Source organism: Dendrobates tinctorius, unplaced genomic scaffold (assembly GCF_039654945.1).
Source record: "Dendrobates tinctorius isolate UK_male_01 unplaced genomic scaffold, ASM3965494v1 ptg000060l, whole genome shotgun sequence".
NCBI classification, from domain to species: Eukaryota; Metazoa; Chordata; class Amphibia; order Anura; family Dendrobatidae; genus Dendrobates; species Dendrobates tinctorius.
The window spans coordinates 3486373-4463898 of record NW_027361728.1 but is presented as its reverse complement, the minus strand read 5'-3'; the positions used below and the strand labels follow the sequence as shown (position 1 = coordinate 4463898).

Genomic DNA, 977526 nt, shown 5'->3' with positions numbered 1-977526 from the left:
AGAGGATCTGCAAGGAAGAAGAGCAGAGGATTCCCAAATCCAGGTGTAAAAAACTTGTGGAATCATTCCCAAGAAGACTCATGGCTGTACTAGATCAAAAGGGTGATTCTGCTCAACATTGAGCAAAGGGTCTGAATACTTATGACCATGTGATATTTCAGTTTTTATTTCTTAATACATTTTCAAAAATTTCTACATTTCTGTTTTTTTTTCAGTCAAGATGAGGTGTAGAGTGTACATTAAAGAGTAAAAAATGAACTTTTTTGAATTTATCAACTGGCTGCAATGAAACAGAGTTAAAAATTTAAAGGGGTCTGAATACTTTACGTGCCCACTGTAATAAAGATTTTATATACCAACTATGTTAACAAGTAGTATTTTTTGATGTTGCAAAGCCTGTATCTCTTCTTTAATTAAATTCTCTAGGCTATGGTTAATCAGCTTCAGTTTACTGATGTTCTTACAGTATCAAAGAAATTTTGTACTGCTGGAAAAAGAGAAAATGTGGGGGTGGCCTGAGAGGGTAGTCGGCCAGCAAATCTATGTGGCAGGCATCTGATAAAGCCATGGGAGTGAGATGTGCGTCTTCATACGCAAATCTATTTATGGGGTGATGGGAAAACACCCATGTGCGGAACTTGGTGCCCTTTCAACTAAAATGGTATCAATATATAGATGGCATATTGCTTTTTTGGCTGGGTACTTTGGATGATTGCAATCTTTTCAATGAGGATAAGATTGATAATTCTTGAAATATAAAATTAGCATCTTGTATTTCTACAACCACTGTTAACTTCCTGGACTTCAAGACTTCCATCCAAGAAAACCACCTACTTAACTGCTTATACCGGAAGGAAACGGTGACCAATAGTTTGTTGCACTACTCAAGTGCTCACCCTGCACATTTGTGTAATGGTATCCTAAAAGGACAATTTCTTCGATTGAGGAGAAATTGTAGTGCCTTGAAAGACTTTCATGTTGAGTCCCGCAAACACACAGATTTTCCGGGTTAGGGAATTTCCCAGGAAGATTGTCTCGCAGGCTTTTAAACACTCCCAATGGTCTGAGCGTACAGAAATACAGAAACCCGTTATGACAAACCCAATACGAACAATTAATCTAGTAACTACATACTATAGTCAATGGAATGATGTTTAAGGTATATTAAGAAAGAAATGGGATATTCTATTAAGTGAACCAAAACTTGAGCCCTGGCTTTCTTCAACTCTTAAGATGGTTGCCAAAAAGATCACGCAACCTCAAGGATTATTTAACTTCTAGCCATTACAGACAGGCTACTACTAAATTGAATCCTGGCAATTCCATTTACGGCTCCTATCACTGTGGTGGCTGCAAATCTGTTGCTACATGATTGCTGACCAAGGTATTTCACTTCCAAATTCTTCCCAAAGGTTAAATCTTGTTCCTATTTTAATTCTCGGACAAGGAACCTTGTCTATGCTCTTATTTGTGGTTGTCAGAAGATCTACAATGGCCAAACTACACAGAAGCTCAGATGCCAGGTGCAGCAGCAGCATCTATCAAATATAGGTACGGCAAAGAAGGACAAAGAAAAGGGCAAGAAACTCTCTTTGGTAGCCTCTCACTTTCTTCTTTATCATAATAGTTACAGTAGGGGTCTCCAAGGTTATGGGTCTTGAAGGGGTTAGGATTATTATTAGGAGTGGGAATGTTATTTTGGAGCTTCTCAGGCACGAATCGAAATGGATCTTTAATCTTAAAAGTTAAGCGCCCTTGGGTCAAAATGAGGAACTCTTATATACTGGCTTTTACAAGCAGACTTAAAATTTTTACTGTTAGGATGCATCCATTAGTGTTTTTTTTCTTGTAGTTTTTAATTTTTATTTTTCTTTCTTTTTAGATTTGCGCAATGGAGTATTATTTCAATTACAAGTTTCGCCTATGCACTCCCTTGTCACAGATGGATGGCTGCTTTCTACTGCGGAAGGATTACTTATTATTTCATCACTTTTATTATATCGTCATCTATAAGTGTAATATGTGAGTGTTGTTCATGATGGTGTGCTGTCAGCATTATAGGTTTGTTGTGTCAGCTATTGCTGCTCATCACTTTTTACAACTTTCTAGTTCATATTGCTTTGAGTCACTTTTTTTCAGGTCAATTATTCGTAATAGAAGGTGTACATGTTTATGTATGGCTGTACACAAGTCTCAGCATTATCACTTTTTTTTGGTTTTTTTGATAGCCATCTTTATGTTCCATACAAATGACATCTTATGACATCAGCCCATTGCTTTTGCATTTCCATCCTTCAATTTAAGCTCCTTCTAAACATTATTGTCCTGTTGCGAGTTCTTCTTTATGGATCTATTTTTATTTTGCGCATCCTTTGAAGGATATAGGAATGCTATTTATATCTCTGGCATACTTACCTTAAATTTGGTATCATCCTTTGCTTGTGTGCATAGTGGGTCTATTTCATCCTAAACATAGAGGGCTCTATGTACCCCCTTCCCCCTTCTTTTGGGTCTCCTTTATATGGAGTTTTAGTGTACAGGCACAGTTGAAAAATTGCTATTCTAAAGATTGAATGAATTTAACAAAATAATCTGGCTCACAGATACTCCTTTCACGATGCATGAGGATAGGCAGATGCATGCATATTGGGGCTTTATGATGCTGTCAGCATAGGTGTCCTAAAAGAACCAAGATTGTTATCCATTTATTTTGTGCACTTATCATTTCCTGAATGTATCAAAAAATACTGCTTGTTAGCATAGTTGGTATATAACAGCTTTATCATAGAGGGACCCCTATGTATTTCTGCCCTGATGTAGAGTCTGAGCGATACCGCATAATGCATTTTTTGGTATTGTAACGTTCTACCATGTGAGTGGATGGGGATTACTCACTTTGCGGGTCTTTGAGGTAAACACGAGCACGCTCAGGGTTTAAAATGAAGCCATTCAGTTTATTACTAAGACAGTTCCAGCAGCCATTTGCACTGTCTGTTAAACATTCAGCTTGAGCACATGAATACAGATACAGTCTCTCACTGAAAATACTTCTCACTGACCCCAGTCAGTATAGCACAGACACCTGTCTGTTACCTGCTGGTGTCGACCATACAGGTTCCCGGGTACCTCTTATTCACAGAGGCACCCTATAGCCACTTCTCACACAGTCTTTCACTGACCCCGGTCAGTATAACACACGGTTGCCAAGACCGTTACTTGTTGGATCGCCACACAGGTTCTCAGATTCTTCTTATCCTCAGAGGCATTCGATCAATATCCATTCACACACAGTCTTATTCTGACCCTGGTCAGTATTGTCACGGGGCAGTTGAGACAAAGCAGGAGACGTGGAACCTGGGCCCCTGAACTGCCCCTCAGGCTAAGGGGGTGCCCTGACTCCCCTTAACTTGGGGGTTCACTTGAAGGTAGTGAGGCCCAAATCCCGACCTGTCCCTATCTCCAGTTTAGCCCTGAGCTAAACCACCAACCCCTTCCTGAGGAGGTGAGACAGGGAATAAAGTGAACTGCACCCAATAACACACAAAGGAAAATAAAATAGACACCACAGGGTTAAAGCAACTGAAACCCAAAACTTAGCTTTCCTCTGCTGAAAATGCTCCAAGCAACAGAGTAAGGATCCGATCAGCATCCAGCAGCAACTCCACTGCTCCAGATAAGCTGAACCCCCTCTCCTCCAGGTAGGTCCGGTCTTCACCATGGTTGGATAACAAATGAACAATATTACCAACAGTGATTTACTGCACATGACGACCTTTTATAGGAAGGAGGGGGGAGTAGTCATCACCTATTGCTTAATTCAAACGAGTAGTAACCCCAGCGGCCACCGGGGGCAAAACCAGCACCAAAACAACCACAGTTGTAGTAAACCCCAGCGGCCACCGGGGGAAAAAGGTTTCTATAAGAATCCACATTCTGCCACGGCTCCAAAAATGGACCGTGACAGTACCCCTCCTTCAATGAGGGGCCTCTGGACCCTCAACACTGCACCTCACCCGAAAAACACTTACGGTGCGGATGCCTAGGTCCACCAGAGTTCACCTCAGTGACCACCTGACTCGCAGGTTTATGAAAAACGTGGGCAGATGGAAATGGCAATGTATGCTCCGGAGGCACCACAAATCTCCAGAGTGCCGACCTGGGGAACGAGTTGAGTATGGGCATAATAGGGGGTAACTCCAGCTGGTAAGTTTCCGGGCCGAGGATGGCCGACACCCGATACAGCCCGATCACCAGAGAACTCCAGATCCCAGTAACACACTTCCACTGGATGTTTTTGGTGGCCACCCATACATACTCGTTCACACACACACAGGTCCGGACCTGAATGTTTATTACCATTCATGCATTTGCCACAAAATGGTGAACTCTTCAAAGGACTGACAACAGAGGCGTCCTCCTGTGTCGTCATACTCACACCCCCACAATGCTCAGAAAGAGTCACCAATCTTCTCCAACCCCTCCTCCTACGAGGACGCCGACACCCAGGGTTAGCATGTGGTGAGGGTAGAGACTTGCCCCTACTCCCTGGCAGCACCTCCGCTGCCCCCACTGGAGAAGAAGGGGATGGTTGTAGAAAGACGGCAGAGACAGTAGCCCCTGGGCAGCAGCCCTCACACGACTGATCCCAGCAGACTACTTCCCTAGACCACCAATCTATGACCGGGTTGTGTTTTTCTAACCAAGGGAGGCCTAAAACGATAGGTGATGGCATTCCCCCCAAGACGTAGCATGACAGGGACTCTTCATGCTGAGTCCCTATGCGCAGATGTATATTTTCTATGACTTGGGTCAACCTCCCCTGACTCAGTGGGACAGAGTCAATGGCCTGGATGCTTAGAGGTTTGGCCAGCGTCCTACACTTCAGGCCATGTGTCTGGACAAAGTGAGCATCCACCAGATTGACTCCCGCTCCACTGTCCACAAACACCGGTATGCCCTCAGGTACCCCACGAACCACCACCTCTGCTGGCATAGTACACTGAGAGGGCAAAATGGAGGAAATATACACTCCCTGGTCGCCTCCCTCCACACGACCAGGGGGGCGCGGCTCCTTAGATGGTACAGAAGATTTGGCGCGCGCTGGGCAGACCCTGAAAACATGACCAGTCTGCCCACAGCTAAAACATGCCCCCACATCACGACAATCCACAGGCAACACTGCTGGGGAACCAACTCCTCCCACCCGCCTGGGCTCATCCACCTGCACCTCCTCCTCCTCAGCAAGGACCCTAGGGGGCATATTCGCCTAAGCCGCAAAAAACTTGTCCACCGACCGTAGAGATGGTGAATCGGCCGGCAGGGAGAAGGCCCAGGATAGGAGATCACCTTCAAGGAGGGCTATAATGAATCCCACCCGCTGTACCTCACTCCCTAATGAACGAGGACGGAGCATGAAGTGTAGCTTGCAAGCCTCCTGAAAAAACAAAAAAATTATCTCTCCCTCCAGAAAACCTGTCTGGGAGAGATAACTTGGGCTCTGGTTGAGCCTGCATCTGAGCTGAGGCCCCGTACCCCTCCCTCTTCTGCAGCTGCTGCTCCACCACACCACACAGCACCCCACGCTCCTCAGTGAGGGTCTGCAGCAATTGGAAACAGGTCTACATTAGGGCCATGGCTCACCAGGAAAAAATGGGTGGGTTGGTAATAATGTCACGGGGCAGTTGAGACAAAGCAGGAGACGTGGAACCTGGGCCCCTGAACTGCCCCTCAGGCTAAGGGGGTGCCCTGACTCTCCTTAACTTGGGGGTTCACTTGAAGGTAGTGAGGCCCAAATCCCCGACCTGTACCTATCTCCAGTTTAGCCCTGAGCTAAACCACAAACCCCCTCCCGAGGAGATGAGACAGGGAATAAAGTGAACTGCACCCAATAACACACAAAGGAAAATAAAATAGACACCACGGGGTTAAAGCAACTGAAACCCAAAACTTAGCTTTCCTCTGCTGAAAATGCTCCAAGCAACAGAGTAAGGATCCGATCAGCATCCAGCAGCAACTCCACTGCTCCAGATAAGCTGAAGCCCCTCTCCTCCAGGTAGGTACAGTCTTCACCATGGTTGGATAACAAATGAACAATATTACCAACAGTGATTTACTGCACATGACGACCTTTTATAGGAAGGTCCAGCACCAAAACAACTACAGTTGTAGTAAACCGGGGGAAAAAGGAAAAAGGTTTCTGTAAGAATCCACATTCTGCTACGGCTCCAAAAATGGACCGTGACAAGTATCACACGGTTTTCAAGACCGTTACCTGTTGGCCACGCAGGTTCCCGGATCCCGCTTACCACAGAGGCATCCTGTAGACATTTCTCTCTGACCCCGTTCAGTATCAAACGGTTTTCAAGATCGTCTGCTCCTTTTGGCTCGGACTCACCGGCACGTCTTCCCCAGGCTATGCGACGTCCGAGCTGGGAACATGGGAGCTCTGTCCACACTGAGAGACTCCTAGCACTCTCACTCACACCTGTAACACACCTTTCTTAGATAGCCTGTAACCACTCCTAGTTACCTACCACATGGCTAGTCACATGATCATGACCTCATCACAGGTCCTGCAGATTCACAACACACATATCTTCAGACAAAACGGGGTACAGTGAACCCCCTCACCACAGTGTGTGGTACATGGGTAGCCAGACCCTCCCAACTCTCAAAGCTACCCGTAGGCCCGACCCATATGTGAACAACAGCTACTTAAGAAAACACTCCAGGCTACATCACAGGGAGCTGCCATCCCAGTGCCACATACCTTCCATTAACCACACGACCACCAGTCACACCACAGTATGAATGATCACTATCCCAAGGTCTGGACGCATGCACAATATATCTCTGATTCTTTCCATGATATGTGTTAGAAAACCTGACGCATGCGTACTAGTTCTTTGTTACACCATGTAATGTTCCACACTGCCTGTGGACGGAGATTACTCATGTTGCCGGTCTTGGGAAGTAAACACTGGCACACTCATGGTTAAAACGAGTCCATTCGGTTTATTTTCTCTATAAGCCACGGAAGCTTGAACAAAAGGCAAACAGTCTTACAGCAACACAAAAACAGTCCTTAGCTGGGCTTTGTTCCCTCAGGCCCTGTGCACACACAGGCCAGGGCAATATCCAGCCCGGAGGCTCTGTCTTGAGCCGTGCACAAAGGAGAGCTACTCCTTCTTGCACAGAGACACTCTGCAATGTCCCACCTGGACTCATGGTGGTCTGTGCACACTTCCATACTCCCAAACACTCTCTCACATGTGCGAAACACCTCAACTACATAGCCCTGTAACACACCCATAGGTGAGGTATGGTTCACATGGGTTGGTCACATAGTCATGACCTCACCACAGGTCCTGAACATACACAAGCACACAGGCTTCATTAGGTATTAAGATACACACCTCTTGCGTGATATGTAGGTGACTGGACCACCTATCTCTCCAAGTCACCTGGAAGCCTCCCAATATATAGCAAAACCCTCAGCAGTATATCTGCTTAGCCAAAACACACCTATGCTTCAATCACAGGGCCACCCACCTCTGCGATACATACCGCCCATTAATCACCTGACCAGTTGCCATGCCACAGCCACCAACACATGCGCTCTGTGCCTGATTCGCTGAGCGCTTACATGGCCGTATACTAGTATGACGGGTGCATAACTTTACAGATGGGAAACCTGACGCATGCGCACCAGCTTCTTGTCGATGTCAATGGCATACGGGTGCCCCGATTGGTGTTGCACACCAGCACAAACACACACCAACGACGCCGAGTCCTAGATTCTCCATATGCAATGTGAGACATGGATTGAGATACGTCGCCTTTTTACCGAAGCTGGTCATGTTTTTCTTTTATTGTTTGGGTATATAAGGGTTAGGTATTGACCACAAACGCAACATCACCCCTGAGGAGGACACTATCCATTGTTGATATGCATGGTGTACCTGCTCTCCTGGCTGCACATAGCACCTTACCTCTGAATGGTTACATGGCTGCCTAGAATCCTTTGAGCTTTTACTGGCTAGAATCTTATTTGGTAATAGCTTTGTTATTTCTAACAGGGCATTTATTCTTAGCTGTTGACTTTATCTATCTGCATTCTGCCTTTCAATTTTTAAAGGTCTATCTATAGCTCATTCGATAGGGCTGGCAGCACACCATCTCATTATTCAATATTTACCAAATTGAGAGGTCACATGTTTACTTGCATATATGGCTGGTAGATAGCTTACAGGTTTGATTGCATAAGGGTTACCCAGGAGTGCTAAGCACAACATTATATCTAAGTCATTTCTTGCATTGTTTAAAAGCTTTGTCACTTTTGGATTTGTCTTTCTGTTACTTCATTATACCCATTGCAACCTATGACTTTTTATATTCTGCCATCTACAAACCATATTTGGCTATGCTAATCATTTATATTATTTATTGAACTGTTCACATATTGCATATTTTATCTTACCATATGCTTATTTGTATAGATGGCTGTCAGAGAGCTTATGGGTTGTATTTGCTAATATTCAATATTTTGGGCCACAGTATACATTTTTTATACATTCAGAAGCACCAAGCATTTTATTATTTGTAAGTAATTTTCTGCATTGTACAAATGCCTTGTCACTCTTGGAATTGTTTTTCTTGATTTCATTAAACCCATTGTTACTTATGACTTTATGCATTCTGCCATATATAAGCCCTACTTGACTATGGTATTTACTTAAATTCATTATTGAATGGTTTACAGATTCCATCTCATTGTGTCTACTCACTATCTTTTGCATTTCTTTTTGCATTTTATAAAATGTTTTTAACTTGTTTTCATCCTCTGGCACTTTTTCAATAATGCCTTGTCATTTATATTTCCTGTGTGTGCACTTAATTTGCGCTATCTTTTCTTTTTCTTGACCACATGTACTTTTTTAGCGCACTAGTTGCACCCGGTATGACTTGTAAAAACATAATTAGAAAAATCTCTGCACTATCCCTAGTTAGGGCAACATCTTTAGGAAATATTTAAACAATGAAATCTAATAGAGGTTTGGTATTAGTTGGGTTCTTTACAGATAGAGCAGTCAGACTATGAAACGCCCTTTCACAAAAGGTAGTAATGGCAGACACTGTAACAACATTTTAAAATGTGCTGGATGCTTTTCTCACACCAAATGGCATTGTGGGTTATAAATGATCTCGTGATAGGGAATGTGTAACTGGTGTAGAAAGGTTAAGCTCGAAGACATATCAATGTGTGGGACCAGCAATCAGCCAAACCCATGTCTTTTTTCAATATATATAACTATGCAACAAAACAAGTTTTCAAGTCTCCAATGTGCAATCAAGTTTGGTAATGTCTCAGTGAGTCATCAAAAACTTTCCAGCAGATAGACTCATTAAGAAAAGGATCTGTAAAATCAAAAATATTACATGCGGCGATGTCAAAAGCATCATATATACTGTACAGTGGGGTAAAAAGTATTTAGTCAGTCACCAATTGTGCAAGTTCTCCCACTTAAAAAGATAGTAGAGGCCTGTAATTGACGTCATAGGTAGACCACAACTATGAGAGTCAAAATAAGAAAACAAATCTAGGAAATCAACTTGTCTATTTTGACAAGATTTATTTTGCAAAATAGTATGGAAAATAAGTATTTGGGCACCTAAAAACATGCAAGATTTCTGGCTCTCACAGACCTGTAACTTCTTCTTTAAGAGGCTCCTCTGTCCTCCCCTCATTACCTGTAGTAATGGCACCTGTTTGAACTTGTTATCAGTAAAAAATACACCTGTCCACAACCTCAAACAGTCACAATCCAAACTCCACTATGGTGAAGACCAAAGCGCTGTCAAAAGACACCAGAAACAAAATTGCAGCCCTGCACCAGGCTGGGAAGACTGAATCTGCAATAGGCAAAGCAGTTTGGTGTGATTAAATCAACTGTGGGAGCAATAATAAGAAAATGGAAGGTATTTAAGTGCACTGATAATCTCCCTCGATCTGGGGCTCCACACCAGATCTCACCCCGTGGGGTCAAAATGATCACAAGAACAGCGAGCAAAAATCCCAGAACCACAGGGGGACCTAATGAATGACCTGCATAGAGCTGGGACCACCGTAACAAAGGCTACCATCAGTAACACACTACTCTGCCAGGGACTCAGATCCTGCAGTGCCAGACGTGTCCCCCTGCTTAAGTCAGTACATGTCCTGGCCCATCTGAAATTTTCTAGAGAGCACTTGGATTATCCAGAAGAGTATTGGGAGAATGTCAAATAGTCTGATGAAACCAGAGTACAACTGTTTGGTAGAAACAAAACTCGCCGTGTTTGGAGGAGACAGAATGCGGAGTTGCATCGAAAGAACACCATACCTACTGTGAAGCATGGGGGTGGCAACATCATACTTATGGGCTGTTTCTCTGCAAAGTGACCAGAATGACTGATCCATGTACATGAAAAAAACTTCCATCAGTAAGGGCATTGAAGATGAAACATGGATGGATCTTTCAACATGATAATGATCCCAAGCACACTGCCAGGGCAATGAAAGAGTGGCTTCGTAAGAAGCATTTGAAAGTCCTGGAGTGGCCTAGCCAGTCTCCAGATCTCAACCCATAGAAAACCTTTGGAGGGATTTGAAAGTCCGTGTTGCCCAGTGACAGGTCCAAAACATCACTGCTCTAGAGGAGATATTCAAGGAGTAATAAAGCAATATACCACCAACAGTGTGTGGCAACGTTGTGAAGACTTACAGAAAATATTTGACCTTTGTTATTGCCAGCAAAGGATATATAACAAAATATTAAGATAAACTTTTGTTATAGGAAACCTGTCACCCCCCCTGGGTGTTTATAACTAAAAGAGCCACCTTCAGCAGCACTAAGGTTTTCAGAGCAGGTGTGGCATAGGAGACAGAAGGAGGCAGGGCACAGATGGCAGAGCAGGGGCATGATGGATGGTTATGTGAGGTGGGGCACAGATGGCAGAGCAGGGGCATGATGGATGGCTATGGGAGGCGGGGCACAGATGGCAGAGCAGGGGCATGATGGACGGCTATGGGAGGCGGGGCACAGATGGCAGCACAGGGGCATGATGTATGGCTATGGGAGGCAGGGCCCAGGCGCTACAGAGACATTATTTACGGCGGGGAGGCTGCTGCTTCAGGGGGACACACCATACCTATGACAAGCATTACAGGTATGAGGACTTATTTATAAAAGTTAATATTTCGGCGTTACTGGGGTCAGAAACGTAAGGGCCACCTTCACAGAATGTAGCCTTAGTGTTGCTGAAGGTGGCTCTTTTAGTTAAAAACGTCCAGGGGGGGGTGACAGGTTCCCTTTAATGGCCAAACACTTATTTTCCACCATAATTTGCAAAATAAATCTTGCCAAATCAGACAAGGTGATTTTCTGGATTTGTTTTCTCATTTTGACTCTCATAGTTGTGGTCTAAATATCATGTCAATCACTGGCCTCTCTCATCTCTTTATGCCCTTTACCCCAAGGGTGGCTTGCACGTTAATGACTGGGCTAATTTTTACAATTCTGACCACTGTCGCTTTATGAGGTCTTGGCGATTCTGACAATTTTTTAAGACCTATAGTACTTCACGTTAGTGGTAAAATTTCTTCGATATAACTTTCGTTTATTTGTGTAAAAAATGGAAATTTGATGAAAATTTTGAAAATTTGCACTTTTCAAAATTTGAATTTTTATGCCCTTAACATAGAGAAACATGTCACACAAAATTTTTAGTAAATAACATTTCCCACATGTCTACTTTACATCTGCACAATTTTGGAAATAATTTTTTTTCTATTAGGAAGTTATAAGGGTTAAAAGTTGACCAGCGATTTTTCATTTTTACAACAAAATTTACAAAACCTTTTTTTAGGGACACCTCACATTTGAAGTCACTTTGAGGGGTCTATATGGCAGAAAATACCCAAAAGCTACAACATTCTAAAAACTGCACACCTCACGCTGATCAAAACCACATTCAAGAAGTTTATTAACCTTTCAGGTGTTTCACAGGAGCAGGAGCAACGTGGAAGGAAAAAGTGAACATTTAACTTTTTATTCACAAAAAATGATTCCTTAGTCCCCAATTTTTTATTTTCCCAAGGGTAACAGGAGAAATTGGAGCCCAAAAGTTGTTGTCCAATTTATTCTGAGTATGCTGATACCCCATATGTGGGGGGAACCACTGTTTGGGCACACGGTAGGGCTCGGAAGGGAATGAGCGCCGTTTTGGAATGCAGACTTTGATGGAATGGTCTGCGGGCATCATGTTCCATTTGCAGAGCCCCTGATGTGCCTAAAAAGTAGAAATCCCCAAAAAGTGACCCCATTTTGGAAACTAGACACCTTAAGGAACTTATCTAGAAGTGTGATGAGAACTCCCAAGTGTTTCACTAAAGATTATAATGCCAGGGCGTGAAAATATAAAATCCTATTTTTTCCCACAAAAATGATCTTTTAGTCCCCAATTTTTAATTTTCCCAAGGGTAACAAGAGAAATTGGACCCCAAAAGTTGTTGTCAAATTTGTCCTGAATACGCTGGTACCCCACATGTGGGAAAAAACTGTTTAGGCACACATCAGGGCTTGAAAGGGAAGTAGTGACGTTTTGGAATGCAGACTTTAATAGAATGGTCTGCGGGTGTCATGTTCCATTTGCAGAGCCCCTGATGTGCCAAAACAGTAAAAAAAAAGCACAAGTGACATCATTTTGGATACTAGACCCCCAAGTAACAAATATAGATGTGCCCCAACTAATGTACTGTTTCCGGTAAATTAAATTAGTAGTGCATGGAGGTGTGGTACAATTTGAAGTAATCCTTCATACACAGGCCAGGTTTTTCGGGGCATTGATAAATGGTGTCCTTGCATATTCCCCTTTTGTAACACACTCAGCACCTTTTTTGCGGCTTACCTTTTGTTCAGGTTGGCGGGACCACCCCCGGAAAATGCTGACCTATAACAATACGAGCACCTTCAGTTCCAGAAGTACAGGGGCTCGCTCCTTCCGGAGTGCCAAATATCAGGGCCTTAACCACTACCTCCTGGAACTAAATATAAGACGTACCGGTGTGGCGTGCACATCGTGACAGCAGGAAAGCATTGAGCATTGCCATTTGTACGATGTGCATGGACAGCTTTTTGTACCACACCTTGGCCTTTCTCAAAGCATTGTACATTTGGAGGAGTTGATTGGAGAGATCAACACTCCCCATATTTTTGTTGTAACCCAGTACACAGGTCGGTTTGCTGACCTGTGTAGAGGTACCCCGTACAGTGCTGAGGGCACTGCCATCACCGTGTATGGTGGTCAAGAGAAGGACATCCCTCTTGTCCTTGTACTTGACCACCAGCAGGTGGTCGCTACATTGGGCTCTCCTGTCAACTTTTCTGAGCATCTTCCCAAGCTGCGTTTTTGGGAGGCCTCTCTGATTTTTGCGGACAGTACTGCAGGCTGTGATACTCCGCGCAGATAGGGATTTGAAGAGTGGGATGCTGGTATAAAAATTATCAGTGTAAAGGTGATAACCTTTATCCAGCGGTGGGTGCACCAAATCTCACACAATTTTCCCACTCACTCCCAGGACAGGGGGACATTCAGGAGGTTTAATCCTGGTGTCCTTGCCTTCATAAACTCTAAACCTGTGGATGTACCCTGAAGTACTCTCACACAATTTGTAGAGTTTGATTCTGCACCTTGCCCTCTTGCTACTGACAGAATCTGAGCATTCCCTTAAAATGAACTAAGGACTCATCCAGGCAGATGTCCCTTTGGGGCACATACACTTCAGCAAACATTTTGACCGGCCGACTGTCAAAGTTGGGGTCATTTTGTACGAGACACTGTACATTATCTGTATAATGCAGGAATTTGTGGACGGCTTCAAAACTTGTCCAGGCCATGACCATTCAGAACACTGAAGTGTTATATAAAATATCAACACTTCTGTGTTGTCGAAGTTCTGGCTTTTTCAGGATCCCTATATGAAGGATCAGGCCCCAAAATTGCATCCAAAAATGCATCATTTCAACTGCGTCTACAGGAGACCAGTTAGGAAATGATGAAAGCGAGTTTTGTTACAAAAACTGACGAGCGTACAAATTAGTTTGCTCCACCATGAGGTTAACAAAATCCTCAGGGAAAAAGACTTTGAAAAAGTCTATTTCTGTGAGGCCAATGGTGTCAAACTTGATTCCTGATTCTGCCACAAAATCAGGAATCAGTGGCTCGCAATTCTCGGGGGGCGAGGTCCATACGGGGTCCACTGGTTTTAGCTGAGGGAATGGTGGGAGCTGCCTCATCTTCTGTCCTGGGGTGTGTGTGTGATGGTTCCACAGGACCCGAGGAAGAAGATGAGGAGGAGGAAGAGGATGAAGATGAAGAATCCGAAAAGTACAGCACTGTTGGTACGAACTTGACGAGCAGGACATTTTTTGTGTGTATATGGTGCTTTGTGTGTACTTTATTGATAACTGTATGTGTATGTGTGGGGGGATAGTGATTGGTGTAAACTATTCTGAAAAGAAAAAGCTAAAAGAAAAAAAAGCAAATAGGGAGAAAGAAATGCCGGTGAAAAAAAGTCTAAAACAGCAGGCCCTAGCTCTGATAAGTGAACTGCATCACTTATCAAAATTTAGCAGCTGCTGGATGTGTGCATGGTTGGTGAAAAAACACTGTCTAAAACAGCCGGCACAAGCTCTGTTTGCTCAGCAGCTGTATGTGCGCACGGGGTGGCGTAAGGGGGTTGAAAAAAAAGAAAAACGGCATGCACGAGCTCTGATAAGTGAACTGCGTCACTTATCAAAGTTTGGTGGCTGTGGGATGTGTGTACGGAGTTGACGCAAAGAGGGCTGAGAAAAAAAGCGAGCACGAGTGTTAATCGGTAAACTGCGTCACAATCAACACTTGGCGGCTGGGCAAAGGAGGGTGGAGGGGGTAAAAAGAGGGGTAAGGGGGATGGGGAGATGAAGAGAAATCAGGCAGGGATCAGGGATCAACAGTTAAGGTTGTAGTCAGGTGGCGCAAAGGGGTGGTGAAAAAAATGGAAAACGGCAGGCACAAGCTCTGATAAGTGAACTGCGTCACTTATAAAAGTTTGGTGGCTGCGGGATGTGTGTACGGAGTTGGCGCAAAGGGGGTTGAGAAAAAAAGCGAGCACGAGTGTTGATCAGTGAACTGCATCACTAATCAATGCTCGACGGCTGCGTAAAGGGGAGTGAGAGGGGTAAGAAGGAGGGAGGGGGGATGGGGGTGGATGAAGAGAGATCGGACAGGGATCAACAGTTAGGGCAGAGACACACCGGCGAATTTTTTGTCCGAGAATCGGATCGTAAAACTTGCCCTGGCCAGCACCTCTCCTGAACTTGACAGCTGCATAGTAATCCATCGGTCATGCTCAGGTCAGGAGAGGTGCCGGCCAGGGCAAGTTTTACGATCCGATTCTACGATGAAAAATTGTGCCTCTGCCCTTAGAATTGTAGTCAGGTGGCACAAAGGGGGGTGAAAAAAAAATGGAAAATGTGCGCAAGGAGAGGTGGAGGGGGTAAAAGTGGGGGAAGGAGGGATGGAGGGATTGGGGTGGATGAAGAGAGATTGGGCAGGGATCAGGTAACACTTAGAGTTGTAGTGTCTCTTGTTTTTTCTTTCTTCTTTCTTCAGCAGGGATTGTGGTGTACAGGCTGCTGTGGCGCCACAATACCCAGCGCAGGAGAAGCTCTTGCTGTGTGACCACTCTACAGGAATCCTCAGCTAGAGTAAGGACCCCTGCAGAGCAGTCAGACAGGTCACAGGCAGGTGACAGACAGGTCACAGAGTGGTCACACCCAGGGCTGCCACTAGGAATTTCGGGGACCCATACAGGCAACATTTTCAGGGCCCCCTTGAGACTCCACCCAGGCAAACCCCTTGAACTGTCCACAGCCCCGCCCTCCACCCCTTGAACTGTCCACAGCCCCGCCCTCCACCCCTTGAACTGTCCACAGCCCCGCCCTCCACCCCTTGAACTGTCCACAGCCCCATCGCTCTCTCTTGGAAAAACTCCACTTCTCACCAATCACACATTAACAGTTCCCATCTCCAGATCACACAGATAGCCAGCAGCTCTTGTTTTGGCCAAAAGATTTTTTAAATCTGCCACCACAACAAGGTAGACTCTTTTGGCCAGGCCCTACTCTACTCTTACTAAAATATCCAATACAATTTAGGTATATTTTTATTTATTTTTCAATTTTTAAAGTGACCAATAATATCACATCCAAAGGGAGAAATATCACTGCACCATGTCCAGTCCACATATTACCACCACAATGTGACCTATAATACCACATACAAGGAACAAATACAGCCACACCATGACCAGACTACATATCACCACAGTGACAGAATAATAGCACATACAAGGGACAAGTACCACCGCACTATGCCTAGACCACATATTATCAGCACTTGGTGACTGGATGCTATAATACTGATCATTAATAAAAAAGCATAATACTATCACCATAAGTGCCATTATACACAGGAGATCTGTACTTAGTATGTAGTGTCTGTGTACAGGTAATACAGTGATCACCAGTGACATTATACACAGGAGCTCTGTATATAGTGTATAATGTACAGGTAATACAGCGATCACCAGTGACATTATACACAGGAGCTCTGTATATAGTGTCAGTGTACAGGTAATACAATGATCACCAGTGACATTATACACAGGAGCTCTGTATATAGTGTCAGTGCACAGGTAATACAGTGATCACTGGTGACATTGTACAAAGGCACTCTGTATATAGTGTATAGTGTCATTGTACAGGTAACACACTGACTCACCAGTGACGTCTCTTGGTAAAGTCCTTCATCTTTGCTTTTCATCTTTCATCCAGCACAGACCGCCATCACGTCTTCCAGCCAGGGCTCGTTTCTGCAGGAAATAACACAGTTATCTAGAGCTCCACTTGAAGAACACATTACATAATTTTTTTCCCAACTTCTACACTACCCCAGATGAAAAAAGGTGACATAGTGTTGCTCTGCACAGTAACAGAACCTCCCCCCATTTAAAACAGTATCCTCAAAAAAATAAAATAAATACATCACTGCAGTAATAATATCCCTTAATTAGCCCCTATGGTAATAATATCCCCCATCATGGCCCCCGTGTGTCTCATTCCTGGCTCCAGACATATTTTCTCTCATCCTGCCCTCATGAGTATCCATTCTGCCCCCATATGATCTCCCGATCCTGCCCCATCTGTCTACATTGTATCCATCCTGCCCCATGTTCCTGCACCATGTCTCCCATCCTGCCCCCTGTGTCTCACATTCGGCCCCCTCCTGTGTCTCACTGTCACATTCTGCCCCCTCCTGTGTCTCACTGTCACATTCTGCCCCCTCCTGTGTCTTACTGTCACATTCTGCCCCCATGTCTGCATTCTGCCCCATGTCTTGCATTCTGCCCCCATGTCTTGCATTCTGCCCCACGTCCTGCATTCTGCGCCCATGTCTCACATTCTTGCATTCTGTCCCCATGTCTTGCATTCTGCCCCAATGCCTTGCATTCTGCTCCCATGTCTTATGTTCTGCACCATGTCCATTCTGCCCCATGTCTCGCATTCTGTCCCCATGTCTTGCATTCTGCCCCATGTCGCGCATTCTGCCTCATGTCGCGCATTCTGCCCCATGTCGCGCATTCTGTCCCATGTCCATTCAGCCCCCATGTCTGCATTCAGCCCCCATGTCTTGTATTCTGCCCCCTCCTGTCTCACTGTGACATTCTGCCGCATGTCTGCATTCTGCCCCCGTGTCTTGCATTCTGCCCCATGTCTTGCATTCTGCCCCCACATCCTGCATTCTGCCCCCATGTCTCACATTCTGCCCCCATGTCTCACATTCTGCCCTCATGTCTCGCATTCTGTCCCCATGTCTTGCATTCTGCCCCATGTCCTGCATTCTGCCCCATGTCCTGCATTCTGCCCCATGTCCAGCATTCTGCCCCATCCTGTCTGCATTCTGCCCCCATATCCAGCATTCTGCCCTCATGTCTTGCATTCTGCCCCGTGTCTTGCATTCTGCTCCGTGTCTCACATTCTGCCACCATGTCCATTCAGCCCCCATGTCTGCATTCAGCCCCCATGTCTTGTACTCTGCCCCCATGTCTCGCATTCTGCCCCGTGTATCGCACTCTGCCCACATGGCTTGCATTCTGCCCCCATGGCTTGCATTCTGCCCACATGTCTCGCATTCTGCCCCTGTGTCTACATATTTGCCCCTGTGTGTCTCCAATCCTGCCCCTGAGTCTCCATTCTGCCAGGGAAACATATTGCCCCTTTCAATAATAAAATAAAATAAAAACTTTCTTCTTACCTAACCGCGCTACTGCGATGAAGATGGAGCTGTTGCTGTGTGTCTGTGTGAGATGAAAGGACCTGTGGTGACATCATAGTCATGTGATCAGGGGGCGAAGCTGATCAATGCTGAAGGCCTCTGATAATGATGACGTCACCACCGGTCCTTCAGCACTTCTGTAGCTTCTGGATGTCAGCCGCTGTGGTGGCTCTGCTGATGTGTGTGCTGCAGGCCCAGCCGCAGCGCACACTTGGGCCCGACCGCAGTGCCCACTTGGGGCCTGCCTGGCGCCTGATGACGCACAGCACTTGGGGCCCAATGAATGGAAGCACAGGAGCGGGGCCCCTAATCTGCGGACCCCTTCCGTACTGCTATTCTCTGGGCCCCATACAGCAGTAAGGGCTGTCATGCCCTGATGGCGGCCCTGGTCACACCGCTGCTGTGACCTGTCATTGATGGGATTGAATGATCACATCGATCCCACCAATCACTGCTGGCCCTGGTGACCATGGCAACTGCCTAGGATCGGAGCTCACAGCTAGGCAGGTCACAGCCAGGTCACTAGCAGGGCACAGAGCAGTGACAGCGTGACCGCAGCTGTGCCCTGTGATTGGCGTGATCAGCGATGACAATGATTGTGCCAACCAGCTCCTGCAGGCCCTGCTGGACCTGTCCTAGGCTCTTGCCTAGGATCTGTGCTGTTACAGCACTGATGTGGGCCGGTACAGGCAGGGCACAGCGTGGTAATACCACTACTGTGTCCTGCGATTGGCGCGATCGGAGATTGCGCCAATCCGGGGGGGTATCGCCAGTGCCTGGCGTTACATCGGTAGTCGATCCTAGTCTGACACCTCATTGTTTCAGCCACCTGATTGGATGAAACAATGAGAAAGGCTGCGATTGGCTATTCAGAATTGAACAGCCAATCACAGCGCTTGGGAGGGAAGGGACCAGAGCCCGGGAGGCTGACACCATCTTCCCTAAGGTAAGATGGCGTCGGAATTTTAATGCGATCACCGCGACTTAAGTCACGGTATCGCATTAAAGGGCATGACGTACTATCATCTCCATGGTCATACGGGCCCGGGTCACCTGGACGGGATAGAACGTCATATGTCGGGAATGGGTTAAGTGGGAGAACTTGCACAATTGGTGGCTGACTAAATTTTTTTTTCCCCTTTTTTACCTTATCATATCCTGTGTTGCTTTGCAACTGAAAATACTTACACGATATGGTTGTATGAACACAGGAAATACTAAGGCATGTACCTTTGACCTACAGAGAGGGAGATTACACCTAATTGTTTATAATGTTAGAGGAAGTTGTGGCCTGCACTCACCAGATGGGAAGGACATTGAGGGAGAATGATGCTGTTCCACTAATTTGCAAGTATAGTAGAGCGCTGCTCCTGCTACTCTCAGTCATGATCTGTGAGGTAGCAAGTGGACGCTGGTGGGAGAAGAAAGCAGCTTCATCCAAATCCACACCACTGTACCTTGAAACATGAAATTTGCCCTTAAGTAGTTGCACTGTCACCATCCTAGGATGGGCTATTTGCAAGGCTCCTTGACCTTATCATGCAATTAGATTTTATCCAGCACGCCAGTATGTTGTATTGATTTTAGTAAGACAAAGTCAGAATTGGTGAAGATAACTTAACACTGAATCTGTTAATCAGAATAAAATATTTTTGTGTTTAAATTATTTTTATTCAGTGTAGGGAATTCCAGAATAAACATTTCACTTGAATGACCTTCATCAGTATAACTGCACCATAAGAATGAAAGCTTTAATACAGTATTGGTACAGCATTAGAAAACCAGCAAGTCAAACAAAAATAAAATTATAAATACATTATATTCATATTTAAATCCAATATACATGGAAAGCCATTCATAATAGACAGAAATGAAATAACAATGTGTGGGACCAGCAACCAGCCAAACCCGTGTCATAAAATGGAGCGTCCATAATAATATTCCTCATGAAAATGTAATGAAAAGGTATAATATATCCAGGGCTTGTGATAGTGTGTGACAAGAGAAAATTACTGATAGACCTTTGGAACCTGCAACCATATGTGCCGGTATAAAGAAAGACAGACATACCATGCACATGAGCTCATCATTCAAAGCAAGGTGAAGCTTTCCAAATTTCAAATGAAGAAACGAACGAGGTTACAAGTACCATCAGGGAAACACATGGAGTGGGCTATTTAAAAAGCTGAGTACCAGAAGTGGCACTGTCAAGTGGGTGGTATATTCAGTGCGCCCGTCGGCATCATGGTGAAAAGATGCTATGAAGGAAACTGAGTGCTGCAGTGGAGGCAGAGGAATGGCTCCGCCAGAGAGCATGTAGGAGATGGGATAAGTTGTAAATAAAGGCAGGAGGCAAAAAGGGACTTTCAAGCTCTGGAAGTTTTATATTTACTCATGAAAAACAAAAAAACATTGTAGAGAAAATCCTGCTCACCACAGCAGAATCCAATTGCCGTGCATGGGAAGAAGCTCGTGTTAGCAGCAAATGAGCAGTATGAAAGAGGAAAAGTTATCCAGCAACAGATCCATCAGTGAATAATTATTTAAAAAAAAAAATCTTTAATGTATAACATGGTTAAAATTATGGTATAAAACATTAGTTTAGAGAAAAGGCAAGTAGTCCAGAAAACTCATGGCCTTATGCATTTCAAACTGTTGCTGGATACCTTTTCCTCTTTGATATATCTTCTCATGATATTTTCGCGGAAGCATCTAATTCAACCTAGAAAGTTAGGGGCAGACGTGCAATCACTAGAAACTACTGTACAGCATTGGTGTCCAATGTATTTTACATTGTTTACTACAGTTGCATGCTGTGCACATTGCACTGGTGAATGTTGATAATCTTTCGTATATACCCTTAAGTTATATTAGTAGGAAAGCAGCCCACTCCATACTGGGGGTCCCAACAGGGGGCGGAGACCCAAAAGGGGATAGGGCGCCCATACTGTTTACCTATACAGTGAATGACGGAGCTGCCACAAGTTTTGACACACCCAATACCCCTTGGAAGAGACGAGGAGGAGGGCCTCATAAAACAATTTTACCATTATTAGGAAGTGGGTCTCCCATACTGTTTGCCTATGCAGTGAATGAAAGGGCTGCCAAAAATTTGGGCACATCCCAATACCCATTTGATGAGACATGGAGGAGGGCCTCATAAAAAATGTTCCCATTATAAAGGAATGGGTCTCCTATACTTGTAATGCCCATGCAATAAGTGTATGGGCTGACAAAAATTTACCCCTGGGGGGTATACATGAACATACTGTATAACCTTTTTTTTTTAAATGGGCATCATAAACACCCTTTAAAAAAACTATGTGGGTGTTGCATCATGGACCAAGGTCAGCCTAGTGATCAGGTCATGTAGGATAAGGATGAGGAGAAGAAGGGGAAGAGTCTTGAGGAGATCATATGCATATTCCCAGTGCCTTCTGGGATAAGTGAAGAGTCTCCGCGAGCTCAACAATCACTGGATTTTGGCCGTTGCAGCTGAAAAGAGGAAATCGGAAAACCGCGCGCTGAATTTTGGCTCATCTTTCATCGTTTTTAAGAAATCTCAATATGGAAGAGGCCAGGAGCCATTTGGTGAGCTGCATTTCTTGCTACATGTTCACAGACTTGCCAGTGGAAAAGCCAAACTTCACATGCCACAAATGCAAGCTTGTGTCCCTGTTGGAGGAAAAGTTGCAAAATCTCGAAGAGAGGTTAGCTACGTTGAAGATCATTAAGGAAGGTGAAGAGTTCTTAGACAGAGCAGAATTATCTCTTCATGTTACAGAAAGAGAGGAAATTCGAAGTGCACCTGAAGAAACAGAGGAATGGAGACATGTGACCCAGAGAAGCAGGAGGATCAGGAGGCAGTCAGCGCCCATACTTCTCAGGAACCAGTACCAGGCTCTCACGCAGGAAAACGATGAAGAAATACATCAGGATAAGACTTTGCCCACAAACAGCAACCTTGTACGCCTTCAGAGTCCTCCTGGATGGAGAAAGAAAAATGTTGTGAAGAAAAAACGGAGAGTGGTGGTCATGGGGGATTCCCTGTTGAGAGGAACAGAGGCCGCTATCTGCAGACCGGATATAACTTCAAGAGAAATGTGCTGTCTTCCAGGTGCAAAAATTAAAGATGCGTCTGACAGGATATCAGGACTCTTCAGACCTACAGATGACTACCCATTCCTGCTACTACATGTGGGGACAAATGACACAGCAAGAAACGACCTAGAAACCATCTGCAGAGACTTTGAAGACTTAGGCAAGAAAGTGAAAGAACTGGGAGCGCAGGTGGTCTTCTCTTCCATCCTCCCAGTGGATGGCCATGGAACAAGGAGGTGGAATAAGATTCTGCAGGTGAACAACTGGCTACGTCGATGGTGCCATCAGCAACGATTTGGATTTATGGATCACGGAGTGAAGTACCTTTACGATGGACTACTTGCTAGAGATGGGGTGCACCTTACGAAGACTGGAAAACATGTATTTGGAAGTCGCCTTGCTACACTTGTAAGGAGAGCTTTAAACTAGAACAACGTGGGAAGGGAAGCAAAAAAACAGAAAAAGCCATACACCTGACAAATGCTATTGAGAACTCTGCTATTAGAAGTGGAAAGGAAGAACAAAGACAAAAGAATCTAATTAACCCCTTCACGACCAATGACGCCACGTAGGCGTCATGAAAACTGGTACAAATCTGACCAGTGACGCCTATGTGGCGTCATGACTTTAAAGCCCCCCTGCGGGTCGGGTGATCTAGGTCACTGAAAGGTCACCCGACCCGCAGATGCAGTGGGCTTTGTTCTTCAGCATAGGGGGCGTGGCTTCGCCCCCACGTGACTACCATCGCTCTGATTGGCTGTTAAAAGTGAAACAGCCAATCAGAGCGATAGTAATATTTGATCAATGAAAATTGATGAAATATTACAATCCAGCCATGTCCGACGCTGCTGTAGCATTGGACATGGCTGGTGACAGCGATCCGACCCCCCCCACACCCGTTAACGGGGGCGATCTGCCCCCCACCACTGAATGACTGCGGCGATGTGCCGCCGCTGTCATCATGTCCCCCCCGCCTTCCATCAGCTCCCCCCCGGCTTCCGATTGCCCCCCCTCCCACCTCCCGGTACCCACCGAGTGCCGCTATGGCTCCCGGTGTCCCGCGGTCCTGGACCATGGACGCCGCCATATTGGAAAATGGCGGGCGCATGCGCAGTGCGCCTGCCGGCTCCAATTTCCATTCATTCATTTTGATCACTTTCACAGTGATCAAAATAGAATGAAATGTAAATAAACCCCCCGTTTATCACCCCCATAGGCAGGATCAACTGATAAAATAAAGAAATTATTTTTATTTTTCCATTAGGGTTAGGGTTAGGGTTGGAAAGAGGGTTAGGGTTAGGGTTGGAAAGAGGGTTAGGGCTGGAATTAGGGTTAGGGTTGGAATTAGGGTTAGAATTAGGGTTAGGGTTGGAATTAGGGTTAGGGATGGAATTAGGGTTAGGGTTGTGGTTAGGGTTATGGTTAGGGTTGGGATTAGGGTTAGGGGTGTGTTGGGGTTAGGGTTATGGTTAGGGTTGGGATTAGGGTTAGGGATGTGTTGGGGTTAGGGCTGTGGTTAGGGGTGTGTTGGGGTTAGGGTTAAAGCTAGAATTGTGGGGTTTCCATTGATTAGGCACATCAGGGGGTCGCCAAATGCGACATGGTGCAACCATTGATTCCAGCCAATTTTGCGTTCAAAAAGTTAAACGGTGCTCCCTCCCTTCCAAGCCCCGACGTGTGCCCAAACAGTGGTTTACCCCAACATATGGGGTATCAGCGTACTCAGGAAAAATTGCACATCAACTTTGGCTGTCTAATTTCTCCTGGTACCCTTGGGAAAATAAAAAATTGGGGGCTAAAAAAATATTTTTGTGGAAATTTTTTATTTTTTTTATTTTCACGTCTCTGCGTTATAAACTTCTGTGAAGCACTAGGGGGTTCAAAGTGCTCACCAGACATCTAGATAAGTTCCTTGGGAGGTATAGTTTCCAAAATGGGGTCACTTGTGGGGGGTTTCTATTGTTTAGGCACATCAGGGGCTCTGCAAACGTAACGACGACCGCAGACCATTCCATCAAAGTCTGCATTTCAAAACGTCACTACTTCCATTCCGAGCCCTTATATGTGCCCAAACAATGGTTCCCCCCATATACTGTATGAGGCACCAGCGTACTCAGGACAAACTGTACAACAACTATTGGGGTCCAATTTATCCTGGTACCCTTGTGAAAATAAAAAATTGCTGGCTGAAAATCTTTTTTTTGAGGAAAAAAAAATATTTTTTATATTCACGGCTCTGCGTTATAAACTTCTGTGACGTGCTTGGGGGTTCAAGGTGCTCACCACACATCTAGATAAGTTCCTTGGGGGGTCTAGTTTCCAAAATGGGGTCACTTGTGGGGGGGTTCCACAGTTTAGGTACATCAGGGGCTCTGCAAATGTTACATGGTGCCCGCAGACCATTCCATCAAAGTCAGCATTTCATAATGTCACTACTTCCCTTCTGAGCCCCGACGTGTACCCAAACAGTGGTCCCCACCCACATATGGGGTACCAGTGTACTCAGGACAAACTGGACAACAACTTTTGGGGTCCAATTTATCCTGGTACCCTTGTGAAAAAAAATTGCTGGCTAAAAATCATTTGTTTTGAGGAAAAAAAAAATATTTTTTATTTTCACGGCTCTGCGTTATAAACTTCTGTGACGCGCTTGGGGGATCAAGGTGCTCACCACACATCTAGATAAGTTCCTTGGGGGGTCTAGTCTCCAAAATGGGGTCACTTGTGGGGGGGTTCCACAGTTTAGGTACATCAGGGCTCTGCAAATGTAACATGATGCCCGCAGACCATTCCATCAAAGTCAGCATCTCAAAATGTCACTACTTCCCTTCCGAGCCCCGACATGTGCCCAAACAGTGGTTCCCCCTGACATATGGGGTACCAGCGTACTCAGGACAAACTGGACAACAACTTTGGGGGTCTAATTTATCCTGGTACCCTTGTGAAAATAAAAAACTGCGCACTAAAAAATAATTTTTTGAGGAAAAAAAAATATTTTTTATTTTCATGGCTCAGCGTTATAAACTTTTGTGAAGCACTTGGGGGTTCAAAGTGCTCACTATGCATCTAGATAAATTCCTTAGGGGGTCTAGTTTCCAAAATGGGGTCATTTGTGGGGGTGCTCCAATGTTTAGGCACACAGAGGCTCTCCAAACACGATATGGTGTCCGCTAACGATTAGAAGTAATTTGCATTTCAAAAAGTCAAATGGCGCTCCTTCCCTTCTGAGCCCTGCCGTGTGCCCAAACAGTGGTTCCCCCCCTCATATGGGGTACCAGCGTACTCAGGACAAACAGGACAAGAACTTTTGTGGTCCGATTTCTCCTGTTAGCCTTGTGAAAATTAAAAATAGTGTGCTAAAAATAATTTTTGAGGAAAAAAAAATATTTTTTATTTTCACTGCTCTGTGTTATAAACTTTTGTGAAGCACTTGGGGTTCAAAGTACTCACTACACATCCAGATAAGTTCCTTAGGGGATCTAGTTTCCAAAATGGGGTCACTTGTGGGGGAGCTCCAATGTTTAGATACACATGGGCTCTCCAAACACGACATGGTGTCTGATAATGATTGGAGCTAATTTTCCATTCAAAAAGTCAAATGGTGCTCCTTCCCTTCCGGACCCTGCTGTGCGCTCAAACAGTGGTTTATGACCACATATGAGGTATCGGTGTACTCAGGAGAAATTGCCCAACAATTTTTAGGATCCATTTTATCCTGTTGCCCATGTGAAAATGAAAAAATTGATGCTAAATGAAAATTTTAGTTCCTGTGAAACACCTGAAGGGTTAATAATCTTCTTGAATGTAGTTTTGAGTAGCTTGAGGGGTGCAGTTTTTAGAATGGTGTCACTTTTGGGTATTTTCTGCCATATAGACCCCTCAAAGTGACTTCAAATGTCCCTAAAAAAAATGGTTTTGTAAATTTTATTGTAAAAATGAGAAATCGCTGGTCAACTTTTAACCCTTATAACTTCCTAACAAAAAATATTTTGTTTCCAAAATTGTGCTGATGTAAAGTAGACATGTGGGAAATGTTATTTAGTAACTATTTTGTGTCACATAACTCTCTGGTTTAACAGAAAAAAAATTCAAAATGTGAAAATTGCGAAATTTTCTAAATTTTTGCCAAATTTCTGATTTTTTCACAAATAAACGCAAAAATTATCGACCTAAATTTACCACTAACATGAAGCCCAATATGTCAGGAAAAAACAATCTCAGAATCGCTAGGATCTGTTGAAGCGTTCCTGAGTTATTACCTCATAAAGGAACACTGGTCAGAATTGCAAAAAATGGCCTGGTCATTAAGGTCAAAATAGGCTTGGTCATGAAGGGGTTAATGAAAATATTGGAGAAAGAGAAACCAATCACAAACTAAAATGTTTCTATACTAATGCACAAAGCATGGGCAACAAACAAGGAGAATTGGAACTACTAACACAGGAAAGGAAATATGATGTCATTGGAATCACTGAAACTTGGTGGGACAATACACATGATTGGAATACAAGACTAGAAGGATACCACTTATTTGCAAGAAACAGACTTGATAAACGAGGAGGAGGTGTCACATTGTATGTTAGAAACGTGTATATCTGCACAGAGATTGAAGCTTCAGAGACTGGGAGTTCTGTGGAAACTGATTGGGTAAGAATACAAGGACATAACAATGGAAAGGACACCATTGTAGGCATTTACTACAGGCCGCCTGTGCAAGCTGAAGATATGGATGAACTCTTTATGCATCAAATGGCCAAGTTCTCCAAAAAATATGACATAGTTGTCATGGGAGATTTCAACTATCCAGACATTTGTTGGGAATCTCTCTCAGGCAAAACTAACAGGTCAAGGAAATTCTTATCCTCTCTTGCTGACAAATTTATCTTCCAAAAGGTAGGGGAGAAAACAAGGGGAACTGCTACCTTGGATCTAATCCTTATAAACAGGGAGGAAATGGTTGAGGAGGTAAAAGTGGCTGGGACCCTAGGAGGTAGCGACCATGCTATTTTAGAATTTTGGATAACTAGAGGAGGAAGACCTGTGAAGACTCAGACGTCAAGGTTAGATTTCAGAAAGGCAGATTTTAAGGGATTCAGAAAGAGAATTGGAGGGATCCAATGGCTGGATATCCTTAAAGATAAAAATGTCCAGGAAGGATGGGAAATCTTGAAAAATGAAATTCTCAAACCACAATTGTTAACAATTCCGAAAAGAGGGAAGAATTGGAAGCATTTAAGGAAGCCAGGATGGATGAACACAGAACTTAAGCACATGCTAAAAAGGAAGAAAAAAATGTTTATAAGATGGAAAGAGGGAGGCATATCTAAAGAAGAATATAATGCTGTCTGCAGAACCTGCAAGGCACAAATCAGATTATCTAAAGCTGACAATGAATTGAGGCTTGCAAGAGATGTCAAAAGCAATAATAAAGGATTTTGGGGATATGTCAAAAGTAAAAGAAAAGTCAAAGATGCTATAGGATTTTTACAAGATGAAAATGATGAAATGGTAAGACAGGATGTTGAGAAGGCCGAACTTTTAAATTCCTATTTTGCATCTGTTTTCTCTCAGAAAGGAAATGTAACATCAACTGTTCTTCACTGTCCTATTAAGGGAATAGAAGAATCCAGGATATCTATAAACAGAAATATAGTGAGGAAACACTTAGCTAACCTAAATGAATTCAAGTCTCCAGGTCTAGATGGATTACACCCCAGAGTACTGAAGGAGATAGCAGAAGAAATTTTTGAACCCCTCTCCATAATCTTTGAAAATTCTTGGAGAACAGGAAAAGTCCCAGAAGACTGGAGAAGAGCAAATGTTGTTCCTATCTTCAAAAAGGGGAAGAAGGTGGACCCAGGCAACTATAGGCCGGTGAGTCTGACTTCTATACCAGGAAAGATCTTTGAACAAATTATTAAACAACATGTATGTCAGTACCTGGATAAGAATGAAGTGATTAAACAGAGTCAGCATGGGTTTGTAACTAATAAGAAATGTCAGACTAACTTAATTTCCTTCTATGACGGAATCACTGATTGGGTGGATCAAGGAAATTCTGTAGATATAGTATATCTTGACTTCAGCAAAGCATTTGACAAAGTATCTCATACAATCCTTATTGAAAAAATGACTAAGTATGGAATGGACAAGACAACTGTTAGGTGGATTCATAACTGGCTTAGTGATCGGACCCTAAGAGTGGTCGTAAATGGCTGCACATCCAGTTGGAAGAATGTCTCAAGGGCTTTGTCCTGGGCCCTGTATTGTTCAACATCTTTATCAACGATTTAGATGAAGGAATTGAGGGTAAACTGATTAAATTTGCTGATGACACAAAGCTAGGAGGGATAGCTAATACTAGAGAAGAGGGAGAGAGGATTCAAAAAGATATAAATAAACTGGAGAAGTGGGCAGCAACTAACAGAATGGTTTTTAACAAGGAAAAATGCAAAGTACTACATCTGGGCAATAAAAATGAAAAAAGCATATACAGAATGGGAGGAATAGGGCTAAGCAACAGCACATGTGAAAAAGACTTGGCTATACTAATAGATCACAGACTGAATATGAGTCAACAGTGTGATGCAGCAGCAAAAAAGGCAAATGCAATTCTAGGATGTATTAACAGAAGCATACAGTCTAGATCACGTGAAGTCATTATTTCCCTCTACTCCTCTTTGGTCAGACCTCATCTGGAATATTGTGTCCAGTTTTGGGCACCACATTTTAAAAAAGACAGCAACAAACTGGAGCAAGTTCAGAAAAGAGCGACCAGAATGGTGACCGGTCTGCAAACCCTGTCTTATGAGGAAAGGTTGCAGGGTTTGAGATTGTTTAATTTGCAAAAGAGAAGACTGAGAGGAGACTTAATAGCTGTCTACAAATATCTAAAGGGCTGTCACATTGTAGAAGGATCAACTTTATTCTCATTTGCACAAGGAAAGACTAGAAGCAATGGGATGAAACTGAATGGGAGGAGACACAGATTAGATATTAGAAAAAACTTTTTGACAGAGTGATCAATGAGTGGAACAAGCTGCCACGAGAAGTGGTGAGTTCTCCTTCAATGGAAGTCTTCAAACAGAGGCTGGACAGACATCTGACTGGGATGATTTAGCGAATCCTGCTTTGAGCAGGGGGTTGGACCAGATAGCCCAGGAGGTCCCTTCCAACTCTACGATTATAAGAAAATATAAGGAGAATAAGGAGGATAAGAAGGAGGATAACAGCAAACAGCCAAAATCAGGAAGACTTTACCCATGTCCTGCTATCATTTGGTGGTGTTGAAAAGTCTTGCCCAATCCAGCCCTTGTTCATTTTTATAAGAGTCAGCCTGTCAGCATTTTCAGTTGACAGACTGTATACGCTTATCAGTTATAATTCCACCAGCGGCACTAAAAACCCAGTCTAAGAAAATGTTAGTGGCAGGGCAGGCCAGGACCTCCAAGGCGTAGAGAGCCAGTTCATGCCACGTGTCCAGCTTGGATACCCAATAATTATAAAGCACAGAGGAATCACGGAGGACATTGATATGGTCAGCAAAGTACTCCCTCAGCATCTTAACAAACTTTGCACTCCTTGTGAGAGTATCCCGCACCTCAGGGCCTGTGCGATGGGAGGGTCTGAGAATAGTCTCCTAGAACTTTGCCAGTGTTCCCCTGCCTTAGCTGGATTGGAGTTGTGTCTCTCTCGCCTGTATTCCTTGGTTGTCCAATGAACTGTTACCTCTGCCGCCAGCATTTTCAGATGGGAAATTTACTGTCCCATTTTAGTAGACCTGTCTTTGGAATAAGATATAGAAAGTTCTCCTTGCAGCGTGGATCTAGAAGTGTCACCAACCAGTAATGACTGTCACCCAAAATTTTGAGAACGCGAGGGTCACTGGAAAGACAGTGTAACAAACTCAGCCATGCATGGCAGACTGCTAACAGGATAAACTTCCATGTCCTCACCTAGAGGATGACTGACCATGCTCTCCTCCTCCTCCCTGTCATGAGGCCATCCACGTTGAACAGACGGTATGACAGTTGTCCTTGTAGTACCGTATATAGCGCATGAAAGTAGCTCCTGTACTTCCACCTCCTCCTCATTGTCACCCAATCCATGTTGGGATGAGATGAGGCTGGGCTATGTGTAACCGCCCTGTATGGTTCCTTATTCCACCTCATCGTGCTCCGCCTGCAATGCATCCCCTTTAATTGTGAGCAGAGAGCATTTCAGAACACAGACAAGCGGGATGGTGATGCTAATTATGGCATCATCGTCGTTCACCATCTTGGTGGAGTCCTCAAAGTTTTAGAGGATGGTACATATGTCTGACATCCATGTCCACCCAGAGGTCTTATGGGTGGAGTCTGAACTGAATACTGATGGCCTTGTTGATCCTGGTAGCCAAGAATTGCCCTCTTCTGCTCACAAATCCTTTCCAACATCTGCAGTCTAGAGTTCCAACACATGGGGACATCACACATCAATCAGTGAGCCAGAAGCAGCAAACGCTGCTGAAGTACGGCAAGGGTAACGGAAGCTGTAGCTGACTTTCTAAAATGGACACACAGGGGGTATACTTTGATAAACAGATTCGGCATTTCCTGGTAGGTTTTGAGAAGCCGATGGACTATGCGGTTAAGCACATGGGCCAGGCATAGTACGTGTGTGAGCTCGCCTCGCCTCAGAGCCACCACCTGATTCTTGGTATTGTCACACATGACCATGCCTGGCTGTAGGTTCAGCGGTGTCAGCCACAGATCTGCCTGTACTTTCAGAGCTGTCCACAACTATCAGCATTGTGCGGTTTGTCACCTAAGCATATTAGCTTTAGCACAGCTTGTTGCCGCTTGGCTTTGGCAATGCTGCAGTGCTTCCAGACTGTGACTGATGTGGTCATTTCTGAGACGGAGGCCAAAGAGGATGAGGAGGATGAGGTGCAGGAGCTGTAGACTGTGGGAACAACCCTGATTGATGTAGGGCCTGCAATCCTTGGCGTCGGGAGGACGTGCTCCATCCCAAGGTCCGACTGGGTCACAGCATCCACTATGTTAACCCAATGTGCCGTCAGCGAGATGTACCGTCCCTGTCTACGAGCAATTTTCCTCATGTCTGAGGTTATTTGGGCTTTCCCAGTTACTCATTGTTGAGGGCACAGCTAATGTTGTGCGACATGTGCTTGTGCAATGCGGGAACGGCACACCAGGAGAAATAGTGGTGACTCCACAAGCCTAAAAGGCAACATTTCAAGGGAAAGCAGTCGCAAAATTTTTGAATTTAGTAGTGTGGCCTGTGGAGTGTTGGCTGTGTATTTACACTTGCGTTTCAAGGACTGGGGTATGGACAACTGAACGCTGAGAAAAGGATGTGGACGTGCTTAACGATGGTGTTAGTGTAAGGGGTGTACAAGGACTGGTTTGTGCCCCACTCCCCTCCTTACCTGTGTATATACGTCCTTGAGAAGCTGGTACATTTAGTATGTCTTATATTGCTGCTATATGTGCATATTGTAATATTGTTATGCTGTGTAATGTTCTGCATATATAAGAAAGTGTAGTATTTGGATGAACCCACCAGAGGCGAAATTCTAGGTTAGTAATAAGAATAAGATAGGAACTAGTTAAGTTAGGAGAGGCAAACTAAGAGAGAGAGAGCTTCGTGAATTTGGTCAGTGGGGTCTTGGAGCCCGTACAGTGCAGTTGTGCCACGCAAAGTTCAAGTTACCGAACAACCAAATCCTGCCCCTCCCCTGTCACTGCGGCTGCAGAGTTGTCATCATCTAGTGGAGCATGGGCTCGGATCCCGATGTGGGACAGAGTGACACGGGACACATGTCGCTGAAATAGTGATTGACATTTAAATGAAAAGTGCTTGTTACAGCAGAGTGGAAATGGGACTATTCTACATCCTCATGGGCAGAGGAGCCTTGTGGCACAGGAGTTGGGTGAAGTGTGGCCGCTATGGGCCATGGTTGAAAGCTGAACATTGTCACTGATTGTTTTCCCTCCCTATCCCAGTTCTATTGCATTTTCCCTGTTGGGCTGAAGGATTTTGACCCTGTGGGGTATGTGTCCTGGGACTGAAAAACAGACTGTGTGTAACTGTTGAGCATGCAGCACATGTGTTTAAAGGGCCGTACTCCCTGCAAAGGAGGGAGGGAGAAGACGCCCCAACGACTGAGGACCTGATGACCAGGTCATAATGATCTGATATGAATGGTGTTGAAACTAAATATGGACTGTGTATGTGCTCGGGTCCTGTAGGCGGACGAGACCGGGGCCATTCAGACTTGTGGTGCTAGCTGTAAACCAGGCACCTGTTAGAGTTGCTGAAGGACAACAAACTCTTATGTGGAGCTAAAGGACTCTCTCCAGAGTGGCTAGTGTTCAGCACCTACCGCTGAGCCAAAAGACTTTGTCTGATTGTAAGAAGTTTCATAGGAAAATGAATGTATATTTTTATGGATGCTCACATTGAGTTAACAGACTTTCTACCTCAGTTAACTGTTTTCCTCCCTGCATGGAGTATTTGTATTGAACAAATCAAAGTTGCATTCTACCAGCACTACATGGTCAGAGACAACCATATTTAAAGGAGGGAGGAGTGTAAGGGGTGTACAAGGACTGGTTTGTGCCCCACTCCCCTCCTTGTCTGTGTAAATACATCCCTGAGAAGCTGGTATATTTAGTATGTCTTATAATGCTGCTATATGTGTGTGTTGTAATATTGTTATGCTGTGTACTGTACTGTATAGATAGGGAAAGTGTAGTATTTGAATTAACCCACTAGAGGTGGGCATTGTATGATAGTAATAAGAATAAGTAACTGGTTAAGTTAAGAGGGGCCAACTGTGTAAGATAGAGCATCCTGAATTTGGTCAGTAGGGCCTGGGAGCCCAGACACGGCAGTTGTGCCACGCAACTTTCAAGAAAAGGTGTTATGGACGGCGGAACACGCTAAAAAAAATATAAAAAAAGCGTGTTCGCCGCCCGGGGTCCACCGTGCGGCAGGTGTAGAAACCGCTGCTAGAGAGGCAGAACACTTAAACGGTAGTGTTCACAGGGTTCTGAATCACCCAAGTGCAACCAAGCAGTCTGTTTTAGGAACACAGAGCTGCACAGGAAAACAATAGAAAAGGTACGCTGAGCCTGTTAAGAGCACAGGATCACAGCGGCACACGTACGGTAGTCAGAGACCGGAGTAGTTTGGTAACGTCACTACAACTGAACAGACTTACCGTAACTGGAGGCGTGCACGGCGTCGCAACTGTGAACGCCAAAATGGACTGCGTGCGCAATATAGCAGGCGCAAAGCAGGACGCTGGCTGCTGCAACAGATGGAGCTTGAGCGTGCTGGCGCTAGCGCTGCTACTGGCTGACCCAATCACTCACACACTCGTAATAACCAAGGAGTGGGATATTTAATGAGTCAGTCACCAGTCCAAGCATCCATCATCCAACACACAGCAGCAAGTATATAAAATACTAGAGCATGGCAGAACAGCCATGCGCACTTTTTATAGCGTACGGGACCTTCCGGAAATCTCTAGAGCCCAGAGCAGAACCAATGAAATCAGGAGCAGGACCTGAGCACCTGACTCCTGAACTCCAATGAGTGCTCGTCCTGTGAACATGCTCATAAGTAGGGAAAAAGGACTTAGCCTCTGGAGACAAATGTGGGAATCTGGGTCTCAGCATAGGCATAGAAGAACCCAGATTCCTAACAAAAGGAGCCCAGCTCGTCCAGGGCCTATGAGCAATGGTCACTTGGGAGGTGAAGGAATACAGGGCAGCTTCAACATGCTTGCAGTAGACTACGTGGGAAGATGCCTAAATGTCTCGGGCAACACGGACAGGAAACACCTGAATGTAGTTAGGCTGTCCAGACAGAGTGCTGTGATACCGGAGGCGATGGTATGACCCTGCGATATTCCTGGAGGCATAAAGGACAGCACAGGAAAAGGAAAAGTTGATGTGTGAAGGATCCTTTGTTGTGTAACATCCCTGTCAACATCACTACATGACTTTCCATCTCCCATCAGGCAGATACACTATTGTACTTACCTCTCTGGGCCATGCTGTGAGTTCTGCCCTCTGCCTGCTCCATGCTGTTAGCCTCATGTCCTTAGCTTGTTGTGTGCATTTTTCCTTGCTGCATGCTTAGGGCAGCGGAGCCTGCACTTCCTGAGTCTTATAGAGAGTGTGTTCACCTTCCTAATATGTCCCCAGCCTATTGCCAAGAGGTACTGGGTACTTAAGGCATCTCCACCCATAGGGAGATGCCCGAGCAACAAACTGTCTGTCTATACTTTGCTACTGAGTTGCTAGGCCCTGTCCTGTTTCTGCCTTCCTAGGGGCTGTATACACAGGCCTGAATCCTTTGTCCTGATCTTGTTCCCGTGTCCATCCTTGTCTGTACTCAGTCCATTTCCTATACCTGTTTGTAGCCTTGTCTGTTGCATTACCTACTCAGCTGTGTGTATCCTTGTGTCTGCTCTGTTCTCCGCTCTGCATCCTGTGTCTCTGCTCTGCTCTACACTCCACACCCTGCGGCTCTGCTCTGCTCTACGCTCCACACCCTGCAGCTTTGCTCTGTTCTCCATTCCGCAACTTGTGGCTCTGCTCTCCGCTCCACACCCTGTGGCTCTGCTTTGCTCTCTTCTCCGCACCCTGTGGCTTTGCTCTGCTCTTCACACCCTGCGGCTTCTCTCTGCACCCATCCCGCACTCTGCTGTTCTTCGTCCTTCTAGTCTGAACTGGTTCCTAAGAGTTCCTATCCCTCCAGTATGAACTCGTTCCTACCTTCTCCCTTATACATCTCGTACCTGCCTGTGTTCCTGCACTACCTGTTTTGATTCCTCCCATCTAACTCGTGCGCACCTGCCCACCAGTCATGCCCACCAGCCATGCCCACCTGCCTGCCAGAATGCCAGCCGTGCCGGCCTGCCTGCCAGAGTGCCAGCCATGCCCGCCTGCCTTCAAGAGTGGCAGCCCTGCCCACCTGTCTGCCAGAGTCCCAGACATGCTCGCCAGAGTACCAGTTGTAAACGTCTGTACTTGCACGCACCTGTCATTAGGGTTCAGTCCCCAGTGGGATCAGCTGCTACTGCCAGAAACTGTACCTGGCAGCTACCTGCCGCACAAGCCTGACCTCACCACTAGAGGCTCCAGTGAACACCAATGTAAGAGCATAGTCATGCCACTCCTGCGTAGTCTGGTTTGTGGCACAGTGGGGCCACAATCTGTGCTCGCACCATCCAGTCAGGGCACGAGCATTACATGTTGTTCCTGGGACTAATCTGGATGAGCTGAGAAAAGAACCGAGTAAAGTTGTTTGCTTAAAACTGGTTCTGGACTCTGCCTTTCTTTGCATGGTATTTGGAGGAGGAAAGCCCCAGCAGACTGGAGAAGACTCTGATGTGCAAGTAAGTGAACCATCAAGTGCACAACCGAAGGAACAATGTATTTATGTGACGGAGGGCCAGGGTGCGATGGAGCAGCCCCTGTTAGCCACGACTACTGCAGCCTTGGCCACCTAGTTGAGTGTGTGCAATGAGAGGTGCAGGGCAGGAGGCATCTTCGCATGTACAAAGGACAGGAGATTGGCTTGCACACACAACAGCGGAAGAAGCACTGGTGTCACCCACAGACACTGTTCCTGGACCCTGGGGTTTGGCCCACAAAGTCGGGTGATTTGCTGCCATGTGCCTGATCGTGCTGTTGGTGGTCAGGCTGGTAGTTTTTCTACCCCTGCTGATTCTGGCCTTGCAGGTGGTGCAAATGGCCTTTTTGGGGTCTTTAAAAAATAACCAGACTCGGAAAGACCTAACGGTTGGACTGGCAACATCCGTCATGTCGGTGTTACGGGGGACGGTTGCCCGCCTTCTGTCTGCGGCCACCACACTGGGTCTTACTGCCTGTTGGGGTGCTATGCCTTCCTCCCCCTGTGTGCTGCTGTCTTCGCTCTGCATGTCCTCCTGCCAGCCTTCGGTCAGGTACTATATCATCCACCACCTCGCCCTCCACTTCTGCATCCTGGTCCTCCTCCTGACTTTCTGGCAATTGTGTCTTATCATCATCCACCTCTTGTGACACTTTCCCACTGCCGCCTTCATGTGACTGTGGCTGCTCAAATATTTGGGCATCGCTACATGCGATCTCCTCTTGCTGAGCTTCAAGTGGACCAGGCGAGAAGTCAGGATCTATAAATCGAAAAGTGAACAGCTCTTCTATCTGGGCACTTGGCATGGTGGGAGGAAGGAGGATCAGGGTGAGGAATATGCAATCCAGACTCAAGGCTACTAAGACTTGACTGCGTGGAAGACAGGGTGGTGGAATTGGAAGCAGCAAAGTGACTGGAAGCATTATCCGCTATCCAACCAACAACCTTTTGACACTGCTTAGGGTTCAATAGTGGTAGGCTGCTGCGGTCCCCTAGTAATTGGGAAAGAAAGGTCAGGCGAGAAGATGTTGGCATTTATTGTGGCACAATTTCAGCTGGCCTACGGCCTCAGCCTCTGCATGCACCATCAGCATCACATCCACGTCCCCGTCCCTTGCCACTCGCCTTGCCCATTTTAAATGGAGTGCAATATTTTCAACATTCACTATAACTGGCTGAATTTGGAGTGAACTTATATGTGATCCATGTGAGGAAAAACGCCACTGTAAAATATCTGGAACACTGCAACAAAATTTAAATTGAGGCCTGAAATATCACAAAATATCACAATTTTGATCACAATGATATGCAATCCGTGTGGCGGACAAACCCCTGTGTAAAATATCTGGCCTGTAGGTAAATTTTTTTTTTTTCAGCAACCTGATGTCAAGAACTTGCCTAAAACACTGCAATAAAACTTAAATAGTTCCAGGAGCTCTCCACTGTCCAGCATCTTAACTCAGTAGTCCTCAGCTCTACATCCTCCCTAAACCAATTTACGAATCTTGAATTCAGCCAAAACAACTTTGCCAGAGTTGCTATAAATGAGCCCAAGAACTGAGAAAAATGTCTCAGACAAGAACGGTGATTTCTCATGCAAAGAATATTCCCAAACCAGGGAATCTCCCAAAAGTAAGGACAAAAATAAGCTTACTTGAGCATACCAGACATAGGCAGAAATATAATTTACATAAGGCAAAAAGATAGAAAACTTAATTCTGTCTCATTCAAAGCAATCAAGCAATTTTAACTTGGGTTCTACAGCACCATTCGGGAGACCTGAGTCCCTTGTATTGGGAGAAAATTCATGCTGCTGTTGATAACTGATATCCACAACCTCCAGGTACTAGGCCTGTAGTTGTGCGACCAAGGCATTAACCGAAACCATGGGGGTTCCCAGCACACTAAATGGGCAGGCTGTAACTTTATGAATGTGATCGAACACTCACACGGGTATTGGTTGAAAGAAAGGACTTACAAAGTACCTGTATCCAAATGATCCCTCTACAGACTAGGGAAGTCCCTAACCATGCAAATAAAAAGCATATCCTTGAACCTGGCTCCTTTAAAGATTGTCAAGTGGTTTCTCGTATCACCTGAGGAACCAGAGAGGAGGCCGCTATACAAATCTTTCAATGGAAAAGGAGAGTGTGCAGGTAAACATGAGAACCCAGGGTAAGAAACTAAACACATTTACACAAGATAGACAGGGATAAATACAGAGACCCCAAAAATTAGCAGACTAAGTGGAAAACCTCCCGGACACCCAAACATAAAAGAAAGGGAAGGGTGCTGGGAATATGGACTCACAGTCAGATTACAGGAAAAAGGACTAGGGTTAATCAAGTGTAGTAGGGTTGGGGTAGCCATCCTAAACCCCCCTCCCTAAGAATGTCCCAGCTTAGACTATATCTAAAATCATATATAGTTGCCTCTTATTGTTTGATAAGATGTATATATAATGTTGCTCTGTATGTATATAATATATATATACATATATATATATATATTTGTCATATTTAATGTATATTTTCTAGGGAAAGTGCTGTAATAATATTGAACCGCTAGTTGGAAATAGTACATGTAATGTAGGACAAGGAAAGGGACTTAGTAATAGTGTAGATAGTTAATGTAGGAGGGGTCACTTAGATTAGAGGAAGGGATCTTCCTGGTTTTCGGTGAGAGGGGCCTGAGTGCCCATAGAGCTCAGATGGGCTTATGTGCCCACATATGAAATAGATACCCCGTAACGTTGCATTCAAGGAAAGAGCCCAGCCATCCAGAATTCAGTGATATAGCATAGTTACAGCTGCAGCAGGGGCTAGAGCTACTGCAGAGAGAAAGCTACAGAAGAAGTCATGGCAGGACAGACGGCAGGTCACTCACTATGTGGCAGATGATCGCATGGGCTGATGCGCTCAAAGCCAGTGCAAAATGGCTGCGGGAACCCCCGAAAGCAGAGAATCTGATGAGGGAAGATGCTGGAAAACCGTGTGATGCGATGTGACCCGGTCCTGAGTCGTGTGACAGGGAGAGGAGTGAAGGGAAAGCTGAAGTGATGTATGTTAAGAAACCTGTTGTTAATGCTGTAATGGATCTGAATATGCTGAGAAGATATGAGAGTAAAGTTTTGCATTTTGATTTGCACCTGGAAGGTGTCTCTGTTTATTCAGAAGTAACTGGAGGTAACAATAAGGAACAGAGTGGAGACCCTGATGTCGCAGGCAATGAGCAAGCAAGTACGTTGCCAGAAGAATGTGACTTACATGTAGGGGAAGGCCAGGGCATGCAAAGCCAGCTAAACTCAGCCATGACTACTGTCCTGGCCCACTTCTACACAAGCAAGATGATCTATAGTTGAGGATCTGAATTATTGCATAGTACATTATAAGGCCGGAGTCACTTTACCATATAATACAGCCGAGTGCCATGCAAGAATACATCGCATAGCTCTCGGACCAGTGTTTATTTATGGGGCAGCTTACATCAACATTTTGTTCTCAGGCATATTCGTCGTGCATGTAAAATTGTAGCAGGCTACGATTGCATCCATATATCGTCCAAGCCTTGCCATTGCAAGCCTATGGGTGCGATAAAAAATTGGTCGCCACACGAACCATCAGTATAGCGTGCGACAAATATGCACACATTTTCCTGAAGCCAGGAAATTGCATTAGTCAAAACAGGAAACTTGGCATGCAGATTATCCTGGCAACCAATGAAACAGCCAAACCTCCACAGATACCAGCAAAATGGCCAGACATATCAATGTGGAAATGCTGATTGTTCTGGTGTAGGAGAGGCCTGAAATCTGGAATCAATGTGACGCCAACTATGTGGACTGCAGTAGAAAGGATGCAGCTTAGAGACGCATATGCTGCCAGATGTTTCCCAATTATGAAGAAAGTCCACGTGAGGTACAGCAGGACATTAGTAAGTAAAAAACAACATTAAAAAACAATTAACTGCTCTCCGACCACCCATGGTGCATAAACGTCGGTGCTTGCTGGGCCGACGTTTATGAGCAGTCGGTGGTTTTGCAGTGCTCAGTACACCCAGGGTCCTGCAAGTGCTGCGATTCCTGTACAGAGCGGTAGCTCTGACAGGTGACATCATCGGGATCTGATTGGATCAGGTCCCATTGATGTTAACCCTTTGCTATCTTCTAGTCACTCAGAAGAAATCGCACAACAAATTTTATGGTGCATTTTCTTCTGTTGCCCTTGTGAAAATAGAAAATATGGCGCTAAAGAAATATTTTTGTGGGAAAAAATTAAATGTTAATTTTTTCCTTCCAAATTACATGAATTCTTGTGAAGCACCTGAAGGGTTAATAAACTTCTTGCATGTGGTTTTCAGCACCTTGAGGGGTGCAGTTTTTAGAATGGTGTCACATTTGGTCATTTTCTGTCATATGGGCCTTTCAAAGTCACTTCGAATGTGATGTGGTCCCTAAAAAAAAGATTTTGTAAATTTTATGGAAAATTTATCTGCGCTTTTGATGCATTTTACAAATGCATTTTTGATGCGTTTTTTCAATGCATGCTTTTTTTTGTCATTTGAAATAAAGCTAATTGAAAGCTGGCATCTGGGAAGGAAAAAAAATTGATTTCCTAGTTGCAGATATATTGGGGTAAACGCTGCTGGTTGGACGCTGCGTACATCTGAAGCGTCCAGCTGTTACAGCATAGTGGATGGGATTTCAAGAAATCCCATGCCCACTATGTGTACACCGTTGCCCGTGGCTCACCCGCAGAGACGAACATGTGATGCATCTTTCCAGACTGCAGCATGTCAATTTATGTAGCGGAGACGCTCCCTCTCCACTGCATAAATTACCCATTCACTATCATTAGATGCAGTAAAACCGCATTATCTTCCTAGTCAAATGTGCATTAAGCGTGGGAACGCAGCTTACTTCACATGTGTACTAATTTAAATAATGGTGAATCTTGTGACAGCCAGACGTGCACAATATAGGAAGTGGAGGAAAGCACAGAGAGAGGTCCCCTTCTTTTTAATAAATAAATAATAATTTTTTAAAAAATGGCGTGGAGTCACCAAATATTTGTTAACTAGCCAGAGTGAAGCAGACTACTGGGACTGGTGTTTCAGACTAGTAAAGATTCAATATCCATGAACCTTACCAGCCTGATAATACCAGGCCGCACCAAATCTGTTTACCTTGGATGTTTAGCAAAAATAGTGGTTTCCCCTCCAAAAAAAATAGCGTGAGGTTCCTCTATTTTTGTTAACCAATAAAGGAAAAAGCAGACAGCGGCTGCCTGTTTTTTCAGGCTAGTGAAGCCTATGGATTTTGGCCCTCACCAGCCTAAAAATATCAGCCCGCTGCTGCCCCACAATTGGCATATCCAGAGATGCGCCAATTGTTGCACTTTCATCAGATTTCGGAATAAATTCTTGGACTTTTTGTGCGCTACCAGATAAATTCACTAATCCAGTGTTTAGGAGAAAGATTAATCCATTTATTTCCCAACGCGTTTCGAAATGTATACCATTTCTTCTTCAGGGGATGTCATATGTCATTCCCTGAACAAGAAATGGTATACATTTCAAAACGCGTTGGGAAATAAATGGATTAATCTTTCTCCTAAACACTGGATTAGTGAATTTATCTGGTAGCGCACAAAAAGTCCAAGAATTTATTCCGAAATCTGATGTTTGAAGCGGTCGCAGAGTTGACCTTTGGACGTGCAGCAAGCAGATTACTGATCCAACATGCCTTAATCTCTCCTAAAAAGGGTGAGTAAATTCTAATCTATTTTCTCCAGCAATAATCCGGATAAGACCCTATTGCGCTTTTTTGTTCCTTTAGTTTGAATAAATTGTTGCACTTTAGCCTGCTCTTCCTACTTGCCCTGTAGTGGTTGCAAATGGTGTAATATTTGTGGGGTTGGTATCACCTTTGTATTGTCTGGTGACATCAAGCCCACGGCTTAGTAATGGGGAAGCATCTATAAGACACCTATCCATTACTAATCCTATAGTTACATGGTAAATAAAGACACAGCCAGAATAAAGTCCTTTAATTGAAATAATCCCACAGAGTCCTTTAATAATCTTAATTAAATCATACTTACTGCATTGCTAATTCCATCGAAGCCCTCGTTCTCCTGTAAGAGAAATAAAATGAAAAAACAACAGAATACCATACCTGTCCGCCGAGAAGATATACATACTTTCAGAAGTCCAGCTCTGCTACATCTGGATGCCTTTGGCTGAATGGTGACATTATGCCACCATCCAGCCTGACATCCAGACACAGCAGAGTTGATCACGGGAGATAACTCGTGACTGCCGGGGACCATGCACTGCAGTTCTCCCGGTCAGATGACCGTGAGAACTTAGCTATTGACCGGAGATAAGTCCATCCCCAGCGGTCACCTGCAAGGCAGTTCTTGTGGTCAGCTCAGCTCAGAGAACTGCAGTGTACGCCAACTTCCAGCCGAAGCAAGGTAAGACATTATTTAAATTAGTACACATACGTAGTAACCTGCGTTCCCACACTTATTACGCATGTTACTAAAAAGACATTTCAGTTTTACCGCATGTAATGATAGTCTATCGGTAATTTATGTAGCGGAGATAAATCGTCTCCACTACATAAATTGACATGCTGCAGTCTGGAAAGACAGAGCCACATGTGTGTCTCTGCAGGGAAGCCGGAGGCATCTCAGGACGCATAGTGTAGATGAGATTTCACGACATCCCATCGACTATGCTGTAAAATCTGGCCGCCGCGGGTTTGACGCTACGGATGTACGCAGCATCTAACCAGCAGCATTTACTAACTGTGGGAACATACCCTTATAACTTGGTAAAAAAAAAAAATTATGCTTCAAAAATAATGCTGATTTAAAGTAGACATGTGGGAAATGTTATTTATTAATTATTTTGTGTAACATAACTCTCTGGTTTAAGGGCATAAAGACTAAAAATTTAGTTTTGCCAAATTTCCTTTATTTTCAGAAATAAACACATGTTGAACACATTTTACCACTATCATGAAGTACAATTTGTCATGAAAAAACATCTCAGAATTAGTCAGATACATTGAAGCGTTGCAGAGTTTAAACCTCATAAAGTAGAGTGGTCAGAATTGTAAAATTTGGCCTGATCACGAAGGCGAAAACGGGCTGTGGCACAAAAGGGTTAAATACATGATTCCACATGATGTTATTTGGAATAACTGGCATGTTTGTTCATACACACTCGGCAAACTGAAAGTAAATTTACTCTGCTACCTATCATTCAAAACACAAACAAGGTGATCATACTTCGTTTTATTTATTGTGTCACTTTGTGATGGCTGATGTCACAAGACTGTGGCACCATTGCCGTGATCAGTGCTGCCGTGAGTGCCAGCAGCGGGCCAGGAGAGTTGTAGCAGTCAGTAAAAAGCAGAAATATATGTATATTATGACTGATTGAATTTGCTAGCTCCCATTCTGGATCTCCATTTGTAAGTGCATTCTTGATATACATTTTTATACTTGACCAAACTCAGGCTTCACAGCACCTGCTGGCACTCTGCAAATTGTAAGCGAGGGCCACATAATGACATGGCGGTGGAACTTGTGGTGGGAGTGGGTGAAGCCAAAAATACAAATGGGCATTTTTGAAATGGCTTTGTAAAGGGATGGGAATATGTATTCTACTCTTTTGCTAACTATTTGGTATGAGAGAGGGACCTCCCAAATGTAGAAGTGAGAGCCTTCGCAAATGTTGAAGGAAAAACTAAAGCCAAAGCGATCCGTAAGAACATATGCTAAGTAAGAGGTATATTTTTTATTTTTTAGTTTTATTTAGCATTATATACCTGTAATTTTGAAGGAAAAAAATGTTTCTTAAGATTTTTCCCTTTAAAAAAAGTTTTTGATTTGGTAGGTCTTTTTAAAAATCTGTAAAACCGATGCAATACTCTGACTAGAGATGAGCGAATTAGTTCGGAAAGCAATCACCAAACATAAATTCAGTACGAATATGGCACATTCGGATTTGTGATCAGAAACAGAAGCAAAATTTTATAAAATTGGGAAAAATCAGTAACATTCGGTAAAAAGTGCGGGAAAATATTTGCGTTGCCGCAAAAGTATTTTCAGCACTTTAGCAACGATAATGGTGGTGCATCATGAGCGTTTGGCACGTGTTTGATGAGGGGAAGGGGTTTGCAGAGCTCAGAGGCATGGCATTCTTGTAAGCAGTCATTTTTTTCCCTAACTTTATGTGTGCACATTGCTGCTAGCCAATCAGGGCGCAGGAAACACCCACAATGTCCTGACAAAACGGCTTGTGTCATTGGCTGCTCAAATCAAATTTCACTCTCCATATAATTAATTAAGCGGACATCTTATTTTAGGACCATTTTGACACTGTAACAGAGCAGAGAGGCTGATCCTGACGCTGGCACTGTTAACAGCAAGATTTTAGCTAGTTAGTTAGGCGGTTGCAAATCAGTCAGATAGTGTAGCGAGCTACTGTCCAGTGTGGCTGTTTGGCCGGGGTCACACTTTCAACTGCAATGCGAGAAACTCACACGAGTCTCTCGCATCAATACCTGGCACTGCCTCAGCACTCGGACCGGAGTGTGCGGCTGCATAGAAATACATGCAGCCGCACACCCCGGTCATGAGTGCCGGCGGCAGTGCCAGGTATTGATGAGGAAGTTTCTCGCATCACACTCACAAGTGTGACCCCGGCCTTAAATTTACCTTTCAGCATTTTTTTCTTTTTTGGACATTACTGAGGTCCACAAAGAAAGCCAGCAGGGCATGTGTTGTGCACTGCTTCTACTGTGCTTCATGCACGAGTATAGCATTCTAATTAATATTTTTTCACTAGCTTAATGTGAAACAGCCTGCTGTATCCCATCTTGTCATTTAGTGCTGTGGTGATATAAAACTGTCTGCACACCTATTGCTAAGGCACATTGAAAAAAGTTATATTTTTTTCTGTTGCTAAATGTGAAACAGCCTGCTGTATCCCACGTTTTCATTTTGTGGCGATGATATGAATCTGTCTGAAGACCTAAGGCACATTAAAAAAAAAATAATTTTTCAGTTGCAAAAAGTTAGACAACCCGCCTTATCACACTTTTTAACTTTGTTGGGTTGAAATTAAGCTGTAGCGGCCTGATCTATAGGCCACAAAAAATTATTCTGTTATTAGTGTCATACAGCAGGGGACCTGACTTTAAAATAGTTTGCAGCATCTAGTGTGTTATAGAGGCATGATCCATAGGCCACAAAAAAGTCTTTTGTTCTTAACATCATACAGTAAGAGACCTACCTAGAGATGAGCGAATAGTTCAATGACCGGTTCGGATTACATTTGCCGAATTTGCAACTTTCGCCAATTAATTTGTCGAATCTTCGACGAACATTAACGAACCCCATTCACCTCAATGGGAGGCAAAAACAAATGCATGCACAACACCTTATAACGGCCTGAAATGCTGCCAAAACACATCAAATTTGGGGCAGACACAAGGAAAGTGGTCTCAATTCACTCACAGCACTAATTGTAGCATGGCACTGAAGCAATCAGCCAGGCATGAGGTATTGAGGTCTGGGACAGCATTTACAGCTATCAATTGAACATCATAGTAAGATGAGGTGGGTGAGGTGACAGCTCAGTCTGACTTGCTAGAGTGTGGCATGTGGACATGGTCCAGGCACACTGAGAGGGCTTTTGCAGAACAGTGAGCTGTCTGGAGAATAAGTTGAAACCATGGGCAACTTGTTCTGTGTGCAGTCAAGGGCCCCAGTGGGATCCAAAACAGCTATACAGATTGTAAAACACAGAGAAGGAAAAGAAGCAGTGAATGATGTGGGACAAATATTGAAAAAGGCAAACATGAGAAGAAAATAAAGGTTGGAGAAAAGACAAGAGAAGAGATAAGCAAGTGAATAAATGATGTTGTGTGGCAGAGGAAATACAACAATACGGAAATAAAGAAACTACAGTGGGATGTAAGGTGTATTATGACTGCTTTGATGCAGAAAAATTTATGACTACGGCTGCTACCACTCTACCTCTGTATAACCAGAAACTCAGATTAGACAGATGGACTTGTAAACACTGTGGTCATCCAAATCCCGATTGGAGAGATACTTGTATGACCTGTGCTGCAACCTGACCTAAGCGAATTACACTAAATCCTGTCTGGACAAGAGCACATGTAGTGACAGAAGAAGCTGACTCAGTAGTTGACATTTGGGGAGGAAGCTGACAGTAATCCTGAGAGGGAGGAAGTTGTAGAACATCATGTCACCCCCACCGACCATCCGGTCACCACCACCAACAGACAACCATCCACATCAGGGCCAAGAAGTATGACTAGAGTAAGACAGACACAAGAGCAATATCCCTGGAGCCCCTCTGACCAGTTAGCTATGCTAAAACAGTTACCTGACCCCGAGAATAAATCTATCCCATTAAACAGGCAAATAAAGGAAATACAGTGGACGTATAAGTTTGTGCACCTGGGCAGACCTAGAGAGTTCAGTGAATGCAAAGGCAGGTGACGTACTAGGACACATAATTAGGACACATACAAATGTGACAAATGATCAATCTGCATGGTCCGGGTAGATGTACTGTTAATCACTAAAACAGTGGGCTACAGAGAACTCTTGACTGATGTGACACAGAAAAAAGGAGAGAGTATAGAAATGTACTTTGGACGGATACAGCTGAAGTGGGTAGACATGGGGTACAGTCCCATGAACCCACTTGATATAAAAATACTGGTAAATGCATTCATTGCTGGTATGAACAAAGGCTTATGGAAAGCAGTACAGACAGCCAGACCTGAATGGAGAAATGTAGGTCAGAAAGATCTCCTGAAGGTGGCAAAAGGAGTTAAACAAACAAGGACAATGGGACTTGTCATGTATGCTAGAGCACAAGGAAAACAGTGGAGACATAGTAGGGGACCTAATGACCTAGAAACAGTGAGGTGCTGGAATTGCGGAGAAAATGGACATTATTATTATTATTATTATTATTATTATTATTATTATTATTATTATTATTTATTTATATCGCACCATTGATTCCATGGTGCTGTACATGAGAAGGGGTTACATACAAATTACAGATATCACTTCCAGTAAACAAACTAACAATGACAGACTGATACAGAGGGGAGAGAGGACCCTGCCCTTTTGGGCTTACATGCTACAGGATGGTGGGGAAGGAGACAGTAGGTTTGTGGGTTGCAGCACTTCCGGTGTTGGTTGAGGTGATATCACTGGTAGTGGTGAGAGAGAAGGAGGTTGCGGGGTCATTGCAGGCTGTAGGCTTTCTTGAAGAGGTGGGTTTTCAGGTTCCGTCTGAAGGATCCAAATGTGGTTTATAGTCGGACTTGTTGGGGCAAGAAGTTGGGGAGAAGTCTTGGAGGCGGTTGGGTGAGGAGCGAATAAGTGTGGAGGAGAGAAGGAGGTCTTGGGAGGACCGGAGATTACGTGAGGGAAGGTATCGGGAGATTAGATCAGAGACATATAGGGGAGACAGGTTATAGATGGCCTTGTAGGTCAGTATTAGTAATTTGAACTGGATACGCTGAGGGAATGGGAGCCAGTGAAGAGATCTGCAGAGGGGAGAAGCAGAGGAGTAGCGAGGAGAGAGATGATTTAGTCGGGAGGCAGAGTTAAGGATGGACTGGAGAGGTGCGAGGGTGTTAGCAGGGAGACCACAGAAAAGGATGTTGCAGTAGTTGAGGCGGGAGATGATGAGGGCGTGCACAAGCATTTTAGTAGATTGAGGGTTGAGGAAACACTGCAAAAATCCTAAAAAGGAGACTAAGCAGACCAATCTTCCACCTCCTTTGCCTTCAGGCTAGTAAACTGGCAAACCAGTCACAAATGTATAGCCTGTTCTTGTCCCCTCAGGACCTGGTCCTACCTTGATCACGACCATAACAATGCCGGGGGAAAAAAGAGGCAGAATTTTTTTGACACTGGGGCAGCCGGGACGGTGATGCACAAAGAGTTGATAATGCCAGACATGATTACTAACAAGATGGTGGAATGTGTGTGGATAGAGGGACTGGTGACTGAAGCTCCTCTTACTAAAGAAATAAAACAAGCTTTTTGTTAGTGACAATACACCTATGATTTTGCTGGGAGCAGATGTGTTGAGTGCTATCCAGGCCACCATACAGTACTCTCCCGAGGGTATTACAGTCACAAGTCCCCTCTCAGATAAGCACTTGTGTAAGATTGCAGCAATGGTGTATAGGACAAAAGCAGTGAAAGTAGCACCTAACACCAGAAAGTCTGAGGACAAGGAAATGAGTCAGGTACCAGACACCATTTAGGCAAAGGGAAAAACTTATGTGGGTCGGCTGCCCATCCCCCTGGTCACGATTGATTTAAAAAGGGAAGCCACTCCTTGTTTAAAACAATACCCCTTAATCCATGCCAAATCAATGGCTCTGGCCAGTGCTATATAAGAGTATATCAAGGCAGGGGCTCTGGTGCAAAATTCCTCCCCCTGCAGCACCCCTTTGTATGCCATTGAGAAAAAAGGACCCAAAGGTTCCCCTGACACAGAATAGTCCATGATTTGAGTGCTGCTAATGCTAAGCCACCCCCCCTGGGGTGAAGCACAAAGGGTCCTGTACCTGTTGGGTGACCTGTCAGTGACCCCGGTCACCCGACCCACAGAGCAGAGCTGTCAGAGCAGCGCGCATGACGGAGGATGTAGGCTGCAGCACCATGCTCACGGAGAGTGAGAACTTCCTCTCAGAGGACAGGGACAGAAGGACGAGATATAGCAAGCACTGTTTGTGAGTACGTGGACTCAAAAGCCCCTGTGACCAGAGAAGGCTTTACCCCTGACAGTGCAGAAACAGTGACCCATGCGTGCAGTTCTGGTGCCCGCGGTGACAGGCCAGAGCCCCGGAATGTAGCAGAGAGACTTTCAGTGTGCGCAGCATCGTTCCCGAGGAGAGACAGTTAGCTGGACAAACAGAGACTTAGAGCAGGGGAGGCTGAATTTCACTACGTCTCCCTGCCTTCTGCATTATCTTCAGAGTTCCCGGTTCCCAAGAGAGGAGAGACTACAGAGACTTCAAGTGCCGCTGTTGACAGTGCCAATGTTGGAGAAAAAGACCCTTCAATCAAGACTTCACCGGACTGATAAGTTACAAGAGTTCTCGTTTAACCATTTGTATTCTGATTACTGTTTACAGCTTTGCCTAGCCTTTTGTGTACCGTTAAACCGTTTAACCTTGACAGTTTCAACCCCCACTGCTTCTCCCTGTGTGGAGACTCTATTCCTCTATAAATAAAGCCTTTAACTCTCTGTCTGTCTCTGATCCATGGTGACATCATCAGTACCTACACGTTATTACAATGCAACAAGTTTTTCAAAACTGGATTTGGGGATCCTTTGCCAGTCTTCCTTGAAGATCCTCTCCAGTTCCATCAGGTTGGATTGTGAACGTTGGTGGACAGCTATTTTCAGGTCACTCCACAGATGCTCACTTGGGGTAAGTCAGGGCTCTGGCTCGGCCAGTCAAGAATGGTCACATAACTGTTCTGAAGCCAGTCCACTCCTTTGTTATTTTATCTGTCTGCTTAGGGTCATTGTCTTGTTGGAAGGTGAACCGTTGCCCAGGTCTGAGGTTCAGAGCACTCTGGAAGAGGTTTTCATCCAGGAAATCACTGTACTTGGCTGCATGCATGTTTGCTTCAATGGCAACCAGTCATCCTGTCCCTGCAGCTGAAAAATATCCCCCATAGCATGATGCTGTCACCACCATTTTTCACTGTTGGGATTGTATTGGGCAGATGATGAGCAGTGCCTGGTTTTGTCCACACATACAGCTTAGAATTTTCACCGAAAAGGTTTACCTTCATCTCATCAAACCAGAAAATTTAATTTCTCATAGTCTGGGAGTCCTTCATGTGTTTTTTAGAAAATTTTATGCAGGTTTTTCATATATCTTGCACTGAGGGGAATAATAATAAAAATTTTTGGCACTCAACTTGTAGCAAAGAGAAGGATTTTTATTTGCAGTCACAAATATAGACGTTTCGGCTATATCAATAAGCCTTCATCAGTATACTGCAGAATTAATGGAAACACATGTAATACAAGTCAGATGCTACATGTAATACAATGAATCAAGTGAGACACCAATCAACATAAGAAAAAACTTCCATAGGTGCACAAGTGATCAGAAGGACGGGTTGAGGTATTAGGGAATATAACTCCTAAAAGAGGGAGAACCAATATAAGAAAAAGGGGAAAAAAAGGAGGAAAAAGAAAAAAAAGAATTAAGACCTTCCAAGACTGCTCATGTTCAATAGATTGTTGAATATCTAGAGTAGGATAAAGATGTGAGTATATACTGTGATCATGCTCAGAAAATATGGATGAGATTTATTAATATTAGATATGTATCTACTCACTATAATATATAGCCACTAATGGAATGAATATAAATGGAGGTCATGTCATCCATCATGAGAAGACGGGTATAAGGACCTATGTCAAAAAAGGATACACCAACAATTGTTCAATAGAATCGTGTCTAAGTAATAAATTAATATGATGTATATTGGTGTAAAACTCACCTGTGAAATTTAGAGAGGGGGGATAATGGAGTAATGTCCCAAAGAAATCCCTTGGAAGGTCTGATGAGGACGGAAAAAGACTACTGAGCTCTAGGGTCTCTAATGTAGTTATTAGATGCAACACATGGAAACTTACTCACTTTAATATGGTATTAGAATCCCTCTATGAATGGCTAAAAGGTCATATAGTGGCCTTCAAAGTGTTAAAACGGCCGTATCTGGGGAAACAGTAGTACAGAGATTAAGGCCGCTGTTATATGCATGAAAGTACTGTGTATGAGGAGAAATGGCTTATTGTTGGTGGGTGGCGGCGTATGACCTGAAAAAACGCAGTATCCACCACTGGCATCACAGGCGTCAATGGCCGATATCGCTGTACTATTAGTAAGAGGTAGGCGGGACAACCGCTGGAGTGACTGGGCCGCGTCACTGGAAGTGATGCCTAAGCGCGCGTCATCATCCTGTGGATTTGTATAAGAGATAGGGCCACCTCACCGGAGGTGACGCTGGTGCGCGCGTCATCCTCCTGTGATTCTGTATTGTGAGGTGGAGACTGTCGCTCATAGTAACCAGACCGCGTCACCGGAAGTGATGCTGGAGTGAACGCTGACACTTAGAACTCCTGTCTGGCAGGGTAAAAATTGGAAGGCGTTACTAACAGACACTTAAACCGGGGTGGCGCTAAACAGGCATCTCAAATGTACCCATTCTACATGTATATATATATAAAAAAAAAAATCCTAAAAGATGCTAATATTGCCCTGTATTAACCCCTTCACCCCCAAGGGTGGTTTGCACGTTCATGACCGGGCCAATTTTTACAATTCTGACCACTGTACCTTTATGAGGTCATAACTCTGGAACGCTTCCATGGATCCCGGTGATTCTGACATTGTTTTCTCGTGACATTTTGTACTTCATGTTATTGGTAAAATTTCATTCAAATAACTTGCGTTTATTTGTGAAAAAAATGGAAATTTGGCAAAAATTTTGAAAATTTCGCAATTTTCCAACTTTGAATTTTTATGCCCTTAAATCACAGAGATACGGCACACAAAAAACTTGATAACTAACATTTCCCACATGTTTACTTTACATCATCACAATTTTGGAACCAAAATTTTTTTTTGTTAGGAAGTTATAAGGGTTAAAAGTTGACCAGCGATTTCTCATTTTTACAACACCATTTTATTTTTAGGACATATCCCCCATAGCATGATGCTGTCACCACCATTTTTCACTGTTGGGATTGTATTGGGCAGATGATGAGCAGTGCCTGGTTTTGTCCACACATACAGCTTAGAATTTTCACCGAAAAGGTTTACCTTCATCTCATCAAACCAGAAAATTTAATTTCTCATAGTCTGGGTGTCCTTCATGTGTTTTTTAGAAAATTTTATGCAGGTTTTTCATATGTCTTGCACTGAGGGGAATAATAATAAAAATTTTTGGCACTCAACTTGTAGCAAAGAGAAGGATTTTTATTTGCAGTCACAAATATAGACGTTTCGGCTATATCAATAAGCCTTCATCAGTATACTGCAGAATTAATGGAAACACATGTAATACAAGTCAGATGCTACATGTAATACAATGAATCAAGTGAGACACCAATCAACATAAGAAAAAACTTCCATAGGTGCACAAGTGATCAGAAGGACGGGTTGAGGTATTAGGGAATATAACTCCTAAAAGAGGGAGAACCAATATAAGAAAAAGGGGAAAAAAAGGAGGAAAAAGAAAAAAAAGAATTAAGACCTTCCAAGACTGCTCATGTTCAATAGATTGTTGAATATCTAGAGTAGGATAAAGATGTGAGTATATACTGTGATCATGCTCAGAAAATATGGATGAGATTTATTAATATTAGATATGTATCTACTCACTATAATATATAGCCACTAATGGAATGAATATAAATGGAGGTCATGTCATCCATCATGAGAAGACGGGTATAAGGACCTATGTCAAAAAAGGATACACCAACAATTGTTCAATAGAATCGTGTCTAAGTAATAAATTAATATGATGTATATTGGTGTAAAACTCACCTGTGAAATTTAGAGAGGGGGGATAATGGAGTAATGTCCCAAAGAAATCCCTTGGAAGGTCTGATGAGGACGGAAAAAGACTACTGAGCTCTAGGGTCTCTAATGTAGTTATTAGATGCAACACATGGAAACTTACTCACTTTAATATGGTATTAGAATCCCTCTATGAATGGCTAAAAGGTCATATAGTGGCCTTCAAAGTGTTAAAACGGCCGTATCTGGGGAAACAGTAGTACAGAGATTAAGGCCGCTGTTATATGCATGAAAGTACTGTGTATGAGGAGAAATGGCTTATTGTTGGTGGGTGGCGGCGTATGACCTGAAAAAACGCAGTATCCACCACTGGCATCACAGGCGTCAATGGCCGATATCGCTGTACTATTAGTAAGAGGTAGGCGGGACAACCGCTGGAGTGACTGGGCCGCGTCACTGGAAGTGATGCCTAAGCGCGCGTCATCATCCTGTGGATTTGTATAAGAGATAGGGCCACCTCACCGGAGGTGACGCTGGTGCGCGCGTCATCCTCCTGTGATTCTGTATTGTGAGGTGGAGACTGTCGCTCATAGTAACCAGACCGCGTCACCGGAAGTGATGCTGGAGTGAACGCTGACACTTAGAACTCCTGTCTGGCAGGGTAAAAATTGGAAGGCGTTACTAACAGACACTTAAACCGGGGTGGCGCTAAACAGGCATCTCAAATGTACCCATTCTACATGTATATATATATAAAAAAAAAAATCCTAAAAGATGCTAATATTGCCCTGTATTAACCCCTTCACCCCCAAGGGTGGTTTGCACGTTCATGACCGGGCCAATTTTTACAATTCTGACCACTGTACCTTTATGAGGTCATAACTCTGGAACGCTTCCATGGATCCCGGTGATTCTGACATTGTTTTCTCGTGACATTTTGTACTTCATGTTATTGGTAAAATTTCATTCAAATAACTTGCGTTTATTTGTGAAAAAAATGGAAATTTGGCAAAAATTTTGAAAATTTCGCAATTTTCCAACTTTGAATTTTTATGCCCTTAAATCACAGAGATACGGCACACAAAAAACTTGATAACTAACATTTCCCACATGTTTACTTTACATCATCACAATTTTGGAACCAAAATTTTTTTTTGTTAGGAAGTTATAAGGGTTAAAAGTTGACCAGCGATTTCTCATTTTTACAACACCATTTTATTTTTAGGACCACATCACATTTGAAGCCACTTTGAGGGGTCTATAGGATAGAAAATACCCAAAAGTGACACCATTCTAAAAACTGCACCCCTTAAGGTGCTCCAAACCACATTCAAGAAGTTTATTAACCCTTTAGGTGCGTCACAGGAATTTTTTTGAATATTTAAAAAAAAAATGAACATCTAACTTTTTTTCACAAAAAAAAAACTTCAGGTTCAATTTTTTTTATTTTACCAAGGGTAACAGGAGAAATTGGACTGCAAAAGTTATTGTGCAATTTGTCCTGAGTACGCTGATACCTGATTTGTGGGGGGGAACGACTGTTTCGGCGCATGGCAGAACTCAGAATGGAAGGAGCGCCGTTTGACTTTTTCAATGCAAAATTGGCGGGAATTCAGATCGGACGCCATGTCAAATTTGGAGAGTCCCTGATGTACCTAAACAGTGGAAACCCCCTACAAGTGACCCCATTTTGGAAACTAGACCCCCCAAGGAACTTATCTAGATATGTGGTGAGAACTTTGAACCCACAAGGGCTTTACAGAAGTTTATAACATACAGCGGTACAATTAAAAAATCATATTTTTTCCACAAAAATGATCTTTTCACCCCAATTTTTATTTTCCCAAGGGTAACAGGACCCTAAAAGTTATTGTGCAATTTGTCCTGAGTATGCTGATACCCCACATGTGGGGGTAAACCACTATTTGGGCGCATGGCAGAGCTCGGAAGGGAAGCAGCACCATTTGACGTTTTTGGCTGGAATTGAGATCGGACATCATGTCGCGATTGGAAAACCCCTGATGTACCAAAACAGTGGAAACCCCCCACAAATGACACCATTTTGGAAACTAGACCCCCTAAGGAACTTATCTAGATGTGTGGTGAGAACTTTGAACCCCCAAGGGCTTCACAGAAGTTTATAACATAAAGCCGTACAATTAAAAAATCATATTTTTTCCACAAAAATGATCTTTTCACCCTCAATTCTTATTTTTCCAAGGGTAACAGCACCCTAAAAGTTATTGTGCAATTTGTCCTGAGTATGCTGATACCCCACATGTGGGGGTAAACCACTATTTGGGCGCATGGCAGAGCTCGGAAGGGAAGCAGCGCCATTTGACGTTTTTGGCTGGAATTGAGATCGGACATCATGTCGCGATTGGAAAACCCCTGATGTACCAAAACAGTGGAAACCCCCACAAATGACACCATTTTGGAAACTAGACCTCCTAAGGAACTTACCTAGATGTGAGGTGAGAACTTTGAACCCCCAAGGGCTTCACAGAAGTTTATAACATAAAGCCGTACAATTAAAAAATCATATTTTTTCTACAAAAATGATCTTTCCACCCTCAATTCTTATTTTTCCAAGGGCAACAGCACCCTAAAAGTTATTGTGCAATTTGTCGTGAGTACGCTGATACCCCACATGTGGGGGTAAACCACTATTTGAGCGCATGGCAGAGCTCGGAAGGGAGGCAGCGCCATTTGACGTTTTTGGCTGGAATTGAGATCGGACACCATGTCGCGATTGGAAAACCCCTGATGTACCAAAACAGTGGAAACCCCCCACAAATGACACCATTTTGTAAACTAGACCCCCCAAGGAACTTATCTAGATGTGTGGTGAGCACTTTGAACCCCCCAGTGCTTCACAGAAGTTTATAACGCCCGGGCGTGAAAATAAAAAATTTGTATTTTTTCCACAAACATGATCTTTTAGTCACCATTTTTTTATTTTCCCAAGGGTAACAGGAGAAATTAGACCCCAAAAGTTGTTGTCCAATTTGTCCTGAGCATGCTGATACCCCATATGTGGGAGAAAACTACTGTATGGGCACACGTCGGGGCTTGGAAGGGAAGTAGTGACGTTTTGGAATGCAGACATAGATGGAATGGTCTGCGGGTGTCATGTTGCCTTTGGAGAGCCCCTAATGTACCTAAACAGTGGAAACCCCCCACAAATGACCCCATTTTGAAAACTAGACCCCCTAAAGAACTTATCTAGATGTGAGGTGAGCACTTTGAACCCCCAAGGGCTTCAAAGAAGTTTATAATGCCAGGGCATGAAAATAAAAAAATTGTATTTTTTCCACAAACATGATCAATTAGTCCCCAATTTTTTTATTTTCCCAAGGGTAACAGGAGAAATTGGACCCCAAAAGTTGTTGTCCAATTTGTCATGAGTACGCTGACACCCCATATGTGGGAGAAAACTACTGTATGGACACACGTCGGGGCTCGGAAGGGAAGCAGTGCCATTTTGGAATGCAGACTTTGATGGAATGGTCTGCGGGTGTCATGTGCGTTTGGAGAGCCCCTGATGTACCTAAACTATTGAAACTCCCCACAAGTGACCCCATTTTGGACACTAGACCCCCCCACGGAACTTATCTAGATGTGTGGTGAGCACTTTGAACCCCAAGTGCTTCACAGAAGTTTATAACGCTCGGACGTGAAAATAAAAAATCATTTTTTTCCACAAAAATGATATTTTTGCCCCAATTTTTTATTTTCCTAAGGGTAACAGGAGAAATTGGACCCCAAAAATTGTTTTGCAATTTGTCCTGAGTAGGCTGATACCCTACATGTGGGGGTAGAACACTGTTTGGGCGCATGGCAGAGCTTGGAAGGGAAGGAGCACCATATGACTTTTTCAACTCAGAATTGGCTGGAATTGAGATCAGACGCAATGTTGCATTTGGAGAGCCCCTGATGTGCCCAAACAGTGGAAACCCCCAATTCTAACTCCAACCCGAACCCCAACACACCCCTAAACCTAATCTCAGCCCTAACCCTAGCCCTAACCCTAGCCCTAACCCTAGCCCTAACCCTAACCCTAGCCCTAACCCTAACCCTAATGGAAAAATGGAAATAAATACATTTTTTTAATTTTATTATTTTTCCCTAACTAAGGGGGTGATAACGGGGGGTTTGATTTACTATTTATGGCGGTTTTTATTTTTGGCAGCTGTTGCACGCTAAAAGACGCTTTTTATTGTAAAAATAGTTTTTGCATCACCACATATTGAGAGCTATAATTTTTCTGGATTTTGACCCACTGAGTCATGTGAGGTCTTATTTTTTGCAGGACGAGTTGACGTTTTTATTGGTACCATTTTCGGGCACGTGACATTTTTTGATCGCTTTTTATTCCGATTTTTGGGACACAGAATGAACAAAAACCAGAGTTTCATGAATTTCTTTTGGGGGAGTGCGTTTACACCGTTCCGCGTACGGTAAAATTGATAAAGCGATTTTATTCTTCAGGTCAGTACGGTTACAGCGATACCTCATTTAGGTCGTTTTTTTATGTTTTGTCGGTTTTATGCAATGAAAACTATTTTATATAAAAAATAATTATTTTTGCATTGCTTTATTCTGTGAGCTATAACTTTTTTATTTGTTCACTGATGATGCTGTATCGTGGCCCCCTCCCTGCCGATGCTTCCCTTTAACTCCCGGTACACTGCGATCGTGTTTGATCGCGGTGTGCAAGGGGTTAACGTGTCGGGGGCGGTCCGTGACCACCCCTGACACATTGTGCCGGGTGTCAGCTGTGATAATCAGCTGACACCCGGCCGCGATTAGCGGCGCTCACCACGTGGGCGCCGCTGATCGCGGTAGACGTACTATCCCGTCCATGGGCATAGGGGCCCGGGTCCCATGGACGGGATAGTACGTCTCATGTCAGGAAGGGGTTAAAGTACTTAAGACTCTGTTACTATGGACTCAGTGTCACTATTTGTACGAGGCTTCCACTGATAGGTAACATTCCGAAGCCTACAGAGGAGGCAATATAGAATAAGGAAAGTATGCAGAAAACAAAAGTATCAATGAGCTGTGGGAGGCGGGAAGGGAAAGTCCGATGGGTGAACAAGATCAGGAAGGTGACATTTGTGTGACGCTCAGTATCGGCGACTCTGTAAAGATAAGACAATATATTAGAAATCTCGTATTGACAACATGCAAGTTCAATGGCAAAAACAGTTCCACATCAAAATGTTTCTGATTCAGATAGACTAACCAGGTGTATGGTAAATGCCACAATATATAGGGAGGAGAAAACAAAAAACCAAGACACATTATCCTGTGCGTTGAATCAACCTGTTATATAAAAGACAATAGGTCATATTCCCTATTGAGGCCCTTTGGGGAGGGAGTCCTTCATGTGTTTTTTTTTAGCAAACCCTATGTGGGCTTTCATATGTCTGGCACTGAGGAGAGGCTTCCGTCGGGCCACGCTGCCATAAAGGCCCAACTGGTGGAGGGCTGCAGTGATAGTTGACTTTGTGGAACTTTCTCCCATCTCCCTATTTTGTCTATGGAGCGCAGCCAGAATGGTTTTGAGGTTCTTCTTTTCCTCTCTCACCAAGGCTTTTCTCTCACAATTGCTCAGTTTGCTGGATGGACACATCTAGGAAGATTTCTGGGGGTCCCAAACTTGTTGCATTTAACTCCTTCATGACCCAGCCTATTCTGACCTTAATGACCTGGCTAATTTTTGCAATTATGACAAGTGTCCCTTTATGACGTAATAACTCAGGAATGCTTCAACATATCATAGCGATTCCGACATTGCTTTTTCATGACATATTGGGCTTCATGTTAGTGGTAAGTTTAGGTCGACAACGTTTGCATTTATTTGTGAAAAAAAATGAAAATTTGGCGAAAATTTAGCAATTTTCAAATTTTGAATTTTTATTCCGTTAAACCAGCTATATGTGACACAAAATGCTTAATAAATAACATTTCCCAGATGTCTGCTTTACATCAGCACAATTTTGGAAAAAAAAATTTTTTTGTTAGGAAGTTATAAGGGTTAAAAGTTGACCAGCGATTTCCCATTTTTACATTAAAATTTACAAAACCATTTTTTTAGGGACCACCTCACATTTGAAGTCACTTTGAGTGGTCTATATGGCAGAAAATACCCAAAAGTGACACTATTCTAAAAACTGCACCCCTCAAGCTACTCAGAACTATATTCAAGAAGATTATTAACCCTTCAGATGCTTCACAGGAACTAAAGCAACGAGGAAGGAAAAAAGGACATTTTAATTTTTCCAGCAAAAATTTTCTTTTAGCATCAATTTTTTCATTTTCTCATGGGCAACAGGATAAAATGGATCCTTAAATTTGTTGGGCAATTTCTCCTGAGTACACCGATACCTCATATGTGGTCATAAACCACTGATTGGGCATACGGCAGGGCTCAGAAGGGAAGGAGCGCCATTTGACTTTTTGAATGGAAAATATGCTGGAATATTTAGGGTTTGCCATATCGCATTTGGAGAGCCCCTGTGTGCCTAAACATTGAATCTCCCCCACAAGTGACCCAATTTTGGAAACTAGACCTCCCAAGGAACTTATCTAGATGCATAGTGAGCACTTTGAACCTCCATGTGCTTCACAAATTGATCCGTAAAAAAATACTTTTTTTTTTCACAAAAATTTTCTTTTAGCCTCAGTTTTTTCATTTTCACATGGGCAACAGGATAAAAAGGATGCTAAAATTTGTTGGTCAAGTTCTCTTGAGTACACTGATACCTCATTTGTGGTCATATACCACTGTTTGGGTGCACAACAGGGCCTGAAAGGGAAGGAGCGCCATTTGACTTTTTGAATGGACACCATGTCGCGTTTGGAGAGTCCCTGTGTGCCTAAACAGTGAAAGAAGACCACAAGTGACAGCATTTTGGAAACTAGACCCCTTAAGGAACTTATCTAGCTGTGTTTTGAGCACTTTGAACCCCCAAGTGCTTCACAGAAGTTTACAATGCAGAGCAGTGAAAATAAAAAAATCATTTTTTTTCCTAAAAAAATAGCAGATTAAAAAAATAATTTTTATTTTCACAAGGCTAACAGGAGAAATTGGACCACTAAAGTTGTTGTACAATTTTACCTGAGTACATGGATACCCCATATGTGGGAGGCAACCACTGTTTGGGCGCATGGGAGAGATCGGAAGGAGCACCATTTTGGAATGCAGACTTTGATGGAATGTTCTGCGGGCGTCATGTTGCGTTTGCAGAGCCCATGAAGTGCCTAAACAGTAGAAACCCCCCACAAGTGACCCTATTTTGGAAACTAGATCTCCCAAGGAGCTTATCTAGATGTGTAGTGAGCACTTTTAACACCCAAGTGTTTCACAGAAATTTATAAACGCAGAGCCGTGAAAATAAAAAATCATTTCTTTCCCTCAAAAATGACTTTTTAGTCCGCTATTTTTTATTTTCCCAAGGGTAACAGGAGAAATTGGACCCCAAAAGTTGTTGTCCAGTTTGTCCTGAGTATGCTGGTACCCCAGATGTGGGTGGAACCACTGTTTGGGCACATGGCTGGGCTCAGAAGGGAAGGAGCGCAATTTGACTTTTTGAATGGAAAATTAGCTCCAATCGTTAGCGGACACCATGTCATGTTTGGAGAGCCCCTGTGTGCCTAAACTTTGGAGCTCCCCCACAAATGACCCCATTTTGGAAACTAGACACCTTAGGGAACTTATCTAGATGTGTGGTGAGCACTTTGAACCCCCAAGTGCTTCACAGAAGTTTATAACGCAGAGCCATGAATAGAAAATCATTTTTTTCCTCGAAAAATGATATTTTAGCCCGCAAGTTTTTATTTTCACATGGGTAACAGAATAAATTGGCGCCCAAAAGTTGTCCAGTTTGTCCTGAGTACGCTGGTACCCCATATGTGGGGGGGACCACTGATTCGGCACACTTCTGGGCTTGGAAGGAAAGTAGTGACCTTTTGAAATGCTGACTTAATGGAATGGTCTGCGGGCGTCATGTTATATTAGCAGAGCCCCTGATGTGCCTAAACAGTAGAAATCCCCCCAAGTGACTGCATTTTGGAAACTAGACCCCCCAAGGAACTTATCTAGATGTGTGGTGAGCACTTTGAACCCCCAAGTGCTTCACAGAAGTTTATAAGGCAGAGCCGTGAAAATAAAAAATCATTTTTTTTCCTCAAAAAATGATATTTTTGCCCACAATTTTTTATTTTCACAAGGGTAACAGAATAAATTGGACTCCAATAGTTGTTGTCCAGTTTGTCCTGAGTATGCTGGTACCCCATATGTGGGGGGACCACTGATTTGGCACACGTCTGGGCTCGGAAGGGAAGTAGTGACGTTTTGAAACCCTAACCACAATACAACACTAACCACAACACACCCCTAACCCTAATCCCAACTCTAACCCTAATCTCAACCCCAACCCACCCATAACCCTAATGATAACCATAATTCCAACCCTAACCCTAATTCCATCCCTAACCCTATTTTTAACCCTAACCCTAATTCTAACCCTAGCCCTAATGGAAAGATAAAAATATTTTCTTTATTTTATTATTTGTCCCTACTTATGGCGGTGATAAGGGAGGGTATTTACTTTTCTTTATTTTGATCACTGTGATAGAGTTTATCACAGTGATCAAAATGTACCTGCAATGAATGAATGAATGAATCTGTGGCTGGCAGATTCGGCAGGAACACTCATCATGCTCCCACCATTTTGCAAGATGGCGGCGCCCATGAAGGATCCGGGAGGGACACCAGAATGGACACAGGGACATAGGAGGTACCGGGGGGTTGAGGGGGGATCGGAAGGCAGGGGGAGTGGAGGGAAGGGGGAGCAGATTCTGATGGCGGTGGCAGATCGCTGCCGTCAGTCAATGGGGGGTCAGATTGACGTCTCCAGCCATGGCCGATGATATTGCAGCATCGGCCATGGCTGGATTGTAATATTTCACCAAATTTCAATTTCATTGGGGAAATATTATAATCGCTCTGATTAGCTGTTTCACTTTTAACAGCCAATCAGAGCCGCGGGGGGGGGGGCTAAACCACCCCCCAGGGTGAAGCACAAAGGGTCCTGTACCTGCTGGTTGGTGACCTTTCAGTGACCCCAGTAACGCGACCCGCAGGAGGGCAATCAATTCATGACGCCACATAGGCGTCATAGTTCGGATTGGCACCGACTTTCATGACGTCTACGTGGCGTCAAAGGTCAGGGAGGGGTTAAAGATTATGGAGGCCACTGTGATTTTAGAAACCTTTAGTACTGCAGAAATTCTTTTGTGACCTTGGTCAGATGTGTGCCTTGCCACAGTTCTGTCTCTGAGCTCCTTGACAGTTCCTTTGACCTCATGATTCTCAGATTCTCATTTGGTCTGACATGCACTGTGAGCTGTGAGGTCTTATATAGACAGGTGTGTGCCTTTACAAATCAAGTCCTACCAGTTAAATTAAACACAGCTGGACTCCAATGAAGGAGTAGAACATCTCAAGGAGGATCACAAGAAAATGGACATCATGTGACTTAATTATGAGTGTCTGAGCAAAGGGTCTGAATACCTATGACCATGTGATATTTTGGTATTTGCTTTTTAATAATTTTGCAAAAATTTCTACATTTCTGTTTTTTTTCAGTCAAGATGGGGTGTAGAGTGTACATTAATGAGAAAAAAATGAACTTTTTTGAATTTACCAAATGGCTGCAATGAAACAAAGTAAAAAATGTAAAGGGGTCTGAATACTTTCCGTACCCACTTTATGCTGTTTAAGATTGACTTACTAAGTTTTCTGTAGCATTTGAAAAGAAGTATTAAAATCTTCTGCACATTGCTGCTGCTGTGAATGTAACTGTTGCATACCGTATTTTCAGAGTGCAAATCTGGGCAGAAAATTTGCCCCTGCAATATAAGAACAACCACTAATAGTGTCCCATATAAGCAAGATTTTGTTTTAGTGCTATATAATTAATAAATACTGTGGTACACTTACCAAATTTTTCTGATTACAAGACGCACTTTTGTTCCCCCAAATTTTGGGGAAAAGTAGGGGGTGCGTCTTATAATGCGCATCTGTGTGCTGCTGTGCTATAGAGTGGGGGGGGCTATGGAGTGGTGTCATGGGGCTGGGGTGGGCTGGCTGCGGGCTGCAGAGACAGTGGGGGGTCCTGTGCTCCTGCTCATTAGGCTCATGTAATATTCACTGCACCCACTGTCCATCACCTCGGTGCTGAAGCAGCGCCGAGTTGGTAGACAGGGGAGCAGTGCATATTACATGTGCCTGCAATCCCCCCATCACTATAGTCACCTTCCAATGATCGCTCCTGCTCCCAGCTCCCCCCATGGCTTTCCTGTGTCTGCTGAGATCCTCCTCCTGCAGGGCGTGCGGCAGCAGCTGCTCATTCAGGCAGTTCATCGCTTCAGGAGCTTTCTATAGGGTTGAGATCTGGAGACTGGCTAGGCCACTCCAGGACCTTGAAATGCTTCTTACGAAGCCACTCCTTCATTGCCCTGGCGGTGTGCTTTGGATCATTGTCATGTTGAAAGACCCAGCCACGTTTCATCTTCAATGCCCTTGCTGATGGAAGGAGGTTTGCCCTCAAAATCTCACGATACATGGCCCCATTCATTCTTTCATGTACCCGGATCAGTCGTCCTGGCCCCATTGCAGAGAAACATCCCCAAAGCATGATGTTTCCACCACCATGCTTTACAGTAGGTATGGTGTTTGATGGATGCAACTCAGTATTCTTTTTCCTCCAAACACGACAAGTTGTGTTTCTACCACACAGTTCCAGTTTGGTTTCATCAGACCATAGGACATTCTCCCAAAACTCCTCTGGATCATCCAAATGCTCTCTAGCAAACTTCAGACGGGCCAGGACATGTACAGGCTTAAGCAGTGAGACACGTCTGGCACTGCAGGATCTGAGTCCATGGTGGCGTAGTGTGTTACTTATGGTAGCCCTTGTTACATTGGTCCCAGCTCTCTGCAGTTCATTCACTAGGTCCCCCCGCGTGGTTCTGGGATTTTTGCTCACCGTTCTTGTGATCATTCTGACCCCACGGGGTGGGATTTTGCATGGAGCACCAGATCGAGGGAGATTATCAGTGGTCTTGTATGTCTTCCATTTTCTAATTATTGCTCCCACAGTTGATTTCTTCACTCCAAGCTGGTTGGCTATTGCAGATTCAGTCTTCCCAGCCTGGTGCAGGGCTACAATTTTGTTTCTGGTGTCCTTTGACAGCTCTTTGGTCTTCACCATAGTGGAGTTTGGAGTCAGACTGTTTGAGGGTGTGCACAGGTGTCTTTTTATACTGATAACAAGTTTAAACAGGTGCCATTACTACAGGTAATGAGTGGAGGAAAGAGGAGACTCTTAAAGAAGAAGTTACAGGTCTGTGAGAGCCAGAAATCTTGATTGCTTGTTTCTGACCAAATACTTATTTTCCACCATAATATGCAAATAAAATGAAAAAAAACCAGACAATGTGATTTTCTGGATTTTTTTTTCTCAGTTTGTCTCCCATAGTTGAGGTCTACCTATGATGTAAATTACAGACGCCTCTCATCTTTTTAAGTGGTGGAACTTGCACTATTGCTGACTGACTAAATACTTTTTTGCCCCACTGTATATGGTATATGATTTGAAAGATGGACACTGGCATTATAAGACACACCTCCATTTAACATAAAAAATTTTTTTCTCTTTTTCATCACCAAATTTGGGGGTGCGTCTTATAATCAGGTGCGTTTTATAAAGCGAAAAATACTTGTGCATGCAAAATCTCATAAGATACCAGTCTCATCCAAGTGTTGCATGTTTCGATTCTGAATGATAGTGTTGTAGGTTGAAAATAAGATATTCCTCCACTAATCTTTCACTTTCCACCTTTCATTATTTCCTTCATTATTCTCATTTCTCTACTTGAATGTTTGCCCACTCCCACCCTTATATAACCCCATCACATCTTCAGGGCCAGCATTAGGGGTAAGCAGATAATGCAGCTGCCAAGGGCCCCCACTCCTCCAGGGGCCCCCAGCCAGTGACATACTGCTAATTGCAGCACACCATACGGCCGCTATGAGGCCTGTGAGTAAGAGGGGCCCAGCTCCTTTTCCCCATATCGCACATTCAACTTCATAGATGCCAGTACAGTTGAAAGTAGTGATGGAGGGAAAGCGTCAGATGATGCTCCTTCTCCCATCATTCCCCTCTGCTTGTGGCTCAGCAGGTAAGCAATGATGTCTCTTCATTGTGCTAGCAGTGGAGCTGATGAGAGCGGTAAAGAGCCTGGAGCAGCATAGGGAAGGAGGAGAGATGAGTATTGTATATGTGTATGTATTATACTGTGTGTGTTTGCATGTGTATTTGTGGGGGCCACATTATACTGTGTGTATGCATATATATGCATTATAGTGTGTGTTTATGTATGTGTATGCATTATACTATGTTTGGGGGGCTGCACTATACTGTGTGTGGGGGCTGCATGATACTGTGTGCATGCATCTGTGTGCATTATACTGTGTGTATGCATGTGTATGCATTATACTGTGTGTATGCATTATATTGTGTGGGGGCTGCACTATACTGTACTGTGGGGGGCTGCATTACACTGTGTGTGTATGGGTTTGTATATATGTGTATGCATTATACGGTGTGTTTGGGCTGCATTATACTGTGTGTGGTGGGGGACTGCATTATACAGTGCGTGGAGGAGACTGCATTATACTCTGAGGAGGCTGCATTATACTCTATGAGGGGGCTGCATTATACAGTGTGTGTTTGTGGGGCTGCATTATACTCTATGGTGAATAACAAGATCCCAAGTACAGAGTACATAATAGTAATCCTTCTTAAGTCACCCTCAGTGACTTTTTGGAGACAAATCCCCTATGGAACTCCTGATATGTAATAACACCAAGCAATTGGAGCAATATTCACCTGGCACGTTCCTGCACACCAGACAAGGACATGGGTAAGATTAACCCCTGATAACTCTGTCTCTATGCCGCATGTTTTTGTCCCATATACCTGGATCCATTTACTAGTCATGGTTACATGTGTACGGGGATCTACTACAGGGAAGGGTACTATATGGTGACTGGGGTTTATTCTCTGATGGCATTATACTACAGACTAAGGGAAATGATCCTAATTAAGGTAATAATACTTCTTGTTTCTTAGCCCATTTATGTCCTTGTCTGGACGCAGGACTGCTTTTTCATCCGTTTTTTCCCGGCTCATGTGTTAACAGCTATCTGTTTCATGTTACATGCTATACTATTCATCTATGTGAATTTTATATTTTGATACTATTACATTAAAGACTTCTTTAATATTTTTGGATATTTTGGTATTATGGTGGTTATTGGTCCGCTTGCTTGGTGTTATTATACTCTAAGGTGGCTGCATTATTCTCTGAGGGAGCTCCATTATACGCTATGATGGGGCTACATTATGCTGTGTTTGTGGGGCTGCATCATACTATGAAGGGGCTGCATACTATATGAGGGGGACTACATTATACTCTGTAAGGGGGCTACACTATACTCTAGGATGAGGCTACATTATACTGTGTGTGTTTGTGGGGCTGCATTGTACTCTAAGGGGGCTGTATTATTCTCTGAAAGGGCTGCATTATACTCTATGAGGGGGCTACATTATACTGTGTGTGGGGCTGCATTATAATCTGAGGGGGTAAGCATTATAATCTGAGAGAGGCTGCAGTATACTCTATCAAGAATCATGGGACGTGCATTATACTATATGTACTGTACTATATGGTACCTGCATTATACTGTATCGAGGACTATCGTCCCCATCATTCTTCCTCAGCAGGTGTAAAGAAACCAGCATTGAACAACTTTAATATTGTCAATCACGCTCGTTTAACGGCCTGATCTCAGTGGATGTAAATACAACCAAAATGCTTATGTGTGATGGTGCAATATGTTATCATTTTGTGCCCCACTTTAAAATTTTGCCCTGGACCCCACTTTGCCTAAAACTGGCACTGCACACCTCCTATTACTTTCACAATAGAATGCTTTTGTAAACAATTTCATCGACATCAACAGATATACAGTAAAATCCAATATCATTTTCTGTGAAACGTTGTTTCTCATTATTTCTTTTTAATTGCTTTTACAGCAGCGACTTTATTTTTCTATTCTATACCAGTGACAATGCTCATATTTCTCCTTGTCACTTAGATCAACAATCTAAATTCTTGATGTATATTGAAATGAGAAAACAGATAATTTAAACAAATACATTTTTACTGTGTTAAATAAAATCCTAATAAATCATTTGAAAGAAATGTTTGTGCCCAATATAAAAAGATCCAATAAGAGTCTGTAGGCAAATCTGGAGGCTGTACTTTCAGGAGACAAAAGTTTTGCAGTGAAAAGTTTCCAGATCAAAGGGATAAACACTTGCCACATTCCCATACTCAGTTTTGCACAGTCTTACTGGTACACAAAGGAATGGCAGAAAATCATGCAGTGCTTAATGAAGGAGAGGAGAATGAAATGGTGAGTACTGATGGGGCAAATATAAGAACAGCTTAAGGTCTGTCACCTGCAAATGAATGTAACCACTCTATAATCAGCCATTATATACTGTATATGCTGTGCGATTTGTGTAATAGTGGATGCAAAGAGTTAACAGCTTGTTTGACTATTGTTACTAAAGTAGTGATCCTAATTTAGTCTGGTTTATATTAATAGCTTGCTGCAATCTATATTGACGGATACAGTACTAATAAATATTTAGCCCATGTTTAGCATTTGTCATTCCTGCTTTACCTGATTTGCTTCACATCATCTATTTGCCCTAGTATAAAATTCATACAGAGATTATTATTTTTAAAGTTGTTCTCCTTTGGCTTACAAAAGCTAAAGTGTCAGCATTTTTAATGTAGTGGAAATTGAGTGTCATATATGCATATATACAGCTCTGGCAAAAATTAAGTGACCACTGCACAGTTTTAGAAAAATCAGCTTCTCTACATGCCTGACAGCCATTCCATTCCAGTGTCAGTTGAATTCCAACTAGAGTACACCTCATTCTACTTAATGTGCTTCTGATTAGGTGATCACCTGAACCAAATCTTATTTAACGAAGGAAAATATAAAAGACACTGCTGTGGTCTTCACAATCCTCTTGCAGTAGGACAAGCTGGATGGCAAAACAAGTGCTAGTGCCAGTAATATTCCAAAAGTAATAGGCATGAAAAAATAGCTTTTAACAATGCCAAAGGAGTTGAAAAGAAAAGTCTTGAGTGAGGAAAAGAAGGGCTCAATTCTGGCAATATTAGTAGAGGGATACTGTGAGCATCATGTTGCCTCCATCCTTAAAATTTCTAAGATGGCAGTCCATTACAACAAGGTCAAGCAGCAGACACTGGGGACTCTCCACTGATTTGGATGACCATCATCTTATTCGAATGTCATTCAGCAACTGCAGGATGACATCAAGTGACTTACAAAAGGAATGGCAAATGGCAGCTGGGGTGAAGTGCATGGCAAGAACAGTTCGTAACAAGCTCCTAGAGGAAGGGCTCAAGTCATGTGAAGCTAGAAAAAAAGCCTTTCATCAATGAAAAGCAAAGGAGAGCCAGGCTGAAGTTTGCCAAAGACCATAAGGATTGGACCATAGAGGCTTTGACCAATACCTGGTCATCTAATTGTTAAACAGAGACCTGGAGAGGCGTACAAGCCACAATGTCTTGCACCCACTGTGAAATTTGGTGAAAGATCGGTGATGATCTGGGGATGCTTCAGCAAGTCTGGTATTTGGCAGGTTAATCTTTGCGAAGGACATATGAATGAAGCCGCATACAAGATTATCCTGGAAAAAGAGTTGATTCGTTCCACTCAGGCAATGTTCACCAACTGTGAGGACTGATTTTTCCAGCAGGACAATGCACCATGCCATACAGCTAGGTCAATCATTGTGTGGATGAAGGACCACCACATCAAATTCCTGTCATGGCTAGCCCAATCTCCAGACCTGAACCCCATTGAAAACCTCTGGAATGTAATCAAGAGGAAATGGATAGTCACAAGCCATCCAACAAAGAAGAACTGCTTAAATTTTGGTACCAGAAGTGGCATAAGGTCTTCCAAAAGCAGTGTGAAAGACTGTAGGAAAGTATGCCAAGACGCCTGAAAGCTGTGATTAAAAATCATGGTTATTCCACAAAATATTGATTTCAGAACTCTTCTTGAGTTAAAGCATTAGTATTGTTGTTTCTAAGTGATTATGAGCTTGTTTTCTTTGCATTATTTGAGTTCTGCAAGCACTGTACTTTTTGTTATTTTGACCATTTCTCATTTTCAGAAGATAAAAACAAAATTTATTGCTTGGAAATTCAGAGACATGTTGTCAGCAGTTTATATATATACAGTTGTGGCCAAAAGTATTGACACCCCTGCAATTCTGTCAGATAATACTCAGTTTCTTCCTGAAAATGATTGCAAACACAAATTCTTTGGTATTATTATCGTCATTTAATTTGTCTTAAATGAAAAAACACAAAAGAGAATGAAGCAAAAAGCAAAACATTGATCATTTCACAAAAAACTCCAAAAATGGGCCAGACAAAAGTATTGGCACCCTCAGCCTAATACTTAGTTGCACAACCTTTAGCCAAAATAACTGCGACCAACCGCTTGCAGTAACCATCAATGAGTTTCTTACAATGCTCTGCTGGAATTTTAGACCATTCTTCTTTGGCAAACTGCTCCAGGTCCCTGATATTTGAAGGGTGCCTTCTCCAAACTGCCATTTTTAGATCTCTCCACGGGTGTTCTATGGGATTCAGGTCTGGACTCATTGCTGACCACCTTAGAAGTCTCCAGTGCTTTCTCTCAAACCATTTTCTAGTGCTTTTTGAAGTGTGTTTTGGGTCATTGTCCTGCTGGAAGACCCATGACCTCTGAGGGAGACCGAGCTTTCTCACACTGGGCCCTACATTATGCTGCAAAATTTATTGGTAGTCTTCAGACTTCTTAATGCCATGCACACGGTCAAGCAGTCCAGTGCCAGAGGCAGCAAAGCAACCGCAAAACATCAGGGAACCTCCACCATGTTTGACTGTAGGGACCGTGTTCTTTTCTTTGAATGCCTCTTTTTTTCTCCTGTAAACTCTATGTTGATGCCTTTGCCCAAAAAGCTCTACTTTTGTCTCATTTGACCAGAGAACATTCTTCCAAAACATTTTAGACTTTTTCAGGTAAGTTTTGGCAAACTCCAGCCTGGCTTTTTTATGTCATGGGGTAAGAAGTGGGGTCTTCCTGGGTCTCCTACCATACAGTCCCTTTTCTTTCAGACGCCGATGGATAGTACGGGTTGACACTTGTACCCTCGGACTGCAGGGCAGCTTGAACTTGTTTGGCTGTTAGTCGAGGTTCTTTATCCAACATCCGCACAATCTTGCATTGAAATCTCTTGTCAATTTTTCTTTTCCGTCCACATCTAGGGAGGTTAGCCACAGTGCCATGGGCTTTAAACTTCTTGATGACACTGTGCACGGTAGACACAGGAACATTCAGGTCTTTGGAGATGACTTGTAGCCTTGAGATTGCTCATGCTTCCTCACAATTTGGTTTCTGAAGTCCTCAGACAGTTCTTTGGTCTTCTTTCTTTTCTCCATGCTCAATGTGGTACACACAAGGACACAGGACAGAGGTTGAGTCAACTTTAATCCATGTCAACTGGCTGCAAGTGTGATTTAGTTATTGCCAACACCTGTTAGGTGCCACAGGTAAGTTACAAGTGCTGTTAATTACACAAATTAGAGAAGCATCACATGATTTTTCGAACAGTGCCAATACTTTTGTCCACCCTCTGTTTTTTGTTTGGTGTGGAATTATATCCAATTTGGCTTTAGGACAATTCTTTTTGTGTTTTTTCATTTAAGACAAATTAAATGAAGATAATACCAAAAAATTTGTGTTTGCAATCATTTTCAGGAAGAAACTGAGTATTATCTGACAGAATTGCAGGGGTGTCAATACTTTTGGCCACAACTGTATATATATCTAATATATAAAGCTCAAAGTGTGTATGTATGTATGTGTGTATGCATGTGTGTATGTCCGGGACAGGCATCCGCACCATCTCAGCTGCAGCCACAAAATTTTGCACAGTCAAATGTCTGGACCCCGAGAGCATCCTAGGCTATGTTGTGAGGCGAAATTTTAACCCCGCGCGTTACAATTCACCAATTTTGACCCTATCTACATACTGGGGGAAAAAGTGTGTGTGCGTCAAGCCCCGCCCCACATTATGATGTCATCATGCCCCTATTTGCATAATGGGGAAACAGTGTGTGCGTATCAAGCCCCGCCCCTCATTATGATGTCATAATGGTTGCCATGGCGACGCTGATGTCATCATAGATTGCAAGCCCCACCGCTCATTATGATGTCATAATGGTTGACTATGGGATGGAGGATGTGTGATGGGTATATGGGCACTGGTCTATGGGGTGGTGGATATGTATGACGGGTATATGGGCATGGGACTATGGGATGGCGAATATGTATGATGGGTATATGGACACGGGACTATGGGATGGAGGATATGTATGATGGGTATATGGGCATGGGACTATGAGGTGAAGGATGTGTGATGGGTATATGGGCACTCGACTGTGGGATGGTGAATATGTATGATGGGTATATGGGCATGGGACTATGGGATGGAGGATGAGATGGGTATAAGGGCATGGGACTATGGGATGAAGGATGTGTGATGGGTATATGGGCACTCGACTATGGGATGGAGGATATGTATGATGGGTATATGGGCACGGGCCTATGGGATCGTGGATATGTATGATGGGTATATGGGCACGGGACTATGGGATGGAGGATAATTATAATTTGCTATAACTAACCACAGCACAGTTAGTTACTATGCCTGGGCAGCACCGGGCTCTTCAGCTAGTCTAATATATAAAGCTCAAAGTGTGTATGTATGTGTGTATGTGTGTATGTCCGGGATAGGCATCTGCACCGTCGCAGCTACAGCCACAAAATTGTTCCAATTTACCAAACAATTTTGCCCCTATCTACATACTGGGGAAAAAGTGTGTGCGTGTCAAGCCCCGCCCCTCATTATGATGTCACAATGCCCCTATTTGCATAAAGGGGAATCAGTGTGTGCGTATTAAGCCCGCGCCCCTCATTATGATGTTATAATGGTTGCCATGGTGACGCTGATGTCATCATAGATTGCAAGCCCTGCCGCTCATTATGATGTCATAATGGTTGACTATGGGATGGAGGATGTGTGATGGGTATATGGGCACTGGACTATGGGATGGCGGATATGTATGATGGGTATATGGGCACGGGACTATGGGATGGAGGATATGTATGATGGGTATATGGGCATGGGACTATGAGATGAAGGATGTGTGATGGGTATATGGGCATGGGACTATGGGATGGAGGATATGTTACATGGGTATATGGGCACGGGACTATGGGATGGAGGATATGTATGATGGGTATATGGGCATGGGACTATGGGATGGAGGATATGTATGATGGGTATATGGGCACGAGCCTATGGGATGGAGGATGTGTGATGGGTATATGGGCACTGGACTATGGGATGGAGGATATGTAAGATGGGTATATGGGCACGGGACTATGGGATGGCGGATATGTATGATGGGTATATGGACACGGGACTATGGGATGGAGGATATGTATGATGGGTATATGGGCACGGGACTATGAGATGAAGGACGTGTGATGGGCATATGGGTACTCGACTATGGGATGGCGGATATGTATGATGGGTATATGGGCATGGGACTATGGGATGGAGGATATGTATGATGGGTATATGGGCATGGGACTATGAGATGAAGGATGTGTGATGGGTATATGGGCATGGGACTATGGGATGGAGGATATGTAAGATGGGTATATGGTCACGGGACTATGGGATGGAGGATATGTATGATGGGTATATGGGCATGGGACTATGGGATGGAGGATATGTATGATGGGTATATCGACACGGGACTATGGGATGGCGGATATGTATGATGGGTATATGGGCATGGGACTATGAGATGAAGGACGTGTGATGGGCATATGGGTACTCGACTATGGGATGGCGGATATGTATGATGGGTATATGGGCATGGGACTATGGGATGGAGGATATGTATGATGGGTATATGGGCATGGGACTATGAGATGAAGGATGTGTGATGGGTATATGGGCATGGGACTATGGGATGGAGGATATGTAAGATGGGTATATGGTCACGGGACTATGGGATGGAGGATATGTATGATGGGTATATGGGCATGGGACTATGGGATGGAGGATATGTATGATGGGTATATCGACACGGGACTATGGGATGGCGGATATGTATGATGGGTATATGGGCACGGGACTATGGGATGGAGGATATGTATGATGGGTATATGGCAATGGGACTATGGGATGGAGGATATGTATGATGGGCATATGGGCACAGGCCTATGGGATGGAGGATATGTGATGGGTATATGGGCACGGGACTATAGGATGGCGGATATGTTTATGGGCATGGGACTATGGGATGGAGGATGTGTGATGGGTATATGGGCACTGGACAATGGGATGGAGGATATGTATGATGGGTATATGGGCATGGGACTATGGGATGGCGGATATGTATGATGGGTGTATGGGCATGGGACTATGGGATGGAGAATATGTATGATGGGTATATGGGCATGGGACTATGGGATGGAGGATATGTATGATGGGTATATGGGCATGGGACTATGGGATGGAGAATATGTATGATGGGTATATGGGCATGGGACTATGGGATGGAGGATATGTATGATGGGTATATGGGCATGGGCCTATGGGATGGAGGATAATTATAATTATAACCACAGTTAGTTACTATGCCCGGGCAGCGCCGGGCTCTTCAGCTAGTATATGTATATATGTGTGTTTAAGAAGAGATGGAAGGTGCAGTTGTGAAGACATGAAAGCGCCTCTCGTTGCATGGAGGTCTCCAACCTAAGTCTAACAACCAAAAATTGTATACCATCAGAATGAAGGGTGATCAAGGCTTGATAAGCATCCAAGCCACTATCACAGATGAAACAAGGAGTATCCAGGAGTCTATCAGAAAAATGGCACCAAACGTTGAGATGCTGAGGATAAGACTAAGACAGCAACATCAACAGATCTGGAAGGAAGTACAGGAACATGAAGAGGCAGAGCAAGACAAGCTGATGTATGGGATGTACTATTGACAGATAATGAAGGTGGTTGACATGGAGAAATCCTACCAATGGCTGGAGAAAGCTGGATTCAGAGACAGCACAGATGCACTTATCATAGCAGTACAAGAGCAAGCACTAAGTACCAGATTCATAGAAGCAAAAATCTACCACACAAGACAAGACACAAGGTGCAGACTATGCAAAGAAACCTCAGAAACAGTTCAGCACATAGTGGCAGGATGCAAAATGCAAGCCGGAACAATGTATACCAAACATCACAACCAAGTAGCTGGAATTGTATTCAGGAATATATGCACAGTATATGGGCTAAGTCCCCCTAAGTCCAGGTGGGGGACCACAGAGAAAGTGGTGGAGAATGAAAGGGCTAAAATCCTGTGGGACTTCAAGATCCTGATGAATAAGCAGGTGTTGGCTAACCAGCCAGTCATTGTGATAGTAGACAAGGAACAGAAGACAGCAATGATAATAGATGTGGCAATGCCAAGTGACAGCAACATCAGAAAGAAGGAATATGATAAGCTGGAGAAATACCAGGGCCTCAAAGGAGAAGTGGAGAACATGTGGAAGGTGAAGGCGACAGTGATTCCAGTGGTGATAGGAGCACTTGGAGCAGTGACCCCTAAACTGGGAAAATGGCTACAACAGATCCCTGGAGCAACATCTGAACTCTCTGTCCAGAAAAGCGCAATGCTGGGAACAACTAAGATCCTGCGCAGAACCCTCAAACTCCCAGGCCTCTGGTACAGGACCTGAGAATGAGAAAGCCTCCATGCATAACGCCTTTTTGTATGACCAAACAACTCAGTATCAGCAGATTCTTGACAATAATGTGCAAGAATCAGTGACGAAGTTGAAGTTACGCAGGGGATGGATATTTCAGCAAGACAATGATCCAAATCACCGCTCCAAATCTACTCAGGCATTCATGCAGAGGAACAATTACAATGTTCTGGAATGGCAATCGCAGTTCCCAGACCTAAATATCATTGAACATCTGTGGGATGATTTGAAGCGGGCTGTCCATGCTCGGCGACCATCAAACTTAACTGAACTGGAATTGTTTTGTAAACAGGAATGGTCACAAATGCCTTCATCCAGGATCCAGGAACTCATTAATAGCTACAGGAAGTGACTAGAGGCTGTTATTTTTGCAAAAGGAGGATCTGCGAAATATTAATGTCACTTTTATGTTGAGGTGCCCATACTTTTGCACCAGTCAAATTTTGTTTAAATGCAGATTGCACATTTTCTGTTAGTACAATAAGCCTCATTTGAATCCAGAAATATAGTCCATCAGTTATTAGATATACGAAACTGAAATAGCTGTTGCAAAAACCAAAATTGTTATAAAGAAAAAAGGTTAACATTAATAGGGGTGCCCAAACTTTAACATATGACTGTACATACTACATACATACTACATACATACTACATTCATGCAACATACATACATACTACATATATACTACATTCATACTACATACATACTACATACATACTACATATATACTACATTCATACAGCATACATACATACATACTACATACATACTACATATATACTACATTCATACTACATACATACAGTACATACTACATACATACTACATATATACTACATTCATACTACATACATACTACATATATACTACATTCATACAACATACATACATACTACATATATACTACATTCATACAACATACAAACATACATATATACTACATTCATACAACATACATACATACTACATACTATATACATACAACATACATACAACATGCTACAGACATACAACATACATACAACATACATACTACATACAACATACATACATTCATACAATACATACATACTACATACATAATACATACATTACATTCATACATTCATACATTCATACAATACATACATATAGACATACAGTACATGTAACATAGAGTACATACTCACCAATACTTGTCACATTGTTCCCCGAAGCCAGTGTCATCTATGAAAAAATGCGAAAATAACAAACAAGCCATATACTCCCTGATCCGCAGAAATCCACATGTCCCACGCCGATTTCCCGTGGAGAACAGCAGCAACAGCTGATGCGACCGCTCTCTAAGGGGCCCCAGGAATCCAATGACAGGAGGTAGGTATCCTTCCGCACTGTATTCCTCCGCCACTGTAAAACAATAGTCCCTGGTCTCACTTTATGGTAAAAGCTGCGTGGGAACTTTTTCACACAGCAATGCCAAAAGTGAGACTAGGGACTATTTTTTTACAGTGGCGGAGGAATACAGTGCAGAAGGATACCTACATCCCGTCATTGGATTCCTGGAGCCCCATAGAGAGCAGTTGCATCAGCTGATGCTGCTGTTCTCCACGGGAAATCGGCGTGGGACACTCGTGGATTTCTGCGGATAAGAGAGTATATGGCTTGTTTGTTATTTTCATATTTTTTCATAGATGACATTGGCTTCGGGGAACAATGTGACAAGTATTGGTGAGTATGTACTCTATGTTATATATATTGTATGTCTATATGTATTGTATCAATGTATGAATGTATTGTATGTAGTATGTATGTAGTATGTATGCATTGTATGAATGTATGTATGTTGTATGTAGTATGTATGTAGTATGTATGTTGTATGTCTGTAGCATGTTGTATGTATGTTGTATGTATGTAGTATGTATGTATGTTGTATGAATGTAGTATATATGTATGTAGTATGTATGTATGTATGTTGTATGAATATAGTATATATGTAGTATCAATGTAGTATGTATGTTGTATGTATGTTGTATGTCTGTAGCATTTTGTATGTATGTTGTATGTATGTAGTAAGTATGTAGTATATATGTATGTATGTATGTTGTATGAATGTAGTATATATGTAGTATGTATGCATGTATTTTGTATGAATGTAGTATATATGTAGTATGTATGTAGTATGTAGTATGTATGTTGTATAAATGTAGTATATATGTATGTATGTATGTTGTATGAATGTAGTATATATGTAGTATGAATGTAGTATGTATGTTTTATGTATGTTGTATGTCTGTAGCATGTTGTATGTATGTAGTGTGTACGTAGTATGTAGTATGTATGTATGTTGTATGAATGTAGTATATATGTATGTAGTATGTATGTATGTTGTATGAATGTAGTATATATGTAGTATGAATGTAGTATGTATGTTGTATGTATGTTGTATGTCTGTAGCATGTTGTATGTATGTTGTATGTGTGTAGTAAGTATGTAGTATGTATGTATGTATGTATGTTGTATGAATGTAGTATATATGTAGTATGTATGTTGTATGAATGTAGTATATATGTAGTTTGTATGTAGTATATATGTAGTATGTATGTAGTATGTATATATATATATTTTTTTTTCATTCAACACATTAGCCGGATGATGGGACTACTACTGTCACATCATTGGCTAATGTGTCAATCACTGTCATTGTAGCAGGCATCGCCCGATGGGACTTGTAGTCCCATCGGACGATGCCTGCACACACACAAGACCCCCAGCAGGCCCACACAGCCCCCGGCAGGCCTGTACAGACCCCCGGCAGCCGGCACAAGCCCCCGGCAGGCCCGTACAGACCCCCGGCAGCCGGCACAAGCCCCCGGCAGGCCCGTACAGTCCCCCGCCAGCTGGCACAAGCCCCCGGCAGGCCCGTGCAGACCCCCCACCAGCCGGCACAAGCCCCCGGCAGGCCAGTACAGACCCCCAGCAGCCGGCACCAGCCCCCGGCAGGCCCGTACAGACCCCCGGCAGCTGGCACAAGCCCCCGGCAGGCCCGTACAGACCCCCGGCAGCCGGCACAAGCAACCGGCAGGCCAGTACAGACCCCCGGCAGCCGACACAAGCCCCCGTCAGGCCCGTACAGACCCCCGGCAGGCCCGCACAGACCCCGCCCGCGCACACAGACACGCACTGTGTCCGCCCACGCACTGCCCACACTCTTCCCCCCTCCCGAACTGGATGGGCAAGTAAAGAAAGGGTTTTTTTTCATCCCGATATTTCTGTCCCATTGACTTCCGGTATCGGAATCAGCGATACCCGATACTTTTTTTGTATCGGGCCGATCCAATCCGATCTGATATTTCTCTATATTGGATGGTATCGCTAAACACTACTCAGCACCCTTAGTCATGACTAAGGGTGCTGAGACACCAGAAACACATTGATAATGCAAGCATCTATTTTTTCTATGCTGGCATTTTAACTCCCACTTTGTATCGATTGAAGTGAATAAAGAAATCTGTTTTCACCATATCGTGGAGCTTGAGAACTCTTTCTACAGTGTAAGGATTACATATAGTGACCGCAGAATTGTATACTTGCGTCCTAGTAAGCCACTGCTAATCTTGTGCTAATTCTGACCATGGTGGAGTACTGTCACAAGCTATAGTAATTTTTTATTTTTACCGTGCCAACCTATTTTGCAGCACTGTACATTTCGGCGGGTACTTCTACAGACAATAAAGACACAACAGAGTAAACACATTATTCAGATATTAAAAGGAGTGAGGGCCCTGCTCACAAGCTTGCAATCTATGAGGAAATAGGGGAGACATGAAAGATAAATGTTAAAAAGTGCTTGTATGGTATGGTCCAGCCTTCAATATAATAACTAAGTTATTCACATAATGCTGCTTGAAACGGTCACTGTATAAGTACTGGTGCAAAGTTCTATTAAGTACATGGATGGTGTGTAAATAGATGCTACAAGGGATCACATGAGGAAGAATATTTTGAAATGGCAAAACTTGAATAGATATGTAAGTGGGGTATTGATAATTAACTTTTTACGGGTAGTACATTCCAAAGAAGTGGCCCAGCTCATGAGAAGTCTTGGAGATTGAAGTGGCAGATTCAGATTATTGAGGATGTTAGTTTTAGGTCATTAGCAGAATGGAGGGAATGGGTAGGGTGATAGACAGATGAAGGAGGAGATGCAGAGTGGTGCAGAACTGCGGAGTGATTTCTAGGTGAGAGTGATAAGCTTACAGTGGGTATAGAAAGTATTCAGACCCCTTTAAATTTTTCACACCTTGTTTCATTGCAGCCATTTGGTAAATTCAAAAAAGTTCATTTTTTTCTCATTAATGTACACTGCACCTCATCTTAATTGAAGAAAACTGAAATGTAGACATTTTTACTAATTTATTATAAAAGGAAAACTGAAACATCACATGGTCACAAGTATTCAGGCCCTTTGCTCAGTACTGAGTAGAAGCACCCTTTTGAGCTAGCACAGCCGTGAGTCTTCTTGGGAATGAAGCAACAAGTTTTTCATACCTGCATTTGGGGATCCTCTGCCATTTTTCCTTGCATATCCTTTCCAGTTCCATCAGGTTGGATGGTGAACGTTGGTGGACTGCCATTTTCAGGTTTCTCCAGAGATGCTCAATTGGGTTTAGGTCAAGTATGGTCACAGAGTTGTTCTGAAGCCACTCCTTTGTTATTTTAGCTGTGTGCTTGGGGTCATTGTCTTTTTGGAAGGTGAACCGGTCAAGTCTGAGGTCCAGAACACTCTGGAAGAGGTTTTCATCCAGAATATCTCTGTATTTGGCCGCATTCATGTTTCCTTCCATTGCAACCAGTCGTCCTGTCCGTGTAACTGAAAAACACCCCAATAACATGATGCTGCCATCACCATGTTTCACTGTTGGGATACTGGTGGAGGGCTGCAGTGATAGTTGACTTTGTGGAACTTTCTCCCATATCCCTTCTGCATCTGCGGAGCTCAGCCATAGTGATCTTGGGGTTCTTCTTTACCTCTCTCACCAAGGCTTTTCTCCCAGAATTGCTCAGTTTGGCTGGATGGCCAGGTCATTTGTCCATTTTTTATCCTACCCCCACCTGATTGGAGGTAGTAGGGATAATATGTGTATTGTTAGTAAGTCCCCACATTGGTTAATTATGTTTTACAACTCCTCCTCTTTACCTCCCCTCCCCACTCCCCTTTTTTAGGGGGATATAGCCTATGAACAATTTGAATTTAATCAAAAACCCATTTTGATTAGAGGTAAAGCTTTGAAAAACTTTGGTGATCAGAAATTAATGTACTATTATGGAGGGGCTGTATATGTTATACATGCCCTCCAGGGATGCGTTCCAGAGTCCAAGTACAAATAGGTCCCTTCTGGAAACAAGCTTGGTGACAAAGGTTCCGATGCATTATCTGAGAATTGCAAACACTGAATATGATGTATACATCCGGTCTTTGCGCTCCACAGCTGGAACGCATGAAAGGACGCTATGGAGAATTCACAAACACTGGATATGATGTGCGCTTCCAGTCTTTGCGCTCCAAGGCTGGAACGCATGTATGTTATTGAGGAGAGGCAGGCGTTGACCTGCATTTTATCCCGGAAGAAAATTAACACTTCTGGTTCATTTTGCATGCGGACCCCCTGTGACCAATGAGTGTGGATGCTGGGGACACAAGAAATTACAAGACAATAAGCAGAAGGACAGTCTATTTAAAACGCCGAGGCAGCACGGCGGTAGACTTGTCTCTTTTTGCATAGAGTATGCACTTCATTTATTATTAAGGACCCCCACTTATCTTCCTTTTCCCCTATTATTTTATTTATTTTCTCCCCTGATGAGTTGAAAACAATGAAACGCGTCGGAAGATAGTGAGGATATGGTCTTTATTTGATATCTGGATATCTTAGTGGTAGGTATTGATGTGGCAGAGGATTTGAAATGTCCTCTTCCTCTCTGTCATGACTCTGGATTGGATGGTTCCGCCTCCATCCTGGTCAAGTCAGGGTTAGTTTTAGTCCGCCTTTCTTTTGTTCTGGGGTGGCTATTTAATGTTCGCAGTTCCTTGATTTGGTGTCGGTGATGCTTCTGTATACTCGGTTTGTGGTTGCTGACCCAGGCTCTCATTTGTAAACGTTGTGCCTCTGCTTGTGTGCTTTTCTGTGTATGATTAGGTTTGTCCCGTGACTTTTGCCTCTATATCCTGCTTTGCACTGCCCTGTCTCTCTTGGTTATCTGACCCCTTGGCTTTTCTCCGTTTACTCTTTGTCTTACCCCTAGGTACTGCTCTTTCATCTGGCTTTTGACCCTCGGGTCTCCTTGACCACGTTTAGGCTATGTGCACACGCTGCGGATTCACCAGCGGATTTGTATTTGCGGATCCGCAGGTAAAACTGCAGGTAAAATGACCTGCGGTTTTACCTGTGGATTGGCCAGCGGTTTTCCCCTGCGGGTTCACACCTGGACAATGGAATAGGTGTCAAACCGCAGAGGAATCCGCAGAAAGAATTGACATGTCAATTCTTTCTGCGGATTCAAAACCGCAGCTTTTCTGCAGTTAATAATCCGCAGCATGTGCACAGCGGAATGTAAATCACATAGACTTACATGCTACTGTACACTGTCTGCAGAACTGCTGCAGATCCACAGCTTCCAAAACTGCAGCGTCTGCACATAGCCTAACTGTCTGTGCTCTGCACTCTGCACGCTCAGTTTCCTTCCCTGTACTCACGTGCGGTGACTCCGCCCCCTGGTCACGTGATTGCTTAGGGCTCTGGTCACTGCACTATTCTCAGGTCCGTGTGCACTGCATGCCTTGTTCCTGCACTCTCTGTGCTCATTCACATGCCCCCTGATAGTGCCCCCTAGGCAGTGCCAATGACACCTTAGGTGTCATCACACCCTCTCCTGGACTGCCAGGATTTTTTATTTGCATCATCGCCCAGGCATCCATGACTACAAACCGGATGAGATTGTTCATTATCTCATTTATAAACCATGAATGACTACACTTAAATTACAGTATATATTCGTGTATAAGCTGACCCCCCCTAATTTTGCCACAAAAAACTGGGAAAACTTATTGACTCTCGTATAAGCCTAGGGTGGAAAATGCAGCAGCTACTGGTAAATTTCAAAAATAAAAATAGACACCAATAAAAGTAAAATTAATTGAGACATCAGTAGGTTAAATGTTTTAGAATATCTATATGAATCAGGAGCCCCATATAATGCTTCACAACGGTTAATAATGGCCCCCTAAGATGCTCCATAGAATAATATGCTCCATATGCTGCCCCATAAAGGTTATGGCCCCATATGATGCTCCATAGATTATGTCCCCATATGCTGCCCCATAAGATGCTCCATAGATTATGCCTCCATATGTTGCTCCATAGATTATGCCTCCATATGCTGCTCTATAGATTATGCCCCCATATACTGCCCCATAGATTATGCCCCCATTCGTTGCCCCATAAAATGCTCCATAGATTATGCCCCCATATGCTGCCTCATATGCTGCTCCATAGATTATGCCCCCATGTGCTGCCCCGTAAGATGCCCCATAGTTTATGCCCTCATATGCTGGCCCATAGTTTATGGCCCCATATGCTGCCCCGTAAGATGCTCCATAGATTATGCCTCCATATGCTGCTCCATAGATTATGCCCCATATGCTGCTCCATAGATTATGCTTCCATATGCTGCTCTATAGATTATGCCCCCATATACTGCCCCATAGATTATGCCCCCATTCGTTGCCACATAAAATGCTCCATAGATTATGCCCCCATATGCTGCCTCATATGCTGCTCCATAGATTATGCCCCCATGTGCTGCCCCGTAAGATGCTCCATAGTTGATGCCCCCATATGCTGGCCCATAGTTTATGGCCCCATATGCTGCCCCATAAGATGCTCCATAGAAAACCCCCGTATGCTGCTCCATATGGTGCTCCATAGAATACCCCCATATGCTGCCCCATAAGGTGCTCCATAGAATACCCCCCATATGCTGCCCCATAAGGTGCTCCACAGAATACACCCCATATGCTTCCCCATAAGGTGCTCCATAGAATACCCCCATATGCTGCCCCATAAGGTGTTCCATAGAATACCCCCATATGCTTCCCCATAAGGTGCTCCATAGAATACCCCCATATGCTGCCCCATAAGGTGCTCCATAGAATACCCCATATGCTGCCCCATAAGGTGCCCCATAGAATACCCCCATATGCTGCCCCATAAGGTGCTCCAAAGAATATTCCCATATGCTGCCACATAAGGTGCTCCATAGAACACCCCCATATGCTGCCCATAAGATGCTCCATAGAATACCCCCCATATGCTGCCCCATAAGGTGCTCCATAGAATACCCCCATATGCTGCTGCTGCCGCTGCAAATAGAAAAAAAATGAAATATTCACCTTTCCGTCGCTGGGGGCCAGGTGCTGGGGTCACCGCTGGCTCAGGACCTCGGCACTAGTGATACTTACCGATTCCCGCTCCATCGCTGCGCGCCTCTGTGTCTGCCGGGTCCCTCTGTCAGTGACGTTCAGGCAGAGGGTGCGCACCGACTACGTCATCGCACCCTCTGCCTGAACATCTGACAGAGGACGGAAGATAGCAGAGCAGCGTGCAGCGATGGAGGGAGGACAGGTGAATATAGCATATACTTACCCCTTCCTGGCACGATCTCTGCAGCCCCTTCTCCCGGTCTCAGGCTCCTTCCTTCAGCGGTCATGTGGTACCGCTCATTAAAGTCATGAATATGCGCATATTCATGACTTTAATGAGCGGTACCACGTGACCGCTGCAGGAAGGAGCCTGAGACCTGGGAGAAGCTGGGGGGCTGCAGAGGCCGCACCAGGAGGGGTCAGTATGATCAGACACCCCCGCTCCCCCTCCCCCGCTGACCCCCTGGTATTTGACTCTCATATAAGCCGAGAGGGGGACTTTCAGCCCAAAAAAATAGGCTGAAAATCTCGGCTTATACATGAGTATATATGGTATATTGACTTTTTTGATCCATATTTTTGGCATATGGTATACAGTTTCCTGTACAAACATTTAGGGGAACTGTGGTGATGCTTTTGATATAATAAGGTGTTCAGAAATATTTTTATGTCGATCTGTTTGGGGACTCAGATATATTGTATATTGTGAGCTGGGGTAATACAGTCCCCATTATCGCGGAATTTCTCTGGCTATTGAGTTCCGCTTATGGTTTACATGTCTGTCTCTTGTTTTTTCTTGCACATTATTTGACTAATGGTCTTTTAAGGAATTATGAAAAGTTATATTTTAAAATTTTAATTTTTCTACCACTACCATGCGGCAAATTAATCTTTGGATTGATAGTCTCGCTTTTTCATATGGCCATGTCTATGAAGACTTTAAGGATTATGGAGGCCACTGTGCCCTTAGGAACCTTGAGTACTGCAGAAATTCTTTTGTAATCTTGGCCAGATATGTGCCTTGCCACAATTCTGTCTGAGCTCCTTGGCCAGTTCCTTTGACCTCATGATTCTCATTTAGTCTGACATGCACTGTGAACTGTGAGGTCTTATGTAGACAGGTTTGCACCTTTACAAATCAAGTCCTATTAGTTTACACAGCTGGATTCCAATGAAGGAGTAGAACCATCTCAAGGAGGATCACAAGGAAATGGACAGCATGTGACTTAAATATGAGTGTCTGAGCAAAGGGTACTTATGACCATATGATATTTCAGTTTTTCTTTTTTAATAAATTGGCAAAAATTTCTACATTTCTGTTTTTTTAAGTCAAGATGGGGTGCAGAGTGTACATTAATGAGAAAAATTTTTTTGAATTTACCAAATGGCTGCAATGAAACAGAGTGAAAAATTTAAAGGGGTCTGAATACTTTCCGTACACACTGTATATTGAACTCTGCCAGTCATTGCACTGGTTGTCTATTAACTACAAAGGTTAGAGGCAATGGTGTAGCGGTTGCAAAGGAATATGATCCTGGCTGCCGCATTCAGAAAGTATTGAAGAAGGGAGAGGTTAGTTAATGTGAGACCGATTAGTAGATCGTTGCAACAGTCCAGACTAGAATGAGTAAGAGCAACACTAAGAGTTTTTGTAAAGACAAATGTAAGAAAAGGTCAGGTTCTAGAGATGCTTTTGAGGATGGTTGACATGAGTGAGCGGAAGTGGGTATTGAAGGAAAGATCTGAGTCAAATGTAACCGCAAGACAGTGGATGTGCTTCAGGGTAAAACATAGTAAAACCACACGCAGAAATGGCAATATTGGATTTGGGAAGGTTAATGGAGGGAGGAAACACAAGGAGTTGAGTTTTTGACATATTCAATTTTAGATAAAGAGAGGACATGATGTAAGGCATGGAAGACAGACAATCATTTGTGTTTTGTAGTAATGCAGGGGTGATGTCAGGAGACTATGTGTATAATTGGGTGTTTGCAGCATAGAGATGGTACTGAAAACTGAATTTAATGATGGTTTGTCCAATAGGGGCAGTACAAAGGGAGAAGAGGAGGAGACCTAGAACTAAATCCTGTAGAACCCCAACAGTAAGGTGAAGAGGAGTGAAAGAAGGAGCCAGCAAAAGATACAGTGATGGAACACTCAGAGAGGTAGGATGAGAACCAAGATAGATCAGTATCATTGAGGCCAATAGAACAGAGTATAGTGACAAGGAGCTGGTGATACAGAATGTTGAATGATACAGAGATATCCAGGAGAATCATCAGGGAGTAGTGATAATTAGATTTGGCTGTTAGTATATCAATAGAGACTTTAGTAAAGGCAGTTTTAGTAGAGTGTAAAAGCAGAAAATGGATGGTAAAGAGCCAAGAAGAGCGTTATCTGAGATATAGCGGCTTAGCCGAGATTGGCCAAATGTTCCAGAAGTTTAGAAATGAAGGGGAGATTAGAGACAGGTCTGTAATTAGTTTAGTAATTAGTGCAGTTTTGTTTGAGAGATTTTTTATAAGTAATGAATGAATGCTGACATGTTTGAAAAAGGAGAGAAAGATTCCAGATGAGAGAAAAGTTAAAAATTTTAATTAGATGAGGGGTGACAGCCAGCAAAAGGGACTAAAGGAGATATGAGGCAAAGGGTCAATGGTGCAGGTAGTAGAGCTAGCAGATGCAAGGAGCTGGGTAACCTCTTCTTCTGTGACTGGTCCAACACAGAAAGTGACCTACATGGAATGTAAAATGGAAGAGAATGTATGATATTAGGAAATTAGAATTTCCTGTCAGATATGGCCAATATATTCTTTGAAATAATTGGCCATATAGTCAGCGCTGAAGTCGGACGTTGAGGTCTGAACTCTTGAACTGAGGTGCGATTGAAAAGTGGCAAAGGATAGTTTAGGATTGTTGGATTCAGAGGTGATGAGGGTGTTAACAGCTTACACCGCTTAACAGCGGCAGTTAAGGGTACTTATTCCTCAGTGGCGCTTTTTAACTGTGCTGAGAAATAAGGTTATAGCGCCCCTCACCGTTGGAAAATCTCTGGAGAACATGATTAGGATCAGTTTTTACTGTCCCCAGTATTGCGATCGCCGTTGTTCCCGGAATAACAGCAACCACAGAAAAAGGTCAGATTTCCCATTCATTTCTCTCTCCTCTGATATGATCTAGCACATCTGAAGACAGAGAAATGTGGTCCCCTAAGTCCCCCGGTACCTCTTCCAGGTAGAAATTGGCGGGCTCACACGCAGTGCACCCTCCGAGATCTGCCATCTGGCACCCGGCAACAATAGGAGTTTTTTCCTGTCGGTTCATTTTGATCACTGTGATAGGGTCTATCACAGTGATCAACATAAAAAAATAATAAATCAAAATCCTCTTTATCACCCCCTTAGTTAGGTAAATACAATAAAATAAAAAAATATATATTTCCATTTTTCCATTAGGGTTAGGGTTAGGGAGGGAGTTAAAGCTAGTGTTAGGGTTGGGGCTAGGGTTAGATTTGGGGCTAGAGTTAGGGTTAGGGTTGGGGTTAGAGCTAGGGTGAGGGTTGGGCTAGGGTTAGGGTTGGGACTAGGGTTAGAGCTAGAGTTAGTGTCGGTCTAGGGTTAGGGTTGGGGCTAGTGTTATGGTTGGGTTAGAGCTAGGGTTAGGGTTGGGCTAGGGTTAGGGTCAGGACTAGGTTTAGGGTTGGGGATAGAGATAGGGTTGGGGTTGTGTTGGGGTTAGAGTTAGGGGTGTGTTGGTGTTAGGGTTGGGGTTAGGACTGTTTTAGGGTTGGAGTTAGAATTGGGGGGTTTCCACTGTTTAGGTACATCAGGGGGTCTCCAAATACGACATGGCACCCGCCACTGATTCCAGCCAACTTTGCGTTCAAAATGTCAAATGATGCTCACTCCCTTCTGAGCCCTGCCCTGCGCCCAAACAGTGGCTTTCCCCACATACAGGGTATGAGAAATTTCAGAACAAATTTTGTGGTCCATTTTCTCCTGATATCGTTTTGAAAATAAAAAAGTTTGGTTCCAAAGTAAATTTTTTGTGAAAAAAGTAAAATGTTCATATATTCCTTCCACATTACTTTAGTTCTCGAGAAGCATCTGAAGGGTTAATTATCTTCTTGAATGTGGTTTTGCACACTTTGAGGGGTGCAGTTTTTAGAATGGTGTCACTTTTGGGTATTTCCTGTTATATTGACCCCCCGAACTCACTTCAAATGTGAGGTGGTCAATTTTGTTGGAAAAATTAGAAATCGCTGGTCAACTTTTAACCCTTATAATGTCCTTAAAAAAAATGTTTCCAAAATTGTGAAGTAAAGTAGACATGTGGGAAATGTCATTTATTATCTATTTTGTGTGATATGACTCTCTGATTGAAGGGCACAAAAATTAAAAGTTTGAAAATTATAAAATTTTCAAAATTTTTGCCAAATTTCATTTTTTTTCATAAATAAGCACAAGTTATATCAAAGAAATTTTACCACTAACATGAAGTACAATATATCACAAAAAACAAAAATCTAAATTCCCTATCAGTATGTCTTTGGAATGTGGGAGGAAACCAGAGTACCCAGAGGAAACCCACACAACACAGGGAGAACATACAAACTCCTTGCAGATGTTGTCCGTGGCGGGATTTGAATCCATCGCTGCAAGGCTGCAGTGCTAACCACTGAGCCACTGTGCTGCCCTATTCACATAATATAATTGTTCAGTTTCAGGCTCTTACTATCAACCACCCAGAATTTGCATATTTTATCAATTCCAGAGACTTCATATATCCTGCCAATTGAGTGGCAGCATAGCGGTTGATAAAGAAAGTCATTAATAAAAGGGGTGAGGAAGTTGTGACATTCTAGCATTAACGCAGGATGCAGCAATGCGCAGGAGGCAGAGCAAGGGTTTACAGGTTTCCTTACAGGGGAAATTACTCCATGCAGGGAGATAAAAGAATTAAACGGTATTAAAGGCACAGCACAATAGTAACAGCACAAATACACGACAATTTGCATAACCGCTATATTAGGAAGTCCTGACTCTGCAGATTCTGCTGCGTACTCAATAGCGCCAACAACCGCAGGTGTTGCACCTCCTCCTGGAGGTCTCTGTAAACGTTGATCCGTCTTCTGGTGACAGTGGTCGGTCTCCGGCATCTTCCACTCCTCCTTGTCCATATATTAATGTGACTAATTAAAGGCACAGGCCCAAGAACTGTGCAAGCCAAATGTGACCCTGGAAAGTCTGTCCTAACTGACGCGGTCAGGTCACAAAGGGTCAAAACAAATATTGAGGGTCCACGTCAGGGATGTGGGTGTCAGGCTTATGAGTGATGCCTCCTGGGCAGCGTGTGTGCGGTACTCACAGTCATGTCATACACGGCACTGGTACTCTCTGGCAGTCACTGGGCACACATCGTAGGCCCCGCACCCCCGGGTCCCCGCTGTTGATGGCAGGCGGCGCTGAACTGTCTGTCGTTCTTACTCCCAGCCGAAGCACTACTCAATATGTCCACTGTGACACCTGTGTTGGCTCCGTTGTGGGTATACGGCTCAGCAAGGCTCTGCTCTGCACGGTTAGGCTCCACAAGACTCTGCTCTGCACGACTTTGCTTTGTAAGACTATTTCTGCTGGCAGCCGCAGCTTCCTCTTTCTTGCCCATCGCCACACCGGAACTCTCTTGGGGAAAAGGCATTGCGCGCCACTCACCATTCTCCCGGCTGCTCTGCACTCCTGCCTGCCGGAGCCAGGCTCTGCAGCTTCGTGCACTTTTTTCCTTTACCCTCCCGACGCTGCACACTCTTTTTAGCTTCCTGCTGCCCTCCTGTCACTGCAGGAAGCTCCATCTCCCTCAAGCTTTCCCCAGACTGCAGGGGAAGCTTTGCCTCCATAATCCTTCCTCCCGGGGACAGAGGATGCAGCCTTTCAAGTTCCGAACCCAGCATGCAGGTACCTGTGTCCGGTCCACCTCCCTACAAAGTCATCAGAACATAAACAGAGGAAATCTGATGGGTAGATGCCCAGTAGCAATATGTTAATCTGTACTAAAGTAGATAAATCCAAGAATGGAATATTTTGTACCTGCAGCAGTTTAATAAATGTGCAAGTCACTAATCTTTTCTGAAATCAATACTAATGGTTCAATTGCATCACGTCCTGGAAACAACTTTTATTACTGATACCTGCTTTAGATGTATTTTGAAATTGTCTTTCACAGGAACTAAAGCTAAGCAAGCTTAAATAAAAAATCCTGACAATGTCTATCTGTAGTCGTATGGGTCAGACGGTGATGAAGCCAGCTCAGAAGCAGAACATGCACCATCAGCAGAGGATGGCATCATTATACTATAGCTGACTCTTCTCCAGCAGCTCTGTTCTGGCAATTGAGGAGCTCTGTAAATGGTGCCAGCAAGCTATTCCAGCCAAATTTACTCTTAAAAAGATTATGATTTATTCTCTTCCACGTTTCACTAAGTGCCCAGACAGTAGTTTACAACCACACATGGAGTATTAAAACATTTAGTAGAAATTGTGTAATAAAATGTATCAATTTTCTTTTTTTACCATTTATGTCAATTAAAAATTTGGGGCCAAAACAACATACAGGTGCGTCCCACAAAATTAGAATATCATCAAAAAGTTAATTTATTTCAGTTCTTCAATACAAAAAGTGAAACTCCTATATTATATAGAGTCATTACAAGCAGAGTGATGTATTTCAAGTGTTGATGATTATGGCTTACAGCCAATGAAAACCCAATAGTAATTATCTCAGTAAATTAGAATATTTTATAACACCAGCTTGCAAAAATGATTTTTAATGGCTCCCGAAACCATCATTGATGATGGATACTTCATACTAGTTGTTGGAAATCAAGGTCCCAGAGTCTGGAGGGAGAGTGGAGAGACACACAATCCAAGCTGCTTGCTGTCTAGTGTGAAGTTTCCCCAATCAGTGTTGGTTTGCTACTCCGCATTGATGCAGTAATTGATGCAAAAGGAGCCCCGGCCAAGTATTGAGTGCATTTACTGAACATACATTTCAGTACGCCAACATTTCGGATTTTATATTAATTTTTTCAAGCTGGTGTTATAAAGTATTCTAATTTACTGAGATAATGACTTTTGGGTTTTCATTGGCTGTAAGCCATAATCCTCAACATTATCATCAACATAAACAGAAATAAAAACTTGAAATACATCACTCTGTTTGTAATGACTCTATATAACATATGAGTTTCACTTTTTGTATTGAAGAATTAAAGTAAATTAACTTTTTGATGATATTCTAATTTTGTGAGATGCACCTGTGCAAGTCGATATTTAATTAAGGCAGACAGCATCAGAGGACAACCACCCAGCAGATAAACATTGGTGCAGGTGCGCCTAGGGAACCATAAAGACACAGGTACTGTACAGTAACTAATGCATGCCAGTTAGGGTGTGAGCTGCTATTCCACCAACTTAGGCTAGTTTCACATTAGCGTTTTTTAGCGCTGTGCTTCTTGCGCAATGGAAACGCATGCAAAAAACGCATCATGCATTTTGCATGCGTTTGCGTTTTTTAGGCACATTCGTTTTAACCAGTTTCAAGCCATGGTAACTCGTGCAGCTTTGCTGCACAGTGAGTGGCCCCAGCTTTGCTGCACAGTGAGTGGCCCCAGCTTTGCTGCACAGTGAGTGGCCCCAGCTTTGCTGCACAGTGAGTGGCCCCTTTTACGCTGCACAGTGAGTGGCTCCAGTTACGCTGCACAGTGAGTGGCCCCAGTTACGCTGCACAGTGAGTGGCCCCAGTTATCAGCACAGTGAGTGGCCCCAGCTTTGCTGCACAGTGAGTGGCCCCAGCTTTGCTGCACAGTGAGTGGCCCCAGTTATCAGCACAGTGAGTGGCCCCAGCTTTGCTGCACAGTGAGTGGCCCCAGGTTTGCTGCACAGTGAGTGGCCCCAGCTTTGCTGCACAGTGAGTGGCCCCAGCTTTGCTGCACAGTGAGTGGCCCCAGTTACGCTGCACAGTGAGTGGCCCCAGTTACGCTGCACAGTGAGTGGCCCCAGTTACGCTGCACAGTGAGTGGCCCCAGTTACGCTGCACAGTGAGTGGCCCCAGTTACGCTGCACAGTGAGTGGCCCCAGTTACGCTGCACAGTGAGTGGCCCCAGTTATGCTGCACAGTGAGTGGCCCCAGCTTTGCTGCACAGTGAGTGGCCCCAGCTTTGCTGCACAGTGTGTGGCCTCAGTTACGCTGCACAGTGAGTGGCCCCAGTTATCAGCACAGTGAGTGGCCCCAGCTTTGCTGCACAGTGAGTGGCCCCAGCTTTGCTGCACAGTGAGTGGCCCCAGTTATCAGCACAGTGAGTGGCCCCAGCTTTGCTGCACAGTGAGTGGCCCCAGCTTATCTGCACAGTGAGTGGCCCCAGCTTTGCTGCACAGTGAGTGGCCCCAGCTTTGCTGCACAGTGAGTGGCCCCAGATACGCTGCACAGTGAGTGGCCCCAGTTACGCTGCACAGTGAGTGGCCCCAGTTACGCTGCACAGTGAGTGGCCCCAGTTATCAGCACAGTGAGTGGCCCCAGCTTTGCTGCACAGTGAGTGGCCCCAGCTTTGCTGCACAGTGAGTGGCCCCAGCTTTGCTGCACAGTGAGTGGCCCCAGCTTTACTGCACAGTGAGTGGCCCCAGTTACACTGCACAGTGAGTGGCCCCAGTTACGCTGCACAGTGAGTGGCCCCAGTTACGCTGCACAGTGAGTGGCCCCAGTTACGCTGCACAGTGAGTGGCCCCAGTTACGCTGCACAGTGAGTGGCCCCAGTTACGCTGCACAGTGAGTGGCCCCAGCTTTGCTGCACAGTGAGTGGCCCCAGCTTTGCTGCACATTGAGTGGCCCCAGCTTTGCTGCACAGTGTGTGGCCCCAGTTACGCTGCACAGTGAGTGGCCCCAGCTTTGCTGCACAGTGAGTGGCCCCAGTTATCAGCACAGTGAGTGGCCCCAGCTTTGCTGCACAGTGAGTGGCCCCAGCTTTGCTGCACAGTGAGTGGCCCCAGTTATCAGCACAGTGAGTGGCCCCAGCTTTGCTGCACAGTGAGTGGCCCCAGCTTTGCTGCACAGTGAGTGGCCCCAGCTTTTCTGCACAGTGAGTGGCCCCAGCTTTTCTGCACAGTGAATGGCCCCAGCTTTTCTGCACAGTGAGTGGCACCAGCTTTTCTGCACAGTGAGTGGCCCCAGCTTTGCTGCACAGTGAGTGGCCCCATCAAGTTGCTGCTGCCGCTGCCTCCCTTAAAAAAAAAAAAACCTGTATACTCACCTCCGTCGCTGCCCCCTGCTCATCAGCGTTGCGCTCTGCAGTGACTGTGCAGGCAGAGAGCGATAGCGCCCTCTGACCTGATTGTCACTGCAGAGGACGCAAGACAGCAGAGCGCAGGGACAGGTGAATATGCCTCCCAACCCCCCGCGTTCATACTCACCGGGTCCTGGCGCTTGTCTCTGCAGCTCCCCAGCTTGTTCCATGTTGTCGGCGCTGCTCTCTTCCTGGTTCAGCGGTCACGTGGTACCCGCTCATTAAATATGCGCAGATTTAATGAGCGGGTACCAATTGACAGCTGAAGCAGGAAGAGAGCAGCGCCGACAACATGGAACAAGCAGGGGAGCTGCAGAGAAGGGTGAGCATGATCTGACACCCCCGCTCCCCCTCCCCCGCCGATCCCCCCCCGGTATATGACTCGTGTATAAGCCGAGAGGGGGACTTTCAGCCCAAACAAATGGGCTGAAAATCTCGGCTTATACACGAGTATATACGGTACTTCAGGTCCAATTTTTTTTATTTTACCAAGGGTAACAGGAGAAATTGGACTGCAAAAGTTATTGTGCGATTTGACAGCCGTACAATTTAAAAAATCATATTTTTTCCCCAAAAATGATCTTTTCACCCCCAATTTTTATTTTCCCAAGAGAAACAGGACCCCAAAAGTTGTTGTGCAATTGTCCTGAGTACGCTGATACCCCATATGTGGGGGCAAACCACTATTTGAGCACATGGCAGAGCTCGGAAGGGAAGCAGCGCCATTTGACTTTTTTGGCTTGAATTGAGATCAGACGCCATGCTGCATTTGGAGAACCCCTGATGTGCCTAAGAAGTGGAAATGCCCCACAAATGACACCATTTTGGAAACTAGACCCCCCAATAAGCTTATCTAGATGTGTGGTGAGAACTTTGAACCCCCATGGGCTTCACATAAATTTATAGCGCACAGCCGTAAGATTAAAGGATCATATTTTTTCAACAAAAATTATCTTTTAGCCCCCAATTTTTTTATTTTCCCAATGGTACCAGGAGAAATTGGACCCCAACAGTTGTTGTCCAATTTGTCCTGAGTACACGGATACCCCAATGGGGATAGGGTAAAATATGTGTAGGTGGCTCAGGGATAGGAAACAAAGGGTGGTTATTAATGGAGTACACTCAGACTGGGTCACGGTTAGCAGTGGGGTACCACAGGGGTCAGTATTGGGTCCGCTTCTTTTTAACATATTTATTAATGAAATTGTAGGGGGCATAGAGAGTAGAATTTCAATATTTGCAGATGACACTAAACTCTGCAGGATAATCAATACAGAGCAGGACAATTTTATATTACAGGAGGATTTATGTAAACTAGAAGCTTGGGCTGATAAATGGCAAATGAGCTTTAATGGGGATAAATGTAAGGTCATGCACTTGGGTAGAACGAACAAGATGTATAATTATGTGCATAATTGTAAAACACTGGGCAAAACTGTCACTGAAAAAGACCTGGGTGTATGGGTGGATGACAAACTCACATTTAGTGGCCAGTGTCAGGCAGCTGCTGCAAAGGCAAATAAAATAATGGGATGCATTAAAAGAGGCATAGATGCTCATGAGGAGAACATAATTTTACTTCTATATAAGTCACTAGTGCGACCACACTTAGAATACTGTGTACAGTTCTGGTCTCCGGTGTATAAGAAAGACATAGCTGAACTGGAGCGGGTGCAGAGAAGAGCGACCAAGGTTATTACGGAACTAGGGGGTCTGCAATATCAAGACAGGTTATTACACTTGGGGTTATTTAGTTTGGAGAATCGAAGGCTTAGGAGTGATCTTATTACAATGTATAAATATATGCGGGGACAGTACAAAGATCTTTCTAATGATCTTTTTACTCTTAGACCTGTGACGGGGACAAGGGGGCATCCTCTATGTCTGGAGGAAAGAAGATTTAAGCATTCTCACAGACTCGGATTCTTTACTGTAAGAGCAGTGAGACTATGGAACTCTCTGCCATATGATGTTGTAATGAGTGATTCCCTACTAAAATTTAAGAAAGGTCTGGATCCCTTTCGTGAAAGGTATAATATTACAGGGTATATACACTAGTTTCCTTAATATTGCGTTGAACCCAGGGAGCTAGTCTGATTGCCGTATGTGGAGTCAGGAAGGAATTTTTTTCCCCAATGTGAAGCTTACTGTTTGCCACATGGTTTTTTTTTTTGCCTTCCTCTGGTTCAACATGTTAGGGCAAGTTAGGATAGGATATGGGTTGAACTAGATGAACTTAAAGTCTCCCTTCAACCTTAGTAACTATGCTACTATGTAGATCTGTGATCTGACACAGGCACTGCAGTAGGCTTCCTCCATGCCTGCACTCTGTGCCTGCAGGGAAGGAGGCCCCCCAGAGCAGCGCAGCACATCACACTGCTCTGGGGGTCTCAGGAAAGCATGGAGGGAGCACCCTCCCTGCCGATGCTTCCCTAATCCCCCGGTACACTGCGATCATGTTTGATCGCAGTGTACCAGGGGTTAATGTGCCGGGGTGGTACAGGAGAGCCTCATGAAAATGTGTTCCAAATAAAAGAAGATAGGTTTCCCATAGTGTTAGCCTATGCATTAAATACAAAGCCTGCTCTGCAGCAAAGTAACACGCACCCCAATAAGTCTTTGAACCCAGGTACTGGATGGCAACAGGAAAACCACATTGGCATTAGTCTTTTGCCACTGCCATACTGTTAGTTTATGCATTGAATACAAGACCCTACCTGCATCAAATTCAAACGCACCCTAAGAAGGCTTTGAAGTGACCTAGTGGATGTACACAGGAAGACCAAGTTCACATTACTCTTTTGCCACTGTCATACTGTTAGTTCATGCCTTGAGTACAAGACCCTGCCTGTGTAAGGGGAAGGAACTAACTAGTCATGTCTCCTCCTTGAAGGGTCCGGATCCGTCAGGGCTGTCACCTATATTGCGGGGTAGAAAGCTTGAGACTCCAGCCTGTACTCTGTATTTGAGAAAAGGGGGCGTGGCTAAGTGGACAGAGCTGCAGCGCGTGAGTGACCGGACAGTTTGAGCGGGAACTTTAGGTGCACCAGATGCCTGTGAGGTAAAATCAGCTAAGAGGCGACTGGGCAGAGTAGAGCCAGGGACGGCAGAGTGCTTTGACAGGAGACTGTCGACTGTGTACTGCTCAGACACCGCTGTCCCAGCCGACATCGCTGCCCTTGCTGAGACCGCTGACACAGCTGACAATGTTACCACAGCCACCCCCGCTGACAGTACTGACCGTGAGAGACAAGGTCTGTGAACGGGACTTAGACGTGTGTCGATTCAGTACAGCGAACCGAGCTGCCCATTGTAAACTGTGTTTGGGCAGTGCTGCAAATCTCCGTAGTGTTAAGACACTCACCGCTGAGGATAAAAACATATTCCTCTTCATCACCTCATCTGCTGGACCCAAGACCAGGGATTCGCCGCCCTCGTCAGGACCCCGCGAGGACAACACCAAAGTCAAAAGATACTACATCATTTACCTCAGGATTGTGACAGACCCCCACTTCGACGCAATCTAGGCAGCACCAGTCACAGACAGAAGTTCAACTGTGACTGGCGCCTGAGTGATAACTTATATTTTATTGTATTGTCAGCTTTACTTATCCCTGTTCCTTAAGTTATCCCCATTAGCCCTTTGCTGTATTAAGGAATATTATCCCTTCCTTTTTTTTTTTCCTGCGTGGAGATTCTACTGTACAATAAACCCCTTTTATTCATGGTCTGTGCACAGTCCGTTACTGCATCCTACGTGCCTGCAGTCTCCTCACACCTGCATCAAATTCAAACACACCCCAAAAAGGCTTTGAAGCGGCCTAGTGGATGTACACAGTGAAACCACATTGACATTAGTCATTTGCCGCTTCCATACTATTGGTTTATGCATTGAATACAAGGCCCTGCCTGCATCAAATTCAAATGCGTCCCAAAAAGGCTTTGAAGCGACCTAATGGATGTACACAGGAAAACCACGTTCACATTACTCTTTTGCCACTGCCATACTGTTAGTTTATGCATTGAATACAAGGCCTGCTCTGCATCAAACTAACACATACCTCAATAAGCCTTTGAACCCACGTACTTGATGGCCACCTGAAAGCATTCTTCATATTAATCTGTTACTTCCATATTGTTTGGCTGTGCATTGAATAGTTGAGCCTGAAGACCTGGCACTGGTCAATTGCACTGTTGATGTTAAAGACCCAGCGGTGGACAATTGCAGTGTTGGCGCTAAAGACCCTGCAGTTTAAAATTGCATTGCTGACGTTGAAGAACTGGCAGTGGACAATTGCAGTGTTGATGCTAAAGACCCAGCAGTGGACAATTGCAGTTTTGACGATAAAGACCCTGCAGTGCAGCATTTCAGTGTTGAGCCTGAAGAATCATCAATTGCACTGTTGAGGCTTAAGAACCTGCATTGGTGAATTACAGTATTGAGGCTGAAGAACTGGCATTGAAGAATTGCATTGTTGAACATAAACAACCAACAAAGTTCACATAATTGGAAAGTGGGTCTCCCATACTGTTTGCCAATGCATTGAATGCAAGGCCTGCCCCAAATTTGGACAAAACAAAATACCACTAGTAAGAGATGTGTATAAAGTCGTCCTAAAAATCTGATTCCATTACAAAGGAGTGGGTCTCTTATACTTGTAATGCACATACACTAAGTGCATATGCTGAAAAACATTTTCCCCTGGCGGGGGGCACATCAACCAGCTGTGTAAATATTTGTAGTTGCAGACATCCTAAACACCCTGGCAAAACAATATAGTGGCTGTTTCCTCATGGAACACGGTCACCCTGGTGATCTAGGGGTGGTGTAGGAAGAGACGTGGAGTATGGCCTGCAAAAAAGGTCTTCCCAGTTTAAAGGAGCAGGTCTTCTATACATGGAATGCCCATACACTAAGTGCATAGGTTGAAAAACGTTTTCTCCTGGGGGGTGACACCTCATCATAGAGTGTAAACATTTCTTGAGTGGGCATCAATACACCCTTGAAAAAATGCTGTTGCATCACAGACCACTGTCACCCTTGTGTTCTAGTGGTGGTGGCTGATGAGGATGAGGAGAAGGAGGAGGATAATAACACACCAAATACACTGACTGAATCCGGAGCTGATTGCATCGAACAGGGAGGCGCCCATTCTCTTATAGACCTAATGAATCTGTGCGGCCAGCCAATCACTGTAATACTACAACAAAGATGGCTGTGGCATTACAGTGCATAGCAGACAATCCCTGCATGTTCATTGGCACTCTAAAGAGCACCAAAATTGCAGGGCGGAGACCCGAGCTCCAGCTGAATAATTCCGGAAATGCTTATTGCTCACCGAGTGCAGTGATACTCGGATGAGTAACGAGTACTGGTGAGCATGTTCGCTCATCACTAATAGTGACTTAAAGCTGATGTTCTTTCTGATGAAAGGAGGAGGATGGGAGAGTGAGCGTAACGCTCCTTCTCTCATCAACGCGGTCAGCTGTATCAGCATCTAACCTATACAGTTGAACCTGCATTGACGAACGGGTGGCCTGCTGCTGGCATCAAACCCCCCTCCTGCTCAGGGGCCCACAGTGGCCAGGTTGCAGAGCAGGGATATTGATTCTCCATGCTCTGCCGCAGAAGGTAACTGTATTTGTGTGCTGCCCCTCTGCCCCCCCAGTAGCTAAGCTACTGTCCTCAAATATACCCCTTCAATTTCATATACCAAAGTAAACTCTCTTCATATATTTACCTTCATTGTTGGTTGATCCCTTAACCCGAGACTGGTTTATATACAGTTGTGGCCAAAAGTATTGACACCCCTGCAATTCTGTCAGATAATACTCAGTTTCTTCCTGAAAATGATTGCAAACACAAATTCTTTGGTATTATTATCTTCATTTAATTTGTTTTAAATGAAAAAACACAAAAAGAATTGTCCTAAAGCCAAATTGGATATAATTCCACACCAAACATAAAAAAGAGGGTGGACAAAAGTATTGGCAATGTTCGAAAAGTAATGTGATGCTTCTCTAATTTGTGTAATTAGCAGCACCTGTAACTTACCTGTGGCACCTAACAGGTGCTGGCAATAACTAAATCACACTTGCAGCCAGTTGAAATGGATTAAAGTTGACTCAACCTCTGTCCTGTGTCCTTGTGTGCACCACATTGAGCATGGAGAAAAGAAAGAAGACCAAAGAACTGTCTGAGGACTTGAGAAACCAAATTGTGAGGAAGCATGAGCAATCTCAAGGCTACAAGTCCATCTCCTGAATATTCCTGCGTTTACCGTGTGCAGTGTCATCAAGAAGTTTAAAGCCCATGGCACTGTGGCTAACCTCCCTAGATGTGGACGGAAAAGAAAAATTGACAAGAGATTTCAACGCAAGATTGTGCAGATGTTGGATAAAGAACCTCGACTAACAGCCAAACAAATTCAAGCTGCCCTGCAGTCCGAGGGTTCAACAGTGTCAACCCGTACTATCCATCGGTGTCTGTATGAAAAGGGACTGTATCGTAGGAGACCCAGGAAGACCCCACTTCTTACCCCGAGACATAAAAAAGCCAGGCTGGAGTTTGCCAAAACTTACCTGAAAAAGCCTAAAATGTTTTGAAAGAATGTTCTCTGGTCAGATGAGACAAAAGTAGAGCTTTTTGGGCAAAGGCATCAACATAGAGTTTACAGGAGAAAAAAAGAGGCATTCAAAGAAAAGAACACGGTCCCTACAGTCAAGCATGGTGGAGGTTCCCTGATGTTTTGGGGTTCCTTTGCTGCCTCTGGCACTGGACTGCTTGACTGTGTGCATGGTATTATGAAGTCTGAAGACTACCAACAAATTTTGCAGCATAATGTAGGGCCCAGTGTGAGAAAGCTGGGTCTTTCTCAGAGGTCATGGGTCTTCCAGCAGGACAATGACCCAAAACACACTTCAAAAAGCACTAGAAAATGGTTTGAGAGAAAGCACTGGAGACTTCTAAGGTGGCCAGCAATGAGTCCAGACCTGAATCCCATAGAACACCTGTGGAGAAATCTAAAAATGGCAGTTTGGAGAAGGCACCCTTCAAATATCAGGGACCTGGAGCAGTTTGCCAAAGAAGAATGGTCTAAAATTCCAGCAGAGCATTGTAAGAAACTCATTGATGGTTACCGGAAGTGGTTGGTCACAGTTATTTTGGCTAAAGGTTGTGCAACCAAGTATTAGGCTGAGGGTGCCAATACTTTTGTCTGGCCCATTTTAGGAGTTTTGTGTGAAATGATCAATGTTTTGCTTTTTGCTTCATTCTCTTTTGTGTTTTTTTCATTTAAGACAAATTAAATGAAGATAATAATACCAAAGAATTTGTGTTTGCAATCATTTTCAGGAAGAAACTGAGTATTATTTGACAGAATTGCAGGGGTGTCAATACTTTTGGCTACAACTGTACTTAAATATTGCTATTTTTATTTGCTATGTATATGCACATGACTGTATAATGACACTATTTGTCATGTTCGATTTGAACCCTCAGGCTAATTGCTTTATCATGTGATGTATATGACTTCGTCACCTGGCGTTTGTACTGCACCTTGTTTATACAATTGAATCTAATGGGATATCTAATGCATATTGTTGATGGATGCTCTGTGACTATTATATTATTCACTTATAATGTCCATTTTTTGCAGCAACATTATGATAAAGACCCCTGAGGGGTCAAAACATCCTTACATTGTCAAACATTTAATTTTGTCTGTTCGCACAAAAGTAACTTGTATCACCAGAAACAGTGTACGGTGAATCTCTCTAGCCTTGGTTGTAGGGTCACAGGCCCCATTCCACCTGCACCTCAACATGAACGAGTGCACGTAAATCTTCCAGCAATTATTGAGTTTTCTTGGTTGTTGCACCAGTCTCCCGATGACGACCATCAAGTTTGTCCATGATACTTCTGCAAGCAATAATATCTTGTTCCGAGTGACGGATTCAAGTGATTTTCTCAAAACACCCACCCTAGACCTCTGAACAAGGGATTATGAGAAAGAAAAAACACAAGTTAATCTACTATGATGTCTATTGCATTACTCTTGCCAAGTACCACAGACAGAACAGAATCCCGAGGTGACTCAGGAGTAGTGATGAGTGAATTTGTTCGAAAAACAATCGCCAAACATAAAATCAGCACAAATATAGCACATTCGGATTCGTGAATGGAAACACAAGCAAAATTTTGTGATATCGGAAAAAAAAAAATCGGTAGCATTCGTTAAAAAGTGTTGGAAAATATTTGCGTTGCCACTAAAGTATTTTGAGCACTTTGGTTACGATACTGGTGATATATGATGAGCGTATTGCACTTTTTTTTATGATGGTAGAGGGTTGTTAGAGCTCTGAGGAGTGGCATGCTTGTAAACTTTTCTTTTTTCTTGTAACTTTATGTGTGCACATTGTAGCTATAAGGGCACAGGAAACATCAGCAATGGCCTGACACAGCGGCTTGTGTCATTGGCTGCTGAAATCACACGTCCCTCTCCATATAAAGTGCGGACATCTTGTTTAAGCATCATTTTGATAATGTAATACCGTAGAGAGGCTGCTCCTGAAGCTGGTCCTGGGTTCTGATAGATTTTAGCTAGTTAGCTAGGGGGTTGTTTCTATGTCAGATAGTTTAGCTAGGGAGTTTCCTGTGTAGCTGTGAAATCAACTTTCCAGCATTTTTTGTGCCATTACGGAGGTCCACAGACAAAGACTGCTCCCAGTTCCCTTAACCACTAGAACTACTGATGGAGTCATTTTGACTCCTTTCGTTTTTTATTTCTCTTCTGTGACTACATTTTCCAAAATTCCGGCTTGAAACTCGGTGACTTTTCCTCAAATATGATGTGAAAAAAGATTTTGTGAGAATAAATAATTTTGGTGAAAAATTTGCGCGTTTTTTTCAAAATTTACCAAGAACTACTGAAGGGAGTCATTTTGACTCCCTACTATATTTTGAGGTCCTTTTGTCACTAAATGTTGCTATAAAGTTTTGTGCATAATTTTTTCACTCTGTCTTATTTACCCTGATGTTCATATAGATGTAGTTCAATTTACATGTCAACTTTTCACATTTTCCTTGTGTTTTACCTGCTTGTATTACTGTGTAATACTGAACAAAATAGCTTGTTTACTCTAGGCTCTTATCTTATCAGATTTGATGAGAAATCTACTCGATCGGAGAGACTGCAAACGGACAAGTTTGCTCTATTTTCTACTGTGTGGGACAGGTTTATTGAAAATTGTATTGCGTGTTACAAACCTGGCCCATACATAACAGTGGATGAGCAACTTTTCCCAAGCAAAACTAGGTGTCCATTCACGCAGTACATGCCTTCCAAACCAGATAAATATGGCCACAAATATTGGCTAGCTGTTGATAAGGAGAGCAAATATCTGGCAAATGGCTTCCCTTATCTAGGCAAAAGATGACACACGCCGTGCTGAGGACCGTTTAGCTGACCTTGTGGTAATTAAGTTATTGGACCCGTTTTTGAAAAAAGGTCGCAATGTTACAACCGATAATTATTTTACTTCAGTAAAATTAGCTAAACAGCTAAAAAGCAAAGGAACAACCATCGTGGGAACACTGAACAAGATAAGGCGAGAAGTGCCTAAAGAAATAAAATCCATGAAAGAGGAATTGTACAACACTAAAGTGTTTAGAAATGAAGACAATTTTACACTTACAGTATATCAAGGAAAGCCCAACAAAAATGTTGTCATTTTGAGTTCCGTCCATCCAGATGTTGTTGTTGCGTCTGATTCCGCTAAAAAAACTCCAGAAACGGTAAAGTTTTACAATGAAACAAAATATGGAGTAGATGTAGTGGATCAGATGGCACGAAAATATACCACACGAACATGCACAAGGAGATGGCCTGTTCATGCATTTGAAAATGCCTTAGACTTTGCGGGTATAAATGCATGGATAATATTCAAGGAGATTACCCACCAAAAAATGTCACGCAAGGCATTTTTGCAAACGCTTGTGAGAGAGTTGAGTGGTCCTTATGTCACAGATAGGGAAAAGGGTTCCACGTCCCAAGTTTCTACATGCTCAGAAGTGATGGTTCAAACAAAATTTTGCCAGATCAAAGAAAAGTGCAAGAAAAATAGATCTGTCGGCAATTGTAAGACTTGTGGTAAGTCTTTGTGTGGGCAATGTACTGCCATAAATCAAAGGCAATGCCTAAAATGTGAAACACCAAATGTTTAGAAGGTGAATTCTGCGCCATATTTTCATTTTTATGCTCCTCCACCTACATTTTCTCTGCTTTTTGTTCTTCAGTTGTTGTTTATATGTGTTCACTTGAATAAAAAAAAATGTTTGAAAAACGTCTATTATAATTATTGTTATTTTCTGTAGAAAAATAAGAAAAGCAGAAAAAAAACAATCAAAAGCATTACTGTTGGATCTCACAATAATAATACATTACAAAAAATATAATTATTAATAAATAACCACAAATGAAACTCTAAAAATAAACGAAAACAAGCAAGGAGTCAAAATGACTCCTTTCAGTAGTTCTAGGCGGGGTCACGAGTCCAGTAGTACTAGTGTTAAACGTTGTACCCCTTAAAGAAAATTCATGTTTTTTTTGTAACTTTATTGCTATATTGCTTATGCCAACATTCTTAAATTAAGAATTTATAAAAGAAAAGGTGTGCTGTCCACTGCTTCTTTTGTGCTCCATGCATGAGTAGACCTTTCTAAATCTAATTTTTTCAGTTGCTAAATGTGATACAGCCAGGCATATGTTATTTAGTGGTGGTGAGTGGTGACATTGTTCTGTGATTGGAGCTGTTGGCCAGGAAAAAAATTTAAGGAGGGACAGTTGCTACAGTGAATCAGCATGCCATATCTCACCTTTTCATTTATTGGCGGTGAAATTAAGCTGTCTGCAGAGCTCATACACATTAAAAAAAGTTGCTAAATGCGATAAAGCCCACCATATCCCACGTTGTAATTTTGTGGCTGTGAAGTTGTTCTGTGTGTAGAGTTGTTGTACAGTAAGTTTTTTTTTGGCAGTTGCTAACTAGAGATGAGCAAATATGTTTGGAAAATAATCACCAAACATAAATTTCGCACATTCGGATTCCTGATCAGAAACTTGAGCATTTTTCTTAAAACAGCAAAAATTTGGTAAAATTCAGTAAAAGTGCAGGAAAATAATTGCATTGCCAATAAAGTATTTTAAAGTAGATAGATAAAAAACTGGCAATTCAGCAGTCGTGCATAGTAAAATCACAGCAGGACCCGACAGGATAGAATAGATGGATTACATAGAATATATAAAATAGCTAGTTATATAGATGTCAGGGGCACACGCATTAGTGATGAGCAAATACATTCGTCACTATTTATTACTTGCACGAATAGTACGCTATTCAGGCTATTCGTTACTGGGCAAGTAATTTACTATTCACCTCAGTATATTTGAGGGACCCACCCATTATGTTTGGCGCTTTATTTGCAGCCAATGAACATGCTGGGCTTGCTTGCCAATCACAATAATGCCGGCACAATCTTTGGTGTGGCCTTACTCTGTTTGGCTGGCCTTACAGCGCAGGTGATATTTAATTTCTACCGGCGCCATCTTGCACACATTGCATCCGGAAACAGGATAGGGAGAGTGAAAGTAGCATATAGGGAGAATTTTTAATTAAAAAACAGCTCTTTTAAGAGCTACTGAGAGTGAAGATTAGTTCTCTGCCTAAAATTCAAATGGACATATTTTAGCTGGCATAGTAAAGTGATGAGGGAGGGACCTCCAAATGTAGGAGTGAGAGCTATACCAAATGTATGATATGGGCCACCAGAGGGCCCTTCCCAAAACTCAGGTTCACGGCACCTGCTGGCCCTCTGAAAGTGTCAAGCCATGGCCGCATATTGACATGGCAATGAACGTGGTGGTGGTGGGCTTAGCCCAAAATTGGCATGTTTTAACTTGCCTTGTAAGTGATGGGGAATATGTATTCCACTATCTAGATAACAATTTTGAATCTGGGAAGGTCCTCCCAAATGTTGGAGTAAGAGCCCTCACAAATGTAAAAGGAAAAACTAAAGCCAAAATGCCTTGTGTGAACACGTGCTAAAGGGGAAGTATATTTTTTTTTACTTTCTTTTATTTTTATTTTGCGTTATATACAGTACATGTAATTATGAAGGAAAAAAAATTCTTACTTTTCCCATTAAAAAAAATTAGGTTAACTTATAAATCCGTAAAACCAGCGCAATAGTCCTACAAAATTATTCTCAGATATTATATGTGAGTCAGAAATGCATCTTCTCCATGCTGTTCAGATTTAGTTTTAGCACATTCCCATCCATTTCAGCTTTTTTTCTCAGGCCCCCAGACCTGTTTGTTGTGTGCAGCAGAAAAATATTCGGCTTTCTCAATCACTTGCATTGGATTTGTTATTCGATACAAATACACGGATATCAGAAATTATTTGTGGTGATTTTCACGAATCCGAATATTTCACTATTAGCTCACTATTAACACACATATAGATAGATAGAATAAGTACATGTACAGAAAGCTGCACACACACTGTACAAATTATATATATCACTGACATCTATATATCTACCTACCCTATGTGTATATACTGTATGTAATCCATCTATTCTATCCTCTCATGTCCAGCTGTAATTCATCTGCCGCGTATAGTAAAATCACAGCCTGTGGGATACATACTGACCCTCACGTACAATGCCCCTCACTGCCTCACATTTTCCCCCCTTTGTTCAATCTTGTGGGGTTGAACATTTGTCATCATACAGGCGGTCTTTGACATTGCATCTGCATTTCCCTGCCACTTGCAAGCCAGATGTTCCACCAAAGTACTAAAATTTTGTAGGGACAGGAACCATCTGGTGACCCGAGTATTCCTATCCATCACATTAGTCATCCAGATGAGGGGTGAATGGTCTGTTATTAAACGAAACTGACACCTGAGTAAATAGTAGCTTAGGGATTTCAAGGCCCTATTAATCGTCAAGCACTCCTTCTCCACTATGCTATATTTTTTCTCTGCTGGGGTCAGTTTCATGCTCAAGTAGGTGACTGGATGTTCTTCCCCGTTCACCTCTTGTGACAATATGGCTCCTAGGTCTACCTCTGAGGCATCTGTTTGCATGATAAAGGTTTTCATAAAGTTAGGGCTGATGAGGACCGGCTGTCCACACAACGCCGACTACAGGGACCGGAATGCTTCATCCGCTTGAGGATTTCATTCACCATAATCAACTTCTTACCCTTTAACAGATCGGTTAGGGGTCCTGATCTTCCAGCAAAATTGAGTATAAACCGTTGGTAGTACCCAATGATGCCGAGGAATGCCCTCACCTGTTTTGTACTTATAGGCTTGGGCCAGTTTTGGATGGCCTCAATCTTATTTATTTGGGGTTTGATATCCCTACAGCCAATCACGTATCCTATATACCGGGCTTCCGTGAGTATTATCGCACATTGGGTTCACTGCTAACCCTGCGATTCTGAGAGAATTCAGCACTGCTTGTACCTGGGACAAGTAGGTATTCCAGTTAGTACTAAAAATGATAATGTCATTTAAATATGCATACTTCCGATGAGGCTCCAACACTATGTCCAGCAGCCTTTGGAATGTGGCCAGAGCCCCAAGTAATCCAAAAGGCAAGACAATATGGTGGTGGAAGCCCTCTGGTGTTATAAAGGCGGTCTTTTCTTTTGCTGATTCTATCAGTGGTACCTACCAGTAACCTTTGGTGAGATCGAGCATGGTGCAGTACGGGGCCTCCCCCAGTCTCTTAATTAGCTCGTCCACCCGGGGCATGGGATAGAGGTGATACTATGATACCTCATTCAATTTCCTGAAGTCATTGCAGTACCGTAATGACCCATCTGTCTTCGGAATTAATATAATGGGGATAGCCCACTCACTCTGGGATTCCTCGATGAATCCTAACTTGAGCATTTGTTTCACTTTGGCTGTGATGGCTTGCCTCTGGGCCTCTGACATTCGGTACAGTTTCATCCATACCCTTAACTGAGGTTTGTTGACAAAGTCATGCCGGATCACCGAGGTCGGACCTGGCAGTTCTGAGAATAAGTCCATATTCTGTTGAACCAAAACCCGAGCCTCCCATCGCTGCTGTTTTGTGAGAGCGTCATTTATTTTACCGTCACTCACAACTGCTTCTTTGGCAGGTGACAGAGGGTTTTCTGAAGGTACGACGGATGTCGCCTCCATAACCAAAAACATTTCAGGTCCTTCCAGGCATTTAACAGGTTCACATCTAACAGTTGTTCCGGTTTTCTCTTTCTGGGCTGGTACACTCGATTTGAGTAATGAGTAGTGATGACCGAATTTATTTAGAAAACAATGGGCAAACATAAATTCGGCATGAATATGGCACATTTGGATTTGTGATTGAAAACACAAGCAATATTTTATAAAATCAAAAACAATCGGTAACATTCCGTAAAAAGTGCAAGAAAATATTCGTGTTGCCAAAAAAATATTTTCAGCACTTTAGCAATGATAATAGTGGTGTATCATAAGCGTGTGGTATGTGTTTGATGAGGGGAGGGGGTTTGCAGAGATCAGAGGCACAACGATTTTGTAAACAGTATTTTTTTTCCTAACTTTATGTGTGCATATTGCAGATAGCCAATCAGGGCGCAGGAAACACCCACAATGTCCTGACACAACATCTTGTGTTATTGGCTACTGAAATCACATGTCCCTCTCCATATAAAGAGTGGACTTCTTGTTTTAGCGGCATTTTAACACTGTAACAGCGCAGAGAGGCTGCTTCTGACGCTTGCATTGTTAGCAGCAAGGTTTTAGCTAATTAGCTAGGCGGCTGTATATCAGTCAGATAGTTTAGCTAGCTAGTGTCCAGTGTGGTTGTTAAATTTACCTTCTAGCACTTTTTTGGCCTTTGCTGAGGTCCACAGATAAAGCCAGCAGGGCACATGTCCTACAAGGGTGTTGTTCACTGCATTCTAAATAAAACCTTTTCACTACCTAAATGTGAAGCAGCCTGCTGTATCCAACCTTGTCATTTAGTGCTGTGGTGATATGAAACTGTCAGCAGATCTAAGGCACATTAAAAGTTTTTTTATAATTTTTCAGCTGCAAAAAGTTAGACATTCCGACATATCGCACTTTGTCATTTTGTTGGGTTGAAATTAAGCTGTAGAGGTCTGATCCAGAGGCCACCCAAAAATTCTTGTGTTCCTAACGTCAAACAGTAGGGGACCTGAATTTAAAATAGTTTGTAGCATTTAGTGTGTTATAGAGGCCTAAACCAGAGGCCACAAAAAATGTTCTGCTCCTAGTTGTTAGGAACAGCGGAACGCACTAAATAAAAATAAATATTAAAGTGCGTTCGCCGCTCGGGGTCCACCGTGCAGTAGGTGTTAAACCGCTGCTAGGTAATGACAGATGAGCAATATGGTGGTATGATGCGGACGGGTTCAACTTCACCCGGAGTGCGCAGAGCGGGCTCTGTTCACACACAGAGCTGCCGCAGCAAAACATACAAAATGCTGAACCTGTTAGTGACACAGGCCACACGCGGTATCTGGTCACAGGAGCAGGACCCAAGACAGAGGAGCTGCGTCCCTCTAGACCTACCGTGTGTGCGGCGCCACTTCTGCAAGCGCCAAGAAGGGCTGCAACTGCAGCGCAGCATAGGACAATGCCGCTCGACGACAAAGCCAGAAAGCAAGCGCAATGTCGGACGCTAGTGTAGCGGTGTGGTGTGCACAGTGGCTTAAGGCTTGCCACTGACTGGCGCTGACTGCTAAACTAATTCCCAATCCACATGCGTAATATCAGAGGGAAGGGGTTTTATAATTAGTCAGTCACCAGAAACATACATCCATCACCATTCACACATAGCAAGTATAGTCTATACTAGCGCATGGTCGAACGGCCATGCGCGCTTTTTATAGCCGTGGGGGACCTTCCAGATCTCCGAGATGGACCAGTGAGATCTGGAGCAGGACCTGGGCACATGACTCCTGATCTCCAATGGGAGATCATCTCGTGAGCATGCTCAGTAGGAGCACAGATGAACTTAGTCTCTGGAGCGGTCTGCTGCAAAGTAATCTTCTCTGCAGTAGATAGACAACCGGAGACCGCGGAATGTGAGGCTCTGGATTCCTGCAGAGCAGACGCAGAAACCTGATGCCTAACATTACCCCCCTCCTAGGGCCCCCTCCTCTCTGAGCCATCCAATCCACCACCCTGTGCCCATCAAAGGCATAGGCATCAGACTCGTCCGGAGGCAAGTCTGATGTCCCGGTAGGTGACACTGAAAACCGGGACACGTGGAAGGTATCAGAGGCGGCAAGATCGGCAGGTTTAAGAAGGGACACGTGGGAGACAACGGGCATGGCAAAACCGCCCGGAGCATAAGTTGAAATGGAACGCTGCGGTGTGACGGCGGACGTCTCCACTCTCTGCTTAAGGAGGCTAACCCAAGCACATGAGGTGCATGCCTGAATATATTTTTTAATATCCCGAGCCCTGTGCGGCCACCAATACGACCCCGCCAGGAGTTTTGTGGTCTGCATGTAGCCACATTGACCACCCGCCCTGGACGCATGTGCCCACGCGAGAAGCTTCGGTCGAAGGTGGGGAGGGACAAAGGTCTTGCCCGGTGGCACAGAGTTTGGCCATTGCAGGACATTGTTGTCCTGAGAAGCGGTGCATTGACAATGGTAACCGCAAATGGAGTTTTGCGCCGGAAGTGCCTCGAGAACGGCGCAAGACACCTCCATGGGCTCTGGGAGTGGAGTCTCTGGCTCGGGTGGTTCCAGAAGCTCAAAAAAGTTGGGAGCCGAGGTAACCTTCCATTTGGATTGAGCACGCTCCAGAGCGCGCTCCGAAAAATGGAGATCAATGCGGGTGGAAAAGGCAATCAGCTCTTCCAAACTTGCAAGAACCTCTCTGGTAGAGAGAGAATCCTTAACATGCTCCGCCAAACCTCTCCAAAACACAGGGATGAGGGCTTTATCAGGCCACTCCAGCTCGGAAGCCAGTGTCCGAAAACGAACGGCATACTGACTAACCGAGAGGGATCCTTGAGTCAAAGCGAGTTGCTGAAGAGAGGTGTTGTGCATGTCCCGTGGTCCCAGGAAGACCTGCTTAATAGCTGTTAGAAACTGAGCAGCGGTCACCACACTCCCATAGTGGCATAGTCCACTCCAACTCCTTGCCCGACAGAAGAGAAACAATAAACCCCACCTTGGCCCATTCCGTAGGGAATCGCGCAGCCAGTAACTCCAGCTGGATAGAGCACTGGCTGACGAAACCACTACAGGAGGCGCCATCGCCAGAAAATTTATCGGGATATTTACAGGGGAAATAAAGTGTTTGTAGTAAGATGTGTGACGCCACCTGTGGTATCCTGTCAGAGGCGACCAGCGCTGCAGTGCAGATCCTCTGGGACAGATGGTGTGATGCAGGAGAGTTGGAATAGCTCTCCACAGGCAGAGCTGAGTCCCAAGGCAGATGAAAGATGGTGAGAGATGGCAATGATGTAGTTTTAGGCAAGAGATGTAGCAGTGCTGAGCAGGTGACACAGGAAGAATGCAGAAGACACAGCAGAGTGAAGTTTCCTTTTACCTTTTACTGTGCTGTGTAGGTACAGTCTAGGGCTCAGGTTACAGATGGTACAGGAGTCGGTCAGCCTGAAAGCAATTTGGTAGAATATCCTTGTAAAGCAAATATATGAAGCAGTGACTCAAGGAGAAGTCATTATTATGGGGGACTTCAACTACCCTGAAATACATTGGGGAAAAGAAACCTGCAGCTTCCACAAAATAATAAGTTTTCATGTATCCTTTAGTAAGATGTGTAGCAGAGGGGTTACAAGGACACTAAACTTCAGGAAGGCAAATTTCCAACGATTGAAAGATGATCTTAGTGCAATAAACTGGGACAATATCCTGAGACATAAAAATGCACAAAGAAAATGGGAGATGTTTATTAGCATCCAGAATAGGACCTATGCACAGTATAAACCCTATGGGAATAAACATGCAAGAAATAGGAGGAAAACACTATGGCTAAATAGAGCTGTAAGGGGCAAAATAAGTGGCAAAATAAAGTTTTTAGAGAATTAAAGCAGGTAGTGATGAGGCATTAAATAAATACAGAAAATTAAATAAATTCTGTAAAAAGCAAATAAAGGCAGCAAAGATTGAGACAGAGAGACTCATTGCCAGAGAAAGTAAAAATAATCCCCAAATATTCTTTAACTAAATAAATAGCAAGAAACTAAAAATGACAGTGTTGGTCGCCTTAAAAATAGTCTGGGGGAAATGGTGGATGGGGATGAGGAAAAAAACAATATGCTAAATAACTTTTTTTCAACAGTATTTATACAAGAAAATCCCATGACAGACAACATGATCAGTGATAACAAAAATTCTCCATTAAATGTCACCTGCTTAACCCAGCAGGAAGTACTGCGGCATCTTAAAATCACTAAAGTTGACAAATCCCTGGGCCTGGAAGGGATACACCCCTGAGTACTGCAGGAATTAAGTACAGTCATAGATAGACCATAATTTTTCATCTTTAAAAATTCCGTAATAACAGGGTCTGTACCACAGGACCGATGTATAGCAAAAGTGGTGCTAATATTCAAAAAGGGGACAAAGACTGAACTTGGATATTATAGGCCAGTAAGCTTAACCTCTACTGTGGGTAAAATCCTGGAGGGTTTTCTAAGAAATGCTATGCTGGAGTATCTGAAGAAAAATAACCTCATAACCCAATATCAACAAGGGTTTACAAGGGACAGTTCCTGTCAAACTAATCTGATAAGCTTCTATGAAGAGGTAAGCTCCGGACTGGACCAAGGAAATGCAGTGGACATGGTGTACAGTATATGGACATTTCAAAAAGCTTTCGATATGGTAGCACACAAAAGGCTGATGCATAAAATGAGAACAATGGGGATAGGGGAAAATATGTGTAAGTGGGTTAAGAACTAGCTCAAGGATAGGAAACAAAGGGTGGTTATTAATGGAGCACACTCGGACTGGGTCACAGTTAACAGTGGGGTACCACAGGGGTCAATATTGGGCCTGCTACTTTTTAATATATTTATTAATGACCTTGTAGGGGGCATACAAAGTAGAATTTCAATATTTGCAGATGACACAAAACTCTGCAAGGTAATCAATACAGAGGAGGACAATTTTATATTACAGGAAGATTTAGGTAAACTAAAAGCTTGAGCTGATAAATGACAAATGAACTTTAATGGGGATAAATGTAAGGTCACTTGGGCAGAGAAAATAAGATGTATAATTATGAGGTTAATTGTAAAACACTGAGCAAAACTGTCACTAAAAAAGACCTTTGTGTATGGGTGGACGACAAACTCACATTTAGTGGCCAGTGTCAGACAGCTGCTGCAAAGGCAAATAAAATAATGGGATGCATTAAAAGAGGTATAGATGCTCATGAATAGAACTTAATTTTACCTATATACAAGTCACTAGTTCGACCACACTTAGAATACTGTGTACAGTTCTAGTCTCTGGTGTATAAGAAAGACATAGCTGAACTAGAGCGTGTACAGAGAAGAGCGAGCAAAGTTATTAAAGTACTGGGGGGGTTGCAATACTAAGACAGGTTGTTACACTTGGGGTTATTTAGTTTGGAAAAACAAAGGCTTAGGGGTTATTTTATTTTAATGTATAAATATATGAGTGAACAGTACAAAGACCTTTCTAATGATATTTTTACTCTTAGACCTGAGACGGGGTCCAAGGGGCATCCTCTACGTCTGGAGGAAAGAAGGTTTAGTCATAATCACAGATGTGGATTCTTTACTGTAAGAGCAGGGAGACTATGGAACTCTCTTCTATATGATGTTGTAATGAGTGATTCACTACTACAATTTAAGAAGGGCCTGAATGCCTTTCTTGAAAAGTATAATATTACAGGTTATATATAATAGATTCCATGATAGGGTGTTGATCCAGGGAACTAGTCTGATTGCCATATGTGGAGTCGGGAAGGAATTTTTTTCCCCAATGTGGAGCTTAGTGTTTGCCACATGACGTTTTTTGCCTTCCTCTGGGTCAACATGTTAGGCTAGATGGACTTCAAGCCTTTCTTCAACCTTAAAACTATGTTACTTTGTTACTATGCAGTGTCATACAGTAGGGGATAAAGTAGCAGGATGAAGTAGTGTCCGAACAGCATCCTGATCCTCGTCATCAGACGTTAACCCATGGGGGATGTGATGCTAATGAGACTGTACTGTGCTGTCAGGGCAGGAAGAGGAGGCGGGTAACTCCAAAGGCAAGGAATGTGATAACACCGAGGATGATGATGAAGAGGTGTTAGATCTCAGTTGGCATGAACATAGAGACACACAGCAGGGTAGGTCATCTGAGGAGGAAGACGAGGAGGTTACGTTGCGCCGTATGTCGCAGGCTTGTAGTGATGCAGCCACGACGAGCAATGCATCCTAAGCTACAACTATGCCTGTGACCAGCAGCATCCACTTGATGCCACAATGAAGGAAATTTTTGCACGGGACAGATTGTGCCTATAGACTTTCTTCTCTATGAGTATACACGGGTCTGCAGCTCGCATGGGTGGCAAGAGTTGCCTAGCCTTGGCCTTTTTTGACGCTGCAAAGGATGAGCCAACTTATGTAATCTGCCTACTAAAAAAAAAAAACTGAGTCGAGGTAAAAAGTTCAATGATTTGACAACTACCTGTATGAACCTTCACATGCTCAATCAACATGCATTACTGTGGGAACACCACTGCGCAAAAATGCAGAACAGCAGACCTCAATAACCATCAGCCGCATCTACCACTTCTTCCTCCTCCACTGTTACTGTGCCAACTATTGAGACGCAGGTCTTCGACCACAGAACCTCGGGTTCTTTACTCACTACAGTCACGCTGACTGAGAGGCCGCCTTCAGCTGTAATGGAAGTGGACATGCCGGATGTTTTTGACCGATCTCAGAGAGCACACACCACAACTTTCTCAATCCACCGTAACATCTAAACATGCACCTCTCACATGGTCTAGCAGGTTGTCCGGTTCACCGTCCTCCACCCTCTCTCAGCACTGCAGCCTGCCCTTGGTTCTGCAGTTTAAAAATAGGGTGGCACATGTTAAGGAGCTGAAACTCCTAAACCCTTCATCCAATTTTAATGTGGATACCCTCAAATGAAAGCTGAAAGTCTGAACTTCAACTGCATCTGAATTGTTTTGTTTAAAATTCATTGTGGTAATGTCTAGAACCAAAATTAGAAAAATGTTGTCGCTGTCCAAATATATATGGGCCTAACTGTATGTATGGGACAACAGCAAGAATGAGTTAGAGACGGTGTAGTACGGCGTTTTGGCCACTAGATGGAGACATAGGAATAGTGAGAAGAGGACCTAACAGCAGCTGAAGCTAGGACATGCCATGTCATGGTGGGTGGAATTACGCGGACTAAGGAGGGGAATTCCCGGGGTTAGGGAGAACCCAGGAGGAGACAGAGGAAAGAAGAGGTCAGGAAGAGACAGAGGAGAGAGACGGATAGTCGGGGAGTGACCCTGATAGGACAGCTGCAGAACAAAGGACGCAGAATAATGGATGCCTGGGGTACCGAACGGCTGGACACCTGTCATGATCTCAGTGCGGGTTTGACTCACACACGTGGGGTTAATGTTTGGAAACAGTGCTGATGACTGGCATTTCTGGGGTTAAAGGTTGTGATCCCGATGCAGGCTTACCAGCACACCTGGGGCTATGATTGTGGCCTCTCCCTGGTTCTGGGGGAGGCTTCTTATAGCCTCAGGACGCTCCCATCCCTGTCAGTTATACTCTTGCCCTTGGCATTTGTGTGGTGACCCCTGAGTGTGTTTGTGCTGTGTTCTGGTTACTTGATAATCTGTGTATGACTCGGTCTGTTCTCTGGATATCGCTTTGGATTCTGCCTGGTACCTCCTATGTCTGTTTGGTTTTGATCTCTGCTTGGCCCTGATTATCCGCTCTGTCTCATCCCTGGTACTGTACTGTGATCCTGTGTATGACCTTTGGCTTTGTCTGACCTCCCGTCTGTTTATTCCTCCTGTACCTCGTTTAGCACTGCTTCTGTACTCAGGACACGCGCACTGGCTCTATGAGCAAGTGTAGTGCGGTGTCTCTGACATTACCGAAGAGGTATTAAGTGTGTCAGCGGGCGGACTCAACCGGGGAAGCGCTGTGGCAGTGGGCCTAATGGCAGCCACGGTGAAAGGACCCAGAGGGTCGTCGCCAACAGAAGTAGGAGGAGGTGACAGGTACCCGGACCAATGTGCAGAAGCTGTCGTATTGCTGTGGATGTCAAAGAAGACAATAAAGTGGACCTGATTGAATGTATTTCTGCGTCTTTCTCCAGTCTGTTTCACAGCCGAAAGGGACCACCCCCCAGTTGGCACATGTACTACATTCACAATTCGAATAACAGCTCTAGACTTTCAACCTCTAGCATGTCAATTTGTCAATGCCAAAACATTAGCAGCAGCAGCAGTGGTGTAAGCAGAAGAAGCAATTTCTGGGAGTCCTTGACACTTTTTTAGACCAGCTCATGCACCAGCACAACAGAGTCCAAGTCTTACATGTGGTGAATGAATGAAGAGGATGGTGCAGGATTATCAAGAACTGAATATCAAAACCATCAAGAAGGGTTTGGACCCTTTCACATTTTGGTCTTCCAAATGGGAAGAGTGGCCTGAGCTCACCTCACATGTCTTAGAGGCTTTATCGTGCCCGACAGCCAGGTCTCTCTCAGAACGTGTCTTTAGAGCTGCTGGTGGTGTCCTGACAGGTAAGCACAGCCAGTTGTCCCCTGAAAGTGTAGAGTGCCTAACTTTCATCAACAAGAACAAATCAGGTGATGTTGCATCTTTTTAGTGTGATGCATTAATGTCACAAAACTGCACTATCTTTATTGTGGCTTTTGTGCCTGCTGTGGATGCTGCTGATGCTAACAGAAATTTGTGGAAATGTGAACAGTCATGGTTGGTCTACATCTCCTGGGATAGCTGTAGTGGAAGATGTGTAGGTCTCTATTATACTATTTTAACTGTGGTGAAATTAATGCCTCTTCTGTGGTATCTGCCAATAATTTTTGGAAATGTGAACACTCCTAGTTGGGTGTCCATCTGCTGGATTGGGTGTAGTGGAAGGCCTGTTGGTCCCTAATATACTATTTCTACTGTGGTAGATGGAAAGACCATCAGGCTTAAATCCTTAAATTTTTCTGAAAATCATAGCCTACATAACTGATATTTGTGCTACCTGAGTGTGGCTCAGCAAGAAAGCAGCTAAAAACACCCAAGAATGGCTAAGAGGAAATCATTGGACTATTCTGAAGTGGATTAAGAGCTCTGACCTAAATCTTATTGAGCATCTTTGGAAAGGGCTGAAACATGTCATCTGGAAAAGGCAACCTTCAAACACCAGACAACTGGAGCAGTTTGAGCTTTAGGAGTGGGCCAAAACACCTGTCTAGAGGTGCAGAAGTCTCATTGACAGTTACAGGAATCATTTGATTGCAGTGATTGCCTCAAAAGGTTGTGCAACAAAATATTAAGGGTACCTTTATTTCTGTCCAGACTTATTTCATAAGTTTTATTATTTTTTTTTAATTCTGTGGAAGCATGGTTGAAAAGCAATGTCTGACTTTCATTTGTTCATTTTCATAGATTTTTGATTTATTATTACTTTTGTAAGATTCAAGTTATTTCTGTCACCATTGTGGGTTTTTCTGTCATTAAACGAGGGGTACCAACAATTTTGACCATGTGTATAGATGTGTCGCATATGGTATCAGTGATCTCCTCAAAAGAGGCCTACACCGATCCCTCTCCCACCTCATCTTACTGTGACGTTTCCTTGAAAGCTGTAATTGCTGTCCCAGACCCCAATACCTCATGCCTGCCTGATTGCTGAGGTGCCATGCTAAAATTTGGACTGTGGGTGAAATGAGGCCACTTTCCTGGTGTCTGTCCCTCATTTGAGGTGTTTTTGCAGCATTTAGGGCAGTTATAAGGTGTTGTGCATTCGTTTGTTATTGCCTCCCATTGACATGAATGGCGTTCGGTCATGTTCGGCGAATATTTAAAAAATTTATTAGTGAATATTGCAAATTCTGCAATCGTAATCCAAACCGTCATTGAAATTTTCATTCATCTCTAGTAACGAGCACCTGAGCATTTTAGTGCTCACCCATCACTAGTCTTAGGCTCGGGTCAGACATGCAAGAAATTCACACGAGTCTCGCATTTCAATACCCGACACTGCTGCCGGCACTCGGACAGGAGCGTGCAGCTGCATGTATTTCTATGCAGCCGCACGCTCCGGTCCCGAGTGCCGGCGGCAGTGCCGGGTATTGACATGCGAGACTCGTGCGAGTTTCTCGCATGTCTGACCCTGGCCTTAGTCATACATGCGGAAGAAATATATGTCCTCAGTGAGAACTATGTGATAAAACCAACTTGAACGTAATAAAACTTAGGTCATTAGGAACTAATTACTTTGATTTCTAATATGTCCACAAAGAAAAAGCAATAATTAATATAACAACATTTTACCATACTATGGAGCCACTATTACATCAAGTGTCCAGTTCAACATAAAAAAAAATGGTGACAGTTCCTCTTTAATACCAGTCCATTTTTATTTTATTCTTCTATTATTCTTTTCTTTTCTTCTTTTTCAGGACATATTTGGATATAAATCAAAGACAAGTAGAAATATTTTGTGTGTACTTGGGTACATATTTACTTTAGGGTTCCTAAAATTGCTGTTTTATTGGAAGCCAGAGTTCGATGTTTGGAGTCACTGTGTTCCATGTAACTTAGCAAACGCTGATACAGTTTTGATGCAAACTGTAAGTACAGCATTTTGTCATTTATCAAATTAGAATAAATAGTTAAACGTTCTTATTACTCTATTCTGTCCAGTTTTACTTTTTGTGATTTCTGTAGATTTCTGCACAAGGCTACTGCAGTTTAATTCATTACCATCTTGTCTCTCTCCATATCTATATATTCTACAATATCGCTGCAGAGAGAATTTAAAGACTACATAAAGAAGTCAGTAAACAAGATTAATCTTCATAAAAAAATGAAAATTGGGTCTTTCGTTATTAGTGATGAAAATTCATACATATGCAAATCTATAAAGGAGTCAGAAGGCAAAGTAAGTGTTGTCCTGTCAAAATATTAATGGTGATTGTATTGGGAGAGAGGAGTTATTGATAACTGAAGGTGCACTTTGGCTATGTCCATAAAAAGAAAAGAATAAGGGTGGTGGTCAGTTACTGAAAAAAAGCCAAAGTCTCTAAATAGTGAGCACAGGTTTTGGACCTAACTCAAATTTATACCATTCAAAACTATTAGGCACATTTGATTTAAGTGTTGTTAACATGTAATTTTTTGTTTTTCAAATAAACTCATGGATGGTATTGTGTCTCAGGGCTCTTTGAATGACTGAAATCAATCTCAATCACCTGTGATAATTAGTTTTCCAGTTGAGCGCTTTCAAGGGAAAATTTCTTAAGAAAGATATTCCATATTATTAAGCAGGACACAGGTTTCGAGCAATAAGAGAAAAAGGATAGTGCAATGATAGTGCATTCTGTAATGCTGTAGATAAGCCCCCGATGTTACCTGAAAGAGAAGAAAAACAAGATATGTTATACTCACCCCTGGTCTGGTCCGGGTCCGGAGGGTGTCGCGGTCCAGTCTGGACCCTCCCATCTTTATGCTGTGACGTCCTCTTCTTTGCTTCCTGTCCCAGCTCCAGCACAGGTGCACTGCTCTGACCTGTTGAGGGCAGAGCAGAATACTGCAGTGTGTAGGCGCCGGACCTCTCTGACCTTTCCCGGCGCCTGCGCACTGCAGTTCTCTGCTTTCCCCTCAACAGGGTAGAGCAGTGCATCTGTGCCGGAGCCGGGATGGGAAACAAAGAAGAGAACGTCACTGCATAAAGAAGGGAGGCGCCGGACCGGACAGCAACACTCTCTGGACCCAGACCGAACCCGGACCACCCCTTGGTGAGTATAATATAACTTGTTTTTCTTATCTTTCAGGTAACATCGGGGGCTTATCTACAGCATTACAGAATGCTGTAGATAAGCCCCTGATGGTGGTGGCCGCAGCTTATATACGAAAAAAGGGGTGACAGATTCCCTTTAAGCGTCATCATCGCTCTGTGAAAAGATTTTTGTCTGATACAGAATTCAAATGGGTCTGAGAAGATAATTGCATAATAAAGAAGATGTCGGCCAGACATAAGATTAGAACTGAGCAGCTGCTAAAATAATGTAAAAAAGCAGCAAACAGGTATTTGAAGCTCCAGATGCCTTTGAAGTACAGAATAACTGAAGCTATAAGATCGTCCAGAGGTTTGCAGTTGTACATAAACCAATTATTCAGAAACCACTAAACAGTGCTCACATACAGAAATGTTTGATTCTAAAACAGTCTTGTTATATGATGTATTCTGTGCAACCCTGGATGGTCCCGATGGATGGAGTAGTTTATAGCCACCATGTTCCAACAAGCCTATGTCATCAGTAAGAAGGTGGAGAAGTCATGTTATGAGGTGAAATATTGGGAAGAGAGTTGGACGCATCCTTTAGGGTCCCTGCAGGTATTAAAACTACCTCAGCAAAGTATATAGAGTTTGTGACTGACTGCTTCCTTCCATGTTACAAAAAGAACTGTGTCATACATAGAAAATTAATCTTCATGCATGATAATGCAAAATTTCTTGTTGAAAATAATAACTCTGTGGCATTGGCTGCTATGGACAAAAAGGAGATAAACTCATTGTGTGGCCACCATCCTACCCTGACCTCAAACCTATTGAAAAACTTTTGAGTATTCTAAAGCAAAAGATCTTTAAGGTTGGGAGGTAGTTGACATCAAAACAATAGCTCTTAGAGGCCATTCTAACAACCTGCAAAGAAATTCAAACAGAAACTATCCAAAAACTCATATCTTCAGTTAATTCAATAATTGTGATGGTGATATCAAGGAAGAGTTCTTATGTTAACTTGTAAATTGGCTTCTTAAGATTTTTTTATTGAAATGGCATCTCAACAATATACACTGCTTGAGCAATTACCTCCTGTCAGTGTATCGCCGGCTGTCTTTGAGAGCAGTCACATCACTGATGTGACTACTCTCAAAGTGACCAGGATTGTCAAGGTACATTAAGGATTATCTTCTCGGTGGACGGGTGAGGAATATTGTGGTTAATTATTTTATTTCTGTTGCACAAGACTTTGGCTTTTGTGGATTAGGTGTTCGATGAATATTGTTTAATTAAGATTCATTAAAGGAGTCTGTGTCATTATTTCAAATAAAGGACTTTATTCTGAGTGTCTGTGTTTTTATACAATATCACTATTGGATTACTAATGGATAGTTGTCTTATAAACGCCTGTCCATTACCAACCTGTGGGCTTGATGTCACCCGACAATACAAATGTGACATCAACCCCACAAATATGAACCACACTTGCCACCGCTACGTATGTTTGACAAAAAGGAGAGAAAGAAATAGGCCATGTGCAGGGGATCACCCTGGATAGGACATAGCATATGTAATACAAATTTTATTAAACACAGCAAACCGCAAAAGTTCTTAAAAACATTAAAAATAGTCACAAATGTGACACATATACAAATAATACAATGCTCATAATAGAGCAACCCACCTGCTACCAACTATCACCCTCACCGAGAATGATGCCTATATCCCTAGGTCCATGTAAACAAGATTCTCAATAGGAGAATTAGTAAGCCCACACATAGGTAATATAGAGCATATGAGTCAGAAACACCAATAATATACAAGTACAATGAAAAAATGATGCATTTCCAACCCAATAATTACAAAAAACAGTACAAGGGATAATGTAAACCCAAGAAGATGCTGATCACTATGAGGTGTACAAAAAAGATAGAAATGCACACTAAATAGACTTTCTATGTGCATAGAGATACCCCAGCACAAGATCAGGCATAGGGAACATCAAGGACCAGATCAGCCAGACCATTAGGGGCTAAAGAGGGTCTAAGTGGACAGCGGAAATCTCCATTGCCACCCCAAATGATAACCAAACATGCAAATCAGCACAATACAAAACCCATGAGAAGTGAAGTGGGGCAGGTAGAGCCCCACTGCATTTTACGAGTTTCCATCCACAACACCTTAGGAATGGCATCCCTAAGGGGCAGTTTTATCATGTCAAAAGGAACTGTAGCACGCAAGAGGATTTTTTGGCCCATGCACGGGACCTAACAACGCGATTCAAGAACAGAGCCTACCCCAAAAAGTTACTATCACGGGACTTTATGGCAGCAGGGGATGCTGATAGGGATGATTTGCTTGTACCTCGGGTGAAGGGACCCCCTAAACCACTTGGGTCATTACCACATATAATAACCAGTGGCGGGATATTGGAAGAATTCTTACTAAACATTGTCTCTATTTCTAGAACTGACTTCTGTTAGAAATGTACTTGCGACTAATTTTAGTCTAGCATATCTATTATCTTAGCGCCTGCGCACCACTGATGAGGAGCTCTTTCATCCCTTTATTTGTGGTCATCGTTCCTATAACTACTGATTATAGCACTGGGATAGACAAAAAGGTCAATAGTTACCTTCTGGTCCTTCTTTTAAAAGATCTGTATAAGAGTGTGTTAGCTCCGCCCAGTTGGCTGAGTATAACCAGTGTCCCGTGTTAGCTCCGCCCAGTTAGCTTTATTTGTGGTCGCCGTTCCTATAATTACTGATTTTAGCACTGGGACTAACAAAAAGGTCAACAGTTACCTTCTGGTCTCTTTTTTACAAGATCTGTATTAGAGTGTGTTAGCCCCGCCCATTTGGCTGAGCATAAAGATCTTCATCATTTACCTACCGTAACTTTTTGTCCACATTTGCTCACAGGATATTTGTGTGTCTGGGGACTGGCCGTTTATTTTGTATCTGGTCGGTTTATCCAGCCACTGCCTAGCTAACTATTTATTTTACCAACCTAGCTATGAGTGAGACTATGTATACTGGTATTTGCGCAGTAGCGCCTTGTCTCTATTTCTAGAACTGACTACTGTTAGAAATGTGCTTGTGACTAATTTTAGTGTAGCATATCTATTATCTTAGTGCCTGCGCACCAGTGATGAGGAGCTCTTTCTTCCCTTTATTTGTGGTCGTCGTTCCTATAACTATTGATTATAGCACTGGGATAGACAAAAAGGTCATTAGTTACCTTCTGGTCCTTATTTTATAAGATCTGTATAAGAGTGTGTTAGCTCCACCCAGTTGGCTGAGTATAAACAGTGTGCCGTGTTAGCTCTGCCCAGTTGGCTAAGCATAAAGTGTCCTGTTTATTTAACTGATCATCATGGCAACTGAGCCCTGAACCAGCTCGGTCTTTGTATAAGTACAGGCGCTTTAGATCACAGGTATTGCGCCTTATCATTGTTCTCTCTAGCGATGTGCGTCTATTGGTGACTATGGCAGCTGCATGACTAGTAATACAGTGGTTATCTACGTCTCGCTCTGGCCGGGAGCGCCTATGGGGGAGTGTTTTTGGTTATCGCCTACTCAGATAATTACTACAGTGAATGTGCTGCATATCTTTAGAATGTTCCCTTAATTGTGTCTCTTCACCTATTTGTGACACTCGCTTTGTTTATTATACGCTAACGCTTGCGCAGATAATCATCACAGCAAGTGAGCTCTATATCTTTGAGGGTTAATCGGTCATATGACCGCAAGCGTCCCCTTGATTGGTCTTTCTCATTTATTCGTGACGTGCGCTTTGTCTATTATACGCCGACGCCTGCGCAGTAGGCTACTGCAGGCGCCTGCACAGTAGCAATATTGAGCTCTCTCTCACTTCCTGTATTCAGGATGTGTGCCTTGTCTTCCGGACGCCGACGCTTGCGCAGTTGGCATTCTGTGACGTCACACGCCGCTGCTGTGAGCTGTCAGCCATAGCTATGGATCAGTGACTAACCGCTGACTCTCAGGTATATTGGATGTTAACCCTGTCATGGTAAGCAGCGGCGCAGCTGCTCCCTATCTACTAATTATACAACCATATATATGACACAGCTGACTGGCAATCTGTACCCCTGACGAAGCCACCTAGAGTGGCGACACGCTTCGGGTCTCTGGCTCTACCTGCCCCACTTCACTTCTCATGGGTTTTGTATTGTGCTGATTTGCATGTTGTGTGGTTATCATTTGGGGTGGCTATGGAGATTTTCTCTGTCCACTTAGACCCTGTTTAGCCCCTAATGGTCTGGCTGATCTGGTCCTTGATGTTCCCTATGCCTGATCTTGGGCTGGGGTACCTCTATGCATATACAACATCTATTTAGTGTGCATTTCTATCTTTTTTGTACACCTCATAGTGATCAGCATCTTCATGGGTTTACATTATCCCTTGTACTGTTTTTTGCAATTATTGGGTTGGAAATGCATCATTTTTTCATTGTACTTGTATATTATTGGTGTTTCTGACTCATATGCTCTATATTACCTATGTGTGGGCTTACTAATTCTCCTATTGAGAACCTTGTTTACATGGACCTAGGGATATAGGCATCATTCTCGGTGAGGGTGATAGTTGGTAGCAGGTGGGTTGCTCTATTATGAGCATTGTATTATTTGTGTATGTGTCACATTTGTGACCATTTTTAATGTTTTTAAGAATTTTTTCTGTTTGCTGTGTTTAATAAAATTTGTATTACATATGCTATGTCCTATCCAGGGTGATCCCCTGCTCATGGCCTATTTCTTTCTCTCCTTTTTGTCAAACATATGTACTATTTAGGTCTAGGTTGGATCCCCTTAATTATCCTTTCGGTGGTGCCCCCATTTCTTTGTTTCTCACTTGCCACCGCTACAGGGCAATTGAGGAAAGTGAGGCTAAGCACCAGATTTGGCGCATCTTATACATGTTCCTTTTCTGGGGCAGCTAAGAGATGATGTTTTTAGCCCAGGAGAGGCCAATATCCATGGCCCCTTTCTAGGCTATTAATATCATCCCGCAGCTGTCTGGCTAGCCTTTGCTGGTTAGATTTAATAGGGGACCCTATGTCAATTTTTTTCTGTGGTCCCTGTTGTGAGTTCATTCTCCCCTTCACCTTTGATGGCTGATGAACTCCCTCTGCTGGTGAAGAGAGGTAGTGAAATTGATTGGGATAGGAAGAACCTGTGATCTGAACAGGCGGAGTGTGATTGGACATCTAGAATTTCTGAGTGGATATAAGGCAGCCGACGCCCTGCAGGGCTGCTGGTGATCCTTTCTGCTCTGAGCTCTTGCATCCAGTTTAGTTCCTGTCTACTAAAAGCTAAGTTTTTGCCCTGCTATTATTCCATGAGATTTTGTCTGGTTTCCTTAGTGTTTGTATTCAGCCAGTCCTGGTTGGGACTGGCTGAATTCCATTTTTGTCTCTGATCAGTTGATCTCTTTGCTCTGTTTTCAGAATATACCTGAGTGCTGATATAGTGATTTTGAAGTCTAGCGACTTCAGGGCCTTTTTCCCTATCAGACGGTTGGGACATTTTTGGTAGGGTTTTTTGCGGATTGCAGCCAGCATCTTTTCTGTCCTGTCCTATCTAGTTAGTTGGGCCCCATCGTTTCCTCAGCCTGTCTTTCTGTCTGTGTTTGTGTTTTCATCTGTATTTCACCGACAATACATGTTGGGGGCTGTCTATTGCTTTGGGGTCTGCTCTGGGGCAGTTTAGATTTCCCCTTTCCTTCTTTAGGCTTATGTAGTTCTCCGGCTGTGACGAGGGGTCTAGGGCACCGTAGGAACCCCCCACGCCTACTGTTAGTTGTGGTGTATAGGATCAGGGGTCTGCAATCCGATAGCTACCAACCTCTCCGGTTTTCTGGACTTAGCTTGTATTTTTGTTTTTTCCTCCTCCGGTGACTCATTCATAACAGGTCCCCTTGTAAACTAGCAAGTAAAGGCTAAGCAAACAGCTTTGTGCTGTTATTAATAGCCTGGGATCCTTTATGTCTATTGGCTCCTTCCCAGAATATTAACATCAGCCCTCAGCCATTGGCTTTCTCTTTGCTGGTTATCAAAATTACACGGAAGCCATTTGTTTTGTCTTTAAAATGATCAGGTTACAGCCTATGTATGTTCGTTCTGTGAACGCTCCTACATAGGCTGATGACAATGTTTGTGTAAGTGTGTTTGTGCCTATGTTTGTGTTTACTTATTGGCTTAGTAATGAGTGTGTCGGGCTGACACCTTTTCATTACTAAGCCTAGGGCTAGGTGTCAAAGACAGCTTCAGACACCAAGCCCTAATCCAATTACTCTGATGCCACACTGCATCAGCATGAAAAAGGTGGTGTAAAAACAAGAAATTATATCAAAAAACTTTATTTTAGATAACTTTATTTAGCTCAAAAAAGTGTTCATTGCTGTACAAAAATGAATGCAAAAACATATTGGGTCGCCCTCCCAGGGCTGTGGGGTACTCGGTACCGGGCCGGTAACTCAGGGGGAAGGTGTCTCAGCAGCGGTGACCCGATTCGTGGCCCTGGGCGCCCAAGTAAAAGGGGGATTGAATGGTGGAATGTAGTTGATTAGATGAATAGTTTGTGATGCCACCTGTGGTGTTCGGCAAGGAAGGTGTTAAGCCGACGCTGCTTGCAGATCCTCTGGGACTGATGGTATGGCGCTGCAGAGATGTTAAAGCTCCCCACAGGTGAAGCTGTAGTCCCAGGGCAGTGTAGATGTGCGTTGTGGGAATGGTGCAGTGATAGGCACAGGGATGTAGCGGTGCCGGAAAGGTAGCAGGAAGGAGGCAAGGACACAACAGGGTGCAGTTTCTTTTCCTTTACTTGGCAAATGCAGTCCAGGGTCCTGATTACAGATGGTTCAAGGGCAGGCTAGCCTGGAAGCAATTCAGGGATCTCTCTCAGCAGATGGGTTGTGTAGTCTCCTTCCTAGCGTTCACTTGAGGTACATCCAGTACTGAGTTACACTGACGTTCCTCCTTATTACCGTCTCTCAGAATTCCTAGTATGGCAGACGGCTGTAGCCGCTATTTCTCTCTTGGTTCACACCTTGCTGTTGTGCATCCGAGTCTTAGATGGGAGTCGAGTATTTACAACTTCCTACTCCTCTGGTGTCTGCTGCAGGACTATTAGTGTCCGTACAACCATGGAGACCAGGCTCCAGATCATGCGCTGTCACTGGAGATGAGCCTTTCCTCTCTGCTCGATCTCCCAGCTCCTTTTCCACATCTGCACACTTCACCCTCCTCACGCTAACTAATTACGCTCCTTCCTGGCCCTCAGAGCGCGCTCCTCCCCCAATCCTGGTTCAGAGCTCCCTCTCTTGGTCTGGAGTGGGAACTGTGTTGCATGTATAGATTAACTGCTGGAGAGACCCTTCCTTGCTTCCAAGCCTGACATCACCCTCCCTGGAGGAAGGCAATGCCACTGTGGCGGCCATACCCCTGGGGGCACCACATTCCCCCCTAGTGCAAGTCAGCACTCCTGGGCTGATGAAAAACATGTAAAACATACAAACATATTACAAATAAACAAATTGAACAATTATAATTGTACAAGATTTGAAAAAGGAAAAATTAACAAAAACCAAGAGCTCCAAAAATAGGCCTGTGATGATAAGTTCATGCATCAACGTCCATGGTCCATTTCTAGGCAAATGGTAAAATATTTACAAGATTGATGACCACACACAGTCCTGTGGTTCAGTATCCATGAAAACAAAACTGGAAAAGTTCAAAAAGGAAAGTTCTTACAGAATACCTGTAGGCACAAAACTTGAACAGTTACATATTTACATGTTAACAGTTACATTACTTTAACTTATTTTAGATATGGAATCTACTTGGTGGTATACCTTGGGTGGTACGGGTAGATCTGCGTAATACTGGTGTTTTTATGGACTGAACTGGTTGTCTGGGTCTAACTACTGATGTTGCGTGTAAACTGGGTAGTAAGCGTCTGCTAGCTCTTAGAGTCACTGTGGGCATAACAGATTCACCACTGGCAGGGCAAGGGTTCTCTGGCTCCACTGCTGGTGCGGTATCTGCTGCATGTACTTCCTGATTCTCAGAGTTCTCTGGACTCACTTCTGCTTGTACTACCGGTTGGGGAAATGTCAACACTGGCACCACTATGGCATCATTTACTTAGTCCAATTTGCAGGGAATTCTCCAAGTATGGTGCTGACCTTCTCTTCTTCTTCTAAGGTTTGGATGTTGTTCTGTTCTTCCATTCTTTCCTTCAGCAGGTCAGGGCACAATTTCAAATGAACCCTTGATATGGCTGCTGAGGTCTCTCCTCCATCTTTACTAATAAGGCATACTTTGATGTTGTCAAAGCTTAATGGTAAGACTGTGTAAGGCTCAGCTTCCTATTGGTCATCCAATTTATGCAATCTTCTTTTCCTCTTGAGGACTTGTTCTCCTGGTGACAAGGGAACTGCAGGTGCATTCTGATTGTAGTTCCTTTCTTGTTTTTGTCTTGCCTGAGCTAGGCTCTTCTCCACACACTCTTGAACTCTACGGTATTGTTGTTGTCTTTCTGTATCCCAGTCAGCATCTGGTGATGTTATGTCAGATGTAAGGACTCCCATATCCAAATCAATAGGCAGCTTACCAGGTCTTGCTCTCATTAGGTAGGCTGGGGTACAGTTAGTGGAATTCACCGGAGTATGGTTGTAGAGGTCTACCAGATCTGGCAACTTTTCTGGCCACAGATTTCTCTCCTCCAAAGGTATTGTCTTCAGTAGGTCAATCACTACCTAGTTCATCCTCTCACACATGCCATTGGTGTGTGGATGGTACGGTGTTGTCCGGATCTTCTTACAACCGTACAAGTTACAGAATTCCTGGGACACTTCTGCCTCAAAAGCTGGACCTTGATCAGTGAGTACTTGCTCAGGATACCCATGTGGTCTACAGAAGTGCTGTTGGAATGCTCTGGCTGCTGTCTTGGCTGTTTGATCTTTGACAGGCACAACTACCAGGAATCTTGAGTAGTGGTCCACAATGGTAAGAGCATAGATGTAGCCTGAACGGCTTGGAACCAGTTTCACGTGATCCAGGGTGACCAACTCAAGTGGCTGTTTGGTTATTATTGGCTGTAGAGGAGCTCTCTGTCTGTTTCGATCCTTTCTGAGCAGGTTACATTGTCCACACTCCCGGCACCACTTTTCAATGACTTTTCTCATACCAGCTCAGTAGAATCTCTCCCGGAGCAATGCTTTCAGCTTCTTCCATCCGAAGTGTCCAGCTCCATTGTAGTATGCTTCCAGGACCATTGATGCCTCTCTCTTTGGGACTACCACCTGCCAGACCAGCTCACAAGTGCGGGCATTGATACTCCTCCGACATAGCTTTCCTTCATAGATGAACAGCCAGCCTCTTTCCTTCCAAAACTGCTGGGTTTCTTCAGGAGCATCCGACTCTGGGCGTGAGTCAGCTTCTGACAGTAGCTCCTTCACCAGGCCGATTGTGGGGTTGCTATCCTGTGTTTCTGCCCAGTCATGATGGGGCAATGGATTCAGGGTGACCTCTTTCAAGCCAGACCGTCTGTTTCTCACTCCTTGAGCACATTGGGCTGCAATTGGCCGATGGAAGAGAGGTAGCTCTATTTCTTTCAGAGCCTCAGGGTCTTCTCCTGCATCTGGCAGATTAGGCATTCTGGACAGCGCATCAGCATTGGTATTCTTGTGCCCAGCTCGGCACTTGATGGTAAATTCATAGTTAGATAGCCGAGCCATACATCGCTGCTCCAGTGCACCTAGCTTCGCAGTCTCCAAGTGGGTCAGTGGATGGTTGTCCGTGAAGATAGTAAACTTGGCTGAAGCTAGGTAATGCTTGAATCTTTCAGTGACAGCCCAGACTATGACCAGGAACTCCAGTTTGAAGGAACTGTAGTTGTCTGGGTTCCTTTCAGTGGGACAAAGTTTCCTGCTGGCGTAAGAGATCACTCTTTCTTTGCCATTCTGTACCTGTTACAGTACTGCTCCAAGTCCCATGTTGCTGGCATCGGTGTACAACACAAATGGTTTGTCATAATCTGGGTAGGCCAGAACTTCATCCCCTGTGAGAGCCATCTTCAGTCGAGTGAAGGATCTCTCCAACTCCTCAGTCCATTCAAAGGTGGAACTTTTCTGTTTGGCTTTCTCGGACTGTCCCACCAGAAGATTTTGCATAGGGGTGGCTATTTCAGTAAAGCCTTTGATGAATCTTCGGTAGTAGCCTACAAGTCCAAGGAACTGGCGTACTTCATGGAGGTTGCTGGGCTTCGGACAGTCCCGGATGACTGTGACTTTGTCCGGATCTGGTGCCACACCTTCTGCACTCACTACATGACCGAGGTACTGTACCTTGGGCTTCAGGAGGTGGCATTTGGAAGGCTTCACCTTCAGGCCTAAATTGGACAAAGCTTCAAATACCTCAGCCAGATGTTCCAGATGATCATCATAGGTTTTGGAGAAAACAATGACATCATCAAGGTACAACAGGACTGTCTCAAAGTTCTTGTGTCCTAGGCAGCACTCCATCAGCCGTTGAAATGTTACTGGGGCAGTGCAGAGCCCGTATGGCATGTGGTTGAACTCACAGAGACCCATTAGTGTTGTAAAGACTGTTTTCTCCTTGTCTGCCTCTGCCACGGGAACCTGCCAATACCCACTAGTGAGATCCAAGGTGGAAAAGTAGTGCAGCTAAGGACTCCTCAATTCTAGGTAATGGGTAGGCATCTTTATGTGTAATGCTGTTAATTTTCCTGTAATCAACACACATTCTCATGGTACCATCCTTTTTCTTTACAAAAACTATGGGAGCTGCCCATGGGCTACAACTGTCTCTGATAACCCCAGCTTCCTTCATCTCTCTCAACATACCTTTAGCACATTGGTATTGTGTTGGGGGTATAGGCCGGTACCTTTCTTTAATGGGTGGATGATCTCCAGTGGGGATATGATGTTGAAACCCTTTTGCCTTCCCAAAATCTAGGGGGTGTTTACTGAATACCCGCTTATATTCCTGGGTCACTCTGTAAACCCCATTTTTCTGGTATGAAGGTGTGGAGTCAGTTCCCACCTGCAGTTGCTGGCACCACTCCTCCAGCTGCTTCACAGAGCCATTGTCCTCCACCTGGTCGGATGAGACCAAGGGCTCTGCTTCCTGCAATGCGTTGTTACTAACTGTAAGCAGCTTAGCAATTGTGGCATACAGAGGTATTATGGCCTCCTCCTCCCCACAATTCAAGAGGTGTACAGGTACTCTCCCTGTTCGGACATCAACTACCCCTCTGGCTGTCAGGACACTGGGCCTGCTGTCAGAGTATACTGGTTCTACCAATGCCTGGTAATCTTTTCCTCTGAGGCCTATGGCTGCCCGACACCAGATCAACATTTCACATCTGGGGGGTATTGCAGTGGGGAAAGCATCACTCACTCTGATGCTGCCAATTTCTCCTCCAGAGAGTTCTACCTGTTGTCTTTGCATCAGGGCCTTGATCTCCTTCTGCAGGACTCATTGTTCACTGGAACCAGCAGTCTCAGCCACCTGTTGCAACAAGACAATAACCTCGGAAAGACAGTTTTCAATTACATTTGTTCCAAGAGTCATCATTGGGTTACATTCACGTCGATCAATATCCACCACAATTATCAGACCTTGAGATTTTAATTCTACTCTACCCACTTTAACAGTAATTTCTTTACATCCTACTTGGGGTAAAGACTGACCACTACTGGCAACTACTGTCAGTTTATCAGTTGGGCCATGGGTAAGTTCAGAGTCAGCCCAATACCGCTTGTAAAGGACATACGGCATGGTGGTCACCTGGGAGCCAGTGTCCAGCAAAGCGTTCATGGGAATGCCATCAATCACCACTGGGAGGACTGGTCGACCTCCAACATGCTTGGCTCTCCAGTTCTTTGGGCCTGGGGATCCTATTCCTGGGGGTTGGCCCTCTGCCCCAGGGGTTGCTCGTTTAAATGGCAGAACCTGGCGATGTGGCCTGTCCTGCGGCAGTTACGACAGTTGGGACGTCCGTCCTGGTCATAGCGATCGTTGTTCCTTCCTCGGAGTGGCGGAATCCTCTTCTTCCGGAGCCACGGGACATCCTCTGGACTGGAGGCAAGCTGGATCTTCTCCTTGGAGGACACCTGCAGGGACTGCACAGTTTTAGTAAGTGCAGCCATACCTTTGGTCAACACCTGGACCTGAAGATGTAGATCTGCAGATGGGTCTTTATCCAGAGTCTGGGCATCAGCCTCCACAGGGATGGAAGGAAAAGATGTTGCTTCCTGGTGGTAGGTGATTGCTGGCGCCTCGGGGGCGCTGGATGGCTGACGGTTGGTTCCTGCAGTACACGTATTGTCCTGTCCTTGAAATCAGCAAAGTCTAGGTCAGGGTTTTGCAGAGTTATAATGAGCAGCTGTGCTCTATGGGTACTGGACAGGAGTCCTTCAATGAACTGCTCCTTTAACAGCTTGTCTTCCTCTTTCACACTGTCAGGATCAATTTGCTTGACAGCTCACAGCGCCTCCTGCAGAGTAAGTGCATAGTCCTTTATACAGTCCTGCACTTTCTGTTTACATCCAAAGAACCTCATCTTGATTTCAGCTGTAGTACGGGTGTCAAAGTTGCTTCTCAGCTTGGCCAGAATCTTTGTAACAGTCTCTTTATCAGTGTCCTGCCAGGCTTTCACTTCTCTCAGATATGTGAGGCCTGTGATGGAGATAGATGCCTTTAAAATATCTGGCCTGTATTTTTTTCTATTAACAGCAAAAAAGTGTATATAAATAGGCTAAGACACAGCAAAATCAGTTTAATGGAGCCAAAAAAATGCCACAATTTTTAGCCCACAGATAGGTGAGGCATGTGACGGAGGTCACCCACTTTTAAATATCTGGCCTGTATTTTTTTGAAAGCAGGAAACTTGTGTCAATAACTAGGTTAAGACACAACAAAAAAGTTCAATGGAGCCCAAAAAATGCCACAACGTTTAGAGCACAGATAGGTAAGGAGTGTGACGGAGGTCCCCCACTTTTAAATATCTGGCCTGTACTTTTTTTTGTTTTCACAGCAAAATAGTGTCAACAAGTATGCTAAGACACAGCACAAACAGTTCAATGGAGCCCTCAAATGCCACAATTTTTAGCCAACAGGTATGTGAGGCCTGTGACGGAGATAGCCAATTTTAAAATATCTGGCCTGTTTTTATTTTAACAGCAAAAAAGTGTAATTAACTAGGCTAAGACAAAGCAAAAACAGTTTAATGGAGCCCAAAAAAAGATAGGTGAGGCGAGTGAAGGAGATACTCCACTTTTAAATATCTGGCCTGTATTTTTTTTAAAAAATAGCAAACTTGTGTCAATAAGTAGGCTAAGACACAGCAAATACAGTTCAATGGAGCCAAAAAAAGGCCAGAATTTTTAGCTCACAGAAAGGTGAGACGTGTGACAGAGATCGCCTACTTTTAAATATCTGGCCTGTAATTTTTTTAAAAAAAAGCAAACTTGTGTCAATAAATAGGCTACGACACAGCAAAAATAAGTTCAATGGAGCCCATAAAATAACCCAATTTTTAGCCCATAGATAGGTGAAGCATGTGACGGAGATACCAGACTTTAAATTATCTGGCCAGTATTTTTTATTTTTCAGCAAAATTGTGTCAAAAAGTAGGCTAAGACTCAAAAAAAAATTAAGCGGAGGGCTGAAATGGCATTATATTGCACACAATGATATGTGATGCCTGTGACACAGATACCCCACTTTAAAATATCGGGCCTGATTTTTTTTTTGACTGCAACATGGTGTCAGTCACTAAACTAGCACACAGCAAAAAAATTCAATGGAGCCATGAAATGGCACAATTTTGAGTACAATAATAGGTGATCCGTGTGACGGACAAAACACTGCATTGGTGTGGGGTCTGACCCCAGGTCCAGGTCTCTGAGACAGTTACACAAGTCTTGTGAAGGGAATGCTTTCATGAGTTCTTGGCTGTTTGAGGCTATTTTGTGAAGCCTGAGGTTAGAGCAAGCAAGCATCTCTTGGGCTCTCCTGAGAAGACTGATGGCAGTCTCATTTGAAGGCATGGCTTTCAGACAGTCATCAACATAAAAGTCTTTTTCTATGAATCGTCTGACATTTGATCTGTATTCTGTTTCTCCTTCTTGAGCTGGCCTTTTTAAGCACATAAATGGCGACTGCAGGTGAAGTACTATTGCCAAAGATGTGTACTCTCATGCGGTATTCTGTGACTTCTTTAGTAGGATCAATGTCTCTGTACCAGTAAAATCTTAGGAAGTTCCTGTCTCTCTCTCTCACAAGGAAACAATGGAACATTTGCAGGATGTCAGCGATGAAGGCAATGGAATCCTTACACAAGCGCATAAGTACTCCCAGCAGTTTGTTATTGAGGTCTGGTCCAGGCAGTAGAACATCATTCAGCGAGATATCTAACTTAGCACTGGAGTCAAACACCACTTTAATCTGGCCCAGTTTCTTAGGGTGGTACACTCCAAACATGGGTATGACCCGGCATTCTTCAGAGTCTTTGAGTGTTGGAGCTAGTTCTGCATGGTAGTTCTCAAAAGTCTTTGACATGAAGGAGAAAAAGTGATCTTTCATCTCTGGTTTCTTTTGCAGATTATGTTTGAGAGGTAAGAAACGTTTTAATGCTTGATTTCTGTTGTTCGGTAGATGTGGTCTGTGGCCTTTGAAGGGAAGAGGTGCGATCCAGCTGTTGGTCTCATCTTTTACAAGTCCCTTGTCCATTACCTCTAAGAACAACTTGTACTCTACCGACATTGCCACTTGGTTGTCTTGCTTGGTTCTCAGGAAGGCTGTGCACCCCAACTGATCCTCATAGCTCCCTCACACCATACTGCTGTCATGAGTAAAGTCTATTAAATGATTGGGCAGTTGGATGCTGGGTGGTAGTTCCTTGACATGGAACTCGTTGTTGCAAGGTTGAAACAGAGATGGGCGTCCTTTCTCCAATGTATTAGTTAGCATACTTGTCACAGAAGATGGGGTGCGCATATGTCCCAAGCATACGTTTCCTATTATGGCCCATCCTAGGTCTAGTGTTATGAATGAGTCACCGAAGGAGGAAAAAAAAAATACAAGCTAAGTCCAGAAAACCGGAGAGGTTGGTAGCTAGCGGATTGCAGACCCCTGATCCTATTCACAACAACTAACAGTAGCCGTGGGGTATTCCTACGGTGGTCCTAGACACCTTGTTCACAGCCGGAGAACTAAATAAACCTAAAGAAAGAAAGGGGAAATCTAAACTGCCCCAGAGCAGACCCCAAACCAATAGACAGCCCCCAACATGTATTGACGGTGAAAACTGATGAAAACACAAACACAGACAGAAAGACAGGCAGAGCAAACAATGGGGCCCTCACTAACTAGGTAGAACAGGAAAGAAAAGCAACTGTCTGCAATCACCCAAAAACCCTGCCAAAAATAATGTCCAACACGTCTGATAGAAAAGGCCCTGAAGTCATTAGACTTCAAAATCACTATATCAGCACTCAGGTATATTCTGAAAACAGAGCAAAGAGATCAACTGATCAGAGACAAAAATGGAGTTCAGCCAGTCCCAACCAGGGCTGGCTGAACACAAACACTAAGTAAACAGACAAAATCTCATGGAACAATAGCAGAGCAAAAGCTTAGCTTTAGTAGACAGGACTAAACTGGAGGCCAGAGCTCAGAGCAGAGAGGATCACCAGCAACCCAGCAGGGCGTCGGCGGCCTTATATCCACTCAGAGATTCCGGATGTCCAATCACACTCCACCTGTTCAGATGACAGGTTTTTCCCATCCAAATCAATTTCACTACCTTCTTTCACCAGCAGAGGGAGTTCATTGAACATCAAAGGTGAAGGAGAAAATGAGCTCATAACAGTACCTCCCCCTTGAGGAGGGGTCACCGAACCCTCATCCACGCCACCAGGGCGATCAGGATGGGCCCGATGAAAAGCACGAACCAATCTTTCGGCATGAATATCGGATGCAGAAACCCAAGAAATATCCTCCTGGCCATAACCCTTCCACTTAACCAAATACTGGAGTCTCCGTCTAGCCAGATGAGAATCCAGTATCTTCTCAGCCTCATATTCCACATTACCTTCAACCAATACAGGGTCAGGAGGTGCCACCACAGGAACTACTGGCTCAACAAACCTCTTTAACAGAGACTTATGAAACACGTTATGGATCTTGAATGCAATAGGAAAAGCCAATCGAAAAGAGACTGGATTAAGAATCTCCAAAATCTTGTAAGGTCCAATAAATCTAGGTTTAAACTTTGGAGAAGCCACCTTCATAGAGATATTCTTTGATGACAACCAAACCATATCACGCACCTTAAACCGGGGACCAATGGTCTTATGCCGGTTGGAAAACCGCTGGACCTTTTCCTGGGAGAGAGACAACTTATCCACCACTTGGTCCCAGATCTGGTGCATTCTCTCCACACAGTGTCAACACCTGGGCAGGCAGAAGACTCCACCTGCCCTGAAATCGAGGATGAAACCCAAAGTTACAAAAAAAAGGTGACATCAAAGTGGCAAAACTAGCTCTATTATTTAAAGCAAATTCGGCCAAGGGCAAAAATGAAACCCAATCATCCTGATCAGCAGAAATAAAACATCTCAAATAAGACTCCAAAGTCTGGTTTGTTCTCTCCGTCTGCCCATTGGTCTGAGGGTGAAACGCAGAGGAGAAGGACAACTGAATTCCCAGCTTGGAACAAAAAGTCCTCCAAAATCTAGAAACAAACTGAACTCCTCTGTCAGACACAATGTTCTCAGGAATCCCATGCAAGCGAACCAGCTGTTGCAAAAACAAGGGCACCAACTCTGAGGAAGATAGCAACTTAGGGAGTGGTACAAGATGGACCATCTTAGAGAATCTATCACAGATCACCCAAATAACAGTCATTCTCTGAGAGACAGGCATATCAGAAATAAAATCCATTGAAATATGAGTCCATGGACTCCTGGGCACTGGCAAAGGCATCAACAACCCACTAGAGCGAGAACAAGGTTTAGACCGGGAGCAAGTCCCACAGGACTGCACAAAATTCCTGACATCACGAGACAAGGCGGGCCAGCAAAAAGACCGACTCACCAGATCTCTAGTACCAAAAATACCTGGATGACCAGCCAATGCGGAGCAATGAACTTCAGACATTACTCTCTTCATCCACTGGTCAGGAACATACAATTTTCCAATGGGACAACGCTCAGGTTTGTCCTCCTGAAACTCTTCCAGAGCACGTCTCAAATCGGGCGAGATGGCAGAAAGAACTACCCCCTCACCTAAGATGGTAGCAGGCTTGGTCACAATAGGAGAATCAGCAAAGAAACTCCTAGAGAGGGCGTCTGCCTTGACATTTTTAGTGCCCGGAAGAAAAGAGACCACAAAATCAAAATGTGTGAAAAACAAGGCCCACCTAGCCTGTCTAGGATTCAAGCGTTTGGCCGACTCAAGGTAAATCAAATTCTTGTGGTCAGTAAGGACCACTTGATGTTTAGCTCACTCCAACCAATGTCTCCACTCCTCAAATGCCCATTTCATGGCTAACAGTTCCCGATTCCCAACATCATAGTTGCGTTCGGATGGGGAGAACTTTCGGGAAAAGAAAACACTGGGATTCATTTTAGATGTTACTGGATCTTTTTGGGACAAAACAGCTCCTGCACCAATCTCAGAAGAGTCCACCTCTACCTGAAACGGGAGTGAGACATCAGGTTGCTGCAAAACCGGAGCAGAAGTGAACCTCCGCTTCAGCTCCTTAAAGGAAGAAGCAGCCTCTGGAGACCAATTCAGCACATCAGCACCCTTCTTAGTCAAATCAATCAATGGTTTGGCAATACCAGAAAAATTAGCTATAAATTTCCGATAAAAATTAGCAAAACCCAAAAACTTCTGGAGGGCCTTCAAAGAAGTGGGCTGAACCCAATCATAAATGGCCTGTACCTTGGCCGGGTCCATTTCAATAGTTGACGGAGACAAAATAAATCCCAAAAATGAAATCCTCTGGACACCAAAAAGGCATTTCGATCCCTTAACATACAGGGAATTCTCCCTCAAAATCCGGAACACTGTTATGATTGAGACACCGTAGGAGGCAGACACAAAAATAGAAGCTACGTCCAGAAAACCAGAGAAGTTGACAACTATCAGATTGCAGACCCCTGAACCTATCAACACAACTAGCAGTAGCCGTGGGGGGTTCCTACGGTGCCCTAGACCCCTCGATCACAGCCGGAGAGCTAAATAGCCTAAAGACAGAAAAGGAAATCTAAACTGCCCCAGAGCAGACCCCAAAGTAAAAGACAGCCCCCAACATATAATGATGGTGAAGCAAGATGAAAAAACACTCACACAGATAGAAAGATAGGCTGAGCAAACGATGGGGCGCAAGCTAACTAAACAGAACAGGAAAGGAAGGTTGCTGTCTGCAATCTGCCAAAACCCTATCAAAAACATAAGCCAACAAGCTGATATGGAAAAAGACCCTGAAGCAGCTAGGCTTCAAAAACTAAATCAGCACTCAGGTATTTTCAGAAGACAGAACTAAAGGAATTCAGCTCACCCAAGCAGGGAATGGCAGAAATCCAGAAAAACAAAGCAAAACAAAGTCAAAGCACAAATGCAAAAAGCCAAGCAGAAAACTTAGCTTTAGAAGAGCAGGAATTCAGACTGGTCTCCAAGGATCCCACAGAGAAATCACCCACAGGGCAAAAGGGCGTTGGCAGCCTTATATCCAGTCAGTAACTCCACTCAGCCAGTCATCATCATTAGGCTCAGGTGTTTGATAATCAGGCTCACTACCAGTCCGAATATGTTCCACATGAGAAACCCAATCCTTGGAGAAGATCAAAATATCATCCAGATAGATAATCAAAAATTTATCGACAAAATCTCGGAAAATATCGTTCATGAAGCACTGGAAGACAGAAGGGGCATTAGTGAGCCCAAAACGCATCACCAGATCAGAGTAATAGCCAGAAGAAACTTAGGTTGAACACCACCAACAGAAAACGTGTGTGCAAAGCGTTTCTCTCATTTATGACAGACAGAAATAATATGCGAGGCATTTCCACAGAAAAAACACAACTTATTACGCCTTCTGAACTCCTGACGCTGCTCTCTGGACAAAACTCTATCACATTGCATAGATTCAGACATTTGTTCAACAGGTGGCAACACCTCTCGTGCAGTTTTGCGTTCGTGCAAACGCCGATCAACCTGAATAGCTAATGACATAGAATCGTCAAGACCAGAGGGAACAGGAAATCCCACCATAGTATCTTTTACGGCTTCTGACAACCCCTTCCGAAAGAGAGCAGCCAAGGCATTATCATTCCAGGTAGTAAGTACTGCCCATTTTCGTAATTTTTGACAGTACAATTCTGCAGAATCTCGACCCTGGTTCAATGCCAGCAGGGTCTTTTCAGCCTGATCAATGGCATTAGGTTCGTCATACAACAACCCCAAGGCTTGAAAAAATGCGTTCACATTAGTCAGAATAGGATCATCTGGTTTCAAAGAAAATGCCCAATCCTGGGGATCGCCACGCAGCAAAGAGATGACAATTTTAACCTGCTGCGCGGAGCTCCCTGACGAGTTAGGTTTCAAGGCGAAAAATAATTTACAATTATTTTTGAAATTCAAAAATTTAGACCGATCCCCCAAAAATACATCAGGTGTAGGAATCTTTGGTTCAGCAGCATGTGGATGAGCAAGGTAGGCGGAAATTCCCCGCACTTCCGCAGCGAGCAGCTCCACACGATCAGACAATTGCTTTATCTCCATTGAGAGAAAAAAAAAATTCCCCCTACGGCCTCAAAGATATAGAGGAAAAAAAAAAAAACATTTTTTTTTTTTTTTTTTTTTACAATTCTTTCCTGCTATTGAGTACCCTAGGATCTGCGGTATGGCGGGTGATTCTGTTATGATTGAGTCACCGTAGGAGGCAGACACAAAAATTGAAGCTACGTCCAGAAAACCAGAGAAGTTGGCAACTATCAGATTGCAGACCCCTGAACCTATCAACACAACTAGCAGTAGCCGTGGGGGGTTCCTATGGTGCCCTAGACCCCTCGATCACAGCCGGAGAGCTAAATAGCCTAAAGACAGAAAAGGAAATCTAAACTGCCACAGAGCAGACCCCAAAGTAAAAGACAGCCCCCAACATATAATGACGGTAAAGCAAGATGAAAAAACACTCACACAGATAGAAAGATAGGCTGAGCAAACGATGGGGCCCAAGCTAACTAAACAGAACAGGAAAGGAAGGTTGCTGTCTGCAATCTGCCAAAACCCTATCAAAAACATAAGCCAACAAGCTGATATGGAAAAAGACCCTGAAGCAGCTAGGCTTCAAAAACTAAATCAGCACTCAGGTATTTTCAGAAGACAGAGCTAAAGGAATTCAGCTCACCCCAGCAGGGAATGGCAGAAATCCAGAAAAACAAAGCAAAACAAAGTCAAAGCACAAATGCAAAAAGCCGAGCAGAAAACTTAGCTTTAGAAGAGCAGGAATTCAGACTGGTCTCCAAGGATCCCACAGAGAAATCACCCACAGGGCAGAAGGGCGTTGGCAGCCTTATATCCATTCAGTAACTCCACTCAGCTAGTCATCATCATTAGGCTCAGGTGTTTGATAATCAGGCTCACTACCTTTCTTTACCAGAAGAGGGAGTTCCTCGGGCTTCAGTAGTGAAGGGGAAAATGAACTCACAACAGAACACAGTCCGAACATGTTCCACATGAGAGTCCCAATCCCTGGAAAAGATCAAAATATAATCCAGATAGATGATCAAAAATGTATCCACAAAGTCCCGGAAAATATCATTCATGAAGCACTGGAAGGCAGAAGGGGCATTAGTGAGCCCAAAGGCATCACCAGGAACTCAAAATGTCCCTCCAGAGTATTAAACGCTGTCTTCCATTCATCCCCATGCTTAATGCGAATAAGATTATACGCCCCCCTGAGGTCAAGCGTGGTAAACCAGCAAGCACCTTTAATTCTGGAGAATAGATCAGAAATCACGGGTAACGGATACTGATATTTAACAGTAATTTTGTTGAGGGAACGATAGTCAATACAAGGCCTTAATGAACCGTCTTTCTTGGCCACGAAAAAAAACCCAGCACCCAAGGGTGAAGAGGATGGTCTAATATGACCCTTCTCCAACGACTCCTTAATATAAGATTGTATAGCCTTGTGCTCGGGTACAGATAAATTGAAAAGTCGACCCTTGGGAAATTTACACCCAGGGCTCAACTCAATTGCACAGTCATAACTCCTATGAGGAGGCAAAGACGCAGACTTATTCTCACTAAATACATCATAAAAATCAGCCAAATAGTCAGGAACATCATGCGACTGGGGAGAGGTGGAGAAAACAGGAGCGTCACCAAGAGCACACCGACAACACCAACTCACCACAGACACAGATTTCCAATCAAAAACTGGATTATGGATTTGCAACCAGGGAAATCCCAGAACAATGGTATCATGAAAATTAGGCAACACCAAAAATCTGCAATTTTCTTGATGGTCTGTGGCGACCCGCATTACCACCTGGGTCCAAAACTGAGGTTTATTCTTTGCCAAAGGAGTAGCATCAATACCCCTCAAAGGGATAGGCGTCTGCAGAGGTGTCATAGGACACCCACAACGTTTAGCAAAATCCAAGTCCATCAGGTTCAGAGCCGCTCCTCAATCCACAAAAGCCTTAGCGGAAAATGTGGACAGGGAGCAGATCAGAGTAATTGCCAGAAGAAACTTAGGTTGAACACCACCCACAGCAAATGTGTGTGCAAAACATTTCTCTCATTTAGGGCAGACAGAAATCATATGAGAGGCATCTCCACAGAAAAAACACAGCTTATTACGCCTTCTGAACTCCTGACGTTGCGCCCTAGACAAAACTCTATCACATTGCATAGGTTCAGACATTTGTTCAACAGGTGGCAAAATTTCTCGTGTACTTTTACGTTCACGTAAACGCCGATCAACCAGAATGGCTAATGACATAGAATCGTCAAGACCAGAGGGAACAGGAAATCCCACCATAGTATCTTTTACGGTTTCTGACAAACCCTTCCGAAAGGGAGCTGCCAAGGCACCATCATTCCAGGTAGTAAGGACCGCCCACTTTCGGAATTTTTGACAGTATAACTCTGCAGAATCCTGACCCTGGCTCAATGCCAACAGGGCTTTCTCAGCTTGATCGATAGCATTAGGTTCATCATACAACAACCCCAAGGCTTGAAAAAATGTGTCCACATTAGTTAGAAAAGGATCATCAGGTGTCAAAGAAAACGCCCAATCCTGGGGATCGCTGCACAGCAAAGAGATGACAATTTTAACCTGCTGCGCAGAGCTCCCCGATGAGTTAGGCTTCAAGGCAAGAAATAATTTACAATTATTCTTAAAATTCAAAAATTTAGACCGATCCCCAAAAAACACATCAGGAGTAGGAATCTTTGGTTCAGCAGCAAGTGAATGAGCAAGATAGGCGGAAATTCATAGAATCATAGAATCATAGAATAGTACAGTTGGAAGGGACCTCCTGGGCCATCTGGTCCAACCCCCTGCTCAAAGCAGGATTCGCTAAATCATCCCAGTCAGATGTCTGTCCAGCCTCTCTTTGAAGACTTCCATTGAAGGAGAACTCACCACTTCTCGTGGCAGCTTGTTCCACTCATTGATCACTCTATCTGTCAAAAAGTTTTTTCTAATATCTAATCTGTGTCCACTCCCATTCAGTTTCATCCCATTGCTTCTAGTCTTTCCTTGTGCAAATGAGAATAAAGTTGATCCTTCTACAATGTGACAGCCCTTGAGATATTTGTAGACAGCTATTAAGTCTCCTCTCAGTCTTCTCTTTTGCAAACTAAACATTCCCAAATCCTGCAACCTTTCCTCATAAGACAGGGTTTGCAGACCGGTCACCATTCTGGTCGCTCTTTTCTGAACTTGCTCCAGTTTGTTGATGTCTTTTTTAAAATGTGGTGCCCAAAACTGGACACAATATTCCAGATGAGGTCTAACCAAAGAGGAGTAGAGGGAAATAATGACTTCACGTGATCTAGACTGTATGCTTCTGTTAATACATCCTAGAATTGCATTTGCCTTTTTTGCTGCTGCATCACACTGTTGACTCATATTCAGTCTGTGATCTATTAGTATACCCAAGTCTTTTTCACATGTGCTGTTGCTTAGCCCTATTCCTCCCATTCTGTATATGCTTTTTTCATTTTTATTGCCCAGATGTAGTACTTTGCATTTTTCCTGTTAAAAAGCATTCTGTTAGTTGCTGCTCACTTCTCCAGTTTATTTATATCTTTTTGAATCCTCTCGCTCTCTTCTCTAGTATTAGCTATCCCTCCTAGCTTTGTGTCATCAGCAAATTTAATCAGTTAACCCTCAATTCCTTCATCTAAATCGTTGATAAAGATGTTGAACAATATAGGGTCCAGGACAGAGCCCTGTGGTACCCCACTTGAGACATTCTTCCAACTGGATGTGCAGCCATTTACGACCACTCTTTGCGTCCGATCACTAAGCCAGTTATGAATCCACCTAACAGTTGCCTTGTCCATTCCATACTTAGTCATTTTTTCAATAGGTGCTGACTGCCTCCTGATCCTCCTGCTTCTCTGAGTCACATGTCTCCATTCCTCTGTTTCTTCAGGTGCACTTCGAATTTCTTCTCTTTCTGTAACATAAAGAGATAATTCTGCTCTGTCTAAGAACTCTTCACCTTCCTTAATGATCTTCAACGTAGCTAACCTCTCTTCGAGATTTTGCAACTTTTCCTCCAACAGGGACACAAGCTTGCATTTGTGGCATGTGAAGTTTGGCTTTTCCACTGGTAAGTCTGTGAACATGTAGCAAGAAATGCAGCTTACCAATTGGCTCCTGGCCTCTTCCATATTGAGATTTCTTAAAAACGATGAAAGATGAGCCAAAATTCGGTGCACGGTTTTCCGATTTCCTCTTTTCAGCTGCAACGGCCAAAACCCAGTGATCGCTGAGCTCGCGGAGACTCTTCACTTATCCCAGAAGGCACTGGGAATATGCAAATGATCTCCTCAAGACTCTTCCCCTTCTCATGGAACAATAGCAGAGCAAAAACTTAGCTTTAGTAGACAGGACTAAACTGGAAGCCAGAGCTCAGAGCAGAGAGGATCACCAGCAACCTAGCAGGGCGTCAGCGGCCTTATATCCACTCAGAGATTCCGGATGTCCAATCACACTACACTGTTGTGAGTTCATTTTTCCCTTCACCATTGAGGTCTGATGAACTCCCTCCTCTGGTGAAGGAAGGTAGTGAGGCTGATTACCAAACACATGGGCAGCTAGATGATGACTGGGTGGCTGGAATTGAGGACTGGATATAAGGCTGCCGACGCCCTTCTTCCTGGCTGGTGATTTTCCTGCTGGATTCTTGGAGACCAGTCTGATTCCTACATCTCAAAGCTAAGTTTTTCTGCTCTGCTTTGTACTCTTCAGTTTTGTTTTTGTTTTGCCTTGTTTTTTGGGAGTTCTGCCATCCCCGGCCGGGGGTGAGCTGAACTCCATTTTTGTCTCTGATCTGTTGATATTTTGCTCTGTCTTCAGAATATATCTGAGTGCTGATATAGTCTTTTGAAGCCTAGCGACTTCAGGGCCTGTTTTTCCTATCAGTCGGTTGGCTCATTTTGATAGGGTGTTTGCGGATGGCAGACCGCAGCTTTCCTATCCTGTCCTATGTAGTTAGCTTTGGCCCGATCATTTGCTCAACCTATCTTTCTATCTGTGTTAGTGTTTTCATCTTGCTTCACCGTCATTATATGTTGGGGGCTGCCTATTGCTTTGGGGTCTGCTCTGGGGCAGTTTAGTTTTTCCCCTTTCTGTCTTTAGGCTATATAGTTCTCCGGCTGTGATCGAGGGGTCTAGGGCACCGTAGGAACCCCCCACGGCTACTGCTAGTTGTTGTGGATAGGTTCAGGGGTCTGCAATCCGATAGCTGCCAACCTCTCTGGTTTTTCTGGACTTAGCTGTATTTTGTTTTTTCCTCCTTCGGTGACTCATCATAACAGAATCACCAGCCATACCACAGATCCTAGGGTACTCAATAGCAGGAGAGAATTGTAAAAAAAAAAAAAAAAAGTGTCAGAATTTTTTTTTTTTTTTTTGTGTGCATATTTTTTCCTCGTTATCTCTGAGGCCGTAGGAGGAATTTTTCTCTTAATGGAGATGAAGCAATTGTCTGATCGTGTGGAGAAGCTCGCTGCTTAAGTGCGGGGAATTTCCGCCTATCTTGCTCATTCACATGCTGCTGAACCAAAGATTCCTACTCCTGATGTATTTTTGGGGGATCGATCTAAATTCTTGAATTTCAAGAATAATTGTAAATTATTTTTTGCCTTGAAGCCTAACTCGTCGGGGAACTCCGCACAGCAGGTTAAAATTGTCATCTCTTTGCTGCGCGGCGATCCCCAGGATTGGACGTTTTCTTTGAAACCTGATGACCCTATTCTGAATAATGTGAATGCATTTTTTCAAGCCTTGGGGTTGTTGTAAGATGAACCTAATGCTATTGATCAGGCTGAAAAGACCCTGTTGGCATTAAGCCAGGGTCGGGATTCGGCAGAGTTGTACTGTCAAAAATTCAGAAAGTGGGCGGTCCTTACTACCTGGAATGATGGTGCCTTGGCAGCCCTCTTTCGGAAGGGTTTGTCAGAAACTGTAAAAGATACTATGGTGGGATTTCCTGTTCCCTCTGGTCTTGACGATTCTATGTCATTAGCCATTCAGGTGGATCGGCGTTTACATGAATGCAAAACTACACGAGAGATGTTGCCACCTGTTGAACAAATGTATGAACCTATGCAATGTGATAGAGTTTTGTCTAGGGCGCAACATCAGGAGTTCAGAAGGCGTAATAAGCTGTGTTTTTTGTGTGGAGATGCCTCGCATATTATTTCTGTCTGCCCTAAACGAGAGAAACGTTGTGCACACATGTTTTCTGTGGGTGGTGTTCAACCCAAGTTTCTTCTGGCAATTACTCTGATCTGCTCCCTGTCCACATTTTCTGCCAAGGCTTTTGTGGATTCAGGAGCAGCTCTTAACCTGATGGACTTGGATTTTGCTAAACGTTGTGGATTTCCTATGACACCTCTGCGGACGCCTATCCCTTTGAGGGGTATTGATGCTACTCCTTTGGCAAAGAATAAACCTCAGTTTTGGACCCAGGTGGTAATGCGGGTCGCCCCAGACCATCAAGAAAATTGCAGATTTTTGGTGTTGCATAATTTGCATGATACCATTGTTCTGGGGTTTCCCTGGTTGCAAATTCATAATCCAGTTCTGGATTGGAAATCTTTGTCTGTGGTGAGTTGGGGTTGTCGGTGTGCCCTTAGTGATGCTCCTGTTTTCTCCACCTCTCCCCAGTCGCATGATGTTCCTGACTATTTGGCTGACCTTTATGATGTATTTAGTGAGAATGAGTCTGCGTCTTTGCCTCCTCATAGGAGTTATGACTGTGCAATTGAGCTGAACCCGGGGTGTAAATTCCCCAAGGGTCGGCTTTTCAATTTATCTGTACCCGAGCACGAGGCTATGCGATCCTATATTAAGGAGGCATTGGAGAAGGGTCATATTAGACCATCCTCTTCACCCTTATGTGCAGGTTTTTTTTTTGTGGCTAAAAAGGATGGTTCATTAAGGCCTTGTATTGACTATCGTGCCCTCAACAAAATTACTGTTAAATATCAGTATCCGTTACCCCTGATTTCTGATCTATTCTCCAGAGTTAAAGGTGCTTGCTGGTTTACCAAGCTTGACCTCAGGGGGGCGTATAATCTTATTCGCATTAAGCATGGGGATGAATGGAAGACAGCGTTTAATACTCCGGAGGGACATTTTGAGTACCTGGTGATGCCTTTTGGGCTCACTAATGCCCCTTCTGTCTTCCAGTGCTTCATGAATGATATATTCCGAGACTTTGTGGATAAATTTTTGATTATCTATCTGGATGATATTTTGATCTTCTCCAAGAATTGGGACTCTCATGTGGAACATGTTCGGACTGTGTTCCGGATTTTGAGGCAGAATTCCCTGTATGTCAAAGGATCGAAATGCCTTTTTGGGGTACAGAGGATTTCATTTTTGGGATTTATTTTGTCTCCGTCAACTATTGAAATGGACCCGGCCAAGGTACAGGCCATTTATGATTGGGTTCAGCCCACTTCTTTGAAGGCCCTCCAGAAGTTTTTGGGTTTTGCTAATTTTTATCGGAAATTTATAGCTAATTTTTCTGGTATTGCCAAGCCATTGACGGATTTGACTAGGAAGGGTGCTGATTTGCTGAATTGGGCTCCTGAGGCTGTTTCTTCCTTTCAGGAGCTGAAGCGAAGATTCACTTCTGCTCTGGTTTTGCGGCAACCTGATGTCTCACTCCCGTTTCAGGTGGAGGTGGACGCTTCTTAGATTGGTGCAGGAGCGGTGTTGTCCCAAAAAGATCCTGTGACATCTAAAATGAATCCTTGTGCTTTCTTTTCCCGAAAGTTCTCCCGATCCGAACATAACTATGATGTGGGGAATCGGGAACTGTTGGCCATGAAATGGGCATTTGAGGAGTGGAGACATTGGTTGGAGGGAGCCAAACACCAAGTCGTGGTCCTTACTGACCACAAGAATTTGATTTACCTGGAGTCGGCCAAGCGCTTGAATCCTAGACAGGCTAGGTGGGCCTTGTTTTTCACACGTTTTGATTTTGTGGTCTCTTTTCTTCCGGGCACTAAGAATGTCAAGGCAGACGCCCTCTCTAGGAGTTTCCTTGCTGATTCTCCTGTTGTGACTAAGCCTGCTACCATCTTAGGCGAGGGGGTAGTTCTTTCTGCCATCTCGCCAGATTTGAGACGTGCTCTAGAAGAGTTTCAGGAGGACAAACCTGAGCATTGTCCCAGTGGAAAGTTGTATGTTCCTGACCAGTGGAGGAAGAGAGTGATGTCTGAAGTTCATTGCTCTGCATTGGCTGGTCATCCAGGTATTTTTGGTACTAGAGATCTGGTGAGTCGGTCTTTTTGGTGGCCCGCCTTGTCTCATGATGTCAGGAATTTTGTGCAGTCCTGTGGGACTTGCTCCCGGTCTAAACCTTGTTCTCGCTCTAGTGGATTGTTGATGCCTTTGCCGGTGCCCAGGAGGCCATGGACCCATATTTCAATGGATTTCATCTCTGATATGCCTGTCTCTCAGAGAATGACTGATATTTGGGTGATTTGTGATAGATTCTCTAACATGGTCCATCTTGTACCACTCCCTAAGTTGCCATCTTCCTTTGAGTTGGTGCCCTTGTTTTTGCAACACATGGTTCACTTGCATGGGATTCCTGAGAACATTGTATCTGACAGAGGAGTTCAATTTGTGTCTAGATTTTGGAGGACTTTCTGTTCCAAGCTGGGAATTCAGTTGTCCTTCTCCTCTGCGTTTCACCCTCAGACCAGTGGGCAGACGGAGAGAACAAACCAGACTTTGGAGTCGTATTTGAGATGTTTTATTTCTGCCGATCAGGATGATTGGGTTTCATTTTTGCCCTTGGCCGAATTTGCTTTAAATAATAGAGCTAGTTCTGCCACTTTGATGTCACCTTTTTTTTGTAACTTTGGTTTTCACCCTCGATTTTCTTCAGGGCAGGTGGAGCCTTCTGCCTGCCCAGGTGTTGACACTGTGGTGGAGAGAATGCACCAGATCTGGGACCAAGTAGTGGATAAGTTGTCTCTCTCCCAAGAAAAAGGCCCAGCGGTTTTCTAACCGGCGTAGGACCGTTGGTCCCCAGTTTAAGGTGGGTGATATGGTTTGGTTGTCATCAAAAATTATAGCTATGAAGGTGGCTTCTCCTAAGTTTAAGCCTAGATTTATTGGACCTTACAAGATTTTGGAGATTATTAATCCGGTCTCTTTTCGGTTGGCTCTTCCTGTCACATTTAAAATTCATAATGTGTTTCATAAGTCCTTGTTGAAGAGGTTTGTTGAACCAGTAGTTCCTGGGGTGGCACCTCCTGACCCTATATTGGTTGAAGGTAACATGGAATATGAGGTAGAGAAGATTCTGGATTCCCGTCTGGCTAGACGGAGACTCCAGTATTTGGTTAAGTGGAAGGCTTATGGTCAGGAGGATAATTCCTGGGTCTCTGCCTCTGATATTCATGCCGAAAGATTGGTGCGTGCCTTTCATCGGGCTCACCTGGATCGCCCTGGTGGCATAGATGAGGGTTCGGTGACCCCTCCTCAAGGGGGAGGTACTGTTGTGAGTTCATTTTTCCCTTCACCATTGAGGTCTGATGAACTCCCTCCTCTGGTGAAGGAAGGTAGTGAGACTGATTACCAAACACATGGGCAGGTAGATGATGACTGGGTGGCTGGAATTGAGGACTGGATATAAGGCTGCCGACGCCCTTCTTCCTGGCTGGTGATTTTCCTGCTGGATTCTTGGAGACCAGTCTGATTCCTGCATCTCAAAGCTAAGTTTTTCTGCTCTGCTTTGTACTCTTCAGTTTTGTTTTTGTTTTGCCTTGTTTTTTGGAAGTTCTGCCATCCCCGGCCGGGGGTGAGCTGAACTCCATTTTTGTCTCTGATCTGTTGATATTTTGCTCTGTCTTCAGAATATACCTGAGTGCTGATATAGTCTTTTGAAGCCTAGCGACTTCAGGGCCTGTTTTTCCTATCAGTCCGTTGGCTCATTTTGATAGGGTGTTTGTGGATGGCAGACAGCAGCTTTCCTATCCTGTCCTATGTAGTTAGGTTGAGCAAATGATGGGGCCAAAGCTATCTCTCTATCTGTGTTAGTGTTTTCATCTTGCTTCACCGTCATTATATGTTGGGGGCTGCCTATTGCTTTGGGGTCTGCTCTGGGGCAGTTTAGTTTTTCCCCTTTCTGTCTTTAGGCTATATAGTTCTCCGGCTGTGATCGAGGGGTCTAGGGCACCGTAGGAACCCCCCACGGCTACTGCTAGTTGTTGTGGATAGGTTCAGGGGTCTGCAATCCGATAGCTGCCAACCTCTCTGGTTTTTCTGGACTTAGCTGTATTTTGTTTTTTCCTCCTTCGGTGACTCATCATAACACTCCACCTGTTCAGATGACAGGTTTTTCCCATCCAAATCAATTTCACTACCTCCTTTCACCAGCAGAGGGAGTTCATCGAACATCAAAGGTGAAGGAGAAAATGAGCTCATAACAGTCTAGCCTTTGGGCATAGGGAGCATTGTGGAGTCCATTGATATGACATATCACTTTATGGACCTGTAGTATATCTCTTCCTAACAGCAGTATCATCTAAGCCTGATGGTCGAGTTCCAGTATAAGGTGTGCTATGCATACCTTAAATGTAACATCAACTGTTATTCACTGTCCAATTAAGGGAATAGAAGAATCCAGGATATCTATAAACAGAAAGATAGTGAGGAAACACTTAGCTAACCTAAATGAATTCAAGTCTCCAGGTCCAGATGAATTACACCCCAGAGTACTGAAGGAGATAGCAGAAGAAATTTTTGAACCCCTCTCCATAATCTTTGAAAATTCTTGGAGAACAGGAGAAGTGCCAGAAGACTGGAGAAGAGCAAATGTTGTTCCTATCTTCAAAAAGGAGAAGAAGGTGGACCCAGGCAACTATAGGCCGGTGAGTCTGACTTCTATACCAGGAAAGATCTTTGAACAAATTATTAAACAACATGTATGTCAATACCTGGATAAGAATGAAGTGACTAAACAGAGTCAGCATGGGTTTATAACTAATAAGTCATGTCAGACTAACTTAATTTCCTTCTATGACGGAATCACTGATTGGGTGGATCAAGGAAATGCTGTAGATAAAGTATATCTTGACTTCAGCAAAGCATTTGACAAAGTCTCTCATACAATCCTTATTGAAAAAATGACTAAGTATGGAATGGACAAGGCAACTGTTAGGTGGATTCATAACTGGCTTAGTGATCGGACCCAAAGAGTGGTCGTAAATGGCTGCACATCCAGTTGGAAGAATGTCTCAAGTGGGGTACCACAGGGCTCTGTCCTGGGCCCTGTATTGTTCAACATCTTTATCAACGATTTAGATGAAGGAATTGAGGGTAAACTGATTAAATTTGCTGATGACACAAAGCTAGGAGGGATAGCTAATACTAGAGAAGAGAGAGAGAGGATTCAAAAAGATTTAAATAAACTGGAGAAGTGGGCAGCAACTAACAGAATGGTTTTTAACAGGGAGAAATGCAAAGTACTACATCTGGGCAATAAAAATGAAAAAAGCATATATAGAATGGGAGGAATAGGGCTAAGTGACAGCACATGTGAAAAAGACTTGGGTATACTAATAGATCACAGACTGAATATGAGTCAACAGTGTGATGCAGCAGCAAAAAAGGCAAATGCAATTCTAGGATGTATTAACAGAAGCATACAGTCTAGATCACGTGAAGTCATTATTTCCCTCTACTCGTCTTTGGTCAGATCTCATCTGGAATATTGTGTCCAGTTTTGGGCACCACATTTTAAAAAAGACATCAACAAACTGGAGCAAGTTCAGAAAAGAGCGACCAGAATGGTGACCGGTCTGCAAACCCTGTCTTATGAGGAAAGGTTGCAGGATTTGGGAATGTTTAGTTTGCAAAAGAGAAGACTGAGAGGAGACTTAATAGCTGTCTACAAATATCTCAAGGGCTGTCACATTGTAGAAGGATCAACTTTATTCTCATTTGCACAAGGAAAGACTAGAAGCAATGTGATGAAACTGAATGGGAGGAAACACAGATTAGATATTAGAAAAAACTTTTTGACAGTTAGAGTGATCAATGAGTGGAACAGGCTGCCACGAGAACTGGTGAGTTCTCCTTCAATGGAAGTCTTCAAACAGAGGCTGGACAGACATCTGACTGGGATGATTTAGCGAATCCTGCTTTGAGCAGGGAGTTGGACCAGATGGCCCAGGAGGTCCCTTCCAACTCTACGATTCTATGATTCTATGATTCTATGATTCTATGCGTTTCAAGTGAGCGTGATGGATTGCCACATCTGGCATAGATATTTCAGATCTGTTGTCTGGGATCTGATTGCACTCGATGATTGTACAGTAGGTAATGGTAGGCAGAATTGTCCATCTAAGGCCTGTTTCACACTTACGTTTTTTCTGTCAGTTGCAATCCGTGAAAAAGGCGGAGACCAGATCCGTGTCCGTTGAGATACTAACGGGTGCCACCGGACCGTTGTTTTGACGGATCCGCCGAAGTCTGCATTTTAAAGGAACCGCAACCTGAGGAAAAAGGAGAGAGAGAGAGAGAATTTTTGCCACTCCCCGGAACGGCATTTCATAGTTAAAATGCTTCCTGGCGTGAAGCTTCCAGGCATGCGCACAGCAAAATAGCAAACCGTCAAAGAAAAAAAACGTTGCAGTGTCCATCCCATCCGCCCGGAAGACGTTGAAATCTTGGCGGATCCATCGAAAAATGGGTGGGACGGACGCCACTAATGTAAGTCTATTGGGGAAAAAAACGGATCCGCCCCTTTTTTGGCGGATCCGTTTTTTTCAAAAGTTGTCGGATTTTGACTAACGTCAAAAAGCGGAAGTGTGAAACAGGCCTAAGGGCTCAATTTGGTAGTCTGTGGCTTTTCTGCCTGCTGTTGTCACAGTACCCGCACACGTCTTTAATGAGTAGGGAGTGCTTGGCCCTTTGATGTTGAATAGGTCAAAGAATGACGATCATTTACTTTTATCATCCAAGATAGCATACAGTCTTACAGCTTTGTCTCTATTACCCTTTGGGTACACTCTGACAAGGCATGTTTTTTAACAGGACCTACTGTCTATTGTCCCTTTACAGACTTCCGTACATTGTGAAGTGATCTCTGGCATAGCTGCATCAGTGTTCCTTTCCTCCCCACCATGCTCACTGTCAGCTGGCGTGTTTTGTGCACTCCATGGAGCTGGGCCAGGGTGTAGAGCAGTGTTATGATCTGTGGTGCCACACTGTGCATTTTACACTAACCTTACAATCTTTGGCGAGATGAATTGTGGATGAGCAGCACTTGTAGCAGATACCGTTCTCTTTCAGGAAGCTTCTGCGATCTGGCATAGATTTACCTCTGAAGGGTCTGCATTTCATAAGAGGATGAGGCTTTTGATGGAGCGGGCACTGCTTGTCAGATTCTTGTACCTTTGTCTCTGATTGGGAGCAGCCAGCAGACCTGTAATTGGAACTTGGAGAAGAAACATAAGTCTTGTGCACTGCCACAGATGTTCTGGTGGATTTGCAGCTGGTGACGGTGTGGAATATGACATTGCAAAATCAAAGCTGGGATCATTTCTGACTGTCGCTTGTTTGTGCACAAAGTCTACAAAAACGGAGAAGGGAGGGAAAGAAACGCTGTGTTGGTATTTGTATGTGGAACCATGTGTGAGCCACCTCTCCTGCAGATTGAAGGGCAACTTTTGCACTATAGGGTTTACACCTTTGGCTGTGTCAAGGAATGCAAGTCCTTGTAGGTCACCTTCACATTTGTCAAAGAGAACTTTCTTTAGCAACTCACTTAGTTCTCTAAGTTTCTGGAGACCTTTGTTAGATATTTTAGGAAAGTCATCGATTCTTTTGAACAAGGCTCCCTCTATTACCTCTGCTGAGCCGTAACACTCATCTAGCCTCTTCCAGATCTCTTTTAGGCCAATCTCAGGGTGATTTATATTAATGTCTCTGATCCTTACTGTGTGTTTGACTGACTCTTCTCCTAAGGTATTTGGCTAAGACGTCTATCTCTTCCCTGTGTTGTAGCCCCAAGTCTCTAGTGACATTTTGGAAGGAAGCTTTCCAAGCTCTGTAACCTTCATCGTGGTCAGTGAATTTCATAAGCCTCTTGGCAACCAGTTCACGTTGTGTAATGAACTTAGCAAATTCTTTTGTGAACCGGTTGTCAGCAGAGTATACTGGTGATGGGTCATCCTGATAGTGATGTGTAGAGTTCAGCGAAACGGGTCGAAAAATTTCAAAAGTCACCGACTTTTGGCAAAGTCGGGTTTCATGAAACGAAACCCGACCCTAGGATGAGGTCGGCCACGAGGTCGGTGACTTAAGCGCTAAAGTCGTGTTTCAAAAGTTTGTTTTGCGCTCTTTTTCAGCCAATCAGGATCCACAGACACTGTGGGCAACGTGATGACATAGGCAGGGGTCACCACCATCTTTCAGAAGGGCATGCAAGTGATTGGCTTGCTTTGGTGGGCGTCACAGGGGGTATAAAAGGGCGTGCACGCCGACCGCCTTGTTACTTATGCTGATCTCAGAATAGGGAGAGCTGCTGCTGCTGCTGATTTTGTAGGGAGAGCGTTAGGCAGGGAAGAAGACACCAAAAACTGCTTCTGCTGCTAGCGATTTTGCCTGTACAACACACCAGTCACTGTGTGTGCAGTGCAAGTGGAGGCTATATTTTGCTGGATCAGCGATGTTGGTTGTTAGGCTGCCTTCTAAGGCTTCCTGGTGGCTGCATTGCTGTTTACCCACTGCTCTGCAAACTGCTTTTTTAAAAGCAATCCCAATTTTTTTTTTTGTCCTGATGAGGTACTGAGTGTGCATTTTTTCACACCATACAGCGGTGCACACTCCTCACACAGTACCGTGTAACGGCTGTTATCACAGCCACAGTGAAGCTATCTGTGTATCACTCTGTAAGGATAAGTCGAGGACATGTTCCGTTCTTACAGACCTGCACCTTCTAGTTTTGTCTAGCTTTCAAACAGTTAAATATATTTGCAGTTTGATCACATTCAAACTATAGAGAGACAGCGTGTCAGTCCGTATACTTAAAAAACACGGAGCTTGACAATTTTACGTACACCGGACAGCCGTGTACGTGCACGCTCCTCTCTCAGTACCGTGTAACGGCTGTTATCACGGCCACAGTGAAGCTATCTGTGTGTCGCTCTGTAAGGATAAGTCGAGGACTTGTTCCGTTCTTACAGACCTACACTCTAGGGAGATTCCTATTCTATATACACCTTGTAGTTTGTCATACACTAGCCAATTTCTGCCTGTGACATAGCGCTGTGATATTCACTGGGCCTCACACAATCCAATAGTGTCCAGTGTCCACAAGTGTGTGCTGAAATTCAAAATCTCCGTTATCCTCTAGTCACATTTTTCACACCTGTGACATTAAGCCTGTGAGATAGCGCAGTGATATTCAGTGGGCCTCACAAAATCCAAAAGTGTCCAGTGTCCACAAGTCTGTGCAGAAATTCAAAATCTCCGTTATCCTCTAGTGACATTTTTCACACCTGCGACATCGAGCCTGTGACATAGCGCTGTGATATTCAGTGGGCCTCACACAATCCAAAAGTGTCCAGTGTCCACAAGGGTGTGAAGAAATTCAAAATCTCCGTTATCCTCTAGTGACATTTTTCACACCTGCGACATGGAGCCTGTGACATAGCACTGTGATATTCAGTGGGCCTCACACAATCCAAAAGTGTCCAGTGTCCACAAGTGTGTGCAGAAATGCAAAATCTCCATTATCCTCTAGTGACATTTTTCACACCTGCGACATCGAGCCTGTGACATAGCGCTGTGATATTCAGTGGGTCTCACACAATCCAAAAGTGTCCAGTGTCCACAAGTGTGTGCAGAAATTCAAAATCTCCGTTATCCTCTAGTAACATTTTTCACACCTGCGACATCGAGCCTGTGACATAGCGCTGTGATATTCAGTGGGCCTCACACAATCCAAAAGTGTCCAGTGTCTACAAGTGTGTGCAGAAATTCAAAATCTCCGTTATCCTCTAGTGACATTTTTCACACCTGCGACATCGAGCCTGTGACATAGCACTGTGATATTCAGTGGGCCTCACACAATCCAAAAGTGTCCAGTGTCCACAAGTGTGTGCTGAAATTCTAAATCTCCATTATCCTCTAGTCACATTTTTCACACCTGCGACATTAAGCCTGTGACATAGCGCTGTGATATTCAGTGGGCCTCACAAAATCCAAGTGTCCAGTGTCCACAAGTCTGTGAAGAAATTCAAAATCTCCGTTATCCTCTAGTGACATTTTTCACACCTGCGACATCGAGCCTGTGACATAGCGCTGTGATATTCAGTGGGCCTCACACAATCCAAAAGTGTCCAGTGTCCACAAGTGTGTGCAGAAATTCAAAATCTCCATTATCCTCTAGTGACATTTTTCACACTTGCGACATCGAGCCTGTGACATAGCGCTGTGATATTCAGTGGGCCTCACACAATCCAAAAGTGTCCAGTGTCCACAAGTCTGTGCAGAAATTTAAAATCTCCGTTATACTCTAGTGACATTTTTCACACCTGCGACATCGAGCCTGTGACATAGCGCTGTGATATTCACTGGGCCTCACACAATCCAAAAGTGTCCAGTGTCCACAAGTGTGTGCCGAAATTCAAAATCTCCCCTGTCCTATAGACACCTTGTACCTTGTTTTACATTACTATATAGTTTGTTGGATTTTTTCTACATTTCTACCAAAAATGAGGAAGGCTGGTGGAAGAGGCCATGGAATTGGGCGGGGGTTGGCAGCTGGTAATGATGGTGTTGGTGGTGGATCTGATGGTAGTGGCAAAAGCAAAATAGGACCGAATGCAGGAGGTGTTGAGCCTGCGTCATCGTCTGGCTCCACAAGGCCTCGAAGGCTTAGTTTTCTAGGAGTTGGCAAACCGCTTTTAAAGCCAGAGCTTCAGGAAAAAGTTTTGTCTTACATTGCTGACTCAGCCTCCAGCTCTATCGCCTCCTTTTCTGAAGTTGTAAAAAATAAAAGCACTGAGTCGTCATTAGAGGCTCATGTTCATGAACCACACCTTTCCTTGTGTCCTTCACCCCAACCAAGATTGAAGGATGACGCAGGCCATACTACTGATTACTCCATGGAGCTGTTTTCACATACCATGCCTTGATTATCAAGTGAAATGGTGAATTACCCAGGCCAAGATGAATCTGACATGGAGTGCACTGATGCACAGCCACTGATAGATGATTCTGCTGGTAAATTCACTCTGAGCACTACATTGTCCTCGCCGTGTACAGAGCCAGATTCTGACCCTGATGAGACTCAGGTGCCCCTTCCCGCACACTATACCACCATACACGGTGACACAGAGGAAGGTGCACATGACATTGAAGAGGAGGTGATGGATGACCAGTTGTTGACCCAGATTGGCATCCATTGGGGGAAGAGGGTGCTGCTTCCAATAGCTCAGATGAGGAGGAGGAGCATCCACAGCAGACATCGACATCGCAACAGCTGTTATCTGGCAGGCCCGGAGCACTCCAAAGACAGGATCCAAAAATCAAAAGAGTTGCTGGACAGCTTGTCCAGAGGGTCAAAAGATCACAGCGTGCTAGGCCGCAAAATGTCTGCCAAAGTAGGAAGAGTGCAGTGTGGCACTTTTTTGAACAAAATCCTCATGATCAGGCAAAGGTTATCTGTAAGAAGTACGCAAAGACCTTTAGCTGTGGGAAAAATCTGAAAAATTTGAATACCAGTTGCATGCTTAGACATTTAACCAGCATGCACTTGCAAGCGTGGACACAACACCAAACTTCAAGTACCACATGTGCAACTGATCACAAAGAAGGTGGTCAGCAACGCTACATTGTTTCCCCCACTGTAAGCCCACCGGTTAGCACAGCAGCAAATGTTGAGGTGTCGTTGCAAGGCCACAGCAGTCAGGGAATCCCACTGTTATATCAACGAAAGACTGAATCTAGGCCATCAGAAAGAACACCAACTCCATCACCATCATCAACCCTCTCTCAGTCCGCCCTGTCCACCTCTACTTCCACCATATGCAGCTCTCAAGTCCAGCTCACCTTCCAGGACACTATGAGTAGGTCAAGAAAGTACTCAGTCTCTCATCCGCGTACACTGGGTTTGAACGCCCACATTGCCAAACTAATCTCGTTAGAGATGATGCCCTATCGGTTGGTGGAAAGCGCAGCTTTCCACGAACTCATGGCCTATGCAGTACCACGCTATGACCTACCCAGTCACCACTTCTTCTCTCGCAAAGCCATCCCAGCCCTCCACCATCATGTGAAAGACCGCATTGTCCATGCACTCAAGCAGTCAGTGAGTGGAAAGGTGCACCTCACAACTGATGCATGGTCCAGTCGGCATGGCCAGGGCCGTTACGTGTCCATCAATGCGCACTGGGTTAATGTGGTGGATGCAGGGTCCACAGGGGACAGCGGTGGTGGGACAGTGCTGCCTAGCCCACGGTATAGGAAACAGTTGGCTGTAGGCGTTCGACCCTCTTCCTCCTCCTCCTCCTCCTCCAGAATGAAAGCTCGTCCACAGAGCGCAGTCGTACGAGCACTCCATCTGTAGCTGCCACTGTTGCACATGAGGTGTCCCCCTATCGAGCAGCTAGTGGAAAGCGTCAGCAGGCTGTGTTGCAGATGATGTGTTTGGGCGACAGACACACCGCCGAGGTGCTGGCCGAGTACTTGAAGCGACAAACTGAGTCATGGCTGGGCAGTGTACATCTTGAGGCAGTCAAGGTAGTTAGTGATAACGGCCGTAATTTTGTGGCAGCCATAGTCCTTTCAAAACTCAGCCACATACCTTGCTTGGCTCACACCTTGAACCTGGTGGTGCAGTGCTTCCTCAATAATTATCCAGAGTTAACAGCCCTGCTCCAGAAGGTGCGAAGACTGTGCGTGCACATCCGCCGGTCGCCTGTACACTCCATTCGTATGCAGAAGCTGCAGCGATTGCTCCACCTTCCCAACCACCGCCTCATTATCGACATTGCAACAAGGTGGAACTCCACCCTGCACATGGTTGAGCGGCTGTGCGAGCAGAGGCAGGCCATAATGCATTTGTGGGAGGATACACAGGCGGCACTTTGAGAGCAGACATGGAGTTGACAGGTGTGCAGTGGTCGAAGCTGAAAGACCTCTGTAAAGTCCTTCAGTGTTTTGAGGAATGCACACGGCTGGTAAGCACAGACGACGCCATCCTAAGCATGAGCATCCCACTTATGCGTCTGCTCATGCAAACTTTGATGCACCTTAAGGAGCAGGCGTCTGCAGCCAATGTTGACGAGGAGGAAGAGGTGGAGGGAATCCTTGATGACATTCAGCCATTGTCTGCTCAGGGACCTCTCCTGGACGAGGTGGAGGAAGAAGAGGAGGAGGAGGATGATGATGGGCATGATTACTTAGGGGAGGAGGATGCATCTCGTGGGGCAAGTGAAAATGTTGGCGTGGCAAGGTCTGGTACAGGGTTTGTGCGTGACTGGAGGGATGTGGATTTGCCAGAAAGTGCTCCTCCACACAGCACTCGCAGTGCATCATTGACACCGGGAACATTGGCCCACATGTCAGATTATGCCTTGCAGATCCTAAAAAGGGACCCACGCATTGCCAAAATGATGAACGATGACGACTACTGGTTGGCCAGCATCCTGGATCCACGCTATAAAGGCAAATTACAAAACATCATGACACAGGAGAACCTTGACCTAATATTGGCTACTAAACAAGCAACTCTGGTTAACCGGTTGGTTGAGGCATTCCCAGCACACAGCAGCGGTGATGGTTCTCACACGAGCCATACGGGCCGGGGGCAGCTTGGCAGAGGTGTTCGTGGTGCACACAGCAGAAGTGGCGTTGGAGACAGGGGTTTCATGACAAAGTTGTGGACTGATTTTTCACGGACCGCTCACACAACCGGTAATACTGCATCGATGGAAAGTGACAGGAGACAGCAGTTGTCAACTATGGTTAACAACTACTTTTCCTCCCATATCGATGTTCTCCCGCACAGGTCATTCCCCTTTGACTATTGGGCCGCTAGCTGGACACCTGGCCTGAATTGGCACAATATGCCTTACAGGAGCTCGCTTGCCCAGCTGCAAGTGTGCTATCGTAAAGAGTCTTCAGTGCAGCTGGATCAATCCTGACAGAAAAAAGGACCCGTCTGTCAACCCAAAATGTGGATGAACTAACCTTCATTAAAATGAACCATGCATGGGTTTCCAAGGATTTTGTCCCACCTTCCCTTGATCACACATAGGTTGCCAGAAAAATGGCTTGCTTTGGTCCTCCTCCTATTACGCGCACTTGACCTATATCACCTTTTGCAGCAGCTGAATGACCCACATCTACATATGCCCCTTTGTAAACCTCCCTAAGTGGGCGGCCCCCCCATGGCCGGGGTCACCACCTAGCGCACAAAACCGTGCGAGTGCCGTTGCCCTGGACAGGTGGGTAGGCCGACTCTTGGGCGCGGGCACTGGCATAGGGTCCCTCATAGTGCAATCAAGTGTCTCTGACAGTGGTGGTGCACACCCGCCGTCAGACACACCGCCGTACTATGAGGGGCCCAGTGCCAGTACCGACGCCCACGAGTGTGCCCCCCTTGCTTGGGCAGGGCCCCAGCATTTGCAATGTTTACCTTTCCCTGCTCCTCCGCTGTGTAGTCTGGGCTGTCAAATCCTTCACTGGGACTGCCACTACAAATTGATTGAACTGAAAGATGATAGTTAAGATGTAGCTATGCCCTGTCCAGCTGACCGGGCTCTAGCTCCAGATGATCAGTGGCTTCCATTTATTCTGGACGTCGACTCACAATTACATGCAGTGATGGTTTATCATCAGCTTTCACAGTTTTCCTACTCACAAACGTGTGACATTCCGGCGCACATTTCAAAATGTGCCCTCTCATGCCAATCAAATAGAATCGCCTACGGCCTGTGGCTTCTGTCTTTTGCACTCCAAAGTTACGTGACAGATCATGACAGCCAGTGAGCACCATGTTTACATCGCTCCCTGTGATAAAAATTGGATTGAGATGAGTAACAGTGATGGAATCAACGGAAGTGCGATACAGCAAGACTTTATTCACAAAAAAATGTTTTCACTGTCTCAACACACAAATTAATTGAGGGTCAGCATCGCCTATGAGAATTGTGACAGAAGTTTTTCCCGTGAATAATAATTCCTAGATTTCTGCAATCAATAGCCTTTATGTCACTAATTGTATGCATCTCATTTCCTATTGCGGAGAGGCTGGACTGTATTACTGAGACAGAAATATATATGAAGATTTAAAAATAACACCAAAAGTATATAGTTGTGTACGCCTCAAATGCATTTCCTTTTTTCCACTTTTTAGATTGCTGTGTAATCCATACTGAGAACACGGAGATTTTACATGTTTAAACTATGCTATATATACCTGCTATCCAGTGATAAAGTACCCTTTCTCAACTTTGTACAATCTGGTCAAATCCATACTGGGCCTGAGAACATCTGAGTCTGCCTCCTGATCTATAGACATATATTTTTAATGTGTAAACTAGGCTACATATATACGTGTTATCCGGTGAAACTGTACCCTTTATCAACTTTCTACAATGTTGTTGAATCCATACTGGGCCTGAGAACGGCTGCCGAGCTGCCTCCGTCAGGCGCAATAGATCTGACAGGCACATAGTAATTAGTTTCACTTCTCTCTCCTTGCCCACTTATCAGAAAACCCCACCCCTCCTAGTTATCTCCTGACTCTACAGGCTCTGTGAAACCTGATATCACAGTGACTCAGCAGACCTTCTAGTGAGCAGATATCAACACTTTGGCTTCTCAGGCACATTGCGCCTGATTTCAACACAAATTGAAAGGTTAGTATTTTCTTTTTTTATTCATCACGATTGTGTATTTAGCTTGTTTTATGAAGGATTAATGCTAAGTTAGTGTACATAAGTACTGTTTTCTTAGACAAAAGGAGGGTGGCTTCTAAGGCACATTGCGCCCTAACACATACTCTTTCTCTCTTGCTTCAGATTTTCTGCTGCAATGGCCAGAAAACAGTATGATTCATCTAAACCCCTTCATTTAGAAGAAATGAAGATTTTTTTGTTAGAAGATGATGAGGAAGAACCAGCAGTAACTGAGGATTTAGAGGAATCTAGTGACATTTCATCTGAAGATGAGGTAGCAGAATGTAACACTGATTCTGGAACAGAGCAGGATGGTGATGACACTGATACAGAGGAAACAGACACAGATCTAGCTTATTATTTGGGCAAAGATAAAAATACAAAGTGGAACAAAAAGGCACCCAAGAACAAACAGCGCAGAGAATCCCACAATATTATTACACACCTTCCTGGAGTTATTGGAAGTGCTAGAAAAGCTAAAACTGCAGTGGAATGTTGGAGTAATCTAATTACAGATAGCATGTTGGAAACTATTGTTCGGTTCACTAACCAGTATATTGACACAATCAAAGAGCAATTCTCCAGAGAGAGGGACATCAAAAACACTGATGTGATTGAACTCAAGGCATTTATTGGCTTGTTATACCTATCTGGTGCTTTCAGAGCAAATAGGCAAAGTTTGGAGGAACTGTGGGGGACAGACGGTGATGGCATCGAAAAATTCAGCCTTGTGATGAATCTGAAACGATTCAAAGTCCTGATCCGTTGCCTCCATTTCGATGATCTTCTGCTGCAATTGAAACCACTGAAGATGAGTAGAAAATAATTAAGTAACATCTAAGTGCAATATCCTTTAAGTTTTTTTCCATAATTTTATATTTAAGCAATAGTTAAGTAAAGATAACTGGAGCATATTTGGCGGTACTACCGAAAAGTGGTACTTTTAGTTTTAATAAGTTTATGGTTAATAAATGTTTTTTTTTGCATCTGATTTGGTGTATTCTCTTTTAATACATTCCTATGAAGGTCACTGACTACTTCTATAGTCCTGAAATTGAAATATGTAGCTACTGTAGGTGGTTTTCTGACCTGTGCTTGTCAGGCACAGTGCGCATGAACTGAGGAGAATCTATATTGCGCCTGACGGAGGGCTAAGCAAGCTACAGCACCTGTGGTTTGGACATGTAATTTTTTCAGGAATGACGGTTAGGCCTAACTCCGGAATTGCGGTTGACCTGAACTTACTGGGAAATCATCGTTCGCGGGGAATAATCTGAATCCCAGATCCCCATCACTAACGGAGTTCAGCAGGTTATCTGCACCTGTAAGCGACAAAAGCTGGTCCTTTCAGTGTAGCGTGCATGCAGCCCCGGACATGTACTGGAATACAAGACCTGTTATTGCTCAATCTCACGTGCCACAGCCTCGCGTATCCCTCTAGGAAGCTTGACGCGTACCGCGGGGCCATGCCGGAGTCTCGGTCGTTAACGGAATAAAGCTGAGAAATCGCTAGCACAACTACAAACGGACATACCACACCACACACAGAATCGACAAAGCTTGCAATCTGTCCATCTTTTCTGTAGCTTGTATGGTAGTGGTTTCCCGGGTGCAGTCCAATTAAGCCACAGGCTCCACTCCTGGTGGTGCCCTTTTGGACATTCCTTTAAGGTTCAGCTTTGCAATCATACTGCCCCCGGAAACCAAAAACTTTGCCTTCAGGGACGCTGTTTGGAGGTTCGTGGGAATAACGCCGCCCGATCAGCAGTCGGCATATGGGTCGCCCTCCCAGGGCTGTGGGGTACTCGGTACCGGGCCAGTGTCAGTGGGATGTGTCACAGCAGCGGTGACCTGGACGGTGGCCCTGGGCGCCCATGTAAATGGCGTGGTATAATGGTAAAGAGTTTATATAGATAGTTTGACGCCACCTGTGGTGTTCGGCAACATAGATGTTAGGCCAACGCTACATGCAGATCCTCTGGGACTGATGGTGTTGTGCAGCAAAGATGGTGAAGCTCCCCACAGGTGGAGCTGGAGTCCCAGGGAAGTGTAGATGTAGTGATGGGGGAAAGGCACAGGCGGTGTAGGTGCTGCTACCCAGATGTAGCGGTGCTGGAATAACTGTAGGACACCAGAGCGTGCAGTTCCAAAGCTTTACTCACAGTCTGCAGGTTACACAGATGCCTGCCTCCGTGCTGTGTCCTCCGGGTCAGGACCTCTGCCAACCTCCGGGACCAGAATGGAAAGCTCCCTTCCAACACTCCGCCAACATGTACCTTCCTGAATGTCTCCTTTCTAGCGCTTGTGGGGGAAGCACTCACAGGACCGTGGTTCACTGTCTAACAGATGTTCCTCAGACTTTACTTGTATGGCAGACAGCTGTAGCCTTTTCCTTCTGCCTCGCACATGTCGATGCTGGGGCCTCCGAGCCTCAGATGGGTACAGAGCATTTATAGCTGCTACTTCCCCCGGTTTCTGCTGCAGGAACGTCAGTGTCCCTACAAACTCGGAGACTGGAATCTGGACCATGCGCTCCAGCTAGGAGTGAGCCTTAACTCTGCTCATCCTCCAGCTCCCCTTCTCACGTCCACACACTTCCCCTTCCCTGCACATAGTGCCCTAACTTACCTCCTCCCGACCACAGAGAGCAGCTCCTCAGCAGTCAGGTTCAGAGGTCTCCCTGCTGGCCTGGAGTGGGAAATGTGTTGTGTGTTGGTTTCACTGCTAGAGAGATCCTTCGTTGCTCCCAAGCTTGACAACACACTCCCTAGGAGGAAGGCAATGCCACAGTGGCGACCGTACTCTTGGGGATGCCACAAGTGCACTGACGCCCAGCCACTGCTGGATGATGCTGCTGGTACATTGACCCAGACCACTACATTCCCCTCGCACTATACACAGCCAGAATCTGACCCAGAGGAAACTCAGGTTCCCCTTCCCGCATACTATACCACCTTACACGGTGACAAAGAGGAAGGTGCAGATGAAAGTGCAGGTTCCTTGAGCAGGAGGGGGGGCATACTCATGGGCGATGGCACTGGCACAGGGCACCACATAGTACGCAAAAGTATCTCTGCCGGTGGGAGGGCCTAAACAGCCAAGTGCAATGAGATGGAAGATGGGGACGACAAGGAATTCAGAGTAGTGCTGGGATTCCCTAGCAAGGAGACTTATGTAATTATTTTCAATGTTAGGACAGCAATTTTTGGGGAGCACTATACTCTGGTGAATGATATATGGGGCCCACCATACACTGGAGCATTCCAAAGGTGGACATCAGACACTGGAGCAGCATTTACAGGGCCCATTATACACTAGAGCAGTAGAAATGGGGCCCATTATATATGGAGCATTATTTGGGCCCATAAGACAGTGGAGCTTCATCCATTGGGACCAACATATACTGTAGCATTATGTGGAGCTCATCATATACGGTTTGAAACATTATATGGGAATAATGATTCCGTATGGAGAAATATATGGGCCTCATTACTCTGTATAGCGCACTAAGTGCTGGCCATAATACTGTATGGAGTTATATACTGTCCGTTTTTGGAGGTATTGGAGAATTTAAAATGGATATCAGTCATGAGATGTAAGAAGTGAAGTATTTTTCATTGTACTATACTGCTATTTCTCTGCCGTATCGGAGCATCATGAGTTGTGGTATGTGTTAAAGGGGCGCTCTTTGGCCCTGGGCCCACGAAAACCTGGAGCCAGCCCTCCCCCCCCACAACTGTAGCCAAATAACCCCCATTTTTCAGTGTGTAACTAGTATTATGAAGTTAATCAAGGTTGACAAGCTTCAGTAACAAGAATTTATGCTTTTGGCATTCAAATGGGCACTGTTGGTCTGTTTCCTGTCCTCCTCTCACTGCCGACTTTAATTCTCCATTGACTTACATTGGGTTTCGTGTTTCGGGACCACCCCGACTTTTCCCTATAGTCGGCCGATTTTGCTCGACCCGACTTTTGGAAATGTCGGGTTTCATGAAACGAAACTCGACCCTAAAAAAACAAAAGTCGCTCAACACTAGTGATGTGAGGTGCGTTTGTACTGGTTAGTATCCTCAGGGTGGCGACAGCCGGTGTCATATTGTTTCAGTCTGACATGCGATGTGTCAGCAAGGTGATTCACATTGGCTACCTGGTGAGGGGCAAGGTAGTCATTAGCAAAACTGGTTTACTCCACGTTTTCCTGGAGCTGAGCCTCATGATGACTCTCACTCGCTTCACTGGATGTGTCGTGTTCTTGGTTATAGTTTGGATCAGGAAGTTCATTGACATAATGAGATGTGCGTTGTGGTGAATCTTGCAGTGGCAACTTCAGACTTGACGTACTGCTTCAGCTGTGCATCTCATGGTTGTGCGCGGCTTCTAGTGATTCTGCTTCAGCTAGTGCTGCAGCAGCTTCTCTTTTTACTGCTAGGCTCTGTAAGGCAGCATCCACACGTGCCTTTTCTAACTGCATCTTTCTCTCTTGCTCCTCTCTTTCTAAGCGTGACCTCTCTCTGTCTATGCGTGACTTTCTCTCTTGATCTTCTAGGCGTGCTTTCTCTAATTTAAGTTGTATCTCTTCTTCAGCATAGCTTGCTCGCATTTTGGCGGCTTCAGCATTTGCGCGTGCAATAGCAACCGCACTGCTGATGGATATAGTCCTTGAGGAGATAGATGTAACAGATTTTGTCCTGTGTGATCCATTGGACATGGTGCCTTGGAGGAATGCTTGGCTGTGCAGAGATTGCTGTAGCTGTATTAGTCTCTGTGTAGCCAGTGACTTGAATCTCACTAGGTGGGTGGGTGCAGTTTCACTAGTTCCTGCAAGCTGGATGGAAGATTGTCTTTTCCCTAAATTCCACTAGCTGGATGGCTGCTGTTTTCACTGGCCCCTGCAGGATGGAAGACTCTTCCTTCTCTGAGTTCCCACTAGCTGGATAGCCGCTGTTTCCCTGTTCTGTCCTCACTGAATGAGACAGACATCATTGCAGCTTATACATGCAGTTAAACCGCTATACCGGGGTCCAATAAGGATGGTATATTGGCGCAGTGAAACTACAATACAAACATATATACACTCAGTCAGTACGGGGTACATAGGAATAGATATATACATAATAATCAACATCTGCACTACTAGCTGAGCAGGGGAGAGCTAACTAAGCAGGCTAGTATGGGACAGAAATTAGATACAGGAAGCATAAGTACATACCATCGATGCTCTCACAAAGGGAGAAGAGAATTGAGATGCTTCCTGAATGCAGGCAGAAGGAAAATGGTGGACTGGAGGGAAAATGGGGGCTGAACTAACCATAATCCTTTGCAAAAGGCTACCAGGGTGCATTGCAATCTTAGCAGAATGCACTGCATATGGAGGGAAATAGCAAGGTGAAATTAAACATACAATAACACTGCGGGACTCTGATCACTAGATGGAGCCAGAAAATACTGTAAAAATTAATAAGCAGATAAACAGGATTATGAGTCAGTTGTAGGAGACAGAACACCAATTTAGGCTATGTGCCCACGTTGTGTGTTAAAACGCACACTGAAAACCAGACTCCTTCTCAGAAATCGCGCATTTTTTTCCGTGCGATTTCACAGCGATTTTACCGCGATTCTGTTCGCGATTTTGCCGCGATTTTCTCAAGCACTTTCCAAGCGATTTGAAGCATCGCTTGGAAAGTGATTGACAGGTTGGTAACACTCGCCAAACATAGTGTTTGACAAGTGTGAGCAGCTTTTTACTATTGAGGCCACCTATGCAGCATCAATAGTAAAAGATAAAATGTTAAAAATGATAAAAAATCAGGGTATATTTACCTTCCGACGTCCCGCGCTGCCATCCCGGGCCTCAGTGTTCCCAGTAATGCCTTGCGAGACCTGTAATGACGTTGGTCTCGCGTTACTATAGCGATCTCGCGAGACCGCTAGAGTCACGCGAGACTACGTCATCACAGGACCTTGCCGCAAGGCATTACTGGGAACGCTTAGGCCGGGAATGCAGCGTGGGACGTCGGAAGGTAAATATACCCTGATTTTTTATTTTTTATTCTTTTTTTTACAGGGGTATGGTACCCAGGGCCTGGAGGACAGTCTCCTCTCCTCCACACCGTGGGTACCAACCACACATGAGACGCTTAACTTCCCGCATGGTGGGCATAGCCACAATGGGGAAGTAAGCGATTCTCATGCATTCCTATGGGTGCGGAATCGCGGCAATTCTTTGCGATTCCGCACAAAAGAATGATAATGCTGCAATTTTTTCCGCGATGCAATTCCGCCGCAGAAAAAAGCGCAGCATTAGCACAGCATGTGCGGAATGCCATAGGAATGCATGGGGGGCGTTCTGTACATGATTTTTAAACGTTTTCGCAGCGTTTTCACGCCAAAAATCGTGGCAAAAAGGCTTAAAAATCGCATTGTGGGCACACAGCCTTAGAGTGAATCCTAAATTGGTACTTCAGGCTTTTTCTCTTAACGAGTATTTTGTTCACTAGTGTTAGCTGGGTGTCATTTTGTTTATTTTGCACTGCTTTACTTGCACTTCAGTTTACTGTTTTCTGACCGGTTAATTATACTTTTGATGTAAAATTTTAATACATAGGTTTGGCATGTGTTCACTTGTTTTTGGATATAATAGCACTTAGCACTTTACATTTTTTATTTATTATTAATTGCTCTCTGCTGATTTTTAATTTTTTTGATGCCATGCTCTTGTACCATGCATTAAATTGGACCCAAACAAGATAAATATATATATTGTGGTGTAGTGACCACTGTGTCCGCTAGGGGGCGCTGTGTGGGTGTCCCAAGATGAATGGATAGCCTTGTCCAGAGTGGTAACAGGAGCAGGGTGCTAAAGGATCGTTATGTATCTCAAGGTGGGTGGCATTGGGATGGAGGCTTGCTTATGTGCTGATCAGCAGAGCTGATCTTTCGTTCCAATGTGTCAGGGAGAAGTCTCCAGGTAGCTGGAGAGATGGGCAGGATCAGTTACCTACAAACCCACCCAAGGGGTGTGCTTAAGAATGCTTTTGTAAAGTGTGTATGAGTGGTTGAAGGACCTGTGATGAGGTCATAGCCATGTGACCCGGTGGGCGTGCCTAAGGACGATATAAGGTGGCCAGGGTAGGTCACATGCAGTGAATGCAGGGACCCGGTTGGTCCGTTTTGGATGGTCCCGTCTGAGAGAGATGGGGCTGTCTTCCTGACAGCAAGTGAACTGTTGTGAGCTCATCTGTTCATTCATCTTTTGTGTCCCAGGATCTCCCTCTTCTGGTTAAGGAAGGTAGTGAGGCTGATTTAGATGAAAGAAACCAAACACCTGATCAGGTGGATGGTGACTGGGTAACGGGAACTTCAGACTGGATATAAGGCAGCCGACGCCCTTCTGAGTCGCTGGTGATTTCTCTGCTGGATTCTTGGAGACCAGTCTGATTCCTGCTTCCCAAAGATAAGTTTTTGCTCTGCTATTGAACTTATTAGTTTTGGTTTTGTTTTCTTTGTTTTTTGGAGTTCAGCCATCCCCGGCCGGGGATTTGCTGGATTCTTTTTCCTTGATCAGTGTTCTCTTTTGCTCTGCTTCCAGAATATTCTGAGTGCTGATATAGGGTTTGAAGTCTAGTAACTTCACGGTCCTTTTTGCTTTTCAGTTGTGTTGGTAATATTTTTAGCAGGGTTTTCTCGGATTGCAGACAGCAGCTTTTCTGTCCTGTCCTTTTTAGTTAGCTTGGGCCCTATTGTTTGCTCAGCCTATCTTTCTATCTGTGTTAGTGTTTTCATCTTGGTTCACCATCATTATATGTTGGGGGCTGCCTATTGCTTTGGGGTCTGCTCTGGGGCAGTCAGTTTTTCCCTTTTCTCTCTTTAGGCTTATGTAGATCTCCGGCTGTGACGAGGTGTCTAGGATCACCGTAGGAACACTCCACGGCTACTGCTAGTTGTGTGATAGGATTAGGGGTCTGCAATCTGCTAGTTTCCAACCTCTCTGATTTTCTGGGCTGAGCTTGTGTTTTGTTTTTTCCTCCTCGGTGACTCAATCATAACAGTGAACGCTGTGTTTAATGGCTGCACGTGCCTGATAGTTCCCTGGAGGGAATGAATGAGTGCAGACGGTGCGGATTTTTCCGCGCGGATTTGCTGCGGTTTCTAATCCGCAGAAATAATTGACATGTCAATTCTTTCTGTGGATTCCGCTGCGGTTTGCCATCTCCTCCATTGTAGAGGTGATAAACCGCTGGGCAAAACCGCAGCCTAATCCGCAGATAAACCGCAGGTCTTTTGACCTGCGGATTTACTTGCGGAATTTGCAAAATCCACACGGATCAATCCGCAGCAGAACCTGGAGCGTGTGCACACCCCCTCATTCTGCTGGTGAATGGGAAAGAGTCAGAAGGTGGTGGGTGCTGCACCTCAGGTGGTGGAGAGGCGGCAACTCGTGTGGTGGTGTAGATGTCTCATCTACAACCATCACGCTCTCCAATTGACATCTCTGGAAATGCATCTGAAATGTCAAAATCTCTAGCTTCAGTTATAGAAAATGAATGGGCCTATTTTAAACATCAATGTCCAACCAGTTCAGTATTAGTAGGTGAGGGCTTTTCACAATCCTGCCCAGGAACACCAGGCATCAGTAGTTGCGAGTCCTGTCCCCGTGATCTTCAATATTATCTTGCCATGGCTCTTCCAGGCATGATTTCATCAAGAAGATTTAGCCTTTGTAATACAGAGACAGAGTACAATACAGTGTACAACACCGCCTAAGCATTCACCCTCTGCTACTCAGACTTTCTATCTGCACAGTTACTGCCTCTAGGCTGAAGATAATGTTGGTGGTAGTAGTTGGAGCTTTTAACACAGTCATGAAGCTGCCATAACAACTTGAAACAGAAATCTTTTTACCGACATGCCCCACTGTAAAAAAAAAATTTTTGGATAAAAAAGTGTGCTGGATATAACAAGAGTGACACACTGCTCAAAAAAGGGAATTTAGTCCTAAAATGCCTCAATTTTTGGCACGTGGATTTATGAGGCATGTCAGAGATAGATCCCACTGTAAAATGTGGCCTGGTTGTAAAATAATGCAACATAATGCTGTATATAACTTGAGTACCAGACAGGAAAACACTGGAGTACCGGCCTTAAAATCCACAAATTTTTATCACACGGACGTATGAGGAGTGTCACAGATATAGCACACTGTAAAATATGTTTTTGGGATTTTTTGTGGATGCAAAATAGAGAAAAAAAAAGAAAACCGGCCTAAACTGGCCAAACTTTGAGCCCTCACAGATATGCGCTGCTACGTAGATACCACTATGACAAATGTGTGGCCCGTATTTTTTTTTATCTTTCTGCTAAATACTGCTGTATGTAAGTACAGTGACAGCCAGGCTAAAAATAGAAAACCGCCATAAACTGACCAAACTTTGAGCACGCACAGATATGAGCTGGCATGGAGATACCACATCAAAAAATGTTTGGCCTGTATTCAAATTACACCTGGGGCTAGCTATATACGGCCAATATATCCTACAGGTAGCACCAGCACCACCAGAACACAGGAAGGGAATGGACCCTCTTGATGTATGCAATGATCTATATACACACATACAGTACCTGCAGGCCTTGCACTGATGTGTATAGAGCGACGTACACTATCCTGCCTAACTAACACTGGAACCTATATACTCTGGAATTAATCCTTAGAAGGACTGTTGGTATAGCTGGATTTGAGTAGTTTAGGATGGTAGACCCCACACAAACTGATAAATCCCCAATTCTGACCCTATATTGGCAGCCGCTCTCCCTACGCTATCTCAGCTCCAGAGCTGAATGCACCGAGCAGGGCGGCGTCTGGTCTGTTATACCCCTGATAATGCTGTATGGCCAGCCAATCACTGAACGACCACAACAAAAATGGCTGTGGTGGTTTATTGCCTGGCAGACAATCCCTGCATTGTGATTGGGTCTGTAAAGTCCACCAAAAAAGCTGGGTAGAGACCCAAGTTCCCTCTGAGTAATCCCGGAAATGCTTGGTGCTCGTCGAGTACACCGAGTCCGTGATACTCGGACGAGTAAAGAGTAGTGGCGAGCACGTTCACTCATCACTAATCGCGATCACTGCGATGCTCTGGTGAAAACCAAGCATTAACAAGCACGCTCGCTCATCACTAATCCTCAAACTTCTGTCTAAATTTAAAGTTTAGCTTTAAATGGTCCAATGCATCAGGAGGGATATTTAATGGTAGGGCTTCTGTTTTTGAAGTATTCAGTTTATGCCCCGATATTTTACCATACTTTTTTAAATCCTCCATAAGGTTAGACAGTGTAATATGGAGTTTGGATAGTGTTAAAGGACGTCATCCACAAATAAGGAGATCTTAAACATTTTGTTCCTAATCTCAACTCCGGAAATGTTAGGATTTTGTCTTAACATTGCCACCAGCAGTTTTATACACAATACACATAGTAGGGGCAATAGGGGGCATTCCTGTCAGGTGCCATTTAATATATTGAACGCCCCTATGGTTGTCAAGAAAGGACCCAAAATGCCAAAAATCTTCAACATCTCAAACTGGTAGGACCAATTTAGATGGTAAATGCTTTTTCTGCATCTAGACTCAATATGAGGGACTGTGGATTATTTCTATTGGCAACCTCTATCAAATCTATTGCCAGTCTGGTATTATTTTCCCCCTGACAAATAAGGACAAATCCCACTTGATCCTTATTAATAAGTTGAGGTAGGCAACAGTTAAGCCTATTTGCCAGTATACGAGTGAAAATTTTCAAGTCAGAGTTTAGTAACGCAATTGGCCGATAATTTGAACGATCTCCAAAAAAAAGTTAAACAGCCTAGCCATGTTGGGAGAAGTCTCCTCCACAAAGGTTTTGTAATATAAATGCGTCAGTCCATCTGGTCCACTGGATTTAACCAAAGGGAAATCCTTCAAAATATCCATAACCTCTTCCTGCGTCACTAGCTGATTAAGAGACAGTAAGACCTTAGAGGTGAGAACAGGGAGATTTAAATTTGATAAAAAAAAATTTCAATGCAATATTTCTATCAGCCCTATTTATGGGGAGAGTATCTTGTAGGTAATACAATTTACAATAGAAATTATAGAATAGGTTCGAAATTTCAGTTGGATTGTAATGGATTGTGCCATCAGCCCTTCTCAGGGCCTGGGGATGAGGGTTCAAAGTTTTATCCTTCAATAATCTAGCCAAAAGCGTATGTGCTTTATTTCCTTTTTCGGAATATTTTTATTTTGTATAAAGAAGTTTTTCTACTTTATGCATTGAAATTTCTTTTAGTTTGTTTCCAATCCCCACAACTTTATTCAAAACCTTCACAAACAGCTAACCTACAGTCTTCATTAATTAGTTGAGAGGTTAATTTATTGAGTTCGAATTTAGCATTTTTTTCAATCTGGAACCTTCTTTGATACAATGACCCCTCACGATGAGCTTCCCACAAGACTGAAGGATAGGAAACTGATCCCTCATTCAAATGGAAGAAGTCAGTGAGATGGTCCAATAAGGTCTTCCGGATATTTGGGTCCGTAATTAGAAATTCATTCAATCGCCAGTGATAAGCCCTGGTAAACAGTTGAGTGGATTTAAGGTCCAACACAACTGAGTCATGTCAGATCAGCTAATTTGACCCAACTCAGCCTTAAGAGTCAATATATTTGCAAAAAAAAAAATCAATTCTGGAATCGGGGGTGATGGGGAGGGAGAGTAAATGGAGAAGTTCCTATCTCCAGGATGATCTCTTCTCCATAAATCAAATAAGGAATTAGTCCTAATTAGTTTTCTAAAGTCTCTCACCATTCTAATTAGATTTTGTGGTGGGGATTTATTATTGACAGAGTGTCTAAGGGTGTGTGCACACGCTGCGGATTCTGCTGCGGTTCCGCAGCAGATTTGGCTGCTGCGGGTCCGCAGCAGTTTTTGCTGGGGTGTACAGTACCATTATTCCCTATGGGAATAAAAAACCGCAGTGTAGACGGTGCGGATTTTTCCGGGCGGGTTTTCTGCGGTTTTGAAACCGCAGAAAGAATTGACATGTCAATTCTTTCTGTGGAATACGCAGCGGTTTGCCATCTCATCCATTGAGGAGATGAAAAACCGCAGGGCAAAACCCCAGGCTAATCCGCAGGTAAAACCGCAGGTCTTTTGACCTGCGGATTTACCTGCGCATTTTACAAAATCCGCGTGGCCAAATCCGCACTCCATTCCGCAGCATTTGCACATACCCTAACAGATATCTTTGAAAAAAGAGTTGCCACCAACCAATAAGGCTGCCGGCATAAGTTTTCAATCAGGGAAAAAACTTTCAGCAGAAATTTGAACTGACCATTATTTGGAGTGTATAGATTGCATAAAATGACCTATCCCTCAGAAAGGCCTCTAGGATTACGAATCTACCCCTAGGGTCAATATGATCACTTGCAAGTGGGAGCCTGATAATATTAAAAATATTAAAATTGCCACTATCCCTCTCTTATTATTGTTGAAAGCAGAATAGGACAAAGGAAAGAAGTTAAAGGCAAACTTGAAAGTTCCAGAATTATCATAATGAGTCTCTTGTAGGAAAACTATGTCAGCCCTCTGAGACTTCAATTCCTGAAGGGTGAGCCTCCTTTTTCTAGAGGAGCTATGGCCCCTAACATTCAGTGATATTATGTGTGTCATGTTATATGATTAAGTTACTCACATGTACAAGGAACCCGGAAACTATCATCTCTCCTAGTGCCTCCAGCATACACTGATGGACAATCTCTTCCAGGATGTTCTGTTTCACCTGCTCTATAAGCTGCATCCAGACGAATGGATAGGGAAGAAACTCTAGGAAAGGGGAAAGACAAAGATAACAAAGAGAAGAAAGAAAAAAATAGAAATTGCTAACTTTAAAAAATAAAGAAACATAATACCCAGGAACGAATTACCTGGTCTGTGGTAATACCTATGGAACAAATTAAACCCACTAGGTAGGAAAAAAAAAATACCATAGCCACAGAGGAGATTTTCAGGGAGGCAAAGCCCAGTGTATAACCTGTACAGAAGGAGAAAGAGAAATGTCCAGAAATATGGCAAAGGAAAACTATCCTCTACTGCAGGGAAAACCAGGGCTCTCCTAGGCATATAGCACCAATATCTTGCAGAATTACTTGCCTACAGAAAAATGTGGCTTACAAATGGAGCGCCCAGGCACGCAGCGCGCGGCGCAGGGCCGTGGGATACTCGGTACCGGGCCGGTCGACTTCAATGGGGGACGGTGTCATGGCGGTGATGACCCGGTCGGTGGACCTGGGGCGTCCATTACATAATAAATAGGATAGGGGGAAAAGTTGTTTGTGATGTTGATAGGTAAAAATGAAGATAAAGTTTATAGATGATTAAATACGTGACGCCACCTGTGGTATTCTGGTCAGAGGTGACCAGCGCTGCGGTGTTGTTCCCCTGAGACTGTTAGTGTGTCGCAGCTGAGGTGAAAATAGCTCTCCACAGGTAGAGCAATAGTCCCAGGGCAAAGATATTTGATTAACAGTTAAGATGGCTGTGACCGTTGGGGTGCAGAGAAATGAGAGAAGGACACAGAGAGGTGCATTTTCTTTACCTTTTACTGGCAATTGGTTGCAATCCGGAGTACCACATACAGGTGATGGCTTGAGTCCGGCTCGCCTGGAGGCATTCAGGGGATCCACCTTGCCAGGTGAGGGTTTAGGACCTTCCTTCTGCGCTTTTTGTGTGGGTCTCTGCTGTTTGTAACTAAGCTGAGACCCTCAATTGCGTGATGATTTCACTAACCTGTACGGCTGTCAGCATGAGCCTATTCCACGGGTACCATCCTTTTCACCGTCAGCCCCATGCTCCTTCTCTGCTGCCATGCCCTCAGGTGTTCAATGTCACACAGGAATTTACAATCCCCTGTACTTTCAGATTCGACTATAAGGGCGTACAGCTCTGTCCTCTTTCTCTCTATTAGCGCTTCGCTCTGGGGTCTGCTATACACAGTTTTTAGCTTCCCCAGAGCCTCTCTGTCTGTGTTCGTGTCCTTTCCCTCTTTAGCTGCCCCTCACCAGCTCCTCACAGATCAGCTTCCTGTCTTGAACTCACTGGATCTTTCAGAAAGATCTTTTTACCTCACGTTTAACTGTCTTGTCATTTGCTCACAGCTGCTCTTGTTTCCATGACAACTCCCTCAGCTCACTTCTAGCTGACTCACCAACCCCCTCTGCTGGCCAGAATTTATTAGGCAGCTCCCTTTTCTGACCTGCAGCAGGAAATGTGATTTAATCTATGTTACCTAGCATTGGGGTCCCCTTTCTGCCTCCAAGCATGGCGTCACCTCTTAGAGGGAGGCAATGTCATTGTGACAACCGGACACTGGGGTGTCACATAAATACTTAAGAAATATTAGAAAAATGAGCCTGCACTGGCTAATACTTTTAAAGACATATAAAAAAACTTCTATAAGCTGAATCTTGCATTATAGGAAAGAGAAAAAAAGTAAATAGATTAAGTTAAGTCTAACAAGTCAGCAAAATCCATTTTGGGGTCATGTCACCCCTGCCACTCAGATATTCCTTTCTTCTTTTCTGGGCCCAAACAGAAGACGGAGTTGGACCCTCAGGGGCAGGGACATCCCATTCTGTAATCTTAGGGACCTGGAGCCCCAATGTATCACAAAAGGCTGGAAGGTCCTCCAGACACTGAGACACCCTCTCGCCGTGCTGATCGAGCAAAGGGAAAACCCCACCTATAAGGGATTCTAAAGTCTTTCAGGATGGTCAGCAAAGGCCTGAGGAGCCGTATTTTTGCAAAGTCCGAAAATAATTGAGTTGCGATATCTAAATAAAATATGACTGTGACGGCTTTCATCATAATTCTTTCCTTGATTTCAAAATCATGAAGGCAACAGATAATGTCTCGCGGATATGATGATGATCCCTTAGACTGTAGGGCCCAATGAGCTCAGTCAAATTTAATGGATGTTGCGACTGGGACTCCTAGGATAGAGTTAAAGATGTCCTGCGGAATTATTTTGATATTTTCCTGTTCATTAGATTCAGGGTCCCCGCTCACCCTAATGTTATATCTCCTGCCCCTATTATCCAAGTCTTCCAGCTTATCCCAAAGGTCTCTAACCATTTCTACCACAAAATAGTTGTCTGGTGCAGCTCAGCCATATGGAATCTGGTAAGGTCGTGATCCTCCTCCAAAGAATCCATCCTGCCTGTCAAAAGCTGCAAATCCTGGCGCACACAGGCAATTTCAGACCTGCAAGTTTCCTTAACTTCCGCTATTAGTGCTTTAAAGTCTTGCTTTGAGGGTAAGCGGGAAGAAAACCTCATCCATTGTGGGGAAGGTTCTCGTCCAGGTGGTCTCCCTCCTCATCAGAGGACCCCTCCATATAGCCACTCCTATCATCCTCATGAGTGGTTCTTGGGGTAAGCCAATGGGGACCCCTTTGGGAACTTAATACCCCTTTTTTCCAGTATTACTGCTCCCTTCCATGGGGGTCACTATACTTCTAGGAAATAACCCAGGCTCTGCAACTTGTTTCTGTTCAGGGGTGGGGGAGAGATGGCCTCCATCAGCTGTCTGCGGCAATCTGTCATTTTGTGCTGCATAATGTTCAGGGGAGATCAGTGTCTCCAGGACCTTATCAGTACAGTGCTGCCCTGGTACTTCTCCTTTATTTGCAACCTCCTTACCCCAGTGGACTCAGCGTCTGCTGGGTCTGATTGCTGCTCTTCCTCATCCAGGACACTATCAGCTGTGATCTCCTCATGTCTTCTAGCCAACTCCTCCCGGCAAGATGGCGCCCGGACCACAGTGCCGCTCTGCTCCCATAGTAGGAACACATCCAGAGCAGTCACAGAGATGGCCAACAGCACTCAGGAGAGCGCAGCAGTTCTCACCCTCCTAGGACCCATTGGTGAGCATTACAAAGCACCAATGCAGCACTCTTCAGCTGGTTAATGGAGATGTCTGGTTGGAGCTCTGCAGCCAGGCACCCTCTCAGTCCCTCATCCAGACACCCCCCACACAGGAGTCTGGTTAAAAGGACAGTCATATCCCCTATAGGGGAGCAAATCCTGACACCCGCTCTCAGAAAATACACCCTCAAAGCCAGACAAAAATGCTGGTAAAGTGGTAGATACTGCAGAAAGGGAAATGTTTAGGCAGTTATCATGACAGTAATCTCCCCACTCCATAATTTCTCTGAATTGCTGAATTGCCATTCCACTGTCAGATTAGGCTTCACCAACCAGGGTAAACCCAGAACAATAAGAGTTATGAGATCCTCCAGGACATAACAAGGAATTACCTCATAATAAAAAGACCCCACCTTCAGCCTTATGTTATGAACAATCTGTGTCATTGTTCTCTGTGCAAGTGGTGCTTAGTTGTTGGCATAAATAGGAATAGGCTTAGCTAAGATAGAGCAAGCAAGCTCATGTGTTCTAGCAAACTCAGCATCAACCATACTGACTTCAGCTCCACTGTCCAGAAACACAGAAATTTTCTCAGTCCTGCTCTCTAGCTCCACCTCTGCTGTCAGGACAAACCAAGAATTGCAAATTGAAAAGGAAAATACCCTGCCATCATCAAACTTCAGGCTCCAAAGGGTTAATTGTGTCTGTTTTTTTAGGAATCAAAGGACAGACCCCAATGAAGTGTCCCTTCTTCTCACAAAAAAACACACGCCATTTTTCTTGCAAATGTCGGGAGAGACATATGATGCATAAGCAGCTACAAACTGCGTGGGTTCCTCTAACTCCACAAGTATAGGTTCATCCCCAGACCATCCCCCTGACACAGGAGTATTGTCCCAGAAAGGGGGCTCAGGAGGTGGCCATGCCCATCTATCCCACAGGCATCTCTATCCTCCCGTAAAGCCAATTACATGGCAGTCTCCAATGACTCAGGAGTTTCATACACTGCCAAAGCATCTTTTTACCTTTCAGTAAGACCTTGACAAAATAGGCTTCTAACAGCCGGGTCATTTAATTAGGTATTGGTTGCCCACCTGCGGAATTCAGAGCTATACAGTAAGTCTCCATTGAACGATTTCCTTGCTGAAGGCGGCGAAGCCTGGATTCAGCCAAGGAAATACAGTCAGGATCATCATAGATAAGGGCTAAAGCCCTGAAAAACATTTCTACCAACTGGAGACACATAGAATCCTGTGGCAGAGAAAAAGCCCAGGATTGAGGATCCTCTTGCAACAGAGAAATCACAATCCTCACACATTGCTCTTCATCCCCAGAGGAGAAAGGATGAAGTTTTAAAATACAGTTTACAAGCTTCTTTAAATGCAAAAAAACTGTCCCTACATCCTGAAAACCTGTCCGGGAGGGCAATTTTGGGTTCAAGGTGGACCGGCCTACCCGCAGAGACTCCCACAACAGGAGTCTGCAGCCGCTGCCATTGCTGCTGAACCTCAGAATGAAGGTTGGTCACCTCCAATGACAACCTCTGTAACTGCTCTGCCAGCACAGAAATGGGATCCATGATCTCGGAAAAAAACCCACACAAAAAAACCCACACAAAAAAACAAGTGTCAGTTTTATTTTTTCTTTTGCAAAAGTATATAGCTGGTGTTAATGTCATGCTGGGTGATAGATAAGTAAGTGCACAACAAAGGGGAAAGGGAGGGGGGAGTCTAAATACTAGGGAAGTGAGGAATGGAGACATATCCAAAATCATCATGACTGCCATAACCATCCCTATAAAAGTTCTGCACCTATCGCCGAGCAGGAACCTATTCCCTGCCTGACCCTAGTGATAGGTCCTGTTAGGAAGGGGATGGGGTATGCACTAGTCAGTCCCCACTACAACTAAAGACGAAGAGTGTAGACAAACAAGGGGACACTTAGCTTGAAAAGACAAGATGTTATACCAGCAATCCTCCAAGACTGATAGTACATCCAACTAGACAGAGACATGTAAGAGCTAACACCAGCAGCATGCTGCAGACACAGAATGAATATAAACCTTCAGCACAGTTTTCAAATTAGCAACAGAAGGTGGAAGTTACCAATGGGTCCTAAAGGGAGAGGGATATTGCTCCACAGCAGAGATACAAAAATCAAGACAGTGCTTGAGCTAATCGAAAAGACCTTCTACAGCCAAATCCAGGATAACTGTCTGTCACACCTGACACACCTGAGACAGCTGCCCACCAAAACTCTCAGCCTGGGTAAGAAGGGCATTAATCAGAGAGTCCACAAAGAGACCAAAGATATCCCTGAAGGAGCTGCAGAGTTTACAAGCAAAGACTGGACTCCCTGACCATATAACTACACAAAAATTATAATGCTTATTTTGAGTTTGCCAAAAGACTTGTGACATACTCCCAAATGTATAGAGGAAGTTGCTGTGGTCAGATGAGACCAAAATAGAACTTTTTGGCCATGAAGGTAAACACTATGTCTGGCAACAATCCACCACAGCTCATCACCCCAAGAACACCATTCCTACAGTGAAACAAGGTGGTTGCAGCATCATGCTGTAGGGATGTTTTTCAGCAGGATGGACCGGGAAAATGGTGCAAGTTGAATGGAAGATGGACAGTACAAAATACAGGACTATCCTTGAGCAAAACCTGTTTAAGTTTGTCAGTGATTTGAGACTGGTACGGAGGTTCATCTTCCAGCAGGACAATGACCCAAAACATACTGCTAAAGCAATAATCAAGTAGTTTAATGGGAAATGTGTAAATGTTTTGGAATGGACTAGTCAAAGCCCAGACCTTCATTCCATTGCGAATCTGTGGTCAGACTTGAAAATTGTTGTTCACCAGAGAAAACCATCTAGCTTGAAAGAGCTGGCGCAGTTTTGTCTTGAGGAATTGGCAAAAATTCCAGTGGTAAGAAGTAGAAAGCTGATAAATAAAGATGAGAGAATTTGATTGGGTCCCTGCTTATTGGGCAAGCTATAGTGCTTACTGAATAAGCTGCAGAGGGAACCCAAACACATGGAGCGCGCCGGCTGATCAGCTGTTCGGCTCCAGAGCTGCATGTGTCGCGGCTGTGAGACAGTCACAAAACATGCATTGAGAGCACAATAAACAGGCTATCCATGCATGCGTTGTGACTGTCACACAGAGGTGACACATGCAGCAGTGGATCCGAACAGCTGATCAGCCGGCGCGCTCCATGTATCTGGGTTCCCTCTGCAGCTTATTCGGTAAGCGCAATAGCTTGCTGAATAAGCAGGGACTCAATCAAAATTGCTCAGCTCTATGTGATAAAGACTTATCCAAAGTGACTTACGGCTGTAATTTCCGCAAAACGACTCACTTTAAAGTACTGAATTTAGGGGGTGTATAGTTATGCACACTGAAGTTTTCAGTTATTTTGTTCTGATTGTTGTTGTCTTCCTAATGAAAAGAAAACCAAATGTTAACACTTGTAGGTATTTTCTTTACATGAACTGATGCAAACCCTCAAAAGATACCAGTGAAATTGCAAGTTGTGAGGTAGCAAAACAGAAAAAGCCACTGTATGGTCAGCTGGGCCCTCTCTCTCTACTGTAGAGTGTAAGCTCTTATCGTTACCGGGATCCTTTCTCCTTACTGTAGAGTGTAACCTCTTATGGTCAGCAGGGTTCCTTCTCTCTCTCTTCTCCCCAATATGTATTTTCCAAGCACTTATAATGTTTTTACTATTGAGATTATCATGAATTTATTCACTACAAATCATTTTTTTGGGGGAAAATTTAGTAAAGTTGGTGAATTCGAATTTCTAATGATCCACTCATCTCTAGCATACACTGTACCCTTTAGGCTATGTGCACACGTACCGGAACTCTCGCGGAAATTACCGCGAGAATTCCGGAATTCCATTCCGCGGGAAAATCGCATTTTAAATTCCCGTGATTTTCCCGCCGAAAAAATAGCATTTTGCAAGCGTATTTAGCTTGCAAAATGCTAGCGGTTTCCAAGCGATCTGTAGCATCGCTTGGAGAACTCATTGACAGGTTGGTCACACTCATCAAACATAGTGTTTGACAAGTGTGACCAACTTTTTACTACTGAGGCTGCCTATGCAGCCTCAGTAGTAAAAGATAAAATGTAAAAAAAAATAAAAAATGGTGTTATTCTTACCTTCCGACGTCCCGCACAGCCGTTCCCAGTAATCCTTTGCGAAAATGCCCGCGATGACGTCCGTTCTCGCGGGATCGCGATGTCTCGCGGTAATTCGCGATGACGTAGCGCGAATGACGGCGAGACTTCGCGATCCCGCGAGAACGGACGTCATCGCGGGCATTTTCGCAAAGGATTACTGGGAACGAGAGCGTGGAGAGAAGCGGGAAGGCTGTGCGGGATGCTGGAAGGTAAGAATAACAATATTTTTTAATTTAAATTCTATTTTTTACAGGGATATGGTACCCAAAGCCCGGAGGACAGTCTCCTCTCCTCCGGACCGTGGGTACCATCCACAAATGTTCTGCTTACTTTCCGCATGGTGTGCACAGCCACATGCGGGAAGTAAGCGGAACAATGCATTCCTATGGGTGCGGGATCGCACCCATTCCGCAAAATCAATGAGCATGTTGCCGGTTTTTACCGCGAAGCGATTCCGCCGCGGTAAAAACCACAGCATTAGCACAGCATTGTGGAATCCCATAGGAATGCATGGGATGCTTATTTTTCGCGGCAAAATCGCGCGGTTAAAACCGCCGCGGAAACGCGAAAAAAACGCCACTTGAGAATTCAGCCTAATTATGATTATAGTTAATGTGTTTTTGGCATAGAAGAAGACAAGTTACGCTCTATGTGTTTATATAGTATTATTATCACAAGGACTATTTGCATTACACTAATGTACTAGTGTTTAAAATTGGCCACTGTAGCAGGTGTATGTTTTCTGATTTCTGTTGGGAAGAAATTGGTGTATCCTTGGGTAGCTTAGTCCATGGCTGAGACTGACTCATGATGTCAACACTACTTGTGACCACAATGGAAGAAGATATGATGCAGCTGTGAACCGAGCGGAGTTGTGAAAAGAACAAGGAAGATATGAATAGAGAAGAGCTGTAAAAAAAACCCTGTGGTTCTGCAGTTCTATAGAAGGTGCAGTCCTGATATCTCATGAAGCAGTAAAGCACATAATAGTGTTACTGTAAAATTCCTAAAGAACTACTAGGGCCATAGTGTTGCGTTATGGTCACTTGTGGCCTAAAGTTAGCACGTCCTCAAGTTTAACCTGCTAAGCCTCCACTTTCTCTATCCCAAACGATGCAAGCCCTGTTCCTATTCTCCTTTCATGTCTGCATTTAGAATAGTTTACAGGTTGATAGGATAAACCTCATTAGTAGAGTAATGTGCAATAGCCCCATATACTGTTTTAATTGTGATACATAAAAGTAATTTTATTATACATTGCTTACTCATTTCTCTCATTTATACAATTAGGTAAAATATATACAAGTCCAAAAAATACGATATGTCTGGATTCCCTCTGAGAGCAAGTTTATAAGAATTGGGTAAGCGAACTGCAAATAAAATGGAATGTTATCAGAGACTTAATAGTTTTTCAATGGGGCTAAGCACTTACTGACAGGACGTTATTAGCTACCTGCTTGTTCTGCCATGTGATGATCTCTCCTGGCTCACAGCGGTCATGAACCTCTCTTGGCAGTGATTCTCCAACTTTCTGTGACATCACATCAACAGAACAGTTCCTTCTCTTTCGATCTTCCGATCAGGAAGCTGTCAGCAAACATGACATTGACAGTCACAGAAGAAAAAAGAACTGCTCAATCAACATGACATCACATGAAAGTAAGAGAATCATCATCAGGAGTGGTCTATGACCATTCCAAGCAGGGAGAGGTAGTCACACAGCAAAAAAGGCAAGTAGTTAGCAAGTGCCTGCTGATAAGTACTTAGCTCCATATAAATAAGTCCTGGATGACTTCTTTAATGCTATACTTTAATCAAACAATCAAATTCATAATCAAATATATTTTACTTTTAGTGTTCTGGAAAAAGACCTCTCTTGTTCAGATATACACGCAAAATATAATTTTGGTCTTATGAAAGAAGAGCAGGAAGTCAGGTATAAACACCCCGATCCCCTCTCCTTTCCTCAATCTAATTTCTGGAATAATGTTATGCTGGTTTTCCAGTTTTTATAATTAAAGCAGATTGACTGTAAAATGAAAGGTTGATGCACAAATTGATATCACTGATGAATATCTCTGATCGCTCTCAGTGGATAAAATCATTCATTGTTGGTATCCAGCAGGTGAAAACCTGGTTATATAGGTCGGAGGCTCACTAGAAAGAAAGAGCTGCATTGTAACAAAACATACAGCTGCAGGATCGATAAGGCTTTTATCACTGACAGCGAGAAGAGTTTTTTAAATCTGATCGGAAATGAAACAAATTATATTGTAAACCTACATAACTTTGCATTTTACAGTGATAAGGCTTTACTAAGATAAAACTAAAGTAGCACATAACGTTATAGATCTATGTCTTACGGCTATTGTACAGTTATTACTTGTATTATGTTTGGGCAGACAACGGATCTGTGGACTAAACACAATTGCAGTGAAGGTCACTCCTGTGTGGAAACTGCTGTCAAAAGAGGTAAGATAATAATAAATCTTTATATAATATAAAATGCAGGCTGTTTACTGCATATTTCATTAAATTTATATCCTTGTATGATATAACAGCAACAAAATTTGTAATGTTTTATTAACCACTGACTGACATCGGACATATTAGTATGCCGATGTCAGTAAGTCCCCCTTTGATGTGGGCTCCCGCGGTAAATCCACATCTCTTCCGGGACATATCAGCTGTTTTGAACAGCTGACATGGGCCTGCCATAGCCGCGGGTGGAATCGCGATTCACCTGTGGCTATTAACATGTTAAATGCCGCTGTCAAATGCTTCCAGCCATCGGTCCGGAAATACGCACACTGCGGGTCACCGGTGCGTTGGCATGGCAAACCGAGGTCTCCTGGAAATTTCTATGGTTGTCAATGCCGAATTACTATGAGCGCCATCCAGTGGTCGGCGCTCGTAGCAAGTCACTAATTCTGCTACATAGAGGCGATCTGCTCATTGCCTCTATGTAGCAGAGGTGATCGCGTTGTGCCAGCTTCTAGTCTCCTCTGAAGACTATTGAAGCATGGCAAAATTAAAATAAAAGTGTTTAAAAATATAAAAAAATATAAAGGTTTAAATCACCCCCCCTTTCATCCCATTCAAAATAAAACAATAAAAAAATCACATACACATATCTGGTATCGCCGTGTTCAGAATCGCCTGATCTATAAACAAAAAAAGGATTAACCTGATTGTTAAACAGCGTAGCGAGAAAAAAATTAAAAACTCCAGAATTACTTTTTTTGGCTGCAGCGACATTGCATTAAAATGCAATAATGGGCGATCATAAGAATGTATCTGCACCAAAATAGCATCATTAAAAATGTCAGCTCGGCGTGTGAAAAATAAGCCCTCAACCAACCTAAGATCATGAAAAATGGAGACCCTACGGGTCTCTGAAAATTGCGCCATTTTTTTTTAAGCAAAGTTTGAAATTTGTTTCCACCCCTTAGATAAAAAAGAACTTAGGCATATTTGGTGTCTATGAACTCATAATAACCTAGAGAATCATAATGGTGGTCAGTTTTGGCATTTAGTGAACCTAGCAAACAATCCAAACAAAAAAACAAGTGTGGGATTGCACTTTTTTTTTTACAATTTCACCACACTTAGAATTTTTTTCCATTTTCTAGTACACGACATGGTAAAACCATTGGTGTTATTCAAAACTCGCTCCACAAAAAACAAGCCCTCACATGACCAAATTGATGTAAAAATAATAGTTATGGCTCTGAGAATAATGGGAGCGAAAAACAAAAACGCAAAACCAAAAAAAGCTCCCGTCATATGAAAGAATTCAAGATCAATTGCTGTATATTGCTTACATATTCCAAAATTTTGTGTCATGTTAAATTGAGTTAAAGTATATCAATATAATAGTTATCCTCCTACTCTGTTACTATTTTACTACTGCAAAGTCAAAATATTTGAAACAGCAGTACACTTTTCCAAACTTAGAATTATTCTCAAATTGTCAAATGAGTAGCTCACACCTTTGCATTCTCCTAATTTCCTAATTTCTGGGGGGAGGAAGGTGGTTCATTGGCTTGCAAAAGTATTCACCTACTTTATTATTATTATTATCATCATTATTATTATTTATTTATATAGCACCTTTAAATCCATGGTGCTGTATAAGAGAAGGGGGTTACATACAAAGTTATAGACATCATTAAACAAATTTACAATGACAGACTGGTACAGAGGGGAGAGGACCCTGTCCTTGCGGACTTACATTCTACTGGATAGTGGGGAATGGACAGTAGGTCGAGGGTGCAGCAGCTCTGATGGTTTTGAGGCAGCGGCTCGGGCGGTGGTGAGGCGGCAGAATGGTTATTGCAGGCTGTAAGCTTTCTTGAAAAGATGGGTTTTCAGGTTCCGTTTGAAGGATCCGAGGGTGGTGGATAATCGGACGTGTTGAGGCATGGAATTCCAGAGGATAGGGGATATTCGGGAGAAATCTTGGATGCGGTTGTGTGAGGTACGAATAACTGTGGAGGAGTGTAGAAGGTCTTGGGAGGATCGAAGATTACGTGAGGGAAGATATTGGGAGATTAGTTCAGAGATATATGGAGGGTTGTGCATGGCTTTATAGGTCAGTGTTAGTAGTTTGAACTGGATTTGTTGATGAATTGGGAGCCAGTGGAGGGATTTGCAGAGGGCAGAGACAGGGGAGTAGCGAGGAGAGAGGTGGATTAGTCGGGCAGCAGAGTTGAGGACAGACTGGAGTGGTGCAAGAGAGTTAGCAGGGAGGCCATAGAGGAGAGTGTTGCAGTAGTCAAGGCGGGAGAAAATGAGGGCATGTACAAGAGTTTTAGTAGATTGAGGGCTGAGGAAGGGATGGATTCTGGAAATATTTTTGAGTTGCAGGTGACAGGAGGTGGCAAGAGTTTGGATGTGTGGTTTGAAGGACAGGGCAGAGTCAAAAGTTAGTCCGAGGTAGCGGATTTCAGGTGCCGGAGAGAGCATGATGCCATTTACCATAATAGATCGGGTAGGGAAGATACATGAGATAGAGGAAAGATAATAAGTTCAGTTTTGTCTACATTGAGTTTTAGGAAGCAAAAGGTGAAAAGAGGATATGGCTGATAGAGACTCCGGGATTCTGGTCAGTAGAGAGGTGACATCTGGGCCAGACAGGTAGATCTGAGTATCGTCTGCATACAGGTGGTACTTGAAGCCATGGGACTTTATGAGTTGTCCTAGGCTAAGAGTATAGAAGGAAAAAGTAGGGGCCCCAGGACAGAGCCGAGCGGGATGAGGAGGTAGTGTGGGAGTGGGAAACACTGAATGTGCCGTCAGAAAGGCATGAAGCAATCCAGGACAGGGCAAGGTCTTTGATGCCAAGGGAAGAAATAATCTGTAGCAGTAGGCAGTGGTCAACTGTGTCGAAGGCAGAGGATAAATCGAGAAGGAGGAGGATGGAGAACTTTCTGTTAGCTTTGGCTGTGAGTAAGTCATTAGTAATTTTGGTCAGGGCAGTTTCAGTGGAGTGGTGGGGACAGAAGCCAGATTGGAGGATGTCAAGGAGGGAGTTAGATGTGAGGTGGGGGGAAAATTGAGCATGGACATGCTGTTCAAGGAGTTTGGAAGCAAACAGGAGCAGTGATATGGGGCGATAGCTGGGCATAGCAGTTGGGTCAAGGTTTGATTTTTTGAGGATGGGAGTTATGGTGGCATGTTTGAAGGCAGAGGGGAAGGCACCAGAAGATATGGATAGGTTGAAAAGATGGGTTAGGGCTGGAATGATCATGTTAGTGAGGTTGGGGAGCAGGTGGAAAGGGATGGGGTCAAGTGCACAGGTGTGGAGGTGTGATTTGGAAAGGAAATGAGTAAGCTCTCCTTCAGTGATGATGGAGAGGGAGGTTGTTAGGGAAGGGCAGAGGTCTGGTATTTGGAGTGGTTGGGGTGGTGGAACAGTAAAGGTTTGCCCTGTTTCGTCGATCTTGTTTTGAAGTAGGTGGCAAAGTCATCAGCAGAGATGAGGGGAGTTGGAGGTGGCAGTGGTGGGCAGAGGAGAGAGTAAAATGTTCTGAACAGTTGTTTTGGGTTGTGGGATAATGAAGATACAATGTTTGTGAAATAGGTCTGTTTAGCAGAGGTGAGGGCTGATTGGAAGGCAAGTGTAGCTTGTTTGAAAGCAGTGAAGTCATCTGGCAGGCGTGTTTTTTCCAACGCAGCTCCGCGACCCTGGATGCTTGTCGAAGTTTTTTGGTGAGGTTGTTGTGCCAGGGTTGCTATTGATTTCTCGCACTTTGCCATGCATGAGAGGGGCGACTTGAGTCTATGGCTGATATGAGAGTGGCATTGTAGAAAGCGGTGGCACTGTCCATGTCGTGGAGTGAAGATATGGAGGACAGAGGTAGAAGAGAGTCTGAAAGTCTGTGCGTGTCTAGGTGTGCAAGGTTTCTGCGAAGGTGTGCTAGTGGCTGGACATGGGGGGGCAGGTGAGAAGGACAAGGATGAGAAGGTGAGTAGATGGTGGTCCAACAGGGGAAAGGGAGAGGTTGAAGAGGGTAGGGAACAGAGGCGGTTGAAGATTAGGTCTAATGTATGTCCATCTGTGTGGATGGCTGTGGAGGACCACTGAATAAGTCCAAAGGATGAGGTAAGTGACAGGACTTTGGAGGCTGCTGGCTGGTGGATGTCAATGGGGATGTTGAAGTCCCCCATGATGATGCTGGGGATGTCAGCAGTGAGAAAGTGGAGGAGCCAGGTGGAGACTGGGTCGATGAAGGCAGTGGCTGAGCCCGGTGGTCGGTATATGACAGCCATTTGGAGATTAGAGGGAGAGTAGATACGGACAGAGTGAATCTCGAAAGAAGGAAGGATAAGGGAGGGTGGGGAGTGGATATGGTTGAAGGAGCAGTTTTTAGAAAGGAGGAAACACACTCCTCCACCATGTCTGTTGCCAGGTCGAGGAGTGTGGGTAATGTGGAGGCCGCCATAACTCAGTGCAGCCAGGGAGGAAGTGTCAGGGGGTATCAGCCAGGTCTCAGTGAGGGACAGGAAGGAAAGGCTGCGGGAGGTATAGAGGTCATGGATCATGTGGAGCTTGTTGCAGACGGAGCGAGCATTCCAGAGTGCTCCAGAGAGAGGGTGCGGTAGGGTGGGGGTCAGTGGCACAGGTTTTAAGTGTGAGGCTTTTTACCTATTTTATTACATTGCAACCTGTGTTTAAACCTCTTCCCGACATACGCCGTACATGTACTGCTCTTCGGGAGCTGTGTTCCCGCAAGCAGAAGTACATGTATGGTGGCATGATCTCATGGTCTCACGCTGAGTGCTGCAGCAATTGGGTGATGATGTCAGCTCTGCGTGAGAGCTAACAGCACCCAACAATGCCCTTGATCAGTGCTAGCACCGATCACGGGCATTTAACCCCTCTGATGCTGCTATCAGTAGTGAGTTCCCTGGGTGCTTCTATCAGGACACCGTGATGTGATCGCTTTGTCTTGATGGTCTCCACCTTGCGGCCAGGGGTTTTTTCAGGGTCCTGCAGGGAAGATGGCTTGTGAGAGCCTGCTGAAAGCAGGTGCTGACATGCCTGTTTCACCGCCTATCAAATGCTGTGTGCAAAAGCATTGCAGAGTATCAGATCAGCGATCTGACACTTTAAGCCGGGGTCACGCATGTGAGAAACTCGCACTATTCTCGTGCGAGTCTCTTGCATGAATACCCGACACGGCCGCCTACACTACATGCATGACAATACATGCAGCCGCATGTTCTGGTCCGAGTGCCGGCGGATGGTGAAGGTTGGTGAACAGCCATTTTCAGGTCTCTCCAGAGATGCTCAATTGGGTTTAGGTCAGGGCTTTGGCAGGGCCAGTCAAGAATGGTCACAGAGTTGTTCTGAAGCCACTCTTTTGTTATTTTAGCCGTGTGCTTAGTGTCATTGACTTTTTGGAAGGTGAAACTTTGGCCAAGTCTGAGGTCCAGAGCATTCTGGAAGAGGTTTTCATACAAGATATCTTTGTACTTGGCCACATTCATGTTTACTTCAATTGTAACCAGTTGTCCTGTCCCTGCAGCTGAAAAACACCCTAATAGCATGATGCTGCCACCACCATTTTTCACTGTTGGGATTGTATTGGGCTGGTGATGAGTAGTGTCTGTTTTCTCCACACATACCGCTTAGAATTATCACCAAAAAGTTCTATGTTCATCTCATCAGACCAGAGAATCTTATTTCTCATAGTCATGGAGTCCTTCATGTGTTTTTTTTTAGCAAACCCTATGTGGGCTTTCATATGTCTGGCACTGAGGAGAGGCTTCCGTCGGGCCACTCTTCCATAAAAGTCCGACTGGTGGAGGGCTGCAGGGATAGTTGACTTTGGGAAACTTTCTCCCATCTCCCTTCTGCATCTGTGGAGCTCAGCCACAGTGATCTTGGGGTTCTTCGTTACCTCTCTCACTAAGGCTTTTCTGACATGATTGCTCAGTTTGGCTGGACCGCCAGGTCTAGGAAGACTTCTGGTGGTCCCAAACTTCTTCCATTTAAGGTTTATGAAGGCCACTGTGCTCTTAGGAACCTTGAGTACTGCAGAAATTCTTTTGCAACTTTTGTCAGATCTGTGCCTTGCCACAATTCTGTCTCTGAGCTCCTTGGCCAGTTTCTTTGACCTCATTATTCTCATTTGGTCTGACATGCACTGTGAGCTGTGAGGTCTTAAGCCCCCATTACACACTGCGATATCGCTAGCAATATCGCTGTAAAGTCACCGATTTTGTGACGTTGCAGCGATATCGCTAGCGATATCGCTGCATGTGATACTTACCTCCGACTGGCTCCCCCGCTGGTTATCGCTGATCGCGCGAGAAGCTGCTGGACCATTCCTCATCGGCCACTTCCTGCGGCGCTTCCTGCTGTGATGACGAGCGACGCGTGGAGCCAGGCGGGAGTACGCAGGATAGCCGCGTCTGACAGGTAAGTAGCGATCCCCGTCCCCAGCTATGTCGCTGGTGAGATCTGCCTGTGTGGCAGCTCACTAGCGACCACCTAGCGATGCACCAGCGATCCTGACCGCATCATATCGTTGGTTGGGATCGCTGGTGCATCGCTAGGGGTAATGGTACCCTTATACAGACAGATGTGTGCCTTTACAATTCAAGTCCTATTAGTTTAATTAAACACAGCTGGACTCCAATAAAGAAGTAGAACCATCTCAAGAAGGATCACAAGGAAATGGACAGCATGTGACTTAAATATGAGTGTCTGAGCAAAGGGTCTGAATACTTATGACCATGTGATCGTTCAGTTTTTCTTTTTTTTAACAAATTTGCAAAAATTTCTACGTTTCTGGTTTTAATCAATCAAGATAGGGTCCAGAGTGTACATTAATGAGAAAAAAATGGATTTAGCAAATGGCTGCAATAAAGCAAAGAGTTAAAAATTTAAAAGAGTCTGAATACTTTCTTAACCCACTGTATATACATGTCAGTGCTAAATACAATTAGTAGAGTGTGTGTGCAAATTACTGGACATGTACTTAATTAATAAAAGAAAATTTTACCCAAAAAATGATCTGGGGTCCCCTATAATTAATAGCCAGCAATGTCTATGCAGACAGCTGCGGCTTGATATTAATAGCCTAGGAAGGTGCATTGGATACTGCCCCCTGGCTAAAAATATCAGCTGTCAGCCGCCCCAGAAAAGGGACCTCTGTAAGATGCGCCAATTCTGACACATAACCTTGCTCTTCCCACTTGCCCTGTAGCGGTGGCAAGTGGGGTAATACTTGGGGGGGTTGATGTCACCTTTGTGACATCAAGCCCCGAGGTTAGTAATGGAGATGCGTCAATAAGACACCCATATTACTAATCCCATAGTCAAATTGTACATAAAACAGTCACCCTGAAATAATGTATTTTATTGAAATAAAGACACAGACTCCTTTATTATTCTAAATTAAACCATACTTACAACATCACCTATTTCTCTGAAGCCCTCAATCTCCTGTAATAAAAGTAAAATAATAAACCAACAATATACCATACCTGTCCGTCATTCTGTCCGACGCTGTAATCCAGATCTGTGGGATATACAATTTTTAACCAGGACGGTGCCAAGATGCGACTGCCCCGGCTGAAAACCCATTGGTGACTGAGGAGATGCTGGAGCAGAGCTTTAGTTACTAGCGGTGATGTCACTGAAACTGCGCTCCCTCACAGCCTTAACTGCCGTGACCTCTAGACCGTGGAAAAATATTTTCCCACGGTCCAGAGGTCACGGCAGTTCAGGCTGTAAGGGAGCGCAGTTTCAGTGATGTCACAGCTAGTCAATGAAGCTCCGCTCCTTCACAGCCTGAACTGCGGTAACGTCTGGACCGTGGGAAAATGCATTTTTTAATCTTATGTCTTCACTGTATGTAATCCATGTGTTCTATCCTGTCGGCTCCTGCAGTGATTTTACAGAAGCCGGCGAAAGTATCACTGTATTACCGGCTTTTCTTCTATATCTCTATACAATATAAATACATATATATATACTAGCTGAAGAGCCCGGCGCTACCCGGGCATAGTAACTAACTGTGGTTAGTTATAACAAATTATAATTATCCTCCACCTCATAGTCCCGTGCCCATATACCCATCATACTTATCCACCATCCCATAGGCCCGTGCCCATATACCCATCATACATATCCTCCATCCCATAGTCCCATGCCCAAATACCCATCATACATATTCGCCATCCCATAGTCGAGAGCCTATATACCCATCATACATATTCGCCATCCCATAGTCGAGTGCCCATATACCCATCACACATCCTTCATCTCATAGTCCCATGCCCATAAACCCATCATACATATCCTCCATCCCATAGTCCCGTGCCCATATACCCGTCATACATATCCTCCATCCCATAGTCCAGTGCCCATATACCCATCACACATCCTACATCTCATAGTCCCAAGCCCATATACCCATCATACATATCCTCCATCCCATAGTCCCGTGCCCATATACCCATCATACATATCCGCCATCCCATGGGTATATGGGCATAAAACTGATTTAAAACTGAAACACAGTTTCAGTACAAACGATTTGGAGTAGCAAATTGGGCATCGTGGCTGCACCAGTGGTCGGCGCTCATAGCAAGTGAGCAATTCTACTACATAGAGGTGATCTGATCATCGCCTTTATGTAGCAGAGCCAATTGGATTATGCCAGCTTCTAGTATCCCATGGAGACTATAGAAGCATTCCAAAAGTAAAAAAAATAAATGTTATTGAAAATATAAAAAAATAAAAGTTTACATCACCCCCCTTTCACTCCATTCAAAATAAAACAATAAAAAAACATAAACATCCCCGCATTCATAATCGCCCGATCTATCAATAAAAAAAAGTATTAACCTGAACAGTGTAGTGAGGAAAAAAAGTCAAAACTCCAGAATTACTGTTTTTGGTCGCTGCAACATTGTATTAAAATGCAATAACAGGAAACCTGACCCCCCACCAACTTTTCAGACATCCTAGACAAAATGCTATTGAATGGAAGTATGCAGTCAGTAATAATAATTTTCTCGCCTACACTAGTAAGTCGAAAGTCTGGAACAGTAAATTTAGATGAGTTTAAATTTCTTTCATGCACCTCCTTAAGTGGTTGGACTAGACCGCCCTCATGCATCTCCTCTTTAAAGGTTTAGTATTATTGTACCTCTTAGGCTGAGTTCACACGTGGCGTTTTTTCGCGTTTCCGCGGCGGTTTTAACCGCGCGATTTTGCCGCGAAAACGCGAAAAATAAGCATCCCATGCATTCCTATGGGATTCCGCAATGCTGTACTAATGCTGCGGTTTTTACCGCGGCGGAATCGCTTCGCGGTAAAAACCGCAGCATGCTCATTAATTTGCGGAATCGCGGCGATCCCGCACCCATAGGAATGCATTGTTCCGCTTACTTTCCGCATGTGGCTGTGCACACCATGCGGAAAGTAAGCAGAACATTTGCGGATGGTACCCACGGTCCAGAGGAGAGGAGACTGTCCTCCGGGCTTTGGGTACCATATCCCTGCAAAAAATAGAATTTAAAAATAAAAAATATTGTTATTCTCACCCTCCGACGTCCCGCGCAGTCTTCCTGCTTCTCTTCACGCTCCGTTCCCAGTAGTCCTTTGCGAAAATGCCCGCGATGGCGTCCGTTCTCGCGGGATCGTGAAGTCTCGCGGTCATTCTCGCGACGTCATCGCGAATGACCGCGAGACGTCGCGATCCCGCGAGAACTGACGTCATCGCGGGCATTTTCGCAAAGGATTACTGGGAACGGATGCGCGGGACGTCGGAGGGTAAGAATAACACTATTTTTTATTTTTTTTTTACATTCTATCTTTTACTATTGATGCCGCATAGGCAGCCTCAGTAGTAAAAAGTTGGTCACACTTGTCAAACACTATGTTTGACGAGTGTGACCAACCTGTCAATCAGTTCTCCAAGCGATGCTACAGATCGCTTGGAGAACGCTAGCATTTTGCAAGCTAAATACGCTTGCAAAATGCTAGTTTTTCCACGGGGAAATCACGGGAATTTAAAAAGCGATTTTCCCGCGGACTGGAATTCCGGAATTCTCGCGGTAATTTCCGCGAGAGTTCTGGTACGTATGCTTTGTTACAAGGGTTCTCTATTTTTTTTATGACCCTCACCCATCCTATGTACATACACCCTTCTCCCTCCCCTTTCCTGTTCTGTTCCCCCTCCCAGTTTTATGAAAAAAACTTCAATAAAAATATTTAAAAAGAAAATGCAATAGAAAAAAGATCATATTTGTAGCAAAATGGTATTATTAAAAACGTTAGCTCAGCACGCAAAAAATAAGCCCTCACCCAACTCGAGATCACAAAAAATTGCGACACTACGGGTATCTAAAATGGTGCATTTTTTTTAACAAAGTTTGGAAGTTTTTTCAATACTTATATAAAAAAGAAACTAGACATGTTTGGTGTCTGTGAACTCGTAATTACCTGGATAATCACAATGGCAGGTCGGTTTTAGCATTTAGTGAACCTAGTGAAAAAGCCAAACAAAAAACAAGTGTGGGATTGCACTTTTTTGCAATTCCACCGCACTTGGATTTTTTTTCCTGTTTTCTAGTACATGACATGGTAAAACCAATGGTGTCTTTCAAAAGTACAACTCACTCTGCAAAAAACAATCCCTAACGTGGCCATATTGATAGAAAAATAAAAAAGTTATGGCTCTGGGAAAAAAGGGAGCGAAAAACAAAAACGCAACAACCTCCGGGGGTTAGGGGGTTAAATACAAACTATTTGGAGTAGCTAATTGGGCCTCGTAGCTGCACCACTATAGTAGGTCTAATGATTTTTATGTGGAAATCTGGTATTCTGATTTGCCAATTAAATAGTTTTAGCACAAACTATTTGGATTAGCTAATTGGGCTTCGTGGCTGCACTACTGTAGAAGGCCTAATGATTTTTATGGAAATCTGGCCTTCTGATTTGCCACTGAAACACAGTTTTAGCACGAACTATTTGGAGTGGCTAATTGTGCCTAGTGGCTGCACCACTATAGTAAGCAGGGCTGGTTTTAGGCAAAGTGGGGCCCTAGGCAAAGTTCAAAATGGGGCCTCAAATGCTTACATATTGCACATCACACAGATGCATTTCGATTGTATTTACGTGCGCTGAGTTCAGGCCGCTAAATGAGTACGAGTACTTATGTCGTTCAACATTTGTTTCCCGGCCTCTTTCCACCGTCTGAGAAAGAATGATGGGGACAGAACGATCTCTAATGGATCAATCTGTCCTCATACAGTATCATGTTATCAGCAGCACATCTACAGTTTACACCCCATAGTCCTCCATATAATATAATGTGCCCCATAGTCCTCCATATAGAATAATACACTCCTCAGTCCTCCATATACTATAATGCACTCCCCATAGTCCTCCATATAGTATAATATACTCATAGTCCTCCATTTAGTATAATACACTCCTCATAGCCCTCCATATAGTATAATACACTCCTCATAGTCCTCCATATAGTATAATACACTCCTCATAGCCAACCATATATTAAAATACACTCAGTCCTCCATATAATATAATAAACTCCTCATAGTCCGCCATGTATTAAAATACACTGCTCAGTCCTCCATATTGTATAATACACTCCTCATAGTCCTCTATATAGTATAATACACCGTCAGTCAGCCATGTAGTACAATTTACTTGCCATAGTATAATGCACCACATAGTTCTTCACATAGTATAATGTATTCCCCATAGTTCTCGATACAGTATAATGCAGCCCACATATAGTACAATGCAGCCACCCCATAGAACATAATGCAGCCACCCCACAGAGTATAATGCAGCCCCGCCACACAATATAATGTAACCCCTCATAGAATATAATGCAGCCCCCCTCTTATAGTATAATGCAGACACCCCTTAGAGCATAATGCAGCCACCCCACAGAATATAATGTAACCCCCCATAGAATACAATGCAACCCCCCATAGAATATATGGCAGCCCCCTCATAGAGTATAATGCAGGCCCCCATAGAATATAATGCAGCCCCTATATAGTATAATGTAGCTCCTCAGTAGAACCTCCATAGAATACAATGTAGCCCTCCTCATATAGTATAATGCAGCCTTAATAGAATGTAATGTAGCCCCCTCATAAAGTATAATGAAGCCCCCATACAATATAATCTAGCACCCATAGAATTTAATGCAGCCCCCCATAGAAAATAATGTAGCCTCCTCATATAGCATAATGTAACCCCCTCATAAAGTTTGATGCACTCACCCCCATAGAATTTAACAAATATGATACAGCCCCCATAGAATATAATGTAGCCCCGAATAGAATATAATACAGCCCACCTCCCCATAGAATATAATGTAGCCCCCCTATTATATAACACAGCCTCACCCACAGAATATAATGTATATTGTACCCCCCATGGTATATAACACATCCACATAGTATATAGCACAGCCGCATAGTATATAACACAGCCCCACATGGTATATAGCACTGCCCACATGGTATATAGCACAGCCCACATGGTATACATACCAGCCCCACATGGTATACAGCAGAGCACCACATGGTATACAGCACAGCCCCACATGATATACAGCACAGCACCACTTGGTATACAGCACAGCCCCACATGGTATACAGCACAGTCCCACATGATATACAGCACAGCACCACATGATATACATCACAGCCCCACATGGTATATAGCACAGCCCCACATGGTATAAAGCACAGCACCACATGGTATACAGCACAGCACCATGGTATTCAGCACAGCCCCACATGATATACAGCACAGCCCCACATGGTATACAGCACAGTCCCACATGGTATATAGCACAGTACCATGGTAGACAGCACAACACCATGCTATACAGCACAGCACCATAGTATATAGCACAGCCCCACATGGTATACAGCACAGCACCACATGGTATATAGTACAGCCCCACATGGTATACAGCACAGCCCTACATGGTATACAGCACAGACCAACATGGTATACAGCACAGCTCCGCATGGTATACAGTACAGCACCATGGTATACAGCACAGCCCCACATGGTATACAGCACAGTCCCACATGGTATATAGCACAGCCCCACATGTTATACAGCACAGCCCCACATGGTATATAGCACAGCCCACATGTTATACAGCACAGCACCACATGGTATACAGCACAGCACCATGGTATACAGCACAGTCTCACATGGTATACAGCACAGTCCCACATTGTATACAGCACAGCACCACATGGTATACAGCACAGTCTCACATGTTATATAGCACAGCCCCACATGGTATACAGCACAGTCCCACATGGTATATAGCACAGCACCATAGTATACAGCACAACACCATGGTATACAGCACAGCGCCATGGTATATAGCACAGCTTACATGATATACAGCACAGCACCACATGGTATATAGTACAGCCCCACATGGCATGGTATACAGCACAGCACCATGGTATATAGCACAGCTCACATGATATACAGCACCACATGGTATATAGTACAGCCCCACATGGCATGGTATACAGCACAGCCCCACATAGAATCATAGAATCGTAGAGTTGGAAGGGACCTCCTGGGCCATCTGGTCCAACCCCCTGCTCAAAGTAGGATTCGCTAAATCATCCCAGTCAGATGCCTGGCACACAGTGAGTGCGAGGTGATGTCATCGCGCACCCACTGTGTTAGAGGCAGAGCAGGGAATGATGGTAGAGGGAGCGTCAGTTCATTGATTTGAACTGTACTGGCGTCTATGATGCCGGTATAGTTCAATGCGGCTGCAGGGGGAGTCGGCACTGGAGGCAGGCGGGCCCCCCTGCCTCATGGGCCCATAGCGGCTGCATGATGTGCCGCTAGCTGGGGGCCCCTGGGGGAGCAGGGGCCCTAGTCTGCTGCCTGGGGTGCCTGGCACTAACGCCAGCCCTGATAGTAGGCCTAATGTTTTTTATGGAATCTGGCCTTCTGATTTGCCACTGAAACACAGTTTTAGCACAAACTATTTGGTGTAGCTAATTGCGCCTAGTGTCTGCACCACTATATTAGGCCTAAGACTTTTTAAGTATGAATCTGAACTTCTGATTTGCCACTGAAACACAGTTTTAGCACAAGCGATTTGGAGTAGCTAATTGGGCCTCTTGGCTGCACCACTATAGTAGGACTAATGATTTTTACATGGAAATCTTGCCTTCTGATTTGAATGATAGATTTCACATAGGATAAGTTCACTTTCCGCAGCACCAGCACTAGCACAGGAGCAACCTCTCTGCACTGTGACACTGAGCAAATGGTGCCAGCACACAAAGATGTCCCCTTTTTATTTGACCATTGACATGTGACTTCAGCAAACAATCACAGAAGACCTTGTGTCATGATGTTGGGATTGATCTCTGTGCCCTGATGGGTTGCTGGAATCAACACACATAAAGTTAAAGGAAGAAAAAAAGTGTGCGCTTCTGCTGTAACCTCTCCACATGCTCCTCTGACCTAGACACACCCCCTCCGCTCATTAAACTCGCCCCCTCCCTGCTCATCATACATCAGTACTATAATAGCGATAGTAGTAACAAAAATATTAGAGGAAATGCGATGATTTAACGAACTGTGACTGACTTTTGCTGACTTTGAGTAAAAATGCTTGTGAAAGCGAACGCGAATCAGAATGTGCTACGTTCATGCCGAATTTGAGTTTGGTGAACGTTTTCCAAACACATTCGTTCATTTCCAGTAGTAACACAAAGTACAGTCCTTGAGGTAGCGAGGATCCGCACACTCAGTGTTAGCAAAACACATGGTAAAGGTTAGCATAAACAGGAACACTTCTCTGGAGTTAGCCTCTCCAGAGACACTGAACACTGAATGCCTCTGGAGGCTGATTATTTAAATCCCAGACCACACCCTGGGGGGGAGATAAGGTGGACAACCTCCCGCCCCGCTCTATGGATTTCCACAAAAACCCAACCCTTAAAATGGCCGATAAATCCCTCTCAACAAGGTGTGCTGGAACAGACTTCCGGGTTTCAAATCACTTATGCTAAGTACCTCAGTGAAACGTATCTCCCCTCCAGCACTTTGCCAGTGACTTTGTCACATATCCCCCCCACTGCTCAAAATTGGGGGTTTTGGCACCTTTACTCACTAAGCAGGGAAGTCTGGGCAGGTCATCTGCATTAACATGTAGTTTCCCTGACCTATGCTTCTTGTGGAAGCTGAAGACCTGGAGCGCCAGAAACCACCTAGTCACCCAGACATTCTTCCCTTTCCTTTCCTCATCCATATCACGGGTGCATGGTCTGACACTAACCTGAACTTCTGGCCTAACTGGTAGTACCTGATCATGTCAATTGCCCTTTTGATAGCCAAGTACTCTTTTTCCATGATGGCGTAGTTTTTCTCACAGGCAGAGAGCTTTCTGCTTAAGTATAAGATGGGATGCTCTTCACTGTTTTCTTCCTGCGTCAACACAGCCCCCAACCTGACCTCTGAGGTGTCTGTCTGGGCCATGTATTTCCTACTGAAGTCAGGTGTGATCAAGTCCAGCTGCTTACACGGGGCGAGCTTCAACTCTGGGTGTGCCATCTCTGCTTCAGATTACCATTTGGACATCAATGTTTTTGTGCCCCTAAGAAGATCAGTCAGGAGGGCTGCTATCATGGTGAAATTCAGGATAAATCGCCGATGGTAACCCACAATTCCCAGAATTGTCCAAACTTGTTTCTTGGAGACCAATTGCCTCTACCTTATTTACTTGATGCCTGATTTTACCCCTTCCAACTATATAGCCCAAGTATTTTGCTTCTTCTTTTCCCATGGCACACTTTTTTGGAATTATGGTAAACCTTTCTTTAGGTCCAGGATGGTGATATACCTGGCTGATCCTAGTCTCTCAATGAGCTCATCGGCCCAAGGCATCGGATGTTCATTGAACTTGAACACCTCTTTCAGCTTCTTGTAGTCATTACAGATATGCCACTCTCCATCCAGCTTCAGCACAATGGTAATGGGGCTGGAACAGCTGCTCTTTGACTTCTTGATGACACCCTGACTCAACATTCTCTTCAACTCCTTGGAGATCACTTCATGGCGGGCTTTGGGAATCTGATATGGATTTTGGTTCACCCTCACATGCGATTCATTCAGGATTTCATGCTCCACAACTTGCTTACAACCTGGCAGCTCTGCAAGCATGTCTCCTTTCAGATGAAGCAGCTCTCAGCACTATTGGTTATGGGCTGGTGACAGTGTCTCCGCCACTGCAACATCCTCAAACCTGGCTTCAGAATTGGCCCTTAGACACGTTGCTTTCAAAGTGTTCCCTGTCTCACCATGATTTGAGCAGGTTAATGTAGCACACCTGGTACCACTTTCTTCTCCCTGGTCGGTAGACCTTGTAATTGATGTCACTCAATTTTTCGACTACCTCGTATGTCCCTTGCCACTTGGGGGGATCAACACCAACACCCGGTCTCCAGGGCTTAACTGTCTCGGTCTTGCCAACTGATTGCAGACCCTTGCCTGGGCATCATGTGCTTGAAGGGGGCTTTCCCTCATAATATGCATCACCCTCAAGATCCCGCCCTGCATCTTGGCCACATGTTTGATGATGCTTCGGTGGGGTGTTACCTCGGCTTCCCAGGTCTCCTTTGCAATGTCCAGAGGTTCCCAAGGGTGCCATCCGTATAGCAGCTCAAATTGTGAGAACCCTGTAGAGGCCTGTGGGACTTCTCTAAAAGAGAACAGTAAGTATGGTAGCAGGCAATCCCTGTCTCGTCCATCCTTCTCCATGACGTTCTTCAGCATAGATTACAAAATCTTGTTGAACCTTTCTACAGGCCGTCCATCTGCAGATGGTACACTTATGTCCGGAGTATGGTAATCTGGAGAGCCTTACACAACTCCCTCATCACCTTGGTCATAAATAGAGTCCCTTATTCTGTTAGGATTTCCTTTGGCAGGCCCGTCTGGGAGAAAATAAGGACTAGCTTTCTCACAATACTCCTGGTGGAGGACTTTCTCAGTAGTACTGCCTCTGGTTACTGTGTTGCATAGTCCTTTACCACCAGGATGTATTGGTGATGCCTGCCAGACTTAATGAAGGGCCAGACAAAGTCCATGGCAATTCAGTCAAATGGGCCTTCTGTTATGGGCAATGGCATTAGGGGATTGAGGAAGTGGTTGCGGGAGAAGGTAGTGCAGGACAAGCAGAAATTAACAATGTCTCTGTGACACCCAGGTGTCACGTCGCCATCAGACTCAGGGCCTGCTGTCCCGGCATCGGCCACTAGGAGGCACCGGACTGTCACATCACCATCTGATTCGGGGCCTGCTGTCCCGGCCTCGGCCACTAGGAGGCGCCGGACTGTCACATCACTGTCTGACTCGGGGCCTGCTGTTCCTGCCTCGGCCACTGGGAGGCACCGTGGATCGCCCCCGAGTGATGGCGGCAACAGAGATGGGGCTCCTGCGCAGGCATCTGGTGGACGCAGGCTTCGCTCCTCTATCAGTCATGAAGGGGTTGGTGCATCACCATCCAGCCTGGTCCTGGGAGCGGTCCTGATGACATCATCAGTCCGGGAACCTGTGAGGGATGACCTGATCCCTCAAATACCTTGGGACAGGTATTGCAAGCCGCCAGATATATTCTTGGTTTCCCTGCGTGCTACTTTGTGAATTGATAAAAATTAACTCTGACCTCAGCCTGGATTTCTGACTACTCTATTGCCTGCCGTTTTTGTACCTTTGCCTTTCTTCCGATTTTTGATGCTGACCTTGGCTTGGATTCCTGACCATTCTATTGCCTGCTGTTTTTTGTAGCTTTGCCTTTCTTCCGATTTTTTTACGCTGACCTTGGCTTGGATTCCTGACCCTTCCTCTGCCTGCTGTTTTTGTACTCCTGTCTCCGGACCACTATTACGGGTTTTAGCTTTTACCCCTCGTTGACTGTTCTGCTCTGGTCCACTGCACCCCTAGACAGCTACCCCTGGGCCTTGCTATAATTCCAGATCCCTGTATAGGGGTTAAGGGTCTCGGGGTCACTCGAGGCGCTGTCCTACTGCAGCCCAGATTCGCAGATGGTCGCCACATTATATCCGACCACTATATAGAGGAAAACAAAAAAAAACTGGTCCTTGTGTATATATCCAACATATACAAAAGCAGTCTCCCTGAACTTTTTTTTTCTCCTTCCCCTTCTTCTCCTACCTGAGCTGATTTTTGGCCTAAACACCTGTACTCGCTTCAGTGCACAGCCTGGAGGAACACTCCCATCTTCCAGCACAAGCATGCTGCAGTCTGGAGACTTCAGGAAGAAAGCTGAACGCCAGAGTTCCACACTCCTGCGACATCGGCCCCTGGGCAGCTCTGGCCAGGGTTGCCCAGAGGCTCAGGTACTGCCCGCAGATGCGGCTAAAGTTTTATTGCCCATCTCTCTTTCATTTGGTCAGAAATCTCTGTGTTTAAAAGCTTATGTGGATTGTGGGTCTGAAGAAAATTTTATGGATTCTTTGGCTGCAAGGAATCTTGGTTTACCATTGCTAAGGCTTAATGCCCCTATTAAAACCACGGCTATCAATGGTACATCTCTCATTCAGGAGGGGGTTAAATTTGTTACGGCCAAAATTGCTATGTCTGTGGGAACATTGCATACCGAACTTATGTCATTTTTTGTGATGGATAACTTATCTGCTGCAGTTATTTTGGGGATGCCATGGTTACGCCAGCACAATCCTGTTAGCGACTGGCATCTGGGTGATGTTGTGCGGTGGAGTTCACAGTGTCAGGATAACTGCATATCATTAGCAGTAAACCAAGTTAAGGTTAAAACCCCCCTCATATCGTTTGCCTTCAGGGACTATGAGGATGTTTTTTCTGTTGTAGAATCTGAGAAGTTACCCCCACATAGGAAGTATGATTGCCCTATACATCTGATTCCAGATGCCTGCCTCCCAAAAGGGAGAATATTTAATCTCTCTGGTCCAGAGCGTCAGGCCATGAATGACTATATAGCGGACAGTTTAAAAAAAGGGCTTATTAGACCATCCATTTCACCAGTTGGGGCCGGGTTCTTCTTTGTGGAGAAGAAAGATGGGGGCCTCAAACCCTGCATTGATTACCGGGAATTGAACGCAATCACTATAAAAAAACAGTATCCGCTTCCACTCATCCCTGATCTTTTTAATCAGCTATTGGGGGCCCGTTGGTTTACTAAACTTGACCTCCGGGGGGGCATATAATCTGGTCCGCATAAGAGATGGGGATGAGTGGAAAACCACCTTTAATACATCCCTTGGCCACTTTGAGTACCTTGTAATGCCGTTCGGACTCAGTAACGCACCTGCCATGTTTCAGAACTTTGTTAATGATATTTTCAGAGACATTTGTGGGGTGTATGTCGTAGTGTATTTGAATGACATTCTGATTTACTCTGCTGACCCTGTGACACACGCTCAACACGTCCGTTCTGTGCTGCAGAGACTGCGTGAACACTCCTTGTTTGCTAAACTGGAGAAATGTGTTTTTTTTTGCTGAGGAGGTAAAGTTTTTAGGATACATGGTCTCAGGCAAGGGGTTCTGCATGGATCCTGCCAAGATCCAACCTATTAAAGCCTGGGTACAACCCAAATCGCTAAAAGCACTACAGAGATTTTTAGGGTTTGCTAATTACTACTGCAAGTTCATCAGGGGTTTCTCAGAAATTGCCAAACCGCTGACGGATTTGACCTGGAAAGGGGCAGATGTGGCCAATTGGAACCCTGAGGCAATTCAGGCATTTTCTACGCTAAAGGAGTGCTTCGTGGCCAACCCGGTTTTGGTTCAGCCGGATCTGGACCGCCCATTTATTGTAGAAGTGGAAGTCCTCTGAGGTCGGAGTGGGAGCAGTGCTATCACAAGGCACTACATCCCTCACTCAGCTCCATCCATGTGCTTTTTTCCCCGCAAATTCTCTCCCACTGAGAAAAACTATGATATAGGTAATCGGGAACTATTGGCAATCAAATGGGCCTTCGAGAAATGGCGCCAGTTCCTCGAGGGCGGCAGACATAAGTTCACGGTAATTACTGATCACAAGAACCTGACTTACCTCGAGTCAGCTAAAAGACTAAATCCTAGACAAGCAAGGTGGGCCTTGTTCTTCTCTAGGTTTGATTTTATAATCACCTTCCGCCTTGGTACTAAAAATGTGAGGGCCGATGCCCTCTCTCGCAGATTTTGCCCCTCACGAGTCGAGGACTGTGAACCAGTTCCGATATTGGCCAATTGGATCGTTGTGTCCGCAGTGTCTTTGGACCTTCTGGAAGAGATCCGTAGGTCCCCAGAACAAGCTCCGGACACTACGCCCCCCCAAAATTGTTCGTTCCGGCTACATTTCGCCTACAAATTCTTAAAGAATCGTATGACTCTGTTCTATCAGGCCATTCTGGTCTCAATAATACCACCTGACTGGTAACTAGGAATTTTTGGTGGCCGACGGTGGTTAAGGACTGTAAAGACTATGTTTTAGCGTGTGAAGTCTGTGCCCATGCCAAGTTCCCCCATAATCGCTCTGCCGGCTGGCTCCAGACATTGCCCACCCCTGAGAGTCCATGGACTCACATCTCCATGGACTTCATTACGGACCTGCCATCCTCAGATGGGAAAACGTGTATCTGGGTGGTGGTAGACAGGTTCAGCAAATAGTGTCATTTTGTCCCCCTGTCGGGGTTACCTAACGCCGAAGCTTTGAGTAAACTGTTCATTGTGCATGTTGTACGTCTGCACGGTGCTCCTGTCAATATTGTGTCCGACAGGGGTACCCAGTTCGTGTCAAAATTCTGGAGGGCGTTCTGCAAACGCATTGGTGTTGAGTTGTCCTTCTCCTCGGCCTACCACCCCGAAACCAATGGTCAAACCGAGCGTATCAACCAGGCTCTGGGGCAATACCTTCGCTGTTATGTGTCAGAGCATCAGTCCGATTGGGTGGAACATCTGCCATTAGCTGAGTTTACCCTAAACAATCGGTATCAGGACTCCATTAAGACTACCCCCTTTTTCCGCAACTATGGACTGCATCCACGCTTTGGTTCATTTTTGGCCTGGATGTCAGAGCTCCCTGGGGTAGAGAAAAATATACATCGCTTAATAACGATTTGGTCTGCGCTAAACTCGAACTTGAAAGGGGCCCAGGTTAGATAAGCTTTGGCTGCGAACAGACGGCGATCAAAGGGGTCGGACCTGGAAGTTGGAGACAAGGTCTGGCTCTCCACCAAAAACATCAAGCTTAAAGTGCCGTCTGCCAAACTGGGTCCCAGATTTATTGGTCCATACGAAATTATAGAGGTGATTAACCCAGTGGCCTTCCTTTTAAAACTCCCTCAGTCATTCAAATTGCCCAACGTCTTCCATAAATCTCTCCTCAAGCTGTATTGCTCTCCAATTCATCCTGTCCAGTCCCCTCCTCCTCCTGTTTCGGTCAGGGGTACCTTGGAGTATGAAGTCCAGGGGGTCCTTGACTCCCGCCTTGTAAGAGGGTCCATACAGTATCTTGTACACTGGAAGGGCTATGGCCCAGAGGAGAGGTCCTGGGTCCCCGCAGGGGACATCCATGCCAAAGCATTATTTAGGAGATTTCATCTCCTTCACCCTGACAAACTGGGTTTTGAGGGTCCAGAGGCCCCTCTTAGGGGGGTACTGTCACGTCACCGTCAGACTCAGGGCCTGCTGTCCTGGCCTCGGCCACTAGGAGGCTCTGGACTGTCACATCACCATCTGATTCGGGGTCTGCTGTCCCAGCCTCGGCCAATAGGAGGCGCCGGACTGTCACATCACCGTCTGACTCGGGGCCTGCTGTTCCTGCCTCGGCCACTGGGAGGCGCCGTGGATCGCCCCCGAGTGATGGCGGCAACAGAGATGGGGCTCCTGCGCAGGCATCTGGTGGATGCAGGCTCCGCTCCTCTATCAGTCACGAAGGGGTTGGTGCATCACCATCCAGCCTGGTCCTGGGGGCGGTCCTGATGACATCATCAGTCCGGGAACCTGTGAGGGATGACCTCATCCCTCAAATACCTTGGGACTGGTCTTGCAAGCCGCCGGATATATTCTTGGTCCCCCTGCGTGCTACTCTGTGAATTGCTAAAAGTTAACTCTGACCTCAGCCTGGATTTCTGACTACTCTATTGCCTGCCATTTTTGTACCTTTGCCTTTCTTCCAATTTTTGATGCTGACCTTGGCTTGGATTCTTGACCATTCTATTGCCTGCCGTTTTTTGTACCTTTGCCTTTCTTCCAATTTTTTTGATGCTGACCTTGGCTTGGATTCCATCCTGACCCTTCCTCTGCCTGCTGTTTTTGTACTCCTGTCTCCGGACCACTATTACGGGTTTTAGTTTTTACCCCTTGTTGACCGTTCTGCTCTGGTCCACTGCGCCCCTAGACAGCTACCCCTGGGCCTTGCTATAATTCCAGATCTCTGTATAGGGGTTAAGGGTCTCGGGTCACTCGGGGCGCTGTCCTACTGCAGCCCAGATTCGCAGACGGTTGCCACACCAGGCCAATAGAACTTCTGAAGGACCCGATTATTAGTTTTGTCTACTCCCAAATGCCCACCCAAGACATGAGAATAGGCCAAATCAAATACCCTATGCCTATAGGAACTCGGCACCAACAACTGCTCCATTACTCCCCCTCTCGGTATAGTGAACCGATAAAGCAGCTCCTCATCCTCATGGGTCACTGTTTCATCCTCATTGTCAGCAAGGACATACAGGGGTCCTCATCCACCTCCAACTGCAATGGGGAATATTCATGGGTGGATTGGCTCTTGTCTGACTTATTGGGCACCCTTGTCTTTTCCCACAAGTCCTAGAACAGTCTAAAGTCCAGCCCAATTATCACTGGGTGTAGCAAGTCTTTACTACCCTGACCTCATGAGACTCAATGACATAGTTTGCTTTTATCATCACTCTGGCTATGGGGTAATCCTTGGCATCCCCATTTATATGACGGATGCCCGTGTTTTTTCCTAGGATCAACAGGCGGGGGTTTGTGGCACTTACCAGGGTCACTAAACTCCCTGAGTCCAAGAGTCCTGACACCAGTACTTCATTTATTGTCACAGGACATGCCTGTGGCCCCCTCACCGGGCTGATAGTCCACACTGCATGTAAGATAACCATAGTGTGAACATAGCCTCCATAGCTACAGTCCATCTGTTCTGAGGACATAGGACATCAGGCAGCTATGCGTCCAGGACTGTGACATCTCCAGGAGAGCAAAACTTTACCTTTAGCCTTTGGCAACCCCTCAGCAACTACCCCCCAGTGGTGGCTCTACTACCCCTCTTTTAATATTCAGGATCCTTCTGGTTACCCCAGCATGGAGATGCAACACTACCTGGCTTCCTCGGGGACCTCTCTACCACCTGGTACCTTTCTACTGTGCCAAACAGGTTGTCTACATTTCGTGGGATGCCATCAGCAACCCAGGTCTGCACAGTCCTTGGAAGGGAGTGGATAAACCAGTTCATTATGACCCGCTCGACTATCTGGGCTGGAGTGAAAGACTCTGGCTGCCATTACTTCTGTACAAGATGCAGTAAATCAAACATATGGGAGGGAGAGGGTTTGTCGCCATAATACACCCAGTGGTGAACCCTTTGTGCTCAGACAGACATAGTCACTCCCATGCATGTCAAAATTTCAGTTTTCAATTTGGCATACTCTTGTGCATGCTGTAAAGCCAAATCATAAAAAGTCTTTTACGACTTGCCAGTTAGATAGGGGGCCAACAACTCCACTCACTGCTTTGATGGTAGTCTCTCATGCTCTACTACCTGCTCAAAAACAGTCAAAAAAGCTTCCACATCCATGCCGGGGTAACTTTTGGCATTGCTCATCTTATTGCCTTTCAGACGTATTTATCATCACCTGGGGGAGAGGCGTCCGGTCTCCCATGGACCACCTCTGCAAGTAACTCAATCTGCTGCTGCTGTTGTTGCATCTGTTGTATACGTAGCTTACTGGTCTTTTGTTGAGCCATCTGCTTCTACTGTAACTTGTGATGTTGCTGCTGTGCTTGCACCTGTTGTTTAACCCCTGTCTCACATTGGACATACTATTCCATCCATGTGACCTGAAACTTAATTCCCATGGACGGAATAGTACATCATAGGCGATCGGCCACGCTCATGGGGGGGAGCGCGGCCATTTGTGGCCAGGTGCCAGCTGATTCTCACAGCTGACACCCTGCAGTAAGTACCAGGAGTGGTCACAGACCGCTCCCGGATTTTAACCCCTGGAACACTGTGATCAAACATGATTGCAGCATTTCAGAGTCAGCACAGGGGCTGACAGCCCCTCTTCCTTTTGATAGGAGACCCCGCAGCATGCCCCGGGGTCCCGATCGCTGCCATGAAGACTCAATGTCATCATGATGACATTCGGGTCTCCAGAGCTGAGAAACTTCCTGTCATGTGCAGTGCATGTCAGGAAGCCTCTCAGGTCAGTGTGCACAGAAGCTGCAGCGCTGACAGCTTCTATAGCACGCAGATGCTGCTTCATCTGCATGCTATAGAAGCGATCAACCTGCACAAAATTATTGTCTCATAGTGGGACAAAGTGTAAAAGTAAGAATTAAATAAAAAAAATTAAATAATTGTAGAAATATTTGAAAAAATAATACAAAATAATAAAAAAATCAATTGTCACGATCCATTTTTGGATCTGTGTCAGAGTCTGGACTCACTTATATAAACCTTTTTCCTTTCTGGCCCTCGGGCGTTAATATGGAGTTTTTCCCCCGATGACCGCTGGTGATACTACAACTGTAGTTGGTCTGCTGATGGGGTTTTCCCCCTGGTGGCTGCTGGTGTTACTGCATGTTTAATTAGTCTGCTGAATACCACTCCCTATATAAGGTCACCTGGTACACCAGCTAGCTGTTGGTAATACTGGTCATTTGCTAACCAACCTTTGAGAAGAGAGGAGCTACCTGGAGCAGTGCTTTTTGCAGCAGATCTGGAGCAGTGGTGTTTCTGCTGAAAGCTGAGTTTGGGTGCCGTACTCTGCTGCCTCAGGAGCATTGGCAGCAGAGAAAGCTAAGTTGTTTGTTTTTCCCTGTCCATTATTTTTCCTTGTGTTTTACTAGTACAGCGCTGAAGACCAGTGTCTGCACTTGCCAGTTCCCTAGTTAGGGATAGGTGCAGGGCAAGTGAGGGACTGAGGTATCTTGCTCGGCGACAGGTTGAAGGAACTTGTATAGGGAACATGAGGAGAGTCAGGGCTCTTCCTTAGGAGAGTGAAGGAGGTGTCAACTTCCCCGTTCCCTATTATAGGGCCCACCGTTGTAATTGTTTCCCCAGTGTCCCCTTGTCTGTCTTGTGGTTTTGTGACCAACCGATCGTCGGGTCGCGCCATGCAGAGCAAGACATATCGTGACATCAATATTTATTCTATTACTAAATAAATATTTGAATAAAAAGAATCTAAACAATAAAAGTACATATATTTGGTATCACTATGTCCATAACAACCTGACCTATATAACTGTCCCACTAGTTAGCCCCTTTAGTGAACAACATAAAAAAATCAAGGCAAAAAACAATGCTTTATCAGCATACCGCCGAACAAAAAGAGGAATAACAGGTGATCAAAAAGACAGATATAAATAAACAATGTATCGCTAAAAACGTCATCTTCTATCTCAAAAAACGAGCCACCATTCCGTGTCTTCAGCGAAAAGAAAAAAAGTTATAGCTGTCAGAATAAAGTGATACAAAAACAGTAATTTTTTCTATAAAACAGTTTTTATTTTTTAAAAGCGCCAAAACATAAAAATTGATATAAATGAGGTATCACTGTCATCGTACTGACCTGAAGAATAAAACTGCCTTATCAATTTTACCACATGCAGAATGGTGTAAACGCCCCCCAAAAGAAATTCATGAACTGCTGGTTTTTGCTCATTCTGTCTCCCAAAAATCAGAATAGAAAGTGATAAAAAAAGTCATGTGCCCAAACATGGTTCCAATGGAGACTTCAACTTGTCCTGCAAAAAACAACACCTCACATAACTCTGTAAGCCAAAATATGGAAAAATCATAGCTCTTAAAATATGGTAATGCAAAAACTATTTTTTGCAATAAAAAGCATCTTTTAGTGTGTGACAGCTGCCAAACACAAAAACCTGCTTTAAAACCCCCTCTATAAATAGTAAATCAAAGTCCCCATTATCACCCCATTAGTTAGGGAAAAATAATAAAAAAAAAAAGTATTTATTTCCATTTTCTCATTGAGGTTAGGGTTAGGGCTAAAGTTAGGATTAGTGTTGGGGCTAAAGTTAGGGTTAGGGTTAGGGCTAAAGTTAGGGTTAAGGTGGGGCTAAAGTTAGGGTTAGGGTTGGGGCTTAACTTAGGGCTAGGGTTTCGTCTAAAGTTAGGGTTGGGGCTTAAGTTAGGGTTAGGGTTGGGGCTAAAGTTAGGGTTAGGGTTGGGGCTAAAGTTAGGGTTAAGGTGGGGCTAAAGTTAGGGTTAGGGTTGGGGCTTAACTTAGGGCTAGGGTTTCGTCTAAAGTTAGGGTTGGGGCTTAAGTTAGGGTTAGAGTTGGGGCTAAAGTTAGGGTTGGGGTTAAAGTTAGGGACAAGGTTGAGGCTACAGTTTGGGGTAGGGTTTGGATTACTGTTATGGTTGGGGTTAGAGTTGGGATTAAGGTTAGGGTTGGTATTAGGGTTAGGGGTGCGTTGGGGGAAAGGGTTGGAGTTATAATTAGGGGTTTCCACTAATTAGGCACATCAGGGGCTCTCCCAACACGACATGCATCTGATCTCAATTCCAGCCAATTCTGCGTGAAAGTCAAATGGTGCTCCTTCCCTTCCAAACTCTGCCATGCGCCCAAACAGTGGTTTACCCCCACATATGGGGTATCAGCATACTCAGGACAAATAGCACAACAACTTTTGGGGTCCAATTTCTCCTGTTACCCTTGGGAAAATAAATAATTGTGGGCAAAAATATCATTTTTGTGAAAAAAATATGACTATTTGTTTTTACGGCTCTATATAAATTTCTGTGAAGCTCAAAAGGGTGCTTCTACTCAATACTGAGCAAAGGGTCTGATTACTTATGACCATGTGATATCTCAGTTTTTCTTTTTTAATAAATTTGCTAACTTTTCTACATTTCTGTATTTTTTTAGTCAAGATGGGGTGTAGAGTGTACATTCATTAGAAAAAAATGAACCTTTTTGCATATACCAAATGGTTGCAATGTAACAAAGAGTGAAAAATGTAAAGGGGTCTAAATACTTTCCGATCCCACTGTATATACTGTATATATGTGTATGTTTGGATATATACATAGCATACATATATATATATATATATATATAAGTATGCTGTGCATATATTCACACATATATACATATTCTATATATATATATATATATATATATATACACATATATATATTAGATGGATGGCGGTAATACCCAATGGGGGCAGGCTTTGCAGCATTGAGAATCTCTTCCCCCATGTGCTCACCCACCTAACCACTCTCTCTTTCCCCATGTGCTGACTTCTCCCATCTGTGCTCTCTTCTTTGACCTGTCTACCCCATGTGCTATCCCCCTAGTCTGCCGTCTCTCTCCTTCCTGTGCTGTGTTCTCCCCTCATGTGCTGTCCTGTTTGAGCTGTCTCCCCCTGTGCTCTGTCTCTCTCATCCCTGTGTCTGACCGTGTACAGAGCATACCACAGCTCCTGGGCAGGGGAGGAAGCAAAAGGCAATACTGACATTACAGCATGAGATCACATAGGATACATTTTGTGATGTAAAGTATTGTTTAAAAACAATCAGTGAAATATTTTACCTCACAAAATGAATCCTCTGTGATCCCCTGCTGTAATATCAGTATTGTCTTTTGCTTCCTGCCTTGCCCAGGAGATGTGGTATGCTCCGCACATGGTCAGACACAGACAATTTTTAAAATGAACTTTCATTCATGGGAAAACCCCTTTAATGTGACCTGCTTCCTCTGCCTGTAGACACGTCGCGCAACTGCCGCCGGGATCAGCCGAATGATTCACTGCGCCTGCGTGGAAATCGCGCAGGCGCAGTGCGATGGTGTTCCGCTGGTGGTACTGCGTAAGAGGTTGCGTGAGTGTGAGAGAGTGTGTGTGGTGCGTATGGCTTATAGAGTGTGTGTGTGGTGCAACAGTGTTCCGCTGGTGGTACCGCCAATAGGTTGATACCAGCAGCAGTTTCCATATTGAGACACCCATCACTTGGGTGTCCCAATATGGCAGTCGGTGAACTTCCTCCGCTTGGAATTCTGGGATACGGTGATATCTGGACAGAACAGGAAATTAAAACATTACAAGGCAATTATATAAATAGATATTACAATGTCTATTTTTAAATATTGTGTAAATCATGATTTACAGTGAGATGTTAGTGATTATTTTCCAATCTTGTGGTTTTTTTTTTCAAATAATTCAACAATGTCTTAGTCATTTTTACCTAGATTTATAAGGTTAAAAAAGGCAAGGTGGCTTTTCAAAGCTAGCATCATGTTACACTTTGCAAAATAATCCTAATTCTTAACAAGAGAGCATTGTTAGAACATCTGAGCCACATTATTTGAAAGTAATAATTTAATTGGAGAAATGCCAGCCTAAACCTCTCCTTGTACTGCAAGTTATAGCTAAATAGAAAACACTGCAGCATTCAATATTGGCTTATTTTTTTTTTTTGGTTCAAGGGTATTTTTGGTTTTGCATTTTCAGTTTTTGCTCCCCTTCTTTCAAGAGCGAAATCTTTTATATTTTTTGGTCAAGATGGCTATATGAGGGCCTGGTTTGCTTGACGAGTTGTACTTTTGAACGATACCAGTGGTTTTACCATATTGTGTAACAGAAAACGGGAAAAAAATTACAAGTTCGGTGAAATTGCAAAAAAGTGCAATCCCACACTTATTTTGTGTTTGAATTTTTTACTAGGTTCACTAAATGCTAAAAGTGACCTGCCATTGTGATTCTCCGGGTCATTACGCGTTCATAGACACCAAACATGTCTAGGTTATTTTTTATATAAGTGGTGAAAAAAAATTTGAGGATTTTTTAGCACGCTGATCTAACAATTAATGATACCACTTTGGTGCATATACATTCTTTTAATCACCCGTTATTGCATTTTATATCAATGTTGCAGCGACCAAAAAAAAGTAATTCTGGCATTTTGATTCCTTTTCCTTGCTACACTGTTTAACGATTCTATTAACTTATTTTATATTTTGATAGATCGGGCGATTCTGAACGTGGCGATACCAAATATGTGTACATTTGATTTTTTTATTGCCTTTATTTTGAATGGGGCAAAAGAGGGGTGATTTGAACTTTTATATTTTTTAATTTTTGTAATATTTTTAACATTATCTTTTACTTTTTACTTGCTTCAGTAGTCCCCATGGGAGACTTGAAGCTGCACTTGCTTGATTGCCTCTGCAGCCCTGTTCTATGAATCAGAAGGGCTCACTTGATATGAGCGCCGACCTCTAGACAGCGCTCATAGCGATGCAGCAATGACCACCACAAGGGTCTTCTCCTGACCTCAGGTTGTCATGCCAACCCATTAGCGACCCACGGTCATGTGACATGAGTGCCGATGAGAACAGGAAAGGACATGCTTCCTGCGCGTCCATGTTAAATGCCACTGTCAGCATTTGACAGGGGCATTTAACATGTTAACGGCCACGGGTGAATTGCGATTTCAACCGCGGTTGTCCCGGGCACATGTCAGCTGATCAGATCAGCTGCCATGTCCCAGAAAAGGTGCGGACTCCGGCGCTGGGAAGGGGAGGTGTCCAATGACGGACTTTGTCCGTCATTGGACGTTAAAGGGTTAAACTGCTTTCAGGACATCAGTAATACTGGTGCATTCCAGTAGTAGTTTTACATATGCAGGACAAAGACCTCTAGAAGTTACTCTCGTCTAAAAGTGATCTTTATCTGCAACTGCAATTCCCAAAAAAGTATGCTGTATAAAAAGTAAATAAAACAAGAAAGCAATGACTTGGAAATCTTTTATAACCATATTTTATTCAGAACAGAACATAGAACACAGATCAGAAGGTGAAAGTTAAACATATTTAATTAAAAAGTATTATATATATAGAGAGTAGAGTAGAGATGACAGAATATTTAAATGTTCGGTTCGGATTACGTTTGCCAAACTTGCAATATTCACTGATTGATTAGTCGGAATTTTCACTGAACGTAACCGAACGCCATTCACCTCAATGGGATGCAAAAACAAATGCATACACAACACCTTATAATGGTCTGAAATGCTGCCAAAAGACATCAAATTAGGGGCAGACACCAGGAAAGTGGCCTCAATTAACCCACAGTACTAATTGTAGCATGGTACTGCAGCAATAAGCCAGTCATGAGGTATCGGGTCTGTGCCAGCATTTCCAGCTTTCAATTGAACGTCATAGTAAGACGAGGTGGGTGAGGAATCGGTGTAGGCTGCCTTTGCTGGGAGCCCTGATACCACATGCAACACCTCTACCTGCTTAGATGCTTAGCCACACTCAGGTGGCACAAATATCAGTTTTGTAGACTACCATTGTCATAAAAATTAAGGACAGTAGGTAGTTAAGTCCAAGGAAGTAGAGGCCTGTTGGTCTCGGAGGTCTGCTGCAACAGGTAACACAATGAAGGAGACCTAACCATGAGTGTTCACATTTCCAAAAATTATTGGCAGACACCACTAAAGTGGCATCAATTTCTCCACAGTAGAAATAGCATACTATGGACTGATAGGTCTTCCACTAAACCCAATCCAGCAGATGGACACCCAACAAGGAGTGTTCACATGTAAAGAAATGAGGGCCTTACACCACAGAAGTGTCATCAATTTCACCACAGAAGAAATAGTATATTAGGGACCGACATTTCTTCCACTACACCCAATCCAGCAGATGGACACCTATCAAGGAGTGTTCGCATTTAAAAAAATGAGGGCCTTACACCACAGAAGTGTCATCAATTTCACCATAGTAAAAATAGTATAATAGGGACAGACAGTTCTTCCACTACACCCAATCCTGCAGATGGACACCCTACCAGGAGTATTCACATTTTAAAAATTGGAAGAGGAATAACTGTCAAGAGAATAGAAATAGTATAATCGGGACTGACAGGTCTTCCACTATAGCTAACCCAGCAGATGTAGACCAACCATGACTGTTCACATTTCCAAAGGTTTGTGTTAACATCAGCAGCAGCAGCAGCCACAGCAGGCACAGAAGCCACACTAAAGATATCACAGAGCGCATTTAAGTCACATTAATGCATCACACTAAGAAATGCAATATCACCTAGTCTGTACAATCTGCGAATAGGGTGCAAAAGTCCTTGGAGATCCATGACTTGTTCATATTAATGAATGTTAGGCAGTCAACATTTCAGTGGACAGCCGGATATGCTTATCCATCAGGACACCATCAGTAGCACTGAAGACACGTTCTGAGAGAACGCTGGCTGCCGGGCACGATAAAACCTCAAAGGCGTGTGAGGCAAACTTAGGCCACTCATCCATTTTGGAAAGCCAAAACGTGAAAAGGTCCAAACCCTCCCTGATGGTAGAATCATAGAATCATAGAATCGTAGAGTTGGAAGGGACCTCCTGGGCCATCTGGTCCAACCCCCTGCTCAAAGCAGGATTCGCTAAATCATCCCAGTCAGATGTCTGTCCAGCCTCTGTTTGAAGACTTCCATTGAAGGAGAACTCACCACTTCTTGTGGCAGCTTGTTCCACTCATTGATCACTCTAACTGTCAAAAAGTTTTTTCTAATATCTAATCTGTGTCTCCTCCCATTCAGTTTCATCCCATTGCTTCTAGTCTTTCCTTGTGCAAATGAGAATAAAGTTGATCCTTCTACAATGTGACAGCCCTTGAGATATTTGTAGACAGCTATTAAGTCTCCTCTCAGTCTTCTCTTTTGCAAACTAAACATTCCCAAATCCTGCAGCCTTTCCTCATAAGACAGGGTTTGCAGACCGGTCACCATTCTGGTCGCTCTTTTCTGAACTTGCTCCAGTTTGTTGATGTCTTTTTTAAAATGTGGTGCCCAAAACTGGACACAATATTCCAGATGAGGTCTGACCAAAGAGGAGTAGAGGGAAATAATGACTTCACGTGATCTAGACTGTATGCTTCTGTTAATACATCCTAGAATTGCATTTGCCTTTTTGCTGCTGCATCACACTGCTGACTCATATTCAGTCTGTGATCTATTAGTATACCCAAGTCTTTTTCACATGTGCTGTTGCTTAGCCCTATTCCTCCCATTCTGTATATGCTTTATTCATTTTTATTGCCCAGATGTAGTACTTTGCATTTTTCCCTGTTAAAAACCATTCTGTTAGTTGCTGCCCACTTCTCCAGTTTATTTATATCTTTTTGAATCCTCTCTCTCTCTTCTCTAGTATTAGCTATCCCTCCTAGCTTTGTGTCATCAGCAAATTTAATCAGTTTACCCGCAATTCCTTCATCTAAATCATTGATAAAGATGTTGAACAATACAGGGCCCAGGACAGAGCCCTGTGGTACCCCACTTGAGACATTCTTCCAACTGGATATGCAGCCATTTAAGACCACTCTTTGGGTCCGATCACTAAGCCAGTTATGAATCCACCTAACAGTTGCCTTGTCCATTCCATACTTATTCATTTTTTCAATAAGGATTGTATGAGATACTTTGTCAAATGCTTTTCTGAAGTCAAGATATACTATATCTACAGCATTTCCTTGATCCACCCAATCAGTGATTCAGTCATAGAAGGAAATTAAGTTAGTCTGACATGACTTATTAGTTACAAACCCATGCTGACTCTGTTTAATCACTTCATTCTTATCCAGGTACTGACATACATGTTGTTTAATAATTTGTTCAAAGATCTTTCCTGGTGTAGAAGTCAGACTCACCGGCCTATAGTTGCCTGGGTCCACCTTCTTCCCCTTTTTGAAGATAGGAACAACATTTGCTCTTCTCCAGTCTTCTGGGACTTCTCCTGTTCTCCAAGAATTTTCAAAGATTATGGAGAGGGGTTCAAAAATTTCTTCTGCTATCTCCTTCAGTACTCTGAGGTGTAATTCATCTGGACCTGGAGACTTGAATTCATTTAGGTTAGCTAAGTGTTTCCTCACTATCCTTCTGTTTATAGATATCCTGGATTCTTCTATACCCTTAATAGGACAGTGAAGAACAGTTGATGTTACGTTTCCTTTCTGAGAGAAAACAGATGCAAAATAGGAATTTAAAAGTTCGGCCTTCTCAACATCCTGTCTTACCATTTCATCATTTTCATCCTGTAAAAATCCTATAGCATCTTTGACTTTTCTTTTACTTTTGACATATCCCCAAAAACCTTTATTATTGCTTTTGACATCTCTTGCAAGCCTCAATTCATTTTCAGCTTTAGCTAATCTGATTTGTGCCCTGCAGGTTCTGCAGACAGCATTATATTCTTCTTTAGATATGCCTCCCTCTTTCCATTTTATAAACATTTTTTCTTCCTTTTTAGCATGTGCTTAAGTTCTGTGTTCATCCATCCTGGTTTCCTTAAATGCTTCCTATTCTTCCCTCTTTTCGGAATTGTTAACAATTGTGCTTTGAGAATTTCATTTTTCAAGATTTCCCATCCTTCCTGGACATTTTTGTCTTTAAGGATATCCAGCCATTGGATCCCTCCAATTCTCTTTCTGAATCCCTTAAAATCTGCCTTTCTGAAATCTAACCTTGACGTCTGAGTCTTCACAGGTCTTCCTGATATTTAGTTCTAGATACTCATGCACCTTCCTCTCCATTCATTCACCACATGTAAGACTTGAACTCTGTTATGCTGGTGCACAAGTTGCTCTTATAAAAAGTGTGAAAGGACTCACAGAAATTGCTTCTTCCATTTCCACTGCTGCTGCTACTGCTGCTAATGTTTTGGCATTGATGAATTGACAGGCCAGAGGTTGAAAGTCTACAGCTGTGATGCGAACTGTGTGCTTCACTGCTGTCTTGGGGAAAAGCTCTTTTAAGGTTGTGTAGAAGCGTGTTTCGATACTCGCACATTTACGGGTCCCTTTCTAGGGCAGGAATCATCTGGGAAAATTTGGTTTTATAACATGGATCTAATAAAGTGGCAACCCAGTATTCAGCATTATTCCTAATAATAACTATATGGGGATAATGTTGCAGATAGTGCAGCTAGAAGGCACTTATATGTCGGGCTCTACCATGAGGTTCAAGCCCATGCTGTGTTGGTGTCTGGGTAACAATGAGGCTTGTTTCCTCCATCCCCTCCCACCAACCACGTACAACAAAGAGGGGAGGATAATCCTCTTCATCTGACAGTTGCTCACCCATCACCTATTCCTCCTCCATTTGTTCTTTGTATCTTGTACCTTCAATAACAGTTTGTCGGTTATCACTAGCCCCCCTCGATTGCATTAATCCACCCTTCTTTGGCACCTGCCTGTGTGACAACAGTTTTGAACTTAGAGACAATGTTATCCCTTTCGCATCCTCCTCTGCTTCCTCCTTTTCTTCTGGGACCACCATCTCCTCCCGCAGGTTATTCAAAGTCTGTTCCAGTATATAGATGATGGCGTCTTCAGCGCTAACCATCTTAGTAGCCATTTCAAAACTGTGCAGAAGGATGCAGAGGTCCTGAATCTGTGCCCACTCTGTAAACATGATCTGCTCCACGTCCATACTGCATTGGACCAGGCTATACAACATGACCTACTGCATCAGGGTTCATTGCTGCTGCTGCCACAGTCACTGCAACATGTGCAGAGTAGAATTCCACCATGTCAGCACATCGCATATCAACTTGTTAACTAGCATGGACAAAGACCTCTGTTTCAATACAAGTCGATGAGCAAAGGGGTGTGAATGGCATAAATGAGCACACAGATTATGTGCTTTCTGTAGCAACTCACCTAAGCCAGGATAGTGGCTGAGAAAATGTTCTACCACCATGTTGAGGACGTAAGCCATGCAAGGCACGTGTGAGCTTGTGAGAGCTCATTGTGGCTGCATCACTACGTGTCTGAGACAAATGGCACAATGTAACCTCCTCATCTTTCTCCTCTGATTACCTACTCAGCTGTTTGCCTCTATGTTCATGCCAACTGGGATCTAACACCTCATCATCATTCTTTGTGCTCTCACATTCCTCACCATTGAAGTCACCCTTCTAATCTTCTTGCCCTGACAGCACAGAACAGTCTCGTGAGCCTCCGATTTCTGAGTCTCCTCAGGCTCACCTTCCCCCCGGGGGTTAATGTTTAATGATGAGGGTCAGGATGCTGTTTGGACCATACTTCTTCCTACTCTGGATCCAAGCTAAAAAATTTTGGGCATCAGTGCAGATTTCCTCCTCTTGACTCTTAGAAGCTTTTGAGTATACTTCTGATGAGCATGGCATAAAATGTGTGAACAGCTCTTCAGACTCACCCATCTGTGGTTCCATACAGTCAGTTGAACGGCTGGATATTTGGGAGCTGGGGGAAGCAAGGGGAATTTTGGTGCCACATCTGTGGACTGTACTTGGTGTGATGTTGAGGTGGAGGAAGAAGTGGAGAGGCCACTTGAAGCTGCACTTGCCATTGACTCAAGTACATGCTCTTTTTTGGCATCATCGATAAGGCGTACCACTGTGCATCTGCAAAAGAAAGGTAGTGATGTAACCTGTACAATAACATAAGTTGTCTTTGCATAGGACGTGATGATGCTTCACCAGTGCTTTTACAAATATTACCACGTACCCCACGTACACCTTGAACACCAAGCCTATTTCCCCTTCCACCACGGCCTCGCTTTTTCCAAGTCATGTTGCTCAGATAGTGTGGTAGGAGCACATTATTAGCAACAAAAAAACAGCTCTGCAAACAGCTGAATTTCAGTGACAGTGAATTCCAAGTTGAAATATGGTGTGCTGTATCATGTTAGTCACAGAAAAAATAATTGTTTGAGTGTGGAGAAGGCCTGTATGACAAAGAAGTTATACTATGTAATGCTCGCGCCCAGACTGGATGGCATGAGCGCGTATTGTGGCCCCACTGTGCCACAAGCCAGACTAACCCTGGAGGGGCATGAATAAGTAGCTACGTTGGTGTTCACTGGAGCCTCTAGTGGTGAGGTCAGGCTTGTGCGGCTGGTACCTGCCAGGTACCAGTCCATGGCGGCATCTGGCAGAAGCAGCTTATCACACAGGGACACTGAACAGAGGTGCAGGCAAGTACTGGAGAGAACAGAGTTTTCGACTGGCAAGTACTGGCGGGCACCAATCATGTACTGGCAGGCAGGTCGGCACGACTGGCACTCTGGCAGGCGGGCGTGGCAGACACTCTGGCAGGCGGGCACAGCAGACACTCTGGCAGGTTGGCATGGCTGGTGGGCTTGGCTGGCAGGCGGGCATGGCTGGCACTCTGGCAGGCAAGCATGAATGGGATAATGGAACAGGTAGGAATCAGTTCAGACTGGAGGCACAGGAACTGATTCGGGAAGTACAGGAACATGGGCAAGTAGAAGTGGGATAAGGAAGCAATTAGGAACCAGTTCAGACTGGAGGGACAAAGATCCACAGATGTGGAGCAGGAGTAGAACAGAGCCACAGGATGCGGGACGGGAGCAGAGCAGAGCTGCAGGATACGGAACAGGAGCAGAGTAGAAATGCAGGATGCAGGAAGGGAGCAGAGCAGAACTGCAGGATGCGGAACGGGAGCAGAGCAGAACTGCAGGATGTAGAACGGGAGCAGAGCAGTGCCACAGGATGCGGAACAGGAGTGGAGCAGAGCAGAACCGCAGGATATGGAACAGGAGGAGAGCAGAGCCGCAGGATGCAGAACAGGAGCAGAACCGCAGGATACGGGTCAGGAGCAGAGCAGAATCGAAGGATGTGGAACAGGAGCAAAGCAGAGCTGCTGGATGTGGGACAGGAGCAGAGTTGCAGAATGTGGAATGGGAGCAGAGCAGAGCTGCAGGATACGGGACAGGAGCAGAGCAAAACCGCAGGATGCGGAACAGAAGCAGAGCAGAGCTGAAGTATGCTGAACAGGAGCAAAGCAGAGCTGCAGGATGCGGGATGGGAGCAGAGCAGAGCCACAGAATGTGGAACAGGAGCAGAGCAGAGCTGCATGGAAGACATGGCAGGGTAGGGAAGGCTATAGACAAGAATACAAACATGTTTTGATATAGGACTTAGTTCAGACAAGGTCAGACACGGGAACAAGTTCAGGACAAAGGATTCAGACCTGGGTATTCAGCCCCCAGGGTGAAAAAGTAAGACACATAAAATACAGGTACGGGCCTGGGTATGCAGACCCCAGGGTGGCGGAAGCAAGACACATAGAATACAGGTACAGGCTTGGATATACAGCCTTCCAGGGTGGAAGAAACTGGACAGGACCTGGCAACTCAGTAGCAGAAAGCAGACAGAGTTTGTTGCTCAGGCCTCTACTAATTAGTGGAGATGCCTTAAGTACCCGGTACTTCTTGGCAATAGGCTGGGGACACATTAGGAATGCACATACAGTCTCTATAAGACTCAGGAAGTGCAGGCACCTCCGCCCTAGAACACACAGCCAGGATGTATGCACACACCAAGCAAAGGACACATGGATCACAGCATGGAGCAGGCGGAAGGTAGAACTCACAGCATGGCTCGGAGTGATGAGTAAGTCGGTGTATCAGCCTGATGGGAGATAGGAAGCCATGCAGTGATGCCAGCAGGGATGTTACATGCTACAAACTATTTTAAAGTCAGGTCCCTTACTGTATGATGTTAATAACAGAAGAGTTTTTTGTGGACTATGGATCAGGCCTCTATAACACACTAGATGCTACAAACTATTTTTAAATTCAGGTCCCTTACTGTATGACGTTAATAACAGAAGAATTTTTTGTGACCCCTGGATGAGGCCTCTACAGCTTAATTTCAATCAAACCAAATTACAAAGTGTGATGTGGCGGGTTGTCTAACTTTTTGCACCTGAAATATTATAATTTTTTTTCAATGTGCCTTAGGTCTGCAGACAGGTTCATAACACCACCACAAAATGACAACGTGAGATACAGCAGACTGTTTCACATTTTGCAACAGAAAAAAATATAACTTTTTTTAATGTGCCTTAGGTCTGTAGACAGTTTTATATCACCACAGCACTAAATGACAAGGTGGGATACAGCAGGCTTTTTAATATATTTTCACTAGCTACATGTGAATTAGAAAGCTATACTTGTGCATGGAGCACAATGGAAGCAGTGCACAACACACTTGTAGGACATATGTGGGTCACCCTCCCAGGGCTGTGGGGTACTCGGTACCGGGCCAGTATCAGTGGGATGTGTCACAGCAGCAGTGACCCGGTCCGTGGCCCTGGGTGACCAAGTAAAAGGGAGATTGAATGGTGGAATGTAGTTAATTGAATGAATAGTTCGTGACGCCACCTGTGGCGTTCGGCAAGGGAGGTGTTAAGCCGACGCTGCATGCTGATCCTCTGGGACTGATGGTATGGTGCAGCAAAGATGTAAAAGCTCCCCACAGGTGAAGCTGTAGTCCCAGGGCAGTGTAGAGAAGGAAGCCAAGGGGAGACATAGGTGAGGCAGTGTTAAGCACCATGTTGTAGCAGTGCTGGGTGTGTTGGTGCAGGAATAAGTGGAGGACACCAGGGCATGTAGTTCCAAAGCTATACCCACAGTCTGTTGTGCAAACAGGTGCCCGCCTCCGTGCCATGTCCTCCGGGTTAGGGACTCCGTCAACCTCCAGGCCAGGTGGAATACTCCTTTCCAACACTCCGCCAACATGTGCCTTTCTGAATGTCTCCTCTTATAGCGCCTATATATGAAGTACTCCCAGTACTGAATTACACTGGAGTTCCTCCTGTCCGATGTTCTTATGAACTTTCCTTTTATGGCAGACAGCTGTAGCCTGCTTTGGGGACTCTTTGCTTCCTAGTCCCGGCTCACTATCAATGTTGCTGTCGTGCCCCCAAGTCTGATGTAGGAATAAAGTATTGTTAACTTCTATCGCTCCGGTGTCTGCTGCAGGACCATTAGTATCCATACAACCTCGGGGACCGGGCCACGGCCTTGCGCTTAGAACTCCTAGGCAGGGTTCTCCTCTAACCCACGTCCTCTGTTCTCTTTTACTCCTACGTTCCGTACTAGTCTTTCCTTCTTATGAAGAATCAGGTTTCCTTTCAATGTCTCTTTCTTTCTCTCCTTTCCCGTGCCAGCAGACCCAGGTCACTGAGATCTGCTGCAGCACTTCCTTCCTCCATCCCTCTCTCAGGGATCTTCTCTCTCCAACTCCACTCACTTCACTTGACGTGACTCGACTGAAAACCTAAACCTTCCCCACTCTTTTAATGTAAACTCAACTCCACCCACCTCCCAGCACGTTTCGTGTTCCAAGCAGGGAGCCACCAATGGGTGCTTTGCTATACTCCAAGCAGGGAGCCGCCGAACGTGCTTTGCTACACTACTTTGTGGTGTGGGGTGCAGGTGTTGGAGCATGGTCAGGAGCTTCCCACCTTACCTGGATGGTGGGGCACCACACCTCCGGAGTAGGTGCAGTACCTCTGTGGCGACCGAGCCTCAGGGGCGCCACATATGCCCTGCTGGCTTTGTCTGTAGACCTCAGTTATGGCCCCCACAATAAAATTCCAGAGGGTAAATTTTACAGCCACACTGGACACTATCTAGTAGCTACACTATCTGACTGCTATACAACCACCTAACTAACTAGCTAAAATCTAGCTGTTAACAGTGCCAGCGTCAGGAGCAGCCTCTCTGCGCTGATACAGTGTCAAAATGGCATTAAAACAAGATGTCCGCTATTTATATGGAGAGAGACATGTGATTTCAGCACCCAATGACACAAGCTGTAGTGTCATGACATTGTGGGTGTTTCCTGCAATGATAAATCTGTGCAAGTGTTTCCTGGATGATGGGCTGAGCAGTCGCATCATGCCATCACTCAGCAATGCATCCAGATGTAGCAGAGTTGGACCTCATCATGGGAAAAATAGATTATTTGTGGAAATAGTATAAGCTTGCTTTTTTTGCTAAAGTAAATGAAAAACTTTGTGGGGTCTCCTGTAATTTTCATAACTAGCTGAAGGAAAGCAGACGGCTGTGAGCTGATGTTAATACTCTGGGAAGGGGAAATTAACCCTAAAGGTTCCCAGTCTATTAATTTCAGCTCCTAGTTAGCTTAGCCTTTACTGGTTATTATAGGGCAGACCCCCTAAAAAATGACATGGGTCCCCATATATTCAAAAACCAGCAAAGGTTAAACAGACAGCCATGGGCTGATAATAGCTTAGAAAGGGAATATGGATGTTGGCCCCCTTCCAGACTAAACATAAGCCCTCTGCCACCCTAGAAATGCTCAGCCACCCCAGAACTGACACATCCATAAGATGTGCCAATTCTGGCGCTTAGCCTTTGCTCTTTCCATTTGCCCTAGTGCAATGGCATGTAGGGTAATAGGTTTGGGGTTGATGTCAGCTGTTTTATGGCCACTAACATCAAGCCCAGGGATTAGTACTGGATAAGTGTCTATAAGATGTTCCTATTACTAACCTCATAGTCAGATTGTAATAAAGACAGACATAGAAAAAAGTCCTTTATTTTAAATAAATCTCCTGACCCTCTTTTACCCATTTATTATCCAAAGATAATAATAAAAAAGCAAACTTATACTCACCTTTCTGCTGATAATCAATCTGTCCCACAACGAGGTCCAACTCTGCTACATCTTGATGCATTGCTGAGCGACCGCATGATGCGACCACTCAGCCCAATGTTTAAGGAAACATTGAGCTGAGCTTGAGAAATTGACTGTGTGTGACTGGGGGTGACATCATTTAGATTACTGCTGGTTACACGCAGCCAAAATTCCATGCTCAGCTCAGTGTGTCTTGGATGCCGGGTTGAGCAGTCGAATCATGCCATCGCTCAGCAATGCATCTAGGTGTAGCAGAGTTGAGTCTCATCGTGGGAGAAATAAACCATTAATATGGACCCAGCTGCCATAAAACAGCTGATATCAACCCCAAAATATTACTCCACTTGCCACTGCCACAGTGCAAGTGTCAAAGGCCTGGAAAAGTGCCAGATTTGGATCGTCTAATTGATGCACCTTTTTAAGGGTGGCTGTGGGTTGCTATTTTAGGCTGGGGAGGACCAATATCCATGGCCCATTCTCAGACTGAGAATACTAGCTCACAGCACTGTCTGCTTTAGCTTGGCTGATGATCAAAAATAGGGGGAATCTCATTCAGTTTCCTTTAAATATTTATTTAAATAATTTAAAAAACAGCTTGGGGAACCCTCTGTTTTAGATAACCATGCAAGATAAAGCTGACACCTGAGAGCTGCAACCCACAGCTATCAGCTTTACCTGCGCAGATTATCAAGATTGGATGAGACAGCAAGTTTGTTATTCATTTACTTATTTATTTATTTCTTACACAGTGTGCTGCCAGACAATAACAGCCATGCCATTACTTGACATGGATGTGATGGGTCCGGAAGTGCCCATATAGTCAAACTTGGTGATTGGTTGAGCTGCTGCCTTTCAACAAACTTTGTTCAGCTGTCCGAACCCAAACAATAACTCCGATTTCTGGGTAAAGTCCATGTTCGGGGTCCGTGCATGATACGGACCCCAAACTTTTTTGTTCGGGCTCGCCCATCCCTATTCTTTAACTAAGCTGCTAGCATGCTCAGCTCAATCACTCCGGCTCATCATTAAATACACAGATCGAGAGAACAATGCAGCTGCTTAGTTCAGAGATAGGAGCGCAGCACTTATGAATGTTCTACCCTAAGATTTAAGGAAGCACTCAGGGAAATCAGGTACTGCTGACTTTACTGACTATGGACGACAAGTAATAAAAGTGAATCTTTATTACTTAAATAACACAAAAAAGCAGATAAAAGGAGAATCTTGACACAGATAACTATTGCATTAGATAAGCCAAAATCATACAATGTTATGTAGACCAAACTGACTAGAATCATAAGAAGAATAAATATCCAAAGGCAGGGTAACAAAATGTTTATCAATAACAGTATATTGCTATAGAGGCCAAGTGACTGATCCTACAAGTGAGCTCAGGATTCAGACAGCATGCTAGAAAGACACCAGGTGGCACACAGCATGACACAATATGTCAGGCAAGTGCCAAATGGCTAGCCACAAAGTTCAGACTGACAAACTGAGAATGCTGGTAAAATAAGTAAAGGTATCCCATAGTAAGCTCAGATGACAAAAGTAAAAATATCAAAGGCAATAGCAAAAATAATGATAGGAGGGCAAAATCTGGGGAAAGAGCATTTAAACACGCATTTCACTTTTAGCTTCGTCCAGAGGGGTAGATTTAGGATAGAGACACTGGCTTTTTATATTTTGACTCACAAATAAGGGAGGAGAGGTTATGAGAGGCACCAGCATCAACCGCTCAGCTATCGAAATTCCTGGGGTCATTGTCCGACATCATAGCTACCTGCCCTCACCAGACATGTCAAGGTGGAGGCAGAGAGAGGCAAGATAAGTGGATTTAGAGAATTCTAGCACAAAACTGCAGACTGAAATCTTTAATTTAAAAAAAAAAATAGAAATTGATGGTAGAAAAACACCCAAAAAAAAGTTGGGACAGTGTTACCAAAAGCCTGAAAAAGTATGTGAAAGTAATGAAAAACAGCTAGAGGGTCAATTTTAACTAACCCATGATTGCATATGAAAAGAGCATGAACAACTTTGAATACACTAGAACTACCGCATGTTTCATAATACTTATAACTACCATTAGGGGTCATTTTGACCCCCATTCAAAAGTACTGACTCTGGAGTAAAAACAACTTTTTTGTTGCCAGCAAATTAAAGAACATTTATTTTAACTTAGTAGGAACAGTGTTAAGATCAAGTACAGCACGCATTTTCCTATTACAAGGTCATAGAATGCGGTGTCCAACAGTTAACACAAACAGTACTTTCTTCCACGTTCCCAGTGCATTTTCCACAAACTGGTTTGTTACAGCATGCGCAAGCTTTAGTTGTTTTGTTTTCGTTGCATCTTCCAACTCCACATTTTTGACGCTTGCGGATTTCTTGTCCTTTTGTTTGTGGTTCAGACATTGTGGATGATGGGCCACTTCTTCTGACTCATTTTCAGATAAATTCTGAAGACATTTCAAAATTTCATCACTTGTCAGACCCCTCTGCTTACTCATGCTTCAAATATACATCGCAAAAAGGGACTTTAAGATCGCAGAAGTAATAAAACGACACTGTACAAACATGCAGAGTTGTAGCTTCAACTGTAATGTTTGCTACTGAAGTGCAGACAGAAATCGCTACAAGAGACATGGATCAAACATGTTCAGACAAGTTTAGACAAAACAAAATGCTGAATCATACCTAATATGCAAAGATACAATTACACTCTACAACTAGGGAGAAGCACTGTGATTTTCTGTACTCTGTAATATTAGGTGACTTGCCTACTACTACTTTTTTTGTATGGGGTCAAATTGACCCCTTCAGTATTTATAGGTATGAATTGTAAAATCTGGGCCCCTGAAAAAGTTACAATTCATTTTTGTGTCCTAAAATGTACACTACCATGAATAAATAAAAGTCACAAAAAGTCAGAACTCATTTGTTAAAATTTTAGAAATGATAGGAAAAAGAAATAGCAAAAGGGTCAAAATGACCCCTCCGGTAGTTCTAGTGTAATCACACACAATACAATTTAATTACATTTCACAGATCATTTGACACACACCATTGTCCAAAAGTTTTCTGTGTTTTTTGAGTAGTGTAGACAACATCAGATTTTATTCAGGCTTCTTCAATGCTAGATTGGGGTTCTTGGAACACAAGAGGAAATTATTCTGTTACAATTGTTGAAACTGTGCATATGTGAAATAATTCTTTTCTTCTGCTTTACAGATTTTAAACCCATTTTATGTGTTTCAAACCTATTCATTAAGTATATGGATAGCTACAGGATACTATGAATATAGCTTCGCTATTTTAGGCATGACCATCTTGTGTATTTTGGCAACAGTGTACAATTTAAGAAAGGTATGTGTGCTTGTTTTTAAAGTTGTCATTTAAAAGGCAATTTTAAATCACAGAAACATCGCAGGGTGTGGGAATACAAATTCATTTCAATATTTGATTTTATTCACACAGGACTCAATTTGTCAGGAGGATTTATGGCCCATTACCAAATCTTAGCTATTTCCTCCAAGAACAATGGAGGCTCCTCCAGCCCTTTGATCTCACATGCATATGGGGTCCATAGAACTTTCACACCACTTATATAATCTTAACTAATTAAGGATTCTCTCTTTAAGCTCAGTGTTTGTTGAAATGTCCATGTATCACACCATGCCTGTTCTTTTTGCTGTTTATAAATAAGGTTTCTTTAAATATATTGTTATGTCAGCCTGATGGAGACGTAAGCTGTCTTGAAAGCTTGCTTTGTAACATCATTCACTATAATTTGTTAGCCATTAAAAGGTATCATACCCACAAGATTCCTATTTTGTTTCTCTCACTGAGAGCATTTTATACAGTGGCATGCAACAGTTTAGGCACCCCTAGTCAAAATTACTGTTATTGTGAACAGTTAAGCAAGTTGAAGATAAAATGATCTCTAAAAGGCCTAAAGTTAAAGATGACACATTTGTTTTGTATTTTAGTCTAAAAAGTAATACACATTGTAATTTTTTCACATTTTAAAAATTACAAAAAGAAAAATGGTCCCATGCTAAAGTTTGGGCACCTTTGGAGATTTGTGTGCTCAGATAACTTTGACCAAGGTTTCAGACCTTAATTAGCCTGTAAGGGATATGGCTTGTTCAACCTCAATGTTAGGAAAGGCCAGCTGATGCAAATTCCACAGTTTTAGAAACACATAGCCTCCTCTAACCTTGTGCGAAAAAACAGCCACCATGGGTTCTTTTAAGCAGCTGCCTAGCACTCTGAAAATGAAAATGGTGGAGGCCCACAAAGCAGGAGAAGGCTATAAGAAGATAGCAAAGCGTTTTCAAGTTGTCCTTTCCTCAGTTCAATATGTAATTCAGAAATAGTAGTTTACAGGAACAGTGGAGGTCAAGATAAGGTCTGGAAGGCCAAGCAAAATTTCGGAGAGAGCTGCTTGTAGGATTGCTAGAAAGGCATATCAGAGCCCCCACTTGACTGCAAAAGACCTTCAGAAAGATTTAGCAGATTCTGGAGTTGTGTTAATTGTTCTACTGTTCAGAGACACCTTATCAAATATGGCCTTCATGGAAGAGTCATCAGAAGAAAACCTCTCCTGCACCCTCACCATAAAATTTAGCATCAGAGGTATGCAAAAGAACATCTAAACAAGCCCAATGCATTTTAGAAACAAGTCCTGTGAATCGTTGAAGTTAAAATAAAACTCTTTGGTCGCAATAATCAAAGGTATGTGCAGAGAAAAAATTGCATAGAATTTCAGGAAAAGAACAACTCTCCAACCATTAAGCATGGGGATGGATCAATCATGCTTTGGAGTTGTGTTGCAGACAATGGCACAGGGAACATTTCACAGGTAGAGGGAAGAATGGAGTCAATGAAATTTCAACAAATTCTTGATGCAAACATAACACCATGTGTAAAAAAGCTGAATTTGAAAACAGGATGGCTTCTACAAATGGATAATGATCATACACATCAAAATCCACAATAGACTACCTCAAAAGGCGATAGCTAGAGGTCTTTCAATGGCCCTCACAGTCCCCCGATTCGATCATCATTGAAAATCTGTGGCTAGTCCTCAAAATAGCAGTGCATGCAAGACGACCCAGGAATCTCACAGAAATGGAAGAATTTTCCAAGGAAGAATGGATGAAAATCCATCAAACAAGAATTGAAAGACTCTTGGCTGGCTACTAAAAGCGTTTACAAGCTGTGATATTTTAAAAGGGAGTGCTACTAGATAATAACTATGCAGGGTGCCCAAACTTTTGCATTGGCCTATTTTCCTTATTGTAATTTTTAAAATGTAAAAAATGATAATATATAATTTTTTTGGCCTAAAATACAGAGAAAATGTGTCATCTTTAACTTTAGCTCTTTTAGAGATCATTCCATCTTCAACTTGCTTAACTGGTCACAATAACAGTAATTTTGACCAGGGGTGCCCAAACTTTTAAATGCCACTGTATATGTTTTAAAAGAAAACAGTGTTATATTCCTTTTTCCTTTACAGAAAATAAATACACATCTTTTTTCCATTTTAGCAATCAGTCAAACTGCACAGAATGTCAGCATCCTACAACAGCATTTTGGTTTCAGTGCTTCATAAAAATGGAGGTAACAGTTACAGAGAATATTTACTGATTAGTAACATGTAGCTCTGTAGTAGTGTGTATGCCAGTAGTGTTCTCTCTGTATAATTTATAGATTTACAAATGTACATTGAAACACATATGCTAAAGCATAATTATGTAAAAGTTGTACCTTCTGGTACAAAATACAGAATGATATAAGTATCTTATACACGTTAATCTAAGTAATGTATGAATTTGTCTTAATAACAGGCAATGATTTCACAAAAAAGTATACACAACTTCTTCATAAACAGAAATTGCAAAGTTCACTGTTTTTCTACCTTTATATCGCTGAATAAAAAAGCTGAATATACTGGTTATTTAATGTCTCACTTAATTGTTTAGTATTCTGGAGTTCAAATTGTCCAAATAGTGAGTGAATGACTCCATATTGCAGAGTATCTCAACACACTCAATGACAATCCTGCTGTGGGTTGCTGCTATCCATGAAAATGTAGTAGTCTGGAGTACAAATTGTTCAAAAAAATCAGTAAATAAATCTGATTTTTGTACAAGGCAAAATAATATTGTGGTATCGTGTTAGCCAGAAAAATGGATGTAAATACTTATGTCGCCAAAAAAAATTGAGAAAAGTATTCAAGGTGTGATACCTTCATTGGCTAATAAATGGCCAATAAAGGTATTACGCCTTGAATACTCTTTTCAATTTTTTGGGGGGACATACAGTCATATGTAAAAGTTTGGGCACCCCTATTAATGTTAACCTTTTTTCTTTATAACAATTTTGGTTTTTGCAACAGCTATTTCAGTTTCATATATCTAATAACTGATGGACTCAGTTATATTTCTGGATTCAAATGAGGTTTATTGTACTAACAGAAAATGTGCAATCTGCATTTAAACAAAATTTGACCGGTGCAAAAGTATGGGCACCCTTATCATTTTCTTGATTTGAACACTCCTAACTACTTTTTACTGACTTCCTGAAGCACTAAATTGGTTTTGTAACCTCATTGAGCTTTGAACTTCATAGCCAGGTGTATCAAATCATGAGAAAAGGTATTTAAGGTGGCCACTTGCAAGTAGTTCTCCTATTTGATTCTCCTATGAAGAGTGGCATCATGGGCTCCTCAAAACAACTCTCAAATGATCTGAAAACAAAGATTATTCAGCATAGCTTTTCAGGGGAAGGATAGAAAAAGTTGTCTCAGAGATTTAACCTGTCAGTTTCCACTGTGAGGAACATAGTAAAGAAATGGAAGAACACAGGTACAGTTCTTGTTAAGCCCAGAAGTGGCAGGCCAAGAAAAATATCAGAAAGGCAGAGAAGAAGAATGGTGAGAACAGTCAAGGACAATCCACAGACCACCTCCAAAGACCTGCAGCCTCATCTTGCTGCAGATGGTGTCACTGTGCATCGGTCAACAATACAGCGCACTTTGCACAAGGAGAAGCTGTATGGGAGAGTGATGCGAGAGAAGCCGTTTCTGCAAGCACGCCACAAACAGAGTCGCCTGAGGTATGCAAAAGCACATTTGGACAAGCCAGTTACATTTTGGAAGAAGGTCCTGTGGACTGATGAAACAAAGATTGAGTTGTTTGGTCATACAAAAAGGCATTATGCATGCGCTGTATTGTTGACCGATGCACAGTGACACCATCTGCAGCAAGATGATGCTGCAGGTCTTTGGAGGTGGTCTGTAGATTGTCCTTGACTGTTCTCACCATTCTTCTTCTCTGCCTTTCTGATATTTTTCTTGGCCTGCCACTTCTGGGCTTAACAAGAACTGTACCTGTGTTCTTCCATTTCCTTACTATGTTCCTCACAGTGGAAACTGACAGGTTAAATCTCTGAGACAACTTTTTGTATCCTTCCCCTGAAAAGCTATGTTGAATAATCTTTGTTTTCAGATCATTTGAGAGTTGTTTTGAGGAGCCCATGATGCCACTATTCATAGGAGAATCAAATAGGAGAACTACTTGCAAGTGGCCACTTTAAAAACCTTTTCTCATGATTTGATACACCTGGCTATGAAGTTCAAAGCTCAATGAGGTTACAAAACCAATTTAGTTCTTCAGGAAGTCAGTAAAAAGTAGTTAGGAGTGTTCAAATCAAGAAAATGATAAGGGTGCCCATACTTTTGCACCGGTCAAATTTTGTTTAAATGCAGATTGCACATTTTCTGTTAGCACAATAAACCTCATTTGAATCCAGAAATATAACTGAGTCCATCAGTTATTAGATATATGAAACTGAAATACCTGTTGCAAAAACCAAAATTGTTATAAAGAAAAAAGGTTAACATTAATAGGGGTGCCCAAACTTTTACATATGACTGTATGTATTTACATTTATTAATGTTATCCATAATGCAGAGTTTCTCAACACACATACTGACAGCCATGCTGTGGGTTGCTGGTATCTTTGCAAATGGTCCGAAATGGATATTGTGATTGGAGCAAAACATATCTGAGTGGAATTTTATAATTAGTCCCATACCTCCAAGTATCTTAGGCTAGCTTCACACCAGTGTTTGGAGGCACAGCACACACTCGGCATGAAGCTCTGCCCCCTGCCACGCCTCCTCCGGTCAGCTCCACCTATGGGCGCATGACGTGTTGCGTCTTGGTGCGCCCAGCGCAGCGTCAAAAGAACGAAAACCAGCACAGCAGAGTCCTGCATACACGGAGGCTCCTGTTCATTTGACCTCCTGACTCCTCCCCTCCTGTGAACTCATCACAGGTCCTGTGCGCACAGAGCAGTCATCACATCAGACCAATTGCAGTCTGGCAGCCAATCAAAGCACGGAGCTGCAAACAAGCGATATACTCCCTGATCCGCAGAAATCCACGAGTGTCCCACGACGATCTCCCGTGGAGAACAGCAGCATCAGCTGATGCGACCACTCTCTAGGGGCCCCAGGAATACAATGACGGGAGGTAGGTATCCTTCCGCACTGTATTCCTCCGCCACTGTAAAAAAATAGTCCCTAGTCTCACTTTTGGCATTGCTGTGTAAGAAAGTTCCCACGCAGCTTTTGCCATAAAGTGAGACCAGTGAACTATAGTAACCTCTCAGTGATGCAGTGCAGGAGATCGTCGTGGGACACTCGTGGATTTCTGCGGATCAGGGAGTATATTGCTTGTTTGTTATTTTAATATTTTTTACAGATGACACTGGCTTCAGGGATCAAAGTGACAAGTGATGGTGAGTATGTACTCTGTTATATGTACTGTATGTCTATATGTATGCATTGTATGAATGTATGAATGTATTGTATGTATGTAGTATGTATGTTGTATGTATGTAGTAAGTATGTGGTATGTAGTATATATGTAGTATGTATGTTGTATGTAGTATGTAGCATGTTGTATGTATGTAGTAAATGTGTTTTATGTAGTATGTATGCATGTTGTATGAATGTAGTATATATGTAGTATGTATGTAGTATGTTATATTTATGTAGTTTGTATGTAGTATGTATGTTGTATGTATGTAGTATGTATGTATGTTGTATGAATGTAGTATATATGTAGTATGTATGTTGTATGAATGTAGTATGTATGTAGTATGTTGTATGTAGTATGTATGTAATATGTTGCATTTATGTAGTTTGTATGTTGTATGTATATTGTATGTATGTAGTACAGTTGTGGCCAAAAGTTTTAACAACCCTGCAATTCTGTCAGATAATACTCAGTTTCTTCCTGAAAATGATTGCAAACACACATTCTTTGGTATTATTATCTTCATTTAATTTGTCTTAAATTAAAATCACAAAAGAGAATGAAGCAAAAAGCAAAACATTGATCATTTCACACAAAACTCCAAAAAATGGGCCAGACAAAAGTATTGGCACCCTCAGCCTATTACTTGGTTGCACAACCTTTAGCCAAGATAACTGCGACCAACCACTTCCAGTAACCATCAATGAGTTTCTTACAATGCTCTGCTGGAATTTTAGACCATTCTTCTTTGGCAAACTGCTCCAGGTCCCTGATATTTGAAAGGTGCCTTCTCCAAACTGCCATTTTTAGATCTCTCCACAGGTGTTTTATGGGATTCAGGTCTGGACTCATTGCTGGCCACCTTAGAAGTCTCCAGTGCTTTCTCTCAAACCATTTTCTAGTGCTTTTTGAAGTGTGCTTTGGGTCATTGTCCTGCTGGAAGACCCATGACCTCTGAGGGAGACCCAGCTTTCTCACACTGGGCCCTACATTATGCTGCAAAATTTGCTGGTAGTCTTCAGACTTCATAATGCCATGCACACGGTCAAGCAGTCCAGTGCCAGAGGCAGCAAAGCAACCCCAAAACATCAGGGAAACGCCGCCATGTTTGACTGTAGGGACCGTGTTCTTTTCTTTGAATGCCTCTTTTTTTCTCCTGTAAACTCTATGTTGATGCCTTTGCCCAAAAAGCTCTACTTTTGTCTCATCTGACCAGAGAACATTCTTCCAAAACGTTTTAGGCTTTTTCAGGTAAGTTTTGGCAAACTCCAGCCTGGCTTTTTTATGTCTCGGGGTAAGAAATGGGGTCTTCCTGGGTCTCCTACCATACAGTCTCTTTTCTTTCAGACGCCGACGGATAGTACGGGTTGACACTGTTGTACCCTCGGACTGCAGGCGAGCTTGAACTTGTTTGGATGTTAGTCGAGGTTCTTTATCCAACATCCGCACAATCTTGTGTTGAAATCTGTTGTCAATTTTTCTTTTCCGTCCACATCTAGGGAGGTTAGCCACAGTGCCATGGGCTTTAAATTTCTTGATGACACTGCACACGGTAGACACAGGAACATTCAGGTCTTTGGAGATGGACTTGTAGCCTTGAGATTGCTCATGCTTCCTCACAATTTGGTTTCTCAAGTCCTCAGACAGTTCTTTGGTCTTCTTTCTTTTCTCCATGCTCAATGTGGTACACACAAGGACACAGGACAGAGGTTGAGTCAACTTTAATCCTTGTCAACTGGCTGCAAGTGTGATTTAGTTATTGCCAACACCTGTTAGGTGCCACAGGTAAGTTACAGGTGCTGTTAATTGCACAAATTAGAGAAGCATCACAAGATTTTTTGAACAGTGCCAATACTTTTGTCCATCCTCTTTTTTATGTTTGGTGTGGAATTATATCCAATTTGGCTTTAGGACAATTCTTTTTGTGTTTTTTCATTTAAGACAAATTAAATGAAGATAATAATACCAAAGAATTTGTGTTTGCAATCACTTTCAGGAAGAAACTGAGTATTATCTGACAGAATTGCAGGAGTGTCAATACTTTTGGCCACAACTGTATGTATGTATGTTGTATGAATGTAGTATATATGTAGTATGTATGTAGTATGTATGTAGGCTGTATGAATGTAGTATATATGTATGTCGTATGTATGTAGTATGTATGTATGTTGTATGAATGTAGTATATATGAAGTATGTAGTATGTATGTTGTATGAATGTAGTATGTATGTAGTATGTATTTTTTTATTTTTTTTTTTACATTCAACACATTAGCTGGATGATGGGACTACTACTGTCCCTTCATTGGCTAATGTGTCAATCACTGTCATTTTAGCAGGCATAGCCCGATGGGACTTGTAGTCCCATCGGAAGATGCCTGCACACAGACGCACAGACCCCCGGCAGCCCGCACAGACCCCCGGCAGGCCCATACAGACTCCCGGCAGGCCCGCACAGACCTCCGGCAGGCCCGCACAGAACCCCGGCAGGCCCGCACAGAACCCCGGCAGGCCCGCACAGACCGCGCATCATGATGACATCATTTCAGCAGCCAATCACAGCCATGCCATTAGTTAACATGGCTAACACAACTGGCTCATTGCATTATGGGAACTTCCGATTCCGGTATTCGATATTGTAAAAATATCGGTACTCGGTATCGGAATTCTGATACAGCGAATATCGGCCGATACCCGATATTTGCGGTATCGGAATGCTCACCCCTAGGAAACACCACTATATCTGTGTGTCCCATCAATTTTGGATGGTCTTATGGTGTCCAGACCACGGGAAACTTAGAATCAGGGTTGTCTTTCTCAGTTGATCATCCTCTCCATCCATGTAACTCAGTGCCAAGAACTGACACTGTTGAATGATGAACATGTATTGCATAATTAAATTGTTGTAGCTAAAGAAATTGCAATAGATATCACATAACCAGAAGAATTGGGCATTACTAATATGTATTCAATTATTTTGAACCTAAAATAATTGAAGAGGTGATGTCTTCTCAAGAAAAAAATAAAAAAATATGCAAATAGCTGGATACACGTGTTTCAGCTAAGTGGTGTTTGTTTCAAAGTAAATACAGGGAGTATAAGTGGAAAAATACTACGAGATCCTGTCAACTGGCTTAAACCTAAGCAAGTTCATATTCATCTCAACTAAAAGAAAAAAACAGCTTCAAACTTTGCCTGAACTAAAAAAAAAACATTATTCCTCCTAAAGTATAGAATTTTGTTCAAGGAAATTGCATCAATGGAATACAAATAATTTTTCTTCACAACAGTTTTTCCTTTTGTTCCTTCACTGCTCAAAGGAACTAATCCAATGCAGGGTTTTACTATGAAAATTCATTACAGTTTGTGCCCATTAAAAAATTAGGTATTTCAATAAAAATAAGGAAAATGCTGAGACCAAAAGAAATTTGGGAGTCATCGAAGCCCAATAATTTTTTAAAATAAATTTTGCTCTCTGTGCCCATCCATGCTTAGGTGTCCAGTTTTGCAAAGGGTCCTAACAGTGGAAGTCATCCCAGTATAGATTGCCACCAAAAAACTCATACACACAAAATATAATGGTGAAGCACAGAGCTAGAAGCCTAAAGAAAGTTGGGAGTCATAGAAGCCCAACAATTTTTTAGAACAATGTTTGCATTTTGTGCCTATCCTTGAACAGGGGCCCAATCTTTGTAGGATCCTACCAAGAGAATTCACGTCAGATTTTGAAGCCAAAATATTAATTTCAGTAAAAATGTGAAAATGCTGAAAAATTTGAATCATGGTAGAGAATTAATTTTGTTTTGAAAATATTGATTGTCTTTTATGGTACACTGATAAGTACCAACAATTTGAATCATGGAAAACAAAGAATCTTATACCCTCTTTCAAAAACTTTAGTAAGTGCCTTGTGGCCCTCAACAATTCACAATGTCAGATTTCAAAGTAACTTATACTCAGTTTGTATGTTATAATAATAATAAATTTTATTTCTATAGTGTCTACATATTCCGCAGCACTTTACATTTCAGAGGGGACTTGTACAGACAATAGACATTACAGCATAACATTAATCACATAGATCATAACAGATCCCAAGTGGAATGAGGGCCCTGCTCGCAAGCTTACAATCTATGAGGAAAAAAAAAAGGGAGACACGAAAGGTGGGTGGTAACAGTTGCCCTGATTGTATGGACCAGCCATAATGTTAAGTGTGTAACAGTACAAACACAGAGGGCTAATGGATGTATAAAGCATGTGGGAACATGATGCGGGGAACCTGGTTATGGTAGAAACTTTTGGCTGTGCCACACAGGGATAGATTAAGTTAATGTGTTGAGGCAGTAGGCCAGTCTGAATAAATGCGTTTTCAGGGCGCGCTTAAAATTGTGGGGATTGGGGACTAATCGTATTGACCTGGGAAGTGCATTCCAAAGAATTGGTGCAGCACGTGTATAGTCTTGGAGACGGGAGTGGGAGGTTCTGATTATTGTGGATGCTAACCTCAGGTCATCAGCAGAACGGAGGGTGCGGGTAGGGTGGTATACTGAAACAAGGGAGGAGATGTAGGGTGGTGCTGAGCCATGGAGAGCTTTGTGGGTGAGGGTAATAAGTTTGTACTGGATTCTGGAGTGGATGGGTAGCCAGTGTAATGACTGGCACAAGGTAGAGGCATCGGTGTATCGATTGGAGAGGAATATGATAGTGGCAGCAGCATTCAAGACAGATTGGAGGGGGGAGAGTTTGGTAAGTGGGAGACCGATTAGAAGAGAGTTACAATAGTCGAGACGAGAATGAATAAGAGAAACAGTAAGAGTTTTTTCGGAGTCAAAAGTAAGAAAAGGTCGAATTGTAGAAATGTTTTCGAGGTGCAGATGACAAGAGCGAGCCAGTGATCGTATGTGGGTGACAAAGGAAAGCTCGGAGTCAAGTATGACCCCAAGACAACGGGCATGTTGCTGTGGAGTAATAGTGGAACCACACACGGAAATGGCAATGTCGGGTATAGGCACATTAGTAGCGGGAGGAAACACAAGGAGTTCAGTCTTTGACAGGTTCAGTTTCAGGTATAGTGAGGACATGATGTTAGACACAGCGTTTAGACAATCGCTGGTGTTTTCTAGAAAGGCAGGCGTGATGTCAGGAGAAGATGCGTATAATTGGGTGTCATCAGCATAGACATGGTACTGTGTTATGATGAGTCACCGAAGGAGGAAAAAAACAAAATACAGCTAAGTCCAGAAAAACCAGAGCGGTTGGCAGCTATCGGATTGCAGACCCCTGAACCTATCTACAACAACTAGCAGTAGCCGTGGGGGGTTCCTACGGTGCCCTAGACCCCTCGATCACAGCCGGAGAGCTATATAGCCTAAAGACAGAAAGGGGAAAAACTAAACTGCCCCAGAGCAGACCCCAAAGCAATAGGCAGCCCCCAACATATAATGACGGTGAAGCAAGATGAAAACACTAACACAGATAGAAAGATAGGTTGAGCAAATGATGGGGCCCAAGCTAACTACATAGGACAGGATAGGAAAGCTGCTGTCTGCCATCCGCAAACACCCTATCAAAATGAGCCAACCGACTGATAGGAAAAACAGGCCCTGAAGTCGCTAGGCTTCAAAAGACTATATCAGCACTCAGGTATATTCTGAAGACAGAGCAAAATATCAACAGATCAGAGACAAAAATGGAGTTCAGCTCACCCCCGGCCGGGGATGGCAGAACTCCCCAAAAAACAAGGCAAAACAAAAACAAAACTGAAGAGTACAAGGCAGAGCAGAAAAACTTAGCTTTGAGATGCAGGAATCAGACTGGTCTCCAAGAATCCAGCAGGAAAATCACCAGTCAGGAAGAAGGGCGTCGGCAGCCTTATATCCAGTCCTCAATTCCAGCCACCCAGTCATCATCTAGCTGCCCATGTGTTTGGTAATCAGCCTCACTACCTTCCTTCACCAGTTGAGGGAGTTCATCAGACCTCAATGGTGAAGGGAAAAATGAACTCACAACAGTACCTCCCCCTTGAGGAGGGGTCACCGAACCCTCATCCATGCCACCAGGGCCATCCGGGTGAGCCCGATGAAAGGCACGCACCAATTTTTCGGCATGAATATCAGAGGCAGAGACCCAGGAATTATCCTCCTAACCATAACCCTTCCACTTAACCAAATACTGGAGTCTCCGTCTAGCCAGACGGGAATCCAGTATCTTCTCTACCTCATATTCCATGTTACCTTCAACCATTATAGGGTCAGGAGGTGCCACCACAGGAACTAATGGTTCAACAAACCTCTTCAACAAGGACTTATGAAACACATTATGAATTTTAAATGTGACAGGAAGAGACCGGATTAATAATCTCCAAAATCTTGTAAGGTCCAATAAATCTAGGCTTAAACTTAGGAGAAGCCACCTTCATAGCGATATTTTTTGATGACAACCAAACCATATCACCCACCTTAAACTGGGGACCAACGGTCCTACGCCGGTTGGAAAACCGCTGGGCCTTTTCCTGGGAGAGAGACAACTTATCCACTACTTGGTCCCAGATCTGGTGCATTCTCTCCACCACAGTGTCAACACCTGGGCAGGCAGAAGGCTCCACCTGCCCTGAAGAAAATCGAGGGTGAAAACCAAAGTTACAAAAAAAAGGTGACATCAAAGTGGCAGAACTAGCTCTATTATTTAAAGCAAATTCGGCCAAGGGCAAAAATGAAACCCAATCATCCTGATCGGCAGAAATAAAACATCTCAAATACCACTCCAAAGTCTGGTTTGTTCTCTCCATCTGCCCATTGGTCTGAGGGTGAAACGCAGAGGAGAAGGACAACTGAATTCCCAGCTTGGAACAGAAAATCCTCCAAAATCTAGACACAAACTGAACTCGTCTGTCAGATACAATGTTCTCAGGAATCCCGTGCAAGCGAACCACCTGTTGCAAAAACAAGGGCACCAACTCAGAGGAAGATGGCAACTTAGGAAATGGTACAAGATGGACCATCTTAGAGAATCTATCACAAATCACCCAAATAACAGTCATTCTCTGAGAGACAGGCATATCAGAGATAAAATCCATTGAAATATGGGTCCATGGCCTCCTTGGCACCGGCAAAGGCATCAACAAGTCACTAGAGCGAGAACAAGGTTTAGACCGGGAGCAAGTCCCACAGGACTGCACAAAATTCCTGACATCATGAGACAAGGCGGGCCACCAAAAAGACCGACTCACCAGATCTCTAGTACCAAAAATACCTGGATGACCAGCCAATGCAGAGCAATGAACTTCAGACATCACTCTCTTCCTCCACTGGTCAGGAACATACAACTTTCCACTGGGACAACGCTCAGGTTTGTCCTCCTGAAACTCTTCCAGAGCACGTCTCAAATCGGGCGAGATGGCAGAAAGAACTACCCCCTCGCATAAGATGGTAGCAGGCTTAGTCACAACAGGAGAATCAGCAAGGAAACTCCTAGAGAGGGCGTCTGCCTTCACATTCTTAGTGCCCGGAAGAAAAGAGACCACAAAATCAAAACGTGTGAAAAACAAGGCCCACCTAGCCTGTCTAGGATTCAAGCGCTTGGCCGACTCCAGGTAAATCAAATTCTTGTGGTCAGTAAGGACCACGACTTGGTGTTTGGCTCCCTCCAACCAATGTCTCCACTCCTCAAATGCCCATTTCATGGCCAACAGTTCCCGATTCCCCACATCATAGTTACGTTCGGATGGGGAGAACTTTCTGGAAAAGAAAGCACAAGGATTCATTTTAGATGTCACAGGATCTTTTTGGGACAACACCGCTCCTGCACCAATCTCAGAAGCGTCCACCTCCACCTGAAACGGGAGTGAGACATCAGGTTGCCGCAAAACCGGAGCAGAAGTGAATCTTCGCTTCAGCTCCTGAAAGGAAGAAACAGCCTCCGGAGCCCAATTCAGTACATCAGCACCCTTCCTAGTCAAATCCGTCAATGGCTTGGCAATACCAGAAAAATTAGCTATAAATTTCCGATAAAAATTAGCAAAACCCAAAAACTTCTGGAGGGCCTTCAAAGAAGTGGGCTGAACCCAATCATAAATGGCCTGTACCTTGGCCGGGTCCATTTCAATAGTTGACGGGGACAAAATAAATCCCAAAAATGAAATCCTCTGTACCCCAAAAAGGCATTTCGATCCCTTGACATACAGGGAATTCTCCCTCAAAATCCTGAACACAGTCCGAACATGTTCCACATGAGAGTCCCAATTCTTGGAGAAGATCACAATATCATCCAGATAGATAATCAAAAATTTATCCACAAAGTCTCGGAATATATCGTTCATGAAGCACTGGAAGACAGAAGGGGCATTAGTGAGCCCAAAAGGCATCACCAGGTACTCAAAATGTCCCTCCGGAGTATTAAACGCCGTCTTCCATTCATCCCCATGCTTAATGCGAATAAGATTATACGCCCCCCTGAGGTCAAGCTTGGTAAACCAGCAAGCACCTTTAACTCTGGAGAATAGATCAGAAATCAGGGGTAACGGATACTGATATTTAACAGTAATTTTGTTGAGGGCACGATAGTCAATACAAGGCCTTAATGAACCATCCTTTTTAGCCACGAAAAAAAAACCAGCACCTAAGGGTGAAGAGGATGGTCTAATATGACCCTTCTCCAATGCCTCCTTAATATAGGATCGCATAGCCTCGTGCTCGGGTACAGATAAATTGAAAAGCCGACCCTTGGGGAATTTACACCCCGGGTTCAGCTCAATTGCACAGTCATAACTCCTATGAGGAGGCAAAGACGCAGACTCATTCTCACTAAATACATCATAAAAGTTAGCCAAATAGTCAGGAACATCATGCGACTGGGGAGAGGTGGAGAAAACAGGAGCATCACTAAGGGCACACCGACAACCCCAACTCACCACAGACAAAGATTTCCAATCCAGAACTGGATTATGAATTTGCAACCAGGGAAACCCCAGAACAGTGGTATCATGCAAATTATGCAACACCAAAAATCTGCAATTTTCTTGATGGTCTGGGGCGACCCGCATTACCACCTGGGTCCAAAACTGAGGTTTATTCTTTGCCAAAGGAGTAGCATCAATTCCCCTCAAAGGGATAGGCGTCCGCAGAGGTGTCATAGGAAATCCACAACGTTTAGCAAAATCCAAGTCCATCAGGTTAAGAGCTGCTCCTGAATCCACAAAAGCCTTGGTGGAAAATGTGTACAGGGAGCAGATCAGAGTAATTGCCAGAAGAAACTTGGGTTGAACACCACCCTCAGAAAACGTGTGTGCACAACGTTTCTCTCGTTTAGGGCAGACAGAAATAATATGCGAGGTATCTCCACAAAAAAAACACAGCTTATTATGCCTTCTGAACTCCTGACGTTGCGCCCTAGACAAAACTCACATTGCATAGGTTCAGACATTTGTTCAACAGGTGGCAACATCTCTCGTGTAGTTTTCCGTTCACGTAAACACCGATCCACCTGAATGGCTAATGACATAGAATCATCAAGACCAGAGGGAACAGGAAATCCCACCATAGTATCTTTTACAGTTTCTGACAAACCCTTCCGAAAGAGGGCTGCCAAGGCACCATCATTCCAGGTAGTAAGGACCGCCCACTTTCGGAATTTTTGACAGTACAACTCTGCCGAATCCCGACCCTGGCTTAATGCCAGCAGGGTCTTTTCAGCCTGATCAATAGCATTAGGTTCATCATACAACAACCCCAAGGCTTGAAAAAATGCGTTCACATTATTCAGAATAGGATCATCAGGTTTCAAAGAAAACGCCCAATCCTGGGGATAGCCATGCAGCAAAGAGATGACAATTTTAACCTGCTGCGCGGAGTTCCCCGACGAGTTAGGCTTCAAGGCAAAAAATAATTTACAATTATTCTTGAAATTCAAAAATTTAGATCGATCCCCCAAAAATACATCAGGAGTAGGAATCTTTGGTTCAGCAGCATGTGAATGAACAAGATAGGCGGAAATTACCCGCACTTCAGCAGCGAGCTGCTCCACACGATCAGACAATTGCTTCATCTCCATTGAGAGAAAAATTCCTCCTACGGCCTCAGAGATATAGAGGAAAAAATATGCACACAAAAAAAAAAAAAAATTCTGACACTTCTTTTTTTTTTTTTTTTTTTTACAATTCTCTCCTGCTATTGAGTACCCTAGGATCTGCGATATGGCTGGTGATTCTGTTTTGATGAGTCACCGAAGGAGGAAAAAAACAAAATACAGCTAAGTCCAGAAAAACCAGAGAGGTTGGCAGCTATCGGATTGCAGACCCCTGAACCTATCTACAACAACTAGCAGTAGCCGTGGGGGGTTCCTACGGTGCCCTAGACAGCTCGATCACAGCCGGAGCACTATATAGCCTAAAGACAGAAAGGGGAAAAACTAAACTGCCCCAGAGCAGACCCCAAAGCAATAGGCAGCCCCCAACATATAATGACGGTGAAGCAAGATGAAAACACTAACACAGATAGAAAGATAGGTTGAGCAAATGATGGGGCCCAAGCTAACTACATAGGACAGGATAGGAAAGCTGCTGTCTGCCATCCGCAAACACCCTATCAAAATGAGCCAACCGACTGATAGGAAAAACAGGCCCTGAAGTCGCTAGGCTTCAAAAGACTATATCAGCACTCAGGTATATTCTGAAGACAGAGCAAAATATCAACAGATCAGAGACAAAAATGGAGTTCAGCTCACCCCCGGCCGGGGATGGCAGAACTCCCAAAACAAGGCAAAACAAAAACAAAACTGAAGAGTACAAAGCAGAGCAGAAAAACTTAGCTTTGAGATGCAGGAATCAGACTGGTCTCCAAGAATCCAGCAGAAAAATCACCAGCCAGGAAGAAGGGCGTCAGCAGCCTTATATCCAGTCCTCAATTCCAGCCACCCAGTCATCATCTAGCTGCCAATGTGTTTGGTAATCAGCCTCACTACCTTCCTTCACCAGTTGAGGGAGTTCATCAGACCTCAATGGTGAAGGGAAAAATGAACTCACAACAGTACTGGAAGCCAAATCTACTGATTGTTTGACCAATAGGGGCAGTGTACAAAGAGAAGAGCAGGGGGCCTAGGACTGATCCTTGAGGAACCACAACAATAAGGGGAAGATGAGAGGAGGAGGAGCCAGCAAAAGATACAGTAAAGGAGCGGTCAGAGAGATAGGAGGAGAACCAGGAGAGAACGGTGTCCTTGAGGCCAATGGAATGGTGCATAGTGAGGAGGAGTTGATGATCCACAGTGTCGAATGCTGCAGAGAGATCCATGTATGTTGCATAATATTATCTGTCTCACCCTCCCCATCCACTGCCTGATGTTGTTTACAGAATATGCAGTGGCAATTTCGCAAATTAGCCAGTGACTAAGTCATACTGCTCTATCGCTGCTAATCCTGGCAGGCATTCTTCATCACAAAGGAACAGTTGAAGTGCCCACATTCTATTTTGGAGATAAAAAGTTTGTTTCAGGTATCATATTTAAAAAAATGTAGCAAAAATTAAATCTTGGGCCTGGGAATAATCCTGATTGACATTTGATATATTGCTGTTCCCTATTGCTTGTTGGTATAGGGGAATAGTTATTGCGATGTGGAGGCAGCATATAAGAGTCATCTAACCACCAAAAACGCTGTCATGCATCTTTACAAAACATTGAATCAAACGGAAGGGTCATAAAAAGCATGTAAGCTCCACAGCTATAACTGCTGCTGTCAATGGTGCAACATAAGAGAATGTCAATTCCAATTATTCAATAAATTATTGTTTGCAATCCAGGTGATTCAGCATCTATTCTGGAGAACTTGGACATGTTCGAGTTCGGTTTCTACCCAAACAGACAGCAGAATTCATATTTCTTAGGCCAGGTTCATATTGCGTTAACCCAGCCCGTAGAACGTATTGCATAACCTCAGACGCTGCAGCCCACGTCCGATGCTCCATCACTGAATGACGGCACATCACGAGCACATGCCGCTTTATGGCATGCGTCGCGATGTGCCCAGTAATGGGGGTCAAAGGCAGCGTTAACGGATTGCGTTACACCGCGTTATGCCGCGGTGTATCACAGTCCGTCTAATGGACTGCCATAACGCAATGTGACCCCAACTTTAGGCTCAGAAAACTGACAACGTAATGGAGAGAGAGAAGGAAGAGCATCGAGAGAAGTAAATGAGGATTGATGATGATGATGGATATGATCATGAGGTGAATATGGAGGAGAGCTTGAGCTTTGCTCATTTTTCTGGTCAGTTTGCTTTCCCCATTTAAGTAGGTAATTACATTTCATATACTGATGGAGAGATGTAATTCCTAGTCGATGTATGCCAGGATTTATGCATATTTTACAACACCACAGCCTACACCCTGAGAAAGGTTAGTCCTGCGGCAATGAAGAAAATAATTTACACACCTGAGATGCCAGTACATAGAAATTGCCATCACTATGACAACCAATAGAGCTGTCCGGCACTATTTACCCTCCTACACCAACATCAGTCGCTACCTCATTCACTCCCAAGCTGATAGCAGAAGAAACAGATTTCCTCGAAGGGGATCTGCTTGCTATACATCTGCTCTGCACTCCATTTTGCTTGCCAGTTATCAGCAGCATTTTCAATGACTGGGCAACAGTTTTTTCTAAATGGAAACTACCCAGTGCTTGTTGAGCTGTGGCCTGGCTAGGTATGTTCATGTCACTTGCAATGCCCCTACCACCATAGCTCATAAAGCCATCAACACAGCTTGATATTAGAATAGTTTTTTCCATCTCTTTAAAATCGACAGAAATAAGTTCTTCTTGTGGAATATATACCTTAATGGGATAAATGAATAGAATTCAAATCAATGCAATTTAAATTCTACTTTGGAAAAGATTAGCTGGTCTGGGATGGAGGAGGTGGACTGTTCAGAACACTGACTCAAACTGACAGAGTTGCTGTTAGAGGTAACATCATTGTAACAGAGAGGATGTTTGAATGGACCATACTGTAATCAGGCCTACATTAGCAATTCTTGTCCTGCATGTAGGGGGGGTATGATTGATTTTGTTCTTCCCTGCATGGGGCATCCTGGAATACACAAATCTGCAGACAAGTGAGGCTGGGCTTCTGGAACTTTCTTCATCCTTTGAACTATGTTTAAGGGAGTGGGTGTTAGTATCTCTGCCCAACAAGAGGGCTGATCCCAAGAGAGGTAGGACAATAGCCACCCGTTGAGCTAGTTGATGCTGTGTCTTGGGAAGGGTGAGGATTTGCTGCTGTGACCAGGTCCTGTGCCATGTATGGAGATTGAAGATCATTTGCCACATGGAATTTTGATGTCTTACCACTCTGCTGGATTTGAGAACGGAATGTAAAGGCTGTTGCTGCATATTCCTTGGCGTCGGATTACCGGGTGGTACCCAAGGATTTGTCCTTTTGTGTGGCCACCTTGTAGACTTTAAGGAATCCATGTTAGGTGTTATATTTTTCCCGTATTGATAAAAGTTGTTGGATTGTTCATTGACTTGCTGCCCCTGTCTCCTCTGTCACACACCCAGACACAAACTATCCTGTTGTGACTAAGATGTATTATGCAACATATGTATCAGTACCACTGTTGCTGCTGTTGCTAGCAGCTCTGATATTTTTAGCTGTAATATGTTTTTATTCCCTCTTACGTTGCCATGTCCATTGCCAGGACCTATTTTTCTTGCACCATTGGACACAATTATACATTTTAAAAAAAGTTAGAGAACCCTGCCAAAATATCCAATCAGTCAGAAATGGTAGGTAAGGTACCCAATCAGTCAGAAATGGTAGGTAAGGTACCCATGACTGCCAAAAAGGCTAATTCAACAACAGCACATCCATAGTAAAGGTGTGTCTGGTGTCTACTTGTCTCAAATTGGCAAGTATAAACAGCTGGCAAAACAGATTTGCACAGTGTAATGTCTAAATTTAGCGCAATAATTTGCTTTTAGAGTTTTTGATAAGCAAATGTAATCCCCATGCCAAAGAGGACAGTGTAGCAACAAAATCCAGAGACTCATATTCACAATTTCCACATATTCTAGTAGTACAGCACACTTTCATTTAGTCTTTTCTGACCTTTTACCTCTACCCTGTCAAAGCCAAAACCGGGTCACTGATTTCTCATTTTTTAGTGTTTGTGCACACACAATGGGTCTGCTACATCACAGTTGTAAAAATTAGAAGTTCAAAAGCTGTGCTTAAATATTGCGACTTTTGCCATCTTCATGCCAGCAACTTCCATCTCCATCAAAATGTGTACAGCAGAGGTGGGACAGGGGTATGGTGACCATTGCTCATCAAATTCATGATGAGCTGCAGTATTTTCTATGCCAAAAATCTTACTCAAGTAGTTATGGAGTAGGATTTCTTTCTAGTCACTCGCGGCGGTGTCCAACACTCCTAATTCATGAAGAGGCTTACGTCTGTCTTTAAGAATTTTGATTATCTGGGTGATGCTATCATCAGCAATGAGGGAAATGGCACCTGGCTTTTTTCAAGTGAATTCAAATTTGCTGTGACCTGCGAATTTCAGAAAATTCAACTGCGTTGATGCACAGAAACTTCCTTCAATCTCTCTATATATGACATAAAACAGACCGCAGTATCAGTGGTAACCATGCTGTGGCATGGGAAAAGGTTCAAATAGAAAACTGCGTTATGGATATATTATGTTGCTCTTACACAATTTATAAAACCACGGAAACCACCCTTAAATACTATTTGACCTTTTTTTTTCCCAGAAATATTTTTAAATGTAATTATTGTTATGTTTATTTTTACCAGAACTTAAAGAAGTACAATCTCAGTCCTTGGTTCCAGGAGATGTCATTGTTTTGGAAGGAAACAAGCTGTTCTTACCATGTGATGCCATTTTAATCAGTGGAGGGTGCACTGTCAATGAAGCAATGTTAACTGGTATGGATAGTTCATTAGTTTGAGATTTTATTCCTTTAAGTTATTGCAAGGGTATATTGCCAGACAGATGAGCCTAGAGTGTTTAGAGCTTAAGATGTCTTTGTGCACGTTATAGTTTACATTTCTTATGGCTTTTTATGGGGCACCGTAACATGTGATGATTCACTGCTATTACTTCAATAAAATAAATTTGAGAGGAGCAGAAAAACTCAAGACTTCATTTGTAAAGGCCACCAATCACATAACGAGATCGTTAGCAAGATCGCTGAAGCGTCACAGATTTTGTGATGCAATAGCGATCTCGCTACATGTGACACATAGCGGCGACTGCCCTCCCCCCTCTGGATATTGCTGATCGTGCTCGAATGTCCTGGGCCATTTTTTTCATCGCTGGCGTCTCGCCGGCCAGCATGAATCGCTGTGTCAGAACTCACGCCTATCGAGGTCTGTCATCAGAAAAGCTGCTGTGTGACAAGGTACCAAGGACCGCCGAGGTCGTTATATGGATCGCTGTATCTTTGCTGCGTCATTGAAGAGATCTGCCTGTTTGGCAGCTTACTAGCGACCATGTAGCAACGCACCAGCGATCCTTACCAGGTCATATCGTTGTCGGGATAGCTGATGCGTCGCTATGTGAAACAGGACCCTTAGTTACGCCACTTCATATTTTACATGCGACCCAATGATATTTGTTGAAATGAAAGGTGTAAATGTGCTTTGCATTGACTTATGTTTATTTACTTTATATTTGTCTCTAATCTGCAAGTATGTGAAACTGTTGGCTCTCCATACACAAGAGCCAGAAAATTAATTTACAGATAACTTAAAAACATACCTTTAAATTTAATTTCAAGGTGAAAGTGTCCCTGTGACCAAGACACCACTCCCAAATATTGACAATTCCATTCCTTGGATGGCACACAGTGGTGATGACTACAAAAAACATGTTCTTTTTTGTGGAACTGAGGTCATCCAGACCAAAAGAACCAATCAAGATCTTGTAAAAGCTGTCGTCCTACAGACTGGTGGGTATTTTGGTTTTCACATATGTATATAGTTTATCAGCTGCCGAGAGGTTATGTACAGTATTTTTAACAATCACTGTAATAGATTAATAGGGTGGTGTTAAACTCCCAGTAGTCATCTGTAGAGTTGAGCGACTTTTGGTTTTTTAGGGTCGCGTTTCGTTTCGTGAAACCCGACTTTTCCAAAAGTCGGGTCGAGCAAGATCGTCCGATTATAGGGAAAAGTCGGGGTCGTCCCGAAACACGAAACCCAATGTAAGTCAATGGGGAATAAAAGTCGGCAGTGAGAGGAGGACAGGAAACACACCTACAGTGCCCATTTGAATGCCAAAAGCATCAATTCTTCTTACTTAAGCTTGTCAACCTTAATTAACTTCATAATACAAGTTACGCACTGAAAAATGGGGGTTATTTGGCTAAAGTTTTGGGGGGGGAGGGCTGGCTGCAGGTTTTCATGTGGCCTGGGCGAAAGAGCGCCCCTTTAACACATACCACAACTCATCATGCTCCGATACGGCAGATAAATAGCGGTATAGTACAATGAAAAATACCTCACTTTTTACATCTCATGACGAGGCCCATCGATTTCTCCATACAGAATCATTGGTCCCATATAATGTTTGAAACAGTATATGATGAGCTCCACATAATGCTACAGTATATGTTGGTCCCCATGGATGAAGCTCCACTGTCTTATGGGCCCAAATAATGCTCCAAACATAATGGGCCCCATTTCTAATGCTCTAGTGTATAATGGGTCCTGTAAATGCTGCTCCAGTGTCTGATGTCCACCTTTGGAATGTTCCAGTGTATGGTGGGCCCCATCTATCATTCTCCAGAGTATAGTGCTCCCCAAAAATTGCTGTCCCAACATTGAAAACAATCAAATAAGTCTCCTCGCTAGGGAATCCCTGTACTTGTCTGGACAGGTGCTGTAGCTTGCTTAACAGCTCGCCAGCCGTTCTCACGCCCAGTATGGATTGCACGTGATTGCACAAAGGTTAGAAAGGGTACCGTATCCCTGGATAACATGTATGGATAGCGTACACATTCAAAATATATGTCTCAGGAGGCAGGCTCAGACGGTGTCAGGCACAGTATGGATTGCACGTGATTGCACAAAGGTTAGAAAGGGTACCGTATCCCTGGATAACATGTATGGATAGCGTACACATTCAAAATATATGTCTCAGGAGGCAGGCTCAGACGGTGTCAGGCACAGTATGGATTGCACGTGATTGCACAAAGGTTAGAAAGGGTACCGTATCCCCGGATAACATGTATGGATAGCGTACACATTCAAAATATATGTCTCAGGAGGCAGGCTCAGACGGTGTTAGGCCCAGTATGGATTGCACGTGATTGCACAAAGGTTAGAAAGGGTACCGTATCCCCGGATAACATGTATGGATAGCGTACACATTCAAAATATATGTCTCAGGAGGCAGACTCAGACGGTGTCAGGCACAGTATGGATTTGACGGCCCAGATTACACAGCGGAGGAGCAGGGAGAGGTAAAGATTGCAAATGCTGGGGCCCTGCCCAAGCAAGGGGGGCCCACTCGTGGGCGTCGGTACTGGCACTGGGCCCCTCATAGTACAGCGGTGTGTCTGACGGCGGGTGTGCACCACCACCGTCAGAGACACTTGATTGCACTATGAGGGACCCTGTGCCAGTGCCCGCGCCCAAGAGTCGGCCTACCCACCTGTCCAGGGCAACGGCACTCGCACGGTGTCGTGCGGTAGGTGGTGACCCCGGCCATGGGGGGGGAGGCAGCACAGTTAGGGAGTTTTAGAAAGTGGCATATGTTGATGTTGGACATTCAGCTGATGCAAAAGGCGAAATAGGTGAAGTACCAGGAAGAGGTGGACCAAAGCAAGCCATTTTTCTGTCACCCTATGTGTCATCAGGGGAAGGTGGGACAAAATCCTTGGAAACCCATGCGTGGTTCATTTTAATGAAGGTTAGATCATCCACATTTTGGGTTGACAGACGGGTCCTTTTTTCTGTCAGGATTGATCCAGCTGCACTGAAGACTCTTTCCGATAGCACACTTGCAGCTGGGCAAGCGAGCTCCTGTAAGGCATATTGGGCCAATTCAGGCCAGGTGTCCAGTTTAGCGGCCCAATAGTCAAAGGGGAATGACCTGTGTGGGAGAACATCGATATGGGAGGAAAAGTAGTTTGTAACCATAGTTGACAACTGCTGTCTCCTGTCACTTTCCATCGATGCAGTATTACCAGTTGTGTGAGCGGTATTTGAAAAATCAGTCCACAACATTGTCATGAAACCCCTGTCTCCAACGCCACTTCTGCTGTGTGCACCACGAACACCTCTGCCAAGCTGCCCCAGGCCCGTACGGCTCGTGTGAGAACCATCACCGCTGCTGTGTGCTGGGAATGCCTCAAGCAACCGATTTACCAGAGTTGCTTGTTTATTAGCCAATATTAGGTCAAGGTTCTCCTGTGGCATGATGTTTTGTAATTTGCCTTTATAGCGTGGATCCAGGATGCTGGCCAACCAGTAGTCGTCATCGTTCATCATTTTGGCAATGCGGGGGTCCCTTTTTAGGATCCGCAAGGCATAATCTGACATGTGGGCCAATGTTACCGGTGTCAATGATGCACTGCGAGTGCTGGGTGGAAGAGCACTTTCTGGCAAATCCACATCCCTCCAGTCACGCACAAACCCTGTACCAGACCTTGCCACGCCAACATTTTCACTTGCCCCACGAGATGCATCCTCCTCCCCTAAGTAATCATCCCCATCATCCTCCTCCTCCTCTTCTTCCTCCACCTCGTCCAGGAGAGGTCCCTGAGCAGACAATGGCTGAATGTCATCAAGGATTCCCTCCTCCTCAACATTGGCTGCAGACGCCTGCTCCTTAAGGTGCGTCAAAGTTTGCATGAGCAGACGCATAAGTGGGATGCTCATGCTTAGGATGGCGTCGTCTGCGCTTACCAGCCGTGTGCATTCCTCAAAACACTGAAGGACTTTACAAAGGTCTTTCAGCTTCGACCACTGCACGCCTGTCAACTCCATGTCTGCTCTCAAAGTGCCTGGCCGTGTATCCTCCCACAAATGCATTATGGCCTGCCTCTGCTCGCACAGCCGCTCCACCATGTGCAGGGTGGAGTTCCACCTTGTTGCAATGTCGATAATGAGGCGGTGGTTGGGAAGGTGGAGCAATCGCTGCAGCTTCTGCATACGAACGGAGTGTACAGGCGACCGGCGGATGTGCGCGCACAGTCTTCGCACCTTCTGGAGCAGGGCTGTTAACTCCGGATAATTTTTGAGGAAACACTGCACCACCAGGTTCAAGGTGTGAGCCAAGCAAGGTATGTGGCTGAGTTTTGAAAGGGCTATGGCTGCCACAAAATTACGGCCGTTATCACTAACTACCTTGCCTGCCTCAAGATGTACACTGCCCAGCCATGACTTAGTTTGTCGCTTCAAGTACTCGGCCAGCACCTCGGCGGTGTGTCTGTCGCCCAAACACATCATCTGCAACACAGCCTGCTGACGCTTTCCACTAGCTGCTCGATAGGGGGACACATCGTGTGCAACAGTGGCAGCTGCAGATGGAGTGCTCATACGACTGCGCTCTGTGGACGAGCTTTCGCTTCTGGAGGAGGAGGAGGAGGAGGGTCGAACGCCTACAGCCAACTGTTTCCTATACCGTGGGCTAGGCAGCACTGTCCCACCACCGCTGTCCCCTGTGGACCCTGCATCCACCACATTAACCCAGTGCGCAGTGATGGACACGTAACGGCCCTGGCCATGCCGACTGGACCATGCATCAGTTGTGAGGTGCACCTTTCCGCTCACTGACTGCTTGAGTGCATGGACAATGCGGTCTTTCACATGATGGTGGAGGGCTGGGATGGCTTTGCGAGAGAAGAAGTGGCGACTGGGTAGGTCATAGCGTGGTACTGCATAGGCCATGAGTTCGCGGAAAGCTGTGCTTTCCACCAACCGAAAGGGCATCATCTCAAACGAGATTAGTTTGGCAATGTGGGCGTTCAAACCCAGTGTACGCGGATGAGAGACTGAGTACTTTCTTGACCTACTCATAGTGTCTGGGAGGGTGAGCTGGACTTGAGAGCTACATATGGTGGAAGTAGCGGTGGACAGGGCGGACTGAGAGAGGGTTGATGATGGTGATGGAGTTGGTGTTCTTTCTGATGGCCTAGAATCAGTCTTTCGTTGATATAACAGTGGGATTCCCTGACTGCTGTGGTCTTGCAATGACACCTCAACATTTGCTGCTGTGCTAACCGGTGGGCTTACAGTGGGGGAAACAATGTAGCGTTGCTGACTACCTTCGTTGTGATCAGTTGCACATGTGGCACTTGAGGTTTGGTGTTGTGTCCACGCTTGCAAGTGCATGCTGGTTAAATGTCTAAGCATGCAACTGGTATTCAAATTTTTCAGATTTTTCCCTCGGCTAAAGGTCTTTGCGCACTTCTTACAGATAACCTTGGCCTGATCATGAGGATTTTGTTCAAAAAGGTGCCACACTGCACTCTTCCTACTTTGGCAGACATTTTGCGGCCTAGCACGCTGTGATCTTTTGACCCTCTGGACAAGCTGTCCAGCAACTCTTTTGATGTTTGGAACCTGTCTTTGGAGTGCTCCGGGCCTGCCAGATAACAGCTGTTGCGATGTCGATGTCTGCTGTGGATGCTCCTCATCTGAGCTATTGGAAGCAGCACCCTCTTCCCCCAATGGATGCCAATCTGGGTCAATAACTGGGTCATCCATCACCTCCTCTTCTATGTCATGTGCACCTTTCTCTGTGTCACCGTGTATGGTGGTATAGTGTGCGGGAAGGGGCACCTGAGTCTCATCAGGGTCAAAATCTGGCTCTGTACACTGCGAGGACAATGTAGTGCTCTGAGTGAATGTACCAGCAGAATCATCCATCAGCGGCTGTGCATCAGTGCACTCCATGTCAGATTCATCTTGGCCTGGGTAATTCACCATTTCACTTGATAATCCAGGCATGGTATGTGAAAACAGCTCCATGGAGTAATCAGTAGTATGGCCTGCGTCATCCTTCAATCTTGGTTGGGGTGAAGGACACAAGGAAAGGTGTGGTTCATGAACATGAGCCTCCAATGACGACTCAGTGCTTTTACTTTTTACAACTGAAGAAGAGGAGGCGATAGAGCTGGAGGCTGAGTCAGCAATGTAAGACAAAACTTTTTCCTGATGCTCTGCCTTTAAAAGCGGTTTGCCAACTCCTAGAAAACTAAGCGTTCGAGGCCTTATGTAGCCAGACGATGAATCAGGGTCAGCACCTCCTGCATTCAGTCCTACTTTGCTCTTGCCACTACCATCAGATCCACCACCAACACCATCATTACCAGCTGCCAACCCCCGCCCAATTCCACGGCCTCTTCCACCAGCCTTCCTCATTTTTGGTAGAAATGTAGACAAAATCCAACAAACTATATAGTAATGTAAAACAAGGTACAAGGTGTCTATAGGACAGGGGAGATTTAGAATTTCTGCACACACTTGTGGACAGTGGACACTTTTGGATTGTGTGAGGCCCACTGATATCTGAGCGCTATGTGACAGGCTCGATGGCACAGCTGCCTGTGACCAAAGTGACGAGAGGATAATGGAGATTTTGAAACTCTGCGCACACTTTTGGACACTGGACACTTGTGGATTGTGTGAGGCCCACTGATATCTGAGCGCTATGTGACAGGCTCGATGGCACAGCTGCCTGTGACCAAAGTGACGAGAGGATAATGGAGATTTTGAATCTCTGCGCACACTTTTGGACACTGGACACTTGTGGATTGTGTGAGGCCCACTGATATCTGAGCGCTATGTGACACGCTCGATGGCACAGCTGCCTGTGACCAAAGTGATGAGAGGATAATGGAGATTTTGAATCTCTGCGCACACTTTTGGACACTGGACACTTGTGGATTGTGTGAGGCCCACTGATATCTGAGCGCTATGTGACAGGCTCGATGGCACAGCTGTGACCAAAGTGACGAGAGGATAATGGAGATTTTGAATCTCTGCGCACACTTTTGGACACTGGACACATGTGGATTGTGTGAGGCCCACTGATATCTGAGCGCTATGTGACAGACTCGATGGCACAGCTGCCTGTGACAAAAGTGACGAGAGGATAATGGAGATTTTGAATCTCTGCGCACACTTTTGGACACTGGACACTTGTGGATTGTGTGAGGCCCACTGACATCTGAGCGCTATGTGACATGCTCGATGGCACAGCTGCCTGTGACCAAAGTGACGAGAGGATAATGGAGATTTTGAATCTCTGCGCACACTTTTGGACACTGGACACTTGTGGATTGTGTGAGGCCCACTGATATCTGAGCGCTATGTGACACGCTCGATGGCACAGCTGCCTGTGGCCAAAGTGACGAGAGGATAATGGAGATTTTGAATCTCTGCGCACACTTTTGGACACTGGACACTTGTGGATTGTGTGAGGCCCACTGATATCTGAGCGCTATGTGACACGCTCGATGGCACAGCTGCCTGTGACCAAAGTGACGAGAGGATAACGGAGATTTTGAATCTCTGCGCACACTTTTGGACACTGGACACTTGTGGATTGTGTGAGGCCCACTGATATCTGAGCGCTATGTGACACGCTCGATGGCACAGCTGCCTGTGACCAAAGTGACGAGAGGATAATGGAGATTTTGAATCTCTGCGCACACTTTTGGTCACTGGACACTTGTGGATTGTGTGAGGCCCACTGATATCTGAGCGCTATGTGACAGGCTCAATGGCACAGCTGCCTGTGACCAAAGTGACGAGAGGATAATGGAGATTTTGAATCTCTGCGCACACTTTTGGACACTGGACACTTGTGGATTTTGTGAGGCCCACTGATATCTGAGCGCTATGTTACACGCTCAATGGCACAGCTGCCTGTGACCAAAGTGACGAGAGGATAATGGAGATTTTGAATCTCTGCGCACACTTTTGGACACTGGACACTTGTGGATTGTTGTGAGGCCCACTGATATCTGAGCGCTATGTGACACGCTCGATGGCACAGCTGCCTGTGACCAAAGTGACGAGAGGATAATGGAGATTTTGAATCTCTGCGCACACTTTTGGACAATGGACACTTGTGGATTGTGTGAGGCCCACTGATATCTGAGCGCTATGTGACACGCTCGATGGCACAGCTGCCTGTGACCAAAGTGACGAGAGGATAATGGAGATTTTGAATCTCTGCGCACACTTTTGGACACTGGACACTTGTGGATTGTGTGAGGCCCACTGATATCTGATCGCTATGTGACAGGCTCGATGGCACAGCTGCCTGTGACCAAAGTGACGAGAGGATAATGGAGATTTTGAATCTCTGCGCACACTTTTGGACACTGGACACTTGTGGATTGTGTGAGGCCCACTGATATCTGAGCGCTATGTGACACGCTCGATGGCACAGCTGCCTGTGACCAAAGTGACGAGAGGATAATGGAGATTTTGAATCTCTGCGCACACTTTTGGACACTGGACACTTGTGGATTGTGTGAGGCCCACTGATATCTGAGCGCTATGTGACAGGCTCGATGGCACAGCTGTGACCAAAGTGACGAGAGGATAATGGAGATTTTAAATCTCTGTGCACACTTTTGGACACTGGACACTTGTGGATTGTGTGAGGCCCACTGATATCTGAGCGCTATGTGACACGCTCGATGGCACAGCTGCCTGTGACCAAAGTGACGAGAGGATAATGGAGATTTTGAATCTCTGCGCACACTTTTGGACACTGGACACTTGTGGATTGTGTGAGGCCCACTGATATCTGAGCGCTATGTGACACGCTCGATGGCACAGCTGCCTGTGACCAAAGTGACGAGAGGATAATGGAGATTTTGAATCTCTGCGCACACTTTTGGACACTGGACACTTGTGGATTGTGTGAGGCCCACTGATATCTGAGCGCTATGTGACACGCTCGATGGCACAGCTGCCTGTGGCCAAAGTGACGAGAGGATAATGGAGATTTTGAATCTCTGCGCACACTTTTGGACACTGGACACTTGTGGATTGTGTGAGGCCCACTGATATCTGAGCGCTATGTGACACGCTCGATGGCACAGCTGCCTGTGACCAAAGTGACGAGAGGATAACGGAGATTTTGAATCTCTGCACACACTTTTGGACACTGGACACTTGTGGATTGTGTGAGGCCCACTGATATCTGAGCGCTATGTGACACGCTCGATGGCACAGCTGCCTGTGACCAAAGTGACGAGAGGATAATGGAGATTTTGAATCTCTGCGCACACTTTTGGACACTGGACACTTGTGGATTTTGTGAGGCCCACTGATATCTGAGCGCTATGTGACACGCTCAATGGCACAGCTGCCTGTGACCAAAGTGACGAGAGGATAATGGAGATTTTGAATCTCTGTGCACACTTTTGGACACTGGACACTTGTGGATTGTTGTGAGGCCCACTGATATCTGAGCGCTATGTGACACGCTCGATGGCACAGCTGCCTGTGACCAAAGTGACGAGAGGATAATGGAGATTTTGAATCTCTGCGCACACTTTTGGACACTGGACACTTGTGGATTGTGTGAGGCCCACTGATATCTGAGCGCTATGTGACACGCTCGATGGCACAGCTGCCTGTGACCAAAGTGACGAGAGGATAATGGAGATTTTGAATCTCTGCGCACACTTTTGGACACTGGACACTTGTGGATTGTGTGAGGCCCACTGATATCTGAGCGCTATGTGACAGGCTCGATGGCACAGCTGCCTGTGACCAAAGTGACGAGAGGATAATGGAGATTTTGAATCTCTGCGCACACTTTTGGACACTGGACACTTGTGGATTGTGTGAGGCCCACTGATATCTGAGCGCTATGTGACACGCTCGATGGCACAGCTGCCTGTGACCAAAGTGACGAGAGGATAATGGAGATTTTGAATCTCTGCGCACACTTTTGGACACTGGACACTTGTGGATTGTGTGAGGCCCACTGATATCTGAGCGCTATGTGACAGGCTCGATGGCACAGCTGTGACCAAAGTGACGAGAGGATAATGGAGATTTTGAATCTCTGTGCACACTTTTGGACACTGGACACTTGTGGATTGTGTGAGGCCCACTGATATCTGAGCGCTATGTGACAGACTCGATGGCACAGCTGCCTGTGACAAAAGTTACGAGAGGATAATGGAGATTTTGAATCTCTGCGCACACTTTTGGACACTGGACACTTGTGGATTGTGTGAGGCCCACTGATATCTGAGCCCTATGTGACAGGCTCGATGGCACAGCTGCCTGTGACCAAAGTGACGAGAGGATAATGGAGATTTTGAATCTCTGCGCACACTTTTGGACACTGGACACTTGTGGATTGTGTGAGGCCCACTGATATCTGAGCGCTATGTGACACGCTCGATGGCACAGCTGCCTGTGACCAAAGTGACGAGAGGATAATGGAGATTTTGAATCTCTGCACACACTTTTGGACACTGGACACTTGTGGATTGTGTGAGGCCCACTGATATCTGAGCGCTATGTGACACGCTCGATGGCACAGCTGCCTGTGACCAAAGTGACGAGAGGATAATGGAGATTTTGAATCTCTGTGCACACTTTTGGACACTGGACACTTGTGGATTGTGTGAGGCCCACTGATATCTGAGCGCTATGTGACACGCTCGATGGCACAGCTGCCTGTGACCAAAGTGACGAGAGGATAATGGAGATTTTGAATCTCTGTGCACACTTTTGGACACTGGACACTTGTGGATTGTGTGTGGCCCACTGATATCTGAGCGCTATGTGACACGCTCGATGGCACAGCTGCCTGTGACCAAAGTGACGAGAGGATAATGGAGATTTTGAATCTCTGCACACACTTTTGGACACTGGACACTTTTGGATTGTGTGAGGCCCACTGATATCTGAGCGCTATGTGACACGCTCGATGGCACAGCTGCCTGTGACCAAAGTGACGAGAGGATAATGGAGATTTTGAATCTCTGCGCACACTTTTGGACACTGGACACCTGTGGATTGTGTGAGGCCCACTGATATCTGAGCGCTATGTGACACGCTCGATGGCACAGCTGCCTGTGACCAAAGTGACGAGAGGATAATGGAGATTTTGAATCTCTGCGCACACTTTTGGACACTGGACACTTGTGGAGTGTGTGAGGCCCACTGATATCTGAGCGCTATGTGACAGGCTCGATGGCACAGCTGTGACCAAAGTGACAAGAGGATAATGGAGATTTTGAATCTCTGCGCACACTTTTGGACACTGGACACTTGTGGATTGTGTGAGGCCCACTGATATCTGAGCGCAATGTGACAGGCTCGATGGCACAGCTGTGACCAAAGTGACGAGAGGATAATGGAGATTTTGAATCTCTGTGCACACTTTTGGACACTGGACACTTGTGGATTGTGTGAGGCCCACTGATATCTGATCACTATGTGACACGCTCGATGGCACAGCTGCCTGTGACCAAAGTGACGAGAGGATAATGGAGATTTTGAATCTCTGCGCACACTTTTGGACACTGGACACTTGTGGATTGTGTGAGGCCCACTGATATCTGAGCGCTATGTGACAGGCTCGATGGCACAGCTGCCTGTGACCAAAGTGACGAGAGGATAATGGAGATTTTGAATCTCTGCGCACACTTTTGGACACTGGACACTTGTGGATTGTGTGAGGCCCACTGATATCTGAGCGCTATGTGACACGCTCGATGGCACAGCTGCCTGTGACCAAAGTGACGAGAGGATAATGGAGATTTTGAATCTCTGCGCACACTTTTGGACACTGGACACTTGTGGAGTGTGTGAGGCCCACTGATATCTGAGCGCTATGTGACACGCTCAATGGCACAGCTGCCTGTGACCAAAGTGACGAGAGGATAATGGAGATTTTGAATCTCTGAGCACACTTTTGGACACTGGACACTTGTGAATTGTTGTGAGGCCCACTGATATCTGAGCGCTATGTGACACGCTCGATGGCACAGCTGCCTGTGACCAAAGTGACGAGAGGATAATGGAGATTTTGAATCTCTGCGCACACTTTTGGACACTGGACACTTGTGGATTGTGTGAGGCCCACTGATATCTGAGCGCTATGTGACACGCTCGATGGCACAGCTGCCTGTGACCAAAGTGACGAGAGGATAATGGAGATTTTGAATCTCTGCGCACACTTTTGGACACTGGACACTTGTGGATTGTGTGAGGCCCACTGATATCTGAGCGCTATGTGACAGGCTCGATGGCACAGCTGCCTGTGACCAAAGTGACGAGAGGATAATGGAGATTTTGAATCTCTGCGCACACTTTTGGACACTGGACACTTGTGGATTGTGTGAGGCCCACTGATATCTGAGCGCTATGTGACACGCTCGATGGCACAGCTGCCTGTGACCAAAGTGACGAGAGGATAATGGAGATTTTGAATCTCTGCGCACACTTTTGGACACTGGACACTTGTGGATTGTGTGAGGCCCACTGATATCTGAGCGCTATGTGACACGCTCGATGGCACAGCTGCCTGTGACCAAAGTGACGAGAGGATAATGGAGATTTTGAATCTCTGCGCACACTTTTGGACACTGGACACTTGTGGAGTGTGTGAGGCCCACTGATATCTGAGCGCTATGTGACAGGCTCGATGGCACAGCTGTGACCAAAGTGACGAGAGGATAATGGAGATTTTGAATCTCTGCGCACACTTTTGGACACTGGACACTTGTGGATTGTGTGAGGCCCACTGATATCTGAGCGCTATGTGACAGGCTCGATGGCACAGCTGTGACCAAAGTGACGAGAGGATAATGGAGATTTTGAATCTCTGTGCACACTTTTGGACACTGGACACTTGTGGATTGTGTGAGGCCCACTGATATCTGAGCGCTATGTGACAGACTCGATGGCACAGCTGCCTGTGACAAAAGTGACGAGAGGATAATGGAGATTTTGAATCTCTGCGCACACTTTTGGACACTGGACACTTGTGGATTGTGTGAGGCCCACTGATATCTGAGCGCTATGTGACAGGCTCGATGGCACAGCTGCCTGTGACCAAAGTGACGAGAGGATAATGGAGATTTTGATTCTCTGCGCACACTTTTGGACACTGGACACTTGTGGATTGTGTGAGGCCCACTGATATCTGAGCGCTATGTGACACGCTCAATGGCACAGCTGCCTGTGACCAAAGTGACGAGAGGATAATGGAGATTTTGAATCTCTGCGCACACTTTTGGACACTGGACACTTGTGGATTGTGTGTGGCCCACTGATATCTGAGCGCTATGTGACACGCTCGATGGCACAGCTGCCTGTGACCAAAGTGACGAGAGGATAATGGAGATTTTGAATCTCTGCACACACTTTTGGACACTGGACACTTGTGGATTGTGTGAGGCCCACTGATATCTGAGCGCTATGTGACACGCTCGATAGCACAGCTGCCTGTGACCAAAGTGACGAGAGGATAATGGAGATTTTGAATCTCTGCGCACACTTTTGGACACTGGACACCTGTGGATTGTGTGAGGCCCACTGATATCTGAGCGCTATGTGACACGCTCGATGGCACAGCTGCCTGTGACCAAAGTGACGAGAGGATAATGGAGATTTTGCATCTCTGCGCACACTTTTGGACACTGGACACTTGTGGATTGTGTGAGGCCCACTGATATCTGAGCGCTATGTGACACGCTCGATGGCACAGCTGCCTGTGACCAAAGTGACGAGAGGATAATGGAGATTTTGAATCTCTGCGCACACTTTTGGACACTGGACACTTGTGGATTGTGTGAGGCCCACTGATATCTGAGCGCTATGTGACACGCTCGATGGCACAGCTGCCTGTGACCAAAGTGACGATAGGATAATGGAGATTTTGAATCTCTGCGCACACTTTTGGACACTTGTGGATTGTGTGAGGCCCACTGATATCTGAGCGCTATGTGACACGCTCGATGGCACAGCTGCCTGTGACCAAAGTGACGAGAGGATAATGGAGATTTTGAATCTCTGCGCACACTTTTGGACACTGGACACTTGTGGATTGTGTGAGGCCCACTGATATCTGAGCGCTATGTGACACGCTCGATGGCACAGCTGCCCGTGACCAAAGTGACGAGAGGATAATGGAGATTTTGAATCTCTGCGCACACTTTTGGACACTGGACACTTGTGGAGTGTGTGAGGCCCACTGATATCTGAGCGCTATGTGACAGGCTCGATGGCACAGCTGTGACCAAAGTGACGAGAGGATAATGGAGATTTTGAATCTCTGCGCACACTTTTGGACACTGGACACTTGTGGATTGTGTGAGGCCCACTGATATCTGAGCGCTATGTGACAGGCTCGATGGCACAGCTGTGACCAAAGTGACGAGAGATAATGGAGATTTTGAATCTCTGTGCACACTTTTGGACACTGGACACTTGTGGATTGTGTGAGGCCCACTGATATCTGAGTACTATGTGACACGCTCGGTGGCACAGCTGCCTGTGACCAATGTGACGAGAGGATAATGGAGATTTTGAATCTCTGCGCACACTTTTGGACACTGGACACTTGTGGATTGTGTGAGGCCCACTGATATCTGAGCGCTATGTGACAGGCTCGATGGCACAGCTGCCTGTGACCAAAGTGACGAGAGGATAATGGAGATTTTGAATCTCTGCGCACACTTTTGGACACTGGACACTTGTGGATTTTGTGAGGCCCACTGATATCTGAGCGCTATGTGACACGCTCGATGGCACAGCTGCCTGTGACCAAAGTGACGAGAGGATAATGGAGATTTTGAATCTCTGCGCACACTTTTGAACACTGGACACTTGTGGATTGTTGTGAGGCCCACTGATATCTGAGCGCTATGTGACACGCTCGATGGCACAGCTGCCTGTGACCAAAGTGACGAGAGGATAATGGAGATTTTGAATCTCTGCGCACACTTTTGGACACTGGACACTTGTGGATTGTGTGAGGCCCACTGATATCTGAGCGCTATGTGACACGCTCGATGGCACAGCTGCCTGTGACCAAAGTGACGAGAGGATAATGGAGATTTTGAATCTCTGCGCACACTTTTGGACACTGGACACTTGTGGATTGTGTGAGGCCCACTGATATCTGAGCGCTATGTGACATGCTCGATGGCACAGCTGCCTGTGACCAAAGTGACGAAAGGATAATGGAGATTTTGAATCTCTGCGCACACTTTTGGACACTGGACACTTGTGAATTGTGTGAGGCCCACTGATATCTGAGCGCTATGTGACACGCTCGATGGCACAGCTGCCTGTGACCAAAGTGACGAGAGGATAATGGAGATTTTGACTCTCTGCGCACACTTTTGGACACTGGACACTTGTGGATTGTGTGAGGCCCACTGATATCTGAGCGCTATGTGACAGGCTCGATGGCACAGCTGCCTGTGACTAAAGTGACGAGAGGATAATGGAGATTTTGAATCTCTGCGCACACTTTTGGACACTGGACACTTGTGGATTGTGTGAGGCCCACTGATATCTGAGCGCTATGTGACACGCTCGATGGCACAGCTGCCTGTGACCAAAGTGACGAGAGGATAATGGAGATTTTTAATCTCTGCGCACACTTTTGGACACTGGACACTTGTGGATTGTGTGAGGCCCACTGATATCTGAGCGCTATGTGACAGGCTCGATGGCACAGCTGTGACAAAAGTGACTAGAGGATAAGGGAGATTGGATTGCTTTTAAAAAAGCAGTTTGCGGAGCAGTGGGTAAACAGCAATGCCAGCGTGTCAGGAAGCCTTAAAAGGCAGCCCAACAACCAACACCACTGATACACCACAATATAGCCTCCCCTTGCACTGCACACACAGTGACTTGTGTGTTGTGCAGGCCAAATCGCTAGCAGCAGAAGCAGTTTTTTTGTCTTCTTCCCTGCCTAACGCTCTCCCTACAGAATCAGCAGCAACCTCTCCCTATACTAAGATCGGCAGAAGTAAGATGGCGGTCGGCGTGCACGCCCTTTTATACCCCCTGTGACGCCCACCAAAGCAAGCCAATCACTTGCATGCCCTTCTGAAAGATGGTGGTGACCCGTGCCTAGGTCATCACGTTGCCCACAGTGTCCGTGGATCCTGATTGGCTGAAAAAGAGCGCAAAACAAACTTTTGAAACGCGACTTTGGCGCGTAAGTCGCCGACCTCGTGGCCGACCTCATCCTAGGGTCGGGTTTCGTTTCATGAAACCCGACTTTGCCAAAAGTCGGCGACTTTTGAATTTTTTCAACCCGTTTCGCTCAACTCTAGTCATCTGTAATGTTATAATTCGACAGAAGATGTTGAATTCATCTGCAACACAGGGAAAATGGAAGGAATGACATAGGGAGGAATTATACAGCTTCTTTTAAAATCATTGGCAAACAATTTAATCTATGCATAAACTGAGTTCTCTAGAGTTACAGATGTTCTTACAGTTTCTCTTTAAGGGCTCACACTAATGTGTGTAAATAAAATCACTTCGATGTTGTTCCTGAAAAGTAACATAAGAGTCATGCGAGTTTTATGCGAGTACAATGCAATTTTTCTCAAGTACAGTAGCATCTGTATGACATCCGTATGAAATGTGTATGCAAACCATGTACAATGCACTTTTAACATCAGCTTTTACATACAGTAATGCTCTGTCATTTAAAGCATGTTCTCTAAGTAATAAAGTGATCTTATATAAAGATATAGACAGATAGATAGATATGAGATAGATAGAGAGAAAGAGAGAGAGATAGATAGATAGGCAAATTAAAGGCCACTGCAAAATTGTCTCCTTCTCTGATTTTTCTCTTTATACATATATTTTTTGAGTAAAATGTACAATGCTGTTTTATTCTATAAATGACTGACAACATGTTTCTGAAATTTAAAGCTAAAATTTTTGGTTAAAAGTTATTTTTTCATTCAAATTAATTTTGGGCTATTCCTAGCACTTGTTTGGCCATCCAGCTTGTCCCATTGCAAGAGGATTGTGAACACCACAGCAGAGTTTTGGGTTTTTTTAGACTTTCCCTCAATAAATAAGATTGGGTTCAGGTGATCACCTGATCAGAAGCACATTAAGTAGAATGAGGTGTCCTCTGGTTGGAATTCAATTGACATTGGAATGGAATGGCTGTCAGACATGTAGAGAAGGTGATTTTTATAAAACTGTGCAGTGGTCTCTTAATTCTTGCCAGAGCTGTGTGTATATGTATATATATATTTATATATATATATATATATATATATACACATATATATACACACATATATATATATATATATATATATATATATATATACACACAGTATATACACACACATACACACACTTGGAACAAAATGTCACCCTCACAATGGGTCAATAAACTATTCACAATTTTTGACCTTGGAGTGCCGCCTCTAATTTGCCTATCTATCTATCTATCTATCTATCTATCTATCTATCCATCTATCTAGTTTTCCTCGATATTGTTAAGGTTTGGAGTTGCCTAAGGGGCTTTGCACCCATTATATTTATTTTTGCTATTGCTTGTGCTGCACTATTTTTTACTATTCTAGATAAATAGATAGATAAGTAGATGTCCTGTAGATATTTAATGTCACAAGTCCCCTACATATATTAAATTAGCATCCTTTAGTGCCTTTCATGTGGTACAAAAATGGTACAAAAGGGTAAGCCTTTTTAAACCTTTTAAATAATTTTTTTTTATATCTATATATATGGCAAGTGTTCCCCCTTATTTTTAATAACCAGCAGACAGCTGGAGGGGTGGTGTTATAATTATGGAAAGGGGCCACTATCCATGCATCTTCCCAGCCTACAGCTAACTGTTTGCAGCCAACTGCATAGCCTTTACTGATTTTTAAAAAGGGGAGACCCCCAAAAAATGATGTGTCCCCGCTATTTTTAATCCATTTTAAAATTGTTTCATTATTTTTATTGCTGATTATCTCTGAAACTATAATTGGAAAATAAGCCCAAGTTGCAGTGGAAACTCAGGCTTCTGCCTGCGTAGCAGAGCTGACTGAATTTCCTAGGATCCAGCAGCTGCTTCTCCCACTCCAGATCCAAAGATCAAATGATCACTAATCTGGGAGAAGGAGCAATGGCAGTGCATTCTAAACTGTTAATCTGTGTACCTAAATGCTTGTTCAATGCTGTGTATTGTGAGTGAAATAAACTCTTTTCTATTGCCTTTCAAATAGAGATGAGCTAATATTTCAATGTTTGCTTTGGATAATGATTGCTGAATTTGCAATATTTGCTGATTTATTCGTTGAATGTTCGCCAAACATAGCCGATCACCATTCAAGTTAATGGGAGGCAAAAGCAAACACAACACCTTCAAAACAGGTCCAAAAGTTAACCAAAACACATCAAATTTGGTGCAGACACCAGGAAAGTGGAATCAATTCACCCACAGTACAAATTCTAGACTAGCACGGCAGCAATCAGCCATGCATGAGGAATTAGGGTCAGGGCAAGCATTTACAGCTTTGAATTGATTGTTAAATTAAGATGAGGTCGGTGATGGATCAATGTTTGCCTGCTGTGCTGGGAGCCTACAGATGAACCTGCTTTCATCCTCAGCCACACTCAGGTGGCACAAATATCAGTTTCATAGACTACTATTGTCAGAAAAATGTAAGGATAGTAACATGGCTAATTGACTCAAAGGAAGTGGAGGCATGACGATCTCGGAGGCCTACTGCTAGAGGCAACACGCATGAAGGGGACTACACATTTACAAAAATTAGTGGCAGACACCAGTAAAGTTTCATCAATTTCACAACAGTAGAAATAGAATAATAGGAAGCAACACCTCTTACAGTACAGCAAACCCAGCAAATGGAGAGACTCAATCATGAGTGTTCATATTTCAAACAATTAGTGGGAGACACCACCAAAATGGCATCAATTTCACAATAATAGGGAGCGACATCTCTTCCACTACAGTTAACCCAGCAGATGGACACCCAACCAGGAGAGTTCACATTTCCAAAAATTATGGCCTGCCACCACCAAACTGGCTTCTATTGCGCAAAAGTAGAAATAGTATAATAGAGAGCCATATCTCTTCCTCTACAGTAGGAATGGGCGAATCCTGAAATACTCGGAATCGCTAGACTCTAACGAGTCCGACTCGGAAACTCGCTATTGGTTGCAAGTCTAGCGAGTCCAATGTTAATGAATGGGGATGCGAGTATTGCAGCGATTCCTGTGCTGCCATTTTTTTTACTCTTTACTCTCGCAAGTGGCCCCTAGCTTAGCGATTTAGAATTCATCCCTAAAGCACAGAAAATTGTTTCTACATCACGCTAGAAGCTAAACAGGAAGTTGCCTGTGCTAACCGATTTACTGCACAGGCTGATCTGATATTCTGCACACACAGGCAGATCTGATCTGCACACACAGGGCGATCTGATCTGCACACACAGGGCGATCAGATCTGCACACACAGGCCCACCAAAGATGTGTAGCAGACGTGATACAGAGAGGCTGATCGGCCTGGTTGAAGAGTGGCCCCAGCTGTGGCAGCCCACCCACCCTGGCTATGGTGATGAAAGACAGCGAAATATGGCTTGGAGGTCCATCGCCAGAAGTATGTTCCCGTCATTTGATCACGCTGGAGAAGATGGGCAGGCAAACATGGGTAAGAGTTATGTGATGTCATTTCTTCTATTTTCTTTTACTGTACCCTTTTTTGGATTAGGAGAGAGTGAGATTTCTTGTGTCACCATTGGCGTCTGTGACGCACTGAAACCGTGGTACCCAGCACCGGGCCGGGGTCTGCTTCACTGGGGGATGTGATGTGACCCGTGCTGTAGTCTCAGGGGATGCACAGTGCAAAGGGGATAACTACAGGGGACTGTAATAGGAGGACAATCAAGGCTAGTGATGCGTATTGGCACAGCAGGAAGGTAACGTGCGTGCTATTAGCTGGTAGCAGAGAAGCCCTGCACTCTCCCTGAAAAAATTGTTTAGTGCGCAAAGGCAGTCACCTAGGTGGACTGTGGTGCTGTCTGCGTCACCGCTCTGGGGTGAAGTGCGTGCTGTAACTTAGCAGAGAAGCAACGCACTCTCCCTGAAAAAATTGTTTAGTGCGCAAAGGCAGTCACCTAGGTGGACTGTGGTGCTGTCTGCGTCACCGCTCTGGGGTGAAGTGCATGCTGTAACTTAGCAGAGAAGCAACGCACTCTCCCTGAAAAAATTGTTTAGTGCACACAAGCAGGCAGCGTGCGTGCTATTAGCTGGTGGGATAGATAGCAGCAACGCACTGGTCTGCCACAGAAACAATAACGCTGCAGGGGTAAATATGACCCCAATAATATCTGGTGGGAAAAAAAAAGAAAATTTGCTCAGCTATGCTTCTGATTTCAGCTCTGATGGAAGCTGAGTGAGTAAGGTAAGCTCTGAGGATGGTGCTGTATGCACTGTAAGGCTGCTCCTGCCTTTCTCCCTGCCTACAGTCCTCTACAGTACTCCTCCGTCCTGGTAGTTCTGAAAAGAACTTTTGTGTTATATGTGAGGAATCTTGAGGTCCTACACTGACTAACAGTCCCTAGATCTGCTCTATGTCTCCAACTCGCCCTGCACTAGCTCAGATCGTCACAGGAATGTGCCCAAAATGGCAGGGGCAGGGTTTATATACAGCCTTGCCTGTGATACATGACATAGGCATCACGATGGACAGCAGCCAATCATAGTAGTGCTCTTCACAGTTTTCTCACCTAACAAACTAGGCTGTCTCTGAAAATTAACATATTCTGTTTTCTGCGAGTCCCGAATACAGTATATAGGAGTCCTAGACTCGCTAAGACTCGCTGCTGACAGCGGGACACAAAATCGCTAAGAAACAAGGATTGCTTGTATTAAACTCTGAAAAAACTAGGATTGCCATTGATTTGCATTGGACTCGTTACTGTGCGAGTAATCGCTTGGAAACTCGCAGAGTACCGACTCCTGCGAGTCCCCTACTACTCGCAGAGTAACGAGTCCTAACGAGTAGATTCGCCCATCCCTACTCTACAGCTAACCCAGCAGATGGACACCCAACCAGGAGTGTTCACATTTCCAAAAATGAGAGCTTGATGCCACCGAAGTGGCATCAATTTCATGACAGTAGGAATAGTATAAAAGGGGCTGACACTTCTTCCACTACAGCCAACCCAACATATGGACACCCAACTAGGAGTGTTCACGTTTCTAAAAATTAGTGGCAAACACCAGCAAAGTGTCACCAACTTCACCAAAGTAGAAATATATAATAGGGAGCAACATATCTTTCACTGCAGCCAAACCAGATGAAAAAATATTTAGAATTGACAGTCCTCAGTGGTTGATACCTTTTAATGGCTAACTGAAAAGATGGTAACAAATTGCAAGCTTTCAAGACTACTCAGGTCTCATCATCAGGCAAAGACTAATACAAAATCTGAAGAGTCACATATTTATACACAAAATAGCACAGAAATAACGCAATAGATAAGACAAGTAACGTGAAGCAGAATTGTCATTATTGGAGCGGGATGGACATAAATATTGGAATAGTTCATAGATAATGAGTGTGATAATTTTATTGTCCTCTGCTTGGGCTCTAGTATTGTGTTGTGATGCCCCCAGAAGGTCTGAAGAGCAAATTCCTTAATTGATGTAAAAAGACAAATCCATGCGACACAATCATTCCTGCACTGAGTGTGTCAAAGGTTGTCATGAGTTTATACTCCCATACCTTCCTGTCTCTTTGAGACTTGAAGTAATTTAATGTCCATCATGCTATGACTGGGGATACAAAAATGTTTGGCTTGTCTTATCTATTGCGTTATTTCTGTGATGTTTTGTGCATAAATATGTTGTCAGGATCCTGTCAGCGTCAGCAAACTGCCACGGCTGAGCAGGGTGACTTACCCACACTACGGGAGGGCCCGGGGTCCAAGACTGCAGTGAAAGTTCAAGCAGACAGGACCTGCGACACTGAAAGTAGTAAGGAGTACAAGGACCTACGATCATGTGACTGCAGGGGGCGGGGCTTAGCGTCCTACTGCTGCAGATGATGGAATATACTAACTGCAGGGATACTGTAGTAGAGAAGAGGGAAACGCAGGTCAGACAAGCAGAGGTCATAAACGGAGATGGAGGCGCGGTACCAGAATAACGAGCAGAGAATAGTCAAGTCACAGGCAGAGAGTCATATACAGAGAAGACAGCGCAGTACAAGAGGGACAGGCAGAACTCGTAACAGGGACGGAACCGGATCAAAACGAAGAAAGCAACAAGTTATCAGGCACAAGGCACACGTACACAAGAGGTCAACAAACTCAGCCAAGGGCAGGAGTATAACTGACACCTGACCTAGGTCGAGTGACCACTAAATAGCTGCCATCTGCCAGAGAGAGGCAGAAACAATTAACCCCTGTCTGACCACGACGGGCGGAAGACAAAACCCCATCCTGGATCATGACAGTACCCCCCTCTGAACAGGGGGTGACTGGGCCCCCGGGTCTCTCAGGATACTTGGCATGAAAGGCCCGGACCAACCGATCCGCATGAACCGATCGGGCAGGAACCCACGACCGGTCCTCAGGACCGTAGCCTTTCCAATGCACAAGATATTGAAGAGCATGACGGACCAACCTAGAGTCAACAATTCGTTCCACCTCGTACTCAGACTGCCCGTCTACCAAAACCGGTGGTGGGGAAGACAATGATCCCTCCCCACAGGACCCCACAGGTTTCAAAAGGGCCCTATGGAACACACTGGGGATCCGTAGAGACGGCGGGAGACACAACCGAATAGCCACCGGGTTAACCGCTTCAGTAATTTCATAGGGACCAATAAATTTAGGTCCAAGCTTCGCAAAGGGGACCTTGAGCCTTATATTCTTGGTAGACAACCATACCTTATCCCCAACCTGGAACACCGGCCCCATGGACCGTTTTCTGTCTGCAAAAAACTTATATTTAGCCTGAGCCTTCGTAATGTTACTCTGGACCTCCCGCCATACCTCCCCTAACCGCTGGATAGTCTCATGTGCCCCAGGACACCCAGAGTCCAAATGGGAGAACTCTCCAAAATGTGGATGAAGCCCATAGTTGCAGAAAAAGGGAGATGTACCCGTAGACTGGTTACTGCGGTTGTTAAACGCAAACTCGGCCAAAGGTAACGCAGTACACCAATCACCCTGTCGGGCTGAGGTCAGGCAACGCAGAATTTGCTCCAGAGACTGATTGGTCCGCTCAGTCTGTCCATTAGTCTCTGGATGATAAGCGGATGAAAAAGACAGACCAATACCCAACCTCTTACAAAATGCCCTCCAAAATCTGGAAACAAATTGTACCCCCATATCAGACACCACATTCAAGGGTACCCCATGCAACCATACCACATGCTCAGCAAACAATCTGGACAACGTTTCTGCATTAGGTAGAGCTGCCAAGGGTACAAAATGTGCCTGCTTACTGAACCTGTCCACCACTACCCAAATGACGGTATTACCCTTGGAAGGGGGAAGATTGGTGATGAAATCCATGGACAAATGGGTCCATGGTCTATCAGGAATTGGCAGTGACACCAATTCGCCGGCCGGTTATGGGGGGCTTTCGCACTGGCACATACAACACAAGCAGAGACAAATTCCCCAACATCAGAGGCTAAAGAAGACCACCAGAATATCCTAGCAATGGCCTTCCGGGTAGCCGAGATCCCTGGATGTCCACCCAGAACTGAGTCATTGAACTCTCAGAGGACCTTGAGACGAAACTGAGACCATCCTTGGTGAGAGGTGTAGAATCAATGACCATTATTTTTATAGGAGTCTCCAACCTATCTGTCCCTACTCTACAGCTGGCCACCAGCTTGGAGTCAATCAGGTTCAAGGATGACCCACAGTCCACAAAAGCCGAAGTAGGGAAAAACAGTTCTTAACACCAAGTTCCACCTTTAACAGTATCTTAGAAAATGAAGAAAGTGGTACCTGAGAGTCTGCGTGACCTCCAAAATGATCACCCAGACTCAGTCGCTTGTTAGTCGGTGGGCAGGAGAGGCAGTCCTTTTTCCAATGTCCAGAATCGCCGCAGTAAAAACACAGTTTTCCAAAGCTCCGTCGTCTCCTTTCTTTCTCTTTGAGGTCGATGGTTCCCATCTCCATGGTTTTCAATGTAGGACTGGCTCCCCTTCCTTGGGAGAATAATGGGGTCTCAATCTGCATCACTCCTCTCTCCCGTAGCCTGCAATCCATTCGGACAGCCTGTGTCATAGCATCCTCCAGAGAATCAGGCGGAAGGAGGAGTGCCAAGGCATCTTTCAGATGTTCAGACAGGCCTCTACGGAACAAGCCCCGGAGGGCGGCATCATCCCAGAAGACCTCAGCAGCCCCCCTTGAAAACTTTAAATTTCTTTTTATCTCCAGAAAAGGTATCTGGTAAGTTAACCGGGGACTCAGGGGAAACTAATGAAACATCTTGAGCCCCCGATGATAAAACCCCCTGCACAGTGTCAGTGATCAGCTGCTGAGACTGAGCCAGGACTCATTGTTCCCCAATGAGTTTCTGAGACATCTGAGTCAGATGCTTTACCTGCTCAGAAAGATTAAAAGGTATCAACCACTGAGGACTCTCAATTCTAAATATTTTTCTATCTTCTGGATAACACGGTACAAAGATATATCTTTCCTGTATCAAACCAGCAGACGGACACCCAACCAGGAGTGTTCATATTTCCAAAAATTATGGCCTGACACCACTGAGGTGGCATCGATTTCATGAGAGTAAGAATAGTATAATAGGGAACGACACATCTTCCAGTATAGCCAATCCCGCAGATGGACACCCAACCAGGAGTGTTCACATATTCAAAAATTAGTCACAGGCACCAACAAAGTGGCATCAATTTTATAACCAGCCTTGTTGAAGCTGACAGCTGAGGGTTGCAGCCTCCAGCTGTGAGTTTTGTCTGGCTGGTTAGCAAAAATACAGGGGAACCCACCCATTTTTTAAAATTATTTATTTACAGTGCAGGAGCGGCTGATGAATATTCTCATCCGCCACTCCTGCTCTCACTGTAATTAGAGGTAGCAGGTGTCAGATGATGGGATCAGTAGCCCCATCAGTTGATACCAGTGACCGGAGGTAAGCTTTATACCTCTGATCACAGATGAGCGCTCCCGTTGTCTTCTGACAGCATTGGAACTGCATCTCTCTGACCGGCGGGGATAATTTCCCGTCCGATCAGAAGCGGTGTTTGCCACATTGTCATGCACATTACAGAGCAGCAAAAACTGGATGTTCGGGTCCCCCATTCAAGTAAATGGGGTCCGGGTTCGAGTTCAGGGTTCGGGTCTGGGTACTGTTCTGGCACCTGAACCCAAATTTTTTGCAACTGTTCGGCCGAACCCTCCAGACCCGAACATCCAGGTGTCCACCCATTTCTACTGAACATAATTCGCCATCAAACTCAACCATACCCAAAAGGCTCATACAGCCTTTATCTACCCCCCATTTCCTCAAGATGGTTGTACCATCATTGTAAAGAAGCACCTGTAATTTGTGTCACCCCCAACCAGAGGCGTAGCTAGGGTTTTGGTTTAGGAGGGTGAAACTTCTGAGTGGGCCCCTAACCTGGTAATCCTGATTACAACTCAGTGACGCACCCTAATAGTGGATGTAGGTGAATCTCAGCAGATGACAGCGATGTTACTGAAAATAATCTCTATATAAAGACCAATATTGATATTACTGCCATATGGTCAGTGATAGATACCAGTCCCAAGGAACATATAACATTACAGTTATAGATAATGACTTACAGCTGACATTCTTTCTGATGGAATCGTTCACTTTTCCCGTCTTTTCCATCTGACCCAGACAGACATGACAACTTCCTCCAGCCAGTACTCGGCTGCAGACATTACAACAAAAACACAATCCACTTCTCACGTTTTCAGCCCCATCACCTTCTATTCCTAGCCTGTACATCCCCTCATCCTGCTGATACCCCAATACTGATCTGCTGCTGCATAGGTGTCCTTATTTACTGCACCTGCTGTGTGGTTCTGTGTTCCCTCTAAATTTTAAAACAACCCTCTAGAATATAGTAATACAGAGTGCAAGTGCCCTAGAAAACAGTGCCCATATTTTGTCCCCTAGAAAGTAATAATGCCCTGTGTGTGTCCCTTTGACAGTCACAATGACCTGAGTTTCCTTATAACAATAAGTGCCCATTTTACATTTATTAATGTCCCGAGTCTCCCCTTTAATGCTCTCCTCTACACAATATGATGCTCTCTTATATAGTCTAATGCTCCCTCACTGTATATGTACAGACCCCTTAGTATCCCTCAAACTGTCTGATAGCTCCAACACTAATCTCCACACTGTATGATTGTCCCCTAGTTAGCCTCCATATAGTATAGTGCACCAGACAATTCTCAATATAGTATAAAGCATTCCCCATAGGCCCCAAATATAGTATAATGCACTCCCCATAGGCCTCAATGCAGTATAATGCACTCCTCATAGGCCCCAAATATAGTATAATGCACCCCCATAGGCAGCCTGTATAGTATAATACACCCCCATAGGCAGCCTGTATAAAAGTGCATCCCCATAAGCAGCCTGTAGAGTATAGTGTATCCCCATAGGCAGCCCTGTGTAGCATAATGCACCACCATAGGCAGCCTGCGTAATATAGTGCACCCCCATAGGCAGCCTGTAAAATATAGCTCACCCCAAAAGGCAGCCTGTATAGCATAATGCACCCCCATAGGCCGCCATACAGTATAATGCACTCCCCATAGGCCCCAAATATAGTATAATGTACCCCCAGAGGCAGCCTGTATAGTATAATGCACCCCCATAGGCAGCCTGTATAAAAGTGCATCCCCATAGGAAGCCTGTATAGTATAGTGCATCCCCATAGGCAGCCCTGCATAGTATAATGCACCACCATAGGCAGCCTGTGTAATATAGTGCACTCCCATAGGCAGCCTGTAAAATATAGTGCACCCCATAGGCAGCCTGTATAGCATAATGCACTCCCATAGGCAGCCTGTATAATATAGTGCACCCCCATAGGCAGGCAGTACAGTATAATGCACCCCATATGCAGCCTGTATAGTATAATGCACCACCATAAGCAGCCTGTATAATATAGCGCACCCCCATTGGCAGCTTGTATAGTATAATGCATCTCCATAGGCAGCCTGTATAGTATAGTGCACCCCTATAGGCAGCCTGTATAATATAGTGCATCCCCATAGGCAGGCAGCACAGTATAATTCACCCCCATAGGCCCCAAATATAGTATAATGCACCCCCATAGGCAGCCTGTATAAAAGTGCATCCCCACAGGCAGCCTGTATAGTATAGTGTATCCCTATAGGCAGCCCTGCATAGTATAATGCACCACCATAGGCAGCCTGTGTAATATAGTGCACCCTCCTAGGCAGCCTGTAAAATATAGCACCTCCCTACAGTATAATGCACTCCCCATAGGCCCCAAATATAGTATAATGCACCCCCATAGGCAGCCTGTATAGCATAATGCACCCCCATAGGCAGCCTGTATAGTATAGTGCACCCCCATAGGCAGGCAGTACAGTATAATGCACCCCCATAGGCAGACTGTATAGTATAATGCACCCCCATAGGCAGCCTGTATAAAAGTGCATCCCCATAGGCAGCCTGTAGAGTATAGTGCATCCCCATAGACAGCCCTGTGTAGTATAATGCACCCCCATAGGCAGCCTGTAAAATATAGTGCACCCCCATAGGCAACCTGTATAGCATAATGCACCCCCATAGGCAGCCTGTATAGTATAATGCATTCCCATAGGCAGGCAGTACAGTATAATGCACCCCCATAGGCCCCAAATATAGTATAATGCACCCTCATAGGCAGCCTGTATAAAAGTGCATCCCCATAGGCAGCCAGTATAGTATAGTGCATCCCCATAGGCAGCTCTGCGTAGTATAATGCACCACCATAGGCAGCCTGTGTAATACAGTGCACCCCCATAGGCTGCCTGTAAAATATAGCTCACCCCCATAGGCAGCCTGTATAGCATAATACACCCCCATAGGCAGCCTGTATAGTATAGTGCACCCCCATAGGCAGGCAGTACAGTAAAATGCACCCCCATAGGCAGCCTGTATAGTATAATGCACCACCATAAGCAGCCTGTATAATATAGGGCACACCCATTGGCAGCTTGAGTAGTATAATGCACCCCCATAGGCAGCATGTATAGTATAGTGTACCCCTATAGGCAGCCTGTAAAATATAGTGCATCCCCATATGCATTCTGTATAGTATAGTGCACCCCCATAGGAATTCTGTATAGTATAGTGCACCCCCATAGGCAGCCTGTAAAATATAGCACACCCCCATAGGCAGCCTGTATAATATAATGCACCTCTGTAAAAAAACAAATCCAATACTGACCTTTCTTCCTCCTGGTTCCTCCTCTGCTCTGAGCGGCCATACATCTCTTGACAGCGGGCGCCGGGTAGTGACATCATCGCGCCCGCTGTCAGTGTCTGAGTCAGATGCTGAGAGGGGGTTGATGGGAGAGGGAGTGTAACGCTCCTTCTCTCATCAGTGCGGTCAGCTATATCGGCATCTAGCCGATACAGCTGACCCTATGATGATGAGCGGGGGCCCACTGCCTGCACAGACCCCCCACCGCCTGCCCCATAGCGGCCGGGGGACAGTGCAAGGGGATCGATTCTCCCTGCTCTGCCGCAATGTAACTGTATGGGCGTGCTGTGTAATGTGTTTGTGATATATAGATAAAGGTTATTATTAGAGTTGAGCGACTTTTGGTTTTTTAGGGTCGCGTTTCGTTTCGTGAAACCCGACTTTTCCAAAAGTCGGGTCGAGCAAGATCGTCCGATTATAGGGAAAAGTCGGGGTCGTCCCGAAACACAAAACCCAATGTAAGTCAATGGGGAATAAAAGTCGGCAGTGAGAGGAGGACAGGAAACACACCTACAGTGCCCATTTGAATGCCAAAAGCATCAATTCTTCTTACTTAAGCTTGTCAACCTTAATTAACTTCATAATACAAGTTACACACTGAAAAATGGGGGTTATTTGGCTAAAGTTGTGGGGGGGGGAGGGCTGGCTGCAGGTTTTCATGTGCCCTGGGCGAAAGAGCACCCCTTTAACACATACCACAACTCATCATGCTCCGATACGGCAGATAAATAGCGGTATAGTACAATGAAAAATACCTCACTTTTTACATCTCATGACGAGGCCCATCTATTTCTCCGTACAGAATCATTGGTCCCATATAATGTTTGAAACAGTATATGATGAGCTCCACATAATGCTACAGTATATGTTGGTCCCCATGGATGAAGCTCCACTGTCTTATGGGCCCAAATAATGCTCCAAACATAATGGGCCCCATTTCTAATGCTCTAGTGTATAATGGGCCCTGTAAATGCTGCTCCAGTGTCTGATGTCCACCTTTGGAATGTTCCAGTGTATGGTGGGCCCCATCTATCATTCTGCAGAGTATAGTGCTCCCCAAAAATTGCTGTCCCAACATTGAAAACAATCAAATAAGTCTCCTCGCTAGGGAATCCCTGTACTTGTCTGGACAGGTGCTATAGCTTGCTTAACAGCTCGCCAGCCGTTCTCACGCCCAGTATGGATTGCACGTGATTGCACAAAGGTTAGAAAGGGTACCGTATCCCCGGATAACATGTATGGATAGCGTACACATTCAAAATATATGTCTCAGGAGGCAGGCATAGACGGTGTTAGGCCCAGTATGGATTGCACGTGATTGCACAAAGGTTAGAAAGGGTATCGTATCCCTGGATAACATGTATGGATAGCGTACACATTCAAAATATATGTCTCAGGAGGCAGGCTCAGACGGTGTCAGGCCCAGTATGGATTGCACGTGATTGCACAAAGGTTAGAAAGGGTACCGTATCCCTGGATAACATGTATGGATAGCGTACACATTCAAAATATATGTCTCAGGAGGCAGGCTCAGACGGTGTCAGGCCCAGTATGGATTGCACGTGATTGCACAAAGGTTAGAAAGGGTACCGTATCCCCGGATAACATGTATGGATAGCGTACACATTCAAAATATATGTCTCAGGAGGCAGGCTCAGACGGTGTTAGGCCCAGTATGGATTGCACGTGATTGCACAAAGGTTAGAAAGGGTACCGTATCCCTGGATAACATGTATGGATAGCGTACACATTCAAAATATGTCTCAGGAGGCAGGCTCAGACGGTGTCAGGCCCAGTATGGATTGCACGTGATTGCACAAAGGTTAGAAAGGGTACCGTATCCCCGGATAACATGTATGGATAGCGTACACATTCAAAATATATGTCTCAGGAGGCAGGCTCAGACGGTGTTAGGCCCAGTATGGATTGCACGTGATTGCACAAAGGTTAGAAAGGGTACCGTATCCCCGGATAACATGTATGGATAGCGTACACATTCAAAATATATGTCTCAGGAGGCAGGCTCAGACGGTGTCAGGCCCAGTATGGATTGCACGTGATTGCACAAAGGTTAGAAAGGGTACCGTATCCCTGGATAACATGTATGGATAGCGTACACATTCAAAATATATGTCTCAGGAGGCAGGCTCAGACGGTGTCAGGCACAGTATGGATTGCACGTGATTGCACAAAGGTTAGAAAGGGTACCGTATCCCCGGATAACATGTATGGATAGCGTACACATTCAAAATATATGTCTCAGGAGGGAGGCTCAGACGGTGTTAGGCCCAGTATGGATTGCACGTGATTGCACAAAGGTTAGAAAGGGTACCGTATCCCCGGATAACATGTATGGATAGCGTACACATTCAAAATATATGTCTCAGGAGGCAGGCTCAGACGGTGTTAGGCCCAGTATGGATTGCACGTGATTGCACAAAGGTTAGAAAGGGTACCGTATCCCCGGATAACATGTATGGATAGCGTACACATTCAAAATATATGTCTCAGGAGGCAGGCTCAGACGGTGTCAGGCACAGTATGGATTTGACGGCCCAGATTACACAGCAGAGGAGCAGGGAGAGGTAAAGATTGCAAATGCTGGTGCCCTGCCCAAGCAAGGGGGGCCCACTCGTGGGCGTCGGTACTGGCACTGGGCCCCTCATAGTACAGCGGTGTGTCTGACGGCGGGTGTGCACCACCGCTGTCAGAGACACTTGATTGCACTATGAGGGACCCTGTGCCAGTGCCCGCGCCCAAGAGTCGGCCTACCCACCTGTCCAGGGCAACGGCATTCGCACGGTGTCGTGCGGTAGGTGGTGACCCCGGCCATGGGGGGGGAGGCAGCACAGTTAGGGAGTTTTAGAAAGTGGCATATGTTGATGTTGGACATTCAGCTGATGCAAAAGGCGAAATAGGTGAAGTACCAGGAAGAGGTGGACCAAAGCAAGCCATTTTTCTGTCACCCTATGTGTCATCAGGGGAAGGTGGGACAAAATCCTTGGAAACCCATGCGTGGTTCATTTTAATGAAGGTTAGATCATCCACATTTTGGGTTGACAGACGGGTCCTTTTTTCTGTCAGGATTGATCCAACTGCACTGAAGACTCTTTCCGATAGCACACTTGCAGCTGGGCAAGCGAGCTCCTGTAAGTCATATTGGGCCAATTCAGGCCAGGTGTCCAGTTTAGCGGCCCAATAGTCAAAGAGGAATGACCTGTGTGGGAGAACATCGATATGGGAGGAAAAGTAGTTTGTAACCATAGTTGACAACTGCTGTCTCCTGTCACTTTCCATCGATGCAGTATTACCAGTTGTGTGAGCGGTATTTGAAAAATCAGTCCACAACATTGTCATGAAACCCCTGTCTCCAACGCCACTTCTGCTGTGTGCACCACGAACACCTCTGCCAAGCTGCCCCCGGCCCGTACGGCTCGTGTGAGAACCACCACCGCTGCTGTGTGCTGGGAATGCCTCAAGCAACCGATTTACCAGAGTTGCTTGTTTATTAGCCAATATTAGGTCAAGGTTCTCCTGTGGCATGATGTTTTGTAATTTGCCTTTATAGCGTGGATCCAGGATGCTGGCCAACCAGTAGTCGTCATCGTTCATCATTTTGGCAATGCGGGGGTCCCTTTTTAGGATCCGCAAGGCATAATCTGACATGTGGGCCAATGTTCCCGGTGTCAATGATGCACTGCGAGTGCTGGGTGGAGGAGCACTTTCTGGCAAATCCACATCCCTCCAGTCACGCACAAACCCTGTACCAGACCTTGCCACGCCAACATTTTCACTTGCCCCACGAGATGCATCCTCCTCCCCTAAGTAATCATCCCCCTCATCCTCCTCCTCTTCTTCCTCCACCTCGTCCAGGAGAGGTCCCTGAGCAGACAATGGCTGAATGTCATCAAGGATTCCCTCCTCCTCTTCCTCCTCATCAACATTGGCTGCAGACACCTGATCATTAAGGTGCGTCAAAGTTTGCATGAGCAGACGCATAAGTGGGATGCTCATGCTTAGGATGGCGTCGTCTGCGCTTACCAGCTGTGTGCATTCCTCAAAACACTGAAGGACTTTACAAAGGTCTTTCAGCTTCGACCACTGCACGCCTGTCAACTCCATGTCTGCTCTCAAAGTGCCTGGCAGTGTATCCTCCCACAAATGCATTATGGCCTGCCTCTGCTCGCACAGCCGCTCCACCATGTGCAGGGTGGAGTTCCACCTTGTTGCAATGTCGATAATGAGGCAGTGGTTGGGAAGGTGGAGCAATCGCTGCAGCTTCTGCATACGAACGGAGTGTACAGGCGACCGGCGGATGTGCGAGCACAGTATTCGCACCTTCTGGAGCAGGGCTGTTAACTCCGGATAATTTTTGAGGAAGCACTGCACCACCAGGTTCAAGGTGTGAGCCAAGCAAGGTATGTGGCTGAGTTTTGAAAGGGCTATGGCTGCCACAAAATTACGGCCGTTATCACTAACTACCTTGCCTGCCTCAAGATGTACACTGCCCAGCCATGACTCAGTTTGTTGCTTCAAGTACTCGTCCAGCACCTCGGCGGTGTGTCTGTCGCCCAAACACATCATCTGCAACACAGATTTCCACTAGCTGCTCGTTAGGGGGACACATCGTGTGCAACAGTGGCAGCTGCAGATGGAGTGCTCGTACGACTGCGCTCTGTGGACGAGCTTTCGCTTCTGGAGGAGGAGGAGGAGGAGGGTCGAACGCCTACAGCCAACTGTTTCCTATACCATGGGCTAGGCAGCACTGTCCCACCACCGCTGTCCCCTGTGGACCCTGCTTCCACCACATTAACCCAGTGCGCAGTGATGGACACGTAACGGCCCTGGCCATGCCGACTGGACCATGCATCAGTTGTGAGGTGCACCTTTCCGCTCACTGACTGCTTGAGTGCATGGACAATGCGGTCTTTCACATGATGGTGGAGGGCTGGGATGGCTTTGCGAGAGAAGAAGTGGCGACTGGGTAGGTCATAGCGTGGTACTTCATAGGCCATGAGTTCGCGGAAAGCTGTGCTTTCCACCAACCGAAAGGGCATCATCTCAAACGAGATTAGTTTGGCAATGTGGGCGTTCAAACCCAGTGTACGCGGATGAGAGACTGAGTACTTTCTTGACCTACTAATAGTGTCTGGGAGGGTGAGCTGGACTTGAGAGCTGCATATGGTGGAAGTAGCGGTGGACAGGGCGGACTGAGAGAGGGTTGATGATGGTGATGGAGTTGGTGTTCTTTCTGATGGCCTAGAATCAGTCTTTCGTTGATATAACAGTGGGATTCCCTGACTGCTGTGGTCTTGCAACGACACCTCAACATTTGCTGCTGTGCTAACCGGTGGGCTTACAGTGGGGGAAACAATGTAGCGTTGCTGACTACCTTCGTTGTGATCAGTTGCACATGTGGCACTTGAGGTTTGGTGTTGTGTCCACGCTTGCAAGTGCATGCTGGTTAAATGTCTAAGCATGCAACTGGTATTCAAATTTTTCAGATTTTTCCCTCGGCTAAAGGTCTTTGCGCACTTCTTACAGATAACCTTGGCCTGATCATGAGGATTTTGTTCAAAAAAGTGCCACACTGCACTCTTCCTACTTTGGCAGACATTTTGCGGCCTAGCACGCTGTGATCTTTTGACCCTCTGGACAAGCTGTCCAGCAACTCTTTTGATGTTTGGAACCTGTCTTTGGAGTGCTCCGGGCCTGCCAGATAACAGCTGTTGCGATGTCGATGTCTGCTGTGGATGCTCCTCATCTGAGCTATTGGAAGCAGCACCCTCTTCCCCCAATGGATGCCAATCTGGGTCAACAACTGGGTCATCCATCACTTCCTCTTCTATGTCATGTGCACCTTTCTCTGTGTCACCGTGTATGGTGGTATAGTGTGCGGGAAGGGGCACCTGAGTCTCATCAGGGTCAAAATCTGGCTCTGTACACTGCGAGGACAATGTAGTGCTCTGAGTGAATGTACCAGCAGAATCATCCATCAGCGGCTGTGCATCAGTGCACTCCATGTCAGATTCATCTTGGCCTGGGTAATTCACCATTTCACTTGATAATCCAGGCATGGTATGTGAAAACAGCTCCATGGAGTAATCAGTAGTATGGCCTGCGTCATCCTTCAATCTTGGTTGGGGTGAAGGACACAAGGAAAGGTGTGGTTCATGAACATGAGCCTCCAATGACGACTCAGTGCTTTTACTTTTTACAACTGAAGAAGAGGAGGCGATAGAGCTGGAGGCTGAGTCAGCAATGTAAGACAAAACTTTTTCCTGATGCTCTGCCTTTAAAAGCGGTTTGCCAACTCCTAGAAAACTAAGCGTTCGAGGCCTTATGTAGCCAGACGATGACGCAGGGTCAGCACCTCCTGCATTCGGTCCTATTTTGCTCTTGCCACTACCATCAGATCCACCACCAACACCATCTTTACCAGCTGCCAACTCCCGCCCAATTCCACGGCCTCTTCCACCAGCCTTCCTCATTTTTGGTAGAAATGTAGACAAAATCCAACAAACTATATAGTAATGTAAAACAAGGTACAAGGTGTCTATAGGACAGGGGAGATTTAGAATTTCTGCACACACTTGTGGACAGTGGACACTTTTGGATTGTGTGAGGCCCACTGATATCTGAGCGCTATGTGACAGGCTCGATGGCACAGCTGCCTGTGACCAAAGTGACGAGAGGATAATGGAGATTTTGAATCTCTGCGCACACTTTTGGACACTAGACACTTGTGGATTGTGTGAGGCCCACTGATATCGGAGCGCTATGTGACACGCTCGATGGCACAGCTGCCTGTGACCAAAGTGACGAGAGGATAATGGAGATTTTGAATCTCTGCGCACACTTTTGGACACTGGACACTTGTGGATTGTGTGAGGCCCACTGATATCTGAGCGCTATGTGACACGCTCGATGGCACAGCTGCCTGTGACCAAAGTGACGAGAGGATAATGGAGATTTTGAATCTCTGCGCACACTTTTGGACACTGGACACTTGTGGATTGTGTGAGGCCCACTGATATCTGAGCGCTATGTGACACACTCGATGGCACAGCTGCCTGTGACCAAAGTGACGAGAGGATAATGGAGATTTTGAATCTCTGCGCACACTTTTGGACACTGGACACTTGTGGATTGTGTGAGGCCCACTGATATCTGAGCGCTATGTGACACGCTCGATGGCACAGCTGCCTGTGACCAAAGTGACGAGAGGATAATGGAGATTTTGAATCTCTGCGCACACTTTTGGACACTGGACACTTGTGGATTGTGTGAGGCCCACTGATATCTGAGCGCTATGTGACACGCTCGATGGCACAGCTGCCTGTGACCAAAGTGACGAGAGGATAATGGAGATTTTGAATCTCTGCGCACACTTTTGGACACTGGACACTTGTGGATTGTGTGAGGCCCACTGATATCTGAGCGCTATGTGACACGCTCGATGGCACAGCTGCCTGTGACCAAAGTGACGAGAGGATAATGGAGATTTTGAATCTCTGCGCACACTTTTGGACACTGGACACTTGTGGATTGTGTGAGGCCCACTGATATCTGAGCGCTATGTGACAGGCTCGATGGCACAGCTGCCTGTGACCAAAGTGACGAGAGGATAATGGAGATTTTGAATCTCTGCGCACACTTTTGGACACTGGACACTTGTGGATTGTGTGAGGCCCACTGATATCTGAGCGCTATGTGACACGCTCGATGGCACAGCTGCCTGTGACCAAAGTGACGAGAGGATAATGGAGATTTTGGAACTCTGCGCACACTTTTGGACACTGGACACTTGTGGATTGTGTGAGGCCCACTGATATCTGAGCGCTATGTGACACACTCGATGGCACAGCTGCCTGTGACCAAAGTGACGAGAGGATAATGGAGATTTTGAATCTCTGCGCACACTTTTGGACACTGGACACTTGTGGATTGTGTGAGGCCCACTGATATCTGAGCGCTATGTGACACGCTCGATGGCACAGCTGCCTGTGACCAAAGTGACGAGAGGATAATGGAGATTTTGAATCTCTGCGCACACTTTTGGACACTGGACACTTGTGGATTGTGTGAGGCCCACTGATATCGGAGCGCTATGTGACACGCTCGATGGCACAGCTGCCTGTGACCAAAGTGACGAGAGGATAATGGAGATTTTGAATCTCTGCGCACACTTTTGGACACTGGACACTTGTGGATTGTGTGAGGCCCACTGATATCTGAGCGCTATGTGACACACTCGATGGCACAGCTGCCTGTGACCAAAGTGACGAGAGGATAATGGAGATTTTGAATCTCTGCGCACACTTTTGGACACTGGACACTTGTGGATTGTGTGAGGCCCACTGATATCTGAGCGCTATGTGACACGCTCGATGGCACAGCTGCCTGTGACCAAAGTGACGAGAGGATAATGGAGATTTTGAATCTCTGCGCACACTTTTGGACACTGGACACTTGTGGATTGTGTGAGGCCCACTGATATCTGAGCGCTATGTGACACGCTCGATGGCACAGCTGCCTGTGACCAAAGTGACGAGAGGATAATGGAGATTTTGAATCTCTACGCACACTTTTGGACACTGGACACTTGTGGATTGTGTGAGGCCCACTGATATCTGAGCGCTATGTGACACGCTCGATGGCACAGCTGCCTTTGACCAAAGTGACGAGAGGATAATGGAGATTTTGAATCTCTGCGCACAATTTTGGACACTGGACACTTGTGGATTGTGTGAGGCCCACTGATATCTTAGCGCTATGTGACAGGCTCGATGGCACAGCTGTGACAAAAGTGACTAGAGGATAAGGGAGATTGGATTGCTTTTAAAAAAGCAGTTTGCGGAGCAGTGGGTAAACAGCAATGCCAGAGTGTCAGGAAGCCTTAAAAGGCAGCCCAACAACCAACACCACTGATACACCACAATATAGCCTCCCCTTGCACTGCACACACAGTGACTTGTGTGTTGTGCAGGCCAAATCGCTAGCAGCAGAAGCAGTTTTTTTGTCTTCTTCCCTGCCTAACGCTCTCCCTACAGAATCAGCAGCAACCTCTCCCTATACTAAGATCAGCAGAAGTAAGATGGCGGTCGGCGTGCACGCCCTTTTATACCCCCTGTGACGCCCACCAAAGCAAGCCAATCACTTGCATGCCCTTCTGAAAGATGGTGGTGACCCGTGCCTAGGTCATCACGTTGCCCACAGTGTCCGTGGATCCTGATTGGCTGAAAAAGAGCGCAAAACAAACTTTTGAAACGCGACTTTGGCGCTTAAGTCGCTGACCTCGTGGCCGACCTCATCCTAGGGTCGGGTTTCGTTTCATGAAACCCGACTTTGCCAAAAGTCGGCGACTTTTGAATTTTTTCGACCCGTTTCGCTCAACTCTAGTTATTATGGTTAGTAGATTCAAGATGGTGAGGTTCAAGCTGTTAGCTTTGCGATGTGTTGAAGGAAAGAATCTTTTACATGAGCTTAAATGCACAAACGAGGGTTTGCTGCTGTGCTGACACAGGGTGGAGTAGGGTGAACATGACAAGCTACTGGACTTTAAGAGAGATGCAAGCGGAGGAGTCATGGTGAGTTGAGAAAGATGGGGTGTGCTTGGTATGTACGATTAGTCAAAAACAGCAGGCATGTCCAATTCCATATCAGCTGACAGGTTCTCAATCACTCCAATTGTAGGGGGCAAACAAGTAGAGGTTCTTCAGCTGGAGGCCTGTGTGCCAACACTTGCCACAGTGAGGGAGGAGGAAGAATTAGAAGATGCGGTTGATGGGGTAGACGGTGGTTGACGATGCCCCCTAGTCTGCATTTTAGCACAGTGACATTCCTAGATTGACGCATGTTGATCACGCATTTGCGAGTTCATGCATGTAGTACTGAAATTATTTCATGTTTTTTGCTCTACTAGGTCTTTTTTTTTTTAAAAAAAGTTGACAGCTAACGTGATTTTTTAGATTTTTGCTGGGGTGAAAAAAAGACCCAAGATAGGCAACTGCAGAATCACAAACCCTGCTGTCCACTGCCAGAGTTGGGCCTTAGGATGCATTGGGTGTTGTGGTTGCATAACTCTGTGTCTATGTAACCTCCTTGTTTTTTTCCTCCGCCTCTGCTGAGCTACTCAGCTGCATGTCTCTGGGTTTACACCAAGTGTGATCTACTACCTCATCATCATCCCCTCTGTTCTCCCACTCCTCACCCTGAGAGTTACCCTCCTCCTCTATCTGCCTTTACAACACAGTAAAGTCTGCGGGTGCCTCAAATATCTGAGTCTCATCACATATGGATCACCTTCACCCAATGGGGTTAACATCTGTTGATGAGGGTTTGGTTTATGCTCAGACTAAACTTTGTCCGACCATGGAAACCAAGTGAGAACATTTTTTTACCATTGGTTTATATGATTTCCTCCTCTTGACTCTGTGAATCTTTAGAGTACACTTCCTATGCCCATGACATACAATGTGTGAAGAAATCTGCAGACTCAGCCATCTGTGGTTCCCAACAGTCAGTTGGGCGCTTGGAGAGTTGTGATGTGGGGGAAAAAAAGGATAATTGGGGTGCCACCACTGACGACTGTACTGTTTGTGATGTTAAGGTGGAAGAAAGGGAGCAGGGGCCTCTTGATGCAGTGCTTGCCATCTACTGGAGCACATACTCTTTTTGGCGCTCATCTACAAAGAGTACTGTTGTACGACTGCCAAAGAAAGGGAGCAGAGTTGCCCATCCAGTAACAGAAATTGTAAAAATGCTGCACAATTGCTCACTGCAGCAAAACAAACACAATTCTATTCCCTCATATCATACCTGTCTCATAACCCTATACAGCTATTCAGTACTTTCAATTCTTTCCTGCATCCACCAGCTCCCCCTTTCTCTCCTCTTATCTCAGCTGAATACCATCACCTGTGAACTTGACACAATAACATCCCACCTCATTCCAAACTTTATTACAGTCTTCATCACAAGCCTAACCCACCACTTCAACCTGTCACTAAGAACTGGTGTCTTCCATCCTGGTTGAAACATACCTCGATCACACCCATCCTCAAAAAGCCCACCCTTGACCTATTCTCTGTGTCTACCTATCGCCCCATATAATTTCTCCTCTATTCCTCCAAACTACTGGAACAACACATCCATTTTGAATTGTCCTCCCACCTCTCTTCTTGCTCCATCTTTGACCACTTGCAATCTGACTTCTGACCGCACCATTCCACTGAAACTGCCCAGACAAATGTCCCCAGCGACCTACTAATCGCCAAATGAAAGTAACATGAGTTTGTCCTCCTCCTTCTCCTGGACCTGGCATCTGTCCTTGGGTTCACAGATTTTGTCTGCTGCCACTTGTTCAAGTAGGGATTTGGTAGGCCACCTAGTTATGCCCTTTCCAGGCTTTCAGAGGGATAAGGAACAGTGATTCTACCACCTTGCCCATTACAGTCTCCATCTGCTGGGTTCTCTGTAGTGGAAGTGGTGTATGTCCCTGCTATACTAGTTCTACTCAATTGCAATTGATGCCACTTTGTTGGTGTCTGCCAATAATTTTTGTAAATATGTAGACTCCTGGTTTTTGTCTCCTTCATGCGTGCTGTCTGTAGCACTAGGCCTCCAAGACCATCAGGCCTCCACTTCCTTGCGGTCAATTACATGTTCTATTATCCCTAGATTTTTATGACAATAGTAGTCTACAAAAATTATATGATATTTGTGCCACCTGAGTGTGGCTGAGTATGAAAGCAGGATGAGCTGTTGCATGTGATATCAGGGTTCCCAGCAAAGGAGGCCTACACCGATCACTCACTAACCTCAGCTTACTGTGACGCTCAATTGAAAGCTATAAATGCTGTCCCAGACTCCGATACCTCATGTCTGGCAGATTATTGCAGTGCCATGCTATAATTAGTACTGTAGGTGAATTGAGGCCACTTTCCTGGTGGCTGTTCCTCATTTGATGTGTTTTGGCAGCATTTGGGGCCTTTATATGGTGTTGTGCATGCACTTGTTTTTGCCTCCCACTTAGATGAATAGCGTTCGCTTATGTTCGGTGAATATTCAACAAATTAATCCTATTAGGAACAAAAAAATTAGATTTTTAACTCTGCACCATCTTTGTAAACAGCTGAGTTTCAGGAGCAGTAAAGGACAAGGTGAAATATGGCATGCTGAATTGCATAAATCACAGAAGAAAGAATTGTTTGAGTGTGGATGAAGCCTGTATGACAAATAAGATATGCCACAAACAATTTTAAAATTAGATCTCCCCTATTGTATGACATTAGAAACTGACATTTTTTGGGGCCTGTGACCAATGCCTGTGTAACATAGACTAGATATTACAAACAATTTCAATGTGAGATTTCCCTACTGTAGAACATTAGTAACAGAAGAAATATTTGTTGTTGGATGAGAACTGTATAAAATAGAGTAGATGCAACAAACAATTTAAAATTGAGATTTCCCCTACTTCACGATGTTAGCAACATAAGAATTTTTTTAGCTTGTGGATGAGGTTCGTATAACATAGACTAGATGCTACAAACAATTTCAAAGTGAGATGTCCCCTACTGTATGACATTAGTAATCAAAGAAATATTTTGAGGCCTGCGGATGAGGCCTGTATAACATTGACTAGATGCTACAAACAATTTTAAATTGAGATGTCCCTTACTGTATGACATTAGTAACAGAAGAAATCGTTTTTGGTCTGTGCATGAGGCCTGTATAACATAGACTAGATACTACAAACAATTTCAGAGTGAGATCTCCCCTACTGTAGAAAGTTAGTAACAGAAGAAAAGTTTATTTTTGCTTGATGAGGACTGTATAAAATAGACTAGATGTAACAAACAATTTCAAAGTGAGATCTTCCTGTACTGTATGATGTTAGTAGTCAAAATACATTTTTTTGTGCCTGTGGATGAGGACTGTAGAACATTGACCAGATGCTACAAACTATTTGAAAGTGCGTTGTCCCCTACTGTATGATCCTAGTAATCCCCTAATGTATGACGCTAGTAACAGAAGACTTTCTTTTGCCTGTTAATGAGGCCAGTATAACATAGATCAGAAATTTCAAACAATTTCAAAGTGAGATCTCACCTACTGAAGAAGAAATGTTTTGTTGGATGAGGACTGCATAAAATAGACTAGATGCTACAAACAATTTCAAAGTGAGATTTCCCCTACTGTATGATGTTAGTAACCAAAGAAATTTTTGGGGCCTATGGATGAGGCCTGTATAACATACAGTAGATGCCACAAATAATTTCAAAATTAGATCTCCACTACTGTACAACGTTAGTAACTGAACAAATCTTTTTTTAGGGTGCGTGATTCTTGTATAACTGTGAAGATATGTTCCAAACAATTTCAAAATTGGATTTAGCCTGCTGTATCAAGTTTCTAACACACCCCGAATTTTTTTTATTATTTGCTACAGGTCTACACACACAAATTTTACTAATACAAAATTACAATGTGGATATAATGGGCTGTATGACATTTAGCGACAGAATTTTTTATTTTTTTAATATGCGTGAGGTCTTAAGACAGCTTAATTTCACTGCCAGAAAACTACAAAGTGGGATATGGCGGGATGTATCACGTTTAGCAACAGATATTTTTTTTATGTGCGTGAAGTCTGCAGTTTGTGGAATTTCACTGCCACTAAATTGTAAGGTGAGATATGCCATGTTGAATCAAGGTAGCAACTGCCAATTTTTTTTTTCCTGCACAGCAGCTCAAATCACAGAACAATGTCACCACACCACTAAATGATAAGGTGGCATATGCCTTGCTGTATCAAATTTAGCAAGTGAAAAAATAAGATTTAGAATTGTCTACTCCTGCATTGAGCACAATAGAATAGAAGCAGTACAAAACACACTTGTAGGGCATGTGCCCAGCTGGCTTTGTCTGTGGACCTCAGTAATGGCAAAAAAAAAATTGCCGGAAAGTCAATTTCACAGCCACACAGGACACTACCAAGCTAAACTATCTGATTAATGAACAAGCGCCTAGCTAACTACCTAAAATCTAGCTGCTAGCACTGTCAGAATCAGCCTCTCTCAAACACCACCATTATCGTAGCCAAGTGCTGAAAATACTTTGGTGGCAACTCAAATAATTTCCAGTACTTTTTACCAAGTGTTACCAATTTTTTCCGATTTTATAAAATTTTGCTCGTGTTTCCGATCACGAAGCCGAATATGACATATTCGTGCTAATTTTATTTTTTGGGATCATTTTTCGAACAAATTTGCACATCACTACCTGTCACGCCATGGAGGTTTTATCATGCTCGACAGCCAGCATTCTCTCAGAATGTGTCTTCAGCGCTGCTGGTGTTGTCCTGATGGATAAGCGCAGCCGGCTGTCCCCAAAAAGCTTAGACTGCCTATCTTTCATTAAGATGAACAAGGCATGAATCTCCAAGGACTTTTGCACCCCAATCACAGACTTTACAGACTACATGATGTTTTTAGTCTGCTGCATTAATCTCGCGTAATTGCAGTCTGTAGTATAAGAGATGTCGGTCCCTATTATACTATTTCTACTCTCGTAAAATTGATGCTACTTTGTTGGTGTCTGCCACTAATTTTTGAAAACGTGGAGACTCCAGATTGGGTTTCTCCATCTGCTGGGTTGGCTGTAGTGGAAAATGTGTTGTTCCCTATTATACTATTGCTACTCTGGTGAAACTGATGGCACTTTGCTGGTGTCAAGCCCTAATTTTTGGAAATGTGGAGACTCCTGATTGGGTCTCCATTTGCTGGGTTGGCTGTAGTGGAAGAAGTGTTGGTCCCTATTATACTATTTCTACTCTGGTAAAATTGATGCCACTTTGGTGGTGTCTGCCCTTGATTATTTTAAATTTGATGACTCCTGATTGAGTCTCCATCTACTAAGTTGGCTGTAGTGGAAGACGTGTTGGTCCCTTTTACACTATTTCTACTGTGTTGAAATTTTGAAATAGATGCCACATTGGTGGTGTCTGCCACTAATTTTTGGAAATTTGAACACTCCTGGTTGGGCCTCCATCTGCTGGGTTGGCTGTAGTGGAAGAGATGTCACTCTCCATTATACTATTTCTACTCTTTTGTAATTGATGCCACTCAGGTGGTGTCTGCTACTAATTTTTAAAATTATGTAGACTCCTGGTTTGGTCTCCTTCATGTGTGTTTCCTGTAGCAGTAGACCTCTGAGACCAGAAGGCCTCCACCACTTTTGAGTCAACTACCTGTGTTACTATCCTTACGTTTTTCTGACAATAGTAGTCTATGAAACAGTTATTTGTGAGACCTGTGTGTGGCTTAGCATAAAAGCAGGTTGAGCTGTTGCATTTAGCATCAGGGCGCCCAGCACAGTAGGTCTACACCGATCCCTCCCTCACCTCGTCTTAATTTCAAGTTCAATTAAAATCTGTAAATGCTGGCCTAGACCCTGCTACCTCATGCATGACAGATTGCTGCCATTTTAAAATTTGTACTGTGGGTCTTTTAAGGCCACTCTCTTGGTGTCTGCCCCTAATTTGATGTGTTTTGGCAGCTTTTGGGCCCATTTTAAGATGTTGTGTATGCGTTTGTTTTTGCCTCCCATTGACTCCAATGACATTCAGTTATGTTGGGAGAATATTTGATGAATAAATGGTCGAATATTGCAAAATTGGCAATCGTAATCCAAAACGAACATTGAAATATTCACTCATCTCTAATCTGGAGAGACCCCAGAGTACAATAAGCATAATGTGTAAAAATGGAAAAAAAAAATTCTTATACTCATCTCATGCTCACCTCTTTAGCCCTACTGCTTCTCATTATCACCCAGTTGGTCTTTGCCGCTTGGTTATATTGCTACTGCTTGCACTGAAATCCCCAGGTTTCTCACACTAGGCTGGAAATCTTGACTGTGATGGTGCTTTAAGGCTGTGTGCCCATGTTGCATTTTTTTAAGCGTTTCTGAAGCATTTGTGCCGGATCAGATGCTTCAGAAAAACTTAAAATAAGCATCCCGGGGGCGTGGCTTCGGCCTCAGAGCAGGTGAGACGCGCTTTCAGAGAGCTCCTGAGACAACAGCCAAAATCTAACAATTATCACCACGATTTTGATCAATCCTACCTTGGATGCCTGAGAGCTTACCCCTGTCGAACCCAAAGATCAGTCTGGGGCACAAAATTTGGAAAATTGCCGCTGTCTTGGACGCTTGAAGGCGGTTGGGGATCTGAGGCCTACAGTCTGCAGCCGGAATCTGCCCCGGGCCCCCCCTGATTAACGCTAGGAGGACTCGGTCGGCTCCGGCTCCCCCTTTACTGAGGAGGCTGAAGAAGATTGCGGTTGTGACTCCTGCGGACCCGGTGGCTGTGGAGACTGACTAGGAGGTAACGCGGCCGAGCTCTTAGACGCCGCTTCCGCTGACTCGCTTGGCGGCCTGCCGTGTGCGTTCCCCAGACGGGGACTCTAGCTACCGACAGCGAAGAGGACGAGGCGGGCTCTTCGGGCATCGGAGCTCTGGATTCTCGCCTGGAGCGCTGTGCGCTTTCACCTCGGGCATGATCCACTGTTTGATTGGGGTGCCCCCGTGGAAAGGAGGACTCGGCTGCGCTGCAGCGCCGGGACTCTGGTGGGGGGCCTCGGAGACAAGGAGGCTGCTGTGTGGAGCAGCAGAAAGGAACCGAGCATGCTGATATTTCAAGTACGCTGGACACCTGGCGACAACCGTGACCGCAGCAGAGGTCAACGAGCCCTGTTTAACCCTATCCGATCATCTGCTGCTGACTTTCAGAGAGGGACGGGAGGTGGGCAATCCCTTCTGAGGTATATCACCACCAGGCATCCACTACCTGGTGCCCACGCACTGCCCTCTGTCCCTGGGGGGTGGTGCTCCTGCGCCGGCCGGGTCCAGGCTACTGACACGGTCGATGTAGGGGCATGTTCCCCTGTGCCACATAGAAAATGCTATTAGCAACATTGGGTTGGCCCCATCCCCTGCCTGCCTCATACGACAATAGAAGACAACTAAAGAGGTCCTAGCAAAGTTACTGGAAAAACCGCAGTTTTATAAACCTGCCACTTCACTGGGCTCCCCTGTATGTGTGACGCCTGATAATAGTGGATTGAACAGATAAGCGGTTCGCGTTCTAAACACACAACCTAGCAAGCATTGTGTTTAATAAGATATCTTTAAAGCATCTACCTGAACAGCAGCCTCAGAATCTTTATACCAGCAAAGGTCTTATATATGGAAATGGTCTGGAAAGGAGTGGAGTGAGAGACTTTGCTGCCATCTAATGTCCTCTTAAGGCATAACATGGGGAATCCACATTCAATGTAAATTACCTCCTTGAGACCAATTGCCTATTAATCTATGAACACCCTCTAAAATGATCTGCTTTTGCCATATTTCCTGACTGAGTTACATCTAAACTGGATTCAAAAATGGGTAAATCTACCAAAACACAAACTGAAGAGGCTACCAAAATCACTAAAACCCCTAAAAAGGGTCAAGAGAAGAAGAAATCTAGAAAGCAATTCCCTCTGGATAACCATTTCAGTACATCAAACTCTGCGCATAAACAAAGCTCTTCTTCTCTTACGCAATGGTCTGATAGTGATGAGGAAGAGGACACTACATTCGAAGATACAAACCTCAAAGACTACATTAAAACCCTTCCTACAACAGAATGCATAAGAAACCTCTTCAAAGATTTTACCCAAACCATTAAAGATGAAATAGCGGATCTTAAAAAGGATGTCAGACAGGTATACACAAGAGTGCAGACTCTAGAAGATACTTGTGACCAGCTAACCACACACTCTGAACGGGTAGCCGAAATTCTATTTGATAACCAAAAAGAGAACTTCCTACAAAATATTCATACAGATGACCTAGAGAACAGGTCAAGAAGGAACAACTTGAGAATCAGAGGGCTTCAAGAAAATTTTTTGGATAAGGACATTACTCCAACCCTCATTAACATATTCAATGATCTATTGGGCAACGATGACTCCAATACTATATGCATTGAAAGGGCACATAGAGTGTATAGACCCAAATTATAAGCCCAGATAAACCCAGGGATGTACTCTGCTGTATGCAAAGCTTTAAAATAAAAGAAGAAATCTATCACAAATCAAGGCAAGCAGTTAAAATCGAATACGAGGATAATGAGATCCAAGTTTTTCAAGATCTTTCAAAACTCACTTTAGACCTCAGAAGACAACTTCAACCCTTAACCAGGACCCTCAGAGACAGAAATATAGTCTATAGATGGATGTTTCCATTTGGGCTCGCTATCTCTCTGGATAGCAAAACCTTGACCATAAGAACACCTGAGGATCTACCTTATGTCCTGAACAAATTGGATCTCTCTCAGCTCCAGTTACCAGATTGGACAACAGCAGAAGAATTTCTCAAATTTCCATCATTACCACTACATGAAAAATGGTCTAATGCCACACAAAACAAGCCCAAGAAAATCAGAAGGCTGAATGCGGACGTCAACAAAATGCCTTATGGAAACAACAAGGAGGGTGAAGGTCGAAACTCTCCATACCCAGAAGAAATGGTTTAGTTCCTAGAGTCACAAACTTTTCTCCAGTTTTGAATGATGTGTCTCTATGTTTGACCTTCTTTCATCTTTCAATAACCTGTTATGTTTGTTAACATAAGCTAGTTAATGGAACACGTTTAATAATTAATATATCTCGGTTTTATTTTTCATGGAATTAAGACTCAGCCGGGATTGGCAATCACATTCTCCATCTATTTTTTCTCTACTATATTTCTCCTTTGTTTTTCATCTTCCTCTCTTTCTTCCTCCCTCTTTTTCTCTTTCTCTCCAAGCGGTCTCTCCCAACAGACTTCTGATCGGCAGGTCCACGCCCCCATAGATCTGGCGATCTTTATTTGCTATGTTTTCTGGTTGGTTATCATCTGATACTTCTCCAACCAGTAGCAAACTGTGAATTTAAATCAGGTCAGCGATCCGTCCTGATCCCCCCCTTTTTTTCCTTTTTTTTGGGTTAACATGTTTTTCTTGAGCAGGCTAAGCACTGCTACCCCCAGTTGTTAGTTTTTCCCCTAAGTCCTGTTGGTAGCCTCCTAAACGAAGTTTTCAAGTATAAACTATACATATGGCCAATCTAAACATAGCAACCTTCAATGTTAAAGGCATAAATATTCCACAGAAAAGATCATAGATATTGAGGGCCCTTGAGAATAACAAAACTGTGTCATGATCCCAGTGCAGGTTTTTGAGCTGCACATGAGGGGTTAATGTCTGGAGCTCAGTGCAGGTTTTGACCTGCACACCTGGGGTTAATGATTGTGACCTCTCTGGTTCTGGGAGAGCTTTTTAAACCCCTGGGAAGCCTGAATCCCTGTCAATTATACTTTTGCCTTTGGCCGAGTGTGCTGACCTCTGTGTGCCTGTGCCTGTTCATTGTTATAGCTTGTTTATATTGTTCTGATCCGGTTCTGTTTCCCGTTGTGAGTTTGCCTGTTGATCCTGTGCTGCGCTACCCTCTGTGTATGACTCATTGCCTGTGATCTGACTACTCTCTGCCTCGCCCCTCTTGTACCTTGCAGCTATCTCTGTGTATGACTCATTGGCTGCGTCCTGACTATCCTCCCTGTCTATGCCCTTTGGTAACTTTGTCTCTCAGTTACCCTGCTAGGAGTTCTCTTGCAGCTCCTAGCTCTCTGGAGTTTAGGCCACGCCCCCAGCAGTCACGTGCTTCAGGTCCTGCGGTTTCTGAAGTATGCACCTACTCGGCTGCTGCCCGCTCCACAGGTTTCTTTGAGCACAGTTCGCTTTACTCAGGAGGTGCGCACTGGCTCAGTGAGCAAGTTCAGTGCAGTGCTCCTGACATTATAATTGACCTTGAATTTTTTTTTTCTCTCCTCACTTCTGCAGCATGGACCCAATGCATGTTTTATCTGAGCAGATGAAATGCTGCAGAAGCTTAGTTTGGAACACCAAGCTCTGGCCCAGTACCAACGGCGGGTTGAGGACACAGTTCAGGGGGGTGCTTTCCGCAGGCTTTCAGCAGGTGGGGAATATAGATGTCATTTTAGTCCCACCCGAATCCCCGGTTAAATTGCCAGATACGTTTTCCGGTAACAAAGATGAATTCAGAACATTTAAGGAAGGCTGTAAGCTCTTTTTCTCTTTGAGACCCTGCTCCTCTGGGGATGAGAAACAGAGGGTGGGGGTGGTTATGTCCGTGCTTAGGGGGTCTCCACAAGCCTGGGCATTTTCGCTTTCCTCTTCTGCCCCTGAGAGAATGTCTGTGGATGCGTTTTTTTGAAGCCTTAGGGCTTATTTATGAGCCTAATAGAGTGCGTTTGGCTGAGGACAAGGTGATGAGTGTCTGTCAGGGGGAGCACTCGGCCGAGTGGTTCTGTACTGAATTCAGACGTTGGGCAGCCGAGATTTCTTGGAGTGATGCCGCCCTTCAGGGGCTGTTCCGTAGAGGCCTGTGTGAATGTCTTAAGGATGCCTTGGCACTCCATCCTCCACCTGACTACCTGCAGGATGCCATGACCCAAGCGGACTGGAAACACCATTATTCTTCAGTGGAGATGAGACCCGGACTCTTCCTGTGGCTATGGAGGTGAGCGCTGTCACCTGTGAGGAAAAGGAAAGAAGACGCCGCCAGGAGAAGCAGTGCTTCTAATGTGGGGAATCTGGACACTGGAAGAAGGACTGCCACTCTTGTCCGTCATCCTCCAAGATGCCGGGAAATGACTAGGTCTGGGTAGTAGTCGAGGAGGCTACCCAGACCTTCAGGTACAATTTTCCTCACGTGCAAAAATGGTGCTGCAGGTGGACTGGAACTTGGTAATGGTCCAGTTCACTACTGCTTTTGTTGACTGTGGGTCTGCTGTGAACCTGATTGATACCAAAATTATGACTCTTAATAAGATAGGGACAATCAGGCTTCAGGAGCCTGTTAAACTTGTGGCAATTGACTCGTCCCCTCTTAACCAGGACGGTATCTGTTGCAGGTCTGAACTTTTTTCTCTAAAAGTGGGTTCATGTGGAAAAACTAAGTTGTCTTGTGCTAGATAACTTGCCTGCAGGACTGGTACTGGGGCTGCCTTGGCTTCAACACCATAATCCTACCATTGATTGGGTTACAGGAGAGATCACTCAATGGGGATGCAAGGATAAATGTGGTAACCTGGGACTTCTTGTTAATGCTGTTAAATCCATATCTGTGTCGTCTGTCGGTCTGGAAGGTATTCCGGAGTACCTGAAGGATTTCAGAGACGTTTTTTCTAAAAGTGAGGCTAAGACGCTGTCACCACATAGACCCTACGATTGTGCCATTGATTTAGTAACCGGAGCCAAGTTACCTAAGGCTCGATTGTTCAATTTGTCTGGGCCTGAGCGCCAAGCCATGAAGGAGTACATAGCTGAGAATCTCCGCAAAGGGCATATCAGGCCTTCTGTGTCACCTGTGGCAGCAGGATTCTTCTTTATGAAGAAGAAAGATGGTGGCTTGCGGCTGTGCCTCGACTTTCGGGAACTGAACAAGATAACGGTTAGGAACACTTACCCGCTTCCCCCATCCCAGACTTATGTAACCAGATAGCTGGGGCCCAATGGTTCTCCAAGCTAGATCGGGAAGAGGACGAGTGGAAAACTGCGTTCCTCACATCAGAAGGACTCTTTGAAAACCTGGTAATGCCGTTTGGGTTAACTAATGCACCCGCTATTTTCCAGAATTTCATCAATGTTGTGTTTTCGGACCTGATAGGCCATTTTGTTGTTATTTATTTGGATGACATTTTGGTGTATTCCCCGGACAGCCAATCTCACTTGCAACATCTACAGACAGTTCTCCAGAGACTCAGGGAGAACCAATTGTTCGCTAAATTGGAAAAATGTTCGTTTCTTGTACAGGAACTGTCTTTTTTGGGGTTGATTGTGTCCTGTGAGGGGTTTCGTATGGATCCTAAGAAGGTGCTGGCGATCGCTTACTGGGTTCAGCCTCGAGATCTCAAAGGGCTCCAGCCATTCTTAGGATTTGTGAGCTATTATTGGAGATTCATAAAAGGTTTCTCACAAGTGGTTAAACCACTCACGGATCTTACTCAGAAGGGTGCTGATGTAAAAAATTGGTCTGTACTCGCTAAGGAGTCCTTCTCAGCTATTAAGAAATGTTTCATGTCCACCCCGGTGTTGGTACAACCAGATCCGTCCAAACCATTCATTGTGGAGGTGGATGCTTCTGAAGTGGGGGTGGGGGCTGTGCTGTCCCAGGGTCCGGCCACCCTTACCAATCTCAGACCCTGTGCCTTCTTCTCCAAGAAGTTCTCTTCAACCGAGAGAAACTATGATGTAGGCAATAGAGAACTTCTTGAGGTCAAGCTGGCGTTTGAGGAATGGAGGCACTTTTTGGAAGGGGCGGCTCACCCTATCACGGTTGTCACGGATCACAAAAATATGGCATACCTTGAATCTGCTAAGAGGCTTACTCCTAGACAAGCCCGTTGGTCACTTTTTTTCATGATTTCATTACTTTTCGACCGGGGTCCAAAAATTCTCCATTACTTTTCAACCGGGGTCCAAAAATGTTAAAGCGGATGCCCTGTCCAGAAGTTTTGACCCGGTGTCTCCCCCCAAGCAGCCATCCTCCATTCTTCCCCCAGGAGTGGTAGTGGCGGGGGTCTCATCTGAGTTGGAGCAAGAAATTCTAAGGACTCAGAGCCTAGCTCCGGTAACCAGGCCAGGGGATAAATTGTTTGTTCCAGATTTATTTATTTATGCGGCCTAGACTTCTGCAGGAGTTTCATGAGTCTAGGCTGAGTGCTCATCCAGGTATCATGGCCACTAGAGAGGCAGTAGCCAGGGGTTTTTGGTGGCCTTCACAAAGGTCCGATGTCAAGAAACTTGTTTCTGCTTGTGGTGTGTCTGCCCGTTCTAAAAGCTCGCATAACCGGCCGGCTGGGGAACTCATACCTTTACCGATTCCTGATAGGCCATGGACTCATCTTTCCATGGATTTTATTACCGGCCTTCCACCTTCCAGGGGCAATATCGTGATCTGGGTGGTGGTGGATAGGTTTTCTAAGCAGGCCCATTTCATTTCCTTGGCAGCATTACCCTCAGCAGAAACATTGTCAAGGTTGTTTTTGCAGCATGTGGTCCAATTGAATGGGGTACCCCTGAATGTTGTGTCTTACAGAGGTGTGCAGTTTGTAGCCAAATTTTGGAGGGTGTTCTTTATGAAATTGGGCATCTCACTCTCCTTCTCCTCGGCATATCACCCGGAGAGTAGTGATCAGACAGAGCGCACCATCAATCCCTGGAGCAAATTCTCAGGTGTCTGACGTCCGCCAGACAGGAGGATTGGCGTGATGCGCTACCATTGGCAGAATTCGCTTTTAACAACCGGGTGAGTCAGTTCACCAACTTGTCCCCATTCCTGATTAACTATGGGTTTAATCCGCATTTTGGGGAGTTTTCACGGGTGGATTCCGGTTGTCCAGGGGTAGAGGGGTCCATTCAACGGTTAAACCTCTGGGCAGAAATCCAGCGTAATATCTCTCGGGCCCAGGGGAGGTACAAATATTTTGCTGACAAAAAGAGAGCCTCGGGAGACATGTTTCAGGTGGGAGATAAGGTTTGGCTTTCCACACGTAACATCAATTTAAAGGTACCATCAGCTAAGTTGGGACCAAAGTTCATTGGTCCGTATGAGATTATGGAGATAGTGAACCCAGTGGCATATAGGTTGCGTCTCCCCGCCTCCTTAAAAATATCCAATGTGTTCCATAAATCTCTTGAATTACTTAGGGTCTGGCAAAGATGACTCCGAGCCTGTTGTTCCTCCAGTGCTGGTGGAGGGTCAATTGGAGTATGAGGTCGGACATATTGTGGACCCTCGGCTGGGGCGCCGCTCTTTGCAGTACCTGGTCCACTGGAAGGGATATGGACCAGAGGAGCGCCCTTGGGTCCCTGCTTGCTCTGTACATGCAGATTGCCTGGTTTGGGCTTTCCATGCCAAGTACCCGGGGAAGCCTGGGGGTCCAAAGGCCCCCCGTTGAGAGGGGGGTACTGTCATGATCCCAGTGCAGGTTTTTGAGCTGCACGTCAGGGGTTAATGTCTGGAGCTCAGTGCAGGTTTTGACCTGCACACCTGGGGTTAATGATTGTGGCCTCTCTTTGGTTCTGGGAGAGCTTCTTAAACCCCTGGGAAGCTTGAATCCCTGTCAATTATACTTTTGCCTTTGGCCGAGTGTGGTGACCTCTGTGTGCCTGTTCGTTGTTATAGCTTGTTTATATTGTTCTGATCCGGTTCTGTTCCCTGTTGTGAGTTTGCCTGTTGATTCTGTACTGCGCTACTGTTGTGAGCTCATTTTCTGGTTCACCTTTGGTGTCCGATGAACTCCCTCTGCTGGTGAAAGGAGGTGGTGAAGCTGATTTGGATGGGAGAGACCTGCCACCTGAACAGGTGGATTGCGATTAGACATCAGGAATCTCTGAGTGGATATAAGGCAGCTGACGCCTGTAGGGTTGCTGGTGATTTTCTCCTGCTCTGAGGTCTTGCCTCCAGTTCAGTTCCTGTCTTCTAAAGCTAAGTTTTGCTCTGCTATTGTTCCATGGGATTTTGTCTGATTTACTTAGTTTTGTATTCAGCCAGCCCCGGCTGGGGCTGTGCTGAATTTCCATTTTTGTCCCTGATTGGTTTAATCTCTTTTGTTCTGTCCTCAGAATATATCGGAGTGCTGATATAGGGATTTTGAAGTCTAGTGACTTCAGGGCCCTTTTTCCTATCAGACGTGTTGGGACATTTTTGGTAGGGTTTTTTGCGGATTGCAGCCAGCATCTTTTCTGTCCTGTCCTATCTAGTTAGTTGGGCCCCATCGTTTGCTCTGCCTGTCTTTCTGTCTGTGTTTGTGTTTTCATCTTTGTTCACCGACAATACATGTTAGGGGCTGTCTATTGCTTTGGGGTCTGCTCTGGGGCAGTTTAGATGTCCCCTTTCTTTCTTTAGGCTTATTTAGCTCTCCGGCTGTGACGAGGTGTCTAGGATCATCGTAGGAACGCTCCACAGCTACTGTTAGTTGTTGTGAATAGGATCAGGGGTCTGCAATCTGCTAGTTACCAACCTCTCCGGTTTTCTGGACTTAGCTTGCCTTTTTGTTTTTTCCTTCTCTGGTGACTCATTCATAACAGCTACCCTCTGTGTATGACTCATTGCCTGTGATCTGACTACTCTCTGCCTCGCCCCTCTTGTACCTTGCAGCTATCTCTGTGTATGACTCATTGGCTATGTCCTGACTATCCTCCCTGTCTATGCCCTTTGGTAACTTTGTCTCGCAGTTACCCTGCTAGGAGCTCTCTTGCAGCTCCTAGCTCTCTGAAGTTTAGGCCACGCCCCCAGCAGTCATGTGCTTCAGGTCCTGCGGTTTCTGAAATATGCACCTACTTGGCTGCTGCCCGCTCCACAGGTATCTTTGAGCACAGTTTGCTTTACTCAGAAGACGCGCACTGGCTCAGTGAGCAAGTTCAGTGCGGTGTTCCTGACAAACTGATATCATTTTCTTCCAGGAAACCAATTTTAGGAAAACGTATACCCCTTTAACCAAGAATAAGACATTCACTAAATGGTATAACTCTACCTCTCCAAACAAGAAAAATAAAGGGGTTTCCATTGTTATTAACAAGAATCTTCCCTTTGTATTTAAAGATGTTTTACTTGATGGGGACGGGAGATACCTCTTCCTGAAATGCTTGATCTATAATAATACACGCTAATTAATATATATGCTCCGAATACGAACCACCTCCCCTTTTTCAAACAAATATTTAAGCTCCTGAACCAATTCGTTGAAGGTACACCAATTCTAGGAGGTGATTTTAATATTCCCCAACACCCCCCTCTTGACACCTCTAATGGGCAGTCATCCATACCACATAAAACAACCAGATATCTGAAAAAAACACTGATGGATCTCCTTCTGATAGACACATGGAGAATAATGCATCCTTCAACGAAGGTTTATTCATTCTTTTCATCAGTACATAAGAAATATTCAAGAATCGATTATCTATTCATTCCACACCATCTAATAAATACAGTTAAAAAGACATCTTATGACAATATATTGTACTCGGATCACGCTCCATTGTTTGTCAACATCACCCTAAGCAACACAAAAAAATGCGCCTTTAACCCCTTCCTGACATGAGACGTACTATCCCGTCCACGGTACCCGGGCCCGTATGACCGGGGACGGGATAGTACGTCTACCGCGATCAGCGGCGCCCACGTGGTGAGCGCCGCTGATCGCGGCCGGGTGTCAGCTGATTATCACAGCTGACACCCGGCACAATGTGTCAGGGGCGGTCACGGACCGCCCCCGACACATTAACCCCTTGCACACCGCGATCAAACGCGATCGCGGTGTACCGGGAGTTAAAGGGAAGCATCGGCAGGGAGGGGGCTCCCTCCGTGCTTCCCTGAGCCCCCCACGGCAGCGCAATGTGCAGCGCTGCTGCGGGGGACTCCTATCCCCCAGGCCCCCGAATCCAAGATGGCGACGGGGGCCTTCGGGGGCCTGGGGAAGCTGGCTTCCTCAGTGCCTGCAAAGCGCAGGCATGAGGAAGCCTTGTGCACTGCCTGTGACAGATTGCTGATCTGTCACAGTGATCTGTGATGTGACAGATCAGCGATCTGTCACAGGACAGTGATGTCCCACCTGGGACTATGTAATAAAGTAAAAAAAAATTAAAAAAAAAGTGTAAAAATAAATTAAAAAAAATCGCCAAATAAATTAGTAAAAAAAAAAAAAAATATTCCCCAATAAATTCATTTTTTTAAAATAATAAAAAAAAAAAAACAATAAATGTACACATATTAGGTATCGCCGCGTCCGTAACGACCTGCCCTATAAAACTGTCCCATTAGTTAACCCCTTTAGCGAACCCCTTAAAAAATAAAAATAAAAAACGAAGCAAAAAATAATGATTTATTATCATACCGCCAAACAAAAAGTGCAATAACGCGAGATCAAAAAGACGCATATAAATATCCATGGTACCGCTGAAAACGTCATCTTGTCCCGCAAAAAACAAGCCGCCACACAGCATCATCAGCAAAAAAATAAAAAAGTTATAACTCGCAGAATAAAGCGATGCAAAAATAATTATTTTTTATATAAAATAGTTTTCATTGCATAAAACCGACAAAAACATAAAAAAAGACCTAAATGAGGTATCGCTGTAACCGTACTGACCCGAAGAATAAAAGCGCTTTATCAATTTTACCGCACGCGGAACGGTGTAAACGCACCCCCCCCAAAAGAAATTCATGAAACGCTGGTTTTTGTTCATTCTGCGTCCCAAAAATCGGAATAAAAAGCGATCAAAAAATTTCACGTGCCCGAAAATGGTACCAATAAAAACGTCAACTCGTCCCGCAAAAAATAAGACCTCACATGACTCGGTGGGTCAAAATACGGAAAAATTATAGCTCTCAATATGTGGTGATGCAAAAACTATTTTTACAATAAAAAGCGTCTTTTAGCGTGCGACAGCCGCCAAACATAAAAACCGCCATAAATAGTAAATCAAACCCCCCGTTATCACCCCTTTAGTTAGGGAAAAATAATAAAATAAAAAAAATGTATTTATTTCCATTTTTCCATTAGGGTTAGGGCTAGGGTTAGGGCTAGGGGTGTGTTGGGGTAGGGTTAGGTTAGGGTTAGGGTTAGGGTTAGGGCTAGGGTTAGGGTTAGGGCTAGGGCTAGGGTTAGGGCTAGGGTTAGGGCTAGGGTTAGGGCTAGGGTTAGGGCTAGGGTTAGGGGCGTGTTGGGGTTCGGGTTGGAGTTAGAATTGGGGGTTTCCACTGTTTGGGCACATCAGGGGCTCTCCAAATGCAACATGGCGTCTGATCTCAATTCCAGCCAATTCTGAGTTGAAAAAGTCAAATGGTGCTCCTTCCCTTCCAAGCTCTGCTATGCGCCCAAACAGTGTTTTACCCCCTCATGTAGGGTATCAGCCTACTCAGGACAAATTGCAAAACAATTTTTGGGGTCCAATTTCTCCTGTTACCCTTAGGAAAATAAAAAATTGGGGGCAAAAATATCATTTTTGTGGAAAAAAAATGATTTTTTTATTTTCACGTCCGAGTGTTATAAACTTCTGTGAAGCACTTGGGGGTTCAAAGTGCTCACCACACATCTAGATAAGTTCCGTGGGGGGTCTACTGTCCAAAATGGGGTCACTTGTGGGGAGTTTCAATAGTTTAGGTACATCAGGGGCTCTCCAAACGCACATGACAACCGCAGACCATTCCATCAAAGTCTGCGTTCCAAAACGTCACTGCTTCCCTTCCGAGCCCCGACGTGTGTCCATACAGTAGTTTTCTCCCACATATGGGGTGTCAGCGTACTCAGGACAAATTGGACAACAACTTTTGGGGTCCAATTTCTCCTGGTACCCTTGGGAAAATAAAAAAAATGGTGACTAAAAGATCATGTTTGTGGAAAAAATACGAATTTTTTATTTTCACGCCCGGGCGTTGTAAACTTCTGTGAAGCACTGGGGGGGTCAAAGTGCTCACCACACATCTAGATAAGTTCCTTGGGGGGTCTAGTTTACAAAATGGTGTCATTTGTGGGGGGTTTCCACTGTTTAGGTACATTAGGGGCTCTCCAAAGGCAACATGACACCCGCAGACCATTCCATCAAAGTCTGCATTCCAAAACGTCACTACTTCCCTTCCGAGCCCTGACGTGTGCCCATACAGTAGTTTTCTCCCACATATGGGGTAGCAGCGTACTCAGGACAAATTGGAAAACAACTTTTGGGGTCCAATTTCTCCTGGTACCCTTGGGAAAATAAAAAAATGGTGACTAAAAGATCATGTTTGTGGAAAAAATACGAATTTTTTATTTTCACGCCCGGGCGTTGTAAACTTCTGTGAAGCACTGGGGGGGTCAAAGTGCTCACCACACATCTAGATAAGTTCCTTGGGGGGTCTAGTTTACAAAATGGTGTCATTTGTGGGGGGTTTCCACTGTTTAGGTACATTAGGGGCTCTCCAAAGGCAATATCACACCCGCAGACCATTCCATCAAAGTCTGCATTCCAAAACGTCACTACTTCCCTTCCGAGCCCCGACGTGTGCCCATACAGTAGTTTTCTCCCACATATGGGGTATCAGCATACTCAGGACAAATTGGACAACAACTTTTGGGGTCCAATTTCTCCTGGTACCCTTGGGAAAATAAAAAAATGGTGACTAAAAGATCATGTTTGTGGAAAAAATACGAATTTTTTATTTTCACGCCCGGGCGTTGTAAACTTCTGTGAAGCACTGGGGGGGTCAAAGTGCTCACCACACATCTAGATAAGTTCCTTAGGGGGTCTAGTTTCCAAAATGGTGTCATTTGTGGGGGGTTCCACTGTTTTGGTACATCAGGAGTTTTCCAAACGCGACATGGTGTCCGATCTCAATTCCAGCCAAAAACGTCAAATGGCGCTGCTTCCCTTCCGAGCTCTGCCATGCGCCCAAATAGTGGTTTACCCCCACATGTGGGGTATCAGCGTACTCAGGACAAATTGCACAATAACTTTTAGGGTCCTGTTACCCTTGGAAAAATAAGAATTGAGGGTGAAAAGATCATTTTTGTTTAAAAAATATGATTTTTTAATAGTATGGCTTTATGTTATAAACTTCTGTGAAGCCCATGGGGGTTCAAAGTTCTCACCACACATCTAGATAAGTTCCTTAGGGGGTCTAGTTTCCAAAATGGTGTCATTTGTGGGGGGTTTCCACTGTTTTGGTACATCAGGGGTTTTCCAAACGCGACATGGTGTCCGATCTCAATTCCAGCCAAAAACGTCAAATGGCGCTGCTTCCCTTCCGAGCTCTGCCATGCGCCCAAATAGTGGTTTACCCCCACATGTGGGGTATCAGCGTACTCAGGACAAATTGCACAATAACTTTTAGGGTCCTGTTACCCTTGGGAAAATAAAAATTGGGGTGAAAAGATCATTTTTGTGGAAAAAATATGATTTTTTAATTGTACCGCTGTACGTTATAAACTTCTGTAAAGCCCTTGTGGGTTCAAAGTTCTCACCACATATCTAGATAAGTTCCTTGGGGGGTCTAGTTTCCAAAATGGGGTCACTTGTAGGGGGTTTCCACTGTTTAGGTACATCAGGGACTCTCCAAACGTGACATGGCGTCCAATCTGAATTCCAGCCAATTTTGCATTGAAAAAGTCAAACGGCGCTCCTTCCATTCTGAGCTCTGCCATGCGCCGAAACAGTCGTTCCCCCCCACATATCAGGTATCTGCGTACTCAGGACAAATTGCACAATAACTTTTGCAGTTCAATTTCTCCTGTTACCCTTGGTAAAATAAAAAAAATTGAACCTGAAGTATTTTTTTTATGAAAAAAAGTTAGATGTTCATTTTTTTTTAAATATTCAAAAAAATTCCTGTGACGCACCTAAAGGGTTAATAAACTTCTTGAATGTGGTTTTGAGCACCTTAAGGGGTGCAGTTTTTAGAATGGTGTCACTTTTGTGTATTTTCTATCATATAGACCCCTCAAAGTGGCTTCAAATGTGATGTGGTCCTAAAAATAAAATGGTGTTGTAAAAATGAGAAATCGCTGGTCAACTTTTAACCCTTATAACTTCCTAACAAAAAAAAATTTTGGTTCCAAAATTGTGCTGATGTAAAGTAAACATGTGGGAAATGTTAGTTATCAAGTTTTTTGTGTGCCTTATCTCTGTGATTTAAGGGCATAAAAATTCAAAGTTGGAAAATTGCGAAATTTTCAAAATTTTTGCCAAATTTCCGTTTTTCTCACAAATAAACGCAAGTTATTTGAATGAAATTTTACCACTAACATGAAGTACAATATGTCACGAGAAAACAATGTCAGAATCACCGGGATCCATGGAAGCGTTCGAGAGTTATGACCTCATAAAGGTACAGTGGTCAGAATTGTAAAAATTGGCCCGGTCATGAACGTGCAAACCACCCTTGGGGGTGAAGGGGTTAATTGGAAACTTAATAACAATTTAATATATGATATTGAGTCCCAAGAATCCATAAGGAAAAATATTAAACAATTTTTCCTGGAGAATAATAGTAACAACATTTCTGACTATAATGTTTGGGAAGCACACAAAGCAGTACTCAGGAGTCTCCTTCTGGAGTTGGGATCCAGGAAAAAATAAGAAAAAGAGAAACTCACAACCTCATTGCTATCCCAAATTAAGGCTTTAGAGGGAAAACATACAATCTCCCAAGAAGCCTCCTTAGAAAAAGACCTTTTTAGACTTAGAGCAGAGCTTAGAGAATTGCTGAGACAAGAATCTGAAAAATACTTGCAGTATTGAAGATTTAAAATATACACCCAGGCGAATAAGTGTGGTAAAAATTTGGTGAATATGGTTAAAAACAAAATCAATTCAGCATATATACAAAAAATCAAAGATTCGCAAGACCAAATGCATTACAAAACAGAAGAAATAGCAGATATTTTTAGCTTATTTTATTCAGATCTTTATAATCTAAAAACAAAAGACTTTACAGTCCTAGAGAAGAAATCGAAACTTATTAATAACTACCTACAAACAATAAATCTACCTAAATTAACACTCCAGCAAATACAAACTCTAGACAACCCAATTACAATGGATGAACTTGAATCCGCCATTAAAACAAGCCCCAAGGGGAAAAGCCCGGGCCCAGATGGATACTGTATTGAGTATTATAAAATTTTTAGAGAAGAGCTTTCCCCATACCTATTGAAATATTTTAATAATATAAATAGAACAAACATTTAAAACCGAAGCACTCTCTGCCCATATTGCTCTTATTCCAAAAGAGGGGAAAGATCCAACCCTTTGTGGTAGTTACTGGCCGATTTCGTTGATTAACAACGATATCAAGCTGTATGCAAGGATTCTGGCTGAAAGAGTACAGAACCTTTTATCGGACTTGATCGACCTCGACCAAGTGGGCTTTGTGGGGGGCAGAGAGGCTAAAGACAATATCATTAAAACCCTGAATATAATCCATTACACAAAATATAAAAATATCCAAACCACTCTTTTATCAACGGATGCTGAAAAGGCCTTTGACCGAATTGATTGGAAATATATGGAAAAAACATTGATGAAGTTTGGTTTTCCTGAGTCCTTCATAGGGAAAATTCTTACCTTATATTCCCATCCAACAGCTCAATTAAAAATGAATAATGACCTTTCTCCTAGCTTCACAATAAGGAATGGGACAGACAGGGGTGCCCTCTTTCTCCACTTTTATTTGTATAAGTTATGGAAACCTTTCTACAAAAAATTAGACAAAACCCCAAAATCCAAGGTGTAAGTTGTGACGACAAAGAACATAAAATAGCTGCATTCGCGGACGACGTTCTCTTCTTCTTAAAAGACCCCTGGCAATCTATTAAAACACTAACTGAAGAAATACGTGAATTCGGCCTAGTATCAAACTTCAAGATTAACTTTTCTAAGTCAGAAATGCTAAACATCAATGTGGACCAAGAAAATTGGACTCAATTAATTAAAAAGTCCCCATTTAGAAATAACTGCTCATATATCACATACTTGGGAGCCAAGATAGATAACTCTATCTCTTCTCTATACAAGCTTAATTTTATACCTTTAATCTGTAACGTGGAATGGGATATTTCCTCATGGAAGGAGTTACCTATCTCCTGGTTTAGCAGAATTAATATCATAAAAATGATTATTCTTCCCGAAATACTTTATTTCCTTCAAGTATTACCTGTTGACATATCACAATCCTTTTTTCAGAAAATTAAGGCCCTAATTTCCAAATTTATTTGGCAAAGCAAAAGCAGTAGGATCAAACATTCAACACTAATAAAAAGGAAATGCAAAGGAGGGCTGGGTTTGCCTGACTTTGAGAAGTATAGACTCGCCTCACACTTGGCCAGAATAAGAGAAATAAGATTTTCTCCCCCTAGAAAGCTATGGGCTGACATTTAACTTAATCTCCTAGATATTAACCATTATCTTTGGTCAACACCATACAATAAACTTAAATACTGTGAGATTGAAAACCCTGTAACCAAATTATCAATATCTATCTGGAACAGAACTAATAAAAAATATGACCTTGTCCCTGATATTTTTTCGCTATACCCCACTATTACACTTGATCCCGAATAGCTATAGAGCCATAAAAAAGAAAGTTAACAACCTAGGGACTTTTTCTTACATACATATTGGACACTTTATTCATGAAAATGATGTTGTCTCTGCAGATGGGCTTGGGGACATATTTGGAGGTGCTAAATTGTCAGAGACAGAACTTAGAATTATTAAAGAATCAGTTAGAACTCAGATACCTAATATCTCCAATACTCTCACAGATAAACACACTCAGGAGACTGTTCTTGAATCCAAAACAAATAAAAAAATTATATCTAAAATTTATAAGATACTCTGTGATTCTGGAGAGCCTCCTAATTTCATCAGCAAATGGGGAAAAAGAATTAAACATATCACTATCACCAGAGGAAATCACTAGACTCTGGAGAGAGATTCATTCCATATCTCCTTCAACAAGATACAGAGAGTTAAATAATAAGACTATCTCTCGTTGGTATAAAATCCCAGATACTCTTTGTAGAATTGATAAATCTTATTCTTCTCTTTGTTGGAGATGTAACCTCCTGCCAGGTACGCCTACTCATATTTGGTATGAATGCATTAAAATCATGCCCTTCTGGGAAATGACATATAGCCACATAAAGAAAATCTTCCAAACATTACCCCCTCTGACACCCAAACAAATTCTTCTGAATATAAGGCCTCGACTCAGCTGTATGGGCGATTACCTGGTAAGCTCTCATTTACTGAATGCAGCTAAAATCCTCATCGCCAGACACTGGAAGGACACCGACCCTCCTTCTTTATCAGAATGGGTAAATGAAACCAAAAGTATATATTCTCTTGAAAAAATTTGTTTGGCTCACCAAAAACAGGATAGCTTACAGATAAGATGGCACCAATGGTTTACATATCAAAACAATATTAAACTCTATCGAAAAGAACCTCATTATAAGTATACTATTTATGCTTTATATGTTTATATACACTATGTTCTCAATAATTGTGATTAAAAAGATAGAGGCTATCATCTAATGGACTACCATCCCTACCCCTTCCCTTTTCCCTCCCTCTCCTGACTCCATGTTCTACCCTCCCTACTCCCCTTCCTAACCTCCCCCTTGAATCCTCTTATTAAAGAAAATTGAATGCTGATAATGTTGATTTGTACTTTGATAATATTTCTGTAACAGCATTCTTAAATAAAGAATTTATAAAAAAAAAATAAGCATCCCATTCATTTTAATGCATTTTGGCCTTTTTGCGCCAATTGATGCGTTTTTTTCCGCATAGGAAATGCTTAGCGGCTAAAAACGCACCATGTTCTTTATTTTCCGCTTAAGTCCACGTTTTTAGCTATTTCTTATGAGTCCAGAAGACGCGCGGAAAAAAACGCATCAAAAACGCGCGTTTTTTAACAAGAAATGCACAAAAAACGGGCGGAAAAAAAAAAACACGTTTTCTGGGAAGGAGTCCGGCTTTGTATCAGGTTTTAAACGCTAACGTGTGCACATAGCCTGAGGGTTCTGCACATGCAAGTTCATGGCCCAAGTGATATCATGAGCTATCTCAGCACACCCCCTTTTCCTTATGTAAGCCACAAGTCACGGTCCAGTGTGAGAGGCACAGGAATTTCAGCATGAACAGAAGTAATCTGAGGATGCGGCAAGGACTGGATATGTCAAAAAGAGGGGCCAGAGGGGTGGGTATAAGGTTTATTTATTTTTTTTACATTTTGATGGCCTTTTATAATTCTGAAATTGTAGGCATTAAGTGCATTACATAATATGCACATTTTGCTTGCATTTTGGTATAATTCAAGTAAATTATTTGCTAATGTCTGGTTATCACCGGTTACCATTCATTTACCCCTAGCAAGATAGGTTGAAATCAATCTTACATTAACATTAAGACTGCATTTTCATTAATGATCTTAACCGCTTCCCGACCGCCCACAGTAGATAAACGTTGGCGCTTGCTGGGCTTTGTGCAGCACCGACGTTTATCTACTGTCGGCGGTTTTGTGCCCCCCGGGACCCCCACATAACTTATAACATGGGGATCCCGATGCACAATGCATGTTGGGACCCCCGACGTCATCGAGACCTGATTGGTTCAGGTCCTGATGACGTCAGCATCACAGCAGCCAATGAGAGCGCTCGCTGGGAAAGCTGCTTGTTTCCCTGCGATCTCACTCATTGTAACGCGACTTCTCCTCTGATCTCACACTGACAGATGATCAGAGGTGAAGCAGCATTACTGTGTGACTAGAACGCTGCCTGGCACAGCTGATCGCTGCCTGGCACAGCTGTGCCAGGCAGCGATCTTGTCACACAGTAGCGCTGCTTCTCCTCTGATCATCTGTCAGTGTGAGATCAAAGGAGAAGTCGTGTTACTATGTGCCAGGCAGCGATCTTGTCACATAGTATTGCTGCTTCTCCTCTGATCATCTGTCAGTGTGAGATCAGAGGAGAAGTGGCGTTACTATGAGTCAGATCGCAGGGCAGTGATCTTGTCACAAAAAGAAAAAAAAAGTAAAGAAAAAAAGCAAGTACGCAGGTTAGGGCTAGGGTTAGGGATAGGGTTAGGGCTAGGGCTAGGGTTAGGGCTAGGGTTAGGGTTAGGGCTAGGGCTGGGATTAGGGTTATGGGTGTGTTGGTGTTAGGTTTGTGGTTAGGGTTATGGTTAGGGTTGGGATTAGGGTTAGGGTTAGGGGTGTGTTGGGGTTAGGGTTGGAATTAGAATTGGGGGTTTCCACTGTTTAGGTACATGAGGGGCTCTGTAAACGCAACATGACGCCCGCAGATCATTCCATCAAAGTCTGCATTTCAGAACATCACTACTTCCCTTCCAAGCCCCACTGTGCGCCCAAACAGTAGTTTTCTCCCACATATGGGGTACCAGCATACTCAGGACAAATTGGACAACAACTCATAGGGTCCAATTTCTCCTGTTACCCTTGTGAAAATAAAAATTGGGGGCTAAAAGATCAATTTTGTGGAAAAAAAAGATTTGTTTTTATCTTTCACGGCTCTACATTATAAACTTTAGTGAAACACTTGGGGGTTCAAAGTGCTCACCACACATCTAGATAAGTTCCTTGGGGGGGGTCTAGTTTCCAAAATGGGGTCACTTGTGGGGGGTTTCCACTGTTTAGGTACATCAGGGGCTCTGCAAACGCGACATGACACCCGCAGACCATTCCATCAAAGTCTGCATTCCAGAACGTCACTACTTCCCTTCCGAGCCCCACCGTGTGCCCAAACAGTAGTTTTCTTCCACATATGGGGTATCAGCCTACTCAGGACAAATTGGACAACAACGTTTGGGGTCCAATTTCTCCTGTTACCCTTGTGAAAATAAAAAATTGGGGGCTAAAAGATCATTTTGTGGAAAAAAAATATTTTTTTATTTTCATGGCTCTAGGTTATAAACTTCTGTAAAGCACTTGGGGGTTCAAAGTGTTCACGACACATCTAGATAAGTTCTTTAAGGGGTCTAGTTTCCAAAGTGGGGTCACTTGGGGGTTTCCACTGTTTAGGTACATCAGGGGCTCTCCAAATGCGACATGGCATCCAATCTCAATTCCAGCCAATTCTGCATAGAGAAAGTCAAACGGCACTCCCTCCTTTCTGAGCTCTGCCGTGTGCTCAAACAGTGTTTTAGCCCCACATACGGAGTATCGGCGTATTCAGGAGAAATTGCACAAAAAATTTTGTAGTTCATTTTCTATTTTTACACTTGTGAAAATAAAAAAAATGGTTCTGAAGTAAAATGTTTGTGAAAAAAGTTAAATGTTTATTTTTTCCTTCCACATTCCATTCATTCATGTGAAGCACCTGAAGGATTAATACATTTCTTAAATGTGGTTTTGAGTACATTGAGAGGTGCAGTTTTTAGAATGGTGTCACTTTTGGGTATTTTCTGTCATATTGACCCCCCAAACTCACTTCAAATGTGAGGTGGTCCCTAAAAAAAATGGTGTTGTAAATTTTGCTGTAAAAATGAGAAATCGCTGGTCAACTTATAACCATTATAATTTCCTAAAAAAAAAATTATGTTTCCAAAATTGTGCAGATGTAAAGTAGACATGTGGGAAATGTTATTTATTAACTATTTTGTGCGATATCACTCTCTGATTTAAGGGCATAAAAATTAAAAGTTTGAAAATTGCAAAATTTTCAAAATTTTCGCCAAATGTCGATTTTTTTTTTTAACAAATAAGCGCAGTTCATATCTAAGAAATTTTACAACTATCATGAAGTACAATATGTCACGAAAAAAACAATTTCAGAATCAGCAGGATCCGTTGAAGCGTACTAGAGTTATGATCTCATAAAGTGACACTGGTCAGAATTGAAAAAATTGGCCCGGTCACGAAGGCAAAAACAGGCTCGGGTGCGAAGGGGTTAAAAGTGGTTTAGTACAGTTCTAGGAGATCATCAAGTGTGCATGTCTTTAAAGGGCAATTAGAAGATTTGTAGGATTATGATTGACAAACAGATTCACGGCAAAGTTGATTGTTATGAAAACTATGAAGATAGTGAATTCAAATTTCAAAAGATCTGGTCATCTCTAAAAAACGCAAACATTTACTGAAAGTTGTTTTTTTCTTCATAATTTAAATTTAGAAAACATGGTAATTGAAGCAAAACAAAAAAAATCATATACTGTACTTTAATTTAAAATAGTACATTTCATTTTGTGTGTGTCAGGTACTTTCTTTTCATGATTTGATGTTTCATCTGTTATTTTAATTTCCTGTAAAAAAATCTATTTAGCTATTTAGCACAAGATTTGAACTTACTTTTGATACTTTATTAAGTACGGTGTTGTCATAAAGTTTTAAGTTAATTCTGCATTTGTGAAAATTTTCAATAAATACACATTTATAAAGAAAAGAAAAGGTTAATTGGACTTTGATATGTACATGTTTTATTATAATATTTTTGTATTGTTTAGGATTCAGTACCACAAAGGGAGATCTAGTAAGAGCCATTCTATATAACAAATCAATGAGTATTAAACTGCATAGAGAGGCCATGAGATTTCTCTTGGTGCTTGTGGCTTTTGCTTTAGTTGGACTTATCTACACTGCAATTGTGTTCAAGAAACATGGGGTAAGTTACTATGGATCATAATTACAGTATGACAGTGTTTAGTCCTTATTGGTGCTGTTTAAATTTGTTCATGTCTACATAGTTTTGTAGTTGGTTAGCCATTCTAACCCACTTGCGAGAGTGCATGAACAAAAGATGAAGACTCAGTCAGAATGTTAATGGTGTCAGGCACAGATGTGGGCTTCCCCATAATGCCCTGCAACAATCAGATCACAAGGCTCAGCTCGTCCAATCAGGGGGGTGGTCGAGAGGCTATTATAGGCAGTATTACTGTATAAAAGACAAACGCCGGAACTCCGTTATGTGATATTGCTTCTACGTTTAGCAATGTGCTAAGCTATCGATACTACCAAAACAGTGATCACCTTTGCACACAACTTGCCATGTTTTCTTCGGTGTGCACTGAGTCTCTATGAACAACACCAAGTCATGCATGTGACTCTGAAAAGAGATAATTTTTAGACCGTTTATACAATATAGGTTTCATCTTACAAAGTCTGAAACTGCTGCTCTGTGTGTTTAAATAGGCTGCTAGTTACCACTGCTTACCATCCATTTTCCCCCTAGCCAGATAGGTTGATGTCTGTTAGGTGTCAGGTTCCTGTCGCTGCACAGCAGGAATCCGAAGCCTTGCTTTCATCGGTCCCCCATTCCTCTTCAGCCGCAGAGGCGGCTATTCAGCAGACTCGGCGATACCAGCACTCTGCTCAGACTAGCACTGTGGGTTTGGTTGCTGTTGTCACCTCCAGTCCAGCTATAGCAATGCATGCTGGTCAGCAGCGAGCTACTCCAGGGACTAAGTCTTCCCTTCGGTCTTCTGAGCATGCCTGTGGGATGGTCTCTCATTGGAGATCGGCGGTCACATGCTTAGGTCCTTCTCCAGCTCCGATTGGACCATCAGGAAGGTCCCGGAAGGACGCTGCTATAAAAAGCTCTCGTGGCCGCTCGTCCATGTGATAGTATGCACAGTATTTGGTAGAGGTGTGTGTGTTTATGGATGCTTGTGAAACACTGACTGACTTATTATGAAACCCCTTCCCTTTGATGCGCATGTGGTTATGATTAGAGTTTACAGTCAGCGCCGAGTTGTGATGCTGCCTAGTGCCGCAGTGATCCCTGCTCCTCACCCATGCTAGCGCCAGTGGGCGACAAGCTGTAAGGCATCACTGTACCGCCTCAAGTAGCTGCAACTGCCAGTAGTGGCGCTGTGTGCAAGTTGTGCACTTTCCTTTCCCTAATCAGGGAAGTTAGTGGCATCCACCAGAGCGGTGCAATGCACGCCTAGCGTGCTTATATTTATAATACTCTCTCCGGCACTGCAGCTGCGGCACCGAACGCTAGTGGTCTAGAGGGTCTCTAACCCTGTGCCTCTGAGGCAGAGTCCTGTGACCATATTCTAGCGCTCATCCGACCGAGGCCTGTGAGTTTCAACAGGCTTTGGTAGTTGCACTCTGTGGCAAGGCGGTTCTGTGAAGCAGCAGAACTCGCCACTGTACACGCCATGTGACTTTAACCCGCATGTGTTTATCTATTACTTTGCCGTATAGTCTCCACCATTACCGAGCAGCAGTTTACCATCTCTGCATGTAGGACCCCAGGATGCGAATGTACCTCATTATCATTTTCTTATTTGGTGCATTCCGCCAGCCTTACAATGTCTTTGTGATATTAAAAAGATTTGTTTGCATTACAAAGCTCAAAACAATATTGGTAGACTCCAAGAAGAATTCAGAGTGTTAGGCCGGGGTCAGACTAGCATATGGCATCAGATGCGATATGCTAATGAACCTCGGCTCCTGCTCAGCTGCGAGCGGGAGTCGAGTGTCATGCGACTGTGCTCCGAGCCTCTCGCACAGAGGATTGGAGCACAGCTGCGGAGGAGGTGGAGAAAGTAATTTCTCCATCTCCTCCATTGCCGGGGTCAGTGTATAGCGCACAGCACTCGGGTGATATCCGAGTGATGTGGGCTGTGTCACTTGCACCAATAGACTTATATGGGTGCAAGTGAGCTGAGACTCGGCATCGTGTCGGAGACAATCGCAGCATGCTGCGGTTTCACTCGCACGTAGAATACAGCTGAGAGAAAAAATGGTGATGGGAGCTGCCCCATAGATGAATACTGGTCCGTGTGCTATGCGATGTTTTACCGCATATCACTCATCTGTATTCATCGCTAGTGTGACACCGGCCTTATACACATATTAGAGGCATTTAATTACGGTAAGTAAAATGAATTAAATGATTCACAACAAATCAAATTTTGGAAGAAAATTTGGTGAAGTGTAGATCTGCTCATTTAGAAACATCATCACTAAACACAGTCAGGAGGTAGATTCTGTTCATGGAGGCTTATGTTATGAGGGTATTGCTACATTCGGCAGATTATTTAATTGGCCAGCTCATGGATTTATGCAATACCAGTATAAATGAATGAGACTTTTGCTGAAATCTCTGCAACAAATCTGCCAGATATGAAAATATAATTAAAAGGATTGTCCAGCACCTATTTGTACACGGGGTGCTGAGAGCCACAGCTGATGTTCAGCCCAGTGTGCATACCTGTCATGAACTTGTCTTAATTATAATAGGAGAATAGAAACGGACAATACCTGCCAGGTGTGCACATTACCATTAAGGATGTGAAAGTTTCCAAATCAGCAGTGTTTTTTTAATACCCAATGTCACAGGTGGTGGATAATTGTTTTAAGATGCCATCTGCGCCTATTTGCTTATTAATTTTTTTCTTTGCAATGTTTGTGTCCAAATCATTTTTAAAAACATACACTGCGATTTTTTTGTGTAACAATGTATCAAAATAGATCAAATGATGTAACTAAAAATACTTGTATTGTTTTCCTAGGCCGATGATGGTTTTGTTGTGCTAATTTCATTTATGATGCTAACTACTATTGTTAATGCAGCCCTTCCTGCATCAATTACAATTAGTCTACTGTGGGGTCAAGCAAGGCTGAAAAGACAGGACATCTTCTGTATTAGTCCTCAACGGATCAATTTAGCTGGGCAGTTGAATCTTATGTGTTTTGACAAAGTAAGTTCCATTTGGTTTATCTGTTTTAGTGACTCCTTGATGCTAGCTGTAAGCATTATTCTCTACACAATACTGAGCACAATTATGATAATACAAAGAATAAAAAAATAAACAAGAATTGATGATCATGTTTGTATAAATTTAAAATATCATTGCATAGTAAGGAGCTTGCGGAATATTGTATAGCTGGGGATTGGGGAGGTGGCTGACTGACATAATTTATTATGTACCCAGTAATCATATGATCGCTAATATACCAGCTACAGTTACAGGGAAAATCAGCAATGAAAATATTATAGCAATATGTTCAAATGCAAAATATAGAACTTTGTGTCCTTATTTGTGGCACTATGTACAATCAGATCACAAATTAAGGCCGGGGTCGCACTTGCGAGAAACTCGCATGATTCTTGTGGGCAGCTGCATAGAAATACATGCTTTCATAAAAATTATTTCTTTAAAAAATGTGTAGGTACGAGTGCCGACTGGGGGGGTTGTCCTTTTTCGAACAGACTTGAGACAGAGACTGACGTGCGTTCAACAGGTCCTCTTTATTGGCTGTCCTCTCGATGACCACAGCACCACACAGCAGCTGCACGACAACTTCCGCACACAGGCCCGGGTACCCTTCACTTTCTTCTTTTTCCTAATTGACGTCCCTCGCGGCTCTTTCGCTGTGGCTGCCCTAGGTCTAACACCACAGCGCTTCACCTGTCCGAGTCTGTCCGTCTGGTACCCCCGGGCCTTCTCTGTCCCGTCTCTCTCCACAGTCCCTTCCGGAGCTTCCTCTTCTGTCCGTCTCTCCTTCTGTCTCCTCTTCTCCTGAGCTCCTCCTCCTGGACTGGCTTGCTTCTGGAACTCTCTGCAACTATTTATTCCCCTCCCTGGGAATTCCACTCTAGAGCTCCTTTTACTCCGCCTCCCATGACTCTGCGGTTTCATAGCCTTAAGCTGATGTTAAGCCCTTTCCTCACTGCTCTCTGCTTACATATTGTGGCCAAACTACAGTACTACACCGTCTTCTTTTCCTGCTGTTCTTGGTCTCCCTCTAGTGGCCATACCCAGTACTTTACCATCTTCTACTGTCTCTAGCTGTCTCCCACATACATATATAGCAGTCCACGTCAAGCACCTTTTACGGCACATTGTATATTCACCTTCTTACTGCAGACAGGTCCATAGGTCAGTCCACTTCCCTACAAATGCAATACAATTTAAAACATTTTTACCAGTTTTTTGTGGTCATCAAAAAATAAAAAAAGTCTTAAATGGACACATACAGGCATTCCTCATGCTGCAAACTAGATATTTGCATTTAAATTGGAATAGGGTCAGCAAAAAATAACAAAATATCTAATACTCAATCTCTTGACCAACCTCTCGAGTCACCCTGTCAGCCACTGTCCAATAATCTTCTTACTGCCGTAGCACACTGCATATTAGTCTAAATGATTGGAAATAGGTTTTGGGCTTGGAAAAAAACATGTATTATGAACCTGATATGAGATACATGCTGCCCAAATCCTGAATCAGACAATGCGCGCTGTATTGCAGCTATGTATGTTTTAATCTGATACACTGTGATGTTTCAGAGAAAATATACTTTCAAAAGCTATGTATCTCAGATGACTAGTCCAATGCCTTTTCCTAAGGTTTTGTCTATCCCCTGCTCCTCTACACTGACAAGTCTCTCCCCAGAGGTGTATTTAGGTGTCTCCGAATCTAGGGCAAGAACTCAGTTTACCCTCTTCCAAGCAGTTTGAGTAGTTGCTATCTGACCAATCATTCAAATGTGATTTGCACACTAAGGGTACCGTTGCACTTAGCGATGCACCAGCGATCCCGACAACGATATGGATCGCTGGTGCATTGCTAAGTGGTCGCTAGTGAGCTGCCACACAGGCAGATCTCACCAGCAACATAGCAGGGGTCGGAGGTCGCTACTTACCTGTCAGACGTGGCGATCCTGACGTCCTCCTGTCCGCGTCCACGCGTCGCTCGTCGGCGCCACAGGAAGCCCAGAAGGAAGCGCCCGACGAGAAATGGTCCAGGACGTTCTCGCGAGATCAGCGATAGCCAGCAGGGGAGCTGGTTGGAGGTAAGTATCACACATAGCGATATCGCTAGCAATATCGCTGCTACGTCACAAAACCAGTGACGTTACCACGATATTGCTAGCGATATCGCTATGTGTAACGGGCCCTTGAAAGTCATGTGTCTACTAACTGCTCTTCCTAGAGCTCAGTGGAAAACTCAGAGAAGTAGGGAAAAAGGTTAGTTGACACATGACCGTAAGTATTAAAATCGCATATGACTGAAGTAGCCACGTGACAGCTGCTGGAACTAGCAAGCAGAGCTGAATCTTGACATTAAGTATATTACATGTTGTTGGAATTGGCATGTGTTTCATTTTATTATTGAATCACAGAATCATAGAATTGTAGAGTTGGAAGGGACCTCCTGGGCCATCCGGCCCAACTGCCTGCTCAAAGCAGGATTCGCTAAATCATCCCTGACAGATATCTATCCAGCCTCTGTTTGAAGACTTCTATTAAAGGGGAACTCACCACCTCTTGTGGCAGCCTGTTCCACTCATTGATCACTCTGTCAAAAAGTTTTTTCTAATATCTAATCTGTGTCTCCTCCCATTCAGTTTCATCCCATTGCTTCTAGTCTTTCCTTGAGCAAATGAGAATAAAGTTGATCCTTCTACAATGTGACAGCCCTTGAGATATTTGTGGACAGCTAGTAAGTCTCCTCTCAGTCTTCTCTTCTGCAAGCTAAAGATTCCCAAATCCTGCAACCTTTCCTCATAAGACAGGGTTTGCAGACCAGTCAACATTCTGGTCGCTCTTTTCTGAACTTGCTCCAGTTTGTTGATGTCTTTTTTAAAATGTAGTGCCCAAAACTGGACACAGTATTCCAGATGAGGTCTGACCAAAGAGGAATAGAGGGCAATAATGACTTCACATGATCTAGACTGTATGCTTCTGTTAATACATCCTAGAATTGCATTTACCTTTTTTGCTGCTGCATCACACTGTTGACTCATATTCAGTCTATGATCTATTAGTATACCCAAGTCTTTTTCACATGTGCTGTTGCTTAGCCCTATTCCTCCCATTCTGTATATGCTTTTTTCATTTTTATTGCCCAGATGTAGTATGCTGTATTTTTCCCTGTAAAAACCATTCTGCTAGTTGCTGCCCACTGCTCCAGTTTAATTATATCTTTTTGAATCCTCTCTTTCTCTTCTCTAGTATTAGCTATCCCTCCTAGCTTTGTGTCATCAGCAAATTTAATCAGTTTACCCTCAATTCCTTCATCTAAATTGTTGATAAAGATGTTGAACAATACAGGGCCCAGGACAGAGCCCTGTGGTACCCCACTTGAGACATTCTTCCAACTGGATGTGCAGCCATTTACGACCACGCTTTGGCTCCAATCACTAAGCCAGTTATGAATCCACCTAACAGTTGCCATGTCCATTCCAAACTAAGCCATTTTTTCAATAAGGATTGTGCGAGATACTTTGTCAAATGCTTTGCTGAAGTCAAGATATACTATATCTACAGCATTTCCCTGATCCACCCAATCAGTGATTCTGTCATAGAAGGAAATTAAGTTAGTCTGACATGACTTATTAGTTACAAACCCATGCTGACTCTGTTTAATCACTTCATTCTTATCCAGGTACTTACATACATGTTGTTTAATAATTTGTTCAAAGATCTTTCCTGGTATAGAAGTCAGACTCACCGGCCTATAGTTGCCTGGGTCCACCTTCTTCCCCTTTATGAACATAGGAACAACATTTGCTCTTTTCCAGTCTTCTGGGACATCTCCTGTTCTCCAAGAATTTTCAAAGACTATGGAGAGGGGTTCAAAAATTTCTTCTGCTATCTCCTTCAGTACTCTGGTGTGTAATTCATCTTGACCTGGAGACTTGAATTCATTTAGGTTAGCTAAGTGTTTCCTCACTATCTTTTTGTTTATAGATATCCTGGATTCTTCTATTCCCTTAATAGGACAGTGAAGAAAATTTGATGTTACATTTCCTTTCTGAGAGAAAACAGATGCAAAATAGGAATTTAAAAGTTTGACCTTCTCAACATCCTGTCTTACCATTTCATCATTTTCATCCTGTAAAAATCCTATAGCATCTTTGACTTTTCTTTTACTTTTGACATATCCCCAAAATCCTTTTTTCAGGAGCCCCTCACTGCACTTGCTCACTGAGCCAGTGCGGGTGTCCTGAGTACAAAAACAGTGCTCAAAGATACCTGTGGAGCAGGGCAGCAGTGGTGACGATGCGTGCTTCAGAGTTTCAGGACCTGGAGCACATGACTGCTAGGGGTGTGGCCTAAGCTCCACCGATCTAGGAGCTGCATGGAAACTCCAAGAAAGGTAACTACAGGACAATGTTACCAAGGGGCATAGACAGAGACAGAAACCAGATGAAGCCAGGGTCAAAGCACAAGATAGCAATGCAGTACCAAAGGGTTAGACAGAATGGATAGTCAGGACGTAGCAATAGATCAGAAAACCAGAATGGGCAATAGACGATACAATAGGGACAAACTGTAACGGAGTAACGATAGCCAAGCCAGGAGGTCAGAACCGGAGAAGACAATAGTACCAAAGCGAGAGACGAAGTACAGAATGAGGGAACAGGCCAGGTCATACACGGGAAGCAAACAAGCAACGCAGAATACACACACACCAGGGGTCAGACACACCAGAACAACAGTATAGTTGACAGAGAACCCTGGTAAAGAGTGAGTATAAATACCCCTCCCAGATCCAGAAAGAGGCCACGAACACTTAACCCTGTGAGTGCAGGGCAAGAACCCTGTTCAAATCATGACAGTACCCCCCTCTTAACGGGGGGAAAGCCCGCACCAGATGATCGGCATGCACCGAACTGGCCGGAACCCATGACCGATCCTCCAGAGAGTATCCCTTCCAGTGTATCAGATACTGGAGTCTCCGGCGCACGCACCGGAAGTCAACAATGCACCCTACTTCATACTCCAGCTGCCCCTCTACCAGCACTGGCAGAGCATTTGATGAGGGATCCTCTCTCATCGTCCCCACAGGCTTTAACAGGGACCTGTGGAAGACATCAGAAATTTTAAAGGAGGTGGGCAGCTGCAGTCGGTAGGCTACTGGGTTAACAACCTCCACAACTTTGTATGGGCCAATAAACTTGGGGCCCAGCTTTATAGATGGTATCTTAAGCTTGATATTGCGGGTGGATAGCCACACCTTCTCCCCTACTGCAAATGCTGGACCAGGCCCCCTCCTCCTGTCAGCAAACCGCTTATAGTTTTCCTTGGCCTTGGAAATATTCCTCTGAACCTCCCTCCAAAGAATTCTAAGACGTTGTGTCGCACCCTCAGCTCCAGGACAACCTGAATCCATGCGGGAAAACTCTCCAAAATGTGGGTTAAACCCGTAGTTGATCTGAAAGGGAGACTTCCCAGTAGATTGACTTACACGACCATTGAATGCAAACTCTGCCATGGGCAGTACCTCACACCAGTCCTCCTGCCTGGAAGAGGCCATGCATCTCAGAATCTGCTCCAACGATTGGTTTGTGCGCTCCGTCTGTCCATTAGACTCTGGGTGGTAGGCAGAGAAGGACAACGAAATCCCCAGCTTTTTGCAAAAAGCCCTCCAGAACCTGGCTACAAACTGTACCCCTCTGTCTGACACCACATTCATAGACACTCCATGCAACCTAATTATATGCTGCATAAATAAGCGGGCCAGGGTTTCAGCAGATGGTAACACGGGGAGAGGTACAAAGTGGGCTTGTTTTGAAAACCTATCCACCACCCATATCACCGAGTTGCCCCTGGAAGGAGGAAGATTTGTGATAAAATCCATGGACAAATGTGTCCATGGTCTATCCGGAATTGGCAAATGCACTAACTCCCCGGCCGGACCTGAGAACTTTTAGAACGAGTGCACACCCCACATGCAGTCACAAACTTTTTAATATCAGTTACCATAGAGGGCCACCAGAAATCCCTCGCAATTGCCCCCCGGGTAGCTGCAATCCCAGGATGAGCACTCAACATAGAATCGTGAAATTCCTGCATAAGTCCGAGACGGAAACGTTCCGGTACAAACAATTTACCCGGGGGTTTACCACCAGGAGCCCGAGCCTAGGCCTCCAAAATCCCTCTCTGTAACTCAGATGAGATTTCGGTCACCACTATTCCTGGCTGAAGAATGGAGGAGGGAGGTTCTGGAGGGGACACCGAATCAAAGCTTCGGGATAAGGCATCAGCCTTGATGTTTTTAGATCCCGGGCGGAATGTGATGGTAAACTGAAATCGAAAAAAAAAAAAAGCGCCCACCGAGCCTGTCTGGGGGTCAATCTCTTGGCAGACTCAATATAGGCCAAATTTTTGTGATCAGTGATGACTGTAATGGGATGAACAGCCCCCTCCAGGAAATGCCTCCATTCTTCAAAAGCCAACTTTACCGCCAACAACTCTCTATTGCCGACATCGTAACTTCTCTCGGCAGAGGAAAATTTTTTAGAGAAGAAGCCGCAAGGCCTCAGATTAGTAAGGGTAGGAGGGCCCTGAGACAAAACTGCCCCCACCCATAGTTCCGAGGCGTCAACCTCCACAACAAAAGGACTTGACGGGTCGGGTTGTACCAATACAGGGGCTGAAGAAAAGCACTTTTTTAATGTCATGAAATAATTTTTTGCAGCTACAGACCAATTTTTTACATCAGCTCCCTTGAGAGTGAGGTCTGTTAGAGGCTTTACCACCTGCGAGAAGCCCTTAATACATTTCCTATAAAAGTTGGCAAAGCCCAAAATTCGCTGCAACCCTTTCAGGTCATGAGGCTGCACCCACTCCGTAACAGCCTGGACCTTCTTAGGATCCATGCGGAACCCCTCTCCTGACACAATCAACTCCAGAAAGGATACTTCATGCATGAAAAATGAGCATTTTTCCAACTTGGCATACAAATGATTCTCCCTCAGTCTCATGAGAACCATCCGCAAATGGTGCAAGTGAGATTGACTGTCCACCGAGTACACCAGAATGTCATCCAAATAGATAACCACAAAACGACCAATTAAATGAGAGAAAATTGCATTAATAAAATTCTGAAAAACAGCAGGAGCGTTGGTGAGACCAAAGGGCATAACCAAGTTTTCGAACAGCCCTTCAGTCGTCAGGAATGCTGTTTTCCATTCGTCCCCTTCCCGGACTCTTATAAGGTTATATGCTCCACGTAAATCCAGTTTAGAGAACAACTTGGCCCCGGTGAGTTGGTTGCATAGATCAGGAATTAGGGGGAGAGGGTATATATTTTTCACAGTAATTTTGTTTAATTCCCGAATGTCGAGGCACGGCCGCAAACCACCATCTTTTTTCTTAACAAAAAAGAAGCCCGCTGCCACAGGTGAAACAGAAGGCCTAATATGCCCTTTGCGGAGACTCTGGGTAATGTACTCTTTCATTGCCAGACGTTTGGGCCCGGACAAATTGAACAGGCGAGCCTTGGGTAACTTGGCTCCAGGGACTAGATTAATGGCACAATCAAAGGGTCTATGTGGTGGTAGCGCCTCACCCTCACTTTCAGAAAATACGTCTTAAAAATTTCTCCAGGTACTCCGGAATACCTTCCAGATCGACAGACGACACTGACACAGATTTTACTGGGGTGACAAGAGTTATCAAGTTACATCATAGACCGTTAGCCATACAACCCCACTGAATGATCTCCCCTGTGACCCAGTCAATAGTAGGATTGTGACGTTGAAGCCAAGGCATACCCAGTACCAGTCCAGCCGGCAGATTATTTAGAACAAAACACCTTACCTTTTCTCTGAAAGTGGGTTCCACTCACGTGGAAAAATTATCAGTCATGAAACAAATTCCCTCCTAGGTGATAGGAGAAGAATCAATTGCCACGATTTTAACAGGATCTTTTAACCTGACTGTCCCTATCTTATGAAAAGTCACAACTTTGGCATCGATCAGATTAATAGAAGAACCACAGTCAACAAAGGCGCTAGTCCCAACCGGACTGCCTGTAAGTTCCAGTTCCACCGAAAGCAGAATTTTAGTAAGTGAGGAAAAGGGTACCTGGGAGTCTGGGCAACCTCCTCGATTGTTACCCAGACTCAGTCGTTTTCCTGACGGCTTCACTGAAGAAAGGCAAGAAGGACAGTTCCTTCTCCAATGTCCAGCGGATCCACAGTAAAAGCACAATTGGTAGTTTCTACGGTGTCTCCTCTGTTTTTCCTCCAATGACGTGGCACCAACCTCCATGGGCTCAGGACTAGATGCAGAGTCTCTCAGATTGGAGAATAAAGGGGTCTCCTGCAGCATGACCCCTCTTGCCCGCAGCCTACGGTCCATGCAGACAGCCTGGATCATAGCGTCCTCCAAAGAATCCGGTGGAGGATGAAGGGCTAGGGCATCTTTCAAACGTTCGGACAGGCCTCTACAGAACAAACCCCGGAGGGCAGCATCATCCCAGGAGACCTCCGCTGCCCAGCGTCTGAACTCAGAGCAGGTTAATTAGGTGTTCATTTTATTACATGTGGCAGCCAAACAGGAATATAGCACACAGTGGATGCCACCTCTGACAGGCGAAGGGGCGCTTCCTTCTCTCAGCACACATCAGCCATTTATCTTGGTATTTCTTCTTGAGAGATTCTCCTCTCCTTCTGCACCCTATACAAACCTCCAATATTGGAATAAGCGATAATATGATAAAGGCTCGGGCTGAGCCGAAACGTCTTTTAATTATATCGCTTCCACTGTGTGCCATATTCCTGTTTGGCTCCCACATGTAATAAAATGAACACCTATTTGCATAAAGTCTGTTTGAGTGTGCGGTGAATTTAATTAACTTGTAATTAGGACCTACTGGTCCGTTGCACCTGCACCTCGTCTATATTTGACTAGAGTGCACGCTAACTACCCATTGAACTCAGAGCAGAACCATTCAGCAGAGTGCCTCCCCTGTGTCACACTCATCACCATATCCTCTGCCAGACGCACTCTATCAGGCTCATCATAAATGTGCCCCAGAGCTTCAAAGAACAAATTCACAGACATACAGTACGTTCAGGAGCAGAGGAAGAGAGAGAGAAAGCCCATGCCTGTGAAGCCCCACGAAGTAGGGAAATGACGGCCCCCACCCTCTGGAACTCATCCCCGGAGGAGCGGGGCCTCAGAGAAAAAAAAAAGCTTGCATCCTTCTCTGAAAGACCTGAACTCCTTTTTATCCCCTGAGAAAAGGTCTGACAATTTGACCGGAGATTCGGGGGATGCCAATGACATCTCTATTCCCAGCACTAGGAGCCCCTGCAGCGACAGCCCCCTGCACAGTATCCACCAACTGTTGCTGGGTCTGGGCCATCGTGCGCTGTTCCACATTAAGTTTGTGGAACATTTGGGTCAGGTGCTTGACCTGATCAGCCAAAGCTTGTATGGAATCCATGAGGATAACACTTTTTTTTTTTCCTTCAGAGGAAAAAAAAACTGAAATGGTCAGCTATAATGTCAGGAGCCCCGCACTGCACTTGCTCAATGAGTCAGTGCGGGTGTCCTGAGTACAAAAACAGTGCTCAAAGATACCTGTGGAGCAGGGCAGCAGCGGTGACGTTTCGTGCTTCAGAGTATCAGGACCTGAAGCACATGACTGCTGGAGGCGTGGACTAAGCTCCACAGATCTAGGAGCTGCAGGGAAACTCCTAGAAAGGTAGCTACAGGACAATGTTACCAAGGGACATAGACAGAGACAGAAACCAGATGAAGCCAGGGTCAAAGCACAAGATAGCAATACAGTACCAAAGGGTTAGACAGAATGGATAGTAGGATGTAGCAATAGATCAGCAAACCAGAACGGGCAATAGACGGTACAATAGGGACAAACTGTAGCGGAGTAACAATAGCCAAGCCAGGAGGTTAGAACCAAAGAAGACAATAGTACCAAAGCGAGAGACGGAATACAGAATGAGGGAACAGGCCGAGTCATACACGGGAAGCAAACAAGCAATTCAGAATACACACACACCAGGGGTCAGACACACCAGAACAACAGTATAGCTGACAGAGAACCCTGGTAAAGAGTGAGTATAAATACCCCTCCCAGATCCAGAAAGAGGCCATGAACACTTAACCCTGTGAGAGCAGGGCAAGAACCCTGTTCAAACCATGACACCTTTATTATTGCTTTTGATGTCTCTTGCATTCATTGTCAGCTTTAATAATCTGATTTGTGCCCTGCAAGTTCTGCAGACAGCATTATATTCTTCTTTAGATATGCCTCCCTCTTTCCATTTTATAAACATTTCTTTCTTCCTTTTTAGCATGTGCCTTTTTAGCATGAAGGCCTTGTCCAGGTTTGAGATAAAAGTCTGCAGTCACTGTAGGTTACTGCAGGTTTCTGAATTCTCACAGCACAGGCACTGCACACTTTTTGAATTCTCCTTTGACGGTGGCAAGAGTGGATTGTCATTGGTCATGTGCGCACAAGTATGCGATTTGTTAGCCACATTCTCACTAGAAATGTCCAGCCTAGCTCAATTAACTTTCATTGAGCAACACCATACATGTCTAGTTGGCATGTGACTGTATGTATGCATATTAAATACTTGTCGTTTCATGATTTCACCCTCTCATCACCAGCACCAGAGAATCCTGACAGCGTGGACTACATGCTGTGAGAAATTTGCAGTCACATAGAATGACTGTTGCGTCATCACAAGCTTGGACAACCCTTTAATGCTTCTCACATAAATAAAAATATACTATCCCACTCGCTACTAAAACTATACTACTTACCACCCCCTCGCAATACCCAGTCTCTATTCTATGTGAACTCACATTTTTTTCATCCCACACTGTCTCCTCATACTATTTCCCTCAATAATCTCCTATCATATCCCCCTCCCCATATTGCTTCCACACTTATCCCCTTTACTCCCCCTATTGTGTGTACCCATCCCCCTTTGCTCCCAATACTGTGACCTCAACAGTCCCACCCCCTTGCTCCCCATATTGTCCTCAAATTACCCCATATCGCTTTCCATACTTTGTCCATGCTCATCTTTCCTTGCTCTACATACTCTGTCCGCACCCATCCCCCTTGCTCCCCATGCTATGCCCCTCAAATTTCCTCCTTCATTCCCCATACTGTATACACCCATTCTGACCTCTTGTTCCCTATTCTGTGTCCACACCCGTCCCGCTCCTTTACTCCCCGTACAGGATAGGTATGGGAGAAAATCCACAGGACTTGACTTGTCATTCAAGATTAGTCATTTGAAACACATAGTCCTTTGCTGACTTTTCAAAGTATGTTCTCTTTGAAATACCACAAAGTTTCAGATAAAAAATACACAACTGCAATAATGTAGTCTGTTTGATTCATGCTGCACAAACTAGAGACAGCATGAATCCCATGTCAGGTTTATTAATGATCTAAGAGGTATATATTTTCTATGTGAAAACATGTTTGATTGCTGGTCTACCTCATAACAGTTATTTCAATTATCCTTAATAGTTATGTTAAAAGTAGTTGAGATCCAGCATCGGAGGTATTAAAATTCAGTACTTTATTGGATCAACATTAAAAAACAATAAAACATGCTAAGGGGGGACATGAAACAACTGATGCATTTTGTACAGTGATGTCCATAGTCAAAGGTATTTCTTTGCTTCTTTTAGGTGTTTCATGTCTCTCCATAGTTTGTTTTATTGTTTTGTAATGTTGATCCAATAAACTATTGAATTTTAATAATTGTGGTGCTGTATCTCAGCTATTTTTACCCTGTCTGCTTACTTGGGGATGCCCACATCTTGGACTTGTGCATTGGACAATTTATGAATCCATGGACATTTTACTAGATTTGGTGAGCTGATGGTGATTTTTTCCTTTTTAATTGCTCAATATCCATAGTGATAGTAAACCTATGGTATATCTTGGCCATTTTACCATAGGATTTTATGGTGATCTAACAATAGCTCGGTAGAATCTATAGTTTCAGATGGTGTGTCCGAAATCTGGATGCTAGATTGTTCCTGTATTACTTGTCTGAAAGTGTCCTTGGAGTCAAGATATTTACAACATTTGCATAAGATGTTTCAATTAATTTCTATATAGACTGGCACCTTGACAGAAGACATCTTGGATTTGTATGGTGTTCTTACTTGTGATAAAAGATGGTAAGTTTTAGTCAGTATAACAACTGTAAAGTGTTTGCCTGCCTGGAGTGAAAGCTCAATCAGTGGCCAATGAAAACAGTCAATCATTCAATAGTAAAGCTAATTATTCTAAATCAATTAGAATTACCTACAATTGACGTAATATTCCGTCCATGTGACCATGGACCTAATTACCATGGACGGAATATTACGTCATCGCGATCAGCGGCGCCCACGTGGTGAGCGCCGCTGATCGCGGCCGAGTGTCAGCTAATTATCATAGCTGACACCAGGCACAATGTGTCAGGGGCGGTCACGGACCGCCCCCGACACGTTAACCCCTTGCACACCGCAATCAAACGCGATCGCGGTGTACCGGGGGTTAAAGGGAAGCATCGGCAGGGAGGGGGCTCCCTCCGTGCTTCCCTGAGCCCCCCACGGCAGCGCAATGTGCAGCGCTGCTGCGGGGGGCTCCTTTCCTCCAGGCCCCCGAATCCAAGATGGCGACGGGGGCCTTCAGGGGCCTGAGGAAGCTGGCTTCCTCAGTGCCTGCAAAGCGCAGGCATGAGGAAGCCTTCAGCAGTGCCTGTGTCAGATCGCTGATCTGTCACAGTGATCTGACAGATCAGCCCTAACCTAACCCCCCTAACCCTAACCTCAACACACCCCTAACCCTAATCTGAGCCCTAGCCCTAACCCTAGCCCTAACCCTAGCCCTAACCCTAGCCCTAACCCTAACCCTAGCGGGAAAATGGAAATAAATACATTTTCTTTTAGTTTTATTATTTTTCCCTAACTAAGGGGGCTCTCCAAACACACATGACACCAGCATACCAATCCATCAAAGTCTGCATTCCAAAACGTCACTACTTCCCTTCCGAGCCCCGACGTGTGCCCATACAGTAGTTTTCTCCCACATATGAGGTATCAGCGTACTCAGGACAAATTGGACAACAACTTTTGGGGTCCAATTTCTCCTGTTACCCTTGGGAAAATAAAAAAAAATGGGGACTAAAAGATGATGTTTGTTGAAAAAATACGATATTTTTATTTTCACGCCCGGTCGTTATAAACTTCTGTGAAGCACTGGGGGGTTCAAAGTGCTCACCACACATCTAGATAAGTTCATTAGGGGGTCTAGTTTCCAAAATGGGGTCACTTGTGGGGGGTTTCCACTGTTTAGGTACATCAGGGGCTCTCCAAACGCACATGACACCCGCAGACCAATCCATCAAAGTCTGCATTCCAAAACGTCACTACTTCCCTTCTGAGCCCCGACGTGTGCCCATACAGTAGTTTTCTCCCACATATGAGGTATCAGCGTACTCAGGACAAATTGGACAACAGCTTTTGGGGTCCAATTTCTCCTGTTACCCTTGGGAAAATAAAAAAATGGGGACTAAAAGATCATGTTTGTGGAAAAAATACGATTTTTTTATTTTCACGCCCGGACGTTATAAACTTCAGTGAAGCACTGGGGGGTTCAAAGTGCTCACCACACATCTAGATAAGTTCCTTGGGGGGTCTAGTTTCCAAAACAGTGTCATTTGTGGGGGGTTTCTACTGTTTTGGTACATCAGGGGCTTTCCTAACGCGACATGGTGTCCGATCTCAATTCCAGCCAAAAACGTCAAATGGCGCTGCTTCCCTTCCGAGCTCTGCCATGCGCCCAAATAGTGGTTTACACCCACATGTGGGGTATCAGCGTACTCAGGATAAATTGCACAATATCTTTTAGGGTCCTGTTACTTTTGGAAAAATAAGAATTGAGGGTGAAAAGATCATTTTTGTGGAAAAAATATGATTTTTTAATTGTACTGCTGTACATTATAAACTTCTGTGAAGCCCTTGGGGGTTCAAAGTTCTCACCACACATCTAGATAAGTTCCTTGGGGGGTCTAGTTTCCAAAATGGGGTCACTTGGGGGGTTTCCACTGTTTAGGTATATCAGGGGCTCTCCAAACGCGACATGGCGTCCGATCTGAATTCCAGCCAATTTTGCATTGAAAAAGTCAAACAGCGCTCCTTCCCTACTGAGGTCTGCCATGCGCCGAAACAGTGGTTACCCCCCACATATCAGGTATCAGCGTACTCAGGACAAATTGCACAATAACTTTTGCAGTCCAATTTCTCCTGTTACCCTTGGTCAAATAAAGAAAATTGAACCTGAAGTATTTTTTTTGTGAAAAAAAGTTAAATGTTCATTTTTTTTTTAATATTCAAAAAATTCCTGTGACGCACCTAAAGGGTTAATAAACTTCTTGAATGTGGTTTTAAGCACCTTAAGGGGTGCAGTTTTTAGAATGGTGTCACTTTTGGGTATTTTCTATCATATAGACCCCTCAAAGTGGCTTCAAATGTGAAGTGGTCCCTAAAAATAAAATGGTGTTGCAAAAATGAGAAATCGCTGGTCAATTTTTAACCCTTATAACTTCCTAACAAAAAAAAATTTTGGTTCCAAAATTGTGCTGATGTAAAGTAAACATGTGGGAAATGTTATGTATTAAGTTTTTTGTGTGCTGTATCGCTGTGATTTAAGGGCATAAAAATTCAAAGTTGGAAAACTGCGAAATTTTCAAAATTTTCGCCAAATTTCCGTTTTTTTCACAAATAAACGCAAGTTATTTGAATGCAATTTTACCACTACCATGAAATACAATATGTCACGAGAAAACAGTGTCAGATTCACTGGGATCCATGAAAGCGTTCCAGAGTTATGACCTCATAAAGGTACAGTGGTCAGAATTGTAAAAATTGGCCCGGGAGTTAACGTGCAAACCACCCTTGGTAGTGAAGGGGTTAAGCAACCCCTAAAGGACCCCCTTTTCCATCTAACCCTTGCTCTCCCCATGGTGTCTGCTATGTTTACTCTTTATGATCCACTCACTTCTTTTTTTCTCAACAATTTTTAAACTTAAAAGGAATATTAGTTAAACAATACTATGTGCTTCAACATACATTTTTAGTTTTCAGGATATGACATTTTTCACTTCTTCTGATAATCTATGCTGGTGTCCAATACTTCAAGCAATGGCAAGCTGTCACTCTCTTATCACATTGGATGGAAAATTACTAGGAGATCCAATGGACATGAAGATGTTTGGTGGAACAGGTTGGGTAAGTTACATGTTAGATTACCATTATCCTCTATTATTATTTACGCATCTACAACTCAAATTCCCATTTGGGATGCTGTGTAAGATGTAAAGAAAACAAGAATGCAATGATTCAAAATTTCTTATTGCCATATTTTCTTTACAAAAGAAGATAAAAAAATCAGAAGTTGAAAGTTAGACATTTTTCCTTTGAAAAAAGTTAACACATTTAGAAATTAACTGCAACAATACATCCCAAAAATTTTGGCAGTGTTACCAAAAAGTTGGAAAGGTAAGTGGTACTAATGAAAAAAAGCTGGAAGGCCAATTTACTTGAAAATTACATGACTGTATAGAAAAGAATGTTGGAGAGGCAGAGGTGGTCAGAGGTTAACCAATCTTTGAAAACTGAGTCTAAAAGAAACAGACATGAATGGCTGTGATGGGAATGAACCTTCATTAATAAATCTGTATTTAATGTATTGAACAGGAACTTGAAGATTACAAAGTAAAAATCAGAGAAAATGATCCATGCAAAAGCTACACAATGGTGAAACCTGGACCTTCTGCTGCAAAGGCAAGTTAATTTTATTTTCCTAATGTTGTTTTTCAGTATGATTTTCTGAAAAAGTTTAGCATATTATGTTTTTAATCTTTAATCTCGTGAGCATTAAAGGGATGGTTCAACCTTTAAAACTAACAATAAAAGCTGGCCTGCCGGGAATATAATAAGATTAGTGATGAGCAAATGTGCTTGGTAATGCTCATTACTCGCCTAAGCATCACTGTACTCACGGTACTCAGTGAGAGCTGAGCATTTCTGGGATTATTCGGTGGGAGCATGGGTCCCTGCCCTGCATTTTTGGTGCTCTTTAGAGCGCCAATCAACATGCAGAGATTGTCTGCCATGCACTGTAATGCCACAGCCTTCTTGGTTGTGGCATTACAGTGATTGGCTGGCGGCACAGCGTCATCAGGTGTATGAGAGACCTAGCGCTGCCATGCTCATCACAGTCTGCTCCGGAATAAGCAAGTGTAGGGAGAGCTGCTGCCGAGATATGGTCAGATTGGGGGGGTTTATAAGGTAGTGTGGGTATTAGTTTATTAGTTATTAAGGGTCTACCCTTGTTCGAACCACTAGGTAGGCAGGGAGTGTATGTGCGTATATACTGTACATATCAGTGCAAGGCATTCAGGCACTGTATGTGGGTATATAGATATCAGTAGCAGGCAAGCATTGTATGTAGTATACTTCATTGCCTACATCAATAGGGTCCATTACATTACTGTCTGCTGCTGCCTATTACATACAGTATATTGACCGTATCTACACAGCCCTAGGTCTCAGTGGGAAGCAATTTTTTTGCATCTTAATCCTGATTACAGTATTTTATTATTTTATACCAAAGCAATCCAGAGCCCTCTTTTTTATCCAATTTGCTTGTTGCCACTGCAGAATACAGCCAGGTTCTTTTCATAGGACAGCATTAAAATCCAGCTATTTTAAACGGTTTTGCCCATCCGAGCCAATACATCTGAGTGCGCAAAAAATTTCTGACATTTTTGTGGTACTGTTAAATTTTTTTGGCGTGTGTTATAGAATTTCTTGATAATATTTTGCTGGCCAAAAATACTTAACTGACAACAAATTATTTAGGTATAGGGCAGATATTTTACACCGTGCTTTGTCACGGATCGCATATTATTGGGCTCAAAAATGTGCCATTTCAGGCCTACATAGAATTTTTTTTGTTGTGTCATAACCAACTTGTTGACACAATTTAGCTGCGCCAAAAAAATAAAAGTTACAGGCCAGATATTTTACAGTGGGCTATCTCCATCACCCGTATCATCTATCTGTGGGTTACAAATTTTGGCATTTCAGGACTCCATCAAACTGTTTTTGCTGTGTCTTACCCTAGTTCTATACACTATTGTGCAGAAAAAAAACAAAAATACAGGCCACATATTGAAGAGTGTGGTATCTCCGTCACACACCTCATCTACAGTTAGGTCCATATATATTTGGACAGAGACAACATTTTTCTAATTTTGGTTCTAGACATTACCACAATGAATTTTAAACAAAACAATTCAGATGCAGTTGAAGTTCAGACTTTCAGCTTTCATTTGAGGACATCCACATTAAAATTGGATGAAGGGTTTAGGAGTTTCAGCTCCTTAACATGTGCCACCCTGTTTTTAAAGGGACCAAAAGTAATTGGACAATTGACTCCAAGGCTATTTCATGGACAGGTGTGGGCAATCCCTTCGTTATGTCATTCTCAATTAAGTAGATAAAAGGCCTGGAGTTGATTTGAGGTGTGGTGCTTGCATTTGGAAGGTTTTGCTGTGAAGGAAACATGCGGTCAAAGGAGCTCTCCATGCAGGTGAAACAAGCCATCCTTAAGCTGCAAAAACAGAAAAAAACACATCCGAGAAATTGCTACAACATTAGGAGTGGCAAAATCTACAGTTTGGTACATCCTGAGAAAGAAAGCAAGCACTGGTGAACTCATCAATGTAAAAAGACCTGGGCACCCACGGAAGACAACAGTGGTGGATGATCGCAGAATAATCTCCATGGTGAAGAGAAACCCCTTCACAACAGCCAACTAAGTGAACAACACTCTCCAGGATGTAGGCGTATCAATATCCAAATCTACCATAAAGATAAGACTGCATGAAAGTAAATACAGAGGGTTCACTGCACGGTCCAAGCCACTCATAAACATTAAGAATAAAAAAGCTAGACTGGACTTTGCTTAAAACCTTTTAAAAAAGCCAGCACAGTTCTGGAAGAACATTCTTTGGACAGATGAAACCAAGATCAACCTCTACCAGAATGATGGAAAGAGAAAAGTATGGCGAAGGCGTGGTACAGCTCATGATCCAAAGCATTCCACATCATCTGTAAAACACGGCGGAGGAAGTGTGATGGCTTGGGCATGCATGGCTGCCAGTGGCACTGGGTCACTAGTGTTTATTAATGATGTGACACAGGACAGAAGCAGCCAAATGAATTCTGAGGTAATTCAGAGCCATACTGTGTGCTCAGATCCAGCCAAATGCAGCCAAACTGATTGGTCGTCATTTCACACTACAGATGGACAATGACCCAAAACATAAAGCCAAAGTAACCCAGGAGTTTATTAAAGCAAAGAAGTGGAATATTCCTTAATGGCCAAGTCAGTCACCTGATCTCAACCCAATTGAGCATGCGTTTCACTTGTTAAAGACTAAACTTCAGACAGAAAGGCCCACAACCAAACTGTCATGATCCATTTTTTGGATCTGTCAGATCTGGATCTCCTCATATCTAAACCTTTTTTCCTTTTCGGTCATCGGGGTTAATATGAGTTTTTGCCCCCCCGGTGGCCACCGGGGTTACTGCATGGAAACTGCATGTGATTAATTATTTATGCAGGTGGTGACTTCTCCCCCTCCTTCCTATAAAAGGAGTTCAGGTGCTGGAAATCACTGTTGGTTATACACTTGCTCTTGGGAGACCAACCAAGCTGGAGTTCAGGAGCTAAGTTCTGTGGTGCGTCAATTGTTTTCTGTTATCAAGTGGCTATCTCTGCCGTCCAGGAGCATTGCAGCAGAGCAAGCTAAGTTTACTTTTTTTTACCCTGTCTGCTGTATCTTTCCTTTGGGTTTTTTGTGTAGTACACTTTTTCCCTGTCTCACCTCCTGTGGAGGGGGTTGGGGGTTTAGCTCAGGGCTAAACAGGAGACAGGGACATATCAGGGACTTGAGCCTTACTACCTTTAAGTGTACCCCCAAGTTAAGGAAAGACAGGGAAACCCCTTAACCTGAGGGGAAGTTCAGGGGCCCCGGTTCCACATCATCTGTTTTCCCCTTACTGCCCCGTGACACAAACAGCAACTGAAAACCACTGCAGTGAAGGCCTGGCAGAGCATCAAAAAGGAGGAAACACAGCGTCTGGTGATGTCCATGAGTTCAAGACTTTAGGCAGTCATTGCCAACAAAGGGTTTTCAACCAAGTACCAGAAATGAAAATTTTATTTACAATTATTTAATCTGTCCAATCACTTTTGGTCCCTTTAAAAACAGGGTGGCACATGTTAAGGAGCTCCTAAACCCTTCATCCAATTTTAATGTGGATGCCCTCAAATGAAAGCTGAAAGTCTAAACTTCAACTCCATCTGAATTGTTTTGTTTAAAATTCATTGTGGTAATGTCTAGAACCAAAATTAGAAAAATTTTGTCTCTGTCCAAATATATATGGACCTAACTATCTGTGGGCTACAATTTGTAGCATTTCAGGCCTCCATTGCACTGTTTTTGCTGTTACCCTAGTTCAATACACTATTTTGGGGTAGAAATTTCTGTGGGCTCCAAATTTGGCATTTCAGGCCTACATTCATCTTTTTTTTGCTGTGTGTTACCCTAATTCTATAAAAAAATTTGCGGTTAAAAGAAAAAAAAAAAAGCAATAACACAGGCCACATATTTTACAGTGTGCTAACTCTGTCAGACACCTCATCTATCTGTGGGCTCCAAATTTGGCATTTCAGGCCTACATTTATCTTTTTTTTGCTGTGTGTTACCCTAATTCTATAAAAAATTTTGCGGTAAAAAAAAAAAAAAAAAAAAAAAAAAAGCAATAACACAGGCCACATATTTTACAGTGTGCTAACTCTGTCAGACACCTCATCTATCTGTGGGCAACAAATTTGGGCATAATCAGGCCTACATTAACCTTTTTTTGCTGTGTGTTACCCTAGTTCTAAACACTATTTTGCAGCAAAAGAAAAAACAAAAACACAGGCCACATATTTAACAGTTTGTTATATCCGTCATATGCCTCATCTATCTGTGAGCTACAAATTTGGGCATTTCAGGCCTAAATTAACCTTTTTTAGCAGTTTGTTACCCTAATTCTATACATTATTTTTCTGGAAAAGAATAAAACTACAGGTCACATACAGTATTTAACAGTGTATCAGCCCCAGGTATCAGTGGCTAGGAATAATTTTTTTGCATCTTAATCCTGATTATTTTATTCCAAAGCAATCCAGTACCCCCTTGTTTTTCTCCATTTGCTTGTTGACACTGCAGACGACAGCCAGATCCTTTCACTAGTACAGCGTGAAAATCCGGCAATTTTATACGGCTTTGCACGTCCCAGCCATGACATCGGAGTGCGAAGAAATTTCTGACATTTTTGTGGTACTGTTAAATTTTTCTGGAGTGTCTTATACTTTTTTTTTACACCATTTTGCTGCCAAAAAAATATTTCGCTGTTGAAAAAAAATGAAGCTACAGGGCAAATATTTAACACTGTTTTGTCCACCACACGGATCTCATATCATTGCGCTCAAAATTGTGCCATTTCAGGCCTCCATAGAATTTTTTTGTTGTGTCTTTGCTGGCCCCTCAAAAAAAATACAGGCCACAAATTAAATAGTGTGGTATCTTGGTGAAAATACTTCTATATCAAATTATTATGGCTGCTTCATGACTGAGTCTCAAATGCACCAATTACTATCACCATCATCTTCTGCCTAGCAGCAGTTACTGCGCAGATAGAAAGTCTGAGGAGCAGAGGGTAAACTCTTGGGCGGTAGTGTACTCTATCAGCATATTATGAAGGCGAAAGCTTCTAGATTAAATCATGAATGGAAATGCCAGAGCAAGAGCATGTTGAAGAGTATGAGGCCAGGACTCACAACTACAAAAAGCCTGGTGTTCCTGGGCTGGATTCTGACAATCAATCACCTACTAATACAGAACTTGTTAGACGAGGACGTCAAAAAGGAGCCCCTGTAGTTTCTAGAACAGAAGCTAGAAATTTTGACATTTCTGCTGGGTTTTAAGATGTGTCAATTGGAGAGCGTGGTGGTCATAGACGTGACTTCCATGATATGGGTGTTTCCACTAGACAATCCATCCAACATGTCATTGAATCAAAATCTGCTTTTCCTCGCAACTCTATTCAGCTGTGCACAAACTATGTCAATTTGATAGCAAGACCCCTGTGGGTCTTGTCACAGTACCATGTTGACTACAGTCCACAGATGTTATCTACAGTAGATCCCTAATGTCACCTCTACTTTACCAGCATGATGAATTAATAGGAAAAGCACATGGTTTTGATGGAGCTGTTCTTTTCTTACAAAAAAATTAAATAAGATCAATGAGGTGGTTAGCCGCACACACAATGGAGAATTAGTAAAGATTACAATTATTTTCACAAATGACTTACCAATAACTTCACCAACTTGCTTTTACTTTTATAACATTATATTCCAAAGGCTGAAGAAGATGATGAATATGAAGCAAATAGGTATTATTATCTCCCAAATGATGTCAGAACACACAACCTATCTGTGTGGCAATGATTTACCACCAAAATTTTGAAGTATCAGACTAGTATCCTCTTGTGGATTTATGTGAGCCACAAAGTCCTTCAAAGTGAAACTGTTCTGGATGTAGTGTGCAATTTGCACTCGAAAATTGGATCACATGCCTTCTATGATGCTTGCATGAAAGAACTGATTGGACAGATATGTAAGGAGGAAGCCCGAGCTGCGGGTACCTGTGCTGCGCCAGGTCCGGAACTGTCGAGGCTGCGTCCCCTGTTTCCTGGGGGAAGGAATAGGGGACCGGACAGGCCCCATGACCCAGGAAGAGGTGGCGTGTTTAGACAGGGAACCTTGTCGGAAATTGAGGGAAAAAGTATGCAAAGCAGGAGTGAGTCCCCCACTGCCATAGTGCGAGCCTAGGGCGCAGCGCACTACGACCCAAATTGGCGGCACTGCGACGGACTGCGGCAGACAGACCCAGTAATCTAGAGGCAGGGGTGAGGCTAAGAAAAAGCAGGCAAAACAGCAGATTTCTTGCAGGGACAAGCAGCGCGTAGGAAGCTGAGCAAAGTGCTCCATCCTTAGAGCACTGGTGCCGCGAAGGACTGTTCTTGTTGGCTCCCACCACTAACAGTGCTACTGCCAGAGAGTGAGGCACGGTGCACTCCATGACCGTGAGTACAGCACGCATGCGCAGTAGAGAGAGACAGTTCATGCCACATGTCCAGCTTTTAAAACCAATAATTATAAGGCACAGAGGGATCACGGAGGACGTTGGTATGGTCAGCAAGGTACTGCCTCAGCCTCTTCCAAAACTTTGCACTCCTTATGAGAATACCTCACGCCTCCTGTGGTCTTATGTGTGGAAGCTGAACTGAATACCGCCGGCCATGTTGATGTTGGTAGTCAACAACTGCCTTCTTATGCTCACAAATCCATTCCAACTTATGCAGTGTAGAGTTCCATTGCGTGGGGACATCACACACCAGTCAGTGATTTGGAAACTGCAAATGCTGCTGAAGCACGGCAAGAGTGACTGAAGTTGTAGCTGACTTTCTAAAATTGGCACACAGGTGGTGTACTTTCACAAGCAGATCGGGCAGCCCTGTGTAGCATTTGAGAAACCTTTGAACAAAGACGTTAAGCACATGGGCCAGGCATGCTACGTGTGTGAGCTTGCCTCGCCTCAGAACCAACAACAGGTTCCGCCCAATGTCACACACTACCATGCCTGGGTGTAGGTTCAGCAGTGTCAGCCATAGAACTGTCTGCTGTTTCAAAGCTGTTCACAACTCTTCAGCATTATGCGGTTTGCCACCTAAGCATATTAGCTTCAGCAAAGCCTATTGACGCTTGGCTGAGGCAATGCTGTAGTGCTTCCAGCTTGTGACTGATGTGGTCATTTTGGAGATGGAGGCAGAAGAGGAGGAGAAGACAGTGCAGGAGCTGTAAACTGTGGGGGCAGCACAGATTGATATAGGGCCCCAATCCTCGCCGTAATGAGAACGTGTTCCATCCAAAGTACTGTTATTCCACAGCATCTCCTCTCTGCCAGGCCCTTCACTGGCTTCCTATTGCCCAGAGGCTACAGTTCAAAACCCTAACTATGAAATACAAAGCCATCCACAACCTGTCTCCTCCACGCATCTGTGACATGGTCTCACAAGGTCCAACTGGGTCCTGGCTTCCACTATGTTAACTCATTGTGCCGTCCGTGAGATGTACTGTCTCTGCCCACAAGCACTTGTCCACGTATCCATAGTTAGGTGGATTTTCCCACTAACAGAATGCTTGAGGGCCCGGGTAATCTTGTGGGACATGTGCTTGTGTAATGCCGGGATGACACAGCATGAGAATTAGTGGCGACTGTGGACCGAGTACTTTGGGACGGCTGCCACAATAGTGTTGCGGAATACTTCCGTCTCCACTTAACACATCATCAGACACATATTGTTTCATTTATGAAGGAGGGACTCTTAAAGTCACAAAACCAATTTTTATAGGGGCATTAGCATTACTAATTTTATAGGACCAATATTAAACAGTGGGTCTCTTATACTGTCATTGCCTATGCATTGAGTGGTTGGGCTGCCAAAAATTAGGACGCACCCCAATACCCCTTTGATGAGACGTACAGGAGGACCTCATGAAAAAGTGTTCCAATTATAAGAAAATAGGTCTCCCATAGTGTTAGCCTATGCATTAAATGCAAGGCCTGCCCTGCAGCAAAACAACATGCTCCCCAGTAAGCCTTTGAACCCAGGTACTGGATAGCCACAGGAAAACCAAGTTTACATTATTCTTTTGGTACTGCCGGAGTGTTAGCCTATGCATTGATTGCAAGACCCGACCTGCTACAAAGTGACATGCACCGCAATAAGCCTTTGAACTGATGTACTGGATGGCCTCAGGAAAACCCAGTTTACATTATTCATTTTGCTCTGCCATAGTGTTAGTCTATGCAGTGAATGCAAGGCCCGACCTGCTTCAAAGTCACATGCACCACAATAAGTTTTTGAACCGACGTACTGTATGGACACAGCAAAACCAAGTTCACATTATTATTTTGCTACTGACATACTGTTAGCTTATGCATTGAATGCAAGGACTGCCCTGCACCAAATTCTAATGCACCCCTAAAAGCCTTTGAACTGATGTAGTGGATGGACACAGGAAAACCAAGTTCCCATAACTCTTTTGCCACTGCCATACTGTTACCTTATGCATTGAATGCAAAGCCCACTGTTGTGAGTTCATTTTCCCCTTCACTACTGAGGCCCGAGGAACTCCCTCTTCTGGTAAAGAAAGGTAGTGAGCCTGATTATCAAACACCTGAGTCTGATGATGATGACTGGCTGAGTGGAGTTACTGACTGGATATAAGGCTGCCGACGCCCTTCTGCCCTGCGGGTGATTTCTCTGTGGGATCCTTGGAGACCAGTCTGAATTCCTGCTCCTCTAAAGCTAAGTTTTCTGCTCGGCCTTTTGCATTTGTGCTTAGACTTTGTTTTGCTTTGTTTTTCTGGATTTCTGCCATTCCCTGCTGGGGTGTGCTGAATTCCTTTAGCTCTGTCTTCTGAAAATACCTGAGTGCTGATTTAGTTTTTGAAGCCTAGCTGCTTCAGGGTCTTTTTCATATCAGCTTGTTGGCTTATGTCTTTGATAGGGTTTTGGCAGATTGCAGACAGCAACCTTCCTTTCCTGTTCTGTTTAGCTAGCTTGGGCCCCATCGTTTGCTCAGCCTATCTTTCTATCTGTGTGAGTGTTTTTTCATCTTGCTTCACCGTCATTATATGTTGGGGGCTGCCTTTTACTTTGGGGTCTGCTCTGGGGCCTGCTCTGGGGCAGTTTAGATTTCCTTTTCTGTCTTTAGGCTATTTAGCGCTCCGGCGGTGATCGAGGGGTCTAGGGCATCGTAGGAACCCCCCACGGCTACTGCTAGTTGTGTTGATAGGTTCAGGGGTCTGCAATCTGATAGTTGACAACTTCTCTGGTTTTCTGGACGTAGCTTCTATTTTTGTGTCTGCCTCCTACGGTGACTCAATCATAACAGAATCACCCGCCATACCGCAGATCCTAGGGTACTCAATAGCAGGAAAGAATTGTAAAAAAAAAAAAAAAAAAAAAAAAAAAAGAAAAGTGTATATTTTTTCCTCTATATCTCTGAGGCCGTAGGGGGAATTTTTTTTTCTCTCAATGGAGATAAAGCAATTGTCTGATCATGTGGAGCAGCTCGCTGCGGAAGTGCGGGGAATTTCCGCCTACCTTGCTCATTCACATGCTGCTGAACCAAAGATTCCTACGCCTGATGTATTTTTTGGGGATCGGTCTAAATTTTTGAATTTCAAAAATAATTGTAAATTATTTTTTGCCTTGAAGTCTAACTCGTCAGGGTGCTCCGCGCAGCAGGTTAAAATTGTCATCTCTTTGCTGCGTGGCGATCCCCAGGATTGGGCGTTTTCTTTGAAACCAGATGATCCTATTCTGACTAACGTGAACGCATTTTTTCAGGCCTTGGGGTTGTTGTATGACGAACCTAATGCCATTGATCAGGCTGAAAAGACCCTGCTGGCATTGGGAGTTGGAAGTTTCGCCCCCAGCATTTCGCCCCCAGCAGTTCGCCCCCAGCAGTTCGCCCCCAGGTACACTTCGCCCCCGAACATTTCGCCCCCAGCATTTCGCCCCCAGGTTGTTTCGCCCCCGCACATTTCGCCCCCGCACAGTTCGCCCCTGCACAGTTCGCCCCCGGATGTTTCGCCCCCGGATGTTTCGCCCCCGGATATTTCGCCCCCAGCAGTTTGCCCCCAGCAGTTTGCCCCCGCATGTTTCGCCCCCAGCAGTTCGCCCCCAGCAGTTCGCCCCCGCATGTTTCGCCCCCAGCAGTTCGCCCCCAGCAGGTCACCCCTGGATGTTTCGCTCCCAACAGTTCACCCCCGGATGTTTCGCCCCCAGCAGTTCATCCCTGGATGTTTTGCCTCTAGCAATTTGCTCCTGGATCTTTCGCATCCGGGAAAAACCTGCCTGAACTGAACATTGGCAGGTTTGCTTATCACTAATAATACACCATATGAGTCTAAGATATACAATTCTGATCAAATTAGTTTTTTTAATTCTCAAACTTTGTTTTTTAGATGAGTAATTTTACAAACAGACAGGAAAATAGTAGGATTTCATTGGTTACTAAGGAGGTCGTGCCCCCTTGGGAGCAGAACGGATCCTGGCTCCCTATGATACATTCAGGGCTGCTTGTTCACAGCCCTCTGCCAAGCTCCCCCTTCACCCTCCGCTCATGTGCTCTGTCCTGGACAAGAGGAGGGCTCCCCCTGCCTGTGTAAAGCCGTTACAGGACGGAACACGTAGGGGGGGCTTTGCAGAGGGCTGTAAACCAGCAGCCCTTTATACATCATAGGGAATATATTGTTAGCTGCATGCTCCTGTGCAGCCACGCCCTCTAGAATCCATCCACAAGTACTGCTACTAAGGAGAAACAACCTCCTTAGCAACCACTGAAATCCTGCAGCACATGGAGCTTTAACTTGGATGAGACTTTTCACACAGAAGTGAAGCTGCTGGAAGGTCTCCTTTGGAAATGAATATCATGGGCACAGGTACTATAACATAACATGTTTTTTGCAGAGTTATGCTTTAACTGTATATATCAAAACTGTTTTAACAAGAAACATAAAAAGGTATAGAGGGGAAGGATTAGAGAAAAAGAGAAAATACAAATTACAGGTTATAATGCTTGAATTATTTTACAGCTAAAAACACTGCTCTCAAAACATACAATATGTGACCATGAACTAAAAATCAAAGCTGTAGGCAATGCCTCTCAGATAATCCATCAAGCTTCTATTATCGAAATCTTGCACGATACGTTTAACCCTTGCTGAAATTGCAGCATACTTTTTGTTTCTTGCAGCGATGGGATTTCCTGCTATTATCTGAATAATTTCAAAACTATGGAGCTCTTGCTGATGTTTCAGACAGTTAATGAACCGGTATATATTTTGGAAAAGAGTACCACATGTTTCTCGAAAGCTACGGTGCCATCCTTCGACATCATTATTTGTTCGCTGTTGATCATTCAATGTTCGTTCATACACATTCCAGAATTGAACTGGAAACAAAGGTGCTTGACGTCCTCTGCGATTCATTCGACCGATATAGCTGTCTTCAAAATAGTTGGCAATAGGTATTGCTTCTTGTGGAAAGTCAGGATCTTCCACCAATTCTTCAAATGATTGCACAACATTCTGTGGTGGTAGAAAGTCCAGGGCAGGTATCATGCGTATCCAACGGGCAAATTCATGGTCACCTTGGTATTGCATCTTGAGTCCTTCATTTTGAACTTTACGCCAAACCGACTGTGATAGGTGGAAAAAGCAACCAGTCTTCACAAGGTTGGGGAATTCACTTTCAAATGCCTGTATTGCAGCTAGTTCAAAATCCAACATCAGGTTGTCTGGCTGCAGTCCAGGCTGCAAGTTCTTCAGCTCTTGCAGCAACCTCTGGTATGTAGAACGGCTCTTGTCTGTCAGCAAGGTGTACACTACAGGAACAACAAGGCCGCTGTGGACTACATGGATTGTGTAAAGTTGCTTAAACAAGGCTGGTGTAGTGAAAAACATGCCATCAGCAAACCACTATTTACTGTGTGCCAGTAGATGGAGATTGTCTCTTGTTCCAAATATCAACATACGGCTGTGTCCATTTCCTAATTTAAAATGAAAGTATTAGTAGAGGAAATAACAGGAAAAGTGTAACAAGCAGCAGACAGAGTTTTGGGATAAATTCACAAAAAAAATATCCTAATCAGAAGACTCTGTTCATATCTCACATTAAATACTCACATTTTGCTCCAGATTTTCTGATTTCATAATAAAAAAACTGAAGCAAAATCTAGTGTGAAGGGGCCAACCAATAGTTTTTTACAACATATATTGTCCCAGTGGAAAATTATATATTTTTGTTTAAAATTAAAATTACTTCCAAACTTGAAATAGGTCACATTTTTAGGGTATCTTTAGACCCTTCAACTAGACGGCCGTTCAGCACGGCCGATCACCACTATGCTGAACGGGCCGTCTAGTTGACAGCCGCATCCAGACGCGGCGTGCGGCTGGACGTCTGAATGAACGACTGGGCGGTCCACCCGCCTGAATGGGGCATTCCATTCAGGCGGATGGGCACGCTAGTTGTCGGGTGGGCAGCGCGGATGTTCGTGACGTCCGCGCTGCCTATGCTGTCTCATTGAGAGGATTGTGCAGGACGCAAAAAACGCCAGTAAAATCACCAGTGTGCTTTTGGCCTAAGGCATAACTGAATGGTCCATTAGGCTGGGGTCATATGCAGCATTAATGTGTAAATCCCATCCACATGCTGATGAAAAAATTTTGTTTACAAAAAAAAAACATGCAGTGCAGCATGTCAATGTATGCTGCCATTATACAAACAAATTTCCAGCCATTCAGACAAGGGGCTGAAATCCTGCACTAAAACCTGCACCTAAATCCATAGAGTTAAGTGAAGATTTTGATACAGAATTAGGGTACCACAATAGTGGCCACAATTGCATGCACAAATAGATTCCTGTGGGATCTCCAATTGCTACCGCAATTACAGCCGCTGCAGAGATGCCGCTCCACAATCCCCTTCCGTCAGTGGGCACGAGGCCTCAGGCTTTATCCAGACAAGCTGGATTTACAGGCGTATTCTGTGCTGTGTTTCCTGCCTGAAACCCGCCCTTTCATGTCTATGGTGCGGGTTACGGGCGGATTCCAGAAGGAATGGGCAAGAGGGAAACCTCCCGAAAAATGCCTGCAAACCACGCCAAATACGCTCGGTTTAGGCCATAGCAGGGCATGGCCACGCCCATAGCAGAGCTTGGCCACGTCCCCTATTTGCAGAAGCGTTTTGCCAAAGCGCTTGCAAAGTGCTTAAAAAGTGCTTGGAAGCAGCAGGTAAAACGCATCTGCAAATCATGGCGTATCTCACCTGAGCTCCGGAGTTCAGCCCGACCTGTCCACGGATCTGCAGGACTGAACTACGAGAGCCGAGGAATCAGCCGGCGATGGCAGTTCAGTCCGTGCATGCCGCAGACAGGCGAGGCTGAACTCCGGGGCAGCATCCAGGACAGGTATGGCCAGTACAATGCTGCATATTTGGAATTAGTGTTGGCCGGTCCGATCACTGAAGATCGTAATTTATTACGATTTTCAGGCTGATCGTTATTTTAAATTACGATCCAATTTGTAGCCAGATCATGATGATGATCTGAATTAGAAATCGGAATCCTCCGTAATCTGAAAACACTGTCCGGGCATACACTCCCGAACAGTGTGCGCATATATATATATATATATATATATATATATATATATATATATATATATATTACACACACACACTATACAGGTGTACAGCGTGTGTGCATATTTAGCTTTAGTAAATGGCTCCAGGCTGCGCTGTTAAAAAAATAAACAAACCCAGTTACTCACCTCTTTCTCCAGTACTGGCTCCGGCTCCTAGCCCAGCAGTGCAGGGAATCCCGAAATCCAGGCGGCGCATCGCCGCCTCTGTGCCTGCCGTACTATAACTACAGTGGAGAGTGATCCCAGGACCGCTCACTAGACGGTCCTGGGAAAGCACCACATCACGTCACAGAACAGCCCGGCACATGTGCAGAGGTGGTGATGCACAACCCAGAATGCATAGCATTGGGATTTCGGAATTCCCTGCACCACCGGAGACAGCGCTGGACACCGGAGAGAGAGTTGAATAACTGGGTTTGTTTATTTTTTTAACAGCGCAGCTTGGGGCCATTATATATATATGCAAGAAAGCTGGAAGAAGAGTGGCTCAACTGAGATTGTTGCTGAGGACTCAGTGTGCTGCTAGAGCAGGGGTTGGCTTCCGCCCGTACTTAACATGCATCCATGAAGAAAGACCTCCGCGCTCCTGAAGTCCTATACAAATCCTTTATTGCATTTCAAAGTTCCAAAAGTGCCAGACCACCATCACCCACCCACATATATGCATATATATACACACACACACACACACACACACACACTGTTCGGGCGTACAGTGTGCATATATATATATATCTACATTTAGCTCTGGAGATTGGAATTAATTCAGATCCAATCTTTCGGTATGATCAGCCCGATCTGATCCTATCTTTCCAGTGATCGGCCAACACTAGTTGGAATCAGTAGGCCTCACTACATTATATTACCCTCAAAGTTTCCCTTCAAGGCAAAAATCACACAGTATTTTATATCAGCACCTTATAGTGTAGCATTTTTCACATTTGTGCAAAATAAACTTTGCAATAATTATGCATAATGGAATTGTTTTAATACAATGTTAAATGGTTAAGTAGCTTACCAGAGTCATGCAGAAGGAACTGCTGCTGGACACCATCACTACTGATCTCCTGGAACTCGAGGGGGATAACAAGTTGATCAAGGGTTTGAGGTAACCTTGGGATATTGCCAAGTTGCCTTGCTAATCGTATTGTCCTCTTCAGTGATGCTTTCCTTGGGAGAAGTGCTGCAACATTAGAATGGGCTCCTGAAACGACGTCTGTGAGAATCTGTTGTGGTGTCTCCTGTGTTGTCCTTGCCCTGGTCACAGCCTCATTAACAAGTCGGATTGCTTCAGGTCTTGCAGCTTGTGCTGCGTGATTGTGAAGATTGACTACTTTCACAACTTCGCCAGATTCTTCATTGGTCCAAACACGTCCCTTGCAAGTCGACCGTTTTTCACATACCCAGATGGAATGAACATCGTCAGCGGTTCGTTTGGAAAATAAGTAAATGTGATTCTCATGGACCAACTTGCTCCTTCCACGTTTGGACAGAACTGAATTCATAGTTGTAGAAAGTGAATTGCTGTGGAAGCTGACTGATTTTTTGTGGCAGTACACTTCTCTCTTTGTGGAGATTTCAGACACTGCTATATTCTGATATACAGATGGAATAAAAGCTAGTTTAATGTAACTTGCAGGACGTGTGACCATGCTACTTGTTACATCTGCAACAAAACTTGCAACAAAGCAGGTCAGTGCTGGGTCAGGTAAAAGTTCAAAATTGTTTAGATTTTAGGCCTCTTGCACACTGTAATTTTAGAGTGGTTTCACACTTGTGTTTGTGGCCGCCAGAGGTCGATCCGCTCTGGATCTGACATCCAGCTGACCCCAGGGCAATGCTGGCTGAATGCTGGCATTCCGCTTGCATTGCCCATAGAAGTGAACGGCTGGGTTCGGCGAACTGCAGACGCCCGTTCGCTTTCGTAATGCCGCATTCCGCTATCAGTGTCAGAACAAAAAGAAGAGCATTTTCTTCTTTTTGTTCCGCTGCAGGTTAGCGGAATGCGACATTACAGAAGCGAACGGGCGGCCTGTAGTGCATATGTAGCGGAAGTGTGAAAGCACCCTTATGCTGCCACTGTTTTAGAACTCAAAAGCACGTGCTTTACTGGCATTTTTCAGAGCGCTTTTGTGAGCGCTCTCGGTAATGACTAGAGTTGAGCGATACCAGCCGATACTTGAAAATATCGGATCGGAATGGATCGGCCGATCTTTAAAAAATGTATCGGTATCGCCGATTCCGATACCGGGAACCAATGCAAGTCAATGGGGCCAAAATATCGGAATTAAAAAAAACCCTTTCTTTCCTTGTAGGTTAATTCTACATGAAGAAAAACAACTAAGAATAATGTAGAATGTATTGTGGGAGGTGGAGGAGACATTAAAGCCATAGAGGTTTAGCCCAATCAAATGGAATAGCAGGAATTAAACTTTTTTTTTAAAGATGTTAGGAGTTACAAAGATATTGACTATGTTAGCCTCATTTATATTTTGCCAGACATGTATGTCTTCTTCTTCTACTTCCTTTATTTACATTCTTCTTCTTCTTCTACTTCCTTTTTTTACATTCTTCTTCTTCTTCTTCTTCTACTTCCTTTTTTTTACATTCTTCTTCTTCTTCTTCTACTTCCTTTTTTTACATTCTTCTTCTTATTCCTTTTTTTACATTCTTCTTCTTATTCCTTTTTTTACATTCTTCTTCTTCTTCTTCCTTTTCTTACATTCTTCATATTCTTCTTATTCAACAATTATTATTCTACATATTCAGCTTATTCATCTTCTTCCTATTCTTCTTCATCATATTCTTGTTTGTGTCAGGCATTCCTGTAGTTGTTATCTAGAAAAGTTAGAAGTTTACACCTTCCGTTCTGCCTCTCACAAAAGATTTACAACAGGATTTGTCCGCGTTCAGTTTGGCCTGCAGCAGCAGGCCTTTTCCAGGGGCACCACGAGGAGGAACGGACTCACCCCCATACACTGCTTAGTCTTCTTCTGCTTATAAATAAGATAATATCATTTGCTCAGAGTATTAGTCTTAAGCTTAATGTTCTTCTGCTTTGTTTTTTTTATGCTTCTTTGTCTTCTCTCTCTTGTTGTTCTGCATCTTGGTGGTTGTCTTCCTGTTCTTTGTCCTCTTGAACCAGCTGACGGTACTGGCACCCGGAGGGGCAGCAGAAGGAACAAGAGCCAATGGCACTACCGAGGACCAGCTGACGGTGCTGGAACCCGGTTACTAAGCAGGAGGTACCTGTGCTACAAAGCACTACCAAGGACCAGCAGACGTTGCCGGAACTCGGATACCGAGATGGAGGCACCTAGGCCAAAGGCTCTGACGAGAACCAGCTGACGGTGCTGGAACCCGGAGGGGTAGCATAAGCTGCAAGAGCAAATGGAAATAGCGAGGACCAGCTGACAGTGCTGGCACCCGGAGGGGCAGCAGAAGGAATAAGAGCCAATGGCACAACCGAGGACCAGCTGACGGTGCTGGAACCCGGTTACTAAGCAGGAGGTACCTGTGCTACAAAGCACTACCAAGGACCAGCAGACGTTGCCGGAACTCGGATACCGAGATGGAGGCACCTAGGCCAAAGGCTCTGATGAGAACCAGCTGACGGTGCTGGAACCCGGAGGGGTATCAGAAGTTACCCCTGAAAAGCAAAGTTGGCATGCCGCAAGCTGGCCGCAGTTACCGAATCACACAGTCCTACAGGGGGTGCTTGTCCTACTGGCACTATGGAACAAACCTTTCTTACCAGAACCCGCAGTCCACATAGGAAGCACCTAAACTGCTGGCACCCTAGCCTCGGCTAACCCAACCGCAACACGACATGGCAACTTGGGGAGGCAAACTGACATTGACACTTCCCGGAAACAGCAGGCAGGGCTGGAACCAAGCTGGGCAGGAGGGAGTACCCGTGCCAAAGTCAGTTATGAGCAGCAACTGGCGATGTTGGAGCCCAGGACAAGCACTTAGCAGGCTGAGGCCTGATGTGCTGTCAATTGGGAGGCAGCAGGACAGATTGCCATCAAAACAGCAGGGGAACAGCTGACGTTACTGAACCCCACAAACACAGGAGCTAGTGTTTTACTCTGTGAAGACGGCACTTCCGAGCAACAACTGGCTGTGTTGAAGCCCAGGGACAAGCACGGAGCAGGCTTAGGCTGCATGGAAGAAATTTTAAGATCGGTTGTAGACTACTAATTTGAACCAAGCTCCACTTAGGCCTGTGGCTTCACTGATTTTCGTATTTCCCCTGTCCTCCAACCCCGCCAGTTACAGCTCCGAAGTGGCGTCTGCACAATCCACACTTGTTCCTGTGTTACAGGTGTTCAGTCCGGTCAGTTAATCCCCTGATGTGTGTCCGGCAATGTCGCCTGCTCTGTCCACATTCCCATAATGGGAATTTTGAATGAGTTTACAGCAGGAGAGACTGCCATCCACACAGCAGGGGATCAGCTGACGTTACTGAACCCCACTGAGACACGGGAGCAAGTATCTCTTTCCGTGTGGACGGCACTTCCGAACTACAACTGGCTGTGTTGAAGCCCAGGAAATAGGAGGGTGTAGGCAGAGGCCTACTGTATTTTGATTGAGGTGACAGCAGGAGAGACTGCCATCCACACAGCAGGGGATCAGCTGACGTTACTGAACCCCACTGAGACACGGGAGCAAGTATCTCTTTCCGTGTGGACGGCACTTCCGAACTACAACTGGCTGTGTTGAAGCCCAGGAAATAGGAGGGTGTAGGCAGAGGCCTACTGTATTTTGATTGAGGTGACAGCAGGAGAGACTGCCATCCACACAGCAGGGGATCAGCTGACGTTACTGAACCCCACTGAGACACGGGAGCAAGTATCTCTTTCCGTGTGGACGGCACTTCCGAACTACAACTGGCTGTGTTGAAGCCCAGGAAATAGGAGGGTGTAGGCAGAGGCCTACTGTATTTTGATTGAGGTGACAGCAGGAGAGACTGCCATCCACACAGCAGGGGATCAGCTGACGTTACTGAACCCCACTGAGACACGGGAGCAAGTATCTCTTTCCGCGTGGACGGCACTTCCGAACTACAACTGGCTGTGTTGAAGCCCAGGAAATAGGAGGGTGTAGGCAGAGGCCTACTGTATTTTGATTGAGGTGACAGCAGGAGAGACTGCCATCCACACAGCAGGGGATCAGCTGACGTTACTGAACCCCACTGAGACACGGGAGCAAGTATCTCTTTCCGTGTGGACGGCACTTCCGAACTACAACTGGCTGTGTTGAAGCCCAGGAAATAGGAGGGTGTAGGCAGAGGCCTACTGTATTTTGATTGAGGTGACAGCAGGAGAGACTGCCATCCACACAGCAGGGGATCAGCTGACGTTACTGAACCCCACTGAGACACGGGAGCATGTATCTCTTTCCGTGTGGATGGCACTTCCGAACTACAACTGGCTGTGTTGAAGCCCAGGAAATAGGAGGGTGTAGGCAGAGGCCTACTGTATTTTGATTGAGGTGACAGCAGGAGAGACTGCCATCCACACAGCAGGGGATCAGCTGACGTTACTGAACCCCACTGAGACACGGGAGCAAGTATCTCTTTCCGTGTGGACGGCACTTCCGAACTACAACTGGCTGTGTTGAAGCCCAGGAAATAGGAGGGTGTAGGCAGAGGCCTACTGTCTTTTGATTGAGGTGACAGCAGGAGAGACTGCCATCCACACAGCAGGGGATCAGCTGACGTTACTGAACCCCACTGAGACACGGGAGCAAGTATCTCTTTCCGTGTGGACGGCACTTCCGAACTACAACTGGCTGTGTTGAAGCCCAGGAAATAGGAGGGTGTAGGCAGAGGCCTACTGTATTTTGAATGAGTTTACAGCAGGAGAGACTGCCATCCACACAGCAGGGGATCAGCTGACGTTACTGAACCCCACTGAGACACGGGAGCAAGTATCTCTTTCCGTGTGGACGGCACTTCCGAACTACAACTGGCTGTGTTGAAGCCCAGGAAATAGGAGGGTGTAGGCAGAGGCCTACTGTATTTTGATTGAGGTGACAGCAGGAGAGACTGCCATCCACACAGCAGGGGATCAGCTGACGTTACTGAACCCCACTGAGACACGGGAGCAAGTATCTCTTTCCGTGTGGACGGCACTTCCGAACTACAACTGGCTGTGTTGAAGCCCAGGAAATAGGAGGGTGTAGGCAGAGGCCTACTGTATTTTGATTGAGGTGACAGCAGGAGAGACTGCCATCCACACAGCAGGGGATCAGCTGACGTTACTGAACCCCACTGAGACACGGGAGCAAGTATCTCTTTCCGTGTGGACGGCACTTCCGAACTACAACTGGCTGTGTTGAAGCCCAGGAAATAGGAGGGTGTAGGCAGAGGCCTACTGTCTTTGTAATGCGGAGACAGCAGGAGAGACTGCCATCTCCACAGCAGGGGATCAGCTGGCAATGATGAACCCCACTAACACTTGAACGAATGTGTTTGGCTCTGTGGAGACGACACTTCTGAACACCAACTGACGCTGTTGGAGCCCAGGATTAGGCGAGGAGCAGGCTGTGGCCTACTGGATTTTGGCACGTGAAGGCAGCAGGAGACTTGCCATCTCCACAGCAGGGGAACAGCTGGCAGTGCTGAACCCCACTAACACTCTAACGAAGGTGTTTGGCTCTGTGGAGACGACACTTCTGAACACCAACTGACGCTGTTGGAGCCCAGGATTAGGCGAGGAGCAGGCTGTGGCCTACTGGATTTTGGCAGGTGAAGGCAGCAGGAGACTTGCCATCTCCACAGCAGGGGAACAGCTGGCAGTGCTGAACCCCACTAACACTCTAACGAAGGTGTTTGGCTCTGTGGAGACGACACTTCTGAACACCAACTGACGCTGTTGGAGCCCAGGATTACGCGAGGAGCAGGCTGGGGCCTACTGGATTTTGGCAGGTGAAGGCAGCAGGAGACTTGCCATCTCCACAGCAGGGGAACAGCTGGCAGTGCTGAACCCCACTAACACTCTAACGAAGGTGTTTGGCTCTGTGGAGACGACACTTCTGAACACCAACTGACGCTGTTGGAGCCCAGGATTAGGCGAGGAGCAGGCTGGGGCCTACTGGATTTTGGCAGGTGAAGGCAGCAGGAGACTTGCCATCTCCACAGCAGGGGAACAGCTGGCAGTGCTGAACCCCACTAACACTCTAACGAAGGTGTTTGGCTCTGTGGAGACGACACTTCTGAACACCAACTGACGCTGTTGGAGCCCAGGATTAGGCGAGGAGCAGGCTGTGGCCTACTGGATTTTGGCAGGTGAAGGCAGCAGGAGACTTGCCATCTCCACAGCAGGGGAACAGCTGGCAGTGCTGAACCCCACTAACACTCTAACGAAGGTGTTTGGCTCTGTGGAGACGACACTTCTGAACACCAACTGACGCTGTTGGAGCCCAGGATTAGGCGAGGAGCAGGCTGGGGCCTACTGGATTTTGGCAGGTGAAGGCAGCAGGAGACTTGCCATCTCCACAGCAGGGGAACAGCTGGCAGTGCTGAACCCCACTAACACTCTAACGAAGGTGTTTGGCTCTGTGGAGACGACACTTCTGAACACCAACTGACGCTGTTGGAGCCCAGGATTAGGCGAGGAGCAGGCTGGGGCCTACTGGATTTTGGCAGGTGAAGGCAGCAGGAGACTTGCCATCTCCACAGCAGGGGAACAGCTGGCAGTGCTGAACCCCACTAACACTCTAACGAAGGTGTTTGGCTCTGTGGAGACGACACTTCTGAACACCAACTGACGCTGTTGGAGCCCAGGATTAGGCGAGGAGCAGGCTGGGGCCTACTGGATTTTGGCAGGTGAAGGCAGCAGGAGACTTGCCATCTCCACAGCAGGGGAACAGCTGGCAGTGCTGAACCCCACTATCACTCTAACGAAGGTGTTTGGCTCTGTGGAGACGACACTTCTGAACACCAACTGACACTGTTGGAGCCCAGGATTACGCATGCCGCATGCAGAGGCCAATGGGCAGCGGTTTTTATGGAGGTTGTGGACTACTACTGATTCTAACCATGCTCCACTTAGGCCTCTGGCTCCACTGTCTCTACTATTTACCCTGGCCTCCAACCCCGCCAGCTACATCTCTGAAGTGGCGTCAGCACAATCTACACTTGTTCCTGTGTTACTGGTGCTCAGTCCCGTCAGTTGATCCCCTGATGTTTGTCCGGCAAGTTCGCCAGCTCTGTCCTCATTCCCACTACTGGTTATGGGAATGTGGACAGAGCAGGAGACCTTGCCGGACACACATCAGGGGATAAACTGATGGGACTGAGCCACAGGAACACAGGAACAAGTGTAGATTGTGCTGACGCCACTTCAGAGATGTAGATGGCGGGGTTGGAGGTCAGGGGAAATAGTAGAGACAGTGGAGCCAGAGACCTAAGTTGGGCACGGTTAAAAATCAGTAGTGGTTTGAATGTTGATGGAGCTGGTGACTTTGCCGTCCACACAGCAGGGGATCAGCTGGCATTACTGAACCCCACTAACACAGGAGCTAGTGTGTTTCTCTGTGCAGACGACACATCTGAGCGACAACTGGCTGTGTTGAAGCAAAGGGATTATAGTTCAGGTGGTAGAAAAATGAACACACCAGCAGACCTGGATACAGTTGCCAACCACTAATTTAGTCTGTAAGAGGAATGGCAAAGTCTTTGGAGATCCAGGCCTTGTTCATTTTCAGAAAAGTCAGCCGGTCAACATTATCGGAAGATAGTCGCGTGCGACGGTCTGTTAGTACACCACCTGCGGCACTAAAGACACGTTCCGATAATACACTGGCAGCAGGGCAAGCCAGCACCTCCAATGCATACTGGCTAAGCTCTGGCCATGTATCCAGCTTAGAGACCCAAAACTTGAAGGGGGAAGAGCCATCTGGGAGTACAGCGACAGGGCAAGACATGTAGTCTGACACCATCTGACGGAAGCGTTGCCTCCTGCTGACTCGAGGCGTCGCTGATGGTGTAGACAATTGTGGTGGACACACAAAACTTTGCCACATTTGGGCCATAGTGGTCTTGCCTTGTGCTGCGGCGCTGCCTCTGCTCCCTCTTTGTGCAGAGTTTCCTCCACTGCCTCGACGCACAGAGCTGCTTTGTAAAGCACTAGCAACAATGCTGTCGGGTGGAATGGAAAACATTATGGACTGCACCAGTGACTCTTCGTACTCCCGCATTTTACGCTCCCGGTTCAACGTTGGTATGAGCCTTTGTACGCTGTCCCGGTAGCGAGGATCTAGGAGGGTGTACACCCAATAATCAGCCGAGACGAGAATGTGGGCGATGCGGCGGTCGTTTCTCAGGCACTGCAGCATGAAATCAACCATGTGCTGCAGACTCCCAACTGCCAAAGAACCGCTGTCCCCTGTTTGAGGCGTGACCTCGGCCTGCTCTGCATCACCCCACCCTCGCTGTACATACTGAGTAGAGGTTTGTGTACCTCCCTCCTCTGGAGAGATGTCTTCCTCCTCCATCGACTCCTCCTCATCCTCCTCACAAAGTGTCCCCTGCCTAGGCCTTTGTGAGGAAACACGTAGCGCAGACTGTCCAGAAGCAGATGGCATTTGGGACTCCTCATCCTCCACCTCTTCTGAAACCTCATCCCTTAGTGCTTGCAGTGTTTGTTGAAGCAGGCAGATAAGGGGGACAGTCATGCTGACTAGTGCATCATCTGCACTCGCCATCCGCGTGGATTCATCGAAGGCACGCAAAACGAGGCAGATGTCCTTCATAGAAGCCCACTCAATGGTGCTGAAGTGTGAACGGCGCACAGTGCGACTTGTTTGCGCCTGATGCAGCTGGTACTCCATGACTGCTGCCTGCTGCTCACACAACCGCTCCAACATATGTAACGTTGAATTCCACCGGGTGGGTAGGTCACATATGATGCGATGTTCCGGAAGGCCAAATCGTCGCTGCAGAGCAGCGAGGCGCGATCTTGCCGTGCTGGAACGTCGCAAGTGAGCGCACTCTATGCGGACCTTGTGCAACAGTGCAGCAAGATCCGGATAGTCCCTCAGAAAGCTCTGCACGACCAAGTTAAGAACATGTGCCAGACATGGGATGTGTGTGAGGTTGCCTAGGCCAAGAGCTGCCACCAGATTTCGGCCATTGTCACACACTACCAAGCCCGGCTGGAGATTCGCTGGCCCAAACCACACATCGCTCTCCAGCTTGATAGCATTCCAGAGCTCCTGCGCTGTGTGGCTTCGATTCCCCAAAGAAATTAATTTGAGTACAGCCTGTTGACGTTTGGCCACGGCTGTGCTCATATCGGTCGTAACAGGCTCCTGCTCTGCTGTTTCTGAGGAACTTGAGTAGGAGGAGGAGTCTATGTGTACAGACTGGAGTCCTGCAATCCGTGGCGTTGGAAGAACACGTACAGCTCCACTCTCCAGATCCGTACCCGGCTCCACAACATTGACCCAGTGGGCAGTGAGGGAAAGGTATCGTCCCTGTCCATGGTTACTGGTCCACGCATCGGTGGTCAGGTGGACCTTGCTACTAACGGCGTTTAGTAGCGCATGTTTTATTTTGCCCTCAACATGTTTCTGCAGGGCAGGGACGGCTCGCCTGCTGAAATAAAAGCGGCTGGGCACGTTGTATTGGGGGACTGCCAATGCCATTAAGTCCCGGAAGGTGTCAGTGTCCACCAGCCTGAATGACAGCATTTCAACTGCCAGAAGTTTGGCAATGCCAGCATTCAGAGACTGTGCTCGGGGATGGTTTGCCGAGTAAGGGCGCCTTTTATCCCATGCCTGTGCTACCGATGGCTGTGATGGATGGGAACGTGCTGCTATGGGTGGAATCTGACAGGGTCTCCGGACAACAGTGGCAGAGGTTCTTCCTTGGCGATCCTGTGAGGAAGCCGAACCAGCAGTGTGTGAGCTGGAGGAAGAGGGCCCAACACGAACTGAAGAGGTGGTAGGTGGTGCTGTACGTTGGCCTACGTCTTCAGGGTGTCTCTGCAACTCCAACTCGTGCTTGGTGCGCACATGTTTCCACATATTTGTGGTATTGAGGTTGCTGACATTTCTCCCTCTTTTGACTCTCTGATGACACAGCTTGCATTTGACAAAGCAAATGTCATCTGCAACTGTGTCAAAAAAGGACCACGCACTGCAACTCTTGTGAGCGCCCGGTTTGCCTTTGGAAGGAGGAATGCTCCTAACGGGTGCCGAAGTGGAGGGTACAGGCAACCAAGTCTTCCCCCTCCCTCTGCCTCCTGTTTTGGCCGGTAGGGGAATCTCTTCCTCCGAGCTGCTCCCACCACCTTCCTGTTGCTCACGCCATGATCGGTCAAGGACCTCATCATCTTCCCTCCCCTCTTCAAACAGCTGCTTCTCCGGGGTTGTCTCGCCAGCACCGTACGCACCAGAAAGTGGCAACTGAGTCTCGTCATCATCTGATGCGTACTGAGGTGTGCTGACCATAGGCACTGGCCCACTCGCCTCTTCAGATTCAGAGGGACAAAGAAGTTGCGCATCACTGCATACTCCCTCTTCTTCACATTCAGGAATGCTGCTTGGCTGGCCCCCTCTTTCCAAGCCAACAGATTCCGAGAACAGAAGTAGAGACTGTGATGGCTCCTGTCCATGTCTCTCTGACTGCCTGGGCACTTTGGCAGGTGGTGAAGAGACAGATGGTTGCTCTTCGGTGCTCTGACCCTGAGAGGATGCGGAAGTAATTGAAGTCGATGCGTTAGCTGCCATCCATCCGACAACGGCTTCAATTTGTTCCTCCCGCAGCAGTGGGGTACGTTGAGGTCCTACAAAGCTGCGCATAAAGGACTGTTGCCTGCTAAAACTGGGGGATGCTGATCCACTGGTGCCCGCAGCAGGCCCAGAATCCCCACGTCCTCTACCTGTAGAATCCCCACGTCCTCTCCCTGCAGAATCCCCACGTCCTCTCCCTGCTGAAACTCCACGCCCACGCCCACGCCCACGCGCCTTACTCCCTGCCTTCTTCATCTTGCAAGACTGCTTAAGATAGGCAAAAAAGTACAAAGGGGGGCCTTAGTGTGCTTATTCTTGAACAGCTGGTTACAGGTACAAGAAACACTAATTTTATGAAGTGTGTGTGTGTGTGGACTAGACTTTAATAGGAGCTGATGTGGCCTACACAAGTTCAAAATGTAGTGTTTGGTGACCTTTTTTTGTGGTTTCTTTGTTGGAAACAAACTCAAAGTATGTGAACAAAGAATTGAAACTGATAGTATCACCAACTTTTTGGAGCTATTACAATGCAGGCAGGTAACCTACAATGCAAAAGATGAGGCTCCAAAAAAATTGGGTAATACTAATCTGGCTGCGCCGGCAGGGCACAAGCCAGAAAAAAAGGCTCCTCTATCTACTCCTATATAGTGTTTGCAACCAACCAATGTTGATGGATACGGATGGATGCACACTAATAGGAGAAGAAAAAATGAGCTGCACTCAAAGACAAATATGTGTGAGGCAGTGACGCACGTTGAGCGTCCTACAACCAGACGTAGCTGCAGGACACTCTACTCAGCGTGAGCTGCACTCACACACAGTCAGAGGCCTCTCAGACAGCCGTCAACAGTGCAGCTAAGTGGGCACTGGCACTGACAGGCTGCAGAAAGGCTCCGCTGTGTACTCCTTTATAGTGTTTGCAACCACCGTAGATGGAGACGGATGGATGCACACTAATAGAAGAAAAAATGAGCTGCACTCAAATAAAAATATGTGTGAGGCACTGACGCACGCTGAGCGTCCTACAGCCAGACGTAGCTGCAGGACACACTACTCAGCGTGAGCTGCACTCACACACAGTCAGAGACCTCTCAGACAGCCGTGAACAGTGCAGCAAAGTGGACACTAGCACTGAAAGGCTGCAGAAAGGCTCCGCTGTCTACTACTAGTGTTTGCAACCAACGTATATGGATACGGATGGAAGCACACTAGATTGAAATTATGTAAAAAATGCAGCTCAAAAAATAAAAGATGTATGAGGCAGCAGTGATCACACTGGGTGGCCTACAGCCTGACGTGGCTGCAGGACCCACTCCACAGCGTGAGCTGCACTCACACAGCCCTTGCAGACAGCTGTGAACACTGCTGCTAGGGCAAAGAAGGCTACAGTGGTGGTTTATGTAGCCTGGGTAAAGCACTAGATGTTTGGTGGAATCGCTATTTCTAACTGTCCCTCACAGTCTTCTACAGCAGCCTGTCCCTAACTGAATTCACAGCAGAGTGACCAGAAATGGCGGCTGCGGTGGCTTTTATAGTGCATCATGACATCATTTCGGCAGCCAATCACAGCCATGCCAATAGTTAACATGCCTACATGCCTAACAGGATGTGCCCACACTTTGGAGGATTCCTATTGGCTTAATCCAAGCAAGCAGGCTCATAGCATGATGGGAACTTCCTATTCCGATTCCGATTCCGGAATCCGATATGACAAAAGTATCGGAATTAAGTATCGGAATTCCGATACCGCTAATATCGGCCGATACCCGATACTTGCGGTATCGGAATGCTCAACACTAGTAATGACCCATAAGATACAGGCTATTGATGAACGCTAAGTGCTCAAAAATAGCTCCTGTAATAAAATAAAAAGAGCTGGCCGAAACAACACCTCGCTTTTCTAGCCATTGACTTATCTACTATATAATTGTCTAAGGGTCACTTTCGTCTTTCTGTCTGTAACGTTTTATTCGTGTATTCATAGGTCGCGGCGTCTGTCTGTCATGTAAATCCAAGTCACTGATTGGTCGTGGGCGTTTTGCCACGACCAATCAGCGACGGTCACAGTCTGCCATAAAAATGGCCGCTGCTTCACTGCCCTGCACTCACCGCTGACCGCTCACACAGGGTTAATGCCAGCGTTAACGGATCGCGGTGTACCGCACTCCGTTAATGCTGCTATTAACCCTGTGTGACCAACTTTTCGCTATTGATGGTGCCTATGCAGCATCAATAGTGAAAAGATGTAATGTTAAAAATAATAATGATAAAAAAAAAAAGTTATTCTCACCCCCTCCAACGTCGCGCTGTCCTCCGCGCCTCTCTCCAATGCACACCGTCCAGGACCTGCGATGATGTCACGGTCATGTGACCGCAACATCATCGCAGGTCCTACGCTCAGACCGGAAGCCACCGCCAGCACTGCAGAGAGGCGCGAGGACTTCAGGGCCCGTGTCTGAGGTGAGTATATCTTTATTATTTTTTTTTAAACACGAATATAGTGCCCACATTCCTAGACTACGTGGACAGTGCAATATACTACGTGACCAGTGCAATATACTACGTTGGCTGGCCAATATACTATGTGCGCTGTGTAATTTACTATGTGCGCTGTGCAATTTACTACGTGGACTGTGCAATTTACTACGTGTGCTGTCCAAAATACTACGTCGGCTGTCCTATATACTACGTGGCCTGTACAATGTACTACGTGGACTGTCCAATATACTACATAACCTGTGCAACATACCACGTGGCTGTGCCTTTTAGAATACCCGATACATTAGAATCGGGCCACCATGTAGTATATTCAAAATTGGCAATCTTCTTAGCGATTTTCCAGTGCTTAGCACTTGGGAAAGTGGCTACTGTGAAAGCGGTCTTAGGGCTAAAACACAAGGCCAAAATTCCCTGCCTAATTTGGGGCTGAAACATCTGGGGGCAAAAAGCAGGGGGCGAAACATCCGGGGGTGAAACATCCGGGGGCGAACTGCTGGGGGTGAAACATCCGGGGGCGAACTGCTGGGGGTGAAACATCCGGGGGCGAACTGCTGGGGGCGAAACATGCGGGGGCGAACTGCTGGGGGCGAAACATCCGGGGGCAAACTGTTGGGAGCGAAACATCCGGGGGCAAACTGCTGGGGGCAAACTGGCGGGGGCGAAACGTGCGGGGGCGAAACGTGCGGGGGCGAAACGTGCGGGGGCGAAACGTGCGGGGGCGAAATGTGCGGGGGCGAAATGTGCGGGGGCGAAACAACCTGGGGGTGAAATGTTCGGGGGCGAAGTGTACCTGGGGGCGAACTGCTGGGGGCGAACTGCTGGGGGTTAAATACTGGGGGCAAACTACTGGGGGCGAAACTTCCTAAAAGCTTGAACCAGGGTCGTGATTCTTCAGAATTGTACTGTCAAAAATTCCGAAAGTGGGCAGTACTTACTACCTGGAATGATAATGCCTTGGCTGCTCTCTTTCGGAAGGGGTTGTCAGAAGCCGTAAAAGATACTATGGTGGGATTTCCTGTTCCCTCTGGTCTTGACGATTCTATGTCATTAGCCATTCAGGTTGATCGGCGTTTGCGCGAACGCAAAGCTGCACGAGAGGTGTTGCCACCTGTTGAACAAATGTCTGAACCTATGCAATGTGATAGAGTTTTTTCCAGAGAGCAGCGTCAGGAGTTCAGAAGGCGTAATAAGTTGTGTTTTTTCTGTGGAGATGCCTCGCATATTATTTCTGTCTGTCCTAAACGAGAGAAACGCTTTGCACACATGTTTTCTGTTGGTGGTGTTCAACCTAAGTTTCTTCTGGCAATTACTCTGATCTGCTCCCTGTCCACATTTTCCGCCAAGGCTTTTGTGGATTCGGGAGCAGCCCTGAACCTAATGGACTTGGATTTTGCTAAACGTTGTGGATTTCCTATGACACCTCTGTGGATGCCTATCCCTTTGAGGGGGATTGATGCTACTCCTTTGGCTAAAAATAAATCTCAGTTTTGGACCCAGGTGGTAATACGGGTCGCCCCAGACCATCAAGAAAATTGCAGATTTTTGGTGTTGCATAATCTGCATGATACTATTGTTCTGGGGTTTCCCTGGTTACAAATTCATAATCCAGTTTTGGATTGGAAATCTGTGTCTGTGGTGAGTTGGGGTTGTCGGTGTGCCTTTAGTGAGGCTCCAGTGTCTTCCACCTCCCCTCAGTCGCATGATGTTCCTGATTATTTGGCGGACTTTTATGATGTATTTAGTGAGAATGAGTCTGCGTCTCTGCCTCCTCTCAGGAGTTATGACTGTGCAATTGAACTGAGCCCGGGGTGTAAATTTCCCAAGGGTCGGCTCTTCAATCTATCTGTACCCGAGCACGAGGCTATGCGATCCTATATTAAAGAGGCGTTGGAGAAGGGTCATATTAGACCATCCTCGTCACCCTTAGGTGCCGTTTTTTTTTTTTGTAGCCAAAAAGGATGGATCATTAAGACCTTGTATTGATTATCGTGCTCTCAACAAAATTACTGTTAAATATCAGTATCCGTTACCCCTGATTTCTGATCTATTCTCCAGAGTTAAAGGTGCTTGCTGGTTTACCAAGCTTGACCTCAGGGGGGCGTATAATCTTATTCGCATTAAGCATGGGGATGAATGGAAGATGGCGTTTAATACTCTGGAGGGACATTTTGAGTACCTGGTGATGCCTTTTGGGCTCACTAATGCCCCTTCTGTCTTCCAGTGCTTCATGAACGATATTTTCCGAGATTTTGTCGATAAATTTTTGATTATCTATCTGGATGATATTTTGATCTTCTCCAAGGATTGGGATTCTCATGTGGAACATATTCGGACTGTGTTCCGGATCTTGAGGGAGAATTCCCTGTATGTCAAGGGATCTAAATGCCTTTTTGGAGTACAGAGGATTTCTTTTTTGGGATTTACTTTGTCCCCGTCAACCATTGAAATGGACCCGGCCAAGGTACAGGCCATTTACGATTGGGTTCAGCCCACTTCTTTGAAGGCCCTCCAGAAGTTTTTGGGTTTTGCTAATTTTTATAGGAAATTTATAGCAAAATTTTCTAGTATTGCCAAGCCATTGACTGATTTGACTAAGACGGGTGCTGATGTGTTAAATTGGTCTCCGGAGGCTGTTTCTTCCTTTCAGGAGCTGAAGCGAAGATTCACCTCCTCCCCGATTTTGCGGCAAACTGATGTCTCACTTCCGTTCCAGGTAGAGGTGGATGCTTCTGAGATTGGTGCAGGAGCTGTTTTGTCCCAAAAGGATCCTGTAACATCTAAAATGAATCCCTGTGCTTTCTTTTCCCGAAAGTTCTCTCCATCTGAACGTAACTATGATGTGGGGAATAGGGAACTGTTGGCCATGAAATGGGCATTTGAGGAGTGCAGACATTGGTTGGAGGGAGCTAAGCATCAAGTCGTGGTCCTCACTGACCACAAGAATTTGATTTACCTAGAGTCGGCTAAGCGCTTGAACCCTAGACAGGCTAGGTGGGCCTTGTTTTTTTACACGTTTTGATTTTGTGGTTTCTTTTCTTCCTGGAACTAAGAATGTCAAGGCAGACGCCCTCTCTAGGAGCTTCTTTGCTGATTCTCCTGTGGTGACCAAGCCTGCTACCATTTTAGGCGAAGGGGTGGTTCTTTCTGCCATCTCGTCTGATTTGAGACGTGCTCTGGAAGAGTTCCAGGAGGACAAACCTGAGCGTTGTCCCAGTGGAAAGTTGTATGTTCCTGACCAGTGGAAGAAGAGAGTGATGTCTGAAGTTCATTGCTCTGCTTTGGTTGGTCATCCAGGTATTTTTGGTACTAGAGACCTGGTGAGTCAGTCTTTTTGGTGGCCCTCCTTGTCTCGTGATGTCAGGAATTTTGTGCAGTCCTGTGGGACGTGCTCCCGGTCTAAATCGTGTTCTCGCTCTAGTGGGTTGTTGATGCCTTTGCCTGTCCCCAAGAGGCCATGGACCCATATTTCAATGGATTTCATCTCTGATATGCCTGTCTCTCAAAGGATGACTGTTATTTGGGTGATTTGTGATAGGTTCTCTAAGATGGTTCATCTTGTAACACTCCCTAAGTTGCCGTCTTCCTCTGAGTTGGTGCCCCTGTTTTTACAACAGGTGGTTCGCTTGCACGGGATTCCTGAGAACATTGTATCTGACAGAGGAGTCCAGTTTGTGTCTAGATTTTGGAGAACTTTCTGTTCCAAGCTGGGAATTCAGTTTCCTTCTCCTCTGCTTTTCACCCTCAGACCAATGGGCAGACAGAGAACAAACCAGACCTTAGAGTCATATTTGAGATGTTTTATTTCTGCTGATCAGGATGATTGGGTTTCATTTTTGCCCTTGGCCGAATTTGCTTTAAATAATAGAGCTAGTTCTGCCACTTTGATGTCACCTTTTTTTTGTAACTTTGGGTTTCATCCTCGATTTTCTTCAGGGCAGGTGAAGCCCTCTGCCTGCCCAGGTGCTGACACTGTGGTGGAGAGAATGCACCAGATCTGGGACCAAGTGGTGGATAAGTTCTCTCTCTCCCAGGAAAAGGCCCAGCGGTTTTCCAACCGACATAGGACCATTGGTCCCCAGTTTAAGGTTGGTGATATGGTGTGGTTATCATCAAAAAATATTGCTATGAAGGTGGCTTCTCCTAAGTTTAAGCCTAAATTTATTGGACCTTACAAGATTGTGGAGATTATTAATCCGGTCTCTTTTCGTTTGGCTCTTCCTGTCACATTTAAAATCCATAATGTGTTCTATAAATCTTTGTTGAAGAGGTTTGTTGAACCTGTTGTTCCGGGGGTGGCACCTCCAGACCCTGTATTGGTTGAAGGTAACATGGAATATGAGGTAGAGAAAGTACTGGATTCCCGTCTGGCTAGACGGAGACTCCAGTATTTGGTTAAGTGGAAGGGTTATGGTCAGGAGGATAATTCCTGGGTCTCTGCTTCTGATATTCATGTCAAAAGATTGGTGCGTGCCTTTCATCGGGCTCACCCTGATCGCCCTGGTGGCGTGGTTGAGGGTTCGGTGACTCCTCCTCAAGGGGGAGGTACTGTTGTGAGTTCATTTTCCCCTTCATTACTGAGGCCCGAGGAACTCCCTCTTCTGGTAAAGAAAGGTAGTGAGCCTGATTATCAAACACCTGAGTCTGATGATGATGACTGGCTGAGTGGAGTTACTGACTGGATATAAGGCTGCCGATGCCCTTCTGCCCTGCGGGTGATTTCTCTGTGGGATCCTTGGAGACCAGTCTGAATTCCTGCTCCTCTAAAGCTAAGTTTTCTGCTCCCATTAGAAGAAGGTGTGTCTCCCATACTGTTAGTTTATGCACTCACTGCAAGGCCCGCCCTGCATCAAATTCAAACACACCCCAAAAAGACTTAGAACTAATGTACTGGATGGACACAGGAAAACCTAGTTCACATTATTTTTTGGGCACTGCCATAATGTTAGCCAAAGCATTGAATGCAAGGCCCGCCCTACACCAAAGTAACACACCCCAATAAGCCTTTGCACCCACGTAATTGATTGCCACCTGAAAACATTAATCCTATTACTTTGTTACTCCCATATTGTTTGGCTACGCAGTGAATAGTTGAGCCTGAAGACTCGGCAGTGGACTATTGCAGTGTTGATGCTAAAGACCCAGTAGAGGACAATTGCAGTGGTGAGGCTGAATAAACGGCAGTGGACAATTGCAGTGGTGATGCTAAAGACCCAGCGGTGGACAATTGCAGTGTTGAGGTTGAATAACCGGCAGTGGACAATTGCAGTGTTGATGCTTAAGACCCTGCAGAGGAGCATTTCAGTGTTGAGCCTGAAGAACCATCAGTGGATAATTGCACTGTTGAAGCTTAAGAACCTGCATTGGGGAATTGCTGTGGTGAGTCAGAAAATCATGCATTTTAGCATGGCAGTGTTGAGGCTGAAGAACTGGCATTGAAAAATTGCATTGTTGAAGAAGATGAACAACCAACAAAATTCACATTATTAGGAAGAGGGTCTCCCATACTAGTTGCCTATGCATTGAATGCAAAGCCTGCCCTGCACCAAATTGATACGCATCCCAATAAGCATTTGAATCCACGTACTGGATGGCCACATGAAAACCAAGTTCACATTATTCATTTTGCTTCCGCCATACTGTAAGCCTATGCATTGAATGGAAGACCTGCCCCAAACTTGGCCAAACCAAAATACCACTTTGAAGAAACGTGTATGAAGTCCTCCTAAAAATCTGTTTCCATTACAAAGGAGCGGGTCTCCTATACTTGTAATGCCCATACAGTAAGGCTGAGTTCACACGTGGCGTTTTTTTGCGCTTCCGCGGCTGTTTTAACCGCACGATTTTGCTGCGAAAATGCAAAAAATAAGCATCCCATGCATTCCTATGGGATTCCGCAATGCTGTGCTAATGCTGCGGTTTTTACCGCGGCGGAATTGCTTCGCGGTAAAAGACGCAGCATGCTCATTAATTTCGCGGAATCGCGGCTATCCCGCACCCATAGGAATGCATTGTTCTGCTTACTTTCCGCATGTGGCTGTGCACACCATGCAAAAAGTAAGCAGAACATTTGCAGATGGTACCCACAGTCCAGAGGAGAGGAGACTGTCCTCCAGGCTTTGGGTACCATATCCCTGTAAGAAATAGAATTTAAAATAAAAAATATTGTTATTCTCACCTTCTGACGTCCCGCGCAGCCTTCCCGCCTCTCTCCACGCTCCCAGTAAGCCTTTGCGGGCGATGATGTCCGTTCGCAGGGGATCGCGAAGTCTCGCGGTCATTCGCACGACGTCATCGCGAATGACCGCGAGACGTCGCTATCCCGCGAGAACGGATGTCATCGCGGTAATTACTGGGACCGGGAGCGTGAAGAGAGGCGGGAAGGCTGCGCGGGACGTCGGAAGGTGAGAATAACAATTTTTTTTTATTATTATTTACATTCTATCTTTTACTATTGATGCTGCATAGGCGGCCTCAATAGGAAAAAGTTGGTCACACTCGTCAAACACTATGTTTGACGAGTGTGACCAACCAGTCGATCAGTTCTCCAAGCTATGTTACAGATCGCTTGGAAAACGCTAGCAATTCTGCAAGCTAATTACGCTTCCAAAATGCTAGTTTTTCCGCGGGAAAGTCGCAGGAATTTAAAATGTGATTTTCCCGCGGAATGGAAATCCGGAATTCTCGCGGTAATTTCCACAAGAGTTCCGCTACGTGTGAGCCCAGCCTAACTGTATGGGCTGAGAAACATTTTCCCCTAGGGGGACACATCAACCGACTGTTTAAATATTTGTAGTTACGGACATCCTAAACACCCTGGCAAAACAATATAGTGGCTGTTTCATCACAGAACACAGTCACCCTGGTGATCTAGGGGTGGTGGAGGAAGAGACATGGAGTATGGCCTGCGAAAAAGGTCTTCTAAGTTTAAAGGAGCGGGTCTCCTATACTTGGAATGCCCAAACACTAAGTGCATAGGCTGAAAAACATTTTCCCCTGAAGGGTGACACCTCAACATAGAGTGTAAACTAGTGTTGAGCATTCCGATACTGCAAATATCGGGTATCGGCCGATATTCGCGGTATCGGAATTCCGATACTGAGTTCCGATACTTTTTGCATATCAAATACCGGAATCGGAAGTTCCCATAATGCTATGAGCCAGTTTGATTTGATTCAGCCAATGAGGAATGCTAAGAAGTGTGGGGACATCCTGTTAGGCATGTAGGCATGTTTGTTAACTATTGGCATGGCTGTGATTGGCTGCGAGCAGACCACCCAGCTGCTCCTCCCCCAGACACACGCTGAACAGTGATCTTATCTATGGAAAGTGAAACTAGTGAGAGAGGAAGAAACGAACAGTTCTCATTTCAATGCCAGAACACCCCCCCCTGGACGTTTATCTTAGATGCAAGAGATGATATCTTGGAAACCGTGCAGACTAGCCACAGAAGGTAAATTACTTATTGTCAGCATTCTGCAGCCTAGATATGCACTGAGATTATGTGAAAAGCCCGGACAATCTGTTCTGTTATGTATTTCCGCCAAGTTGGATCGCCCGCCAGGGCTGGTGGGGTACTCGGTATCGGGCCTGTTGGTTTCAATGGGAGATGTCACGGTAGCTGTGACCCGGTCCGTGGCCCTGGGCGTCCATTGTAAAAGGGAAATGTTGAACTTGTGGATGATGATTAAAGTTTGAGTGAATGATTCGTGACGCCACCTGTGGTGTTTGGCAATGAAGATGTTAAGCCGACGCTGCAGACAGATCCTCTGGGACAGATGGTGTGGTGCAACTTTGATGTTGTGGCCCTCCACAGGTAGGCCTGTAGTCCCAGGGCAGTGTAGATGGAGAGGTAGTGAAGAGACGTAGATGGTGCAGTGCCAGGCACAGAGATGTAGCAGAGCTGAGTGTGTTGGAGCAGGAATAACTGGAGGACACCAGGGCATGTAGTTCCAAAGCTTTACTCACAGTCTGTTGTGCATACAGGTGCCCGCATCCATGCCGTGTCCTCCGGGTCAGGGGCTCAGTCAACCTCCAAGCTAGATGAAGCACTCCATTCCAACACTCCGCCAACATGTGCCTTTTCTGAACGTCTCCCTCTATTGCTACACAACCCCTTTAACATAGTCAATATCTTTGTAACTCCGAACGTCTTAAAAAAAATTAATTCCTGCTATTCCATTTGATTGGGCTAAACCGCTATGCCTTTAATGTCTCCTCCACCTCCCCCAATACATTCTACATTATTTTTAGTTGTTTTCCTTCATGTAGAATTAACCTACAAGGAAAGAAAGGGTTTATTTTAATTCCGATATTTCTGTCCCATTGACGTGCGTTGGTTTCCGGTATCGGAATCTGCGATATCCGATACTTTTTGGGCATCGGTCCAATCCGATATCGGAAGGTATCGCTCAACGCTAGTGTAAACATTTTTGTAACGTGCATCAAAACACCCTAGCAAAAATTTCTACTGGCTGTTGCACCACAGACCATGGTCACCCTCATGTTCTAGTGGTGGTAGATGATGAGGATGAGGAGGAGGATAATAACACACCAAATAACCAAAATCAGGAAACACATACCCATGTGTGAGTGTGAAGAGGTGCATGGTAATACACCTCCCAAAAAATACGAGTTTGTATTGGATGTTATGGTTCACTGTTATCATTCAGTGGTGTACAGAAGTCTGTCCCTGTCCAGGCATTGTTCATTTTTATAAGAGACAGCCTGTCAGCATTTTCTGTTGACAGGCGGATGCGCTTATCAGTTATTATTCCACCATCGGCACTAAAAACCCGCTCTCACAAAACATTAGCGGCAGGGTAGTCCAGGTCCTCCAAGGCATAGAGAGCCAGTTCATGCCACGTGCCCAGCTTGGATACCCAATAACTAAAAGGCACAGAGGAAAGTTGCTATGGTCAGCAAGGTACTCCTTCAACTTCTTACTGAAAAAGATAAATTTCAGCTCACCTCTTGTAAGTTCGTAAGAACTATTGAAAAGCTCTGAGCGCGGACACGTCTCTGCCAGGACGTATAATGACTCCAAGGAAAGGAAGAAAGGTCCAGCACCAGAAATTTAAAATCCAGGATTTTTATTGTATCATGTTTAAAATACATTTATGGCTGCTTGTGATCAAGTAACGGCAACAAAGTTCACCGCATGGGGATATTCTCCAGGTCTCTGTACGCGTTTCGAGCACAAATGCTCTTAGACTCAGAGTCAACTTCAACTTCTTCCCAAACTTTCCAGGCCTTGGGAGACGGCCCCACGACTCTGGGCCAGGGCTATGGGGGGTCTGAGAAAAGAGTTCCAATACGTGGCCAGTGTTAACCCTGGCTCTGCTGGATTGTATTAGGGTCTCTCTCACCTCTAATCCTTGGTTGGCCAATGAACTGTGACCTCTGCCGCCATCATTTTCAGATGGGTATTTTTTCAGTAATTCCGCAACAATGGCCCTCTGGTACTGCATCATTTTAATACACCTATCGGACTCTGGAATAAGAGATTGAAAGTTCTACTTGTAGCATGGGTCTAGGAGTGTCAGCAACCAGTACTGCGTTTATGCCAAAATTTTGATAATGCGAGGGTCACGGGAAAGGCAGAGCAACATAAAGTCTGCCATGCGTGCCAGACTGATAACTGGCAAGCTTTCCATGTCTTCACCAACAGGATGACTGGCCATGCTGTCCTACTCCTCCTCATTGTCCTCAAGGCATCCATGCTGAACAGACGGTATGACAGTTGCGTTTATATTACCGTCTATAGCACAGGAAAGTAGCTTCTGTTGTTCCTCCTCCTCCTCTTCCTCATTGTCAGACAATCCATGTTGGGGTGACATGAGGCTGGGCTGTGTGTAATCACCCTGTATGGTTCTTTGCTCCATCTCATCGTGCTCCTTCTGCAATGCACCCTCTTTGATTGTGAGCAGAGAGCTTTTCAGAATACAGAGAAGCGGGATGGTGACACCAATTATGGCGTCATAGCCGCTCACCATCTTGGTGGACTCATCATAGTTTTGTAGAATGGTACATATGTCTGACATCCATGTCCACTCCTGAGGTCTTATGTGTGGAGTCTGAACTGAATACCAACGCCCTTGTTGATGCTGGTACTCAACAACTGCCCTCTTCTGCTCACAAATTCTTTCCAGCATATGCAGTGTAGAGTTCCAATGCTTGTTGACATCACACACCAGTCGGTGAGCTGGAAGCTGAAAATGCTGCTGAAGCACAGCAAGGGCAGCTGAAGCTGTAGCTGACTTTCTAAAATGGGCACACAGGCGGCATACTTTCACAAGCAGATCCAGCAGCTATGGGTAGGTTTTGATAAACCGCTGAAACACGAGGTCAAGCACATGGACCAGGCATGGTGCGTATGTGAGCTCACCTCGCCCCAGAGCCGCCACCAGGTTCCAGCCATTGTCACACACGACCATGCCTGGCTGTAGGTTCAGTGGTGTCAGCCACATATCTGCCTGCTCTTTCAGAGCGGTCCAAAACTCTTCAGCATTGTGAGGTTTGTCATCTAAGCATATTAGCTTCAATACAGTGTGTTGCCGCTTGGCTGGGGCAGTGCTGCAGTGCTTCCAGCTTGCGACTGATGTGGTCATTTCAAAGATGCAGGCTGAAGAGTAGGAGGAGGAGGATGACATGCATGAGCTGTAGACTGTGGGGGCAACCCTGATTGACCTAGGGCCCGCAATCCTCGGCACTGGCAGGATGTTTTCCATCCCAAGGTCAGACTGTGTCCCGGCTTACACTGTTAACCCAGTGTGCCGTCAGCTAGATGTACCATCCCTGCCCAGAAACACTTGTCCACTTGTCCGTTGTATCCATGTAACTGCACTGTTGATGGTACGCGTAATGTTGTGGTACACAAGCTTGTGTAATGCCGGGGGCACACCGGGAAAAATAATTTCGGCTGGGGACAGAGTACCTTGGAACAGCTGCCGCCATCAGATTGAGGAAAGCTTTGGTCTCCTCGAGCCTAAAAGGCAGCATTTCAAACGCAAGCAGACGAGAAATGTGTGAATTTAGTACTGTGGGGTGTTGGTTGTGTATTTCCGCTTTTGTTCCAATGACTTGGGTATGGACAACTGAAGGCTGTGCTGGGACAAGGATGTGCTTGCTGGTGGTGGCAGTTGAGTGTGTGCAATGACAGGTACAGGGCAGGAGGCATCTTCGCAGGCACCATGGACAGAGGATTGGCTTTGACGCACAACAGTGGAAGAAGCAGTGGTGTCAACCGCAGACACTGTTTGCGGACCCTGGGGTTCGGCTCACAAAGTCGGGTGCTTTGCTGCCATGTGCCTGATCATTGCGCTGGTGGTCAGACTGGTAGTTTTGCTAGTTATGCTGATGCGGGCATGGCAGGTGGTGCAAATGGCCCATTTGGGGTTATTGGCAGAGTCTTAAAAAACAACCAGACTCGGGAAGACCGAATAGTTGTAATGACAACTTCCGTCGTGACTGTGTTATGAGGAATGGTTGCCTGCAGTGGTTCTTTCTGCCTGTTGTGGTGCTAGATCTCCCACCCCCTGTGTGCTGCTGTCCTCGCTCTGCATGTCCTCCTGCCAGGTTGGGTTAGTTACTATATCATCCACTACCTCCTCTTCCACTTCCGCACCCTGGTCCTCCGCCTGACATCCTGGCAATTGTGTCTCATCATCATCCACCTCTTGAGACACATTTCCACTGTCATCTTCGTGTGACGTGGCTGCTCAAATATTTAGGCATCGCTACATGCAATTGCACTTTGCCCTGCTTCAGGGGACCGAGCGAGAGGCCAGAATCTATAAATGGACAACTGAACAGCTTTTTGGAGTGTCCAAGTGAAAGATCAGTTGTCTGCGGGCACTCGGCATGGGAGGTGGAAGGAGGATCAGGGCGACGAATATACGGACAAGACTCACGGCTACTCAGACTTGACTATGTGGAAGACAGGGTGCTGGTGGTGGTGTCAAAGTGACTGGAAGCAGTAGCCGCCATCCAACCAACTACCTTTTCTTGCTGCTCTGGTTTCAAGAGTGGTCTTCTGCTGTCCCCTATGATTTCTGACAGGAATCTGTTGCCAGAAGATGTGGGTGTTTGTTGTGCAGCTTGCCCTCTGCATCTGCATGCATCATCACCATCATGTCCAGTTTCCCATCCCTTGCCACGCACCTTTCCCATTTTAAATGGAGTACAAAATTTTCAACGTTCAATTAAAAAGTCAGAATTGGGAGAAAAATTAGATGTAATCCATGTGCGGGAAAAACGCACTTTCAAATATCTGGAATGTATGTTATTTGTATAACAAACTGGTGTCACTATCAATAACTGTGGTAAGATCAAGAAAAAAATTGTCTAATGTAGCCCTGAAATGCCACAATTTGTTGCACACAGAGAGGTAGGAGTCTGACACATATGCCACACTGGTCAATATGTGGCATGGATAAATTATTTTTACCCCAATTTACTGTATAGACCTAGGGTAGCAGACAGCAAAAATAGTGTAATGTAGGCCTGAAAATCAACTATTTGTAGAGCACAGATACACCAGGCATCTGACGGAGATAACAGACTGTTCAATACGTGGCCTGGGTTTTTTTTTTTTTTTCCCCAAAATCCTGTATAGACCTAGGGTAGCAGACAGCCAAAAAAGTGTAAGGTAGGCCTGAAAAGCAACTATTGTAGAGCGCAGATAGACCAGGCGTCTGACGGAAATATCAGACTGTTCAAAATGTGGCCTGGAGTTTTTTATTATTTTTCTACCCCAAAAAACTGTATAGACCTAGGGTAGCAGACAGCCAAAAAACAATAAGGTAGGCCTGAAAAGCAACTATTTGTAGCGCACAGATAGACCAGGCATCTGATGGAGATAACAGACTGTTCAATATGTGGCCTGGAGTTTTTTTTTTTTTACCCCAAAATAATGTATACACCTAGGGTAACAGGCAGCAAAACAGTGGACTATAGGCCAGAAATGCCACAATTTGTAGACCACAGATAGGTCTGACATCTGACGGAGAAAGAACACTGTTATATATGTGGGCTGGGGTTTTTTTGGACCACCAAAATTGTGTCAATAACTAGTCTATGACACTTAAAAAAAAAATTGTTGGAGTACTAAAATTGTAAAATAGTTATTGCAATGATATGCGATGTGTGTGGCGTAAAAAACACTGTGATAAATATAAGAATTTTAGTTAAATATTTTGTGGCCACCTAAAGATTTTTTGGTCAGGAAAATGGTGTCTAAAAATGTTGTAGTACACTCAAAAAAATACTACAGTACCAAAAAAAGGCCAGAATTTTCTACGCACTCAGATCTGATGCCAAGGACAAAAAAAATTCATTTTAAATTGCCAGATTTTCACGCTATTGTATTAAAATGACCTGGCTGCAGTCTGCAGTGTGACCAAGCAAATAAATGTAGAAAAAAAAGGAAGCTCTGGATTGCTTTGTAATAAAATTAGCAGGACTCAGGTGCAAAAAAATATTAATCATAGCTACGGATACCTGCAGCTAGGTATATATATGGCAGCACCAGACAGTAATGGACCCTTTTGAATTATGCAGTAAGATCTATATGCTCACATACAGTGCCTGCATGCCTTGTACTGATGTGGATATGCGCACAGAGACTCCCCTGCCTACCTAGAACAGCAATCTATTTAACTCCAAATTAGCCCTTAAAATGACTGTTGGTTTAGCTGGATTTGTGGACTGAACAATGGTAGACCCATACTAACTAATAAAAGCACAAATCTGACCCTATCTCAACAGCAGCTATCTCTACACTATCTGATTCAGGAGCTGAAAGCGCCGAGCAGGGCGGCGTCCAGTCTCTTATAGACCTGATGACGCTGTGTGGCCAACCAGTCACTGTAATACCACCACAAAGATGGCATTACAGTGCATGGCAGACAATCCCTGCATGTTCATTGGTGCTCTAAAGAATGCCATAAATGCAGGGCAGAAACCCGAGCTCCCGCCTAATAACACTGTAAATGCTCAGTGCTCTCTGAGTACACCGAGTACAGTGATATTCGGGTGAGTAATGAGTAGTGGCAAGCACAATCGCTCATCACTACCCTCTAGCACTCTTGCACCACTCCAATCTATCCTACACTCTGCTTGTACGACTAATCCACCTGTCTCACCATTATTCCCCAGCCTCTCCTCTCTAAACCCTAAAACTATGACATACAAAGCCATCCACAACCTGTTTCCTCCATAGGAACTTACACCATTGTTTCCATGTAAGAGTATGTGCACACTTTGCAGATTCATGTGCGGATTTTTCCGCGCAGAATCTGCAGAATCCGCAGGTAAAATGACCTGCATTTTACCTGCGGATTTAGTACGGATTTCCTGTAGATTTTCTGCAGATTTTGTGCAGATTTTGCCTGCGTTTTTACACCTGAGATTTCCTATAATGGAAAAGGTGTAAAAACTCAGCGTAATCCGCACAAAGAATTGACATGCTGTGGAAAATAAACCGCTGTGTTTCTGCACGGAATTCTCCGCAGCATGTGCACAGTGGTTTTTGTTTTCCATAGGATGACATGATACTGTACACCGCATGGAAAACTGCTGTGGATCCGCAGGGCCAAATCACTGCGGATCCGCAGCCAAATCCGCAATGTGTGCACACAACCTAAATCTGTAAAATACATAAAATACATGATTCAGATGGAACCTCTGGTGGAAGATTCGCTTTAATGAGGCAGATGGAGGCACCGTGGATGCTGTCTGACCTGTCATCCAGTGGTGTTCGTCTTTTTAGGATTGCATAAAAATGCTGTTGGCCACAGTTTTGTGCACTTCAGAAAAGAAGGACACCACTAAACAGAGGCCAGAGTCCAGAGTCCAGTCTGCTGCCTCATTATATAGAACGGGATCCCTCAGAGATTTCATCTGAATCACGTCACTCAGAGATTTAGATAGAAACTAGTGATGAGTAGAGTTGAGCGATACCGTCCGATACTTCAAAGTATCGGATCGGAATGGATCGGCCGATCTTTAAAAAAAGTATCGGTATCGCCGATTCCGATACCGGAAGTCCCATTCAAGTCTATGGGACTTCCGGTATCGGAATAAGAAAAACCCTGTTTTTGCCTTGTACAGCCTCTCTGGGGTCTGTACGGGCCTTTCGGGGGGCTGTGCCGGCCTGCCAGGGGGTCTGTGCAGGCTCCGGTGGTCTGTGCCGGCCTGCCGGGGGGCTGTGCCGGCCTGCCGGTGGTCTGTGCAGGCTCCGGTGGGCTGTGCCGGCCTGCCGGTGGTCTGTGCAGGCTCCGGGGGGCTGTGCCGGCCTGCCGGTGGTCTGTGCCGGCCTGCCGGTGGTCTGTGCAGGCTTCGGGGGTCTGTGCAGGCATCGTCCGATGGGACTACAAGTCCCATCGGGCGATGCCTGCTACCATGACAGTGATTGACACATTAGCCAATGATGGGACAGCAGTAGTCCCATCATCCGGCTAATGTGTTAAATGTTAAAAAAAAAAAAAATACTACATACATACTACATGCATGCTACATACATACTACATGCTACATACATACTACATGCATGCTACATACATACTACATGCTACATGCATACTACATATATACTACATACATGCTACATACATACTACATACATACTGCATGCTACATACATACTACATGCATGCTACATACATACTACATGCATGCATGCTACATGCTACATACATACTACATGCATGCTACATACTACATGCTACATACATACTACATACATACTACATGCTACATACATACCACATATATACTACATACATACAATACATTCATACAATACATACAACATAGAGTAACATACTTACCAATACTTGTCACATTGTTCCCCGAAGCCATTGTCTTTTCCGGAATAAATATTAACATAACAAACCACAAAAATACTCACCCACGATCCGAAGCAGTCCACGAGTGTGTCCCACGACGATCTTGGGTAGAGAACTGCAGCATCAGCTGTTGCTGCCGTTCTCTACGGGCTGCAGGAATCCAATGACGGAAGGTAGGTATCCTTCCGCACTGTATTCCTCCGCCACTTCCCACACAGCAATGGCATAAAGTGAGACTAGGGACTTTTTTTTTTTTTTAAGTGGCGGAGGAATACAGTGCGGAAGGATACCTACCTTCCGTCATTGGATTCCTGCAGCCCATAGAGAACGGCAGCAACAGCTGATGCTGCAGTTCTCTACCCAAGATCGTCGTGGGACACACTCGTGGACTGCTTCGGATCGTGGGTGAGTATTTTTGTGGTTTGTTATGTTAATATTTATTCCAGAAAAGACAATGGCTTCGGGGAACAATGTGACAAGTATTGGTAAGTATGTTACTCTATGTTATATGTACTGTATGTCTATGTATGTATTGTATGAATGTATTGTATGTAGTATATATGTGGTATGTATGTAGCATGTATGTAGCATGCATGTAGCATATATGTAGTATGTATGTAGCATGCATGTAGTATATATGTAGTATGTATGTAGCATGTATGTAGTATGTATGTGGTATGTATGTAGCATGTAGTATGTATGTAGCATGCATGTAGTAGGTATGTAGTATGTATGTAGTATGTAGTATGTATGTAGCATGCATGTAGCATGCATGTAGTATGTATGTAGCATGCATGTAGTATGTATGTATGTAGTATGTATGTAGCATGCATGTAGTATGTATGTAGTATGTATGTAGTATGTATGTAGCATGCAGTATGTATGTAGCATGTATGTAGCCATGTATGTAGTATGTATGTAGTATGTATGTAGCATGTAGTATGTATGTAGCATGTAGTATGTATGTAGCATGCATGTAGTATATATGTAGTATGTATGTAGCATGTAGTATGTATGTAGCATGCATGTAGTATATATGTAGTATGTATGTAGCATGTATGTATGTAGCATGCATGTAGTATATATGTAGCATGTATGTAGTATGTATGTAGCATGTAGTATGTATGTAGCATGCATGTAGTATGTATGTAGTATGCATGTAGTATGTATGTAGTATTTTTTTTTTTTTTTAACATTTAACACATTAGCCGGATGATGGGACTACTACTGTCCCATCATTGGCTAATGTGTCAATCACTGTCATGGTAGCAGGCATCGCCAGATGGGACTTGTAGTCCCATCGGACGATGCTTGCACAGACCCCCGGACATCAGCACAGCCCCCCGGCAGGCCGGTACAGACCCCCACAGGGTGCACAGACCACCGGCAGGCCGGCACAGCCCCCCGGCAGGCCGGTACAGACCCCCACAGGGTGCACAGACCACCGGCAGGCCGGCACAGCCCCCCGGCAGGCCGGTGCAGACCCCAGGCAGTCCACACAGCCCCCCGGCAGGCCGGCAGAGACCCCCGGAAGGCCCGAAATGACGGCGCATCATGATGCGCACACACCGCGCATCATGATGACGTCAGGCTGTCAATCAACTTTGAACTTCCGATTCCGATGCCGAATAAATATCGGAAGTCGGTATCGGAATTCCGATACAGCAAGTATTGGCCGATACCCGATACTTGCGGTATCGGAATGCTCAACACTAGTGATGAGTGAACTTGCTCGCCACTACTTACATGTAGGCTATCGGCATTCTCGGGAGAAATTGCACTACAAATAGTATGGTGATTTTATTATTTTCATGTCTCAACCTTATAAACTTTTGTGAGGCACCTAGGGGTTTAAGGTGCTTACTAGTGATGAGCGAACGTGCTCACCACTACTCATTACTCACCCGAGTATCACTGTACTCGGCGAGCACTGAGCATATCTGGGATTACTCGGCGGGAACTCGGGTCTCCACCCAGCATTCTTGGCGAACTTTAGAGACCCAGTCATGCTGCAGGGATTGTCTACCAGGCTATGAAACGCCGCAGCCATCTTTGTTGTGGTCATGCAGTGATTGGCTGGCCGCACAGCTTCATCAGGGGTATAAGAGACTGGCCGCTGCCCTGCTCGGTGCATTCAGCTCCGGATTGAGAGAGTGTAGGGAGAGCAGCTGCCTTGATAGGGTCAGAATTGGGGATTTCTTAGTTAGTATGGGGTCTACCATACTAAATACTCACATCCAGCTAAACCAACAGTCCTTCTAAGGACTTATTTTGGGGTATATAGGTACCAGTGTTCGGTAGGCAGGGTAGTGTATGTCGCTCTATACACATCAGTGCAAGGCCTGCAGGCACTGTATGTGTGTATATAGATCATTGCATACATCAAGAGGGTCCATTCCCTTCCTGTGTTCTGGTGCTGCTGCTGCTACCTGTGGGATATCTTAGTCATATATAGCTAGCCCCAGGTGTAATTGGAATACAGGCCACACAATTTTTGGTGTAGTATCTCTGTGCCAACTCATATCTGTGCGTGCTCAAAGTTTGGCCAGTTTACAGCTGTTTTCTTTTTTTGGGCTGGCTGTCATTTTTGGTTAAATACAGCAGTATTTAGCCCAAAAAAATATAGGCCACACATTTCTGGCACATCCTGGGGACAGAAGCAGCTGAAAGGTATTTACACTGTCCACAATTGTTTGGGAATTTTATCACATGTTATAAGCTCTGATTTATTTTACTATTGTGGCACATCGCACTTTAATTGTGGCATCTCATTTATTATAAATTATTTCAGCACTTCGTTTGTGCTCTCACATATATGTGAAAAAACTTTTTCTTTTGCACTCGTTATCTGTTTACATTTGTGGCACATTGCACTTTATTATGCGGAAATATATACTTAGCCAATTATTTTAGCATTTTTTCTTTCTTCATATATTTTTTTCTCTTGCTCACACCTATTATATGTTTACACATTTTTTACACTAGCACCAGCATTTTTCATATGTGTTTTTATATATGTATATATTATATATATATATTTTTTTTTTTTTTGTTTTCACTTTATATATTGTGTGATACTATTGTGGGTACTTTTAATTGAAGTGATTAATGCTGTCCCCAGGTTGTGCCTTCATTTTGGCATTGGCCTCCCCTTACCAGTAATTTTAAATACATATATATATATACACAATATTGTTGGATATTTAATAAAATAAAAACTTTATTATTAGACATTGTTCTCGGTTTCTTCGTTTGTTTTATCACACATTTCTTGTAGTGGTATCTCCGTGCCAGCTCATATCTGTGCGTGCTCAAAATTTGGCCAGTTTACGGCTGTTTTCTTTTTTTGCCTGGCTGTCATTTTTGGTTAAATACAGCAGTATTTAGCAAAAAAAATACTGGCCACACATTTATTGTGGTGGTATCTCCACCTAGCTCATATCTGTGCATGCTCAAAATTTGGCCAGTTTACCGCTGTTTCTTTTTTTTCTGGATGTCACTTTTGGTTAAATACAGCAGTAGATAGCCCAAAAATTAAAAAAAAAAAAAAAAAACAGGGCACACATTTGTCGTAGTGGTATCTCCTTGCCGGCCGGTTTTCTTTTTTGTCCAGGTTAAAACTGTACTTATATACAAAACTATTTAGCTAAAAAATAAAAAAAAATTAATACAGTCTGTTATCTCAGGCTGAGGCCTGGTGTATCTATGTTGGAAAAATCTTTGCTTCGCAGGCATACGGTGAATAGTTCTGTCTGCTAGCCTTCTACTTATAATTTTGTGTTTTCAAAAGTTAACACAAAACCTCAAAAAAATTAATACAGTCTGTTATCTCAGGCTGAGGCCTGGTGTACCTGTGATGTAAAAATCTTTGCTTCACAGGCATACTGATCACATATAATTTTTCTCCAAATAAATCCATTTGTATTGAGCTTTTCAAATATTTCAGTAGTCCATTTAAAATGGGCAAGGCAACGGACGGGGAAGTGGACGTGATACTGATGGTGCATGCAGAGGATGAGGCCGTGGCCAAGGTGATAGTGGGCCACAGCAAAGACCCACATCTTCGCGCTTGACCTTCCTGTCCCAGTTTCTAAGAGACCACACCACACCATTATTGAAGCCAGAGCAGTCGCGGTCAAGTCTGAGTAGCCGTGAGTGTGGACCAGATATTACTCACCCTGATCCTCCTTCCTCCCACCATGCCGAGTGCCCTGAGACAACTGATTCCATACTCGGACACTCCAAAGAGCTGTTCAGTTTTCCATTTGGAGATTCGTGCCTCTCGCCCGCTCCACTTGAAGCGGGGCAAGATGATATTCCATGCAGCAATGCACAAATCTTTGAGCTGCCATGTTCACAAGAGGTGGACGATGCTGGTACCCAATTGCTGGAAAGTCAGGAGGAGGAGCAGGGTGCGGATGTGGAAGACAAGATGGTGGATAACATAGTGACTGACCAAACCTGACAGGAGGACATGCAGAGCGAGGACAGCAGCACACATGGGTAAGGAGGCATATCACCCAAACAGGCAGGAAGAAGCAGTGTAGTGGCTGCAGACAGAAGGCGTGCATCTGTTCCCCGTCACACCAACAGGACGTAAGTTGCCATTCGAACTTGTTAGATCTTCCCTGTTAGAACTACCAGCCTGACCATCACCAACATGATTAGGCACATGGCAACAAAGCATCAGACTTTGTGGGCCGAACCCCAGGCTCCAGGAACACTGTCTGCAGGTGACTACACTGTTTCTTCCACTGTTTTGCATACAAGGCAATCCCCAGTTCACCGTGCCTGTGAAGATGCCTTGGGCCATGCATCTGTTGTTGCCCACAGTCAACCAGCACAATTATCAAGCCCGTCCACGTCCTTGTCCCAGCCCAGCCTTCAGTTGTCTATATCCCAGTCATTGGAACACAAGCGGAAATGCGCAGCCAATGCCCAACAGGCCACAGACAGTACTTAATTCGCACATTTCTCGTCTGCTTGCACTCAAAATGTTGCCTTTTAGGCTCATTGAGATGGAAGCTTTTCGCAACCTGATGGTGGCAGACATTCCAAGGTACTCGGTCCCCAGTCGCCAGTATTTCTCCCGTTGTTTAGTACCTGCAGTACACCAGCATTTGTCCCACAACATTACCAGTGCCCTCAACAATGCTGTTACTGGGGAAAGTCCACCTAACCACGGACATGTGGACAAATGCCTGTGGGCAGGGACGGTACATCTCACTGATGGCACACTGGGTTAATATAGTGGAAGCTGGGACCCTGTCGGACCTTGGGATGGAACACATTCTCCCCACGCCGAGGATTGCAGGCCCTACATCAATCAGGGTTGCCCCCACAGTCTACAGCTCCTGCATCTCTTCCTCCTCATCCTCTTCTTCAGCCTCCAACTATGAAATTAACATATCAGCCAGAAGCTGGAAGCACTGCAGCACTGCCTTAGCCAAGCGGCAACAGGCTGAGCTGAAGCTAATCTGAATAGGTGACAAACCGCACAATGCAGAAGAGTGGTGGACAGCGCTGAAAGAGCAGTCAGATATTTGGCTGACACCGCAGAACTTCCAGCCAGGCATGGTCATGTGTGACAATGGCGGAACCTAGTGGTGGCTCTGAGGCAAGGTAAGCTCACACATGTACCTTTCCTGGCTCATGCTTAACCTCGTGGTTCAACATTTTCTCAAAAGCTACCCGGAGCTGCTAGTGAAAGTACGCTGTCTGTCTGCCCATTTATGAAAAGTCAGCTACAGCTTCAGCCACCCTTGCCGTGCTTCAGCAGCGTTTGCTGCTTCCGTCTCACCGACTGGTGTGTGATGTTCCCACACATTGGCACTCTACACTGCATATGTTGCAAAGGATTTGTGAGCAGAAGAGGGCAGTTGTTGACTACCAGCATCAACAAGGCCATCGATATTCAGTTCAGACTCCACTGTAAGGACAGGGACTGCATATCTGTTTTGTCCACTCTTGCCCTTACTTCTGATGAATTCTGCCCTTAACCAAAATGGAGTTGCTGGCTTCACGGGGTCCATCTTGTTTCCTGTCTGAGACTGTCTTGTTTCCAGATCTACATACCACGGAAGGACTCTGCTGCTATACCTGCTCTGCACCCACCTCTGCTACGGTCTGCCCTCCATTAGGCCCGGGCTCTGGGTCCTGGATTCTGCATTGCTGGACTGGTATTCGCACCCTCGGTCTGTACCACTACTTGTGCATACTACTGAGACTGTCTTATTGCCTGCTTTGCATCTGTCAGCTGAAGTGCATATATTTCTTCAATAGATATATACATCTTGAACTGTGATATATCGTGTTTTGTCTTCATTTCTGACCCACGTCATCGGGCATCATAGAACTCTAGTATAAACTTATAACATCCACGCATAAGAACTCAGGAGTGGACATAGATGTCAGACATATGTACCATCCTTCAGAACTTTGAGGACTGCACAAAGAAGGTGAGTGCTGATGATGCCATAATTAGGGTCACCATCCCACTTCTCAGCATTCTTAAAACCTCTCTGCTAACAATTAAAGAGGATGCATTGCAGGCAGAGCACAAGGACATGGAGCAACGAACCATACAGGGTGATTACACTCAGCACAGCCTCATGTCGTCGCAACATGGATTGGTAAACAATGAGGAGTAGTAGGAGGAGGAAGAACAGGAGCTACTTTCATGCGCTATAGTTGGTACTACAAGCACAGCTGTCATACCGTCTATTCACCGGGGATGGCCTGAGGATAGAGAAGAGGAGGATAAGGAGGAGGAGGACAGCATGGTCAGTCATCCTGTTGGTGAGGACACAGAAGTCTTGCCTGTTACCAGTCTGGCACACATGGCTGACTTTATGTTGCGCTGTGTTTCCCGTGACCCTCGCATTATAAAAATTTTCGGGGATGCTCATTACTGGACACTTCAAGACCAATGCTACAAGGAGAATTTTCAATCTCTTCTTCCAGAGGCAGAGAGGTGTACAAAAATGTTGCTGTACCAGAGGGCCCTTGTGGCGGTATTACAGGAAAAAAATCCAATGTGAGAACGCTGGCAGCAAATGTCAGTTTGTTGTACAACCAAGAAGTCCAAGAGAGAGACAGAAGTATAATCCAGTTCAGGCAGGGGAACAATGGAAAAGTTCTTGGACAGTTTTATCAGATCCTCCCATCGTGACACCACAGAGGCAAGGGGTGCTGTCCGAAGAAGTGCAATGTTTGGGAAGATGGTGAGGGAGTATCTTGCATATCATACAAACATCCTCCGGGATTCCTCTGTGCCTTTTAATTATTTGGTAGCCAAGCTGGACATGTGGCATGAACTGGCTCTATATGCCTTGGAGGTCCTGACCTGCCCTGCTGCTAGCATTCTGTCAGAGCGGGGTTTTAGTGCCACTGGTGGAATTATAACAGATAAGCGCATCCGCCTGTCAACTGACAATGCTGACAGGCTGACTCTTATAAAAATGAACAAGGGCTGGATTTGGCAAGACTTCTGTACACCATCGAATGAAAACAGAGAAACATAACCTCAAATACAATGTCTTTTTTGTCGAGGTGTATTCTCATTCACCTCTTCACAACCACACATTGCTATCCACTTCATGATTTGGTCTGTTTTGTGTTATCCTCCTCCTTATCCTCAACCTCATCATCCACAATCAGTAGAACACCAGGGTGAACGTATTCTGTGATGCAAAAGTCACTCAATTTTTGGCAAGGGTGTTTTTATGATGCCCGTTACTAATTTGAAAACTAAACAAATGTTTCTCCCCCAGGGGGAACTGTCATAAAACTAAGATGTACTAATATTCTTCCCATTTATTCTTTAACATTTTTCCTATCTGTGCAATCACCTCTTATGACCTAGTGTATACCTCTCCAATAGTGTTGAGCGATACCACCCGATATTGAAAAATATAGGATCGGATGGGATCGGCTGATATCAAAAAAGTATTGGGTATCGCCGATTCCTATTCCGGAAGTCCCATTCAAGTCAATGGAACAGAAATATCGAAATAAAAAAAAAACCCTTTCTTTCCTTGTAGTTTAATTCTACATGAATAAAACAACTAAGAATAATGTAGAATGTATTGGGGGAGGCATTAAAGGCATAGAGGTTTAGCTCAATCAAATGGAATAGCAGAAATAATTTTTTTTTTTTAAAGATGTTCGGAGTTACAAAGATATTGACTATGTTAACTTTTGTTAGATATATATGTTTCACTACTTCCATGCTCTTCACCTTCTTTTTTACTTCTCCAACACTTTCTCCTTCATCATCCTCAGCAGCAGCATCTTTTTCATCAACTGCTTCTTCACCTTATTCATCTTCTTCGTCACCTTCTTCCTATTATTCTTTATTTTTACATTCTTCATCTACTTCCTATTATTCTTTTTTTGTACATTCTTCATATTCTTCTTATTCTTCTTCTTCCGATTCTTCATCATATTCTTATTTGTGACAGGCATTCCTGTAGTTGTTATCTATAAAAGTTTGAAGATTAAACCTTCCGTTCTGCCTGTCACAAAAGATTTACGACAGGATTTGTCCGCGTTCAGTTTGGCCTGCAGCAGCAGGCATTTTCCAGGGGCATCACGAGGAGGAATGGACTCACCCCCATTCACTGCTTAGTCTTCTTCTGCTTATAATTTAGATAATATCTTTTGCTCTGATTTTTAGTCTTATGCTTAATGTTCTTCTGCTTTTGGTCCTTCTACTTTTGTTCTTCTGCTTCTTGGTCTTCTGTCTCTTGTTGTTCTGCATCTTGGTGGTTGTCTTCATGTTCTTTGTCCTCTTGGTCATCTTCTTCAGGGTAATCTTTTTGGTCTTCTTCGGTGTGGTCTTCAGGGTTGTCGTCTTCAGGGTCGTCGTCAGGGAGATCCAGAGTGAGAACCAAAAACCATTTCCACAAGCGTGAACTTTGAAAAGTAGCAGAAGGTACAAGAAGGCTGAGGAACTGCCGAGAACCAGCTGACGGTGCTGGAACCTGGATGGGTAACAGAAGGAACAAGAGCAAATGGAACTAGCGAGGACCAGCTGACGGTGCTGGAACCCGGAGGGGCAGCAGAAGGAACAAGAGCCAATGGCACAACCATGGACCAGCTGACGGTGCTGGAACATGGTTACTAAGCAGGAGGTACCTGTGCTAAAAAGCACTACCAAGGACCAGCAGACATTGCTGGAACTCGGATACCGAGAAGGAGGCAGCTAGGCCAAAGGCACTGCCGAGAACCAGCTGATGGTACTGGAACCCAGATGGGTAGCAGAAGCTACCCCTGAAAAACAACGTTGCAAGGCCGCGAGCCGGCCGCAGTTACCGAGACCCACAGTCCTACAGGGGGTGCTTGTCCTATTGGCACTATGGAACCAGCCTTTATTACCAGAATCCGTAGCCCACATAGGAAAGACCTAAACTGCAGGCACCATAGACTCGGCTAACCCGACCGCAACACGACTGGACAACGTTTTGGTGGCAAAGCGACGTTGACACTACCCGGAAACAGCAGGCGTGATGGAACTAGGTTGGGCAGGAGGGAGTACCCATGAAAAAGACACTGCCGAGGACCAGCTGACGGTGCTGGAACCTGGATGGGTAGCAGAAGCTACAAGAGTCAATGGAACTACCGAGAACCAACTGACGGTGCTGGTACCCAGAGTGGCAGCAGAAGGAACAAGAGCCAATGGCACAACCGTGGACCAGTTGACGGGGCTGGAACACGGTTACTAAGCAAGCTACAAAGCACTACCAAGGACCAGCAGACGTTGCTGGAACTCGGATACCGAGAAGGAGGCACCTAGGCCAAAGGCACTGCTGAGAAACAGCTGACGGTGCTGGAACCCGGATGGGTAGCAGAGGCTACAAGAGTCAATGGAACTAGCGAGAACCAGATGATGGTGCTGGTACCCAGAGTGGCAACAGAGTGAACAAGAGCCAATGGCACAACCGTGGACCAGCTGACGGTGCTGGAACACGGTTACTAAGCAAGAGGTACCTGTGCTACAAAGCACTACCAAGGATCAGCAGACGTTGCTGGAACTCGGATACCAAGAAGGAGGCACCTAGGCCAAAGGCACTGCTGAGAACCAGCTGACGGTGCTGGAACCCGGATGGGTAGCAGAAGCTACAAGAGTCAGTCAATGGAACTACCGAGAACCAGCTGACGGTGCTGGTACCCAGAGTGGCAGCAGAAGGAACAAGAGCCAATGGCACAACCGTGGACCAGCTGACGGTGCTGGAACACTGTTACTAAGCAAGAGGTACCTGTGCTACAAAGCACTACCAAGGATCAGCAGACGTTGCTGGAACTCGGATACCAAGAAGGAGGCACCTAGGCCAAAGGCACTGCCGAGAACCAGCTGACGGTGCTGAAACCCGGATGGGTAGCAGAAGCTACAAGAGTCAATGGAACTACCGAGAACCAGCTGACGGTGCTGATACCCAGAGTGGCAGCAGAAGGAACAAGAGCCAATGGCACAACCGTGGACCAGTTGACGGTGCTGGAACACGGTTACTAAGCAAGCTACAAAGCACTACCAAGGACCAGCAGACATTGCTGGAACTCAGATACCGAGAAGGAGGCACCTAGGCCAAAGGCACTGCCGAGAAACAGCTGACGGTGCTGGAACCCGGATGGGTAGCAGAGGCTACAAGAGTCAATGGAACTACCGAGAACCAGCTGATGGTGCTGATACCCAGAGTGGCAGCAGAAGGTACAAGGGCCAATGGCACAACCGTGGACCAGCTGACGGTGCTGGAATATGGTTACTAAGCAGGAGGTACCTGTGCTACAAAGCACTACCAAGGACCAGCAGACATTGCTGGAACTCGGATACCGAGAAGGAGGCACCTAGGCCAAAGGCACTGCCGAGAACCAGCTGACTGTGCTGGTACCCAGAGTGGCAGCAGAAGGTACAAGGGCCAATGGCACAACCGTGGACCAGCTGACGTTGCTGCAACATGGTTACTAAGCAGGAGGTACCTGTGCTACAAAGCACTACCAAGGACCAGCAGACGTTGCTGGAACTCGGATACCGAGAAGGAGGCACCTAGGCCAAAGGCACTGCTGAGATCCAGATGACGGTGCTGTAACCCGGATGGGTAGCAGAATTTACAAGAGTCAATGGAATTACCGAGAACCAGCTGACGGTGCTGCTACCCAGAGTGGCAGCAGAAGGAACAAGAGCCAATGGCACAACCGTTGACCAGCTGACGGTGCTGGAACATGGTTACTAAGCAGGAGGTACCTGTGCTACAAAGGACTACCAAGGACCAGCAGACATTGCTGGAACTCGGATACCGAGAAGGAGGCACCTAGGCCAAAGGCACTGCCGAGAACCAGCTGACGGTACTGGAACCCGGATGGGTAGCAGAAGCTACCCCTCAAAAACAACATTTCAAGGCCGCGAGCTGGCCACAGTTACCGTAACCCACAGTCCTACAGGGGTTGCTTGTCCTATTGGCACTATGAAACCAGCCTTTATTACCAGAACCCGCAGCCCACATAGGAAGCACCTAAACTGCAGGCACCATAGACACGGCTAACCCAACCGCAACACGACAGGACAGCGTATTGGTGGCAAAGGGAAGTTGACACTACCAGGAAACAGCAGGCATGCTGGAACCAGGCAGGGCAGAAGGGAGTACCCGTGCCAAAGACACTTCTGAGCAGTAACTGGCGATGTTGGAGCCCAGGGTCTTGAAGCAAGTTTTATATCGATTGTACACTACTACTGATTGTAACCGTGCTCCACTTAGGCCTCTTGCTCTACTGTCTCTAGTATTTCCCCTGGCCTCCAACCCTGCCAGTTGCTGCTCTGAAATGGCGTCTGCACAATCCACACTTGTTCCTGGGTTACAGGGGCTCAGTCACGTCAGTTGATCCCCTGATGTGTATCCGGCAAGGTCTCCTGCTCTGTCCACATTCCCAATACTGGTAATGGGAATGTGGACAGAGCAGGAGACATTGCTGGACACTCATCAGGGGATCAACTGACGTGACTGAGCCCCAGTAACACAGGAACAAGTGCGGATTTTGCAGACGCCACTTCAGAGCAGCAACTGGCGGAGTTGGAGGCCAGGGGAAATACTAGAGACAGTGGAGCCAGAGGCCAAAGTTGAGCACGGTTAAAATCAGTAGTAGTGTGACTGTGTAGGCAACAGGTGACTTTGCAAACCACACAGCAGGGGAGCAGCTGGCGTTACTGAACCCCACTGACACAGGAGCTAGTGTTTTTCTCTGTGAAGATGGCACTTCTGAACAACAACTGGCATTGTTGGAGCCCAGGATCAATCATGGAGCAGGCTGAGGCCTACTTGGAGCGAGTAGAAAATAAGATGTAGTGTGATTTTGGAGGCAGCAGGAGACTTTGTCGTCCACACAGCAGGGGAACAGCTGACATTACTGAACCCCACTAACACAGGAGCTAGTGTTTTTCTCTGTGAAGACGGCACTTCTGAACAACAACTGGCATTGTTGGAGCCCAGGATCAAGCATGGAGCAGGCTGAGGCCTACTTGGAGCGAGTAGAAAATAAGATGTAATGTGATTTTGGAGGCAGCAGGAGACTTTGTCGTCCACACAGCAGGGGAACAGCTGACGATACTGAACCCCACTAACACAGGAGCTAGTGTTTTTCTCCATGCAGACGGCACTTCTGAGCGACAACTGGCTGTGTTGAAGCCCAGGGATTACAGTTCAGGTGGTAGAAACATGAACACAACAGGAGACCTGGATACTGTTGCCAACCAATTATTTATTCTGGTAGAGGACTGGCAAATTCTGGCGAGATCCAGGCCTTGTTCATTTTCAGAAAAGTAAGCCAGTCAACGTTATCGGAGGATAGTCGCGTGCGACGGTCTGTTAGTACACCACCTGTGGCACTAAAGACGCGTTCCGATAATACACTGGCAGCAGGGTAAGCCAGCACCTCCAATGCATACTGGCTAAGCTCTGGCCATGTATCCAGCTTTGAGACCCAAAACTTGAAGGGGGAAGAGCCATCTGGGAGTACACTGACAGGGCAAGACATGTAGTCTGTCACCATCTGACAGAAACGTTGCCTCCTGCTGACTGGAGCCGTCTGTGATGGTGTAGACATTTGTGGCGGACACACAAAACTTTGCCACATCTGGGCCATAGTGGTCTTGCCTTGTGCTGAGGCGCTGCCTCTGCTCCCTCTTTGTGACTAGCTTCCTCCACTGCCTCGACGCACAGGGCTGCTTTGTAAAGCACTAGCAGCACTGCTGCCGGGTGGAATGGAGAACATGATGGACTGCACCAGTGTGTCTTGGTACTCCCGCAGTTTACGCTCCCAATTCAACGGTGATATGAGGCTTTGGAAGTTGTCCTGGTAGCGAGGATCTAGGAGAGTGTACACCCAATAATCAGTCGTGTGGAGAATATGGGCGATGCGGCGGTCATTTCTCAGGCACTGCAGCATGAAGTCAACCATGTGCTGCAGACTCCTAACTGCCAAAGAAATGCTGTCCCCTGCTTGAGTCGTCATCTCTGCCTGCTCTCCATCACCCCACCCTCGCTGTACATACTGACTAGAGCGGTCACGGGGGCTTAGTTCAACTAAGGCTGAAATACCCGGGGCCCCTGTGGTGTCCCTTTACTAGGGGAAACCCTGTCTGACCCTCAACCCAGGGTTTTTGCTGAAGGTGCAAATGCCTGAGCCTCCGACCTTTCCTTATCTCCTGCTCAGCCCTGCACTTAACCCTCCACCCTCCACCCAGTGAGAAGTCACCACCAAAGCTCCCACACAAATAATGACAGACAGGGAGAACTTAAACTGCACTGCGCCGCACACACACAGGAATATACAGTAATGTGAACAGGGCACAACTAAACACAAATATGGGAAGGAGAAAGGATAACGACGGATCATACGACACCAGATATGAATCTCTCTCTCTTGAACACCTCCACTCCAGACCGGAACCACTTGGTATGAAACACAAGCTATAATCGGCGACGCCCATAGGCCAGCATGACTATTTAAAGACCGTGGGCGTGACTAACCATCCAACCTGGTCTCCAGCAGGATAAACCCCCGAGAGCCTGAAGATCAGGCCGGCGCCACTGAGGCTATAGTGGCTGGAGGTGGAACTACCTCTGCCTGCCGGATGCTGTGGTGTGAACAGCGTCCGACATGACAGTACCCCGTCTTCTACGAGGGACCCCAGGGCCCTCAAGACTCATAGGACCCGGCTTGTCCGGATGACGACGGTGAAAAGAACTGACCAGCCGATCCGCATGTATGTCTGAGGCTGGAACCCAAGACCTCTCCTCTGGACCATACCCCCGCCAGTGCACCAAATACTGAAGAGTACGGCGTACTACTCGAGAGTCCACTACCTTGGCGACCTCGAACTCTAACTCGCCATCCACCATGACTGGAGGTGGCATCGGCGTTGTGTCCACAGAGCCTACCACCTTTTTCAATAAAGCCCTGTGAAACACGTTGTGTATCTTGTACACTGCGGGAAGTTCCAACCGATAAGCCACTGGGTTAATAATGGCAGAAATCCTAAAAGGCCCAATAAACCTTGGACCCAGTTTTAAAGAAGGGATTTTGAGTTTTATGTTCTTCGTAGCTAACCACACCCATTCACCCACACACAGGTCCGGACCTGGCACGCGTCTACTGTCAGCCACCCGTTTGTACCTGGCACTCATGCTCAACAAACGCTGTTTCACCCGCCTCCAGACTGATGACAATTGGGCTCCTAGCTGATCCTCCTCCGGGACACCCCCGGAGTCACCCTGACGTAAGGTACAAAACTGAGGATGTTGACCGTACACACAAAAGAATGGAGACTCTCCTGATGACTCTTGGCGGTGATTATTTAATGCGAATTCGGCCAGAGGAAGGAAAGTAGACCACTCCTCCTGGTTGTCGGACACAAAGCATCGTAAATACTGTTCTAGATTTTGGTTCATGCGCTCAGTTTGTCCATTAGACTGTGGATGAAACGCCGATGAATGTGACAACTTGATCCCCAACCTTGAGCAAAAAGCTTTCCAAAACCTCGCCACAAATTGCGTACCCCTATCAGATACTATGTCAGATGGTACTCCGTGGAGTCTGACCACCTCCTTCACAAATACCTGAGCCAACGTCTTAGCATTGGGCAAAGAGGACAACGCCACAAAATGCGCCATCTTTGAAAAACGGTCAACCACCACCAGGATGACCGTGTTCCCTGCCGAGGCTGGCAAGTCAGTGATAAAATCCATGGAGATTTCTGTCCATGGCCTATTGGGTACCCCCAGAGGCTGTAGCGTGCCAGCAGGACGGGTTCGGGGTGACTTAGCCCTAGCGCACGTGATGCAAGCTGCCACGTACGAGACCACGTCCTGCCGGATTTTGGGCCACCAGAAACGACGCGATACCAGCTCTAAGGTGCCCTTCACCCCTGGGTGACCAGCCAGTACCGAATCGTGGTGTTCCTTCAACACCTTAGGCCGAAGATGCAGGGGTACAAATGATTTGTTGGCGGGAAGTCCTGGTGGTACCTCCTCTTGGGCCTCGGCAATCTCCGCCTCTACCTCAGTCGTGAGAGCCGAGACCACTACCCCTTTCTGGAGGATGGGTACCGGCTCTTCCCGAGGTTCTCCCCCCGGAAAACACCTAGACAAAGCATCCGCCTTGGTGTTTTTAGCCCCGGGACGGTACGTCACAAGAAAATTGAAACGAGTAAAAAACAATGCCCAGCGAGCCTGCCTAGGAGACAGACGCTTGGCCGACTCCAGGTAGAGCAGATTCTTATGGTCGGTGATAACTGTGACCTGGTGAGCCGCCCCCTCCAAGAAGTGTCGCCATTCCTCAAAAGCCAGTTTGATGGCCAACAACTCCCTGTTGCCGATATCATAATTCCGTTCGGCCGGCGACAACTTCTTGGAGAAGTAGGCGCATGGATGCATCTCGCTCAAGGACGAGCCTTGAGACAGTACTGCCCCCACTCCCACCTCCGACGCATCAACCTCTACCACAAAAGGTTTAGACACGTCTGGTTGCACCAGAATGGGGGCTGAAGCAAAACTATTCTTCAGACGCTCAAATGCACGTATAGCCACCTCAGGCCAGTTCACCAGATCGGCACCCTTTTTTGTCATGTCCGTGAGCGGTTTGGCGACAGTCGAAAAGTGTTTTATAAATTTCCTATAATAATTCGCAAACCCAAGGAACCGCTGGAGTGCTTTCAGACTCTCCGGCCTCTCCCATTGCAACACCGCTTGCACCTTAGCGGTGTCCATTTTAAAACCAGCTGCGGACACAATATATCCCAAAAAGGGCAACTCCTGGACAAAAAATAAACATTTTTCCAGCTTAGCATAGAGCTGGTTCTCCCGGAGCAACTGTAACACCTGCCTAACATGCTGCAAATGAGTGTCCCGATCGCTAGAATAAATGAGGATATCATCCAGGTATACAATCACAAATCTCCCCAGGACATGAGCAAAGACATCATTAATAAAATGTTGGAAAACGGCAGGCGCGGTGGTCAACCCAAACGGCATAACCAGACTCTCAAAATGACCCTCAGGAGTGTTAAACGCCGTCTTCCACTCATCCCCCTGACGGACCCTTATGAGGTTATACGCCCCCCTGAGGTCCAGCTTGGAAAACCATTTTGCCCCCGCTACCTGGTTGAACAAATCCGGGATCAACGGCATTGGGTAGGGATCACGGATAGTAATCTGGTTTAACTCTCGGAAATCCAGACACGGGCGTAACCCCCCATCTTTCTTCTTAATGAAGAAAAACCCCGCGGCTACAGGCGAGGACGAAGGCCGGATGTGACCTTTACTCAGACTCTCCGCGATGTAGTCTTTCAGAGCTTGTCTCTCAGGACCAGAAATATTAAACATCCTGGCCTTAGGTAATTTGGCCCCGGGTTTTAACCTAATAGCACAGTCATAGGCTCTTTGTGGAGGCAGTTCTGAGCAACCCTTCTCAGAGAAAACATCCGCGAAATCCTGCAAAGCCTCCGGCAGGCTGGGAGTCACGGCGGACACACATGTGGCCAAGCAATTGTCTTGGCAGAAACCACTCCATTGGACTATGTCCTGAGTTTTCCAATCAATTACCGGGTTGTGCCTGGACAGCCATGGAAAACCCAGGACCATTTGAGCTGGGAGATTACGGAGGACCCTACATGTAACCGACTCAGAATGTAGGACCCCAATGTGGAGTTTCACCTCTGCCACAAACTCAGTAATCTCCCCTTGAGGGAGGGGAACAGCATTAATGGTCACCACCTGTATGGGGTGAGGAAGTTTTTCAATCTTAAACCCGGCGGTGTGTGCAAACTCCTCATCTATGAGATTGGTGGCGGAACCGCTATCCACGAACACTGATATAGGTAGCTCTCTGCCGGCGACAATAACCTTGGCAGGGAGCATACATTGAGATACCATCATGGAGGATATGCATACGCTCAGTTGGGTCTCCTCCATACCCTCTGAGCTTAACAGTTTTCCGCCGGTGTGACCCTCTTAGGTAGTACCGGGCAAACGTTAACATAATGACCACCTTTACCACAGTAGAAACATGCTCCGGACTTCCGGACTCCCGGAGCGCGAGGCTGAACCTGTGCCACGCCAGCAATCTGCATAGGTTCAGGGGACTCATCTACTTCAACCACACCTGCACCTCTGTTTTCCCCCAGAGGTAGCGTCTCCTGTGCCCCCTGACGAAAACGGCGATCAATACGTATCACCAAACTCATGGCAGACTCCAATGATGCCGAAGGCTCATACATCAGGAGGGCTTGTTTCACCCTCCCTGATACCCCATGAATAAACTGGCTCCGCAGTGCTGGGTCATTCCACTGTGTGTCTACAGCCCAGCGGCGAAATTCCGAACAATAGTCTTCTGCCAAGCGCTCCCCCTGGCGGAGGGCGCGGATTTTAGATTCCGCTAGAGCCAGTCGGTCAGGGTCATCGTAAATGAGCCCGAGGGCAGAAAAAACATTATCGACCGAATGAAATGTAGCAGAGTCAGGTGGTAAGGAAAATGCCCATGCTTGGGGGTCACCACTCAGTAATGACAACACCAGCCCTACTCGCTGGGCCTCATTACCTGAGGATATTGGCCGCATGCGGAAGTATAATTTGCAGGCCTCCCGAAATACAACAAATTTGCTGCGATCGCCTGAAAATCGTTCTGGCAGCGGAAACTTCGGCTCTGCACCGATACCTGCAGATGCCGTTTGCACCTTTGCTACTACCAGGCCCTGCTGCTGAACTGCCCCATTCAACTCGGAGACCTGTATGGACAGCGCCGCCAACTGGCGGGTTATGGAATCTAATGGATCCATGGACTCCTGAAAAAATGTGGGCCGATTATAATGTCACGGGGGCTTAGTTCAACTAAGGCTGAAATACCCGGGGCCCCTGTGGTGTCCCTTTACTAGGGGAAACCCTGTCTGACCCTCAACCCAGGGTTTTTGCTGAAGGTGCAAATGCCTGAGCCTCCGACCTTTCCTTATCTCCTGCTCAGCCCTGCACTTAACCCTCCACCCTCCACCCAGTGAGAAGTCACCACCAAAGCTCCCACACAAATAATGACAGACAGGGAGAACTTAAACTGCACTGCGCCGCACACACACAGGAATATACAGTAATGTGAACAGGGCACAACTAAACACAAATATGGGAAGGAGAAAGGATAACGACGGATCATACGACACCAGATATGAATCTCTCTCTCTTGAACACCTCCACTCCAGACCGGAACCACTTGGTATGAAACACAAGCTATAATCGGCGACGCCCATAGGCCAGCATGACTATTTAAAGACCGTGGGCGTGACTAACCATCCAACCTGGTCTCCTGCAGGATAAACCCCCGAGAGCCTGAAGATCAGGCCGGCGCCACTGAGGCTATAGTGGCTGGAGGTGGAACTACCTCTGCCTGCCGGATGCTGTGGTGTGAACAGCGTCCGACATGACAAGAGCATTGTGTACCTCCCTCCTCTGGAGAGATGTCTTCCTCCTCCATTGACTCCTCCTCATCCTGCTCACAAAGTGTCCCCTGCCAAGGCCTTTGTGAGGAACCATGTAGCGCAGACTGTCCAGTAGCAGATGGCATTTGTGACTCCTCATCCTCCACCTCTTCCAAAACCTCCTCCCTTAGTGCTTGCAGTGTTTTTTGAAGCAGGCAGATAAGGGGGACAGTCATGCTGACTAGTGCATCATATGCACTCGCCATCCGCGTGAAATCATCGAAGGCACGCAAAACGAAGCAGATGTCCTTCATAGAGGCCCACTCAGTGGTGCTGAAGTGTGACCGGTGCACAGTGCGACTTGTTTGCGCCTGATGCAGCTGGTACTCCATGACTGCTGCCTGCTGCTCACACAACCGCTCCAACATATGTAATGTTGAATTCCACCTGGTGGGTAGGTCACATATGATGCGATGTTCCGGAAGGCATAATCGGCGCTGCAGAGCAGCAAGGCGCGATCTTGCCGTGCTGGAACGCTGCAAGTGAGCGCACTCTATGCGGACCTTGTGTAACAGTGCATCAAGATCCGGATAGTCCCTCAGAAAGCTCTGCACGACCAAGTTGAGCACATGTGCCAGACATGGGATGTGAGTGAGGTTGCCTAGGCCCAGAGCTGCCACCAGATTTTGGCCATTGTCACACACTACCAAGCCCGGCTGGAGATTCGCTGGCACAAACCACACGTTGCTCTCCTGCTTGTTGGCATTCCAGAGCTCCTGCGCTGTGTGGCTTCGATTCCCCAAAGAAATTAATTTGAGTACGGCCTGTTGACGTTTGGCCACGGCTGTGCTCATATCGGTCGTAACAGGCTCCTGCACCGCTGTTTCTGAGGAACTTGAGTAGGAGGAGGAGTCAATGAGTACAGACTGGATTCCTGCAATCCGTGGAGTTGGCAGAACATGTACAGCGCCACTCTCCAGATCTGTACCCGGCTCCACATCATTGACCCAATGGGCAGTGAGGGAAAGGTATCGTCCCTGTCCATGGTTACTGGTCCACGCATTGGAGGTCAGGTGGACCTTGCTACTGACGGCATTTAGTTGCGCATGTTTTATTTTTCCCTCCACATGTTTTTGCAGGGCAGGGACGGCTTGCCTGCTGAAATAAAAGCGGCTGGGCACGGTGTATTGTGGGACTGCCAATGCCATGAAGTTCTGGAAGGTGTCAGTCTCCACCAGCCTGAATGAGAGCATTTCAAGGGCCAGTAGTTTGGCAATGCCAGCATTCAGAGCCTGTGCTCGGGGATGGTTTGCCGAGTATGGCCGCCTTTTATCCCATGCCTGTGCTACCGATGGCTGTAGAGTGGCCTGGGAGTGTGAGGATGACTGGGAACGTGGTGCTGTGTGTGGAATGTCACTGGGTCTACGGACAACAGTGCCAGAGGTTCTTCCTTGGCGATCCTGTGAGGAAGCCGAACTGTTATGAATGAGTCACCGTAGGAGGCAAAAGCAGAAATACAAGCTAAGTCCAGAAAACCAGAGAAGTTGGCAACTATCAGATTGCAGACCCCTGAACCTATCAACAGAACTAGCAGTAGCCGTGGGGGGTTCCTACGATGCCCTAGACCCCTCGATCACAGCCGGAGAAATACATAGGCCTAAAGAAAGAAAGGGGAAATCTAAACTGCCCCAGAGCAGACCCCAAAGCAATAGGCAGCCCCCAACATATAATGACGGTGAAGCAAGATGAAAATACTAACACAGACAGAAAGATAGACTGAGCAAAGACGGGGCCCCAAAACTACCTAGATAGGAAAGGACAGGAAGGCTGCTGTCTGCAATCTGCCAAAACCCTATCAAAGACATAAGCCAACCAGCTGATATGAAAAAGGCCCTGAAGCAGCTAGGCTTCAAAAACTGAATCAGCACTCAGGTATTTTCAGAAGACAGAGCTAAATGAATTCAGCACACCCCAGCAGGGAATGGCAGAAATCCAGAAAAACAAAGCAAAAACAAAGTCAAAGCACAAAAGCAAAAGGCCGAGAAGCAAACTTAGCTTTGGAGGAGCAGGAATTCAGACTGGTCTCCAAGGATCCCACAGAGAAATCACCCGCAGGGCAGAAGGGCGTCGGCAGCATTATATCAAGTCCGTAACTCCACTCAGCCAGTCACAATCATCAGCCTCAGGTGTTTGACAATCAGGCTCACTACCTTTCTTTACCAGAAGAGGGAGTTCCTTGGGCCTCAGTAATGAAGGGGAAAATGAACTCACAACATCGAACCAGCTGTGTGTGAGCTGGAGGAAGAGGCCCCAACACGAGCTGAAGAGGTGGTAGGTGGTGCTGTACGTTGGCCTACGTCTTCAGTGTGTCTGTGTAACTCCACCTCGTGCTTGGTCTGCACATGTTTCCACATATTTGTGGTATTGAGGTTGCTGACATTTTTCCCTCTTTTGACTTTCTGATGACACAGCTTGCATTTGACAAAGCAAATGTCATCTGCAACTGTGTCAAAAAGGACCACGCACTGCAAGTCTTGGGAGCACCCGTTTTGGCTTTTGAAAGAGGAATACTCCTAATGGGTGCCTAAGTGGAGACTACAGGCAACCAAGTCTGCCCCCTCCCTCTCCCTCCTGTTTTGGCCGTTCGGGGAATCTCTTCCTCAGAGCTGCTCCCACCACCTTCCTGTTCCTCACGCCATGATGGGTCAAGGACCTCATCATCTACACTCCCCTCTTCAAACACCTGCTTCTCCTGGGTTGTCTTGCCAGCACCGCATGCACCAGAAAGTGGCACCTGAGTCTCGTCATCATCTGATGCGTACTGAGGTGTGCTGACCAAAGGCACTGGCCCACCCGCCTCTTCAGATTCAGAGGGACAAAGAAGTTTCGCATCACTGCATACTCCCTCTTCTTCACATTCTTGAATGCTGCTTGGCTGGCCCCCTCTTTCCAAGCCAATAGATTCAGAGACCAGAAGTAGAGACTGTGATGGCTCCTGTCCAGGGCTCTCTGACTGCCTGGGCACTTTGGCAGGTGGTGAAGAGACAGATGGTTGCTCTTCAGTGCTCTGGCCCTGAGAGGACGTGGACGTCATTGAAGTCGATGCGTTAGCTGCCATCCATCCGACAACGGCTTCAATTTGTTCCTCCCACCCCACAGCAGTGGGGTCCGGCGAGGTATTACAAAGCTTCACATAAAGGACTGTTATAGAAACAAACCACTATGTATGGACCATCAAAGATAGAAAAACAATGGGACTGGAATATATATTAAAACAAAATATTTTTATTCTTTAATTAATTCAATACAGGCAATCATAGATAGTGTAAAAGCAAGTGCCGAGGGCAAACCTAAAAAAATTATATAATTACTCTATACAAATGTATGATCATTCATACGGACTGTCTGATAGAAGGTATCATAACATGATATAGTATATCTCCATACCACACAAAGATGTCAATAAAGAATTTAATATATATAAAATGTAAACAATATATAAACTAGAGAATATATCAAATTACCACATACCACAGCAGAATAATTCTGTCCACAGTATATAAATCCATTTTAATCATATGTCATAGTAGTGAATAGACCTATAACACAGTGTGTGACCATGGAATGATGCTCACACTATGTGAGCCAATATACATGTAACATACCCGTAATATGGAGACAGCCACAAGGTATTGCCCGGCACTCCCCGACGCGTGTTTCGGAACCAGCGTCCTTCGTCAGGGGGGTGCCCTTGTGGCTGTCTCCATATTACGGGTATGTTACATGTATATTGGCTCACATAGTGTGAGCATCATTCCATGGTCACACACTGTGTTATAGGTCTATTCACTACTATGACATATGATTAAAATGGATTTATATACTGTGGACAGAATTATTCTGCTGTGGTATGTGGTAATTTGATATATTCTCTAGTTTATATATTGTTTACATTTTATATATATTAAATTCTTTATTGACATCTTTGTGTGGTATGGAGATATACTATATCATGTTATGATACCTTCTATCAGACAGTCCGTATGAATGATCATACATTTGTATAGAGTAATTATATAATTTTTTTAGGTTTGCCCTCGGCACTTGCTTTTACACTATCTATGATTGCCTGTATTGAATTAATTAAAGAATAAAAATATTTTGTTTTAATATATATTCCAGTCCCATTGTTTTTCTATCTTTGATGGTCCATACATAGTGGTTTGTTTCTATTACAGTATTGAATGGTTCCCATTCAAATTTATGACATACAAGGAATAATTTAATATGTACATTATTTTGATTTCATCATTATTATTATAGGTAGATTGATACAATATTTTATTACTTTCCTATTGTGGTGTCTATTTTGTCACTAATGCATAAAGGACTGTTGCCTGCTAAAACTGGGGGATGCTGACTCACTGGTGCCCGCAGCAGGCACAGAATCCCCACGTCCTCTCCCTGCAGAATCCCCACGTCCTCTCCCTTCAGAAGCCCCACGTCCTCTCCCTGCTGGAACTCCACGCCCATGCCCACATGCCTTACTCCCTGCCTTCTTCATCTTGGTAGACTGATAAAGATAGGCAGAAAAGTACAAAGGGGGGGCTTAGTGTGCTTATTCCTGAACAGCTGGTAACAGGTATAAGAAACACTAATTTTATGAAGTGTGTGTATGGACTACACTTTAATAGGAGCTAATGTGGCCTACACAACTGTCAAATGGAGTGTTTGGTGAACTTTATTTTGTTTTTTTTTTGTTTTTTTTAAAACTAAAAGGATGTGACCAAAGATTTGAAAGCGATAGTATCACTAGCTTTTTGGAGCTATTACAATGCAGGAAGGTAACCTACAATGCAAAAGATGAGGCTCCAAAAAATAGGGTAATACTAATCTGGCTGCAGCTGAAGGGCACAAGCCAGAAAAAAGGCTCCTCTATCTACTCCTATATAGTGTTTGCAATCAACCAATGTAGATGGATACGGATGGATGCACACTAATAGGAGAATAAAAAATGAGCTGCAATAAAAGAAAAATGTGTGAGGCAGTGACGCGCGCTGAGCGACCTACAACCAGACGTAGCTGAAGGACACACTACTCAGCGTGAGCTGCACTCACACACAGAGACCTCTCAGACAATCGTGAACAGTGCAACAAACTGGGCACTAGCACTGAAAGGCTGCAGAGAGGCTCCGCTGTCTACTCCTATAGTGTTTGCAACTAACGTATAAGGATAAGGATGGATGCATAGTGCACACTAATAGGAGAATGAAAAATGAGCAGCAAAAAAAGAAAAATATGTATGAGGCTGTGACACTCTGAGCGTCCTACAACCAGACGTGGCTGCAGGACACACTACTCAGCGTGAGCTGCACTCACACAGACCTTGCAGACAACTGTGAACGCTGCTGCAAGGCAAAAGAAAGCTACAGTGGTGGATTATGTAGCCTGGGTAAAGCACACTATGATTGTGAAAATCGCTATCTCTAACTGTCCCTCACAGTCTTGAACATCAGCCTGTCCCTAACTGAATTCACAGCAGAGTGAACCAGAAATGGCGGCTGCGGCGGCTTTTATAGTGCATCATGACATAATTTCAGCAGCCAATCACAGCCATGCCATTAGTTAACATGCCTACATACCTAACAGGATGTGCCACACTTCTGAGGATTGTCATTGGCTGAATCAAATTAAACTGGCTCATAGCATTATGGGAACTTCCGATTCCGGTATTCGATATGCTAAAAGTATCGGAACTCAGTATCGGAATTCCGATACAGTGAATATCGGCCGATACCCGATACTTGCGGTATCGGAATGCTCAACACTACTCTCCAATACAAAAATAGTGAAATCCTATTATATAATATTTTTATTTATATCCCTGTCTCTGAGCTGTTGCTAGGGACAAACATATCTCGTTGAACAAATTCTGGCTTCAAATTTATAAGCCTGTGTTCACCCCTCCCTTTTGTTATTTTCTTTCACAGGTGGATTCACATTTTTTATTTATTTGTTTGATTTCAGTATGATTTATCATTATGTATTCTCGTTCTCCACCACTAGATGACCACGGTTAAACTGTTCTGTACTGCTACAGGCAGTCCATTTTTTGGCAAGGTTGTCTATGATGCCCATAGTATATTTTGAAAAAATGTACCCGCCATGGGGAAATGTTTGTCAGCCCATGCACTGTATGTATCGGCATTACAAGTCAAGGAGACCCGCTCCTTTACATTGCTCCTAGTTTTTACTGACGCCTTCATCAATGTCTCCTCATTCTCTGCCACTAGATGATCAGGGTTAACCTATTCTGTGCTGCCAGAGGCAGTCCAATTTTTGGCAAGGGTGTCTATGATGTCCATAGTATATTTTGAAAAAAATGTACCACCCATAGGGAAATGTTTGTCAGCCCAAGCACTGCGTGTATGGGCGCTACAAGTCTAGGAGACCCGCTCCTTTACATTGGCCCTAGTTTTTACTGAGGCCTTCATCAATGTCTCCTCATTCTCCGCCACCAGGTGACCAGGGTTAACCTGTTCTGTGCTGCTACAGGCAGTCCAATTTTTGGCAAGGGTATCTATGATGCCCATAGTATTTTGGGGGGAAATGTTTGTCAGCCCATGCACTGCGTGTATGGATGTTACAAGTCTAGGAGACCCGCTCCTTTTTAATGGGACATTTTTGGTTAAGATGCCCTCCTCCCTGTTTTTTCCAAGGGGGGATTGGGGTTATTGGGGTACATATGACTTGGTAGCAGGGCAGGCCTTGCAGTCAATCCATAAGAAAACAGAATGGGAGTAAAAAATGAATAATGTGAAGTGGATTTACCTGTGTCCATCCACTATGTGGGTTCAAGGGCTTATTGGGGTGCATGTGACTTGGTAGTAGGCCAGGCCTTGCATTCAATGCAACATTTTTTATGGAAGCCATCCTGGACATCTCATGAAAAGAGAATTGGGGTGCGTCATAATTCTTGGCAGCCCATCCACTCACTGCATAGGCAATAACAGTTTAGGAGACCCACTGTTTAATAATGGCCCTTTAAGCAGATTAATGCTGCCTTATGCCCCTGTAAAAATAGGCTCCGTGACTTTGAGTCCCTCCTTCATAAATGAAACAAGATATGTCTGCTTATGTGTCACACCACATGGCCAGCTAGGGTTGTTAAATGTTACAATGATATTTCCAAGTAAATGCATTTGTATTGGTTGAAAGCAATGTTAAAGTTGAAAAACGCTTTAAAATCGCTCCGTCTGAACATAGCCCAAGTGGGGGGCAATATTTTGATCTGTGGTTAATTATTTTGCCTTATATACAAGTCATTATCCTGGAAAGGATGTACCCTAACATATTTCCCAGCAAAATCTGTTTTGGTTTCGTTTTGGTATGTTTTTTGGTGCATCGGTAAAAATGACATGAAACTCTGACAACATTTTTAACGCTGTGAACTAGGAGTCAGGAATGCTTCCAGGGGCGATCCCCATGATGTCCCCGTGTCATTTGAGCAGTGTTTCCATCATTTTCAGATGTTTTTAGACCTTAATAGGACCCTGGGGGGAGATTGTGGTAAAAATGCTCAGGTCTCCCATAGACTTACATTGGGCTTGTAGTTCTGTCCAAGAGCCCAAGTATTTCAACTTGCTCGACCCGAACAACGAGCATTTTAGTCCTCACCCATCACTAATAGAAACCCCAAAGTGCTCAGCATAGAACTCTGGATAAATGTGATCCCAAAAGTTGTGTGAAATGCTTCAAATAAAAGCTTCAAATCAGTCCACAAAAAAGCAAGTCCTCACTCAGGTAGGTCATTTTTTAACAGAAATATAGGGGGCTTCCATGTTACTTGTAGTACAAAGGCTCTGGAAAAGTGAAATGGCTCCTCATCAGTCAAAAGAAATTCAACAAATTCTGCTTCCAAATCCAAATGCCCCCCTTCCCTTCTGAGCTCCACAGTGTACCTAAACCACTTTTAGCGTTCATGTTTGGCATTTCTTAAGCGATGAGAACCCACCTAACTTAACGGTTGCACACCTCCAGAAGTATGAGCTAGGCATAAGATACTGGTGACTGCAATGTTCTGGTCACTACAGCATACTGGTCACTGTAGCAGCAGTTTGCAATTTTCACTTGGCAACTTTCATTGCTGCTTGCTTCTGGAAAATACCCATGTAGTCAAAATCAGCACTACACCTGTAGATAAATTTCCAAAGGGGTATAATTTCCAAAATGGGTCATTTGAGGAGGGATTCTGCTCTTCTAGCAATTGGGGGCTCTGTATATGGCGTCCGTAAACTTCTAGGAAAATCTGCACTCCAGCAGGTAAATAGCGGTCCCAGTGGGTTATGGTACCTGCAAGCCATAGCAGTAAAATCTGGTGCTCCTTGCCTTCTGAGCTTTGCACTGTGTCTTAAAAATATTTCCCGATTACATGTAGGGTATTGACACACTCAGGAAAAAAATGGACCTCCGTTTGTTGTAAAAATTTCCCTATTAGCCCTTAGAAAAATTAAAAACTTGGGGTAAAAAAATTTTTGTGAGGAAAATGTGATTTTAATATTTTCACAGCTCAACGTTATAAAATTCTGTGTAACACCTGGGGGTTCAAGGTACTTACCATACATCTAAATACATTCCTTGAAGGACCTATTTTCCAAAATGTGAACACTTGATCCATCTATAGATTAGTATATATATCTATAAATAGATACATTTAAGTTACATTTCGTAAGGGGTCTAGTTTCCGAAATAGGGTCACTTGTGGGAGGTTTCCACTGTTTAGGCACATCAGGGGCTCTTCAAATGGGACATGACATTTTCTAATGATTCCAGGAAATTTTACATTCAAAAAGTCACATGACGCTCCTTCTGTTCCAAGCCCTGCTATGCGCCCAAACAGTAGTTTTCTCGTCCTTACGGGGTATCGGCGTACTCAGGAGAAACTGCACTACAAATTGTATGGTACAATTTATCCTGTTACCCTTATGAAAATGTAAAATTTGGGGCTAAAATAACATTTTTGTGAGGAAAATGTGATTTTATTATTTTCACGGCTCAGCATTATAAACTTCTGTGAAACATCTAGGGGTTCAAGGTGCTCACCTCACTACACATCTAAATACAGTGTGGGCCATTTATACGGATACACCTAAAATAAAATTGGAATGGTTGGTGATATCAACTTCCTGTTTGTGGAACATTAGTATATGGGGGAAAACTTTTCAAGATGGGTGGTGACCATGGTGGCCATTTTGAAGTCGGCCATTTTGAATCCAACTTTATTTTTTTCAGTGGGAAGGTGGTCATGTGACACATAAAACTTATTGAGAATTTTGCATGAAAAACAATGGTGTGCTTGGTTTTAACATAACTTTATTCTTTCATGAGTTATTTACAATTTTATGACCACTTATAAAATGTGTTCAAAGTGCTGCCCATTGTGTTTGATTGTCAATGCAACCCTCTTGTCCCACTCTTGATGCACTGATAGCAACACCGCAGAAGAAATGCTAGCACAGGCTTCCAGCATTCATTGTTTCATCTCGTATCTTCACAGCATAGACAATTGCCTTCAGATGCCACGAAAGATAAAAGTCTAATGGGGTCAGATCGGGAGACCATGGTGGCAATTCAACTGGGCCACAACGACCAATCCACTTGCCAGGAAACTGAAGATGGCACGTTCCCTGAGTTTTTCCAGCAAGATGGTGCACCACCACATAATGGGTGTCACTTCCGAGCATTCTTACATGAACAGTTTCCTGGAAAGTGGTCATCATGGGCCAGTTGAATGGCCACCAAGGTCTCCCCCATTAGGTGAGATTTTCAGCACTTTTTTGTGCTAAAATTGCCCCCCTCGGCTTATACACAAGTCATCGACGGTAGGGAAAAGTGAGCAGCAACAGGAGTCGGCAGCTAAAGATAGGGTGTGCAGATCGCATGCAGTTGTGCGCGATACTAAGCGGAGATGACCGGAGGGGGCAGGCAGGGGGCAGGGCTTAGCGGCGGCATGCACTGCTGGCAAAAACGCTAGTCTGAAACTAGCCTAAGGTAATGATTATGCACTCCACACCTATGGGAGTGGAGAGCAGTGCATATTCACTACCTTATTGAGCAGTACCACTGGACCGCTCAGCACAGGAAGAGCTGCCGGAGCTGAGACGGAGATGCAAGGATGACACAAGGAGGGTAAGTATGATGTCTTCTGAAAGCCAGTGGCTGCAGCTGCAGCTCTCATTGTGCCACAGCATCACATAGCGCATGCGCCGGTGGCGCGGCTCTATACGTCCACCTACATCACGTGATCACGTGTGATTGCATCACAATGATATAAAAAGGTCCGGTTTACATATAGCCTTCACTCCCTTGAGAAAGTGCCCAAAGTAGGTGCGAAACGCGCGTCGGGGGTCGCCGTCTTGGACCTGGTTACCCGTACACTTTGGTAAGAAACCTGCCCTTACTATATATATATACTAAGTGCCTGGGGATTACTTTTGTAGGTTTTTGCATATCTACATCACCACTCAGCACCTTACTTTATCTAGGCAGGATATCCTGTCCTCTTAGGCCATGGATATATCTGTTTTGGCCGCAACATTTACGGGCTTGGTTAATCCTGCATGATACTTTATTGTACTATTTGAGCCTTGGTGATGATGTATTGTGAGCACGGGTTGTTACTCCTTTCTTCCCTGTCCGGGTCTGTCCTGTTTGCGTCTGATTTTATGTAAATTTGGAGTTTGACTCATTACCCTTCTGTGCATGTTTAAATCAATAAATTTTGCACTTTTGTATTTACTATTGAATCCATTACTCCTCATTTCGCCTTGTGCCTACACCCTATCTTTAGCATAGGGTGCGCAGACCGTGCGCTGACCGTGCACTAGTAGAATTTTGCTTGCGCTGCGCCCTTTTGACGATGCGCTGGTGCGCGCCGAGCACACCATGTTGCATTTTGGTGCACTCGGAGCACCGTCAAAAGGGCGCAGCGCACGCAAAATTCTACTAGCACATGTCAGCGCACGGTCTGCGCACCCTATGCTAAAGATAGGGTGTGCAGATCGCATGCAGCCGTGTGCGATACTAGGCGGAGATGACCGGAGGGGGCGGGGCTTAGCGGCAGCATGCACTGCTGGCAAAAAATGCTAGTCTGAAACTAGCCTTAATGAGCGGTACCACGTGACCGCTCAGCACAAGAGAGCTGCCGGCTCCAGGACAATGGAGATGCAGCGACGACACGAGGAGGGTGAGTAGGATGGGAAGAGGGTGAGCCATGCATACAACAATGAGACAGGGGGTGAGCCATGCATACAATGAGACAGGGGAGCCATGCACAGCAGAACAGGGACTGGGGATGCATGCACAGCAGGACAGGGACCAGGGAGCCATGCATAGCAGAACAGGGATCGGGGAGTCATGCATACAATGACAGGGATGGGGGACAATGCATACCCAGCTTATACTCGAGTCAATAAGCTTACCCAGTTTTCCATGGCAAAATTAAGTGCCTCGGCTTATATTCGGGTCGGTTTATACTCGAGTATATATGAGTAAATGTAAATTATTCTTTTCACAAAATTCCTGTGAAGCACCTCCAGTGTTAATAACTTCTTGAATGTGTTTTTGAGCACATTAAGGGTGCAGCTTTTAGGCTGGTTTCACATTTGCGTTTTTTTGCGCTGGAAAAAAACGCATACGTGCGCATGCGCTTTTTTCCCCTATATTTAACATGGTCGTGCATATGTGCGCATTGGCATGCGCACGTATGCGTTTTTCGTGCGCTGCGTTTTTTCATGGTGTGCGATTTTATTTTCCAGACCCTACATGTTGCATTTTTGGTCCGCCCAACCACTTCAAAAAAGCGCATGCGCACGTATGCGCACGTTCTGTGCTAAAAAAAGCCATTATGGCCTATGGATGCGCATACGTGCGCACTGGTATGCGCATTGTGAGGTAGCGCTGTCATTCAGGGTTGGGGGACACTCGCTTGCAGCGATCAAAAACACATCCGGCACAGGATTTTCCAACAAATCATAGTCCATGAGGTTTATTCATCCTTCATAAACCTCCAGCAGTAACATGCCACAGTCTTCTAGCAGACAGCAGGGTATCTTCACACTGGAGCCCTGCTCCCCTATAGCCCTCCTAGTCACACAGGCTGTGCTTCATCTAGCCAACAGGCTATACAGTCTCTCAGTAGCAGTCCCATCTCCGGGTTACCTTGCATGCTGCTTTACACTGCAAATGTTCCTTCCCTCTCCCTGGGAACGGTCAGGCACACATCGCCATTAGTCACAGCGTCCACACGTGCTGTTAGTGAGGAGATCCTTCTCCACACGGGACCTTCCAAACTGGACCAATCAGGTCCCAGCATTCACCCCATGTGACCAGACCTCAGGTACCATATATGGTCCATAACCACACCCACAGGTGATCACATGACTATGACCTCACACAAGGTCCTATTGCATACAGCCACACACAGGCTTCCCTGACACATTGTAACAGAACATACTACTCAGCAGTACCTCTGCTGATCATTATGATCTTTCAGTATCCTACACCTATCAGGGTAATGGAAATGCTTATACTGCTGTCCTGGGACACCCAGACAGCGCCCCCTAGCGGACACAGCGGTCACTGCACCACATACCTCCCCCCTATGTTCAAACCTGTGGGGTTGAACACACAGCATAACCCCCGGCTCTCGAGACTGGGCACTCACTACACCTTGCCCACCAGGTTGAGAGAACCGTCTCCATTTGTCATACGGCCTCATCTCTAGGTTAGGCCTCCCCCGCTCCCAGCGGTCATGATACCGGTCATTGTCTTTGACCCCCCAGTCATGGTTTGTCTGCGTCATCAGACACTCTCTAGTCTCCACCTGTCTGCAGTACGCTTCGTCACCTGATCTTTCTCTCCCTGACCGTCTCTCTCGGTTGGTGCGGTCAAAAGTCTTAGTAGCGCCTGCTGTCTGGTCTGAGTCTGACTCAGTCAGCATCTCACAGGAACTATGGTCTTTCAACGTCATCTTGCCAGTCGAACTACCCCTTGCTGACACTCTCCTGCCACTTGCCATGTCACTTCTTGGAGGAACCGTTCGGGTTCTTACATTCTGGGTTGCAGGCGGCCGCCACCTGGTATTCTGTATTTCTTTATTAATTCGCTGATGGTCCAGCCTCAACTGCTCAATTTCTTGCAGGTACTCCACTCGATACTCCACGAGCATTCGAAAGTCTCTCAGGCTTTCCACGGAGCCAACCACCATGATGGAAATCCTATCCACTTCCCTGGATACCTGGTCTTCATCATCAGGAGGGATCCTCACCCTCACCACACCGGAGATATTCACAAGGTCTTGCATTACCTTCCCGGACCTTCCAATGATTCTCCCAATAAGAGTTTTGGGTACCGGTACCACATCTTTCCTCAAACTCAACCGATCCATAGCCTCTCTTGCTATCTCTAGGCGTCGAGCAGCCTTCATATTACTCTGCCTAACCAATTGTTTGACACGTAGACACTGCAAATGCATCTCTTTCAGGACAGCTACTCGGTTTGATGTATCTTCCCTGGCTGATACTATCACCAACTGCCGAGTCTCAGGTGCCCAGTGCACCGTACAGGCTTTGACCGCCTCATGTACTCCTTCCTCCGCACAGGCTTCTTGCATGTCTTCGGGTACTTCGATCACAGATTTGAAGGTCGTGGTCTTGCTCTCTTCCTGGACAGAAGACTCTGGCTTTACCACAGACACTTCCCTCACTACAGTTGACCCGACCGGGTGACTGTCTTCTACGGCTCTTTGCTCACCAGCTTCAGGAGATTTTATCTCCTCGTGAGCCTTTGCCAAGATAGGTACTGGCAGTTCCGTCTTGTTATCACTCGGACCCAGCCGTGGCACATCTCCGTCCAAGCTCTTCTCCCGCAGAAGACGTTCTACTACTCCTCTGAGTTCCTCCATCTCTTCCTTAAGGCTCTTGTTCACACTTTGCCAGGTGGACAGGTGACCACTGAGCTCCAAGACTTCTTTCTCGAGCCCCTCCACCTTGTGCTCGGCCAATTGTCTCAAGATTCTCTCTTGTTTGACATGTTCTTCCACTGTCTCTTTTATTAGTTGTATCTCCTGATCTTGTTCTCTTTTGGCCAGCACGTGTCGCACCACTAATTCTTTAATTATATCAAAGGGTACCACTGAGTCAGTCCTATCAGTCAAGTGAACCCCCCCGGTTACCCGCTGACTGTGTTTCTATTCCCGTTATCTTCTCGATCAGGTTACCACCAGTCCTGTCACGAGTTTCAGTCAGCACAGCATTAGATTCTGTCCTAGTGGTGGCTACTGGCAATAACACGTCACAATCACACCACACCGTACGGTGAACCCCCATGACACTCTCTATCCGTGTGTCAGCTCCGCTCTTTTTGTTTACCACACCATTTTCATTCACACTGTGGTATGCTTCAGGTGACATCAGGTCAGTAAATTCGTCTGACACAATTCTTTCTCCGGCCGCCCCTACGTCTGGCCTGTCCACGTTAGGAGGCGTCAGCGTCTCAGTGTCTGCTAGCCCTACAGTAGAAACGTCTCCATCCTCCTGCCCCACATCTTTAAACATGACAAAGTCCCGGCGCCTCTCAAAGGTATGCACTAAGTTTGGTGGCATACTACCACCTTGGCACTCCCCCTTTGTCATCTCAATTAGGACTCTGTCCACTTTATAATTCACAGTGACCCCGTGGAGGCAGCGAACTCTGACGTTTTTCTCGGTCAGAGCTAAAACGAGTGGAGTTCCTGTCAGAGTCACCTGACTCTTTGAGTCCAGCCTACCTGGGACTCCTTCCCGATGCAGCATCACGGTACACACCTGTGGCCCATCGTCACTATCCGGAAAGGATATCCCACATTCTGACCAAGTCATACACACACACTGCGGTACTCCAGACATACCCACTGAGTCATCTAGTGCTGACATTTCTTCAAACTTGGCCCCTTTCTGGACCACCACCCCACTTTGGGTTGCCGCCCCCTCCCGGGACTCCACCCCTTTTTTGATCACCGTGCCCATTTGAGACTCCACCCCTTTTTGGGTTACCACCCCGATTTGGTTTACCGCCCCCTTTTGGGTTACCACCCCCTTTTGGGCTACCACACCAATTTGGGTCACCGCCCCCTTGCGGGATTTCCCCATGTCCGTTCTGCAGAACTTCTTATGCCACAGTTCTCGTCTTTTTTTTACGATACCACACAAGTCTGTTGGCACCACCACAACTCCTGCTGTCACCGATCACCGACACCACCGGCTGCTGTTCACACACCCAGCGGCTGGTGTCCCTGCAGCTCCAGCTGCGCCATCTTCGTGGACCCACCGATCCACCGGAAGCCGCTTGTCCCCTTCGTAACCCCGCCGGGTTACCGGAAGCCGCTTGTCACCCTCGAAGATAAAAGAAACCACAAAAGTGCGCCCATAGGGCCTTACCAGTGCAGGTATAATGGGGGTATAACGACATAATACAGGGTACTCACCCTCAAGAGTTGTGAAAAGCCACAACTACTGTACCCGCTTAGACATATGCAATAAAGCTGCAGCAGGATGGTGTAGACAGACAGCGTCTGCTACCAATGCTCAAAGAGGAAAACACCAGGTTCCTGTGCTGCGAGACCTTCGTGACCCCACTGAGCCACAGCAAGCACCGTCTCTGCCTGAGACCATCCAACCCACAGGGCACACTGGGTGCTATTCAGGGAGCCGACCCTCCTCCCAGGGTCTCCCAACACACCGGCCTCACCAGGTCCAAGGTCATATCACGTGTTCCAGGGATCCGATTCCTCTCCCAGAACCTCCCAACACTGACCCTCCAGGACCTTGCTCACTGATCCAGGTCAGTACAACAGTGAACACCTGTCGTTACCTGTGTCGGCCACACAGGTCCTCGGGTACCACTTATCCGCAGAGGCACCCTATAGCAATCACCAGTCTCTTTCACTGAGCTGCTGTCAGTATGCGGCTTTCACAACCGTCAGCCCTCCTAGCTCAGCGTTGCCAGCACTGCAACATGTGCTGTTGGAATCACAGACTTTAGCAACAAAGTTTTTTTTTTTTGGCAGTCCTCTTCCGTTACCCCCAGCAACAAGGCTACTATATTGCCCTTAGCAATTCTCCACCATTTGTGAGGTAGCGCTGTCATTCAGGGTTGGGGGACACTCGCTTGCAGCGATCAAAAACACATCCGGCACAGGATTTTCCAACAAATCATAGTCCATGAGGTTTATTCATCCTTCATAAACCTCCAGCAGTAACATGCCACAGTCTTCTAGCAGACAGCAGGGTATCTTCACACTGGAGCTCTGCTCCCCTATAGCCCTCCTAGTCACACAGGCTGTGCTTCATCTAGCCAGCAGGCTATACAGTCTCTCAGTAGCAGTCCCGTCTCCGGGTTACCTTGCATGCTGCTTTACACTCCAAACGTTCCTTCCCTCTCCCTGGGAACGGTCAGGCACACATCGCCATTAGTCACAGCGTCCACACGTGCTGTTAGTGAGGAGATCCTTCTCCACACGGGACCTTCCAAACTGGACCAATCAGGTCCCAGCATTCACCCCATGTGACCAGACCTCAGGTACCATATATGGTCCATAACCACACCCACAGGTGATCACATGACTATGACCTCACACAAGGTCCTATTGCATTCAGCCACACACAGGCTTCCCTGACACATTGTAACGGAACATACTACTCAGCAGTACCTCTGCTGATCATTATGATCTTTCAGTATCCTACACCTATCAGGGTAATGGAAATGCTTATACTGCTGTCCTGGGACACCCAGACAGCGCCCCCTAGCGGACACAGCGGTCACTGCACCACAGCATGTATGCGTTTTTTTAGCGCTGCGCTTTTTTTTGGTGTCCACTATTTAGACAAGTTATAAAATTCAAAAGTAAAAAAAAAAAAAAGGCTATATGAAGGAGGTGTCTGCCAACACTGTACCACAACTACAGTGACAGATTGGAGAGCAGACATTCACCAACGAACCCATCTTCTATCAGCGTCAAGAATGTGAGTATTATTACATCGTATGCCTGTCCTTTTAAATTGTGTATGTACTAATGATTTTTATTATTTTTACATGCAGTATGTCTTCGGAATCAGAATACAGACCGTGAGGTGATTATTTTCGGGCAACTGGTAAGTATATCTGCTGCGACTCCAAATCTCTTACGTTTTTTTTTTTTTTTAGACATCGTCATCTTCTGCGGACGGGACTACTGAGGGCGAAGAGCAGGAGCAGGGAAGCCAAGTCCCGGTGGTGATACGGAATGTATGTATCAAATGATTTGTAATGTTCTTTATTTTTTATCTTCTATTTTTCATCTTTGCTGTATTTTTTTTTTGTAACTTTTTATTCAATTTAAATTTGATTATTATAATGAATGTGTTTTGTCTAGGTTCCACAACGGGATGAAGACATCTACCTGGATAATGAGCAGCTCATCAGCCTGGTCCAGGAGCGTGCCCCATTGTGGGACAGCCGTGACGGGCTGTACAAGGACAATGTGGTGACCCGGCGGCTATGGAATGAGGTGGCCGCAGCGTTGATGGATGGCTGGGACAGCGCCACTGCATCCTCCAAAAAGGCGTTTAGTAAGTATTTCCCTGCTCTGTATTGTGCCGCAGTGACTGTTGTCCTTGATGTCACTGTTGGGTTTTGTGCTAGATATATTCTAGCAGGAAACCCAACAGTGTCATCGGGCTCTACAGTGACTGCTTTGAGTATTGTATTGCTGTATTGTGCCGCAGTGACTGTTGTCCTTGATGTCACTGTTGGGTTTCATGCTAGATATATTCTAGCAGGAAACCCAACAGTGTCATCGGGCTCTACAGTGACTGCTTTGAGTATTGTATTGCTGTATTGTGCCGCAGTGACTATTGTCCTTGATGGCACTGTTGGGTTTAGTGATAGCATATGTCGTGCATCAAAAACACAAGTGACATGTTGTTGTTTTTTTTTTCCAACAGTGGACAAAGTCCGAACACATTGGCGCTAGATCAAGGACCGCTTCAACAGTGATGTTCGTGCTGAGGGCCAGGTTCGCAGTGGATCTGCGTCAAGGACAAGACCTAGATACCGTCACTATCACACGTTGCAGTTCCTAAGACCGGTCCTTGCCACCAGATCGTAAGTATTATAAATTTTGGGTTTTTATTTTTATTAATCTGTGTTTTTCTAATCCACAGCTGATGCTTCTTGTAAAGGCATGGTAGTAATGATTTTCCTTTCTTCCACAGCACCTGGAGCAGCACCCTGCAACCTGGCCCTGGAGCGGTCCTTCCTTGGACGTCCTCTGACCCGTCCCAGCCATCCGACAGCCAGGAAGCACCTTGCAGGTCAGCCACACAGACAGCTGGTGACCAGGAAGCTGGGCCATCAGGTGTTCCCCTGTCCCAGGTCTCTGCCACTGGTTATGCGGGCACTACCCGCCAGCGGCAAAGGGCCTTGGACAGGAATGTCTTGCCTGAGTTTATGCACTTGAGCGAGGCCTTTAATGCCAGCCTCAAGTCGCTGTCCGACAGAGTTGAAAGCGGTTTTGCACTCATGGAACGTGGTTTTAACCACTTTGAACACTGCTTCAATTCTGTCGAACAGCGCCTTGACCGTCTGGAGGCTGACCTCAACAGAACAGCGCACCATTTTTTTAGTAAGATTGAAAAGGGCATGGCGGAACACCTTAGTCCTGAGCAACAGCTGAATGTGCTGCAGGCCTGCAACAATGCTTTCTTGCAGGCTATGCAGCATAATCGGTACGGACAGCAGTCAGTGGTGTCATTTCCACCTGTGCCACCATTGACTCGCTTCACCTCACTACTGACTTGTGCTGCATACCACTGCACGGACACCTCTATTCAAAGCCAGGACACCCACCGGTACACCACCACAAGTCTGAGTGCAGCTGGTCACTTCACCAACACCACCATGGCAAGTGCTGCTCCTGTCTGGAGCACCACCACCACCCCCATGCATGCGTGGAGCACAGCCACTACTAGGCAAACGTGGAACAGCCCTGCCGCTACAACAACATGTAGTAGCCCTGCCACCACCACTCCGCAAACCTGGACCATCACTGCCGCCACCAGTCCTCCTGCAAGGACGAGCACTGCCAACACAGAGCAACAGCCACCGCAGCAGCAGCCACAGCAGCAGCAGCAGCCACAGCAGCAGCCACAGCAGCAGCAGCCACAGCAGCAGCAGCAGCCACCGCAGCAGCAGCCACAGCAGCAGCAGCAGCCACAGCAGCAGACGGGGGACCTACACTCAATATTTGCCCCAAGTTCAAAGCGAAATCAATCAAGGCGGGCATTGGGCCCAAGTAGGTCCAGGCAGACAAGCTTACGGCGACATGCACTTAGAACAAATGTACCTGAACCTATTTCCTCTCCTCCAAGTGTTCCTAGTTTAATTCCCTTAACTGGACTACCTTCCCCCACAAGTTTTGTTGCCCCTTCCCCTGAAACACCTTCTTCAACTGCAAGTGTTGCATCTTCCCAGCACACCCCCAAATTGCAACCATCTAATCAAATACAAGGCCTAGTATAGTCATATGTGAAATACAAAGGCCTAGTATAGTCATATGTGAAATAACAAGGCCTAGTATAATAAATACCAAGGCCTAGTATAGTCATACCAAGGCCTAGTATAATATCTCGAGTTTTACCGACTAGGATCTGGTTTCCTGAAAAACAAACTGGTGAAACTTGTATTAAAAAAAAAAAAAAAAAGTTTCTTTCTAAACACTACCACAATGTTAGTTAATGTTAAATAAAAGTTGGAATTGAGCTGATTATATTCATCCACTCAATGCTGACTTTTATTCCCCATTGACTTGCATTGGGGTTGGGTTTTGAACGAATCTCATACTTTGTTTTACACTAGTTGTACAATTTTCTTTAAAAAAAATCTGTTTTCATGAAACCCGATCCTACCAACGTCGCTGAAAAGTCATAATCATAACTATTTATCAATCATGGCCTGGTTATAGTTATCAATCATGCCCTGATTAATACACATCAGATTTAACATGCAGCTTTGCTTACGTTCCAATATATTTCACGCAGACTAGCAATGCTGCATTTTAACTCATATGTGTATTTACCTGCCCAGGTGTGAGAACGTCAAAAAATTCACAGGTATACATGGGAAGTTTTTTATTTAATTGAAGTGTAAAAAATATAGTGCACTCAGTAATGGTATCAAATAAGGTTTTTTATTACCATAAACAAACGAAAACATTCTTACAACATTTCATCTTGCCAGTGCACCCGTCCTACATCAGAAATAAAGTAGGCCGCGAATTGGTCCCTCATTTGGCCAACTTCAACGGATGACCTGAGAGGGTGCTGAGTGAATTCAGGCAATGGGTTAGGAGCATCATCGTCCAGTTCAAAGGTCGGGTGCTCTTTAGCCATCACAAAATTATGTAGAACCACACATGCCTTCACCACTTCATCGACCGTTTGAAGTTTAAGATTTATGGCTGGGCCGAGAATTCGCCATCTTGAGACAAGAATACCAAAAGCACACTCGACAGTTCTTCTGGCCCTGGTCAGCCTGTAATTAAATATTTTTTTGGTGTGGTCCAAGTCCCGGCTGGAGTAGGGTTTCAGTAAGTTTGTGCACATTTGAAAAGCCTCATCCCCAACCATTACAAAGGGCAGTGGCGGAGCTTCGGTGTGAGGAAGAGGCCGTGGCATAGGGAAATTAAATTGGTTGCCATACAACCTCCGGCCCATGTCTGAGTTTTTAAAAGCCTGTGAGTCATTACCACGGCCAAATGCTCCAATGTCCACTGCTACAAACATACATCCGGCATCCACAATGGCCATGAGTACTATTGAAAAGTACTTTTTGTAATTATAGTACACAGATCCTGTTCTTTTGGGTTTGATGATCCGTATGTGTTTACCATCAACAGCTCCCAAACAGTTGGGGAAATTGCATACTGTCCAGAATTTGTCAGCAATTTCCATCCACTTTTCAGCGGTGGGCAGGGGCATAAATTCTGGACAAAGAAAATTCCAGAGAGCCCGGCAGGTGTCCGCAACAATTCCAGACAAGGTAGAGATTCCAATACGGTACTGGAAGTGTAGTGAAGATAGGGTTTCTCCAGTCGCCAGGAATCTGTGAACAGAGAAAGAAGTAAAATTAATATTTCTGTATATTATTTTGTAAAACTATAAAATAAAATATTAGTACATTCACGAAAACTAATTACCCAAAGTTTTGAATACTAAATTTAAAAAAAACCCATCAGACCGCAACCCCTTGGTTTTTAAATATTACATACCGTAATGTCACCAGTAGCCGTTCCTCAGGAGGAATCGCACGATGGAGCTGTGTGTCCTGTCTCCAGATGGATTGTTGGACACGAGCAAGCAAATCCCTGAAGCTTTCTTGGGACATCCGGATATAATCTGTAAATTTCTCCGGGTTTGCCTGTAGCTCACTGTAGAGGGTGTGGTATGCCCCACGGCTCTCCCGGAGTTCAACAATCGGATGTATCCACATACGCCGCCGCTGCCGTCTTCGCTGCCTCTCTCTCTTCCTTTGTTCATGGCAAGCTACTGCATACGCCTGAGCCATCGCGATGTCCAAATCCAAGTTGAAGTGAAAACTCTTCCAGCGAAGATCCATGTTGACACGAGAAGAATCAAGCAAATCTGAAGAATACTGTAGACAGGGTCTATATATTAACATACCACACCGACATTGACGTCCCATTGGTCTTGTGTGTTGTTGAATGGTTTTTTTTGTTTTTTTTGGGTGTTGTCCAAAAATGTGTAAAAAAACGCAAACGCACTACAAATGCATAAAAACGCTGCGTTTTTTCCTGCATGCGCATAAAAATGCTTGAAAAAAACGCAGCGTTTGTATGCATTTGTATGCGTTTTTTCTATGCGTTTTTGGCGCTAAAAACGCACTGCAAAAAAAAGCAAGTGTGAAATTAGCCTTAGAATGATATCACTTTTAGGTATCTTCTTTCATATAGACCCCATAAAGTGACTTCAAATGTAATGTGGTATCTAAAAAAAAGGTTTTGTAAGTTTTGTTGGAAAAATGAAAAATCGCTGTTCAATTTTTAACCCTTACAACTTCCTAACAAAATAGATTTTGGTTCCAAAATTGTGCTAATGTAAAGTAGACCTATGGGAAATGTTATTTATTAGCTATCTTGTTTGACACATCTTTGTGATTTAAGGGTATGACAATTCAAATTTTGAAAATTGCGAAATTTTCCAAATTTTTGAAAAATTTCATTTTTTTCACTAATAAACAAGTCATACCAAATAAGTTTTACCACTATCATGAAGTACAATATATCACAAAAAAAAACAATAGCAGAATCAATGGGGATCCATTGAAGCGCTCCAGAATTATAACCTCATAAAGTGACAGTGGTCAGAATTCCAAAAATTGGCCAGGTCATTAACGTGCAAACCACCCTCAGGGGGTAAAGGGGTTAAACAGACGGCTATGTGACCACTACAACCAATCATTTTTCACCACTGTGGCCAGTGATTGGCTGCAAAAGTCACATGCTCATCACCGACAAAAAGCAGACCTAGGCAACACTAGAAATTAAGCAGAGATTCAGTAAAATATACATATATATTTCTATTTTGTACCATGTTGGGCTGTTTGGGATTTTCTTGGCATTTTCACTTAAAGGCATATACTGAATATTGATATTAAATGTATTTTAAAACCAGGCCTATTTTGGCATTAAAGATCACCCATCATCTTGAATTATTGTATTATCTTTAACGTTGCTACTTATGCCTTGTATATGATTTGCTGAATTGTAAAGCCCTGTGGAATATGTTGGCATTATATAAATAAAGATTATTATTATTATTATTATCATCAATAAAGTAGCCCTTTGGCATAGCAGCACCAACCAGGAGATTTGATTATACCCTTTGTCTCTGATAGAAGTTACTAGGAAGTTGGGATCGCTTGTTGTGCATGCATTATTTTCGGCAAATTTATTTGGAGCAAATTGAATTTTTAAAAAAATTTAGCAAATCTTGAGAATCTGAAAAGTTTCATTCTTAATCTTGTCCTTTAGACACTAACAATGAACAATTATTGGCAAATTTTTGATAAAAGACAATTAGTAAAAACTACTAGGGTAAATGTGGCTGCCCACTGTTTTATTAACCCCTTCCTGACATCCGACGTACTATCCCGTCCACGGTACCCGGGCCCGTATGAACGTGGACGGGATAGTACGTCTACCGCGATCAGCAGCGCCCACGTGGTGAGCGCCGCTGATCGCGGCGGGTGTCAGCTGATTATCACAGCTGATACCCGGCACAATGTGTCAGGGGCGGTCACGGACCGCCCCCGACACGTTAACCCCTTGCACACCGCGATCAAACATGATCGCGGTGTACCGGGAGTTAAAGGGAAGCATCGGCAGGGAGGGGGCTCCCTCCGTGCTTCCCTGAGCCCCCCACGACAGCGCAATGTGCAGCGCTGCTGCGGGGGACTCCTTTCCTCCAGGCCCCCGGATCCAAGATGGCGACGGGGGCCTTCGGGGGCCTGGAGGAAGCTGGCTTCCTCAGTGCCTGCAAAGCGCAGGCATGAGGAAGCCTTGTGCACTGCCTGTGACAGATTGCTGATCTGTCACAGTGATCTGTGATGTGACAGATCAGTGATCTGTCACAGGACAGTGATGTCCCACCTGGGACTATGTAATAATGTAAAAAAAAAATTAAAAAAAAGTGTAAAAATAAATTTAAAAAAATCGCCAAATAAATTAGTAAAAAAAAAAAAAATATTCCCCAATAAATTCATTTTTTGAAAATAATAAAAAAAAAACCAATAAAAGTACACATATTAGGTATCGCCGTGTCCGTAACGACCTGCCCTATAAAACTGTCCCATTAGTTAACCCCTTTAGCAAACCCCTTAAAAAATAAAAATAAAAAACGAAGCAAAAAATAATGATTTATTATCATACCGCCAAACAAAAAGTGTAATAACGCGCGATCAAAAAGACGCATATAAATATCCATGGTACCGCTGAAAACGACATCTTGTCCCGCAAAAAACGAGCTGCCAGACAGCATCATCAGCGAAAAATAAAAAAGTTATAGCTCGCAGAATAAAGCAATGCAAAAATAATTATTTTTTATATAAAATAGTTTTCATTGCATAAAACCTACAAAACATAAAAAAACGACCTAAATGAGGTATCGCTGTAACCGTACTGACCCAAAGAATAAAACCGCTTTATCAATTTTACTGCATGTGGAACGGTGTAAACGCACCCCCCCAAAAGAAATTCATGAAACGCTGGTTTTTGTTCATTCTGCGTCCCAAAAATCGGAATAAAAAGCGATCAAAAAATGTCACGTGCCCGTAAATGGTACCAATAAAAACGTCAACTCGTCCCACAAAAAATAAGACCTCACATGACTCGGTGGGTCAAAATACGGAAAAATTATAGCTCTCAATATGTGGTGATGCAAAAACTATTTTTACAATAAAAAGCGTCTTTTAGCGTGCGACAGCCGCCAAACATAAAAACCGCCATTAATAGCAAATCAAACCCCCCGTTATCACCCCCTTAGTTAGGGAAAAATAATAAAATAAAAAAAAATGTATTTATTTCCATTTTTCCATTAGGGCTAGGGTTAGGGTTAGGGCTAGGGTTAGGGCTAGGGTTAGGGTTAGGGCTAGGGTTAGGGCTAGGGTTAGGGCTTGGGTTAGGGCTAGGGTTAGGGTTAGTGCTGAGATTAGGGTTAGGGGTGTGTTGGGGTTCGGGTTGGAGTTAGAATTGGGGGTTTCCACTGTTTGGGCACATCAGGGGCTCTCCAAATGCAACATTGCGTCTGATCTCAATTTCAGCCAATTCTCAGTTGAAAAAGTCATATGGTGCTCCTTCACTTCCAAGCTCTGCCATGCGCCCAAACAGTGTTTTACCCCCACATGTAGGGTATCAGCCTACTCAGGACAAATTGCAAAACAATTTTTGGGGTCCAATTTCTCCTGTTACCCTTAGGAAAATAAAAAATTGGGGGCAAAAATATCATTTTTGTGGAAAAAAATGATTTTTTTATTTTCACGTCCGAGCGTTATAAACTTCTGTGAAGCACTTGGGGGTTCAAAGTGCTCACCACACATCTAGATAAGTTCCGTGGGGGGGTCTAGTGTCCAAAATGGGGTCACTTGTGGGGAGTTTCAATAGTTTAGGTACATCAGGGGCTCTCCAAACGCACATGACACCCGCAGACCATTCCATCAAAGTCTACATTCCAAAACGTCACTGCTTCCCTTCCGAGCCCCGACGTGTGTCCATACAGTAGTTTTCTCCCACATATGGGGTGTCAGCGTACTCATGACAAATTGGACAACAACTTTTGGGGTCCAATTTCTCCTGTTACCCTTGGGAAAATGAAAAAATTGGGGACTAATTGATCATGTTTGTGGAAAAAATACGATTTTTTTATTTTCATGCCCGGGCATTATAAACTTCTGTGAAGCCCTTGGGGGTTCAAAGTGCTCACCACACATCTAGATAAGTTCCTTAGGGGTTCTCGTTTCCAAAATGGGGTCATTTGTGGGTGTTTCCACTGTTTAGGTACATTAGGGGCTCTCCAAAGGCAACATGACACCCGCAGACCATTCCATCAAAGTCTGCATTCCAAAACGTCACTACTTTCCTTCCGAGCCCTGACGTGTGTCCATACAGTAGTTTTCTCCCACATATGGGGTGTCAGCGTACTCAGGACAAATTGCACAACAACTTTTGGGGTTCAACTTCTCCTGTTACCCTTGGGAAAATAAAAAAATTTGGGACTAATTGTACATGTTTGTGGAAAAAATAAGATTTTTTTATTTTCATGCCCGGGCATTATAAACTTCTGTGAAGCCCTTGGGGGTTCAAAGTGCTCACCTCACATCTAGATAAGTTCCTTAGGGGGTCTAGTTTTCAAAATGGGGTGATTTGTAGGGGGTTTCCACTGTTTAGGTACATTAGGGGCTCTCCAAAGGCAACATGACACCCGCAGACCATTCCATCAATGTCTGCATTCCAAAACGTCACTACTTCCCTTCCGAGCCCTGACGTGTGTCCATACAGTAGTTTTCTCCCACATATGGGGTGTCAGCGTACTCATGACAAATTGGACAACAAATTTTGGGGTTCAATTTCTCCTCTTACCCTTGGGAAAATAAAAAAAATGGTGACTAAAAGATCATGTTTGTGGAAAAAATACGAATTTTTTATTTTCACGCCCAGGCGTTATAAACTTCTGTGAAGCACTGGGGGGTTCAAAGTGCTCACCACACATCTAGATAAGTTCCTTGGGGGGTCTAGTTTACAAAATGGCGTCATTTGTGGGGGGTTTCCACTGTTTAGGTACATCAGGGGTTTTCCAATCGCGACATGGTGTCCGATCTCAATTCCAGCCAAAAACGTCAAATGGCGCTGCTTCCCTTCCGAGCTCTGCCATGCGCCCAAATAGTGGTTTACCCCCACATGTGGGGTATCAGCGTACTCAGGACAAATTGCACAATAACTTTTAGGGTGCTGTTACCCTTGGAAAAATAAGAATTGAGGGTGAAAAGATCATTTTTGTGGAAAAAATATGATTTTTTAATTGTACGGCTTTATGTTATAAACTTCTGTGAAGCCCTTGGGGGTTCAAAGTTCTCACCACACATCTAGATAAGTTCCTTAGGGGGTCTAGTTTCCAAAATGGTGTCATTTGTGGGGGGTTTCCACTGTTTTGGTACATCAGGGGTTTTCCAATCGCGACATGATGTCCGATCTCAATTCCAGCCAAAAACGTCAAATGGCGCTGCTTCCCTTCCGAGCTCTGCCATGCGCCCAAATAGTGGTTTACCCCCACATGTGGGGTATCAGCATACTCAGGACAAATTGCACAATAACTTTTAGGGTCCTGTTACCCTTGGGAAAATAAAAATTGGGGTGAAAAGATCATTTTTGTGGAAAAAATATGATTTTTTAATTGTACCGCTGTACGTTATAAACTTCTGTAAAGCCCTTGTGGGTTCAAAGTTCTCACCACATATCTAGATAAGTTCCTTGGGGGGTCTAGTTTCCAAAATGGGGTGACTTGTAGGGGGTTTCCACTGTTTAGGTACATCAGGGACTCTCCAAACGTGACATGGCGTCCGATCTGAATTCCAGCCAATTTTGCATTGAAAAAGTCAAACGGCGCTCCTTCCATTCTGAGCTCTGCCATGCGCCAAAACAGTCGTTCCCCCCCACATATCAGGTATCAGCATACTCAGGACAAATTGCACAATAACTTTTGCAGTCCAATTTCTCCTGTTACCCTTGGTAAAATAAAAAAAATTGAACCTGAAGTATTTTTTTTGTGAAAAAAAGTTAGATGTTCATACTACAAGACTCGTTAAAGGGTTGAATGTGACTTGTAGGATCGCTACTACCAATAGGTGGCGCTGTAGAGTAAAAGTCCTCTTTCTTTCTGAAGAGGCAATTTGCACATTTCTTTTTAAATATTCAAAAAAATTCCTGTGACGCACCTAATGGGTTAATAAACTTCTTGAATGTGGTTTTGAGCACCTTAAGGGGTTCAGTTTTTAGAATGGTGTCACTTTTGGGTATTTTCTATCATATAGACCCCTCAAAGTGGCTTCAAATGTGATTTGGTCCTAAAAATAAAATGGTGTTGTAAAAATGAGAAATCGCTGGTCAACTTTTAACCCTTATAACTTCCTAACAAAAAAAAATTTTGGTTCCAAAATTGTGCTGATGTAAAGTAAACATGTGGGAAATGTTAGTTATCAAGTTTTTTGTGTGCCGTATCTCTGTGATTTAAGGGCATAAAAATTCAAAGTTGGAAAATTGCGAAATTTTCAAAATTTTTGCCAAATTTCCGTTTTTTTCACAAATAAACGCAAGTTATTTGAATGAAATTTTACCACTAACATGAAGTACAATACGTCACGAGAAAACAATGTCAGAATCACCGGGATCTATGGAAGCATTCCAGAGTTATGACCTCATAAAGGTACAGTGGTCAGAATTGTAAAAATTGGCCCGGTCATGAACGTGCAAACCACCCTTGGGGGTGAAGGGGTTAAAGAAAGAGGCCAGCCACAGACAGGTGATAAGTACTTTTTAACTACTTCCCACAAATGAGCATAATTCTCATATGCCCAGATTGCAAGGGAATTTCCTTCAATCAGGAATATCAGGAATTCAGTTAGATCTGATGAATAGCACAAACATAGGAGTTGTGCCCATGCTATCCAAAGTAGTAGCCGGCTGTTATACAAATGTATGTAGCCTCATGGACAAAATTGTCATTACCTTAACAGAAAGGTACCAAAACTCCACAAAGATCAATGATAAAACTTGAAACTGATGAAAAAATTAAATTCAAATTTACTGAATATCTGCTAATGAAATTTAGACATTGCTTTTGAATTGTGGTTCAACAGAAACATTTAAGAAATAAACCTTATGAAAATGGCCTGTGCAAAAATGATGGTAGTCTTAGCCTAAATATTTAGTTGCACAAACTTTTGAGGCAATCTAAGCGAACAAACAATTTCTGCAACTCTCAATGAGACTTCTGCACCTGTCCACAGTTATTTTGGCCCACTCCTCATGAGTGGGCCAAACTACTCCAGCGTTCTCAGGTTTGAAAGTAGCCTTCTTCAGACTTCAAGCTTCAGCTCCTTGCACAGATGTTCAATAGAATTTAGATTAAGGCCCATAGAAATCCATTTCATAATAATGTTTTGCTCTTAGCTAGTGTACGATATTTAACTGTGTGTTTTGGGTCATTGTCCTGTTGAAGCACCAATGACCTGTGACTCAGCCCAAGCTGATAGTCTTGAAATGTCATTGTACCCTGCACAATTGCAAGACAGAATGTAACATATGCAGCAAAGCAGTCCTGAGACATAACTGACCCTCCTCTAAGTTTCAAAGCAGGTACAATGTCTTTTATTTCTGTGCTTCCTTTTTTGCATCTGTGTACATAAAGCTGATGTGACTTGCCATAAAGCTCCAGTTTTGTCTCATCTGTCCAAAGGACATTCTCCCAGAAGATGTGACTTGTCAATATGCATTTTAGCAAATTCCAGTCTCGCTTTCTGTTTATTTGCTTTCAACAGTGGCTTCCTTCTTGGTCGTTTTCCACAATGTCCACTTTAGTCAAAACAGTGACAGATGGTGTGATCTGACACTGATGTACCTTGATTTTAGAGTTCACCTCTAATCTCTTGCAAAGTTGTTCTTGGCTCTTTAATCACCATTTGTATTATCCATCTCATCAATTTGTCATCAATTTTTCTCTTGTGGCTAGAGATGAGTGCACCTATTACGGTTCTGTTCGGCTATGTTGGCCAAATAGTTCACCGAACATAACCGAACACCTATGAATTCAATGGGAGGCCAAACCAAACGCGTACACAACACCTTCAGGAGGGCCTAAACACTGCCAAACAGCGCAAATTAGAGGCAGACACCAGGAAAAGTGGAACCAATTGATTAATTTCACTACATATAAATAATTAAATTTTTTTTACCTGGGTTCCCTTATATTTTTGATAACCAGCCAGGAAAAACTGACAGCTGCTGGCTGCAACCCTCAACTGTCAGTGTTAGCAAGGCTGGTTATCAAGTATAGAGGGGTCCCCACACTATTTTTTTATTATTTAAATAAATCATTAAAAAAAAGCCTCTCCCTATTTTGGACATCCAGCCAAGCTAAAGCTGACAGCTGAGGGCTGGCATTCTCAGGCTGGTTAGGGGCCATGGATATTGGCTCCCAACCCTAAATATAGCAGCTCACAGCTGCCCAGAAATGGAGAATCTATTAGATGCACCAATTCTAGCACTTTTCCCTGCTCTTCCCATTCACCCTGTGATGGTGGCAACTGGGGTTCATATTTGTGGTGCAGATGTCACATTTTTATTGTCAGGTGACATCAAGTTCATAGGTTAGTAATGGAGAGGTGTCTGTAAGATGCCTCTCCATTACTATTCCTATAGTTGTATTGTATAAAAAACACACCCAGAATAAAGTCCTTTATTTAAAATAACGACACAGACTCCTTTATTGGCTCTAAATTAAGCCATACTCACATCATCGCTGAGTTCACTGAAGCCAATGTCTCCTGCAAATTAATTAAAATAATAATCAACAATATTCCTCAACTGTCCGAAGTGAAGAGATAATCCATAATGTCCCAATATGAACCTGATGACTGCCAGTGTGGCAGCCGGAAACATACTGACAGGAGTGTGTAATCACTCCTGCAGTGTGTATAGCTGAGCTGTGGTGAGAAAGTTCCCCAGAATTCATCAATTGATGAGTCCTGGTGATCTCACTTACATCATCTCTATTGCATGAGAGCTCTCTTAGCTGAAGTGACTTCTCTACAAATGATCCAAATCATTGTAAGACAGTATAGATTACAGTGGATAGGTTAGGGATATGGTGGTTTATTATTTTTTCTTTTTTTCCAGGTGACATAGGCATTGGGGATTGGTGTTAAGGTGAGTATATGGTGTTTTATTTTTTCCAGAAGACAAAAGGCTTCAGGGATTAGGTATAATGTAAGTATATACTATGTTTTTAATTTTATTTCAATATGTATTTCTTTATTTTAACCTTTTTTTTACTTTACTTTGAGCATAGGCGCTGGCTGATCTCTATGCCCATCATCCGCAGCCTGCTCCCACTGTTATCATTGACAGCAGGCATAGGCTGATGTGAGTAGTAGTCAATGCCTACAACCTGCAGTATGCTTTTTACCATAGGTCACAGCTACAGGGTCATGCTTACATCTGACAGCATGACCCCACAGAGCACTGACCAATGTTAATGATCTTACCGACGGTAACATACTGCTGATCAGAGATGCCGTGTGCACACAACCTTACTGAAAACTTGATAATTTACCAAACTTTGGCCAATTTTTAGGAAAATGCTTGGGAATCTGAACACGATTCCTAATGTGCAATGTTCGTGATGACTTTAAATAACTTTAACCCCTTCCCGATATGCGCCGCACATATACTGCTCTGCGAGAGCTGATTTCCGGCAAAGGCCTCACGCTGAGCGTAGTGGTGATCACGTGCCGGTGTCAGCTCTGTGTGAGAGCTGACACCCCGCAGCAATGCCCATGATTAGTGCTAGCACCGATTGTGGGAATTTAACCCCTCTAATGCCACCATCAGTAGTGATAGCTGTATAGAGGAGCATCGCGCAGGGAATGAGTTCCCTGCACGCTTCCATCAGGACAATGCGATGCAATCGTGTTGTCCTGATGGTCTCCATGGAAACCCCTGGCCCCAAGATGGCCACAGGATCCTTCCGCCTCCTATAGGCAAGGTGGCTTGTGAGCGCCTGCTATTAGCATACGCTGACATGCATCCTTCCCTGCCTGTCAGATCCTGATGTGATACTCTGCAATGCTGAGTATCAGATCAGCGATCTGACACCATACAGTGATATCCCACGATGGAACAATGTAAAAAAGTAAATACAAAAAACATTAAAAAAAAGTGTAAAACTATTTTTACCATTCACTAAATAAAGAAAAAAAACCCAATGCTTTATCATCATATCACCAAACAAAAAGTGCAATAAAACATGATCAAAAAGACGAATGTAAATAAAAATAGTACTTTTGAAAATGTTATCTTGTCCTGCAAAAAACAAGCTGCCACACAGCTCCATCAGCAGAAAAATATAAAAGTTACAGCTTTCAGAATAAAGTGATGCAAAAACAATTATTTTTTCTCTAAAATAGTTTTTATTGTGTAAAAGCGACAAAACATAAAAAACAATATAAATTAGGTATCGCTTTAATCATACTGACCCGAAGAATAAAGTTGCCTCACCAAATTTTACACACGCAGAGCAGTATAAAAACACAAAAAGCAATTTCTGAACTGCTGGTTTTTGTTCATTCTGTGTCCCAAATATCAGAATAAAAAGTGATCAAAAAATGTCATGTGCTGAAAATGGTACCAACAAAATCCTCAGCTTGTCCCGCAAAAAACAAACCCTCTCATGAATATATATGAGCCAAAATATGGAAAAATGATAGCTCTTAAAATATGGTGATAACCATTTAGTTTTTATAATAAAAATCGTCTTTTAGTGTGTGCCAGCAGCTGAACATAAAAAACCAATATAAATCGGGTATCGCTGTAATCGCACAGACCTGAAGAATAAAGTGGCCTATTTACTTATACTGCACGAGGAACAGCATAAAAATTAAGTAAAACCAATTCTTCACATGATGTTGATTTTTTCATTCTGCCTCCAAAAAGATTGCAGTAAGGCTTTGCGCACATCTATCCTACGCACTCTGCTGAGCACTTACACTGGAATTTTTTGTGTAGATCTCTGAAATACATGATTCAGACGGAATCGCCAGTGGCAGATTCCCTATAATGAGGCAGATGGAGGCACTGTGGATGCCATAAGACCTGTGGTGTCTGTCTTTTTAGAATTGCATAAAATTGCATAAAAGTGCCATCGGCCACAGTTTTGTGCACTTCTGGAAGGACACCACTGAACAAAGGCCAAATAGGATCCAGAGTAACTCTGCTGCCTCATTTTAATGGTTGGATCACTCGGTGGTTTCATCTGAATCATGTCATTTGGAGATTTAGATGGAAACCCCAAAGTAAGTGCTCAGCGTAGAGTGCAGGATAAATGTGATCCCAAACATTATGTAAAATGTTCCCAACAAAAACGTCAAGTCAATCCACAAAAAAGCATGTTCCCACTCAGATCTGTCATCTGTTAATGGAAATATAGGGGGTTCCACATTACTGGTAGCAAAAAGGCTCTGGAAAAGCTAAAAGGGTCCTCGCTTTTCAAAATAAATTCAGCAAATTCTCCGATCCAAAATCCATAATGCCCCCCTCCGTTCTGAGCCCCAGTGTGCCGAAACCACATTTAGCGCCCACATGTTTGGCATTTCTGTAGTGGTGAGAGTCCGCCTAATTTTCAGGTGCATGTCTCCAGAAGAATGAGCTGGGCATAATGTACTGGTGACTGCAACATACTGGTCACTACAACGGCAGTTTGCAATTTTCACTCAGCAACATCCACTGCAGCTTGTTTCTGGAAAACTCCCATGGAGTCAAAATCATCACTTCATTTGAAGATACTGTATATTCCCAAAGGGTTATAATTTCCAAAATGGGGTCACTTGAGGGAGGGCTCTTTATATGGAATACTCAAACTAGTCTAGGAAAATCTGCTCTCCAGGAGGCAAATAGCGCTCTGTCCTTCCTGATTCTCTCCGTATGGCTAAGTAGAACTGTATGTCCATATATGGGGTATTTCTATATTCAGCAGAAATTGTGGGACAAATTTTGGTGCTATTTTTACCTGTTTCCCAATATGAAAATGTAAAACTTGGTGCTAAAAAACAATCTTGGTGGTAAAACTGTAAATTATTTTTTCTTCACTGCCCAATGGTATAAAAGTCTGTGACTCACCCATGATGTTATTATAATCACTGCACCCCTAGATGAATTCATTGAGAAGTCTAATTGGCAAAATAGGGTCACTTAAGGGAGGTTCTGCTTTTCTGGCACCTCAGGGGCTCTGCCAATGTATCATGGCGCCCTCAAGCAAGTGCAGCAAAATCTGCACTGTAATATGGTGCTACTTCCATTCTGAGCTTTACACTGTGCCTCAAAAGTAGTTTTTGACCACATATGGGTATCCGTGAACCCAGAAGAGAAATTGCACAGCAAAATTTAGAGCTGAAAAGATTTATCTGGGAAAAATGTGATTTTTTTTTTAATTTTCACGGCTTAACGTTATAAACTTCTGTAAAGCACCTGGGGGTCACGGTGCTCAATACATATCTACATAAGCTCCCAAAGGGGTATATTTTCCAAAATGGTGTCATTTATGGATGGTTTAAGCACGTCAAGGGCTCTCCAAACGCAACACGGCGTCCGCTAAAAATTCCATAAAATTTTGCATTCAAAAACTCAAATTTTGCTCCTTCCCTTCTAAACCCTGCCATGTGCCCAAACAATAGTATTCCCCACATGTGAGGTATCGTCGTACTCAGGAGAAATTGCACAACAAATTTTATGGAGCAATTTCTTCTGCTCCCCTTATGAAAATGCAAAATTTGGAGCTAAAAAAGATTTATCTTGGAAAAATGTGATTTTATTTTTACATTTTCATGGCTGTATTTTATAAACTTTTGAGAAGCACCTCTGGGTTCAAGGTGCTCAATACACATCTAGATAAGTTCCCTAAGGGATCTAGTTTCCAAAATGGAGTCACTTGTTGGGGGTTTCCACTGTTTAAGTACATCAGGGGCTCTCCAAACATGACATGGCGTCCGCTAATTATGCCAGCAAATTTTACATTGAAAAAGTGAAATGGCGCTCCTTCCCTTTCGAGCCCTGCCATGTGCTCAAACAGTAGATTTCCCCCACATATGGGGTGTCAGCATGCTCAGGAGAAATTGTACAGCAAATTGTATGGTCCATTTTCTCCTGTTACCCTTGCGAAAGTAAAAAAAAAAATGGTCTAAAGAAAATTTTTTGCGAAAGAAAAGTAAATGTTTATTTTTAAATGTTTTATTTGTGAAGCGCCTGAAGGGTTAATAAACTTCTTGAATGTTGTTTTGAGTATACTGAGGGGTGCAGTTTTTAGAATGGTGTCACTTTGGGGTATGTTCTGTCATATAGGCCCCTCAAAGTCACTTAAAGTGTGATGTGGTCCCTAAAAATATGGTTTTGCAAATTTTGTTGTAAAAATGAGAAATCTGATCAATTTTAACCCTTATAACTTCCTAACAAAAAATATGTTTCAAAAATTGTGCTGATGTAAAGTAGACATGTGGGAAATGTTATTTATTAAATATTTTGTGCAATATTTTATTTAAGGGCAGAAAAATTATAAGTTTGAAAATTGCAAAATTTTCTACATTTTAAACAAATTTCTGTTTTTTTCACAAATAAATACAAATGATATCAAAGAAATTTTACCAGTATCATAAAGTACAATATGTCACGAGAAAACATTCTCACAATCACCGGGATCTGTTGAAGCGTTCCAGAGCTATTACCACATAAATTGACAGTGTTCATAATTGTAAAAATTGGCCTGATCAGAAAGGTGAAAACAGACTTCGGGGTGAAGAGGTTAAGATTGGCGAACATTTTCTGAACAACTTCGCTCTTCTCCACTTGTGGCCACTTCCATGCACATTTGTCTATAATCGTCTTTCTAATCTCCTCAGGCAAATCTCTCCTTAGCTTTCTTTAGTCTATGTTAAGTGGTGTACACACCATAATAACAGCACAATGACTAGATTTCACCCTAAAAATAAGCAAATTGGTTGATTACAAATTTGTAGACTCCTGTGATTTTAATTACAGGATACATCTTAGTTCAACATCTCCCTATAGTCAAATTATTTTCAATCTTTTCTGTTTGTAACATCATTCATGGCCAGGCCATTTTCATTAGTTTGATTTAAAAAAAAAAATTCTTTCGAATCACTGTGCTATAGTAGAGATAGGTGAACACATGGATGTTCGGCCGAACAGCTACAAAAAGTTCGGGTACAGGTACCAGAACAGAACTCGGACTAGAACCCGAACCTTGACCCCATTCACTTTAATGGGAGGCTCGAACATCTAGTGTTTGCCATGTATCATATGTATGACAGCACGGTAAACACCGCTTCTGATTGGCAGGTGAAATCATCCCCGCCGGTCAGAGAGCCGCAATTCCCACTCTGTCAAAAGACAGCGTGAGCGCTCAGCTGTGATCGGAGGTACAAAATTTTCCTCCAGTCACTGTTGACAGCTGATGGGACTACTGCACCCATCATCTGACACCTGATGCCGCTAATAACCGTGAAAGCAGAAGTGGCTGTTGGGAGCATTCATCAACTGGCTCCTGAGTTTTAATTAAATAAAATTAAAACAATGTCTTGGGTTCCCCTGTATTTCTGATAACCGGCCAGGGAAAACTCACAGATGGGAGCTGCAACACTCAGCTGTCAGCTTCAGCAAGGCTGGATATCAAGAATAGAGGGGTCCCCACACAGCATTTTTAAATTATTTAGCTAAATAATTAAAAATGGTGTGGGGTTCTCCCCATTTTTGACAACCTGCCTTGCTAGAGCAGACAACTGGGGGCTGGTATTCTCAGGTTGGTAAGGGGCCATGGATATTGCCTAAAAATAGCAGCCTGCAGCTGCCCAGAAAAGGAACATCTATTAGATGCACCAATTCTGGTGCTTTGCCCGACTCTTTCCACTTGCCCTGGCAGGTGGGGTTAATATTTGCGGGGTTGATGACACCTTTGTGTTACCCAGTGACAGCAAGCCCATGGATTAGTAGTAGCAAGGCATCTATAAGACACCTATCCATTATTATTTCCATAGTTGTATGGCAAATAAACACAGCCAGAATAAACACACGTTTACATTTTGTTTAAAAAAACAAACACAGTTATACTCACCTAATGCCTAATTCCACTGAATCCCTCGAATGCCCCTTAAACAGACTGAGAATACCAGCACCCGGCCATCTGCTTTAGCAAGACTGGTTGTCAGAATGGGGGGGAGAAGCCACATTTTTTAAAAAAATTATTCATTTAAATAATTAAAAAAAACGGCATGAGGACCCCCCTATTCTTTATAACCAGCTTTGCTGAAGCTGACAGCTGAGGGTTGCAGGCCCCCGCTGTGAGCTTTACCTGGCTGGTTATCAAAAATACAGGGGAACCCACACTGTTTTTTTTTAATTATTTATTAACAGCGCAGGACCAGCTGATGAATACTCCCATCAGGTGCTCCTGCTCTTGCTGTTATTAGCAGCAGCAGGCGAAGGATGATGGGAGTGGTAGTCCCATCAGCTGACACCAGTGATAAACTTTATACCTTTGATGACAGCTGAACGCTCACACTGTCTTTTGACAGTGTGGGAACTGCAGCTCTCTGACCGTCGGGGATGATTTTACCGCCGATCAGAAGAGGTGTTGGCCGCACTGTCATGCGCGTGACAGCATGACAAACACCCGGTGTCCGGGCAGCTGAATCCAAACACTAACACAGACAACCTGGTGTCCATGCCTGAACAGTAGGTGTTCTGTATGATGCCAAACTTTATGTTCAGGTTCGCCCATCTCTGTCCAAAAGCAAAGCCTGATTATCGTTAGTTGATATAGAGTAAATTTAGATTGACAATAACTTTTTTCTGTTTCAAGCTACATCAGTGACCACTGTGGGTACCAACTATTATCTCTATGTGTGTTTAAAAATATACATTTTGTGGTGTTTAATATGCATGAAAAATGATCAAATAGCTTTATTATCCGGGTCATTATAGATGTGACAAAATCAGATATATTTTCATTTTTTAAAAATGAAAAATGTGATTTGTTTAGAAATTAGATTATACACATGGTACAGTGTTATATTGCTATACTGAGCTAGGCTGATGGGCTGAAAGATTTAGTGGTTTTCGTCTGTCAAACTCCTCAGGTGACACATTTACTCCTGACCTCTGCCTATGATCAATTATACCACTAGAATCAGAGATTCTTCAGTCCCAGCAAATGTAGTGGAAACTCATCTGCACATTACAGCTAGCTCCTGCTGTGGATAGCATGGGCACAATTTTTGTACGTTTGCCTTCTGATAACGTACATGTACATCCTGCTGCAGAAAGTTAGACCCCACCTGGGCAAATATGTGCATCATTTTAAGTTAATGTAATGTGTTAATGTACCATTATTGTTTATAAACAGCATTTTTATATTGCATTAGTTATAAGCAGTACAGGATAGTTTAATTCTTGCTCATTAATAACAGTTTATCAAATTCTTACATTTGCATCAAGCAGGCTCCAGTTGAAGGAATTCTTATCCTACACCAGTTCCCGTTCTCCTCCACTTTACAGCGCATGTCTGTCATTACCCAGATTATTGGAGAGAATAATATGACAGTGTTCATGAAAGGGGCACCTGAAATGGTTGTGTCCTTTTGCAAACCAGAAACAGGTAACTATAAAGCATGTATAGTAAAGCTAGAATAAATATGATGTGTTGTGTCATTATTGACTAGTTATTTTGCTGATATAATAGTTTACATTTGTACACTGGTTATAAAATACAAAAATCTGGATTCTTCAAAACGAGGAAGTTTGCACAATAGGTAAAACTGAATTGGTTATGAATATATAGTTATGCAAATTGTGGTAATTTAGATATTTATACTGCCCTACTTGTGATATTTCTTTGAGAACAACAAGTAGGGCAATAGAAGCTTTAACTTCAGTACATCTTTCAACATTTATCTAACTTTATACCATCTACTGGTTCAATATGCAGCATTTTTTGCACATAATTTTGGCACAATTTGGCATATGCGCAATATTAAAAACTCACTTCTAATACAAAAGAAATTATGAAGTCTGTCTGCTATGATATCCAGAAATATAAAATATGTAGATTCCTAAATTCCTAGAACTGTAATCTTGCTACAGTCTATAGGGCGTTAGATAATTTTGATTTTGAGTAGTTTTTTCTTTTCTTAATAGTTCCAGACAACTTCTCTGAGAAACTTGATGACTGCACAGTACAAGGCTTCCGAGTAATTGGGCTAGCTTGTCGGTCACTGCAAAAAGAAGATCTGCCAAAGTCTTTTGACACAGACAGGTAACAATAACTTTTATATAAGCTTCAGTATTAAGGCCCCGTTTTATTAAAACTGGAGTTTTGTATGCTAGTTTTAATAAGTGATGTGTGGGAATAAGACATACTGAATTCATTAACAGGTTGTAGGGATCTGTACTCAGCTGCTGTTGAGGTAGTGTTGCCAGTGGATTACTCATGATACTCTCCAAGCGTATGATAACAGAACTTGTTTATTCATTAACAATCAGGAACAATATATGATAAGCTTAATCAGGAGTAAATCATTTGTGTGTCTCTATCTGTGCCACATCTGCAGCAGGCTGCTTCTCTCATACACAGACACAGGTAAAAACAGGAAATACAGTCACATGTTATCCCTGTGTGAGCTTGTGGGAGTTTTTTTCTGTTCTAACTTTATAAACAGCATACAAATCTAGCAACTAAACAGTCATAGACAGGAATGGAGTTGTTGCATCAAACATATTCCAACACCTCCACTCAACAACTACTTATCCTGTTAGTCCCATTGTGGTTTTGAATCCCACAAACTTGGCTCTTGATAATGGCTTTGTCATACCATCTGCCATCATTTTGTCAGACTAGTAATAAACAAACTTGTGTACACCACGCTCCACTAAGTCACATAAGTGGTGATGTTTTACATCAATGTGCTTAATCCTTGCACAAATCTTCTCACTGTTGGCAAGTTTAATGCATCCTTGGTTGTCCTCATAGATAACTGTTGGTTGAGCTAATGGCTTGCCAAAATCTTTCAAAAGGTCTTTCAACCAAATTACTTTTTGACTTGCATAAGCAGCAGACATATATTCTGCTTCTGTACAACATAATGGAACTGACACTTGTTTTCTACTGGACCAACAAATTTAATATTGCAGTAACTTGAACAAGTAAGCACTTGCTGATTTCTGGTCACTAGAATCTCCAGCCAAATCTGTATCCACTAGTGTTGAGCGATACTACCCGATATTGAAAAATATCGGATCGGATTGGATCGGCCAATATCAAAAAAGTATCGGGTATCGCCAATTCGTCCCATTCAAGTCAATGGAACAGAATTATGGGAATTAAAAAAACCCTTTCTTTCCTTGTAGTTTAATTCTACATGAAGAAAAACAACTAAGAATAATGTAGAATGTATTGGGGGAGGTGGAGGTGACATTAAAGGCATAGAGGTTTAGCCCAATCAAATGGAATAGCAGGAATACATTTTTTTTTAAAGATGTTCGGAGTTACAAAGATATTGACTATGTTAACCTTTTGTATATTTTGTTAGATATGTATGTTTCACTACTTCCATGCTCTTCACCTTCTTTTTTACTTCTCCAACACTTTCTCCTTCATCATCCTCAGCAGCAGCATCTTTTTCATCAACTTCTTCTTCACCTTATTCATCTTCTTCTTCTTCACCTTCTTCCTATTATTCTTCTTTTTACATTCTTCATCTTCTTCCTATTATTCTTTTTTTGTACATTCTTCATATTCTTCTTATTCATCTTCTTCCTATTCTTCTTCTTCATCATATTCTTATTTGTGACAGGCATTCCTGTAGTTGTTGTCTATAAAAGTTTGAAGATTAAACCTTCCGTTCTGCCTGTCACAAAAGATTTACAACAGGATTTGTCCGCGTTCAGTTTGGCCTGCAGCAGCAGGCATTTTCCAGGGGCACCACGAGGAGGAATAGACTCACCCCCATACACTGCTTAGTCTTCTTCTGCTTATAATTTAGATAATATCATTTGCTCTGATTTTTAGTCTTATGCTTAATGTTTTTCTGCTTTTGGTTTTTCTGCTTCTTGCTCTTCTGTCTCTTGTTGTTCTGCATCTTGGTGGTTGTCTTCATGTTCTTTGTCCTCTTGGTCATCTTCTTCGGGGTCATCTTTTTGGTCTTCTTCGGTGTGGTCTTCAGGGCTGTCATCTTCAGGGTCATCGTCAGGGAGATCCAGAGTGAGAACCAAAAACCATTTCCACAAGCGTGTACTTTGAAAAGTAGCAGAAGGTACAAGAACACTGAGGAACTGCCGAGAACCAGCTGACGGTGCTGGAACCCGCATGGGTAGCAGAAGCTACAAGAGTCAATGGAACTACCGAGAACCAGCTGACGGTGTTGGTACCCAGAGTGGCAGCAGAAGGAACAAGAGCCAATGGCACAACCGTGGACCAGCTGACGGTGCTGGAACCCGGTTACTAAGCAGGAGGTACCTGTGCTACAAAGCACTACAAAGGACCAGCAGACGTTGCTGGAACTCGGATACCGAGAAGGAGGCACCTAGGCCAAAGGCACTGCTGAGAACCAGCTGACGGTGCTGGAACCTGGATTGGTAGCAGAAGCTACAAGAGTCAATGGAACTACCGAGAACCAGCTGACGGTGCTGGTACCCAGAGTGGCAGCAGAAGGAACAAGAGCCAATGGCACAACTGTGGACCAGCTGACGGTGCTGGAACCCGGTTACTAAGCAGGAGGTACCTGTGCTACAAAGCACTACCAAGGACCAGCAGACGTTGCTGGAACTCGGATACCGAGAAGGAGGCACCTAGGCCAAAGGCACTGCCGAGAACCAGCTGACGGTGCTGGAACCCGGATGGGTAGCAGAAGCTACAAGAGTCAATGGAACTACCGAGAACCAGCTGACGGTGCTGGTACCCAGAGTGGCAGCAGAAGGAACAAGAGCCAATGGCACAACCGTGGACCAGCTGACGGTGCTGGAACCCGGTTACTAAGCAGGAGGTACCTGTGTACAAAGCACTACCAAGGACCAGCAGACGTTGCTGGAACTCGGATACCGAGAAGGAGGCACCTAGGCCAAAGGCACTGCCGAGAACCAGCTGACGGTGCTGGAACCCGGATGGGTAGCAGAAGCTACAAGAGTCAATGGAACTACCGAGAACCAGCTGACGGTGCTGGTACCCAGAGTGGCAGCAGAAGGAACAAGAGCCAATGGCACAACCGTGGACCAGCTGACGGTGCTGGAACCCGGTTACTAAGCAGGAGGAACCTGTGCTACAAAGCACTACCAAGGACCAGCAGACGTTGCTGGAACTCGGATACCGAGAAGGAGGCACCTAGGCCAAAGGCACTGCCGAGAACCAGCTGACGGTGCTGGAACCCGGATGGGTAGCAGAAGCTACAAGAGTCAATGGAACTACCGAGAACCAGCTGATGGTGTTGGTACCCAGATTGGCAGCAGAAGGAACAAGAGCTAATGGCACAACCGTGGACCAGCTGACGGTGCTGGAACCCGGTTACTAAGCAGGAGGTACCTGTGCTACAAAGCACTACCAAGGACCAGCAGACGTTGCTGGAACTCGGATACCGAGAAGGAGGCACCTAGGCCAAAGGCACTGCCGAGAACCAGCTGACGGTGCTGGAACCTGGATGGGTAGCAGAAGCTACAAGAGTCAATGGAACTACCGAGAACCAGCTGACGGTGCTGGTACCCAGAGTGGCAGCAGAAGGAACAAGAGCCAATGGCACAACCGTGGACTAGCTGACGGTGCTTGAACCCGGTTACTAAGCAGGAGGAACCTGTGCTACAAAGCACTACCAAGGACCAGCAGACGTTGCTGGAACTCGGATACCGAGAAGGAGGCATCTAGGCCAAAGGCACTGCCGAGAACCAGCTGACGGAACTGGAACCCAGATGGCTAGCAGAAGCTACCCTTGAAAAACAACGTTGCAAGGCCTCAAGCCGGCTGCAGTTACCGAAACCCACAGTCCTACAGGGGGTGCTTGTCCTATTGGCACTACGGAACCAGCCTTTATTACCAGAACCCACAGCCCACATAGGAAGCACCTAAACTGCAGTCACCATAGACTCGGCTAACCCGACCGCAACACGACTGGACAACGTTTTGGTGGCAAAGTGACGTTGACACTACCCGGAAACAGCAGGCGTGCTGGAACCAGGTTGGGCAGGAGGGAGAACCCGTGCCAAAGACACTGCCGAGGACCAGCTGACGGTGTTGGAACCCGGATGGGTAGCAGAAGCTACCCCTGAAAAACAACGTTGCAAGGCCGCGAGCCGGCAGCAGTTACCGAAACCCACAGTCCTATAGGGGGTGCTTGTCCTATTGGCACTACGGAACCATCCTTTATTACCAGAACCCGCAGCCCACATAGGAAGCACCGAAGCTGCAGGCACCATAGACCCGGCTAACCCGATCGCAACACGACTGGACGTTTTGGTGGCAAAGTGACGTTGATACTACCCGGAAACAGCAGGCGTGCTGGAACCAGGTTGGGCAGGAGGGAGTACCCGTGCCAAAGACACTGCCGAGGACCAGCTGACGGTGCTGGTACCCGAATGGGTAGCAGAAGCTACCCCTGAAAAACAACGTTGCAAGGCCGCGAGCTGGCCGCAGTTACCAAAACCCTCAGTCCTACAGGGGATGCTTGTCCTATTGGCACTACGGAACTATCCTTTATTACCAGAACCCGCAGCCCACATAGGAAGCACCTAAGATGCAGGCAACATAGACTCGGCTAACCCGACCGCAACACGACTGGACGTTTTGGTGGCAAAGTGACGTTGATACTACCCGGAAACAACAGGTGTGCTGGAACCAGGTTGGGCAGGAGGGAGTACCCATGCCAAAGACACTGCCGAGGACCAGCTGACGGTGCTGGAACCCGAATGGGTAGCAGAAGCTACCCCTGAAAAACAACGTTGCAAGGCCGTGAGCTGGCCGCAGTTACCAAAACCCTCAGTCCTACAGGGGATGCTTGTCCTATTGGCACTACGGAACCATCCTTTATTACCAGAACCCGCAGCCCACATAGGGAGCACCTAAACTGCAGGCACCATAGAGTTGGCTAACCCGACCGCAACACGACTGGACAGCGTTTTGGTGGCAAAGTGACGTTGACAATCCTCGGAAACAGCAGGCATGCTGGAACCAGGCTGGGCAGGATGGAGTACCCGTGCCAAAGACACTTCTGAGCAGCAACTGGCGATGTTGGAGCCCAGGGTCAATCATGCAGCAGGCTGAGGCCTATTTGGAGCGAGTAGTAAATAAGATGTAGTGTGATTTTGGAGGCAGCAGGAGACTTTGTTGTCCACACAGCTGGGGAGCAGCTGGCGTTACTGAACCCCACACTGGAGCATGTGTTTTTCAATGTTCAGACGGCACTTCCGAGCAACAACTGGCTGTGTTGAAGCCCAGGATCAATCATGGAGCAGGCTGAGGCCTACTTGAAGCAAGTTTTATATCGGTTGTACACTACTACTGATTGTAACCGTGCTCCTCTTAAGCCTCTGGCTCTACTGTCTCTAGCTTTTCCCTTGGCCTCCAACCCCGCCAGTTGCTGCTCTGAAGTGGCGTCTGCACAATCCACACTTGTTCCTGGGTTACAGGGGCTCAGTCACGTCAGTTGATCCCCTGATGTGTATCCGGCAAGGTCTCCTGCTCTGTCCACATTCCCGCTACTAGTAATGGGAATGTGGACAGAGCAGGAGACATTGCCGGACACACATCTGGGGATCAACTGACGTGACTGAGCCCCAATAACACAGGAACAAGTGTGGATTGTGCAGACGCCACTTCAGAGCAGCAACTGGCGGGGTTGGAGGCCAGGGGAAATACTAGAGACAGTGGAGCCAGAGGCCTAAGTGGAGCACAGTTAAAAATCAGTAGTAGTGTGACTGTGTAGGCAGCAGGAGACTTTGTCATCCACACAGCAGGGGAGCAGCTGGTGTTACTGAACCCCACTGACACAGGAGCTAGTGTTTCTCTCTGTGCTGATGGCACTTGCAAGCAACAACTGGCTCTGTTGAAGCCCAGGATCAATCATGGAGCAGGCTGAGGCCTACTTGGAGCGAGAGGAGAGGGAAGATAAAAACCTTCCAAAACGACAATAAAGGTCAAAATATATAAAATTGCTTAATTGGACACAGGGCAAGGAACAATACAGATTTAAAATGATAGCTGATAGCTTGTCACAAAAAGGCACCGTAGTCTACACATGCTGCTTCAATATACCCATATAAGGGGGACAGAAAAATATCACCATCATTCCATATACAATGAAAGAACATAGCATACTCAATTGAACAGTGATAGCACATAGATACACTGAAGATAACCATGTAATACACAATGAGTACGTCCTACATACCAAGTATGTGCAAGTGCACGCAGGCAAGAGAAGAGATCCGGTGCCCTCCCCGACGCGCGTGTTCTTTCAATAAATAAATTTTATATATGTTGACCTTTATTGTCGTTTTGGAAGGTTTTTATCTTCCCTCTCCTCTCATGTCAGTTTGACAATTGGTCTGTGTACAGTCCACAGCACTGTGAATATTATGGGGTATTTTGTTGCTATATTGCCTTTATTATGATATATTCCCCATATAGCAGGTATGCTGGAGTATGCTACTTTTTTTCTTTATCTACTTGGAGCGAGTAGAAAATAAGATGTAGCGTGATTTTGGAGGCAGCAGGAGACTTTGTCGTCCACGCAGCAGGGGAACAGCTGACGTTACTGAACCCCAGTAACACAGGAGCTAGTGTGTTTTTCTCTGTGAAGACGGCACTTCTGAACACCAACTGGCATTGTTGGAGCCCAGGATCAAGCATGGAGCAGGCTGAGGCCTGATGGTTTTTGAATGTGGAGGCAGCAGGAGACTTTGTCGTCCATACAGCAGGGGAACAGCTGACGTTACTGAACCCCACTAACACAGGAGCTAGCGTGTTTTTCTCTGTGAAGACGGCACTTTTGAACACCAACTGGCGTTGTTGGAGCCCAGGATCAAGCATGGAGCAGGCAGAGGCCTGATGGTTTTTGAATGTGGAGGCAGCAGGAGACTTTGTCGTCCACAAAGCAGGGGAACAGCTGACGTTACTGAACCCCACTAACACAGGAGCTAGTGTGTTTTTCTCTGTGAAGAAGGCACTTCTGAACACCAACTGGCGGTGTTGGAGCCCAGGATCAAGAATGGAGAAGGCTGAGGCCTGATGGTTTTTGAATGTGGAGACAGCAGGAGACTTTGTCATCCACACAGCAGGGGAACAGCAGACGTTACTGAACCCCACTAACACAGGAGCTAGTGTTTTTCTCTGTGAAGAAGGCACTTCTGAACACCAACTGGCATTGTTGGAGCCCAGGATCAAGCATGGAGCAGGTTGAGGCCTGATGGTTTTTGAATGTGGAAGCAGCAGGAGACTTTGTCGTCCACACAGCAGGGGAACAGCTGATGTTACTGAACCCCACTAACACAGGAGCTAGTGTGTTTCTCTGCGAAGACGGCACTTCTGAACACCAACTGGCGTTGGAGCCCAGGATCAAGCATGGAGCAGGCTGAGGCCTGATGGTTTTTGAATGTGGAGGCAGCAGGAGACTTTGTCGTCCACACAGCAGGGGAACATCAGACGTTACTGAACCCCACTATCACAGGAGCTAGTGTTTTTCTCTGTGAAGACGATACTTCTGAACACCAACTGGCATTGTTGGAGCCCAGGATCAAGCATGGAGCAGGCAGAGGCCTGATGGTTTTTGAATGTGGAGGCAGCAGGAGACTTTGTCGTTCACACAGCAGGGGAACAGCTGACGTTACTGAACCCCACTAACACAGGAACTAGTGTGTTTTTCTCTGTGAAGACGGCATTTCTGAACACCAACTGGCGTTGTTGGAGCCCATGATCAAGCATGAAGCAGGCTGAGGCCTGATGGTTATTGAATGTGGAGGCAGCAGGAGACTTTGTCATGCACACAGCAGGGGAACAGCTGCTGTTACTGAACCTCATTAACACAGGAGCTAGTGTTTTTCTCTGTGAAGACAGCACTTCTGAACACCAACTTGCATTGTTGGAGCCCAGGATCAAGCATGGAGCAGGAAGAGGCCTGATAGTTTTTGAATGTGGAGGCAGCAGGAGACTTTGTCGTCCACACAGCAGGGGAACAGCTGACGTTACTGAACCCCACTAACACAGGAGCTAGTGTGTTTTTCTCTGTGAAGACGGCACTTCTGAACACCAACTGGCGGTGTTGGAGCCCAGGATCAAGCATGGAGCAGGCTGAGGCCTGATGGTTTTTGAATGTAGAGGCAGCAGGAGACTTTGTCATCCACACAGCAGGGGAACAGCAGACGTTACTGAACCCCACTAACACAGGAGCTAGTGTTTTTCTCTGTGAAGTTGGCACTTCTGAACACCAACTGGCATAGTTGGAGCCCAGGATCAAGCATGGAGCAGGCTGAGGCCTGATGGTTTTTGAATGTGGAGGCAGCAGGAGACTTTGTCGTCCACACAACAGGGGAACAGCTGATGTTACTGAACCCCACTAACACAGGAGCTAGTGTTTTTCTCTGTGAAGAAGGCACTTCTGAACACCAACTGGTGTTGTTGGAGCCCAGGATCAAGCATGGAGCAGGCAGAGGCCTGATGGTTTTTGAATGTGGAGGCAGCAGGAGACTTTGTCGTCCACACAGCAGGGGAACAGCAGACGTTACTGAACCCCACTATCACAGGAGCTAGTGTTTTTCTCTGTGAAGACGATACTTCTGAACACCAACTGGCATTGTTGGAGCCCAGGATCAAGCATGGAGCAGGCAGAGGCCTGATGGTTTTTGAATGTGGAGGCAGCAGGAGACTTTGTCGTTCACACAGCAAGGGAACAGCTGACGTTACTGAACCCCACTAACACAGGAGCTAGTGTGTTTTTCTCTGTGAAGACGGCACTTCTAAACACCAACTGGCGTTGTTGGAGCCCAGGATCAAGCATGGAGCAGGCTGAGGCCTGATGGTTTTTGAATGTGGAGGCAGCAGGAGACTTTGTCATCCACACAGCAGGGGAACAGCAGACGTTACTGAACCTCATTAACACAGGAGCTAGTGTTTTTCTCTGTGAAGACGGCACTTCTGAACACCAACTGGCGTTGTTGGAGCCCAGGATCAAGCATGGAGCAGGCAGAGGCCTGATGGTTTTTGAATGTGGAGGCAGCAGGAGACTTTGTCATCCACACAGCAGGGGAACAGCTGATGTTACTGAACCTCATTAACACAGGAGCTAGTGTTTTTCTCTGTGAAGACGGCACTTCTGAACACCAACTGGCATTGTGGGAGCCCATGATCAAGCATGGAGCAGGCTGAGGCCTGATGGTTATTGAATGTGGAGACAGCAGGAGACTTTGTCATCCACACAGCAGGGGAAAAGCTGATGTTACTCAACCTCATTAACACAGGAGCTAGTGTTTTTCTCTGTGAAGACGGCACTTCTGAACACCAACTGGCGTTGTTGGAGCCCAGGATCAAGCATGGAGCAGGCTGAGGCCTGATGGTTATTGAATGTGGAGGCAGCAGGAGACTTTGTCGTCCACACAGCAGGGGAACAGCTGACGTTACTGAACCCCACTAACACAGGAGCTAGTGTGTTTTTCTCTGTGAAGACGGCACTTCTGAACACCAACTGGCGGTGTTGGAGCCCAGGATCAAACATGGAGCAGGCTGAGGCCTGATGGTTTTTGAATGTAGAGGCAGCAGGAGACTTTGTCATCCACACAGCAGGGGAACAGTAGACGTTACTGAACCCCACTAACACAGGAGCTAGTGTTTTTCTCTGTGAAGTCGGCACTTCTGAACACCAACTGGCATTGTTAGAGCCCAGGATCAAGCATGGAGCAGGCTTAGGCCTGATGGTTTTTGAATGTGGAGGCAGCAGGAGACTTTGTCGTCCACACAACAGGGGAACAGCTGATGTTACTGAACCCCACTAACACAGGAGCTAGTGTTTTTCTCTGTGAAGAAGGCACTTCTGAACACCAACTGGTGTTGTTGGAGCCCAGGATCAAGCATGGAGCAGGCAGAGGCCTGATGGTTTTTGAATGTGGAAGCAGCAGGAGACTTTGTCGTCCACACAGCAGGGGAACAGCTGATGTTACTGAACCCCACTAAAACAGGAGCTAGTGTTTTTCTCTGCGAAGACGGCACTTCTGAACACAAACTGGCGTTGTTGGAGCCCAGAATCAAGCATGGAGCAGGCTGAGGCCTGATGGTTTTTGAATGTGGAGGCAGCAGGAGACTTTGTCATCCACACAGCAGGGGAACAGCAGACGTTACTGAAAACCCACTATCACAGGAGATAGTGTTTTTCTCTGTGAAGACGATACTTCTGAACACCAACTGGCATTGTTGGAGCCCAGGATCAAGCATGGAGCAGGCAGAGGCCTGATGGTTTTTGAATGTGGAGGCAGCAGGAGACTTTGTCGTTCACACAGCAAGGGAACAGCTGACGTTACTGAACCCCACTAACACAGGAGCTAGTGTTTTTCTCTGTGAAGAAGGCACTTCTGAACACCAACTGGTGTTGTTGGAGCCCAGGATCAAGCATGGAGCAGGCAGAGGCCTGATGGTTTTTGAATGTGGAAGCAGCAGGAGACTTTGTCGTCCACACAGCAGGGGAACAGCTGATGTTACTGAACCCCACTAAAACAGGAGCTAGTGTTTTTCTCTGCGAAGACGGCACTTCTGAACACAAACTGGCGTTGTTGGAGCCCAGAATCAAGCATGGAGCAGGCTGAGGCCTGATGGTTTTTGAATGTGGAGGCAGCAGGAGACTTTGTCATCCACACAGCAGGGGAACAGCAGACGTTACTGAAAACCCACTATCACAGGAGATAGTGTTTTTCTCTGTGAAGACGATACTTCTGAACACCAACTGGCATTGTTGGAGCCCAGGATCAAGCATGGAGCAGGCAGAGGCCTGATGGTTTTTGAATGTGGAGGCAGCAGGAGACTTTGTCGTTCACACAGCAAGGGAACAGCTGACGTTACTGAACCCCACTAACACAGGAGCTAGTGTGTTTTTCTCTGTGAAGACGGCACTTCTGAACACCAACTGGCGTTGTTGGAGCCCAGGATCAAGCATGGAGCAGGCTGAGGCCTGATGGTTTTTGAATGTGGAGGCAGCAGGAGACTTTGTCGTCCACACAGCAGGGGAACAGCAGACGTTACTGAACCCCACTATCACAGGAGCTAGCGTTTTTCTCTGTGAAGACGATACTTCTGAACACCAACTCGCATTGTTGGAGCCCAGGATCAAGCATGGAGCAGGCAGAGGCCTGATGGTTTTTGAATGTGGAGGCAGCAGGAGACTTTGTCGTTCACACAGCAAGGGAACAGCTGACGTTACTGAACCCCACTAACACAGGAGCTAGTGTGTTTTTCTCTGTGAAGACGGCACTTCTGAACACCAACTGGTGTTCTTGGAGCTCTGGATCAAGCATGGAGCAGGCTGAGGCCTGATGGTTTTTGAATGTGGAGGCAGCAGGAGACTTTGTCATCCACACAGCAGGGGAACAGCAGACGTTACTGAACCTCATTAACACAGGAGCTAGTGTGTTTCTCTGTGAAGACGGCACTTCTGAACACCAACTGGCGTTGTTGGAGCCCAGGATCAAGCATGGAGCAGGCAGAGGCCTGATGGTTTTTGAATGTGGAGGCAGCAGGAGACTTTGTTGTCCACACAGTAGGGGAACAGCAGACGTTACTGAACCCCACTAACACAGGAGCTAGCATGTTTTTCTCTGTGAAGACAGCACTTCTGAACACCAACTGGCGTTATTGGAGCCTAGGATCAAGCATGGAGCAGGCAGAGGCCTGATGGTTTTTGAATGTGCAGGCAGCAGGAGACTTTGTCGTCCACACAGCAGGGGAACAGCTGACGTTACTGAACCCCACTAACACAGGAGCTAGTGTGTTTTTCTCTGTGAAGACGGCACTTCTGAACACCAACTGGCGGTGTTGGAGCCCAGGATCAAGCATGGAGCAGGCTGAGGCCTGTTGGTTTTTGAATGTAGAGGCAGCAGGAGACTTTGTCGTCCACACAGCAGGGGAACAGCAGACGTTACTGAACCTCATTAACACAGGAGCTAGTGTTTTTCTCTGTGAAGACGGCACTTCTGAACACTAACTTGCGTTGTTGGAGCCCAGGATCAAGCATGGAGCAGGCAGAGGCCTGATAGTTTTTGAATGTGGAGGCAGCAGGAGACTGTTGTCTACACAGCAGGGGAACAGCTGACGTTACTGAACCCCAATAACACAGGAGCTAGCGTGTTTTTCTCTGTGAAGACGGCACTTCTGAGCACCAACTGGCTTTATTGGAGCCCAGGATCAAGCATGGAGCAGGCAGAGGCCTGATGGTTTTTGAATGTGGAGGCAGCAGGAGACTTTGTCGTCCACACAGCAGGGGAACAGCTGATGTTACTGAACCCCACTAACACAGGAGCTAGTGTTTTTCTCTGCGAAGACGGCACTTCTGAACAGAAACTGGCGTTGTTGGAGCCCAGAATCAAGCATGGAGCAGGCTGAGGCCTGATGGTTTTTGAATGTGGAGGCAGCAGGAGACTTTGTCGTCCACACAGCAGGGGAACAGCAGACGTTACTGAACCCCACTATCACAGGAGCTAGTGTTTTTCTCTGTGAAGACGATACTTCTGAACACCAACTGGCATTGTTGGAGCCCAGGATCAAGCATGGAGCAGGCAGAGGCCTGATGGTTTTTGAATGTGGAGGCAGCAGGAGACTTTGTCGTTCACACAGCAAGGGAACAGCTGACGTTACTGAACCCCACTAACACAGGAGCTAGTGTGTTTTTCTCTGTGAAGATGGCACTTCTGAACACCAACTGGCGTTGTTGGAGCCCAGGATCAAGCATGGAGCAGGCTGAGGCCTGATGGTTTTTGAATGTGGAGGCAGCAGGAGACTTTGTCGTTCACACAGCAAGGGAACAGCTGACGTTACTGAACCCCACTAACACAGGAGCTAGTGTGTTTTTCTCTGTGAAGATGGCACTTCTGAACACCAACTGGCGTTGTTGGAGCCCAGGATCAAGCATGGAGCAGGCTGAGGCCTGATGGTTTTTGAATGTGGAGGCAGCAGGAGACTTTGTCGTCCACACAGCAGGGGAACAGCAGACGTTACTGAACCCCACTATCACAGGAGCTAGTGTTTTTCTCTTTGAAGACGATACTTCTGAACACCAACTCGCATTGTTGGAGCCCAGGATCAAGCATGGAGCAGGCAGAGGCCTGATGGTTTTTGAATGTGGAGGCATCAGGAGACTTTGTCGTTCACACAGCAAGGGAACAGCTGACGTTACTGAACCCCACTAACACAGGAGCTAGTGTGTTTTTCTCTGTGAAGATGGCACTTCTGAACACCAACTGGCGTAGTTGGAGCCTAGGATCAAGCATGGAGCAGGCTGAGGCCTGATGGTTTTTGAATGTGGAGGCAGCAGGAGACTTTGTCATCCACACAGCAGGGGAACAGCAGACGTTACTGAACCTCATTAACACAGGAGCTAGTGTTTTTCTCTGTGAAGACGGCACTTCTGAACACCAACTGGCGTTGTTGGAGCCCAGGATCAAGCATGGAGCAGGCAGAGGCCTGATGGTTTTTGAATGTGGAGGCAGCAGGAGACTTTGTTGTCCACACAGTAGGGGAACAGCAGACGTTACTGAACCCCACTAACACAGGAGCTAGTGTATTTCTCTGTGAAGATGGCACTTCTGAACACTAACTGGCGTTGTTGGAGCCCAGGATCAAGCATGGAGCAGGCTGAGGCCTGATGGTTTTTTAATGTGGAGACAGCAGGAGACTTTGTCGTCCACACAGCAGGGGAACAGCAGACGTTACTGAACCCCACTAACACAGGAGCTAGTGTTTTTCTCTGTGCAGACAGCACTTCCGAGCGACAACTGGCTGTGTTGAAGCCCAGGATCAATCATGCAGCAGGCGGAGGCCAACTTGCAGCAAATTTGATATAGGTTGTAGACTACTACTGATTGTAACCGTGCTCCACTATGGCCTCTGACTCCACTGTCTCTAGTATTTCCCTTGGCCTCCATCCCTGCCAGTTGCTGCTCTGAAGTGGCATCTGCACAATCCATACTTGTTACTGTGTTACTGGGGCTCAGTCACGTCAGTTGATCCCCTGATGTGTGTCCTGCAAGGTCTCCTGCTCTGTCCACATTCCTACTACTAGTAATTGGAATGTGTACAGAGCAGGAGACTTTGCCGAACACACATCAGGGGATCAACTGATGTGACTGAGCCCCAGTAACACAGGAACAAGTGTGGATTGTGCAGGCGCCACTTCAGAGCAGCAACAGGCGAGGTTGGAGGCCAGGGGAAATACTAGAGACAGTGGCGCCAGAGGCCATAGTGGAGCACGGTGAAAAATCAGTAGTAGTTCGATTGTGGAGGGAGCAGGAGACTTTTCAGTCCACACAGCAGGGGAGCAGATGGCGTTACTGAACCCCACTAACACAGGAGCTAGTGATTTTCTCTGTGCAGACGGCACTTCTGAGCGAAAACTGGCTGTGTTGAAGCTCAGCAATTACAGTTCAGGTGGTAGAAACATGAACACAACAGGAGACCTGGATCCTGTTGCCAACCAATTATTTATTCTGGTAGAGGACTGGCAAATTCTGGCAAGAACCAGGCCTTGTTCATTTTCAGAAATTTAAGCCGGTCAATGTTATCGGAGGATAGTCGAGTCGACGGTCTGTTAGTACACCACCTGCGGCACTAAAGGCACGTTCCGATAATACACTGGCAGCAGGGCAAGCCAGCACCTCCAATGCATACTGGCTAAGCTCTGGCCATGTATCCAGCTTTGAGACCCAAAACTTGAAGGGGGAAGAGCCAACTGGGAGTACACTGACAGGGCAAGACATGTAGTCTGTCACCATCTGACGGAAACGTTGCCTCCTGCTGACTGGAGCCGTCTGTGATGGTGTAGACATTTGTGGCGGACACACAAAACTTTGCCACATTTGGGCCATAGTGGTCTTGCCTTGTGCTGAGGCGCTGCCTCTGCTCCCTCTTTGTGCCGAGCTTCCTCCACTGCCTCGAGGCACAAAGCTGCTTTGTAAAGCACTAGCAGCACTGCTGTCGGGTGGAATGGAGAACACGATGGACTGCACCAGTGTGTCATGGTACTCCTGCAGTTTACGCTCCCGGTTCAATGGTGATATGAGGCTTTGTAAGTTGTCCCGGTAGCGAGGATCTAGGAGGATGTACACCCAATAATCAGTCGTGTTGAGAATGTGGGCGATGCGGGGGTCGTTTCTCAGGCACTGCAGCATGAAATAAACCATGTGCTGCAGACTCCCAACTGCCAAAGAAACGCTGTCCCCTGCTTGAGTCGTCATCTCTGCCTGCTCTGCATCACCCCACCCTTGCTGTACATACTGACTAGAGCATTGTGTACCTCCCTCCTCTGGAGAGATGTCTTCCTCCTCCATTGAGTCCTCATCATCCTGCTCACAAAGTGTCCCCTGCCTAGGCCTTTGTGAGGAACCACCTAATGCAGACTGTCCAGAAGCAGATGGCATTTGTGACTCCTCATCCTCCACCTCTTCCAAAACCTCCTCCCTTAGTGCTTGCAGTGTTTTTTGAGCAGGCAGATAAGGGGGACAGTCATGCTGACTAGCGTATCATCTGCACTCGCCATCTGCGTGGAATCATCGAAGGCACGCAAAATGAGGCAGATGTCCTTCATAGAGGCCCACTCAGTGGTGCTGAAGTATGACCGGCGCACAGTGCGACTTGTTTGCGCCTGATGCAGCTGGTACTCCATGACTGCTGCCTGCTGCTCACACAACCGCTCCAACATACTGTATGTAATGTTGAATTCCACCTGGTGGGTAGGTCACATATGATGCGATGTTCCGGAAGGCGTAATCGGCGCTGCAGTGCAGCAAGGCGCGATCTTGCCGTGCTGGAACGCCGCAAGTGAGCGCACTCTATGCGGACCTTGTGCAGCAGTGCATCAAGATCCGGATAGTCCCTCAGAAAGCGCTGCACGACCAAGTTGAGCACATGTGCCAGACATGGGATGTGAGTGAGGTTGCCTAGGCCCAGAGCTGCCACCAGATTTTGGCCATTGTCACACACTACCAAGCCCGGCTGGAGATTCGCTGGCACAAACCACACGTCGCTCTCCTGCTTGATGGCATTCCAGAGCTCCTGCGCTGTGTGGCTTCGATTCCCCAAAGACATTAATTTGAGTACGGCCTGTTGATGTTTGGCCACGGCTGTGCTCATATCGGTCGTAACAGGCTCCTGCAGCGCTGTTTCTGAGGAACTTGAGGAGGAGTCAATGTGTAGAGACTGGATTCCTGCAATCCGTGGAGTTGGCAGAACACGTACAGCGCCACTCTCCATATCTGTACCCGGCTCCACAACATTGACCCAATAGGCAGTGAGGGAAAGGTATTGTCCCTGTCCATGGTTACTGGTCCACGCATCGGTGGTCAGGTGGACCTTGCTACTGATGGTGTTTAGTAGCGCATGTTTTATTTTTCCCCCACATGTTTTTACAGGGCAGGGACGGCTTGCCTGCTGAAATAAAAGCGGCTGGGCACGGTGTATTGTGGGACTGCCAATGCCATGAAGTTCCGGAAGGTGTCAGTCTCCACCAGCCTGAATGAGAGCATTTCAAGGGCCAGTAGTTTGGCAATGCCAGCATTCAGAGCCTGTGCTCAGGGATGGTTTGCCGAGTATGGCCGCCTTTTATCCCATGCCTGTGCTAACGATAGCTGTAGAGTGGCCTGGGAGTGTGAGGATGACTGGGAACGTGGTGCTGTGGGTGGAATGTCACTGGGTCTCCGGACAACAGTGCCAGAGGTTCTTCCTTGGCGATCCTGTGAGGAAGCCGAACCAGCTGTGTGTGAGCTGGAGGAAGAGGCCCCAACACGAGCTAAAGAGGTGGTAGGTGGTGCTGTACGTTGGCCTACGTCTTCAGTGTGTCTGTGTAACTCCAGCTCGTGCTTGGTCCGCACATGTTTCCACATATTTGTGGCATTGAGGTTGCTGACATTTTTCCCTCTTTTGACTTTCTGATGACACAGCTTGCATTTGACAAAGCAAATGTCTTCTGCAACTGTGTCAAAAAAGGACCACGCACTGCAAGTCTTGGGAGCCCCCGTTTTGGCTTTGGAAGAGGATTGCTGCTAATGGGTGCCAAAGTGGAGGCTACAGGCAACCAAGTCTGCCCCCTCTCTCTCCCTCCTGTTTTGGCCGTTCGGGGAATCTCTTCCTCAGAGCTGCTTCCACCACCTCCTTGCTCCTCACACCATGATGGGTCAAGGACCTCATCATCTACACTCCCCTCTTCAAACACCTGCTTCTCCTGGGTAGTTCCGCCAGCACCGTACACACCAGAAAGTGGCACCTGGGTCTCGTCATCATCTGATGCGTACTGAGGTGTGCTGACCATAGACACTGGCCCACCCGCCTCTTCAGATTCAGAGGGACGAAGAAGTTGCGCATCACTGCATACTCCCTCTTCTTCACATTCTTGAATGCTGCTTGGCTGTCCCCCTCCTTCCAAGCCAACAGATTCAGAGAACAGCAGTAGAGACTGTGATGGCTCCTGTCCAGGGCTCTCTGACTGCCTGGGCACTTTGGCAGGTGGTGAAGAGACAGATGGTTGCTCTTCAGTGCTCTGGCCCTGAAAGAACGTGGAAGTCATTGAAGTCGATGCGTTAGCTGCCATCCATTCGACAACGGCTTCAATTTGTTCCTCCCGCAGCAGTGGGTACGGCGAGGTCCTACAAAGCTGCGCATAAAGGACTGTTGCCTGCTAAAACTGGGGGATGCTGACTCACTGGTGCCCGCAGCAGGCACTGAATCCCCACGTCCCCTCCCTGCAGAATCCCCACGTCCTCTCCCTGCAGAATCCCCATGTCCTCTCCCTGCTGAAACTCCATGCCCACGCCCACATGCCTTACTCCATGCCTTCTTCATCTTGGTAGACTGATAAAGATAGGCAGAAAAGTATAAAGGGGGGGCCTAGTGTGCTTATTCTTGAACAGCTGGTAACAGGTATAAGAAACACTAATTTTATGAAGTGTGTGTGTGGACTACACTTTAATAGGAGCTAATGTGGCCTACACAACTGTCAAATGGAGTGTTTGGTGAACTTTATTTTGTTGGTTTTTTTTTTAAAAAACTAAAAGGATGTGACCAAAGATTTGAAAGCGATAGTATCACTAACTTTTTGGAGCTATTACAATGCAGGAAGGTAACCTACAATGCAAAAGATGAGGCTCCAAAAAATAGGGTAATACTAATCTGGCTGCAGCTGAAGAGCACAAGCCAGAAAAAAAGGCTCCTCTATCTACTCCTATATAGTGTTTGCAACCAACCAATGTAGATGGATACGGATGGATGCACACTAATAGGAGAATAAAAAATGAGCTGCAATAAAAGAAAAATATGTGTGAGGCAGTGACGCACGCTGAGCGGCCTACAACCAGACGTAGCTGCAGGACACACTACTCAGCGTGAGCTGCACTCACACACAGTCAGAGACCTCTCAGACAGCCGTGAACAGTGCAGATAAGTGGGCACTAGCACTGAAAGGCTGCAGAGAGGGTCCGCTGTCTACTCCTATAGTGTTTGCAACCACCGTATATGGATATGGATGGATGCACACCAATAGGAGAATAAAAAATGAGCTGCAATAAAAGAAAAATATGTGTGAGGCAGTGACGCACGGTGAGCGGCCTACAACCAGACGTAGCTGAAGGACACACTACTCAGCATGAGCTGCACTCACACACAGAGACCTCTCAGACAGCCGTGAACAGTGCAGCAAACTGGGCACTAGTACTGAAAGGCTGCAGAGAGGCTCCGCTGTCTACTCCTATAGTGTTTGCAACCAACGTATATGGATACGGATGGATGCACAGTGCACACTAATAGGAGAATGAAAAATGAGCAGCAAAAAAAGAAAAATATGTATGAGGCAGTGACACGCTGAGCGTCCTACAACCAGACGAGGCTGCAGGACACACTACTCAGCGTGAGCTGCACTCACACAGACCATGCAGACAGCTGTGAACACTGCTGCAAGGCAAAAGAAAGCTACAGTGGTGGATTATGTAGCCTAGGTAAAACACACTATGATTGTGACAATCGCTATCTCTAACTGTCCCTCACAGTCTTGAACAGCAGCCTGTCCCTAACTGAATTCACAGCAGAGTGAACCAGAAATGGCGGCTGCGGCGGCTTTTATAGTGCATCATGACATCATTTCAGCAGCCAATCACAGCCATGCCATTAGTTAACATGCCTACATGCCTAACAGGATGTGCCCACACTTCTGAGGATTGTCATTGGCTGAATCAAATTAAACTGGCTCATAGCATTATGGGAACTTCCGATTCCGGTATTCGATATGCTAAAAGTATCGGAACTCAGTATCGGAATTCCGATACAGTGAATATCGGCCGATACCCGATACTTGCGGTATCGGAATGCTCAACAATAGTATCCACATAACCTCTGAGAGTGAGAACGCCTGATGGAGGTAGCTTAAGATTTAGCCTTTGAGTTTCTTTAAGATATTGAAGAATTCTCTTAATTGCATTCCAGTCTCTTTGGCGTGGCTTGCTTACATGTCAGCAGAGAATTCTAACTGTGGCTGTAATATCCAGACGAGTTGTGGTTGCAATATACCGAAGCGCCCCCACTGCTTGTATGTATCTCTCATTGCTGAGTAGGAGATCTTCTTCTCCTTCCAACTTTAAGTAGGACGGGTCCATTGGTGTTGACGTACCTTTGGCTTCTGACATTCCAAACTGGTTTAGGAAGTTTTCTGACCATATAAGAAAGGCGCCTAGCTGTGATGCCTTTGTTTGGCCTTTCTGATCTTCTGACTGGGCGTTGACTTGGTTCTTCTGTGTCTTCCTTGGTGGCTTCAGAGCTTATCAACAGTTCAGGGTTTTCCTTTTTGGCGTCTGGGTTTGGTGATTGAGATTCTTGTTCTTGCTTCTTAGGTTGAATAATTGGTGTAACTTCAAGGAATTTGAGTGATACAGAGTTTTCATCAATCACTACATCTCTGCTGATTGTTACTGTGTTGGTCTCTGGGTGGAGGATTCTGTATCCCTTTTGAGTTTCACTATAGCCCACTAGGACTCCTTGCTTTGCATGTGATTCCCACTTGGAATGTTTTTCTTTGGAAACATAGACAAATGTTTTGCTTCCAAACATCCTGAGGTGCTTCAGGTTAGGCTTCTCGCAGTTCCATAGCTCATATGGAGTTTTATTTGTGGCTTCACCTGACACTCTATTTTGAAGATAGAATGACTGTGCCGGGCTGTGTGGGACTGTGCTGGCCTGTGCGAAGACTGTGCTGGGCTGTGAGGGACTGTGCTGGCCTGTGCAAAGACTGTGCCGGGCTGTGCGGGACTGTGCTGGGCTTTGCAGGTACTGTGCGGGGACTATGCCGGGCTGTGTGGGACTGTGCTGGACTGTGCTGGGCTGTGCGGGACTGTGCTGGGCTGTGCAGGTACTGTGCAGGGACTGTGCGGGGACTGTGCTGGACTGTGCAGGACTGTGCTGGGCTGTGTGGGACTGTGCTGGGCTGTGCGGGACTGTGCTGTGCTGTACAGGTACTGTGTGGGGACTGTGCTGGGCTGTGCGGTACTGTGCTGGGCTGTGCGGGACTGTGCTGGGCTGTGCAGGTACTGTGCGGGGACTGTGCGGGGACTGTGCTGGGCTTTGCGGGGACTGTGCCACGCTGTTCTGGGACTGTACGGAGACTGTGCTGAGCTGTGCGGGGACTGTGCTGCGCTGTGCGGGGACTGCGTGGGCTGTGCCAAATATTGTGAGGCGAGTAGTGAAATACTCACCAGGATTCGAGTAACACATTACTCGCCGAGTACCGAATCCTAACGAGTATACTTGCTCATCCATAATGATGGCTTCTCCCCAATACGTTGTAGGTAGATTTGCATCAAACAACATACTTCTTCCACTTTCACAAAGAGTACAGATCTTTCTCTCTGTAATGCCATTTTGTTCTGGGTTCTATGGAATGGTAGTCTGGAACATGTTTCTATTCTTTTTCAAAATGGTTTGCACCTTACCACTTGTATATTCGGTTCCATTATCTGCATGCAGGGCTTTTGGCATTCTTCCAAATTTGTTAAACATTACAGCAAGATATTCTTCAAGTTTCTGTGGAACTTCATCCTTACTATGTAGCAGGTAAGCGACTGTATATCTGGAGTAGTCATCAATAAATGTGAGAAAATATATCTTTTTGCTAGGAGATTGAACACTCATTGGACCACATACATCTGCATGTATCAGATCCAGTGGCTGTGCAGATCTAGTGGTGCTTATTTTAGGAAAGGATTTTCTGGACATTTTCCTTTTAAGACAGCTAGTGCACTTCATCATTTGACTACACTGGTTGATTTCAATACCATTTGAAAGTTGAGCTAGCTTCCTTACTGCTTCTGGGTCACTGTGCCCAAGACATCTGTGCCATACATGGTTACAGTTCTTATGTAGATTTTGTCTAGCACTGTACACTCTTTGCATTTTAGCTGACAAAGTTCATCTTGGATGATTTCCTTCTGCAAGAGTGTGACCCTTCTTTGAGATGATGCAGCTGTTACCTCTGAAAGTAACTTGCTTTCAAGTCTGGGAACATAAAGAACATCCTTTATTGGGATCTTTCTGCTTTGTGCTGAGGAAACTGAACATTGGAGGTAGCCATCTCCTACTCCTTCTGAAGTCATATAGTGACCGTTAGCTAAGATGACCTTTTCGGACTTGCTTTCATTAAGTTGAGTGAAGAAATCCTTGCTATTTGTCATATGGCTTCTTGCACCTGAATCTATACACCATATATGCTTTGCAGATGGGCTTGTACTGGCACTAAATTCAGCTTCAGCACATGCAGAATTTTCCTTTACAGCTGTTTTAACTGACTCATTCTGACTTAACTGACTTCAAGCTGACTCATTCTTGCTTTCCAAATTCTGCAGTCTGCTTTAAGGTAGCCAGGCTTTTTACAGACAAAACAATCACGAGTTTCTCTTAGATTGCTCTTATATTTAGGGAAATACTGTGTCTTTAATGCTGTTTCTGCTCTGGATTCATTACTGCTGCTTACATGTAGTGATGAGTGAACGTGGGCGCCACTACTCGTTACTCGCACGAGTATCACTGTACTCAGTGTACTCCAGTATTACTCAGCAGGAGCTCCAGTCTCTGCCCTGCAATTTTGGCGCTCTTTAGAGTGCCAATGAACATGCAGGGATTTTCTGCTATGCACTCTAATGCCGAAGCCATCTTTGTTGTGGTATTACAGTGATTGGCTATAAGAGACCAGACGCCGCCCTGCTTGACGCATTCAGCTCCAGATTCAGACAGTGTAGGGAGAGTGGCTGCTGAGATAGGGAGAGATTTGTGCTTTTATTAGTTAGTGTGGGCCTACCATTGTTCAATCCACAAATCCAGCTAAACCAACAGTCCTTTTAAGGGCTAATTAGGGGGTATATAGATTGCAGTGCTAGGTAGGCAGGGGAGTCTATGTGCTCATATCCACATCAGTTCAAGACATGCAGGCACTGTATGCAAGTGTATTGATCTGACTGCAAACTTCAAAAGGATCCATTACTGTTTGGTGCTGCCTATTGTATATATACCTAGCTGCAGGTATCCGTGACTAGGATTATTATTTTTTTTTGCACCTGAATTGTGCTAATTTTATTACAAAGCAATCCAGAGCTCCCTTTTTTTCTACATTTATTTTCTTGGTCACACTCCAGATTACAGCCAGGTCATTTTAATACAATAGCATGAAAATCTGGCAGTTTAAAACTGTTTTTTTTTTGTCCCAGGCATCAGATCTGAGCGTGCAGAAAATTCTGCTTTTATTATTTGTTACTGTAGTATTTTTTGGAGTGTCTTACAACATTTTGGCCACCATTTTGCTGACCAAAAAATCTTTAGGTGGCCAAAAAATATTTATCTACAGTTCTTATATTTATCACTCTGTTTTTACACCACACATCGCATATCATTGCGATAACTATTTTACAATTTTAGTACTCCAGCAATTTTTTTTAGTGTCATAGCCTAGTTATTGACACAATTTTGGTGGTACAAAAAAAATCCAGCCCACATATCATAACAGTGTTCTCTCTCCGTCAGATGCCAGATCTATCTGAGGTCTACAAAGTGTGGCATTTCGGCCAATATTCCACTGTTTTTGCTGTCTGTTACCCTAGGTGTATACACTATTTTGGGGGAAAAAAATTTAAAAAAACTCCAGGCACATATTGAACAGTCTGTTATCTCCATCAGACACCAGGTGTATCTGTGCTCTACAAATAGCTGCTTCTCAGGCCTACCTTGCCCTTTTTTTCTGTCTGCTACCCTAGGTCTAGTATACACTATTTTGGCCTAAAAATAAAGAACATACCAGCCTCATATTGAACAGTCTGGTATCTCAGTGGCACCTTACCTGGGACATGGGATACCACACCTCTGGGTGAGGTACAGTACCTCTGTGGAGACTGAACCCTCAGGGCACCACATTACCATAGCTCAAAACAGTTTTTGGGTATAAAAAATACAAAAAGATCAGCGACATATTGAACAGTCCGGTATCTCTGTGACACGCCACATGTATCTGAGGGCTACATAGTGTGCTTTGGAGGCTTCCATTCACCTTTATTTGCTGTGTATTACCCTAGCTGTAAACACTATTTAGGGCTAAAAATTTTAAAAATACTGCCCACATATTGAACAGTGTGGTATCACTGTCAGATGGCTGAGCTATTTGTGGCCTACAAATTGTGGCAATTCACACCTATGTTCCACTGTATTTGCTGTCTGTTACCCTAGTTCTGTGCAATATTTTGGGGTATAAACTAAAACAATACAGGCTACATAGAGTGACCAGTATTGTATCTGTTTCAGACTCCTATCTTTCGGTATGCAAAAAATTATGGCATATCAGAGAAACATTACCATTTTTTGCTGTGCCTTACCTTATTTTTAGACAGTCTTTTTGGGTAAAAAAAAAATTAAACAACTCCAGGGCACATATTGAACACTCTGTTATCTCCGAAGGATGCCAGGTGTATCTGTACTCTACAAATAGTTGCTTTTCAGGCCTACCTCGCCCTTTTTTTTGCTGTCTGCTTCCTTAGGTCTAGTATACACTATTTTGGCATACAAAATAAAAAAATACCAGCCTCATATTGAACAGTCTGGTATCTCAGTGGCACGCCTCATCTATCTGTGGGCTAGAAAGTGTGCTTTTGAGCCTTTCCTTCACCTTTTTTTGCTGTGTGTTACCGTAGCTCAAAACAGTTTTTGGGTGTAAAAAATACAAAAAGACCGGCAACATATTGAACAGTCCGGTATCTCTGTGACATGCCTCATGTATCTGAGGGCTACAAAGTGTGCTTTGGAGGCTTCCATTCACCTTTATTTGCTGTGTGTTACCCTAGCTGTAAACACTATTTAGGGCTAAAAATGTAAAAAACACTGCCCACATATTGAACAGTGTGGTATCGCTGTCAGACGGCTGAGATATTTGTGGCCTACAAATTGTGGCAATTGAGGACTACATTCCACTGTATTTGCTGTCTGTTACCCAGATATCTGAAAGTGCGTTTTGCCCACACACGGATTACATCTAATTTTGCTCCAAATTGTGACTTTTTTATTGAATGTTGAAAATATTGTACTCCATATAAAATGGGAAAGGCGCGTGGCAAGGGACGGAGAACTGGTGATGGTGCATGCAGAGGGCAAGCTGCAATTGTGCCACAACAAACTCCCACATCTTATCGCAACAGATTCCTGTCGGAATTCATAGAGGATGGCAGAAGACCATTCTTGACACCAGAGCAGGGTGAAAAGGTAGTTGGTTAGATGGCAGATAATACTTCTGGTCAGTTTGGCACCACCACCAGCACCCTGTCTTCCACACGGTCAAGTCTGAGTAGCCATGAGTCTTGTCCGCATATTCTTCACCCTGATCCTCTTTCCACCTCCCATGCCAAGTGCCCGCAGACAACTGATGCCACACTTGGACACTCCGAACAACTGTTCACTTGTCCATTTATAGATTCTGGCCTCTTGCCCGGTCCACTTGAAGTGGGGCAAACTGAAATTGCATGTAGCGATGCCCAAATATTTGAGCATGAAGGTGACGGTGGGAATGTGTCATGGGGTCACACTTGACTCCGAGCTTTCCTTTCCCCCCACATTCGATCACTGGCTCGCTCTTGTCATCTGCACCTCAAAAACATTTCTAGAATTCAACCTTTTCTTACTTTTGACTCCGCAAAAACTCTTATTGTTTCTCTTATTCATTCTCGTCTGACTATTGTAACTCTCTTCTAATCGGTCTCCCTCTTACCAAACTCTCCCCTCTCCAATCTGTCTTGAATGCTGCAGCCTGGATCATATTCCTCACCTATCGTTACACCGATGCCTCTACCTTGTGCCAGACATTACACTGGCTACCCATCCACTCCAGAATTCAGTATAAACTTATTATCCTCACCCACAAAGCCCTCCATGGCTCAGCACCACCCTACATCTCCTCCCTTGTTTCCGTATACCACCCTACCCGCGCCCTCCATTCTGCTGATGACCTGAGGTTAGCATGCTCAATAATCAGAACCTCCCACTCCCGTCTCCAAGACTTTTCACGTGCTGCGCCAATTCTTTGGAATGCACTTCCCAGGTCAATACGATTAGTCCCCAATCCCCACAATTTTAAGCGTGCCCTGAAAACGCATTTATTCAGACTGGCCTACCGCCTCAACACATTAACCTAATCTATCCCTGGGTGGCACAGTCAAAAGTTTTACCATAACCAGGTTCCCCACATCATGTTCCCACATGCTTTATGCATCCATTAGCCCTCTGTGTCTGTACTGTTACACACTTAACATTATGGCTGGTCCAAACAATCAGGGCAATTGTTACCACCCACCTTTCGTTTCTACCTCTTTCCTCATCAGAGGTGTATCTAGGCTTTCTGGCACCCAGGACAAGACCTTGGTTCGGCGCCCCCCCCCAAATACATATGCGACACTTAGCCAAGTACCCACAAGCTGCTCTCTCTAATGCTCTCAATGTTCAGTAAAAAACTGAAAGCAGGATGAGAAGCTCGTTGTCACAAGACCATAACTGTGAAAATCGCATATGAGTGAAGTGTCCATGTGATGACTGAATTCTCACAACTAATGCCCTGCACACATTTAGGATTCTCCCTTGCCGATGTACAGTCATGTCAGCACAAGCATGTGATTTATATACTTCTGGCCACATTCCGACTAGACGTGCCCAGCCTCGCTCTGTTCATTTTCATTGAGTGAGGCCACACATGTCTAGTCAGCATATGACCGTATGTATGTAAATTACCGGCACGAAAGAATCCTAACAGCGTTCAGTGGGCACTGTGAGAATTCAGAAGTCTGCAGTCACACAGAAAGACTGCAGACTCATCACCGGCCTGGACAACCCCTTTAATGTTCCTAACATAAATAAAAACAAGAGAATAAGTCAGTATCACAAATAATATATGCATCCAGGTACCTTATAGATGACATCTCTGGAGTTGTTCTCCTTCTTTACTTCTTCTTGTCCAGACCCATGATGAGTTTTCTCATCCACAGCCGTCTCTGCAGACTTCCATCTTCTCCGGTCTTCTGCAGCAAATCTCCATATGATGCCTTTAAAGATAGAAGTGTCATTATAATGCTCCGAAATAAAAATATCTGCATTATACTGTCAGTTCACACTATTCCCCTCCCTCCCCATACTGTCTCCTCTAACATCCCACTTGCTCACCATACTGTCTCATCATATATTTACCCCCTCACTCTCTATACTGTCTGCTCACACATATCCCTGACTCCCCATACTGTGTCTGCACACATCCCATCACCCTCTCTCCCCATACTGTGTCCACTTACATTTTTCCCATCACTACTCATACTGTGTCCACATACATTTACCCGTTGACACCCCGTACTGTCTGCACCCATCCCGCAAACTGTTTCCTCATACATGCCTTGGCACACAAAATTTATGAAATATAATTCTCAACTTTATAAGACTAAAGCAATTCTGATAAAGTTATTTCAATACATATATGCTGATACAAAGAAAGTACCTCAGATTACCACCACAGAGATAAACAATACTGTTTATCTCTGTGGTGGTAATCTGAGGTATTTTCTTTGTATCAGCATATATGTATTGAAATAACTTTATCAGAATTGCTTTAGTCTTATAAAGTTGAGCATTATATTTAATAAATTTTGTGTGCCAAGGTTTTTCTACTGTACAATATATGTCTTTTAACTCTGAGCACCTAAATTGGCAGTGAGCATCCCGTTCTCTACAGTATTCCTTATACATGCCCTCATACATACTCTTCATTTTGTGTCCTCAAATCTCCCCACACACATTAAATCCCATCCCCACTCCAAATCCCCCATCCCCAATCCCCCCCACACATTAAGTACCCCCATCCCCACTCCAAATCCCCCCACACACATTCAATCCCCCATCCCCACTCCAAATCCCCCCACATTAAGTATCCCCCATCCCCACTCAATAACCCCCGTCCCTACTACCAAATCCCCCCACACATTATGTACCCCCCACTCATTATGTAGCCCCCACTCATTATGTACCCCCCACTCCAAATCCCCCCACACATTAACCCCCATCCCCACTCATTAACCCCCCAGTCATTAACCCCCCCAGTCATTAACCCCCATCCCCACTTATTAACCCCCACACACATTAACCCCCATGTCCACTCATTAACCCTTCCACTCATTAACCCCCCATTCCCACATTAATCCCCATCCCCATTCATTAACCACCACACTTTAATCCCCATCCCCACATTAACCCCCATCTGCACACATTAACCCCCCATACATTAACCCCCATCTCCACTCATTAACCCCCACATATTAACCCCAATCTCCACTCATTAACCCCGACATATTAACCCCCATCTCCACTCATTAACCCCCCCATCTCCACTAATTAAACCCCCCATCTCCACTCATTAACCCCCCCATCTCCCATCTTCGATGGTTCTTCAGCTCCACAGTGGAGCACACTTACCACCAGCGTTTGCTTTGGGCGCCGGGGAGTGACATCAGCAGCGTGATCACATGACCTGATCACGCTGCTGATGTCGCTCTGACCCGGTGGTCAGAGCTTCAATTGTACTGGCGTCTGTGTAGATGCCAGTACAATTGCAGACTGGGAGCCGGCGCGGCCTCCTTCTCTGCACCTGCTGTTGACAGCCGTCAGAGAGAACAGCCGACTCGAAGGACAGGGAGCAGCAGAACGCAGCCACCGGGGGAAACACTGCAGACCACTGCATTAGACAGCCCGACTGCGCCCCCCGCTGGCTGCACCCGGGGCAACTGCCCCATTCCCCCTCCCTGGATAAGCCTCTGTTCCTCATAGACTGTAAGCTTGCGAGCAGGGCCCTCGTTCCTCTTGGTATTTGTTATAATCTATGTGAATGTTGTTATGCTGTAATGTCTATTTGTCACGACTGCAGCCGCAGATGTGGCGCAGCAGGCACCTCCACGCCATGACAAGGAGGCGGGCGTCCCCCGGGGACCCAATATGGACCCTCTATACCACAGAGGGGGAAACGGGCCTTCCCAAACTAGGGAAGGGCAGCGACCGGGATTCTGTGGCAGCTGAACAGGAGGACAAGGATACGTAGGACTTGATGACACCGCACAACTTCAGGTATAAATAAAGTAAAGTTTACTTAAAGTAAAGTCACAATACATAGACAAAACCTGGACACACCACACGAGGTCATCAGGACGTCAGGGTACACGAGGTCATCAGGACATCAGGGTCACCCAAAGGACATCAGAGTCACCGGCAGACATCAGACGGGAGTCGTTTGGTTCCGGACATCCAACACAACCTACAGGCACCACTGCATTCATCCAGCTCCAGGCTCCAGGCAGCGGTCATCAGGTTCCAAACTGCAGTCGACAGGCTCCGGGCATCGGACCTAGGAAGGAACTCAAGCGTGATGGTGCTAACACCGCAGGATTGCTGGGCCTGCATGGAGCTAGAACCGCATGGTAGTCAGAGCACAGCATAGTAGATGCTCAGCAGGAACACCAGTTACAAGAGTTTCCGAGTCACTGGGTGCGGGGCTCCAAACACAGAGGGATTCCAGGAAAACAACATAGCAGACAGTTCAGACATGATCAGGTATAGGATAGGTACAGGATCAAGGATTTAAGCCTGGATACACCGCCTCTAGGCCAGGGCGAATTTAGACAGGGTCAGGTACAGAACAGGTACAGGATCAAGGATTCAGGCCCGGATATACCGCCTCCGGGGCAGGGCGAGGGTACAGGACAAAGCAGGAATCAAGGCAGAGACTTTGGTACCATAACCGAGACAGACGAGGTCCAGAGACACAGACACGAGACACACATGGCAAAGTCCAGGAGCTTTGTGAGTTGTGAGTAGCTCTGCCCCGCCCATAGGGCAGGGTAAGTTTATAAAGGGGCTGCCCCTCAGCAATTGGCTGGGGACAGCATTTCAAGTGCACACACTAACCCTGATAAAAGCAGGGAAGGTGTGGCTGCGCATGCCCTAAGCACACACAGAAACCATTGCAGCACAATCAGTGCAGAAACTGCAGCTTAGAGAACCTGGCATTGTCTGCAAGCCTAGACACATGTGGAAAGTCATGCACCAGCTGCAAATGACCTCACAACCCGCCTACAGCTTCCACAGCGGCGACCAGGGACCCCACATGCGAAAGGTCAAGCAGCAGAGCAAAGACCTAACACCACATGTGTAGCTATGCAGCAGAGCAGGGAACTGAGCAGGCTCCGTACAGGTAAAAGCCAGCAGTATCCCAGCTCAATTAGGGGGGAAGGAGCAAAGGGATAAAGCAAAAAACATGCATTGTCATGCCGACAAGCAAATACAAACAGAACGGCATGACACTATTGTCTGTACAAATCCCCTCTGAAATGTAAAGTGCTGCGGAATATGTCGGCGCTATAGAAATAAAATTTATTATTATTATTATTATTATGCCTGGCCCATGTGCTTAACCTGGTGTTTCAGCGGTTTTTCAAAACCTACCCGGAGCTGCCGGATCTGCTTGTGAAAGAACGCCACCAGTGTGCCCATTTAAGAAAGTCAGCTACAGCTTCAGCTGCCCTTTCCGTGCTTCAGCAGCGTTTGCAGCTTCCGGATCAACGACTGGTGTGTGATGTCCCCACACTTGGAATTCTACACTGCATATGCTGGAAAGGATTTGTGAGCAGAAGAGGGCAGTTATTGAGTACCAGCATCAACAAGGGCATCGGTATTCAGTTCAGACTCCACACATAAGACCTAAGGAGTGGACATGGATGTCAGACATATGTACCATCCTACAAAACTTTGAGGAGTCCACCAAGATGGTGAGCGGCAATGAAGCCATAATTAGCATCACCATCCCGCTTCTCTGTATTCTGAAAAGCTTTCTGCTCACAATCTAAGAGGATGTATTGCAGGCGGAGCACGATGACATGGAGCAAGGAAGCATACAGGGTGATTACACACAGCCCAGCCTCATGTCATCCCAAAGTGGATTAGTTGACAATGAGGAAGAGTAGGAGGAGGAGGAAGAACAGGAACTACTTTACTGCACTATAGACGGTACTACAAGCACAACTGGCATACTGTCTGTTCAGCATCGATGGCCTGAGGACAGGGAGGAGGAGGAGGACAGCATGGTTAGTCACCCTGTTTGTGAGGACACTGAAGGCTTGCCAGTTATTAGTCTGACATGCATGGCAGACTTTATGTTGCTCTTCCTTTCCCGTGAACCTTGCATTGACAAAATTTTGGCAAACACTCAGTACTGGTTGGTGACACTTATAGACCCAAGCTACAAGGAGAACTTTCAATCTCTTTTTCCAGAGTCAGATAGGTGTATTAAAATGAAGCAGTACCAGAGGGCCATTGTCGCGGAATTACTGAAAAAATTCCCATCTGAAAACGCTGGTGGCAGAGTTCACAGTTCGGTGACCATCCAAGGAGTAGAGGTGAAAGAGACCCAACTACAATCCAGCAGAGGCAGGAGAACACTGGCAAAGTAATGGGACATGTTTCTCAACCCTCCCATCGCCCTGACCCTGATTCATGGGTTAATCTCACAAGGCCTGGAAAGTTTGGGAAGATGTTGATGGAGTACCTTGCTGACCGTACCAACATCCTCTGTGATTCCTCTCTGCCTTTTAATTATTGGGTATCCAAGCAGGACATGTGGCATGAACTGGCTCTCAATGCCTTGGAGGTCCTGGCCTGCCCTGCTGCTAGCGTTTTGTCAGAGCGGGTTTTTAGTGCTGCTGATGGAATAATAACTGATAAGCGCATCTGACTGTCACCAGAAAATGCTGGCAGACTGACTCATGAAAATGAACAAGGTATGGATTGGGGCAGACTTTTGTACAGCACCGAATGAGAACAATGAAACATAACCATCAATACAGTATAGTTTTTGGGGAGGTGTATTTCCATGCACCTCTTCACACCCACACATGAGTATACGCTTCCTGACTTTGGCTATTTGGTGTCTTATTATCCTCCTCCTTCTCCTCATCCTCATCAGCCACCACCACTAGAACACGGGGGTGACGGTGGTCTGTGATGCAACAGCCAGTATAAATTTTTTAAAGGATGTTTTGATGCCCGTTCAAAAAATGTTTACACTCTATGTTGAGGGGTCACCCCCCCAGGGGAAAAAGTTTTTCAGCCTATACACTTAGTGTTTGGGCATTAAAAGTATAGGAGACCCGCTCCATTAAACTGGGAAGACCTTTTTTGCAGGCCATACTCCACGTCTCTTCCTACACCACCACTAGAGCACCAGGGTGAACGTGTTCTGTGATGAAACAGCCACTACATTGTTTTGCAAGGGTGCTTAGGAGGTCCGTAACAACAATTATATACACTTTTGGTTGATGTGTCCCCCCAGGGGAAAATATTTTTCAGCGTTTGCACTTAGTGTATGAGCATTCCAAGTACAGTATTGGAGACCTGCTCCTTTAAACTGGGAAGACCTTTTTAGTAGGCCATACTCCACGTCTCTTGTTACACCACCCCTAGATAACCAGGATGACCGTATTTCGTGATGAAACAGCCATTATGTTGTTTTGCAAGGGTGTTTAGGATGTCCATAACTACAAATATTTACATTTTTGGTTGATGTGACCCCCCCAGGGGAAAATATTTTTCAGCATATGCACTTGGTGTATGGGCATTCCAAGTATAGGAGACCCGCTCCTTTAAGCTAAGACCTTTTTTGCAGGCCATACTCCACATCTCTTCAGACACCACCACTAGAACACCATGGTGAACATGTTCCGTGATGCAACAGCCACATAATTTTTTGGAAGGGTATTTATGATGCCCGTAGCAAAAATGTTAATACAGTATGTTGATGTGTACCCCACAAGGGGAATTGTTTTGTCAGCCCATACACTAACTATATGGGCATTATAAGTACAGGAGACCCGCTCCATTGTAACGAAAACAGATTTTTAGGAGGACTTTATACACGTCTCTTCTAAGTGGTATTTTGTTTTGTCCAAATTTGGGGCAAGCCTTGCATTCAATGCATAGGCAAACAGTATGGGAGACCCTCTTCCTAATAATGTGAACTTTGTTGGTTGCTCATCTTCAACAATGCATTTCTTCAATGTCAGTTCTTCAGCCTCAACACTGCAATGCTAAAATGCAGGGTCATCTGCCTCACCACTGCAATCCACCAATGCAGTTTCTTAAGCCTCAACAGTGCAATTCTACACTGATGATTCTTCAGGCTCAACACTGAAATGCTGCACTGCAGGGTCTTTATCATCAACACTGCAATTGTCCACTGCTGGGTATTCAGCCTCAACACTGCAATTGTCCACCACTGGGTCTTTAGCATAAACACTGCAATTGTCCTCTGCCAGTTCTTCAGCATCAGCAATGCAATTTTAAACTGAAGGATCTTTAGCATGAACACTGCAATGGTCCACCGCTGGGTCTTTAGCATAAATACTGCAATTGTCCACTGCCAGTTCTTCAGCATCTACAATGCAATTTTTAATTGCATGGTCTTTTGCGCCAACACTGCAATAGTCCACCGCTGGGACTTCAGCATCAACACTGCAATTGTCCACTGATGGTTATTCAGCCTCAATAATGCAATTGTCCACCACTGGGTTTTTAGCATAAACTGCAATTGTCCACTGCCGGGTCTTCAACATCAACAATGTAATTTTAAACTGCAGGGTCTTTAGCGCCAACACTGCAATGGTCCACTGCTGGGTCTTCAGCATCAACACTGCAATGGTCCACCACTGGGTCTTTAGTATACATACTGCAATTGTCCATTGCCAGTTCTTCAGCGTCAACACTGCAATTTTTAACTGCAGCGTCTTTAGTGCCAACACTGCAATGGTCCACCCCTGGGCCTTCAGCATCAACACTGCAATGGTCCACTGCTGGGACCTTAGCATAAACACTGCAATTGTCCACTGCCAGTTGTTCAGCGTCAACAATGCAATTTTTAACTGCAGCGTCTTTAGCGCCAACACTGCAATGGTCCACCCCTGGGTCTTCAGCTTCAACACTGCAATTGTCCACTGATGGTTATTCAGCCTCAACACTGCAATTGTCTACTGCTGAGTCTTTAGCATAAACACTGCAATTGTCCACTGCTGGGTCTTCAGCGTCAGCAATGCAATTTTAAACTGCAGGGTCTTTAGCGCCAATACTGCAATGGTCCACTGCTAGGTCTTCAGCATCAACATTGCAATTGTCCACCGCTTGGTTTTTAGCATCAACACTGCTATTGTCCACTGCCAGTTGTTCAGCGTCAACAATGCAATTTTTAACTGCAGCGTCTTTAGCGCCAACACTGCAATGGTCCACCCCTGGGTCTTCAGCTTCAACACTGCAATTGTCCACTGATGGTTATTCAGCCTCAACACTGCAATTGTCTACTGCTGAGTCTTTAGCATAAACACTGCAATTGTCCACTGCTGGGTCTTCAGCGTCAGCAATGCAATTTTAAACTGCAGGGTCTTTAGCGCCAATACTGCAATGGTCCACTGCTAGGTCTTCAGCATCAACATTGCAATTGTCCACCGCTTGGTTTTTAGCATCAACACTGCTATTGTCCACTGCCAGTTCTTCAGCATCAACAATGCAATTTTAACTGCAGCGTCTTTAGCGCCAACACTGCAATGGTCCACCCCTGGGTCTTCAGCATTAGGGATGGGCGAATCAACTCGTTAGGACTCGTTACTCTGCGAGTAGTAGGGGACTCGCAGGAGTCGGTAATCTGCGAGTTTCCAAGCGATTACTCGCACAGTAACGAGTCCAATGCAAATGCTAGCGTTTTCCAAGCGATCTGTAGCATCGCTTGGAGAACTGATTGACAGGTTGGTCACACTCGTCAAACATAGTGTTTGACAAGTGTGACCAACTTTTTACTACTGAGGCTGCCTATGCAGCCTCAGTAGTAAAAGATAAAATGTAAAAAAAATAAAAAATATTGTTATTCTTACCCTCCGACGTCCCGCGCAGCCTTCCCGCCTCTCCACGCATCCGTTCCCAGCAGTCCTTTGCGAAAATGCCCGCGATGACGTCCGTTCTCGCGGGATCGCGATGTCTCGCGGTAATTCGCGATGACGTCGTGCGAATGACTGCGAGACTTCGCGATCCCGCGAGAACGGACGCCATCGCGGGCATTTTCGCAAAGGACTACTGGGAACGGATGCATGGAGAGGCGGGAAGGCTGCGCGGGACGTCGGAGGGTAAGAATAACAATATTTTTTATTTTTAAATTCTATTTTTTACAGGGATATGGTGCCCAAAGCCCGGAGGACAGTCTCCTCTCCTCCAGACCGTGGGTACCATCCGCAATTGTTCTGCTTACTTTCCGCATGGTGTGCACAGCCACATGCGGGAAGTAAGCGGAACAAAAAAAATGGCAGCACAGGAATCGCTGCAATACTCACTCGCATCCCCATTCATTAACATTGGACTCGCTAGACTCGCAACGAGTAGCGAGTTTCCGAGTCGGACTCGTTAGAGTCTAGCGATTCCGAGTATTTCAGGATTCGCCCATCCCTATTCAGCATCAACAGTGCAATTGTCCACTGATGGTTATTCAGCCTCAACCCTGAATTGTCTACCGCTTGGTTTTTAGCATAAACACTGCAATTGTCCACTGCCAGGTCTTCAGTGTCAACAATGCAATTTTAAACTGCAGGGTCTTTAGCTCCAACACTGCAATGGTTCACTGCTGGGTCTTCAGCATCAACACTGCAATTATCCACCACTGAGTTTTTAGCATCAACACTGCTATTGTCCACTGCCAGTCTTCAGTTCAAGCTCAACTATTCACTGCGTAGCCAAACAATATGGGAGTAACAATTTAATAGGAAGAATCTTTCAGGTGGCCATCAAGTACGTGGGTTCAAAGCCTTTTTGGGGTGTGTTTGAATTTGATGCAGGCTGGGCCTTAGCTTCTTCATTGAATATAACAGTATGGCATTGGCAAAAGAGTAACGTGAACATGGTTTTCCTGTGTGCATCCACTAGGTCACTTTTAAGCCTTTTGTGGTGCATTTTAATTTGATGCAGGGCGGGCCTTGCATTCAATGAAGAAGCTAACAGAATGACAGTGGTAAAATAGTAATGTGATTGTGGTTTTCCTGTGTAGATCCACTAGCTCGCTTCAAAGCCTTTTTGGGGTGTGCTTGAATTTTATGCAGGCCATCAAGTACCTCGGTTCAAATACTTATTGGGGTGCATGTTACTTTGCTGCAAGGCAGGCCTTGCATTTAACACATAGGCTAACACTATGGGAGACCTATTTTCTTATAATTGGAACACTTTTTCATCAGGCCCTCCTGTACGTCTCATCACAGGGGCATTGGGGTGCGTCCTAATTTTTGGCAGCCCAGCCACTTATTGCTTAGGCAATAACAGTATAGGAGACCCACTGTTTAATATTGTCCCTTTAGGAAGATTAATGCTGCCTGAAGCCCATATAAAAACTGGCTTTGTGACTTTAAGAGTCCCTCCTTCATAAATGAAACAAGATGTGTCTGATGATGTGTCACACACCACATGGCCAGCTAAGGTTGTTAATTCCTACAATGACATTTCCCAGTAAATGCATTTGTATTGGTTGAAAGCAATGGTAACGTTGAAAAATGCATAAAAAATGCAACGTGTGAACATAGACAAATTGCTGGAGGAACTTTTTTACTTTGTGTTAATTATTTTGCCTTATATAAAAGTCATTATCCTGGAAAGGATGTTCCTTGACATATTTCCCAGGGAAATCCATTTTAGTTTCGGTTTTGTATGTTTTTTTGTGAGCCTGTAAACATGACGTAAGACTCTGACAACATTGCTCACAGCTGTGACCTGGGAGTCAGAAATGCTTCCAGGGTCATTCCCCATGATGTTCCCATGTCATTTCAGCTGTGTTTCTATCATTTACAGATGTTTTTAGACTTTAAAAGGACCCCCATGTGGGATCGCAGCAAAAATGCTCGGTTTTCCCTTAGACTTACATTGGGCTCGTTGCTCGGGTCGAGTACCCGAATATTCCAATTTGGTCGACCCGAATAACGAGCATCGGAGCATTTTAGTGCTTGCTCATTACTACTTACTTGCTGTGTTTTTCTCTTTAATTCATCCACAAGTTTACCTTTAACATACTCTAGTGTCAGTTCACCATCTGGCCATGCATCTTGTTAGGGTTGTGGATCGCACTAAATATAAAATATGAGAAAGTGCAATCGCAACCCAGGTTCCACCATGCAGTCGTAGTATGCTGCTGCTAGGTAATGGTGGATGCTATATGGCGGTATAAAGGAAGAACACACGTGGGTTAACGTCACCCGGTGTGTACAGGGCGAACTCTGTTACCTCACAAAGCCGCACTACCGCAGAACATAAATGCCTGAGCTTGTTTAGCTCACAGAGCTCGGCAACGGAGCGCACAGAATGTGGCCACAGAACTCTGCCCCAAGGACACGGGGTCAGAGTCCCTCTAGACCTTCTGAGTGCACGGCGTTGCACCTGTGGACGCCACTATAGATGCTGACTATGGTGGAGTGTCGAGCACGTGCACCGTGGCATGCAGAGCCACCGGTGGACACTGATGCAAGTCTCAGACTCTGCCTCTACCTACACCTAAGCCTGGGCACTTAACAGGCTAGGCTGCACAACACATGCATACCAAGGGTAGGGGTTTCTTAATGAGTCATTCACCAGAGACATTCATACATGCATACAATACTTACTCCTCATAGTCTGGTAATGCAGTCTATACTAGCACATGGCCGAGTGGCCATGCGACCCTTTTATAGCATCGTCCTTCCGGGACCTTCCTGATGGTCCAATCCAAGCTGGAGAAGGACCTGAGCACGTGACCTCCGATCTCCAATGGGAGATCGTCCCACGGGCATGCTCAGTGGACCGAATGGAGGATTTAGTCTCTGGAGTAGATCATTGCTGACCAGCATGCGTTGCTATAGCTGGACCAGAGGTGGCAGCAGCAACCAAACCCACAGAGCTAGTCTGGGCAGAGCACCGGGACCGACGAGTCTGCTGAGCAGCCTCCTCTGTGGCTGAAGAGGAATGGGAGATGGCCGGAAGCAAGGCTCAGGATTCCTGCTGTGCAGCGACAGGAACCCGACGCCTAACACATCTAGTGCAGTCATCAGTGTCTCATAACTTTCTGGAAAATAACCAAGTGAATTGTGGTCACTGGGGAGCGCTGGGATAATGGCCTCACAAGGTTCAATGTGGAAGGAGAGTCCACTGAAGCTCCAGCCGTATACCTCCAACGGAGGAAAAGTGCAATAGTGAAAGTAAAACACGGTCACAAGGAGCGCTAGGAACACCAAGACAATGAAGTTTTTCTTAAGTCCACAACATGTTTCAATGGTAACACCGTCTTCATCAGGTGGCAATGATTAAGACCTATGTCAAAACGCATTAGTAAAAGCGGCATATAACGCTATCCTTGTGCAATATGTTGTAATAGCTGGTATCTATATTTTTTGTGGCGCACCATTTTTTCATATTTTTAATTTTGGAATAATGTGGAATTTTTAAAAAATTCTTGGCTTCCCACTGGAATTCATCTTTTTCTGGGATACTGGACTGCTTGCTCAACCTTTGCTAGATTCGGGAAGGAATGAGAAGTCCCTACAACAGGTGAGCTGACTACCATTTTCTTTTCTTAGATATTGGACTGGACCAGCCACTTTAGGACTCTTCGATGACTCCCAGGCTCAGCATCCACTTTACATCCTTTAAGATTACCTCTCGACAAGCTTCAGGAATCTGATATGGTTTCACGTTGACCCGGACATGAAGCTCCGTCAGAACCTCATACTCTATAATCTAGGTACACCCCGGGAGTTCTGAGAACAGGTCTCTGTTTCGCTTCAGTAACTCCGAGCACTGCTACTTCTGCGAGCAGGAAAAGGTGTCTACCATCTTGACATCCTCTGCACTGACCTTGACCTGAGCCAGCAGACAAGGGGTTTCCTCAGTTTCTCTGTCCTGCCTCGGTTTGATTAGGTTAACGTGGTACACCTGATAAGACTTCCGCTTCCCCGGTTGGTGGATTTTGTAGTTGACCTTCCCAAATTTCTGCAGTACCTCAAAGGGACCCTGCCACTTGGCCAGGAATTTGGCTTCTGCCATGGACAGCAGCACCATTTCTTGATCCCCTGGGTTGAACTGTCTCACCCTTGACGACTGATTGTAGATCTCGTCTGCACCTCTTGTGGTTTGAGGAGGTGTTCTCTCACAAGGGGCATCATCTTAGCAATCTTCTCTTCCATCTGGACCACATGCTCGATCACACTCCGGTAGGGTGTTGACTCTGCCTCCCACATCACTTTTGCTACGTCGAGGAGTCCACATGGGTGTTGCCATACAATATTTCAAATGGGGAGAACCCTGTAGAGGCCTGCGGGACTTCTGTGATGGAGAATAGAAGTTGCGGTAGTAGACAGTCCCAGTCCCGGACATCCCTCTCCATGACCTTCTTCTACATGGCCTTCAAGGTTTTGTTGAACATTTCTACCAAGTCATCCATCTGTAGATGATAGACTGAGGTCTGGAGTTGTGTGACTTGCAGGGTTTTGCACAACTCCTTCATCACCTTTGACATAAACAGAGTCCCTTGGTCCATGAGGCTCTCTTTTGGGAACTCCATTCTAGAGAACACCTGGACCAACTCTCACGTGATACACTTGGCGGAGGAGTTACATAGTGGAATGGCCTCCAGGTATCGAGTAGCATAGTACAGTATCACCAGGATATACTGATGCCCTCTGACGGACTTGACAAGGGGTCCCACTAGATCCATGGCTATGCGATCAAATGAGACCTCAATAATGGGCAACGGCACAAAGGGGCTACAAAAATGGGCCACTGGGGAGGTTAGCTGGCAGGTGGGACAGGACCTACAGAAGTTCACAATATCACAGTGACAACTGGGCCAGTAGAACCTCTGGCAGATCCTTTCCTAGGTATTCTCTATGCCTAGGTGACCACTTAACACATGAGTATGGGCCAGATCTAACACTCTGCATAGGTTCAGCCCTGGCACCAGTAACTACTCAACTACCTCCCCTCTCAGGTTGGTGACGTGATATATCACCTCCCCATTTTTGCCTAAATGTTGGTATCCAGTCTCAGCCCTCAGCTCTTGAGCTACACCATTAAGTACCATTACATTATTAAATGCCACTTTTAGAGATAGATCCCTGAGTTGGGTGGTTCCAAAGTTTTCCCCAAACAACTCCATCTCAGGGGTGCTTGCTTTAGAGGATGCTGCCTCATTCTCATTGCCAACCAGCACACAAAAGGGAAACCTGTCATCTGCTGCCTGCGACAAGGTTTCTCCAGGAGCAACCCGTCTGTCTTCCGGGCAACCAGACAACCTCCCTTTTCCCCACAAGTCCCAAAATAATACAAAATCCTGGCCTATTATAATAGGGTGCAATAGGTCCTTGACCACGCTGACCTTATGGGACTTGGTGCCACAGTTTGTGTTTATGACCACCTGGACACAGGGTAGTCCTTCACATCACCATGGATACAGCAGATGCCCTCCCTCTTTCCAGGAATCAGCTTCCTGAGTCCAGCAGACCAGTCACTTGCACCCTGTTTACTGACATGGAGCATGTATGTGGTCCCTCAACTGGGTGAGGGATAGCACTGCAGGTGAGCTATGCAAAATATGAGCAGCGCCGGCCCAGGCTGCAGTCCATTGTCTCGGTGGTCATAGGTCAACGGGCGGCTATATGACCTGGGGTATGACACCTCCAACATATTATACTACTGGATGGGGCTTTTAACTCAGGTACCTCCTCGATTCATGGATGTCCCACCCCCTTTTTGGTGTCTGTCCCCTTGCTTCTCCAAGGACCTCTTGACCACTTGATACATCTCCACCTGGCTCACTAGGTCATCGGCATTATGGGGATCTCCCTGGGCAACCCAGGATTGCACTGGCCTTGGTAGGGAGTGTATTAACCTCTCCATGAAGACCTTCTCCACCATCTGTGCTGGGGAGGAGGATTCAGATTGCAACCATTTTTGGTCCATGTGTAGGAGATCGAACATTTGGGACCGGGGACGTTTGTCACTGCAATACGCTCACTCATGCACTCGTTGCACCATTGAACAGTCAGAGTCACTCCTAAGCGTGCCAAGATCTCAGCCTTTAACTTGGCTTATTCTTTAGCGTTCTGCAATGCCAAGCCATAATACACCTTCTGTGGTTCACCTGTCAAATATGGCACAAGAACTTCCGCCCACTGCTCTGGAGGCAATTTCTCCTACTCCGCCACCCTTTCAAGCACTGCCAGGAACGCCTCGATGTCATCACCCTGGGTCATCTTTTACAATGCTCTTCTTACCGACTTCCTCACGCGAAAGTCATCACCTGGATTTGGGGTTGCGGCAGTTACCCTGCCACAGACTGCCTCAGCTAGGAGTTCCATCTGCTGCTGGTGCTGCTGCTGCAGCATCTACTGTTGCTCTTGCCACTGCTGTTGCTGATGTTGTTGCTATCACATCTGTTGATGATGGAGATTAGCCTGCATGAATTGCTTTATCAAATCTTCCATGTTGTCAGATTTCACTCCTGCATGTGTGGCAGTCAAACTGCCCCTTGGGATTCATGCCCGTGCTTCTAGTACCAATTGTAGGGATCTGAACTCACTCAGCTGCTCTTGAGGTAGGCACAGGAGGCGATTTTCATGCAATTGTCTAGGCAAGTTTATTTAACTTCATAAACCTCTCCGGGAGGCAAAACAAAACAGAGGCTTTTCTGGCACAAAGTGAAAACAAAACTGAAAACAAATAGTCCAAGTGGTATTGTGGGACCGCCCGCTTAAGTCAATGCCTTTAACAATATACACTAAAGGTAAACACAAATTGCAGGTAAATAGTCCATATAGCCTGTGGGTCCGCTGGCTCAGGTCAGTGTCTCTAATAACACACACTGGAGGTCTCCACACCTCGACTCACAGACATCTGCCAATCCATGCCCGTGGGGTTGGAATATGTGAGAGGTCATTCCCACCTATCTCTTATGTCCGCTTGTAAAACCCAGCCATGGAATGGCCCAAATAACTCTCTCAGAATTTTAGGTGCTACAGCATACTTTCGAGCTCATATCACTGCAGCTAACAGTCACGATAACACATATCTCCCCACAAGGATTTGTCTGGTGGCCCTCTTATAAGGTACATAGCACTTAATGAATGAATTTGGCATATTTTATCAATGGCATGCATTTCCATACACCTCACCAGAAACGTTTTTCGAGTCAGGAACTTGAGAAAGATTACTGGCGCAATGTACGCTGCCATTTTTCATGAATTTGTTAGGCAAGCACAGCCATGCACAGCCTGTCCTAGCATAGCTACTCCCTATCTTGGCCCGCTTTAAAAAAAAAAACAAAAATTTTAATATTTCGCATAGCACTTTGAGGTGAGACACTTCTTTAGACTGGCGTATTGCCTCATCTAACTTAAGTAACTATTCCATTTTTGCCCTTCCCAAATTTTCTTCTAAATCTGGTCCCTAAGAATTTGTTAACACACCCTCCATGCAACACAAAAGCCCTTGAGTCTGAACATCTACAGATATTGACTGGTGACCGTTCCACTCAGCGTTATTTGAGTACCCTATTTATTATATTGACGGCTGAACCATACAATACATCACTTTTATTTTTACTTTTCGTTCCTCCCTAGTTTCTCATACATTGTAAGCTTGCAAGATGGGCCCTCACTTCTCTTGGTATCTGTTGAATTATGTCCATTGTGATATATAAAGGTAACATTTTGAAAGGCTGTGTATGTGTTAAGAGAAGAGGTATTAGACGGCCCAAAATATCACTAAAGAGTGAAACTAAACTGTAAACACTGATTAATAAATCTGCTTCTTGTAAAGAAAAACCATTTAACCCCTTAATCACCATGAGATTTTCCATTTTTGAGTTTCCGTTTTTTGTTTCCCTTCTTCACAGGGCCATAACTTTTTATTTTTCCTTCAATATGGCCATGTGAGGGCTTGTTTATTGCAGAATGAGTCGTACTTTTGAACAATACCATTGATTTTACTATAAAAAGTACTTGAAAATGGGGAAAAAAATTCAAAGTGCCGTGAAATTGCAAAAAAGTGTAATTCCACAATTGTTTTTTTTTTTTTACCATGTTAGCTAAATTTTAAAACTGACCTGCCATTATGATTCTCCAATCATTAAGAGATAGCTACCATACATAGGTATTTTCCAATGTTTGTAAAAAAAAAGTTGCCATTTCCTGAGACCCATAGCGTCTCCATTTTTCGTGATCTGGGGCTGGGTGATGGCTTATTTTATGTGTGATGAGCTGTTGTTTTTATTGATACCATTTTGGGGTAGATACGATCTTTTGATTGCTCACTATTGCATGTTATTGCAATGTTGTGGCAACCAAAAAACGTAATTCTGGCGGGTTTTTTTCTTGTTTCGCCGTGTACCGATCTGATTAATTCTTTTTATATATTTATAGATTGGGCTATTCTAAATGAGGCAATACTGAATATGTGTATTTTTTAAATAGTTTTATTTTGAATGGGGCAAATGGGGAGTGATTTAACCTTTTACACGTTTTATCTTTTTTTTTAAACTTTTCTTTTAGTTTTCACTTGCTTCAATAGTATCCATGGGAGACCAGAAGCTGCAATCATCCAATCGTCTGTGCTGCACACAGTAGAGTTTCAGCCCTTCTAAATGTAGCTAAAATTAACACCTGCTATCAGGGCCAGTAACTGGCCACAGCTCATAGCGATCTGGTAATAACAACCACAAAAGGTCTCCTGCAGACCCCAGTTTTCATGCTAACCCATTGGCAGCCCACAGTCATGTGACTCGTGTGCAGAGGGGAGGAGTTTGTGACTCTCTTCCGGAGCAAGCATGTTAAATGCCGCTGTCAGAGATGGACAGCGGCATTTAGCATGTTAACAGCCATGGGTGGATCGCGATTCCACCCACGGATGTTATGGTCACATGTCAGCTGATCAAATCAGCTGACATGTGCCGAAAAACAGCAAACATGGGGAGGCGACCTTAGACGTACCTATATTTCTAAGGTCAGAAAGGGGTTAAAGGAAACCTGACAGCTAATACACTGCAGCATTTCTGAGAGAAACATACTTCATAAGCTGCCAGGGAGACTAGCCAGACAGGGAGGTTCCTGGTGGCTTCTCCTTACCCATTCCCCTTGAGTGACAGGTCTATCTCTGCCTGTGTTTCTACGAAGAGACCTGTTTCTGCAAAGGTAGTTGGTGGGAGAAGCTGCCAAGAGTCCACCATTAATTGACTAGTCTCCTGTGCTACTTGATCTTCGGTGACTTTTTAAGTATGTTTTTCTCTGAAATGTTGCAACATTTCAGAGTCAAACATACCTGGCTGAAATCATACAGCCAGTGTCTTAATGCTCATGGACAGACCGCATGTAACAGCTGTCAGATTTCCTTTAATTATAAGAAAGTAATTGCCAGTTGAGTGCTACTGAAGAAGGGGAGAAGAAGTGACAGAGGAAGCTAAATGCCAGACAAGTACTACCCAAATATAATGACTTCTAGATGAAGGAATCAACTTTACTGTTACTTTAATGAAAATATTTTATCTTAAAAGGGAATTAGTGGAGCGTGACCTTACATTTCTTGGCCTAGTGATCTTTGAAAATCAACTTAAACCAGAGACCAGTTCAGCACTACAGGAACTCATTGAAGCCAATATTAGGACTGTCATGGTCACAGGTATCTTTTTGTTCATTTATTTATTATTATATACCTGGAAGTAGCTTTTGGATGATTTCATAGTCACGGGTGTTAAATTAACACAGATAAAAATGTATAAATAAAGAAATATGCTACATTTGTTTTTATGGTAAAAACAGATATGTTTTAATACATATTTTAAAAGTACAGTGGGGAAAAAAAGTATTTAGTCAGTCAGCAATAGTGCAAGTTCCACCACTTAAAAAGATGAGAGGCGTCTGTAATTTACATCATAGGTAGACCTCAACTATGGGTGACAAACTGAGAAAAAAAAATCCAGAAAATCACATTGTCTGTTTTTTTTTCATTTTATTTGCATATTATGGTGGAAAATAAGTATTTGGTCAGAAACAAGCAATCAAGATTTCTGGCTCTCACAGACCTGTAACTTCTTCTTTAAGAGTCTCCTCTTTCCTCCACTCATTACCTGTAGTAATGGCACCTGTTTAAACTTGTTATCAGTATAAAAAGACACCTGTGCACACCCTCAAACAGTCTGACTCCAAACTCCACTATGGTGAAGACCAAAGAGCTGTCAAAGGACACCAGAAACAAAATTGTAGCCCTGCACCAGGCTGGAAAGACTGAATCTGCAATAGCCAACCAGCTTGGAGTGAAGAAATCAACTGTGGGAGCAATAATTAGAAAATGGAAGACATACAAGACCACTGATAATCTCCCTCGATCTGGTGCTCCACGCAAAATCCCACCCCGTGGGGTCAGAATGATCACAAGAACGGTGAGCAAAAATCCCAGAACCATGCGGGGGGACCTAGTGAATGAACTGCAGAGAGCTGGGACCAATGTAACAAGGCCTACCATAAGTAACACACTACGCCACCATGGACTCAGATCCTGCAGTGCCAGACGTGTCCCACTGCTTAAGCCTGTACATGTCCGGGCCCGTCTGAAGTTTGCTAGAGAGCATTTGGATGATCCAGAGGAGTTTTGGGAGAATGTCCTATGGTCTGATGAAACCAAACTGGAACTGTTTGGTAGAAACACAACTTGTCGTGTTTGGAGGAAAAAGAATACTGAGTTGCATCCATCAAACACCATACCTACTGTAAAGCATGGTGGTGGAAACATCATGCTTTGGGGCTGTTTCTCTGCAAAGGGGCCAGGACGACTGATCCGGGTACATGAAAGAATGAATGGGGCCATGTATCGTGAGATTTTGAGTGCAAACCTCCTTCCATCAGCAAGGGCATTGAAGATGAAACGTGGCTGGGTCTTTCAGCATGACAATGATCCAAAGCACACCGCCAGGGCAACGAAGGAGTGGCTTCGTAAGAAGCATTTCAAGGTCCTGGAGTGGCCTAGCCAGTCTCCAGATCTCAACCCTATAGAAAACCTTTGGAGGGAGTTGAAAGTCCGTGTTGCCAAGCGAAAAGCCAAAAACATCACTGCTCTAGAGGAGATCTGCATGGAGGAATGGGCCAACATACCAACAACAGTGTGTGGCAACCTTGTGAAGACTTACAGAAAACGTTTGACCTCTGTCATTGCCAACAAAGCATATATCACAAAGTATTGAGATGAAATTTTGTTTCTGACCAAATACTTATTTTCCACCATAATATGCAAATAAAATGAAAAAAAAAACAGACAATGTGATTTTCTGGATTTTTTTTTCTCAGTTTGTCTCCCATAGTTGAGGTCTACCTATGATGTAAATTACAGACGCCTCTCATCTTTTTAAGTGGTGGAACTTGCACTATTGCTGACTGACTAAATACTTTTTTTCCCCACTGTATGTGGTAAAATTGCAATTTCTATTTAAATAGTAGTGAAAAAAATGTTTAAACTGGATGTTATTGGTGTTACCAAAAATAGACCTAGAGTCCTGTATAGAGTAAGGAAAGTTCCAAACTCTGTGAACTGGACAATAATTATGTTTTTTATCAGTTGTAGTTAAGATCCCATGCTGTAATATTAGATTTTTATCATTATTTTATAATTAATATTTCTTTTTACAAAAACATAATTGGACTGTTATGGGTGTTACAGGAAATGTTACAAGTGTTACACAGTCCAAATGTTTTAGGTTACTGAGGCTTCTAAAAGAAATACCTTCTATTTAAGACACTGAGTGTCCTTTAAAATTCTTTTAAAATATTTACAGTGGGGGGAAATAAGTATTTGATCCTTTGTTAATTTTGTAAGTTTGCCCACTGACAAAGACATGAACAATCTATAATTTTAAGGGTAGGTTAATTTTAGGCTAAGGTTAAGTTAATTGATTGCCAAATATTGCATTTTAATGCAATGTTGTGATGCGCAAAAAAAACATAATTTTGGCTTTTGAATTTTTTTATCGTTACGCTGTTTAGTGATTGGGTTAATTCTTTTTTTATATTGATAGATCAGGCGATTATGAACGCAGTGATACCAAATATGTGTATGGTTGATTTTTTTATTGCTTTATTTTGAATGGGGTGAAAAGGGGGGTAATTTGAACTTTCATATGTTTTTTTATTTTCTTTATATTTTTAAAACACTTTTTTTTACTTTTGGCATGCTTCAATTGTCTCCATGGGAGACAAGAAGCTGCCATAACCTGATCAGCTCTGCTACATACAGGTAATGATCAGACATTTGTATGTAGCAGAATTGCTGACTTGCTATGAGTGCTGACCACCGAGCGGTGATCATAGTAATCCGGAATTGACAAACATAGAGGTCTGCATGAGACCTCTGCTTGTCTTGCCCACCCATTGGTGACCCGCGATCACATGACAGGTGACCAGGAGGGTCATCAGGAAAGCATTAAACTAGAAGAAGAGGGGATGGGAAGAAAAACGAGAGACACGAACATGAAGTAGAAAAATATGCAGATGAAGGATATGAGGTGCGGCAAAGAAGACCCAAGACAATATACTCTGAAGGGAGGTAAGAAAATTTCTAAAACAATCCACAGGGAGGAGATTGGAACAAAACAAAATCCTCTAAACTGCAATCTAGCAAATGCCAGAAGCCTGAAAAGCAGGATGGATGAACTAGAAGCAGAAATATCTACAGGTAACTATGACATTGTGGGAATAACCGAGACATGGTTAGATGAAAGCTATGTCTGGGCCGTTAACTTACAGGGTTACAGCCTGTTTAGAAGGAATTGTAAAAATAGGAGAGGAGAAGGGGTTTGTCTTCAGGTAAAGTCTTGTCTAAAGTCCACTTTAAGGGAGGATATTCGCATAGGGAATGAGGATGTCGAGTCCATATGGGTCGAAATACATGGAGGGAAAAATAGTAATGAAATTCTCATTGGGGTCTGTTATAAACCCCTAAATATAACAGAAATCATGGACAGTCTACCAGTAAGGCAGATAGATGAAGCTGCAACCCATAATGAGGTTCTTGTTATGGAGGACTTTAACTACCCAGATATTAACTGGGAAACAGAGACCTGCAAAACCCATGAAGGCAATGGGTTTCTGCTAATAACTTAGAAAAATTATCTTTCACAAATGGTGCAGAATCCAACTAGAAGAGCAGCACTTTTAGACCTAATGCTATCTAATAGACCTAACAGAATAACAAATATACAGGTCATCGGGCATCTAGGATATAGCGACCACAATATTGTACAGTATCACTTGTCTTTCACTAGGGGGATTTGTCAGGGAGTCACAAAAACACTGAAATTTAGGAAGGCAAAGTTTGACCAGCTTAGAGATGCCCTTAGTCTGGTTGACTGGGACAATGCCCTCTGAAATATGAATACAGATAATAAATGGAAAATATTTAAGAACATCCTAAATAGGCACTGTAAGCAGTTTATACCTTGTTGGAATAAAACGACAAGAAATAGGAAAACTCAATGTGGCTAAACAAAGAAGAAGAGGGGCAATTAACAGTAAAAGAAAACATTTAAACTACGAAAGCAGGATGGCACCGTTGAAGCTCTAAAAAACTATAGGGAGAAAAATACTTTATCTAAAAAACTAATTAAAGCTGCCAAAAAGGAAACAGAGAAGCACATTGCTAAGGAGAGTAAAACTAATCCCAAGCTGTTCTTCAACTATATCAAAAGTAAAAGAATAAAAAGTGAAAGTGTAGACCCCTTAAAAAATTGTGAGGAAAGAATGGTTGTAGATGACGAGGAAAAAGCTAATATATTAACATGGTATTCACTCTGGAAAATAAAATGCTGGGTGAAATGCCAAGAGACAAAGAAAACCCTATATTAAGGGTCACCAATCTAACCAAAGAAGAGGTGCGAAACCGAGAGATAAGGTTAAATAGATAAATCTCCAGGTCTGGATGGCATACACCTATTAATACTAAGAGAACTAAGTAATGTAATAGACAAACCATTGTTTCTTAAATTTAGGGACTCTATAGCAATGGTGTCTGTTCCACAGGACTGGCACATAGAAAATGTGGTACCAATATTCAAAAAGGGCTCCAAAAGTGAACCTGGAAATTATAGGCCAGTAAGTCTAACCTGTTGTGAGTTCATTTTCCCCTTCACCATTGAGGTCTGATGAACTCCCTCTTCTGGTGAAGGAAGGTAGTGAGGCTGATTACCAAGCACCTGGGCAGGATGATGATGACTGGGTGACGGGAATTACTGACTGGATATAAGGCAGCCGACGCCCTTCTGCCTTGCTGGTGATCTCTCTGAGGGATTCTAGGAGACCAGTCTGATTCCTGCTCCTCAAAAGCTAAGTTTTCTGCTCTACTTTTTGCATTTGTGTTTTGGTTTTGTTTTGCATCGTTTTCCTTGATTTCTGCCATTCCCTGCTGGGGTGAGCTGAATTCCTTTTTGCTCTGTCTTCAGAAAATACCTGAGTACTGATATAGTCTTTTTGAAGCCTAGCGTCTTCAGGGCTTTTTTCCCTATCAGCTGTTGGCTCTTGTTTTGATAGGGTTTTGGCGGATTACAGACAGCAGCTTTTCTATCCTGTCCTATCTAGTTAGCTTGGGCCCCATCATTTGCTCAGCCTATCTTTCTATCTGTGTGAGTGTTTTTTCATCTTGCTTCACCGTCATTATATGTTGGGGGCTGCCTATTGCTTTGGGGTCTGCTCTGGGGCAGTTTAGATTTCCCTTTCTGTCTTTAGGCTATGTAGTTCTCCGGCTGTGATCGAGGGGTCTAGGGCATCGTAGGAACCCCCCACGGCTACTGCTAGTTGTTGTTGATAGGTTCAGGGGTCTGCAATCCGATAGCTGCCAACTTCTCTGGTTTTCTGGACTTAGCTAGTATTTCTGTTTTTGCCTCCTACGATGACTCACTCATAACACTAACCTCTATTGTTGGTAAAATATTTGAAGGGTTTATGAGGGATGTTATTCTGGATTAAGTCAATGAGAATAACTGTTTAACTTCATATCAGCATGGGTTTATGAGGAATCACTTCTGTCAAACCAATCTAATCAGTATTTATGAAGAGGTAAGCTATAGACTGGACCAAGGTGAGTCATTGGACGTGGTATATCTTGATTTTCCAAAGTGTTTGATGTCGGGCCACACAAGAGGTTGGTACACAAAATGAGAATGCTGGGTCTGGGGGAAAATGTGTAAATGGGTATGTAACTGGCTTAGTGATAGGAAGCAGAGGGTGGTTATAAATGGTATATTCTCTAACTGGGACGCTGTGACCAGTGGGCTACTGCAGGGGTCAGTGTTGGGACCTATTCTCTTCAACATATTTATTAACAATCTGTTAGAAAGTTTACACAGTAAAATATTGATATTTACAGATGATACAAAAACTAAGTAAAGCAGTCAATACAACAGAAGATAGAATTCTGCTACAGATGGATCTGGATAAGTAGGAAACTTGGGCCGCAAGGTTGCAGATGAGGTTTAACAATGATAAATGTAAGGTTATACACATGGGAAGAAGTAATCAATATCACCGTTACACACTGAACAGGAAACCACTGGATAAATCTGACATGGTGAAGGACTTGGGAATCCTAGTTACTGATAAACTTACCTGGAGCAGCCAGTGCCAGGCAGCGGCTGTTGAGTTAACCGGGTTCATGGGGTGAATTAATAGGAGTCTGGATACACATGATGAGAGCATTATACTGCCTCTGTACAAATTCCTGGTAAGACCGCACATGGAGTACTGTGTACAGTTTTGGGCATGGTACTCAGGAAGGATATAATGGAAATAGAGCGAGTACAAAGGAGGGCAACAAAATTAATAAAGGGGATGGGGGAACTACAATAACCAGAGAGATTAGCAAAATTAGGATTATTTGGTGTAGAGTAATGACGACTGAGGGGCAATTTAATAACCATGTAAAGTATATAAGGGAAAAATACAAATATCTCTCCAAGGATCTGTTTATACCAAGGAAGGTGACAGTCACAAGGGGGCATTCTCTGCATCTGGAGGAGAGAAGGTTTTTCCACCAACATAGAAGAGGATTCTTTACTGTAAGGGCAGTGAGAATCTGGAATTCCTTGCCTGAGGAGGTGGTGATGGCAAACTCAGTCGACGGGTTCAAGAGAGGCCTGGATTTCTTACTGGAGCACAACAATATTGTATCTTTCAGTTATTAGGTTCTTTAGAAGGACGTAGATCTGGGGATTATTCTGTTGGAATATAGGCTGAACTGGATGGACAATTTTTTTTTTTCGTCCATGCTAACTATGTTACTATGTTACTGATGGGCGGATTTCCAGTTCCATTGGCAGAAGTGCATGTTATATGCCACTGTCAGAGTTTGACAGCAGCATTTAACGGGTTAACAGTCACGCCTGGATCGCAATTCCACCTGCTGCTGTGCCGGACACATGTCAGCTGTTCAAAACAGCTGACATGTGCTGGAGAAGATGTGGGCTCAGTGCAGAGCCCACATCAAAGGGAGAGACACGTCATACACTGTACTAGTACGGCGCATGTTGTGAAGGGGTTAAAATGGGCCGTGGCTGGGTCTTCCAGCAAGACAATGACCCAAAACATACAGCCAAGGCAACAAAGGAGTGGCTCATAATGAAGCACATTAAGATCATGGAGTCACATAGCAAGTCTCCAGACCTTAATCTCATAGAAAACTTATGGATCAGATTTTGGAATAAATTCTTGGACTTTTGTGCGCTACCAGATAAATTCACCAATCCAATATTTAGGAGAAAGATTAATCCATTTATTTCCCAACGCGTTTCGAAATGTGTACCATTTCTTCTTCAGGGGATGTCATCCCCTGAAGAAGAAATGGTACACATTTCGAAACGCGTTGGAAAATAAATGGATTAATCTTTCTCCTAAATATTGGATTGGTGAATTTATCTGGTAGCGCACAAAAGTCCAAGAATTTATTCCAAAATCTGATGTGTAAGCGGTCGCAGAGCTGACCTTTGGACGTGCAGCAAGCAGATTACTGATCCTACATGCCTGAATCTCTCCTAAAAAGGGTGAGTATAATCTAATCTACTTCTCCAGCATTAACCCAGATAAGACCCTATTGCGCTTTTTTGTTCCTTTAGTTTTTACACATAGAAAACTTATGGAGTGAGATGAAGCTCTGAGTTGCCATGCGACAGCCTCAAAATCTTAATGATTTAGAGATGATCTGCAAGGAGGAGTGGTCAAAAATTCCTTCTGATATGTGCACAAACCTCATCATCAACTACAAAAAATGTCTGACTGCTGTGTTTGCCACCAAGTATTAAATCTTGTTTGCCAGAGGGATCAAATACTTATTTCTCACTGCAAAATGCAAATAAATTCATATAATTTAAACAATGTGATTTTCTGGATTTTATTTTTGATAGAAAATAATGTTAATTTTAATGTTAAAATTAACCTAACCTTAAAATTGTAGACTGTTCATGTCTTTGTCATTGGGCAAACTTACAAAATCAGCAAGGGATCAAATACTTATTTCACCCACTGTAGGAGTGGAAATTGTACATAATTGTGGAAAAAAAAAGGTTTAATACATTTGTAACAACAAGATCAGTCAGCTGGAAATAACAAAATAAACATAAGAATTGGGAGCTGTGACCTCAGCTGTTTAATATGGATTGCAATATTTAGGAGGCTGGTAGAGGGAGGAGCAATCTGCAGCCCTGAAACATCGTCACAAGGGGCCAAAAGTTATCATGACAACCCAAGGTCATCATAGCGACCTTCCTGTCTGCCACCTATGATGGCTTGTTTAGGCCATGCCTGGAGTGTGGTCTAAGAGGCTCCTGTCAGTGTAACACTGACAAAGTAAAATGCATTGCAATGCTGGTACATTCCAATTCATTATACCAGCGATCAAAGTGCTAAAAGGGACTAAGTAAAACAATACAAATTGTACTGTACAAATATTTTAAAAAATCACAAAATGATAAAAAATTAAACAAATAAGATACCCCAAAACTCGTGACTTTATGTAAAAACAAAAATACAAAAACAGTACACAAAAAATGACCTGATCTATAAAACATTCACATTGGTTAACCCCTTCAATGAACAACGCTTTTTCATCATATCACCAAAAAAAATGGAATGCAATGCAATCAAAAAGACAAATGCAAATAAAAATGCTATAGCTGAAAACATCATATTGTCATGAAAAAAACAAGCTACCATATAACTCCTTCAGTGGATAGATAAAAAAGTTATAGGTCAGAATACATAGAATACATAGATGCAAAAACAATTCATTTTTACATAAACAGTTTTTGTTGTGTAAAAGAAGCAAAAGATAAAATACATTATATGAATGAGGTATCACTTTAATTGCACTGATATGAAAAATAATGCTTCCTTATCAATTTTACCACACAGTGAACAGCATTCGCAAAATACATAAACATTCCCTGAATTGCTGCTTTTTGTTCATTTTCAGAATAAAAAGCAATCAAAAAATGTTATGTGCCTGAAAGTGGTTCCAATAACAATGTTAACTCATTCAGCAAAAAAAAATTAGTTGTATGACTCTGCCAGCAGAAATATAGAAAAATTATGGCTCTCAAAATACGGCATTGCATGAACCTATTTATGGAAAAAGAAAGTCTTTCTGTTAGGCATCAGGATTCTCCCACTGCACGGGATAGATCCCAAACCTTGTCTGGTGAAGTGGTCTCCCATTCTGACTCGGCTCTGGGTTGACTGCTCAGCACAGACTCCATTCCCAGCGCCATGCCCTGGCTCGTGCTGCATGTGTAGTTACTGCTGGATCAACAGCAAAGCCTATGGTGGCTACTGGTTTACACATAAATATATGGAGGAAAAAACAAACGACCAAAGAATGCAGCGTTCCGCTCTGCAGCCTAACTCCAGATTTCACCTTACTGAGCATGTCTGTAATGTGACGCCTTCACATTGGTGCTCGGACGTCTGCTGCTCTGGTGATGTGGCTGCTTCTGGTTGGTCCACAGGCAAGGTCCTGTCTGACTGGACATGAGCCTTGTGTATAAAAGGTCCTAAGGAGCGCATACCAGTGCGCTATTATCGTTTGTGTGTGAGTGGATATGTTACCACTCTGTGTGCATGTGTGTGACTTCCTTTTTTGTCAGGCAGTGTAGGGTAGGAACTCCTGCTTGGCTTGGTATCTGTTTCCCGTTCTGTGTGCAGTTAGCACAGAAGAGTCATGGAACGAGCTCAAGCAGCACAAACACCAGCCTAGATTTCCTAAGGGGTTAAGCGATAGGCACCCCACTAGAGTCTCACTTGCTGTACGCCTGTTAAGTAGAACAGGGTATTGCTCCTATAGCTCTGCTATATTGCTGCTCTGTGGAGTACCAGAGCTTTCTATTTAGTTTTTGTTCATATTGAGTGATCTTCAACTCAGTGCGTTTATAGTTTTGGCTCACATCCTTGCTCCGCCATTGTGCTAGCTGTAGTTTCTCCATCATCGCACGGTAGACCCCAGGTTGAGAACGCACCTTATTATTACTTTTTATTTGGTGCATTCGCCCAGTCCTAACACTTTCAATATGTGTGATAGCAGCCAAACTTAAAAAAGATAAAAATCTGGAATCTCTGAAATTGCACAGACCAGAAGAATAAAGTAGTCTAATCACTTACACAGCAAAAGGTGCGGTGTGAAAAATAAAGAAAACCAATTCTTCACCTGCTATTGATTTGTTCATTCTGCCTCCCAAAGATTGCAGTAAGGCTCGGCTCACATTTAACATGCGCTCTACTCTGAGCGCTTACATTGGAGATTCTATGTAAATCTCTGCAATACATGATTCAGATGGAACACCCAGTGAAATATTACCTATAATGAGGCAGATAGAGGCACTGTGGTCTATGCCTGGCCTGCCCATGCATAAAAATGTGGTTGGCCACAGTGTTGTGCACCTCTGAAAAGAAGGATACCGCTGAATAGAGGCCAGATGGAAACCAGAGTTACAGTTCACTCAAACTGGCGAGTCTGATGGTTTATCAGTTACCACTTGCTCCAATGTTATACTATGGAACATTACTGACTAGCGTTTATTTTCTCATGCCGAGTTGGCTTGTGAAAAAAATACTGCATGCTGCAGTTGGCAGCATATATTGGATGGCGCGCACCCATACAAGTCTATGGGTGCCTGGAAAACATCTGACTGCATTTGGATTTTGCAGTCTGACTTACTTCGATTCACAGAATTGAAAAGATATAGAAATGAGGTTTTCCATCTTTCAGCACCTCTGATCTGATTCTTGCATGAGAGAGAATCGGATCACAGTTAAAGGACACTCGACTCATGCTCTTAGCAGAGTTTAAGCAGAGGATCATTTGCATGTAGCATCCTATTCTCTCACATAAGAATATCATCGGATACTACTCGACAGTGTGAGCCAGCCCTAACTCTGCTGCTTCATTATAGTGAATTTAATGAGGTTTCATCTGAATCATGCCATTCAAAGATTTAGATGTAAACCCCAATGTAATTGCTAAGCATAGAGCACAAGATAAATGTACTCCAAAATGTTGTGTAAAATGTACCCAATAAAAACTTCAACTCTATCGACAAAAAAAGCAGTCCACACTCAGGTTCCTCATCTGTTAGTGGAAATATTGTGAGCTTCCATGTTACAGGAAGCACAAAGACGCTGGAAAAATGCAGTGACTCCTCGCTCCAAAAAGAAATCCTGTGAATCCTTTACTCCTAAATCCAAAAGCACCCCTGCCTTCTGAGGCCCACAGTGTGCCTAAACCAGATTTAGCATCCACATGTTTGACATTTCTGTAGAGATGGGAGCCCGCTTAATGTATGGTGCAGGTATCCAGAAGCACCATCTGGGCATAATGTACAGGCACTACAATGGGTGATTTGCAATTTTCACTGGCCAACATCCATTGTTGCTTGTTTCTGGAAAACACCCATGGAGTCAAAATCGTCACTACACCTGTAGATAATTTGTCAGTGGGGTGTAATTTCCAAAATGAGGTCACTCGAGGGGGATTCTGCTTTTTTAGAACGTTAAGTCTCTGTATATAGAGTCTGCAAACTATTATACAATAATTTTCCTCCAAAAGTCAAATAGTGCTCTTTCCTTCCTATGTATCCCAATGTGGCTAAGCAGTTTTGCACAGACACATATGGGGTATTGCCATTTTTATCCATTTTCACGTGTGAAAATGTAAAATTTGGGGCGTAAGCAAAATTTTTGTGTCAAAAATGTACCATAATTATTTTTTCTTTACTGCCCAAAGGTTTAAAATTCTGTGACACACTCATGGTGTCAGTATAACCACTTTATCTTTAGGTCAATTTATTGAGAAGTGTCGTATGTAAAAAAAAAGGCTCTCGCAGTAGATCATGGCACCCGCAAACCATAGCAGCAAAATCTGCACTATAATATGGTACTCCTTTCCTTCTGAGCTGTCTGCAGTACCTGAAAAGTTTTTCCGCGATTACATGTAATGTATTGGCGCAATCAAGAAAAATTGCTCAACAAACTGTATGGTTCATTTCTTCTTATTAGCCTTTATAAAAAAAAAACTTGGGGCTAAAACAGCATTTTAGTGGTAAAAGTGTAATTTATCTTTCGTCACAGCCTAATAGTATAAAAGTCTGTAAGGCACATGTAGAGTCAACATGCTTACGATGCCCCTAGGGTATAGAAAGGGAGTAGTTTGTAGTTTGTAAATTAGGGTCACTTTTGGGTATTCCTGCTGTTCTGGCATCTCAGAGGCTCTGCTAATGTGACATGGCACACTTCCCTTCTGAACTTCGCACTGTGTCTCAAAAGTAGTTTAGATCACATATGGGGTAACAGCATACTCAAGAGGAATTGCAGAAAATACAGTATGGTCCCTTTTCTCCTGTTACCCTTGTGAAAATCCAAAATTTGGCGATTCTGCAGCGGAAAAATACGCAGCATTAGCACAGCATGTGCGGAATGCCATTGAATACAATGGGTTGCTTATTTTATGCGTTTTTGCAGCAAAAAAAGTGGCAAAAACGCATAAAACCCGCGGGAATTCTGCAAGTGTGCACATAGCCTGAGGGGTGAAGTTTTTAGAATGGTGTCACTTTTTGGTATTTTCTGTCATAAAGGCCCCTCAATGTCACTTCAAATGTGATGTGTTCCTTACAAAAATTAGTTTTGTAAATTTTGTTGGTAAAAATTTAAGAAAAATGTTTATCCTTCTAACGTCCTAAAAAAATATTTTCAAAAAATTATGATGATGTAAAGTATACATGTGTTAATTGATATTTATGAACTAATTTGTGTTATAAAACTATCTGATTCAATGGCACAAAAATTTAAAATTTGCCATAATTCCAATATTTTCGCAAATAAATGCAAAAAATATCAATCTAAATTTACCGCTATCATGAAGTAGACAACGTCAAAAGAAAACATTCTCAGAATCATTGAAATCTGTTGAAGTGTTCCAGAGTTGTTTCCACATAAAGTGACACTGGTCAGAGCTGTAAAATTTGATATGGTCAGGAAGGTGAAAACATACTCGGGGGTGAAATGGTTAAATGATTATTCACCTCTTGCTGTGGTTTCAGAATTTTATGAACCAGAGGTAAATCTCCCTTTTTAAGCTCAGCCGGATGACATCTGAGTGCAATCTGATTTTCACGGAGTCACAGAATGGAAAAGACAGAGACATTTTTTTCTTCATCTTATCCTCACAGTGTGCTCCAGTTCTCTCATCCTAGAAAATTGGATCACACTATTCTGACACTCTTATCAAAATCTGTTCAGGGTTTGATCAGAGTGTCATTAGCCCAATCGACCCGATTCTCACTGATGAGAGAAGCTACGGCCGTCTGACCATACCTTAAATCACAGTTCCTTATCAGGAAGTTGCTATTGTCTGCCACGTTCCAGAGGCAGTAGAACTACATCCACAGCCGTGGTCATTGCATCCAATGGCTGATTAACTCATATTGCAATTGCATTCCCCCTCCATTTAGCATACAATCTAAATAGCATGCACCTATAAGAAAGCACTTAGATATGACTGTATATAAAGTCCAAATGCAACACATGTATCTGGTATCACAGTGCCAAGGTCATAGAGAAGAAAGTGGTGTAAATAGATGGATAGAGGGACTGCTGCCCCATATTGAAACATTATTGTCCTTTTCCTTGGACTGTCTATAATCTTATTTTTTTATAGGTGATAACCTTCAGACAGCTGTGACTGTTGGTAAAAAATCAGGAATGATTCCCTCCAACAACAACATAATTATGTTGGAGGCCTGTGAACCTGAGAAAGGCTTACCTGCTTCACTTACCTGGACATCCTTGACTGAAAGTGAAGCACATGGAATCCATTTAAAGGCTCAGGTATGTTTTATTATACAATTAAAAATTATTTTAATAATAGAAATTACTATAATAAAACAGAGCAGGGTATGTACAGTTCCATAATCTAATATGCAAAATTGCATTTATGCTCCAATATTAGGATTGGCCAAAAATGGATGCCCATATAATCTGAAACAATTAGGGAAATAAATATTGACTGACTAAAACTTTATTTAATACTATTGCCTACAACAATCTAAGTAGAAGTCAGGTGAAATTACAACCAATTACCAATTGGCATGAATTCCAGAGTTACTCCATGTTTTATTTTTTTTACATGTTTTTGAATATGCATAATTTAGGGCTTATATTAATCATTTATGAAGGTGGTTTGAAGTCAGATCATACCCATAACTTAGGCAACCAGAGCTAGATCTGATCACATCAGTTTAATTCATTTAGAAAATAAATTAAAAAGTCTCCCAAAGTAGTACAAATATAACTACACAAAGCTCATACTACAACATGTCCATATACATTTCCATCAACATAAAAAAGTTAAGACTTTTCGAATATGGTGACATAAAGCAGTTATTTAAAAGTTTTGAAAAAATGTTAGATTTTTAGGACTAAAAATTAAAAACTTTTTAGCTTTTTCATAATCTAATTTTTCTCTTTTTTGGAGTCACAAATTCATGTAAGAGACGGATGGATTAATAATCCCACAATCCTCGGAAACTTTCACTTTGCAATGAATGGAAAGTCCTATCAGGTTTTAACACAATATTTCTCCAATTTGCTGCCAAAGGTAAGTGGAGAAAATAGCTTTGCCTTCACATTTACTTATATTTTGCACAATGTGTTAATTAATGAAAAGTGCACTGTCTGGTTCAGGAGGCTCAGATCTTCAGTCAGCGGAGAGGTTCCATTCTCTTTTAAGAGGCAATCTGTCACCACATTTAACCAAATGTATCTAATCTATTAATATAGGAATACAGGTTACAGACGTCCTACTTGTATGATTCATATTGGAAGTCTTGTTGTTGAGAAATAATCTTTTATCACTTTACGTAACTACCTCTTCAAGGCTATGGGGAGGATGTTGCCTGGAAGATAACTCTGCCTCCAGAGATTATTTTACATGAAGGGGGAGGTACCAGTGTGATGTGTAATGGCTGCTCTCTGCTTTCCTGATCTCACTGCAGAGCTGTGTGTGATTATACCTGACACATCTGCAGGTTCCTCTCAGTGCTTCAGCTTCCATCTCACAGGCAGACAGGATTGCAATATTGTTGCAATACGGCAGAGCTGAAGAGCTGCAAATAATGTGTTTGCAAGAAGACAAAGTTCATTTCTCCTGTTCTGTGTTTCCTTACTTGTCTCACACTGGTGACTCCTCCTTTTAATTAAAGCAAGCTCTGGAGGCAGAGTCATCTTCCAGGTAACATCCTCCCCATAGCCTGGAAGAGGTCATTTATATATGAGAAAAATGGGGATTTCTCTGGAATAAGACATCAGATCGCAGATATCAATGTATTCAATTTCCTATGGCCTGCATACTCATATAGACTGTTTAGGAAGGTTGATCCTACTGACATATTCCTTTTAATGAGCAGTGTTTGGTTTCTATGGAATTAAACATCTTAAGTGTTTGCTTACACCACCATATTTTCCATCCAAGTGCTGTCTGACAAAATATCACTTTGCACTCAGACCAATGTTATTCTATGGAGCCAAGCACATGTCCATTTTTTCCTTGGACCAAGTCTGTACTAGGAAAAAAATAACAGCATTTTCGAATTTGATCTGATTATTGGATTACACTTGGCCATGCAAGTCAATGAGTGTGAAATCATTGAACTATACTGGAATGACATCTGAGTGCAGTCCGTGCACTGACACAATGGAGAAGATGGAGACATTTTGTTTCCATCCTTTCCTCACAGTGTGCTCCAATTCTCTCATCCCAGAATATCAGATTACACTATGCTGACATTCAGTTTAAATTCTGATCAGAGTTTCATCAGAATGTCATGTGAATGATCGACCCTTTTCTCTTGAATTAGAGACTCTGCGGTTGTGTGCACCTATGCAAAGTCTTACTAACATTGTATCAATATATGTGTAACTAGGTATTGAAACTGTTCTGCATTTTTATTGGTACATTTCTGGTGCCATTTTTTTTAAGACACTGTGTATTCAATGGCGTTGGATAGTGTGGTATGCACACACGCTGACTCCGACACCATTTTATTGAAGTATTGTATTACAAAATTAAAGGGAACCTGTCACCAGAAATAATACCGTGAACCTGCAGGACCCGTTGAAGCGCAGGAGCGCAAAACGGCCATATTCTGTAATTTTCACATGTCTCTCGTGCTGATGCCTTTTACTTTGGAATAAAGCTTTTTCATATTTGAACCGTGAGTGCCATCCGTTGTTTTTCTTCATATGGATTCATTACATGTTGCTTCTTATGGATTGAGCATCCGTTCATTCTTGGGGTTTATGGCAGTATAATTGCTACATGTGTTTTTTGCCTCTTGGAATCCAGATTGAGGAAAAGGTGGAACAGTGGTGCTTAGTGCTTTCTATTTTTCATATTGATACAGCACAAAAATGTGCCAATAACAATGCTCACCACCTGAACGTAGAACGGGTTCAATAGCTCGTCGTGGTATATGCGCCCCCAGCTTTGTATATTCTCCCCCAGCTTGGTATGTGCTCCTCCATCCTGGTACATGCTCTTCCATCCTGGTATATGCTCCTCAATCAGGTATATTGATGCTGGATGCGTCCTTCTGACAGCCACACTGCTCAGGTGCAGTCTATACCGGCATCTGCCAGGAAGCATCCAGCGCCATATTATAGATTTGTTTCTTAATACCATACCACTTTTATAGGAAATTTAAAGAAACCAGACTGATTCCCTAATATATCTGCTTTAATAAACATTGCACTATTCCTCCTACATTAGGGCTCGTGCACACAACCAATTTTCTTGTATGAGTACTATCCGTGGGTTTCATGATATTCTATGGGGTTGTACACATATCTACAATGCAAGTGTATGGCTCCGTGAAAAAAAAATAGGACCTGACATAATGAAGAAGATTTTTTTTTCTCTACGCGTCCAGAAAAACTGATATGTCTATGATCAAGCTCTAATCAATGTCTGAACAAAATAATCATACTGTTTTTCTAGGATGTGGAGAAATCGGTTGTGTGAACATACTCTTAATGCCAAACTTTGTATTGACATAACCAATTGATTATTTATTCCTAAAACTAGAAATTCAGTTTCTTCAATTGCTATTGTGCACTTTATTTTTGCATGTATAGAAGATGATATATTTTTCAGTAAAATTATTTTCAATATTGAAAAAATCCTTGAAACCATCGGAAAGACGGTGTCCCACACATTGCACAGAGAGTTGAGGAAGTTAGTCATGAGTAAATCTAGACACCTCTGCTGCTGTATATTCAGAGAAGTAGACACTTTGGAGGATTTTTTTTAACTGTGCTGCATATATATAAAGGATGGGGTTTTACAGAGCTTATGATTTAATATTTATGTTTTAAGGTGCTATTAAATGGAACCATTTTTGCAAGAATGACTCCAAGGCAAAAGTCTAGTCTGGTTGAAGAGCTTCAAAAATTAGAGTAAGTATGAAATATTTCTTTTAATAAAACTGTGCCAAATTTAAAATATACATTGAGGAAATTAAGGCTTTTGCCATCCTATGAATTAACAATGCAAGGTTAAAGGCTGAACCAGATGACTTTTTCAGACTTACAAATGGTGTTTTATTGATATATACTCCAACATTCAACATTGAAATACCAAGAAGGAAAAGTCATGGAATTATAGAAATCACAGGATCAAAAGACATGTTAATAATATGCAAATAGTGAAAAAATGGAAATACAATTTTCAAAACACCTTGAGTAATTTAATATTAAGTATGAGCAGCACTTAGATCATTGAGGTTAGTAGTGTTTATCTGAGGAACGTTCTGCTATGCTAAATGCACTCAGACACACAAATCATTAAGATTTGCTTCTAGTAATGTGGCGGCCCTGGGGGTTCTGTCCCCACAGAGGTACTGCACCTCACTCAGAAGTGTAGTATCCCACTATCAAGGTAAGAGGGAGACACCTGACCACACTCACACACCTGCATTCCACACACACTTACTGTAGAACAGCATTGCACCCTCTATGACCCCTGCTTGGTTCATGAAGGGTGTTGGGAGGTGGTGCAGCTTAGAGTTAGAGCGGGAGAACTGTAGGAAGTTATGACAGTTCTCGTTAGAGGGAAGAAGTGGAAGGACGTGTCTGCAGCAGCTCCTAGTCTGGAGGAGCTGCTGGATGGAGTGATCTCAAGAAGGAAGTTCCCTGAGAGGGAAAAGGAGTTCTCCCAGAGGCACAGGTGGAGAGTGCTCCCCGTGGGGCTCGTTCCACGCTGATGGACATCAGGTGGGGGAGAATCCAGGTCGCAGAAGGGTATCGGCCCCTAACCTAGTGGAGTGGACATCAGGACTCAGCTGGAAAGCCAACAGCTGTGGCAACTTTAGGGGCCACAGCCAACTACTACAGTTATCTTCTCCGGAAAGGCAGCCAGAAGGGACCAAGGAAACGTAGTAGGTCACGTTGTCCGACAGGATCTGTGGCAGCTGGCCTGGGACACCTACTGTGAGGTGCTGGAAGGGAGGTCAAGTTGAAAGTAGCACTGTGGAGACGGTTAGGGAAAGCACATACTGAAGGGTGTGCTTGAAAAGTGTACTTCATTGATCTAGGAGATGACTGAGCCCCTCACCTGAAGAACACAGTACTGAAGCGGGCATCTGTGTGCACCAAAAACTGTGAGTAAAGCTTTGGAACTGCACTCCACTGTGTCCTTTGAATTCTTGCTTCAACACTCAATCAGCACTGCTGCATCTAGCATCAGCAGCCATTACATCTTCAACCAAACACCACAACCCTGTGACAACAGCTCTGCCTGTGGAGAGCTATTCCAACACTGCTGCATCATACCATCAGTCCCAGAGGATCAGAACTGCAGCGCTGGTCACTAATGATCAGATACCACAGGTGGTGTCACAAACACTTAACTCAAAAAGTCTTTATTTCTCTTTCCCTTGTAAATACACCCCTTGCATTGGACGCCCGGGCCATCGCCGCTGTGACACTGCTCCTTTAAGAAGCGGCCCAGTACCATGTGTTCCCAACTTGCCCTGGCGGGGGCTCCAGCAACTCCTTTTGCTTTGCCGCTTAATGATGTCTTAGAGGTGCTTCATGTAAGACGAGTCTGAAGATGCTGCAGGCCATGGTAGCACGTATAGGCCATGCTGGCTGCTCACAGTAGCACGAGTAACATGCCTGACATTGTTATGTTGAAAAACGACTCTAGGATACTTTGGAGAAATCTTTATTTCATCTTAGTCATTTGAGTGCCTTCAGCATGGAAGAACATTCCTCAAACAACCAATAACCTCATTGATAGAGGGAGTGCATGTATTTTTGCTCAGGGATGGTCATGCTCAATAGTAAATACATTAAGATGTTTTCAAATGTTTACATTTTTTCATAATTTGCATTTCTTTAAAGGGATTATCCAGAACAATTTAATTTTCTTTACTTTGAGCCTAAAAATTAACATGCAGGTAGTTACTAACTACGAATCTGTTGTACCCAGCGGATCTCTGCCAACTCAGAGGAGAGTGGCTGTCAATCAGCATGACGTCGGCCGTCACACTCCGTTGACAGCGCAGCCCGTAAGAGGAAGAGCTGCTCTGTTGTCACGAACAGCAGAATCACTGAGTAGAATTGGCAGGGTGATGCCTCTGTTAGCAAATACTTTTTAGACCTGTAGTAAAAAGAATAATAAAGCCATGGACAACCCCTTTAATATGTTTATCTATGTGTGATTTTTATAATTTCGCAACTTTTCTTTCTCGTTATTGCAATTTCAATACTGAGGAGTATAAGTATATTATGTATATAAACATCTAACTGACCTCATTTTTTTGTTGTAGCTATTTTGTTGGGATGTGTGGAGATGGAGCCAATGATTGTGGGGTAAGGAAATGTTAGACTGATAAACCACAGGTTTATTGTTATATATCAGCATATCACATATCGACACACTGTATCAAGAGCACCTCCATCTTTTTTCTCACATGTCACAGACATAGAACGCATATGGTAATCCCAATGTGGACGCTGATGACAATGTCTGTAAAGCGCTGCAGAATATGTTGGCGCTATATAAGCAATCATAAAAAATAAATATCATTAATAAATACACATATTGCATAATTTAAAAAAAAAATGTTTCTTAGCCTACAATAAGACAATAAGGCATCATGGATAGTATATAGTATAGTATATAGTAATGTATATTGTGCTGTGATGTGAATCATTTAGATATGTACTGCATTGAATTAGAGTGAAGGTTTGCCTTAAAAACTTACTGCACGGTTAGATTTCCTTATTGATGCATGGCCATATTATGTTTATTATGCTCTTTGGTCTGGAGAGATCTTAGAGCATAATAAGGGACATTACATTTGCACAAGAACCCATGAGCAGGTGAATTTTAATTTTCCCTTACCCACTCATCTCTTATTACAAGTAGAGATGAGCGAATCTACAATTCGCTCAAATTTGGCAAGTAAACAGATATGCTCATCTCCAATTCCAGAGGCTCGGCTCAGACAAGACTACGGTATCTGCAGTCTACTCTATGTATTAATTAACAGTCTAATGAAATGAAAATTGCAAACATCCAAAATACAAGAATAATGCACACAACTCCAAAAATGAATGGAGAAAAAAGGATGACTGAAGCACAAAATAATACAAAAATATTTTTATTGTAAAAATTTTTTTCATATATCCATAAGAATCATATCAAGAAGTGGAAAGCACAAATCAAAGGACACGGATCAAGGGACATGTAGTAAATGCCACGGTTATTTTCACATCAAAAAATGGTAAAATACATACATATATATTACATTATGACCTTCAATAATAATTGGTATACTAAAATTTCTGCAAAAACATGGGATTTTTTTTTTTGCACAAGATTAACCCCATTTATGCACTTAGCACTTTATATTAATTTTCTAACAGTATTGTTTGAATATTTATTGTGGGGTTTGGTATATACATATATGACCTCTTATTTTTGCAGACATTTTGGTATCCCAATTATTATTGTAGGTCATAATGTAATATATATGTATATATTGTACCATTTTTTTGTGTGAAGATAACCGTGGCATTTACTACATGTCCCTTGATCCGTGTCCTTTGATTTGTGGTTTTCACTTCTTGATATGATCCTTATGGATATATAAAAAAAATTTCTACACTAAAAATATATTTTTGTATTATTTTTTGCGTCAGTCATCCTTTTTTTTCCATTCATTTTTGGAGTTGTGTGTATTATTCTACTCTATGTATGTAGGAAATAGATTTAACAAAAGAGCATATTATCAACTCTACCAAAAATTACCCTATCAAGCGAAATTCAAATAATAAAACATACATGATTAAAGATAGATGCAACAGATACAGTAAACAAATGAACACACAAAAAAGTTGAATTGTTTGAAAAAATAAAAACTATTAATGAAAATTCAAAACTGTCTTAATCATGCAGTCTTCATTTGTACACAAAACAGGTACAGTATATACAGTACATATTGGATTCATTCTACCTTAAACAGACCTGACAGGTTGTTATAATTATGGGAAGGCAACATATTGGTATTTTTAGATTTTATGCAATAAAAACATTTATTTTTAAAATTTAACATTTATTCCGTGTTAACTAATGCAAGTTTATAAGTTTATATTTATTTTGTTTTCATTTTTAAGAACAATAATGCATCAGACTGTTTTTGTATTGAAATGCTTTATAGTCTGTGTATATAAAATTCAGGAAGTAGTTAGCTATGTAACTAGCTGTATAAGACATTGGATAGTACATCTGTGCTTAACAATGGTAACAATGATTGTATGGGATTATATTTTAGTTTCAGTATGTTAATAGGATTTTATTAAAAAATTTTCACAAGTCTTTTAGCTTGATAAACCCTAACAGTATGTAATGTACAGATTGCTATGATTCAGCAATGCTAGCCCATTCCAGAGGATGTCACAAGACCGAAAAGTACGTGATTTCCAGAGTTGTGGTCACATATCTTTTAGAGTCTCAATAGTTTATCAATAAAAGTTTTTAAATGAAGTGCCAGAGGCTGTACTCAGTATATTTGGAAATCCCATACTTACGGCCACGTGATGACCGTTTTCACAGGAGAAGAATTCTAGAGATGTATGCATTACACAGTAGTGAGATTTGAAAAGCTGTGTGTTTTGCCAAAAGTTTCTACAGGGGTGGACAATTCCTTTAAGTCAATCTCAGAGACTTATCAGCCTTCCTTGACACATAGAAATTATTATGGTGAGTTGTTTACTTTAGACCATTTGTCTCTGATTCTACTATGATGGCTAACTAATCTAACCATAGATGTATTTCTGATTTCAATTTTGAAAATGAAATTAGGTAAATGTGTAGGATATAATAGGGATGATCGTTTATCATGAAACGTAATATTTCATATATTTTTCACTACTTCCAGGCACTTAAAATGGCTCATGCTGGAATTTCACTCTCTGAATTAGAAGCATCTGTTGCATCTCCATTTACTTCCAAAATTCCAAATATTGAATGTGTTCCATTGCTCATCAAGTAAGTTTTGCATTAATCTGGAACTTACATCTACAAATGAAAGTGCATCATACCTGATTGCTTTAAAGTTAACCTGTCAGCATTTTTGCCCAAAATAAGATGAGGCCACTGCTTTTCAGGGCTTATCTACAGCATTCTATAATCCTGTAGATAAGCCACTGATCCAAAATGCAAGATAAGAAAAATAATGGGTCCGGCACCTCCCATTTCTTACAATGCCTCTCTCCTGCTTGCTTCACAGGCTCCCCGGTATCGCGCTCCTGCACAGGCGTACATTTCTGCCCTGTTGAGGGCAGAGCAAAGTACTGTAGTGCGCAGGCGCCAGGAAAGGTCAGAGAGGCCCAGCACCTGCACACTGCAGTACTTTGCTCTGTCCTCAACAGGGCAGATAAGTACACCTGCGCAGGAGCACAATGCCGGGGAGCTATGAAGCAAGCAGGAGGTCAGCATCGCAAGAAGATGGGAGGCGCCGGACCCGGACCTGCGACACCCATCGGACTGGATCACCCCCCAGGTGAGTATAATAAAACTTATTTTTCTTATCTTGGATCGGGGGCTTAACTACATCAGTATAGAATGCTATAGATAAACTCTGAAAGGCAGTGGTCACATCTTATATTGGCCAAAAGTGCTGACAGGTTCCCTTTAAACAGGTTATTTTGTACTAAACAGTTGTGATATTTTTTATCTGGAATTTACATGAGTGCAAGCCACCACTGATTTAGGCAATGTGATATGTTTCTGAATGATATTGCAATAGATCATTATGTGATTGGTATAGACTACCATAAGTTTTGTCCATGTGATATGTTTGATATTAATATTGTGGTTCAGCCCCATATGCATGATCTCTTTCTCCAATGTTAATTTTGTATAAGTTAATAACTGTTTGCTGACTATGAAATAATTTTTTTTATTACAAATATTATTGTGTTCTAGTAACTTAGGTGAATGATTACATTTGACTAAAAACAAAAATATTGTCTTTTTCTGCAGGGAAGGTCGGAATACTCTTGTCACAACATTCTCCGTCTTCAAATTCTTGACCATATATCAGTTCATTGGAATATTTTTACTTTTTTTACTTTTTTGGGTATGACTTTCCTTTCCTTTTTACCTTTGTCCAAAACGAATGTCTTGAAAAGCTACGTTCTTTCTTGGCTCCAGAACTAAAATTTGTCCGGGCATAGTAACTAACTGTGGTTAGTTATAACAATTTATAATGATTATCCTCCATTCCATAGTTCTGTGCTCATATACCCATCACACATCCTCCATCCCATAGTCCAGTGCCCATATATCCATCACACATTCTCCATCCCATAGTCCCGTGCCCATATACCCATCATACATTTCCTCCATCCCATAGTTCCGTGCCCATATACCCATCACACATATCTTCCATCCCATAGTCCCGTGCCCATATACCCACACATTCTCCATCCCATAGTCCCTTGCCTATATACCAACCACACATATCCTCCATCCCACAATCCCGTGCCCATATATCCATCATACATATCCTCCATCCCATAGTCCTGTGCCAATATGCCCATCACACATATCTTCCATCCCATAGTCCCGTGCCCATATACCCATCATCATATCCTCCATCCCATAGTCCCGTGCCCATATACCTATAACATATGTCCTCCATCCCATAGTCCCGTGCTCATATACCCACACATTCTCCATCCCATAGTCCCATGCCTATATACCAATCACACATATCCTCGATCCCACAATCCCGTGCCCATATACCCATCATACATATCCTACATCCCATAGTCCAATGCCCATATAGCCATCATACATATCCTCCATCCCATAGTCCAGTGCCCATATACACATCACACATCCTCCATCTCATAGTCCCGTGCCCATGTACCCATCACACATATCTTCCATCCCATGGTCCCGTGCCCATATACCCACACATTCTCCATCCCAAAGTCCCATGCCTACATACCAATCACACATATCCTCCATCCCACAATCCCGTGCCCACATACCCAGTATACATATCCTCCATCCCATAGTCCCGTGCCCATATACCCATCACACATATCTTCCATCCCATAGTCCCGTGCCCATATACACATCACACATCCTCCATCCCATAGTCCAGTGCCCATATATATGTATGATAGGTAAATGGGCATGGGACTATGGGATGGAGTATATGTATGATGGGTATATGGGCACGGGACTATGGGATTTACCTCAGTGTTTTAGTATTTTACCTCAGTGTTTGATCAGTATTTTACTTCAGAATTTGGTCAGCATTTTACCTCAGAATTTGTTCAGTGGATTACCTCAGTGTTTGGTCATTATTTTACCTCTGTGTTAGGTCAGTATTTTACCTCAGTGTTTGATCAGTATTTTACTTCAGTATTTGGTTAGCATTTTACCTCAGTATTTAGTCAGTGGTTTACCTCAGTATTTGGTCAGTATTTTACCTCAGCATTTTAGTATTTAACCTCAGTGTTTGGTCTGTATTTTACCTCAGTAATTGGTCAGTATTTTACCTCAGTGTTTGATCAGTATTTTACTTCAGTATTTGGTCAGCATTTTACCTCAGTATTTAATCAGTATCTTACCTCTGTGTTTGGTCTGTGTATTACCTCCATGTTTTAGTATTTTAACTCAGTGTTTGGTCAGTATTTTATCTCAGTGTTTGATCAGTATTTTACCTCAGTATTTGGTCAGTAGTTTACCTCACTATTTGGTCAGTGGTTTACCTCAGTATTTAATAAGTATTTTATCTCAGTGTTTGATCAGTATTTTACCTTAGTATTTTATCATTATTTTTTTTCTATGCCTTTAGCAATAGAGAGCGGCAGTAATGGAAGAGGGGGTGATTCATTTCTGTCATGTGCTCTCTGCTCCTTTCTTGGGGACAGACAATGGCTGGAAGCTTATGTTCCCTGGGATGCTAGATTTCTCCCACTCTTCAGTGTCTGCTGAGGTATTGTGGAGTGGGAAAACTGTTGCTTATAGCAACCAATCGCAGCTCAGCTTCTTTTAAACAGCTCTGGTGAAATGAAAGATGTATAGTGATTGGGTGAAGCTATGTGGAGTGGGCATGGCTGATACACACATATACACTAATGTAATAATAGGCTGCAGCTACCACAACTGTTTACAAGGAAAACTGTTGCTCATAGCAGCCAATCACAGCTCAGCTTCTTTTAAACAGCTCTGCTGAAATGAAAGATGCTTAGTGATTGGGTGTTGATACACACACAGACACACACATACACTTATATATATATATATATATATATATATATATATAATTTCTTTATTTATTTATATAGCACCATTGATTCCATGGTGCTGTAAATGAGACGGGTTACATCAAAATACAAATATCACTTACAGTAAACAAACTAACAATGACAGACTGGTACAGAAGGAAGAGGACCCTGCCCTTGCGGGCTTACATTCTACAGGATGATGGGGAAGGAGACAGTAGGATGGGGGTTGCAGTAGCTCCGATGGTGGTGAGGTGGCAGAGTGGTCATTAAAGGTTGTAAACTTTTTGAAAAGATGGGTTTTCAGGTTCCGTCAGAATGATCCAAACGTGGTGCATAGAATTCCAGAAGATGGGGGATATTTGGGAGAAATCTTGGAGGCGATTGGGTGAGGAGCGAATAAGCGTGGAGGAGAGAAGGAGGTCTTTGGAGGACAAGAGATAACGTGAGGGAAGATATTGGGAGATTAGTTCAGAAATAAATGGAGGAGAAAAGTTATGGATGGCTTTGTTGGTCAGTGTTAGTATTTTAAACTGGATACGCTGGGAAATTGGGAGACAGTGAAGGGATTTGCAAAGAGGGGGAAGCAGGAGTGTAGAGAGGAGAGAGATTAATTAGTCAGGCAGTAGAGTTAAGGATGGACTGGAGAGGTGCGAAAGTGTTAAACTGTAGGCCGCAGAGGAGAATGTTGCAGTAGTCGAGGTGGGAGATGCTAATTACATGTGCAATATTCATTGCTGGAGGCAGATACTTTTTCCTAGTGCCTTGCATTACATGGATTCTTTTTTATTTTCCACTGCTGGCAAGCACTTCACATTAGTTGTCTTGGATTAAGTCCTATGTATCTTGTTGTATTTAAGCTCATATGTGATTCATGTCTTGGTACTATATCTTTGCCCCATGTTATGGGTTATGCATGGTAGATTACACCACACACAGACATACTATTCAGGAGGTTTGTCTATCCTACACACTCTATGCTGTCTACACACCATGCCATTTTCTGTGTGAGTCGTATGGTTTTCTTTGTTTAGGATCCTGAGGACCCCCAGCTATACATATATTTACACACTTATGACTCTGGCCACTATTGTGTTTGTTTTTTGGTATGGTTCATAATCCTATACAATATAACAGCATGAGTTATTTGACTGTGTTTACTTCTGTTTGAACTGACAAATCTCATATATATATTGTACTATTGCATATCTGGTGTGAATTTGATACAGTATCCAGGGTAAATTGTAAATTAGATGTAAATATAAAGAGATATTGACATGCAAAATAATCACTGCAGGGTTCAACGAGCGCCGTTTCACTATGTAGCTTCTTCCTGGAATGCCCCTGGAAGAAGCTACATAGCGAAACAGCACTCATTGGGCAGGGGGAGACTCCTGCGGCATTCCCTCAGCTGTTACCAGTGGACACTGCACCAAATCCGGCACATTCTTCTAACTCAGGTACTAACAACCAGTCCCCGGTTTATACCAGGCACTTTATTTCTATTATACTCTATGCAGCTCCCTGGCACACTTTACTCATTAACCCTTTAGCACACTCAGGATGCTAATAATCACATGGGCAATGTGCAATACTGTTTCCCGCCGAGGAGGAGGGACAGGGGCGCGCACACCGTGAGATCCAGAAGACCGGATGGACGTGGTCGCCGGGTGGAGGGATCACGGGGAAGCCCGAGACAGCCGAAACCGCGGTGAGGAGGCCGCCGGTGAGCGGGTAAGCTGCGGTCGGGGAGAAGGGACAGGCGGAGTGCGCGGCTGCAGCTGCGTGACAGTAGCCCCCCTTACGCGCCCCCCTCCGCAGACCGGAAAAAAATGTAGCCAAAATTCGAGGAGCCTGGATATTCTCCTGAGGCTCCCAGGACCTCTCCTCGGGACCAAAGCCCTTCCAATCAACTAGAAAAAAGGTTCTTCCCTTTTGCCTCCTCATGGCCAAAATATCTTTAACCTCAAACTCATCGTCTGCGGAGACAGGCGGAGGCGAGTGAGGAGCCGTGGAACGGAAGCGATTGAGGATGACTGGTTTTAGAAGGGACACATGAAAAGCATTAGGGATGCGGAGTGAGGCGGGAAGCCGTAGTTTATAGGAGACGTCGTTAATATGGGACAAGACCTCAAAAGGTCCAATATAGCGGGGACCCAGTTTATGGGAAGGGATCCTGAGGCGAATGAACTTGGAGGCCAGCCAAACTTTATCACCTGGGTGGTATGGCGGGACATCCAGGCGCCTTTTGTCTGCGTTGTTCTTTACCCTGTCACGAACCAACTCGAGAGCGGCCTTGGTCTCCTGCCAGATCCTGGAGAAATCGCCGGACAGAAGATCAGCCGACGGTACACCCGAGGCAGGAGGAACTGGTAAAGGTACACCCGGATGTTGCCCGTAGACAACAAAGAAGGGAGATTTGCCAGAAGACTCACTGACGTGGTTGTTATAGGCAAACTCAGCCCACGGGAGTAATTCAGACCAGTCGTCCTGGTGGACATTAGAAAAGTGCCGGAGGTAGTTCACCAAATTCTGATTAGTCCGTTCCGCCTGACCGTTGGACTGTGGATGGTAAGATGAGGAGAAGTCAAGAGTGACATCCATCGATCTGCATAGGGCTCTCCAGAAACGAGAGGTGAATTGGACTCCTCTGTCAGAAACAATATGTTGGGGCAGTCCATGAAGGCGGAAGACATGCTGAACGAAAATTTTCGCCAAGGCTGGTGCCGATGGCAACCCGGGAAGAGAGATGAAATGTGCCATCTTAGAGAATTTATCTACCACCACCACTAGGACGACAGTACAGTTGGCAGACTGGGGTAGATCGGTAATAAAGTCCATGGCAATGTGTTGCCAAGGGGACGAGGGTACTGGAAGCGGGTGTAGAAGACCAGAAGGCAGCTGCCTGGGCACCTTGATCTTTGCACAGGAGAGGCAGGAAGCGATGAAATCCCGGACATCCCGGAGAAGTGTCGGCCACCATTAATAGCGGGACACAAGGACAAGTGTCTTTTTATGCCCGACATGACCAGCTAGCTTGGAAGCATGTCCCCAGTGTAGAATTCGTCTTCGGTCCTTCTCTGGCACAAAAGTCTTGCCAGGTGGGGGTGAAACGAGAGAAAGAGGAGCCACCGTGATGAGCCTGGATGGATCCAAGATATGTGTGGTTTCCTCTTCTACATCTCCAGAAAGAAAGGACCTGGACAAAGCGTCAGCTTTGAGGTTTTTATTGCCTGGACGAAAATGCAGATCAAAATCGAATCGGCCGAAGAACAGCGACCACCCGGCCTGTTGTGGATTGAGTCTCTGTGCAGACCGAATGTAAGCCAGGTTTTTATGGTCTGTGAAGATTGTAAAGGGATGTACGGCACTCTCCAATAAGTACCTTCACTCCTCCAGAGCTATCTTGATGGCAAGCAGTTCTCGGTCTCCGATGGAATAATTCCGCTCTCGAGTGGAGAAGGACTTGGAAAAGAAACCGCACGTAACAAGCCTACCAGAGGGAGACTTTTGAGATAAAACTGCTCCAGCTCCGGTTGCAGACGCATCCACTTCGAGGACGAAAGGCTTGTTGGCCTCAGGACGATGGAGTACGGGTGCCGTGGCAAATGCTTGTTTCAGAGACAGGAAGGCGTCTTCTGCTTCAGGGGTCCAGACGTGCGGGTTGGCTCCTTTATGGATCAAAGAGGAGATAGAACCAGCCAACGAGGAAAAATGAGGGATGAACTGCCGGTAGTAATTTGCGAAGCCAAGAAATCGCTGAATGGCTTTCACCCCATGGGGACGTGGCCAGTTAAGCACGGCAGACACCTTCTCCGGATCCATACGCAAGCCAGCGTCGGAGATGATATAGCCTAGAAATGGAAGGGAAGACTGTTCAAAGGCGCATTTCTCCAACTTGGCGTACAGGCGATTTTCCCTCAATCGTAACAGTACTCGGCGGACATCTCTTCTGTGAGTGGACAGATCGGGAGAGAAGACGAGGATATCGTCAAGATATATGACCACACAGGAGTACAGAAGGTCTCGGAAAATGTCATTTACAAATTCCTGAAAGACTGCGGGAGCATTGCACAAACCGAAGGGCATGACGAGATACTCGTAGTGTCCATCCCTGGTGTTGAAGGCGGTCTTCCACTCATCTCCGGAGCGAATACGGATGAGATTGTAGGCTCCACGGAGATCCAGTTTAGTAAAGATTTGCGCCCCTCGTAGCCGGTCGAACAACTCGGGGATGAGAGGTAGAGGATATCTGTTCTTGATAGTAATCTCGTTAAGGCCCTGATAGTCAATACAGGGAAGGAGAGACCCATCCTTCTTCTTGACAAAAAAGAAGCCTGCTCCGGCGGGTGAAGATGACTTCCGGATGAAGCCTCTGGCCAAATTCTCCTGTACGTACTCAGTCATGGCACTGGGACTTGAGTGGACTCAACAGATAGATTCGCCCCCGGGGCGGGGTCAATCCGGGAACAAGCTCGATCGGGCAATCATATTGCCGGTACGGGGGAAGAACCTCTGCCTCCTTCTTATCAATGACGTCAGCAAAGGCCCAGTAGGCCGAAGGCAGATCCACAGGGCTCGAGGCAGGTAACGAGCCCTTGAGGGGTTGTACTGGACAGAGACATTTAGTCTGGCAGAAGCGACCCCAGCGAAGAATATCTCCGGACCGCCAATCCAGGACAGGTTCGTGCATCCTCAACCACGGAAGACCCAGGAGCAAGGTGTGGGACAGTGACGGCAGCACGAAAAAGGCTATTCTCTCACGGTGCAGGACCCCGATCTGTAACTCCAGCTCCTCAGTGACCAGCGTAACGGTCTCACGCAGGGGAACGCCGTTGACTGAAGCTAACTGCCGGGGAACCTCCAAGGACCTGACAGGTATCCGCAATCTCTTCATCGCCTCGAGTTGGATAAAATTCCCTGCAGCCCCAGAGTCGATATAGGCCACCACAGAAAAACGTTTGGAACCCTGGACAAACAAAACAGAAAGGGTCAAGGGTAGAGAGGTATCAATGACACCTAGGGAGGCCTCTCTTACCTGTCCTAGGCGGAGGCGTTTCTTGGCCTCACAGGACAGGAACGTAGAAGATGGTAGGCGCTGCCACAATAGAGACAAAGACCATGAGTGAATCTCTCCTGGCGGTGTAGCTCCACGGGTCTGAGTCAGTCCACTTGCATGGGCTCTGGGGCTGACGCCGTGGTGGAGGGTCGCGAACAGGGAGGACTGCGTGTCGAAGGAGAAAAACGAGTGGGCCTTCTCTCCCTGGCGGCCTCGCGGGAGTGCTCCTGGAAACACAGATTAATTCGCTTTGTTAGCGCGATGAGATCCTTCAAAGACGTAGGTGTATCCCTGCCTGCCAACTCGTCTTTAATTCGAGCTGACAAACCGCGCCAAAAAGCCCCCACTAGGGCTTCGTTGTTCCACCCAAGCTCAGAGGACAACGTACGGAACTGGATGGCGTACTGCCCCACAGAGAGGGTGCCCTGGCGGAGGCAAAATAAGGACTTGGTGGCGGAGACCAGACGGCCGGGCTCATCAAAGACCTTACGAAAGGTCTCCAAGAAGGTCGCAAGCTGGGAGACTATCGGGTCATCACGCTCCCACAAGGGGTTTACCCAAGCCAGCGCCTCACCCTCTAAATGGGATACCATAAAGGCCACCTTGGCCCGCTCGGTAGGGTACTGCAGGGGTGCCAACTCGAAATGCAACTGGCACTGGTTAATGAACCCCCGACAGAGTTTGGGATCACCGCTATAATGTGGGAGTGTAGCCAACTGGGGGGAGGGATGAGGAGCTGCCACCGGTACAGGGGCAGCGGCCGCAGTCTGAAGAGCTAGTAAGCGGTTATCTACCGAGGCTATATAGTTCAAAATGTGGGCCTGGGTGTCGCGCTGCTGGGCAAGTTCCTGCTGCAAGCTGGAGATCTGGGAGGCAATCCCAGGATCGGAGGTTTGCAAAGAAGAAAGATGGGACTCCACTGATTTGAGGAACGACATGATCCTCGCCTGATTCTCACGAAGGAACAAAAGTTCCTTTTGGGTCAGGGTTGGGGTTCCAGCGGGATCCATGGCTTGATTATTCTGTTAGGTACTCCTGGGCTGGACCCGCTAGACCGTGGCAACGAACCTCCCGGGGGCGAGCTGACCAGGTGAACCACCGCCTATACAGGGAGTGTTTGGGGCAGGCCCGCGGGTAACTATTACCACGGCAGCTGGTACCCAGGGAGTGTATAGAGGGGCCGGCCACAGGCCGGGGATGCTGGCGGGAACCTCCTCCGGAGCAGGAAGACGGATGGCGGTCAAGTCAGGGACACATGCGAGGCGGGGACAGCAGGCACGATCAGAACGGTCTCAGGTGCGGGAACAGGACAGGACGGAACACGACCACGGACCTCCCGAACCTAGGAGAGAGGACAGTGGAGAAGGCAGGTGAGCTACAAACAGACAGGACGCAGGAGCGTACATAGATGAACGGGCCAGAATTACTATCAAAACAAAAGTGATAATCAGGCGCCGCTAGCAGGGAGAGGCGGCCTGATATAGGAGTAGTATCAGGGGCTTCCGGGTCGAGACCTCTCCAGTGTAAGAGAGGAAGGCGCGTGACCTCAGGAGGACCAGGAGGCGCGCGTGCGCCCGAGCACAGTGTGTGCGCGCCCCCGCCGAGGAGGAGGGACAGGGGCGTGCACCCGGCGAGATCCAGAAGACCAGATGGACGTGGTCGCTGGGTGGAGGAGAGGAGCCAGGAGGGATCGCGGGGAAGCCCGAGACAGGCGAAACCGCGGTGAGGAGGCCGCCGGTGAGCGGGTAAGCTGCGGTCGGGGAGAAGGGACAGGCGGAGTGCGTGGCTGCAGCCGCGTGACACTACTGAGGCATGTTGAACCCTGCAGTGATTATTTTGCATGTCAATACCTCTTTATATTTACATCTAATTTACATCTATTTTTTCCACAGCCATACGGGCAACGTGCAATATTGCCTTTTTTGCAAAACCTAGTAGTAACAGGGAGTGTATAGAGGGGCCGGCCACAGGCCGGGGATGCTGGCGGGAACCTTCTCCGGAGCAGGAAGACGGATGGAGGTCAAGTCAGGGACACATGCGAGGCGGGGACAGCAGGCACGATCAGAACGGTCTCAGGTGCGGGAACAGGACAGGACGAAACACGACCACGGACCTCCCGAACCTAGGAGAGAGGACAGTGGAGAAGGCAGGTGAGCTACAAACAGACAGGACGCAGGAGCGTACATAGATGAACGGGCCAGAATCACTATCAAAACAAAAGTGATAATCAGGCGCCGCTAGCAGGGAGAGGCGGCCTGATATAGGAGTAGTATCAGGGGCTTCCGGGTCGTGACCTCTCCAGTGTAAGAGAGGAAGGCCGAGGAGGAGGGACAGGGGCGCGCACCCGGCGAGATCCAGAAGACCAGATGGACGTGGTCGCTGGGTGGAGGAGAGGAGCCAGGAGGGATCGCGGGGAAGCCCGAGACAGGCGAAACCACGGTGAGGAGGCCGCCGGTGAGCGGGTAAGCTGCGGTCGGGAGAAGGGACAGGCGGAGTGCGCGGCTGCAGCCGCGTGACACTACTGAGGCATGTTGAACCCTGCAGTGATTATTTTGCATGTCAATACCTCTTTATATTTACATCTAATTTACATCTATTTTTTCCACAGCCATACGGGCAACGTGCAATATTGCCTTTTTTGCAAAACCTAGTAGTAACAAGCAATGTGTTCATTGTCATCTACTGTGGTGCACTGACTCTGGCAGGAATTATTATTATTACTTTTGCATGCAAGAACCATTTTTGTATTTATATTTAAATCTACAGGGTTATTATTGTGTGTGTGTGTATATATATATATATATATATATATATATATATAGATTTTTTTTTTTTTGCAGCTGCATCACACTGTCTGTGATCTGTTTGATTACCGTATATTAGTATCTTACATCTATTAGTATCTCTCTATTAGTATCTTACATGTGGTCAGTGTGAATGCATTGGGATCACATAACATTTTGTCATGATTCAGCAGTGTGGAGACACGTAGGGTGATTGCAGACTTTTCCGTCTAGAAAACCCCTTTATGAAGTGTTTTTTGAATTGCAGGATACATATTTGTTTTTGCAAATAGTACAAAGTACAATACACCATATTGATCTACTCAATAATAAATTGAGTATCAATATCAAGAATAATTAGCATACATCCCCAAATCTGCGCTCAAGTCTGCACTCTCTGTATGTGACTGCAGACTTGTGGATCTTCACAGCATGCACAGTACACACTGACAGGATTCCTTGATTCCGCGCTGGGACCTGGCAAGTAAGTGACCACAGATATGTGATTTGCATACTCCTGCTACATTCTAACTTGATGTATTCGGCCTTACTCAATTCACTTGTTTTGAGTAAGGCCAGTGTATGTTTAAGGCCCCTTTACATTTATCGATGCACCAGCGATCCCGACAACGATCGGGATCGCTGGTGCATCGCTAAATGGTCGCTAGTGAGCTGTCACACAGGCAGACTCACCAGCGATGCAGCAGTGATCTAGCGGTCATTACTTACCTTTCAGACGCAGCAATCCTGACATACTCCGCCCACGTCCAGCGTCGCTCATCGGTGCCAGTAGGAAGCCCAGCAGGAAGCGCCCGACGAGAAATGGAGCCGCGTGATCTCGCGCGATCAGCGATGGACAGCGGGGGAGCCGGTCGGAGGTAAGTATCACACATAGCGATATCGCTAGCGATATCGCTGCTGCATCACCAAATCGGTGATGCTTTAGCGATATTGTTAGCGATATCGTTATGTGTAAAACCCCCTTAAAGGTCTGCACATGATCTCATGTATTCAAATCACATACTTGTGATCATGCGCCTGTCCAATCCCAACACTGGAAAATCCTAACACCACACACATTACACGCTCTGATGATTCACAAGTCTGCAGTAACATAGAGCAAATGCAGACTTGTACCTGAGAGCCGGACACACCCTTTTTATATTAAGAAACCACCAAAACCTATTGGATTCAGTCACTTAATCAAAATATCCAAATGATAGAGAATAATGTATGAATCTTTTTTTTCAGAAATTTACATTTCTTTCAAATTATCAGTATATCATGGTAGATATTGCTATCAACATCACAGTTGTCCTGACTAGTAAGTATATTTTTCATTTTATCTAATTGTTCCCACCGATGTTGCTGCTATTTTTGACCCACATTAGTAGTGTATTTATGTCAGTTTTTTGTGCGTTTATAAAAAATATTTTTCTCTTTTTTTTCTAGTGTGTTTAAACCTTCCAGCCACAAAGTTGGCTCCTTACAGACCCCCGGGACAGCTTCTCTCTCCTCCTTTGTTACTGTCCATTTTCATACACCTTATCTTTTCATGGACTGTCCAACTTACAGCTTTCCTTTTGGTACAGCGGCAGCCATGGTACAATGAAACTGATGTTTTCAGGTAAATTTGTTCATTGGAGCCAGAACAGACACTGAGTCAGCAATGTTCAATGATTAGTTCAGATCATATTTTTGCAAGTTTTTTTGTGTGTTATTGAGTGATATTGCATATGTAAAAGAGATGATTGTTTTATCATAGCAGTACTATAATAACTCTTTACGAACAAGGATATTCTTCAATGATTGTTTTTACTCACCATCTTCCAAGAGCCATAACTTAATTAATTTTCCATGAACATAGATGTTTGAGGTTTTCTTTTTTTTTGCACAGTGACTTAAGGTATTTAGGTGTGCCAATTTTGTTTATTGTTGGATTACAACAATGAGCATCTTCAGAAGACCATCGATGGTTATAGTAAAGGAGGGAAGGAGAAAAGAGATGGAGTTTCCTGCTGACAGGGAAGGGGCAGTGGACAGGAAGAGGGAGCAAAAGCAGAGCGCACCAGAGACAGAGCACAGCGCGCGACACATACAGCACAGCGCGCAGGAAAGAGGCCAGACTGCACCACCATGCCCCCAGACAAAGAGAACCCCCTGTTCAGGGACAGAGGTCGTAAAACGTGGTGTAGAGAGTGTTGTATGAGAGTACGTGGATCAGGTAGACTCCATGACTAGAGGAGACTTCCCCTCTGACAGTGCAATGACAGTGACCCGAGAGCGCAGTCCTGGAGACCGCAGTGACAAGCAAGGGCAAAGAGACTTCCCAGTGTGTGCAGCATCGTTCCTGTGGAGAGACTGTCAGTGCATCATACAGAGACTTAGAGCAGGGGAGACTCGGGTTCGCAGCATCTCCCTGCTTCCTGCTTTAACCCCTGAGGTCCCAACTGCATTCAGAGGAGACTCTAGAGACTGCAAGTGCCGCTCTTGTTGGTGCCAACATGGGAGAAATAGACCCCTTCAATCAAGCTTTCCCCGGACTGATAAGTTACCTGTATCTGAGTTTAACCTTTTCAACGCCTGCATAACAGTTTTATTGATCTCTACTGTTCCTTTGTGCTGTTCTACTATTAAATAGCTGTCTTTAGTATCATTGCGCAGATTTACTGTTTACTCTGTCACATTTAACCCCTGCTGCTTCTCCCTGTGTGGAGAGAAAAGTCCCTGTAAATAATTTTACGCACGGTCAGGGAAAACCAAGTGTAACATAAAGAGAAATGGGGAAGGGGGCCCAGACACTAAGGAAGGGATTTGGAGACCCCTAGGCTAGATCTATTCTCTCCCTAGAACTCCTACCAAGTCCCTATATTGGTTCCTCACGAATTGCCGAGCCGGAACCTGAGGCCCTGAATCTCCCTGGGGCCAATCCTGAATAGGGAATGGGAGAGAGATGCGCGCTAGGCAGTCTCTGCTAAACTAAAGATGGTAAGGTGAGACAAACAGGGGAAAACTTAGCTGAATCGCTAGATACAGATACCAGAAGAGGGATTCCAGACACCAAACTGGAGCACTCTAAGGCCGGTTTCACATTAGCGCTTTTTCAGCGCGCGCACGGCCGGGGGTAGCTCCGCCCCCGAGCCGGCTCTCTGCCCGGCGTGCCCGCCCCTTCCTTGTAGCGCCGCCTCCTAGCGGACAGCGGCGCCTGCGATCGGCGCACCCTATCTTTAGCATAGGGTGCGCCGATCGTGCGCAGGTCGTGCGCTAGTTGCGCTTTGACCTGCGCTGCGCACTTTTGACGGTGCGCCGTGCGCGCCAAAATCCGAAAAGTTTGATTTTGGCGCGCACGGCGCACCGTCAAAAGTGCGCAGCGCAGGTCAAAGCGCAACTAGCGCACGGCCTGCGCACGATCTGCGCACCCTATGCTAAAGATAGGGTGCGCCGATCGCAGGCGCCGCTGTCCGCTAGTAGGCGGTGCTACAAGCAAGGGGCGGGCACGCCGGGCAGAGAGCCGGATCGGGGGCGGAGCTACCCCCGGCCGTGCGCGTGCTGAAAATGCGCTAATGTGAAACCGGCCTCAGAAGGTCCAACACTCTAGCAAGCAGCTGGGTCACAGCTGAGCCACTAACTAAATAGATCCAAACTTCTCAGGGCAGGAGGAGGTCGACGCTGGGTCCTAGAGGCAGATGGTTAAGGGAGCAGTCTGTATGGACAGGCGCTCAGACATTCTGAGGCCTGATGCAGGATGATAGCCTGTCACCTCCGAAGCGCTCGTGACAAATAAACCTTTAACTCTTTGTCTGTCTCGGTTCCGTGGCGACATCCTCAGCACCTGCAGGTTATTACACATGCACTGGGGTTCTTTGATATTTCCCTATGCATGTGCACTGCAGTACTTTGCTCTGCCACCGTCATGGCAGAGAAGAACGCCTGCACAGGAGAGCGATGTCGGGGGACACTGTGTGGATGAAGTAGGATTCGTCATTCACATGAAGCAGAGACAAAGGATGGCAGCACAAGAAGAAGTAAAGCACAGGACCAAGGACAGCTATGCCCATTGGATCCATCTGCCCTATTCTGTCCCCGGGGCCTGTGGCTGCATAAATGGCTCTGTGAGATGCTGGATCTCTTCACCTTACTTACAATTGGCGACGGTCACAGATAGCTTAACTCAGCTGCCGGCACACATGTTATGAAGAATTCAGAAGAGACTTTGATTTCTTTAAGAATTCTTGTTGAATGCATACAAACAACAGCAGGTAAAGAAGAAAGCCTGTCTGAAGAAAGTCTGAAACCACATGTGCCTCTAATGAAGCCAAGATGGAGAATGAGACACAGGGGGAAGATGAAGGAAGTGACATCACACCCAGAAGAGGGAGACAGAAGGGACAAACTTGATGGACAGGGAGGATTTCAGCTATGCAAAACACAGGAACACATAGCAATAATAAAACAATATGAGAGACTGCAATGCAACATGTAAAATGTACATGACAGTCTGTAAAATGTCTCATTCATGAGACATAACACTCCCCGTCTGAAATCTTTAGATTTCATAATTCTTATAATGTCCTCTGGAGATGTCACTGTAGCCCTGAAAAGCAAAGGGAAAATAAGCATGCAAGTGATAACAACAACAACAACAGTTGTAGTCCATTTGGCATGGTCCAATCTTCAGTTGGAGGCATGAAGTCCTCAACAGCGGAATAGACCGAGTCCAAACGTAAACCCATCTTCACATTGGGGAAGCCGCAACGTGCAAACATTTCCACCAACCCAATAATCCGCTGGAGAAAGTTCAAATGTTAGAATGTTCCAACACAGCTGGAGGAATATATAGCGGTAGGCTCCCTGCCGTGAGTTGTGTCCATAAACAATGACTTTCATGTGATGTCCTTCAGCAATCCGTGATGATCGATCACTGGGTCCAATTCAAACAGACAACTGTTCTTAGACAGTTTAGTACCCTTTGTGATACTGTCAATCTCGGGACCATATTCTTCTTGTTGCACACATCGGATGATGAACTGCTCGGCATGTCTGATATCAGCAACAGTAGGGTGTCCTCTACACATATGCCAGCCACAACACTCTGATGTCTTGTTACTGACAAAGAACTGGGTGATGTGAATAAGACAAGCTATGGCCCGCACAACAGCTGACCATCTTGAGAAGCGCTCAAAGTGGAGAGATCTCAGTTTCAATTTTGGTGACACAGAAGTGTAATGTAGTGAGTAGAAATGATTGGTCTGAAACCTTTCATGTAGTAAATACGGGGAAAGACAACCAAAACCCCAGGAAAATTGAGAAGTTAGCTGAAAAAACCTGAGGCTGAATAAGTAATTTAAATATGCAAATATCAGATATGCAAATTTCTTTTATTCGTCAGTCACACTGAAATCCCAACGTTTCGGCAAAACAAGCCTTTATCAAGGGTATTTATCTAAACGGAATACAATCGTATTATAAAGTTAGATATATGTCCTGAACATAAGGCAAAGTTGGTACAGTATCACTGACATGTTCAATAGTATCCAAATATAACAAAGGAAAAAACAAGACATTTCATGTGTCACAAAGTAAATAAAATGATATGCAAGTAAATACAAGGGAATAATCCCTCTCATCGGAGTGATGACTCAATCATCAGAGTAAATCCTCATAATATGTCAAAGAGATTTACTCTGTAAGTGGGGAAAAGGTAAAGAGAACAATTAGGAAAAAACACCATATAGCATCCATCCTAATGCGGTTAAAGGTACCATGAAAAATTGTGCAACACAAAAAGATAAGACAGCTGACCATCTTGAGAAGCGCTCAAAGCGGAGAGATCTCAGTTTCAATTTTGGCAACACAGAAGTGTAGTGAGTAGAAATGATTGGTCTGATCTCGTTGTCAGACTCTGGTTCCACCAGCTCGTAAATGTTGTTGGAGTCCCTTGAACTGGAATCCTCGTAAAGGAGCCTTGGATGTGACACCCATATGTTGTCATTGAGTTTAGACGCGGCGGGGAGTCTCGTCCCTCGGTCAGCTGGATTCATGTCAGTAGGGACGTATTACCACTGGTCAGGGGTAGAAAAGCTTCTGATACTCTCTACTCTATTGCTGATGTAGACATAAAATTGTTTTGTTTGGTTATAGATGTAGCCAAGTACCATTTTACTGTCTGTGTAGAAGGTAAATGAATCAATAGCAATGTCCATTTCATCCTTTTGTAGCTCCAGCTAACTCCACTCCTAGAATGGCTGCACAAAGTTCGAGTCTTGGAACAGAGTGAGCAGCTTTTTGGATTAGTTTTGCCTTACTGAGGATGAATCCACAATGCACCTTGTTAACTTCTTCTAAAGTCTTCAGGCAGGCTACGGCAGCTATAGCCTCTGTAGAAGCATTGGAGAAAATGTGGACTTCTCTTCTGATGGTGGCTGAAAGGGTGCCTGGGAAATAACAACATGGGACTTGGAAATGCTCTAAGTCCTTCAGAGACTTCTTCCACGCCTCCCACCTTTGTTGTTTCTCGGTACCTTTGGTAGCGGAGTATCCCAATCCGTACTCTCGGCGGTCAACTGTCTCAACAGTATCTTGCCTTGAATGGTGATGGGTACAATAAACCCGAGAGGATCATAGATGCTGTTCACAACAGATAGGACTCCTCGTTTAGTGAAAGGTTTATCACAAGCTGACACCTGGAAAGTGAATGTGTCCTGCTTAATATCCCAAATTAGACCGAGGCTGCGTTGCTTGGGAGGAACGTCAGAACCAAGAACAAGATCCCTTACACCAGCAGCGTGATCTTCAGATGGAAATGCTTTCATTACCTTTTCACTGTTGGAGATGATTTTGTGGAGTCTAAAGTTTGCTGTTGACAGCATTTCCTGAGTCCTAGAGAGCAGATCGATAGTCTCTTCACTTGTGGGAAGAGACTTAAGCCCATCATCTACGTAGAAGTTTCTTTCCACAAATAGACGAGCATCAGACCCATACTCTCTCTCACCTTCTCATGCTGTCCATCTTAGTCCATAGATGGCCACTGCAGGCGAGGGCAGTTCCCGAAGATGTGCACGTTCATCCTGTAGTCTATGACCTTGTTGCTGACGTCGTTGTCTTTGTGCCATAGGAATCTGAGGTAGCTTCTGCTCTCTTCTCTCATGATAAAGCAATGAAACATTTGTTGAATGTCAGCCATTGCTGCTACAGATTCTTGACTGAAGCGAATCAGTACTCCTGTAAGGCTATTGTTTAGATTAGGCCTAGTGAGGAGCAGGCTATTTCGGGAGATGCCTTCATACTGAGCACTGGAGTCAAACACCACTCTAATTTGGTCGGGTTTTCAAGGATTGTAGACACCAAAGGATGGAAGATACCAGCATTCTTCACCTTCTTTTAGCGATGGGTGCGGGTTCCGCGTGACCTCTATCGAAGATATTCTGCATGAAGTCGACAAAATGTTTCTCCATCTCTGGCCTTCTCTTTAAGGTGCGCTTTAGGGATGAAAACCTTGCCATTGCTTGTTGCAGATTATCAGGTAGCCTTGTTCTTGGAGAACGAAAAGGTAAAGGTGCTACCCAGCTATTTGAATCGTCTTGGGCAAATTCCTTTTCCATAATCTTTATAAATTCTTTGTCCTCCCTTGCAGGTGCTAGCTGGTTGTCTTCTTTTGTAGAGTTGAACACGGTTGACCTGAGGTCATCATTATGGGACAGGAATATGTTTGTGTCGTCAGAGGTTTCTTTCATCCACTTGTTGTCGCTTATTTTCTCTTTCACCCATTAATGATGTGGGCATGGATGAAAGTAAGTGCTGCGACGATTTGGTAGGGCGTGAGTCTTAAATGAGGAAATCCTTGTGGGTCTCTTCATCTTTTCTATTCAGACATTGCCTATGATAACCCAGCCTAGGTCTAAGCGTTGAGCAAAAGGAGTGTCGTGTGGCCCGTTGATTTGCTGACGTACCTTGTGTAGTCGCAGAATGTCTCTGCCAAGCAGGATCAGGATGTTTGCGCTGTTGTTGAGAGCTGGCATCTTGCCTGCCAAAGTCCTCAAATGAGAGTGATAGAGTGCAGCCTCTGGAGTTGAGATTTCCTCTCTGTTGGATGGTATCTGGTTTCATTCTACCAGAGTGGGAAAGGGTATCTCCACATTGTTCTCAAGAGAAGACACCATGAGTCCATTGGCTCTTCTCCCAGAGACCTCCGTAATACCGCTGCAGGTGCCCAGAGTGTAGGGGTGACAGTTTCCCTTTAAGTCTAACATATCAAAGAATTCTGACCTTGCAAGTGACCAGTTGCTCTGATCGTCCAGGATAAAATACATCTTTATGGTTTTCTCTGGCTGACCCTTGGGATACACATTCACCAGGCATATCTTTGCACTCGACTTGTCCCAGAGGCCTTCTCCGCAGACTTCTGTGCATGAAGAAAATATTGTGATAGAACTCACTGGTTGAACAGCATATTCCCCGCCTTGCCTTATGGTGGGGGAAGGCGTAAGCTGTGCAGTGTTAGATTGCACTCCAAGCACTTAATAGATATTTTACAGTCCTTAGCAAAGTGTTCAGTAGAAGCGCAGCACCTGTAACATATCCCAAAGTTCTTCAGAAGCTCTTTGCGTTCCTGGAGTGGTTTCTTTCTGAAGCCGATGCACTTCTTTAAGGTGTGAGGTTTCTTGTGAATGGGACACATATGATTAGGATTTTCAACCTTCTCACATTTGTCGCTCTTATCTTGTGATACTGAAGGTGTGGGAAGAACATCAGTCTTCTTGACAAACATAGGAGCTTGGCGGTTCCTGTAGTTAAGATATGGACTGTCGAGTTTAGGGGATGAAACAGGGTCACTGTGTTCTCCATAGGAAAAACTTGGATTGGTCTTACACTCTGAAATATTTTCGATGAACTAGAAGTAGGAAAATGGAGGGAAGGAGACTTGGTTTTCCCTTTTGTATTTTGATCCAAGCATGGCCCACTTATTTTGGATATTGGACGGCAGCTTAGAAACTATTGGGGCTACTCCATGAGCAGTGTCCAGGTAGCTGAGGCCAGGAAGGTACTGGTCTGCTTTGACCAGCTGAAGCTCTAACAGGAGGTCGCTGAACTCTTGGAACCTTGTACTGTCCTTACTAGATACCTTTGGAAAATCCTCTAGTCGCTTGAACAGAGCCTTTTCTATGGCCTCAGGACAGCCATAGCCTCTTCCATGCAGCGGTGAGACCCATGATGAGATTACTGATGTAGACAGATTTAAGTCTCTTAACCCGATCCGTGGATTGTGGCCCAAGCCACCTGATTAGCGGGTCTAGCTCTTCAGCGGCGGTGATGCCGATGTCACTGATTGTGGTTTTAAAGGTACACTTCCAACCTCTGTAGTTCTCAGGTTTATCATCAAACTCTGTAAGACCGGTCTTAGTTAGATCATGCCGAATCATGTAGCTTGCAAGGCCAGTCATATCAGCATTCTCCGATTTTGCAAGGACCGTTGCTGGCTGGATAGCATTGTTCCTACAGTCTGTGCTTTTACTTGGGAATGCAGGTACATATGGGGCAGCGTAGGCATTCAGTCCATTAACTGGCTTAATGAGCTTAGATTCTGCCACACATGGGACTGGAATTATGTGACTGACCGGAGTGTGTTTACTTGCCTGCATATTGGCCTGCACGTATGTTTCTGTGTATAAGATTTGGTGAGGTGCAGGTTTCTGGTACATTTCGGTGCACAGAGGAGGATCAGGAAGCAAGGTTGGCAGCGTATTGTACTGACATTGGGTGCAGGATGCAGGTAAACACTCTGTGTCCAGTTGTCTCAGGGGAGCATCTGTGCGGTCAGGAAGGATTGCAGGAGCAGGGGTAGCACTGTATTGGCTTTGTACATAGTCTCTAGTACGCTTAAGAGGGTCTTCAGTATCAAAATCACTTAAACTGATGCTGTCTCTTTGGCTCCCACTGATGGCTTGTTCCAGGACCTTTAACCTTGCCATGGCTATGGCGTATTCGCGTTCCTTCTCTAGGGCTTCTATTTTCATCTCAGTTTCCTTTTGAGCGAAGGCAGCTTGTATTTTAGTGGCCTCGGCTTCTGCACATGCTTTTATAAGCTGTTCCCTGAGGGTTGAGGATTTTGAAGAGCGTGACTTAGATGATCGCTTTGACTGTCTGGCTGAGCCAGAAATACAAGATGACATCTCGGCTATTAGCGTGTCTTGCCTCTGTCTTGGCTTTTATATCCCACACCATTCTTTCTCTCTCAGAGTTAAGTTGTTGGAAAGCTTGCAGCTCTTTGCAGGTAACTGATGGGTTCGTAGTATTATAAAAGGTCTATTTCTTATCTTGCTGACCAGATTGAGGGCTTACATACAGCATATTAGAATGCTGTATATTAGGGCTGAAAGATACTGATCTTATCTCATATGGGACAAACCTTGTGACAGGTTCCTTTTAAATAATTTGCCTATTATGTTTACATGTTATAAAGAAATTTGAGACATTTAAAAGGGGTATGTACACTTTTGTCATTAAAATATTTTTTTAAGATAGTATATGTGTTTTTAGATGACCTTATTTCTGCATTGTTCATTTATTTTCAAGATCTATGCACCTCTTTATGGATCTCAGAGTTGAGTGGACATTCTGAGTAAAATATGCTCTCTCCAACTTTATTCTCTGATGGCCTTAATATGTGCCTGTGCCTCTTACTCCACCAGTCACGTTAACATGGCAATTAAAACCAGATCTTATTTTATTAGATCAACATATGATGTTCATGTTATTGGTCTGTTACTGGTCATGTGAGCATGGGATGTAATTTTAGCCTTAGATTACTGTTGAAAAGAATGGATCTCAATTACTTAAAAAGTAAAAAATAAAAAACGTTCTAAAAGTTTTTCTAATTTCACACATTTGTGGTATAAGGATTCACATAATAGGTCTCTTGATTCTGTGCAACCGCTTTTCCCATTGTTCTGGAGATATAGCAATTAGTAATGAGCGAGCAGGCTCTGATAATGTGTTATCTGAGCCCGCTCATGTGCTAATAGAGTATCTTCGATGTGCTTGAAAAGTATGTTCGAATCGCTGTGGCTGCATGCCTTGCAGCTGTTTGACTGCTGCAAAACATGCAGGGATTGCCTGTTTGTGTTGTTGCCGTGAGACATGCAGTTTTCAAGCACAATGAAGATACTCTATTAGCACACGAGTGTGTTTGGATAACACCTTATCCGTTCACGCTCGCTAATTACTAATGGCAACACTTCATGATGTTAAAAGCTTAAGACAGTCATGAAAATAACCTAGTGCTGCGGGATTAGCTATTTACAGTAGCTTTCAAACTTATTTACCCCTTTGGCTTTTTTTAGCTATGCTGCTACATTACAACCTGTGTTTAAATATCTTTGTAATCCAATTTTTATGTGATGCACCAGCACTATATAGTCTAAGTTGATGAATTGAAGTGAGAAAAAAATAGGCATAATTTAAATTTATGGAATCAAATAGCTAAAAATTGGCACGTGCATATGCATTCAACACTTTTGCGATGAAACCTCTAAAAATTTCTGGTGCAATCAATTATCTTCATAAGTCAAATTCCTGGTGAAAACAATTCCACCTGTGTGCAATCTGAGAGTCACATGGTCTGTCAGTTTATACACGTCTTTTTTTGAAAGGCCACAGAGGCTGCAACCTCATTAAGCAATAGGCACCACTTACACACAAAAATGTTTAGGCTCATTATGAGTTTGCCAAACAACATGTGTGAGACTTCCCAAAGGTATGGAGAATTGTGCTGTGGTGAGATGATACCAAAATTGAACTTGACAAAAAGGTAAAAGTTGGTAATAACACCATACCCACAGTAAAACATGGTGGTGGCAGCATCATGCTGTGGGGATGTTTTTTGTCAGAACGAAAAGGGAAAATGGTCCCAGTTGAGCGGAAGATGGATTCTGCAAAATATAGTGATATTCTTGAGCAAAACCTGTTTCAGTCTGTCAGTGATTTGAGATTGGGAATGGAGGTTCACCTTCCAACATGACAATGACCCAAAGCATACTGCTAAGCAGTTTAAGGGGAAATGTGTAAATGTGATGTAGTGGCTTAGTCAATGCCCAGATCTTAGTACAACTGAGTATTTGTAGTCAGACTTGAAGATTGCTGTTCACCAGAGGAAACCATCTAACGTAAAGGAGTTGTAACAGTTTTGCATTGAGGAATGGACAAAAATCCCAGTGGCGAGATGTGGAAAGCTCCAAGAGACTTATCCAAAATGACTTGCGCTGTAATTGCTGCGAAAGGAATCTCTACAAAGTACTGACTTTAGAGGGGTAACTAGTTATGTTCTATTCGTTATGTGCTTTACAATAAATAGAAAACCAAATGCTCACAGTTGTAGGCATGTTTACAAGAAATGAATTAAATCCTAAAAAAAAAAAGTGAAATTCAAAAAAAGTGAAATTCCAGGTTGTGAGGTAACAAAACATAAAAAATGCCAAGGGGGTGAAATCTTTCCCAAGCCACTGTATGTACCTAAAATAGACTATTATGATAAAGTTTGCCATTTATCTTTTTCTGTGATTAGGTGTACTGTATATTTTAAAGGCCTAAAAAATGTTGCTTTGGGCACATCTGATTTGTCAGCTGGAAATTTCTGATAAACTGCTATGTTCGATAAATACTGGAGATTTTTATGTATATTAATTCTTATACTGTGATTCAGCTGCTGCTATATATTAATAAGGTTGTCCACTACTTGGACAGCCCCTTCTCATTCCTCATGTTTGGCACCATTAAAATAATAAACACCTATACTCACTTCCTGTGCTGGTGTTGCTCCAATGATGTTGGTACTCACGTTCCTGGGACTACTGTAAGGTTGATACATCATGTGAGCCTTGTTCTCAGTCAGTGCTGGCATCACTGTCCAAGCTATCAGATGTATTTTACATTAACAGGAAGATAGGGCTGCAGCAGCTCACTGACTTCCCCTTGATGTTCAATTTCTCCGAATGCAGCGACAGTGACGCCAACATTATTCGTGTACAGGACTCGTGAGGTAACAACCTGACGAGAGCCTCAGGAATACAAGTGCCAACACCACCATAATGGTGTCGGCACCGGAAGGGAGTATGAGTGTTTTCATTTTAAATGGACCAAACATCAAGAATGAGAAGGGGTTGTCCAAGTAGGAAACAGACTTAGGCTTAGATAAAATTAATAAAGTCACGTGACAACTAGTGTTGAGCGATACCATCTGATACCCTAAAATATCAGATCGGATGGTATCGGCCCGATGTGAAAAAATTATCGGGTATCGCCGATTCCGATACCGGAAGTCCCATTCAAGTCTATGGGACTTCCGGCATCGGAATAAGAAAAACCCTTTTCTGTCCTTGTACAGCCTCTCAGGGGTGTGTACCGGCCTGCCGGGGGTCTGTGCCGACTGCCCGAGGGCCTATGCGGACTGCCGGGGGTCTGTACCGACCTGCCGGGGGGCTGTGCCGGCCTGATGGGGGGCTGTGCGGACTGTCCGGGGGGCTGTGCGGACTGCCGGGGGTCTGTACCAGCTGCGGGGGTCTGTGCCGGCCTGCCGGGGGCCTGTGCCGGCTGCCAGGGGGTCTGTACCGGCCTGCCGGGGGGCTGTGCCGGCCTGGCGGGGGTCTGTGCCGACTGTCCGGGGGTCTGTGCAGGCTGCGGGGGTCTGTGCAGGCATCGTCCGATGGGACTACAAGTCCCATCAGGCGATGCCTGCTACCATGACGGTGATTGACACATTAGCCAATGATGGGACAGTAGTAGTGCCATCATCCGGCTAATGTGTTGAATGTAAAAAAAAAAAAAAATACATACTACATGCTACATACATACTACATACATGCTACATACATGCAACATACATACTACATACATGCTACATGCTACATACATACTACATATATACTACATGCATGCAACATGCATACTACATATATACTACATGCATGCAACATACATATATACCACATGCATGCAACATGCATACTACATATATACCACATATATACTACATGCATGCAACATACACATATACTACATGCAACATGCATACTACATATATACTACATGCATGCAACATACATACATACTACATACATACCACATGCATGCAACATGCATACTACATATATACCACATATATACTACATGCATACTACATATATACCACATGCATGCAACATACATATATACAACATATATACTACATGCAACATACATACTACATATATACTACATATATACTGCATGCATGCAACATACATATATACTACACATATACTACATGCAACATGCATACTACTTATATACTACATGCATGCAATATACATACATACTAAATACATACTACATATATACTACATGCATACTACATATATACCACATGCATGCAACATACATATATGCAACATATATACTACATGCATGCAACATGCATACTACATATATACCACATATATACTACATGCATGCAACATACATATATACTACATATATACTAAATGCAACATACATACTACATATTTACTACATATATACTACATGCATGCAACATACATACTACATATATACCACATATATACTACATGCATGCAGCATGCTTACTACATATATACCACATGCATGCAACATACATATATACTACATATATACTACATGCATGCAACATACATATACACCATATATATATATATACTACATGCATGCAACGTGCATACTACATATATACCACATGCATGCAACATACATATATACTACATATATACTACATGCATGCAACATATATACCACATATATACTACATGCATGCAACATACATATATACCACATATATACTACATGCATGCAACATGCATACTACATATATACCACATATATACTACATGCATGCAGCATACATATATACTACATGCAACATACATACTACATACATACTACATATATACCACACACATGCAACATGCATACTACATATATACTACATGCATGCAACATACATACTACATATATACCACATGCATACTACATATATACTACATATATACTACATGCATGCAACATACATATATACTACATACAATACATTCATACAATACATACATATAGACATACAGTACATATAACGTAGAGTACATACTCACCATCACTTTTCACTTTGTTCCCCGAAGCCATTGTCATCTGTTGAATAAATATTAAAATAACAAACCACCAATATACTTACCCCTGATCCACAGAAGTCCACGAGTGTCCCACAACGATCTTGCATGGAGAACAGCAGAATCAGCTGATGCTACCGTTCTCTACCGGCTCCAGGAATCCAATGACAGGAGGTAGGTATCCTTCCACACTGTATTCCTCCACCACTGTAAAAAAAAGTCCCTAGTCTCACTTTATGGCATTGCTGTGTGAGACAATGGCTTTGGGGAACAAAGTGACAAGTGATGGTGAGTATGTACTCTATGTTATATGTACTGTATGTCTATACGTATGTATTGTATGAATGTATTGTATGTAGTATATATGTATGTTGCATGCATGTAGTATATATGTAGTATGCATGTTGCATGCATGTGGTATATATGTAGTATGTATGTTGCATGCATGTAGTATATATGTAGTATATATGTAGTATGCATGTTGCATGCATGTGGTATATATGTAGTATGTATGTAGTATGTATGTTGCATGTAGTATATATGTGGTATATATGTAGTATGCATGTTGCATGCATGTAGTATATATGTTGTATATATGTATGTTGTATGCATGTAGTATATATGTTGTATATATGTATGTTGCATGCATGTGGTATATATGTAGTATGCATGTAGTATATATGTGGTATATATGTAGTATGTATGTATGTTGCATGCATGTATTATATATGTAGTATATATGTAGTATATATGTAGTATGTATGTTGCATGTAGTATATATGTAGCATATATGTATGTTGCATGCATATAGTATATATGTGGTAATATATGTAGTATGCATGTTGCATGCATATAGTATATATGTTGTATATATGTATGTTGCATGCATGTAGTATATATGTTGTATATATGTATGTTGCATGCATGTGGTATATATGTAGTATGTATGTTGTATATATGTATGTTGCATGCATGTAGTATATATGTTGTATGTATGTATGTTGCATGCATGTAGTATATATGTGGTATATATGTAGTATGCATGTTGCATGCATGTGGTATATATGTAGTATGTATGTTGCATGTAGTATATATGTAGTATGCATGTTGCATATAGTATATATGTTGCATGCATGTAGTATATATGTGGTATATATGTAGTATGCATGTTGCATGCATGTAGTATATATGTTGTATGTATGTATGTTGCATGCATGTAGTATATATGTAGTATGTATGTAGCATGTATGTAGTATGTATGTAGTATGTATGCAGCATGTAGTATGTATTTTTTTTACATTCAACACATTAGCCGGATGATGGGACTACTACTGTCCCATCATTGGCTAATGTGTCAATCACCGTCATGGTAGCAGGCATCGCCCGATGGGACTTGTAGTCCCATCGGACGATGCCTGCACAGACCCCCGCAGCCTGCACAGACCCCCGGACAGTCGGCACAGACCACCGGCAGGCCGGCACAGCCCCCCGTCAGGCCGGTACAGACCCCCGGCAGGCCGGCACAGACCCCCGGGCAGTCGGCACAGACCCCCCGGAAGGCCCGAACTGATGGCGCATCATGATGCGCACAGACCGCGCATCATGATGACGTCATTTCGGCAGCCAATCAGAGCCACAACAGTGGCTCATTGCATTATGGGAACTTCCGATTCCGATATCCGATATTGAAAAAATATCGGTGCTTGGTATCGGAATTCCGATACAGCGAATATCGGCCGATACCCGATATTTGCAGTATCGGAATGCTCAACACTAGTGGCAACACAAAAGTATAATGATCACTACTTTTCTCTTCCACAGTGCATGTCTTCCAGAAAACCATAACACAGTGAATATTACAACGAGAGAACCTCAATTCTCAGAGAATTTCATAGCATCAACAATGTTCCCTGTGCTTGGTCTTAATCTAATTATTGAAGAAATTGTGTTTGCCAAAGGAAAGCCTTTCCGGCAGCCTCTATATACTAACTGTAAGTTGAAATATACCAAACACACACACATATATACATATATATATATATATACAAGTATAAAGTGGGAAAACTTTTCAAGATGAGTGGTGACCATAGCGGCCATTTTGGATCCAAATGTATTTTTTCCAGTTGAAAGAGGGTCATCATGTGACACATCAAACTTATTGAGAATTTCACAAGAAAGACAGTTGTTTGCTTGGTTTTAACATAAATTTATTCTTTCATGAGATATTTCCAAGTTTATGACCACTTATAAAATGTGTTTAAAGTGCTGTCCATTTTGTTGGATTGTCAATGCAACCCTCTTCTCCCACTCTTGACACGCTAATAGCAACACCGCAGAAGAAATGCTAGCACAGACTTCCAGTATCCATTGTTTCAGATGCTGCACATCTCATATCTTCACAGCATAGACAATTGCCTTCAGATGACCCCAAAGATAAAGGTCTAATGGGGTCAGAACAGGAGACCTTGGTGGCCATTCAACTGGCCCATGACAACCAATCCACTTTCCAGGAAACTGTGAGTAGCTAATATCTGCTGAAGGGATGTTCGACTGATGCCACTCTCCAGTGACATGCAGTGAGTGATACGCTGTGGGCTCTTGCTGAATGAAGCAAGAACAGCCACTGATGTTTCTTCATTAGTGACAGTTTTCTTGTGTCCACATTTTAGCAAATCAAACACTGAACCTGTTTCACGAAATGTGGCAAGCAGTTTGCTAACTGTAGCATGGGAGATGAGTGGTCTCGTAGGGTGTCTTGCATTGAAATCTGCTGCAATGACCCGGGTACTGCGTTGACCAGACATCAACACAATTTCTATTCGCTCCTCACGTGTTAACCTCAGTGACATTTCAATGGCTGTATACAAAGAGAATCTTGTAAATAACTCATGAAAGAATAAAGTTATGTTAAAACCAAGCACACCATTGTTTTTCTTGAGAAATTCTCAATAAGAGTATCTATAAACAGAGAGATGGTAACTGGTAAGGGAAAACTTAGCTAATTTAAATGAATTTAAATTTCCTGATCCAGTTGAATTACTCAAAGAGATAGCAGAGGTAATTTCAGAACCACTAACCAGAGTCCCAGATGATTGGAGAAGGTCAAATTTTGTCTCTATCTTCAAAAAAGGAAAAAAGATGGAGCCAGGAAATTAGAGACCAGTGAGCCTTACTTCTATAGCAAGAAATATCCTTAAGCAAATTAATAAGCTATATGTATGCAAGTATTTAGATAAGAATACATTAATTAACCAGACCCAGCATTGGTTTGTAGCAAACAACTCATGCCAGACTAATCTAATTTCCTTCTATGATTGAATCACTGACTGGGTGGATCAGGTAAATGTGGTAGTTAAAGTATATCTCGACTTAATCAAAACATTTGATAAAGTACCTCATGCAATCCTTATTGAGAAAGTGACCAGGTATGGGATTGACAAGGCTACCGTTAGGTGGATTCAAAACTGGCTGAGTGATCATACTCAAAGAGTAGTGATAAATGGTTGCACATGTGGTTGTAGTGCAGTACCACAAGGCTCTGTCCTGACCCCAGTGTTGTTCAACATTTTTATAAATGATCTTGATAAGGGAACTGAAGGTAAACGAATCAAATCTGTAGGCAATGCAAAGCTAGGAGGGATCACTAACACTGGAAAATACAGAGAAAGAATTCAGAAGGATTTTGATAAGCTGGAACAATGGGCAGCAACAAATAAAATGATATTTAACAGGGAAAAATGCAAGATTCTACATCTGAGCAAGAAAAACAAAAATTACATCTACAAAAGAGGAGGATAAAACTAAGCAACAGCATACATGAAAAAGATTTGATTATACTATTAGATTACAGACAGAACTTGAGTCAATGGTGATGCATCAGCAAAAAAGGCAGACAGAGTTCTAGGCTGTACTAAGAGAAGCATAGAGTCTAGATCACATAAAGTAATTATCACCCTCTAATCCTCCTTGGTCAGACCTCATGAGGAATATTGTGTCCAGTTCTGGGCACAAAATTAAAAAAAACATTGAAAAGCTGGAGCAAGTTCAGAGAGGAGCTACCAGGATGGTGAACCGACTGCAAAGTACAGTTGTGGCCAAAAGTATTGACACCCCTGTAATTTTGTCAGATAATACTCAGTTTCTTCCTGAAAATTATTGCAAACACAAATTCTTTGTTATTATTATCTTCATTTAATTTGTCTTAAATGAAAAAACACAAAAAGAATTGTCCTAAAGCCAAATTGGATATAATTCCACACCAAAAATAAAAAAGAGGGTGGACAAAAGTATTGGCACTGTTCGAAAAATCATGTGATGCTTCTCTAAGTTGTGTAATTAACAGCACCTGTAACTTACCTGTGGCACCTAACAGGTGTTGGCAATAACTAAATCACACTTGCAGCCAGTTGACATGGATTAAAGTTGACTCAACCTCTGTCCTGTGTCCTTGTGTGTACCACATTGAGCATGGAGATAAGAAAGAAGACCAAAGAACTGTCTGAGGACTTGAGAAACCAAATTGTGAGGAAGCATGAGCAATCTCAAGGCTACAAGTCCATCTCCAAAGACCTGACTGTTCCTGTGTCTACCGTGCGCATGTCATCAAGAAGTTTAAAGCCCATGGCACTGTGGCTAACCTCCCTAGATTTGGACGGAAAAGAAAAATTGACAAGAGATTTCAATGCAAGATTGTGCGGATGTTGGATAAAGAACCTTGAATAACATCCAAACAAGTTGAAGCTGCCCTGCAGTCTGAGGGTACAACAGTGTCAACCCGTACTATCCATCGGCGTCTGAATGAAAAGGGAATGTATGGTAGGAGACCCAGGAAGACCCCACTTCTTACCCCGAGACATAAAAAAGCCAGGCTGGAGTTTGCCAAAGCTTACTTGAAAAAGCCTAAAACGTTTTGGAAGAATGTTCTCTGGTCAGATGAGACAAAAGTAAAGCTTTTTGGGCAAAGGCATCAACATAGAGTTTACAGGAGAAAAAAAGAGGCATTCAAAGAAAAAAACACGGTCCCTACAGTCAAACATGGCGGAGGTTCCCTGATGTTTTGGGGTTGCTTTGCTGCCTCTGGCACTGGACTGCTTGACCGTGTGCATGGCATTATGAAGTTTGAAGACTACCAACAAATTTTGCAGCATAATGTAGGGCCCAGTGTGAGAAAGCTGGGTCTCCCTCAGAGGTCATGGGTCTTCCAGCAGGACAATGACCCAAAACACACTTCAAAAAGCACTAGAAAATGGTTTGAGAGAAAGCACTGGAGACTTCTAAGGTGGACAGCAATGAGTCCAGACCTGAATCCCATAGAACACCTGTGGAGATATCTAAAAATGGCAGTTTGGAGAAGGCACCCTTCTAATATCAGGGACCTGGAGCAGTTTGCCAGAGAAGAATGGTCTAAAATTCCAGCAGAGCATTGTAAGAAACTCATTGATGGTTACCGGAAGTGGTTGGTCGCAGTTATTTTGGCTAAAGGTTGTGCAACCAATTATTTGACTGAGGGTGCAAATACTTTTATCTGGCCCATTTTTGGAGTTTTGTGTGAAATGATCAATGTTTTGCTTTTTGCTTCATTGTCTTTTGTGTTTTTTCATTTAAGACAAATTGAATGAAGATAATAATACCAAAGAATTTGTGATTGCAATCATTTTCAGGAAGAAACTGAGTATTATCTGACAAAATTGCAGCTGTGTCAATACTTTTGGCCACAACTGTATGTCCTACGAGGAACAGTTAAAGAATCTGGGAATGTTTAGCTTTCAAAAAGAAGGCTAAGAGGAGACTTTATAAATGTCTACAAATATCTGAAGGGATGTCACAGTGTAAAGGGATCATCCTTATTCTCATTTGCACATGTAAGCATAAGAAGCAATGGGATGAAAGTTAATGGGAGAAGATACAGATTAGATAAAACTTTCTGACAGTGAGGATGATCAATGAGTGGGACAGGCTGCCACAAGAGTTGGTGAGTTTTACTTCAATGGAAGTCTTCAAACAGAGGCTGGACAGATATCTGTGAGTTGGGATTCCTGCATTGAGCAAGGGGTTGCACATAATGACCTTGCATGTCCCTTCCAACTCTAACATTCTATGATATTTGTAAGAAGCACCTTTCTATGTGTATAGATATATGCCCGTTTCTGTACTGCTTCTATTTATGTACAGATACTGTATGTATAGAGGGTGAAAAAAGTATTGAAACCTCACCAATTTTCTAAGTAAATATGTTTCTAAAGATGCTATTGATATGAAATTCTCACCAGATGTCAGTAGTAACCCATACAATCCACACAGACAAATAAATCAAGCAATAGATGTTCATAAATTAAGTTATGTATAATAATGAAAAATGATACAGGGAAAAAAGTATTAAAGACTTGAAGAAAGAGAGGTGAAAAAAACTATGGAAGGTCATAACACCAGCGGAAATCTATCACTAATTAGAAAGCAATCCTGCCACTAAGTGGAAAATAATATCAGGTGGTTCAATTGAAGGCCTAAAAAAAATGTGTCTCATTACCAAGGTGCCAGACAAGAAACAACTCATGATGGGGAAAACCAGTGACCTGTCTCAATACTAGTGATGAGGAAATCTGTTTGGAAAACGATTGCGAAACATAAATTCGGCACGAATAAGGCACATTCAGATTCGTGATCGGAAACACGAGCAAAATTTTATAAAATTTTAAAAATCTTAAACATTCGAAAACAAGTTTTGGAAAATATTTGCATTGCCGCAAAAGTATTTTCAGCACTTTTGCTACAATAATGGTGGTGCATCATGAGCTTGGGGCATGTGCTTGATGAGAGGAGGGGTTTTGCAGAGCTCAGAGGAGCAGTGCGCTTGTAAACAGTAATTTTTTCTCCCTGTCTTTATGTGTGCACATTTCGGCTAGCTAATCAGTGCGCAGGAAACATCCACAATGTCCTGACACAATGGCTTATGTCACTGACTGCTGAAATCACATGTCCCTCAACATATAAAGAGCGGACATCTTGTTTTAGCGCCATTTTGACACTGTAACAGTGCAGGGAGGCGGCTGCTGATGCTGGCAGTGTTAGCAGTTAGATTTTAGGTAGTTAGCTAGGCGATTGTTTCTTACTCAGATAGTTTAGCTAGGTAGAGTCCTGTGTGGCTGTGAAACCTACTACAATTTTTTTTTGCCATTACTGAGGTCCATAGACTAAGACAGTAGGGCACATGTCATAAAAGTGTATTGTAAGAAAAGGAAGAAAGGTCCAGCTCCAGAAATTTAAAATCCAGGATTTTTATTGTATCATGTTTAAAATACATTCATGGCTGCTTGTGATCAAGTAACGGCAACAAAGTTCACCGCATGGGGATATTCTCCAGGTCTCTGTACGCGTTTCGAGCACAAATGCTCTTAGACTCTGAGTCTAAGAGCATTTGTGCTCGAAACGCGTACAGAGACCTGGAGAATATGCCCATGCGGTGAACTTTGTTGCCGTTACTTGATCACAAGCAGCCATGAATGTATTTTAAACATGATACAATAAAAATCCTGGATTTTAAATTTCTGGAGCTGGACCTTTCTTCCTTTTCTTGGAGTCATTATACGTCCTGGCAGAGACGTGTCCGCTCTCAGAGCTTTTCAATAGTTCTTACGAACTTACAAGAGGTGAGCTGAAATTTATCTTTTCCATAAAAGTGTATTGTACACTGCTTCTATTGTGCTACATGCATTAGTATAGCGCTCTAAATCTTATTTTTTCACTAGCTAAATGTGAAACAACATTCCTTATCCCACTTTGTCATTTAGTGGTGTGGTGACATCGTTCTGTGATTTGAGCTGTTGTGCATGAAGAAATATTTTTTTGGTGCAGTTGCTAGAGTGATTCACCATGCAATAACTCACCTTGTAATTTAGTGGTGGTAAAATTCCACAGTGTGTAAAGCTCATGCACATTAAAAATATATATTTTTTTTCTGTTGCTAAATGTGATACAGGCTGCTGTACCCCATGTTTTAATTTTGTGACAGTGACGCACATAAGAAAGTGTCTGCAGCAATGACGCACATAAGAAAAAAAATATTATATAGAGCCTGCTGTATTCCACGTTGTAATTTTGTGGCGGTGATACGAAGCTATCAGCAAACCTAACGCACATTAAAAAATTAAGAATTTTTTTCTGTTGCAAAATGTTGCACAGCCCACCATATTCCACGTTGACATATTTCTCCGGCAAACCTGCACCTTACCAGCTACAACTGTAGGAAAGAAGGCGTTCCAACACCTCAGACAATCTTCTACATTATACAGGCCTCATCTACAATAAAAATATATTCTTATACTGTAAGTTACTAACATGATTCAGAAGGGGATATCTCAGTTTGAAATTGTTTTGCACATCTAGTCAATGTTATACAGGCCTCATTGACAGGCCAAAAAAATATGTTGCTACTGACATAAAAAAGTAATGAGCATCTCAGTTTTAAATTATTTGGAGCATGTAGTCAATGTTATACAGGCCTGATCGACATGCCCCCCAAAAATTCTTCTGTTACTAACGTGATAGTAGGGGACATCTAATAAAAAAATTATTTGGAGCATATCTCCTTTGTCATCTAGCCCGCATCCACAATTAAAATTTTTTTCTTCTGTTACCATTACCAGCGTAATACAGTAGGAGACATCTCACTTAGAAATTGTTTGCAGCAACTAGTCAATGTTATACAGGCCTCATCAACTGGCCAAAAACAATTATTCTGTTAATAAATGTCATACAGTAGGGATCATTTCACTTTGAAATTGTTTGGAGCATGTAGCCAATGTTATACACACCTCATTGACAGACCCCCAAAAATTCTTCTGTTACTAACGTAATACAGTAGGGGCCATCTCACTTATAAATTGTTTGTAGCATTTTGTAGCATCTAGTCAATGTTTTACAGGCCTCATCAACAGGCCAAAAAAATTCTTCTGTTACTAATGTCATACAGTAGGGGACATCCCAATTTGAAATAGTTTGGAGCATGTAGTCAATGTTATACAGGCCTTATTGACAGGCACCCTCAAAAATTATTCTGTTACTAACGTTATACTATAGGGGACATGTCACTTTTAAATTGTTTGGCGCATGTAGTCAATATTATACAGACCTCATGTCACGCTGCTGCAGTGCAGGTACGCGCAGGCTCCACAAGATGGCCATAGAGTAGAAGCAGGACTGCACCTAGACCAAGCAGGCCTGTCGTGCAGCAGCGAGCTTGCCACCAGGTGGCAGCAGACTAGTCAAACAAGCTGGGTCAAATCCTAGACTATAGCTCAGTACAGAGGAAAAAGGAAACTCAGAGTCAGGGACAAGCCAAAGGATCAGTAACGGCCAGGAGCGGTTATGCCAAAATACAAAAGATAGAAGCAGGCCAGGATACAAGCCAAGTCAGAATCAGGGAGTAAACACACTAAAGAGGAACACTGAGTCAGGATGGGACTAGGGGAAAAGAGAGACACGGGTTCAGATAGCAAATGCAACAGGACAAATCAGAGCAATCAGAGTCAGCTATAGCAAGCCCTAAGCAAAAACTACAACTGACATCACCTGCAGCAAGCAGCAGCGATAAATAGCCAACCTGAAGCCAGACAGAGGCTGAGAAAGGTTAACCTCTGACAGGACCAAACCAAAAAAAAAGAAGTAAAACAGGATGCAAAACCCAGTCTGGATCATGACACCTCATCTACAGGCCCCCAAAAATTATACTCTTACTAATGAAATACAGTAGGGGACATCTAATTAAAAAATTGTTTGGAGCATATTATCTTGGTCATCCAGACCTGATCTACACTTAAACAAATCTTTCTTCTGGTACTAAAGTAATACAGTAGGGGACATCTCACTTAGATATTGTTTGTAGCACCTAGTCAATATTATACAGGCCTCATCAACAGGAAAAAAAATTCTTCTGTTACTAACGTCATACAGTAGGGGACATCTCACTCCGAAATTGTTTGGAGAATTTAGTCAATGTTATACAGGCTTCATCAACAGGCCCCCCAAAAATTCTTCTGTTACTAACGTCATACAGTAGTTGACATCTCATTTTGAAATTGTAGCATCTAGTCATCCACAGGCCCCAAAATTTTTTGTCAGTTACTAACGCCATACAGTAGGGGATATCTAATTAAAAAAATGTTTTGAGCATATCTTATTTGCCTTCCAGCCATCATCCACACTGAAACAATTCTTTCTTCTGTCTGTAGCGTGATTCATCACACCATATTTCACCTTATTTTGTGCCACTGAAATTAAGCTGTGTGCAGAGTAAAAAAAATCTAATTTTTAGTTGCTTGCAATGTGCTCTCTCTTAGCACACTATCTGACCAACAAGACTGGGAAAAAGTGTGGTCGTGGTGAAGGGGGACTAGGCTTGGTGTTCATGGTGTGTGTGTGGGGTAGTTGTTAAAGTTTCTAAAATTACGACAACGTGACTTCATATCCATAGACAACTGACAACTTCTGCTACCAGATGTTGTAGTTTTTAGTGTGCTGCATTGTTCTTGCGTAATTGAAGTCTCTGAAATCTTTAGTGGGGTGTCTGTGCTTGCTGTTGCTGCTGCAGATGTTAGATAATTTGAGGAAATGTGAACAGTCCTGGTTTGGTGTCCATCTGCTGTGTTGTTTGTAGTGGAAGTCCTGTCAGTCCCTATTATAATATTTCTACTGGGGTAAAATCAATGCCACTTTGTTAGTGTTTGCCACTAATTTTTGGAAATGTGAACACTCTTGGTTGGGTGTCCATCTGCTGGGTTGGGGGTAGTGGAAGACCTGTCAGTCCCTATCACATTATTTCTACTGTGGTGAAATTGATGCCACTTTGTTGGTGTCTGCCAATAAATTTTTGTAAATGTGTAGACTCCTGGTTGGGTCTCCTTCATGTGTGTTACCTGTAGCAGTAGGCCTCTGATATCGGCAGTCCTCCACTATCTTTGAGTCAACTACTCGTGTTACTATCTTTACATTTTTCTTACAATAGTATTCTATGAAACTGATATGTGTGCCACCTTAGTTTGGCAGAGCATCAATTTAAATTATTTTTCTGTTTTATCACTTATATAGCACCAATAATTCAACATTCACTTTACAGACATTACTGGTACTTTAACCATTGGGACTCAATCTAAATTTACTATCTGTATGTCTTTGCTGTGTGGGTAGAACAATAATACTGGGAGTAAACCTTTGCAAACACGTGTAGAACATACAAACTCTTTGCAGATGCTATCCTTGGTGGGGTTGGAACACAGGACTCCAGCGCTCCAAGGCTGCTAATGTTTTTGCATTGATTACCAGTGGTGGACTGGATCTACCAGAGAAAATCATTTTTGGGGCACACTATGTAGCTACATAGAAATAAATACAAGAGCACCAATTGTGTGATAAAATGCGCTAATATGAGGATACAATATAAGGTAGTACACATCTTAATTATGTAGATCAACAACCAGACTCATAATTCACTGCACCAGGTGTACACACACCCTATAGATGCACTAGCCACTTCACTGCAAAAATGATGAAAAACCAGAGAACCACAGGAGTTTTCAATAAAAATATGCAAATCTTTATTGCTACATACAAAGGTAAAACGGCATTACAAATATAGACAATGCATTTTAATAAACACCAAAAAAACGGAATATATGACGCCAGCTGTCAAAAGGTAATAACCAAGATGCCTCTCCCCAAGTAGTGATCCCCCCTTACCCACATGGGTTAACCTAATAAATCTCCAGTAGAAAGTCACATGGCAGTAAAATAGGACCTGGCTAACCATATAGCCTCCACATTGTCCCACATGTCATGTCAATAATACCAGGGAACTAGTACCAAAACCCAACAGGGAAGGAGGGGGGGAAAAGAGGACGAGTGAATACTCACATCAATGGCTCAGCAGCGCCGTCCCTGGACACCCCGACGAGTGTTTTGCTACTCTCAGTTAGCTTTATCGAGGGGACGTGTGTGGTGAGTGAGCACATAGGACCCGATAACCACATGATAAGTGGTCATGTGACCATCAGCTGGCCCGTTTGCAGAGCGCTGTGTATAAACTGCGCATGCGCCGGTCCCCGGCATCCACAAGCCCCGAAAACCCGGCGGTGCCCTGCCGGCAAGCGAGCGGGGGCGGAAACGCCCCCAGTCACATACCGACCCGGGCCGTGCCGGATGATCCAGGCCGGAGGAAACCGGGCGAACGGCGCAGGCGCACAACAACAACGCCAGGCGCAGGCGCACTACAGCAGTACCCGGTGCCGACATAATGAAACAGCAGAAGTGCACACATTAAAAACAATGAATGGATCATGACGAGATCTAGTGGGTATGTTGTAGGGATTATTGTCAACAATCTCCAGTCGTCATCTTCATCTTCAAAGGGATCCATCATTTCAAATCCATTATAAGATTTACTTTCATTCACGGATAAAAGTGGAAACTTATTAACAAATTTAACTGAATAGAAAAAAGAAAATTAACAAAGATCAAAATCATAAAAAACAAAGAAACAAAAAAACCCACACCTCGAAAAAAAAAAATACAAAAATGGAGGAAATATGTCAATGCGAAATAACATTATAGAGAGGCGCCAAAATTCAGGGAATCATTCAGGCCAGCAGGCTTCTTGATGCCCAACAAAACGATCCATTTTGATTCTCGCTGAGCAAGCAATTTTTTCACATTGCCACCCCTTAGCCCAGTGTGTACGATCTCAATCCCTCTTACCAAAAGCCCAGATGGGTCACAGTTGTGCACTGCTCTAAAATGTCGAGGGATTGTTTTGAGATCCACATCCTTCTCAACTTTTTTCGCCGCAACAATGTCACGAACGTGCTCTCTCACACGTACTCGAGGAGGAGGAGCAAAATCCCACGAAAGAAGGTGGGTGGCCTAAAAAAATACTCCCCAAGTCAGCAAGGTTTCCCCCCCTTGTCACTGTGCCCGGCGGTAGAAATATTCACTAAGATGGTGACAGAGGATCTAAAAAAATTACCAACGTATCGCCAGTTTAATAACTTAATGTTTAAACAGAGACAGGGGCTTCAGGAATTACAATCATTCAATGATGTGGTATTCAAGGCAGCTGACAAGGGGGGAAACATTGTGATTTGGCCGGTGGTCAAATATGAATGGGAAGCATATTGCCAACTTCGGGATGGCGAGGTATACAATAAGTTGACCCATAGTCAGGTGGCCTCTTTTTCAGCAGCTCTCCAAAAAATTCTCCTTAGAGCGTTTGATCTTGGGATCATTAATAAGAAAGTGCTGGAAGGTTTAACTGTTTCCTTCCCAAAAGTACCGACATTCTACCTACTCCCTAAAATACATAAAGATTCCGGCAACCCTCCGGGACGTCCGATTGTGTCAGGAATCGATGGGTTATGTGATCCCATCTGTAAATTTATAGATCACTATCTCAAAGGATTGGTGGAGACTTTGCCCTCCTTTGCTAAAGACACAATGGACGTCCTGACAAGGGTTGACGGAGTCTGTGTTGATGCAAGGACAATAATGGTTCCCGCTGATGTAGAGGCATTGTATATCTGCATCAAACATAAAGATGGCCTGCGGGCGGTCTGCTTTTTCCTCGAGGCCTCCGACCTGGATGGCCCTCTATGTGAGCTAATCCTAGAACTGCTGCACTTTGTCCTGACACATAATTTTTCTATTTTTAAGGACCAATTTTATCAGCAGAAACGTGGCGCGGCCATGGGGGCGGCCTGTGCACCAGCGTACGCCAACCTTTTCTTGGGGGTTTGGGAGAGATTGGTGTTTGGGGACGTGGGTGTGGAGGCTGCCGACCATGTGCTGCATTGGCTACGTTACATTGATGATATTTTGTTATTTTGGATTATTATTATTATTATTATTATTGAGGATTTTATGGCTATGTTAAACACCAATTCTTTCAACATACGATTAACATACAAGTATGATGTTGCTAAAATTGACTTTTTGGATATCAGTCTGGAGGTGGACTCCTCATCTTTGGTCCAGACTGATGTTTTCCAAAAAATGACATCTGTCAATGCATTATTACATGAAAAATCTGCACATAGCCAAGCCACGGTGAGGGCCGTCCCGGTCGGACAGTTTTTGAGGATACGGCGGATCTGCTCCACGGACCAAAAATTTGAGAGACAGGCCTTGGATATGAGGGAAAGATTCAGACAACGGGGCTATAGTAGGAGAAGTATTAAGAATGGGTACAATAGGGCCAAATCTACAACACGTGATCAACTGCTGTATTCTAAAAGCAGGCCAAAGAAGGATGGCGAAATTGTACGTTTTATTTCAGAGTACAATCATGAAAGGGACAGCATGAGGGACATCCTTCAGAGATTTTGGCCCATCTTATACACTGAGCCCTCCCTGAAATCCTTTTTAGCCGACCGACCGCAGATAACCCCTCGGAGGTCCAAAAATCTAAAAGATCTACTTACTAAAAGCCACTATGTGCCACCCAAAGAAAATCTATTTGGACATACTAGGCAGTTAGGAGGATGTTTTAAGTGTGGGCACTGTTTGGTGTGCAACAATGTCCTTCAAACGGTCTCGTTCTCCTCAGCTGATGGCTCAAAAAATTATACGATCAATGAGTACATTTCTTGCAATAGTGTTAATGTCATCTACTACGCTACCTGCGGGTGTTCCCTGGTTTATATAGGTTTAGCTTCAAGGGAATTGCGAGTACGTGTGAGAGAGCACGTTCGTGACATTATTGCGGCGAAAAAAGTTGAGAAGGATGTGCATCTCAAAACAATCCCTCGACATTTTAGAGCAGTGCACAACTGTGACCCATCTGGGTTTTTGGTAAGAGGGATTGAGATCGTACACACTGGGATAATGGGTGGCAATGTGAAAAAATTGCTTGCTCAGCGAGAATCAAAATGGATCGTTTTGTTGGGCACCGTGAAGCCTGCTGGCCTGAATGATTCCCTGAATTTTGGCCCCTTTCTAAAATGTTATTTTGCATTGACATATTTCCTCCATTTTTGTTTTGTTTTATCGTGGTGTGTTTTTTTTTGCTTCTTTGTGTTTTGTGATTTTAATCTTTGTTAATTTTCTTTTTTCTATTCAGTTATTTGTTACTAAGTTTCCACTTTTATCCGTGAATGAAAGTAAATCTTATAATGGATTTGAAATGATGGATCCCTTTGAAGATGAAGATGACGACTGGAGATTGTTGGCAATAATCCCTACAACATACCCACTAGATCTCGTCATAATCCATTCATTGTTTTTAATGTGTGCACTGTTGCTGTTTCATTCTGTCGTGACCGGGTACTGCTGTAGTGCGCCTGGCGTTGTTGTGCGCCTGCGCCGTTTGGCCGGTTTCCTCCGGCCTGGATCATCCGGCACGGCCCGGGTCGGTATGTGACTGGGGGCGTTTCCACCCCCCCGCTCGCTTGCCGGCAGGGCACCGCCGGGATTTCGGGGCTTGTGGACGCCGGGGACCGGCGCATGCGCCGTTTATACACAACGCTCTGCAAACAGGCCAGCTGACGGTCACATGACCACTTATCATGTGGTTATAAGGTCCTATGTGCTCACTCACCACACACTTCCCCTTGATAAAGCTAACTGAGAGTAGCGAAACGTGCGTTGGGGTGTCCCGGGACAGCGCTGCTGAGCCACTGATTTGAGTATTCACTCGTCCTCTTTTCCCCCCTCCTTCCCTTTTGGGTTTTGGTACTAGTTCCCTGGTATTATTGACATGACATGTGGGACAATGTGGAGGCTATACGGTTAGCCAGGTCCTATTTTACTGCCATGGGACCTTCTACTGGAGATTTATTAGGTTAACCCATGTGGGTAAGGGGGGATCACTACTTGGGGAGAGGCATCTTGGTTATTACCTTTTAACAGCTTGGTGTCATATATTCCGGTTTTTTGGTGTTTATTAAAATGCATTGTCTATATTTGTAATGCCGTTTTACGTTTGTATGTTGCAATAAAGATTTTGTATATTTTTATTGAAAACTCCTGTGGTTCTCTGGTTTTTCATCTTAATTATGTAGCAGGGGTTGGGGTAGCCCCCTCATAGAATATAAAATAGCCCCCTCATAGAATATAATGTAGCCCCTTCATAGAATATAAAGTATCCTCCCTCATGGAATATAATGCAGCCCCCCTCATAGGGCATAATGCAGCCCCTTCATAGAATATAATGTAGCTTCCCTCATGGAAAAAAATGCAGCCCCTGTGCATAGAATATAATGCAGCTCCCCTCATAGGGTATAATGCAGCACCCCACAAAATATAATGAAACCCCCCATAGAATATAATGTAGCACCCTCATATGATATAATGCAGCCCCCCATATAATGTAGCCACCCATTGAGTATAATTCAACATCCTCATAAGGCAGCACACCAAAGACTATACTGTAGCCCCATGATAGGGCATAATGCAACCCCCCTCATATAGTATGATGTAGCCCCTTGAGAGAATAATGCAGCCGCCACACATAATATAATGCAGCCCCCCACAGAATATAATGTAGCCCCCTCATAAAGTATAACGCAGCCCCTCATAGGGTATAAAGCAGCCCCCCTCCACCTCCATCATTGTTCTCCCCCTCCACCACATGATTGTTCGTATCACCTCCTGTGTCATTGCCTTCTCACCCACAACCCCTATCATTGCCATTTCCACCACCTCCATCATTGCCCTTTCCACCACCTGCATCATTGCCCATTCCACCACCTCCATCATTGCCTCCTCCCCACCACCATTCTTACTCTTTCCAACACAACAATCATTGTGTTCTCCCCCACCACCCCATCATTGCCCATTCCAACACCTCCATCATTGCCTCCCCCCACCACCACCATCATTGTCCTTTCCACCACAACAATCATTGCTTCCTCCCCCCACCCCTATCATCCTTCCCACCACCATCAACACTGCGCTCTCCCATACCACCCCATCACTGCTCTCTCCATCACCCACATCATTGCCAATCTCAATACACACACACAAAGCACCGCACCACATACACACACACACATGCACACAGACAGACATACACAGCACCACTCACTTCTATCCACACGTTCCCCACAGCCACAGCTCATCCTGGCAGCTTTCTCTCTGAAACAGCCTCACTGAATGATGATGTCATTCAGCTGTGCTGTGTCAGACAGGAAGTGCCAGGGCAGGTAGGCAGGAAGCAGCACAGCATCGGTTCCATGCAGCTCTGCTCCATTGCCCAGCTGCAGGGATTGCTCCCTGCCTGGCAATTGCTCTCAGTTAGCTGCCACGAAGGTGGCCCCGATGCAGCTGCACTGGCTTTACATGTGGGCAGTGTAAGCCGCAGCCTGTGACTAACACTGCCCACTATTAAAGTGAAATGGTATTCACTCCTCTCCACGCCCACTTGGGAGTGGAGAAGCATGAACATTCATTTCTCTTTAGCAGCAGCGACAGGCCCCTTTCTCCAGCTGCTGCTACGCTGGTACAGGGAGGGCCCCCCTGACTCAGGGGACCCATATTAGCTGGGTGTGCCACTATTAGCAACACACCACTGGCTAGGGGCCCTGTTGTGAGTTCATTTTCCGGTCCACCAGTTGTGAGTTCTCCTTCCCGGCTCCCTCTGGTGGTAACTGGAGGTAGTGAGGCTGATTTAATCAGTAGAGATCTGCCATCTGATAATGAGGATGACGATTGGACCTCAGGAATCTCAAACTGGATTTAAGACAGCCGACGCCCTAGTCTGGTGCTGGTGATTCCTTCTGGCTTTTCAGGTCCTGGTTTTCAGCTCTGCTCCAGTCATTTCAAGATAAGTTTTTCTGCTAATGTTCACACTTGATTTTGTTGGTCTATTCAGTTTTTTGTGTGGTCAGCCAGCCCCGGCTGGGGCTGTGCTGAATTTCCACTCTTTTTTATCTGTATTTGCCAATTTGATTTAGTGGGAGAAGTCTAGTGACTTCAGGGTTAATTTTGCTATCAGAAGTGTTGGACATTATTTTTGTAGGGTTTTTGGCAGATTGCAGACAGTGTCTTTCCTTTCCTATCCTTTCTAGTTAGTTTGGGCCCCATCATTTGCTCAGCCTATTTTCCTGCCTGTGTTTGTGCTTTCATCTTGTTTCACCATAAATACATGTGAGGGGGCTGTCTTTCCTTCGAGGTCTGCTCTGGGGCAGTTAGTTTTCCCCTTTTCTTGCTTTAGGCTTATTTAGCCATCCGGCTGTGACGAAGTGTCTATGACCATTGTAGGTACGCTCCACGACTGCTGCTAGTTGTTGTGGTTAGGATCAGGGATCTGCAATCTGCATAGTTACCAACCTCTCTGATTTTCTGGGACTTAGCTTGTTTAGTCTTTTCCTCCTCGGTGACCAATTCATAACAGAATCACCAGCCATACCGCAGATTTTAGGGTACTCAAAAGCAGGAAAAAGTTGCTAAAAAAAAAGTGTCAGAATTTTTTTTTTCATTATTATTTATTTTTTCCTCTTTTTTTTCTGGGGCCGTAGGAGGATTTTTTTTTCCTAATGGAGATTTAGCAATTGTCTGATCGTGTGGAGCAACTTGCTGCTGAAGTGCAGGGAATTTCCACCTACCTCATTCAGTCACATGCTGCTGAACCTAAGATCCCTATTCCTGATGTGTTTTCTGGGGATCGGTCTAAATTTCTGAATTTTAAGAAGAATTGTAAATTATTTCTTGCCTTGAAGCCTAACTCATTGGGGAGCTCTGGTTAAAATTGTCATCTCCTTGCTGTGTGGCAATCCCCAGGATTGGGTTTTTTCTCTGACACCTGAAAATCCTGTTCTGACTAATGTGGATGCATTTTTTCAGGCCTTGGGGTTGTTGTATGATGAACATAATGCTGTTGATCAAGCTGAGAGAACCCTGTTGGCATTAGACCAGGGTCAGGATTCTGCAGAGTTATACTGTCAAAAATTTCAAAAGTGGGCGGTCCTTACTACATGGAATGATACTGCATTGGCAGCTCTCTTTCGGAAGAGTTTATCAGAGACCATAGAAGATGTTATGGTGGGATTTCCAGTTCCCTCTGGTCTGGATGATTCTATGTCATTAGCCATTCAAGTTGATCGGCATTTATGTGAACGTAAGACTACATGGGAGGTGCTGCCACCTTTTGAACAAACGTCTGAACCTATGCAATGTGATGGGGTTTTGTCTAGGGCGCAACATCAGGAGTTTAGAAGGCGTAATAAGCTGTGTTTTTTTCTGTGGAGACGCCTCTCATACTATTTCTGTCTGCCCTAAACGAGAGAAACATTTTGCACACACATTTGTGTGGGCAGTGTGCAACCTAAGTTCCTTTTGGCAATTACTCTAATCTGCTCCTTATCCACGCTTTCTACTAAGGCTTTCGTGGATTCAGGAGCAGCGTTGAATCTGATGGATTTGGACTTTGCTAAACATTGTGGTTTTTCCATGACGCCTCTGCAGTCTCTTATTCCTTTGAGGGGTATTGATGCTACTCCTTTGGCGGAAAATAAACCTCAGTTTTTGACCCAGGTGATAATGCGAGTTGCCCCAGACCACCAAGAAAATTGTACATTTTTGGTGCTGCATAATTTGCATGAAACTATTGTTCTGGGTTTTCCCTGGTTGCAAACTCATAATCCAGTTTTGGATTGGACGTCTGGGTCTGTGGTGAGTTGGGGTTGTCAGTGTGTTCTTAGGGACGTTCCTGTTTTCTCCACCTCTCCTCAGTCTCATGATATTCCTGATTATCTAGCCGATTTTTCTGATGTATTTAATGAGAGTAAGTCTGCGTCTTTGCCTCCTCATAGGAGTTATGACTGTGCAATTGAGTTGATGCCTGGGTGTAAATTTCCCAAGGGTCGGCTTTTCAACTTATCAGTACCCGAACATGATGCTATGCGGTCCTATATTAAGGAGTCGTTGGAGAAGGGTCATATTAGACCATCCTCGTCACCTTTAGGTGCTGGGTTTTTTTGTGTGGCCAAGAAAGATGGTTCATTAAGACCGTGTATTGATTATCGTTCCCTTAACAAGATGACGGTTAAATATCAGTACCTGTTACCTCTGATGTCTGATTTATTCTCCAGAGTTAAGAGTGCCTGCTGGTTTACTAAGCTTGACCTCAGGGGGGCGTATAATCTTATTTGCATCAAGCACGGGGATGAATGGAAGACGGCGTTTAATACTCCGGAGGGACATTTTGAGTACCTGGTGATGCCTTTTGGGCTCACTAATGCCCCTTCTGTCTTCCAGTCCTTTATGAATGATATTTTCCATGACTTTGTGGATAAGTTTTTGATCATCTATCTGGATGATATTTTGATCTTTTCTAGTGATTGGGATTCTCATGTGGAACACGTCCGGACTGTGTTCCGGATTTTGAGGGAGAATTCCCTGTTTGTTAAGGGATCAAAATGCCTCTTTGGTGTACAGAGGATTTCATTTTTGGGATTTATCTTGTCTCCATCGACTATTGAAATGGACCCGGCCAAGGTACAGGCCATTTACGATTGGGTTCAGCCTACTTCTTTGAAGGCCCTCCAGAAGTTTTTGGGTTTTGCCAATTTCTATTGTAAATTTATTGGTAATTTTTCTGGTATTGTCAAACCACTGACTGATCTGACCAAGAAGGGCGCTGATGTGCTGAATTGGTCTCCTGAGGCTGTCTCAGCATTTCAGGAGCTTAAGCGGAGATTTATTTCAGCTCCAGTTTTACAGCAACCTGATGTATCACTTCCATTTCAGGTAGAGGTAGATGCTTCTGAGATTGCTGCAGGAGCCGTTTTGTCCCAAAGAGACCATGTGACTTCTAAGATGAATCCCTGTGCCTTCTTTTCTCGAAAGTTCTCCCCTTCTGAACGCAACTATGATGTGAGGAATCGGGAATTGTTGGCCATTAAATGGGCATCTGAGGAGTGGAGTCATTGGTTGGAGGGAGCTAGACATCAAGTTGTGGTCCTCACCAATCACAAAAATTTGATTTATCTGGAGTCAGCCAAACGCTTGAATCCTAGACAGGCTAGATGGGCCTTGTTTTTAACGCATTTTAATTTTGTGGTCTCTTTTCTTCCGGGCACTAAGAATGTTAAGGCAGACGCTTTTTCTAGGAGTTTCTTTGTCGATTTTGAAATTTTTGAACCCCTCTCCATAATCTTTGAAAATTTTTGGAGAACAGGAGAAGTCCCAGAAGACTGGAGAAGAGCAAATGTTGTTCCTATCTTCAAAAAGGGGAAGAAGGTGGACCCAGGCAACTATAGGCTGGTGAGTCTGACTTCTATACCAGGAAAGATCTTTGAACAAATTATTAAACAACATGTATGTCAGTACCTGGATAAGAATGAAGTGATTAAACAGAGTCAGCATGGGTTTGTAACTAATAAGTCATGTCAGACTAACTTAATTTCCACTGATCAAGGAAATGCTGTAGATATAGTATATCTTGACTTCAGCAAAGCATTTGACAAAGTATCTCATACAATCCTTATTGAAAAAATGACTAAGTATGGAATGGACAAGGCAACTGTTAGGTGGATTCATAACTGGCTTAGTGATCGGACCCAAAGAGTGGTCGTAAATGGCTGCACATCCAGTTGGAAGAATGTCTCAAGTGGGGTACCACAGGGCTCTGTCCTGGGCCCTGTATTGTTCAACATCTTTATCAACGATTTAGATGAAGGAATTGAGGGTAAACTGATAAAATTTGCTGATGACACAAAGCTAGGAGGGATAGCTAATACTAAAGAAGAGAGAGGATTAAAAAAGATATAAATAAACTGGAGAAGTGGGCAGCAACTAACAGAATGGTTTTTAACAGGGAAAAATGCAAAGTACTACATCTGGGCAATAAAAATGAAAAAAGCATATACAGAATGGGAGGAATAGGGCTAAGCAACAGCACATGTGAAAAAGACTTGGATATACTAATAGATCACAGACTGAATATGAGTCAACAGTGTGATGCAGCAGCAAAAAAGGCAAATGCAATTCTAGGATGTATTAACAGAAGCATACAGTCTAGATCACGTGAAGTCATTATTTCCCTGTACTCCTCTTTGGTCAGACCTCATCTGGAATATTGTGTCCAGTTTTGGGCACCAAATTTTAAAAAAGACATCAACAAACTGGAGCAAGTTCAGAAAAGAGTGACCAGAATGGTGACCGGTCTGCAAACCCTGTCTTATGAGGAAAGGTTGCAGGATTTGGGAATGTTTAGTTTGCAAAAGAGAAGACTGAGAGGAGACTTAATAGCTGTCTACAAATATCTAAAGGGCTGTCACATTGTAGAAGGATCACCTTTATTCTCATTTGCACAAGGAAGACTAGAAGCAATGGGATGAAACTGAATGGGAGGAGACACAGATTAGATATTAGAAAAAACTTTTTGACAGTTAGAGTGATCAATGAGTGGAACAGGCTGCCACGAGAAGTGGTGAGTTCTCCTTCAATGGAAGTCTTCAAACAGAGGCTGGACAGACATCTGACTGGGATGATTTAGCGAATCCTGCTTTGAGCAGGGGGTTGGACCAGATGGCCCAGGATGTCCCTTCCAACTCTACGATTCTACGATTGTATGATTCTACGATTCTATGATTCTACGATTCTCTTAATGTGACCGAGCCTAATACCATTCTAGGTGAGTGGGTAGTTCTTTCTGCCATTTTGCCTGATTTGAGACGCGCCCTGGAGGAATTTCAGGAGGATAAACCTGAGCGTTGACCTATGGGAAAATTGTATGTTCCTGACCAGTGGAGAAAGAGAGTGATGTCTGAAATTCACAAGAAGAAGAAAGTTCGTTCGGCACACCGGCACAAATGAAAAAAAACTTTATTAGGCTAATATGCCATATTAAAATGCAAAAAACACCTGACGCGTTTCTGGTGCACAAAGGCACCCTTAGTCATAGGTAAATAAAAACAATATGCATAGAAAAATATATACAGGTTACAAACCAATCACAAAGCTTGCAATTAATTACAAAAAGTGGCAACACATAAAAGGAAGAGTGAGCGGTTCCTTGCAAAGATACAGATCACTCCAGGATTGAAGTTCCCAAGGAAAAAAAATAAAAAATAAATAAATCATAGAGTCAAACATATAATTAGTCGATATTAGACAGATCATACTTGAATATTAGACAGATCATACTTGAATTTTATACAACTGGAGAATTTAATTGTACATAGAGAAAAAAATAAAAATTTAAATAAAATAATTTTTTTTTTACAATAATATAAATGGATATATCTAAAAGTAATTAAATAACTCCAAAATGATCTTCCAATGGAAAATTGATTTTCTGCGCAGAAATAAATGATTCCATGCGAAAGGTGTGAATGAGTGCCTTCGGACAATATATAGAATTAGTCAGAATCAAAAGGAATTTTTTACACCTCAAAAATAAATTATAGATGCGCAGGAATGAGTGGTTCCATGCAAAACGTGTGAATAAGTACCTACAAACAATATATGAAATTAATAATAATCAGATGGAGTTTTTTGCACATGAAATAAAATATTTCATGCAAAGAGTATGAATGAGTGCTTGCTAGCTATATATAGAATTAGTCACAATAAAAAAAAAAGGTTTTTTGGGGCTTAAAAAATAATTTATAGATACGCAGGAATGAAAGGTTCCATTCAAGAGGTGTGAATGAGTTCCTACAAACAGTATATAAACTTGGTGACAATCAAATGGAATTTTTAGCACTTAAAAAATAAAAAATAAATTATAAACAAATAGCAATCAATGGTGGAACTATTGCAGAATGCTTGATAACATATGAATAAAATAGGAGCTATGAGATAAATTCTATGCTTTCCTACTATAACAAAATAAATGCGCAAAATAAACTAAATGCGGATCACTGTAAAATTATTTTTGCTAGAAAAAACTAATAAGTACATCAATTTCATTAATAAATATAGAACAAATCGTTCCTAAAATTCATACCGTTTGGAGATTTAGTGTCTAATTTTAATATCCAAAAAGCTTCACGTATATTTAATAGCTTGTGTCTATCACCACCTCGTGCGGGAGTTTTAACCTTTTCTAGACCATAGAAGGCAAATGAATCCATATTGCTATGATGAGCATGACCGAAGTGTTTTACCGCTCCTGAATAGGAGGCGTTTCTTTGTTCTATATTTCTGATATGTTCAGCTATTCTTTTTTTTAGTTTGCGTATAGTACAGCCGATATACTGAATCTTACACTCTGTGCAACAAATGCAATAAACGACAAACTGACTGTCACAATTGATAAAAGATGTAATTTGTTGAGAAAAACCTTGGTATGAAAAAATAAATTTAGATTTGTCTATTGCATATGTGCAAACATTGCACCTGGAACCAGCGCATTTGTAAAATCCAGTGGAAGTAATCCAAGTACGAATTTCTTCTGGTGATTTTAAAAGACTGGGAGAAAGATAATTCACCAAACTGGTTCCCCTTCGGGCAACATAACGGCAGCCAGATTGTATGATTTGTCTTAATTTAGTGTCTTGGTTTGTGACGGGCAGATATTTTTTCACAATTTCTTTAATTCGATTGAATTGGGGGCTGAATGGCATTGAAAAAGTCACCATATGATCAGCGCAAGCTGAGGATTTTTCCTTTAAACTGGTAAATCTTGGTTTATTCATCACTTTGTGGAATGCATTGCTGACAATTTGAATATTGTAACCTCGATCAAAAAGACTTTTTTTATGACTTTACTTTCTTGTAAAAACAAGGCATTGTCTGAACATAAACGTTTTGCCCATTTTGACCCCAGCACAAATTGATATCTTGCAGAAAGGATTGAACTTTGTTCCCAGTATAAAATGTGACCTTTTACAGAAAATCAAAGATGTGAACAAGTTTACCAGACTCCTTACAGTGAAAAGACATTTTTTCCTGAATGATTCCAGTGACAACATGATTGACAACTCTGATCCTGTTAACTTCCACGATGAATTATTTGCTTCGCTTTCCTTCAGAGAGAAATTTGCATTAACCACTCTTTCTTCCTTACAGGATCCACATGATAATCCAGATCTCATACATGACAGAGATGTTCATGTTGTGCCACACAATTCTTCATACTATCCATCGCAATCGAGAGTACCCAGCTTGGATCTTTTTCAATCCTTGGTGGAGAGAGATTTACGAGAATTAGACAAGAGCATTAAATCCACTGATTTTTTTCATAATTTGAGCATCACTCAATCTCAAGCCATCAAGGATTTGCAGAATAACCCAAATTTATTAATCAAACAATCTGATAAAGGCGGCTGCACAGTCATTTTAGACACTGATTTATATATTAATTTTGTTCTCAGTGTGTTAAATGACACCTGCACATATTCTACATTGAGCCATGATCCTTCCTCCACTTTCAAGTGTGAATTAACTAACTTGGTACAGGATGGTCCAAAAATGAACATATTTTGTTCAAAAATAGCTAAATGGTTGTTACCTGACCTTCCAGTAATTCCTATTTTCCATGGGTTACCCAAAATCCACAAAAATCAATTCCCTCCTCCACTCCGTCCTATCATTTCTAGTATTGGTTCACTAAATTAAAATTTAAGTGTTTGGGTAGATACATTTTTGCAACCATTAACCCTTCGCATTCCAGGGTATTTGAAATATTCTGCATCTGTGATTCATGCATTTGATAATTTTATTTGGCAGAAAAATTTCAGCTTTTTCACTTGTGATGTAACCAACTTATACTCCTCGATTCCTCATTCTCTTGCTTTACAGGCTTTATCGCACCATATGGATAATTATAGGAATTATTCGGGTGAGCTAAAATCTTTCATTATCAGATCGTCCGCATATCTACTGAGTCACAATTATTTTATGTTTAATAAATCATTTTTTCTTCAAATTTAGGGTGCCCCTAAGGGGTTAAATTTCTCACCTTCTTTAGCCATATTATATATGGCTTGGTGGGAAGAGCAATTTCTTTTTTATGATCTCAACCCATTCTTCAATGACATTTTTTGGTTTGGTAGATATGTGGATGATCTGATGTTCGTTTGGAAGGGTAATTCCACAGACTTGTCCCTTTTTCATTCTTATCTCAATTCTAACAATCTAAATTTAATATTCACTATTAGTGGCACAGGGAATCAAGTTTCCTTTTTGGATTTATTGCTCACAGGTGATTCTATCAATGGCAAAGTTCACACTACCATTTTTGGAAAGGAAACTGCAGGTAATTCACTTTTACTCTCTTCTTCATGTCATCCCCAACATACCATCCAGTCCATCCCCTATGGGGAATTCAATAGGGCTAAACGTTTATGTTCAGACAATGCCTTGTTTTTACAAGAAAGTAAAGTCATAAAAAAAACGTCTTTTTGATCGAGGTTACAATAATCAAATTGTCAGCAATGCATTCCACAAAGTGATGAACAAACCAAGATTTACCAGTTTAAAGGAAAAATCCTCAGCTTGTGCTGATCATATGGTGACTTTTTCAACGCCATTCAGCCCCCAATTCAATCAAATTAAAGAAATTGTGAAAAAATATCTGCCCGTCACAAACCAAGACACTAAATTAAGACAAATCATACAATCTGGCTGCCGTTATGTTGCGCGAAGGGGAACCAGTTTGGTGAATTATCTTTCTCCCACTCTTTTAAAATCACCAGAAAAAATTCGTACTTGGATTACTTCCACTGGATTTTACAAATACGCTGGTTCCAGGTGCAATGTTTGCACATATGCAATAGACAAATCCAAATTTATTTTTTCATACCAAGGTTTTTCTCAACAAATTACATCTTTTATCAATTGTGACAGCCAGTTTGTCGTTTATTGTATTTGTTGCACAGAGTGTAAGAATCAGTATATCGGCTGCACTATACGCAAACTAAAAAAAAGAATAGCTGAACATATCAGAAATATAGAACAAAAAAACGCTTCCTATTCAGGAGCGGTAAAACACTTCGTTCATGCTCATCATAGCAATATGGATTCATTTGCCTTTTATGGTCTAGAAAAGGTTAAAACTCCTGCACGAGGTGGTGATAGACACAAGCTATTAAATATACGTGAAGCTTTTTGGATATTAAAATTAGACACTAAATCTCCAAACGGTATGAATTTCAGGAACGATTTGTTCTATATTTACTAATGAAATTTATGTACTTATTAGTTTTTTCTAGCAAAAATAATTTTACAGTGATCCGCATTTAGTTTATTTTGCGCATTTATTTTGTTATAGTAGGAAAGCATAGAATTTATCTCATAGCTCCTATTTTATTCATATGTTTATCAAGCATTCTGCAAAAGTTCCACCATTGATTGCTATGTGTTTATAATTTATTTTTTATTTTTTAAGTGCTAAAAATTCCATTTGATTGTCACCAAGTTTATATACTGTTTGTAGGAACTCATTCACACCTCTTGCATGGAACCTTTTATTCCTGCGTATCTATAAATTATTTTTTAAGTCCAAGAAAAACTTTTTTTTTATTGTGTCTAATTCTATATATTGTTCGCAAGCACTCATTCACACTCTTTGCATAAAATATTTTATTTCATGTGCAAAAAACTCCATCTGATTGTTATTAATTTCATATATTGTTTGTAGGTACTTATTCACACCTTTTGCATGGAACCACTCATTCCTGCGCATCTATAATTTATTTTTGAGGTGTAAAAAATTCCTTTTGATTCTGACTAACTCTATTTATTGTCCATAGGCACTCATTCACACCTTTCGCATGGAATCATTTATTTATGCACAGAAAATCCATTTTCCATTGGAAGATCATTTTGGAGTTATTTAATTACTTTTTGATATATCCATTTATATTATTGTAAAAAAAAATTATTTTATTTAAATTTTTATTTTTTTCTCTATGTACAATTAAATTCTCCAGTTGTATAAAATTCAAGTATGATCTGTCTAATATTCAAGTATGATCTGTCTAATATCGACTAATTATGTTTGAATGTATGATTTATTTATTTATTTATTTTCCTTGGGAACTTCAATCCTGGAGTGATCTGTATCATTGCAAGGAACCGCTCTCTCTTCCTTTTATGTGTTGCCACTTTTTGTAATTAATTGCAAGCTTTGTGATTGGTTTGTAACCTGTATATATTTTTCTCTGCATATTGTTTTTATTTACCTATGACTAAGGGTGCCTTTGTGCACCAGAAATGCTTCAGGTGTTTTTTGCATTTTAATATGGCATATTAGCCTAATAAAGTTTTTGTTTCATTTATGCCGGTGTGCCGAACAAACTTTCTTCTTCTTGTGGATATCTGCTGTGCTCACCAGCGAATTCGTGCACCCACCTGTGGATTAATGAACTCAGCCCAAAGTGGTTTTCATTTGGATGCGATGCATGCTCCCAGTCCTCCCTCTCCTGATGTCTGAAATTCATTGCTCTGCATTGGCTTGTCATCCAGGTATTTTTGGTACCAGAGATTTGGTGATTCGGTCTTTTTGGTGGCCTGCCTTATCTCATGACGTCAGGAATTTTGTACAGTCCTGTGGGACTTGTTTTCGGTCTGAACCCTGTTCTCGTTCTAGTGGGTTGCTGATACCCCTGCCGGTGCCCAAGAGGCCATGGACCCATATCTCAATGGATTTTATTTCTGATCTTCCTGTTTCTCAGAGAATGACTGGGTGATTTGTGATAGATTTTCGAAGATGGTCCATCTTGTACCACTCCCAAAATTGCCATCTTCCGCTGAGTTGCTGCCCTTGTTTTTACAACAGGAGGTTCGGTTAAATGGGATTACTGAGAACATTGTGTCCGACAGAGGAGTCCAGTATGTTTCCAGATTCTGGAAAGCCTTTTGTTCCAATCTGGGAATTCAGTTATCTTTCTCCTCCGTGTTTCATCCTCAGACCAATGGACAGACTGAGAGAACAAACCAGACCTTGGAGTCTTATTTAAGATGTTTTATATCTGCTGATCAGGATGATTGGGTCTCATTTTTGCCCTTGGCCGAATTCGCACTGAACAATAGAGCTAGTTCTGCCACTTTGATGTCACCCTTTTTCTGTAATTTTGGGTTTCATCCTCGATTCTCTTCAGGGCAAGTGGAATCTTCGTCCTGCCCAGGTGTGGACACTGTGGTTGAGAGAATGCAGCAGATATGGGACCAAGTGGTGGATAAGTTGTCACTCTCTCAGGAAAAGGCCCAGCGATTTTCCAACTGGCATAGGACCATTGGTCCTCAGGTTAAAGTTTGTATTATGGTTTGGTTGTCGTCTAAGAATATTCCTATGAAGGTTGCATCTCCAAAATTTAAGCCAAGATTTATTGGACCTTATAAGATTTTGGAGATTCTTAATCCTGTTTCTTTTCGACTGACTCTTCCAGTTCCGTTCAAGATCCATAACGTATTTCACAAGTCTCTGTTAAAGAGGTTTGTTGAGCCAGTGGTTCCTATGGCAGCACCCTGTGTTGGTTGAAGGCAATGTGGAATATGAGGTAGAGAAAATATTGGATTCTCGTTTGGTTAGATGGAGACTCCAGTATTTGGTCAAATGGAAGGGTTATGGCCAGGAGGATAATTCTTGGGTCTCTGCCTCTGATAATCATGCCAATAGATTGGTTCATGCTTTTCACTGGGCCCATCCTGATCGGCCTGGTGGCATGGATGAGGGTTCGGTGGCCCATCCTCAAGGGGGGTATTGTTGTGAGTTCATTTTCCGGTCCACCAGTTGTGAGTTCTCCTTCCAGGCTCCCTCTGGTGGTAACTGGAGGTAGTGAGGCTGATTTAATCAGTAGAGATCTGCCACCTGATAATGAGGATGACGATTGGACCTCAGGAATCTCACACTGGATTTAAGACAGCCAACGCCCTAGTCTGGTGCTGGTGATTCCTTCTGGCTTTTCAGGTCCTGGTTTTCAGCTCTGTTCCAGTCATTTCAAGATAAGTTTTTCTGCTAATGTTCACACTTGATTTTGTTGGTCTATTCAGTTTTTTGTGTGGTCAGCCAGCCCCGGCTGGGGCTGTGCTGAATTTCCACTCTTATTTATCTGTATTTGCCAATTTGCTTTTTGTCCCTTATTAGATTGGCCTCTTTTTGGTCTGTCTCAGAATATTTCAGAGTGCTGATATAGTGGGAGAAGTCTAGTGACTTCAGGGTTAATTTTGCTATCAGAAGTGTTGGACATTATTTTTGTAGTCTTTTTGGCAGATTGCAGACAGTGTCTTTCATTTCCTATCCTTTCTAGTTAGTTTGGGCCCCATCATTTGCTCAGCCTATTTTCCTGCCTGTGTTTGTGCTTTCATCTTGTTTCACCGTCAATACATGTGAGGGGGCTGTCTTTCCTTTGGGGTCTGCTCTGGGGCAGTTAGTTTTCCCCTTTTATTGCTTTAGGCTTATTTAGTCCTCCGGCCGGCTGTGACGAAGCATCTAGGACCATCTTAGGTACTCTCCATGGCTGCTGCTAGTTGTTGTGGTTAGGATCAGGGATCTGCAATCGGCATAGTTACCAACATCTCTGGTTTTCTGTGACTTAGCTTGTTTAGTCTTTTTCTCCTCGGTGACCCATTCATAACACAACTCTGTATGTGGCACAGTCTCTCTGTACAGGTCACTGCCCCATTAGTGAATGCCCCTTCATCACAGGGGAGCATCTCAGCACATAACCAGGTCTCTCTGCGGGGGAGCGTCCGGTCGCGGTACATAGTCTCTCTGTGGGGCATTGTCTAATCACGGAGGGGAGTCAGCAAACTTCCTGACCGTGCAGTCCCAGGCTTCACATACTGCCCACTGTCTTTGTCCACGGTCTCTCTGACTCCAGTGGCTGTACCCGTGTACTCTCCCCTCCTGCATCAGTGTCCTCTCCTCTCAGGTCTTTGCGCTGCTCTGAGGAAAGCACGTGCAGTTTTCCCGCTCCTAGTCCTCCCCTCTTCCTGCACCTTGCTGCAGTCCAGTCTCTTAAAGTGTCCCCCAGGGAACCTAACGCCCTGCTCAATGGTTCTCGGCATGGAGCTGGGAAGACAACCCCCCCTCGGCTCCTTCGGTGCTTCACCCCCTTACAGGTGCATTGATTTCCAGGGGGGAAGCATCTGGCAAAAATTTTCATTTATATTGTGGATAGAACACACTGCTAACCCAGTAGTCATCACTATTTTGAATCATAACTATACGGGTAACAATCATGTAGCAGATATTACTGAGAGAAGGCGTTCAATGGTGGGTCTCTTTAATGAGGTCCAACTCCACAGTATGTTGTGGCAGGTTAACACTAAAGCTTCCTTCCTCCATCCCCTCCTGACAACCACTGACAACATAGAGGGAATCATTATCGTCTTCAACTCACAACGGTTGCACATCCATCACCTCTCCCTTCTCGTCCTTTTCATGGCCTTTCTCCATTATTTCTACCATTGCAACCACCTGTGAGATCACAGGCCTGAACGTATAAATATTTTTAACCCTAAAGGAATCCTCTTCTGCTTCCTCTTATTACCCCAGGACCACCACCACCACCTCCTCACCCAGACTATTTAAAGTGTGCTCCAGCATGTAGATGACAGTAAGGCTGGAGTCATGCTAAAGAGGAATACGGACTAGTGCTATGTGAGAAAAAATGCATACCACTCGGACCACTGTTAATCTATGGGGCAGCTCCCATCACCTTTTTTTTCTCGGCCATATTATACGTGTGAATGAAATCGAAGCATGCTGCGATTTGCAGCGTATATTGGCCAAGACTCACCAATGCAAGTCTATGGGTGCGAGAAAAACATTGCACACCACACGGACCATCCGTGTGACTTGCGAGAAATACACACAATGTCCTTTGAAAAGCCAGCAATTCATGTGCTGTGTACAGTAAAAACACACTGACAGGTTAGAATAGAATAGATAGAATAGATATATACACATAGACATAGAATAGATGTGTGTATATATATATATATATATATATATATGTCAGTGACACACACACATATATATATATATACATACTGTATATGTTTTTATATTTCATAGAGATACATTGATTCACACTGTAGGAATTGAGAAAGTGCAAATAGGGTCTTATCTGATAGACAGGGTACAGACAATATTATAATTCCACTCACCTGATGTAGGAGAGGTAAAGCGCATGGAATTGTCAGTCAGCTGCCGCACATCCACAGGTCAAACCAGTGACCGCAAGAATATTCAGATTAATGGAGCTTTTTGTGGATTTACTGAATTGCAGATTTATTCATAGGCCCAACGCGTTTTGAAGTTAAAAACACTTCTTCCTCAGGGGATGATATAAAGGTACAATAGTGTTGCTTGCAGGTTAAAAACATTTGAAAAAAACTGTCACCAAGAATCACATGTTCAAAACAAGCCAAAGTTCATATATTGACCTATACACACACCATCACATGATTTTAACAGATTATTTTCTTTTATATAAAGCAACTCATAAAATAACATTATTTCTTTATTTAAATTGCAGATAAAAATATATATCTATATTGGTGCCAGTTTTTTCAAATGTATTTAATCTGCAAGCAACGCTATTGTACCTTTATATCATCCCCTGAGGAAGAAGTGTTTTTAACTTCGAAACGCGTTGGGTCTATGAATAAATCTGCAATTTTTTTCATGAATGAATGAATCTGTGTCATGTCTAGCAGCACAGTAAATCCATGAAAAGCTCCATTAATCTGAATACAAAGATACATAGAATAGCCAGTAATTCATTTGTCGGCTTCTGTAAAGTCAGTGCAGGAGCCGACAGGATAGGAGACATACAGTAAATCCATGCAGAATAGTTAGATATATAGATGTCAGTGATAAATACCATTAATATAGTGTGTGTGTAAATTAGGGGACATGTATGTATTTAATAAAAGATTATTTTCTGGGAAAGAAATGGCATGGGCTCCCTCGCAGTTTTCCAAGCCAGAGAGGGAAAGCCAGTGAAGGAGGGCAGATATTAATAGCCTAGGAAGGGACCATGGTTATTGCCCCCCCGGCTACAAACTTCTGCCCCCAGCCACCCCAAAAAAAATGCATCTCTAAGATGCGTCAATTCCGGTACTTAGCCTCTCTCTTCCCTCTGCCCTGTAGCGGTGGCATATCGGATAATAGTTGGGGTGATGATATCGCCTTTGTATTGTAAGGTGACATCAAGCCTGGCTTAGTAATATAGAGGTGTAAATAAGACACCTATCCATTACTAATCCTATAATTGTTAAGGGGTTAAATAAAGACACAGCCAGAATAAAGTCTTAATGAAATCAAACACAACAGTTTCCCATCTTTATTGTACAGCTAATCCATGCAAAGCCCTTATTCTCTTGTAGTAAGTAAAAAAAATAAACCAAAAATATACCATACCTGTCCGTCGTTTTGTCCCACGCTGTAATCCATATTTGGGGAATATATAGTTTACAACCAGGAGCGATGCTAAGATGCGACCGCCCTGGCTGTAAACCACTGCTGAATTAATGAAATGATGTCAGGGCAGCATCAGTGTCTAGTGGCGATGTCACTGATGTTGCGCTCCCTCACAGGCTGAACTGCGATGACCTCTTGAGTGTGGGAAAATGCCAGTTGATTTCCCCACGCTCAAGAGTTGGGCGCGGGTCAGGCTGTGAGGGAGTGCAGCATCAGTGACATCACCTCTATTCTGAAGCTGTACTTGCAGCCAGCCTGAACTGCTGTGACCTCAGGACCGTGGAAAAATGCCAGGGAAGAGGTCACAGCACTTCACGCCAGCTGCGAGAACAGCTTCAGTGAATAGTGGTGAAGTCACTGATGCTGCACTCCCTCACAGCCTGAACCGCACTCAACTCGAGCGTGGGAAAATCAACTGGCATTTCCTCATGCTCAAGAGGACAAGGTGTCAGAGGTTGAGGGTGCAGGTGGAGGCCCTAGAGGAGGTAGAGGAGGCAGAAGCACTGGAGGAACAGTTACATACAGCTGTTTTTCTGCAAGCCCTGGAGATTCCAAGACTTGGTGTCTAGTGACACCTTGGTGTCTACTACTTTAGTTCTTCATCCCCTGGTTTTTACTAGTTTAGTTCTCCAATCCAAGATGTTTAGTAGTTTAGTTCTCCAACCCCTGATGTCTATTAGTTTAGTTCTCTATGTTTTGGTATGTAGTGATTTAGTTCTCCAATTCAAGCTGTTTAATAGTTTAGTTCTCCAACCCCTGATGTCTATTAGTTTAGTTCTCAATTTTCTGGTGTTCATTTGTTTAGTTATGCAATCATAACTGTTTGGTAGTTTAGTTCTTCAACCCCTGTTGTCTAACAGCTTAGTTATCCATCTTATGGAGTATAGTGGTTTAGATCTCCTACCCCTGTAGTCGTGTAGTTTAGTTATCCATGTTATGGTTTGTATTGGTTTATTTTATTTTTCTATCTCCAAGCTCCCTGCAAGCCTTGGGGATTGCAAGACTTGTGGAGCAGCCCCTTCCCCAATTCCCCCCACAGCCACCAGAGTCACCCAGTGCCCAGTCTTCGAGATGTAACTCCCCTGTCCATTCTTGCTCGTCCAGGTGTCATTGTTGAAATGCACCATCAGACATAGAATTTATCAGGGAATGGGTGATGTTGTCTGTAGAGATGAGAGACTTTGCCTTTTTTCTAAAAAGTCGGGTCGAACGAAATCGGCTGACTATAGGGAAAAGTCAGGGTCCGACTGAAACACGAAACCCAATGCAAGTCATTGGGGAAGCAAAGTCGGCAGGGAGTGGAGGACAGTAAACACACCTACAGTGCCCATTTCAATGCCAACTACATCAATTCTTATTACTTAAGCTTGGCAACCTTAATTTACTTTATAATAATAGTTTGCACATTGAAAACTGGGGGTTATTTGGCTAAAGTTGTGGGGGGTAGGACTGGCTCCAGGTTTTCGTGTGCCCTGGGCCAAAGAGTGTCAGTGCGCCCTATTAACACATACCACAATTCATAATGCTCCGATACGGCACAGAAATATAGGTATAGTACAATGAAAAATACTTCACTGCTTACATGACATGACTGATATTATCTATTTTAAATTCTACAATAGCTCAAAAAATGGACAGTATATTACTCCATACAGTATAATGGCCACCACCTAGTGCACCATATAGAATAATGAGCCCCATATATTTCTCCAAACAGAATAATTGGTCCCATATAATGTTCCATACAGTATATGATGAGCTCCACATAATGCTACAGTATATGTTGGTCCCCATGGATGATGCTCCATTGTCTTATGGGCCCAAATAATGCTCCATAGAGTCCATACATAATGGGCCCCATTTCTAATGCTCCAGTGTATAATGGGCCCCGTAAATGCTGCTCCAGTGTCTGATGTCCCCCATTTGGAAAGCTCCAGTATATGTTGGTCCCCATGGACGATGCTCCAGTGTGTTATGGGCCCAAATAATGCTCTATATATAATGGGCCCCATTTCTAATACTTCAGTGTATAATGTGCCCCGTAAATGCTGCTCCAGTGTCTGATGTCCCCCATTTGGAATGCTCCAGTATATGTTGGTCCCCATGGACGATGCTCCAGTGTGTTATGGGCCCAAATTATGCTCCATATATAATGGGCCCCATTTCTAATCATCCATTGTATAATGGGCCCTGTAAATGCTGCTCCAGTGTCTGATGTCCCCCATTTGGAATGCTCCAGTTTATGATGGGCCAAATGGATGATGCTCCAGTGTATGATGGGCCCCATATATCATTCTCCAGTGTATATTGCTCCCCAAAAAATGCTCCCAACATTTTAAAAAAGTTAAATACCTCTCCTTGCTGGGCACTGCTCTACTCTGGACTCCTCAGCATTGCCATTTTAAAGCTCTCTGCACTTGTACTGTTTCTGTAGAGGGCATACAGACATGATATCATCGCGCTCTGTAACCTGAATGTCACTGTCAGGAAAGGTGGAAGACGTCACGGTGGTGAAGCAGGGAGAGGTAAGTATTGCAAGTGCTGTGGCCCTGAGCAAGCATGGGGGGCCCAAACGTGGGCGACGGCACTGGCACAGGGCCCCTCATAGTATGACGGTATGTGTGACGGCGAGTGGGCCCTCCCACCGGCAGAGACAATTTTGCATACTATGAGGGGCCTGTACCACTGCCATCGCCCATGAGTAGGACCCCCCACCTGCTCAAGGAACCGGCACTTTCATCTGCACCTTCCTCTGTGTCACCGTGTAAGGTGGTATAGTATGCGGGAAGGGGCACCTGAGTTTCATCAGTGTCACATTCTGGCTCTATAGAGTGCGAGAGGAATGTAGTGCTGTGGGTGAATGTACCAGCGGAATCATCTAGCAGTGGCTGTGCATCAGTGCACTCCATCTCCGATTCATGTTGGACTGGGGAATTCAGAATTTCACTTGATAACACAGGCATGGCCTATGAAAACAGCTCCATGGAGTAATCTGAAGTGTGGGCTGCCGCATCCTTCACTTTTAGTGGGGGTGAAGGAGACAAGGAAAGGGGTGGTTGCTGACCAGAAGCCTGCACTGACGACTCTGAGCTTGCAGTTTTTGTAACTTCAGAAGAGGAGGCAATAGAGCTGGAGGCTGTTTCAGCAATGTAAGCCAAAACCTGTTCCGGATGATCCGGCTTTAAAAGCAGTTTACCTAATCCCAGAAAAGGGAGCCTTAAAGGCCTTCTTGTGCCAGCTGATGATGCAGGCTCAACACCTCCTGCCTACGCTGCTATTGTGCTTTTGGCAATACCAGCAGATGCACCACCATCAGTACCAGCTGGCCCCCCCACACCCACGTCCGCGGCCTCTTCAACCATACATAATAATTTTTGTGAAAATGGACTAAAAATACCAGCAGATATATGGTACTGATTCAGAAGCGGACAGCTCTATACAGTCTAGGGATAATTGCAAATCTCCATATATATTTAAAGAGTCAGACACAGATGGTCACAGGCTCAGTATGGATTAGACAATCATCTAAAAATTTGCAAAAGGGTACAGTATCACTAGATACAAGGTATATATAGTATAGTTTAAACATACTGACTCTCTGTATACATTTCAGGAGGCAAACACAGACGCTCTCAGGCCCAGTATGGATCCGACAACAATATCGAAAGTTGAGAAAGGGTACTATGGCGCCCCTGAGGGTACAGTCACCACAGAGGTACTGCACCTCATCCAAAGGTGTGATATCCCACCCTCAGGTAAGGAGGGATCACCACTCAGGACTCCTAACCCTGTACTCAACACACACTAGTTAGTCAGTGCTTTCTGGGTGTACACGGCGGAAGGATGGCCTCATCCCAGACTGACTAGGAAAGGGTGTTGGGGGTAAGTGTGGAAGGTAGGTACAGTGGGAGGAGCTTAGGCAGTGGAGTGATTGTGGGCATCCAATCAGAGAGAGCAAGCTGACAGTTGATGGGTGTAGCTAGTATGAGGTAAATGGATCTTTCTAGAGAGTTGTCAGTCGGTGACAGGACCGAGTAAGAGCAGGATTGCTGTGAGAGGGCTGAGGGTCAGAAAAGAGAGAAAAATCTTGTACAAGCTCAAAGACTGGAAGGAAGGGGTCCTTGGGGCACGGGAAGTGCAATAAGCCACCTGTGAAGCCTGTTTCTGGAGAAGGAAGGACCAGGCCTCGTTGGTGAAGGTGGCTCCTGAAGGTAGTGGAGAAATACAGTACTCAGTTAGAAAGATGGAGGCTGAGGTAACTTTAAGTGCCTCAGTCGCAGCAGCATTCAATACTCAAAAAGGTAGCTGTTGGAATAAAGGACCCCGGAGCCTGACCCTCATCGCCCGCTGTCATCCGTGGCTGCCGGCTTAGGACACTGTTTGCGAAGGCACACAGCAGGAAGGAAGGGAGATATCAGCGCAGAGACATGGCCTAGAAAGGATACACAAGGAGGAGTCTTGAACAGGTGTTCCTGATCTAGCTTGGAGTTTGCCGGACCCCTCCCTCGGATGACACAGTACCAATCAGCTCATCTTGTGCACAAACCTTTAGAGGAAAAACTCAGAAACTGCACCCAACTGTGTCCTTGTTGGCTTTTACAACTCGCCTGCTACACACATTACACTCACCATCACCGTCAATGGCTCACAATCACCATCTCAACTGCCCTGCGATACAGCTCTGCCCGTGGAGAGCTTAATCATCTTGGCTGCTTTAACACCGGCCCAGAGGATCTGCATTGCAGCGTCGGCTACCCTAGCTGATTACCACTTGTGGCGTCATGATCCCCCTTTTCCAAATTAATTATCATACCATCTTCCACCTCATCTGAACTGTCATCTTCTTTATTGGACACCCAGGGTCACGGACTGGGTCCAAATCACCACCGTGACATACTTCCCCCTTAAAAGAGCCTGAAAGGCCCGGCACTGAGTAACCCCTGGCCCTGCGTGGCGTTTCTGTTGTGAGTTCATTCTCTGGTCCACCAGTTGTGAGTTCTCCTTCCAGACTCCCTCTGGTGGTAACAGAAGGTAGTGAGGCTGATTTTATACCACCTGATAATGAGGATGACGATTGGACCTCAGGAATCTTAGACTGGATTTAAGACAGCCGACGCCCTAAGTCAGTGCTGGTGATTGCTTCTGGCTTCTGAGGTCTTGGTTTTCAGCTCTGTTCCAGCCTTCTCAAAGCTAAGTGTTTTTGCTAATGTTCACACTTGATTTTGTTGGTCTAATCAGTTTTTTGTGTGTTCAGCCAGTCCCGACTGGGGCAGTGTTGAATTTCCACTCTTATTTATCTGTATTTGCCAATTTGCTTATTAGTTCCTTATTAGATTGGCCTCTTTTTGCTCTGTCTCAGAATATTTCAGAGTGCTGATATAATGGGAGAAGTCTAGTGACATCAGGGTTAATTTTGTTATCAGAAGTGTTGTACATTATTTTTGTAGGGTTTTTGGCAGATTGCAGACAGTGTCATTCCTTTCCTATCCTTTATAGTTAGTTTGGGCCCCATCGTTTGCTCAGCCTATTTTCCTGCCTGTGTTTGTGTTTTCATCTTGTTTCACCGTCAATACATGTGTGGGGGCTGTCTATTCCTTTGGGGTCTGCTCTGGGGCAGTTAGTTTTCCCCTTTTCTTGCTTTAGGCTTATGTAGTCCTCCAGCGGTGACGAGGCATCTAGGTCATCGTAGGAACGCTCCACTGCTGCTGCTAGTTGTGTGGGTAGGATCAGGGATCTGCAATCTGCATAGCTACCAACCTCTCTGGTTTTCTGGGACTTGGCTTTTTGTTGTCCTCCTCGGTGACCCATTCATAACACGTTTCATTTTAACACCAGATAACAGGGATATATTGTATAGTTTCAACATTATAAATCTAAGTATATATTTGTGGAGGCAGACACAGACGCTGTCATGGCCAGTATGGATTCGACAACAATCTAAAAAGTCAAAAAAGGGTACACTTTCACCAGACCCAAGGTATATATAGTTTAGTTTCAACATTCAAAATCTCCGTATTTATTTCAGGAGGCAGACACAGATGCTCTGAGGCCCAGTATGGATTACACAACAATATAAAAAGCAGTAAAAGGGGAATGGATCCCAAGCGTACTGCTGTACACAGTGTTGGAGTGATTTGGAGATCTACATATACAGTGGGGCAAAAAAGTATTTAGTCAGTCAGCAATAGTGCAAGTTCCACCACTTAAAAAGATGAGAGGCGTCTGTAATTTACATCATAGGTAGACCTCAACTATGGGAGACAAACTGAGAAAAAAAAATCCAGAAAATCACATTGTCTGTTTTTTTTTCATTTTATTTGCATATTATGGTGGAAAATAAGTATTTGGTCAGAAACAAGCAATCAAGATTTCTGGCTCTCACAGACCTGTAACTTCTTCTTTAAGAGTCTCCTCTTTCCTCCACTCATTACCTGTAGTAATGGCACCTGTTTAAACTTGTTATCAGTATAAAAAGACACCTGTGCACACCCTCAAACAGTCTGACTCCAAACTCCGCTATGGTGAAGACCAAAGAGCTGTCAATGGACACCAGAAACAAAATTGTAGCCCTGCACCAGGCTGGGAAGACTGAATCTGCAATAGCCAACCAGCTTGGAGTGAAGAAATCAACTGTGGGAGCAATAATTAGAAAATGGAAGACATACAAGACCACTGATAATCTCCCTCGATCTGGTGCTCCACGCAAAATCCCACCCCGTGGGGTCAGAATGATCACAAGAACGGTGAGCAAAAATCCCAGAACCACGCGGGGGGACCTAGTGAATGAACTGCAGAGAGCTGGGACCAATGTAACAAGGCCTACCATAAGTAACACACTACGCCACCATGGACTCAGATCCTGCAGTGCCAGACGTGTCCCACTGCTTAAGCCTGTACATGTCCGGGCCCGTCTGAAGTTTGCTAGAGAGCATTTGGATGATCCAGAGGAGTTTTGGGAGAATGTCCTATGGTCTGATGAAACCAAACTGGAACTGTTTGGTAGAAACACAACTTGTCGTGTTTGGAGGAAAAAGAATACTGAGTTGCATCCATCAAACACCATACCTACTGTAAAGCATGGTGGTGGAAACATCATGCTTTGGGGCTGTTTCTCTGCAAAGGGGCCAGGACGACTGATCCGGGTACATGAAAGAATGAATGGGGCCATGTATCGTGAGATTTTGAGTGCAAACCTCCTTCCATCAGCAAGGGCATTAAAGATGAAACGTGGATGGGTCTTTCAACATGACAATGATCCAAAGCACACCGCCAGGGCAACGAAGGAGTGGCTTCGTAAGAAGCATTTCAAGGTCCTGGAGTGGCCTAGCCAGTCTCCAGATCTCAACCCTATAGAAAACCTTTGGAGGGAGTTGAAAGTCCGTGTTGCCAAGCGAAAAGCCAAAAACATCACTGCTCTAGAGGAGATCTGCATGGAGGAATGGGCCAACATACCAACAACAGTGTGTGGCAACCTTGTGAAGACTTACAGAAAACGTTTGACCTCTGTCATTGCCAACAAAGGATATATCACAAAGTATTGAGATGAAATTTTGTTTCTGACCAAATACTTATTTTCCACCATAATATGCAAATAAAATGAAAAAAAAACAGACAATGTGATTTTCTGGATTTTTTTTTCTCAGTTTGTCTCCCATAGTTGAGGTCTACCTATGATGTAAATTACAGACGCCTCTCATCTTTTTAAGTGGTGGAACTTGCACTATTGCTGAATGACTAAATACTTTTTTTCCCCACTGTATATTTCAATAGTAACACACAGTCTCTCACAGGCTCAGTATGGATTATACAAGAATATAAAAACTTGAAAAAGGGTAATGTTTTACAATAGCTCAGCTGCATACAGTGTTGGTGTCATTTTAAATCTCCTTATATTTTACCAGAGTAAGACACAAACACTCACAGGCTCAGTATGGATTACACCAGAATATAAAAATGAGAAAAAGGGAAATGTATTCAAAATGTACACCAGTAGACAGTGTTGGAGTACTTTGAAATCTTCGTTTATATTTCAGTGTCAGTTTGCCAGTCCAGACTCTCCGCTAGAGGAAGGTAGATGGATAAAAGTACAGATGTAAAGTCGAGTGAGTTTAGATGTTTTTGAATTATTAATCACGGGAAAATCTCCTGGGAGAATTCGCAGAGGCGATGCTGACTCTCAATAACTTTAACTGTGGATACAGCTAAAAGTGAACAAAGGGTTGCTGTATCGCAGTAGCGTTGATCCCATCACAGTAACTCGTCTCCATCAAATTGTTATCACAGGGAGAGCTGTAGACATGCTCCTCACTGCCTATCATGATCTGTCTGGACACTTTAGAGTGCAAAACACACAAGCCACAGGCCGTAGGGGATTCTATGGGATTGCCATGAGAGTAGACAGTGAAAAATGGTGGCAGGAATGTCATACGTCTGTGACTATGAAAAATGTGAAAGGTGATCATAAAGCACCACTGCATCCGATTGGGAGTTGACGTCCATTACAAATGGTAGCCATTGATAATCTGAAGGTAGTGGCCAGCAGCACAGGATATAGCTACATCTTAACCATCATCGATCAGTACACCAAATTTGTAGTGGCTGTCAATGTGACGGATTTAACTGGCCAGACTACACAGCGGGGGAGCATGGAGAAGTAAGTATTGCAAGTGCTGTGTCCCTGAGCAAGCAGAGGGGACCCACTCGTGGGTTCCGGTACTGGCACAGGGCCCCTCATAGTACGTCAGTGTGTCTGATGGTGAGTGGGCCCCCTCACTGTCAGAGACACTTTATTGTACTATGAGAGGCCCTGTGCCAGTCCTGTCGCCCAAGGGTGGGGCCACACACCCGTTCAGGGCAACAGCACTTGTTCGGGTGCGACAGGTGTTGACCTTGGGCCTGGGGTGGGGGGCAGCTCATTTCAGGTGGTTTGAAAAATGGCATATGTTGATGTGTAGGCTGGACTTTCAGCTGCTGCAAATGGAAGAATTGGGGAAGTCAGAGGAAGAGGAGGACAAAAGTGAGCCTTTTTCTGCCAACCTGTGTTTCTGCCAACCAGGGGAAGGTGGGACAAAATCTTTTGAAACCCATGCATGGTTCATTTTAATGAAGGTTAGATCATCAACATTTTGGGTCGACAAATGGTCCTTTTTTCTGTCAGGATTGATCCAGCAGCACTGAAGACTCTTTCAGATAACACACTACCAGCAGGGCAAGCGAGCTCCTGTAAGGCATATTGTGCCAATTCAGGCCATGTGTCCAGTTTTGAGGCCCAATAATCAATGGGGAATGACCTGTGAGGGAGAACCTCGATATGGGAGGTGAAGTAGTTTGTAACCATAATTGACAACTGCTGTCTCCTGTCACTTGCAATCGATTCTATATTAGCTGTCGTGTGCACGAGACTTGAGAAATCAGACCACAACATGGTCAGGAAACCCCTGTCTCCAACGTCAGTTCGGCTGTGTGCACCACAAACACCTCTTCCATTGTGCCCACTACGGCTCGTGGGAGAACCAGCTCCGCTGCTGTATGCTGGAAATGCCTCAAACAATCTGTTTACCAGAGTTGCTTGTTTGTTAGCCAATATTATCTCCAGGCTCTCCTGTGGTATGATCTTGTGTAATTTGCCTTTATAGCATGGATCGAGGATGCTGGCCAACCAGTAGTCGTCATCCCTAATCATTTTAGCAATGCGGGGGTCCCTTTTTAGGATCCGCAAGGCATAGTCACACATGTGGGCCAATGTTCCTGGTGTCAATGCTGCACTGCCAGTGGTGGGTGGAGGAGCACTTTCTGGCAAATCCACATCCCTCCAGTCACGCACAAACCCAGTACCTGACCTTGGCACGCCCACATGTTCTCTTGCCCCCTGAGAAGAATCTTCCTCCCCAAAATAATCATCCTCCTCCTCATCTTCCTCTTCTTCTTCCAACTCGTCCACGCCAGTTCCCTGACCAGACAATGGCTGTCATCAAGGCTTCCCTCCTCCTCCTCCTCCTGTTGCTCCTCAGCTGCAGATGCATGATCCTTGATGTGCGTCAAAGTTTGCATGAGCAGACGCATAAGTGGTATGCTCATGCTTATGATGGCATCGTCTGCGCTTACCAGCCGTGTGCAGTCCTCAAAACACTGAAGGACTTTACAGAGGTCTTTCAGCTTTGACCACTGCACACCCGACAATTCCATGTCTGCCCTCAAACTGCCTGCCCGTGTATCCTCCCACAAATGCATTTCAGCCTGCCTCTGTTCGCACAGCCTCTCAACCATGTGCATGGTTGAGTTCCATCTTGTAGCAACGTCTATGATTAGGTGGTGCTTGGGGAGGTTGGGTGATCACTGCAGCTTCTGCATACGACTGGAGTGGACGTTTGAGCGACGGATGTGCGAGCACAGTCTTCGCACCTTATGGAGCAGGGCTGTTAACTCTGGATAATTATTTAGGAAGCACTGCACCACCAGGTTCAAGGTGTGAGCCAGGCAAGGTATGTGTCTGAGTTTTGAAAGGGCTATGGCTGCCACAAAATTCTGCCCGTTATCACTGACTACCTTGCCTGGCTCAAGATGTAGACTGCCCTGCCATGACTCAGTTTGTTGATGCAAGTAGTCGGCCAGTACCTCCGCGGTGTGTCTACTGTCACCCAAAGACATAATTTTTAAAACAGCCTGCTGCCGCTTACCACTAGCTGTTCAATAGTGGGACACCTCGTGTGCAACACTGACAGACATGGATGGAGTGCTCGTGCGAGTGCGCTCTGTCGACGAGCTTTCGCTTCTGGAGGAGGAGGAGGGTCGAACGCCTACAGCCAACTGTTTCCTATACCGTGGGCTAGGCAGCACTGTTCCACCGCCGCTTTCCCCTGTGGAGCCTGCATCCACCACATTAACCCAGTGCGCAGTGATGGACACGTAACGGCCCTGGCCATGCCTACTGGTCCATGCATCTGTTGTGAGGTGCACCTTTCCACTCTCAGATTGTTTTAGTGCATGGACAATGCGGTCTTTCACATGCTGGTGGAGGGCAGAGATGGCTTTTCGAGAAAAGAAGTGACGACTGGGTAGGTCATAGCGTGGGACAGCATAGGCTATGAGCTCTCAGAAAGCATCGCTTTCTACCAAATGGAAGGGCATCATCTCTAATGAGATCAGTTTGGCAATGTAGGTGCTCAAAGCCAGTGTACGCGGATGAGAGGATGAGTACTTTCTTGTCCTATTCAGAGTGTCTGATAGGGTGAGCTGGGCTTGAGAGCTGCATATGGGGGGAACTAGCTTTGGACATGACGGACTGAGAAGGGGTTGGTGAGGGTGAGGGTGTTAATGGCCTCGATTCAGTGCTTCCTCGCAAAAATATTGTGATTGCCTGATTGGTTTGGCCTAGCGACGACACCTCAACATGGTGGTGTGCTTAGCGGTGGCCCTACAGTGGGGGAAGCGATGGAGCGTTGCCGGCTAACTTCAGTCGGAGCAGGTGCACATGTGCTACCTGAGCATTTGTAGTCAGTCCACGCTTGCAAGTGCATGTTGGTTAAATGTCTAAGCAAGCAACTGGTATTCAAATTGCGTAGATTTTTCCATCTGCTAAAGGTCCTTCGGCACTTCTTACAGATAACCTTTGCATCATCAGTAGGATTTTGTTCAAAAAAGTGCCACACTGCACTCTTCCTACTATGGTGCAAATTTTCAGGGCTTGCACGCTGCGCTAATTTGACCGTCTGGCCAAGCTGTCCTGCAACTCTTAGTTTTCTTGCCAAGTCTTTTGAAAGCTACGGGCCTGCCGGATAACCGCTGTGGTGATGACGAAGCCTGCTGTGGATCCATCTCCTATTCTGACCTATTATCACCAGCACCCTCTTCCCCCAATGGATGCCAATCCGGTTCAGCAACTGGGTCATCCATGACCTCGTCTTCAATATCATCTGCACCTTCCTCTGTACCTTCCTCTGTGTCACCGTGTAAGCTGGTATAGTATGCAGGAAGGTGCACCTGAGTTTCATCAGGGTTTGCTTCGGGCTCAGTAGACTGCGAGGGCAATGTAATGCTGTGGGTGAATGTACCAGCAGATTCATCTAGTAGTGGCTGTGCATCAGTGCACTCCATGTCAGATTCATCTTGGACTGGGGAATTCAAGATTTTACTTGATAACCCAGGAATGGTATGTGAAAAGAACTCCATGGAGTAATCTGAATTGTGTGCTGCTGCATCCTTCACTTTTGGTGTGGGTGAAGAACACAACGAAAGGTGTTGTTCCTTACCAAAGGCCTGCTCTGTGCTAGCAGTTTTTGTAACTTCAGAAGAGGAGGCAATAGAGCTGGAGGCTGTTTCGGCAATGTAAGCCAAAACCTGTTCCTGATGCGCCGGCTTTAAAAGCGGTTTACCTACTCCCAGAAAAGGGAACCTTAAAGGCCTTCTTGTGCCAGACGATGACACAGGCTCAACACCTCCTGCCTTAGCTGCTATTGTGCTTTTGCCAGAACCAGCCGACGCACCACCACCATCAGTACCAGCTGCGCCCCCCTGCCCACGTCCACGGCCTCTTCCACCATACTTCCTCATGTTTGGGAAAATGTACCAAAAATACCAGAAGAGAGATGGTACTGTATGAGGAGTGTACAGCTGTGTAAGGCGTATTAAAAAAATTAAATCTCCGTACATATTTTGTTAGTCACAGACCCTCTAACAGTATGTATTGGACCGCAATCCAACAAGCAGATATATGGTACTGTATCAGAAGTGTACAGCTGTATACGTTTTAGTGAAACTAGCAATCTCCGTATATGTATTTACGGAGAGTCACACACACACACGCTGACTCTGTATAGATGTGACTGTAAAGCGAACAGCAGATATACAATACTATTTGTGAATCGGACAGCTCAATACGGTGTATGGAGAAATGGAAATGTCCGTATATGTATTTACGGAGTGTCACACACACGCTGACTCTGTATAGATGTGATCGATTCGCAAACAGTATTGTATATCAGCTGTTCGCATAACAGACAGCTCAATACGGTGTATGGAGAAATGGAAATGTCCTTATATGTATTTACGGAGTGTCACACACACGCTGACTCTGTATAGATGTGACCGTAATGCGAAAGGCAGATATACAATACTGTTTGAGAATCGGACAGCTCTATACGGTGTCTGTTTGGAAAATTGTAAATCTCCGTCTATTTTTATACAGAGTGACACGCGCTGCCTCTGTATAGATTTGACCGTAATCAAACAGCAGATATATGATACTGTTTGAAAAGCAGACAGCTCTATACGGTGTAGGTCTGGAAAAATGGAAAATCTCCTCGATTTGTTTTTCCAGAGTCACACACAGATAGCGTCACTGTTTGAAAAGCGGACAGCTCTATACGGTGTAGGTCTGGAAAAATGGAAAATCTCCTCGGTTTGTTTTTCCAGAGTCACACACAAATAGCTTCACTGTTTGAAAAGCGGACAGCTCTATACGGTGTATGGAGAAATGGAAATGTCCGTATACGTATTTACGGAGTGTCACACACACACGCTGACTCTGTATAGATGTGACCGTAATGCGAACGGCAGATATACAATACTGTTTGAGAATCGGACAGCTCTATACAGTGTCTGTATGGAAAATTGTAAATCTCCGTCTATTTTTATACAGAGTGACACACGCTGCCTCTGTGTAGATTTGACCATAATCAAACAGCAGATATACGATACTGTTTGAAAAGCAGACCGCTCTGTACAGTGTAGGTCTGGAAAAATGGAAAATCTCCTCAGTTTGTTTTTCCAGAGTCACACACAGATAGCTTCAGTGTTTGAAAAGCAGACAGCTCTATGCGGTGTAGGTCAGGAAAAATGGAAAATCTCCTCGGTTTGTTTTTCCAGAGTCACACACAGATAGCTTCACTGTTTGAAAAGCAGACAGCTCTATACGGTGTAGGTCAGGAAAAATGGAAAATCTCCTCGGTTTGATTTTCCAGAGTCACACACAGATAGATTCAGTATTTGAAAAGCAGACAGCTCTATACGGTGTAGGTCTGGAAAAATGGAAAATCTCCTTGGTTTGTTTTTCCAGAGTCACACACAGATAGCTTCACTGTTTGAAGAGCAGACAGCTCTATACGGTGTAGGTCAGGAAAAATGGAAAATCTCCTCGGTTTGTTTTTCCAGAGTCACAGACAGATACAGCTTGTATTTATCCGTGATACCAGCCGGTACATGGTAGTGTGTGAGGAGCATACACCACTATACGGTGTGTGAAAAAATGAACACTCGGTAGCTGAGCAGAACAAAATAATAAAAGTTGGAGTGCATTGAAAAAAGCAGTTTGAAGAGTAGTGTGCACACACCAATGCAGCTATCAGGTAGCCTTAAAAGGCAGCCTAATCACCACCAGCGCTGCTGCACACAACAAAAATCCTCCCCTTTCACTGCACACTAACTGTACAGTGAAAAGCGCTAGCAGCAGAAGCTATTTTTTTTTCTTCTTCCCTGCCTAACGCTCTCCCTATTCAGAATCAGCAGCAGCACCTCTCCATGTTCTAAGATCGGCAGAAGTAAGATGGCGGTCGGCGGTCATGGCCTTTTATAGGCACTGTGACTCCACACAAAGCCAGCCAATCACTTGCATGCCCTTCTCTAACATGGTGGAGGTCACTGCCGACGTAATCGCGTTGCCCACACTAAGCGTCCTTGATGATTGGCAGAGAAAAGGCACTGGAAGCATTATTTGAAACGCGACTTGGGCGCTCAAGTCGGCGACTTCATGGCCGACCTCACGCTATGGTCTGGTTTCGATCAGCGAAACCCGACTTTAGCAAAAGTTGGCGGATTCTGAATTTGGCCAACCCGTTTCGCTCAACTCTGGTTGTCTGCGACTTGCTGCTGCAGCGTAGGCACATCTCTCTTAGAAAAGTAATGGGTACTGGAGGACTGCGACGGCCATCAGCTTTCAGAAACCATCTGTATCAACAAAGCAGAAATGCTGCATTTCCATGGCCATGTAATAATTACAGAGATCACAGGCCATGAATCATGCAGAAACAAGTGCTGTGATCTTTGTAGCGAATCACTTTCAGCTGGCTCCTATCGTCCAGACAATAACACGATTCTTGGAGACTTCAACATCCCCAAATCCCCAACTGTATCCCAGCTTCTATCTTTAGCCACTTCTCGTGGCCTCTCACGACTTTCAATCTCTGAGACATACAAAGACGGTAACACTCCTGATCTGAACTTTGTCCTGCTCAGTTTAATCTTCTACCTAGATAACGCATCTCTTAACTTTTGTCCCCCATGAAATTAGGAGTATAGCCAAAACTTAGACATTTTTAAGCGCTGTCTAAAAACACATCTGTTTAGGGCTGCCTATCATGTTCCCTAATCAAATTAATATATATAATATCAACATACAGTACAGACCAAAAGTTTGGACACACCTTCTCATTCAAAGAGTTTTCTTTATTTTCATGACTATGAAAATTGTAGTTTCTCTCTGAAGGCATCAAAACTATGAATTAACACATGTGGAATTATATAATTAACAAAAAAGTGTGAAACAACTGGCCTCCACAGTCACCAGACCTGAACCCAATCGAGATGGTTTGGGGTGAGCTAGACCGCAGAGTGAAGGCAAAAGGGCCAACAAGTGCTATGCATCTCTGGGAACTCCTTCAAGACTGTTGGAAGACCATTTCCGGTGACTACCTCTTGAAGCTCATCAAGAGAATGCCAAGATTGTGCAAAGCAGTAATCAAAGCAAAAGGTGGCTACTTTGAAAAACCTAGAATATAAGACATATTTTCAGTTGTTTCACACTTTTTTTGTTAATTATATAATTCCACATGTGTTAATTCATAGTTTTTATGCCTTCAGAGAGAATCTACAATTTTTATAGTCATGAAAATAAAGAAAGCTCTTTGAATGAGAAGGTGTGTCCAAACTTTTGGTCTGTATTGTATATACAGTGGGGCAAAAAAGTATTGTCAGTCAGCAATAGTGCAAGTTCCACCACTTAAAAAGATGAGAGGCGTCTGTAATTTACATCATAGGTAGACCTCAACTATGGGAGACAAACTGAGAAAAAAAAATCCAGAAAATCACATTGTCTGTTTTTTTTTCATTTTATTTGCATATTATGGTGGAAAATAAGTATTTGGTCAGAAACAAGCAATCAAGATTTCTGGCTCTCACAGACCTGTAACTTCTTCTTTAAGAGTCTCCTCTTTCCTCCACTCATTACCTGTAGTAATGGCACCTGTTTAAACTTGTTATCAGTATAAAAAGACACCTGTGCACACCCTCAAACAGTCTGACTCCAAACTCCACTATGGTGAAGACCAAAGAGCTGTCAAAGGACACCAGAAACAAAATTGTAGCCCTGCACCAGGCTGGGAAGACTGAATCTGCAATAGCCAACCAGCTTGGAGTGAATAAATCAACTGTGGGAGCAATAATTAGAAAATGGAAGACATACAAGACCACTGATAATCTCCCTCGATCTGGTGCTCCACGCAAAATCCCACCCCGTGGGGTCAGAATGATCACAAGAACGGTGAGCAAAAATCCCAGAACCACGCGGGGGGACCTAGTGAATGAACTGCAGAGAGCTGGGACCAATGTAACAAGGCCTACCATAAGTAACACACTACGCCACCATGGACTCAGATCCTGCAGTGCCAGACGTGTCCCACTGCTTAAGCCTGTATATGTGCGGGCCCGTCTGAAGTTTGCTAGAGAGCATTTGGATGATCCAGAGGAGTTTTGGGAGAATGTCCTATGGTCTGATGAAACCAAACTGGAACTGTTTGGTAGAAACACAACTTGTCGTGTTTGGAGGAAAAAGAATACTGAGTTGCATCCATCAAACACCATACCTACTGTAAAGCATGGTGGTGGAAACATCATGCTTTGGGGCTGCTTCTCTGCTAAGGGGCCAGGACGACTGATCCGGGTACATGAAAGAATGAATGGGGCCATGTATCGTGAGATTTTGAGTGCAAACCTCCTTCCATCAGCAAGGGCATTGAAGATGAAACGTGGCTGGGTCTTTCAACATGACAATGATCCAAAGCACACCACCAGGGCAACGAAGGAGTGGCTTCATAAGAAGCATTTCAAGGTCCTGGAGTGGCCTAGCCAGTCTCCAGATCTCAACCCTATAGAAAACCTTTGGAGGGAGTTGAAAGTCCGTGTTGCCAAGCAAAAAGCCAAAAACATCACTGCTCTAGAGGAGATCTGCATGGAGGAATGGGCCAACATACCAACAACAGTGTGTGGCAACCTTGTGAAGACTTACAGAAAACGTTTGACCTCTGTCATTGCCAACAAAGGATATATCACAAAGTATTGTGATGAAATTTTGTTTCTGACCAAATACTTATTTTCCACCATAATATGCAAATAAAATGAAAAAAAAACAGACAATGTGATTTTCTGGATTTTTTTTTCTCAGTTTGTCTCCCATAGTTGAGGTCTACCTATGATGTAAATTACAGACGCCTCTCATCTTTTTAAGTGGTGGAACTTGCACTATTGCTGACTGACTAAATACTTTTTTGCCCCACTGTATATAGCTTATAATGATGAGCAAGTATGCTCATTGCTCGGGTGGTCTCCGAGTATTTTGGCGTGCTTGGAGATTTAGTTTTCATAGCCTCAGCTGTATGATTTGTAACTGCCAGACAGCTTGAATACATGCGTGGAATGCCTGTTTGTTAGGGAATTTCCACATGTATTCAGCCTGTCTACAAGTCACAAATCATGCAGCTTAGACGACGAAATCTAAATTTCCGAGCACGCCAAAATACTCGAAGATCACCCGAGCATGCTCGCGGAGACCCGGGCAACAATGCTACTCGCTCATCATTAATAGCTTATTCTCTACTTCTCTGAACATAATTTGCCATTAAATTCAACCGTACCAAAAAGGCTCATGCAGCCTTTACCTTCCCCCGATTTCCTCATGATGGTTGTGCCATCATTGCAAATAAGCACCTGTAATTGATGTCACCCCCACCTCATTTTAAATTGTAAGCTCTGAAGAGCAGGGTCGTCATTATTTTTGCTTTGTTTCATTTTCTGAAACTTGGTAACTTTTGAATATTTTATATGAACTCCTGAATTGTAAAAGCTTTGCAAAATATGGTTGTGATATATAAATAAAGGTTATTATTATTAGTAGATTGAAGATGTTGAAGTTCAAGCTGTTAGCTTTGCCATGAGTAGGAGTAAAGGGCTCGCTGCTTTGCTGACACAGGGTGAAGTATGGTGAACACGACAAGCTGCTGGACTATAAGAGATGTGCAGGCGAAGATGCTACGGTGGATTGCGAAAGATGGGATGTGCTTGGTATGTAAGATCAGTCAAAAACAGCAGGCATATCCAATTCCATATCAACTGCTAAGTGACAGCACATGTGAAAAAGACTTTTGTATACTAATAGATCACAGACTGAATATGAGTCAACAGTGTGATGCAGCAGCAAAAAAGGCAAATGCAATTCTAGGATGTATTAACAGAAGCATACAGTCTAGATCACGTGAAGTCATTATTTCCCTCTACTCCTCTTTGGTCAGACCTCATCTGGAATATTGTGTCCAGTTTTGGGCACCACATTTTAAAAAAGACATCAACAAACTGGAGCAAGTTCAGAAAAGAGCGACCAGAATGGTGACCGGTCTGCAAACCCTGTCTTATGAGGAAAGGTTGCAGGATTTGGGAATGTTTAGTTTGCAAAAGAGAAGACTGAGAGGAGACTTAATAGCCGTCTACAAATATCTAAAGGGCTGTCACATTGTAGAAGGATCAACTTTATACTCATTTGCACAAGGAAAGACTAGAAGCAATGGGATGAAACTGAATGGGAGGAGACACAGATTAGATATTAGAAAAAACTTTTTGACAGTTAGAGTGATCAATGAGTGGAACAGGCTGCCACGAGAAGTGGTGAGTTCTCCTTCAATGGAAGTCTTCAAACAGAGGCTGGACAGACACCTGACTGGGATGATTTAGCGAATCCTGCTTTGAGCAGGGGGTTGGACCAGATGGCCCAGGAGGTCCCTTCCAACTCTACGATTCTATGATTCTATGACAGGGTCCCAGTCAACACAACTGTAGCGGGTAAACAAGTGGAGGTTCTGTGGCCGGAGTCCTGTGTGACAACATTTTGCCATGGTGAGGGAGGAGAATGAATCACAATATGCGGTTCATAGGGTGCATTTTAGCACAGTGATATTCCCAGACTAACGCTTGTTGATCGCACATGTGCCAGTTCATGCATGAAGTTGTGAAATTTTCATTTTTTTTTTACGCTACTATGTTGTTTTTAAAAAAGTTAACAGATAACATGATTTTTTAGAATTTTCCTGGTCTGAAAAAGACCCAAGCTAGGCAACTGCAGAACCACAAATGCTGCTGTCCATTGCCAGAGTTGGGGCTCATGATGCATTGGTTTTCGTGGTTGCATAACTCTGTGTCTTCATAATCTCCTCGTCTTCCTTCTCCTTTGCTGAGCTAAGCAACATGTGTTGTGAATTCCTTGGATCTGACTTCTGAGTTGGGGCTCCCTCTAGTGGTTACTGTGGGTAGTGGAGCTGGCCAGGTCGATAGAAGTCTGCCACCTGACGACGATGATTGGAAATCAGGGGTTACTGATTGGGAGGATATAAGTGAGCAGGCTTCCCTCAGTTGCTGCTGGTGATTAGTTTCTTCCACTTGATCTTGAGTTCTGCTGTCTCCTGCCTGATCCTGCATTTTTCAGCTAAGTTGTTCATTTGCTAATCCTTTGCATCTGATCTGGTTTTGCCTCCTTCTGCTTTGCTGTGAGGGTTCAGCTTGCTCCTTGCTGGGGCTGTGCTGGACCCCGCTCCATATGTTACAGCTTGTGTCAGTTTGTTCAGTCCTCTGTTACATTAGTCTCTTTTGCTTTGTTGCCAGTTCACACCAGAATGCTGACATAGTGGGGGAGAGGTCGTGAGACATCAGTGTTTTTTGTACATCAGATGTGTTGGATTTTTTAGGGTTTTTGCATGATTGCAGACAGTGTCTTTCCTTTCCTATCCTATCTAGACAGTTTGGGCCCCATCATTTGCTCAGTCTATTTTCTGCCTGTGTTTGTGCCTCATCTTGTCTCACCGACAATATATGTTTGGGGGCTATCTATTTCTTTGGGGTTCTACTCTGGGGTTGTTTAGATTTCACCTTTCTTGCTTTAGGTTTAATAAGTTCTCCGGCTGTACCGAGGCGTCTAGGGCATCGTAGGTATGCTCCACGGCTACTGTTAGTTGTGTTGTTAGGATTAGGGGTCTGCAATCCGCTAAGTGACCAACCTTTCTGGTTTCCTGGTGACCTAGCCTATTCCTGCCATCCTCCTCGATGACCTATTCATAACATACATGCCTCTGGGTTTACACCAAATGTGATCTACTACCTCATCATCATCCTTTCTGTTCTCTCACTCCTCACCCTGAGAGTCACCCTCCTCCTCTTCCTGCACTGACAGCACAGTAGCTTGCTGGTGCCTTAAGTATGTGAGTCTCATCACAAATGGATCACCTTCACCCAATGTGGTTAACGTCTGTTGACGAGGGTTTGGATTACGCTCAGACCAAACTTTCTCCAGCCATGGATAAAACCGAGAAAAAATTTGGGCATCTGTGCAGATGATTTCCTCCTCTTGACTCTGTGAGTCTTTGGAGTGCACTTGCCCATGGCATACAATGTGTGAAGAGATCTGCAGACTCAGCCATCTGTCATTCCCAACAGTCAGTTGGGTGGTTGGAGAGTGGAGAGTGGAGAGTGGTTGGAAAACAAGGGTAATTGGGGTGCCAACACTGAGAACTGTACTGTGTGTGATGTCATTGCTGACGAAGAAGGTCCGTGCACCTTCAAAACACGTAGGCGATTTGTCTCTCTCAGCCTCCGTTCCCCCTGCATTCAGTTCCCTGCCCTAGGTGACATCACCCAGACCACGCCCCCGACACCCCGGCACTGTCAGCGGTAGCTGCATATTCACTGGCTTCCACTCCCCTGCTCCAGCGCACAGAATCCTCTGCTGAAGCCACTTCTGTGGATTTTTTGGTGGATCAGGAATCTCCTTCATAGGATCACCTCATTTACACTAGACCATTTCCTCACCGTAAGGTAGGCAGACGACTCTCTCATCCACTTGTTATACCTCTTTGATTTTTAGTCACTACTTTTGAGAGATTGACTCACATTAATAGAACTCTAGCGTGGTGCTCTTTTGTCCTTATTTTGTAAATTCCTTTTTTTGACAGCCACCAGCACAGAGGCTGTCTCAGCGCCTGCAGCTCTAGTTTGCATTAGGTGGAGCACCAGTGTACATCTTTTGATAAGTTTCAATTCTTGCTGCAGATTCTCAATGGGATTTAAGTCTGGACTTTGACTGGGCTACTAAAAGCACATGCATATGCTTTGATCTAAACCATTACATTTTAGCAACTACAGTATGCTTTGGGTTGTTTTCCTGCTGGAATGTAAGCCTACGCCCCAGTCTCAAGTCTTCTGCAGCATTTAACAGGATTTCCTCCAGGATTTCCTTGTATTTAGCTCCAGTCATCTTCCCGTCAACTCTGATCAGCTTCTCTGGCCCTGCTGATGAAAAGCATCCCCACAGCACAATGTTGTCACCACAATGGTTTACATTAGGGATGGTGTTTTCAGGGTGATGTCCAATATTAGTTTTCTGTCACATATAGCGTTTTGTATTTAGCCTAAAAAGTTCTTCTATTATCTGCAATTGGGTTGTATTATGGCTTGCTTTCAAAAATGGCTTTCTTTTTGCTACTCATCCATAAAGGCCAGATTTGTGAAATATATGACTAATAGTTGTCCTGTGGTCAGATTCTCTCATTTGAACTGTGGATCTCTGCAGTTTCGCCGAAGTGACCAAGGCCTCCTAGCTGCTTCTCTAATTATAACTCTCCTTGCTTGAGATGTCAGTTTTTATGGACCACCATATCATGGTAGGTTTGCTGTTGAGCCATATGCCTTCCATTTTTGCATGATGGATTGAATAGTGCTGCGTGAGATGTTCAGAGCTTGGACAATTTTATATAATCTAACCCTGCTTTACTCTTTTCCACAACTTGTCTAAGCTTTTGCCCTGTCTCCCCCACATACAGACCCCCAGTTGGACATTTAGTACAAATAATTAAGTACACCACATTAGATGTAATGCAGCTGAAAGTATCTGGGATCTTGTAGTCCTGATGTGAATTGGGGATCTTTATCGTGTCCGTGGTCATTATAAATGGACAGGTTTTACATTTTTTCAGGTTGCAAGGAAAGGTTCCTCCAGCTGTAGGAGAGGAAAGGGAGCTTCTGACAATGATGCTTCTTAGATTTGGGGGCTGCCTAAAGCACAGTAGTGGCATCTTTTTGTAGTAAAGGTTGTAATTTCCGTGCAGCTCCCCTTAGCACTTCCAGATTTGGGTTGGAGGTGACTGCTAGAGGCACCCGGTTATTTTCTTCTTTAGCTTTGTAATGTAGCTGGTGATTCCTTGACATTCTGGTGGCTCTTGTAATTTGGTTTTCAATTGTTCTTGGATGGTAGCCCTGATTCAAAAAGGTCTTTTTGAGGCGACCAAGGTGTTTGTCTCTATCCATGGGGTTGGAACATATACAATTGTATCTGATGTCTTGGCTATAGATAATAGAGTTCTTTTTGTGTTTTGGATGGAAACTGTCCCATTTAAGGCATGTTGGACGGTCGATTGGCTTCTGATACAGGGATGTCTCTATTTCATTGTTTTTTAGCTTAATGATGGTGTCCAAAAAGTTAATCTCAGTGCTGGAGTAGTTGAGTGTTAAATTAATGGTTGGATAAAATTGATTAAACTGTTCGTGGAACATCTTTAGCTGTTGCTCAGACTCCGTCCAGATGATTAAAATATCATCAATGAAGCGGTAGTAGGCCAGGGGCCTGATGGGGCATGAGGACAAAAATGTCGCTTTCAAGCTTGGCCATGAAAAGATTTGCATACTGTGGAGCCATTTTACTTCCCATAGCTGTGCCAGTCTCCTGTAGATAGATCTTGTTGTCAAATTCAAAGTAATTGTGGGTGAGGATGAATTATATAAGTTTCACCACAGCATCAGCATCAGTCCCTGTGTTTTCCATGAAGAATTTGCAGGCATTTAATCCATCTTGGTGTGGGATATTAGAGTACAAAGATTCCACATCCATTGTGGCCAGGATGGTTCCTTCTGGTATAGGACCTATTGCTGCTAGTTTATTCAATAGGTCAGTTGTGTCCTGAATGTAGCTAGGTGTATCCTTCACCAGTGGTTTAAGAATACCCCCTACCCATCCAGATACCTGCTCAGTGAGGGTGCCCACACATGAAATAATTGGTCTTCCTGGATTTCCAGATTTGTGGATTTTGGGAAGCATGTAGAATGTCCCTATTCTTGGACTCACTGGGAAGTAGTTTCCTTCTGCATCATGAGGAAGATTTACTGTACCTAGATAATCCAGTTTATGAGGGCATACCTAATGTCAATGATGAAACACTACCTCAAGTGTTACACTGGAATATGTTGCGGCTTGCTCCTCTGATGAGACCACCAAGATTAGGTCTGCAACAGGATTGGTCCTAGAAGATGAGGAAGGATGACTTACAGTGTTGTCGAGATCACTGGAGTTGCCGATGCTGCCCTCGAGTGGGACACACAATGAATCATGACTCGACTTACAATCCCAGGTGACTGGGTCTCCGATTGCCCCAGAAGTGCCCCTACAGGAAGAATTCTGCAGGACTGAGTAGGCAAACACCAAGTATTCCCCCACTGGTATGCTCCAGACTAATTTTTTTGGACACAGATACAGAAGAAAACCCAAGAGTGCACTTAACTGTTGAATGCACATCGGTTATCCTTTAAGAAACTTCAAACCCACAATGATTCCACTCGCCCGAGCATTGGCAAGCTAAAAAGGGAGAGAGATGTAAGAGGAAGTGATGGTTCCCTTGAAGAGCCACTGCATGATATGACATTAGTGGGAAAAGACTGCCATCTGCTGGCTGGACTAAACAGGTGTAACCAACAGACACCAAATGAATTACAAGGGGAGCTAGTTTTTGTGCAGGACCTGGTCAGGTGGCTTGCATGATAGAGTTCCTTTATATAAATTACTTGTATACCAAACCATAGGGGGATAGACTTTATCAGAAGACTTGAAGCCTAGCCGGAAAACCTAGTGACCCCCACTAGGGCCATTTTTTCCAGAATTGCCTAATATGGTAGTTCCCAGGAATGTGTGTACCACCCTTGTATGAAGAACATTAGTATAATTCTTGAGAGACTTTTCCCGTTATTACAATTGAATTATTGCATTGTTTATTGCTGTTTGCACTCTTTCATATCATTAGCTGTCTCCTGATTATTGTAAATTCCCCCCTGTATTTGACAAAACTGTTCATTGACTGTACCTAGCTCGAGCGTCCTGTGCATTGCAATTGGTCTCCTGCTTTACATTTTTATGGTGTGAATCTCTAAAATTGATTAGTGCCATCTAAAGAAAAATTTTGGACCTCATTCACCAAAACTTTTTCTTCAGAATTCTAGTATAAAAACTTTTAATATTTTAGCGATATGTGATGCTGAACAAAAATGTTACAACTTTTGAAGTTTTCACAAAATTTTTGCCAGGTTCTAACAATGTGGGCTGAGATGAAGCTTGACGGAGTGTGGTGATCCTTGCTCGTCAAATTAATGATGAGAGGCTGTGTTCACTGCACAACAAATCTTACTTTATCTGGCAATGGAGTAAGGGTCCTGTTACACATAGCGACGCTCCAGCGATCCCGACAACGATACGACCTGGTAAGGATCGCTGGTACGTAGCTACATGGTCGCTAGTAAGCTGTCAAACAGGCAGATCTACGTAACGACGCAGCAATGATATGACGATCCGTATAACGACCTCGGCGGTCGTTGGGACCTTGTCACACAGCAGCTATTCTGACGACTCAGACCTCGATAGGCGCGCTTCAACGAAGTCGCTCGTCGTTGTTGTAGCGTCAAACACAGCGAAGCATGCTGGCCAGCGGGACCCCAATGATCAAAAAATGGTCTAGGACATTCCAGCATGATCTGTGATATCGCAGCGAGGGGCCGGTCGCCGCTATGTGTCACACGTAGCGAGATCGCTTGCAAGGTCGCTTTTGCGTCACAAAACCTGTGACGTTTCAGCGATCTCGCTAATGATCTCGCTATGTGTGACGGGGCTTTAAGATTTTCGGTGAGGCGCTTATCTTACCTGGTTTTCACAACAACTGCGGAGGGCACCATCAAATAAATAGAACTAGTTAATAGGGATCCAACCACAGTATGTCCAAAACTACATGTATATCAAGAGAAAAAAGCCAAGAAGACATACACCAAAAGCAGGGATCACCATAGAAAGATTATCAATTTTATTGCATAGGATACACAAAAACACCAAAAAATATTAAAAACGTTTAAAAAGTGCAACGGTTATTTATACATAACCTGTAAACCTGAGAGCAGTGACAAGTCCTACATAACATCACACAGTAATACATATGTAATTTAAACAGCAAGTCCACATAGTAAATATTTTGCGTGCATTAAACTCAGCCCTAAAAAACAATCTAGATGTATGCTACTACTAGGCACAATACTTTCAATATGTCCACAAACGTGTCCTGAGAGCCAAAATATATAAGTAAATATGGGAAGAGCAAAGATGTAAGAAACACAAGTTGTGTATATTAGACTCTGTCCAATACAGCTCAATCTATGATACTGCTAAATGCATCACTCGCATAAAGAGATGAAAAAAGTGCATAGTGGGATTGAAATACAACACATCAAGACAAGGTATTGTGGCATCAAATATTAACCTGACATAATAACCTGTGGTAAATACCACTAATAGAATTCAATAGAGAGGCAGGCGATATAGGCTTAAGGAAAGCTAAAGCTCTTGTCAATTGACTCATAAAAAACCTCCCGGTATACTTTACCACTCAGAGTAGCAGACTGCTGAGATAATGAGGACATGCTCACTAAATGCAGATGATCATTAAACACAGATTAGTGCAGGAGGACGGGTTATAAATTCACATTTGACACTTTTTTTTTTTTTTAATAAATCACTTTAGTAAACTTATAAACTAGAAGTCCTTGCAAAAGCATTAAGGGGACTAACCTGGCAAACCTCCGACTCACAAAGAGTCATCTTACAGCACTCAGGAGAGGAAAAACCCCCTGTGGAGGAAACCTCTAGGGAACCATGGCTGAAGGATGGCCCTTCCCTTGGGCTTAGAAGGTTAATGCTGTTAACTCTTTATAGCCATGATAAAATTGAACCTGGAACAAAATATACAATGGTAAGTTCAAAAATACAATAAAGCATTCATCATACAAGCAATAATTAAAATATTTTAGGATAATGATTATAAACAGGGGCGGGAGGGCGGGAAATGCTTCCTCCTGTTCATCCCCTGTAAGAAAGAGGGAGAGACAGATTTCCTGTTCTATATAAGCCCCACCCTCCTCACAGTTACCCACCCAGGCACATATATACTGTGCTTCTTACTCTGAAAGCAACATCACTCGTGCTAAAAATCTACACCACTATACCAAAAAAGCTGCAGGAGTAAAGGTCCACCCATCCCCAAGTCATGTCCTCCTCCGCCTATGACTCCAGTGGTTTCTTGACTTATGGATATGGGACGGACCCCCACTCTATCTTAAAACCACCATAACTACAGTAAACCTAAGCACTAGAATAAATACACAACACATTATTTTGGTTGTCAAAATGGCCATAGCTTTATTTAAATCACAGGATTAAAACAATCACAGTAGGAGTCAGGTGAAGTGCTAGTACATTGGGATTCACAAGTACTGTGATATCCCAAGCTGTCTGACAAACAGAACCAGGACAGACAGCCATAAAGGGGCGGCACGCACTGGCTTGCCATTCAAGCAGAGCCAGTAAACTTTCAGGGCACCAATGACCCTATTATCCTCACTCCTGTGCTTAACCACTGTGCCCGCCCCTGATTGACATTACCATTACAACGTCCTTGAGGCTGGCCACCAAAGCCGAGCCTGTTCACCACCATGAGGTGTTACATCCTCTATTAGGTAAAATGAGTCCACCTTAACTTGCCTGCAACTTCCACCTGACTCCTAAACCGCCACCAGAGAGGCCATTTGACACCTTAAATGGACTCGACCCCCCTCAATTATGCCTAATAAAACCATCAAGCATTTTTACATGCTATGGAAAGACTGTGCACACAAGTAATAAAAATTAAAATTCCAGAGCTCCGACAGATTAATTTTATCAATTCCATGCTACCAAGTTATGATCAATAATACGATAACTACAGCAAAATAACAGTTGCTAATCATCCTGCAATGAGGATCCCATAATGGGGAATGTGGAAAGTAAACCATAATTAAGGTCGTAGCCACAATCTGAATACCTGTATAATGACATCTGTCATGCCTCAAAAAACTATTATACCACATGTATTGTAGCCAGCTCTAATAATTCACCAATTCACAGATTTTAGTTCTAGAAGCCACCATTATTTACAGTAGCTGTGCAGTAAAATTTCTTAAACCCACTTACTATCACTACCCGAAAAATGATCAATATATCAATAGAAAGTTGGGACCTGTTGAAGTGCATTGTGCACGAAACGGCTGTCGTCTTTTTGCATTTCTCCCGTGCCATTGCCTATGCTTTATTAATATGAAATAAAGTGAATCATTTCAAGAGAACGGTAAGTGCCATCCTGCTGTCTTTTTCTACTATGATATTTCATGTTTTTTCTTCACATGGAGAGCACCCGTTCAGCAAGGGTTACAGGTGTCACACTGATAGCGGTTATAAGTGGCTTTGCGGGTATTTCATTCTCAGGGACAGTGCCGGATGTTTCTTTTTTCTTTGACTGACTATATCAATAGATCAATAGAAAGATATTATAAATAGGGAGTAATTAAAAACTATACACAATATAACATCAACATTATAACCGACCATAAAATAACGTTCAGAATATCTGGAAGTAGTAATTTAAATAAACCTAAAGCAGAAAAAGTCTGCAAAGGCATGTTTTTCATGCACTTGATAACATTTACTGTTGACCTCTCCAACTGAGTCAAAGGCATCGGGAATAGGCATATTGTCCTTCATGTTAATGCACTTGATTACTTTACCCTTAGCCGCTCCCACTGGCTCAAGGGCACTGGGAGTAGGCACAGTGCCCTTTGTGTTAATGCACTTGGTTATAACCTTAGCCACTCCCATTGGCTCAAGAGCATCAGGAATAGGCATACTGCCCTTTGTGTTAATGCACTAGATTATACCCTTAGCCGCTTCCACCAGCTCAAGGGCATCGGGAATAGGCATATTGCCCTTCATGTTAATGCACTTGATTACTTTACCCTTAGTCACTCCCACTGACTCAAGGGCACACAGATTAGGTACATTGCTCTTCAGTTTCATGCACTAGAAAACTGCATTGTCCAGACGACAACCTTGTTCTCTTCTCCCCTCCAGCCGCTGTTCCTGGCTCAGAGGAGCCAATTTATTTTGTAGGCATGCAAAATATGATTGCCATGACCCCAGGAACTTTACCCTAACAGGGTCCTATAAAGAATAAATGCTTCTGGAGACCAGGAGGCCATACCGTGATGGTCATCTCTCCATACCAGGGGGCAATAACCGAGTTGGTTACCCCCTCCACACCAGGGGCCCATACATGAGATGGTTACCCTCCACACCAGGGGGCCATACCTGAGATGATCACCCCTCAAAACCAGGGTGCCATACCTGAAATGGTTACCCTTCCAAACCCAGGGGGGGGTCAGCGGCCAGTTTATTAACAAATAACATAAACATTTACAATAAGTATTAAATACACAATCTTATATGACATGAGGGGAGGGTTCTTGGAGCCCCAAAAATTCTGGCTAAATATTTGGCAAAAAACACAAGACCTTAAATCTCCACGTTACCCTCAGCCGTAAACCACCAGCTCGAGGGCACCAAACATCTCATTCTGGGAAGTCCAACCACCAAAAGCTTCCGGGTAAAACCCCGTCCAGAGCCGTAACCAAAAGCCAGATCGACCAAAACAATTTTCAACTGTCCAGAATTTTAACTTCCAATTCCTTTTCGCTGATTCAGCGTCAACTCCAAGAACCCCACCCCAGAGGTCCATACTTAATATGGTTACCCCTACTGACCAATTTATAAATAACTTCAAGGACCCACTAAAAGGAAAACAACTGTTTTTTTTTTTAAATTTGTAATTCATGTTCTTATTAAAATAAACATAAAATAAACATCAAAGCATAAATAACATTAACACGCTGGGGGGAGTCCTTGAAGCTCCCAAATCTGGTGATTACCAAACATAAAATGTACCAACAATTACTCCCCAGCCGTTACCCCACTAGCTCGGGAGCACCATAGCCACCATGTTCACTTGAATTTCCTGGGGATCCGACAAACTCTTGCTGAAACTCCCCTCCACCTTTCACCAGGTCCAGAACCATATTCACTTCCAAAAAGAGGAATCCATATCCCAATGGATCTCCCAGACCAATTTCTAACCAACTTCAAGGACCCCCCCAACCATCAGGCTCCAGGTAATCCACTCAGGCCTGTGCTATCCACCATCTTAAGTAACATAAAATAAGCACTTGGTGGGTATACACCGATCCCTTTTTTTTTTTAATTATTATTCACGCCTTTATTAAAACAAGCATACAATAAAACATCAAAGCATAAATAATATTAACACGCTGGTAGGAGTCCTTGAAGCTCCCAAAATCTGGTGATTACCAAACATAAAGTGAACATAAAATGTAGCAACAATTACTCCCAGCCATTACCCCACTAGCTCGGGAGCACCATAACCACAAGGGTTCCAATGTTCACTTGAATTTCCTGGGGATCCGACAAACCCTTGCCGAAACTTCCCTCCACCTTTCACCAGATCCAGAACCATATTAAATTCCAAAAGGAGAAAACCATATCCCAATGGATCCCCCAGACCATATTTAACCAACTTCAAGGACCCCTCCAACTGCACAAAATATGGGATAAGTGAGGGTGAAACCATGCAGGTTTACAACCAAGTTATACAACAGGTTAATAATGGAAAATATCCCATCGTAAGGTCCAGAAATAGACAGCGATGGGCAATGCTGTGTTATATGCTGCAACAATAAATGATAAGCTGCCTGCTCCTTTACAGCAGTTACAGACTCTAATCACCAGCTGCGCATAAATGGTAAGAAATATAATATGTAGGTCTAATATAAGCTGCCTGCAGCCATAGGTGTGTGTGCAGAAAACTGCAAGTTCTGTATCCCAGCCAGTCACTCTACTACATACACTTACAATTGACGAGAGACAGGGCTGAAAACTGGGCCCATGATGTGTTTTCCAGAGCAATGTGCAGCATCACACTAGGAGTGCCCACTCACTGCCCGCCATGTGCTGAGTGATTAGTGCCCACTCACTGCCCGCCATGTGCTGAGTTATTAGTGCACACTCAAATGTGCAGAGCTACTCCCCAATTATTTATTTTACACATGATAAAACATAAACCATTCTGGCCTGTGCTATCCACCATCTTAGGTAATATAAAATAAGCTCTTGGTGGGTATACTCTGATCATGCAACATACCAGGGAGACAATATACAGAAACAGAGAGGACTAAAGGCAGCAATAGCTACAGAAATTAAGCACTAAGCTGGAAGTCATGTCCAGATCATATGTACAGCCAGGAAAATAACCTGGAGACACAGGATGTCTATACCCAGCATGATCCGTATATAGCAGAGTGAGGAGTGATATCATGTATACAGACCTGTGGTACAGGTTAAGTATACAGCACAGGAATAGAGCACCACATATATAGTGAGTAACCTGGTTACATTGGATCTGCACACCCAGCCTCACAGTATGTAACAGAGATGAGGTCACATACAGATCATCAGACTCCATAACTCGAAGGGGGGATAATCAGCACACAGCAGGGTCAGTATACAGTGCACTGACATGAAGTGCAGCCTCTCATCATCATACATATATACCATCCCCCGACTGCTCCTCTCACCGGTGTCTCTAATACATGTGACTGCCCAGCTCCACCATAGTAATGGCAGACACTGTATGCGTCCCTCCTCTGTCCTATCATACATAAACCCAGAACTCATGAAGACTCTGTATAATACAGCAGTAATGTGGTATATCAGAAATGTCTGCAGGAGGACACACAAAAGCTGCCTCTGCAATAAGTGAGGGAACATGGCAGCTACATGAATTTCTGAGGTAATCTTGATCCCAGATATGATGTAGGAGCTGATACTACCCTAGTACACACTACACCATGTCTGAGGTGAATGCCGAGTAGTATATCAAACTTGTCTGCAGGGAGGTCACACAGAAGTTGTCTCACAGGCTGTGAGGAAAATGTAGCATGCTCATGAGGGACATGGCAGCTACATGAACTGCTGAGGTAATATTGATCCCATACATAATGTAGGAGCTGATACTACACTAGTACATGATGTCTGAGGAACATCAGGCCCATATAGACTGTGTGTTAAACTTACAAACCTGGAACTATAATTATTTGTTGTACATAGAGGAAAGACAAGCACATGGCTTATGTTAACATTTATCAGCTATTACCTGCAAGACACATCTTCCACTATTTTTTCTAAACATATGTTGATTGCCTATTTTTTTTCAGATGCGATGTCAATTTTGGTCATGTTGCAACTTGCGGCTTATCTGTTTATCCTCTTTGCTGATATGGAGTCAGTATACACTTCTATGCAGGTAAACTATTTTAGATTGTATATATTATGTAGTGTAATGACTACTGTGTCCACTAGGGGGCGCTGTGTGGATGTCCCAAGTGAGAGGATGAGTGGCAGAATACTGAGTGGCCGTTGTGTATCTCAAAGTGGGTGGCTTTGAGATGAAGGCTTGGTTATGTGCTGATCAGCAGAGCTGATCTTTCGTGCCCATGTGTTAGGGAGAAGCCTTCAGGCAGCTGGAGAGATGGGCGGGTTCTAGCTGCCTACTAATCCACCCAGGGGTGTGTCTGATAACACCTATAGTAAAAGGCTATGTGAGTAGGTCAAGGACCTGTGATGAGGTCATAGCCATGTGACCAAGTGGGCGTGGCTACAGACCATATATGGTGGCCAGGGTAGGTCACATGGGTGAATGCTGGGACCTGATTGGTCCAGTTTGGAAGGTCCCGTGAGGAGAAGGATCTCCTCACTAACAGCCTGTGGAGCGGCTGTGTGTGTAATGGCGGCCAGCGTCTGAGAGTCCCTGAGGAATGAGTGGATGTCTGCAGCCTGGAGAAACAGCCATATGGGAACCCTGACGTGGGTGAGATAACCCTGGGGCTAAATAGCCTGTTTAATGGACGCTATGCTGTAATGTGAAGCTATATAATGGACGCTATGAGGTGTATATTGCTGCTGTGGTTTATGATGACAAATAAACCTCATGGACTATGTTATGGCTTATGAAAACCCGAGCTGATTGTGTGGCTGCCAAACGAGTGTCCTCCAACCTTGAATGACAGCGCTACCTCACAATGATCAAAGCTTAAATCTTATTTTTTGCTCTTGCAAGTGTCTATTTTCTGTGTACAAGACTCCACGTAATACTTTAATTTTCTAGTATCTGTTTCATCAAGCGTTACAGCTCATAATTACTGCTCTTATTATCTATGAAGATAGGCAACTACAAATTAATATCTGAGCATCGATTTTACTTTATAAAGATTACTCAACTAATTCAATATATTAGACCATTGACTTCATTATTTTTCATTAAAATATGAAAAGAGATATAAATATAGCAAATAAATATCATGCATAAAAAGTTTGGTTCATATTTTCATCATTGTTGTTAGTAGAGTTGAGCGATACCGTCCGATACTTCAAAGTATCGGATCGGAATGGATCGGCCGATCTTAAAAAAAAGTATCGGTATCGCCGATTCCGATACCGGAAGTCCCATTCAAGTCTATGGGACTTCCGGTATCGGAATAAGAAAAATCCTGTTTTTCCCTTGTACAGCCTCTCTGGGGTCTGTACGGGCCTTTCGGGGGGCTGTGCCGGCCTGCCAGGGGGTCTGTGCAGGCTCCGGTGGTCTGTGCCGGCCTGCCGGTGGTCTGTGCCGGCCTGCCAGGGGGGCTGTGCCGGCCTGCCAGGGGGGCTGTGCCGGCCTGCCGGGGGGCTGTGCAGGCTCCGGGGGGCTGTGCAGGCTTCGGGGGTCTGTGCAGGCATCGTCCGATGGGACTACAAGTCCCATCGGGCGATGCCTGCTACCATGACAGTGATTGACACATTAGCCAATGATGGGACAGTAGTAGTCCCATCATCCGGCTAATGTGTTGAATGTAAAAAAAAAAAAAAATTACATGCTACATACATACAACATGCATACTACATACATGCTACATTCATACTACATACTACATACATGCTACATTCATACTACATATATACTACATGCAACATACATACTACATACATACTACATGCATGCAACATGCATACTACATATATACTACATGCATGCAACATGCATACTACATGCTACATACATACTACATATATGCTACATACATACTACATATATACTACATGCATGCTACATACATACATACTACATATATGCTACATACATACTACATGCTACATACATACTACATATATACTACATGCATGCTACATACATACTACATGCTACATACATACTACATATATACTACATACATACCACATACATACTACATACATGCTACATGCATACTACATATATACTACATGCATGCTACATACATACTACATGCTACATACATACTACATATATACTACATACATGCTACATACATACTACATACATACTACATGCTACATACATACTACATATATACTACATGCATGCTACATACATACTACATGCTACATACATGCTACATACATACTACATACATACTACATACATACTACATGCATGCTACATACATACTACATGCTACATATATACTACATACATACTACATATATACTACATACATACTACATACATACTACATGCATGCTACATACATACTACATGCTACATACATACTACATATATACTACATGCATGCTACATACATACTACATATATACTACATGCATGCTACATACATACTGCATGCTACATGCATGCTACATACATACTACATACATACTACATGCTACATACATACCACATACATACTACATACATGCTACATGCATACTACATATATACTACATGCATGCTACATACATACTACATGCTACATACATACTACATATATACTACATGCATGCTACATACATACTACATATATACTACATGCATGCTACATACATACTGCATGCTACATGCATGCTACATACATACTACATACATACTACATGCTACATACATACCACATACATACTACATACATGCTACATGCATACTACATATATACTACATGCATGCTACATACATACTACATGCTACATACATACTACATATATACTACATACATGCTACATACATACTACATGCTACATACATACTACATATATACTACATGCATGCTACATACATACTACATGCTACATACATGCTACATACATACTACATACATACTACATACATACTACATGCATGCTACATACATACTACATGCTACATATATACTACATACATACTACATATATACTACATACATACTACATACATACTACATGCATGCTACATACATACTACATGCTACATACATACTACATATATACTACATGCATGCTACATACATACTACATATATACTACATGCATGCTACATACATACTGCATGCTACATGCATGCTACATACATACTACATACATACTACATGCTACATACATACCACATATATACTACATACATACAATACATTCATACAATACATACATAGACATACAGTACATATAACATAACATAGAGTAACATACTTACCAATACTTGTCACATTGTTCCCCGAAGCCATTGTCTTTTACGGAATAAATATTAACATAACAAACCACAAAAATACTCACCCACGATCCGAAGCAGTCCACGAGTGTGTCCCACGACGATCTTGGGTAGAGAACTGCAGCATCAGCTGTTGCTGCCGTTCTCTACGGGCTGCAGGAATCCAATGACGGAAGGTAGGTATCCTTCCGCACTGTATTCCTCCGCCACTTAAAAAAAAAAAAAAAAAGTCCCTAGTCTCACTTTATGCCATTGCTGCGTGGGAATTTCCCACACAGCAATGGCATAAAGTGAGACTAGGGACTTTTTTTTTTTTAAGTGGCGGAGGAATACAGTGCGGAAGGATACCTACCTTCCGTCATTGGATTCCTGCAGCCCGTAGAGAACGGCAGCAACAGCTGATGCTGCAGTTCTCTACCCAAGATCGTCGTGGGACACACTCGTGGACTGCTTCGGATCGTGGGTGAGTATTTTTGTGGTTTGTTATGTTAATATTTATTCCGTAAAAGATAATGGCTTCGGGGAACAATGTGACAAGTATTGGTAAGTATGTTACTCTATGTTATATGTACTGTATGTCTATGTATGTATTGTATGAATGTATTGTATGTAGTATATATGTGGTATGTATGTAGCATGTAGTATGTATGTAGCATGCATGTAGCATGCAGTATGTATGTAGCATGCATGTAGTATATATGTAGTATGTAGCATGTAGTATGTATGTAGCATGCATGTAGTATATATGTAGCATGCATGTAGTATGTATGTAGTATATATGTAGTATGTATGTAGCATGCATGTAGTATATATGTAGTATGTATGTAGCATGTAGTATGTAGTATGTATGTAGTATGTATGTAGCATGTAGTATGTATGTAGCATGTAGTATGTATGTAGTATGTATGTAGTATATATGTGGTATGTATGTAGCATGCATGTAGCATGCAGTATGTATGTAGCATGCATGTAGTATATATGTAGCATGTAGTATGTATGTAGCATGCATGTAGTATGTATGTAGTATATATGTAGTATGTATGTAGCATGTAGTATGTATGTAGCATGCATGTAGTATATATGTATGTATGATGTATGTAGTATATATGTAGTATGTATGTAGCATGTAGCATGCATGTAGTATATATGTATGTATGTAGTATGTATGTAGTATGTATGTAGTATGTATGTAGCATGCATGTAGCATGCAGTATGTATGTAGCATGCATGTAGTATGTATGTAGCATGCATGTAGTATATATGTAGTATGTATGTAGCATGTAGTATGTATGTAGCATGCATGTAGTATGTATGTAGTATATATGTGGTATGTAGCATGTAGTATGTATGTAACATGCATGTATGTATGTAGTATGTATGTAGTATGTATGTAGTATATATGTAGTATGTTTGTAGTATATATGTAGTATATATGTAGTATGTGTTATGTATGTGTTATGTATGTAGTATGTATGTAGTATGTATGTGGTATGTATGTAGTATGTATGTAGCATGTAGTATGTATGTAGCATGCATGTAGTATGTATGTAGTATTTTTTTTTTTTTTTTAACATTTAACACATTAGCCGGATGATGGGACTACTACTGTCCCATCATTGGCTAATGTGTCAATCACTGTCATGGTAGCAGGCATCGCCAGATGGGACTTGTAGTCCCATCGGACGATGCTTGCACAGACCCCCGGGCAGTCCACACAGCCCCCCGGCAGGCCGGCACAGCCCCCCGGCAGGCCGGCAGAGACCCCCGGAAGGCCCGAAATGACGGCGCATCATGATGCGCACACACCGCGCATCATGATGACGTCAGGCTGTCAATCAACTTTGAACTTCCGATTCCGATGCCGACTTCCGATATTGAAAAAATATCGGAAGTCGGTATCGGAATTCCGATACAGCAAGTATCGGCCGATACCCGATACTTGCGGTATCGGAATGCTCAACACTAGTTGTTAGCTGTAACAGAAACCATAGAGCAGTCCTGGATCAGTTATAGGAGAGATAGACCTACTGCCCAGTGATCCACTGACTACTGCTCACCATACCGCTCCTCTTTCTCGCCCTCCGCTCCTCACTATCCCCGCCACATCTTCTTATCAACCCCACAATTTATTAATCCACAGGCCTAGTAGATGGGTAATTCTGGTTCTGATGGGACCTGGGAAGTTCATGGCGCATATCATGACATCATGAACTTACATGAGCTTGTGCGAACCATCTCATGACTTGTGAATGCAGCGGCCGGAGACGTGAGTAGAGATGAGTAGTGTTGAGCGATACCATCTGATATTGTGAAATATCGGATCAGATTGGATCAGACCGATACCAAAAAAGTATCGGGTATCGCCGATTCCGATACCAGAAACCAATGCAAGTCAATGGGACAGAAATATCGGAATTAAAAAAAAACCTTTTCTTTCCATGTAGGTTAATTCTACATGAAGAAATACAACTAAGAATAATGTAGAATGTATTGGGGAGGTGGAGGAGACATTAAAGGCATAGAGGTTTAGCCCAATCAAATGGAATAGCAGGAATAAAAATTTTTTTTTAAAGACGTTCAGAGTTACAAAGATATTGACAATGTTAACCTTTTTAATATTTTGTCAGATATGTATGTTTCACTACTTCCATGCTCTTCACCTTCTTTTTTACTTCTCCCACACTTTCTCCTTCATGATCCTGCAGAGGCAGCACCTTTTCATCAATTTCTTCTTCACCTTATTCATCTTCTTTTTCTTCACCTTCTTCCTATTATTCTTTTTTTTTACATTCTTCATATTCTTCTTATTCAACTATTATTCTTCATATTCTACTTCTTCATCTTCTTCCTATTCTTCTTCTTCATCATATTCTTATTTGAGACAGGCATTCCTGTAGTTGTTATCTATAAAAGTTTGAAGATTACACCTTCTGTTTTGCCTGTCACAAAAGATTTACAACAGGATTTGTCCGCGTTCAGTTTGGCCTGCAGCAGCAGGCCTTTTCCAGGGGCACCACGAGGAGGAACGGACTCACCCCTGTTGTGAGTTGATTTTCCCCTTCACCATTGAGGTCTGATGAATTCCCTCTTCTGGTGAGGGAAGGTAGTGAGGCTGATTACCAATCACCTGGGCAGGATGATGATGACTGGGTGACGGGAATTACTGACTGGATATAAAGCAGCCGACGCCCTTCTGCCTTGCTGGTGATCTCTCTGAGGGATTCTAGGAGACCAGTCTGATTCCTGCTCCTCAAAAGCTAAGTTTTCTGCTCTACTTTTTGCATTTGTCTTTTGGTTTTGTTTTGCATTGTTTTCCTTGATTTCTGCCATTCCCTGCTGGGGTGAGCTGAATTCCTTTTTGCTCTGTCTTCAGAAAATAACTGAGTACTGATATAGTCTTTTTGAAGCCTAGCGTCTTCAGGGCTTTTTTCCCTATCAGCTGTTGGCTCTTGTTTTGATAGGGTTTTGGCGGATTACAGACAGCAGCTTTTCTATCCTGTCCTATCTAGTTAGATTGGGCCCCATCATTTGCTCAGCCTATCTTTCTATCTGTGTGAGTGTTTTTTTCATCTTGCTTCACCGTCATTATATGTTGGGGGCTGCCTATTGCTTTGGGGTCTGCTCTGGGGCAGTTTAGATTTCCCTTTCTGCCTTTAGGCTATGTAGTTCTCCGGCTGTGATCGAGCGGTCTAGGGCACCGTAGGAACCCCCCACGGCTACTGCTAGTTGTTGTTGATAGGTTCAGGGGTCTGCAATCCGATAGCTGCCAACTTCTCTGGTTTTCTGGACTTAGCTAGCATTTCTGTTTTTGCCTCCTACGGTGACTCATTCATAACACACCCCCATACACTGCTTAGTCTTCTTCTGCTTATAAATTTGATAATCTCATTTGCTCTAATTTTTAGTCTTATGCTTAATATTCTTCTGCTTTTTGTCCTGCAGCTTCTTGGTCTTCTGCTTCTTGGTCTTCTGTCTCTTGTTGTTCTGTATCTTGGTGGTTGTCTTCATGTTCTTTGTCCTCTTGGTCATCTTCTTCAGGGTCATCTTTTTGGTCTTCTTTGGGGTGATGTTTCAGGTCATCATCTTCAGGGTCATCGTTTTCGTGGTCGTCGTCTTCTTCGGGGTGGTCTTCAGGGTCATCGTCTTCAGGGTTGTCATCAGTGAGATCCAGAGTGATAATAAACAAAAACCATTTCCAAAGGCTTGAACTTGGAAATGTAGCAGAAGGTACAAGAAGGCTGAGGAACTGCCGAGAACCAGCTGACGGTGCTGGAACCCGGATGGGTAGCCAAAGCTGCAAGAGCCAATAGAACTATCGAGGACCAGCTGACTGTGCTGGAACACGGTTACTAAGCAGGAGGTACCTGTGCTAGAAAGCACTACCAAGGACCAGCAGACATTGCTGGAACTCAGATACCGAGAAGGAGGCACCTAGGCCAAAGGCTCTGCCTGGAACCAGCTGACCGTGCTGGAACCCGGAGGGGTAGCAGAAGGTACCCATGAAAAACAAAGTTGCAAGGCCGCGAGTCGGCCGCAGTTACCGAAACCCACAGTCCTACAGGGGGTGCTTGTCCTATTGGCACTATGGAAACAGCCTTTGTTGCCAGATCCCGCAGCCCACATAGGAAGCCCATAAACTGCAGGCACCATAGAGTCAGCAAACCCGACCGCAACACGACAGGACAACATATTGGTGACAAAGTGACGGTGACACTTCCCGGAAACAGCTGGCGTGCTGGAACCAGGCTGGCAAGGAGGGAGTACCCGTGCCAAAGACACTGCCGAGAACCAGCTGACGGTGCTGGAACCCGGAGGGGCAGCAGAAGGAACAAGAGCCAATGGCACTACCGAGGACCAGCTGACGGTGCTGGAACCCCGTTACTAAGCAGGAGGTACCTGTGCTAGAAAGCACTACCAAGGACCAGCAGACGTTGCTGGAACTCAGATACCGAGAAGGATGCACCTCAGCCAAAGGCACTGCCGAGAACCAGCTGATGGTGCTGGAACCTGGATGGGTTGCAGAAGCTGCAAGAGCCAATGGAACTAGCGAGGACCAGCTGATGGTGCTGGAACCCGGAGGGGCAGCAGAAGGAACAAGAGCCAATGGCACTTCCGAGGACCAGCTGATGGTGCTGGAACCCAGTTACTAAGCAGGAGGTACCTGTGCTAGAAAGCACTACCAAGGACCAGCAGACATTGCTGGAACTTGGATACCGTGAAGGAGGCACCTCAGCCAAAGGCACTGCCGAGAACCAGCTGACGTTGCTGGAACCAGGATGGGTAGCCAAAGCTACCCATGAAAAACAAAGTTGCAAGGCTGCGAGCCGGCCGCAGTTACCGAAACCCTCAGTCCTAACAGGGGGTGCTTGTCCTATTGGCACTACGGAACCAGCCTTTATTGCCAGAACCCACAGCCCACATAGGAAGCACCTAAACTGCAGGCAACATAGACTCGGCTAACCTGATCGCAACACGACAGGACAACGTATTGGTGACACTACCCGGAAACAGCAGGCGTGCTGGAACCAGGCTGGGCAGGAGGGAGTACCCGTGCTAGTACTAGTAGTGGGAATGTGGAGAGAGCAGGAGACAATGCCGGACACACATCAGGGGATCAACTGACGTTACTGAGCCCCAGTAACACAGGAACAAGTGTTGATTGTGCAGACCGCACTTCTGAGCAGCAACTGGCGGTGTTGGAGGCCAGGGGAAATACTAGAGACAGTGGAACCAGAGGCCTAATTGGAGCACAGTTAAAAATCAGTTGTAGTCTGAATGTGGAGGCAGCAGTAGACATTGCCAGACACACAGCAGGGGAGCAGCTGGCATTACTGAACCCCACTAACACAGGAGCTAGTGTTTTTTTCTGTGCAGTCGGCACTTCTGAGCAGCAACTGGCTGCATTGAAGCCCAGGATCAATCATGGTGTAGGCTGAGGTCTAATTGGATCAAGTTGAAAATCGGATGTAGTTTGAATGTGGAGGCAGCAGGAGATATTGCCGTCCACACAGCAGGGGAGCAGCTGGCGTTACTGAACCCCACTAACAAAGGAGCTAGTGTTTTTTTCTGTGCAGATGGCACTTCTGAACAGCAACTGGCAGTGTTGGAGCCCAGGGTGAATCATGGAGCAGACTGAGGCCTACTTGGATCAAGTTGAAAATCGGATGTAGTTTGAATGTGGAGGCAGCAGGAGATGTTGCCGTACACACAGCAGGGGAGCAGCTGACGTTACTGAACCCCATTAACACAGGAGCTAGTGTTTTTTTCTGTGCAGACGGCACTTCTGAGCAACAACTGGCTTTGTTGAAGCCCAGTATCAATCATTGTGTAGGCTGAGGCCTACTTGCAGCAAGTGTAAAATCTGAGATAGTTTGAATGTAGAGGCAGAAGGAGACTTTGCCGTACACACAGCAGGGGACCAGCTGGCGTTACTGAACCCCACTAACACAGGAGCTAGTGTTTTTCTCTGTGCAGACGGCACTTCTGAGCAGCAACTGGCAGCTTTGGAGCCCAGGGTGAATCATGGAGCAGGCTGAGGCCTACTTGCAGCAAGTTTTATATGTGATGTGGTTTGAATGTGGAGGCAGCAGGAGATATTGCCGTCCACACAGCAGGGGAGCAGCTGACTTTACTGAATCCAACTAACACAGGAGCTAGTGTTTTTTTCTGTGCAGATGGCCCTTCTGAGCAACAACTGGCGGTGTTGGTGCCCAGGGATTACAGTTCAGGTGGTAGAAACATGAACACAACAGGAGACCTGGATACTGTTGCCAACCAATTATTTATTCTGGAAGAGGACTGGCAAATTCTGGCGAGATCCAGGCCTTGTTCATTTTCAGAAAAGTAAGCCGGTCAACGTTATCGGAGGATAGTCACATGCGACGGTCTGTTAGTACACCACCTGCGGCACTAAAGACGCGTTCCGATAATATACTAGCAGCAGGGCAAGCCAGCACCTCCAATGCATACTGGCTAAGCTCTGGCCATGTATCCAGCTTAGAGACCCAAAACTTGAAGGGGGAAGAGCCGTCTGGGAGTACACTGACAGGGCAAGACATGTAGTCTGTCACCATCTGACGGAAACGTTGCCTCCTGCTGACTGGAGCTGCCTGTGATGGTGTAGACATTTGTGGCGGGCACACAAAACTTTGCCACATTTGGGCCATACTGGTCTTGCCTTGTGCTGAGGCGCTGCCTCTGCTCCCTCTTTGTGCAGAGCTTTCTCCACTGCCTCGACGCACAGATCTGCTTTGTAAAGCACTAGCAGCACTGCTCTCGGGTGGAATGGAGAACATGATGGAATGCACCAGTGTCTCTTGGTACTCCCGCATTTTACGCTCCCGGTTCAACGGTCTTATGAGGCTTTGTAAGTTGTCCCGGTAGCGAGGATCTAGGAGAGTGTACACCCAATAATCAGCCGTGTTGAGAATGTGGGCGATGCGGCGGTCGTTTCTCAGGCACTGCAGCATGAAATCAACCATGTGCTGCAGACTCCCAACTGCCCAAGAAATGCTGTCCCCTGCTTGAGGCGTCATCTCTGCCTGCTCTGCATCACCCCACCCTCGCTGTACATACTGACTAGAGCATTGTGTACCTCCCTCCTCTGTAGAGATGTCTTCCTCCTCCATTGACTCCTCCTCATCCTCCTCACAAAGTATCCCATGCCTAGGCCTTTGTGAGGAACCACGTAGCGCAGACTGTCAAGAAGCAGATGACATTTGTGACTCCTCATCCTCCACCTCTTTCAAAACCTCCTCCCTTAGTGCTTGCAGTGTTTTTTGAAGCAGGCAGATAAGGGGGACAGTCATGCTGACTAGTGCATCATCTGCACTCGCCATCCGCGTGGAATCATCGAAGGCACGAAAAACGTGGCAGATGTCCTTCATAGAGGCCCACTCAGTGGTGCTGAAGTGTGACTGGCGCACAGTGCGACTTGTCTTGCGCCTGATGCAGCTGGTACTCCAATACTGCTGCCTTCTGCTCACACAACCTCTCCAACATATGTAACGTTGAATTCCACCTGGTGGGTAGGTCACATATGATGCGATGTTTCGGAAGGCGTCGGAAGGCGTAATCGGCGCTGCAGAGCTGCAATGCGCGATCTTACCATGCTGGAACGCCGCAAGTGAGCGCACTCTATGCAGACCTTGTGCAGCAGTGCATTAAGATCCGGATAGTCCCTCAGAACGCTCTGCACAACCAAGTTGAGCACATGTGCCAGACATGGGATGTGAGTGAGGTTGCCTAGGCCCAGAGCTGCCACCAGATTTCGGCCATTGTCACACACTACCAAGCCTGGCTGGAGATTCGCTGGCACAAACCACACATCGCTCTCCTGCGTGATGGCATTTCAGAGCTCCTGCGCTGTGTGGCTTCAATTCCCCAAAGAAATTAATTTCAGTACGGCCTGTTGACGTTTGGCCATGACTGTGCTCATATCGGTCGTAACAGGCTCCTGCAGCGCTGATTCTGAGGAACTGGAGTATGAGGAGGAGTCAATGTGTACAAACTAGATTCCTGCAATCCTTGGAGTTGGCAGAACACGTACAGCACCACTCTCAAGATCTGTACCCGGCTCCACAACATTGACCCAATGGGCAGTGAGGAAAAGGTATCATCCCTGTCCATGGTTACTGGTCCACGCATTGGTGGTCAGGTGGACCTTGCTACTGACTGCGTTTAGTAGCGCATGTTTAATTTTTCCCTCCACCTGCTTTTGCAGGGCAGGGTCGGCTTGCCTGCTGAAATAAAAGCGGCTGGGCACGGTGTATTGTGGGACTGCCAATGCCATGAAGTTCCGGAAGGTGTCTGTCTCCACCAGCCTGAATGAGAGCATTTCAAGGGCCAGTAGTTTGGCAATGCCAGCATTCAGAGCCTGTGCTCGGGGATGGTTTGCAGAGTATGGCCACCTTTTCTCCCATGCCTGTGCTACCGATGGCTGTAGAGTGGCCTGGGAGTGTGAGGATGAACGGGAACGTGGTGCTGTGGGTGGAATGTCACTGGGTCTCTGGACAACAGTGCCAGAGGTTCTTCCATGGTGATCCTGTGAGGAAGCCGAACCAGCTGTGTGTGAGCTGGAGGAAGAGGCTACAACACGAGCTGAAGAGGTGGTAGATGGTGCTGTAGGTTGGCCTACATCTTCAGTGTGTCTTTGTAACTCCACCACGTGCTTGGTCCACACATGTTTCCACATATTTGTGGTATTGAGGTTGCTGACACTTTTCCCTCTTTTGAATTTCTGGTGACACAGCTTGCATTTGACAAAGCAGATGTCATCTGCAACTGTGTCAAAAAAGGACCACGCACTGCAAGTCTTGGGAGCGCCCGTTTTGGCTTTTGGAAGAGGATTGCTCCTAACGGGTGCCGAAGTGAAGGCTATAGGCAACCAAGTCTGCCCCCTCCCTCTCCCTCCTGTTTTGGCCATTCGTGGAATCTCTTCCTCAGAGCTACTCCCACCACCTTCCTGTTCCTCACGCCATGATGGGTCAAGGACCTCATCATCTACACTCCCCTCTTCAAACACCTGCTTCTCCTGGGTAGTCTTGCCAGCACCTTGCGCACCATAAAGTGGCACTTGAGTCTCATCATCTAATGCGTACTGAGGTGTGCTGACCATAGGCACTGGCCCACCCGCCTCTTCAGATTCAGAGGGACAAAGCAGTTGCGCATCAAGGCATACTCCCTCTTCTTCACATTCTTGAATGCTGCTTGGCTGGCCCCCTCTTTCCAAGCCAGCATATTCAGAGAACAGAAGTAGAGACTGAGATGGCTCCTGTACAGGGCTCTCTGACTGCCTGGGCAATTTGGCAGGTGGTGAAGAGACAGATAGTTGCTCTTCAGTGCTCTGGCTCTGAGAGGATGTGGAAGTCATTGAAGTCGATGCGTTAGCTGCCATCCATCCGACAACGACTTCAATTTGTTCCTCCCACAGCAGTGGGGTACGGCAAGGTCCTACAAAGCTGCGCATAAAGGACTGTTGCAAGGTAAAACTGGGGGATGCTGACTCACTGGTGACCGCAGCAGGCACAGAATCCCCATGTCCTCTCCCTGCTGAATCCCCATGTCCTCTCCCTGCTGCAACTCCACGACCACGTGCCTTACTCCCTGCCTTCTTCATCTTGGTAGACTGATATAGATAGGCAGAAAAGTACAAAGGGGGGCTTAGTGTGTTTATTCCTGAAAAGCTGCTAACAGGTATAAGAAACACTAATTTTATACACTTTAATATGAGCTAATGTGGCCTACACAACTGTCAAGTGGAGTGTTTGGTGAACTTTATTTTGTTTTTTTTTTCAAAAAAACAAAAAGGATGTGACCAAAGATGTGAAAGCGATAGTATCACAACCTTTTTGGAGCTATTACAATGCCGGAAGGTAACCTACAATGCAATAGATGAGGCTCCAAAAAATAGGGTAATACTAATCTGGCTGCGGCTGCAGGGCACAAGCCAGAAAAAAAGCTCCTCTATCTACTCCTATATAGTGTTTGCAACCAACCAATGTATATGGATACGGATGGATGCACACTAATAGGAGAATTAATGAAAAATGAGCTGCAATAAAAGAAAAATATGTGTGAGGCAGTGACGCACGCTGAGCAGCCTACAACCAGATGTGGCTGCAGGACACACTATAGCGTGAGCTGCACTCACACAGAGACCTCTCAGACAGCTGTGAACAGTGCAGATAACTGGGCACTAGCACTGAAATGTTGCAGAAAGGCTCCGCTGTCTACTCCTATAGTGTTTGCAACCAATGTATATGGATACGGATGGATGCACACTAATAGGAGAATTAATGAAAAATGAGCAGCAATAAAAGAAAAATATGTATGAGGCAGTGACGCACGCTGAGTGGCCTACAACCAGACGTGACTGCAGGACACACTACACAGCATGAGATGCACTCACACAGACCTTGCAGACAGCTGTGAACAGTGCTGCAAGGCAAAAGAAAGCTACACTGATTGATAATGTAGCCTGGGTAAAGCACAATATTATTATGAAAATCGCTATCTCTAACTGTCCCTCAGAGTCTTGAACAGCAACCTGTCCCTAACTGAATTCACAGCAGAGTGAACCCGAAATGGCGGCGGCGGCTTTTATACTGCATCATGACATCATTTCAACAGCCAATCACAGCCATGCCTTTAGTTAACATGCCTACATGCCTAACAGGATGTGCCCACACTTCTGAGGATTGTCATTGGCTGAATCAAATCAAACTGGCTCATAGCATTATGGGAACTTCCGATTCCGGTATTCGATATGCAAAAAGTATCGGAACTCAGTATCTGAATTCCGATACCGCGAATATCAGCCGATACCCAATATTTGCAGTATCGGAATGCTCAACACTAGAGATGAGTAAACCTTTCAAGGTTCGGATTCACCGAACTGACCACCATTTGATAAATGGTTCGACGAACGTACCCGAACCCCATTACATTTAATGGGAGGCAAAATCAAACCAAAACCAAATTTTTGCTCATTCTTCTTTGCAAACTAGCTGTCACATACAGTGTAGGACAAACTAAGGGAGGGGGGAGAGGAGGTTCCTAGGCAGATCTAAAGTCACCCTGTCTGCCCTAAATGTCCCCAAATAGGTTCTGCACCTGTCACCGAGCAGGAACCTAATCCCTGTTTGATCCTGGCAATAAGCCCTGCTTAGGGAAAGACGGGGTGGGCATTAGTCAATCCTTACTACCACTAAAAACAGAAGGGATAGATAAACAAGGGGAACACTTACCTTGAATAGACTCAGAGATGTAACACAGACATCATCCAGCAACACCAAAGAGTAAAAGAGCTGACTGCTATATCTCCAAGCCTCAACAGGAAAAAGTGGAAATATCTCCGGTGATTCCCAGCAGCAAGAAGGGAGTCTATAAACAACCCATTTCAGATGTGTCAATTAGAGCTGGAGAAAGGATGCCACTGGGTCAAAGAGTCAGAAGGGTTAAGAAGGTGTCTGCAAAGCAAAACAAAGAGACCTTCTGCAGCTAGATGCAGTGTGACTGTCTGCAGCTTCTGACATACTTGTGACAGTACCCCCCCCTTCTACGAGTGACCTCCAGACACTCAGCACCAGGTTTCTCAGAATAAGAGGTGTGAAATGAATGAACCAGTCTTGGGGGAGTTCACCTCTGATGCTGAGACCCACATCCTTTCCTCTGGGTCATAACCCTTCAAGTGTAGCAAGTATTGTAGGGAATGGCGTTGATGGTGAGAATCTACAATCCTCGAAATCTGAAACTCAAGAATTCCATCAACCATTACTGGGGTGGCGGAAGGGGTGAGGGCTCAAGAGGTTCCATATAATTCTTGAGCAAAGACCTATGGAAAACATTGTGGATCTTTATAGCCTGAGGTAGCTCAAGAAGAAATGCTGCTGGATTTATGATGGAGGTTTAAAATAAAATTTTTTTATTAGGACCAAAAAATCTAGGTCCCAACTTCCAGGAAGGAACCTTCAGCCTGATATTAATGGTAGACAACCACACAAAGTCATTCACATTCAGGTCCAGACCTGACAAACGTTTTCTGTCAGCGATACATTTGTAATTGCCTCCCATAATCTTAAAATTATTCAGAACCCCCTGCCACACTGAAGAGAGCGACGAAGCAAAATGTTCCTCTTTCAGAACTCCCGAAGCCCTTGCCCCAGGGGTGGGATTCAGCGGGTTCTCCCCGGTTCGGTGGAACCAGTTGTTAAAAAAGCAGCCGGTTCCCCGAACCGGGGAGATCTAGAGCCGCGATCCGGTCCTCTGATGTCCTGGCGCTGCCTGGAGGCAAGGAGCAGAGGAGGACTCTTGCTCTGCTTCCCGCCGGATACCGCGCGCATTGATATGTGACGACGCATGCTGCTGCTCTGTCTGCTGACTAGTACTGGACAGAGCACAGCAGTCAGCACACCCCGGCGGCCCCCGCTGTCCGCGCACTGATTCCTGAGGCTGCCCAGTGAGCTGAGCCTGGACAGGACACTAGTCTGTGTGTGGTGGCCCGCCGCCCGCCTGCCTCACCTCACAACTTCAGCCTGTGTATGGTACGCAGGCCAACACCAGGTCAGTTACTGTATATGTGCAGTGCTACTGCTTATTGGGCGCCTGTGCTGTGCTGCCTACTAGGGACCTGTGCCTGCCTATTGAGGACCTGTGCCTGCCTATTAGGGACCTGTGCCTGCCTATTAGGGACCTGTACCTGCCTATTAGGGACCTGTGCCTGCCTATTTGGGACCTGTTCTGCCTATTAGGGACCTGTGCCTGCCTATTGAGGACCTGTACTGCCTATTAGGGACCTGTGTCTGCCTATTAGGGACCTGTGCCTGCCTATTTGGGACCTGTGCCTGCCTATTAGGGACCTGTGCTGCCTATAGGGAACAATGCTGCCTATTGGGGACCTGTGCTGCCTATTGGGGACCTACGCTGCCTATTGGGGACCTGCACTGCCTATTGGGGACCTATGCTGCCTATTGGGGAACAATGCTGTATATTGGGGAACAATGCTGTCTATTAGGGACCTGCACTGCCTATTGGGGAACAATGCTGCCTATTGGGGACCTGTGCTGTCTGTTGGGGACCTGTGCTGTCTATTGGGGAACAATGCTGTCTATTGGGGACCTGTGCTGCCTATTGGGGAACAATGCTGCCTATTGGGGAACAATGCTGTCTATTGGGGACCTGCACTGCCTATTGGGGAACAATGCTGCCTATTGGGGACCTGTGCCTGCCTATTGGGGACCTGTGCCTGCCTATTGGGGAACAATGCTGCCTATTGGGGACCTGTGCTGCCTATTGGGGAACAATGCTGCCTAATGGGGACCTGTGCTGCATATTGGGGAACAATGCTGTCTATTGGGGACTTGTGCTGCCTATTGGGGAACAATGCTGCCTATTGGGGACCTGTGCTGCCTATTGGGGACCTGCACTGCCTATTGGGGACCTATGCTGCCTATTGGGGAACAATGCTGTCTATTGGGGAATAATGCTGTCTATTGGGGACCTGCACTGCCTATTGGGGAACAATGCTGCCTATTGGGGACCTGTGCTGTCTATTGGGGAACAATGCTGTCTATTGGGGACCTGTGCTGCCTATTGGGGAACAATGCTGCCTATTGGGGAACAATGCTGTCTATTGGTGACCTGCACTCCCTATTGGGGAACAATGCTGCCTATTGGGGACCAATGCTGCCTATTGGGGACCTGTGCCTGCCTATTGGGGACCTGTGCCTGCCTATTGGGGAACAATGCTGCCTATTGGGGACCTGTGCTGCCTATTGGGGAACAATACTGCCTATTGGGGACCTGTGCTGCATATTGGGGAACAATGCTGCCTACTGTGGACCTGTGCTGCCTACTGTGGACCTGTGCTGCCTTTTGGGGACCTGTGCTGCCTATTGGGGACCTGTGCTGCCTATAGGCAACAGCTCCTTGACTGCGCCCCTACTTGTATATGTTTGATGAAAAGGTGCATGTAAATGGGTGTGGCGTAATAATGGGTATGGCTTAATAATGGGTGTGGCTTAAAATGGGTGTGGCTTTCCTACACACAAACACAGAACCTTTTGTTAAAAATTTGAATCCCACTACTGCCTTGCCCCACTAAAAGTATAAAAGTACCAAACTGCGAATGGTAACCATATGCAAAGAAGAATTGTGACATACCAGTAGATTCTTGATGATGATTATTGATAGCAAATTCTGCCAACGGTAAGTTAGATGCCAAATCCTTCTGATTTTTGTAGACAAAACATCTGAGGTAGGTGACCAAATTTTGGTTAATGCACTTGGTCTGTCCATTCGACAGGGGATGGAAGGCAGAGGAAAAGGACAGCTTCACCTCCAGTTGAGAACAGAATGTGCTCCAGAACTTGGAAACAAACTGGTTCCCCCAATCTGACACCATATCGGAGGGAACCCTGTGTAGCTTTACAATCTCATTTATAAACACCTGAGCAAGAGTCTTGCCATTTGGAAGTGTAAGTAATGCAACAATATGAACTATTTTACTGAACCTATCTACAACCACTAAAACCACAGTCTTGACTGCAGATACCGGTAGGTAAGTAATAAAATCCATGGACAAGTGTGCTCATGGTCTACTAGGTATAGGTAGTGGAAGAAGAGTACCAGACAGACAGGTATGTGATACTACAAGCAGTTACTTGTTCAACCACATTCTGATGCAACCCCGGCCACAAAAAAAGATGAGAAAGGAGGTTCACAGTTGCTTTACCACCTGGATGACCAGCAAGCACAGAGTTGTGATGTTCCCCAATTACTTTGAGGCACAGATTTGATGGCATAAAAAACCTTCCTAGAAGGCAGGAGACCGGGGCATCCCCCTGAGTCTCCAACACCTCACCCTCCAGCTCAGGGTACAATGACGAAATGACAACCCACATCTGCAAAATTGAACAGAGTCCCTGTGAAGAAACCAGATTTTATCTTAATTTCCCAGATGTTAGGGTTGGCGGATCACACCAAATATAAATAATGATAAATTGCAATCGTAACCTGGAGTCCACCATGCAGAGATGTTAAACTACTGCTAGTGTGAGCAATGGCGGTGCACACAGTGAGCGAATGCTTGTATTCAGCGAGTTAAAGACACACAGAGAAAATAAATAGTAGAGTTCCAGGCCCTGTTACTCCACAGATAGAAACAAAACAAATGGGTACAAAGTAAGTCCTGTTAAGATTCACATGACAAAGCACGTGGACAGAACCCACTTGGCAACTGAACCGTGTCAATAGCACACGGTTCTGAAACAGGCACTGTAATAAAGCCCTGACTATGGGTTTGACATGCTCCGTGAAATCCGGATGCTACGCCAAGCACCTAATTGCCCCCGCTGACGCTAGCTGCCTGCCTATCATGTTCAGTCCCAAGACATGGACGAATAGCACACATACAAGCCAAAAGGTAGAGGCTTCATACACATACGTGCAGACAAAGTGGTAGCGTATCCACTCACACACATCAACACAAATGAGCCCCACACAGCTTCTCCCATATGGGGCATGAGCCCCAAACAGCCTCCCTATATACTGCATGAGCCCCAAACAACCTCCCTATACATACTGAGTAAGCCCCAAACAGTCTCCCCCATATGCTGCATGAACCCCATACAGCCTCCCTATATACACTGTATGAGCCCTACACAGCCTCCCTATATAAACTGCATGTTGCCCCCATAGCCTCCACATGTGCAGTATGACGCCCCCATATGCAACACCATGTGCAGCAAGTCACCCCCATATGCAGCATCATTTCACCCCCCATGTGCAGCACCATGTCAACCCCAATTTGCAGCACCATGTAACCCCCATATGCAGTACCATGTCACTCCCTTATGTGCAACACCATGTCACCCCCTCATTATTATTATTTTTATTATTATTTATTGTTATAGCACCATTTATTCCATGGCGCTTTACATGTAAGGAGGAGTATACATAAAAACAAGTACAATAATCTTAAACAATACAAGTCATAACTGGTACAGGAGGAGAGAGGACCCTGCCCGCGAGGGCTCACAATTTTCAAGGGATGGGTGATAATACAGTAGGCGAGGGTAGAGCTGGTCGTGCAGCGGTTTGGTCGATCGGTGGTTACTGCAGGTTGTAGGCTTGTCGGAAGAGGTGGGTCTTCAGGCTCTTTTTGAAGGTTTCGATGGTAGGTGAGAGTCTGATATGTTGTGGTAGAGAGTTCCAGAGTAGGGGTGATGCGCGAGAGAAATCTTGTATGCGATTGTGGGAAGAGGACATAAGAGGGGAGTAGAGAAGGAGATCTTGTGAGGATCGGAGGTTGCGTGTGGGAAAGTACTGGGAGACGAGGTCACAGATGTATGGAGGAGACAGGTTGTGGATGGCTTTGTATGTCATGGTTAGGGTTTTGTAATGGAGTCTCTGGGCAATTGGGAGCCAGTGAAGGGATTGACAGAGGGGAGAAGCTGGGGAATAGCGGGGAGACAGGTGGATTAGTCGGGCAGCAGAGTTTAGAATAGATTGGAGGGGTGCAAGAGTGTTTGAGGGGAGGCCACAGAGCATGAGGTTGCAGTAATCAAGGCGAGAGATGATGAGGGCATGGACTAGGGTTTTTGCAGATTCTTGGGTGAGGAATGAACGGATTCGTGAAATATTTTTGAGTTGAAGTCGGCAGGAAGTGGAAAGGGCTTGGATATGTGGTTTGAAGGAGAGATCAGCGTCAAGGATTACTCCGAGGCAGTGAGCTTGTGGGACTGGGGAGAGTGGGCAGTCATTTACTGTAATTGATAGGTTCGTAGGGGGTGTCACGTGAGATGGGGGAAAGATGATGAATTCTGTTTTGTCCATGTTGAGTTTCAGAAATCTAGCGGAGAAGAAGGATGAAATAGTAGACAGACATTGAGGGATTCTGTTTAGTAGGGAGGTGATATCTGGTCCAGAGATGTAGATCTGTGTGTCATCAGCGTAAAGATGATACTGAAAGCCATGAGATTCTATGAGCTGTCCCAGGCCAAAGGTGTAAATAGAGAACAGCAGGGGCCCAAGGACTGAACCTTGTGGGACTCCGACAGATAGGGGGCGAGGTGAGGAGGTGGTGTGTGAGTGGGAGATGCTGAATGTCCGGTCTGTTAGGTATGATGAGATCCAGGATAGGGCCAAGTCTGTGATGCCGAGGGATGAGAGGGTCTGTAATAATAGGGAATGGTCCACTGTGTCAAAGGCAGCCGACAGGTCCAGGAGGAGGAGGACAGAGTAGTGTCGCTTGCTCTTGGCGGTTAAGAGGTCATTGGTGACCTTAGTAAGGGCAGTTTCAGTGGAGTGGTGTGACCGGAAGCCAGATTGTAAGCGGTCGAAGAGGGAGCAAGAAGAGAGATGGGAGGACAGTTCAAGGTAGACGTGTTGTTCCAGTAGCTTGGAGGCGTAGGGGAGAAGTGATATAGGGCGATATCTAGATACAGAGGATGGGTCAAGAGAGGGCTTTTTGAGGATAGGTGTGATGGAGGCATGTTTAAAGCTTGAGGGGAAAACACCAGTTGTTAGTGATAGGTTGAAGAGATGGGTTAGGGTTGGGATGAAGACTGTGGTGAGGTTTGGTATGAAGTGGGATGGGATCGGGTCGAGTGCACAGGTGGTGAGATGTGATCTTGAGAGTAGAGTGGAGAGACGATCTTCTGTAATGGTGGCGAAGTTGGTTTTGAAGGTGGAGGGCTGGGAAGTCGGGAGGAAGGGCTCTGGGGGTTGTTGACCAAAACTGTCCCTGATGTTATCAATTTTCTGCTTGAAAAATGAGGCAAAGTCTTCAGCTGAGATGAGTGGGGAGGGAGAAGGTGCTGGGGGGCGGAGGAGAGAATTGAAGGTGTTGAATAACTGTTTAGGGTTGTGAGACAGGGAGGATATGAGAGATGAGAAGTAGGTTTGTTTAGCTGTGGCGAGTGTGGTCTTGAAAGTAGTGAGGGACTGTTTGAATGCGATGAAGTGCTCGTTGGAGTGGGATCTTTTCCATCTGCGCTCAGCAGCCCTGGAAGCTCGCATCAGCTCTTTGGTCAGGCTGGTGTGCCAGGGCTGTCTGTTGATTTTGCAAGCTTTGGTATGTGTAAGTGGGGCAGCGGATTCCAAAGCTACAGCTATTGTGGTGTTATATAGAGCAGCAGCATCATCTGCATTGTGTAAGGAACTTATATCTGTGAGAGGGAGGAGGGATTCAGAGAATGAGTGTAGGTCAAGGTGTTTAAGATTCCTGCGAGGGTGTGAAAGTTTGTGGGGTGGGGATTGTAGACATGGAGTGAAGAGGGAAGAGAATGTGAGCAAGTTGTGGTCAGAGAGAGGAAGAGGTGAGTTAGAGAGGTTAGATAGGGAGCAGAGGCGGATGAAGATGAGGTCCAGTGTGTGGCCATCTTTATGGGTGGATTTAGAAGACTATTGAGTGAGGCCGAAGGAGGAAGTGAGAGAAGTTTAGTGGCAGCTGAGAGGGAAGTGTCAATGGGGATGTTGAAGTCACCCATGATGATAGTAGGGATGTCCGCGGAAAGGAAATGAAGTAACCAGGTGGTGAAGTGGTCAAAGAAGGTGGTGGCTGGCCCTGGGGGGCGGTAGATGACAGCCAGTTGGAGGTTGGAGGGGGAGTAGATGCGCACAGAGTGCACCTCAAAGGAAGGGAGGGTAACAGAGGGTGTCAGTGGGATTGGGGTGAAGGAGCAGGTATCTGACAGGAGAAAACCAACTCCTCCACCATGTTTGCTGCTGGGGCGGGGGGTGTGAGAAAGGTGGAAGCCGCCATACGAAAGTGCAGCAGGAGAGGCTGTGTCAGAAGGGGTGAGCCAGGTTTCGGTGATGACGAGGAAGGAAAGTTTGGTAGTAACAAAAAGATCATGGATGTAGGAAAGCTTGTTGCAGACAGAGCGAGCGTTCCACAGAGCTCCTGTTAGTGGGACTGGGGAAGCGGGGGCTGGGTGAATGGGTATAAGGTTGGAGAGGTTACGGAAGGTTGTGATAGAGCGTGGATGGGAGGTAGAAATGACTGTGGGAATTTGGTGAGGAGGACCAGGATTTGGGGAAATATCACCAGCAGTGAGAAGGAGCAGAGAAAGTGTTAGCAGGTGGGAGCAGGAGAGGGAATGAGGGGGCTGTCTGTGTTTGGAGACAGATGATTGTATGGTAAGGAACAGTTTTGAGACGGAGGTGAGGTGGATGGGGAGGATTGAAGAAGAGATGAACAGTTCCTTACTAGCAGTAGGGATTAGGGGAATTAGCAGAAAGTGAAGGATTATAGGGGTGAAAGTGAAAACAAACAGAAACATTGTTTACAGTGACTGTACAGTTACCTTCAGTTCCCTTCTGGTTCAATTCTGGTTTTAATTCTTAAATTAATCTTCACACTTCTAGAACACACTTATAGCAATCACACTGCAGACTGAAGTCTTTATGCAGACTTGTGCTCTGCAATATATGTACAACTAAGTGCAGTCAGGTGTGAAGCAGAGAGGAGTGGTCTCTGCTCTTCTTGGTCAGACAATTAAGAGTGGACCAGATGCATATGATCAAGCCAGAGTAAACAAGGTCATAAATAACACTGGGGTAAGCTGGGGTTAGCTAAAAGGCATACCATGTGAATGCTAGGTGCAGAGGCAAGTCTATGTGCAAAGCTGGGTGATGCACTGTGTGCCCTTCATAGACAGACAGCAGGATGTGCAGTATCATGTCACCCCCTTATGTGCAGCACCATAGCACTCTATCATGTGCAGCACCATGTTGTCACCCCATGTGTGCAGCCCCATGTTGTCACCACATTTGTGAAGCACCATGTTGTCACCCCCATAGCCTACCCATGCCCATCCCAATAGCCCAAACACATAAGAAAAAAAAACACCACATACTCACCTCTTCCCATTCCCTGGCACTGTGCTTCTCTCCCTGCCTCCAGTGTGCGAACTCTCTGGAGTAAACAGCTGACGCAATGATGTCATTTCATCGCATCAGCTGTTTCACATGCTGATTATTGGAGGAAGAGGCCGGAGGCCCCTCCTCCACCAAAGGAGGCACCAGCGCCATGGCTGTACATGGAAATAGCAAGTGGCCAGGCGGGCATCGTGCGGCCCGTGGACCACTGATTTCCAGCCCCACGGCTGTTTCGGTCCTCAGGCCAGACTGAGACAGCCAGAGGGCTGGATGTGGCCTACGGGCTGCACTTTGCCCAGGTCTGCACTAGGCTAATGTCCAGTCAGACAGGACCTTGCCCGTGGACCAATCCAGAGCTGCTAAATCACCAAATCAGCTGACGTCCAACCACCAATGAAAAGATACCACATCTTGGACATGCTCAGTAAGGTGATCTCTGGACTTACTCTCCAGGATGTGTGGCTGCACCTGTATAACATTGGTTACCATAGACTTGGCTGGAGAGCCAGCAGTAACCAAAGGTACACCATGATCCTGAGCTAAGCACAGCAACTGATGGCTATGCTGAGCAGGAGTTGCAGCGGCCAGACCTGAATGGGAGACCGCAGGGCAGGACAGCGCCTGGAATCCATTCCAAAAAGCGGGAGAATCCTGGCGCCTAACACAACCCCCCCAGCAATGTTTGCCACGCCTGAAAGTTGCCACAAACTGGGAGGTATGGATGTGTTTTTGCACACCAGCCGAAGCTCTCCATCGCTCTGACAACACTGAGGTCCTTTTGATATTAGAGAGACCTCCATATTTACAGATATATGCCCCAGAGTGACCCCCCAGCTGAAGATCAGATGGTACCAAGAACCCACCCGAGGGCACCTGGACTTTAAGACACAGAGTATTGCAGAAACTGCCCCATTTCTGTATGCTACCTACTGCCCAATCAATCTGGGAGGAATGGAGGCACTGCCAAGGCAACCCCAGAAGTACCTCATCTATACCCTCAAGAATGAAAAGAAGAGGGATTATCTCCTGATGTTTTGGAGACATAGTGAGATTAAAAAGTATAGTTTGATGGGAAATCAGAGTGGGTAAAACGGAACCATTAGACATCCAAAAGGACATTGACTTAGTAAGCATGACAACTGGAATTGCGTACCATTGGGTGAAGGTAGCAGACATAAAATTGCACTCTGCCCCGGAATCCACGCAAGCCTCAGCATTGAGAGTAATTGACCCAAGCGTTAAAGAAGCCCCAAGGGTCAATTTGAAGGACACATCAACTGGAACCAGTAAGCCTCTCCCTAAAGCCACTGGGCTCTGAGACTCCCTCCAAGGTTTGGGACATTTATTAGCATAATTACCAATCTGCTTGCAGGCAAAACAAGTCGGATGAGGAAGTACTGAGCGGGTGTTAGATTCCGCCTAGGAGATATTCATGGGCTCTACAGGGTCATCGACCAGAGTTGGAGGATTCTTCAGGTTAGCGAAGTACGGAGCTAACAGAATCCCAGATCTACTCTGAGCTCGCCCCAGATCCCGTTCAGCATGCCAGAGATCTATGCAAGTGGACATGGATATTAACTCCTCCAGAGTGAGGGAATTTCTCTAGTGGCCAAAGCATCCCTGACATGATCTGCTAAACCCCTCCAAAAAAATTTGTATCAGAACCTTATCAGGCCTGTCCAAGTCGGTAGCCAGAGGACGAAATTGGAAGACAAATTGGCTGACCATGGGTTGAGCACTGAGTTAATTCCAGGCGTTGGAGTGCAGCATCATGAGTAACTTGCGGCCCCAAAAAGACCTCTTTCAGGGCACCCAAAAACAAAAGACGTTAAGGATCACTTGGTCACCTCGTTCCCATAATGGCGTGGCCCACTCCAACGCCCTTCCTGACAAAAGAGAAATTACGAATCCCACCTTGGTACGCTCAGTTAGGAATCATGCGGCCTGTAACGCCAGGTGAATAGAGCACTGATGAACAAAACCCCTGAAAGCCTTGCTGTCCCCAGAAAATTTGTCGGGCAGGGAAAAATGCGGTACAGATGGAACAAACACTGCGAGCAGCAACCATAGTATCAGCTTTGCTGGTAGCTTGGGCAGCCACTGCGTTAATATCCACAGCTGTAGACGTCCGCTCAAGAGTGCACCTGCTCTCTAGCTGTTGGATATACTGCTTGAGTTGCTGCTCATCCACCATTGCTAGCCCTGGCACTAGTATATTATTAGGGTTGGCAGATCGCACTAATTAAAATAAAGTAATATAGTGCGATCACAACCCGGGGTCCATTGTGCAGAGATGTTAAACTGCTGCTAGAGTGAACAGTGGTGGTGCAAACAGTGAGCAAATGCTCATACTCAACGTGTTAAAGACACACAGAGAAAATAAATAGTAGAGTTCCAGGCCCTGTTGCTCAACAGAGAGGAACGTAACAAACGGGTACAAAGTACTAAGTCCTGTTAAGCATCACAGAACAAAGCACACGGACTGAACCCGCTCTGCAACTGAACCGTGTCAATAGCACACGGTACCGAAACAGGTGCTGTAATAAAGCCCTGACTATGGGTTAGACACTCTACGTGAAATCCGGATGCCTCGCCAAGCGCCAAATTTCCCCCACTGACACTAGCTGCCTGCCTATCATGTTCAGTCCCAAGACATGGACAAATAGCACACGTACAGGCCGAGAGGTAGAGGTTTCACACACATGCATGCAGATAGAGTGGTAGCATATTCACTCACACACACCAACACAAATGATACTAGCACACAGACGTTCACCTCTAAGAGCCTTTTATACACTAGGCTTAAGTCCAGTCACACAGGACCTTGCCCGTTTACCAATCCAGAGCTGCTACATCACCAGAGCAGCTGATGTCCGACCACCAATGAGAAGACACCACATCATGAACATGCTCAGTAAGGTGATCTCTTGACTTAGATTCCAGGACATGTGGCTGCACCTGTATAACACTGGTTACCATAGACTTGGCTGGAGAGCCAGCAGTAACCAAAGGTACACCACGAGCCTGAGCTAAACACAGGAACCGGACGTGAATGGTAAACCACAGGAAAAGAAAGCACCTGGAATCCATCCCGAACAGCTGGAGAACACCAGACAACCATTTTTTTGGCAAACCAAGAGAAATTGACTTGCAAGCTGATATACCATATACCATAGTGTGCGTTTATCTTTGACTATTGATGTCTGCTGATATGCTTATTGTGCATTGTATTGTGGGATCAGTTTGTTGACTTCGAAAGTAGATAGTGAAAGGCTGTGAGGGTGGATTGAAGGACACTGGGTTAATCTAAAAATACCACATGCCTCGGGTGTAAAAGAGAATTGTTTTCTTCTGATCGGGTTCTCTATTCAGGATCTCTGCTGAGGGTACATCGGACCCGGCTGAAAGAACACAGGTCTGCTCTCAGTTATCTCCCTATGCTTGAGGTTACCTTCTCTCTGCATGTGCATCACAGGTGTAGTAGCGACCCTTGAAGCTCGGACATAACATATACCATTATCTCGGTGAGTCAGCGGAAGGGTGAAACCCTGTAAAGTGCACCATCTTGGGGTAATTGCTGGGATTGTTCTGTTTGTTATGGGGTGTTGTGGTTCAATAAAGTATTGCCACACTGTTTTACCCTAATCCTGTGTTGCCTGTGTAGTGTTTTGCCCATGGGGAGAGAGGGAAGCTCCAGGACAATGCATCAGCTTTGACATTTTTTTACTCCTGGACAGAAAGTGACCACAAAATTGAACCTAGTAAAAAACAGGGACCATCTAGCTTGCCAAGTGTTGAGACATTTAGCTGATTAAAGATGTGACAAGTTCTTATGGTCAGTGATATCAGTAATGGGATGTGCAGCCCTCTCCAAACAATGTCACCAGTCTTCAAATGCTAATTTAATTGCCAAAAGCTTCCTATTACCCACGTCATAATTTCTCTCAGCTGAAGAAAATATTTTAGAAAAGAAGGCGCATGGACACCATTTACCAGTGGATGTATCAACAATGAGACAAGACAGCCCCAATCCTCACCTCCAATGCATCTACCTCCACAACAAAGGGCTGGGAAACATTGGGTTGACTAAGTAAAGGAGCAGTGGAAAAAACAACTCGGGAGGAAAACATCCGCAAGGCATCGTCCGACCATTTGGAAAAGTCCAAGCCCTTCCTTGTCATGTCAGTAAGGGGTTTCAAAATTACTGAAAAATTCCGGGTGAATTTCCAGTAAAAATTAATAAAGCCCAAAAAACATTGTAGGACCTTCAAGTTCTCAGGATGGTTCCAATCAAGGACAGCAAAGATCTTCTCCGGATTCAATTGAAAATCTGAAGATGACAACAGGTACCCCCAAAAACTGTACCTCCTGGATGGTGAAAAGACTTTTCTAGTTTGGCATATAATTAGTTATCTCTTAATATTTGCAGCACCTGTTTAACATGCCCCTGATCTGTCTCCAAATCAGGAGAGTAAACCAAAATATCATCTATATAGACCACCACAAACCTACCCACCAAATAATGGAAAATATAATTGATGAAATACTGAAAGGCATGACCAAACTCTCGAAATGGCCCTCAGGGGTATTGAACGCCATCTTCCATTCATCCCTTTCTCTGATTCTAACCAGTGCAGTGCAGCGGGGTTGGTGCAATGTGACAGACAGGTGGTGACCCAGGAAAATTCAAAGCAAAGTCTCTTTTAATAGTCAGCATACTCACAAACAGAAAGCAAGCAGTATCCTCCGGATCACAGACAGGAAAACAAGACAGTCTGTATCCGAGACCGGTTGCAATGAGTGACTGCACCGTCCTGTATGCTGAGGCATGCCAGGCCTTTTGGCTCTGCTTGGTTCCGTGTTGCTTCACACAGTCTGAATCTGCGGAGCCTTCTGCTCTGCAGGTTTACAAAACAAGGCTGACACACCCAACCCTCTGCTGCAAGCTTTTTACAAGGAACCTGTGGTCGTAGGCCACTTGGAAGACCAGGCCGGGAGGAATCGGACCGCCCCACTACCATCCTGTGGGCCACTTCAAAAATAAAAGCCCATGGCAGGTTTTCTAAAATCTGCCTTGAGCAAATAACTTACCCAAGACCAACACTTACTTTTATTCTGCATTGCATTCACAGCTATGCCTGTGACTGCAATGCACTCCGGTAGACCCAATATGCTTCTGTGCGCATTCTGGGGGACACATAGCGACCCTCGCATATAACACCGGTCACTTCCTCACACCAGGTTGTAGGCCCCCCTTAAATCCGACTTAAAGAACACTTTTGCTCCCAAAACCTAGCTGAACAGATCAGGAATCAGAGGAAAAGGGTAGAGAACTCGGATGTTAATGTAATTTAATTTCCAGAAACCTAAACAGACCTCCATCTTTTTTCTTCATGAAGAAGATCCCTGCCACCTCAGGCAAATATGAAGTCTGATGTATATCCCTTCTCCTGACTTTCCACAATGAAATCCTTCATGGCTTGTCTCTCAGGACCAGAAAGATTTTACAGTCTGGACTTTGTTAGTTTAGCTTTGGGGGTCAGATTAATAGGACAGTCATATTCACGATCACTTATCAAAGAAAATCTAAGGAGTGCTAACTTAATAAATATGATGCAAAATGTAGATTTATTAAATATAAATTACAGACAAGGTGCAATACATAATTCAATGGGAAGTAAACAAAGAAGGATTTATATTATCATCCTAGGAATATAATATTAAATACGGAGCTTTCATATTCACGATGAGGAGGCAAATCCTGACACCCTCTTTCAGAGAAAACATCCTCAAACCTTGACAAAAATGCAGGTAAAGTTTTTCTAGAGACTGTAGAAAGGGAAATATTTAAACAGTTCTCATGGCAGTAATCACCACTCTCAATGATTTACCTGGATTGCCAATCCACCCTCAGATTATGTTTCACCAACCAGGGATGACACAATACAATTGGGACAGGAAGACCATCCAAGACATAGCAAGAAATTATTTTAAAATGAACTGATCCCACCCTCAGTCTTATATTCTGTACAATTTGAGTGAGAGCTTTCTGTGCAAGTGACGCTGAGTCAATGGCGAAGGCAGGAGTGGGCTTAGCTAAAGTACAGCAAACCAGCCCTTGAGTTCTGGCCAACTCAGCATCAAACATGTTGACTCCAGCTCCACTGTCAGGAAACAAAGAAATCTCAGATTTGCTCTCCAGCACCACTGCTGCTGTCAGGACAAACCGAGAACTGCAGGATAAGGAAAGATGTACCCCTTGCTTATTCCACTCTAGACTACCAAGGGTTGAACAAGTCTTCTTTTGTTTAGGCATCAAAGGACAGGCCTCAATAAAATGTACCTTTTTTCCCCACAATGAAAACAAATACATTCTTTTTCCAAACATCCCAGAAAATGTACAATGCAGAGGCACCCCCTAACTGCATTGGTTCCTCCACCCTCTCCCATACAGGTTCACCGCTAGACTGCTCCCCTGGCAAAGTTGCAATATCCCAAAAAAGAGGCTCTGGAGAAGGTGGTCTTATCCACCCATCCCAAAATCATCTGTCAACACGTATAGCCAATGACATAGTGGCCTCCATAGACTCAGAGGTTTCATATACAGCCAAGGCATCTTTCAACCTTTCAGTGAGACCCTGAAGAAATTGGCATCTTAGAGCTGGGTCATTCTATTTAGTATCAGTTGCCCACCTGCGAAATTTGGAGCCATACGTCTTCACTGACCAATTCCCCTGCTGAACGCGATGCAACCTGGACTCAGACAAAGAGAATCAGTCAAGGTCATCATAGATAAGGGCTAGAGCCCCCCAATAATTCCTCAACAGAGACAAACCAAATCCTGCGGCAAAAAGAAAGTAGAGGACTGCAGGTCTCACTGTAGTACAGAGATCACAATACCGACTCTTTGCTCTTCATTTCCGGAGGACTGAAGATGAAGTTTAAAACAAAGTTTGCAAGCTTCCTTAAACACAAAAAACTTGTTTCTTTCTTTGGAAAACCTGTCTGGGAGCACAACTTTGGGTTCAGGTTGGACCAGCCTACCTGCAGAGACCTTGCAAGTCAGAGGTCATTCACCTCCAAAGACAGACAGCGTAGCTATTCTCTCAGCCCTGTGACCGAATCCATACCAAGAGACAAAAATAAAAATAAAAACACACCAGAAAAAAAATACACAAATAAAACCATGTGTCAATTTCAGCTTTTTTTTTAACCCCTTTCTGACATCAGATGTATAATATTCCGTCCATGTGCCCTGGGCCAAATGGACTATGGACGGAATATTACATCTGATATCATAAAGGGTTTGGCGGGGGGAGTGCGGATGATTGCTGACGGGTGTCAGATGACTCTTACAGCTGACACCCAGCACTAAGTGCGAGGAGCAGTCACAGACCGCTCCCAGCACTCTAACCCTCGGAATACTGTGATCAAACAAGATCGCAGCATTCCAAAAGCCGGCACAGGGGCAGCCCCTCTGCCTTTGGATCGGAGACTACGCGGCGTGACACAGGGTTCTGATCGTTGCCATGATGAGCGGATGTCATCAAGATGACATCCAGCTCACCAGAGCTAAGTAAACTTGCTGATCATGCACAGTGCATGATCAGCAAGTCTCTCTCTGTCAGTGCAGCGCTGAAAGCTTTTATGGCATGCAGATGGTGCTTCATCTGCATGATATAGAAGAGGTCAGCCTGCAAAAATGATTGTCGCATTGTGGGACTAAATAAAAATGTTAGGAAAAAGTAAAAAAAAAATGTTTTAATAATTATAAAAATATTTTTAAAGAATCAAAAATAATAAAAAAATCAATATAGATTATACAGTATCACTAAATAAATATTTGAGTGAAAAATCTATATAAACAATAAAAGTACACATATTTGATATCGCTACATTGGTAACGACCCGACCTATAAAACTGTCCCGCTAGTTAACCACTTTAGTGAACACCATAAAAAAAGAAGGTAAAAAACAATGCTTTATTATCATACCGTCAAACAAAAATTGGAATAACACGCGATCAAAAAGATGGATATAAATAAACATGGTACCGCTGAAAACATCATCTTGTCCCACAAAAAATGAGCCAAGGAACAGCTCCATCAGCAGAAAAATAAAAAAGTTCTAGCTCTCAGAATAAAGTGATATAAATACAATTATTTTTTCTATAAAATAGTTTTTATTATATAATACCGTCAAAACATAAAAAAAATTGAGATTTCGCTGTAATCGTACTGACCCAAAGAATAAAACTGCCTTACTAATTTTACTACACACGGAATTGCATAAACCCCTCCTCAAAAAAAAAGAAATTAATGAATTGCTGGTTTTTTGCTCATTCTGTCTCCCAAAAATCGGAATAGAAAGCCATCAAAATCGTCATGTGCCCAAAAGTTGTACCGATAAAAACATCAGCTAGTCCCGCAAAAAAACAAGATCTCACATGACTCTGTAGGCCAAAATATGGAAAAATTATAGCTCTCAAAATGAGGTGATGCAAAAACTATTTTTTGCAATAAAAAGCATCTTTCAGTGTGTGACAGCTGCCAAATATAAAAACACGCTATAAGGCCTCTTTCACATATCCTGAAATTTCCAATACCGGAGGTGTCAGTGTCTGTGTTTTTTTAATATGAATAGCACATTTGTGGCGTGCGTGTGCCGCATCAGTACCACACGGACGGGCACCAGGGAAGAAGCATTACAGTAAGCGCTGTTATCCAGCGCTGGGTGCTGAACACAGCTCTCATCATTCTCCCCTGCTCTGCCAGCGATCGGTGCGAGCATGGAAGAATGATGAGATTTACATGCAAGTGATAAAAGAGACTGCAGGCAGCAGCTGATGGGACTATTAGTCCCATCAGCCTACCCCTCCTGCTGCTAATAACAGTGACAAAAGGCTGATGGAGGTATTCATAAGCTGCCGCCTGCACTATAAAAAAATAAATGAAAAAAACGGTGTGGGTTCCCTTATATAATCAACCAGGCAAAACTCACAGCTGGGGGCTGCAATCCTGAGCAATCAGCTTCAGCAGGGTTGGTTATCAGGAATAGAGAGGTCCCCACGCCGTTTTTTAAATTATTTAAATATATTAAAAAAACAACATGGGGTACCCTCTATTTTTGACAACTAGCCTTGCTAAAGCTTACAGCTGGGGGCTGGAATTCTCAGGCTGGTAAGGGGCCATTGATATAGGCCCCCCTAGCTAAAAATAGCAGGCCACAGCTGGCCAGAAAAGGCAGATCTATTAGATGCGCCAATTCTGGCACTTTGCCCTGCTCTTCCCACTTGCTCTGTAGCGGTGGCAAGTGGGGTAATATTTGTGGATTTGATGTCACCTTTCTATCGTCGTGTGACTGTAGGGAAGGTGACCTGACGGACGGATGGGCTAGTCAGAGTGAAGAAGGAAAGGTTTGCACAGTGTAGGTAGGTGTCAGTTATTACAGTGGGGAAACAGCTAGGAAAGTGTAGTGGACGTGCAGTACCTTGGGTTGACCATTAGATGGCAGGGAGGAGTGTGAGCAAAGGACTTGACAACAGCTTAGGGCTTTAGAAACCGTTGGTCATGGGGGGCGGAGTGACAGTTTCAAGGAACCGGGTTGGTTATAAATACTGAGGGAGGGTTCCAGAAAGTTCCAGTCCCCAGGGGGAGCTCCAGTGACAGGAGGACTGCGACAGTCTGTGCGCTGTGAGGAGAATCCACACCAGGGGGACTGAGGAGAGAGAACGTCAGGGGGGTGGTCCTGACAGGAAGAACCGCAGAAGGGACGAGGCACTGGGTGTGAGACACCGTATTTGACACGACGACTGATCAGTGCAAGCGCTGTTGGTTTACGGGCCTAAGGCGGCCACAGTGACGGACCTGTCAGGAGCGTCGACGAGTGAGGAGGGGACGGTGTGTGCAGACACGTGCCTAGTATAAAGTACGGTGTGAGAAGCGGCTCTGGAAACGGAGGGCCGACAAGGGAAGCAAAGTAAAGTGCATTGCTTTGGAGTGCGGTATTCTTTGGAGGCTGTCAAGTGGACGGCCAGAGAATAAAGCTTGGACCTGTTGCACCCAGAATCTGCCTCCATCGTGTCTCTGTTTTTATCTCTGCGCGGTAAGAAGAGGGACCACCCCCCTAGTCCGGCCCACCGACTCTACATTTGGCGTAGTCGGCAGGATCGCCGCCACTAATACATCATCTTCTGCGGCAGGCCTGCCTTAAAGGATGGAGAAGGACTTGGACTGTGCTGCTTGGATTATAAATACCTGTGGATTACAATTGGCTTACCTGTGGATTACAAATTGGGAGCGCTGTGGTGACTCAGTGGTGCTGACAGAAGATCCGGGGCGGCATCAGGTGCTGCACAAGATGGTGGCATTACTACAGCGCAGGGGAGAGGTCTGAGTGTTTGCAGTCATGTTGAATGGACTGGGGCCTCCTCCAACGTACCCCCGTGGACAGCAGTATGTGCCCGGAGGCCGACGCTCCCATGTACTGGACCCTGGCAGATGGGTGGAAAGGCCTGCTGACGCCCCACCCAGCAAGAGGAGTGGCACAGAAGAAAAACTTGGCTGTGGCTGTCTGACGCCATTCGAGTGCTGCCCAACGGACGGTATGAGACGCTGTGGGTGTCGGGGCATTGGCCGCCTAGAGTGGCAATGGCGGTGAGAGATGGAGCTGCACCAGAAGTCATCTTCAGAACCACGGGCAGGCAGCGGGATGCTGAGCCGGGGAGCGGAGCCTGAGCAGAGTCAGCGAGAACGGCCGCCACCAATACCAGCAGAGGACTTCTCAGCGGATCCCCCGAGTCCGGAGGGAAGGCCCGCAGAACAGTGGAGCAAGGAACGGAGGCTGCGGGGGAAACCGCGTGATGATGGGACGGAGGCCGCAGCGCCGGGGAAGGTGAGAGTACCCCCGGCCCTACCAGTGCCTCCGCAAGCGGCCCCCTGCGCACCGGAAGGCCTAGTTACCACGGGCCCCGTGGTGTATGCGGAGCTGAGAGAGGACCCCGCTCATGTCCCCGAACTACCCCGCCCGGAGTCACCAGTGCAGAGCTCACCCAAAGAAGACGCTGCTGCGCTTCCCCTGCTAATAGCAGCTGCATCATTGAAATCGGCCGTTACTCCGGCTCCGTTGGAAGTAGTGGATGTGGCCTGTCCTGAGGCCGTGGTTATGCCGCTGCTGGAGTCGGCTGTGGCCGACTTAGCGGGCCCTGTGATTCCAGCCCCCAAGGACCCGGTTGTCCCCATTTGCCACCTGACCCCAGCGGCTGCTGGGCCACAGAAATTTTCGGCCGTTTCTGTCTTGCGGTCTTTTTCAGCGGAGTCCCGCCCACCGGACTCCAGGGCCCGTGCTGTTCCATCCGTATGGGTAGCGGAGGTGATCAGGAAGAAGAAGGCCCGGGAGCAGGAAGTGTGGAACCTGCTCCACACTCAAGGAGAGGCCGGCATGGAAAAGAAGAGGACTTGAATGGACGCCCTCAGTATCCCCAGGGGCTCCACGGCTGTGGGGTCCCTCACTACTAGCCACTGCGTAGTGAAGTAGACTGTCGAGAGTTCGGTGCACTGTAGTGCAGGTTCTGAAGAACAGTTCAAGTTTTAAAAAAAAAATATTTGATGTGCTGAGTTTATTTTTAGTATGTTCCTCTTACAGGATGTTATTTGCTGATTTGAAACTTGACAGAATGGGGATACGGAGAAGTGGAGGAGTGTTCAGGTCCAAGGAAGGGGGGAGGAAGAAGACATGCAATGTTATGTTGTTATATGTGGGTTTTAAAATGAGCAAAAGAAAACAAAAAAAAATATAAAAATAGGAACTTGTGCTATTATAAAGTTGTTTAATGTATAATATGCCAAAGTAAAATGCAACAGGTCCGGGTAAGGGAAGGTCTGCGGGACCAAAGGAAAGTGTGAGATCCGGTAGCGATCTAAGAGTTGAGGAGGTCTGGGAGACCGGGACGCCGACCATGACATGTTATTGAAAGAAAGGAAAATGAGTTGGAAGACGTGAGAGAGACAGCCGTCCTAGGTCAGGTCCCCAACACCACGGACACCCCTGAAGGAGGAAGGCGGGCGCTGGTAATGATCTGGAAGGTAAGAGACCTCGATCATGGCGTACCGAATAGTGGAAGGTGACAGTAGGGGAGAGTAGGGGAAGGTACACGCCATAGAGAGAATATGGGTGTACCTAGCCCAATTTGAAAGACGTTGCCATGTGGTGTGCGCGCTGGTGAGTAGCAGTAGGCTGCTCAGAGCATAGTGCTCCCAGTATGGTTCGGCCCCCGCAGATAGTGGGTTTGGCTCAACAGCTGGTCCGACAACAGAATGTAGGTGTAGCTTCAGAACGACGAAGGCAGGGATGACGATTGTCGAGGACGACAATGGACAAAGGAAGGGAGAGTGTAGGGAAGGCGACCTGACGGACGGACGGGCTAGTCAGAGTGAAGAAGGAAAGGTTTGCACAGTGTAGGTAGGTGTCAGTTATTACAGTGGGGAAACAGCTAGGAAAGTGTAGTGGACGTGCAGTACCTTGGGTTGACCATTAGATGGCAGGGAGGAGTGTGAGCAAAGGACTTGACAACAGCTTAGGGCTTTAGAAACCGTTGGTCATGGGGGGCGGAGTGACAGTTTCAAGGAACCGGGTTGGTTATAAATACTGAGGGAGGGTTCCAGAAAGTTCCAGTCCCCAGGGGGAGCTCCAGTGACAGGAGGACTGCGACAGTCTGTGCGCTGTGAGGAGAATCCAGACCAGGGGGACTGAGGAGAGAGAACGTCAGGGGGGTGGTCCTGACAGGAAGAACCACAGAAGGGACGAGGCACTGGGTGTGAGACACCGTATTTGACACGACGACTGATCAGTGGAAGCGCTGTTGGTTTACGGGCCTAAGGCAGCCACAGTGACGGACTTGTCAGGAGCGTCGACGAGTGATGAGGGGACGGTGTGTGCAGACACGTCCCTAGTATAAAGTGCGGTGTGAGAAGCGGCTCTGGAAACGGAGGGCCGACAAGGGAAGCAAAGTAAAGTGTATTGCTTTGGAGTGCGGTATACTTTGGAGGCTGTCAAGTGGACGGCCAGAGAATAAAGCTTGGACCTGTTGCACCCAGAATCTGCCTCCATCGTGTCTCTGTTTTTATCTCTGCGCGGTAAGAAGAGGGACCACCCCCCTAGTCCGGCCCACCGACTCTACATGACAACAAGCCCACAGCTTAGCAATTGAGAAGCGTCTATAAGACACCTATCCATTACTAATCCTATACTTGTATTGTAAATAAATGCACAGCCAGAATAAAGTCCATTAATTGAAAAAATGACACAGACCCCTTTAATATTCTCAATAAAACCATACTTACAACCTTGCCTATTCCACCGAAGCCCTCAATCTCCTGTAATAAAAGTTAAATAAAAAAGCAACAATATACCATACCTGTTTATCGTTCTGTCCCACGTCGTAATCCGTATCTGGGGGATAATTAGTTTTCAACCTGGATGGTGCCAAGATGTGTCCGTTTGCGCTGAGAACCACTGGTGAATGAGCTGCTGGGAAATCAGAGTCAGTAACCAAGGGTGACATCATAGAGGCTACCTCCAGTTACTGGGGTCTGTTCCCAGCCACGATGAGCTGCGGTGAGATCAGGGGTCACTTATAAAATTCACATACCAGGAAACAGGAGATTAGTTCCAAAAAAGGGCACTTGTTGAGTATTGCCACTGTTAATGCACATCTAGATAATTTCCTTGGGGGGTCTAGTTTCCAAAATGGGGTCACTTGTGGGCATTTCCACTGTTTAGGCACATCAGGCGCTCTCCAAATGCAATATGACGCCCGCAGACCATTCCTTCAAAGTCTGCAATCCAAAATCCTTCAGAGCCCTGATGTCTGCCCATAAAGTAGTTTTCTCCCACATATAGGGTATTAGCACACTGAAGAAAAATTGGACTGCAACTTTTGTGGTCCAATTTCTCCTGTTACCCTTGGGAAAATTAAAAATTGGGGAATAAATGATCATTTTTGTGGGAAAAAATATGTTTTTTTTTAATTTTCAATACCGGGCGTTATAAACTTTAGTGAAGCAATTGGGGTTCAAAATGCTCACCACACACCTAGATAAGTTCCTTGGGGGTCTAGTTTCCAAAATGGCACCTCTGCCATGCACCCAAACAGTGGTTTACCCACATATGTGGGGTATCAGCGTACAATAACTTTTGGGGTCTAATTTCTCCTGTTACCCTTGGGAAAATAAAAAATGGGGCTGAAAAGATCATTTTTGTGGATAAATATATTTTTTAATTTTATAGCTCTGCGTTACTTATAAAGTTCTGTGAAGCACTTGGGGGTTCAAAGTGTTCATTACACATCTAGATAAGTTCCTCGAGTGGTTTAGTTTCCAAAACGGTATTAAATGTGGGGAGTTTCCACTGTTTATTCACATCAGGGGCTCTTCAAACACGACATGGCGTTCGATCTCAATTTCAGCCAATTTTGTGTTGAAAAGTCAAACGGCGCTCCTTCCCTTCCAAGCCCTGCCATGAGCCCAAACAGTGGGTTATCTGCACATACTGTATGTGGTATCATTGTACTGAGGACAAACTGCACAATAAGTTTTGGGGTCCAAATTATCCTGTTACCATTGGTAAAATAAAAAAATTGGATCTGAAGTAAATTTTTGGTGAAATTTTCTTTATTTTTCAAACTTTCCAAAAATTAATGTGAAGCACAAGATGGGTTAATAAACTTCTTAAATGTGGTTTTGAGCACATTGAGGTTACAGTTTTTAAAATGGTGCCAATTTTGGGTATTTTCTTTCATATAGACCCCTCAAAGTGAGAAATGTTACTTATTAAGTATTTTGTATGACCTATTTCTGTGATTTAAGGGCATGAAAATTCAAATTGTGCAATTTTCAAAATTTTGACCAAATTTCCTTTATTTTTTTTACAAATAAATGCAAGTCATATCAAAGAAATTTTACCAGTACCATGAAGGACAATAAGTCATGAGAAAACATTGTCAGACTCACCGGGATCCATGGAAGCGTTCCAGAGTTATTACCTCATAAAGGGATAGTGGTCAGGATTGTAAAAATTGGCCTGTACAGTAACATGCAAACCACCCTTAGGAGAAAAGAGGTTAAATATGCACAGCCGGTGATAATGTCAAGCACAGTGTAGGAAAGACTAATGGCAACACAAAGTGATGAGGGGAAAGTGTTGTGAATTCGCTTTCTGGTCTCCCTCTGGTTATTACTGAAGGTAGTGGAGCTGGTCAGATTGACAGAGGGGTTGCGAGTTCTCTTTCTGGGCTCCCTCTGGTGGTTACTGGAGGTAATGGAGCTGATCTGATTGACAGAGGCTTGCCAGCTGATAGTGAGGATGACGATTGGAGATCTGGGGTTTCAGATTGGGATTTAAGACAGCCGACTCCTTCTATCCCTGCTGGTGATTTTCCTGTGCCTCTTGAGGTCTGATGTCTCCAGCTCTTTCCCTGCATGTTCAGCTAAGTGGTTCATTTGCTATTCTGTTTGAATTTGATCTGGTTTTGTCCATCTTTGCTTTGTGCGGGTCAGACAGCTCCGGCTGGGGCTGTGCTGAATCACTGCCCATATGTTACTGCTTGTGCCAGTTTGCTTTGTCCCCTGTTAGATTGGTCTCTTTTTGCTCTGCTTTCAGAATATACCAGAGTGCTGATATAGTGGGGGGCAAAGTCGTGCGACTTCAGTGCTTTTGTGCATCAGACGTGTTGGACTTTTTGCAGGGTTTTTTGCGTGATTGCAGACAGTGTCTTTCCTTTCCTGTCCTGTCTAGTCAGTGTGGGCCCCATCATTTGCTCAGTCTATTTTCCTGCCTGCGTTTGTGTTTTCATCTTGTCTCACCGACAATATATGTTTGGGGGCTATCTATTTCTTTGAGGTCTGCTATGGGGCAGTTTAGATTTCCCCTTTCTTGCTTTAGGCTTAGTTAGCTCTCCGGCTGTGCCGAGGCGTTTAGGATCATCGTAGGTATGCTCCAATGCTACTGCTAGTTGTGTGGATTGGATCAGGGGTCTGCAATCTGCTTAGTTATCAACCTCTCTGGTTTTCTGTGGCCTAGCCTGGGCCTGCTCTCCTCCTCGGTGACCCATTCATAACAGGAAAGGATCCCAACATTAGGGGAGTGTAGACCGCTAGGGAGATCTGTAGTCACCCTGTCTGCCCTAAACGTCTCTAAATAAGTTCTGCACCTATCACCGAGCAGGAACCTAATCCCAGTCTCACCCTGGCAATAAACCCTGGTTAGGGATGGATGGGGTAAGCATTAGTCAATCACCACTACCACTAAAGACTGCTGGAATAGACAAACAAGGGGAACACATATCTCAAGTAAACTCAGAAATGCAACACAGACATCCTCCAGCAGCTTCAAAGAGGGAGATAGTCGACTGCTATAGCTCCAAGTCTCAACTGGAGAAAATGGAAATATCACTAGCGATTCCCAGCACCAGGTTGCCACTGGATCAAAGAGTCAGAAGGGTTAAGAAGGTGTCTGCATAGCCAAGTGCAGAGACCTTCTGCCGCTAGATGCAGTGTGACTGTCTGCAGCTTCTGACATACCCTTGACACCTCATCTTACTTTGATATTCATTTGAAAGCTGTAACTGTTGGCCCAGACCCCAATACCTCATATACCAGCACTGTGGGTGAAATGAGGCCACTTTCCCGGTGTCTACACATAATTTGATGTGTTTTGGCAGGTTTGGGGTTGTTTGAAGATGTGGTGCATACGTTTGTTTTTGCCTCTCTTTGACTTGAATGGCGTTTGGTTTTGTATGGTGATTATTCAATGAATAAATCGGCGAATATTGCAAATTCGGCGATCATAATCTGAACCGAACATTGAAATATTCGCTCATCTCTATTCACAACGAATAACTTCTCTGTAAATCAAATTTCATGAGAAAATCTGTGTGGACAAGAGAATTAAAAATGTTCCTGATCCTCTCATCGTTAGTCGAACAACGTTGTAGCAGAGTTTCCAAACGCGAACTCAGACTAAACGAGATAAATGTGATGTCATTTTAAATTTGCTATTGGAAAAAAAACAGTGGCTGTAAGGAAATCCTTCTTTCATTAAAAGACTCTGTCACTAAGTTTTTACAGCATAAAATAGAGGCAGAGATCTTTATTTCAGTGGTGTGCCAGTTGTTGGGCTTCTTACTGTAGTTTTGATAGAACATCATTTTTCTGCAGTTTCTTCATTATGAACTGCTGTTGTGTAGTCCTTGATATTCATGACCTCCTGCCATCTCTACCCCTCACCATTGATTGGCATCTTTCTTCCTATGAACAGTGTACAGAGAAATCTGTCATTTAATAGTTTAGGCAGGATAATGTAAAGCACTTCGTTGAGATAACTAGCAGATCTGCAACAGATAGAACAGTGGAAGTGGAATCAGAGTTTCTGTCACTATTTTATGTTACCTTCAGATTGGGAAACATAAATCTGATGACAGGCTCACATTATTGCCCATTGCATGCACATATATTTCATATTCGCACAAGCCATCTGTTGAATTAAGCTAAATTCAAATATGATGTATTTTCATTTTTTGTAAGAATCTGTGTCAATATGGTTAATTATAACATTTGTCAAATTTATGTAAATTTTCTGATTGGTAACTTATCCCAATCAAATCCACATGATTCCTTCTGAATTTTTTAAGCATTATTGTTTGTATAAATCATTGCTCACTCATGTCTTTTTATTCATTATTCAGATTCTGTGTACTCCATATTACTGGAGAGTGTACATCTTCGTCATGGAGCTTGTTCTCTTCATCGTGTCATACACTGCGGAGGTAAATATTCCTGGGGCATTTTATTCATCAACTATTTACTATAAAAAAAAATTTAGCAGACAAAATATTGCAGTACTTGCCATATTTTTCAAAATATAAAGAGTGGAAAACATACTTGAGAAGCTTATGTTAAAACGGTTCTCTGTTTAAAATGAAATCTGTCAGAAGGTTTTTGCTATGTAATCTGACAGCACCATGAGCTGAGACCCTGATCACACCGACATTAGTTTACTGGGTGCAGCAGTTAAGATTGATTCACAGTTTTTCTCTGTGGCAGTTCTTGCAAAGCTCAGTTGTTGAGCTATGTATAACCCCATCCACAGCAAAGCTTTCTGTGTACATTTTATAGTGACAGAGAGCTGCTAATCAGTACTGGGATGTGGTTGGACTAGGATGCATGAAGATAGTTGTCCTGTAGTTATAATCTCCAGCTGATAAAACACTGATTGTATTGAAAAAGCAAAACACAGCCCAGTAAGTGACATCATTGTAATCAGTGTCTCTACTCCTTCATTATGTTAGATCAATGGTGACCAAATAGTAGACTGCGATTAACTGAGAAACCATGAGTTGTTGAATGGTAGAGCTTGTAAGGGTATGTTTCCATGATCAGGAAACACTGCGTGTTTGACGCTGTGAACAGCCGCAGCGTCAAACACACAGTGTCCAGATGTTACAGCATAGTGGAGGGGATTTCATGAAATCCTGTCTCCATTATGCGTTAAAAGACTCAGGTGGCAGACCCGCGTAAACGGACATGAGGCGCGTCTTTTCAGAACGCAGAAACGCTCCGTCGCCGTCTCGTAAATTTCCCATAGACAATCATTAGATGCTGTAAAACTATCTATCTATCTATCTATCTATCTATCTATCTATCTATCTATCTATCTATCTATCTATCTATCTATCCCATATCTATCCAACTATCTACCCCATATCTATCCATCTATCTATCTATCTGTTTGTGTAATGGAGTGTGGGTTGGACAAATGTTAAAGAGGAGAAATGACCAGAAATGTCATTGCAAATGTTTTTTGGTTAAATAATATATCTTTATTTAGCTTACAAAAAAACGCATACAAATCTGCATGAAAAAACGCATCGAAAACACATGTAAAAAACACATAAAAAATGCAGGTGACCTGCCAGTGACCTCAGATGCAGATTTGATGCAGATTTTACCTGCGTCGAATCCTGAGCAAATACTGAGCCTATCCTGACCATGGAAACATACCCTAATCTCCTGACTCCCAACATGCCAAGCTTATTTGCCTCCTCACAGGTTTCTTTTTTCGTGTCTCTACCACCACCTAACATTCATTGAAGATATTATAGACCCTTGTGAGTCTTGATGTGAAAACAAATGTGTACTGATGTAGATGTAGATCCCTAAGACACTTTTCCACCAGCTCTGTGAAAAAGATATGGCCGATTACAGCAGGTGAAATAAGTATTTAACGAGTCACCAATATTTTAAGTACTGTATTTTTCTGATTTAAGATGCTCTGAATTATAAGATGCACCCCAAATTTTGAAGAGAAAAATCGAAAAAAAACTTTTATAATATAATGGTGGTGCGTCTTATATTCCATGCGTCTTATTGCTTTCTGGGGGTTGTGGCTGCGGAGAAGCAGGGTCGCTGCTGGAGGAGGCAAGAGTAGAGTGTTGCTGCAGGCCACAAGCTGGGATGAGGGAGTGTTCACATTTGGGGTGTGCCGCTGCGGGTGTCTGGTGCTCTGGGTGTCCGGTGCTGCTGGTGGGCTCCGGTGCTGCGGGGGCTCTGCCAACATTTTGTGAAAGGCCAAGATCTCCATCTGCGCATGTGCCCGCCCCCGGCAGCCATTTTCCCAGAGTCCACCGCATAACAAACTATGGAACTGCGGGGGCTCTGGCCATGAAGAAAGAGAGGTGCAAACAGCCATGGAAAGTCATGACAACAGCTGAAATCTATCAGTAATTATTAAGCAATCTTGCCACTTAATGAAAATAATATCAGTTGGATTAACAGATGGATACCAAGGTACAACATAAACAACATCTCATGATGTTACTCATCAACAGTGAGCTGTCTCAAGACCTTTGCAACCTTATTTTTTTTTAAAACATTGGTTACAGAAGAATTTCTAAACTATTCAAGGTCTCGGTGAGCACTCTTGGGGTCATAATCCAGAAAGATCATCATTTCACCATAAAATGACCACTAACAGGTGCTCCCTACAACGTTTCACACATAGGAGTTAAAAGAATTATCAGAAGTGTTGTCCAAAAGCCAAAGATCAGTTGTGGAGAGCTACAGAAAGACCAACAATCAGCAGGTGCAATTGTTTCTGAGAAAACTACAGGTATTGTATTCAACCCCATGGCCTGAATACACTTTCCATCATGCATGACTCCACTGCTGAAAAAAAGTATGTTCAAGGGCATATAACCCCTTTACACTGGAAAGGTGGTTTGCATGCTAATGGCCAGGCCAATTTTTGCAATTGCATCATCAGGTATTTTTGCACCTGTGCCATCTTAATGGGTCCGCTGCACCTTGTTTAGTGCATTTGTTCTGTGTTTTTGGCAGGTAAACATCTTTGCCTGCTTGTTGGTGTTTTTATTTAACCTAGTCCAAACGTGGGCGCAATATGTGGTTTAGATACACTGTGGGGCTCAGAAGGGAGGGCGAATTTGGATTTGAGAGCAAAGAATTTGCTGAATTTCTTTTGGAGGGTTTGGAGCCATTTTTCTTTTCCAGAGATTTTGTATTAACAGTAACCTGGAAGACCCCTACAGTATATTTTCTTTAAGAGATGACAGACCTGAGCGAGGGCTTACTTTTTTTGTCGACTGAGTTGAAGCTTTGAGGCTATGTGCACACGTGCGGAATTGCGGTGGAAATTTATGCGGCAATTCCGCAACTCCCTGCCGCGGGAAATACGCTAGAATTCCGCATGCGTAATTCCAGCGTAATTCCCACAAAAAACTAGCATTTTGCAAGCATAATTAGCTTGCAGAATACTATCGTTTTAAAAGCGATCTGTAGCATTGCTTGGAAAACTAATTTACAGAGTGGTCACACTCGACAAACATAGTGTTTGACACGTGTGACCAACTTTTTACTACTGAGGCTGCCTTTACAGCATCAGTAGTAAAAGATATAATGTAAAAAATAATAAAAAAAATTAAAAATCATGATATTCTCACCTTCCGGCATCTCACGCAGGATCCCCAGGCCTCAGTGACACTCCCGGCAAGTCCCCTTCCTAGCGATGACTTGCGACAATGACCTCAGCATCACGCAAGACCGTTGCGTCATCACAGGTCATTGTCGCAAAGCATCACTGGGAACGGGAGCTGCCGGGAGTGTCGCTGAGGCCTGAGAGCAATGCTTGGGATGCCGGAAGGTGAAAATATCATGATTTTTTATTTAATTCTATTTTTTACAGGGATATGGTATCCAAGGCCTGGAGGACAGTCTTCTCTTCTCCAGACCGTGGGTACCATCCGCACATTTTCCGCTTACTTTACGCATGGTAGGCATAGCCACATGCAGAAAGTAAGTGGAACAATGCATTTCCATGTGTGCGGAATTTCCGCGATTCCGCAAAAAGAATGAGCATGCTGCGTATCTTTCCGCGATGCAATTTTACTGTGGAAAAATATGCTGCATTAGCACAGCATGTGCGGAATGCCATTGAATTCAATGGGTTGCTTATTTTATGCGTTTTCGCGGTGAAAAAATGCTGCAAAAACACATAAAATCTGCTGGAATTCTGCACGTGTGCACATAGCCTGATTGGGAACATTTTCCATAACATTTGGGATCACATTTATCTGGCGCTCTATGCTGAGTACTTACTTTGGGGTTTCCAATTAAATCTCTGAGTGATGTGATTCAGATGAAATCCCAGAGGGATTCATTCACTATTATGAGGCAGCAGAGTTTTTCTGGACTCCGTCTGGCCTCTGTTCAGCAGTGTCCTCCTTTTCAGAAGTGCGCAAAACTGTGGCCTACGGCCCTTTTATGCAATCTTAAAAAGACGGACACCATCGCATTACAGGTCAGACGGCATCCGCAGTGATTCCATCTGCCTCATTATAGGGAATCTTTCACCAGAGGTTCCATCTGAATCACGCATTTCAAAGATTTACACGGAAACCCCGGTCCAAGCGTTCAGTGCTAAGCGCAGAATAAATGTCCACCGAGGCTTACTGCAAATTTTGAAAGGCAGAATGAAAAAATAAACAGCAGTTGAAGAATTGGTTTTATTTATTTTTTACACCATTCGTCGTGCGGTATAAGTGATTAGGCAACTTTATTCTTCGGGTCGGTACAATTACAGCGATACCAGATTTATATCGGGTTTTTTTTGTGTGGCTGCTGTCACACAATAAAAGACGCTTTTACTGCAAAAATTTGTTTTTACATCACCATATTTTGAGAGCTATAATTTTTCTATATTTTGGCCCACAGAAACATATGAGGCTTGTTTTTTGTTGGACATGTTGGCGTTTATATTAATACCAATGTCGGGCACATGACATTTTTTGATCGCTTTCTATTCCGATTTTTGGGAGGCAGAATGAACAAAAACCAGAAATTCAAGATTTTTTGGGGGGTTTTATGCCATTCCGTGTATGGTAAAATTGATAAGGCAGGTTTATTCTTCGGGTCAATACGATGACAGCGATACCTCATTTATATCTTTTTTTTATGCTTTGGCGCTTTTACACAATAAAAACTATTTTATAGTAAAAATAATTATTTATGCATTGCCTTATCCTGAGAGCTATAACTTTTTTATTTTTCCAGTGATGGAGCTGTATTGCGGCTTGTTTTTTTGCGCTACAAGATGACGTTTTCAGCTGTACCATGTTTATTTATATTTGTCTTTTTGATTGCATTCTATTCCACTTTTTGTTCAGCGGGATGATAATAGAGCATTGTTTTTTTGTTCGATGGGGTTATACGATCTGACATTTGCAGGAACTGGCATATTTTGGAGCGTGATAAGGATATCGTAGAGGTGGCAGCAAGGGGTCCCATTATTTCTAATAGACGGGGTACTACCTTGGGTGACATAGTAGTAAAAAAACAGATGGTGAAGCAATGAAGTAATTGGTTTAGCAAGAGTGTTCCACATGGTAACTTTAAGTGTGGACATTGTCCATTCTGTAGTTACCATATTGTAGATAGAACACTGTGCATCGGGGGGAGTGGCTCATGTTATTAAGGATTTTATCACCTGCAAAACAACTCACGTGGTTTATGTTGTTTTATGTTGCTGTAAAGCTTTTTACATCGGTAAGACAATTCGCCCCCAATATGTGAGATTCAGGGAGCATTATAATTCAATTGGATCAGGTAAAGGTGTCCCAAGCCTAATTATGCATGTCAGGGAATCTCATGGAGGAAATCCAGAGGTACTTTCTTTTGCTGGCCTGGAAAGGGTGTCTCTTCCAGTACAAGGGGGAGATTTACATAAACTTCTATTGAAAAGAGAGGCCATATGAATCATGCACACTCGGGCACAAGAATCTGCTGGTAGAAATGAGAGATTGGATATGTCTGTTTTCCTGTAATTAGCTTTCATGATTGTATCTGTGCTTTTTTACTTGTTTTTCTAAAATATTTTAGCTGTCATTGATAATTGCTGCATATGTGTTGAAGCAGTGGGGGTGGGGTTTGATTGTCTCCCTCTGTTAAGAGGTGAGACTGGGCTCACTCCCCTTTGAGACCAGTAGAAGCGCCACTGCAGCGCGAAGCAGCTGTCGTCATCTCCACTCCTGCTCCCATCCTCCCTATGCCAATGTTTTAAAGAAATAGAATAAAGAAGATTTTAACCGGTGAGTCGTGAGTGCCATCTGTATTTCTTTGTTGGTGAAGTTGTTATGCTTATTGCTTCGGAGTGGCACCCCGGTCCATGGAGAACTTCTTATACTGCACGCAATTCTAGGTGGCAGTTCACACAGGCATGTGCACAATGAATGCATTTTCTTGCTGTGCGGCTTAATTCCTTGTTGGAGAGCATTGTTTTTTGCCTTGGTTTTTATTTATTTTTTTATAGTGTTTGCTAAAGGGGTTAACTAGTTGGATAGTTATATAGGTCATGTCTTTGCAGACACTGCAATACTAAATGTGTGTTAGGCGTCGGGCTCCTGCCACTGCACAGCAGGAATCCAGAGCCTTGCACCCAGTGGTCTCCCATTCTTCTTCGGCCACAGTGGACCCTGCTCAGCAGATTTGTCGGTCCCGGCGCTCTGCCCAGGCCAACTCCGTGGATTTGCTTGCTGCTGCCACCTCTGACATAGCTATGACAATGCATGCTGCTCAGCCGCGAGATTCTCCAGGGACTAAGTCCTCATGTCGGGCCACTGAGCATGCCCATGGAGTGATCTCCCATTGGAGATCGAGGGTCACGTGCTCAGGTCCTGCTCGTGTTCGGATTGGCCCATCTGAGAAGCCAGGAAGGTCCCGGACGTCCGTTGCTATAAAAGGTTCGCATGGCCGCTCGCCCATGCGCTAGTATAGACTGAAATAGTTTGGAGTGTATGATGATGGATGCATGTATCTGGTGACTGACTCATTATGAAACCCCTTCCCTCTGATAATACAAATGTGGTTAGGGTTTAGAGTCCGAGTCAGCGCCTGTCAGTGGCTAGTCTATAGACCACAGTGCATACCATCCATCTGCACACTAGCGTCCGATGGTGTCGCCCACTGCAGGGCACTATCGAACAGCGGCAAGTGACAGCCACGCCGGTGCAACGCCTTGCGCAACCTGTGCGCTTACCTGGCCCAACCCAGGGCGATTAGAGGCGTCCACCTGAGTGGCACAGTGCACACTTGCACACGTGATTTAACCCTTGCTGGCATCGCAGTCGTGGTGCTGAGCGCTAGTGGTCTAGAGAGACTTCAGTCCTGCGGTCTAAGGGCTGAGTTCTGTGACTATACGCTAGCGCTCACACTGCCGAGCTCTGTGAGCAATAACAAGCTTTGTCATTTATTATTTGGTGGTTGTCCACCTCTGTACACATTGGGTGAGGTTAACCCCGTGTGTCCCGTTATTATACCGCCATATAGCATCCGCCATTACCGAGCAGCAGTTAACACCTCTGCACGGTGGACCCCGGGCTGCGAACCCACCTGAATGCCATCTTTATTATTTGGTGCGTTCCGCCAGCCCGTAACAATATGTGTACTATTATTATTTATAATAATATTTATTTTTATATAGCGCTAACATATTCCGCAGCGCTTTACAGTTTGCACACACTTATATTTTTTTTCATGCAAATATTTATTGATGGATACAATATCTTTTTATTTTCTTTATTTTTTATTTTTTCATATATTTTTACAATTATTTAATTTTTTTTTTTACTTTGTTCCACTATGGCGCTACCATTTTTTGCAGGCTGATCGCTTGTACGGCATGCCCTCTGCACTGACAGGGAAAGCTGCTAATCATACACTGCATGATCAGCAACTTTCCTAGCTCTGGTGACCCCGTTGTCATTACATTGGGTCATCATGGCAACAATCCAGATCCCGTCTCATGCCACGGAGTCTCCGATCCACCGAACCAAAGGCAGAGGGGCTGTCATCTCTCTATGGGCTCCCCAAATGGTGTGATCACATTCAATAGTGGTGCGTGTCTGCTCCTGGCACTTAGTGTCGGGTGTCAGCTGTCAGCATCAGCTGACACCCGGCAGCGATTGCCTGCACATAGCCTGTGTTCGCGCATGATCACCATGCTGTAATAATACATCCCTGGTCAAACAGGCCCAGGGCACAGGAAATGTTTTATTATGACAAATTTCAGAAAGGTGTTAAAGTTTTCGCAACAACATTTAGACAGGCTTGTTAAATACTTGAAAAGTATAGACTTTTTAGATGAAACCAAAATTGAACTCTTTGGATGACATAATATACACCATATTTGGAGGCCAAAAGGCATTGCATATCACCCCAAACACCATACCAATAGTGAAGTTTGGAGTTGGTAACATCATGGTGTGGGACTATTTTTCATCATACTGCACTGGGAAACTTCATATAATTAATGGAAGGATGAATGGACAAATGTAAACATACAATCTGGATAAAATTCTGCTGCCATCTACCAGGATGATGAAGATGAAATATGGGTGGACATTTCATCAAAACAATGATCCCCACAACACAGCAAAGGAAACTCTCAATTGGTTTTACAGAAAACAATTTAGCTGCTAGAATGGCGCAGCCAATCACTTGACCTGAATCCAATAGAACATATATGAAAGGAACTAAAGTGTGAAGAGTGTTTGTGTGGATGAATGGACCAAAACCACACCTGAGCAATGCATGCAACTAGTTTCACCATAGAAGAGGCGTCTTGAAGCTGTCATCACCAACAATGGCTTTTGTACAAAGTAAAAAATTAATTCCAGTAAGCGTGTTGAATTCATTTCCCTGTGTCATTCCTCATTCTCACACATATCTCAATTTATGGACATCTATGTCTTGATTTCTTTGCACGTATGGATTGAATGGTTTGTTACTGATGTCTGGTGAGATTTTTTTTTTGTCAATAGTACCTTTAGAAATATATTTACTTAGAAAATTGATGACTTATTTAATTTCACCAGTTGTATAAGCTAAAAGAGTTTCACTTTGCATAGGTCAGAAACCCACAGACCCTTACAACTCTTCATAGTTCAGTGATAAGATACCTTGAGCGTAACTTCGTCTCTATTGGATTTGGGAATGTATTCTTGCAATAACCATTTAAATTACTTGGTACTGCTTTTGCTGATAAGAATAGAGCACCACAAGAGCTAACCATTTGGAATAAATTCTATATACCAAAGAGTGCAAGCTCCTTATAATGCTATTTATGACCAACTGTTTTTTCATCTTTATTTTTCCTAGATGTTTTTTATTGATAATAGAAAACTCTGGCTCTGGATAAAGCGACTCTGTAACTACAAATCAAAGAGCAAATACAGAAAGTTGCAAAGAAAAATACAGAATGATCCAGAGTGGCCTCCACAGAACAGAACGGACTATGCCGTCCAAAATGTTGCTGCAGAGGATTGCAGCATTTTAACTTACCGTATCCCCCATTGTAACATTGCACCAAATGAATCTGATACAATTATTTTATCTGTAATGTAAATGCAGCAAACCTGATAAGAAATACTTATTTTGCTAGTGAATCTAATAAATAGGATAGGTCATACATTTGAGATCATTTAGGATCCTACATCCAGCACTCCATGATGCAATTGCAATTAGTAAGAGTTCAAGTTTAGTACTTGGCAGCAGCCGCTAAGCAATGTATTCCGCTCCTGAGGTTTGTCGCCGAAAATCGCTAATATCCAGTCACTGCAGATTTTACTCGTTATTCCCCGATCTCTTAGTGACGGCCTACACCATGATTGTGTCAGTCTGGGGCAACCCCTATAAGAATGCTTGGAGCTGAGCGAGGCAGAATATCCTTATGTAATTAGCTGTAGTTGTTTTATGCATATATTAGCAACAATCTATATACAATTTTGCTCAAATGTGAGTTAAATAAGATGCTGCATACCCATAAAAGAATGCTATACCCACTTTTAGGCCTCATTCATAAATCCGTCTTTTCGCATGTGTTATATTGGTGACTTTTACTTATAGAACACAAACCTATTACCATATTTTTCGGACTACAATAAGCACCAGACCATAAGATGCACCTAGGTTTTAGAGGAAGAAATTAGGAAAAAAAATTGATGCAATAATTGTGGTCAATTCTCTACTTAATATCCCCTATCCTGGTATATATGGTCCCCTTATCCCCATCCTGATGCACATATCCCCTTCATCCCTACCCTGGTATGCATGGCCTCTTCATCTCTTATCTTGGTATACATGGATCCCTCATCCCTATCCTGGTATGCATGGCCCCCTCATCCCTGTCCTGGTATACATGACTCCTCATCCCTGTCCTGGTATGCATGACTCCTCATCCCTATCCTGGTATGCATGTGCCCTCATCCCTATCCTGGTTTGCATGCCCCCTCATCTCTATCCTGGAAGGAATGGTCCCCCTCATCCCTATCCTGCCAGGAATGATCACCCTCATCCCTATCCTAGTATGCATGGCCCCCATCTCATCCTAGTAGAATCATTGAATGAAAGAATGGTAGAGTTGGAAGGGAGCTCCTGGGCCATCTGGTCCAACCCTCTGCTCAAAGCAGGATTCACTAAATCACCCAGACAGATGTCTGTCCAACCTTTGTTTGAAGACTTATATTGAAGGAGAACTCACCACCTCTTGTGGCAGCCTGTTCCACTATTGATAACCCTAGTATGCTTGGCCCCCATCTTTACCCTAGTATACAGGGCCCCCATCTCGTCTTAGTATGCATGGCCCCATCCATATTCTTGTATGATTGACCCCCATCCCGGTCCTGGTATGCATAGCCCCATCCTTATAATTATCCCCCACTCCCATCCTGATATACTTTGCCCCATCACAAACATTAAAAAAAAAAGAAAAAATACTACACTTGCCTTCCCTGTGCTCACTCACAGAGTTCTGCTTTGTTGCCAGCAGCTGCTTTATGCTTGTCAGCAGCGCATGGCAGTGACATCATGCACTGCTCACAAGCAGAGCACAGCTGCCGGAACTCTCACTGCTCTGCACACCAGGACTGTGCACGCAGAGAGCAATGAGTATTCATTGTTCTTCAGTAGCATGCACAGTGTCAGCCGGAGCCTTTCTGCAGCTGCTGGTGGTCACGTGTGCCTCTACTTAGGAGAAATGAATATTCATGTGAAGAGAGGTGAATATTCATATCTCTTAAGTTGCGGCACACGTGACCACAGGCAGCAGCAGGAAGCCAGCGTCTGACACTGTGCATGCTACTGAAGAGCAGTGGATACTAACTGCTCTCTGTGGACACAGTGAGTATTCCGGCAGCTGCTCTTCGGCTTGCAAGCAGCACATGACGTCTCTGCCATGCGCTGCTTACAAGCATAAAGCAGCTGCTGGCATAGGAGCAGGACTCTACGAGGGTGTGCCGGGAAGGTAAGTGTAATGTTTTTTTTAAATGCTTTCTGATGGGGACATGCATACAAGGATGAGGGTGGGGGCCAATCATAAGGATGGGACCATGCCTACCAGAACTGGAGTTAGGGGTGAATCATACCAAGATGCTATTAAAGAGAAATTAATATTCATTGCCCTCCATGCCCATGTATGTGGAATGTCGTGAATATTCAATTCTCTTTGGCAGCGGGCACTGGAGTTAGCCACAGCCACCGGCTCCAGCCTCCTGTTATCCGCTGTTCTGCCGATGCTGCTCCCCCACCTACCCACCCCAGTCAGGCTTAGTTCACACATAGCTTTTTTTGCGTTTTCGCGGCATTTTTAAATGCACGTTTTTGCCATGAAAACACAAAAAAAGCATCCCATACAATCCTATGGCATTCCGCACATGCTGTGCTAATTCTACTACTCATGCCGCATAGTGGTCACACTCGTCAAACACTATGCTGTATGTGACCAACCTGTCAATCAGTTTTCCAAGCGATGCCACAGATCGCTTGGAAAACGCTAGTATTCTGCAAGCTCATTACGCTTGCAAAATGCTAGTTTTTCCGCGGGAAATACGTGGGAATTTAAATTGCAGATTTCTCTTATTTTTCCCATGGAATGGAATTCCGGAATTCCACACGTGTGCACATAGCCTCAGAGCCGGCCAATACATCTGGACTATAAGGCATAAAAAGCTAGACATAATTGCATGAATCAATAGTAATTATAAGCACAGTACAAGCATTAGGATCAGGTAGAAAATGGCTACAGTGTCCTCATAAATCCAGACATACATATGAATAAAGTGTCAACGTGCCAATATAAGTACCTTGGAGATGCATTAGCGAAATGCACGTCGATTGGTGGCATGGCGCGTGTCCTGTCCTTATAAATTATGGGTAAGCTCTTATAAACTTTTATAGGTTATGGGGGACTGACAATTGAAGAATCCTTATGCATACTTGGGCGATTACATGGGTTTAATATTGTACCTCCCCCACTTACTCTTAGGCTGAGTGCACACGTACTTTTTTGCCCTGTGGATTTTTCCGCGCGGAATTGAAGAAATCCGCAGGTCAAATGACCTGCATTTTTCCTGCGGATTTCTTCCTGTTTTTTTGCGGCTTTCTTGCGTTTTTTTGCGGTTTTCCCCCTGCGGATTTGGAGAATGGAACAGGTGGAAAACCACACAAAAGAAGTGACATGCTGCAGATTTTGAACCACAAGAAAACCGCGCGGAAAAATCTGCAGTGTCTGCACAGCGTTTTTTCTTTTCTATTGATTAACATGCTACTGTACATCACAATGCGGATATGCAGCGTTTCTGCTCGGAAAAATCCGCTGCGGATCCGCTGGAAATCTGCATCGTGTGCACATGGCCTTACTTATATTGGCACGTTGACACTTTATTCATATGTATGTCTGGATTTATGAGGACGCTATAGCCATCTTCTACCTGATCCTAACGCTGTTACTGCACTTCTAATTACTATTGATTAATGCAATTATGTCTAGCTTTTTATGTCAAATAAATTTATACCTTTTTATTAATTAATGTGTTTTGGACATTGTACTCCATTTTTTCTGGTTATTGTTTTATCAGGAGTATCCTATTCAATTTTTGTGTCATAGACCTAACCAAAGGGTTATTGGTCTATTTGGCTGTTTGTCATCGATGGTTCCAATTTTGGTTTATATTTGTAAGATGCACCTCCCATTTTCCTTCACATTTTTGGAGGAAAAAAGTGCATCTTATAGTCTGAAAAAAACAGTATATTCTATGTGGCTGTTCATGTCTATATTTTTTTTTTGTTGACTGTGTGTCAGTATCAAAAATCAGAGACATCTTTTTTACCATCATCTCTTACGAAAATCGTTTACAGCACATGGATGCCATCAATGCTGCCTGCGCGCTGTCCATGTGCTACCTGTGATTAACAATCTAAGGTCACGTTCAGTATTTGGTCAATATTTGTAAGCAAAAACCAGGAGTGGGTGAAAAATACAGAAGTGGTGATGTGTTTCTATTATACTTTTCCTATGATTGTTTCATTCGTCATTTTTCCTTACAAATACTGATGCAAAACACTGACCCAATACTGAGCGTGTGAATGTGGCTTCAAGAATAAGAAAAGCTTTGTCATTTATGTATTTATTTTTCCATATGTGAAAGTCACTGATGAAACACTGATGGTAAAAACTGCCCAAACACTAATGAATCTTGGATCGAAAACACTGATGACACTTGTACCAATTTTTTGCATACGTGAACAAACACAAATGTCTGAATGAGGCTTTAAGGAAGTGGTCTGTGATATAACCCCTTAAGAGAATATTTCTTTACAACATGACTACATGTAAACATTGCAGTGTTGCTTATTTTTCATCTGCAGTCTTATATTTCAAAAGTAATTGGGCTCAACTATACAGCAACCTCTTTGATGTAATTTCCTATGACTGGTATGCGTCATCTTTTTGAGACTCGGACCTTAGACTACTAATGTATAACTCAGATGTAAGCCTATGCTTAAACTGTTCACCACCAGTATCCCCCTCTAAACTGTAATATGTGCACAATCCTGCAGAATGAGCAAATATTCATACAAAATTATATACCGTATTTTTCGCTTTATAAGACGCTCCGGATTATAAGACGCATCACAATTTTTGAGGAGAAAAATAAGAAAAAGATATTTTTTAATAAAATGGTGGTGCCTCTTATAATCCTTGCATCTTATTGCTTACCAGGGTTGGTGGCTGCGGTGTAGCGGGGTCCCAGGCTCGCTGCTGGAGGAGGCAGGCGTGGAGTGATGCTGCAGGCCGCATTCAGGGATGAGGGGGGGCTCCGATGTGTGCCGTTGCTGCTGCAGAGTCTTGTGCTGGTGTCAGGTTTCTCCACTTGTCCGGCGGTTGGAGGCCGGTGCTGCGGGTGCCTCCGGTGCGGCGTTGTGTGCCCATCGATGCCCGGGGCTCTGCCGACATTGTTCGACAGACCAGAGCCCCAGCATTTCCTCAGTTCCCTGTATACGTGCGCTGAAGTGCCGGTAAAAAAAAAAAATTGCCGCCGGCGCGTGCGCAGATGGGATCTCGGGACCCAGTTCTCGAGAGATGAGATCTGAAATCTCATCTCTCGAGAGCTGGGTCCCGAGATCCCATCTGCGCACGCGCGGCGGCCATTTTTTTGCAGGCACCACCGCGCGCACACAGGGAACCCAGGGAAAATGGCCGCCGGCGCGTGCGCAGATGGGATCTCGGGACCCAGCTCTCGAGAGATGAGATTTCAAATCTCATCTCTCGAGAACTGGGTCCCGAGATCTCATCTGCGCACGCGCCGGCGGCCATCTTTTTACCGGCACACAGGGAACCGAGGAAATGCCGGGGCTCTGGCCTGTCGCACAATGTTGGCAGAGCCCCGGGCATCGACGGGCACACAACGCGGCACCGGACACACCTGCAGCAGCGGCCAGCAACCGCCGGACGCCCCCGATCACAGCCTAGGTAAGGCATGTCCGCTTTGTAAGACGCACCCCTGTTTTCCCCCCAAATTTTGGGGAAAAAAAGTGCGTCTTACAAAGCGGAAAATACGGTATACATAACATAAATATGCTTTGCTTTTATTTTTATTTTTCAAATGTCCATAATGTTACATTTTTACATACAGAACATTATAATTTCAAAGACGATGACTTATATTATCATTGGAAAAAGTACAAATACATATATGTAACATGTACATACATTCATTAGGCGTAATCTTTGCAAGTGATCAGAGGCCAAAGGTGCACAGAGGTATGGTAACATAAATTCATGCATACAGAATAAAAAAAACTCGGTGTTTTAGTCTATGGTTAAATTTTGAATCAGCTCTGTCTCATACTTTTTATTGCCTTGGGTCATTTCAGTGTACTGCATCTTAAGTTCCTGCTCTGTGAACTGTCCAATAAATGACATGTTAGAACTGATTACAAATAATAAATCTGTCCAAAAGTCTCATGCATTTGTTGTACCGGAATTTTAATTTAGCCAAAATTGGACTGTGTCACATAGCATGCAAAAATATTGCAATGTAGAAACCGTATTTTTAGAGTAATTATAGTTTTTCAAAATGATCACTTGATAGTTTTAGAAGTCTTTGTGCAAAAATGGGCATGGTTAGAGGATCACCAAGATGAGTTTTCACTTAAAAGCATTAAAAGTGATCCGGCATCATGCAGATGCTGACAGCTGGACGTCTGATGCAAATCTTTGCTGATCACCTGATCCATAAATGTTGGTGCTGTCAAGGATAAGTAGGGTTCTGGCAGAGTCATAGAATATTTTTAAGAAAAGCTGTTATTTCATTCTGATTGCTTATTTGGATCTGAGGTAGAAATATGCAATAACCATAAACACTATGCAGATGACAATCACTCCAACAATGACGCCAATCACTATGTAGATAACTATTTTCTTGGAAAGAAAAGAGGCATAAACATTTACTTAACCCTGCTGTTCTGTTCTGCTCAATATGACCCGAAATTAAATTTGAGACCCTGCAGATTATTTATTATGCGGAACTGAAACTTGTGATTAATTGACTTTTCCTCATTTGAGGGGTTCTTACAATGAATATTGTTTTTTTTTGTTTACTTTTTGCTACGTGCTGATTGTTACACTTGTACTGTTCGGGTCAATATGACCCGATAACATTTTATACTGTTCAACAAGTCACTAATTATTTCTGCCTGCAAAATGTATTTGTTTTCCTGTGTACTCCATCTCATTATTCAAAAGGGTGGAGGTTTCACTGTTCTGCTGTTACATGTGACAACTTTATCACATCCTACCAACTGGGCCAGATGTTGCGAAAAAGACAAATTACCATACTGGGTGCTATAAGGAAAAACAAGCTAGAACTGCCACAAGGTATCCTTGGTAAAAGAGATGTGTATACATTAGTTCTACTTTTTACTTTACTGGAGATACAACAGTTGTGTCTTACGTTCCCCAAAAAACAAGCAAACATGTAATTCTACTTTAATGAGCACAATGCACCATGGCAATCCAATAAGTAATCGAGAATACAGAAAGACGGACATGATATTAGATTATAATGTCACAAAAGGGGCAGTAGATACAGTAGATCAAGCAATATCAACATACACATGCAAACACAAAACTAATCGTTGGCCAATGATAATATTTTTACAACATTCTGAATGTTTCGGCATACAATGCATTTGTTTTATGGAGAGAAATCGGCCCCAATTAGAACATAAATAAGCTGCATAGAAGAAAAAATTTTATTGAAGATTAAGGAAAATTCCTAGTTAGGCCATATATCAAAGCCAGAAAAGTAAACCCCAGAAGTGAAGGAGCAGTAGCCATTGTGAAGAGTGTCCAGCAGCATGCTCAAGAAAGAGACTCCACGGCCTCCACCAGCACAGCTACCAGCCAAAAAGGAAGAGATGTAGCTTCTGTCCATCTTCTTGTGACAACAGTAAAACATATCTGACATTTGCTGGGTGTGCAAAATATCTATGTAAAAGACATGTTTTATTATTGTCTTCAATGTAAAAATGCATGAACCTGTTAAACCTTTCTAGAGATAAAAAAGAAAAAGTGAAGTTTATTATTTTTCATGTTGTTTTATAAAATATGTTAACACGAAGTTATAATTAGTTAGATTTCATATTATAATATCGTATTTTCCGGCGTATAAGGCGACCTTTTAACCCCTGAAAATCTTCTTAAAAGTCAGGGGTCGTCTTATACACCGGGTGTTATACACCGGAACAATCTGCATATGGTGGGGGCGAGTGGTCCCAATGACAAAGGAAGGGGGCATCTTGCGGTGGCGGCGGCTCCTCTTTCAGCAGCGTGGGGTCTCTGTGCTGGGGGGCGGCGGCAGTGGCTCTTTGTGCAGGCCACCGCATCACAGCAATGGAGCTGCAGTGGCCTCTGAGCTTTGGAGAAATGCCGGTGCAGCCCCGATGCTGCACAAAGAGCCGTCACCGTCCCCAGCACAGAGCCCCCATGCTGCTGAAAGAGGAGCCGTTGCCCCATCACAGAGACTCCACACTGCTGAAAGAGGAGCTGCCGCCACCCTCCAGCACAGAGAACCCACACTACACAAAGAGGAGCTGCCGCCGCTGCCCCCCAGCACAGAGACCCCATGCTGCTGAAAGAGGAGCTGCCGCCACCCTCCAGCACAGAGAACTCACACTACACAAAGAGGAGCCGCCGCCGCCCCCCAGCATAGAGACCCGCAGAGAGCACCACTGCCACCAGTGAGGTAATAGGGGGGCTACTCCACTTACACCTTCCCTGTGAGACGCCCCCTCCCTTCATCATCAGGACCACTCCCCCCACCATATGCAGATTGCTCCTCACCCGCCCAATAAGATGACACCCGGAGTATAAGAAGAACCCTGACTTTTAAGAAGATTTTATATTTTTACTGGAAAAGTTGGCGGGTCATCTTATACGCCAGAAAATATGGTAATAGAAATCTAAAGTATGTTATTTGTGTGCATAATGCTATAAAGGGAACGTAATTGCAAACAGCCCATGTAACCTTTTTCTTTGAAAAATAAATAAAAATTAAGTTTTAATTTCATTTTATTGTGATCAACCATGTTCACATACAGTTTAATAATAAAATAGGTATTCAAATAAAACACAGTAGCAAAAAATCAACATTTTAATAGGACGGGTCACATAGGTCTGTTATCTGACGGATCTCTCAAGTGTTTGCTGAATGAGAAGGAGCCTATGTCATGACTCCGGATCGCGGACGCAGCCCAGCCGGCGCCCCCACGCCGACCGACTATGCCGACATGGGGTGGACGTCCCAGGTGGGGACGGAATTTGGACCCACTGGACCATAGGGGGGACCCGGGCCTTCCCGGACTAGGGAAGGGTAGCGACCGGGGTCTGTGGCAGCTGAGCATGTGGATGAGGTAGCAGAATGACATGACATCACTCAACTTCAGGTATAGACGTAAAGTTTACTTGAACAAGAACAAAATACAAACACGAAACATAATGATGCCAGGCTCCCGATTCCACACATCAGGGAAGGATACACTTCTCAGGACCACAGACGAAGGCAGGAGGACATCACGGGTTGATGCAGTCGAGGGTATACTAGAGTGGCCTCTCTCTCAGACCTCAGGCGTAGCACAGGCTCAGCAGGAGAACATGAGACACCGAACTCAGACATACTACAGAAGATGGCAGGGGTCATCATGGGTTGATGCAGTCCAGGGTCATATGGCACCGGACAAACACTTGAGAGATCCATCAGATAACAGATGAAAAGGGTCAACGTTAGCGCCAGGCAGACCAGGCAGCTGCCTAGGGCTCCTGGCATGCCCGTGAGTCAGGGGGGCCCACTTGCCACAATCGCTAACTCCCCCTGCCACCACCGCATTGAACTATACTGCTGTCATTATGACGCTGATACATTTCAAAGCAATGATGGAGGAGAGAGTGTCAGATGACGCTCCCTCTCCCATCATTACCCTCTGCCTCTTACACTGCACATCTGCAATGACATCACTTAATCATGCACCCACTGAGTGCCGGGTCCGGGCAGTGCAGCATCTGAGACCGGAGTCGAGCCTAGGACAGCGCGGGGCCCAAGGAGAGGTGAGGATTGTGGTTTTTTTAATATATACCAGTGAGTACTGGACTGGAGGGCCATTCTCGGGGGGGGGCTACATTATATTTTATGGGGAGGAGGGCTGTATTATATTCCATCTGGAAAAACAGAAAAAAACTAGACCAAAAACATCCAACAGCTCTTAACCTTTTTACCTCCAAGGGTGGTTTGCACGTTAATGCCCTGGCCAATTTTTACAATTCTGACCACTTTCCATTTATGAGATCATAACTCTGGAACGCTTCCATGGAACCAGGTGATTCTGACATTGTTTTTCTCGTGACATATTGTACTTTATGCTAGTTGTAAAATCTAATTCATATAACTTGCGCTTATTTGTGAAAAAAATGCAAACTTGGAGAAAATTTAGCAATTTTCAAATTTTGAATTTTTATGCCCTTAAATAACAGAGATATGAAACACAAAAATCTAAATAAGTAAGATTTCCCACATGTTTACTTTACATCAGCACAATTTTGGAACCAAAATTTTTTTGTTAGGATGCTATAAGGGTTAAAAGTTGATCAGCGATTTCTCATTTTTACAACACCATTTTATTTTTAGGGATCTCATCACATTTGAAGTCACTTTGAGGGGTCTATATGATAGAAAATACCCAAAAGTGACAACATTCTAAAAACTACACCCATCAAGGTGCTCAAAACCACATTCAAGAAGTTTATTAACCGTTCAGGTGCTTCACAGGAATTTTTTGAATGTTTAAAAAAAACGAACATTTAACTTTTTTTCACAAAAAATTATGTCAGGTCCATTTTTATAATTTTCCCAGGGGTAACAGGAGAAATTGGACTGCAAAAGTTAATGTGAAATTTGTCCTGAGTTCGCTGATACCTGATAAGTGGGGGGAACCACTGTATCGGCGCACGGCAGCGCAAGGAAGGGAATGAGTGCAGTTTGACTTTTTCAACGCAAAATTGGCTGGAATTGAGATCGGGCCCCATGTCGCACTTGGAGAGCCCCTCATGTGCCTAAACATTGGAAACCCCCCACAACTGACTCCATTTTAGAAACTAGACCCCCCAAGGAATTTATCTAGATATGTAGTGAGCACTTTCAACCCCCAAGGGCTTCACAGAAGTTTATAACTTACAGTCGTACAATAAAAAAAATCATATTTTTCCAAAAATGATCTTTTCACCCCCAAATTTTATTTTCCCAAATGTAAAAGGACCCCAAATGTTATTGTGCAATTTGTCCTGAGTACGCTGATACCCCATATGTGGGTGTAAGCCACTATTCGGGGCATGGCAGAGCTCGGAAGGGAAGCAGCGCCATTTGACTTTTTTGACTGGAATTGAGATTGGATGCCATGTTGCATTTGGAGAGCCCCTGATGTGCCTAAATTGTGGAAACCCCCCACAAATGACTGCATTATGGAAACTAGACCCCCCAAGGAACTTAACTAGATATTTGGTGAGCACTTTGAACCCCCAAGTGCTTCACAGAAGTTTATAACACCCTGGCATGAAAATAAAAAAATCATATTTTTTCCACAAACATGAACTTTTAGTCCCCAATTTTTTTATTTTCCCAAGGGTAACAGGAGAAATTGTACCCCAAAAGTTTTTGTACAATTTGTCTTGAGTACGCGGGTACCCCATATGTGGGAGAAAACTACTGTATGGGGCTCAGAAGGGAAGTAGTGATGTTTTGGAATGCAGACTTTGATGGAATGGTCTGCAGGTGTCATGTCGCATTTGGAGAGCCCCTGATGTGCTTAAACTGTGGAAACCCCCAACAAATGACCCCATTTTGGAAACTAGACCCCCAAGGAACTTATCTAGGTGTGTGGTGAGCCCTTTAAACCCCCAAGTGCTTCACAGAAGTTTATAACGTAAAGCCATAAAAATAAAAATAATTACATTTTTTCCACAAAAATGATATTTTTGCCCCTAGTTTTTATTTTCACAAGGGTAACAGAAGAAATTGGACCCCAAAAGTTGTGCAATTTGTCCGGAGTAGGCTGATAACCCATGCATGGGAGTAAACCACTGTTTGGGTGCATGGCAGAGCTGGGAAGGGAAAGAGCGCCATTTGACTTTTTCAACGCAGAATTAGCTGGAATTGAGATCAGACGCCATGTTGTGTTTGGAGAGCACCTGATGTGCCAAAACAGTGGAAACCCCCCAATTCTAACTCCAACTCTAACCCCAACACACCCCTAACCTTAACCCTAGCTGTAACCCTAGCCCTAACCCTAACCCTAGCCCTAACCCTAATGGGAAAATGGAAAGAAATACATTCTCTTTAATTTTATTATTTTTCTCTAACTAAGCGGGTGAAAACGGGGGGTATGATTTACTATTTATGGTGGGTTTTTATGTTTGGCAGCTGTCACACGCTAAATGATGCTTTTTAAAGTAAAAATAGTTATTGCATCACCACATTTTGACAGCTATAATTTTTCCATATTTTGGCCCACAGAGTTACGTGAGGTCTCATTTTTTGCTGGACGAGTTGACGTTTTTATTGGTACCATTTTCGGGCATGTGACATTTTTTGATCGCTTTTTACTCTGATTTTTGGGACAAAGAAGAACAAAAACCAGCATTTCATGAATTTCTTTTTTTGAGGGGGGCGTTTACACTGTTCTGCATCTGGTAAAATTGATAAAGCAGTCTTATTCTTTAGGTCAGAATAATTACAGCGATACCTCATTTATATCATTTTTTAATGTTTTGTCGCTTTTATACAGTAAAAACTATTTTATATAAAAAATAATTATTTTTGCATCGCTTTATTCTGCGAGCTATAACTTTTTAATTTTTTTGCTGATGACGCTGTGGGGTGGCTCGTTTTTTGCGGGACAAGATGACGTTTTCAGCCGAACCATGTTTATTCATATCCGTCTTTTTGATCGCGCGTTATTGCACCTTTTGTTCGGCGGTATGATGATAAAGCTTTGTTTTTTGCCTAGTTTTTTTTTCTTATAAAGGGTTCACTAAAGGGGTTAACTAGTGGGACAGTTTTATAGGGTGGGTCGTTACGGATGCGGCGATAGTAAATATGTGTATTTTTATTGTTTTTTTATTTACAGAAAAAATAATTTATTAGGGATTTTTTTTTGTATTATTTATTTAGGATTTTTTAAAAATTATTTTTCCACTTGTTTTTTTTTTCCACTTTGTTATATTGTCCCAATGTGGAACATTACAATAAAGTGGCAGATCGCTGATCTGACACTTTGCAGAGCCCTGTGTCAGATCAGGGATCTGAGAGGCGCTGCACAGACTTTTTCAGTGCCTGCTCTCTGAAGACCTCTGTGGCCATATTGGATCTGGGGGCCTGCAGGGAGGAGACCCTCTGAGGGGCTCAGGGAAGCAAGGAGGGAGCCCCCTCCCTGCACGATGCTTCCCTAATCCTTCAGTACACTGCGATCATGTTTGATTGCAGTGTGCCAGGGGTTAATGTGCCAGGGGTGGTCCATGACCGCCCCTGATACATAGTGCCCAGTGTCAGCTGTGATAATCAACTGACACCCGGCTGTGATCAGCGGCGCCCCACCGGGGGCGCCGCTGATTGCTGTGACGTACTATCCCGTCCCCAGTCATACGGGCCCTGGTACCATGGACAGGATAGTACGTTGGATGTCAGAAAGGGGTTAAAAGAAAAATGTATACTTTATTAGGAATCTTTTTACATAAAGGGAACAGGTAAGTAGGGGTGAACAAAGTGCACATGTGCGTCAAAAAAGGAACCATCCATAGAGGGCAGGGAGCTAACGGTAAATATATAGGAACAGAGTAGTACATACAGTGGGGAAAAAAAGTATTTAGTCAGTCAGCAATAGTGCACGTTCCACCACTTAAAAAGATGAGAGGCGTCTGTAATTTACATCATAGGTAGACCTCAACTATGGGAGACAAACTGAGAAAAAAAAATCCAGAAAATCACATTGTCTGTTTTTTTTTCATTTTATTTGCATATTATGGTGGAAAATAAGTATTTGGTCAAAAACAAAATTTCATCTCAATACTTTGTAATATATCCTTTGTTGGCAATGACAGAGGTCAAACGTTTTCTGTAAGTCTTCACAAGGTTGCCACACACTGTTGTTGGTATGTTGGCCCATTCCTCCATGCAGATCTCCTCTACAGCAGTGATGTTTTGGCTTTTCGCTTGGCAACACGGACTTTCAACTCCCTCCAAAGGTTTTCTATAGGGCTGAGATCTGGAGACTGGCTAGGCCACTCCAGGACCTTGAAATGCTTCTTACGAAGCCACTCCTTCGTTGCCCTGGCGGTGTGCTTTGGATCATTGTCATGTTGAAAGACCCAGCCACGTTTCATCTTCAATGCCCTTGCTGATGGAAGGAGGTTTGCACTCAAAATCTCACGATACATGGCCCCATTCATTCTTTCATGTACCCGGATCAGTCGTCCTGGCCCCTTAGCAGAGAAACAGCCCCAAAGCATGATGTTTCCACCACCATGCTTTACAGTAGGTATGGTGTTTGATGGATGCAACTCAGTATTCTTTTTCCTCCAAACACGACAAGTTGTGTTTCTACCAAACAGTTCCAGTTTGGTTTCATCAGACCATAGGACATTCTCCCAAAACTCCTCTGGATCATCCAAATGCTCTCTAGCAAACTTCAGACGGGCCCGAACATGTACAGGCTTAAGCAGTGGGACACGTCTGGCACTGCAGGATCTGAGTCCATGGTGGCGTAGTGTGTTACTTATGGTAGGCCTTGTTACATTGGTCCCAGCTCTCTGCAGTTCATTCACTAGGTCCCCCCGCGTGGTTCTGGGATTTTTGCTCACCGTTCTTGTGATCATTCTGACCCCACGGGGTGGGATTTTGCATGGAGCACCAGATCGAGGGAGATTATCAGTGGTCTTGTATGTCTTCCATTTTCTAATTATTGCTCCCACAGTTGATTTATTCACTCCAAGCTGGTTGGCTATTGCAGATTCAGTCTTCCCAGCCTGGTGCAGGGCTACAATTTTGTTTCTGGTGTCCTTTGACAGCTCTTTGGTCTTCACCATAGTGGAGTTTGGAGTCAGACTGTTTGAGGGTGTGCACAGGTGTCTTTTTATACTGATAACAAGTTTAAACAGGTGCCATTACTACAGGTAATGAGTGGAGGAAAGAGGAGACTCTTAAAGAAGAAGTTACAGGTCTGTGAGAGCCAGAAATCTTGATTGCTTGTTTCTGACCAAATACTTATTTTCCACCATAATATGCAAATAAAATGAAAAAAAAACAGACAATGTGATTTTCTGGATTTTTTTTTCTCAGTTTGTCTCCCATAGTTGAGGTCTACCTATGATGTAAATTACAGACGCCTCTCATCTTTTTAAGTGGTGGAACTTGCACTATTGCTGACTGACTAAATACTTTTTTTCCCCACTGTATGCACATCAAATATCTATATAAATAGGTAATAGCAAAAGGGGTAAGTATATAACACAAAATTCATCAAATGATAAGCTCATAAAGGGTATATGATATAAAAATATAAGAGCATATATAATTCTTACCACAAATTGCTAAATCTGGAATACTGTAGCGCCCGTAGTGGGGTGGGTCCTTTATTTTGTTTAGTTTTACACATATATAAAAAATGTTCTGTATGTTTTATATATTTACATTATTGATATAATAATGGTGCATAACTTTTTGCTGGATTTTATTTTGTATATTCTATGGGAGGCTACATTATATTCTATGGGGAGGTGGGCTGTATTATATTCTATGGGGGGCTGAAATATTCTATGAGGGAGGATTGCATCATACTCTTTGATGGGGCTGCATTATATTCTATGAGGAGGTGTGCTGTATTCTATTCTATGGGGGGCTACATTAAATTCTATGGGGGACTGAATTATATTCTATGAGGGAGGATTGTATCACACTCTTTGATGGGGCTACATTATATTCTATGGGGAGGTGGGCTGTATTATATTCTATGGGGGCTACATTATATTCTATGGTGGGCTTAATTATATTCTATTAGGGACGATTGCATCATACTCTTTGATGGGGCTACATTATATTCTATGGGGACTACATTATATTCTATGGGGGCTGTATTATATTCTATGGGATAGAATATCCGAGACCCCAGAGAAAATCCGACGCTGGGGGCGCTATTCACTTTCTCCTGTGGTTTAAGTACCGTTTAAAGGCATATCGGCAGTTGTTAAGGGGTTAAGGAGTTGTTTGATAGAATAATGACAGATGAAAAGGACTGAAAAAAATTCATCCAGAAGACCCTTTTCATTATTTTTTTTCTTTCTTATTTTAACGCTTATGGTTGTTCAGTGGCTAGCATTGTAGGCCAGAAGTGTGGCGGTGTTGGCTTCACCAAGGACATCTTCAAGGCGTTTGTATGTTCTCATGGTGTTTTCTTGGGTTTCCTCCTGGTGCTCTGATTTTCTCATACATTCTAAAAACATACTCATTGATAAGGATTTTAAATTGTGAGGCCCAATAGGGACAGTGATACTAATGTGTCTCAAGGGTAAAGGGCTGTGAATTTAGTGATGCTAAAAAAAAAATGCAAATTATACTATTAAAATTAAGAGAAATATAATTGGTCTAAAAGCATAAATGTAGCAGCAGTCTGTATACACCAATTTTTTTGATTGTTTTGTGTTCTATATGTATGAGAAATTTACACAAACAGAATATCAATTACTCATTTAGGCTGTGTGCCCACGATGCGATTTTTAAGCGTTTTTTCCACGATTTTCGGTGCAAAAGCGCTGCAAAAACGTTTAAAAATCGTGTACAGAACGCCCCCATGCATTCCTATGGCATTCTGCACATGCTGTGCTAATGCTGCGCTTTTTTCCGCGGTGGAAACGCATCGCAGAAAAAATCGCAGCATGGTCATTCTTTTGTGCGGAATCGCAAAGAATTGCCATGATTCCGCACCCATAGGAATGCATGAGAATTGCTTACTTCCCGCATGTGGCTATGCCCACCATGCGGGAAGTTAAGCGTCTCATGTGCGGTTGGTACCCACGGTGTGGAGGAGAGGAGACTGTCCTCCAGGCGCTGGGTACCATACCCCTGTAAAAAAAGAATAAAAAATAAAAAATCGGGGTATATTTACCTTCCGACGTCCTACGCTGCATTCCCGGCCTAAGCGTTCCCAGTAATGCCTTGCGGCAAGGTCCTGTGATGACATGGTCTCGCGAGATCGCTATAGTAACGCGAGACCAACGTCATCACAGGTCTCGCAAGGCATTACTGGGAACGCTGTGGCCCGGGATGGCAGCGCGGGACGTCGGAAGGTAAATATACCCCGATTTTTTATTTTTTTTTAACATTTTATCTTTTACTATTGATGCCGCATAGGCGGCCTCAATGGTAAAAGCTGGTCACACTTGTCAAACACTATGTTTGACGAGTATGACAAACCTGTCAATCACTTTCCAAGCGATGCTTCAAATCGCTTGGCAAGTGCTTGAGAAAATCGTGGCAAAATCGCGAACAGAATCGCGGTGAAATCGTGCGGGAAAAAACGTGCGATTTCTGGGAAGGCGTCCGGTTTTTAGTGTGCGTTTTAACACGCAACGTGGGCACATAGCCTTAAACTTATATTACACCTCTATAAAGCAAATAAATATATAATCTTAGTTATTATGCTAAAGTGAGAAAAATAAAAATACACACTTTACAGCTAATACAATTCATAGGTTAATTGTCATATGATTAGGACATAGAGTTCTCTAACAAACAATTTCGTTCTCATTTCAGGAACAGAAAATAAAGCAAACTAACAAAAACAAGTCCAGGAATAATAAAGCAACACAAACAAACTACATAAGCACATGGAAACTAGCTGAACATAACATTTTGTGTAAAAACATTATTGGCATTTTTAAAAAGCTTGGAAAGGTTAACTAAAAGAAAAGAAGCAAGTTTTATATTAGTGCAGGTACAACTGGAAGTAAACTTAATGTTGATAAAGAAACTGAAGATAAACAAAAGGGTGATGCAGTCAAAGTTGTTGTCAGCACTTTTATACTCTATATGAAAAAAACACCTTCTAAATCCTCCATAAAATTTCAATAAAAAAAATGTTGAAGTCAGCTCACCTTTCTCCTATGTGCAGCTTATCTCACCATCAGCCAACACCCTGCACAGATCCAAGTGAGCTTAAGGAAACATCAGTACAAAAATGGAAGGATCCAGCGATGTCAGGTGAAGGTTAAAAAACAATATTTATTATCAAAATGGATCTTGGAAAAACAGTTGATTCTTTAACTCTGAGGACTGTTTTTTCCAGCAGGACACACTATATGCAGAGTACAAAAATTATCAGAATATACAACATTTGAATAATAATATATCAGCAAAGCTTAACAGCACATTCAAAGAAAAACCGAGAGATCAATTCTGTCATTCAGACCGAGCGGACCTTGTGCATTAGCTCTTAGGATCCAGCGGGCTTCCTGTCTCAATAAAATGTTATCATAATTACCTCCTTGCGGTGGATAGTCAATCTTCTCAATACCTGCAAAACTTAAAGTTTCAGGATTACAATTATGCTTTTCATGGATATGTTTAATGAGACGTAGTGACCCTTAGGCCGGGGTCACACTAACCGACACAAAATACGGTCCGTAGTTTACAGGCGTAATACGGATGAATGACCCCCTAAATAGTGCTCCGTATGTCATCCGTAATCAAGGTGTGGTCGCGTATTTTGCGCATGTCACCATCCGTATGTAATCGTTATGGCATCCAGATGGTGAGATCTTCTCGCAGGCTTGCAAAATGGACATATAATGGAGCCCTATGACAGGGTTTCTAACAGAAACCAAAGAATAGATATAGACACATAAAATGCATAATATATATATATATATATATATATATATATATATATGTATTCTATGTGTATATATCTATTCTTTCGTTTCTTTATTAATACTGTCAGTGTGAGTTTACTGTATAGCGCACTGAATTGTCGGCTTTGCTAAAAGACACCGGGTGCGTATTTCTCGCAAGTCACATGTGTGGTCCATGTGTAATCCGCATTTTTTGTGCACCCATAGACTTGCATTGGCGTATTACGGGTGTAGTACGCTGACAATCGCAGCATGCTGCGATTGGCACGGACCGTAGAATACGGATGAGAAATATACGGCTGTTGGGAGCTGACTCAGAGAATCATTGGTCCGTGTGTAATGCGTGCTTTTAACGCCTCTCACTTGTCAGTATTCCTCGCCAGTTTGACCCCGGCCTTACCTGTACTAATGGAGCAATAATGTTCACTAAACCGCATGATCAGCGGTCGAATTGTCTTACCTATATAGAAATAGCGGCATGGGCAGAATAAAATATAAACTACCCCTTTAGTTTGATAAGAAATATAATTATGTACCATATGTTTAGCAGAGCCATATTTGTATTGGCATTTGCCATATATGTTGAATGCAAATGGCAATATTTGCAATGCCCACATTTATAATTACCTTTTGGTAGGCTAGAACGCAGCCAATTATTATCAGAAGGGAGCAAGCGATTATGCACCACCAAATCCCCTATATTATGCACCCTCTTGTATGCAAATTGTGGAGTTAGCATACCCATCTGTTGGAAGACTTTATCTGAATTAATAAGGTGCCAATTCTTCCTCATAGCCACATGAATAAACTTATCCATAGGGCTATGCTTAAAGCAAAAGGAGAATTTTTGTGTTTTTTCTCTTTGAGATGGAATATCACATTTTTTCCTTTTTGTTATTATTCAAACAAATCTGTGAAAAAAATTTTATTCGTTCATGGGCTTCATCTAACAGACTTTCAGGATAACCTCCCCCTTAAGGTTCATACTCACTGGAGAGAAAAACGGACAAGTGCAATACGATAAAAAAAATGGATTACTTACTGGTAATACTCTTTTATAGAGTACACCACAGCACCCACCAAGACAGGGAATCCGCTCCTAGGAGCAGGAAACCTACAGAGAGATAAAAGGGGTGGTCATCCTCTCTCCCTCAGTTGGATTACAGAGAATGAAATGACCGTCACACAAGCTTTAGTGAATTTGTTCCATAAGCCATTTAAAGTACATACATATTTATACTCTTTCGCAATATACAGTCACGTATCTATATACAATTCATCCCTCAGCCACCGGAGTGAACCATGTGTAATTATAACTAAGGGAGGGGAGTGAGTGGGTGCTGTCGTGGACTCTATAGAAGAGTATTACTGGTAAGTAATCCGTTTTTTTCTCTTCACCACTACAGCACCCACCGAGAGATTTCCAGAGACAATCACCTGGGAGAGACCACCGTGTCAAGGACTGATCTACCAAAGACTAAGTCGGCAGAGGAAGATAAATCTAGCCTGTAGTGACTATAAAAGGTAGAAGGTGAAGACCAGGTTGCGGCCTTACATATTAAATCAATCGGGACATCCGCTCTTTCAGCCCAGGAGGAAGATACGGCTCATGCAGAATGTGACCTCACGCCCTGCGGTGGATCTTCTCCTTTTGCCAAATATGCCAATGTAATCGCTTCTCTGATCCATCGAGACACCATGCCTCTCATGACTCTAGACCCCTTCTTGTTACCCTGGAAGGAGACAAAAAGATCTCTGCTCTGCCTCCAGGGCTTAGTCCTATCTAAATAGGCTAAGGCAGCTCTCTTCATGTCTAAGGTGTGATACCTTTCCTCCTCTGGTGTTGCCGAGCTATCACAAAATGAGGGACGGTAGATTTCATGGGATCTATGGAATTTAGTAGCCCTTTTAGGGAGATAGGACGGGTCCGTCTTTAACACTATTCTGTCCTGAAATATTGACAGGAAGGGGGGGGATCTACTGACAAGGCCAGGAGATCACTCACTCTTCTTGCTGATACCAAAGCTACCATTAAGGCGATCTTTAATGAAACACACTTTATTGAGGCTGAGTGTAAGGGCTCGATTGGGGCCTGTGTGAAAGTATCTAAGGACTAAGCTAAGGTCCCAAGGTAGTATCTGAGGAATATGCAATGGGTCTGCTCGCTGGCAAGCTGAGATAAATCGAGCTAACCATCTGTTGCCTGCAACATCATAACTATACAAGGTCCACAGAGCAGAAACTTGGACTTTTAGAGTGTTAACTGAAAGCCCTAACTCACGACCTTTCTGTAGGAACTCTAAGATAGCGGGATAGGCACCTCTCTGGAAAGGCATGCTGAATGGAAAGTTAAAAAAATTTCCACACCCTGGTGTAGATTTTGGTTGTGGCTTCTTTCCTACTATGTAAGAGGGTATCAATTAGATTATCTGAGAATCCTCTCAGTTTCAGTAGCTGCCTCTCAAATTCCATGCCATGAGGTGTAGGCACTTGACCTGAGGGTGGTAACAGGGTCCTTGCAAGAGTAGGTCCCGATCCCAAGGGAGGATTCATGGGTCGGAGACTGACATGGCCCTCAGCCATGAAAACCATGGCTTCTTGGGCCAAAACGGGGCTATTAAGATGACTCTCGCTCCTTCCTCCCTTATCTTTATGATGACAATCGGTAACAGTATCATTGGACGGAAGGCGCAGGCCTGGTGAAACATCCATGGGGTTTGAAGGGCGTTGAGTATATCCAGATTGACTGTTCTGTACAGTGAAGCGAATCTTTCGACCTTCCTGCTGTCCCTTGTAGCGAACAGGTCTATCTCCGGCATGCCCCACATGACCATTATCATCCTGAAGATACACCGGCTGATCACCCATTCCCCTTGATGCAGGGCATGGCAGCTGAGAAAGTCTGCTCTGGAGTTGTCCACTCCTCTTATGTGCAGAGCTGATAGGGACAGGAGATGTCTTTCAGCCAGATTTAGGATTTTGTCTGCAATAGACATGAGAGGCTCTGATCGTGTGCCTCCTTGGCGGTTTAGGTATGCTACTGAGGTGGTGTTGTCTGACTGAATCCTTGTATGGGTTCCTTGCAGCTGTGGGAGAAAATTACATATGGCGTGATATATAGCCTTTAACTCCCTCACATTTGACGAATCCTCAGCTTCGGCCTCAGACCACTGTCCCTGAACTATGTTCTCATCTATATGTGCACCCCACCCAAGGGGGCTAGTGTCCGTAGTAGCTATTTTTGAGGGATCAACCACCCATGGGACTCCTGCCAAGAGGTTGTTTGGATATAGCCACCTTGCCAGGGAGCTGGTTACCTCTGACTGTAGGGACATTATGCCCTCCAACTGTCCCTGCAGTCTTTCCTCTGCTTTCAAGATGGCCCACTGCAACCTTTTAGAATGGAACTGGGCCCATTGAACTGCAGGGATACATGACGATAGGGAGCCAAGTAAGGACATACCCTCCCTCAAGGACATTCTAGGACTGCTGATTGCAGTCTGCATTTTATTAATTATAGCTACTTTCTTTGTTTCCGGTAGGAGGCATTTTTGACTTACTGAGTTCAGATGAAGGCCTAGGAATGTCTGGCAGGTTACCGGGTGTAGCCTGGATTTTTTCCAGTTGATCAGCCAACCTAGAGTAAATGTAAAGGTGAGATTATATCAGCCAGCCTTTGTTTACATTGGAAGGTAGAATTTCCCATTACCAGCAGATTGTCCAGGTATGGGACTATTAGGGTGTCCTTTAATTGTAAGTGTGATATCACCTCTAGCATCAATTGGTGAAGACGCGGGGTGCCATGGACAACCCGAAGGGCATCGCCGTAAACTGAAGATGACATATTTGGCCTTCTAACATGACCGCCACTCGGAGGAACTGTTGATGCGATACATGTATTGGGAGATGGTAATAGGCATCCTTAAGATCCTGGCAAATAAAAGTTGTCCTGGCAAATAAAAGTTTTATGGCTGATCGTATAGACTCCATTTTGAAGGTTCGAGGTCTCAAAAAGGTATTTAGCTTTTTTAAATTAATTATGGTTCTAAACAAGCCAAAGAGACCAGAAACAAGGGGGAGTAAAAGCCCCTTCCCCTTTGATCTGCCGGAACCTCTACGAGAGTGTGTTTTGTCAATAGACCTCTAATTTCTAACTCTAATGCCTCCTGCTGAGCCTGGGACTTCAGAGAGGTCAATAGGAAGGAGTCTAGAGGATACCGGACAAACTGTAATCTTAAGCCAGATGTCACGATGTTAATGGCCCAGGAGTTAGTCGTTATTGCCCTCCATTGATGGCAGAAATGCAATAACCTGCCACCCACCGGTAGTTTGGAGCTACCGGGATCTGTCTCCGGATTTGAAGGGACGTTTACCAAACAGGTTTCCCTTCTGTTTGGAATCTTTATTGCCCCACTGGTCTTGGGTTCTATAATCCTTCCTTTTGCCAAAGAAGGCTTCCTGAAGGCCCTTCTATAGAAGGGAACATGTGAATTAGGGAACCCCTTCTTTCTTTCCCCTGCTTTGGTCAGGATTTCATCCAGTACTGAAGCAAACAGGCACTCACTCTGACAGGGCATAGTGCAGAGTTTGGATTTAGTCTGCGTGTCACCTTTCCACCCTTTTAACCACAAGGCCCAGTGGGCTGCATTGGTTAATCCTGCCGTTCTGGATGCCGGGCGGAGAGAGTCGGCCGAGATGTTTGATAGGAAGGCCGCTGCACCTCTGATTAGAGGGATGGAGGAACGCAGTGTGTCTCTGGATGTTCTGTTCTTTATATTCTCCTCCAACTGGTCTAACCTTATCAGCATGGATCTCCCAGTACACGTGGCCGATATTGCTGGCTTTAAAGCCCCTGTGCATGTTTCCCAGAACCTTTTGAGGAATGCATCTGCTTTGCAATTTAAAGGGTTGGAATCAAAAGGTTTCACGAATCTTCCACTGGCAGGGAAGATTGGCGGAAGTGGAGGCTATGGCTGCATCGACCTTGGGGTCTTTAGCCCATGAGGTCAGATCCTCATCATCGGATATTGCTGCTTGGAAGTTGCGGGCATGAATCCTCTCTGCCTCTGCTTCTCCCATTCCTTCTTCACCAAATCCTTTATTGCTGGGATTACTGGGAATGCTCAGACTTTCCATTGGGAGAGGCCAGCAAACATTATCTCCTGAGGGGTCTTGGGGTCTTTAGTTTCTGACAACCCCATAGTGTTATGCACTGACTTGACCAGGTTGTTAATGCTGTTGGTAGGAAAACACACGTGTTCCTCTTCCTCTGAGGACAATGATTTCGGGATACATCTGAATCAAGTTCCCCGCTGTCTGAAGGCAATCTGGACCTAGGTGAGGCAATCTCTCTGCTGGGCTTTCGCCCTCTGACACTACTAGAACCTCCCAGGGCCTGTAGCTCTTCTCTAATCATTAGATGGATGTCCTCTGCCCTTGCTGAGGACTCTTCCTGCAGGGTTTGCCCAATGCAGATTTAACACAACCTCTGGGGATAACTATCCGGAAGGTCCTTCTCTAGGCTAATAATATCTGCCCTCACTCACTGGCTTTCCCTCTCTGAGAAATTACCGCGGGAGCCCATGCATTTTTTTTTTCAATGAATTAACCCCTTAATTTAACACCTACATGTCCCAAATTTTACACACATACCCTAATCTAATTATTAGTCAGGGACATATGTAAATCTTACTGACATGCAATGGTTCACTGTATGTTGCATTTGCAATTATTTTACAAAAGCTGATAAATGAATTAATGGCTATTATGCTATCTCTCAAATATATACAGTGCCTTGCGAAAGTATTCGGCCCCCCGGAACTTTTCAACCTTTTCCCACATATCATGCTTCAAACATAAAGATACCAAATGTTAATTGCTGGTGAAGAATCAACAACAAGTGGGACACAATTGTGAAGTTTATCAAAATTTATTGGTTATTTTAAATTTTTGTGGAAATGCAAAAACTGAAAATTGGGGTGTGCAGTATTATTCGGCCCCTTTATTTTTAGTGCAGCAAACTCACTCCAGAAGTTCATTGTGGATCTCTGAATGATCCAATGTTGTCCTAAATGACTAATGATGATAAATATAATCCACCTGTGTGTAATCAAGTCTCTGTATAAATGCACCTGCTCTGTGATAGTCTCAGGGTTCTGTTTGAAGCACACAGGGCATCGTAAAGACCAAGGAACACAACAGGCAGGTCTGTGATACTGTGGTGGTGAAGTTTAAAGCTAGATTTGGATACAAAATGATTTCTAAAACTTTAAACATCCCAAGGAGCACTGTGCAAGCGATCATATTGTAATGGAAGGAGTATCATACCACTGCAAATCTACCAAGACCCGGCCGTCCCTCTAAACTTTCATCTCAAACAAGGAGAAGACTGATCAGAGATGCAGCCAAGAGGCCCATGATCACTCTGGATGAACTGCAGAGATCTACAGCTGAGGTGGGACAGTCTGTCCATAGGACAACAATCAGTTGTACACTGCACAAATCTGGTCTTTATGGAAGAGTGGCAAGAAGAAAGCCACTTCTCAAAGATATTCATAAAAAGAGTTGTTTAAAGTTTGCAACAAGCCACCTGGGAGACACACCAAACATGTGGAAGAAGGTGCACTGGCCAGATTAAACCAAAATCGAACATTTTGGCAACAATGCCAAATGATATGTTTGGCGTAAAGGCAAGACAGCTCATAATGCTGAACACACCATCCCCACTGTCAAACATGGTTTGTTCCTGCTTTTCTTCAGCAGGGTCAGGGAAAATGGTTAAAATTGATGGGAAATGGATGGAGCCAAATACAGGATCATTCTTGAAGAAAACCTGTAGGAGTCTGCAAAAGATCTGAGACTGGGACGGAGATTTGTCTTCCAACAAGACAATGATCCCAAGCATAAAGCTAAATCTACAATGGAATGGTTCACAAATAAATATATCCAGGTCTTAGAATGGCCAAGTCAAAGTAGAGACCTGAATCCAATTGAGAATCTGTGGAAAGAGCTGAAAACTGCTGTTCACAAATGATCTCCATCAACCTCACTGAGCTCAAGCTGTTTGCCAATGAAGAATGGGCAAGAATTTCAGTCTCTCGATGTACAAAACTGATAGAGACATACCCCAAGCGACTTGCAGCTGTAATCGCAGCAAAAGGTGGCGCAACAAAGTATTAAGATAAAGGGGCCAAATAATATTGCACGCCCCACTTTTCAGTTTTTGAATTTCCACACAGGAAAGATGTATATCTTTGTACCGTGTTAGCCAGTAGATAGAAAAATATTCAGAATTGAGAGTCCTCAGTGGTTGATACCTTTTAATGGCTAACTGAAAATATGGTAACACATTGCAAGCTTTCGAGACTACTCAGGTCTCTTCTTCAGGCTAGACTAATACAAAATCTGAAGAGTCACATATTTATGCACAGTACAACACAGAAAATAATTTGTGATGTAATGTGAATTTCCACAAAAATTTAAAATAACCAATAAATTTCTTTCAACTTCACAATTGTGTCACACTTGTTGATTCTTCACCAAAAATTTACATTTGGTATCTTTATGTTTGAAGCATGATATGTGGGAAAGGTTGAAAAGTTCCAGGGGGCCGATTACTTTCGCAAGGCACTATACAGTGTATATATATATATATATATATATATATATATATATATAGTAAGGTAGCGCTTACTGTTAGTGATGGGAGACACTCACTTGGCAGCGGATTAATATGGTAAGGCATGGTTTTTCATATAAACAGTCCATACGGTTTATTTTTCACACATCATAAACCATGGAAGCATGAAGAAAAAAAAGCAACAGTCTTACATCAGTCTAAACACAGAAAAAAACAATGAAACAAAAGTATAAAAATACTCTGTTGTAAAAAAGTAAAAGTAAACAGCAAGTGCTAGTAAAAAGATGACAACAAAACAGGGTATTTGTTTAATACGCTTTTTGCAAAAAATGTATACTAAGCCGCTCTACCAAACATCAAGGTATACACATTAGAGCAGTCCCTAACCGATGTATTTAAAAACCTGATCATGTGCACAGTACCTATATGAGCAGGAATCAGGCAGGTAATGTCTGATGTGGACACGCTATGGAAGATGGCATAAGGGAGGGGTGGAACCTCCCCAGTCTTGCAGAAACAAGAAACCAATTACACAGAAACACATGGGCCATGCACACAGCAAACAAGTCTGTATGACAGTGTTAACACCACCAAAAAACTTAAACACAGAAAAACACAGTAAAACAAACGTATAAAAATGTTCTGTTTTTAAAAAGTAACAGTAAACAGCAAGTGCTAGTAAAAAGATGACAACAAAGCAGAGCATTTGGTTGATACGTTTTTACAAAAATTGTATACTAAGTCGCTCTACCAAACGTCAAGGTACCCATTAGAACAGTGAGATGAAAATAGTCCAATGAACATAGTGGATAAGAAGAATAGAACAGTCCCTAACCGATGTATTTAAAAACCTGATCATGTGAACAGTACCTATATGAGCAGGATTCAGGCAGGTAATGGAACACAGAGAAACACAGTAAAACAAACGTATAAAAATACTCTGTTGTAGAAAAGTAACAGTAAACAGCAAGTGCTAGTAAAAAGATGACAACAAAACAGGGTATTTAGTGGATACGTTTTTTTGCAAAAAATGTATACTAAGCCACTCTACCAAATGCCAAAGTATACCCCATCACAGCAGTGCTATTCAATGTATTTGAAACCTGACCATGTGAACAGTACCAATATGAGCAGGATTCAGAAAGGTAATGTCTGATGTGGACACGCTATGCAAGGCGACTTTTTGTGTGCATGGCCCAAAAGGGAGGGGTGGAACCTCCCCAGTCTTGTGGAAACAAGAAACCAATTAGACACAAACACATGGGCCATGCACACAGCAAACAAGTCTGTATGACAGTGTTCACACCACCAAAAGACTGAAACACAGAAAAACACAGTAAAACAAACGTATAAAAATACTCTGTTTCTACTTTTCTAAGACCTTCACACCGGCAGAGGGAAACTATTCCATTGGGGACAGGGAGTCACTGGCAATGAAGTTAGCCTTCTCTAAGTAGAGACTTCTTCTAGAGGGAGCCCGTTATCACTTTCAAGTGTTTACCGACCACAAGAATCTGACCACAAGACGGCCCAGCGACTGAACTCTTGCGAGGCCAGATGGTCCTTATTCTTCTCCCAGTTTAACTTAACCCTTCACTTTCTCTCCGGGAAGAAGAATTTACGTGCCAATGCCCTATCCCGTTCTGTTGTCTCATCCGAGGAGGGGGACGAGCCATGGCTCATTGCCCCATCAGAGAGTCTTCGAACGGTGGCTCAGTTGTCTCTGGAGCAGGTGCATCTGGGCAAATCCTATTTACCACCTAACCTGCGCCCGGAGGTCCTATCTTGGGCTCACTCCTCCAAGATAAGAGGGCATTTCAGCATCAAGAGGACCATTAAGTTGTAGACATGAACTTAATGGTGGCCTTGGATGGTGCAGGGACTTTAGGGATAAGGTTCAGGCTTGCGTTTCATATTCAAGGAATCGATCTTCCCAGTAGAGACCCACGGGCTTGTTACATCCTTTGCCATGGGCGATAAGCCTTGGGAGATGGTCAGGATGGATTTTATTGTGGATTTGACCAAATCTTATAACAACAGGGTTATTTGGGTGGTCACCGACTCTATCTCCAAAATGGTACATTTGGTCCCTCTTCTAAGCGTGCCTTTGGCACAGGATTTGGGGGTATTGTTTGGAAAACACATCTTCCACCTTCATGGGATGCCTGACAAGATTTTCAGCAGAGTCCCCAATCCGCATCTCAGTTCTGGAGGGAGCTTTGTCGGCTGCTTAGTATAGAGCTCAGTCTCTCTTTTTTGCCATCCGGAGATGAATGGGCTGGTGGAGAGGGCCAAACAGACTCTCATCACGTACCTACGGCATTTTTGTTTCTTCCAGTCATGATGACTGGGCATCCTTGCTGCCCTGGGTGGAGTATGCATTAAATAACTCTGTCTGATTCCACTGGGCAGACGCCTTTCCTCCTCAAATATGGTCAGCATCCGCATGTACCTGTGCCCATGCTCGTCTCTTCCGCCAATCCTAGGGTGGTAGATTGAACAGTGGATGCGTGTGACATCTGGGACTGCATGCAGGATGCCATTAGGGCTTCTAAGGAGAGGATGAGGGTCTCTGTGTCTCTATGTGGTGGCTGATGTCACGGCACTTTCTTCTGTGCCTGGCGCCACCCGCCCAATGATGCGGACACTGTCTGGCATCCTGGTAGTCTGGCATCCCGGTAGCCATGACAACGGATGTGTCACCTCTGGTCCGTGGCCCTGTCCCTTCCGGTCTGGTCCGCATTTAAGCTGCCCGGTATCCACTCGTCTCTATACATCCTGACGAAGCATAAAAATCCGAAACGCGCATTGGGGCAGACACGCGAACCCAGGGAGCCCCTGTCTGCCACTCACTTGAGGTGATACTGTGATGCCATGGCACCTATTCTGTACACTCATATGCTAGTTATTTGCACATTCCTGTAGTGCCAACCATGTGTCCGTGGCTCATTTATATGTAGTCTACATTGCAGATTTTCCCACATATATCCTTTGCTTGTTTACTATGATTTGATATGCACCTTCTATTATTATGCCTACAGTGTGAGATTCATTACCTCCCTTGTCTCTGTGCGCCCTTTTTGCAGTCATACATTTGTGCATTTAGATTGTACTTCACGGTGCATGTTTTCCCCCACCTATGTTGTTCACTTTTTCAATAAAGTTTTTAATTTTTTTTTAATTTACGGACTCATTGGTCGCTTTTTGTAATGATAACAATGCAGTTTCAGCAGTAGTGAGACGATTAGGATCATCAAACATCATAGACATTGCAGCTAGAAAATCATCTAAATTTTTCAAATGGGAGTCACGAGTCTCGGTAAGTGGATTTGCTCAAGCAAAAGATAAGCAACCTGATTATACAAAGAACCTTAGACAGTACGAAATTGGGCAGCATGCACATCAAAATACAAAATACAGTACATTGATTAATAAACCCACCAAATTTTTAGCTGTCTCCATTAAATCTAAACAGTGGTAACTTGGGTTTGCTAACTGGCAGTGGCTACACCGGAGGCCTAGGCGCCTGTGTTGTTAATTGATTAATTAAGTCCTGCAGAGCCTGTCCGATACGGACCCCCAGTTAGCAACCATGTTTTGCAGAGCCTCCATTTCCTCTTGTAAAGGGTTAATCATGGAGAACTGATCCAACCTTGCCTCAGTTGTCATTATCCCAAAAGATTCCTTATTGGGCATGAGTATCCTATAACAATTAGGCCGGGATCACACATGCGAGGAATACGGCTGAGTCTCGCATGTTAATACTTGGCACTGTCGCCGGCACTCCGATCGGAGCGTGTGGCAATACATGGAGCCACATGCTCTGCTCCTGAGTGCCGGCAGCACTGCCGGGTATTAACATGCAAGATACTATGAAATCTGAGTGCATAGGGTAAGAACGAATCTGAGACCAAAATTGTGACAAAATAAACTGTATCAACAAGCAAGATGTACAACATAAGCTTATAGCTATAATCCTGAATTTACAGCGAAGTTCAAACATCACAAAGCGAAAATGTCCAGCAACTACGTTAATTGACGCTAAGTGCGACCGACACTTATAAGTATTGAAAATGTCCAGCAACTTTCATGGCAGTACAGAAATATGTATGTGATGTTCAGCAATAAGGAGGATTTCCAGTGTACTACTTTAGGGCTTAAAAAGTCCAGCAAAATCCAGCACCGCAGCCCGCACAGACACAGTTCAAAAATTAGTACACTGATAGTGATGAGGGAACATACTCGCCACTACTCGTTACTCGCCCGAGTATCACTGTACTCGGTGTAGTCGGTGAGCACCGAGTATTTCCTGGATTACTCGGCGGGAACTCGGGTCTCCACCCAGCAATTTTGGTGGACTTTAGGGACCCATTCATGGTGCAGTGATTGTCTGCCAGGCCATGAAACGCCACAGCCATCTTTCTTGTGGTTGTGCAGTGATTGGCTGGCCGCACAGTATCATCAGGGGTATAAGGGACCGGACGCCGCCCTGCTCGGCCCATTCAGCTCTGGATTCAGAGAGTGTAGGGAGAGCAGCTGCCTTTATAGGGTCAGAATATGGCATTTCTTAGTTAGTGTGGGGTCTACCATCGTAAATACGGCTTTTTTCTCTTTTTTGCCTGGCTGTTATTTTTGCTTAAATAAAGCAGTATTTAGACCCCAAAAAAACATACAGACCACCCATTTTTTTGATGCGGTATCTTTGTGCCAGCTGTTATCTGTGCGTGGCGAAAGTTTAGCCAGTTTGCAGATTTTTTCTCTTTTTTTGCCTGCCTGTTATTTTTGCTGAAATAAAGCAGTATTTAGGGCAAAAAAAGTTACCCATTTTTTGGTGCGGTTGTAGTAAGGTGGCCCAGCTTGGGGGGTGGTCCCCTAATTACCGCAAACAGACGTCACAGACACGAGACGGAGGCAGATTTCGGGTACAACAGGTCCAAGTTTATTGGCCGTCTGCCTGACGACCTCAGCAATACACCGCAGCACTTCCACAGCTCTTCGTATTCTGATCCGGGTACACACACCTTTCTTCTGTCGTTGTGACGTTTCTCACGGCTCTGTCACTGGGGCCGCCCTAGGCCTATCTACTGCCAGCACTTCACCAGTCAGAGGTCGTTGTCAATTTGGTACCCCCGGGGCCTCATCTGTTCTGCGGTTTTTCGTGTGGGGGCCACCCCCCTAACTCCTTTTCTCCTCAGTCCCCTAGTTGAGCTCTCCACACTGCTCGTACTCCCTCACTGACTCCTCTCCTTCTGAGCTCCTCCCGGGACTGGAACTTTCTGGAACCCTCCTGTCCTATTTATAACCTTCCCGGTTCCCTGAAACCCCGCCCCCCATAATTAACGGTTTCTAGAGCCATAAGCTGCTGTCAAGTCCTGTACTCACACTCCCCCTGCCTTCTTGTGGTCAAACCAAGGTATTGCACCCATTCTACACTTTTCCTAGCTGTTTCCCTTCTGTCATAACTAACATCTGTCTAAAGTGCACAAACCGTCCCTTCTTTCTTCTGACAAGTCTGTTCGTCCAGTCACCTTCCCCACATTCTTTCTTCCTTTGTCCATTGTCATCCTCGACAATCATCCCTACTTTCATCGTCCTAAAACTTATCTACATTCTGTTGCTGGACCGGTTGTTAGGCCAAACCCACCGCATGCAGGGGCCGAACCAAACCGGGAGCACCATGCTCTGAGCAGCCTACTGCTACTCACCGGCGCGCACGCCACATGACAACTTCTTTCAAGCTGGGCTAGGTACAACCGGACTACTCTACGGCGTGTACCTCCCACTACTCTCCCCTTCTGTCACCTCAACTGTCTTCTGGGGTGTCCGTGGTGTCAGGGACCTGGCTTGGGACTACTGTCTTATCCTATATCTTCCATCTCTTTGTCCTTTAATTTAAAAAGTCATGGTCGGCGTCTTCGTCACACATACCTCGTACCCGGGACCTGTTGCATATTCCTAATGCATATTATACATGAAATCAACTTTTTTTGTAACTAGATTTTACTCAAAGCATAAGTAACCCCTTTTTGTGTTTTTTTTTTTTACTCTTTCTTTAAACCAACATAAAAAAAACAAAACAGGTGTACTCCCCCTTCCTTTAACAATAGCACTTCCCGTATGCATCCCCGCTGTGTCAGGAGAAAACTATAAACTACTAAAAAAAACACATTTCTCTTAACGTGGATGTAAAACTGTCATGTAGACTACACAACGGTGCACGTCAATCCCGGTGGTCCGGGCCATCTCCTGATGGCCGATGTTCCACCAACTCAGCAGGGAACTCCACAGCCATGAAGTCCCTGGGATACTTAAGGTGTCTCTGTGAGTCCTTTTACTTTGGCTCGTAGTCTTCCGGATAGGCGTCCACTGCAACAGCGTAGTAGCTGCGGGGGCAGTACTCCTTATAGTAGGAGACCAAGTCTCCTTCCTGCAGAGCCCGGCTGTGACGGATGGAAGTCACATTCAAATACACTTTTTGGCCAGTGGCGAGGTCCCGGATGAACCCATAACCTTTTTCCACATTGGTGTATACCAGCCACCCGGTGGACCGTGGAGCCGTCATGCCAGCCTCTCCTTTCTCATGGAGTAGCCCCCAGATCTCCCACTCTCTGGCCTTATTTCCCTCAATGACCTCCGCAACCCAAGCAGATGGCCCGGTGTAGGCCTCAGAGTCCGGTGGGCGGGCCGCGGTCGTGGTCAAGAGTGGAGCAGAGGCGGCCACAGATTCCAATGAGTAGGCCGCAGAGTCCGGTGGGCGGGCCGCCGTCATGGTCGAGAGTGGAGCAGGGGCGGCCACAGATTCCCATGAGTAGGCCGCAGCCGGCTCTGGGAGTGAAGTCGGAGTGGCCGCGTGAAAGGCAGTAGATGGAACCAAGGTGGCCGCGGGCATCGGTAAGTCGACCGCAGTCAAGGCCGCAGATGGAGCAGTGACCGCAGATGCCGGTGAGTCAACCACAGCGGCTGATGGCCCGTTTACAGCAGAGACCGGGAGTGGGACCAACGTGGCGTCAGGCCCCGATGTATAGGCCGCCACCGGAAGGTGGAGTGCGGCAGGGGCGGCCGCGGGTTGGTTCCGCACGAGGTGTCGAAGGGCGGGGTGGCTCGGGATCGATGTAAGTGGCGAGGGTCGGCCTGGCGAGGACCATGTAGTCATCTGGAGCCGGAGACACCAAAGGGCAAGAAGTCGGGCATGGAGGCTGAGGACCGGTGCGGGGCCCCGAGGTCTATCTGGTACACGGAGCGTGGGAACGGGGTTTGCCTGGGGTACCGCCGGCGGGGCCGGGGACACGCTCACCTTCCCAGGCGCCGCGGCTCCCAGCAGGCTTTCCCTCCGCTCCTTCCCCAGCTGTTGATCTTCACCCAGCTGTCCGGCAGGGTCGGCCTCCAGGCTCGGTGGTTCCGTGGGGAGGCTCCCTGGGCAGGTCTCCCGATGAGGCTCGATTTCCTGGCACCACCGCCATTCCAGGCATCCGATACCACGACAGCCGCAGCGTCTCATTCCGTACGGTGTCCAGTAGCTGAATGGCGCCAAACAGCCGCAGCATGTCTCTCCACATAGGCCACTCCCGTTCTTGGGTGGTGCGACGATCGGTTTCTCCACCCATCTTCCAGGGTCCAACATGAGGGGGCGGTTATCTCCAGATGAACACCAATCTCCCCAGGGGCAGATCTGATATAACCCTGGATCATCCAGTTCAATTAGCAATGTCGGTGTCTCTTTTTGGCGCCAAATTGCCACAGCCATCTTTCCAGTTCTGGTACCGCTCTGGTTCTTTTGGTGACAGAAACCAAGTCCCAAATTTATAATCCACCAATAAAGCAGCTCAAGTCCTTTTACTTTCTTCTGTCGCAGGTCTGCCGCTGAAGTTGAAGTATTGGCGGCAGCGATCCTGCCGACTACGCCAAATGTAGTAAGGTGGCCCAGCTTGGGGGGTGGTCCCCTATTTACCGCGAATGGACGTCACAAACACGAGACGGAGGCAGATTTCGGGTACAACAGGTCCAAGTTTATTGGCCGTCCACCTGACGACCTCAGCAATACACCGCAGCACTTCCACAGTTCTTCGTATTCTGACCCGGGTACACACACCTTTCATCTGCCATTGTGACGTTTCTCACGGCTCTGTCACTGGGGCCGCCCTAGGCATATCTACTGCCAGCACTTCATCGGTCAGAGGTCGTCGTCAATTTGGTACCTCCGGGGCCTCATCTGTTCTGCGGTTTTTCATGTCGGGGCCACCCCCTGACTCCTTTTCTCTTCAGACCCCTAGCTGACCTCTCCACACTGTTCGTACTCCCTCACTGACTCCTCTCCTTTTGAGCTCCTCCTGGGACTGGAACTTTCTGGAACCCTCCTGTCCTATTTATAGCCTTCCCGATTCCCTGTAACCCCACCCCCCATAACTAACGGTTTCTAGAGCCATAAGCTGCTGTCAAGTCCTGTACTCACACTCCCCCATGCCATCTTGTGGTCAAACCAGGATACTGCACCCATTCTACACTTTTCCCAGCTGTTTCCCTTCTGTCATAACTAACATCTGTCTAAAGTGCACAAACCGTCCCTTCTTTCTTCTGACAAGTCTGTTTGTCCGGTCACCTTCCCCACAAGGTGTCTTCGTGCCAGCTGTTATCTGTGCGTGGCAAAAGTTTGGACTGTTTAATGCTTTTTTTCTCTTTTGCCTGGCTGTTATTTTTGCTGAAATAAAGCAGTATTTAGGGCCCCCTAAAAAAAAATGCCACCCATTTTTTGGTGTGGTATCTTCGTGCAAGCTGTTATCTGTCCATGGCAAAAGATTGGCCAGTTTTTGGCTTTTTTCTTTTTTTTTTTGCCTGTCTGTTATTGTAGCTGAAATAAGCCTCTTTCACACATCAGTATTTTTGATCAGTATTTCATCAGTATTTGTATGCCAAAACCAGGAGTGTCTCCAAAACAAAGAACAGACATCAGTCTTTCAATTATATTTTTTTCTTGGTAAGTTCCATTCCTGGCTTTGGCATACAACACTGATGCAAAATACTGACCAAATACCGACGTGTTAATGAGCCTTAAAGCAGTATTTAGAGCCCAAAAAAAGGCCACCCATCTTTTGATGCGTTACGTTCGTGCCAGCTGTTATCTTTGCATGGCGAAAGTTTGGCCAGTTTATGGCTTTTTTCTCTTTTTTGCCCTGCTTTTAGTTTCGTTGAAATAAAGAATTATTTAGGCCAAAAAAAAAAAACATACAGGCCACCCATTTTTTGGTGCGGTATCTGCGTGCCAGCTCTTTTCTCTGCTTGGTGAAAGTTTTGCCAGTTTATGGCTTTATTCTCTTTTTTTGCCTGCCTGTTATTTTTGCTTAAATAAAGCAGTATTTAGGTCAAGAAAAAATAGGGTTACCCATTTTTTGGTGCAATATCTTCGTACCAGCTGTTATCTGTGCGTGGTGAAAGTTTGGCCAGTTTACGGCTATTTTTTCTTTTTTATCTGGCTGTTATTTTTGCTGAAATAAAGATGTATTTAGGCCCCCCCAAAAAAAGGCCACCCATTTTTTGGTGCGTCAGATTCCTGACAGCTGTTAATTTGTGCGTGGCGAAGGTTTGGCCAGTGTACGTCTTTTTTCTTTTTTTGCCTGGCTGTTATTTTTGCTGAAATAAAGCAGTATTTAGGGCTCCCCCCCAAAAAAGGCCACCCACTTTTTGGTGCGGTATCTTCATGCCAGCTGTTATATGTGCGTGGCAAAAGTTTGGCCAGTTTACAGCTTTTTTTCTTTTTTTGCCTGTTATTTTAGATGAAATAAAGCAGTATTTATGGCCCAAAAAAAGACCACCCATTTTTTGGTGCAGTATCTTCTTTCCAGCTGTTATCTGTGCGTGGTGAAAGTTTGACCAGTTTATGGCTTTTTTCTCTTTTTTTGCCTGGCTTTTAGTTTTGCTGAAATAAAGCATTATTTAGGCCAAAAAAAACCCCATACAGGCCACCAGTTTTTTGGTGCTGTATCTTCGTGCCAGCTCTTTTCTGTGAGTAGTAAAAGTGTTGCCATTTACAGCTTTTTTCTCGTTTTTGCCTGCCTGTTATTTTTGCTGAAATAAAGCAGTAATTAGGGCAAAAAAAGGCCACCCATTTTTTGGTGCCATATCTACGTGCCTGCTGTTATCTTTGTGTCGCGAAAGTTTGGCCAGTTTACAGCTTTCACTTTTTTTGCCTGGCTGTAATTTTCCGGAAATAAAGCAATATTTAGGGCCACCCAAAAAAAAGGCCACCCATTTTTTGGTGCGGCATCTTCGTGCCAGCTGTTATCTGTGCGTGGCGAAAGTTTGGCCAGTTCACGGCTTTTTTCTCTTTTTGCTTATCTGTTATTTTAGCTGAAATAAAGCAGTATTTAGAGCCCCACCAAAAAAGGCCACCCATTTTTTGGTGCGGTATCTTCGTACCAGCTGTTATCTGTGTGAGGTGAAAGTTCGGACAGTTTACGGCTTTTTTCTTTGTTTTGCCTGGCTTTTAATTTTCCTGAAATAAAACATTATTTAGGCCCAAAAAAGCATACAGGCCACCCATTTTTTGGTGCGGTATCTTCGAGCCAGCTGTTATCTGTGCGTGATGAAAGTGATGCCAGTTTATGGCTTTTTTCTCATTTTTGCATGACTGTAACTTTTGCTGAAATAAAGCAGTATTTAGGCCACAAAACAAAAAAATGGCCACCCATTTCTTGGTGCGGTATCTTCGTGCCAGCTGCTATCTGTGCGTGGTGAAAGTTTGCCAGTTTACTTTTTTTCATTTTTGCCTGATTGTTACTTTTGCTGAATTAAAGCTGTATTTAGGCCACAAAACAAAAAAAGGCCACCCATTTCTTGGTGCGGTATCTTCGTGTCAGCTTTTATCTGTGCGTAGTTAAAGTTTGGTCAGTATACGTTGGTTTCCTTTTTTTGGCCAGGCTTTCACAATCGTTATATACAGCAATCTTTGGTATCCCAAATTTAATAAAAAATACACAGTCAGTTATCTCAGGCTGAGGCCTGTTGTATCTGTGGTGGAAAATTGTTTGCTTTGCAGGCGGACTTATCTCATCTAATTTTTCAGTAGTCCATTTAAAATGGGCAAGGCAAGGGGCAGGGACGGGGAAGTGGACGTGATGCTGATGGTGCATGTAGAGGACGAGGCCATGGTCAAGCAGAAAGTTGGCAACAGCAAAGACCCACATCTTCGCGCTCGACCTTCCTGTCCCAGTTTCTAGGGGACCGCACCACACCTCTATTGAATCCAGAGCAATGTGAAATGGTTGTTGGTTGGATAGCAGATAATGCTTCCAGTCACTTAGCCACCACCACCATGTCTTCCACACGGTCAAGTGTGAGTAGCCGTGAGTGTGGACTGGATATTACTCACCCTGATCCTCCTTCCTCCCACCATGCCGAGTGCTCTGAGACAACTGATCCCACACTCAGATACTCCGAAGAGCTCTTCAGTACTCCATTGGCAGATTTGTGCCTCTCGCCCGCTTCACTTGAAGCGGGGCAAGATGATATTCAATGTAGCAATGCACAAATCTTTGAGCAGCCACGGTCAACTCAGGTGGATGATGATGAGACAATTGCCGGAAAGTCATGAGGAGGAGCATGGTGCGAAAGTGGAAGACAAGGTGGTGGATGACATAGTGACTGACGCAACCTGGCAGGAGGACAGGCAGAGCGAGGAAAGCAGCACACATGGGGAAGGAGGCATAGCATCCCAACAGGCAGGAAGAAGCAGTGTGGTGGCCGCAAACAGAAGGCGTGCATCCATTACTCATAACACCAACAGGACGGAAGTTGCCATTCCTTCTGTTAGATCTTCCCTAGTCTGGTTATTTTTTAAGGACTCTGCTGATAAACCCAAATAGGCCATATGCAGCACTTGCCATGCCTGCATCAGCAGGGGTAGCAAAACTACAAGCCTAACCACCACCAGCATGGTTAGGCACATGGCAGCAAAGCATCCAACTTTGTGGGCCGAACCTCAGGCTCTGGGAACACCGTCTGCAGGTGACAACACTGCTTCTTCCACTGTTTCGCGTCCAAGCCAATCCCCAGTTCACCGTGCCTGTGAAGATGCCTTGGGCCCTGCACCTGTTGTTGCCCACAGTTATCCAGCAACATCATCAAGCCAATCCACATCCTTGTCCCAGCCCAGCCTTGTCTATACTCCAGTCATTGGAATGCAAGTGGAAATACGCAGCCAATGCCCCACAGGCCACAGTACTTAATTTGCACATTTCTTGTCTGCTTGCATTTGAAATCTTGCCTTTTAGGCTTGTTGAGATGGAAGCTTTTTGCAACCTTATGGCAGTGGCGGTCCCAAGGAACTCGATCTCCAGTCGCCACTATTTCTCTCATTGTGCCGTACCTGCATTACACCAGCATGTGCCCCACAACATTACCAGTGCCCTCAACAATGCTGTTTCTGGGTAAGGCCACCTAACCACAGACACGTGGACAAGTGCCTGTGGGCAGGGACTGTACATCTCACTGACGGCACCCTGGGTTAATATAGTGGAAGCTGGGACCCTGTCGGACCTTGGAATGGAACACATCCTCTTCATGCCAAGGATTGCGGACCCTACGTCAATCAGGGTTGCCCCCACAGTCTACAGCTCCTGCACCTCCTCATCCTTCTCTTCAGCCTCCATCTCTGAAATGAACACATCAGTCAGAAGCTGGAAGCATTGCAGCACTGCCTCAGCCAAGTGGCAACAGGCTATGTTGAAGCTAATCGGCATAGATGACACCGCACAATGCAGAAGAGTTATGGACAGTGCTGAAACAGCAGTCAGATATTTGGCTGACACTGCTGAACCTACAGCCAGGCATGGTCATGTGTGACAATGGCTGGAATCTGGTGGCATCTGAGGCAAGGTGAGCTCACACACGTACCCCTGACTCATGTGCTCAACCTTATGGTTCAACGTTTTCTCAAAAGCTACCCGGAGCGGTCGGATCTGCTAGTGAAAGTACTCCATCTGTTTGCCCATTTTAGAAAGTCAGCTAAAGCTTCAGCTGCACTTGCCGGGTATCAGCAGCGTTTGGATCTTCCGGCTCTCTGACTGATGAGTGATGTCCCCACACATTGGAACTCTACACTGCATATGTTGGAAAGGATTTGTGAGCAGAAGAGGGCAGTTGTTGACTACCAACATCAACAAGGCCATCAATATTCAGTTCAGACTCCACACATAAGACCTCAGGAGTGGACATGGATGTCAGACATATGTACCATCCTCCAGAACTTTGAGGACTGCACCAAGATGGTGAGCGGCAATGACGCCATCATTAGCGTCGCCATCCCGCTTGTCAGCATTCTGAAAACCTCTCTGCTCACAACTAAAGTCCGCTTCCTAATTGGGGATGTTTGGTGTGTTATCCTCTTCCTTATCCTCATCCACAACCAGTAGAACACCAGGATCAACGTATTCCATGATGCAAAATTCACTATATTTTTATTTATATCCCAGTCTCTGAGCTGTTGCTGGGGACAAACATATCTCTTTGGACACATTGTGACTTCATATCTATGAACCTGTGTTCGCCCCTCCCTTTTGATATTTTCTTTCATAGGTGGATTCAAATATATTTCTTTGTTTGATTTCAGTATGAATTCTCATTATGTCTCCTCATTATCCACCACTAGATCACCAGGGTTAACGTGGTCTGGGCTGATACAGGCATTTTAATTTTTGGCAAGGGTGTCTATGATGCCCATAGTATACTTTTAAAAAATGTAACCCTCATGGGGAAATGTTTGTCAGCCCATGCACTGCGTGTATGGGCGCTCCAAGTGTAGGAGACCCGCTCCTTTACTTTGGGCCTAGTGTTTACTGAGGCCTTAATCAATGTCTCCTCATTCTCCACCACAAGATCACCAGGGTTAACGTCTTCTGTGCTGCCAAAGCCAGTCCAATTTTTGGCAAGGGTGTCTATGATGCCCATAGTATACTTTTAAAAAATATATCCCCCATGGGGAAATGTTTGTCAGCCCATGCACTGCATGTATGGGCTTTTCAAGTCTAAGAGACCCTCTCATTTACTTTGGGCCTAGTGTTTACTGAGGCCTTCATCAATGTCTCCTCATTCTCCACCACAAGATCACCAGGGTTAACGTCTTCTGTGCAGCCAAAGGCAGTCCAATTTTTGGCAACAGTGTTTTTATCATGCCCGCTTGTAATTTTAAACCAAAATAAATGTTACTCCCCAGGGGGAAATCTCATACAAAGGAGATGTACGTATATTCTTCCAATTTATTCTTATATTTTCCATTTTTCCTATCTGTTGAACATCCTCTTATGACCTAGTGTATACCTCTCCAATATAAAAATAGTGAAATCCTATTAGATTATATTTTAATATATATCCCTATCTCTGAGCCATTGCTAGGGACAAACATATCTCATTGAACATATTCTGGCTTGATATCTATGAATGTGTGTTCATTAGAGTTGAGCGAAACGGGTCGAAAAATTTCAAAAGTCGCCGACTTTTGGCAAAGTCGGGTTTCATGAAACGAAACCCGACCCTAGGATGAGGTCGGCCACGAGGTCGGCGACTTACGCGCCAATGTCGTGTTTCAAAAGTTTGTTTTGCGCTCTTTTTCAGCCAATCAGGATCCAAGGACACTGTGGGCAACGTGATGACATATGCAGGGGTCACCACCATCTTTCAGAAGGGCATGCAAGTGATTGGCTTGCTTTGGTGGGCGTCACTGGGTTTATAAAAGGGCGTGCACGCCGACCGCCATCTTACTTCTGCCGATCTTAGCATAGGGAGAGGTTGCTGATTCTGTAGGGAGAGCGTTAGGCAGGGAAGAAGAAAAAAAAACTGCTTCTGCTGCTAGCGATTTTGCCTGTACAACACACCAGTCACTGTGTGTGCAGTGCAAGGGGAGGCTATATTGTGGTGGATCAGCGATGTTGGTTGTTAGGCTGCCTTCTAAGGCTTCCTGACAGCTGCATTGCTGATTACCCACTGCTCTGCAAACTGCTTTTTTAAAAGCAATCCCAATTTTTTTTTTGTCCTGCTGAGGTACTGAGCGTGCATTTTTTCACACCATACAGCGTCAGTGGGCCTCACACAATCCAAAAGTGTCCAGTGTCCACTAGTGTCTGCAGAAATTCAAAATCTCCCTTATCCTGTAGTCACTTTTTTCACACCTGTGCCATCGAGCCTGTGACATAGCGCTCTGATATTCAGTGGGCCTCACACAATCCAAAAGTGTCCAGTGTCCACTAGTCTCTGCAGAAATTCAAAATCTCCCTTATCCTGTAGTCACTTTTTTCACACCTGTGCCATCGAGCCTGTGACATAGCGCTCTGATATTCAGTGGGCCTCACACAATCCAAAAGTGTCCAGTGTCCACTAGTGCAGGGTTTCCCAACTCCAGTCCTCAAGGCACACCAACAGATCATGTTTTCAGGATTTCCTTTGTATTGCACAGGAGAAGCAATTATCACCTGAGCAATACTAAGGAAATCCTGAAAACATGATCTGTTGGTGTGCCTTGAGAACTGGAGTTGGGAAACCCTGCACTAGTGTGTGCAGAAATTCAAAATCTCCCTTATCCTGTAGTCACTTTTTTCACACCTGTGCCATCGAGCCTGTGACATAGCGCTCTGATATTCAGTGGGCCTCACACAATCCAAAAGTGTCCAGTGTCCACAAGTGTCTGCAGAAATTCAAAATCTCCCCTGTCCTATAGACACCTTGTACCTTGTTTTACATTACTATATAGTTTGTTGGATTTTGTCTACATTTCTACCAAAAATGAGGACGGCTGGTGGAAGAGGCCGTGGAATTGGGCGGGGGTTGCCAGCTGGTAATGATGGTGTTGGTGGTGGATCTGATGGTAGTGGCAAAAGCAAAATAGGACCGAATGCAGGAGGTGTTGAGCCTGCATCATCGTCTGGCTCCACAAGGCCTCGAAGGCTTAGTTTTCTAGGAGTTGGCAAACCGCTTTTAAAGCCAGAGCTTCAGGAAAAAGTTTTGGCTTACATTGCTGACTCAGCCTCCAGCTCTATTGCCTCCTCTTCTGAAGTTGTAAAAAATAAAAGCACTGAGTCGTCATTGGAGGCTCATGTTCATGAACCACACCTTTCCTTGTGTCCTTCACCCCAACCAAGATTGAAGGATGACGCAGGCCATACTACTGATTACTCCATGGAGCTGTTTTCACATACCATGCCTGGATTATCAAGTGAAATGGTGAATTACCCAGGCCAAGATGAATCTGACATGGAGTGCACTGATGCACAGCCGCTGATGGATGATTCTGCTGGTACATTCACTCAGAGCACTACATTGTCCTCGCAGTGTACAGAGCCAGATTCTGACCCTGATGAGACTCAGGTGCCCCTTCCCGCACACTATACCACCATACACGGTGACACAGAGGAAGGTGCACATGACATTGAAGAGGAGGTGATGGATGACCCAGTTGTTGACCCAGATTGGCATCCATTGGGGGAAGAGGGTGCTGCTTCCAATAGCTCAGTTGAGGAGGAGCATCCACAGCAGACATCGACATCGCAACAGCTGTTATCTGGCAGGCCCAGAGCACTCCAAAGACAGGTTCCAAAAATCAAAAGAGTTGCTGGACAGCTTGTCCAGAGGGTCAAAAGATCACAGCGTGCTAGGCCGCAAAATGTCTGCCAAAGTAGGAAGAGTGCAGTGTGGCACTTTTTTGAACAAAATCCTCATGATCAGGCCAAAGTTATCTGTAAGAAGTGCGCAAAGACCTTTACTTGAGGGAAAAATCTGAAAAATTTGAATACCAGTTGCATGCTTAGACATTTAACCAGCATGCACTTGCAAGCGTGGACACAACACCAAACCTCAAGTGCCACATGTGCAACTGATCACAAAGAAGGTAGTCAACAACGCTACATTGTTTCCCCCACTGTAAGCCCACCGGTTAGCACAGCAGCAAATGTTGAGGTGTCGTTGCAAGGCCACAGCAGTCAGGGAATCCCACTGTTATATCAACGAAATACTGAATCTAGGCCATGAGAAAGAACACCAACTCCATCACCATCATCAACCCTCTCTCAGTCCGCCCTGTCCACCGCTACTTCCACCATATGCAGCTCTCAAGTCCAGCTCACCCTCCCAGACACTATGAGTAGGTCAAGAAAGTACTCAGTCTCTCATCCGCGTACACTGGGTTTGAACGCCCACATTGCCAAACTAATCTTGTTTGAGATGATGCCCTATCGGTTGGTGGAAAGCGCAGCTTTCCGCGAACTCATGGCCTATGCAGTACCACTCTATGACCTACCCAGTCGCCACTTCTTCTCTCGCAAAGCCATCCCAGCCCTCCACCATCATGTAAAAGACCGCATTGTCCATACACTCCAGCAGTCAGTGAGTGGAAAGGTGCACCTCAACTGATGCATGGTCCACTCGGCATGGCCAGGGCCGTTACGTGTCCATTACTGCGCACTGGGTTAAAGTGGTGGATGAAGGGTCCAGAGGGGACAGCGGTGGTGGGACAGTGCTGCCTAGCCCACAGTATAGGAAACAGTTGGCTGTAGGCGTTGACCATCCTCCTCCTCCATCAGAAGCGAAAGCTCGTCCACAGACCGTAGTCGTACGAGCACTCAATCTGCAGCTGCCACTGTTGCACACGAGATGTCCCCCTATCGAGCAGCTAGTGGAAAGCGTCAGCAGGCTGTGTTGCAGATGATGTGTTTGGGCGACAGACACACCGCCGAGGTGCTGGCCGAGTACTTGAAGCGACAAACTGAGTCATGGCTGGGCAGTGTACATCTTGAGGCAGGCAAGGTAGTTAGTGATAACGGCCATAATTTTGTGGCAGCCATAGCCCTTTCAAAACTCAGCCACATACCTTGCTTGGCTCACAACTTGAACCTGGTGGTGCAGTGCTTCCTCAAAAATTATCCGGAGTTAACAGCCCTGCTCCAGAAGGTGCGAAGACTGTGCGCGCACATCAGCCGGTAGCCTGTACACGCCGTTCGAAAGCAGAAGCTGCAGCGATTGCTCCACCTTCCCAACCACCGCCTCATTATCGACATTGCAACAAGGTGGAACTCCACCCTGCACATGGTTGAGCGGCTGTGCGAGCAGAGGCAGGCCATAATGCATTTGTGGGAGGATACACGGCCAGGCACTTTGAGAGCAGACATGGAGTTGACAGGTGTGCAGTGGTCGAAGCTGAAAGACCTCTGTATAGTCCTTCAGTGTTTTGAGGAATGCACATGGCTGGTAAGCGCAGATGACGCCATCCTAAGCATGAGCATCCCACTTATGCGTCTGCTCATGCAAACTTTGATGCACCTTAAGGAGCAGGCGTCTGCAGCCAATATTGATGAGGAGGAAGAGGAGGAGGGAATCCTTGATGACATTCAGCCATTGTCTGCTCAGGGACCTCTCCTGGACGAGGTGGAGGAAGAAGAGGAGGAGGAGGATGATGATGAGGAGGATGCATCTCGTGGGGCAAGTGAAAATGTTGGCGTGGCAAGGTCTGGTACAGGGTTTGTGCGTGACTGGAGGGATGTGGATTTGCCAGAAAGTGCTCCTCCACCCAGCACTCGCAGTGCATCATTGACACCGGGAACATTGGCCCACATGTCAGATTATGCCTTGCAGATCCTAAAAAGGGACCCCCGCATTGCCAAAATGATGAACGATGACGACTACTGGTTGGCCAGCATCCTGGATCCACGCTATAAAGGCAAATTACTAAACATCATGCCACAGGAGAACCTTGACCTAATATTGGCTAATAAACAAGCAACTCTGGTAAATCGGTTGCTTGAGGCATTCCCAGCACACAGCAGCGGTGATGGTTCTCACACAAGCCGTACGGGCCGGGGGCAGCTTGGCAGAGGTGTTCATGGTGCACACAGCAGAAGTGGCGTTGGAGACAGGGGTTTCATGACAATGTTGTGGACTGATTTTTCAAGTACCGCTCACACAACTGGTAATACTGCATCGATGGAAAGTGACAGGAGACAGCAGTTGTCAACTATGGTTACAAACTACTTTTCCTCCCATATCGATGTTCTCCCACACAGGTCATTCCCCTTTGACTATTGGGCCGCTAAACTGGACACCTGGCCTGAATTGGCACAATATGCCTTACAGGAGCTCGCTTGCCCAGCTGCAAGTGTGCTATCGGAAAGAGTCTTCAGTGCAGCTGGATCAATTCTGACAGAAAAAAGGACCCGTCTGTCAACCCAAAATGTGGATGATCTAACCTTCATTAAAATGAACCATGCATGGGTTTCCAAGGATTTTGTCCCACCTTCCCCAGATGAAACATAGGGTGACAGAAAAATGGCTTGCTTTGGTCCACCTCTTCCTGGGACTTGACCTATTTCGCCTTTTGCATCAGCTGAATGTCCAACATCAACATATGCCACTTTCTAAAACTCCCTAACTGTGCTGCCTCCCCCCCCCATGGCAGGGGTCACCACCTAGCGCACGACACCATGCGAGTGCCGTTGCCCTGGACAGGTGGGTAGGCCGACTCTTGGGCGCGGGCACTGGCACAGGGTCCCTCATAGTGCAATCAAGTGTCTCTGACGGTGGTGGTGCACACCCGCCGTCAGACACACCGCCGTACTATGAGGGGCCCAGTGCCTGTACCGACGCCCACGAGTGGGCCCCCCTTGCTTGGGCAGGGCCCCAGCATTTGCAATCTTTACCTCTCCCTGCTCCTCCACTGTGTAGTCTGGGCCGTCAAATCCATACTGTGACTGACACCGTCTGAGCCTGCCTCCTGATGTATAGACATATATTTTGAATGTGTATGCTATCCATACATGTTATCCAGGGATACGGTACCCTTTCTCACCTTTGTGCAATCACGTGCAATCCATACTGGGCCTAACACCGTCTGAGCCTGCCTCCTGATGTATAGACATATATTTTGAATGTGTACGCTATCCATACATGTTATCCGGGGATACGGTACCCTTTCTCACCTTTGTGCAATCACGTGCAAGCCATTCTGGGCCTAACACCATCTGAGCCTGCCTCCTGATGTATAGACATATATTTTGAATGTGTACGCTATCCATACATGTTATCCGGGGATACGGTACCCTTTCTCACCTTTGTGCAATCACGTGCAATCCTTACTGGGCCTAACACCGTCTGAGCCTGCCTCCTGATGTATAGACATATATTTTGAATGTGTACGCTATCCATACATGTTATCCGGGGATACGGTACCCTTTCTCACCTTTGTGCAATCACGTGCAAGCCATACTGGGCCTAACACCGTCTGAGCCTGCCTCCTGATGTATAGACATATATTTTGAATGTGTACGCTATCCATACATGTTATCCTGGGATACGGTACCCTTTCTCACCTTTGTGCAATCACGTGCAAGCCATACTGGGCCTAACACCGTCTGAGCCTGCCTCCTGATGTATAGACATATATTTTGAATGTGTACGCTATCCATACATGTTATCCGGGGATACGGTACCCTTTCTCACCTTTGTGCAATCACGTGCAAGCCATACTGGGCCTAACACCGTCTGAGCCTGCCTCCTGATGTATAGACATATATTTTGAATGTGTACGCTATCCATACATGTTATCCGGGGATACGGTACCCTTTCTCACCTTTGTGCAATCATGTGCAAGCCATACTGGGCCTAACACCGTCTGAGCCTGCCTCCTGATGTATAGACATATATTTTGAATGTGTACGCTATCCATACATGTTATCCGGGGATACGGTACCCTTTCTCACCTTTGTGCAATCACGTGCAATCCATACTGGGCCTAACACCGTCTGAGCCTGCCTCCTGATGTATTGACATATATTTTGAATGTGTACGCTATCCATACATGTTATCCGGGGATACGGTACCCTTTCTCACCTTTGTGCAATCACGTGCAAGCCATACTGTGCCTAACACCGTCTGAGCCTGCCTCATGATGTATAGACATATATTTTGAATGTGTACGCTATCCATACATGTTTTCCGGGGATACGGTACCCTTTCTCACCTTTGTGCAATCACGTGTAATCCATACTGGGCCTGAGAACGGCTGGCGAGCTGTTAAGCAAGCTACAGCACCTGTGGTTTGCACACGTAAGTTTTTCATTTTTTCAGGAATGACGGTTAGGCCTAATTCCGGAACTGCGGTTGACCTGCACTTACTGGGAAATCATCGTTCGCGGGTAATAATTGTAATCAGTGATCCCCATCACTAACGTTGTTCAGCGGGTTATCTGCACCTGTAAGCGACAAATGCTGGCCTTTTCAGTGTAGCGCACATGCAGCCACGGACATGTAAGGGCATGACACACCAGTTATTAGCCAATCTCATGTGCCAGAGCCTCACGTGTCCCTCTAGTAAGCCGGACTCGGACCGCGGGGCATGACGGAGTCTCGTTCTTTAACGGAATTAAGCTTGCAATGTGTGCATCTGTTCTGTAGCTGGCATGGTTGAGGTTTCCCAGGTGGAGTCGAATTTAACCGTAGGCTCCACTCCTGGTGGTGCCCTTCTGGACATTCCTTTAAGGTTCAGCTTTGCAACCATACTGCCCACGTAAAACAAACACTTTGCCTTTGACTCGTGGGAATAACGCCGCCCAATCAGTTAACCTGCTAGAGAGATCCTTCGTTGCTCCCAAGCATGACATCACACTCCCTAGGAGGAAGGTAATGCCACTGTGGCGACCGTACTCCTGGGGGCGACACAAGTGCACTGATGCCCAGCCACTGCTCGATGAATCTGCTGGTACATTGACCCAGACCACTACATTCCCCTCGCACGCTACACGGCCTGAATCTGACCCTGATGAAACTCAGGTTACCCTTCCCATATACAGTTCCATCTTACACGGTGACAAAGAGGAAGCTGCAGATGAAAGTGCAGGTTCGGCCCACCCGCCATCAGACACACCACCGTACTATCAGGGGCCCTGTGCCAGTGCCGTCGCCAACGAGTGGGCCCCCCCTGCTTGCTCAGGATCACAGCACTTGCAAGGTTGAAATACTGTGCAGTGAGATGGAAGATGGGGACGACGAGGAGTCCAGACTAGTACAGGGATTCCCTAGCGAGGAGACTTATTTGATTGTTTTCAATGTTGGGACAGCAATTTTTGGGGAGCACTATACTCTGGAGAATGATAGATGGGGCCCACCATACACTGGAACATTCCAAAGGTGGACATCAGACACTGGAGCAGCATTTACAGGGCCCATTATACACTAGAGCATTAGAAATGGGGCCCATTATGTTTGGAGCATTATTTGGGCCCATAAGACAGTGGAGCTTCATCCATGGGGACCAACATATACTGTAGCATTATGTGGAGCTCATCATATACTGTTTCAAACATTATATGGGACCAATGATTCTGTATGGAGAAATAGATGGGCCTCGTCATGAGATGTAAAAAGTGAAGTATTTTTCATTGTACTATACCGCTATTTCTCTGCCGTATCGGAGCATGATGAGTTGTGGTATGTGTTAAAGGGGCGCTCTTTGGCCCAGGGCACATGAAAACCTGGAACCAGCCCTACCCCCCCACAACTTTAGCCAAATAACCCCCATTTTTCAGTGCGTAACTTGTATTATGAAGTTAATTAAGGTTGACAAGCTTAAGTAAGAAGAATTGATGCTTTTGGCATTCAAATGGGCACTGTAGGTGTGTTTCCTGTCCTCCTCTCACTGCCGACTTTTATTCCCCATTGACTTACATTGGGTTTCGTGTTTCGGGATGACCCCGACTTTTCCCTATAATCGGCCGATCTTGCTCGACCCGACTTTTGGAAAAGTCGGGTTTCACGAAACGAAACTCGACCCTAAAAAACCAAAAGTCGCTCAACTCTAGGGTTCATCCCTCCCTTTTGTTTTTTTCTTTCATAGGTGGATTCACATTTTTTAAATTATTTGTTTGATTTCAGTATGATTTATCATCAGGTCTCCTCCTTCTCCACCAGTAGATAACCAGGGTTAACGTGTTCTCTGCTGCTACAGGCATTCCAATTTTTGGCAAGGGTGTCTATGATGCCCATATTAGACTTTTAAAAAATGTACCCCCATGGAGAAAGTTTTTCTGCCCATGCACTGCGTTTTTGGGCATTATGAACCTAGGAGACCGGCCCCCATTTTTTTTTTAGGAGGCCCTCCTCCATGTTTCGTCCAAGGGAGGATTGTGGTGTATACAAATTTGGGTCAATGCTGCCCTTGCATTCAATGCATAAGGAAACTGTATGGCAGGACCCACTGAAGACTGAAGTGGGTTTTCATGTGGCTTTCCAGTATGTGGGTTCAAAAGCTTATTGGGGTGCATATGACATGGCAGCAGTGCAGGCCTTGCTGTCAATGCATAAGAAAAGAGTACGGGAGTACAAAATGAATTATTTGAATTGGATTTTCTGGGCACATCCAGTATATGGGTTCAAAGGCTTATTGGGGTGCATATGACTTGGTAGCAGGTCAGGCCTTGCATTCAATGCAACCTTTTTTATGGAGGCTCTCCTGGACATCTCGTGAAAGGAATATTGGGGTGCGTCATAATTCTTGGCAGCCCATCCACTCACTGCATATGCTACAACAGTTTAGGAGACCCACCGTTTAATAATGGCCCTTTAAGCAGATTAATGCTGACTGATGCCCCTGTAAAAGTAGGCTCTGTGACTTTAAGAGTCCCGCCTTCATAAATGAAACAAGATGTGTCGGAAAATGTTTCACACACGACATGGCCAGCTAGGGTTGTTAAATGACATTTCCCAGTGAATGCATTTGTATTGGTTGAAAGCAGTTAAAGTTGAAAATTGCTTCAAAATCGCTACATCTGAACATAGCCCAAGTGGGGGAGGAACATTTTGGTCTGGGGTTAAATATTTTCCCTTATATACAAGTCATTAACCTGGCAAGGATGCACCTTAACATATTTCCCAGCAAAATCCATTTTGGTTTCCTTTTGGTATGCTTTTTGGTGAACTGGTAAAAATTGTTTAAAGCTGTGAACTAGGAGTCTGGAATGCTTCCAGGCGTGGTCTCCATGATGTCCCCGTCTCATTTGAGCAGTGTTTCCATCATTTTCAGATGTTTTTAGAGCCTAAAAGGACCCCCGGGAAGGTCACGGTAAAAATACTCAGGTCTCCCATAGACTTACATTGGGCTCGTTGTTCTGTCCGAGTACCTGAGTATTCCAATTTGCTCGACCCAAATAACGAGCACCCAAGCATTTTAGTGTTCGTCCAGTACTATAAACTGATAATAATGTCAAAGGTTCTTATGGACACAGCCGTTCCAGAAGAGTATAACACCTCACTTAGATGTCCGAACAAAGTTAACCACAGCCAGGATCAGGAAGCAGCACAGATGACTGATGGCGGCTGGAAAGAGCGAGGCAGAGCACTGGGTAACGAGCAGCAGTAGGAACTGCAGAAGTAAGCCAGGAGGAAGCTCAGGAGCCAGCAGCACACAAAATAATCAGGCAAGGAGTGTTTCACAACCCGGACTTAAATAACAGGACAAACAGGAAGTTCAAGGGCAGGACAAAGTACCAGACTCCATCTTGGACAAGGGCAAAACAGTCTCCATTGACCATTCGGAATCATTACACAGTTGTACCACTGGAGAGTTGGGATGTGGGGGGAAGCTTCAGGAAAGCTTACAGCCTGCAGTAGCCATTCTGCTGCCTCACCACCACCCGAGCTGCCGCCTCATCACCACCAGAGCTGCTGCATCCCCGACTTTCTGTCTCTTCCCGTCTATCCCGTAGAATGTAAGTCCACAAGGAAAGGGTCCTCTCCCCTCTGCACCAGTCTGTCATTGTAAATTTGTTAACTGTTAACTAGAGATGAGCGACTTTGCCTTTTTTAGGGTCGAGTCGGGTTTCATGAAACTTTCGCAAAAGTCGGGTCGAAAGAAATCGGCCGACTATACAGAAAAGTCGGAGGCCGACTGAAACACGAAACCCAATGCAAGTCTATGGGGAAGCAAAGTCAGCAGGGAGTGGAGGACAGTAAACACACCTACAGTGCCCATTTCAATGCCAAAATCATCAATTCTTATTACTGAAGCTTGTCAACCTTAATTTACTTCATAATAGTTATGCATTGAAAACTGGGGGTTATTTGGCTAAAGTTGTGGGGGGGGGTAGGGCTGGCTTCGGGTTTTCGTGTGCCCTGGGCCAGAGAGTGTCAGTGCACCCCTTTAACACATACCACAACTCAGGATGCTCCGATACAGCACAGAAATATAGGTATAGTACAATGACAAATACTTCACTGCTTACATGACAAGACTGATCTATTTTAAATTGTACAATAGCTCAAAAAAGGACAGTATACTACTCCATACAGTATTATGGCCACCACATTGTGCGCCATACAGAATAATGAGCCCCATATAATTCTCCATACAGAATAATTGGTCGCATAATGTTCCATGCAGTATATGATGAGCTCCACATAATGCTACAGTATATTATGGTCCCTATGGACGATGCTCCAGTGTGTTGTGGGCCCAAATAATGCTCCATATATAATGGGCCCCATTCCTAATGCTCCAGTGTATAATGTGCCCTATAGATGCTGCTCCAGTGTCTGATCTGCCCCATTTAGAATGATCCAGTATATGATGGGCCCCATGGATGATGCTCCAGTGTCTTATGGGCCGAAATAATGCTCCATATATAATGGGCTCCATTTCTAATGCTCAAGTGTATAATGGGCCCTGTAAATGCTGCTCCAGTGTCTGATGTCCCCCATTTGGAATGCTCCAGTAGATGATGGGCCTCATGGATGATGCTCCAGTGTATGATGGTCCCTAATAATGCTCCATATATAATGGGCTCCATTTCTAATGCTCCAGTGTATAATGGGCCCTAATAATGCTCCATATACAATGGACTCCATTTCTAATGCTCCAGTGTATAATGGACCCCGTAAATGCTGCTCCAGTGTCTGATGTACCCCATTTAGAATGCTCCAGTATATGATGGGCCTCATGGATGATGCTACTGTGTATGATGGGCCCTAATAATGCTCCATATATAATGGGCTCTATTTCTAATGCTCCAGTGTATAATGGGCCCCGTAAATGCTGCTCCAGCATCTGATGTCCCTCATTTGGAATGCTCCAGTGTATGATGGGCCCTAATAATGCTCCATATATAATGGGCTCCATTTCTAATGCTCCAGTGTATAATGGGCCCCATAAATGCTGCTCCAGTGTCTGATGTCCCCCATTTGGAATGCTCCAGTATATGATGGGCCTCATTTTTAATGAACCCAGGCATGGTATGTGAAAAGAGCTCTATGGAGTAATCTGAAGTGTGTGCTGCCGCATCCTTCACTTTTGGTGTGGGTGAAGGACACAAGGAAAGGGGTTGCCCCTGACCAGAAGCCTGCACTGACGACTCAGTGCTTGCTTTTTTTGGAACTTCAGAAGAGAAAGTGATAGAGCTGGAGGCTGTTTCAGCAATGTAAGCCAAAAACAGTTCCTGATGCTCCGGCTTTAAAAGCAGTCTACCTACTCCCATAAAAGGGAGCCTTACAGGCATTCCGGAGCTACACCATGATGCAGGCTCAACACCTCCTACCTTAGCTGCTATTGTGTTTTTGGCACTACCAGCAGATGCACCACCACCACCACAAGTAACAGGTGGCCCCCCATGCCCACGTCTGTGTCCTCTTCCAACATACTTCCTCATGTTTTGGAAAATGGACCCAAAATACCAGCAGATATATGGTACTGTATCTGAAGCATACAGCTCTATACAGTCTAGGGATAACAGTAAATCTCCATATATATTTCATGAGTCATACACAGACGCTCACAGGCTCTGTATGGATTACACAAAATAAAAAGTTGAAAAAGGGTACAGTATTACCAGATACAAGGTATATACCGCACAGTGTAAACATTCTGAATCTCCGTATATATTTCAGGAGGCAGACACAAATGCTCTCAGGCCCAGTATGGATTACACAAGAATCTGAAAAGCTGTAAATGGGTAATGTAACACAAGTGTACAGCTGTATACAGTGTTGGGGTAATCTTAAATCTTCAAATATATTTCCGGAGTAGCAGACAGACGTTCACAGGTTCATTATGGATTACACCATAATCTAAATAGCAAAAAAGGTTACTGTATCAGAAGCATACAGTTGTATACAGTGTTGTCCAAATTTGAAATCTTGGTATATATTTCCGGAGTCACCCTCAGACGCTCACTCAGTCTGGGTTTGACCATAATAAAAAATGTTGTAAAAAAGGTACTGGATAAGATATCAAGTAAATATATTATAGGGTACAATTGAAATGTCCGTATACATAGTCCCATTGTCACTCTCAGACGCTCACTCAGTATGGGTTTGACCGTAATACTAAATGTTGAACAAAAGTACTGTATAACAAGATACAAGCTGTATCGAGTAAAGGGTAAAAAGTGGTACCTCCGACTCACCGTATATATAAAAGGCATAAACCACACATGCTCACTCACTATGGATGATACCGTAATAAAAAATTTTGAACAAAGGTACTGTATCAGCACATACCCGGTGTATCCAGTCTAGAGGTAATTGTAAATTTCTGTCTATACTTCCGGAGTCAGACACAGACACTCACAGGCTCAGTATGTATTACACCAGAATTTAAAATGTAGAAAAAGGGAAAGGTATTTGAAGCGTACACCAGCATACAGTGTTGTGGCACTTTTAAATCTTCGTATATATTTCAATATCCGTAAGCCAGTCCAGACTCTCCGCTACTGGAAACTACATGGATACAAGTACAGACGGAAAGTCGAGTGTTTGCAGATATTTGGGAATTACTCATCGCGGGAAAACCTCCCGGTCGATGTTGCAGAGGCGATGCAGGCCCTCAATTACTGTGTCTGTGGAGACAGCAAAAATGGTTCTTTGTGAAGAAAGGATTGCTTTATCGCAGTAGCGTGGATCACATCACCGTTACTCCTCTCCATCAAATTGTGATTACAGGGAGAGATTTAGACATGGTCCTCACTGCCTATCATGATGTGTCTGGTCATTTTGGAGTGCAAAAGACAGAAGCCACAGGCTGTAGGCGATTCTATTGGATTGGCATGAGAGGAGACATTGAAAAATGGTGGCAGGAATGTCACACGTCTGTGACTATCACAACTGTGAAAGGTGATCATAAAGCACCACTGCATCCGCTTGTAAGTTGACGTCCATTACAAATGGTAGCCATTGATCATCTGAAGGTAGAGGCCAGCAGGACAGGCCATAGGTATATCTTAACCATCATCGATCAATACACCAAATTTCTAGCGGCCGTCACTGTGAAGGATTTAACTGCCCAGACGACACAGCGGTAGAGCTCGGAGAGGTAAATATTGCAATTTGCAAGTGCTGTGGCCTTGACCAAGCAGGGGGGGCACATTCGTGGGCGACGGTACTGGCACAGGGCCCCTCATAGTACGCTGGTGTGTCTGACGGCGAGTGGGCCCCCCCACCGTCAGGGACACTGTATTGTACTATGAGGGGCCCTATGCCAGTGCCGTCGGTCATCAGTGGGAACATCCACCAGTTCAGAGCAACGGCACTTGCCCGGGTGTGCCAGGAGTTGACCCCAGCCCTTTGGGGGGTGGGCAGCCCAGTTAGGGAGGTTTAAAAAATGGCATATGTTGATGTGTAGGCTGGACATTCAGCAGCTGCAAATGGCGGAATTGGGCAAGTCCGAGGAAGAGGAGGACAAAAGCGAGGCAGTTTTCTGGCAACCTATGTGTTATCAGGGGAAGGTGGGACAAAATCCTTTGAAACCCATGCATGGTTCATTTTAATGAAGGTTAGATCATCTACATTTTGGGTCGACAGACGGGTCCTTTTTTCTGTCAGGATTGAGCCAGCAGCACTGAAGAGTCTTTCAGATAACACACTCGCAGCAGGGCAAGCAAGCTCCTGTAAGGCATATTGTGCCAATTCAGGCCAGGTGTCCAGTTTAGAGGCCCAATAGTCAAAGGGGAATGACTTGTGAGGGAGAACATCAATATGGGAGGAGAAGTAGTTTGTAACCATATTTGACAACTGCTGTCTTCTTTCACTTTTAATCGATGAAGTGTTAGCAGTCGTGTGAGCGGTACTTGAGAAATAAGTCCACAACATGGTCATGAAATCCCTGTCTCCAACGCCACTTCGGCTGTGCGCACCAAGAACACCTCTTCCATTGTGCCCACTACAGCTCGTGGGAGAACCAGCACCGCTGATGTGTGCTGGGAAAGCCTCAAACAAACGGTTTACCAGAGTTGCTTGTTTGTTAGCCAATATTATCTCTAGGTTCTCTTGTGGCATGATGTTGTGTAATTTGCCTTTGTAGCGTTGATCGAGGATGCTGGCCAGTCATTAGTCGTCATCCTTCATCATTTTGGCAATGCGGGAGTCCCTTTTTAGGATCCGCAAGGCATAATCGCACATGTGGGCCAATGTTCCTGGTGTCAATAATGCACTGCCACTGCTGGGTAGAGGAGCACTTTCTGGCAAATCCACATCCCTACAGTCACGCACAAACACTGTACCTGACCTTGGAACGCCAACATTATCTCTTGCCCCCTGAGAAGCATCCTCCTGCCCAAAATAATCATCCCCCTCCTCCTCTTCATCTTCTTCCTCCACCTCATCCAGGATAGCTCCCTGACCAGATAATGGCTGACTGACAGCAAGGCTTCCCTCCTCCTCCTCCTGTTCCTCCTCCTCTGCTGCAGACGCCAGATCCTTAATGTGCGTCAAACATTGCATGAGCAAACGCATAAGTGGGATGCTCATGCTTATGATGGCGTTGTCTGTGCTTACCAGCCGTGTGCATTCCTCAAAACACTGAAGGACTTTACAGAGGACTTCCAGCTTTGACCACTGCACACCTGACAATTCCATGTCTTCCCTCAAACTGCCTGCCCGTGTATCCTCCCATTACAGCCTGCCTCTGTTCGCACAGCCTCTCAACCATGTGCAGGGTGCAGTTCCACTTTGTTGCAACGTCTATGATTAGGTGGTGCTTGGGGAGGTGGAGCAATGGCTGCAGCTTCTGCATACGACTGGAGTATACGGCTGAGAGGCGGATGTGCGAGCACAGTCTTTGCACCTTATGGAGCAGGGATGTTAACTTCAGATAATTATTAAGGAAGCACTGCACCACCAGGTTCAAAGTGTGAGACAGGGAAGGTATGTGTGTGAGTTTTTCAAGGGCTATGGTTGCCACAAAATTATGGCAGTTATCACTGACTACCTTGCCTGCCTCAAGATGTAGACTTCACAACCATGACTCAGTTTGTCACTGCAAGTAGTCGGCCAGTACCTCCACGGTGTGTCTGTTGTCGCCCAAAGACATAATCTTTAACACAGCCTGCTAACGCTTACCACTAGCTGTTCCATAGTGGGACACCTCGTGTGCAACACTGCCAGCTGCGGATGGAGTGCTCGTGCAACTGCGCTCTGTGGATGAGCTTTCGCTTATGGAGGAGGAGGGTCGAAAGCCTACAGCCAACTGTTTCCTATACCATGGGCTAGGAAGCACTGTCCCACCACCGCTGTCCCCTGTGGACCCTGCATCCACCACATTAACCCAGTGCGCAGTGATGGACACGTAACGGCCCTGGCCATGCCGACTGGACCATGCATCTGTTGTGAGGTGCACCTTTCCACTCACTGACTGCTTGAGTGCATGGACAATGCGGTCTTTCACATGATAGTGGAGGGCTGGGATGGCTTTGCGAGAGAAGTGGTGACTGGGTAGGTCATAGCGTGGTACTGCATAGGCCATGAGTTCGCGGAAAGCTGCGCTTTCCACCAACCGATAGGGCATCATCTCTAACGAGATTAGTTTGGCAATGTGGGCGTTCAAACCCAGTGTACATGGATGAGAGACTGAGTACTTTCTTGACCTACTCATAGTATCTGGGAGGGTGAGCTGGACTTGAGAGCTGCATATGGTGGAACTAGCGGTGGACAGGGCGGACCGAGAGAGGGTTGATTATGGTGATGGAGTTGGTGTTCTTTCTGATGGCCTAGATTCAGTCTTTCGTTGATATAACAGTGGGACTCCCTGACTGCTTTGGCCTTGCAACGACACCTCAACATTTGCTGCTGTGCTAACCGGTGGGCTTACAGTGGGGGAAACAATGTAGCGTTGCTGACTACCTTCTTTGTGATCAGTTGCACATGTGGTACTTGAGGTTTGGTGATGTGTTCATGCTTGCAAGTGCATGCTGGTTAAATGTCTAAGCATGCAACTGGTATTCAAATTTTTCAGATTTTTCCCTCGGCTAAAGGTCTTTGCGCACTTCTTACAGATAACCTTGGCCTGATCATGAGGATTTTGCTCAAAAAAGTGCCACACTGCACTCTTCCTACTTTGGAAGACATTTTGCGGCCTAGCACGCTGTGCTATTTTGACTGTCTGGACAAGCTGTCCAGCAACTCTTTTGATTTTTGGAACCTGTCTTTGGAGTGCTCCGGGCCTGCCAGATAACAGCTGTTGCGATGTCGATGTCTGCTGTGGATGCTCCTCCTCCTCCTCATCTGAGCTATTGGAAGCAGCACCCTCTTCCCCCAATGGATGCCAATCTGGGTCAACAACTGGGTCATCCATCACCTCCTCTTCAATGTCATGTGCACCTTCCTCTGTGTCACCGTGTATGGTTTTATAGTATGCGGGAAGGGACACCTGAGTCTCATCAGGGTCAGAATCTGGCTCATTACACTGTGAGGACAATGTAGTGCTCTGAGTGAATGTTCCAGCAGAATCATCTATCAGTGGCTGTGCATCAGTGCACTCCATGTCAGATTCATCTTGGCCTGGGTAATTCACCATTTCACTTGATAACCCAGGCATGGTATGTGAAAACAGCTCCATGGAATAATCAGTTGTATGGCCTGCGTCATCCTTCAATCTTGGTTGGGGTGAAGGACACAAGGAAAGGTGTGGTTCATGAACATGAGCCTCCAATGACGACTCAGTGCTTTTATTTTTTACAACTTCAAAAGAGGAGGCGATAGAGCTGGAGGCTGAGTCAGCAATGTAAGCCAAAACTTTTTTCTGAAGCTCTGGCTTTAAAAGCGGTTTGCCAACTCCTAGAAAACTAAGCCTTCGAGGCCTTGTGGAGCCAGACGATGACGCAGGCTCAACACCTCCTGCATTCGGTCCTATTTTGCTTTTGCCACTACCATCAGATCCACCACCAACACCATCATTACCAGCTGGCATCCCCCGCCCAATTCCACGGCGTCTTCCACCAGCCTTCCTCATTTTTGGTAAAAATGTACACAAAATCCCACAAACTATATAGTAATGTAAAACAAGGTACAAGGTGTATATAGGACAGGGGAGATGTAGAATTTATGAACACACTTGTGGACACTGTTGGATTGTGTGAGGCCCAGTGAATATCACACCGCTATGTCACAGGCTCAATGTCGTAGGTGTGAAAAATGTCACTGTAGGACAGGGGAGATGAAGAATTTCTGAACACACTTGTGGACACTGTTGGATTGTGTGAGGCCCAGTGAATATCACACCGCTATGTCACAGGCTCAATGTCGCAGGTGTGAAAAATGTCACTGTAGGACAGGGGAGATGTAGGATTTCTGAACACAGTTGTGGACACTGTTGGATTGTGTGAGGCCCTGTGAAAATCACACAGCTATGTCACAGGGCCAATGTCGCAGGTGTGAAAAATGTCACTGTAGGACAGGGGAGATGTAGGATTTCTGAACACACTTGTGGACACTGTTGGATTGTGTGAGGCCCAGTGAATATCACACCGCTATGTCACAGGCTCAATGTCACAGGTGTGAAAAATGTCACTGTAGGACAGGGGAGATGTAGAATTTCTGAACACACTTGTGGACACTGTTGGATTGTGTGAGGCCCAGTGAATATCACACCGCTATGTCACAGGCAGAAATTGGCTAGTGTATGACAAACTACAAGGTGTATATAGAATTGGGCAGAATAGGAATCTCCCTAGAGTGTAGGTCTGTAAGAACGGAACATGTCCTCGACTTATCCTTACAGAGTCACACACAGATAGCTTCACTGTGGCCGTGATAACAGCCGTTACACGGTACTGTGTGAGGAGCGTACACCGCTGTATGGTGTGAAAAAATGCACGCTCAGTACCTCACCAGGACAAAAAAAAAATTTGGATTGCTTTTAAAAAAGCAGTTTGCAGAGCAGTTGAAAACAGCAATGCAGCTATCAGGAAGCCTTATAAGGCAGCCTAACAACCAACACAGCTGATCCAGCAAAATATAGCCTCCACTTGCACTGCACACACAGTGACTGGTGTGTTGTACAGGCAAAATCGCTAGCAGCAGAAGCAATTTTTGGTGTCTTCTTCCCTGCCTAATGCTCTCCCTACAGAATCAGCAACAGCTCTCCCTATTCTGAGATCAGCATGAGTAACATGGCGGTCGGCGTGCACGCCCTTTTATACCCCCTGTGACGCCCCCCAAAGCAAGCCAATCACTTGCATGCCCTTCTCAAAGCTGAAAAAGGGCGGAAAATTTTGAAACGCGACTTTGGCGCTAAAGTCGCCGAGCTTGTGGCCGACCTCACCCTAGGGTCGGGTTTCGTTTCATGAAACCCGACTTTACCAAAAGTCGGCGACTTTTGAAATTTTTCGACCCGTTTCGCTCAACTCTAGTGGGTACAGATTTCACAGGAGGACACAAAGCCAGCGATGTGAGAAGTCAGCGAGGGCCACCAGAACAGCCTAGTGATGGCTTTACGAGTGGCCGAGAATCCAGGATTCCCACTCAGAGCCGAGTTGTGGAACTCCCGAAGCACCCTTAATCGATCCTGAACAGGCACAAAGAGCTTATTTTCAGATATGGACGGAGGAGCAAGAGATTAGGCCTCACGAATCTCCTGCTCCAATCTCGGGGACACCACAGCCACCACCACCCTGTGCTGAAGAATGGAGGAGGGAGGCTCAGGAGGCGATACTGGATCTAGGCTGCGACACAAGGCATCCTCCTTCACATTCTTGGAACCTGGTCTGAAAGTGATGGAAAACTGAAATCGGGAAAAAAAAAAAAGTGACCACCTTGCCTGTCTTGGAGTCAGACGTTTGGTGGACTCAATGTAAGAAAGGTTCTTGTGATCTGTAATGACAGTGATACGATGGACAGCCCCCTCCAAAAAATGCCTCCATTCTTCAAAAGCTAAGTTAATGGCCAACAACTCTCGGTTACCCACATCATAATTCCTCTCCACAGAGGAAATTTTTTTAGAAAAGAAGGCACAGGGTCTTAAGTTAGTTAATGTGGTGGGGCCCTGGGACAACACAGCTCCCACTCCCACCTCAGAGGCATCCACTTCTATGATGAATGGTTTAGACAAATCAGGTTGAACCAGTACCGGAGCAGTCATGAAACTTTTTTTAACAAAGAAAATGCCGCCACAGCTGGAGCTGACCAGTTTTTGAGATCAGCCCCCTTTTGGGTGAGATCAGTGAGGGGTTTGACTACTTGAGAGAACCCCTTGATGAATTTTCTATAGTAATTGGCAAAACCAGATATCGCTGAAGACCCTTGAGATCTCTGGGTTGCACTCAATCCACAATGGCCTGTACCTTCCTAGGGTCCATACGAAACCCCTCAGCGGACAGGATGACCCCTAGAAAGGACAATTCTTGAGTAAAAAATGAACATTTCTCCAGTTTGGCAAAGAGTGAGTTCTCCCTGAGCCTCTGGAGAACCGCACGAAGAAGACCCATGTGACTTTGTCTATCAGAAGAATATATGAGTATATCATCAAGATAACCTACTACAAAGCGTCCAATAAAATCAGAAAAAACATGGTTAATGAAATTCTGGAATACCGCTGGTGTGTTAGTCAAACCGAACGGCATAACCAAATTTTCAAACAGACCCTCCGAGGTGAGAAACGCAGTTTTCCACTCATCCCCCTCCCACATACAGATGAGATTGTATGCTCCCCTGAGGTCTGACTTAGAGAACTGTGAAGTACAGTATTCAGATGTACGAGACATCTTGTTCTCCAGGATCCATTTTTGTGCTTGCGATGCCATTTTGTTGTTTACAAGATACATTTTGTAATTAGGTGAAAGTTCTCAGCTGTTATGAAACTAGACTGTTCCAGCTTGAACAAGGTATAAGATATGAGACTCTGAAGAATGTACTATTATTCTATTTTCTACTTCATGTAACTAGGGACATATTCCGATTTCCTTGCAATGCCATTGGCTTATAAAGTGAAATGATGCTATTGGTAGTTGAGAACTTTGCATAATTAAGCAAAATATTATAAAAGAAGTGACTAAAATAAAGGGGACTAGCAATCTGTCTTGATCCTCCCATACAGAGATCCCCGTCTCCGTGTGGTCATTCCCAGTTGCTAGCAACGCCCTGTGAATTAATTTGGAAATCACCTGGTCAACCGTGAAGGGTTAATTTAGCCCTCCCTCAACAGAACCACCTGGCACCCGACAATTGATTGTACAAATCAGGTATCAGTGGGAGAGGATAAGTGTTTCTAATGGTTATCTTATTCAGTTCTCGAAAATCGAGGCATGGGCGTAAACCACCATCCTTTTTTTTTTTTTTACAAAAAAGAACCCCGCCACCACAGGAGAGACAGATGGCCGTATACGGAGGCTCTCAGAGATATACTCCTTCATAGCAGCCCACTCAGGGCCGGAGGGATTGTACAGACGGGCTTTGGGCAATTTGGCATCGGGAACCAGATCAACAGCACAATCGAATGGGCGGTGCGGTGGTAGAACCTCAGCCTCCTTTTCAGAGAACACATCCTCAAAATCCTTCAGGTATTCCGGAATACCCTCCAGACTGACGGATGACAGACACAGTGGCAAGACAATTTTCAGATCAAGCAGGTCCCCATTTAACAATATCCCGGGACCCCCAGTCAATAACCGAGTTATGCCATTGCAACCAGGGAAACAATAACACCAGGCCAGCAGGGAGGTTATCCAAAACAAAGCATGACATGCGCTCCTGGTGTAGGGCCCCCACCATGAGGGTGAATTCTTTAGAACTGAAATGGAGACCATCCTTAGTGAGAGGTGTAGCGTCAATAGCCACAATTTTTAAGGAGTCTCCAACCTAGCTGTCCCTAATCTACAGCCGGCCACCAGCTTAGAGTCAATCAGGTACAAGGATGACCCACAGTCTACAAAAGCCGAAGTATGGAAAAAGCCATTCTCAACACCAAGTTCCACCTTTAACAGTATCTTTGAAAATGAAGAAAAAGGTACCTGAGAGTCTGGGTGACCTCCACGATGATCACCCAGACTCAGTCGCTTGTTAGTCGGTGGACAGGAGGGGCAGTCTTTTTTCCAGTGTCCGGGATCTCCGCAGTAAAAACATAACTTTCCATTACGTCGCCGTTTACTTTCTTTCTTTTTGGGGTTGGTGGCTCCCACCTCCATAGGTTCAGATTGAAGCAAAACATCAGGGTTAGCAGGGAACAATGGAATCCCTCGCTGAGTAACACCTCTCTCCCGCAGTCTCCGATCCATACGGATAGCCTGAGTCATAGCCTCCTCCAATGAGCTGGGAGGTGGATGTAGAGCCAGAGCGTCCTTCAAGCAATCCGACAGTCCCTTTCTGAACAGACATCTCAGTGCAGAGTCGTCCCAGGACACCTCAGTGGACCATCGATGGAATTTGGAGCTGTACCATTCGGCTGAGTGCTTCCCCTGCCCCAGACCCATAATAGTGTCCTCTGCCACCCTAACACGGTCTGGTTCGTCATAGATAATTCCTAGGGCCTCAAAGAACCTATCTACCGAGATCCGTTCAGGGTCAGTAGGGGGCAACGAGAAAGCCCAGGATTGGGGACCCTCCCTAAGTAAGGCGATAATAATCTCCACCCGCTGAGTCTCATCCCTAGACGATTGGGGTCTAAGAGAAAGCCATAATTTACAACTCTCCTTGAATATGTGAAGTTTATCTTTTTCACCAGAAAACGTGTCAGGAAGGTTAACTGAGAGTTCAGGAGAATGCAAAATAACATCTACAGAGTCACCTGGTGGACTAACAATATGAGAGGTGTTTCCTTGCATGGTCTTAATAGTCTCAGTCAGTTCTTTCTGTAAGTGGGTATGAGACATGACAAGGGACTGATGATTCACAGAAAAATCCTGCGCCATCTGCGTCAAACTGGACACTTGATCTGCCAAGTTATGCAGCAGATCCATGACCAGAGGAAAAAAAAGTGCAAAATCCCGTTTAAATATATGGGTTAGTGATAATGTACTGAAACCTCCACCAGGGGGAGCTGGTGAGGGAAGAGAGGTTACACACTAAGAGTAGCAAACACTGAGCAATAGCACAGGTGTGACAGGTACCGAGAGAGAATGGTCAGACAAACCGAGTCAGAAACTAGCAGGAGCAGACGTACCAGAAGGAGCAGCAATACACGTAGTCAAAATACCAAGCCGAGGGTCAGAAAGCCAAAACATGAGCACAGGCTCCAGAAGCGTGAGGCGAAATACGTGGTCGGGGTACAAGCCAGGAAGTCAAATGCCAGAGAGGAAACGTAGGAGCAGAGACGAATACCAAAAGAAGGGGTCAGAGATCAGTCCGGGTCATACACGTGGATACTAGTCAGAGGCAGGAGGATCACCTAGGTACATGGGTCAGAGGCTCTAAACTGGAAGCTTGAGCTATCACTAACACTGGTCAGCAGGCTGTGAGAGACTGAAATAGCCCAGCTAGCTTCAGAACGAGGCTTAGGAGCTTAACCCCCGCTGACCAGTCCAGAGTGAAGACATCAGAAAATAAACTCCGGACTGGACCATGACACAAACTTGATGACTGATGATTTAGAGTCTGGGGCGAAACAGGCATTGCTGGGGGTCACCTGAAAGAGGGATTGTCGTCGCCTGGGAAGACCCCAGAGGAAGCTGAATCTGGAGATGCAGGTATGCAGAAGAGAAGAGTACATTTTTCTGCAGGGGAAGGACTGGACCATGATTTAGCAGTTATCCAGGTCATGAATGCAGTCCTGTCCCTTACATATGTACGGACTATATGTGTGTACGGTATATGTATGTGTATCTGTGTGTGTGTGTATGTACGGTATATGTATGTATGGCATATGTGTTTATGCATGTATGGTATACATACGATATATGTGTGATTCATCGGATCGTGGATAACTTGCTAATCACTAGGGATTCAACCACTGGGCTCTCCAGAGATTCTGAGAACAGGGGTCTGCAGTCTCATCCTAGATGGAGTAGAAGCTTGGCCTCTTCTCTATTAATTATCTATAGAGCTACTGAGTGCTTCGCTCGGCTATTTCCGTCAGTTCCATAGACAATGAATAGAGCAGATACCAGGTAGTACAGATACCAGACATATAATGTAATATAAAATATACATGGTCGAGCTCTGCCTGTTCCAGCAGTAGTCACATAACCACCAGGAGGCACTTTGCACACTTGCTGTCATGTGCCAACTAGAGTGTCAGCCACATGTGCAGTGTTCTACTCACTGACAGCAGACACTAGTTGTCACCTGACAGCAAGTATGACTGTGCTGGAAGCAGCAGAACCGAATGCTAATGTAATATATACAGTACTGTACATATATTTATTATGAGCAGGGATCCAGTATCTCTCCTCTGGTCCATATCCCATCCAGTGGATGAGGTACTGGAGGGAATTATGGACCCTCTGAAAATCCACAACCCTCTGAACCTCATACTCCAGGCCACCATCTACTGAAAGTGGAGGAAGCGGGGATGAAGGAGATAATGCAGAAGGGACATACTCCTTTAACAGGGATTTATGGAATACGTTAGGGATGCAAAGGGATGGAGGAAGCTTTAATCTAACTGCCACAGCATTGATCACCTCTAGGTTCTCATATGGATCAATAAACTTTGGACCCAACTCCCCTGACGGCCATTTAAGTTTAATGTTCCTAGACGACAACCAAACCTTATCCCCATTCTTAAAAACAGGACCCACTTAAAGTCTATTGGTCTTTGGTTTTTGGCGAATCTGAGCAGTCCCAATATTCTTCTGAACCTCCCTCCAGACATCCCCAAATCTCTGTATGGTGAACGCCACCCCAGGGCATTCAGAACTGATCCTAGAAAATTCACCAAAATGGGGATGAAAACCATAATTACAGAAGAATGGTGATGATCATGTAGATTAATTTACTCCACAGTTAAAAGGAAACTCAGCTACAGGTAAAAACAAAGACCAGTCCTGTGTCGCTACCACAAAGCACCTTAAAATTAGTTCCAAAGATTGATTTGTCCTCTCAGTCTGACCACTGGTTTCAGGGTGATAAGCAGATGAAAATGACCAAGTCAATCCCTAGTTTACTGCAAAAAACACTCCAAAATTTAGAGATAAATTGTACTAGAAGAAGAGGGGATGGGAGGAAAAACAGCAGACAAGAACATGAAGCAGAAGGACAAACTAATCAAGGATACTAGATGTGGTAAAGAGGACAAAAGACAGGGTACTCAGAAGGAAGCTAAGAAAAAGGAAGCAAAACTTATTTCCTGCATGCTGACCAACGCAAGAAGCCTGACCAATAAGATTGAAGATCTGGAGTTGGTAATGTATGAGGAAAAATACGACATAGTAGGAATAACTGAGACATGGTTAGACGACAGCTATGACTGGGCGGCTAACTTGCAAGGATATGATTTGTTTAGGAGGGATCATAAGAAAAGGAAAGGGGGGTGGAGTCTGTCTATATATAAAGTCCACTTTAAAGCCCACACTAAGAGAAGATATACAAGAGGGAAAAGTAGAGGAGCCTAAACCAGGAAGAAGTGCAGAACCGCCTTAGTAAAATTGACAAATCACCAGGCCCTGAAGTAATGTGATAGACAGGCCTCTATTCCTTATATTTAAAGACTCTATAGAAACAGGGTCTGTTCCTTTTGATTGGCAGCAAGCAAATGTGGTACCAATATTCAAAAAGGGGTGTAAAAGGGAACCTGGAAACTATAGGCCGGTAAGCTTAACATCTGTTGTGAGTAAAATTTTTGAAGGGTTTCTAAGGGATACCATTATGGAATATCTCAATGTTAATAAATGTTTAACTCAATATCAACATGGATTTATGAAGGATCGCTCCTGTCAAACGAACCTGATCAGCTTCTATGAGGATGTAAGCTCTCGAATGGACGAAGGAGAATCATTGGATGTCATTTATCTCGACTTCTTTAAAGCATTTGACACTGTCCCACATAAATGATTGGTAAGTAAGATGAGAAAGATTGGGCTAGGGGAAAATGTGTGTAGATGGGCAGGTAGCTGGCTTAGTGATAGAAAGCAAAGAGTGGTTATTAATGGTGCATACTCAGATTGGGCCAGGGTTACTAGTGGGGTACCACAGGGTTCTGTATTGGGCCCCCTACTATTTAATATATTTATTAATGATCTAGTGGATGGCTTACACAGTAAAATATGAGTATTTGCAGATGATACAAAACTATGTAAAGTAGTTAACACAAAGGAGGACAGTTTGCAACTGCATACAGATTTGAGTAAATTGGAGAATTGGGCTGAAAAATGGCAAATGAGGTTTAACACAGATAAGTGCAAGGTTATGCACATGGGAAGGAGAAACAGATGCTACAATTACTTACTAAATGGGAAACTGCTGGGGAAATCAGACATGGAAAAAAGACTTAGGCATCTTAGTCAATAAGAAGCTAAATTGGAGTGCCCAGTGTCAGGCAGCTGCCACCAAAGCAAATAGGGTCATGGGATGCATTAGAAGAGGTCTGGGGACACGAGATGCAAACATAATTCTCCCTCTGTACAAATCACTCGTCAGACCACACTTGGAGCATTGTGTGCAATTTTGGACGCCGATGCTCAAGAAAGACATTACTGAACTTGAAGGGGTTCAAAGGCGGGCTACTAAAATGATAAATGGAGTTGGTTCACTACAATACCCAGAAAGGTTATCAAAATTAGGTCAATTTACTCTAGAAAAGAGAAGACTTAGGGGAGACTTAATATATATGTACAAGTATATCAGAGGGCAATACAGACATCTCTCCAGTGAACTGTTTGTACCAAGGACTGTGACAAGAACAAGGGGGCATTCTCTTCATTTGGAGGAAAGAATTTCTGCACCAGCATAGAAGAGGGTTCTTCATGGTAAGAGCAGTGAGGCTCTGGAATTCTCTTCCTGAGGAAGTGGTGATGGCCAACTCACTGAATGAATTTAAGAAAGGAATGGATGCTTTTCTTGTGAGTAACAGTATAGAAGGTTACGAATACCAAAATATTATAGGTAGATGGTTGACCCAGCTTAGGGGGAAGGAATTTTTTTCCCTATGGAGAAAATTGGCTTCTACTCTGTGGGTTATTTGCCTTCCCCAGGATCAACAATGCAGAACAGCTGCACTAAAAATATGCTGAACTAGATGGAAATAAGGTCTTCCTTCAGCCTTCAAAACTATGTTACTATGTTACTTCCCTATCAGACACAATGTTCAGAGGGATCCCATGTAGCCTTACAATATGAGAAATAAACAACCTGTAGAGTGTGTCTGCATTAGGTAATCCTGACAAAGGAACAAAATGAGATTGTTTGCTGAATCGATCAACTACCACCTAAATAGCAGTTTTCCCATCAGACAGGGGTAAATCTGTAATGAAATCCATGGATACGAGCCCATGGTTTCTCAGGAATAGGCAATGGAACCAATTCCCCAGTCGGCGGCTATGACTGACTTTGTCACCTGAGCAGACTTCACAAGCAGATACAAAATCTTTAATATCATTATGCATGGACAGCCACCAAAAAAGTCTAGCAATCTCTTTCCTTGTGGCAGTAACCCCAGGATGACCAGTTAAAGCGAATCATAAAATTCATGTAACACCCACAATCTTAGGTACACAGGCACAAATAATTTAGACTCTGGGGAAGTGGAAGAAGCCAATGACTGAACTTTACAAATCTCCTCTTCGAATACCGAGGTTACTATAGACACCACAATACCTTGATGAATAATGGAGGATGGGGGTTCTGGAGGAGAAATGGAATCTAGACTACGAGATAAAGCATCATCACATTCTTAGACCCTGGCCTGAATGTAATAGAAAAATTAAATCGAGAGAAAAACAAGGACCATCTGGCCTGTCTAGGAGATAACCTTTTAGTCGATTCAATGTAAGCTAAATTCTCGCGATCCGTGATCACCAAAACCGGATTAACCGCCCCCTTCAAAAAATGCCTCCATTCCTCAAAGGCCAATTTGACAGCAAGTAACTGCCGATTACCCACATCATAATTTCTCTCTTCCGGTGAAAATTTTTTTTAGAAGAAAAAAAAAACATGAATGCAGGTTAGTCAGAGTTTTGGGCCTTTGCGATAAGACTGCCCCTAACCTGATCTCTGAAGCATCCACCTCTACAATGAACAGTTCTTGAAGATCAGGCTGGATCAGAATGGGTACTGACATAAAACACTCTTTCCGTCTTTCAAAAACCCTGATAGAATACGAAGGCCAAACCTTGAGATTCGCCCCCTTATGCGTATGGTCAGTAAGTGGTTTAGCAATATGTGAAAATTCCTTAATAAATTTTCTGGAATTGTTGGCAAATCCCAGATAATGCTGCAAAGCCTTAAGATCACAAGGTTGAACCCAATCAATTATGGACTGCAGCTTCCCAGTGTCCATCCCAAGCGCTTCTGCTGACAAGATAAACCCCCAGGAAAGATTTCTGGCACAGAATAAACACATTTATCTAATTTAGCAAACAGAGTTCTCCCTTATCCTCTGTAGCACAACACAGACATGTACCTGGTGAGTGTCCATGTCTGGCAAGAAAATTAAAATGTCATCAAGGTAAATCACAACAAATTTTCCAAAGCAATAAGAGAAAATATCATTCATAAAATTTTGAAGCAGATCAGGGGCATAAGATAATCCAAAAGGTGTGACAAGGTTTTCAAAAAATCCTCAGGCGATAACGCCATTTTCCACTCATCACCCTTCCGGATGTGTATCAAAATTATAAGCCCCACTAAGATCAAGTTTAGAAAACACTCTGGCCCCCAGAAGCTGATTGCATAGGTTGGGGATGAGTGGAATTGGGTAAGTATTTTTTAACTGTGATCTTGTTAAGTTCTCGGAAATCAAGGCAAGGATGGAGACTCCCTTCTTTCTTTTAAACAAAGAAAAATCCAGCAGCTATAGGTGAGGAGGGAGGACAGATATGACCCTTCCATAAACTCTCTTTAACATATTCTTTCATGGCGGCTTGTTCAGGCCCCGACAAATTGTAAAGGCAAGCTTTTGGCATCTTGGTATAAGATCAATAGCACAATCATAGGGACGATACTACCTCCCTATCTCCGCCTCTTTTTCCGAGAACACATCTCCGATTTTTTAGACTTTTCTATATAACACTTGGGGAGCAATCTCACAATCTCCTTCTGACACCAATTAATAACTGGATTGTGAATCTGCAGCCATGGAAACTCCAGTACCAATCCAGCAGCTAAATTATCCAACACAAAACAGGATATGAATTCAGAGTGGAGAGCTCCCACTTGGAAACTGAGATACACCGTTGCTCTTTTGACCACATTGTGCGCTAATGGTGTCTTGTCAAGGGTATTTCTAGTGTGGTAATGCAATTCAATTTTCATATTTCATGTTTTCATGCTATGGCGCTGCAGAGTGCTGCCTTATTTGTTTGATTGTATTTGAATTGGTTACTCTAGGTAAGCATCTGTTCACACTTGTGTGTTTGGATGTGACGGTCAGTTTTTTTGATATTTGTTTTAGCCTTCTGACTGAGCGCTCCTCCCCTTAGCCTCAGGTGTTTTTAATTGCAATAGGACCCTATCTCTCCACAGAAATATAGACTTTAGTCTAAGAGTGGATTCACATTAGGTTCCCAGAGAGATATAGACTTACTACAAGAGGATTGGCATTAGGTCCTGGCAAACGAGAATCGCCTTAATGTGGCTGCCAAGGACACATGAATTGGCCAATTTATGCACTGAGCATTCTCATTTATTCATATTTATAGTGCGGTAATGCAGTTCAATTTTCATATTTCATGTTTGCATGCTACAGCGCTGCAGAGAGCTGCCTTGTTTGATTGTATTTGAGTTGGTTACTCTAGGTAAGCACCTGTTCACATGTGTGTTTGGATGTGACGGTTAGTTTTTTTTATATTTGTCAAGGGCGATGACTTGAATGGGTCTTTCCAATCTAACTGTGCCTAAGCCTAACTTCAGAACCAGTACCGAATCAATAAAGTTAGCAGCAGACCCACAGGCAATGAACGTCAATGTTGATAACAGACTGGTTCTTGAAGGAAATCATCTAATTTATCATTACATTATCAGAGGAAGAAAAAGGTACCTGGGAGTCTGGGTGACCTCCTCGGCCGTCACCCAGATTCAGACTTTCTCCCGATGGTTTGATAGCTTGAGGATGAGTTGGGCAATTCTTAAGAAAATGTCAAGAGAGACCACAGTATAGACAAAGTCCAAGATCTTGTCTCGTTCTCTCTGCAACTCGAAGACTGGCAACTCTAACCTCAGGTAAATGGACCTGCTCCAGGGGAGTAGTACATGCGGCCTGCTGTTCACCATATCTCTCACGGATTCTGCAGTCCATTCTGCTATCTCCTTCTGCAGTACTGAAGGAGATAGCAGAAGAAATTTTTGAACCCCTCTCCATAATCTTTGAAAATTCTTGGAGAACAGGAGAAGTCCCAGAAGACTGGAGAAGAGCAAATGTTGTTCCTATCTTCAAAAAGGGGAAGAAGGTGGACCCAGGCAACTATAGGCCGGTGAGTCTGACTTCTATACCAGGAAAGATCTTTGAACAAATTATTAAACAACATGTATGTCAGTACCTGGATAAGAACGAAGTGATTAAACAGAGTCAGCATGGGTTTGTAACTAATAAGTCATGTCAGACTAACTTAATTTCCTTCTATGATGGAATCACTGATTGGGTGGATCAAGGAAATGCTGTAGATATAGTATATTTTGACTTCAGCAAAGCATTTGACAAAGTCTCTCATACAATCCTTATTGAAAAAATGCCTAAGTATGGAAAGGACAAGGCAACTGTTAGGTGGATTCATAACTGGCTTAGTGATTGGACCCAAAGAGTGGTCGTAAATGGCTGCACATCCAGTTGGAAGAATGTCTCAAGTGGGGTACCACAGGGCTCTGTCCTGGGCCCTGTATTGTTCAACATCTTTATCAACGATTTAGATGAAGGAATTGAGGGTAAACTGATTAAATTTGCTGATGACACAAAGCTAGGAGGGATAGCTAATACTAGAGAAGAGAGAGAGAGGATGCAAAAAGATATAAATAAACTGGAGAAGTGGGCAGCAACTAACAGAATGGTTTTTAACAGGGAAAAATGCAAAGTGCTACATCTGGGCAATAAAAATGAAAAAAGCATATACAGAATGGGAGGAATAGGGCTAAGCAACAGCACATGTGAAAAAGACTTGGGTATACTAATAGATCACAGACTGAATATGAGTCAACAGTGTGATGCAGCAGCAAAAAAGGCAAATGCAATTCTAGGAAGTATTAACAGAAGCATACAGTCTAAATCACGTGAAGTCATTATTTCCCTCTACTCCTCTTTGGTCAGACCTCATCTGGAATATTGTGTCCAGTTTTAGGCACCACATTTTAAAAAAGACATAAAAAAACTGGAGCAAGTTCAGAAAAGAGCAACCAGAATGGTGACCGGTCTGCAAACCCTGTCTTATGAGGAAAGGTTGCAGGATTTGGGAATGTTTAGTTTGCAAAAGCGAAGACTGAGAGGAGACTTAATAGCTGTCTACAAATATCTAAAGGGCTGTCACATTGTAGAAGGATCAACTTTATTCTCATTTGCACAAGGAAAGACTAGAAGCAATGGGATGAAACTGAATGGGAGGAGACACAGATTAGATATTAGAAAATACTTTTTGACAGTTAGAGTGATCAATGAGTGGAACAAGCTGCCACGAGAAGTGGTGAGTTCTCCTTCAATGGAAGTCTTCAAACAGAGGCTGTACAGACATCTGACTGGGATGATTTAGCGAATCCTGCTTTGAGCAGGGGGTTGGACCAGATGGCCAGGAGGTCCCTTCCAACTCTACGATTCTATGATTCTATGAGTCATGGCCTCCATCAGAGAACAAGGGGCGTCATGGAGTACCAGAGCATCCTTGAGTGTCTCAGAAAGGCCTGTTTGAAACTGGCACCTGAGAGCAGGATCGTTCCATAGAACTTCTGTGGACCACTACCGGAACTCAGTACAATAGTCCTCAGCTGTGTGACCATGCCAGGTTCATGATCATGCATTCAAAAGGAATTTGCAGTTATATTCCGCGCTGCCGCAAGAATGGATTCCAAGAGAGAGATGTCAAAGATTCACAGTGGTTTATTCCACGCGTTTCGGGGGTCTCATGCCCCCTTCGTCAGGAAATACCACATAGTATGTGCAGGCATCACAAGTATGTGTAGTTAAGACAGGACGCTAGGATTAAAAAAAAAAAAACGAGCGCCAACAGATCAGATGACACAATGTCAAAGTTCATAGTCATCACAGGGTTAACAGTTCAAATAGATTATAACACAGAGAAATGTATAATAAAACAATTGCAATAAGCTCATGATCATAGCCTCTGTGACCTGAATTCTGTCGGGTTCGTCAATATCAGATCTAAACTGTCAAAAAAGGCATCAACGGAAAACCATTCTGGGGCTTGTGGGGATGAAGAAAATGCCCATGTCTGAGGAAACCCTTGTAGTAGGGACATCATTATTCCCACCAGCTGGAACTCCTCCCCTGACAACTGATCAGAGGGCATTGATGTCACAGCCATTGCCGGCAATGCGGGGCTATGGGAGGTCTTCATCAAATTGTTTATCTGACCCTGCAACTGTAGCAGAGTGTATCTTTTGAGAATCCACCAGTACCCAGGAGAACTTCACTGAGCAAGTTATCTTGAGTAAACAGCATTTACTTCTTATGGGCAAACATGAGATAAGAAAATTCAGAAACACAGCCCGAGCTGCTGGCATAATATAGTCAAAAGCGAAAGTAAAAGGTAACAACAACAAGAGAGCTTCCCTCCCCACAATACAAACATTTAACTTCACACTATCACCATCTGCTGTCAGGCTAGTGTAAAGTCCTCCTTTACATAAACAATAAGTCCATTTCTGTTGCATATGCCAACACCCTTTCTCAACAGTAAGGACTTATTCAATCAAGCCCAACTTTTTTATTAGTCTCTGGTGTTTATCAGAATTCAACGCCTTCGTGAAGATGTCTGCTGTCATTTCTTCAGTAGGATAATCCTTCAAGAAATGATACTTCACATTTCCCAAGTCTTTGATTTCGAAATGTCGCTTCAGGATTTTTAGAATGTTTTCTTTATCCCTTTCTTGTTCACAACAAATCAAAATGTTGTCTACATATATGAGTACATAAATCCATCTATTCATCAGCCTTTTTGTGTACAAGCATGGATCAGCTTTGCCTCTTTGAAAATTTTCATTTGTAAGCACTTCCGTGATTTTGTCATTACACGCTTTAGCTGCTTGTTTTAAACCATATATGCTTTTCTGTAGTTTGCAAACTTTCTTTGGGTTTCTTTCATCTTTGAATCCTGGAGGCTGTTCCATGTAAATGTCTTCTGTTAAATCTCCATTCAAAAATGTTGTCTTTACATCCAGATGTATCGGTTCCATCTGTTTCATTGATGCAACTGTAAGTAAATTTCTTATTGTAGTATGTTTGACAACTGGAGCAAATGTCTCATCATAGTCTTCTCAAGATTTTTGAGAATACCCTTTAGCTACGAGTCTTGCTTGGTATCTTTCAGGTGTGCTATCTGTTTGGTATTTTACTTTAAAAATCCATTTACATCCTATGGCTTTTCTTCCTTCTGGTAAATCTGTCAATGTCCATGTACTTGAGTCATGCATGGATTTCATTTCTGTTTCTGTTGCTTCTATCCATTTATTAGCTTCTTCTTTAGGGAGTTTAGATATGTCTTCCCAAGAAGTAGGTTCATAAATTTTACTTGTGCTTGTCTTGTATGAGAGACATTTTGGTGGTTTACCTTTGTTCTCTCTCATTGAACGTCTTGATTCTGTGTCTGTTTGTAGTTGTATTTCTTCATTTTCAGTTTTCTGTTCTTCATCAATTTCAACTACTTTCTCATCAGATATTCCTTCAGCTATGTCACTGCCGTTTTTCTCATTTTTTGTGTCAATTGAAATCATAGTGTCTTCATGTAGCTCCTCAATTAATGCCACACTGTTACTCACCATGACTCTGTCTGTTTTGGGATCTAGGATTCTGTATCCCTTGCAATTTTCACTATATCCAACAAATATTCCCTCCATGGATCTGTTTTGAAGTTTGGAATGTTTTTCTGTTGGAATGAATATAAAAACTTTACATCCAAAAACTTTTAAATGATTGACACTTGCTTTCATACCATGCCATAGTTCAAATGGAGTTTTCTTCAGTTTTCTGAAAAAAGTCTGTTCTGTAGAAATGTAGCTGTCATTGCTGCCTCACCCCAATATTTCTCTGGTAGTTTGGAATCTGTCAACATACATCTCATCATTTCTGTCAGAGTTCTGTTTTTCCTTTCTGCTACTCCATTTTGTTCAGGTGTGTATGGAACAGTTTTCTGGTGTTCTATTCCATTCTGTTTTAAGTAGTTTTCTATTTTGTGACCTGTAAATTCACCTCCATTATCACTTCTGATGACAATTGGCTTCCATTGAAATTTGTTACTCGACCTTGTTACATAGTCTAGAAGTTTATCAAAAACTTCACTTTTGTTCTTAATTAAGTATGTGACTGTATATCTTGAGTAGTCATCAATGAAAGTCACCATGTATCTATTTCCTCCTGATGTAGTCACTTGCATGGGTCCACATACGTCAGTATGCACCAAATCAAGTGGTCTTTTGCTTTTCATCTAACTTTCCTTTGGAATAGATATATTTGTGTCTTTAGGTTTTATACAACATTCACATCTTACGGTAATTGAGCAATCTGATATCTTTAGATCTTTTGTCAATTCTTTTCTTTGTAGTTGTTAGGGACGGCGGAACGCACTAAATATTAAATAGAAAGTGCATTTGCCGCCCGGGGTCCACCATGCAGTAGGTGTTAAAACCGCTGCTAGACAATGGCAGACGCGCTATATGGCGGTATAGTGCGCACGGGTTCAACGTCACCCGATGTGCACAGAGCGGACTCTGTTAACTCACAGAGTTAACACCAAGCCTGTTAGATTCACAGGTTTCAGCGAAATTGCACGCATGGTATCTGGTCACAGAACACAGGCCCAAGACAGGAGACAGTGTCCGTCTAGACCTACCGTGCGTGCGGCGTCTCTACTATGGATGCCGGCAAGTGCTGCTGAAAGCAGCGCGGCGGCAGACACAGCCGTGATGCGATAGTGCCGTGAGAGACGTGACACCACCGGACGCTAGTGTATTGGTGCAGTGTGCACAGTGGCCTAAGGTTTGCCACTGACTGGCGCTGACTCTTTCCATAGTTCCCTATCCACATGCGCAATATCAGAGGGAGGGGAATCTTAATAAGTCAGTCACCAGAATCATACATCCATCACCATTCACACATCTAGCAAGAAGAGTCTATACTAGCGCATGGCCGTGCACTGCTGGGACCTTCCAGATCTCTGAGATTGACCAATCAGATCAGGAGAAGGACCTGAACACGTGACTCCCGATCTCCAATGGAAGATCATCTCGTGAGCATGCCCAGTAGCGGGATGAGAGGACTTAGCCTCTGGAGTGGCTTGCTGCAGGACAGCCTGCGCTGCTATTGCTGACCCAGAGGTGGCAGCAACAACCAGTCCTACAGAACTGGTCTGAGCAGAGTGTCTGGGATGCCTAGATTGCTGTGCAGGCTCCTGAGCGGTCAGTGGAGAATGGGAGACCACCGGATGCAAGGCTCTGGATTCCTGCTGTGCAGCTGCAGGAACCCGATGCCTAACATTGCCCCCCTCTGCGCCTCACTATGCTCAAAGGCCGTGATCAGGAGCGTGGATGTTCTCCACTGGCTCCCAGGTCCGGGCCTCTGGACCATGACCCTTCCAGTCCACCAAATAAAATTTTTTGCCACGCACAATCCTGCGTCCCACAATGGCATTAACCTCAAATTCATCCGAAGACAAGTCTGATGACCCGGCAGATGACTTGCATGTGAACAGGTTTGAGAAGGGACACGTCAGAGATGGCTAAATGTGTTGTAAGAGCCAGGCAGTAGACCACGAGCTGATTCGTTCGAGAACCTGAAAAGGTCTGATCTATCGCGGCGCGAACTTGGTGGACTTGGTCCGCAGCTTGATATTTCGAGCAGAGAGCCATACCAAGTCGCCAGGGGAAAAGGTTGGAGCGGGGCACCGATGTGTGTCGGCGGACGCCCTCATTCTTTCTTTCGAGGCTCAAATAGCATCCTGGGCGCGATCCCAAATGTAGCGAGCCTCCATTGCCCAGTCTGCCATCCAGGAATCAATGGAGGACACTGGCATCGGTACAGGGACGCGCGGATGCTGGCCGTAATTAAGAAGGAACGGCGTCTGACCAGTGGAATCAGCCACTGCATTATTCAGGGCAAATTCAGTCCATGGCAGTAAAGATGCCCAGTTATCCTGTCTGGCAGAGACAAAATGTCACAGGTACGTGACCAGAGTTTGGTTGGCTCTCTCAACCAACCCGTTCGTCTCGGGATGATAAGCAGAAGACAGATATAGCTCAATACTGAGTAGACTGCAGAGCTCCCTCCAAAACCGAGACGCGAATTGGGGACCTCGGTCACTAACAATTTTGTCCGACATGCCATGCAAGCAGAATGCATGTTTTATGAACAGTGTGGCAAGACCACGAGTGGAAGGCAGCCGCGCGAGTGGCACCAGATGTACTATTTTAGAAAGATTGTCGGTGACCTCCCAGATGACCGTACTGCCACCAGACTTGGGCAGGCCAACCACAAAATCCATGCCAACCATCTCCCAATGTCTGTCTGCCACCGGCAGAGGATACAGTAACCCAGCCGGCCTCTGTCTAGAGGACCTGTTCCGTACACACGAGACACATGCCTGTATGTATTGCTTAGTGTCCTGGGCCATGTGCGGCAACCAATAAGACCTTGCCAGGAGTTCTGTAGTCCGCTTATTGCCGAAGTGACCACCCACCCTGGACGCGTGTGCCCACGCGAGAACCTCCGGCCGTAGCTGAGGAGGGACAAGGTCTTGCCTGGTGGCACTGACTCAAGAGCAACTGGAGCCACGGTCCTGAAACTCTCAGTAGGGAGAATTAGCCGAGGCTCAGCCTCCTCTTCCTCCGCTGAAACCACCGAGTGGGAGAGAGCATCTGCACGGACGTTCTTCTCTCCAGACAGATAGTGCAAGGTGAAGCGGAAGAAGAGCGACCACCTAGCTTGCTGAGAGTTCATGCGCTGGGCCGTTTGTAAATAGACCAGGATTTTATGGTCCGTATACACCTGGAAAAGAAACCGGGCTCCCTCTAGGAGATGTCTCCACTCGGAAAAGGCCAACTTCATTTCCAGCAGCTCCCTGTCCCCGATGGAGTAGTTCTTCTCTGCCGGTGAGAAGATCTTTGAGAAGAAGCAGGGATGCTTCCGACCTTGAGCATCCTTCTGAAAAAGGACTGCTCCTGCACTGACAGAAGAAGCATCCACCTCTAGGATAAAAGGTTTATCCACATCTGGAAGGTGTAAGATGGGAGCGCCGACAAAATAGGTCTTCAGAGACAAGAAGGCCTTGGAGACCTGTTCTGACCAAGCCTTGGGATTAGCTCCTTTTTTAGTGAGGGCAGCCAGAGGAGCTACCAGTGTAGAGAAGTGGGGAATGAGCTGGCGGTAATAGTTGACGAACCCCAAAAAGTGTTGCACCGCTTTGAGTGAATGGGGCTCCTGCCAGTCCATTACCGCTTGCAATTTGGCAGGATCCATAGCCAACCCTTGGGCCGAGATGATGTAGCCCAGGAACGGCAAGGACTCCTGTTCAAACTGGCACTTCTCCCGCTTGGCAAAGAGAGAGTTCGTCCGCAGATGGTTGAAGACCCTGCAGACATCTCTCTGGTGGGAGGTCAAATCTGGCGAAAAGATGAGGATGTCGTCCAGACAGACCACCACCTAGGTAGAGAGCATATCGCGGAAGACGTCGTTAACAAAATCCTGGAAGACAGCAGGCACATTACAGAGGCCGAAGGGCATGACCAGATATTCATAGTGGCCATCCCTGGTATTAAAGGCTGTCTTCCACACGTCTCCTTTGCGAATGCGGATCAGGTTGTACGCCCCCCGTAGATCTAATTTTGTAAAGATCCGGGCCCCTCGCAACCTGTTAAATAACTCAGATCAACGAAAGAGGGTACTTGTTTTTAGCTGTTATGGCATTGAGACCTCTGTAGTCAATGCAGGGACATTACTCTCCATTCTTCTTCTACACGAAGAAGAACCCTGCACCAGCCGGCGACACCGACTTTCTGATAAAACCTCTAGCCAGGTTCTCCCGGATATATTGAGACATAGCCTCCGCCTCGGGGAGTGATAACGGATACACCCAGCCTCTAGGAGGTTCCGTGCCTGGCAATAGATCCATTGGACAATCGTAAGGACGGTGCGGCGGAAGCATCTCCGCAGATTTTTTTAGAGAAGACGTCCACGTACTGGTGGTATGGTTTGGGAAGCGCAGAGAGATCTGTGGGCACTTTAGTGGAGGCTACCTGAACACTGCCCCTCAGGCACCTTCCCTCACAGTCCTTGCCTCAACCCAGTATATTCCCAAAAGCCCAATCAATATGAGGGGAATGGCAACGGAGCCAGGTAACTCCGAGAAGCACCTGGTCGATGCCATCTGGCAAAATGAACAGGGACAAAATCTCACAGTGGGATGGTGAGATTGAGAGCCCGAGTGGTGCTGTCTGGTCGGTAACCTGAGATGGTAAGGGTGCACCTTTAACCACCCTGATGGTCAAGGGTTGGGGCAGTAACACCAGACGAATAGCGTGCTTTTGGGCGAAGGACGAGGGCATAAAGTTCCCTTCTTCCCCAGAATCCACAGTGACCTTTGCCTCCCAGGTGGAAGCTCTGCTATCTAAGGTCCCACGGAATACCGGTTTGGGAGAGAAAGGTTCATATCTGATAGACCCCCACCTACGATCACTGGACGTGATCGTTTTTTCAACCGCAGTGAACACGTGTTAGCCGAGTGACCAAACTGCCCGCACTAGTAACAATGTGCGGAGCTTCACACCGGACACGGCTTGGGATCGGCGCGAGACACCTCCATAGGTTCAGAAGGTATCAGCTCTTGAGTGGGAAATTTTAGTGGCTCGGAGAAGGTGGGAGCCAACATAACCCTTTGCCTGGATTGCGCATACTCCAGCCCGCACTCTGTAAACCGGAGATCAATGTGGGTGGAAACGGCAATCAACTCCTCCAGAGTTGTGGGGACCTCTCTGGTTGCTAGAGCATCCTTGACATGCTCAGTTAACCCTCTCCAAAACACAGGGACGAGTGTCTTGTTAGGCCACTCCAGCTCGGTAGCCAATGTTCGGAATTGGACGGCGTAATGGCTGACCAAGAGGGACCCCTGTGTTACAGCTGATAGTTGGAGAGAGGTGTCGTGAGTGACCCGTGGTCCAAAAAGACCTGCTTAATGGATGTGAGAAACTGAGCAGCACTCAGAACCACGGGGTCATCACGCTCCCACAGTGGCGTAGCCCACTCTAACGACCTGCCCGACAGGAGGGAGACAATAAACCCCACCTTAGCCCGCCCTGTAGGGAACCATGCGGCCAGTAGCTCAAGCTGAATAGAGCACTGGCTCACGAATCCCCTACAGGTGGCGCGGTCATCCAAAAACTTGTCGGGCAGCGGGAGGCGGGATAATGTCAGTGACGGTGTGAGCATGGGTATGCGTGAGACAACCTCTGCGACTGCCTGATCAGCGGCCGCAGTAGCATTTGCAGCTGAGGTGGGACTCTCGAGAGCCGCCAACCTGCCCTCCAGCTGCCGAATGTACTGCCGCAGCTGCTGTTGGTCCGCCATTATTAGCCAGACCCTGGCACTAGTATAATGCTAGGGACGGTGGAGCACACTAAATATTAAATAATAGAAGGTGCGCTCGCTGCCCGGGGTCCACCGTGCAGTAGGTGTTAAAACCGCTGCTAGATAATGGCAGACGCCCTATACGGCGGTATAGTGCGCACGGGTTCAACGTCACCCGATGTGCTCAGAGCGGACTCTGTTAACTCACAGAGGCACTGTAACATAAACATAAACACTGACCCTGTTAGACTCACAGGTCTCAGCGAAATTGCACGCACAGTATCTGGTCACAGGACACGGGCCCAAGACAGGGGACGGTGTTCGCCTAGACCCACCGTGCTTGCGGCATCGCTACTGTGGATGCCGGCAAGTGCTGCTGGATGCAGCGCGGCAGCAGACACAGCCATGATGCAATAGTGCCATGAGAGACGTGACACCACCACATGCTAGTGTAGAGGTGCGGTGTGCACAGTGGCCTAAAGTTTGCCACTGACTGGCGATGACTCTTTCTATAGCTCCCAGTTCACATGCGTAATATCAGAAGGAGGGGAATCTTAATAAGTCAGTCACCAGAATCATACATCCATCACCATTCACACATCTAGCAAGAAGAGTCTATACTAGCGCATGGCCGAGCGGCCATGCGGGCCTTTTACAACTGTGCGCTCCCGGGACCTTCCAGATCTCTGAGATGGACCAATCAGATCAGGAGAAGGACCTGAGCACATAACTCCCGATCTCCAATGGGAGATTGTCTCGTGAGCATAACCAGTAGCGGGATGAGAGGACTTAGTCTCAGGAGTGGCTTGCTGCAGGACAGCCTGCACTGCTATTGCTGACCCAGAGGTGGCAGCAACAACCAGTCCTACAGAACTGGTCTGAGCAGAGCATGTGGGATGCCGAGATTGCTGTGCAGGCTCCTGTGCGGTCAGTGGAGAATGGGAGACCACCGGATGCAAGGCTCTGGATTCCCGCTGTGTAGCTGCAGGAACCCGGCACCTAAGTGTAGTTCCTTTATACTGTCACGGTGTCTGTGTCCTAGATGCCTATGCCACACGTGAATACAGTTCTTGTGATCATGTGTACATACCTTCATCGGTTCTTTTGGTGTGTCAAGATGATATAATTGTTCATCTGCCTTGACATTAATTATCACCTTGTTTCCTGCTAGAATTGCATAATCATTGTCTTTGAATTTTTCAGTGAGTCCTTTAGCTGTTAAAACACTTCACAGATAACAATCTGCCTAACAATTTTGGAACATACAACACTACCTGTACAAGTATCTTTGAATTTTGTCCGAACTTGTTTGAACAGTTTAGCATGCCTTGTCCAATACCTTCTGCTGTTATTTTGCTTCCATCTGCAAGATAAATGGCTTCTTTCTTATCTAAATCAAGATCAGTGAAGAAATTCTTGTCACTTGTCATATGACTCATTGCTCCTGAATCAATAAACCAAACAAGTGATGATTTCTTGTCTGTTACTTTAAATGTGCCATTCCAATTATTCTCACATGAATCGGAAATTGTGTTTTTCACTTTCTGTGTATGATCTTTATGTTGTAATTTTTGGTTGCTCTGATTTCCATATGGTACAGTCTTTCTTTAAATGACCTTTTTACTTACATTTGAAACATTCTCTTGTCTCTTTATTATAGGGTTTTTAAAATTCTGTAGCTTTAAGAGCGTTTCCACTGTCCTTTTCAGTAGAAGAATTATTTGTTTGTTCTTTTCTTCTCTGATATTCATCTATTAGTCTGGTTTTCACAAAATCTAATGTGTTGTCTTTTTCTGGTCCTGTCTCTAGGGCATTTATCAAGGCTGTATATGAATCTGGTAAACTGCACAATAATATTGCTGCTACATGACTTTCTTTAACGTCATCTCCAATAGACATTAGCTGTGATATTACTTCCATCATTGAGAATATGTGGTTCTGCATATCATCATTTGCACTCAATCTTATACTGTAAAACTTTCTTAATAGAAATAACTTGATTTAAACTAGATCTAGGTCATATAATTTTTTCAATGTCTGCCACATTCTTTTCACTGTTTCTTCATTTCTTATGTGTATTAATTGAGCAACATCCACTAATAAGCTATTGGTAGCTATAGCTTCTCTATTCTTTCTATCCCATGTCTGATTATCTTCATCAAGTCTATCTGTAGTAAATACTTCCCATAAATCATCTTTAGATAACATCTCTACCTTGAATTTCCATAACTGATAATTTTCACTGTTCAGCTTAGCTACTGTAAGTTTCAGCTCAGTGCTGCACATCATTTTTATATAATCTTACTTGTTTTTTGAAGATATTCTTTTTTCTTCTTGAGAGTTTCTGTATATCCTGTGAGTGGGGATTCTCTGTAATTATCTCCAGTGTGCGGTCATCCAGTTCCTGGGATATAAATTCCTTTGTCCCTCTGTATCTGGATTTTTTTCTTTTCAGCCTCCGTTCACTGGGTTTTATCTCCCTCTGTTAACAGATTATCTGCTTCTCCGGTGTCTGGATTTATTGCTTGGAGTTATCTTCTGGGTGTCTCTGTCCTGGGTGTCTGGGATTCTGTGTTCTGGGACTATCTACTGGGTGCCTGGGCTCATAACCTGTAGCAGAGTGTATCTTTTGAGAATCCACCAGTACACAGGAGAACTTCACTGAGCAAGTTATCTTCAGTAAACAGCATTTAATTCTTATGGGTAAACATGAGATAAGAAAATTCAGAAGCACACAGCCCGAGCTGCTGGCATAATACAGTCAAAAGCCAAAGTAAAAGGTAACAACAACAAGAGAGCTTCCCTCCCCATAATACAGCAAACATTTAACTTCACACTATCGCCATCTGCTGTCAGGCTAGTGTAAAGTCCTCCTTTACATAAACAATAAGTCCTTTTCTGTTGCATATGCCAACAGCAACTGATATTGTGAAGACTCCAGACTGTCAATCCTTCACCAGATCCTGAGTCATCTGCTTCAAATGCACAACCTGGTCACAAAGCATGTGAACAGGATCCATACTAGCAAAAAAGAAAAACATAGCAGCCAGACGTAATGTGATGCTAGTCACTTCTCACAGCCAACCCATGAGTCAGAGTGGTCAAAGACTCCAAGGTCAGAAGCCAGGAGGGTACATCATAAACAGAAGGAAGAGACAAAAGAGTAGTCATGTAACATTCCGAGGTCAGAGCTGAAGGGGTTAAACAGGCAGATGGTCTGAACACAGTCCAAAATCAGTCAGCAGAACAAGTAATCAGAACACAATGCTCAGGAGAGCACAGTGCACAAACCTCACAAGATGAATGTACGTCTGGCAGTGGTCTAGGAGAAGCTGCTCAGTTAAGTAGGCATTGCAATTACCCGGGATAGTTAACACTTGAGACAGTCGACTCCTCCCATTCACAGATTCGCTAGTCGAGCTGTCAATCAACACACTGACAGCTCAGTACGCCCCTGTACCAGATTGAATGGCCATGCTGTACAGATTAGATGGCTGAGCTGTCAGTAACTGCATCTCATAGTAAACTGGGTAGTTAGCGTGCACTCTAGTCAAATATAGACGAGGTGCAGGTGCAACGGACCAGTAGGTCCTAATTACAAGTTAATTAAATTCACCGCACACTGAAACAGACTTTATGCAAATAGGTGTTCATTTTATTACATGTGGGAGCCAAACAGGAATATAGCACACAGTGGAAGCGATATAAATAAAAGACGTTTCGACTCAGCCCGAGCCTTTATCATATTATCGCTTATTCCAATATTGGAGGTTTGTATAGGGTGCAGAAGGAGAGGAGAATCTCTCAAGAAGAAATACCAAGATAAATGGCTGATGTGTGCTGAGAGAAGGAAGCGCTCCCGTGCCAGAGGAGCCTCTGGCACGGGAGCGCTTCCTTCTCTCAGCACACATCAGCCATTTATCTTGGTATTTCTTCTTGAGAGATTCTCCTCTCCTTCTGCACCCTATACAAACCTCCAATATTGGAATAAGCGATAATATGATAAAGGCTCGGGCTGAGCCGAAACGTCTTTTATTTATATCGCTTCCACTGTGTGCTTTATTCCTGTGTGGCTCCCACATGTAATAAAATGAACACCTATTTGCATAAAGTCTGTTTCAGTGTGCGGTGAATTTAATTAACTAGTAACTGCATCTCAGACAACCTGAAGGGTGGAACCATGACAATAGGTCTTGATTAGATGCACCTGATTTGCATTAACTAAGAACCAGGACTTGTGTTCACTTCCTGTGTCAGCATGCTGAAAGAAGCAGAAACCAGTGTGTCACTGTTGAGTGACCAGCCAACATGTGAACTACAGTTGTGAGAGAGACATGCCAGGCTCTCTCTCTCTCTCTCTGAATGGAGACTGCATGGATCAACTAGGAAGATGAGAAGTCTGTTTGTTGAAGCTGCAGAGCAGCCTGTTCATTGGGAACAGTGCCCAAAGTTGGACACTGCTGTTTGGCGCAGGGAACTGCTGGAGCTGGGGCTGGAGCAGAAACCAAGACATGGAATGCCCGTACCTCTTATTTGTGTACAGTGTCGGACTGAGGTGCCAAGAGCCCACCAGTAAGGCTACTTTCACACTTGCATTTTTTTTGCGGTGCGCAGTGCAAACGCACATAAAAAACGCATCATGCGTTTGTGTGCTTTTTTTGCGGTTTTGCGCATGGTTTTTTAAAAACACATGCTTTTTTTTGCGCTGACGTGCGCATTACTATGCGCACGTCAGCGCACCCATAGACTAGAATGGGTGTTTGGGAGAATTTTGTGCACATTTCGTGCGCAGGCGCTTTTTTGGGACAACTTGGACGCACAAAAAATGCAACAAGATGCATTTTGTGCGCCCGAGCACACACTACAAAAAAAAAACGAATGCGCATACAAATGCATGTGTATGCGCACCCATGTAAAGTATAGGGAAAAAAGCATGCCTTTTTTTGCGCAAAAAAACGCAAGTGTGAAACCAGGCTTACAAGGACTTTTGCAGCCCACTTTTCACCTGTATACAAATATTGCACTACCCTCATTCTTAAATGTACCTGTATCTCTATATCATAATGAACTGGGTAGTTTGGGTGATGAATGATGAGATACTGCTTTTTTCTGTATTGACTAAGTCATGTGAACTATGCCAAGTACTGCCGATAAAGTGAGGTTGGGGGCCCAGATCTGCACAGGGGCCCACTGGGGGATTCCCCTGTTCCCCCATGGGCCAGTCCGAGCCTGTTTGTGTATGAAGTTTACGATAGGAGAAAGTACTGTAATCTGTTTGCATTGAAAACTTTGTGCCCAGAAGAGGTTGTATTTAGTTTTCAATTTCTTGAAGTTTTATGAAAGCTGTAAAGCTGCACCTGTTTGGATCAAACTGCATTGCCTGTGTGAATGCTACCTAATGCCAGCTGACAGAGTGAATCCCTATAGCGCACAGAGAGTGTGTTACCGATTCAATAAAAAGTGTAGGCTTTTTCTGCGCAATCCTTACCCCACTTTGTGTGTGCTAGCGCAGGAGCTGTGCATTCCTGTAACTTAAGCTGCTCTGTGCACTATATGAGTGGTCGTAACAATGGATACCTAAGCTACTGCAATGCGCTGCACATGGGGAAAGTGACATAATGAATCAGAAGAACTTTACTGCATTTCTAAGGCTAAGTTCACACTTGCGTATGGCTGGTCTGTGTATGGCTGGTCTGTGTATGGCTGCGTACATTTGCAACATGTCAGTACTGACAGGCATTGAGAACAATCACGCAGGGAGGGGGCTCCCTGAGCTCTCCTACCAGAACAACACAATGCGATCGCATTGTTCCAGTGGTCTCCATGGACACCCCCGGCTCCAAGATGGCCACGGGGTCCTTCCAGGTCCTGCAGGGAGTAACAAAAAGGCCAGCTAAGGCTGGAAGCTAAGTTTGGGCTAACCCCTAGCTTTGTTTTTCTTGGCATCAATACTGCTATTTGTGTATTTATGGGAACCATTATGGACAAATCATTGATGTTCCTTGTTTGAACCATGCTGTGATTTTTGTTACTCTCTGACTTCTTGAATACGCTTGTTTGCCTAGCTGCAGAGAAATTGTTTAAATTCTATGGCACTATTTGACTGCACAAAGCCACTTGAATTTTTGTACCTGCAGCTTTAATTTTGGGTATTTATCCCTAAAGGGACAAGACTATTAATACGTATCTGCTATACAGGAGTTTTTTTCATATATAATAACCTGTTAAGTTTATAATTAATAAGTACTATCTTTTCATCTCTTTCAATTGCTTATTGTTTTCCCACCTGTAGTGTATCAGGATTTATCAAGGCTAGTCTGGGACAGCCGTCACGGAGTGGGGGCACCAAATAACCATATCTTCTAGGGTGCCAACCTCTACTTTCAGGAAGGCATAGCAGGCTAGCACAGGGATGTGACAGGTTATTGTTGTAACTAATGTTGATTGATTGACTGCACTGGGGGGGTGTATTTTATACCCAAATAATTAATTAAAGATTCATGCTTTTATGGGAATATACTGTATGTTTACACATTGGTTTCCACTGTTTAGGCACATCAGGGGCTCTCCAAATGCGACATGGCGTCCGATCTCAATTCCAGTCAATTTTGCATTGAAAAAGGCCAAATGGCGCTCCTTTCCTTCCTAGCTCTGCCATGCACTCAAATAATAGTTTACCTGAATATATAGGGTATCAGCATACGCAGGACAAATTGTACAACAACTTTTGGGGTCCAATTTCTCCTGTTACTCTTGGTAAAATAAAACCATATAAACCCCTCAAAGTCACTTCAAATGTGATGTGATGTCTAAAAAAATGATTTTGTAAAATTTGTTGGAAAAAAAAATGAGAAATCGCTGGTCAACTTTTAACCCTTATAACTTTCCAACAAAAAAAATTTGGTTCTAAAATTGTGCTGATGTAAAGTAGACTTGTGGGAAATGTTATTTATTAACTATTTTGTGCGATATGACTCTCTGGTTTAAGGGCATAAAAATTAAAAGTTGGAAAATTTTCAAAATTTTTGCCAAATTTCTGTTTTTTGACAAAAAAATACTCAAGTCAGATCGAAGAAATTTTACTACTATCATAAAGTACAATATGTCATGAGAAAACAATCTCAGAATCAGTGGGATCCGTTGAAGTGTTCCAGAGTTATTTCCTCATAAAGGGACAGTGGTCACAATTGTAAAAATTGGCCAGGTCAGAAAGCTGAAAACAGGCTAGGATGCAAATGGGTTAAAAAGTAGAAAAAAGATAAGCAGGGAGCAGCACCTGAGCAATGGCAATAGTTGGGTGAAAGGCTTCACAGGTACATACCAAAATGAAAGAAGAAGCACACCATCATTTTAGTGCAAAAAAGAGCTATTTTAATAGTCCATTTGTGCACGACGTTTCGGCTCTGCGTGTGAACCTTTTTCAAGCAGTATACAAGTGCACATTCAGAATATTTAAAGTATGCAATGAGGTGAATATAATTTACATCAATTAGTGTCAAAAGAGTGCAATTTCATATCTGTTATTCAATGTACAATCTGGTGAGAAGGTAGAAATAAAACTAAAAGAGCTGCACCTGTCAAATCAGTTGTTCCTGACAGGGGGTTAAATGCTATATGGGACCCATTATATTATACTAGATTAAGGCCCGATGCTATCGCATCGAGAGGATAGTGACACACCTCTTGCCATGTTAACCCTCAATAAACACACACACCTCCTCAACACACACTCCTCTCACCTTTCACCATCTCCACTCACATCCACTCACTCTTTCACTCCACATACGACCCTTTCTCTCACTCCGTCTCTCATACTCACACTGTCATCGTCGCTGCTCCATGATCCCCGACATCTTCTTCCGCCGGCGCCATCCTGGATCCCGACGTTGTCCACGCCGGCGACATGTTCTTGCGGCCATGCCATCTTGAGTATTCTGAAATCCTGCGAGTGGACATTAGTGGAGATAGTGAAAGGTGAGAGGAGTGTGTGTTGAGGAGTGGTGTGTTGAGGGTTAACATGGCAAGAGGTGTGCTGTGACGTCACCAGTTACAACTGGACGGAAGTTGTTACAACCCGGAAGCTGCTTAGCGCATTTATTATAGTAGATTAAGGCCCGATGCTATCGCATCGAGAGGATAGTGACACACCTCTTGCCATGTTAACCCTCAATACACACACACCTCCTCAACACACCACACCGCCTCAACACACACTCCTCTCACCTTTCACCATCTCCACTCACGTCCATTCACTCTTTCACTCCACATACGACCCTTTCTCTCACTCCGTCTCTCATACTCACACCGTCATCGTCGCTGCTCCAAGATCCCCGACATCATCTTCCGCCGGCGCCATCCTGGATCCCGACATTGTCCATGCCGGCGACATGTTCTTGCGGCCATGCCATCTTGAGTATTCTGAAATCCTGCGAGTGGACATTAGTGGCTCACCATTGTCATTTTGAAACACGACTGCTACTTCACTGACAGTGGGATTATTGTAGCGTCGAGGGTCTTGAGTACGATCTTGTTTAATAGCCATAGTGATGTTTGGCATGACAGTTCCGTTTTGTAGAGATTTAATTTTTTTTTGTTCTTCCACATCACGTAACATTTGATAAGCTTCCACAAAAGGATTAATAGTTTGGATTTGAAGGGCAATAATGTTCATCAATGTAGGATGACATTTTTGATTTTCTTTACATCGTAAGAGTTGTTCGTTTGCGGTAGTGGTATCAAGAATGTAAAGTTGGGCAAATGCGCATTGCTGGTCATCTGAGGGATGTAGTGTTTCAGTTCTATGATAGATCTGGCAATGTATGCGGAAACAGTATGGGCCATATCCAGGAGGTGGTGAAATATTTGCACCCATGGAGGCAAAAGCAAAGGAACTGTTAATACTTCGAATATTATCCATGAAATTTTTGCTAAATTCACTTTGCCCTTTCAGCAAACGTGTAAAGACATCAGGATATTGTAGTATGGGTACATGGACTTTACCCTTCTGACAGCAGAGCGTAAAGTTGTTATCAGAAGGTATCTCTGCTACAAAATGCACAGCTTCGCAATGCTCACATACATGGGTCATGTCACCACAGCTGTGTTCGGTAATACTATTTTCATCATTAGTGAAAATGTGAGGTTGTAGTAGAAGTGCATGTCCAACCGATGGGGTTCGCCTAGTTTTGAGACCAACGTATATTTGTCTTGGTTGCACTTTCTGCGGGCTAATTGCAGCTTGTATGTGAAGAAACTGTGCGTCGGTATTGACTAATGGTGGTATTGATAGGGCAGAAACAGATTGCTGATTAGTTATGTCAGTGAACGGCATATGGGATGAAGTGTAGCAGTAAATTGTTCCACATGCTGATGTGGAAGCATCCTGTTGTGAGTCTAATAATAATGATGAGGAAGAGGCCGTCTGTTGTCGGCGGTGACGGCGTGCAGAGGCTTCTTCAGCCAATCTTATGGATTTAGAGTTAGGGGATTCGTGTGTGAGGCGACGGCGTTTATAAGCCTTAATCTTCTCAAGGCGATGGTGTTTTTCCTCAGGAGTCTCATTAGCACGGCGTTGTTTTTGTCGTAGTGCTAAAGCTGCTTTCCTTTCACTGGCATTGGCATACTTTTTGTTATGACTCATGTTGGCACAGGTAAAGGAGTCTATTTGGCAGTTATCTGGCAGTGAAGAAGGCGTCCTGGAGTATTGTAGAGTAAACAGATACTAATTGACCCTGTAATTGCCCAGCAGTAGTTATGAAGTGGTAGTGGCAAATTGGCCCTGTAGTTAGACACCGGCAGAGGAGCAAGGCAGCAGTAGTTATGGCGGTAGAGGCAAATTGACCCTGTAATTAGACACCGGCAGAGGAGCAAGGCAGCAGTAGTTATGGCGGTATTGGCAAATTGGCCCTGTAATTAGACACCAGCAGAGGAGCAATGCAGCAGTAGTTATGGCGGTAGAGGCAAGTTGGCCCTGTAATTAGACACAGGCAGTGAAGAGTCAGAGGAGCAAGGCAGCAGTACTTATGGCGGTAGAGGCAAATTGATCCTGTAATTAGACACCGGCAGAGGAGCAAGGCAGCAGTAGTTATGGCGGTAGAGGCAAATTGGCCCTGTAATTAGACACCGGCAGAGGAGAAAGGCAGCAGTAGTTATGGCGGTAGAGGCAAATTAGCCCTGTAATTAGACACCGGCAGAGGAGCAAGGCAGCAGTAGTTATGGCGGTAGAGGCAAATTGGCCCTGTAATTAGACACCGGCAGTAAACAGGCAGATGACCAAAGCAGCAGTAGTTATGGCGATAGAGACAAATTGGCCCTGTAATTAGACACCGCCAGAGGAGCAATGCAGCAGTAGTTATGGCGGTAGGGGCAAATTAGCCCTGTAATTAGACACCGGCAGAGGAGCAAGGTAGCAATAGTTATGGCAGTACAGGCAAATTGGTCCAGTAATTAGACACCGGCAGTAAACAGGCATAGGACCAAGGCAGCAGTAGTTATGGTGGTACAGGCAATGCCAAGCGTCCGCACAGCAAGTCGGCGTGAGGTAAATGACGCAATTTCACGAATGCAAGATGGCGTCGGCGAGATTTCGCCGACGTCGTTAACACCTCTTGCCATGTTAACCCCCTCAACACACACTCCTCTCACCTTTCACCTCCACTCATGTCCACTCACTCTTTCACTCCACATACGTTCCTTTCTCTCACTCCGTTTCTCATACTCACACCGTCATCGTCGCTGCCCCGACATCTTCCTCCGCCGCCGCGATCCAGGATCCAGACGTTCTCCAGGCCGCCGACATGTTCTTGCGGGACGCCATCTTGGATTTCGTGAAATCCCGAGATATTCAAGATGGCGTCGCCGCAACAACATGTCGCTGGTGTGGACGACATCGGGATCCAAAAAGATGGCGTCGGCGAAATCTCGCGAGATTACGCCGACGCCATTTTGGATCCCGATGTCGCCCACGCCAGCGACATGTTCTTGCGGGACGCCATCTTGGATTTCGTGAAGTCCCGCGATATTAAAGATGGCGTCGCCGCAACAACATGTCGCTGGAATGGGCGACATCGGGATCCAAAATGGCGTCGGCGTAATCTCGCGAGATTTCGCCGACGCCATCTTTTTGGATCCCGATGTCGTCCACGCCAGCGACATGTTGTTGCGGCGACGCCATGTCATGTCGCCGTCAGACTCGGGGCCCGCTGTTCCGCCCTCAGCCACTAGGAGGCGAAAGACTGTCACGCCGCCCTCGGGCTCGGGGCCTGCTGTCCAGGCCTCGGCCACCAGGAGACGCCGGACTGACATGTCGTCGTCGATCTCGGGGCCTGCTGTTCCGCCCTCAACCACTAGGAGGCGCCGTGGCTCGCGCCCGAGTGAGGGCGGCAACAATGAAAGGGCTTCTGCGCAGGTGTCTACTGGACACAGACTCCGCTCCTCTGTCAGTCATGAAGGGGCTGGTGCATCATCATCAGGTCTGGTCCTGGGGGCGGTCCTGATGACATCACCAGCCCGGGAGCCTGTGAGGGACGACCTGATCCCTCAAATACCTTGGGACTGGGCTTGCAAGCCGCCGGATATATTCTTGGTTCCCCTACGTGTTACTTGTGATTGCCTATCGTTATCTCCGACCTCAGCCTGAACTTCTGACTACTCTGTTGCCTGCCGTTTTTGCACCTTGCATTTCTCCTGATTACTGACGCTGACCTTGGCCTGGATTCCTGACCCCCTCTACTGCCTGACGATTTTGTACCTCCGCTACTCTCCCGGTTTTTTACCTCTGCCTGGCTCTCGACTCTGCCTCTGCCTGACGATTTTGTACCTCCGCTACTCTCCCGGTTTTTGACCTCTGCCTGGACTCTCGACTCTGCCTCTGCCTGCCGTTTCTGTACCTCCACTGCTTGCCTGGTTTCCGACTCCATTTTTGGCTCCCTTCCTGCTTTTCTATTGCGACCGTTCTGCTCTGGCACTCTGCCCCTGTTCAGACAGCGCTTTCTGGGCTCTGCAGTAAATCCAGATCCCTGTATAGGGGTAAAGGGTGTCGGTGCTACTCGGGGCGCTGTTTGTCTGCAGCCCAGACTTGCAGACGGACGCGACATTATATCCGGCCCAAATAAAACTGTCTCTTGTGTGTGTATATATATATATATATCACACCTATATAAAGACAGTTTCTCTGAATTTTTTTTTCTCCTTTCCTCTCTTGCCTGAGCTGATTGTTGGCCTAAAACACCTGTTACTAAGCCTCAGTATACAGCCTGGAGGATCAGTCTCACCTTCCTGCTCGAGCATGCTGCAGTTAGGAGACTCCAGGGACAAAGCTGAACGTCAGAGATCCGTACCCCGGGAACATCAGCCTCTGAGCAGCTCTGGCTATGGTTGCGCAGAGGCTCAGGTATTGCCCGCAGATGCGGCCAAAGTTTTACTACCTATTTCGTTGTATTTTGGTCAGGATTCTCTGTGTTTAAAAGCCTATGTCGATAGCGGGTCTGAAGGGAATTTTATGGACTCTTTTGCTGCTAAAAAACTTGGTGTCCCACTACTGAAACTTAATATTCCAATTAAAACCACGGCTATTAATGGCACATCCATTATTCAGGAGGGGGTTAAATTTGTTACTGCTAAGATAACTATGTCAGTAGGAGCACTACATACTGAGCTTATTTCCTTTATTGTGTTGGACAATCTATCTTCTGCAGTCATTTTGGGAATGCCGTGGCTACGTCAACATAACCCTGTCATTGACTGGCACCTGGGTGATGTGGTGCGCTGGAGTTCGCAATGCCAGGATAATTGCATGTCTGTAGCAGTAAATCAAACCAAGCTTAAAAAAACACCCCTTCATGCCGTTTGCTCTCAGGGATTATGGAGATGTCTTTTCCGTTATAGAGTCTGAGAAACTACCGCCCCACAGAGAGTATGATTGTCCTATAAACCTAATTCCAGATGCCCGTCTTCCAAAAGGGAGAATATTTAATCTCTCTGGTCCAGAGCGTCAGGCCATGAATGAGTACATAGCGGATAGCTTAAGAAAGGGGTTCATTAGACCATCTATTTCACCAGTTGGAGCTGGGTTCTTCTTTGTAGAGAAGAAAGATGGTGGTCTCAGACCCTGCATTGACTACCGAGAATTAAACGCAATCACTATAAAGAACCAGTACCCGCTTCCACTCATCCCTGATCTTTTTAATCAGCTAATTGGAGCCCGGTGGTTTATTAAACTTGACCTCCGGGGGGCATACAATCTAATCCACATAAGAGACGGCGATGAGTGGAAGACAGCGTTTAATACACCTCTTGGTCACTTTGAGTACCTAGTAATGCCTTTCGGACTCAGCAATGCTCCTGCAGTGTTTCAGCACTTTGTTAACGATATTTTCAGGGACATCTGTGGTGTGTATGTCGTTGTGTTCTTGGATGACATTTTGATTTACTCCACTGACCCTGTGACACATGCTCAACACGTCCGTTCAGTACTGCAGAGACTGCGGGAGAACTCCTTGTTTGCTAAGTTGGAGAAATGTGTCTTTTTCGCTGAGGAGGTACAATTTTTGGGGTACATGGTCTCAGGCAGGGGTTTCCGCATGGATCCTGCCAAGATCCAACCTATTAAGGCGTGGGTGCAACCCAAATCGCTGAAAGCACTGCAGCGATTTTTGGGATTTGCCAATTACTACCGTAAGTTTATCAGGAGTTTTTCTAAGATTGCCAAGCCACTCACGGATCTAACCCGGAAGGGGGCGGACGTGGCCAACTGGAATCCCGAGGCCATTCAAGCATTTTCTACGTTAAAGGAATGCTTTGTGGCCAACCCTGTTTTAGTACAACCTGACTTAGACCGCCCATTTATTGTGGAGGTGGATGCCTCCGAAGTCGGAGTGGGAGCAGTGCTATCGCAAGGCACTGCAGCCCTCACTCAGCTGCGCCCATGTGCTTTTTTTCCCGAAAGTTCTCTGCCACAGAGAAGAACTATGATATTGGGAATCGGGAATTACTAGCAATCAAATGGGCCTTCGAGGAATGGCGTCACTTTCTCGAAGGCGCCAAACACAAGGTCACCGTCGTTACAGACCACAAAAACCTGACCTACCTGGAGTCAGCTAAAAGACTGAATTCCAGGCAGGCCAGGTGGGCCTTGTTCTTTTCAAGGTTCGATTTTTTTAATCACCTTTCGCCCTGGCACGAAAAATGTGAGGGCCGATGCCCTCTCTCGCAGTTTTTGCCCCACACAAGCCGAAGACTGTGAACCCGTCCCGATATTAGCCAATGGGATCATCGTGTCAGCAGTTTCCTTGGACCTTCTGGAGGAGATCCGTAGGTCTCCGGAACGAGCTCCTGACACTACACCCCCAAAAAAATTGTTTGTTCCGAATTCCTTTCGCCTTCAAGTTCTTAAAGAGTCACATGACTCTGTTCTGGCAGGTCATCCTGGGCTCAATAATACCACCAGGTTGGTAACTAGGAACTTTTGGTGGCCGACGGTGGTCAAGGACTGTAAGAACTATGTTTCAGCATGTGAAGTCTGTGCCCGTGCCAAATCCACCCATAATCGCCCTGCTGGCTGGCTTCAGTCCTTGCCCACCCCTGAGAGTCCATGGACGCACATCTCCATGGACTTCATCACAGACCTGCCGACCTCAGATGGGAAAACATGTATCTGGGTGGTGGTAGACAGGTTCAGCAAACAGTGCCATTTTATTCCCCTGTCTGGCTTACCTAACTCCGAAACCTTGAGCAAATTGTTCCTTGTGCACATTGTACGTCTTCATGGTGTTCCGTCAAATATTGTGTCCGACAGAGGTACCCAGTTCGTCTCAAAATTCTGGAGGGCGTTCTGTAAACGCATCGGTGTTGAGTTATCCTTCTCCTCGGCCTACCATCCCGAAACCAATGGGCAAACCGAACGTGCTAATCAAGCTCTGGAGCAATACCTCCGTTGTTACGTGTCAGGACACCAGTCTGATTGGATAGAACATCTGCCATTGGCTGAGTTTGCCTTATATAATCGCTACCAGGACTCCATTAAAACTACCCCTTTTTTTTGTAACCTTGGATTGCATCCGCGCTTTGGGTCGTTCTCGGCTAGGATGTCGGAGCTCCCTGGGGTAGAGAAAAACATACATCGCTTGAAAACAATATGGTCTGAAGTAAATACGAATTTGAAAGGGGCTCAAGTTAGACAGGCTTCAGCTGCAAACAAACGACGGTCCAAGGGGCCACACTTGGGGGTTGGGGACAAGGTTTGGCTTTCTACTAAAAACATCAAACTGAAAGTACCGTCTGCCAAACTGGGTCCCAGATTTATCGGCCCATATGAAATTATAGAAGTGGTTAACCCGGTAGCCTTCCGTTTGAAACTTCCGCAGTCATTTAAATTACCTAACGTGTTCCACAAGTCTCTCCTCAAACTGTATCGCTCCCTAATTCACCCTGTCCAGTCCCCTCCTCCTCCTGTTTCGGTCGGAGGGTCCTTGGAGTATGAAGCCCAGGGTATCCTTGACTCCCGCCTTGTGAGAGACTCCATGCAGTATCTTGTACACTGGAAGGGCTACGGCCCGGAGGAGAGGTCCTGGGTCCCCGCAAGGAACATCCATGCCAAGGCATTAATTAGGAGATTTCATCTCCTTCACCCTGACAAACCGGGTTTTGAGGGTCCGGAGGCCCCTCCTGGAGAGGGGGGTACTGTCACGTCGCCGTCAGACTCGGGGCCCGCTGTTCCGCCCTCAGCCACTAGGAGGCGACGGACTGTCACGCCGCCCTCGGGCTCGGGGCCTGCTGTCCAGGCCTCGGCCACCAGGAGACGCCGGACTGACATGTCGTCGTCGATCTCGGGGCCTGCTGTTCCGCCCTCAACCACTAGGAGGCGCCGTGGCTCGCGCCCGAGTGAGGGTGGCAACAATGAAAGGGCTTCTGCGCAGGTGTCTACTGGACGCAGACTCCGCTCCTCTGTCAGTCATGAAGGGGCTGGTGCATCATCATCAGGTCTGGTCCTGGGGGCGGTCCTGATGACATCACCAGCCCGGGAGCCTGTGAGGGACGACCTGATCCCTCAAATACCTTGGGACTGGGCTTGCAAGCCGCCGGATATATTCTTGGTTCCCCTACGTGTTACTTGTGATTGCCTATCGTTATCTCTGACCTCAGCCTGAACTTCTGACTACTCTGTTGCCTGCCGTTTTTGTACCTTGCATTTCTCCTGATTACTGATGCTGACCTTGACCTGGATTCCTGACCCCCTCTACTGCCTGACGATTTTGTACCTCCACTACTCTCCCGGTTTTTGACCTCTGCCTGGCTCTCGACTCTGCCTCTGCCTGACGATTTTGTACCTCCGCTACTCTCCCGGTTTTTGACCTCTGCCTGGACTCTCGACTCTGCCTCTGCCTGCCGTTTCTGTACCTCCACTGCTTGCCTGGTTTCCGACTCCATTTTTGGCTCCCTTCCTGCTTTTCTATTGCGACCGTTCTGCTCTGGCACTCTGCCCCTGTTCAGACAGCGCTTCCTGGGCTCTGCAGTAAATCCAGATCCCTGTATAGGGGTAAAGGGTGTCGGTGCTACTCAGGGCGCTGTCTGTCTGCAGCCCAGACTTGCAGACGGACGCGACACGCCATCTTTAATATCTCGGGACTTCACGAAATCCAAGATGGCGTCCCGCAAGAACATGTCGGCGGCCTGGAGAACGTCTGGATCCTGGATCGCGGCGGCGGAGGAAGATGTCGGGGCAGCGACGATGACGGTGTAAGTATGAGAAACGGAGTGAGAGAAAGGAACGTATGTGGAGTGAAAGAGTGAGTGGACATGAGTGGAGGTGAAAGGTGAGAGGAGTGTGTGTTGAGGCGGTGTGGTGTGTTGAGGGTTAACATGTGCGTGTGTGTGTGGTGACGTCACCGGTTACAACTGGACGGAAGTTGTTACAACCGGAAACTGGTTAGAGCATTTATTATTATAGATGTAATGCTGTGTTGGGACCAATATGCTACATGGAAGGCTATGTGGGGGCCATTATACCATATGAAAATCTAATTGTGGCAATTTTACAATATTGAAAGTGATGTGGGGCTACTATGCTATATGGAATGCTATGTGGGGCCCCTTGTGGCACCCCAGGATTCCGGTTACCGCAGTGGCACTGCCTCCCTCACAGGGGATGATGTCATGCCTGGAAGCAAGGAGGGTATCCCTAGCCAGATAACACCAGCATACAACACCTTTCCTGACTCCAGACCAGAAAGGGGAGCTCAAAACCTGATTTCAGGAAAGCTTCCTTATAAGTTCTGGGCTGGAGGTGGAGTTAGTTAGTTGCAGTCTGTGAGAGTCTGCACAAGGGACAGGAGCTGTGAGGAGCTCTTCCCAAGAGCAGAGTAAAGAGAGAGGAAAGTGGAAGTCCACACATTTGATGGAATTTATGTGAAATAAAGACGCACAGTTTTTCAGCTATATCGGTGAGTGCTGCATATTTTTTCTTTTTTCGCTTCACATTGAAATATTCATGTTTTTTCATGCAAGCACCTTCATTTTTTGACTGAATCATATACCGCAATACTTCAGATAAAGAGCTCCGTCTGGTAATGTGGTGATTTGTGTGCCCTAGTATGCCGTTCATCTGTTTGCTCTTTGCTGGGATCATTCAACTTGTGTAATTGAACTGAGCACAGGGTTTATTTCACTCACTTTTTATCCATACAATGGACACAGACATAAATATAGAGCTTTCTGATATGAATGCGGTTGAACAGGGACTTTTAGCAGGACGAGAGGATGCAGGGCAGTTTTTTGCAGAGTGCAATCTTAAGGAAGAGCTGCATATTATCAGCACAAGATCACATGAATTTAAAATACAATCATTAGCTGAGAGAGAAATCCGATCATTCTGGACTGTAAAATTATTGAAATCATACACTAAATGCAAGAGAGTCCCAAGAGGTTTACGTATCTTCAAGGAAATTTCACAATTTCAAGATGATCCTTTTTTCCAAAAGAAATGGACTGATATCCTTCACCAATGTTCTCTCAATTTATTACAATTGGTAGCAGAGAAAAATGAGCAGGAGTATGATCATCTGACTGAACAGTTGGAGAAAGCGAAATCAGAATTAAAGTCACGCTACACAGAAAACCAAAACACAAATTTTTACAAAAAATTGGATAAAAAACTCGTATTACAACAAATCGATATTAAACAGAAGAAAAAAAAAAATTTTTGAGAGATAAAAATGATTACGAAAATAACATGATTTTTTTCCTGGAATAAAAATTGTTCCTCTTTTTCTAAAAAACAGAGATACCAACATGGCTCATAAAAAGAACTATGAAGGATGGACCACGGATTCGGACTCAAGTGTTGCAGACGATCGAGAGGACTCAAGCATGCTTACTTTTCCTTCTACCTCTAATAATACGCCCCTTTAGGAAAAAAACAAGACGAGGCCGGAAAATTACAAAATCAAGGAAAGAAATGCAAGCAAATATCATGGAGGAAATAACACCTCCAATGGACAATCTACGTATAATAAACCTTTCAAAGCGCCAATTATCCAGTGAACATACTGAAGTTCTATCTAAAGGCTTAAATTTTTGTATTGCAGAAAAATTTGATTATGTCGATTTTAGGATTGAATGGTTTAAAAGTATAAGAAAGCTACATCTTAAAAAATCTTTTTCCAGTGTTTCAGCTGCAGTTTCTGTTCCTTTACATGAAGGTGAGAAACCTCCAACTATTGGTCCTTTAGGCGTTATGCTAAATTCAGATATCTGTCCCAGACAATTTTTAAGTGATGTTGAAATGTTAATGAGTATAACTGAACCAGATTTCTCCCTGGAATCAGTTAATTCCAACGAAGAAATACCAATACCTTTTAAAGGAGGAATAAAATCAAATTTTATGCCTCGTATATCTCTTGGGAGCAGTATCGATCTTTTCCATGATATGGTCATCAAGGATGTAGAAGCTTTACTCTATCCCATGTCAGAAAAAAATTTAAAAGCATCTGAGATGAAAGCTTTGCAAGAAATGAAGGGATGGAGTGATACTGTTTTCAGGAGATCTGATAAAGGAGGAAATTTGGTTCTTTTGGATAAGACATACTATATACAAGATGCCCTAAATCACTTGAATGATAGTAATACCTACTGTATGCTAAATGACAACCCTTTGCATAAATATAAGGACAAATTAAGATCTCTTTTAAGAAAGTATGTTCAATTGGGGATATTGTCAAAAAAGAGAGCAGAAAAACTTTCCAGAATACCCAGAAATTCCCTATTGGTATAGTGTGCCAAAAGTGCACAAATCTTTAAAAGAGCCTCCGGATCACCCTATAATTTCAGGGAAAAACTCTTTGACTGAACCACTTTCACAATACTTAGACTGGCTACTAAAACCTTTACTAAAAGCTGTGCCATCCTTTGTAAAAGACTCAGGAGATTTATTGAAAAAATTGAAAGATTTTCATTGGCAACCACATTTCTCCCTTGCATCTATTGATGTTGAGAGTCTATATACCTGCATCCCCCATGATAAAGGCATAGCAGCAATAAAGGAGATTTTACATAACACAAACAAATCACAGGATTTTATTTCCTTTATTATTGAGTCACTTGACTATGTTTTGACACATAATGCCTTCAAATTTCTGGATAAGTGGTATATACAAAGGGTGGGCACAGCAATGGGCACGCCAGTCTCTTGTGTTTATGCAAATTTATTTCTAGCACAATTTGAAGAGTTTTATATAAAAACAGCCCTAAATCCACACTTAAGACATTTACAAGCATATTTTCGCTTTGTGGATGATATTTTTATTATCTGGGGGGGTTCTCAGGAAGAATTTGCAGATTTTGTAAAATACCTGAACAATGTGAACAGTGACAACATGCGCTTCACATTTTCATTTGGGGAAAACACAATAGATTTTCTTGATGTCAAATTTAAAATAAAAAATGGCTCTTTAAAAACAGAAGTGTTTAGAAAAGAAACCGCAACAAATAATTACTTACATTATAAGAGCGCTCACCCATTACACACTAAAAAGGGACTTCCATATAGTCAAATGCTAAGCGTAAGAAAACTGAATAATGATGAAACCATTTTTAATGAACAAATTTCTGAGCTGAAACAATGTTTTTTGCAAAGGGGATACCCTTTTTAAATGAAGCATATGAAAGGGTAAAAAAAAATTTCTCAGATGGATTTATTAAAGGAAAGGACTAAAAAATTAAATAGTGTAGTCAAACCTACAAAAAAAATTTAATTTTTGTTTCAAACATAGTGTAATGGATAGAGCAATACATGCAGCAGTGAGAAAACACTGGCATCTCATTGATGCAGAAAAAACCTTACACACAGATGGTAAATTAGTTCCTCAATTTGCATACAAAAGGGCACATAATATAGGGGATTTATTAGTACATCATAGACTTCGTTCTTCTCAAAAAAATTGGCTACGAGATTTATCAATAAAAGGAAATTATAAATGTGGTCACTGAAAATACTGTCATCTTCATCTGACAGGGAATTCTATACATTTTGGCTCTATTGAACATAAGGTACAAAACTACATTTCTTGTCAAACTAAATTCGTGGTTTATATTTTTTGTCCATGTGGTTATTTTTATATTGGAAAACTATAAGACGACTTACGATACGTTTTGGTGATCACTATAGATCTATTATATCAGGAAAGGGCTCACTGCGATTAATTAAGCATATTCAAGATGTGCATAAAGCTAGCCCGGAAATTTTGAGTTTTGCAGGGATTGAAAAGGTCATTTTTTTACCTCAAGGAGGTAACCATGACAAAGCTTTATTGCAACAAGCAGCAAAATGGATCCTGAAAGCGAACGCACAAGGTCCTTTGGGACTAAATGACCGGATCGATCTATCAGTATTTTTATAAAAAATGTTATATAAAAAATTGTATGTAAAGTTATTTAGATTATAATCTTCCTATGATATTGTAAAAATATAGATTATCTTGTAAATCGATATGGAAAGAGTTATTCTTTACTAGTATCTTGCACTCTGTATATTGTATAACTATATATTTTTTTGTAAATGTTTCACAACTTGTTATTAGAGTTGAGCGAAACGGGTCGAAAAATTTCAAAAGTTGCCGACTTTTGGTAAAGTCGGGTTTCATGAAACGAAACCCGACCCTAGGGTGAGGTCGGCCACGAGCTCGGCGACTTTAGCGCCAAAGTTGCGTTTCAAAAGTTTGTTTTCCGCCCTTTTTCAGCCAATCAGGATCCACGGACACTGTGGGCAACGTGATAACATACGCAGGGGTCACCACCATCTTTGAGAAGGGCATGCAAGTGATTGGCTTGCTTTGGGGGGCATCACAGGGGGTATAAAAGGGCGTGCACGCCGACCGCCATGTTACTCATGCTGATCTCAGAATAGGGAGAGCTGCTGCTGATTCTGTAGGGAGAGAGTTAGGCAGGGAAGAAGACACCAAAAACTGCTTCTGCTGCTAGCGATTTTGCCTGTACAACACACCAGTCACTGTGCGTGCAGTGCAAGTGGAGGCTATATTTTGCTGGATCAGCTGTATTGGTTGTTAGGCTGCCTTATAAGGCTTCCTGATAGCTGCATTGCTGATTACCCACTGCTCTGCAAACTGCTTTTTTAAAAGCAATCCAAATTTTTTTTTTGTCCTGGTGAGGTACTGAGCATGCATTTTTTCACACCATACAGCAGTGTACGCTCCTCACACAGTACCATGTAACGGCTGTTATCACGGCCACAGTAAAGCTGTGTGTGACTCTGTAAGAATAAGTCGAGGACATGTTCCGTTCTTACAGACCTCCACCTTCTAGTTTTGTCTGGTTTTCAAACAGTTAAGTATATTTGCTGTTTGATCACATTCAAAACTATAGAGAGACAGCGTGTGTCAGTCCGTATACTTAAAAAACACGGAGCTTGACAATTTTACGGTCACCAGACAGCGGTGTACCTGCACGCTCCTCTCTCAGTACCGTGTAACGGCTGTTATCACGGCCACAGTGAAGCTGTGTGTGACTCTGTAAGGATAAGTCGAGGACTTGTTCCGTTCTTACAGACCTACACTCTAGGGAGATTCCTATTCTGCCCAATTCTATATACACCTTGTAGTTTGTCATTTGTTTGTTTGTTTGTTTTGTCATTTGTTTGTTACACTAGCCAATTTCTGCCTGTGACATAGCGGTGTGATATTCACTGGGCCTCACACAATCCAACAGTGTCCACAAGTGTGTTTAGAAATTCTAGATCCCCCTGTCCTATAGTGACATTTTTCACACCTGCGACATTGAGACTGTGACATAGCGGTGTGATATTCACTGGGCCTCTTACAATCCAACAGTGTCCACAAGTGTGTTTGGAAATTCTACATCTCCCCTGTCCTATAGACACCTTGTACCTTGTTTTACATTACTATATAGTTTGTGGGATTTTGTGTACATTTTTACCAAAAATGAGGAAGGCTGGTGGAAGAGGCCGTGAAATTGGGCGGGGGTTGCCAGCTGGTAATGATGGTGTTGGTGGTGGATCTGATGGTAGTGGCAAAAGCAAAATAGGACTGAATGCAGGAGGTGTTGAGCCTGCGTCATTGTCTGGCTCCACAAGGCCTCGAAGGCTTAGTTTTCTAGGAGTTGGCAAACCGCTTTTAAAGCCATAGCTTCAGGAAAAAGTTTTGGCTTACATTGCTGACTCAGCCTCCAGCTCTATTGCCTCCTCCTTCTGAAGTTGTAAAAAATAAAAGCACTGAGTCGTCATTGGAGGCTCATGTTCATGAACCACACCTTTCCTTGTGTCCTTCACCCCAACCAAGATTGAAGGATGACGCAGGCCATACAACTGATTACTCCATGGAGCTGTTTTCACATACCATGCCTGGGTTATCAAGTGAAATGGTGAATTACCCAGGCCAAGATGAATCTGACATGGAGTGCACTGAGGCACAGCCACTGATAGATGATTCTGCTGGTACATTCACTTAGAGCACTACATTGTCCTCGCAGTGTAATGAGCCAGATTCTGACCCTGATGAGACTCAGGTGCCCCTTCGCGCACACTATACCACCATACACGGTGACACAGAGGAAGGTGCACATGACATTGAAGAGGAGGTGATGGATGACCCAGATTGGCATCCATTGGGGGAAGAGGCTGCTGCTTCCAATAGCTCAGATGAGGAGGAGGAGCATCCACAGCAGACATCGACATCGCAACAGCTATTGAATGGCAGGCCCGGAGCACTCCAAACAAAGGTTCCAAAAATCAAAAGAGTTGCTGGACAGCTTGTCCAGACGGTCAAAATAGCACAGCGTGCTAGGCCGCAAAATGTCTTCCAAAGTAGGAAGAATGCAGTGTGGCACTTTTTTGAACAAAATCCTCATGATCAGGCCAAGGTTATCTGTAAGAAGTGCGCAAAGACCTTTAGCCGAGGGAAAAATCTGAAAAATTTGAATACCAGTTGCATGCTTAGACATTTAACCAGCATGCACTTGCAAGCATGGACACAACACCAAACCTCAAGTACCACATCTGCAACTGATCACAAAGAAGGTAGTCAGCAACGCTACATTGTTTCCCCCACTGTAAACCCACTGGTTAGCACAGCAGCAAATGTTGAGGTGTCGTTGCAAGGCCAAAGCAGTCAGGGAATCCCACTGTTATATCAACGAAAGACTGAACCTAGGCCTTCAGAAAGAACACCAACTCCATCACCATCATCAACCCTCTCTCAGTCCGCCCTGTCCACCGCTAGTTCCACCTTATGCAGCTCTCAAGTCCAGCTCACCCTCCCAGACACTATGAGTAGGTCAAGAAAGTACTCAGTCTCTCATCCGCGTACACTGGGTTTGAACGCCCACATTGCCAAACTAACCTCGTTAAAGATGATGCCCTATCGGTTGGTGGAAAGCGCAGCTTTCCGCAAACTCATGGCCTATGCAGTACCACGCTATGACCTACCCAGTCGCCACTTCTTCTCTCGCAAAGCAATCCCAGCCCTCCACAATCATGTAAAAGACCGCATTGTCCATGCACTCAAGCAGTCAGTGAGTGGAAAGGTGCACCTCACAACAGATGCATGGTCCAGTCGGCATGGCCAGGGCCGTTACGTGTCCATCACTGTGCACTGGGTTAATGTGGTGGATTCAGGGTCCACAGGGGACAGCGGTGGTGGGACAGTGCTGCCTAGCCCACGGTATAGGAAACAGTTGGCTGTAGGTGTTCGACCCTCCTCCTCCAGAAACGAAAGCTCGTCCACAGAGCGCAGTCGTACGAGCACTCCATCTGTAGCTGCCACTGGTGCACACGAGGTGTCCCCCTATCGAGCAGCTAGTGGGAAGCATCAGCAGGCTGTGTTGCAGATGATGTGTTTGGGCGACAGACATACCGCGGAGGTGCTGGCCGAGTACTTTCAGAGACAAACTGAGTCATGGCTGGGCAGTACACATCTTGAGGCAGGCAAGGTAGTTAGTGATAACGGCCGTAATTTTGTGGCAGCCATTGCCCTTTCAAAACTCAGCCACATACCTTGCTTGGCTCACTCCTTGAACCTGGTTGTGCAGTGCTTCCACAATTATCCGGAGTTAACAGCCCTGCTCCAGAAGGTGCAAAGACTATGCGCGCACATCCGCCGGTCGCCTGTACACTCCATTCGTATGCAGAAGCTGCAGCGATTGCTCCACCTTCCCAACCACCACCTCATTATCGACATTGCAACAAGGTGGAACTCCACCCTGCACATGGTTGAGCGGCTGTGCGAATAGAGGCAGGCCATAATGCATTTGTGGGAGGATACACGGCCAGGCACTTTGAGAGCAGACATGGAGTTGACAGGTGTGCAGTGGTCGAAGCTGAAAGACCTCTGTAAAGTCCTTCAGTGTTTTGAGGAATGCACACGGCTGGTAAGCGCAGACGACGCCATCCTAAGCATGAGCATCCCACTTATGCGTCTGCTCATGCAAACTTTGACGCACCTTAAGGAGCAGGCGTCTGCAGCCAATGTTGACGAGGAGGAAGAGGAGGAGGGAATTGATGACATTCAGCCATTGTCTGCTCAGGGACCTCTCCTGGACGAGGTGGAGGAAGAAGAGGATGACGAGGATGATGATGGGGATGATTACTTAGGGGAGGAGGATGCATCTCGTGGGGCAAGTGAAAATGTTGGCGTGGCAAGGTCTGGTACAGGGTTTGTGCGTGACTGGAGGGATGTGGATTTGCCAGAAAGTGCTCCTCCAACCAGCACTCGCAGTGCATCATTGACACCGGGAACATTGGCCCACATGTCAGATTATGCCTTGCAGATCCGAAAAAGGGACCTCCGCATTGCCAAAATGTTGAACGATGATGACTACTGGTTGGCCAGCATCCTGGATCCACGCTATAAAGGCAAATTACTAAACATCATGCCACAGGAGAACCTTGACCTAATATTGGCTAATAAACAAGCAACTCTGGTAAACCGGTTGGTTGAGGCATTCCGAGCACACAGCAGCCGTGATGGTTCTCACATGAGCCGTACGGGCCGGGGGCAGCTTGGCAGAGGTGTTCGTGGTGCACACAGCAGAAGTGGCGTTGGAGACAGGGGTTTCATGACAATGTTGTGGACTGATTTTTCAAGTACCGCTCACAAAACTGGTAATACTGCATCGATGGAAAGTGACAGGAGACAGCAGTTATCAACTATGGTTACAAACTACTTTTCCTCCCATATCAATGTTCTCCCACACAGGTCATTCCCCTTTGACTATTGGGCCGCTAAACTGGACACCTGGCCTGAATTGGCACAATATGCCTTACAGGAGCTCGCTTGCCCAGCTGCAAGTGTGCTATCGGAAAGAGTCTTCAGTGCAGCTGGATCAATCCTGACAGAAAAAAGGACCCGTCTGTCAACCCAAAATGTGGATGATCTAACCTTCATTAAAATGAACCATGCATGGGTTTCCAAGGATTTTGTCCCACCTTCCCTTGATGACACATAGGTTGCCAGAAAAATGGCTTGCTTTGGTCCTCCTCCTATTACGCGCACTTGACCTATTTCGCCTTTTGCAGCAGCTGAATGACCCACATCTACATATGCCACTTTGTAAACCTCCCTAAGTGGGCGGCCCCCCATGGCCGGGGTCACCACTTAGCGCACGAAACCGTGCGAGTGCCATTGCCCTGGACAGGTGGGTAGGCCGACTCTTGGGCGCGGGCACTGGCACAGGGTCCCTCATAGTGCAATCAAGTGTCTCTGATGGTGGTGGTGCACACCCGCCGTCAGACACACCGCCGTACTATGAGGGGCCCAGTGCCAGTACCGACGCCCACGAGTGTGCCCCCTTTGCTTGGGCAGGGCCCCAGCATTTGCAATGTTTACCTCTCCCTGCGCCTCTGCTGTGTAGTCTGGGCTGTCAATTCCTTCACTGGGAGTGCCACTGCAAATTGATTAAACTGAAAGATGATGGTTAAAATGTAGCTATGCCCTGTCCTGCTGGCTGGGCTCTAGCTCCAGATGATCAATGGCTTTCATTTCTTATGGACGTCGACTCACAATGACATGCAGTGGTGGTTTATCATCAGCTTTCACAGTTTTCCTACTCACAAACGTGTGACATTCCGGCGCACATTTTAAAATGTGCCCTCTCATGCCAATCAAATAGAATCGCCTATGGCCTGTGGCTTCTGTCTTTTGCACTCCAAAGTTACGTGACAGATCATGATAGCCAGTGAGCACCATGTTTACATCGCTCCCTGTGATAAAAATTGGATTGAGATGAGTAACAGTGATGGAATCAACGGAAGTGCGATACAGCAAGACTTTATTCACAAAAAAAATGTTTTCACTGTCTCAACACACAAATTAATTGAGGGTCAGCATCGCCTATGAGAATTGTGACGGAAGTTTTTCCCATGAATAGTTATTCCTAGATTTCTGCAATCACTAGCCTTTATGTCAGTAATTGTATGCATCTCATTTCCTATTGCGGAGAGGCTGGACTGTATTACTGAGACAGAAATATATATGAAGATTTAAAAATAACACCAAAAGTATATAGTTGTGTACGCCTCAAATGCATTTCCTTTTTTCCACTTTTTAGATTGCTGTGTAATCCATACTGAGAACACGGAGATTTTACATGTTTAAACTATGCTATATATACCTGCTATCCAGTGATAAAGTACCCTTTCTCAACTTTGTACAATCTGGTCAAATCCATACTGGGCCTGAGAACATCTGAGTCTGCCTCTTGAACTATAGACATATATTTTTAATGTGTAAACTAGGCTACATATATACGTGTTATCCGGTGAAACTGTACCCTTTATCAACTTTCTACAATGTTGTTGAATCCATACTGGGCCTGAGAACGGCTGCCGAGCTGTTAAGCAAGCTACAGCACCTGTGGTTTGGACACGTAATTTTTTTCAGGAATGACGGTTAGGCCTAACTCTGGAATTGCGGTTGACCTGAACTTACTGGGATATCATCGTTCGCGGGGAATAATCTGAATCCCAGATCCCCCATCACTAGCGAAGTTCAGCAGGTTATCTGCGCCTGTAAGCGACAAAAGCTGGTCCTTACAGTGTAGCGTGCATGCAGCCCTGGACATGTACGGGAATGCTAGACCTGTTATTGCTCGATCTCACGTGCCAGAGCCTCGCTTATCCCTCTAGTAAGCTTGACGCGTACTGCGGGGGCATGCCGGAGTCTCAGTTGTTAACGGAATAAAGCTGAGAAATCGCTAGCACAACTACAAACACACATACCACACCACACACAGAATCAACAAAGCTTTCAAAGTGTGCATCTTTTCTTTAGGTGGCATGGTTGTGGTTTCCCGGGTGGAGTCCAATTAAAAAAGAAGAAATATGCATCACTCACCAATGTAGCTGAAAAACTGTGAGTCTTTTTTTCACATAATTTCCATCAAATGTGTGGACATGCAGGACGTGGAGGAATGCTAGGGGAGGGAGGTGCCGGTCCAGGTGAGGGGATTAGCTAAAGGTCATACCCTATATAGGATCACAGACCTTACTAATTAACATACATAACAAGTTGTGAAACAAACATTTACAAAAAAATATATAGTTATACAATATACAGAGTGCAAGATACTAGTAAAGAATAAATCTTTCCATGTTGATTTACAAGATAATCTATATTTTTACAATATCATAGGAAGATTATAATCTAAATAACTTTACATACAATTTTTTATATAACATTTTTTATAAAAATACTGATAGATCGATCCGGTCATTTATTCCCAAAGGACCTTGTGCGTTCGCTTTCAGGATCCATTTTGCTTCTTGTTGCAATAAAGCTTTGTCATGGTTGCCTCCTTGAGGTAAAAAATTGACCTTTTCAATCCCTGCAAAACTCAAAATTTCTGGGTTAACTTTATGCACATCTTGAATATGCTTAATTAATCGCAGTGAGCCCTTTCCTGATGTAATAGATCTATAGTGTTCACCAAAACATATCGTAAGTGGTCTTATAGTTTTTCCAATATAAAAATAACCACATGGACAAAAAATAATATAAACCACGAATTTAGTTTGGCAAGAAATGTAATTTTGTACCTTATGTTCAATAGAGCCAAAATGTATAGAATTCCCTGTCAGATGAAGATGACAGTATTTGCAGTGACCACATTTAGAATTTCCTTTTATTGATAAATCTCGTAGCCAATTTTTTTGAGGGGGGACGAATTCTATGATGTACTAATAAATCCCCTATATTATGTGCCCTTTTGTATGCAAATTGAGGAGCTAATTTACAATTGTGTCTAAGGTTTTTTCTGCATCAATGAGATGCCAGTGTTTTCTCACTGCTGCATGTATTGCTCTACCCATTGCACTATGTTTGAAACAAAAATTAAATTTTTTTGTAGGTTTGACTACAGTATTTAATTTTTTAGTCCTTTCCTTTAATAAATCTGAGAATTTTTTTTTACCCTTTCATATGCTTCATTTAATAAAGTCATAGGGTATCCCCTTTGTAAAAGTTGTTTCAGCTCAGAAATTTGTTCATTAAAAATGGTGTCATCATTATTCAGTTTTCTTACTCTTAGCATTTGACTATATGGAAGTCCCTTTTTAGTGTGTAATGGATGAGTGCTCTTATAATGTAAGTAATTATTTGTTGCGGTTTCTTTTCTAAACACTTCTGTTTTTAAAGAGCCATTTTTTATTTTAAATTTGACATCAAGAAAATCTATTGTGTTTCCCCCAAATGAAAATGTGAAGCGCATGTTGTCACTGTTCACATTGTTCAGGTATTTTACAAAATCTGCAAATTCTTCCTGAGAACCGCCCCAAATAATAAAAATATCATCCACAAAGCGAAAATATGCTTGTAAATGTCTTAAGTGTGGATTTAGGGCTGTTTTTATATAAAATTCTTCAAATCGAGCTAGAAATAAATTTGCATAAACACAAGAGACTGGCGTGCCCATTGCTGTGCCCACCCTTTGTATATACCACTTATCCAGAAATTTGAAGGCATTATGTGTCAAAACATAGTCAAGTGACTCAATAATAAAGGAAATAAAATCCTGTGATTTGTTTGTGTTATGTAAAATCTCCTTTATTGCTGCTATGCCTTTATCATGGGGGATGCGGGTATATAGACTCTCAACATCAATAGATGCAAGGGAGAAATGTGGTTGCCAATGAAAATCTTTCAATTTATCTCCTGAGTCTTTTACAAAGGATGGCACAGCTTTTAGTAAAGGTTTTAGTAGCCAGTCCAGGTATTGCGAAAGTGGTTCAGTCAAAGAGTTTTTCCCTGAAATTATAGGGCGACCCGGAGGCTCTTTTAAAGACTTGTGCACTTTTGGCACACTATACCAATAGGGAATTTCTGGGTATTCTGGAAAGAGTTTTTCTGCTCTCTTTTTGGATAATATCCCCAATTGAACATACTTTCTTAAAAGAGATCTTAATTTGTCCTTATATTTATGCAAAGGGTTGTCATTTAGCATACAGTAGGCATTACTATCATTCAAGTGATTTAGGGCATCTTGTATATAGTATGTCTTATCCAAAAGAACCAAATTTCCTCCTTTATCAGCTCTCCTGAAAAGAGTATCACTCCATCCTTTCATTTCTTGCAAAGCTTTCATCTCAGATGCTTTCAAATTTTTTTCTGACATGGGATAGAGTAAAGCTTCTACATCCTTGATGACCATATCATGGAAAAGATCGATACTGTCCCCAGGAGATATAAGAGGCATGAAATTTGATTTTATTCCTCCTTTAAAAGGTATTGGTATTTCTTCGTTGGAATTAACTGATTCCAGGGAGAAATCTGGTTCAGTTATGCTCATTAACATTTCAACATCACTTAAAAATTGTCTGGGACAGATATCTGAATTTAGCATAAAGCCTAAAGGACCAATAGTTGGAGGTTTCTCACCTTCATGTATAGGAACAGAAACTGCAGCTGAAACACTGGAAAAAGATTTTTTAAGATGTAGCTTTCTTATACTTTTAAACCATTCAATCCTAAAATCGACATAATCAAATTTTTCTGGAATACAAAAATTTAAGCCTTTAGATAGAACTTCAGTATGTTCACTGGATAATTGGCGCTTTGAAAGGTTTATTATACGTAGATTGTCCATTGGAGGTGTTATTTCCTCCATGATATTTGCTTGCGTTTCTTTCCTTGATTTTGTAATTTTCCGGCCTCGTCTTGTTTTTTTCCTAAAGGGGCGTATTATTAGAGGTTGAAGGAAAAGTAATCATGCTTGAGTCCTCTCGATCGTCTGCAACACTTGAGTCCGAATCCGTGGTCCATCCTTCATAGTTATTTTTCTTTTTATGAGCCATGTTGTATCTCCGTTTTTTAGAAAAAGAGGAACGATTTTTAGTCCAGGAAAAAATCATGTTATTTTCGTAATCATTTTTATCTCTCAAAAATTTTTCTTTTTTCTTCTGTTTAATATCGATTTGTTGTAATACGAGTTTTTTATCCAATTTTTTGTAAAAATTTGTGTTTTGGTTTTCTGTGTAGCGTGACTTTAATTCTGATTTCGCTTTCTCCAACTGTTCATTCAGATGATCATACTCCTGCTCATTTTTCTCTGCTACCAATTGTAATAAATTGAGAGAACATTGGTGAAGGATATCAGTCCATTTCTTTTGGAAAAAAGGATCATCTTGAAATTGTGAAATTTCCTTGAAGATACGTAAACCTCTTGGGACTCTCTTGCATTCAGTGTATGATTTCAATGATTTTACAGTCCAGAATGATCGGATTTCTCTCTCAGCTAATGATTGTATTTTAAATTCAAGTGATCTTGTGCTGATAATATGCAGCTCTTCCTTAAGATTGCACTCTGCAAAAAACTGCCCTGCATCCTCTCGTCCTGCTAAAAGTCCCTGTTCAACCGCATTCATATCAGAAAGCTCTATATTTATGTCTGTGTCCATTGTATGGATAAAAAGTGAGTGAAATAAACCCTGTGCTCAGTTCAATTACACAAGTTGAATGATCCCAGCAAAGAGCCAACAGATGAACGGCATACTAGGGCACACAAATCACCACATTACCAGACGGAGCTATTTATCTGAAGTATTGGTGAAGGATTTGGCGAGTAATCGCGAAACGGCCGTTGTCCGGCACCTCCCTCCCCTAGCATTCCTCCACGTCCTGCATGTCCACACATTTGATGGAAATTATGTGAAATAAAGACTCACAGTTTTTCAGCTACATTGGTGAGTGCTGCATATTTCTTCTTTTTTTGCTTCACATTGAAATACTCATGTTATTTCATGCAAGAACCTCCATTTTTTGTCTGAATTATATGCCGCAATACTTCAGATAAATAGCTCCGTCTGGTAATGAGGTGATTTGTGTGCCCTAGTATGCCGTTCTTCTGTTTTCTCTTTGCTGGGAGTCCAATTAAGCCACAGGCTCCTCTCCTGGTGGTGCCCTTTTGGACATTCCTTTAAGATTCAGCTTTGCAATCATACTGCCCCCGGAAATCAAAAACTTTGCCTTCATGGACGCTGTTTGGAGGTTCGTGGGAATAACACCGCCCAATCAGCAGTCGGCATATGGGTCGCCCTCCCAGGGCTGTGGGGTACTCGGTACCGGGCTGGTGTCAGTGGGATGTGTCACAGCAGCGGTGACCCGGATGGTGGCCCTGGGCGCCCATGTAAATGGCGTGGTATAATGGTAAAGAGTTTATATAGATAGTTTGACGCCACCTGTGGTGTTCGGCAACATAGATGTTAGGCCGACGCTGCATCCAGATTCTCTGGGACTGATGGTGTTGTGCAGCAAATATGGTGAAGCTCCCTACAGGTGGAGCTGGAGTCCCAGGGAAGTGTAGATGTAGTGATGGGGGAAAGGCACAGGCGGTGTAGGTGCTGGTACCCAGATGTAGCGGTGCTGGAATAACTATAGGACACCACAGCGTGCAGTTCCAAAGCTTTACTCACAGTCTGCAGGTTACACAGATGCCTGCCTCCGTGCTGTGTCCTCCGGGTCAGGACCTCAGCCAACCTCCGGGACCAAAATGGAAAGCTCCCTTCCAACACTCCGCCAACATGTACCTTCCTGAACATCTCCTTTCTAGCGCTTGTGGGCGAAGCACTCACAGGACCGTGGTTCACTGAAGCACCTCCTGTCTAACAGATATTCCTCAGACTTTACTTGTATGGCAGACAGCTGTAGCCTTTTCCTTCTGGCTCCCACATGTCGATGCTGGGGCCTCCGAGCCTTAGTTGGGTACAGAGCATTTATAGCTGCTACTTCCCCCGGTTTCTGCTGCAGGAACGTCAGTGTCCCTACAAACTCGGAGACCGGAATCGGGACCATGCGCTCCAGCTAGGAGTGAGCCTTAACTCTGCTCATCCTCCAGCTCCCCTTCTCATGTCCACACACTTCCCCTTCCCTGCACAGAGTGCCCTAACTTACCTCCTCCCGACCACAGAAAGCAGCTCCTCAGCAGTCAGGTTCAGAGGTCTCCCTGCTAGCCTGGAGTGGAAAATGTGTTGTGTGTTGGTTTCACTGCTAGAGAGATCCTTCGTTGCTCCCAAGCTTGACAACACACTCCTTAGGAGGAAGGCAATGCCACAGTGGCGACCGTACTCTTGGGGACGCCACAAGTGCACTGAGGCCCAGCCACTGCTGTATGATGCTGCTGGTACATTGACCCAGACCACTACATTTTCCTTCGCACTCTACACTGCCAGAATCTGACCCAGAGGAAACTCAGGTTCCCCTTCCCACATACTATACCACCTTACACGGTGACAAAGAGGAAGGTGCAGATGAAAGTGCAGGTTCCTTGAGCAGGTGGGGGTGGCATACTCATGGGCGATGGCACTGGCATAGGGCACCGCATATTACGCAAAAGCGTCTCTGCCGGTGGGAGGGCCTAAACAGCCAAGTGCAGTGAGATGGAAGATGGGGATGACAAGGAGTTCAGAGTAGTGCTGGGATTCCCTAGCAAGGATACTTATGTAATTGTTTTCAATGTTGGGACAGCAATTTTTGGGGAGCACTATACTCTGGTGAATGATATATGGGGCCCACCATACACTGGAGCATTCCAAAGGTGGACATCAGACACTGGAGCAGCATTTATAGGGCCCATTATACACTAGAGCAGTAGAAATAGGGCCCATTATATATGGAGCATTATTTGGGCCCATAAGACAGTGGAGCTTCATCCATTGGGACCAACGTATACTATAGCATTATGTGGAGCTCATCATATACGGTTTGAAACTTTATATGGGATCAATGATTCCATATGGAGAAATATATGGGCCTCATTACTCTGTATAGCGCACTAAGCGCTGGCCATAATACTGTATGGAGTTATATACTGTCCGTTTTTGGAGGTATTGGAGAATTTAAAATGGATATCAGTCATGAGATGTAACAAGTGAAGTATTTTTCATTGTACTATACTGCTATTTCTCTGCCGTATCGGAGCATCATGAGTTGTGGTATGTGTTAAAGGGGCGCTCTTTGGCCCTGGGCCCACGAAAACCTGGAGCCAGCCCTACCCCCCCACAACTGTAGCCAAATAACCCCCATTTTTCAGTGCGTAACTAGTATTATGAAGTAAATTAAGGTTGACAAGCTTAAATAACAAGAATTGATGCTTTTGGCATTCAAATGGGCACTGTAGGTGTGTTTTCTGTCCTCCTCTCACTGCCGACTTTAATTCCCCATTGACTTACATTGGGTTTCGTGTTTCGGTCGGAACCCCGACTTTTCCCTATAGTCGGCCGATTTTGCTCGACGGGACTTTTGGAAAAGTCGGGTTTCATGAAACGAAACTCGACCCTAAAAAAACAAAAGTCGCTCAACTCTACTTGTTATGTATGTTAATTAGTAAGGTCTGTGATCCTATAAAGGGAATGACCTTTAGCTAATCCCCTCACCTGGACCCGTAGAAGCGAGTAATCGTGAAACGGCCGTTGTCCGGCACCTCCCTCCCCTAGCATTCCTCCAACGTCCTGCATGTCCACACATTTGATGGAATTTATGTGAAATAAAAACGCACAGTTTTTCAGCTATATCGGTGAGTGCTGCATCTTTTTTCGCTTCGCATTGGAAGTATACGAAAGCCTGGGGATTGGAGCTGTGACCAAGCTCACCCAAGGGAAGAGCGCTTGACACCGGATGCAGGAATCCATTGTTGCATGGGTACAACATTCCTGGCAGCAAAATCTGGAGGGCTGGAGACTGCAGGCCTCCTGACCCCATCACACACCTGAAGGCACAGCAGCATACCTGACCCGGAGCCACCACGAAGGAGTGACACATGTAAAAGGCTCAAGCTGCCTGCCAAACAGGCATGGACTAAAGGACAGTAAGGAAGAGAGGACAGAGCAAAACTTCAGGCAGCAAGGACCCCAGAGAACAGCGCAGTAAGGAGGCCTCCAACACCATCTGGCTTAGGGGATCCTAAATTGCTTCCAGGTTGCCACATCTCCATTACCATCTGTAATCAGTGCCCTTGACTGCACCACAAACCGTGAATAAAAGTGTGAATATTGCACCCTGCTGTGTCCTCAGAGTTATTTACTGCACCCTCTACTCTGCACTACAACCATCACCACTATCTTTCACATCATAAGTGCCCTGAGACTTAGCTATGCCTGTGGAGAGCTGTACCAACTCTGCTGCATCACCATCAGCCCCAGTGGTCTCTTTAAGCAGCATTGGCTATCCCTTGCCGAATACCACAGGTGGAGTCACAAACTATATCTTATAAAATTTATTCCCCTTTTATCATCATTTTCATTGGACGCCCACTACCACGGACCGGGTTACTGCTGCCATGACACATCGCCTTAAGAACTAGCTCAGTACCGAGAATCCCCACGGCCCTGGCCGGTGCTCCACCCTTGTACTATATTTAAAGATATGTAGGGTCAAATATACTATATGGAAAGCTATTTGGGAGCCATTATATCATGTGGAAGGCTATGTGGAAGCCATTATGCTATATCAATCATATGGGGCCATTATATCATATTGTTATATTCTATGGAAGGCTATGTGGGTGTCATTATACAATATGGAAGGTTAGCTAGAGCCTATTATACCATATGAAATGTTACTTTGAGGCCACTATGCTATGTGGAAAGCAAGATGTGACCCATTATACTATATGGAAGGCTATGTGGGACCCCAAAATACTATATGGAAAGCTATGTAGGGCCCATTATACAATATGTAGTCTATGTGGGGGCTATTATACTGCATAGAAAGATATGAGAGGCCAAGTATGCAATGTAGAAGGCTATATGGGGCCATTGTACTATATGGAATGCCATGTTTGGCCCATTATACTTTATGGAATGATAAATGTGACCCATTATACAATATGGAAGGCTATGTGGGGCCATTATACTATTTTGAATGCCATGTTTGGCCCATTATACTGTATGGAAGGCTATATGGGACCCATTATACGATATGGGACCCATTATACAATATGGAAGGCTGTGTGGGGCCTATTTTATTAAATGGAGTGCTATGTGGGTGCCATTATAATATTTGAATTTTTAAAAGGCTATGTGTGGGCCATTATAATGTTTGGAGGGATAGTTGGTGGAGATTACACTGTTTGGAGGGCTACATAAAGGCCATGTTTTAATCCAGGAGTGGGGAATCTTTTTTCTGCCAAGGGCCATTTGGATATTTATACCATCCTTCGGGGACCGTACAAATTGCACTCTAACTCCGCCCACAAAGTACATCTTGCTGCTGGCACTGGTGCCAGGACATAATCTTTCAATCAATTCAGTAGTGAACATTGCGTGCATGTGCTCACAAAGCAAGAAGAAATTAATGGGCCAGCAAAATTCACCTGCCAGCCCAAGCACTGTGATCCCCAGGAATCTACCCAAGGGCTGGATAAAAGGTTATCGGGGGCCATGGGCCTGAGATTCCCTACCCCAGTTACAACTGATATCCGGTTTGATCAGGGCGTTTTGATAGCTCTGTGGATCGTAAAACACATTTTAGAAGCTTGCAACATTCCAGGAAATGCACTTCACTGCAAAATCATCTTAGTCATTTTCAGAGCTAGTTCCTTATTTTTTTAAACAAACGGAAAATGTTTAGTTCATGTCCTGTTAATATGACAAAAGAGGAACAGTTTTCAATTAATGTACTTATGTTTATTGCATGTGTTTGCTCTCCTATATAAGTAGTTTGTTGACATTTTCAAAGTATCTAATAAAAATGCTACCCTTCATTGGGGCAGAATATTTCCTGCGTGGGTTCATTTTATTTGGAAAAATGGCAAACACAAAATTATTATTCAGTTTAACTATTTCGAGCATTCACAGATTATAGTGGAGTTATACTCCCTCAGTAAAGCAGTTTTAGTTTAGTGAAAAGTGCAGTTTTTCCTCGCTTGCCCCAGAGATTAAGCCATTTTGTAAACATATTGGGCTAACAGTTTAACACATCTTGGAAACTGAGGTAACCAAATACACAATTAAGGGGCCGATTTATTATGAGTGGATTTTTTGTCTAGTGCAAATGTTCCTCTTTTTACACCACTCCCCCTATTGGAGTGAAAAGTATGAATTTTGGGGAAATATTGAAGATGTTGCATATTTTAAATCTGGTTTAGCCCTAGTTTGTTCACTTAATCATTGCTGCTTCACCACCCACATTTTTAAAGGGGTAAGAGTGATGTAAAATCACAGGAAGATTCATATTTTGTAGTACTTGTGCAAAAACATGCAGATTTTTATCACCATTAAAATTGTTTTAGTAAAAAGTGGCTTTAATAAATCCCCATTTACTGTTTCCAAAACATCTCGTACCTGGTGATTAATAATTACATTACCAATATTTTACAATAAGACCATAACATTTTTCTCTTGATATAGGCCACTGCCATTACAGAATATTGCTGCCACGAAGAGGTGTGCTTGGTCTACAACAATATTACAAGTGATATGTGTAACATCCACATTAGTTTAGCAAAAAGATTTGCAGGCTCTTGGTACAGTGGTCACAATGGTAGTCATTCCCGATGCCCCTTCTAGTGCCTCTTAGGGGTGGATCACACATCTGTTTTTTGACGTCCATCAAAATCCGCCGTTTTGGAAAAAAACGGATCCGCTATTTTATTTGGCGGATCTGTTTTTTTTCCCATAGACTTGCATTAGTGGCTAAAGCTTATCCGTCCAAAAAACGGATCAGGTAGCATCCGTTTGTGGCAAAACGGAAACGGATCCCTTTTTTTCACACTTTGGCGGACGCCAAAAAACTGATATGTGAAACAGGCCTTAGCAATGTCATATGCGTATTGCACTACCATGATTTGAGCTGGTCCTACTAATCAGAAGAACTGGAAAGCTCACTGTTCTCTGACATTACTGCTGGACCATAGGCATCTGAAATTTTTTGCTCAGCTCTGGTCTACATGAATGCTAGAACCCAAAGGCTAAACTGCAGATCTGGAATATGATCTAATTTTGATGCCCACATTGCCATTGTAGGCACTTTCAGTGGTGGACAAAGGATAGCATGGACATACTAAGTTGGCAGCACCTAAGCAGGACCTTTTTTCAAAGCCAGTTTTTCAGAAATATGTGCACAATATGATGCGGAGTTACTTCTTATGGAAAGCCAGTAGACAGGGTAGTCAGGTGGGCTGAGGTCAAATACCAGGAGATCTTTTAATACAGAGGGATAAGTCAAAACGTGGTAAGGAAATAGTCTGCGGTCAAATGCCAAAAGGGTATGTCAAAACCAGGGAGTACAACAAACCGATAGTCAGAGGTCAAGTCAAATACCTGAAGTCAGAGAGCATCAAAAGCACAAGCAATATCCACAAGAGCAAGCGTACACACCTAGTTAAAGCAAAGCTACAGCTGACTTGCTAAATACTTTGCACATGATTAACCCCTTTACCCCCAAGGGTAGCTTGCATGTTAATGACCAGGCCAATTTTTACAATTCTGACCACTGTCCCTTTATGAGGTAATGACTCTGGAATGCTTCCATGGATCATGGTGATTCTGACACTGTTTTCTCGTGACATATTGTACTTCATGTCACTGGTAAAATTTCATTCATATAACTTGCGTTTATTTGTGAAAAAAATGGAAATTTGGCAAAAAATTTTTAAAATTTCGCAATTTTCCAACTTTGAATTTTTATGTCCTTAAATCACAGAGATACAGTATGGCACACAAGAAACTTAATAAGTAACATTCCTCACATGTTTACTTTACATAAGCACAATTTTGGAACCAAAATTTTTTTTGTTAGGAAGTTATAAGGGTTAAAAGTTGATCAGCAATTTCTCATTTTTACAACACCATTTTTTTTTAGGGACCACATCACATTTGAAGTCACTTTGAGGGGTCTATATGATAGAAAATACCCAAAAGTGACACCATTCTAAAAACTGCACCCCTCAAGGTGCTCATAACCACATTCAAGAAGTTTATTAACCCTTCAGGTGCTTCACAGGAATTTTTTGAATGTTTAAAAAAATGAACATTTAACTTTTTTTCACAAAAAAATTACTTCAGGTCCAATTTTTTTTATTTTACCAAGGGTAACAGGAGAAAGTTATTGTGCAATTTGTCCTAAGTATGCTGATACCTGATATGTGGGGGGAACCACTGCTTCGGCGCTTGGCAGGGAAGGAGTGTTTGATTTTTTCAAAGCAAAATTGGCTGGAATTGAGATCGTACACCATGTCGTGTTTGGAGAGCCCCTGATGTGCCTAAACAGTGGAAACCCTCCACAAGTGTCCCCATTTTGGAAAGCAGACCCTCCATGGAACTTATCTAGATGTGTGGTAAGAACTTTAAACCCCCAAGGGAAGTTTATAACGTACAGCCGTACAATAAAAAATCATATTTTTTTTCCACAAAAATGAACTTTTCACCCCCAATTTGTATTTTCCCAAGGGAAACAGGACTCCAAAAGTTATTGTGCAATTTGTCCTGAGTACGCTGAGGCCATGTGCACACGATGCAGATTTCCAGTGGATCCGCAGCGGATTTTACCGCGCAGAAACGCTGCATATCCGCATTGTGATGTACAGTAGCATGTTAATTAATAGAAAAAAAAAACTGCTGTGCAGACGCTGCAGATTTTTCCGTGCGGTTTTCTTGTGGTTCAAAATATGCAGCATGTCACTTCTTTTGTGCGGTTTTCCACCTGTTCCATTCTCCAAATCCGCAGGGGGAAATCCGCAGGGGAAAACTGCACAAAAACCGCAAGAAAATCGCAAAAAAACAGGAAGAAATCCGCAGGAAAAATGCAGGTCATTTGACCTGCGGATTTCTTCAATTCTGCGCGGAAAAATCCGCAGGGCAAAAAAGTACGTGTGCACTTAGCCTGATACCCCATATGTGGGGGTAAACCACTGTTTGTGCACATGGCAGAGCTCAGAAAGGAATGAGTGCCGTTTGACTTTTTCAATGCAGAATTGGCTTGACGCCATATCGCATTTGGAGAGCCCCTGATGTGCCTAAACACTGGAAACCCCCCACAAATTGCACCATTTTGGAAGCTAGACCCCCCAAGGAACTTATCTAGTGGTCTGCAGACCTAAGGCACATTAAAACAAAATTATAATTTTTGAGTTGCAAAAAGTTAGACAACCCACCGTATCACACTTTGTGATTTGATGGATTGAAATTAAGCGGTAGAGACCTGTTCCAGAGGCCACAAAAAATATTCTGTTATTAAAGTCATACAGGAAGGGACCTGACTTGAAAAATAGTTTGTAGCATCTAGTGTGTTATAAAGGCCTGATCTTTGGTCCTCAAAAGATTTCTTCTGTTATTAGTGTCATACAGTAAGGGACCTGAGTTTAAAATGAATTTGTAGTATCTAGTGTGTTATAGAGGCCTGAAACATAGGCCACAATAAATTCTTCTGTTATTAATGTCAGACAGTAAGGGACCTAACTTTAAAAATAGTTTTTAGCATCTAGTGTGCTAGAGAGGCCTGATCCTTGGTCTAAAGAAAAAATCTTTTTTCTGTGACTAGCACAATACAGCATGCCATCTTTTAACTTTGAATTTACTGTTGCTGAAATTCAGCTGTTTGCAGAGATGGTGCAGGGTTTAAAATCTAATTTTTGGTTGATAATAGTGTGCTCATACCACACTATGTAAGCAGCATGACTGGGAAAAAGCGAGGCTGTGGTAGAAGGGGAATAAGGCTTGGTGTTCAAGGTGTACGTGAGGTAGATGGTAATGTTGGTGAAAGCACTAGTGAAGCAGTGTCACATCCTAAGCAAAGACAATTGACAACTTATGTTACTTGACAGGTTACACCACTACCTTTCTTTGGCAGCCGCACAGCGGTACTCCTTGTCAATGATGCCCAGAAAGAGCATTCGCTCGAGTGGATGGCAAGTGCAGCTTCATGTGACTTCTCCTCCTCTTCCTCCACCACCTCAACATCACACCCAGTACAGTCCACAGAGGTGGCACCCAAATTCCCCTTGCTTCCCCCCACGTCCCAACTATCCAAACGTTCAACTGACTGCACGGAACCACAGATGGGTGATTCTGAAGAGCTGTTCACACATTATATGCCATGTTCATCTGAAGTGTACTCTAAGGCTATGTGCACACGCTGCGTATTCACTTGCGGATTTGTATTTGCGGATCCGCAGGTAAAACCATAGCTAAAATGACCTGCAGTTTTACCTGCGGATTGGCCAGCGGTTTTCCCTGCGGTTTGACACCTGGACAATGGAATGGGTGGCAAACCGCAGTGGAATCCGCAGAAAGAATTGACAGTCAATTCTTTCTGCGGATTCAAAACCGTAGCTTTTCCGCAGTTGAAAAACCGCAGCATGTGCACAGCGGATTGTAAATCCCATAGACTTACATTGTACTGTACACTGTCTGCAGAACTGCTGCAGATCCGCAGAGGCCAAATCCGCAGCAGATCCACAGCAGAATCTGCAGCGTGTGCACATACCCTAAAGCTTTGCAGAGTCAAGATGAGGAAATCTGCACTGATGCCACAAATTTCTTTTAGCTTGGATCTGGGGCAGGAAGAAGTATGGTCCCAGCAGCATCCTGATGTTAACCCCTGGAGGGGGAGGTGATCCTGATGAGACTCAAATATCTGAGGCTCACATGGACTGTACTGTGCTGTCAGGGCAAGAAGAGGAGGAGAGTGACTTCAATGGCCAGGAATGTGGTAACACAGAGGATGATGATGATGAGGTGTTAGATCCCAGTTGGTATGAACATAGAGGCATAAAGCTGAGTAGGTCATCTGAGGAAGAAGATGAGGAGGTTACTTTGCGTCGTCCATCGCAGACACATAGTCATACAGCCACGACGAGCGATGCATCCTCAGCCACAACTGTGCCTCTGAACACCAGCGTCCACGGGTCTGCAGCTCGCAGGGGTGGCAAGAGTTGCCTAGCCTGGACCTTTTTTTGACACAGCAAAGGATGAGCCAACTCACGTAATCTGCCAACTTAGCAAAAAAACTGAGTCGAGGTAAAAACTGCAATAATTTGACTACTATATGTATCAACATGCTTTAGTGTGGGAATCTCACTGTGCAAAAATGTAGACCAGCGGACAGCAACAACCATCAGCCACCCAGTCAATCACATGTGCTGCATCTTCCTCCTCCTCTGTTACCATAAAAAACAAATCTGAACTGAGAAAAGTAAGTTAATGTGTATGCACAATGTAAGTGCATATTAACACATGACCATTAACCAGAGAAAACAAAAAGCAAAAAACACAAATATCCTGAACTAAAAGTAAAAAATATACTGCAAATAATGCATAAAGGTAATAATAATAATAAGGGTATTTAGTAAACATAATTTTGATCAAAATAATGAACAAGCCATCCCGCCACGTCACGGCAACCCTTGTGGGACAGTCCCTACTCTAGTATTTAAAACCTTTTCACTTGCCAAGTGGCGTGAATGTGAATAAGGGTCGAGCGGCTGAACCACTTGTAACAGCTTAGGCCAGACTGGATGGCTTTCCCAGCTCAGAAAGAGGGCGGTCACACCCATATATGCACTGAATGCACAATGAAATGAATAAAAAACAAATCTGAACTGAGAAAAGTAAGTTAATGTGTATGCACAATGTAAGTGCATATTAACACATGACCATTAACCAGAGAAAACAAAAAGCAAAAAACACAAATATCCTGAACTAAAAGTAAAAAATATACTGCAAATAATGCATAAAGGTAATAATAATAATAAGGGTATTTAGTAAACATAATTTTGATCAAAATAATGAACAAGCCATCCCGCCACGTCACGGCAACCCTTGTGGGACAGTCCCTACTCTAGTATTTAAAACCTTTTCACTTGCCAAGTGGCGTGAATGTGAATAAGGGTCGAGCGGCTGAACCACTTGTAACAGCTTAGGCCAGACTGGATGGCTTTCCCAGCTCAGAAAGAGGGCGGTCACACCCATATATGCACTGAATGCACAATGAAATGAATAAAAAACAAATCTGAACTGAGAAAAGTAAGTTAATGTGTATGCACAATGTAAGTGCATATTAACACATGACCATTAACCAGAGAAAACAAAAAGCAAAAAACACAAATATCCTGAACTAAAAGTAAAAAATATACTGCAAATAATGCATAAAGGTAATAATAATAATAAGGGTATTTAGTAAACATAATTTTGATCAAAATAATGAACAAGCCATCCCGCCACGTCACGGCAACCCTTGTGGGACAGTCCCTACTCTAGTATTTAAAACCTTTTCACTTGCCAAGTGGCGTGAATGTGAATAAGGGTCGAGCGGCTGAACCACTTGTAACAGCTTAGGCCAGACTGGATGGCTTTCCCAGCTCAGAAAGAGGGCGGTCACACCCATATATGCACTGAATGCACAATGAAATGAATAAAAAACAAATCTGAACTGAGAAAAGTAAGTTAATGTGTATGCACAATGTAAGTGCATATTAACACATGACCATTAACCAGAGAAAACAAAAAGCAAAAAACACAAATATCCTGAACTAAAAGTAAAAAATATACTGCAAATAATGCATAAAGGTAATAATAATAATAAGGGTATTTAGTAAACATAATTTTGATCAAAATAATGAACAAGCCATCCCGCCACGTCACGGCAACCCTTGTGGGACAGTCCCTACTCTAGTATTTAAAACCTTTTCACTTGCCAAGTGGCGTGAATGTGAATAAGGGTCGAGCGGCTGAACCACTTGTAACAGCTTAGGCCAGACTGGATGGCTTTCCCAGCTCAGAAAGAGGGCGGTCACACCCATATATGCACTGAATGCACAATGAAATGAATAAAAAACAAATCTGAACTGAGAAAAGTAAGTTAATGTGTATGCACAATGTAAGTGCATATTAACACATGACCATTAACCAGAGAAAACAAAAAGCAAAAAACACAAATATCCTGAACTAAAAGTAAAAAATATACTGCAAATAATGCATAAAGGTAATAATAATAATAAGGGTATTTAGTAAACATAATTTTGATCAAAATAATGAACAAGCCATCCCGCCACGTCACGGCAACCCTTGTGGGACAGTCCCTACTCTAGTATTTAAAACCTTTTCACTTGCCAAGTGGCGTGAATGTGAATAAGGGTCGAGCGGCTGAACCACTTGTAACAGCTTAGGCCAGACTGGATGGCTTTCCCAGCTCAGAAAGAGGGCGGTCACACCCATATATGCACTGAATGCACAATGAAATGAATAAAAAACAAATCTGAACTGAGAAAAGTAAGTTAATGTGTATGCACAATGTAAGTGCATATTAACACATGACCATTAACCAGAGAAAACAAAAAGCAAAGAACACAAATATCCTGAACTAAAAGTAAAAAATATACTGCAAATAATGCATAAAGGTAATAATAATAATAAGGGTATTTAGTAAACATAATTTTGATCAAAATAATGAACAAGCCATCCCGCCACGTCACGGCAACCCTTGTGGGACAGTCCCTACTCTAGTATTTAAAACCTTTTCACTTGCCAAGTGGCGTGAATGTGAATAAGGGTCGAGCGGCTGAACCACTTGTAACAGCTTAGGCCAGACTGGATGGCTTTCCCAGCTCAGAAAGAGGGCGGTCACACCCATATATGCACTGAATGCACAATGAAATGAATAAAAAACATATCTGAACTGAGAAAAGTAAGTTAATGTGTATGCACAATGTAAGTGCATATTAACACATGACCATTAACCAGAGAAAACAAAAAGCAAAAAACACAAATATCCTGAACTAAAAGTAAAAAATATACTGCAAATAATGCATAAAGGTAATAATAATAATAAGGGTATTTAGTAAACATAATTTTGATCAAAATAATGAACAAGCCATCCCGCCACGTCACGGCAACCCTTGTGGGACAGTCCCTACTCTAGTATTTAAAACCTTTTCACTTGCCAAGTGGCGTGAATGTGAATAAGGGTCGAGCGGCTGAACCACTTGTAACAGCTTAGGCCAGACTGGATGGCTTTCCCAGCTCAGAAAGAGGGCGGTCACACCCATATATGCACTGAATGCACAATGAAATGAATAAAAAACACCGCGACGCACGTTTCACCTCTTCCTCATCTGGGGGCGTGACCACAGGGAGGCTCAGAGTCCCTATAAACCCCCGATGACCAATCAAAAGGGCCATGAGAAATCACCGCTAACTAGCGGGAAATGTGTAGACAGAAAGCTGCACACCCATCGGTTGACTACATGCATGTGGGCAGTGGGCGTGGAGTACAGCGGCGCATCTGGCGCCGAGACCGCACCTCACAGAGCCACCCACTTCCGGACATTGTGCCGCTGACAAGCGGGAGTAAGTTCAGCGACTCCATTTTGGAGCCGGGAGCAGGAAGCTCAGGGCGATCAAGGCAGCGCATGCGCACAAACCACCTGCCATGGAAGGGTCTGAAAAAAGTGTCCGAGATACAAAGTGAGTATCCAAAGTTACACAAGAAAGGTGTACAGTGATAAAGACAATCCTGGCAGCACATGCGCGTATATAACTGCCAAGAAAGAAGTATGCATGTAGTCAACCGATGGGTGTGCGGCTTTCTGTCTACACATTTCCCGCTAGTTAGCGGTGATTTCTCATGGCCCTTTTGATTGGTCATCGGGGGTTTATAGGGACTCTGAGCCTCCCTGTGGTCACGCCCCCAGATGAAGAAGAGGCGAAACGCGCGTCGCGGTGGACCGCGGTGATAGTGTGGACATTACATACAGGTATTACATTTTGCTTTAGTTAGCGGTTGTTATGGTTTATCCTGAATTACCAATGAATGTGATCCGCTTTTGTTTGGTTCAGGTACTAAATGTAGGAGCAATTTGTCAGTTGGGGCACTTATTCCAATCTGATCCATAGCGGTTACACTTATGGTCATGCAGGCATTGTATACCATAGCGCAGCACCATTATTTTGTCTTATTTTAAGACTGTAGTGATTTATTTTGTCCATGTATCCAGCGGCTTTTTTGATAATTTGAGGCATCTATATGTGATTATATTGTATATGAATTCTAATATGAATAAAATTGTTTATACTGCGTATTCTACATTCTCTGTGCCAGTTGTTTATTCCTTTAGTGGCATTTAGTGTTCATTGATCTCTGCGGAATGTGCCCATGGTTGGTTTTGGGTTTTAAGGACTAATATGTATATGTTTGTATTTTCTGTTTTCAAACAGAGAGTCCGTGCTTTGAATATGGATTATAAGGCTGGTCATTGCTGGCTGGTCATTGCTTGCGTTGAGAAACATGTGATGGTGTCTCCGCGGCTTCTGTTTTGCATGTTTTGCATATTTCCCATAAGGGATGGGGGCAGTGCTCTAGCATCACAGCGTTGAGAAACACGTGATGGTGTCTCCGCAGTGTTGGATGTTGATCTCCATGAGTTCATTCATCCTCATTTTTCACAGTCTTTTACTAGGCATTGCTCCTACCAGTCAGTTTCCTACTCCACACTGATGAGGGGCAATACCCCGAAACAGCTGTCTGTGGATGGATACCATGTTTTGGCATAGGTGGTTTCCTTCATTGGAGACTGCCCTTCCCGTGGTTGTTCCTTCCCGGGGAAAGACCTGGCTGGTCACTGCTTGCATTGAGAAACATGCGATGGTGTCTCCGCGGCTTCTGTTTTGCACCTCATGGTAGAACCCGACATGAGTGCCTTCTTGCTGCACTATCTGCAACATGATCCCCATATAGTAGTGATTAGGAATAATGCTGACTATTGGTTTACCACTTTATTAGATCCAGGTTATAAAACCAAATTTTGCCAGATGATTCCCGCCCTAGAAAGGGACCCGTGAATGTTCACAGAAGAGCTTGATGGTGGAGAGTTTCTTTGCTCCTTACTTTTGGCGTGGTGCTGTGTGGCGGCCATGGTTTCTGTGATGCTGTGCTGGTGGGGCGGTGCGCTCTGGAGTCATGGGGACTCTATCTTGCAGTATGTGTGCTGTGAGACACCAGGCTGTGTGCCCTGTCGCTGCCTTGTGGCTGTGGAGGTGGCCGGCGCAGGGATCTGCTCCGTGGGTTGATGGGGACTCCTTTCATTTGGTGTTGGTGCTGTGTGATGGCCATTGTTGCTGTGGTTTTGTGCTGGTGCAGTGGTGCGGTCTAGAGATACCTGGCCGTCTGCTCTGCTGGTGCATTACTGATGTTGCAGTGGTTGTCGCATGGCTCTGCTCCGTTAGGGCTGTAGGACCTATTATGAGGTTTACCTTGACGTTGCAGTGGGCTTTATACAGTCTGATCAGAATGTTAAACTAAGATCCTCAAGTTCAGTTATATAATTTTGCCTAGCGGCATTAGATCATTGTTTGATTTTTGGGTGTAGTGAAAGACCTGTCGGTCCCTGTTCTACTATTTCTACTGTGTTGAAATTGATGCCACTTTGGTGGCATATGCCAATAATTTTTCGAAATGTGAACACTCCTTTTTGAGTGTGCATCTCCTGGATTGGGTTTAGAGAAAGACCTGTTGGTCCCTATTAGACTATTTCTACTGTGGTGAAATTGATGCCACTTCTGTGGTGTAAGGCTCTCATTCTTTTAAATGTGAACACCCCTGGTAGGGTAAGCATCTGCTGGATTGGGTGTAGTGAAAGGCCTGACAGTCCCTAATAGACTATTTCTACTGTGGTGAAATTGATGCCACTTCTGTGGTGTAAGGCTCTCATTTCTTTAAATGTGAACACCCCTGGTAGGGTAAGCATCTGCTGGATTGGGTGTAGTGAAAGGCCTGACGGTCCCTAATAGACTATTTCTACTGTGGTGAAATTGATGCCACTTCTGCGGTGTATGGTCCCCATTTCTTTAAATATGAACACTCCTGGTAGGGTGTCCATGTGCTGGATTGGGTGTAGTGAAAGACCTGTCAGTTCCTATTAGACTATTTCTACTGTGGTGAAATTGATGCCATTTTGGTGATATCTGGAAATATTATTTGGAAATATGAACACTCATGGTTGAGTGTTCACCTACTGGATTGGGTGTAGAGAAACACCTTTTGGTCCCTATTAGACTATTTCTACTGTGGTGAAATTGATGCCACTTCTTTGGTGTAAGGCCCTAATTTTGCTAAATGTGAGCACACCTTGTAGGGCGTTCATCTGCTGTATTTGATGTAGCTCTGAAAAGGGCTTTTGTGTTATCAAGAGGCCTAAAGACTCTCCCTAGTAGCTGAGCAATGTCTCCCTATGCTTGTAGATGCAATGTGCGCAAAATGACAGTGGCAGGGCTGAAATAGACCCTATAATGCTGGGCGGCCAGCCAATCACAGTAATTCCACAACCAAGATATCTGCAGCATCACTGTGATTGGTTAAAAAGCCCAGCATGTTTAGTGGCTGCAAAGGAGGTGCCAAAACTGCAGGGTGGGACACCTAAATATAGCGAGGCAAGTACACAAATGCTAGCAATATAATGAGTAACCTGAATACCTAATTATTTGTGCAAATAGTGAATAGTAACAAATCTATTCGCTCATCACTATTTGAGACTTTGTGAGGGCAGTTATTTCAATAGAGTGTAAATAACAGATACTGGATTGAATAGGGTCGAAAATAGAGTTATCTGAGAGATAGCGGATTAGTCGAGAGTGGACCAAGTGCTCCAAGAGTTTAGATATGAAGGGAAGACTATAGACAGTTCCTTAGTTAGCAGCACTGTTTTGCCGAGGGATTTTTTTTATTAAGTAATGGATGTATGATGGCATTTTTACTGTAAATAATTAGGGAAAGATACTGGAAGAGAGAGGTTGAATATTTTTGTTAGGTAGGAGGTGAGAGCAGGGGAAAAGAGCTCGCGGAGATGTGACGGAATAGGGTCACTGGTGCAAGTAGTGGGCGAGAAGATGCAAGATGCAAGTAACTAATACTCCATATCTTTTCATCTTTTTGCACTTTTTATCATTTTTGCAGGATGCATCTAGACATCTTCATGTTAGCTTGGTTTTTTCTGTGTGATGCATATACACAGTGCTGAGCAGCCCGCCTGCTAATACTATGGGTGTCATTAATAGGCTGTTCGGACACTTTGCACCACACTTATCTGTGTGACTTATGTCCTATGCAATCCCTATTTGTGTGCATTTTTTTTTCCACTAGGCAGCCAGACCATATTGGGTTACTGGCTGTTCTCATCAGTGGTTTTGCACCTGTGCTGCCCCAGCCTTTATCAATGGAGGTCTGCTGCATCCTGCTAGTGCATTAGTCAGGGTTTTGGTGAGTTAACCTTTCAAATGTGTTTTTTTTAATTTTTGGGAATTTTTTCTTTATGTGCGCTGTCGAGAAGATACAAGGAGCCTGATCACTTCATCTTCTGAGATTAGTTCAAAGTCAGAGACTGAGCTAGTGGTGGAGAGGACAGTTTATGGTATGAGGGGATTGGGAGAAAGTTTCCTGCCAGATACTGTAATTTTTTTTTAAAATAATTGGCCACATCGTCAGTGTTGAGATCCATGGTTAGGGTCTGCACTCTTGAGTTGAGTAGGGAAAGAAAAGTGTCAAAGAAACATTTAGGATTATTGAATAGTGAAGTGATGAGGGTGTTGAAATAGGTTTTGTTTGGAGAGGTGAAGGGCAAAATTGTATGTTTTAAGCATAAACTTATAATGGATGAAATCTTAGGGCAGATTGGATCTTCTCCACAGATTTTTGGCTCACCTGGAGCACCGCTGTGGGAAACATGTTTGCACTGTGTGCCAGGGTTGTCGCCATCTGTGCCGAGTTATTCTATGTATGGGATGTGCAGCTTCATCCAGGGCACTTTGCAGTGTTTCATTGTAATGTTTCAGTGTAAAGTCAGGTCATGAGAGGGAGGAGATTGGGGCCAATGATGATTGCAAATTCTTCATAAGCTTCTGGGTGTTAATGGCCCATATATTTCCATAAGTGTGTAAAGAGGGGGTGTCCTGAGCTGGATGACAGTTTTTGACAGAGAATGAAAGAAGGTTGTGGTCAGAGAGCAGAGAGAGGAGTTGGTAAAATCATACATTGACCAAAGTCAGGAGAAGACCAGGTCAAGGGAGTTTCCATCTTCATGTGTAGGAGAGTTAGAAAGCTCGGAAAGGCCGAAGGAGGAGGTTAGAGATAAAAGGTGAGAGGCAGAGGAGAAGTGGAAAGCAACGGGATTATTAAAGTCTCCCATGAAGAGGTTGGGGATGTCACAGAAGAGAAAAATGTGGTAGCCAGGTGGCAAAGTGATCAAGGAACTGACTGGAGGTGCCTGTAGGACGATACACAACCATCACTCGCATGGAGTAGGGGATGTAGAGTCTGACAGCATGGACTTCAAAAAAGGGAAGATAAGTGAGGGTACTTGGGGTATAATCTGAAAGATACATTTGGGTAATGAGAGCAGAGAAGTAAAGTTTTCTCCAATGGTTTCATTTTTTTCTGCTGCACACAATAAGGCAGAATACAACAGGCCATGCTATCCAGTCCAAAATTGCAGGCTTTGGGATCTGTTTGCCTCATTATATGAAGTATAATTGGGGTTCCACATGAATTCTGTTTTTTTGTTTTGATTTTTACTTTACTTTCGGCAGAAGCCCTCCATGAAGATCTCAAGGGAAACTCAAACATGGTGTGAAACTAATGTTTGACAAGCATGCTCTTTTCAACAGAACTGACTGATCATTTCATTTATGAGGACAACCATGCTCCTTATAGAAAATTATGCTGTTAAATAAAGTGAACTGTCAAACTGAATTTCAATACATGTATGCTGAACTAGAATGGTTTATAGTACCTTTGGATAAAAAATAATTTCACAGTACATTTACATTATTAAAGCTTTTTCTTTTATTTACGCTGATAATTTACCTTTAGGAAATGGAATCATAATGAAAGCTTCTATAAGAACTCAGTCAGATGTCATATTTTTGAAAATGAGTCTTATCTGTGGTTTTCATGGAGAGAACTGATATCCAGTTTAGTCTTTAGGGCTGTTCACATTTCCATGTATTTTCGTGGACCAAGTGGTCAGCACAAAATAAAGGAGATATATCCAATTTTGAGCCAAGTCTTGAATCAATCTCACCAATGCAAGTTTATGGGTCTGTGAAAAAAAATCAGACAGCACTTGGATGCCATCTATGAGTTGTCCATTTTTTTAACTGACTGTTTGATGTGAGAAGGTTAAGAAATCATAACTTTTTGGCATCCAAGAAAAACTGATGATGCTCCCAAACTCTGATGGCTTAAAAACAGATTGCACTGACCAAACTGTGTTGAAACTCTGATAAAAATTACAGATGAAACTTGGACCACTTTTTTGGATACAAGAAAAAAAACAAAGTCTGGATGACCCTTATCTCTGAACTACTGACTTTTGTTTAAAGGACATGTCCCCTCTGAATTGTAAAATGCTGTGGAATATGCTGGTGCTATAGACATGAAAATTAATAGAATTATTATTGTTATTCTAAAAAGTATTTGTTCACCGTCTATGCACCCCACCTGTAATGAATACTTTATATATAAATAAGCGTGTACTGCATTATGCAATCTTAAACACCTCCGCTTCCTACATGGTGTCCCTGTGTTAATGGAAAAATACATGTAGACACAGCACATACTGTTCTTTGGTAGCAGATAAATAAATGTGAAATATGAGATATACCTGCCACAACAATGTGCCTGTTGTATAACAAAGATAATTTTATTGTGCAATACCCTCAAGATTAAATTTAAATATTTGGCTTTCTGTATAATCCTATCAGTACTTTCTTTCTGTTTATTTTAATATAGGGAAACTAAAGAACTTATAGTGGATCTGTCACACCAGATTTCACAATACAGACAGTATGACCTGATGACCTGATCTACTTATTTTGAACTTCTGTTAAAATGGCTGTATAATCCTTTTTGATAGTTCTTTCGCCTGATACTAAAATGTCCTAATAGTTTCTTCAGAGAACATGACTTGAATGCTCAAGCCATCTATTCGGTGTATAAATCCTAAAAGTTAATATTGACCCTTTGTGGTGCTAGCAGGTACGCAGGATGCAGTGACGAGACGCGAGACGGTCTTCTGCTTTTGGTAACAACTTTTATAGGTTTATAGGTAACTATCCGCAGGGATAGTCTATGCAACCGAACAAGATAACAGGAATTGTCCTCGCAGGGACTCAATACAAGCAAACACGGAAATATAAGAACACGGCTACGTCCGGCCAAGCCACGGTATGGCCGACTACAGGTCTTTAACTTTATAGTGTCACTTAACCGGCTCAACGTCCCTCGGCGTCCCTGACGTTGGTTCATCATCGGCGTAGCAGCTGCTGGGCACAGCCGCTGAAGATCTGTAGCAGACTTTGAGCGTTCCGTCGCTCCGGTGAGGCGGGGGCACGACAGGCCCCGGAAGAGTCCTTGGACAGGTGGGCCGCAGCCCCCGGATCGGGACAAACAGCCGCGATGAGGGGTGGCGACTGGCAGGCCACCTGCGCAGCCAGCGACTGCAACGGAGGACCTGCGTCGAGAACCAGCCCGGCCCTTGCCATGGACTGGAGCGAGACAGTGGTGGCCACCAACGGCACTGAACTAGCCGCGGCCACGGGTAGAAGCGGGGCGGCTGCGGGCAGCAGGGGCAGGCCCCAGCCACGGGCTGACGTGAGGCGGCAACGGCTGCTGGGACCCGCGGGCAGGCCACAGCCACGGCTGGAGTGAGGCGGCAACGGCCACAAATGACCGCGGGCAGGCCACAGTCGCGGGCTGGAGGGAGGCGGCAGCGGCTGCTGGTGACCGCGGGCAGGCAGCAGCCGCATGCTGGAGGGAGGCGGCAGTGGCTGCTGGTGACCGCGGGCAGGCAGCAGCTGCGGGCTGGAGGGAGGCGGCAGCGGCTGCTGGTGACCGCGGGCAGGCCGCAGCCGTGGGCTGGAGTAAGGCGGCAGCGGCCACTGGTCGATGCAGGGCAGCGGTTCTCAGATGGTCATCTCGGCGCCGTCCCACTGATGTCCAGGGGGAGTGTCTCTCCTGTCTCTGGCCTCCTTCCTGGCTCTGGTGAGATGCTCTGGCTCTCAGTTGCTCCCACACTCTCCTGCTCCTTCTGTCCCATTCTGCTGACTCACTGTGACTCTCATTCCCCGCCCCTTTTATACCGGCTGCTACCCCAGCCCATCTGTCAGTCTTACCAGTCGGTCCCTGAACTCTGTCCCCTGGAAACAGTTCCCCCTGGAACCTAGGTGATGGTCCCCTTGGTTCTGACCCGGACACTCGGCGGGGACCCTTCCTCCCACACTCCCCCACCCTGTATGCTCGACAATCCTCGGGCGAGGGCTTTAGTAGACTCAAGTTAGTCTCTTGAGATGACAGTTCTTGTCTCCATACGAACTGGTCCTGTTCGTAGCATTCAGGGGGTTTGCCAGCTGTTGACCGCTCGGAGTGTCTAAGTTTGGTTGTGGTGGAGTTTTCTGGGGTGGTGGACGGTGGTAGGTCGGTTGATTCTGGTGGGGTGGCTGGGTCCTCCTCATCATCCAGGTGCCAGACCGCTGATGGGGACCTGAGGGGTCGGCTCTGATCGCAGGGGATCAGTGGACACACAGGGCCGTACCATGTTACGGTGTACAACACGAGTGACAGACGCGCCGTTTTCTTCAGATTGTATTTCATACACAGGCCCATCGGGGCTTATTCGGCGCAACACTCGGTGCGGGTTTTCCTCCCACCATGGCTCTAACTTGTTTTGGGGGCGCTGATCTAGCACGAGTACCCAATCCCCAGTTTAAAAGTCAATAGGTGGCGGTAGCGCTCCCCCTGGTGTTCTAGGTCCTGGAGCTTTGTATGGACGATTCGATGAAGGGTTTGTAGTCGGTGCCAGTGGCTCCAGACCCAAGAGGATACTCCAGTCCAGGGTTGAGGTTCCTCCGGGTTTAGCACCACTTCTGTGATCCCTTTGCCTTCTCGTCCAAACAGCAGTGAATAGGGCTATAACCGGTCACCCGGTGCACTCGGTTGTTGTAAACCCACACCAGTTCAGGGATATACTCAGGCCAGCGGGCCTTTCGGTCGCTTTCCAGGGTACTCAGCATTTGAATTAGTGTCCGATTAAATTGTTCGCAGGCTCCGTTCCCCTGCGGGTGATATGGTGTAGTCCGAGACTTATCGATACCATAGAGATGATGCTGTTCTTCCATGACTCTACCTAGGAAGCACGCTCCCTTATCAGAATGTATTCATTGCGGGCAGCCGTACACTTGGATGAAGTTTTTACAAATCGCATAGGCGGACGACTCTGCAGTTTGGTCTCCGGTGGGGGTGACCACGGCGAATTTGGTGAAATGATCCACCATAACGAGACAATGTTCATACCCATGGTATGCGGTACCTATGGTCAGATAGTCCACCATGAGGAGCTCAAGGGGAGCTGATGTTACGATTGTTTGTAGCGGGGTTCGTTTAGCAAGCTCACATGGGCGGCAGGTTTATCAAACTTCCTCCACAGCGGCGTGTAAGCGTCGGTGGTAAACTATCTGTTGTAACCATTGCAAAGTCTTTTGAGCACCGAAGTGAGCCCCTTTTTCGTGGGCTTCATGCTCCAGTTGCCCCAGGTGGGCTCCGGGCACGACCACCTGCTGCGTTGTAGCAGATGTCGTCCGGGACACGGCCTTCCGATATAACAGCCCCTTTCTGATGACTAGTTTTTCCCATTGGTGCAACATTAGCAACATATCCTGAGTCAACGTCTGAACTGCGATCCAGTGGGCAATTTGCCGATGGCCACTCATCAGCGCAGGAGTCCAATTTCTCCATCTTCCTGCTGCTGTTGGATCCATCTGTCACGTGGCTGTTCCAGCATTCCCCCGGGGGTCCCGGATGGGGTGCTCCCTGCACGGCAGCTGTAAGCGCGGCAGTGGTGAGGGCGAACGGCATCTCCTCTCCTTCCAATTCGTCATCTCAATTTTTCCCTGGGGTGGTGTGTCGGATCGTGGAGAGGGCGTCAGTGTGCACGTTTTCAGCCCCTCTCTTGTAGATGATCTTATAGTTGAACTTAACCATCCGAGCCACCCACCGCTGCTCCAGAGCCCCCAGTTTGGCATTCTCCAAATGGGCTAGCGGGTTGTTGTCAGTCCGCACCACTACTTCGGTGCTCGACAGATACTCTGCGAATCGCTCCGTCATTGCCCACACTACCTCGAGGAGCTTGAGCTTAAAGGAGCTGTAATTGTCAGGGTTGCGTTCGGAGTCGTGCAGCGACTGACTACCATAGGTGATCACTTTTTCTCGGCCGTCCTGAACCTGTGACATCACAGCCCTTAATCCCTGGAGACTCCCGTCGGTATGCAGTATGAACCGTTGTGAGAAATCCGCATATGCCAACACCGGGGCTTCCGAGAATGCAGCCTTAAGATCTTGGAATGTGTCCTCTTGTGGTTGCTGCAACTGGATCTTCCACCCAATCGCCCCAGTGGGAGCCCCCTTTAGCAGGTCCTGCAGGGCTCGGGCTCGGTGTGCAAAATTCTTCACAAACCGACAGTAGTAGCCGGCCAACCCCAGGAAGGCTCACACATCCTTCACTGTCTCGGGAGTAGGCCACCCCTGGATGGTGGCAACCTTTTCCAGGGATAGTCTAACACCCTCTGCCGAGACGACATGCCCCAGATATTCGATCTGGGTGCAGAACAGGTAGCATTTCTGGGGCTTTACCTTCAACCGGTACTTTTGCAGCCGGCCGAGCACCTGCCCCAACCACCGCAGGTGGTCCTCGAACGTGGCGGAATAGATGATGATATCATCCAGGTATATCAGCGTGGATTAGAAGTTGAGATCTCCTAGACACCACTCCATCAACCGTTGGAAGGTTCCTGGTGCCTTGGCCAGCCCGAACGGCATACGGTTGAACTCAAACAGCCCCATGGGAAGAATAAATGCCGTCTTGGCTCTGTCTTCTTCCGACATCAGCACCTGCCAGTACCCACTGGCCAGGTCTAGAGTTGAGAAGCATGTTGCATTTCCTAAGGTGGACAGAGACTCTTCTATGCGGGGCAGTGGTTACAAATCCTTGATGGTGCAGGCGTTCAACTTCCGATAGTCCATACAAAAACACAGGGTGCCATCTTTTTTGCATACCAACACACTGGGGGCCGTCCATGGGCTCTGGCTTTCTCGTATGACCCCCTTCCGGAGCATTTGGGCTAGTAGGGTTTTCACTTCTTGGTATAGCTGTGGAGGGATTTGCTGATATCGTTCCCGGATGGGGGCCGCACCTGCTGTGGGGATTCCATGCATGATGGCCGTGGTGCATCCAAAGTCGTCCTCGTGGCTAGCGAAGATACTGTTATACTGTCCGAGAAATGTCTCTACCTGGAGAGGTTGGGCTGGCGTTAGGCTGGAGAGCTCGGCCCGCATTCTCTCCAGGATGGTTCGACCTTTCTCCTGGGTCGAGGACTCGGCAGTCTGCAGGGTCCATATAGTTACTGCCCAAGGATCCTCGGGCTGCACCTTCAACTGGACCATGGGAGCAGGCAGCACCTCCTCCAAAGGCCTTACTAGTTTGGCCATTTCGGCTTGGGGCTTCAAGATGATATCTTGGTCTTCCAGGTTGATGCAACGCACCAGGACGGTCCCTTCCCACAATGTGGCCAGGGAGCGAGCTACCAGTATGCCAGGATGCAGGCGCTCCGAGTAGCATGGCTCCACCTGCATCTCCACGCCCTCCAATGGCATTGGGGCGCAGATTGGTAGGGCCACCACCGCCTGCCCTGGGGAAGCAGGGGAGCTGCTGGCGCAATGACTTTGCCCAGCGCCTCGCCCTCCTGGCAATCCTGGAGCACTCGTGCCTCCCGCACAGCTGGAAGACCTGCCCTTGGGCCGTGCGGGAACCCCACCTGCGTGGGGTCGTTGAGGAGTATATTGCCAAACTCCCGTAATATGTTCATACCCAAGATAACTGGATGGCGGTCGTTAGTTTCTCCTTGGGACAGGACCACTCCCCGGTGGCCGAGGGGTTTACCACACAGCGTCATTTGGAGCCATACCACTCTGGTGACAGGAACCGCCAGTTGGTTTGCGGCTACCAGCTTTATCATGAGCCCCCACTGGGGCCTCGCTGCCTCTGGGAAATGCTGCCGAAAGTAGGTTGCAGGCATGGTCGTTACTTGCGACCCCGTGTCTACTAGGCACCGTACCGCGCGGCCCTCGACTTCTGCCCATACTACTGGGCACTTGGTGACCAGATCTTCGGGACTTCCACCACCCCTTGTTGTGGCCTCTGGCTCCGAGCGGCGTTCCCCTTGCCCGGAGCCCTCTAGTTCAATGTCCGTCGGGGTGGGTATCTCCCACGCCGCGGACACTCCCATGCGAAGTGTCCCATTTCTCCGCACTCATAAACACCGGAACTGCGAGGCCCGGCCTCCCCGGGCATTGAAGCCAGGCCGCCCAGGCATGGGCTCAGTTCTCTTCTTTACTTCGGCCAGCTCGCCTTGGATACTCTTCAGCTCCTGTCTCACTTCCTCAATCCACTGGGGCTCTCCGGCAGCGTTCATGGCTGCCTCCATGCCCCAGGCCTTCCCCACGGGGACCGTCATCCCCTGCTCCTGCTCTTGTACCCGGGCCTGACTCCCCACCTCAGAGAAAGCTATACGTGGGTTCACTCGGATCTGCTCCCGCAATGCCTGTTTTATTAACGGGTCCCGGAGTCCAGTCATTAACAGGTCACGTTGGGTAATGTCGATACTCCTACTCCGTCCTTCTGCTCGATGGCTGTGTATAACTCCTGGAGGACATTCATATACTGGGTGATAGTTTCCCCCTCTCCCTGCATTCGACTGAACAACCGGGTCCTCAACTCTCCCATGTTTGTTGGATCCCCATGAGTTTCTTCCAGAGTCCTCAAGACCCTAGCAAAGGTGTCCCGGGTCTCAACATTACTGAATTCCGTGATTCCCCATCTAATGCCATGAGAGCTACTTCCGCTTCTAAATCAGGGGTCATTGGATGCATGCGGAAGAGCCCCCACATGTGCTCTGTCCAGCTCCACAACAGGGTATTGGAGCCAGAAAACCGTGGCAGGTTGCTTAGAATAGCCCCCCAAAGAAATGCTGGACCGGGGACCCCCATTATCGGCAGCGCCTGCGGCCCCACTTTGGTCAGGAGTACCGCTGTCTGCGCTCGGAGACTGCATCCTGCCGACTACGCCAAATGTGGTACTAGCAGGTACGCAGGATGCAGTGACGAGACACGAGACGGTCTTGTGCTTTAGGTAACAACTTTTATAGGTTTATAGGTAACTATCCGCAGGGATAGTCTAAGCAACCAAATAAGATAACAGGAATTGTCCTCCCCGGGACTCAATACAAGCAAACACGGAAATATAAGAGCACGGCTATGTCCGGCAAAGCCGGTCACTATAGGGCCGCAGTATTGCTGACTACGGGTCCTTAACTATATAGTGTCACTTAACCGGCTCGATGTCCCTCGGCGCCCCGGACGTTGGTTCTTCGGCGTAGCAGCCGCTGGACACAGCTGCTGAAGATCTGTTGCAGACTTCGAGCGTTCCGGCGCTAAGGTGAGGCAGAGGCACGACAGGCCCTGGAAGAGTCCTTGGATAGATGGGCCACAGCCCCCTGATCAGGGCAAACAGCGGCGATGAGGGGTGGCGGCTGACAGGCCACCTGCACAGCCAGCGACTTCAACGGAGGACCCACGGCGAGCACCGGCTCGGCCCTTGCCGTGGACTGGAGCGAGACAGTGGTGGCCGCCGACAGCACTGAACTAGCCACGGCCACGGGTAGAAGCAGGGCAGCTGTGGGCGGAGGGGGACAGGCCCCAGCCGCGGGCTGACGTGAGGCGGCAATGGCCACTGGGACCCGCGGGCAGGCCGCAGCTGCGGGCAGGAGCGAGGAGGCAACGGCTGTGAGTGACCGTGGGCAGGCCGCAGCCGTGGGCTGGAGGGAGGCGGCAGCAGCTGCTGGTGACCGCGGGCAGGCCACAGCCGCGGGCTGGAGGGAGGCGGCAGCGGCTGCTGTTGACCGCAGGCAGGCCGCAGCCGCGGGCTGAAGTAAGGCGGCAGCGGCCGCTGGTCAATGCGGGGCAGCGGTTCTCGGACGGTCATCTCGGCGCTGTCCCACTGATGTCCAGGTGGAGTGTCTCTCCTGTCTCTTGCCTTCTTCCTGGCTCCGGTGAGTCACTCTGGCTCTCAGTTGCTCCCACGGTCTCCTGCTCCTTCTGTCCCTTTCTGCTGACTCACTGTGACTCTCATTCCCCGCCCCTTTTATACCGGCTCCTCCCCCAGCTCATCTGTCAGTCTAACCAATCCCGTCCCTGAACTCTGTCCCCTGGAAACAGTTTCGCCCCGGAACAAAGGTGACGGTCCCCTTGGTTCCGACCCGTACACTCAGCGGGGACCCTCTCTCCCACACCTTTGACAAGCCTTGCCAAATGACTTAAGATAAAGTGTCGAACCAGACACTTAATTTGCAGATGTGTTTTATGGTGTTTGCCCCTTATCAGTGCAAAACAGAAGGTCTGATTTGGCTAAGTGAAAGTTTTCTGACACAGGGCCTAAGGGGAAACATTTTTCCATGTAGATAGTGTCAATCAGGTGTAAGGAGACTTATGGGCTATACAATGCCTCTCTGGGAGCATTCTCAAAGGAGCACTGTAAGGCCTATAAGTCTCTGTGCTGATTTTGCACTCCCCATAAAAATAAAAATTTCACCCTAGATACACTGATAGTAAAAAAAAAAGCATTTTTAGAAGTCCGGCTAGAATTCCAAAATGCTTGTTTTAATGTCATTTTCTTTTTGCAAATCTACATGAAAAATGAGCTTCTGTGTTCTAAGGCTATGTGCACACGGTGCGGATTCTGCTGTGGATCCGCAGCGGATTTGGCCCTGCGGATTCGGAGCAGTACTGCATGTGATGTACAGCACCATTATAGCCTATGTAAATCAAAATCCGCAGTGCACATGCTGCGTTTTTTTCTGCGCAGATTTGCTGCAGATTGAAAAATGCAGCATGTCACTTCTTTTGTGCGGTTTTGCTGCAGTTCTCCACCTGCTCCATTCTAGAAATCTGCAGGTGGAAAACCGCACAAAACGTGCAGTAAATCCGCAAAAAAAATGCAGGTCATTTTACCTGCGGATTTAGTAAAATCTGTGCGGAAAAGCCTTAGAGCTTGTAAACATAATTTTTCAGGATAGCCAATAAAGGTATCACGCCTAGAATTTTTTTATCTTTTTTGGTCATAAATGTATTTACATCAACATCAAGCAAGAAAACTTTCACAAATATGCAGCCATTCTGACATGGATCCTTTTTTAGCAACAAATGTGCATTAAAACTTTGTATCACTGTCATCATTATGTTCTTTCAACTGGAAATGTTGCATTCTTAAATGACTGAGTAGTATAAAGTGTTCAAGTGATTAATATTATTTTCTGGACTGATAAACACTGACACATTATGAAGTTTTATGTGCAACTTTTCTCAGTACCAACAATGTGACATTGTATTTGTATGCCAGAGTAATGATGTAACACATTCTGCATGTGAAATATAAAGTACTGCTGTTGTAATAAATATTTAAACACAGAGCATTTAAAAAATTAACTGGAGAGAAAGATGGCTATGGGTCATGCTGTGTGTACTACTGATTGCCAAGACAGATCAAGGTATGAATTTGCTATATACTATATGAGTCTAACATGCTGTATAAGGAAAATCTCAAAATAATCTCTTAGAAAATATATTTGTTAATTTAACAAAACTCAGAATTTGTAAGAAATGTCATCGTTCACAAAAACCTCGGTGCTAGTAACCAAAATTTAATTTAATTTTGCTTATACTGCGAAAAACATACTGGCAAGAAGGGCATTAAGCCTTAATTTTAAATAGACCAATTTTCCCATGCTGCATTTCAGGACATTGATTGGGGACAGCTACTGTCAGATAGTCACAGTGATACTGTATACAACAAAAATTAAACTGCACATGGGTTACACCTATAATAGGGCATTTAGAAACAATAAAATTCTGATGGGTCGGCTCTAGCATTTAAAAACTATAAAGAGATGTATAGAATCTGTAAAAAAAAGAAGTGTTCATATCAATTATAGTAAAAAATGAAAGGCAGGTAGCCAAGGAAAAGAAGACAAATCCCAAGTAGAGATGAGCAGATTGATCCTTGGAGGATCAAGTTCAAGTCGAATTCATTGAAATTCACGGTTTTACTTGAATAACAAACATGTTCAGTTTTGATTTGGGTTTCATAAAGAAAAGAAAAAAACTTGACTGGCACCATTTCCCACACTATTGAACATAAAAGAGCAGGATAATGTCTTTCTGTGTGGCAGCGCTATTTTCCCCATAATGTCAAATGTCATGCAGCTATGAAATCTTATGTAATATCATACCTTGTATGGTGGGATCAATTCCTGAGCCATCACAAATGGGCGGTTCCCTGAATTCTTCTGAATAGAAGGACACCGCTGAACAGAGGCCAGACAAATTCCAGAGTACTGCCGGGGTCACACTAATCGACGCAAAATACTGTCCGTAATTTACATGCGTAATACGGAGAAACGTCCCCTAAATAGTGCGCCGTATGTCATCCGTAATCAAGGTGTGGTCGCGTATTTTGCGCATGTAAACATCCGTGTGTAATCCATATGGCATACGTATGCCAAGATTTTCTCGCAGGCTTGCAAAATGGACATTTATCGGTTTTGAGGCCTGCAAACTATTTAAATCATTAACCTACACCCTATTTATTTGCTCTGTAACAGGTGGCAGCCTCCATTCTGTCCATTTTTGGTGTTGTATGGCCAACATGACAGACAGTTTGAGTTTCAACACAACTGAGCAGGTTCTTTTCCAATGGCTTTTGTCATGCCGCTTTGGTCAGCCATACCCAGTGATAGTGGATCCGCGAAGGAGGAGACACATGTGGGTCCATTCACTTTTGAGGCAACGACTCACAAGAGCTCATTTCCACCGCCTCTATTCTTCTCTGCAGGATCGTCAGGAAAAATTTTTTCAATACTGTCGCATGAGCCTTGCAACATTTTGATCTACTCTTGGAGACAGTGCGCCCTGGGATAACCTTTCAGGACACAAGGATGCGCAAAGCTATATCTGCAGAGGAGCGACTTCTACTCACATTACGGTATGTACTACACAACCACATTCTCTATGTTCATGATGTGTTGCCCGAAGTATGTGTATTTTCTTATTTGTGCTCATTTTTTGGCCTCATCTTAGTCCTTATATATTTAAGCTTACAGACTAGAATGTTATGTGTAATATGTACTGAATATCACATAGTCATTATGCTTGAAAAAATATGTGTGTTAGTAGATGAAAAAAGAAAATGTTTGGTATGTATGTAGCTGTTGTTTTTCTCATTTTTGGATTCTAAATGATACATTTCTGTTGTTCTCCAGCTTCCTGTCCACTGGCCTGTCCTATGCCGCCCTCCACCATGAGTTTTTCATTGGAAGATCTGCCATTTCTGGCATAGTCAGGTCGACATGTAGTGAAATCTGGTCAAGACTACATCATCTCGTCATAGTAACATAGTAACATAGTTTTGAAGGCTGAAGAAAGACCTTATGTCCATCTAGTTCAGCCTATTTTTAGTGCAGCTGTTCTGCATTGTTGATCCTGGGGAAGGCAAAAAACCCACAGAGTAGAAGCCAATTTTCTCCATAGGGAAAAAAAAAATTCCTTCCCCTAAGCTGGGTCAATCATCTACCTATAATATTATGTTATTCATAACCTTCTATACTGTTACTCACAAGAAAAGCATCCATTCCTTTCTTAAATTCATTCAGTGAGTTGGCCATCACCACTTCCTCAGGAAGAGAATTCCAGAGCCTAACTGCTCTTAGGCCTGTTTCACACATCCGTTTGTGTCCATCAGTCAAAACTCGCCGTTTTGCAAAAACAAAGGATCCGCTATTTTTCTTGGCGGATCCGTTTTTTTTCCCATTGAGTTGCATTACTGGCGGGTCTTGATGGATGGCCATCCGTTGGATCTGTTTTTTTGTGGATCCGCCAAAATTTTGATGTCCGTCGACATGCCCGAACGGACCATGCAACATTTTTTCGGGCGGCCAGATCTGCATTTGTCACTGCTCATGCCCGAAAGACTTCACTCAGCCGCAAATTTAACCCTAAACTCTGTTCTAGCAGCGGAAAAATTCTCTCTCTCCCCCCCAAGCAGCGGTTCCTTTAAAATTCTTCCTTTGACGGATCCGTTAAAATAACGGTCCGGTGCCAAGCATTGTGGTCAGTCCAGGAACGGATCCGTTATCCGCCATTTTAGCAGATTTTGACTGACCAAAAAAACTGATGTGTGAAACAGGCCTTACCGTGAAGAACCCTCATGCCGAGCCCAGGATGGAAAACTGTTTGAGGATCTCAAGGGACTTTGAGGAGGAATGCTAGTTTCTAAATTGTATTGGGGCCCTTGATGGGAAACATATCCGGGTGCGTAAGCTGCCGAACTCTGGCTCCCAATTCTTCAATTATAAGCATTACTTTTCTGTTGTATTGTTGGCTCTGGCTGACCCTCAATACAAGTTTATAATTGTCGACATTGGGGCCTATGGAAGGTCGGGAGACTCTAGTGTCTTCAATACTTCCATTATGGGTCGGCGGCTACTCACCAACCACCATGCCAGCTATCAGGCTCGACTCAAGAATCAGTCCCTTATGTCCTTGTGGCAGATGAGGCGGTTCAGTTAACGCGCAATGTAATGAGGTCATATCCCTGGCACAACCTGGACCACCGGGGCAGAATTTTTACCTTGCGCTTATCACGTGCTTGGCGACTGGTGGAGTGCTCCTTTGGCATTCTTTGTGCCAAATTGAGGGTCCTCCAGTCTGCCATTCAGCTGAGTGAACAAAATGTGAATGAAGTTATAAAAGCATGTGTCGTTCTTCATAACTTCACCAGGACACATGATTGTTCATCATCTGCTGGTGTTGTGCGTGGGTTGGACAATGGGCATAGTGCGAGACCACATGCCAACCCTCAACGTAGACTGCTCTCAGGTCTCAAAGTGAGTGATATTTTCACAACTTATTTTATGTCACCTGAGGGGGAAACTTCTTGGCAAGAGCATGCTGTGTCTGATATAAATTTATGCTTTTTGGCTGTGTAAAAACCCCTTATGTTTTTCTCACCATGTAATTGCTTTGGCAAGCGTAGTTAGTATGTCGTGAACTTTTTGCATAATTGAGACAGAGACGTAAAATTGTGTTGACAAATTTTTACTTTTGCCAATTTTTTTGGGTTTTCAAACCATATTATTGCCATATGGTAAATGTGGCAATGGCACAAAGTGGCCTTTTTGCAGATTAGAAAAGTTACAAACAACATATTTGCAGAACCAAAAAAATACAAAAAAATAATAGCAAAAACAATATTCCAACCTTACAAATTGTGGTAGGTCGGGGGAGGAGAAGGTGGAAGACCAGCCTGTGTTTGCTGCTGGCTATTTTGCCCAACTTGGCCATCGCCCTGTGTGGGGGCATACTGTTGCCCATGATGTTGGTTGGGTACTGCCTCCTGTGATTGTGGTGGGTACTGGGCAGACTGATACTGGAGAGGGGCCTCCTGTTGGGGCTGGTAGGCCCGTGGATCATACTCCCCAAAATTGCCATGTCGTCCCCAACCAGGTTGGGACCAGCCTCCAACACTGGGTGGGAACAAATGGCCATATTGGTGAGGTTGGATAGAGGCAGACATATGCGGCTGCTGTGGGCAAGGTTGGGTAAGGGGAGGAAGGGGGTAAGATGTAGGCCCAAGTGTTGGAGGATCCTCAGAGTCAGATTGAGCAAGCATGTGTGTGTGTGGTCTAAGGCACATCAGATTCCTTGGGGAAAGCGGCCACCTCTCCAGAAATTCAAATAACTCATATGGGGTAAAGGGGGGTGTGCTTGTGTCAAGCAGGATCTGAAAACATCCTCGAATACGTAGCCTCACCTCACGGGGAAGGGACTGAAGATAACGGGCCAGGCTGCGCGAGTACACCTCCTCCCCATCATCATTATTCACTCTTGCAAGATAGTTGAGTACCCCTGTGTCAACATTTGTACAGTTATCTTGGGCAGGGATCTGGCGCCTTCTTCTACTTCGCCAGGATGGTCCAGCAGGCTGTGTGGAGCCCTGTAGCTGGGCAGTTGGGCTGCTGCTGATGTTGCCCTGATCATCCTGTATGGTGGATGATGCTGCAGCTTGTGGATGTGGTCCTGGTGGTGGGGTTTGTGGTGCAGGTCCACATGCAAGGGCAGGCGCAGGGTGATCAGATGAAACTTGACCCATGCTTCTTGTCGGGGGAGAAGATAGGCCAGTCACCTCTTCCCCTCCAGCTACAGGATTGATGATGGGCTCTGTATCTGAGCCAGATTCCCTTTCCGTAAGGTTAGACTGAGTTCTGTTATGAAATATAAAATAGCCAAAGCAAAAAACATTAGTTTTGGCCCTGTAAGTATCTGTGTAATGCGGTGTGAGGTATCTACTTACGGTCTCAGATCCAGAATTGGAGCGAGGAAGGAGAGACAATCGTAATGCACATATTTTCTCTTTGTGTGGCCCGCAAAACCACTCCTGGCCCGCTGCTGATGTTCCCGCCAGAACTGGTCGCGGCTGCTGCACCAGTGTATCATCACATCTTCAACTGCAAAGTGACAGGAAATATTCTAAATTTCTCATATTTGCTAATTAAAATTTTCAAAAAGTAGCATAGTCATGTGGCCTTTTAGGGTGTGCTTTCTACCCAGGTTGGCATATATAATTGGGGCAACCAGGCCAGATACACAGGGTCACAATAGCTCAGGAGTCAAGTAACTACTCTTAAATTTTTTGCCTAGGAGGATGAGGAGCTTGTGGACAGTGACCAATTATGTCAGGGTAAAGCAATGGGTCAAATAAAAATCTACAGGCCTCAAGAGGCAAAAAGGCCAAGCACAGGAAGGAAGGGGGGGCCTTATTCCAAAAGCATTTTTTGATGTGAGGTAATTTTCAACCCTTTTTTTGGTTGTACTTACTCATTTGCTGCTGCTCCTCACGTGGCCAATCACCAAAATCGTGGAACATCTGGCGACATATGCGCCTCCATGACGCCTCCTTTCATGGGTATCACATTGGCCCCAGATTTCCGGGAGCTCCTGCACTAGTATAATCAGCATCTCCACATTCATGTAGCAGGGTGCCATGATTCTGTACTCCGTGGAGGCGTACTTCCTGGTTGTCTGGAGCGCTTTTTGAGCTAGTTAGCATGTCTAAGCTTCCTGATTATTGGTTGGCCCATTTCCTGTCACCTGCCAAAGTCCTGCGTATTTCTCGCAAGTCACACGTGGGTGTCCTCCGAGCATTTTGGCGTGATCGGAGATTTAGTTTTCATCGTCTTATCTGCATGATTTGCAACTTGTAGACAGGCTGAAAACATGTGGGAATTCCTTAACAAACAGGCATTCCACACATGTATTCAAGCTGTCTACAAGTTGCAAATCATGCAGATAAGACGACGAAAACTAAATCTCTGAGCACGCCAAAATACTTGGAGGACACCAGAGCATGCTCGGGAAAACCAAAGCAACAAGTATACTCGCTCATCACTAGTTCTGAATAAAAGCTTCAACTCAATCCACAAAAAAAGTGAATCCCCACTCAGGTTTGTCATTTGTCAATGGAAATGTAAGGGGCTTCCACATTACTGGTAACACAAAGGCTCTTGCAAAGCAAAACGGCTCCCGCAAAAAAGAAATTTAGCAAATTTTGTGCTCCTAAATCCAAATATTCCCCTCCTTCTAAGCCATATTTAGCATGCATTTGTTTGGCATTACTGCTGTGAGGTGAGCCAACTTTATTTACGTATTTTCAGAAGCTTGAGCTGGGCGCAATGTATGGGCCACAACAATGTACTGGGCACAGCAATGTACAAATACTGCAACATACTGGGCAATACAATAGCTCCTCACCCCACAAAAGAGATCCAACAAATTCTGCACTCCCAAATCCAGATGCCCCCTCTTTTCTAAACTCAAGTGTGCCTAAGCGAGATTTAGCGTCTACAAGTTTGGCATTTCTGTAGCGATGATAACCCACTTAATTTATTAGTGCAAGTCTCTATAAGGATCGGCTGGGCATAAAGTATGAGCTCTACAATATACTGGGCACTACAATGGCAGATCTACAATTTTTACTCAGCAACATCCACTGCAGATACCTGCAGATAAATTCCCATAGGGGTATAATTTCCAAAATGGGGTTACTTGAGGGGGGATTCTGCTTTTCTGGCAAATAGGGGCTCTGTATATGGATTTCACAGATTTGTTCTCCACAAGTGAAATGGTGTTCTTTCCCTACCGAGTCTTGTCTTGTGGTTAAGCAGTACTGTACAGCCACATTTCAGTGGTCATAGCTAGTGTTGAGCATTCCGATACCGCAAGTATCGGGTATCGGCCGATATTCGCGGTATCAGAATTCTGATACTGAGTTCCGATACTTTTAGCATATCGAATACCGGAATCGGAAGTTCCCATAATGCTATGAGCCAGTTTGATTTGATTCAGCCAATGACAATCCTCAGAAGTGTGGGCACATCCTGTTAGGCATGTAGGCATGTTAAGTAATGGCATGGCTGTGATTGGCTGCTGAAATGATGTCATGATGCACTATAAAAGCCGCCTCAGCCGCCATTTCTGGTTCACTCTGCTGTGAATTCAGTTAGGGACAGGCTGCTGTTCAAGACTCTGAGGGACAGTTCGAGATAGCGATTTTCCAAATTATATTGTGCTTTACCCAGGCTACATAATAAACCACTGTAGCTTTCTTTTGCCTTGCAGCAGTGTTCACAGCTGTCTGCAAGGTCTGTGTGAGTGCAGCTCACGCTGTGTAGTGTGTCCTGCAGCCACGTCTGGTTGTAGGCCGCTCTGTGTGTGTCACTGCCTCATACATATTTTTCTTTTATTACAGCTCATTTTTCATTCTCCTATCAGTGTGCATCCATCCGTATCCATCTACATTGGTTGGTTGCAAACACTATATACGTAGGAGTAGATAGAGGAGCCCTTTTTCTGGCTTGTGCCCTTCAGCCGCAGCCAGATTAGTATTACCCTATTTTTAGGAGCCTCATCTTTTGCATTGTAGGCTACCTTCCTGCATTGTAATAGCTCCAAAAAGTTTGTGATACTATCGCTTTCAAATCTTTGGTCACATCCTTTTTGTTTTCTTGAAAAAAAACCCCCAAAATAAAGTTCACCAAACACTCCATTTGACAGTTGTGTAGGCCACATTAGCTCATATTAAAGTGTAGTCCACACTTTATAAAATTAGTGTTTCTTATACCTGTTAGCAGCTGTTCAGGAATAAGCACACTAAGCCCCCACTTTGTACTTTTCTGCCTATCATTATCAGTCTACTAAGATGAAGAAGGCAGGGAGTAAGGCATGTGGGCGTGGGCGTGGAGTTTCAGCAGGGAGAGGACGTGGGGATTCTGCAGGGAGAGGACGTGGGGATTCTGTGCCTGCTGCGGGCACCAGTGAGTCAGCATCCCCCAGTTTTATCAGGCAACAGTCCTTTATGCACAGCTTTGTAGGACCTCGCCGTACCCCACTGCTGCGGGACGAACAAATTGAAGTCGTTGTCGGATGGATGGCAGCTAACGCATTGACTTCAATGACTTCCACGTCCTCTCAGGGCCAGAGCACTGAAGAGCAACCATCTGTCTCTTCACCACCTGCCAAATTGCCCAGGCAGTCAGAGAGCCCTGAACAGGAGCCATCACAGTCTCTACTTCTGTTCTCTGAATCTGTTGGCTTGGACAGAGGGGGCCAGCCAAGCAGCATTCAAAAATGTGAAGAAGAGGGAGTATGCAGTGATGCGCAACTGCTTTGTCCCTCTGAATCTGAAGAGGCGGGTGGGCCAGTGCCTATTGTCAGCACACCTCAGTACGCATCAGATGATGAGGAGACTCAGGTGCCACTTTCTGGTGCGTACGGTGCTGGCGAGACTACCCAGGAGAAGCAGGTGTTTGAAGAGGGGAGTGTAGATGATGAGATCCTTGACCCATCATGGCGCGAGGAACAGGAAGGTGGTGGGAGCAGCTCTGAGGAAGAGATTCCCCGAACGGCCAAAACAGGAGGGAGAGGGAGGGGGCAGACTTGGTTGCCTGTAGCCTCCACTTCGGCACCCTTTAGGAGCATTCCTCTTCCAAAAGCCAAAACGGGTGCTCCCAAGACTTGCAGTGCGTGGTCCTTTTTGGACACAGTTGCAGATGACATTTGCTTTGTCAAATGCAAGCTGTGTCACCAGAAATTCAAAAGAGGGAAAAGTGTCAGCAACCTCAATACTACAAATATGTGGAAACATGTGCGGACCAAGCACGTGGTTGAGTTACAAAGACACACTGAAGGCATAGGCCAACCTACAGCACCACCTACCACCTCTTCAGCTCATGTTGTAGCTTCTTCCTTCAGCTCACACACAGCTGGATTGGCATCCTCACAGGATTGCCATGGAAGAACCTCTGGCACTGTTGTCCAGAGACCCAGTGACATTCCACCCACAGCACCATGTTCCCGTTCATCCTCACACTCCCAGGCCATTCTACAGCCATCGGTAGCACAGGCATGGGAGATAAGGCGGCCGTACTTGGCAAGCCATCCCCGAGCATAGGCTCTGAATGCTGGCATTGCCAAATTACTGGCCCTTGAAATGCTCTCATTCAGGCTGGTGGAGACTGACACCTTCCGGAACTTCATGGCATTGGCAGTCCCATAATACACCATGCCCAGCCGTTTTAATTTCAGCAGGCAAGCCGTCCCTGCCCTGCAAAAGCATGTGGAGGGAAAAATTAAACATGCGCTACTAAACGCCGTCAGTAGCAAGGTCCACCTGACCACCGATGAGTGGACCAGTACCCATGGACAGCGACGATACCTTTCACTCACTGCCCATTGGGTCAATGTTGTGGAGCCAGGTACAGATCTGGAGAGTGGCGCTGTACGTGTTCTGCCAACTCCAAGGATTGCAGGAATTCAGTTTGTACACATTGACTCCTCCTCATACTCCAGTTCCTCAGAATCAGCGCTGCAGGAGCCTGTTACGAAAGATATGAGCACAGCCATGGCCAAACGTCAACAGGCCGTACTGAAATTAATTTCTTTGGGGAATCGAAGCTACACAGCGCAGGAGCTCTGGAATGCCATCAAGCAGGAGAGCGACGTGTGGTTTCTGCCAGCGAATCTCCAGCCAGGCTTGGTAGTGTGTGACAATGGCCGAAATCTGGTGGCAGCTTTGGGCCTAGGCAACCTCACTCACATCCCATGTCTGGCACATGTGCTCAACTTGGTCGTGCAGAGCTTTCTGAGGGACTATCCGGATCTTGATGCACTGCTGCACAAGGTCCGCATAGAGTGCGCTCACTTGTGGCATTCCAGCACGGCAAAATCACGCATTGCAGCTCTGCAGCGCCGATTCCGCCTTCCGGAATATCACATCATATGTGACCTACCCACCAGGTGGAATTCAGCGTTACATATGTTGGAGCAGTTGTGTGAGCAGCAGGCAGCAGTAATGGAGTACCAGCTGCATCAGGCGCAAACAAGTCACACTGTGCGCCGGTCACACTTCAGCACCACTGAGTGGGCATCTATGAAGGACATCTGTCTCGTTTTGCGTGTCTTCGATGATTCCACGCGGATGGCGAATGCAGATGATGCACTAGTCAGCATGACTGTCCCCCTTATCTGCCTGCTTCAAAACACACTGCAAGCACTAAGGGAGGAGGTTTTGGAAGAGGTGGAGGATGAGGAGTCACAAATGCCATCCGCTTCTGGACAGTCTGTGCTACGTGGTTCCTCACAAAGGCCTAGGCCTTTGTGAGGAAGATGAGGAGGAGGCAATGGAGGAAGGCATCTCTACAGAGGAGGGAGGTACACAATGCTCTAGTCAGTATGTACAGCGAGGGTGTGGTGATGCAGAGCAGGCAGAGATGACGCCTCAAGCAGGGGACAGCATTTCTTGGGTAGTTGGGAGTCTGCAGCACATGGTTGATTTAATGCTGCAGTGCCTGAGAAACAACCGCCGCATTGCCCACATTCTCAACAAGGCTGATTATTGGGTGTACACCCTCCTAGATCCTCGCTACCGGGACAACTTACAAAGCCTCATAACACCGTTGAACTCGGAGCGTAAAATGCGGGAGTACCAAGACACACTGGTGCAGTCCATCATGTTCTCCATTCCACCCGAGAGCAGTGCTGCTAGTGCTTTACAAAGCAGCTCTGTGCGTCGAGGGAGTGGAGGAAGCTCTGCACAAAGAGGGAGCAGAGGCAGCGCCTCAGCACTAGGCAAGACCAGTATGGCCCAAATGTGGCAAAGTTTCGTGTGCCCGCCATAAATGTCTACACCATCACAGACGGCTCCAGTCAGCAGGAGGCAACGTTTCCGTCAGATGGTGACAGACTACATGTCTTGCCCTGTCAATGTACTCTCAGACAGCTCTTCCCCCTTCAAGTTTTAGGTTTCGAAGCTGGATACATGGCCAGAGCTTAGCCAGTATGCATTGGAGGTGCTGGCTTGCCCTGCTGTCAGTGTATTATCGGAACGCGTCTTTAGTACTGCAGGTAGTGCACTAACAGACCGTCGTACGTAACTATCCTCCGATAACATTGACAGGCTTACTTTTCTGAAAATGAACAAGGCCTGGATCTTGCCAGAATTTGCCAGTCCTCTTCCAGAATAAATAATTGGTTGGCAATAGTATCCAGGTCTCCTGTTGTGTTCATGTTTCTACCACCTGAACTGTAATCCCTGGGCTTCATCACAGCCAGTTCTTGCTCAGAATAGTAGTCAGAATGCTAATAGTAGTGGGAATGTGGACAGAGCAGGAGACATTGCCGGACACACATCAGGGGATCAGCTGATGTTACTGAACCCCAGTAACACAGGAACAAGTGTTGATTGTGCAGACGCCACTTCTGAGCAGCAACTGGCGGGGTTTGAAGGCCAGGGGAAATACCAGAGACAGAGTGGAGCCAGAGGCCTAGTTGGAGCACGTTTAAAATCAGTAGTAGTCTACAACAGATATTAAACTTGATGAAATTAGGCCTCAGCCTACACACTGATTTACCCTGGGCTCCAACATCACCAGTTGTTCCTCAGAAGTGCCGTCCGCACAGAAAAAAACACTAGCTCCTGTATTAGTGGGGTTCAGTAATACCTGCTGCTGCTCTCCTGCTGTGTGGACGGCAAAGTCTCCTACTGTCTCCACATTCAAACTAGATCACATTTTCAACTAGCTCCAAGTAGGCCTCAGCCTGCTGCATGATTGATCCTGGGCTTCAACACAGCCAGTTGTCGCTCGGAAGTGCTGTCCGCACAGAGAAAAACACTAGCTCCTGTGTTAGTGGGGTTCAGTAACGTCACCTGCTCCCCTGCTGTGTGGATGGCAAAGTCTCCTGCTGCCTCCACATTCAAACTACATCCGGTTTTCTACTTGCTCCAAGTAGGCCTCAGCCTGCTGCATGATTCATCCTGGGCTTCAACACAGCCAGTTGTCGCTCGGAAGTGCTGTCCACACAGAGAAAAACATTAGCTCCTGTGTTAGAGGGGTTCAGTAATGCCAGCTGCTCCCCTGCTGTGTGGACGGCAAAGTCTCCTGCTGCCTCCACATTCAAGCTAGATCATATTTTCAACTTGCTCCAAGTAGGCCTCAGCCTGCTGCATGATTCATCCTGGGCTTCAACACAGTCAGTTGTCGCTTGGAAGTGCCATCTACACAGAGAAAAACACTAGCTCCTGAATTAGTGGGGTTCAGTAATGCCAGCTGCTCCCCTGCTGTGTGGACGGCAAAGTCTCCTGCTGCCTCCACATTCAAACTACATCCAGTTTTCTACTTGCTCCAAGTAGGCCTCAGCCTGCTGCATGATTGATCCTGGGCTTCAACACAGCCAGTTGTCACTTGGAAGTGCCATCTGCACAGAGGAAAACACTAGCTACTGTGTTAGTGGGGTTCAGTAACGTCATCTGCTCCCCTACTGTGTGGGCGGCAAAGTCTCCTGCTGCCTCCACATTCAAACTACATCCGGTTTTCTACTTGCTCCAAGTAGGCCTCAGCCTGCTGCATGATTGATCCTGGGCTTCAACACAGCCAGTTGTCACTCGGAAATGCTGTCCGCATAGAGAAAATCATTAGCTCCTGTGTTAGTCGGGTTCAGTAACGTCAGCTGCTCCCCTGCTGTGTGGATGGCAAAGTCTCCTGCTGCCTCCACATTCAAACTACATCCGGTTTTCTACTTGCTCCAAGTAGACCTCAGCCTGCTACATGATTGATCCTGGGCTTCAACACAGCCAGTTGTCGCTTGGAAGTGCCGTCTGCACAGAGAAAAACACTAGCTCCTGTGTTAGTGGGGTTCAGTAACGTCAGCTGCTCCCCTGCTGTGTGGCAGCAAAGTCTGCTGCCTCCACATTCAAACTACATCCGGTCTTCTACTTTCTCCAAGTAGGCTTCAGCTTGCTGCATGATTGATCCTGGGCTTCAACACAGCCAGTTGCCGCTCGGAAGTGCTGTCTGCACAGAGAAAAACACTAGCTCCTGTGTTAGTGGGGTTCATTAACGTCAGCTGCTCCCCTGCTGTGTGGACTGCAATATCTCCTGCTGCCTCCACATTCAAACTAGATCATATTTTCAACTTGCTCCAAGTAGGCCTCAGCCTGCTGCATGATTGTTCCTGGGCTTTAACACAGTCAGTTGTAGCTCGGAAGTGCCATCTGCACAGAGAAAAACACTAGCTCCTGTGTTAGTGGGGTTCAGTAACGCCAGCTGCTCCCCTGCTGTGTGGACTGCAAAGTCTCCTGCTGCCTCCACATTCACACTACTACTGATTTTTAACCGTGCTCCTCTAAGGCCTCTGGCTCCACTGTCTCTAGTATTTCCCCTGGCCTACAACACTGCCAGTTGCTGCTCAGAAGTGGCGTCTGCACAATCCATGCTTGTTCCTGTGTTACTGGGGCTCAGTCACGTCAGTTGATCCCCTGATGTGTGTCCGGCAATGTCTCCTGCTCTGTCCACATTCCCATTACTAGTAGTGGGAATGTGGACAGAGCAGGAGACATTGCCGGACTCACATCAGGGGATCAACTGACGTGACTGAGCCCCAGTAACACAGGAACATGTGTGGATTGTGTAGACGCCACTTCTGAGCAGCAACTGGCAGTGTTAGAGGCCAGGGGAAATGCTAGAAACAGTGGAGCCAGAGGCCTAAGTGGAGCACGGTTACAATCAGTAGTAGTCTACAACCTATATAAAACTTGCTTCAATTAGGCCTCAGCCTGCTCCATGACTGATCCTGGGCTTCAACACAGCCAATTGTTGCTCGGAAGTGCCGTCTGCACAGAGAGAAACACATGCTCCAGTGTTAGTGGGGTTCAGTAATGTCTGTTGCTTCCCTGCTGTGTGGATGGCAATATCTCCTGCTGCCTCCACATTCAAACTACATCACATATAAAACTTGCTGCAATTAGGCCTCAGCCTGCTCCATGACTGATCCTGGGCTTCAACACAGCCAGTTGTTGCTCAGAGGTGCCGTCTGCACAGAGAGAAACACATGCTCCAGTGTTAGTGGGGATCAGTAATGCCTGCTGCTCCCCTGCTGTGTGGACGGCAATATCTCCTGCTGCCTCCACATTCAAACTACATCACATATAAAACTTGCTGCAATTAGGCCTCAGCCTGCTCCATGACTCATCCTGGGCTTCAACACAGCCAGTTGTTGCTCGGAAGTGCCGTCTGCACAGAGAGAAACACATGCTCCAGTTTTAGTGGGGTTCAGTAATGTCTGCTGCTCCCCTGCTATGTGGACGGCAATATCTCCTGCTGCCTCCACATTCAAACTACATCACATATAAAACTTACTGCAATTAGGCCTCAGTCTGCTCCATGACTGATCCTGGGCTTCAACACAGCCAGTTTTTGCTCGGAAGTGCCGTCTGCACAGAGAGAAACACATGCTCCAGTGTTAGTGGGGTTCAGTAATGCCTGCTGCTCACCTGCTGTGTGGACGGCAATATTTCCTGCTGCCTCCACATTCACACTACTACTGATTTCAAACTTGGTCCAACTAGGCCCCTGGCTCCACACTGTCTCTTGTATTTCCCCTGGCCTCCAACCCTGCCAGTTGCTGCTCAGAAGCGGCGTCTGCACAATCAACACTTGTTCCTGTGTTGCTGGGGTTCAGTAACGTCAGCTGAACCCCTGATGTGTGTCCGGAAATGTCTCCTGCTCAGTCCACATTCCCACTAATAGTAGTGGGAATGTGGACAGAGAAGGAGACATTGCCGGACACACATCAGGGGAACAGCAGACGTTACTGAACCCCAGTAACACAGGAACAAGTGTTGATTGTGCAGATGCCACTTCTGAGCAGCAACTGGCGGGGTTGGAGGCCAGGGGAAATACTAGAGACAGAGTGGAGACAGAGGCCTAGTTGGAGCATGTTTCAAATCAGTAGTAGTCTACAACAGATATTAAACTTGCTGCAATTAGGCCTCAGCCTACATCCTGATTGACCCTGGACTCCAATATCACCAGTTGCTGCTCAGAAGTGTCTTTGGCACGGGTACTCCCTCCTGCCCAGCCTAGCTCCAGCACGCCTGCTGTTTCCGGATAGTGTCAACGTCACTTTGCCACCAATACGCTGTCCTGTCGTGTTGCGGTCGGGTTAGCCGAATCTATGGTGCCTGCAGTTTAGGTGCTTCCTATGTGGGCTGCGAGTTCTGGTAACAAAGGCTGGTTCCGTAGTGCCAATAGGACAAGCACCCCCTGTAGGACTGTGGGTTTCGGTAACTGCAGCCGGCTCGCGGCCTTGCAACTTTGTTTTTCATGGGTACCTTCTGCTACCCATTCAGGTTCCAGCACCGTCAGCTGGTCCTCGCTAGTTCCATTTGCTCTTGCAGCTTCTGCTACCCATGCGGGTTCCAGCACCGTCAGCTGATTCTCGGCAGTGCCTTTGGCCTAGGTGCCTCATTCTTGGTTTCTGAGTTCCAGCAACGTCTGCTGGTCCTTGGTAGTGCTGTCTAGCACAGGTACCTCCTGCTTAGTAACCGTGTTCCAGCACCGTCAGCTGGTCCACGGTTGTGCCATTGGCTCTTGTTCCTTCTGCTGCCCCTCCGGGTTCCAGCACCGTCAGCTGGTCCTCGCTAGTTCCATTTGTTCTTGTTCCTTGTGACGAGTGTCAGCTTACGCTGAGTCGTTCTTCTTAGAAAGAGTGGACTCTCTGGGCCGTGGCACCCACCCACCTAGGGTGAGCTGACCTAATGAGAACCACCCCCTATACAGGGAGTGTCAGGGGCAAGACTAAGGGGGTGAGCCACCACGGCAGCTGGACCAGACGGCCGGCTCAGGGAAACAAGACAAGGCAAGACGAGTTGTTACTTCAAAGAAACTTCATTAAGGAAGACTTCAGGTACAACAGGTGCAAAACGTGGACACACAGAACATAAGGTAAGGTGCGTGCAAGAGCACGCCGAGGTCCAAGACTTGAGGAACTCTTCAGGGTGCAACAGGAGCAAACGTGAATACACAGTTCGTGGAACAGGGTGCGTTCAATGGCACGCCGAGGTCCAAGCATGGAACGTGCAGATGGTACGCGGACATCGGACTCCGGACAACAGTCCACGATCAACCAGACCATCAGCGTTTGTACCTCAGAGGATGATCGGCAGGATCCGGACACCCAGAAGTCAGCCAGAGTTCCATGCAAGGAAACAATATAAAGTTAGTGACATGATGCGTGTCAACGGACATGCCAGGATCAGGTTCACAGAACAGAGACCTGCGCATGCCAAGGGGCATGCCAGGGACGGGTCAGGTTCACAGGACAGTGACCTGCGCATGCCAGGGAGAGACACAAGGTACGGTGGCATCGGATTCCAGATGCTGGCATCGACCGACAGGGTCCAGGTATCAGGCTACGGACATCAGCTCCGGACATCAGGCCGCAGTCATCTAAGTCCGGACCTCTGGCAGTGGTCGGCAGGTTGTGGAATCCGGCAGGCAAACTAGGGAACAGAGAAGAGCAAAAGAGACAAAGGCTTTGTGCAAGAGTAGCACGAAAAGGCGCAGTGCGAGAACCAGCGTGAGTGCAAGGGAGCACAGAGACCACGGCTGGGAGCACTGGCAGGTGGTACAGACGATGGCAGTTGCAAGCGGGCACGACTAGAGGCGGCACCGCTGAGGGGCCACGCAGCCAGACCACTATAGCACTGGACGGGGCACGGCTGAGGCACACAGGCGAGCACGGCTAGAGGCAGCACGGCTGAGGCACACCAGGTAGGCACAGGCGACCAGTCACGTGCACAGAGGCATGGAGCCACAAGGCAGGGCTAGGCAAAGACACAGGACAGAGATGCGTACAGACAGTACGGCAAAGCCTGGTGCGAAAAGTGCAAGGGCGCACGAAACATCAGGGACAATGCAAAGAACGAGGCAGAGACCTGCGCATGCAAAGAGCATGCCAGGGACAAGGACAGTCTAGCAGCGGAGCGTAGGCCGAAGCCCAGAGCCGGGCCAAGGAAGGAGCTTGGGACTAGACAGGATACAGAGCGAGGCCTGCACGTGTAGAGACACGCCAGGGAGAGGTTCAGAGTGGAGGCCTGCACGTGTAGAGGACACGCCAGGGACAGGGACAGTCTAGCAGCGGAGCGTAGGCCGAAGCCCAGAGCCGGGCCAAGGAAGGACCTTGGGACTAGACAGGGTACAGAGCGAGGCCTGCACGTGTAGAGACACGCCAGGGAGAGGTTCAGAGCGGAGGCCTCCACGTGTAGAGACACGCCAGGGACAGGGACAGAGACGAGGCCTGCACGTGTAGAGAGACACGTCAGGGACAGGGTACAGAGACTGAGGCCTGCACGTGTAAGGACACGCCAGGGAGAGGTTCAGAGCGGAGGCCTGCACGTGTAGAGACACGCCAGGGACAGAGACAGAGGCAGGGTACCTGAAGCCACAAAGCAGAGCGAGACAAGACACGAGGACAGAAACACGGAACAGAATCAGAGCAAACAAGGACTACAAGGCAAAGCAAGGCAAAGCAGAGCAGGGACAAAACATGGCACGAAGGACAAACACAAGACATGGCACAAGACAAGAGATGGAATACGAGCACGGAGCGTGTGCAGAGATCCAAGACAGAGCAGAGTGCAAGGGCACAGAATAGAGGGAGCGCCCCACAGACCAAGCAGCCATGCAGGGACACCACACAATACTCAGGCCCTGAGCATAGGAAGGGGCGGCCTGATATAGGGCATAGTACCTCCTCTTCCAGGTCAGGACCAGGTGAGCACTTCCGGGTTCAGATCCATAGGATAACAGAGCGTAGTCACATGATCAGAGTTCCAGACATGACGAGACAGCTGCAGAATCAGTGCTGAAACCTAGACAGGTCACATGATCAGAGTTCTAGACATGACAAGACGACTGCAGAATCAGACAGTGCAGGATCCAGACAGGGACACCTGATCAGAGATTCTAGATATGACGAGAAGATCACAGAAGACAGAGCAGAAACGCAGGCATCCTGCAGCTCAGACATGAGGTGAGTGTGCACACTGCTCTAGGGAACATGCAGGATAGCAGACAAGATATGTGCATGCACGTCGCTCCAGGAGTTCTTGAGACAAAACACACATAGCAGACATGGCGGACATGACATTCCTTCTGCTAACCATCCCGGTTCCAGTACCATCAGCTGGTTCTCAGCAGTTCCTCAGCCTTCTTGTACCTTCTGCTACTTTTCCAAGTTCAAGCTTGTGGAAATGGTTTTTGGTTCTCACTCTGGATCTCCCTGACGACGATCCTGAAGACGACGACCCTGAAGACCACACCGAAGAAGACCAAAAAGATGACCCTGAAGAAGATGACCAAGAGGACAAAGAACATGAAGACAACCAACAAGATGCAGAACAACAAGAGACAGAAGACCAAGAAGCAGAAGAACAAAAATCAGAAGAACCAAAATCAGAAGAACATTAAGCATAAGACTAAAAATCAGAGAAAAAGATATTATCTAAATTATAAGCAGAAGAAGACTAAGCAGTTTATGGGGGTGAGTCCGTTACTCCTCGTGGTGCCCCTGGAAAATGTCTGCTGCTGCAGGCCAAACTGAACGCGGAAAAATCCTGTTGTAAATTTTTTGTGACAGGCAGAACGGAAGGTGTAATCTTTCAACTTTTATAGATAACAACTACAGGAATGCCTGTCACAAATAAGAATTTGATGAAGAAGAAGAATAGGAAGAAGATGAAGAAGTAGAATATGAAGAAGAATAATCGTTGAATAAGAAGAATATGAATAATGTACAAAAAAAGAATAATAGGAAGAAGGTGAAGAAGATGTTGATGAAAAAGATGCTGCTGCTGAGGATCATGAAGGAGAAAGCGTGGGAGAAGTAAAAAAGAAGGTGAAGAGCATGGAAGTAGTGAAACATATATATCTGACAAAATATAAAAGAGGTTAACATAGTCAATATCTTTGTAACTACGAACGTCTTAAAAAAAAAATAATAATTCCTGCTATTCCATTTGATTGGGCTAAACCTCTATGCCTTTAATGTCTCCTCCACCTCCCCCAATACATTCTACATTATTCTTAGTTGTTTTTCTTCATGTAGAATTAACCTACAAGGAAATAAAGGTTTTTTTTAATTCCGATATTTCGGTACCATTGACTTGAATGGGACTTCCGGGATCGGAATCGGCGATACCCGATACTTTTTGGATATCGGCCGATCCAATCCGATCCGATATTTCTCAATATCGGATGGTATCGCTCAACATTAGTCATAGCACCTGCAAACCATAACAGCAAAATATGTAGTATAACATGGCATTCCTTCCCTTCTAAGCTTTCCACTGTGCCTGAAAAGTTGTTTCCGATTGTATGTAGGATATTTGCAGTCAGGAAAGATTGCATTACAAACTGTGAGGTTTATTTTTTATATTATCATTTTTAGTGTTGAGTAGAGTTGAGCGATACCGTCCGATACTTCAAAGTATCGTATCGGATGGTATCGGCCGATCTTTAAAAAAAGTATCGGTATCGCCGATTCCGATACCGGAAGTCCCATTCAAGTCTATGGGACTTCCGGTATCGGAATAAGAAAAACCCTTTCCTGCCCTTGTACAGCCTCTCTGGGGTCTGTACGGGCCTTTCGGGGGGCTGTGCCGGCCTGCCAGGGGGTCTGTGCAGGCTCCGGTGGTCTGTGCCGGCCTGCCGGTGGTCTGTGCAGGCTCCGGGGGGCTGTGCCGGCCTGCCGGGGGGCTGTGCCGGCCTGCCGGGGGGCTGTGCAGGCTCCGGGGGGCTGTGCCGGCCTGCCGGGGGGCTGTGCCGGCCTGCAGGTGGTCTGTGCAGGCTCCGGGGGTCTGTGCAGGCATCGTCCGATGGGACTACAAGTCCCATCGGGCGATGCCTGCTACCATGACAGTGATTGACACATTAGCCAATGATGGGACAGTAGTAGTCCCATCATCCGGCTAATGTGTTAAATGTAAAAAAAAAAAAAAAAAAAAAAAAATTACATGCTACATACATACAACATGCATACTACATACATGCTACATTCATACTACATACTACATACATGCTACATTCATACTACATGCAACATACATACTACATATATACTACATGCATGCTACATACATACTGCATGCTACATACATACCACATATATACTACATACATACTACATGCATGCTACATGCATGCTACATGCTACATACATAACACATATATACTACATGCATGCTACATACATACTACATGCTACATACTACATATATACTACATGCATGCTACATACTACATGCTACATACATACTACATATATACTACATGCATGCTACATACATACTGCATGCTACATGCATGCTACATACATACTACATACATACTACATGCTACATACATACTACATATATACTACATACATACTACATACATACTACATGCATGCTACATGCATGCTACATACATACCACATACATAACACATATATACTACATGCATGCTACATACATACTACATGCTACATACATACCATATACATACTACATGCATGCTACATACATACTACATGCATGCTACATATATACTACATGCATGCTACATATATACTACATGCATGCTACATACATACTACATGCTACATACATACTACATATATACTACATGCATGCTACATACATACTACATGCTACATACATACTACATATATACTACATGCATGCTACATACATACTGCATGCTACATGCATGCTACATACATACTACATACATACTACATGCTACATACATACCACATATATACTACATACATACAATACATTCATACAATACATACATAGACATACAGTACATATAACATAGAGTAACATACTTACCAATACTTGTCACATTGTTCCCCGAAGCCATTGTCTTTCCGGAATAAATATTAACATAACAAACCACAAAAATACTCACCCACGATCCGAAGCAGTCCACGAGTGTGTCCCACGACGATCTTGGGTAGAGAACGGCAGCATCAGATGATGCTGCCGTTCTCTACGGGCTGCAGGAATCCAATGACGGAAGGTAGGTATCCTTCCGCACTGTATTCCTCCGCCACTTAAAAAAAAAAAAAAGTCCCTAGTCTCACTTTATGCCATTGCTGTGTGGGAAATTCCCACGCAGCAATGGCATAAAGTGAGACTAGGGACTTTTTTTTTTTTAAGTGGCGGAGGAATACAGTGCGGAAGGATACCTACCTTCCGTCATTGGATTCCTGCAGCCCGTAGAGAACGGCAGCATCATCTGATGCTGCAGTTCTCTACCCAAGATCGTCGTGGGACACACTCGTGGACTGCTTCGGATCGTGGGTGAGTATTTTTGTGGTTTGTTATGTTAATATTTATTCCGGAAAGACAATGGCTTCGGGGAACAATGTGACAAGTATTGGTAAGTATGTTACTCTATGTTATATGTACTGTATGTCTATGTATGTATTGTATGTATGTAGTATATATGTGGTATGTATGTAGTATGTATGTAGCATGCATGTAGTATATATGTAGCATGTATGTAGTATGTATGTGGTATGTATGTAGCATGTAGTATGTATGTAGCATGCATGTAGCATGCATGTAGTATGTATGTAGTATGTATGTAGTATGTATGTAGCATGCATGTAGTATGTATGTAGTATGTATGTAGTATGTATGTAGCATGCAGTATGTATGTAGCATGTATGTGGTATGTATGTAGTATATATGTAGTATGTATGTAGCATGTAGTATGTATGTAGCATGTAGTATGTATGTAGCATGCATGTAGCATGCATGTAGTATGTATGTAGTATGTATGTAGCATGCATGTAGTATGTATGTAGTATGTATGTAGTATGTATGTAGCATGCAGTATGTATGTAGCATGTATGTAGTATGTATGTAGTATATATGTAGTATGTATGTAGCATGCATGTAGTATGTATGTAGCATGTAGTATGTATGTAGCATGCATGTAGTATGTATGTAGCATGTATGTAGTATGTATGTAGTATGTATGTAGTATGTATGTAGCATGTAGTATGTATGTAGCATGCATGTAGTATGTATGTAGTATTATTTTTTTTTTTTTAACATTTAACACATTAGCCGGATGATGGGACTACTACTGTCCCATCATTGGCTAATGTGTCAATCACTGTCATGGTAGCAGGCATCGCCCGATGGGACTTGTAGTCCCATCGGACGATGCTTGCACAGACCCCCGGACATCAGCACAGCCCCCCGGCAGGCCGGCACAGCCCCCCGGCAGGCCGGTACAGACCCCCACAGGGTGCACAGACCACCGGCAGGCCGGCACAGCCCCCCGGCAGGCCGGCAGAGACCCCGGGCAGTCCACACAGCCCCCCGGCAGGCCGGCACAGCCCCCCGGCAGGCCGGCAGAGACCCCGGGCAGTCCACACAGCCCCCCGGCAGGCCGGCACAGCCCCCCGGCAGGCCGGCAGAGACCCCCGGAAGGCCCGAAATGACGGCGCATCATGATGCGCACACACCGCGCATCATGATGACGTCAGGCCGTCAATCAACTGAACTTCCGATTCCGATGCCGAATTCCGATATTGAAAAAATATCGGAAGTCGGTATCGGAATTCCGATACAGCAAGTATCGGCCGATACCCGATACTTGCGGTATCGGAATGCTCAACACTAGTGTTGAGCGACTTTTGGTTTTTTGGGGTCGAGTTTCGTTTCATGAAACCAGACTTTTCCAAAAGTCGGGTCGAGCAAAATCGGCCAACTATAGGGGAAAGTCGGGTTCGTCCCGAAACACGAAACCCAATGTAAGTCAATGGAGAATTAAAGTTGGCAGTGAGAGGAGGACAGGAAACACACCAACAGTGCCCATTTGAATGCCAAAAGCATAAATTCTTGTTACTGAAGCTTGTCAACCTTAATTAACTTCATAATACTAGTTACGCACTGTAAAATGGGGGTTATTTGGCTACAGTTGTGGGGGGAGAGGGCTGGCTCCAGGTTTTCATGGGCCCAGGGCCAAAGAGCGCCCCTTTAACACATACCACAACTCATGATGCTCCGATACGGCAGAGAAATAGCAGTATAGTACAATGAAAAATACTTGACTTCTTACATCTCATGACTGATATCCATTTTAAATTCTCCAATACCTCCAAAAACGGACAGTATATAACTCCATACAGTATTATGGCCAGCGCTTAGTGCGCTATACAGAGTAATGAGGCCCATATATTTCTCCATACGGAATCATTTTTCCCATATAATGTTTCAAACCGTATATGATGAGCTCCACATAATACTACAGTATATGTTGGTCCCAATGGATGAAGCTCCACTGTCTTATGGGCCCAAATAATGCTCCATATATAATGGGCCCCATTTCTACTGCTCTAGTGTATAATGGGCCCTGTAAGTGTCTGATGTCCACCTTTGGAATGCTCCAGTGTATGGTGGGCCCCATATATCATTCACCAGAGTATAGTGCTCCCCAAAAAATGCTGTCCCAACATTGAAAACAATTACATAAGTCTCCTTGCTAGGGAATCCCTGCACTACTCTGAACTCCTTGTCGTCCCCATCTTCCATCTCACTGCACTTGGCTGTTTAGGCCCTCCCACCGGCAGAGACACTTTTGCGTACTATGCGGTGCCCTGTGCCAGTGCCATCGCCCATGAGTATGCCCCCCCACCTGCTCAAGCAACCTGCACTTTCATCTGCACCTTCCTCTTTGTCACCGTGTAAGGTGGTATAGTATGCGGGAAGGGGAACCTGAGTTTCCTCTGGGTCAGGTTCTGGCTGTGTAGAGTGCGAGGGGAATGTAGTGGTCTGGGTCAATGTACCAGCAGCATCATCCAGCAGTGGCTGGGCCTCAGTGCACTTGTGGCGTCCCCAAGAGTACGGTCGCCACTGTGGCATTGCCTTCCTCCTAGGGAGTGTGTTGTCAAGCTTGGGAGCAACGAAGGATCTCTCTAGCAGTGAAACCAACACACAACACATTTCCCACTCCAGGCCAGCAGGGAGACCTCTGAACCTGACTGCTGAGGAGCTGCTCTCTGTGGGCGGGAGGAGGTAAGTTAGGGCACTCTGTGCAGGGAAGGGGAAGTGTGTGGACATGAGAAGGGGAGCTGGAGGATGAGCAGAGTTAAGGCTCACTCCTAGCTGGAGCGCATGGTCCGGATTCCGGTCTCCGAGTTTGTAGGGACACTGACGTTCCTGCAGCAGAAACCGGGGGAAGTAGCAGCTATAAATGCTCTGTACCAAACTAAGGCTCGGAGGCCCCAGCATCGATGTGTGCGAGGCAGAAGGAAAAGGCTACAGCTGTCTGCCATACAAGTAAAGTCTGAGGAACATCTGTTAGACAGGAGGCATTTCAGTGAACCACGGTCCTGTGAGTGCTTCTCCCACAAGCGCTAGAAAGGAGATGTTCAGGAAGGTACATGTTGGCAGAGTGTTGGAAGGGAGCTTTCCATTCTGGTCCCGGAGGTTGGCAGAGGTCCTGACCTGGAGGACACAGCATGGAGGCAGGCATCTGTGTAACCTGCAGACTGTGAGTAAAGCTTTGGAACTGCACGCTCTGGTGTCCTACAGTTATTCCAGCACCGCTACATCTGGGTACCAGCACCTACACCACCTGTGCCTTTCCCCCATCACTACATCTACACTTCCCTGGGACTCCAGCTCCACCTGTGGGGAGCTTCACCATCTTTGCTGAACAACACCATCAGTCCCAGCGGATCTGCATGCAGCGTCGGCCTAACATCTATGTTGCCGAACACCACAGGTGGCGTCAAACTATCTATATAAACTCTTTACCATTATACCACGCCATTTAAATGGGCGCCCAGGGCCACTGTCCGGGTCACCGCTGCTGTGACACATCCCACTGACACCGGACCGGTACCGAGTACCCCTCAGCCCTGGGAGGGCGACCCATATGCCGACTGCTGATCGGGCGGTGTTATTCCCACGAACCTCCAAACAGCGTCCCTGAAGGCAAAGTTTTTGGTTTCCGGGGGCAGTATGATTGCAAAGCTGAACCTTAAAGGAATGTACAAAAGGGCACCACCAGGAGTGGAGCCTGTGGCTTAATTGGACTGCACCCGGGAAACCACTACCATACAAGCTACAGAAAAGATGGACAGATTGCAAGCTTTGTAGATTCTGTGTGTTGTGTGGTATGTCCGTTTGTAGTTGTGCTAGCGATTTCTCAGCTTTATTCCGTTAACGACCGAGACTCCGGCATGGCCCCGCGGTACGCGTCAAGCTTACTAGAGGGATACGCGAGGCTCTGGCACGTGAGATCGAGCAATAACAGGTCTAGCATTCCAGTACATGTCCGGGGCTGCATGCACGCTACACTGAAAGGACCAGCTTTTGTCGCTTACAGGTGCAGATAACCTGCTGAACTCCGTTAGTGATGAGGATCTGGGATTCAGATTATTCCCCGCGAACGATGATTTCCCAGTAAGTTCAGGTCAACCGCAATTCCAGAGTTAGGCCTAACCGTCATTCCTGAAAAAATTACGTGTCCAAACCACAGGTGCTGTAGCTTGCTTAACAGCTCGGCAGCCGTTCTCAGGCCCAGTATGGATTCAACAACATTGTAGAAAGTTGATAAAGGGTACAGTTTCACCGGATAACACATATATATGTAGCCTAGTTTACACATTAAAAATATATGTCTATAGATCAGGAGGCAGACTCAGATGTTCTCAGGCCCAGTATGGATTTGACCAGATTGTACAAAGTTGAGAAAGGGTACTTTATCACTGGATAGCAGGTATATATAGCATAGTTTAAACATGTAAAATCTCCGTGTTCTCAGTATGGATTACACAGCAATCTAAAAAGTGAAAAAAAAGGAAATGCATTTGAGGCGTACACAACTATATACTTTTGGTGTTATTTTTAAATCTTCATATATATTTCTGTCTCGGTAATACAGTCCAGCCTCTTCGCAATAGGAAATGAGATGCATACAATTAGTGACATAAAGGCTATTGATTGCAGAAATCTAGGAATTATTATTCACGGGAAAAACTTCCGTCACAATTCTCATAGGCGATGCTGACCCTCAATTAATTTGTGTGTTGAGACAGTGAAAACATTTTTTGGTGAATAAAGTCTTGCTGTATCGCACTTCCGTTGATTCCATCACTGTTACTCATCTCAATCCAATTTTTATCACAGGGAGCGATGTAAACATGGTGCTCACTGGCTATCATGATCTGTCACGTAACTTTGGAGTGCAAAAGACAGAAGCCACAGGCCGTAGGCGATTCTATTTGATTGGCATGAGACGGCACATTTTGAAATGTGCGCCGGAATGTCACACGTTTGTGAGTAGGAAAACTGTGAAAGCTGATGATAAACCACCACTGCATGTAATTGTGAGTCAACGTCCATAAGAAATGGAAGCCACTGATCATCTGGAGCTAGAGCCCGGCCAGCAGGACAGGGCATAGCTACATCTTAACCATAATCTTTCAATCAATCAATTTGTAGTGGCAGTCCCAGTGAAGGATTTGACAGCCTAGACTACACAGCGGAGGAGCAGGGAGAGGTAAACATTGCAAATGCTGGGGCCCTGCCCAAGCAAGGGGGGCACACTCGTGGGCGTCGGTACTGGCACTGGGCCCCTCATAGTACGGCGGTGTGTCTGACGGCGGGTGTGCACCACCACTGTCAGAGACACTTGATTGCACTATGAGGGACCCTATGCCAGTGCCCGCGCCCAAGAGTCGGCCTACCCACCTGTCCAGGGCAATGGCACTCACACGGTTTTGTGCGCTAGGTGGTGACCCTGGCCATGGGGGGGGCCGACCACTTAGGGAGGTTTACAAAGTGGCATATGTAGATGTGGGTCATTCAGCTGCTGCAAAAGGCGAAATAGGTCAAGTTCGCGGAATAGCAGGAGGACCAAAGCAAGCCATTTTTCTGGCAACCTATGTGTCATCAAGGGAAGGTGGGACAAAATCCTTGGAAACCCATGCATGGTTCATTTTAATGAAGGTTAGATCATCCACATTTTGGGTTGACAAACGGGTCCTTTTTTCTGTCAGGAATGATCCAGATGCACTGAAGACTCTTTCCGATAGCACACTTGCAGCTGGGCAAGCGAGCTCCTGTAAGGCATATTGTGCCAATTCAGGCCAGGTGTCCAGTTTAGCGGCCCAATAGTCAAAGGGGAATGACCTGTGCGGGAGAACATGGATATGGGAGGAAAAGTAGTTGTTAACCATAGTTGACAACTGCTGTCTCCTGTTACTTTCCATCGATGCAGTATTACCAGTTGTGTGAGCGGTCCGTGAAAAGTCAGTCCACAACATTGTCATGAAACCCCTGTCTCCAACGCCACTTCTGCTGTGTGCACCACGAACACCTCTGCCAAGCTGCCCCCGGCCCGTACGGCTCGTGTGAGAACCATCACCGCTGCTGTGTGCTGGGAATGCCTCAACCAACCGGTTAACCAGAGTTGCTTGTTTAGTAGCCAATATTAGGTCAAGGTTCTCCTGTGGCATGATGTTTTGTAATTTGCCTTTATAGCGTGGATCCAGGATGCTGGCCAACCAGTAGTCGTCATTGTTCATCATTTTGGCAATGCGTGGGTCCCTTTTTAGGATCTGCAAGGCATAATCTGACATGTGGGCCAATGTTCCCGGTGTCAATGATGCACTGCGAGTGCTGGGTGGAGGAGCACTTTCTGGCAAATCCACATCCCTCCAGTCACGCACAAACCCTGTACCAGACCTTGCCACGCCAACATTTTCACTTGCCCCACGAGATGCATCCTCCTCCCCTAAGTAATCATCCCCATCATCATCCTCCTCCTCCTCTTCTTCCTCCACCTCGTCCAGGAGAGGTCCCTGAGCAGACAATGGCTGAATGGCATCAAGGATTCCCTCCACCTCTTCCTCCTCGTGAACATTAGCTGCAGACGCCTGCTCCTTAAGGTGCGTCAAAGTTTGCATGAGCAGGCGCATAAGTGGGATGCTGATGCTTAGGATGGCGTCGTCTGCGCTTACCAGCCGTGTGCATTCCTCAAAACACTGAAGGACTTTACAGAGGTCTTTCAGCTTCGACCACTGCACACCTGTCAACTCCATGTCTGCTCTCAAAGTGCCTGGCCGTGTATCCTCCCACAAATGCATTATGGCCTGCCTCTGCTCGCACAGCCGCTCAACCATGTGCAGGGTGGAGTTCCACCTTGTTGCAATGTCGATAATGAGGCGGTGGTTGGGAAGGTGGAGCAATCGCTGCAGCTTCTGCATACGAATGGAGTGTACAGGCGACCTGCGGATGTGCGAGCACAGTCTTTGCACCTTCTGGAGCATGGTTGTTAACTCCGGATAATTATTGAGGAAGCACTGCACCACCAGGTTCAAGGTGTGAGCCAAGCAAGGTATGTGGCTGAGTTTTGAAAGGGCTATGTCTGCCACAAAATTACGGCCGTTATCACTAACTACCTTGCCTGCCTCAAGATGTAGACTGCCCAGCCATGACTCAGTTTGTCTCTGAAAGCACTCAACCAGCACCTCGGCGGTGTGTCTGTCGCCCAAACACATCATCTGCAACACAGCCTGCTGACGCTTTCCACTAGCTGCTCGATAGGGGGACACCTCATGTGCATCAGTGGCAGCTGCAGATGAAGTGCTCGTACGACTGCGCTCTGTGGACGAGCTATCGCTTCTGGAGGAGGAGGAGGAGGAGGGTCAAACGCCTACAGCCTACTGTTTCCTATACCGTGGGCTAGGCAGCACTGTCCCACCACCGCTGTCCTCTGTGGACCCTGCATTCACCACATTAACCCAGTGCGCAGTGATGGACACGTAACGGCCCTGGCCATGCCGACTGGACCATGCATCAGTTGTGAGGTGCACCTTTCCACTCACTGACTGCTTGAGTGCATGGACAATGCGGTCTTTCACATGATGGTGGAGGGCTGGGATGGCTTTGCGAGAGAAGAAGTGGCGACTGGGTAGGTCATAGCGTGGTACTGCATAGACCATGAGTTCGCGGAAAGCTGCGCTTTCCACCAACCGATAGGGCATCATCTCTAACGAGATTAGTTTGGCAATGTGGGCGTTCAAACCCAGTGTACGCGGATGAGAGACTGAGTACTTTCTTGACCTACTCATAGTGTCTGGGAGGGTGAGCTGGACTTGAGAGCTGCATATGGTGGAAGTAGCGGTGGACAGGGCGGACTGAGAGAGGGTTGATGATGGTGATGGAGTTGGTGTTCTTTCTGATGGCCTAGATTCAGTATTTCGTTGATATAACAGTGGGATTCCCTGACTGCTGTGGCTTTGCAACGACACCTCAACATTTGCTGCTGTGCTAACCGGTGGGCTTACAGTGGGGGAAACAATGTAGCGTTGCTGACTACCTTCTTTGTGATCAGTTGCACATGTGGTACTTGAGGTTTGGTGTTGTGTCCACTAGAGTTGAGCGATACCAGCCGATACTTGAAAATATCGGATCGGAATGGATCGGCCGATCTTAAAAAAAAGTATCGGTATCGCCGATTCCGATACCGGGAACCAATGCAAGTCAATGGGGCCAAAATATCGGAATTAAAAAAAACCCTTTCTTTCCTTGTAGGTTAATTCTACATGAAGAAAAACAACTAAGAATAATGTAGAATGTATTGTGGGAGGTGGAGGAGACATTAACGCCATAGAGGTTTAGCTCAATCAAATGGAATAGCAGGAATTAAACTTTTTTTTTAAAGATGTTAGGAGTTACAAAGATATTGACTATGTTAGCCTCATTTATATTTTGCCAGACATGTATGTCTTCTTCTTCTTTCTTCTTTCTTCTTCTTTCTTATTCTTCTTCCTTTTTTTACCTTCTTCTTCTTCTTCTTATTCCTTTTTTTACATTCTTCTTCTTCTTCTTCCTTTTTTTACATTCTTCTACTTCCTTTTTTTACATTCTTCTTCTTCTTCCTTTTTTTACATTCTTCTTCTTCTTCCTTTTTTTACATTCTTCTTCTTCTTCCTTTTTTAAATTCTTCTACTTCCTTTTTTTACATTCTTCTTCTTCTTCCTTTTCTTACATTCTTCATATTCTTCTTATTCAACAATTATTATTCTACATATTCAACTTCTTCATCTTCTTCCTATTCTTCTTCATCATATTCTTGTTTGTGTCAGGCATTCCTGTAGTTGTTATCTAGAAAAGTTAGAAGTTTACACCTTCCGTTCTGCCTGTCACAAAAGATTTACAACAGGATTTGTCCGCGTTCAGTTTGGCCTGCAGCAGCAGGCCTTTTCCAGGGGCACCACGAGGAGGAACGGACTCACCCCCATACACTGCTTAGTCTTCTTCTGCTTATAAATAAGATAATATCATTTGCTCAGAGTATTAGTCTTATGCTTAATGTTCTTCTGCTTTGTTTTTTTTATGCTTCTTTGTCTTCTCTCTCTTGTTGTTCTGCATCTTGGTGGTTGTCTTCCTGTTCTTTGTCCTCTTGAACCAGCTGACGGTACTGGCACCCGGAGGGGCAGCAGAAGGAACAAGAGCCAATGGCACTACCGAGGACCAGCTGACGGTGCTGGAACCTGGTTACTAAGCAGGAGGTACCTGTGCTACAAAGCACTACCAAGGACCAGCAGACGTTGCCGGAACTCGGATACCGAGATGGAGGCACCTAGGCCAAAGGCTCTGACGAGAACCAGCTGACGGTGCTGGAACCCGGAGGGGTAGCATAAGCTGCAAGAGCAAATGGAAATAGCGAGGACCAGCTGACAGTGCTGGCACCCGGAGGGGAAGCAGAAGGAATAAGAGCCAATGGCACAACCGAGGACCAGCTGACGGTGCTGGAACCCGGTTACTAAGCAGGAGGTACCTGTGCTACAAAGCACTACCAAGGACCAGCAGACGTTGCCGGAACTCGGATACCGAGATGGAGGCACCTAGGCCAAAGGCTCTGACGAGAACCAGCTGACGGTGCTGGAACCCGGAGGGGTAGCATAAGCTGCAAGAGCAAATGGAAATAGCGAGAACCAGCTGACAGTGCTGGCACCCGGAGGGGCAGCAGAAGGAATAAGAGCCAATGGCACAACCGAGGACCAGCTGACGGTGCTGGAACCCGGTTACTAAGCAGGAGGTACCTGTGCTACAAAGCACTACCAAGGACCAGCAGACGTTGCCGGAACTCGGATACCGAGATGGAGGCACCTAGGCCAAAGGCTATGACGAGAACCAGCTGACAGTGCTGGAACCCGGAGGGGTATCAGAAGTTACCCCTGAAAAGCAAAGTTGGCATGCCGCAAGCTGGCCGCAGTTACCGAATCACACAGTCCTACAGGGGGTGCTTGTCCTACTGGCACTATGGAACAAGCCTTTCTTACCAGAACCCGCAGTCCACATAGGAAGCACCTAAACTGCTGGCACCCTAGCCTCGGCTAACCCAACCGCAACACGACATGGCAACTTGGGGTGGCAAACTGACATTGACACTTCCCGGAAACAGCAGGCAGGGCTGGAACCAAGCTGGGCAGGAGGGAGTACCCGTGCCAAAGTCACTTATGAGCAACTGGCGATGTTGGAGCCCAGGACAAGCACTTAGCAGGCTGAGGCCTGATGTGCTGTCAATTGGGAGGCAGCAGGACAGATTGCCATCAAAACAGCAGGGGAACAGCTGACGTTACTGAACCCCACAAACACAGGAGCTAGTGTTTTACTCTGTGAAGACGGCACTTCCGAGCAACAACTGGCTGTGTTGAAGCCCAGGGACAAGCACGGAGCAGGCTGAGGCTGCATTGAAGAAATTTTAAGATCGGTTGTAGACTACTAATTTGAACCAAGCTCCACTTAGGCCTGTGGCTTCACTGATTTTCGTATTTCCCCTGTCCTCCAACCCCGCCAGTTACAGCTCCCATTCCATAATGGGAATGTGGACAGAGCAGGCGACATTGCCGGACACACATCAGGGGATTAACTGACTGGACTGAACACCTGTAACACAGGAACAAGTGTGGATTGTGCAGACGCCACTTCGGAGCTGTAACTGGCAGGGTTGGAGGACAGGGGAAATACGAGAGACAGTGGAGCCACAGGCCTAATTGGAGCACGGTTAAAAATCAGTAGTGGTACGACTGTGTAGGCAGCAGGAGACTTTGCCATCTACACAGCAGGGGATCAGCTGACGTTACTGAACCCCATTGAGACACGGGAGCAAGTGTCTCTTTCCGTGTGGACGGCACTTCCGAACTACAACTGGCTGTGTTGAAGCCCAGGAAATAGGAGGGTGTAGGCAGAGGCCTACTGTATTTTGAATGAGGTGACAGCAGGAGAGACTGCCATCCACACAGCAGGGGATCAGCTGACATTACTGAACCCCACTGAGACACGGGATCAAGTGTCTCTTTCCGTGTGGACGGCACTTCCGAACTACAACTGGCTGTGTTGAAGCCCAGGAAATAGGAGGGTGTAGGCAGAGGCCTACTGTATTATGAATGAGGTGACAGCAGGAGAGACTGCCATCCACACAGCAGGGGATCAGCTGACATTACTGAACCCCACTGAGACACGGGAGCAAGTATCTCTTTCCGTGTGGACGGCACTTCCGAACTACAACTGGCTGTGTTGAAGCACAGGAAATAGGAGGGTGTAGGCAGAGGCCTACTGTATTTTGAATTAGGTGACAGCAGGAGAGACTGCCATCCACACAGCAGGGGATCAGCTGACATTACTGAACCCCACTGAGACACGGGAGCAAGTATCTCTTTCCGTGAGGACGGCACTTCCGAACTACAACTGGCTGTGTTGAAGCCCAGGAAATAGGAGGGTGTAGGCAGAGGCCTACTGTATTTTGAATGAGGTTACAGCAGGAGAGACTGCCATCCACACAGCAGGGGATCAGCTGACGTTACTGAACCCCACTGAGACACGGGAGCAAGTATCTCTTTCCGTGTGGACGGCACTTCCGAACTACAACTGGCTGTGTTGAAGCCCAGGAAATAGGAGGGTGTAGGCAGAGGCCTACTGTATTTTGAATGAGGTTACAGCAGGAGAGACTGCCATCCACACAGCAGGGGATCAGCTGACGTTACTGAACCCACTGAGACACAGGAGCAAGTATCTCTTTCCGTGTGGACGGCACTTCCGAACTACAACTGGCTGTGTTGAAGCCCAGGAAATAGGAGGGTGTAGGCAGAGGCCTACTGTATTTTGAATGAGGTGACAGCAGGAGAGACTGCCATCCACACAGCAGGGGATCAGCTGACATTACTGAACCCCACTGAGACACGGGAGCAAGTATCTCTTTCCGTGTGGACGGCACTTCCGAACTACAACTGGCTGTGTTGAAGCCCAGGAAATAGGAGGGTGTAGGCAGAGGCCTACTGTCTTTGGAATGAGGTTACAGCAGGAGAGACTGCCATCCACACAGCAGGGGATCAGCTGACGTTACTGAACCCCACTGAGACACGGGAGCAAGTATCTCTTTCCGTGTGGACGGCACTTCCGAACTACAACTGGCTGTGTTGAAGCCCAGGAAATAGGAGGGTGTAGGCAGAGGCCTACTGTATTTTGAATTAGGTGACAGCAGGAGAGACTGCCATCCACACAGCAGGGGATCAGCTGACATTACTGAACCCCACTGAGACACGGGAGCAAGTATCTCTTTCCGTGAGGACGGCACTTCCGAACTACAACTGGCTGTGTTGAAGCCCAGGAAATAGGAGGGTGTAGGCAGAGGCCTACTGTATTTTGAATGAGGTTACAGCAGGAGAGACTGCCATCCACACAGCAGGGGATCAGCTGACGTTACTGAACCCCACTGAGACACGGGAGCAAGTATCTCTTTCCGTGTGGACGGCACTTCCGAACTACAACTGGCTGTGTTGAAGCCCAGGAAATAGGAGGGTGTAGGCAGAGGCCTACTGTATTTTGAATGAGGTGACAGCAGGAGAGACTGCCATCCACACAGCAGGGGATCAGCTGACGTTACTGAACCCCACTGAGACACGGGAGCAAGTATCTCTTTCCGTGTGGACGGCACTTCCGAACTACAACTGGCTGTGTTGAAGCCCAGGAAATAGGAGGGTGTAGGCAGAGGCCTACTGTATTTTGAATGAGGTTACAGCAGGAGAGACTGCCATCCACACAGCAGGGGATCAGCTGACGTTACTGAACCCCACTGAGACACGGGAGCAAGTATCTCTTTCCGTGTGGACGGCACTTCCGAACTACAACTGGCTGTGTTGAAGCCCAGGAAATAGGAGGGTGTAGGCAGAGGCCTACTGTATTTTGAATGAGGTGACAGCAGGAGAGACTGCCATCCACACAGCAGGGGATCAGCTGACGTTACTGAACCCCACTGAGACACGGGAGCAAGTATCTCTTTCCGTGTGGACGGCACTTCCGAACTACAACTGGCTGTGTTGAAGCCCAGGAAATAGGAGGGTGTAGGCAGAGGCCTACTGTATTTTGAATTAGGTGACAGCAGGAGAGACTGCCATCCACACAGCAGGGGATCAGCTGACGTTACTGAACCCCACTGAGACACGGGAGCAAGTATCTCTTTCCGTGTGGACGGCACTTCCGAACTACAACTGGCTGTGTTGAAGCCCAGGAAATAGGAGGGTGTAGGCAGAGGCCTACTGTATTTTGAATGAGGTGACAGCAGGAGAGACTGCCATCCACACAGCAGGGGATCAGCTGACATTACTGAACCCCACTGAGACACGGGAGCAAGTATCTCTTTCCGTGTGGACGGCACTTCCGAACTACAACTGGCTGTGTTGAAGCCCAGGAAATAGGAGGGTGTAGGCAGAGGCCTACTGTATTTTGAATGAGGTGACAGCAGGAGAGACTGCCATCCACACAGCAGGGGATCAGCTGACATTACTGAACCCCACTGAGACACGGGAGCAAGTATCTCTTTCCGTGTGGACGGCACTTCCGAACTACAACTGGCTGTGTTGAAGCCCAGGAAATAGGAGGGTGTAGGCAGAGGCCTACTGTATTTTGAATTAGGTGACAGCAGGAGAGACTGCCATCCACACAGCAGGGGATCAGCTGACATTACTGAACCCCACTGAGACACGGGAGCAAGTATCTCTTTCCGTGTGGACGGCACTTCCGAACTACAACTGGCTGTGTTGAAGCCCAGGAAATAGGATGGTGTAGGCAGAGGCCTACTGTATTTTGAATGAGGTTACAGCAGGAGAGACTGCCATCCACACAGCAGGGGATCAGCTGACGTTACTGAACCCCACTGAGACACGGGAGCAAGTATCTCTTTCCGTGTGGACGGCACTTCCGAACTACAACTGGCTGTGTTGAAGCCCAGGAAATAGGAGGGTGTAGGCAGAGGCCTACTGTATTTTGAATGAGGTTACAGCAGGAGAGACTGCCATCCACACAGCAGGGGATCAGCTGACGTTACTGAACCCCACTGAGACACGGGAGCAAGTATCTCTTTCCGTGTGGACGGCACTTCCGAACTACAACTGGCTGTGTTGAAGCCCAGGAAATAGGAGGGTGTAGGCAGAGGCCTACTGTATTTTGAATGAGGTTACAGCAGGAGAGACTGCCATCCACACAGCAGGGGATCAGCTGACGTTACTGAACCCCACTGAGACACGGGAGCAAGTATCTCTTTCCATGTGGACGGCACTTCCGAACTACAACTGGCTGTGTTGAAGCCCAGGAAATAGGAGGGTGTAGGCAGAGGCCTACTGTATTTTGAATGAGGTGACAGCAGGAGAGACTGCCATCCACACAGCAGGGGATCAGCTGACGTTACTGAACCCCACTGAGACACGGGAGCAAGTATCTCTTTCCATGTGGACGGCACTTCCGAACTACAACTGGCTGTGTTGAAGCCCAGGAAATAGGAGGGTGTAGGCAGAGGCCTACTGTCTTTGGAATGAGGTTACAGCAGGAGAGACTGCCATCCACACAGCAGGGGATCAGCTGACGTTACTGAACCCCACTGAGACACGGGAGCAAGTATCTCTTTCCGTGTGGACGGCACTTCCGAACTACAACTGGCTGTGTTGAAGCCCAGGAAATAGGAGGGTGTAGGCAGAGGCCTACTGTATTTTGAATGAGGTGACAGCAGGAGAGACTGCCATCCACACAGCAGGGGATCAGCTGACGTTACTGAACCCCACTGAGACACGGGAGCAAGTATCTCTTTCCATGTGGACGGCACTTCCGAACTACAACTGGCTGTGTTGAAGCCCAGGAAATAGGAGGGTGTAGGCAGAGGCCTACTGTCTTTGGAATGAGGTTACAGCAGGAGAGACTGCCATCCACACAGCAGGGGATCAGCTGACGTTACTGAACCCCACTGAGACACGGGAGCAAGTATCTCTTTCCGTGTGGACGGCACTTCCGAACTACAACTGGCTGTGTTGAAGCCCAGGAAATAGGAGGGTGTAGGCAGAGGCCTACTGTATTTTGAATGAGGTGACAGCAGGAGAGACTGCCATCCACACAGCAGGGGATCAGCTGACGTTACTGAACCCCACTGAGACACGGGAGCAAGTATCTCTTTCCATGTGGACGGCACTTCCGAACTACAACTGGCTGTGTTGAAGCCCAGGAAATAGGAGGGTGTAGGCAGAGGCCTACTGTCTTTGGAATGAGGTTACAGCAGGAGAGACTGCCATCCACACAGCAGGGGATCAGCTGACGTTACTGAACCCCACTGAGACACGGGAGCAAGTATCTCTTTCCGTGTGGACGGCACTTCCGAACTACAACTGGCTGTGTTGAAGCCCAGGAAATAGGAGGGTGTAGGCAGAGGCCTACTGTATTTTGAATTAGGTGACAGCAGGAGAGACTGCCATCCACACAGCAGGGGATCAGCTGACATTACTGAACCCCACTGAGACACGGGAGCAAGTATCTCTTTCCGTGTGGACGGCACTTCCGAACTACAACTGGCTGTGTTGAAGCCCAGGAAATAGGAGGGTGTAGGCAGAGGCCTACTGTATTTTGAATGAGGTGACAACAGGAGAGACTGCCATCCACACAGCAGGGGATCAGCTGACGTTACTGAACCCCACTGAGACACGGGAGCAAGTATCTCTTTCCGTGTGGACGGCACTTCCGAACTACAACTGGCTGTGTTGAAGCCCAGGAAATAGGAGGGTGTAGGCAGAGGCCTACTGTATTTTGAATTAGGTGACAGCAGGAGAGACTGCCATCCACAAAGCAGGGGATCAGCTGACGTTACTGAACCCCACTGAGACACGGGAGCAAGTATCTCTTTCCGTGTGGACGGCACTTCCGAGCTACAACTGGCTGAGTTGAAGCCCAGGAAATAGGAGGGTGTAGGCAGAGGCCTACTGTCTTTGGAATGCGGAGACAGCAGGAGAGACTGCCATCTCTACAGCAGGGGATCAGCTGGCAATGATGAACCCCACTAACACTTGAATAAATGTGTTTGGCTCTGTGGAGACGACACTTCTGAACACCAACTGATGCTGTTGGAGCCCAGGATTAGGCGAGGAGCAGGCTGGGGCCTACTGGATTTTGGCAGGTGAAGGCAGCAGGAGACTTGCCATCTCCACAGCAGGGGAACAGCTGGCAGTGCTGAACCCCACTAACACTCTAACGAATGTGTTTGGCTCTGTGGAGACGACACTTCTGAACACCAACTGACGCTGTTGGAGCCCAGGATTAGGCGAGGAGCAGGCTGGGGCCTACTGGATTTTGGCAGGTGAAGGCAGCAGGAGACTTGCCATCTCCACAGCAGGGGAACAGCTGGCAGTGCTGAACCCCACTAACACTCTAACGAATGTGTTTGGCTCTGTGGAGACGACACTTCTGAACACCAACTGACGCTGTTGGAGTCCAGGATTAGGCGAGGAGCAGGCTGGGGCCTACTGGATTTTGGCAGGTGAAGGCAGCAGGAGACTTGCCATCTCCACAGCAGGGGAACAGCTGGCAGTGCTGAACCCCACTAACACTCTAACAAATGTGTTTGGCTCTGTGGAGACGACACTTCTGAACACCAACTGACGCTGTTGGAGCCCAGGATTAGGCGAGGAGCAGGCTGGGGCCTACTGGATTTTGGCAGGTGAAGGCAGCAGGAGACTTGCCATCTCCACAGCAGGGGAACAGCTGGCAGTGCTGAACCCCACTAACACTCTAACGAATGTGTTTGGCTCTGTGGAGACGACACTACTGAACACCAACTGACGCTGTTGGAGCCCAGGATTAGGCGAGGAGCAGGCTGGGGCCTACTGGATTTTGGCAGGTGAAGGCAGCAGGAGACTTGCCATCTCCACAGCAGGGGAACAGCTGGCAGTGCTGAAACCCACTAACACTTGAACGAATGTGTTTGGCTCTGTGGAGACGACACTTCTGAACACCAACTGACGCTGTTGGAGCCCAGGATTAGGCGAGGAGCAGGCTGGGGCCTACTGGATTTTGGCAGGTGAAGGCAGCAGGAGACTTGCCATCTCCACAGCAGGGGAACAGTTGGCAGTGCTGAACCCCACTAACACTCTAACGAATGTGTTTGGCTCTGTGGAGACGACACTTCTGAACACCAACTGATGCTGTTGGAGCCCAGGATTAGGCGAGGAGCAGGCTGGGGCCTACTGGATTTTGGCAGGTGAAGGCAGCAGGAGACTTGCCATCTCCACAGCAGGGGAACAGCTGGCAGTGCTGAAACCCACTAACACTTGAACGAATGTGTTTGGCTCTGTGGAGACGACACTTCTGAAAACCAACTGACGCTGTTGGAGCCCAGGATTAGGCGAGGAGCAGGCTGGGGCCTACTGGATTTTGGCAGGTGAAGGCAGCAGGAGACTTGCCATCTCCACAGCAGGGGAACAGCTGGCAGTGCTGAACCCCACTAACACTCGAACGAATGTGTTTGGCTCTGTGGAGACGACACTTCTGAACACCAACTGACGCTGTTGGAGCCCAGGATTACGCATGCCGCATGCAGAGGCCAATGGGCAGCGGTTTTTATGGAGGTTGTGGACTACTACTGATTCTAACCATGCTCCACTTAGGCCTCTGGCTCCACTGTCTCTACTATTTACCCTGGCCTCCAACCCCACCAGCTACATCTCTGAAGTGGCGTCAGCACAATCTACACTTGTTCCTGTGTTACTGGTGCTCAGTCCCGTCAGTTGATCCCCTGATGTTTGTCCGGCAAGTTCGCCAGCTCTGTCCTCATTCCCACTACTGGTTATGGGAATGTGGACAGAGCAGGAGACCTTGCCGGACACACATCAGGGGATAAACTGATGGGACTGAGCCACAGGAACACAGGAACAAGTGTAGATTGTGCTGACGCCACTTCAGAGATGTAGATGGCGGGGTTGGAGGTCAGGGGAAATAGTAGAGACAGTGGAGCCAGAGACCTAAGTTGGGCACGGTTAAAAATCAGCAGTGGTTTGAATGTTGATGGAGCTGGTGACTTTGCCGTCCACACAGCAGGGGATCAGCTGGCATTACTGAACCCCACTAACACAGGAGCTAGTGTGTTTCTATGTGCAGACAACACATCTGAGCGACAACTGGCTGTGTTGAAGCAAAGGGATTATAGTTCAGGTGGTAGAAAAATGAACACACCAGCAGACCTGGATACAGTAGCCAACCACTAATTTAGTCTGTAAGAGGAATGGCAAAGTCTTTGGAGATCCAGGCCTTGTTCATTTTCAGAAAAGTCAGCCGGTCAACATTATCGGAAGATAGTCGCGTGCGACGGTCTGTTAGTACACCACCTGCGGCACTAAAGACACGTTCCGATAATACACTGGCAGCAGGGCAAGCCAGCACCTCCAATGCATACTGGCTAAGCTCTGGCCATGTATCCAGCTTAGAGACCCAAAACTTGAAGGGGGAAGAGCCATCTGGGAGTACAGCGACAGGGCAAGACATGTAGTCTGACACCATCTGACGGAAGCGTTGCCTCCTGCTGACTCGAGGCGTCGCTGATGGTGTAGACAATTGTGGTGGACACACAAAACTTTGCCACATTTGGGCCATAGTGGTCTTGCCTTGTGCTGCGGCGCTGCCTCTGCTCCCTCTTTGTGCAGAGTTTCCTCCACTGCCTCGACGCACAGAGCTGCTTTGTAAAGCACTAGCAACAATGCTGTCGGGTGGAATGGAAAACATTATGGACTGCACCAGTGACTCTTCGTACTCCCGCATTTTACGCTCCCGGTTCAACGTTGGTATGAGCCTTTGTACGCTGTCCCGGTAGCGAGGATCTAGGAGGGTGTACACCCAATAATCAGCCGAGACGAGAATGTGGGCGATGCGGCGGTCGTTTCTCAGGCACTGCAGCATGAAATCAACCATGTGCTGCAGACTCCCAACTGCCAAAGAACCGCTGTCCCCTGTTTGAGGCGTGACCTCGGCCTGCTCTGCATCACCCCACCCTCGCTGTACATACTGAGTAGAGGTTTGTGTACCTCCCTCCTCTGGAGAGATGTCTTCCTCCTCCATCGACTCCTCCTCATCCTCCTCACAAAGTGTCCCCTGCCTAGGCCTTTGTGAGGAAACACGTAGCGCAGACTGTCCAGAAGCAGATGGCATTTGGGACTCCTCATCCTCCACCTCTTCTGAAACCTCATCCCTTAGTGCTTGCAGTGTTTGTTGAAGCAGGCAGATAAGGGGGACAGTCATGCTGACTAGTGCATCATCTGCACTCGCCATCCGCGTGGATTCATCGAAGGCACGCAAAACGAGGCAGATGTCCTTCATAGAGGCCCACTCAATGGTGCTGAAGTGTGAACGGCGCACAGTGCGTCTTGTTTGCGCCTGATGCAGCTGGTACTCCATGACTGCTGCCTGCTGCTCACACAACCGCTCCAACATATGTAACGTTGAATTCCACCGGGTGGGTAGGTCACATATGATGCGATGTTCCGGAAGGCCAAATTGTCGCTGCAGAGCAGCGAGGCGCGATCTTGCCGTGCTGGAACGTCGCAAGTGAGCGCACTCTATGCGGACCTTGTGCAACAGTGCAGCAAGATCCGGATAGTCCCTCAGAAAGCTCTGCACGACCAAGTTAAGAACATGTGCCAGACATGGGATGTGTGTGAGGTTGCCTAGGCCAAGAGCTGCCACCAGATTTCGGCCATTGTCACACACTACCAAGCCCGGCTGGAGATTCGCTGGCCCAAACCACACATCGCTCTCCAGCTTGATAGCATTCCAGAGCTCCTGCGCTGTGTGGCTTTGATTCCCCAAAGAAATTAATTTGAGTACAGCCTGTTGACGTTTGGCCATGGCTGTGCTCATATCGGTCGTAACAGGCTCCTGCTCTGCTGTTTCTGAGGAACTTGAGTAGGAGGAGGAGTCTATGTGTACAGACTGGAGTCCTGCAATCCGTGGCGTTGGAAGAACACGTACAGCGCCACTCTCCAGATCCGTACCCGGCTCCACAACATTGACCCAGTGGGCAGTGAGGGAAAGGTATCGTCCCTGTCCATGGTTACTGGTCCACGCATCGGTGGTCAGGTGGACCTTGCTACTAACGGCGTTTAGTAGCGCATGTTTTATTTTGCCCTCAACATGTTTCTGCAGGGCAGGGACGGCTCGCCTGCTGAAATAAAAGCGGCTGGGCACGTTGTATTGGGGGACTGCCAATGCCATTAAGTCCCGGAAGGTGTCAGTGTCCACCAGCCTGAATGACAGCATTTCAACTGCCAGAAGTTTGGCAATGCCAGCATTCAGAGACTGTGCTCGGGGATGGTTTGCCGAGTAAGGGCGCCTTTTATCCCATGCCTGTGCTACCGATGGCTGTGATGGATGGGAACGTGCTGCTATGGGTGTAATCTGACAGGGTCTCCGGACAACAGTGGCAGAGGTTCTTCCTTGGCGATCCTGTGAGGAAGCCGAACCAGCAGTGTGTGAGCTGGAGGAAGAGGGCCCAACACGAACTGAAGAGGTGGTAGGTGGTGCTGTACGTTGGCCTACGTTTTCAGGGTGTCTCTGCAATTCCAACTCGTGCTTGGTGCGCACATGTTTCCACATATTTGTGGTATTGAGGTTGCTGACATTTCTCCCTCTTTTGACTCTCTGATGACACAGCTTGCATTTGACAAAGCAAATGTCATCTGCAACTGTGTCAAAAAAGGACCACGCACTGCAACTCTTGTGAGCGCCCGGTTTGCCTTTGGAAGGAGGAATGCTCCTAACGGGTGCCGAAGTGGAGGGTACAGGCAACCAAGTCTTCCCCCTCCCTCTGCCTCCTGTTTTGGCCGGTAGGGGAATCTCTTCCTCCGAGCTGCTCCCACCACCTTCCTGTTGCTCACGCCATGATGGGTCAAGGACCTCATCATCTTCCCTCCCCTCTTCAAACAGCTGCTTCTCCGGGGTTGTCTCGCCAGCACCGTACGCACCAGAAAGTGGCAACTGAGTCTCGTCATCATCTGATGCGTACTGAGGTGTGCTGACCATAGGCACTGGCCCACTCGCCTCTTCAGATTCAGAGGGACAAAGAAGTTGCGCATCACTGCATACTCCCTCTTCTTCACATTCAGGAATGCTGCTTGGCTGGCCCCCTCTTTCCAAGCCAACAGATTCCGAGAACAGAAGTAGAGACTGTGATGGTTCCTGTCCATGTCTCTCTGACTGCCTGGGCACTTTGGCAGGTGGTGAAGAGACAGATGGTTGCTCTTTGGTGCTCTGACCCTGAGAGGATGCGGAAGTAATTGAAGTCGATGCGTTAGCTGCCATCCATCCGACAACGGCTTCAATTTGTTCCTCCCGCAGCAGTGGGGTACGTTGAGGTCCTACAAAGCTGCGCATAAAGGACTGTTGCCTGCTAAAACTGGGGGATGCTGATCCACTGGTGCCCGCAGCAGGCCCAGAATCCCCATGTCCTCTACCTGTAGAATCCCCACGTCCTCTCCCTGCAGAATCCCCACGTCCTCTCCCTGCTGAAACTCCACGCCCACGCCCACGCCCACGCGCCTTACTCCCTGCCTTCTTCATCTTGCAAGACTGCTTAAGATAGGCAAAAAAGTACAAAGGGGGGCCTTAGTGTGCTTATTCCTGAACAGCTGGTTACAGGTACAAGAAACACTAATTTTATGAAGTGTGTGTGTGTGGACTAGACTTTAATAGGAGCTGATGTGGCCTACACAAGTTCCAAATGTAGTGTTTGGTGAACTTTTTTGTGGTTTCTTTGTTGGAAACAAACTCAAAGTATGTGAACAAAGAATTGAAACTGATAGTATCACCAACTTTTTGGAGCTATTACAATGCAGGCAGGTAACCTACAATGCAAAAGATGAGGCTCCAAAACAATTGGGTAATACTAATCTGGCTGCGCCGGCAGGGCACAAGCCAGAAAAAAAGGCTCCTCTATCTACTCCTATATAGTGTTTGCAACCAACCAATGTTGATGGATACGGATGGATGCACACTAATAGGAGAAGAAAAAATGAGCTGCACTCAAAGACAAATATGTGTGAGGCAGTGACGCACGTTGAGCGTCCTACAACCAGACGTAGCTGCAGGACACTCTACTCAGCGTGAGCTGCACTCACACACAGTCAGAGGCCTCTCAGACAGCCGTCAACAGTGCAGCTAAGTGGGCACTGGCACTGACAGGCTGCAGAAAGGCTCCGCTGTGTACTCCTATATAGTGTTTGCAACCACCGTAGATGGAGACGGATGGATGCACACTAATAGAAGAAAAAATGAGCTGCACTCAAATAAAAATATGTGTGAGGCACTGACGCACGCTGAGCGTCCTACAGCCAGACGTAGCTGCAGGACACACTACTCAGCGTGAGCTGCACTCACACACAGTCAGAGACCTCTCAGACAGCCGTGAACAGTGCAGCAAAGTGGACACTAGCACTGAAAGGCTGCAGAAAGGCTCCGCTGTCTACTACTAGTGTTTGCAACCAACGTATATGGATACGGATGGAAGCACACTAGATTGAAATTATGTAAAAAATGCAGCTCAAAAAATAAAAGATGTATGAGACAGCAGTGATCACACTGGGTGGCCTACAGCCTGACGTGGCTGCAGGACCCACTCCACAGCGTGAGCTGCACTCACACAGCCCTTGCAGACAGCTGTGAACACTGCTGCTAGGGCAAAGAAGGCTACAGTGGTGGTTTATGTAGCCTGGGTAAAGCACTAGATGTTTGGTGGAATCGCTATTTCTAACTGTCCCTCACAGTCTTCTACAGCAGCCTGTCCCTAACTGAATTCACAGTAGAGTGACCAGAAATGGCGGCTGCGGTGGCTTTTATAGTGCATCATGACATCATTTCGGCAGCCAATCACAGCCATGCCAATAGTTAACATGCCTACATGCCTAACAGGATGTGCCCACACTTCGGAGGATTCCCATTGGCTTAATCAAAGCAAGCAGGCTCATAGGATGATGGGAACTTCCGATTCCGATTCCGATTCCGGAATCCGATATGACAAAAGTATCGGAACTAAGTATCGGAATTCCGATACCGCTAATATCGGCCGATACCCGATACTTGCGGTATCGGAATGCTCAACACTAGTGTCCACGCTTGCAAGTGCATGCTGGTTAAATGTCTAAGCATGCAACTGGTATTCAAATTTTTCAGATTTTTCCCTCGGCTAAAGGTCTTTGCGCACTTCTTACAGATAACCTTGGCCTGATCATGAGGATTTTGTTCAAAAAAGTGCCACACTGCACTCTTCCTACTTTGGCAGACATTTTGCGGCCTAGCACGCTGTGATATTTTGACCCTCTGGACAAGCTGTCCAGCAACTCTTTTGATTTTTGGAACCTGTCTTTGGAGTGCTCCGGGCCTGCCAGATAACAGCTGTTGCGATGTCGATGTCTGCTGTGGATGCTCCTCCTCCTCATCTGAGCTATTGGAAGCAGCACCCTCTTCCCCCAATGGATGCCAATCTGGGTCAACAACTGGGTCATCCATCACCTCCTCTTCAATTTCATGTGCACCTTCCTCTGTGTCACCGTGTATGGTGGTATAGTGTGCGGGAAGGGGCACCTGAGTCTCATCAGGGTCAGAATCTGGCTCTGTACACTGCGAGGACAATGTAGTGCTCTGAGTGAATGTACCAGCAGAATCATCTATCAGTGGCTGTGCATCAGTGCACTCCATGTCAGATTCATCTTGGCCTGGGTAATTCACCATTTCACTTGATAATCCAGGCATGGTATGTTAAAACAGCTCCATGGAGTACTCAGTAGTATGGCCTGCGTCATCCTTCAATCTTGGTTGGGGTGAAGGACACAAGTAAAGGTGTGGTTGATGAACATGAGCCTCCAATGACGACTCAGTGCTTTTATTTTTTACAACTTCAGAGGAGGAGGCGATAGAGCTGGAGGCTGAGTCAGCAATGTAAGACAACTTTTTCCTGAAGCTCTGGCTTTAAAAGCGGTTTGCCAACTCCTAGAAAACTAAGCCTTCGAGGCCTTGTGGAGCAAGACAATGACGCAGGCTCAACACCTCCTGCATTCAGTCCTATTTTGCTTTTGCCACTACCATCAGATCCACCACCAACACCATCATTACCAGCTGCCATCCCCCGCCCAATTCCACGGCCTCTTCCACCAGCCTTCCTCATCTTTGGTAGAAATGTAGACAAAATCCAACAAACTATATATTAATGTAAAACAAGGTACACGGTGTCTATAGGACAGGGGAGATTTTGAATTTCTGCACACACTTGTGGACACTGGACACTTTTGGATTGCGTGAGGCCCACTGAATATCACAGCACTATGTCACAGGCTCGATGTCGCAGGTGTGAAAAATGTCACTAGAGGATAATGGAGATTTTGAATTTCTGCACACACTTGTGGACACTGGACACTTTTGGATTGTGTGAGGCCCACTGAATATCACAGCGCTATGTCACAGGCTCGATGTCGCAGGTGTGAAAAATGTCACTAGAGGATAACGGAGATTTTGAATTTCTGCACACACTTGTGGACACTGGACACTTTTTGGATTGTGTGAGGCCCACTGAATATCACAGCGCTATGTCACAGGCTCGATGTCGCAGGCGTGAAAAATGTAACTAGAGGATAACGGAGATTTTGAATTTCTGCACACACTTGTGGACACTGGACACTTTTGGATTGTGTGAGGCCCACTGAATATCACAGCGCTATGTCACAGGCTCGATGTCGCAGGTGTGAAAAATGTCACTAGAGGATAACGGAGATTTTGAATTTCTGCACACACTTGTGGACACTGGACACTTTTGGATTGTGTGAGGCCCACTGAATATCACAGCGCTATGTCACAGGCTTAATGTCGCAGGTGTGAAAAATGTGACTAGAGGATAACGGAAATTTTGAATTTCAGCACACACTTGAGGACACTGGACACTTTTGGATTGTGTGAGGCCCAGTGAATATCACAGCGCTATGTCACAGGCAGAAATTGGCTAGTGTATGACAAACTACAAACTGTATATAGAATTGAGCAGAATAGGAATCTCCCTAGAGTGTAGGTCTGTAAGAACAGAACAAGTCCTCGACTTATCCTTACAGAGCGACACACAGATAGCTTCACTGTGGCCGTGATAACAGCCGTTACACGGTACCGAGAGAGGAGCGTGCACGTACATGGCTGTCCGGTGTACGTAAAATTGTCAAGCTCCGTGTTTTTTAAGTATACGGACAGACACACGCTGTCTCTCTATAGTTTTGAATGTGATCAAACAGCAAATATATTTAACTGTTTGAAAACTAGACAAAACTAGAAGGTGCAGGTCTGTAAGAACGGAACATGTTCTCGACTTATCCTTACAGAGCGACACACAGATAGCTTCACTGTGGCCGTGATAACAGCCGTTACACGGTACTGAGAGAGGAGCATGCACGTACACGGCTGTCCGGTGTACGTAAAATTGTCAAGCTCTGTGTTTTTTAAGTATACGGACTGACACACGCTGTCTCTCTATAGTTTTGAATGTGATCAAACAGCAAATATATTTAACTGTTTGAAAACTAGACAAAACTAGAAGGTGCAGGTCTGTAAGAACGGAACATGTCCTCGACTTATCCTTACAGAGCGACACACAGATAGCTTCACTGTGGCCGTGATAACAGCCGTTACACGGTACTGAGAGAGGAGCGTGCACGTACACGGCTGTCCGGTGTACGTAAAATTGTCAAGCTCCGTGTTTTTTAAGTATACGGACTGACACACGCTGTCTCTCTATAGTTTTGAATGTGATCAAACAGCAAATATATTTAACTGTTTGAAAGCTAGACAAAATTAGAAGGTGCAGGTCTGTAAGAATGGAACATGTCCTCAACTTATCCTTACAGAGTGACACACAGATAGTTTCACTGTGGCTGTGATAACAGCCGTTACACGGTACTGTGTGAGGAGTGTGCACCGCTGTATGGTGTGAAAAAATGCACGCTCAGTACCTCACCAGGACAAAAAAAAAATTGGGATTGCTTTTAAAAAAGCAGTTTGCAGAGCAGTGGGTAAACAGCAATGCAGCCGTCAGGAAGCCTTAGAAGGCAGCCTAACAGCCAACACCGCTGATCCAGCAAAATATAGCCTCCACTTGCACTGCACACACAGTGACTGGTGTGTTGTACAGGCAAAATCGCTAGCAGCAGAAGCAGTTTTTGGTGTCTTCTTCCCTGCCTAACGCTCTCCCTACAAAATCATCAGCAGCAGCAGCTCTCCCTATTCTGAGATCAGCATGAGTAACATGGCTGTCGGCGTGCACGCCCTTTTATACCCCCTGTGACGCCCACCAAAGCAAGCCAATCACTTGCAAGCCCTTCTGAAAGATGGTGGTGACCCCTGCCTATGTCATCACATTGCCCACAGTGTCCATGGATCCTGATTGGTTGAAAAAGAGCGCAAAACAAACTTTTGAAACGCGACTTTGGCGCTTAAGTCGCCGACCTCGTGGCCGACCTCATCCTAGGGTCGGGTTTCGTTTCATGAAACCAGACGTTGCCAAAAGTCGGCGACTTTTGAAATTTTTCGACCCGTTTCGCTCAACTCTAATCATTTATAAAAACAATAACTTGGTGGTGAAAATTTAATTATTCTTTCTTCACCACTAAGTGATATAAAATTCTGTCAGGTACAAGTGGTGACAATGTCCTCACTGCATACCTAGATCAATTAATTGGACAGTGTACTTTTAAATTGGGGCCACTTATGTAGGGCTTCTACTGTTCTGGCATCTTAAGGGATCTGCCAAAGTGAAATAGCACCTCAAGTCAGTACAGCAAAGTCTAAGCTATGATGCCTTTTCCCTTCTGAGCTTTGTAGTGTGCCTTAAAAGAATCATAGACAATCAAAGAATGGTAAAGTTGGAAGTGACTTCCTTGGTCATCTGATCCAACCCCCTGCTCAATGCAGGATTCACTAAATCATCCCAGGCAGAGGTCTGTCCAGCCTCTGTTTGAAGACTTCCATGGAAGGAGAACACACCACCTCTAGTGGCAACCTTTTCCACTCATTGATCACCCTAACTGTGAAAAGTTTTTTGTAATATCTAATCTGTCTCCTCCCATTCAGTTTCATGCCATTGCTTCTAGTCTTTCCTTGTGCAAACGAGAATAAAGATGACATTCCTTGAGATATTTTTAGGCAGCTGTTAAGTCTCCGCTCAGTCTTCTTTTTTGCAAGCTAAACATTCCCAAATCCTGTAACTGTTCGTCATAGGACATGGTCTGCAGATCGGTCACCATTCTGGTCACTCTTCTCTGAACTTGCTCCACTTTGTTGATGTCTTTTTTAAAATGTGGTGTCCAAAATTGGAAACAGTATTCCAGATGAGAATTCCGACCTTCCTATAAATACAGGCTTTACCAAGTTATTAGCCAGAGGTAAGTGTTCACATTAGGCAGTCAGGTCAGGGACCCATTCAATGATATCACCTTGACGTTGTTGAATGGGCTCACATTTTTTGGCCAAATTTTGTGCTAAGTATCTCATGTGTTTTTCCTAAATTTCAAAAGACATTACGCTATTCACACTACTTGTATTTCACATTGATATGCCTTAATGCAATTGAGTGCAACCATTTCCTCAATTTGATATGTAAGATGTTTTTTGGTATGCACCTGTTCAGACTAGTTTCTAGATGTGCCGTCAGTTTTCTGTAATTTGTATGCTAACTTTCTGACTGAGAACTCTGCCCTTCACCATGCTGTGATTTTAATTCCATCCAGTCACATTTGGTTCTGACCTTCCTATAAATACAGGCTTTACCAAGTTATTAGCCAGAGGTAAGTATTCACATTAGGCAGTCAGGTCAGGGACACATTCAAAGAGATCACCTTGATGTTGGTCAATGGGCTCACATTTTTTGGCCAAATTTTGTGCTAAGTATCTCATGTGTTTTTACTAAATTTCAAAAGCCATTACGCTATTCACACTTCTTGTATTTCACATTGATATGCCTTAATGCAATTGAGTGCAACCATTTCCTCATTTTGATAAGTATTTCAGATGAGGTATGACCAAAGAGGAATAGAGGGCAATAATGACTTCACGTGACCTAGACTGTATACTTCTGTTAATACATCCCAGAATTTCATGTGCCTTTTTTGCTGCTGCATCACACTGTTGACTCATGTTTAGTTTATGATCTATTAGTATACCCAAGTCTATTTCACATGTGCTGTTGCCTAGCCCTAGTCCTCCCATTCTGTATTTGTTTTTTTCATTTTTATTGCCAAGATGAAGTACTTTGCATTTTTCCCTGATAAAACCCATTCTGGTAGTTCCTGTCCACTACTGCAGTTTATATCTTTTTTAATCCTCTCACTTCTATAGTATTAGCTATCCCTCCTAGCTTTGTGTCATCAGCAAATTTAATCAGTGTACCCTCAATTCCCAAATCTAAATTGTTGATAAAGATGTTGAACAATACAGGGCCCAGGACAGAACCCTATGGTACCCTACTTGAGACATTCTTCCAACTGGATGTGCAGCCATTTACGACCACTCTTTGGGTCCGATCACTAAGCTAGTAATGAATCCACCTAACAGTTGCCTTTTCAATTCCATACTTAGTCATTTTTACAATAAGGATGGCTTGAGATACTTTGTCAAATGCTTTGCTGAAGTCATGATATACTATATCTACAGCACTTGCCTGATCCACCCAGTCAGTGATTCTGTCATAGAAGGAACTTAAGTTAGTCTGACATGACTTATTAGTTACAAACCCATGCTGACTCTTGATAATCACTTAATTCTTATCCAGGTACTTACATACATGTTGTTTAATAATTTGTTCAAAGATCTTTCCTGGTATAGAAGTCAAACTCACCGGCCTATAGTTCCTTGGGTCCACTTTCTTCCCCTTTTTGAAGATAGGAACAACATTTGCTCTTCTCCAGTCTTCTGGGACTTCTTCTGTTCTCCAAGAATTTTCAAAGACTATGGAGAGTGGTTCAAACATTTCTTCTGTTATCTCCTTCAGTACTCTGGGGTGTAATTCATCTGGAGCCGGAAACTTGAATTAATTTATGTTAGCTAAGTGTTTCATCACTATCTTTCTTTCTACTCGAAGATATCCCGGATTCTTCTATTTCTTTAATAGGACGGTGAAGATCAGTTGATGTTACATTTCCTTTCTGAGAGAAAACAGATGCAAAATAGGAATTTAAAAGTTCGGCCATCTCAACATCCTTTCTTACCAGTTCATCATTTTAATCCTGTAAAAATCATATAGCATCTTTGACTTTTCTTTTACTTTTGACATATCCCCAAAATCTTTTTTTATTGCTTTTGATATCTCTTGCAAGCCTTACTTCCTTATCAGCTTTAGAGAATCTGATTCGTGCCCTGCAAGTTCTGCAGACAGCATTATATTCTTCTTTAGATATGCCTCCCTCTTTCCATTTGATAAACATTTCTTTCTTCCTTTTTAGCATGTGTGTAATTTCTGTGTTCATCCATCCTGGTTTCTTTAAATGCTTTGCATTCTTCCCTCCTTTTGGAATTGTTAACGATTGAGCTTTGAGAATCTCATTTTTCAAGATTTCCCATCCTTCCTGGACATTTTCGTCCTTAAGGATATCCAGCCATTGGATTCCTCCGATTCTCTTTCTGAGTTCCTTAAAATCTGCCTTTCTGAAATCTAACCTTGAAGTCTGAGTCTTCACGGGTCTTCCTCTTCTAGATATCCAAATTTTTAAAATAGCATGGTCGCTACATCCTAGAGTCCCAGCCACTCTTACCACCTCAACCATTTTCTTCCTGTTTATAAGGATTAGATCCAAGGTAGCAGATCCCCTTGTTTTCTCCCCTACCTTTTGGAATATAAAGTTGTCAGCAAGAGAGGATAAAAATTTTCTTGACCTGTTAGTTTTGCCTGAGAGAGATTCCCAACAACTGTCTGGATAGTTGAAATCTCCCATGACCACTATGTCATATTTTTTGGAGATCTTGGCCATTTGATGTATAAAGAGTGCATCCATATCTTCAGCTTGTTTGTAGCGGCAGCTTTTAGTAAATGCCTACAATTATGTGCTTTCTGTTATTCTCTCCTTGTATTCTTACCCAAATAGTTTCCACAAAACTCCCAGTCTCTGAAGCTTCAATCTCTGTGCAGATATATGCTTTTCTAACATACAATGCGACACCTCCTTGTTTATCAAGTCTGTTTCTTGTAAATAAGTTGTATCCTTCTAACCTTTTATTCCAATCATGTGTATCGTCCCACCAAGTTTAGTGATTCCAATGACATCATATGTCTTCTCCTGTGATAGTAGTTCCAATTATCCTTGTTTGTTGCCCATGCTTTGTGAATTTGTATAGAAACATTTTAGTTTGCGATTGGTTTCTCTTTCTCCAATATTTTTATTTAGATTTTTTGTCTTTGTTCTTACTTTCCACTTCTAGTAGCAGAGTTCTCAATAGTATTTGTCAGATGTATGGCTTATTCTGGCCTTTTACTTCTCTTCCCACAATGTTCTAGCTTAAAGCTCTCCTGATGAGTGCAGCAAACCGACTTCCAAATACATGTTTTCCAGTCTTTGTAAGGTGCACCCCATCTCTAGCAAGCAGTCCATTGTATACTGTAGGTAATTCACTCTGTGATCCAGAAATCCAAATCCTTGCTGACAGTACCATCGACCTAGCCAATTGTTCAACTGCAGAATCTTATTCCAACTCCATGTTCCATGGCCTTCCACTGGGTGGATGTAAGAGAAGACTACCTGCGCTTCCAGTTCTTTCATTTTCTTACCTAAATTTTCAAAGTCCCTGCAGATGGTTTCCAGGTCCTTTCTTGCAGTGTCATTTGTCCCCACATGTATTAGCAGGAATGGGTGGTTGTTTATGGGTCTGAAGAGTTCTGATATCCTGTCAGACACATCTTTAATTTTTGCACCTGGAAGACAGCACATTTCTCTTGAGGTTATATCTGGTCTGCAGATAGCGGCCTCTGTTCCTCTCAACAGGGAATCCCCCATGACCACAACTCTGTTTCATCTTCACATCATTTTTCTTTCTCCATCCAGGAGGACTCTGAGGGCGTACAAAGTTGTTCTTTGTGGGTAAAGTGTTATCTTGATGTATTTTTTCATCGTTCTCCTGCGTGAGAGCCTGATACTGGTTCCTGAGCAGTATGGGTGCTGACTGTCTCCTGATCCTCTTGCTTCTCAATGTCACATGCTTCCATTTCTCTCTTTATTTCAGGCCAAGAATGTGAAGTCTGATGAGTTGTCTTGCAACTTGGATCCTATATCACCCCCTGAATCTCCTTCCTCCATTCTTCAATGCAGAGTGGTGGTGGCAGAGGTGTCCTCGGCAATGGAGCAGGAGATTTGTGAGGCCCAGTTTCTTGCTCCTCCATCTGTACCTGATAATAAGTTCTTTGTGCCTGTCCAGTATCGGTTAAGGGTGCTTCGGGAGTTCCATGACTCGTCTTTAAGTGGGCATCCTGGAATCTCGGCCACATGTAAAGCCATCGCTAGGCTGTTTTGGTGGCCCTCATTGGCTTCTGATGTCACTGTATTTGTGTCCTCTTGTGAAACCTGTACCAACTGTTAGGTGTTGGATTTCTGGCTCTGCACAGCAGGAATCCAGAGCTGTGCGATCAGCGGTCTCCCATTCCGCTCCGACCCCTCAGGGCCCTGCTCAGCAATCACGGCGAGCCAGGCGTGCAGCTCAGACTTGTTCTGTGAGACTGGATGTTGCTGCCACCTCTGGTGCAGCAATGGTAGCGCAACCTGCTCCGCAGGGAATCGCTCCAGAGGCTAAGTCCTCGTGCCGTGCTACTGGGCATGCCCGCAACTCGACCTCTAACTGGAGAGAAGTGGTCACGTGCTCAGGTCCTGCGTCGGATCTGATTGGTCTCTTCCAGGGTACTGGAAGGCCCTGGAAGCGCATGGCTATAAAAAGCCCGCATGGCGGCTCGGCCATGCGCTAGTGTAGCATATTATGCTGAGTGTGAATGGTGATGGATGCATGTTCTGGTGACTGACTTATTAAGAACCCCTTCCCTCTGATATTACGAATGGTGACAGAGTGTTGGTGATAGTCAGCTCCCATTAGTGGCAAGCCAAGCGCCACTGTGCTTCCTGCACTGCACACTAGCGTCCGGCGGTGTCCGGCCTTCCGGCGCTGCCGTCTAGCGGCTATAGTTATTGCAGCGCTGTGGTAGCAGCGTCTCTTGGCGGTTGCGGTTGCAACACCACCCGCCGGTTATCCTGTGAGGCTAACAGGGCCAGCGCCTTTGTGTTATTTACTATGAAGCGACTCTGGGTCTGAACAGAGCCACTCTTAGCGTTCGGGTGACGTTAAGCCAAGCGCAGTACTTCACCTAGTGGTGTATCTCCATTGTCCAGCAGCGGTCTTATCATCTACCACACGGTGGACCCCGGGTGGCAAATGCACCTTCTATTATTTATATCTGATGCGTTCCGCCGACCCTAACACTAACGCTCAAACCTTCCATACCCGGCCGGTCAACGAATTGGTGCCATTGCCAATTCCAGATAGACCCTGGACTCATCTGTCCATGGATTTTATCACCGATGTTCCCCCTCTAATGGCAAAACCGTGGATTGGGTAGTAGTGGATAGGTTCAATAAACAGGTGCATTTTTGTACCATTGGTTGGTCTGCCTAATGCTGAGAATCTATCAAATCTATTAATTGAGCATGTTGTCCAATTGCATGGTGTTCCTAGGAGTGTAGAGTCTGATAGAGGGGTGCAGTTTGTGTCGAAATTTTGGAGGGCTTTTTGTTAAAGGCTGGGTATCAGTTTGACCTTTTTGTCGGCCTATCATTCTGAGACCAACGGTCAGATGGAAAGGACCAATCAGTCTTTGGAGCAGATATTATGGTGTCTTGTCACGTCTAGGTGGGATGATTTGTGCTCTTCGATACCCATGGTAGAATTTGCTTTCAATAATCGTGTCAATCAATCCACCGGTACTTACCCGTTCTTTTGTAACTATGGTTTTCACCCTCACTTTTGTGAGTTTTCACGGCTGGATTTGGGGTGTCCAGTGGCTGATTCAGCCTTTCAGTGGTTGGGGGAAGTCTGGAGGGAGGTTCAGAGGAACATTGGGGAGGCTCAGGGCAAATATAAATTTTTTGTGGATAAATGACATTTGGTGGGGCCAGCATTTCAGATGGGGGATAAGGTATGGTTATTCACCAAGAATATAAGGTTGAGGATTCCTTCTGCTGTTGGGTCCCAAGTTTATTGGTCCTTATGAAGTTTTAGAGGTGGTTAATCCTGTGGAATTTCGCTTGCACTTACCTTCATCATTGCGGATCCCCAATGTGTTCAATAAGGTGCTTCTGAATCCATTGGTGTCTTCCTCAGGTGAGTCTCCTTCGCACCCACCACCTGCTGTGGTGGACGGTTAGATCAAGTATAAGGTAGAATGGGTGGTGGATTCTCGAATGCTTCGCTGTGCACTTCAGTATTTGGTCCATTGGAAGGGTTACGGTCCTGAGGACTGGTCGTGGGTGTCAGCGCATTTGGTCCATGCGGATCAGTTGGTCCGGGCCGTTCATGCTCGTTATCCAGGAAAACCTGGGGTCCTGAGGCCTCCCATTGAGAGAGGAATACTGTCATGATCCAGGCCAGGATTTGTTTCTCGCTAATTTCTCCCTGGTCTGGTCATGTGAGGGTTACTTTCTCTGCCTCATTTTGGGATCCATGTTGCTATTTCATTCTGCTGCGGCCGGCAGGCAGCGTCAGTTATAGTTCCTGCCCTAGGCTTGAGCAGCTGACTCTGTTGCACCCTGGTTTGTCCTCTGCCCATTTACTCCTGCTACCCCACTTGTCTTAGTGTTTACTCCCTGTGCTTTGACTTCTTGGTATGTGACCTGGCTTGGCCTCTGACCTGTCTAACTGCCTTATGTCTCTGATATCTCTGCTCCCAACTGGTTCTGACTTCTCTGGCTTGTACTTGACCACATGTATTTTGTTTCCCTGTGGTACTGCATTTCCTGAATGTTGCTGACCTTTGCTCATTTGACCACTCTCTCGCCACCTAGTGGCTCCTATGCTGCCACACTGTGGTGATATGCTGTGAGTTCAGCCTCTCCACCCTCACCAGCTACCCCTGGTGGAGGTTGTGCTATACTGCCCTGCAGCATCATTACACCTATAGGGCTGGAAGTCCAGCACTAGTCCAGCAATGCAGCCTAAATAGACACAGACCCAAATGAGATGGCAAAAGTCAGGATTCCTCACTGGCCACAGTGATCAGCTCCACACCAGAAGTCTAGAGAGTAGTTGAGTGCAGTAGGCAGCAGAATGTAGAGAGGAAGAGCACCGAGTAGTGAGCAGGGAGTCCACTACCCCATGGGCAGGAGCAAGACAGCAACAAAATACTCAGGCACAGGAGAACACATGACCTGAACTTAAATAATCAGGGCAGACAGGAAGTTTCATGACAGGGCGAGATACAAGACTTCATCTTGGATCATAGCAAACAGGCATAAAGGAAAGTCCGCAATCCTTATAGTGAGGACCATTGACCTTGGGTTGCTAGCTCGCATATCTTGGCCAAAATGTCAAACAATACCTTACATATTTATATGTATTTTGTGCACTTTATTTTTCAGGGTGCAGCCATTACTAGCACGTTTGGTCTTTTATACAGAGGTGTGCATATGGGATGCATTTAGAGAGTGCTGGCCAGCCCACCTAATCAAATAGTATGGGCGTGACTAATAGGATGTGAACCAGACACTATGCATTACCTACATGTGAACAGTGCCCTATACAGGCCTCTATTGTGCAAATGTATACTAACCAGTCACCCCTTCCATGAATGGGTAGGTGTTGAGTGGGTGTCTGTTTAGTGTTTTGTACCTGTGTTTTGCAACATCTTTGCTATGTGAGCTGGCTGCAACCAGTTGAGCATTTGTTCAAAGACTTGGGCAGGTAAGAGGTGCTGCCCCTTTTTCTGCTGTATTTTTGAATTTTCCATTTACTGAAACCAATGTTATACAATTCTGTGAATCTCCTGAGCATTAAAATGCTCTCTCTACATCCCTAGATGAAATCCTCGAGAGTTGTAGTTTCCAAAATGGGGTCACTTGTTTTTTGTTTTGCTGTATTGGCCTGACAGGAGTTCTGGAAATCTGACATGGCATCTGCAATCTATTCTAACCAAATTGCACTCCAGAATTCAATAGGCACTCTTTCCCTTCTGAGCCCTGCCATGTGGACAAGCAGAAGTTTAACACCAAACATGTGCTGTCAGTGTACTCAGGAGAAATTAGACAACACATTTTGGGGTTCGTCTTGGCCTGTTACCCTTATGAAATTGAAAAATTTGGGGGTAAAGCAATATAATTGCTGAAATATGTATTTTTTCATTTTCACAACGCAGCGTTATAAAATTCTATGGAGCATCTGTTAGTTCAAGGTGCTCACCAAACTTCTAGAGAAGTTACTTGAGGGGTATAGTTTCCAAAAATGGGTTACTTGTGGAAGTTTTCACTGTTCAGTCGCATTAGTAGCACTGCAAATGTGACATATCGGTTCCAGCCAATTTTGAGCTCCAAATGTCAAATGATGCACCTTCTCTTCTGAGCCTTGCTGTGCACCCAAACAGTTGTTTTGCACCATATATAAGAGAATGAGTTCACTCAGGAGAAATTGCACAACAAATTGTATAGTCCATTTTCTGCTGTTACCCTTTTAAAAATGCAAATTTGAGGCTTAATCAACATTTTTTCTGGGAAAAATTACAAATTTAATATTTTCCTTCCACATAACTTTAATTCATGTGAAGTACCTAAAGTGTTTATAAACTTCTTAAATGTGGTTTTGAGCATGTTTACCGATGCAGTTTTTAAAATGTTGTTACTTTGGGGTATTTTCTGTTACATTGGTGCCTCCAAGTCACTTGAAATGGGATGTGGTCCTTAAGAAAATTGATTTTGTACATCTTGTAGGAAAAATAAAAAAAATGTTGATGTTGATTTAAATTTTAAACTTTCTAACCACATAAATTATGTTTAAAAAATTTTGCTGATGTGAAGTAGACAATGACATATGGTAAATGATATTATCTAATTTGTTCAGTATAGCTATTTTGTTTAAAAGCAAAAAAAAAACATAATTCAGAGTTTGAAAATTGCTAAATGTTAAAATTTGTGGTAAACTTTTCGTTATTTTCATAAATAAGCGCAAAAAGCATATCATCCAAAATTTACCACTAGCATGAAATACAACATGTCAGGATAAAACATTGTCACTGGGATATGTTGAAGCGTTTCAGAGTTATTACCTTGGGAATGAAGGGTTTAAGATAAGTTTACATGTGGCAGATTAGTTACAGATAATTCTACTGTTCCACTCTTTTTATGGATCAATTTGCACACTGTATATATTTGTGCCTTACACCATGAAATCAGCTTGAAGCCTAAGAATAGAAATTCAGATTTTCTTCAGTAAAATCCAACACTTTGGATGTATTAGTAATCAAGAGGAACTGAGAACTGCAACTCGTGATTACTAATATGTCTGAAGGCGAGGACAATGCCATCAGCAGTAATTGGGCATAGGACTCCTGTGTCATAACAACTGCATGTGAGCCCCAGGAACACAAGTACTGACATCGCTGGAATGGTGCCGACATGGAAGGAGAGTATAAGCGTTTTATTTTATCAGTGTCAAATATAGGTTATAAGATGGGATTATACAAGTAGTCGACAACTCCTTTAATACCTTTGTTAAGCAACAATGATGGATAAGCATTTTAGTAAGTTAAAATGAATCCTGTTATACTGTAAGAAACTCACCCTAAAAGGATGCATTAGAAATAACATTTGAGAACTGCACATATGGAGATAACTGTCAATCACTAAGTATGACTGATTACAGCTCTCCTAAACTAAGTTTTATGACAACTTGTCCTCACACTTACTGAATGACTTCATGTATAATGTGACAGATTTTCCTTAAAATCTAATCTGCTTTGATTCAGTTCTTTACAAAATAGTTGTTGCAGTAGTATTAATACCAGAAATAGTGATCAAAAAGTTTTTTATTTATTTTTTTTTTTAGCTTGGCAAGTTGAAATATAACTATGCAATGTTTTATCTGATTCCACGAGTTACAACTGAATAAAAGACTCTTATATAGAAAAAAAACATCTTGTGACCGCAAAATATTTGTTTTGTGTGCTTAGAAAGTAAAACAGTGTCAGTGATATCAAAACACAGTCAGCCATGGGCCATGCATGGGGTGTCAGGGTCTGGCCCAGCATTTACAGCCTGGAATTGAAGTTTCAATGAGGAGGTTAAGAGATCGGTGTAAGCCTTCTTAGCTGGGAGACCTCATGTGACACCTCCAATTTTTTTTATTCCAGCCACATTTAATAGTAATTCAGGTATTTGACAGATCAATTGACCCAAAGCAGAAACTGTTATAATAGCACAGAAGCAGTCAGCCATTGTTAGCAACAGGGGACGCAGGGTCTCCGGCGTGTCTCTTCACTCACCCGTGCTGCGGTCACTTTTTCCCTTCCCCATGCTCTGCATGCTTCCAGCTGGTCCTCTGGCCATGTCCTTAGGGCACAAGCACATGCACTTTCACCCTCTTAAAGGGCCAGTGCGTGCTCTTGCTATTTCCTCCCCAACCAATAGCTGCCGGACATCTAATATATAAAGCTCAAAGTGTGTATGTATGTATGTCTGTATGTGTGTATGTATGTGTGTGTGTATGTCCGGGATAGGCATCCGCACCGTCGCAGCTACAGCCACAAAATTTGGCACAGTCACACGTCTGGACCCCGAGAGCGTCCTAAGCTATGTTGTGAGGCGAAATTTTAACCCCGCGCATTCCAATTCACCAAACAATTTTGCCCCTATCTACATACTGGGGAAAAAGTGTGTGCGTGTCAAGCCCCGCCCCTCATTATGATGTCATAATGCTCCTATTTGCATAACAGGGAAACAGTGTGTGCGTATCAAGCCCCGCCCCTCAATATAATGTCATAATGGTTGCCATGGTGACGCTGATGTCATCATAGGTTGCAAGCCCCGCCGCGTCATTATGATGTCATAATGGTTGACCATGGGATGGAGGATATGTATGACGGGTATAAGGGCACGGGACTATGGGATGGCGGATATGTATGATGGGTATATGGGCACGGGACTATGGGATGGAGGATATGTATGATGGGTATATGGGCATGGGACTATGGGATGGAGGATATGTATGATGGGTATATGGGCCTGGGACTATGGGATGGCGAATATGTATGATGGGTATATGGGCACGGGACTATGGGATGGAGGATGTGTGATGGGTATATGGACATTGGACTATGGGATGGAGGATGTGTGATGGGTATATGGACATGGGACTATGGGATGGAGGATATGTATGATGGGTATATGGGCACGGGCCTATGGGATCATGGATATGCATGATGGGTATATGGGCATGGGACTATGGGACGGAGAATAATTATAATTTGTTATAACTAACCACAGTTAGTTACTATGCCCGGGCAGCGCCGGGCTCTTCAGCTAGTTATGTATATATTGCTTCCTCCCCACTGGGGAGGTGCTTGAGAAACTTTCCTGTTTTGAAAAAAACCTACAAGAAGCAAAATAAGCCAAAACCCTGCTATAACTAAATAAGTAAAAAGCAAGTGCATTTAAATAACACAGGGTTCTTAGTAATACGATTTTTGATCCAAAAAAGCATGAAAGCCATCTCACCGTCACCAAGGTGACCCTGATCGAGATGGTCCTGCACTGTCTAATGTTGAAACCTTACCATGTATCAAAGCCAACCTCATTGTGTGAATAAGGGCAGACAAAAGGACCAGATCCCGACCTAAGAACACCAGCCCTGGGAAGCTTTTAAATGTGATTTACAGCTCAAAAGGACGAGGCCACACCCTGATGTGCACAGAATGCAAAAATACAAAGACAAAACGCACAAAAATTGAGCTTAGTTAAAGTTGGTATACATGCAGCATATAAACGCATGTGGGTCGCCCTCCCAGGGCTGTGGGGTACTCGGTACCGGGCCGGTATCAGAGGGATGTGTCACAGCAGCAGTGACCCGGTCCGTGGCCCTGGGTGCCCAAATAATAGGGAGATTGAATGGTGGAATATAATTAATTGAATGAATAGTTCGTGACGCCACTTGTGGTGTTCGGCAAGGGATGTGTTAAGCCGACACTACATGCAGATCCGCTGGGACTGATGGTATGGTGCAGCAAAGGTGTAAAAGCTCCCCACAGGTGAATCTGTAGTCCCAGGGCAGTGTAGATGTGGGGGCCAAGGGGAGACATAGGTGAGGCGGTGTTGGGCACCAAGATGTAGCAGTGCCGGGTGTGTTGGCGCCGGAATAAGTGGAGGACACCAGGGCATGTAGTTCCAAAGCTTTACTCACAGTCTGTTGTGCAAACAGGTGCCTGCCTCCATGCCGTGTCCTCCGGATCAGGGACTCAGTCAACCTACAGACCAGGTGGAATACTCCTTTCCAATACTCCGCCAACATGTGCCTTTCTGAACGTCTCCACTTATAGCGCCTATACATGAAGTACTCCCAGTACTGAGTTACACTGGAGTTCCTCCTGTCCGATGTTCTTATGAACTTTCCTTGTACGGCAGACAGCTGTAGCCTGCTTTGGGGACTCCTTGCTCCTAAGGCCCGGCTCACTATCAATGTTGCTGTTGTGCCCCCAAGTCTTAGATGGGAGTAGTGCATTTACAGCCCACTACTCCTCCGGTGTCTGCTGTAGGACCATTAGTATCCAAACAACCTCGGGGACTGGGCCCCGGCCTTGCGCTTAGAACTTCTAGGCAGGGTTCTCCTCTAACCCACGTCCTCTGTTCCCTTTTCTCCTCACGTTCCGTACTAGTCTTTCCTTCTTATGAAAGATCAGGTTTTTTCCTTCAATGTCTTTCTGGTTCCTTCCTTTCCCGTGCCAGCAGACCCAGATCACTGTGGCCTGCTGCAGCACCTCCTTCCTCCACTCAGCTCACACTGAACTGAACTCACACTGAACTGAAATCCTAAACCTTCCCGCTTTTTATGTATTCTAACTCCGCCCGCCTCCCAGCACGTTTCGTGCTCCAAGCAGGCAGCCACCAAAGGTGCTCTGCTACACTCCAAGCAGGGAGCTGCAATGTGGCTTTGCTACACTACTTTGTGATGATGGGTGCAGGTGTTGGAGTGTGGTCAGGAGCCTCCACCTTACCTGGATGGTGGGGTACCACACCTCAGGAGGAGGTGGAGTACCTCTGTGGCGGCTGAATCCTCAGGGGTGCCACACATGTTCACTTTGGCCATAAAACATTGAAAAAGCCTACAAGACGCAAAATAAACAAAAACCCTGCTATAGCTAAATATCTAGTTATCTTGATAGCTAAAAACCCTGCTATAACTAAAAATCGTATTGCTAAGAACCCTGTGTTATTTAATGGCACTTGCCTTTTACTTATTTAGTTATAGCAGGGTTTTTGTTTATTTTGCTTCTTGTAGGTTTTTCAATGTTTTACGACCAAAGTGAACATGTGTTTATATGCTGCATGTATACCAACTTTAATTAATCTGATTTTTTGTCTGTTTTAACCTTCCTGTTTTGCAGTCTAAGTTGTGCAAGGTTGCATACCAGTCCCTGCTGCACTCCATTGAAAATCCTGCCTGCTGCACTCAGTTGCAAATCCTGCCTCCTGCTCTCAGGTGCAAATCCTGCCTGCTGCACTCTAGTGTAACTCCTCTCTGCTGCACTCTGATGCAAGTCCTGCCTGCTGCACTCTGATGTAGACCCTGTCTGCTGCACTCTAGCACAAACTCTGTCTGCTGCATTCTGACACAAACTCTGTCTGCTGCACTCGGATACGAACTTGGTCAGCTGCACTCTCATGCAAGCTCTGCCTGCTGCTACATCCAGTCTATCCTTCTGGGTTCAGCTGCTTCGCAACCGTTCGTCTGTCCTGGAGTAGCACCTGGTGTCCATCGGGAGCCAAGTCTAACCTTACCATCAGAGGCTCTATTGAACAGTCAGGTGATCACTTAGTCACGCCTCTCCAGGCTTTCCACGGTCCATGGCACAATGGTTAAACAAACCATGTCCGTGATAGCCATGGGCTATACATGAGGAATTAGTGTCTGGCCCAGCATTTACAGCTTGGAATTGAAGTTTAAATGAGGACAGTGTGATTAAGAGAACAATGTGAGCCTTCTTAGCTGGGAGACTTCATACCAAATGCAACAACTCCAATTTTTTTTCCAGCCACACTCAGATGGCACAAACATCAGTTTCATACTGTAATATTGGTAGAAAAATGTAGGGAACGTAACACAGGTAGTTGACTGAAAGTAAATGCAGGCCTGCCTGTCTGGGAGCCCTACTTACACAGGCAACCCAACAGATGGAGACCCAACTTGGAGTCTCCATATTTCAAAAGATAAAATAATCGTCCACAGCACCAAAGTGGCATCATTTTCCACAGAGTAGAAACAGTATAATAAACCTCTGTCACACCTTCTACTACAGGAAACCCACCAGATGGAGACCCAAATTTGAGTCTCCACATTTCAAAAAATAATTGTCACACAGCACAAAAGTGGCAACAGTTTCCACAGAGTAGAAACAGTAAAATAGGCCTCTGACACATCTTCTACTACAGGCAATACACCAGTTGGAGACCCAACTGTGAGTCTCCACATTTCAAAAAAATTTTTGTAACATTAGCATAAGTAGCAACAGCAGGCACAGAAGGCACCACAAATATGGCACAGACTGCAATAAAGCAAGATCAATACATGACACTAATAACAACATCATTACCTAGTCTGCCCAATCTGTAACTGGGGTGAAAAAGTCATCAGAATCCTGGATTTGTTAATTTTAATCAAAGTAAAGCTGTCTATATTTTGAGGGGGCCGCCAGCTGCACTTATCTATCAGGACACCACCAATAGCGCTGAAGACTCGTTCTGAGAGAAATCTGGCTGCCGGGCATGACAAAACCTCCAAGGCATGACAAGTGAAATCAGGCTACTATTCCATTTTTGAAGACCAAAGTGTAAAATGGTCCAAACCCCCTCTGATAGCATTGATATTGAGCTCCTGTTACTACTGCACCATCCTCTTCAGTCGTTCACAATGCGACATGATAGACAAGTACTCTGTTCTGCAAGTACTCAGGCTGGTCTAAAAAATGTGTTAAATTACTTACAGCAATTGCTTACAACACTAACACTGTTGCTGCTAATGTTTTGGTGATGACGCCTTGATGTCCCCAGGGTTTGACGTCTACAACTGAGATGCCCACTGTGTATCTCACTGCTGTCTTGAGGAAAACCACTAAGATTGATTGCAAACGTATTTCAATACTCCAGCATGCACGCATCCCTTTCCAGGGAGGGGAAGCATGAGGCTAAATTTACTCTTGTACCATGGATACAATAGAGTGGCAACCGAGTAGTCAGCATTATTTCTAACCCTAAAAATATGGGGATCATGTTGAAGTTAATGCAGCAAGAAGTTACTCATGTGTCTGGTGCTTTCAAGAGGTCCAAGTCCATGCTGTGTTGGTGGTGGGGTAACACTCAAGGTTCCTTCCTAATTCTCCTTCTGCCAGCCACAGACAAAAGAGAGCGCATCTTTATCCTCTTCATTTCCTGACTGTTGCATGTCCATCACCTCATCCTCCTCAATTTGTTTGTCGGGCCCTGCATCTTTACTAAAATTTTGTCTGGTACCATGATCCCTACTTGATCGCTGTAAGCCACCCTCCCATGGCACCCGCTTCTGAGACGAAGGTCCAGAAATGTGAGATATTGTTATCCCTTTCGCATTCTACTCTGCTTTCAACTCTTCCTCTGGGACCATCATCTCTTCATGCAAACTATTAAAAGTGTGATCCAGCATGTAGAAGACTGGAATAGTGATGCTGATGATGGCATTGTCAGCGATAACTATCTTAGTAACCATATCAAAACTGTGCAGAAGGATGGAGAGGTCCTTCACCTGTGCCCACTCTGCAAATGTGATTTGCACCACGTCCGGACTACGTTGGCCCAGGTTGTGCAAAAGGACACACTGCACCAAGGTTCATCACTGCTGCTACAGCTGCTGCAATATGTGCAGAGTGGAATTCCACCATGTTGGAACATTGCTAATCAAATGGTTAACCGTTAGGCCGAAAGATATCTGTAGCGATGCAAGTCGATGACCCAAGGGGTGTTATTGTCAGAACTGAGCCCACAGCGACCATGTTTTCTGAATCAGCGCATCCAGGCCAATATAGTGGAGTAGAAATTGCTGTACCACAAGGTTGAGGGCATGAGCCATGCAAGACCCTTGAGTGAGTTTGCCACGGCGTAGGCCCATCAACCAAGTTTGCACCGTTATTGATCACTGCCTTCCTTGGCTCCAGGTTCTGTGGAGCATATTAATTTAAACACTGCCTGATTGTGGTGAGCCAAGGCTGTGCAGAAGTTGGGGGAGGTGGGGTAGATTCTATCTGTGTAGTGTCAGTGGTGGGGTGCCGAGCTGGGGGGTGGTCCTACTTTTATACCGCGCAGAGATGACAACAGAGACACGATGGAGGCAGATTCTGGGTGCAACAGGTCCAAGTTTATTTCTTCACTTGCCGTCCGACTGACGGCACACCTCGCGGCCCTCCGTTTCCAGAGCCGCTTCTCACACCGTACACTGGAGACGTGTCTGCACACACCGTCCCCTCCTTTACTGTCGACGCTCCTGACAGTTCCGTCACTGTGGCCGCCTTAGGCCCATTAACCAACAGCGCTTCTACTGCTCAGTCGTCGTGTCACATACGGTGTCTTACACCCAGTACCTCGTCTCAACTGCGGTCCTTTCCTGTCAGGACCACCCCCCTGACGTCCTCTCTCCTCAGTCCCCCTGGTCTGGATTCTCCTCAGAGTGCACAGACTGTCGTAGTCCTCCTGTCACTTGAGCTCCCCCTGGGGACTGGAACCTTCTGGAACCCTCCCTCAGTATTTATAACTCTCCCGGTTCCTTGAAACTGTCACTCTAACTGTCACCACGCCCCCCATGACCAACGGTTTCTAAAGCCCTAAGCTGCTGTAAAGTCCTTTGCTCACACTCCTCCCTGCCATCTAATGTCCACCCAAGGTACTGCACGTCCACTACACTTTCCTAGCTGTTTCCCCTCTATAATAACTGACACCTACCTACACTGTGCATACCTATCTTTCTCCATTCTGACACGTCCGTCCGTCAGGTCACCTTCCCTACATCTGCACTGTAGGAATGCGTTTCTTATTAAAAGAGAGGTTGAGGACACAGGTGGAAGTCCTAGAGCAGGTGGAGGAGGCAGAAGTGGAGGAAGTGTTAGATATACAGGTTTGTATCACAAGCCTGGGGGATTAAAAAACTTTGTGGAGCAGCCCCTTGACCGCCTGCCACCAGAGTCACTCAGTGCCCAGTCAGCGAGAGGTAATGCCTTTGCCCATGTTTGCTCATCCTGGTGTCAGTGGTAAAGTGCACCCTGGCAGACATAGATTTTTTCAGGGTTGGATGATGTTGTCGGCGACATGCTGGTGTTGCGCAGGCACTTCTTTCTTAGAGAAGTAATGGCGACTGGGCAACTGAGACGGACATCAAATTTCGGAAACCGTTTGTATATACAACATTTCTTTGGCCAATAGATTGGAAATGGTGGAGTTCAAGCTTTTAGCTTTGCCATGTGTAGGAGGAAACATTCTTTTATGTGACCACCACTGCGGGACCACAAGCTGGCTGCTTTGCTGAGAGAGGGCAGAGTACGGAGAACAGGAAAAACTGCTGGACTGTGAGTGAGGTGTAGGCGGAGAAAGATGTTTTGTGCTAGGTGACACAAAAGCAAAAGTCATGTCTATTTACATAACAGATGACCGGGTCTCACTCACCCCAACTGTGGTGGGTAAAAAATTAAAGTTTCTGCAACTGGAGACCTGTGTGTGAACACTTGGAAAAGTGACAGAGAAGGAAGAAGCAGCAAATTGGGTTGATAGGACAACAGGTTGTTGGCGAGGCCTGCTAGTTGGCATTTTAGTGCAGTGAAATACCCACACTAAGGCATGTTGATAGCGCATGTGCTGATTCATGCATGCAGCTGTTAAATTATTGCAATTTTTGCCCCTACTGAGTTTTTTTTGCAAATCTGACAAATGACGTGTAATGGGTCATCCTTTGAGGTATTAAAAAACATCCAGGCTAAGGCTACGCAACCCTTGCCGTCCCTGTTAACTGTACACTTGCGTTTGGTGCTGGCCACAGGCAGAGTTAGGGTTGCAGAAGCACTGCTTGTCATAGTTTCTGTTAGGCGTCGGGTTCCTGCGGCAGCTCAGCAGGAATCCAGAGCCTCACATTCTGCAGTCTCCCATTATTTATCGGCCGCAGAGGAGATTGCTCAGCAGTCCCAGCGTCGCAGACGCTCTGCCCAGACCTGCTCTATGGGTATGGCTGTTGCTGTCACCTTTGGGTCAGCAATAGCAATGCAGGCTGCTCAGCAGCAAATCGCTCCAGAGGCTAAGTCCCTCCGCCGCTCTACTGAGCATGTTCACGAGATGATCTCCCATTGGAGATCGGGAGTGACGTGCTCAGGTCCTTCTCCTGATCTCATTGGTCCATCTCACAGATCAGGAAGGTCCCGCACAACTATAAAAGGTCCGCATGGCCGCTCGGCCATGCACTAGTATAGACTTTACTTGCTAGATGTGTGAATGTTGATGGATGTATGATTCTGGTGACTGACTTATTAAGATTACCCTCCCTCTGATATTACGCATGTGGATAGGGAACTATAGAAAGAGTCAGCGCCAGTCAGTGGCAAACCTTAGGCCACTGTGCACACCGCACCTCTACACTAGCGTCCGGTGGTGTCACGTCTCTCACAGCACTATCGCATAGCGGCTGTGTCTGCTGCTGCGCTGCATTCAGCAGCACTTACCGTCGTCCGCAGAAGCAACGCTGCACGCATGGTAGGTCTAGATGGACACCGTCCCCTGTATTGGACCCGTGCCCTGTGACCAGATACCGTGCATGCAATTTTGCTAAGACCTGTGAGTCTAACAGGCTCAGTGTTTATGTTTGTGTAACAGCGCCTCTGTGAGTTAACAGAATCCGCTCTGCGCACCTCAGGTGACGTTGAACCCGTGCGCATTATACAGCCATGTAGCGCATCTGCCATTGTCTAGCAGCGGTTTTTACACCTTCTGCACGGTGGACCCCGAGCGGCGAATGCACTTTATTATTTATTTATTCAGTGTGCTCCACCGTTACTAACAAGTTTCATCACTCTGTGTCTTTCTGGGAAGAGGCAATGTAATCTCCTCATCTTCCTCCTCCTTCACTTCCTCTCCTGAGCTACTCAGCTGCGTACCTCTGAGTTGACACCAAGTGGGATCTACAACCTCATCATCATCCTCTCTTTTCTCACACTCCTTACCCTGAGAGTCACCCTTCTCCTCTTCCTGCCCTGATGCCACAATACAGTCCGTGTGCGCCTCTGATATTTGAGTCTCATCAGGATCACCACCAACCTTGATAGTTAAAGTCTAGTGACAAGTGTCTGGATTCTACTCGGACCCTACTTTGTCCAGCCCCACATCCAACATGAAAAAAATTTGGGCATTGGTGCAGATACTTTCCTCCTCTGGATTCTGTGATTCTTCGGAGCAGACCTCTGATGTCCATGGAATACAATTTATGAACAGCTCTTTAAAATGGCCCATCTGAGGTTCCCCACAGTGAGTTGTGCAGTTAGAAATATTTGACACGGGGGGAAGCAAGGGTGATTGGGGTGCCACTTTTGAGGATTGTACTGTGTGTGATGTTGAGATGGAGGAAGAGGAGGAGAGGCCACTTGATGCCATCTACTGGAGCACATGCTCTTTCTGAGCCTCATCTACAAGGTGAACCACTGAGCAGCTACCAAAGAGAGGGAGTCGAGTAGGCCAGCCAGTAACAATTGTTGTCAGTGGTCTTGCATAGAACGAGATGGTGTTTGTTCAGTTGACCTTTCATTCACAGTAAAACCTAACCCACATACACGTCGAACACCAAGCCTATTCCCCCTTCACCAAGACCTTGCTTTTCCCATTCATGTTGTAGAGTTGAGAAAATGTTTCAAAATTTAGGTTACGATTATGATCGGTGACGAATATTGCTTTTGCAATATTTGCCGAACACAGCTGAACATCATTGAAGTCAATGGGAGTAGAAATGAATTAATCTGTTCGGAGCTGATTATCAAACACAAATTCGGCACAAATAGATTACCAATATGGCATGAATATGGCAAATTCAGATTTGGCGACCTATTCTGAACATATTCGCTGAGCTCTAATTGTAAGTAACCTTCCCTTCCTGTAACCTGCTGTTTCACAACCTTAGCCCCACAGCTGTCAGTCACCTGTAACTAAATAATCACTATTTATTTTCCTAAGTAGTGTGCTTGAACCACACTGTTATGCCTAACGATAAGATAGCCTTCTAATTTTCCACTGAAACCCATTTTCAGCACAAACAATTTGGAGTAGCTAATTGGACCTCATGGCTGCAACACTATAGTAGGCCTAACAATTTTTATTGGAAATCTGGCATTCTGATTTGACACTGAAACACAGTTTTAACACAAACGATTTGGAGTAGAAAAGGGGGCTTTCGAAGACTACAGCACAGTATTTGCACAATCTACTTTGTTTATGGAAGATCGATTTCACACAAGACAGGATCCCATCTATTTAACTGAAAAGTTCACTTTCAGCAGCACTGCGCTCTTATTTGGCCCACCCAACAAAGCATTAACAGACTGGTCTTGTGCTATAGGCACATTCATATGGACCTTTTGCAGTGACACCATTATGTGACACTGCAGGTAAGCCATCCTTGCTCAGATGCTTTTTATCAAATATCTTTGCAATTTATTATTCTGCTTCTAATAAGGAGTTTTCGGGTCACTATTATCTTCTCTATTTTCCTTTATTTTCCATTTTGTTTTCTAGTATATTGGGGGATTTTTGTATTTGGGAAGTTACCATACTTGTACTCCTTAGACAAGGGAGTAGATGCAGGCTTGCATTTGCTTGACATCTACATTATTAACCCTTATGGAGATAGATTATTTTAGTGATATGTTGAACAAAATATTCATGGGGAAGTAGGTGCAGGCAGTCTCATGTTCACTGCTAAATTTATGGTGTTCCTTCTAGAGACACTATATTAGAATATTTGTGATAAACGACTAAATTGGATATAATTACTTTGTCGATTGGGCCATTTGTGAAATGGATGTATTATCGTCATGCTATTTTTAAATGTTTTTATATTTGTGTGGTTTAGTGTGCTTTGTACACTGCAATAAAATTGTAATTATATTTTTCAAATTGTTGTATTTGGTGGTCCCTGTTTTAGATGGCTTCTACAACCTAATTGGTTGCTGGAATCAACACACATAAAGTAAAGGGAAAAAAAAGCGCTTGCTGCTCTTGTAATCTCTTTAGATGCTCCTTTAACCCTTCCACACCACCTCCCCTCATCAAACACCCCCCCACTCATCATACAGCATCACTATCTTAGCCAAAGTCATACAAAAGCATTAGTAAAAATGCGATGATTTACTGAACTGTGACCTACTTTTGCCGACTTTGAGTAAAAATGCTTGTGAAAATAATACGAATATGAATGTGCTATGTTCGTGCTGAATTTGAGGTTGGCGAACGTTTTCCGAACACGTTAGTTCATCTTTACCCTCAGCCTCTCCATTAATGAGACACACATTCCAACAATGCAGAGAATCATCCCCACCCCCATTTTGCTTAGCCAGGGCTCACCATAATTAGGCAGTGTTTAAATTAAAATTCCTTGGAGATTGCAGTCACACAGCTCAGCTCAAGAGTTCCAGACCGCTATCCTGACTGAGTTTGAGTAATGGTTGTCTCCACTGAACCTGGAGCCAGGGAAGGCCGTGTGCAATAATGGTGCAAACCTGGTGGTGGCCCTGCACCAGGGCAACCTCACACACTTGGCTTGCATGGCTCACATCCTCAACCTAGTTATACAGTAATTTCTCTGCCACTATTCTGGCCTGGATGCGCTGCTGCAAAAAGAACGGTCTCTGTATGCTCACTATAGCCATTCCCCACCCACAGGTCATCGACTTTCATTGCAACAGAGGTCTTTTGGCCTACCGGTTAACCACTTGATATGCGATATGCCGACATAGTGGAATTCCACTCTGCATATGTTGCAGCAACTAGGGCAGCAGCGACGAGCCCTGGTGCAGTATAGAGGTGGTGGTCCCAGAGGAAGAGGTGAAAGCAGAGGACAAGCAGAAGGGATAACAATATCTCTAAATTCCGGACTGTTGTCACATAGGCAGGTGACATGGAAGGGTGGTGTCAGGAACACTGCACTGTACTTGCTCACTGAGCCAGTGCGCGTGTCCTGAGTGTCAGGATCCTGTCAGTGCCGGTGTGCAGCCTCCACTGAGCAGGGACTCACCCGCACTGTAGGGGTACCGGGGTCAGGTACAGCCAGAAAGTACCGATGCACAGGACCTGTGGATGCTGAAGTTTAGCAAGCAGACACGGGACCGACGGTCATATGACTGCAAGGGGGCAGGGCTTAGCGTCCTGCTTAGTGAGATGGAAAGACACTATACAGAATTACTCAGAGTCAGGCAAAACAGGGTTCATACACAGAGATAGCCGTAACGTACCAAGGATGAGACAGAGCGGATAGTCAGGGCCAAGCAGCAGTCAAAACCAAACAGACATAAAAGGTACCAAGAAGAATCCAAAGCAATATCCAGAGAACAGACCGAGTCATACACAGATTATCAAGCAACCAGAACACAGCAAAAACACACTCAGGGGTCACCACACAATGCCAAGGGCAAGAGTATAACTGACAGGGATGGGAGCGTCCTGAGGCTATAAGAAGCCTCTCCCAGAACCAGGGAGTGGCCACAATCATAGCCCCAGGTGTGCAGGTAAGCCTGCACTGGGATCACAACCTTTAACCCCAGAAATGCCAGTCATCAGCACTGGTTCCAGACAGTAACCCCACGTGTGCAAGTCAAACCTGCACTGAGATCATGACAGGTGGATTACAGTGAGCAAGGTGGGCTCATGACACCAGACAAACTATAAGTTAAGGTGCAAGAGATGAGAAACAAATGTATGAGTATGAGGCAAAAGAGTTGATTGTCGCACAAGTCGGGAGATGATGAGGATACAGATTCCCTCTCTGTTGTCCCTGGTTAGAAGGGGGGACGGAGGAAGCAAGCTTGAATGTTACCCCGCCACCAACACACCATGGACTAGGACCTTATGGAAGCGCCCGACACATAAGCACCTTCCTGCTGTACTCTCTGCAAAATGAGCTCACCTGTCACACTTTGGAGGTTTTGTCATGCCCAGAAGCCAGTGTTCTCTCAGAACATGGCATCAGCACTGCGGGTGGTGTACTAACCAATTAGAGGATCTGACTGTCCCCTGAAAGTGTAAACTGCCTAAATTTCATCAAGATGAAGAAGTCATGTATGTCCAGTGACACATGCAGCCCAGTTGCAGACTGTGCAGACTTGGAGATAGTAGAGTTCTCAGACAAACAGAGCTGCACTTACTTTCAGTCAACTACCTGTGTTACTATCCTTAAAGTTTTCTACCAATAGTAGTCTATGAAACTGATGTTTGAGTAGAAAAGCAGTTTGATCTGTTTCATGAAGTATCATTGCTCCCAGCACAGTGGTCTACACCTGTCACTCACTAAACTGATCTTAATTTAAACTTAAGTTAAAAGCTGTAAATGCTGGCCTAGACCCTGATACCTCATGCATGGCCAATAGCTGACTGCTGCTGTGTCATTGTCAAATTTCAAATGTGGATCAAATGATGCCACTTTTCCTGGTGTTTGTCCCTAATTTTTGGAAATGTTTGGACTCTCAGTTGGGTCTCCTTAATGTGTGTAGACTGAATTTGGCAGGGCTTTCAGAACACCAGGAGAACCTAACAAAACTGAACAGAATGTTAAAAGGTTCTCTCAACTCTATTTAAGTGGTGAAAAATAAATCCAAAATTTGTAAGAAAAAAAGTTGTAATTTTCCGATAACCCTATTATCTCAATTTTTTTGGATCTGCGGCTGGGTGAGGGCTTTTTTTGCCCCCCTGAGCTGATGTTTTTAATAATACCATTTTGGGTTACATACAATGTTTTAATTGCCTGTTACTGCATTTTATTGCAATGTTGCTGTGGCCAAAATAAACATAATTCTGGCATTTCAAATTTTTTTCTCAATACTCCGTTTACCGGTTTAAATAATTTACTTTATATTTTGATAAAGTAAGCTATACCAAATGTGTATTTTTGTTTTTTTTTAACTGTTTTAATTTGAATCGGGCAAAAGGTTTGTGACTTATATTTTTGTGCTTTTCTTATTTCATTAATTTTTTTATTAAATTAAAACTAAAAACCAAAAACTGAACTGGAGTAGAATTGAATGACATGCATGTATTCAGTCCAAATAGGGTGTGGCCTCCTTTCTACTGAGCTGTGTAGTTCACTTATAGTCCCTCTGAAGCTGGGTGTCCATTTGGGACCCAGAGACTCTGCCACTATTAACACTAGGTAGGCTTTATCCGTTAGTGTAGTTACTGTCTCAAATGGGCACATCTTGCTGTGGTGGGACAGTTTTATACTTTTTTGATCAAAACAGTGTTTACCAAGTACCCTATGTTATTTAATGCACTTGCTTTTTTACTTATTTATCTTCATTAGGGTATATACACACATTGTTTTTTCCTTTGGATTTGCTTGCTTTTATGGCCAGTGTGAACATGCTTTTACATCATGCATGTCATTCAATTCTACTCCAGTTCAGTTTTTTTGGCATGGTGGTCTACTGCAGACCCCCAACTGTCATGATAACCCATTGGTGCCCCGCGACCACATGACATGGGTGCCGATGGGCATCTTGTGACTCATTATCGCCTGTTGCATGTAAGAAATGGACAGTGGCATTTAACTTGTTAACAGCCATGGATTGATCTTGGATCCACCCACAGATGTTAGAGGCAAATGACAGCTGATCAGAACACCTGTCATGTGCAGTGAAAGATGTGGGCTTAACATGGGAACTTGTATCAAATTCAGAAAGATGACCTTAGATTTAACTATACATTCAAGGTCATTAAGAGGTTAAAAAGGATCAATAAATGCTATGTGCCCCAAAATGGTACCAAAACATCTCAAACTCGTCAAGCTAAAAATATGCCAAAAAATGAAAAAAAAAGTTAGAGCTCTCAGAAAAAGCTTTTTTTTTTTTTTTTACATAAAACATTTTTACTGTGATAGCAGCAAAAAAAAAAAAGAAAAAAAATAAATAAATAAACCTGCCTTATCACTGCATGGAGAACTGTACAAAAATAGAGCAAATATATTCTTGCAGTTGTTTCCATTTGTTCATTCTGTCTTCCAAAAATCGTAACAAGGTCCAGGTCACATTTATGCTGCCTCTCCATTGAGCACTTATGTTGGGGTTTCCGAGTAGATCCCAAAAAATACGATTCAGATGGAACCACTCACTTGGACCCCTTTGGACTGCATCTGATCTTTTTTCAGCAGTGTCTCATCATTTTAGACATTTTTTTTAGCACACAAGTGTGTACAACTACTGGAACAGATGCCAAATGAACTCTAAAGTGTCTCCATCTGCCTCATTAAAGGGAGTACTTCCATTGTGAGTTTTGTCTGAATCATATTTTTGTGGGATTTACTTGGAAATCCAATGTATGGGTATTGAAATGGCATATTTGCAATTCCCCAGAAAAAAGCAACATGTGGATGTTTCAAAATGGTCACTGCAGCCATAGATAAATTTATTAAGAGGTGCAATTGTGTAAATTTTGGGGCTCCTCAAATGTCGAATGCTAGATATTCTACCAAAATCTGAGTTCCAAAACCCAAATAACACTCTTTCCTTCTCGGGCCCAATGTGTGGCCAACTGTTACGAGTTTGCCGCAACAGAGAGGATCCAGAAGACCGAGGCGTCTGATTTCTCCTACTCCTGCCTATTAAGTTGTGCAAATTTCTTTGGACAGGGAAGGGGGTAATCTGCTCTGTTGAGAGCTCTTGGAGCTAAGGCTATCAGATGTGCACTGTTAGCCATTCCCATCCCCTATGTTATTTTTTGTCCTGACTAACTCATATCATCAGAGCTAGCTTTTGCTGCATGGCTAGGAAGATAGTTGTTTGTGGTTATTTGTGTAGGTGGTTGGTGGATTTATCTTTGACTGTCTCCTTTCTTCTCCTACCTTGGTTTAACACTATCCTCCACTCCCCAGTGTATACCTCTGTTATATGTGAATGTATAGTGCACTACTACTAGAAATGAGTTAATATTTCAATATCTGGTTTGGCTCGCGATTACCAAATTTGCAATATTCACCGATTTAATAATCGACTAAATCACCGAATATAGCCAAACATACACAGCACAAAAGCCGGTGTCATACACCATGGGAAACACCGGCACAACACTTCTGACCGGCGGTGAAATAATCTCCACAGCGTGAGCGCTCAGCTGTGATCGGAGGTAAAAAGTTTACCTCCAGTCACTAGTGTCAGCTGATGGGATTACAGATCCCATCACCCGACACCTACTGCTGCTAATTACAGTGAGAGCAGGAGCGGCAGATGGGAATATTTATCAGCCACTACTGCGCTGTAAATAAATAAAAAAATGGCATGGGGTCCAGCAGAGCGGGCTCGAACCCCATTCATTCGAATGGGGGGCCTGATAATACAGTTTTTAACACGCTGTCATATGCATGACAGCGCGGCAAATACTGCTTCTGATCGGCGGAGAAATCATCCCTGCCAGTCAGAGAACCGCGGTTCCAATGCTGTCAAAAGAGTGTGATTGCTCAGCTGTGATCGGAGGTATACGTACAGTTTACCTCTGGTCATTGGTGTCAGCTGATGGGACTACAGCTCCTATCAGCTGACACTTGCTGACACTAATTACAGTGAGAGCAGGAGCGGCGGATGGAATAATTCATCAGCCGCTCATGCGCTGTAAATAAAGAGTAAAAAAAAACCTGCTTGGGTTCCCCTGTATTTTTGATATCCATCCAGGCAAAACTCGCAGCTCGGGGCTGCAACCCTCAGGTATTAGCGTTAGCAAGGCTAGTTATCAAGAATAGAGGGGTCCCCACACTGTTTTTTTAATTATTTAAATAAATAATTTAAAAAAATGGTGTGGAGCCCCCCCAATTTTGTCAACCAGCCTTGCTAAAGCAGACATCTGGTGGCTGGTATCCTCAGGCTGGTAAGAGGCCATGGATATTGGCCCCCCAGCCTAAAAATAGCAGCCCACAATTGCCCCGAAAAGGCACATCTATTAGATGCATACATTCTGGCATTTCACTCAGCTCTTCCCACTTACCCTGTAGTGGTGGCAAGTGGGGTTGATATTTGTGAAGCTGATATCACCTTTGTATTGTCAGGTGACATCAAGCCCACGGATTAGTAAAGGAGAGGCATCTATAAGACACTTATCCATTGCTAATCCTATAGTTGTATGGTAAATAAAGACACAGCCAGAATTAAGTCCTTTATAACAAAAAAGACTAAATGCAGTTTACCATTTTATTTAAAAATAACAAGTACAGTTATACTCACCAAATGCCTAATTCCACGAAAGCCCTTGTTCTCCTGTGAGAAAACTAAAAGAAAAAAACAACAATATACCATACCTGTCTGTCGTTCTGGCCCAAGCCACAATCTATAAATAAACCACAAAAAGAGAACTCAATGCAAAAAGTCAAAAAGCAAAAATATTTTGGCAAAAGTGAAAATCTTTATTAGAAAACCAGATAGGTAACATATGGGCTAAAAAGTGACACCTAATATCTGCAAAAAGAGCAGTAGGACAATGAATGGTGACTCCCTAATTAATGCCATCACAATTGTATAAAGGACCGTATTCAGGAGGCCAGTACATGGCAGAATAGTAAAGTGCATAAAGTCAGAATGGGCAAAGATTATATCAAGTATATAGAATGTTTCCAGGCTGACATGAAACAATGGCAGCCGACCAGCCACTCAGAATGTAATCAGGTGAACTAACACCACCTTGTGTTACATGAATGAAGTAGTTCCAGGCTAATGTACACCAGTGACAAATAGCACATTTTATTGCCACATGAACGGGTATTAAGTAAAGAGACACATGCCAGAATTATAAATGGAGACATCACACCATCCACCGCCGACCCCAACGCACATTTCGGAAAAATTCCTTCCTCAGGGGGCGTAATCTATGTCTGGGGGATTAATAGTTTTCAACCTGGATGGTGCCAAGATGCAACCGTCCAGGCTGAGAACCACTGCCTCAGTGACTAGCTGTGACGTCATTGAGGTTACCTCCAGTCACTGAGGCTGCGTTACCAGCCTTTAGTCTTATTACAGGAGAATGAGGGCTTCAGTGGAATTAGTCGAGGTCGTAAGTATGGTTTAATTAAGGTTATTAAAGGAGTATGTACAATTTTTTTAATTAAAGGACTTTATTCTTGGTGTGTTTTCATACAATGTGACTATGGTGTCACCTTTGTATTGTCAGATGACATAAAGCACCAAGTTAAGTAATGGAGCGGCATCAATAAGCCTCCCCAATTACTAACCCCATAGTCACATTGCACAAAAACACACACACACCAAGGATAAATTCCTTTAGTTGAAAAAAATGACACAGAGTCCTTTAATAATCTTAATTAAACAATACTTACAACCTCACCTAATTCCACCGACGCCCTCGATCTCCTGTAATAAAACTATAATTAAAGAACAACAAAATAACAAAATACCATACCTGTCTGTCGTTCTGTCCCACGCCATAATCCTTGTCTAGGGGGAGAAATGGTTTTCATCCTGGACGGTGCCAAGATGCGAACGTCCAAGCTGAGAACCACTGGTGACTAAACTGCTGTGAGCTCAGCCTCAGTGACTAGCGGTGATATCTCTGAGGCCCAATTCCCAGCTGGGCTGAACTGCAGTGACCTCGATGATATCCCCGCTAGCACAGTGAGAAAGTCGCAAGGTGCAATCCCAGTGAACTCACCTCTGCACCATGTTACTTTCTCACAATGTGCTTCATTCTATTATCCATTGTGAAAGTTAAAAATTTGGGACTAAAACAACATTTTAGATGAAAAAAACTATTTTTGTTTTCACATCCACATGTTAAAACAGTCTGTGAAGCACTTATGAGTTCAACAAGCTCAACACCCCCCTAGATGAATTCTTTTATGGGTATAGTTTTTAAAATTGGGTCACTTGTGGAGGGTTTCTGCTGTTTTGGTACCTCAGGGATTCTGCAAATGAGACATGGCGTCTGCTCTCCATTCCAGCCAAATTTACTTTAAAAAAAAGAAAAATGTTGCTTCTTCCCTTCTGAGCTCTGCTGTGTAGCCAAAAAATTCTAGTTTGGACACATGTGAAGTATTGCTACATTCAGGGAAAAGTGGGTAATAAACTTTGAGGTCCACTTTTTCATGTTTAAGGAGTGACAAGTTACATTTTGTGAAGAAAAAAATTTCAATATGACAATTAGAGTTGAGCGAATATGTTCGGAAAACGATCACCAAGCATAAATTCGGCACGAATATGGTACATTCGGATTCGTGATCGGTAACACAAGCATTTTTTTGGAAAATCGTAAAAAGTCAGTAACATTTGGTAAAAGATAGAATAAAAGCTGGCAATTCATGTGCCGGATTCAGTAAAATCACAGCATGACAGGTTAGAATAGAATAGATAGAATAGATATATACACATAGAATAAATTTACAGTTGTGCACAAAAGTTTGGCGGAATTTTTGCTTTCTTTGCCTTTTTTCAGAGAATATGAATGATAACACCAAAACTTTTTCTTCACTCATGGTTAGTGGTTGGTTGAAGCCATTTATTGTCAAACTAGTGTTTTTTTCACTTTTTAAATCATAATGACAACCCAAAACATCCAAACAACCCAGATCAAAAGTTCACATGCCCCATTTCTTAATATCGTGTATTGCTGCCTCTAATCACGTGCGCTGCTTCTGGACTGATGATTGTGAATTTGCCTCCAGTATTTGCTGCTAACGTGCTGATTTCATCTTTCCTTCAACTTTGACCAAGTTTCCTGTGCCTTTGTAGCTCCCACATCCCCAAAGCATCAGCGATCCACCTTTGTGTTTTTCAGTACAAATGGTGTTCCTTTCATCATAGGCCTTGTTGACCTCTCTCCAAATGTAATGTTTATAGTTGTGGCCAAAAAGTTCCATTTTGGTCTCATCACTCCAAATTACCTTGTTCCAGAAGTTTTCAGGCTTGTCTCTTTGCGCTTTTGCGTATTGTAGGTAAAATATTTATGGCATTTGCACAGCAATGGCTTTCTTCTGGTGACTCAACCATGCAGCCCATTTTTCTTCATGTGCCTCCTTATTGTGCATCTTGAAACAGCCACACCACTAGTTTTCAGAGTCCAGTATTTCAGCTGATGTTATTTGTAGGTATTTCTTTGCATCCTGAACAATTTTCCTGGCATTTGTGGATGAAATTTTTGTTGGTCTTCCTGACTGTGGATTTGTTTTTACAGAGACCCTTATTTTCCATTTGTTAATCACAGTTTGAATGCTATTGACTGGCATTACCAATTCCTTGGATATCTTTTTGTATCCCTTTCCTGTTTTATACAGTTCAACTACCTTTGACTGTAGATCCATTGACAATTCTTTTGCTTTCCCCATGACTCACAATCCAGAAATGTCAGTGGCTGGATGAAAGATCAAGAATCTGTCTGGATCCCAGAAACTCACTCAGCTTTTATGTACACACTGATTACAAGCAAAGAGGTCATAGGTGAGTATTCGCTATGAGTGAATTTGTATGAAAAATGATCGCCAAACATAAATTCAGCACAAATATAGCACATTCAGATTTGTGATTGAAAGCACAAAATTTTATGAAATAGGTAAAAATCAGTAACATTCGGTAAAAGTGCGGGAAAATATTTGCAATGCCAGAAAAATATTTGCAGCACTTAGCAACAATAAAGGAGCTGTATCTTGAGTGTTTGGCATGTGTTTGATGAGGGGAGGGAGTTTGCAGAGCTCAGAGGCGTGGAGTTCTTGTAGGCACAGCCCACAGTCATTTTTTTTCCTTTGTGTGTACATTGCAGCTAGCCAATCAGAGCACAGGAAACACCCACAATGTTCTGACAGTACGGCTTGTGTCATTGGCGGTCGAAATCACATGTCCCTCTAAATATAAAGAGTGGGCATCTTGTTTTAGCTTCATTTTGACACTGTAACAGCACAGAGGCTGCTCTTGATGCTCCCACTGTTAACAGCAAGATTTTAGCTAGTTAGGCGGTTGTATATCAGTCAGATAGTGTAGCTAGATAGTGTCCAGTGTGACTGTAAAATTTCCCTTCCGGAATTTATATTTGAGCTTTAAAGACAAAGCCAGGAGGGGACATGTCCTATAAGTGTGTTGTGCACTGTTTCTATAGTGCTCCATGCACCCAATGTTGTCATGTTGTGGTGGTGATATGAACCTGTCTGCAGACCTAACGCACATTAAAATATTTATTTTTTTCTGTTGATAAAAGTGATACAGCCTGTTATATCCAACCTTTTCATTTAGTGGCGCTGAAATTGTTCTGCGTGCAGAGCTGTTGCACATTAAAATTAGTTTATTTTATTTTTTTTACAAACGTGATACAGCAGCCGAGATCTGAGTTTGAAATTGTTTTGAGACAATCTTATATGTGGGGTAGGTGTTAATGTTTCTGAAAGCACTAGTGATCCACTAACGTGACGTTCTATCCAAAGACAACTGACAACTTCTGTTACTGGATGTTGTAGTTTTAGTGTGCTGCATTGTTCTTGCATAATTGAAGTCTCTGATATGTTTAGCGGACTTATGCGCCTGCTGTTGTAGCTGCTGGGGATGTTAACAATAATTAGTGGAAATGTGAACAGTCCTGCCTGCGTGACCTTCTGCTGGGTTGGGTGTAGTGTAAGGCCTGTCGGTCCCTATTACACTATTTCTACTTTGGTAAAATTAATGTCACTTTGTTAATGTCTGGCGCTAATTTTTATGAATGTTAGTCTCCTTCTTGTGTGTTGCCTGTAGTAATAGTCCTCCGACACTGGCAGTCCTCCACTGTCTTTGAGTCAACTACCTGTGTTACTATCCTTACATTTTCCTGACAATAGTATCATACAAAACTGAATGTGGCTGAGCATCACTTTCAATTCTTGGGGGAGTTATCACTTATACAAAGCCAATAATTAAACATTCGTTCCAGCTGCCTTTAATCCTCTGTGCTGCTTCCTGATCCTGGCTGAGGTTACCTATTGTCCAGACTTCTAAGTGAGGAGCTATACTTTTCTGAAACTGCTGTGGTCAGTAAGAATGTCTCACATTATTATTACTTCTTGGACTGTGTCTATGCGGGCTGCGGTGCTGAACTTGAGCAGGACTTTTCGGCCCAAAAGCTACACTTAGAGACCTTCTGCTTGTTATGCTCCACCTGTGTATTTCTGTACTTCCATAAATGGTGTCGGCTCCTCTGTCTGCATATTTCTGGACTTCCACGTATAAGTGCTGATCACACTCTTGATTCTTATTACTGCTGGACTTCCACGTATAAGTGCCGTTTGCACTCTTGCTTCATATAACTGCTGGACTTGTTTGTATTAGCTGTCATGCCCCGCTATTATGTTTGCTGAACATTCCCGTTTTGTGCTGTGTATTTTGCTGTAATTGCAGGAAGTCTCTGTTAGTTTATTTTGTACTTCTTCCTTTGATTAAAAACAGTTTATTTGTCTCAATTTTGGTCTCAGATTCATTTTATCCCACGTAACCAGTTTCTACAGTACCTACATAATTGTTACACATTACGGAACTGTCATCATTGGGACTCACAATCTAAATTTACTATCTGTATGTCTTTGTAGTGTGGGTAGAAAAACAATTACTGGGTGTAAACTCTTGCAAACACAGGTAGAACATACAAACTCTTTTCAAATGCTGTCATTGGTGGGGTTGCAACACAAGACTGCAGCGCTACAAGACTTCTAATGTTTTTGCGCTGACAACTGAATGTTTTTGTGGTTGGAAGACTATCACTGCGATTCAAACTGTGTGCCTCACTGCTGTGTTGCGGAAAACCAATATCAAGATTGTCTTCCAGCATATTTGGATATTGCAGCATGGGCACGACCCTTTCTAGGGTGAAAAACAGCAGGCAAAATTTACTTTTGTATTGTGGCTAGAACACACTACACTAGAACCCAAGTGGTAAGCATTATTTGGAATCATAACTATACTGGTAACAATCATGTTGCAGATAGTGCTGCAGGAAGGCGCTCATGGGTTGGACTCTTTCATGAGGTTAAACTCCGCAGGGTGATGGTGGTGGTATTACACTCAAGCTCTCTTTCTCCATCCCCTCCTGACAACCACGGACAACATAGAGGTAATCATTATCATCTTCATCTCCTAACTGTTGTGTATCCATCACCTCTTCCTTCTTGTCCTTTTCATGGTCCTTATCCATTTGTTCCTCCCATGGCAAACGTCTGTGAGGTGAGAGACCTAAACTTATAGATATTGTTAACCCTAAAGGTATCCTCCTCTACCATGCTATTTAAAGTATGCTCCAGCATGTAGATGACAGCAATAGGAATGCTGATGATGGCAGCATCACTGCTAAACATCTTTGTAGCCATTGAGAAAATGTACAGAAGGGTGCAGAGGTCCTTCATCCGTATTCAGGAGGCAAGTATGAATTGCATCACATCTGTACTGCATTGTGCCTGGCAATGAAAAATGTCATCCTGCACCAGGTCTCAGCGCTGCTGCCACAGTCGCTGCAACATGTGCAGAGTTTAATTCCACAGTGTGGTCATATCGCATATCAATCGGTTAACAGGTAGTCCGAAAGATATCTATACCAACTGAAGTGGAATGGTGGAAGTCAGCATGCCAGTGGTTTCTGCAGCTGTGCTTCCAGGCTGGGACAGTGGTGGAGTAATTGCTGCAGGTTGAGGATGCAAACCATGCAAGGCATGTGTGTAAGGTTGGACGCAAGAAGGGCCACCACCAGGTTTGCTCTATTATCGCACACTGCCTTCCCTGGCTCCAGGATGAGTGTAGACAGCCATTGCTCAAACTCGGCATGGATAGCTGTCCACAACTGTTGCTCTGTATGACTGTGATCTCCAAGGCATATTATTGTAAACACTGCCTGATTACAATGAGCCCTGGCTGCTCAGTACGCAGATGGGGGAGGTATTCCCTCTGCAGTGTTGGAACGTGTGTTTAATTAGTCAGGGGTTGAGGGTGCAGGTGGAGGCCCTAGAAGAAGTGGAGGAGGAAGATTCAATGACACGATTGGGTGACGAATTATCCTAGGAGACCGCAGGGTGTTCACAATAATTAGTTCTCAGAAAAGTAATAGTGAGCATACGGCTTATCCATCATCAAGATTACAACACATGGAATATGCGTATATCCTGCTGTACGACAACTTCTAATTCACACCATCAGGGTGCTCTATCCCCTCTCCCTCAGAGTAGCAGTCATATACCGGCCCCCATGCTCACCCACCCACTTCCGTGACCACTTTTATGCGTTGCGGCCACACTTCATATCCTCAGAATTGACAACCCATATCCTAGGAGACTTCAACAACTCTACGCAAACACCCCTGATCTGCACTTTGTCGGCTCAGTTCAATTTCCTACTTAGATGACTCACTAATTACCTTTTCTCCCCATGAAACTAGGAGTATAACCTCTACTTAGATATTTTCAGGTGCTGCCTAAAAACACATGTTTAGGGCAGCCTATGACTTTCCCTAACCAAAGTCATTTATATAGAGAGCTTATTCTCTACTGCTCTAAACATAATTCACCATCAAACTCAACTGTACCCAAAAGGCTCATGCAGCCCCCCATTTACTCAAGATCGTTGTACCATCATTGTAAATAAGCACCTGTAATTGTTGTCACCCCCACCTCATTGTAGATTATAAGCTCTGAAGAGCAGGGTCATCATTATTTTTGCTTTATTTGCTTGATTATATTGAACTTGATAACTTTTGACTGTTTTATATGAACTGCTGAATCGTAAAGCTTTGTGTAATGTGTTTGTGAGATATAAATGAAGTTTATTATCATTAGTGCAAAGAAGATTGTGAAATTCAAGCTTTTAACTGTGCCATGTGTAGGAGTGAAGAATCTTTTACGTGAGCACAACTGCAGAAACGAGGGTTTGCTGCTGTGCCCACACAGGGTGGAGTACGGTGAACCCGACAAGCTGCTGGGCTATGAGAGGGCTGCAGGTGGGGATGCTATGGTGGATTGAGAAAGATGGGGTGTGCTTGGTATGTAAGATCAGTCAAAAACAGCAGGTATGTCCAATTCTGTATCAGCTGACAGGCTCTAAATCACCCCAATTGTAGGGGATAAATAAGTGGAGGTTCTTCGGCCGGAGACCTGTGTGACAACACTTGCCACGTGAGGAAGGAGGAAGAATCAGAAGATGTGGTTGATGGGGTGGATGGTGGCTGGCGAGAACCACTAGTCTGCATTTTAGAACAATGACATTCCCAGATTAGCGCATGTTGATCGCACATGTGTCAGGTCATGCATGTAGTCCTGAAATCATTTCATTTTTTTACTCTGATAAGTTGTTTTTAAAAAAGTTGACAGATTACATGATTTTTTAGATTTTTGCCAGTCTGAAAAATAGATCCAAGCTAGGCACTGCTGTCCTCTGCCAGAGTTGGGCCTCAGGATGCATTGGTTGTCATGGCTGCATAACTCTGTGTCTACGTAACCTCCTCATCTTTGTCCTCCTCCTCCTCTGCAGAACTACTCAGCTGCCTGCCTCTGGGTTTACACCAAGAGTGATCTACTACTTCATCGTCATCCTCTCTGTTCTCCCATTCCTTGCCCTGAGAATCACCATCCTCCTCTTCCTGCCTTGACAGCACAGTACAGTTTGCAGGGGCCTCAAATATCTGAGTCTCGTCACAAATGGACATCACCTTCACTCAATGGGGTTAACGTTAAAGGGTAATTGGGGAGCCACCACTGAGGACTGTACTGTGTGTGGTGTTAATGTTAAGGAAGAGGAGCAGAGGCCACATTTAATGCATCGCTTGCCATTTAGTGGAGTACATGCTCTTTCTGGCCCTCATCTACATAGCGTACCATTGTACAGCTGTCAAAGAAAGGGAGCGGAGTTGCCCATCCAGTAACAGAAGTTGTAAAAATGCTGCGCAAATTCTGACTGCAGCAAAAAAAATGACTTCTCATCACTCATATCATACCTGTCTCGAAACCCTAAAAAGCTATTCAGTACTTTCAATTCTTTCCTGCATTCACCAGTTCCCCCTTCCTCTCATCTCAGCTGAATACTTTGCCTCACCACCTGTTAACGTGACACAATAACGATCTACCTCTTTGCAAACTTTACCACAGTTTTCATCACAAGCATAACCCTCCTCTTCAGCCTGTCACTAACAACTGGTGTCTTTCATCCGGTTGAAACCTCAATCACACCCATCCTCAAAAAGGCAACCCTTGACCCATCATCTGTGTCTACATATTGCCCCATATAATTTCTCCGCTATGCCTTCAAACTACTGGAACAACACGTCCATTTTGAATTGTCCTCCCACCTCTCCTCTTGCTCCCTCTTTGACTACTTACAATCTGACATCAGACCACACCATTCCACTGAAACTGCCCTGACTAAAGTCACCAACAACCTACTAACCGCCAAATGAAAGTGACGCTAGTTTGTCCTCCTCTGTAACGATTACGGATTTTCCTTTGAGCCTGTTTACCCTTGTTCAAGATGGTGCCTTGTGCCTCACCCTGTCCTGGAACTTCCTGTCTGTCCTGCTATTTAAGTCCAGCTCAGAAGATCCTCCTTGCCTCAGTATTTTGTTGCTGCTGGCTTATAAGCTTCCTCCTGGTCTGTGTCTGGAGTTCCTGCTGCTGTTCATTACTCGGTGCTCTGCCCCTCCACTTACAGCTGCATTCAGCCTTCTGTGTGGCTTCCTGATCCTGGCCGGCTCTACTTATTGTTCGGACTTCTAGTGTGGAGCTACTCATCTCTGGAACTGCTGTGGTCAGTTAGAGATTCTGACATCATTATGACTTCTTGGACTGTGTTCTGAGTGGGCTGCTGTGCTGGACTTGAACAGGACTTTTCAGCCCTAAATGTACATTAAGTAACAGTCTCCTGTTAATGCTCCACCTGCCTATTGATGGACTTCTACATTAAGTGCTGTACGCACCCTTGATCATATTATTGCTGAACTACTACGTTAAGTGCCGTACTTACTCTCGCTTTATATTACTGGTTCATATTAGCCGTCTTGCCCCACTTTTCAGCTTGCTGTTCATTTCAATATTGAGCTGTGCACTTCGTTACTTTTGCAGAAAGTTCTCTGTTAGTTTTGGTTCAATTTCTTATTTTGTTATATACACTTGTTTGCCTCAGCTATAGTCTCAGTTCTGATTTCTCCCGCACAATTAGATTCCATAGAACCCACATACCGTATTTTTCGCTCTATAAGACGCACCCCAAATTTTGAAGAGAAAAATAGGAAAAAACTTATTTTTTAATAAAATGGTGGTGCTTCTTTTAATACAGGTGTCTTATTGCTTACCAGGGGTGGTGGCTGCAGTGAAATGGGGTCCCAGGGTTGCTGCTGGAAAAGGCAGGAGTGGAACGTTGCTGCTGGGATGAGGGTGTGTTTTGATGTGTAGCGCCCGCTGCAGGTGTCCGATACTGCCACTGTGCTATGTCCCCAGTGTTGCTGTTACCGTGCTCTGTACCTGGTGCTGCCGGGTGCTGCCACCCACTCTGTCCCCCGGTGCTTGCCGCTGCCGCCGAGATTTCAGTGCCGAGATCTCCATCTTCGCATGCGCGGCGGCCATTTTCCCAGGAGGAATCCACCGCACAGGCAAGCATGGATGCAACGGCAGAGCCCCCCATGCAGCAGGGGACAGAGCTCAGCGGCGGCAAGAACCGGGGGATAGAGCGCGGCGGCAGCACCAGAGGACAGAGCGCAGCGGCAAGAACCAGACACCAGTAGCAGCAGCACAGAAAAGGCATATCTGCATTGTAAGATGCACCCCTATTTTCCCCCCAAGTTAACAAAGCGAAAAATACGGTAATTGTTACATCCTCCTTCTCCTGGACCTGGCATCTGTCTTGGACACAGTGGACCATTCCCTCTTACTACAGACTTTCTGATCTGTTGACATTACAGACTTGGCCCTTTGTTGGATTTTCTCATACCTAACAGACAGGATATTCACACACCACCTTCTCATCTCGCCCCCTATGTGTCAGTGTCCACCAAGGTTCAGTTTTAGGACCAGGAACTATGCATTGAGGGTGCATGCGTATGCTCCCTTCCTCTTAAAGTGACCGCCCGCATCAACCTAAGGTATTCCCAACCTATAGCTTGGTGACACCTTCTATTTATGGCTCCTCCTCCAATATGGATGTGGCTGAGCTTTGTTGTTAGTTTGCACTGCATGCTTGCTAGTTGTCAGGTTCCTCAGGTCCACCTGTCTGATTGTCTATCCCATACCCATCTGCTCTTACCTCTCAGTGCCTGCCTGCTTGTACCTGTCTGCACTCTTCAGTCCATCAGCTGATCCAGATTGCACTTGCCAGCACCCATCTGTCTAACACCCAGTCCAGCCGGCACCTGCCAGTGCTTTTCTGTTCCTCAGCCAGTCCTATCTGCACTCATGGTGCCAGAGTCCCTACAGTGCCTTCCAGCATTTTTCATCCCTCCTTTTGACCGTAGCAGCTTACCCTCTGTGGGGGGTCAGCTGCCACATTCTCTAGGTCAGCCATGGAGTAGCACCTGGTTCCACCTGTTTGTAACTCCTTGGGTCACAGTTTTCGCCTGCTGCCACTTGTCTGTGTAGGGATTTGGTTGGCCACCTAGTTCAGCTCCTTCCAGGCTTTCAGAGGTTTATGGAACAGTGATTCCACCACCTTGCCCATTACAGTCTCCATCCACTAAGTTAGCTGTAGTGGAAGATGTGTCTTTCCCCGCTATACTTATTCTAGTTTATTGCAAAAGTAGAATAGCCTTTGCTGGTTTTATTCATTGGGGGACCCTACAGCATTTTTTTATGGTCCCTCATTTTAATTGCCAGTAAAGGCTAAGTATACAGTTGTGAGCTGATATTAATAGCCTGGGAAGCTCCATGGGTATTACCCTCTTCCCAGGCTATAAACGTTGGTCCCCAGCCATGGGTTTTCCCACTGCTAGTTACAAAAATTATGTGGGAGCCCACACCATTTTTTTCCAAAAAGTAATCTTTTATTAATTAAATACATGTACAGTAAGCTGCACACACACTACACTAATTGTATTTGTCACAGACATCTATATATCTACGTATTCTATTTGTATTTACTGCATATAATCCATCTGTTCTATTCTGTCAGCTCCTACTGTGATTTTACAATACATGGCACATGAATTGCAAACTTTTCTTCTATCTATATACAGTATCTGTGTAATATATTTGCAAGAGACTGTTTTTGTTCCATTTATTTCTTTGAGCAGTGTATATATATATATACTAGCTGAAGTGAACATAACAAATAGTTATAACAAATTATAATTATCCTCCATCCCATAGTCCCGTGCCCATATACCCATCATACTTATCCACCATCCCATAGGCCCGTGCCCTTATACCCATCATACATATCCTCCATCCCATAGTTGAGTGCCCATATACCCATCACTCATCCTCCATCCCATAGTCCCATGCCCATATACCCATCATACATATTATCCATCCCATAGTGCCATGCCCATATACCCATCATACATATTCGCCAACCCATAGTCCAGTGCCCATATACCCATCACACATCCTTCATCTCATAGTCCCATGCCCATAAACCCATCATACATATCCTCCATCCCATAGTCCCGTGCCCATATACCCATCATACATATCCGCCATCCCATAGTCCCGTGCCCATATACCCGTCATAAATATCCTTCATCCCATAGTCCAGTGCCCATATACCCATCACACATCCTCCATCCCATAGTCCCATGCCCATATACCCATCATACATATTCTCCATCCCATAGTCCCATGCCAATATATCCATCATACATATTCGCCATCCCATAGTGCCATGCCCATATACCCATCATACATATTCGCCATCCCATAGTCGAGTGCCCATATACCCATCATACATATCCTCTATCCCATAGTCCCATGCCCATATACCCATCATGCATATCGGCCATCCCATAGTCCCGTGCCCATATACCCGTCATACATATCCTCCATCCCATAGTCCAGTGCCCATATACCCATCACACATACTCCATCCCATAGTCCCATGCCCATATACCCGTCATACATATCCTCCATCCCATAATCCAGTGCCCTTATACCCATCACACATCCTCCATCCCATAGTCAACCATTATGACATCATAATGAGCGGCGGCAGGGCTTGCAACCTATGATGACATCAGCGTCGCCATGGCAACCATTGTGACATCATAATGAGGGGCGGGGCTTGATACCCACACACTGTTTCCCCACTATGCAAATAGGGGCATTATGACATCATAATGAGGGGCGGAGCTTGACACGCACACACTTTTTCAAGAGTATGTAGATGGGGGCAAAATTGTTTGGTGAATTGGAACGCGCGGGGTTAAAATTTCGCCACACAACATAGCTTAGGACACTCTCGGGGTCCAGACGTGTGACTGTGCCAAATTTTGTGGCTGTAGCTGCGACGATGCGGATGCCAATCCCGGACATACACATACGTACACACATTGAGCTTTATATATTAGATATATCACTGGCATCTATATATCTATGTACTCCATGTGTATATATCTATTCTATCCATTCTATTCTAACTTGTCAGTGTGATTTTACTTTATGTTGCACATGAATTGCCGGCTTTTCAAAGGACACCGGTACGTAAAAAATCGGACAGCACTTCCATGGTCCGCGTGCTGTGCAAATTTTTCCTCACACCCATAGTCTTGCACTGGCAGGTCTCGGCTGAGTCTCAGTGGCAATCGCAGCATTCTGCAGTTTTACACGCACGCTGAAAATGCACTAGAAAATAAACAGTGATGTGAGCTGCCTCATAGATTATCACTGGGCCGAGTGCTATGCAATGTTTTCTCACATAGCACAAGCCTTTATTCTATGGTAGTGTGATGTCGGCCTTCATCAGCTGCTCCTACACCGTAAATTAATAATTAGGAAAAACCTGCATGGGTTCCCCTGTATTTTTGATAACCAGCCAGGCAGACTCACATCTGGGGGCTGAAACCTTCAGCTGTCAGCTTCAGCAAAGCTGGTTATCAAGAATAGAGGGGTCCCCTCGCAATATTATTAATTATTTAAATAAATAATTAAAAAAAATGGCATGACAACTAGCCTTGCTAAAGCAGACAGCTGGCGGTTGGTATTCTCAGGCTGGTAAGGGGCCATGGAAAAGACACATCTATTAGATGAGCCAATTCTGTTGCTTTGCCTGGCTCTTCCCACTTGCATTGTAGCTGTGGCAAGTGGGGTTCATATAGAATAATTTGATTAATCCCCAATAACCCCAGTTTTAAGCCTGCCTTAAAAATGCATTTCTTCAGACTGGCCTACATATTCTGGCTGATAACCAGATCATGCAGCATTGCATCAAAATCCGATTTCTTACATTATGGCTGGTCAAAACAATGAAAGCAATTGTTACCATCCATCTTTCCTGTCTCTCCTATTTCCTCATTGTAAGCTTGCAAGCAGGGCCCTCATTCCTCTTGGTATCTGTTGATTTATGTGATTATTATTGTTATTCTGTAATGTCTGTTATTGTCTGTACAAGTCCCCTCTAAAATGTAAAGTGCTGTGGAATATGTCGGCGCTATAGCCCCCGTTGGGGCTGCAGACATGAAACTTGGCGTCGAGTCTATGGGTAAGACCCTGTGTTAATGGCAGCAGCTGTATTGGTTGCCACTAAAGTAATTTACAGTAGATGATACTGTAGATATATCATATAAGCATACTGTATTAGGCACCATTTATTCCAACTTACATGTGTTTGTTTGGACAAGCTCCTCGTGTGCGTCTCTTTAAACCTCTCAGGATCTCTTCAGGGTGCTGTATTCACATAGAAAATTGTAAATAAATCACAAGAGCAAAATAATTGGAGCACTCACCCGATCCTTGATGATGTATATCTTTAATGCACAATTAGGACAAGCAAAACTATTGGAAAGTATAACAAAGGAAAATTCAGAAATAAACGAACAAAGTCCTGAGCTCCTATCTTGGATTGAGTTGGGGGAAACCTTCATTGAACACAGTGTCCGGCATTGCTGTTAAATCGGACGCCAGTGTGAAGAGCTCCAATCATATAGTTAGGAGGAGAGTTCCAATTAACTGCCAGAAGATAAGGACTTTCCACAAGAACCCTTATGAGACCGCACCCATTCCATTGCCTCCACATGATTCGTGAAAAATATAGAGGAACACTCATGGACAATTCGGAGTCGAGCTGGATATATCATTGAATAGAGAACATTCTTTTCCCTGAGCTGCTTCTTGACTTCCATGAATTGTGCCCGCTGCTTCTGTAGTTCCATAGAGAAGTCAGGGAATATCGAGATCGTGGCACCATTGAACTTGATAGGGATTTTTTGCCTTGCGATCCGTAATATAGCATATATAGGTCTTTGCAATTGAGGAGACGTGCCAGAAAAGGTCTAGGTGGACTACCTGGTGTAAGCGGCTTTATAGGGACCCTATGAGCCATTTCTAGGGAGAGAGTGTAGAGGACAATTCATCCCCTAAAGTATTTTTAAGCCAGCCTTCTAAAAATTGCTTAGTTTCTTGGTGTCATGAACACCGCACTGCACTTGCTCACTGAACCAGTGTACATGTCCTGAGTAAGACAGACTGTACTCAACAATACCTGTGGAGCGGGGCAGCAGAGGTGAAGATGCGTGCTTCAGACAAACAGGACCTGAAGTAGGTGACTGCTGGGGTGGAGCCGGCCACTGGTCTCTCAGAGGAAGCTTGAGCTGAGAGAGATTGCTTGAGGCCACATAGGACCTGAAGCACCTGACTGCTGGGGGCATGGCCTAAACTCCGAGAGGTAGGAGCAGAACGAAAACTCCTAGAAGGGTAATTATGGGACAAATTACCAAGGGACAAATACAGAGACATCAAACAGATCAGGCCGGGGTCGAAACACGAGATAGCACGACAGTACCAAAGGATTAGACAGTACAGATATTCAGGACAAAGCAAGAGATCAGTAAACCAGAACAAGCAAATACAGTACCAAGACAGTAGACAAACTCACAATGAAGAGATGTACCGGGTCAAAACAAAAGAAGCGACAAGATATCAGGCACAAGGCACGCAAGGGGGTCAACTAACTCAGCCGAGGGCAGGAGTATAACTGACACCAGACCTAGGTCAATTGGCAACTAAATAGCCGCCTTCTGCCAGAGAGAGGCAGAAACAATTAACCCCTGTCTGACCAGGATGGGACAAAGACAAAACCCCGTCCTGGATCATGACAGTACCCCCCCTCTCAACGGGGGGGCCACCAAACCCACGGATTTCCCAGGATACCTGGCATGAAAGGCCCGGACCAACCGATCTGCATGAACTGATTGGGCAGGAACCCATGACCGGTCCTCCGGACCATAGCCTTTCCAATGTACAGGATACTGAAGAGCACGACTGACAAATCTAGAGTCAACAATTTGTTCTACCTCATACTCAGACTGCCCATCTACTCAAACTGGTGGCGGGGAAGACAATGATCCCTCCCCACAGGACCCCACAGGTTCCAAAAGGGCCCTAAGGAAAACATTTTGAATTCACAGAGATGGCGGAAGGCGCAACCGAAAAGCCACCGGGTTAACTGCTTCCGTAATTTCATAAGGATCAATATATTCAGGTGCAAGTCTCACAGAGGGGACCTTGAGTCTTATATTTCTAGTAGACAACCATACCTTATCCCCAATCTGGAACACCGGCCCCACTGACCATTTTTTGTCTGTTATAAACTTATATTTAGTCTGAGCATTCGTAATGTTCCTTTTGACCTCCTGCCATAACTCCCCCAACCGCTGGTTTGTCCCATCTGCCCCAGGACACCCAGAATCCAAATGAGAGAACTCCCCAAAATGTGGATGAAACCCATAGTTGCAGAAAAAGGGGGATGTGCCTGTAGACTGGTTAGTGCGGTTGTTAAACGTGAACTCGGCCAAAGGTAACACAGTACACCAATCATCTTGTCGGACTGAGGTCAGGCAATGCTCCAGAGACTGATTGGTCTGTTCAGTCTGCCCATTAGTCTCTGGATGATAAGCGGATGAAAAAGACATACCAATACCCAACCTCTTACAAAATGCCCTCCAAAATGTGGAAACAAATTACACCCCCCTATCAGACACCACATTCAAGGGTACCCCATTCCACCGCATCACATGCTCAACAAACAACCTGGACAACGTTTCTGTATTAGGTAAAGCCACCAAGGGTACAAAATGTGCCTGTTTACTAAACCTGTCTACCACTACCCAAATGACGGTATTACCCTTGGAAGGAGGAAGGTTGGTGATAAAATCCATGGACAAATGGGTCCATTGTCTATCAGAAATTGGCAGTGGCACAAATTCCCCGGCCGGCCAGTTATGGGGGGTTTTTGCACAGGCACATACCCCACAAGCAGACACAAATTCCCCAACATCAGAGGCTAAAGAAGACCACCAGAATATTTTAGCGATGGCCCTCCGGGTAGCCGAGATCCCTGGATGTCCACCCAGAACTGAGTCGCGGAATTCCTGAAGGAACCTGAGACAAAATTGAACTGGTCCAAAAAGTTTATCCACCGGCTTAGCCGGAGGGGCAAAAGACTGAGCTTCCCGAATCTCCCGCTCCAACACCGTAGAAACACCCGCCACCACCACCCCAGGCTGAAAAATGGAGGATGGAGGTTCTGGGGGAGACACCGGATCCAGACTGCGTGACAAGGCATCAGCCCTGACATTTTTGGATCCTGGCCGAGAAGTGATGGAGAACAGGAAATGGGAAAAAAAAAGTGACCACCTCGCCTGTCTAGGAGTCAACCTTTTAGCAGACTCAATGTAGGCTAGGATCTTGTGGTCCATAACCACGGTAATAGGATGGACAGCTCCCTCCATTCTTCAAAGGCCAACTTCACGGCCAGAAGTTCTCGATTCCCAACATTATAGTTTCTCTCCGCAGGAGAGAACTTCTTAGAGAAAAAGACACAGGGTCTCAAATTAGTCAAAGTGGCGGGCCCCTGGGACAACACCGCCCCCACCACCACCCCCACCTCCGAGGCGTCCACCTCAACAATAAATAGTTCAGACGGGTCCGGTTGAATAAGAACCAGAGCAGACATGAAACATTTTTTTAAAAACTGAAATGCCGCCACTGCTGCGGTTGACCAATTCCTGACATCAGCCCCCTTTTGAGTCAGATCTGTGAGAGGTTTAACTACCTGCGAGAACCCCCTTATAAACTTACAATCATAATTTGCGAATCCTAAGAAACGCTGCAGAGCCTTCAAATCACGAGGTTGAACCCAATCAACAATGGCATGCACCTTATTAGGATCCATGAGATACCCCTCAGCAGACACGATGAACCCCAGAAATGAGAGTTCCTGAACAAAGAATGAACATTTCTCTAACTTAGCAAAGAGACAGTTCTCCCGGAGCCTTTGGAGAACTGCCCGAAGATGACCAATGTGAGCCTGTTTATCAGGAGACTAGATAAGAATGTCATCCAAATACACAACCATAAAATGCCCAATAAAGTCAGAGAACACATGATTGATGAAATTTTGGAAGACTGCTGGTGCATTGGTCAGACCGACAGGCATGACTAAGTTCTCAAACAACCCTTCAGTAGTGAGAAAAGCAGTTTTCCACTCATCCCCCTCCCGGACCCGGATATGCCCCCCGCAGATTCAATTTGGAAAACCACTTAGCCCCAGACAACTGGTTGTACAAATCAGGAATAAATGGGAGGGGGTAAGTATTTCTCACAGTTATCTTATTTAACACTCGAAAATCGAGGCATAGGCGCAAACCACCATCTTTTTTCTTTACAAAAAAGAACCCCGCCGCCATGGGAGAAACAGAAGGACAAATCTGTCCTTTACGAAGACTCTCGGAAATGTATTCTTTCATAGCATCCCGTTCGGGACCCAAGAGGTTATACAAGAGGGCTTTGGGCAATTTAGCACCTGGAACCAGGTCAATGGCACAATCAAATGGGCAGTGTGGTGGTAAAACTTCAGCCTCTTTTTCGGAGAAAACATCCATATAGTCCTTCAGGTACTCTGGAATACCTTCCAGACCAACGAACAACACAGACACAGTAACAAGACATCTTTCAGAACAATTAGATCCCCATTTAACAATATCCTGGGAACCCCAGTCAATAATCGGGTTATGCCATTGAAACCAGGGAAACCCTAACACCAGGCCAGCAGAGAGGTTATCCAAAACAAAACATGATATACGCTCCTGGTGAAGGGCCCCCACCCTGAGGGTGAATTCTTCAGAAGCAAAATGGAGACCATCCTTGGTGAGAGGTGTAGAATCAATGACCATTATTTTTATAGGAGTCTCCAACCTATCTGTCCCTACTCTACAGCTGGCCACCAGCTTAGAGTCAATCAGGCTCAAGGATGACCCACAGTTCACAAAAGCCGAAGTAGGGAAAAAGCAGTTCTTAACACCAAGTCCCATCTTTAACAGTATCTTAGAAAATGAAGAAAGGAGTACCTGAGAGTCTGAGTGCCCTCCAAGATGGTCACCCAGACTCAGCCACTTGTTAGTCGGTGGGCTGGAGGGACAGTCCTATTTCCAATGTCCAGGATCACCGCAGTAAAAACACAGCTTTCATAAGCACCACCGTCTCCTTTCTTTCTCTTTGAGGTCGATGGTCCCCATCTCCATGGACTCCAATGTAGGACTGGCTCCCCTTCCACTGGAGAATAACGGGGTCTCAATCTGCATCACACCTCTCGCCCATAGCCCGCGATCCATTCAGACGGCCTGCATCATAGCATCCTCCAGAGGGTGAAGTGCCAAGGCATCTTTCAGACATTTAGACAGGCTTCTACGGAACAAGCCCTGGAGGGCGGCATCATCCCAAAAGACCTCAACAGCCCAGCATCTGAACTCTGAGCAAAACCACTAGGCTGAGTGCTTCCCCTGACATACACTCATCACCATGTCCTCAGCCATACGCACCCAATCAGGCTCATCATAAATATGCCCCAGGGCCTCAAAAAATGCATCCACAGTCATTTACTCAGGGGCAGTGGTAGGAAGGGAAAAAGCCCAAGCCTGGAGGGCTCCCCTTAACAAAGACATAAAGACCCCCACCCTCTGACTTTCATCCCCAGAAGAGTGCGGTCTTAATGAGAAAAAAAGCTTACAGCCCTCTTTGAAAATTTTAAATTCCTTTTTATCTCCAGAAAAGGTATCCAGCAATTTAACCGGGGACTCAAGGGAGCCTAATGTAACATCTCGAGTCACTGTCCCGTGAGCCTCAGATGATAAATCCCCCTGCACAGTGTCAGCGATCAGCTGCTGAGACTGAGCAAGAACTCATTGTTCCTCATTGAGTTTCTGAGACATCTGAGCCAGGTGCTTTACCTCCTCAGAAAGAGCGTGCATAGGATCCATCACACACACAGGGTAAAAAAAATGTAGCAGTCAGTTATAATGTCATGAATACTGCACTGCACTTTCTCACTGAGCCAGTAAGCGTGTTCTGAGTAAGACAGACTGTACACAAAGATACCTGTGGAGAGGGGCAGCAGCGGTGAAGATGCGTGCTTCAGAAAAACAGGACCTGAAGCACGTGACTGCTGGGGGGGAGCCGGCCACAAGTCTCTCAGAGGAAGCAGGAGCAGAGAGAGATTGCTTCAGGACACATAGGACCTGAAGCACCTGACTGCTGGGGGCGTGGCCTAAACTCCGAGAGATAGGAGCAGAAGGAAAACTCCTAGAAGGGTAATTACAGGACAAATTATCAAGGGACACATACAGAGATGTCAACCAGATCAGGCCGAGGTCAAAACACGAGATAGCATGACAGTACCAAAGGATTAGACAGAACGGATAGCCAGGACAAAGCAAGAGATCAGTAAACCAGAATGGGCAAATACAGTACCAAGACAGTAGACAATCTCACAATGAAGAGACGGACCAGGTCAAAACCAAACAAGCAACGAGATATCAGGCACTAGGCACGCAAGGGGGTCAACTAACTCAGCCGAGGGCAGGAGTATAACTGACACCAGACCTAGGTTAATTGGCAATTAAATAGCCACCCTCTGCCAGGATGGGACAAAGACAAAACCCCGCCCTGGATCATGACACTTGGCCTTCTGAGTGTTCCGATAATCCTATGATCCAGATGTTATTCCGGCACAGTCTGTTTTTGAGGTTGTCTGCCTTTTGCTTCCAGTCATTTATGGAGCCGGCCACTTTTGTTAGTTTGGTCTCTATGGGTGTAAAGTTATCTTCCAGATGAGATACTCTTGATTCAACTTCCCACTCATAGCCTGCATTTCCTGCCAGAGATGCCCCACCTCAGAATACACATCCTCTATTTTCCCAGTCAGGGATGTTCTAGTTAAAGATATGGCCTGTTCAGATGCCTGTCTAAGAGTTAGATCCTCTTGCTCACCACCCTCTTCACTGTCAGAAGCACGGTTTTTGCGCTAATCCGCAGCTTTAGCCTGTGATGGAGAATTCCTAAGGGACCGTGCATTATCAGATGGATCGATCCTTGCAAATTTTTTTAGTTTGTCAGCCACCCCTGATCTTCTTGAGCGATTCATAATTAATAATAATGCAATATGGCACACTGAGTAGACATATGCTTATAGAGTCCCCTCTTCCCCTGAATCCAGTCGCAGCAGTTTTATGGTAAAGGGTGTATATCAGGCAGCTCTGGGCTGGGCAGATTTATAGAGTGGGGTGTTGGGTCCTGTGACAGATCTGCTAGTATTGTGCAAGTCCTGTGCAGCAGGGTGAAATGCAGCACCTCATGGGAAAGCAGTAGGAGTGCAGAAACCCCTAAGATGTTGGGAGCCCATGTGTCAGCAATTTATTACTAAGGGAGCACAGGGCTCATATCTCAGAGCACACACCGCACCTCCCTCACAGGTATCTCCAGGATACAGCCGCACCGTTCTGTTAGCCCTCTCAGGAGCAGGATCCACAGCACTGTGCCCCCTTCTGACAGAGCGCATAGCAGAAAATGGTCGCCGTCCACAGACCCTTTCATCCCGTCAGAGCCTCCATAGAGCCCGCCACACCGAGGGGCCACGCACCGCACATCCTTAGAAACCGGAGGCCTCCAGGAGCCTGGGGGGAATTCACTGCTGGCAGGTATTTACAGTTACTCGCAGTTTTGCTCAGGATGTTGGTCAGGATTGTGTGAATTTTGTCTGGCTGCGTCCTCTCAGCTCCTCTGCATCGCTCCGCTCCTCATTACTGCATTTTATTGCAATGTAGAGCGATCCAAAAATTCAAAAAAAATTTTTTTGCTCATTACGCCATTTAATGATTGGTTTAATTTTTTTTTTTAGATTGATAGGTTGGGCAATCCTGAACATGGCAGTACCAAATATGTGTTTATTTGATTTTCTTTATTGTTTTACTTTAAATGGGGCAAAAAGGGAGTGATTTGAACTTTTAAACATTTTTATTTTTTTAATATCTTTACAAACTTTTTTTACTTTTTGCATGCTACAATGGTCTCCATGGGAGACTATAAGCTGCAGTCTGTCTGATGATCAGATCGACTGTGTGTAGCAGAAATGCTCACTTGCTATGAACGCCATCCACCGGGTGTCGCTCATATCAATCTGGCTATGACAACAATAAAGGTCTGCTGGAGAACTCTGGTTGTCATTACAACCCATCAGCAACCCACGATCCCGATGGGCGGGATTTACAACGTGCTTCCGGAATGTTTAGTTAAATGCCGCTGTCAGAGATTGACAACAGCATTTATCAGCTGTTAGAGGCTGTCAAAACAGCTTATATGTGCCAGGAAAGATATGGGCTCAGCGCTGGAGCCCACATCAAAGGGAGGGTTTCCAACATGGGCGTACTATTATGCCTAATGTCGGAAAGGGGTTAAAGTTGGACTTTAGAAAGGCAGATTTTAATATTTTTGTAGACTCAGAAAGAGAGTAGGAAAGGTTCAACAGATATTCTAGAGGACAGAAATGGCCAGGAAGGATGGAAGATTTTGGTAAATTAAATTAATTCACAATCGATATCAATCCCGAAAAGAAGGAAGAATTGGAAGCATTTGAAGAGACCAGTATGAATGAAGACAGAATGTAATAACTTATTAAAAAGGAAAAAAGAAATGTATATTAAATAAAAGGAGGGGGGCATATCTAAAGAAGATTAAAATGCTATTTGCAAGGAATGCAGAGCAAGCGTTAGAAGAGCTAAAGAGCCAGTAACGAAGTGAGGCTGTTGTTTTGGTCACTTTTGCATTTTGTCACTGCTCTCATCCCTAGACATTGAGTAACATAAGGCTACAACACACAGAAGTTACTCAGGCAGTGTACTTCATCCAGGATGGCACAATACTTGCTATGGCAAGAAGTGTAGAAGAAGAAACAGGCCAATACACCAGGAGACATGGAGGGGACCATAGGAGGGCAACAACCCAGCACCAGGACCGCTACCTTCTCCTTCATGTAAGGAGGAACAAAGAGAGCAGTTCCAGAGCCCTGCAAAATGACCTCCAGCAGGCCACTAGCCACTAACATACATGCATCTATTAAAACTGTCAGAAACAGATTCCATGAGGGTGGTATGATTGCCCAACATCCACAAGTGGGTGTTGGGTTTTCAGCCCAACTCCATGAAGGGTGATTGGCACTTGCCTGAGAACACCAAGATTTGCCTATTCGACACTGGCGCCCTCTGCTCTTCACGGATGAGAGCAAGTTCACACTGAGCACATGTGACAGAAATGGCAGATTTTGCGGATGCCATGGAGAATGTTCTGCTGCCTGCAGCATCCTACAGCATGACAGGTTTGTCAGTGGGTCAGTAATGGTGTGAGGAGGCATTTCTTTGGAGTGCCGCACAACCCTCCATGTGCTTGCCAGAGGTACCCTGACTGCCATTAGGTACTGGGATGAGATCCTCAGTGCCTTTGTGAGACCATATGCAGGTACACTAGGCCCTTCAGATGCATTTCAATGTTAGATCTCATGTTACTGAATTGTGTCAGAAGTTCCTGCATCATGAAGGCATTGATGCTATGGACTGGCCTGCCCGTTCTCCACACCTGAATCCAATCAAGCACAACTAGGACATCATGTCTCGATCCAGCCACCAACGCCTCCATAGGATATTATTTTTTATTTACTATGATCATTGTTATGCTGTATTGTTCTCAACACATTCCACTATGTAATGAATAAAGATTTGAAACTGGAATATTTAATTCAGTGATATATAGGATGTTGTATTTTAGTTGTCCCTTTCACTGATCACATGCAATCCCTTTATTCATAGAACATTGTGTAAGTGCTTGCAGTACTGAAGGTTGCTTGTCTAGAAGGTTCAGCTGATCAATTCTCACATACTGCACAATATTACTGTTTTTTAAAAGACCTTATCTACTTTTTTCTGTTTATGAAGCAAATTGTATTGTTACATAATGTCATAACCTAATGTACAGTTCAAATTTTAAGAAACCACTTGTTTTCCTCAAGCCATTGAAACAGTTCCTAACTTTTTGGATCCGAAAATGGAATCTACTCTTGGAAGAAAATTAACTGCAATGCAGCTTGCTTTAGGGTTAGTTCACTAATGTGAAAAATTCCATTCATGGTTCACTTTGATATGGGGTTGACTTATTTTTAACATGTGACATTGCGTCTTATGCTTCTCATGTGATGCAAAACAAGTTCATCGTAAGAGGTTCAGTCTGTACTTCAGCCATATACAACCATTAACTACAAAATGTAAATAAAAGAATTAGTAGCATTGCTAATAGTAGAACAATACAAAGAGCGCATTTAAAGTGTCTCATGCTGTCACTGATCTTTTCCAGTCCAGTCATGTGCAGGTCCCTAAGAACTTCTAGCATTTTCCTGTCAGTGCAGCTCGAGACTGATTTGAGCAACTTTGAGTGGATACTCTCAATGTCAGGTGCTTTCTCATTTGTGAACTGTCTCAGCACCCAATCCACTTCACTTTCCAATGGATTTTGTTCTGGTTCCTCTTGGCTCCCACGTTCCTCATGAAGTTCAATGCTGGTGCTCACATATAGTTCCTCTGTGTATTCCTTCCATTTTTGCTTAATGTCCTGTGCTGGTCACTAATTTAATTGCTGTAATGGTCTGTGATTGATATCTGGCATGCTAAGAAAGGATTTTTTTACATGTTTAACTGTAGCAAATTATTCGTTGGTATGGTATAGCCCTTTTCAAAAAACTAAATCCATAGGGTATTCAGAAAGCTTTTGTTTACTGGCAACTTTTGAAAGTCAGCATTTGGCCAAAGGACTGGAAAAGATCAGTTTCCTTCCCACTACTGAAAAAAGGCGATTCCAGACACTCTCAGAACTAAATAAAAATTTCCTGGATTCCCCATGCCAACAACAATCCTTTGTAGAGAACTTTCTGACACCAAAGATGGATTCAGTAAGACAGAGGGATCTTTGATAACATCACAAATCTGAGATGGATCACAGCAAAGACAAGGGGATAGCAGAAAGACTACCTGTCCTTTACAGGTTATACCTAAGCTTTTGATTGTGTTGAGCATGGTATGCTTTGGACCCAAATTCAGCAGGGAGAGAATATATAAATATACTGTATATATAAAATATAAACTTTAATGATTGAATTAAAAGGGCCTAATGAGTGTCAAATGACATAACAAAGCAAAAAAGTGTTATTGTTCAATGAAATCATTGCTCATATAAAAAAGTTTGATCCCACCAATGTTTCATGATGATACCATTTCATTCAGCCAGAAACACAGGAACAGTAATATAGCAAGGGTTAGTGCTATATTATCCTGTCGTTCCCCATGTGTTGCTCCTGACAAGGACAGTGCCCAAGTATAATGCTGCCTTAGTAATATCCAAAAATATGTATCCTTCCTCCGCGTTTCCTCCTCCCTATGGAGGATTCATCAGGAGATGTAAGAACCATTGAGGATTTAAAGGGTAAAGAATGGGCATATAAAGAGTTCCTGCAGTGGCAGAAAATTTAGCATTGTGCTGCTGCGGTGCTGTATTCACAGCGTATAGTGCGCATGCACGGTACTGCACAACTCACACGCAGCCAGCACCGCTGTCTTGTGTAGTGTCTGGGCTGCGTATTCTTGCCTTAAACTACAGGGCAGTTTTTTTGTGCTGTTGTGCTGCTGTGTTCACAGCGAATAGTGCGCACGCACGGTACTGCACAACTGACACGCAGCCAACACGGCTGTCTTGTGTGGTGTCTGTGCTGTGTATTCTTGCCTTAAACCTCAGGGCAATTTTTTAGTGGCAGCATCGCTGTCTTGTGTGGTTACTGGGGTGCGTAATCTCACCTTAAACCTCAGGGCAATTTTTTTCTGCTGCTGCGGTGGTTTGTAAAGCTGTAGTGCTACCTTCCACAAATCACTAACTGCTCCTTGTTCCCCAATATCTGCATCTGAACATCTGCAACTATGGCAGAAAAATCCCAAATTCCTAAAAAGGCTGTTGTGTAGGGACAGGGACGTGGACGTGGGGCTGTTGGTGCCCAGCAAGGCACAAAGTCTGGAAGATCGAAGAAGGTTTATGCATCTAGGTTCCTGTCAAAATTTCCCGATTTGGAACATAAGCGGGCCTGGAAGCCAGAAGAACAAGAGCAGATACTGTCTTTAATGGCTGATAAGGCCTCAACAGAATGTTCTAGCAGCACCCAATCGTCCTTGACAAAACAGTCTACTGTCCATACAGATAACGCTGGGTCATCCTATTCTCAACCTGTTCCTAGTTCATCACCGGGTCAGGAGTCACAGGAAACATTTGACCCCAACCTTGGTCACTCCGAGGATTTGTTTGATCCATTTCCTTGCATTGCCTCTGGCCTCTCACCGCACGACATTGAAGAGGAACGTGAGGGGGTATCGTCTGTTGAAGATGGCCAAATATTTGAAACCTCATGTCCAGAAGAAAGCCACTTTCATCCATGTGATATACCGGGTGAAGAGGTGGAGGCTGATGGTGATGACATACAGTTGCCATCTGGCCAGTTGCCAATATCAACACGGAAGGAGGATGACATGGACGACGAGGTGGTCGATGATGAGACCACCGATCCGATCTGGACCGTTGGCACGCAAAGCCAGCACAGCAGCACAGAGGATGAAGGTGGATATGTAGCACCAACAAAGGCACCAAGGGCTACTGGTTTGAGCAGAGTGCGAACTGTGTCAACTGTTGCCAAGAGCAATCGCTCTGTGCCCCAAGTCAAGGCAAGGGTGCGTTCAGCTGCTGTCTGGAAATTTTTTTCCAATAGTTCTTCTGAATCAAATGTTGTCATCTGTAGCATCTGCCATAGGAAGCTGAGCAGAGGCCAGGGCAAAGGCAACCAAAGCACCACCAGTATGCGGAAACACTTGGCAGCCAAGCACCCTAGTCGGTGAGCTGAACAACAGGGTACCAAATCAGTGTCTGCGACTGCGGGTCAAACCACTGCCATGTCGCCTGTGATACTTCCTTTCCAATCTGCTGGGCAGGAAGCAGGTGATCATCATACCTCTTGCTCATAATCTGCGGTTGCACAGACACAGGCACATCAAGCTCATCCACTTGTTTGTACCAGGAAAGCGTCTAATTGTTCGTACCCCAGATGTATGAAAGGACGCGTAAATACCAAGCAATGCACCCACAAGCACAAATACTGAAAGCGCACATTGCCAAGTTGCTAGCCGTGGAGATGTTGCTGTTAAGGCTTGTGGGGACACAGTCTTTCCGTGATCTTTTGGCTGTGGCTGCCCCACGATACTTGGTTCCCAGCCGGCACTATTTTTCCCGGTGTGCCATCCCTGAGTTACACCAGCATGTCTTAAACAATCTAAAGCGTGCTCTCACCAACGCCGTAACCAGGAAGGTCCATCTTACAACAGACACGTGGACAAGTACTTGTGACCAGGGACGATACATCTCTGTCACGGCACACTGGCTCAACATGGTGGAGGGTGGGACAAAGTCTCAAACTGGACCATCAACACATATCCTACCCACGCCTCGAATAGCAGGCCCAATCTCAATCAGGGTTTCTGCCTCATCATATACGTCCAGTCTCCCCTCTTCCTCCTCCTCCGCCTCATCATCCTATACTGAAATACCCTCCACATCACTCTCAAGTTGGGAGCTGTGCAGCAGCACATCGGCAAAGCGGCAAAACGCTCTGCTGAAGCTGATCTTCTTAGGTGAAACACCACACACTGCAGCAGAGCTGTGGCAAGGAATAAAACAACAGACCGATCAGTGGCTCTCCCCACTGCAACTCCAACCTGGTCTGGTTGTCTGCGACAATGGGCGTAACCTGGTGGCGGCTTTATAGCTCAGGAAGCTGGTACACGTGCCTTGCATGGTTCACGTGCTGAACCTAGTGGTGCAGAAATTTATAAAAACATACTATGACTTGCTGTACCTATTTGAGAAGGTGCGTCGTATTTGCATCCATTTCCGCCACTCCTCAACCGCTGTTGCCGGTCTTGCAGCGCTTCAAAAGCAATTTAATTTGCCAAACCACAGACTCATTTGTGACCTGCCAACACGGTGGAACTCAACATATCATATGTTGGCAAGGGTAAGTGAGCAGCAGAGGGCACTTTCTGAATACCAGCTTAATCATGCCCGTCACACTGAGACTCAGCCAAGACACATAACAACTGTCAAGTGGGTGTGGATCGCTGATATTTCTGAGGTGCTTGATAACTTTGAGTACTGCACCAAGCTTGTGAGTGGTGATCAGGCTATTATCAGCGTAACCATCCCTATGCTATGTCTGCTGAAAAAATCACTGCAGAATAAAAAAATGGAATCTTTGCATGCCCAGCGGCTGGGTATGGAGCAAGATTTCACAATGGGTGATCCTACCCAGCCCAGCCAATATCATCAGGTAACATTGGGGGATGAAGATAATGATGAAAATGAGGAGGGAGAGGACTTCTTTTTCAGTGATACCGAGGGGACACCTCATGCTACAGAGGGGAATCCCAACCCCAGCTTCATGTCTGTCGAGCATGGGTGGGCTGAAGAAGAGGAGGTGGAGGAGGAGAGTCAGTGTAAGGACAGGATGGATATTGTTCCTCCTTCAGGGTTCACAGACCATTTGCCTCTTTGCAGCTTGGCACACATGGCACACTTCATATCTGACTGTCTGTGCCAAGACCCTCGCGTAATCCACATTTTCAATAGCAACCTATACTCGTTGGCCACCTTTCTAGACCCACGGTACAAGGACAAATTTCCTTCACTACTGTTGCAGTCACCAAGTGGTTTCACAATGGAATCCTTCAAGAAGGCCTTTGTCGATCATTTGATGGCAACAGCACCCTCAGACACCACTGCTAGCAGAGATTCCAGCTCTGTGCCACAGCATGCATTAATGGGGAGAGATACGCCAAGCAGGTCCAAAAGAGGTGGTGGTAAAATGTCCACAAACTAGGCCATCTTCAATAAACTGGCTCATCACCAAGGACTAGCTGGAACAGTAGCAATGTCAAGGAGGGAGAAGTTGAACAAGATGGTCAACGACTATGTAGGTGACCATACCTGCGTCCTTCCTGACGCTTCTGTACTATTTAACTACTGGGTATCCAAGCTGCATAGTTGGCCTGACCTCTCCTTCTATGCCTTGGAGGTGCTGGCCTGCCCTGCTGCTAGTGTGATGTCAGAGCGTGTTTTCAGTGCCGATGGGGCAATCATCACAGATACACGCACACGGTTGACTACAGAGAATGCAGAGAGGCTGATTCTGATAAAATTTAACAAGGGCTGAATTTCGCAACAGTATTTAAGCCCTCCAGATGAAAGTATCCCAACCTAAAGTCACCCAACACGTTTTTTTTTTTTAAATTGGTGATCACATCCATCCCTTCCTATACAAGCCCCTTTTCTTCTTCTTACACATGTTTTCAAAACCTGCAACCGTGTACCACATGGTCAATAAGCTAAAAACAATGTTATGTTAATTAATATTTCCCATCGGAGGCACTTGTGATGAGAGTGAGACTCTTCTTCCTTCATCAACCATGGTATCATGCCCCTTGGGGTAATTTTTGGAGACACTATGTCTTTGCCTGCACATTGGGCACTGGAACTATCTTGCTAGTAGTCTACTTTCATAATTGTTTGGCTCTTGAGGACTCCTTCCTGCATCAACCATGATACAGCCCCTAGAGCTAATGTTTTGAAGACACTATATCTATGCCTACACTTTGGGCAGTGGCACAACATGGAGAGTAGTCCAAGCTTTATAATTGTGAATCCCTTGTGATGATGATGATGGGTGGCTTCTTCCCGCGTTAACCATAACACAGCCCCAAGGCAGATTGCTCTCCTTACACCACTTACACACTTAGCTGTCAGAAAATCGCCTTCATCATCACTCGCTCTTACGGCACTTCTGATATATCACTGGCACTGCGTAAGTGGCGTACGAGTCCCGCTCTTCCGGCAAAAAACCACAGGACTTCAAATAGTGTTTGTACATTCTAGTGAAGCAGTGGTGTAAAACAATCGTGCACCCCTGACCAGGTGCCCCCATGTTATATACATTTGTTTACAGCATACATTTTTTTAACATTTACACATTTTTTAGCCTTTTCCTCAGCCCTCAGACCACTTTGTAGGGTCCAGCAGACAATTACTTGTATTTTGCATTGACTATCATTGGACTCACTATTTGTACCGAATACCCGAGTATTAAGGTATACTCGATACGAGTATAGCGAGTCCGAATACTTCTGTACTCGCTCATCCCTAATTGAGATTTTATTTATTTATCTATTTTACTCATTTATTTAGCTCCATTAGTTCCACAGTGCTTTAAATACATTATAATCACTGTCCCCATTAGGGCTCACAATCAAGAATCCCTATCAGTATGTCTTTGGAATGTGGAAGGAAATTGGAGAACCCGGAGGAAACCCACGCAAGCACAGGAAGAACATACAAACTCCTTGCAGATGTTGACCATGGTGGGATTTGAATTTAGGACCTGTGCGCTGCAAGGCTGCAGTGCTAACCACTGAGCCACCGTGCTGCCTATGATGCAGATACGCTTATACTTAGTAGTTGTTTCATCTCTGGGTACCAGGAGTCTCTCTATCTTATCCCTGTGCATGGTGGAAAACCTCTCTCAGCACCTGGTCAGGGTAACCTTTGTTTACAAATCTCTTTCCACAAATCATCAGATTTGCTCTTAATGTCTCCCATCTCAGAACATTACATACAAGTCTAAGGTATTACCCCTTTGGCATGCCCTTTTTTGAGGATAGGGGTAATGGCTAGCCCATCTCAGCAATTTATTGGTGGATGTAGGTTTGCGATACATGGAGGTATTTAGTTAGAGTGCCCCTTTCCGATTTTGTGATCATTATATCAAGGAACAATTGTTTTGTTGTATCAATCTCATAGGTAAAACAGAGTGTGATGCTATTACTATTCCATGACAAACAAAAACCATAAAGGTATCCTTCATTCCCCTTCACAGGATGAAAACATAATTGATAAATCTTACCCATACATCTATGAGTGTAGTATATTCCAGCATGGTCCCTGTAAATACCATGATCTCCTCCCTTCAGCCCAGGAACAGACTTGCATAACTGAGTGGGCACGGACTGCTCATAGCAGAGTCCCTGTGCTGATGCCATCATAGGTAAAGTAGTTATTGGTCAATACAAAATCGAGAATTAACACCAATTCACTATAGGGTAGAAATTGGCTATTGCTTGCTGCGAGAAAATATTCAACACCTTTTTACCATGATCATAGGAGATTAGTGAATATAATGGCTCAATGTTAATGCTGACCAGGATGACATCCGGTTCAATAGGAATACCCTGAAGTTTTTGAAGGAGATCCATTGTGTCTCTGATATAAGAGGGAAGCGTGACCACAAAGGGTCTTAGGATAGTATCCAGAGAGATCCCTATGTTGTGACCCACGCTATCAATACCTGACACAATGGTCTCCCTTTAAAGGGTGTAGCCTTTATGTAGTTTAGGTAGAGTATAAAATGAGGCTTTTACAGGGTGCTGAGGGAGGATGGAAGAAAAGTCTTCCTGGCTAATCAGATTGTCTGTTTGGGCCTTTCGTAGATTCCTCCTCAATTTGTCCATAGATTCTGGTATCATGTTTCCAGTAAACAAAGCATAAATGGTGCCATCATCCAGTAGGGAAAGGCACATGTCTTTGTACTGATGAGTTTCCAATATGACTACAGTACCCCCACTTATTGGAAGTTTTTATAACCACTGATGTCGCTTTCTCAAGGGTACATAAGGCTGCCATTTATTCTTTTGACAAATTATGATTCTCCCATATATAACTGACATATTTAACATCATTGGTCACCAAATTTAGGAAGATATAAATGGCTGAGAGGTCATTCGTGGGTGGGGGCATTTTGGAGCTAGAGTTTTTCATGGACGCGATCAGACTTTGTCCAAGAGATGTCGCAAGTGACCAATCCAAAACAGCCAACCTTAATTTTCTAATGAAAAGATTGATATCCTTTACACTATAAAGTATAGAGAAGTTGCTGGTGGGTATAAATGGAAGGCCCTTAGTCAATACAGAAATTTCTATGTCACTGATGGGTCTCTTGGATAGGTTCATTACTCATAGTTCTAATTCCTGTTAAAGGGGTTGTGACTCCGGGAATAGGTCTTGTCTAAAAAAAATGATTCTGGTAGAGGAGTTAGTTTGAGGTCCCCCCTCCCCCTGGAAAAACCCCTATTTCTAACCCTTTGTCACCATCATGATTACTTTTGTCAAATGTCTAAATCACTTAAAAATATTTATTTGCGCTAGTAATACCCACAATATTGTCTCTCTTCAAAAACAAACATACAATATAAAAGTATATATATTTGTGTAGATAAATTCCCTTTATGATCTCAAAAACCACATCAATAGTGCAACTAAATAACACAAAATGAACAATAAATTAAGGAGGAAGCAGATAAACTAATAAACTAAAAAACCAAACCGCTCCCCCACATAGTAGTATGTAAAATTAGGCACACATAAATGCACCTGAAATTGGCAAATAAAAAAGCTTTTTTAGTCTCAATTCAAATAGCGCACATACCTATTGTACTCCCCCCGCTTGACTTCCTTATAATCCAATAGTGAAGTGGCGTGGATAGAAAAAATAATAATAATCACGAAAGGATCTGGGTAAATGTTGCAAGAGGGTCACCGTTAATGATGTCCAAAGTGCTAACGGGGGATGCTCCGGCCGGTAGCAATCCCCCTGTTCACCGCTGATACTCCACCCGTTGACAGAAGGGCGAGAAGCGGAGGACGCTGTTTGGAGCCGGCAAGGTACAGGACCTTGCGTGACGTCACAGTCACGTGTCAGAGCACGTGATCGGCTTGAAAAAGATTGACAGAAATTTGGACCAATCCTACGCGTTTCGGAGGCTTACTGCCTCCTTCATCAGGGATGGTCCCTGCCAATAAGGTGGCACCTATATACCCAGCCGATGTGATCATATATTATTACTTATTAAAAGCAAATAACTCTATTTCACTATTTAAACCATTTGGCATAAGTGTATTCATCTTAAAAATCCACTCGCTTTCCACTTTTGACATTTGTTCAATGAAATTACCTTTTCTCCAACTTTTTTTAACTATCTTAATGCCAGTTACCGTAATACCCCTAATAGAACCCCCATGGTGAATACAAAAATGATTAGAAAGGGGGTGACCAGTGAATTTATTAATAATATTGCGAAGGTGTTCTGCAATTCGTACCTGCATGGGACGAATAGTCCTTCCAATATACATTTTACCACATGGACAAGTTAACCCATAAATGACTCCTTTGGTATTACAATTAATAAAATCAGTGATTTTATTATCAATCCCTCTATTGGTAATCATTTTTTGCTTCTTTGTATTTAATTTCTTGCACGGTCCGCATTTTTTACATGGAAAAAAACCACTTGGCAGTTTCAATTCACCTTTATCTTGTTTATTTGGGATTCTAGGTATTGAGGGCGCAATCAAATTTCCAAGGTTATTAGCTTTTCGAAATACAAATCTGGGGTGCTCAGGCAGCAATTCCCCTATAATTTTATCGTTTTGCAAAATGTTCCAATGCTTGCTGACAATATTCCTAATTATTCCAACATTGGAGTTATATTGCAAAACAATCGGAATATTTTCCTCAACCCCAAAAGCATCCTGAATATTTTCCTTAATAGGGTCCAATAATTGAACTCTTGGTATTTTTCTAACTGTCTCTGTGGTTTTTTCCAATAATTTAATATCGTATCCTTTATCCTTAAATTTATTGTTCATAGATTCTGCTTCTTTTTCAAAATCTTGTAATTTAGAACAATTTCTATGAGCTCTGATGAGCTGACTCTTTGGGACGTTCAAGAGCCATTTTGGGAGATGACAACTATCTAAAGAGATAAAATTCTTTGAATCCGTAGGTTTATGGTATACTTGGGTTTGGATAGTGTTCTCCTCAATAAAAATGTTTAAATCTAAAAAATTCACCTCCTTCTGGCTGGTAGTGGCACAAAAATTTAAAAAATAACAATTTTTATTTAGATCACTTAAAAACTTATTCAATAAAATGTCACCACCTGACCAAATGAAAAAAATGTCATCAATGAAACGGCGCCAGAGCACCAAATTCGGACACAATTCTTCATCAATAAAAATGGTCTCAAGCTCCCATTTTCCCACATATAGGTTGGCGTAGCTAGGGGCGAATCTTGTACCCATAGCTGTGCCCCATTTCTGGGAGTAGTAGTTCATCTCGAATTTAAAATAATTATGGTTTAAGATGAATTCAATGCAATCCAAAATAAATTCCCTCTGTTCTTTAAGTATCACACTATTCTTGGATAAAAAATACTCAACTGCTTCACAACCTTTTTCATTTTGTATCACCGTATATAATGAGGTGATATCAAGGGTCCCCATAATATAATGATCCTGCCATACTAAATTTTTCAAAAGTTTTAAAATGTGAGTACTATCTTTTAAATATGTAGGAAGAGTGGAAGTTATCTTTTGTAAGTGACAATCCACATATTTGGACAAGTTAGATGTTAGTCCACCTATGGCCGATATAATTGGTCTGCCCGGTGGTTTAGACAAATTCTTGTGCACCTTTGGTAAATAGTAAAAATAGGGGACCCTTGGGTACGGAGTATTAATAAAATCTCTCTCTTGCTTATTTAAAAAACCTTTTTCAAAGCCTTTTTTTATAAGTTCTCCCATTTCTTGGATATAATCATCAGAAGGATCATTTTCCATTAATTGATATGTCTGTGTGTCTGCTAAAATCCGAAAGGCTTCCTTTTGATAATCTTTTGTATTCAGGATGACAATCCCGCCACCCTTGTCAGCTGGCCTAATGATAATATTTTTATTATTCTGAAACTGACTAATAGCATCTTCCTCCTTCCTTGTTAAATTATGCTTATATCTCTTACATTTTTTATCTGAAACCTTCCTAATGTCCTGCATGACATTGTTCTGGAAGGCATCAAAAGCTTCAGAATATTCATGAATAGGATTAAAATTGGATTTCTTTCTTAATCCAGTATGTGTATACAAATCCTCCACAACTGGTTGATCAACCAAGTTAGTACCAGATAATTTCTTTTTAATATAATATTTTTTTATGGCTAGTTTCCTCATGAACATCTTAATGCCAATGAATGACTGAAATTTGTTAAAACCTACACTAGGTGCATATTTTAGACCTTTATTTAATAGGCAAATCTCATTATTCGCAAGTGTATGATCACTAAGATTAAAAATTTTTTGTTGTTGTTGAGAAATAGGGGAATTTATTTGCGTTGATAATGAGTTATTCTTTTTTTTGGCGAATTTCCCGCCCCTGCAACCCCTTTTACGTGTTTTCTTTGGGCCAACTGAAAAAACGGTAGATGACTCTGTTTGGTTTTTGTCATCATTCTTTTAGGATCTTTAGTGTGTGTAATGATGCTACTAGTTTTCTTTCTCATGGCAGATGGTTGGTAGGTCGGCTCATTGACTGAGCTTGAACCAGCGTTGTCCATATTGTCCAATGTTAGAAATCTATTTTGTGTACTAACCAAGGGTAACGGTGTAGAATTCGCAGAGGGATCTTCTACATTGTTATTATTTTCTGTAGTGGAATCCATGCCATTATTGTTCCTAATGATCACACTATCTATTGGATGCTCAATATTGGAGGTTAAATGTATAGAAAATCTATCACTAGAGGATAGAGAGGAGTCCTCAACTCCCTGTATCTCATCAATAGTGAGTAGTAAACTGGGGGACTTAGGAGGGGGAATGTTTAAGTTTCTATGAGAATTATTTTCATTGAGGCAAAAGTCCCTACCAAATTTCCTACGTTTCCTCTCTATAATTTCTTTTTCTTTTAATTTAATCCTTTTACTGATGTTATTCGACAGGTGAATAATTTCTGGATGTGACTCATGAGGTTTGATATCTTCAAAGAGATTAGAAATTTCTTGGCGAATGGTCATCAAACCTATCTTTCTCTTTTCTATTATAAATGACACAGTGCGTTTAGAAAAATCATCAAACATGGCATCCCACTCCAGTTTAGGGTCTGGATCACCTATGTCCCCTGTCAAAGGCTTATATATAACTAAACCTTTAGGAATAGAATTAAATGATAAATAACTTTCCAATGTAGCTATTTCCCATAAGTCTCTCATTTCTTTAATTAAATATTGCTCTAAAGTTTTTAATTTTTTAAAAATTGGATCAAGATCCTCCCTGGTGGAAATAATAGGTGAATTTTGTTGTGGTAAATGAAAAAACTTTTGTATATTATGGATCCTTTCCTTCCTATCTGACCATAAATTAGTCTTTATTACTCTTCAGAAAAAATAGGCTCACTAAAAAATAAATAAATATAGTTATAGGATTCAATATAATATGATAATGCAGCAGCCTACCTGAACTGATGGCAGAAATATCATAAATGAAAAATTCTTATAAAAACCAGTGGCGCTACATGAGGGTATAACAGCTGCAAATTAACAGATAATGCCACCTTTTATCTGGATGATATTAAAAAATTACTTAAAAATATTTATTTGCGCTAGTAATACCCACAATATTGTCTCTCTTCAAAAACAAACATACAATATAAAAGTATATATATTTGTGTAGATAAATTCCCTTTATGATCTCAAAAACCACATCAATAGTGCAACTAAATAACACAAAATGAACAATAAATTAAGGAGGAAGCAGATAAACTAATAAACTAAAAAACCAAACCGCTCCCCCACATAGTAGTATGTAAAATTAGGCACACATAAATGCACCTGAAATTGGCAAATAAAAAAGCTTTTTTAGTCTCAATTCAAATAGCGCACATACCTATTGTACTCCCCCGCTTGACTTCCTTATAATCCAATAGTGAAGCGGCGTGGATAGAAAAAATAATAATAATCACGAAAGGATCTGGGTAAATGTTGCAAGAGGGTCACCGTTAATGATGTCCAAAGTGCTAACGGGGGATGCTCCGGCCGGTAGCAATCCCCCTGTTCACCGCTGATACTCCACCCGTTGACAGAAGGGCGAGAAGCGGAGGACGCTGTTTGGAGCCGGCAAGGTACAGGACCTTGCGTGACGTCACAGTCACGTGTCAGAGCACGTGATCGGCTTGAAAAAGATTGACAGAAATTTGGACCAATCCTACGCGTTTCGGAGGCTTACTGCCTCCTTCATCAGGGATGGTCCCTGCCAATAAGGTGGCACCTATATACCCAGCCGATGTGATCATATATTATTACTTATTAAAAGCAAATAACTCTATTTCACTATTTAAACCATTTGGCATAAGTGTATTCATCTTAAAAATCCACTCGCTTTCCACTTTTGACATTTGTTCAATGAAATTACCTTTTCTCCAACTTTTTTTAACTATCTTAATGCCAGTTACCGTAATACCCCTAATAGAACCCCCATGGTGAATACAAAAATGATTAGAAAGGGGGTGACCAGTGAATTTATTAATAATATTGCGAAGGTGTTCTGCAATTCGTACCTGCATGGGACGAATAGTCCTTCCAATATACATTTTACCACATGGACAAGTTAACCCATAAATGACTCCTTTGGTATTACAATTAATAAAATCAGTGATTTTATTATCAATCCCTCTATTGGTAATCATTTTTTGCTTCTTTGTATTTAATTTCTTGCACGGTCCGCATTTTTTACATGGAAAAAAACCACTTGGCAGTTTCAATTCACCTTTATCTTGTTTATTTGGGATTCAAGGTATTGAGGGCGCAATCAAATTTCCAAGGTTATTAGCTTTTCGAAATACAAATCTGGGGTGCTCAGGCAGCAATTCCCCTATAATTTTATCATTTTGCAAAATGTTCCAATGCTTGCTGACAATATTCCTAATTATTCCAACATTGGAGTTATATTGCAAAACAATCGGAATATTTTCCTCAACCCCAAAAGCATCCTGAATATTTTCCTTAATAGGGTCCAATAATTGAACTCTTGGTATTTTTCTAACTGTCTCTGTGGTTTTTTCCAATAATTTAATATCGTATCCTTTATCCTTAAATTTATTGTTCATAGATTCTGCTTCTTTTTCAAAATCTTGTAATTTAGAACAATTTCTATGAGCTCTGATGAGCTGACTCTTTGGGACGTTCAAGAGCCATTTTGGGAGATGACAACTATCTAAAGAGATAAAATTCTTTGAATCCGTAGGTTTATGGTATACTTGGGTTTGGATAGTGTTCTCCTCAATAAAAATGTTTAAATCTAAAAAATTCACCTCCTTCTGGCTGGTAGTGGCACAAAAATTTAAAAAATAACAATTTTTATTTAGATCACTTAAAAACTTATTCAATAAAATGTCACCACCTGACCAAATGAAAAAAATGTCACCAATGAAACGGCGCCAGAGCACCAAATTCGGACACAATTCTTCATCAATAAAAATGGTCTCAAGCTCCCATTTTCCCACATATAGGTTGGCGTAGCTAGGGGCGAATCTTGTACCCATAGCTGTGCCCCATTTCTGGGAGTAGTAGTTCATCTCGAATTTAAAATAATTATGGTTTAAGATGAATTCAATGCAATCCAAAATAAATTCCCTCTGTTCTTTAAGTATCACACTATTCTTGGATAAAAAATACTCAACTGCTTCACAACCTTTTTCATTTTGTATCACCGTATATAATGAGGTGACATCAAGGGTCCACATAATATAATGATCCTGCCATACTAAATTTTTCAAAAGTTTTAAAATGTGAGTACTATCTTTTAAAGGAGAACACTATCCAAACCCAAGTATACCATAAACCTACGGATTCAAAGAATTTTATCTCTTTAGATAGTTGTCATCTCCCAAAATGGCTCTTGAACGTCCCAAAGAGTCAGCTCATCAGAGCTCATAGAAATTGTTCTAAATTACAAGATTTTGAAAAAGAAGCAGAATCTATGAACAATAAATTTAAGGATAAAGGATACGATATTAAATTATTGGAAAAAACCACAGAGACAGTTAGAAAAATACCAAGAGTTCAATTATTGGACCCTATTAAGGAAAATATTCAGGATGCTTTTGGGGTTGAGGAAAATATTCCGATTGTTTTGCAATATAACTCCAATGTTGGAATAATTAGGAATATTGTCAGCAAGCATTGGAACATTTTGCAAAACGATAAAATTATAGGGGAATTGCTGCCTGAGCACCCCATAAACAAGATAAAGGTGAATTGAAACTGCCAAGTGGTTTTTTTCCATGTAAAAAATGCGGACCGTGCAAGAAATTAAATACAAAGAAGCAAAAAATGATTACCAATAGAGGGATTGATAATAAAATCACTGATTTTATTAATTGTAATACCAAAGGAGTCATTTATGGGTTAACTTGTCCATGTGGTAAAATGTATATTGGAAGGACTATTCGTCCCATGCAGGTACGAATTGCAGAACACCTTCGCAATATTATTAATAAATTCACTGGTCACCCCCTTTCTAATCATTTTTGTATTCACCATGGGGGTTCTATTAGGGGTATTATGGTAACTGGCATTAAGATAGTTAAAAAAAGTTGGAGAAAAGGTAATTTCATTGAACAAATGTCAAAAGTGGAAAGCGAGTGGATTTTTAAGATGAATACACTTATGCCAAATGGTTTAAATAGTGAAATAGAGTTATTTGCTTTTAATAAGTAATAATATATGATCACATCGGCTGGGTATATAGGTGCCACCTTATTGGCAGGGACCATCCCTGATGAAGGAGGCAGTAAGCCTCCGAAACGCGTAGGATTGGTCCAAATTTCTGTCAATCTTTTTCAAGCCGATCACGTGCTCTGACACGTGACTGTGACCTCACGCAAGGTCCTGTACCTTGCCGGCTCCAAACAGCGTCCTCCGCTTCTCGCCCTTCTGTCAACGGGTGGAGTATCAGCGGTGAACAGGGGGATTGCTACCGGCCGGAGCATCCCCCGTTAGCACTTTGGACATCATTAACGGTGACCCTCTTGCGACATTTACCCAGATCCTTTCGTGATTATTATTATTTTTTCTATCCACGCCGCTTCACTATTGGATTATAGGGAAGTCAAGCGGGGGAGTACAATAGGTATGTGCGCTATTTGAATTGAGACTAAAAAAGCTTTTTTATTTGCCAATTTCAGGTGCATTTATGTGTGCCTAATTTTACATACTACTATGTGGGGGAGCGGTTTGGTTTTTTAGTTTATTAGTTTATCTGCTTCCTCCTTAATTTATTGTTCATTTTGTGTTATTTAGTTGCACTATTGATGTGGTTTTTGAGATCATAAAGGGAATTTATCTACACAAATATATATACTTTTATATTGTATGTTTGTTTTTGAAGAGAGACAATATTGTGGGTATTACTAGCGCAAATAAATATTTTTAAGTAATTTTTTAATATCATCCAGATAAAAGGTGGCATTATCTGTTAATTTGCAGCTGTTATACCCTCATGTAGCGCCACTGGTTTTTATAAGAATTTTTCATTTATGATATTTCTGCCATCATTTCAGGTAGGCTGCTGCATTATCATATTATATTGAATCCTATAACTATATTTATTTATTTTTTAGTGAGCCTATTTTTTCTGAAGAGTAATAATGACTAATTTATGGTCAGATAGGAAGGAAAGGATCCATAATATACAAAAGTTTTTTCATTTACCACAACAAAATTCACCTATTATTTCCACCAGGGAGGATCTTGATCCAATTTTTAAAAAATTAAAAACTTTAGAGCAATATTTAATTAAAGAAATGAGAGACTTATGGGAAATAGCTACATTGGAAAGTTATTTATCATTTAATTCTATTCCTAAAGGTTTAGTTATATATAAGCCTTTGACAGGGGACATAGGTGATCCAGACACTAAACTGGAGTGGGATGCCATGTTTGATGATTTTTCTAAACGCACTGTGTCATTTATAATAGAAAAGAGAAAGATAGGTTTGATGACCATTCGCCAAGAAATTTCTAATCTCTTTGAAGATATCAAACCTCATGAGTCACATCCAGAAATTATTCACCTGTCGAATAACATCAGTAAAAGGATTAAATCAAAAGAAAAAGAAATTATAGAGAGGAAACGTAGGAAATTTGGTAGGGACTTTTGCCTCAATGAAAATAATTCTCATAGAAACTTAAACATTCCCCCTCCTAAGTCCCCCAGTTTACTACTCACTATTGATGAGATACAGGGAGTTGAGGACTCCTCTCTATCCTCTAGTGATAGATTTTCTATACATTTAACCTCCAATATTGAGCATCCAATAGATAGTGTGATCATTAGGAACAATAATGGCATGGATTCCACTACAGAAAATAATAACAATGTAGAAGATCCCTCTGCGAATTCTACACCGTTACCCTTGGTTAGTACACAAAATAGATTTCTAACATTGGACAATATGGGCAACGCTGGTTCAAGCTCAGTCAATGAGCCGACCTACCAACCATCTGCCATGAGAAAGAAAACTAGTAGCATCATTACACACACTAAAGATCCTAAAAGAATGATGACAAAAACCAAACAGAGTCATCTACCGTTTTTTCAGTTGGCCCAAAGAAAACACGTAAAAGGGGTTGCAGGGGCGGGAAATTCGCCAAAAAAAAGAATAACTCATTATCAACGCAAATAAATTCCCCTATTTCTCAACAACAACAAAAATTTTTTAATCTTAGTGATCATACACTTGCGAATAATGAGATTTGCCTATTAAATAAAGGTCTAAAATATGCACCTAGTGTAGGTTTTAACAAATTTCAGTCATTCATTGGCATTAAGATGTTCATGAGGAAACTAGCCATAAAAAAATATTATATTAAAAAGAAATTATCTGGTACTAACTTGGTTGATCAACCAGTTGTGGAGGATTTGTATACACATACTGGATTAAGAAAGAAATCCAATTTTAATCCTATTCATGAATATTCTGAAGCTTTTGATGCCTTCCAGAACAATGTCATACAGGACATTAGGAAGGTTTCAGATAAAAAATGTAAGAGATATAAGCATAATTTAACAAGGAAGGAGGAAGATGCTATTAGTCAGTTTCAGAATAATAAAAATATTATCATTAGGCCAGCTGACAAGGGTGGCGGGATTGTCATCCTGAATACAAAAGATTATCAAAAGGAAGCCTTTCGGATTTTAGCAGACACACAGACATATCAATTAATGGAAAATGATCCTTCTGATGATTATATCCAAGAAATGGGAGAACTTATAAAAAAAGGCTTTGAAAAAGGTTTTTTAAATAAGCAAGAGAGAGATTTTATTAATACTCCGTACCCAAGGGTCCCCTATTTTTACTATTTACCAAAGGTGCACAAGAATTTGTCTAAACCACCGGGCAGACCAATTATATCGGCCATAGGTGGACTAACATCTAACTTGTCCAAATATGTGGATTGTCACTTACAAAAGATAACTTCCACTCTTCCTACATATTTAAAAGATAGTACTCACATTTTAAAACTTTTGAAAAATTTAGTATGGCAGGATCATTATATTATGGGGACCCTTGATATCACCTCATTATATACGGTGATACAAAATGAAAAAGGTTGTGAAGCAGTTGAGTATTTTTTATCCAAGAATAGTGTGATACTTAAAGAACAGAGGGAATTTATTTTGGATTGCATTGAATTCATCTTAAACCATAATTATTTTAAATTCGAGATGAACTACTACTCCCAGAAATGGGGCACAGCTATGGGTACAAGATTCGCCCCTAGCTACGCCAACCTATATGTGGGAAAATGGGAGCTTGAGACCATTTTTATTGATGAAGAATTGTGTCCGAATTTGGTGCTCTGGCGCCGTTTCATTGATGACATTTTTTTCATTTGGTCAGGTGGTGACATTTTATTGAATAAGTTTTTAAGTGATCTAAATAAAAATTGTTATTTTTTAAATTTTTGTGCCACTACCAGCCAGAAGGAGGTGAATTTTTTAGATTTAAACATTTTTATTGAGGAGAACACTATCCAAACCCAAGTATACCATAAACCTACGGATTCAAAGAATTTTATCTCTTTAGATAGTTGTCATCTCCCAAAATGGCTCTTGAACGTCCCAAAGAGTCAGCTCATCAGAGCTCATAGAAATTGTTCTAAATTACAAGATTTTGAAAAAGAAGCAGAATCTATGAACAATAAATTTAAGGATAAAGGATACGATATTAAATTATTGGAAAAAACCACAGAGACAGTTAGAAAAATACCAAGAGTTCAATTATTGGACCCTATTAAGGAAAATATTCAGGATGCTTTTGGGGTTGAGGAAAATATTCCGATTGTTTTGCAATATAACTCCAATGTTGGAATAATTAGGAATATTGTCAGCAAGCATTGGAACATTTTGCAAAATGATAAAATTATAGGGGAATTGCTGCCTAAGCACCCCAGATTTGTATTTCGAAAAGCTAATAACCTTGGAAATTTGATTGCGCCCTCAATACCTAGAATCCCAAATAAACAAGATAAAGGTGAATTGAAACTGCCAAGTGGTTTTTTTCCATGTAAAAAATGCGGACCGTGCAAGAAATTAAATACAAAGAAGCAAAAAATGATTACCAATAGAGGGATTGATAATAAAATCACTGATTTTATTAATTGTAATACCAAAGGAGTCATTTATGGGTTAACTTGTCCATGTGGTAAAATGTATATTGGAAGGACTATTCGTCCCATGCAGGTACGAATTGCAGAACACCTTCGCAATATTATTAATAAATTCACTGGTCACCCCCTTTCTAATCATTTTTGTATTCACCATGGGGGTTCTATTAGGGGTATTACGGTAACTGGCATTAAGATAGTTAAAAAAAGTTGGAGAAAAGGTAATTTCATTGAACAAATGTCAAAAGTGGAAAGCGAGTGGATTTTTAAGATGAATACACTTATGCCAAATGGTTTAAATAGTGAAATAGAGTTATTTGCTTTTAATAAGTAATAATATATGATCACATCGGCTGGGTATATAGGTGCCACCTTATTGGCAGGGACCATCCCTGATGAAGGAGGCAGTAAGCCTCCGAAACGCGTAGGATTGGTCCAAATTTCTGTCAATCTTTTTCAAGCCGATCACGTGCTCTGACACGTGACTGTGACGTCACGCAAGGTCCTGTACCTTGCCGGCTCCAAACAGCGTCCTCCGCTTCTCGCCCTTCTGTCAACGGGTGGAGTATCAGCGGTGAACAGGGGGATTGCTACCGGCCGGAGAATCCCCCGTTAGCACTTTGGACATCATTAACGGTGACCCTCTTGCAACATTTACCCAGATCCTTTCGTGATTATTATTATTTTTTCTATCCACGCCGCTTCACTATTGGATTATAAGGAAGTCAAGCGGGGGAGTACAATAGGTATGTGCGCTATTTGAATTGAGACTAAAAAAGCTTTTTTATTTGCCAATTTCAGGTGCATTTATGTGTGCCTAATTTTACATACTACTATGTGGGGGAGCAGTTTGGTTTTTTAGTTTATTAGTTTATCTGCTTCCTCCTTAATTTATTGTTCATTTTGTGTTATTTAGTTGCACTATTGATGTGGTTTTTGAGATCATAAAGGGAATTTATCTACACAAATATATATACTTTTATATTGTATGTTTGTTTTTGAAGCGAGACAATATTGTGGGTATTACTAGCGCAAATAAATATTTTTAAGTAATTTTTTAATATCATCCAGATAAAAGGTGGCATTATCTGTTAATTTGCAGCTGTTATACCCTCATGTAGCGCCACTGGTTTTTATAAGAATTTTTCATTTATGAAATGTCTAAATCAGATTGCTCTGTTTCTGTAAATGGCAGGTCTGTGTCCTATTACCCATGTTCTAGACGATCTCCAAATACCTGATATATTTTGTTGTCCTTAAAGTCCTGTAGGTCCCTGTGATATTGCTTATGCTTCCTTTCTTTGAGATGATATTGGAATATCTCAATAGTATTCCGCAAAAGACATTATTTGGTACTAAAGTCAATCTCCCTCTTAAATTTCTTTGTTACCTCTGTCTGGAGACAAAGCAACCTAAGCTTTGTGCTTCGCAACCTGGAAGTGATGCAATATATGTTGGGTGTGCGCTCCACAACCTAGAGATTGATGTCACACGAGCTTTCCAATTACCAGAGCTGCATCAGACGCCAGGTTAGTATAAGGTGGGCACAATACTATATAAAACAAAACCAAGAACAGTTCAGGAGCTGACCACATATCTATTATGGGATCTGGCAAGACTTGTCAAATCTAATACAGAATTTCCTGCCATTGCAGATACTCTTTTATGTGCCTATCCTTTAAGCCTTAAAATCACAGCAGTTCTTACACTCCCCTGATGCATCCTCCATATGTAGGAGGAAATGCATAGGGAGGCTACATATTTTTGGGTATTACTGAGGCAGCATTATACTTGGGTACTGCCCTTGTCAGGCTGGGAGCAACACATGGGGCACGACAGGGTATTATAGAACTAATATCTGCTATATTCCTGCTCCTGCATTCCTGACTGAATGAAATGGCATCATGATGAATAGAGATGGGCCACAAATACGGACTTCTCCAAGAAGTCCTTGTTACTGCTCGGGTTCAGCATATCAAGTGTTTCCCATGCTGTAATCTGCATGACAGCGCTAGGAACACTGGAGGCTTTGATCAGTGGTAAGATCACCTCTGGTCACAGGGTTTGACTGATGCGACTACTACACCCATCAGCCACTGTTTGCTGTCACTGATAACAGCAAGTTAATTAAATTCACCGCACACTCAAACAGACTTTATGCAAATAGGTGTTCATTTTATTACATGTGGGAGCCAAACAGGAATATAGCACACAGTGGAAGCGATATCAATAAAAGACGTTTTGGCTCAGCCCGAGCCTTTATCATATATTCCAGGACGCCACCTCTGACAGGCGTGGGAGAGCTTCCTTCTCTCAGCACACATCAGCCATTTATCTTAGTATTTCTTCTTGAGAGATTCTCATCTCCTTCTGCACCCTTTACAAACCTCCATTATTGGAATGAGCGATAATATGATAAAGGCTCGGGCTGAGCCGAAACGTCTTTTATTTATATCGCTTCCACTGTGTGCTATATTCCTGTTTGGCTCCCACATGTAATAAAATGAACACCTATTTGCATAAAGTCTGTTTGAGTGTGGGGTGAATTTAATTAACTTGTAATTAGGACCTACTGGTCCGTTGCACCTGCACCTCGTCTATATTTGACTAGAGTGCACGCTAACTACCCAGTTTACTGATAACAGCAAGAACAGGCGCTGGCTGATGGGAGTATTCATCAGTCGGAGTCTGTGCTATAAATAAATAAATTTAAAAAAATACCATGGGTTCCCCTCTACTTTTGATAACCATCATGGTAAAACTGACACCTGCAGGCTGCAACCCTCAGCTGTCAGCTTTATCGTGGCTGGTTATTAAGAATAGAGGGGTTCCCACACCATTTTTTTAATTTAAGAACTTTACATGTAAAACCTGTGTCATGATTTCGTTTCTTAAAAATGCACACAATGGGGGAGATATTTAACCCCTTCACACCTTCATGACCAGCCCATTTTTTTCAATTCTGACCATTATCACTTTATGATGTATAACTCTGGGATGCTTCAATGGATCCCACTGATTCTGAGACTGTCTTTTTGTGCAATATTGAACTTCATGATACTGGTAAAAATTATTTCACATGACTTATGTTTATATGTGGAAAAAATTGGAAATTTGGTGAAAATTTTGAAAATGTTGCAATTTTAAAACTTTTAATTTTTATGCCCTCAAACCAGATGAGTGATGTCACACATGCATGGAGAGCCCAACAAACAGGCTCTCCACGCATGTGTTGTGACAGTGAAACAGCCGTGACACATGCAGCTGTGGCGCCGGACAGCTGATCAGCAGGAGTGATCCAGGTATCTGGGTTCCCTCTACAGCTTATTTGGTAAGCACTATAGCTTTCTAAATAAGGAGGGAGCTGATTATATTTGCTCTTGTCTAGTTCTGACTGAATCATGTATTTCAGAGATTTACATGGAACTCTGGTGTAAGCACTCAGAGCAGAGCACAGGATAAATACTGCAAACTTTGGGAGGCAGAGTGAAAAAATCAACAGGAGGTGAAGAATTGGTTTCATTTATTTTTTACGCCTTTGCTTGTACTGTTTAAGTGATTAGACAACTTTTTTCTTTGGGTCAATGTGATTACAGCAATACCAGATTAATATGAGATTTTTATGTTTGGCTGCTGTAGGGTTTGGCCAGGACCATAGTCGTGGCCGAGGACTCTGGGCCAACGGTGTCTCATATCCTTTAATTTTACGGTGCGACGTAACCCCAGTTAGCCCCTCCTACTTTAAATTTAATTTACATGCTGAGCATCACACTATGTCCCCATCTAGTAGCTAGAACTGGGTACTGTGTTTTCCCTAGTTAAACACATCACATACCATTATACAGTACATAACATTACAGGAAATAAAGCAGAATATAATATTAATATGATATTATATGCAGTCTGTATCCCCTTTCTCTGCTGTCACACGCTAAAAGACGCTTTTTATTGCAAAAAATAGTTTTTACAACTCCATATTTTGAAAGCTGTAATTTTTCCATATTTTGTCCGACAGAGTCATATGATGGCTTGTCTTTGCTAATGGAGCTGTATTTCAGCTTGTTTTTTGTTCTGAGTGGGCACTAACCAGCCACCTTCCCTGAAGAACCTTACGGCCATCTTGCAGCCAGCAGTCACCATGGAGACCATCAGCACAGCGCTATCACATCATGTTGTATTGATGGAAGCACACAGAGAGCCCCCTCCCAGTGCAATCTCCTCGATGTCACTATCACTATTGGCAGAAGCATCAGAGGGGTTAAATGTCCGCAATCAGTGCTAGCAAGGATCAAGCGTGTTGCTGCAGAGTATCAGCTCTCAAACAGAGCTGACATTAACACCTAAATATACTTCTCTTTTCATTAATGCAGCTCCCGTAGAGCAGTATATGTTCGGCACATGTCGGGAAGGCATTAAAAACTGTCTAATAGCAAAACTGGCTGGTTGCCTATAGCAACCAATCAAAGCTCAGGTATCACTTGTCAATACTAATTATAACAAAACTAGATGGAGGCCTGATGCTATCGCATTGGGATGGCAGTAATGTCACGAAGAGGGCAAGCTTTGCAGCATTGAGAATTTCTCCCCCGATGTGCTCACCCACCTATCCACTCTCTCTTACCCCATGTGCTGACGTCTCCCGTCTGTGCTCTCTTCTTTGACCTGTCTACCCCATGTAACATAGTAACAGTTATTAAGGTTGAAGGGAGACTTTAAGTCAATCTAGTTCAACCCATATCCTATCCTAACTTGCCCTAACATGTTGATCCAGAGGAAGGCAAAAAAACCCATGTGGCAAACAGTAAGCTCCACATTGGGGAAAAAAATTCCTTCCCGACTCCACATACGGCAATCAGACTAGCTCCCTGGATCAACGCAATATTAAGGAAACTAGTGTATATACCCTGTAATATTATACTTTTCAAGAAGTGCTATTCCCCTTGTCTGTTGTCTCTCTCCTTACCTGTACTGTGTTTTCACCACATGTGCTGTCCCGTTTGAGCTGTCTCCCCTCTGTGCTCTGTCTCTCTCACCCCTGTGTCTGACCGTGTACAGAACATACCACAGGGCCTGTGCAGAGGGGAAGCAAAAGACAATACTGACATTACAGCAGGAGATCGCAGAGGATACATTTTGTAAGGTAAAATATTGTTTAAAAACAGTCAGTGAAATATTTCACCTCACAAAATGAATCCTCTGTGATCCCCTGCTGTAATGTCAGTATTGTCTTTTGCTTCCCAGGAGATGTGGTATGCTCCATACATGGTAAGACACAAACAATTTTTAAGGCTAGTTTCACACTAGCGTTTAAATGCCACGCCCCCTGCCGGCTCCCTTCCCGCCCCTTCCTGTTATCGCCTCCTCCGAGCGCAGAGGGCTGCATGCGTTATGCGCACCCTATCTTTAGCATAGGGTGCGCAGGCCGTGCGCAACTATGAATATAGCGTGCGCTGCGCATTTTTGAATGTGCGCCGTGCGCGCCAAAATGCAACATGCTGCGTTCGGCGCGCACGGCGCACCTCCAAAAATGCGCAGCGCATGCTATCTTCATAGTTGCGCATGGCCTGCGCACCCTATGCTAAAGATAGGGTGCGCATAACGCATGCAGCCCTCTGCGCTCGGAGGAGGCGATAACAGGAAGGGGCGGGCAGGGAGCCGGCAGGGGGCGTGACTTAGCGGCGCCGTGCGCGCGTCGTTTAAACGCTAGTGTGAAACTAGCCTTAAATGAACTTTTGTTCGTGGGAAAACCCCTTTAATGTGACCGGCTTCCTCTGCCTGTAGACACATCATGCATCTGCACCAAAATCAGCCGAATGATTCACTGTGCCTGCGCAGAGTTTGTGCAAGCGCAGTGCGACGGTGTTATGCCGCGCAAGAGGCTGCGTGAGTGTGTGAGTTTGAGGCCGGCATCACACTAGCGAGAAATATGGACGAGTGCTATGTGCAAAAAACACATGCACTCGTCCCATTGTTAATCTATGGGGCAGCTCCAATCAGCCGATGTTTTCTCGGTCGTATTATACGGGCTGAGAAAATCACAGCATGCTGCAATTATCACCGTATTACGCCCGTAAAACGCCAATTTAAGTCTATGGGGCGAGAAAAATACGGATTACACACAGGCCACACGTGAGACTTGCAAGAAATACGCAAGACTTCTCCAGGTGAAAGGAAATGGAATAATCCCTTATCGGGAAGTTTTGACACGCTAATTAGCTTAGAAAACACTCCAGACATCCCGGAAGAACTCCTCCACAGAGTCCACCATCATGTCTACCTTCATAAACATGGAAATGCTGATCATTCTGGTCCAAGAGAGGCCAGAACTGTTGGATTAGAGGGATACCCATTATGCAGACCGGGACTGAAAAGAGGCGGCATGGTGGAGGATATGTGTCCAGATGTTTCATGACTATGAGGACAGACCACATGAGAGCTAGCAACAAATTAGTAAGTTCTATCCTTTATTACGTCGTATTAATGAGCAAAATACCATGTTTTCCCATTAGACCATAAAATAATAATATGTGTTGGTTTTGGCCCATTCTGTGTAACATATCCGATGTTAAAATGATACCTTACTAGGCCACATGACACTGTAAAATATATGTTAAAGTGTTCAGAAATTTGTGCAATGTCCTAATTACTGTTGTGAGTTCATTTTCCCCTTCACCGTCGATGTCTGATGAACTCCCTCTTCTGGTGAAGGAAGGTAGTGAGGCTGATTACCAAACACCTGATCTGGTAGATGATGACTGGGTAACAGGAACTTCTGACTGGATATAAGGCAGCTGACGCCCTTCTGAGTCGCTGGTGATTTCTCTGCTGGATTCTTGGAGACCAGTCTGACTCCTGCTTCTCAAAGATAAGTTTTTGCTCTGCTATTGAACTTATTAGTTTTGTTTACCTTGTTTTTTGGAGTTCTGCCATCCCCGGTAGGGGGTGTGCTGAGTTCCATTTTTGTCTCTGATCAGTTTGTCTCTTTGCTCTGTCTTCACAATTTACCTGAGTGCTGATATAGTCATTTTGAAGTCCTAGCGACTTCAGGGCCTGTTTTTCCTATCAGACGGTTGGGACATTTATTGGTAGGGTTTTTTACGGATTGCAGACAGCAGCTTTTCTATCCTGTCCTTTTTAGTTAGCTTGGGCCCCATCATTTGCTCAACCTATCTTTCTATCTGTGTTAGTGTTTTCATCTTGCTTCACCGTCATTATATGTTGGGGGCTGCCTATTGCTTTGGGGTCTGCTCTGGGGCAGTTTAGATTTCCCCTTTCTTTCTTTAGGCCTATTGAGTTCTCTGGCTGTGATCGAGGGGTCTAGGGCATCGTAGGAACCCCCCACGGCTACTGTTAGTTGTTGTGGATAGGATCAGGGGTCTGCAATCCGATAGCTACCAACCTCTCCGGTTTTCTGGACTTAGCTTGTATTTTTGTTTTTTCCCTCTTCGGTGGCTCATTCATAACAAATTACCGTATATACTCGTGTATAAGTCGACCCATGTATAAGCTGACCCCCCTAATTTTGTCACAAAAAACTGGGAAAACTTATTGACTCGCATATAAGCCTAGGGTGCACAGTGAGTGGCCCCAGTTATGCTGCACAGTGAGTGGCCCCAGATAATGCTGCATAGTGAGTGGTGCCAGTTTTGCTGCACAGTGAGTGGCCCAAGATAATGCTGCACAGTGAGTGGCCCCAGATAAAGAGGACAGTGAGTGGCCCCAGATAATGCTGCACAGTGTGTGGCCCCAGATAATACTGCACAGTGTGTGGCCCCAGATATTGCTGCACAGTGAGTGGCCCCACATAATGCTGCACAGTGTGTGGCCCCAGTTTTGCTGCACAGTGTGTGGCCCCAGTTTTGCTGCACAGTGAGTGGCCCCAGATAATGCTGCACAGTGAGTGGCCCCAGATAATGCTGCACAGTGAGTGGCCCCAGTTTTGCTGCACAGTGAGTGGCCCCAGATAATGCTGCACAGTGAGTGGCCCCAGATAATGCTGCACAGTGTGTGGCCCCAGATAATGCTGCAAAGTGAGTGGCCCCAGATAATGTTACACAGTGAGTGGCCCCAGTTTTCCTGCACAGTGAATGGCCTCAGTTTTTCTGCACAGTGAGTGGCCCCAGTTTTCCTGCACAGTGAGTGGCCCCAGATAATGAGGACAGTGAGTGGCCCCATCATGTTGCTGCTGCTGCCGCTGCCTCCATTACAAAAAAAACTGTATACTCACCTCCGTCGCTGCCCACTGCTCATCAGCGTTGCCGACTCTGCAGTGACTGTTCAGGCAGAGGGCGCGTACTAACTACGTCATCGCGCCCTCTGACCTCAATGTCACTGCAGAGGACGCAAGACAGCAGAGCAGCGGTGAAACGGGGACAGGTGAATATGGCTTCCCCCATTCATACTCACCCCCTCCTGGTGCTCGTCTCTGCAACCCCCCTGCTTGTTCCATGTTCTCGGTGCTGCTGCTCTTCCTGCTTCAGCAGTCACGTGGTACCTCTCATTAAACTCAGTATATGCGCATATTCATGACTTTAATGAGCGGTACCACGTGACCGCTGAAGCAGGAAGAACAGCGGCACCGAGATGGAGCAAGCAGGGGGGCTGCAAAGACAAGCCAGGAAGGGGTGAATATGATCTCTGACACCCCCGCTCCCCCTCCCCGGCCACTCCCCCCCGGTATATGACTCGCGTATAAGCCAAGAGGGGGACTTTCAGCCCAAAAAAATGGGCTGAAGATCTCGGCTTATGCACAAGTATATACGGTAATTATTGTGTGACGTTGCAGTGGAAGATGCCATGAGACACTGGCGCAGCATCCGAGACCAATACCGGCGGGAATGTCAGCAGCAGGCCAGGAGTGGGGATGCCACACCGACAAAGCGGAAATATATTTATTATGACGGCCTATCTTTTCTGGCTCCCATTCTGGATTTCAGACCATAAGTACATACATCACACCACATTTCACATATGGTGGTTAGGGTCATATCTACAATTTTTTTTTACCTAAAAAAAAAACAGAACTCAGTCCAACCCTATTGAGAGGGAGACAGGCTCTGATTCAGAGGCCATTATTGACCCATTTGGGGGAGGTGAAGAGGTGACTGGACCATCTTCTGAACCTTCCAGCTGCATCCCACCACCAGCACCAGCCCCAACACCAGCAGTGGCATCATACAGCCTTGAGGAACAGCAACAGGAGGACCAGGGAAACAGCATCAGACCTACTGTGCCTCTTGAGACCTCACCCCAGCCTGCCGTCATACCCCGCCATGGCCTACGAAGGAGAGACATCCCTGCCTCTGACACAAGGAATCATGTTCATACAGGGGTGTTAAATTATTTGTCCAGGGCTTTCCACGATGATGGTGAGGAACCCTATGCCCGCAGCCTGGCCCGGTACCTCCGTCCACTACCCTAGGAGGTGAGACTGCATGCATGTGCAAGGATCGATTTAAATCCTGACTGATGCCTGCACACACCTCAATAACCCATATCAGGTATTTGAGTATTTGGAGCACTGGCAGCTGTCACCCAATAACCAGCTCAGAATAGCCCTAATACCACAAGTGTAGGCACAATCAGGATCTGAGCCACCTCCTCCATGGGTGCCTACACCACATCCCAATCCACCACCAACCCAACATTGGCCTACTCATGTCCAAATGGCAGCCTACAGACCACCTGCCCAATTTGGCCACTTGATCAGACCCAGTGTTGGAGGCTGATCCCACCCTGGGTTTGGTCTACATGGCCATATTGGGGGATATGAGCCACGTGGATACCCAAATCCACAGGAATATCCACTCCAATATCCCTCATCCCACTTCTTTTCTCAGCAACAGGATCCTGGCCACATCACCCATCCTGGGCCAGAATATGTCCCCACACAGGGTGAGGTCCAAGTTGCACCTCAAACCCAGCATCCATCTCAAGCTGGGCTCCTGCCATCCCCACCACCAACATACCAGAATTTCTAATGTTATTTTGTTGGTATTTTGCTAATACAAAACTCTATATTTGTTATTAATTTTGTTTTTCAAAAACAGGATTAATGAGAGTTTGGAATTTTTAATTTAATTCAAACAAAATACACAAATAATTTGGTACAGAAATATATACTACATTTAGAAACATCAGCAACATAGAGTATGAGGAGGAGGAATACATACCGTAAAGTAAGGAGAAGGCGCTCCTCAGCAAAAATACATTTGTGCATCCTTGTGTCCTGAAAGGTGATCCCAGGGTGAACTGTCTCCAACAAAATATGAAAGGTGGCAAGGCTCATGCGACAATATTGGAAAAAACTTGTCGGGATTGGTCCACAGAGATGCATAGAGGCGGTGGAAATGGCCTTAAGTGAGGCGTTGCCTCAAAAGCGGATGGACCCACATTCATCTCCTCCTCGGATCCACAATCACTGGGTATGGCTGGCCAAAGCAGCGTGACAAAACTCAGTTGTAAAGCACCAGCTCAGTTGGGTTGAAACAGTCTGTCTGACATTTTCACACAAGCCATAAATAAACCAACACAAGCACGGCTCCAAAATGGCCAGATTGGAGGCTGCCACCTGTTGCAGAGGCAATAAATAAGGTTGCTGATGATGATTTAAATCATTTTCAGGCCTCAAAACCGTTAAATGTCCATTTTGCAAGGTTGCGAGAAAAAAAACGCCATACGGATGCCATACAGATGTCATACGGATTCTTACATGCGCAAAAATCGCATCCTCGCATTGCCAACGGATGGGAAGATTTCTGCGCATTTCGACCGTAAAATAATGACCGTATTTTTATACATTGTTCGTGACTCCGGCCTGAGTGTGTGTGTGTGAGTGTATGAGTGTGTGAGTGTGAGAGTGAGAGTGTGTGAGTGTGGTGCATACGGCACATAGAGTGTGTGTGTGTGTGGTGCAACGATGTTCCGCTGGTGGTACCGCGCAATAGGTTGATACCAGCAGCAGTTTCCATATTGAGACACCCATCACTTGGGTGTTCCAATATGGCGGTCAGTGAACTTTCTCTGCTTGGAATTCTGGGATATAGTGACATCTGGACAGAACAGGAAATGAAAACATTACAAGGCAATTATATAAATAGATATTCACAAGAAATAAATGAATGTTAAGATTTTTTGGCTTTGTTGAACTTGTAAAGACTTTTGTTGACACTGTATACCATATAATGGCCTCAAATATTGCTACATGCAGTATAATAGCCACACATATTGCTCCATACAGTATATAATGGCTCTATATGTTGCTCCATACAGTATAATGGCCACATGTATTTCTCCATACAGTAAATAATAGCCCCATATATTGCTCCATACAGTGTATATGTTAGGAGTCAGATTTCTGCGGTTACTATGCAGGAATCCAGACCCTCACATTCTGCAGTCTCCTGCTCATTATCTACTGCAGAGGAGATTGCAGAAGAGATTGCCTTGCAGCAAATCTCTCCTGAGGCTAAGTCCTTCATTCCATCCTCTGAGCATGCTCATGGGATGATCTCCCATTGGAGTTCGGGAGTCATGTGCTCAGGTCCTGCACCAGATCTCATTGGTCCATCTCGGAGATCTGGAGGCTTCCGGAAGGTCCCGTCTGCTATAAAAAGTGCGCATGGCTGTTCCGCCATGCGCTACTATAGTCATACTTGCTGCTGTGTGAATGTTGATGGATGCATGATCTGGTGAATGACTCATTTGAAACCCCTACCCTTGGATATTACGCGTGTGTGAGGGATTGAGTTATTACTAGTACCAGCGCCAGCGCGCTATTGCTCCATAGGGCACAGCTGCTAGCGTCTGACATTGTGCTTGCGCCATAGCGGTGTTGTTGAGCGGCAGTATCCACGCCGCGCTGCAGTAGCAGCCCACTTGAGCGTTCGCGGCTGCGACGCTATACTCTCAGTCACTAACGGTAGGTCTAGAAGGACTTAGTACCGCCATCTTGGGCTACTCCTGTGACCATTTACCATTTTTGTGTATTCTACCTGGAGCCTGTGACACAAACAGGTTCAGTGTTTTGTATCTTTTGTTGCGGCTCCTCTGCGTGTGAACAGAGCCCATCCTGCACACTCCGGGTGAAGTTTAACTCGTGTGCATAATCGCCATATTGTCTCTGCCACCATCTAGCAGCGGTTATATCACCTACTGCACTGTGGACCCCGAGCGGCTTTGCACTTTATTATTATTTAGTACGTTCCGCCGTTCCTAACATTATACTAGCGCCAGGGTCTGGCTAGTGATGGCAGAACAGCAGGAACTCTTGCAGTGTATTCGGCAGCTTGAGGGCCGGTTGGCCACTCTTGAGAGGGCTCTCTCTGCTGCACAATCCACTGAAGCTGCTGTAAAGGCACTTGCTGACGAGGTTTCTCGTATGTCCACGTCCTCCCTCGCGCCGACAGTTACCCGCCTCCCATTGCCCGATAAATTCTCTGGTGATAGCGCCTCCTGTAGGGGTGTCATCAGCCAGTGCTCTATTCAGCTGGAGCTCCTGGCTGCGCAATTCCCTATGGAACAGGCCAAGGTGGCATTTATTGTTTCCCTTCTGTCAGGCAAGGCGTTGGAGTGAGCTACGCCATTATGGGAGCATGGTGACTCAGAGATTCGGACTGCTGCTCACTTGCTAACAGCCATTAAGCCATTATCTTTTGTTGCGGCTCCACTGTGTGTGAACAGAGCCCGTTCTGCACACTCCGGGTGACGTTTAACCCGTGTGCATAATTGCCATGTTGTCTCTGCCACCATCTAGCAGCGGTTATATCACCTACTGCACGGTGAACCCCGAGCGGCGAACGCACTTTATTATTATTTTTATTTAGTGCGTTCTGCCATTCCTAACAGTGTAATTGCCCCATATATTGCTCCATACAGTGTATAATTGCCACATATGTTGCTCCATACATATAAAAAGAAAATAGTAAAATATTCACTTCTCATCTTTCCCCGCTCTTCCAGTATCTTCTGTGTCTTCTGACCCTCTGTACTGCTCAGCACTGTAGTGATGTCATCACACTCTCTGAGGTGAGAGTCAGAAGATGCTGAAAAGACTGGTGCTGCAGGAAACAAGGTGAGGTGAGTATATGAGGGGGTTCCTGTCTCCTTGAAAGCCAGTGGGTCGCCAGCATTGAATGTGTGTGTCATACTGAAGCTTTTCATTCAGCCTTCTCTGTGTCTGTAATGAGATTACCTCCCTCAGCTGAGCTGTCTACACATCCAGCAAAACCTGTACTGTAGTGGGAGTGATGAGTCCCACCACTAAATCCTCATCATCACTCCAATAAGCCCTGCCCGTAACTGCCTTAAATAAAACGACAGCACCAGAGCTGCTGCACCAACCAGTACTATTGATTTTAATATCTATTCCTGCTTAACTTTCTGGAAGAAATATTCAATCCTTCCAGTATATGTGTAGTGACCCAGTCCAGAGTGTGTCTGTCCCTTTAAGTAATACTGAATTGTGAGTAGCTTCTGTACACTACTGCTCACTCTCTAACTGGCCCTCTACATTATTTGTGAGCTGTAATTCTCCATTTCTACTCACCTGCATTTTAGATGAAATGCATTTCTCATTTGCTGCGTTCTGTCACCATCTAATGGTGAAAGTGTACAATGACTGAATTATTGTTTAGCAAGGATCTGAGATGTGAATTCGGTTTCCTATTGACCAGCTCCTAGTCACATGGTCAATAGGAGGAGCTGTTTTTCCAGGCAAGTCTAGAATGTTCTGTAGTCTGAGGGATGCATTCAGGGAGAGCAGAACACACATGGAGGAGGTTTTTACTTCAAGATCTCCTGCAGGCATAAAAGCCTGAGTTCCCTCTAACCTGTTCAGAAATCATTCTATTTCTGACAGGATTCACCACATGTAAAGTATTGCTGACAGAATTCACCACATCTAAAGAATTGCTGACAGGATTCACCACATCTAAAGTCTTTATGACAGGATTCACCACAGTTTCTACATTCACCTATAAGTACTTGTGCATGTGCCGTGACACACTGTGGAGATAACCCCAAGTACAGGTCTGTAACCTCTAATTGCTGTGTCTACCTCCCTCTTTAAAATACCAAAAGACATTGTCCAGTGCTCTTAAAGCTCCAGACTCCAATCACATCTCAGCATCTAAGTGTAAACTGTAATTGCCGTGGACTACCCATAAGAGACTGTTCCTTATTTGTTCCAAGCTATAACTCCCGTTCCTGCTGAAGTAAAAGCAACTGTTATCCCCGAGATCGGTGTGTGTCATAATTCCTTCGGCTGCGGACACCATGTGGGGGTGGTTAGCAGGGAACGTTCGGCCTGGTCATTACATGTGTGTATATATATATATATATATATATATATATGTTGCTTTTTTATTAAGGTTTCTGTAGCATTTGGAAGGAAGCATTAAAATCTCCAGCACATTGCTGCCACTGTAAATGTAACTTTTGCATTCTGAGTGCAAATCTGGGCAGAAAATTCATCCCTGCAATATATGAACATCCACTAATAGTGTCCCATATATGCAAGCTTTTATTTTAGTGCTGAGTAATATATAAATGCTGCGGTACATTTATTTATGCATACCAAAACTCTTAATTAGAGTTGAGCGATACCAGCCGATACTTGAAAATATCGGATCGGAATGGATCGGCCGATCTTAAAAAAAAGTATCGGTATCGCCGATTCCGATACCGGGAACCAATGCAAGTCAATGGGGCCAAAATATCGGAATTAAAAAAAACCCTTTCTTTCCTTGTAGGTTAATTCTACATGAAGAAAAACAACTAAGAATAATGTAGAATGTATTGTGGGAGGTGGAGGAGACATTAAAGCCATAGAGGTTTAGCCCAATCAAATGGAATAGCAGGAATTAAACTTTTTTTTTAAAGACGTTAGGAGTTACAAAGATATTGACTATGTTAGCCTCATTTATATTTTGCCAGACATGCATGTCTTCTTCTTCTTTCTTCTTTCTTCTTCTTTCTTATTCTTCTTCCTTTTTTTACCTTCTTCTTCTTCTTCTTATTCCTTTTTTTACCTCCTTCTTCTTATTATTCCTTTTTTTACATTCTTCTTCTTCTTCTTCCTTTTTTTACATTCTTCTTCTTTCTTTTTTTAAATTCTTCTTCTTTCTTTTTTTAAATTCTTCTTCTTCTTCCTTTTTTTAAATTCTTCTACTTCCTTTTTTTACATTCTTCATATTCTTCTTATTCAACAATTATTATTCTACATATTCAACTTCTTCATCTTCTTCCTATTCTTCTTCATCATATTCTTGTTTGTGTCAGGCATTCCTGTAGTTGTTATCTAGAAAAGTTAGAAGTTTACACCTTCCGTTCTGCCTGTCACAAAAGATTTACAACAGGATTTGTCCGCGTTCAGTTTGGCCTGCAGCAGCAGGCCTTTTCCAGGGGCACCACGAGGAGGAACGGACTCACCCCCATACACTGCTTAGTCTTCTTCTGCTTATAAATAAGATAATATCATTTGCTCAGAGTATTAGTCTTATGCTTAATGTTCTTCTGCTTTGTTTTTTTATGCTTCTTTGTCTTCTCTCTCTTGTTGTTCTGTATCTTGGTGGTTGTCTTCCTCTTGAACCAGCTGACGGTACTGGCACCCGGAGGGGCAGCAGAAGGAACAAGAGCCAATGGCACTACCGAGGACCAGCTGACGGTGCTGGAACCCGGTTACTAAGCAGGAGGTACCTGTGCTACAAAGCACTACCAAGGACCAGCAGACGTTGCCGGAACTCGGATACCGAGATGGAGGCACCTAGGCCAAAGGCTCTGCCGAGAACCAGCTGACGGTGCTGGAACCCGGAGGGGTAGCAGAAGCTGCAAAAGCAAATGGAAATAGCGAGGACCAGCTGACAGTGCTGGCACCCGGAGGGGCAGCAGAAGGAATAAGAGCCAATGGCACAACCGAGGACCAGCTGACGGTGCTGGAACCCGGTTACTAAGCAGGAGGTACCTGTGCTACAAAGCACTACCAAGGACCAGCAGACGTTGCCGGAACTCGGATACCGAGATGGAGGCACCTAGGCCAAAGGCTCTGACGAGGACCAGCTGACGGTGCTGGAACCCGGAGGGGTAGCAGAAGTTACCCCTGAAAAGCAAAGTTGGCATGCCACAAGCTGGCCGCAGTTACCGAATCACACAGTCCTACAGGGGGTGCTTGTCCTACTGGCACTATGGAACAAGCCTTTCTTACCAGAACCCGCAGTCCACATAGGAAGCACCTAAACTGCTGGCACCCTAGCCTCGGCTAACCCAACCGCAACACGACATGGCAACTTGGGGTGGCAAACTGACATTGACACTTCCCGGAAACAGCAGGCAGGGCTGGAACCAAGCTGGGCAGGAGGGAGTACCCGTGCCAAAGTCAGTTATGAGCAGCAACTGGCGATGTTGGAGCCCAGGGACAAGCACTTAGCAGGCTGAGGCCTGATGTGCTGTCAATTGGGAGGCAGCAGGACAGATTGCCATCAAAACAGCAGGGGAACAGCTGACGTTACTGAACCCCACAAACACAGGAGCTAGTGTTTTACTCTGTGAAGACGGCACTTCCGAGCAACAACTGGCTGTGTTGAAGCCCAGGGACAAGCACGGAGCAGGCTGAGGCTGCATTGAAGAAATTTTAAGATCGGTTGTAGACTTCTACTAATTTTAACCTAGCTCCACTTAGGCCTGTGGCTTCACTGATTTTCGTATTTCCCCTGTCCTCCAACCCCGGCAGTTACAGCTCCGAAGTGGCGTCTGCACAATCCACACTTGTTCCTGTGTTACAGGTGTTCAGTCCGGTCAGTTAATCCCCTGATGTGTGTCCGGCAATGTCGCCTGCTCTGTCCACATTCCCATAACTTAGTCCACAGGCCTAATTGGAGCACGGTTAAAAATCAGTAGTGGTACGACTGTGTAGGCAGCAGGAGACTTTGCCATCCACACAGCAGGGCATCAGCTGACATTACTGAACCCCACTGAGACACGGGAGCAAGTGTCTCTTTCCGTGTGGACGGCACTTCCGAGCTACAACTGGCTGTGTTGAAGCCCAGGAAATAGGAGGGTGTAGGCAGAGGCCTACTGTCTTTGGAATGTGGAGACAGCAGGAGAGACTGCCATCCACACAGCAGGGGATCAGCTGACGTTACTGAACCCCACTGAGACACGGGAGCAAGTATCTCTTTCCGTGTGGACGGCACTTCCGAGCTACAACTGGCTGTGTTGAAGCCCAGGAAATAGGAGGGTGTAGGCAGAGGCCTACTGTCTTTGGAATGTGGTGACAGCAGGTGAGACTGCCATCCACACAGCAGGGGATCAGCTGACGTTACTGAACCCCACTGAGACACGGGAGCAAGTATCTCTTTCCGTGTGGACGGCACTTCCGAGCTACAACTGGCTGTGTTGAAGCCCAGGAAATAGGAGGGTGTAGGCAGAGGCCTACTGTCTTTGGAATGCAGAGAAGAGCAGGAGAGACTGCCATCCACACAGCAGGGGATCAGCTAGCGTTACTGAACCCCACTGAGACACGGGAGCAAGTGTCTCTTTCCGTGTGGACAGCACTTCCGAGCTACAACTGGCTGTGTTGAAGCCCAGGAAATAGGAGGGTGTAGGCAGAGGCCTACTGTCTTTGGAATGCGGAGACAGCAGGAGAGACTGCCATCCACACAGCAGGGGATCAGCTGACGTTACTGAACCCCACTGAGACACGGGAGCAAGTATCTCTTTCCGTGTGGACGGCACTTCCGAGCTACAACTGGCTGTGTTGAAGCCCAGGAAATAGGAGGGTGTAGGCAGAGGCCTACTGTATTTGGAATGTGGTGACAGCAGGAGAGACTGCCATCCACACAGCAGGGGATCAGCTGACGTTACTGAACCCCACTGAGACACGGGAGCAAGTATCTCTTTCCGTGTGGACGGCACTTCCGAGCTACAACTGGCTGTGTTGAAGCCCAGGAAATAGGAGGGTGTAGGCAGAGGCCTACTGTCTTTGGAATGTGGAGACAGCAGGAGAGACTGCCATCCACACAGCAGGGGATCAGCTGACGTTACTGAACTCCACTGAGACACGGGAGCAAGTATCTCTTTCCGTGTGGACGGCACTTCCGAGCTACAACTGGCTGTGTTGAAGCCCAGGAAATAGGAGGGTGTAGGCAGAGGCCTACTGTCTTTGGAATGTGGAGACAGCAGGAGAGACTGCCATCCACACAGCAGGGGATCAGCTGACGTTACTGAACCCCACTGAGACACGGGAGCAAGTATCTCTTTCCGTGTGGACGGCACTTCCGAGCTACAACTGGCTGTGTTGAAGCCCAGGAAATAGGAGGGTGTAGGCAGAGGCCTACTGTCTTTGGAATGCGGAGACAGCAGGAGAGACTGCCATCCACACAGCAGGGGATCAGCTGACGTTACTGAACCCCACTGAGACACGGGAGCAAGTATCTCTTTCCGTGTGGACGGCACTTCCGAGCTACAACTGGCTGTGTTGAAGCCCAGGAAATAGGAGGGTGTAGGCAGAGGCCTACTGTCTTTGGAATGTGGAGACAGCAGGAGATACTGCCATCCACACAGCAGGGGATCAGCTGACGTTACTGAACCCCACTGAGACACGGGAGCAAGTATCTCTTTCTGTGTGGACGGCACTTCCGAGCTACAACTGGCTGTGTTGAAGCCCAGGAAATAGGAGGGTGTAGGCAGAGGCCTACTGTCTTTGGAATGCAGAGACAGCAGGAGAGACTGCCATCCACACAGCAGGGGATCAGCTAGCGTTACTGAACCCCACTGAGACACGGGAGCAAGTGTCTCTTTCCGTGTGGACGGCACTTCCGAGCTACAACTGGCTGTGTTGAAGCCCAGGAAATAGGAGGGTGTAGGCTGAGGCCTACTGTCTTTGGAATGCAGAGACAGCAGGAGAGACTGCCATCCACACAGCAGGGGATCAGCTAGCGTTACTGAACCCCACTGAGACACGGGAGCAAGTGTCTCTTTCCGTGTGGACGGCACTTCTGAGCTACAACTGGCTGTGTTGAAGCCCAGGAAATAGGAGGGTGTAGGCAGAGGCCTACTGTCTTTGGAATGCAGAGACAGCAGGAGAGACTGCCATCCACACAGCAGGGGATCAGCTAGCGTTACTGAACCCCACTGAGACACGGGAGCAAGTGTCTCTTTCCGTGTGGATGGCACTTCCGAGCTACAACTGGCTGTGTTGAAGCCCAGGAAATAAGAGGGTGTAGGCTGAGGCCTACTGTCTTTGGAATGCAGAGACAGCAGGAGAGACTGCCATCCACACAGCAGGGGATCAGCTAGCGTTACTGAACCCCACTGAGACACGGGAGCAAGTGTCTCTTTCCGTGTGGACGGCACTTCCGAGCTACAACTGGCTGTGTTGAAGCCCAGGAAATAGGAGGGTGTAGGCAGAGGCCTACTGTATTTGGAATGTGGAGACAGCAGGAGAGACTGCCATCCACACAGCAGGGGATCAACTGACGTTACTGAACCCCACTGAGACACGGGAGCAAGTATCTCTTTCCGTGTGGACGGCACTTCCGAGCTACAACTGACTGTGTTGAAGCCCAGGAAATAGGAGGGTGTAGGCTGAGGCCTACTGTCTTTGGAATGCAGAGACAGCAGGAGAGACTGCCATCCACACAGCAGGGGAACAGCTGACGTTACTGAACCCCACTGAGGCACGGGAGCAAGTGTCTCTTTCCGTGTGGACAGCACTTCCGAGCTACAACTGGCTGTGTTGAAGCCCAGGGACAAGCACGGAGCAGGCTGAGGCTGCATTGAAGAAATTTTAAGATCGGTTGTAGACTTCTACTAATTTTAACCGTGCTCCACTTAGGCCTGTGGCTTCACTGATTTTCGTATTTCCCCTGTCCTCCAACCCCGCCAGTTATAGCTCCGAAGTGGCGTCTGCACAATCCACACTTGTTCCTGTGTTCCAGGTGTTCAGTCCGGTCAGTTAATCCCCTGATGTGTGTCCGGCAATGCCGCCTGCTCTGTCCACATTCCCATAACTAGTAACACAGGAACAAGTGTGGATTGTGCAGACGCCACTTCGGAGCTGTAACTGGCGGGGTTGGAGGACAGGGGAAATACGAAAATCAGTGAAGCCACAGGTCTAAGTGGAGCACGGTTAAAAATCAGTAGTAGTAGGACTGTGTAGGCAGCAGGAAACTTGCCATCTCCACAGCAGGGGAACAGCTGGCAGTGCTGAACCCCACTAACACTTGAACGAATGTGTTTGGCTCTGTGGAGACGACACTTCTGAACACCAACTGATGCTGTTGGAGCCCAGGATTAGGCGTGGAGCAGGCTGGGGCCTACTGGATTTTGGCAGGTGAAGGCAGCAGGAGACTTGCCATCTCCACAGCAGGGGAACAGCTGGCAGTGCTGAACCCCACTAACACTCGAACGAATGTGTTTGGCTCTGTGGAGACGACACTTCTGAACACCAACTGACGCTGTTGGAGCCCAGGATTAGGCGTGGAGCAGGCTGGGGCCTACTGGATTTTGGCAGGTGAAGGCAGCAGGAGACTTGCCATCTCCACAGCAGGGGAACAGCTGGCAGTGCTGAACCCCACTAACACTCGAACGAATGTGTTTGGCTCTGTGGAGACGACACTTCTGAACACCAACTGACGCTGTTGGAGCCCAGGATCAGGCGTGGAGCAGGCTGGGGCCTACTGGATTTTGGCTGGTGTAGGCAGCAGGAGACTTGCCATCTCCACAGCAGGGGAACAGCTGGCAGTGCTGAACCCCACTAACACTCGAACGAATGTGTTTGGCTCTGTGGAGACGACACTTCTGAACACCAACTGACGCTGTTGAAGCCCAGGATCAGGCGTGGAGCAGGCTGGGGCCTACTGGATTTGGCTGGTGTAGGCAGCAGGAGACTTGCCATCTCCACAGCAGGGGAACAGCTGGCAGTGCTGAACCCCACTAACACTCGAACGAATGTGTTTGGCTCTGTGGAGACGACACTTCTGAACACCAACTGACGCTGTTGGAGCCCAGGATTGGGCGTGGAGCAGGCTGGGGCCTACTGGATTTTGGCAGGTGAAGGCAGCAGGAGACTTGCCATCTCCACAGCAGGGGAACAGCTGGCAGTGCTGAACCCCACTAAAACTCGATCGAATGTGTTTGGCTCTGTGGAGACGACACTTCTGAACACCAACTGACGCTGTTGGAGCCAAGGATTAGGCGTGGAGCAGGCTGGGGCCTGTTGCTTTTGGCAGGTGAAGGCAGCAGTAGACTTGCCATCTCCACAGCAGGGGAACAGCTGGCAGTGCTGAACCCCACTAACACTTGAACGAATGTGTTTGGCTCTGTGGAGACGACACTTCTGAACACCAACTGATGCTGTTGGAGCCCAGGATTACGCATGCTGCAGGCAGAGGCCAATGGGCAGCGGTTTTTATGGAGGTTGTTGACTACTACTGATTCTAACCATGCTCCACTTAGGCCTCTGGCTTCACTGTCTCTACTATTTACCCTGGCCTCCAACCCCGCCAGCTACATCTCTGAAGTGGCGTCAGCACAATCTACACTTGTTCCTGTGTTACTGGTGCTCAGTCCCGTCAGTTGATCCCCTGATGTTTGTCCGGCAAGTTCGCCAGCTCTGTCCTCATTCCCACTACTGGTTATGGGAATGTGGACAGAGCAGGAGACCTTGCCGGACACACATCAGGGGATAAACTGATGGGACTGAGCCACAGGAACACAGGAACAAGTGTAGATTGTGCTGACGCCACTTCAGAGATGTAGATGGCGGGGTTGGAGGCCAGGGGAAATAGTAGAGACAGTGGAGCCAGAGACCTAAGTTGGGCACGGTTAAAAATCAGTAGTGGTTTGAATGTTGATGGAGCTGGTGACTTTGCCGTCCACACAGCAGGGGATCAGCTGGCGTTAATGAACCCCACTAACACAGGAGCTAGTGTGTTTCTCTGTGCAGACAACACATCTGAGCGACAACTGGCTGTGTTGAAGCACAGGGATTATAGTTCAGGTGGTAGAAAAATGAACACACCAGCAGACCTGGATACAGTTGCCAACCACTAATTTAGTCTGTAAGAGGAATGGCAAAGTCTTTGGAGATCCAGGCCTTGTTAATTTTCAGAAAAGTCAGCCGGTCAACATTATCGGAAGATAGTCGCGTGCGACGGTCTGTTAGTACAACACCTGCGGCACTAAAGACGCGTTCCGATAATACACTGGCAGCAGGGCAAGCCAGCACCTCCAATGCATACTGGCTAAGTTCTGGCCATGTATCCAGCTTAGAGACCCAAAACTTGAAGGGGGAAGAGCCATCTGGGAGTACAGCGACAGGGCAAGACATGTAGTCTGACACCATCTGACGGAAGCGTTGGCTCCTGCTGACTCGAGGCGTCGCTGATGGTGTAGACAATTGTGGTGGACACACAAAACTTTGCCACATTTGGGCCATAGTGGTCATGCCTTGTGCTGCGGCGCTGCCTCTGCTCCCTCTTTGTGCAGAGTTTCCTCCACTGCCTCGATGCACAGAGCTGCTTTGTAAAGCACTAGCAACAATGCTGTCGGGTGGAATGGAAAACATTATGGACTGCACCAGTGACTCTTCGTACTCCCGCAGTTTACGCTCCCGGTTCAACGTTGGTATGAGCCTTTGTACGCTGTCCCAGTAGCGAGGATCTAGGAGGGTGTACACCCAATAATCAGCCGAGACGAGAATGTGGGCGATGCGGCGGTCGTTTCTCAGGCACTGCAGCATGAAATCAACCATGTGCTGCAGACTCCCAACTGCCAAAGAACCGCTGTCCCCTGTTTGAGGCGTGACCTCGGCCTGCTCTGCATCACCCCACCCTCACTGTACATACTGAGTAGAGGTTTGTGTACCTCCCTCCTCTGGAGAGATGTCTTCCTCCTCCATCGACTCCTCCTCATCCTCCTCACAAAGTGTCCCCTGCCTAGGCCTTTGTGAGGAAACACGTAGCGCAGACTGTCCAGAAGCAGATGGCATTTGGGACTCCTCATCCTCCACCTCTTCCGAAACCTCATCCCTTAGTGCTTGCAGTGTTTGTTGAAGCAGGCAGATAACGGGGACAGTCATGCTGACTAGTGCATCATCTGCACTCGCCATCCGCGTGGATTCATCGAAGGCAAGCAAAACGAGGCAGATGTCCTTCATAGAGGCCCACTCAATGGTGCTGAAGTGTGAACGGCGCACAGTGCGACTTGTTTGCGCCTGATGCAGCTGGTACTCCATGACTGCTGCCTGCTGCTCACACAACCGCTCCAACATATGTAACGTTGAATTCCACCGGGTGGGTAGGTCACATATGATGCGATGTTCCGGAAGGGCAAATCATCGCTGCAGAGCAGCGAGGCGCGATCTTGCCGTGCTGGAACGCCGCAAGTGAGCGCACTCTATGCGGACCTTGTGCAACAGTGCATCAAGATCCGGATAGTCCCTCAGAAAGCTCTGCACGACCAAGTTAAGCACATGTGCCAGACATGGGATGTGTGTGAGGTTGCCTAGGCCAAGAGCTGCCACCAGATTTTGGCCATTGTCACACACTACCAAGCCCGGCTGGAGATTCGCTGGCCCAAACCAGACATCGCTCTCCAGCTTGATAGCATTCCAGAGCTCCTGCGCTGTGTGGCTTCGATTCCCCAAAGAAATTAATTTGAGTACAGCCTGTTGACGTTTGGCCACGGCTGTGCTCATATCGGTCGTAACAGGCTCCTGCTCTGCTGTTTCTGAGGAACTTGAGTAGGAGGAGTCTATGTGTACAGACTGGAGTCCTGCAATCCGTGGCGTTGGAAGAACACGTACAGCGCCACTCTCCAGATCTGTACCCGGCTCCACAACATTGACCCAGTGGGCAGTGAGGGAAAGGTATCGTCCCTGTCCATGGTTACTGGTCCACGCATAATTGAAGTCGATGCGTTAGCTGCCATCCATCCGACAACGGCTTCAATTTGTTCCTCCCGCAGCAGTGGGGTACGTTGAGGTCCTACAAAGCTGCGCATAAAGGACTGTTGCCTGCTAAAACTGGGGGATGCTGATCCACTGGTGCCCGCAGCAGGCCCAGAATCCCCACGTCCTCTACCTGCAGAATCCCCACGTCCTCTCCCTGCAGAATCCCCACGTCCTCTCCCTGCTGAAACTCCACGCCCACGCCCACGCGCCTTACTCCCTGCCTTCTTCATCTTGCCAGACTGCTTAAGATAGGCAGAAAAGTATAAAGGGGGGCCTTAGTGTGCTTATTCCTGGTTGGTTACAGCTGGTTACAGGTACAAGAAACACTAATTTTATGAAGTGTGTGTGTGGACTACACTTTAATAGGAGCTGATGTGGCCTACACAAGTTCCAAATGTAGTGTTTGGTGAACTTTTTTTGTGGTTTCTTTGTTGGAAACAAACTCAAAGTATGTGAACAAAGAATTGAAACTGATAGTATCACCAACTTTTTGGAGCTATTACAATGCAGGCAGGTAACCTACAATGCAAAAGATAAGGCTCCAAAAAAATTGGGTAATACTAATCTGGCTGCGCCGGCAGGGCACAAGCCAGAAAAAAAGGCTCCTCTATCTACTCCTATATAGTGTTTGCAACCAACCAATGTTGATGGATACGGATGGATGCACACTAATAGGAGAAGAAAAAATGAGCTGCACTCAAAGACAAATATGTGTGAGGCAGTGACGCACGTTGAGCGTCCTACAACCAGACGTAGCTGCAGGACACTCTACTCTGCGTGAGCTGCACTCACACACAGTCAGAGACCTCTCAGACAGCCGTGAACAGTGCAGCTAAGTGGGCACTGGCACTGACAGGCTGTAGAAAGGCTCCGCTGTGTACTCCTATATAGTGTTTGCAACCACCGTAGATGGAGACGGATGGATGCACACTAATAGAAGAAAAAATGAGCTGCAATAAAAGAAAAATGTGTGAGGCAGTGACACGCTGAGCGTCCTACAACCAGACGTAGCTGCAGGACACACTACTCAGCGTGAGCTGCACTCACACACAGTCAGAGACCTCTCAGACAGCCGTGAACAGTGCAGCAAAGTGGACACTAGCACTGAAAGGCTGCAGAAAGGCTCCGCTGTCTACTACTAGTGTTTGCAACCAACGTATATGGATACGGATGGAAGCACACTAGATTGAAATTATGTAAAAAATGCAGCTCAAAAATTAAAAGATGTATGAGGCAGCAGTGATCACACTGGGTGGCCTACAGCCTGACGTGGCTGCAGGACCCACTCCACAGCGTGAGCTGCACTCACACAGCCCTTGCAGACAGCTATTAAAACAGCACTGCTGGGCTAAAAAAATGCTACTGTGGTGGATTATGTAGCCTGGGTAGAGCAATAGATATAGAGGAAATCGGAAAACCAGGGGAAGAGTCTTGAGGAGATCATTTGCATATTCCCAGTGCCTTCTGGGATAAGTGAAGAGTCTCTGCGAGCTCAACAATCACTGGGTTTTGGCCGTTGCAGCTGAAAAGAGGAAATTGGCTCATCTTTCATCGTTTTTAAGAAATCTCAAGATGGAAGAGGCCAGGAGCCATTTGGTGAGCTGCATTTCTTGCTACATGTTCACAGATTTACCAGTGGAAAAGCCAAACTTCACATGCCACAAATGCAAGCTTGTGTCCCTGTTGGAGGAAAAGTTGCAAAATCTCGAAGAGAGGTTAGCTACGTTGAAGATCATTAAGGAAGGTGAAGAGTTCTTGGACAGAGCACAATTATCTCTTCATGTTACAGAAAGAGAAGAAATTCGAAGTGCACCTGAAGAAACAGAGGAATGGAGACATGTGACCCAGAGAAGCAGGAGGATCAGGAGGCAGTCAGCACCCATACTGCTCAGGAACCAGTACCAGGCTCTCACGCAGGAAAACGATGAAGAAATACATCAGGATAAGACTTTGCCAACAAACAGCAACCTTGTACGCCCTCAGAGTCCTCCTGGATGGAGAAAGAAAAATGTTGTGAAGAAGAAACAGAGAGTGGTGGTCATGGGGGATTCCCTGCTGAGAGGAACAGAGGCCGCTATCTGCAGACCGGATATAACTACAAGAGAAATGTGCTGTCTTCCAGGTGCAAAAATTAAAGATGTGTCTGACAGGATATCAGGACTCTTCAGACCTACAGATGACTACCCATTCCTGCTACTACATGTGGGGACAAATGACACCGCAAGAAACGACCTGGAAACCATCTGCAGAGACTTTGAAGACTTAGGCAAGAAAGTGAAAGAACTGGGAGCGCAGGTGGTCTTCTCTTCCATCCTCCCAGTGGATGGCCATGGAACAAGGAGGTGGAATAAGATTCTGCAGGTGAACAACTGGCTACGTCGATGGTGCCGTCAGCAACGATTTGGATTTCTGGATCACGGAGTGAACTACTTATACGATGGACTACTTGCTAGAGATGGGGTGCACCTTACGAAGACTGGAAAGCATGTATTTGGAAGTCGCCTTGCTACACTTGTAAGGAGAGCTTTAAACTAGAACAACATGGGAAGGGAAGCAAAAGACCAGAAAAAGCCATACACCTGACAAATGCTATTGAGAACTCTGCTATTAGAAGTGGAAAGGAAGAACAAAGACGAAAGAATCTAATTAATAAAAATATTGGAGAAAGAGAAACCAGTCACAAACTAAAATGTTTCTATACTAATGCACAAAGCATGGGCAACAAACAAGGAGAATTGGAACTACTAACACAGGAACAGAAATATGATGTAATTGGAATCACTGAAACTTGGTGGGACAATACACATGATTGGAATACAAGACTAGAAGGATACAACTTATTTGCAAGAAACAGACTTGATAAACGAGGAGGGGGTGTCGCATTGTATGTTCGAAACGCGTATATCTGCACAGAGATTGAAGCTTCAGAGACTGGGAGTTCTGTGGAAACTGTTTGGGTAAGAATACAAGGACAGAACAATGGAAAGGACACCATTGTAGGCATTTACTACAGGCCGCCTGTGCAAGCCGAAGATATAGATGAACTCTTTATGCATCAGATGGCCAAGTTCTCCAAAAAATATGACATAGTTGTCATGGGAGATTTCAACTATCCAGACATTTGTTGGGAATCTCTCTCAGGCAAAACTAACAGGTCAAGGAAATTCTTATCCTCTCTTGCTGACAACTTTATCTTCCAAAAGGTAAGGGAGAAAACAAGGGGAACTGCTACCTTGGATCTAATCCTTATAAACAGGGAGGAAATGGTTGAGGAGGTAAAAGTGGCTGGGACCCTAGGAGGTAGCGACCATGCTATTTTAGAATTTTGGATTACTAGAGGAGGAAGACCTGTGAAGACTCAGACGTCAAGGTTAGATTTCAGAAAGGCAGATTTTAAGGGATTCAGAAAGAGAATTGGAGGGATCCAATGGCTGGATATCCTTAAAGACAAAAATGTCCAGGAAGGATGGGAAATCTTGAAAAATGAAATTCTCAAAGCACAGTTGTTAACAATTCCGAAAAGAGGGAAGAATAGGAAGCATTTAAGGAAACCAGGATGGATGAACACAGAACTTAAGCACATGCTAAAAAGGAAGAAAAAAATGTTTATAAAATGGAAAGAGGGAGGCATATCTAAAGAAGAATATAATGCTGTCTGCAGAACCTGCAGGGCACAAATCAGATTATCTAAAGCTGAAAATGAACTGAGGCTTGCAAGAGATGTCAAAAGCAATAATAAAGGATTTTGGGGATATGTCAAAAGTAAAAGAAAAGTCAAAGATGCTATAGGATTTTTACAGGATGAAAATGATGAAATGGTAAGACAGGATGTTGAGAAGGCTGAACTTTTAAATTCCTATTTTGCATCTGTTTTCTCTCAGAAAGGAAATGCAACATCAACTGTTATTCACTGTCCTATTAAGGGAATAGAAGAATCCAGGATATCTATAAACAGAAAGATAGTGAGGAAACACTTAGCTAACCTAAATGAATTCAAGTCTCCAGGTCCAGATGAATTACACCCCAGAGTACTGAAGGAGATAGCAGAAGAAATTTTTGAACCCCTCTCCATAATCTTTGAAAATTCTTGGAGAACAGGAGAAGTGCCAGAAGACTGGAGAAGAGCAAATGTTGTTCCTATCTTCAAAAAGGGGAAGAAGGTGGACCCAGGCAACTATAGGCCGGTGAGTCTGACTTCTATACCAGGAAAGATCTTTGAACAAATTATTAAACAACATGTATGTCAATACCTGGATAAGAATGAAGTGATTAAACAGAGTCAGCATGGGTTTCTAACTAATAAGTCATGTCAGACTAACTTAATTTCCTTCTATGACGGTATCACTGATTGGGTGGATCAAGGAAATGCTGTAGATATAGTATATCTTGACTTCAGCAAAGCATTTGACAAAGTCTCTCATACAATCCTTATTGAAAAAATGACTAAGTATGGAATGGACAAGGCAACTGTTAGGTGGATTCATAACTGGCTTAGTGATCGGACCCAAAGAGTGGTCGTAAATGGCTGCACATCCAGTTGGAAGAATGTCTCAAGTGGGGTACCACAGGGCTCTGTCCTGGGCCCTGTATTGTTCAACATCTTTATCAACGATTTAGATGAAGGAATTGAGGGTAAACTGATTAAATTTGCTGATGACACAAAGCTAGGAGGGATAGCTAATACTAGAGAAGAGAGAGAGAGGATTCAAAAAGATTTAAATAAACTGGAGAAGTGGGCAGCAACTAACAGAATGGTTTTTAACAGGGAGAAATGCAAAGTACTACATCTGGGCAATAAAAATGAAAAAAGCATATATAGAATGGGAGGAATAGGGCTAAGTGACAGCACATGTGAAAAAGACTTGGGTATACTAATAGATCACAGACTGAATATGAGTCAACAGTGTGATGCAGCAGCAAAAAAGGCAAATGCAATTCTAGGATGTATTAACAGAAGCATACAGTCTAGATCACGTGAAGTCATTATTTCCCTCTACTCCTCTTTGGTCAGACCTCATCTGGAATATTGTGTCCAGTTTTGGGCACCACATTTTAAAAAAGACATCAACAAACTGGAGCAAGTTCAGAAAAGAGCGACCAGAATGGTGACCGGTCTGCAAACCCTGTCTTATGAGGAAAGGTTGCAGGATTTGGGAATGTTTAGTTTGCAAAAGAGAAGACTGAGAGGAGACTTAATAGCTGTCTACAAATATCTAAAGGGCTGTCACATTGTAGAAGGATCAACTTTATTCTCATTTGCACAAGGAAAGACTAGAAGCAATGGGATGAAACTGAATGGGAAGAGACACAGATTAGATATTAGAAAAAACTTTTTGACAGTTAGAGTGATCAATGAGTGGAACAGGCTGCCACGAGAAGTGGTGAGTTCTCCTTCAATGGAAGTCTTCAAACAGAGGCTGGACAGACATCTGACTGGGATGATTTAGCGAATCCTGCTTTGAGCAGGGGGTTGGACCAAATGGCCCAGGAGGTCCCTTCCAACTGTACGATTCTATGATTCTATGATTCTATGTTTGATGATCGCTATTTCTAACTGTCCCTCACAGTCTTCAACAGCAGCCTGTCCCTAACTGAATTCACAGCAGAGTGAACCAGAAATGGCGGCTGCGGTGGCTTTTATAGTGCATCAAGACATCATTTCGGCAGCCAATCACAGCCATGCCAATAGTTAACATGCCTACATGCCTAACAGGATGTGCCCACACTTCGGAGGATTCCCATTGGGTTAATCAAAGCAAGCAGGCTCATAGCATGATGGGAACTTCCGATTCCGATTCCGGAATCCGATATGACAAAAGTATCGGAAGTCAGTATCGGAATTCCGATACCGCTAATATCGGCCGATACCCGATACTTGCGGTATCGGAATGCTCAACACTACTCTTAATGTACCCGTCTCATGCAAGTGTTGCATGTTTCGGTTCAAAATGTTAGTGTTGTAGGCTGAAAATAAGATATTCCTCCATTGATCTTTCACTTTCCCCCTTTCTTTGTTTCTTTCATTATTCTCATTTCTCTAATTGACCCCCAGAGAAAGGCATTTTTGCTGAAACGTGCGTTGGGGCTGGCACCATCACCCACGGGAGGTAATGTGTATTTGCACTTTTCTATTTTGCTGAAATCATTTATGGATGTCTTGAGTGGTTATACCACGACCACATGGGTTTTCTTATACTAGTGTGGGTTTAGCAATGTATATAGCATGTGCATCCTACTCATGGCTGTATAGTGGATGCCTTTTTGTGGTTTCCCACTTTTTAAAGCCTTGCCTGTTTTTTAACATTTTTTATGTGTGTTTTCTAATGAAATAAAGATTATATGTCTCTTTTTGTAGTTTTGGTTTCTGTGTACATGTTTTTTTTTGGATAATCATTTCTCTAATTGCAAGTTTGCTCACTCCCACACTTCTATATCCCCACCACATCTCCTATTACTTTCCCAATAAAACGCTTATGAAAACAATTTCATCAACATCAACAGATCTATAGTAAAGTCCAGTATCATCTTCTGTGATACCTAGATGTTTTTGCTCATTAATTAATTTTCATGGTTTATACAGCACCACGTTTTTTTCTATTCTATATCTGTGATCTACAATGTAAATTCTTAATATATATTGAAATGAGAAATCAGAGAATTTAAACGTAGTTGAAATAAATTTCTGCTGTCTTATATAAAATCCTAATACATCATTTGAAAGAAATATTTGTGCCCAATATAAAACATTACCTACGTAACAACAAAATCCAATAAGAGTCTGTAGGCAAATCTGGAGGCTGTACTTTCAGGAGACAAAAGTTTTGCAGTGAAAAGTTTCCAGATCAGAAGGAATTAAGACTTGCCACATTCCCATACTCAGTTTTGCACAGTCGTCCTGGTACATGAAAGAATGGCAGAAAATCATGCAGTGCTTAATGAAGGAGAGGAGAATGAAATGGTGAGTACTGATGGGGCAAATATAAGACCTACTAAAGGTCTGTCATCTGCAAATGAATGTAACCACTATATAATCAGCCATTATATACTGTATATGTTGTGTGATATGTATAACAGTGGATGCAAAGAGTTAACAGCTTGTTTTACTATTATTCTTAAAGTAGTGATCCTAATTCATTCTGGTTTATATTAATAAGTTGCTGCAATGTATATTGATGGATACGGTACTAATAAATATTTAGCCCATGTTCAACATGTGCTATTTCTGTTTTACCTGATTTTCTTCACATCATCTATTTGCCCTACTATATAATTTATACAGAGATTATTATTTTTAAAGTTGTTCTTTGTCTTACAAAAGCTAAAGTGTGGGTCTGAATATAAAATGTCTGCATTTTTTACTGTAATGGAGGTGGAGTGTCATATATATGACACTTTATGAGGTCATAACTCTGGAACTCTTCAATGGATCACACTGATAATGTTTTCTCATTACTTTATGATAGTGGTAAAATTTATTTGATATGACTTGCGGTTATCTGTGAAAAAAAAATGTGAATTTGGTGAAAATTTAGAAAATTTCACTATTTTCAAACATTTCATTTTATGTCCTTAAATCAGAGAGTCATTCCACACAAAATAGTTAATAAATAGCATTTCCCACATGTCTTCTTTACATAAGCATAATTTTAGAAGCATAATTTTTATGTTAGGAAGATATAAGGTTTAAAAGTTGACTAGTGATTTCTCATTTTAACAATAAAATTTGCATAGCAGTTTTTTTGACCACCTCACTTTTGAAGTGACTTTGAGGGGCCGATATGACAGAAAATACCCAAAAATGCCACCATTCTAAAAACTGCACCCCTTAAGGTACACAAAACCGCATTCAAGAAGTTTAAAAATGGATCAACTCCATGGCAAGGTGTGGGGATTCACCTACTCAGTACCGGGCTGGTGTCTAGCAAAGGGACGTGTCACCATAGCGGTGATCCGGTCCGTGGCCCTGGGCGTCCATGGTAAATAGGTGGAATGGAAAAGAGTTTATATGTAGGTAGTTTGTGACGCCACCTGTGGTGCTCGGCAATGAAGGTGTTAAGCCGACGCTGCAGTGCAGATCCTCTGGGACAGATGGTATAGGCAGCAAAGATGGAATAGCTCTCCACAAGTAGAACTGTAGTCCCAGGGCAGTAGTAGTAGAGGTAGATGGCGTAGTGTTAGGCACAGAGATGTAGCAGTGCTGAGTAGGCTGCGCAGGAAGAAGGCAAAGACACAGCTGAGTGCAGTTCCAATTCTTTTACTCACGTTTCTGGCACAGACAGGTGCCCGCTTCAGTGCTGCAGCCTACAGGTCAGGGACTCAGCCAACTCCCAGGCATATGGATTAACCCTTCCAGCACTCCCTTCCAAATGTGGCTTTTCTGAACGTCTCTATTCTACCGCTAATCTGAAGTACTTGTAGTTATTAATTACACTCAAGTTCCTCCTTCTTGATGTTACTTAAACTCCACTCGTATGACAGGTGGCTGTACTCGTATGACAGGTGGCTGTAGCCTGCTTCGGGGACTCCATACAATCATGTCCCGGCTCACACTCATTGCCACTGTGTCGTCGAGTCTTTTGTGGGAATAATGCAGTCACAAATTCTATTCCTCTGGTTTCTGCTGCAGGATCATCAGTATCACACACAGCCTCGGATACCGGCACCCAGCCTTGGCGCAATGAACTTAGGGAAGGGCTCTGCACTAGCCATCGTCCCCAGTCTCTCTCCTCCTCCTCACGTTCCGTGCTTATCTATCTTCCTTCTGAACAACTGATCCTTCTCTCTCCTTGCAAACAGCTCCAGCTCACAGGAGGCTGCTGCTTCTATGTCCTTTCCCTCCTTCCCCCAGAGGGGAACTTCTGCAGAGGTCTTCTCTCTGCTTCCCCCTGCGGAGAACTGATCTAACTTCCTGTCAGATTTCCCCTCTAGTGTTTCTAAGCTCCACCCACCACCCAGCGCCCTTCATGAACCAAAGCAGCTGCCATAAAGGGTGCTCTGCTGTTCTAAGGTTTCTGTGCTACATGTAGGTGCAGAAGTCTGTCAGGTGTTACCATCTTACCTGGGGAGTGGAATACTACACCTCAGGAGGAGGCGCAGTACCTCTGTGGTGACTGAACCCTCAGGGACGCCACATTAACCTTTCACGTGCTTCACAGGAATTTTTAGAATGTGGAAGAAAAAAAAAACATTTACGTTTCTTTCACAAAAATAATTTTTTAGATCTATTTTTTTAACTTTTTCAAGGGTAACAGGAGAAAATGGACCATTTATTTTGTTGCGCAATCCTGAGCATGCCGATACCGTATATGTGGGGGAAATCTACTATTTGGGCACACGACAGGGCTCGGAAGGGAAGGAGTGCAATTTCACTTTTTGAATGTTAAATAAGCTGGAATAATTAGCTGTTGAACTGTTGCGTTTGGAGAGCCCCTGATGTGCCTTAACAGTGGAAACCCCCCACAAGTGACACCATTTTAGAAACTAGACCCCTTAATGAACTTAGCTAGATGTTAGGGTCGTGACCGATCCGTTTTAGGTTTTAAATGCATACAAATTCTACATACATTTGTTTATTGCATCAAGACTTTTTGACTTTTTCAGGAACTTATTTTTAAACAAAATACAATAAAATAAAACTATTTTACTAAATTGTAAAATACTCTTATTAAAATTATAACATTTGTGTTGTTGGGGTCAATTTCGACCCAGGTCTAATATAAGAGTTAAAAAAACAATAATAAGTCCCAAAACTGAACTCATAAACACAATATAAACCAACAGCCCACAGCCAGCTCTACCTCCAACAGCTTGAGTTAGGGACATGTCCAGGCATGTACTGCCAAATCAGCTTAGAGTTGGTACTTTGCAGAGTATACATCTCCAGTTTACACATGCAGCAATGAGGAGAAGATTTGATGTTAGCCAAATTCTGGATTATATCTTAGATGATAATGAATCAGAGGACACACAGCAGCAAACTGATACAGATGAACAGGTTTCTGAGGAGGAAGATGATGTGGAGTATCAACCGGAAGACACAGACAGTTCTGATCAGTCTGATGAGGAGGTCACTGGTGCAGAAGTTGCTCCCGCTAAAAGATTCAAATCCAAAAGTGGCAAGATCAGTTGGAGCTCAGTACCTCCAGATGTACATGGCAGGTCAGATGCTGCAAATGTCATAAAAATTACCCCTGGGATCACAAGGTTTGCTGTGACAAGAGTAAGTGACATCAAGACCTGTTTTGATCTGTTTATACCATTGTCAATAAAAAAAGTCATTATTGCTATGACAAACCTTGAAGGAAAAAAGTCCACGGCAACATGTGGAATGACCTTCATGATGATGTCCTGGATGCCTACATTAGTGTTCTTCTCCTTGCTGGAGTGTAGAAATCCTGCAATGAGGCCACTCTGGGACGCATCGACAGGCAGGAATATTTTCCGGGCAACAATGTCACTTCAAAAGTTTCAAATGGTATCAAGAGTCCTCAGTAGAGTTGAGCGAAACGGGTCGAAAAAATTCAAAAGTCGCCGACTTTTGGCAAAGTCGGGTTTCATGAAACGAAACCCGACCCTAGGATGAGGTCGGCCACGAGGTCGGCGACTTACGCGCCAAAGTCGCGTTTCAAAAGTTTGTTTTGCGCTCTTTTTCAGCCACTCAGGATCCACGGACACTGTGGGCAACATGATGACATAGGCAGGGGTCACCACCATCTTTCAGAAGGGCATGCAAGTGATTGGCTTGCTTTGGTGGGCGTCACATGGGGTATAAAAGGGCGTGCACGCTGACCGCCATCTTACTTCTGCCGATCTCAGTATAGGGAGAGGTTGCTGCTGATTCTGTAGGGAGAGCGTTAGGCAGGGAAGAAGACAAAAAAACTGCTTCTGCTGCTAGCGATTTGGCCTGCACAACACACCAGTCACTGTGTGTGCAGTGCAAGGGGAGGCTATATAGTGGTGTATCAGTGGTGTTGGTTGTTGGGCTGCCTTCTAAGGCTTCCTGACATTCCTGCATTGCTGTTTACCCACTGCTCCGCAAACTGCTTTTTTAAAAGCAATCCCAATTTTTTTTTTTTGTCCTGCTGAGAAGAAGAAAAAAAAACTGCTTCTGCTGCTAGCAATTTGGCCTGCACAACACACCAGTCACTGTGTGTGCAGTGCAAGGGGAGGCTATATTGTGGTGTATCAGTGGTGTTGGTTGTTGGGCTGCCTTTTAAGGCTTCCTGACAGGCTGGCATTGCTGTTTACCCACTGCTCTGCAAACTGCTTTTTTAAAAGCAATCCAATCTCCCTTATCCTCTAGTCACTTTGGTCACAGCTATGCCATCGAGCCTGTCACATAGCGCTAAGATATTCATTGGGCCTCACACAATCCAAAAGTGTCCAGTGTCCACAGAAATTCAAAATCTCCCTTATCCTCTAGTCACTTTGGTCACAGCTGTGCCATCGAGCCTGTCACATAGCGCTCAGATATTCATTGGGCCTCACACAATCCAAAAGTGTCCAGTGTCCAAAAGTGTGTGCAGAGATTCAAAATTTCCCTTATCCTCTAGTCACTTTGGTCACAGCTGTGCCATCGAGCCTGTCACATAGCGCTCAGATATTCATTGGGCCTCACACAATCCAAAAGTGTCCAGTGTCCAAAAGTGTGTGCAGAGATTCAAAATCTCCCTTATCCTCTAGTCACTTTGGTCACAGCTGTGCCATCGAGCCTGTCACATAGCGCTCAGATATTCATTGGGCCTCACACAATCCAAAAGTGTCCAGTGTCTAAAAGTGTGTGCAGAGATTCAAAATCTCCCTTATCCTCTAGTCACTTTGGTCACAGCTGTTCCATCGAGCCTGTGACATAGCGCTCAGATATCAGTGGGCCTCACACAATCCAAAAGTGTCCAGTGTCCAAAAGTGTGTGCAGAGATTCAAAATCTCCCTTATCCTCTAGTCACTTTGGTCACAGGTGTGCCATCGAGCCTGTCACATAGCGCTCAGATATTCATTGGGCCTCACACAATCCAAAAGTGTCCAGGGTCCAAAAGTGTGTGCAGAGATTCAAAATCTCCCTTATCCTCTAGTCACTTTGGTCACAGCTGTGCCATCGAGCCTGTGACATAGCGCTCAGATATCAGTGGGCCTCACACAATCCAAAAGTGTCCAGTGTCCAAAAGTGTGTGCAGAGATTCAAAATCTCCCTTATCCTCTAGTCACTTTGGTCACAGCTGTGCCATCGAGCCTGTCACATAGAGCTCAGATATTCATTGGGCCTCACACAATCCAAAAGTGTTCAGTGTCCAAAAGTGTGTGCAGAGATTCAAAATCTCCCTTATCCTCTAGTCACTTTGGTCACAGCTGTGCCATCGAGCCTGTCACATAGCGCTCAGATATTCATTGGGCCTCACACAATCCAAAAGTGTCCAGTGTCCAAAAGTGTGTGCAGAGATTCAAAATCTCCCTTATCCTCTAGTCACTTTGGTCACAGCTGTGCCATCGAGCCTGTGACATAGCGCTCAGATATCAGTGGGCCTCACACAATCCAAAAGTGTCCAGTGTCCAAAAGTGTGGGCAGAGATTCAAAATCTCCCTTATCCTCTAGTCACTTTGGTCACAGCTGTGCCATCGAGCCTGTCACATAGCGCTCAGATATTCATTGGGCCTCACACAATCCAAAAGTGTCCAGTGTCCAAAAGTGTGTGCAGAGATTCAAAATCTCCCTTATCCTCTAGTCACTTTGGTCACAGCTGTGCCATCGAGCCTGTCACATAGCGCTCAGATATTCATTGGGCCTCACACAATCCAAAAGTGTCCAGTGTCTAAAAGTGTGTGCAGAGATTCAAAATCTCCCTTATCCTCTAGTCACTTTGGTCACAGCTGTGCCATCGAGCCTGTGACATAGCGCTCAGATATCAGTGGGCCTCACACAATCCAAAAGTGTCCAGTGTCCGAAAGTGTGTGCAGAGATTCAAAATCTCCCTTATCCTCTAGTCACTTTTGTCACAGCTGTGCCATCGAGCCTGTGACATAGCGCTCAGATATCAGTGGGCCTCACACAATCCAAAAGTGTCCAGTGTCCAAAAGTGTGTGCAGAGATTCAAAATCTCCCTTATCCTCTAGTCACTTTGGTCACAGCTGTGCCATCGAGCCTGTCACATAGCGCTCAGATATTCATTGGGCCTCACACAATCCAAAAGTGTCCAGTGTCCAAAAGTGTGTGCAGAGATTCAAAATCTCCCTTATCCTCTAGTCACTTTGGTCACAGCTGTGCCATCGAGCCTGTGACATAGCGCTCAGATATCAGTGGGCCTCACACAATCCAAAAGTGTCCAGTGTCCAAAAGTGTGTGCAGAGATTCATGTTCATGAACCACACCTTTCCTTGTGTCCTTCACCCCAACCAAGATTGAAGGATGACGCAGGCCATACTACTGATTACTCAATGGAGCTGTTTTCACATACCATGCCTGGATTATCAAGTGAAATGGTGAATTACCCAGGCCAAGATGAATCTGACATGGAGTGCACTGATGCACAGCCGCTGATGGATGATTCTGCTGGTACATTCACTCAGAGCACTACATTGTCCTCGCAGTGTACAGAGCCAGATTCTGACCCTGATGAGACTCAGGTGCCCCTTCCCACACACTATACCACCATACACGGTGACACAGAGGAAGGTGCACATGACATAGAAGAGGAGGTGATGGATGACCCAGTTGTTGACCCAGATTGGCATCCATTGGGGGAAGAGGGTGCTACTTCCAATAGCTCAGATGAGGAGCAACCACAGCAGACATCGACTTCGCAACAGCTGTTATCTGGCAGGCCCGTAGCACTCCAAAGACAGGTTCCAAACATCAAAAGAGTTGCTGGACAGCTTGTCCAGAGGGTCAAAAGATCACAGCGTGCTAGGCCGCAAAATGTCTGCCAAAGTAGGAAGAGTGCAGTGTGGCACTTTTTTGAACAAAATCCTCATGATCAGGCCAAGGTTATCTGTAAGAAGTGGGCAAAGACCTTTAGCCGAGGGAAAAATCCGAAAAATTTGAATACCAGTTGCATGCTTAGACATTTAACCAGCATGCACTTGCAAGCGTGGACACAACACCAAACCTCAAGTGCCACATGTGCAAATGATCACAACGAAGGTAGTCAGCAACGCTACATTGTTTCCCCCACTGTAAGCCCACCGGTTAGCACAGCAGCAAATGTTAAGGTGTCGTTGCAAGGCCACAGCAGTCAGGGAATCCCACTGTTATATCAACGAAAGACTGATTCTAGGCCATCAGAAAGAACACCAACTCCATCACCCTCATCAACCCTCTCTCAGTCCGCCCTGTCCACCGCTACTTCCACCATATGCAGCTCTCAAGTCCAGCTCACCATCCCAGACACTATGAGTAGGTCAAGAAAGTACTCAGTCTCTCATCCGCGTACACTGGGTTTGAACGCCCACATTGCCAAACTAATCTCGTTTGAGATGATGCCCTTTCGGTTGGTGGAAAGCTCAGCTTTCCGCGAACTCATGGCCTATGCAGTACCAGGCTATGACCTACCCAGTCGCCACTTCTTCTCTCGCAAAGCCATCCCAGCCCTCCACCATCATGTGAAAGACCGCATTGTCCATGCACTCAAGCAGTCAGTGAGCGGAAAGGTGCACCTCACAACTGATGCATGGTCCAGTCGGCATGGCCAGGGCCGTTACGTGTCCATCACTGCGCACTGGGTTAATGTGGTGGATGCAGGGTCCACAGGGGACAGCGGTGGTGGGACAGTGCTGCCTAGCCCACGGTATAGGAAACAGTTGGCTGTAGGCATTCGACCCTCCTCCTCCTCCTCCTCCTCCAGAAGCGAAAGCTCGTCCACAGAGCGCAGTCGTAAGAGCACTCCATCTGCAGCTGCCACTGTTGCACACGATGTGTCCCCCTATCGAGCAGCTAGTGGAAAGCGTCAGCAGGCTGTGTTGCAGATGATGTGTTTGGGCAACAGACACACCGCCGAGGTGCTGGCCGAGTACTTGAAGCGACAAACTGAGTCATGGCTGGGCAGTGTACATCTTGAGGCAGGCAAGGTAGTTAGTGATAACGGCCGTAATTTTGTGGCAGCCATAGCCCTTTCAAAACTCAGCCACATACCTTGCTTGGCTCACACCTTGAACCTGGTGGTGCAGTGCTTCCTCAAAAATTATCCGGAGTTAACAGCCCTGCTCCAGAAGGTGCGAAGACTGTGCGCGCACATCCGCCGGTCGCCTGTACACTCCGTTCGTATGCAGAAGCTGCAGCGATTGCTCCACCTTCCCAACCACCGCCTCATTATCGACATTGCAACAAGGTGGAACTCCACCCTGCACATGGTGGAGCGGCTGTGCGAGCAGAGGTAGGCCATAATGCATTTGTGGGAGGATACACGGCCAGGCACTTTGAGAGCAGACATGGAGTTGACAGGTGTGCAGTGGTCGAAGCTGAAAGACCTCTGTAAAGTCCTTCAGTGTTTTGAGGAATGCACACGGCTGGTAAGCGCAGACGACGCCATCCTAAGCATGAGCATCCCACTTATGCGTCTGGTCATGCAAACTTTGACGCACCTTAAGGAGCAGGCGTCTGCAGCCAATGTTGATGAGGAGGAAGAGGAGGAGGGAATCCTTGATGACATTCAGCCATTGTCTTCTCAGGGACCTCTCCTGGACGAGGTGGAGGAAGAAGAGGAGGAGGAGGATGATGATGGGGATGATTACTTAGGGGAGGAGGATGCATCTCGTGGGGCAAGTGAAAATGTTGGCGTGGCAAGGTCTGGTACAGGGTTTGTGCGTGACTGGAGGGATGTGGATTTGCCAGAAAGTGCTCCTCCACCCAGCACTCGCAGTGCATCTTTGACACTGGGAACATTGGCCCACATGTCAGATTATGCCTTGCAGATCCTAAAAAGGGACCCCCGCATTGCCAAAATGATGAACGATGACGACTACTGGTTGGCCAGCATCCTGGATCCACGCTATAAAGGCAAATTACAAAACATCATGCCACAGGAGAACCTTGACCTAATATTGGCTAATAAACAAGCAACTCTGGTAAATCGGTTGCTTGAGGCATTCTCAGCACACAGCAGCGGTGATGGTTCTCACACGAGCCGTACGGGCCGGGGGCAGCTTGGCAGAGGTGTTCGTGGTGCACACAGCAGAAGTGGCGTTGGAGACAGGGGTTTCATGACAATGTTGTGGACTGATTTTTCAAATACCGCTCACACAACTGGTAATACTGCATCGATGGAAAGTGACAGGAGACAGCAGTTGTCAACTATGGTTACAAACTACTTTTCCTCCCATATCGATGTTCTCCCACACAGGTCATTCCCCTTGGACTATTGGGCCGCTAAACTGGACACCTGGCCTGAATTGGCCCAATATGCCTTACAGGAGCTCGCTTGCCCAGCTGCAAGTGTGCTATCGGAAAGAGTCTTCAGTGCAGCTGGATCAATCCTGACAGAAAAAAGGACCCGTCTGTCAACCCAAAATGTGGATGATCTAACCTTCATTAAAATGAACCATGCATGGGTTTCCAAGGATTTTGTCCCACCTTCCCCTGATGACACATAGGGTGACAGAAAAATGGCTTGCTTTGGTCCACCTCTTCCTGGGACTTCACCTATTTCGCCTTTTGCATCAGCTGAATGTCCAACATCAACATATGCCACTTTCTAAAACTCCCTAACTGTGCTGCCTCCCCCCCATGGCCGGGGTCACCACCTAGCGCACGACACCGTGCGAGTGCCGTTGCCCTGGACAGGTGGGTAGGCCGACTCTTGGGAGCGGGCACTGGCACAGGGTCCCTCATAGTGCAATCAAGTGTCTCTGACGGTGGTGGTGCACACCCGCCGTCAGACACACCGCTGTACTATGAGGGGCCCAGTGCCAGTACCGACGCCCACGAGTGGGCCTCCCTTGCTTGGGCAGGGCCCCAGCATTTGCAATCTTTACCTCTCACTGCTTCTCCGCTGTGTAATCTGGGCCGTCAAATCCATACTGTGCCTGACACCGTCTGAGCCTGCCTCCTGATGTATAGACATATATTTTGAATGTGTACGCTATCCATACATGTTATCCAGGGATACGGTACCCTTTCTAACCTTTGTGCAATCACGTGCAATCCATACAGTGCCTGACACCGTCTGAGCCTGCCTCCTGATGTATAGACATATATTTTGAATGTGTACGCTATCCATACATGTTATCTGGGGATACGGTACCCTTTCTAACCTTTGTGCAATCACGTTCAATCCATACTGGGCCTAACACCGTCTGAGCCTGCCTCCTGAGACATATATTTTGAATGTGTACGCTATCGATACATGTTATCCAGGGATACGGTACCCTTTCTAACCTTTGTGCAATCACGTGCAATCCATACTGGGCCTAACACCGTCTGAGCCTGCCTCCTGATGTATAGACATATATTTTGAATGTGTACGCTATCCATACATGTTATCCAGGGATACGGTACCCTTTCTAACCTTTGTGCAATCACGTGCAATCCATACTGTGTCTGACACCGTCTGAGCCTGCCTCCTGATGTATAGACATATATTTTGAATGTGTACGCTATCCATACATGTTATCTGGGGATACGGTACCCTTTCTAACCTTTGTGCAATCACGTGCAATCCATACTGGGCCTAACACCGTCTGAGCCTGCCTCCTGAGACATATATTTTGAATGTGTACGCTATCCATACATGTTATCTGGGGATACGGTACCCTTTCTAACCTTTGTGCAATCACGTGCAATCCATACTGGGCCTAACACCGTCTGAGCCTGCCTCCTGAGACATTTATTTTGAATGTGTATGCTATCCATACATGTTATCCAGGGATACGGTACCCTTTCTAACTTTTGTGCAATCACGTGCAATCCATACTGTGCCTGACACCGTCTGAGCCTGCCTCCTGAGACATATATTTTGAATGTGTATGCTATCCATACATGTTATCCAGGGATACGGTACCCTTTCTAACCTTTGTGCAATCACGTGCAATCCATACTGGGCCTAACACCGTCTGAGCCTGCCTCCTGAGACATATATTTTGAATGTGTACGCTATCCATACATGTTATCCAGGGATACGGTACCCTTTCTAACCTTTGTGCAATCACGTGCAATCCATACTGTGCCTGACACCGTCTGAGCCTGCCTCCTGAGACATATATTTTGAATGTGTACGCTATCCATACATGTTATCCAGGGATACGGTACCCTTTCTAACCTTTGTGCAATCACGTGCAATCCATACTGTGCCTGACACCGTCTGAGCCTGCCTCCTGAGACATATATTTTGAATGTGTACGCTATCCATACATGTTATCTGGGGATACGGTACCCTTTCTAACCTTTGTGCAATCACTTGCAATCCATACTGGGCCTAACACCGTCTGAGCCTGCCTCCTGATGTATAGACATATATTTTGAATGTGTACGCTATCCATACATGTTATCTGGGGATACAGTACCCTTTCTAACCTTTGTGCAATCATGTGCAATCCATACTGGGCCTAACACCGTCTGAGCCTGCCTCCTGAGACATATATTTTGAATGTGTACGCTATCCATACATGTTATCCGGGGAAACGGTACCCTTTCTAACCTTTGTGCAATCACGTGCAATCCATACTGGGCCTAACATCATCTGAGCCTGCCTCCTGATGTATAGACATATATTTTGAATGTGTACGCTATCCATACATGTTATCCGGGGATACGGTACCCTTTCTAACCTTTGTGCAATCACGTGCAATCCATACTGGGCCTAACACCGTCTGAGCCTGCCTCCTGATGTATAGACATATATTTTGAATGTGTACGCTATCCATACATGTTATCTGGGGATACGGTACCCTTTCTCACCTTTGTGCAATCACGTGTAATCCATACTGGGCGTGAGAACGGCTGGCGAGCTGTTAAGCAAGCTACAGCACCTGTGGTTTGCACACGTAAGTTTTTCATTTTTTCAGGAATGACGGTTAGGCTTAATTCCGGAACTGCGGTTGACCTGCACTTACTGGGAAATCATTGTTCACGGGTAATAATTGTAATCAGTGATCCCCATCACTAACGTTGTTCAGCGGGTTATCTGCACCTGTAAGCGACAAACGCTGGCCATTTCAGTGTAGCGCACATGCAGCCACGGACATGTAAGGGCATGACACACCAGTTATTGGCCAATCTCATGTGCCAGAGCCTCACGTGTCCCTCTAGTAAGCCGAACTCGGACCGCGGGGCATGACGGAGTCTCGTTCGTTAACGGAATTAAGCTTGCAATGTGTGCATCTGTTCTGTAGCTGGCATGGTTGAGGTTTCCCAGGTGGAGTCGAATTTAACCGTAGGCTCCACTCCTGGTGGTGCCCTTCTGGACATTCCTTTAAGGTTCAGCTTTGCAACCATACTGCCCACGTAAAACAAACACTTTGCCTTCATGAACGCTGTTTGGAGGGTCATGACTCGTGGGAATAACGCCGCCCAATCAGTTAACCTGCTAGAGAGATCCTTCGTTGCTCCCAAGCATGACATCACACTCCCTAGGAAGAAGGTAATGCGACTGTGGCGACCGTACTCCTGGGGGCGACACAAGTGTACTGATGCCCAGCCACTGCTCGATGAATCTGCTGGTACATTGACCCAGACCACTACATTCCCCTCGCACGCTACCCGGCCTGAATCTGACCCTGATGAAACTCAGGTTACCCTTCCCATATAGGGTTCCATCTTACACGGTGACAAAGAGGAAGCTGCAGATGAAAGTGCAGGTTCGGCCCACCCGCCATCAGACACACCACCGTACTATCAGGGGCCCTGTGCCAGTGCCGTCGCCAACGAGTGGGCCCCCCCTGCTTGCCCAGGATCACAGCACTTGCAAAGTTGAAATACTGTACAGTGAGATGGAAGATGGGGACGACGAGGAGTCTAGACTAGTACAGGGATTCCCTAGCGAGGAGACTTATTTGATTGTTTTCAATGTTGGGACAGCAATTTTTGGGGAGCACTATACTCTGGAGAATGATAGATGGGGCCCACCATACACTGGAACATTCCAAAGGTGGACATCAGACACTGGAGCAGCATTTACAGGGCCCATTATACACTAGAGCATTAGAAATGGGGCCCATTATGTTTGGAGCATTATTTGGGCCCATAAGACAGTGGAGCTTCATCCATGGGGACCAACATATACTGTAGCATTATGTGGAGCTCATCATATACTGTTTCAAACATTATATGGGACCAATGATTCTGTATGGAGAAATAGATGGGCCTCGTCATGAGATGTAAAAAGTGAGGTATTTTTCATTGTACTATACCGCTATTTCTCTGCCGTATCGGAGCATGATGAGTTGTGGTATGTGTTAAAGGGGCGCTCTTTCGCCCAGGGCACATGAAAACCTGCAGCCAGCCCTCCCCCCCCACAACTTTAGCCAAATAACCCCCATTTTTCAGTGCGTAACTTGTATTATGAAGTTAATTAAGGTTGACAAGCTTAAGTAAGAAGAATTGATGCTTTTGGCATTCAAATGGGCACTGTAGGTGTGTTTCCTGTCCTCCTCTCACTGCCGACTTTTATTCCCCATTGACTTACATTGGGTTTCGTGTTTCGTGACGACCCCGACTTTTCCCTATAATCGGACGATCTTGCTCGACCCGACTTTTGGAAAAGTGGGGTTTCACGAAACGAAACTCGACCCTAAAAAACCAAAAGTCGCTCAACTCTAGTCCTCAGATTTGACAACAGAGACACCAGAACAAAATCTGACAAACTTGCTCCCATCAGGGATGTTTGGGAGAAATGGGTGCAGCTCCTTCCACTGATGTTCAACCCAGGGCCAGATGTGACAGTAGACGAACGTTTTCTCCCTTTCCGCAGAAAATGCCCCTTCCGGCAATACATGCCAAGTAAGCCAGGCAAATACGGCATAAAAATCTGGGCAGCCTGTGACGCAAAAACTAGCTATGCATGGAATCTACAGATTTACACAGGCAAGTCTGCAAGCGGCATCCCTGAAAAAAACAAGGAAAACGTGTAGTCCTCGATATGACTACTGGACTGCAGGGTCACAACATTACTTGTGACAATTTTTTTACCAGCTATGACCTTGGACAAGAACTTCTCAGGAGGAAAATCACCATGGTGGGCACAGTGAAAAAAAACAAACCTGAGCTGCCCGCTGAATAGTTGAAGATGAAGGACAGGGCTCCACTTTCCTCAAAGTTTGTTTTTACAGACACCACCACTGCTGTTTCATACTGCCCCAAAAAACGACGGAATGTGGTACTGATGTCCACACTTCACAAAGATGCAGCTGTGTCATCAGGAAGTGACAAAAAGCCCAGAATTATCCTGGACTATAACAAAAACAAAGGAGGAGTGGACAACCTGGACAAGCTGACTGCCACTTACACTTGCCAGCGAATGACTAGGAGATGGCCATTGGTTGTATTTTACAACATCCTTGATGTGTCAGCATGCAATTCATTTGTGTTGTGGACCCACATTCACCAAGGATGGAATTCAAAGAAAAAAACAAGCAGAGGAAGTTTCTTGAGGAACTAGGAAGATCCCTTGTCAAGGCGCACATTGACCAAAGGGAACGAGTGCCCCGAGACCCAGCTGCTGCAGCCTTGGTCCGACAACTCCAGAGCTCAACAAGTGCTTCGTCCACACCCACAGCAGCACAAAGAGCATCATCACCAGCATCCTCCTCAACCAGGTCTGCCTCAACATTAACCACAACAGCCACAACCCCAGTGAGACCACCTGATTCTAAAAGAAAGAGGTGTCAGTTCTGCCCTAACAATAAGGACAGAAAGACAAACACATCGTGCTTCGCCTGCAAAAAAATACCTCTGCAAAGAACACACAAAAAGTGTCACTTTTTGCCACACATGCATCTAAATACTAATGCATCTAAAAACTAGTATTTGATTTCTGTTGATTTGATTTGCTTGATTGATTGTTGTTTGTTTGTTTGACCTAGAAAAGCTACTTTTTATTATTATTGCTATTAATGTTAATATAATTTTCATCTTTTATTTGTATTAAAGTTCTATAAAAAAAAAAATCTGTTTTTTGCCTTTTTCATAAAGTAGTTAGATATGGGTCAAAATTGACCCGTAGCATCATAGATGTTACTAGAGTTAATAATATAAAATATATATATGTATATTTTTTTTACATTTAAGAAATGTGTTCTAAAACCCTTTAGTAATAGTCAGGTAATATAACAAACTTTTTTAAGTTTATATTATTCTCTTGAGGTTCATTTGACAATATTTTTATATTGAAAATGAAGGGTATGCTCTCAAATGAAAGGCCCAGGGGGCCACAACAAAAATATTAAAATTAGTCCTTCCATGGAGGAGTAACTAAGAGGTAAGAAACAAATTGGATCATAAATAACTGTTTTTAGGGTATCCTAGGGGTGATTTAAGACATGGGCCAAAACCGACCCGTTAACATAAGAAAGAGTAACAGAAAGCTAACACTAGAGGAAGGTTAAGCACATAGATCCTCCAGGTGCTTCACAGAATTGTATAACGTTAAGCTGTGAAAATAAAAAAAAATCACATTTTTCACAGATAAAAATTTTTTAGCTCCAAAGTTTGCATTTTCATATGGGTAGCAAGAGAAATTGCTCCATACAATTTGTTGTGCAATTTCTCCTGAGTGCGCAGATGCCCAATATGTGGAGGAAAAAAACTGTTTGGGTGTACGGCAGGGCTTGAAAGGAAAGGAGCACCATTTGACTTTTTGAATTTAAAATATGCTGGAATAATTAGTGGTTGCCATGTTGGAGAGCCCTTGATGTGTCTAAACAGTGGCAACCCCCACAAATGACACCATTTTGGAAACAAGACCCTTTGGGACCTTACTTAGATCTGTAATGAGCACCTTGAACCCCCATGTGCTTAGACATAAGTTTATAACGTTAAGCCATGAAAATAAAAAAAAATCTCATTTTTCCTCACAAAAATCTTTTTTAGCTACAAATTTTGTGTTTTCACAACTGCAAAAAGACAAAATGGACCCCAAAGTTTGTTGTGCAATTTCTCCTGAGTTTACCGATACTCTGTATGTGGTCGAAAACTACTTTTGAAGCACATTGCAAAACTCAGAAGGGAAGAAGTGCCATATTACAGTGCAGATTTTGCTGCACTTGTTTGAGGGTGCCATGTTACATTGGCAGAGACCCTGAGGTGCCAGAATAGCAGAACTCCTAAGCATATTTTAATAGACTGGTTTGCGGATTCCATATAAAGAGCCCCTAAGTGCAAGAAAAGCAGAATCCCCCTCAAGTGACCCCACTTTGGATTTTATAACTCTTTGGGAATTTATCTACAGGTGCAGTGATGATTTTGACTCCATGGATGTTTTCCAGAAATAGGCAGCAGTAGATGTTGCAAGTAAAAATTGCAAACTGTCGTTGCAGTGACCAGTACATTTCAGTCACAAGTACATTATGCCGAGCTGATGCTTCTGGAGACACCCAGCTGTAAATTAGGCGGGCTATCATCACTACAGAAATGCCAAGTGTGGGAGATAAATGTGTTTTCGGCACACTGGGGCTCGAAAGGGAGGGGGGCATTTGGATTTGGAAGTTGAAAATTTGCTGAATTTCTTTTGGGGAGCAAGGGGCCATTTTGTGTTTCCAGAGCCTTTGTGCTATCAGTAACATGGAAACCCCCTATATTTCCGTTAACAGTTTACAGATCTGAGTGGGGAATTGCTATTTTTGTGGATTGAGTTGAAGATTTTGTTGGGAACATTTTACATAACGTTTGCGATCACACTTATCTGGCTCTCTACGCTGAGCACTTACTTTGGGGTTTCCATCTGAATCTATGAGTGACATGACAGATTAGACCTCTCACTGTACTGAGGCAGTAGATTTACTCTGGACTCCATCTGTCCTCTGTTCAGCTGTGTCTTTTTCAAACATGCACAAAACTGTGGCCAACTGCGCTTTTATGCAATCCTAAAAGGACACCACCGGATCACAGGTCCTATGTAGTTTTGAGCATTCCGATACTGCAAATATCGGGTATCGGCCGATGTTCGCTGTATCGGAATTCCGATACCGAGTACCGATATTTTTTCTATATCGGATACCGGAATCGGAAGTCCCCATAATGCAATGAGCCACTGTTGTGGCTGTGATTGGATGCTGAAATGATGTCATAATGATGCGCGGTCTGTGCGCATCATGATGCGCGGTCTGTGTCGACTGCAGGGGGTCTGTGCCGACTGTCGGGGGTCCGTAGGGGCCTCTCGGGGGTCTGTACAGGCCTGTCGGGGGGCCTGTGCCAGCTACCGGTGGTCTGTACGGGCCTCTCAGGGGCCTGTGCCGGCTGCTGGTGTTCTGTACGGGCCTCTTGGGGGTCTGTACAGGCCTGTAGGGGGCCTGTGCCGGCTGCCAGTGGTCTGTACGGGCCTCTCGGGGGCCTGTGCTGGCTGCCGGTGTTCTGTACGGACCTCTTGGGGATCTGTACAGGCCTGTCGGGGGCCTGTGCCGGCTGCCAGTGGTCTGTACGGGCCTCTCGGGGGCCTGTGCCAGCTGTCGGTGGTCTGTGCCGGCTGCAAGGGGACTGTGCCGGCTGCCGGTGGTCTGTACGGGACTCTCGGTGGTCTGTGCCGGCTGCCGGGGGCCTGTGCCGGCTGCCGGTGGTCTGTGCAGGCCTGCCGGGGGTCTTGTGTTTGTGCAGGCATCGTCTGATGGGACTACAAGTCCCATCGGGCGATGCCTGCTACACTGACAGTGATTGACACATTAGCCAATGATGGGACAGTAGTAATCCCATCATCCCGCTAATGTGTTGAATGTAAAAAAAAAAAAAAAAATACTACATACATACTACATTCATACAACATACATACATACTACTACATGCTACACATACTGTATACTATATTCATACAACATACATACTACATACTACATACTGTACATGCTACATATATACTACATTCATACAACATACATACTACATACTACATACAGTACATGCTACATATATACTACATTCATACAACATACATACTACATACATGCTACATATATACTATATTCATACAACATACATACATACTACATACATGCTACATATATACTACATTCATACAACATACATAATACATACTACATACATGCTACAAATATACTACATTCATACAACATACATACATACTACATACATGCTACATGTATACTACATTCATACAACATGCATACATGCTACATACTACATACATGCTACATATATACTACATTCATGCAACATACATACATACTGCATACATGTATACTACATTCATACAACATACATATATACTACATACTACATACATGCTACATATATACTACATTCATACAACATACATACATACTACATACATACTACATATATACTACATTCATACAACATACATATATACTACATATACAGTGGGGCAAAAAATTATTTAGTCAGTCAGCAATAGTGCAAGTTCCACCACTTAAAAAGATGAGAGGCGTCTGTAATTTACATCATAGGTAGACCTCAACTATGGGAGACAAACTGAGAAAAAAAAATCCAGAAAATCACATTGTCGGTTTTTTTTTCATTTTATTTGCATATTATGGTGGAAAATAAGTATTTGGTCAGAAACAAGCAATCAAGATTTCTGGCTCTCACAGACCTGTAACTTCTTCTTTAAGAGTCTCCTCTTTCCTCCACTCATTACCTGTAGTAATGGCACCTGTTTAAACTTGTTATCAGTATAAAAAGACACCTGTGCACACCCTCAAACAGTCTGACTCCAAACTCCACTATGGTGAAGACCAAAGAGCTGTCAAAGGACACCAGAAACAAAATTGTAGCCCTGCACCAGGCTGGGAAGACTGAATCTGCAATAGCCAACCAGCTTGGAGTGAAGAAATCAACTGTGGGAGCAATAATAAGAAAATGGAAGACATACAAGACCACTGATAATCTCCCTCGATCTGGTGCTCCACGCAAAATCCCACCCCGTGGGGTCAGAATGATCACAAGAACGGTGAGCAAAAATCCCAGAACCACGCGGGGGGACCTAGTGAATGAACTGCAGAGAGCTGGGACCAATGTAACAAGGCCTACCATAAGTAACACACTACGCCACCATGGACTCAGATCCTGCAGTGCCAGACGTGTCCCACTGCTTAAGCCTGTACATGTCCGGGCCCATCTGAAGTTTGCTAGAGAGCATTTGGATGATCCAGAGGAGTTTTGGGAGAATGTCCTATGGTCTGATGAAACCAAACTGGAACTGTTTGGTAGAAACACAACTTGTCGTGTTTGGAGGAAAAAGAATACTGAGTTGCATCCATCAAACACCATACCTACTGTAAAGCATGGTGGTGGAAACATCATGCTTTGGGGCTGTTTCTCTGCAAAGGGGCCAAGACGACTGATCCGGGTACATGAAAGAATGAATGGGGCCATGTATTGTGAGATTTTGAGTGCAAACCTCCTTCCATCAGCAAGGGCATTGATGATGAAACATGGCTGGGTCTTTCAACATGACAATGATCCAAAGCACACCGCCAGGGCAACGAAGGAGTGGCTTCGTAAGAAGCATTTCAAGGTCCTGGAGTGGCCTAGCCAGTCTCCAGATCTCTACCCTATAGAAAACCTTTGGAGGGAGTTGAAAGTCCGTGTTGCCAAGCGAAAAGCCAAAAACATCACTGCTCTATAGGAGATCTGCATGGAGGAATGGGCCAACATACCAACAACAGTGTGTGGCAACCTTGTGAAGACTTACAGAAAACGTTTGACCTCTGTCATTGCCAACAAAGGATATATCACAAAGTATTGAGATTAAATTTTGTTTCTGACCAAATACTTATTTTCCACCATAATATGCAAATAAAATGAAAAAAAAACAGACAATGTGATTTTCTGGATTTTTTTTTCTCAGTTTGTCTCCCATAGTTGAGGTCTACCTATGATGTAAATTACAGACGCCTCTCATCTTTTTAAGTGGTGGAACTTGCACTATTGCTGACTGACTAAATACTTTTTTGCCCCACTGTATACTACATTCATACAACATACATACATACTACATGCATACTACATATATACTACATTCATACAACATACACACATACATACTACATACTACATGTATACTACATTCATACAACATACATACTACATGCATAGTACATACTACATACATACAACATGCTACAGACATACAACATACATACTACATACATACTACATACAATACATTCATACATTCATACAATAAATACATATAGACTTACAGTACATATAACATAGAGTACATACTCACCATCACTTGTCACTTTGTTCCCTGAAGCCAGTGTCATTCTCACTGTAAAAAATATGAAAATAATAAACAAACAGTATACTCCCTGATCCGCAGAAATCCACGCGTGTGTGTCCCACGCCGATCTCCCGTGGAGAACAGCAGCATCAGCTGTTGCGACTGCTCTCTACGGGGCTCCAGGAATCCAGTAACTGGAGGTAGGTATCCTTCCACACTGTATTCCTCCGCCACTGTAAAAAAATAGTCCCTAGTTTCACTTTTGGCATTGCTGTGTGAGAAAGTTCCCACGCAGCTTTTGCCATAAAGTGAGACCAGGGACTATTTTTTACAGTGGCGGAGGAATACAGTGCGGAAGGATACCTACCTCCCGTCACTGGATTCCTGGAGCCCATAGAGCGCGGTCGCATCAGCTGATGCTGCTGTTCTCCACGGGAGATTGGCGTGGGACACACACGCGTGGATTTCTGCGGATCAGGGAGTGTATTGTTTGTTTGTTATTTTCATATTTTTCCACAGATGACACTGGCTTTGGGGATCAAAGTGACAAGTGATGGTGAGTATGTACTCTATGTTATATGTACTGTATGTCTATATGTATGTATTGTATGAATGTATGAATGTATTCTATGCAGTATGTATGTAGTATGTATGCAGTATGTATGTATGTTGTATGAATGTAGTATATATGTAACATGTATGTAGTATGTATGTATGTTTTATGAATGTAGTATATATGTAGCATGTAAGTAGTATGTAGTATGTATGTTGTATGAATGTAGTATATATGTAGCATGTATGTAGTATGTATGTATGTTTTATGAATGTAGTATATATGAAGTATGTATGTAGTATGTAGTATATGTATGTATGAATGTAGTATATATGTAGCATGTATGTAGTATATATGTATGTTGTATGAATGTAGTATATATGTAGCATGTATGTAGTATGTATGTATGTTGTATGAATTTAGTAAATATGAAGTATGTATGTAGTATGTATGTATGTTGTATGAATGTAGTATATATGTAGCATGTATGTAGTATGTATGTATGCTGTATGAATTGAGTATATATGTAGCATGTATGTAGTATGTATGTATGTATGTTGTATGAATGTAGTATATATGTAGCATGTATGGAGTATGTAGTATGTATGTTGTATTAATGTAGTATATATGTAGCACGTATGTAGTATGTATGTATGTTGTATGAATGTAGTATATATGTAGTATGTATGTAGTATGTAGTATGTATGTTGTATGAATGTAGTATACATGTAGCATGCATGTAGTATGTATGTATGTTGTATGAATGTAGTATATATGTAGCATGTATGTAGCATGTAGTATGTATGTTGTATGAATGTAGTATATATGTAGCATGTATGTAGTATGTATGTATGTATGTTGTATGAATGTAGTATATATGTAGCATGTATGGAGTATGTAGTATGTATGTTGTATTAATGTAGTATATATGTAGCACGTATGTAGTATGTATGTATGTTGTATGAATGTAGTATATATGTAGTATGTATGTAGTATGTAGTATGTATGTTGTATGAATGTAGTATACATGTAGCATGCATGTAGTATGTATGTATGTTGTATGAATGTAGTATATATGTAGCATGTATGTAGCATGTAGTATGTATGTTGTATGAATGTAGTATATATGTAGCATGTATGTAGTATGTAGTATGTATGTGTGTTGTATGAATGTAGTATATATGTAGCATGTATGTAGTATGTATGTTGTATGAATGTAGTATACATGTAGCATATATGTAGTATGTATGTTGTATGAATGTAGTATATATGTAGCATGTATGTAGTATGTATGTTGTATGAATGTAGTATATATGTAGCACGCATGTAGTATGTATGTTGTATGAATGTAGTATATATGTATCATGTATGTAGTATGTAGTATGTATGTTGTATGAATGTAGTATATATGTATCATGTATTTAGTATGTAGTATGTATGTTGTATGAATGTAGTATATATGTAGTATGTTTTTCTTTTGTTTTATTTTTTACATTCAACACATTAGCCGGATGATGGGACTACTACTGTACCAGCATTCGCTAATGTGTCAATCACTATCATTGTAGCAGGCATCGCCCGATGGGACTTGTAGTCCCATTGGACGATGCCTGCACACACACAAGACCCCCAAGAGGTCCACACAGACCCCCCGGCAGCCGGCACAGACCCCCAGCAGCCCCGCACAGACCCCCGGCAGCCGGCACAAGCCCCCGGCAGGCCCGCACAGACCCCCGGCAGCCGGCACAAGCCCTTGGCAGGCCCGTACAGACCCCCGGCATCCGGCACAAGCCCCCGGCAGGCCCGTACAGACCCCCGGCAGCCGGCACAAGCCCCCGGCAGGCCTGTACAGACCCACGGCAGCCGGCACAAGCCCCCAGCAGGCCCGTACAGACCCCCGGCAGCCGGCACAAGCCCCCGGCAGGCCCGTACAGACCCACAGCAGCCGGCACAAGCCCCCAGCAGGCCCGTTCAGACCCCCGGCAGCCAGCACAAGCCCCCGGCAGGCCCGTACAGACCCTGGCAGCCAGCACAAGCCCCCAGCAGTCGGCACAGACCCCCGTGAGGCCCGTACAGACCACCAGCAGCCGGCACAGGCCCTCGACAGGCCTGTACAGACCCCCGAGAGGCCCGTACAGGCCCCGGCCGCACACACAGACATGCACAGTGTCTGCCTACGCTCCGCCCACACTCTTCCCCCCTCCCAAACAGGATGTACAAGGAAAGAAAGGTTTTTTTTAATTCCGATATTTCTGTCCCATTGACTAGCATGGGACTTCCGGCATCGGAATCGGCGATACCCAATACTTTTTTTGTATCGGGCTGATCCAATCCGATCCGATATTTCTGAATATCGGATGGTATCACTGAACACTAGTCCTATGGTGTCCACAGTTACTCCATCTGCTTCATTATTTTTGAATTGCTTTATTCTGAGAGCTATAACTTTTTTATTTTTTCTGCTGATGGAGTTGTATGGCGGCTTGTTTTTTGCGGGACAAGACGGTGTTTTCAGCTGTACCATTTTTATTTACATCCGACTTTTTGATCGCATTTTATTGCACTCTTTTTTCGGCGGTATGATGATAAAGCATTGTCTTTTGCCTCGTTTTTTATTTATTTTTTATGGTGTTCACTGAAAGGATTAACTAGTGGGACAGTTTTATAGAGTAAGTCGTTATAGATGTGAGGATACCAAATATCTGTACCTTTATTTTTTTTTTATTTACATAAATAAATGTTTTTATTGTCACAATATTTAATTCATTTTTTTCTTCATTTAGGGATTATTTAAAAAAAATATTTTTACACCCTGTAATTATTTTTTTAACTTTTTTTACATTGTCCCAGGATGGGACATTACTAGTGATGAGCGAGCATGCTCGCCAATATTCAATACTTGCCCGAGCATCTCACTGCTCGAGATGCTTGGAGCTCACCAAGTATTTCCGGGGTTGCTTGGTGGGAGCTCAGATCCCCGCCCTTCATGTTTGGTGCTCTTTAGAGAGCCAATGAACATGCAGGGATTTTCTTCCACATGTCATGGTTAGGACATGGTTAATGTCCTGGTTTCTCAGGGTTAATTTTGCCGGCCTCTCTTTGGATCTGGGAGGGGTATTTATACTCACTCCAGACTAGGATTCCCTGTCAGCTATACTGTTATTCTGGCTGTGTGACTGACCCCCTTGTGTGCTGGTAAACTGCATTGCTTGTTTGATTCCCGTGTATGACCCAGTCTGTCCCCTCACTCTGTTCTCTCTCACGTTTTGGTACTATTGTCTTCTCTGGTTCTGACCTCCTGGCTTGGCTATTGTTACTCCATTACCGTTTGCCCCTTTTGTACCATCTATTGCCTGTTCTGGTTTTCTGATCTATTGCTATGTCCTGACTATCCTCTCTGGTTAATCCTTTGGTACTGTCCTGCTATCTCATGCTTTGACCCTGGCTTGATCTGGTTTCTGTCCCTGTCTTTGCCCCTTGGTAACGTGTCCCGTAGTTACCTTTCTATGAGTTTCCCTGCAATTCCTAGCTCTGTGGTGCTTAGGCCATGCCCCCAGCAGTCACGTGCTTCAGGTCCTGATAGTCTGAAGCACACATCGTTACCGCTGCTGCCCTGCTCCATAGGTATCTTTGAGCATTGTTTTTGTACTTAGGACACGCGTACTGGCTCAGTGAGCAAGTGCAGTGCGGTGTTCCTGACATTATAGCTGACCATTTCAGTTTTTTTTCTTTTCCTCTGAAGGAAATAGAAAAAAAAAAGTGTGTTATCCTCATGGATCCTATACAAGCTTTGGTTGATCAGGTCAAGCACCTGACCCAAATGTTCCATAAACTCAGTGTGGAACAGTGAACGATGGCCCATACCGAACAACAGTTGGTGGTTACTGTACAGGGGGCTGTCGATGCAGGGGCTCCTAGTTCTGGGGGTAGAGATGTGTCATTAGCGTCCCCCAAATCTCCGGTCAAATTGCCAGACCCTTTTTCAGGGGATAAAAAGGAGTTCAGGTCTTTCAGAGAAGGATGCAAGCTTTTTTTTCTCTGAGGCCCCGCTCCTCCAGGGATGAGTTTCAGAGGGTGGGGGTCATTATTTCCCTACTTCGGGGGGCTCCGCAAGCATGGGCTTTTTCTCTCTCTTCCTCTGCTCCTGAACGTATGTCTGTGAACCTGTTCTTTGAGGCTCTGAGGCACATTTATGATGAGCCTGATAGAGTGCGTCTGGCAGAGGATATGGTGATGAGTGTGACACAGGGGAGGCACTCTGCTGAATGATTCTGCTCAGAATTTAGACGTTGGACGTCCGAAGTATCCTGGAATGACGCCGCCCTGAGGGGGTTGTTCCGCAGGGGCCTGTCTGACTGTCTGCAGTACGCTCTGGCATTACATCCTCCTCTTGATACCCTGGAGGATGCCATGATGCAGGCGGTCCGTATGGACCGGAGACTCCGTGCTAGAGGAATGATGCAACAAGAGTCTCCCTTGTACCCCAAATTGTGTGACACTGCACCTGTATCTGAGCCCATGGAGGTTGGGTCGGTCTCGGTTAAGGAGAAAGAGAGAAGGCACCGTAGAGACAACCTACTATGCTTTTACTGTGGAGTCTCTGGACATTGGAAAAGGACTTGCCCCTCCTGCCCTTCAGAGAAACCATCAGAGAAATGACTGAGTCTGGGCAACAATCGAGGAGGTTGTCCAGACTTCCAGGTACATTTTTTTTCACATACAAAGATTGTACTCCAGGTTGAATTGGAACTTGCTGGTGGTCCTGTTATGACCACCACCTTTGTTGACTGTGGTTCCTCCATTAATCTGATTGATGCCCAAGTCATGACTCTTAATAAGATAGGGACAGTCAGGTTAAAAGACCCTGTTAAAATTGTGACTGTGGATTCATCCCCTCTTACCCGGGATGGAATTTGCTTTATGTCTGAAATTTTTTCTATGAAAGTGGGTTCCACTCATGTGGAAAAGTTAAGTTGTTTCATTATGAATTACCTGCCTGCAGGACTGGTATTGGGGATGCCCTGGCTGCAATGCCACAATCCTCTCATTGATTGGGTGAAGGGGGAGATCATGCGAAGGGGATGTAATGATAATGGTTTGTGTGGTGACCCGGTTCCTTTGGTCAATCCGATAAAGTCTGTATCTGTGTCGTCTGTCGGTCTGGAGGGTATTCCGGAGTACCTGAGAGACTTTGAAGACGTGTTTTCCGAAAGTGATGCAGAGGCGCTCCTGTTATGAATGGGTCACCGAGGAGGAAAAAAGCAACACACGCTAAGTCTCAGAAAACCAGAGAGGTTGGTAACTATGCAGACTGCAGAGCCCTAATCTTAACACACAACTAGAAGCAGTCGTGGAGCGTGCCTACGATGATCCTAGACACCTCGTCACAACCAGAGAGCTAAATAAGCCTAAAGTAAGAAAAGAGGAAAACTAACCCCCCCTTAGCAGACCCCAAAGGAAAGACAGCCCCCCACATGTATTGGCGGTGAAGATGAAAACACAAACAAAGGCAGAAAAATAGGCTGAGCAAACGATGGGGCCAAACTAACTTGAAAGGACAGGAAAGGAAAGATACTGTCTGCAATCTGCCAAAAACCCTACCAAAAATACGTCCAATGCTTCTGATAACAAAATTAACCCTGAAGTCACTAGACTTCTCCCACTATATCAGCACTCTGGAATATTCTGAGACAGAGCACAAAGAGGCCTATCTAATAAAGGACAAAAAGACAAATTGGCAAATACAGATAAATAAGAGTGGAAATTCAGCACAGACCAGCCGGGTTGGCTGACCACACAAAAACTGAGTTGACCAACAAGAGCAAGTGTGAACATTAGCAAAAAACAAACTTAACTTGAGAAGACTGGAGCAGAGCTGAAGTCCAAGACCTGAGCAGCAGATTGAATCACCAGCAACAGGATAGGGCGTCGGCTGTCTTATATCCAGTCTGATACTCCAGAGATCCAATTACTATCCTCCTCGTCATGTGGCAAACCATTACCAATTAAACTAACCTCACTACCTCCTGTCACCACCAGAGGGAGAACAGAAGGAGAACTCCCAGCTGGTGGAGCAGAAAATGAGCTCATAACAGTACCCCCCCTTTAGGAGGGGTCACCGAACCCTCATCCACGCCACCAGGCCGATCAGGATGGGCCCGGTGAAAAGCACGAACCAATTTATTGGCATGAATATCCGAGGCAGAGACCCAAGAATTATCCTCCTGGCCATAACCCTTCCACTTGACCAAATACTGGAGTCCCCGTCTGACCAAACAAGAATCCAATATTTTCTCTACTTCATATTCCACATTGCCTTTAACCAAAACGGGGTCAGGAGGTGCCGCCACAAGAACTACTGGCTCAACAAACCTCTTCAACAATGATTTGTGAAATACGTTATGGATTTTGAACGTTACTGGAAGAGCCAAACGAAAAGAAACAGGATTAAGAATCTCCAAAATCTTATAAGGTCCAATAAATCTTGGCTTAAATTTTGGAGATGCAACTTTCATAGGAATATTCTTAGATGACAACCAAACCATATCACCCACTTTAAACAGGGGACCAATGGTCCTATGCCGGTTGGAAAAACGCTGGGCCTTTTCCTGAGAGAGTGACAACTTATCCACCACTTGGTCCCATATCTGCTGCATTCTCACAACCACAGTGTCCACACTTGGGCAGGACAAAGATTCCACTTGCCCTGAAGAGAATTGAGGATGAAACCCAAAATTACAGAAAAAGGGTGACATCAAAGTGGCAGAACTAACTATATTGTTCAGCGCAAATTCGGCCAAAGGCAAAAATGAGACCCAATATTCTTGATCAGCAGATATAAAACATCTTAAATAAGACTCCAAGGTCTGGTTTGTTCTCTCAGTCTGCCCTTTGGTCTGGGGATGAAACACGGAGGAGAAGGATAACTGAATTCCCAGATTGGAACAAAAGGCTTTCCAAAATCTGGAAACAAACTGGACCCCTCTATCGGACACAATGTTCTCAGGAATCCCATGTAACCAAACCACCTGTTGTAAAAACAAGGGTACCAACTCAGCGGAAGATGGCAACTTTGGGAGTGGTACAAGATGGACCATCTTCGAAAATCTATCACAAATCACCCAGATAACAGTCATTCTCTGAGAGACAGGAAGATCAGAAATAAAATCCATTGAGATATGGGTCCATGGCCTCCTGGGCACCGGGAGGGGCATCAGCAACCCACTAGAACGAGAACAGGGTTTAGACCGAGAACAAGTCCCACAGGACTGTACAAAATTCCTGACATCACGAGACAAGGCAGGCCACCAAAACGACCAACTCACCAAATCTCTGGTACCAAAAATACCTGGATGACCAGCCAATGCGGAGCAATGGACTTCAGACATTTCATGGCCAACAATTCCCGATTCCCTACACCATAGTTGCGTTCAGATGGGGAGAAAGGAAAGATACTGTCTGCAATCTGCCAAAAACCCTACCAAAAATAATGTCCAACGCTTCTGATAACAAAATTAACCCTGAAGTCACTAGACTTCTCCCACTATATCAGCACTCTGGAATATTCTGAGACAGAGCATAATGAGGCCAATCTAATAAAGGACAAAAAGACAAATTGGCAAATACAGATAAATAAGAGTGGAAATTCAGCACAGCCCAGCCGGGCTGACTGACCAAACAAAAACTGAGTTGCCCAACAAGAGCAAGTGTGAACATTAGCAAAAAACAAACTTAACTTAACTTAACTTAGACTGGAGCAGAGCTGAAGTCCAAGACCTGAGCAGCAGACTGAATCACCAGCAACAGGATAGGGCGTCGGCTGTCTTATATCCAGTCTGATACTCCAGAGATCCAATCACTATCCTCCTCGTCATGTGGCAAACCATTACCAATTAAACTAACCTCATTACCTCCTGTCACCACCAGAGGGAGAACGGAAGGAGAACTCTCAGCTGGTGGAGCAGAAAATGAGCTCATAACACGCTCCCACCACATAGACCATATGATTGTGCTATCGATTTAATACCTGGAGCCAAATTACCCAAGGCTCGTTTGTTTAATTTGTCCGGGCTGAGCGCCAAGCTATGAAAGAGTACATTAAAGAGAGCCTTCGCAAGTGGCATATTCAGCCCTCAGTCTCACCCGTGGCAGCAGGGTTTTTCTTTGTAAAGAAAAAAGATGGTGGGTTGCGACCGTGCCTCGACTTTCGGGAGCTGAACAAAATTACTGTTAAGAACACGTACCCTCTCCCATTGATTCCTCATCTATGCAACCAACTCACACGGGCCAAATGGTTTTCTAAGCTCGATCTATGAGGGGCTTATAACCTTATAAGGATCCGAGAGGGGGACGAATGGAAAACAGCGTTCCTGACAACTGAGGGGCTGTTTGAAAACCTGGTTATGCCCTTCGGTCTCACTAACGCTCCTGCTGTTGTTCAGAATTTCATTAATGTTGTTTTTTCTGACTTGATTGGGCGTTATGTAGTCATTTACCTGGATGACATATTGATATACTCTGAGGACAGTCAGTCACACTTACACCATTTACGTACGGTTCTTATGAAACTCCGGGAGAACCATTTGTATGCTAAGCTGGAGAAGTGCTCATTTTTTATGCAAGAACTATCTTTTCTGGGTGTAATTGTATCCGGGGAGGGATTCCGCATGAATCCAGGGAAGGTTCAGGCCATTACCGATTGGGTGCAGCCTCATGACCTGAAGGGGTTGCAGCAATTTCTGGGCTTCGCTAATTATTATAGGAAGTTCATTAAAGGGTTCTCGCAGGTGGTGAAACCTTTGACGGACCTCACTCTTAAAGGGGCAGATGTAAAAAATTGGTCCGTGGCAGCAAAAGATTCCTTCCTTACATTAAAGAAGTGTTTTACCACAGCTCCTGTGTTGGTACAACCCGATTCATCAAGACCTTTTATCTTCGAGGTCGACGCTTCGGAGGTGGGGGTGGGGGCAGTTTTGTCACAGGGCCCCTCTACCCTGACTAACCTCAAACCCTGTGCTTTTTTCTCTAAGAAGTTCTCTTTGGCCGAGAGAAACTATGATGTCAGTAACAGGGAATTGTTAGCGGTTAAATTGGCCTTCGAAGAATGGAGGCATTTTTTGGAGGGGGCCGCTCATCCCATTACGGTCATCACTGATCATAAAAACATGGCCTATATCGAGTCTGCTAAGAGATTGACCCCCAGACAGGCTCGGTGAGCACTTTTCTTTTCTCGATTTCATTTTACCATCATGTTCCGACCAGGGTCTAAAAATGTAAAGGCGGATACCTTTCCCGAGGTTTTGATTCTATGTCTTCTCCAGAACCTCCTTCCTCCATTCTTCAGCCAGGTGTGGTTGTAGCTGAAATCTCCTCTGAGTTACAGAGGGAGATCCTGGAAGCACAAGCTCCCAGGAATAAACCCCCAGGTAAATTGTTTGTACCCGAACAATTCCGTCTCACACTCCTTCAATAATTTCATGATTCTGTGTTAAGTGCACACCCTGGTATTGCAGCTACCCAGGGGGCATCAGCTAGGGGTTTTTAGTGGCCCTCTATGGGTACTGATATAAAAAGGTTTGTAAATACTTGTGGGGTGTGCGCTCGCTCTAAAAGCTCTCAGGTCCGGCCGGCCGGGGAATTGGTGCCTTTGCCAATTCCGGATAAACCATGGACACACCTGTCCATTGACTTTATCACAAATCTTCCATCTTCCAAGGGCAACTCAGTGGTATGAGTAGTGGTTGATAGATTTTCTAAGCAAGCCCACTTTATGCCATTTCCTGCGCTACCATCTGCTGAAACCTTGGCCCGCTTGTTTATACAGCACATTCTTCGGTTGCATGGAGTGCCTGTGAACGTGGTGTCAGACAGGGGTGTGCAATTTGTGGCCAGGTTTTGGAGAGCGTTTTGTATGAAGTTGGGGGTCACGTTGTCATTCTCCTCTGCTATCACCCGGAATCCAACGGACAGACTGAACGCACCAACCAGTGGTTGGAGCAGATTCTGAGGTGCCTGGCCTCCTCCAGACAGGAAGACTGGTGTGAGGTATTACCCATGGCAGAATTTGCATTTAACTGTCGTATTAATCAGTCTACCGGAAAGTCTCCCTTTCAGGTCAATTATGGGTTTGTTCCGCAGTTTGGGGAATTTTCCCATATGGATTCAGATTGCCCTGGTGCTGAGGGGATGGTACAACAGTTAAAAACCCTCTGGAGGGAGGTGCAGGGGAACATCTCCAAAGCCCAGAAGAGGTACAAACATTTTGCAGACAGGAGGAGGGGGTTGGGTCCTGCGTTAACTGTGGGGGAAAAAGTCTGGTTGTCCACCCGCAACATCAAACTTAAGATACCCTCTATGAAGTTGGGCCCCAAAATTATTGGCCCATACAAGATAGTAGAGGTGAACAACCCGGTGGCATACAGATTACAGTTGCCCACTTCCTTCAAAATATCTAACGTCTTCCACAGGTCCCTATAAAAGCCTGTGGGGACAGTTAGGGAAGATCCCTCATCCGTGGCTCCACCAGTATTGGTAGACGGTCAACTGGAGTATGAGGTAGGGCGCATCATTGATTCACGGTGGGTGCGCCGGAGACTTCAGTACCTTATTCATTGGAAGGGATATTCCGTTGAGGATCGGTCATGGGTTCCGGCCAGTTCGGTGCACGCTGATCAACTGGTGCGGGCTTTTTATGCCAGATACCCTGAGAAACCTGGGGGTCCAGTGGACCCCCTTTAAGAGGGGGGTGTTGTCATGGTTAGGACATGGTTAATGTCCTGGTTTCTCAGGGTTTATCTTGCCAGCCTCTCTTTGGATCTGGGAGTCCAGACTAGGATTCCCTGTCAGCAATGCTGTTATTCTGGCTGTGTGACTGAACCCCTGGTGTGCTGGTAAACTGCATTACTTGTTTGATTCCCGTGTATGACCCGGTCTGTCCCCTCACTCTGTTCACTGCTCGAGATGCTCGGAGCTCGCCAAGTATTTCCGGGGTTGCTTGGTGGGAGCTCAGATCCCCGCCCTTCATGTTTGGTGCTCTTTAGAGAGCCAATGAACATGCAGGGATTTTCTTCCACATGTCATGGTTAGGACATGGTTAATGTCCTGGTTTCTCAGGGTTAATTTTGCCGGCCTCTCTTTGGATCTGGGAGGGGTATTTATACTCACTCCAGACTAGGATTCCCTGTCAGCTATACTGTTATTCTGGCTGTGTGACTGACCCCCCTTGTGTGCTGGTAAACTGCATTGCTTGTTTGATTCCCGTGTATGACCCAGTCTGTCCCCTCACTCTGTTCTCTCTCACGTTTTGGTACTATAGTCTTCTCTGGTTCTGACCTCCTGGCTTGGCTATTGTTACTCCGTTACCGTTTGCCACTTTTGTACCATCTATTGCCTGTTCTGGTTTTCTGACCTATTGCTACATCCTGACTATCCGCTCTGGTTAACCCTTTGGTACTGTCCTGCTATCTCATGCTTTGACCCTGGCTTGATCTGGTTTCCGTCCCTGTCTATGCCCCTTGTTAACTTGTCCCGTAGTTACCTTTCTAGGAGTTTCCCTGCAGCTCCTAGCTCTGTGGTGCTTAGGCCACGCCCCCAGCAGTCACGTGCTTCAGGTCCTGATAGTCTGAAGCACACATCGTCACCACTGCTGCCCTGCTCCACAGGTATCTTTGAGCACTGTTTTTGTACTCAGGACACGCGCACTGGCTCAGTGAGCAAGTGCAGTGCGGTGTTCCTGACACTACTATAATGCCGCAGCCATGTTGGTTGTGGCATTACAGTGATTGGCTGTCTGCACAGCATCATCAGGTCTATATCAGACGTGGCACTGCCATGCTTGTCACAGTCTACCTCGGAATCTGGCAGTGTAAGTAGAGTTGCTGCTGAGCTAGGGAGAGATTTGCTTATGTTTTAGTTAGTTTAGGTATACCACAATATATTAGACACATAACCATCTAAACTAACAGTCCTTCTGAGGACTAATCCAGCTGCATAGACGTCAGTGCTAGGCAGGCAGCCAGTGTATGAGGCAGACTGCAGTACATATAGCAAGAGGGTCCATTCCATTTCTATCTGCTGCTGCTTCTTTTACAGATATTTCTAGACATAGCTCCAGGTATCGGGGGCCAGGAATATTTTTTTTAGGATATTATTCCTGATTATTTGATTAAAAAGCAATCTAGACAACACCGTTTTTCTGCTCCATTTGCTTGTTGGCACTGCACAATACAGCCAGATCCATTCCATATTACAGCACTTAAAATCAATCTATTTAAAACTGTGGTTTGTCCGCCACATGGATCACATATAGAGAGTGCACTCAAAATTATGCCATTTCTGGCCTCCATTTAAATTTTGTTGCAGTGTGTTAGCAAAGTTATTGATACCAGTTTGCTGGTAAAAACAGTTAGCCATAGGCCAGCTATTTAAAACAGTGGTTTATCCATCATATGGATTACATATAAAAAGTGCGCTCAAAATTCTGCCATTTCTGCCCTCTATTTAAATTTGTTGCAGTGTGGTAGCAAAGTTATTGACACTAGTTTGCAAGTAAAAATAGTTATCTACAGGCCAGCTATTTAACACTGTGGTTTGTCCATCACATTGATCACATATAAAAAGTGCGCTCAAAATTCGGCCATTCCTGCCCTCCATTTCAATTTTGCTGCAGTGTGTTAGCAAAGTTAATGACACCACTTTGCTGGTAAAAATAGTTACATACAGGCCAGTTTTTTTAAATTGTGATTTTCCGTCACAGTGGTCACATATAAGTTTGCTTCAAATTCAGCCATTTGTAGTGAGCGTGGAAAATATTGTCCTCCATTTAAAATGGGCAAGGCATGTGGCAAGGGACGGGGAAATGGACGTGATGGTAATGGTGTTGGTGCATGCAGAGGCCGAGGCCATGGGAAAGCTGAAATTGTGCCACAACAAACACGCATATCTTCTCGCACGACCTGCCTCTCCCAATTAATAGGGGACCACAGAACACCATTATTGAACCCAGAGCAATATCTAAAGGTTGTTGGTTGGATAGGAGATAATGCTTCCAGTCACTTTGCCACCATCACCACCACCCTGTCTTCCCCACGGTCAAGTCTCAGTAGCCGTGAGTCTGGACCATATATTCCTCACCCTGATCCTCCTTCCTCCCACGATGCTGAGTGCCCAGAGTCAACTGATCCCATGCTTGGAAACTCCGAAGAGCTGTTCGCTTTTCCATTTATAGAGTTGGGCCTCTCGCCCGGTCCACTTGAGGCAGGGCAAGAGGAAATCACATGTAGTGATGCCCAAATATTTGAGCAGCCACGATCACACAAAGGTGATGGTGGGAAAATGTCAAAAGAGATGGACGATGATGAGACACAATTGCCAGAAAGTCAGGAGGAGGACCAGGGTGCGGAAGTGCAAAACAAGGTAGTGGATGATATAGTAACTGACTCATCCTGGCAACAGTAGAAGAAAAAAGACGCGCACTCTTGTTATTTAGATAGGTGCTGACTGAATGTGGATAATCCACAAGCAATAGTCACTAGATAAACAGTCGCACTCAAAAATGACTTTGGTGTTGCAGAAGAATCTTTGTAATTTTTATTTTTTATTTTTCAATTCAACAGATAGTGTATCACCGCAATAACAAGAAAAAATCCCAGAAGTGTATTCTATATGGTTAAGTTTCGACCTAACCTTAGGTCTTTCTCAAACCATACTGCAAGATAAAATATGGGCAATTACAAAATGAACAGAGTAAACACAATGTCAGAAAAAATGAACATATTAGACATAACTATGTACAGATAAAATCAAAAGAATTGGGGGGCCCTGTATATATAGCACACATTTGCATACATAAAAAAAGACAACATCGGGATCGGTTAAAAATCAAAGGGGGTACAATGCTGACAGTTGAGTAGATAGAGAGGACGTTACAGGCTGATGGCCAAAAGAATCATATTACATTACACTTGCTGAGGGATGCTGTATTAAGACAAAGGGGTGGTGGAGGTGTGCTACAGATATGGAGAAGCAGAGCTTGCATAGTAAGTACTGACCTCAGCTAGAAGTTTCAGAGTGGACGATAAGGAAATTATATTCAGAGTCCCAGTTAGGGGCTGTAGGAGAAAACGACATGATAAGTATGCGCAGAGAGAAAGATGGCAGAAACGCCAGGGGATGCTGCTGTACTGACCTGGTAGCGTGTGAGAGGCAGGGAACTGTGGTGACCTGGGTATGGACCCAGACTGGTGCGATTTATAAATGCTCAGGGCCATAATGAGACTTGGAGGAATGGAGGTGCAGGGCGCATGTGTCAGAGCGCCAGTGTGAGGCTTATGACGCAGGAGGAACAAGTGGCCCGGTGGGGCATGTGCTCTGGAGGGTCAGTGCAGAGGCATTCAAGGGCGCCTGCACGGCTGTGAAGAATCTATGGGAAGCCAACGGAGCATTCAGGCTAGGTGGCGCCGGCGCAGTAGAGAGTGAAACTTAGGAAAAAAGGAAAGGGGAACTGGAGAAGCGATAAAATGAGAGACAGGGATAGAGGGGGAGACCAGGGTAAATGAAGAAGGAGAAAAAGGTGAAAATGGATTAAGTAAAAAACTAAAGAGAAGGAAAATAAAGAAGAAACCTTGGAAGGGGAACAATAAAGAGTGTGAAAAATAATGAAAAGGAAGAACAAAGGGACAATCAAGGGGAAGGAAAATAAGAATAAGAAAATGAGCAGTAGGTAGAAAGAACTGAAAGGAGAAGATAAAAAAAGAGAGAGGATAAAAAAGGGGAAAAATGTGGCTGAAGATAAGAAAAATGTAGGATAAGAAAAGGAAAAAGCAATAAAGAGTGCATAAATAAAAATAAGGAAAAATAAATGAAAAAATAATAAAATTAAGAAAAATGTAAGGTTTTTTTCTTTGTAAATGAAAATAGGAATGAAAAAATAATGAAAATAAAAATTAAAAAAAATAAATAAATAAAAAGTAAAAAATAAACAACCAAAAATAGAAAATATATAATGAGTAATAATAATAATAAAAAAAACAAAAAAACAAAAAAATAAATTCTTCTTCTGCAACACCAAAGTCATTTTTGAGTGCGACTGTCTATCTAGAGACTCATCCTGGCAAGAGGACATGCAGAGCGAGTAAATCAGCACACAGGGGAGAGAGGAATAGCACTCCAACAGGCAGGAAGAAGCAGTGTGGTGGACAGAATGTGGGCAACCCTTCCCCATAACACTAACGTGACGGAAGTTGCCAGTCCTACTGTTAGGTCTTCCTGAGTCTGATTGTTTTTTAAAAACTCTGCCGATAACCCCAAAAAGGCCATTTGCACCACCTGCCAGGCCACCATCAGTAGGGGTAGCAAAATTACCAGCCTGACCCCCACCCGCATGATCAGACACATGGCAGCAAAGCACCTGACTTAATGGCCAAACCCCAGGGTCCAGGAACAGTGTCTGCGGGTGACACCACTGCGTCTTCCACTGTTGTGCATGCAAGGCAATTCCCTGTCCATGGTGCATGCTAAGATGCCTCCTGCCCTGCACCTGTCATTGCTCACACTCAACTAGTACATCAGCAAACACATTCACTTCCTTGTCCCAGGGCAGTGTTCAGATGTCCATAACCCAATCCTTGGAATGCAAGTGCAAATACGCAGCCAACACCCCACAAGCCACACTACTAAATTCCCAAATCCCGCGACTGCTTGCGCTCAAAATGTTGCATTTTAGACTCGTGGAGACGGAATTTTTTCGCAACCTGATGGTGGCGGCCGTCCCTCGGTACTCAGTCCCCAGCTGCTACTATTGGTACATCTTGCTGACGGCATACTGGGTTAACATAGTGGAAGCTGGGACCCAGTCGGACCTTGGGATGGAATACATCCTCCTGATGCCGAGGATTTGGGGCCAAGGTCAATCAGGGTTGCCCCCACAGTCTACAGCACCTGCACCTCATTCTCCTCCTCCTTTACAGCCTCAATCTCCGAAATGACCACATCAGTCACAATCTGGAAGCATTGCAGCACTGCCTCAGCCAAGCGGCAATAGGCTGTGCTGAAGCTAATATGCTTAGGTGACAATCTGCACAATGCTGAAAAGTTGTGAACAGCTATGAAAGAGCAAGCAGATCTGTGGCTGACACCGCTGAACTTACAGCAAGTCATGCTCATATGTGACAATGGAAAAAACCTGGTGGACGCTCTGAGGCAAAACAAGCTTACACATTTACCATACCTGGCCCATGTGCTTAACTTCATGGTTCAGCTGTTTCTTAAAACCTACCCGGAGCTGCGGGATCTGCTTGTCAAAGTACGCTGCCTGTGTGCCCATTTTAGAAAGTCAGTTACAGCTTCTGCCACCCTTGCTATGCTTCAGCAGTGTTTGCAGCTTCTCCTCACCGACTGGTGTGTGATGTCCCCACGCGTTGGAACTCTACACTGCAGATGTTTGAAAGGATTTAGAGCAGAAGAGGGCAGTTGTTGACTACAGCATCAACAAAACCATCGGTATTCAGTTCAGACTTCACACATAAGACCTCAGGAGTGGACATGGATGTACCATCCTCCAAAACTTTGTGGACTCCACTAAGATGGTGAGCGGCAATGATGCCATAATTAGCCATCCCATTTCTCTGTGTTCTGAAATGCTCACTACTCACAATCAAAGAGGATGCATTGCAGGTGAAACACGATGAGACGGAGCAAGGAACTATACAGGGTGATTGCACACAGCCCAGTCACATCTCATCGCAACATGGATTGGGTGACAATGAGGAAGAGATGGAGGAAGAACAGGAGCTGGTTTCATGCGTTATAGATGGCACTACCTGCACAACAGTCATACCCTTTATTCAGCGTGGATGGCTTGAGGATAGGGAGGAGGAGGTGGAGAGCATGGTCAGTCATCTTCTTGGTGAGGACACGGAAGTCTTGCCTATTAGCAGTCTGGCACGCATGGTTGAGTTTATGTTACGCTGCCTTTCCTGTGACCCTCGCGTTCTCAAAATTTTGGGTGACAGTCATTACTGGTTGGTGACCATTCTGGTCCCATGCTACAAGGAGAACTCTCTATCTCTTATTCCCAAGGCAGACAGGTGTACTAAAATGGGGCAGTACCAGAAGGCCCTTGTTGCTGAATTATTAAAAAAATTTCCCATCTGAAAATGCTAATGGCAGTGGTCACAGTTCGATGGAAAACCAAGGAGTACAGGCAAGAAAGGCAACTCCAGTCCAGCAGAGGCAGGGGAACTCTGTCAAAGTTCTGGGAGAGTTTTCTCAGACCCTCCCATCGCACAGGCCCTGAAGCGCTGGGTACTCTCACAAGGAGTGCAACATTTGAGAAAACGCTGGGGGAGTACCTTGCTGACCGTACCAACCTCCTCCGTGATTCCTCTGTGCCTTATAATTATTGGGTATCCTATCCAAGCTAGACACGTGGCATCAACTGGCTCTCTACACCTTGGAGGTCCTGGCCTGCCCTGCCGCTAGCTTTTTGTCAGAGTGGATTTTTAGTGATGCTGGTGGAATTATAACTGATAAGTGCATCCGCCTGTCAACTGAAAATGTTGACAGACTGACTCTTATAAAATTGAACAAAGGCTGGATTTGACCAGACTTCTCAACACCACCGAATTATGGCAGCATAACATAAACTCAAGTCCAGTGTCTTTTTTTGGGAGGTCTATTCCCATGCACCTTTTCACACCCACAAATGGGTATACACTTCCTGATTTTGGCTATTTGATGTTGTCCTCCTCTTTCTCCTCATCCTCATCCTACACCACCAGATCACCAGGGTGACCATCATCCGTGATGCAACACCCTCATAATTTTTTAAAGGGTGTTTATGATGCCCATAAAAACAATTTGTTGTACAGTATGCTCATGTATACCGCTCAGGGGTAAATGTTTGTCAGCCCATACTCTTAAAGCATGAGCATTACAAGTATAAGATACCCACTCCTTTCTAATGGGAACATTTTTTTATGAGGCCCTCCTCCACATCTCTTCCAAGGGGTATTGGAGTGACTCCAATTTTTTGGCATCCCGTGCATTCACTGCATAGGAAAACACTATGGGAGACCAACTTCCTAATAATGGGATCATTTTTTCATGAGGCCCTCCTCTAAGTCTCTTCAAAGGGGCATTGGAGTGCCTCCTAATTTTTAGCAGCCTTTGCATTCACTGCATAGGCAAACACTATGGATGTCCCACTTCCTAATAATGGGAACATTTTTTCATGAGGCCCTCCTCTACGTCTCTTCAAATGGGTGTTCCTGGCCTGTACGGGGATCGAACCTGCGACCTTGGCGTTATCAGCATAATTACCTTGGTGCTGATAATGCCAAGATCGCGGGTTCGATCCCCGTACGGGCCAGGAACAGTCTCTTCAAATGGGCATTAGAGTGCCTCCAAATTTTTGGCAGTCCCTGCCACTCACTGCATACGCAATAACAGTATAGGAGACCCACTGTTTAATAATGGGAACAACAAAGCATAGCTGGCTGATGGCTCTCTAAGAATAGTGAGGGACGACTGCTGGTCCTTTAAGAATAGTAAAGGCTGCCTGATGGCCCTTATGGTGTAGTGACCACTGTGTCCGCTAGGGGGCGCTGTGTGAGTGTCCCAGGATGGGCGTATAGCCATATCCGGAGTGGTAATAGGAGCAGGGTCCTAAATGACGGGTATGTATCCCAAGGTGGGTGGCCTTGGGATGAAGGCTTGATTATGTGCTGATCAGCAGAGCTGATGTTTTGTTCCAATGTGTTAGGGAGAAGCCTTCAGGTGATTGGTGAGATGGGTGGAATCAATCACCTACAAACCCACCTAGGGGCGGGTGTCTAAAACGCCCATAGTAAAGTACATGTGTGTGAGTGGTTGTAGGACCTGTGATGAGGTCATAGCCATGTGATCCAGTGGGCATGGCTACGGACCATATAAGGTGACCAGGGTAGGTCACATGAGTGAATGCTTGGACCCGGTTAGTCCGTATAGAAGGTCTCATCAGACCGACTGAAGGAAGATGTGTCTGCCTTCCTGAGTGCACTTGTGTATCATGGCTGCATGTGTCTGAAAGTTCCCTGGAGGGGGAATGAATGTCTGCACTGAGAAGCAGCTATGAGGTAACCCGGAGAGGGGAAATAACTGTGAGACTAGAGAGCCTGTGTACTGGACGTAATAAAGCCTGTGTGACCACAGGGATAACAGAGCAGAGCTCTGTCATGGATGCTATGCTGTTTTATATGAACTTTCTGTTGCTGTTCATGGTTTATGAGGCCTAATAAACTGCATGGACTGTTGGAGTTATATGAGAACCCCGTGCCGGACCTGGCTATTTGGCTGCCTAGCGAGTATCCCCTACCTTAATGACAAGCGCTACCTTGCACCCTATAGAAATAGGCTTTGTGACTTTCAGAGTCACTCCTTCAAAAATGATGCTGAATGATGCTTAAGGGATTCAGAAAGAGAATTGGAGGGATCCAATGGCTGGATATCCTTAAAGACAAAAATGTCCAGGAAGGATGGGAAATCTTGAAAAATGAAATTCTCAAAGCACAGTTGTTAACAATTCCGAAAAGAGGGAAGAATAGGAAGCATTTAACGAAACCAGGATGGATGAACACAGAACTTAAGCACATGCTAAAAAGGAAGAAAAAAATGTTTATAAAATGTAAAGAGGGAGGCATATCTAAAGAAGAATATAATGCTGTCTGCAGAACCTGCAGGGCACAAATCAGATTATCTAAAGCTGAAAATGAATTGAGGCTTGCAAGAGATGTCAAAAGCAATAATAAAGGATTTTGGGGATATGTCAAAAGTAAAAGAAAAGTCAAAGATGCTATAGGATTTTTACAGGATGAAAATGATGAAATGGTAAGACAGGATGTTGAGAAGGCTGAACTTTTAAATTCCTATTTTGCATCTGTTTTCTCTCAGAAAGGAAATGTAACATCAACTGTTATTCACTGTCCTATTAAGGGAATAGAAGAATCCAGGATATCTATAAACAGAAAGATAGTGAGGAAACACTTAGCTAACCTAAATGAATTCAAGTCTCCAGGTCCAGATGAATTACACCCCAGAGTACTGAAGGAGATAGCAGAAGAAATTTTTGAACCCCTCTCCATAATCTTTGAAAATTCTTGGAGAACAGGAGAAGTGCCAGAAGACTGGAGAAGAGCAAATGTTGTTCCTATCTTCAAAAAGGGGAAGAAGGTGGACCCAGGCAACTATAGGCCGGTGAGTCAGACTTCTACACCAGGAAAGATCTTTGAACAAATTATTAAACAACATGTATGTCAATACCTGGATAAGAATGAAGTGATTAAACAGAGTCAGCATGGGTTTGTAACTAATAAGTCATGTCAGACTTATTTAATTTCCTTCTATGACGGTATTACTGATTGGGTGGATCAAGGAAATGCTGTAGATATAGTATATCTTGACTTCAGCAAAGCATTTGACAAAGTCTCTCATACAATCCTTATTGAAAAAATAACTAAGTATGGAATGGACAAGGCAACTGTTAGGTGGATTCATAACTGGCTTAGTGATCGGACCCAAAGAGTGGTCGTAAATGGCTGCACATCCAGTTGGAAGAATGTCTCAAGTGGGGTACCACAGGGCTCTGTCCTGGGCCCTGTATTGTTCAACATCTTTATCAACGATTTAGATGAAGGAATTGAGGGTAAACTGATTAAATTTGCTGATGACACAAAGTTAGGAGGGATAGCTAATACTAGAGAAGAGAGAGAGAGGATTCAAAAAGATTTAAATAAACTGGAGAAGTGGGCAGCAACTAACAGAATGGTTTTTAACAGGGAGAAATGCAAAGTACTACATCTGGGCAATAAAAATGAAAAAAGCATATATAGAATGGGAGGAATAGGGCTAAGTGACAGCACATGTGAAAAAGACTTGGGTATACTAATAGATCACAGACTGAATATGAGTCAACAGTGTGATGCAGCAGCAAAAAAGGCAAATGCAATTCTAGGATGTATTAACAGAAGCATACAGTCTAGATCACGTGAAGTCATTATTTCCCTCTACTCCTCTTTGGTCAGACCTCATCTGGAATATTGTGTCCAGTTTTGGGCACCACATTTTAAAAAAGACATCAACAAACTGGAGCAAGTTCAGAAAAGAGCGACCAGAATGGTGACCGGTCTGCAAACCCTGTCTTATGAGGAAAGGTTGCAGGATTTGGGAATGTTTAGTTTGCAAAAGAGAAGACTGAGAGGAGACTTAATAGCTGTCTACAAATATCTAAAGGGCTGTCACATTGTAGAAGGATCAACTTTATTCTCATTTGCACAAGGAAAGACTAGAAGCAATGGGATGAAACTGAATGGGAGGAGACACAGATTAGATATTAGAAAAAACTTTTTGACAGTTAGAGTGATCAATGAGTGGAACAGGCTGCCACGAGAAGTGGTGAGTTCTCCTTCAATGGAAGTCTTCAAACAGAGGCTGGACAGACATCTGACTGGGATGATTTAGCGAATCCTGCTTTGAGCAGGGGGTTGGACCAGATGGCCCAGGAGGTCCCTTCCAACTCTACGATTCTATGATTCTATGATTCTATGATTCTATGTGTCTGATGATGTGTCACACACCACATGGCCAGATAAGGTTGTAGAATGTTAAAATGACATTAACCAGTGAGTGCATTTGTCTTGGTTGAAAGCAGTGCTAAAGTTCAAAAACGCATCAAAAACGCTACATGTGAACATAGCCC

The 977526-nt window shown here is 44.8% G+C and overlaps 3 protein-coding genes across 7 annotated transcripts in view; all 3 read left to right on the top strand.

Annotated features, from left to right (window-relative positions):
• The first annotated feature begins 66999 nt into the window (after positions 1-66999).
• On the top strand, positions 67000-643816 carry LOC141092474 (probable cation-transporting ATPase 13A4). Of its 3 annotated transcripts, none has more exons than XR_012232812.1 (30): positions 67000-67139; positions 117206-117376; positions 117556-117687; positions 181725-181795; positions 182290-182370; positions 182837-182906; positions 226967-227101; positions 229291-229363; positions 247381-247512; positions 248367-248537; positions 314202-314359; positions 317220-317408; positions 329565-329626; positions 332572-332722; positions 333191-333277; positions 433871-434027; positions 434567-434684; positions 478759-478883; positions 492438-492608; positions 493252-493376; positions 496152-496231; positions 498607-498649; positions 501223-501332; positions 502329-502425; positions 513683-513755; positions 513884-514058; positions 529420-529589; positions 592718-592806; positions 610835-611006; positions 634154-634234. XR_012232812.1 is itself a non-coding variant. In XM_073578639.1 (30 exons), exons 1-30 carry the CDS (start codon positions 67092-67094, stop codon positions 643377-643379), a joined length of 3588 nt encoding a protein of 1195 aa, XP_073434740.1. In that variant the 5' UTR covers positions 67000-67091; the 3' UTR covers positions 643380-643816. The 3 variants fall into 3 exon arrangements, 2 of the variants coding, with proteins under 2 accessions (XP_073434740.1, XP_073434741.1); XM_073578639.1 differs by lacking the exon at positions 610835-611006 and adding an exon at positions 643134-643816 and having other exon boundaries at positions 492438-492607; positions 493254-493376; XM_073578640.1 differs by lacking the exons at positions 592718-592806; positions 610835-611006; positions 634154-634234 and adding an exon at positions 542699-543600.
• Positions 413850-420558, top strand: LOC141092476 (uncharacterized). Its single transcript, XM_073578641.1, has 2 exons — positions 413850-414126; positions 414237-420558. Exon 2 carries the CDS (start codon positions 414472-414474, stop codon positions 415540-415542), a length of 1071 nt encoding a protein of 356 aa, XP_073434742.1. The 5' UTR covers positions 413850-414126; positions 414237-414471; the 3' UTR covers positions 415543-420558.
• Positions 643817-934728: 290912 nt separating the features above from the next.
• LOC141092473 (probable cation-transporting ATPase 13A5) overlaps positions 934729-977526 on the top strand; it is a 544666-nt gene continuing 501868 nt past the window's right edge. For 2 of the 3 annotated variants that reach the window (XM_073578638.1, XM_073578637.1), the window contains exon 1: positions 934741-934866. In XM_073578638.1, the coding sequence (XP_073434739.1) occupies positions 934819-934866 (48 nt within the window). In that variant the 5' untranslated portion in view covers positions 934741-934818. Of the gene's footprint in view, positions 934867-977526 lie in introns of all 3 variants that reach the window. The other variant, XR_012232811.1, reaches the window with a different exon arrangement.

Excerpts from the sequence above, each read along its gene's own strand:
- LOC141092474 (XM_073578639.1), top strand. The coding sequence starts at position 67,092 with ATGGCAGAAAATCATGCAGTGCTTAATGAAGGAGAGGAGAATGAAATG. Across the intron at positions 329,627-332,571 it reads CTTACTTGTGATAAAAGATG|TTTTCAGGATATGACATTTT; the intron begins GTAAGTTTTAGT and ends ATACATTTTTAG. Across the intron at positions 529,590-592,717 it reads GCAGCCTCTATATACTAACT|ATGCGATGTCAATTTTGGTC; the intron begins GTAAGTTGAAAT and ends ATTTTTTTTCAG.
- LOC141092476 (XM_073578641.1), top strand. The coding sequence starts at position 414,472 with ATGCACTTGAGCGAGGCCTTTAATGCCAGCCTCAAGTCGCTGTCCGAC.